This window comes from Crinia signifera, chromosome 2, assembly GCF_055691185.1.
Source record: "Crinia signifera chromosome 2, ASM5569118v1, whole genome shotgun sequence".
Classification (NCBI taxonomy): domain Eukaryota; kingdom Metazoa; phylum Chordata; class Amphibia; order Anura; family Myobatrachidae; genus Crinia; species Crinia signifera.
In genome coordinates, this window is record NC_139218.1 from 228801040 (window position 1) to 229743539 (window position 942500).

Genomic DNA, 942500 nt, shown 5'->3' on the forward strand with positions numbered 1-942500 from the left:
TACATACCAAACAAGTGCACAGTACAGATGTACATTCAAATATACATTTCATGTGTGACCTCAGTTTTATTTGGTCTTTGGTGTTGAAAGCAGCATTTAGCTACTAAATCAGACTTACTCATTAAGCCAGGTTTTTGTGAAATATTTAGCCACACCAAGGGGCGTGCCGTATGCGCCGCACGGTTGACGCTGCCATACGGAACGCGGCCGTACGGAACGCAGGTTGCAGCTGATTAACGCCAATTACAGAAATAGTATTTAAAGTGGTCCTAGAAAGGCAAACAGTTGTTGCAAACATGGCTGGCTCAGAGTCTAAGGAAGAACAGGTGGTGCAGAACCTCTTGGCCCGCATGGAGTCCAACACCACCTATGTCCCCCTCAACCCAGAGCAGCCAGATGGGCCATCCACATCTGGCCAAGCTGCAGCTGGCCCATCCTCAGCATCAGCAGAATCATTGGGAACACAGCAGGTGGCTTCCCAACAGAGTAGCCAGGCCAGCACTTCAAGTACAGCAACCGGTGGCCGTGCCCGTGGCCGTGTCCGCAGTCGGGCAACAGAGGAACCAACCACAAGAAACATGGCATATGAACCGCAGGAGCTTGCCATCCTGGTGACCCGGGCACGTGATTTGATAGAGTGCCCAGCGGTAAAGTTGACACACACAAGGAGATGGAAGATCTGGGAGGAGATAACGGCGGAGATTAATGCAGTGGCTCCACAAGTTCGTGAGACGGAGCATGTTAAGAAGAGGCAAGTACATGTGTTTAACATTTGAGCAGTCCAAGTCCAGTAATGTTTACATTCAATATTAGATGGAGTTGGTCAATGGGTGGTCACGTTGCTTGGAGGCACAGAACTGTTTGCCATGATATTGATTTGATAGTTATTGTAGGGTGACTGTGGTTATATCCTCTAAGGGTTGTTTTTAAAAAATAATATATTTTAAGTTTGGTGTCAGGAGGCACATGTTGTATTATGTTTCACATTGCAATGGGTGCTACAGCAAACATGAGGAGTGACATGTATTAATATGTACACTTTGATTGCAGGTGGCACGACTTCAAAGGCAACCTCAAGAAGAAATTGACCGAGCGGTGGCAACACAGCCACACCTCTGGGGCTGGCCCCATGCCTGGCAAGCTGAAGCTCACCCCCCTGGAAGAGATTGCACAGTGCTGCATAGCAGTGGAGGAGGTCCGGGGGGTGAGCACCATAGACAGCGAGTCCCCAGCGGAAGTGATGGCTTCTACGCTTGAAGGTAATTATTTGCCAGGCCATAAGTAGATGTTTTGAATTTTGCATGGAATGTGTGGTAATTGGTATTTTCTCCTTCAACAGCATCCCCACCGCTTGGTCAAGAATCTCTTGAGGAGGTTGTGGAGTCTGTGCCACCTGGCCCCAGTAGCAGGCCCGTGCAGCAGCAGCCGCCAATGTCCGCGGCTGAATTGTCCACGTGGGGCCGTATGCTAGACAGTATTGTGCAGCAGGGAGACTCGGCATTCGAGCGGGTGCGTAGGGCCGAGGAGGTGCTGCAGGGTTTGACCACCAGCCAGCAGAGTATCGCTGGGAGCCTGCAGGCTATGGCTGTCACCCAGCAATCCATTGCTGCTAGCCTGCAGGTGCTGGCTGATCAAGCCCTGCGGCAAAATGACCTCCTCCTCCGCCATAATGAGCTTATGGTGGAGCTAGTTAACAGCAATAGGGTCCTGATAGCATCCGTTTCGGGTGCTTTACCACCATCATCACTCCCTGCTGCCAGAGGGGGAAGAACATCCCCCCCCTCCCCAGCATGTGCTCCACGTGACCCTCCATCTGAGCGTGGCCGTGGGCGAGGCCGAAGAGCTGCTGCACGTGGCAAGGAGCCTGCCAGGGGCAAACGTGCTCGCAAATGAACTTGTGTCCCCATTAATCTCCACCGTTATGTATTCCCAAATCTTCCATCGAGCTGTGTGTGTCAGCATCCGCTGTCAAATTCCGTGCCGAGGGTCACCACATTTGCCCGCGGTTCAAATGTCATGTTTGGTTCCCCTGTTGCCCTGTTTGGCCTAGCATTACTGTGTGCTGTACTTGAAGTGTTGTTGCTGTACTTTTGTTGTGAAGCCACCTGATGTGTTCCTAATGATTCTGCTGTGGCTATTTTTTTATATATTATTTAATTTTTGTCCTGTTATGGTACCATTTATTTTGTGATGGTTTAGTAAATATTTTCTTTGTTGATTTAATAAATGTTATTTTTGGCCCCAAAATGTCTGGATTAATTGATACATGCAGAAGTGACATGTGTATTAGTAATATGAAGCTGTGTTCATTATTTGCAGTGTAAAAGTGTGTGCAAACTGCAGCATATATGTGTGTGTTTAGTAATGGTCCATTTAAGGTGCATTGGTTTCAATTGAAGCAGTGAGAAGCGTGTAATTTACAAGTAATGAGTAAAGTAGGTGATTGTATTGTGTTCACCTGACATTGGTTGAGGTGCGTCCGTCCTGATTAGGCGTTCCGATTGCCTAGCGCATGACCGAGTGGTGTCCGCTAAGCAATAGTAGCCTTTTGGACACCGCACATTTCTTCCCTTTTTGTTCGCGTGCATTCGGTGTGCTGTCCGAATGCACGCCCACCAAAATAAGTGTACTCCCCCGTGTCCGCCCATGTTTCCGCCCAGTTTAGCCCATTTTGAAACTACGCCCCTGTGTCATTCCGCATGACGCCCATAACACACCCATATTGGCCGAGTGATTGCGGTGCACATTTCTGTACGGTATTAGTGAGAACAAGTACGGAGACCATACGTGGCACATGCGCATTGCGTTCCCCACGCATGCGCAGACGGCTAAAAAACGCGATCCGAAAGAATTTGGGAAAGTACGCACCGATCAGAATAAGGGCCTAAGTGAGCAGCTACTGTATAAAAGCATTTTAATAACCTATGTTTTTCCCTTATCTTTATTTCTAAAATATCAGAGGCCAGAACTGTAACAACAATACCAACCTTCATAAAGAGCTAATCAGATTGTGTTCCAATATGTGCCTTCTTGCCAATCCTAAACAATTTTTAAATGACTGTCTAATATATGTTTGATTGTAATACAGGTCAATAGTTAGACTATAACTTACCACACTCAGTTATACCCCTTCAGACTGCAGGTTATGGTATAAATCATAGACAGACTCATCATAGACAGTCATATGGTCGACCACTAATGGTCGACAGTCACAAGGTCGAGGGGGGTCAAAAGGTTGACAGGGTTAAATGGTCGACATGAAAAAGGTCGACATGGTCAAAAGGTTGACCGGTAAAAGGTTGACATGGTTTAAAGGTCAACATGGTCAAAAGGCTGAGATTCAAAAGGTTGGCATGGAAAAAGGTCAACATGAGTTTTTATTGTTTTTAGGATGTCTATGTCGACATAGGTGGACATGGACACTGTCTAAGTGTACCATGTCATGATGTCACAAAGGAAACAAAAGTGAGGGATGGGGACTGTTCACAGTATTGCAGCAGCAGACATGGCAGACATCCGAGTTCATTAGTCTTTGTGCTTTAATGCTGTTTCAGGTTCAGGTGTTAGTATGCAGCAGCTTGTCACACTGTGCAGCATGCTATACAGCTATTTCATAATGAGCGCCTTCATATCATCTACTGTGACAACCATCCTGCATATGAACACAGCAACAGACTGAACATTGTAGGCTAGAGACCGCAGGCACAGGCAAGCTTTCATGCTGAGTGTGGAAGCTTTTCACAATGATCAGGGGATGGCTCACTTTTGTATGTTGCGTTCAATGTTCAATCCTCACTCTTCTGTGTCTGAGACCCTCTGAGCATGTGCATTCCACCTTGCCAATATTTTTTTAATTATTATAATAGAAATCCAAGATTATAGATGGGGTGGAGATCCCAGTCCACATCTTTGGAGACATGTAGCCTGCCCTTTACAACACCCAGGGCTATTTTTAAGCAGGCTCCAGCAGGAACTGAGGCCCTTATTCTAGTTCACTCTTTCTGACAAAATATTTCTTAGATGGACAAAACCATGTGCACTGCAGGTGAGGCAGGTGTTACAGAGATAATTAGATTTGGGTGGGGTTTTACACCTGCCTCACCTGCAGCGCACATGGTTTTGTCCATCTAAGAAATATTTTGTCAGAAAGAGTGAACTAGAATAAGGGCCTCAGTTCCTGCTGGAGCCTGCTGAAAAATAGCCCTGACAACACCGGTTGTTGAAGGGCTTTATGCAACCTGTGCAGTTGAGCCCTGATCAATTTGCCTTTACCCACACCCTAAATTCAGCCAGGATGGCCGCGGAGAATGCATTTGGCCACTTGAAAGGCCGTTGGTGTTGGTTCATTGATGAAGTGCAATGATGTGGACCTGATGATAATGCCTGATGATGTAGCTGTGTATTGGGTGAGCGGGTGACATCACAAGATGATAGCCGCCCGCCCAGTCATTGTCCAGGCACACGCAAATAAAAGTCAGTTTCCACTAACTTCTATTTGCAAAGGCAGGAAAAGGGGATTTTTGTAAGAACTTACCGTTCGAACCCCTTCCTCTGAGTCCAGTCCGGTGACACAGCTCACGATGGGATGTAGGAGGGTCCGCCAGGAGCCAGGGCACCTATGCTTCTAATTTCTTTGGGAGCAGGCTCCTCCCTACTGCATCCCATAATGCTTCAGTTAAACTTCAACAGCACACTAGGATACACAACTCCTGTGTCACCGGACTGGACTTAGAGAAAGGGGTTCGAATGGTAAGATCTTACAAAAATCCCCTTTTCTCTTTCGTCCAGTCCGGTGACACAGCTCACGATGGGATGTTCATGAGCTGTTCCTTTGGGAGGGTACGCTCAGACTGCCAGTTCTCATCACTGCCCGTCCAAATGAAGCGTCCTCCAATGCGAACTCATGAAACCTGTAGAATTTTGTAAAGGTGTGAACAGAGGACCAGGTGGCTGCCCTGCACAGCTGCTTCGCTGTGGCCCCATGGCGCACCGCCCACAAAGAAGCAACTGACCTTGTAGTATTGGCATTTATGCGAGATAGAACAGGCCTACCCGCCTTACAGTAGGCAAAGGCAATAGTTGATCTCAACCAACAAGCAATTGTCTGCTTGGAAGCAGGCCACCCAATCTTATGTACATCGTACAAAACCAGCAGCAAATCAGATTTGCGAATATCCTTCACCCTGTTCACATAGATTCACAATGCACGAACCACATCCAACTTCTCCTTGAGGAACAAGGCTGCCCCCAGAAGAGCGGACCTCAGTGACGCAGTCCGAGGCAAAGGTGTAGGAAGAAATCTCTTGGGTGGAATGCCTCTGAGATTTATCCAGTAGCCCTCAGAAATGATAGAAAGAACCCAAGGATCTACTATGGATTCCTTCCACCTGTCCCGAAAGTATAGGAGGTGACCCCCCACTCTGAGCCCAGAACGCGGAGTCCCCGCCCCGTCATGCAGAGGACTTATCACTTTTTGCTGCATACTTTTTTGTAAAGGCCCCAAACCGAGCCTTGGAAGACTTTCCTTTGTTGGCCTGAAATCTGCCACGGCCAGTCTGTCCTCTGTTGCACTCTCCGCCCCGAAAGGGCGGCCGAGAGGACGGCTTGAAAACTCCAAACTTGGAGCCTGAACTCTTGGAAGTGGTGGGGAGGAAAGAACTCTTGCCCCCTGTAGCCTGCTTAATGATGGCTTCCAGCTCTGAGCCAAACAATAACTCCCCCTTAAATGGCAAGTTCTCAAGGGACTTTTTGGACTAACTATCAGCTTCCCACGCTTTGAGCCAAAGAGCCCTTCTAGCAGTGACTGAGGTGATAGACACTCTGGACGCCATTTTAGCTCCTACCTCACCAGCCTCACAAATGTCCTCTGCAGCACATCTCAACTTCTCTGCCAGTATAAAAGCCTCAGAATTCTGGTGGAGAAGACCACTCAGCTCCTCTGCCCACTTGATCATAGCTTTTGTAACCCAAGCAGAAGCCATAATAGGCCTCAAAGTATATCCCACACCTTCAAAAATAGCTTTCAAGCAACCTTCCACCTTTTTGTCCACTGGGTCTTTAAAGGCAGCACACCCTTTGACAGGTAACGCAGTGGATTTAGACAGTCTAGCAACCGATGCATCCACTAATGGGGCTTTTTTCCATAACTTGCTATGTTCCTCCGGCATGGGGTACATATTAGCATATTTTTTAGCCATCAACAGCCTTTTATCAGGAGTCTTGCCTGCTTCATTCAAAAGAGAAGTCATTCCCTCATCAGAGGGAAAACACACAGGGTCCCTGCAACTCTTTTTAAAGACACAAGAGACAGGTGTCTTTTCTTCCTCTGCAAGATTCAGAGTCTGTCTAACAGCCACAATCAAATCCTCAATGCCTGAAGCTAAGACCTCAGCCTCATCACTCATGTCCCAGCTCCAGTTTTCCTCACACACACCATCATCATCCAAATCCTGTAAATGGGTGGTGTTGACAGGGTGCCTAAGCACACTCTCATCAGAGGATTTTGTGAACTGCTGCCTCTCCCTTCCCTGGATCTCACAGTGCTGCCTCTCACTCCCCTACCTCTCACAGTGGTTGGGGTAATTGGGCCTCTGGTGGCTGTACCTCTGCCTCCTGGATTTCCTCTCATGCCTCTTCTCATCTCCATCACCAACCCCTACTTCCCTTTCAAAGGGTAAAAAGGCGCCTGTGCCCCTTTATATAGGGGGTGTGATGCATAATGAAAGGGACTAAGGTGGGCCAATAGGTTAGGAGGTTGTATGGCGTGTTCAGGTGTAATTCGCATTCCGGTTGGCCACAAATACGCACATGGCCTAACCCAGAAATCGCACTTTTATGGCGTTTTAAATCAACTCCATTTGCACCATATCGCCCATTAACGCACTTTTTCAACGCTACTTCGCAACCCATTAAAAAGTGCGATAAATGGCGATTTGCAAACAATTCGCACTTTTCAAAAAAATTGCCATTCAATAAATCTCGCCCCTGGTCTTTATATTCACAGCAGGTAAACAGAATACCACGTAATCAGCACACTAAATGAAGGTTACAATATTTGCAGCATACAGATCCCAGCATAGTACAAGTGCTTCAGGAAGCTCCAGTGGTCCCTACCGTAGCCCACACCCCAGCCTATCACTTCCACATCTAATCCACCATCAAGAGTTGGTTTGTATGGGTCTGCGCTAACCAATTTTAAGCAGCTCTTATAAAACATTTAATTATAAAGAAAAAAGAGTGCTAATGGTGTTTGAATAATTATAAAAAATTTAGTACCTGTAAGAAAGAATATGGTTACAAATAATGTGTACACCCTTTTAGGAAATAAGTGAAAGTTTTAAGTTTTTTTGTGCATCTCGGTAGACCGTTACTTTCCCTATCTTACCCTGTGTCTGCTCAGTGAGAGGTCTCCTGGGAGTTGGAATGCTGGCAATTGGGGATCGGGGTTCTTGTTTCCAAGTTGCAGAGAACAGCTGAACCACGCATCCGTGGCAGGCGTTGCGCTTGATCCTCCGTCAAAACCGATACACGGAAGTTTGTCAGCATCAAAAGCATTTTCCACTTTGTCCTGAAAACTCTAATTTCAAGAGTGACTGGTCATGCAAAAATGGGGTGTAAGGTAATTTTTATACTGGTAGGCCACACCTCTTGTAACTAGGCCCCACACCCTTTTTGGCACACAATTTCTGCAGTACCAAATTCGGTACTTGTGTACTTTCACGGCTCCCATCGCATGCCCGCGAGAGGCGGCGGTACGTGTCCTACGAGCCACTGAGCCCGAAGCATGGCGAGCCCCGCGAGGGGACGCGGACACCTGTGAAGCCCGCGAGGGGATGCGGATACCTGGGTATCCGTGTCCCCTCGCCACACTTTCTATTCTCAACTCCACGCCGACGTGGATAGTGGGGGTATGAAAAGGTCGTAGGACGCGTACCGCCGCCCCTTGCGGGCTCGCTGCGCTCGCTACGCTTCGGGTTCGCGTTGATAGTGGGGGTGGTACAGCCTCAAAAATGACATTTGGGGGCCATTGAACATGTTTGATACTAATTTCAATGCATTTGGATGCATTTGTTTAAAATCGCATGCGATCGCATGCGATCGCACGCGATTTTTTTGCTATGCGATGGACATCGTGGGAGCCGTGATTGTACACAAGTACCCCAAATTCTCTTGGGGCGTTGGGAAGGGGGAATGCATTTTTAACTGATTGCACTGGGAGCCAAAATGTCTAGACACGGCCCTGGGTATGGCTATTCATGCTAATTACCAACTTTGCACGTGTAACTTTAATTGGTATTTTGTGTCTCTTATGAGAGATCATTTATTAATCCATAATACTAAAGATGGAGGTATCTTCCAGTTAGACAGATGTAAGCAATTAACTTGCAAAAACTCCTGAGAGATATAATATAATTACAAATGATATAATTTGTAATTTTGCGAACATTTGCAAGATAATAGCTGCTGGTAATCCCTTGACTGCACAGCCAAGCTGAGCAGTCAGGCACATGACACCCATTTTTGGGGTTGTAGCAGCTGCGTGTGACATCAAGCGCTGCCACTCCCCCCAAAATGTTCTGGAAACACTTGCGTTGTCCTGACTGCAGCCTGAAAATGGCCACCACCTTCATCATGTTCGGTCATCACCCCATGCTCACACCCCCCTTCTAGTCATGGACTGTGGCTGCATTTTTGCAATTGTGGCTGCATTTTTGCAATGTGACTGCAGTTCACGACCTTGCTTGCGCGCACAGATCTAAAAAACAAACAAAAACAAAGCAATCTGCAGAATTATTCTAACTATACATGAAATTAATTTAGTTTTTCAGCACCAACTGTGACATACTGCACATGTTCTGATTTTAAGTTGGATGCAGTGGAGCAATATTTTTCCTGCAAGTGTATCTAAATAACACAGAGCATGCGTCCAGATTCTGTATACACAGAGTCGCAGTGGCAATCGAGGCAGAAGGAGACCTATCATCTCAGAATTGTTTTGAAAATAAAATGGTCATTCCTGAGAGATGACAGGGAGGTGCTTAAGTAAGTACTCAAAGATGGTCCTGCTTATGGCCACGTTATGGGAGTGTCGTAGGCAGTTCTGCCCATTGTGGTTGTGTACAGATATGCATATACATAGGGGTCAATAATAATCATAATAATCAGATGAATAGCTGCACCTGCTCTATGGTGCGACCGATGGTGTGACCGATTCAGAATCAGGCCGTTATACAAAGTACATAGTTAACACAGTTACACACTTACATATTGAAGGTTGTTTTGGTAACACTTTTTTGGGGGGTAAAATATCAAATATATTCATATATGTCAACTCCGCTTGCTGTAGTTCCACCACATGTAGCCATCTCTGACAATTATTCTGTTACATTAAATAAAATTTATCCCAGTTTTTATCTTCTGCTTCTGTCAAAGGTATTGTCACAACACTGGTAAGATCATGTAGGATCTTGCCAGCATTGTAACAATATCTGTGCCTGCCAGCGGTGTAGCTAGGTGCCATGGTGCCCGGAGCAAGGGCATATTTCGCGCCCCCCCCCCCTTCCCGGGGGAATGGATTGGGGGCGTGGCTAACGTGTTGGCATGTTACATTTTAAATATATAAGACACTGTAACGGAATCTGCTGCGCTATATAAGATGCTGTAACAGAATCTGCTGCACTATATAAGACGCTGTAACGGAATATGCTGCGTTATACAAGACGCTGTAACGGAATCTGCTGCGCTATATAAGACGCTGTAGCGGAATCTGCTGCGCTATATAAGAAACTGTAACGGAATCTGCTGCGCTATATATATGACACATACGTCAACATAAAAACGGGGGACACTCCTCTACAAAGGCAGGCGTGTCGATGCCTGCTCAGGCGGTGGTGGTGGGGGCCGGCGTACGTCACATGACATCAGCACTTGCCCTGACTTTTATTACAGAAGGAGAGAAAAATCATTCTCTCCCTTTTGGCCACAGCCTATCCAACAGGTCTGAATCAGGCACTTGCTCAGATGCTGTCCTATCCATTCAATTATAACAATGCGTCCTACAGCCACCCACAGTGCAGGCAGGATGTACCCAGGCCAGTACACCAGCAACCCCCCTCCATGACCTAGCCCCGCAGCATCAACCTGCCCACCCCTACCCCCCCCCCCTCCTCTTCCCGTGCAAATGGCACTGTGTACTCGAAAGAAGTTTTAAGTATTTAATGTTACACCCCCACCTCTATCACTGGCGTCCGTCCATGTCCCCTGTCCGCTGAGGCCAGGTCTCCTGTTCGCGTGCACCAAGTCTCCTGTTCGGCGCCGCTGGTTCTTCCGTGCAGAGCCGCCGGGTGTCACCTCACTCACCTGCCTCTTCTTATCTCTGGCTGCCGCCCGGGTCTCCTGTTCACTGATGACGGGTCTCTTGTTCGGCGGCCGCCTGCTACCAGGTACCAGCGCGCGGGGGGGGGGGGGGAGCAGAGGAGAGGAGTACAGGACTGCAGCAGCATCACTTGTGGGAGAATTAGACTGCGGTAGAGGAAGCGTGGGGCCATGGCGGCGCCGCTGGCAGGGAGAGCGCGCAGGGTCAGCATTTAAAAAACTTCAACTCCATAGTTGCGCCACTGTGTGCAGGGATCATTTGCGGAGGGGGGGGGGGCGGGCCGGCGGCGCCATTCGACCAATCGGCGCCCGGAGCATGAGCTCCGGTGGCTCCGCCCTCCCTACGCCTCTGGTGCCTGCCTACAGTGTGACCACCTTGAACAAGGTCCCTAGTGGGACCTAAACGTTGGCAGATGGTATACCATTGGGTATGATAGGATAAATGTGGAACTTTTTGCAATTTTTACATAAAGACCGGCGAATCCCTTCTATGAATCACAATTCTATGCATTTGGAAACCCTCCTGAGTTTTCCTTAGAGTGTACACAAACAATTTACCATCTGATGGTGGTATACCACCACACTTCCTAGGAAAGGGGTGCAAACCATTCCCAGTGACCAGTGAACACATTGCTCAAATAAATAAAGAACCCATCACTCACCATAGTAAAAGGAACTTAAATTAATGCACAAAAAAATGAAACAATGGGATTTTAGTTCATGGATTGATCATTGCACTTAAGCTTGTAGTCCACCGATTGAAATATCTCCATATCTCCCCTTCATTTATTTATATATCATTGTACCTACATGCTAATTTAGTAGTTCATTTCCCATATAGTTCTAAAAGTGTTAAAAGATAGCCTGTTTTTATGGGTTGAAAAAAATCTCTTCCTAGGATCTGGTTAGTTCAGTGACAGTATCTTGGAGGTACGTGCTGTATTCAGCATTGTAACACATTGCTGATAAATGTTAGGAGATAAATCCTTCTGTTCTGCAGATTAATTTTTGTTTTACTGCCAAACTGTCTTGTTAAGGAAAAAAAGTGATTGTGTGTCTAGAAACCATAGAGACGGGTGACATGGAAACTACAAGTGTGAAAGGGAGCAAAGAATTTAGATGTTAGCAGTTTCTTAGCAATTACAATATAGAACATTCAAGTTTTCTAATGTATTAAACACAACAAAATGACATATATGACTGTATATGGATTTGCTTTATACCCATGTATTATACGAATAAAATATATTATGGATTTGACATTTTCACAGTCCACCACATCCCCAGAGATTTTCCCCTTGCTGGGTGGCTCATGGGATAACGGTACTGTTCAACACAGCAAAAATACTATACACTGAAGTGTGGATAGCCACACCTCCCGTGATAAGGCCACGCCCCAACAATTGTCCAGCACAGCTCTCTAGGGCCCTAATTATACTTGCACCAGCCCTAGTACATCTCTATTATTTTTACCACCCTTTACCAGAATAGATTATCAGTGCCTGATAATGCTTTTGGTGGGGCTCACATGATTTTTTTATGTGGAAGTTACTTAAATATATGGTAGGGTAATACTTGTCAGTGAAAAATACATTAAATACTGTAGTAGAATTAGAAGTCCCATCAGGGGGTCACATAAAGTTTTTTTTTTTTTTTTTAAATTATGTTTATTAAGGTTCCTACATTAGTATATCAATTTCAACAGTGTAGATACTATAAGTAGGTAAATACAGCATGGTGACCAACATTGATCAATAGTGAACAACATTAACATTGGTGAGAGTAGACACATCTGATTTTGTATACATTTTTGTGTTTCGATATCATACAGGTGTTATTTAAACCGGTGTGTCCATATTACTGCTAGTTCGATGTTTCTCTTTAAGCATATGGCGGGTTTTAGGTGTGTGGTGAGGTCATCATATATTATGCCTCTGTGTCCACTTTATGTATCATCTTGCTGGTCTAGAACCTTATTTTTCTCCATTTTTCTAATTTCTTCAAATATATATTAATACAAAAGAAAAAATAAACATCAAACTCTAAGTTGGGATGGGGGGGAGGTAAGATTTAGGTGTTGGGGAGGGAGCAGCAAGTCATTCATTCAGAATCAATCCGTATTTGACTATTTCACATTGTACAGGTTTTCATCATGTCTTACATAGCGGGTTCTTCTGGGTCTTTTGCCTTTTCAAAGGTTTTGTATATGGCTTCTTTAAGCGTGGCTGGTCTGCTATCAATATATGGGGCCCAAGTTCTATAGAATTTAGCTACAGGGATCTGATTATTTTTCATGGTGTTGTATCTATCGTAATACATGTATTTCATCAGGAGAGCTTCTGCATCCATAACTGAAGGGATATTGGGTTTAATTCATAGATTGAGGATAGCTTTTTTGGCTACCGTTACTACTATCGTGAGGATTCTGGTTAGATGGGATTGGGAGGGAGGTATATTCCATGTTTCAAAGTTTGCAAATAGTAGGGGAAGTGGGTCTAGGTTTGCTGATATTTGGAAAGTTCGTTTAATGAAATATACTATTTTATTCCAGTATCTTTTTATACATCTACAGGACCAGAAATTGTGGAAGAATGTTGCTGTGTGAAATTTACATTTTGGGCAGGAGCCATTTTCTTCAGGGACGAAGAACGATCTGCGGTGCTGAGAGATGTATGCTCTATGTATTAGCTTAATATGAACTTCCTGCAACACTGAAGAGCTTAGAATTTTAATCGTTGTTTCATAATGTTTAAAGATGGCTTAATTGTTTGACAATAAAGGAATGTCTTTTGTCCAGCTGAGGGTTGTGGCAGACCAATTTTTTTCTTTAGGTAATAGGGAAAGTTCTCTATAGATTAATTTAGTTTTGAAGTTGCCTTTTTCGAATTTTGACATCATTACTGACATCTTTGAACGTGGTATGGTCAAAGGAAATATATTTGGGAGGGATTTGGCATAGTGGATCAATTGATGGAGTGAAAACTCTGAGTTTAGGGGTAGGCCTAAGGATGTCTGAAGGTGGGGAATAGTATGTGTCCTGCCTCCTGGGTCGAAGACCTGAGACATACCATTTAGTCCCTTTTGGCGTAGTCTGCGGAACATGGTACACTCCGTACTAGGGGGGAACATGGGGTTTCCCCAAATCGGGAGCCAGGGGGAGATGTGGGGATCACAGCCAAGAGCTTCAGAGACCGTCCACCATGCCGAGTGTATGTCGGTGAAAAGTTTGTTTTTTCGGAGTGGGGGGGGGATTTGTGTTTTTGGAGTGTGTAGTAGGGCTCCTGGGGAGTAAGGGGCATACATAGCACTGTCTAACGCGTAGTCAGAGTATGTGCTAATTTCTGACAGCCATCCCAAGGCAAAGCGGCATAATAGGGCCCTAGAGTATTGTTTTAAGTCGGGTATATTTAGACCTCCCAGATCTTTTGGAAGGTGAAGTTTGTGAAGGGAGATTTTGGCTTTCTTGCCATTCCATAGGAATTTGTTTATGTGAGAGTGTGTACGATCTGCATCGCGCGTTGTAATTTTTACTGGGAGCATCTGCATTACGTATAGCAGCCTTGGTAAGATGACAGATTTGACCACCTCCACTCTTCCCAGCAGGGACAGAGGTAAGTCTGACCAGGTGTCCATGGATTTGTATAATTTGGGTAGAAGGGCATCAAAATTGGCTGGGTATAATTTGTCTATGTGCGAGGGTATTTGCACGCCCAAATACTTAATTTGAGAATTTTGTATTTTAATGGCACCCAAATTTGAGTCTGGTGGGAAGAGCGGAGGGGGGCCCCTGAGCATCATAATTTCAGATTTGTTGACATTGATTTTATATCCTGAGAATGAGCTGAATTGTTGTATAAGGGCAAAGACTTCAGGGAGGGAGTATGTGGGGGCTGTCAGGAAAAGCAGCATATCATCTGCAAATAATGAAAGGCGCAGATCAACTTGTCCAATTTGTATACCTTTAAACATCGGTGATTGTCGGAGGGCCAGTGCTAGGGGTTCCAGGGCTAAGGCAAATAGGAGTGGTGATAGAGGGCATCCTTGACGAGTGCCTCGCAGAATGGGGAAGGGTGCGGATAGTGAACCGTTACATAGAATTCTAGAGGCGGAGTCTGTATAGAGGGTCTTTATTGCGTCTATAAAGTGTGGGGGGAAGGCAAATTTATGTAGCACGGTGTATAGATGGTCCCAGTGGACCATGTCGAACGCCTTTTCCGTGTCAAGCGACATTATCGCGAGCGGGGCGTCCGACCTGTCCCACTGGGAGCACTGCAGAGCTGCCAAGACTCTTCGAATGTTGGTGACAGGATTTCTTCCCATGACAAACCCCGTTTGATCGGGGTGGATAAGGGAGGGGAGGTGTAATTTCAATCTTTCTGCTAATATTTTTGTAAGGATCTTATAATCAATGTTTAAGAGGGAGATTGGGCGATAAGAGCCTGGGTCTGATAGGTCTCGGCCAGGTTTGGGGAGGACTTTGATAGTGGCTGTGTTAAAGTATTGTGGGGCCTTCTGGGAAGTGAGGATGGCGTTAAATACGGAAACTAATACTGGCGCTATTTTGGGACACATTATCTTATAAAATTCTGAGGTGAATCCATCTGGGCCTGGGGCTTTCCCTGTTTTTAAATCTTTAATGGCTTTCTGAACTTCTTCAAGGGTTATTTCTTTGCCTAGGGAGGTGATTCCTGAGGGGGAAAGCTGTGGGAGGTCTAGATTGTTCCAAAAGGCTTCTGCTTGGGCCAGATCTGAGGATGGGTCAGCATATAGGTGGCTATAGAATTCGTTGAGTATTTGTGCTATCTGGGTGTTGGTAGTGGTAATGGTGCCATCTAGGCGTTTGAGTGGGTGGATAGTAGATGGGGATTGGTGGCCTTTCAGGAGGTTAGAGAGGAGTTTACTGGATTTGTTTCCAAATCTGTGGAATTTCGCATTAGCTGCGAAGGAATATAGTGACTCTGATTTAACAAACAAGCCTTCAAATGTGGATTTAGCCTGTTGGTACTGGGATCTGTGGACGTCTGAGGGAAGGTCTTTAAAACGGGTGTATGCCTGTGTTAGTGATTTTTGTGCCTCTGTAACTTCTTTAGCTAGGGATTTTTTCTGAAAAGAGGTGTGCGAGATGATGGCACCTCTTATTGTGGCCTTAGAGGCCTGCCAGAAGAGGGCCGGATTAGTGTGTTTTATGGTGTTATTGTGGAGTTCAAATTCTTTCCAAGTAGTGTTAATGGCATTTTTAAGGTTTTCTGAGTTGGTAAGGGAAGATGGGCATCTCCATGTAATAATAGGTTGTTTTTCAGGTGATATTGCTATTTTTGTCCATATTACAGCATGGTCAGACAGAGAGATGGGTTCTATGTGTGTTGCTGCCACTTTAGGAAAGAGGAGGGATGATAGCATAATGTAATCAATGCGGGATAGTGTGCCAGCTGAGGCGGAGAGGCATGTGTAGTCACGTTCTGTTGGGTGGAAAACCCGCCAGATATCGATTAAGTGGAGTTTCTCCGCCACAGCTGGCACCCCTAGTTTTGGGAGGGGTCTATTGGAAGGGAATTGCTTGTCGAGTTTGGGGTTTGATATAAGATTCAGGTCACCACAAAGGATGATCGGAAGGTGTATATATGGGGTTAGAATCTTTATTATGTTACGGAAGAATTGTTTAGAGTACACATTTGGGGCGTAAATGTTTAATATCAGATATTGGTTTTGGGCTACCGTGATACGGCAAAGCGTGTATCTTCCATTCGGATCAGTCTGTAGTGTTTCGGCTGTGAGCGGGATCTGTTTTTTGGCTAAAATTACAACCCCCCTGGATTTTGAATTGTAGGATGCAGAAGACAATACTTGCCACTGGAGCATTTGTAGTTTGGCCGTCTCTGTCTGGGTGAGGTGCGTCTCCTGTAGACATACAACATCTAGGTGAAGCTTGTTTAGGTATAGCAAGATACGTTTCCTTTTTTGGGGTGAATTGATTCCACCCACATTCCAGCTACCAAATGTCAAGGTAGACATACCAGTCACGTGTGGGGGAAAACATACAACCTGCATTCAGTGAAAAGAGTCTCATTATACAATATACATTGGTACATTGGGTATTTGCTGCATTAGGTGAGGAGGGGTGAAGGGAGAGAGGGGGAAGGGAGATGAACATTTCTGAATAGACTTCCATCAACAATGAGGGTCGCTCGTGTCTAACACGTGTGACACCCAAAAGGCTGGCAAGGGGCTTCGTCCCCAGGCGCCAACCGCCATTTACATGTGCTAATATGTATAAATTATGTAGTTACCAACGCAGTGGTGGGTTGAAAGATATATAGTGCGCCCGCCACAGGCGTAGTTAAGAGGAAAGAAGTAAGAGGGGGAGGGGAGGGGGGTATGGAAAGGGGGGGGGGGCAAATTAAATATTATGGTAAAGTGGTCTACATTCTTAACTTAGGATATAATTATAACTGTCCTAAATTTGAATTAACTCATTCAACAATGTAACAATTTAACAGTTTTCCCATTTTTCTCGTTATGGAATAGCAACTTGAGAGTGTATTTATATACGTAACAGTCTAACTAGTCACTTAAACAGTATATAACTTTGCATTGACTGTTATCCCTATTGAGTCTGTACCAGGGTGGATACTAGTCCAGATTATAGCTATGCCATCCTACCTGGCTGGAGGGAGGGGGGGGGGAAGGGGGGTTAACTTTAACATTATAGTTTCATATTCGTGACCATCATTCCGTCAATAGGGGAAGCACGCAGCTTTCTATAGAGTAAGTCTGCATTGGCGCCCTCTGGACTATTGCGGTAATGATGGGCCTCAAGTTGAAATTTTTTTATTTTTTTTTATAGTTCGCTATAGGCAGTTTTGCTAGACTTCTTTTATCACTTATCACAGTCTACTGAAACAGTATATTTCTCTAGTACTTGCATACATAGTCAGAGTCTACATTAACTTGGTGTGTAGAAAAAATGTAGTGACATTGATAACAGAAAATATACTATTAAAGGTGTAGTATGACATCTGGCTTGTTATGAGTTTTTCCTGAGGTAGTATCAGGGGTCATGTATTTAGGGAGGGAGGGAGGAGGGAGGGGTGGGGGATTATTTGCAAAGTAGAAGTACCAGGTTTTATATTAAATGACCGTTGCTCACGGCAACGTATTAGAGTCACGATACATCTGCCCAGTCATGAGATGGTTGGCCTTGGTTGTTCATGTCTTCTAGGTATGCTGCAGCATCCAGGTGAGAGAGGAAGTCTTTGTAAGTTGACCCATTAAAGATGCGGAGTCTGGCGGGGTAAAGCATAGCGAACTTGACGCCATCTTTGATAAGTGTTGCACAGACCGGGGCAAAATCTTTTCGGGCTTTAGATAATTCCGCAGAATAATCCTGGAATATCAGTAGCTTGTGGGTTTCCCATTTAAGATCCCTGATTTTCCTGGAGGCGGACCATAAAAGTTCTTTATGCAGAAAGTTTAGGGGTTTAAAAATCACTGCACGCGGTCTGGCTCCTTCTTGCGTACGGAGTGCACCCAGTCTGTGGGCCCTTTCAATTATAAGATCATCGCACCTGTCAGCCACTTGCAGTAACTCTGGGAGGGTCAGTCTTATGAAATCGAATAACTCCTGCCCTTTGACTGATTCAGGGAGCCCTATAATGCGCAGGTTCCCCCTTCTTGATCTATTCTCCAGATCTTGTACTTTGTTGTGCAAAAAGCATATTTCTTTATTAGCCTCTGTCAGTGTCAGCTTCATGTCGGCTATATCAGCAAAGTTAACTGCAGCCGTTTGTTCTGTGGCCTGCACCCTGTGTTGTAAGGCAGAAATTTGTCTGTTGATATCAGCAGTCTGTTCTTTCAATAAGGGGCTTATGGCAGCCCTTATAGCTACCACCATGTCCCCATAAGTGACCGGGGCGGACATGGGTGGCAGGAGTGCTTCAGGGGTCTGTGTGTCTCCTGGTGAAGGAGAGGGTGCAGAGCTCACCTGTGTAGGGGATTCACGATGTGGCAGCGAGTCCCGGGTGTTTAGCTGAGGAGAAGCTGGTGCTAGGCGTTTGGGGATGGCGTCCGGCGCCATCTTGGATGCAGGGGGTGGACGGGATCCGTCCCGTTTCTGCCTGGAATTTGTGGCTGGCATCTCCTCAAAGTACCGCTTCATGCGTGGGGGGGGGATTCTCCAGTGTGTCTGAGGTGGCGGGCGGGCTGAACGGAGGGTCTGCGCCGGGTTTCTGGCGTGGTTTCAGCGCCTCAGGGACGGAGCAGTGCCTGAGTGCTAGCGCTTCATCCTGGGGCGGAAGCGGAAGCCCCTCACATAAAGTTTTTATATATTTGGATATTTAACACACTAAATAATCATAGCCAAAATTAGATTTCTCCAGCTGCATCAAAATACATTCAGGGCATATATTGATGCTGTTACAGCTATACCCTGTTAAACCATAGTTACCTGCTTTGGCCCTTACAGGAGATCACAAAGCGGTGGTCCAGGAGGCAAGGGTGGTGTGTATTCGGATGCAAAATGTGCCAGATTGAGTAAGGCCATACTGCAAAATACTTTGATTGGGTTCCATCACTTAGTAGAGGAGGTCTAAAATGATGGTATTCATCGTAATTTGGTAATATGTTCCAAATCTGACCATTAAACTTGAGAAGTAGTCAGGAACCAGGAGGTACCGTAAGCTAACATTTTGAAGTCTTCTGGACTGTTGGCAAAAATTACTAAGCACAAACTATACACATACGGGGCCTTATTCAGATCTGAGCTCAGACCAAATTTGTTTGGAAAATGGGCAAAACCATGTGCACTGCAGGTGAGGCAGGTGTAACATGTATAGAGAGAGTTAGATTTGTGCGAGTTATTTTGTTTCTGTGCAGGAAAAATACTGACTGCTTTATTTTTACAATGCAATTTAGATTTCAGTTTCAGCACACCCCACCCAAATTTAACTCTCTCTATAATTGTTACATCTGCCCCACCTGCAGATGGTTTTTCCCATTTTCCAAACAAATTTGTACTGAGCTCAGATCTGAATAAGCCCCACTGTATGTATTCAATTTTGTGGTTTTAAGTTGACACTTACATGCATATCACAAAGTTGTGATCTACTCTTAGGGCCTTATTCTAGTTCACTCTTTCTGACAAAATCCTTCTTAGATGGACAAAACCATGTGCACTGCAGGGGGGCAGATGTTACTTGTGCAGAGAGAATTAGATTTGGGTGGGGTTTTACTTCAAAGTGAGATCTATATTGCAGTGTAAAAATAAAGCAGCCAGTATTTACCCTGCACAGAAACAAAATAACTCACCCAAATCTAATTCTCTCTGCACATTTTACATCTGCCCCCCTGCAGTGCACATGGTTTTGTCCATCTAAGTAGGATTTTGTCAGAAAGAGTGAACTAGAATAAGGCCCTTAATTAGGCCCAATATGATCTGACATTGCACTACCATGAACATCTGTATCTAGTTAAGTTATCTACTACTTAAAGGCAAGGGAAGTAGTCTAAATGGCAGAAATGTGGGACTGTTTTTAGGTACATGTGGGATCTGACATCTGTGTGGGCATTTTATTGCAAGTGACATGCAAAGGAATTTTAGAGCAGGTGCAAAGCATGTGGAGGCATTTTAGGATGAGTGATTTGGGCAGCAGCAAGGTTCTTGGTATATTCATTGGCCAAGAAATATTTGCCCACCAACCAGCTTCACGGTGACCTAATTTCTGGTAGGTCCCTAATATTAAGTTTGAATCTGGGGAGCGGAACCCCAGAGGCCGGCATAAGCAAGTCACCCCAGGGCAGCACACAAGGTGAAAAACTAAGCTATAAAAGTGTGTTAATAAGAAAGAAGCAGGAGCTAGAGGTTAAAAAGTGAAGTGCTAGAAAGTATAAAATTAGTAATAAAATAAATAGTGCTAAATAAATGTTAGGGTGTGCCACCCCGGAGGCAACTTAGCCACACCAACCCAAGAGGAGCCGCGCCCCAAATCCATCCCCAAGACTAGCAATTAGGCCCTTATTCTGATCGGATCGGTACGGCCCGCGTGCGGCCGTACCGCCGAGGTTTTTGTTCTGCACATGCGCAGAGGTCATTCTGCGCATGTGCAGCCCCCTTCGCCGCAGACGTCTTTCGTCCGCCGCAAAGGGGGCGTATAGGGGCGTGAGAGGCATCATGCCCTCATTTCCCTATGTGTACGCCCCGCGTTTCATGGGCGTTCCCATGCAAACGCGGGGCGTACGCATGGTAATGAGGCCATGACGCAACTCATGGGGGCGGAAAGCTGACGTCGCCGGATGTCAGCTTTCAGCCCCCATACAAGCTACCACACGGACGATTGTCCGTGTGGTCTCAGCTTGCGGGAGCTGTCGCGGCGTGCGGACCTGCCTTCGATGGTCGACGACCATCGAATGCAGGGGGCAGCTCCCACCATGGTGGAGGCGTAGCCTCCACCATTTTTATGCGGATCGCCAGCCGTCCGTGTACGGACGGCCGTGGCGATCCGTAGGGTGGGCGGGGATTCGTCTGGTGCGGTCGCAGCCGCATATGCGGCTCGACCGCACCAACCAGAATAAGGGCCTTAGTGTCAATTTTTAGGTCTTACCTTCATTGTGCCTTCAGTTTGCAGTCTGTGGCTACCAGGGACCAAACTGGTAAACTAATGTTCAGATCAGGTGGGCGGGGTGCTACTCTAAGTTGAAGAAGTCCCAACCTTCCGGTGTACAGGTGTACACAATATTAGCATATGGGGGGGGGGGGGAGGGGGAAATCTTAGAATGCACACCCGATTTACATGAGGTGCTGTCATGTCATATTGTGACTGGCTTATGCCGGCCTTTTTGGGTTTCCGCGCCCCATATTCAAACTTAGTATTAGGGACACACCAGAAATTAGGTCACCGTGAAGCTGGTTGGTGGGCAAATATTTATTGGCCAATGAATATACCAAGAACCTCTATCATTGATTTAATAATATGGCGTGTGCATCTGCACCATGTGTTTTTCTTTGCACATTCCCATCTGAACATATCATGCATCCTCATCTGCCCAGCATAATGACCATAATTGGAATACTCTATGCAGTATAATGGCTGGTTCAGTGCAGATTTCAAGTGGCCTGGCTGTTTGCATGGAATATGATAAAACTGGCCCTAGAAAAATGGCTGCCGCCTTGGAGGGGACAGATGCTAGAGGTCCTACTGGAGCTCTCTTGTCTGTGAGGGGAGCTTAGCTTATACAGCGATACCTGTTAGTAATGAATTCTGGGAGCGCTGGTGCACTGTGAACACCTACTCCATGGCAACAAGCAAGAAACCCTCGGGCAACAAGCAAGAAATTCCTGGCAATGAGCAAGAAACCCCTGGTAACAAGCATGTTGGAATGTATTAAGCAATGTATGGGTGGGGGCACCAGAAACTTTTGTTGGCTGAGAGGTGCAAAATCTCATGTTACTGGCTGCACAGCCCTCCTTGTGACTCTCGGCTGATGGGTGGCTGGGGTAGCAGACTGAATGTGTTCATAACTGGAAAAAGCCCATTGAAAATGAATGGGGAAGCGGCACTCATACTGGTGCCGCAATGACAGGGGCACCAGTATGAATGCACGCCCCCAGATGTGATTGGGTCAGCGGATCCAGTGATGGATCCGCTGTCCAATCACACACATGCAGTGCCCACCTGCATAGGATGCAGCAGCGCGACAGCGTGGAGTCCGGCGCCGCTGTCACCGTCGAGGAGAGGTGAGTCCGCCGGGGGGCGCATGTACGCCCTGCTGCCTGTGCCCGGCCGCTGCATATACCATATAGCATGGTATGCGGGCGGGCGAGGGGGGGGGGTCCCGTGCGGGGAGATCAGTGCCTCCCCAGGCAATGACCTCACTGCACGTCACTGGTAGTTAGGCCCCTGCAGGTATGTATGTCACTTGTCCCTGCTCCTGTTTGCAACAGTCCCTGGGATCCTTGGCATTTTTCAATGCAAATTTCACAGGGGGTAATGGGAGATATAGGGAATAAGTATTAAAAATAATTATCACATAAAACCTGCAAAATTTCTGGATACGATTTTTTTTCAAATGTAATATCTTTTCTCCAGTGGTAAGTGCAGCACTTGCTAACTACATCCACGACTACCAAGAATTACATTACCGGGAATCACTGGCAATTGGTGTGGCTCCCCTGTTTGAATTTTGGACTGTGCTGCAACTGCTATGATATTTATCTATATTTTTTTATCAAACTTATCTCCATATCCATAAAACATAAATATAAAATGTTCCAGCTTTTATGAGATAATTATATTATATTTATATTATAATATGTTCCTCACAGTCCATTCATTCTCTGTGATCGGTTTATTACATAGAGTCATTAGTCAGAGCCTGCAGCCACTACCGGGTCAGGGTAGCTGCATTGTGCATTTGCACCCCCTTTTCCGCACTCTATTCAGTATCACATTCCCCCAACACCCCCATGCCATGCTACACCCCCCTCTGTAATGACTTGGATGCATCCTCCTAGAAGGGGCAACTAAAGCGCTGCCAAGTATGATGAATGTGAGCTGAGACTTCATGTTGTGTGCATGTGTGCTGAGATTGTGTGTTCTTGTGTGCTGAGACAGCAAGTTTGTGTGTGTGCATGAGTCAGCATATGTGTGTATGTGTGTGGGGAGACTGTAAGTATGTGTACAGAAACTCCATGTGTGTGTGTGTGTGTGCATAAATGTACTGGGACTGCATTTGTGCGTTCATGTATGCTGAAATTGTGTGTGCTGTGAGTAGAGGTTGCCTGTGTGTTGAGACTGCATGTGTGTCTGAGCGTATGCTGAGTCTGCGTATGTATGTGACTGCATGTGTGTGTGTGTGATATTTGCTGAGGCTTCATGTGTCTGCTGGGACTATGGATGGATCTGATTCAGACTTGGCCATTAATTAGCTAATTCACAAATCAAGCAAGTTATTCCATGACTACGCATGTGTACTGTATGCATCGCATATGTGTGAGGGTGAATTTCGACTGAAAATACGTATAATCGTAAATGCAAAGCGGCTGAAGCTTGATTGATATGAAGATGGCGTTTGGGGGTGGTAAACTGCTGTTATATGGTTGGGCACACCTGTGTGTGTGTGTGTTAAGACACACCCTGAAAACAGCAGGTTTCCACCCCCAAACTTTGTCTTTCTGTCAGTCAAGCTTTGGCAACATCACATTTACTATGTAAATCAGCAATAATTTGATGTAAAGAAAGATGTCTTGTCAAAATGTATACGCATCCTCAGATACATAATTGATACCAGGGTTTACAGTCCCAAAATTATTGACAAACCCCAGGATTCATTTCAGGATTAGGAGGAAGAGAGAAAACAAAAACATTTAAAGAAATAGTAAGGGTTCCGGTTCCGGCGGGCATGTGAGAAGCCGCAAGGAGACACAGCTCCGTGGAGTGGTGAATCGGGCGGCACCCCAGCACCACCGCTGAGCGGTCTCACCCTAGGGGAAGCTCCCCCACAGCCTCCGGACCACCGCCCGCTGCATGGAGAGATTCCTCTCTCCAATGCCAGGACGCCAGCAGACACGCTGCACGAGTCAGCAGAAATCCAAGATGGCGGCCGCAAGCGCAAAGCCTCCCAGATCAGGGAGAACGGACCCAGCCAGCCCACAGTCGCCAGCACAGCACCTGCAGACACTTGAGCCCTGCACCCACAGCCCCTCTACCTCAGGAGGAGAGGGGAGACACAGCAAGCCGGGCTGCTGATCCAGCTACATACCAAGACATGGTAAGAGCGATCAAAGACACCATCACCCCCTTGTTTCAGCAGCAGGGGTGCTTTAGGGACACTTAACACAACTCACTCAGCGTGTCTCCCAGAATGAATCACAGATAGGGGCTATGTTCCACGAGGTGCAGGAGCTGAAAACACATAACACAGCCCTCCAGAAAACCTGCCACATGATGTCTAACAAAATAGACGACCTGGAAAATAGGTCGAGACGGAATAATTTAAGGCTGGTGGGGCTGCCTGAATCAGTGAGAGGACAGGCGCTGCAGCATTTTATAAGGAATACCCTGCCCGAGCTATTGGATGTAGCCGCTGATTGCAATGACATGGTAGTGGAAAGAGCCCATCGTCTGGGCCCAGAAAAGGAGGGAACCAATACCAGGCCCAGGGTGGTCATATTTAGAACACTCAACTACCTCCATAAGGAGCTACTCTGGGCGGCATCACGCAAGATTAAAGGCCTAGTGTGGGACACCCATAAGCTGCATCTGTTCCAAGACTACTCAGCGGAGGTCACTAGGGCCAGGAGAGAATTCTCAGTAATATGCTCCCAATTGATCAAAGATAATAAGAAATTCGCACTAATATACCCGGCCAGACTACGCCTGTTTGAGGATGGGTCAACTAAGGATTTCTCTACACCGGGGGATGCCCAGGCATACTTGGATGCAGGAACAAGCCGTAGCCCTCTGAGGGAATAATAATAAGGAGACTTAACCGTGGGAATCCACAACTTATAACCATACAAGTTTCAGACAAAAGGACTCATAACTGTCTGATAGGTATAACCCCCAGTTATAATGTACCTCCATAAGGGGTAAGACTGCTTCACTTAACCGCAAGACGCACCAATTGGAGGGGGAGTCAAAGAGTTGGACTTTGGGACCAGGGGGGGGGGGTCACAAGATCTAAACAGAACCTTCCTTGCTACCTGAGGGAATATTGAACTGGCGGACCACTTTGAACAGGTTTAATGCATGAGTCCTGTCAGTATATACTCTAGCTTTAAGAGTTGAAAGACTTCAGATTATATAATGGGGTGCCAGCCCGTCTTGCTACTCCGGGAGGATCAGCGCGAGAGAGATGAGCCCTGAGAGGGGCCTTTACCTCCGGAGGTCAAGTATTAGGCAAATTGTTGCCGAGGAGAAAGACTTTCTCCTGTTTGGTTGTTCAGGTTATGACCTGGATCTCATCGAGGTCCCGGTTTGTTTAATGTTTACTGTTAATTTTGTTTGTGGGAAGGGGAGGGGGGGGAGGGGGGAGGTACAGGCGGGTAGATTTGCAGGTCCTGGGGCAATGATACTGATAAATGCTAGGAATGTTATAGGATGTCAGTCTTAAGGTTGTGCTCATGGAACGTGGGTGGAGTGAACTCTCCTATAAAACGTAAAAAGATTCTTATCTACCTTAAAAAACAGAAGGCGGACATCGCCCTGTTACAGGAGACTCACCTCACTGACACGGAACATGCAAAACTTGGGTCAATGGGATATGTTGTGGCAGCTTCGGCCTCCTTTGGGTCAAAGGCCAGAGGGGTGGCCGTTCTTGTGAAGGCTTCCCTGAACGCTAAAATTACCCCAATTTACACTGATACGGAAGGCAGGGTGCTCATTCTTAAGATTCAGGTCCACAATAAGGAGTATACTGTATGCAATGTATATGCCCCCAATTCCTCCTCTAGACAATTTTTCCGTAAACTTATGTCCAAGCTGTACCCCTATTCGGAGACTCCATTGATTATAGGAGGAGACTTTAACATGGTGGCTAATCAGGTACTGGATCGCTCGTCATGCCCTAGAAGACTACCCTCTACACCAAAAATAGATATAAATACATCACAGAACAGTTACATCTGGTGGACTGTTGGAGACTATTATACCCGACAGATAAAAACTATACGTGTTTATCAGCTGCACATGGCACCATGTCCCGTATCGATTATTTGCTTACTGCTTCCTCCATTTTGTCCCACATTTTAGATGCCGGCATTGAACCGGTCTGTATATCGGATCACTCGCTGATATGGTGTGACATAGCCACCTCGATAGACACTGGGACTCACCGCCAATGGCGCTTCCCGGCATATTTATCCTCCTCTACCAGGTTTCGTAATATGCTCGAGGCAAAGTGGGGGGAGTTTTATCATAATAACAATGGTCAGGACTTGGACCCACTGGTACTGTGGCAGGCTGCGAAGGCAGTACTTAGGGGGGAAATTATGTCATATGTAGGTAAACACCGTAGAGACAGGGCTGCCCTAGTCCTAAAAGCCCAGGAAGAACTGACAACCTCCTTTGCTCAATTTAAAAGAACTCATTCAGACGCTGATAAACAGAAATATACACAAGCTAGATCCCATTTTGATTCTATCCTAGCGGCAGAAGCCACTAAAAACATATCTAACTCCAACTTCCAGTTTTATAATAATGGCAATAAAACGGGGCGGTACCTGGCCAACCTCCTTAGGGGATCCAGACCATCAGCGGTAGTCACCTCCCTCAGGTCCCCCGAAAATAAACTGACACACAAGGGCAGTGAAATTTTGGAAATATTCAACAAATTTTATACAAAACTGTACAGCCAAGATAATATTGATCAGGCCAAAAAGGAGGGATTCTGGGGTTCAGTGGACATACCCGAGATCTCGGACCTACATAGGGAACGTATCAGCGCCCCCATCACTGAAGAAGAAGTCAAGCAAGCCATTGGCATGTTAAAGCCCCTAAAAGCGCCAGGCCCAGACGGGTTTTCGGGGGAATTCTATAAGATACTAGCCCCAAAGGTAGGGGAAACGTTAACTAAAGTGTTCAATGCTATCATTTCTGGTGCGCGGGTGCCATTATACTTTAATTCGGCAGTGGTTAAAGTCCTGCCCAAACCGGGGAGGGACATGGAAGACCCGGGATCATATAGGCCGATATCACTACTCAATGTAGACTACAAACTATTGACTAAAATCATGGCGGAGAGGCTAAAATACATCTTGCCAACGGTAATCGACCCGGACCAAACGGGATTTATATGCGGCAGACATTCCGCAATAAATGTCCGCAAGGTATTAGCAGTGATTCAGGGTGTAAAAGGAGGGGGGAACCCAGGTGACCAGGCGATTATATCTATGGATGCTGAAAAAGCGTTTGATATGGTCACCTGGGATCATCTATTTGAAACACTTCACCGTTTTAAATTTCCATCATCATTTGTAGATCTCCTTAAAAATTTGTACTGGCACCCGCGCACCCAGATAGCTTGCAATGGATACCTTTCGGCCCCTTTTGAAATACAGAGGGGGACCAGACAGGGATGCCCCCTGTCGCCCCTCTTGTTTGCTCTGGCACTAGAGCCATTGGCTATCGCACTACGAAAATGTCAAAGATACAAGGGAATAAGAGTAGGTGATACAGAGGCAAAAATTTGTCTTTTTGCTGACGACATGCTCTTGTTCGCCTCTGACCTAGAAACATCCATGCCAGCGATAATTAAGGTAATCGAATCCTTCGGATCATTTGCGGGATATGCGGTCAATGTGAGTAAGTCCGAGATCTTATGGATAGGGAAACGGGGATCACCTCAGGGGATGCCCTCGACCCTCAGCCAATTCAGGGTTACTACGGAATCAATTAAATACCTGGGAATCCAGATACCGGGAGACTTGTCCAAATTATACCAGTTAAACTTTACCCCTATTATTGACAAAATTATAAATATACTGGGCAATTGGAACAATGTACCCTTATCTATGATGGGAAGGGCGGCTGCCCTACAATCCATAATATTCCCCAAAATTTCTTATTGTATCCAGATGCTACCTATAAAACTAACGGGGAAGGACATAGTTAGATTAAATAAAAGTTTCTTCCAGTTCCTGTGGCAGGGAAAGAAGCCACGTATGGCAAGACATATACCCACAGGGCTCTAGAGGGGGAGTTGGTAGTCCCACACGCTCTAGCAGCACTGCTACATATGCCAAAGAACTCACTCCCTACAGGGGTTCTGAATAACATAATGTTTGCAGATACCTTTAGGGTCTGGGTTGATATTAACAAAAAACTAAAACGGAATCACACTGTCACAAAATTTGCCCCACTGATGGGCAACCCAGTCTTCCCTGCTGGAACTGCTTCAGCAGGTTACCGTAGATGGGCAGAAAAAGGAATAATATCTATTAAGGATGTATTCGACCCTGGGGGAAAAGTAATGTCTTTTCAAGACCTTAAAGATAAATACACGATACCCAACAGTGACATGTTTATGTATTTCCAAGTGCGCCATTATGCGCAATCGCTACCACCCCCCATGTTGAATCCCGAACTTCCAGATATTCTACACTCGATATTTGTACTCAGCACTACAGGACCGTTCAGACTAAAGTATATGTATAGTGACCTTTTGCCGGCAATGCCGGATAAAATTTGGACTGATGCAATCACAGCATGGCAAAAAGACATACCGAGTATTGTAGAAGCTGAGACCTTTATGAAACCGATGGAAAAGACCCTAAAAATACTTAAATCTGCCCAATTGCAAGAGGTTCACATTAAGACCCTGCACAGGGCCTATATATCTCAGGCGCAGAGGAAACACTTCGTGCCAGGAGAATCGGGAAGGTGTCTGAAATGCAGGGGCAGGGGGGCGGACTTCTTTCATAGTATGTGGGATTGTGGACGCATTAGGAAATTCTGGGACAAGGTGACGGGATTTATAAATGGAGTATGTCATTTACACCTGACCAAGGACCCTCTAGCAATGCTATGCGCAGACTTCACAAACTGGAACCTGCAGGGCAGGAAAACCGAACTTAGGCCCTTTCTCACTTTGGTGGTGACGGTAGCCCGGAAAACGATACTAAGGAGCTGGACGGTGCCCTCTCCACCATTTCTGCATTCAGTAAAGCAAAGTTTACTAGACATCCTTCACCTAGACAGGCGATCCACAATCCCACATATAGAGCAGGGGGTCAAAGGGTTCATACGTAAATGGGGGGTATACATAGATTCACTGGATGGGGAAACCCAACAACGTATTTACTCTTTATACGAAGGCACAACATGGTACCTAACCAGATCTCTTAGTAGAGAATAAATTGCACTCAGGATCTGATGTGTGTGTGTGTGGGGGGGGGGGGAGGTTAAGTTGGGAAATTTAATTAAAGGTATGTTGTTTTACATATACTTGTATGCCAGGATATGTTTTGTGAGAAGAATACAGAAGACATCGAACAACATATCTTGTTTAAATGCCAGGTTTTATTTATGTTCATTATGCTCGTGTGTGAAGTGACAGTATATTTTGAATACATGATGTACACATGCAAGGCGAGATCTCTACTGTTAACAGTTTGTTATTTATATGTGCTCCGACAAAACCAAATAAAAATGTTTTGAAAAAAAAAAAAAAGAAATAGTAAAACAGCTCAAATCTGTACACTGGACATTGGAAATTAGTGGACTGGACTGATGATGTACAGTAAAGGTCTAAGATCCGCTGGATCCAGGTTGAGTTCCTATTGAGGCACGTGCAGAAATTGGGTGAAGTTCCTCTTCATACCCATAGAAACATTCCATCTGAAATATAGCTCCCATCTTAGTAAATAAACCCCACATTATCTATCCTTGATATGTATGCCTTTCCCAGGTTTATCAGCTAAAACTGGGGTAGCCAACTCCAGTCCTCGAGAGCTACCAGCAGTTAATGTTTTCCAGGTCTCCTCACAGAATCACAAGTGAAGTAATTATATCCACCTGTGGATCTTTTACCATGGGCTAGTGAGTAATGATTGCACCTTTGCAGCAGCTAGGTTGTCTGGAAAAGGAACTGTTGATAGCACTCGAGGACTGGAGTTGGTTACCACTGAGCTAAAACAATCCAGATTACTATCTAGCACACTGCTCCTATTGCCAATATATGAAAATTCCATAACAGGAATTGAAACGTTAAGCCTACTAAGTGTAGCGTCGTAATTTTCACTACCTGAGAGTGCCGCCACTACCCCAAGATTTATATATATATATATATATATATATATATAAAAAGGGGGGTACTGTATAGCGCGTCTACCCAGAATGTTCTGATTTGTAATAGTCCAGTAAGGATTTGTAGCGAAGTGTCTTCTTCGAATACCACAGTCCTGTGTACAGGTGGCTGCTAAGTTTCTCCGTAAAACGTTTGTTGTGACGTCTCAAATATGAACTGGAAAAGAAGGGGGGCGAGAAACAGCGCTCTCTAGTGTGATATCTGAGTCACCAAGTTTTAGGTGAACAAATAATTAAGCGTACCGTGAGGATAGTAATAAAGTGCTCATCAATATGTGATGTTTAGGAACTCCTGTCTTTGGGATTACCAGGATGTTTGCCCGGAAAACGATTCAGCCTCTCAGCAATAGTGTCCCATGGGTTCATACAGGGTCCAAGTACATCAGTGCCACGTGATAGGTATATATATGTATATAAGGAAGAAACTCCAATTATAATTCAAAAGGAGTTTGTTATTTATATGTGCTCCGACAAAACCAAATAAAAATGTTTTGAAAAAAAAAAAAAAGAAATAGTAAAACAGCTCAAATCTGTACACTGGACATTGGAAATTAGTGGACTGGACTGATGATGTACAGTAAAGGTCTAAGATCCGCTGGATCCAGGTTGAGTTCCTATTGAGGCACGTGCAGAAATTGGGTGAAGTTCCTCTTCATACCCATAGAAACATTCCATCTGAAATATAGCTCCCATCTTAGTAAATAAACCCCACATTATCTATCCTTGATATGTATGCCTTTCCCAGGTTTATCAGCTAAAACTGGGGTAGCCAACTCCAGTCCTCGAGAGCTACCAGCAGTTAATGTTTTCCAGGTCTCCTCACAGAATCACAAGTGAAGTAATTATATCCACCTGTGGATCTTTTACCATGGGCTAGTGAGTAATGATTGCACCTTTGCAGCAGCTAGGTTGTCTGGAAAAGGAACTGTTGATAGCACTCGAGGACTGGAGTTGGTTACCACTGAGCTAAAACAATCCAGATTACTATCTAGCACACTGCTCCTATTGCCAATATATGAAAATTCCATAACAGGAATTGAAACGTTAAGCCTACTAAGTGTAGCGTCGTAATTTTCACTACCTGAGAGTGCCGCCACTACCCCAAGATTTATATATATATATATATATATATATAAAAAGGGGGGTACTGTATAGCGCGTCTACCCAGAATGTTCTGATTTGTAATAGTCCAGTAAGGATTTGTAGCGAAGTGTCTTCTTCGAATACCACAGTCCTGTGTACAGGTGGCTGCTAAGTTTCTCCGTAAAACGTTTGTTGTGACGTCTCAAATATGAACTGGAAAAGAAGGGGGGCGAGAAACAGCGCTCTCTAGTGTGATATCTGAGTCACCAAGTTTTAGGTGAACAAATAATTAAGCGTACCGTGAGGATAGTAATAAAGTGCTCATCAATATGTGATGTTTAGGAACTCCTGTCTTTGGGATTACCAGGATGTTTGCCCGGAAAACGATTCAGCCTCTCAGCAATAGTGTCCCATGGGTTCATACAGGGTCCAAGTACATCAGTGCCACGTGATAGGTATATATATGTATATAAGGAAGAAACTCCAATTATAATTCAAAAGGAGTTTATTTTTAAAAGTGAACAAGGTGAACATAAAACAAGAAAAATAGCTTACATGAAAGGTACTGTAGTAGAACACAGACCGCTCTCAACGCGTTTCGTCGCTTACTGCCTGTAAAAACGGCTGGACTTCATCAGGAGAGTATAATAACCTATACCAAGGAAGGTATATTTATAGTATGGCTAATTGTAGATCGCAAACAGCGGTGAAACTTCCGGGTTCGGAAATACGCATTACTGCGCATGCGCGGGATTCGTATACTATCGCGCAGCTTCCTTGTTAATGCTTGCAGTCATAGACGTTTCCGATTTCCCGCAGCATCACTATGGGAGTTACCTGCGCATGTGCGAGGTTCCCACTAGCCCATGGTGCCGCGGTGATAGAGATGGGTGACGTAGGCGCGAGGCTTCTCTAGGTCTCGCGAGTCTACGCATCGTGTCAGGGACCTGCGCTCCGTGCGCACGCACAGTGTAGTTTTATCTGGGATGAAGTATTCTCTTCATTGGTGTGTGTTGGTACGCATATGAGATAGGCTATCACGTCCCATGTGAATTCTGCACTTGCGCACTTGATCATGGCTGTCATTTATCTATGAACGGCCAACGATACTAGAACAATATGCCAATATATGAAAATTCCATAACAGGAATTGAAACGTTAAGCCTACTAAGTGTAGCGTCGTTATTTTCACTACCTGAGAGTGCCGCCACTACCCCAAGATTTCTATATATATATATATATATATATATATATATATATATATATATATATATATATGTGTATATATCACCAACAAAGACAAATAGCCTCCTGTATTACGCTATAACTACAAGCAGCACCTACGATGAGACTCTCCTGTTAGTGAGAGGTGGAACAACAATGTGACAAAAAAGGGTTTTATCTGAGTGCGCTCTGTGTGTATCACCTATCCCGACATAAAATACAATATCATTCAAAGTATGATGTGATCATCCAATTCTTGTATAAAGTGACACATGGACTCAGTTCAGAGAGTATTATTTTTATTCAAAGCAACCCAACGCGTTTCGTCAAAACGACTTAATCCGGGGTAAGAAAAAAGAAACCTTTAAAACGAGGACTGTACAATGAAGAAATGTCCCACAAATAATTTGGCACTTTATAATCCATCAATAACCTCCATGGGGGTGGGTATATTAGACTTTTAAATAATCCTTAAGGGGGAGCCGATCCCTTATTAGGTTTCACAATTATAGTCGTCTCAACGAGACAGGATCTAAAACCGGGACTATTGTATACCCAGCCTGTAACAGGAGCTCTTTAGGAACAAACTCCTTTTGATCACAATCTTAAGAGAGACCTCCCACTCCTCCACTGCCTTGAATAATAATTGTGCGTGGTCCAGCACTCTGACAACAGACAACTACCATGGTGCCATCCAAGGTAAGCATACACAGGACAGTATCAACTGATAGAATGAGGCGGCACTCAGATGGATTTTCTCCTTAGAAGAAATGCACACTGACAACTGCTCAAAGGTCTGACATTTCGGTAATTTATTTACCTTTTTAAACACGTATACAGTGGCGTAACTAGCGGTAGGCAGCCCCAGCGGTGGCGGGGGGGGGGGAGCCGGGGCCACAGGGGCGCAGGTGTTGGAGAGGTGCGCTCGGCACCCTTCTCCATGGCAGCCCCAGCAGCAGCCCGCAGGCTGTTTGACCCCTGCAGCCACCATCCCCAGGTATAGGCGGTCCTGCGCTGTCACATCTCTGAGTGACAGCGCAGTTAGCCCCTCAGCGCTCCGTTACCAGCCAATTGTAACGCTGCTTGTGGGGGGTGCCCAGCGCTGTAGTATGCTGTGCCCGCGCTGTGTACCTACTACCTAGTATCAGCATCCCTCCTGTAGTGAGTGAGGAGAGCCCCGGCACTATATGTGCAGCCGCTCTGAGGAGACGTTCGCGCTGTGTCATATGCCGGGGGAGCTGAGGAGACGGAGCCTGCTGTGACATTATGCTGGGGGAGCTGTTACTCACCGCCCTACGGTATCTCCACTTAGCGCCTGCAGCGCTATTTCATTGCCTGCCTAATAGAACCCTCCTGCTCCAGGCTGCACGGCTGTGCAGACTTCAAGCCAGCAGAGAGACCTCTGCCGGAGCAGATAAGTACAATAACTGCACTAATACACCTGCACCAAGTTTGCGTGTGAGTGTGTACACCTACCCCCCCTGCAGCCTATAACCCTAACCATACACACACACACACACACCGCAGCCTATAACCCTAACCATACACACACACACACCATGCAGCCTATAACCCTAACCATACAAACACCACGCAGCCTATAACCCTAACCATACACACACCGCAGTCTATAACCCTAACCATACACACACACACCGCAGCCTATAACCCTAACCATACACTTACACACACCGCAGCCTATAACCCTAACCATATACACATCGCAGCCTATAACCCTAACCATACACACACACCACAGCCTTTAACACTAACCATACATGCACACCACGCATCCCACAACCCTAACCTTACACACACACACCGCAGCCTATAACCCTAACCATACACACACACACACCACAGCCTATAACCCTAACCATACACACACACACACACACACCGCAGCCTATAACCCTAACCACACACACACACACCACAGCCTATAACCCTAACCATACACACACCGCAGCCATAACCCTAACCATACACACACACACCGCAGCCTATAACACCAACCATACACACACCACAGCTTATAACACTAACCATACATGCACACCACGCATCCCACAACCCTAACCTTACACACACACACACGCAGCCTTTAACACTAACCACACACACACACACCGCAGCCTATGACCCTAACCATACACACACACACCGCAGCCTATAACCCTAACCATACACACACACACACACACACACCACAGCCTATAACACTAACCATACACACACCACACAACCTATAACCCTAACCATACATGCACACCACATCCTATAACCCTAACCATAGAGTGTAAGGTACATTATGGTCTGGGATGTATAGTGTGAGTGGCATTACAGTGTGTATCATATAGTATGTGACATTAAGATGTATTGCCTAATGTATAAGGGACAGTACGTGGGGGGGTGCCTGAAAATATTTTGGCTGGGGGTAGCAAAATTTATAGTTACGCCACTGCACGTATATTTATACACACACGCTATATTTTTAGCAACAGTGACAGAGCTGGAATGGATCACCACATTATGTGGAATAGATTAACATTCAATTGCTAAATGGAGATAATAAAAGAAAATCAACACCTTTTTCTGTTACGCACAGAGCTGTAAATTTAAAATATATCACCAAGTGTAATGTGTTTAAAAAGATCATGTTAGAATTTGTTATACCACATTCTTTAAAAAGAAAATAAGATTCACTGTTACTATTTCTACTACTGTTGAAATGTGATACAATAACTTCTGTCAGCACATCATTTCTAAGCAGAGATCTCTTTTGTACAACTTTGTAAATGCACTGTTATTTGTACACTACTGAAGATGTGCTTTTTCTCTTAACACGGTATCATATAAAATGGATTATATTTTTGTACATTACCAGCCTACTCATAGCTATAATGTTGTACGTATCATCAGTATAGAGGTGGATAACTAACATAACGTCATTGTAGATGACGAAGATAGGGAGTACAGAGAACTTGTGCAGAACTTTGCTACTTGGTGTCAGGGGAACCATCTTCAACTCAATACGAGGAAGACTAGGGAGCTGGTAGTTGATTTCAGGAAACGTCAGCATACCCCCCCAACTCCTGTGAGTATTCAGGGAATGGATATTGAGATCGTAAGAACTTACAAGTATCTGGGTTTTCATCTGAACAATAAATTGGACTGGACTGATAATTATGCTGCTTTGTATAGGAAAGGGCAGAGTAGACTTTATCTGCTGAGGAGACTGAGGTCCTTTGGAGTGCAGGGAGCGCTCCTGAAGACCTTCTTTGACTGTGTAGTGGCATCAGCCATATTCTACGGAGTGGTCTGCTGGGGCAGCAGTGTTTCAACAGCCGACAATAAGAGACTTAACAGGCTGGTGAGGAAGGCCAGTTCTGTCCTAGGAATGCCTTTGGATTCTGTAGAGATTGTGGGTGAGCGGAGAATGATCAGCAAGATAACATCATTATTGGATAATGCTTCACACCCTCTCAAAAATATTTTGACGGATCTGTGTAGCACTTTCAGTGATAGGTTGCTTCACCCTCGATGCTCAACGGAGAGGTACCGCAGGTCTTTTCTACCTGCTGCAATCAGAATGTACAACTGTCATGGTCTGTAGGGACCTACATGTTCTTAGATTCTAGATTTATATTGTTTGGACTTCTTATCTTATTTGCTATTTTCACCCTTATCTGTACTTGAACCTTGCTGTAACAATTGTAAATTTCTCCATTGTGAGACGAATAAAGGAATTCTATCTTCTATCTATCTATCTATATATAATGGAATATAAAAAATATTATATATATATATATATATATAGATATATAGATATAGATATATATATATAGAGAGAGAGAGAGAGGGAGAGAGAGAGAGAGAGAGAGAGAGAGAGAATAGGTTTAACAGGATGGCACTCAATAAGCAAATAGCAGGGCTCCTGGAACTTAAATGAGCAATATAAGAGCACTTACCCCCCTTCTTGTGAGTGTGAGGATAGAACCGGCACACAGACTTTGTAGGTGAAGAAAAGTATGTTTGTTGCACATACATCATTTGCACAAACAGACAGCTGTTTCCTGACAGCTGTTTCAACTACTTCATAGTGAAAACTACTATGAAGTAGTTGAAACAGCTGTCAGGAAACAGCTGTCTGTTTGTGCAAATGATGTATGTGCAATAAACCAACTTTTCATCCTCAGTCTCACAAAAAGGGGGGTAAGTGCTCATATATATACTCCTGAGGAAGTCCAGCCAACCAGAAGGCACGGATGAAACGCGTTGAGGGAACTCTGACGACTGACCGGTGACTGTGCTCATATATGCAACTTGGAGCATACACCAGATAAGCTTTTATGATTTTTAACATTGTACGCGCAACTATTTTGTCATTATGTCAATTTAATTAAATTTTTAAACAGTATTACACTATTTCCTGCCTCCTGCATATTCTTGTTTTTCATATATATGTTAAATGAGACGTGAAGAATAAAGGACCTGTGTGAACATTTCCCACCCACAGAAGGATAACATAACAGGCTAAAAATACAGTGGTTGGATACCACTATTCACGGTACTCCTTAAATTTTTGGGGGTGCTGTTTCTCTCTTTGGTGGAGGGTTACTTCACAAAAAACATACTGACATATTGCACTAGGAGGTGCCCTTCTCACTCTCTTTTTCATATATATATATTAGTGGTGGGCAACGATTACAATTTTTAATCGCGATTAATCTCATGAAATTTTTGCGATTAATCGCGCTGATAGGTACATAAGTGCCGCTTACCTAAAATCTCCTTGCCAGGGGTTCCATGCTCGTTGCCAAGGAGGATGGCCACAGTGCCAAATACACATATGCCCCCACAGTGCCAGAGACACATATGCCCCCCACAGTGCCAGAGACACATATGCCCCCACAGTGCCAGAGACACATATGCCCCCACAGTGCCAGAGACACATATGCCCCCACAGTGCCAGAGACACATATGCCCCCACAGTGCCAGAGACACATATGCCCCCACAGTGCCAGATATTCCCCCACAGTGCCAGATACACATATGCCCCCACAGTGCCAGAGATGCCCCCACAGTGCCAGAGACACATATGCCCCCACAGTGCCAGAGACACATATGCCCCCACAGTGCCAGAGGAGACACACATGCCCCCACAGTGCCAGAGGAGACACACATGCCCCCACAGTGCCAGAGACGACACACATGCCCCCACAGTGCCAGAGACGACACACATGCCCCCACAGTGCCAGAGGAGACACACATGCCCCCACAGTGCCAGAGGAGACACACATGCCACTTTTTCTTCCCCTTGTGTTCTGCATACCAATTCTGTGGCACACAATCAACTGACAGGCAGTGGCTGGGAGACAAGGGTACTCCACATGACCTAAAAAATATCCCACATAAGACAGAAACATTGGCTACGGTCTACTTTTTGATATGGTACTGTATGTATTTAAAAGGATGCGTTTCAATTTATGGTTATGGCGAGTGCTTCCTTTCTGCATTATTTTATATATAATATATATCCTCTCTGACACATGTTTCAGCGCAGGGTGATAATGCCCGGATATTTGTACAGTGTTAACACTCAATTTTCATCTGCAGCTATACAATACATCATGCATAAAACATCCATCAACAGAAATCTAATTATATTCTACAACTTACACTTCAATAAGGAGTTGAATAAACGTCAAGGTTGCAATGTTGACATGCTTCATGAATAAGCACAAGACAATGCATCTGCCTCCTGCTCAGAGAGCTTGAAACTGAATCATGAAACAAGAATATTAAAACAAAATGAAAAACAATATACAGTACATGAATGGAATCTAGAATGATAGAAAATATGTTTTATAGAATATTGGCACATGTAAATTCAAATGTCTTCTATATGGTTATACCAAACCAAGCAACATGAGGAAAGAAAAAAAATTAAAACAAAGTCCTTAATACACCTAAGAAGCAGGGAAAGGTTACCTGGACAGCTTGCAGCAGAAATATGCCGATTATTTTACATCTAAACAATCTTTTAAAGGGTATAATTGCCATCTTTTTTTCTGTTATAGTTTATTAGGTACTTATGTATTATCTGGGCTCCCATGTTAAATGCACCCCATATTTTCATACCCCTACTATCCAACTACGCATGGAGTTGATTTTATATAGTGTGGCAAGCGCAGCGAGCCACCATGCCCGAAGTGTGGCGAGCGCAGCGAGCCCCGCGAAGGGACGCGGTCTCATAAGAAAAACGGGAGCCCAGATATTACATAAGTACCGTTTATTATACTAATACTTATTTTGTATGAGTTAGTTGTTAAATCTACAGACAGATTCAAGACAAGACACTAAGGGGGAAATTTAGTAAGCCAAATCCGTAAATAAAAAATAGGTGTATTCGTATACAGAAATACACCTATTTTTTTTACACATTCGTATTTTTGGGATTTACTATCCCGAAAATACAGCAATTTGTATTTGTATTGATGGGACATTCGTATTTGTAATTACAAATACGAATGGATACGCGATAGCTAGAATACAATTAGGAATCACCATTCAAATGAATGGTGATTCCTAAATTTACTAAGCGGCTGTATTAAAAATTAGCGGTAAACGAGTAATTGCTGCCCAAATACGCCATGAAAATAGACTTCAATTTCCTGGCGTATTTGGCTTTAGCCAGTCAGATCCATGCAGGCTTCACTGTGTAAAAAAAAAAAAAAGAAACCTAAATAAATAATAACGGCGTGGGGTCCCCCCCCACGCCCGTAACCAGTTGGGGCTGGTTTTAAAAAATCTGGGAAAATTTTGCGACACTGGGACACCAGACCGAGGGCTACCTATGGGCTCAAGATAGGTAAGTATCAGTATGTATGGGCTACGTATGTGTTAAAATTTTATTTTTCTAGTGTCAGTGTGCTTTTATTTAACCATTGGTTTTGTTGTGGAACCAAGAGTCCTAGCAAGCCCATTAATGCGCCACATGCTGGGACTTGTGGTTCTCCAAGTCCCAGTATGCATTCCAGGCTTGCTGGGACTCATAGTTCCACAGCTAAACCCAATGGTGTCTTCTATTTTTTACACTTTAATCAGCCCGGTACCCACAGCCCAGGGGTACTGGGGACAGCACCAAGCTTCAGCCTGGGCAGGTAAGTTCTGGAGGGGGGGGGGGACCCCTTCGTTGGGCTGCGTGACCTTATATAATAAGTTTCCCCTGGCTGTGACATTACCCTGCTAGCTGGTTGGGCCTGGTTCTTAAAATACGGGGGACCCTATTCATTCTGTCCCCCATATTTTGGGAACCAGCCCTCGGCCTGGGGCTGGTTTTAAAAAATCAGCGGAGTCCTATTTCATTGGTTTCCTGATTTTTTAAACCAGCCCTGGCTCTTTGAGCCTGGTGCTAGTTATGGCCGTGGGGGGCCTGACTGATCTGTGCAGACTGCCTATACGAATTTCTATTAGCGGCCGTATATACGGCCGCTAATGCGAATATGAATGGATACGACATCGGGGATTACAAAGCAGTCGTATTCGACTGCTTTGTAAATTCCCCTTCGGAACACGAATTTGCATATGGCTAAAACAGCCATATGCATTCGTATTCATTCATATTAAGAACATGAATACAAAAAATCGTATTCGTATTCTGCGTAAATTTCCCCCTAGGTGTCTTTAGAGGGCGTCTGGAAGACAGACTGCTTAGCTGCAGTTAGGGTAATTCGGGGTGTCAAGCCCAAACAGGAGATATTGAAAGAAAAATACTTTAAACTGTGCTAGATCTAAGAACATGCAAAAGGTGTATTATAAATATGAAAATTGATTTATTATAATTAAAAGATAATAATAAAAAAAGCAATTGCATAAAAACAATAATAGTGATGTTTAAGTGGTTGGTACCATATAAATCAAGCATGGATATAGTCCCCAAGGTCCAAACGGAGTTTCTGTTAGTGTTCGTTTCTATGTCACTTTCCTTGTAAGTCCCAAATTGCATGGGCCGGTGGTTTAGAACAGGGAGGACTTTGGGGAGAGGCTGCACTCTCCTGCCGGGGAAACACCTGATGGTTGTGGATCCTGCTTATTGATGCTGGCTTGTTTGGTCCTGATGTTCAAACGGCTGTTGGGGTGTGGGGAAAGCTGGTCCAATCACAAACTGAAGACAGGTGGGTGGTCCAAGTGGTGGGTGTCCGTGTTGGGAGTCACCAACGTATCAGGACCAAATATGGAAAGAATTCTGATTCAAGACAAGTACCATTTTAACTCTGGTCAGATAAGACTCCAATTCCATAATATGGATGTCTATATAAGCAATGGGATATAAGCAATGTCTATATAGGCCATGGGATTTAAATATCCTGTAAATTATTCTTTGAAATGGGGTTGGTGCCCCATGTAACCCAAACAACAGCATGTTTTACTGGAACTAGTTTGACAAGCTTATCCAACCATATTAATGTTGAATAAGATAATTCACTTTACCCAATTACTGTATTTTATCAGTTTATCACCTCTGTGATCAATACAAAATAGTATTTTATGAAGTCTAGACACTATCCATAAAATATTTACTAAACCTGAGTCTGCTCAAAGGGGCAGGATTTTATGTGCTTTAATTTGTAATAGTAGTTTGTAACAGATGCTTTAAATACATTTTTTTTGCAAAATGTTTTTATTAATCCCTTCAGTGGTGTTTTTTTTTTGGGAGCGCTCCCCACTGGGCAAGTTTTTTATGGGGAGCGCTCCCTTAAAAAAAAACACCACTACCTCCCTGGGTCCAGGCAGTGCCGCTGCACTGTCAATCAGCGGCTGCCCGGACCTGAGCCCCCGCACTGCGTACCTGTCCCCGGCAGCCGGCTTGTCATAAGCCGGAGCCGGGGACTTAGATACAAACCCTGGAGGGGGAGGAGGAGGCGGCACTGCAGAGGGGAGGGAGCCGGGTAGCGCAAAGCTGCCTGAGTTCAGTGATTGAACTCAGCAGCGCTGCCCGGCTGTTAACAGTGGCAATCCCGAGAATTTTCCGGACTTACAAGACTGGGCACTCAGGCACAGCCCGGAAAATGCTCGGGATTGCCACTGAAGGGGTTAAAGCATCAGGTGTCATGTTCACATACAGGGGTGGATTTATTTAGCTCGGTGAAGTGATAAAGTGTCTGGTTTTTACCACCGGCCAATCAGCTCCTACCTGTAACTTCACAGTTAAGAGCTGATTGGCCGATGATAAAAACCAGACACATTATCACTTCACCGAGCTTACTAAAGCTGTCCCACAGTTCTTTAAATAATAATACGATAGAACAATAGTTGAATGTCAAAGTGGTACTTGTGGATTATCACAGCTCCCATCGCATGCCATATATAGTGGCATGCGATGGCATGCGATTGAATGCGATTTTTGCAGTTTTTATCATTTTTTTTACAAAATCGCATGCGTTTTTTAACAGAAAAGCATCCAAATGCATTGAAATTAGTATCAAACATGTTCAATGGCCCCCAAATGTAATTTTTGAGGCTGTACCACCCCATCTACGCAAACCCGAAGCGTGGCAAGTGTAGCTAGCCCACGAGGGGCGGCGGTACGCGTCCTACGACCTTTTCATACCCCCACTATCCACGTCGGCGTGGAGTTGAGAATAGAAAGTGTGACGATCGCAGCGAGCCCCGCGAGGGGACGCGGACACCTGTGAAGCCCGCGAGGGGACGCGTATACCTGTGAAGGTATCCGTGTCCGCTCGCCACGCTTTGGGCTCGGTGGCTCGCTGCGCTCGCCACACTTTCTATTCTCAACTCCACACCGACGTCGATAGTGGGGGTATGAAAAGGTCGTAGGACGCGTACCGCTGCCGCTCGCCATGCTTCGGGTTCGCGTTGATAGTGGGGGTGGTACAGCCTCAAAAATGACATTTGGGGGCCATTGAACATGTTTGATACTAATTTCAATGCATTTGAATGCTTTACTGTTAAAAACCGCATGCGATCGCATGCGTTTAAATCGCATGCGATTTTTTGCTATGCGATGCACATCGTGGGAGCTGTGATAATCCACAAGTACCGTCAAAGTTTACCCAAACATTAACATGAATTATAATGTTTTTGATATATAATATAATAATAATATTTAAATACATTTCTTAAAGTTTTTTTTTAAGCAAAAACAAAAACTGAGGGATATTTGCAAAGTGTCACTATACTACAGTAACTGCATTTTATAGAGTGGTGTAATCCCCCTTTATTAGCAGCATTTATGCAACAAAGATACAACAAACAACAAAAGCTGAAAGAACAAAATTATAAGGTGTACATGTCTCAAGGCAAGATTTGACTTTGGAACGGTATCCCAAACAGTGACTAGGTTGACACCTAAAAATGGTCAACATACATTAGGTCGAAAAAGACAAAGGGGGTGAACCACGAGTGCAACTACAGCTGCTGTAAGGGGAGGGTGTAAATCTACCTATAAGGTAAGATAAGGCAAGAACTGGAAACAGTGCTGAGGTTTGACTAAATGAGATAACTCGGACAACCTGTATAAACGTTATGTAGACATTTATTCAAAAATAACAAATACATACATGAATATAAAGAATTCTCTAGAGATTAGAAAAAATTGTGTGTATGAAAAAAGGGCATATGTAAAAAATGTATAAAAGGCATTTAATAATAATATATATATATATATATATATAATAACGCGTTAATCTGCCCATCACTTAAAAAAATCAATACAAATCAATAATAAAATGTTCCAGCTTAGCAGATTGGCTCCATTGGGAAGATAAACAGTGTTTCAATGATACCAATAAATTGTATAGTTTCCAAACTTGGAATCTTGGGTAATGTAGTCTCCTTAACCTGGAGTTGAGGTGAATAAGTCCTGGAAGATTACCCCGTGTGGATCCAGAATTGACTCAGATGTTCAGTTAGGTGGTATATGAATACCTGGTTGATGGCTGCTGGTATGCTGAGGGTATAGTATCCAAGGTGAAGAAAGATATAACTGGTCCGGATGAGTAGGTATAATACAGTGGTTATGAAGCTGGAAGAAATGGTGGCTCTGGCTCAACGTGTTTCGATGTGGTCACACGTCATCATCAGGAGCTGGAATGACAGAAGGTCGTTACAAGCTTAAGGTCGACACTGAAAAGGTCTACAAAAGTTTAGACCGACTAGATTCAAACTTCACTATCCAAGTGGGCATAGAGTTAGAATATAATAGTGCCTGTAGCATGGCAAGTGCAGCAAGTCATGCAAAGGAACACGGTACATGTATACGGTGTCCATGTTGACACAAAAATCGTGAAATCTCATTTCAACATTTTGAATGTCGACCATGTCCATGTTGACCTTATGCTTGTGTCGACCTTCTGTCAAAGTCAACCATTTTTAGGTGTTGATCTAGTCACTATCGATCATTAGTGGTCGACCTAGTGACTGTCGTCCTAGACATTGTTGACTCCCTTTACCATAACCCTTTGGAACAGTGCAGTCCCACATTGACTAATAAAATACAAATCTTTGAACATAAATTAACATTAAACACAAAGGGGAAAAGTAATAGGATGAGAAAGTGGGAGATTTGGTAAGAAATCTCTGTTTTTTTTTAAGCGGCAATCATTTACACTACAACAAACTGGTTTTGCAGTGTAAATGATTGCCGCTTTAAAAATTGGTGATTTCTTACCAAATCTCTCATTTCTGAATCTCTCATCCTATTAATTTCCCCCACTACAATTCGTTGTACTAGGTCATTAAGAATTATTTTTGCAACAGAAATGGCTAGTTTGTTAACAATTATATTCCTCCTCACTGTCCACCGTCAAAGAAAAAATCATGAAAAAACTTTTTGACCCGTCGACAATTAAAATGTTTGTTTTTTGACTGTCAGCAAGAATGTAGGTATTTTGAATGTGTCTGTATTTTAACCGTTGGTCAATGTGTCGATATTATGACCATCAGGATTTTGACTGTAGGTAAATTTACTGCATCCCAATTTACTGATATTCTACTAGTACTGCACTACTCTAACCTGGTCATCTTACACCCAGTCATCCCTCCATCTAAATGTACCTGCACTGACTTGAAGCAACGAACACAGTATACACAAGTTGGAATAAACTGACAGAAGTTTTTATTCTTATTTTGTGGTCTACTTTCATATTTTATGGCTGCATTAGAAACATAGAATATGACAGCGCGACGTAGTCCAGGTAAGGGTCTTGGCAAAAAAACAAACCGAACACCCCGAATCCAGCCGGACAGAGAGCCGCACGGTGTTTGTTTACATCGTGCGGCTCCGCCTCCCGAATGCCGCTATTGGCCGCCTTGCGGCCTAGCGGCTCCTGATTGGCCGCTAGGCCGCAAGGCGGCCAATAGCGGCATTCGGGAGGCGGAGCCGCACGATGTAAACACCGTGCGGCTCTCTGTCCGGCTGGATTCGGGGTGTTCGGTTTGTTTTTTTGCCAAGACCCTAACCTGGACTACGTCGCGCTGGGACAGGTGAGTATGGTTTCCTTCCACAGCTTCCTCCATGGATTTCGTCGGACCCGGACACCGGACGCCATCGCCGACAGGGACGTCGACTTCAAGAAGGACGTCGACATGAAGAGGAACGCCGACACAGGACCGGAGGACATCAGGACCAGGGCTACCTACGGGAAGAAGATAGGTAAGTATTAGTATGTGTGTAATGGATGTATTAAAGTTTTATTTTAAAAGTGTGTCAGTGTGTTTTGTGTACTATTTTTTTAACTGTGGAACTACAAGTGCCAGCGGGCCCTTTAATGCCCAGCAGGCTGGGACTTGTGGTTCTCCAAGTCCCAGCTTGCTGGGGAGGCTTGCTGGCACTTGTAGTGCCACAGTAAAAAACAATAGTTTTATCTATTTTTTTACACCATTTATCAGCTCGATGCCCACCGCCCAGGGGCATCGAGGACAGCACCAGGCTTCAGCCTGGTCAGGTAAGTCCTGGAGGGGGGGACCCCTTCATTGGGGGGGTCCCCACTCCCCCAGGGCCCCTGGCCAGGCTGACTGGTCGGTAGGGTTAATGTTTTGGCCGCGGGACCTTATATTATAAGTGTCCCCCGGCTGTGACATTACCCTGCTGGCTGGTTGTGCCTGGGGCTGGTTCTTAAAATACGGGGGACCCCTAGTCATTTTGTCCCCCGTATTTTGGGAACCAGCCCCGGACCTGGAGCCTGGGGCTGGTTGTTAAAAATCGGGGAACCCCTATTTGTCGGGTTCCCTGATTTTTAATTACCGGCCCCGGCTCTGTCAGCCTGGTGCTGGTTTCGGCTGTGGGGGGGGACCCCACACCGTTTTTTTTTTTCATTTATTTATTTTTCTTTTTTTTTTTACACACTGCAGCCTGCACGGATCTGACTGATCCGTGCAGACTGCTAGAAATAATTTGTATTAGCAGCCGTATATACGGCCGCTAATACGGATGGCTACACCATCGGATGGTTACAAAGCAGTCGTATCTGACTGCTTTGTAACTGACCCTCCGGAACACGAGTTTGCATACGACTTAAACAGTCGTATGCAACCGTAGGGGAAATACCAATACGAAAAACTAGGTTTTTCATATTGGTAAATTTCCCCCTAAATCACATTGCAGGGCTGCCAGGCCTTATTATGCAACACAGTACCTGCAATGAAAATTATGATATTCGGTGTCCTCAGTTCATGATTCTGCATGTCACATTGCAGATCCCCAATTCAAATGATGTAAAATAATAATGGATCAGCAGGGCAAGGGGTATAACTCTCAGCTCTCCCTGCACCTATGGTAGTTACACCCTTTGGTGACATAACAGAGAAAGGGGAGAACATTGGCATGAACATTTATGTAAGTTTAAGATCAGAAACTAATTAACGCAAAATGGATCAAAGAACAGTATTGAACAATTAATCTGGAAGTTACAGGGTATGGAAAGGACAAACTTAAAGTTTCCAAACTAAAGGGGCATACACACATAGAGATGTGTGCTAAGCTATTTAGGGTAGGCGATTTCCTGGTGTCCAGATCTCCCATGGGGAGCACATACACATGCAGAGACTTGTGCTAAGTGATTTTTCTAAGCAATTTTGCTTAAGCAAAAAAATAAATAAATAAAAGGCCGGGTGGTGGTTCAGAATGAGAGCTTGCAATCAGAATCTCTCATTCTGTACACACAGAGATTTATAGTCACTTGCTAAGCAATTTGACTAGATTTTGAGTGCATGCACTGACTTAGTTAGCAGGAGATATTTAAACTCTTGGAGCACACACACACGGAGAGATTTGTGCTTACTTTCTAAGCAATCTAGTCAGATTGCTTAGAAAATAGCAAAAATTTGCTCCGTGTGTATGCCCCTTAAGGGATATATGTATAAAATATTGTAGAGAGATCAAGTACCAACCATTCAGTTGCTGTCATTTTGCAGATCTGTGCGTGTTGAAAGTAGTAAGACGGAAAATGAGCAGGTGTAAGTTTGGGGGAACAGAGGGTAGAGGAGTAAAGTGGGAGGAAAAAGGAAAGAGACGGTCAGTGGCTGTTACTGTTTTTCTAAAATATATGCACAAGATGTGTGTGTGGTAATGCTTCTCTACTAAGAATGTATAGGACTTTGTGGATTTAAAAAACAAAAAACTTTTATTGTAAATTGTCAAACACTTTACAATAACACATTTTTAAATTCAGTCTTCTTATTAATTATTAACATCCACACACCATCTATTTTATTTTGTCATCACCTTTACCCCTTGACATACCCTCCTTTCCTGTACATACACCCCCCCCCCCTATTTTTTCCTCATGTTTTACACTCTGAACACATCCAGAGTTGCGCTGTATTGCTTGCATTTTATAAACATTTGAACCATGGGGCCCAGGACAACCACAGATGTAGCAGCACCAACACTCAGCCACAGGTGGAGCGCAGTCAACTGCTATTTATACTGTGATCTCTGGGTAGCCCCCTTGACACAAGCTCCAGTCCATTCTGCAGGATGGTATGGGGGAGAGGGGTCTGAATGGGTAATGCCATATTGTGGGGCCCATTAAATTATTGGGAGAGGAGCTTCAATATGGTGGGCAAGAGGTTACTGCCACTATGGATCTATTACCATTAGGGGTATACAGTGACAAAAATGCCAGTGGGGATCTATTGCTCCTCAAAGATCTTTCAAGACTCGGGGATGGGAGATACAGTTATAATGGGGCCTATGGAGATTATGGAGTTTTAAACATTTTTTTTTAAATAAATTCTATATTTAATTAAATAAAAAGTATTTAGCACTTTCTAGAATATGATAGGTAATACTTGCCTACCTGACCCTCTCCATGCGGGAGAAAATGCTCTGTTCCTGGACTTCCCTGGTAATGTATGATTGCCATCACCTGTGGGGAGCTAGGTAAAGGTGTTTCACCACAGGTGATGGCAATCATACAGTACCAGGGAAGTCCAGGAACAGAGCATTTTCTCCTGCATGGAGAGGGTCAGGTAGGCAAGTATGTGACAGGTATAATCTGATTGGTTGCTATGGTCAATATCCCATCTTTAATAGAACTCCCATCTTAGTAAATGTACCCAACAGAGTCTAACATATTTGTGGTCTTCATCAGATACCCAGCCTGTGTGAGTTTGGGCAGGAAGCAGAAAAGTAAGGATAATTCAGCAATCCAAGGTCCGTCCACCAGTTAGTAAGAGTTAGCCAAGGTGTGGTATCCCACTAGGTAATGCCATGGGATTTCTGTGTCCCCTGTGCTGCTGTTATTGTTGCTGTGTAGTGTAATAGTGACTGTGAGGTGTGTGTCGCCAGCCATGCCGCAGCTAGACCTTTCATTGGTGACAGATGGCAATGGAGGCTCATAGGAGATAAAAAGGGGTGTTAGTGGCAGTTGGGTGATTGCAAAGGGGTGAAGTACTGCGCTGCAAGGTGTCCCCTGGGTTATAGTGACCTGAAGGGCTAGGCCTGCTGCTAATTGTGCTAAAATCAGCAGTGGGGCAGCAGAGGTATCCCTTGTGGCCTGTGTCTCAGGAGCATTGTTTGAGGCGGCACCCTCCCTGAAAAGGTGGATTACACCACTGACAGGCAGGCCCAACATGGGAGTTGTATTTCACATGGGATGTTGCTATGGGCAACCAGTCATTTTCTACTTATTTATTTAGCACCTTCTAGAAGACAATATATAGTATCTGATTGGTTGCCCATAGCATCAGTCCATGTGAAATAGAATTACCATCTTTGTAAATTTTGCCCACAGTATCCAAGAGGACTAACAGCTGGAGGTGTCACTTCAGTAATGCTGACTACCTCAGAACGAAAAGGAGAAGCAATGCGATTAAAAAACTGAACTGCTCTGCAACTATACCGCATTGCTTTCCCTATGCATTATCATGGGTCCTCAAACTGCGGCCCTCGATGTTGTGAAACTACAAATCCCAGCATTCCTTGCCACAGTTTTGCTATAAGGGAGTGTTTAAACTGTGGCAAGGCATGCTGGGATTTGTAGTTTCACAACATCTGGAGGGCCGCAGTTTGAGGACCCATGCATTAACTGATTGCGGATTATTAGATAGACAATCAATACATATACCCAAAAAGATCAACATGCAAGAGGTCGACATGGTCAAAAGGTCAACAGGGTCAAAAGGTCAACATGAAAAAGGGTAGTCACATGAAAAAGGTAGACGTGAGGTTTTCCTTTGTTTTGGTGTCAGTGTCGACAACTGTTGACATAGACCCCCAATTACTGTAACGCATGTCCTCGAATGGCCCGCTCGCTACACTATTATATTCGCCTTCTATGCAGACATTGATGGTGAAGCAAAAACAAGCTGGTTTAAAAAGAAAATCATGAAAAACTCATGTCTACCTTTTCAGGTGTCTATCTTTTTCATGTCGACATTTTGACCCGTCTATCTATTGCCTATCAACCTTTTAGGGTAAGACCTACTAACTGTCTATCTAGACCTGGGGTAGCCAACCCTAGTCCTCGAGAGCTACCAACAGTGCATGTTTTGCAGGTCTCCTCACAGAATCACAAGTGATCTAATTAGCTCCACCTGCAGATCTTTTAAAATGTGTCAGTGATTAATGAGTGCAGCTGTGCAGCAGCTAGGTTGTCTGGAAAATGTGCACTGTCGGTAGCTCTCGAGGGCTAGGGTTGGCTACCACTGATCTAGACACTGTAGACCTATCAACTGGAACCAAACAGATAGTAGTAGGGCACGGTTTCCTTTACCTTGCAGTACTGATATTAAAGTGAGGGAGCAGGAACTCAGCAAGCCTCAGCAGTGTAATTAATAACAGTATAATTAAGGACCTGTGCCCAGCTATCACATTACATAACAGGGAAACAGACTGTGATGTGTAAGCCTTCTATTCTTCTTTAAGGGAGTTCCATTCAGAATTGTGCTGTCTCATACAATTGAATTGTAGAATAAACTGTCTTTAGCTGTGACAAAAATAGAACAAATGAGGATTTTATCAGACTATTTGAGAGTCACTTCCTGTAAACATTACTTCTACAAGGGAACAGTAATAAAGTTGTACTGAAAAGTTAAGGTGCCCACAGACGCATCAATTATCGAATGCGTTTTGTACTTTTAAAGCACAAATTGCATCTTATGTACAATTATTGGATGGTGTTTATGGGCTTGTGCGATGCGATGCGCGTTCCCGGGAGCCCGATATTGTATGTCTAAAAAAGTACGTGCTGCACGTACTTTTTAGACTACATCTGAAATTTAACATTACAAACATGGGTTCATCACATCACATCGCATGCACCCAAGTGCACATTGCATCACAAGCTGGAAGAAAAATTGTATAAAACCATTGTACAGACAAAAACGCATAGCACAGTACACCTGTCTGTGGGCAGTGGCGGATTCAGGGGGGGGGGGCACCCGGGCACGTAGCTGAGGGGGGGGGCACCCAGGCATTTTGTAGCTGAGGACCAGGGCTTTCCAACGAGCCCAGCCCCGTGTCTCTAGCCCCCCGGGAACCGGAGATATCGCCTGGCAAATCTGTAACGTTTTTTCCCCATAGGATAATATGGGACCCGTCAATTCTGACCCCCACCTGGTTCCGATGGCTTCCAGTTCCCACCCTGGGATCACAGAAGCTTCCGGTTGATCTCATTCAATTCCAAATCGCTGGGCCTTCAATATGATACCAGGCTGGTCCATATCGGTCAATCGGTTCCAGAGATATTGCATGTCAACCGATTTTTTTATTTTTGAAATGTAATTTCATGGCTGTTCATATTCTTTGAGGGCAGATTACTCTTGAACCAAACGTTCCAGTTTCACTGGACCAAAATCATTCAAAGCCCACTCAAAAGTTCTTCAATATGATACTCATGTAAATGGGTCAGTTGCTTCCGAAGATATAGCCGGTTAAATGAGATAACTGGTTAAAGGGGGGGGGGGGGGGGGGGGGGGGGAGGGGTGGTTTTCTCTCCCCCTCACACCAGAAAATGCAGGGACTAGGCTGGTGTAAAAGGGGCCAAACTGGGAATGCATTTTCTGGTGTGAGAGGGGTATTATTTCAAATAGCTGGTACCTGCAGTGCTCTGAATACAGCCAGGCTCTGCCACTGTCAGTGGCTATCACTTCTGCCTGGCAGCGGCTGTCCCCCATTTACCGCGAGCATGTATTCCCCCTTGGCAATGAACATGTAATCCCACATGGCAACGAGCATGGAACCTCTGGCAATGAGCATGGAACCCTTGGCAATGAGCATGAATATAAGCAGCACTTATGTAGCATAATTTTTAATAGGCATTATGGTGTTTGGCATAATACATAATGGACATAATGGCGTGTAACTTAACGTGTAATGGACATTATGGTGTAAAGGTTTAATGCGTGCTTTTGGTGGACAATGTCCCTGTTTATGAAGCATATTGTGAATTTTGGCTTAATCTGTGTGGCATTATGTGAATTCTGGCTCAATCAGTGTGGCATTATGTGAATTTTGGCTCAATATATGTGGCATTATGTGAATTTTGGCTCAATCCGTATGGCATTATGTGAATTTTGGCTCAATCCGTGTGGCATTATGTGAATTTTGGCTCAATCCATGTGGCATTATGTGAATTTTGGCTCAATCCATGTGGCATTATGTGAATTTTGGCTCAATCCATTTGGCATTCTGTGAATTTTGATACAATCCGTGTGTTATTATGTGAATTTTGTCTCAATCCATGTGGCATTATGTGAATTTTGACACAATCCATGTGGCATTATTTGAATTTTGGCTCAATCCATGTGGAATTACGTGAATTTAGTTTCATTCCATTTGGCATCATGTGTAAGGGGGAAGTATAAAGGGGTCTAGTATTTTGTTGCATAATGTGTAGAAGTTGTATATGGTGTTGTAGACTACACTCAAGGACACACCTCTGTTGAGTGGCCACACCCCTTTTCCAGAGCGCGCCTTTGGCACGCATACAACTACATCCTTCGCTTTTGTCGCCATGGTGGGCCTGTGTACTTTAAATGCCAGCGCCTATTTTTAATCCCATTCCCACCCTCTCTCTGCTGCTCTCTTAGCATGTACACTGGCACCACTAACACCCCCCCTCCCCCACCTAAACCCTCTTTTATCATGGTGCCCCCCCTGTCATTTTATCCTAGATCTGCCCCTGTCTGTGGGCACCTTTAGAAATCTATTGTGAGAGTCAGCTAAAACTTTAGGAAAAAGTAAGGTACTTGTTTCCTAGCACGGCGCCCAATTTTCTCATCTTATGGCATCTTATGCCATCGCATCGCATGCCATATAGCCGCATACCATGCATGCGATACAATTTTTTATTGTATAAGCACCCTAATGGGTGCTTACAATGTTAAAAGCAGCCCCAATACGATTTTTTATTGTATAAGCACCCTAATGGGTGCTTACAATGTTAAATGCACCCCCACTATGAACGCGAACCCGAAGCGTGGCGAACGCAGCGAGCCCGCGAGGGGTGGCGGTACGTGTCCTCCGACCTTTTCATACCCCCACTATCCATGTGGGTGTGGAGTTGATTTCAGTTAGTGTGGCAAGCCCCGCGAGGGGACGCGTATTACTTTACATGTATTCCGCGTCCGCTCGCCACGCTTTGGGCTCGGTGGCTGGCCACACTATATAAAATCAACTCCACGCCGACGTGGATAGTGGGGGTATGAAAAGGTCGGAGGACGCGTACCGCCGCTGCTCACCACACTTCGGGTTGGCGTTGATAGTGGGGGGGCATTTAACATTGTAAGGACCCATCTGGATGGTTGTACAATACAAAATTGTATATCATCGCATTGTATGCCATTGTATGGCATACAATTTTTTATTGTACAACATCACGCAGCATCGCATCGGATCCCATATTTAGTCTTATGGTATACAATGCGATGGGCGCCGTGCTAGGGAACAAGTACCAAAATGAACTTCAGTTGTCTGAAAACTAGCACTTAAATAAATGATCGCTTTATTAAGGTCAACTATTTAGCATCCAGTAATACCTTTAATAAACTAGTAGAATTGCAGATACAGAAAAGTACAATTCAACGATTCATGTATATAACATTAGGGAATGACCAAAAGTGCACTAGAAACTTAAAAAATAGCTACAGTAGCTGTATCATTTTGTGGTTATAATACTCCAATTGTAAAGTAAAACTTAACTGTTTTGTTTAATGTTGTTTTTTTAGGTAGATTAATATGATTTTTCCTTATTCATAGTGTATTATAATTTGTATCCTGTTTGAAAGATATGTGAATGAAATGTACTTTAAATACAGTATAGTATAAGCACTGTCATTAATGTTAATCAATCCAAAATTCTTACAGTGGGAAAAGCCTTATTGAAACTTTCCAACAAAATAAAAAATAAAATCCTATCGAACAACTGTGTATTTAATGCCTGGGTATAACAGAACTAGAATTGTATTTTGTATCTACAGTAGAACCTGCCACCCCTTGAAATTCCAGTAACCAGGATCTGGTGAGGACACTGGACAAACTAGAAACTAAATACTTACCTGACATGTTAGCTCTTGTGACACATACAATCAGTGCTAATTCCTCTTTCAGAGTGTCACAAAGGGAGAAGGCAGATTAAAAGACAGGTCACAGATGTAAGGCCCAAAACCGTAAGCTTGAAGGGTAGTCAGGATAAGCCTGGTCAACAATAGGGGGCTAATTCAATATGGATCGCCCTGAAATTATGGTTGCATTGTCTACACAGTTTAACCCCTTCCTGACAGAGCCAGTTTTTGCGTTCCTGACAGCGCCCTTTTTTTCAAATCTGACATGTATCACTTAAGTGGGGATAACTTTTTTTTGCTTTTACTTATCCCAGTGATTTTGAGATTGTTTTCTCGTGACACATTGTACTTCAAATTAGTGGTAAATTTGGGTCGATACAGTCTGTGTTTTTTTGTGAAAAATACCAAAATGTCGGAAAAAAATGGAAAATTTAGCAATTTGCAAAATGTTAAATTTTCTGCTTGTGAGACAAATAATCTTACCACTCAAAATAGTTAATAACTAACATAGACCATATGTCTACTTTATGTTGCCATCATTATTTCAACTTCCTTTTCATTTTTTTGGACACTAGGAGGCGTAAAATATGAATAGCAAATTCTCAAATTTTCAAGAAAATTTCAAACACTGATTTTTTTAGGGACCAGTTCAGTTCTGATGGGACTTTGAGGGACTTGTATGTGAGACACCCCCATAAATGATGGCATTTCAAAAACTGCACCCCTCACAGTATTCAAAACAGCATTTTGGAAGTTTGTTAACCCTTTAGGTGTTTCACAGGAATTAAAACAAAGTGTAGGTGAAATTTCAAAATTTCATTTTTTTTGCAGATTTTCAATTTTAATACATTTTTCTAAGGAACACAGTAGATTTTACTAGAGAAATGTGACTAAAAATTGATTCCCCCAATTCTTTGGTTTTCATAAATGTCCTATATGTGGCCCTAGTGTGCACGGTGACCAAACCACAGGCTTCATAATAGAAGGAGCACCTACTTGATTTTGGAGCCTCCTTTTTATGAGATTATTTTTTAGGCACCATGTAGGTTTCTAGGCACCATAAGATGCTAAAAGTTAGGAACCTCCCCCACAAGTGACCCCATTTTGCAAACTACACCCTTCAGGGAATTCATCTAGGGGTATAGTGTACATTTCAAACCCCCAGGGGTTTCACCAATTTTGATACAACTGGGCTGTGCAAATGAAAAAATTTAATTTTTCATTTTCGCAGCTCAGTTGTATCAAAATTGGTGAAACCCCTGGGGGTTTGAAATGTACACTATACCCCTAGATGAATTCCCTGAAGGGTGTAGTTTGCAAAATGGGGTCACTTGTGGGGGGGTTCCACTGTATGGGTGCTTCAGGGGTCATTCAACCAGAATCTGTGCTGCAAAATCCAAATATCACTCCTTCCCTTCTGAGTCCTGCCATGCACCCAACTGGTATTTTTTGGTCACATGTGAGGCATTGCCATACTCGGGAGAAATTGGGGCACAGATTTTGGGGTGCTTTGTCTCCTTCATTCCTTGTGAAAATGAAAAATTTTGAGCCAGATCTGCATTTTTGTGTAAAAAAAATTTACTTTTTTACACAAAAATGCAGTTCTGGCTCAAAGTTTTTCATTTTCACAAGGAATGAAGGAGACAAAGCACGCCAAAATCTGTGCCCCAATTTCTCCCGAGTATGGCAATGCCTCACATGTGACCAAAAAATACCAGTTGGGTGCATGGCAGGACTCAGAAGGGAAGGAGTGATATTTGGTGGTGGAATGAATGGTGGGTGCTATGTCGCATTAGCAAGACCCCGGAAGCACCAATACAGTGGAACCCCCCCACATGTGACCCCATTTTGCTCACCAGATTTTGGAGGGGGTCTGGCGCTGCGGCTGGTGGGGGGGTGGGAGGGGTGCTGGCGCTGCGGCAGCCGGGTGGGTGGGAGGGGGGACTGCCGGGTGGGAGGGGGGGGGGGCTGGCGATCGGTGGTGATCGGTGCTGTACTTAACAGCACCGATCACCACCGATCACTGTGTTACCGAGCGGCTTAGCCGCCGGTAACACAGAAAACGCTGCAATTGGCTGTTCACATTTGAACAGCCAATCGCAGCGATCGCCGACCGGGGCTCAGGGACAGCAGACATCTCCAAACTGTCACCGCGTCTATGGACGCGGTGACAGTTTAAAACCATGACGTATATATACGTCTTCGGTCGGGAAGTACCTCCCGACCATGACGTATATATACGTCTTCGGTCGGGAATATCCATCTGTATATATATATATATATATATATATATATATATATATATATATATATATATGTATATACACACATATATATATATGTGTGTATATACACACATATATATATATATATATATATTTGTATATACACACATATATATATATATATATATATTTGTATATACACACATACACACACACATATATATATATGTGTGTGTATATACACACACATACACACACACACATATATATATATATGTATATATATATATGTGTGTGTGTGTGTATATACACACACATATATATATATATATAATTATTTCATTTTATTTTTTTCATTTTTACTCTGTCCCGAGTGCTGCTGCTGCTGGCGGGGGGAGGGAGGGGGGAGGCAGCGCTGCGGCGCATAGCAGAGGGAGGAGAGCGGCTGCCGGGTGCCGGGTAAGCACATAGTGCTGCCGGGTGGGAGGGAGGGGGTGTCCGCGGATCGGTGGTGATCGGTGCTGTACTTAACAGCACCGATCACCACCGTTTTCTGTGTTACCGAGCGGCATAGCCGCCGGTAACACAGAAATAGCTGTGATTGGCTGTTCACATTTGAACAGCCAATCACAGCGATCGCCGACCGGGGGGGGGGCATCCCTGCCCCCCCCAGGCGGCGAGGGGGGATGTCTGCTGTCAGGGACAGCAGACATCTCCAAACTGTCACCGCGTCTATAGACGCGGTGACAGTTTAAATCCATGACGTACATTTATGCCATGTGTCGGGAAGTACTTTCCGACCATGACGTAAATGTACGTCAAATGTCGGGAAGGGGTTAAGGGCTGGCAAAGGGCATTGACTTGGCGTTTGTGGGGTGGCGACAGAGCAGCAATGGGGCGGCAATGCAGACATGTCCGGACCGTTAAAGGGGGCCTGCAGTGTTTCTGTCATGTCACATGTAGCTGTTGTGACCCAAAAGATGGCAGACCCACGACTGGCTACATAGCAAGGGGGCTACTCCTAATGTGCTTGCACAATAGCGATGCATTCACACAATTTGGCAAATGAACTGCAGGGAGGTACCCAGCCTGCGTGCAGGGCTGGCAACAGAAATCTTGGGGCCCTGTACACTGATATTTCCGGGGCCCCCCGCCCCCACGTAATCCCAAACCGACACAACCCTCTTCTGCATGTAGAACCTACTTGACACAATAACAAAAAAAAAAAAAAAAGGAGTAGCATAATGAAAACACAACTCCTCCTCCTCCTCCTCCAGCAGACCTGACCCCTTCTGCCACGATCCAACGGGCATAAGCCATATGAGAAGCCTTCACTGCCTCACTATTACTGATGCAGTGCTCAGACCCTGAACATAGTGCACAGTGGCAGTACCTAATACACCTGCAGCTGCCCTGGGCCCGTCCTCCCTGCATCACGCGGTGCTGGAAAGTCGGGCCTGGGCATTCACTGATGCCTGTGCTCATGATTAGTTGCCTGTTGTCAAGCAGCGATTGGGCTGTCTCCATGGCGGCTGCAGGTGCTTTGCTGAAGCTGGGGTGCAGGGGCTATTCCTTACTGCAGAAGTCCGGGACTAGCGCTGAGTCGCATACATCGCCCATTTGAGAATCTAGTGGCCCACTAGTTCTCCACAACATCTGGTAATTTGCTGACGTTTTTTCTCTCCTGCTTGTGGCACATCTGGAGTGGTTTTCCTATTTGTACTATTTATGCTCAATAGAGAACTTTTTCATTTAAGTTCTCCATGTTTTATGGTAATTGTGAATTCAGTCCTTTTGTAAGGATTTTTTTTTATCCCATGTTATTGTGTGCTATATGTATTAAATCTGTCTACGCTATGATGGCTTTTCTGTATCTCTTTTCCGCATGATATATACTGGAGATACCTGAACAAAGAACAGCACATGATCAATTGGATTATAAAATAAGATTTTAACGTATAATCTGTCTAAGTATACATGTGGAAGGGTTGAGGCGCAAAAGTGTTGGGAGATAATATCTTTTTCTGTTGCTATTCCCAATAGCAATGTCCATCCCAAAATGGAAGCCTAACAGGACACAATTTTTAAGGGTGCTAGAATTGTGGAGCAACATACTGGGGGAGTGGGAATCCACTGACAATGAGCGTCTTGCTCATTGTCAGTGGATTCCCACTCCCCCTGGCTGCCGTCTTGTCTGGGTCTGTTGCTCCTGCTCTTAGTAAATACTGTATGTTGCTCCGCAATGCAGCCCTGTACAATGTGTAGGTAAAAGGGGGTTGGTAGGGGAAAGCAAACATTGATTTATTAACAGTTTCTTATATAGTGCACACAGCCACAATGCGGAACACAGATAAGGCACATGCGCAGTAAGATCCTTACTTGTGCAGTGCAGCCAGGAGACAGCCGATTAAGGCTCAGCCTCCGAGCAGTGAGCGGCTGTCTGTGACGAGGACGGCGCCACGGACACACACACTAAGTGTCAATCATCGGTGCAGGGAAGTCAGGCAAAGTCACACAGCCGTAAATGGAGAGAGACCTGGGGACAGAGCCTGAGGGTGCAGAGCCAAGCGATGGAGACACTGTGAGTGTCAATCAGCACTGCGCCGGCTGCCTGACAGGGAGAGACCCGGCCGGCGCAGTGGCGCACAGAGTTGCACAAACACCCACACCTCCAACGGGGATAACACACAGATGGGGCCCGTCACACATGTCCCCCTTGAACCCCCTGTCCCCGGCCCTGCCTGTGGGGAGGCCTTGCTCCCTGCTGAGCAGCCCCTCATAGGCTACTGACGGCAGTTGTAATTTTCAGAAACCGCACAAAATTACAACTGAAGCAGAATCAGACTCTACAGCAGTGGTAGCCAACCCTAGCCCTTGAGAGCTACCAACAGTTCACATTTTCCAGACAACCTAGCTGCTGCACAGCTGCACTCATTAATCACTGACACATTTTAAAAGATACACAGATGAAGCTAATTAGCTCACTTGTGATTCTGTGAGGAGACCTGCAAAACATGCACTGTTGGTAGCTCTCGTGGACTAGGGTTGGCTACCCCAGCTCTACAGCAACAATCAGGAGAACAGATGTATAGCAGGGGAGACTAATGATGTGCTCCTAAAACTCTAGCCACTACCTGCATATATATGCTGGTCTATAAGTAGCCGAGAGTACCACACACCAACCACTATAAAGACGGACAAAATGCCTTGACATGTATAGCGTACACATGGTCATCTGCTGTGAAGCAGGCAGTGTCAAAAAGCCAGGGCCAGAAGTGGTGCAGCAGCATCTGGTGCACTGCAAGCTCCAGCAATGGAGATTCCTGTCAAGTGACCAGTGTTGCCAAATCTGGTACATACAAGCATCCCTGCCCCCCCCAGGCGGCGAGGGGGGATGTCTGCTGTCAGGGACAGCAGACATCTCCAAACTGTCACCGCGTCTATAGACGCGGTGACAGTTTAAATCCATGACGTACATTTATGCCATGTGTCGGGAAGTACTTTCCGACCATGACGTAAATGTACGTCAAATGTCGGGAAGGGGTTAAGGGCTGGCAAAGGGCATTGACTTGGCGTTTGTGGGGTGGCGACAGAGCAGCAATGGGGCGGCAATGCAGACATGTCCGGACCGTTAAAGGGGGCCTGCAGTGTTTCTGTCATGTCACATGTAGCTGTTGTGACCCAAAAGATGGCAGACCCACGACTGGCTACATAGCAAGGGGGCTACTCCTAATGTGCTTGCACAATAGCGATGCATTCACACAATTTGGCAAATGAACTGCAGGGAGGTACCCAGCCTGCGTGCAGGGCTGGCAACAGAAATCTTGGGGCCCTGTACACTGATATTTCCGGGGCCCCCCGCCCCCACGTAATCCCAAACCGACACAACCCTCTTCTGCATGTAGAACCTACTTGACACAATAACAAAAAAAAAAAAAAAAGGAGTAGCATAATGAAAACACAACTCCTCCTCCTCCTCCAGCAGACCTGACCCCTTCTGCCACGATCCAACGGGCATAAGCCATATGAGAAGCCTTCACTGCCTCACTATTACTGATGCAGTGCTCAGACCCTGAACATAGTGCACAGTGGCAGTACCTAATACACCTGCAGCTGCCCTGGGCCCGTCCTCCCTGCATCACGCGGTGCTGGAAAGTCGGGCCTGGGCATTCACTGATGCCTGTGCTCATGATTAGTTGCCTGTTGTCAAGCAGCGATTGGGCTGTCTCCATGGCGGCTGCAGGTGCTTTGCTGAAGCTGGGGTGCAGGGGCTATTCCTTACTGCAGAAGTCCGGGACTAGCGCTGAGTCGCATACATCGCCCATTTGAGAATCTAGTGGCCCACTAGTTCTCCACAACATCTGGTAATTTGCTGACGTTTTTTCTCTCCTGCTTGTGGCACATCTGGAGTGGTTTTCCTATTTGTACTATTTATGCTCAATAGAGAACTTTTTCATTTAAGTTCTCCATGTTTTATGGTAATTGTGAATTCAGTCCTTTTGTAAGGATTTTTTTTTATCCCATGTTATTGTGTGCTATATGTATTAAATCTGTCTACGCTATGATGGCTTTTCTGTATCTCTTTTCCGCATGATATATACTGGAGATACCTGAACAAAGAACAGCACATGATCAATTGGATTATAAAATAAGATTTTAACGTATAATCTGTCTAAGTATACATGTGGAAGGGTTGAGGCGCAAAAGTGTTGGGAGATAATATCTTTTTCTGTTGCTATTCCCAATAGCAATGTCCATCCCAAAATGGAAGCCTAACAGGACACAATTTTTAAGGGTGCTAGAATTGTGGAGCAACATACTGGGGGAGTGGGAATCCACTGACAATGAGCGTCTTGCTCATTGTCAGTGGATTCCCACTCCCCCTGGCTGCCGTCTTGTCTGGGTCTGTTGCTCCTGCTCTTAGTAAATACTGTATGTTGCTCCGCAATGCAGCCCTGTACAATGTGTAGGTAAAAGGGGGTTGGTAGGGGAAAGCAAACATTGATTTATTAACAGTTTCTTATATAGTGCACACAGCCACAATGCGGAACACAGATAAGGCACATGCGCAGTAAGATCCTTACTTGTGCAGTGCAGCCAGGAGACAGCCGATTAAGGCTCAGCCTCCGAGCAGTGAGCGGCTGTCTGTGACGAGGACGGCGCCACGGACACACACACTAAGTGTCAATCATCGGTGCAGGGAAGTCAGGCAAAGTCACACAGCCGTAAATGGAGAGAGACCTGGGGACAGAGCCTGAGGGTGCAGAGCCAAGCGATGGAGACACTGTGAGTGTCAATCAGCACTGCGCCGGCTGCCTGACAGGGAGAGACCCGGCCGGCGCAGTGGCGCACAGAGTTGCACAAACACCCACACCTCCAACGGGGATAACACACAGATGGGGCCCGTCACACATGTCCCCCTTGAACCCCCTGTCCCCGGCCCTGCCTGTGGGGAGGCCTTGCTCCCTGCTGAGCAGCCCCTCATAGGCTACTGACGGCAGTTGTAATTTTCAGAAACCGCACAAAATTACAACTGAAGCAGAATCAGACTCTACAGCAGTGGTAGCCAACCCTAGCCCTTGAGAGCTACCAACAGTTCACATTTTCCAGACAACCTAGCTGCTGCACAGCTGCACTCATTAATCACTGACACATTTTAAAAGATACACAGATGAAGCTAATTAGCTCACTTGTGATTCTGTGAGGAGACCTGCAAAACATGCACTGTTGGTAGCTCTCGTGGACTAGGGTTGGCTACCCCAGCTCTACAGCAACAATCAGGAGAACAGATGTATAGCAGGGGAGACTAATGATGTGCTCCTAAAACTCTAGCCACTACCTGCATATATATGCTGGTCTATAAGTAGCCGAGAGTACCACACACCAACCACTATAAAGACGGACAAAATGCCTTGACATGTATAGCGTACACATGGTCATCTGCTGTGAAGCAGGCAGTGTCAAAAAGCCAGGGCCAGAAGTGGTGCAGCAGCATCTGGTGCACTGCAAGCTCCAGCAATGGAGATTCCTGTCAAGTGACCAGTGTTGCCAAATCTGGTACATACAAGCAGAGTTCTGGCATTTAGTGAAAAAACATTGAAGTTTGCCTATAACAGCAGTGTGTCTTCTAAAGTATTGAAAAGAACTAACAAAACACCCTAGGTTGGTTGGTTTTTAAAAGTATACAGATTCAGTGCAGGTGGTTTCTACAGCAGTATAGAGATTCATCTGGACACAGAATTGCTGCAAGCAGTTAACATAACTATGTAGAGAAGACAAATGCTCATATGAGCTTAGGGACAGAGTTACTATTTGTGGTGTGAAAGAATTGGTGTGAAAGAATTGCCGTGAATTGCCGTGAATAGCATGCATGTACATGGGAAAGTGCGAATAGTAGCACCCACAATCTATAGGTCTAGTAATCGTGGCAACAATGAATCTGGCTGCATCTGCAGGTAGAAATTTCGTAAGGTAAGAATAAAAAAAAAAATTATAGTTTTAAGAACACGCCTGAAGGCTGGATGAAAGTGAAATGGAGCAAGGACTCGCATTCAAGAAGAAGAGAAGTCCGGGAGAAATCCTGAATGTGAGAATGGGAAGTCGTGATCAGGGAGAAGGTGATGTGCCAGGATCTGTGTTTGTTTTGTATTTGTGACAGTGACCAAGGTGTTTGTACAGCTGGAGTGCGTATTAAGAAAACTAGTCTGAGGAAGTTCCTTTGCAAAGAAACAAATCTTTATTATAAACAGGATACAATTAATAAACACAGCAACAGTCTCTCTTTGCCATACGGGCTGGTGAATCTGATTACGGAGAGGTGATGGAGTGTTCAGAGTTATGCTGGGTGAATTTCTGTGGATGACAGATGTATAACAGAACAAAATGTTGCAATGGCTGGACCAGGAGAAAAGAGGATTTTTGTAAGAACTTACCGTTCGAATCCCTTTCTCTGATTCCATCCTGGTGACACAGCTCAACCATGAGATGTAGGAGGGTCCGAAGGAGCCAGGCACCTATGCTAAAGCTTTGAGAGGCAGGCTCCTCCCTTCTGCATCCCAGCATTCCTCAGTACAACTTCCAGAGCACACTAGGATACATTAACTCAGTACAACGCCTGAACATATTAATATGCACGATCAAGTAATTATAACCATCATAACATGACAAACATGAAAATGCATTACTTACTGAGCATAAGGGAGGGATCGCTGTGTCACCAGGATGGAATCAGAGAAAGGCATTCGAACTATAGAATACCAATACAACACTATGCTAGTTACGTAAACTACGTAAGTTACGTATTTGGAGACACGTTAATGCAGAATGTTTCATATCCCCACTATCCACGTCATACCTCCACTATCCATGTGGGCGTGGAGTTAATTTTATAAAGGGTGGCGAGCGCACGCGTATCCCCTCCCAGATGGATCCGTGTCCCCTCGTGGGGCTCGCCACACTTTATAAAATGAACTCCACGCCCACGTGGATAGTGGGGGTATGACGTGGATAGTGGGGATATGCTCTCCGTAGGTCCGCCATGACAGTCCTAGCGCTTAGGAATAGCCATCGACGATCGATGTTTACAAAACATCAATGGTTTATGGCCAATGTCGAATAGTTTTTACATCGATGGGGGAGAACCAGATGATTTCCCACCATCAATGTCACCATCCCTGGATGACCATCAATGTGTAAAAACATTGATGGTCATCCATTGCACTTATACACAATCGATGGTCAGTAGCACTTTTGCGATCGATGGCCACCTCTGGATGACCATCGATGTGTAAAAAGATAGATGGTCATCCATTGCACTTCTACACCACTGATGGTCAGTTGCACTTGTGCCATCGATGGCAACCATCGATGGCAAAGGTGGCTGGGGGACCATCGATGGCAAAGGTGGGTGGCTAGTGCTGCTGGTGGAGCCGGGAAAACATGTGATGCTCCCCCAGCGGCTGCATCGCGTCACCGCCGCCCACCCACCCTCCCACGTCACCACCGCCCGTCCACCCTCCTGCGTCACCACTGACTGCCCACCCTCCCGCACCTCCGTCGCCTCACCGCCCGCTGCCTCACAACCCGCACCACCGCTGCTTAGCCTGCCGCCCGGCAATGGCTACGCTGACAACATAGCCAAAGCTACATTGTCAGCGTAGCGTAGCTAACATAAGTACCCATCTTTTCTCTTTCATCCATCCTGGTGACACAGCTCAATCATGAGACGTTCAAGACCCGGTCCTTTGGGAGGGTATGCTCAGGCCCACAGTTCTCATCACTGCTTGCCCAAATGAAGCGTCCTTCGTCGCAAACTCATGGAACCTGTAGAATTTGGTGAATGTGTGAACAGATGACCAAGTGGCAGCCCTGCATACTTGATCTGCCGTGGCCCCATGGCACACAGCCCAAGAGGTAGTAACCGACCTGGTGGTATGAGCATTGATTCTGGAGGGCACTGGTCTGCCAACTTTAGTAAGACAAATGCAATCACCGACCTTAACCAACGGGCAATGGTCTGCTTAAAAGCCTTTTGGGTGCATCATACAAGACCAACAATAAGTCAGTTTTACAAAACTCCTTCACTCTGTCCACATAAATGCGCAACGTGCAAACCACATCCAAATTCATTAGTCTGTCCCTATTCCTGACCTCCTCAGGTGGCGTAAACACCAGAAGAGCAATTTCCTGGTTTAAATGAAATGAGGAAAGAACCTTAGGCAAAAACTTAGGGACTATTTTCAGCACAGCCCTATCCTCATGAAATACCAAAAATGGAGACCTGCTAGACAAGGCTCCTAACTCTGAAACACACTTAGCAAGTAAGAAACTTCAGGTCAGTCGACCTTAACGATTCAAATGGAGGTTTATGTAGAACAGTTAACACCAAAGATAAATCCCAAGGAGCTACAGGTTGTCTATAAGGAGGCTTCAAACGTGTAACCCCTTGGAGAAAAGTCTGCACCTCTGGTAGCGAAGACACTTTCTTCTGAAAGAAAACATAAAAAGCTGACAATTGCACTTTTAGTGATTGAAGGCTTAGTCCTGACGAGAAACCATCCTGTAAAAACTCAAACAACTCGAAACTTTGAACCTAGACGTGTGGACTTTTTGTCTCTCACACCATCTAATATAGGTTTTCCACGCCCTGTAATAATTAGCTGCAGAAATGGGTTTTCTTGCACTAATCATGGTACGGATAACCTCCGAGAAACCTTTCTTCTTTAGAATGGAGGTTTCAAGAGCCAGGCTGTCAAATTGAGCTGAGGAAAGTCCTGTTTAAAGAAGGGCCCCTGCCTGAGAAGGTCTGTCGACAAGCTCAGAATGTTGGAATAGCAAGATCTCCTTAGCCAATCCGGAGCTATCAGGATGACGCATGCACCTTGTGTCCTCACTCTCTTGAGGACCCGGGCAAGCATGGGAAATGGCAGGAAGACATATGCCATCTTGAAATTCCAGGGCACTGTCATGGCATCCACCGCCCACGCCAAAGGATCCCTGGTCCTCTCAGAGAACCTGGATACGTGACAATTGTGCCGGGACACCATCAAGTCCAGCTCTGGAAGTCATTATTTCCTGGAACACCTCCGGGTGTAACGTCCATTCCCCTTTCAGGAGATCTGCTCTGCTGAGGAAATCCGCTTTTACATTCCAAAGTCCTTGAATGAACACGGCAGATAAGGCCAGCACATTGGCCTTTGCCCAATCGAAGATTCGGGGCACTTCCTTTATTGCCATCTTGCTGCTAGTGCCCCCTTGATGGTTCAGGTAAGCCACAGCGGTGGCATTGTCTGATTGGATCCGAATGGGAGCTCCCCTAAGCACTTTTTCCACTTGCAAAAGTGTTTTCCAGACTGCTCGCAGTTCCAGTACATTGATCGGTAATGCCAATTCCTCCCTAGACCACAGACCCTGTAATCTCAACTCCATGGCCACTGTCCCCCAGCCCCTGAGACTGGCATCGCTGGTAACCACCAAAGGGAATTGTTACGATCCGCCTCCAGCGGATCGGTGTAAATGTGCAGTTTTTCATGTTCTGTGTGTAGTTTGTCTGTTTTCCCTGGATTCTGCTCCCTGGGTTTATTCCAGCCTGTGTTTGTGTTTGCTCGCTGCTGGCCTCCAGTGGTAAGCCTGGGCCATTGCAGCTCACTCTATGTGATGTGTCTGATTAGGCTTCAAGCCTGCAGTGCTCACCTGCAGGCAATGTGTACTTAGCACCACATTGTGCTCAATATATAAACCCTCTGGTTACTCACTCCCATACCGGTTATAGCTTTCTGTTAGCTTACTGATAGCTTTGTGTATCCTGCCGTGCATTCCCTCTATGTTTGAGCTCCAGAGTCTTCCCGGTCCCAGCACCTTGTGTACAGCGTCCTGTGTGCCAGCTTCGTTTGTGCCTCAGTCTGCGTGTATCTGGTCCTTGGTCACCTCAGTCCGCAGTACCTGCTACATCCAGCCTGCAGTGTCCTAGCCTGAACCTGCTGTCAGCATTCATTGCAGATAAGTCAGGGGTGCACCCCGCCAGTTACCCTTGTGCTTTACAGTATTGTATTTTGTTATATTCCATCGTTGAGCATTGTTGCCATTTGTATTTATTATATTACACCATTTGGGCATTGTTGCCATTCCTGTAGGGGTCTCAGTCCTGCACGTCAGTTAGAGGTCCTTTTGCTGCTGGTCTGCCTCCACAGATACGTTGTCCTGAACATAAAACCTGCCTGTAGCGGAGTGGGGCGGACATAATTCGCCCTTCAGCCGAGACGGGTACAGGAGAAGACTAGCTCCGCACGTATCTCGTGGACGTCAGGCTGGGGCAACAGAGTCAGGGAGCAGGTCTTCTAACCACCTACAGAACCGTAACATTATAACCGGCCATAACAAAAGATTTCTGGAGCTTTCCTTGTCAGTCCAGTCCAGCCATTGCTAAGGTCCATATGCATGGTTCCTGCTCCGCATAATTCAGTCCAGTTTTCTGGTTCCAGACAGAGAATGGAGGGGGATTCTGTTTTAGTCCTGTCAAGCAGACTGAAATCCTATGAGGACATGCAGAACCTCATATTACAAGCCTTCCTGGGGCTGTCCATTAGAGTGGATTCTCTGCAGCAGCAAATTTCTATTAAAGGAGAAGAGTTTTTGGACAAATCAAAGTTTTGCCAATCATGCAAACAAAGAGGTAAAGGCACCTTTAAGAATGACTGCTCTCCACCTTCTGTGTTTGCTTGGAATCAGAGTCCTGAGCAATCAGTTGTTATGCAGACTGTGGCTGAGCAGTTCTCAAAATCACCCTCTGACAAAAGTCAGCTGACTACCGTAGTTGGAGGTGATTTACATTTCTCTAAAGCAGAGAAGACAGCAGGGTTAGAATTATTTAATTCTAAGGTGATTCCTACTCCATTATCTCTGGGAAGGTTTCGGAGTATCCTGCGTCCTAAACTTTCTGAGGCAGAACGCCTGAGACGAAAGAAGGACGGTCTCTGTATGTACTGCGGATGTGTTACTCACTTAATTAAGGATTGTTCTCTCCGCAGGTCAGGAAGAAGTGATGCTTCTGGTCCTGAGGTACTGTCTGATAAGTCTCCTCAGACAGTGCTTCCAAGCACCCCTTCTTCCACAAAAGGTGTCAAAGGTTCTCAAGTGGGCCAAGTATATAACTGGGGTACCATGACCCGGAGCCCCAAGATAAATATTGGGAACCAACTGAAGGAGTGTAACTCCTTCAGCGCCAGGGAGATCCCTGATGTTATCTCCCTAGGGGAAGCCTCAAGTCCTGTAGCTGCTAAAACGTCGTTTGAGTTGTCTACCCCAGGAGTCTTCTCAGATGCCGGGGGCCCGCTGGTCCGGTCTGATGCCGGGGGCCCGCCGGTCCGGTCTGACGCCGGGGGCCCGCCGAGCCGGTCTGACGCCGGGGGCCCGCCGAGCCGGTCTGACGCCGGGGGCCCGCCGAGCCGGTCTGATGCCGGGGGCCCGCCGAGCGACTCAGGTGCCGGGGGCCCGCCAAGCCGGTCTGATGCCGGGGGTCCGCTGTCCCCCCGGTCCGGTCTGACGCTGGGGGCCCGCCGAGCCGGTCTGATGCCGGGGGCCCGCCGAGCGACTCAGGTGCCGGGGGCCCGCCAAGCCGGTCTGATGCCGGGGGTCCGCTGTCCCCCCGGTCCGGTCTGACGCCGGGGGCCCGCCGAGCCGGTCTGATGCCGGGGGCCCGCCGAGCGACTCAGGTGCCGGGGGCCCGCCAAGCCGGTCTGATGCCGGGGGTCCGCTGTGTGACTCAGTTTCTGGCAGCCTGCCGAGCGAGTCTGATGTTGGGGTCCCGAAGGCCGCAGCCCCGAGTGGGGTCCCGAAGGTCGCAGCCCCGAGTGGGGTCCCGAAGGCCGCAGCCCCGAGTGGGGTTCAAGTTGGTGTTGCCCCAGAAGGGGTTCAAGTCTGTCGCCCCAGAGGGGGTTCAGGCCTGTGTCGAGGCCGCAGCCCCGAGTGGGCGCCCAAAGGCCGGTGTTGCCCCAGAAGGGGTTCAAGTTGGTGTTGCCCCAGAAGGGGTTCAAGTTGGTGTCACCCCAGAGGGGGTTCAGGCCTGTGTCGCCCCAGAGGGGGTTCAGGCCTGTGTCGAGGCCGCAGCCCCGAGTGGGGGCCCAAAGGCCTGTGTCGCCCCAGAAGGGGTTCAAGCCTGTGTCGCCCCAGAAGGGGTTCAAGCCTGTGTCGCCCCAGAAGGGGTTCAAGCCTGTGTCGCCCCAGAAGGGGTTCAAGTTGGTGTCACCCCAGAGGGGGTCTCTGTCCATCCAGTCCCTAAGAGGGATTATGAATGTCCTGTCTCAGAGCAGAGTTCCAGCCATGCCGGTAACATGGAGGGACCATCTGTTGGTCTTTTTAGTGCTGCCCAGCCAGAGTTTCACTATAGTGCTGCCCACTCAGAAGTACGTCACAGTGCTGATCAGCCAGAGACTCATCATAGTGCTGTCCAACCAGAAAGACCATCAGACTTTGAAGAGGTCACTAAGGTCATACCCTCTAAGGGGGTCCCTAAAGTCTCAGCCTCAAGTGCCATAATTCCAGCTATACAGTCCAGTCAGTTAGCTGATAATGAAGTTACTGTTGATTCTTTGACGGATATCTCTACATCTATAGTTTTTGATGTAGACCTAACCCAATTTGTTGCGCTCACTAACCATTTTTAGTGAGATAATGTGGTGCTCTATTTAATTTACTCCTTCAGAGGTGAGCCTTTCGAATGGGCATGCAAACTTATTGAATCGGAGGATCCCATTCTTAAGAATCTCCCAGCATGCAGTGATTCTGTAGTGAAAAAATTTGGTCACAATAAAAGTGGTTTCAGATGCCTCTGGGCCGACCATCTTGTCTGCAGAGACTCCATCATGTTTAGGAGAGTCAATAAAAAAAGCCCAGCCCATAGCTATTTCCACTGGGTGTGCCTTTTTGTCTCCCTCTTACAGAGATCTTCCTGAATTTTTACCATCTAGAGCGCTGGAATCCAGGTTTGATGCTTTCTCAGATTCAGACTCAGAATTTGTGTCTGAGATTGATGGGTATCCGGTGTATACAGGCCCTATGGTTTATGAAGAAGCCTGTTTAAAACCAGGGACATCTTCTTGTACCAAACATTCTAAGAGAAGGAGTTTAACTGTAGGTTTTGCCACACTAACTTCTGCCAAAAAATATGTAGACGAGTCTGGTATGCATTATCCTGAATCTGAGGAATATGATAAGAATTCCGCCTATGGCCAATTTGTTCATTCCACTCTCTCTCAGATTCCATCTGTCACAAAGACTAAAGCGCTCGTTGTCCCCTCAGATCTTGACTCCAACTCGGATTCTGATCTGGTAGCCCATAGCTGCAGTTTGGTAGAAGGTACCATCAGTACTCACAATGTGTGGGGTCTACAACTTCTTATACCATCAAAATCTAGAAAAAAGAAAAAGAAAAATAGGCGATAACTCATACCCTATCTTTTTGGGTCTATTGTATAGGGTTCTTGTTTGTTGTTTTGTTTGTTTGTCTGGTCGTGTTGTGTCCAAAGGCCACCTTTGAGAGGGGGGCACTGTTACAAGCTGCAGCCGCAGCTTGTTCCTGTTTTTTTTGTTTGTTTGTACCCGCTTGCCAGGGTTTTGGAGAACCTGGTATCGGGGTCCCTTGACCCCTCTTTAAGGGGGGGGTACTGTTACGATCCGCCTCCAGCGGATCGGTGTAAATGTGCAGATTTGTGTGTAGTTTGTCTATTTTCCCTGGATTCTGCTCCCTGGGTTTATTCCAGCCTGTGTTTGCTCGCTGGTGGCCTCCAGTGGTAAGCCTGGGCCATTGCAGCGCACTCTATGTGATGTGTCTAATTAGGCTTCAAGCCTGCAGTGCTCACCTGCAGGCAATGTGTACTTAGCACCACATTGTGCTCAATATATAAACCCTCTGGTTACTCACTCCCATGCCGGTTATAGCTTTCTGTTAGCTTACTGATAGCTTTGTGTATCCTGCCGTGCATTCCCTCTATGTTTGAGCTCCAGAGTCTTCCCGGTCCCAGCACCTTGTCTACAGCGTCCTGTGTGCCAGCTTTGTTTGTGCCTCAGTCTGCGTGTATCTGGTCCTTGGTCACCTCAGGGAGTTGTGGGGGAGAGGAGCGCTAATATTTGACTGAGCTGATATATTGTTGAAAGGTATAAGATAAACTGAGATCAATTATAGGGTATATATAAATGAATTAAGTTAAAAGATTTGTGGTACCTGTAAGGAAAGACTTTGTTAGTGCCAATGTTTACACTCTTTTGGTGAAAGAGTTTTGTTGAGGTATTTATAAAAGGTTGTTGTCAGTCCGGCGGCGCTATCCCTATCTTACCCTAAGGTGCCGATGATCTGCGTCCTGGCTGTTATCCGGTATGTGTAGGCTTGAGGGCTTCTAAGCGCAAGGACGACTGAAGTGTGTTTGAGACACCACAGCCGTTTTGCGCCGATGCTCCGTCTTCGGCGAGCGGGCCAGAAGTGGCCGGAAGTTGGAGTGCGATCGCCGGTAGAGCTGAGGGCAGGAGAATGGTGATAGCTTGCCGGGTGATCTTGTCTCACCAACGCGTTTCGTGCGTCATGCGCACTTTTTCAAGGATGTCTGATTCCTCCACAGTGTGGATATTTATAGGGGCAAAACTTTATTTGTAAAACGGAAGTCTTCTTCCGGAAGTGCGGGGAAATCGGAGGGAAGCACATGTTTACTTCGTCTTCGAGTTATGGCTTCAGTTTTCAGTATAAAACAAGATAAAAATAGAGGATTGTCTAAAACAGGTACCACTTATAAAAATGCATTAAGCTCAATTTCTATATTGAGACCTAATGGCTCTAAGGTTTTCATCGTATAAATCCATTTTGTTTCAGCCTTTCTGAGTTCTTTTACAAAATCTCCTCTCCAATTTTTATTTATTTTTTGGATCACTGTGCATTTAAGGCCACTTGGGTTTTTGTTGTGTTTCTCCAGAAAGTGGTTTGAGACACTATGGGTCGAGAGTCCTTTAATGATGTTATAGATGTGCTCAGCAAACCTAATTTTAGCCTTCCTTTTTGTCCTGCCTATATATTGGATGCCACAGTGGCATTCTAACAGATATATTACTCCTTCTGTATTGCAGGAAAGGTGTTCTTGAATTTTGAAGTTCTTGCCAGTTTGATTTGACTTAAACATCATGATTGGTTTTGTTGAATTTTTGTTATTTTTGCATGCTTTGCAATTGAGGCAGCTGTAAAAGCCTTTATTTGAGGTGCTGGTCGTTTCTGAGTCAGTTTTTGTGAAGCTGTTGACAAGTTGTTGTTTTATGTTTTTGGCTTTTCGGTAAATAATTTTTGGTTTGTTAGGTAGTATTGGAAGCAGAGTTTCGTCTAATTGTAGGATATGCCAGTGTTTTTGCATGATATTTTCGATGATTTTGAAATTGCTAGTATATTGTGTGAAGAATGCGAAGTTGTTGTTATTTTGAGGTTCACTTTTTGTTTTGTATGTAAGAAGGTCTTTTCTTTCTATTCTTTTTATTTCGTCCAATTGTTTCTGAAGTAGGTCTTCTTTATATCCTTTTGTTAGGAATTGATTTTTCATTGTATTGCTTTGAGTTTGGAAAACTTGATCGTCTGTGTAATTTCTCTTCAGCCTTCGGAACTGGCCTATTGGAATATTTGCAATCCATTTTTTATGGTGATTACTTGTGGAGGGCAAGATGTAATTTCCACTCACTTCTTTTATGTGGGTTCTGGTTTTCAGTTCGTTGTTTTCTACAAAGATTTCAAGGTCTAGGTAGATGACCTGTTCTTTACTGTGGGTTATGGTAAATTCAAGGTTGAGCTGGTTATTGTTAATGTGTAGAATGAAGTCTTGAAGTTGAGCTTGTGTTCCCTGCCATAGAAAGAACACGTCATCTATGTAGCGATACCATTGTACAAGATGACTGCTGTGTACATTTGGGGACCAGATCTGATCGTCCTCCCATTTCGCTACAAACTGACTCAGAAACGACCAGCACCTCAAATAAAGGCTTTTACAGCTGCCTCAATTGCAAAGCATGCAAAAATAACAAAAATTCAACAAAACCAATCATGATGTTTAAGTCAAATCAAACTGGCAAGAACTTAAAAATTCAAGAACACCTTTCCTGCAATACAGAAGGAGTAATATATCTGTTAGAATGCCACTGTGGCATCCAATATATAGGCCAGACAAAAAGGAAGGCTAAAATTAGGTTTGCTGAGCACATCTATAACATCATTAAAGGACTCTCGACCCATAGTGTCTCAAACCACTTTCTGGAGAAACACAACAAAAACCCAAGCGGCCTTAAATGCACAGTGATCCAAAAAATAAATAAAAATTGGAGAGGAGGAGATTTTGTAAAAGAACTCAGAAAGGCTGAAACAAAATGGATTTATACGATGAAAACCTTAGAGCCATTAGGTCTCAATATAGAAATTGGGCTTAATGCATTTTTATAAGTGGTACCTGTTTTAGACAATCCTCTATTTTTATCTTGTTTTATACTGAAAACTGAAGCCATAACTCGAAGACGAAGTAAACATGTGCTTCCCTCCGATTTCCCCGCACTTCCGGAAGAAGACTTCCGTTTTACAAATAAAGTTTTGCCCCTATAAATATCCACACTGTGGAGGAATCAGACATCCTTGAAAAAGTGCGCATGACGCACGAAACGCGTTGGTGAGACAAGATCACCCGGCAAGCTCTCACCATTCTCCTGCCCTCAGCTCTACCGGCGATCGCACTCCAACTTCCGGCCACTTCCGGCCCGCTCGGCGAAGACGGAGCATCGGCGCAAAACGGCTGTGGTGTCTCAAACACACTTCAGTCGTCCTTGCGCTTAGAAGCCCTCAAGCCTACACATACCGGATAACAGCCAGGACGCAGATCATCGGCACCTTAGGGTAAGATAGGGATAGCGCCGCCGGACTGACAACAACCTTTTATAAATACCTCAACAAAACTCTTTCACCAAAAGAGTGTAAACATTGGCACTAACAAAGTCTTTCCTTACAGGTACCACGAATCTTTTAACTTAATTCATTTATATATACCCTATAATTGATCTCAGTTTATCTTATACCTTTCAACAATATATCAGCTCAGTCAAATATTAGCGCTCCTCTCCCCCACAACTCCCAGAACTAAAATACAGGAGCAGCTTTTTTCTATAAAGCGCAAGACCACCCAAATTCTCTACGACTACCCTTTATTGGACTTGCTGCTAGAATGTATACATCGATACACAGAAAATTCTGCCCAGAAAGATTAAAGCTAGATAATGTCTTCTCAAAAGATAACATCATTACGGAAAAACCCCCGCAAGATGAGGGATTCTGTAACCAGTTCCTCAGACTGGAAAAACATTATATACAAGAAGCAAAACAGTGGTGGGAAATCACCACAATGAAGAAATATTTAGAAAATAAAATTATCCCAAAAGGTCTCAGACTTCAGAAAAATGCCACATTTCTACCAACCATGCCCACATTTTATGAAAAATGGAACGATATCCTAGATAAATGTTCAGAAGATCTAATGAAGCTTATAGTGGAAGACAGAGAAACTTCTCTCAATATCAACAACGAACAGATTAAAATGTATGAGAAAAGATTTGAAAGCCTCCACCACATGCAAGATTTTCAAAACCTCATTAAGATGACGAATGACAAAGTGGCGAAACTAGAAGAAGATATTATAACACAAAAGCAACGAAAATTCAGAAGAGACACAGATGAAAAAGAATCTTATCATTTACTCAAACATGAAAAGAGAACAACACAGCCTAATAAACAAGAACAAAAACAGAAAACATACACCAAATCCAACTATATAAGAAAACAACGGTACTTATGTAGTATCTGGGCTGCCGATTTTTTGATTGTATGCCTTAAGTTAAGGCATACAATCAGATGCGATGCGATGCGATATCGCATCGCATCGCATCCGATATCGGATGCGATGACCCGATTTTTCCATAGGAATCAATGTTAAAATGATTCCTATGGAAAAAGGGGTCCTTTTCATACCCCTACTATCCAAGTGGGCATGGAGTTGGATATAAACCTGTGGCGAGCGTAGCGAGCCACCGAGCCCGAAGCGTGGCGAGCGAAGCGAGCCCCGCGAGGGGACGGTATTCGTCCCCTCGCGGGGCTCGCTTCGCTCGCCACGCTTCGGGCTCGGTGGCTCGCTACGCTCGCCACAGGTTTATATCCAACTCCATGCCCACTTGGATAGTAGGGGTATGAAAAGGACCCATTTTTCCCATTGAATTCCATGTTAAAATGGACTCAGTCCATTTTAACATTGATTCCTATGGAAAAATCGGGTCATCGCATCGCATCGCATCGAATCGCATGGTCGCATGCGATGCGATGCGATCTCCCGATCCGACCCGATTTAGAAATCGGCAGCCCAGATACTACATAAGTACCAAAACAACCCCTTATCAACACTATCCCACAACAGAAAGAACATCGAAAATACCAACCTTACAACAATAGAAACTTCTCATATGACAATCAAGTAAAAAACTCCTATCAACAAGGACAAAGAACAGCACTTAATGAAGAGCAGAACAGCCGTAAAGCATTATTAGAAACCATTCAAAGAAAGAATTTAGAACAAACCCAGACAGCAAAAAGACCTCTAAAAAGACATCAATGCGAAGAATCTGAAGAAGAAGACTCAGATCTAGATCTCAGCACTGATTTTTTAGAATAGGTACCCGGAGAAAGAAAACCACCGGACTCAATAGCCATCCAACACCACAAGAAACAAAAAACAGATATAGAAAAAGAGGAACAAGGGGAGGCATCAAACACAAGAAGAAACTCCCAAGAAATATTGACAATCTAGATCAACAAATCACCATATTCAATCTAAGCAATAGAACCCTGACAGAGACACAAACAAAACTTTTACAAAAAGGACTGAAATTTGCACCAGAAAGCCGAGTGAACAAATTCGACTTGTATATGGATGTACAAAAATATATAAGGAAGTTATGCATAAAAAAGTTCTTTGCAAAAACCGAAAATATACCAACTATCGAAAATACAGAATATATCCATACAGAATACAGACCAACTTCTACTTTTAACCCAGCTCATGTCAAAGGACCGCATATCAATACTTTTCAGAAACTCATTGAAAAAGAAATAGACCTCATACCAGAAAAACAACGACATAAACACAACTTATCCAAAGATGAAAAATCAGCTTTAAAAGAACTAAGAGAAGATAAGAATCTAATAATAAAACCCGCGGATAAGGGTGGAGGAGTAGTGCTAATGACAACAGAGATGTATAAAACTGAAGCAAACAATCTCCTATCAGACATCGATACATATGAAGTACTAAACCAAGATCCCACAGAACTCTTCTCTAAACAATTATTGGAACACCTTGAAGAAGGCTTGGAAATGGACATCCTGACACAAAAAGAATTTGACTATATTTATCAGAAACATCCGAAAATACCGACATTTTATTTCTTGCCTAAAATGCACAAAAGCACAACCAATCCCCCAGGAAGGCCGATAATTTCGGGCATAAATTCTATCAGTTCAAATCTTTCATCCTATACAGACTACTACTTGCAAGAATTGGTAAAACAACAAAGAAGTTATCTAAAAGATACAACCAGTATCTTACAAATTATCGACCAAACAGAATGGAAAGAGGAATACATTATGTGTACAGCAGATGTTAAATCGCTCTACACCTGCATCGATCATGTGAAAGGATGCGAACACACACGGCATTACCTATCTAACAACTCGTCATTGAAAAACGCACAGATTAATTTCATTATGGAAAACATCAATTTCATCCTAACCCGGAACTACTTCTGGCATGATGGGACTTTCTACTTGCAGAAACGCGGAACTGCGATGGGGACACCCCTGGCCCCTAGCTACGCAAACCTGTTTGTAGCGAAATGGGAGGACGATCAGATCTGGTCCCCAAATGTACACAGCAGTCATCTTGTGCAATGGTATCGCTACATAGATGACGTGTTCTTTCTATGGCAGGGAACACAAGCTCAACTTCAAGACTTCATTCTACACATTAACAATAACCAGCTCAACCTTGAATTTACCATAACCCACAGTAAAGAACAGGTCATCTACCTAGACCTTGAAATCTTTGTAGAAAACAACGAACTGAAAACCAGAACCCACATAAAAGAAGTGAGTGGAAATAACATCTTGCCCTCCACAAGTAATCACCATAAAAAATGGATTGCAAATATTCCAATAGGCCAGTTCCGAAGGCTGAAGAGAAATTGCACAGACGATCAAGTTTTCCAAACTCAAAGCAATACAATGAAAAATCAATTCCTAACAAAAGGATATAAAGAAGACCTACTTCAGAAACAATTGGACGAAATAAAAAGAATAGAAAGAAAAGACCTTCTTACATACAAAACAAAAAGTGAACCTCAAAATAACAACAACTTCGCATTCTTCACACAATATACTAGCAATTTCAAAATCATCGAAAATATCATGCAAAAACACTGGCATATCCTACAATTAGACGAAACTCTGCTTCCAATACTACCTAACAAACCAAAAATTATTTACCGAAAAGCCAAAAACATAAAACAACAACTTGTCAACAGCTTCACAAAAACTGACTCAGAAACGACCAGCACCTCAAATAAAGGCTTTTACAGCTGCCTCAATTGCAAAGCATGCAAAAATAACAAAAATTCAACAAAACCAATCATGATGTTTAAGTCAAATCAAACTGGCAAGAACTTCAAAATTCAAGAACACCTTTCCTGCAATACAGAAGGAGTAATATATCTGTTAGAATGCCACTGTGGCATCCAATATATAGGCCAGACAAAAAGGAAGGCTAAAATTAGGTTTGCTGAGCACATCTATAATATCATTAAAGGACTCTCGACCCATAGTGTCTCAAACCACTTTCTGGAGAAACACAACAAAAACCCAAGCGGCCTTAAATGCACAGTGATCCAAAAAATAAACAAAAATTGGAGAGGAGGAGATTTTGTAAAAGAACTCAGAAAGGCTGAAACAAAATGGATTTATACGATGAAAACCTTAGAGCCATTAGGTCTCAATATAGAAATTGAGCTTAATGCATTTTTATAAGTGGTACCTGTTTTAGACAATCCTCTATTTTTATCTTGTTTTATACTGAAAACTGAAGCCATAACTCGAAGACTAAGTAAACATGTGCTTCCCTCCGATTTCCCCGCACTTCCGGAAGAAGACTTCTGTTTTACAAATAAAGTTTTGCCCCTATAAATATCCACACTGTGGAGGAATCAGACATCCTTGAAAAAGTGCGCATGACGCACGAAACGCGTTGGTGAGACAAGATCACCCGGCAAGCTATCACCATTCTCCTGCCCTCAGCTCTACCGGCGATCGCACTCCAACTTCCGGCCAGTTCCGGCCCGCTCGGCGAAGACGGAGCATCGGCGCAAAACGGCTGTGGTGTCTCAAACACACTTCAGTCGTCCTTGCGCTTAGAAGCCCTCAAGCCTACACATACCGGATAACAGCCAGGACGCAGATCATCGGCACCTTAGGGTAAGATAGGGATAGCGCCGCCGGACTGACAACAACCTTTTATAAATACCTCAACAAAACTCTTTCACCAAAAGAGTGTAAACATTGGCACTAACAAAGTCTTTCCTTACAGGTACCACGAATCTTTTAACTTAATTCATTTATATATACCCTATAATTGATCTCAGTTTATCTTATACCTTTCAACAATATATCAGCTCAGTCAAATATTAGCGCTCCTCTCCCCCACAACTCCCAGAACTAAAATACAGGAGCAGCTTTTTTCTATAAAGCGCAAGACCACCCAAATTCTCCCCTTGGTCACCTCAGTCCGCAGTACCTGCTTCATCCAGCCTGCAGTGTCCTAGCCTGAACCTGCTGTCAGCATTCATTGCAGATAAGTCAGGGGTGCACCCCGCCAGTTACCCTTGTGCTTTACAGTATTGTATTTTGTTATATTCCATCATTGAGCATTGTTGCCATTTGTATTTATTATATTACACCATTTGGGCATTGTTGCCATTCCTGTAGAGGTCTCAGTCCTGCACGTCAGTTAGAGGTCCTTTTGCTGCTGGACTGCCTCCGCAGATACGTTGTCCTGAACATAAAACCTGCCTGTAGCGGAGTGGGGCGGACATAATTCGCCCTTCAGCCGAGACGGGTACAGGAGAAGACTAGCTCCGCACGTATCTCGTGGACGTCAGGCTGGGGCAACAGAGTCAGGGAGCAGGTCTTCTGACCACCTACAGAAACGTAACAGGAATGTCCTAACTGGAGGGATTCCACATCCGTGCACCACAGTAAGGAATTTCTCGTTTCAGGGGTTAAGATAACATTCTCTGTTTTCATGGTCTTGGGATTCCCCGACCAACATGCAAGAATGTTCCATTGAAACGGTTTTGAATGGAATCTGGTGTACTGAAGGGTCTCGAATGTCGCCACCATCTTACCTAGTAGTTTCAAGCAATGCCATACTGATGGACCGGGAGACTGTAAAATGGTCCAGAATACTTGACAAATGTCTCTGGCTCTTGCTTCTGGAAGAAACACCCGATAAAGATGTGTGTCCAGAAGATCTCCCAAGAACTGAAGCGTCTGAGTAGGGCACAGCTGAGACTTTGGCAGATTTAAAATCCACCCATGGCTCTGCAGAAAATGAATTGCCACCGACAGATTTTCCTGCAGCTTCTCTGCTAACTCTGCTTTGAACAACAGGTTGCCCAGATATGGGATGATTACAATTCCTCAAGCTTGAGTGCTGCTATGACCGCCATCATTTTCGTGAACACCCTTGGGGCCATGTTGCCAGTACAAAGGGGAGAGTCCGAAATTGCAGATACAGATCACGAAACGCAGCAAGGACTGATGTTCTTTGCATATAGGCGTCTTGAATATCCATGGAGGTTAGGAATTCTCCCGGCTCCAGGGTCAGGAGCACTGTTCTTAAGGATTCCATCCTGAAGTGTAGGTTCAGAGACTTCAAGTTCAGGATTGGTCTGAACGAGTTGTCTGGTTTGGGTACCAAGAAAAGAATGGAGCAAAACCCTTTCTTCCTTTCCTCCTGCGGTACTGGGACCACCACACCCTTTTCCAGGAGAGACTTCGCAACCCCCAAAAGGGCTTTTCTTAAGCATGCACCATGGTGAAGGTGTAAGGAGAAACCTCCTTGGAGGTACCCCCCTCAGGCTGATCCTGTATCCCTGGGAAACCACATTGAAAACCCAGGGATCCTGGCCTGATAAGGCCCAAGCATCCCGGTACTGCAAAAGGCAACCCACAACTCTGAATCCAGACCGGGGAGTCTCCGGCCCATCATGCGGAGGGCTTCTCCTCTCCCTTGGCAGCCTGCTTTTTTTTACAAAGGCACCAAAACGGGACTTTGGAGCTTTACCTCTCCCCGCAACAAATCGGCCTCTACCAGACTGCCCTCTGGAGGATGCACCACCTCTAAAGGAGGGACGAAAGGACTGGCGAAAAGTAGCAAACCTAGAAGAACATGGTTTTGCTGCGGGTGTGGGAAGAAATGTGCTCTTTCCCCCGCGTCGCATGTTTAATGAGGGATTACAATTCCGATCCAAAAAGCAACTCCCCTTTAAAGGCCAAAGCTTTCAGAGACTTCTTGGATTCATTGTCGGCATCCCATGCCTTAAGCCACAAAGCCCTTCTGGCCATCACTGAAATGGCGGACAACTTGGAAGCCATTTTGACTCCTTTTTCACCAGCCTCACAGTTGTATTCAGCTGCCACCTTTACTTTCTCTGCCAAAAAAACCCTTCTGAATCTGGCTGAAGCAGTGAACACAAGTTATTTGCCCAAGCCGTCATAGCCTTGGAGACCCAGGCTGAAGCAATAATAGGTCTCAGTATAAAACTAACACCCTCAAAGACTGCCTTTAAACAACCCTCTAACTTTTTATCCACAGGGTCCTTAAATGCAAAGGCAAAGCAGTTGCTTTTGACAGCCTGGCGACTGGGGCATCTACCAGTGGGACTCTCTCCCACAATTTCACATGCTCTTCAGGCATAGGGTAAAGACTCAAAAATCTTTTGGGCATAAGAAGTCTTTTATCCGGCGTCTTCCACGCCCCTCCCAGCAATTCCTGCATGCCTTCATCAGAAGGGAAAGTTGCCTTAGATAAATTCAACGCCTGCTTAACAGCAATAATTAAATCATCCACACCCGGGACATAGGCTTCCAATTTCTCCCTCTGGTCCCATGACACGTCTTCCGTGCACTCCCCATCCTCCTCAGAGTCAATATTAAGGATAGGTGGTGTGGATAAAGGATGTCTGGGAGAGACCTCCGACTCTTTTGTAAACTCCATAAAAGCATTAATCTCTGAGCAGTATCCTGCATCACTTGTAAAAGGGCAGGGTCCCTCTGTGAGGGGGAATGGAGCCTACAGAAACTCATCTCTCTGCCTGTTCAAAGCTTGTACTAACGCAGACACAGATTTCCCAAGAGCAGCTGCCCACACAGGTTCTGGTTGCTCAACCCTCCGGCCTACGCTCCACTGGGCACAGACTCGCATAAAGGATATATATCCCCATGGTCCATCTGTTCAGGGGTTAATTTAAGCCACAATATTTGCAGTTAATTAACATGGCTGACTCTCCATCCCCTAATACAGCAGCATTACACCTTTCAGTAATAGAAACATAGAATTTGACGGCAGATAAGAACCACTTGGCCCATCTAGTCTGCCCCTTTTTTAAACATGTTACCTCAAACCATATTTGATCCTTATTTTTTTGTAAGGATATCAATATGCCTATCCCAAGCATGTTTAAATTGTAATACTGTATTTGCCTCTACCACCTCTGATGGGAGGCTATTCCACTTATCTACTACTCTTTCTGTGAAGTAATTCTTCCTCAAATTTCCCCTGAATCTTCCTCCCTCTAGTTTCAGTGCATGTCCTTGTGTTCTGCTGCTCCTCTTCCTGTGAAGAATGTCTCCCACCTGTACCTTGTTAAAACCCTTGATATATTTGAAAGTTTCTATCATGTCCCCCCTTTCCCTTCTCTGCTCTAAAGTATACATATTAAGATCTTTTAGTCTTTCCTGGTACGTTTTGTGATGTAGGCCATGCACCATTTTAGTTGCCCTTCTTTGTACAGTCTCTAATGTATTTATATCCTTCTGGAGATATGGCCTCCAGAACTGAACACAATACTCTAGATGAGGTCGTACCAATGACCTATACAGTGGCATTATTACTTCTTTCTTTCTACTGCTGATACCTCTCCCTATGCAACCAAGCATCTGACTTGCCTTCTTCATTGCTTTGTTACATTGCCTACCTGCCTTTAAGTCCCCTGAAATAGTGACACCTAGATCCCTCTCTTCCTCAGTAGTTTCCATTATAGTGCCATTTATACTATATTTAGTCTTTGGATTTTTGCAACCCAAGTGCATGATTTTGCATTTTTTGGCATTAAACTGTAGTTGCCATGCTCTTGACCATTCCTCTAATCTACCTAGATCATCAATCATTTGTTTTACCCCTCCTGGTGTGTCTACCCTGTTGCATACCTTTGTGTCATCTGCAAAAAGGCACATTTTACCCTCAATTCCATTTGCAATATCACCAATAAAGATATTAAAAAGCACTGGTCCAAGTACAGATCCCTGGGGTACTCCACTTGTAACCTTTCCCTCCTTTGACTGTACTCTGTTTACTACAACTCTCTGTTTTCTGTCCTGCAACCATGCTCTTATCCATTCAACTATCTTAGAATCCAATCCCAAGCTTTCAAGTTTATTTAACAGTCTGCGATGTGGGACAGTGTCAAAAGCCTTACTAAAGTCTAGATAAGCTACATCTACAGCCCCACCTTGATCTATTACTTTAGTCACCCAGTCAAAAAAGTCAATAAGATTTGTTTGACATGATCTTCCCCCAGTAAACCCATGCTGTTTTGGATCCTGTAAATTGCTGGTTTTGAGATATTCTACAACTCTTTCTTTTAAGAGTGTTTCCATCAATTTCCCTACTACTGATGTAAGGCTCACTGGTCGATAGTTGCTTACCTCTTCTTTGCTTCCACTTTTGTGCAGTGGGACTACATTCGCTGTTTTCCAATCCTCTGGGATTACTCCAGTAGCTAGTGACTGGTTGAATAATTCTGTTATTGGTTTTACCAGCTCCCCTTTGAGCTCTTTTAGTATCCTTGGATGTATCCCATCTGGCCCCATTGATTTATCCACTTTCAGTTTTGAGAGTTCTGTGAGGACTTTCTCCTCTGTAAATGTACTTGTTTCTCCCTCAGTTTTCTGACTATACTTGCAATAAGCCAGTCATCAGTACAAAGCCAATATATATCAGTGTACTTAGCTGTCTGCCCCTCTGTGGTCACCGCAGGTGGCGTCGCCTGAGAAGAAACTAGTCACTCTGTCTGCAGGAAAAATCCTCTCCCTCCAGCTCCGCACAGTGAGGGTGAAAGGTTGCCAATGCAGAGTGAAGAAAGAGACCAAAGTCCCTGCTACAGTGGGGTGGGAAGCTCTTTGGCTCCTTTTCCTCCTGTGAGCTGCTCCTACTGCAAGTTTCGGTACTTATGTATTATCTGGGCTCCCATGTTAAATGCACCCCATTTTTTCAGACCCCTACTATCCAACTACGCATGGAGTTGATTTTATATAGTGTGGCGAGCGCAGCGAGCCACCGTGCCCGAAGCGTGGCGAGCGGACGCGGTCTCATAAGAAAAAAGGGAGCCCAGATATTACATAAGTACCCAAGTTTCTTCTAATCCCTGTGACTCCCCTTCAATGGGGACCACATGGAATCGCCCAGCTTTGCTGAGCTCCTGTAACAGCCTGCAAACCCTTTCAAGATGGCGGCCGCCATCGCGGGGTGCCAGTCACCCATGATTCCCCCCCTATGCAGGGAGTCTGCTCCGGGGTCCCTCAGGGTCCAGGAAACCTCTCTAGTAAGGAGGTCTTAGCGCTGTTCTGAGAGACCAGACAGCATCTCTCAGCACACACAGGGAGCTGACAGGACACACTTCTTTCAGCCCCTGCTGCGCTGTCAGTGTGAGGAAACCTCCCCTGGAAGCCTCACACTGTGCCTGCACTAACTAAGATGTAATATTAATATATATAAAAAAAAAAAAAACACCCTAGGTACTCTATCCTCTGCCTGCAGCAGCACTTCAGCATAGCACCCACTCCGGTGGGCACCTAAAACGAACTGAGGAATACTATTGTATGTATATCTAGTGAAATTTCCAAAACACATTCAACTACTGAATGCAGCTCATTGGCTACCTTAAGAAAACGTTGGAGGCAGAATTATCTTGCAGTCTTCACAGAACTTGGTACAGTACATCATGGATAGTGAAAAGTAGAGTGTTGATGGAGGTATATTTGGTGGTATTTCTCTAGTGGTGTTGAGTTTTATTCGGTTTCAAACACATCTTGAAAAAATCTCTTTCGCATGAGAATTAAGGGCATGATACCAATTTGCACAGCCACAGGGAAGTGGAGATAGAGGCTTAAGTTGAGGCTTACTCAGCCATTGAAGCTCGTGAGCTAGATCCAGGACGGGTATTTCCACTGATGTCCAAACAACACTCGATTCTGGATGACAAAAACTCCCAAGATCTAATCCACAAATAGGTAAACATTCAACCTGGCTCCAATCCACAGGTATCTTTAACATATTTTGCTTTAGGTGCACATACATCACCACAGGGCTTAATATACCTATTTATCAGGCGGCATATCCTTGTTTACCCAGAGCCAGATTAAGGTCTAAATGGGCCTGGAGCTGAAAATGATCAAGGGCCTATTATGTGCAATAATTATGGGGCGTGACCAGTGTTCTGGTTGGGTGGTCTGCTCATGGGTGTGTCTTTATTTGTGTAAATGCTTTCAACTAATTATATATGCCTGGAAAAGGCAGGGGGCTGGCATAAGAAAAATGCATGGAGATATATTGGCAGGTGCCCTCCAAAGGTACACCCGCAGGATGCCGATGTCCTCAGATACTTGCGGGGTGAGACGGCACTCCAGTCATAAAAAAAATACTGAAAGACGAAACTTGGTAGACAACATTTCAGCATTTTTTATGTGGTCACCTAAAGTTACCACACCGTATACCCCTTATACAAATCATGTAACACAATAGTAACACCCTTATACTGTACTTGCCTCTTACATATTATGACATATGGAATGAGCCAAAATTCACACCGATTGAGCCAAAATTCACACTATGGCAAACAGATTGGGCGGTATGCAATGAGTCTGATTCGCCATGTTTTTATGGCGAATTTGTGCTGTTTGGCGAATTTTTGACTAAAACGGTGAATCACCCTATTCAATGACCAGATGGCGAATACATTTGAAGGTTTTTTTCGCCATGATTCACCGAGTAGCAATCGCTATCTTTTTATGGTGAAGTGGATGGAATGTGAACTTTTAAAATAAAGTGTTTGGTTTTTTACATTTGGTGTCAAAAAATCAGGAATTTTATTCTGAGGAGGGGCAGGCTATTTTTATTCTTGTGCTTTAAAAAATATATATATATATATATTTTTTTTTTACACTGACCAGCCAGCAGGGGGCGCCGGAGCCGAGCATTAGATATTCATATATTCACTGCACCCGATCGTTACATATGCATGATCGAGTGTAGTGAATATACCCAGTCCCCTGCTGGCACCCCCGGGGGGGCAGCCTGTGCTGCCTGGCACCCGGGGAGCCCACCTCCCCCCCACATACGCTCTGGGGCAGGCAGAGAGACTTCCATCTCCCTGCCTGCCACCGTACTCAGGCTCCCTGCGGCGTTCGCCGCAGGAGCTCATATTCGCCGGTCAGGGGCAGCGAGCCCCTGACTCGTTGAATACCGGAGCCGGCGAGGCTCCGGAATGTGGCGAATGTGCAGCGAATCCTAAACAGGATTCACTGCACCTCGCCGGTATTCACATTGAATACCGCCCATTGAGTCAAAATTCACGTTATGCAGTAGCGCACGCAGGGGGGGGGTTCCGAGTACCCAGAAACCCCCCCAGGAATATAAGGGCCACTATCTGAAAGCTGAGGGTCACCTCTTTCCAAGAGTACAAGAATTTTTAAAATCGGACCTTGGGAACCGGAGATATCTGACTTCAAACCAGTGGTCCCCATCCAAGCCTGTTAATTGCTGTTCCCAGACAGAACGTAGAGTTTTTCTGAGGATATATTCCAAAATCTGTGACTCTCCCCCTTTGAATGACACTAGAAACTTGTCTCTACTGTTCCCAGAACCAGAGATATCAGCCTTCAAGCAGCTGGTTATTGCTCCAGCTCCACACACCTGGTATGTAGTTTTATATACTCCTTGGCAGAATGCTCTGCCTCCTGAACTCTGATCCCCTCATCCCCAACACCATTTGGTAGGTGGGATTCTCTAGTTTTTAATTACATAAAAATCTAAGAAATCTATTTCCGGGAACTGGAGATATCTGCAGTCAAGCAAGTTGTCCTCCCACCAGAAAATTATGAATAATAAGCCCACTCCACTATACACCCCTCCTCTGCATATTAAACATCCCCTACCACCCTGGAAGTTATGTATCAAGGCCCCTTCATTCAGCCCAATGCCCCCTTCTCCCACCATCTGTGCAGTAAAGGGGTAATTAGTGGAAATTACTGATCCAGGCCCTACATGCTGAGCGGTTGATATAATACCCCCTACCACCCGCGGGACATCAAAACATATACTGGTCACCTAAGTGTCCATCTCCGTACTTTGCTCCGCACCTCTGGAAACCCCCTTCTGAAAATCCTGCGTTTGCCCCTGTTATGCCACACAGATTAAGGCAAAATTCACATTTTACCACATGGATTGAGCCAAAATGCACACTATACCAGGCATGTCCAAACAGTGGCCCTCCTGCTGTTGTGAAACTACACGTCCCAGCATGCCTTGACATAGTTTTAGCATTCCCTAATAGCAAAACTGTGGAAATGCATGGTGGGACTTGTAGTTTCACAACAGCTGGAGGGCCATAGTTTGGACATGCCTGCACTATACCAAACAGATTGAGCAAAAATGCACAATATGCTCCATAAACAGGGGCATTTGGCGCGCATTAAAAATTGACACCATAATGCCCATTACATGTTAAGCCACACACCATAATGTCCATTAGGTATTATGCCAAACACCATAAGGCCTATTAAAAATGATGCTACATAAGTGTTGCTTACCTACATGTTCATTGCCAGGGGTTCGATGCTCATTGCCAGGGGTTCCATGCTCATTGCCAGGGGTTCCATGCTCATTGCCATGTGGGATTACATGCTCGCGGTAACTGGGGGATAGCCACCGCGGGGCAGAAATGACAGCCATTGACAGCAGGGCCAGAATAAAGCAGGGGCAAAAGGGGTCAGTACCCTTGGGCCCTCTCTAGCTAGGGGCCCCCTGTGGTTGGCATGTATTTTTAACAAAAACATTATTATTATTTTTTTTAGCTAAAGGTTTTGTGCATGGGAGTGGGGAAGTGCTGCAGCTTCACCTATCTGCCAATGTGACATTGATTAATGGTACTGAGCATCGGGAGCCAAGGCACACTGACTGCACAAGTGTGCAGTGCATTACTGGGAGTTGACTAAGTCCCATGACACTTTGTACAAGAAGGCAGAGGCTGAGAGGTTTATGCTGAGCTCTGATTGGTGGAGCTCATTACATGCTTCTCAGGCCTATGGAGGACAGCAGCAGCAGCAGCCTAGTCATGGGAGGGTTTTTAATCAGAGGCACTGACACTGTGAGGTCTCCTACAGTCCTACAGAGTAAGCAGTTACCCATTGACCAAGTTTATACTGTCTTTACTCTGTGTTTTGACAGTATAATATTCTCTCATGCAATTTGTGGCCAGTAATGACAAGTGCAAGGGGGTCCCCCTGTCTAAAGTGCCCCGGGCCCCCCGAAGGCTTAATCTGGCACTGATTGACAGCCGGGCAGAGAGTAGGGGGCTGCCCGGCTGTATTCAGAGCACTGCATGTCCCGGCTATTTGAAAGAATACCCCTTTCACACCAGAAAATGCAGGGACTTACCCGGGAATATGATCCCAGGATCATGCAAGGACATTCTCGGACTGGCCCCTTTTACACCAGCCTAATCCCTGCATTTTCTGGTGTGAGGGGGAGAGAAAACCACCGCCGCCCCCTTTAAACAAACAGCTATATCTTCGGAACCAACTGACCCATTTAAATGTAGGCTTCGAATGATTTTGGTCCCGTGAACCTGGGCCGTTTGGTTCCAGAGAATTCTGACCTCAAACAACATGAACAGCCATGAAATTACATTTTAGAAATGAAAAAAAAATTTGGTTTACCCACAATATCTCTAGAACCAATGAACCCATATGGACCAGGTATCAGATTGAAGGCCCAGCGATTTGGGTTCGACGGAGATCAACCTCGAGCTTCTGTAATGCCGGAGTGGGAACTGACAGCCGTTGGAGCCGGGTGGAGGTCGGAATTAGCGGGTCCCATGTTATCCTATGGGGACAACGTTTCAGGTTTGCCTGGCGGTATCTCTGGTTCCCGGGGGGCTAGCGACAAGGGGCTGGGCTCGTTGGAAAGCCCTGACCCTCAGCTACAAAATGGAGACTTTGAAACTACAGAGCATATTCAGTATGAATGGTCCTGAGGAAGCTGGTCCTGAGGAAGCTTTTTTGCGAAAGCGTACGCTCGACTAACTACACACCTAGTGTGTCTAATACCCCACTTTCCCCTCCCCACTTACAAACTGTATATATATTTGTTGTTGGCTACATTGGGGTTTCCGTTGGACACGGTCCCCAATCAGTACACTGACACGGTCTCTGGCGCCAGAGCCGTGTGTGTCCCTGCCTGTTCTAGATCCACATGAGCGAGGGAGTGCACACAGGCACACCTCAGACTCAGCTCTGCGGTTGGAACGCAGGTTGTGGAACTACTGGCTCCAGCAAGCCTAACAGCAGCGCTGAAACGGCATCACATCTGTGTTCAAGCGCGTGCTGGTGGCTGCACTAAGTGAGCCTCAGGACTATTGTGATACATTGTATATGATAAAGTTACAAACCTGACTTATCCACATTACATGACTTTGGTAATATAAACAAGTCTTCCGTGCCACACTATATCTATTATAAATAATAACGGTGATAACGGGTAGTGGGGTCCCGCTAGGTGAGGATTCTTATCCTTTTTAACCCCTTCCCGACATATGACGTACATTTACGTCATATGTCGGTTGCGGGGGAATCAAGCCAGCTCACGGAGTGAGCTGGCTTGAAAGAGAGCAGGTAATGGCTGTATATTACAGCCAGGTACCTGCTCTCACGGCCACGAGCGGCGAGTTCGCCGATCGTGGCCGTTTAACCCTTTAAGCACCGCGGGCAAAGTGCCCGCAGTGCTTAAATAGCTGATCGGAGGGGGGGCGCCCCACTCCGGCGCCGATCGGGGCCCCCCGCGGCGAGATCGGAGGGTGCCGATCGGTTGCCATGGTAGCCAGGGGTCTAATGTAGACCCCTGTGCTGGCCGTGTCAGTATTCCTATTACATCCTGCCTGAGGCAGGATGTAATAGAAAGTGCTGAAAATCACTATGTTCAGCCATAAAGCTCTATGGCTGAACCTAGTAGTCAAGTACACTAGGGGGCCTTGTAGTAAAAGTAAAAAAAAAAAAAAAAAAAAAATAAGTTTAAAAATAAAAAAAAATAAAAAAATATTAAAAGTTCAAATCACCCCCCTTTCCCCATTTCACAAATAAAAATAAATAAAAAATAAAAATATAAACATATTTGGTATCGCCGCGTTCCTAAAAGTCCGATCTATTAAAATATAACATTAGTTATCCCACACGGTTAAAGGCGTAAACGGAAAATAATTCCCAACGCCAAAACTACGTTTTTTGGTCGCATCGCCTACCCAAAAAAAAATAACTAAAAGAGATCAGAAAGTCGCCCATATCCCATAATGGTATTAATTAAAAAGTACACTTCAGCCCGCAAAAAATGAGCCCTCACCCAGGTCCGTAGGTGGAAAAATAAAAAAGTTATAAGCCGCAGAACATGGCGACGCGACGCAAATTCGAAAAAACGTAAAAGTTGCTATTTTTTTTTTTAGTGGTAAAACATAACGAAAACTATATAAGTTTGGTATCACCAGAATCGTAACGACCCATAGAATAAAGATAACCGGTACTCTTTACTTAGAAGGGCGCCCACGATTTTGATCGTGGGCATCGTTAGTAAAAAATCTCGGGCATCTCGGGGATTGAATGCACTAAAAAATCGGGTGCGATCAACCGACGAGATGCCCGAGATTTCCCATAGGGAACAATGTTAAATGTCTCAATTGACCCAATTTTCCTGTTCAATGCCTCAATTGACCCGATTTTTCCATAGGAAACAATGTTAAATGGGCCACAGAGGCCAAATAGGCACCCTGAAGTGTATAATGGCCACCCGAATTGTTAACGCCACCCCACGATCAACGTCAACCCGATGCGTGGCGAGCGCAGCGAGCCCGCGAGGGGCGGCGGTACGCGTCCTACGACCTTTTCATACCCCCACTATCCACGTCGGCGTGGAGTTGAGAATAGAAAGTGTGGCGAGCGCAGCGAGCCACCGAGCCCGAAGCGTGGCGAGCGCAGCGAGCCCCGCGGACAGCTGTGAAGCCCGCGAGGGGACGCGGATACCTGTGAAGGTATCCGCGTCCCCTCGCGGGGCTCGCTGCGCTCGCCACACTTTCTATTCTCAACTCCACGCCGACGTGGATAGTGGGGGTATGAAAAGGTCATAGGACGCGTACCGCAGCCCCTCGCGGGCTCGCTGCGCTCGCCACGCTTCGGGTTGACGTTGATCATGGGGTGGCGTTAACAATTCGGGTGGCCATTATTCACTTCAGGGTGCCTATTTGGCCTCTGTGGCCCATTTAACATTGTTTCCTATGGAAAAATTGGGTCAATTGAGGCATTGAACAGGAAAATCGGGTCAATTGAGACATTTAACATTGTTCCCTATGGGAAATCTCGGGCATCTCGTCGGTTGATCGCACCCGATTTTTTAGTGCATTCAATCCCCGAGATGCCCGAGATGGGCGCCCTTCTAAGTAAAGAGTACCAGATAACCCATCATTTTAAACGAACTATGAACTCCAAAAAAACCATAACCAGCGCAAAATTGTGGAATGGCGGTTTTTTTTTTTTTTACCCCACATTGAATTATTTCCTGATTCCCCAGAATATTATACGGTATAGTAAATGGTACCATTAAAAAGTACAACTTGTCCCGCAAAAAAAAAGCCCTCATGTGTCTATATAGCCGGAAAATTAAAAAAGTTACGCTTATTTGAACGCAAGGAGGAAAAAAAAAAAAAATTAACAAAAAAGGCCTGGTCGGGAAGGGGTTAAAAATCACTATTTGTTGTCTTACGTGTTGTCCAGTCCTTTTTATATCTTCGCAACTATTTTAAATGAACTCAATAAAAGTGATGTTTTACTAAGTATTATTTCTCTAGGTGCACCAAGAAAAGGCACTCTTTTCTGTCCTTCTTAACATATTCAGTATGATTTGCCTTTATATTTAAACTGTTACTACATAGATAATTATGATTAAGAAAATACTGCTGCATATGAATAACATACTTTTTTTGTTAGATGTCAAGTAAATCTGGATCCTTGATCACAAAAGTGTTTGGGATTAAATAGATATTTTTGATTAAGCCCATATTTACAGCTTCAAATAAAAAAAAAAAGTGTTTGGTTTTTAGATTTTTGTAGAAAGCATGAGATACATAGCTGTGTGTGCTTAGGGGTATATTTACCAAGATGGGAATTCTATTGAAGATGGGATGTTGCTATGGACAACCAATCAGATTCTATTGGTTATATTCTAGAAGGTGCTAAATAAATAAGTAGAATCAACATACCATCTTCAATAGAACTCCCATAGTGTTTAACATCACATAGCTTCAAACAAGGATGAGAGGAATATATAGCACTGTAGAAGTCAACATCATCTTTATTCTAAAAAAAAGAGGCCTTGGATGGGCACTTCAAAATATAAATACAATTTACAGTTTTATATTACAAAATATACACATCATGTTCTTGTTGAAATCCAGTTATTTCTTTAGGGCTGGCATTCTGTATCATCTTCGCGAAGGCGTTTACGTCGATTTATCTCAAATTTGGGTGAGTGGTCTTTAACTTCAGCAGCTTGAATGTCACGGAACCCTTGATACTGTAAGACATCCAAAATCAAATACAATTCTGATTATAGGGCACAATTCTGAGTCTCAAGTAAGTCTGAATGCAGATTTCAAGTTTTAGAACACTGAGCATGTGCTGTATCTAACATAGGCGTCTTTGCTTAACTCTGGGCCATTCTAGGTTGGGCAGATCCCATACATTTCTCTATATCTGTCCAATGGACATACACAGATGTACACTATATCTGTGTGTATGCTGAATGGAATTCCCATTTAATTTATATATCTTGCACTTAGCATTGGGTAGGTGCAAGATGGAAAACTGGGTCAGTGACGTAAATATGCACAAAGACTAATGTGTAGTCGAACACAATCAATCTGCCATATTCAGACCTGTGTGCTACCCAGGAAAAGGCCTGGCGTATGCAAAATAACAGACAGCATAAAACAACACAATTTACTTATTCAGGATATAAGTATTTATATACCTATATAAAAGATGTCCACTTAGGAAAGAAGCATTATAAAAAAAAAACTTTGACAGATATTTTCTAGGTGACTCATAATAATCCTCTTGCAACAACAGCTGCCTTTATTTTCACTGGGTTTGGCAGACAACATACAGCAGTTAATCATTGGCAATTAATATGCCTGTTCTATCAAACTTTATTAATTATTAATTTTTTTATTATATATATTCTTTATTTGCATTTTTGCATATTTCAGCATAAAATTGCCCGCTATGGGGCCATACATACAAAATTATTAATAACTGTTTACATTTGCCGTTCAAATTATTACAACAAAATATACACAATCCCGCACCCCGCATCCCCCCCTCCCTCGCTTGGTGGAGCTAAAATTGAGGAGTTCCTTAGTGGAGACCCGGGATTTGACTATAATTCTTTAATTTTCCTACCTGGTTGCCTTTGCCTTGGCTGATCTACTAGGCTATAATAGTTTCGCCTTATTTAGCCGCTTTCCTTACCTAAATTATTATCTGCCCAACCCACTGGGGTCTACACCCCTTCTTAACTGTGCGATTCTGTGTTTTATTTTGCGACTGTGTGTCCTAATTTAATTAATAGTGCATAGTTTTATTTAATGCTATGTTCCCTCTCTAAGGGACTTATTTATTGTAGTGAAAGTGCTTATCATAGTGCTATCCTTAGTGTGGAATTACATTTAGTGTTAGATTTCGTCTGTAAAGCGACTTTTTCACGGTAGGTGTTACACTTTTTTGTTATTCCTGATTTTATTTTTTTTTTTAATTTTTATTTTATTTTATTTAATTTTAGTTGTTGTTTAGTTTGTGTAATAGTGTTGGGTTTGCATATATTTAACTTATGGGAAAAAGATCTAACCAACGGTGCCATATTTTGTAATATTTATGCATCGAATTGTGGCTTTTATATAAGAATTTTTCATGTTTAACTGTATAGATTGTTAACGCTTTCCAGCAGGCTACTTTAGGGCCTTCCTTCGCCATCCAACTTCTGGCAATTATTACTTTTGCTAAAGCACAAAGATTGGTGACATAATGTCGGTCCCCTGGCTCAAGCTGGCCAAGGTCCAGAATGTTTAGCAGGCAGCCACTGGCTGACAATACAGACCGGGGAATGCCTGAATCCACTATAGTTTGAATTACCTCTGTCCAAAATGCAGTCAGCACCTGGCACTGCCATAAAAGATGGTAGAAAGTGCCCTCTTCCTAGTTACATTTGGGGCAGAGTGTGGTTATGCATCCGTTAAATTTTTCCATACGAGTTGTGGACATATAAGCTCTGTGTAAGATAAAAGTATTGCACCTGTTGCACCCTCAGTGCATTGGTGGCTCTAGCAATATTCGAGACTGCAAAACGCCAGTCGTCCTACTCTATTGGCCCCATGTCCTGGACCCACTTATTCCTCAATGTCTCCATACTTACTAGTCCCTTATCCCGATTAATACATTTATAAATTCTACTAACCAATTTTTTAGGACCTCCTACTCTTATTATTCTCTTAATCTGGGATTCTCCTAACAGCGGAGGGCTGTCTTGAAATCGGGCTGCCCATGATGTTTTTAACTGTAAAAAACGATAAGGATATGATTTGGGCAGTCCGAATTCAGCCTTTAGTTCGGCAAAAGTTTTAATACGGCCGGGAAGGTATATTTGACCGAGAGTTATTATGGAATATCTATTCCAGGCTTCTCTGACCTGAGTCATACTTGACTCTCTAAATGTCATAGGGTCATCAATTGGGTGCGTTGGATCAAGGGACTGGGTGTTCATCATTCTTTTGGCTTCCTGCCAAATTTTTAAGGCTTTCTTAACCAAAGGTGGATCCAAAAGGTAGGATGTTAGTTTGTAGTATTCTATTTATAGGGTAGCTTCTTGGAGAGGCTACTTCAACTAGTGCATGGGCAATATCACTGTCTTCCGTCTCCTCCATCCAGGGCCGTAATAAAGCTAGTTGGGCAGACAGATAATATACGTGGAAGTCTGGCAGTCCCAGTCCACCTGCCCCCCTATCCAGCATAAGTTTGTTCAATTGGACCTTCGGTCGGGTGTTATGCCAAATGAAGGACGAGATACTACTATTAAGTTTCCTAAAAAGTTTTTTTGCCAGAGGGATTGGCGATTGTTGGATCAGGTACACCTGCGGGAGCACCACCATTTTAATTAAGTTAATCCTACCCGTGACTGACAACGGGAGTTTACCCCAAGATTTAAATTTTGTTTCCATTTTGCTCAGCATTGGAAGAATGTTATGATGGATAAAGTCCTCTGAGTTACGCATTATTTGTATCCCTAGGTATTTAAACTTAGATGTCCAGGCTAGTGGAACCGGGGGAGGCAGTGTTTGGGACGACGCGTTGCCAAGGTACATGATGTGTGATTTATTCCAGTTTATTTTTAAGCTAGAGAGCTTGCCAAAGTCAGAGATCAGTTTTATGACCACTGGTAGTGAAATCCTGTAGTCAAAAAGATAAATTAAAACATCATCTGCGTATAATGATACCACATCTGTACCCTTGGCAACGCACAGCCCGCGGATGTCCGTTAGGGTTTTCAATCTGCATGCTAGAGGTTCTATTGAAAGTGCAAATAGAAGGGGGGAGAGGGGGCACCCCTGTCTCATACCTCTAGAGAGCTTAAATGGAGGTGAGGTCCATCTACTCCTAGCAGTGGGGCATTTATATAAAAGTTGTATCCACTTAATGAAGTTAACCCCTAATCCAAATGCCTTCAAGGTGGCCCATAAGTATGGCCCTTCCACCACGTTGAAAGCTTTGGTAGCATCTAAAGATACTACCGCCGGTTGGCTTTCTGGTTCAAGGGGTAACTGAAGGTGGTTAAATAGCCTACGTCGAGGTTGATTTGCCCGGCATAAAGCCAGCCTGATTAGGATGGACTATTTTGGAAATGTGTTTTTTAAGCCTATTGGCCAGAATATTTGCTAAAATGTTAGCCTCATTAGATAAAAGGGAAATGGGGCGGTATGAATCTAGCTTAGTTGAGTCCTTCCCTGGTTTTAAGAGGACTATTATTTTTGATTCCACCATGGATGCTGGGATCTCATCTTCCTCAAAACAGCGCGTTAAAGTATGATGGTATTGTGGGGCAATGGTGTCACTATATTTTTTAAAAACCTCTGCAGGAATCCCGTCCAACCCAGGGGCTAGGTAACTTACATCTTTCTAACTGTAGCTGGATCTTCTCTGGTGTGCCGAGAAGCTCTGAGGTGTATAATTCCTGGAAGTATTCGCAAAACATCCCCCCTAACTGAGGAGTGTCATATCAAGCTGGCCCTGGGTGTCTGTAATGGGTCCTATACAAAGGGGGGGTCCCTCTGCCTTGGCCAAATAGGCCATATAACGGCCAGTTTTATCGGCTGATTGGTATGCTTTACAGGACTGGTGCAACAGCAGTTTAGTATGCTCTTCCCGTATGGCAACCTGCCATATTTCTTTTTCGTCCACTAGGGGGCACAGGAGTTCACGCTGGGTATGAGAGGTGAGGTAGCAGAGCGTGCACCAAAGGGTTACAAAATTGTACCCAGCATGCTCCCTGCCTCCCTTCTCCCTCATAACCCGCCCCCTGACCCTGGGTCACCAGTTTTTTCTTTGGTGCCAAGGAGAGAGCAGCACCATTATCGCGGCTGTTAGAACAGCCATGGGTTAGAGCTGCTGCTGCGGCGGGTGCTCTTTTAGTGAATCACCGGCAGCACAGCTCCATCACTCGGCGGCGGCGACAGCAGCGCTGGCGACTGGGCTGGGGACTTCCGTCGCGGGACCCTCTCTCGGAGGCTCCCGCATGCTGCACTCCGTCCCCGGGCAGGTAAGCGGCGGTTCCCTGCTTGCAGGGAGCCGCGTCTAGCAGCAATCCCCCCCGTTTGTATGGGAGTCAGCGGGGGGGCAGGCAGTGGGGGTCTGGACTGCTCCACCTTTCCACTAGATCACCAGGGACAATTATTCAGGCTATGTCCCGGGGGTTGATGCCTGAGGGGGAGGTTAGACAGCCTGGGAACCTACAGCCATACACATTGGAAATGTTGTATATTGGGCCTGGTTAGTACTTGAGTGGGAGACCACATAGGAACACCAGGTGCTGTAGGTTAGTCCCTCCCCCACCCCTGGGGACGTGCTGAGGCTTGCTCTCTGATTGCCCCAGGTGTCCCAGCTCCTCGTTAAGGTCCTAATCAGCAGCCATTCTGGCACTTGCTGGGTTTAGAGACGGAGGCTGCTGGGATTCTCCCCCACACCCTGCTCCTGGAAGCCTGGTGTGTGTGTAGTATTTCTCCTCTCCTGCTGCTGGCTGGATTGTTGAGCTCTGCTGATGTCTTCTTTCCAATATCATTGGAAGCTTAAAGACAGCCTGGGATCTACAGCTAATGCTGTATATTGGGCCTGGTTAGTACTTGAGTGGGTGACCACATAGGAACACCAGGTGCTGTAGGAGTACGGAGGGTGTAATGGTTAGCATTACTGCCTCACAGCACTGAGGTCCTGGGTTCGATTCCCACCATGGCCCTAACTGTGCGGAGTTTGTATATTCTCCCCGTACTTGAGTGGGTTTCCTCCGGGTACTTCGGTTTCCTCCCACAATCCCCAAAAAAAAAAAAATTGCCCCAGGTGTCCCAGCTCCTCATTAAGGTCCTAATCAGCAGCCATTCTGGCACTTGCTGGGTTTAGAGATGGAGGCTGCTGGGATTCTCCCCCACACCCTGCTTCTGGAGCCTGGTGTTTGTGGTATTTATCCTCTCCTGTGGCTGGCTGGATTGTTGGGCTCTGCTGCTGTCTTCCTTCCAATATCATTGGAAGAGATGAAAGTTTGAAACACTGTCACCATTCATAGTATTGGCTTTGCATATACGGTGTCTCCTTTTCAGCTTGCTGAATTGTTGAGTTTATCTGCCCATACCAAATGGCTTGGCTAAAGCTTTGTGGGTAAGGCTGCAAGTGTGTTGCTTGGGTGTCAGTGTTGTAACTGCTGGTGTTTTTTGTCTTTTTTCATGGACAGTATGCCTAAGGCGAAACCTAGCAAGGAGACTCCATCTCCGATGCAGCGTACCTGTAGGGTATGTGTGGACATACTCTCTCGGCAGGAGGAGGATATCTGTTCCAGGTGTTTGGCCCTTGAAGCAGATCTTCTGCCGCCTTCACAGCAGGAACCGGCCTGGGCTTCGACCTTGACTCAGGTACCTCCTGCGCCCCTGCCCCCTGTGCCCATGCCCCCTGTGGCAGGGGCCAGCACCAGTGTTGGGGCAGCTCCTGCTTATGTAGAGCCCCCTTGGTGGCAATCCTTTGCACAATCTGTGCAGGGGTTGACGGCTACTCGGGCGGGCTGGGATTCCAGGAGGCAGTGTAGGCAGCAGAGTCCCGATGCGGGTTCTCTGCGTTCCGATTCGGATGCCAGCTCAGAGGGGAGTTCTTACTCTTCAGTGGCGGAATCCGCAGGGGCCGATGACACTTTGTCCTCAGCGGAGGTAGAGTCTCTGATGCAGGAGGTTAAGGCAGTCCTCCAGATGGAGGATGAGGCTCCTGACCCTAAAAGTAAAGACCTGCTTTTTAAGCGTCTTAAGAAAGTATCGGCCCAGCTCCCGCCTTTGGCCCTCATGGAGGATTTATTGGAGACTGCGTGGTCTCAACCGTTTAGAAGGTTCCAGCTTTCCAAGCGACTTACTACTTTTTAACCTGTTCCTCCCACAGAGAGGGCTAAGTGGGAAAATCCTCCCCTGGCGGATGATCATGTTGCGCGATTAGCTCGCACTTCAGTACTGCCCATTTTGGATTCTTCATCTTTGAAGGACCCCTCTGAGAATTTCCCCAGGACTGCTTTTTCACAGGCAGGGGCCATTAGGTGTACCATGCTTGCCGCGTCATGGGTGGCCAAGGCAGTGTCTGAGTGGGCGGGCAAGGTGGAGAGAGGTTTGTCCGACGGCACTAGTCCTTCCTCTAGATTTTCCTCATCCACTAAGGGAGCCAAGCCCTGCACCAAGCAGCCCTGGGCTACCAGTCAGGGAGGTGGTCTCCAGGGGCTATGCCCTGACATTCCGGTTCCCCCCTCCTCAGTGTTATTTTTGCATGGGTCTTCCAAAGGACCCAGCGAAACAGCAAGTGCTACACCTTTCCATCTGCTCTCTTTTGGACTGGAACGTCATTGTTCCAGTTCCTCAGGAGCAGAGGGGTCAGGGGTTCTTCTCCACCCTATTCTTGATTGACAAACTGGATGGTTCTCACCGTCCTATCCTGAATCTGAAGTTGCTCACTATTTTTCTGCGAGTGCCGAAGTTTCGCATGGAGTCCCTGCGTTCGATCATTCTCTCACTCGAGCCAGGGGACTTCATGGCCTCGCTAGATATACTTCACATCCACATCCGACAGGAACATCAGCACTTCGGGGCGAACACTTCCAGTTCAGGGCGCTACCTTTTGGTCTATCTACGGCTCCCAGGGTGTTCACCAAGGTGATGGCGGTCAGGGCTGCACACCTGCACCGGCTGGGGGTTTGGATGATTCCATACCTGGACGGCCCACTGATTTTGGCAAAGTCCCCAGACCTACTACGGAGTCATTTGCAGGTCGTGATTACACTTCTGTTATCTCACGGTTGGAGGATAAGCTGGAAGAAATCGTTTCTTACTCCTTCCCAAAGGACACTTCACTTGGGAGCTCGGCTGGGCACTCGGTTGTAGAGAGTATATCTTCCAGAGGATAAGATCCACTCCCTTGAGAGGAAGATTCATTCCCTTATATGTCACAGAAGGGTCTCAGTACACAAGTGTATGGTGGTGTCTTCGACATGGTAGAGTATACACAGTTTCACTCGCGCCCACTTCGGCTTTACACTCTCAGCCAGTGGACAGGAGATCATACTCGTCTAAAGAGTCAATTGATCACACTGCCCCCGAAGGTTCGCCTGTCTCTCACATGGTGGTTAAAGACAGACAACTTGTCTCAGGGCCGCCCGTTTTGGATTCCAACCTGAGTCTTGCTTACCACGGATGCCAGCCTACGGGGCTAAGGAGCGGTTTGCAATTCTCAATCCTTTCAGGGTCGCTGGACGGCTCAGGAGAGTCGCCTTCCGATCAATCTCCTGGAATTGAGAGCAATCCTTCTGGCTCTTCAGAGGTTGGGGTCCCTCATCCGAGGGTGCCCTGTAAAGATCCGGTCCGACAGCACCACGCCCGTGGCCTTTATCAACAGGCAGGGCGGGACACGCAGCAAAGGAGCGATGAAAGAAGTCTCCAAGATATTCAGGTGGGCGGAGAAGCAGATTTCTGCAATCTCTGCAGTCTTCATCCCAGGGGTTCTCAATTTTGAGGCAGACTTTTTAAGTCGGCAAGATAGTGTAAGCATTCCCCCTGTTTCAACTCCTACTTCACCTTCTGTGGAAGTTCAGGAAGGAGGGAGGAATGATGATCCTAGTGGCCCCAGATTGGCCCCGTCGAGGTTTGTACGCGGATCTATGGAACCTGTTGGTAGCCTCTCCTCTGAGTCTACCTCTGCGTCCAGACCTAATTTCACAGGGGCCATTCCGACACCCGGACTTAAGTCGCCTGGCTTTGACGGGCTGGCTGTTGAGGTGTCCCTCTTTAGAGGTTTTCCGGGCACTTCAATCGTCTCCTTTCGAGCCTCTGGAGGAGGTGGATCTGAAATGGCTATCCTGGAAGGTGGCTTCTTGTTGGCTATTTCCTCAGCACGAAGGGGGTCTGACATGAGTGCATTATCATGGAAACCGTCTTTTCTGGTATTTCACCCGGACAGGGCGGTTCTTTGTACCAAACTGGATTTTCTTCCAAAGGTGGTGTCTGAGTTTCACCTTAACCAGGAAATAGTGGTGCCTTTTTTTCCAGGTTCTTCTGAAGCTGAAGCTTCTCTTGATGTAGTCCGTGCGTTGCAGATTTATCTTCGCAGGACTAAGTCAACTTGTAAGTCGGGTTCACTGTTTATGCTTTATGGGGCCAATAAGAGGGGCTGGCCCGCTTCCAAACAGTCCTTGGCGAGATGACTCAGATCAGTGGTTCGCCAAGCATATCTTTCCGCACTGATTACTCCCCCGGAGGGGATTACTGCACATTCTACCAGGTCTGTGGGTACATCCTGGGCCGCTAATCGAGGCGCCTCGGCTGAACAGCTCTGTAAGGTGGCTACTTGGTCCTCTTCCCAGACCTTTATCAAGTTTTATGCATTTGATACCTTTGCATCGGCTAATGCACAGTTTGGTAGACATGTGCTTTCCGCAGTCCAGGAGCGTCCCCCACCTGTGAGGGGACAGCTTTAGGACGTCCCAGCGTGAACTCCTGTGCCCCCTAGTGGACGAAAAAGAAAATAGGATTTATGGTCTTACCTTGATAAATCCCTTTCTTTGAGTCCATAGGGGGCACAGGACGCCCTCCCAGACGCACCTGGTAGCGGGGCTTCCTATGTAGGAAAGTTCCATGGCTTTAGGGCCTGTATGCTATGTGGGTGTGCGTTTGCTCTTCCTTCTTCTCTGGCTCTGCTCCTACCTTGGGCTTGCTAACAAAACTGGTGACCCAGGGTCAGGGGGCGGGTTATGAGGGAGAAGGGAGGCAGGGAGCATGCTGGGTACAATTTTGTAACCCTTTGGTGCACGTTCTGCTACCTCACCTCTCATACCCAGCGTGAACTCCTGTGCCCCCTATGGACTCAAAGAAAGGGATTTATCAAGGTAAGACCATAAATCCTATTTTTTTGCGCCTGTTGCCACAATTTTTGCTGCTTCTACTTTGTCCTGAATATATTCTGACTCTAGCTCCAGGCATTTCTCCTATGTGTCGATTCTTGGCCCGAGTGACTTCTGCTATTTGTTTACGAAATACCCCTCGCATATACCCCTTGAACGCATCCCACTCAGCAGCAGCAGCCGCTGCCGAGCCCTGATTTGCCTACCAAAATTCACTCCAAAGTTTTACCATGTTATCCTCCTGGCCCAAATAATATAACCAAGCTGGGTTAAGTTTCCAGAACCCTTGGCCCCTTACGAGTTTATCCGAGAATTCCAATATTATGGGGGAATGGTCGGATATACCCCGGGGTCTGTATTCTATATTTTTAACAAGCGAGAGAAAAGACTGGGATGCCAAGATTAAGTCTATTCTGGAGAAAGTTTGATATGACATAGATAAACATGAGAATTGAGAAGCTTTAGGGTTGCGTTCACGCCAAATATCTCGCCATCCTATATCCCGTATGAAACCTGAGAAGGGGGTGCACGATGCTGATCCAGTGGCGGAACCTCCTCTCCATCTATCAAGTGCCAGGTCAAGAATGTTGTTGAAATCCCATGCACACACCACGTCTGCGGAAGGATTGCGTGCAGCAAAGGCCACAGCCCTTACCAGTGTTTCATACGAGAAGGGAGGGGGGATATATACTGCCAGTATCACCAACGGTAGAGAATTTATGATACAGTCCAAGAAGATGCATCTGCCTCCTGGGTCAGTCTCCACCCGGTTACAAACAAAAGCTAATGTTTTCCTTATAAGGACTGAAACCCCTCTAGATGCTGTTGTGAAGGGGGCATGATATGCCCAACCTACCCATCACTGTTTCAAGGCCAAAAGCTTCCCTCCTGTAAGGTGGGTCTCAGAGAGACAGGCAATATCCACCCCATAGGAGCGAAGCTGATTCAGCACCAGAGATCGTTTGATCTTATTATTAAGTCCCCTTATATTCCATGCTAACAACTTAACCATCTGTTATTTAACACTTTTTATATCTAAATGCACTATCAAATTTTTTAAACATCACACAGTAGTATGTTGTCCCCACAATAAAAAGGTATTTTCTGTTTCTCTTTCTACCAAGCGGATCCCTCCCTCCCCCCACCCTGTATACCCATTCCCTGTAGGCATACCTGTACCCCACCCACCCCCCCCCCCCAAAAAATGAAAACAGAATAAGAAAAATATGTCAAAATTAAAAACACATAAAGTGCTCAATATCAACAACATGAAAAAAAAAAAAATGAAAAAAAAAAAAAAAAAAAAGAGTCATCATGCTATAGAGGCTGACGAAAAATGAAAAAAGGGCCACCCCTGAACGGGTGGGGGAACGCCCCAGCAGGTTACAATTATCATATTTTTTATCGTACTGGATATTTCTACACCGGCGCCTTGCACCTAGGACCCAGAGGTTTTGCTTCCAACCACTGAGCTGCCTCAATGGGAGTTGAAAAAAAAATGTGTTGTGTTGTTATCCACCACTCTTAGTTTGGAGGGGAATATCATGGAGTAGCTTATGTCCAAGTCCCGCAATTTTTTCTTTAGATCTCCAAACTTCAAGTGCAAAATCTGGGTACACTGAGATCTTGTTTCCGTTGTACATCAAAGGACCATTAGCTCGGATTGAGCGCAGCACAATGTCTCTGTCCACATAACTTAAGAATTTCACAATGAATGTTCGCGGTGGCGCTCCCGGAGGTAAAGGTCTAGGGGGGACTCTATGTGCCCTTTCTGCCACGAATTGGGCTGTAAATGCGGTCTTTCCCACAGGGTCTCTTAACCAGTTTTACACAAATTTTTGGGGATCTTGCCCCTCGGAGTGTTCTGGTAGGCCCACAAACCTTAAATTATTACGCCTAAGCCTTCCCACCATCTCTACAAGTTTAGCTTGCAATTCAGAGGCATGCTGGGTACAGTAATTCATTTTGTTCAACCATTGTGTGTTAGTATCTTCCAGGCATGATATACGCTTTTCAACTTCATCTATGCGTGTTGTAATCAAACTGATAACAGATTTTAGGGACTGAATCTCCGTTTGGAGATCTTTAATTTGCCCGGAGAGTCGCTGTTCCGAGTTGGTAATAGCGTCCAGGACCTGCTGAATCGTTGGGTCATTTGTTTCTTCAGAGGTTTTGGATTTCGTTGGGGTGGCATGAGGGGTTGTGGTCTGTGAGGAGTTACCCGCCTGGGATCTGGCTATTTCTCAAGCCAAGCAGCGGCCGTGGCATTGCCAGTTTTACCCATATTGCTATGCACCAGAAGTCACACCAGCCAAAAAAGAATAGTGGAAGAAAAAAAAAAAGAGAAAAAAAAAAAAAAAGAGGAAAAAGGGAAAGGTGTGCGGTATACACCTTTATCTCAATTTGTTAGTCCCGCACAGTGTCTGCTGGGTTTTACTGTCCTCGGATCTGGTAACCCTCAGTTTATTTAACTTGTTTAGTTTGACCTAATAGGCCTCACCACTGCCACACCGGTCCGCTCACTCCTGGGTTGGTGTTTCCAATGGGGGCCACCTTCCAGGGCCCGTTGTACCGAGGGGCCCAGCTGCAGGAACTTGCACCAATCTCCCACTTAGTGCCTGCTTGCTTTGTAATACAGCTTCCAGATATTTACACAGGGTGCAAGAGAGGCAGCAAGGGGTTAAGATGGATGCCGTATGCCAAAGAGATTCCCCGGGCCTACAATTAATGATCGTGCTCACCTGGCCCTCCGGGGTTAAACAGAATTCTTTTAGGCTTATACTACAGTTTTGGCTTATGTCTTAATTTAATCTAGCCTTATAGATTTCACTGGTGGACTGCTTGTTTTTAGCTGGCAATAGAGTTTCTCAGTTTCCCGTACTTTTGCAGCCCTGTGGGAGCACCCAGACCACAAACAGTATTCTCAATCCAAACCTCCAACACTGTTATGACTGATATCTAGAACATACTGTACATAGGGAAAAACAGGCAAATTAATCAGTGGTATACTGCACCCATCAGCGTGTCTTGTCTCGACTGGTCAGTCCAGGAGGGCTTTTTAGTGCAGGCTTTGTGCTTCCAAAAAGGTGGGGGGAATCCCCTGCTTCATACAGAACAGCTCCCAGCCGCGTGATCCATCAGGGTGACTAGGTACTCCAAACGCTTTCCTGTGTCAGCTCCAACCCGGATCCTGTGTGCAGCGTGTTGTATCTACTTTCATAGCTTTTGCCGGCTGACCGCATCCACACAGCAGCCAGACTCAGGGGGATCTGTCCGGGGTTGAGGTCTGTGGCTTGGTGCGGGCGTCAGCGGTACGGACACCCGCGCTGGTCAAGGAGTTCCGGACGCCGCCGGCATGTGGCTTCTCTCCGTCACTCTATGCCTGCCTCTCTGATACTGACGCCGGGAAGAGGTGTCTGTGGCTTGGTGCAGGCGTGAGCGGTATGGACACCAGCGCTGATCAGGGAGTTCCGGACGCCGCTGGCACGTCGCTTCTCTCCGTCAATCTATGCCCGCCTCTCTGATACTGATGCCGGTAAGAGGTGTCTGCATACGGCGCTGTGTAGAACAGGATTTATTCCCTGCTGGGGAGCTCACACACCTAGCGTCTCACTCCCACTTCGCCGTGGCCCCGCCCCTCTAGAGATAAGAAAGGTGTTTCACCACAGGTGATGTGTATGTGTGTGATCTTTATCAAACTTTATTTATTGCTTCTACCAGCTTGTCCTTCTCCCGCCTATAGGAACCAGCATCTCCATAAAGTATAAGCCTCAAACCAGCTCTATGCTAAATGGCTGGTATCAGAACCATATGTAATTTTTGGAAAAACTGACCACACCCTGTACAAACCCAGAGATAATACATACCCATACATTTTCTAAGGGATAAGTTTAACACCTAACCTGATACAAGTGACCGTTAAGCATCGTGTATGCATTTAAGACAGAAGCAACCTCTATTAAGTCTTGATAGAACAGAAACACATACGCTCTATATAGCTATTATGGACAGAAGTTATACTTCATTCCTGAAGGACACCTAAGCACATTGTAGTATAGAAAGCATTCAATGGACTTTGCATTCTGCTAAAAGACTTAGGGGAAAATTTATTAAGCAGTGGAGAAATTACCCACGGCAGCCAATCAGCTTTGCTGTGACATTTATCAAGTGTATTCTATAAAATTCAAGGTAGCAGCTGATCCCATTCCAGAGAAGCATGTATAATGCATTTATCAAGTGCACTAAATAAAATGTTGGGTCGCAGCTGAACCACTGGTCCCAGAGAAGCATTCTCCAATTACAGGAATCCTGGTAAGCATCCTGTCCATCACCGATGCCTAGCTAACCATGTCAGCTACTCTCACAGCTACCTCCCTGAGAAGCTGTGGATGGCCCTCTGGAAAACGGACTCCAACATATACCTATGGAACAAAACTTAAGGTCCTTAAGTATAAAGTAGGTTAATTGACAGGAAGAAAGTAAAACTTTTTAGTAGGGGCAAGATTAATAGTCTATCTAACCACTGAATGAATAAAACACACTCAGGCAAAGGGTTTAATTCTAGAGTCCTGTTAGCCTCGGTATCTTTACACTTAAACCCAGATGTATGAAGTGCTGTGATTGCGAAGGCTGAATCCCAGCACCAATTAGCCCAGCATCCAGAGCTGCATCTTCAAGATGCCTCACAGATAAGCTCAGCCATGGACAGCAAACCTGAATTTACTTACCTACAAAGCCTCCACTTGTTGTACTGATTGACTCTGACCTACCTTATTGAGATTTTGAATAATATCCACATTTTATGTAACCCACTTTTATGGGCTGAAATGAATTATCTGAAGTACTCTGTGTGCTTCCTTCCTGCACTTGGCAAGAACTATTTATGTCCACCACTTTAATACAATAATTTAATATAAAGATTGATAACACACACACATACATATATGCGTATCATATGTTGTACAGAATAATAGTTACCGTAATATTAAACTGTACTGTGGCCTCTCTCTGACTTGGTGACTTGTATAGTGTTGCAAACCTGTAAAATATAAAAAAATCAAACGTTTTATATGAATAGTTAACAACAGATGCAACTTTAGTATATACTACATTGGATGTAGTGGACTCAGGGGTAGGTGTATGAAGCAGTGATAAGGGAGGAGAAGTGATAAAGTGCCTGCTACTTTGTCACCAGCCAATCAGCTCCTGACTGTTAAGTTACAGAATGGGTTTAAAAGGGACAGTTAAGAGCGGATTGGCCGTGATAAAGTACCGGGCACTGTATCACTTCTCTTCCCTTATCAATGTTTCATACATCTACCCCTCATTGACTTGTGCCCAAGTTATCTGATTTTAAAAATAAAAGTCTGCATTAAAACAGGGTAATGGTGTGTACACACTATCGATTTTGGCTTGCGATACGATCAGATTGCATCGGGACTCGCATCGCACGGCGCATGCTATCTGCATACAATTTTGACTATATAGTGCAGATCTGCACTATATAGTCTATGCAGCCAAGACTTTCTGGCTGCGATACGGGAGCACGCATCAGGATTGCAAGGGTTAAAACCCATGCGATATGCATGTGATCACGATGAGATTTTGACTATATAGTTAAAATCTCATGCACATTGTACAAGTGTGCACACACACCATAACTTAGAATAGGTAAAAAGGCATGTTATTTTTTTTTTTTTTAATAAATAAATATTTACACTGCAGTTTGCCAATAACAACTCAGAAAGCTATTAACTAATCAATAAACAGCTGCTAAATGAAGAAAACATATTCACAGCATGATAAAACAGGTACTGTATCTCAGTCCAAGCTGTTAGCCACATAAACATTCAAAAATCAGAGCAATTACCCATTTTTTTGTTTTCTATATACAGTACTTGATAAAACAGGTTTCGAAAATGCAGAAAAAAAGTGTTATGTGCTAAAATGGAGCAGCATCAAAACAAATGATAAAACATGTACTGTAGTTTCCAGCCAATTAAATACAAATGTATTAATGTAAATGGAGAACCATTATTATGAAAGCTTCATATATTTTGTGGAAAAGCTGCCAAAGCAGTAATTTTGTTTGGTTCATCTATCTAAATAACACCACTCATTATTTTTGATGAGACAATTTATTGCTAATTATTATGTGTATGTGGCAGATGTTACTCACTGTGCAGCTGTATATACTCATATAGGCAAAGGTTTTTTTCTATTTGCTACACATGCTAACTTGGGAGTACTCAAGGTTAATTACTTAAAAAGGAAAAAACAAAGACATTGAACAGTTTTAATGATGAAAACAAAACCTATATGCCTTGAGAAACTCCTGAAGGTAACAGGTAGTGTTCCTTTAACAACAAGCCATTCAGTCTAAGGTTGCAGCAATAGAGTGGTGTGTCGCCAGGAATGGTAAGATATAAGTGGGTTTTTTTTTGTGTTTGCAGGGATGCAAACCAAAAGACAGTAAACACTTTGTGGGCGCACTCTTTTTCTTAAACAATAATTTTGATTATGTGTTCTGGAATTAATTTAAAACATAGCTTTTATTATGAACTTACTTAATAGAGTCAGGCGCAATAGAAATCATAAATATAATTTTTGCAATTTTTATAATTTTTGTTTTGTTTTGTGGTTGTGTCTCTTGAAATTATACACTATTTTTGAAATAAATCATTTTAAACCACACTTTTATGTATCATTTACTGCATATAATCATCTCAGGTATGTGAACCAGAGTGACCGTAGGCTGCAAAAATGAGTTGATCCCCAGGGGTGGGAATTTTTTTGGGGGGGGGGGATTAGCTGCCCCACGTCATATACATTTAATGCCTAAATTGGCAGATTTTAGGACACAGACAGTAGGCGGCTCCAAAGCTGCTTATCTGGTGACAATGCGACCCCAAGTAGGTAATACCACACCTGGACTTCTCCAGGGGTCACCCACCTGGATACTGCCCAGGCCCTTCACTGCTTGGCTTCCAAGTTCGGAAGGGTTTTGGGCAGACCAGTGAAGTATGATGGTATACTGGGTGGGGGTTCAAGTCACAGACAGCTGCTCCAGTTAACTGACGGTATCGTCAGTATTTGTTAGAGATATAGTTTAGACTGCAACCATAACCATAATAACACAGAATTTGTAAATTGGTAGTTCCAAACTTGATATTGGCGCACAGCGCTGACTGAGTATATTATCCCTTCAATACTATCTGAGATACACGCTGCAGATTGTGATACGTGTGATTGTGTCCAATTGTTGCTGGTATGGGGTCTAGAGTATAGTATAATATTAACTCTGTCCAGATTTAAAGTACACAATAGCACTTATGAGCAGTTCAGCTAGGTGATGATTCCACGGTTATAATACGTATTCCCTCTGTCAAGATCAAAAGTACACAATAGCATTTGTGGGCAGATCAGCTGGGTAGTGATTCCATGGTTAGAGATACCAATAGTACTAACTGACTAGAGTGACACTTGTATGGGTCACTAAGTTCAGTGAAATCCCACACAGGAAGTTGCTGCAGACAATTTGTGTCAAAAGTACCACTGATACATTGTATGAAGTGCACTTCAAATAGTTAAACCTTCTCACATGTACTTCCTTAATGTTTGCACAATTTTAGCATAATTGACAGAGTTAGTAAGTATCCTGGGGAGCAGAGCTCAGCTGACAGTGCAGTCTGAGATTGCTCCCGTACCTGAACCTGCTGTGATCCTGGCAGGTAAACGTAGTCTCCTGCGCAGTGCTGGGTTGCTGGATTGAGGCTGGGTGACGTCCGTCTATACCGATACAGGCTGTAGGATCACGGCGTTGGCTCACAAGCCCTGCGGGGACCTGGCTGGAGAGCTGACTTGGAGTGGTCCTGCTGCTGGTTCCGAAGGTGACGTGGGGGGCCGCTGGGACACGTGTTTCGCCTACGACGGCTTCTTCATGCAGCGCCAAGACATTGAACAGTTTTAATGATGAAAACAAAACCTATATGCCTTGAGAAACTCCTGAAGGTAACAGGTAGTGTTCCTTGAACAACAAGCCATTCATTCTAAGGTTGCAGCAATAGAGTGGTGTGTCGCCAGGAATGGTAAGATAACCAAAACACAGAAACCACTCCAACTGGAAAATCAGCAGGTTTCAACCTTTTGTGGTTTCTCTCTATGGGATGTAGTTGTAATCCTGATGTATTGGATCCCTTCGGTCAGAATACTGGTGCTGGAATGCCGACAACTGTCAGAATCCTGAAGCCGCAAACAAGGACTTTTCATGAATGAATGGCCCAGCACAGACCAGATAGTAAGCCCGCTCGAAGCAAATACTTCAAAAACTAGTAGATGTAGTTTCACTTGCTGCCAACAGATGGCTCGAAGTAAATGTTTCGAAAGCTAGTAGATGTAATTTCTCTTGCTGCCAACAGATGGCAGTGTTTAGGAGGACACTAGACATATTTATTATTTTATTTTATATAAGTTTCTTATATAGTGCAGCATATACCATTGCGCTTTACAATTGGAAACAACAGTGATTAAACAAACTGTGTAGAAACAAACCGACAGAGGTAGGAGGGCCCTGCTCGCAAGCTTACAATCTATAGCTGGGGTAGCCAACTCCAGTCCTCGAGGGTTAACAACAGTTAATGTTTTCCAGATCTCCTCACAGAATCACAAGTGATGTAATTAGCTCCATCTGTGGATCTTTTAAAATGTGTTAGTGAGTAATGAGTGTACCTGTGCAGCAGCTAAGTTGTCTGGAAAATGTGAACTGTTGGTAGCTCTCAAGGACTGGAGTTGGCTACCTCTGATCTATAGGGATAATAGGAGGTATACATAAGGATAGAATTCCATAGCATGGCAGTCCCACCAGATTACAAGACAGTCCTGATGGGATGCAATTAGATATAAATGCTACTGGAGGTTGTGTGAGTGTTTCTGAATATGATAAGCTTGCCTAAAGTAGAAGTATTTTATATTAAATTTTATACAGGCAACCAATGAGGGACTGACAGAGCAGATCAGCAGGCGATGAACATCTATCCAGGAAGATCAGCCTCACAGCTGCATTCAAAATGGATTGTAGTGGTGAGAGTCTTTTCTTAGGAAGACCGGTAAGGAGGCTATTGCAATAATCAATATGTGATATAATGAGTGCATTAGATTTTTGTGGATTTAGTGGATTAGAGTTTTTGCAGTGTCTTGTGTAAGGCACAGACACATTTTGGATATGTTTTTTAGATGCATGTAACATGGTTTAGAGACAGATTGAATGTGAGGAATGAAGGACAGTTCAGAGTTGAGGATGACCCCTACGCAGCAAGCTTGTGGAGTAGGATTAATTGTTGTGTTCTCAATAGTGATAGCGATATCAGGTTGGTAATTACTCTTGGCTGGTGGGAATATAATTAATTCTGTTTTGGAAATGTTGATTTTGAGGTGGCGATATGACATCCAGGATGAAATGGCAGAAAGGCATTCAGAGACATGGACAATTCCGGGAAGGATAGACAGATTTGAGTATCATGAGCGCACAGATGATACTGAAAACCAAAATAATTGATTTGTTTCCCAAGTGTGGAAGTATAGATTGAGAAAAGCAGAGGACCTAAGACTGAGCCTTGTGGTACCCCAACTGAGGTAGTGAGGATGAGGTAGAATCAAAGAAGCGAACACTGAAAGAGCGATTAGATAGGTAGGATGAGAACCAAGAAAAGGGCTGTGTTCTGAAGACCTAGGGTTTGTAGTGTTTGTATGAGAAGAGAGTGGTCGACAGTGTCAAAGGCAGCTGAGAGCAGATGGAGTAAAAATCCTGGCGGTCGAAATACCGACGCCGGAATCCCGACCGTCGCAATGCGGGCAATTTCTCCCTCTATGGGTGTCCAAGTCTCTCAAGTAGCTTGGAGAGGCATGGGAGCTGAGAGAGAGGACAGTATTTAGAGAGACCGTTTGGATCAGAATTGTGTTTTTATTTAGAATGGGAGTAATAAGTGCATGTGTGAACAGAGAAGGAAAGATACTAGGAGAGAGAGAGAGGTTACAGATTTTAGTTAAGTTTGGGATAAGCACATGAGACAGAGCTTTACTGACTTGTAAGCGTATAGGATCAAGAGGAGAGTTAGTGGAGTAGGAGAATGAGAAGAGTGTAGATACTTCATCTTCACTTGTGCGGACAAATGAGGAGAAAGTGGCAATGGGCTCAGGAAAGGAAGTAAGTTACTAGCTGATGAGGAGCATGCCATTTCATCTTGGATTTTAGCAATCTTTTCCTTGAACAAGGAAGCAAGCTCTTGTGCACAATCAGCTGGTGGGGAGGGTAAAGAAGTCTAAAGTTTAAATGTATTAAAAAGTCGCTTGGGGTTTGTGGCATGAGAAGAGAGATTGAAAATAAGTTTGTTTAGCAGTGTCCAGAGCATTACGATAGAAGTGGTAGGTAGTCTAAAGGCCTCCATACACTATATTGGGGAGGACAGAGAAAGGGTGTCTTTGGTTGGTGCACCAAAAGAGAATTTACTAATAAAACATGACTTTTATTGGTTTCATTAAAATAGTTGCGAAGATATAAAAAAAAACACGAAAAACACATAGGACAACATTGAGTGATTTAAAAAGGATATAATATATCCTCACCTAGTGGGACCCCACTTCACACTGTCCTTGAATAATTTTATAATTTTATAAAGCACGGTGGTTGAAATTTAAGAGTGGAAAAGTTATGGCTGGTATTGACAGTTTTACAGTGTGTATGCTTATCCAGGATGTAACAATTATCAGATACAATGCATATATTCCTGGGGCTCACTATGCAGTAGCGATAAGCGCCTGAACACGGGTGTGATCCCGTTTCAGAGCTACTGCTGGCTGGCTGGAGCCGCTAGTTCCACAGCCTGTGTGCTGACCGCAGAGCTGTGTCTGAGGTGTGCCGTCGTGCACTACCTCGCTCTTCAGTGTCAGATCAGACAGGAGTGTACACGGCTCTTGTGCTTGAGTCCGTGTCACTGTACTACAGGGAACCGTGTGCTACGGATACCCTGTGTCGCCACCGGCCTAAACAGATCAAAATACAATCATATGGGGGGAAGGGAAGTGGGGTTTAACACACTAGGTGTACATTCAAGCGTACGCTTTCGCAAAAGCTTCACCCGATTCAGATGGATCGGGCAGTAAAATCGGGCCAAATTGCACGTTTAAATACCCAGTCCAACCCACTGCGCGGCCCTGTGCACATCAGATCGGAGTAGGGAGGTTGGACCGGCTGCACATAAGATTTGCTAAATCTTATGTGCATCCGGGCAGGGGACTCTGAGGTGGCTGGCGAGCCGGAGCAGGGAGCTGTGCTCCGGGCAGGTGGAGGGAGCAGGGTGGCGGGGACGCTGCTAGTAGGGCAGAGGCAGCGGACACAGAGGCGGCAGTAACAGAGAGCCAGGCAGGGGGACCCGAGAGCTGTCAGCGCTGGAAAAAAAAAGCCCATACAATGAATGGGCAGCCTGTGATTGGCTGAGTGCTCTCTCTAGCCTTGCAGCTGATGTTCTAAATCCTAGGCTGAAGCTTCCACATTACCCTCATGTGGAAGTATGCTGGCCCTTCCACACGATCTATATCTCAAACAGTCAAAGGAGGAAACCGCACAACATCTTCACTGTAATTAGTGTGCCCGTCCATGTAAATTTATAAAATAGCAGTTCATCCTTAAGTATCCAATGTACCAAGAAAGCTTTGAGAATGAAAAAAAAAAATGTATTTAATAAAAAGATATCGAAAATCCAGCTCTCCATCATATGCAAAAATGCATCACATCTGTAGAATGTAGCAGGCAGAATTAAATATAGGTATATCACTAAAGACTATAAATACATTTTGAATTACCCCCACCCCATAATGTCATCTTTCAGAATACTATACTATTAGCCACCAAAACCTATTGGAACCACTCACAGAGCTGTCTCAAAGAAACAACTGTCCCAATCATTTTAAATTACCTTTTGGGTGGGATGTAAATGGCTTTTCTGGCCAGTGAGCATGCTATCGCACATTACTCTTTTATTTGTGGTAAGTTCTATGTGTAATTGGCATGGTGGGGACCAACAGAGTTATTCAGACCTGATCTACCAATTTGCAGAGCCCTGCGATCAGGTATTCGCCGCCCAGCCAAAGTGAAATCCTGCCCCGTGCAGGGCTACAAATTGATGTACACAGCTTGTGAATGGCAATGACACTGATCGGCGATTAGCAGAAAATCCATGCACAAGCCGCTCACCATTGAATGATTTCTCAACTGTGTGCAGTCTGTGCATGGCCCGGGACTTAGTCGGCGGCTGCGATAGAAACAGTTGGATCAGGGCCAGAGCTGAGGTCACACGCGGTCCCCTCAAACACCTGAGAACTCCTGCATTTTTACTGACACTCCCAGAAAACAGCCGGCTACCACCCTAAACACCAGTTTCCTCTTAAGCAACTTGCGAAAGGCCAGCGATTTAACAATGGCTGTAGCAGGATTTTATCGCAAGATGGCCGTATGCATGCGCAGTCAATTGATAATCGCCCAGCCTGTGAATTTTCAGCTGTGTGATCAGGTCTGTATAACCCCCAGAGATGAGATCTTTTGCACTCATCTTAATATTAACAGATACAGTAACAAGAATGATAAAAGCAGATACATGGATTTTTATTGTAGAAAGGTGGACTGTCATAATATCATAATGAAGAAAGCAGACATCCGATACCAGGTAGAAGGTGCCTGACTCAATCAACCCCAAACACTTCAGCTAGCACTGATTGCTAGATACACCAACATGTATACAAACCTTTGCATACTTTCCCAATGAAGTATTACACGGGTAGTAGCTGCATGTCCCCAGCTTTCTCCTGTAGAGAGATAACAAAAGGAGAGATGACTGCAATTATGCTAAGAACTATTATTAAAAGGTATAATCTCCATAGGTCATCTTAACTGCTGATCCTTTCGTCAGTTACTTTACGTTGTCAAATAGCTTTTCACAGACATACTTCCAGAAGCCACTCCATAAGTCAGTGGTGGCCAAATCAGTCCTCAAGACCTACCTGTTTCTCAGGCCACCTGTGGATCTGTAGAATGTCACTGTTAGGAATGAATGCAGCATGTTTTAAAATGTGACAATTGGTAACAACTACTCCTTTGCACCAGCTAGGTGGTCTTCTAAACGTGGACTGTTGGTAGATCTCGAGGACTGTTTTGGCAAACCCTGCTTTAAGTGCTTCAGTGAGTAACAGTGGTCTGATTGTGGACTTATAATATGCCTGGGTGTGTTTGCATCCCACCTACAAGGTCTGCACTGAAGTATATGCATTATATAGTATATCTATTAACACAAGTGACACTCACTTAGAAACATAGAATTTTGACAGCATTTAAGAACCAAGTGGCCCATTTAGTCTACATACCAGTATATTTTTGGAATGTGAGAGGAAACCAAAGTACGTTGGAGATAACCCACGCATGCACTGGGATAATATACAAACTCCACATATGTAGCTCTGTAGTGAGAATTGAACCCATGACCATAGTGCTTTGAGGCAGTAATATTGACCATTACACCATACTTCAAGGGGCATTGATTATTCCCACCAGACCGCTCTTTAATCAAGCTTTCCACTTAAACCTTCACTGCATGCATCCCAATTAAGCTCACCTGTAAGACCCTTCTAGTTTGTTTTCACCGGTTATTGAGAAGGAGATTTTAAATTTGAAGATTTAATATATTGTGTCCCCTTTACTTTCTCAACTTTTTGCGGTGCATAGGAGGGAGGGCACTACAGTGGCAGCAGTGAGACACAAAGTTATTGGTTATTTCTGCGCTGAAATGCAGGTATTGAACAGATGTTATCAAATCTGGTCAAAACCATAAATACATGACAAAATGGAAATGCATGGTCAACAAACATCCTTGATGTTTAAAACGTAAGCATATTTGAATGGGTGATGTTTTGAATCAAGTAGAACCAGAACAGTGGAGCACGGTATTTCTATTTTTCATGTATGTAGTGGCAGCACTGTACCCAAATATTTTGATGCTCCTAATAGACATGCTTTCTGTAATCATTTTATTCCACTCATTTTACTATTGTTCTAATGTTTGCCCTGTTTCCAAGATACATGCGCAGTAGGAGCTGTACTGTGCGCCTCAATGGCTCCCACTGCTAGCACTATGGGACTGAACGAGCCTAGGTGTGGAGGGCCAGGCAGGAGGCAGAGCAGAAGGTGGAATACAGTTGGGGTAGTTGTCAACACAAAGGTATTAGGTTTACGAGAACAAGTATTTTAGCTGTGCCATCACGGCTCTAACAGGTATGGATCATATGGTTGAACATAAGTTGGTCGACACCACTAGATCGACACGCTGAAAGGTCGACATGGGACAAGGTCGACAGGATATTATGTCGACATGGTCTAGGCCAACATGGTGTTTTTCACTTTTTTTTTACCTGAATGTCGACATGGACACAGCATAAAGTGCCCTGCATGCGCTCACCATGCTTCGGGCACGGTGCCTCGGTACACTATTTTATTCTCCCACCATGCCCTAGCAGATGGTAGGGCATGAAATACCGCCTGTCGGCACATGTCGGCTCAAAAAACTGTGAAAGATCCCATGTCCACCATTTGACTGGCGACCTAGACCATGTTGACCTAATGCTTGTGTCGACCTAATGACCTGTTGTCCTTGTCCCATGTCATCCTAGTGGTATCGACCTAATGAATGTGGACCAACATGCAGTCGACCAACCGACCGGATCCCGCTCTAACTACGGTATGGTTTTTAAATGTAACCCTCAATGTGAAATAAAATGTATTATGTATCAAGCATGAGAACACGGTGTTGTCTATAATTTGTCTTACAAAAAGGTGGCCATACATTAGAAAGACCGGTCTTAAGGCCCCCATACATTAGTCCGACTTGTCCTATGGACAAGTCGGACCTGATTTCCCCTGCAGCTCCCCGGGAAGGGGACACACGATTAGGCAATTGATGTGCCAAGTTTTGCACATGATAAATTGCATGCAATTTATCATATGCAACTCCCAGGGAGCTGCAGGGGGAGAGTCGGGCAGGGTGAGCTGACAAATAGTCAGCAGACGGCGGACGCCGGTGAGCCGGGCATGGGGAGAGGATGGCGCGAGCTGGTCAGGAGGATCAGGCAGCCGCAGCTGTAAGGAAGAAAAACCCCAATACAAACAAATGGGCAGCCAGTGATTGGCTGTGAGCTCTCTCAGCCAATTGCTGATTGACTGAGAGAGCTCTCAGCCAATCACTGTATTGGGGTTTTTTCTTCCTTTCAGCTGCCCGATCCTCCTGCTCAGCTCGCGACCCGTTCCCCTCGCTGGTTCACCGGCGTCCCCCCTGCCGCTGCCTATGTGTCCGCTGCCCCTGCCAGCCTCTCCCCATGCCCGGCTCACGGCCTCCCCCGCCTGCTGACTATTTGTCAGCTCACCCTGCCCGGCTCTTCCCTGCAGTTCCCTGGCGTCTCCCACTGACCAGAGACTGCACATAAGATTTAGGAAATCTTATGTGCAGCCGGTGCGACTGCCCGACTCTGATCCGATGTGTATGGGACTGTGTATCGGGTCGGACGGGGCGTCAAAACCTGCAATTTGGGCCGAATGGGGTGAAATCGGGCCCAAATCGCATAATGTATGGGGGCCTTTACATCATGATTGTGTGCAATTTCCCTTCAACTCCCCAGCAGTCCTTGGTGGTTTTTGGACACACAATGTACTCACAATCTGTCATACACTCAGTCATACAATCCATCTGCTGCATGATTGTATGATTGAAGCTTCATTTAAATAGGGGGCTGGCCTACTAGGATCAAAAGGATACGAGTACCAAAAATCCAAATTTTTTTTTATTTCTTTTTTTAATTTACAGGTTGCCAGCAACTACCAATCTGCTCACATCTGCTGTGTTATTCCATTATTAAATAGCCCTAATGTAGCAATCCTCTGAAAACTGTTTTCAGAGAAGTGACAGAAGGGGCAAAAGGACGCCCACGGCTCTTTTCAGCTGCCAGCCCATCTGCCACTGGAAACTTCTGCGGCTCCCAGCATCTTCACTACAACGGGCCGCCCGGAAGCTGCACCTCTCTTCTCTGCTAGTCAGGGAGGGAGTGTCACATGACTCTGGTTGTATGAGCCATCTAAAGACAAATTGCATGTGCTTAAAAACACATAAAATCTGCTCCCAATCCCAACTGATCTGACGTGCAGCACGTCAGATCAGAGGGCCAAACGTCCAATTTCCCAGGGCCGGCATTGTATGAGTGCGTGCACACAATGTGCATACAATCCATCTAACAATCCATTGAGATTGTATGATTGGGTGCAATGCCTTTCTGATGTATGGCCACCTTAAGGAATAGCTACTAATATTGTTGCCAGAAAACATCATGTTAAATGAAGTAAGCAGGAACAGGTGTGATCACATAGAGCAGGGCTGGGCAACACCGGCCCTCCAGATGTTAATGAACTACACATCCCAGGATGCTTTGCATTAGTTTTGCTATGTGGCCATGCTGAAACTGATGCAATGCATGCTGGGATGTGTAGTTCATCAACATCTGGAGGGCCGGTGTTGCCCAGCCCTGACATAGAGGCTATGACAACATTATCTTTCAAAGCAATTTGCCTTTACAATTAACAAAAAAAAGGAAATCTTTTTCCCCCCTTCTAAAACATCTAACTAGTCAGATAAGGCAACCAATGCTTATACTATAATTAAATGATTTCCACTCCAGGCAAATTAAAAGAGGAGAGTGAAGACTAATGGCCCCAGAGGGGATTTTATATGTTATACCCAGTCACTAAAGTGGCAGTCAGTTAGCAAGGAAGGAAACCCCGGAGGACAATGCAATTGTGAATACAAATACTCTGAGTAAGTATGATCCAGAGAGACTTGCCTGTAAAGTTGAGTTACTGTACATGCACATAAATTGGGCAGCATGTTAAATAATGCATCCACTGTAGGATTAGGTATGCTCCATATTTTCTATCAATGGTTTTAAAACATTCAAATAGAAGGGGAAAAAAATACTTGTTTGTGGCTCTAAATCAGTGTTAAGCTAATTAATTTTCATTCATTCACTGAAGCTGCCTCCAGCCTTGTAATAAGAGCAAACATGTATGTATACTGCTGCCAACAGGCATAAAAAAATAATCTTGCTGGCATCATACAGCCTGTGGGTTGTACATCTTTGGTATATTATATAATGCACTTTGCTAGTCAAACTACTAATTTATCAATGTACTTTGTAATCGTTGTATTCATACACTGAGGAAAATATTTACAAGTAACTAAAGGTGCACACACACTGGGCCTTTATGCCCAGAGTGTGTATGGATAACGATTATAGGGAAAATCGCATACACACAATGGGTTTTCGCCCATTTTAGCGATTTTCCCTGGGGTGGACGGCTTTCCATAGCAGGATGCTATCAAAAACTGCCCACTCCCTCGCTCATCTGCTGGTAATACCAACATGAGTGGCCGGGCCAGCGATGATGCAGGAGCGTGCATCAGTGCTCACCGCTACCCCATACACACTGGCTGGCTTTCAAGTTGAAAGCAGCTGAGTGGCTTTCAGCTGAAAGTCAGCCAGTGTGTATGGGCTTTAACCCCTTGAGCAGTGGGTTTTCCTGGGGCAGGACAAACTTACCAGGGAAGGTTTGTCCTGCCCCAGCAAAACCCACCACAGTAAGCTGGAAGCCCCCCCCCCCCCCCTCCGCTCCGGCGTTAGTATGCCGGAGCTTCCCCGCTGCCGCTCTCACCCCTGCCTAAGCCTCCTGTCACATTCAGCAGTGACGTCGGCGGCAGGCTGGGAGAGGTTTGCGGCTCAGGAGGACTCTGGTGCCTGAGCGTTCCCGAGTCCCCCTGGGCCGCGCCAACGTCACTGTAAAATGAGCGATGGGCTGGCTGGCCGGGCGGTCAGGGCAGGGGAGCTCTGGCGCAAAGGTGACAGGGGGGAGGTGTGCTCCAGAGGTGCTGCGCCAGTTGTGCACACCTGGACACCACTGGCGCACACCTATTCTATATTAGTGGTGTGCCCGGAAATTTTCCGGGACAGCCCGCTGTGGCAGCGCAGCTGAGCCCGGAAAAATTTCCGGGCATAACACTCAAGGGGTTAATGATCAATTTGCTCTCAATTTATTAGAGTTTAATTACCAATTATGAATTGAAAATGAAACCTGCAACTGTTGCACCACCTTACAAAAAGGTCTACCTAGTAACTAAAAATTAATACATTCAACTCTAAAAAAGTATATATTCTAGTATTATGAAAAAAGGGAAAAAAAATTGATTTTACATAATGGCCATCACAGGTATGCCACTGGAATTGGTATACTTGTTTGGACTACTATAGGAAGATTATATTTGACTACTCCTTCAAGGCAAACAGAATCATATTTAAATAATAAGTATCAGCTGTTAATGATATACTGCACAACCAACTGGCACACAAACCTATGACTACATGTGTGTATTCCAATGAGCACACAATTCTGTGAATAAGCAGGTCACAATTGGGGGAGGTCCAGCTCTCTCTTTAATGTGAATAGAAGGCGTGGACATGAGTTGGCAAGGGAGAGGATAGGCTATTTCTGGGCATATATTGATACTTTGCTTTCTACCGCCATGCTGTCTGAATAAACTGATTTGACTGAGACAAGTCCAGACGGCGGCACTCACCCAAATAATATTCTCATAGGCAGTAGTTCAACTGTTCAGTGAGAATATTATTTGGGTGAGTGCCGCCGTCTGGACTTATGCATGGCACCCCTCACATTGTGACTGGTCCAGGAAGTGCTGCTCCTATCTGGACTATATATATAGAAATAAATTTAAATTACCTACCAGTAAATCCTTTTCTCAAAGTCCATATGGGATTCTCAATACATTGGGGAAGAAAAGGCACATAAAACTTCTTCATATTGGGTTTACTGCCTCCTCCCCTCTACTTCCTCTCCCACAAGCCAGTTAAGGAGAAACGGTGCCCAAGGAAGATGAACGTATGTGATGAAGGATATGAGTATATGCAAGTGTGGTGAAATTCATACCAGCACACCCTCAAACAACAATAACAGGTAACAATACCGTTAACGCCTTGTTGAACCCAACAAGTAAATATCACAATAGTGACAACATAGGCAACAAGCCAAAACTTCACAACATTTTAGGTACAACAAGATGCAGTATAGAACTCTGCACCGAGTATCCCATATGGACTTCGAGAAAAGGATTTACCTGTAGGTAATTAAAAATCCTCTTTTCTCTATCATCAATATGGGATACTGGGATTCTCAATACATTGGGGATGTCCCAAAGCTACCAGAAAGGGCTGGAATGTGCGGAGACTGCTGCAGCACCTCCTGCCCAAACTGGGTATCCAGCTTTACAAACGTGTGTTGAACCGACCAAGTAGCAGCTCTACAGAGCTGCAGAGCAGACACACCCCGAGCAGCTGCCCAGGATGCGCCTACTGCTCTCGTGGAATGTGCCTTCAAAGAAGGCAGAACCGGAAAGCTTGTTACTCCATCAACCTGATGAATTGTAGCTCAAATCCAATGTGCAAATCGATTGCGTCGAGGCCGGCAATCCTTTTTTCTGGCCATCATCACATCAAGATGACTGCAGAAACTGCGAGACCACATCTAGGTCCCAGGGTGCCGTAGGTGGCACAAAGGGGGGTTGAATCCTCAGAACCCCTTGAAGAAAGGTCTGTACTTCGAGAATGCCCACCAATTTTCTTTGAAAGAAAATGGAAAGAGCTGAAATCTGTACCCAGGTCCAAGCCTGACTACAGCAACTGCAGAAAACGGTCCAGTTTAAAATCCGCAGGCGGAAAGGTATTGTTTTCACACCAGGCCACATACCTTCTCCATATCTTATGATAATGGGAAGCCGTCACCGGTTTCCTTGCCTGTGTCATGGTGGTAATAGCCGATACGTTATATATGCACTGATTTGTCCTTGCAACCTTCTGTATGTGGGAAAAACCACAAGAATGATTAAAGAAAGAGTCAGTCAACATAGATCTTCAATCAAGAAGTGCTTTATTCCCAGCAAGGAACACTTAGATCTCAAACATTTACCGGAAGCAAGACATTAACTGGAGTACAGACACAACGTTGGGCAGCTGAAATGCCATCTGATTAATCATATACCACCTCTATGACGTGGTGGAGACCGTGGCAAACGTCTTCTCCAACGTGAACTCCAGTGGATATTTCGTCTAAAGACATTGGCCCCTCAAGGACTAAATGAGGACTGGAAAATGGGATGCTTTTTGTAGACCCATCACGCACAGTGCCTGAGTGCACTAAATACTTTAAAATCATGACATGTCCAGTGACCAGGCATTATTATTGTCCGCTAATCACCTCTGATTAAAGACAACTTGCTATTAAACAACAGCTAGCTGACACATAAATTACATATATAGTACATCCACTTAGCTGTGACCAGGTGCAGGTGTCCTCTTTGGAAGCCTCACTTGTAACCACAACTTTTTAATTGCATAACAGACACATCTTGTGTACTAGACACTAATGTATAAATATTATGGATGATTATTGTTAGAGTAGCTATGTAGCTGTCGGGAGCAGCGCCGCCAAGTGCTTGCTTCTGTCAGCAGTATCTGTCTGATGATCTGCATTGCTAGCTGGCACCGCCGAGTGCTTATCAGCGTGAGCCGGCACCGCCGTGTGCCTTAAGGCTCACTATATTATAATAGCAGTCACATACCTGTTACATTTTTTGCTATCCATATCTTCATCTATTGGGCACCTCCGTTTGCCATGTACCAAGAACAGATTGTCTGAATATGCACCCCTGGTCCCTACGTGTGAATCACCCTATCCGAGCACCATACATTATCATTTATTCCACTTTCACGCACACTGGATGTTCAGCGCGTCTGTCACTCACTTCCCTCTATACATGACAGTGCAGCGTTTTAAAGATAGACATCGGGGCACAGGGATAGCAGCAGGACACGTCACAGGGGTTCCCTGATGACGCGCCCGCACACCTCCCCGGTAACTAGGTTACCATATGCAAGCCTCTGCACACCGCCCGTGGTCCTGAGTGACAGCTCCTGGAGCAGAGGCCACATACCTTCTCCATATCTTATGATAATGGGAAGCCGTCACCGGTTTCCTTGCCTGTGTCATGGTGGTAATGACAGAAGCATGAGGACCCTTCCGGGCTAAAATCTGCTAAAAGACGCCCTAAGTCCTGGTAAACAAAGGGCCCCTGAGTGAGCAAGTTGACCATGAGAGGTAGACACCACAGGGTCTCTAAGACCATGGCTTGAAGATCTGCGTACCACACCCTTCGAGGCCAGTCCGGGGCTACCAGAATTGCAGTCACTCCTTGACTTCAAGTTCTTTTTAAAACACCCAACCTACTGTATCAAGGGAATGGGAGGAAACAGGTACACCAGGTCGTACGACGATACCATTTTGTCGTTAGCGCATCCACTGCTTCTGCCTGAGGGTCCCTGGAGCAATATCTGCCCACTTTTATGTTGATCCGAAGCGCCATCAGTTCGATCTGTGGCCATCCCCACAGATCCACAGTGCGAGCAAACACCTAGGGACTGAGACTCCATTCTCTGGGGGTATAAGTCGTGATGGCTGAGGAAGTCCGCTTCCGACTTGTCTACACCTGGAATGAAGATGGTAGATATTGCCAAGGCATGAGACTCCGCCCATGTCAAGATCTTGGTGACCTCCCTCATGCAGGTCCTGCTCTTTGTCCCCCCCTGCCGGTTGATGTAAGCAACTGCCGTCGCATTGTCCGACTGCACCTGAATCGCGAGGCTCTGCAACAGAAGAGCCGCCTGCAGGAGTGCATAATAAACCACTCTGAGTTCCAAACCTACGGAGACCATTTTCCTTGGAAACGCTGTCCTTGAGTTACCGCTCCCCAGGCGAGGAGACTGGCATCTGTCATCAGAAGGACCCAAACCTTGGATCCAGAACAGTCTGCCCGCCAAAAGGTTTTGGGTGTGCAGCCACCATTGCAAGAACAGCCTCGCCTGTGACAATAGGTGTACCCGCCTGTGCATTTTAAGGTGTGACCAAGACCATTTGGTTAAAAGGTTCAACTGGAACACCCGGGAGTGAAATCTCCTGAACTGGATTGCCTCGAAGGCCATCATTTTCCCCAGCAGTTGGATGCACTTATGTACTGACAGCAGAACCGGGGTAAGGACCTCCACTACCAGCAGTTGAATGGCTATCACCTTTTCCTCCGGTAGGAACACTCTCTGCTCCACCATATCCAAAATCATCCCCAGGAACTGGAGATGTCTGGATGGGGTCAGCGAGGACTTTTGCAGATTCAAAATCCATTCGTGAGATGAGAGAACCTGCCTTGTGGTGTTGATAACCGATATCAACCGTTCCTCTGATTGTCTAGGTAAGGGATAACAGATTGTTTAGGTAAGGGATAACATTTATCCCCTGAGACCTGAGCAAGGACATCATTTCTGCCATCACCTTGGTGAAAATGCGTGGAGCAATGGACAGGCCGAAGGGCAAATCTTGGAACTGGAAATGCTCTTCCTTGATTGCGAACCTGAGGTATGCCTGGTGAGGTTCCCATATAGGGATGTGAAGGTAGGCATCCTTCACTTCCAAGGACACTAGGAACTTCCCCTCCTCCAGACCGGCAATAACCAACCTCAGGGACTCCATCCTGAACTTGAACACCTTTAAAAAGGGGTTCAAGGATTTCAGATTGAGGATGGGCCGCACGAGCCGTCCGGCTTCGGTACTACAAACAGGGTGAAATAATACCCTTTGCCTTTTTCAAGTACCGTACTATCACCTGAGAGTCCTGCAGCTTTTGCACTGCTTGCCTGAGGATAATCTGATCCCCTGTTGCTGCCGGGAGCCTGGACTGAAAGAACCTGTCAAACTTCAGCTTGTAGCCTTGCGAAATAAGACCCTTGACCCATGGATTGAGACAGGAGGCCTCCCACACGTGGCTGAATTGCCGTGCTCCCACCGCAAGTAGGTCTCGTGGTGGGTGTAAGTCATATTTTTGGGAGGCTGCGCCAGAGCTGCGATCAGAAGGCGCAGAGGACCCAGCCTTTCTGAACTTTCCATGCGTGCCTCTGTTAGCGTTTGAGCCACCTCTCGCCTTGGGGCGGAATTTGTTAGTCCAAAAGGACTACTGGCTCTGGCCTGAAAACAGACGCCTGGGCTGAGTAGAGGCTGTCGGGAGAAAAGTGGATTTCCCCGCTGTCGCCTTTGAAATCCACTCATCAAACTCTGCACCAAACAGCCGTTCTTCTGTGAACGGAAGATCCTCCACACTACGATTGGAGTCAGCGACCACTGATGCAGCCACAGAGCGATGCAAGCTGAAACCGCCATGGCCAAGTTACTCGCATTAATTTCGCCCACCTCCTTTGGGGCATCACAAAGCACCTTCGGAACATCTTGTAAGTCGGTTACCTGAGCAGATGACATGTCGCCCAACAAAACCTCCTGGATCTGGGTCGCCCAAGTATGATTGGATTTTGCCATCCAGCAACTAGCAAGCACCGGGCGCATAGATGCCCAACTGGCCGTATACATCAATCTCAGGGTGCCATCTATCTTTTTATCAACTGCATCTTTGAGTGTGGAAGTCCCGGGCACTGGGAGTACAGTTGGACAAAGGGGCCATTGAGGCATCCACAACAGGAGCCTACCCGCCTACCAGTGGAGTCAAAAGGGAAAAGTGCATTTGAAGCGTTTAGACACATGAAATCTCTTTTCAGGATTTTTCCAAGCATATTTGAAAGCATCCTCTAAATCAGCATGTTCAAGAAATACTACATCCTGCCTTTTTTGACACACAAAAAAGGGATCACCTTCTACAGGTTCAGCCAGAGGAAGGTCGAGGATTTCTCTGATGGCTAATATTAAAGACTCAGACCCTTGCAACAGAGACTGAGACCCCTGTTGGGTAGCATCCACATCCTCCCCCTGCTCTAAAGCCTCCTCATCAGAGTCAGGCGCAACAGCAGCAATGTCACGTTTGCGTGACAAGCCACCCATGGGAGTGAGTATGTCAACCCTGGCAGAAAGGACTGTTAAATCCTGCTGCACTTTCTTAGTCTGCAGGGTATTTGCAGCTAGTTGAGTGGACATTGTTTCCAGCATGGTCTGTATTCTGCTGGCCCAGGAAGGCTCTTGAGAATTCCCCTGCGATCCTCCACAACATTGTGTGGGAATACCACTAAGCTGTGGTGACCCGCCCACTAGTCTGGGGTGACATACATTGTTCACAAGTGACTTGTGAAGTAGATGCAGGAGCAAACTTTAGTGCCGCAGATCATACAACTTTCTAATCATCTTAGAAACTGTAACCACCCCACAGCACACGTACAAAAACACCAAACAGCAAGAGACAGTGTGAAGTGTATAGAAGCTATGTGAAGTCTATAACACTTATAATGTGTGCCCCAGAATGCTTAACAAGCAAGTGCGGAAAGGACCCAGAAATATTGAGGAGACCAGCACACCCTTAACCTTAGCCCCCAGATTGAGGAGCTGGTTAGCAGTAATATATTTACAGATGGAGCGCCTCTCATTCAACCTACCTATGGCGATTGTATCACCAGCCCGCCATGGCGGGCCACGGCGTGCGGCGTCGCAATACATTTTAAAAGCTTGCTGATTCGCAGTGGCGTCACCGGATGAGTGCAATACCAGTGATCATCCACCAGATGTCACTTTTTGAAATCCTCATCGAATGAATGAAATTTGTGCTGCAGCGTGTGCATGAAGCGACTACAGTATTAAAAAGCTCTGTAGCGCAGGAACTACTTTGCTACTACTGTACTGTCCAGTAAGCTACAGTACTGTAGATAGACAGCTCTTATCAGGTGTGTAGGCTAGTGCATAAGCGTGCCGCTCTGCATGTTGTACATTAAAGTACAGTATGCCTGAGTTTGATTATTAAAGGGAACTTATTTTTTTCCGACAAATTTACAGTAGGTCAGTTACTGTATATTTAGCACACAAAAACTCCTGCCTCCCTATTAACCTTTCCGTGAGTCTGCATGGGCACGAACGCTAATGCGTCTTAATGTTTTGGTCAAAAGGAGTGGAAAGTCTGGGCGCTCTTTTCAAGTGTTGTAAAGTAGTGGATAAGCGTGCCACTCTGCAAGTTTTACAGTAGTAATGAGCTGCATTAGGTGGACAACTGGAGGGGACCTTAACTACGGATGCTTGCCACTTTCCTTCCTGGTGTCATATAAACTACTACTTAGTAAGCCAAGAGTCTCCTCTTTCATATGATATCAGTATCAAGTCTCTAGGATACAGAGAACCGGAGATATCAGGGTACAAAGTAGACACATTTTTCCCAATTGACTAGAATGGACCCCTTAATTCAGACACGAGTCGCTACAGCGTCTTATTAGTGTTGAATGTATTGTATTCAGCCTTGACCAACCCCCGCCTCCCTTTACAGAGATTGCAATGAAAGAGGTCGATTCAGTCAAACTTGCTGGGTGGAGGCTTTTTACAAACACTGTGCATTACACAGCCTGCTCTATGGTTCTTGTGCATGGACTAACACCAAAAGGCTTATATGAAAACAGTTTATTTATGTTTGTCTAGAGCTATTAAATATAAGGTTTGTAAATGTTTCAATTAAAAAAAAAATCATAATAACAATAAAAAACATTGTTCCTAGCCCGTCCATAGAGTTTTTCCTATTTGGGCAATAAGTAGCACTTGCTACTCAATAGCACTTTGTGTACTTAGTAGCACAAACAGCTTTTTTTTGTGATCTGCTGTAACAGTTACAGCTATAAGTGATAGCAATATAAGTTTAATGGGGATAGATAAAAGCTCCTCCCTAAGTCCTTGGATGCAAAAACACTGTCTTTAGACTCTATATACAGGATCTCCTATTTGCGGTACTCCGTAGTAATGAGTTGCATTAGGTGGACAATTGGAGGGTGCCCTAAGTACGGATACTTGCCGCTTCCTTTCCTTATGTCACATAAACTACTACTTAGTCTCCTCTATAAGCCAAGAGTCTCCTCTTTCATATGATATCAGTCTCTAGGACAGTGGTTCCCAACCCTGGTCCTCAAGTACCCCCAACAGTGCACGTTTTCCAGGTCATCCGGCAGGTGCACTCATTATTCAGGCACATTTGAAAAGATTCACAGGTGGAGCTAATTATAGCACTTGTGATTCCGTGTGGAGACCTGCAAAACATGCACTGTTGGGGGTACTTGAGGACCAGGGTTGGGAACCACTTCTCTAGGATACAGAGAACCAGAGCTATCAGGGTACAAAGTAGACACATTTTTCCCAATTGACTAGAATGGACCCGTTAATTCAGACATGAGTCGCTACAACGTCTTATTAGTGATGAAGATATTGTATTCAGCCCTGACCAACCCTCTGCCTCCCTTTACAGAGATTGCAATGAAAGAGGTCGATTCAGTCAAACTTTCTGGGTGGAGGCTTTTTACAAACACTGTGCATTACACAGCCTGCTCTATGGTTCTTGTGTGTGGATTAACACCAAAAGGCTTATATGAAAACAGTTTATTTATGTTTGTCTAGTGCAGCGGTTCTCAAACTGTGGGTCCCGACCCCTCAGCATGGGGTCACGACTCCATGTTGAAGACCATCAGATTAACGTGTCTGGAGGGGGTGGTCAGGGGATAACTCATTAAGTAAACACCCTCTGCTTCCATCTTCCATCCACCTTTCCATTTTTACACCCCCTCATTACCCACTGTCTCCCTATTACAATAGTGGTCACTTCACTGACCACACATGGGGTGACCATTCTGTGGTAACTTGCTGGGGTCCTATAATAATTTTTATTGTCTGACGGGGTCCCCGAGCAAAATAGTTTGAGAACCCCTGGTCTAGTGCTATTAAATATAAGGTTTGTAAATGTTTCAATTAAAAAAATAATTATAAAAACAATAAAAAACATTGTTCCTAGCCCGTCCATAGAGTTTTTCCTATTTGGGCAATAAGTAGCACTTGCTACTCAATAGCACTTTGTGTACTTGGTAGCACGAACAGCTTTTTTTTTGTACAGTTACAGCTATAAGTGATAGCAATATAAGTTTAATGGGGGCAGATAAAAGCTCCTCCCTAAATCCTTGGATGCAAAAACACAGTCTTTAGACTCTCTATACAGGATCTCCTATTTCAGTGGTTCCCAACCCTGGTCCTCAAGTACCCCCAACAGTGCACGTTTTGCAGGTCTCCACACAGAATCAGATAATGAGCTCAACCTGTGGATCTTTTAAAATGTGCCTGAATAATCTGTGCACCTGCCGGGTGACCTTGAAAACGTGTACTGTTGGGGGTACTTGAGGACCAGGGTTGGGAACCACTGTCCTATTTGCAGTACTTAGTAGTAATGAGCTGCATTAGGTGGACAATTGGAGGGGGCCCTAACTACGGATGCTTGCCGCTTCCCTTCCTGATGTCATATAAACTACTACTTAGTCTCCTCTGTAAGCCAAGAGTATCCTCTTTCATATGATACCAGTTTCTAGGATACAGAGAAACGGAGATATCAGGGTGCAAAGTAGACACATTTTTCCCAATTGACTAGAATGGACCCGTTAGATCAGACATGAGTCGCTACAGACGGTTCCTTCATGGATTAGCGCTGCTGGAGATATTGTAAAGTAATTTACTGTATTCAGGTCAAGTCGACCCCCTCCACCCCTGGGGGAAGGGGAGGAGGCGGTTGACTTCAGCTGCATACACATTATGCACAGTACCAACAGTTCAAAATATTCAGCATTGGCTACGTGAACGTAAATATTTTTGTTTAGGATCATTACACTACACAGCCCATTTGCTCGCAGCGATGTTCACGAGCATCTCATTCCGCACGAGCGTCTCATACTGTAAGCGCACTCGTACGGCGAATGGCGGGATTCCATCGGCACATTACAGTATCACTCCGACGCTAGCTTGATGGAGCATAAGCCACCCAGTGGTGGCGGATTGTATTGCATGGCGTGCGCCCACGCCCCTTGGCAGACGGCAGCGCAAAAAGAAAAGTGGAACGGCAGAACCTCCGCCAAGGCGAGCTTGTGGCAATATTGAGAGGCGCTCCATCTGTATACACAGAATATATATACAAGCATGTGCAACAGCTAAAACACCCAAATGGGTGTCACTATTTCAGTTGCTGCCTCTGCTACAGATATTTTTCACTCTGTCTGGAGCCTGTCAGCACCACTGAGGAGTGTCTGTTGATGTATAATGGCACCTACAGCATGCAGGAAGAAGCAGGAAATTTGCGCCAGAGAGCTGGGTCCCCGCTCTGAGCAACCCCCGTCCCTTACAATGGCGCTGGTGCTTTCACTAATCTTTATACTGGTGCTGTTGCTATAGTTAGCAAACCATAATAACACATGCCCTGGTGGTCCCGTGGCAGTGTAAAGCATCCAGTGTGAACAGGGTGCTGCACGGTCCCTGTGCAGGGACACCGCCATCACGCCGCACAATAAACCGGGGTAAGTGGAACTATACAAGTCTCACTTAGATTTGTTTGCTACAAAACTCAACTTTATTTAATGACCTTTTTGACCTCAACGCCATGCCCAATCCTATGCCCGAGGCTATCATAGTGGTATTACCTACCTAAGCCTGGCAAAAAACCCAGACTACCTTCGTACAGACCTATTTCCTGGCAAAGATTCTAGCCATTTGGTTAAATGTGATACATTCTATTATATATTAGGATCAAACCGGATTCATGCCAGGCATGTCTACCAGTATTAATTTACGGCGTTTATACACACATATTCAAGCCTCACATGCGAAGGAGACATATTTGGTAATCGTTTATTTTGATGCCAATAAGGCCTTTGACTGTCAAGTGGCCTTATTTGTGGCAAGTAATGATTACATGGCCCAATTTGGCCCAATCTTTTTAATATGGGTGCAGTTGATATACCTTCACCCGATGGCCAGGATCTCTGTCAATAGTCACATATCAATTCTGTTTAAATTGGGTAGGGGCACAAGGCAGGGCTGTCCACTTTTCCCTAGCTTACTTGCTATAGTAATTGATCCTCTAGCTTGCATACTTAGGAATCACCCTGACATAGCTGGACTCAAACTGGGGCAGAGGACTGACACAATGTCATAGTATGCTGATGATTTATTGCTTTTAAACAATTATAGACTCTCCATGCCAATCACCCTACAGGTTATGGAGGAATTTGGTATATACTCCAGTCTCACCATTAACTGGATCAAGTCATCCATTATGCTTCTACGCAGTCCACCACCCTCTGATCCAGTTACTCCTCTTCCGTTATGCTGGGTTTCTCAATTTAAATATCTAGAGATCATTATTTATTTATTTATTTATTAACAGTTTCTTATATAGCGCATACATATTACGCAGCGCTTTACAGAGAATATTTTTGAACATTCACATCAGTCCCTGCCCCAGTGGAGCTTACAATCTATATTCCCTACCACATGTACATGCACACACAGACATTCTAGGGTTAATTATCACTAATAACAGTCAGGACTTTATCCCCAAAAACTTGACCCCACTACTTTCCTACATTAAAGATAAATCAACGGTGTGGAATTAATTACCACTAAACGTCACCGGTCGGGTTAATTTAATTAAAATGATTATACAACCTAAGGTTTTATATGCGCTCCAACAATCACCGGTATATATCCCGGCCTCCTATTTTAGACATTTAAATAGTCTACTCTCTTCTCTGATTTGGGCAAATAAACGCCCTAGGATTAGCAATGGTACACTCACTAGATTCAGAACAGATGGTGGGTTAGCTCTTCCACATTTCAGGCTATTTTATTATTCCTGTCAACTTTCTCACCTTAGATTAGATGGATACAAGATGATATTCAGTTATCACTCCCCACTATATTTATACACCAAGTGTGTCCTACTCTCACACCCTTGCAGATGCTACCAGGAGGTAAATCCCCTCCACATGCCCCTCCACTAGTTATTCAGGCTGTTTGATGGGTTATACTAATACTGATCCAGACACTCCCCTCTGGCATTCCATATGGCTTCCTGAACGTACTTGTCTTTCTGGTAGGCGGCTCTAGTCGTCTTGGGGAGTAGTAACAATTGGGCAATTATACGAGGCTAATATATTGAAGTCATTTCAACAATTAAAGGAGGAATATGGACTGTCCCAATTATACTTTTTTTCGTTATCTACAGCTATGGCATGCTCTTCATACTCAATTTAAGAACAGCCCCCCTATGTTATTACCTTCCCCGTCAAAACTATTTTTAAATAACCTGGGACAAAATAAAGCTATTTCCTTAGCATATTCCCTTTTGCTATCCTATTTACATAAGGAACCTCTTCTCACTTTGAAAGCTCGGTGGGAGGTTGATGTGGGGCCTATAAGCGATGAAGAATGGGAAGTGACAGTGGAACTTCCACGACATGCCACGATCTCTGTGAGATTTCAACAGGTCCAACTATTTATATTGCATAGGACATATTTGACCCCAGTTAAACTGGTCAAATTTGGAGGACATACTACCTCCGATTGTCCTAAATGCCATTCTATGCAAGGGAACTTTTGGAATCTTATCTGGGACTGTCCCCTGGTATCCTCCTACTGGGCACAATCTACAATAGGATCTCCTGCGGTCCCTGCACAAATTTTGACACATACATATTACTCTTAATAATTCAGAAATTCAATATGTAACTAATGTCTGCTCTATAGCTAATGTTATCATAGGGACCTTCTCTAGCTGAATGGAAGGCCTTGGTAAATACTACCGTGCAACATGAAAAGTATGTTTATATGTCTCGTGGCTCAATCTCTAAATTTGGGAAAATCTGGACTAGGTGGTTGGATTCTCCATATTCCCCAATACTCCAATTACAGACACTTTGTGTCAGTGGTGGCCACTCCGGGCGCTGCTTGCTAGTCTATCTATATGTTGATATACGCCTTATTTTTCACTCCGTCGACAAGTCTTTACTTGAAATGTATTCTACCAATGATTTACTGTTTTTAGTGAACAAGATTTCTCATGGGTTGCTCAGTATATAAATGTTTTGTTCTACCTTTTCCTTTCTCTCTTTAATATAACATTTTCAATAATTATATTATAAAGTTTGAACAGAGTACAGACACCGTAAGACTCAATCATTATATGCTTTATTAGCACTAAAGCATTCAATGTACCTTTTACAACTTTAACTTGACACTTTGCAACCAACCGTACCTTGTACTTGTCATTATCACTCCTACATGTGATGTCATGATTGCGCTGTATTGTTCTGTGATATTGTCATTGTCTAATAAAAATACTTTATTTAACACTCACCACTGGAGTCTTCGGACTGATCCAAGGGTGTGTGGCAAGCTGGGGGTGTGAAGCGCTGCAGCGTAATGCCCACCATGACAAGCACCCACTCAGGACAGTTTAGTACCTTGTAAGGCCTGCAACTGTACCTCTCCCCTGGCTTCCCACGAAGCGTGGGAGCTGTCCAAAACAGGCTCCCCAAAATAATAAATAAAGTAAATGAAGGAAAACTCTCTCCGAGAGCACATTTTTCTAAACTGGCTTGTGGGAGAGGAAGTAGAGGGGAGGAGCCAGTACACCCACTATGAAAAAGTTTTATGGGCCCGTCTCCTGCATAGGACCTCTTTTTCCCCAATGTATTGAGGTTTCCAGTATGCCATATGGATGATAGAGAAATGTATATATATATATATATATATATATATTCACGATACCTCCTGGCCTGGCTGGGTCCAGGTAGGAAAAAGCGGCACTCCACAGACTCCAATAGTATAAACAAGTGTTTTAATCCATAAAGGTATTAGGTACACACACACACATACAGATGGAGCCAGTGTCATCTATCCCTATAATAGGATTAAGTGAGTAATTGGATTACCCTGCTAATCCCCTACTGTATTATTCTATGTATTGTATTGCAGCTGAGAACAATAGAATAGCCATGGCTAGACATGGTGAGCCATGGCCTAAGGAAGATAGATGAGATGGGATCCTACTGTACACACACACACACACACACACATATATATATATATATTTATTTCTTAAATTATGCTGAAAATGGTTATATACCTAAAGCTGGTACCAAAATGGATTCCCTGGGTCCAATTCTTGTAGTCATCTGATTTGTTAAGATCACCTACAAAAAAAAAAAAAAGTTAGACTATTAAGCTGCTTTTTGCCCATCATAGACTATAGACAAATCAGTTAAAGATTGTTTGGAATAAGCACAAAGGAGGGCAGGGAAGGCTGTAACACAATCAAGTAATATTGGGATGATAAGGGACCTGCAATTCTGCCCTTTATATTAGTAACCCCATAGGAGTTATCTTAGCTCCTCAGCAAGATTGCAGTCAGTAATATTAAAGTGAATAAATTAGTTTTTATACAGAAAATAATTTACGTTAAAAGATAAATGAACCTGACTCAGTTAACACTAGAACAATGTAATCATTTGTATCACTCACCTAAATAAGGACTACTTTATTTGATGTATTCCTACCTAGAGTAAAAATCATATACCGTATATACTCGAGTATAAGTCGACCCGAATATAAGCCGAGGCACCTAAATTTTAAAACAAAAAACTGGGAAAACTCATTGACTCAAGTGGGACCCTCACTCAAGTATAAGCCGAGGGGGGCATTTTCAGCATAAAAAAATGTTCTGAAAAAGTAGGCTTATACCTCGAGTATATATGGTACATATACACAACCAAAGAGACTGACCTCAGTCCGTTTCAACACTAGGACGATGCAGACGTACTCACCCTGCCTCATCTCTCCCACCAACAGACTACATAAATTACACAATAGGGTAATAAGTGTTCAAAGTTATTTAACTCAAACGGATTTGGAGGCACATAAGTATACCTCAGTTTCTCACAGACTGACAAAACATAAGAATGATTAAAACTTAATTTTGAATTTTAACCCAAATTGGGGACGGTTAACCTTGACTACAAATACCCCAGTTTATAGGATGGCTTACAGTAGTCGGCTTTATCTCCAATAGGAAATATTTTAGAACAAACAGGAGCAAGCCTTTCCACACAGTTAATAGCTACTCCTCATACTCCACTTTACGTAAAGAAAGATTTCTCTCCATGGGTGTATTCAACCCATTCGATCTAAGTAAATTTGTGTGTTTGTCAGCATCTGTGTTTGGTGTGCCTGCACCTGTCTGTCAGTGTTCCCACCAAACAGATAAAGCTTTGTGTATCCAACTTATCTTAATTTACTCCAGTCCCAACCAATCTTAAACTGGGTACACATCTATACAATCCCTGTTTTCTTCCGATCGTTCGACCGACCGTAGACCCGTCGGACCGTCCACAAACAACAGCCGATACACGGGTACACACCTGTACAATTTTACTTGCGACGTCTGATGTACTCCCGTCCAAACAGTCGTAAGAAAAAGATTGTACCACCGTACACACTGTCTCGATTTGGGCGATTGACACGTCATACAGTATGTGAACAAAATTATCACAAAATTATCATAATGGGCTGGGTTAGGGCATACTTATAGCAAACCACTATATAGATGGGTTACGTGAAATTAGTCAGCCAGCAGGGTGACTAAACTTCTATATAGACGGGTTATGTGTCTACATTTTAGTCACCCTTTTACCCGTTAAAAAAAAAACCGACGTGGGGTCCCCCCCTCACGGCTGTAACTAGCACCAGGCTGAAGAGCCGGGGCTGGTATTAAAAAAAAAAAAATCAGGAAAACCGACAAATAGGGCTTTTTATTTTATTTTTAAACCAGCCCCAGGCTCCAGATCCGGTTCCCAAAATACGTGGGACAAAATGATTAGGGGTCCCCCGTATTTTAAGAACCAGCCCCAGGCCAAACCAGCCAGCAGGGTAATGCCACAGCCGGGGGGAGACTTTTATACAAGTCCCCCTGGCCAAAGCATTCAGCCCTCTGACCGGTCAGCCTGGCCAGGGGTCCTGGGGAAAAGAGGACCTCCCCAATAAAGGGGTCCCCCCCTCCCGTTCTTACCTGACCAGGCATTAAGCCTGGTGCTGTCCCCGGTGACCCTGTGCGGTGGCCACCGGGCTGATTGAAGTGTAAAAAAAAAAATAGAATAAAAGCTATTGTCTTTTACTGTGGAACTATGAGTCCCAGCAAGCCTCCCCCGCATGCTGGGACTTGGAGAACCACAAGTCCCAGCAAGCGGGGCATTAAAGGGCCCGCTGGTACTTTTAGTTCCGCAGAAAAAAAAATAGTCAAATAAACACACTGAAAATAAAACTTTAATACATCCAAAGACCATACATACTGATACTTACCTATCTTGAGCCCGTCGGTAGGTCCCTGGGTCCGGTGCCTTAGTTCAGGTGCTGGTCCGGGGCTCCAGAGCTGAAGAGTCCGGGGTCCTGGATCCGAAGAAATCAATGGGGGACCTGTGGAAGGAAATCCTACTCACCCAGGTCCTCTGGCGAAATCCCCACATCTTCTCCGTCTCCGCCGTAGTCAGCCGCCGGTACCCATTGGACTTTGAGAGGCGCAGAGATGCTTCATCTTCCGCGCCTCTCATCCGAATGATTCTATTGGCCGCCTAGCGGCCAATCAGGAGCCGAGAAAGTCGGAATCATTCGGATGAGAGGCGCGGAAGATGAAACATCTCTGCACCTCTCATTCCAATCGGGTACCGGCGGCTGACTACGGCGGAGACGGAAAAGATGACGGGGATCTTCGCCAGAGGACCTGGGTGAGTACGATTTCCTTCCACAGGTCCCCCATGGATTTCTTCAGATCCAGGACCCTGGACTCTTCAGCCCTGGAGCCCCGGAACCAAGCCACCGGACCGGACCCAGGGACCTACCGACGGGCTCAAGATAGGCAAGTATCAGTATGTATGGGCTTTGGATGTATTAAAGTTTTATTTTCAGTGTGTGTCAGTGTGTTTATTTGACTATTTTTATTACTGTGGAACTAAAAGTGCCAGCGGGCCCTTTAATTCCCCGCATGCTGGGAATTGTGGTTCTCCAAGTCCCAGCATGCGGGGGAGGCTTGCTGAGACTCATAGTTCCACAGTAAAAGACAATAGTATTTATTCTATTTTTTTTTTACACTTCAATCAGCCCAGTGACCACAGCACAGGGTCACCGGGGACAGCACCAGGCTTCAGAGCCTGGTCAGGTAAGTCCTGGAGGGGGGGGGGGGGGGGGGGGACGACGACGACCCCTTTATTGCGTACACACTGCACTTTTGTTCCGATATGGGACCGTCCTGTCGGATGAAAATTAAACATCACTGAACCTTCGACCGACCGAGTATGGACGGACAAGACCGTTTTTGGCCGTTTATCGCTCGTACGGGACAGCGTACACACCTATACAATTGAACGGCCATCCGACCCAGAACGGAAGAACGGCCCGACGATTGTATATATGTGTACCCAGCTTTACTCAGTGGTCTAGTACAGAGTCCAAATAAAACACAGATACTGATTATATGCAGATTATATTTTAAATTCAAATGATGTGGCCACATACATCAGGCACCACAGATAATTGAAAGCCTACTGTTTTATATATATCTGTCTGGCTGCGTATATGTGTGTATGTATGTGTGTATAATTATATATATATATATATATATATATATATATATATATATATATATATATATATATATATATATATATATATATATATATATATATATATATATATATATATATATATATATACATATACATACATACATACATATACACACACACACACACACACACACACACACACACACACACCCCCCCCCCCCCTACAAGGCTTAACATGCTGTAATGAGCCATGAGATTTTGCTTTCCTTCTGCGATTATACTGCTGTTCTAACAGCAACACTCCAAGGATCATGTCCATCATGCAAAACTTTTCTTTTGTGTACATAGCATATAAAATGCTTAGGCAAAGTGCGTGTGGTTTCTCTCAGGATATGGCATTATGGGTATGCCGGTTTGCATTATTCCTTTAAACCAAAGCTAAAAAAGCTCAGACCGCAGCAATATTCATTTGAAAACTTGCCAAGTTATTATGTTTGGAACAATAAATACATTATACACATAAAATAGAATCTGAATGTCAAAGAGTAAGGGAATAATGCAGGCATCTGCTGAATTCAAAAAGCCCAATCAGGCAAGGAGACTTGCATGTTGTTTCCAGTAAAAATATATTTGAACTGGCGCAATGACAGAAACTATGCATAAGCATGGCCCTTTTTATAACTTCCACATTAGCAAGCTAATCAGGCATATCATGCTGTTAACTCCTCAAGCACTGAGGCCGTTCCACTGCCTGCTGGTAGAGCTTAGCTATATTTAGCCTACTCAGCAGCAATTCAGTGTGGAGCAGCCTGGGAGTCATGGACAAAAATACATTGTATATTACTGCAGCAAACATATGCAGGAGCGCATATGGGATTTATCATTTATGGCAAGTTGAAAGCAGCATTATTACAACAATTATATCCATTAGAAAAGATAAAAGTGTGAAATCTTGTGGGCTTGATGTTTTTTGTACAAATAATTCTAGATGGTTCAGTTGGCTTTCATAAGTTACCCTTTCCCATACTATATATTATTTTCCCGATAGGTCTAGTAATATAATGCACATCATATTATGTATAATTTGTGGGAATGGACTTACATTTTAAAAAAAATAATTCTGTCTTAGTTTATCTGCAAAATATGCATATGGGAACAGCAATGCTTCGGCACGAAAATAAAGCTCATTGCATTGACTACTATAAATGGCAGGTGGCATGGGTAGTGTGGACAAAGCAGCAACAATATACACATGAATGCAACAAAAACACTTCTGGGGTAGGTATAAAAATATATATAAAAGTACAATATATTGGTACTGCACTATGCTGCCAGTATGCAGTGCCCAAAACATGATAAAACGATAGTAAGTCAGCATCCTACCTCACTTCGAGAAAATCTGCCCAGGTCACAATTCTTACATTTTCAACGTATCAATAGCTCTGCAGTGACAGCTTGGACACAGATAGAAGAGAAGTGCACTTGTTTCATCGATAGAGGGTACTCATCCAAAGTTATGCTTTCTTGATGCATATATCCGTATAAGATTATACAACAACCTAACTAAGCAGTCAAACAACATAACCGAACAGACCAATAGGTACTGGTCAGCACTTATGATCACACAGATGGTTCCTGTCAGGGGCGCTGGAACGTTTTTAGGTTGGGGGGGGCAAGATATAATCTCATTTTGGCGCCCCCTAAATTGCTATATGTTACCCCCGGGCACTATACACACTGGCAGCGGCATATACACGTGGGCATTATACACAGGGCAGCGGCATATACACGTGGGCATTATACACAGGGCAGCGGCATATATGCATGGGCATTATACACAGGGCAGCGGCATATATGCGTGGGCATTATACACAAGGCAGCGGCATATATGCGTGGGCATTATACACAAGGCAGCGGCATATATGCGTGGGCATTATACACAAGGCAGCGGCATATATGCGTGGGCATTATACACAAGGCAGCGGCATTTACGCATGGGCATTATACACAGGGCAGCGGCATTTACACGTGGGCATTATACACCGGGCAGCGGCATATACATGTTCTACCCTCTTGGTACCAGGGAACTTTTAGCATTAATTGCCCCATGGGCAAACTCACGATTAGGTAGGTCACACTGGATCACGGCAGACGGTCGGCTGCTTCTGCTGCAGGGCAGTGGCTGGTTACACTGGAGATGGGCTGTGGGTCTGGCACCCCTGCTGGGACAGCTGGCTTCTTTCCTTTACTCTCTCTCTTCCTTCAAACAAGGCCAGTCACGCCGAGGCCCTCAGCTCGGTCTCCCTCTGACACTGATGTGCAGTGCATTCTCCCCTCGCTTCAGTGGGTGGCTGTTAGGTAGCGGGGTCACCGCCCTCCCGCTCTTTGGATGCGGCTGGTGGAACTGGGCACTGAGGGTTCTCTCCTCCCTAGCCACCTCTCAGTGCGTGGCCGGCGGTGCTAATACATACCCTCCAACATCTGAAGGGCAGAAATCGGCACACATTTAGAAAGGGGGTGTGGCCACATGTAAATGGGGCGTGGTCACGGTTAATTTGGGGCGTGGTCATGCCTCCTTTCCAAATGTGTACTGGGCTTTTTTTTTTTTTATAAGGGGATACACTCTTAACTTTAGGAGCACTTTAAGTGCTGTTGGGGCAAATTCCTTTAATGTGACGTGCTGCAGCTCAGTCTTATGACATGTGATGGCTGCTGGCATATTAAATAATGAATTTATTTTCAATGTTCTGCCTACAATAACTTATGAATAATCTTTTTTTTTTATTTTAGATTATTCATAATATTTTAGGCAGACGATTGAAAATAAATGCATTATTTAATGTCAGCAGCCATCACATGTCATAAGACTGAGCTGCAGCACGTCACAAGAATGAGAAGAGATTTATTTAAAAAAAAGTTTAACCTACAGTATGTGCTCCAGCCTCTGGCCGCCGCTGGCTGCACCTGATGACCCGGGTCCCGCGGCCACTGTATTCCACGCTGTGTAACAGAAAGAGAAGAGATACCTGAAGCAGCTGCCAGCTATCTCTTCGCGCCCGGCGGTGCTACTCGGGGAGGTCAGCGGGGGTCACGCTGACGTCCCCGCTCTGCCTCTCAGCCTCCCTCTCTCCGTCCCCGCTCTGCCATTAACCCCTTCTCTACTGGGGCTTACATAGGCGGACGGGCGGGAGGCTGGATCAAGCTTAATCAGCCCACCGCCCGCCCGCCTATATTACTGTTTAATCAGCCGCCCGCCCAGCTGCTTTAGCGCCTCATTCATTTTGGGGGGGGGCAAGCTGCCCCCTCGCCCCCCCCCGTTCCGGCGCCACTGGTTCCTGTAAACAGATTTATCAACAATATTGGCCTGTTATATAATCCGATCTGGCCCTTGGGATGGAAAGAATGAAATCACTGATGCATGCCTACAAACAAGGCCCCAACCTCTGACAACTCCTGATGCACCCAAACGTGAGCCTAATACTTGGCTTAACAGTGGCAAAACAGGGTGCTTCAAGTGCAGGTCCTGCACTACCTGCGGAGCCATGCTAACTGACAAGTTCCCACAACCCCAAAGTGGCGTCAGGATTAACATCTGTCAGAAATTCCTTTGTACAACGGACCATGTCATATACTTCCTGACCTGCCCTGCGGGCTGTACTACATCGGGATGACCACCAGAGAGAGAATGGGCAATTATCGTGCCTCAATGCCGGTCTGAATTCTGGGGATAGATAAACCTGTGCCAAACATTTTTTACAACATGGCTGTATGCTCATCGATCATGTCCCCAAAAATAAGCGCAGTGGACGTTGTGAACTTACTTTGGAAAACTAGAATCCTGCTGGATCTTTAATCTGAATAGCATTGCACCTAACATGCTCAATGAGAAAAATGCTTTAAACATATTTTTGCAATAACAATTTATATCTTCCATGGCCAGTGCATTTTTGTTTACTTTTTTTTTACGGTTTTTCCTTTTTCACGGACTCGACCATGAGAGATCTGTTTATCTCCTCTCAGAACCATCCTGTTCATCAACTGAAGCATTATAAACCCCTCACTATACAGTATCTTGGAAGTGCAGTCTAGTAGCCATGACATCACTAGGGAAAGGAAATAACAATTTATAAATGCAGAAAACTGCCAAGGTTGACTGTATTTAAAGTACTATACTCCATAGGGGGTCTCTCCCTTTATAAAGCATTAAGTCGTGACCAAGCCGGTGAAGGACGTGGAGGTCTATCTGCCATTTACAGTAGTTCCAATAAGAGATTATAGAATGCCAAACACACTATACAAAACCCTAGGCTACACACACAAAAAATGTCCTACTACTGTAAATATATTTGCAAACATACAGTATAATGACATACCAGTAGAAACTGACACTAAAATGTTACTTTCTATAGGTGTCTGTTTCTTTACCTTTGTTACAAGTGTTAGATTTGTCCTAGTACTTCATTGTCAGCTTTACTGACAGTAGGCTAAAAGTAATGGTCGCCTTGTTCATACCTGGTTTAGTTTTTTGTATGGTGAGCTACAGTATACCTCCTTATTTCATGTACACCGTACACTGGGAATTTACTTTCATTTTGTGTGAGTTTGAAATTGTTAAATAAAGCTTAAATGATACACAATTTTTACATATACCGTAGGTACGTACTGCTAGTTTGTGACAATTAGCAATGCTGATCAGCTGTTGTGCCAACGTATTTAGGAGGCGTGTACGTAAAGAGAGGTCTTCAAAGTCATGTCGAAAAGGAAATGCAATGCTGTCAATAATAACCAGTTTTATCTAAGAGAAAACAAACATAAAAAATAGCATTAATTTCTATAGCACCATCATATGCCCCTTTCCCACTGCAGGTCTTAAATGGTAAATTGCAGTTTTTTCCCCTTTCTAAACATTTAAGGCTGCAGTAGGAAAACGCCAGAGTTGATTTACCGGTTAAAGATAACCGGTATTTCAACACGTTTCAGAGCCGGTTTTTATGCAGTGAGAATGGCTCTGAAACGGTATTTAAGATCCCACCATAGTTCCCCCCCCCCCCCCCCCCGGTACCTTGCAGCTGGTACCTTGCATCCGGGCAGCATGGTTAGCATGGTAGGCAGCAGGCATTCCAGGGCTCCTAGTCGGCAGGTCCCAGACTGATGCATGAATGAAAGCATCATGCAGGCAGAGGCTGCAGCTGGTGCACAGATAGCGAGGGCACTGGGGATCCGGGCAGCGCGGTCCGTGCTCAGGAGGAGGAAGCGGTGGAAGGTCCATTAGGAGATTGTCATTTCATCGGCGGGGGTCCCTGCCGCGAATGGGAAATAGCGGAGCCGTTCATTAAATATGTGAATAGTTAATTAGCGGCTCATTAGATATGCACATATGTAATTTTCGGGCCCGCTATTTCCCATTCGCGGCAGGGACCCCCGCGATGAAATGACAATCTTCTAATGGACCTTCCTCCGCTTCCTCCTCCTGAGCACGGACCTGCCCGGATCTCCAGTGCCCCCGCTGTCTGTGCACCAGCTGCAGCCTCCTCCTGAATCATGCTCCTGCATCAGTGGGGGACTTGCCAACTAGGAGCCCTGGCATGCCGCTGCCTACTGCACTGCCCCGCTGCCCGGATGGATTACTGCCAGGCACCAGGGGAGGGGGTTACCAGGTACCAGGGGAGGGGGTACCAGCTGCCAGGCACCGGGGGGGGGGGGGGGGGGGGGGGGGGGGGGGGGGGCGCGGCAGGACAGGTACCAGGGGACACGTAGTATATTGCCTGGTGAATTACCGTTTTTGTAGCTTTCAAAACGGGTTTAATGTGAATGGTACAAAAACGGTAATTAACCAGTAATCTACCGTTTACAAGCACAGTATAAAATAAGCCTTTCTCCCTCCTAGAGATTAACTAGAAAATTCAATTAGACACTGCAGCATATTAGTGGCATAAATATACATTTTTCTGCCCCCCTACCAAAAGACCTTATACCCCAATTCTGCAACCTGCATGCCCAGATATTGGCCACCAGAGAAAAAAAAATCTGATTCCTGCCCCTTACATCTAAATTGCAGTGTAAAAATAATGCAGCCAGTATTTACCCTGCACAGAAACAAAATAACTCCCCCAAAACTAACTCTCTCTATACATGTTACATGTGCCCCACCTGCAGCGCACATGGTTTTGCCCATTTTGAGAACAAATTTGTACTGCGATCAGATCTGAATTAGGGCCAATATGCCACACATTAATGCCCATTAGCCATTATGTCAAACACTATAATGCCCCTGAAACCATTTTATGCCTAACACACAACAATGTCCCTTACAAATTATGGCCACAGCAAGGCTTGTACTGGAATTACTTTGTTTCCAGCACTCTTGGGATAACTATATACACGCAGTGATGTCACTATAAATTATCTGCCCCATGCCATTTTAGTGCCACTTACACACATAGGGCCTGATTTAGACCCTCTCGCTAAGCAGCTTTCTTTTGCTGCCTGGTGAGTGGATAGGTGCTGCCCCGCCGAACATTAACCATGGCTGCCGGTCCACGGGCACAGATGTGCCTGAAGCTGGCCCTGGTGCAAGAGCCCCAAGCCACCACGGGGCAGCAGTGGTTATTGCTACGCCAGTAGTTATTAACATTGCAAATAGTTGCCAATCAAGAAAAAAAATCTCCCGTTGGTTAACTAACAACCTCCATTATGTATACGTAATTTCCCCCTTTGTCATTTATTTTTGTACCCTCGTCACCTCCTTTCTGCAAAATTGTTGGAAATGTGATCTGGGCAAACTTCCTAATGTAACACACATGGGGCATGTGTTATAGGCTCCTTTTTAGACTGGTTTCCACTGCAGGGCCTTTACGTAAGAGTTCATTTTTGCATTTTATGTGCAGTTTTTTTTTTAATTTGTTTATGTAGGTTATCCCTACCATCTTTTGACAACTTGTGGGTGATCAAGAATGACACATTGTCTACTAATTGTGACATTTATGCTAAAGAATTGGGTGCTTGTGTACCATCATGGCACCCATCGCATCGCAGACCATAAGGCATGCGATGGTATGCGATGCAACGCGATTGGCACCCAATAGTATACAATTTAAAATTGTATACCATTGTATATGGCATACAATGCGATGCGATTTTAAATTGTATAAGCACCCTAATGGGGGCTTACAATGTTAAATGCACCCCCACGCCACCCCGACTATGAACGTGAACCCGAAGCATGGCGAGCGCAGCGAGCCCGCGAGGGGCGGCGGTACGCGTCCTCTGACCTTTTCATACCCCCACTATCCACGTCGGCGTGGAGTTGATTTTATATAGTGTGGCGAGCGCAGCGAGCCCCGCAAGTGGACGCGGAATACATGTAAAGCAAAACGCGTTAATGGGGGTATGAAAAGGTCGGAGGACGCGTACCGCCGCGCTTCGGGTTCACATTCATAGTGGGGGTGGCGTGGGGGTGCATTTAACATTGTAAGCCCCCATTAGGGTGCTTATACAATTAAACATCGTATATACACGGCAGCGTGGAGTTGAATTTAGATAGTGTGGCGTGCGCAGCGAGCCAGAAGCGTGGCGAGCGCACGAGTATTACTTTACATGTATTCTGCGTCCGCTCGCCACGCAATCTAAAATGAACTCCACGCCGACGTGGATAGTGGGGGTATGAAAAGGTCGGAGGACGCGTACCGCCACCCCTCGCGGGCTCGCTGCGCTTCGGGTTGGCGTTAATACTGGGGGTGCTTTTAACATTGTAAGCACCCATTACAGGGCTTATACATTTAATAATCTTATAGGGGGGCCATTTAACATTAAAAACACCCATTAGGGTGCTAATACAATTTAAAATTGTATATGGCATACAATGCGATGGTATACGATTTTAAATTGTATAAAATCGGGTACCATCGCGCAACATCGCATCGCATCCCATTGTAAGGCTTATGGAATGCGATGCGATGGGCGCCGTGCTAGGAAACAAGTACCTGACATTTCCTTGTACTGGGTTTATATGTATTGGATACACGGTCACGTATGTACCTGCTCTATGCTAATTGATGTTAATTTATTGTACCATTTATATACTCAATAAATAAATGTAAAAAAAAAAAATTGGGTAAGACAAATTACCTTTGGATGTTGTGCAAGAAAGTCCGGGAGGACATGTATTTGTGCAAGAAGTTCAATGTAATCATGGCAACAGAAGTAATAAATGTGTGACAGTATGTTGTCAAGTGTGAATCTCTGCATAGCTATTTTGTGATCTGTAAAATAGAAGAAAAGAATACAAAAATTAAAAAGACAAACAAAATGCCCCAGACAGCACTTACTGTACAATGGTTAGAAGACCATTGAGGATAGTTAAAAACAGGTATTTAAAAAACAAAAAAACAAAAAAACCTTTACATTGAAAGGTGTAGAATGGAGCTCCATGTCTTCCTCAGTATCTGCATTGCCAAGAAACTTCCCAAGCAGACTATATAAGAGCATGGTTGATAAAAACCAGGCTGTGGTGGAGCATGTTACATGAGTTTTTTTTTTTTTAGTAAGTCATTTATATTGTTTTCATATGCAAAGTAAAAAAAACATCAACACAAAACAAGAAAAAAAGAAAATGATGTACAGAGTATGCAATAATGTGGAGTATAACATCATACACAATGTAAATATTGATACAGAAGCATAATAAAAGAACATAAGCAACTTGTGAAGACAGCATGTGTCTGATCTTGTAAAAGAATATATAGATACAAGTATGCAGTCAGGTTTGATAAGGTATGATAAAAAGAGAAAGCAGCAAGCCATGAGTGTATACATCATTATAGCTCCTGCTATAGAAAAGCGTAAAGCAAGCACAAAGGGTACATCAAGGAAGTGTAGATCTCTGTAGATTCACGCCAAGGGGTTAATGCACAGGTGAAAGTACATGGCAGTATTAAAATAATGCTAACAGCACCACTGATTCATTTTAATAAGTAACAAACTAAAAGCCCTACATAAGCCTCGAAAGTGGAAACGTCTCCCCACCATTCGCTGAGGTATTCCATCTGTCCCATTTCTTGAAATAGTTTGGGAGTGAGTCTCTAATTCTAAACATAATTCTTTCCTGTCCGGACACCTCATTGACCAAGGCCCTCCAATGAAATACATGAGGATCAGGAGCAAGCCATTTCCTTGCAATGAGGACCTTGGCCAAGGTAGTGGGACAAAAACATCGCTGTAAATTAGTAAGGAGTGTGTCTCTTCCAGATCCAGCCCAAAAAGACATAAATGGGGCGTCATTGCAGGGAGAGTTGGTTCAGTAAGCACTATATCTTCCCATACCTTCGCCCAAAAAGCAAGTATTGACGGACAAGTTTATTACACATGCCAGAAATCAGCCCCCTCCTACCCACATTTTGGCAGTTATCAGATCGTAAGTGTGCCTTATTAAGGGAGACTGGGGTATGATAAACCCTATACATAATATAAAAATAGCTTTGCTGATACACAGAGTAGTGCATCTAGTAGAGCCTAGGACTTGTAACCATTGGTCATCAGATAGAACACCTACATTTACTTCCCATTTACTTTTTGAAAGGTAAAATATATGTAAGTTAATAGGACTATTTAGTGCAGCATATAATGTGGAGATCTGTCCTCTTGGACCTAAGTTAAGAAGTAGTTTTTTGACTGGAGATATTGAAATGGTTATAGATGCCTTTCCAAACTGGGCCTGAATGGCATGGCGTAGTTGTAAATATCTATAGAACGCCTTATTAGAAACATCAAAATCAGATTTCAACTGATCACACGTCTTAAAAATTCCATCTCTATACAACTGTTGGAGCTTGCAAACTCCGTCTCTCAACCACAAAACATCTTGAGATTAGAATAAAAGTTCCCCAAACGAATAACTGAACCGTAATGGAGATTCCTCTTCCAAATCCTGCCAGTCAAAAAATGTATGAGTTATACGCCACACAAGCAAAGTATCTGATGATAGGGGGTAGGGCAGATATGGAGCTCCCAGAAAGCAATAATTGTATAGGGGTCTTGTACCTATTCGGCAAAAATACCTGTAAAAGTAGAAGTACCCTTGTCTTGAAGCCAATTAGAGATATGTAATAATTGGGCAGCGAGGTAATAATCATGTATATTAGAAAAGACCCAAGCCACTGGCCAACTTAAGGTGCCCATACACTAGTAAGATTTATCTTCAGATCTGGCTGGTTGGAACAAAAACATAGTTATGGATGAGTGACAGTTTGTCAGTTTTTCAGCATTTCCAAGCAAATGGTCAACTGTCATTTGCTCTCATCCATTACCAGGATTTTGTTCCAACCAGCCAGATCTGAAGATAAATCTGTGTGTGTATGGCCACCTTAAGACTTGACCAAGGCCTTGATAGCTACTCTCAGAGCTCCACTAACCCATATAAAGGAGGATATAACATTATCTATAGCTGAAAATACCATTTTAAGAATATATACAGGGGAGTTTTGTAATAAATACAAGTATTTAGGCTGAATAGCCATCTTGAATAAATTAATGCAGCCAGTAACTGTAGGAGGAAGCTTCTTCCATAAATGTGCCTTCGTTCTGAACTCCTGTGTAACAGGGTCAACATATTGTGCCACAAAAAATCGCAGGTGTTGGGAGTAATCCAGACTCCTAGATAGGTAAATCATAGAGTCCACAGTGGAGGACACTGTGGGTTTGTGACATCAGGTAAGAAACCAGAAAAAGGCATGACATTAGATTTAGTTCAATTTATACACAGGCCAGAATAAACAATAAAAAGTTAATTCTTTGTAGCACAGAAGGTAGTAAACTTGTCACATCCCGAAGAAATAAAAGCATGTCATCATGCAATAGCGTCATTATCATTACCCATTATTAACATTACCCAACCTAAGACCCTCAATATCAGATGTGCAGAGGTAACTAGCCAAAGGCTCAATTGTAAGTGCAAATAGGGCCGGGGAGAGAGGACACCCCTTATGGGTTACCTCTCCCTAAGGGAAAGGGTCTGGTTGCTGTTAACCAAGATGCAAGCTGCTGGCTTAAAGTAGAATAATAGGACCCAGCGTATAAATCTGGGACCAAAGGGAAACCTGTCAAGTACCCTCCAAAGGTAGCTCCATTTGTCTGAGTCGAAGGGCTTGGCAGCGTCCAAGGACACCACCACTGCCCCTGAGTCAGCATTAACTCATGGCTGTAAATGACAAAATAACCTCCTGAGATTTTGTAGTAAACATCTTCCTGGCATAAAGCCAGTTTGGTCATTGTGGATAACGGATGTGGCCAATAAATTAAGCCTAGTAGCCAAAATCTTAGCTAAAACCTTCACATCGGTGGAGAATAAAGAGATAGGTCGATAGGAATATGGAGAGGTGGGATCTTTACCAGATTTCAAAGTAACAATTATTATGGCTTCAGACATAGGGGGAAATTTACTAACAAAAATTTGATCGTATTTTCATACGAAAATACGATTTTTTTTTTGCATATACGTATTTCTGTCATTTACTATCCCAAAAATACGAATTTTCGTATTCATATTGATGGGACATTCGTATTTGTATTTACAAATACGAATGAATACAACATCGATAGAATACGCCAGGAATCACCATTCAAAAGAATGGTGGTTCCTGATTTACTAAGCGGCCTTATTGATAATACGGTCACTAATTAGTGTAAAACGGCCACGAATATACGTCAGGAAAATACACTGTATTTTGCGGTCGTATTTGGCAGAAGCCTGCATGGATCAGTCAGATCCTTGCAGGCTTCAGTATAAAAAAATAGAGAAATAAATAAATAAATTTAAAAAAACAGCGTGGGGTCCCCCCCACAGCTGTAACCAGCACCAGGCTGACAGAGCCGGGGCCGGTAATAAAAAAAAATCAAAAAAAAAAATCAGGAACCCCGACAAATAGGGTTTCCACGATTTTTTAAAACCAGCCCCAGGCTCCAGGTCCGGTTCCCAAAATACGTGGGACAAAATGACAAGGGGGTCCCCCGTATTTTAAGAATCAGCCACAGGCCAAACCAGCCAGCAGGGTAATGTCACAACCGGGGGACACTTATTAGATAAGGTCCCGCGGCCAAAACATTAACCCTACCGACCAGTCAGCCTGGCCAGGGGCCCTGGGGGAGTTGGGACCCCCCTAATTTTCATCCGACAGGACTGTCCCATATCGGAACAAAAGTGCAGTGTGTACGCAATAAAGGGGTCCCCCCCCTCCAGGACTTACGTGACCAGGCTGAAGCCTGGTGCTGTCCCCGGTGACCCTGTGCGGTGGTCACCGGGCTGATTTCAATGTAAAAAAAAAGAATAAACTATGAGTCCCAGCAAGCCTTCCTCGCATGCTCCCCCTCCCCCGAACCTGCGAGGACTCGAACCACGCACCCTGAAACTGCACGAGGCGACCCCCCACACTGATCCCAGAATGAGGAGTCCGCACCCCGTCATGCTGAGGATTTATCCTCTGGCTTGGAAGAATGCTTCTTTGTGAGAGCACCGAAACGGGATTTGGGAGACTTCCCCCTACCTGCTTGTCCACTGCCAGGCGCACCGTCCCGAAAAGGAGGAACGAAAGGAAGGGTGAAAAACCCCAAAGCGAGAACCGCTCTGCTTAGAAACTGGACCCGGCAGGAAAGAACTCTTTCCCCCCAAAAGCCTGCTTAATTAAGGCCTCCAATTCTGCGCCAAAAAGGACTTCCCCTTTAAACGATAAAGCCTCAAGTAACTTCTTGGAGTCGCTATCCGCCTCCCAGGCTTTGAGCCACAGAGCTCTCCTAGCCGTGATGGAAATGACTGAGACTTTGGACGCCATCTTGACTCCCTTCTGTCCGGCATTACACACATATTCTGCTGCACATTTTACCTTTTACGACAAGGAAAAAAGTTCAGTAACAGAATCAGGTGTAAGCTGACTACACAATGTGTCCGCCCACACCATCATGGCCCTAGAGACCCACGCCATAATAGGCTTTAAGGCAACCTTCCAGTTCCTTATCTACAGAATCTTTAAAGGCCACACCTCCCTGTATAGGTAGAACCATGGTCTTAGAAGGATGGGCCACAGGGGCATCCACTAAGGGCACCTTTTCCCACAACTTTACATGATCCTCCGGCATGGGGTTTAAGGTATTATGGAATAACAACCTTTTCATCTGGTGTCTTCCAGGCCCCCCCCAGAAGATCTGGCATGCTTTTGTCAGTAGGGAAAGTGACTCCAGACTTGCGCTGACTTTTAAACACACCTTCCTGCTGAACAGCGTCAAATTCAGCAAGATTTAAAGCTTGGCGCAAAGCCAAAATCAAGTCCTCCACACCAGGGGCAGAGGCATCCACATCCTGTTGTACCCAAACAGTCTCTGTAACACATTCGCCCTCCTCCTCCTCTGAATCAAGATTAAGGAGAGGTGGTTCAGATAATGGGTGTCTGGTAGAGGTAACCGCAGGTACCCTAAGAAACTGTTTCATGAACTTACTAATTTTATGCACACCCTGAGCTGTGTGCTGCAAAACCTGCAACAAGGCAGGATCTCCCTGTGATGGTGGAGGAGAACTCACAGAGGGCCGAGAGGGAGAAAATAATCTAGAGGAACTGGAAAGCTCATCCCACTGCCTATTGAGGGCCTGTACCAAATCAGCCATAGAGCTGGCCAGGGCAGCCGCCTACGCAGGTTCTGACTGCTCTGCCCCCTGAACTTGAGCCCCATTGGGAACAGCATCACACGCAAATCCCCCTGGCCCATCTGTTCACTGGTTAATTTGACCCCGCAAAACCTGCAGTCAATTAACATGGCAGCCTTCCCCTCCTTCACAACAGCAGAATTACACCTTTCTATCAGTCTAACAAATCACAGTGCAAAATGTCAGGCGCTATACAGAATAATGTAACCAGTGTACTTATCTGTTAACTGCTGCTGTCGCTGACCCAGCGGTCACAGGAAAATCACTGCTTAGAGAAATCTCTCACTGTAGTTTTCTGACAGCCATATCAACTCCTTTCAGCTCTTCAGAATGGAAGAAAAGTCTCTGCTTCAGCGGGGAGGGAATGCGTTTTTGCGCCCTCCCCTTTCAGCCGCTCCCATTAGCCTCCCAGTGTTTCCCCTTCCAATGGGGATCAATTAACAGTGCCCTGCTGCACAGGGCTCCTGTAACCAGCTTGTTCTCCATCCCAAAATGGAGTGCGCTGGTAAGCCCTTGTAAATGGCGGCGCCATAACAGGGGTCCGCCATCCATGACCTCTCTCTAGCAGGGAGCCGATTTAAGGTCCCCCAGGGCCCAGGAGACTCATCTTCATGTAAAAAGAAGAGAAGTCAGTGCACTGAGCAGAGAGAAAGCAGTGCTTTCTCTCCAGCTCACAGGACAAGAAGCAACTCTGTCAGCCCCTGCAGCGCAGCACACAGGGGTGGGATTTTACTCAGACTGAGCAGTTACTGTAATAACTAAATCGCACTGCAGCGATCAGCTCTGAATACCCCCATTGTTCTCTGATTGTGGACATGATTCTCCCACCAAGCATACCTTCCTTATGCACTCTGGTGTACAAACTTATATGATCGAGACTGTCCACCATGCTGAGAAGGGCTATGTGTCTGATTGCACCTTTTTCTGTATATTTACCCATATAAGTTAAGGAAACATTTAAAATGCAATGCATACATACCATCTTGCTGGTTGGCTTGTGTAATAAGATAGCAGTGCAGAACACAAGCATTTGCAATGTCCACCAGCCTTTCAACCATGAAACTGTTCTCTGTGTCAATGTATATTGTTTCACCATCAATACCACCAAAACATTCTGGGATCTGCACATCTACTGCAAGTTGCATACTGAAAAATAATAAGGGACTCATGATTGAGGTACAGCAAAGAAGAAAATGAATTGCAAAGTTAAATAAACACAGTGAAAAAAGAAAAAGATAATGTGCACCTTCAAATCATAATAGCGAATGTAAGTTATTTGATGACCACATATTACGCAATATGTTTGTTTAACCAAAAAGCCAACCCAACAAAAGTAAAATATTTCATAAATGGGAAAAACAATGTGCACTGCAGGTGAGGCAAATGTAACATGTGCACTGTAAAGGCCCCATTCACTTGTGCGATTTGGCCACTTTTCATTGGATTTCAAGCTTCTGGAAAGAGGTATTGGATGAAAAGTGGCCATATCGCATGCATTTTCCTCCAACACTGCTTTATTTTTACATTGCAATTTAGATTTCAGTTTGATCACACCCGACCCAAATCCAACTCTCTCTGAAAATGTTACATCTTCCCCACCTGCAGTGCACATGGTTTTGCCCATTTGAGAAAGATTTTGAAATCAACTCTGAATCAGGCCCCAAATTTGTACGTTTGTAGTTTCGGCAATCAAAATGGTTGTTTAGCTGGGTACATACTTCGCAATGGCGGGCAAACATATTGGATGTTGGGTACAAACCAGAAGAAGAAATAAGTGACAAAGTAATATTTACATATTCTAGGTTTCTAGTGTTATCCCCTGGTTTGCCATTCAGTAGAACCAATCAGGTGATGTCGCTAGCTACCATGGACACCTGCAAATTGTGGATGCACACTGAGCAATATGCCAGATTTGGGTCAATATCGTCTCAGTGTATCCAGGTTGAGCCTCTGCATCTGTACATGAATGCTACAATGTAGCAGCCACAGCTTTTTTTCCAAAGTAAGTTTGGTTCCTTCTACAGACTCAGGGGTAGATTTATCAATTGGCGCTGTGGGGCATATGCGCTATTCCAGTGCGCAGAAGCAGAGGATAGCGCTTCCCCTCATCTATTATACCCGCTGTTCGGGTACATGGGAGGAGGGATAACGTTATACGTTATCTAACAGTGGGCGCCTGCTTAATATACCTTATTTATTAAGTTCCTGGATGGCTGTGCGCTCCTCCTTTTTTCGCTGGTCTCCTGTATGGTGTTCAGCACCGCTTGCTGGTCTCGGACATCTTCAAATTAAAACTGCGCATGTGCATATACAGCAGCCGCTGCGAACATTACCAGGCACATGCGCAGTTTTAATTTGAAGCCGCCGGAGACCAGCAAGCGGCGCATCGCAAGTCAGGGAAACCAGCGCATGCACAGATGAAACAAGGGGGAGAAGCGGTCATACTTTATGGGAGGATGCATATCCCCGTCTACTGGGGATAACGCACTCCCTTAACGTATACCACATAGTTAATACATTTAGAAGAAGAGCGGTGCCGCTTCACCACAATAAAGTGGTGAAGCGAAAGGGGGCAGATAAAGATCCTTATGGGCAGATAATAAATCTACCCCTCAGTCACACACAATATGCAAGTGCAATTATATCAAATTAATCAGCAAAGCATCCTTGTGCATCCTAGTTGCATTGTGTTTTAAATAACCCATATCTGTAGCAATAAAGATTCCCATTAGCAGTGTTGCACAGGACCTGACAACTTACGCTCGTCATGCATCTAGAACTTCATGGCGTTTTAAGGCAACTTGTATCTATATTGCTACTGGTTTAGGCAGTAATATTACCTGTTATTCATTTATTTGCATTCTCCTATATACTACTTGCTTGCACTGTAGTGTATATTTGGACAGTTGGAAAAACATTTTTCCGAAAGGTCTCCCATTTATTTAGATACCAGATGTGTACTGTAGTTGCCATTAGAGCATATATAGGGGTATGCAATATGCTGCCGCTATTTCCGACATGGGAAAAAGCAGCGGCTCCCTATTCAATGCTGTCATTAACGACAGCAGTGATGCAGGATCACGGCAAAAGGGGCCCACCTTCAGAAGCTGTCGGGCACGTTTTGCCGATAACGGCCGTGGATTGTCGTGATCCAGACCGCAGATCGTCAATCCACGGCCGTTTTCACGGCCACGCCCCATTTGCGCCCATCGGCAGGCGGGACATTGAATCCCGTCTGTCGTTATGCGATCGATCTGACTGCAAATGGGCAAGGATCACGGCTGTCGGCGGGGATTGACAGCCGTGATCCCAGATTGCATACCCCCCATAATGGTTTAGTGGGTGGATGAAAGGGCTTTCTTTCATCTTTATCTTCTAAATTACTTAAAATAATCTTTACAGCCAGATAAAACAGTGGATTAAGCTTCTACGAGTTTACATATAAAGTCCATCAAACATGCAAACATGCAAAAAAAGAATGAAAAAAAGTGTACTATTGAAATATATAAAGGACTAAATAAAAGTTTGAATGATCACAGTGCTGTGAATGGTCACAAGTATCTAAAGGTTTCGTTTCCTCCTTTAATCTTGTGTGTGTAACCTGCACCAGGTATAGGTACCCTAACTCACATGATATATATCATCATAAAACATGAAATGGTATCTATTTTCTAAAATTAATAATTATTCCAAGAATGGTGTACCATGTACTCTTGATAATGGCCGCCTGTCTGTTCAGATAAAGGTATCTTTAAGCAGCTTGGTTGTATTCCTTTTTGTGCGTTTGGTAGCGGGTTATGGGGCAGATGTATTAAGCCTTAAGAGATAAATGCAAAGGTGATAAAGAGAGATAAACGTCTAACCAATCAGCTCCTTACTGACATTTTTCAAATACAGCCTGTAACATGGCAGTTAGGAGGTGATTGGCTGGACGTTTATCTCTCTTTATCACCCTTGAATTGATCTAGTTAAGGCTTAATACATCAGCCCCAATGTGTGAAAGATATCTTCCATCAAGTTTCTCCATAATTATCGACAATATCCTTCAAACATGTAAAAACATGTGTAGCATTGTTATATCTGAAAAATTAAAGATGAGCTATAACTGTGGTGTCAAATAGGAAAGCCTATCCCACTCACATGTAAGTGTATAAAGGTTTCTTTTTCTTCCTATTAGCTTGTGTATGTAACCTCCAACAGTGATGGTGTTGTAACTCAACTCTAAGAATAAATAAAATCTGTGTAAAATCAATATCGCTGGCAAAATGATCGCTGAACTACCATATTGCCAGTGATTTGTTTTTGCTGCAGCGATAAATCGCTGGGTGCGAATTCCCGTGTTCACGCCCCCTAATAGTCGCTGTTGCAGGAGCATGCTCCTGCGATCAGCTGTTTCCCTTTGGGGCTCTCCCGGCAGAGTCTACTTTTCATCAGCGACCATCTCTGGTCTGGACAATTTAGATTAAATGTTACGTTAAACGTTAAGCAGACTAGCTTTCGAAGCATTAGCTTAGAGCGAGCTTACTAGTATTATATACACACACATATACACACACACACACACACACACACACACACATATACTGTATACATACACATATACATAAATACATACATACATGCCTTTCCAGAGTGGGCCAATGTCCACACAGAAATGTATTTCCAGAAAAAAGGCCGCACTCGGAGACTTTATATCAGGGTGAAAAAAAAATGTGTGGGTTTTAATAGCAGCAACGTTTTGGGGCTTACACCCCTTTCCCAAGCCACACGCAAGTGAACAAAACATAATAGTGCTCAAAATAAAAACCTGCAGCCCCTCCTTTCCGGGCGTGTGCTTGTCCCCTGGCACCTGCCATGCTCCCGTCATTCGCAACCCCCACCCACAGCGGAAGCGTATCTGCAGGAAGTCACGGACTGAGCATCCGGAGACCTGCACCACCCAGTGCTGCTACTCATTGCTATGGAAACGCGGCTGCCCGGAGACCTCCATAATTACCGTACACAACGTTTGACATCATAAAATACAACAATAAAAAAAACATTGAAAAAACAGAAAATAACTTCAAGATCGTGCTTTATCAGACCTCAGAATACTGAGGATTAAAGTGCCATATATAAGGAATTAACCCTTGTGTGTATGTAATTTGTCACAAGGTGCACTGCTCTGTGAATGTGCTTTGTTATAAAACTTAAGTGTAAATAACGAAAAAACTATATATAAAAAATGTCTGTATATAGGGACACTAAAAATGAAAAACAACATATTAATAACATTTTCTTCATATCGATCAGACCAATTATTTTTTTCTTTAATAATCAGTTCTTGGTTGTCAGCTATCTACTATTGTACTGACTATGCATTGCAATAATTACCACTTTTGTGTACTTATATTTCTATATATTAGTTAATATACAGTATTCAACATGACGGGGGATCTTGTGGTGCAACGTGGCCACATTGTGCCTCAGGGTAGCAAAATGGCAGGCCACAGGCTGGTCACTAGTACCGCTCATCAGCACTGCCTGGATCCCATAGCGGTGTTGTGCAAATCGCTCCCTGAACTGCCGCTCTGCTATGCCCACATAGTAAAAGCCAAATGGGCAAAACAGAACGTACACCACAAACTTAGATGTGCATGTTAACGGGCTGGAAATGAAAAATATGTTGGTGGGTAGGTACATATTGCACCCCCATACACGGAAAAAGTATTATGTGACTAAGGGGACTCATCGCAAAATTTGCATTAAACAGCTTATTATAAAAATTACATGCATACACTGATAGAAAGGTAATAAAAATATAGATATAAAAAACATTGTTTAAAGACATACTGTACTTGATGTTATTGATGTGATGTTCCTCCATATAAAATCAACTCCACGCCGACGTGGATAGTGGGGGTATGAAAAGGTCGGAGGACGCGGTACGCTGCGCTCGCCACGCTTTGGGTTGGCATTGATAGTACTGGTGGCGTTAACAATGGTTATTGGGGGCTCATGATTTTTTTCTCATGCATCTTATGTATGCATAAGATCCATGAGATTAAAAAAATCGGGTCTATCGCGTTGATTGTATGCCTTAAATACAAGCATTCAATCAATGAGATGGGCGCCGTGCTAGGAAAGCAGTACCGGAGTTAGTGTTGAGTGTGAAAATCCATTGGGATTCTCTGGGTAAGGATTTTTTGCCGGTCACCACCCCGGCTAAGGGGGGGATATGATCGATGATTTTACTTTTGAGATCATTCACTGTGTGGCTCAGGTTTTTAAAATGTTTTGCCACCGGTTGTTCAATCTTCTCCCCTCTGAGACAAGCGTTTATTGTAGATCGATGAAGTGACATCACAGAGGAGCGTGAGCGGGATTTCCGAAAGTGCTGACTGCGGCCACTGGCGGCGGCACGAGACACATGCCTGTTTTGAGTGGCTAGATAAAGGTAGGAAGAGCACACTGCGCCAAGCTTTTTCACAGCACTTTATGCACCTTAACAAGACACACCTCCTGAAGAAAAAGCCATTTGGGCTTTGAAACGTCGACATGACTTTTCTTGTACTTGCTATTTAAATATATAAAATTTGGATACCATCCATAGCCTTTGAGTGCAGCCTGTCCTTTGGGGTTACTCTGCGGGGATCTCTGGAGTCCCTTCTCTCTACATTGATACGAGGAAGGACACCGGGACGCTTTCAACACCGTCAACGAGAGGTGTTGAAGATCAGATCCTGGGTCCGCACCTTCCCACCAGACCAGATAAAGGCCCTTATTCTGATCGGTGCGGTAATATCTGCGTGCGTTCGTGCCGCCGATGTTTTGTGTCTGCGCATGTGCAGAGGCGTCTCTGCGCATGTGCGAGCGGGGCGTACGGCCAAATCCCGCATGAAATGTGAACACTCCGAACAGGGGGTGGAGAGGGGCGTGAAGGGCTATTTGGGCTCATTACCATATGCATACGCCCCGCGTTTCATGGGCGTTCCCATGCAAACGCTGGGCGTACATATGGTAATGCGGCCGTGATGCACGTGTAGGGGGCGGACATATGACATCGCCGGATGTCAGCTGCCCGCCCAGATCCCTGCTTTTGCACGGAAAAATGTCCGTGTGGTCTGAGGTTGCGGGAGCTGGTGGAGCACTCGGTCCTGCATTCGATGGTCTGCGACCATCGAATGATGGGGGAGGTTCCCTGAGATGGAGGAGGCGTATTCCGTGAAAAATACACGTGCGGTCCGTTCGGCCAGCTTCTTACCGCGTACGGACGGAGTTGGCGATCCGTATTGAAGGCGGGGTTTCGCACGCACGGTCCTGGCCGCATAATCGGATCCGGCCGCACCGATCAGAATAAGGGCCATAGTCTTTAGAAGGGCAAATAACCTAAAGAGTATAATCGCACCGAGTAAATTAAGAACTACTTTGAAAACAAGTGAAAAAGTTAACTTTTTGGAGAAAGTTAACAGATGCAACCCTTGCAACAGATGCATCTGTTGTAAGTTTGTGGAGAAAAAAAAAAGATATTCAAGTGTACTATTGATAAGAAAGAGCATACTGCGAACTCTGCCACAACATGTAACTCCATATATGTGGTTTATAGAATCACCTGCAATTGCGGCAAAACATACATCGGTAAAATGAAACGCCAGCTGAAGATACGAATACAAGAACACTTTCGTAATATTAAAACACAGACTTCTCACCCACAGCCTACCCAGACACTTTTTAAAGAATCACAATTCCACGGTTGATGCACACAACTTATCGTTCACCGTCTTAGAACAAATTTTGGAAAATCCCAGAGGTGGGGATAGAGATCTCACTCTATCCATAAGGGAAATTCCGTGTTTCCACAAGGTGTTAATGAAAACGTGGATATAGTATCTTTCTTAGGATAACCAATATATGCATTCACCTTTTTTCTATTTGTCTGTTGCACATTACCCTTGATCCTATACTCCATCTTAGATATGGAATATTACACGTACTATTACACTTATTTGTCCTTTACTTACTCTACCACTATTTTTTGGGATATATGTATGTATGTATAATATTATTATTCTTTTTAGATTAGGCATATTATTAACTGTCTTGTTGTTAAATCGAAGAAGAATTCATGTGGCCACAGCTGGTAGAATTTTTTGTTAAATACCATAAATTGCCTAAAGTGAAAACTTCTACAAATTAGCATCCTATTGTTAAATTAAATTACACTGGCCCAGCTATGAAAGAACATAAATGCTTTCTTATAATTATGAAGCTGTATCACCTTATGTTTGGTTTTGTAATTGGAGAAAATTTCAGTCTATTACCCTCATATATAAGTATGATAATATTCACTTACATTGGTCATACACTAAGGAAACTGGATTTTGGGAACGCTTATTACAGTATCATTATATTAATGCATGATTTGGAATGCAATAATTGCTATTTATACATCTGGTATTAAGACTTCCGTTTTTTTTAAACACAAATTTGAATCACAACTATTTATTTAATATTCAGTATCACTTCCATATCGGGCTATACCTATTGTGCTATCGGATCACATTATGTATACCTTTCATTATGATATCATGGGTGAAATGTAATAGGATGAGAGATTCAGAAAGTGAGAGATTTGGTAAGAAATCTCCAGTTTTTTTAAAGTGGCAATCATTGACACAGCAAAATCAGTGTGATTTTGCTGTGTCAATGATTGCCACTTTAAAAAAACTGGAGATTTCTTACCAAATCTCTCACTTTCTGAATCTCTCATCCTATTACATTTCACCCCATATCTTTATTTTGATGTGTTGCATATATTCTTAATAAAAGTTATGTCAGTCCGCTTCTTTTACTATCAGCAGCAGAAATTACGTCACGTGGACGGCAATATTTATACATATAGGAAGTCTGATATTAAGACTTCCATTCTTATGGAAAGCAAATTTGTATCACAGCAATTTACGGAATATTCAGTATCACTTCCATATCGGGCTATACCTATTGTGCCATCGGATCACATTATGTACACCTTTCATTATGATATCATATCTTTATTTTGATGTTTGCATATATTCTTAGTAAAAGAAGTGGACTCACATAACTTATTATCAGCACCGGATATTACGTCACGTGGACCGCAATAGTGGAACGCACGTGATTTTTCACAATGCGGGTACCACTTAAAAATTCACTTACACTAAGCATGACCCTTAGTATTCATGTTGTATCTAGTGTTCATTCTAGCACCCCCTATCTTTGAAAACCCATGCAGTTCCTCTTCCCTGCCTGGGGTGTTGCGGTCTGCTGTGGTATTTCTAGCACAGGTATGGTTTGCTTATCAGCGCTGATATACAGACCAGTAGGAGCTTTTGGTGATCAGTTGCACAGGAAGGGAGATGGATATCAGAATAATTTTTTAATTTATTCAATTGGCCCCCTCTGGTCAAGTTTATTCAGTTTCTATTAGATCCAGGGGTGTGCTCCCACCGACAATTTATTTAATGAGATTATCATTCTCTTTTCTGTAAAAATCTGATATACAGACCACACTGCTAGAAACACCACAGCAAACAGCAACACCCCAGTTTGAGAAGAGGAACTGCATGGATTTTCAAAGATAGCGGGTGCTAGAATGAACACTAGTATCATTCCCTCCACACCATAAAGGAATGTGGAAACAAGTGGAGCGCTATTGATACACGGAAACCAAAGCAGAAGTAGTCACGGAAGTGACGTCACGTGGAACGCACGCGGGCTTCCGCGATGCTGAAAACTACTAATTGATTATCTTCACACACTGCTTTATTAATAGAATACACCCATCAGTGATGTATCTACATCTCCGTATGTACAGTAAGTTAAATACACGACCTATGTACGGTATTTAGACCAGTTAATACTGGATTGGGTTAATTACTCACACAGGAAGTGACATAGCCCACCTTTCACTATATATAGCCCGGCCATATCCCATGGGATTTACCTGCAGTTTGGTCTACTATATGCCTGCTGAGATTTCACGTTGAGGTATGTAAGGGCTTACATTTTCTTCAAATCTTATTGTGGCTTGTAAATATAGAATGTACTTATTTCTATTTACTTATGTCAAAAGCTTGTCTAAAAGAATATGGATTTCTGATATTGCCATATACAACTATGGTAATCCTCTATTACCGCTTATGGGTTCTCATTGACATTATAGGAATCTGTTTGAAAGAATCCTCTCAGGACTTGTTTTTTTTTTTTTTAAAAAGGACTCATGGAAATTGGTATGTGCTAATTCTATTATTGCCATCTTTTATTCATTTCTGTATTTTGCTCTCCTCCTTATATATAACATTACATATGTTTTAGATGCTGTTGTGCATCAACAGTAGGATCTCCAAGGGATCCATTCATACACCTTTTACATTGTGTCGGAAAGACTGACATCTGGAGTAAACATTTGTATTCACGGTTAATTTGCCTATGGGTATGTACTCCTAAAATATCTAAATACACTATGTTTATGTAGTAAGTAATATGGCTCCTCTTCACCTCCTAGAAAATTACCCCTGAGGAAGTAGTTTATGATGAAACGCGTTGGGTTTTCCTTGCATTTATCGAACTGAATTAATGACTCCACACAGATGAAAAAGTGTTATTATAATCTGTCTTTTAAAATGTATTAAACTGTTGAACAGTGATCCATCTGCTATTACTACAGGTCGTTTTTTTATAGATTTGGTGGTGGAACTTCTTATCAGTGGCGCACTGTTTCCCGCTATCCATTTTTCTTTCATCTCCTCCACCAACAGGGGGGACTAACTGAGTTGCTGCCCATATAATATCACTCAGCGCATTGAAAGGGTACTTCTTTTTGTATATATATATATATATATACACACATATATATATATAGATAAAATGCAGTCGTTTTAAATGTATAAAACATTTTTAAAATATTGAAAAAGTCTGGCGAGTGCCTTGACCCTGGATTTTATACAAGCCTGCATAAGCATATTCAGCAGCACCCCAGCAGTGTAGAAGGAGAACTAAGTGCATTGGAACAGATGTTTATATTTTATATTATTATTTATATTTTAGACTTACTTTCTAAAAACTGCTTTGCTTTAGGCACTGTGCTGCGTGCCTTTGGTCCGCCCCTGCCCTTGGAGATAGGAGGGAGCTGTGCATGAGTTACCAGTATCTGAAACCGCAAAACTTCCGGTTCCCTGCACCATCCACTGGTTCACCCAGGTCACACATAGTCTGTCACACGCCCGTGACAAGCCTGTGACAGACTATATTTTCTGGTAGTAAAATGGAGTACAATTTAAGCATGTTCCAGTGTTTTTAATTTTAAGATGTTGATCTGAATATTAAGTAATGAACGCTCATTCAAATTAGTCATCTTTTTTTTTTCCTCCTCCTGATTTAAAGAGATGTTGTTTCGGTACTTATGTAATATCGGGGCGCCCGATTTTTTCATCGCATCGCATGCAATATAGTGGCATACAATTCATGCGATGCGATTTTTCATTGTAAAGTCACCCATGGGTGATTTCATACCCCCACTATACAAGTACGCATGGAGTTGATTTTATATAGTGTGGCGAGCGCAGCGAGCCACCGAGCCCGAAGCGTGGCGAGCGCAGCGTGTCCCGCGAGGAGCCGCAGAATACATGTAAAGTAATCCACGTCCCCTCGCCACACTATATAAAGTCAACTCCATGCGTAGTTGGATAGTGGGGGTATGAAATCACTTATGGATGACTATACAATTAAAAAAATCAGGTCTTTACAATGAAAAAAAAAAATTGCATCGCATGCCTTAAGTAGTGGCATGCAATGAAAAAAATCGGGCGCCCAGATAATACATAAGTACCGATGTTTCATGTTCCAAATACTTACTTTTGTGATGGTGTAATTTACAGAATTCTCACTGTATCCTGCAGCTATGCATTTTCTACACATAGTTTAGATTCCCACTTAAACAGAAATTTTTTAGCATAGCTTGGAGCGAACCTAGTGCAATCGCGGTACCTGTTTTTGTATGCCCTCTATGATAACATCTACATTACCACAAGATTAGATTACGTTGTTTACTTCCTGGTGGATACGGTTTTGTGTTCCACATAAATCAGGAAGTGACCCCTCTGTTCATGGACTTATTGCTGGGTGCCTTTTTTCACACGGAGGTATGGAATGCTGTATGCTTTCCAAAACCGCTAATTGTGACACCTAGACATTACTTTTTTCTGTAACACAGATTTTTTTTTTTATTGTATATGTACTGTTTACCCAGTATTGTTTGACCCAAAACTATATATGGACGGATACCCAACTCATTGTTTTAGGTCGGCTAGGAAAAAATCCTGGAAAGAAAAAAAGTTATCTCTTCATAAGACTAAATCAAAAGATACTGTACCTTTATATAACCAAACATACGTGCTACAATTATCGTGAGTGTGGAAGAAAAAGAAACCTTAATATACACAAGACTATTCACTCACGTGTGAGCGGGATACGCTTTTCTATTCAACACCATGGATAGAGCTCATCTTTAATTTTTACATAAATGACAATACTACATTGTAAATTTTCTTTTATTCACATTTGACAGATATTGTATAAAAATAAGGAGAAACTTGACGGGAGATATCTTTCACACATAACCCACTATAAAAGCAAAATGAATACACAAGCTATTCAAAGATACCTTTATATCATGGGCCTTCAACCTGTGGCCCTCCAGATGTTGTGAAACTTCATGTTCCAACATGCAGTGCCATGTTTTTTCCTATAAGAGCATGCCAAAACAGCCAGGGCAGGCTGGGGCATGTAGTTCCACAACATCTGGAGGGCCACAGGTTGAAGACCCATGCTTTATATGAACTTACAGGTGACTATAATCATGAGTAAGGTACACCATTCTTGGAATATTCGTGAATTTCAGAAAATAAAGATACCTTTACATAATTAACAGAGATGTTTATCATTTGAGTACAGGTAAGATACCTATACCATCTGGAGGTCATTCTGTTTGACTCGCAAAGCTGCACATTGATTTCTATATTCTGGTTGCCTCGCATGAATGCCCACCCCCCACTGGACGGCAAATGTCCCCGCAGGCATGTAAATGGATGTTTTGCAGAAATATCTATTCGCAGCCTTGCGTGTGGGGCCTAAATCATTTGATGGTCGAATGATTTGCATGGGAACGCCCAGAATTTGCATGGGAATGCCTATGAAACGCCTATAAAATGTGCGAATCGTGCCGCCGCCCGCACTGCTCCGTGTGAACGAGCTGGCGACTATGTATGTCGTTCTCCGGGATACGGTCACTAGGTCGACAAACATTAGGTCGACATCCATAAAAGTCGACAGGATAGTCACTAGGTCAACCAGCATTAGGTCGACCACTGAAGGTCGACATGGGGTTTTTCCCTTTTTGTTGAGCCGACAGGCAGTATTTCATGCTCTACCATCCACTACGGCGTGGTGGGAGAATATAATAGCTTGCCAAGCATAACGAAGTATCATGGGCGAAGCAGTGTGTGCGCAGCTAGCCATGCAAGGGGACGCGGTGCCCTGTCTCCATATTCGGTACAAAAAAAAGGGAAAAACCCCATGTCGATCTTTTGACTGTCAACCTTCAGGCATGTTGACCTTATGCTTGTAGACATAATGTCTGTCTATCCAATGATCCATACGCAGGTCGACACTTGTTAGGTCGACAGGGACATTAGGTCAACATGGGGAAGGTCAACAGTCAAAAGGTTGACATGGGTTTTTTCACTTTTATTTGAGCAGACATGTGCCAACAGCAACCCCTACCATCCACTAGGGTGTAGTGGGAGAAAAAAAAAAATAGTGCACCGAGCGTAGTGAGGCACCATGCGCGAAGCATGGCGAGCGCAGTGCAATTCATTAGTGTCCATGTCAACTGTGTCGATATTCGTCACAAAAAAAAAACCAACAGGTCAAAAACACCATGTCGACCTAACCCATGTCGGCCTTCACTTTTTTTCAAGCAGACATGTCCGGACAGGCAGTATTTCATACCCAAAGAAAAATTCATGCCCAAAGGTGTGCAATTGGTGATGCAGTCTGTGAGAAGCATGACTGGGGAACTCAGAAACACTGCAGACAAGAGTTACAACTTCACCTATCCATCTGGGACTGTGGATCACTGTATCACCTGCATATCCACCAACACCCTTTGGACTGTTGGCCACCTGGTCAATTATCTGTCACTATAAATAGGACTGGAGCCCCAATCTCAAACAACTATATTGGATAATTAGTGGTAATATGCTCTAATTGTTATGGAATTCAATGTTTTTCAGCATACTCAAGTGAAAAACACACCACCACTCAAGTATTAAAGGTATACGCGATATTGGGGCCCCACTTGGTGAGGATAGAAATATCCTTTTTAAAACACTTGTCTGTATCTTTATATCCCATGTTTTGTGGTTTTTATTTCGCAACTTTTTTAATGAATATATGAATAAAAGTTACATTTTATTTCAATCTCCTTGGTGCACCACAAAGAGACATTCTTCGGTACTTATGTAGTATCTGGGCGTCCGATTTAGAAATCGGATCGCATCGCATGCGACCAAATCGTATGCGATGCGATGGTCAAGATTTTTCCATAGGATTCAATGTTAAAATGGTCTGAGTCCATTTTAACATAGAATTCAATGGGAAAAAGGGGTCCTTTTCCTTTCCCCACTATCCAAGTGGGCATGGAGTTGGATATAAACCTGTGGCGAGCGTAGCGAGCCCCGCGAGGGGACACAGAATACTTTTTAAGAAATATGCGTTCGCTCGCCACGCTTCGGGCTCGGTGGCTCGCTGCGCTCGCCACACTATATAAAATCAACTCTATGCCCACTTGGATAGTGGGGAAATGAACAGGACCTTCTTAACATTGAATCCTATGCAAAATCGCATCGAATCGCATCGCATCTGATTGTATGCCTTAAGGTAAGGCATACAATCACAAAATCGGCAGCCCAGATACTACATAAGTACCCATTCTTCTTGTATCCTCCTTAAAATTGTGTCTATTTCATGTCCAGTGGTAGCACACCCCTCTGGTTACCACAATACTAAGCTCCACACATAATGTGAGGGGGTCCTATTACATGTACAGTATATATAAAGAATACTTTCCAATGCGACTGGCCTCTCCTTCTGTTTGTGTTGTATATTCAGAAGAAACCATTCATTTTATTATTGTACAGCCAGTGCTGGTACAGACTTTCATTATTGTTATTTCATGCCATACCATCCGCTAGGACGTGGTGGGAGAATAAAATAGTGTGACGGGCAATCATAGCTAGCCATGCCAGGGAACCCGGTGCACTTTTTTAGTGTCCATGTTGACATGGACAAAAAAAGTGGAAAAACCCTTGTCGATTTTCCCCATGTCAACCTAATACTTGTGTCGACCTTCATTGGTCAACCTAATGCTTGTAGACCTAATGTCTGTCTATCCAATGATCCATACACCGTTCACCAACAGAGCCTGCACATGTGTGGAGGAGCGAACCAACTAGAATTACCTCCTATCTATCTGATGGAGGTGACACACACAAGATATGAGGAAAAGAAACATTTATATACTTGTTACCATTAAACTTACCTGTGAGTGGGGTTCGCCTTCATCAAACAGCACTGGATATTTCAAACTTTATTTAGTAATTTGTATATGACAATACTACTCTTTTTTTTTTTATTATTATTATTTTTCGTATTTGATGGATGGATAAACACAGAGAAGCTTTATGGAAGATATTCACCATGTATGATTCACTATCCACTTCAGAGAACTGCTGATTTGCAACTATCAGGCATTTTATACTTTTAAGGTTCTTTAGTGATATCATCCAGTTACATTTTAATAAAGGGATTTTTGTAAGAACTTACCGTTCGAATCCCTTTCTCTGATATGGTCCTGGTGACACAGCTCAACACTGGGATGTAGGAGGGTCCGAAGGAGCCAGGCACCTATCCTAAAGCTTTAGAGGGTAGGCTCCTCCCCTACTGCATCCCTGGACTCTTCAGTTCAACTTTCAAAGCCACTGGAATACATTAACTCAGTACAAACACCTGCACATTATCTGCACATTTTATAACAGAAACTGTTAACTTTTAACCATTTTAACATGAACATCATGAAATTCTGGCATACTTACTGAGCGTAAGGGAGGGATCGCTGTGTCACCAGGACCATATCAGAGAAAGGGATTCGAACGGTAAGTTCTTACAAAAATCCCTTTTTCTCTTTCAATGGTCCTGGTGACACAGCTCAACACTGGGACGTTCCAGAGCCGGTCCTTTGGGAGGGTACGCTCAGGTCTGCAGCTCTCAGCACTGCTCGCCCGAATGATGCGTCCTCCGACGCGAACTCATGGAATCTATAGAATTTGGCAAATGTGTGAACAGATGACCAAGTGGCAGCTCTGCAAACCTGCTCAGCTGTGGCCCCATGTCGGACCGCCCAAGAGGTGGCAACTGACCTGGTGGTATGCGCATTTATCTTGGCCGGTACTGGTCTACCCACTTTGGTGTAAGCAAAGGCTATCATAGACCGCAACCACCTAGCAATAGTCTGCTTAGATGCAGGCCAACCAATTTTGTGTACGTCATACAATACCAACAATGTGTCAGTCTTCCTGACACTCTTCACTCTGTCCACATATATGCGTAAGGCACGCACAACATCCAAAGTTCTCAACTTGTCCCTTTTCTTAGAACCCTCTGGGGGTTGAAACACAGGTAGAACAATCTCCTGATTTAAATGGAAGGTAGATACCACCTTCGGTAAAAACTGAGGCACTGTTCTTAAAACAGCCCTGTCATCGTGAAAAATTAAGAAAGGAGATTTACATGACAAAGCTCCCAATTCTGAAACTCTTTTAGCAGATGCTACTGCTAACAAAAACACTAGCTTCCACGTAAGAAACTTAAAGTCAGCCGACCTTAAAGGTTCAAAAGGTGCCTTTTGAAGGCATTCCAAAACCAGTGATAGATCCCAAGGTGCTACTGGTTGCTTGTATGGAGGTTTCAACCTGGATACTCCTTGTAAAAAAGTTTGAATTTCCGGCAAAATGGCTATCTTTTTCTGGAAATAGATGGACAAGGCCGAGATCTGCACCTTCAGTGACTGAAGGCTTAGGCCCGATGAAAAACCATCTTGTAAGAATTCCATCATTCTTGATAGCTTAAAATGAGATGTATGAGCCTTTCTTCTCTCACACCATCGAATGTAAGTCTTCCAGACTCTATAATAATTTGCCGAGGATACAGCTTTTCTGGCTTTTATCATCGTCTGTACTACTGCGTCAGAAAACCCTTTTCTTTTTAAAATGCTGGTTTCAATAGCCAGGCCGTCAAAATCAATCGATCTGAATCCAGGTGATTGAATGGGCCTTGTCTTAGAAGGTCTGGTCTCAGAGGTAGACGCCATGAGTCCACAGACAACTTCTGAAGCCTCGAGTACCAGGATCTCCTTGGCCAATCTGGGGCCACTAAGATCACTGGAACCTTCTGCCCTTGTATCTTCTTCAGAAGTCTCGGTAACATTGGTACCGGTGGGAATGCATAAAGGAGATCTCCCTGCCAGTGAATAGTCATGGCATCCACTGCCTCCGCTAGTGGATCCCTTGATCTGGCATAGAACCTGGGCACTTGACGGTTGACCCTGGATGCCATCAGGTCCACATCCGGAATTCCCCACATCGAAGTGATTTGGTGAAACACCTGAGGGTGTAAGCTCCATTCCCCTTCCTTGAGCTCCTCCCTGCTCAGGAAGTCGGCTTCTATATTCTCTATCCCTGGGATGAATATAGCCGATACAGCTGGAACATTCTGTTCCGCCCATAGGAAGATTCTGGACACCTCCCACATGGCCAATCTGCTGCGTGTACCTCCTTGGTGATTCAGATACGCCACAGCTGTGGCATTGTCGGTCTGAATCCTCAAAGGGAGGTTCCGTAACCTGTCTCCCGCCAAGGAAATCACTTTCCAGACAGCTCTCAGCTCCAAGATGTTGATTGGTAACGCTGATTCCTCTGCCGTCCACAGGCCCTGAAGCCTGAGATCCAGGACTACTGCCCCCCAGCCCTTGAGACTGGCGTCGGTAGTTACTATCAACCAGTTCCAGGTCTGTAATGACCGACCCCACTGAAGGGAATCTACTTCTGTCCACCACTTCAAGGATTCTCGGGTGTCCGAAGATAGCACTATCATCTCGGATTTCATGGTCAAAGTGTTTCCTGACCAGACTGACAAGATGTTCCATTGGAACCTCCGAGAGTGGAACCTGGCAAATTGAAGCGTCTCGAATGACGCCACCATCTTCCCCAGGAGCTTGAGGCACCTCCATACTGAAATGCTCTGAGCCCTGAGAATCTCCTGGACTAGGGTGACCAGATCCCCGGCCTTTACCTCCGTGAGGAATACCCGATGAAGATGGGTGTCTAGTATGACTCCCAGGAATTGGAGCCTTTGCGACGGTACCAACTGAGATTTTTGCAAATTTAAAATCCAGCCGTGAGCCTGCAAAAAACTGATGGCCTCCGCCAAGTGACTCTGCAGCATGACTGCTGACTCTGCTTTGAACAGGAGATCGTCCAAATAGGGTATGACTGTGATTCCCCTGAGCCTCAGCACCGCCGCCATTACTGACATTATCTTTGTGAATACCCTTGGCGCGGTTGCTAGCCCAAAGGGTAACGCTCGGAATTGTAAATGCAGGTCTCCTATGGCAAACCTCAACAAGGTCTGATGCTCCGGATGTATAGGGACGTGCAAATATGCGTCCTGGACATCCATGGACGCCAAAAATTCTCCCTGGTCCAGACTCAAGAGTACTGACCGTAGGGACTCCATTTTGAAATGGTCTACCCATAAATGAACATTTAGGGATTTCAAATTCAGTATTGGTCTGAAAGACCCGTCTGGTTTGGGCACCAGGAACAGCGTGGAGTAAAAGCCTTTCTTCCACTCTGCCCTGGGGACTGGTGTAACCACCCCTTTCTCCAAAAGGGAGTGAGCTGCTCTCACAAGAGCTGTACGAAGCCGTGCCTCCTTTGGTAAGGATGTGGGGATGAACCTCTTCGGAGGAGGCCCTCTGTAAGGGATTTTGTAACCCTGTGTTATGATATCTAACACCCAGGCATCCTGGCCTAAAGCAGCCCAAGCGTCCCTGAAAAGTGTGAGACGCCCCCCCACTTTTGTCACTGTCGGGCGAAGCCCCTGACAGTCATGCAGAGGGTTTATCCTCTCCTTTTGTGGCAGGCTTCTTGTGAAAAGAGCCAAATTTTGACTTCTGTGCCTTGCCTCTAGAGGACTGAAACCTTCCCCTGAAAGACTGTCCTCGAAAGGACGCACCACCTCTAGGGGAGGGCCGAAAGGACGGCTTAAAAGCAGAAAATCTTGACGTCTGCTTTGCAGAGGAGGCCGGCAGGAATGTACTTTTGCCACCCGTGGCCTGTTTTATAATCTCCTCTAGCTCGGTACCAAAGAGTACCTTTCCTTTGAAGGCTAATGTTTCCAGAGCCTTCTTGGACTCATTGTCTGCTTCCCAGGCTTTAAGCCAAAGCACTCTCCTGGCATTAATGGAGACTGTGGACACTCTGGTTGCCATTTTAATAGCTTCCTCCTCTGCTTCCACTGCATATTCTGCTGCTGCCTTAATCTTTTCTGCAAGCAGTAATGCACCAGGGTCAGCCTGCAGCATGGTGCATAATTCACCAGCCCACTCTATCATGGCCTTAGAGACCCAGGCTGAAGCAATAAGAGGCCGTAAGGTAAACCCCACCCCTTCAAAGATAGCTTTGAGGTTTCCCTCCAGCTTTTTATCCACAGAATCTTTGAAAGCTGCACCGCCCTGTACTGGTAATACAGTAGCCTTGGACAAACGTGCCACTGAAGCGTCCACCAATGGGACCTTTTCCCAGAGCTCCGCATGAGACTCTGGCATGGGGTACAGACTAAGGAATCGCTTAGGCATCTGAAGCCTCTTATCAGGAGTTTTCCAAGCTCCTTCTAATAATTCCTGTAACCCCTCATCTGAAGGAAAAGTAACAGCCTCCTTCCGCTGTCGCTTAAAAACACCTTTAACAGGAGTCTTATCCTCCACAGTCAGCTTTAAAGCCTGCTTCACAGCTACAATGAGATCCTCTATACCAGCAGCAGAGCTCTCTTCCAAATCATCACCCTGATCCCAGGGGATGTCAGTATACTCTCCTTCCTCTTCATCTACCACAGTAGTTAAAGCATAAGACCTTCTAGGGATCCCTGCCACATCATCCATTTTGTCCAGCATTTCACTGAACCTGTTAATCCCTTTTGCAGTATCCTGCATCACCTGGATAAGTGCAGGATCTGCCTGGGTAAGAGGCAAGGAGCCAGACGACTGCTGAGATGATGGCATAGGTCTCTGTGAATCTACCAGCCCATCACTCTGCCTGTCTAAAAGCTGCACCAAAGCGTTTACTGACCTGCCTAGGGCCCTGGCCCACGCAGGTTCCATATGCTCTGCCCTATGGGGATCACTGCCCATGGGTCTCACATCAGCGCAAGTAATACATAAGCCCCCCTTGGCCATCTGCTCAGGGACAAACTTTTGTGTGCAAACATTGCACGCGCTCAGTGCACTAAGGGCTCCCTCCCCCAAAACCACAGCCTGATGCTCAGACATGATGCAAGTGATAAATGTATATCTATCAGTATACACAGTGCAAACAATTGTACAAGCGCTTATACAAAGTCAATGCACCCAGTCACTTAGCTGTCTGTAGGTTTCTCAGCGGGGAAGCGATGCCCAGGAAATCCAAGTCACTCTGCCAGGATCAATCCGCCAGCTCAGCTCCGCTGCAAGCGTTCTGAAAGGCGCCAAAGTCAGAGTGAAGGAAGAGACCAAAGTCCCTGCTGCTGCGGGGTCCGTGACCTTTTGGCGCCAACCACCCCCAGCCAGCCGCTCCTTAGGTAGGATTTCCTTGTTCCAGTGTCTCCCCCTCAATTGGGGACCACTTGGAACATGCCTGTCACAGCGCTGCTGTCCTCTCAGTCAGGAGCTCAGCGTGTAAGCTCCGCATAAAATGGCCGCCGCCATCACGGAGCGCCTGTCCCCCATGATCCCCACCTAACTGTGGAGCCGGTTTCAGGCAACTCCGGAGCCCAGGCAGCCTCTTAATAGAGGCTATGAGCGCAGCACAGGGAGACCAGACAGCGTCTACCCTGTGCACAGATAGCTGACAGGACGCGCTTCTGTCAGCTCCTGCTGCGCTAGCAGTGTGAGGATTCACTATGAAAATCCTCACACTGTGCCTACCTAGCTAGGGTAATAGTTAATAAAATAATAAAAATCCCCTAACTACTCTAATTCTTCGGCTGCTCCTGCAGCCCTTTAGAATAGCACCCACTCCAGTGGGCACCTAACACGAACTGAAGAGTCCAGGGATGCAGTAGGGGAGGAGCCTACCCTCTAAAGCTTTAGGATAGGTGCCTGGCTCCTTCGGACCCTCCTACATCCCAGTGTTGAGCTGTGTCACCAGGACCATTGAAAGAGAAATAGTGTTTTATAAGCCTGACCTATTAATGCCAAGCTATAAATGAAGCAAACTGATTTTTCTTTTAGTTTTTGTTACAATCGAAAAATTATCTGCATCACGTTAGACCCATAGGTGTCCTTTGTACAGGATAGTGTTTTAAGGTTGAAAGAAGATGCATACTACCCCAAACACACTCCTCGTTTTCTTAAAAGATATTGCTTAGAAGTGTCCTTTTGAGCAATTTTTTTTTTAAACGAGTAGAGTGTATGCTCATTGATGTTAATGGCGCAAGCTCAAAAAGGAACACACGATAGTGTGCATGGGGCTTAAAATGCTGTGTTTATTGGTTCTGCAGCAACCATGATTTTTACTACCAAGCACCACTAGCAATAATGCACTACACTACACTGCACATTGATTTCTACTAGTCTCCTAGCTGCCAAAATATCATAGCACAGTGTGTGCTATTACTTCTATTGACAATGAAGTAGCATAAATAGAAGGTGTCTATTAAATATGTTTTGCAAAATAAACAAACAACCCAAGTGGGCCTTCCATCATTTACATATTGGTATAACCTTCTTACCACAATTGTGTCTTTCCCACACCAGGGGGGCCACAAATTTCTGTGATCTTGCCAAGTTGCACTCCTTCTCCAAGAATTTCATCTAAGGCCGAGCAAAAAGTGATGACAGATCCCTGAGCTTGTTCCTGTTCAAGCAGCTCCAATGCTGTGTGTTTCCGAATCTGCGATATGTCACTTTGACCTTCTCTTCTTAAAATTTGCAATGCTTCCAAAGAAGCCTCTTCAGATATTCCAGCTTCTGGATGTTGAATAAAAAAAGAAATGTTGGTTAGAAAACATCTCAGATACATATGTGACGTGGGAATATATCCAGTTGCAGAATAAAGGTTAAATAATAAATTAAATCAGACAGACAATCACCATCCTCACAATATGTAAAAATCCCATCCTATGAGGAAAACCATCTCTCACATTCATGACTGGGATAGGACCATGCCATAGGCTTCGCTGTAGCATGAAAATCTCACTTGATTGCTAGAACCCTTTGAGTGTTAATGAAATTTGCCAAAATAGGTGTGAACATCACCAAGCAAACATTTCATCATAAGGACCTGCAATGCTTACCATATATAGGAAATATAATCTTTTTTTTTTTTTTTAAGTATTTGAAGTTATATAAGAAATGTGAGTGATGCTGGTTTTTTTTTTAGCGGATATTTTGCACATCTCTTACAGATGTTGGCACTCAAAGGGTTAAGTCCTGTACGGACAAGGCGATATTGCTCATTTTCGTATCTCTAAGCAGTATCGTTCATTATGTTGCCAAGTGTAAATGCCTATATCGCTCGCTCCCACGGATCATTAATGACTCCCTACGGGGGGTAAAAATCTAGTAATGTATCGTAGCAAATGACAATTGGTCCCAAACTCTTGAAAATTAACAATGGTCACTCGCACAAATTGGTTAAATCTGTTCAATTTAACAAATGTATCTGAACAATTGTTTATGGGGTGGTATTCATATGGGGTGGTATTCAACGTGTGCCGATATTTCCAAAAGTCAGAAATATCAGCACACACCTATTCAATGCGGGTGTTTTTGGACTCATTGAATCCCATGAGGATTCAACTTTTTCAAAAGTCGAATCTGCATTGTGGAAATGGCCAATAGAGTGTCGAATCTGCAGCCGTTTTTCACAATCCACAGGCTGTCAGAAGATTGAATACCAATGGTCGAATTCCCCAAAATTTCGGACTGTTGGATTAAAGTTTGAATACCCCTATATCTGTTTTACATCATTTGTGAGTAATTGGTTGAATGTCCTTTGCTCCGATACATTACCGTGGGTTCGATACCCACCATGCCCTAACTGTGCAGTTTGTATAGTCTCCCCGTGTTCGCGTGTGTTTACGCCGGTTTCCTGCCAAAATCCAAAAATATACTGGTAGGTCAATTGATTTGGTAGGGAATATAAATAGTAATCTCCACTGGGGCAGGGACTGATGTAAAAGAGCAACTATACTGTGTAAAGCGCTGCGGAATACGTATGCGCTATATAAGAAACTGTGGTAATGGTTTAGTTTCACGGCGCCAGTTACGTACTTAGCGTCCCTTTCAGACCTTGTGTTCCCACGACCAGCGTAGTCAGTCAGAAGTAGCATAGTGTGTTCCGCATGACCACTTTAGTCAGTCAGAAGTAACGTAGTGTAGTCAGCGTCCCTGTCAAAATCGGAGTAGTGTTCCTACGACTAGCGTAGTCATCGTAGTTAGCCAGAACTAGCGTCCCTGTCAGAACGCAGAGGCAACCGCATCGCTGCTGTTTCTGCCAGTGCAGTTTCTGAGGAATGACTTTCTCATTTTTTGGGGTATTTTTTCTTCTTGTTATTCATTGTATTGTCATTTAATAATTTTTCCTTGCTTCTTCTTAATTCTAACTAAACTCAAGTTACCAGTTAACACATGTTGTCATTACTGTCTCAGGTATATGATATGGCACGTGTGAATGTGTTCCTGAAACACCCCCACGATCCACGCCAGCCCGAAGCGTGACGAGTGCAACAAGCCTGCGTTATGCGTCCTACCGACCTTTTCATACCCCCACTATCCACGTTGGCGTGGAGTTGAATTTATATATATATATTGTGAAGAGCACAGCACGGCGAGCCCCGCGAGGGGATGCGCAATACATGTGAAGCAATCCGCGTGCGCTCGCCACGCTTCGGGCTTGGTCGCTCGCTGCACTCGACACACTTTATAAAATCAACTCCACGCCGACGTGGATAGTGGGGGTATGAAAAGGTCGGTAGGACGCGTAACGCATCCCCTCGCGGGGCTCGCCACGCTTCGGGCTGCCGAATAAAACTTTTGTTAGTGGTCTGCCGGCACTGTACTTAAGCGCTATAGCGTCTACATTTTAGACGCACCCTTTAGATGCCCACTTTGTTAGTGGTTTGGCGGTGTGTCTAGTTTAGATGCCCACTTTGTTAACTGTTTGCCAGACTGTCTCTCTGTGGAACTATAAGTGCCACAATGACCTGTCAGCGCTGGGCTGCCGCGGAGTCACTACGCTGACAACGTAGTTCAAGGCAGCCTATGAGCTACACTGATAATGTAGCTAATCTGATAACGTAGCTTAGTGAAGTAAGCCAGCGTGCCACAATGACCAGCACTAGGCTGCCACGGAGTCACTACGCTGAGAACGTAGTTCAAGGCAGCCTATGAGCTACGCTGATAATGTAGCTTAGAGAAGTAAGCCAGCCATTGGGCGTACGGCTTCCAGGATTCAAACGTAGCATAGAGGTGCCACCGTGAATCTAAACAAGTACCAAAACTGTTAAATAAAATAAATAAATAAGTTGCTCCAAACAGACAGATTGGACAGATAAATCTTTAGGTGCGTACCCAAATTAAGGCTGTGGACATACCTATAAATATATATGCAGATCAAGCTATCTGAAGATATATCTCTAGATGGATCTTGCAGTCCGTTCTGCATACATGCTGCCCAATCTGCTGATGTCACAACTGGATGGGTATTTACATAAGCCCGCTCTCGCTGTCAATCACCAATGGCTGGTGCCGCAGATCTCCTGTATGCGCTAAACTCCCAATACTCTGAGGAGAATTCACAGTGTATAGCACAATGTTATAGTGTAAGCACAACACGGGGTACTCTGTGGCACATATTACATGATGTATAATGTAACCAGCATGTTCGGGTAAAACCCGGAACCGGAACAATCAAGTTGCAGTCAAACTCTGCCATCCAAAAGCTTGTTGTCTTGTCTACTTCCCCATCTCCCAGGTGACAGCTGTCCTAGCCATCACCCCCGGACGGGACACTTCAATATCCGGAATGGCACAGTCCGGTCCGGCGTCCCAGTTTTACTTTGTCCCCTGTACACTACACATGCAGCAGCGCGGTTACCTCTGGCAAGCGCACTAGCTGTCACGTCTATCACATCCTGAACAGTACGGAAGCCTGCGGCGATCAACCTAGTCCTGACGGTAGGAGCTAGAGGAAAGCTGCCCACCTCACGGCTCATGTCACACCCGGTCACGACGGCGGGACAGCGGCTTCTGGCGCCAAACGTATAAGCCGCGCCCACCCAGCACTCCGCCCGCTGTGTTATTGTAAAGAAACCCCATGTGCGCTATCTCCTCATACCCAAAGGACCGCCCGGCCGGCTGATGCAGGGGACATGTGTAATAATTTGTGAAATATACATATAAATGTATTTTTCTCCCATTATAGTCAATTGGCATTCCTTTTCGGCAGACCTGACTGTCATTCCTTTTATTATGTGCCCACTCATCAGTGCTGCTGCCTCTTCTACAGTATGCAAAAAAAAAAAAATAATGTTATCACAAGAAACCAATTAGAGTAGTAATGCCACTCTAAACTACTCTTAAAGGTAGGATACATACAGTAGTTACTACCAAATTAAAATCATTTGACACTTTGGCCAAACAAGACAGCAAGGGATGCCTGGGGATTACATGCTCCTTGCCTTGTGGGGTTAAACGCTCATTGCCACGTTGCTCATTGCCATGGGGAATTACATAATTGTTTCTATTGGGGATAACATGATTGTTGCAGCCTGACTGCAATCTTTTACGAAGAGAAGTCCGGTCAGTGTGATGCCCAGCTGGGGGCAAGCTAATACAGGCTGGTGATGCGAATGATGCGAGCTTAGCTGTGCTCTGGCTCCTCTACTGGCGTGCTAGTGTGACAGTGATTTGACACACTAGTGTGCCAATAAAGGAGCCAGGGACAGTGCAGCTGGGTGGACCGCTCATGTCAGTAGTTGGAGCTCGGCTTGCATCCCCAGGCTCTTTTAGCTGCTGTATTAGCTTGCTGCCAGCTTGGCATTACACAGTGGGATATGGTCATTAGGTCGACAAGCATTGGGTCGACACCACTAGGTCGACATGCAGCAAGGTCGACGTGGATTAAGGTTGACATGGTTCAAGGTCGACATGGGTCTAAGTTGACATGATATTAGGTCAACACAAGCATGTGGTCGACATGGGCTAGGTCGACATGGGGATTTCCACTGTTTTTTGAGCCAACATGTGCGGACAGGCGGTATTTCATGCCCTACCATCCACTAGGGCGTGGTGGGAGAATAAAATAGTGTGCCGAGCATAGCGAGACACCTTGCCCGAAGCATAGTGGGGATGCGGTGCACTTCAAACTGTGTCCATGTTGACTGTGTCGAAATTCGGGTCAAAAAACAGTAAAAAAAAGGCTGGACCTAAAACATACTTGCCTACCTGACCCTCTCCATGTGGTAGAAAATGCTCTGTTCCTGGACTTCCCTGGTAATGTATGATTGCCATCACCTGTGATGAGCTAGTTAATTGATAAGAAAGGTGTTTCACCACAGGTGATGGCAATCATACAGTACCAGGGAAGTCCTGGAGCAGAGCATTTTCTCCCGCATGGAGAGGGTCAGGTAGGCAAGTATGACCTAAATGCTTAAAGGGAACCAGCCTGGAGGGCACATGTCACACTGTACACCCCTCCACAGCCTGCCACTTTTAAAGATGAATGAACAGTACTTTATTGATTTGGAAGTAATCTTAGATGGAATTGATATGGTACAGTCTTATAGTTCCCCCTGCTGCTGAAAGATTATTATGCAGCTATTCAGTATGCACAGACCTGAATGATTTCTCCTGCCAATGTTCAGTTCACAAATCTGCACAAATTCAGAATTTCCCCTATTAATTACTGATGTATGGACTTCTTTAATTTGTTTAATTTGAACCATGTAGAATGTTTAAACTTTCCAACTCTTTCAACAACTATATATATATATATATATATATATATATATATATATATATATATACAGGTTGAGTATCCCCTATCCGAAATGCTCGGGACCACGAGCATTCCGGATAGGGGAATTTTCCGGTTTTTGGAATATATTTTTGTAGCCATACTTACCTGTCCCCTGATGGTGTCCGGTGGTCCCTCGGCGTCCGCGCAGTCCCCGGGCGTCCACAGCAGGCCTCCGGCATCTTCTCCTGGTCTCCAGCGGTCCCAGGAATGCATTGCGCGAGTGTGCGCGCGCACCGGTGACGTCACCGGCGCGCGCGCACACTCGCGCAATGCATTCCTGGGACCGCTGGAGACCCTGGAGAAGATGCCTGAGGCCTGCTGTGGACGCCCGGGGACCTGGTAAGTATGAAAAGAGGGTTAGGGGGTTAAAAAAAATAAAAAATTCGAATGATTCCAAAAACCACGGTTTTTGGAATAATTCGGATAAGGGATGTCCGGATACCGGATACTCAACCTGTATATATCTATATATATATATATATATATATATATATATAGTGTGATCGGCTGGCACTCCAATCAGAAAAGAATCTCTTAGGGCCTGGTGCCTTCAGCGGGGATGGCGCCGGAGCAGGAACCCATAAACATGTAGACGATAGCAGCGGCACTCAGGACTTATTCCAATGAACAAACGACTCGTAGCCAAAGACAAGTGACGTTTCAGCCCTTCAGGGCTTTTATCAAAAAACAGCTTACACAAATAAACAAGGTGAGCTTACCTCTATTTATGGTGCAGCACCAGTGCTGAAGGCAGGGACCGCGGTCACACGTGCACGCCGATGGCGCAGTGTTGGTGACGTCACTGTCGTTGACGTCGTTGCCGGAGCAACGCGTGTGTTCGTAGAGAAAAGTATTAAAGTTTTGTTGAAACTATGGAAAAAAAAGTGAAAATTTGTGCTTTTAAATGCATGTGAATGTGAGCCGCTGTCACTGCCTGCAACAGAAGTGGAACCACACTGTAACAAAACATCAAATATATGTGAAAAACAACAAATTAAAAAACAAGTAACAGCGGAGAAAACTTAATCAAGTGGTAATGGTGTGAGAATTATTTAAGGTCGAGGGACAGTGTAAATAAGAGCTAATGAATAAAAACGAAAAGGGGCATGACTTAAGAACCTCATGCATAGGCAAAAGATGATCACTGTTGTAAGCATGGATCTTTACAAAGTTCTAATTAATCCAATTATCCAATTAATTGCACTTTGGATCCCAATGAGCACACACCTTCCTGAGACACAGGAAAGAAAAAAAAAAAAAAGGACCTCATTGTTCTTGGACATATTGGGATAATTGTTGAAATTCCCTCAAATAGGTGCATCATTCAAGTTTTTAAACATATTGTCAAAGACATCAGATTATTTAACAGCCTATAGTAAGAAAGAAGGTTCAAAACTGTTTCCGGTGGTACCAAAAGTTGGACCCTAAACCACATTGTTCACGGGTTACCTTTACCTTATGACCCTAAATGGGCATATTAAACCTTGTTTTTTCTAAGATCATGTACCCCTGATGAAGTCTCTAACGAGACGAAACGCGTTGGGTGTTGGTCAGATGTACTGAAAATAAAAGAAAAATTTCTTACAAAAGAACCACTTCAATAGTCTTTGTCAATATTTTATTGAAAATAAGTTTTTATTGAAAAATGTTTTATTGATATATTGGTTGGACATTACCTCTCTAGGGCGCTGAAGACACTATTGTTGGTATATATATATATATATATATGTAACATGAATAGCTTACTGTATGTTTCTTCTGTTTAATTGAAGATGCTTGCAGCTTCTTATGCTAGGTACACACTAGAACTATCATGATCGTGAGATGGCCATATTCCGATTCCGATCTGTACCCAGTTGAAGGGGTCGTTTTTAAATCCTGACTGCAGCAGGTAGGATCTGCCAAACGACCAGTGGGGACGGGCATCGGATTGGAATCAGATCTAAAACATGCCCAATTTACATACAATCGGTTGAGATTGTATCGAAATTGGGGGAATTGAGGCCAAATCGTTCTGGGGTGTACCCAGCATTACAGTTTGTTGTCAGAATGTACAGAAGTTACAGTGAAGTTTGTAGAAGAACAGTAAGAAGCCTTTGGTTAATCTTTTTCTAGCAGAACAGAAAAATATAAGCTAACTAATAGTTATTACAAATATGGGTGCAGATCTTTTAATCCTGGTGAAGTGATAAAGTGCTGGTGCTAAGGCATCAGGTATGTAGCTACCAACTGCCATTTTTCAAACCACGTCTAAAGCTTGACAGTTAGGGGCCGATTAGCTGGTACGTTATAATTGAATCAACGCTCCAGAAATTTGCGCAATATTTTAGTAAAATCTGATGCAGCTCCCTGCGTTAATACACCTGTACAGCGTAAACTTGGATGTATACGCTGTACCTGCATGGCATGTAAATTCTTATTACCTGGTGCTACATTTAATCACCCACGTACGGGCAAGAGCCTGTCCATCCGACATACCCTTTCTTGCAGAACATGTTATACCGTCTACCAAATAATCTGCCCGTGCAGATTATCATATATTGGAAAGACGGAGGGTCCGTTCAAGGATCGAATGTCAGCCCATAGGTCTGCCATAAAGGGTGCCCTGGCGACCGGCTCGAGCGATCAGCCGGTTGCCCGACACTTCTTGAATGCCAGACATGGACTCACATCCATCCATTATAGAATGATTGACCACATACCGCCCCCTATCCGGGGAGGCAATCGTAAACTTATGCTACTTAAATGTGAAGCCCGTTGGATTGCCAGACTTGGCACAATGACCCCACATGGGCTCAATGAGCAGTCTGGCATTGCGGTATTGCTTAATTGATAACATTTATTATTGCATGAGATATATATGTGTAATATTTTACAATTTTTCCCCCATTCTGTTCCTTGTTGATTTTTTAAGATTTTTCGTATCTTGTTATTTCACTATTTTTTGACACGGTCACATTGTTGCCCATTTATCAATGTATTTATGTGTTACTACTGGATTGTATGATGTCACTAATTGATCCGGTGTGTGCGCTGGGTGTGTGTAGCGTCTTCTGACGCAGGTCCATGATTGGGATCTGGACAGGGACGCAACGCACGCTTCCCACCCCACCGACCACTGTTCACTGGATATTTAAGGCGAGTGTTTTACACATGTCATTTGAACCTGATGATAATATCTACACGATATTGAAACGTTGTTTGGAAATTAAAAGCTTTTTTACTGCTATACTGCCGTGGAGTGCTGCATATTCCTACTATATATATATATATATATATATATATATATATATATATATATATATATGAGATGCGCGGCGGCACTCGGAAATAAATACAGGACAGCAGGCAAATAGGGTGCCGACGTTTCAAAGCCCGCAGGCTTTTTTATCAAGGTGTAGGTTCACCAGCACCTTGATAAAAAAGCCTGCGGGCTTTGAAACGTCGGCACCCTATTTGCCTGCTGTCCTGTATTTATTTCCGAGTGCCGCCGCGCAGCTCACATATTCTGAGGGGACCTTGCTTCCCTTATTCTGGAAGGCACCGGACACTTTAAGCACTTATTCTGACGCATCGGAGTGCCATCCCCATGGTCTCTATATATATATATATATATATATCTAAAAATATATAGCAAATATATTTTATATCAACCTCCCCAATTATATAATCGTTTCATAATATCTTTTACTTCGGAAACGGATCAGATACATATTTGATTATTGGATTATATCATTCAGTGCAGTATTTATTCCACAAACACATCACATCAAACTTTGTCCTTGTGATTCTGAGAAACAATTGAAAACGTGTAGGGGTTTTCAGGCCCATCCTGAAGAGATGGGAACCATACTGACCGGATGTCTATTTCTGAGAATCCTCTGGCCTTGAAACCAGACAAAATGGCATATCAACTAGACTTGTTTATTGAGGTTTTGAAAATATGTGTCTAAATTCAAATCTGCAAACTGAAGGCAAAGTACGTTAAGTTAGATTAGCTGTTTACAGCTAGTTACAGAATATAAGATATATTGAATATCTATAGGAGAATGCGACTCCATCTATAATTACCAGAATTAAAGCTTTGTCAATCCCTCCATTTGATCAGGGACATCAGACACATAGAGATGTAGTGCCTGTCAGCTTTGCTCGACGCTCCACCAAAACTGCCCCTCTGGTGAGCTCCGGCGGACAGGGGCTACATTGAACTGGGACACGCATGCGTCTCATGTGCATGTGCGTCCCAATCCTTCGGCAGCGGGGCAGCGGCATCCTGCCCGTCTCCACTTCAGGGAGAGAGGCAGGGCTAGGGGGACGGTCGGGGCGGTGAGGGGGACCGGCAGCGGGGGAGGCATCGGGGACCTGGGGGGAGCTCCGTAGCCACAGGGCGCGCAGGCATCGTGTGCGCGCGTGCCCCCTGGTGGGAGCTTGGGGCTGGTGAGAGTTTTGCCAGCCCCTGCCTGGATGAGCCTGGCTCCATCTGTACCACATCATATCCAAAAAATTTCGAGGAGCATACTGTCCTGACAATTCCATGGAGTTTCGTGGAACATACTGTACAGTTCACACAGCACCATTTAATTTATGTTTTTAATGGCTCTTTTTTCTGAAGTGACCTTGTCAAATACAGCATAGGCCGCATCGGTAAAAGGTGTAAATAATCAGAATCACTTTCACAATCACAAGGATACATTTTGCAATAGCATATAATACATTTGCCACCCATTTTCCCATACCAGCAAACCATGTACCAGGATTTAGCCAGGCCCACCAACCATCATTTATAACAGTTTTATCATAATGAGAGGCTCTAAACTCTTCCTTCATATCACGAATCTCATTCATGTAGTTAGTAATAATGGCATCGGGATCAATATCATTATCGGTCAAATAATTGCAACAATGTACGCCGAGATTAGTTTCAAGGGTTAAACAATATCCTCCAGTTTGGGCAGTTAAATAATCCAGAACGAGCCGATGTTGTAACAGTTCATTCCGAAAGGCCTTAAGCTCTTGTCCAAGCTACTTAAGTCTCATCATAAATATTGGTAATATTGTCCATAAATTGAGAAAGATCAATAATCTCTTGTTGACTTTCCAAATACCCCCAATTTCCATAAGTAAAGATATTTGCCATGGTGGTTCCAAGACGATGCTGTATAGAGGAATCCATAAGGGGAGTATATTTGCGAATAATAGGAGTAATGTCTCTTTTTAGAAAGATGAACCTGTGAAAATACTTTTTTCAATTCATTATGGGTTATTGTATAAAACTGTGGTACACTTCTCCCCAAATATCAGATACCTTCAGAATTTATTGGCAAGCTTTTATAAGCATACCTCCCACAAATATAGTACATATCCCTGGGAAGAATGAAAGGAATATCAAACCCTGTTACCATTGTGAGAACCATCATTCCTAATTGACAAGTTTGAACTACAAGTGTTTCTAATATTGGCTCTTCAACATCTGCATCTGTTTTAGTGCTGGGCTCTTTCATTGGTAAGGTAAAGTCAAACATTTCATTATAATAATTTACACTGCATATAATGCATTCTGGACCTCTATTGTTAGTAGCACAATGTTCAGCACATTGCTGAACATAGGGCTGCTGCATTGTGACAACTTTGTCACAATATCCTACATCAACTCTTCCTACTTGTATGGGACTATGTGACCTTGGTATTGTGTAAATTCCCCCACCCCGAACTTGAGGATCTACTGGCTTCATGATTCCTATGGTTTTGTTAAAACGAAATGGAACTGGATCTCCTATGTAAGGAGCTAACATGATTACTTGTGGTTTGGTCTTATTGTAAGGATCAGTGACTAGTTGACTACAAGTGTTTTCGCAATTTTCCTCACAACTCTCTAGTGTAATTATCTTACTTATTTCTTTATGTGAAACAGGTATTGGAGACATAGGCATATTTTTACTAATTAATGGTGTCTTTGTGTATACGCAACAGTCAGTTACATTTAATACCTGTCCCAACAGTGCATGATATTGTTGGATTGGATATTCTTTTGAGTAGTATACCACATTATCCATACACCAGATAATACACCTCTCCACTGGTGGTTTAGTGCAATAATCACAAATGCACCTCTCAACAGGTGGTAAACCTTCTTCACATTTATCATCAATAATCTCTTGAGGAGGCCTGATTAGAACAGAGGAATGAAGGGTCTTAGTTAAATAATCATCATCCACTCTAGGGAATAAGTACTCAGACCAGGTACCCCTACTCACCCTCTCTCCAAAGTATATTCCGCTCACAGAAACACCGAAGATTGCTTCGATTAAGCAACAAAACCACTTGAAACTCTTCTGTGCCATTATTCTGTAAGCATGTAGTCTATTGTAAGCAAGACTCTCCATCTTGATTGAAGAGTTCTTTTTTTTACGCAATCAATTTTTATTAAGAAAAGACAAAGGGTCATACAAACAGTCTTCAGTATGTAACAGAAATTTTCAATCGGGTACAGTGTGAAACAGCAGAATGTTCCCATGTAGAATTCAATTATAGTGCACAAACGTTTACATTCCCAGAATGCCGTACCATAAATCATTCCGAGTAAAGATCCTATGGCCAACCAGACCACTGAAGACTGAGTAAATATTATAACATACAATGAACAAAGAAAGAATAGAATGTTTCTAAAGTAATAGGGACAGAGTAAAGATGAGAGAGGAGGACAGTGAGAGGGCATTGGGGTGGGTGTGTGGGGTCCGTCTCGGGTTCACATTGGGGCCGAGGCTTGCTCTGTTGAAATTATATTGGAGTACTCTGGGGATTCTTTGAAGGTAAGCCAGCTCATCCATGTGGCGGTGAAGGTCTGTACATTATCTCTCAGGAAGGAGGTCAGGTCCTCCATGGCCATATATAGATCAATTCTGCGGAGCCAGCGGGAGACGGGGACGGGGGGGGGGGGTCTGGGGACCTCCAATAGCACGGAATAACCGCCCTTGCTGCATTCAGTAGATGTCTAATCAATGACTTTTTGTACGTGGATATTGGTAGGTCTATGAGGTTAAACAACCAGAGCTCCGGACAAAAAGGTAAAGAAGTACCAGTTATTTTTTCTGTCAGGTTGTGAATCTGGCGCCAGTACGTTTGGATATATGGACAGGACCACCAAATATGTATATGTGAGCCCTGAGATTGACTGCACTGCCAGCAGAGATTGGGTAATGTCCTATTCATTTGGTGCAGTGTCTGCGGACATCTGTACCAACGCGAGACAATCTTATATTGGGTTTCTAGCGTCTGTATTGAGGATGAGGAGGCAAAAATATATTTAAAAATTTTGGACCACTGGTCTCCCGACAAGGCCCCATTCAACTCCCTATTCCAAGCTACAGAGTATGCTGGCATGTCATCTGCCCGGTTACTCAGGCATCTAAATACATAGATGTATTTGTGTACTGGTGACGCGCACCAATAGAAACTGTGATATCAACATACTAGGGGACGGACTGACAGCGGGGATCACTGTGTAAGGATTTAGTATCCTTTTTAACTACACTGTCTGTGTCTTACATGTTTTGTTTTTAGTCCATATTTCGCAACATTTTATTGGCTATTTCAATTAAAAGTTACTTTTTAATACATTTCTTTTTCCTTTGAAGTGCACCACCAAAGTGACATTCTTTCTTTCCTATTAAAAATTGTCTCTATTCATGTCCCGTTGTAGCATCCCCCATACATGCTTACCATCATTAAGAAATCTTTCTAGTAAAGTATTGTGATCACTAAACAATAGGGGCTCATGTGAATTTATAAAAGCATTTTTCCTGTGCGACCGGCGCAAATCTCTCTCCTTTTTTTGCTGATGTTAAATAACTTCTTGTTTAAGGTTAAGTTCCTCTATCTGGGACAGGTCTCCCCTCAAGTTATATAAACGGGTGTAATAGTCCTCAAATGCCTTAGAGATTTGCGAGAAAGTGTGGACCTTCTTACCGGAGTGATCTGTTACATTTTGGACATATGTTTGCGATCTTTGGGCCCTAAGTGCCCTCGCTAGCATTGAACCAGGTTTGTTACCCCATAAATAGAACTTGTGTCTACACTTACGAAGTTCTAGATTGGTTTTATCCCTAAGCAGCTGATTAAGTGATGATCTGGCCTCAGTCAATTCCTTTAGTATATCTGGTGAGAGGGAGGTCTTATGGGAAAGCTCCAGGGCCTTTATCCGCCCTAGCAATTCAATCCTCTTAGCCTCTTTTTCTTTTTTCATCATGGTCCCTAGCTGTATGCACTTTCCCCTGACCACACATTTGTGCGCCTCCCAAACAGAAGTTGGGGACGCCAGTTCGTTGTCGTTGTCCAAGATATAATCTGTGATAGCAGACGCTAATTCCCCTCTCGCTCTCACGTCTGCAAGCAGGAGTTCATTAAAGCGCCAGGACAACGCCCGCGGTGGCGCGAGGGGGATCCGAAGTTTGGTGTGGACAGGGGAATGGTCAGACCATGTGATCTGTCCCACGTCGCTGCTGATAAAGTGATGTAGGAACTGGTGATCTACTAAGAAGTAGTCTTTTCGGGAATAGACTGAATGTGAGTGTGAATAGTAGGTGTAATCTTTATCTGACGGATGTTGTACTCTCCACACATCTAGCAACTGGTGTTCGTGGAGAAGCTGTTTGACCTTGCGGTTGTCTCGTGCACGCAGAGAGTTAGGGGGAGGGTTACAGTCTAGTAATGGATCTAGCGACCAATTAAAGTCTCCTCCAAGTATCAGGCACCCTTCTCTCAGTGGCTCTAGGAGTCTCAAAACTTTACCAAAGAACTGCCGCTGGCGGGCGTTAGGGAAGTAAACATTAACGAGTGTATATTTTTGGGAAAAAAGTGTAAATTTAAGCACCTGGCATCGCCCTTCTTTTAAGTCATGGTGGGAGATCTCAGTTGGGTGTAAGTTACGGGACAGTAAAATGGCTACTCCTTATGTCTTGCCTGCCGGGTTGTTGCTGGTGTGCGTGGTGGGGTAGTAGTGATTATAGAGTCTGGGCGCTGCACCTTTTTTGAAATGGGTTTCTTGAATGAAAGCCACATCAACCTTCCCTGACCTAAGCTCCCTAAGTAAAGTAGACCTCTTTTCTGGTATATTTAGACCCTTTACGTTCAGGGAAAGAAGGTTAAGTGTTGGTGCATTCAAGGCCATGTCGGATAGAGTGTAAATGTGAGCATGGTGTGCAGGAGCCTACCTACCATACCCCAGGACCTGAAACGATCGAGAACCCTAGACGGGAGGTAAGGGGGAGAGTTAGAAGGGGGAAAAACATCAAGGAAAGAAAAAGAAAAACAATCAACATTTCTCTTAGTGAATGCATTTATAAACTTAAAGTAAAAAAACTTAAGAAAAACATAACCACCGGCAGAGACGGCGATGCCGTTTATTGACATCCCCTCTCTGCAATTCTGTGGTTCACCCAAACTGGGGCACACGCCCGCTGCCCCCCACGCTCTAAATTCAATGTCACACCAGTTAAGTCTATTATACAGTGGATTAATATACATAGTAACGTTTGAATTGAGGAAGCATGCTGGTAGTGATAGAACATTATTCTAAGAAATTCAGTCCAAGAGTACCTATCTAGGGGCACCCATCTCCGGAGGACCACTCCATGGGCCAGGGAGGTAATCTACTGCATCTCTGGAGGGAAAGGAGAGGAGGCAGCCTGCTCCAGGGGGCGGGGTCTACAGGCGTGGGGTGGGGCCCAATGCCTATCCGACTGGCCTCCTAACGTGCAATAAACACCTTCATCTAAGCTAACTGGGCCAAGCCCTCTCAAGAGCAGAATATCGTGACTTACACTATTCCCAGAAAGGTTTCCCCAAACGGGGGACAAACATAACCAAAAAACATGAACCCAGGTTTAGAGAGTGATCGTCGCTCCTATTACTATGTCAATATGAGTTCTTACGGGCTCCGACAGCCTTCAGTCACCCCACCAGTGGATCATACCGCCAGGTTGGATTGGTCATCAGGTTACAGCGTCCCGGTTTGTGGAGCTGGCGGAAGGAGCTACTCTGGCGTTTCTGCCCACCACCTTCCACGGCTGGTCACCCGGTGGCAGGGGGGGGGGTCCAAATGGGTCGTCATGTGGGCCCATTCTGTAAGGAGCGGCTTAGGTATGTCCAGGGTCGAACAAAAAGACTCCAGATCGGATGGTTCTTGCAAAGTCGCTTGTCTCCCCTCATGTGATGCTTGAATGCTGAATGGAAAGCCCCACCGAAATCGGATCCGCTTCTGTTTCAGGAGGTCTGTGAGGGGTTTGAGCATTCGCCTCTGTTGGAGTGTGCTCCAGGAGAGGTCGGGGAAGATGCTTATTCTATTGCCATTGAACTCGACGGCTTCCAGCTTCCGTGACTTGGACAAAATTGCCTCTCGTTCCCTGTGGTAGTGCAGCCTACAGATGACGTCCCGTGGCTTCTCAGATTGTAGACCTCGAGGTCTCAATGCCCGGTGAGCACGATCAAATAGGATAGCGTTGTCCGGCTCTGCTTCTAATATCTCATTAAAAATCTTTGTTAGGGCGTCAATCAGACCTGGACCCTGGACACCTTCGGAGAGTCCCCGGACCCGGAGGTTGTTCCTCCTCCCCCTGTTGTCTATATCATCCATACGACGTTGAAGGAGTTTCAGCTCCTGGGCATGGACCGCCGTTACTTCACGGAGCTTCTCTTGAAAATTCACCATTGTGTCAGTTCGGTCTTCTAAAGTTTCGACCCTCTGTGTCGTCTGGGTAAGATCAGATTGGATAGCAGACACTTCTGACTTGATTGAGTCCCGTAGGGACTGTTCCAGATCCAAAAAGTCTTTTTTGGACGGGAGGTCCGCTTTCGTGGGCAGAGTACGGAGATAAGATAGGACCTCCGACAGGGTCACCTCCGAGCCCTGGGGGGGAGGCGAGGCTGAAGAGAGATCCATTTGGAGCGGGTCATGCGGTGACCGAGAGGCCTCCGAGGAGAGCTGTGAGTCCTCTGCGTGTGGGTCGGGGTTTGGTGTGAGATATCTAAATATATTTGATCGAAGCTGACTATCGCTTTGGTTTTTAGTCACCGGTGTCTTAGAGCCTCTTCTCGTCTTCCCCATATGTAAATAGAGTGTTAGGACCCCCGGGGGCGGGTATTCTCAATGAATCAGCAGCTTGTCCTCATGCTCGATACAAGAGGTGGGCAGTAGGAGGCAGCGTCAGCGCCACCCCATATTTGACGGGTGGCTAGGGGGTCATGGCCTGTCCATTAGGTCATTCAAGGCCTTGTTAGTGCTGGGTTAGGCTTCTGGGCCGTCACCGCGGGCAAATCACGGTGTCTTAGTTATTTCTCACAGGACTGACCAAGGCCTGGGCACAACGTTATGCAAGGGAGACAACTGAGGGCTGAGCGGGTACACCGCATATACTCTTGGCCTCCGTATGTGGGGGTTAGGAAAGCCCAAGCCGCCTATTGGGGAGTTTAAACCTTTTCAGAAGGATAATTTGTATTTTCCTGGGGGCTAGTAAAAGTTATGAGCCTGCAATTTGTCGGTTAGGCCACAAGATGGAGCTCCAAGGTCATTTATGGTTCAGTTAGAATAAGGCAGCAGGTGCACTGTCTCGGGTTTGCATGAGAGATGTGTTTTGTATCTTCTGAGTGTTGCTCTATTAAATGGCTGCTATGCAAATCAGGTGTCTGGTAGTTAGTATAATGTGGATTCTGCCTTTATCAGTGCTCCCCTTAATTTCTGGATCCTGCTCTATCAGCATCCAAGCTGAGCAGGCTGCTGGGCAGGCCCAGGGTCTGTCGGGGTCCAGATTATTAAACTGTAGGGGTAGAGGAGAGGTGCCAGAGGGCACATCAGTAGCAGAGCATAGGCTGCAGGATGTCAGGGCTTCTTATGTGGCCTCCGTAGCCTTAGGGTGCTGTGGCATCGGCTGTGTTTTTCCTGAGGCAGGGGGAATCTCCCAAGCTGAGGGGGGAGTGGGGGAGCGTTCAGGGCTCTCACCAGTTAATCGGGTGTCCGGTGAGCTGAACAGGACGGGGCCTACGCACCTCAGAACCCCGTTCAGTCACCACCGCAGCCACTGAGGGACGGGGGATAGCAGCCACCAGCCGCGCTTTACCTTTTCGCGCGCCCGTCTCCTGTGATAGCGGCCCCGGCTGTGTCCGTGCTGCGTGGGATTCCCTCTCCACCTCCAAGGTTCTAGCGCCGTTTGTCAGGGGGGGATGACCGGGGCTCACCTGGTGTCCTGCCCGCCCATCTCTCCGCTGGTTCAGGCGCTGCGTCGGTGCCCCTCCGGCGTTCGCTCCAAAATCGAGGCCCCGGCTTCCGCTGGATACCAGGCCGCAACTCGCGGGAAGGCAGGAGGCCCTCCCCGGCTCCGCAACCGGTACCCCAGCTCACACCCGGAGGTAAGGGGATCGAGGGGGGGGGGGCACTCTGGGGTGGGAAACGGGGTTAAGGGGTGTTTTAATCTCCTCTCTGACCGCAGCCCGTCTTGAGCACGTCCGCTCTGTATGGCTTCCAGGCCATGCCCCCTTGATTGAAGAGTTCTACCAAATTCAGATCAATCTCTGTGTCTGCGCACAAATTAATGTATTTTTGTGTATCAATGTCTTTTTTGTGTATCAATGTCTTTTGGTGTTTTTAGACTTGAATCTCAACAGTTTACAATGCGACCCATGAATCCATGTGTCCTTCTCAGCAACTTTTACAGCTGTATCAGTTGTCAGCAACACTTGCCAAGGACCATCCCATCGATCTGTAAGGAAACCTGAACGTACGACGCTTCTCACCATAAAAGGCTGAATGTTGTGTGCTGGACCAAAAGGCGAGATTGGCTGGGTCTCCTGTTGAGCTCGACAAAGACCTTGTTACTGCTTAGACAATTGGATGACATATTGAACAGTCAAATCATGCTGCATTTTTAACTAGTCTTTGGGTTAGTAACGTATCCTCGCTGTACTCCGGACAACAATTCAGATGGAGAGAGATTGAGTGTAGGCCTAGGTGTGGTACGAATACTATGAAGCACTAAAGGCAGTGCTTCTGGCCATGCCATTCCTGTCTCTTTTGTAAGCTTAGCCAACCAGTTCTTAATTAAACCATTAACCCTTTCCACAATCCCTGAGGAACGTGGATTGTAAGGTACATGCAATGTTGATTCTATTCCCATCATTTCACAAATTCTTTGAAAAAATTTCCCAGTAAAGTGTGTTCCCCAATCACTTTCAATACCGACATACAAATTCTTGCAAAATCTTTGTAACCTTTTAAATGGCCCTTTGGCGAGTCATGCTATCTTTTCCCAAATGTAACAACCCATGGGCACTGTCAATTAAAGCTGAAAGCATCATTTTGGGTGCTACTGGTTTGTCTTCTGAATTTACCCATATTTCATCCTACCTTCGGGGTAGGGGATACACTCTTTTGGTACTGTCTCAATTGATCACATTTAATGTAATTGAAAACCATCAAATGTGTATTTGTGTCGTCTGACTGACAGAGGAGTGCAGCTGCCTCCCTTGTTGCCTTGTCTCTGATTACCCAGATAAATAAGATCAGTTTGTTTGGTATGTGCTTGGCATTTAATCACAGCTACCTCTTTTGGTAATTGTATGGCATCTGTCAGTTCTTTCACAGTTTGTGCATTTGCAATGGGTGTTCCTAAAGCTGTGAGATATCCCCTGTGTTTCCACACAGCCCCAAAATCTTGCACCACTCCAAACCCATACCTCAGTCAGTGTAGATGTTAACCCTTTGTCCCTTAGCAATGGGACATGCTCTGATTAATGCTGTTGATGTGGTGAACCCAATGGTTTGGCTTCAACTACCTCATCGTATGTAGTGATTGCCATTGAACCATTGTGTGTTTGTCTGTGACAACTACCATCAGTAAACAAAACCAAATCTGGATCTTCCAATGGAGTTTCAATTTGTAATTTGTGAAATCATGCTCATTGTCTTCCTCTTCTCCACACTCAACATTCCTCCCTGGAGAAGAGGGCAGCAATGTAGCTGATGTACACCTGTGTATGGTCATGTTGATAGGTGTCAGAAGTCCCACCGGGATTTTTTATAAAGTGCAAACAGAAGATATACGTAACTTTTGAACAGGCGCTGATGTGTTCTACTCCTATAGTACTTCTCCACCGTAGGTATATTCAGGGTACCATGCAGAGGGAAAACATTCATATAGTGAAGTACAATTTGGTACAACAAGATTTTAATGAACACAATACACTTTAGGTAGGTCACAATCAGATCCTCCAGAAGTGAATAAACACAGCTAAAATTACAGTGTAAAAATGATGCATATAAAAAATCCTTGTGGGAAATCTCTGAGATGACTTAAAAAGTGGGGCAATTACCGGATACGGTGGAACTGATACGCCAGTTCATATAAGGCATGTGAGAATGTCCCGGGGCAAAGTCACAGGTGTCAGCTCCCTCATGTCCTGGCGCCTCGCTCCTGAGTCAAACAGATGGATGTTCCAGACTGACGCGTTTCGACTCCCTCTGGAGTCTTTTTCAAAGTCTCGAATGGGTATATCTTACCCGAGTGTCCGGTCCGTCTTATATACTGTCTTTATGGGTCAGTTTCTGTGCTCCGTTCATTTCCGGGCTATAAAAAGCGAGGTGTATTTACAGACTGCAACGTTTTTTCGTTATGTGACCTACAGTACTATCCAATTTGAAGATGCAGGTCTGCCTTCCTGACTTTGGGAACACCCATCTAGCTAGCACTCCTCACCACAGCCCTGAGCCGTCTCCTCCAGTTAATGGGCTCCAGAAGTTACAGAAAGTTACTTTCAGGCTGCTCCTGTTTGCATGATAAGTCTGATGACACAGTTGCCAATAAGCTCTGCCCCCTTTTGGCCTAGAGGTTAAAGGAATCCTTTCTGGATTTTTTATAAGCCTTTTTATCTTTTAAATTTATAAGTGTATCTCATTAAATTACTTTGAAATATGCCAAATATAATTTTGCAGTGCATATTCTATGTTACTTTATATGTAAAAATTTGCAGGAAGAAAAAGATATTTGAAAGACACACAATACAGCAATGTTTGACTTTACATATATGCCTAGACCAAAATGTATACTTTAGGGGTATTACAAGTTATTTTGATGCACCCCCACGCCACCCCCACTATCAACGCCAATCCGAAGTGTGGCGAGTGGCGGCGGTACGCGTCCTCCAACCATTTCATACCCCCACTATCCACGTCGGCGTGGAGTTGATGCTATATAGTGTGGTGAGCCCAAAGCATGGCGAGCGGCCACGTATTACTTTACATGTATTCCGCGTCCCCTCGCGTGGCGCGCTGCACACGCCACGCTTCGGGCTCGGTGGCCCGCTGCACTCGCCACACTATCTGATATAAACTCCACGCCGACGTGGATAGTGGGGGTATGAAAAGGTCGGAGGACGCGTACCGCCGCCCCTTGCGGGCTCGCGGCGCTCGCCACGCTTCGGGTTGCCGTTGATAGTGGGGGTGGTGTGGGGGTGCTTTTAACATTGTAAGCACCCCTTACAGTGCTTATACAATTAATAATCTTATAGGGGGCCCATTTAACATTGAAAACACCCATTAGGGTGCTTATACAATTTTAAATCGTATACCATTGTATATGGCATACAATGGCATACAATGCGATGGTATATGATTTAAAATTGTATAACATCAGCTGCCATCGCGTAACATCGCATACCATTGTATGGCTTATGGTATGTGATGCGATGGGCGCCATGCTAGGAAACAAGTACCGTTATTTTTAATTTGTTACACCAATTTGTTTCTTTTTATTGATTTTCATAAGTATGTTGACAAGTTTGAAAGGAAAAGACAGTACAAAGCTCTAAATGTAATTCATGTTTTCATGTATTGCCACCCCATACAACTTAAACTAAGTACATAACTAAAGCCACCATTGCAGTCCACATATTGACTTTATATTAACATTCTTATGCTATAGTGTTCTATCTATGTTACTTTTGTAAGTGGTTTACTATTGTATTGCTGATTAAAGTAAACACAATTGTCCAATGTGGCCATCAGACCAAAATCAGGTGCATCTTTGGCCTGGAGGGAAATGAGCACCAAAGTCTTTGTTTGAACCCTACCAGAGCTGACAATGATTTCTTGCAGTATGTTCATTGGAGTTTATATAGAATAGGATCAAACAAGCAGAGGCCCAATAAAGTAAGGATTTATTCATGCAAATAAGACTCAATTAGATATAACAACTTATACAGATATAACTGTAAACATAAAGTGGTGTATTTATTGTGGCTGTATCTTTTACACTTTAACATTTTAAATAGTAAACCCCTCTCCTGCAGGGGTACAGTTTGGTGCACATGCACAGTACAGAAAAGTTCATATTGTAACTCACCAAGCAGACATGTTAAAATGTACATTTAGATATTTTATCTTTCTCTTTTAAAATTCAGATAAAAACATATACTGTATTATTTGTATTTATCGGGTGCTTGTCCTTTACATTGTTTGTATTTACCATTGCATGTGCTTTGTGGTGAAAGATATATATTTTGCAATATGTTCACAAGAATTGTGTGTCCAAACCATACAACCACATACAGTATTATATTGAATATGCATTTTACTTTCCTATGAATGCGATATTTAGTTACTTTTTCATAAACAAACCCTTTCTTCTTTGCCAAATAAATACAAATACATTAGTTTTAATAATTAATATACTTATTTTTATGAAACAAAATTACCTTTTGTTTTATTTTAAAAATGAACCGAAACTGTGGTTAAAAAAATATTGTTTCTTGCAATTATTTTTCCAAATGGTCTTCTGATTTATCATGCTGGTGTGACCTTGTTCCCACCACCCTCAGACACTGTTGTGACATCTGTACGACCACTGGTTACACTTGTTTCATCGTCTCCAAATGGATTGCGACCACAGCACAGGAGTTTCATTAAACAGTCTCTAAACTGTAACACAAAAACATAAATCTGAGGTCAGAATATGGTTACTATTTATAAGTTACTCATAGTTGTAAATGGTAATTGAGCCTTTTGCATGTTTTCTCGTTATCTCTCTATAAATACACACACATATATATATGTGTATATGTATACATTATACACGGTACACGTACGTGTGTGTGTGTGTGTGTGTGTGTATTTATCCTTAAAATAACAGTGCTGATCACATATTTTATATTTATACATATGGAGAAAGAGAGGCAGATTTTATGTTATTTTGAGTTGCTGATCGGTGGCCATAGAGGTGTGGTATATTATGTTGATATTCATGTTCAGACTTTCAGCACTTGTCAACTTTGAGGATTTCCAGATTGTCTACATTGTGAATGTTGACAAATAGGATTTTCAATGTAAACAGTACTCTAATCTTACCCCAGCACTAATTGCAGCATAACTCTAACCCTCATCTAACCATAACCCTAATATACCTATAGACCTAAATGTATGTTCATAATCTTAATATGTTCACATTCCTGATATGGACATGATAACTGTATACAGGCCTTCATACCAATGGCGGGTTGTAACGAAGTCTATATTCGGCCACCGTGTGGGATGCCGGACAAACAGACAGTTTTTTTAAAGGGTCAATCATTTACAAGGCGAAACGATGCTTTGTAAATTGATTGCCCCTTTAAAAACATTAGAGTTCCGCCACTATACTACTCCAGAACATATTAAGAATGTAGCTGATTTCATATTACAAAACATACTAATTTCCATAACATTTATTTCCAAGACATTTTGTTGCATTTAATTGCTATGTAATGTATTCTGCACCTATTGTAATAAGATAAGATAATGTTATTTAATGATTCAACTTCTAAAACAAAACTGGGGAACGCTGATTTCACAAACAGCTTCACAAACAGCTTTCAATTCATTATGAAATGAAGACTAGCGGTTTTCCTGATTGGTTGTGCTACAATAGTCTTAGTCAACAGTCAAGAAAATGTATCACTTTGAAGACATTTAACACCTTCACCTATAATGTTTTTATAATGACAGGTTTTTTTTCTAAAGCTGGGTACACACTGGAGTAACAGCCATTTTTCCCCGACATCAAAATGAATCCTCTTGATCCCAGATTCTGTGTATACATTTGAATGATTGTTACAAAGCACTTAGCAATCATGGTCTATGCTTCATAAGAATAAACAAGGTTACTAGTGATATCGCTATGTTTTATGTGCAGCACATCAAACATAGTATCCATCGCTTGCAACTTCGGTAGTGCACAATTACCTGTACACACTGAGCGATGTAATTGATTTGTCATTACAAAACTTAATATCTGTCCGACATCGCTCCAGATATTTATTTATCATTGGTTTTATTAATTATATTCACACATACCTGTTTGTTCATGAAAACGTAGATGACAGGGTTGTATACAGTGGCTGTCTTTGAGAAATAAGAAGGCATCGATGCTAAGGTGGGTTCAATGACAATATCTTTATTGGATGCCATCACTACAGCAAATGCAGCATAGGGTAACCAGCAGATGAGAAAGGCCAATACCATAGCAATAACCATCCTAGTAACTTCCCGCTCCGCCCGTTGGGTAGTCTCTGATTCTTTCTGCTGAGCAGCAACCTATAAAAGTGGACAATTGTTACTTAATTATTCAACTGGCTAATATTTTTTCCAAAACTACTTAGAAATTGTTCCTTTTTGATGATTGAATTATGTCAAGAACACCTATTTAAGACATCCAAAAAAAAAAAAAAATGGAACCATTGTGTGTTTGTGTAGAACATTGAAACATCGACCATTACCATAAAAATGTTGTGACTATTAGTATTTATCCAGGTGTTTGTTCCTCCCTGCAGCCCCTGAGTATCAACATATCAAATAAACTACTTTACAGAAGCTAAACTACTATAATCTAAGACTTATCTATCTGAGCTAAACTGCCTAATTAAAAACTAATCTAATCTAAGCACATACTGTAGCAAAACTCCTAATGAGGTTATACAGTAGGCAAGGGGCCTCTTGAAGTTTAAGCTTTATGGCCCCTAATCCTATAGTGTCTTGAAAAGACACTTTATTTTTATAAGTGACATTTTCAACAATATTGATGTTTGTTTAAGTGTGTGTTATTAAAATAAGGTTATTTTAGTGATAGAATCAGCACTCATCTTGTTTGTGCATTTTAACACCCAAGTTTTTATGTACTTTATGGTTATAGCTTGTCACTAATAACACAACAACCAAGCTTCTAGTACAGCATAGCTGATATTACAGCTTGGATGTGCATCGATTAGTACTGCAGGAGTTGTAGTTGTGACCAATGAAAATTGAGAAAGAGCACTGGACAAGGAGGCATCTAATAAGGTAATTTTGCTGGTGATAAGCAGTATTTGCTGTCAGGTGTTTAGTTAAGGGGCATCGTTCGCACCTGCAGCTCATAGGTTTGAATGGTGTATATGCGCCTGTAAATATATAACGCGCACACACACACACACACGTCTGCAAATAGTCAAATTTGCTATGAATGTGCACACTGCAGCAAAGATGAGCATAGACCAGTGGTACCCAAACTGTGCCCCTAGGCTCACTGGAGTGCCTCGGGACACTTGCAGGGGTGCCTCGGGTTGGTCGTCCAGGACCAATTCAAATTATTTATGATCAATTATTTCTGGACAAAACCATTGCTGGTGGCTGCCAATCATAAAATGTGTACAATCAGAACCAAATCCTGCCCTTTACCACATAACTGAACCTAAGTAAGTACATATAAACACATATACTTAATTGGATATATATATTTTTGGGGGCCTAGGGCTGCCTTGGAAAAATTCTGATACTGTAGGGTGCCGTGATTAGAAAAAGATTGGGAACCCCTGGCATAGACACATCATTACTTAGCCTTGTAAAGTGAGTAGATAACCCACATAAGCAACCTCTGATACCCATAAATCAGCATTTGTCAGAACTACAGTAGCTTCCACGGTACAACCCCACACAAGGATGTCATCTGGCATCCACAATGATTTCACAATGGTATCTCTCAAACAGATGTTCCATGCACTACAATAGTACATATACTGTACCTCAATGACAGTACATATACCATATGGCATTCTTTGAAATGTATATTGACTCACTGGTGTCAAGAATGTAGTCAGCATTGATGATAGCGATCTGTTATAGTTTCAAAATTCATTCCTAGATTTGCATGGGGCGTTTTTCTTTCTGGGCGGCGGCAGATCAGTGATCATATCTGAATCAGGCTCTTTCTCAGTACTAGTTTTAAACTGTCTGGTAAACCAAACTGCTGCTTGACATCACTGTTCACTATGTTAAAGTTAAAGCTATCCACCAATCAGCATGCTGACAGCCATTTACTGCCTGGCGGCAGGAAGAGAATTCTGCCTGGCCATTCTGGTTGTGTGTAATACACAATCAGAATGAACAGGCAGCATTCTCTACTGCCTCCCAAGATGCTCAGGAGACAGATGCCCATAGCCCAATCTGCCTCAGATCAAAGGTGCCTAGAATTTGGAGACCCTTGGACAGCTGCCCATTGAACCCATATGTTAAGATGACCCTGGACAGAGCCGGCCCTAGGCATACTAGGCAATTGCCTAGTGCGGCAGCCTATGCCTAGGGGCGGAAGCTCCCAGGGGCGAATCTAAGGGCCAGGGTGCTCCGGGGGTGCTGGCATAGGCCCCCTCCTACACAGAATGCGGCAGCAGTGGGGAGCTAGCACCGCACTTTGTCCGCGGTGGCCACTCCAAAGACGGTGACCGCCTTGAAGAAGACATACACTAGAGGTTGGTTTAACCTCTAGTGTCAGATAGGCGCAGCATGCCCAGCGATACCCGGCAGGAGCGCTGTAAGCGAAGACCTGCACTGTCTCCTCGCCAATCAGCGGCACCATGTGGGAAGCGACCCCCCCCCCGCAGCCGCACCGTGGAGGAACTGGAAGCATTCCTCAAGCCACAGCCTCTCAGGGTGCGATCTGTACATCCTGGATTCCTCCTGCAGCAGGCATCCCCTTCGCCCTGTCTCTGGATCCATTGGCAACCATGACACCCTGAAGATTGGTGAGTGCCCAGGGATCGCTATATCCATCAACTCTTCTCTGTGTGTGACCCCCTTCTTTTGTATGTGTGACCTTCTGTACACTGCTTTCCCTGTGTGTGTTTGTGACCCCCCTGTACCCCAGCCCCCTAATCCCTGGTGTTTGACCCCCCCCCGTACCCCTTTCACCTGTGTGTGACACCTTGTCCCCTGCTACCCCTTTCCTCTGTGTCTGTGACCCCATCTACCCCAATTTCCCTGGTGTCTGATCCCCTCTTACCATTATGTGTATGTGTGAGACACCTTGTACCCAAATAAAAATGTGTAATGGGCATTACGGAGTGCGGTATAACTTTAAAATTTCTGTGGGTTAGAGTAGGCTTGCATGATTTCAGTGTCAGTGAGCTTGGGGTAATGGAGGAGATCGAGAGGGTAATCAGATTGTGATCAGAGAGAGGGAAGGGAGTGTAAAAAACGTATTATTCACTATACCTTTTAAGATTGTAAACAGGACTCAGCACTTTTAATGTGTGTGTGATTACAAAGCATTGCAGAGTACAGTATGTTGGAGCTACATTATTAAATGTTAAAATTAATAATAATAACAATGTTAGCTTATATTAGTTATTTGTCACTGCCTTGAGTGCTGTAAATATAATTATGATTGCAAGGCTTGTCATTTAGGACCACTCTTTGATCTGGATGACATTATATTATTTATTTATTTAATTAAATTCATAAGGATATGATCAGAGGTTTTACTCGGTGTGCACTCTGCATTAACACCCCAAGACCCTGTCATGCCGGACAAATGGCTGTTTAAAAACTTGTCTTGGTCTAATTTAAAGGGTGTGGCCTCACAGGGGCCCAATTTCGTAACTCTGGCGGGGTGACCAGCATCCTCAGAGTTACTGGCTGCCCCCGGAGACTGAGCTGTCTGCAGTGCCGGTTCTTTGTCTGTGACAGGAACCAAGTGCTGCAGGAGAGTATAACATTGTAGCACCCAGCTCCTGTCACTACAGAAGTGCCGGTACTTTGGTGTCACCCCCTTTTTGAGGGTTACACACAGGTGCGAGCCGCACCCCCCACACCCGGTATGATTTTTTTTTTCAAAACAATTTATTTTATTTTATGCGTAATTTTGTTATAAACATACAGTCAACACACAGTGGTACATATGAAAGGCAAATCAAAAATGGGAAGCAATTATTGATCATTATAACTAGCAAGCAAAATTTAGGATATGACCTGCACTGGCGCACTGCTGCCTGAGAATCTGTACTTTTCCCCGGTTATCACCCAATAACCAACAAGAATATCAAACATACAACATTGGGAATTTCCAAGTCTCTGGCGCAATACTTGAATAAGGTGAGTCTAAAGGTCTTCAGATGTCTTCACAGTTTTCAAGGGAATTTCTCAAAAATAGTATCAGTGGTTGTACTGACTATATCTAATGTCAGAGATGGAACATATAGAGGAGATGGATAAATGGGCGTACCCCCACTGACGGTAAGTAGGGCAGTGTATAGGCACGTAGCGGTTTCTTGTCTTTATCTTTTTTTTCTCTCTCTCCTTCTTTTCTTTTTTTCTTTTTTTCTTCTTTTCTCTTTATTTTCTTAAGCCGGGAATTCCTCCACTCAAGGTTAATACGTTGACCGGTGATTTTTCTAAACACCCCGTGCAGATAGGAAGTGGTGATGATCGTACCTTACTCACCCAAAAGTAGAGCAAGATACTTATATAAAGGTATCTTTAAATGTGACTTATATTATCCAAGGGAAAAAACATGGAAGTGCGTACCGCACTTACGTGGCTAGATGGTGGGTATCCACCCGTAGAGTGTACTTGACTTGAAATATGGTTCCGATATCACCGTCAGGACCAATTTTTCTCAATAGGAGTGTACAGGAGTGAATGAAAATAATAGGATATTAGTAGCTGAAAATTATCTATTTTCTTATTACCTCTATATATAGAAGGTAAGTATAGGGTGTTTTGTGCTTTCAGGATAGATAGAGGTACTGGTGTCGTACCGTGACTCACACTGTGATGTGTGGAGAGATGCCCAGAAAGGTTTCTTTTCTAGAGATAGAGGATTTCACTGCTTGTAGTGTTCATATGTATTAATCACATATATACCCAAGATTTGTTCAATAAATTGGAGATATGCGTACCAAAACTTACAATGAAGTAAGTGTTTTACCACCTATAACGGTTTCTTTTACTCAGGATGGAGTTCCCCAAGTATTCTGGCCAGAAGGAGCTTTTCTTTTTTTTTTGTTTCTTTATTGTACATCGGAAAAAATATATAAAAAATCCTCCATCCCAAAAATGGAAGGATCAGACACAAGTCCCAAATATAGCAGCAGGATGTCCACAATAATCCCCAAAAAATAAAAAAAAATAAAAAATTAAAAAATTAAAAATACATACAGTATGTCCAAAATTGTCCGGAAATAGATGAAGAAGGTGATGGCTGCTCACTCTCCACAGAACTAGTCGAAGCGTTTCGGTGTCTAAGAGCACTGCCCTACTTACCGTGAGTGGGGGTACGCCATCCATCTCCTCTATATGTTCCATCTCTGACATTAGATATAGTCAGTACAACCACTGATACCTTCTTTCATTATATTTTTGAGAAATTCCCTTGAAAACTGTGAAGACATCTGAAGACCTTTAGACTCACCTTATTCAAGTTTTGCGCCAGAGACTTGGAAATTCCCAATGTTGTATGTTTGATATTGATCATTATAGTTGTGACAGGCATTTTACATTGTAATACTGGGATCATTTGCAGTTCTGGAATATACCTTAAAATAAACTAACAAGACATGACCTCTATTGTGTATCTGATTTTGTATTACACCTGACTACATACCAGAACATTCAGAACATCTATGATATCTAGTTACAAATCCCTTTCTTACTGAATTTAAACTGCGTGTACCTAATTGGTTCGTCCTAACTTATGCTACCCCAACTACCCTCCCTCCCTTCCCCAAAACCCTCTCCCAACAAAGATCCGTCAGCTCAGTGGGCCAGTCTATTCTGTCAATGATCTATGTAGGTACCATGTTGTACCTTCAAACACTCTGTAAATCTGTGTGCGCACAGTTTCATCCGCATAGTCAATGTAGGTACCCCACTTTTATAAAATGTCACTACTCCCTTTTCTATATCTATAAGTGCAGCTTTCCGGTCCATATATAGGAGCTGTATTAGTGTTGTCTTCACGGCCACCAAGAATGGCGGGGTTTGGCGATGTCCAGCATCGCAATATGATCTTTTTGGCGACCGTGACAACAATCGTTAGAAAAGGGGTCAACACTGTTTTCCTACCCTCCAGGTTCCAATTTGTGAAGTTCCCCAACAGCATGGCCAGTGGATCTTTCTGCAATCTTAAATGGCATACTTCATTAACCATACACACCACCTTATCCCAAAATTTGCGTATCCTCCCACATTCCCACATGTTGTGATAAAATGATGAGTGTATGCTTTTGCATTTTAAACATAATCCCAAATCAACTGGTATAAAATACTTTTGTTGCGACTATGATATATATGCCCTGTGTAGGGTTTTTAAATGCACCTCCTGGAGCATAGCTGAGTGTAGTGTTTTTAATATTTGCTCCAGGTTCTTCATTAACTACGTGAGAGTCCACCTGGGGAATGTCCACAGCCCACTTGGCAGAAGTTACTGTCCAAATGGCATCATATGCCACTGGCAACAGGTCAGAGTATAAATACTTAAGCCTGTAGGGCCCTGTGGCACTGAGTACAAACACCGAATGTAATGGGTCAGGTGTGGCCAATGTGTGTATAGATTGGGCATAATGCTGGGCCTGGAGATACATAAAAAATTCCTTATGTGGCAGCAAATATTTCTCTACTAAGTTCTGGAACGTGAGCAGGTTCCCCCAGGGTCAAATATGTTTCAAATCGCCACTATACCTTTGGTTTTCCATCTCACAAAACCAGAATCAAGAATGCCTGGTTGGAATTTAGGGTTACCCCAGAAGAGAGCACATTTCGTACTCCTATGATTCCGTCCCAGTTTCTTGTTGATGGCCAGCCATGACTGATAGGTATCTGCAAACAATATATTCTCTAGCACCCCTGCCAGTGGGTGAAAAGGGGGCAAAAACATCCTCCTCCAAAGCTTTATGAGTGTAAAGTTCTGTGCCCTGAAACCAATCCAGAACATACCTCATAAAAACTGAGTGAGTGAACGCCTGTGCATTAGGTACTCCCAGGCCTCCTTCTGCCTTCCTGGAATACAGTTTGTGGTGAACAATGCCATAGGATTCCAAAAAATCCTTTTGTAATTTTAGCTATATCCGATTTTTAGAGACGGATAGGGATCATTTGGATGCAATATGATATCTTCGGGAAGATGATGGACTGCAATATAGCTGCCCTTCCCAGTAACTATAGGGGTAGGGTTTTCCATGCTTCAAGCTGCGTCATTACCTTATCAATTATGGGGGCAAAAAGAAACGAGTATAGTTTGGATAAACTATATGAGATATAGACCCCTAGTTACTGTATAGATTGGGTTTTGATTTAAAATTAGCTCAATATTGGGGATACATTGTGGGAAAATTATCTCCCCGCTATCTGAAGGATTTCTGACTTTTATGTATTTACTTTATACCCCGCAAATGACCCAAATTTCAGTATCTTATCCATTATAACTGGGAGGGATGACTGTAGATTTGCAACAAAAAGCAACATATCGTCTGCAAATAGACAAATTTTTAAAGTAGTGGAGCCTATTGTAATACCTTGAAATAGAGTAGTATTTCTCAACATTATGGCCAGTGGTTCCAATGCCAGGGCAAAGAGCAGGGGGGACAAAGGGCACCCCTGCCTAGTGCCTTTCTGTATAACAAACGTGGCCGATATGTGACCATTACACGCCACCTGAGTCACTGGACTCGCGTATAGATTTTTCACTAAAGCCACAAATGCTTCTGGGAAACCAAACTCGAACAGGTGATCCCAGGTGACCAGGTCAAATGCTTTTTCAGCAGCCATTGATATTATACCATGGTCCCCTGGGTCACCCCGATTCTCAAGGTGTTGTAGTGCTGCTAAAACCTTCCTAACATTTATGACTGAATGCCTGCCATGTACGAAACCTGTCTGGTCGGGGTTGATTATTTTAGGTAATGCATAATTCATCCTATATGCTAACATTTTTGTGAGCAACTTATAGTCTATATTAAGAAGCGAGATGGGCCGATACGATTGGATATGATTATTTTAATGATTACATAACCTTTTTTACTTACTGCTCTGAGTGCCATTAGCAGGTTTGAATAGGAGAATATGATGGTACTAAGAGGCATAATGAAGCAAGTCGTAAACAAAACCATAATATAGCTGTTGTTGTTGGTCCCGCCAGTGTACCAGTTGGGCCCACACGATGTCCTGAGACCTACAAGAAATGCATTGATAGTATAAGGTAGAAGGCAAAACTAACACAGTCTCTTGTATAAATGTCTTCAACTAGTAAACAAAAAAGTTTTGTTGTAGTTATCAAAATAACATAGTTACATAGCAGGTGAGGCTGAATAAAGACTTGCGTCCATCTAGTTCAACCTATGTTTATAATAGTTTATCCCTTGTTGTATAGTATGTTCTGATATTTTAAAGACAGATTATGTTACTTATTCATACCCATGGATGTTTTTAACCAATAAATGTTTATACAATCTTATTTTAAACATATTTATAGTGTCTGCCGACACCACTTCTCCAGGAAGAGAGTTCCAAAGTTTGACTGCTCTGACTGTAAAGATTTTTTTTCTTTTAGAGGAACAAAATCTTTTTTCTTCTAATCTAAACTCGTGCCCTCGCATCCTAGATTCCTTTTTAGCAGAAAAAGGGTGTTTGACAGTTCCTTATATTATATAATATATTTATGTCCCACCTTAAACGTCTCTTCTCTAGTGTAAATAGTCCCAAATTGCTTTTTCCTCGTAGCTTAAATTCTCCATTCCCCAAATAAGCTTTGTTGCTCTTCTTTGGATTTTTTCTAATTCTATGATGTCCTATTTATAGTGTGGGGCCCAGAATTGTACTTCGTATTCGAGGTGCGGTCTAACCAATGATTTGTACAGAGGCATAATTACTTTTGAGTCCCTAGTTTCCATGCCCCTTTTAATACATGCTAGAATTTTGTTGGCCTTTTTTGTTGCTATATTACATTGAGCTCTACGCCCCAGTTTGTTTGTCTATTTGGACTCCTAGATCCTTTTTGAGTACTGAATTACCCAATTCATTCCCGCTTAGGTTATAATTAGCACACTGGTTATGTCTCCCAAGGTGCATAACCTTGCATTTGTCCACATTGAACCTCATCTTCCATTTTTTTGGCCACTCATCTAGATTGTCAAGATAATTTTGAAGCGTGGTGACATCTGATGATTTAATAACTCTGCTCAGTTTTGTATTGTCCGCAAAGATGGATACATTGCTGAGTAACCCCAACCCAATATCGTTAATAAAAATGTTAAATAAAATGAGCCCTAGAACCGAACCCTGAGGCACTCCACTTAGTACTGGTATCATATTTGATACGGCACTGTTCATGACCACTCTTTGTTCTCTATTACACAGCCAGTTCCCTACCCATCTGCAGATATTTGCCCCTATTTCAAGGTCCTCCATTTTATTTATCAACCTCTTGTGTGGTACGGTGTTGAAGGCTTTAGGAAAATCACATCTACAGCGTTTCCATTATCAAGGTTTTTGCTAACCTCTTCATAGAAAGCAAGTAGATTAGTTTGGCATGAACGATTCTTCACGAACCCATGCTGGTTATTCCTGAGTTAATTATGAAGGTCTAAATATTCCTGGATACCTGGATAATCCTTCAAATAGTTTACCCACTATTGATGTTAAACTAACAGGTCTGTAATTAGCGGGATCCTCCTTTTTTTAATTATGCCACTACCTCTGCTATTCTCCAGTCTTTTGGTACCTCTCCTGATGCTAATGAATTATCAAAGATATAATGTAGAGGGGAAGCTAATTCCTCCCTTAATTCCATTAGTACCCTAGGATGAATCTCATCTGGCCCAGGTGATTTATTTTCAAATTATGAATACATGCTTAGTTCTGCTTTTAAAATTGGGTCTACTTCCATTGCTTGTTATGAGCAGCTACAAAAAACATTTTTTTTTCTGTTTTTACAACTAAAAACAAATGGGCAAACTAACAAACCTTCAGGAACATAACTGCACCAGCCAAACAGAGGTGGAGATGTCCATATGAAAGCCCAGATCCAGGTGAAGGAACATCCCATGATCGCATGTCTTTGTTGAAAACGGAAATCCCCCATTGGCTTACAGATAACAATGTACCTTTCAAAGGCTAATATAGCCAATGACCAGAGGCCAACTATACCTGCAAATACACATAATGTCACAGAGATAGTTAAATGATACAGAAGCTTGCATACAGTATATTAAGCTTTAGAAAAAAAGTATATGCAATCCCTTTTAAAGTAGTAATTTTAAAGGTTCATTATTTCAGTTGTACAGTACCACAAACTAATTTGGTAGCACAGTTCAATAAACATATCAGCATGTCTATTTCTAAAAGTTGGATGTTTTCTCTGCCTGAGGAGTCTTTATTTTCACTTACTTTAAATAAGGCATTACCAACACTATATTAAGTGGCTACCACTGCGTTTCCTGTTTGTCTGCATACATTAGAACTCTATATTCGTCAAATATCTGACGTCAATTGAACATTTTGTCTTCAAATTGTATATGGCAGTACACACCATACAATTTATTGGATGTGACCGGATTTAATTATACACTCATCCATTTCGCTACCAGTGTCTAAATATCTAATAATTAATGCACCAAACTTACTATTCGTGGATTTATACCACAGAAATTTACACTAGAATTTACACCAGCTACATACTGCTGGAAGAACATTGAGTTTATTAAGTGGTTTCTACCACTTTTCTATGTTTTGCGTAGTCTGTCTATGCCTATGTCGATTAACAGCCTTTTAAACCTAAAGTATTAAAAGTTATATTTTAACATTTACAACCATTACAAATCAAAGTTTTTTTCTTTTTTGATAAGCGTGCCCCCAAACAAAGGAGAGTACTTTTTTCTTTCTTTCTTGAATCTGTACTTTTCTACTCTCAGGGGCGCACCTCCACATGAGTGACTTAACCTATAATTATTCGTATTGTGGATATAGGATTGTATACATATATTGAAATTACACTACCTCTTATCTAAGAGGTGTAACTTGTGCGCAGGTTTTCCATCCATCCCCTTTCCCCATCCTTTGATTCATAATGATAAATGTAGATTTTCTGTTCTGCTAACAGAACAGAAGAGTACATTGTAAAGCCATATATGCAGTGGTGTACCCATATTGGATGCATTGCGTGCATTTCGCATAGGTGTCTGGGTCCATGGGGCCTACACTGAACAAACTGCACATATGTTTTAATTATGCTCCTCGTCAGAACTGCGGCCATGGCAAAAGTGACTGGCAAAATAGTCTCAGTGCAATGCACAGTAGTGAGCAGTTTTGGGAAAATGGTGATTGCCATGTTTCTTGAGACCGGCGCACGAAGGGGCGCTCCTGGAGTCTGCACATGGAGCACCTCCTCTTTTAAATCACCCCTGCATATTGAAACAGTAGCTCTGTAGAGGTCTAGATAAAATTGGTAGTAAGACAAAGCCGTGGGAAACTATAGGAACTTGCACAGGTTGAAGATAGGCTGCAAAGAGATATATGCTGCGCACGCCTATGATCCACAGTAACACTTCCAGGTCAGAATCTGGTCGTGCAAACCTTTGCCGCTACTACTACTACTACTTAGGTGAGAAAATGTCACAGGGATGCACTCTGCAAAACAAAATGTTCTCTGATATTCTGATGATTTACAAAAAGTGGCAATACTGAATACTGCATTTACTATACACCATGATGCATAACTAAAAGCCCCATACACACTACCCCATTATTTAAAATATATCACTTAGAAGGGCTTCTTTTAAAGAAAGGGGTGCACAATATAATCCACCCGTGGGACCGCCGATATCATTAATGTCCCGCGAGTCATCTGGTGTGTACAGGACTATAGAGCTACATTTAAACTCACCAGTATCCTATCCCTCACATGCTTAGTTGCTTTCACTCACAAACATCTGGTGACTCTGTCCTCCTTATGTACCAGACTCCATCAGTTTTTGACCTTACTAGCTGGAATAGCTTTTTCTGACTGGTCAGTTCAAACTGAGGTATAAAGTTATTGGATCAACTCACTTAAGGTGCAAAACCCATGTGAAAAACCCATGTCGCCCTTTTGACCGTCAACCTAGCCATTTTTTAATGCTTGTGTCGGCCTTCCATCCATGTCAACCTTAGGCATGATGACCTATTTCATGTGACAACCTAAGACATGTCGACCTTCAGTGGTCAACCCAATGCATATTGACATACTAATGGTCAACCCAATGACCCATACCCATTGCTGATGCTGTAAATGATGGATAAGTGGCGGCAAGACATAAGAAGAGGATGCTGATAATCCCTATCTTTCCAGAAAGCTACTAGTTACATATATTGTTCTAAAAGTTGAAATGAGAGCTTTGGACACTTTGGGCTAATTTACCATTTATCCAAAAAAAGACTGCTCCATTATGTATTGTTTTCAGTGTTGTACTGTATTCACATGGGTGTCGGATGACTGCCCGACAGTCAGTACTCCAACATCGAAATCCCGACTGTTTAAATGCCTGACAGTTGGGATCCCGACTGATAAGGGCTATTCTCCCTTGTGGGGGTCCACAACCACCATAGAGAGACAATAGAAGTGAGCCACCGAGCCCACAAGGGTCTTCTTTGCGCTCGCTCGCCCCCTGTCAGGATTCCGATGTCGGGATATTGACCGTTGGTATCCCGATTGTCGGACCGCCATACCACACCCATTTACATACCCTGCACACATAATGCATCTACAGTAACATTTGTGGAGAATAGCACAAAACAACAAACCTTCAAGTGTTAGGGTGAAAACTGCAGCCCTAATGCTATATTTATGAACATGTATTCCAGCATTAATAAAATTAATAACTGATGAAACACTGCATCTAACTTGTAATCCAAATAGATTACAATTTTGTTTAGTTTGAGAAATGTTGTAAGATTCTGTACTGTTATACTATAACAGTACAGTTATTATACTGTTAGAAGTGTTTAGATTTTTATTCAATGGATTTTCAATTTCACCTTATAATGCCTGAATAATATTTTCACAAAAGTTTTAAACAATTTTATGAAATTTTCTGAAAAGTTTATTGAGAAAGTGATGGACAGAAATTATTCTACTATACACTTTTGCTTATATATAATTAAATATAATCATTTTAACTATTATAACATTACATTTTAGCAGATTAACAACTGGTAAATTTACTAAAGCTAAAAGTGTAAAGTGGTGTTGTTGCCAATAGCAACCAAACAGATTGGTTGTCATTGGCAATATCCCCAATTTTCACCTTTAGAAGCTTTAGTAAATTTTCACTTTTAGAAGCTTTAGTAATCCTTAAGGGGTGTACACATTGGCCCTTATTCAGATCTGATCGCAGTACAAATTTGTTCTCAAAATGGGCAAAACCAGTTAGATTTGTGTAAATGATTTTGTTTCTGTGCACGGTAAATACTGACTTCCATATTTTTACACTGCAATTTAGATTTCAGTTTCAACACAACCCACCCAAATGTAACTCACTCTGCACATGTTACATCTGCCCCACCTGCAGTGAACATGGTTTTGCCCATTTTGAGAACAAATTTGTACTACTTTCAGATCTGAATAAGGGTCATTGTGAGATTTTGACAGACGATTTTGACTAGATAGTCAAAATCTTGTAGAAGGTTAGCCAAAATCTCCCAGTTTTTCTCCTGCTTAGCATAGATTGACTGTGCAGGCAAGACAATTTTGACTAGATGATAGACAAGTGGTTCCCAAACTGTGCGCCTAGGCTCCCTGGGGTGCCTCAGGACACTTGCAGGGGTGCCTCAGGTTGGTGATCCAAGACTAACTCACATTATTTATGGTCAATTATTTATGAACAAAACCAGTTCTGGTGACTACCAATCATAAAATTTGTGTACAAACAGAACCCTTTACCATATAACTGAACCTAATAAACACATACTGTATAAACACAATTCATTTAAAATTCATGTAATTTTATATTTATGGTACTTGTGTATTTTCACTGCGCCCGATATATCGGATGCGATATCGGCCGATATATACGATGCGATATCGGCCGATATATCGATGCGATCCGAACCGATTTTTGACCTGTTCATAATCCCACTATCCACTACACATGGAGTTGATTTTATATAGTGTGGCGAGTGCAGCGAGGGTATGCAGATTACTGAGCTCGCCACACTATATAAAATCATTACGAACAGGTCAAAAATCGGTTCAGATCGCATCCGATATATCGGCTGATATTGCATCGGATATATTGGGCACCGTGAAAATACACAAGTACCATATTTGTTTCTAAATTTTTTTGGCCTAGGGGTGCCGTGAAACAAAGCTCTTGTATTCAAGGGTGCCGTGATTCAAAAAAGATTGGGAACCCCTGTCATAGACTATAATCTAGCCAAAATCTCTTGTGTGACAACTCAAAATTGCTTAGTGAAAATGGGCCATTAGCCAAAATATCACCGTTTGTACAGGGCTTATGTGTTTTAAATATTAAATATTTACATTTCTTTCTTACAATACAGCGTCACCTACAATTGTCATATTTTTAAAAACTCATCTCTTACCTGTTAAGGACACCATGAATCCTTCAAATTCACACATTGTTTTGCCTAGTGTAAAGTAGCCAAAAATGTTGTTGTGGAAGCTAACACTGCTCCCAAAAATAGTGACCAAAATGTCAGCTACAGCCAGATTGAGCAAAATGTAGTTCAGCGGTGACCTCAGCTTCTTGTACTTGATGGAGACCACTATCACCATGCCGTTGACAAGGAAAGCTAAAACCACCACCAAGCCCATAAGCACAGCAACCATCAAATAGGTACTACGAGAGGCAATATAAGGCCATTGGGGGCCATCAAAAGGTCCGAGGGTCTCATATGCTGACATGTTTGTCGATTTCATTTTACAATTGACGTATAGAAAAAAACTGTTCAACACATGCAAATAATACAAATAATGGCAAACTGTACGTCTAAATGTAAGAACCCTCTTTATAAAGTCTAGGAGCTTTAAGACTCCAAAGAGGATCTTTTTCTTAGAACAATGTAAGCTTTCTTACGCTGATGTATTTGTAATCCACTCTCTTATTCTTTACTTAAACAGAGATCAACAAAGAGAACAGCAAGGTGACCTGCATTAAAGACAAAATTCTAATTAACAAAGTAAGCACAATGAGATATTTTGCTTTTGTTAACACGATTTATGCATACAAGAGGATTGGGTGTAATAATAGCTTACTTTCCCATCCGGCATTTTAGGAACTGTTCTGCAGTCCTTATGGCACAGTGATTAGTGTAATAGAGAAAGATGTCATATAACCATATGTTATGGGAGAGAAGAGCACATTTAAGACAAGCAATCATTTATTTGCGGAATACTTGAAAACATTTAATAAATTGATCCCTAAATCTCGTACAAAATAACTTGGTACTCTTTACTTATCACGGCGCCCATCGCGGGCATTGAATGCACTAAAAAATCGGGTGCGACGCCCACGATTTCCCATAGGGAACAATGTTAAATGTCTCAATTGACCCGATTTTCCTGTTCAATGCCTCAATTGACCCGATTTTTCCATAGGAAACAATGTTAAATGGCCCACAGAGGCCAAATAGCCACCCTGAAGTGTGAAATGGCCCCCACAATTGTTAACGCCACCCCACGATCAACGTGAACCCGAAGCGTGGCGAGCGCAGCGAGCCCGCGAGGGGCGGCGGTACGCGTCCTACGACCTTTTCATACCCCCACTATCCACGTCGGCGTGGAGTTGAGAATAGAATAGTGTGGCGAGCGCAGCGAGCCACCGAGCCCGAAGCGTGGCGAGCGCAGCGGATACCTGTGAAGCCCGCGAAGGGACGCGTTTACCTGTGAAGGTATCCGCGTCTCCGCGCGGGGCTCGCTGCGCTCGCCACGCTTCGGGTTCTATTCTCAACTATTCTATTCTCAACTCCACGCCGACGTGGATAGTGGGGGTATGAAAAGGTCGTAGGACGCGTACCGCCGCCCCTCGCGGGCTCGCTGCGCTCGCCACGCTTCGGGTTGACGTTGATCGTGGGGTGGCGTTAACAATTGGGGGGGCCATTTCACACTTCAGGGTGGCTATTTGGCCTCTGTGGGCCATTTAACATTGTTTCCTATGGAAAAATCGGGTCAATTGAGGCATTGAACATGAAAATCGGGTCAATTGAGACATTTAACATTGTTCCCTATGGGAAATCGCGGGCATCGCGTCGGTCGCGTCGCACCCGATTTTTAGTGCATTCAATGGCCATGATGGCCGCGATTTTTTTACCTGCGATACCCACGATCAAAATCGTGGGCGCCGTGCTAGGTAAAGAGTACTAATAACTTATTCTCAATTATTTTTTTCCCCTGGAAAACATGTTATGGGTAAAATGCTTTTTAACCCTACCAAATGGCACCTAAAAGCTGTCTGCTTCATGCTGCTACAGCACAATTTCCTACCCTCCTGCATTCTGCAGGAGACTCCCTGAAATAGCAGCAGTCTCCCTCTCTCCCTCATTAGTCTAGCAATCTCCATCATTTCACCTAGCCCACATTACACTGTTACATTTTTGGGGAAAAAAGGAATGAGAGACAGATACATTTATTCATCAGCGCAATATCCCAGCACTTTACCAAGTGTAGTAGCTCTTACTAACTGCTTTGGGTCTCATCTACATTTGGATATAAGTCATTTTACAAGATTCCTCTCAGATGTAGCAGCACACACCCACGCTTCTAGGTGCCACGTTCACAATCTCTCCATATATGGAACTGGACACGCCCTTTTTGGTGTAGCATGATATGCCCCCTCAATTTTACTACCAACTATAATCTCCCTGAAACTAGTTTTCAAAAGTAGGCAAGTATGTGCTACAGCTTGCTGACATATCCCTGACATGCTGGGAACAGGGCAATAGGAACTCATTTTTTCTCCTATAAGTAAAAATGAAGGGAATTTCAAATGACCAATCACCTTGTGCATGACAACCTTTGGGTGTTGACCTATTGATTGTCTATTTAGAACACTATTGACTATGTCCTGCATGTAAAAGGTTGACAGGGTCAAAGTGTTGACGCAATCAAAAGGCCGAAAGGAAACAGGTTAACATGCTTTTTAAAGATAAAAAACAATTTGGGTGTCTATATCAACGTAGGTTGACATGGACACTGTATAAGTAGTACCACGTCCTTTGCATGTCTCGCTGCACTCGCCGTGCTTTGGGCACAGTGCTTCACTGCGCTCGCCACAATATTATATTTCACATTTTTTTTTTAAACATGAAAAACTCACGTTGACCTTTCTCGTGTTGATCTTTTGATCATGTCAACCGAATGCATGTCAACGCTTTTCATGTGTCGACCTACTGTGGTTCTGGGGGGTTGGTTCTGCGCTCCACTACTAATGGGTTCTGCGGTGCAGCAGATTCTGGGTTCTTCTGCCTATAGAGCCCGGGGTATTGGTATTTGCAATCTTGGTGAATTGCGCACTCGCTATGTGGATACTTGTAGTGGACCTCTTGCGTTACACTTTATACACATAAAGGTGGTGTTAATGATGTACTGCACACTGTTGTTAATATAAAGAAAATGTTTTTATTTTGACACTTGAACAATAAGTAGTAGTCAAAAAAAGAGTGCTGGGTGGGTGAGGGTTGGGTAAGTCTCGTGGACCTCCAATCTTGCAGATCTCACTATGTGTCTTCTGCAAATTGGGTTGCGGTATCCTGTCTTAGCAGACCTCTGTGGTTTGGCAATGCACAGGGTTAACTAATATGGATGGGGCTGTGTGGGTTGGGGTGGTGGGGAGGGCTGCCCGCAGCTGTGATTGGGCACTGGTAAGGCTGGGTGGCAGCGGAAGTCTCCTGTTGAACAAAGTTAGGGTGGTCAAGGAAAGTGACCGGTGGTACCGGTGGGCTGGCGTCCCTTACCCTCCGGTGGTGCACCGTTCACTTACCCGATACCTGGTTTCTGTTACTGGCAGGGGATGCTCGCCGCGTCCTTCCACGTGTCTTCACCGGCGTCCTCACAGGATGCGATAGCCGGCAGTCCGGTCCGCACCGCTGATGCAGTAGTTCGCGTCACTTCCGGGTTCGGCTTGACGGCGTTGCCCGGGGTGACGGAGGTCCTGCGGCGGCGCGCGCTCGACTCCTTGCGGAGGAGACTTTGGGGTTGGTGTGTGGGTGCAGGGCTTCTGTCCTGGTGTCCAACGCGTTTCGGCACGTGTGTGCCTTTATCAAGGATGCAATACTGTCTCTGGTCTACCCGTATTTCTACCCGCCCTGGTGTTCAGCCATTGGTTGTTCGTACGGCAGTGGGCGGGGTTTGTGGCCTGTCAGTTGTGCCTTCAAGCTAGTGTGGGTTACGTAGCTTGTGGCTGCGTATTGTCTGGTTCATGTGTAGACACCTCTGTGTGTGTTGACCATGTCGACTTTTCTGCTTTTTAAGGCAAGGTAGCCGGTATGCACGTAGTTGTTGGGTACTGTTGTGCAGATATAGGCTGTTGCTCTTATAACAGCACAAATATTGAGAGTGCTGCAGTCTGAGTGCTTTTACTGTCCAACCTATCCATTGGTAGGATCATGGGGGTGTGAATTTAAGGTGTATGCACCGCAGGCTGGTGCTTGGAGGTTGAATTATATTGAGACGGGATAAGGGCATATTATAATTGGATTTGATATCCAATAATTGACAGCTGAATATGTGAATAATGGGGATATAAGCTGGAATAAAATAAAAATAAAATAAAAAATAAAAATAAAAATAAAAATAATAATGAAATTAAAATAACATGGAATAAAATAAAAAGTAAAAAGCTGCCGTGGGCATATCCTAAGATGTTAGATGTTGCACATAAAGATCTGTCTACTAATTTGATCCCTGAAGGTGTGTTTCCTCTCACGTTACTGTATTGATGGTAGGTAATGGTCGTGAGGTGTGGGATAGAGGTGTGTCATATCTATAATATGTCACTTATGTTAAAATCGATATTGTGCCCTTTGGGTTGCATTGTCTGTAGTTTATAAATCCACCTGAGTTCCTCCTTGTTTATTTTCTTAATGTAGTCCCCCCCTCTCCAGTTGTGTGGTACTTGTGTGATGGCGGTGAATGTCATCCCTTTGGGGTCTCTGTTGTGTGTCTCATTAAAATGTTGCGATAGGCTGTGTTGTTCAAATCCCTTTCTGATGTTATGGATGTGTTCATACATTCTGGTTTTCATGGGTCTGATCGTTCTCCCTATATATTGTTTATTGCACGGGCATGATATAAGATATATCACCCCTTTGGTGTGGCACGTTATCTCTTGTTTGATTTTGTATGTCTGTCCTGTAGCATGTGATGTTATATCTGTTACTTTTCTTTGTCCTTTCCTGTCTGCTGTTTTGCATGCTGTGCATGTCCCACAGTAGTGGAATCCTGGTGCGTGTGTTGATCCGTCCAATTTACTCTGTGTAGGGTTTTTGGGTGGTATGTGGTTGTGTACTAATTGTTTTTTTAAATCCGGTGCTTTTCGATAGACTACTTTTGGTTTTTCAGTTAAATTTTCTGCTAGTGTGTCGTCTTGTTTCAAAATGTGCCAATGTTTATTTATTATTTGTTTTATCTGTTTGGCTGAATCGTTGTACTGCGTTATGAAAAATGGGCCTTCATTGGTTTCAGTGTTTTTTGTCTTGTGAATCTTGTTGATTAATGTTGACCTGTCTATTGTGAGTGCTCTGGTGTATGCCTCCTCTACTGTCTGTGGGTCATACTTTTTTTCAATGAATTTCTGTTTAAGTTCCTGTCCTTGTTGTTTGTACTCCTCTAATGTGGAGCAGTTTCTTCTAATGCGTGTAAATTGTCCTGTGGGTATGCTATTGATCCAGTTTGGGTGATGACTGCTGGTGGAAAGGATGTAGCTGTTCACATCCACTGGTTTGTGGAATGTTTTGGTGGCTATGGTGTTGTTGTTAATGTATATCTCGAGGTCCAAGAATTCTACCTTTGATTGGCTGTACTGTGTGGTGAAATGAAGATTGAGGTTATTGTTGTTGATGTGTTTGTTGAATTCAAGTAATTCTGCTTCCGTTCCCTCCCATATGAAAAGTACATCATCTATAAATCTGCGCCAGAGGACGAGGTTCCCCCCGAAGCCATGCCCCCTCCATATGTTCTCCTCCTCCCACTTACTCATAAAGAGGTTGGCATAGCTCGGGGCAAACCTCGTCCCCATCGCAGTCCCCTTCGTCTGTAGATAAAATTGATTATTGAACCAGGTGTAATTATGGTTGAGTATGTAATTGATTGAGTCAAGGATGAAAGTGGTCTGTTCCTGTGGTATGGTGGTGTCTGATTCTAGAAAATGTCTGGCTGCTTCTATTCCGTGTGTGTGTTCTATTATGGTGTAGAGGGAAGTGACGTCGCTAGTAGCTAGCCACATTCCCTCCTTCCATTCAATCTCTGAAAGTGTTTGTAATGTATGAGTGGTGTCCCTAAGGTATGATCTCTGTGTACTGACGTGTTTCTGTAGGAATGTGTCTATGTATCTCGATAAGTTAGCTGTTATGGAGTCGATCCCCGAAATTATGGGTCTTCCCGGTGGGTTTATTGTATCCTTGTGTATTTTGGGTAGTTGGTAAAAAACGGGTATTACTGGGTTGGTGGGATTGATGTATTCAAATTCTTTTTTGTTCAGTATGTCTAAGCTGTGTCCCTTAATGAGTAATGATTGTAATTCCTCTTTATATTTTAGAGTTGGGTCTCCTTTGAGTATGCGGTATGTTGTCTGGTCCCCTAGCAGTCTGAGTGACTTTATTCCAGCTTATATCCCCATTATTCAAATATTCAGCTGTCAATTATTGGATATCAAATCCAATTATAATATGCCCTTATCCCGTCTCAATATAATTCAACCTCCAAGCACCAGCCTGCGGTGCATACACCTTAAATTCACACCCCCATGATCCTACCAACGGATAGGTTGGACAGTAAAAGCACTCAGACTGCAGCACTCTCAATATTTGTGCTGTTATAAGAGCAACAGCCTATATCTGCACAACAGTACCCAACAACTACGTGCATACCGGCTACCTTGCCTTAAAAAGCAGAAAAGTCGACATGGTCAACACACACAGAGGTGTCTACACATGAACCAGACAATACGCAGCCACAAGCTACGTAACCCACACTAGCTTGAAGGCACAACTGACAGGCCACAAACCCCGCCCACTGCCGTACGAACAACCAATGGCTGAACACCAGGGCGGGTAGAAATACGGGTAGACCAGAGACAGTATTGCATCCTTGATAAAGGCACACACGTGCCGAAACGCATTGGGCACCAGGACAGAAGCCCTGCACCCACACACCAACCCCAAAGTCTCCTCCGCAAGGAGTCGAGCGCGCGCCGCCGCAGGACCTCCGTCACCCCGGGCAACGCCGTCAAGCCAAACCCGGAAGTGACGCGAACTACTGCATCAGCGGTGCGGACCGGACTGCCGGCTATCGCATCTTGTGAGGACGCCGGTGAAGACACGTGGAAGGACGCGGCGAGCATCCCCTGCCAGTAACAGAAACCAGGTATCGGGTAAGTGAACGGTGCACCACCGGAGGGTAAGGGACGCCAGCCCACTGGTACCACCGGTCACTTTCCTTGACCACCCTAACTTTGTTCAACAGGAGACTTCCGCTGCCACCCAGCCTTACCAGTGCCCAATCACAGCTGCGGGCAGCCCTCCCCACCACCCCAACCCACACAGCCCCATCCATATTAGTTAACCCTGTGCATTGCCAAACCACAGAGGTCTGCTAAGACAGGATACCGCAACCCAATTTGCAGAAGACACATAGTGAGATCTGCAAGATTGGAGGTCCACGAGACTTACCCAACCCTCACCCACCCAGCACTCTTTTTTTGACTACTACTTATTGTTCAAGTGTCAAAATAAAAACATTTTCTTTATATTAACAACAGTGTGCAGTACATCATTAACACCACCTTTATGTGTATAAAGTGTAACGCAAGAGGTCCACTACAAGTATCCACATAGCGAGTGCGCAATTCACCAAGATTGCAAATGTGTCGACCTACTGCCTGTCGACTAATTGTTGTCGACATAATGACTGTAAACCTAGATACTGTCGATCTAATGACCCCATACCCAATCTCTGCTTGGATGACCAGGTGCTTCAGTTTATACACCTGTGGCAAAGGGTCTGATGGAAACACCTGAATTCAGGTGTGGCCAAATATTTTTGACCATGTAGTTTATATATAGAAATACAGATATAGATAGATGTGTGTGTGTGTGTGTGTGTGTGTGTGTGTGTGTGTGTGTGTGTGTGTGTGTGTGTGTGTGTGTGGGGGGGGGGGTAATGTGTGTGTACATATGAGTTTGGTGTGTTTAGCCATTTAACATGATGACTCTCAGCCTATGTTACTCCATAATTGCTTATGCTGGGATCACACGAGTAGATATATCTGCATATCAATTGGTCTGCAGATATAAGAAAAATTGGTAGCAGTGCTTAAGCCAATTAAAAAAAGGGATATATATATATATATATATATATATATATATATATATATATGGTACTTGTGTATTATCACGGCGCCCATCGCATTGCATACCATAAGGCTTAATATGGTATGCAATGAGATGAGATGCGATGCGATGGGACCCGATCTTATACAATTTAAAATTGTATACCATTGTATATGGCATACAATGAGATGAGATGAGATACGATTTTAAATTGTATAAGCACACTAATGGTTGCTTTCAATGTTAATTGGCCCCAATATAAGATTTATAATTGTATAAGCACCCTAATGGGTGCTTACAATGTTAAATGCACCCCCACGCCACCCCCACTATCAACGCCAACCCGAAGCGTGGCGAGCGCAGCGAGCCCGCAAGGGGTGGCGGTACGTGTCCTCCGTCCTTTTCATACCTCCACTATCCATGTCGGCGTGGAATTGATTTTATATAGTGTGGTGAGCGCAGCGAAACACCGAGCCCGAAGCGTGGCGAGCGGACGCGTAATACATGAAGAGTAAAACGCGGCCCCTCGCGGGATCGGTGGCACGATGTGCTCGCCACACTATATAAAATCAATAGATGGGTAAGCAGTCCCGCACTCCTTTTTGCCTCCTAAGTAGGTGTATTAAGCTGGATCAGAGAGTAATCTTGTCCACCACGGAGGATAAGCTTGGCAGTTTTTGATGAAAAGCTGGTGGTAAGAACTCCTGTTCTTAGGGTAAAGGCACTTAGAATAAAGTACTGTATGTCTGGGCTGGTCCGGATCAGTCCAAAGATGGATCTACTCTAGATGTAGACAATGGCTCAGTCCAGGATCACTGTGAGGGCAAAGATACTGATGCATTTCGCTGTATCAAAAATGGCTTTATCAAAGGTTACCCAGCCTCAGTGCCTCCGTGTTCCTGCAGAACACAATGTGCTCCTGACATGCCCCCCCCATCCCAGTCACACACACACACACTCCTCGGCCCTCTGTGTCAGCACGCACACCCACTACACCTCAAATCTTCCATGCACGCACCTTCCACACATCCTCACTTCTAAGCTGCTACCGCTATACACATGCAGAAACTGCCCTCACTTGCTACCGATTGCCAGGGACACTTGCAAAGCGCATTCAAACCCTGGTCTAATAACAGGGATTAGTGTAGGGCAGTGGTGTCCAACCTTAATTAAGCGTAAGCTACTTGAGATAAATTTAACCTCCTGAAGTGCCACTAAAATTCAGAAAAATAAAATCTGCCCAATATCTGACAAATGCTCCTTACACATTATGCCACACATTGTAATGATTATTACACATTATAGTACACACTGTAATGCTCTGACACAATATGCCGCACACCACAATGCCCCTGACACAATGTGCTGCACACCGTAATGCCCCTGACACAATATGCCGCACACCGCAATGCCCCTAACACAATATGCCGCACAGCATAATGCCCCTGACACAATGGGGGTTTTCTAGTTCACTCGCAAAGACACTAAAAGGCTCTCTAATGGACAAAACTATATGCACTGCAGGTGGGGCTGATGTAACATGTGCAGAGAGAATTAGATTTGGGTGTTTTAATGTTTCTATGCAGGGTAACTACTGACTGCTTTATTTTTACACTGCAATATAGTTATCAGTTTGAGGTACAAACCTCACCCAAATCTAATTCTCTCTGCACATGTTACATCAGCCCCACCCGTAGTGCATATGGTTTTGTCCATTAGAGAGTGTTTGTGCCTTTGCGAGTGAACTAGAATAACCCCCAATATGCCACTCTCAAATGCCTCTGACATAATATGCCGCACTTCGCAATGCCCCTGCGACAATATGCTGCACACTGTAATGCCCGACACAAAATGCTGCACACCATAATAACCCTGAAAAAATATGCTGCAAACTGCAATGCCCCACAGTGAGGCTTTTAATTTTCCTGCTAGTTGTCAGGGTTGTCATGGTCATTGCCAGGGGTGCAATGTACTTTGCCAGTGGTGCGATTCACTTTGCCAGGCGTGAAATGCTCGTTACCTGGGAGTTTTCAGCTCTCCTGGCACTCCTGCGTAATGCTGTAGCATGTCGTTGACCAGTCAGCAGAGGTAGAGCTACCTGTATCACTGCAGTAAACTACCGGTAGCTCACAAGTGACGGGTTGGCGACCACTTTTGTAGGGCATGTGCCAGGAACATGAATAAGCTTAGAATAGCAACTGTACTGCTAGAAGTGGTCTATGACTTACACAGCAGGCATGGCTACATAAGCGAGTGCCACGTTTCTCTCCACTTTATGATAAACTCATTGTGCTCGGCTCCCATACAGGATAGGGCGATGGTGACAGGGTGTAGTCCATAATAGATGTAGTGATCTTGTGCTGACACTGCATAATGTATTTAGTATACTCACGCTGGCTGCTATGTTTACATAGTATAAAGCAAAGTTCTGAAAGTACGTCTGCCTGTCTGAACGCGCTAATCTTGAAAATTGTTGGATGAACTCTTCTGCAGTTTTCACTATTATGTAGTGCAGTTCTTCTGGAAAGTTTACATATATTCACCATCTCCATAGCGCCGCATGAGGGCTGAGCACAGTGAACTTATCATAATCAATCATTCAGCATGCACTATGTAAATGGGGTGACTGGAAACATCACAGCTGGGCTGCACATCCATTTACAGAGCAAGTGGCAGAAAACAGAGGGCCACAGAGATATCCAGAGCAGCGAGTGCTCTCAGCACCACCCGATGCACAGGGGCAACAGCCAGGGGGCTGCAAAAAGACAGCAATTATGGGCACGCACTGATGGCCAGGCAAACAGCTTCCCCAATTAGGTGTCTTTCACCGCTCACCGTATCCAGCAACAGCACCAGCTCCGACCAGAGAGAGGAGGAGGAGGAGGAGGAGGGAGTGGTGGGGGAGCGGTGGCTGTGCAAATTTGTGGATGACTATGTGCATGGCCAATGGGGGCAACCTGGAATGGTGGGGGGGGGGGACAAAAGCAGTTGGCCTCTATGGCTGCTGGGTCCTGCTACCTGTATGTGTAACAGCAAGGAGCAGTCACTCAGAGGCAAACAAGATTGGGGCAGCTCAAAGGGGGTTTTGCAGCCTAGCCATAAGCTGCTTTTGTGCCCCATGCCCTTCCGTATTGCCCCCATTGGTCGGCACACAGCCATCTGTAAATACACGCTGACATTTCCGTCCTAGTCCTGGTGCTGTTGATGGATATGGGGCAGGTGGATTCCTGCTTGCACTGTGAGCAGTGCCAGGCACCTAACCAGAAATACTGTTTACAAGACGTCGGTGCATGTGGCCGGGGCATGCTGCTTCCACCTGGGTGTGTGACGGTTGAGGAGCTGTGTGTGGGTGTGCTGATGTGTGCATGGGGCATTTGGCCCTCTTGCGTTGCCCATAATTGCTCTCATTGTTTCAGCCACCGGGCTATTGCCCCTGTGCATTGGGGGAGAGCACTCGTTGCTCTGGGCATCTCTGTGGCCCTGTGTTTGCTACCATTTGCTGTCTTGGCTGCTGAGAGCATGGGTACTAATTATCCAGGCCAGGGACTGATGGAGGGGCCCAGCGGCTGCAGAGATGCCCCTGGCAGAAAGTTGGTAAACTCAATTTTTCGCAAAGGGGTCCATGGACACACCTCCCACAATTAGACCAAGACCCTAAAATGTTACCAGGGCCTGGCCAGCCTTTCAGCAGCACTGCTTGCTATGTAAATGGATGTGCAGCACAGCTAGGATGCTTGCAGTCACCCCATTTGCATAGTACATGCTGAATGTTGATTATGATAAACTAATTTTGATCAGCTTCCATATGGGATATGGCGATAATGAATATACGTAAACCTTCCAGGAGAACTGCACTACCTAATAGTGAAAACCACACAAAAATTCATTCAGTGGTTTTCGGGATTATGGCATTCAGACAGACAGAGCTGCTTTAGGGACTTTGCTTTATACTATGGGGCGTATTCTGGTTAATTTGTAAGGCTGCAAATTTGCAACCTTGCGAGTCCACTAAACGCCACATTGTAAATGGTGGCTTGGCCACCACCCATTCGCAGGATTTGTTCGCACGCACTGGCTGTGAATGGATGTTTTACATAAACATCCATTTGCAGCCTGCGGGGAAACACCCACATCATTCGATGGTCGACGACCGTCAAATGATGTGGATCGTGTACGCATATCTAAGGTTGTTCAGAGCAATCTTAGATCTGCATGCAAATTCTGAGGAAAGTGGGCAGGCAGATGATATCTGATGATGTCAGCTGCCGTGTCATCAGGCTATTAGCATGAGAATGCCCAGCGTTCTCATGGGAACGCCCATGAAACGCTGGTCCTTCTCATATGCTAAGGGACCGCCCCCTGCCCCCCCACCCACTGGCCCAGCGAATAGTATGTTCGCCGTAGACGCACACTCCCAGTGCACGCACATGCACAGCAGTAATGCGCATGCACAAACAACAAACATTGGCCAGGTGCAAATGAACGCAGCCCTGTGATTGGACCTGAATAAGGTCCTATGTAAGGATGGAGTGCATCCTCCTTGAGTTCTTCTTACCTTATAGGCTGGCTGCTGGATATCATGAGTTTTTCATATTTTTTGGTGTCAGGGTCGACTCCTCAGCAAATGGACCCTCAATTAGTCTGGCACGTACCCTTGCATATATTGCTTCACCATACTTCGGGCCAGGTGCCTCCCTGCTTTAGACAAATTTTACCAGTCCCATTCCAAGATAACATTTATTATTATTATTTTGGTGCTTACCTTTTGACTAAAAGTATATTTACTTTAAAAGGTACATTCTTATGTGAGAAACCTGTGTTAAAATTCAAGATTGTTATATTTCTATAGGTACTTGTGTATTATCACGGCGCCCATGATGTTCATTTTAGTACATCGCATGCGATATAACCGCATGCGATCCGATTTTTAATTGTACAAGCACCCTGATGGGTGCTATCAATGTTAAATGCACCCCCATTGTCAACGCCACCCCCACTATCAACGGCAACCCAAAGTGTGGCGAGCGCAGCGAGCCCGCGAGGGGCGGCGGTATGCGTCGTCCAACCTTTTTTTACCCCCACTATCCACGTCGGCGTGGAGTTGATCTTAGATAGTGTGGCGAGCTCAGCGAGCCACCGTGCCCGAAGCGTGGTGAGCGCAGCGAGCCCCGCGAGGGGACGCGGATGACTTCACATGTATTCCGCGTCCCCTCGCAGGGCTCGCTGCGCTCGACACGCTTCGGGTTGGCGTTCATAGTGGGGGTCACGTTGACAAAAAAGAAAGAAAATCAGCCAGGCAGATAGTTTTTTTGTAAAAAAGGTTTTAAAAAATAACATTCAGTTATGCTGTGGAACAACATATCCCAGGAAGCCTTCCCCGCATGCAGGGACTTGGAGAACCAATAGTTAAATGAGAATAGATCTGGATGCGATTTTTGAAGTGCAATTTTTTTGGTTACAGCAAAACATGCAATTTTTTACCGCAAATCACACACTATTGCATGTATGTTTTGGGATAAACATGCATTTTGTATGATTTGAGGAGCTCGGTGGAAAAGACTGCCACATCTACATGGATTTGAATTTCTGCTGCCATTAAGTAGCTTCTGCCATCTAGCATCGACTCCACTAACTTCTGCCATAGTGTTCCTCAGCAGCAGCAAAACACAAATCCCTGCTTTTCTACCTAATTATATTTTTAATAGTAACAAAAGTAATTTGTGGCATGTGCCTCAATGATTAATTCTGGTGTATCTGGATTGTTGAACACTAATATAACTCAAACTTTCATGAAAAAATTCCCTAGCCTATCCTCCTTAGTAAGGAGTAATTTCAGGTTTGGTATATTGGGTATAATAGGTAAATAGTGTCAAGTTCGACAGTCAATAGGATGACCGCTATTGGTCAACAGGCAATTGTTAAAGAAAAAAAAAAGCTTAACAAGGTGTAAGTCGACATTGCCAAAAGGCTAACACAAGCAAAATGTTGACATGCCTTTGCAGAAAAAGGTCAAAACAGGTTTCTCAGCTTTTTTGGTGTCTATGTCGACATTTGTCATCATTGACTCCATATTAGTGTACCGCATCCCCCCCCCCCCCCCCCCCCGCATGGCTCGCTGCCCTTGCCATGCTTTGGGCACGGTGCCTCACTGTGCCTGGAACACTATTATATTCTACCTCTATGCCCACTTGGATCGTGAAGTAAGAAAGAGTCAGTTTTAAAAAAATATCACTAAAAACTGTTGACCTAGACCATGTCAACCTTGTTTATGTGTGGACCCATTGTCTGTTGACCAAAAGCCGACATGGTTAAAATGTTTGTAATAACATTACTACACATCGCCATTCTCCTGTCGACATGATGCTGTTCACATTTTGTCTATTGACAGCTGCGTTAAGCTGCCATCCATACTTGCATCCTATTTTTCCATTTGTAATATCTCCTGCCGACATGATGCTGTTCACATTTTGTCTATTGACAGCTGCGTTAAGCTGCCATCCATACTTGCATCCTATTTTTCCATTTGTAATATCTCAATCCCATTTTTGGTGCAAATAATCCTTGTACTGTAAAGAATCAATATAATAGAAATTTTGAAGCAAGAACAAAAAAATTTTTTTTCATGTGTTTATTTTTTTCCTCATGTTTATAAATAGTTTAACAAAGCAGACAAAAAATACACAGGGTAGATAATACTGAAATACAAAAGTCTGTAGGATGCAGTGTTGACATATGTCTGCAGCCTTCACATTGTAGCAAAACATTAGTATCAAACATTTAACAAGTCATTGCATAACAACAACACTCTGCATGCAGTGTTATGTATACTTAAGTTAAAAAAAGGCTCCAGTAGAAATATATCCCTAAAGCAGAAATCCCTGCTTCTAGAAATGTGTATCATTTCCTGTATAGCTGCACAGGTCGCTTAGCTCTGTAACAACTAACCTTTAATGCTCAAGAACTATTGGCCGGGAGAGGAAAAGAAAATGACAGCAGAATATTATACCTGGAGGCCAATTCTCTACTGTACTGTATCTTGTAAATAGATTGAAGCATTGTGAGCGAGTTGTATCTGAACTAGTGACTAGTGGTGTAACCTCTATTTCTTTAGGTAACTAATAGAAAAAAAATCTGGAAACTACATACAGTATAATTCTAAGCAAAGAGGATGCTGCATTAGCCTTTTCTGGTTTTCACAGGGGCTGTCAAAGCGCAGCAGAGAATTGGGAATGGCAGCCACGGTGTCTGTGAGTATTCTATACACAATCCTGTGCAGAAGTCATTAGACTACTCATAGCATCTATTACAAAAGCATTTTGTACTGCCATAAAGGTACAGTATACCGAAATCTGGAATCAATGTAAACACCAGAGATTTATTACAGGTAGACAAATAGGCAACATAAGGATTATTTTTAGTTTATTAAGCACACCAGCTTTGCATTCAAATAAGAATCATGCATATTTTTAGTATGTACCACAACTTTTACAAAGTATTTAGGACGCAACAATTTTTGAAAACATCTTTAATGCACATCATACAAGATAGTCACTATTTTGATAAAAATAAATAATTGAGGCCTATGTCTAAAAAATAAATTGGGACATCTTTCATTCCCTTTTCTGCGTCAAAATCATCTAGTTCAAAAGTCATCAAAACCGAAAGGAATTTGACACAAAAGTACTACATTACGCGTAGGCAGTGCGCTGTCAGAAATATACTGTACAAACCGGGAATAGAGTGTGCAACTGCACTAGAGGTAAAAAGGCTTCTAGAAAAAGTGACAGTACTGTGCCACAATCCAGAAAACATGCAGCATTTTCAGTCATTTCACTTATGTTTTACCTTATTCACACATTTTTGCTACAACCTTACAGACTTCCATTACATATTATGCATTTGAATGATGAACATGAATGCACTCATGTGAAGAATGGTGTCCAACACTTTTTCAATTTGTCATTTTTTAACAAGGTGCGGCACTGAGTGATTTGCAGATCCCTTGAGTGCCACACCTTGTTGGTCTGTATATTATATTTTATGGATTGTGATGGCCACAGGCTAAGCTATGCTGTATTGTAGTGCCAATCACTGCTATTGCGTGTGTGTGTGTGAGTGTGCGGCAGTCAGAAGCAGCACTCGTGGATCAAGAAATCACCCTGGACACAGTAATATTACTGTGTCTGGAGTGATTCTGCCTGGAGCGATTCCTTATGCCGCACATGCCTTAGGTGTACACACACACACACACACATATATATATATATATATATATATATATATATATAAAAATATGTGTGTGTGTATGTATATATATATATATATATATATATATATATATATATACACACATAGGCCCTTATTCTGATCTGTGCGGCCGGAGCCGCATACGTTGCTCCGGCCGCACAAACCAATCCCCGCCTACAATACGGATCGCCACGGCCGTCCGTACGCGGACGGCTGGCGATCCGCATGAAAATGGTGGGGCGTACGCCTCCACCATGGTGGGAGCTGCCCCCTGCATTCGATGGTCGGCGACCATCGAAGGCAGGGCCGCACGCTCCACCAGCTCCCGCAAGCTTAGACCACACGGACAATCGTCCGTGTGAAAGCTTGTATGGGGGCGGAGAGCTGACATCCGGCGATGTCAGCTTTCCGCCCCCATCACTGGCGTCATAGCCTCATTACCATGCATACGCCCCGCGTTTGCATGGGAACGCCCATGAAACGCTGGGCGTATGCATAGGGTAATGAGGCTATTAAGCCCCTCACGCCCCTATACGCCCCCTTTGCGGCGTATACATTTTTTGTGCGGCGATTTCCCCTGCACATGCGCAGAGTGACCTCTGCGCATGTGCAGAGTGAAAACATCGGCGGTACGGCCGCACGCGGGCCGTACCGCCGAGATCAGAATAAGGGCTATACTTTGGCTTGAGAGTATGTTTCTAACATTTCATTGTTGTGTACAGCAACTTTTGTACCATTAAAGACCCAGAATGCCATATGCTTCTCTGCTTTGTTGATTCCTGTGCATGACTGGGTTCTGGGCCATCAAATATTGTAATAGCAAAATTGCTGGCAATAGAATATACAGTATATACACACACACATACACACACACACACACACACACACAAACACACACACACGTATACTGTATATACACACATTTTAATTTGGTAAAATGCAGAAAAAAAACCCTATAGTACTGTATATTTAGCCCTTAGACATTCAAAAATAAAACAAAAACAGATGTTTTTCTACAGTATGCTATGGAAATAACTAAATTAACAAGTGTGTAGTATTTAAATGAAGAACATAGGTCATTTTATTTCAACATTTCATATCATTAGACAAGTTTTATATTTTAACTGATTATTTAGTGGCATCATTTAAAATAATATACTTTCCCTACCAGTCTCATCATCATTTGATGTATTTCCAAGTTCATGAGTAAATGCTCAGAATGGCTACAAGTTGGTCTAGATGCTCTCACATTGCTATAACATACATACTGTATGTAATGTAGAAATTGGAAAAGTTAAGTGCTCAGACCCTTATCTAAGTTAACACACCCAATAACTTTTTTGAGCTTCTGATATAAATGTTAACACATTACCTGTGCCGCAATCCATTCCTCCCATAATCTGATGTCTTAGAAGCAGAAAGGAGGTACTTTATGGGCAAGTTAGTCCTCTATAATAATCAGTACTCATCAAAGTGGCACAGTTATGAAGCTTGCATTGTCTTTAAGGAATAGCCCAATTTCTATTAGGTAAACTTCATTCATTTTAATTGATTATTAAGTACAAAACAACTTATTGTTTAAAAACGTATGATTGTATCAGAGTTCTTGATCTTCCTTCACCCTTTTTTGCAAAGTTGGCTTTGAATTTGCTTGTAAACGCCCCATACACTAGTGCAATATAGCCTGTTTTCACCTGATTCTGACTGATCGGGCCAAGAAACCGGGTGAGATCTAGACAAATTGCATGGGTTTGACATCCGGATCTACTCGATGCGTAGTCCCATACACATCAGGGCCCTTACTCAGATCTGATCGCAGTACAAATTTGTTCTCAAAATGAGCAAAACCATGTGCACTGCAGGTGGGGCAGATGTAAAATCTATAGAGAGAATTAGATTTTAGTTTCAACACACTCCACCCAAATTGAACTCTCTCTATACATGTTATATCTGCCCCACCTGCAGTGCACATGATTTTGCCCATTTTGATAACAAATTTGTACTGCAATCAGATCTAAATAAGGGCCCAGGTCGGATGCAGAGGTCAGATGTGTATGTGCATCCAACTTCCAATGAACATTCCTAACAGTCATTTATCTCATGTAAAAAATTGCACACCAAGTGCCAAGCCGCCATGAAGGACTACCGTGGAACTGTTGGGGGAGTTCAAGGGAAAACTGGTCCGACTTGTGCCTCAGACAAGTCGGACCAGTGTGTGTGGGCCTTAACTTCACAACCGGTAATTGTCTTACCTGTGTGAGTATAGCATTAGTTCACTGCTGCATGGGATGCATTGGTTTCTATGCAACAAATAACCGCTACATTGCAGAGTATATCAATGCACATATAAATTAAGCAAAAAAGCAGTCACGTAGACGACACCTTACATGTTTTTCCTATGAAAACAAACCATACAAAATGAAGAGTAATTCTATGGAAATAAGTAATTTAATAATTGCATAGGATAATTGAGAGTATAAAGATCTAAAATCAGTCCTTTATTTTCCAGATTGTATTGTATATTAGTCCTTTCACGGTAACTATTCTTTTTTGCTAAATAAAATAGTGAAAGCAGATAAAGAAAAAATTGGTATCTGATTCACCAGTCACCAATTCTGAACAAAAATGATCAGAATCAGTAAATCAGATTGTCCAACATGTTATATTTCACTGACCAGTAGGGGCTGTGTATTGTTAGTGTTGTATTTTAGTATTAAAATGGACACTTAATGATTAGCAGATCTGGGGCCAAATGTAATGCTGTCCAAAATTGGTGGCAGTGCAGGATGCCGTCCGATCTTGGACAGTTTTTTAAAGGGGCAATTAATTAAAAGGCATTGTTTTGCCTTATAAGTGATTGAAAAATGTCCGAGTTTGGCCAGCATCCCGCACGGATGGCGAACTCGGGTGTAATTATATCCAGTCTCTGGTCTTTGGATGAAAATGACTTAGAATCACTGTAAATATCAGCAATGTTTGGGCACATATTAGGCCTGATTCAACTTTATTCAATAATAGTGAAAATTGCTATGAGGCGATTTTTGCTATTCCGTGCATGTGTGCATGTAGCATCGTGCATGAGTGACCCCTTAAACTACGGTTGCATTCAGGAAAATTTTGCAATTGATCATGCTACCTGGATATTGTGTAATAAAAATAGACTTCATGCCCTGTATTAGAAATATCCTAAATTATACTGGTAAAGTTATAGCAATGATTCAGTTTGAAAACACAGATAGCAACTTCATGGACAACTGTGGATATGTTTTGAAAGGCAATGGAGACACATATCAGTTAGTGGAATCTCCTGTGGGGATATGATTGCTTACAACCTATCAAAAAAACCGTGATGCCAATTAAGAACATAGGTTTGAGAGAGAACTGTTAGTCACCCTGTGCGCTGGTCAGCACAGAGTGTTATGAGTGAGTGTTAGACAGACAGACAGACAAAACATTCTATATGGAATCAATCCTTCTAGCATTGTAGTTTTGAAGACATGATTTGCATTGAAACTTGTCAGTTGTAATACATACTTGCCTACATTTGTTTTCTCCTCTCATGGAGAAGCCCGGAGAGGAGAACAGATACTACATGCCAGGGGGGCGGGGACTAGGCTGATGTCACCAAGCCCCACCCCATGCAGGTCTGCAAGATTGGGGGAGGAGCTGAACGTGTCACAATTTATGTCATTTTAGCCCCGCCCCTTGCCGCGGACCTTCAAAATCCGTTATTTGCTTCAGCGCTGAAGGGGGATACGAAGGTTGCGGGGGCAATGCGGGAGACTTGCCACCTTCCCAGGGGGCCGGGAGAGTGCCCACCTTTCCAAGGGGCCGCTCCTACTCTGCAAAAAGGACTTTTACCAGAGATGGCAAATATGTCTGATCCTGTACGTTTAATGGGTGTTTTTTGCCAGATTAAATAATAATAATTATTATTATAAAACTTAGAACATACAAAAATGACATATATTACTTTAAGGGCCTTATTCTAGTTAATTCGCTCGGGTGCGTGCACGGACCCTTGCAAATGACTGAAATCCCGCCTTACATGAACATCCATTCGCATGCCAGTGGAAACCTCCCCCATCTTTCGATGGTCGCTGACCATCAAATGATGGCAAAGGCGCACGCATATGTAAGGGTGGCCCAGACCATTCATACATATGAGCAAAGAAATGCAGGGAATTGGGTGGGCAGCTGACATTCGGGTATGTCCACCCCCTTCACGTGCGTCACAACCGCGTTTTAATGGGAAAGCCCATGAAATGCAGGGCTTACACGTGTGCTAACGCCCCAGCCCAGCACCCCACTCCCCTCTCCACCCCCAGCTCACCATTCTGGGAGCGTGCACTCAGTGAGCAGACTTCTTGCCGAGTTCGCACACACCCAGCGTATACACATGCGCAGAAATGCTGCTGCGCATGCACATACGCAAAACATCGGTCCCCCTTCCGAATTCGCTTCCGAATGAATGAACCAGAATAATATATTATACCACCCATTCAGCAGTGTACAAATAGTTCAGAGTTACCCCCATCATAGTACAATGTGATTGTGCAGATTGTTGGTGTGGCCTACTTGGTCTGTGGGCCTGATTTAGGGGTGTATTATGCACAGCTACGATTTCTCATGGATTCTCAAGTTCAAAAATATGCAGATGCAGGATTAAGCATTCCCTTTGTCTCCTTGAGCAGCCCCTGCTTGGTGCAGTCACCCGTGGAACTTTCTTAAGCTTTGGCCACTTTGGCTGCAGTGCTGACCACAAGATCACAGCTTTATGCTGTAACACGCCCATGACAGCCCCATAATGCGCTGATGACATCTCGGGTGACATTCTATGGGATGAGATTTGTGTTTTTTGGCGTTAATTAGTAAACAAAATGGCGACATCGCATTTTCCCATCAAATCGCCTATTTAATAGGATGCGCAAAGGGTCTGAATTCGCATATTATGTGCGTTAAAGCATGCGGACCAAAAGCGCGTGATAAATTCGCATTTATATCGCATCCAGATGTTTTCGTACAGAAAAGAATACAAATCGCTTATTTAATGCAATGCGTTTTCGCAAATCGCACTTTTTAGGTGTCTAATAATCGCACTTATTTCAGACCAGGTTCTGTTTGGCGATTTGGCCCAGAACTCACTTTGGTCAAGTGCACACATGGTTAATTTCAGCACAGGTGCCCTCATTTTCACTCAGAAACACCCCTACATAAACCCCAACATCATTAAGGACACCTGTGAGGGTTTGAGACATGGAGATTTTGCAGAGTGGTTTGGAGTTGCTTATCTGTGATGTGGCCCATTTGGAGGAGCTGCGCAGGAGGGAGGAAGCTGCGCACCAGATCCAGGTAGCCCCCCGACTACTGCGTACCCCACGTATGTATCGTGCTCGGCTGTACCTGGCATAGGCGAATCTAGGGGGTGGTCCGGGGGTGCACCGGACCACCCATTAGACTGCCCGGCGTAGAGCGCTGTCTCTGGCTGCATCCAGTCTCTACCTTTTAGTAAAATCAGCAGCAGCAACCTGGTGTCCATGCCCTGCTCCGTCGCTATTATCATTTCTCCCTAGTCTGGATGGCCACGAGCCAATAGGAGCTTGCGGTCCGTCAGCCAATCAGGTGCGGTTGCCGGATCACGAGCTCCTATTGGCTTGTGGCGGGAGAATTGAAAATTAATACACCCCTGTACTGCCGCCTGCCCGCGGAGCCCTCTCACCTGCTGCTGCCTTGTGATGCCGGGACACCCGGGATCACAGCCGTGAAGTCTGCCTGCCGAGACTCTGCGCCCGGGAGCTGTCGGAGACTGCGTGCCTGCATCTGGGTTTCCTGCCTGGGCTTCCGCTCCCGCACATTCGCCCTCCGCCACTGTGGCTGCCGGGCTGCTCTGTGGCTCTCTGCAGAACTCGCGACAGGTGGTATCCAGCCAGTGCCTCCATCCAGCCCCTGCACGTCGCTCCCTTCTGCCGCAGGTGCCGGTTCCTGCTCCCGCTGCTGCCCTCCTGTGACTTGGTGAGTGGGCTCCTTGCCTGTCAGCCCTGCAATATCCTCAGCGTGTCTGAAAATAGCGACGGACCAGGCTGCTGCTGCTTTGACTATACAGCCGGGCAGCTGTTATCACATTATATCATATAATTGGATAGACTTGTGTGTATGCGTTTGCAACGTTTATGAATCTTATTATTATTATTAGTCTTATTATGCCCCTATTAAGCCACACCCCCTGAAATTAGGCCACCCTGCCTTTTTTTTTTTGCACAAAGCGATAGTATATATTCTGGGACCACCCATTAGCATATTTCTAGATTCGCCTATGGTACCTGGACTCCCTCTCGGATCAACAGGTTGTGGGGATGTTTAGGCTGAACCGCATTAACCTGTTGGACTTATATGAGCAGGTGAGAGATGATTTGGACCCTTTTGGGGGAGGCAACTATGCAGTGTCTGGGCTGCACAAATTAATGTGTGCCCTCTACTATTTGGCCACAGGCTCCACTCAGTCTGTGACCTCATGGTCCTTGGGGGTATCACAGGCCACTTTCTCTAAGCATTTTACTCAAGTGTTACTTGCTTTAAAGAAGTTGTGGTGCACATACATCAGATTCCCCAGTTCTGAGTTGAAGTGGCCAGGCAGGACCTCAGGGGGTATGATGCGCTTCAACTTCACCTCATAGGACGTGTAGCAGACAGTGGTGGGGCTTCCTCCGCCAGTCTTGGTGGCCTCCTCCAACTCCATGGCCATTTTACTTTTCAGCTGCCTTTTGATGTCATTGAATCTCTTCTTGACATTTCTGACCAGGCGCTTGTGCTGACTTACAGTGTTCACCGCCTGGGTGATGTCCTTCCACATAGCCCTTTTGCGCTGTGCAGTGGTCCTGTGGTGAGTTTTGCCAAGTAACCGGTCAAACACAGGCATGATAGCCCGGACAAGCGCAGCATTTTCCTCGTAGGAAAATCTGACCTTTCGGACACTTTTTGTGCGGCCAGCTTCTACCTCCTCCTCCTCCTCCTCCTCATTTTCTACTCCAGCCATGTACCCCTCCTCCTCCATGCCAGTGTCTTCCTCCTCCGCACCTCCATCTTCCTCCACCTCTGACATGTGGCCCTCATGCAGCTGCTGTGGGGTATGGTCAAGGTCTTGGCTATAGGATGGGAATGCCAGCGGATCCTCCATCTCCTCCTGCTGGGGCTGGACGCCCAGGGCCTGGTCTGGGGCTGGCCTTGCTGTGGCCATGCTGCCTGCCACACTGCTGGCTCTCCCACTTGGCTGGCTGCTGCCACTGGTCCCTCTGCCTCTTCTCCCTCTGCCACTGCTCCCTCTGCCACTGCTTCCTCTGCCACTCCTCACTCTGCCACTGCTCCCTCTGCCGCTCCTCACTCTGCCACCAACACCTCTTCCTCTACTCACACTGCCACTGCTCCTCTCCATGCTCCTTACTTCCTATCAAAGAGTGAAATGGCGCCAGTGCCCCTTTATATAGGGGGTGTGATGCATAATGGAGGGGACAGAGGTGGCCCAATAGGTTGGGGGGTTCTTAGTCATGCGGAGACAGTTTTGTAAATCGCACTCCGGTTGGTCCAAAACTCGCACATGACCGGCGGAAGAAATCGCACTTTTTTGTGACTTAAATTCGCACCACTTTGCCGCAAATCGCACCACTTCGCACTTTTCAGCCTCCAAAGCGCATCCCATTAAATATGCGAATTATTACAAAAAAATGTGATTTTAAAAAGGGCGAATAGCGGCGATGTGGTGCGAAATAAAAACATGCGCATTTATCTCAATCCATAGAATGTCACCCCTCATCTTTTTGCAAAGACTTTAAGCCATCTGCTAGGGGTTTGGTATGATTTACCTACAATAAAATCCTGACGGTCAAAATACCGACAGCAATTAACCAACATTCAAAATACCGACAAGGTCAACAAACCGACATGGTCAAAATACCTACATTTAAAATATAGGCAGGTCAAAAATTAGACAAATGTTTTTCATATTCTTTTGGGTCTGTATGTTGACATATGTCGACATGAACCCCGTGTCCTGACCTGACCTGTCTACATTCTATATGTCGGTATTTTGACCTTGTCAACATTTTTTTATTGTTTTTATTGCGCAAGATGAATATTACAGTGTGAAATAACATTGAACATCAACGTATAATGCAAACATTTTCAGTTTTTCTTATTACATTTGATATTGACTACACCTTTGAGTTTGATAATCATACAATAAAGGCTTTGCACATGTATCCGTGTCACTGTCGGTATTTTGATTGTAGGTAAATTGACTGCATCCCATCTGCTAGACACCACCCTGAAAAGCCATCTCAATTAAAAGCGATGTTGAATGTAAAATGTGTGCCCCCATTGTACTGTTTTTCAGTAGAGCTCTTCTGTCCCTCAAATACGCAGACTATCAACTGCGTCTACCTCTGAATCAGGCCCTTCTATGTGTCTCATGGTTTAGGGCTGTTTAAAGGTATAAGAGCAATTATAAATAGCATGCCTATATTTACCGTTTATACGTTTACATTCATGTACATTCATTCTATTTCACATAGAAATGGTAAGTAATATCAAAATACTAAGTGTGCATTTAGTATAAAAAAGACAACAGCATCTCACATATAAAAAAAATATTTTTCATGTACTTACTAGGATGTATATATATATATATATATATATATATATATATATATATATATATATATATATATATCATAGTGGAGGTTAATCTACTCGGTTCTCACCGTTGCGAATTCCCAAGGGTGAGCAATGTTTGGCAACTGCGCATGCGTATTAACTTTTATTCGCATGTACAGCCGCTTGGTGCGAGCAGGTGCAGCAAACTGCTTTTCCGCCATCCAGTTCGCACTTAGCAGTGCGGGCAGGGGTGCGGGGCGGCTGCAACAAGCTGTGCCCATGGGAATGCCCAGCGTTTCATGGATGTTCCCTTGAAAACGCTGGACATTTCCATGCCCCCATGACTTCCTGCACAGGGCGCTGCGAATGGATGTTTTGCATAAACATCCATTCGCATGCGTGCAGGGAAGCTTGGTGTGCGAGGGAGGGGGGGTAGCAGCTGGTAGTGTGGGTGGCGGGCGGCATTTGGTTGACTCGCAAAGCTGGGAATTTCGCAGCTTTGCGAATCAACTAGAATAAGGTCCAGTGTGTGCTCCATTTTTTAGCTCTAGCAGCTTATATAACTTGTTTGAAATAGTATGTAACAGAGAGCATTCAAACCATTCTATTATATAACAAAAAAGGTGACGTCAAACAGAAAAGAAATAACCAAGCAGTGTATTTGGAGATGATTTTTAAGGGGGCATATACAAAGGAATAAGTAAAATCTGTCTGAGGGTAATGTACGTATTGTTTTAAAGTGTACTGTAAATTATTTATTGAACATTATCCATTAACTATGCTACAGTCCTTATATAATGAGTTTTTGTTTATTTACATTGATTATGTGAAGAGCAGGATATTTTCCTAAGAGTAAAATTGTACTTAGGCCCTAATTCAGATCTGATCGCAATGCACATTTTTGGGGGTGATTCAGGTTGGTTTACAAAGCACATTTGGTTTGCTAATGGACAAAACCATGTACACTGCAGGTGGGGCTGATGTAACATGTGCAGAGAGAGTTAGATTTGGGTGAGGTGTGTACTTCAAACTGAGATCTATATTGCAGTGTAAAAATAAAGCAGCCAGTGCACAGAAACAAAATAACTCATCCAAATCTAACTCTCTCTGTACGTTACATTTGCCCCACCTGCAGTGTACATGGCTTTGTCTATTAGCAAACCAAATGTGCTTTGCAAATCAACCTGAATCTCTCCCTTTGTTACCAAATGGACAAAACCATGTTGCACAGCAGGTAGGGCAGATGTAACATGTTCAGAGTGGTAGATTTGGATGAGTTTTTTTTTTCTGTGCACTGCATTTTAGATTTTAGTTTGAACACACCCCACCCAAATACAATTTCTGCACATTTTGGCCCTTATTTTGGTTCACTAGCAAAGGCTAATTCCTTCTCAAATGGACAAAACCATGTGCACTGCAGGGGGGGGGGGGGGGGGGGGGGCAGATGAAACATGTGCAGAGAGAATTAGATTTGGGTGAGTTATTTTGTTTCTGTGCAGGGTAAATACTGGCTGCTTTATTTTTACACTGCAATATAGATCTCCCTAACATCTGCCCCACCTGCAGTGCACATGATTTTGTCCATTCGAGAAGGAATTTGCCTTTGTGAGTTAACCAGAATAAGGGCCTTTATATCAGCCCCACCTGCAGTGCACATGGTTTTGTCTATTTGCTAACAAAATATGCCCTGCCATAAGGTCTGAATTTCTCTCCACATTTCATGCAAAAAAAAAGCAATAAAAAAAAAGTTTATCACTTTTATCTTGTAGAATTATATCTTATTTATTATGTCCCAAATAAATGCAAATCAACTTGCCATTAAGCAGAAAAGCCCTTTTTATTTTCCATAACCTTTAAATAATTTTATAGAAAATATAATAAAGTTATTTTTCGCAAAGGAGGCTTCACATGGTTTATAACTTTAACAGCTGTTCAAGATTCTTTGGTCCTTCATGGTAGCATAGTGGATGTCGATTCATTTTGCGCTTATATAAGTACCTTATATTGGTACCTTTACATGATAGCCATAGCAGTGAGATGTTCTGCATGATGTCAGAAACTTTACAGCTACAAATGTTCATTGTCTGATCCTTATGCCAAATAGCCAGTGGCAAACAGTGGGTTATGGGAGCACATCCCACATCCCTGAGAGTAAGTTTATTTATGCTGCATAGTTGGTGGGGTAGAGGTGAAGCAATGAGAGAATACAGTAAGTATAATGCTATTGTTGGATTTGCTGAACACATTTCTAAAGAGAGAGAGAGAGAGAGAGAGAGAGAGAGAGAGAGAGAGAGAGAGATCAGACTGTTCAATATCTATCTATCTATCTATCTATCTATCTATCTCTCTCTCTATATATATATACCAAGGATACTGAATTCATCAATCTTTTAAATGATCTAAAAAGTATGTGACCACTTATAATCGAAACTATAATTTTAATAATAAGCAGATATTTTATTTTTTGTTTTGTTTTGGCATGTGTAGAAACCTATATTCCCATCTGGAATTATATGAGAGGAATATTGCTGCTCGGAATAGTTGGTGTTGGGTAGCAATTCTCCTTATATGATACGTACACATTAACATAATAGTAATAGTTAAATATTAGTACTGGTTTACCCATAGCACAATTCCACCTCACACTAAACTATCTTAATACTAACTACTTGGTTAAATTCAACACAAAACCTTGATATTCAGATATGGTCAATGAAAATAGCTATGACAACTTGCATTCATTTCCAACAACATGGAAGTAATACACATGGGGGTAAATGTATGAAGCTTGGAGAAGTGGTATCTATCCCCATAAAGAAATGTATGTGCAAGGTGATAATGCTCCAGCCAATCAGCCCCTAACTGTCAGTTTACATATTGGATCTGATTGGCTGGTGCAATATCCCCTTGCAAAATAAAGTTCTTTATGGAGATAGATACCACTTCTCCAAGCTTCATACATTTACCCCATGACCTTTGGATCACTACATTATAAAGTCTGATGATAAAGGATTTGAATGCAGGAAAGACCTACGGTAGGTTCTCTAAAAATTCCATAAGGGGCTCATTTACCTACAGTCAGTTACTACAGTACTGCAGCATTAGATTGTTCCTGGGAGAAATATAGAAGGGTTGTATACAGTGGCGGCTCCTACCTCTGCAGAGTAGGTGGGCTGCCGCGATACGGACCCCCCTGGTACTGCGCATTCTCTGGCCCCCAGCCTCTGTGGGCTGCTTTTGCCCATAGACCGCCACTGGTTGTATATAATGTTGTATATAATGCAATACCATTATCACTGTATCACATTCTCCACAGAACTTTATGTCTTTGCTGCAACTTTTCTTTCCCTATCTTATGATAATGATGATATTCAAACATGTAACTCTATACAGTCGCACAATATAAAAAATACAATTTGTCCATGCAAATTCTTCACAGTTGTTTTACATTGTGTCACACTACAACTTTAGAAACTTTACTTTTTATGTTATTATTAATATTTTCAGTACTATTTAGGTTCACATACTATAGAATATAGTAATTGTATACAATTATATAGTAATTGTCTGACCAAATATTACATTAGAAAAATATTACATCCATATGCATCTGTTAAATTGTGACAAATTTTGTCTTCATTATCATTAGATAATTGTATGTGTGTTTGTTATGACCATTTTTTATATTGTATGTGCAATTTTGTATGTATTTTAATTACTCATTTAAATCATATTGGCTTTGCATAATAAAAGTTATATGGGCAGGCAGCCTTGTACCTACATTATATAGAAGTTTTTTCTTATTATACTGTATGTTCTTGTTGTAGTCATTCTTTCATGTCATGATTGATATTTATATTTATAATTGCCAAGCACAGATAACCAAATTTAAGATTTAAGATACTGTGCCCTTCTTCAGGAATCTCACTAGAAAGTAGGAGATTGGTGTGTATTTGCACAAACATTACATATTATAGGTTCCATAAAGTTGGCCTCATATTATACTAATTTTATGGTAAAGGCAATTTGTGGATATAATTGGACCAGGGCTATAGAACCAAGGCTGTCATACTTTTATCTGGAACATTCGTCAAAATCTGAGCCCATATGGGTTTATGAGTCAGGTTTCCATTAGAACCCATACAAATCATTACCACACCTTGGGGCAGATGTAATAAGCCTGGTGAAGCGATAAAGTAGAGATAAAGTAGGAGACAATAACGCACCAGCCAATCAGCTATGTTTGAAAAATGACAGTTAGGAGTTGATTGGCTGCATTATCACCTTGCTTGGCTGTGTTATCACCTTCCACTTTATCCCCAGTTTATCCCCACCAGGCTTAATACATCTGCCCCAATGTTTTTAGACCAATATTTTGACTGTAGAACACGAATGAACAAGATGTGTTGGAATAGGCTCATACATTGTTTTTACCATACAAAAAAAATGTGTCTCACATGTGTGTTCTGGATTTTAATTTCAAAATGACTGTGATCCAAATATAGTGGCTGATTTATCAATGAGTTTTATCACACACAAGGGGCAGTATTCAATTGTTTTTCACCAGCATTTCAGTTCGCTATAACTGGGTATGATGAGCTGTAATGTGTGAATGCCTGGCTAAACCTGACCATAATGAGTGCGATATCGATCTGAATTGAATTGAATATTGCACCATGACCTCCTGTCATTTTAGGTGAGATATTGGGCGATATAACAATTAAGTACCACCCAATGAGTTTGAATAATTGTTGCATATAGTATATGGTGCTCAAGCCAGTCAGCTTCCAACTGTCATTTTCAAACACATGGCAGGAGCTGATAAGCTGGGGCACCATTTATCATATGCAATGAGTTCTAAAAGTTGTTGCGTGAGATAAAACATGTTGATAAATCTGACCTATAATTAGCAGATTTGACCCCTGCTTAACTAAAGAACCCTTACATTTTGGAGTCTCACCACTAGTTTAATACCAAATAATAATCATTGTTACATGAGCTTTAACTGTATATTAATAAATTAACACCTCTACTTACTAGTGTATCAATCAGGTAGTGACAGTCCTGAATTGGTTAGGCTTTACTGCCATTTCCGACTCCCGGTTGGAAAGGTCTACATCCCTTTTGTGATCTCAGTCTCTCAGTCCTTTTAGGGATGGGGAGTGGGGTCAGAGAAGTCAGTAAGTTCAGATGTCCCTGGTTTGTGTACTCTTATGTCTTACTGACTACTTCCCAGACAATGATAGGATATATGGTTCTGCCCATACAATGTAATAAAGGTAAAAAGTAGCTTTTTTAGACTGATGCTTTTGTGTTTAAGAACCATGTGAACGCAACCGTAAAAATTGCCTTCTTCTAACTGTGACTCAGGGAATGGACCGGCCAGTGGCAGCTCCAATGGCGCTACAAAATCAAACTCTGTAGTTTTGTCCTCTATCTAACTTCATGTATTTTGCTTTGGTACTTATGTAGTATCTGGGCTGCCGATTTTTTGATTGTATGCCTTAAGTTAAGGCATACAATCAGATGCGATGCGATGCGATATCGCATCGCATCGCATACGACCATGCGATGCGATGCGATGCGATGACCCGATTTTTCCATAGGATTCAATGTTAAAATGGACTGAGTCCATTTTAACATGGAATTCAATGGGAAAAAGGGGTCCTTTTCATACCCCTACTATCCAAGTGGGCATGGAGTTGGATATAAACCTGTGGCGAGCGTAGCGAGCCACCGAGCCCGAAGCGTGGCGAGCGAAGCGAGCCCCGCGAGGGGACGGTATTCTGTGTCCCCTCGCGGGGCTCGCTATGCTCGCCACGCTTCGGGCTCGGTGGCTCGCTACGCTCGCCACAGGTTTATATCCAACTCCATGCCCACTTGGATAGTAGGGGTATGAAAAGGACCCCTTTTCCCATTGAATTCTATGTTAAAATGGACAGAGTCCATTTTAACATTGAATCCTATGGAAAAATCGGGTCCATCGCATCGCATCGCATCGCATGCGATATGGTCGGGTGCGATGCGATGCGATGGACCCGATTTCAAAATCGGCAGCCCAGTTACTACATAAGTACCTTTGCTTTTTCTAAATACTTTATACATACGGCTTTGAAGCAACTCTCAAGGGTTGCATATGTACAAAGTGAAGAGCCCTGTTTGTATTTCCATTTAACAACAATTCATCCTAATAGAAAGTACAATATCCCTGATTTGAAGGCGCAATCACAGTTTCAATGACATACAGTAGATCATCTCTATAGAGCACATGATCTCAAACTCGGCCTTCAAGTAGTGCATGTTTCCAGGTCTCTCAAAGAATCACAAGGAAAATAATTAGCTCCAACTGTAGATTTTTGTTAAATGTGTCAGTAAGTAAGGACTACACCTGTGCCACTCCTAGGTGACCTGGAAAACAGGAAGTGTTGGGCATCTTGAGGACCGAGTTTCGGAACAACTGCGATAGAGGATTTAGATTATATACTAACTTGATCAAGTAAATGTTATAACTTCGAAAATGGAGGATGATTCATAAACAGAATATATTTGTCACTTGTATTGAAAGCTCTATCTGTAAACAATGAATTAGATCAGTGGTTCCCAACCCTGATCCTCAAGTACCCTCTCTGCCGTGCAGTGCAGGTTTTCCATCTTTTAAAATGTGCACCTACTGGGTGACCTGGAAAACGTGCACTGTTGGGGGTACTTGAGGACCAGGGTTGGGAACCACTGAATTAGATGATGGAAAATTGCACAAATAAAGGGAAAGGAAACTTACAAGCTAAACACATGCTGGGCCAAATGTAATAGGGTGAGAGTTTCAGACAGTAAGAGATTTCGGGAGAGTTTTCTCCATGTTTTTTTAAAGCAGCAATCATTTACACTGCAAAACCAGGTTGATTTTGCCATGTGATTGATTGCTGCTTTAAAAAACATGGGAAAACTCTCCCAAAATCTCTCACTTTCTGAAACTCTCACCCTATTACATTTGGCGCGCTGTGTACTTTTAACAATGTTTCTTGTACTGTAAATATAACAAACAATATAAGATTCTCATTTATACTGTATGCATACCTCCCAACTGTCACGATTTTAGAGGGACAGCCCCGATTTTCGGGTCCTGTCCCGCTGTCCCACCCGCGGCAGGCATTGTCCCGCTGCGGGGGGTGGCAGTTGGGAGACCCCACAATCTAGTAGAATAGACGCTGTGCGCATGCGCACAGCGTCTATTCTCGTATGAAAATGAGGTCGTGGCTAATTAGCATAAGCTGCGCCCTCATTTGCATACACCCCGCCCCCTTTTCGGGCGCTCGTGCGGTGTCCCTATTTCTTCAGGTCAAAACTTGGGAGGTATGCTGTATGTTTGTGAGGCTGTAAGTAAACTTTGAATAATAAAGTGATTGTAAAGTTGTAAAGCCTGTGGTTCATCCAGGACAAACAGCAGTGTGACTTTTTAATAATAGCTGAGCTACAGTTTTTATGTGTCAAATGACAGCTTCATTATTTTGGTGTACAGCTTTATTCTAAATTCTAAATAACACCAGTAGATGTGCAATTAATCTGGAGTGACCATTTGATTTCAGACATAAAAATATGTCACGATAAAGCCTGAGTAATGATGTCTTATACTCAAAGTGAGACACAAATATAATAGTGTCATTGTCATACTGTGGCATTTTAAGATATTATTTGGGGGGATTTCAATTAGCTGAGTTACTTTACTGTGGGCTAATTGATCCATTTTGGACATTCAGTTAGCCCCTATGGTAGCCTGCAGGCTCCACTTAATGGTGAATTTATTTAGAGCAGAATTGAAAGGAAATCCATTATAACTAGTGTGTTAATGGGTGCCATGACCCTGTTAACACATACAGTAGTTCTGTGAACTTATCACAGATTTTTGGTTAATGGCTGTTAACAGAAATGTAAGAGACATTAAAAAGGTTCTCGTGTTTAATTAATCGAGCTTATTGAATTTGGAACTAAAGGTCCCCATACACAAGGCCTAGCCTGGCATGCGATGCCTCAGCAACTCATCCGGTAGCTCCCCAGCGGCTAGATCACATCCACACACTGTGGCCCTCATCCTGGTTGGCCGTGTATTGCTGACCGCTGTCTGCCTGCCCCCTGCTCCATAAACAGGGCAGGCAGCTGACATCCAGTGATGTCACCTGCCTGCTCGTGGAAGGCAGGTAGCTGCCCCTATTCGCATGGGGATGCCCATTGTTTTCCTGGGCACACCCAGCATTTTCATGGGTACGCCCAGGAAACGATTCCCCTGCCCACCTCCTGTAGGCCCACCCTGCTGTGAGCACAAGTCTCAGAGGGCGTCTGCAGAGAAGACCTGTACATGTGCATATTCGCTTATGCGCATGAGCATATCTTCTTCTTATATCGGTCCTGAGGGCCTGGATGTGTCACATGCAATCTCATTCACTGCCCCAGAATACGATGTACAGTATCCTTGGTGCAGCATTGACCATCTAGCAACCGCTAACAGTGAGTACACCAAGTAATGGAAGACACCACAACATGTGGCTACAGGAACTATATCTGATACATTTCTTGAAAGATTAGGTTGCTACCAAAACCTTTTCTTGTAATCTGTTTACGGTATAAACTGTCTTTTAACATGTTTCATAATATTAGCATTGGCCTCCCAAAAACTAAAATTCCTTATTGCCTCAAATAGCAGTGGTTTGGAATGTGTTTTTGGAGTACTTTGCTAAGTGACACTTGGAACACCATGAACTACAATAAGAGCCCAATCCAGTGATCAGTATTAAGAAAAAGGAGAACTACAGTATCAATGATACTGCTCCTGAGTTCAGTCAGACTGCACAGCTGTGCATGTACAGCCTTCCGGCCCTGCAAGTGTAATGCCCAGCAGATGTAATGGGCATTGTGATCCACTCCAGCCAACTGGGGAGTGATCAAAGATCCCTCTACGGCAGCTGCCGGCCATCATTAGGCAGAGTGAGCCAATGCCATCTGAAGACAGTGAAGAATACTTTCAACTTGATAAATATAGTATTTGGAGTATTTGCTGTGCAGCAACCCATTGTACTGGGATGGCAGTATGCCACAATTTTATGGCCAGAGTTATCTGCTGAGACATTTGGCTACATTACTTAAATCATGCAGAAAATTATGTTTCTCATAATATATGACTGAATGGTTTGATAAATTATCCCCCAAATAACTTTGAATTCTTAACGATCACTGTGCTCCAGCATATCTGTCCAATTCAATAATACTTACCCAATCTTCCATTCCTGGGGTCTACAATGCTTCCTTACTACAAGAGTAATTATCTGCCGAAACTTTGCTGTGTAGGTACATTGTAAAAGACTATTGTACCGCCGGGAGGGGAAGTGCAATGCACATTTTAGGTAGTGTATGTCACATGGGGCTGTCTACATTATGCTGCATTTTATGTTTAGTTTTACCTGAAAGTTTTCCAAAGTATCTTGTCTACCAGTCAAAGAACTCATAGGATAAGGATATTGTACATTACATTTTCATTCACTTCCTTTTATCTTTTTGAATGAACCCGCGTCTGAGCTCTCCCTAAAACCTTTCTCTCACAGTCACCTCACTGACCGATCAGGAGAGGATGACGATGTCACATTATTGTTCTAAGAAGATTATCACTTTACAATGCTCCAAAAACAATATGCTCCCAAATATGAAGAGACTTGTTACACCCTGGGCAGTAGTTGTACAGCTGATCGGTATGATGGAAATGTAAAGGGACAGCTTCACTCACTAACACCTTTCAGACATAACAGCCAGAGAATCTTAATGGTAATTTACTGTATCTCCTCACTGACAATTGTTGTAGTTCATAGGTGATCTATGGTCACCAGCTCCAGATAGGTTAAAGGTCTAATTTTCTGGTTTATAAACCTATATGGCAAGCCCCCATATCAGTCTATGGGGATCCAATAAACTTTGAAATGAAAAGATCATGAGAAGTCCTACAGCTATCTGTGGCAACCCATTTTCTTGAAACACTTGAAGCATGATAATCCCTTTTTTTGTTGAAAGCCATGGAAAAAGATGTTATCCCTGCCTTATACAGAGACCCCTTGCTGTGCTTACCACTATTTATGATAATGTTAATACTATGGCACAAATAACAATTTGTCACAGTTACACAATGTTCCCAATATGGGAAGAACCGCAGGCCATACAGCTGTATCATCACTTTATTAATTAAAGAAATGATGCACAGCCTGATGATTTTTCAGACATTTGTCTTAATGCCATTAAAGTGTCCTATTGTCATAGATGTTATACTGTGCTGCTTAGATTGTATACATTATTGGGTACTTGTGTAATATCACGCCGCCCATCGCATCGCATACCATAAGGCATACGATGGTATGCGATGCGATATCGCACAATGTTGTACAATGGCATACAATTTTAAAATTGTATGACATTGTATATGGCATACAATGCCATACAATGCGATGGGATGCGATTAAAAATTGTATAAGCACCCTAATGGGTGCTTACAATGTTAAATGCACCCCCACTATAAACGTGAACCCGAAGTGTGGTGAGCGGCGGCGGTACCTGTCCTATGACCTTTTCATACCCCCACTATCCACGTCAGCGTGGAGTCGATTTTATAAAGTGTGGCGAGCGCAGCGAGCCACCGAGCTCGAAGCGTGGTGAGCGCAGCGAGCCCCGCGAGGGGACGCGCATAACTTATACGCAGGTATAACAGGTATACGCTCCCCCCGCGGGGCTCGCTGCGCTCGCCACACTTCGGGCTCGGTGGCTCGCTGCGCTCGCCACACTATGTAGAATCAACTCCACGCCGACGTGGATAGTGGGGTATAAAAAGGTCGTAGGACGCGTACCGCCGCCCCTCGCGGGCTTGCTGCGCTTGCCACGCTTCCGGTTCACGTTTATAGTGGGAGGTGGCGTGGCGGTGCATTTTACATTGTAAGCACCCATTAGGGTGCTTAAAACCACCCATTAGGGTGCTTGTACAATTTTTAATCGAATAGTGGTGTAAAATCTCGTTGCATCGCATGCCATCGGGTGTATGGCATGCGATGCGATAAAAACATTGCGCAACCAACATCGGGGGCGCCGTGATAATACACAAGTACCCATTATTGTATATTGCAGCCTTGTCATTAGCAGACATACTGTAGGAAATATATGCAACTTTTTTAAAGCATTCATCTATCTTTTCAAGTCATGTCAAGCCTATAATATGTAGATATAGTCCAATTTGCATACTCTCCTTATGCTTATATATTTTATCTTCTTTTTTGCATAGTGTTCTATGTCGGATTACTGGAAAGAGAGAATTATCCTAGCTCCATGGATGTACACTTACAAGCATTCTAGATGTAAAAGCTAGAACAGGCGGAACTACATCAGCTAACGACGGACCCTGAATATGCCCCATAATGTGGCTGCTATTTTGTTTGTTGCCCACCAGTGATGAAACGGCTGGTGATAGCCTCATTATCACATGAGTGCATGACAAAGAACAATAAAAGCTTTCTATAGGAGGTATTTCTGTAGGATATACTGTCAAAGAGAGATAAAATTATGAGAGATAAATTACCAGTCACCTGCTTCTGCCTTACATTTCAAGTAATGTGTTTGAAATATGACGGGGGCTGATTGGTTGGTACTTTATCACTCACAATGTTATCTCTTTCCAAGCTTTGATAAACACCTACCATAATATTTTGGAGAAAACAGTGGCTAGTATAAAAGGCCATGGTTTTTACCCATTTTTTTAAAACATAAAAATAGTTTTACAAATGGTCTGAGCATTTATGTAAGTTATATCTCTATTCAGTGCACATAAAAGTATCCAGTATAATACCGGAGCGAATAATTGATGATTCACAATAAAGAGGTGGGTGGGTCATATAGGATTTAGAGAGACACATTGCCATTAGCATGTCTCAGTGTGCCTTGGTTACTTGTACTTGTATCATGCCACCAAAATAGCCTGGGTCGGACCTAGGTTGCTGACGTAATGACCCAAATCGAGGTGCAATGTGAAAGCACAAACCTTTTAACCCGGGTCAAGCAACTCGGCAATTTCACCTGGGTTATAAATAGGGTTACTCTCGGGTCGCCCACTGTATAATGGATGACCCCGGTTTAATGTGAATGCGCCGGACCTGGGTGGGAGCCAGGTCTGACCCAGAATCACAGCTTTTGCAATGTGAAAGGGGTATTGTATACTAAAGTCATGAGGTGCAATGGTAATATCTGAATGCCAGTACAAGCTATCTAATAATTCATTGTTTGTGCCATCATCTCATTCAACTGAGTCTTTTCCTAGTTTGTTTCTTAGAGCTGCTCATTTGACATCCCTGGAAGTATTTATTAATTTGAGAAAATATGGGGATACCAAGAATGAGTTCATTTTAATTATTACATTTGTGAACTTTGAAATACCTAATACACTGGTATATTAGTAGTGTGCTGCTTACAGGCTACTGTGAGATCATCTTGTGACCCTCTAATGTGGACGTAGCACCCCATTAGAGAACAGCTACCCCTCCTCCATGCTAGCGGTGACACAAAGCCTTTTGCACCGCACAAGATTTCAACGGGTACAGTGGAAAAAACTCCTCAGTTTGCCTTAGATATACCCCGTACAACTTCAACTTGTGCTTCACTCAGCGAAGCTACTGTGCTCAGTGCATTGAGAAAGATGCACAGGACTGATCCACCAATCAAAATAAATCCTGTGCGCCTCTGCCACTTCCTGTCTTCACAATGCCCTGTGCTTTCTCACAGTCACACAGGCACAAAGGTAAGTACATGACCACAACAGAGAAAAATTACGTTCTGTGCTCCATTCAATTGTTTGCTTTTAAATTGCCCTTATTATATTTGTAACAGTAGATAACGGGTTAAACTAGAAATGTTACTACAACAAGTCCTTTACTGTAAGTATCCAATCATTTGTTATACTTTAAATGTAATAGTGCAAACCAGGTTACTTCGGTCTTCAAACCTTTTTACCGTCCATCACATTGCCAATGCAGGATAAAATAGTTTATGTTATGAAGTAACTTTTGCGTTAAGCTTGTTGTTATCCTGTAACTGCTCAGAGGATTAAACATATCAAAGACAGACGAAAATAAATAGAAAATAAATAGAAATCAGTATTGGTAATATAAAACCCAGCAAGTGCATATATCACCAGTAGCATGTTAGGTGGGGAGTGTGGAACGCTGATTGGCACTATTGCACCTTAAGTGATAAAAGCGTAACGGGGAGTTTTCCTAGTCATCTTTTTCACTTGAGTATGGTCATGGTAAACGGTGGCAAGGGCAAAGCAAGGGTTACTGGTACATCAGGCGCTTTCCAGGATTAAACTTACACTATTAGCTGTGCAAGTGTCCATATAAATAGTATGGATTCTTTAAAAGATTCAACCGGTCCTACAGGTGTTTTCATATAGGTAACCAAGGATCTCCACAGGCTGTGAGATATGTTAATATGTGCACTCTTTGGAATCCAAAAGCTGAATCATTCAGCTTTTGGATTCCAAAGAGTGCACATCCGGTAGTCCAGACTTATATAAGCCTCATAGGCGAATCTAGGGGGTGGTCCGGGGGTGCACAGGACCACCCATTAGCCCATTTTGTAGCTGAGGACCAGGGCTTTCCAACGAGCCCAGCCCCATGTCTCTAGCCCCCTGGGAACCGGAGATACTGTCAGGCAAAGCTGGAACGTTTTCCCTATAGGATAACATGGGACCCGCTAATTCCGACCCCCACCCAGTTCAACGGCTGCCATTTCCCCCTTCGGCATCACTGAAGCTGGAGGTTGATCTCAGTCGAACCCAAATCGCTGGGCCTTCAATCTGATACCAGGCTGGATCCATATAGGTTAATTGGTTCCAGGGATATTGAGGTTAAACCGTTTTTTTCATTTCTTAAATGTAATTTCATGACTGTTTATGTTCTTTGAGGGCAGATTTCTCTGGAACCAAACAGCCCAGTTTCACGGGACCAAAAGCATTCGAAGCCAACTCAAAAGTTCTTCAATATGATACTGGTCTCATGTAAATGGGTCAGTTGGTTCCGAAGATATAGCTGGTTGGTTAAAGGGGGGTAGGGAGAGGGGAGTGGTTGTCTCTCCTCTCCTCCTCACACCAGAACATGCAGGGACTAGGCTGGTGTATAAGGGGTCAGCCTGGGAATGTCCCTGCATGATACTGGGACCATAGTCCCGGGTAAATCCCTGCATTTTCTGTGAAAGGGGTATTATTTCAAACAGCCGTGACCTGCAGTGCTCTAAATACAGCCGGGCAGCCCCCTGCTCTCTGCCCAGCTGTCAATGACTGTCACCCCTGCAGCTTCCGCTCCAATTCTTCTCCCCATTTTCACCTCAGCCCGCCCCCCCCCCCCCCCCTTAATCATGTGGTGCCGGTGCCCGGCATGCTCCCCGACGTCATGCACAACAACAGCATGCACAATATTTCAAATGTCCACTCGGCTAGAGGGGGCACCAGGAGGGGAGTGGGAGCGTGCTCTCCTCTCCCCATAGAAGCAGCTGCACCGCTCTCCATCTCTCCCTGCAGCAGCAGCGAAGGCTCATATAAAAATTTACAGTAAGTGGCACATTTGGGGGCATTGCTTAAGGGACGCTACAAGTGGCGGTATGTGGGGGCATTACACAATGTGTGGCTTAATGTGTAAGGGGCATTATGGTGTGCAGCATCATGTGTAAGCGGCATTATGTGTGCAGCATCATGTGTAATGGGTACTATGGTGTGCGCGGCATCATGTGTAATGGGTACTATGGTGTGCGGCATTATGTGTAATGGGTACTATGGTGTGCGGCATCATGTGTAATGGGTACTATGGTGCCATCAAGCAAGCACCCCCTAGCAATGAGCACGTAGGTAAGCAGCACTTATGTGGCAAATATGTAATGGGCATTACGGTTTGTTATATAGTATGTAATGGGCATCATGATGTGTGGCACAATGTGTAATGGGCATTATGGTGTGTGGCCTTATGTGTTATTGGCATTACGGCGTGTGGCTTTATGTGTAATGGGTATTACGGAGTTTGCTAAAATGTGTAATGGGCATTACTGTGTATGGTCTAACGTGTAATACCACACCCCTTTTTGTGATACCACGCCTCCTTCCCATGAGGCCACGCCCCCTTTTTGACGCGCGGCTTCGCCGCGCAAAGGTCCGCCTTCTATTATGTCTGGATCTGGGACCACCCATTACCATAATTCTAGATTCGCCTATGATAAGCCTATACTATTGGAGGAAAATTGGACTGCGGTCACATTTGCTTTTTAGGGTGGACACCAACCCCCATGTACTGAGTCTAAAAAACTGTCCGTTCATTGTTACCAGCCCAAAAAAAGCTTTTTGGCTGTTTTTAACATATCTCACAGCCTGTGGAGATCCTTGGTTACCTATATGAAAACACCTGTAGGACCGGTTGAATCTTTTAAAGAATCCATACTATTTATATGGACACTTGCACAGCTAATAGTGTAAGTTTAATCCTGGAAAGCGCCTGATGTACCAGTAACCCTTGCTTTCTGTACCTTGTCTGGAAAAGTTGGTGAACTTTTCTCCACTGGTGCTGGCTGCCTCCGGGCATCAGCGCAGATAAATTGCACAATCTTGTTTTTTTTGTTGTTTTTTTGTGGCAAGGGCAAAGGCATAGCTTGTGTCTTGTTCCTTTACAGCTGTGCTATTATAACACTTAGCAGCACACTCAGTTCAGTCACTGAGGACAGCTCCTGGTAGCTCATTTGTTAATGTGTGCCAATGTTCTATTTTCTTATCTTTGTTTTTCAGGCAGTCAAACCAGTGTTTGAGGCGATCTCCTTTTGCGTTGATTCCCAAAACCACACCACCTATTAAAAAAAATAGAAAAAGATATTATGCTAATACTGAAAGTTGATACAATTAATTTTGGTCAATGAGGAGCATGAACGGTACCGACATACAGTATATTTACAAACAGGTTAGATGTATGAAGAAATTGTATTGACAATACAACTCCAGTGAGAGTTTGATACTGACCATGCCACATAAAGTACAACCTATCTTAGTCATGACTCCTATCTTAGTCATATGAGCAGGCAGCTTGCTGCCTCCTACAAGGCTTTGTGCAGCTATGAATAATCAATTTTAAAAATTTGCCCAGTTGGCTAGGTGAGTGGTGGCTGCTGGTTCTTATGAAGCAAGTGATGAATGTAAGAGGGTGCCAGCATGGACTCAAGTGAAACCAGTGGGGGACTGGCTAAAGCCAGAGCAGGACTTGGAAAACATTTTTGGATGCTGCATGTTCTAGTTGGTCACAGCCTATGCATCTATAGTTGGCAACGCAGCAACATGACATCATGGGGGTGATTCTGGTTGGTTTGCAAAAACAAATGCCTTCTTTAATGGACAAAACCATGTGCACTGCAGGTGGGGCAGATGTAACATGTGCAGAGAGAGTTTGATTTGGGTGAGGTATGTTCAAACTGAAATCTAAATTGCAGTGTAAAAATAAATCAGCCAGTATTTACCCTGCACATAAACAAAATAACTCACCCTAATGTAATTCTCTCTGCACATGTTACATCAGCCCCACCTGGAGTGCACATGGTTTTGTCCATTAAAGAAGGAGTTTCCTTTTGCAAACCAACCAGAATCAGGCCCCATAGATAATGTTGCTACACATTGGAGGTTATTCAGTAAGGATCTCAAAGTATAATCTTTCTCTAATGGGCAACACCATGTGTACTGCAGGTGGGGCAGGTGTAACATGTGCAGAGAGATTTAGATTTGGGTGGGGTGTGTTCAAATTGAAATCTAAATTGCAATGTAAAAATAAGGAAGCCAGTATTTACCCTGCACAATCCAAAGTTATCTAACAGAGCACGTGTTTTTGTTAATTAGAGAAAGATTTTGCTTTTGAGATCCTTACTGACAGGGGTTAAAGTGGTCCTGGAGAGGTGGGGGAACTAATTTCCCTCTGCCACTTAAAAACTCCCCCCCTCCCCTATCCCCATTAGGCAGAGCCAGGGCCAGTGGTAGGGTTTTTGGAACCCCCCTGCAAACTATAAAACATTCCTGTTAGAAATACTGTGCAGGGCCAAGATGGAGGTTAAACTAGTTCCATCTTACCATTGCAGGTGGTGGAACTCACTTCCACCCTGTTCCCTCCCACTTTAATCCCCGCTTACTGAATATCTTCCACCATCCCCTTCTGTTCTAAGGCAGACTGCAATGGAAGATGATAGGGCTGAGGAAAGTGATGGGGCTCGGAGTTGAGGAAAGTCTTGCGAATATTATGAGGCTGAGACCTGAGGAAGGTGATAGGGCAGGGTCTAGAGGTAGTGACAGTAACCTAGGTTGCTGTCACTTTAAGAGGCGCTGTCTTACTCAGTCAAATTAAATTCACACTGTTTTTATAAAGAATGATACAGGTTTATTAAAACACAATGGCTAGCTCATACAATTTAATACAATATATCAAAGTGCACTAAGATTAAGACAATACAGGACAAAACAAACACAGAACATATATTGCTAAAAAAGCATAATTGCAGATGGTGATATGGCAATTTGGGCTTTATCTGTAAAGAGGAATGAATTGTTCCTTTCAGAGGCAAATGACACTAAATGATTTATTAGTTACCAGTCCCGCATATTTTGTAATCCAAATGGGCTGTAGATACTGTGTCCAGTTTCTCCACTAATTACCAGAGTTCCTCCGGATAACCACGATTTTAGCAGATGATATTGCTGTGGGATGGACTTTCAGTAATTAACAGCGGACTTGATGGTCTGTGGGGTATGGTGACAGAGGCTCACTCCAAAAACGCGTTTCTCCGCCTGAATTCTGACTCAGCGGCTTCCTCAGTTTGAAGCTCAGTGCCTCATATGCTGTCTTATATAGCGCGATCATTCGCGCGTCTCATTAAACCCGTACTTCCGGGTTTGCGTGTCAAGCCTCGTTTTCGCGTCCTATATATATAGGTTGCGGCGGCCATCTTAATCTGTGCGTGTCAAGCCTCATTTTGATGTTTAGGCCACCTGCAGCCATAGTGACGTCCCGACTCACTCGATTCCAAGCCTCTTTTTGATTACATGCCACCATATTAGTTTCTTTCATTCGCCTCTCACTGTGTCATTTGCCAAGCCTCGTTTTCATTCATATTGCCAACCCCATGATGGTATTTATACGCATTTAGTCCATCTATTTATAGTATCTTCATATACTTTTTAGGGGTACATAACGCCATTGTGTAATAACAACATCACCATATCACCATAAATAATCATAATAAGAATCTTCATATATATATCATTAATAATACCATTAATGGCATGACAATTATAAACATACTATATTGATGAAAAGGGTATATATAAAAAATATATATACTAGTAAATAAATAAATAAATAAAAATAAAAATTAAAATTAAAATAAATATAAATAAAAATAAATATAAATATAAAAATAAAAATGTACACATACAAATATAATGAGAATATAAATAATATAAACCTTACCCCTACCACCCCCACCCACAATATCTGAAGACATCATACCCTTTAGTGGTATACACTCACTCTATACCCAGGGCCCAAAAAACGGGACAATTAATCCATGAGATAATACAGACAGGAGACTATATTCAGGCTATATCTTATCCCTACCACCCCCACCCCCAGTTTCCTAGGACATATACCCTTTTTGTGGTACAGATTCACTCAATAACCAGAACCCATAGAACGGGACTATTATTCCATAGGATAATACAGACAGGAGACTACATTCAGGCTATATACCGTTGAGTTCTATAGTGTCGTTGAGGCCCAGAGGACTCAATGTTCTTAAGCAGAAAATCCAAAAGGCTTCACGCCTGCACAATTGGACGTATCTGTCGCCACCTCGTGGAGTGCTTAGGATTTGTTCTATCCCTATCATTTTAATCCCCTTCATATCTCCCCTCTGGCACCCTGCCATATGTCTATATAAGCTGTTGTTCCTATTCATTGCAGTAATGTTCCTCTTATGCTCCATGTATCTCACATGGAGATTTCTAATTGTGCGGCCTACATACTGTAGACCGCATCCACAGGTTAGAACATAAATAATATATTTCGTTTTGCAGTTAATGAACGTCTTTATAGGGAAAACTTCACCAGATACGTATGATACAATTTTTGTAGTTTTTCTATCCACAGATAGACATGAGACGCAAGAACCCCCTAATCCACTCCCCCCACATTTATGATAACCCTCTGGCTTGGGTGGTAGCCAAGTGGATGTTGTAGCAACATTTTTCCTATTTTTCTCTTTTTTGAAAAAACTGGGTGCCAGTCTTTCTTTTAGATTTTGCGATCTTCTGAAGACTACTGTGTTGTTGAAATCGATTTCCTTATTAAGGATTTCGTCTGATTTCAGAAGATAGAGGTTCTTTTTTATTATTTTCTTAATCTCTAATGCTTTAACATTATACTGTGTAACAAATACAGCCCCTGAATCTTTTTTCTTCTTTTGCTTTTTCTGATTGTATTCTTTTGACTTTTTGTTATGGAGTATAAGATCCTCCCTATTCATTTGTTTAACTACAGCCAAAGACTCCTGTAACAGTTCAGGGGGGTAGCCCTGCTCAAGGAAGGACCGACGAATATTTTCACTCTGTTTATCAAAGGCCAGATTCGTAGAGCAGTTCCTCCTCATACGCATAAACTGGCTCTTTGGAATGTTATTTTTCCATTTATAGTAGTGGCTACTTTGGTAGCTCAAATATCTATTTTGGTCAACACTTTTCACATATGTTTCTGTCTGAATTACACCATCCTCAACTGTGAGCGCGATATCCAAAAAATTAACACCACCCTTGTGATAATTGCTAGTGAACTTTAAACCATATTGATTCTCATTTAAACTATTGGTGAATTTAACAACTGGTTCGTGATCCCCATCCCAAACAAAAATCAAATCATCAATGTATCTTCCATATAGGACCAGGTTCGCCCCGAGATCGGCCTCCCACACATGTTCTTGTTCAAATTGCCCCATAAATAAATTCGCGAAACTCGGAGCGAACCTGGTCCCCATAGCTGTACCAAGTGACTGTAAATAATAAGTGGAATCAAAAATAAAATAATTATGTGTCAAAATAAAACGAATAGACTGTGTTATAAAGGCCACCAGGTCGCTCGAAATCCCAGGATCTTTTTGTAAATAGTGCTCCACGGCCTTAATCCCTAGTTCATGATTGATGTTTGAATATAGTGATTCAACATCACTGGTTATAAAATAATAACTATCCTTCCAACTAATATTCTCCATCATTTGTAGGAAATGTGTTGTGTCCTTTATATAGGATTGTAAATCTTGGATGTATTTTTGGAGATAGCTGTCCACAAAGAAGGAAAGATTATTAGTCATGGAGCCTATTCCTGCAATTATCGGGCGACCTGGTGGACTCTCTAAAGTATTGTGGATTTTTGGAAGAAAATAATAAGTAGGTGTGACTGGATACAAAACAGAAAGAAATTTGTGAGTTTCTTTGGATATCGCGCCCACAGACAGGCCGTCATCTAACATATGGCTGAATTCATGGAGATATTTTTTAGTAGGATCCCCTACCAATTTGATATAATATTTTGTATCTGTAAGCTGTCTGTAAGCCTCTTTAAGATATTCATCGGTTTCCATGAGCAAGACCCCCCCCCCTTTGTCTGCCTGTTTTATCGTAAGACTTGGATCATCTAACAATTCTTTTAGAGCACTTCTCTCTTTCTTGGTCAGATTATCTTTTAATGGAATTTTATCCGATTTGTTACACAGTATTCTAAATGGACTGAAAGTCCATCCCACAGCAATATCATCTGCTAAAATCGTGGTTATCCGGAGGAACTCTGGTAATTAGTGGAGAAACTGGACACAGTATCTACAGCCCATTTGGATTACAAAATATGCGGGACTGGTAACTATTAAATCATTTAGTGTCATTTGCCTCTGAAAGGAACAATTCATTCCTCTTTACAGATAAAGCCCAAATTGCCATATCACCATCTGCAATTATGCTTTTTTAGCAATATATGTTCTGTGTTTGTTTTGTCCTGTATTGTCTTAATCTTAGTGCACTTTGATATATTGTATTAAATTGTATGAGCTAGCCATTGTGTTTTAATAAACCTGTATCATACTTTATAAAAACAGTGTAAATTTAATTTGACTGAGTAAGACAGCGCCTCTTAAAGTGACAGCGACCTAGGTTACTGTCACTACCTCTAGATTCTATACACAGAAGGGCACACACCCTGTATAAGAGGCTGCAAATCATACTGAGCTAAATAGAATTTTCATTTTATCATCGATACCATTATTGGGTTGATCACAACTAGCGCTTCTATTTCTGGTGACCTTAGGGCCACCAACCCCATTCTTGATAGGGCAGGGGGCTGAAAAAGGATGTTGGGGCCTGATGATGGTGATATGACGGTGCTGAGGAAGGTTATGGGGCTGTGGCTGAGCATTATAATGGGGGCTGTGGCTAAGCATGGTGACAGAAAATTGGATTTGGCTGAGGAAAGAGACTGAGGGCAGTGTTGAGGTACTGAGGACAGTGTTGAGGGGATAAGAAAGGAGATGAGATGCTCAAGTGATGAGGGCTGAGGATGGTGATGAGGTTCTGAGGGCCCAGTAAAGGGCGTGGGACCAAGTTTCACCCAGAAATCTGATCTGGATTCTCTAGTGGAAGACACTCACTGGTCTGGACTTTCAGAAGTGACCGGAGAGGCTTTACAGCCATCTATGACAGCCCTATGACGTTGATGGGGTTTGATGGCATGCGCGAGGGTCTTATAAAATGTGTGTGGGTCTGATTGCATATGGAGGAGGATATGCATTTTATTGCATGGGTGTCTAATGGGCATGCTGGAGATTTAATGACATGTGTAAAGTGGTCTGATGACATGTGGAGTAGGTTTGATCACATGTGATAGCATGTGGGAGTGCTGGTAGCATATTTGGGGTGAACTGATAGAATTTGTAATGGGGTTTAAAAACATGGAGAGGAGCATTGTGGGTATGTAAGGCATATGTAGGAATATCTGATGATGACTGATGGGCATTTTGAAAGAGGTAAGATATATCGAAGAGACAAGAGTGAACGTTTGAGGGGCGTAATGGCCATATCCCTTGTTAGAGCAGTATGAGTGAAGATAAGCAGTCTATTGCACATCATGTTGGCTCTGGAGACAGCAGTAATGTAAGACCTGCACTGATTATTTTTGTGAACATTTCTATATAAGGGAAGACTAGATGGGCAAATGAGAAGGTGTAAGGAGTTATGCGAAAGATGTAATGTAAGTGGAATGTGGGCAAGTTAGCATGTGGGGTTATATATAATTTATTATAACCTTTAAGAATAAACATATTTGTTTGTGTTCATGTGTTCTAAAGGTTGTCAAGCTAAGTCTTTGTCCCAGGTGAAAGAAATTCTAACTTTTCTCTGCATTTGTTAATTTCTGATACTAATTCTCCTGGTGCACATGTCAATAAAGGAAACTATGATACCAACATATTGTCCCAGTTAAGATGTAAGTGACACTGGCCCGTCATTGTGCTGCCAGAGCTACTGTATTTGATACCTTGTAAACTCTCACTGGAAAGGAAGAATTTGAATGATACATACAGTACAGCAAAGTATGACAGTACAGTACAGTATGTTTGTACTATAAAATTGAGGTTTCTCCACTTACCTATAAAGTCATTTGATTTCCCAATATCATAATCCCAAACTGTGACTTCTAAAGTTTTTTTTGCAAGGTCACTGTGTTTTATTTCATAACAAAATTCCTGCAAAGATAAAATGTTTACAAGTACTGGTATGTTGGAAATTCGCTAAATGTACACAACCATTTGTAATTGGTAGGCAATAAAATGATGTGCAATTAATTTATATTGTAATTGTTTTCACCAGCAAATTTTACAACACTTACTGTACTTTGGGCCTCATTCAATACCATTCAGAATGGGGCGAATTTGGACCGGGCGTATTCGGTGGTGGTGGTGTGGGGTGGGGGTGTCTGCGCATGTACATGTGCGTGTTTGCACATGTGCAGACCCCGGGAGCAAATGGCTTCGGTGGTTTTCACACTCGCCAAGCTGTCCCCTGAAAATGCTGAGCATTCCCCTACGAACGAGGGTGGGAAGTTGCCTGCCGGGGGTGGGTGGCTGATAAGCGTAAGCGCCCACACCCTTTTCGGCGGACACCGAAGGAAATAAAAGTTAATTTAAACTGACATTTATTTCCAAAGTGGAGAGAAATCATCCGAGGGTCGGCAACCATTGAATGATTTTTCTCCCCTTCCCCTGCATGCAAGGGGATGTGTTCATGTACATTCCCTCGCAGGGGATTTGCATTGGACCACTGTATTTTGCCAGGCAGCATTAAGCTTCTCAGTGAGTAACGAATGACCGCTGCTTACCAAGCTGCATTGAATGACCCCCTTTGAGTGAAATTCTATAAAAGGACGAGAGTGTGTATTACACAGATGATAATGAATAAGCCAGATTACCCACTAAACAATACAGATTATGTCTACCAGTCAGTTTTCTTAGACACCATGAGATCAGTTTACTAACGGTGGTGTTGCCCATAGCAACTAATAAGATTTTAGCAATCAGTGATCTTTTGCATTATAAAAACAATCAGGAAATCTAATTGATTGCTGTGGGCACCACATTCACTTGTCTGTTTTATAAACTTTAGATACTGCTGGACTACTGCTTTCATAAAATGAGTACAAAAAAACACAGAAAAACCTAAAAAGTAAGAGATTTTATAGCTTTCATGGCAATAAATACAGGTTGAGTATCCCTTATCCAAAATGCTCGGGACCAGAAGCATTTTGGATAACAGATTATTCTGTATTTTGGAATATTTTTAGATTTCAATTAGGTATTTTGCATTTATGTTGTATAAACCCATCAATTACATGAATACACACAGATATATATTTCATTTACACATGAAACAAGATTTTAAAACATGAAACAAAGTTTGTGTACTATCTCAGGCACTGAATTTGAATACCAAGCAATCATTTTCTGTCACATATTCAGTGCCAGTTACATATCGTGTCCACAGTAGTGCCAGTTACATATCGTGTCCACAGTAGTGCCAGTTACAGATGTACCCAGTATTTTTTTTTTTTTTTCAAAAAAAAAAACCCCAACAAATTCTGGAAACTATGGTTTTTTGGAAACATTTGGATAATGGGTATTTGGATAAGGGATACTCAACCTGTACTATGTAATGCTTAGGTTTGTTATGGATTATCACAGTGTATTGATATTTGTTATGCTTTACCGGGGTGTTGTGTGTTACCATTGTACAATGTTTTAAAGAACCAGTCCCACAAAACTTGGTTTGCCTTTAAATTATTGCAATTTTAAAACATTGGCCATTCCCTTCAGTAACTGGCTAGTGCCTGCAGTTTGCAGGCAATTACACTTACTCCTGGGTCTTATGCTGGGTACATGTAATGAACAGGATATTGGGGCAGATGTATTAAGCCTTAACAAGAGATAAATGCAGGGTGATAAAGAGAGATAAACATCCAGCCAATCACATCCTTACTGCCATGTTACAGCCTGTGTTTGATAAAAGTCAGTAAAGAGCTGATTGTCTCGACGTTTATCTCTCTTTGGGGCAGATGTATGAATCTGCCTATAACGTTTTGCACATAACGAGTCCCGCTTCTCCAGCATAACGTGGAGAAGCGGGCAAACGTTATAGGCAGATGTATTAACACCCACCCCCCCCCAAAGCTGATAAGGAGAGCCGTTATGCCCAGCGTGAACGTCTCTCCTTATTGGCTCCCCGCACATGCGCACTCGCAGCCCCCCCCGGCCAGTTTTCTGGGCATGCGCGAGATCTCGCTAAAACTGCGAGATCTCCAGCGCAGTTCAAGCCAGAAGCATGGCTAGAGTTGTCCCCACAGTGGGGGATAGGACAATGCTAGCCCTGAGCGAATTAACGCCTTGAAGGCTGTTAATACATCGCCCTGGCCGCTAATAACGGGGGGATTGCAGGGGACAGCTGCGCCGAGCGTAACGCCCCTTTTCCTTTCTTCTAGCAGGTAAGTATATTAACTGTAGGAATGTCCATGGCAATGTTTCATTCTTTTAAATATTAGGTGCTTTATTTTACAATAAACATTAAAAAGGTACAGTATATGCAAAAAACATTACATTAAGCAGTACAAAGGTGACTGACACAGATCACAGAAATAAAACAATTTTATTAAACTGGAGCGGAAAAAAGCATCTCATCCCAGAGAGTTTCTTTCTTCAGGCTGCCTGTAACAAATCTGAATTTACTTGCAAACTTTAAGCTTATCTAATACCGAACAAGATGTATGTATATATATATATATATATATATATACTAGGTGATTCATCGTGCCCTATGGGCGCTCTTCACACCGTCGTAAGGGGCTGCGCACCCTTAATTTGTGAATGTTTGTATTGTGAGAAATATGGTTAGAATTGTATGAAAGATGCCCTGTATTGCAACTTGAGTTATAGGTGAAATGTGTTAAATAGAGAGCATATGATTTGGAAGGGGGTGTGTATTGTTTTGTTTAAAAGCGGTTGTTTAGGTGTGTGTGTGTGTGCAATAGTATAGTAGAGTGTTTTTGGGTCAGCGGCTCCCCACTGGTGGAGGTCACGACACAGGAAAACAGGAGGCTGGGTAGTGATAGGGGTGTGTGGGCATGAGGGGGACTAAAGAGGAGGGTGGGGGACACTGCAGCTTCTGCCAGTGGGTGAGGGTCCAGTGTGGCAGCACAGGAGTACAGGATGGTGGCCCTGAGTCAGTGTCTCCTCCTACTGGGTAGGAGTTAGGTTGCATGAGAGCAGGAGGCTGGGCTATGAGGCATGATAGGGGTATGTGGGCAACACAGCGTCATCGACTCCCCAGTGGTGGAAGTTATGGTTCAGGAGAGCAGGAAGCTGGGTAGTGATAGGGGTGTGTGGGCATACGGGGGACTAAAGAGTAGGGTGGGGGACACTGTGCAGCTTCTGCCAGTGGTTGAGGGTCCAGCATGGCAGCAAAGGAGTACAGGACGGTGCCCCTGAGTCAGTGTCTCCTCCTACTGGGTGGGAGTTAGGGTGCTTGAGAGCAGGAGGCTGGGTGGTAAAGCATGATAGGGGAATGTGGGCAACACAGGTTGAGCGGGTCCCCACTGACGGAAGTTACGGGGCAGGAGAACATGAGGCAGGGCAGTGATAGAGGTGTGTGGGCATGAGGGGTAGTAAAGGTTTTTGGCTGTTGCAGAGTAAGGATGGGCATTGGTGCAAATGCCATCGATGGTTGGCATTGATGGTGATTTTGCACCCTGCAATCGATAGTAGTAACATATTACTTGGATAACCATCGATACCCTGTGTACAAGTGACATCAAATCACTGTACACAGTGATAAAACAAGGATGCACAGCCACCCGTCACTATCTAACCGAGAATACCACCATTTCAAATGTTCAGATCAATTTCATTATGGACAATATTGACTTTATTTTAAAACACAACTATTTCTGGTATAATGGAACATTCTACAATCAAGAACAAGGGACCGCAATGGGGACCCCCTTCGCACCAAGCTATGCAAACCTGTTTGTAGCTTGGTGGGAAGATAACAAGATCTGGTCCAACAATGATCATCTGAAAAACATTGTCTGTTGGAAAAGATACATTGACGACACATTTTTTATCTGGGATGGCCCACAAACAAGTCTAGAAGAATTCATCACACATATGAACAATAACTCACTCAATCTGGAATTCAGCACCAACTTCAGTAAAAATATGGTCACATTCCTAGACCTAGAAATATACACAAAAAATAACAAAATCCACACAAGGACACACATAAAAGAATGCAACGGCAACAATATGCTAGCTTTCAATAGCAATCACCTCGTCAATGGGTTAAAAACATACCGGGAGGACAATTCAGGAGAATCAAAAGAAACTGCACAGAAGACACAGTATTCAAAGAACAAAGCGAAGACCTGAAGAAAAAATTCCTTGAAAAAGGATACAAAGAACCCTTCCTGACCGATCAAATCAGCAAAATCACAACCATAGAAAGAAAGGATCTTATCAATTACTCTACAAAACCAAAAACAGAAATGCCAATCACATTCATCACCCAATTCAATAGTAAGCATGAACAAGTAGAAGAAATCTTAAATAAACATTGGCACAAACTGCTACTGGATGAAAATCTGAAACAAATACTTCCCCCAAAACCAAAAATAATCTACCGAAAAGCTACTAATGTGAGACAGAAACTGACCAAAAGCTTTTTACCGCTACAAGAACCAAAAAGCAAGAAAACAAATAATGGATTCTTCCACTGCACAAAATGTAAAGGAAGCAGAAATCAAAAAACCTGGAACAAAACCAACCAGAACATTCGCATCCAATCAAAACAAAAACACATTCCAAATAAAGGAAAACATGTCTTGTGAAACAGAAGGAGCAATATACCTTCTTGAATGCCCATGCGGCTACCAGTATGTGGGGCAGACAAAAAGAAAAATCAAAATACGGATCGCTGAACACCTCTACAACATCAAAAGAGGATTGCAAACCCACAGTGTATCAGCACACTTCTCTGAAAAAACACAACAAAGATCCCAAAGGCCTCACCTTTATGGGCATCCAACATGTGAAAACCCATTGGAGAGGAGGAGACACAGTGTCCAATTTGAAAAAAATCGAGACTAAGTGGATATACACACTAGATACTCTCATACTGAAAGGCCTCAACATTGACATTGAGCTTAAAGCATTCCTCTGAATCCCTGCCCCAACCTCCCCCCGTCATCTCAATTGGGTACCTTCTTCCCCCTTTACTTATACTTCACATCTTGTCTATTTTTATTTATTTTTGTCTATTTTTATTTTTATATTTTATTTGTTCCTATTTTTATTTGTGTTTATTTTTTATTTTTATTTATTTTATTTTTCCTTATTTTTCCTTTCTCTTCTCTTGATTTTGCCTTCTATCTATTTTTATTTTATTTTTATTTTTATTTATATATTTATTTTCCATTGTTTTTAAAAAAAAATCAAAGACCAAATGCCAGCCAACAGCTAAAGAATAGCCCAAGAAGACCATGAGGTTCCCGCTGGTTATACTTAACTTCCGTTTTTAGACTTCCGTTTTTATCAATAAAGATTGTCCTATATAAAGAAGAAAAAAATGAAGCCACAAACATCCTTGAAAAAGCACCGTTGTGTAAAACGCGTTGGTTGAACTAAGAAGCCCCCAGACGGAGACACAGAGCAAACCCCCGCCAGTGCCGCTGCAAGCGCAAGGTAAAAGCTGGCAGGTGACGTCACTTGTGAAAAAAACTCCGGAACCCCGCCAGAAAGGTACTCAGCCTGCGTCTTGCGGCAGTACATACTTAGTGCAGGGTAAGCCAGCCTAGCTCTCACCTTACTACTGGACTGCTTCCACAAACTCCAATAAGGAGTGTAAACATCAATTTGGTCGCGTCAATTTGTTTTTATTATTTTATTTTATTTTATCTTAATATTTTTTTATTTTTTTATATATATATTTTTTTATTTCAATTTATTTATTTTTATTTTTATTTCATTTCATCTACACCTCTTTACTTATCTCACTGCTATTTATCATTATACTATATATATATACCTGCTTCTGCACTCTGCATATCTACGGTACCCACCCACCTCCCTCTCCTTAGCGCTTGTAAAAACCTCACTAGGAGGCTGTATAATAGTGGTATGTGGGCAAGACATTGATAAACGTTGTGGTGCTGGTGCAGAGGACCGTCGGGACACTTCTGGCAGTGGGGGAACCTGCAGCGCGGCAGCTAGGGCCGGATTTCCCACCTAGGGGTGGCACCTGCTTGTGGCGGTACAGGATCCCCCATTCTCACGGGGGTATGTGAAATGCGAGAGCGGGGTCGAGGGGGTCCGCTGGGGGGGGGGATTGCCAGAAGGGGGTCTGCAAATTGCGGGAGGGGTGCGGGGATCTGTGATTAGTGGGAGGGGGCGGGGGTCTGCAAATCGCGGGAGGGGGTCCGGGTGATGGGGGGGTTTAATCGCGGGAAGGGGGGGTCCGCAAATTGCTGGGCCAGTGAGTTGCGGGAGGGGGGGTTGTGGGGGTCCGTGAATCGCGGGAGGTGCCTGGGGGGTGTTTTCAAAATCCTCGAAGGGCAGAATAGAAGTCATTATACATGTGACATTTACCTGTGGGTATACTTTTCCCATACCAATATATGGAGTAGTTGCATGGACAATTGGACGTACTATGGCCCTTATTCTGGTTCATTCTGGTTCATCCGCAAAGGCAAATTCCTTCTCAAATGAACAACACCATGTGCACTGCAGGGGGGGGGGGGGGGGGCAGATATAATATGTGCAGAGAGATTTGGGTGGGTGGGTTTTACTTAAAAGTGAGATCTATATTGCAGTGTAAAAATAAAGCAGTCAGTGTTTTCCCTGCACAGAAACAAAATAACAAATGTAACTCTCTCTGCACACGTTACATTTGCCCCACCTGCAGTGCACATGGTTTTGTTCATTTGAGAAGGAATTTGTCTTTGCCAGTGAACCAGATTAAGAGCCTATATTGTATACATTTGTTGAGCAATAATATATATTGTTACTAGCACGGCGCCCACGATTTTAATCTTATTACATCATTTTGATCGCATCGCATGCGACCACATCGCATGCGATGCGATCGATGCGATCAAAACGATTATTTCACTGTACATGCACCCTGATGGGTGATTAGTATGTTAAATGCACCCCCATTGTTAACACCACCGCCACTATTAACGCCAACCCGAAGCGCGGCGAGCGCAGCGAGCCCCTAGGGGCGACGGTACGTGTCCTCCGACCTTTTCATACCCCCACTATCCACGTCGGCGTGGAGTTGATTTTATATAGTGTGGTGAGTGCAGTGAGCCACCGAGCCCGAAGCGTGGCGAGCGCAGCGTGCCCCGCGAGGATAGTGGGGTATGAAAAGGTCGGATGACGCGTACCGTACCGCCGCCGCTGGCTGCCCTCGCCACGCTTCGGGTTGGCGTTAATAATGGCGGTGGCGTTAAGGATGGGGGTGCATATAACATACTAATCACCCATTAGGGTGCATGTAGAATTAAATCATCGTTTTGATCGCATTGATCGCATCGCATGCCATTTTAATGGCATGCGATGCAATTTTAAAATTGTACAGTGCGGCTCTTAGGACCCGAAAATAGGGTCCCACCACATACCATTGCATACCACTAATTAAGGCATGCGATGGGCGCCGTGCTAGGAAACAAGTACCATTTTTTAAATATGAAGGTATGGTTAATCAATGTTGTTTATTAAATAGCCATGTGCATAGGTGTTACACTCTTAACTAACATTCTAGAACAGAATAGACTAAAGTGGAAAAGGAGTCTCTGCTCCTTAGTGACAATCAGGGGCTGGCTGGCAAATTTTAGCCTGGGGGGTAAGTCCAGAGCACTGGCCCATAAGTAACAGCGCATTGTTACCATTGTCACTGGAGCGGTGCTGCCGGATGGTGTGCACACAGTGCAAATGCACTGCACGGTAATGTGGGAAGTCAGCCACTGACACACACCACCCCACCCCCCCCTTGCCATGCTTACAGCTGGCTGCGGACGCATTCCGGCTGCTCTTACTGTCATAGCTGTTTAGCTCCGCCTCCTTGAGCAGCTGAGTAGCTGAAGGAGGCAGAGCTGCTCAACTATGGCAGCGAGAGTGACCGTAGCTGCGACACGGACAGTCTCCTGCAGCCAGCCTAATATATGATGCAGAGGAACTAGTGACACTACCTCCTGGCCTAGCACATTATTGTCATGTGGCTCCAGGTTAACTGAGATTTTGCGCAAGTGCAGAAGCTCTGATTGTGGCAGCCGAGGTTTTGTATGTATCAGCCTGGCTTAGTAGGAGAATGGCCACTGAGAGGGGTGCGGGACATGGCACACTGAAAATTTGCCTGGCTTCCCGGCGTCCCACTACGCCCCTGCCACAGGCTGCTCACCTGCATAAAAATAGAAGAGGACACCACTGGCTGCTCTCCTGCATAAATAACGATCTGGACACCACAGGCTGCTCTCCTGCATAAAAAAATAACAGGACACCACAGGCTGCTCTCCTGCATAAATAAATAACAGGACACCACAGGCTGCTTTCCTGCATAAATAAAGAACAGGACACCACAGGCTGCTCTCCTGCATAAAGAACACGGCACCACAGGGTGCACCTTTGCATAAAAAACAGGACACCGCAGGCTGCTCCATTGCGTAAAAGACAGGACACCACAGGCTTCTCCCCCTGTATAATATAATAATAGTAATGCCATGACACAAATTATTATATAGGACGAGCAACCTGTGGTGTCATGGCATTATTATTATACAGAGGGAGCCGCCTGTGGTGTCATGGCATCACTTTTATATTAAACAGGGGGAGCAGCCTGTGGTGTCATGGCATTATTATTATTATACAATGGGAGCAGCCTGTGGTGTCATGGCATAATGCCATGACACCACAGGCTGCTCCCCCTGTATACCAGCATACTGAGGCAGGGGATGGGGAGGAATCTATTCACAGGTGACACATGTTTTTATAGTTACCTCATTAAACTCTGGATTTAATGTCTTCTTTTTCACAGCAGTTTTATGTTTTGACTTCTTGTCTTCATCTGGTTTTAAGTATCTGAAACACAGGTAATATATGCAAATTAGGTATCGGATAAAGAAGTTAAATATTTCACATCATTAAAAGTTTGTCACTCACCCAACTGTTGGCGGCACTTGTCAATTATCTGTTTTTACATACTTTTCATTCTTTTAAATATTTTTCCCTGTTTCCTTTCCCTACCTGTTCCATTGTTAATACCTATACAACATTCATGAACTTAACTTCAGAGCGCTTTGTTATTCAGTCGCATTGTCCTTTATTACATTCCTAGACATACAGTACCCAATAATTGAACCCATGGTCTGTGGTATTGCAGTGAGACACTATTCATTGAGCTACTGTATCTGCACTTTTATTGAAAGCCAGAAAAATCTAACTACAGTAATTGAACCTCCCTTTGTACATTTTTTGTGAAAAAAATTTATCAGCATTGCCACTAAATGCTGAATGTGTCTGCACAGGATTGGATACACACTACATAGATCTGCTCAACTGCAATGCTGATTTTTTTTTTATAAAAAGTGTAAGTAGCTTCATATAGATAGAAATGATAAAGACTCAAATAATGAGTAGGGTGTTTAACTGGGATGCATCAAGTTATGGGTTTGAATTCTGAAACCTGGGTATCGCAGTATATTGAAATGTGCTATTTATTAAAGGGTCTTTTAACTGAATAAAAAAGAGCTCTCAAGTTAAGTACATTAATTTGGTATAAGGAGGATCAGTTTTCTTGCAGTGTTCTATAAATGTTTGTGTTGCCCTGTGCCATGTCTAGTTACAGCTCTGCTGTTCGTGACTGTTGATATCTTCCTTGGAAAATGTGTTAAGCCAATTTGATACATGGATATACCGTGTAGCAAAGACTATATATTATGTATCTACAGATGGAGCCGGGCTCCCTCTTGCTGGCGAATCGCCAGACTGTCTCCGCTGGCGATCCGCCAGCAGCCCGGCGCTCCATCTGACTGAGACGCGCGTTTCCGGGTGGCGGGGCGACGGGAACCCTGTCCGTCCCTGCTTCAGGGAGCCGGACAGGGTTAGGGGAGGCGTGGGGGGGAGCGGGGAGGCGGTGGGGACCCGGGTGACCGCCGGCAAGCCGGCGGGGACCCGGGGGAAGTGCCGTCGGAAGAGGACGCGCGCGTCCCCTTTCGCAGAGCAGCTGGCGGGGGATGGCGGCTGGCGATTCTGCCGCCATTCTTTGCAAAGACAACGCCGGCTCCATCTGTATATAATGTGCCTGGTGTTCTTCCTATCCTTAAGAAAAAGCTGATAGCTGCCTAGTAAACTGTTTTTTGACAACATGACCCCTGGGCACAATTTTTTTGCCTTGTTTCTTATGCTATCAATGTAGAGCCGGCTGCACCATTAATCTCTCCCTGCATAATATTATTAGCAGTGAGGACCTTATTTTGGAATATTAGACTCACACAACCTAACACACAGCAGATTTTAAGCTAGAAAAGAAAAACTGTTCCAATGGTCTGTGACATGAACATGGTAATTCTGGAATATAGATACAAATTTCAACAATATTGTGAATTGCACTTAGAGATACTCTAGGCAATATGACAAAAATAGTTTTCTAGTGCTCGGTGTTTAATTACATTTCCAAAAGGATAAGCAGAACTTTGCAAGTGTTCTTCCTGAAGAGTTATATTCAAATTCTCTGTAATATATTTTCTGCTACCAAATGGCACTTTGAGAGAACTGTACTGTGAGTGTTATGATGAACGAAAAGTGTGTAGTGCTACTAAATCTCTTATCCATGCACTCATTATATCCTGCATTGATTATTGCAACAGTCTCCTAACTGGTCTTCCCAAGAACAGACTCTCACCACTACAATCCATTTTAAATGCTGCTGCTAGGCTGATCTTCCTAGCAAGACGTTCATCGTCTGCTGATCCGCTCTGCCAGTCCCTCTATTGGTTACCTGTATCTTACCGTATTCAATATAAAACACTTCTACTAGCATATACAGCTATTAACCATACTGTCCAGCATATATCTCTCTACTTATCACAAAATATCTCCCATCTCGACCACTCCACTCTGCACAAGAATTGCGTCTCTCTTCTGCATGGATCACTAGCTCCCATTCACTATTACAGGACTTTCATCGGGCCGCTCCCATCCTATGGAATGCCCTTCCACGCACAATAAGACTCTCCACTAGCCTCCAAACTTTCAAGTGTTCCCTGAAAACTCACCTCTTCAGGCAAGCCTATCATATTTAAGTTCTACATGCATAACCCTCCGAGGCACTTATGTATTATATAGCTTCCCTTCTGGACTTGTAACTTGGTGAGATGCTATAACTGGTGCCTGTCCTTATGTTTCCCTCCTATATCCCTATAGATTGTAAGCTTGCAGCAGGGCTCTCCTACCTCCAAGTCTGTCTGTTGTTACCCAGTTTTTTTTATCACTGTCTACTATTGTAACGGAATCTGCTGCACTACATAAGAAACTGTAAATAAATACATAAAATATATTTGTAAATCTCGTTACTATAGGAGCATTTTGAGGGCAGGGAGGGACAGCAATGGGCCCTGTTTAGAAAGCCTTACAGCTGCCTCTCTCCCCAGAGGCCTCATCTAGCATCCTCTAGCATTCTTAAAAATGGTCTGCTGTTAGGGGGCGGACAGTTTGTGAGTGCCAAAAATTACCAGAAGGGGGGGCTATTTTTTGTTACGCCACTGTGAATACTTATAGCTAGAGATGGCCGCACTTCAGATTACCTTAATTCCCCATCTCCCACACAATCATCTTCTCACAAATATATATAATAGTTATACATTTGTGAAGGCAGTGGGAAATAACAAGGACATACTGAGGATGTCATCATACCAAAACAAAGGTATTTAGCAGAATGATTAGCAGAATGATTAGAATACAGTAGTAGTTAACCATTTGTAAATCTCTGCTCAAATGTCTTTAACCCTTTGACTGTGGACCACAAGAGGGAATGATCATCCTAATATATATGAGAACAGCAGGCAATACTTCCCTTCTCCAATCACTATTCATTGTTCTTATAAAAAATTCTGTCAACTTGTCCCAATTGATTATTCTGAAGCGCACATACAGCTTTGGTGAACCAGATTTGATACTGTTCAGAGTACACGGGTAAATTTACTAAGCTGGGAGTTCCATCGAAGATGTGATGTTGCCCATAGCAACCGATAGATTCTATCTATTATCTTCTAGAGAAGGTGCTAAATAAATAAGAAGTAGAATCTGATTGGTTGCTATGGGCAACATCTCATCTTTAATACAATATCCATCTTAGTAAATTTTCCCCACAGAGTTGTAAAGTTACTTTGGTTGAGGCAAAAAGACTTTTAAAGAAGTTAAATGTGCATAAAGTAATTGCTGTGAGAATGTAGTGACTGTAATCTGCCTATAGAGGTCACCAGTGTTCCATAATAAATACAATCCACATTTACATGCACAAGGTGTCACTGAATGGAATCATTTTGCCTCACAGTTATCACTGATGACCAGCAGGGACCCATACAATGTATTAACATTTAGCATAATAGCCATGTTTTTTTTTAACCCAAATAATTAAAGGTAATGTTGTGCTACATTTATTTTTTTTATGCTAAATAAAATAACATAGTTTAACAAAAGCCTAGAGTTAAAACAGATATGTGTATATTGTTCATATAAGAATTTAGTTCAAGATGAATGTTAAATGATTAGTTCATTTATTTTGTAGATTTTATCCATAAATGGTTTCTCTAAGCATGTTGCATCTACAATAATGTAATAGGGGTTTATGTAAACGGACAATGAGAGAAACACATATTAACATAGAAACATAGAATTTGACGGCAGATAAGAACCACTTCTCCCATCTAGTCTGCCCCTTTTTTAAACATGTTACCTCAAACCATATTTAATCCTTATTTTTATGTAAGGATATCAATATGCCTGTCCCAAGTATGTTTAAATAGTACTACTGTATTTGCCTCTACCACCTCTGATGGGAGGCTATTCCACTTATCTACTCCTCTTTCTGTGAAGTAATTCTTCCTCAAACTTCCCCTGAATCTTCCTCCCTCTAGTTTCAGTGCATGTCCTCGTGTTCTGCTGCTCCTCTTCCTGTGAAGAATGTCTCCCACCTGTACTCTCCTACAGTACTCTAGATGCGGTTGTACCAATGACCTGTACAGTGGCATTATTTCTTCTTTCTTTCTACTGCTGATACCTCTTCCTATGCAACCAAGCATCTGACTTGCCTTCTTCATTGCTTTGTTACATTGCCTACCTGCCTTTAATTCCCCTGAAATAGTGACACCTAAATCCCTCTCTTCCTCAGTAGTTTCCATTATAGTGCCATTTATACTATATTTAGTCTTTGGATTTTAGAGACGCAAGTGCATGATTTTGCATTTTTTGGCATTAAACTGTAGTTGCCATGCTCTTGACCATTCCTCTAATCCACAGGTTCTCAAACTCGGTCCTCAGGACCCCACACAGTGCAGGTTTTGCAGGTCTCCTCACAGAATCACAAGTGAAATAATTAGCTCCACCTGTGTATCTTTTAAAATGTCAGTCAGTAATGAATGCACCTGTGCACCTGTCGGGTGAGCTGGAAAACATGAACTGTGTGGGGTCCTGAGGACCGAGTTTGAGAACCACTGCTAATCTACCTAGATCATCAATCATTTGTTGCACCCCTCCTGGTGTGTCTACCCTGTTGCATATCTTTGTGTCATCTGCAAAAAGGCACATTTTACCCTCATTTCCATTTGCAATATCACCAATAAAGATATTAAAAAGCACCGGTACAAGTACAGATCCCTGGGGTACCCCACTTGTAACCTTTCCCTCCTTTGACTGTACTCCGTTTACTACAACGCTCTGTTTTCTGTCATGCAACCATGCTCTTATCCAGAGGCGTAGCTAGGGTGGCACCGGCGGAGCTTTTGCTGCGGGCGCCAACTGTTTGCAGGGCGCCCCCTGCTGTGGCCAGCCTAAGGCGAGATGTACTAACTACTGCCGCCGCGGAAAGTGTCCCTCTCCGCGATCATGGCTTTTTCTTTGCATACCTTACCGCCTCCTCACCACCCATGCTGACCGTCTGCATATCCTCTATATTCACGGCAGCGTCTCTGCTACCACCTCCTCTCTACAGCGAGCCAGTCTGCTGATGCCATGTAGCGTGTGGGCCAAATGCGCAGACGTCCCAAACTCCAGACATGCACACTCTGGCCCGGCACTCGACATGGACTAGACCCCTCTCGTGCGCCAGACATGTCACATCGCGCACAGCAGCAGACTGGCCCGCTGCGGAGAGGAGGCAGTAGCAGAGACACTGCCGTGACTATACAGGACCTGCAGATGGTCAGCACGGGCAGTTGGGAGGCGGTAAGGTATGCAAAGAAAAAGCCGGAGAAGGAGGACACTTTCCGCGGCGGCAGTAGTTAGTACATCCCGCCCATAGGTGTGTGCACGGTGGGTGCCAGTGGTGCACAGCACCTCCTAATGGCACCCCCACACGATTGCACGGGGTGGGGTTGGGGGGAGATGGAGCCTTGACATGAGCTCCGGATGCCCTAGCTGCACCCCACACCACTGCTCTTATCCATTCAACTATCTTAAAATCCAATCATAAGCTTTTAAGTCTCAAATGCATGTATTGTTTGTACTCTAATGTACTCTAGAAGGATGAACTGTGGGTGTGAAGCAGCCCTGGCAAGTCAATTGTGCTCAACAAGAAGAATGCCTCCATGGTTCATGGAGGCATCCCACAGGTCAGGGACTGTCCAATATCTATCTGTATGCTGGACAGACAGACAGATTGCAAGGAGGCTGTACTGCTCAGCCAATCCCACTCTCTTTGCGGCTGGATTGGCCCATCAAGCTTGGCATATGCCAGAAGTGTGACCCGTTTTCCGGACCGCTGGACCCTGGGTGACCTCTGCATTATCCGTGGGATTTCTTCTTTGGTACTTCCATTCCATTGTGGGGGACTTTTGCTGGTTTCCCTTGAACCATCAGCTGGACTGCTGCTTGCCTAGGTTCTATGACTTGTGCTTTTATAAAAAGGCACTTTATTTTAAGTGCAATTTATGTAATAAAACTGTCATTTTTAAATTGATCTGTACTATTTGGTCTCTATTTTTCTCCCCCATATTTATGTTGGGGAGAAGAACCCATTATGTGCCAGAAATTGCATGTGAGGAGTCAATCCTCTGAAAGACCATCTGATACATTAAAATTGGTGGCATCTTTTTATTTCAAGGTGTGATTAGTTTGCCACATAGTTACTCTATAGCGCACTTTATCACTGTACAAAACTCTGTGTATATGCCAGATGGCCAGTCCGGCCCCAGTACTCTCTTATGCTGTGAATTCTATAGAGGTCATTATCTGATGTTTTCCCAACTCATGGGGCATCCCTGCATATCTATAATGGGTGCAAGGTGTGTGGTGCACATGGGCCCCTGGGTCCAAAAAGACCCACACACTGCACACCCTGCACCCATGTAAGTATACTCACTTTAGCCTAGAGCCTATAGCGCAGCAAAAAAAAATCACTTGGAAATTGTTCACCGCAGCCATTTTCCGGTGATTTGTGCATTCGCAAAAGTAGTGTCAACGGGAACGTAAATAATAATAAAAAACCTTGCATGTTTTGTTTTTAATAGTACTATGCAACAGAGTGTACATAAATACAAGTAATGCAGATTGTACACATACATTAAAAACACCTATTTTCAGCCATATCTTTTGCACTTTAAACAGGGCAGCTAAATCTGCACAATGACGATGATGAGTAGCAAACCAAGCATACAGATAGCATAAAGGTGCAGTGCAACATACATATACAGATGTAACAATGCTCATCCACTCAGTAATTATTCATAATCGCAGGCAGAGGCGTAACTAGCACTCTGTGGGCCCCATAGCAAAATGTTGAACGGGGCCCCCCCCTACTATAAATATCACTATAGTGCCGTGAGCACACAGGACTCCATTTCGGCGATTTCGGCTAAGCCCCGTGTGCACCAAGATGTAGTTAAGCCATCAGAGAGACGGCTAACTACATCCTGCCAGCCCCGGGAGCCACAGCCAAATACACAGTATAGCAAACATACCCTTGCCTGCACTGTCTATTTGGCCGGGCAATAGCGATGCTGCTGGGCCGCGCATCACTATCACCCGCTGTGTACACATGGGGCGATTCAGGCAAACCTTCCAAGCGATTTTGACAATGTAGTCAAAATCGCTTGGAAGAATCACCCCATGTGTACACCCCTTTAGGGTTGGGGGCATTGTAGTGAGGAGCAAAGGGAGGTGTGAGAGAATGGCAAGGAGAGAGGGGAGCAAGAGAGTGAGAGGATGTAAGGGGCAGAATGTAATGTCTCCCAAGTTCAGCGACTGTGCGGTATGCCGGCCAAACTCTAAAGGTGCCCACACACGCACCGATCCCGGCGGTGCGATGCTATGCGAAGGGGTGGCGCTCCTGCGGCACCTCATCGCACAGTACAAAAAGTATGTGCTGCACATACTTTTTGTACTAGCTTTTTATCGCATAGCATCGCATCGCATGCACATCGTATGCACAAGGCATACGATGCGATGCTATGTGTGCTAGTTAAGCCCACAACGCACGCCGGGATCGATGCGTCTGTGGGCACCTTAACTCTTTTTATAGAGGCAATCACAAGTCATGGTTTTTGCCTTGTAAGTAATTGCCGGTATCCTGCTCGGCTTCCGAATTCGAGCGGCATTACATTCTGTCCAGGGAGATAGAGAGAAGGTGTCAGGAAGAGAAAAGGGGTTGTGCCAGGTTGAGGGGGGGGGGGGGGGGATAGAGAGAGGGAAAGGTGGGGAGGAGAGACATAAGGAAAAAGATTAGGGGCATAGAGAAGGAGGGGGGAGTGAGAAAGAGGGGGCAAGAGAAAAAAAGAGTGCATGGGACTGAGAAGAAAGAAGAGAGGGGGGAGGGTAAAGACACAGGGGAGCGTGAGAGAAGGGGAGACGGAAAAAGAGAGAGAGAGAGAAGGGAAGACGGAAAGAGAGGGAGGGAGAGGGGAGAGGTAAAGTTTAGTAAAGTTCAGTTACCTCCAGAAGTGCTAAATCTCCAGTGCCTCCCCTCCCGCCGGGTATCCATCCCCTTATACCGGATCTCCGGGGATGGGTCTCCCATTAGGTGCAAAGGTGCAGGGCCTCCTGACCGCCGTGCCCGTGCTCCAGCGGCTTTCTTCCTGTGGATGTAGTGACGTGCATCGGCGCGTGTCTCAGCATCACAGGCAGCACTACTGCGCTAGCAGCAGGTTTAGTTTACGCGCCGGGGCTGGTCACTAAGTTGTGACGTGGAGCCCCGGCACCGGTACTACCAGAGAGGGAGAAGGAAAGGGGAGGGGAGAGCCTGAATCAACTGGCCCTCCTCCTCCTTCATTGTTATGTGCAACCCGCCACCGGGTCCGGGTCAGTAGTAGTTTGTACAAAATTCAAGAGGGTGCAGGGGGCTTGCTGGGTTCTCGGGCAACCCCAACCCACCGGGCCCCATAGCAGCTGCACCCCAAACCCTCTATAGTTACGCCACTGAGTCTGACAACCAAAGGGTATTTATAAATAGGAAGATAATAGGTAGCAACAGCAACAAAGATGTGACCATTTCAAACACTACTGCCACATATTAACAAAGGGACGAGGTTGTAAAAAGTGTGAGAGAGACCTCTGACCCGCAGCAAGTGAACCATGTGTCTCCCTTAGCATAAATCCAGACGCTGTGGCAGCCTATCAGGCTCCGAAGAGCGCAGACAGCCACCTTTTGCTTTTATCCCTGCCCTGCAACCATTACATTCATCACGTTTGACAGTACCTGTTAACAGCCGGGGTCCGTGTGTGAGCAGCTCCCGTTGGCTGTAAGCACTGCAGCAGAGACTCCAGCCGTACACAGAAAGCAGAGTGCATGTCTTGTGGCTGGTTCCGTTCCAGCGCAGCTGCTATCTGCTATGCTTGAAAGTGAGGAGCGGAAGGTGTATTATACCTGCCCCACTTCCAGCACAGCTTCCGGCCAGGGTCTCTCCTCGAATGTGCTGGCTCCGGACTCTGCGCGCTGCTGCCCTAAATAGTTAATAAAATCTGGAAAAACTTCAGGAGGGTGCAGGGGATTGCCTGCTGGATCCCCGGGCCCCCCCAGCCGCCGGGCCCCATAGCAGTTGCACCCCCTGCACCCTCTGTAGTTACGCCACTGATCGCAGGTAATTTGCCATGATCAGTGTGCCTGCGACCATGCACTGGCACTGCGTATATAACAGCTTCCCATAGGAAATGCATGGTGCATATGCACAAGTGGCTAACATGTGCATGGACTTGAACAGCATATGCTGCAATGCATGCATTTATGTACATCCATCGTAGGTAGACATGGATGGAAACATCTGTGCATACTGGTATATTGAATAATAAAATCCAGTGTAGGCAAATTGTAGCAGCTTTTTGATACAGGTGAACCATCGCTAAACTGACATCCTTGGTTCCAGCAGGATTATCGGTGGTAAATCCCAACAGCTTTCACACCCAAACTCCACAACCTAAACCCTAATCTCGAAGAGCATGACTCCCTTCCACAGCCTAATTTAACCCTCCTACAGCCTAGATAAGACCCCCCGCAGCCTTACTACCATGATGTGTCCAGTTTAAAAGAGATGCCAGACCATCAGATGCTGGATAATTGGTTGCAAAAAAGACCTTGTCTATTATATATTTTACAAATCAGTTACAATAATTTGACCTTAGCATTTTTTTTATAACTTTGTCAAGTTACTTATATTTAGCCTTTTACAACACCAGTGATTTCTAAACTTTTAGAAGTCACAGCACTCGAGAGTATCAGATTTTGTTTTACAGCGCCCCTATACCAAAGCTTTCTTAATGAGGAATTCAGAGAAAAATATAAAATTAAGTAAATTGTGTAAATACTGTATGTCATCCTTTGGGTCAGTTATGTAGTGATGTACATGATTTACTTCTGTTTGTCCACATATAATTTTTCATATTATATTGACCATAAAAAATTTGAGTTGGTCCTGGACCACAAACCCCGGACACCCCTGGTAGTTCCCCAAAGCAGAGCCGGCCTTAGGCATAGGCAAACTAGGCAATTGCCTAGGGCATTTGGAATGCCTGTGGGCATCAGCAGCTTCTGCTGATTAAAATGATATGCAGCATGCCTATATTCTGTGTGTGAGTGAGGCTGTATCTGCATATGAAATAGTGTATTCATGGAAATCACTGTAACATAGCATTCCGTATTCAGGTACAGCCACAGTCGCACACAGAATATAGGCATGCCACATATCATTTTAATCATCGGAAGCTCCTTGTGTGTGCTGGTCATAACAATGCGAATAAGACGAATTTTCAGCAAAAAAGGCACCCAACTTTAGCAGAACTGGCCAGGAGCTGCATGGCCTATTGAGGCAAGATGTATGAGGAAACATCTGTATCCAAGCCGGGACAGAGGTCACAGTGTTAGCGGCTGTGCGAGTGCTGTCTGCGGGTGGGTTGGTTGTGCAATAGTGTTCGGCATATGTGTAAGGGGCAATATGTGTGTCATGTATAAATGCATTAATAATGTGTGACATATGTGTAACAGGCATTATGTGTGTCATGTGTATAAGGGCATTAATAATGTGCAACATATGTGTGATGGGCATTATGTGTGTCATGTGTATAAGGGCATTAATAATGTGCAACATATGTGTAAGGGGCATTATGTGTGTCATTATGTGTATGAAGGGCATTAATAAAGGTTGGCATAATGTGTAAGGGGCATTATGGTTATAAGGACATTAATAATGTGTGTCATGTGTAAGGGGAATTACTGTGTATTATCAGGGGTGCCGAGAGAAAGGGGTAGGGGGTACAAATTACCCAGGCCAAATTCCCCCTCCCTGGGCCCCCTCCCCTTAAGTGACAGCAGCAGCTGCAGCTCTTCTCCTCTGCCCAGCATACACTGCTTTGTGCTGGGTTGCAGTGTGGCCATGGAGGTGCTTAAAATACAATATTTTCTCAGGATTTTTTTTCTAAGGGTACAATGTGAATAATGTGAGGAGTAATGTACATAAGGTAAAGTGGTACTACTGTGTGATGTAACGTGAATAAGGGACACCATCGCATGATATAATGTGAATAAAGTTGCACTACTGTGTGGCATAATTTGATTTGGGGGTAGTATTGTGTGGCCATGCCCCTTCCCAGCAAGAACACACCTCTGTTTGGGCCGCGGACCGAATGTGTGCACTGTTTCTATTTAAAATATTGCGGGTAGGAGCACCAAAATGATGACTGCTATGATGAGGGTTGATGGTGCTGGGAAAGGGGAGCAGGGTCAGAGGCGGAACTAGTGGCGGTGCTAGAGGGCACCAGCCAAAATCTTGCCTAGGGCGTCATTTAGGCTAGGGCCGGCTCTGCCCCAAAGTGTGCCACAGCAGCCAGTTTGGGAACCACTGCACTACACTATAACTACACCAGTGGGGACAGTGTGTAAATATTTGAACACAATGAAATCTTAAGCACTGTCATAATCTATGTTTGGTACATACAGTGCTACTACTACTATGTGATTTATAGGTTTATAAGAAGCCAGTTTCTTTGGTATCCCTTGTGTCAAGCCCTAGTGAGATAGACAAAAACAAAATGTATATTGGAGATACGCCTTTGGTAAACGCCAGAAATGGCACCTGTTCTGTACCCTTTTGTCCAGTTCGCCAAATGCCTGATTGGCACAAAAGTATTCACTACCCTATGGGGGTAGAAAACTATTTCTTTGCGAGTTCTTGCTGCTGTAAAGTGCAACTGCTGTAGCGCAAATTCTGACAAGTGAATGATTCACCGGCAATCCCCCCATAGTCTCAATGTGTGCAGTATTTTTTTTTTGAATGAGGCATCGTAATGTCTGCTTAGATCTGTTTCATTAAGTTAGCATCATAAGATTTCAAGGTCCTTAGGTTGGGATATAAGCAAATTGCATTTATTTATGAACATGCAAAATGGCTAAGCAAATTGTGCTAAATTATGCCCCTTTCCCACTGCAGGTCTAAAACGGTAAATTGCCGATTTTTCAGCGCTATTTACCATTTAAGGCTGCAGTGGGAAAGTGCCAGAGTTGAAATACCGGTTAAAGATAACCGGCATTTCAACCCGTTTTAAAAGCAGAGTCCTACATGGTTAAATACCGTTTTTGAGGCAGTGGGAATGCCTCTGAAACGGTATTTAGATGAAAAAAAAAATCAGCATGGGGTCCCCCCGCACTGCCGTAACCAGCACCAGGCTGAAGAGCCGGGGCTGGCATTAAAAAATCAGGAAACCCAACAAATAGGGCTTTGCTGATTTTTTAAAACCAGCCCCAGGCTCAAGGGCCGGGGCTGGTTTCCAAAATACGGGGGACAAAATTAGTAGGGGTCCCCCGTATTTTATGAACCAGCCCCAGGCACAACCAGCCAGCAGGGTAATGCCACAGCCGGGGGTCACTTATTATATAAGGTCCCGCGGCCAAAGCATTAACCCTACCAACCAGTCAGCCTGGCCAGGGGTCCTGGGGGAGTGGGGACCCCCCCAATAAAGGGGTCCCCCCCTCCAGGACTTACCTGACCAGGCTGAAGCGGTGGCCACCGGGCTGATCATTGTGTAAAAAAATAGATGAAAAACCTATTGTTTTAAACTGTGGAACTATGAGTCCCAGCAAGCCTCCACTGCAAGCTGGGACTTGGAGAACCACAAGTCCCAGCCTGCGGGGCAGTAAAGGGCCCGCTGGGTCTTGTAGTTCCACAGTAAAAAAAATAGATAAATAAATACACACTGACACATTATAAAAATAAAAGTTTAATACATACATTACACAAACACACTGATACTTACCTATCTTGATCCCGTAGGTAGGTCCCAGGGTCCGGTCCAGTGGCTTGGTTCCGGGGCCTTGGTTCCGGGGCTGGTCCGGGTCTGGGGCTCCAGGGCTGAAGAGTCCGGGGTCCTGGATCCATAGTAATCCAAAGGGGTACCTGGGGAAGGAAATCCTACTCACCTGCTCCTGTGGCGACCACCCCGGCATCTGCTGTTGAAGTCGCGCTGCTCCCGGCTGCAGTGGTACCCGCTCCGCCTCCGCTGTACACTAGAGACGCAGAGATCCTTCTTCCTCTGCGTCTCTACTCAGAATGATTTCTGGCCAATCAGGAGCTGACTTTCTCGGCTCCTGATTGGCCGCTAGGCGGCCAATAGAATTCATTCTGAGTAGAGACGCAGAGGAAGAAGGATCTCTGCATCTCTAGTATACAGCCGAGCGGAGCGGGTACCACTGCAGCCGGGAGCGAGTGCGACTTCAACAGCAGATGCCGGGGTGGTCGCCACAGGAGCGGGTGAGTAGGATTTCCTTCCCCAGGTACCCCCTTGGATTACTACGGATCCAGGACCCCGGACTCTTCAGCCCTGGAGCCCCGGACCCGGACCAGCCCCGGAACCAAGGCCCCAGAACCAAGCCACCGGACCCTGGGACCTACCTACGGGATCAAGATAGGTAAGTATCAGTGTGTTTGTGTAATGTATTTATTAAACTTTTATTTTTATAATGTGTCAGTGTGTATTTATTTATCTATTTTTTTTATTGTGGAACTACAAGACCCAGTGGGCCCTTTAATGCCACGCAGGCTGGGACTTGTGGTTCTCCAAGTCCCAGCTTGCGGGGGAGGCTTGCTGGGACTCATAGTTCCACAGTTTAAAACAATAGGTTTTTCATCTATTTTTTTACACAATGATCAGCCCGGTGGCCACCGCACAGGGCCACCGGGGACAGCACCAGGCTTAAGCCTGGTCAGGCAAGTCCTGGAGGGGGGGACCCCTTTATTGGGGGGGTCTCCACTCCCCCAGGGCCCCTGGCCAGGCTGACTGGTCGGTAGGGATGAATGCTTTGGCCGGGGGGACTTGTATAAAAAGTCTCCCCCCGACTGTGGCATTACCCTGCTGGCTGGTTGTGCCTGGGGCTGGTTCTTAAAATACGAGGGACCCCTAGTAATTTTGTCCCCCGTATTTTTGGAACCAGCCCCGGACCTGGAGCCTGGGGCTGGTTGTTAAAAATCGGGGAACCCCTATTTGTCGGGTTCCCTGATTTTTAATTACCGGCCCCGGCTCTTTCAGCCTGGTGCTGGTTACAGCTGTGGGGGGGACCCCACGCTGTTTTTATTTTTAATCCCCCCCCTCATATTTTTTATGGGTTAAACGGGTTTTTAAACGGCAGTGTGAATGTGCAAAAACGGCTTTTAAACGGTAATTTACCGTTTAAAAGCTGCAGTGGGAAAGGGTCTTTATGGCTCTTGCCTTGCCGTTTAAAAACCCGCTTAAAAAAAATGGGTAATGACCCGTTTCAGCAGTGCGAAAGCAGCATTATTGTGCTAAAGGTGTCAAATACAGAACCAGAATGTATCATTCATATCTGCAGCCACACAGTACTGCACAGAGGCAATGTTACTTAAAAATACAATTATCACTCTAACAAAAGTAAAGAACTCAATAGGATTACGTTATATTAATTTGTCCAAGCAGTATTACTTTTATGCGGCCTTGCAAGTATATGAATAGGATTTGCACAGTACATGCTATGAAGTACAGCTCGGAGGATTAGTAATATGGATTCTGTATAGCGTGCATGAATAAGAAGATTCTGTACCAATACGACACGATGATACAGTAAGTGATTCCATTTCTAGTAGTTATGAGATGTCATTTGAGCGTTCCATTAAAAAAAATACACTGGTCACCAAAAATTATAAACATTCAAATTAAAAAATACAAAAAACTTATTATGATTACTAATCTATTATTTTTGAATTACAGAATAAAAACAGCATTTAATAATCTGTAAATAAGTTAAAAACAACAAATTGTTATAGTATGCATTTGTACTATATTGCTCCTAGTACTTGCATCAGCTAGTGTTCATTGTAGACACCATGTACTGTAGTTCTTATTTCTTGATTGTGGTGTCACTGTCTGCGTGGTGCTTCTATTACAGTCTGCTCTGCATTGAGACTAGACCATGCTAGTCTAGTCTCAATGCAGTGAAGCTAGTGCAGTCTGTGAGACTGCACTAGCTTCACTGTGACTGGCAAAGACTTCTTATTGGAAGTCCAATCTGCCAGTCACCCAAATCAGTCCCATTGGGAGGTGTTCCCTCCCTCCAGGCTGGGATATGTGCATGCCAGTACCTAGGCCAATACTGTGCATGCATGGGTTCCGTAACTGTCACCTGCATTGTACAGGTGCCAGAACAGCAGCAGGAACTGGGAACAGCCATTGAGTAAGTGGCGGCGGTGGAGGTGGTGGTGCCTGCATCGCAGCTAGCAATCAAGTAGGAGCCGCTGCTGATAGAATATCAGATTGTACTTTCCATGAGACTAATACAGTTGTCTCGTCACATACTATTGCGATGCATTCTGATTAAGATAGTCCCGGCGATGTTCACCAATGAGCACTCTGTAATAAATCAGGCAAGATATACAATTCTCATAATATCAGTACCAGCCGCTTGGGACAGTCATTAAGACAGGTTTGTTTCCAAACTTATCATCAGTTTTTTCTTATCTAAGCATTGGCACTCCTCTAAAATCATTTCATGTCCAATAAAATATTTTCTTCGTAAGCATGACACACAATCATGTACATATTATTAAATATTTAGCAATACTTAATAATAATAATAATAATAATAATAATAATAATAACAATAATAATAATTAATAATAATAATATAGTACAACCACAGCAAGGGGGCACTGTCGTACTACTAAAATATATTTACTCACGCAATTAACAGTTAATCTGTTATATTTTGTATTTAAGACTTAACCTTGTAGCATTAATATGTTTCTTTTTAATGTTCTTTCTATACAATGGATTACACAAAACAAACAAAGCCTGCCTCATAAAGTTACAACCTCATATCACATACTGTTAACTCCTGCTTTCATAAGCAAATTCCTACAGGAGCAAACCAGCTAACATTGCAGTCAAAAGAAAAAAGTTAGGTACCGTGTTAGCCAGTTGATAAGAAAAGTTTTATTGTTCCTCAGTGAGAAAAACAAAATAGAAATCTAGCAAATATGATACCTTTTAATGGCTAACAAAAATAAATGTTGTTAAAATGCAAGCTTTCGAGACTTCTTAGGTCTCTTCCTCAGGCATGGTATGATACCATGCCTGAGGAAGAGACCTAAGAAGTCTCGAAAGCTTGCATTTTAACAACATTTATTTTTGTTAGCCATTAAAAGGTATCATATTTGCTAGATTTCTATTTTGTTTTTCTCACTGAGGAACAATAAAACTTTTCTTAGCTAACATTGCATAAACACAAACCAAATGGTTTCTATCTGTCTCCTAGCAGGGCGCCCAGCTGGGCGTACAGGGCTATTCTCCGTAGCAAAATCCCTTTGCATTGCATCTCATGGGCCATTATAGTGCCATGCGATGTGATGCGATTTTTTAATGTCATTTATTCACTACTCTGTTGGCCCTAGGGGATTGCATTGCATTGCACCTCGCGAAAAATTGCATGAGATTTTATAGGGTGCGATGTCATGCCATTAGCTATACACTTGTATGACATACAATGAGGTTTCACTGACCCCCACTTGATAAATTTGCTTGGATAGTTTGCACAGATTAATTGAATGTGTGACACTTGTCATAAGGTGCCCATACACGTCCCGATGCGGGTGTGCGTTTTCAGCTTAACTAGCATTGCATTGCAGGCCTTGTGCATGCGTTGTGCATGCAATGCAATGCGATGCGATAAAAAACAAGTATAAAAAGTATGTGCAGCACAGATCGCACCGCCCGCATCGGGATGTGTATGGGCACCTATAGGCCTACGCTGCACATTTTCTTAGGAGATGCACCATTGGAGGGGCGTGTCCATCAATGCCTATTGGGCATGTCCATCACAGCCTCCTGGGCATGTCCATCGCGACCTACTGGGCGTGTCCATCAAAGCCTATTGGGCATCAATGCAAACTAAATAGAAGGTGACATTTATGTATATGCACTTCAGAATGAATCATTTCCCCCCACACACATACTAGAAACAGGGACAGTGTGCACCTAAGGCACGCTGCAAAAATTGAAACTGTGAAGCCCATTACATATAATGGCACACACTGAAATGCCCATTACACATAATGCCATGCACAGTAATGCCCATTACCCATAATACCACACGCCATAATGCCCATCACACATAATGCCACACACAGTAATATCCATTACACATAATGCCATGCACAGTAATGCCCATTACACATAATGCCACACGTCATAATGCCCATCACACATAATGTCACATACACAGTAATGCCCATTCCACATAATGCCACCCAACACAATGCCCATTAAACATAATGCCACACACCATAATGCCCATCACACATGCCACACACAGTAATGCCTATTCCACATAATGCCACACACCATATGGCATTATGGACATTACACATTATGCCAGGGCTTGACAAATTTTTGTAAAATAGGGTCAATAGGGACAGTACGCACCCAAAAATAGTATACCATATGCCATAATGTCCATTACAGGTCATGCCACACACTGTTACATAGTTACACAGTAGGTAAGGCTGAATAATGACTTGCGTCCATCTAGTTCAGCCTAGGTTTATAATATTTAGAGAAAGGTTTGTCAGTCGCACAGAGGTAGATTTATTGTAACAAACGGGTGGACCCTCATAGCATAATTGATTAATTGAATATATGTAAATGCGAGGGTGTGCTACCAGAGGCACAGACAGGATATTTTAAGGAGGACAGAAAAGAGTGCCTTTTCTTGGTGCACCTAGAGAAATAATACTTAGTAAAACATCACTTTTATTGAGTTCATTTAAAATAGTTGCGAAGATATAAAAAGGACTGGACAACACGTAAGACAACAAATAGTGATTTTTAAAAAGGATAAGAATCCTCACCTAGCGGGACCCCACTACCCGTTATCACCGTTATTATTTATAATAGATATAGTGTGGCATGGAAGACTTGTTTATATTACCAAAGTCATGTAATGTGGATAAGTCAGGTTTGTAACTTTATCATATTCAATGTATCACAATAGTCCTGAGGCTCACTTAGTGCAGCCACCAGCACGCGCTTGAACACGGATGTGATGCCGTTTCAGCGCTGCTGTTAGGCTTGCTGGAGCCAGTAGTTCCACAACCTGCGTTCCAACCGCAGAGCTGAGTCTGAGGTGTGCCTGTGTGCACTCCCTCGCTCATGTGGATCTAGAACAGGCAGGGACACACACGGCTCTGGCGCCAGAGACCGTGTCAGTGTACTGATTGGGGACCGTGTCCAACCGAAACCCCAATGTAGCCAACAACAAATATATATACAGTTTGTAAGTGGGGAGGGGAAAGTGGGGTATTAGACACACTAGGTGTGTAGTTAGTCTGACTAACTACACACCTAGTGTGTCTAATACCCCACTTTCCCCTCCCCACTTACAAACTGTATATATATTTGTTGTTGGCTACATTGGGGTTTCGGTTGGACACGGTCCCCAATCAGTACACTGACACGGTCTCTGGCGCCAGAGCCGTGTGTGTCCCTGCCTGTTCTAGATCCACATGAGCGAGGGAGTGCACACAGGCACACCTCAGACTCAGCTCTGCGGTTGGAACGCAGGTTGTGGAACTACTGGCTCCAGCAAGCCTAACAGCAGCGCTGAAACGGCATCACATCCGTGTTCAAGCGCGTGCTGGTGGCTGCACTAAGTGAGCCTCAGGACTATTGTGATACATTGTATATGATAAAGTTACAAACCTGACTTATCCACATTACATGACTTTGGTAATATAAACAAGTCTTCCATGCCACACTATATCTATTATAAATAATAACGGTGATAACGGGTAGTGGGGTCCCGCTAGGTGAGGATTCTTATCCTTTTTAAAAATCACTATTTGTTGTCTTACGTGTTGTCCAGTCCTTTTTATATCTTCGCAACTATTTTAAATGAACTCAATAAAAGTGATGTTTTACTAAGTATTATTTCTCTAGGTGCACCAAGAAAAGGCACTCTTTTCTGTCCTAGGTTTATAATAGTTTATCCCTTGTTGTATAGTATATTCTGATATTTTAAAGACTGATTATGTTTATTATATGTACCCGTGGATGTTTTTAACCAATTGATGTTTATCCAATCTTATTTTAAACGTATTTATAGTGTCTGCCGACACCGCTTCTCCAGCAGAGTTCCAAAGTTTGACTGCTCTGACTGTAAAGATTTTTTCTTCTTCTAGATGAACAAAATATTTTTTCTTCTAATCTAAACTCGTGCCCCCGTGTCCTAGATTCCTTTCTAGCAGAAAAAAGGGTGTTTGACAGTTCTTTATATTGGCCCCTAATATATTTGTACATGTTGAGCATGTCCCCCCTCTTCTCTCGTCTCTTCTCTAGTGCAAATAGTCCCAAATTGCTTAATCTCTCCTCATAGCTTAAATTCTCCAAGCCCCTAATAAACTTTGTTGCTCTTCTTTGGATTTTTTCTAATTCTATGATGTGCTTTTTATAGTGTGGGGCCCAGAATTGTACTCCGTATTTGAGGTGAGGTCTAACCAATGATTACATGTTGTGCCTCATACCGTGATGCTCCTTACACATTGCGCTTCACACCGTGATGCCCATTACACGTTGCGTCTCACACTGTGATGCCCATTATGCCTCAGACTGTAATGTCCCTTACATGTTATGCCTCAGACCGTTATGCCCATTACACATTATGCCACAGACTGTGATGCCCATTACACATTACGCCACACACTGTGATGCCCATTGTGCATTATTTGACATACGTGATTCCCATTACCTATAATACCACACACCATAATAGCTGTTACATATGATGCCACATAAGTGTTACTTACCTACATGTTAATTGCTAGGGGTTTCATGCTTGATGCAGGGCTTTCATGCTCGATGCCATGGGGGATTACATGCTTGGAGGGCTCAGGAGGACTCCGGGACAGCACACACAGGGCTGGAGCACAGTAGCACTGCACTTGCCATTAACTTACTGGGGCAGCGGACTGGACACACTGGGACTGGCTGGACATGGACAGGCAGCAGCCAGCGCTGCCAGATGTCTGCCAGCCCTGTAAATTTAAATGTAGCTGGTTGCAGCCCCAGTGTCCTTCAGTAGCTTCTGTGCATGAGCAGGACACACAGCGGAGGGGGGCAGAGTGCCATGGAGATGGGGGCAGAGTGTCATGGAGAGGGGGGCAGAGTGTCAGTCAGAGGGGGGGACAGAAAGTCAGGGAGAGAGGAGTACAGAGAGGGGGAGCAGTGTCAGGGAGAGGGGGCAGAGTGTTATAGGGAAGGGGGCAGAGTGTCAAGGAGAAAGGCAGTGTCAGGTAGAAGGGGGGAAGAGTGTTAGGGAGAAGGGGCAGTGTCAGAGAGAGGGGGGCAGAGTGTCAGGGAGAGAGAGTGGGACAGAGTGTCAGAGAGAGTGGAGCAGTGTCAGAGAGAGAGGGGGCAGAGTGTCAGAAAGGGGGCAGGGGGGGAGCAGCACACCAGCTATCTGATGGGGGCGGGCATTTTGCGGCATTAAACCCCGCCCCCTTTATATCCGCAAATTTCTGAACTTTCCCCCCTCTGAGCGCCTGCACTGCTGCAGCCTTGTTGTGAGGATTGGGAACTTGAACTTCCTCCCAGCTTCAGTCACTAGGAGGTGAAGCAATAGTGCGGGGGGGATGCCGATCATTAGGAGGTGCCTGTGCACCCCAGGCACCCCATGTCCGCACGCCTATGGGTGAAAAAAATGGGTGAAAATAGCAGAAAATTTGCCAAATCCATGTGAGTTCCATGCAGTTTTCACCCAGGTGAAAAATCAGCACTGGGATTGGATAGGGCAAGTCAAATTTGCCCAAAAAAAGGGTGACTATTTTTGCCCAGGGAAAAATCTACCCAGGATTGGATACCCTAAATTCTGCTGTGCTTCATCTGCAACTTTGTGTGTGTTTAAAACTAATTCCTATGCAGATAAAGTCACATCCCATCATCCAAGCTATTTGGTTCTCAGTGGCAGCAATTAAAAATGGAACCCCTCCTCTATAAACATTTCAAAAAAGACATATTTTCCAATCTGAAAAATAAGGGGTGTGGCTTCACTGCAAGGGGCATGGACTTTCAGGAAAAGAAATCCTTACAATCAACACAATTACACCTGACACCATATTAGGGCAGCACCGACAGTGTAATGGTTAGCAATGGTTAGCATTACTGCCTAACAGATGGGTTTGATTATCACCATGGCGCGAATTGTGCAGAGTTTGTATATTCTCCCCACGCTTGCATGGGTTTCTTGCGGGTTTCTCCGGTTTCCTCCCACAATCCAAAAATATACTGTTAATATATATTAGTTAATTGGCTCCCACCAAAATGACAAAATGAACCCTAGAATGAATGTGATCTATGTAATTAATTTTTGAGATCATCTTTGTTAAATTTTTCACACGTACCCCACAAGACACATTTGTGTGACTCCCACACTTTGTCCACCATGGTTAGACAAAAAAGTTAGGTCAGCAATCAACAATAAAACAAGAGCATTTAAATTCTATAAAAATAACTTAAATGAGGAGTCGTTCACCAATTACAAAGAATCAAATAAAATATGCAAAGGGACAATCAAAGTAGCTAAAAGGGATTATGGAGAGCGCATAGCCACTGAAAGCAAAACTAACCCCAAGAAGTTTTTCAAATACATAAATAGTAAACGTATAATTAAGGACAACATAGGCCCACTAACAGATATCACTGGAAAAAGTTTTATGGAGGACAAGGGAAAAGCAGAACTGTTAACCCCTTCCCGACATTTGACGTATATATACGTCATGGCCGGGATGTACTTCCCGACACATGACGTATATATACGTCATGACTTTAAACTGTCACCGCGTCTAGGGACGCGGTGACAGAGGGACGATGTCTGCTGTCCCTGACAGCAGACATGTCCCAGCATGCCCAGGGGGGGCGGCGATGCCTCCCCCCCGTCGGCGATCGCTGCGATTGGCTGTTCAATGTGAACAACCAATCGCAGCGTTTTCCTGTGTTACCGGCGAATCAGACGCGAATCAGACGCGAATCAGACGCTCGGTAACACAGGGATCAATCACCGCCGGGTGTGAGGGGGTCACCGGTGATGACCACACCTCACCCCACCTGCCCCCAAGGCTGTGATTGGTCCGTCGGACCGACGGACCAATCACAGCCATGGCGCGTGATTTAAACTAACGGTGACTGCGCTGCAGACGCCATTCCGGTCTGGAATTGCGTGCAGAGCGGTCACCGTGCCAATCTGTCGTGATACTGACCTGATCCTTGCCTGATACTTACCTGATCACCGCTGGTAGCGTGCTGCCAGCAGCTGGATGCTTCCTGGATCTTGTGACTTCCTGTGTGCTGCTGCTGCAGTGTCATAGAGTGAGAGATAGTGAGAGATAGTGAGAGATAGTGAGAGATAGTGACAGAGAGTGCTATATTTTGTGTCTGCTGCCCCCCCTTTTGTGCTGATCAGTATATCTGTGCTGATCAGCAACTTTTTGGGGGTGCAGGGTTTTTTTTTTTATATATATACCTGTCAGTTGCACCAAAGGTTGTGCTGCCTGTGCAACTGACTGCTGCCCCCCCCTGCTGCCCCCCCTTTTGTGCTGATCAGTATAAATTAACTGATCAGCAACTTTTTGGGGGTGCAGGTTTTTTTTTTTTATATATACCCTGGGGTCTTGCTAATGCCACATAGCACCCACCATTCATTCCACCAGAATCTGAGCTGCAAAATCCAAAAATCACTCCTTCCCTTCTGAGTCCTGCCATGCACCCAACTGGTATTTTTTGGACACATATGAGGCATTGCCATACTCGGGAGAAATTGGGGCACAGATTTTGGGGTGCTTTTTCTCCTTCATACCTTATGAAAATGAAAAATTTTGAGCCAGAACTGCATTTTTGTGTAAAAAATTTAATTTTTCATTTTCACTGCCCAGTTGTACCACAATTGGTGAAACCCCTGGGGGTTTGAAATGTACACTATACCCCTAGTTAAATTCCCTGAGGGGTGTAGTTTGCAAAATGGGGTCACTTGTGGGGGGGTTCCACTGTATTGGTGCTTCGGGGGTCTTGCTAATGCGACATAGCACCCACCAACATTCCACCAGAATCTGTGCTGCAAAATCCAAATATCACTCCTTCCCTTCTGAGTCCTGCCATTTTTTGGTCACACATGAGGCATTGCCGTACTCGGGAGAAATTGGGGCACAGATTTTGGGGTGCTTTGTCTCCTTCATTCCTTGTGAAAATGAAAAATTTTGAGCCAGAACTGCATTTTTGTGTAAAAAATTTAATTTTTCATTTTCACTGCCCAGTTGTACCACAATTGGTGAAACCCCTGGGGGTTTGAAATGTACACTATACCCCTAGTTGAATTCCCTGAGGGGTGTAGTTTGCAAAATGGGGTCACTTGTGGGGGGGTTCCACTGTATTGGTGCTTCGGGGGTCTTGCTAATGCGACATAGCACCCACCAACATTCCACCAGAATCTGTGCTGCAAAATCCAAATATCACTCCTTCCCTTCTGAGTCCTGCCATGCACCCAAATGGTATTTTTTGGTCACATGTGAGGCATTGCCGTACTCGGGAGAAATTGGGGCACAGATTTTGGGGTGCTTTGTCTCCTTCATTCCTTGTGAAAATGAAAAATTTTGAGCCAGAACTGCATTTTTGTGTAAAAAATGTAATTTTTCATTTTCACAGCCCAGTTGTACCACAATTGGTGAAACCCCTGGGGGTTTGAAATGTACACTATACCCCTAGATGAATTCCCTGAGGGGTGTAGTTTGCAAAATGGGGCCACTTGTGGGGGGGTTCCTAACTTTTAGCATCTTATGGTGCCTAGAAACCTACATGGTGCCTAAAAAATAATCTCATAAAAAGGAGGCTCCAAAATCAAGTAGGTGCTCCTTCTATTATGAAGCCTGTGGTTTGGTCAACGTGCACACTAGGGCCACATATAGGATATTTATGAAAACAAAAGAATTGGGGGAATCAATTTTTAGTCAAATTTCTCTAGTAAAATCTACTGTGTTCCTTAGAAAAATGTATTAAAATTGAAATTCTGCAAAAAAAATGAAATTTTGAAATTTCACCTACACTTTGTTTTAATTCCTGTGAAACACCTAAAGGGTTAACAAACTTCCAAAATGCTGTTTTGAATACTGTGAGGGGTGCAGTTTTTGAAATGGCATCATTTATGGGGGTGTCTCACATACAAGTCCCTCAAAGTCACATCAGAACTGAACTGGTCCCTAAAAAAATCAGTGTTTGAAATTTTCTTGAAAATTTGAGAATTTGCTATTCATATTTTAAGCCTCCTAGTGTCCAAAAAAATTAAAAGGAGGTTGATATAATGATGGAAACATAAAGTAGACATATGGTCTATGTTAGTTATTAACTATTTTGAGTGGTATGATTATTTGTCTCACAAGCAGAAAATTTAACATTTTGAAAATTGCTAAATTTTCCATTTTTTTACGACATTTTGGTATTTTTCACAAAAAAACACTGACTGTATCGACCCAAATTTACCACTAACTTGAAGTACAATGAGAAAACAGTCTCAAAATCACTGGGATAAGTAAAAGCAAAAAAAAGTTATCCCCACTTAAATGATACATGTCAGATTTGAAAAAAAGGGCTCTGTCAGGAAGGCAAAAACAGGCTGCGGCGGGAAGGGGTTAAATGAGTTCTTCTCATCAGTGTTTACTAAGGGAGAGCAGACTGTGGAACGCACACATACCACAAATGGGATGAACAAGCCGAACCTCAATATTGATTTCTCTACCGAGGAAATAATATTAAGGCTCAGCAAAATCAAAACAAATAAATCACCTGGGCCAGGTGGGATTCATCCGAGGGTACTAATGGAATTAAGGGAGGAATTAGCTTCCCCTCTACATTTTGGGGCAGATTTATTAAGCTTGGAGAAGAGATAAACTGGAGATAAAGCGGAGAAAAGGTAAAAGGAGATAAAGCACAGCCAATCAGCTGTGTTTGAAAAAGACAGTTGGGAGCTGGTGCTTTATCTCCTTTTACCTTTTCTCCGCTTTATCTCCATTTTATCTCTTCTCCAAGCTTAATAAATCTGCCTTATAATCTTTGATAATTCACTACCATCAGGAAAGGTACCAAAATACTGGAGAATAGCAGAGGTAGTGCCATTATTCAAAAAAGGGGAAAAGGAGGATCCCGCTAATTACAGACCTGTTAGTTTAACATCAATAGTGGGTAAACTATTTGAAGGGTCAGGCCACCATTCAAAAGGCAGGATTTGGTGGACTGCCTTTGCAAATTGGAATCCTTGCAAATCAACCAGAATAACCCCCAATAATATAAAATAATAATAATAATGTCCCCAAACCTGCATTGTTCTGTACGTGCTGCAAAGATTTGAGGCAGGAGAGATAAAATTAAATACCAGCCCTATATGTATGCGAACACAACAGAGGGGGACAACACATTAAAATGCTATATCCTATAAAAAATCCTAAAAGATCTTTAAATTGTATACACGTATGCTTGCTATAATACTTTGCTTTTTCAAAATGCTGAATGGATGGCTGACAGGTAATAAAAAATATGTTTGTGTGTGTTTATATATGTTGCCATATGTGGGGCTTTTGTACCAATGTATATTTCCATAGATGCTTGTAAAATGGAAATGTTGTCATCCAGCTCAATGATAATAAACCAGTGAGATGCAGATCTGTCCAGGGTCATCCTTGTCACTATCTGTGCTGTGAACACACCTGTGACCCATAGGGTTGCATGGTGGACCTGCTCTTATGAACGAGTTGCATGTGGGTGTGGCTAGTCAAAACTGTGATGTATATGTCCGTGCAACTTGTGCAAGGCAAGAATGACCACGGACGTATCTGCAGTTTTTTGTAGTTGAAAGATTTAATCAGTTTATCCATGGCAAAATAAAGTTGATCCAGACAATGAGGAAACACTGGGAAAAGGAAAGACTGCGCAAAGCATGAACTACAACACATAGCCCATTAATGCACTTTTTTGAAACAGCATTAAACACCATACTGATAATGAGATACTGTCCACATGGACAATGCCTTGTTTAGGGCCTATCATCTGGACACAGACATTCACAACCTGAAGAACACGTAACTCATATTATAGGCTATCCCAATGTCAAGGGATAAACTAATGGCAGATAATAAATTAGGATGATGAAAATCTCCTGCATACAGAAAAAAATTACAGATTCCAAAAGAGGTAGAAGACTAATGGAACTGTAGGGACTAGATATCTCAGAGACAGATGGGATTCTTCATAGGATATTTCTAGGATATTAAAAAATTGGTTCTTGCAAAATGAGAATGGAAATGCTGGAACAAATCCATAAGTCACTTAGGGATAGAATCATTTAGCTGTAGAGCCCCGCACGGTATTTAACATGACAGATATTATAATTAAGGTGGCCAGTGGCTGCGGGGTTGATAGCTTGTGCATTAAGTATTATAGTCATTTACAGTAGGACTACAGGTCCCAGCAAGCCTGCCCCACATGCTGGTATTTGGAGAACCACAAGTACCAGCATGTGGGCCATTACGGGTATGCTGGTACCTATAGTCTCCCTGCAAAGGCAATAATGAAATAACCATAAAACACCTTTTGTTTCAATATTTTATTTATCTGCGCCTTCATCTGGGGTGGTGGCCTTTAAGCTCTTTTGCATGGCTGCTGTCTCCCCAGGGCTTCTTCCAGCATCTTGATCTGTGTTCTTCACCTGGGGGCGACGTCATTTAAGCTTTTTTGCATGGGCACCGCCTCCTCTGCTCCTCCTCTGCCTTTGGACTGCCTGTCCCCCTGTCTCACCCAGGCTTATAAAGCCCGCTCAAGGGAGCGGGGTGACGGTGAGGCATGATTGGCTGGCTGTGACCATTTTGAAATTGAAACACGAGCTGCTGCTCTCTCCCTATGCTGCAAGAGACCCCCGGCCCACCGCTGCTGGAAGATCCGGACCATTGCTGAATGGGACCAGCTAAAACAGTATGTATGGCCACAGCCCTACTGTGCAAGCATATTTATGGGTAAACAATTTGTGGAACTATGCCCAAAATGTTGGGATCTTCTTTTAAATAAAAGGTTTGCATCATATGAATGGGATTTGTGCTAGAGCAGGTGTTATAGGCATGCTATGGGAGTGTTATTGGCATGTATGGTATGTGACTGAAATCTTGTTCACAGCAACATAGTCATGGTGGCTGTCTTATGAAGGTTATAAGGGGAACTCAGCACTAGGCAGGCTTGTGGAGTTGATGTTGCGACCGATGGTGGGAAGATCAGGTCTTCCAGTGCAATAGAGCAATGCACAGATAAGAAAGTGTCTGTCACAGGGTTTTCTCAGTCCATTGCATGGAAATTCACAGAGGAAATGCTTAAACCAGGGGTTCCCAATCTTTTTTGATTCACGGCACCCTAGAGAATCAGAATTTTTTTTCACGGCACCCCTAGGTCCCAAAAAAATTAAGTAGATTGGGTTTATATGCGATTCTTAGCGGCAGTTATGTGGTAAAGGGCAGGATTTTCTTCTGTTTGTACACATTCTATGATTGGCAGCCACCAGCACTGGTTTTGCTCATAAATAATTAACCATTAATAATTTGAGTTGGTCCTGGACCACCAACCCTCGGCACCCCTGCAGGTGTCCCGAGGCACCCCAGGGAGCCGCGGCACACAGTTTGGGAACCACTGGCTTAAACTACTATTTTCATTTTTTTCGTGCTTGAGAATCTGTGAGTAATCATGATGTGCCCATAGTATTTATCTCCGGATAGAAATAATCAGATTTCTTTTGCATTCAATTAACACTTTAAAAATCATCTCTGCTGTTGGACCCCTGCCAGGCATCCTACTTAATTGTACTGCTAATTGGCTGCATTTCATACATTGGTTTCATCTATGTGTTGATGGCCTTCCACTGATAAGCTGAGCTTTGTGCAATCATATACTAATGCTTTGGTACAACCTCCTATATTATTAAGTTATCATGAAAGATACATATTTCTAATTTTGTTAAATATTCATCAAGAGAATACTAAATATTCTTAGATATTTGTCCACCTTTTTGTACCATCTACTCCTTTTGGATTTTACTGTATGTGTAAAAGTGGATTAAAGGTACATACACATGGGGGAAATCTACTTATTTTACATGGGATGTTGCTAAGGGCAACCAATCAAATTCTATCTAATAGTCTAAATCGGAAGAAAAGTTAGCACAAATCCCACAGCGTGTATACAGCTTGCAATGCCAATGAGCACCCCTTGGGATCGACATCGCAATAAAAAGTAGATTGGGCAGGCAAGCCAATTTTGACTATATTGTATACAGTTTAGTGTTCTAGTATGGTCAAAATTGGCCATAGTCTACATCTCAAGTAAATAAAGTTAATATTTTATGGTTCTAGGCTCTGGGCAATTCAAAGCAATTCACTTAGTCCAAATCGTACATAGCCATGCACCTTTAAGCAGGATATAAAGGTGCCCACAGACGCATCGATCCCGGCGTGCGTTGTGGGCTTAACTAGCACACATAGCATCGCATCGTATGTCTTGTGCATGCGATGTGCATGCGATGCGATGCGATAAAAAGCTAGTACAAAAAGGTATGTGCAGCACATACTTTTTGTACTGTGCGATGAGGTGCCGCAGGAGCGTGCACCCCATCGCATAGCATTGCACCGCCGGGATCGGTGCGTGTGTGGGCACCATTAGATAAATGAAAGAAGCTATGATAGAAATCAGATAAAGCATGTCTTCACAATACTGTATCTAAGAAATTGACAGGCAAATACATATCTCAAAGCAGAAACATACTTGTGTACTCGAAGACATCATAGGTAGATAGGTATAATAAAGTATTCCACCGACATTATTTAGGAGTAAATGTATGAAGCTTGGAGAAGTGGTATCTAACACCATAAAGAATGTTATGTGCAAGGAGGTAATGCACCAGCCAATCACCTCCAATATGTAAGCTGACAGTTAGGAGCTTATTGGCTGTAGCATTATCACCTTGCACATAACATTCTTCATGGGTGATAGATACCACTTCTCCAAGCTTCATACATTTACCCCTCAGTGCTCAATTTACATTAACTTGTAGATTAACAGCACATAAATTGAAAATTTGTCAATAAGTTGGTGCACAAATTGACAGGAACGAAAGGTCGACAGGGTCTAAAGGGGTTAAATCCTGTATTTTTGGTACAGTATAACCATATACCCTCAGAACACTTTGGGCAAGGTTCGCTCCTCACAGGTTACAATTCTCAGTCGGGGTCCAAGTGGATTGTAAATCAAACAAATTTTGCGTGGTGACCATAGTCATGTCCACCTTTTGAACCTGCGGACCTTAAGCAATGTGGACCTAATGCATGTCGACAATATGGTGTCGACTTATGGACAGTCTACTTAGACACTGCCCATGTAACGCTGGGCATTCCCATATGGTAATGGGGCAGCCCGGCGCCCCCCGCCCTTCTCCGCGCCTCTGCACGCCGTGTAGGTTGTGTGCACCCAGTGAACCAAAAGTTTGCCATGGGTGCACGCACCCTATGTCTGCACATGCGCAGAAATGTGCCTGCGCATGCGCAAACGCACAACATCGGTCCTTGGAGGACCAAATGAACTAGAATAACCCCTATGTGTGTTGGTTGACCATGGGGTCAATAATGCTTTCCATTGTCGGTGACAATGGACCTGATTGTGGTTCACATGCAAAAGTAAATTCTCTCTTTAATGGACAAAACAATGTGCACTGCATGGGGGCAGATGTAACATGTGCAGATAGAGTTAAATTTGGGTGGGGTATGTACTTCAAACTGATATCTATATTGCAGTGTAAAAATAAAGCAGCCAGTATTTACCCTGCACAGAAACAAAGTAACACTGAAATCTAATTTGTTTTTGCAAATGAACCAGAATCAGGCCCATTGTGTGTCAGTGTATATGGGAGGAGGAGGGGAAGTGAGGTGAGCTTGCTCTGGGTGCCATGGCTCTATGCTACATCTCTGCATATGCATACCTCCCAACTGTCACGATTTTAGAGGGACAGTCCCGATTTTCGGGTCCTGTCCCGCTGTCCCACCCGCGGCAGGCATTGTCCCGCTGCGGGGGGGTGGCAGTTGGGAGACCCCCAATCTAGTAGAATAGACGCTGTGTGCATGCGCACAGCGTCTATTCTCGTATGAAAATGAGGTTGCGGCTAATTAGCATAAGCCGCGCCCTCATTTGCATACGCCCCGCCCCCTTTTCGGGCGCTATTTCATACGGACAGAAGTTGGGAGGTATGCATATGCTGTAATTGACATGCTGACATGCAATAAGAATCACCGGTAATAAACACTGCAAAACAGCACAGTCAGGGACATTGGCCCTTATTCTGATCTGTGCGGCCAGATCAGAATATGCGGCCAGGACCGTGCAGGCGAATCCCCGCCTTCCATACGGATCGCCACCTCCGTCCGTACGCGGATATGTGGCGGTCCGCATGAAAGTGGACGGGGATACGCCTCCTCCATCTTGGGAGCAGCCCCTGCATTCGATGGTCGCCGACCATCGAATGCAGGGCCGCACGCTCCACCAGCTCCCGCCACCCTAGACCACACGGACACTTGTCCGTATGAAATCATGTATGGGGGCGGGCAGCTGACATCCGGCGATGTCAGATGCCCGCCCCCTACACATGCGTCACGGCTTCATTACCATGCATACGCCCAGCGTTTGCATGGGAACGCCCATGAAACGCGGGGCGTATGCATAGGGTAATGAGGCTAAGTAGCCCTTCACGCCCCTCTCCGCCCCCTGTGCGGCGTCTAAAGAAAACGTACGGCGAAACCGCTTGCACATGCGCAGAGTGACCTCTGCACATGCGCAGACGACAAACATCGGCGGTACGACCGCAAGCGGAAAACACCGCACCGATCAGAATAAGGGCCATTGTGAGGCCTTTGTACCATAAACCCATACTCTGTCTTGGCAGCCGTGCTCCTGTCTGGGCCACTGTGAATATTGATTTTCGTTTGGTAATCATGTTATTTATTGATTTGTATCAAGTTATTACAAAAATACTGAAATGTCTACATGACACTAACATCAGTTTAATTATAATAGAGATTTTCTCTTATTGGTCTTTTGAGAATAAAGCAATTTCCCTGAATATATGACAAGTAAAAATCTATAATATGATTTATTTAAGCGGTATTACTTATTTCCATCTGTAACTTTGAGGGGAAAATACTAAACTACAGCTGGAGTAGGCTCATCGTTGTCTACCCTCCTGGATGCTACAGTCATCATAAATCTGCTGCTGCCCTGTATTGTACTCCTAATCTCCTGGATTCTCCAGATTCTGTCAGGTGTGCCACTAAGGAGTTTTGTTCCAAGGACTTTGATTTGCGGTAATCACTGTGATTTGCTGAAGCTGCTTAAGAGTCCCTGGGGACAACTCTCAATATCCCCCATGTGGGAACCCCTTACAAGAGAGAGAGACAGAAGCACATGATCACATGGTCCTCTTACCTGTGATGGTGTGCACTCATCCATAGCGTGCTGTTGCTGCTGCTAGTGAGTAATTTAGGGTAATAATGTTTGCTAGTAGTCTTAGTTTAACACATATGCTTAATTAGACAATCTGATATCCCTAATCATTTGGCTAATGTTATAATGGTATGGAAAATGGCACATCCAATAAATATAGGTAATGCCTACAAGTTTCAGACAGTCCAGTTTTCACAATAAAATAATATTTAATCCAGCAAAAACATACTTATAAGCTTAGGGATGAATTCACACAAGGTTAAAATGCATTTGGAATTTATTGCATAGGCATCATATTAATCATGTATATTGTACTAAATGAGGAGAATATATAAAGTTACAAGCAGGGCTATTTTTCAGTAGGCTCCAGCAGGAACGGAGGCCCTTATTCTAGTTTACTCTTTCTGACAAAATATTTCTTAGATGGACAAAACCATGTGCACTGCAGGTGAGGCAGGTGTTACTTGTGCAGAGATAATTAGATTTGGGTGGGGTTTTACACCTGCCTCACCTGCAGTGCACATGGTTTTGTCCATCTAAGAAATATTTTGTCAGAAAGAGTGAACTAGAATAAGGGCCTCAGTTCCTGCAGGAGCCTCCTGAAAAATAGCCCTGGTTACAAGAAACCCCAAATTGCAGACAGCAAAGTTAATATCAATACTTGCAAAACTTGCCAAAATGTAGGGTGTGGTATAGCAGGCTGACAGTCGGGATTTCGATAGTCAGTATGCCGACATCGGAATCCCAAATGCCAGTACTTCAACAAGGGGGAGAGTGCATCGAAGACCCAAGTGGGCTTGCTGCGCTCAAAACTTTGCAGTCTCGGTGGCTCGCTGCACTTGCCACAGGTTTTATTCTCCCTTGATGGCGGTCATGGATCCCCACGAGAAGAATAGCCTCTGTAAGTAGGGATTCCGATGTCTTTATACTGACCGTCGGAATCCCGACTGTCAGGAGGTCATCCGGCACCCAAAATGTATTGATACTAATACTAAGTATTAAGCAACACCAACCATTTAGGCATAGACACACCCTAGAAAACACCTCTCCTCCCACTCCTGACCTTTTTTATAAGTTTATCTCTTGATGTTTTTTTACCCACACCTTGTTTTTACACAATAAAACGACCAAAAAAGAAACATTGATGAGCCTTGATTATCGCTTTACTACGTGAGTACGGGTAGGCCACCCCATTCACCCACTTAAAGATACCATTGATGTGTTTATCACTCTATTGTCACAAGTGAGTTCGGTACGCCAATATCACTCACAGTGACATTGAAACATTAACCCTTTGCCCCTAAGATACTTCTCATTGTGGTTTATTTCCATTTATTTTTATCCCTTACATATGGACGTCTGGAGATATCGCACACTACAAATACCATAAACTCAGGACCCCCTAACAGAGAAAATATCCGACATAGGACAAGGAAAGGGAAGTAGCACATCCCCTAATTTCCTTCCTCCCTCTCCGCTCCTTTTTTGCCAACCACACCTTGTCCAAACGATAGGGAGCGCCCTTAAGTGGATCCCTACACCCACTACATTATTGTCAATTTTCTGAGGTGAAATTGGGACACACCTCTTGGGACCCATTAGGCAGATCCCCATAGATAGCGCCACGTTACCCCACTCACTTTCTATATTACACCCTAGAAATAGCCTTTAGGCAAAGTGTGGCATGCCCTCTCGATGGTGCGCCATGCAAAACACAGCGCATCCTACCCAAGTAGGTGTAAACTGCAAGTTGTCATGGGGTTTGATATATGGTTTGTAAGCAGTGTTATTTACTAAATGCAAAACTGCATGTATAATTGACAGTCTCCCAAACGCAAGGTCTCAAACCTCATTTGTTCTTTGAACACTTTGTTGACATACAAACTGTCCCGTGTATTACAGTGTTAAATATCCTTCCTAGCCAAATTCATTTTATGGACCTTGGAACTATTAACTGTTTAATGAAAATGGTAGACTGCCCTTCTGTGACACCATGCATTTCAGAGTAAACAATCAAGGCAAGGTGACAGGAGACAGACTCCTGAAGAATGCCCATCTCCCTCATGAAATTTAAATAACCCCTTGTCTTCCTGCACATGGTAATTTGGAAATGATTCTACCCAGAGTGCACTTAGAGCACAACATTAATACATCATTAATACATCATTAAACTAACTTTCTTTTACGTTAAGCTCCAATTCACCCTTTACAGTATTTGAGATAGCAATGTTCTTTAATGTGACTCAGCTAAGTAACCATGGTCTTATAAAACACCATTCTTTCTCGCCATGATTACAAAAGGCGTCAACTGGCACAATTCAGGCCATGACACATTAGCCCACCCCTGCACTGGATAGGGTGTAATTTACATCACCTATTAACCTATACCTTTTCTAGGTATTGATGCACACAAGCATCAATTTCAGATGTACCCACAGCACCAGTTAATAGCTGTTAAGAAACAATTTTACAGTTTTAACGATCCTTGCTTGAAATGAGCATGAAAAACCTGAACATAAATGAGTTATTTTCAACTGTGAAACTATGGGTTTTTCAGAACCTTGAAGTAAACGGGTGATTTGTATTAAAACTGACAGGGAGCAGGCAGGGAGACAGACAGTGCTAATCCAAGCAACCGTTACAGCAGCAACAAGAAAAATCACAGCTGTCATAAGCTCCTGGAGAACACATTTCTACGAAAATAAAGACCTTTAAGAAATTCTCTACAGAAAAAACTAAACTAATAAATGTCACACAGGTTTGCACAAGGGGGAAGTGTCTGCTTGGTCATTAATTGCCATATGCTTTTAAATACTATTGTTCTAAACGTGTATGTCCCTGATGTTCCAGGGATAAATGAGGACATATTAAAATACAGAGTGATCTTTACTGAACATTTATATATATTTGAATAAATACAATGGTTAGTAAGTAAAAAAAAAGATTTTTGGAACTGGAGCTACAGTAGGAAGTAGGTTAGCTAGAAGTTACCAGTCATGAATCTGCATTCCAGTCCAGCAGAAGGTTTATTGTGCAAAACCGCAGCACACCCTAACACAGAGGGACAGGGTATTGGCCTACACAGAAAATACCTGCCGAATCCAATTATAAACTCTATAGCTAATTACTCGCAATGACAATGAATTATCCCTCTGTTAAACGAAAGAGGAGCCCTTTTCCTGGCATCTACAGGAGCTACGAGGAAATGCACGGAATATAAGGTACCCTCTGAGGTTTAAAACATATGAAAAACCATTTATTTCCAATTTTATGCTAAATTATTAGGTCATCACATGTTAATCCAGGGTTAACCGCTCAATTAGAAGACTGGCTATTTTTCAGAATAGCTCCTGGCGTGAAACTCAAAGATTTTTCATGTAAGGAAAACTCTTCAGTAAACTGGATTCCCCCCCACAGCCTATTCATTACAGATATGTGGTGGGACAGAACAACCTCCACAGGATCTAACCAGCAAAGAACTGAGTTTGAGGTCCCTAAACTAGCCCATACACCTACCCTGACAAGGAAGAGGTTTTCCCAGTTATTTACTAGAGATTATAATCTCTCATCTTGCTACTTACCTTGTCCCATAAAACAATGGTGCTTGACTGTCTAAGGTAGAAGCCAGACAGCCAGCTCAGCTCCAAACATTAAAATTGTGTTAAGATGTCAACATCTCAAAAGAAAGAGACCAGAGTGCTACGAAACTCAGCTGGGCTCTGGGTAATGCGACAGCTGGCAGGAGGGAAAAGGTCAGGCATGAGCCCGCAGCTGGGACCGCTGTTTAGGACGGCCACAGCGAAACCTACACTGACTCTGTTGAGTCCCCCGGGCAGATGGAATACCCCTGCAAGTGCTAGGCTTCGCCTGTAGCCGCCGCGTTCGGCAGAGCCAGTTAGGCCGGCTCTGACCCCGATGCAGCCAGGTGTTAGGTAAAGACAAGGGGTGAGCAATCGCCAGGGGGTATCTCAAAAGGACCGTCTAACTAAAGGGCCTAGCTGGGAAGTGACCCCTGGCTACCGGCACCTGGCCAAGAACGGGGAGTGGCGACCCAGTCACAGACACAAAAAAGACAATAGGGAATCTCGGGACAGAGACACCCCGAGACAGAGGTTCCCCAAAACAAGGTGCAGTAGGAAAGGGAAATACCCCTGCCTGACCAAGCTAAGGCGACAGACAAAACCAAGCAGGAGGGACAACAGAGAAAATGACACTGCAAAGAAATGACGGACCCACGGAGGGGTATAGCCACGGCGGGCCAATGATGGTACAAGAAATAACCACCAGGCTTACGTGACCCACAGGCAGAGGGGTAGCGTGGATGGCGCAGGCTCTGCCCAGGACAGGATGAACAAATCCAAGCAGGCTGGAAGGCAAGAGAGCAGGAGAGTTCTGGACAACTCCAAAGGCAGGAACAAAAGCTGCTCCGGGGACCGGGTATGGGCACTGATGCTAAGGAAGCAATAGCTATAACCGGCGTCTGTGCCCAGCAGACGCCGGCTATTTATTTGTAAATCGCGCCGCCTGAGTGACGTCAGGCGCGCGCGCGTTCCCCGGCTGCTGAACGGAAGTTCGGGGACGTTGCCTAGCAACGCCTCAACGCCCGTCTTCAGAGCGAGGCTTGGGACGCTGCTCGGCAACGTCCCCTGCCTCCAGCCTCTGAGCCAGGACCGCCGTCCGTCCGGGTGCATCAGCTCCCGGATGGCGGCATGTAACAGTACCCCCCTCTTGAGGAAGGGTTAACAACCCTTTACCCCCGGGTTTATCTGGGAACTGTCGAAAAAACAACCTCTTGAGGTTGGGCGAATGCAAGTCCCTATCAGGAACCCACGACCTCTCCTCGGGACCAAACCCCCTCCAATGCACAAGGAACTGCAGAGACCCTCTGAGGAATTTGGAGTCAAGAATCTTTTCCACACGGAATTCCTGTTGCCCCTGCACCATCACAGGAGCGGAACCACTTCTAACCTTGCGAGGAAATTTCCGCGAATAGACCGCAGGTTTAAGAAGCGAAGAGTGAAAGGTATTATTAATCTTGAGGGATTTAGGTAGAGAGACCCGAAAGGCTACCGGATTAACCCTCTTGACAATTCGAAACGGACCGATGAACCGAGGTCCTAATCTTGCCGACGGTTGGTGAAGCTTGATATTCCGGGCAGAAAGCCACACCCAATCACCCACCTTAAAACGGCAAGGACGTCTGAATTTGTCTGCGAATACCTTTTCTCTAAAGGATGCTTCTTTCAGAGCCGTGTGGATCCTCCGCCAAATCACTCTGAGTCGAGAGGCAGCAGAAGACGTAGATCTGGGGGAATCAGGTCCCAAAGAGTTGGCCCGGGGATGGAACCCATAAACCGCGAAAAAGGGAGAGGTCTTAGATGCCGAATGATGTGCGTTGTTATACGCGAATTCGGCTAGCGGTAGAAAATTCGTCCAATCATCTTGTAGTTTGGAAACAAAACACCTTAAATACTGTTTGAGAGACTGATTCAGATGCTCCATTTGGCCGTTGGCCTGCGGATGGAATGCCGAAGTGAGACTGGTCTTCACCTTCAAGGCAGAACAAAACAGTCTCCAAAATTGGGCCACAAATTGTGGGCCACGATCGGAAACAATATCACTGGGTAAACCATGTAACCTAAAGACATTCTGTAAGAACAGAGTGACCAGCTCCCTATCCGAGGGTAACTGTCTTAAGGCCACAAAGTGTGCCATCTTAGAGAACCTATCAATGATGATCCAGATGACCTGACATTGGGACGAGACCGGGAGTCCTACAATAAAGTCCATGGCCAAATGCGACCAAGGTCTAGCAGGTATGGCTAAGGGTACCAATTCTCCTACCGGTCGCGAGCGTGGAACTTTATGCCGAGCACAGTCCGGACAGGACAGCACGAATTCTTTGGTGTCTAGAGACATCCCGGGCCACCAAAAAACACAGAGCAAGCGTTTTGAACACTCCTGGATGACCCGCAATCCTAGAATCATGACATTCAGCAAGAACTCTGCGCCTTAAGGACGGAGGAACGAATAACTTGTTTTCCGGAGTTTGGGTAGGAGCTTGCCCCTGAGCTTGGCGAAGCAGACCCTCCAACGTCTGACTCACTCCAGCATGAATAGAGGATGCTGATATAATGGGTTCTTTGCTAAACCTACACTCATGTTGGGGAAGAAAACATCGGGAAAGAGCATCCGCTCTAATGTTCTTCGACCCTGGCCTGTAGGAAATAATAAAATTGAAGCGCATGAAGAAGAGGGCCCATCGGGCTTGCCGGGCATTCAATCTCTTAGCTGATTCGATATACTTCAGATTCTTATGATCCGTCAAGACGAGAATCTGATGGGCAGCCCCTTCCGACCAATGTCGCCACTTGTCAAAGGCCCACTTGATGGCGAGTAACTCCCTGTTACCCACATTGTAGTTGGACTCAGCCTGGGAAAATTTCCTGGACATGTAGGCACAGGGGTGTGACTCCAGGGACTCAGGATCCCTTTGGGACAGGACTGCCCCGGCTCCAACTTCGGAGGCGTCTACCTCAACAATGAAAGGCAGATCCGGATTAGGATGCCTGAAGACCGGGGCCGAAACAAAGGCTTGCTTAAGTGTTTTAAAAGCCTTTTCCACCTGAGGTGTCCATAGTGAGGGATCAGCCCCCTTTTTGGTCAAAGCCACTAAAGGCGCCACAATGGAAGAAATGAGTGGATAAAACGCCTATAATAGTTGGCGAAACCCAGAAACCGTTGCACCGCTTTCAAATTAGTGGGACGGACCCAATCCACTACGGCTTGCAGTTTCTTAGGATCCATTTGGAATCCCTGAGAAGAAATAATGTACCCTAAAAAGGATACCTGGGTTACCTCAAACTCACATTTCTCAAGTTTAGCGAATAACTGGTTTTCTCGTAATTTTTGCAGAACTTGGCGAACCTGAGATCTATGTGAGACTAGGTCTTGAGAAAAAATTAAAATATCATCCAAATAGACGACCACGAATTTGCCCAGGAACTCACGGAGGACATCATTGATAAAATCCTGAAAGACGGCTGGGGCGATAGAGAGGCCGAAAGGCATTACCAGGTACTCATAGTGCCCTGTCTGAATACTGAAAGCCGTCTTCCATTCATCCCCCTCCTTAATTCTTATGAGGTTGTATGCACCCCGGAGGTCGATTTTGGAAAAAATGGTTGCGGACCGTAGCTGGTCAAACAGGACCGCAATCAGGGGGAGAGGATAGGTGTTTTTTACCGTGATCCTGTTGAGGGCCCGGAAATCAATACAGGGTCTCAATGAACCGTCCTTCTTGGCCACGAAAAAGAATCCGGCACTGAGAGGAGATTTGGACGGCCGGATGAACCCCTTAGAAAGACTCTCTTGGACGTAGTCATCCATAGCTTTAGTCTCCGGAACGGACAAGGCATATAGTCTGCCCTTGGGCAAGGAGGCATTCGGGACTAATTGGATGGCACAATCGTAGGGACGGTTAGGGGGCAACGCGTCCGCTTTTCCCTTAGAAAAAACATCTGAAAAATCTTGATAAGGAAAAGGAATTTTGGAAAGGGAGACAGAAGCAAGCGGGAGTGAGGTGTTGAAACAATGCTCGCTACAGGTGGAACTCCAACGAGCAATCTCCCCTTGATCCCAATCAATGATGGGGTTGTGTTTCTTTAGCCATGGGAACCCCAGTACAATGGGGACTGCAGGACAGGACGTTAACAAAAATGAGATCTCTTCTTGATGGAATAGGCCGTAAAGTAACGGGTATGGGAAGTTTGACATAGGGAATGCCCAACGTCTGGGCTATCGTGAAATCTAAAAAATTCCCGGCCGCGCCACTATCAATGAACATGGACCCAGAAAAGTTGGCGCCCCGAAAAGAAATACACCCCAACACTAGTAACGAGTTTAGAGAGGAAAAGAGCTGGAGGCCTAAGTGAACCCTCTCCTCGTTCACTTGGCCCTGGCTTTTACTGGCCTATTAGGACAGTTACGGAGGATATGCCCCTTGTTGCCACAGTACAGACATAGGCCAGAGCCAAGTCGTCGGGCTCTTTCCTCCGGGGAAATGCGGGCTGTTCCAAGCTGCATCGGTTCCTCGTCCTCCTCAGAAACAGACGGAACATAGGGGACCGCCCGAGTTATAGAACTCCGCTCAGACCTCCGTTCACGGAGACGATGGTCAATCTGGATAGATAGCTCCATTAATTTATCAAGGGAGGTAGGAGCAGGGTACTGGATTAAGCAGTCTTTAATCTCATCAGTCAACCCGCAGCGGAATTGACTGTGTAACGCAGGATTGTTCCATCTGCAGTCATTGGACCAGCGTCGGAATTCTGTGCAGTAAACCTCCGCCGGGTCCTTCCCCTGTTTAAGGGCACGGAGATGAGTCTCTGCGGAGGCCTCCCTATCGGGGTCGTCGTATAACAGACCCAGGAAACCGAAGAAACTGTCTACTGAGGACAGGGCCGGACTATCCGAAGGTAACCCAAAGGCCCAAGTTTGGGGATCCCCCTGGAGTAAGGAAATGACCAGGCCTACTCGCTGGGACTCGGAGCCAGACGACCGTGGCCGAAGCCGAAAATATAACTTACAGCTTTCGCGGAAGTTATAGAAGGTTGTGCGGTCTCCTGAAAACCGGTCCGGTAAGTTCACCTTAGGTTCGGAAACCCCTGGTTCCGGAGGACGGAACCTTTGCTCTTGGGAAGCAACTTTTAACGAGAGCTCTCGCACCATCTGGGTTAACCCCTGGACCTGATCAGAAAAAGTTTGAGCTGATGGGTTCATCACCACAAATGAGAGAGAATACCACTATAACAATACAACAGGTGGGATGGTTATATACAGGAATTATACTACCAGGCTGTCTGTTATGGCCGGTTATAATGCTACGAAACTCAGCTGGGCTCTGGCTAATGCGACAGCTGGCAGGAGGGAAAAGGTCAGGCGTGAGCCCGCAGCTGGGACCGCTGTTTAGGACGGCCACAGCGAAACCTACACTGACTCTGTTGAGTCCCCCGGGCAGATGGAATACCCCTGCAAGTGCTAGGCTTCGCCTGTAGCCGCCGCGTTCGACAGAGCCAGTTAGGCCGGCTCTGACCCCGATGCAGCCAGGTGTTAGGTAAAGACAAGGGGTGAGCAATCGCCAGGGGGTATCTCAAAAGGACCGTCTAACTAAAGGGCCTAGCTGGGAAGTGACCCCTGGCTACCGGCACCTGGCCAAGAACGGGGAGTGGCGACCCAGTCACAGACACAAAAAAGACAATAGGGAATCTCGGGACAGAGACACCCCGAGACAGAGGTTCCCCAAAACAAGGTGCAGTAGGAAAGGGAAATACCCCTGCCTGACCAAGCTAAGGCGACAGACAAAACCAAGCAGGAGGGACAACAGAGAAAATGACACTGCAAAAGAAATGACGGACCCACGGAAGGGTATAGCCATGGCGGGCTAATGATGGTACAAGAAATAACCACCAGGCTCTCAAGGAGCACTTACGTGACCCACAGGCAGAGGGGTAGCGTGGATGGCGCAGGCTCTGCCTAGGACAGGATGAACAAATCCAAGCAGGCTGGAAGGCAAGAGAGCAGGAGAGTTCTGGACAACTCCAAAGGCAGGAACAAAAGATGCTCCGGGGACCGGGTATGGGCGCTGATGCTAAGGAAGCAATAGCTATAACCGGCGTCTGTGCCCAGCAGACGCCGGCTATTTATTTGTAAATCGTGCCGCCTGAGTGACGTCAGGCGTGCGCGCGTTCCCCGGCAGCTGAACGGAAGTTTGGGGACATTGCCTAGCAACGCCCCGACGCCCGTCTTCAGAGCGAGGCTTGGGACGCTGCTCGGCAACGTCCCCCGCCTCCATCCTCTGAGCCAGGACTGCCGTCCGTCCGGGTACAGCAGCTCCCGGACGGCGGCATGTAACACAGAGTGCCAGGTACCATCTAGTAAGGTGGGCATTGGAGTACCACATAAAGAGCAACCATTTTAGAAGGTAGAACAGGAGAATGATCGGTAACAATGACAAAATATGCTACTATCCCATGATAATAACTGCACATCTCCAATGCCCACTTGATTTCTTTTCCACTGCAGAGTAGCAGAATATACGATGATACTGTAGAGCGGCCTGTTATATAACGACACTTTCCACTATCACCATAAATTCAATCCCACTTCAGAAACATCACAAACTGTGTAGTAAAGTCAGGAAGCCATAATACGGTACCATAAAAAATCATTAATCTGACAGCAATGAAGACAGCCATAGCATCTGCAACTGGCCCCAGGGTCAGATAAGCTTTGGGGGGCCATGATTACTAAAGACAGCGGGGCCCGTCTGCCCCTACTCCTCTGGCCCTCCACATGATGTCAGCACTGTCCCCACTTGACATTCTGCCGATCCCAACTAATGTGGAATGTGCAGTGCAAGTGTTGCAGTGTGTCCTGGAGGTAGGGTGGGGTGTGCTCATAGAGGGCCTTATTCTAGTTAACTCTTTCTGACAAAATCCTTCTTAGATGGACAAAACCATGTGCACTTTAGGGGGGCAGATGTTACTTGTGCAGAGAGAATTAGATTTGGGTGAGTTATTTTGTTTCTGTGCAGGGTAAATACTGGTTGCTTTATTTTTACACTGCAATATAGATCTCACTTTGAAGTAAAACCCCACCCAAATCTAATTCTCTCTGCACAAGTAACATCTGCCCCACCTGCAGTGCACATGGTTTTGTCCATCTAAGAAGGAATTTGTCAGAAAGAGTGAACCAAAGTAACCCCCATAATGTATATTAAATTTAAAGCAGTGGTGAATATTAAATTTAACGAATGGTTTAATAATGCCTGATACTGTTATTATTATTATTATTATTATTATCGATTATTTATATGGTGCCACAAGGGTTCCGCAGTGCCTGACAATACATAGATGAGCAAAAGAACAAAACTGTTAATAACACATATAATTGAGAGACAACTATTTTCTAAGGTTTTCTTGTAGTTGTACAAGACAATTTAAACGTCTTTAAAATGCACAGCCTCTGTAGTATGGGAACAGGATGATAATTTGATTGCAGTTCCCTGAGTCACTTACAATTGTCTCTCCCTCCTATCTCTTCTTTGGTTAGGAAGCTCCATTAGCAGCTCATGAAACCTAATATTCCTTTGTCTCTGGCTGCACTTGCACAGTGTTCTGCTCACATTTTGGCTGCCTGGTTCTTCCTTTTTCTGTTGCACAAGGGGGAGACATAGCTGCATATCCTCCTGCATTCTGCAGGAGACTCCCTGAAATAACAGCAATCTCCCTCATCCCTCATTACCAATCTGCCTCATTTCCCCTAGCCCACATTACACTGTTACATTTTTGGGGAAAAAAGGAATGAGAGATATATACATTTATACTGAATCATCAGCAGCATTTCCCAGCACTTTACCAAGTATAGTAGCTCTTACTAACTGCTTTGGGGCTCATCTACATTTGGATATAAGTCATTGTAAAAGATTCCTCTCAGATGTAGCAGTACACACCCACGCTTCTAGGTGCCACGTTCACAATCTCTTTGCACAATCTCTCCATTTGGAACTAGACATGCCCTTTGGGTGGAGCATGACATGTCCCCTCAATGGGGCACTGTGCAAAATTCTACTACCAACTATAATCTCCCTGAAATTAGTTTTCAAAAGAAGGCAGGTATGGGGGGAGAGCTGGTGATTTTCAACACATTCTTTTCAGATAAATAGCCAAATAATTCCTGGATGATGTGCACATTCATAAAATACTGCAGAAAATTCTCCTCTCTACTGGCTAATCCTCCCAGGATTTCCAGAGTAGGTTTCTGAAGGGGTTCCATTGGGTTGGCAGTCCAGGGCGGATCAAATTATTTATGGTCAAATGATAGACAAATACATTATTTTTTTCTGAGGAGATGGGTTGCGACTTCTCCTACCATGCCCCCCTCAATACCGAGGCAGTATGGTTGTCTCAATTACCAATTTTACAAAAAAGAGAGAAAGGTGTGTCGCTGGATGATGCACCTGAAGAATGATGATGCACCTGATGAAGCTCTCTAAGCGAAGCGTACGCTAACCCTGATAGCATCTGTTGTGACTCCCCTATTCCCCTCCCCACATACCAATGTGTAAATATTTGTAAAACTGTAATTCAGCCTGAGCCGCAGTACAACAAGTGCGCCAGTCTCCACTGGGCACGCATCAGAGGTCACGGTGTGTGGCGTCCACACTGAGATACACTGATCCTCGTGACAGATTTGAGACTGCTGGCACTCATCTCATGCGCCTCAGCCCAGTCTGTCATACAGCGGGCGGCAGCAGCAACCGTGTGCACCTAGGAAGTAGCGGTAAGGTGAACTGACTGTGAAGTGAGAGATCACGTCAGAAGCCTGATACCGCACCGGGGCACAGGTTTGAACTGCGCACCCACCCGCTACCCACCATTGTTATATTTGCGGATTATTAAAATATCCAATACCCCACTGATAAGGGTATAATCCCTACATTGGATATATACGGCCAGGCTGACAGCTGAGTCTGCTCCCACACCTGTCACTAACTTTTATTATTACATATACCAGTGGGTGCAGGTCACAATAAAACACCATACTGATATTAGTAGGAGATCAGAAAGGGGAGAATACAGAGTTGGGGTATATTATCCCTTTTAATTCACTTTGTGATGTGTGATTTGTGTGTCTAATACTTTGCTACATTTTTTAACAATATAACTAATAAAGGTTAAATTTTAAATGAATAATTCTTCAGGTGCATCACCAAGCGACACACCTTTCTCTCTTTTTTGTAAATTTGTGTCTTTTGGTGTCCAGTGATAGCACACCCTCTCTAATCTAAGAAATATTTCAGAAAATAATATATGAGGGTCCAATAACAAAACTTAAACTTTATATATCCCTGTGCGACCTTTTCACCCCTTTTTTCCAATATTTTCTCAATTACCACAAGGTTCTTCCTCTGAGAAATTGGATTGCTCTAAACAATGCATCAGCCTTGATATTTTTTTGTTTCCTGGGAGGAACAAGATGACTAGGTTGAATCAGTCAAGGAACAATGGCCATCTGGGGTGGCTATAATTCAAACAGTTAGCTGTGGGGTGTAGCGATGCAGGCGACAGGAGAGCTGGCATGCGGAGGTAGTCAGAGGCGGGTGGCAGAATTTGAAACAACATTTGAAAATACTGGATAGCCCTATGATTGACTGGGAGAGCTCTCAACCAATTAGAGTGCTCACATTCAGGGGGCCGCTGAGTCTTTTGAGATGTTTTTTAAAATGCTGCCACTGCCACATGACTATCGCCACATGCCAGATCACCAGCCACCTGCTCCCCTACACCGCAGCCCGCCGCCAGGGCTCCTGCCAACTGCTCCACTACACCACTGCCTGCTGCCATGGCTCCTGCCACCTTCCAATCGCATTGCGAGTAGTTTAAAAAAACATGCGATCGCTGATGCAATTTGATAAATATTAGGTGCAGCATATAAAATCTATCAACCCGACATTCAAACGGCGGTCCGCGCATAGCATCGGGTAACACATTCAATGTGCATACAATTTTTCGATTTATCACACCGATGTCGTCAAAATCGAAGGATAGTATACAGTATCACCCTAGTGTTTGGGCACCATAATTGCAGAAGCATCCACCTCCAGAAAAAAGGCTGATCAGGATTAGGATGCATATGAATGTGCGCCAAAGTAGGTCCATTTCCAGAGGACTGACCACATCTTTATTTCCAGAAATAGGCTTCTTAAAGTGCATACACATGATACAATTTTTGGCTATGGATGATTTTTCCTATGTGATTTCCCTTGAACTTGCCGCAGCCCAGAACCAAACAATATTGACTATACTGTTTTGGTGCAATTTTGCCTATGCTAGAACACTAGGGGTGAAATGTAATAGGATGAGAGATTCAGAAAGTGAGAGATTTGGTAAGAAATCTCCAGTTTTTTTAAAGCGGCAGTCATTTACACTGCAAAACCAGTTTGGTGAACTGGAAAGTGATCTTTTAAAATAAAGTTTTTTTTTTTTTACACACATTCGCCAGCAGGGGGCGAGGAGCCGCTCATTAAATATTCACTTCACACTGGTCCTGCTCATAACATATGCAGGAGCGGGACCAGTGCAGCGGCTACCTCCACAGCGCCCCTGCCAGCTCTCCCAGGGGGCAGCTTGTGCTGCCTGTGTCCCCAGGAGCCCTCCACCCCCCCCCCACCCCCCCACACATTCCGGCACAGGCAGTGAGGCTTCCATCTCCCTGTCTGCCTCTGTCCCCCGGCTCCCTGCGGAATGCGGCAAATGTGCAGCGAATCCTAAACAGAATTCGCTGTACATGCTGAAAAAAGGCATTGAATACTGCCCTGTCTCTATTCTTACTGGAGTCTAAAACAATCTGTATCTCTACTCTTACTTGAGCCTAACCCTAACCAGGGCTGCCATTAGAAATTGAGGGGCCCAGGACTGACCAAATACTTTCAGCTCGGTGACCGCTCCGCCCCGTAGCTTACAATGTGCACACTGCACAGCAAGAAGAGACAGCCAAGGTTGATGACCTACTCCCTCCCCGCTCCCTCCCCCTGCTACGCTCTGTCACACTGCCCAGAGCAGGAGAACAGCAGCAGCATCTGCCGACCGACCCGCCCGCCCACAGCAAGCAGCACCAAAGTTACTCACTATAGAGTGAGTAGCCACTGCCACTGCACCAATGTGACACACAGAATGCCCACGATATATACAGTACATTGCTGCACCACTACCCACCAATGTATATATTTTTTATATGCCCACTGCCCACCAATATATATATATTTATATACCACTGCCCAGCAATGGTATATGACCACTGCCCAGCAATGTTTACTAGTAATAGGCGGTAACATATACATTGCTGGCCTGCGCCAGTAATCTATACGTTACTATCTATTATTAATAAACATTGGTGGCCAGTGAAATATAAATAAATATACATTGCTGGGCAGTGGGCATATAAATATTGGTGGGCAGTGGGCATATAAAAATCTATACATTGGTGGGCACTGGGCAGAGGATGTATAAAAATATATACATTGGTGGGCAGTTGGCATATAAAAATATATACAATGGTGGGCAGTGGGTGTATAAGTATATAAACATTGGTGGGCAGTGGGCATATAAATGCAGCACAACCCCACCCCCATGTATAGTTATAATGATTTAACGTTTTAGTACCTTCTCAAATGGCAGTAACCCTCACCAATCCAAGCGGGGACAAGCCGGGGTGGCTGGGCTGCTCTTTGCTGCCTGTCAATGCCTGACACACGTGGCAGCTCCTGCTCCTCTCTCCACCTTGGTTGGGGCTTCCTCTGTGGAGGCTCAGAGTCCCCGCTTATTACTGGAGCCAGGCGAGACTGTGCAGTGCACAGTCAAAGAGTGTGCGTGCGATGTGCTGCAATGAACTCGGAGCCGGGTGCCAGGCTGCCTCATTGCAGGCTCAGGTTGAGGGGGCATGGGTGCAGCCGGCCGCGGCTCAGTCTGTGTAGAAGCCGAAGGCAAGTGAAGGGGCGGTGGTGCCATGCTAAGGATAAAGCTGCTCGGGCCCTACCCTCTGTCAGAGCGGTGGGGCCTGGGACTTGAGTACCCCCAGACCCCCCCTGTCGGCGGCCCTGACCCTAAGGAGAAGGGAGGAAAGAAGAAAGTGAGGAGTAACAGGTAGAAGAGGGATGGATCTGATCCTGTTGTAAGCTGGAGACTGTCCCCTTGGAAGGGGACAGCCCAAAGAAACAAGGGCAAGTGGTTAAAGGTATACAGTGTCTAGGTAGAAAGTCAATAGGTCGACATGCAAAAGGTTGACACAGACAAAAGGTTGTTATGGACTAGGACGACATTGAGAATCATTAGCATTAACATGCTAATGGCAGCAGTGTAACATGCGGTATCACAGCCCGGGATACTTCCTGTTGACTTCCTTCCTAATCAGCAAATGGTTGTGCATGTATGGGTTCAATTCCCACCATGGCTCTAACTGTGCGGAGTTTGTATATTCTCCCCGTACTTGAGTGGGTTTCCTCCGGGTACTCCGGTTTTCTCCCACAATCCAAAAATATACTGGTAGGCTAATTGGCTGCTAACAGATCAACCATAGAATGTCTGTGTGCATGTACATGTGGTAGGGAATATAGATTTAATAGATTGCTCCATTGCTCCACTGGGGCAGGGACTGATGAATGTTCAAATATTCTCTGTAAAGCGCTGCGGCATATGTGTGCGCTATATAAAATAACTGGTAATAAATAAATAATAAATGTACTCTCATAAAGAAGTAATTGTAAAACAATTATTCCCCATTTATGTATTCACTAGTTAAACAGTGGTTCCCAAGCTTTTTTGACCAGGGTGCCTTAGAAAATCCGCATTTGTTCAAGGCACCCCTAGTCAAAAAGTTTCTTATGGATAAATAAATCCATACAGTTGATAGTGCTTAACGGTCACCCCCAGGTTCAGTTATAGTGTGGGGAACATAGCCATGGTTCTACCTTTCCTACTTTTTATGATTAGCCACCAGCACTGGTTTTGCATATCACTTTCAGCATAAATAATTAGTTTTGGTCGTTACCCCCAACCAGAGGCACCCTTGCAAACATCCAGAGGCACCCCAGGGTGCCTAGGCACACAGTTTGGGAACCACTGAACTAAATGAAAGATAGTTCTCATTGAGTTCTTGCTGGGCACTACTGAGCTGCACTTATACATTACCCATGTTGTAACATTTTAGCCAGGGAATGCCTCCATTAGCGTGTACTAGCAGATGTTCAGTTTGCATGTTAGGCTCTCCAGGTCCATACCTGCTAGAATAAGATATAAATATACCCTCAGTATTTATGGTGAAAATATTTAACAAATAGCAAAACAATTGTAATTCTCTATATATTCAATATTTTATAAAGTATCCTGTCACACCTTTATTTAATATATTTAGAATTACAATTGTAATGCTATTTTTTGTTAATATTTTCACAATATAGAGTACGGTGCAAAAGTTATAGGCAGGTGTGGAAAATGCTGAAAAGTAAGGATGCTTTCAAAGACAGGAGGGTTTTGTTTTTATCAAACAGAGGAGCAATCTTGAGCAAAACAATATTTGGAGTTATGGAATACTTATGGATGACTGGCGGAGGTGATGTCAGTCGTCAGAAAACTAACACTGGCATCCCAATGGAAAAAATCCAGACAGGGGTCAGCTAAGTATGCTTAGTATGCTCTCTAATCTAAACCCCAGCCTAACTTCCCGTCACAGCCTAGACCTGTTACTGCCCAACCATAAACTATTTACTGCACATCTTAACCCTCCCCCTGGAGCCAGGCTCTTACCCCTAGCATACCAACACTGCAGTAAACCTAACTAAGTGCATAACCTTAACCCCATCTTGGCAGTCTAGCCCTAACCCTCCCCAATCCTATCTCTGTCTCCCACTAGTGCCTGAACTTACCCGCACACCACCCCCCCCCCCTCCCCCGACGACCTGATGCTGACCCCCAACACATACTTACAGTACATTCAGGATGCTATCAGTCATGTTTCCAGCATCAGCATCCTACTCAATGTCAGGATTCTGGAGTCCCTCTTTGCCTCTAGTTGGGATGACGGCTTAGGTGTTCTGACTGCCAACATCCTGTCCACCCTTTGCTTTCAAACAGCATCAATTCTTCTAGTTACACTTGTACAAAGTCAGTGATTTTGTAGGATTATAGTCAGGTATAGGATTAACTAATCATATGAAATGGGATAATGATCATTATTTTCTTATGTAGGCTGAAGAACAGCCTACAGGTGTGTAGAAGGTTTAAAACTCTGCTACAAAGATGAGGTTGTGGAAGACAGTTACATGTCACAGGTCATACACCAGGACAAGACTGATCACAGCAACAAGGCACAAGTTTTATAAACTGCATCCGAAAGGTCTTTCCAAGGCAAAGATTTCAATGCAGATTTTCAAATGTGCTGTTCAAAATCTTAATTGATAAAAAATTAATTATTAACACTTTTTTTCTCAATAATCTGCCCACATGTCCTTTAGTTTATTCTGATTACCTCATCCTCCTTGTAAGCAGACATAATCAAATTTATTGTAATAGGGCAAAACATAAAGCTTAATGTGTAGCGCAGATATCGAAATATCAACACTTTTTCGGTTTGTCCAAAAAAGAGTGCATAGTACTGTATGTACCTGCTGCAGCTATGGTTTCACATGGCAGTTCTCTTTTCTCTCAGATGTTTACCATGCAGATAAATGGAATGGAATCTGCTCATTTTCCCTCAAAGGGAATACAAAGAAAGTACTTTAGACTACAAAACATTTACTGCCGGGAGCATTCATGCACAGGCATGCACAGACAAAGGTCAAATGGCATTCATTATTGCTGCAAATATTCAATACAAATGTAATTTAAGCACCATAGAGATTTCTACAAACGAACTGGAAAGAGATGAATCATATAGTATTTGAATGTAGTTTAATCTCTCAATTCTACTATGCTACTGGTCCTTTAAATCAAGAGCAGAGTAATCTTGAAAGCAATCAGGGACTTGGCTATTGAGAGAAAACAAATCCAACAGTCTGGTTTCATTACATTAACAAGGAGCAGTCCATAGCACAGCCTTTTCAACCCCTGTTTATATGCAGTACTGAAAGCTTGGCTTATCTAATGACCACATGCCCCACCTAGGTAAAGTGCAGCATTAATCACACACAAGACGACAGTAATTTGGAGAGCAGGAAAAAAGAGCGGCATGGTGCTGCTTCATCCAATGACTGTTGTCAGGAGCAGGCCAGCAGCTGGGATTGAAAATAAACTGATTATGATTTAAAGGATATATGTTACAACTAAACTGAGTGCTATTTAGAATTCATATCTATTACCTGAACACACACACACAAAATAAATGTTTGCTATAAAAATAGAATCAACGAAGAGTACATTTATCTAATTGAAGATAAAGGATGTACAGATTTATTATATATTTTTTTAAATATTAAAACAAGATTTATAAACTACTAACTATAGCCAATTTGCTGCCTTTTCAGCTTCGACCACTTTATTGGTTTATTTGTTATTAATTATAATTCTTCACAGCTGTTTTGGGTAAAACAAATGTAATGCACTTTGTAGCCAAACATGTAAATAGCTGAGTACATAATGCAGTGACCGTTCTATTGGTTATTGAAAATAACAAGAAAGCGTTTACTAATAATATCATGAGATCAGGATACATGCAGTCTGTCCTTTGCCTGTAAAGCCTCTTACCCACAGGAAACCGGATTCAGTATTGAATCCCGGCGGTCGGGATCCCGGCGTTCAGAATCCCGACGCCGGAATCCCGACAGCCGAAATGCCGACAAGGGGGGGACGTGGATCGCCCCCTCTTGCGGGCTCGCTGCGCTCGCCACGCAGCGGGCCCGGTGCCTCGCTACGCTTGGCACACTAATTTATTCTCCCTCCAGGGGTGTCGTGGACACCCCAGGAGGGAGAATGTGTCGGCATTTCGGCGGTCGGGATTCCGGCGTCGGGATTCTGAACGCCGGGATCCCGACCGCCGGGATCGTAACTGCATCCCCAGGAAACCGTATCACAGTTCTACTAAATCTACAATACCAGCTTGCTGATTTTAGACTAATGGTGCCCACACACGCACCGATTTCAGTGCTATGCGATTTTGGCTGTACAATAGTTCTTTACAATTTTTCTGCCAGAATTAAGCATGACCCGATGCGATGGTTATTTTGCTGTCTGCGATGCGATGCTGTGCGATTTAAGCACATTTTTTCACTTGATTTTTCTGACCTTTATTTTGTTCTAGTTCACATGTTTTAAACCTGCAATAAAGTTGTTGATAACAATTTGTATGTTGAAAAAAAGTAGTCTGAGGTACTTTATTTCCCCCCCAAAAAAAGCATCGTATAGCATCGGCTCGTATGCCTGTATAATGCTGAGCCCGATGCTATGCGATAATGTCCAAAAAAGTACCTGCTGCACATACTTTTTTGGACATCCAAAATCAGTCCCCGGGAATGCGCATAGCAAAGCATCGCGTCGCAGACGCCGCCTGAAAACACCCCGATAATTGTACGCACGATGCGTTTTGTACTTTAAAAGTACAAAACGCATTCTATAATCGGTGCGTGTGTGGGCTGCATTAGTAGTAGATGCACTTTCTTCTAAATTGAAAATAAATCTCATTGTTTAAATAAACAATAAGGCTATCTGTGTTTTAGTGAACATTTGTCCCGTAATACGTATATAGGTTTACAAAAGTACATTGTATAAAAAATGCAATAACACGTTAACTAAAAAAAGAAAAAAAAGAAAGACGCATTATTTATTTATTTATTACCAGTTTCTTATATAGCGCACACTAATACTGCTTTCACATTGCAGAAACGTGTATTGACCCTGTATTCTTAAATGGGACTTTAAAACGGGTCTGAACCTTAAGACCTTTCACATTGCAGGTGAAAACCGTTTTAAAAAGCATTTTATACCATTTACACATTCAACCCGTTGAACCCTCAAGGGACACGTTTCAAGCCATAGAAATAGAGCCATTCACACTGCCTAAAAAACGGCTTTGAAACGTGTAGGGCTCTGCTTTTTAAACTGTTGAAATACTAGTTAACTTTAACCGGTAAATCAACTCTGGCACTTTCACACTGCAGCCTTAAACGTTTTAAAATGGAAAAAAAACGGCAATATACCATTTTAAAAGTGCAGTGTGAAAGGGGTATGAGGGGTTTATTCTGTTTGGTACGGTGGGACCGTATACGGGCGGATTTTTTTTTTCCATCTGCGCTTTCGCAATGCACATGTGCGGCGACCTCACACCGCTCACGGACAGGTCTCTCCGTGCGAAAAAACCTGTCCGCAAGAGCACGGTCATTGTGGGCGGCATGTGGGCGTTTTTATGGGAGCGGCCGGAATAATGAGTAAAACTGGGCATAAACATGGGCGTACACAGGGGGTGTGCACACAAAATGCACGGTGCCACAACCGCTTGATCGGCGAAGGTGCCGTGCATTTTGGACCAAAAATAGGCGGACGCCAAAGATAGCTCCAGACCACCCCTAGAGATACCGTATGAGAGCGGACGCCTGGGTCTGCTAATTAACGCTGATTACCACTCAAACACATACACCTGAATGTAATAAGGAATGCTGCAGGCTATTAAGTGCAGCATTATTCACTATTCATTCATTATTATTTCACTACCTGCAAGCCACACACAGCCCTCAAACACATTGGAAGCATATCTTTCTACACTTCTCAACATGTAAAGGTTGGTTTAATTTTAGATAATATTAATTCTAAGACCTGCTTATATATGTCAAGGTAGTTATTTTATAACCATCTACACCCATTCAGAAAGTGTTTTTTTCTACTTTAAAAAGCAGGACACTCAATTCACAGAAGTCGACATGTGTCAACTTTTTCACTGTTACACAAACATACCAGTTTTTTATTATGAAAAAGACACATAAACCACTTCTAAGAGCAACAATGATGTTTTTGGACTCAATGTCTACTTGCACTGTGGTGTACGCTCAGATATACGGAAGGTGTCAGTGTGAAAACGGACGAGATCCGTCCGTGCACTTTGGGGTACGTTCTGATGTACGCCAGGTATCGGTGGCTAAGAGGGAGATCCGTCCATACACGGTGGCGTACGCTCAAGTGTACGCCACTCCTCATTGTCGGTGTTTGTGACCGTCCGTGTGCAGCTGTTCTGTGGGCGGACTTTCGCTCACGGCTTGCATAGGAAAACAGTGAGACAGACCGTACGTACGTTTCACTGACCTAACCAGAATAAGGCCCATAGTCCGCAGCGCTGTACAGAGAATATTTGAACATTCACATCAGTCCCTGCCCCAGTGGAGCTTACAATCTATATTGTTATGTAAGGTGTAAAGAAAAGAATGCCCCCTGGAGGGTAGTGGTGGCGCTTGACACGGTTTGCTTCACTAGCAGCAGCTGTAGAAGGGTTGTCAAGCCCCTGAAAGCCAGAACAAGAAACAAAGTGGAAAGCAACGCTTGGTGGTAATTTTAGTAAACACTAGAACCCAATTGGATTGATTTTACAAATTAAAAATATTTACAGTATTAGACATGCACGTGACCAATAATAAAAGAATTGATGCACATTTTAGTCTATGGAAGACATTTATACCATAATTTGGGTAATTATGAAAAATTAAAGTAATAAGTAATCTGAATGTATACAATGAAGAATGCGTATATATTTATATGCTAGTGCAATAGACTGTTAAAAAAACATTCTGCACAATTCCTGGAATACGATTAGTTCCTGTCCGTTCCTATTACGCCCCTTGGTGAAATTTGTAACAAGAGAATGGTAAATATGGTTGCTGTTTACCATCCACCATAGATGTTGCACAGTCCCGCACGGATGTTGGCCTCCTGGGCAGGTGTTTTTAGGCTGGTCTAGAAGGCAGGGCCGTTTCTAGAGGCGGACAAGCCGTGCAGCAGCCCGGGGCGCCGCACGGCTTGTCCGCCTCTAATAAACAGCCGGGGCGCCCGGCAGCAGCTCCCCCCAGCGCTGCCTCCCTTCCTCCCCCTCTCCGGCTCAGCTCTCACCGCGGCGCACACCGCCGGCGCCGCGCTGATTAATTTCCATGGGGAGGGGAGGGAGCGCATCGTGCGTCCCTCCTTCCCCTCTCTCACTATGTCACTGGGCTGTCAGCCAATCAGGAGACAGCCCGCGATGTATGAATGGCTGACAGCTCAGTGAAGGGGAAGGAGAGACATGCGGTGCGCTCCCCTCCCCAAGGAAGTTGAAGAAGACAGAGGCAGCAGCAGTGGCGATGGCAGCAGGGGGAGGCACAGTGAGTTAATGTATATGCTGCTTCTGGCACTGTGGGGCATATTGGCACTGTGGGGCATATTTGGCACTGTGGGGGCATATATCTGTGGCACTGTGGGGGGCATATTTGGCACTGTGGGGGCATATATCTGTGGCACTGTGGGGGGCATATTTGGCACTGTAGGGGAATATATCTGTGGCACTGTGGGGGCATATTTGGCCCTGTGGGGGCATATATCTGTGGCAAAGTGGGGGCATATATCTGTGGCACTGTGGGGGCATATTTGGCACTGTGGGGGCATATATCTGTGGCAATGTGGGGCATATTTGGCACTGTTGGGGCATAGCTGTCACTGGGGGCATATATGTGTGGCGCTGTGGGGGCATATGTGTGGCACTATGTGGGAATAGCTGTCACTGTGGGGGCATATATGTGTGGCGCTGTGGGGGGCATATCCAGCACTGTGGGGGCATATATCTGTGGCACTGTGGGGGCCTATATCTGTGGCACTGTGGGGCATATTTGGCACTGTTGGGGCATATCTGTCTCTGTGGGGGCATATATGTGTGGCGCTGTGGGGGCATATGTGTGGCCTTTGAGGGAATAGCTGTCACTGTGGGGGCATATATGTGTGGCGCTGTGGGGGGCATATCCAGCACTGTGGGGGCATATGTGTGGCACTGTGGGGGCATATGTGTGGCACTGTGGGGGCATATTTGGCACTGTGGGGGCATATCTGTGGGGACATATCTGTGGGGGCATATTTGGCACTGTGGGGGCATATGTGTGTCACTGTGGGGGCATATATGTGTGGCACTGTGGGGGCATATCTGGCACTGTGGGGGCATATTAGTAAGAGGCATCAGTTGTGCGGCAGCGGCTCGTGGGGCATAATGTGTAATGGGCATTACGGTGTGGGGAGTATTACGTAATTGCCATCCCAGTGTGGGGTGTAATGGGCATCACGGTGTGCAACAAAAATGTGTCATTTTTATCACGGTGTGCGGCGTAATATGTAATTGGCATCACAGTGTGCGGCATAATGTGTAATTGTCATCACAGTGTGTGACGTAATGTGTAATTGTCATCACAGTGTGCGGCGTCATGTGTAATTGGCATCATGGATAAATAGTGTATAATGATTTAAGTAGCCTGTCATTGTTTGGCCTTGATCTGTGAGGCGTACTAGGTCACTGTGTGGGCCTTTATGTTTTTTATGTCACTGTGTGGCCTTCAGCCCGCCAACTTAAGTGCAGGAGGACAATGACAACTCCTGCGGTAACCAATGTCTGGTCACGCAGGTCGCAAAAGTGTGATGTAAGGTAATTGTTTTCCGGCTAGGCCACGCCCTTATATTAAGCCACACCCCTTTTAAATTAAGCCACACCCCTATTTTGCCGCGCGCCTCCGGCGCGCTCAATTTCTTCTGTGCCATGTTATGTATTGGGGGGGGGGCGCATTTTTTTTTTTTTGCCCTGGGAGCTAAATTGTCTTGTAAGCTTGCAGCAGGGCCCTCCTACCTCCATGTCTGTCTGTTGTTACCCAGTTTGTTTTATCACTGTTTACTATTGTAAAGCGCAACGGAATCTGTTGCGCTATATAAGAAACTGCAAATAAATAAATAAAATAAATAGAAACGGCCCTGCTAGAAGGGGTCTAGTCCACCTAAGGAGAATACAGTAGCTGGTGGTGTTTGGGCTTGATGAAAAGATTCTAGTGCACTAGCATATAAATATATACAAATTCTTCATCGTATACATTCAGATTACTTATTACTTTAATGTTTCATAATTACCCTAATCATGTTTTAAATGTCTTCCATAAACTAAAATGTGCATCAATTCTTTTATTATTGGTCACGTACATGTCTAATAAATGTTTTTTATTTGTAAAATCAATCCAATTGGGTTTTAGTGTTTACTAAAATTACCACCAAGTGCTGCTTTCAACTTTGTTTCGTACTATGGGCCTTATTCAGATCTGAGCTCAGTACAAATTTGTTTGGAAAATGGTCAAAACCATGTGCACTGCAGGTGGGGCAAATGTAACATGTATAGAGAGAGTTAGATTTGTTTGAGTTATTTTGTTTCTATGCAGGGTAAATACTGGCTGCACTATTTTTACACTGCAATTTAGATTTCAGTTTCAGAACACCTCACCCAAATGTAACTCTCTCTGCACATGTTACATCTGCTCCACCTGCAGTGCGCATGGTTTTACCCATTTTCCAAACACATTTGTGCTCAGATCTGAATAAGGCCCTATGTAAGGTGTACAAACCCACAAACAATACACCTCCTGCCACACTCACAGATTCGAGTGCCGCATCTGAAGACGCATCGGCATGTGATGCACAGTAGACCGTGTATTGCACTTGAGGGGACATCACAATGACCCAATTTGGGCCAATTTCTTGGCTAGTGCCGTCGGGAACGGGTGAAATCAGCCCAAATCAAGTTAGTGTATGGGGGCCTTTACACTGTTATAAGATGGGTAGAAACATTAGTAAGTAAGTTTTATTTATATCGCGCAACAGGACTCAAGAATAGAGATTTTGTTGTCCATACAGCAATTTCTGAAAATAATAAACAACTAAGCATTTTTAACTAAGTTTAGAAATGTCCAGGATGTGCTAGTTGTTCTTACATGGAAACAGGTGATACATTTGCCCACATTCTAGGCCAGAATTAAAATCATACTGTTACATGTAGTATGTTTTTTTTATAGTGTGATACATTGTAATTGCAACATTTTGTAACAACAATATAACAAATTTATATTGTTCTCTATATAATACTTCTCTACATAGGGGAATATTCAGACCTGACTGCTGGGCTTCTAATTTGCAGAGCCCTGTGATTTGGTATACACCCCCTAGCCAGAGTGAAATCCCACCCTGTACAATCCTGCACGGCTTGCAAAAATTTGCTGGAATGGCGATTTGGTGCAAATCCCTTTGCAAGATTTCTCCAGTGTGCGCAGTGTGTGCGTAGCCCAGGTGGCTGCAATAGAAAAATGCTGTGTAGGGATGGAACTTACATCACACGACTTCCCTTCGGACGCCTGCATTTTCCCTGACACTTTAGGAAAACAGCTGGTTACCACCCTCAAACACCGGCTTTCTGTCAATCAACTTGCGTACAGACAGCAATTAAAAAAAATTGTAGGAATTTATTGCCTCACGTATCTGTACTAATGCCTTATTCATGTGCAGTTATTCGATTAATGTCCTTCAAAGTCAAAGCCATGCAATCAGGTCTGAATAACCCCCATAGTCGCCATGGTGATTGGGCTTTACACATTAGCTGAGAGCTGACATCACATAGGCAGTGCAGTCATGCGATGGCATGAATGGATATGGCACCACAGTACAGTAGTTTGTGCTTTCCTATGTTGAGGTGGTTGGAGGTCTCAGTTGCTCTGTACACATAGACCCTTATTCAGATTGATTCGTTTACTCACACATTCGCACGTAGCCGAGTGAACGGACCACACATGCGCACAGAGAGCGAAGGCACGCCCACATGACCAGCGAATCCGTTCGATCTAAACACAAAGGGGAGTGGCATGCTAACGCACAGATGCTAACATGTTCCCACGGATCCCAGCCTGTCCGCTCGGACATCCAGCGGCCAGCCGAGTGGGCAAGCTCTGCGGGTGTTTTACATGCCACAGCACAAATTCACTCTAAATGAATTTTCAACCCATTCACCAATTAGTCTAAATTTATGCTGTTTATTGGATTCCATTAATTTATTGCCTTCCACAATTACACTACAAATTAACCCTTATTACATGTGTCTTTCTTGTGTTCTGAACGTGCCACTTTCCTAAGTACCATCTTTCCCTATGTATGTGCGTAGTTATATGTATTCCCCCTTTCTTTATATATCATCTTTATTATACTTACCTGTCTCTATATTTATGTACATATACAAAATATCTGCTTCTAACGTCCTATATTTGGAAAACACTACTCTCCTTTTGTCAGCTCTCCTACGGCTGTACCAGACCATACTGTATATGGCTGGTCAATTCTAATGTACAAATAATTCCTAAATATTATCATTATATTCTCTGTGTTTAAAGCCTACACTTTGATGTTTGAACTAATAATATAATTGTGATGTTTTCTATGCTGATATTATAGTTGCTCCTAGTCGTTTTATGGGTTAAATCCGCTGTACAGATCCAAAATATATCTGTGTGCCATCACTTAACATGGCGCCCGATCACTTCCACCCTCTTTGATTTTCAACAACAAATAGTACTGAATGGTGGCCGCCCTATACAGCGGAGATAGCGATCTTCCAGCATCCAAAATGGCACTGGATGACTTCCGCCCGCTCTATAATGCTTTTGATAATTACTGACACCGCTAGCCATAGCGCATGTCACTTCCGCCAATCGGCCTCTACACACTATGCCAACCAGCTGTGACATCACTTCCGCCCTCAGGCAGTGATGCCCAGCGTATACCAAACGATCAAGCAGTCTCCCTGTACGCTGTAGGACAGCGTTTTATAGCGCATTACACCAGCGCTTATAACAGATCCTTGTCTCTATTCATCCTGTCCCTTTGAAAATGCTTTAAGATCGCTCAGGGAATCAATGTGTTTGTGCTCAGTCACGTGATAGGTCCCGATCACGTGACCCTACAACTTTATTGAACACTCTCACCTGAACAACATACATTTGGTCCTTTATTACTTATGTCTAATTTTATTTTATATGTATTAAAGCTTTCTCCTGTGCTCCTAATAATGACCTTGCATTTTAATATCAATATACGTTGTTTTTTCCCATTGTTCTGTGTCTTAACTATTTGGTCACGTGACCATTCCAAACACTCCCCCAATTGATCTAGGGGGTATATATACAGCTCCCTGTTACACCCTGTCACCACTGCCCCTGATGAAGACGTCCTGGAGACGTCGAAACGCGTTGAGCCAAGCCACATCCAAGATCCTGAGATCCATCCAAGCTTATCCCCTGACTTGGACCATCCAATAGCCTGAACCACCTTGCACCAGGCTCCAGCATAACTAATCGATTCCGGACCAGCTAACATCATTTTGGGCTGTTAGCCCCCTTTCTCCCTGGGCAGTGATCCACGGCGGTGTTATACCATCCTTCACCAGCACTCCTGCCTCGTTTCCATCGGAGAACCAGGTCCACACCTCCTGGACAGAGACTCACGGCGGTGGCCATTCCATCTTCCACCCACCATCCCTGTTCCACTAACATCTGGAGGTAGTTGGACCTACCAGCTGGGAATTAACCGGTATTTTCTCAGGTTTCCAGATGAGATCCTGATACTTCCCAAATCCATCGGTGGTAACTATAACCATATATTGGCATACGAACTGTCTTCATCATTTTTTCTTGGAGCTTAGTGCAAGCAATACTCCCATTTTTTATCTTCTTTACTCCCTCCCCCATTTTTTTATATATTGCGCAATTTTTTAACACAATCAATTTTTTTCTTTTTCTTAGAGAGTACTCTCTTAATTGTTATACTGTACAATAAATGTATTTTGTATTTTCATAAACTAAGTGTCTAATTGTCATCATTTCAGAAAAACCCAGCGCTGTATAACCCCCCCTTTTCACTTTCCTAAGTAACTCTCAATCTATTGTCCCAAAATGACAGGCACACTTGTGTGTTAAGGTTGCCGATTTTGAAATGGCACATAATAGCAGTTAAGAATGCTGGTGCAATTGTGTGTAAAAACAATGTAGTAGTAGTAGTTTGTTTATTTATAAGGCGCCACAAAGTGTCCGCAGCGCCGTACATAGCAAACAAAAAAACAAATTACAAGGTAACGTACAGGGTGTGTTGATAAAATACAGCATAAATAGGGGTATAGCTGGTAGAACTAAAACCAGCATCAGTTCTGAAGTAGGTGTCGAAATTGTCGAGGAGACTGAAGATGAAGTAGAGGAAGGGAAGAACAGGGCAGGAGCAATGGTGAGGTAAAGAGGTAGGGTGAGTACGTGAGGAAGGAGGGCCCTACTCATAAGAGTTAACAGACTAAAAGGAGGTGGGTGGAGGAATGAAAAAACAATAGGATAAGTAGGAACGGATGGGAATGGATGGAGGGGTAGGCAGGATAGGAGGAGTGAAAGAGGTTAGGAGGAGGAGGGATAGGCTAGTCAGAAGAAGTGAATTTTGAGGGAGCGCTTGAAACAATAAAATATATGAGATATGAATGCAGAGAAGTGTAAATGGTTAAAGTTGAAAAGTGTGCTTCACGTGTGTCTGCTATGTAGTTAGTTAATTGATTAATGAGAGAAACTTGTATGCTGCATGGGTGTGTATGGCGTGCAGGTGCATATAGTTTATCAATTGTGCTAATGGCCCTTGCAAATGCGGGGCCGAGAAGCGACTGGGCTGCGAGGCATGAGACTTACTTTTACAAAGCCAATGATCATGAGCTTGATCTATCCGAGCGCTTGACAATGGAGCGAAGCCACTGCCCAGCACATGTAGTGACCACCCCAATATACGCCCTGGTTACCGCCCAGTTTTGTCCAGTTTTGTGGGAGCGCCCATCCACAGGCCCACATTACGCCTACTCTGCATAAGTTTGTTCACTAGGGTATTTCTACTCGTAAGGTTGCGAGTGTGCACGGTTCCCCTACATGCGCCTTGCGAATGGTACGCATGCGCAGTGAGAAAAGAAACGCTCTGCGAACGAATACGTGCCCAAGCGAGGCGGTCAGAATAAGGGCCATTGTTCTGTGCAGGCATTAGTGAATTACAGTATGTCTGAGCTCACGGACATTCAGAAAGGGCAAATTGTTGGTGCCAGCCTAGTGGGTGTATCTGTTACCGTAGTAGCCGGTTTATTTGGGATATTATACCCGTTGCAAAAGTGACTGCTGAGTGGAATTTGCACGTTCCACACCCTATGTCTAGAACAGCAAACTCCATAGTAAGTATGATATTCCTGGGCAAGTTGCAGAGCAATGATGGACTGTAGGCTGGTTGGATGAATGGCCTTCACCCGGTTCGCACGATGAGTTTACTTGTGGAGAAGACCAAGATAAGTGTATGATCAAGCCCGTTTCTCAAATAAGGTGACATGCTGCTATAATTAGAGACATTCCCGCAAGTGGAACAAAACATCCAGGATATAGGAGTCCCCAAATGTCCTACAAGGGTATTAAATTATTTTAACCTTATTCATTATAGTTATTCTTGTGTCTATACATTTATTATATGTATGTTTTTAATTCTATTAAAAAAATTTAACTTGAAAGAAACCATCACCTTATTTGAGAAAAAAGCCAGTGCTGGTTAACTCTTTGTTTACTTTGTCCACATATCAGGGTCTGACAGTCCCTTAACCAGCTGCTGTTAGCAGCGCACCTTATTACCATAGTATTTTTTCTCTCTGTATGATCAGGTCCATCTGGTGCCAAGATTGGTTTGGGGATGATTTGGGCAGCTATATCATGGTATTATGCAAGTCCCATTATCACTCACTGCCAAGGACTATGTAGACATTTTGGCCAACCAGGTCCGTTTTTTTGCGGCAGGTGATGCCTGGTACTAAGATGATCAATCACTGATTCATACAGCTTACAGTATGTTGTCCAATAGCCATTTTCTGAACAAGCAGACACATTATTTTATCTTCCCTGTCCCCGCAATAAGCTAGACCACAATATCATAGAGAACCCATGGTCCGTTTTGGAGAATCAGTGTTCTGTCACGTTTTTTACCTCTAACATCACTCCGGGAACTTGAACTTTTGGATGAAGAATGGTTTAGGATCCCATTGTCGATCATTGAGGACTTATATTTGTTCATTACAAAAATTATTTAGGCCTACACCTTAAGAAATAAAAGCAATATTTTCCTAGGTGTTTCCATAACTTTGTCTAACCCGTGTGTGTGTCTGTCTGTGTGTGTGCCGGCACATAGGATTACACATCCAGTCAAAGGGTAGTGCGGCAAGTATCAAAAAGCATTTTAACAGCAACGTTTCAATGCTATGACAGCACTGTCATACTGTATATAGTATAGCAACTGAATGAAGGTGGCACTTGGTAAGTGGTTACAATACTTCAAATTTATTTTTTACATTTTAGGGATGTGCAAGGGGCAATGTATTATGCCACATAAATGAACATTGAATAATGAAGAAAAAATAATAATTTTATATAAAGGACAGAACAGGGACATATGAGGTGGAGGAAAAAGTGGGAACAAAAGGCATGATTTGAGCTGTGCGCTATATCAATGTTTTTGCAGTTCAGTACGTTTTTGCTGCTGCAAATGTAAAAGCGGTAGTTTGAAATGTCATTCACAAGAGCTCTGTGCTTTCAAGGGGGGTTATTCGGTACTTGTTTCCTAGCACGGCCACACCGATTTACATCGGGGTGGTTGTGTCGGAAAAATCGCGTCGATCGCATCGCATGCGATTTGGTCGCATGCGATGCGATCGACGCGACCGACCCGATTTTTTTATTAAATGAAATGTAAATCGGGTCCCTGGGACCCGATTTTACATTGGATTCAATGTAAAATATTCCCAACCCCCCCAAATTTAACGGCGTAAACCCCACCCCACGATAGACGCCAACCCGAAGCATGGCGAGCGCAGCGAGCCCGCGAGGGGCGGCGGTGCGCGTCCTCCGACCTTTTCATTCCCCTACTATCCACGTCGGCGTGGAGTTGAGAATAGAATAGTGTGGCGAGCGCAGCGAGCCCCGCGAGGGGACGCGTATACCTGTGAAGTTATACGCGTCCCCTCGCGGGGCCCGCTGCGCTCGCCACGCTTCGGGCTCGGTGGCTCGCTGCGCTCGCCACACTATTCTATTCTCAACTCCACGCCGACGTGGATAGTAGGGGAATGAAAAGGTCGGAGGACGCGCACCGACGCCCCTCGCGGGCTCGCTGCGCTCGCCACGCTTCGGGTTGGCATCTATCGTGGGGTGACGACGGGGACATCTATAATGTGAAATGGGTCATATTGGCCCATTTCACATTTTCTCACGATTTCAATGTTAAAAAATATTTTAACATTGAAGCCTATGGAAAAATCGGGGGCATCGCGTCGGTCGCGTCGGGACCAATGTTAATGGTCCCGACCAACGCGATGCCCCCGATATTGTTCCTTACCCGGCAAAATGGACCTGATTTCAAAGGAAATCGGGTCCATCGTGTGGATCGTGTACCTTAACTTAAAGGTACACGATCCACAAGATTGTGGCCGTGCTAGGAAACAAGTACCGGTTATTCTGATTGATTTGCAAGGCTGCGAATGGATGTTTAGCATAACCACCATTTGCATGCTGCGGGGAACACCCACATCTTTTGATATTCGCTGACCATCGAAAGATGTGGAAGGTACACGCATATAAAAGTGTCTTCAAGTCACTTCCATATGCGTGCACGCTGGGAAAGATATGGGCGGGCAGCTGACATCCGGTGATGTCAGCTGCCTGCACCCTGCACCCACGTCACGTCCTCATTACCATGAGAACGCCCATGAAACACTGGGTGTTCCCATATGGTAATGGGGCTGCCCGGCACTCCCGCCCTTCTCCGCTCCCTGCTTGCCATGTAGGGTGCGTGCACCCAGCGAACCGAATGTTCGCTGCGGGTTCACACACCCTGGGTCTGCACATGCGCAGAAACACACCTGCACATGCGCAGAAACACACCTGCACATGCACAGACGCACAACATCGGTCCCCCGTGTGAATGCAGGGAGGACCAAAGGAATATGAATAAGGCCCAAGGTCCGAGATGACCTCTGCAATCTGTAGGCGTATCTGGGTGTAGATAGGATTGTGGGAGATAGTGTTAACAAAACAAGCCAGTCTGTGGTCATTCCAGGGGATGTGACTGTGAATGTGACTGCATTCATGAACACAGAGCCGCAGACTCAGAGGCCATTTTTTAGAGAATTAACTTGATGTTGCATATATATATGGTGGTGTGTTCTCAACCCCCGGTGGTGCAGATAGGGAAAGTGGATGTAGCAACATTTGCGCAGTCCTGCACACACTATTTCAGAAGAGGAGTCTGTAGGCAGGCATTAGCTTACTGCACAGAAATTGCGAGTGTTATCAGTTTTGTGAATGTAGCTTACAACTATGAATCAGATGCAATATGTGGGTGGTAGAGTCTTGCAGGGGTGAATTGGGATGGAAAACCAGCCCCAAAAATTCAAGAAGCAGCCCTCATGGTCTGTGGAAAGGGCAGAATCCCTCCTCATAAGCTCTGATTGTGAGTTGGACACAGTTGCAGCAGTCCTTGTATCTTTTCCTGCATTTGTGTCTGCAACTATATGCTAATTCCACTACAATGCCCTTCAGTTTAGAGATTGTAATCAATCCATTTGCAATAATTAATGTGAAGTATGGTGTGTGTGATCTTTTCATTATTGTAAATATTTAATATTTTTGAAGTAGAATTCCATATAATGTAGGGTTAAACAAAAATCTATATATTACATCAACTGGGTCCTCATTATTCGAGTACAAAGTAGAAAAGCCAATTTCAACACTAGTTGGGTCAATAAAAATAATTCACCATAATCCAATAAGGACTGGTGTTATCAAGCAAGAACCTGGGCCTTGACATCAGTCTCTTTTCTAATTTCCATTAATGTCAATCAATGGCATTTATCAAGAGATAAGTGGTTTTGGAGCTTTGTGAGGTCAGGCTTTCCAAAGACATAACATCTTTCTACTTAGGGCTCCTTTAAAAGAATCACAATTAAGCCTTTAATAGGAATTTGCCCATATGTTGTTCCAGGTTGGACCATGACGTGTGGAAACTTCTGAAAATATTACAAATGTGCTTGGATATTTGATCTTGGTGCAAACAAAATGACCTTGTGAGAAACAGCAATAGCTGCTGTTAACAATATCTGTGGTGCAAAACTATATTTCTAAGTGAATGTCTGATAAAGGATTAACCATTTCCTTATAGAGTATATATATGTATATATATATATGTGTATATATATATATATATATATATATATATATATATATATATATATATACATCTGGCTACTAAATTAAGAGACTGATGGTATAATTTTTGTGTAATAATATTAAGTACATTGCAGCTCATTATCTGTCAGCTGTCTGAACAATGCTGTTTTTTTCTTCTCTACCTCAGTAACTGATGCAAAATGGCTTCACCTGAGTAGAAATGTCACTGTTGGTAAAACTAAAAGTCACACGGTGCTAGGTGTTTTAGCACTGAAATCTGTTGTTCTTGGCCAAAAACTACTTCACAGAGAGAGCTGTGTGGACTAGTGTGTTCCCCTCATGTGAAACCAACTCTGACCTCTGTCTTTTGATGTTTTCCCACAAAGTTTCTAGATATAAATTATTGTCTCTGAGATAAGACTCCTACTCCCCCCCCCCCCCCATCCATGGAGAGGTCCCCTTTAAATGGACATATGCCATTTAGGAATGTATATGTAGTGTAGTCCTGAGGGACATGCCTGACTAGAGAGCATTGTGACTCCTCTGGTACTGCTTTTTATAAGCAACCTTAACTTACATTTACTGTATCTCATTGCATTCATTATACCACCCACATTTTTGGTGCATATAGTATATAGGTGATTGGACACCTTCAGGCACAGCAGCACCATATATCCACCCTTAACCTGTAGAAAGTGCAGTCTATATAAAAAATATTCTGGCCTAGACAGTACTATCCCATTTTTTGAGAATGCTCTCCATTGTCTCCCAGGGTCACAGCTTGTCAAACAAGCTACAGCGAGGCTACATCCCCCATTTTTTCCGCTATGGGGGCATGGTCAGCTCTCTAAGAGCTGTAGCCACATGGGGTGCGGCCATGGAAAATGGGGGTGTGATACACATATGCCCTCAATACCGCAGTGCCAGATACACATGACCCCAATAGTGCAGTCCGTGATACCCATTATAAATATGCCCCGCACCGTGATGCTCCATTATACATATGTCACACACACGATGCCCATTATACATATGCCCAACAACGTGATACTCCGTTATACAAATGCCACACCGTGATGCTCCATTAATCATATGCCACACACCGTGATGCTCCATTATACATATGCCACACCGTGATGCTCCATTAATCATATGCCACACACCGTGATGCTCATTAAACATATGCCACACAAATGATGCCCATTACACATATGCACCATGATGCTCATTAATTAATAATCATCAAGGTATCTGGGGCATATGCCACACATATGATGCCCATTATACAAATGTCCCACAGCGTGAAGCTCATTATTAATGAGCATCAAGGTGTGGGGCATTTGTATAATGGGCATCATGTGTGTGGCATCATGTGTGTGGTCATGTGTGTGGCATATGCCCCACACACCTTGATGATTATTAATTAATGAGTATCAAGGTGTGGGGCATATGCTTAATGGGCATTATTTGTGTGGCATATGTTTAATGACTCATTAAACATATGCCATACACATGATGCCCATTATACCTCAAGCAGTAAAAACGGAATGCAGGCTGGAGTCACCCCTAATGTATTGCGCACACACAGTTAAAAAAAATAAAATAAATTACCTAACGGAGTTGAGCAGAGGCTGTGGCGCAGGAGTTGAGCAGAGGCTGTGGCGTCGATAAGTGCGGCATGTTGGGGACGTCAGGAGGTCACACTGCCGCCAAGTGAGGAAGCGCTACGCGGCAGGAGGTCACTGCCGCCGTCAGGTCCAGAAACGCGGCATTAACTCACTTTCTGACCTCCTGCCGCCAAGCAAGGAACCGCTACGCGGCAGGAGGTCACTGACAGCCCCGAGCTACTGTAAAACACCCGGCGAGCTACCCGTCGCTCGCGAACGCTGGCTTAGGGGATATTGAGGACAGGTCCTGCACATGAGCATCAGTAAACATCAAATATATATTTATACCAGGGTGGTCCTTATTTATATGGCAAAAAAAGGTAAAACAATGTTGGTCTGACACTCAAAATCTTCTACCATTGGTCAATTGTTATTGGTATTTTGACCTTCGGGATTTTGATTGTAGGTAAATCATACCGAACCCGTCCAAGGACTTACACATTTTACAATGGTAACTATTAAATATTTTTTTAAATTTAGCACGTAATGTTTTTTAACCAAATACAAACTCTTGGTCAGACATAATCAAACTTTTATAAATACGGACCACCCTAAAGTATACCATTGGTTTACCTACATCTCTGAATAAACTAGAATAAAATGAGCAGAAGAAAAATAAATAAAACAGGAAATGAATATAAGTGGTGGTACTTCTGGGACGTGATGTTGGCTTCAAAGAATAGGGAAGATGGCTTCACAAGGTGTTCTTCATAAATAAGATGTGGCGACTGCTGTTTAGATGATCACTGTAAAGAAATTGTGCTTCTATCATTTTCTGGCTTTTGCTACTTCTGTAAGGCATAGGGATTTTTTTTTACAGAGTAGTTTGTTCACTTGTTTTGAGCCTTAATTAACAGATAGCTGTTTGTGCAGAAGTTGCTTTGTGTATGCTGAAAATATTGTAGGCACTGGGATCATTAACCCTGCTCACTGCATGTAACTGCTGTTTAGCCGCAATATAAACCATGGTCAGTCTTCTGTGAGCAAACAAAGTTAAAGTTTAACTTCGAAAACCAAGTTAATTACAGTAAGCATGATTTAGGGAGCATAACATTATTTGTTGGATGGAAGGGGTCATATTAGAAGGTCATCTAATTATCACCATCAGGCTCTTAATCTACAGCTGACAATGCTGGCTGGTTTACAGAATGAGTGGCCAATACGAAATCTAAAAACTCTCCAGACCTTTGTTTTGGAGATGAATTACAGTTTCTGGATGTCTCATATAAATGTAGACAGACAATAAATCCCAGAGGTCTGTTGGAAGCCAAGGAACAATACATTAATATTACCAAAACATCTACATGTACCCAAATTTGAAATTGGCATTCTCAGTGTGTAAAATAACAAATGATACAGTCTTAAGTCTGTGTTGAAATGTGCTTGTTTCTCTATTGTATACTTAATAAACAAATTGTATTTCCCAATTACATTTTGAGATTTACAGAATTATAAAAAAAGTTTATTTTATTGTACTAAAAAGATAGAAAATGGAAAATGAAATTGGATACATTTAATAACCTGATTTGCATATCTTAATTACATCGTCTTCTGTTTGGTTGTTTGTAAAAACTGTACAAACTAATGTAATATTTATTGGGAAGAAAACTATTTGTCAAACAATGTGGATGTGTTATAATATAATATAAGCTGCCAAACATAAAAAATGGGGTCTCCCATCCCAAGGCAGAGTTCTCTGATTTTATTTACTTCCTGAATTAATCATAAGGTTAGAACAAGGTTAATTGCTACCTATGGCTGCAGAGTATCCGCTCCTAGGAGGTAAAGCGCTACCTGTTGTCAGTGAATGAATCTCTAATGAGCAGTTACACATCTGAGTCACTGGCTACATAGAAGTTCTAAAAAGTTCTTTAATCACTTAATTGCCATGGTATTTAAAATGGGTATGGATCATTGGATAGAAAGCAACTAGGTCGACAAGTATTAGATCGACATTTATGACAAGTATTAGGTCGACAGGGTCATTAGGTCAACATGGGGTAGGTCGACAGTCAAAAGGTCAACATGGTGTTTTTCAAATTTTCTTGTCCAGAGTGTCAACACAGTCGACATGGACACTAATAAAGTGCACTGCGTGCACTTGCCATGCTTTGGGCACATTATTTTATTCTCCCATCACGTCCTACTGGATGGTAGGGCGTAAAATACCGCCTGTCAGCTCAGAAAAACGGTGAAAAATTCTGTGTCGCTGACAATGGTCTGATTGTGTGCCTTGGCAATTTTAAAATCTTGTTGGGTGCACTGTGAGTTGAAAAAGGTTGAAAATGACTGTGCTATAGGCAACCAGATACTATCTATTATCTTCTAGAAGGTGCTAAATAAATAATAGTAGATTCTGATTGGTGGCCCATAGCAACAATCCATGTGAAATAGAACTCCAATCTTAGTAAATTTCCCCCTTCAATGTGTCAGACAGGAGACCTAGATGAGTGAGTATTTGAATTTGCCTGCCCAACTGTGACATCAGCCCCTGCAGCAAGTATACGGGTGGTTGGGAGTCCGCACTTATACATAGCCAGATGTGCTGATATATAAGCCATTGGCTGTGCTGCACAGCCGACATAATATGTCTGTGAAGAACATTGTTCAAAGACATATCGAGTGTACACACTCACCAAAGGGTTCACCATATTTCAAATGGTCAATTATATTGTTTAGTGTGCACCCAGCATAAGAGATTTCTTACAAAGTAATAAACCGAGATCTTCAAATATTCTATTAAATTCTCCTTCTATTCTCTATATTTATCACATAATGTGTGAGCTTAGGGCCTGATTCTGGTTGGCTCGCTAAGCAGTGGTCAGGTCGCTGCTTAGCGAGCCTTGTAACACCGCCCACCCCCTGCTTTACAGCAAATATACCCGCCACACTGAGAATGGAATTTTTGCATAGACATCCATTTGCAGGGTAGCGTGCGGGCCCAAAATCATTCGATGGTCACCGACTATCGAATGATTTCTACAGTGCTCGCAAATTTAAGTCAGTCTCTGCTGACTAAGACTTGCGGCATCCTGCACCGAGAACTGGGCGGGCGGCTGACGACCTGTGATGACAGCCGCTATCCCCTGGCAGGCAGGTTGCTGCCTACATTTGCATGTGGACACCCAGTGTTTTCCTGGGTGCACTCAGCGTTTTGATGGGTACATCCAGAAATGCCCCCTGCCCGCCTTCTTAAACTCCTCCCTGTGCGATCACCACGGTGACTATGCAAGTCTCCAAAGGGGCACGCACAGAAGCCCTGCATATGCGCATAAGCGAATATGCACATGCAAAAGGCTTCAACATCGGTCCCCCGTGCAAACACGTGGGGAACTGAGCCTTAAGGTGCCCATACACGCTAGAATTTAACATATGTGATGCAATACGCGCTCCCATGCACATCACATCGCACAGTACAAAAAGTATGTGCACACGTTTTTGTACTTGCATTGCATCTCATTGCATCACGTTCAAAATGCATGCAATGTAATGCAGTGGAATCTAGTACAGAATGCACGGTGCCTATCACACCGTGTATGGGCACCTTTAGTGTAGTTCCTTCTACAATACTAAGTTAGCTTCCTGTACATTTTTTTTTTTTATAAATTTTTATTTGCAATTTATATACGTGCAAAAAGAAGTAGTAAGGACTCCAAGTCCAAAACTGACAATACATACGTTACAAAGACAAAACAATTTAAAAATTACACAGCTTCCTGTGCATTAACCCTATTTATACAGGTTGAGTATCCCGTATCCGAATATCCGTTATCCGAATTATTCCGAAATACGGACATTCCAGAAAGTGAAAAAATTTTTTTTTTTGCTAAAAACTCACTGGGGACATTTGTAACAGCATCACTGGGGACATGATATGTAACTGGCACTATATATGTGCAAGACAATGATTGCTTGGCATTCAAATTCAGTGCTGAGATAGTACACACATTTTGTTTCACGTTTTGAAACCTTGTTTTTTGAACAATTAAAATATATTTGTGTGTATTTTATGTGGTAATAAAATATATTTGTGTGTATATTATGTGTTTATACAGCATACATGCAAGATACTTCAAAATACATCATTGAAATATTAAAATATTCCAAAATAAGGAATAATCCGTTATCCAAAATCCTCCTGGTCCCGAGCATTTTGGATAAGGGATACTCAACCTGTATACATCCTACAATTTTCTTTTTTTTTTGTAGCCACTGATTGGCACTGTGTGCCAGCTTATTGCCAGACACTATCTTCATTTTCACCAACTGAATTGCAGAGGCTCATTTATTGTTAAAAACAAATGCAGCTAGCTAAAGGTTGTGTCTTGCAACTGGACACATCACCACTAACACTGCCATTGGTAGCAGCATGTACCATAACCACTGTGTGCTCCCAGTTCTTCTCAACAAATAAAGAAATATCTAACGGTTTTACTGGGATCAAAACCACCCAGAGCTCTAACATAACACAAGCAATCATTTCTCCCAACAAGACAGCAGTAATAATACACCAGAGTGTTGTGAATAGTTTTTACATTTGCAGAGTTAATCTCAGGATCAGACTCACTCTTGCCTCCAGGCTATGTTCCATCACTAATGAAGACAAATCTATGTACACAGATAAAGGTATATTGTTTGCTTTATAGCAAATAATAGGACCCAGTGCCCTCCACATCTATATTAATGACACAACTGTCAATGTGCTAGCATCTCTTTGTGTGAGATTGGCACATTGACCTGCCTAGCACCTGTAGAATAGTCTCTGCTGTCCTAGCTTTTTTGGAGGAGCAAATTAAGGAGAGTCTGCTGGACTTTCTTTGTTTATGATCCCTGTTTACTGTTCACAATAAACAGCAAATCCAATAACTAAGATTGGATAATCAGGTAAAGTAATTATTATTACATACACATTTAGCCTAATGTAGCATTAAAGCAAGTCTTTTTAGTGTCTATAAAATATGAATTTTTGTATAACACGTACACAAAGGCATGCACAGCCCATTTTATTACAGGGTGCACCATTAGAGGGACATGTCTATTACCACCTAGGAGGCGTGTCTATCACTGCCTATGGGGTGTGTCTATCAGTGCTTACTGGGCTTCAATGTAGCGCCACATACACACATAGAGGGTGATTCTAGTTGGTTTGTAAAAGCAAACTCCTTCTTTAATAAAGAAAACCATGTGCACTGCAGGTGGGACAGATGCAACATGTTTAGAGCGCGTTACATTTGGAAGGATGTGTGTTCAAACTGAAATCTAAATTGCAGTATAAAAATAAACCAGCCAGTATTTACAGTATGGCGCAGACACAAAAAAACTCACCCAAAAGCAACTCTCTGCACATGTTACATCAGCCCTACCTGCAGTGCACATGGTTTTGTCCATTAGAAGGCATTTGCTTTTGCAAAACAACCAGAATCACTCACATAATGCCTCCAGTATTCTGTTTACACACATAATGCCCCCTGTAGTGCAGCTCACACATATTATGCCCCCCATAGTGCCGCTTGCACACATAATGCCTCCAGTAATTCCGTTTACACACATGATGCTCCCTGTAGTGCCGCTTACACATATAATACCCCCTGTAGTGCCTCTTACACATATAATGCCCCCCGTTGTACTTCTTACATGTATAATGCTCCCCCTATACTTCTGCATACACACATAATGCCCCCACTAGTGCCCGTTACACACATAATGCCCCCACTAGCATCTCTTACACACATAATTCCCCCTGAAGTGCTGCTTACCTACATGCTCTTTGCTAGGGGTTACATACTCATTGTCAGGGTTTCTTTGTCATTGCCAGGGGTTTCATGCTTCTTTCCAGTGGCTACATGCTTCTTCCCTGGGGTTACATGCTCATTGCCTGGGGGTTAAGTGTTTGTTGCCAGGGTGGGTTACATGCTCATGACCAGGGAGGGCTATGTGCTCCTTGTCAGTGGGCGATACATGCTCGTTGCAGCTTATTTATATATATTACATCACTCTCACTCTGTTTTATTTATTAAGGTATAAGCCAAGAGGAAGTAACTTACAATTAAAGTTGGGAGGCTGGGGACAGTCTGTCACTGCACTGGAGAGTTCCACTGGACTGGTCAGTCAGTCTGCCAGGGGCGGCAGGCATTTTCTCCTCTCCTCCTTAGAGGATAGGGCACAAGCAGAATCTGCAGACAGCCCTCCCCTCTCTCCTCCTCCACCAGCCCTGGCAGCGCGCATTACAGGAGGCTGATAGGGAGTGTGAGAGAGTTCGGGTGGGTTGCACATGCCTGGTCCATGATTATAAGGAGGCCATTCCCTCCTGTCCGCTTCAGTCCTCAGGCTTAGTCCATTGTGCGTGACATGGCGAGGGGTAGGGGTGGGGATCATCTGCGCAGCAACATGAGTTGTGATCTCATCTTGTGAGTAACTCTGAGACAGCGCGGCAGCCGGCGGCATTAGGCATGGCAATATTAGGGGTAGTGCCAGGCGTGTGCATACAAACTATCAATGCAGATAGTGTTGCATTTTATCCTTGCGACCAGTGGTGGCTTCAAAGAAGCAGCACAGTCCAAAATTCAAATAGGGGAGCCAAACCAACTGCCACCCAAACACTACCAACCATCACCAGCCAGGACTCACTAGCAGTTGGTGTGGCTAACCTATTTGAATTTTGTACTGCAGCTCCACATACGGAGCTGTCACTGCTTGCGACTCACAGTGATGGACTGATTCTTTTAAAACAGGATTTTTTCACAGGGCTGTTTCCAGTATATTTTCAATTTTTTTTTGTAAATTTGATAGATTGCAAGTATGGGAAATGCAATCTGATTACTAAACTAAATGTGAATTAAAGGTTTTAGAATAGTTTTTCCTGAAAATGGCTTTAATACAGTGGTTTCAAAACTTTGTGCCGCGGTACCCTGGGGTGCTTCGGAACACCTGTAGTGTGTTCCGGAGCCCCTGTGGTGCATCGGAACACTTGTAGTGTGTTCCTGGGGTGTCAGGGAATACTTGTGGGTGGTGTTCCAGGATCAATTCAAAATGTTTATATTTAATATAATAGGCAAATCCAGTGCTGGTGGCTACCATTTATAAATTCTGAATTACATTAATTGCATACAAAAACAATTAACTTCATTAAATAGTTGGTACTTATGTAGTATCTGGGCGTCCTATTTAGAAATCGGGTCGGATCGGGCACATCGCATCGCATGCGACCATCGGATGCGATGCGATGACCCGATTTTTCCATAGGAATCAATGTTAAAATGGACTGAGTCCATTTTAACATGGAATTCAATGGGAAAAAGGGGTCCTTTTCATACCCCTACTATCCAAGTGGGCATGGAGTTGGATATAAACCTGTGGCGAGCGTAGCGAGCCACCGAGCCCGAAGCGTGGCGAGCGTAGCGAGCCCCGCGAGGGGACACAGAATACCGTCCGCTCGCCACGCTTCGGGCTCGGTGGCTCGCTACGCTCGCCACAGGTTTATATCCAACTCCATGCCCACTTGGATAGTAGGGGTATGAAAAGGACCCCTTTTTCCCATTGAATTCCATGTTAAAATGGACTCAGTCCATTTTAACATTGATTCCTATGGAAAAATCGGGTCATCGCATCGCATCCGATGGTCGCATGCAATGCGATGCGATATCGCATCGCATCGCATCTGATTGTATGCCTTAAGTTAAGGGATACAATCAAAAAATCGGACGCCCAGATACTACATAAGTACCAAATAGTTTGCTACTAAATTTCTGAATAAGAAAGATTTTGCCTGGGGTGCTGTGAAACAATTCTTATACTAAAGGGTACCGTGATTGAAAACAGTTTGAGAACCACTGCTTTAAAACATTTCAGTGACATTAAAATAATGTGAAATGATGAGTTCAATTATTGTATGTCTTAAGCATATCTATGCATTATGATACGGAGCAGACAAATGTAAAATACTAAGCTAAGTCATATATACTTAATATATTTGTAAATGCAACATTTTTGCAACATAGATTGTCTGGATGCACATTCTGGATACCAATCATCTAACAAAGCATCTGGCCTATTACCTACAAGAACCGAGCTGCGTGTGCGTCAAAAAAATAATAATAATTACATAAAGGAAGTAACAAGTCAACATTTGTAGTGTGTCTACTGTAAGGAACATTAAGTACTTGTTCCAATGTACAGTAATTGCACACATTAATTAAAAAGACAACAAAGACTTTGGTGGTTATTCTGATTCACTCGGAAAGGCACAATCACTCTCTAATGGACAAAACCATATGTACTGCAGGTGGGGCTGATGTCACATGTGCAGAGAAAGTTAGATTTCAGGTATGGTTTTACTTCAAACTAATATCTATATCGCAGTGTAAAAATAAAGCAGCCAGTATTTACCCTGCACAGAAGCAATAAACCACCCAAATCTAATTCTCTCTGCACATGTTACATTAGCCCCACCTGCAGTGCATATGGTTTTGTCCATTACAGAGTGATTTCCGAGTGAATCAGAATAATCCCCGTTGTCCCAATTGTAATAGACTACAAGAAGTGGGCAGCAGAAACATTTAGGTGATGTTACTACTAGATTTAAAGCAGCAAATCTTTAATTTTTTTTTTTAAATTACATTTTTATTAGGCATTTTAAAACCTGTGAATATAGGTCCTGATTCTGATTCACTCGGAAAAAAAAGTCTCTCTTTAATGGACAAAACCATGTGCATTGCAGGTGGGGTAGATGTAACATGTTTAGAGAGAGTTAGATTTGGGTGGCGTTTGTACTTCAAACTGATATCTATATTGCAGTGTAAAAATAAAGCAGCTAGTATTTACCCTGCACAGAAACAAAATAACACCCAAATCTAATAACTCTCTCTGCACATGTTACATCAGCCCCACCTGCAGTGCACATGGTTTTGTCCATTATAGAGAGATCATTTTCTTTTGCGAGTTAAACAGAATCAGGACATGGTGGCACGTTCCTATTGTATTAGTCATATAGTGGATGGCCTGGGCAAGCCTCAACAGGGATGGACCCAAGTTGGGTGCCAAGACATTGCCATATCATTACAATATTTTTTTTAAATATTGTGTTTAGTTTGTATTGAAAATGTAATGTCATATTTCAAAACAAACTGTTTCCATTGCCACATTCAGAGCCTTAGCAAAACTAGACGCAAATCATATTTAAGAGGAGAGAGAGTGGAGAGACCCGCACCATAAAATGCTTGTGACTGGTATATTATTGGGTGGAACCAATATATTTTTACTGGCTGGGAATTTTATGCAAATACCTTTCCCAGCAAGTTAGGGTGCTGATCCCCTGATTCAAAAATTAGTACAGTAAATTAAGAAGAGAAAAGGTGAATCAGTTGGACTAGGATGCACTCCTGTTCCACAGTAAATTTAATAACAATACCTAAGTATAGGTGTATATTTTATTCTCGTTTTTTTGTAAAAAGTTTAGAAGTTTATTATATATGAACTTAAATACACTAGCAGGTCATCATTCTGTGTTGGTGTTGTACAAAAAACAGTAATGTGAGACCTTATAGGTTAGTAGCGAAAATATTAAAACAAGATATAGATATAAAGAGAAAATGAAATATTAAAGATTAAAAATCACTCTGTGAATTTGTAGCTAGATATGATAATTCAGTTACTGCTTCTGCTTCGCAGTTATGCTAGTAACTCTGCTCAGTGCCTGGAATGTAACTTTTATTTGTAATAGTAATATTCTCGCTGTCTGTTACAAATGTTGCTGAAAAGACCAGATTATTACCTGGTAATATGTTTTCCTCTACTCCACCATGGCAGCCATCACAAATGGGTTCCTCCCCACTGGGTAGTGCTCCGGAAAGGGAAAAAAAGACACCTGCCCCTATAAGAAGGCACCTCCTCCTGGCCTCAGTGTCTTTGCATTCTCCAGCTTTAAAACAAAACACATTATTAATCCGCATAACACATGTTAACAGTCATGACATAATGGGACGGGAATATATGCTGCCATGGTGGAGTAGAGGAAAACATATTACCAGGTAATAATCTGGTCTTTCCTCTACCTCCCCCATGGCAGCCATCACAAATGGGTAATACCCTAGCAGTTGATATATGGGAGGGCATACTCACGAAACCAGAGTTACTTCACTCTAGACTTCAAATTAAATCATAAGGTACTGCTTCAGCCTCCTTCCTTATATCACCGCGCTAAGGACGCTTCTCCCGACCTTAGCATCTGATGACGACATCACATCCACACGATAGTGCCTCGTGAAGGTATGAATGGAAGACCACCCGGCTGCTTTGCACAATTCTAGTACTGATGCAGATCCTCTCTCTGCCCAGGAAGATGCAACCGCTCTTGTGGAATGGGCCTTCAGACCCACTGGAGGCTCTCTTTGCCTAATCTGATAGGCTCTGCAGATACAGGCCTTGATCCATCTAGCCAGTGTGGCTTTCGATGCAGCTTGACCCTTGTTTACTCCTTCCGTTAAAACGAATAAATTCTTCGACTTACGGATAGTTTTCGTATTCTGTATGTAGATTTTCAGCGCTCTTACAACATCTAATCTGTGTAATCGCTCTTCTTTCACATTTGACGGATTGGCACAAAAAGAAGGTAGGATTATATCCTGGTTGATATGAAAGTCTGATACAACTTTAGGTAAAAATTCAGGGTTAGTTCGCAGCACTACCCTGTCCTCAAAAAAATTCAAAAAGGGCTCCTCCGCCCAGAGTGCCTGCAATTCTGACACCCTCCTTGCGGAGGTTATTGCCACTAGAAAACTGACTTTCCAGGAAAGTAACTTAAGTGTAGCCTCCTGTAGCGGCTCAAACGGTGCTTCCGTCAAAACTCCTAAGACTAAATTTAAGTCCCACGGTGCCACTGGCGACCTGAATCTTGGTTTGATCCTTTTCGCAGCCTGGATGAATCTGCGTATATATCGGTTCTCTGCCAGATCCCAATCTAGCATTGCTCCCAATGCTGATATTTGTACCTTCAGAGTATTTACTGCTAAATCTAGTTGTAAACCTGCTTGAAGAAAACCAAGTATTGAGGCAACTTTACTTGGTATCTGCTGGTTTGAGCTGCACCAGGACAAATACTTCTTCCATACTCGATAATATATTTTGGATGTTGATTGTTTTCTTGCTTTAAGCAAAGTGTTGATCACTGAATCACAGAAACCTTTAGATTTTAATGTCGCGGTTTCAGAAGCCAGGCCGTCAGTTTCCATGCTGGTGGCTGCGGCTGACGTACTTGGCCTTGGACTAGGAGGTCGGGCCATTCGGGCAGGAACCATGGTCCGTCCACTGCTATTTGCATCACCGTAGCAAACCACGCCCTCCTTGGCCAATACGGAAGTATTGCTATCACTTCCGTCTCCTCTCTCTGTATCTTTCTCAGTAGGCGCGGAATGACTGGAATTGGCGGGAAGACATACGCTCTGAACATGTTCCACTCCGCTGTCAGGGCATCTACCTGCTCCGCTTGTGGATCTCTGAACCTTGAGAAGTACCTTGGGACTTTTTTGTTGTGACTTGTGGCCATAAGATCCACCTGTGGCCACCCCCATCTCTCTACGACCATGTTGAACAGGCTGTCGTTGAGCGCCCACTCGCCCGGTAGGCACTCTGTTCTGCTTAGCGAGTCCGCAACCAGATTGTCTTTCCCTGCCAGGAAGACTGCCGAGATGCTGTGCACGTGACACTCTGCCCATTCCAGCAACTGGGATGCTATCTCCATGAGGCGTCGACTTCTCGTCCCACCTTGACGGTTTATGTATGAGACTACCGCCCGGTTGTCTGATCTTATGTTTAGGTCTCTGGCTATCAGCTGATCCTGGAACTCGTGACAGGCCATGACCACCGCCTTCATCTCCCTGAGGTTGGAATGTGCGGCTTGCCACCTTGGAGACCACCGTCCTTGCGCAATGGACTGACCGCATGTCGCTCCCCAGCCTCCTTGGCTGGCGTCTGTTGTTACTGTGACCTGGTTGACTACTGCAAACGATTTTCCCGCTTCCAGTCGTTTCACGTCTGACCACCAGGCCAAATCTGACTTTGCGGCTTTTGTCAATATTATCTTTTGAGTGAGATCTTTGCTGTTCTTGTTCCACTGTGACAGGAAGCAACTTTGGAACTTTCTTGTGTGGAACCTTGCCCAAGGTACAGTTTCCAATGCGGCTGCCATCAATCCCAGTATTTCCATGCAGTCCTGGGATGACACGACTGATCTCCTCATCATCAATGTCACTTGGTGTACCAATTTCTCTCTCCTGGTCTCCGTGAGAGACACTCTCATCTTTTGAGTATCTATTGATACCCCCAAGTATGTAATCTTTTGAACTGGCACCAGTTGGCTCTTTTTTACATTGACCAGCCATCCATGATGTTCCAGACATTTGAGCACTAGCTCTGTGTGCTCCTTTACCAGTTCTTCTGAGTCCGCCACGATTAAGATATCGTCGAGATAGGGCCAGAGTTTTATACCCTGTTGTCTCAGCCTTGCTATGATCACAATCAACACTTTGGAGAAAGTTCGCGGGGAAGTCGACAGGCCGAAGGGAAGAGTCACAAATTGATAAGTGACCCCTTGCAGACGAAACCTGAGAAACTTGTGATGGTTTGCGTAGATGGGTATATGTAAATAGGCGTCTTTTAAGTCTATGGACGTCATGTAATCCCCGCGTTTTAAGTCTGGAATTATCGATCTTACTGACTCCATCTTGAACGTTCGACTTAACACAAACTTGTTCAAGCGCCTTAAGTCTAGGATGGTCCGAAAACCTCCTGACGCCTTTTTCACCACGAAGAAGCGAGAGAACCATCCCTGCCTCTCTTGCTTCTTCGGCACTGCTTCGACAACTCCTTGTCTTAGCATTTCTTCCAGACTTGAAAATAGCGCCTGTCTCTCCTCCATGTCGCTGGGTACTGGCGACTCCACAAAGAGACTTCCCGGAAGTCTCATAAATTCGATTCGATATCCGGACTGAATTATTTCCAGAACCCACCTGTCCGTGGTGGATTCTCGCCAAGCTTGGTAAAACTGTTTGAGCCTGGCGCCAACTCTCTGTATGACGGCGTCATTGTTGCTCCTTTCGGAAAGGAGCCTTCCCTTCTTTCCCTCTTTGGGAACGAAAGGACGCCCGAGACATCCAGCTTCCTCTCCTATAGGCCCTTCCCGGCCTATAAGCCCTGGAGTCTCTGTATTCCTGCTGCTGAAATCGATTAAATTTCGCTGGAATATTCTTTTTGACAGCTTTATCTTGGGGCAACCAGACTGATTTGCCCCCCGAGATTTTAGTAATTAGCTCATCAAGCTGTTTGCCAAACAGGTACTCCCCTTGGAATGGCAAGGATAACAGTTTATTCTTTGACTGTACGTCAGCCGCCCAAGGTTTCAACCAAAGGGCCCGACGTGTTGCCGCTGCAGTGGCAGCTGCTCTAGCGGATAGGCGTATGGAGTCCATAGTTGCCTCACACATAAACTCAACAGCCAATTGTACATCTTGGACTGTTTTTAGGAGTTCGGACCTTTTAATACCGTCCAAAATGTCCGCTTCCAATTGCTGGCACCATCCTCGCATTACACGTGAGGTGACAGCCATAGCAGCCGCTGGCTTAAGGGATGCCCCTGCCGTAAGGTACTGCTTTTTTAGACCCAGCTCAAGTCTGCGCTCCATAGGGTCTTTGAAGATATTTACATCTTCCAAGGGAAGTGTAGTCTTCTTTGACAGCCTAGAGATAGCTGCGTCAACTTTTGGCGCCTCTTCCCATGTCGACACCTGATCCTTGTCGAATGGGTACATTTTCGTTACTCTATTGGAAGCAGCCACCCTCTTATCCGGGTGCTTCCACTCCTCAGTAATAACAGCTTTCAAAGTCTGAGATAAGGGAAAACATTTCCCCTTCCTTTTCTTATCCTTGAACAAAAGTTCCTGTAAATTAAGGTCCTCTTGCTGATCCTCAATATTGAGGGCCCTATGGATAAGCTCTAACAGGTTATTGATCATATCAGGATTGAAGTCCTCCGACTTGTCCTGAGGTGTGTCTTGATCCTCATCCGGATCCTGACCCAGCAACTGAGCACAAGTGATGTCCTCCACAGAGTCCTCCGAGTCGTCACTTAAGACCACATGCTTCCTTTTGCCAGACATTTTACTCAGGTCTTCTTTTGTAACAAAAGTCCCTGCTAATGCTGTTTTCAGCATATCCACTAGGTTCGTCATTTGAGCCGTGGGTAAAGGCTGAGGGGCCTTACACTCCTCACAGAGGCCGCCCACATGCTTTTCCGGTAAAGTTTTATCACATGAAAAACACTTAGGTGAGTGCGTCCTCTTGTGTTTGGCTTTACTCTCCTTCTCTTTGCTGGCCTCAGACCTGCAACAGCCAAATACCATGCCTAATTAGCCTTAATCCAAAGCACCATCACCTGATCACCATAAGGAAAAAATTTCCCAAACCAAAACCAAAACCAAAGTACTAGTAACAAAAACCAAAATCAAAGTACCAATAACCAAAACCAAAACCAAAACAAAATCACCCAAAAAAATCACCGTTTGTGGCTTACCCTGACTTTTTGGCTGCCTGCCGATTTTCCTCTTCCATATTAGCAGCGGTGCACACTGACACAAAATTAGAAACCACAATTAAGAGTACTGCATAGTTAGAAAAGCCAGCCACCCACAAGCATTAATTACTGCGCATACCTTAAGAGCCCTGCTCCAACACTGCACACCTGAATGTGATAATAACCACCTGGATGCTAACACCAACTCCCTATACAATCAGAAATACCATGTTAGGGACCAATACATACTCAGTGTGGCATGGAACTCAAGGCTGGAACCATGCCACACATTACCAGCTTTATCCTAAGCAGAAAAAATACCTGCTGAAAAAACAACACAGGCTTACCCGACGGTATGCCGATCGCTGACCGGCCTCTCACAGTCCCCTCACGCTGCACATAGACGCCGGGAACAAGCACACAGACGCCGGCTTTTACTTCCGCCCTTAATAGGACGGAGAGACGCGTCATCAGCCCGCGTCACAAGCCCGCGTCACGCCGCGCACCGCCGCTGACGTCTGCCCGCTTTCGCCAATGGATTAACGCAGGCCAGGCGTGCTGCGGCAACGCGATCCCGGCCGCCATTAGCAGCACGCCCGCAGACGCCGCCGCTTGTAGCTGCCCCCGTAGGGGTCCGCATGCGGCTCAGGGAGTTTCACATACCTCCATAAGGGCTCGGCCTGCCCACCCTCACTGCAGGACCGCCGGAGCTGCTGCAGGGGGACACATAACAGTCGGATACTTTCCTCTACAGCCCCCAGGGTAAGCCACCTCTCACACACTACCCGAAAGGGAAAAAAAGACACTGAGGCCAGGAGGAGGTGCCTTCTTATAGGGGCAGGTGTCTTTTTTTCCCTTTCCGGAGCACTACCCAGTGGGGAGGAACCCATTTGTGATGGCTGCCATGGGGGAGGTAGAGGAAATGTTGCCTTCTGCCTAGTTGTAGTCTGCTTAAGAATTGTGTCTTAATAAAGTGTCCTGTTGCCACAACTGTATGGTGTCTAGTCGTGTGATTCAGTATTATTTTGAGCCCACCAGTCCATGAAGAGGATCCCTTGGATCTTTCAGGTAAGTACCTATGTTCTGGGCGTGGATTGCCGCTCCAGATACAGTGGGGCACGCAGCGTGGATGGTATGATGAAGGATGTGTGGGGATGGAATAATTCTTCCCACATACAATGGAGTTTTAAATTGCACTCGCAGCTTAGCGTGTGTGCCTGGCAGTTTATTGATCCGAAATGAGCTAGTGCGTACGGTGCTCTTAAACTGTTACTTTATCACCACACAAGGTGATCCTAGAATTGGATCCACCCGGACAGTTTATTCAACACCTGTTTAACATATGACAGAGCACATACAGTGGATGGTATAGTGATATGAGTGTGGAGATGCCGTGATCCTCCACATATCAGTCTGTGCTAATAATTGCACTCGCAGCTTAGCGTGTATGTGTTCCCTAATTTACAGTCAGATCTGGGCTGCCGTAACTAGTGCTCCTTATCTTTATTGTTTAAGATTTGCACTCGCAGCTTAGCGTATGTGCAGAGCAGTGTTATGTCAGAAATGAACTAGTGCATTCACTCCTTTTGATCTTTCGCCCTAAAGCCGTGCAGGGCAATCATAAAGTTCGATCCACCCTTGCAGGTTATTGGACACCTTTTATTGTTTAGATCACTCCTGCATATGTATGCTCTCGTCTTGTGTTTATTTAGTTTGAGCCACCGTGTGTCAAATACATATGTGACTTAATATGGTGCAATCAGACGCATCCACATCAGGCAATCCTGAGATTGGATCTGCCCTGGTCCTTGCGTCGATCAGTGCAGTTATTCAGGTGTGTACTGCTATTTAGTACACAGAGAAGCACATCAAGTAGATCATACAGTAATGGGTGTGTGAACATGCAGTGATACCTCACACACTGTGGCCCTTATTCTGATTGACGCGGACTTTACCGCATACTTTCGGATCGCGTCTTTTCGGCGTCTGCGCATGCGTGGAGAACGCAACGCGCATGTGCCACGCCTTGACTCCGTACCAGTTCGGCCAAATCCCGTACAAAACTGTTCCCCGCAATCAGTCGGGAAATATGGGCGTATTATGGGCGTCATGCGGAATGTCACATGGGCGTAGTTTCAAAGTGGGCAAAACGGGGCGGAAACATGGGCGGACACGGGGGAGTACACTTATGTTGGGGGGCGTACATTCGGATAGCACTCCGAATGCACGCGATCAAAAAGGGAAGAAATGTGCGGTGTCCACAAGTGTACTATTGCTTTGCGGACACCACTCGTTCATGCGGTAGGCGAACGTACGCCTAATGACTACAAGCATTAACACCTGAACCCAATAGAATCGACTCCTTTACTCATTACTCACTAATAGGACGCTTGTCAGTGCTTTAATTGAAACCATTGCACTTCAATTGCTGTAAGGGTTAATGTGTGCAATGCATGTGTTAGGCATGCTTGTAAGGATATATTGGCATCTAATTGATTCCAATTCCAAATAAGCAGTTTTTTATGAGGATAGGTAATTGAATAAGTGGGTCATGTGATGTATTGCAGAAGATACTTAATAGTGGGTTGTTTGGCGTAAATACTCCGCTTACGGGCGGTAGCACCGCTTGGCTCCCGGTCGGATGCGGTATTTCCGAGCATACTCTGTAATACTCTGTAATACCGTGCAGAATCGGAGTGTTTCTCCCGCACACGCATGGTTTGTATGTCGTCCGTAAACACGCCCTGTTCTTAAAGAGTGAGTCCGTCCGAATGCGGAGGACACGTGGGCGTTTCTACGGACGATGGCCGCATGCGGCAAAACACTGTGGCGTGCGGACCGCTCCGTAAGAATGCGGGAATATCCGCACCGATCAGAATAAGGGCCTAAGTGCGCTGTTAATAATTGCACTCACAGCTTAGCGTGTGTGTGTAAAATAATTTACATTCATATCTGAGCCACTGCATTTGGTGCTCTTGATCCTAAGATTGGATCTACCCAGGCAGTTGGATAAACACAGTTTATAGGGTTTTATTGTTCTTACGCATCCACATGAGGCAATCTCGTGATTATGCTTTCAGACATAGTTTATCTATCATACAGATACACATAACATGGGCATAGAGCCAAATGAATAATTCACAGGGGCTATGTATGCGCTTGCTGGAAAGATCAATATTGCGCTGTGCCACGTGTGTGTGTAGAATGATTTGCATTCATATTTGAGCCACTGCATTAGGTGCTCTTAGTCTCTTGCCATGTAACCATACAGGGCAATCCTGAGATTGGATCCACCCTGGCAGTTTGATAAACACAGTTTGTAGGGTTTTATTATTGTTTGCGCATCCACAAGAGGCAATCTAGTGATTGGATCACTTTTGCATTGGATTCTGCTATTAGACACAATTTATCTATCCCCAAGATACTTAAAACATAGGCATAGAGCCATATGAGTAATTAACAGGGGCTATGTATGCGCTTGCTGGAAAGATCAGCACTGCGCTGTGCCGCATACACAACGGGTAGTCCTGTACTAGGATCTCCCTGATTGTGGACAGGCGGCTCCAAGTGCTGGTTGTCCGCTCGTCCGCTTCTTTTTACTGTTAAGCAGACGTGGGTTAGCAGAGGTAAACTGCCTATCTAGATTGGCAGTGGATGTGTGCCCGTTAGGGTATACACGCTCACTGTTTCTCCGGCGCCTGTCGCTAGGGATACAATCCCTTTAGCCGGCGTGTGCTGCTGCGCCTGGGCGCTAATTGCACAGGAATCACTGAGCGGTTATTACAACATATAATTTTGCATTAAACAGACAGACATTAAATTTTAAACAGGCTAGATGGCTACAAATTCACAGAGGAGGGCTGCCAATGCGCATTTCGCTATGTAGCTTTTTCAAGGCTATCACCTAAATCATATTTATTCACACTGTGCTAGGATAAAATGTTCATCTTAAAATGTGTAAATCAACATAATATCAATAATTTCTATATGGGAATAATATAGACAGCGAATAGTTTAAAATATAGCGCAATCAAAAAGCATGCAGCAGTGGGTGAACCGTGTATTTTGTCACAACACCAAGAATACAATAGAGGTCAGAAAGTGGTTTGTTCACCAATCAGCGCTACTTTAGGATGTTCCCATTAAATACACCATTAAGTGATGGGTAGATATTAATACATAACTTTTTTGTAGACAGATGGAATTTCCAATAATCAGAGTGTAGATTGAATCAGAAATGATACAAAAGTACCCTTTTGTCCCCCAGATTTTGGGACTCACATTAAGGGTACATAACACAAACACATCATAGTGTAGTATGTTAAAAGCAATTGAAGTTTTAATGTGTTAAAAAAAACTCACAAGGATTGATGAAAAATAAAGCATGAATACATGGAATCCCCAGGCAAAAAATTGCTAACACGTTCCCCAGACTTGATCCTCAGGAATGTGGAGTCCAACTCCGGAAATCGGGTCACCACAAGAGTCCTCGGAATGGAGGGCGTCAGCAGGCCAGCCAGCAGGGATCCAGGAATAACACCAGACACAATGCATTTCGGAGTGACGCTGCGGGTCCTTCTTCAGAAGGGTGGTATTAGGCATGGAGCATCATTCTTTTATCTCCCCATAGAGGATATTGCTAGGGAAAAGTTCCGCCACATAATTCTTTCCTCCCGGAACCACCGCACATTCAGCAGTTGGCCGGGTGTACATTATTACATGTAGTTTATAGTTCCTATGCAGTGCGTGGGTTCCAGAGGGGCCGCACATGTTGCGGCTTCCGGTATTATCTCCAGATGCACTTCCGCCCAAAGTCTTGCTTCTAAGCAGTATTGATGTCCGGTCCTTTTATTTCTTCCCTAGGGAAAAAACTTCCATGTCCACAAGTTCCGTCCTTATAGGATAGCTGAGTCCAATGCTGCAGCCACCAAATCTTGCCCAAAATGTCCAAATGTTGAAATAAATGTTTCTAGGACTTATATTAATTATGCAGGAATGATGCTCAATTATAAATATGAAACAATTTATACAATATGATAAAAAAGAGAGATTAAAAAGTGAGGGAAAGGTGAGAAACCGAAAACTGACAATTCAAGTTAGAAAACATTTCAATTCAAAATCAGAGTTTAGTTCCAAAGGTATCAGCGTTTTTAGTTTAAAAATCCATTCCATTTCTGCTTTGGATAAGTATTATTCCTACATATGGTTTTGTCCATTACAGAGTGATTTCCGAGTGAATCAGAATAATCCCCTTTGTCCCAATTGTAATAGACTACAAGAAGTGGGCAGCAGAAACATTTAGGTGATGTTACTACTAGATTTAAAGCAGCAAATCTTTAATTTATTTTTTTTAATTACATTTTTATTAGGCATTTTAAAACCTGTGAATATAGGTCCTGATTCTGATTCACTCGCAAAAAAAAATGTCTCTCTTTAATGGACAAAACCATGTGCATTGCAGGTGGGGTAGATGTAACAGGTTTAGAGAGAGTTAGATTTGGGTGGCGTTTGTACTTCAAACTGATATCTATATTGCAGTGTAAAAATAAAGCAGCTAGTATTTACCCTGCACAGAAACAAAATAACACCCAAATCTAATAACTCTCTCTGCACATGTTACATCAGCCCCACCTGCAGTGCACATGGTTTTGTCCATTATAGAGAGATCATTTTCTTTTGCGAGTTAAACAGAATCAGGACATGGTGGCACGTTCCTATTGTATTAGTTATATAGTGGATGGCCTGGGCAAGCCTCAACAGGGATGGACCCAAGTTGGGTGCCAAGACATTGCCATATCATTACAATATTTTTTTTAAATATTGTGTTTAGTTTGTATTGAAAATGTAATGTCATATTTCAAGACAAACTGTTTCCATTGCCACATTCAGAGCCTTAGCAAAACTAGACGCAAATCATATTTATTCACACTGTGCTAGGATAAAATGTTCATCTTAAAATGTGTAAATCAACATAATATCAATAATTTCTATATGGGTATAATATAGACAGGGGACGGAAGCGGCTGACTTGGAGGCTGCTCATAAAGCGGATAAAGCGGATCCAGCAAATAAAATATTATTTAGCAAACTTCTCGCTGCGAGACACAGGCTTAATTCCTTTGTGCTTGCAAAGTTTATCGCAACTTACATCGCTTCAATCAAAAATACTATGTTCTGGGCAATAGAGGGAGGATTACTGGCTTGTAAGCTTCAAGGTCCTAGAGCCAAGGAGTGAATATACGCTAAAGGGGTTAAAGTCACTAATCCTACTGACACTGCTAATACTTTTGCAGAGTACTATTCGCAATTATATACAGTAATTGGAAAGCTGACCCTGAATACCCCACAACCGTCCCTGGTTGATATTAATCGACTCTTACATGAGCTTTTCCTCCTTGTGAGAGAGACTTAGTTCCCCTTGGTCGTTAGGTGATATCAAAAGGACCATAGACTCCCTTCCCTTAGACAAAGCACCTGGCCCAGATGGATACTCTTCGAATTTTTATAAAAAATTTAAATCCACATTAGCTCCTGTTATAATCTGTTTTCAATGAAGCTTTCACTACCCTTACTTTCCCTAAGGAAATGTTGGAAGCTCAAATGGTCACCATTACTAAACCAGGTAAAGCACTTACAGCCGTTCAAAATTACCAACCCATAGCCTTACCGAATACGGACACTAAATTATTCGCCAAAATGATTGTTAACCGAATATCCCTCGTTTAAATAACCCCTACCTAGTTGGGTTCGTATTGGGCAGGCAAGCCTCTGACAATACACACAGAGTTATTGATATTATTGATTATTGTCAGATGCGGAAACAATCTTTATTGGTCCAATCACTTGATGCTGAAAAAGCATTTGATGGGCTCCACTGGAATTATATGCAAGATACCCTATGGCAGTTTGGGTTTACAGGTAGACTACTTCATTCCATCATCACCATTGCCACTTCCATATGGTGTCCCTGTATAGTGTTGTCCTGGATAGTGGCTTGACACTTGAAACATCAGATATCAGTCACAATTAAATCTTCATTCTATCATCTAAGGAATATAGCCAGAATCAAGCACTTAATTCCCTCAGAAGATCTGCCTAAATTCATACATGCATTTGTATCATTGCGCCTTTACTACTGCAATGCCCTCTACCTCAGTCTCCCAGTAAAATAATTGTTCTGCTTGCGGATGGTACAAAATACAGCTGCCAGGCTATTAACCAATCAGCCCCACTCCAGCCCGATAACACCCATTCTGTAAACCCTTCACTGGCTGCCTATAAGATGGCGAATCATTTTCAAGATTGGCTTACTGACTTTTAAAGCTCTACATGACCAGGGCCCAAGGTACCTGCAGCAGCTTCTGATCCCTTATTGCCCAACTTGATTACTGTGACCGGTTGATGAAAGACTACTAACAGTACCCAGAACCTCCCTGAATTCATCTGGGGGTCGAGCTTTCAGCGCCGTGGCTCAAACTCTATGGAACTCACTTCCCCGCTCAATTCGAGGAGCTTCCACTCTGGAAACATTCAAAAATAGACTCAAGACTTTCCTGTTCACCCAAGCATTTCACTAATGTCCTTGTTAAGTTGTTAAGTTTGTTTTGTATTTGGAGCTGTAAAAGGCTAAAGCAAGCACTTTGAATCCTATGTGCGAGCGGGGCGTACGGCCAAATCCCGCATGAAATGTGAACACTCCGAACAGGGGGTAGAGAGGGGCGTGAAGGGCTATTTGGGCTCATTAAAATATGCATACGCCCCGCGTTTCATGGGCGTTCCCATGCAAACGCTGGGCGTACGTATGGTAATGCGGCCGTGACGCACGTGTAGGGGGCGGACATATGACATCGCCGGATGTCAGCTGCCCGCCCAGATCCCTGCTTTTGCACGGAAAAATGTCTGTGTGGTCTGAGGTTGCGGGAGCTGGTGGAGCACTCGGTCCTGCATTCGATGGTCTGCGACCATCGAATGATGGGGGAGGGTCCCTGAGATGGAGGAGGCGTATTCCGTGAAAAATACACGTGCGGTCCGTTCGGCCAGCTTCTTACCGCGTACGGACGGAGTTGGCGATCCGTATGGAAGGCGGGGTTTCGCACGCACGGTCCTGGCCGCATAATCGGATCCGGCCGCACCGATCAGAATAAGGCCCATTATTATTATAATTATTATCTTAGCTTTATACTCCTCACCATCGGCGACAGTGTTTACTAATGGATGCTACTCCTCAAACTTTGATATAATGAATGGTAGGTAGTCGCCAAGGGTGCCCGCTTTCCCCCCTGATTTTTGCTTTAGCACTGGGCCTCTGGCTGAGAGTGTATTAGGCCTCACAGCTCCATACCTGGTCCTATTATAGGGGTTATTACCCACAAAAATAGCTTGTTTGCAGATGTTTTATTATGTGTTTACAACCCTGAATCCTTACTCCCACACCTACATTCTATTCTTGATATTTACTCTTATTTATCATATTATAAATTGAACACCACTAAAACTAAGGCACTTCCCTTTAATGTACCAGAGGATATGGTTAATCCTATGAGAGACAGGTATAAAGATCTACTGTATGGCAAGTCATGTCGATTAAGTACTTAGGCGATAACCTTGCAAAAGACGTTGAAACTTAGATTTTAATTATGGTCCCTTATTGCAAGTTTTTGACAAACTCACTGAAGATTGAAAGCTGTAGGAGATCTCCTGGGTTGGGCGTATTGCAGCAGCTAAAATGGTATTCCTGATCAAACTAATGTACCTCTTCCACACTATCCCTTGCTCCTTCTCCAGGACGATTTTTAATAAATTTAATAGATTGATCTCTTCCTACGTATGGAGAGGTGTGAAACTAAAAATAGTGAGATTTCTTTAAATATCTTCAAATAAGGCACTAGTGGCTCCAGAATCACTCCCTCAAATCCCCTAGGCAGTTGGGCCTTCCTAAAATATTCATCTCTTTTTTCAATCTCAGACCAATAGAAGTTGTATCTCTAGATGGTACCAATATTTGATCATGGGAAACCTGGGAAACAGATTCCCTGCAGAGCTTAAATGGGAAAGGAACTTACCAACAGTATTCTCAGATGAGGTTTGGGAATATATTTTTCATTCCTTTTTTAAAATCTCTAAATGCATTAATCATTCAGAGATGTACTTAAAGAACTAGTTCCTATAGCCTACCTTACCTCCGACCGTCTCCATAAGATTTGGCCTAATATCTCCTCGCAATGCTGGTGGAAGTAAAGGATGGTGAGGGATATTTTACATATCTTTGGACCTGTCCGGTACTCATTATGGCATGATGTGTTCCTCCTCATTTCAAAAGTTTTAGGACCTGATGTCCCGAATAACCCTCTCTTGGCCCTCTTCCATTATTGCCCAGACAAACTGTCTCTTGGACACCATTACCTTCCAGGCATAATTGCCTACCCTCCCGGAATGGCCGGGAGGGTCCCGCAAACTGGGTCCCCCTCCCGCGGCCCCCCAGGAAGGTTGGTTAGTCTCCCGCATTTTGACCACAGCCCCTGCTCCCCCCTTCTCTGTAGTATAAAATGCTGATTTTCTCGGGTCCGCGGGAGGAGGCAGGGCTAAAATTATGCGAATCACATTGTTTTGCATAATTTAGCCCCTCCCCCATCCTCAGACCCGCAAATTAATGTGGCTGCTTATCGTGGGGGCGGGGCTAGGTGATGTCAGCCTCGCCCCACCCCCCGAAACTTTGCCTCGTCAGGCCCCCCATTCACTCCTCTCCAGGCTTCTCCCAGAGAGGAGTTTTTAAAAGTCGACAGGTATGCTTCTAGGCCACATACTGATAGCCACTAAAGCTACTATTGCCTAGTTCTGGAGGTCCTCTAATATACCAACAATACAAATGATTGAAAATAAGATCCATAAACACTTCATATATGAGACCGTGGATGTTACATATTCCTCCTCAGCTTCATCTACTCATATGAGATGGTTCCATTGGATTGAATACAGAGAAATATCAGGCCATTCTTGTACCAGTGATTCCTCCATCTATCTTTCTATTCTGCATATACCTAGCTTGAACCTGGGATCTAGTCTTTAATATTTCCTATGATACCTCTTCTGATTTGACTCCTCCCTTTGACTCCTTGTCTCTACAGTATGTGCTTATTCATCTTGAGATTTTATCTTAGTATTATGCCTCATTTCTATATTATATCACATTTGTGCTTCGGTCTCTTATCTCCTTTTATTTACCTGATTAGTATGCAAACTATATCATGACTTTTTTTTTACTTTCCTTATTATTTTCTCCCTCCTTGTTTTATTGTATGTTTTATTTTCAAAAACCGATAAAAAATTTATATAAAAAAAGAAAAAGAGTAAACTATTTTTTAATACTTTTCACCACAAGGGTTCCGCAGCACCTCGCAGAATACATAAATGAGCAAAAACAAGAAACAATGACTCACAGTACATGGCAATTTAGTAAAAGTACATGGTAAATAAAGCTTATTGCATCAGTGGACAGTACTGAGAAGGTGGTTCTGTACTGAGAAATATGCAGGTGGACAAGGTAGGACTGGTAGAAGACTAGAAAGGATATCAGAACCAAATGGACTGTACCATCTTTGCTTGAAGACAAAGCAGTATATCAGAACTGAAAAATAACCAAATAACTGCTCAGAGTGGATCGATGTCGCTGGAGAATAATTAGAAACACAGAATACTCACTCACAGACTATCTGTGATAAATCAGGAAGATCACTTTTATTACAGTACATACAGGAAGCTGTCATGGGCTGCTAGGAACAAGCTGGGACTGGTAGGCTGATTGTAGTCACCTTATCATTACATCAATGGCGACACCCATGAGCTGCACTCATCAGGAGCCCACCTCCCACCACAAAACAAAATGGAGCAGCCACTGGACGACAAACTGGCTTACTGTCTTTTAGTTTTCACAAGAGTGATCAAAACTATTAATTTGCTCATGTGGCCCCACCCCCACCACTATGTTGTTTTCATTGGGCAGGTTTATAAGCCTCTCTCTTCCCAAGCCTATTTGAAGCACTAGTATACACATTGATCCTGGCAAACATTCAGGATTAAGAAGTAAACAGCACAGGGACCAGCCACAAATTATAAAAATAAGTCATCATAAACACAACCTACTCCAAAATACTGGCCTCTAGGGACTGCATCAGCTGCTGTCCATAAAAGCCACAAAAGGCTTTCCGAAAGGCAGGGAGTGGCTTTTCACTGGAAGCATGCCCTCTGTTAATAACAGCCTGGACTGGCGGTTCCGGAGGGAGAAAACACCTCCCAATGGGACTACCTGCCCTCTGAGTGACTGCCATGTAGAACTTTCAATGGGAAGTCACTGCCAGTCACAGTGTAGCCAGTGCGATGTACTAAGCTTGAAAAGTGATAAAATGGTGAGTGATAAACCACCAGCCAATCAGCTCCTACCTGCCATGTCGCAGGCTATGTTGGAAAAATGACAGGTGGTAGCTGATTGGTTGATGACTTATCACTCTCCATTTTATCACTTTTCATGGCTTAGTACATCACGTCCATAGCCTGCAACTGGCTCTCTAGGAGATCCAATTGTACTGGAGGAGAGGGGCTGCAGCCCTGCAGCCCATATTATATATCCATCACTAATGACTTAAGTCCTGATTCAGACAGGATCGCAAATGCTAAATCTTTCTCAAATGGGCAAAACCATATGCACAGTTATATTTGAGTGATATTGAAATCTAAATTAAAGTGTAAAAATAAATCAGCCGGTATTTACCCTGCACAGAAAAAAAATAACTTCCCCAAATCTAACTCTCTCTGAACATGGTAACTTTGTCCCACCTGCACTGCACATGATTCCTCCCATTTGAGAAAGATTTTGCATTTGCTATCCAGTCTGAATCAGGCCCTTATTCACTGACCTGAGCCAGGTAGTAAGAAATTTGAAAACAGTGTTCAGGAGCCAGAAGCATGGCAGCACTGGGGAGCTACTGTGCCGTACAGTATAATAAAAAAAGATAAAAATAGTTTAGAAGTGCAGCATTAACAAATATTTTATTCCAAGAATAAAGCATATTTTATTGGCTCAATTCTGTCATCACTATGGGCCTTATTCTGGTTGGTCCGGTCGATGTGTTTGTGTTATGTACCCTTATGTACCATACTTGCCTACCCTCCCGCATTTAGCGGGAGTCTCCCGTTTTGTCAATCCTTCTCCCGTCCCCCGCAAATCCCTTGGTTCCTCCCGGTTTTTTGTCCCCTTTGAAAATAAAACTTGAGTGCGCATGCGCGATCGCGATGTTGCGGAGGCGGGGCCTGAATGCGCGACGGTGTGATGTCCCTATGACGGCTACCGCGGGGCTGTGTGGGTAGAGCTGGCCGTGGGAAGGAAGAACACGAACAGTGAAGCTGTGTGGTGCGGCAGCAGAAGCGTGGGCGGGAGCTTTGAAGCGGCAGAGGACTGTGGACTGTGAGCCGGGCAGCAGGAGCCGGGAGCACGCTGCACGCGGCGTGTCAGGAGCGGCAGCCAGTAAGTATAACTATGTCATACAGCAGCCTCACCTGGGGAAACCTGTGGGAGAGCGATCAGACCGGTGCCCGCATCTCCTCTCTGGCTCCTGAGCCTCATTGCTGCTCCACAAGCTGCTGGGCTGTTCTCTCCGTCCCTCCTCCTTCTCCTCCCTGCTGTGTCCCACTCTACCCTCTCACACACAGGTACACTGAGCTTCCTATGTCATTGTGCTGATACCCAGCCCACATAGTAGTGAGTGCACATACTGCACCTCACTATAAATAGAGAAAAATATATTTTTATATATATATGTGTATATATATATATATATATATATATGTGTGTATATGTATGTGTGTGTGTATATATATATATATATATATATATATATATATATATATATATATATATATATATATATATATATATGTAGTGTTCCCGCTAGGCTTATTTCACAGGGCGCTGCGCCCTGCCCCTTTAAAAGCCGACAAATTCCACCCTGCCCTTTTTTTGCCACCCTGCACAGTAAATAGCAGACTGACAAATTAAAGTCTGTGGGGGCCCTGGGAGGCAGGTGGTACCTGGGTAGTGCTTGTGGGCAGAGGTCCCTGTGGTGTATGGGCAGTCAGCGGTGGGGTCGCTGCAGCGGATTGGAACTAGTTCCCATCCGCCACTGATTGTCCATGCACCACAGGGACCTCCTGCCCGCCCGGACCCCACTGCTCACCTGCGCTGCCTGGACCCCGCTGCCCAGGTGCCCTGCTGCTGGGGGGACCGCGGGCCCAGCAAGCTACCCCCTGCACCATTCACATGTTTGTTATATATACACTGCCGCAGCGCCAGTGAACGGGAGGCCCGACAATACTGGTAAGAACTAGACCTGCCTCCCCTCGCCCCTGTCATCTCAACCCGTTGCCCCTTCACCTCACCCCCATCACCTCACCTCCTCCCCCCTTGTCACCTTAACCCCTCTCAACCCCCATCACCTCACCTCCTCCCCGTCATATCCTCTGTTGACAGTTTCCTGCACCCGTCACGGGGTCTGTCAGCTGTCGGTAGAAGCAGGAAGCGCGAAGATGGCGGATTCAGAGTTGCTGATTGGGTGATGCGTTTTTGGGCTGTTGCTCCTGGTATGTGCATTGTCCTGGGGTGGCTGCAGCTGGGGGCACAGATAGTGCTAGTTAATTATATCTGCGGAGGGACAGCGGGTAGCAGCATGTGTGTGTATACAGGTTGCATGCACTTGGCACGGCTAGGCTTGCTGCCAGCATGTACAGATGTGCCCACAGCTTTCTGTATGTGCGGATAAGCAGCACTTGTATGGCTGTGTTTCCAACTCATGGTGGAGGGGAGCTGCCAAGCTTACCCGTATACAACAGCTAGCTTCTGTATTTTCCTTTTTATAGAATGAAGTTTATAAATGTCAGCTAGAAGCTGTGGACAACCTTTTATCTTTTCAAGGCTTGGTCCATGATCAGCATACAGTACTTGGTGCAGAGGTAAACGGAGGGCATTTCTATTGGATCAGGTGTAGGATATACTGTACCTCTCCTGAGATCATTGCATCGGAGTAGATCAGCATTTTCCTACAACTAATAAGTTTATTGCTAAGTTAGTGCTGTGTGTGTAGTGTACACACCTTTCTGTGCACAGACTGGTTGGTTATAGTAGTGCAGACTTTGCAAGATTTCGGTCACCTATAAAGGTGCATACACTTTACGATTCATTCCTGTGCGATATCATCTATTCCCTCTAATCTGCTGGGCCAACCATGTAGTGCATATGCACTGACTATATCATTGACGAATGTCATCGGGTCTCCGCTATGTGCATGTAGTCATTGATGACTTGTCAATTGAGCTGCTTGTACAGATGACAACGGGTGGTCGGTAAAACCAGTGGGAGCGTGTATCGTTTGTAGTGTACATGCTGGGCGATATTTTAAACAATGCTACAATACTGGCATTGCTATGGTGTTTTGCAACAGAACACTGTGTACAATTGAATTCCCGTCAATTATGGATATGTGCAGAGATCCTGCTGTTTATTTTTTTTTTTAAATGCACGCTTAAAAAGAAAAATCTGGGGTCTCACTTTCTGCTGATTTGTCACCTCACCCCATCACCTCACCCCCATAACCTAAACATCTCTCGTCCCTTCACCTAACCCCTTCATCTCACCCTCTGTCACTTCACCCCTGTACCCTTTCTCCAGGTGTCATTTTTGAAGTCTGGGGAGTGACACCTATTCTCTACTGTATATAAATAAAGAAATATAAAACAGTAAATGTATTTATCTGACACACAGCATGATATTCCGTAGGTTGCCGAGGTGTACAGTGTGGGGCTTAATGTGTAATGGGCTTTACAGCATATGACATAATGTGTAATAGGCATTACAGCGCGTGGTATAATATGTAATGTGCATTACGGTGTGTGGCATAATGTGTTGTGGGCATTACGGTGTGCGGTATAATGTGTAATTGGCATTTAAAGCATGTAGCATACTGTGTCATAGGCATTAAAGCATGTGGTATAATATGTAGTGAGTATTATGGTGGGGAGCCGGGGGCCCTGCCTATTGTGTCTGTCCTGGGCCCCACAATTTCTGATGGCAGTCCTGCCTGCAGTCTCCCTAGCTGCGCTGACAGTCCCGCCCTTCTAAGCCCTGGCAGCCATATTTACACAACTTCTCAGTGTATGGTGGGTCAGGTCGTGTCAAGAGCTTCACCCCCTCTGTGTCCTGGGCTAATAAATTTGTAGTAATAATGCTACATACCTCCCAACTGTCCTAATTACTGCGGGGCAGTCCCACTAATTGGAGACTGTCCTGCTGTTCCTCCTGTGGGTGGCAGTGTCCTGCGGGCTGGGGGCAGTTGGGGGAGCTGGAGATCTCAGCTGCCCTACTGAGCAGCCGGTGACCGCTGAAGAGATGCCCTGCACATGTTCATAGCATCTCCAGTGCAGGGAGAAAGCCAGGGGCTGCTTAGGGAGCGCTGGGCAAGCTCCTAAAGTGACAAAACAGGGTTGTGGTGTTAGGCCCTGGACCTGTCCTTAGACCACGCCCCTTTCATTTGAGCCACACCCACTTTCAAGTTGGCCGCGCCTTCGGCGCGGCAGCTTACAGCTTCTATAACGTCAATCTAGGGAGGTATGCTGCTATGTCTTTCAGTGCCCATATGCTTTTCTATTATAATTTTTCAGCCTGACTGAAAACAGAACTTATATGAAAATATTTCATGACCGTTGAACACATTGCAACCACACATGATCGCTGGTTTCAATTGTACAGCTTCTGTTTGTAGGTTGCCATATACATACTTGCTCTCGTGGTATGCGGCTCTTCATATTTTTTTTCACCAGCCACTGCAGGACACACCCCTGGGTGGAAATAGATACACCCATGTGTGTCACTAGACACGCCCTTTGGTTGAAATATGACACACCCCTTTAATGGTGTGCGACGTTTCGCTCGGTGCATTTTGCTAGCATCTGAAATCTCCCTCATTTTGGTTTTCAAAAGTAGGCAAGTATGTTATGTACCCTTATGTGTGTGTTATGTACCCTTAATGTGAGTCACTAAATGTGCTGGACAAAAGGGTACTATTGTATAATTTCATATTCAATCTACACTCTGATTATTGGAAATTCCATCTGTCTACAAAAAAGTTATGTATTAATATATATCCATCACTTAATGGTGTATTTAATGGGAACATCCTAAAGTAGAGCTGATTGGTGAACAAACCACTTTCTGACCTATATGGGTATAATGACAAGCAAAGCAACATGAATGCCACAGAAACCATAATGTACAGCATCACTGTAGAAATTTAGTAAACAATGTACATATGTCTAGCAAAATAATGTTCCATTTTACATTTTTTAAGAGATATCTTCAATGCAATATTTACAGAATATATTATGAGCAAATCAGGTAAGGGTGCCATCTCCTGGGGTAGATGGGTGCACTTTCTTCAGCAGCCAAACAGTAATATGCTAGTCCCGGGTGTTTGGTACAAATAGCCTCAGATATTTTTATTTGCAGTTAAAGTCAAAATAAATCATACACATAAATACTAGCCTATCTGGCTCTAATTAGATATAAAGTATGTATGCAAATATAGCACCCCTGCAGGTTCTAGCACTAACTAGCCTTCTCTAAGTCTAAAGCTGGCCATATATCTATAGATCGATTGTCAGATTGGGCTGGTTGTAACAAAATCCTGGTAATGGATGAGAGCAAATGATAGTTGACCATCTGCTTTGAAATGCTGGGAAACTGGCAAAAACTGTCACTCAGGTATTACCAAGTTTTTGTTCCAACCAGCCCAATCTGACAATCGATCTGTAGATGTATGGCCACCCTAAGACCTCAAAGCACAGACTGGTCTTGATGGATGAAGCCCTCCCATACTCTTCATTTATAACCCCATGAACCCTTATTCCTCTTTTTAAAAAAAGCTGAATTAGCTCTTATCAAGCAATTTTCAAACACATTCCCGGGGGTTTAAAATATTGTGCATATTCTATCTGCCAGAGGCTCAACAGGGGTCCTTAGATTTGTTTCTTGAGACTAACCACTCTGAGGATACTTCCACTGGGTTGGGATCATTTGGTCTATTGCATTATGGTCGAAAGTCATTAGGTCGAATCCATTAGGTCGACATGATTCTAGGTCGACATGTGAAAAGGTCGACATGATTCTAGGTCAAAAGGTCATTAGTTCGACAGGTCATTAGTTCGACAAGGTCATTAGTTCGACAGTGTCTATGTCGACATTCACAAGGTCGACATGGGGTTTTTCACTGTTTTTTTACCTGAATGTCAACACAGTCGACATGGAAACAGTTTAAAGTGCACTGCATCCCCTCGCATCGCTCGCTGCGCTCGCTATGCGTCGGGCACGGTGCCTCGCTGCGCTCGGCACACTATTTTATTCTCCCACCACGCCCTAGTGGATGGTAGGGCATGAAATACCGCCTGTCGGCACATGTTGGCTCAAAAAACAGTGAAAAACTCCATGTCGACCTTGTGAATGTCGACATAGACAATGTCGAACTAATGACCTTGTCGAACTAATGACCTGTCGAACTAATGACCTTTCGAACTAGAATCATGTCGACCTTTTCCCATGTCGACCTAGAGTCATGTCGACCTTTTAGCATGTCGACCTAATGGATTCGACCTAATGACTGTCGACCATAATGCAGTAGACCAAATGACCGCATCCCCTTCCACTTGTACACACTAGTGTTCTTTGAAGGCGGTGTTATGGGGTACTGTGATCCAGGTAGCGGCCAGACTTAAAAAAGGACTATAGCCATAGCTGAGACGGAAGCGGCTGACTTGGAGGCTGCTCATAAAGCGGATCCAGCAAATAAAACATTATTTTGCAAACTTCTCGCTGCGAGACACAGGCTTAATTCCTTTGTGCTTGCTGAAGTTTATCGCAACTTACATCACTTCAATCAAAAATACTATGTTCTGGGCAATAAAGGGAGGATTACTGGCTCGTAAGCTTCAAGGTCCTAGAGCCAAGGAGTGAATATACGCTAAAGGGGTTAAAGTCACTAATCCTACTGACACTGCTAATACTTTTGCAGAGTACTATTCGCAATTATATACAGTAATTGGAAAGCTGACCCTGAATACCCCACAACCGTCCCTGGTTGATATTAATCGACTCTTACATGAGCTTTTCCTCCTTGTGAGAGAGACTTAGTTCCCCTTGGTCGTTAGGTGATATCAAAAGGACCATAGACTCCCTTCCCTTAGACAAAGCACCTGGCCCAGATGGATACTCTTCGAATTTTTATAAAAAATTTAAATCCACATTAGCTCCTGTTATAATCTGTTTTCAATGAAGCTTTCACTACCCTTACTTTCCCTAAGGAAATGTTGGAAGCTCAAATGGTCACCATTACTAAACCAGGTAAAGCACTTACAGCCGTTCAAAATTACCAACCCATAGCCTTACCGAATACGGACACTAAATTATTCGCCAAAATGATTGCTAACCGAATATCCCTGGTTCAATTAACCCTGGCCAAGTTGGATTCGTATTGGGCAGGCAAGCCTCTGACAATACACACAGAGTTATTAATATTATTGAGTATTGTCAGATGAGGAAACAATCTTTATTGGTCCAATCACTTGATGCTGAAAAAGCATTTGATGGGCTCCACTGGAATTATATGCAAGATACCCTACGGCAGTTTGGGTTTACAGGTAGACTACTTCATTCCATCATCACCATTGCCACTTCCATATGGTGTCCCGCAGGGTTCCATATTATCTCCCATGCTTTTTGCTGTTTACATGCTACCACTGGGAGAAATAATCTGACGTCATGGCTTGGTCTACCACTGCTATGCAGATGATACACAACTGTACCAGTCCTTTGTTCCAGGTACTGAGAACCCAATACCAACCCTAAATGGCTGTCTAGCTGAGCTACAGGCGTGGATGATTGCCAGTTGGCTGTGACTGAACACTGATAAAACAGAGGTGCTTATTATAGGTCACAGGACAAGACTGCAGAAGAGCCAACCAACAGGACTTACGCTTGGGGATGTAGAACTTCAAAATACGGAACATGTGCGGAATATTGGTGTTGTCTTGTATAGTGTTGTCCTGGATAGTGGCTTGACACTTGAAACATCAGGTATCAGTCACAATTAAATCTTCATTCTATCATCTAAGGAATATAGCCAGAATTAAGCACTTAATTCCCTCAGAAGATCTGCCTAAATTCATACATGCATTTGTATCATCGCGCCTTGACTACTGCAGTGCGCTCTACCTCAGTCTCCCAGCAAAATAATTGTTCCGCTTGCGGATGGTAAAAAATACAGCTGCCAGGCTATTAACCAATCAGCCCCACTCCAGCCAGATAACACCCATTCTGTAATCCCTTCACTGGCTGCCTATAAGATGGCGAATCATTTTCAAGATTGGCTTACTGACTTTTAAAGCTCTACATGACCAGGGCCCAAGGTACCTGCAGCAGCTTCTGATCCCTTATTGCCCCACTTGATTACTGTGACCGGTTGATGAAAGACTACAACAGTACCCAGAATCTCCCTGAATTCACCTGGGGTCGAGATTTCAGCGCCGTGGCTCCAACTCTATGGAACTCACTTCCCCGCTCAATTCGAGAAGCTTCCACTCTGGAAACATTCAAAAATAGACTCAAGACTTTCCTGTTCACCCAAGCATTTCACTAATGTCCTTGTTAAGTTGTTAAGTTTGTTTTGTATTTTGAGCTGTAAAAGGCTAAAGCAAGCACTTTGAATCCTATTAGGAGAAAAGTGCTATATAAATAACATTATTATTATTATTATCTTAGCTTTATACTCCTCACCATCGGCGACAGTGTTTACTAATGGATGCAACTCCTCAAACTTTGACATAATGAATGGTAGGTAGTCACCAAGGGTGCCAGCTTTCCCCTCTGATTTTTGCTTTAGCACTTGAGCCTCTGGCTGAGAGTGTATTAGGCCTCACAGCTCCATACCTGGTCCTATTATAGGGGTTATTCCCCACAAAATTAGCTTGTTTGCAGATGTTTTATTATGTATTCACAACCCTGAATCCTTACTCCCACACCTACATTCTATTCTTGATATTTACGCTAATTTATCATATTATAAATTGAACACCACTAAAACTAAGGCACTTCCCTTTAATGTACCAGAGGATATGGTTAATCCTATGAGAGACAGGTATAAAGATCTATGGCAAGTCATGTCAATTAAGTACTTAGGCGATAACCTTGCAAAAGACGTTGAAACTTAGATTTTAATTATGGTCCCTTATTGCAAGTTTTTGACAAACTCACTGAAGATTGGATGCTGTTGGATCTCCTGGGTTGGGCGTATTGCAGCAGCTAAAATGGTATTCCTGCTCAAACTAATGTACCTCTTCCACACTATCCCTTGCTCCCTCTCCAGGACGATTTGAAATAAATTTAATAGATTGATCTCTTCCTACATATGGAGAGGTGTGAAACTAAAAATAGTGAGATTTCTTTAAATATCTTCAAATAAGGCACTAGAGGCTCCAGAATCACTCCCTCAAATCCCCTAGGCAGTTGGGCCTTCCTAAAATATTCATCTCTTTTTTTGAATCTCTAGATGGTACCGATATTTGATCATGGGAAACATGGGAAACAGATTCCCCGCAGAGCTTAAATGGGAAAGGAACTTACAGTATTCTCAGATGAGGTTTGGGAATATATTTTTCATTCCTTTTTTAAAATCTCTAAATGCATTAATCATTCAAAGATGTACTTAAAGAACTAGTTCCTATAGCCTACCTTACCCCCGACCGTCTCCATAAGATTTGGCCTAATATCTCCTCGCAATGCTGGTGGAACTAAAGGATGGTGAGGGATATTTTACATATCTTTGGACCTGTCCGGTACTCATTATGGCGTGATGTGTTCCTCCTCATTTCAAAAGTTTTAGGACCTGATGTGCCGAATAACCCTCTCTTGGCCCTCTTCTATTATTGCCTAGACAAACTGTCTCTTGGACACCATTACCTTCCAGGCATAATTGCCTACCCTCCCGGAATGGCCGGGAGGGTCCCGCAAATTGGGTCCCCCTCCCGCGGCCCCCCAGGAAGGTTGGTTAGTCTCCCGCATTTTGACCACAGCCCCTGCTCCCCCCCTTCTCCGTAGTATAAAATGCTGATTTTCTCGGGTCCACGGGAGGAGGCAGGGCTAAAATTATGCGAATCACATTGTTTTGCATAATTTAGCCCCTCCCCCATCCTCAGACCCGCAAATTAATGTGGCTGCTTATCGTGGGGGCGGGGCTAGGTGATGTCAGCCTCGCCCCACCCCCCGAAACTTTGCCTCGTCAGGCCCCCCATTCACTCCTCTCCAGGCTTCTCCCAGAGAGGAGTTTTTAAAAGTCGACAGGTATGCTTCTAGGCCACATACTGATAGCCACTAAAGCTACTATTGCCTAGTTCTGGAGGTCCTCTAATATACCGACAATACAAATGATTGAAAATAAGATCCATAAACACTTCATATATGAGACCGTGGATGTTACATATTCCTCCTCAGCTTCATCTACTCATATGAGATGGTTCCATTGGATTGAATACAGAGAAATATCAGGCCATTCTTGTACCAGTGATTCCTCCATCTATCTTTCTATTCTGCATATACCTAGCTTGAACCTGGGATCTAGTCTTTAATATTTCCTATGATACCTCTTCTGATTTGACTCCTCCCTTTGACTTCTTGTCTCTACAGTATGTGCTTATTCATCCTGAGATTTTATCTTAGTATTATGCCTCATTTCTATATTATATCACATTTGTGCTCCGGTCTCTTATCTCCTTTTATTTACCTGATTTGTATGCAAACTATATCATGACTTTTTTTTTACTTTCCTTATTATTTTCTCCCTCCTTGTTTTATTGTATGTTTTATTTTCAAAAAACGATAAAAAATTTATATAAAAAAAAGAAAAAGAGTAAACTATTTTTTAATACTTTTCACCACAAGGGTTCCGCAGCACCTCGCAGAATACATAAATGAGCAAAAACAAGAAACAATGACTCACAGTACATGGCAATTTAGTAAAAGTACATGGTAAATAAAGCTTATTGCATCAGTGGACAGGACTGAGAAGGTGGTTCTGTACTGAGAAATATGCAGGTGGACAAGGTCGGACTGGTAGAAGACTAGAAAGGATATCAGAACCAAATGGACTGTACCATCTTTGCTTGAAGACAAAGCAGAATATCAGAACTGAAAAATAACCAAATAACTGCTCAGAGCGGATCGATGTCGCTGGAGAATAATTAGAAACACAGAATACTCACTCACAGACTATCTGTGATAAATCAGGAAGATCACTTTTATTACAGTACATGCAGGAAGCTGTCATGGGCTGCTAGGAACAAGCTGGGACTGGTAGGCTGATTGTAGTCACCTGATCATTACATCAATGGCGACACCCATGAGCTGCACTCATCAGGAGCCCACCTCCCACCACAAAACAAAATGGAGCAGCCACTGGACGACAAACTGGCTTACTGTCTTTTAGTTTTCACAAGAGTGATCAAAACTATTAATTTGCTCATGTGGTCCCACCCCCACCACTATGTTGTTTTCATTGGGCAGGTTTATAAGCCTCTCTCTTCCCAAGCCTATTTGAAGCACTAGTATACACATTGAACCTGGCAAACATTCAGGATTAAGAAGTAAACAGCACAGGGACCAGCCACAAATTATAAAATTAAGTCACCATAAACACAACCTACTCCAAAATACTGGCCTCTAGGGACTGCATCAGCTGCTGTCCATAAAAGCCACAAAAGGCTTTCCGAAAGGCAGGGAGTGGCTTTCCAATGGAAGCATGCCCTCTGTTAATAACAGCCTGGACTGGCGGTTCCGGAGGAAGAAAACACCTCCCAATGGGACTACCTGCCCTTTGAGTGACTGCCATGTAGAACTTTCAATGGGAAGTCACTGCCATTCACAGTGTAGCCAGTGCGATGTACTAAGCTTGAAAAAGTGATAAAATGGTGAGTGATAAACCACCAGCGAATCAGCTCCGACCTGCCATGTCGCAGGCTATGTTGGAAAAATGACAGGTGGTAGCTGATTGGTTGATGACTTATCACTCTCCATTTTATCACTTTTCAGGACTTCGTACATCACGTCCATAGCCTGCAACTAGGAGATCCAATTGTACTGAAGGGGAGGGGCTGCAGCCCATATTATAAATCCATCACTAATGACTTAAGTCCTGATTCAGACAGGATCGCAAATGCTAAATCTTTCTCAAATGGGCAAAACCATATGCACAGTTATATTTGAGTGATATTGAAATCTAAATTAAAGTGTAAAAATAAATCAGCCGGTATTTACCCTGCACAGAAAAAAAATAACTTCCCCAAATCTAACTCTCTCTGAACATGGTAACTTTGTCCCACCTGCACTGCACATGATTCATCCCATTTGAGAAAGACTTTGCATTTGCTATCCAGTCTGAATCAGGCCCTTATTCACTGACCTGAGCCAGGTAGTAAGAAATTTGAAAACAGTGTTCAGGAGCCAGAAGCATGGCAGCACTGGGGAGCTACTGTGCCGTACAGTATAATAAAAAAAGATAAAAAATAGTTTAGCAGTGCAGCATTAACAAATATTTTATTCCAAGAATAAAGCATATTTTATTGGCTCAATTCTGTCATCACTATGGGCCTTATTCTGGTTGGTCCGGTCGGATGCGTGTTTTCGGACAGGAACCGAGTGTTCTTAGCCCTGCATTCCGTACGGATCGCTCACATCGTCCGAATGCGGTAAGATGTCGAACCAAAAGGACAGCGAGCGGATTTTTCATGTGCACACCTCCTCCATCTGAGGGAACCTCCCCCATCTTTCATTGGTCGCCAACCATCGAATGCTGGACCGAGTGGTCAGGCGGCACCGAATTCTCCAGACCACTCGGGCATTTCTCTGTGCAAAAGCAGGGATATGGGCGGGCAGCTGGCATCCGGCTATGTCATATGTCCGCCACCCACACGTGCGTCACGGCTGCATTACCATACGTATGCCCAGCGTTTTCATGGGAATGCCCATGAAACGCGGGGCGTACACATATGGTAATGAGCCCAAATAGCCCTTCACGCTCCTCTCCACCCCATGTTCGGATTGCTACAATCGCTCATTTTCTGCACAGAATTCACGCCGTATTCGGACATGCGCGGCGTTCGCACATGCGCAGATAAGCCTCTGCACATGCGCAAACACCAACCATCGGCCATCCGTCCACTTTCAGAACCATCCGACTCAACCAGAATAAGGCCCTATCTGAGGATAGTGTTACTAGATACATGATACATAGGGTCCTCTACTGTGGTTATTCTGTGCAATAACCCCATTAATATTTTGTGCAAAGGCAAAACAAGCTTTTGTACTAGTTAAAAATACCCTTTTTACATACTCTGATGAATCAGCCCCTATTCAAACCTATTTAACCATTTTTTCTTCATGCTGCTTCGCTGCTGGACACACCTATGAGCAATAGATACACCCCAAGTATGAAGCAGGACTCGCCCCTCATGGGGTACAGCGCATTCAGTTTTACACATACAGATGGAGCGTGCTCCATCTCTGCAGAGGCTGGCGAAACTATCACCAGCCCTCGCCAGCTCCCGCCAGGGGGCGCACGGACAAGACGGAGCTCCCCACCATCTCCCCCGCCGTCAGAGCCGGTCCCCACTGCCGCCCCCCCCCCCCCAACCCTGCCCGTCTCCCTGAAGCAGAGATGGGCAGGGACCTGCTGCCCAGCCGCCTATAGACTGGGATGCACGCGCAGCCCAGTTTATTGGAGTCCCTCTCTGCCGGAGTGCGCCAAAAGGGATGTTCTGGTGGGCGCCGGGCAACAATAAGAGGGGCTCCATCTGTATCTCCTTGAAAGTATAATTTTTTTTAGGGTAGGCAGGTACAGTATGAGTATATATTTGAATTACTCTTTTGTTATGTTGTCTTCGAGCAGCATTTATTTAATCCCTGAGTTAGTTCAGCACTAGAGCATCAATTTTGGCCTATGATTAGTATGTTTGAATTTTGTTGTGTCTTTTTTCCACAAGCTTTGATTTTTATATGTGAAAACAAAGTATTTATAAGAAATAAATCATTTATTTTATTTGTATTGATTTCCCACAGCACCAGTTTTATACTTTTAATTTAAGATACATGAAATGAATCAGTTGTACATGGCAGTTATTGTGCATGAATGGCTAATGACTGCAAACATGGAGATAAAGACATACTGTAAGAAACTAATATGGAAAAGAAAGCAGTGAAAAAAATAAACCCTACTATGCTGTGATTATATTAATTAAATATACATTTGCTTGAAATTAATCTCAATTCCATCATTCTTACTTCCAAACCATTGAATCAGAAAGTCATATTTATAATTACTCAAAGTTTTAAAGGACCATTAAAGTTAGAATACATTTAGTCTTATATAAAACAGCTTCAGAAAAATCTTGCATTTTATTCACAGCACAACATAGTTCCAATAAGTAAGACTTTAAGGTTGCAGAACAATTTCAGGGCCTAAAATAACTTTTATTTATAAAAATTTTGAATTTGAACGATTTTTATTATAAAAATAAAATATTAAGAAATTCCAGCTCTTTTAACTTCATGTACAACATTGTGTGTGATCCTGATGAAGGGTTGAAATAAAACCAAAAGCTAGAAACCGTTGTTCTGTGGTTTATTGGAAGTCCACCGAGGGCCATTCTGCACCTTGATAAAGGGACCATCAGGTCTTGAAACTTTGGTATATCCAGGTCGTCAGTGTCCTTATTTGAGTGCCGCTGCTCCCACCACGCCATATCTAAGCCCACGGTTGGGTCAATTCTGTGGGGGGGGCACCAGACTTTTGTGTTTATTTCCAGCTGACATGTGGAGTGCCGCAGCCATCAAAATTTATATATATATATATATATACAACCAGAGTAGAGAACCAGCACAACAGGACTTCTGTGTAGCCAGAGAATGGTAGGGTGCCCCGGTGCCAACAATAGTGGCCTTGCAGCCCTTTGTAAATACCGATACGAAGAAAGGGCACTCAGGGACTCGTTTCAGGTGAAAGGTGGACTGGTTTATTCAGTCAGATGACGCCTACGTTTCGGGGTCTCCCCCTTCGTCAGGACAAGTTAAAGGTGTCCTGACGAAGGGGGACACCCCGAAACGTAGGCGTCATCTGACTGAATAAACCAGTCCACCTTTCACCTGAAACGAGTCCCTGAGTGCCCTTTCTTCGTATTGGTATATATATATATATATATATATACATACACATACATACATAATGCGCTGTGCTGTCCTGCACTCCTCGCAATCCTGAATGTTACTGCCCGGGTGCCCTCCTTTGTGGATGACTCCACCAGATATGTGCAGGTAAGAAATAGGCGTCACTCCGGGGCTTTTGCAAAACAGTGAATTTACTGTGAAATGGCCAACGTTGTTTCGGGCAATGTCCGTCGTCAGGGCCAACACAAACACAACACGTTTGTGTTGGTCCTGATGATGGGCATTGCCCAAAATGAAGTTTACCGTTTCACAGTAAATTCACTGTTTTGCAAAAGCCCCGGAGTGACGCCTATTTCTAACATATATATATATATATATATATATATTTTTTTTTAGGTACTTGTTTCCTAGCACGGCCATAATCGTGTGGATCGTGTACCTTTAAGTTAAGGTACACGATCCACACGATGGACCCGATTTCCTTTGAAATCAGGTCCATTTTGCCGGCAAAGGTACAAAATCGGGGGCATTGCGTCGGTCGGGACCATTAACATTGGTCCCGACGCGACCGACGCGACCGACGCGATGCCCCCGATTTTGCCATAGGCTTCAATGTTAAAATATTTTTTAACATTGAAATCGTGAGGATCGCGTCGGTCTTGTGCCATTATAATGGCACAAGATGAGATGGACTTGATTAAGTCCATCTCACCTTTAAAAAAATGTGAAAAATGTGAAATGGGCCAATATGACCCATTTCACATTATAGATGTCCCCGTCGTCACCCCACGATAGACGCCAACCCGAAGCGTGGCGAGCGCAGCGAGCCCGCGAGGGGCGGCGGTGCGGGGCCTCCGACCTTTTCATTCCCCTACTATCCACGTCGGCGTGGAGTTGAGAATATATAGTGTGGCGAGCGCAGCGAGCCACCGAGCCCGAAGCGTGGCGAGCGGACGCGTATAACTTCACAGGTATACGCGTCCCCTCGCGGGGCTCGCCACACTATATATTCTCAACTCCAAGCCGACGTTGATAGTAGGGGAATGAAAAGGTTGGAGGACGCGCACCGCCGCCCCTCGCGGGCTCGCTGCGCTCGCCACGCTTCGGGTTGGCGTCTATCGTGGGGTGGGGTTTACGTCGTAAAATTTGGGGGTCTAGGGAATATTTCACATTGAATCCAATGTAAAATCGGATCCCAGGGACCCTATTTACATTTCATTCAATCAAAAAATCGGGTCGGTCGCGTCGATCGCATCGCATGCGACCAAATCGCATGCGATGGACGCGATTTTTCCGACACGACCACCCCGATGTAAATCAGTGTGGCCGCGCTAGGAAACAAGTACCTATATTTATATATATATATATATATATATATATATATATATATATATATATATATATATATATATACACATATACAGCAGCCACCCGGCACTCAACTTGTATACACGCTGATAACAATACTTGCTGCGGTGCCTTCCAGCGGCCTCAGGGGTCCAATGTACAGCAAAAGAATATAGCAGCACTCCACAGGCTTTTTGAAGATTAAAAATAGTTTAATATGGTCCTACGTTGTTACGGAGTCAGCGCTCCGTCATCAGGGAAACAAAGATACATACAATACAGTGACCTTAAAATACCTGTGCTAACAGGCCTAACACACCCACAAGCCCGCAGCCGATTGGTTGTGTACTCACCATCTCTCACTCCAGATCTATACACGCTACTTGGCGGCAGGTGTGTGTGGTGCGATCTGGAGTGAGAGGTGGTGCCTGATAGTGTAATATCGTTTTAATAAAAATGTGTGCTCCACGTTAAAAGCAACTTTTTGCAACTAGTAGTGCCCGTACCAAGACAATCCTCTGGTGTGGGCTGACTATCACAAGATATAAAAATGGACCGACTCACGGGACCAAGTTGATCTTCTCAGGTTCTCCCGGACAGCGGCGTCTAGGTCTGTCTGTACTCACAACCCGGTGAACCACTCCGTGACCAGCAGCGTCTACAGCTGAAAGGTAGCGTCACACAAGCCACACCCCTACACGTTTCATCATAGGACTTATATATATAAGATATATATATATATATATACTCCAATGCTCATTTGAGAGTTATGAGCACTCACCAGATATCAAAGAATGATCCTTTTGATATAAAAACAAACGTTTTTTATTCCATAAGTGCAACTTGGGGTAAACAGTACAACCAATGAGACTCGACGTTTCGATCCTCAGTACATGGACCTTTATCAAGGAGCATTATTGGTGCAGTAAAGCATCAAAGGTTCAACTGAGTGAGATAAACCAGTATGGTGCAGGAAATGCCTCAATGGCATTTCCTGCACCGTGCTGGTTTATCTCACCCAGTTCCTCACTATTGAATACTCGGTATGTACCGTCATCTTGAAATGATCTCCTCTAATTACCTTTTATCCTTGCTCATCATCTAATTATATAATATATTAACATATACAGATATGAGTGAATATCCATAATTATTACCAGAAGTCTTAGAGGACACTTTTGTTCCCTACATTTTCAATCATTTCTATACCATTGGTATGTATATTATCAGATCTTTTTGGATCCCTTTAAGGGTATTAACATTTATATATTTTTTAACGACATGGCCTTCCTTCTTGCTACCTATATGTACTACCCCTGATGAAGTCTTGATGACGAAACGCAGACTTTCATATGCTGCAAATGGAATCTGCCTTTTAAAACATGAACGATTTTATTGTTATTAAAAACTGTTTATAATTGTATCCAGCTTGCTGTAGTATTGTTACTTCAGATTAAGATTTTGCTGGTGGTGGCACATATTGAGGTGCAGTCTATTCCTCTTTCTCTTGTTTCTACCTGTCTTCCCCCACTTACAGGGGGACTTATAGAGTTGCAGCCTTATTCTACTTTCAGTGCAGGGAAAGGGTTAATTGTTCTACAGATGGAGCCCTCCTCATTTATCCTGTTAATTGAATTAAGTGAGTAATATGATTACTATGCTATTCCCCTACTGTAATGTTCTATGTATTGTATTGCTGCTGAGAATGATAGTATAGCCATGGCTAGCCATGGTGAGCCACGACCTAAGGAACAAAGTTGACAGAGGCTCCAACTATATATATATATATATATATATATATATATATATATATATATATATATAGATATATATATCTTTTTTTTTTTACCCGATAGTGGTATGGCACCTGAATTTAGAAGAGCTAATGGGTAGCTGGAGCCACTTCATCAAGGGCTGTTTCAAGAGTGTGGTACAGGTGGGAAACAGCAGAGTCAGGAGAGGTAAGTGTAGGGATTAGAGTGAGCTGTTGTTGCAGAGAGGTGGAAAGTTGTGGAAAATTAATAGCATTGGTATTTCTACGGGTTAGAGTAGGCATGCATGATTTCTGTGTCAGTGAGCTTGATGTAATGGAGGAGAGCGAGAGGGTAATGAGATTGTGATCAGATAGAGGGAAGGGAGTGTTAGTAAAACAGAAACTGAGCACAGCCTGGTGAAAACAAGGTCAAGGCAGTGGCCTTCCTCATGAGTAGAGGGGTCGGACCACTGGGAGAGGCCGAGAGAGGAGGTTAGAGAGAGGAGTTTGGAAGCCTGCAGAGATTGTGGACTGTCAATAGCAATATTGAAGTCAACCAGGATGATGGTGGAGATGTCAGAGAATAAGAAGTTGGGTAGCCATATGCTTTGATTTTTTACATTATATATGCTTTGATTTTTATTTAAGATCACTGAGAGGCCCCTGGATATACAAGTTATAGAATGACCATTTTTCCCAATATCCAGTTGTGTCAGTGTTGTCTAATAAGGAATTTTTGGGGGGGATATATGTATGGTTCTGTGGCATTGCCATAGAAACATATATCACACTAATGTATTGTTACTTATCAAGCAGCAGCCTGGAGCTTGAAAAGCACAAAACACAGTTTGTCTCTTGGGCAATGTAATTAGTATTTGAGCTATTATCCTGTAATATGTAATTCACAATGAAAGGACTATGAGAGTTATATTTGCAGTGTGAAATGAAAAATTTGTTTTGATGTCTAATTATCCTTTTTGTATTCCTTTTGATTTACTATGCCCTGTTGAGATCTATGGATCCTTTGTGTTCACTTGCAATTATGATTATTCTGCTTGTGATATTATAGAGACACGCTGGCTTCATTAACAATCAGAAAAAGTCCGTCAATATTCTTTATTTAGCAATTACTGTATTTGACTTTTCTTGAAATAAGGCTAATTCTACAAAAGAAAGACTCATGCCACAGTACAGTAGGAATTAGCCAAACGGCATAAGAATGCCAGCTCTTAATAATATTGCAAGGTCCTAGATTGTTTGCATACAGTATATAAGGAATGGGTGGTCTAAAGTAAGCCACCCACAAGAAGGGCATATTCCAGTAATTATGGCTGGGACAGATGAGCATGGAGAATCATGGGTTCACTTTACAAGATAAGGAGCTCTTGTGGGTGTTTCAGGGCTTGTGAAATGAGATACTTTTTTATTGAATGATTGTGGAATGACTTTTCAGCACTTGTCTTTTGTTTTACTTATTTTATGTGGATGCTTGTTTGTATGACTTTTTTGCTATTTACAGTTGTAACAAGACAATAAAGAAGGTTAGTCCTGGAGTTCTATAGAGGTTATTATTTGTTAAAATTACACTGAGTATTGAATAAATATTTTTACAAGCATTTCCGGTACTTGTTTCTTTGCACGGCGCCCATCGAATCGCATACCATAAGGCATACGATGGTATGCGATGCAATGCGATGTTACGCAATGGCAGCCGATGTTATACAATTTAAAATTGTATACCATCGCATTGTATGCCATTGTATGCCATATACAATGGTATACGATTTAAAATTGTATAAGCACCCCAATGGGTGTTTTCAATGTTAAAAGCGCCCCCACGCCACCCCCACTATCAACGCCAACCCAAAGTGTGGCAAGCGCAGCGAGCCCGCGAGGGGAGCGGTACTCGTCCTCTGACCTTTTCATACCCCCACTAACCACATCGGCTTGGAGCTGATTTTATATAGTGTGGCGAGCGCAGCGAGCCACCGAGCCCGAAGCGTGGCGAGCGGACGCGGAATACATGTAAAGTGATACGCGTCCGCTCGCCACGCTTCGGGCTCGGTGGCTCGCTGCGCTCGACACACTATATAAAATCAACTCCACAGGTGCCGATTTATGTTGTAGCTGGTGGGTGCTCAAGCCAAAAATATAGGGGAGTGGCTTCATGGGAAAGGGGCGTGGCCACAAAATAATACTGATTTGTATTACGCAGCACAGTTGTCTCCAATATTCAAATTATGGCAACAGTGCCAAATACATAAATGCCCCCACAGTGCCTAATACCTAAATGCCCCCACAGTGCCAAATACATAAATGCCCCCACAGTGCCTAATACATAAATGCCCCCACAGTGCCAAATACATAAATGCCCACACAGTGCCAAATACATAAATGCCCCCACAGTGCCTAATACATAAATGCCCCCATAGTGCAGGTACATAAAGGCCTAGACAGTACCTGTGCCAGCGATGAGGCAGGGGGAGTGCAGTGGGACGCGGGTGGGTGAGCCGCTGCTGAGCGGGTGGGTGCTCATCAATTTCCGTGGGTGCTCGGGCCCTCAAGCACCCACTGAATCGGCACCTATGCTCCACGCTGACATGGGTAGTGGGGGTATGAAAAGGTCGGAGGACGCGTACCGCCACTGCTCGCGGGCTCGCCACGCTTCGGGTTGGGATTGATAGTGGGGGTGGCGTGGGGGTGCATTTAACATTGTAAGCACCCATTAGGGTGCTTATACAATTAAAAATCGTATAGGGGCTTATACAATTTAAAATCGCATCGCATGCGGGCATATGGCATGCGATGCGATGTCATACAACTTAATATCGTGGGCGCCGTGCTAGGAAACAAGTACCGCATTTCCTGTTTATTCATTATCTTATTCCATCTCTGCCATCCATGGCTACACGACATGTTACACTTCTGGTGCTGCACATGTCAGGCCACTTCCAAACCATTTACCAGGGCTACTTTCATTTCTGTGTTTCAAGCACATGTAGATGATGATGAGTAGCACACCATAGTCATATGGGAGGTTACACCGCAGGATGGATATAATGCTGCATTTAGGAACCATATACATTTATTTTCGTAAACACAGCCCACAATTACTTCTTTCAGTGTTGTTTAGATCCCTACTAATACTTGTAATATGGAAAAAACTCAAATATATTTGTTATTAATAAAACCGTAAGAAAGAAACACAACTGTTTACATTGTATGCATAGTTTCCTACCGATCTGCATTCTGCAGGAGACTCCCTGAAATAACAGCAATCTCAGGGTTGCCTACCCTCCCAGAATGGCCGGGAGGGTCCTGGAAATCAGGTCCTCCTCCCGGCCCCCCAGAAAGAGGGGCCACCCTCCTGCAAAGCGGTACCGGCTCCCGCGACCCACCCGCCGGCACCTGCGACCCCCCCCTCGGCGGGGGGGATCCGCGGGTCAAATTACGCAAATCGTGCCATTTTATCCCTGCGGACTGTGTACAATGCATTGAAAATGGCATTGCGCGTCGGGCGGCGTGGCTAAAATGGCACGGTCACTCTATACATGCCCCCAAACAAATAGCCACTAGTGTGGCTCTGCCCCCCCCCCCCCCCCCCCCGAGCTGGCTGCCCTCTCTTGGAAAGGGCAGCCAGAAGTAGGTAAGTATGAGCAATCTCCCTTTCTCCCTCATTAGTCTAGCAATCTCCCTCATTTCACCTAGCCCACATTACAATGTTACAATGTTACATTTTTGGGAAAAAGGAATGAGAGATAGATACATTTACATTGAATCAACAGCACCATTTCCCAGCACTCTACAAAGTACAGTAGCTCTTACTAACTTCTTTGGGGCTCATCTACATTTGTATATAAGTCATTTTAAAAGATTCCTCTCAGATGTAGCAGTACACACCCACGCTTCTAGGTGCCACTTTCAAATTTCTCTGAATAATGAGCTATGGGTGGAGCATGACACACCCCCTCATTGGGGAGCTGTGCAAAACTATACTACCAATTATAATGTCCCTGAAACTAGTTTTCAAAAGTAGGCAAGTATGGTTGTATGTTTATGATTTGCATTAAATCCCTGTTGACAAATATATCTATAAACATCGACTTAGATGATGGAAGGTAGAGTCCCGCATTATTGTGCGCTTGGTATGCCAGTAGTGCATTAAATCCCTTATGCCATCATGATTTGCAGGTTTTTGTCTGGATAGAGAAAGGACATGACTTCTAATTTGCATGTTTTGCTATTCATTAGGAATGTGGCTGAGAGTTCTCTAGGGTGACTGGGAGTTCTAATTTTCAGTATCTCTTTCAGCTTCAATTATGGACAAACAAAGACAATAATGAAGATGTTCATTTTCAAATAAACTATAAAACAGTTCCACAATCTGTCACCTACGGTAAATTCAGTGAACCACACTGCATACAGTAAATCAAGTAAATATGTGTCTGTGGATCTGCTATCAGTGCAAATAATTACTCATCTGAACTAGGGTCATCACCGTTTGCTTTATTCTTGCTCCCCTTAGTTACTGTCACCCTTGGGAAATCCATCAATCATTATTATGTCTAGTAGCACGGAGCATTCACCATAATATCCCTATTATAGCATGTAGCATTTACACTATAGCAAATGCTACTGAAGTGATCACTTGCCACTGACCGGGATGAAGCATCAGTCGGGATACCGACTGTCAGTACATCGACATCGGAATCCCGACTGTAAAATGCCCAATTAGTCTAGATCCTAAATGACAGGGGCTACTCTCCCTCGTGGGGTTCCATGACCCCCATAGAGTGAGAAAAGAACCTGTGGCGAACGCAATGAGCCACCAAGCCCGCAAGGGGCTTCATTGCTCTTGCTCTTCTGTGGGAATACCGGCAGTCGGGGTTCCGATGTCAGTATACTGACAAAAGGAATCCCAACTGTAGTGCCAGCATACCACACCCGACCTCATACTTTTAACACATTGGAGTGCTACAGATTCAAGCTACTGTAATAAAAATGCAATTACATCACTGCCATATATTTCTTGTTTTCTCTTCCTCAGAGACTATGCACAGGCCCTGACTCTAAACTGGTAATTATAGCCATTAATTCTCTGGTTCTGGCTTCACCATATTCTGTGTTTGTTATAAAGTGCCATAATATAATTCCATGGTAGCCGTGTAGTGTATATCACAAACTGCTCTAACATAAAGTTAGGAACCTCCTCAATTATCATAAAGATGGAGCCGGCTCCATCTGTTCCTGGAGCCCGCCAGATCCCTTTCACTGGCGAGCACCGGCGATAGGGACTGGGACGCGTGTGTGTCTCATGCGCACACGCGTCCCAGTATCACGGCGACTGGGCAGCGTCTCCCTGCCCATCTCCGCTTCTGGGAGATGCTGCCAAGTTCGGGGGGGGGGGGGGGGGTGCCAGGGCGGCGAGGGGGACTGGCGGCAACAGCGAGGGAGGTGGCGGGGACTGTGTGCATGCGCCACTGGTGGTCGCCAGCCCCTGCAAAGATGTAGCATGCTACATATGTACCTTCCTGATTAGGGCCAGGATGAATCATATTCTACATTGACCAGCACCAGGTTGCATTTATATAAATGTAGCCCTGCTCATCTATCCCATTCTAATTGCCACATGTGACTCCCGATTGTTGCAATCCCGTTACCATTTGGGTGCATGTAATTCACTCCGGTGGCTCATAGAAATGCACTGAGTGGTGATACTGTAGCATGGCCAAGGTTTAAAGTGAGGGGGAATGGGGTAGAATGGAGTTCCACCACCTCTAATGGTGAGGTGGAACATTTTAACCTCCACATTGGCCTTGCACAGTAAAGCTCACAGAAAAGCATTCTTGTTTGCTTGGAGATACCAAAAACCCTACCACTGGCCTTGTCTCTGTCTAATGGGGAGAGGGGGGTAATTAGGTGGCATAGTGAAATGAATTCCCCCACCTCAGCAGGACCACTTTAAGCCCTGAGCAGGGCACCAAACAGGAGCAAGTGGTGGTGATCAGGGATAGATGAGCATGGCTACTTCTGTAAGGTAAGCAGGGAGTCAGGTAGCCACATATTAACTTGCCTAGGTCCAGATTCTCTAAGCTTCAAAAGTGATAAAAATGAGAGTGATAAACAGCCAGCCAATCAGCTCCTGCCTGCTGTGTCACAGACTGTGTTTGAAAAATGTCAGACAGGAGCTGATTGGCTGGCTGTTTATCACTCTCCATTTTAGCACTTTTGAAGCTTAGAGAATCTGGCCCCTAGTCTTTTTCCCATGTAAAGTGTTTTGGGGCTGTTCCATTACCAACACATGATCACACGTGATGAGCCTAGGAGCTGCAAAGATTATTACACAGCATCTTCGTCTTGGTATACTGTATATATTTGTGATATCAATGAAAAACACATATACTAAACTTACGTTTTCACATAGGGATCGGAGTATCCATTTGCGTCCATTGCAGCTAGATGTGCACATCTAATGATTCCTACCAGGAGCCCTGACTTTTGCGAGCTGTATTTTAAGGATATAAGAATTCGCCCACGTTCCTCCAAAGATTTATCTTCTGTTTTATCTATCTGTGGGTGGAAATACAAAATGTTAATGGCAGTATAAAGTAATTCACGCACAGTTTCCACAATAAAAAATGACAATATCCAGGAAGAAATGCTCTGTATCCAGGGATTATGACATCTATTTAGCAGCAGGCTGATGTGCGCTATTTCAGGTTACCACCAATCAGCTTTTATGTGACGCATGCACATTATAATAACTATTTGGTTACGTTAAAGGAGACAGAAAAGGATGGTTCCATTGACTGAAACAATTATTTTTAACAAAAGTGCAATATAAAAAATCTTAAAACTGAAAGTGAATAAAGTGATTAAGATCATGTGAAACAAATGCAAAAGATAAGTAATATAATATTCCCATTGTCATGAAATGCAGGTCCAGCGATTGATTTACAGTTGCAAAACAAAATGTAAATGTGTCAAATCGCTGCTTACCCGAGCCCTGGACGCCGCCCGCCCGAATGCCCCACCACAGAATCCCCATCGAATCATTTTTCCTGCCTTTGGAAATTAGTCAGTTGAAAATGACTTATTTCCTTGGCAAATCGCCAAAGATGGGGCGGGTGCTAATGTCCTGTGATCTTCAACATCACTAGCCCCATCTCCAGATATATGTATAGTATTCGCTTATTCGCTGCAGGTAGCAGCATCTCCACCAATGATCTCCACATGATGTCAATGGGAGCTGGGTCCATTTACACTGCAGCTTAATCCCAGGACCAACACTGCAAACTGGCCTAGTTGAAGTTCAGGTCACTGGATTAACCCTTTTCACTGAGCCACAACCCTGGTTAAGAACCACGAATGCTGAATAAGCAATGAGAGAGCATAAACCCCTGATGGGTTCCCCAGGTTACACTGGAAGGTCAGCTGACATGCAAATAGGATGGGCACAAGGCCTATCAGAGCAGTGGGAGGGTACAGACAGGGAAGAAAAGGAATATGCTTACAGGAAGTCCTCCTCTGTCTGGAAAAGCCCCACCCACCCTTCCCTATTTCTTCTCTTTTAGGCGGCGGTAAAGAACGGTCATCCTTGTAAGATCTTGAGGTGTGTGTGTAGATAGTGGGGTGTCGCTCCACCCTGACATCGATGGTCATCGGCCATGCTTCCGCCCGGGGGGTGGTCACAACTAGCACGAGTGGATGACCGGGGAGAGTGATCACCAGCGATGGTGTGTATGGTAAACATCTTTATCCCCACTTTCCTATAGTGACCGTTCTTTGGTGCCGCCACCATTATATATATAGTTTAGTTTAATTGTCAAAATAAATTGACATTCATTTTGAAACGCCAGCACTTGTGTCTGTGTCTTTTTTATTACATAAGTTTAGGTATTAAGGTTTAGGTTAAGTTTATGGTGAGTTGAAAGGTGTAGACCTGGGGGATACCTGATGGGGAGTTTATCATCACAGCAATAACTCACTGGAAAAAAAGGGGTATAACATACAGTATTGTTGGGGGGGGGGGGGGGGGGGGGGTAATTATTTCCTGAACTGCAGCACTCATAGACACAAACAGTTGCTGATTTACTATAAAGGTCTGTTGTAAAAAAAAATGAAACTCAATGGAATCCTCCTGTAATACATAAAAATAAATGAACAGGAAAACACTTTTTCACTGGGAAAAGGAAACAATCTAATTTATCATTGGTCTCAGTTATTACAAGGAAATTTGTCAAATTAAGATAATTGACACAACTCAGTGAAGCAAAGCTTTATTAAAGTGTTCTGCGAAACATAAGGCACAAAATCACTGTTTATAGTACCTACAAAAAGGTGGATTTTCAGGATTTCCAAATGAACTAAACTAGCACATATAATTGGAGAGTTGAAAAGATTATTAACCAAAATGGGACCACTTTTTGCCTCTATCCTTCACTTTTACAGGGAATCATTACATTGACTCAAGACTTCACACAGGTGGTGATTCAATACCACTCAGTAACCAGCGGCCATCAGGGCCAGACTAACAATGGGCCTGATGGAGCTACAGCTCCAGGCCCACTCTCCAAATAGCCCCCTGGGAACCGGAGATACCGCCAGGCAAAGCTGGAACGTTTTCCCCATAGGATAACATGATACCCGCTAATTCCAATCCCCACCTGGTTCCAATGGCTCCCAGGTCCCCCTCCAGCATTATAGAAGTTAGATCTCAGTCAAACCCCAAATCGCTGGGCCTTCAATCTGATACCAGACTGGTCCATATGGGTTCATTGGTTCTAGAGATATTGCGGGGTAAACCGATTTTTTCATTTCTGAGATGTAATTTCATGGCTGTTCATGTTGTTTGAGGACAGATTGCTATGGAACCAAATGGCCCAGTTTGACATGACCAAAATCATTCGAAGCCCACTCAAAAGTTCTTCAATCTGGTCTCATGTAAATGGATCAATTGGTTCTGAAGATATATAACTGGTTGTTTAAAGGTGGGGGGGGGGGGGGGTTCTCTCCCCCTCACATAAGAAATTGCAGGGACTAGTCTGGTGTAAAAAAGGCAAGCCCAGGAATGTCCCTGCATGATCCTGGGACCATATTCCTGGGTAAGTCCCTGCATTTTCTGGTGTGAAAGGGGTATTATTTCAAAAAGCTGGGACCAGACCTAGCCAATTTGATGCCCTAGGCAAAATTTCAGCTGGTACCCCCCACGCTGCAGCTAGTCACACATCTGACCCAGCATCCATCACCCAGCTGTGTAATATCATTATGGGTCACTACACGCTGTGACCCATATTCACATTACACAGTGCAAAGTGGCCCATATTCACATTACACAGCATGTAGTGGCCTGTATTCACATTACACAGCATGTAGTGACTCATAGTCACATTACAGAGCACATACTGTATACGTATTTTAGTAATACCCCTTACACATTATGGCACACACCATAATGCCCCTTACACGTTATACCAAACACCATACTGCCCATTACACAATATGCCACACACAGTTATTGCCATTACACATTATGCCACACATGTGTCCATAATGCCCCTTACACATTATGCCACACTGTAATGTCCACTGCACAAAAGCCACACAATGTTATGCCCCTTACACATTGTAGCACATACCGTAATGCCCATTACACATTATTCTACATACGTTAAAGCCTCTTATGCATTATGCCACACATTACAATACCCATAATGCATTATTCCACATACAATGGTGACAGAAAACAGGAGGGTGACAATTGGGATGGAACACAGAGGAGGGTGAAAATGGCTGTGGCAGAAAACAGAGGGGGTACCATACAGTGACAGAAGACAGAGGGGGTGCCACACAGTGACAGAAGATGTGGGGGGTGGGGGATGACACAATGGCATGGACAGAACACAGAGGGGATGTGACAACATTTGGAACAAAAAACAGAGGCGGTGTCATACAGTGAAATAACACAGTCAGGTTCACGCAGGGGGGGGGGGGTGACAATATATGCAACATAACACAAAAGGGGGTTCACACAGAGGGGTGGCATTTGGGACAGAACACAGAAGGGGGTAACACAATGGGTGAGACAGAACACAGAGAGGGAGTGACAACATTTGGTACAGAACACAGAAAGGGTGTCACACAAGGGGAATCCCACCCAGTGTCTGACAAGGTCATGTCTGCGGGGCAGGTGACAGGATAGAATGTGTGGCAAAGGTCTTATCACATCACCCCTCCCCACCCCCAGCCCTTTTAATGACCACCTCTCACAGGTCTTTCCCCAGAACCCCCCTTTTCTTTAAACTTCCCCCCAAGAAATGTACCGTCTTTTCTGTGGATTGTCTCATGGCTGCGGCTTATTTCAATGTCCTCCCCTGAGGCTTGGTATAATAGGAGCATCCTTACTTGCTGATTCCTGCAGACTAAGGGGGTAGAGATTGCTGCAATCGCTCGTGGAGTGTGTTTGGGGGGGGGCAGTCCTGTTTCCACACAGCTGCCTGTCAGCGCTGCTGCCGGTCAATTATCGCTTCCCTGCAGACCCCGCCGGCGGTGGCTGTCTGCAGGACCCGCTCCGATTCCTGTCCCCTGGCGGGAGCTGGTTGCTGCTGCAGACACTGACTCGCCTCTTGTGAGAATGACTGCAAAGCTCTGCAGTGGTGGATGGCTGACTGCACAGCTCACAAGCACAGCTCACTCTGCTGCCAGACCTGGCAGCCTGACCAGTGCACCAGCCCCCTGCTCTCTGCCCAGCTGCCAAGGCTGTCATTTCTGCCTGGCAGCGGTTGTCCCCCAGTTACCAAGAGCATGTATTCCCCCTTGGCAATGAGCATGTAATCCCACATGGCAACGAGCATGGAACCCCTGGCAATCAGCATGGAACCCCTGGTAATGAGCATGTAGGTAAGCAGCATTTATGTAGCATAATTTTTAATAGGCATTATAGTGTTTGGCATAATACGTAATGGACATTATGGTGTGTGGTTTAACATGTAATGGTCCTTATGGTGTAAATTTTTAATGCAAGTCTTTGGCGTGCAATTCCCCTGTTTGTGAAGCATATTATGCATTATTGCTCAATCTGTTTGGTATAGTGTGTATTTTGGCTCAATCCATGTGGCAAAATGTGAATTTTGCCTTAATCTGTGTGGCATAATGTGAATTTTGACTCAATCCATGTGCCATAGTGTGAATTTTGTCTCAGTTGGTGTGAATTTTGTCTCATTCCATGTGGCATAATGTGTAAGAGGCAAGTACAGTATAAGGGGTTACTATTGTGTTGCATGATTTGTACAAGGGGTATATGGTGTGGTAAATTTAGGTGACCACATAAAAGGTGCTGAAATGTTGTCTACCAAGTTTCAGCTTTTTTAGTAATTTTTTTTATGACTTAAGTGCCGCCTCACCCCTTAAGTATCTTACGACATCGGCATCCTGTTGTTGCACCTTTGGAGGGCACCCCCCCAATATATCACCCCCTGCATTTTTCCTATGCAGCCCCCTGCCTTTTCCAGGCATACTATATATAATTAGTTGAAAGTATTTAAACAAATAGAGACACACCCATGAGCAGACCATCCAAACAGAACAATGGTCACTCCTCTCACATTATTAGGTGCTGGCCACAACCCCTATTATTGCGCATATAAGGCCCTTGATCATTTTCAGCTCCAGGCCTATTTAGACCTTAATCTGGCAATGGCTGCCGTTTCTGAGCAGCTTAACATTGCCCCACCAAACGCCTGCCCCCCCCCCCCCCCTGACCCCATCCCCTTGGCACCATGCGTGGGAATGTGTTCGCTAACACAGCACCATTGAATGATTTCTCCTGCCTTCGGAAATAAAAGTCAGTTCCCGAACACTTGGTGGGCACTGGAGTACTGTGACGTCACACGCACGCCCCCGGCTGGCATCATCCTGCCTGTGTTCCCATGGGAACGCCCAGCATTTTCATGGGGATGCCAATAAAACACTTGGAATTCCCATGGTCCAGCACCGTGTCCGCCCCATCCGCCCCCCGGCCCTCCCTCCCTGCAACGAATGGCCCAGTGAGTGTGTAACTCACCCAAGCCGTGAATTGCCGGGGTCTGCACATGCGAAAATACGCACTTGCTTTGATAAAGCTACCAGGTGTAGTGAAACGCGTAAGGAGGACATTGCCACTGTCCCCCAACCCAGTGCTCCTGGATTGCAGACCATACCAACCCTATTTGGAGCTGTTATCATTCACCAACTTGGTTCAAACTGTTACCCATCTGTTGTCATTGGAAGTTTGAGGTTTTACCATCACACAAAGGAACTGCGGTAGGAGTTGTTTATTTGTGCCACTATGGGCCACTTGTGGCAAAATCTGCATCTCTTCTTCAGAAAAAAATAAAACAAGATTCCTGAGGCTTTCCCACAGCGCTGGACCTTTGGAATCAGTATAACCAGGATGATTCTTATTCTTAAAGATAAATGCAGTCCATTTATCATCCTGGTTATACTGATTCCAAAGGTCCAGCGCTGTGGGAAAGCCTCAAAAATCTTGTTTGATTTTTTTCTGAATTCTTGCCTAGTACACAGTTGTACTATCGTTTGAGGACAAGTAGCTGCGGGACTTTGTTTTGGCGCTTGAGGAGTGACTTTGTCATTTTTTTGTGGTATACTTCTGCATCTCTTCTTATTCTCCCTCTGGGTGACCATTTGGGGATTCAACCTACCTATGGGCTCAAAAATACGGTCTCTCCAGGACACTCAGAATTCTATGGTTTTTGGGGACCCATTCATTTTAAACTCATCAGTATATTTTAATTTCAATTTTAGTGTACTTAATAAACACCATTGTGCTAGATTAACCAGTCTTATATTATTTTAGCTCTGCTTATTTTTGTGTTTTTCATGCACAGACCCCCAAACATCATAATAGGGTCGAATTCACCCCTTTCTGAGTGTTACTGAATTAGGCCCAAAGTACATAAAATTACCATTGCCTTATTACCCCATCCTCTCATAAGCCCTAAATAAATCTAGCAACCAATTTATAGAAGTAAATATTTTTTATTTAACTAAAAAGGACAATAAAGTGACATTTAGGGGAATTACATTTTGTGTGATATGCATAGAACTGTTGTGTGAAGGTGAATAACATTTTGAGTGTAAATTGGATACTGTAATAAGCAGAAAGGAAGGAAGCTTCCAGGTGCCATGAAATGCATTGCGTCAGTGCAGAGATTTTCTTTTCATTTTACGCTTTATTTTTAAGTTGATAATTTCTTTGACTAGATTCAGGCGGATTATCCAATATTGAGGTCACGGCTGTTGCTCTGCTCGACTGAGAACACGCAGATGGGATTCAATGTGCCACCTTCCGTGGGACGAGAAGGGGCGTGGCTGCGAGTTGCAGCCCGGAAGATGCGAGCTGCGGCCGAGATCTTGTCACTTCCTGGTCGTTCTCGTAGAACGAGCCCGACTGCTTGTGAAGTCGGGCTCGTTCTGACAAGCTACCCTGTTCAATGCTGTTGGGGAAGACACCATTGAATAGGGCCCAGTGGCCATCTCCCCCATCGGGAGATTCTTGCCGGTGATTGCATACCCCCCTTACTCTTTTCTTATTATTATTTATCCCTTTATGACCCCTTGTCCATTTAAATGGACATTATTTTAAAGAATGCGTTGCTTAGACTTTGTGATGACAGCTGCCATTCAAACCCCAATGTCCACTTAAGTGTATGGAAGTACTGTGAAAATTTTACAGTATAAAAATATTGAATTAGAAAGAATCTCAATGTTATGGAATACAAGCTATGATGTGTCTTCTGAATGCAGCTTTGCTCATGAACACAATTACAAGAGGTTCTCATAAGAGTCAATGGGCCCATGGGCTCGTCAGGACCCACTTACTTGTATGCATAGCGTATGCTGCAAGTTGTAAGGGGACGCCACTATACAGTATGCACTGAAAACAAAAATGAGCAAATCATATTTTTAGGGCTTTGTCTACTTTACCAGTACCATCACTGGGATACACCGAAAACATGCAGTGGGTTATACAGGATTTTTGTTCTCATAATTTTTTTTTTTTTCAGTTAAATATAGGTAAAATTTAATAAACGTTTTTAACTTTGTTTATCCATGACAACTATCTTCCGATGTCATAAATAAATATGTGTAATATTACACTCCTTTTGCTATTGCATTGGAAACTTGAAGAAAAGAAAATATGTTGTCCTTAGGCAGCGCAGTTTTTAAAATACAACCTTTAGGGGGGTATTCAATACTTGCCAATATTGGAAATATCAGAGGTTCAGTATTCAATGCTGGCCGGGACTTGCCAGCTACAGATTCCCCTCCCCATGGAGGCGAACCTGTATTGTCGGAAACGGACACGCACTGTCGAATCTACGTACACATATTTGTCAAAACGTAGCTGTTTTTGCCATAACATGGCTGTTCCAACACTCAACAGTCAGAACATTAAATACCGACTGTGGAGTTGACATCGGAAGCTGGTGAAAATTGTTGGGATTCAGACTGTCGGGAGGTTCAGAGAAGGAAAAAACGATTTCTGCACCACGCATCCAGAATCTCATCCAGAACTTCAAACAAATGGATAAAGGAAAGTAACAGAATGGTGGTACCTGCGCTATAAAACACACTTAAGCTGAATATACTGTACTCAGCATAAATTGTGTATTATAGTGCAGGTGAACTCATTCTATTACTTTCCTATAAACCCTAGATGAATATTTAAATGCTATGGCTCAGATGGGATCTTCTGAGAGATTAAAAAAACAACAAAAAACTTGTCTAGTGTGTATGGGGCTTTATTCTTCACAGTTTAAGTTAGTGCAGTATATCCTTAAAAGTTATGTGCAAATAGCAATGTCTTCCTGTTTATTTGCTAAAGTCCAACTTGATATTTTGAACATAAATAACAGAGGGGCTGTGTTTACCTGCTGAATAGATCCATCATAAGTGTTATATCTCCCATATGGGGACTGTTTAATCATGGCACTTGTGTCACAGACACATTACTTCTAATCATAATAACGTTTAAACACTCACCTTACCTAGCCCAGAGGTACAGTATATCTTTTTTTTTTATAGTCCTAGTTGTAAATTGGGCGCCCTTTTGACACCACTGATCAAAACCTTCCAGAACAATGAAAGACAAGTCGCACTTTTGTTGCAGTTCTGAAACTAAAACTGCCTGTAGGCAGTTATCAGTGGGTTTTCATATGTTCTTTCATGGGTTTAAACTTTGCTTGCTGATCATTTGCCATACAGTAATTGTTTCTATTTATTGTATGGAGATCAGTCATGATGAGAAAACTGAAAAAGCAACCTCCCTATGTCTATAAGTATATTTCTCTTATTAAACCCACATATCCACGCTTAGGCACTTTAAGGGTGAAGGGGGCCCATGTGCAGGCTCCGATTGGGCCCCCTCCTCTCTGACAGGAAAGAAGACTTGGGTATTGTGTCAGTGTCTACTGTGCATGCACAGGACTTTGGGAACATGGTACCTGTGCCACATTCCTGGGGGACACCTCTATTGAACATTCTCGAATCACTGGATAATATCTGTGGTGGCCGTTTTGCCAGTGATTTCTAATGCTGCACAGTCAGCGCCGGACCGAAGGAGAGGGGAGTATTTTTACTTAGGTGCAGAGTGTGCAGAATGTGGGCCCACTTGGACCCAGGGGCTGTTGTGCACCACACACCTTGCACCCATTACAGATACGTCATTGTATCCAACTACAGTACCTAGTTGAGGAGCTAAATACTGTAGTCTCCACCTCTGTAAAATTTATTTTGTATGTTATCCTACTGTATAACATGAAACCCCATGTTTGCAAATGAGCACAGTGTCTACATGCACCTATCCTCAAATTGTGCCAAATAGCCTAGTTTTGGTGTAGCACAGCCAAGTACTTTGTCCTGTCAGATTCTTTTTCCACAAATAATGCATCTTATATGTATCTCAGGAGCCCTGAGTACTGATGCTGATAGATCACGTAACTTCTGTGTAATCTGGATAAAAAGGAATAATACAGTTTCTATACAAGTGACTGGTGCCATGCCACACATTGTATATCTTATGCCTAATACACTCAAAGCAACTTTGTAACTTTGTAAATGGCTATGATGTGAATGAGATGCAAAATTCAGCAAAAAGTACTAAAATGTTGATTATAATTCATGGCAGAGCATCTAAGTCGCACCAAGGGACTCGGACCATGTGGTGCAAAAACGCTTTGTGAAATATCTGTATGAGGAAAGTGGCGTAACTACTGTAAGGCAGCCCCAGCTGCCGCTTGGGGGAGCAAGCGGCAGCGGGGTCTGTGTGGACGCCGGCATCCACTCGACGCACTGACATGCTGCTGCCCCCTGGTTGAGCACCGGAGGCGAGTCAGCCGCAGTGCAGGTGCGGCCATGACAGAGACGACAAATCCCCCCACTGATTCAATTGACTGTACACAGAGACGGCTATTGACTACTGTGTACAGGATGGGCGGGCGGATGGGCGTGCTGGGGTGGCCTGTGATGCGTCGGAGCCGGGGGAAGCAGCAGTATATGCTGTTCTCACTGCCTCTCTCCTGCTTGAGCTTCTCCATTATGCGTGTGACGTCATTACATCACATGCTGGGGGGAGCAAAATTTATAGTTACGCCACTGTATGAGGAATATTATTCCTAGAATATCATAAAAAAAAAAAAAAAAACCTCTCCCTCTATTCATATAATGTTGGGACATCCTGGTCCGTTTTCGGCACCCTCGTTTGTTATTCTGCAGACGGGATTCAATGTCCTGTCTGCCAAATGACTAAAAAGGGGCATGTCCACGGAAACTGACATGGATCGTAGAGATAAGGCCGTGATCTCGACAATCCATGGCCGTTCTTGGCAAAACGGGCCCAACTGCTTTTAAAGTCAGACCGTTCTGCCAAGATACCTCTTCAATGCTGTTGGGAAAGACAGCCTTGAATATTCAATCCCCCGCCACTATTTCCCTTACTATCAAATCAGACAGAGACCCATTTTTCAGTCAGCCCCTGGAAATGATTCACTTATTTAAATTAAACCGTTGTTCTCATTATCACGTGTGAATGTCTGAATTAAAATACATTGTAAACTGATATTAAAGCATGTTTGCTTCTGACATGTTGTGAAATAGGGAGAAAAGGGAGCGCAAGAAATTAGCTTGAAAATTATTTTTCTTTCCTAAAGGAGAAGCTGCGATTGCAGTAAGAAAAAAACCCATTCAAAGCATCTTATAATGTAAGCCCCATTGTACAGGACATTAAATAATATGCCCTCCAATAACAGAGCTGCTGCAGAAATTACAACATTGTATGGTTTAGCTCTGCAATACAAGTCATTTGTCTAATATAAGCAAAGTTTTTGAATAGTAAAAGGGCAGCTCTTTCCTAAAAAGATAAACACTATGTATTACATAATATTTATATCTGTCTATCACAATCTGGAATCCACACTGTTAAGCTCTGTACAAACGGGGCAAGGCCGCCTCTGTACAGAGTGAGGTCCTTAAGCACAGATCGCTCAGCACACATTGCGGTGCACAAGCGATGCAACCGTGATGTGTGCTGAGCGATCTGTGCTGAGCAGCATTTTGTTACGCAAAACACTGTGATCCAGCAGGATAGACAATGCATGCACTATCTATCTCTGTCGGTGATGGTGACGGGCGGGACCTCACATCACCATTCCTAAGGGGCATACACACGGAGCAAACCGTGCTAGTTAGAGCGATTAGAAATGGGACTTAAATTGCCTTGTGTGTATGCCCCATTAGCTACATTTCCTCTCTATGTACTGTATGCAAAAATGTTTGTTTGACAACATAATGTACGCAAATCACTGGCATATGCTAGTGACCATCCTTCACCACTTGGCGCAGCAAGGGAATGGGGTTAGCAACTGTATATGTGTCCTGGTCCAATTTCTTACAGACGCATGACTACTATAATAATCAACAGCCATGCAATCAATTCAGGGAATAAAGCAGTACATACTGTACATCAAATACCCCATACAAGAATAAGAGTAGTACAAAAGACAAAAATCTGATTGCTTTTCCACAAAACAACGATCAAAATAGGGCCATCATTACACAGTGTAAATAAAAGTTGGTGGGTCATTATTAAGAGCATATCATTTAGTATGTTGAAAAGCATAACAAATTTGGGTACTTGTGAATTATCCGGGCTGCCGATTTTGTCCTTAAGTTTAGTTAACTTAAGGACACCCGACCGACGCGATGCCCGCGATTTAGCCCCAAATCGGGGGCATCGCGTCGGTCGTGGCCGTTATAAGGAACCGCGACGCGATGCCCGCGATTTCCCATAGACAGTAATGTTAAAAGACACAATGGACCCGATTTCCGACCCGATTTCCCATAGACATTAATGTTAAAAGACGCGATGGACCCGATTTCCCATAGACAGCAATGTTAAAATAAAATGACAATGTGAAATTGGCCAATATGGCCATTTCACATTGGATATGTTTTAAAAAAAAATGTTTCATGGCCCCCCACCACCGTTAACGCCACCCCGCTATTGACGCCAACCCGAAGCGTGGCGAGCGCAGCGAGCCCGCGAGGGGCGGCGGTACGCGTCCTCCGACCTTTTCATACCCCTACTATCCATTAGGGCGTGGAGTGAGAATAGAATAGTGTGGCGAGCGCAGCGAGCCACCGAGCCCGAAGCGTGGCGAGCGCAGCGAGCCCCGCGAGGGGACGCAGATACCTTCACAGGTATCCGCGTGCCCTTGCGGGCTTCACAGGTGTCCGCGTCCCCTCGCGGGGCTCGCTGCGCTCGCCACGCTTCGGGCTCGGTGGCTCGCTTCGCTCGCCACACTATTCTATTCTCACTCCATGCCCTAGTGGATAGTAGGAGTATGAAAAGGTCGGAGGACGCGTACCGCCGCCCCTCGCGGGCTCGCTGCGCTCGCCACGCTTCGGGTTGGCGTCAATAGCGGGGTGGCGTTAACGGTGGGGGGGGGCCATGAAACATTTTTTTTTAAACATATTCAATGTGAAATGCCCATATTGGCCAATTTCACATTGTCATTTTATTTTAACATTGCTGTCTATGGGAAATCGGGTCCATCGCGTCTTTTAACATTACTGTCTATGGGAAATCGGGTCGGAAATCGGGTCCATCGTGTCTTTTAACATTACTGTCTATGGGAAATCGCGGGCATCGCGTCGCGGCCCCTTATAACGGCCACGACCGACGCGATGCCCACGATTTCGGGCGCGATGAAAAAATCGGCAGCCCGGATAACTCACAAGTACCCAAATTTGGTCCTGCAGTGACGAGGCCAAAATGAAGGTAGCTTTCCTAAACCTCAAAGAAAAATAAATTTTTGGCCACCTTATGAAACAGTTTCTTGAAAAACACAGTATGAAAGAGTGGATTAAATGGATAATAGGATAGCAGTAGAAAAAGGCTGAATTCAATGATCAATACCAATAGCTTTCTGCCCAACCTGGCAATCCTCTGACCCTCTAGGAGACTTACTATAAAGGCCCATTACGGGAACTATGTGGATGTGAGAGAAATTTTCCAGGAGTTCAGGTTCATACACACCAGGCAATTTTGCCCATTGTGTATGTTGATAATAGGGAAAATCGCTGGGCTGAAAAACGCTCAGTGCATACACACTGAGAGCTTTTTCTCAGTTTTAGCGATTTTCCCGGGGGTGGACAACTTTCCATAGCATGACGCTATGGAAAGCCGCCCACTCCGCTGCTCATCTGCTAATAATACCATCAGATGAGCGGCCAGGCCAGCAATGATGCGGGAGTGCACATCAGCGCTCATCACTGAGCTGTTTGAGCTGAAAGCAGTTCAAGCGACAAAACTGAGCTGAGTTCAGCTCAAAGTTGCCCAGTATTTATGGGCCTTTGGAGTTCTACATGTTACAGACTTTGGGACAGAAGTAGGGTTTGTCTCATGTGTGGTGCACCAGAAAAGCCATATTTAGGACACAGATCCAACCCTAGGATAAAATATTGTCCAGCAATATCCAGCCCAGTCAACTTGATCAATAGGCTTATACGCCATATATAGAGATGGGTGCCAGAGATATAGAGGCAAACTAGCATTTTGATTTATTGCCTAGAGATCGGTCTGATAAGATCAGTACATGCAGACACCGCACATGCAATTTTAATTTGCACTGTATTCACCTTGTTCAATGTTTTATGTAGTTTGTGATATATCACAGTTTTAAGATAACCTAATAAAAGGTATATTTTATTGTGTAAAATTATTTCTCTTTTCTGGTGCACAGGAGACAAACCCTACTTCAGTCCCAAAGTTTGGGCGGGCAGGGGGTGGCGGAGTAGTGTATGCTAGCAGTAGCACTTGTGGGCGGTGGGAGTCAGCGGTGGCAGAAGATTTGTTTAAAATACTGGGCTGCCCTGTGATTGGCTGAGCTCTCTCAACCAATCACAGGGCAGCCCAGTATTTTAAACAATTCTCCCGCCACCACTGACTCCCGCCACCCGCAAGCGCTACACTACTCCGCCGCCCCCTGATACGAGAGGCAGGTACGCCGCCAGCAGTCCCTAGGGTCCCCGCTCACACAGGGCCCCACAACGCTGAATGCGTCCCCTGGATTGTATTCGAGCAATCGCATGTGGTTAAAAACCACATGCGACTGCTCCTACAATTCGACAGATATTATGTGCAGTACATAATATCTGTCGACGGGACATTCGACGGTGTGCCAGCGCATTGCGTCGAAAAGTCCCTTAAAAATGCATACAATCATTCGATTTATCGGCCAAAATTGGCCGAAATCAAATGATTGTATACAATATCTCACAAGTGTATGGGCAGCATAAGGTTAGTGTCACACTTCACAACCAACCAGTGCCTATATCAGTGTCTTACCACACATCCTGAGATCACATGGAAGTGACTTTTTCACCATCAGAAAGGAAAGGGGTCCACTTCAGGGTTGTATTTCACCACGGTATGCATAATTGGAACTATCCTCAAAGTATATCCAAAACTTGCACTGTTTATTTTACAAAGACTAAAACAAAAATTGAGCGCTAAAAGGAAAAATGACGCTCCAGACGCTAACTAGAATGGGATCACTTAATCCCAATGGGAAAAACTAGAAGAAAAAGTATAAGACGGAGCTGGGAGTAACACAAAATACATGCCAATCAGAATTAAAAAACATTTTTTTTTTTTTATTATACCAACATAATATAGTAACCTGATGGTAATTAAAAAATATATATGATTTTTATTGATATTTAGTGCAGCTTACAATGCTGCTGAGCACATATGGTCTGGTTTACACTGTGGAACTGACTTGTGAACAAGCAATAAGAGATTGAAGAACTGGGATCAATACAAAAAGAAAAATTAATTACTAAGTGGATAACATCCTAGTAACCATACTATAACGTTGCTCATAAGCATGAGCATAGCTAATTCAATACTGCAGTCATCAGGCATTTTCAACTAACTTTTCACCTAGGAAAGCACGACCAGACATGTACCAGGCACAGCCCAAGTAAATGCCAATTTAAGTCAAGAGTGAATGTCCTTTGGGCAAAAAAAAAGCACCAAAATGGACGAAATGCGTCCTTTGAGTTCCAACAATCTTCAAGCATGTGAGAAGAAATACACTAATAAAGCCCCAAATAATATTGGTAAATGTGGCAGTGTACATATACATAGTACACAAAGGTAGAAATGTATCTGGAACTGGGCTCAGAAGTGCAAAAAAGCTAATTAGGATGGAAAACATTACACATGCAGGGCCGTCTTTTCGTATGGGCTTAATGGGCACTTGCCCAGGGGCCCCAGGTGTATAAGGGCCCTATGCTGATAGCTGAGGATCCCCTTTTTCCAGGGATACCAGAATTTTGAAAATCGGCCCTGGGGAACTGGAGATATCCAACTTCAAAGCAGCAGTCCACATCCGACCTGTTAATTGCAATTCCCAGTCATATTTCTCAGGTTGTCTCTGACTTAGAGTTTTTCTGAGAGTATATTCCAAAAGCTGGGACTCTCCCCTTTCTGTTGACACTAGCGGCTTGTCTCTATCATGCCCAGAACCAGAGATATCAGCCTTCCAGCAGCCGGTCCCTGCTCCAGTTCCAAACGTCTGGTGTACAGTTTTATATTTTTGTCAATGGATTGCTCTGGCTCCTGATCTCTGATCCCCAAGTCCCCAGTACCTCCTGAAAGTTGGGACTCTAGGTTTTTATACTATTGAAGGCTAAGAAATCTATTTCCAGATAATGGCGATAACTGCAGTCAAACAAGCTGCCCTTCCACCAGAAAATTACGAATATTAAGCCCACTCCATTATCCAACCCTCCCCTGCGTATAAAACACCCCCTACCTCCCTGGAAGTCATTTACAAGGGACCCTTCATACAGCTCAGTGCCCCCTTCCACACGTTCGTGTTCTCCCTCCCACCACCTGTGCAATAAAGGAGTAATTAGCAGAAGTTACTGCTCCAGGTCCTACATGTTGAGTGGAAGACAGAGCACCCCCTGCCACCCGTGGGACATCAAAGCTGCTGCTGATAGCACCCCCCAACCCTAGGAGGGGAGAATGGGTAAGGGCCCCAGTGCATTGCTTTGCCCAGGGGCCCACACTGCTGTTAAGACAGCCCTGTACACATGCATATCAAGTACATGCATATTGCAGTACTATGGCATGATACTAATCCCCCATTGCCACCATGAAATAATGGCATGCAGGCAGAGCCACTGGGACCAAGAAAAGGGTGTGGTACAGGGTTCCGACAGTCGGGATCCCGACAGCCATTAGCCCGGCATCGGGATCCCGACTGGCCGGACTGTTGCATAAGTACAGTATAGCAGCTAAAATCACAGAGCTTAATGTTAGTCTGATACATACTGTACTGTATGACAGTGTATAATATCTGACCAAAAATTAGGCTGCAAAGTGCTAACCATCCATACATACTGTCCTAATTTGTATACTACCCATACATCCTGTTAAGCAGGATTTTTTAATAAGATAATAATAGATGTCATAACATTACGAGTAGAAATGTATTTATTAACAAAGAACTGCACATCATATATCAGATAAATACACCAAATTGATCATCAGTGTCACCATTGAAGATACCAAGGTCACAAACAAAGTCTATATTTTCATATTAAAAGGTTCTGCCAGCAAGCAGAATATAGCAGTCAGACTGTACATATCTCAGACACCGCTAATACTTGTCACATACCAGATGAGGAGACCAATTGATCCCATTATTGGAGAGCAGGCTACTAGTCTAGTAAATGACAAAGTAGAGATGTTTGTATAATTATATTGAAAAGTTTTTTGCTTGCAGATGGCATATATATGTGTGTGTGTGTGTGTGTGTGTGTGTGTGTGTGTGTGTGGGGGGGGGGTGTTGAATAACACAATCATAATCATCTCCACAATCTAGTAGAGAAGTATCAGAAGAATAAAAGAACACTGAAGCTGTAGTAGCTGTAGGAGTGATTGATACTCAAATAAGATTATGACAAAATCAGAATATGTGGATGTATATAGATGCATATACAAATAGTATGTGCAACAAATAGTAGATTAACATTAAACAACCAACAGCAATAAATGTGTATATGATGTTAAAATACCACAATTGCATATAATGGAATTATATAGAAGCCCTGAACATGCAAAATAGGAGAGGGTGACGGATATCTGGTCATTATATCGACATCAAATTCCCAACTGTTCAGCTGCCTGACAGCAAGGATAACAACCAACAGGGGCTATTCTCCCTCATGGGGGTCCACGGCCCCAATAGAGGGATAATAGAACCTATGGCGAGAGCAGCAAGCCTGTAAGGGTCTTTTTTGCGTTCTCCTGACTGACGGAGTACCATTAGCCGGGATTCCAATGTCGGTATACTGAGCGTCGGAATCCCACACCCGTAGGTGAATGGTCAAGAAATAATAATTGAAAGTGAAAAGGTAAAATACACAGTTTACATATCCATCAAAATCATTAACAATAGAGGGACATTAGAGTGCTACTATCTGTGAACCCCAGGTCACACAATAAAATAATTTGTAAAATAAACTTAAAAATTTGGAGAGCTAAAATTATTTTATAGAGCAATTCAATTTGAAGTCCTCATTAAGATTATGAGAGGCAAATGTATTAAATCTGAAAATATACTTTAGTTCTTGCTGAAGAAGTTTTATCTTCTTGTACGGTGGAATGTGCTTAAGCTTTTGGTCAGCTAATTATCTTTCTTGATCATCATCAGATTTAAAAAGAATATGATTCAGGTAATAAATGAATTATGAAAGGTCATCTTCACCTCCTTGGTATTAAATGAATAACTCATCAATGCAGCATGCAGCATGCATAAAGGTGATACTGTACAAGAAACAATATCATAGAGCATAGGCATATTTAAATATTTCATCACAGAAGAAGTTGTAATATGATGGTGCCATGGTCTGAGCTGGGACAAAGAAGAAGCTGAGCACAGGGAGAGTCCTCAGGATGATCAGAGTGTCCTGACATTTCAGACAGAGGGCCAGATGTATCAAGCTTCAAAAGTGATAATATGTAGAGTAAACAACCAGCCAATCAGCTCCTATCTGTCATTTTTCAAACCCACCTTGTGAGGTAGCAGCTGATTGGCTGGTTGTTTATCACTCTCCATTTTATCACTTTTTGAAGCTTGATACATCTGTCCGAGAATCCGTTTTAAAAGTGTAAGCAATTCTTAAGGGGCATACAGTACATACGGTGTCATTTTTGCTTAACATTCCTTACGATTTTGACTATATAGTCAAAAACGTAAGGAGAGTTAGACATAATCGCACAGTGTTGAGGGTCTTGAGATACCGAAGCGTGGCCCGGCGAGATCGATATCGCAAGTGAAAATAGACTGTGCAAGCATGGTCTATTTTTACTACAAAGGTGATCCTTTAGGAGGGCCATGCTGCAGAAACCAGCCCTGCCGGCAAGTTTGTAAGCACCTACCGGGTCCATGCGGCACCGATATCAGTAGCTTCAGGGATTGCTCAGTGTGTATACCCCTTTAGGGATTCAAACAAGACCTGGAGTAATCTGTCCAATGCCCAGTATATGAAGTGACAATGGATGATGAGGCATAGAGATCAGGGGAGGGGAACGGTCGTTACAATGACAACAGAGTTAGGTCAAAATATGGAACGGAATTAAAATGTCAAAGTTCTCATTGCATTGGTTTTTTAATAAATATATACAAATACATGTGCAGTGCTACAAGGAAAGATATTTCTTTAATGACCTTATTGGGCCTGACTGAGCATTGATCACTGGTCAGTGTATTTACAGATCGAGCGATTATCATGGCATAATAGCAACAGAAAAAGCATATGGATCGCATATGCAGGAAAACCGGAAATTGACTGACAAAAAAAAACCGCGTTTGGGGTGAAAAGCTAAAGTTGTCTGGGTGTGTCTGAAAAAATGCAGGCGGGCCCAGATATTTCTGAGGAGGGTCTGTGATGTCAGCACTGGCCTCAATCAGCGTGTTTTAGACGCAGAGTTGTGGAAGGGTCAGACTTACTCAAATTTGCACAGTCTGGAAAAATCATTGATGGTTTTTGAATTGCGCATGGATTTTCAGGTGAATAGCGATCCATTCACAATTCACTTGCAAATTTACATTTCTTTCTAGCTGGGCGTCAGCTATCTACTCACAGCCCTCTGCAGATCAGCGATCAAGTCTGAATCAGGCCCATTTTCAATTTATGGGAACAGACATAAACATTAATTTGCAACTTTCAGTAGCTCTATCAAAATGATAAAGCCATACAGTGCACAGTATGATGGAATATTAGATAGCATTGGAAGCATAAAGGTAGTAAAAAGTCTGCAGATACAGGTGTATTAAAACATTCTCAACATTGCATAATCTCTGCTTCCAAGATATTACTCAGAGTGAACAATTACAGCTGACTTATGTTCAACTCCACATCAGCCTCCAAACAAATAGTGCAATCGCAGCTCTCCTTCACTGTAGTTCCCATTTGCCTAGGCCGAGTCATGCAAGTTGCACTGTTGTTCCAGGAAGTTGCTAGGCAACCGGGACTCCAGGCAGCTGCGGCGGTTTCTGGTTTTGGCTGTTGCTAGGGCCAGGACACTAGCTGTACATGCAGCTTTAGATCTGCATTAATTTCAATAGGAAACTGTCATGACTAAGCCTTACCATCACTGAATTACTTCTTTGAAGATCAGACCCTCCGCAGCCTCATTTACAGGCCCATAAACAAGGCATGAATTTCCCTGAAATGTACTGCATTTAGGCTTTGGTCCACTGACAGTGGATGGAATTATTCTGAACTAATTTGAGCATCTACCACTATCTGTATGTATATTGTTAGAGGCAGAAGGGAGATTGTATTAGGCGGAGATGGAGGTCCTGATATGCCACATGGAGTAGTCTGGGGTTGCTCCAAGGTAGGTAGCTCTTAGTTCATATATATGAAGCAAGGAGCCATTATCACGTGGCTCCTTGCTGGTTAATTGTAGACCCAATTTAGGGTAACGGTGGTGTGGGGTGCGGTGCTCCTGGACTGGATGGGCTGGGTGGCTTTAGTGCGGCATGCCCTTACATTCTATTAACACTTTTCCCTCACTGACACTATCTCTCTCTTATTTTAATTGCATTCCATTTTTTATTTGATCTTTCTCTCTTTATATATAGCTTCGGCTTCCTATCACTAATTATTAACACTATAGTGTTTTACAGGCATGCCGCACTGGGCTTCCTAGCTTATGATAGTTTTTGGGGTGCCGCACCCTGCACCTAGATATAGCGCTAGGGACCCCCAATATACAGAGAAGCCTTGACGTGGCTTGGGGGCATATCATACACCTGCGCAGGTATATGTAACCAATATCTCTGAATTCTATCATGTAGTGTTCAATATTGGTTACTAATACCGCTCAGTGTGCTGGGGGAACCAATGTCTTGTGTTACTTACTCAGTATTAACCCCTCCCTTGCATGCACCTGAATGGTATTACTGAACTACTATAATTTGAGCATCTACCACTATCTGGATGGAATTATTCTGCTCTACGCAAATCGTCTGGGTTTGCGTAGAGTAGACCCTAGAAGATTAGCCAGCACCCTAATCAGGCCTTTAGTCCCCTTCAAGAATTCCATGTTAACACAAGCCCAGTTTTCCTTCAATAATCAGATGTCCAGTGTATCCACATTCTTGGACAGTGTAGCTACTGGGAACATCTTAGATATTAGTCTTGTGCAGACCCTTGGCATTCTTTTTAGCAATCTTACACCAGCAGTCACCATTTGTGGACTTGACTGCAGCCCACTTTTGGATGGCAATATTAAATTGTAGACTCATACACTCCATTGAACCTGATTTCCTGAAAGACAGTTATATGCCTTGCTTATCCCCGAAACTAAGGCCATGGATGATTATATCGATTATATCTCAAAAAGGGGTTCATTAGACCCTATTAATCCCAGATGGGCATTGGCGTTTCATTGTTAACAAGAGAGATGGTAGTCTCAAACCTTGCATTGGTTTTAGAGGCCTGCATAAAATCATGGTAAAGAATACCAGTTGCCACTAATCTCTATATTGTTCAGTTACCACTATTTTTTCCAGGATTGATTTGTTAAGTATATATAGCCTCATTTGCATCAATGAAGGTAACAAATGGAAGACAGTGTTTAATACTCAGTCCGGACATTGGGCAGGATGTTCTTACATCCGCAGCCCAGCCCCTTTGCTTACATAATAATCACATATGCTCTAACTAACATATGCGATAATTACGGCAAAGGACAGCTCTTGCGTTAAGAGCTGTTCTTTGTGGTGAGAGTCAGCGGTCCCATAAGGGCCCCGGCGGCTCCTCCCTTATCCAGTGCTGCTACGCCGGGTTCTCCTCCTCCCTGCACCCGGAAGAGGATCATAGTGCAGGGAGGAGGAGGTCATAGGTCCGGCCAGCACAGCCATGTGCTGCCCAAACACAGGTTGGCTGTGGCATTATCTTGATGGCTGTCTGAGCCCGGTGCTCATTTCCAAAATACGGGGACCCCTACTCCTTTTGTCCCTTGTATTATGGGAACCAGGACCGCACCAAGAGCCTGGTGCTGGCTGAACAACAGCAAACCCAGATTCAGAGATTGCTTGCTACGCTCATCACACTTTATAAAATCAACTCCAGGCCGACATGGATAGTGGGGGTAGGAACAGGTCGGGAGGACGCATAATGTGTCTGCTCGCCACGCTTCGGGCTGACGTGGATAATGGGGGTTTAAAATGGAGGCATTTGCAAGAATTTGACATGGAGCACTGGCAAATGCATCCTGTCCTTTTTTGTGCACAAGACGCATGTGCGCCATACCCCCTAACCCTGTCTGTCTCACTGAAGCGGAGACGGGCAGGGCTTACGTCCACAGCTGCAGAGTGTCTGGGATGCTCTTGCGTATGAGACGCTCGTGCATCCAACTAACATGGAGTGCCTTTCTGCCGGCGTCCGCCAGGGTTGGGGATCTGAAGGCTCCTGGTGCTGTATGTGAAGCGCGTCCTCCAATGCTATTCTGGCGTCTGCAAGCACAACTAACCCAGTGAACCATGTGAACGCCGGCAGCTTTACTCGTTACTTTGAACTACGCTGACTACACTTGCTACGCTGCCTTACTATGACTACGCTGGCTAACGCTGACTACGTAGCTCTGACTACGCCAACTACGCTGCTCGCACTGACGCCATGATAATACACAAGTACCGACTGCACTTCAGTTGCAGTTGCATGTTCCATATGTGCCTCTCCAGACATATGGGGTTACAGCAGGGCTTAAAGTGGTGGAACTCATTTTACCTGCCACCGGACCCCCCACCCCCCCCCCCCCATTAGGCAGAGCCCAGACCAGTGACAGGATTTTCTGCACCCCTTGCAAACTACAAAATAATTGCATATCCCATACTTTATAAAGGTACAATGGTCCCAATTCTAATGACACCACACAGTAGCTCAATTATATTCACATTAAATTGCATGTAGTGCCCCTCATTTATATTACAACAATATTATATATTAAAACAATATTCAAATTACAATAGTATTCACGTTCTAACTGACACTAGTGTCCTTTATTCAAGTTACGCTACACAGAAGTACTCCTTATACATGTATGCCACACAGTAGTGTTACTTACACATAATGCCCACAGTAGTATTGCCACTTATACATATAATGCTTACAGCAGTAGTACCCCTTACACAAAATGTCCAGAGTAAGTGCCATTTATAAACACATCTGTTTCTATCCCTCAAGTAGCTCACCGTACATGTCCCTCCAGCAGCTTCCGCACCTCACTGTGGGGTAGATTTATTAACATGTCCCTAACGTTCTTTATTAATCTTGGTTCGCTTCACCACTTTATCGTGGTGAAGCGGCCCTGCAGTCCACCCAAATTTATTATTGGTAAACATTTTGTTATGGGAGTGCGTTATCCCCACCCGACGGGGATGTACATCCTCCCATAACGTGTGTGCGCTCCTCCCCGGCTATTTGTTATGCATATGTGCCAGTTTCCGACACCGGCGCATGTGCATGTGCAGTTTTCCATGCTTGTTGGTCTCCGGTGTCTTCAAATTAAAATTGCGCATGCTCCGGGTAATGTTCCCCGGGGATGCTGTGTACCCGGCGCATGCGCTGTTTTAATTTGAAGATAACGGAGACCAACAAGCGGCACTGAACATGAAACAGGAGACCCGCAGCGCCAGAAGAAGATGGCGATCCGGGACGGGGCTCCATAAAGAACGAAGCCCCACATCGCCGGATTATACATAAGGTAAGACGCAGGCGCTCTTTTTAAAATAACGTTGCTGCGATATGCCTCCTGCCCCGCTCCGCCGCCTGTTTAACACCTGCATAAAGTGTGTCGTAGATCAGGGGAAGCGCTATCCCCTGCCATAACGCATGGGGATAGCGCATATTCAGCAGTGGTGACAGCTAAGAGATGGACGTTAGCTGTTTACAGTATATTTAGCTAATACATAGATTTTAATATATAATAATACCCAGCTGTGGGGTTACTCTTTTATATAGTACAAATATAATAATTATTGCTACTTTGATATGAATTAAAAATATGACATTTGACAGTATTTTTAGATTACTGTAAATGTGTGCTGTGCATTCCCTAGTTATGCACACCAATAAAATCGATACTACAATGCATTGCCTTTAATAGATACATTTTATTATTTTATTTAAATCTATATTTCGGCTTTTCCTAAATAATAGAAACATACACATTCATTGATGACACACCCTATTTTGTATGAAGGCGTGCCTCAATCAACTGTGTCTACTCCATTGTAAAATAATACATAAAGGGGCAGATGTATTCATTTGCCCTTTATTGTTTTGTATTTTTTGTTTCCTGCTTCTCCTGCATAAAGTGGAACCGGGCACCCTATTCCGCCTGATGTAACCCCCTTCAGCCGACAAGGAGAGCCATTATTTTATGCCTCTTCGGTTCTCCTTATCAGAACCCCCTCTATGCTGCGCATGCGCCGTCAATCTCTTCCCTCTCGGCCGGCTCACTTGGCATGCAGAAGATCTCGCTATTATCGCGAGAAGTCATGCGCAGCCCGGAACCAGCAGCAGGGTCAGGGTCGTCCCTGCTGTAAGGATAGGACAACGCTGGTCCGGGGCTGGCAAAGTAGACAGAGCGGCTTAATGGGCGATTTATACCTGACACACAGTCACACATCACCTGCACTGTACACAGTAGGGAGATTTAAGGGGACAGCCACCCCGAGCGTTACGCAGTGGGATGCTCCAATTGCACAGGTAATTAAAAAAAAATTTAAACCCTACAGTTAACAGCATTATATGCAGCATATGCACTTAATGCTGGTTCAAACTCCCCCCATACTTTCTTAATGAAATGGCCACTCATCATTATACACTAAAGACAAGTAGCAAAGGTCACTTACCGGTAACTGCTTCTCTAGACAGATGCTAAAATTTTTGGTTTGGTTCGGTTTCAGCTTTTTCAGAGGAATTCTTGTTTCACCGATGAATTCATTGTGGCGGAACTTATCCTCATCACATACAGAAATTCTAGATACAAGCAAAGAGAAAACAAACATTTGATCATGAATAAATCTTCAACCATTTTGACTTAAATCTGGAATGACAATGTACAGGTATAACATGGCATAATACATTACATATGTTGCTTTAGGATATGTGACTTTAATAATATTTATGACTCCTACTGCGCAGTTGAACAGTCTCTTATGCATCATAGACAATATTACCAGACACTATTACTAGTTATTAATGTATAAGACATCATGGGGATGTCGAAAGCAAGACATAAAACAGCAACATACAAAATAAATGAAATAAATGCAAACATCAAAATAACAGGTTGGGAGGGCCCTGCTCATGATATATCTTACATTTTTATTTGAAAAGGGCATGGTTGAAATTAGTGGACATTGGACAAAGTGGAGTGTCAGTAGAATAGGTAAGAATAGGGCAAATGGCAATAAAAAAATAATACATTCTCAGAGAGCATTTTAAGATTTTGTGGCTTTGAGTGTGCAAGGACAACTGGACAACCAGACGATATGTTGTTCTGATTTGACCACTGTTCTTACAATACGGTTGTTCTAGTGTGTACAGGATCAATAATAAATCACATATGACCAAACAATACTATATATTGTTTGGTCGTATGTGATATTGGACAGTGCATACACTCAATATCATATGTTCTGGGCTGAGGGAAAATTGTATGTACAAGTTGTTTAAGTGTGTAGCCAAGCATAAAAGGACGTGGACAGGTATTTTGAATTCATAATTAATATGTATGAATGATGTTGTTGTTGGCTTTGTGGGAAGCAGATGGGGAGCAACAACAAAGGAAGATAGGTACTGCTGAGACAAATTCTAATAAATTGAAAAGGAGACATACAGTATGGATGTAGGGAATTTCAGATAGCAGGAGATAAAAGGAGAGCGCATAAGACATTAGCAAATGGCATATTCTGGCAATATTCCTAACATGGGACTGGTATAGAGATAAGGGGTAAAGTGCAGGTTTAAGCAACTATATCATGCTTGAGACCAGTTTACTTAGTACCTGAATCTTTCTTCTAGGGAGATACTCAGAAAAATGTATAGAACGGTCGCTGCATCTGGTGCTATATTTTTAAAAAGATTACCAATAGTGTTTGCTCTCCAATGACAACAAAAGATGTGCTCATTTTAAAATAAGAGCAAGCACTATTGGTAATCCTATTAAAATATAGCACCAGGCACAGTGACCATTCTATACATTTTTCTTCTCTTCATATACTAGATTAGATTTCTGGCCTAATCCACAGATCACTTGCCACATATTTAAATGTCTATATACTTTATTCATATCGAGATTCTGGGGGTTATTTTGGTTCACTCTTTCTGACAAATTCCTTCTTAGATGGACAAAACCATGTGCACTGCAGGTGGGGCAGATGTAACTTGTGTATAGAGAATTAGATTTGGGTGGGGTTTTACTTCAAATTGAGATCTATATTGCAGTGTAAAATAATGCAGTCAGTATTTACCCTGCACAGAAACAAAATAACTCACCCAAATCTAATTCTCTCTGCACATGTTATATCTGCACCACCCGCAGTGCACATGGTTTTGTCCATCTAAGAAGGATTTTGGCAGAAAGAGTGAACCAAAATAACCCCCTATATGCTTCATTTCATAGTAGCACCAGGAGTAGTGGTGTTGGTTCACCTTCTATTCTCTATATTTGTCTTCTTGACAAGAAGCTTAAAAAAATCCTCAGACCCACGAACCAGGATAGGCGAGACCCAAAGCTAACAGTGATATGTACTAGCCAAACCCTGCGGCCCTGACAAAGCTACAAATAGCAGAATTCACATTCGTAAAGTGCATACTAGTACTTTTAGCATCAAAAGTGTATAATCATTTTCATGCTGCCTTTCATATAATAAAGAAGGCTGCCCCTTCATTATAATAAACTATTCCGCTTTAGCCCTTCAGTATAATTCATTTCTAAATATTGCCTCGCTCCCTTTTGTATAATTAGTATTTCCTCATAATTAATTAAATTGATACTAGTCCAACCATTTTGGCATCACATTCATTTCTTGATTTTATTAAATCAATACATGAATAATATAAACCTATTAACCTGATGGCTTAACTGGACCACCCACTGTTAGCACCGGACATGAAATGAGTTAATGTCTGGTAAGATTTCACTACTGAATAGATTACGATCAGTTACAGTCTCTTATATGTGAATGATTTAGTTCAACCTTTAATAAATCACTCCGTTAGTCTACATAACAGACAAGAATGCAGATAAATACAATTTATCTTCTTTTTCCTACCATTGTCACATACAGTATCAGCACAGTACATTTTGACAGTACAGTGCAAAGTTTAGAACCAACATGAAACTATTAGACTAAACTGGCGTAACTTACAAGTTAATCAAGTGAGCAAATTCAATTAGTACAGTAGCTTAAAATCAGCTTGTATAGAAATATCTATCTGTATTATGTGTGATCATTTTTTATGCCATGTCAATTAGATACACATGCTCTCCATTAGATTTACTATTTTTCTTTCACACTACGAGACAGATTAATGATGTGTGTGTGTGTGTGTGTGTGTGTGGGGGTGGGGGGGTGGGGGGGGGTGTGTCAGAGATGGGAGAGAGAGAGAGAGAGAGAGAGAGAGGGGAGAGAGGCAGTGGGGACCGTTGAGATAGCCAGATGTGGGAAGGGGGCAGGGATGGGAAGATGATTGGTCCAAACGTATTAATTTGTGATAATGGTTGAATTTCAATATGATTTTTAGTTTCCTATGAAATGGCTAATTGTGAAACTTGCTGTTTTTTTCCCCTCCAGGATTATAATGCATATTGAATTAGGAAAATGAATAACTAATATTTTAAATACCAGGTACAGTACTGTACCGACAACTAATATATGTACATATTCTAAGTGGCATCTTTCTATGCCTTATTCCTAAATAATCACCTTATACAACAATACCATGGACATCTAAGCTGTTATGACAATGTACTCCAAAAATACTTTTTTTTTTTACCTTGCCAAAAATCACCAGGTATCTCACTTCTCTTGAAATATCTGTTATTTCTCAATCACCATGTGACTCCAAATCATCTATTAACTTAATCATTATAAATAATTCAATAATGAATTCTCCAAGCTATCAGTAACACACAAATAACAAGATCATCAATACACATCAACAATAACATCAATACCACTTACATTATGCATATTAATTAGGTAATATAAATGTATAAAGCCATGCAGTTTCCAGAAACACCACAGTGGATGATATTCTATATACAGTATGAGACTTAAAGACTTTCACACAGTACATATGATTTACTCACAACCACTTAATGGAACACTTAAAATTGTATTTATTTATTTATTTGCAGCAAGTTATAAGTGCAAAGCTGAATATATGGAATATATATATTAGAAAGGTTTTATCCAGGTGTGGAGCTTTGATAAAGACTATATTTTAATTAATATATCATCTTTAACCCTTTAAATGCTAATGTTGCGGTGAGAGATCTTTCCAAAATTAGCTAAAAATGCCAGCGTCGCTCACAGCCTCTGTTCTTTTATTATAAATAACGGCCAAGTCAATTAATTGAAGATTAGTTAACTATTGCCCCCCATTTTTAGCAAATATTTTGAAGATCTCTCACAGCAACATGGGGTTAATAACTATTGTACAATTAATATAAAATAGTTATGATACATTGCTTTTCTCGGTGTACTGTACAATGTATGAAACTATTTTTTGATCGGCACCCCTCACTGTTCTCGTTTAAAACCATCTCCATCCATCAAACCACATTTCCCATTAGCACATCTGAACTCTCCCTATTGAGATGCTGCCCTTCTATAGTGTAGAACCTATAGCCAATAAAGAATTGTAGCCATTCTTCAAAAACAGGAAACCCTCCTCCTCCCTACGGAACCTTCGCAGTCACTTTACTGCCACACTAAGCTCCTATTGTCTATCAGTTACAGCACATCAGACTCAAGAAAACGTTACCTTGGATGTCCTTGATTTATAGTCTGTAGTACAGTACCTCCGTGAAATTGTTTTCGAGCACTGTGACTGTAACCTATTATTATTTCTGCTAATATGTGTCTTCCCAGCCCTGGTTAACAGACTAGTTTACTACATCACTATAGTTACACAGACATTACAAAACCATTTGTCAATTTTATTTCAACTAAAATGGATATTGACTATTACAGTTTATTCTTTAACAAAGTAAATTAGTTTCAGACTTTCCAATGCAGTTTAATGGCTTAACACCTTTTCTTTCAGCAGATTTCTCATTGAGCTTTTAAAAGAATATGTTACGAGATATTTGTAATGGCTATAAAGGGAGCAAGCTTAATGGAATGCATTTTTTATTATCTTGAGTAATTTAAAAGTCACTGTGGCGCATTATTGTTTGATATTTTTTTCTCTCCAGTGATTCCACATTAACCTTGCCTGTCTGTAAAACTTGAATCAGACATCATCAAATATGACAAATCCTTTTATTATCTGCAAAACTGTAAAGAGAATATTAAGTAGTCTTTAATCTGTAAATATCGGAGATTTAGAAAGAAGAGCATTATTGTCATTATACTGGAAATTTTGAAACTAAATACTTGGAGGAGCTCAGAGAAAACCTTTAAAGATTGGTGCGATGGGTCAGGGAGCAGGAATGCTATTCTTACCTCCCAAATGGCTGTGGAGAGCAGAGTTAATATAATATTTTGGCAGCAGACTACATTGGTGGTATTAGAACAGATGGGAAAGTCTTCGTTTTCATTAAACATAGTTCAAATGGCAAACAGTGTGTTTATTATATATGGACAAGTATTTGTAACAAATGGATATTGGGAAGTAAATTTACTTGCATTCGTGGCAGGTTTGCCATAGATATACTTATGGGCATTGTGGGCTGTCGGGGTGCCAAAATGCAGCAATTAATAAGCATAAGTATTGACAGCGTTTTCAATGCCATTCGTTGATGCCCACTGGTTTCTAAAACCCTGCCAGGTCCCTGCCAGGACACTAAAAAGTGAAAAGTTTCTATTTTTTTTAAATAGCATTAGGTTCCCCTGAAATAATAATCTGGCATCGACCAAATTTTAAAAATGCCAAGAGTACAGAAAATGGCTACTTTTACCTCCGCTCTTTCGCTAAAATCTAACACTAGCAAACAACCTGGTTTCACCCTTTGCTAATGACCTTGACAATATGTGGGGTTCTTTAAACATTTGTGATGTCAATAGAGCACGTGGCATGAGAAAACCTACAGAAGCACCAGGCTCCATTGCCCAACAATACAGCTTCGATTAATGGCATCTTCCACTGGAAACAAATAAATTGACTGTGGTTCCAGGCTTCTGAAACCGATGTGCATCAGTGGTGGATTTGATAACATTGCCAAAACCGTAAATAGTAATCACTGTATTTGGCGACACCAAACCCTCAGCAACGCCAATTTGATTAAAAAGGACAACAAACTACTTAGAGATATCAATCATGCAGACTGACTTAGTAACATGGCATATACTGTAGTTTAGCAATTTGAGGAGCTCAGATTCCCATTTTCACTAAAGGGCGATTAAAAAGATGTGAATGTTACTGAAATTCCTTTTTACGCTAACAAAAAAAGTTCTCTGTAAATAATTTAACCTAAATGGATGGAATAGATAATTTATTGCAAAAGTATAGACAATTAAGACTATGGGCTCCCAATATTCCGGCTAAAGTAATGTAAGATTTTGGGGGAAATTTAATAGGATGAGATATTAAGAAAGTTAGAGATTTGGAATTTTTTTTTTTAAATTGGCAATCATTTACACTGCAAAATCATTTTTTATTTGGAGTGTAAATGATTGCCTCTTAAAAAAACTGGAGATTTCTTACCAAATCTCTCACTTTCTGAAACTCTCATTCTATTAAATTTCACCCTGAGTGTACGATATTCAATTATGCTTTTTAGTCACTATTACTGCGCACAGGAAGGTCGGGTTTAGCCCATTTGAGCCCTAAACTGGGTCACTTTTTGCTCATTTCAGCTCTTCTATCTAACTGTAATACAGACAACCACATCTGATTGCTCCAAAATGGAGAAACACTTGCCATTGGGCAGCTTCTACTGATTTCTAGAACGGACTACAATTGAATCTCTTCCCTCTTCTTTGGCCCTCCCACGTCCAATCTCTGCCTCAATCCTTTTGGTTCTAGCTACACAACATCACTCACCTCTGTGATTCAACTTATTATCCACTCCCTGGTCATCTCACAGCTGAACTACTGCAACAATCTGTTAACTCTACTCCAGTCTGTTCTCAACTCTGCAGTTAGACTTTTTTCCTCTCCCACTGCTTCACTTCTGTCATGCCCCTTCAAGATAAAAAGCACTGGCTCCCAATTCCCTACAGAATCCTCTTCAAACTACTCATTCTCACATACAATATACAATGGAGTTAAATCAAAGTTCTCAGACCAAACATATTTTGTTTGATGATTTGAAACAAAGCAAGCTTCAAAACAATAATTTTTCATAATAAGAAACCATTAGGCTGCTCATCCTCAAGATCAATATTAATTGATTACATTTTATCATTCATGCCAAATTATGAATTTTGGGGCTGTTTTCCAACTGGTTTTAGTTTTGCAACCCCTGGCAGTAGTCTGTAGGGGGGCTGGCCAGCACAGGGCAAGGATACCCTGCATGCCTGGTCCTGCCCAGTGATATGCCCGATAAAAATTTTTGTGGGCACATACTGTAGTTAAAGTGCGAACGCTTCACTCGACAGAAAAGCACTCGCACATGACCAACAGTCCTCTGGCTGCGCAGCCTAGCATGTTTTTGGGTCCCGAACACGCCTACTTTTTCTCTCACAGAAAATGCTGTGCCGCCACAATGCCGCATTGTCGTCCCCGTCGCATTGTTGCTGCCTCACTTTAGAACTCAAACATCAAAAATCATGATCTACAATTTTTGCACATGTGCAACAGAGTTTGAATCAGGCCCATTGTCCTTTATCATAGAACTGGGCCACATATTTACCCCTTAGAGCACATGTTCTCAAACTCAGCCTTCAGGACCCCACATAGTGCATGTTTTCCAGGTCTCCTCACAGAATCACAAGTGAAGTACTGTATTTAGCTCCACCTATGGATCTTTTAAAATGTGTCAGCGAGTAATACATGCACCTGTGCACCTGCTGGGTGAACTGGAAACCATGAACTGTGTAGGGTCCTGACTAAGGACCGAGTTTGAGAACACTTGCCTTAGAGGATATAACTGAATGCTCAAATGAAGTTGGCTATATTTTGGGAACCTAAAGCATAGCACCTGTGAAATAGTATATTCATTATTTTTGGAGAGACTGGTATACAGTATTTGTGATCGCTTGCTAGACAAAATGCAGCAAATTATCTGATATGGTTTTATTAATAGGACAATATGCTTCATGTTCTACATCTGGATAAATACATTTCTGTGGGAGAAAATAAGACACACATGTCCCTTGCCATCCTCTTTATCTTTGAGTAGATGTCTTATAGGAGGGTACTTCTGACTTCTGTAGAGCAATAAAGCTGGAAGTCATGGTGTTAATAAGAATTTTTAACACATATATGAGGGGGACATACATCTTATCTGAAAAGACATCAAGGGGCCGATGATCATACTACAGGTTGAGTATCCCTTATCCAAAATGCTCGGGACCAGCAGAATGTTGGATAATGGATTATTCCATATTTCAGAATATTTTAATATTTCAATGATGCATTTTGAAGTATCTTGCATTTATACTGTATAAACACATCAACCACATGAAATACACACAAATATATTTCATTTGTTCAAAAAACAAGGTTTCAAAACATGAAACAATATTTGTGTACTATCTCAGGCACTGAATTTGAATGCCAAGCAATCATTTTCTTGCACATAAATAGTGCCAGTTACATTTCATGTCCTCAGTAGTGCTGTTGCAGTTGTCCCCAATAAGTTTTTAGCAAAAAAAACATTTTTTTTCCACTTTCTGGAATGTATGGTTTTTGGAATAATTCGGATAACGGATACTCAGATACGGGATACTCAACCTGTAGTAGAATTCACAGGGGGGAATTTACTGACATGTGAATTCTACTTCACATGATCCTGTCTACTGTCTTCTAGAGCAGGCATTCCCAACCACGGTCCTCAAGGCACACCCAACAGTGCAGGTTTTAGAGATATCCAGGCTTGACCACAGGTGACTTAAATCAAAATAAATGAGGTACTAATTAAGTCACCTGTGGTCAAGCCTGGATATCACTAAAACCTGCACTGTTGGTGTGCCTCAGGGCCGGCACTACCCGCTCAGCAGAGCCTGCAAAGCAGGGAGGCGCCAGACTATGTAGGCGCAGCGCTCTCCCTGCTCTGCGACTCTGCCACTGTGTGCAGCTGCCGGCTGCTGCTGTCACTGTATGACACACAGCAGCGCTGGCAGCAGAGGGGAGAGAGAGAGAGAGAGTGAGGACTTACAGCTGATGTAGAAAAAGTAGCAGCAGGGGACGTCCCTGCACTTCCCTCACTGCGGTGCCGAGACCCTCCCCTCATCTCAGCATCAGCGGTCAGGACAGCATGTGCCGAGCTGTGATTGGAGGAGCTCGGCACATGCTGAGTAAAGTAGCCCCTGATTGGAGGAGTGTATCACATGCTCCTTGGTCCCTGAAACACAGAGGAATGGATCTCACAGCATGCCATGAATTCGTCTGTGAGTATACACTCTGCCTTCCCTGTAGCTCCTGCCTCTCCCTGCAGATTCTCCCTCTTTCTTTCTTTCTTTCTTTCTTTCTTTCTTTCTTTCTTTCTTTATTTATTTCTCTCTCTGTCTCTGCCCATCATCTGTCCCATCCCCTCTATTTTCAGGATCTGCCTTCCTCTCCCTGCCCATCATCTGTCCCCTCTCCCTGCTCATTATCTGCCCCAGCCCCTCCCTGCCCAGTATCTGCCTTTCTCTCCCTGCTCAGCATCTGTCCTGTCCCCTCTCCTGCCCACCACCTGTCCCCCTCTCTCTGCCCAGTATCTGCCCCCTCTCCATGTCCAGCACCTGTTTTGTCCCCCTCCTGTCCACGATATTTCCCCCTCTCCCTGACCAATATCTGCTCCCCCTCCTGCCCACCATCTGTCCCCCTCTGCCTGCCCAGTATCTGCCCCTTCTCCCTGCCCATCATCTGTCCCACCCCCTCCCTGCCCAGTATCTGCCTTCCTCTCCCTGCACAGCACCTGCCCTGTCCCCCTACTGCCCACTATCTGTTATTCATGTGTGCTGTCCCTTTATTAAATATGTGATGGTGGGCGCAAATATAGAGTTTGCAGGAGGGCACCGGACACCCTAGCACCGGCCCTGGTGTGCCTTGAAGACCGTGGTTGGGAATGCCTGTTCTAGAGAGTGCTAAATAAATAAGAAGTAGATTTTGATTGGTTGCCCATAGCAACATCACATGAGAAGTAGAAAACTAATCTTAGTAAATTTCCCCTGCATAGTTTATGGGGGCCTAAAAATGCAGGCTGTTCCTACGAGTCTGCCTGTATTTTTAGAGCCGCAATCATTTGCATGGCAAAACAGGCTAGTTTTGCCTTGTAAATGACTATTGCTTTGAAAATACAGGCACACTCATTGGAATTTGCAAGCAGTCTGCATCTTACAGGCTATAAAATTTTTGTCCAGAATATCTCAAATTAATAAATGCATTTTATGGCTGTAAATGAAGACATTGAGGCCAAAGGAGCACCAGACCCATTGGAACAGATATTCTTTGTAAATGAAAACAGTGTAACATTTCACTCATTACCCTAGATTCTAACAAGCACAAATCACCACCCTCCAGCTTGTTGATTATTGCAAATTCAGGGTTTACTGAGAAAACCAAATGTAATTAAATAAGATGGCTTATTTACATAGAGCTGTAGATAAGTTATGTGAAAATATCACTGCAGAGAATAGCAAATTAAGTGAGTTTCTGTGATTATCACAACAACAGACAGCATACAGTAGTAAATAATTACCTTTGCTGCTTTGCTGCTGGAAATTTGCTGTTTGTATTTAACATATTGTTTAAAATATTCAATATAAATAGCTATTATAGTAGTTATCCTTTTACAGTTATTATACTTAATAAATATCAAATTACATAGCGAAGTGAAACAAAACACATTATTTACCATTGTTATTTATTTACATAGCGTGATCACATTGCACAGCGCTGTACAGGGAATAGTAAAGCATTAACAGTCCCTGTTACAGTGGAGCTTACAGTCTAAATAAGCAATGGGGGTTATGTAGACCTGATCGCAGCTCTGATAAATGACAGAGCCCTGAAATCAGGTATACGACGCACGCCAGAGTGAGATCCCACCGATGCAGCTGGATCGGCAATTGGCTGCAAATCCATTAGCAAGCGGCTCACCATCTAATGGTTTTCCCAGTGTGTGCGAATCCCAGAACTTACTTGGCAGCTGTGATAAAAAAAACAGTCAGATTGAGTCCGGAGCTGATGTTATACACCTTCCCTTAAAAACATGCGTTTTCCCTGACACTCCCAGAAAACATCCATTTACCACCCACAAACACCAGCTTTCTGTTAATCAACTTGCGTATATGTCTAGCAAGAAAACAGTTGCAAATTTTTATCGCAAGATGGACTTCTGCATGCATACCACTATACGTACTCATGTGCAGTCTATCAACTGCGACTTTGCAGTCGTGCAATCAGGTCTAAATAACCCCCAATATAGGGTAACTTCCTGCAGCCAATCAAAAAGAATGACAACTGGGGTAGTTTACAGATGTGTCCTTGTACACTTATCTTTTCATTGCCATATGGTGTGAAATGCCAGCCATGATTCCCAAGAAATGCCCTTTTTCCCCACAGTTTTGCTACTTTCCCTAAAAATCGAAGATGGGAGATGTTTACATTTTGACAGTTTCCTTTTGGTTTGGAGGACTGCACATGCTTGGAAGTTACAGTGTACATGTCCCTTTATGTAGCTGTGACATGGGTTTCTCTGTTCCGTAAGATGCAGTATGATAAACATGGTACTGGTGTTTGTGGGCAGCAATGAGAAGCATTGGAGATGACGTGGGCATGTTTTATAGGCATACCAAAACCAGCAATCCTTGGAAGCAGTTTCATTGGCCTTGGAAGTGTAGTTGTTTTGCCAATGGGAGGCCGATATTCACTCTGTGGATCCAAAACAGGCCACGGATCTGAAAAGCCAGCACTGCCTGCGGCATTAGCATACACTGTATATGCAGATCCACTGCAAGGGAACACACAACAGCAATCTGTAAACTGCAGCCTCCTCGAAATCAGTCCCATAGTGCATTACTGAAGGATTTTTTATTTTTATATTGCAAATGAATTGTTATAGTTGCAGATAAAGTATAAGGATGAATGTTGCGGGTCACTTATATTGGTGCCTGTCTGTTTTCTTTTTTACCCTAGCTTGCATACTATTTCCTGATTTCTTACTTTTTAGTCAATTTTACTACTTTTTCCTCCATTGTGCTGCCTTTTCCCAAATGTTGTGTCAGTTCTTTTATAGGGCTCAATGTACTACTAAGCACTAAGCTGCCATGGTCCATGGTGTTTCACAATCCCTATACTGTATGTATCAAGCTACAGAAAGCAATGCTTTCCAGAGCTTGAGCCTAATAAGCAATGCCAACTGTTGTTGTCTGTAGAAGCCTGTTGAATTCTTTTTGCTGATATCCCACCCAGTGACGGATCCAAAAGATCTCTCCGGGTCCTTGTTGCAGCTTGCGCATATGAAGGGCGCTGATAATGCATGTGCAATAGGACACCTGGGTCACAGAAGTCCTCACATCATGAGTGACAGCTTTTATCGGAGGAACTACCCCGGCCTTATATATTCAAGCACAGAGCATTAATAAACATAACTATGAATACAATCAGGGGCAGGATGAATCACATAAACTATGCGATACTGTACATGATAGTGTACTAGGTACTTAGGATTAATATGTTAGCCTGCTATCTTGCAAAGTCTGTGGCACACTATATGGGACTATTTGATGCAATTTGAGTAGAGGTCTATGTGGACATCTATATGTGCATATTATTATTAAGTGAAATTTTGGAGTATTCATTGGACAGTTTTCAAGCTATACTGCATGTCGTTACTGGGTTATCTTTTCCTCTGTCATCCCCCACCTTCCCAACTCTTACTTCCCTCTGTGTTTTGCTCTGTCTCTCACATATATGTCCCTCCTGTATACTCTCACTCAAATCTCTGTCCTTCACCATTTACCTGTCTCTCATTGTCATCCCCCCATTCCTCTTTCTCATCTTTGTCCCCTTCCCCCTTCCAGAAAGAGAAAGCGCTTCTTCACTCTCACATGCCAGGATCATTGTACTGTACACCACCTTATTAGCAAAAACCCATACAGAAGCAATGGCTGAACAATGTATGCATTTCCCAAGGACTCCCTTCACGCTCATAAGGAAAACTGTGTAACTGATTTGCCTGTGAAGTGGCTCACCTCAATCTCACCCCCACATAAAAGGTCACTGTGTGATTGACCACTCTACTACTGTTACTTTGTGACAACATGAACAAGGCAGGGATCAAGGTCAGCACACAGCATGTGAGAAAACACTGTATTAATATAATGTAACCATTAATAACTTAAAGTACAGTTATGTCCTCATACATCTCCCCCTATTTGTTTTATTTGGCATTAAATGCTTAGCACAATCCAACATAAGTAGCGATTTGTGGGACTGCCAATTGTTCTTGCTGCAAAAGAAGCCATATACAGTAGCAGATTAAAGTACTGAAGCATAAAGGTGAAAGGTGTATGTGAACACATCTGTACATAAACCATAGACATCAGATTCACATTACAGTTTCCATATCATAAACTTTTTGTCAAATTAAAAACATATTAGAAGATAATTTGAGAGGTGCTAGGGGGTGCCAGATTTTGACTGCCTAGAGTCCTCCACAGGGTTTAATTTGGCACTGATGGCACTTCATCCTAAGTGGTAAAATACCAGGGCCCCAGGGCAGACATCAAATATTCAGAGCAAGGAACATATGCATACATAACAACTGCTGAAATAAAGAGTAGTGGTACTGTGTAGCTGTAAATATATATATATATGGGACATCAAAACAATTACAATTATATACAAAAGAGAAACTATGTAAAAGTGAGATCGTATGAAAAAAAGAATTACTCTGGCCCGGATGGCTTTACCAACTCTTTTTATTCCCCATTCAGTGATATCATCTCCTTGCTTCTTTTACAGCTTTATACTGTGACTTCTAATCAGAGGCGTAGCTAGGGTTCACCAGTGGAGCTTGTGCTCCGGGCGCCAATGGTTTTCAGGGCTCCCCCCTGCTGTGTCCTGTGCGGTGCATGCCACCCTATGTGCGCGTAACAGACAAGCGTGCGGGCGGCCGTGGCGGGCGATGTACGGAGTGAGCAACGATGACTCACTGCATGCTATCTCTGTACATTGCCCGCCCGTCTGTCTGCTAAGCGCACATAGGCATGCGCACGGGGGGGGGGGGGTGCCAGGTGTGCACAGGCACCTCCTAATGGCACTCCCCATATGATTGCACCCATGCCGCCGATCCCCCCAGTCATGGCCGCGGCTGTCACTCACGTGACGTCACATTAGCAGTCAGAGCCTCATGCTGCTGCCCCCGGACTGTGGCCACACCCCCCAACACGCTGGGCCGGTGGGGGGCAGGAATGGACGCCGTGACAAGGGCTGCTCCGGGTGCCCTGGCTGCACCCTACGCCCCTGCTTCTAATGCTTGATCCTTTCCTGCGGAAATGGTTGAAGCTCAAATTGTGACCATTTCAAATCCTAGTAAGGACCCTCTGACTGCAAGAATTACAACCCATAGCTCTCTTAAATAGCTAATAGATAAAATCCTTTACTCCCAAAGCTGAAATACCAAGACCAAGTGGGTTTCGTTTTTGGTTTCAGGCCCCTGATAATACCCACAGGGTCTTAGATTTGATTGAATGGGCATCGCAAACCAAGTCACTATATTTTCTCTTTCTGGATTCTGAAAAAGCATTTGATCCTCTTCATTGGGGCTATATGCACCAGGTATTATCAAAGTTTGGCCTCCGAGGGGATATTTTTCAGTCCATTTCTGCTCTTATGCTGGCCCCTCAACTAGAATTCTCAGCAATGACTATCTTTCATATCTCTAATGGTATCAGACAGGAATGCAGTCTCTCACTATTAATATTTGTCCTAGGTATTGAGCCTCTCACCCAAATGATTTTGTTTTCACTAGGGTTCCCCAGCCTTTCTGTATGTAATACTTCCCATAAAATGGCTCTTTTGGAAGACAGTGTTTTATTGTATGTTCGACCCAGAGACCTCGCTGTTCTCCCTTAATGCTATAGTGGATAGGTATAGTGATTTTGTTTTCACTAGGGTTCCCCAGCCTTTCTGTATGTAATACTTCCCATAAAATGGCTCTTTTGGAAGACAGTGTTTTATTGTTTGTTCGACCCAGAGACCTCGCTGTTCTCCCTTAATGCTATAGTGGATAGGTATAGTGCCGCCTCATACTATAAATTGAACACTACCAAATCTAATGTCCTTCCCATCAACATTCCTCCTTTGATTTTACTATTTGTATATACAACATGCACAGCACGTTACATAAAGGGTAGCCGGATGGATGTAAGACAATGTCTAGCTCACCACCAAAAGGTCAACACGCACAAGGTCGCCACTGACACAAGCAATAGGTCGACATGGAAAAGTTCGACACATGAGAAGATTACAATTTTTGGGGATTTCTTAAAAATGTTTTAAACTCTTTCATACTTTACCACCCACGTGGACTCCGATTGGGAAGGGTAAACTGGTCCGCCAAGTATGGTGAGCGAGCGCAGTACAGTAATTGGGGGTCCACGTACTCAGGTGTTGACATTGACAGCAAAATTTTTGAAAAACTCATGTTGACCCTTTGATTGTGTCGACATTTTGTCAATGTCAACCATATGAAAACCTTTTGTCATTGTCAACCTTGAGCATGTTGACTTTTTCATTGTTGACCATGTGCATGTTGACCTTTTGGTGTCGACCTATTAACTGTCACTCTAGACTTGTCTGTGAGCTAATCCACACCCACAGAAAGAAACTGTGGATGAGCCATGATCATTTACTTTATTCATTTACATTTTTGTATATACAGTTTTAGCATCTATCCATGCTAGTTTCTTCTTGTTAGCGTATCATTAACACACTATTTGGGACTCTGGGACTCATTGCGGGGAGGGACAGCATTGTAGAAATTTGGGGCATGTCTGCAGCATTTTCTGGGTGTGCCAAGGCTATGGACTGCATCCTTTGAAGCAGTTTCATTGGCCCCAACAACCAGGAGATACTTCAAAATACATCATTGAAATATTAAAATATTCCGAAATACGGAATAATCCGTTATCCAAAATTCTCCTGGTCCCGAGCATTTTGGATAAGGGATACTCAACCTGTATTACGTTTCATGCATCTATAAGGAGTCTGAAATACATAGTCCTCACATATGTGCTTGTAGAGTGAATATGTGCTGGTTACAGAGCTTACATGTCTGACAGTTGGGTCCTGTTTGGTGAACACTCAAGTCTAACCTCATTCATAAGAAGGCTTATACTGCTCAGTGTATTGTAGCTTTACCTTAATCTCCTTTGGGATAAAAAGACATAGACCTTCTGGGAATGTGCCATGATTCATCATTGTAAGCTATATGACATGTTTACAGTCTTTTTAATGACTCATTTTGCAGTTCTCTCTCTCTCTCTCTCTCTCTCTCTCTCTCTCTCTCTCTCTCTCTCTCTCTCTCTCTCTCAACAAAAAACAATACAATAATAATGTTAACAGCATCAACCACATGTCAGTTGCAGTACATCACATAGGAGCCGATTCAGACTCGTTCGCTAGGGTCTGATTTTGGCTCTGTTTGTGATGGTGGGCGTCTGTGGTTTTCTATTACGTTTTTCGATCATTTTCAATGGTGGGGGTCTCTGCGCATGTGCAAAATCCAATAAAACGCTGGGCATCCTCCTTGGGTACGCAGGCATGTCAATGCCTACTTGTTGCAGGCGGTTGACGTCACATGATGTCATCGCCCGCTCCAAATTCGGCCATCTCATGCTAAGATAAAAGTCAGCCTGAACCGACTTATCTGCGAACAGGGAATACATAATTTGATGGTCAGCCACCATCGAATGATTTTTCATCCGTGTGGGCGCATGCTAGGGTATGTGTAAGCGTACATGCAGGGATTTGCGCAGCCTTTACCTGTTCCCTAGGCTGTGAACCTGCGCAGCCGAGCCAACAGGACTGAATCAGGCCAATAGTCATACTGTATATGCACACTTACATGATGAGAATTACATTGCCAACCACAGGGAGCTGCTGCTGGCAATGAAGTAGTCACTGAGGTTAATGTCATGTAGATGGGAACTAGAGACTAGCTATGAAGAGCAAACACGATTAGTCCCTCTTGTCTAGTTAGGAAAATCCCATTGTGCATACTAAATCTTATAGGAAATCCCTAGTTTACCCTCTTAGTTACCAACAAAGCGACTCCATTACTTTTACATTCCAGATACGGTAACTCCTCTGAAGGACGCGTTGCCATATGGGATTATGCCATGCAGGAGTTTGTTGCTTTATAGATGTACCTTTCTGATATCTCCTCTGCTGCTGTGTTTGTTTACACCACATCAAAGCCTTACACTGATCAAAACATATTTCTATAGCTCCAGACATGAGTAGCATGCTGAGAATCTGGATTTGCCTGTGTGGATTATATCCAGTAATTGAAGTAACCATGCCACATATTAGCTTCTGCTTAGTAAGGCACATTTCATGAAACAGAATAACAGTTTAAAAGAAAAGTGTGACTTTGATAATAGGAGTTAAATTCATAAAAGGTAATTAAAATAAAAGCTCAAGTTACTAAATAAAGGCATAAGACATTCAATGTACGAACTTTATCTTTACTAACATATGGTTGGTATATCTTCATGCACTGAATTATTATTATTATTATAATTTTATTTATAAGGCGCCACAAGTGTTTCGCAGCGCCGTACAAAGGAACAATACAGGGAGACAAAAACTTGGCATAACATTGAATAAATAACAAAAATACAGTACAAATAAAGAGCACCACAGTTCAATACACATTACAGCTTAAATGTAAGTAGTGAGGACCCAATCAACATACAACTAGAGGCTTGAGGCCAATGATGGAGATGAGTATGAAGATGGTCACTGAGTGTTGGAGTAAAGGAGAGCTGTGAGTGAAATGTGAAGAGAAGTGGGCTTTGACAACAGGAGGGAAGAGGGCCCTACTCGGAGGAGCTTACAATCTAGTAGGAAGGGGAGACAGACAGATTACAAGAGGTGCAAGCGAGGGGGTGGTGGTTAGATAGCAGGATGTAAACAGGAAACAGGCGAGGGGTCGGAGAACCAGCTGGTTTATGCAGTGGAAGGGTACGCTTTGATGAATAGGTGAGTTTTCAGTGCCCGTTTGAAGCTTTGCAAGGTCGGGGAGAGTCTAATGGAGCGAGGGAGTGCGTTCCACTGAAGGGGTGCAGCACGGGCAAAGTCCTGTACTCTAGCATGGGAAGCAGTGATCAGGGTGGAGGAGAGACGACAGTCGTCAGCTGACCGTAGAGGGCGGGAGGGTGTATGAATGGAGATGAGGTTAGAGATATATGGAGCAATGGAATTAGAGATGGCCCTGTATGTGAGTGTGAGGTGTTTGAAGAGGATTCTGTAGGGGAATGGAAGCCAGTGCAGATTTTGTTGAAGGGGAGTAGCAGAGTTAGAGCGGCGGGAGAGGAAGATAAGCCTGGCTGCAGCATTGAGGACAGATTGGAGAGGAGCTAGTTGGGATTGAGCGAGGCCAGTGAGAAGAGCATTACAGTAGTCAAGCCGTGAGATGACTAATGAGTGGATGATCAGCTTAGTTGCACTCTGTGAGAGAAAGGGCCTGATGCGAGCAATGTTGCGTAACTGGAACCGGCAAGAATGGGCCAGGGCTTGGATGTGGGGTGCAAAGGAGAGGGAGGAGTCAAGTGTGACACCCAGGCAGCGGAGTTGGGGAACAGGGGAGATGATGGTGTTGTTAACAGTGATAGAGATATTAGTATGGGGCATAGCTCTGGGTGGGGGAAAGATAATAAGTTCGGTTTTGTCCATATTCAGCTTCAGAAATCGCTCAGACATCCAGGTAGAGATGGCAGCGAGGCAGTTGGAAACTTGAGAGAAAACAGTGGGGGACAGATCAGGAGAGGAGAGGTAGATTTGGGTGTCATCTGCATAGAGGTGATATTGGAAGCCAAAGGAGTTAATGAGTGTACCCAGAGAGGAGGTGTACAGAGAGAACAGAATGGGGCCAAGGACGGAACCCTGAGGGACCCCGACAGGAAGGATAGAAGGTGGTGAGGTAGAGCCAGAGGCAGAGACTGAGAAGGAACGGTTGAAGAGGTAAGAGGAAAACCAGTTGAAGACTGTGCCAGAGAGGCCAATGTTTTGGAGTGTGTGGAGGAGGAGAGGTTGATCCACAGTGTCAAAGGCAGCAGATAGGTCCAAAAGGATAAGCAGGGAGAAGTGACCCTTGGATTTAGCTGACAGCAGGTCATTGGTGACTTTCACTAGGGCAGTCTCAGTGGAGTGAAGTGGGCGAAAGCCAGATTGAAGGGGATCTAGGATGGAGTGGTCAGACAGGTAGCTTGTGAGACGCCTGTAAACCAGCCGTTCTAGTATTTTAGAGGCAAATGGGAGAAGAGAGATAGGGCGGTAGCTTGTGGGAGATAAAGGGTCCAGGTTAGGTTTTTTAAGAATAGGCGAGACCAGAGCGTGTTTGAAGGGTGAGGGAAAGATGCCAGTAGAAAGAGATAGGTTAAAGAGGTGAGCAAGGTGGGAGCAGCCAGTGGGGGAGAGGGAACTGAGGAGACGGGAGGGGAGAGGGTCCAAGGGACAGGTAGAGGGGGGAGAGGATGAGATGAGTGAGCGGACTTCCTCAGCTGTAGTAGGGCAGAAGGATGACAGAGTGGGGTAGTTGGTAGGGGAGGATGATTGGGGTGGGTGGGCTGCAGAGGGGGTATGGAAGGAGATATCATGTCGGATTACCTCAATTTTAGAGAGGAAGAAGGAGGCAAAGTCAGTGGCAGTGAGGGATGAAGGGAGGAGGGGTGGTGCAGGGCGAAGTAGAGTGTTGAAAGTATCAAAGAGACGTCGGGGATTGGAGGAATGGGAAGAGATGAGAGATTTGAAGAAAGATTGTTTGGTATAGGAGAGAGCAGCGCTGTAGGAGGAGAGAATAAACTTGAAATGGAGGAAGTCTTCCAGAGAGTGAGATTTTCTCCAGAGGCGTTCAGCAGAGCGTGCACATTTTTGCAAGAATCTAGTTATTTTGTTGTGCCAGGGTTGTGGTTTAGAGCGTCGAAGGGGAACAGTGTGGAGGGGGGCTACAGAGTCAAGAGCAGAGGTGAGAGAAGAATAATAGAAAGAGGCAGCCTGGTTGGGGCAAGTCATGGTTGAGAGAGGAGAGAGGAAAGTCTCCAGGGAAGACAGGACAGTGGGGTCAAGAGATCCGAGGTTACGTCTGGTGACTGTGGGTCTGGGCAATGAGGGGAGAGGGGAGGATGAGAGGGTGAAAGAGAGCAGATTGTGATCAGAGAGTGGGAAGGAAGAATTAGAGAAATCAGAGAGATTACAATGGTGGGTGAAGACTAGGTCAAGGGAGTGTCTGAGATTATGAGTGGGGGTGAAAAGCAATCTCCCCGTCTCCCTGATTAGTCTAGCAATCTCCCTGATTTCATCTAACCTATATTATGCAACATTACATTTTTCCAAGATATAGACATTTAAATGAATCATCAGTGCAATTTCCCTGCATTGTTATGAAGCAATGATCCATATGGCTTACATACATTTTGAATAAGGTTTCTCATGGCCACTTACATGGAACCACTTGTAAAACACAATACATGGACAAGCCCTGGCACAAATCAGTATATTTTTTTCAACAAGTATAGAAGATCTTACTAAGGCCCTTATTCTGATTGAGTCGGATTGCTCCGAGTGCGGACAGACAGCCGATGTTTGGTGTTTGCGCATGTGCAGAGGCGTATCTGCGCATGTGTGAACGCCTCACACGTACGAATACAGCGTGAGGTCCGTGCAGAAAATGATAGAACGGAACTATCCGAGCAGGGGGTGGAGAGGGGTGTGAAGGGCTGTTTTGGCTCATTACCATATGCGTACACCCCGCGTTTCATGGGCGTTCCCATGAAAACGCTGGGCGTACGTATGGTAATGCAGACATGATGCACTTGTGGGGGGTGGACAGCTGACATAGCCGGATGTCAGCTGCCTGCACCTATCCCTGCTTTCATACGGGGAAATTTCCGAGTGGTCTGGTGACCATCGGAGGATGGGGAAGGTTCCCTCAGATGGAGGAGGTGTTCACATGAAACATCCACTCGCGGTCCGTTCGGTACGCATTTTACTGCATTCGGATGGTGTGAGCGATCCGTATGATAGGCGGGCTAGGAACACTCAGTTCCTGTCCGAAATACGCATCCGTCCGATTCAACCAGAATAAGGGCCTAAGTACTTTGGGGCTCATCAGCATTTGGATGTGAGTCATTTTATGACATGTCTATAAGATGTAGCAGTACATGCCGGAACGTCTAGGTGCCACCTTCACAGGCTCCCTGAAATGTTTTTTCAAAAGTAGGCAAGTATTGTATGTTTTGATCTGCACATCATGGGCCTGATTCTAAGCAGGACACATCTACGCCTGTCGGATTTATATACAGAGAGCAAATGATAGAGACATATATATATATTAAACAGCAGTAACATAAACATGGTCTGATGGGCCTGAAAAACAGAGAAACAGAAGGGTATGTGGTCACTAAACAGTGAACAGTCTAAGCATGAAAACATAGATAGCATCTCAAAAAGGAGGAGCACCATTCGTAACAATCTCCATGTCATACCAGGATGTTGATTTGAAACAGTTTCTCAATGCATCCTCCGTAGTGTGGCTTTATTTGTCTATATATGGTAGCCAGGTATCTATGAATTTGCTAACTAACTTGTCCTTATTTGTTGCAGTTTCTGTCCAATCCATTAAAAATAAATATTGAATTCTTGGATGTATCAGTGATAGCGGGATCGGGGTTGTATCTATCCAATTGGAAAGGATGTCGTCCCCCCCCCGCTGCTACCAATTTGTTCAGTAGAAGGCGAGTTCCATAGGACAATGCTAGTTTATCTTCCCTTATGTATATGTTCCAAAATACCCAATTGTAAATGCATATTCTTAATCTAAGTGTGGTCTTGTATGTGGGTGACTAAGCATCTGTGAATGCAAAATTTCATCAACATGCCCTCAACCCCCATAATGAATCCACAACATTCACTATAGCTGTGCTTCTGATGAGCCACATCCCAATCACCGCCCACCCAGTAACACATAATGCAGTTAAAAACCTAGTAAAGAATATTATTATCCTTTATCGATATGGTGCCACAAGGGGTCTGCCTCCCATACTTCTAAAATGTTTTTTTTTATTATTATAACCACTGATAAAAACTGACAAAAATTCCCTCATCCATTTCAATTTTTCAGTCACGCTAAAATTGTTACAAACAATTGGTATGGCATAGTGCTATGCATTCTGGGATGTTGTGTAACCTGCTGGTGTAGGTCAGGATGTGGTACCCCCTGGAGAGGCATACTTTGTCATATTCTGTCACATTGTTCTCTAGTTCAACAGCAAGAATCAACTTTTCATTTAAAATTGTATTTAGTAGTGAAGTTAGTATAAAATGTGACTATATATATGTAAGATGTATGTACTGTATATATAAAACAATATGTCCCTTGTCTTTCCATTCATGTGTCTAGTTTTACATTGTAGGCAGGTAATCAAAATAATGACTTTTATCCAGCTCACAATAGTTGTAATCATATTTAAATCCGCAGACCGCTAAATCCCTCTAACCCAGACATCTAAAGGAAGTGGGAAACATTGGCTTATAAATCTCCTCCTGACAAGTATCTCCTGTTCCCAGGGTTTATGTCAGAGCAGCCTGGATCAAATCAAATTCACAGCCCACATCACTATGCACAAGCTACATTCATCCATTCTCAGATGATTAAAGTGCACTAGAAATCCACTTCAGTGTTAGCTGCAGTAGTAGAAATACATTCTGTAAGAAATGTAAGATTTCACAGTGAAACTTCTTGCGCCATGATCCACAGTAATTAACTTATTATATGAGGTCAAGAGGCTAAACCAAAGTGATACTGACATATCTATTTAGATGAGAAGGGGAATTTGATATACAGTCGTTTAAAATAAATGTGCAATAAAAACAACTATCAGAGTAAAAATGTCAAGATTCTTTTTGGTACTTGTTTCCTAGCACGGCGCCCATTGCATACCATCGCATGCCTTAATTAGTGGTATGGGATGGTATGCGATGGGACCCGATTATCGGGTCCTAAGAGCCGCACTGTACAAATTTAAAATCGTATCGCATCGCATGCCATTAACATGGCATGCGATGCGATCGATTCGATCAAAACGATGATTTAATTGTACATGCACCCTGATGGGTGATTAGTATGTTATATGCACCCCCATCGTTAACGCCACTGCCACCATTAACACCAACCCCCACTATCCACGTCGGTGTGGAGTTGAATCTATATAGTTTGGAGAGTGCAGCGAGCCACTGAGCCCGAAGCGTGGCGAGCGCACGCTAAATACATGTGAAGTTATCCACGTCCGCTCGCCACGCTTCGGGCTCGGTGGCTCGCTGCGCTCGCCACATTGTATAACATCAACTCCACGCTGATGTGGACAGTGGGGGTATGAAAAGGTCGGAGGATGCGTACCGTCGCCCCTCGCGGGCTCGCTGCGCTCACCACGCTTCGGTTTGGCATTAATAGTGGAGGTGGCGTTAACAATGGGGGTGCATATAACATACAAATCACCCATCAGGGTGATTGTACAATGAAATCATTGTTTTGATCGCATTGCATCACATGCGATCTGGTCGCATGCAATGCGTTCAAAACGATGTAATAAGATTAAAATCGTGGACGCCGTGCTAGGAAGCAAATTTCTTCTTTTAATTTAAATCCTTTTAATATGATATAGTCGTAGACGGAAAGCCAGTCTATTTATGTCCCATCCAAAACGGCGACTTTCACCTCTTCCCAATGAAGAAAGAGCACCTTAAGGGTCAACACTTCAACTCTGATGACGAGGTGAAAGCTGCTGTTCAGTCCTGGTGTCAACAACAACCATCAGCTTTCTTCTCCGACAGATTTGCCCGACTCGTCGAGCATTGGCGCACATGCATGGAAAGGGATGGGGACTATGTTGAAAAGTGAATAGTGCATTACATAGAGGGTAAACGGAGTTATCATGTACAAATGTGTTCACAAATAAAAAAGTTATAGCCATGGAGGCATTACTTTTCAATCTAGCCTCGTAAAAAAACACAAGGTTGGAGCAGATTTAGGGTTACATTTCTGCTAATATTGATTTTATATTTCTCTATATGTAACTGTGTATTTTTTTTTCTTTTTTATATTGTCTGTTTCATCTGCATATTCTCCTACAATACTGGAGCTTAATGTTAGGTTATAGTTTTAGTTTTTTTTTTACTTTCCTATACCTCAGGGTTAAGAATTACTTTTTCTGGTTACAGTTAAGGTTATTTTGGGAATCCGAGTCCAGGATATTTTAGTTCAGATGAATGTGTGTGTGTTGGGTGGAGGATTATGTTTATTGTGCCTCTGCTTTTTTATTGTTTTCAATTCTTTATTGTTTCATTTGATTTTTAAGATGTGGATAGTTTTTAGTGGCGCAGGTATTTCGTAATTTGGATATCTGTATGTATGAATATAAGGCTGAGTTCAGCAATAACTGCACTATGCTTGTATTTTATGGACTGTATATTGTAGATACAGTCCATAAACAGAGACATAATTGTATTTTTTTTTTGTGTATGTGTTTTTGTTTTAGGTTTAAAAATTTCAATAAAAAAAGGGATATCATCATGCATATCGGCTAATGTGTAATTCACAAGGCAAATTTGTTCTCAGACTATTAAATGATGTGCACTGCAGGTGGGGCAATAACATGTGCAGAGAGAGTTAGATTTGGGTGGGGTGTGTTTAACTGAAATGTACACTGCATTGTAAAATTAAAGCAGCCAGTATTTACCTTGTACAGAAACAAAATAGCCCTCCCAAATTTAACTCTGCACATGGTACTGTACATCTTCCCCACCTGCAGTGCACATGGTTTTGCCCATTCTGAGAACAAATTTGTACTGCGATCAGGTCTGAATTTAGCCCTACATTGTTGTGTATAGCCACAACCAAAACAACCAAACCTCCAATTCAATAAAATGGAAAATACAAAAACTACTCATAGTCGCAACTCATAGAAGTATGGGATTTTCAATTATACATTAGCAGATGTAACATTTATCTTTCTGCTATACATTTGCTTTCTATACACTAAAGTCGATACAGATTGTTGCCAAACATTTCACTAATATCCATTATTTATAAAATGCATTATTCATCTACTCAGAAATCAATGACTTATGTGTAAAATTATCTCTCAAATAGTACTGTACAAGATTGATTTAGTAGACGGATTGTATTTAACGACTCTTCCTGTGTGATGTTGATTCAGACTAGCAAATGGATTACATGACTTTTACCAGCTCTGCGGAATCCACTTTTTAATAAACTAATAAATTATAATTATCATGCTAAGCCAAGCATCCTAACACAATAATATAATTACCATAGTAGAACAAAACCAGTGTAACTAATAATTACAGATAACTACACAAAATAGTAACTTACAGAAAGTATATTATTTCTTGGTTTTGGTAATTTTCAATTTTAAAATGAACCTTAAAACACATTGTGGATAATAAATGATCTAATTGAAATACAGTATGTACTTAAACTGAGTGTTGTACACTCAGATGGACCTTGAAAAAAGTACCATAGATCAGAATAAATTAACATTTGATATCAGATAAATAGAAATATTTTACTTTTTTGTTGAATTCTACATATCTCATTTTAGACTCCAGGATTTTAAAGCAATATGCTTATTATTGTTATTTCAAAGGTTGCTGCTTTTAATTGCCACAAAAAAAAACAAAAACAAGGAAAACCTTCTAAAAAGCAACAGTTTGTCGAACCACCATTTAGTAAATAAACTCATGTTTAGGATCTGCTCACCAAGTTTCCTATGACCCACACCCATACAGTGTTTCTAATTACTTGACCTTCACATAATTAAGATTTAAGGGTCTAATTTAAATCTGTATGTAAACTCGATGATTTAAAAATACGGTAAATCTTATATTTATTGGTCTGAGCAGGCGCAATGGGTTTAACGTTATAGCTTACAGACCCTTGTCAGATGCAGCACAATTGATATCCTGCAGCGTTTGGGAGCAAAGCATGGCTGGCAGTTTTTTCAATACATGTCCTTGTGTTCTAGTACTTCTCTTCCTTTAAAGAATGTTTCCCTCCTGGACCTTGTTAAAACCCTTGGTATATTTAAAAGTTTATATCACCATGTCAACTCTTTCTCTACTCTGCTACAAACTATACATATTATTATCCAGATTGTTTCATCTTTTAGTCTTTCCTGTCAAGTTTTGCACTATAGCCCATGCACCATTTTAGTTTCCCTTCTTTGGGAAGCCTTTAATGCAGTGGTTCCCAAACTTTTTTGGATCACGGCACCCTAGAGTATCAGATTTTTTTTCATGGCACCCCTAGGCAAAAAATTAGATACCAAAAACTTCAGAAAAAAATATTAAATTAAATAAGTTGCGCTTATATGTCCTCTTTAGGTCCAGTTATGTGAGTAATGAGGAACATGATTCACTTCTGTTTATCCACATGTTATAATTGGCAGTCTCAAGTACTGATTTTCCTTATTACTTTGACCATATACCATTTGAATTTGTCCTGGACCACCAACCCAGGGCACCCCTGCAAGTGCTCCGCGGCACCCCTGGGAGCCACGGCACACAGTTTGGGAACCACTGCTTTAATGTATTTATATCCTTCTGAAGAGAAAGCCTCCAGTACTGGATACAGTACTCCAGATGAGGTCGTACCAATGACCTATACAGTGGCATTATTACTTATTTCTTTCTACTGCTGATACCTCTCCCAATGCAACAAAGCATCTCACTTGCCTTTTTCATTGCTTTTTTGCATTGCTTGTCTGCCTTCAAGTCATCTGAAATTGTGACTCCTAAATCCTTTTCCTACTGTGTAGCTTGCAGTGCAGGGCCCTCCTACCTCTATGTTGGTTTGTTACTACCCAGATTGTTTCATCACTATTTCCTATTGTAAAGCTCAAGGAATTGGCTGTGATATGTACCATAAATAAATAAATAAATAAGCAAAAGCAAACTCCTTCAGGCGCAAGCTCTCCCGTGAAATTTCTGGGCATGCCACTGATAAGTAGGTGTGCGCCAGTAGTGCCTCCAGATGTGCACCACTAGCACTCGACCTCTAGGGGCACACACGACCCCCATGTTGCTCCCCATCCTGGCACATACCACCCCCGTTGCATACCTCACTGGCGATCATACGCCAGATCACTGGTGCTCCCCTACTGCTGCTCCCTGATTAGTGCTGATGTCAGGCCCCACTCGGGAGCCCTCGGGCGTTTGTGTGTTCCGGTGTCTGAACACATGAATGCCCGAGCACCCGAACACCTGAGTGTGGACAACCCCCCCGTACCCCGAGCGGCTCTGAACTTAGCTGGCATGAGCAGCCCCAGGGGAGCAGGGGTTGCTGCATAAGACTAACGGCTGGAGCTTGAGTGGTGAGTATTTCCGGGGCAGGACAAACCTGCCCTGGTAGGTTTGTCCTGCCCCAGGGAAACCCACCACTCAAGGGGTTAATAGACAAAACCATGTGCACTGCAAGTGGGGCTGATGTAAAATGTGCAGATAGAGTTACATTTTGGTGAGTTATTTTGTTTCTGTGTAGAATAAATACTGGCTGCTTTATTTTTGCACTGCATATTAGATGTCATTTCACTCAAATGTAGCTCTTTCTGCACATGTTACATCAGCCCCACCTGCAGTGCACATGGTTTTGTCTATTAACCCCTTGAGTGGTGGGTTTCCTTCTGTCCATTAAAGAAGGGGTTTGCTTTTGCAAACCAACTTGAATCAACCCCTAGGGTGAATCACCCCCTTGCCTTTAAGTTTTTGAGATCCAAGTGCATTTATTATACATTTATTTAACATTAAACGGTAATTGCCAAATTCTTGCCCGTTCATCTAATCTAACTAGATCTTCAATCATTTGTTTTATCCCTCTTAAACTATCTTTTAATAGCATTTGCAATGTCACGGACAAAGATATTAAAAAGCACTGGCCCATGTACTGATCCCTGGGGAACTCTTCTGTTAACCTTTTCCTACTGTGAATATACCTGTACTCTATATACTACAACACTCTGTTTCTATCATACAAACATAAATATATTAATTCAACAGTCATAGGGGTTTATTTACTAAGATGCAGTTCTATTTCAGATGTTATGTTGCTATGGGCAACCAATTAGATTTGATCTATTATCTTCTAGAAGATTCTTGGTAAAAGCCTTAATAAAGTCAGGATAATCTACATTTTGACCCCCTTTGATCCATCACTTTATCCATGGATGTCATCCATCCAAAAAGTCAATTAGGTTTGTTTGACATGATCTTCTCCCAGTGAAGGCATGGATTTGATATTGCACAACTCTTTCTTTTTATAGTGCTTCCATTATTTTCCCTACTATATATGTAAGGCTTACTGGTCGGTAGTCATTTGCTTCTTCCTTACTTTCACTCTTATGCAGTGGGATTACAATTGCTCTTTTCCAGTTCTCATGATTTACTCCTGCAGCTAGTGACTGGTTGAGTAATTCTGTTAATGTAGTTACCAACCACTTTAAGCTCTTTTAGCATCATTGGATGTATCCCATGATCCAGGACCGTCTAAACTTTGTCAGTGACCATCTGGATGATCCAGAGGAGGATTGGGAGAATGTCATGTGGTCAGATGAGAGCAAAATAGAACGTTTTCGTATAAACTCCACTCGCCGGAGGGAGAAGAATAATCATTGGCATCCCAAAAACACCATATCCACTGTGAAGCATGGGTGTGGAAACATCCTGTTTTGGGGCTGTTTTTCTGCAAAGGGGACAGGACATCTGATCAGTATTAAAGAGAGGATGAATGGGGCCATATATCGTGAGATTTTAGCTAAAAACCTCCTTCCCTCAGTAAGAGCATTGCAGATGGAACGTGGCTGGGTCTTCCAGCGTGTCAATGACGCCAAACACACCGCCTGGGCAACTAAGGAGAGCCTCCGTAAGCAGCATTTCAAAGTCCTGGAGTGGTCTAGCCAGTCTCCAGACCTCAACCCAATCAAAAATCTGTGGAGGGAGTTGAAAATCTGTGTTGCCCAGCAACAGCCCCAAAACGACAGATCTAGAGAAGATCTGCATGAAAGAGTATGCCAAAATACCTGCAACAGTGTGTGCAAACCTGGTCAAGAACTACAATTGTTTGACCTCTGTAATTGCCAACTGAGGTTCTATTTCAAATTATTGAGTTTAACTTTTTGAAAAAGTGAAAAAACTGTGAAAAAATTGTGTAAGGTTCTTCTGTATTTAAAGAACCAGCCCCGTGCAACTGGTTCTAAAAATATAGATGGAAAATTATTTTTTGAAAGGAGCACTGGACTCTACTAGTCAATAAGGCAATGCAACAGCCAAAGGCCTTGTTTTTATTTGTCCCTGTGACCGTAACATTAACTCCACAACTAGTCCTGTCTAGCTGGGAGTTGTAAAGGTGGTGCCCCCAAGGACACAAGGACCATAGCTGAAGCCAAGTGCTAAAGTCGGCACCCTATAGCAGTGAGCATTGAGATAATAACTACAGTATTACGTATAAAAGAAACATGTAATATTTTGTCTACTTGTGGAACTACTGGGCCCAGCAAGCCTCCTCCATCTGCGGGTACTTGGAGAACCACAAGTACCAGCATGTGGGGCATAGAAAGGCCCATTGGTACCTATACAGTAGTTCCACCTTCAAAACAAATAACGACAGGAGGCACACACCGTGATAGTACAGTGATAGTGATAGTGCATATACAGTATACACTCATACATCTTCTTTCACACTCGCATACATACACGCACTTACACATACTTATCTATAGCCCATGTAGCTCTTCTAAACCACAAGCTTCAACATAATTGGGGGCTAGAGAAGATAGTTGTGCCATAAATAGCTAATGAAGTTGTGGGAGGTGAGGCTATGCAGGAGGGTGGAGTTGAGCATATACAACTTATCGTATCTCTACTTAATAATCAATGTGTGCTGGTTTGGTTCTAATTCATAATGTTTTGGTTATGGAAAAAACAGTTTCAAGTGTTTTGGTTAGGAAGTCAGTTTTTGGCCCAGAATATTTTTTTATTTTTTTTGAGAATTATTGAGAAAAAGTTTGAAAAATCAACAGTTAAAATCATGTAGGAGATAGGTTCAATGGCTGTGAAGAGGACTTTGTGGCTCCCATGAACATCTAGCAAGTGCCAGGACCATCTCCTAAAGTTGATTTAGCTGTAGGAACGGGCACCACCAGTTCAGAGCTTGCTCAGGAATGTCAGCAGGCTGGCTGAGTATGAGGATAGCCTGGTGTCAAAAAGCAACCTCTCTCCAGGAAAAACATCAGGTACAGACTGATATTCTGCAAAAGGTAAAGGGATTGGAGTGCTGAGGACTGGGGTAAAGTCATTTTCTCTGATGAATTTGGAGAAGGAAAAGTAAGCTCTACCATCAGCCCTGTGTCATGCCAACAATAGAGCATCCTGAGACCATTCATATGTGGGGTTTATTTTCAGACAAGGGAGTGGGCTCACTCACAAATTTGCCTAAGTACACAGCTATTAATAAAGAATGGTTCCAAAACATCCTCCAAGAGCAACTTCCCCCAGCCATCCACAAAATGTTTGGTGATGGGCAATGAATTTTCCAGCATGATGGAGCATCTTGCAATAAGGCAGTGGTTTGGAGAATTTTACTTCAGTCATACCTTCCAACATGTGAAACTTTGTGATAGGGACGCTCGAGCAGCAGAGCGGCATGCCCCAAAAAGAGGGTGTGGCCTCTGCTGAAGCAGGTGTGGATTTGCAGGGTTCCACAACTGCAAGCCACGCCCCCATTTTCAGCACTATGGGGACATGGCCCACGCTGTGTAAGCTGCTGTCTATGCCCTCAGCTCCCCTGTCTCAGTGAATAGATGCTGTGCGCATGTGCACAGTGTCTATTCTTTGCTGCTCTGATGAGCAGAGCAACAACAGGCAGGGTGGCCTCGCCACTGCCCTCACCCATCTCGGTACACTGCCAGCCCCGGGAGAGATGTGGAACAGTCCCAAAAATTGGGGACTGCCCCCCGAAAATCTATACAGCTGGGAGGTATACTTCAGTATACCATAGTAGCATCTGAAACAAATGTCTAAAAACCACTGAAGCAGCAAACTTTGTGAAAACCAATACTTAGCATATTCCATCTGGCTGGGTCAGAGATCGGCCCATGACACACCTTCGACAGTGCCGGAATGCAAACAGAAGGGAGACAGCAAGAAGCTTTCTCCGTTCAACAGTTAGCCCAGTTTGATCCGGTGTAAAATGTAACTCTTGCATACACACACATTATCCTCTTTGGCAACTGACTGTGCATGGAGATACTATCTTCTGGCTTGATGAACATAACAGTAATCAAGCAGTAATTAGTTTAGCTTTGTGTAGCAAACTCAAAAAAAAGACCATATGCTCATAAAATAAAATAAAGTGTTTTAAATGAAAGCAAAAGCAAATGATGTCTCACTGAGCTAGTGAATACTAAAATGACTTTAACCTTGCAGAAAATAATGGCTACTTGTAATCCATTTTATGGCAATAGCAGCGCAAAGCATTATGGCTCTAAGATTACATTAAAGCCATCATCATTCTAAACTTTCTAGGAGAGCATTCAGGGCTATGAAGACTAATTTTAATTTGAGAAATGGAAAGTCACATCTAATTAGTAGGACTGAGATGTATAGTGGGATCAATCTGCCTGATTTCTTCTTTTGCAACCTATGCCTTCAACACTGGTTTTTCTTTCTGTTCTGTAGAGACAAATATTGGATAGTCAATTAGTCATTTACCCTTCCTTGTAATGTGCATAAGTTGCTAATATGGTGCTGTATAGTTTTATAACCCAAGCATGGAAAACATGTCCAAAAATAGATTTAACTCCTTCAGTGGTGTTTTTTTTAAAGAAGCGCTCCCCACAGGGTGAGTTTTTTCTAGGGAGTACCCCTAAAAAAACAAACACCACTCTGTCCCCGGGTATGGACGGCGGCGCTGATCTTTGTCAATAGCTGGTGCCTGTCCCTGCCCCCGGCAGCCCGGCTATGTGCGGCGTGATGTTACATGATCATGCCGCACACAGCAGGGTGGAAGAAGGCAAGGCTATGCAGCAGGAGCCGGGCAGCCACCGAGGCTGAGCATGGCGCTGATTTTCAGTGCTCAGCTTAGCGCCGCTGCCCGGCAAGGTGGAGCGCGGGCAGTGGCACTCCCGAGAATTTTCCGGGTTTGCCAGTCTGCGCACTGGAGTAAACCCTGGAAAATTCTCAGGAGTACCAGAGAAGGGGTTAAATCAATAACATAAAAACTGCTACATTTTGCATCTCATTTGTTTTGCTTTAGGTTAAGTTATATGCTTAAGCATGCTGTATACCCCTGGCCAAGTACCGACTTTACCATTAGTGGAGCCATGCTTTATATTTTGCCATCTATGAGGTATTCATTTGTGGGAATGACTCAAACAATGTGGTGCTTATCCAAAGAAATGTTTCCTGAAAAAACAGTATGTGTGACTGATACTGCAAATACTGCAGAGAAGGGGGGTTTAAGAAGGAAGCGGGCCCATGTGCAGGTTCTATGCTCTATGCAGGCCCCCTCTGCTCTGTGGCATTACGCTAGAGTCAATTATGCGTTTACAGGTCTCCAGGCACATGGCACTCGTACCATATTCATGCTGACTTCTCTAATGCACATGTGCAAACCTGTGGGAGAATAGGATGTGCGCCTCTCACCGTTCATCCATTACACCATTTTATAGTGAAAAGAATAATGTTAATTGTAGAACCAATCAAAAGCTGCAAAACAGATTTTGGTGCATAATTACCTCTTCAGTGTACTGAACACAGCTCCAGCTACACATTTAGGACCTGTAGCTGTTTAAAATGGACATGGACATGAAAATATATATAACTCGTCTTAAGGCCTGTCCGACGGACTGAAAAATGTTTATGCTTATGCAATTCTTGTTCCACCTACCCTTTTGCACCCAGAAATACCTGTGTTAGCTGCAGCAATAGCACACATTTATTTTTTTTGAATTCTTTGTATCACAGCAGGGCAAAAGCTGCTGCAGTAACCAGAGAAGGTCTTCAACTATCCACCAGCCCTACTCAACCACAGCAGAGCAGAAGCTGTTTTTTTTGTTGTTATTCAGAAAGTCATAAGCTCTCCAAAGACATATCACAATGCATCAAAACCACAGAAATAGCATGGGCCCTTATGACAGCACTCTTAAGGGCTCGTGAGATTAAAACCATCTTCGAACTTAGATCATCCCTTATGATGATAAGGTAGTGTGCAATGTTTGAAGACGATTAGTTAAATCGTTTGAGATTTATCGTCTATACACACAAACACACACACACACACAATTATACTTATGTAGATACAGACTCTTCACCCTGTAAGGATAAATAAACAGATACTTTTGTGCCATGCATAATGTATTGAGATATGCTACAGAAATGTCAAATACTGTATGAAAAGGTTTTAAATACCCTTCTAACTAATATTTAATGCTACATTTACTCCTCTGATCTCTATCCATAATTTTATACTATGGGGGAAATTTACTAAGGCAAATACGCCTAAAAAAATCGTATTTGTATGAGTAAATACATTTTTTTTCCGGCGTATTCGTATTTTTGGCATTTACTATGCCAAAAATACACCAATTCATATTCGTATTGATGGCACATTCGTACTTGTATTTACAAATACCAATGTATACGCCATCAGAAAATAGGAATAGGAATCACCATTCAAAAGAATGGTGATTCCTAATTTACCAACCAGCTGTATTTTCAATTATCAGCAATTAGCGGGATACGGCCAGTAAAATACATATGGAAAATACGCTTTCTGTATTTGGCAGAAACCTGCACGGATCAGTCAGATCTGTACAGGCTTCAGTGTAAAAAAAAATAGATAAATAAATTAAAAAAATGGCGTGGGGTCCCCCCCCATGAATGTAACCAGCCCCGGGCTCACAGAGCCAGTCCTGGTTTAAAAAAATCAGGGAAACAATAAAACAGGGGTTCCCCGTATTTTTTTAAATCCAGCACCAGGCTCATGGGCTGGTCCTGATTCCCAAAATACGGGGGACAAAATGAATAAGGGTCCCCCGTATTTTGAGAACCAGCACCAGGCCCAACCAGCCAGCAGGGCCATGTCACCATTATATAAGGTCCCAAGAATATTTAGATCTTTATAGTTTAATTAGTATCAACCAACATGGGGTTGTGAAAAATCATTCATGCCAAAAAATTTACTAGGCTTCTATGAGGATGTCAGCAAAAATCTTGATAATGGAAATGCTGTAGACATGGTTTTCTTAGATTTTGCTAAGGCCTTTGATACAGTGCCACACAAGAGGTTGATAAACAAAATGGAGGAACTGGGACTAGGGGTAAGAATTTGAAGATGGGTAGGGAACTGGCTGTGTATACTCCATCAGAAAATACAAATAGGAATCACCATTCAAAAGAATGGTGATTCCTAATTTACTAACCGACCGTATTTTCAATTATCAGCAATTAGCGTGATACAGCCAGTAAAATACGTCTGGAAAATACGCTTCATTTTCCAGGTGTATTTGGCAGAAACCTGCACGGATCAGTAAGAATTTGTAGATGGGTAGGGAACTGGCTGTGTAATAGAGAACAGAGAGTGGTTGTGAATGGCGCAGTATCAAATATGATACCACTACTAAGTGGAGTGCCACAAGGGTAGGTACGAGGGCCTATTTTATTTAACATATTTATATTGGGGTGGGAATACTCAGCAAAGTTTCTGTCTTTGCTGAGGACACAAAATTGAGCAGAGTAATTAGATCACAGAACGATCTTAATAGACTAGATGAATGGGCAAAATGCACCTTGGGATACATAACCAATGTGCTAGTTATAACCTAAGCGGGGGGGGGGGGGGGGGGGGGTGGCATTGGGTAATTCAGAACTTGAAAAGGATCCAGGAGTCCAAATAGATAACAAATTGGGGTGCAGTGTTCAATGTCATATAGCAACAAACAAGGCAAACAGAATACTAGCATGTATAAAAAGGGGTATGGAAACTAGGGACTCAAAAGTAATTATGCCACTGTACAAAGCATTGGTTAGACCACATTTTGAATGTGGAGTACAATTCTGGGCCCTGCACTATAGAAAGGACATCATAGATCTGGAATGAATCCAAAGAAGAGCAACAAAGCTAATAAAGGAAATGGAGAATTTAAGCTACGAGGACAGATTGAACGAATATATCAGGGGCCAATATATGAAACTGTCAAGTGCCCTTTTCACTACAAGGAAGAACTCTAGGACACGTGGGCATGAGTTTAGAATAGAATAAAAAGATTTAGTTATTTTAGAAGGAAACATCCAGGGGTACAAATAAGAATAACAATCTGTCTTTAAAATATCAGTATTCACTACATAAAGCAAGGGTTACCCTAATAAACCAAGGTTGAACTAGATGGACTTTTTTCAGCCTTAACTAATATGTAACTATGTAAAACATTAACCTCCTGACCGTTCAGCACGGGCAGGGACCCTGGGGAAGTGGGGACCCCCCCAATGAAGGGGTGTTCCCCTTCCAGGATTAACCCTGCCCGTGCTGAAGACTGGTGCTATGGGTACCGGGCTGATGAAAAGTGTAAAAGTTAGATTAAAACTATTGTATATTGCTGGTGAACTATGAGTTCGAAAAAGCCTCCCCCACATGTGGGGACTTGGAGAACTACAAGTCCCAGCATGCAGGGCATTAAAGGGCCTGCTGGTACTTGTAGTTCCACAGTAATACAAATAGTTAAATAAACACACTGACACACAAAAATAAAACTTTATTTCACACAGAGACCACTCATACTGATACTTAACTATCTTGATCCCGTAGGCAGGTCACCGTCCACCCATCCGTCCATCAGCTGGTGGTCCCGAAGAAATCTTTGGTGTACCCGTGGAAAGAAACCATACTTACAAGGGTCCTCCGGTCCTCCGGTGTAGATCTGGTCCTCTTCTATCCTGAAGTAATCCAGCGTACTTGGCAAAATAAAAAAAGCACATAACCCGGCACCATCGCTAACAGTGAGAAGTGCCGCTAAGCGGCCAATCAGGAGTTGTGTTTCCCTGTCACTGAGGCAGGTGTTTAGGGGCCCTTCCCTGTTGCCTTTTAATGGGCTTTTCAGCCTCTTATTGTGCCCCAGTTTTTAACTGTCAGCTGGAGGTACAGCTCCTGCTGCCTTCCAAAGCTCCCATAGCGTCACGCACCAAAAATGATATTAAAAAAAAAAAATAAGATATTTAGAACACAGTATATAGGTAGGGCAAGGGGGTCCTGGCACTCGTTTCAAAGGTTCAGCTACTTGTGGTGCCTTTCAATTTCTCCAAGGAAAAGCATGTAGCAACAAATTTGCAGATGGCACTCACAAGATTAAACAAAGTTTGCACGGCGGCAGCAATAATGTGAACAAACAGAATCAACACAGGCTTGTGTCAACGTTTCGGGCAAAGCCCTTTATCAAGACACAGTATATATATATTTTTTTTTTTTTATAAATTTCTTTATTTGCAAATTTTTCAATATATAACAGATGCCCACCAAGTGTCCAACATTGGACCTCAAGGACAAATACATTAGAGAATACATATCATTTACATAATATTACGCATTTCGACATTAGACAAACACATTACACACATTTTACAGACAAAAAAACATTTATATTTGACAAGAGAAATTGCTTTATATCCGTAGCTGTTTACGCTATTTCTTTTCCTGTTTCTAATCCTATAACAATGAACCATACTATGGCTGCTTATACCAAAGGCTACTCTCTATAGCATCCATATCAGACCTCCTCCTCTTCTTGTATCCCTCTAAACCTTTCCCAGTCTCTCCATAATTTAATTATCTTATCATTATGGTTTTTCCCCAACGTTTCCATCTTATAATTATATTCTGTCTTATTTATTACCTTTTGGACAGTTGGGGCTTGTTCTTGTTTCCATAATTGGGCAATTGTTGCAATTATTGCACAAACTATTTGGTTTAACAGGTATTTTTTTGTGTGATTTAAATCTGATGGGAACATGTGTAGTAATATCAACTGCGGTGATAGTTGAACCGCCTGACCTAAACTCACTGCAAGTAGCTTCTCTATTTAGGACCAGAAGATTTTTAGCTTCTCACAGGACCAAAACATGTGTTTTTTGTCAGCTCTCTCTTCACATCTCCAGCACGTGTCTGGTTGGTCTGGAAAGAAGCTACTAATCTTGGCTGGAGTGTAATATGTTTGATAAAACACTTTAAAGTATCTCTAAATATATCCTACGGACTTGGAACATTCTATTAACTGAATTGAATACTTGTGTCCATTGCGCGATTTCCCATGTGAAATTCAATTCGCTTTCCCATTTCAGTTGCCATCTAGATTTCCTATTGTACTCTTCCTTTCCTTGTACTAATATCTTGTACTAAAAGGTAATTCCCCCTTCCTCTTTAATCCATAAATATATTGAGTAAGGACCGTGGGTAGTGTTATTAATTATTTTGAGGAAAAGATATCTGATTGTAGCCAGTGCCTAATCTGGAGGAACTTATAAAACTCAGAGTTGGGCACTCCGAATTTATTCTTAATCTGGTCGAATGACATCAGTTGTCTGTTGTCATAGAGGTCTGCCAATGTTTTTATTGATCGCTTTTCCCATAAGTCCAAGCTCAGATTTGGTATTATTTTCGTTAGAGCATCTAAAGGTAGATGGCACATTGGGGAACCTCTCATTCAGAAAATTATGCCAATTCTGGAGCATCACCTTCATAGGGCTTACTAAATCCTTATACCCTTTTCCAACTGAGGGGGGTAGCCACATTAAGAATTCGATAGGAATTCCAGGTAAGTCGTTGGGTTCAGGGTCTAATCTCCAGTATATATTTTCTAATATCATATTTGCAATTTTTTTTATGATTTATGACAGGTGAGGCACTGCCTCCCCTGGCTGCACATCCCTGAGACATCCCTGTAAGCAACACACTTAAATGCAATAAGTACTTACATCACTTTAATATACATATTAGTTTTACTTTCTTCTCTGTCTTATCTGGAACAGAGCATAACTGCATATAATTAAGACATAGATATCGCATTATTGGGTAATGACATAATGTTAGATCAGGAACAGGGCCGGCGCCACCACTAGGCAGGTCTAGGCATTTGCCTAGGGCGCCGGCCACTGGAGGGCGGTAGTGAGCTGGAAAGCTCTCCCACCGCATCAGCAGAGGAGCAGGACAGAGAGCCGGAGGAAGGAGCAGGAGCAGGTGTTCAGTAAGTGAACACTCCCTCCCTCCCTCTCCCCCCCAGCAGCACAGCGGCCACATCGCGCACCCCTTCTCCCCCCCCACACCGGCGGCCGGGTAGCCACATCGTAGACGCACCTTCCACCCTGCCCGGCAGACACACATTCTGCGCACCCCCCGGCGGCCGGGTAGCCATACTGCAGACACCACCCCTCGTTCCCCCCCCCCCCGGCGGCCGGGCAGACACAGGCACCACACGAACCCCCCCGGCGGCCAGGCGAACGCCCCACCCCCCAAGCAGTTGAGCGCCGGGGCACCCCTCCCCCTGGGGTGCTCCGGTACCTAGCACCGGCCCTGATCAGGTACATTTTAAGACATAAGGAGACTTGTGTTCCTGTTTCCCATGGACCCTCTCCCAAACTTCTCTCCCTAGGAGTTCCAGAATCTATCTCCTCCTGGATTGATGACTTCCTGATGGCACAGAAACAGGTGGTGAAGCCGGAGCCTTCACATCCGCCATACGTACGATCAGCACTGGTGCTCCCCAGGGATGTGTCCTTCCCCCCCCTGCTCTTCTCCCTCTGCACTAATGACTGCATCTCGAGTGACCAGTCACTAAAAATCATAAAACTTGCTGATGACACCACCATCATCGGCCTAATCAAGGAGGCAGATGAGTCTGCATATGGACGGGAAGTGGACAGGCTTTTACAGTGGTGCGGCAGAAACAATCTGGACCTAAACCACATCAAAACAGTCGAGATGGTAGTAGACTTCATGAGAAAACCAAATGTCAAGGTCCCACTAGTAATTTCCAACAGAGTGGTGTCATGGGTAGAGACCTTCAAATTCCTTGGGACAAAAATCTCTCGCAACCTCAGATGGGAGCCCAACATAACTTCCATTGTCAAAAAGCCCCAACAGCGGCTGTTCTTCGTGAGGCAACTGAAAAATTCAACATTCAGCAGGAGCTGCTGCAGCTCTTTTACACTTATCGTGGAGTCCATTCTATGCTATCTATTACAATCTGGTATGGAGGGGCCAATGAATCTGACAAACGAAGCCTGCAAAGGGTGGTGAGGACAGCAGAGAAGATTATTGGGACGGACCTCCCCCTGTAAGGGAACAAGCAGGGTCAAAAGGCGAGCTGGGAAGATTGTGGCAGACAATCTCCACCCTGGCCATAACTTGTTTGATATTCTCCCATCAGGTAGACGCTTCAGTTCCATCCCTGCCGTGTCGTCAAGAACCGCAAAAAGCTTCTTCCCGATAGCTATTCAGCTATTGAACAATGTTCTCTAAGATACTGCTAATCTAAACACCTAACTGCTCTGTTAACCTTGCCAATCATAACATGTGAATTTATATTTGATGTGCAATGTATGTATGTCCTGTTATCCCTCTTGTACCATGCCTGAAGCTGCACTGTATCCACAAACTCCTAGTATACGAGAGTATACATGGCCAATACAGTGATTTTGATTCTAATTCTGACAATTTGGTACCATCACATACTGTACACTGAGGATAGCAAGGACTCTGGCATAGTGTCAGGGTCTCTGTTACCTTTTGAGAGTGCTCCATACTTTTGATACCCTATTTCCAGTGGTTTCTTCAAAAATATGTCGCCAGTGCCAAAGGTCCAAAGAATCACTGAGGAATGGATAACATAGGCCTTGAGCAAGTCAACAAGCGAGTGCATTGGGCCCTTGAATCAGTGGTACTCATTCTATACACACATTGTGCAGGCTTTAATTGGGCATGAAAGCTTTTGCACCGTATGTTGCTTAAATTCATGAAATATACTTGACACCTGGACCACTGGGGTGCCTTGAGAACCGCATTTTGTAACCTCTGCTGCTGTACACTGTTATTCATTGCATTTATAATTTTGCACTATAATGTGTATCAGCCTCAACAATAGTATCAGTCATCCTGGCCAGCAAACCTGTTACATCAGTTCCACCTTGCAGTGGGCACCTTTCCTGGTTTAGATTTCATCATTACAGAACAGTGGTTCTCAAACACTGGGCCTAGTTCAGACTTGATCGTAGGACTAATTTGTTCTCAAAATGGGCAAAACCATGTGCACTGCAGGTGGGACAGAGAGAGTTAGATTTGGGTTTCTGTGCAGGGTAAATACTGGCTGCTTTATTTTTACACTGCAATTTAGATTTCAGTTTGAACACATCCCACTCAAATCTAACTCTCTCTGCACATGTTACATTTGTCCCACCTGCAATGCACATGGTTTTGGACATTTTGAAAACAAATTTTCCCTGCAATGAAGTCTGAATTAGGCCCACTGCCCTCAAGGCACGTTATGGTCCAGGTTTAAATCCAAGATGGTCACAGGTGCCTTAATTAATACCTAAGTCTTATCTATCAGTGCTTAGCCAAGGATATCTTTAAAACAAGAACAGTTGGGATTCCTTGAAGACAGCGTTTGGTAAGAAGGCACCAGCAGAGGGAAGCACCAATACTGAAAGGAGTCATTTCATTATCATTTGTTGCTAATATACATAATTTACTACCTTATTTATTTGTGATAGTTGATAAAGCACACATTCTTAGTGCAGTATTCAATGAGGCTGATTCACCATGTTCTACGGTGAATGTGTGCTATTTTCATGCTCTAAGGTGAATCTTTTTACTGAAAAAGTGATTCACCCTATTCAACGTGCAATATTCGCCGATGGCGAACAGTGAATGATGGACAATTCGCTGTCTGATAGTCACCGCAATTCGCTGCAGTTTTTCAATGGGTTTTTCAATGTGATTCTCCGTGAGTGTATTCAATGATCAGATGGCGAATTGCTTTCTAAGTGATTTCCGCTGTGTTTCACCATGTAGCAATTGCCATCTTTTTATGGTGAACTGGAATGTGAACTTTTAAAATAAAGGTTTTTTTTTTAATTTGGTGTCAAAAAATGAGGAATTGTATTATGTGAAGGGGCATGCTATTTTTATTCATGTGTTTACAGCACATATATATATATATATACATATATATATATATATATATATATATATATATGTTGAATTACATTTTTTTTTTTTACACATAACAGCCAGCAGGGGACCGGGACCTGAGAGCCGCTCATTAGATATTCATATATTCACTGCTCCCTATCATTACATATGCACAATTGTGATCAGTGCAAGTCCCCTGCTAGCTCCCTTCGGGAGGCAGTTTCCTGTGACTGTGTCCCTGGGAGTTCTGCTTCTGCCCCACAGTGTCCGGCGCAGGCAGGGAGGCTTCCATCTCCCTGTCTGCCGCCGTCCCCTGGTTCCCTGCGGAGTTCACGGCAGGTGTTAAGAATCGCCGTCAGGGGCAGAAAACCCCTGCGGCATTGAATACGGTGACAGGGAGGGCTGGCAGCGAATGCGGCGACTGTGCAGCGGATGCTAAACAGGATTCGCTGCACATGCCGAGTATTCTCATTGAATACTGCCCACAAACTCGTTCTGTATTACCCCACATGTTTTCCAGGTTGTCTGTGAATTTTACATTTGATAATACACAGTGCTCCTGCTGGGCGACATAGAAAATGTGACCTGTGTGGGGTCTTGAGGACCGAGTTTGAAAACTACTGTGATAAAGCATTCCTTAATAGCCAGGGTTGTGATAATTAGTTTTATGTATCAAAGAGATTTCATGACATTTCTTATTGGTAAAACGCCATTACTTAATTATGTGTCAAAGACATAGTACTGTGATTATAGTCTGACAGGCAGCACTATAAACTCAGATAGGAAAATAGTGATCCCTGGGGTGTCTGTTCACTATCTTGTCTTAAAAAAAAAAAAATGCTTCAACTAAAGAGCCTTATAGCACAGAGACAGTAATTGGTCCATTTGCCCTCTCTCTGAACAGATGCTCACAGTGTCAACTGTCAGGCCTGTGTTGTGATAAGCTGTATCTTACTGTCCTAAAAGTGAAGTCTATGATGTTCAGTATATGAGCTGATAGCACTGATATCTCTGTACCTTTTCTTGCTGAAAACCTTTGCTAAAATTAAAAAATGCAGTCATTATTGAAATTGTAAAAAGAATACTCAAAAGATGGACCATTGCAAATAAATTACATTTACTGTATATTGCTAATGAGATTGTAATTCCTGACCTAAAGGAGTTTTGCCTCCGTAGTCTGCAACACATAGACAGGTTGGTGAGTGAGGGCAAGAAGTGGCTCCCATTAGGCAGAAATGTGTTAAATGAAACAGAAAATTGTGTATAATTAGCAGAGATGGGTGAAGCCTGACAATTATTTTAATCACAATAGAATATGCTGGAGTTATAGAAAATAAAGGTTAATTAAAAGTTCATTGCTGCCCCGTGCCAACCTATCTTTATCGAGTGACATTATACAAGGGGCAGGGCTGGTGACAGGAGAAAATGGAGAGCCACCTGGATGCTTCAGGCGCACTGCAAACTTTAAGATGTATGCTCGGTGAATACTGACCACTGGGTGCATAACTGTCATTAACAAAGGTGACTACTACGGAAGTCCCTACAGCAGTAATTCTGGGAAATTTTAATATTAATTCCATTTTGTACCAATCTCCCTTACATGCCCCATATGTGCCATCAGACCTCTCCACATGCCCCTTATGTTCCATCAGACCTCTCCACATGACCCTTATGTGCCATCAGACCTCTCCACATGCCCCTTATGTGCCATCAGACCTCTCCACATGCCCCTTATGTGCCATCAGTCCCTACCATATCCCGATTAAGTTCCATTTGATCACTCTACATAACCATTATGTTCCACCTGGCCCCTCAATATGCTCATTCACTTTTATAAACTGCTTTTCATGAAAACAATTTCCCAACTTGCAATATTGTCATAGTGTAGATGAATGAGCACAAATTATAAAAAAAAAACGGTACTCTTTACCTAGAACGGCGCCCATCGCGGTGATCGCGACATCGCGGGCAGTACATAAACGGCCGCGACGCGATGCCCGCGATCACCGCGATTTTCCCATAGGGAACAATGTTAAAAAGCCTAATTGACCGCGATTTTGCATTCAATGCCTCAATGCCCGCGATTTTCCCATAGGAATCAATGTTAAATGGGCTACAGAGCCCAAATAGGCACAATTAACCCTTAAATGTCCCCCCAATTTTTGTACGCCACCCCACGATCCACGCCAACCCGAAGCGTGGCGAGCGCAGCGAGCCCGCGAGGGGCGGCGGTACGCGTCCTCCGACCTTTTCATGCCCTACTATCCACGTCGGCGTGGAGTTGAGAATAGAATAGTGTGGCGAGCGCAGCGAGCCACCGAGCCCGAAGCGTGGCGAGCGCAGCGAGCCCCGCGAGGGGACGCGGATACCTTCACAGTTATACGCGTCCCCTCGCGGACTTCACAGGTGTCCGTGGCGACGCGGACACCTGTGAAGCCCGCGAAGGGACGCGTTTACCTGTGAAGGTATCCGCGTCCCCTCGCCACGCTTCGGGCTCGGTGGCTCGCTGCGCTCGCCACACTATTCTATTCTCAACTCCACGCCGACGTGGATAGTAGGGCATGAAAAGGTCGGAGGACGCGTACCGCCGCCCCTCGCGGGCTCGCTGCGCTCGCCACGCTTCGGGTTGGCGTGGATCGTGGGGTGGCGTACAAAAATTGGGGGGACATTTAAGGGTTAATTGGGGCTATTTGGGCTCTGTAGCCCATTTAACATTGATTCCTATGGGAAAATCGCGGGCATTGAGGCATTGAATGCAAAATCGCGGTCAATTAGGCTTTTTAACATTGTTCCCTATGGGAAAATCGCGGTGATCGCGGGTACCCGATTTTGATGTACCCGCGATTTACCCGCGATGCCCGCGATTTTTTACCCCCGACGCCCGCGATTCTGATCGCGGGCGCCGTTCTAGGTAAAGAGTACCAAAAAAACTTCCTGGCACAGGGGGTATTTATTCTTCTATGTAGCCACATTTCGAAAGTATAAACAAATCACTTTTTCTTTCTCAGTAGTCAGATTTATTTATTGCTCACTACTCATTTATTTGTCAGCCAATAATGAAGTGAAGGATACTATACTCTCATGTATATATTTGAAGCACCTAGGGTGCTAAAATGTCTTGTTACAGATCTGGTGGGTGCGGGCATATCGTGCACCAAGTGTACATGCGGGCCGGAGTAGAGAACTAGATTACTTTTTCCAATCCTTCATTTATAGATATCGCAACCAACTTGGCAATGTGCCGGTATAAAAGTGGTTCATTTGAATAAATGTAAGTGACAAATGCGGCTGTGCCACTATTTTGGAGCTTCATAGTGTAACTGAGCTTTTTGTCATGGCTGGCAGGTGTCTAGACTCACAAGGAAGGATCTGTTTGTTATGTATAGTAACATACACTGCACTGCAGGGGGGCAGCTGGAAAATGTGCAGAGAAAATTAGATTTGTGTGAGTTATTTTGTTTCTGTGCAGGGTAAATACTGGCTGCTTTATTTTTACACTGCAATATAGATCTCACTTTGAAGTAAAACCTCACCCAAATCTAATTCTCTCTGCACAAGTTACATCTGCCCCACCTGCAGTGCACATGGTTTTGTCCATCTTAGAAGGATTTTGTCAGAAAGAGTGAACTAGAATAAAGCCCTAAGAGAGCTGAGCATGGTGCATAATAATATCTAACTATAAGTGGTCAGCTCAGGGGGGAACAGGGGGTCTGAAGAATTGACACTCAGTTTACAGAAGAATCCTAGATGTTACGGGAGGGGGGGTGCAGGCAAGCATGAAATACTGTAGGGGCTTACTATTAGTGAGATTCCAGGATTCTGGGCAGGATGTACTAAAGGGAAAATGCGGTAAACCCCCCGTTTTACCGCATTTTCCTATGTACTATCACCGGTTCGCCCCGTTTTCGCAGGCCAGGGTATCGCCAGGGCGATACCCTATAGAAGCCTATGGGCTTCTTTCGCCGCCCGACGTACGCCGTACGCACGCCGCCCCCCCCCCTCCCGTCCTCCTTTAACCTCCTCCTCCCCCTGTGTGACAGCCGGGAGGACATCCGGCTTCAGGGGGGAGGAGGAGATGCAGGGTGACGCTGGCAGCCGCCGGGAGGTGACGGAGACCCCCCGAAGCCCACATCACAGGTATCGCGGGGGTCTCCGTTACCGCAGCCCGATGCTGGCCGCATATGTTAGTACATATGCGGTAGCATCGCGGCGGCTGCCGTGCGAAGGGCGGGGATGTATGTTGATACATCCCGCCCTCTTTGTTTAATTGCATAACTTCTACTCTATGACCCACCATCTAGGCTGCCGGGATTGCGTATGTACTGTATCTCTCATTAAACAAACAAAACACATGTTTCTGACCAGGGGCGTAGCTAAGGGTTCATGGGCCCTGGTGCGAAAGGTCAGCTTGGGGCCCCCCTACATTGGGGGCAGGGAGTGGACACAGGGAGACAGGCCAGGGGGTAATCAGCACGGGGGTACCTGGCGTCAGGAGCAAGGTGCAGGCGCCTGCCCATCGCGATCGGGTCCCCTTGTATATGAGTCGACTGGCGCCGGTCCTCTTCTTGCAGGAGGGCTGCTAGTGTGGGCGCTGCTACTGCAGCGTTGCCACACTCAGCCGCGCGCTCCTGCTCTGCTGGGCTCTCCTCCGTGACTCTCGCCGCTCCTCTCTCACCTTGCGGCGTCTTCTGAGTGCTGCTGCGGCGCTGGCTGTCTCCCGGCTGGTCTTCCGTCCCCTTGCCTGGCTGAACTGCGTCTGGCCGCCCTCTGCTCTCCTCTGTCGGGCGCCACGCTGTCTCCTCGCTCCTGGTCAGGTGCCTCTTCTCCTCCGGCACCTCTGACCTCTAGCTCCGCCTCCCCGCCTTCTCCCCATTGGGTCCCCCGCTTCTGTTATCAGAAACGGGGGTTCTTTTTCGCGCGCTCCGCTGCCTCTATTATTAACCCCTTAGGTGCTGCATTGGGGTTTCCTCTGGTGCTGCGGTTGCCTAGCAACCCAGCATACACTGTCCCTGCTCCTGGGGCATCACCGATGGGGGTGCCACATTTGCAGATAGAAGTGCTGATGACAGAGGCGTAACTAGAAAAGAGAAGCAGTGCTGGGTAGAGTTGGGGAGAAAGACTGTCAGAGAGGTGTTGGGAAGAGATAGGGCTAGAGAGAGAAAGCACAGGTAAGATTTGAGAGAGGGGTTGGAGACAGAGAGAGAGGAGATGGAGGAACAAGAGAGGGAGGAAGCATGGGGAGGAGAGAGGACTGAGACTAGGGGCAGAGAGACAGGTGTGAGAGTTTGGGCTGAGAGAAAGATGTGACCGTTTTCCTTTCACTGAGAAATAAAAGTGCATATGTTACATCCCAACACAGCAGCGCGGCAGCGCTGCTTAGCAGACACGGTCCTGTCACGGATCACACGTGTGTGCGGGTTTTATTGGGAATATTCCTACCTCCTCTCCCCACTCCCTGCTATGTACAGTATGCACCGCCAGGAGAGGACAATACCTCTGGCGGTGTGTGTCCTCTACACCGAGTCTTCACCCTGACGGGTCTCCGCACCGTCAGGGCTCCTTCACAGCACACCACTGATCTCCGCCACGCCTCCGAGTCATAAGCCGGAAGCTGGGTCTCCCAAGTCCTCACCGCAGCGCCGGAAACTACACAAGTGCTTATGTATGTTGTCGCGCTGGGGCTGGAAAGTGACGTTGAGCCCCAGGAGACTGGACTACCGCTACAGTGCTGCGCAGCGCTGTCCATGGGACATCTGCGCTGTCAGCCTACCACTGCCCGCAAAATTATTTAAACATTAAAAGGGTGCAGGGGATTGTTAGCTTGGGCCCGGGCCCCATAGCAACTGCATCCCCTGCACCCTATATTGTTACGCCACTGGCTGATGATCAGTGAGAGAGGAGCAGAGGCGGCCGGACAGTGGCGGGGGCTGGGCCCCCCTGGCTCAGGGGCCCGGTCGCAGGTGCGACCGCTGCGACCCCTGAAGCTACGCCACTGTTTCTGACAGCAGCCACAGTCAGGTTTCTATGGGGGCTGTGGGACTGTCATATTTACCAATCGCATTCTGCAGCTCAGCCCTTGGCAGCTTCCGCCATCTTTATTATAAATCTCTGCTTTAAACACATTTGTTTTCTTGACAAATTGATATCTTGCTCTTTTTAATGCAATAAGGACCACCAAATTCCATGCTCCGTTATCCTCGATTGCTTTCCTTTAATGGTGATGAAGTTTATGCTTAAATTTGTAAGGATTTTCTCATTGTGTTTGTGTCACATGTTCATATTTCATATGGAAAAACAATCAGGTTATGACAGAGAGCAGCTGACTGAAATCAATAAAAAAAAAACCACCCTGTGCTAGCATCAGACTACTCAACATTCATCATTTTCTCATGGGAGAAGCTCCTCTACGAAAAAGAATGAATGCTTCATTGAAACCAGTCAGCAAACAGAATTGACAATGATAGATTACAATTATGGAACAAAATAAGTATGCAACCAAAATGTTTAGTGCATGTCTCTATGACAGACTCCACAAGTAAAACAATTGCAAATGCACAATGTAATTATCATACATAGGATTTTACCCACTGTAATTTACATGCATATCCTATCCATGCACTCATGCTGTACTGTACAGTGTCATTTGCATTTAACAGCCTCACTGACAAATTACAACTTTAGAGCACAGTGTACAAGATATGCTGTTAAAACATGGAGAAAATTGTCCATATTTAGAGGGGGATACATATCTTGAGGCCCTTACATACTAGCCGATGCCTACTCTGAGGTGAGCGATGGCAGGGGGTGGCGGGGAAAGCGGCCGGAGGGGGTCATTAATGTCAGGGAGCGCACACACTAGGCAATATTTTCCACAATATCTCTTAGAAAGCCCTTTCTGAGTGATATTGTGAACGATATCGACTAGTGTGTATGGGGCATTACTCTCTGATAGGGAAACAAACGGAATGGTCTGTACCCCCGAAAGCAGGACCGGACTGACTACAAAATATTCTGGAGCTTGTAGAACCCATCCTTGTCGCCCGGTGTACTGAAAGGGTGAGTGTCTGTGCTGTTACATCTGCCCCACCTGCAGTGCACATGGTTTTGCCCATTTCGAGAACAAATTTGTACAGCGATCAGATCTGAATAAGGGCCTAAGTTCATTCTATGGGGGGAATTCAATTGTACCCAATAATTTTTTGCGCAGTAAAAACAGGACTTTATCATGATTTATCGATTTTTTATGGATAATTCAAGTAATCCATTTTTTTCTGCCAAGTGTACTGTTTTTGCTAAAAAAAAAATACAATTGTGACATTCTATGGTTTGAGATAAATGCGCATTTTTTTTATCGCACCACTTCGCACTTTTGAAAATCGCAAGATTGGCCCGTTTTTCGCATATTTAATGAGATGAGAAAAACGGGCCAAATACTGCGAATAGGTGCAAGTTGGTGTGATGTGTTTAGTCCTGAAAATCGCACGTTTGCAGGAAATCGCAAATTAAAATAAAAAAAAAACAGCGCGGGGTCCCCCGCCAGAGCATAACCAGCCCTGGGCTAATTGAGCCGGTGCTGGTGACATAAAATCAGGGTCCCCGACAAAAAGGTGTCCCCTTGATTTAATGAAACCAGCACCAGGCTCAATGTCCGGCGCTGGTTCCCGAAATACGGGGGACAAAATGACTAGGGGTCCCCCTGTATTTTAAGAACCAGCACCAGACCCAACCAGCCAGCAGGGTAATGCCACAGCCGGGGGACACTTATTATATAAGGTCCCGCGGCCAAAGCATTATCCCCCTGGCTGGTCAGCATGGGCAGGGGTCCTGGGGAAGTGGGGACCCCCCCAATGAAGGGGTCCCCCCCTCCAGGACTTACCAGCCCATGCTGAAAGTCCGGGGCTGTCCCCGATGCCCCTGGGCGGTGGGCATCGGGCTGATGGTTAGTGTAAAAAAGAGAAGAAAAACTATTGTTTTCTACTGTAGAACTATGAGTCCCAGCAAGCCTACCCCGCATGCTGGGACTTGGAGAACCACAAGTCCCAGCATGCGGGGCATTAAAGGGCCTGCTGGCACTTGTAGTTCTACAGTACAAAAAATAGTTAAATAAAACACACTGACACCCTGAAAAATAAAAGTTTAATACACACATAACACACACACTGATACTTACCTACCTTGAGCCCGTAGGTCGGTCCCTGGATCCTGAGTCCGGGGTCCGGGGCTCCTGGACAGAAGAGTCCGGTTCCGGGGCCTTGGACCTGGTTCCGGGGCTGGTCCGGGGTCCTGGGCTCCAGGGCTGATGTCTCCGGGGTCCAGGATCCGAAGAAGTCCAAAAGGGGTTCCTAAGGAAGGAAATCCTACTCACCTGGTCCCCGGCGACGACATCGGCATCCTCTCCGGCAGACGCGCTGCTCCCGGCTGGTACTCGCTCTCGGACTGAAGAGGCGCAGAGATGTTTCATCTTCCGCGCCTCTTCTCAGAATGATTCCATTGGCCTCTCCAGTCCGAGAGCGTGTACCAGCCGGGAGCAGCGCGTCTGCCGGAGAGGATGCCGATGTCGTCGCTGGGGACCAGGTGAGTAGGATTTCTCAAACCATAGAATGTCACTCATCGGATCTACTGTATAATTCTGGATCCATGTGTTTTTTCAATCAAGGAAACCCAAAAAAAATCCATGTGAAAAAGAATGCTGGCTATTTGGGACAATGGGGGGAGGGGTGGGAGCAGGAGGTGGGCTGTTGCCAGTCCCGATTAGCTTTGATCCCAGGCAGCAGCCAACAGCAGTGACGCTGGGCTTAGCAGCAGCAGCAGCAGCAGCAGCAGATAGCTGGCTCTCAGCTCTGCAACAGAAGGACATTGAAAAAGTACAGCATGTGGGGGTCTCTAATGTGTGGGGGGGCCCTGGGACGGCCATCCATATCACCCCTTTCTTAATCTGTATTGCAAACACATAGACAGAGACAGGAACATGCAGGTCTATTCAAGGCAATATATAGAATCTTGTTCAGTACATCGAAAAACATATCTACAATTGATGCATTTTTTATGTGCTTTTCATGACCTGGGCAGAATTTCTAAATGAATTGAATAAAATTCTGCTTGATAATTCAAGAACACGTTTGTGCATTACAAAATCAGGCCCGCATCAGCACTGACCTGAGACTAGCATATGAACAAACATCAGTGGCGTAAGTACGCTGTGGCAGCCACTGCGGTGGCTTGGGGGAGCTGGCGCCGCCGTGGTCTGTGGGGCGCAGCAAGTGCCCCCCACCCTGCTTATTTAGGACTTTATCTAAATGAATGCCTGCCGCGGCCGCTCACCGTCCTGGAGACAGACAACAGTGTCTGTGTTTGCTCATTGGCAGGAGCCCAGCAGTAGCGGAAGCAGTAGTAGCAGTAGTAGCAGTAGTGTTTTTTTTGATAATATCTATATAGGTAAAAATCCTTAAGGTACAATATTTTCATAAGCCCAGAATATTATCATAGTTTGGCACTCAGAAAAATATTTTAAGAAACTCTTTTCAAAAGCTGCTCCTGTGCGATTAAACGCTGAAATACCCCTTGCAGTTCAGGCTCAGCTCAGGCTGACACACTGATGGATTTTATCCTCACTGTGTGACTTTCTTGAGCTTCTACACAGAGGAAAAGCCAGTGGCGCCTCAAATGAAATTATTCAGAAACAACAGTCATTACAGCTGTATCCTGTGAGCTTCAGTGCAGCTTCGGGAGGCTTTTATTAAATGGCTTCCAGTTCAAGATTAAACTGAATTTCATGAAAAAAAAAAAGAATTTATTTTTATTATACTGTAGTAAAGTTCTGTGCTGCTGGAATTCTGTAGCATAGTCACTGGTTAAAAATCAAATTGTCATGATAGTTACTGCTGACCAGAATCATGTAATGAATCCAGCAACGGCAGCTGGGAGACAACAAATATGTTGAAATTGCAAGTGCCTTATAGTGCTATTTTAGGGATATGGGTTATTGCTGGTGAGAGTATGGGAGAAACAAACCAGAGCACAAACTCTTGTAGAGGAAAACTATTACTGTTTATTTAGTCTTCTTTTATTATACACAATTAGACCTTCTCCCAACAGCAAATGAAGAGCAATACGAACATAAAATTGTTCAGAGCTTAATTAAAGATCTGCATTAAGTGCTTCTTCTTCCGTTTAGGCAGGAACCGAGATTAATGATCCCAATGCCTGCACAGTTTAGGATTAATGCTCAGCATATAATGTGCAATCATCGCCCCGTGCAACTGTCAATCATCTGATTGGGCCAATAATTGAGCAGTGTTTGCAGTAATTATCAGTCGGTCGGACATGCAAAATTGTCCAGGATGTCCGACAAATCCGAAAAATTGGCCAGCATGATCAGTGTACGCGCTGCCAGAGCCGGTTGCACAGCATTTCTCCTGTTTCATCAAAGGGAGGAACAGGGAAATATGTCCTCCCCAGGGGAGGAGTGCAGATATAGTGACCATACACTGTGAGATAGCAAATGAGTTTCAGTTTGTTGGTCAGTCTTTTAGACATTATGGGGGAAATTTAATAGGACGAGAGATTTAGAAAGTGAGAGAGTTGGTAAGAAATCTCCAGCTTTTAATCCGGCAATCATTTACACTGCAAAACCAGATTGATTCCGAAGTGTAAATAAAGTTTGGTTTTGCAGTGTAAATGATTGGCGCTTTAAAAAAACTGGAGATCTCTTACCAAATCTCTCACTTTCTGAATCTCTAGGGGTGTGTGTATGTGTGTGTTCGTGGGGGGGGGGGATAGGTAAGTGTAGGTTTATAAAAGTCGAGATATCCGTAGCAACCAATCTAATCTTCTAGAAAATGCAAGATCTATAACAAGTAGAATCTGCTTGGGCAACATCTCCACTTCTATAACCCTTAAGTAAATATACCCCTTAATGTGGAGAGAAGAGGAGAAAAATGTCACATTAAAAAACAACAACATTAAAATAAGTAAATAACTAGGTAATTATCTACAAATGTATGTAATATTTAACACAGAAAAAAGTACAGTAATCATATATTATAATACATTATTACGTATTGCAGATAATCAGCAGAGGGAATATTCCTGCCTTGACTTCTGAAATCCCCTGTTGTGCTACACATTCCAAAATAGATAGAGATTTAGGGTGAGATATTGGGCGGTATTCAATGTCCTGAATCACTGGTTACAGTGATTCAGATTTAACATTCGCCTGCCAATCGCCGGTTTTTAGCAGTGAATCGCCATGCATGGGGATTCGTGGGGAGTCGCCAAGTCACCCTATTCAACGTGGCTGAGAATCGCCGGCCCTAACGGCGATTCTCAGCCATACCGGCGTTTCCCTACACAGCCTCATTAATGTAGTCAGTTGTTTAAAAAATCGCAGATAAATGCTAGAAACAAGCAAATTACCCTGGACAAACGCTTCCCATACAGCAGACGGCAAACGCTGGGAAATCTGGTCAAAGGGCAAACGAAGGAGTGAGGTGGGGAGGAGAATCATGGGTAAGTGAGGTGCACCATGGGTAAGAACAGTGCTTTGTGGGAGAAAAAAAAAATACCTGAAAAAATTAAATATATATTTGTATAGCACTTCTACGACCATGACATCACACAAGGGCAGCAAATAATAATACATTAGACTTGCATAGTTAAATAGAGCACTTAAAACCAATTATTTGACATGTTCCTATAAAAGTTCACCATAAAAAGATGACGAGGGGCACTCGGAGAGGAACGGCGATATGAAAGAAGAAAAAGGAATCGCCAACTTCACATTGAATACACTTTTGGCGATTCCCCTCAACTACCGTCGATTCCCCATGAAAAATCCTATACACAAAAAACGGCGATTTGTACAGGAAAACATTTGGCGATTGCAGCTTCATTCACCGGTCGTCAACGGCGATTCTAGCTCATTGAATACGGTGATTCGCATTTGGAGCTCCAAAAATCACCGTCAGCCACGAAAAAACCCCGGAATCGCCATAAAACTTGGCGATTCCGGCTCATTGAATACCGCCCATAATAGGATGAGAGATTCAGAAAGTGAGAGATTTGGTGAGAAATCTCCAGGTTTTTTTAAAGCAGCAATCATTTACACTGCAAAATCAAACTGGTTTTGAAATGAAAACGATTGCTGCTTTAAAAAACTGGAGATTTCTTACCAAATCTTACACTTTCTGAATCTCTCATCCTATTAAATCTCACTCTTTAAATATAAATAGATCAAAAAAGTACAAAATTAGGGAGGCTGGTTTATCAGACCCTAAGCAAGTGGTTGTCTGCTGTACCGTAACAGAATAGTGCAGTACAGGTCGAGTATCCCGTATCCGAATATCCGTTATCCGAATTATTCCGAAATACGGACATTCCAGAAAGTGAAAAAAAAATTTTTTTTTTGCTAAAAACTCACTGGGGACATTTGTAACAGCATCACTGGGGACATGATATGTAACTGCCACTATATATGTGCAAGACAATGATTGCTTGGCATTCAAATTCAGTGCTGAGATAGTACACACATTTTGTTTCACGTTTTGAAACCTTGTTTTTTGAACAATTAAAATATGTTTGTGTGTATTTTATGTGGTAATAAAATATATTTGTGTGTATATTATGTGTTTATACAGCATAAATGCAAGATACTTCAAAATACATCATTGAAATATTAAAATATTCCGAAATACGGAATAATCCGTTATCCAAAATTCTCCTGGTCCCGAGCATTTTGGATACGGGATACTCAACCTGTATATTGTAAGTGAATGTGTATAGCGTATAGTGTATACCATCAAGGTACCCAAACACAGGTCCGATTTGGCCAGTTTTCATCCGATTCCGACAAAATGGTGCGATAAAATCGGATAAAAACTTTCGAAATCCGACTCGGACCTGTTTCACATTCGATCCGACCCGATACGCGCTCCCGTTCATCAGATTGTAGATCATATGAGCAGCAGGTAGTCAGTGGCGTAGCTAGCGTGAGGCAACCCCCGCGGCCACTTGGTGGAGCGGGCGGCAGCGGGGGCGCCTGCACCCTCATACCCCACGGTGCAGTGCAGGGACTCGGGTTGGGACGCGCTGTCAGTCAGTGGCGCCGGCAGCAGGAACTCTTCTACCCCTCTGACGGCAGCTAAACTCCGAGTGTCATAGAGACAGGCTGCCGCTCGCTGCAGATAGAGGGAGCTAGTGTGCAGATCCTCTAAGCTCCAGCCTCCGGCGTGTCCTGTACGACAGAAGGCCTGCCCTGGAATCTTGTGTTCAGCAGCTGAGTAAGTACAGTACTAGGTAGTGGTACACTTTGCTGAAGTTTGAGGGAGGGGGGGAGGACTCGGAGGTGGTATGTTTGTGTGTATATGCTGTGTGTGTGCTTGTATGCATGTGTGTATGTATTCTATGTGTGTGTGTGTGACTGTGTACATGCTGTGTGTATGTTTGCTATGTGTGTCTTCTGTACATGCTGTGTATCTTTTTTGTGTGTATGCTATGTGTTTGAAGTTATGCTGTGCTTGTGTGTGTGTGTGTATCTGATGTGTGTGTGTGTATCTATGTTATGTTGGCGTCTGTACATGGTGTGAGTATGCTACAGTATGTGTGTGTGAATGTGTGCTATGTGTGTGAATGTGTGCTATGTGTGTGAATGTGTGCTATGTGTGTGAATGTGTGTGAATGTGTGTGAATGTGTGCTATGTGTGTGAATGTGTGCTATGTGTGTGAATGTGTGCTATGTGTGTGAATGTGTGCTATGTGTGTGAGTGAATGTGTGCTATGTGTGTGAGTGAATGTGTGCTACATGTATGTGTGTGTGTGTGAATGTGTGCTATGTGTGTGAGTGAATGTGTGCTATGTGTGTGAGTGAATGTGTGCTATGTGTGTGAGTGAATGTGTGCTATGTGTGTGTGTGAATGTGTGCTATGTGTGTGAGTGAATGTGTGCTATGTGTGTGAGTGAATGTGTGCTATGTGTGTGAATGTGTGCTATGTGTGTGAATGCCCCTGCTCTCCCCTCAGACCATTTGCACTACTAGCAGTAATGGAAGCTGAAGCTGCAGTCATACATATATTTACACAGCAGCTACAGTTAGTAATGACACAGCAGAGACAGGTATGTAGTGGGAATAAAGGGGGGGACTTGTGTGCATCATGTAAGGAGTGAATAAGATACTGTAGGTATTATGGCTAAGAGGGGTGGGAAATGGAATGTCATAAAATTCTGATGACAAATGATTGGCAAGGGGGAAATGTGCTAAAATTATGATGAAAAATGTGAATGGTGTGAGGTGGGGGCAAAAATATGGACAGGTCACACAAATATCATGGGGGCATGTGAAGAAAAATTTGAATGGTGGGGGCAATTGAGGATAATTGTGATGGGCAGGGGAGACATGTGAAGCCTGCCTCCGGTCGCCGCCTCAGTCTCCCTCAAACCCCCCCCCCCCCCCCCCTGAGCGTCCCCCTAACCCTGCCCATCTCCCTGAAGCGGAGAGGGGCAGGGACATGCAGCGTCCCCGCCGAGAGACTTGGACGTGCGCGCGTGTGAAACGCACGTGCGTCCCAGTTCAGTGTAGCCCCTGCCACCAGCGCTCGCCAGCGGGGAGGGTCTGGCGAGCCCCGGCCAAGGATGGCAGGGGCTCCATCTGTATATCCATGCCTCTTTCCTTTCTGTACCTCTGCCACAATCTACATTTGTCCCTCTTGGCACCCCTCTCCCCACTCGTCCTTCCTCATCTGTACATCTGCTACCTCCTCATCCTCATGTGGGCCTGCGCCTCCTCCATCCATGGCTGGTGGCTGCCATTAAAAGTGACCAACAGAAACAAGAATTATGGCAGGTAAGCACAATTTACACACACACGTGTGTGTGTGTGTGTATATATATACACACATACATACATACGTGAGATGTGTCATTACACATTGCGTCATATTGTGAAAGGGGGTCCTAAGGTGAGTTGCATATAGTGTAGGTGCACTATTTGGGGGGGGGGCGCCAGAAAGTTTTTTGGCAGGGGGGAGCAAAATTTATAGTTACGCCACTGCAGGTAGTGCTGCAATATAAGCATTAGGAGGGCAGTGCTGTGATACAATCGGTGAGAGGGGTAGTGCTGCCATACAAGCAATGAGAGGGCAGTGCTGTGATACAATCGGTGAGAGGGTTGGGGTAGTGCTGCCGTATAAGCAATGAGAAGGGGAAGTGCTGCTATATTATCAATAAGAGTGGGATACAGTAGTACAGATATGAGGGAGAGATAACAGTGATAACTTCAGTATCTGTCTTTCTAAACTGAATAAACCCATTTATTCATTGTGATTCCTTGCAGTCATGCAAAGTGAAAGATTAAAATTCAAATTGTTCATAATTTACATAAGTGCCATATATTAAACAATAAAATACTGTACAGTATCTGGTTAAAATATAGTAGAATAATAATTGCATGATTGCAATTAATAGAACATGACAAGGGACATAGGAGGTAATTCTGGCAGGTTTGCGAGCCAACTAAACGCCGCCCGCAGGAAGGTCCGCCCGCAAGCGGGCACCCGCATGCATGCGAATGGATGTTTTGCATAAACATCCATTCATAGCTTGCGTCCAGGTGTAAAATCACTTAATGGTCATTGACCATCAACTGATTAGTACAGTGCTCGCAGATCTAAGATACTCTCTGGTGTCTTAGATACTCTCTGGTGTCTTAGATACTCTCTGGTGTCTTAGATCTGCGTGCTCCCTGTACGGGACTGCAGGATCCTTTTTGTCAGCTGACATCCAATGACGTCAGCTGCCCATCCCTGTCACCCACACCAAGGGCGCATTTCTATGGGCGTGACCCCTCAACACCACCACACGCACAATGCCCACACTGCTAGGTGCGAATGGGACAGCGAATAAGCAATTCCCCATGCCCACTCGCAACAAGCAGCTGCACATGCGCATGCACAAAGGTGCAAAACATCTCTCACCGTTGCAAATTCACAATGGTGAGAACAAACCATACTGTAGGAGGTAGATAGACGGCTGACAGATAGGAAACTGTAGAAAGAGACGGCCCTGTCTAAGACAGTTCACAGTACATATTAAAGGGCGCAATTAAGACCATGTGGCAGAGTTTAGGTTAATGTATGGACCAGGTGATGGGGTAGTGTGATAAGTTGCATTTTCTGGTGTTAAGTGTAAGATCCCGGCCAGGCAGTTTCTGAAGGGGTCATACCTGGGGGTGTAGGATGTTGGGAGAAACAGAAGGTTCACCTTTGTGATGGATAAGGCATTGGGCCATATACACGGCTGTTGTAATAATATCAGTAAGCTATTTAATAACTTGTAATCAACAACAAAACATTTGTACCATTTTATGAGTGTACAAGTAACAACCTTGTCTGCAAATAAATCACTTGTACCCCTTTCAGACAGAAAAAATCCCCAAATCCCTGTTTTTTCCCGGATATCTCAACACGAGAAGGACCCGGGTTTTCGCTTCTGACCCCTTTCACACTGAACCCGGGTCAGCCCCGCAATGTACCTTGTGTCATAAAAAATGGATGTTTTTTTTTATAGCACACAGATGAGGTCATGAAAAATAGGTGGTGACTGCTCATTGCATTGCATTAAACATGGCTGACAAATTGCCGAACCCGGAGGTCATGAGTGCTCTGTGTTTTTTGCTGTTTACAGAAAATCAGAGCATTATGAAGGTGCTACCATTATGCGCTGTGCTACCAATGCTCCCCTCTCATGAGAGGTCAGAGCGTTTCACACAGCCGGCAACCCGTGTCGGACCCGGGAAAAACCCAGGTAAATAGCTGGGTTTACCCTTTCAGACAGATAAAAAAATCCTGGTTGACACGGCAAGAGACTGGTGATAATTATTGTTATAATCTTAATTTCATCAGTTATGTATTGAAATCTAGATTTTTTTTTTTTCAACATTAATCCAACAATTGAGTTGGGCCCGGGATCAAAAACTCAAGAATTATTCTGAGCCATTTTATTGTAGTTCCTAGGACAAGAATTATTAAATCTTGATCCATATGCGAGCTGCTTAGCATGCAATAGAACAGACGCCAGTTCTATCAGATTAAAGCATATTGGTGTACAATTGACTACACTTATCTGAGCAGAGAACTATTTGAAGGCAGTAACATAAAATCCCAGTTGTCATCTTTGCCTTTTTTCTTCATTTAGAAGCAGACCAGATGGCTGTAATAAAGGCAAGTAAAGTAAGGATTGAGTGTAAGCCTAAAACAACTTAATATGTACAGTATGGGGCAAAAAGGTTAATTGTAAATCCATTGTAATTAAATCTAGCTAACAATACCTCCAAAATGAGTTTTATTGCTAGCAGACCTGATGCACATCATAGTTATCAAGTTTGTAAAAGCTGCCTGTGTTCCAGTGCTGGTCTATGTTAAAATAATGGCAGTAATATTTAAATAAAGTGACTAATGCCTGACCACATTGCTTTTGTATGTAATGTAGCTATGGGTACTTTTTGTATCACTCTCATAGGGCGGTATTCAATGAGGCTGATTCGCCATGTTTTTATGGCGATTTTGTGCTGTAAGGCAAATTTTTTACTAAAACTGTGAATCACCCTATTCAATGACCAGATGGCGAATACAATTCAAGGTATTTTTCGCCATGATTCACCGAGTAGCAATCGCTATCTTTTTATGGTGAAGTGGAATGTGAACTTTTAAAATAAAGTGTTTTGTTTTTTACATTTGGTGTAAAAAAATCAGGAATTTTATTCTGAGGAGGGGCATGCTATTTTTATTCATGTGCTGTAAGCACGTGAATATATATTTAATTTAATTTTTTTTTTTTTTTACACAGACCAGCCAGCAGGGGGCCGGAGCCGAGCCGCTCATTAGATATTCATATATTCACTTCACCCGATCATTACATATGCATGATCGGGTGTAGTGAATATACCCGGTCCCCTGCTGGCACCCCCGGGGGGCAGCCTGTGCTGCCTGGCACCCGGGGAGCCCACCTCCCCCCCCCACAAATGGGGCAGGCAGGGAGACTTCCATCTCCCTGCCTGCCACCGTCCTCAGGCTCCCTGCGGCGTCCGCCGCAGGAGCTCAAATTCGCCGGTCAGGGGCAGCGAGCCCCTGATTTGTTGAATACCGGAGCCGGCGAGGCTCCGGAACGCAGCGAGCAGTGGTGAATGTGCAGCGAATCCTAAACAGGATTCGCTGCACGTCGCCAGTATTCACATTGAATACTGCCCATAGTGGAATCAGATTGGGGCGAAATGTAAAAGAGGGCGATTTTTGGTCAAATCAAAAATCGTATGTGCAAAAATCCCACATTTTGTGTTAAATTCGCAAATGTAATAGGGTGCAATTTTGAGCGATTTTTAGTCATCAAAATGTGCGATTCTGCTAAAATGTGTGATTTTGGTATAGTGTGCGATTTTATGTTAAAACAAAGGAAAAAAATGGCGTGGGGTCCCCCCTCCTGAGCATAGCCAGCCCCGGACTCTTGGACCGGTCCTGGTTCCAAAAATACGGGTGTCAAAAAATCTGGGGGTCTACCTTATTTTGAAACCAGCACCGGGCTCCAACAGCCCGCAGTGTCATGCCACAGCCGGGGGACACTTTTTACATAAGGTCCCCCGGCCATACCATGAGCACCGTGGCTGGTCAGCCTTGGACGGGGTACCTAGGGGAGTGGGGACCCCCAAAAAAGGAGCAAGTGCAAGATATGGGCCCTTATTCAGATCTGATTGCAGTACAAATTTTTCCTCAAAATGGGCAAAACCACGTGCACTGTAGGTGGGCAGATGTATCATGTGCAGAAAGTTAGATTTGGGTGGGGTGTGCTGAAACTAAAATCTAAATTGCAGTGTAAAATAAAGCTGCCAGTATTTATCCTGCACAGAAACAAAATAACTCAACACAAATGTAACTCTCTGCACATGTTACATCTGCCCCACCTGCAGTGCACATGGTTTTGCCCATTTTGAGAACAAATTTGTACTGAGATCAGATTTGAATAAGGGCTATGGTGCAAACAAATATCACCCTTCAATTCGGATCATAAATTGCAAAAACAATCTAGTGCAATATAGGAAAATTAATTATATATCAAATGACAAGTGCACAGGACATCCAAAAGTAACAGTCATATTCAGAAAGTACAGCTGTAGCCTGCTACATCTTTGCAAGGGCTGGCGGTTCTACCACCTGGGGTGCGCGCACACGAGGTGCATGCGCGCCCCGTGGCAACGGGGCCTGCCGCCGGACCCCGCCGCCTCCCCCGACGTCGCCGGTCCCCCTTGCCGCCCCGACCCCCCCCCAACTGGGCAGCATCTCCCTGAAACAGAGACGGGCAGGGAGACGCTTCCCAGCCGCTGTGATACTGGGACGCGTGTGCGTGTGAGACGCACGTGCATCCCATTCCCTATCGCCGGCGCTCGCCAGTGAAAGGGATCTTGCGGACGCTGGGAACAGATGGAGCTGGCTCCATCTGCAACTGCTCAGGTATAAACACTCAGAAGCAACTGTTAAAACAATACTGTAGTTTTCAAAACATTGTTATAATGGGGCAGATGTATTAAGCCTGGTGAAGAGATAAACTGGAGATAAAGTGGAAGGAGATAACGCACCAGCCAATCAGATCCCAACTGTCATATTTCAAACACAGCTGATTGGCTGGTGCGTTAACTCTTCCAAGTTATCTCCACTTTATCTCCAGTTTATCTCTTCTCCAGGCTTAATACATCTGCCCCATTGTAACAATTGTGGTATGTAATTATAGACCGTACTAGTAATCAGAATTAAAGGGGTTACACTTAGCGGCATATGGCCAATTAGGTAACAATGAAAATATAATGAATACATCACTTAAAGTTTCTATATAATAATTAACAAGTGCATGCTGGCGGGGACTGCAGTGTGTTATGCCATTGAGAGAGAAATGTCAGCACAGGATTGTGACACCAGCCGACAATGCAAACAAGTAAAAGATACTGTACATTCAACAGGCAGTGATGCCGGACAATGGACTGGCTAAATGTGCCCATACACTAGTAAGATTTATCTGGCTGGTTGGAACAAAAACATGGTTATGGATAGGTGACAGTTTGTCAGTTTTCCAGCATTTCCAAGCAAGTGGTCAACTGTCATTTGCTCTCATCCATAACCATGTTTTTGTTCCAACCAGCCAGATCTGCAGATAAATCTGCGTGTGTATGGCCACCTTAAGACTTACATGTCACCAAGCCGGTGTCTGGATACATTGCGAATGTAATGTAATAGGCTGTGTGGTGAGGCTAACAGGGTTAAAAGTCATCTGGGAAATAATAGGAAATAAATGCCAGTGATCCCTGTTGGCATCATAGTGCTATAGCTTACCTGGCAAAGAAAAAGAATGACAGCCTTGTATACATACAGTAGTTGTGGTCAAGAGAGAGCCTACTATTAATACTATAAAGGTGGAAACATGTTATGAGTATTTAAACAACACATGATTAAAGGGCATGGGATCCGGTTGAATGGTTGACAGTGTCTAGGTTGACAGTCAATAGGTTGACAGGTACTTGTTTCCTAGTAGGGCGCCCACTAAGCTATTTGCTTAGTGGGCTATTCTGCGTAGTGAAATCGCATCGCACATCGCATCGCATGGCTTTTTGTGCCTTGCGATGTGTGCGATGCAATCTCAGTAGTTAATTTAGTTAATTTATTCACTGCACCCTGAGTGAAATCTCATCGCATATGAGATGAGATCAGATGAGATGAGATCTCAGTAGTTCATATGGTAAAACACCTAAAACAGCACCACTCTCCATGTCACCCCGAAGCGTGGCGAGCGCAGCGGAACGCGTCCTCCGACCTTTTCATACCCCCACTATCTACGTCGGTGCGGAGTTGATTTCATATAGTCTGGCGAGCGCAGCGAGCCCGAAGCGTGGCGAGCGTACACGGATTACTTTACATGTATTCCACGTCACCTTGCGGGGCTCGCTGCGCTCACCACGCTGCGGGCTCGGTGGCTCGCTGCGCTCGCCACACTATATAAAATCAACTCCACGCCGACGAGGATAGTGGGGGTATGAAAAGGTCGGAGGATGCGTTCCGCTGCCCCTAGCAGGGCTCACCACGCTTCGGGGTGACGTGGTGCTATTTAGGTGTTGTACCATATGAACTACTGAGATCTCATCTCATCTCACATCTCACGCCACAAAAAAGGGCCATGCGATCGATTTCACTCAGGGTGCAGTGAATAAATTAACTAAATTAACTACTGAGCGTACGTAGGAAATCTGGGCGCCCTGCAAGGAAACAAGTACCGGTTGACACATGACTTAGGTCGACATTGTCAAAAGATCAACACAAGTAAAAGGTCGGCATGACAACAGGGACAATGAAACAATTGGAAAATGTATGAATTCCCAGCTGTTGCTTAAATAGTATCAGAAGAGATCCTTCGTATTCATAACTAGGTGATTTATCGTGCCCTACGGGCTCTCTTCACACCGTCGTAAGGGGCTCCGCCCCCTTAACCTGTGAACGTCTTTATTGCGTGAAATATATTTAGAATTATTTGGATGTGCTGCATTGCTACTTTAGTTAGATGTGAAATTTTGTAGACGAAAAGGGTGTAAGATAGTGAATTGGGTTTCGGCCATGGTATGAACAGTGCTTAGAGAGTAAAATGTACACATGGGGGTGCTTAAGTTGTGTGCAGAATGGTTGGGAGGGGTGGTGGTGGGGTTTAAAGTGTGAGTAAAGATGGTGTGGGTGAGGGACAGGATGTGGGGGTGGTGTGGATTGGGGTCAGTTTGGTGTGCAGTTCGTGGGGGAGGGTTGGGTGTAGTGCATGTGGGGGAAGGGAGGTAGTGTTGTTTTTGCAAGTGCATGTGGGTGTGCTGTGGGTGTGAGTGGGTGAGAGTGGTGTGCAAGGGAGGGGTGGATGGGGGAGCATGCTTGGGGGTGGTGTGTGTTGGGTAGTGGCAGGTGCGGGGATACTGTGGGTGGTGGAGTAACACATGTGGGGATGCCCAGTGTGTGTGCTGTGGGGTGTTTTTTTGTGGGGGTGTATGGGATGAGTGATGGACATGTGCGGTAATGATTTGGGTGTGGGCGGAGTGGGTGAGTTGGTGGTGTGGGTGGGGGAGGGATGGGTGCGTGGTTGCTGGAGTGTTTAACTGCAGCAGTTCTAGGGTTAAAACAGCAATGGGGTCCCCAGTGTATCACCTACCTGCATCTTTTATAGGTGCTCTTCTGGCACTTAGTCTAGTAGGAGAGGGGGCTGTGCTGCTGTGGGTGTGTGGCGTTGCGTTCCTTACTTCCTTTAACACCAGCTGCGGCTGTAGTATCCCTTGCCCCTGACGCAGCTCTCCCCCTAATGCCATACACCTAGCACAGCTCTGGCCATGACACCATATACCTGACACAGCTCTCCTCCCTGATGCAGCTTTCTTCTTGACACCATACCCAATGCAGCCGTGCCCTAGACGCAGCTCTTCCTTTTACGCCATACCTGACACAGCTCTACCCCTGATGCAGCTCTTTCCCTGACAGCATACCCAACTCAGCTCTCCCCCTGATGCCATACCCAGTGCAGCTCTCCCCATTATGCCATACCCAGTGCATATGTCCCACTGATGCCATACCCAGTGCAGCTGTACCCCTGATGCCATACCCAGTGCAGCTCTCCCCCTTATGCCATACCCAGTACAGCTGTCCCACTGATGCCATACCCAGTACAGCTGTCCCACTGATGCCATACCCAGTGCAGCTCTCCCCATGATGCCATACCCAGTGCAGCTCTCCCCATGATGCCATACCCAGTGCGCTCTCACCCTGATGCCATACCCAGTGCAGCTCCCCATGATGCCATACCCAGTGCGCTCTCACCCTGATGCCATACCCAGTGCAGCTGTCCCCGTGATGCCATACCCAGTGCACTCTCACCCTGGCCCTACTTAGGCTCTTACACAGTTTAGCAATTCATGAAGCTCTTCCCCCACATATTGGGGCTATTCCAATAGTTTTGACGTAAAATACACCTTCAAATTCAAAATAGATTATTGTAAGAACTGTGTTAAGGTGCCCATACACGGTGCAATGGCACGGTGCGATGCGATGCATGCTCCCACAGGCATCGCATCGCACAGTACAAAAACTATGTGCTGCACATACTTTATATACTGCCTTCTGATCATATTGCAAGCAAATTGCATGCAAAAAACATGCAATGCAATCCAGCCCATAACGCACCGTGTATGGGCACCGTTAAAAAGATCTTGAAAACAGACATTGAAAACATAATACATTGTCCTAGAATTTAATACCTGCATGAAGTAAAGAGAAGACACAGACATTTTTTTTTGTATTTTGGGTAATACATTTTTTAGTTTTTTTATTCCATCTGAGAAAGATACAAGGCAAAGCAGCTGTCTTTGGCACACTATGTAGAACTACAGTACTTTGGGTTTAATAGGTTACACCTGGAAAAGACTACTCCTAATGCTAGTGGTCCATGTATTTTTTGAGTCCGCTATATAATACAGAGAGCATCGCAATGTTCACCAAATAATACATAGAGCATTACAATGAACACCATTTAAAGTAGAGATGTGCAGACTCAGATTCCAGAGATCTGAGCCCCCACGGACGTCATCATTCCGAGCCCGGTTCCGAGCAGCGCTCGGAGATTCTCGCCTGATTCGGATCCGTCCGCGTGGTCAGAATGTCATCTCCCGGCGCCGGATTTCGCGAGGCTTTAAATAGCGGCTGCTGAACCCGCCATCTTCACTCCAGTCTAGTAGTGGGTTGAGAGAGGGTGTGTTGGTGCTGCTGCTGGGGCTTAAACTTGAGCTTGAGCTTGACCTTGAACGCAATATTTTTTATTTGCTGGGGCTGTCTCTCAGTGCTGCTGTGTACTCTAACTGTGTACTTGTAGTACTACTGTCTCCTCTGTGCGGTCTTCCTCTGGTGTGCTGTGCTGTAATTATTTTATTCGCTGGGGCTGTCTCCCTCAGTGCTGCTGTGTACTTAGGGTGGGCCTTCCCTAGCAAGGAGGACAGTCTAACTGTGTACCTGTAGTACTACTGTCTCCTCTGTGCTGGGGCCTACCTCTGGTGCTGTGCTGTAATATATATTATATGAATAATTAATTATATTATAGTAAAAAATAATTCCATGCTGCTGGTGCACTGACGTGTGCCACTGAGTGCCACTGCCAAGCAGTACCTAATAATAAAATTAATTATTATAAATTCTGCTGGTGCTCTGCATAAAGCTACTGGTGGTGTGTAATATAACTACCTTTTGTGGTGACCACTGGCAGTGCTACTGACTGCCTGCCTGCCTACTACCTACCTAGTAGTTTATTTTCTCTACCTACTAGGCTGCTATATTATTCATACTTAATTAATTGAATTATATATATAGTCCACTGGTGCTGCCTGCACTGAATACTGTGAATAGAGGTTGCCAGTATTTTTGGGTGAGATTTAATAGGATAAGAGATTCAGAAAGTGAGAGATTTGGGAAGAAATTTCCAGTTTTTTTTAAAGCGGCAATCATTTACACTGCAAAATCAAATCATCCTATTAAATCTCACCCATTTACTCAGTCCACTGTTGCCACTGGCAGTGTTACTGCCTAAGTGTACCTACCTAGTAGTGCAACTACATACTAGGCTGCTATATCTAATTTAATTAAAAAATAATACTTGTGCTGTGTGGGACTGTAAAAAATAATTCCATGCTGCTGGTGCACTGACGTGTGCCACTGCCAAGCAGTACCTAATAATAAAATTAATTATTATAAATTCTGCTGGTGCACAATACTAGTATTGCTGACGTATCTACCTGTCTTGTGCCTAGTACTGTCTTATCTACCTGTCTGGTGCCTAGTACTGCCGTATCTACCATCTGGTCTGGGGCTCACTGCCTAATACTGCCGTATCTACCGTCTGGTCTGGGGCTCACTGCCTAATACTGCCGTATCTACCCTTCTGGTGCCTGGTACTTCCTTAGCTACCTGTCTGGTGCCTTGTACTGCTTTATCTACCTGTCTGGTGCCTAGTACTGCCGCATCTACCGCTGCAGTGCCACTCTTACATGAGCCATGTGTTTGTGCTGCACACTTGTGTGGCTTAGCATAGATATCCAGCTACCTCAGTGCACCCTTTTGCCCTAAAAACAATATTGTGAGGTGTGAGGTGTTCAGAATAGACTGGAAATGAGTGGAAATTAATATTATTGAGGTTAGTATAGCGTAGGAGCAAAAAAAAAAAGCAAAATTCTGCGATTTAAGTAGTTTTTATACTTTTTAACAAAAAAATCAGAACCCAAAACCCCCAAAAATCCAAACACAAAACACTTAGGAGGTGTTTTGCCAAAACCCATTAGAACTCAAAACCTCAAGGTAATCAGAACCCAAAACCCAAAACCCAAAAAGTGTCCGGTGCACATCCCTAATTTAAAGTAGACAAATGGTCACCATATAATATAGAGAGCATCAAAATGATAACCATAAGGGGCAAGCGAAAAACATAAATGCAGGAGTCTCCCAGATATTCCATCTGACCTAGACTAACCGAACCAACATCTGATGCAAGCACATACGCCGATGCAACCCAATCACACAAACATTCCTTTTTCTTTTTTTTTTTTAGGGAACTAGCATGAGTAATATACAAACCTATCATGAAGCCATTTTGCTAGTTTCAGAGCTTAATACCACCTGGGATTACCCGGGGGAAGGGATTTGTAGGTGCAGCGGCAGTTTGGCCATAGACCTAACAGGGCAGATTACCGGCAGGCTGGTACACCTGTGAGGCCACTTCAGCCTGTCACTTATTTTTATGGTCTGGCCCTGCCCAGAGTAGTGGCCGCATCCCCCTCCTGTCTGCCACACACACAAGGGCGTAACTACCATAGGTGCAAGGGGTGCAGCTGCTATGGGGCCCAGAGCTGAAGGCAGGGGCGGATTGGCCATTATATCTACCGGGAACTTTCCCGGGAGGCCGATGGTAGTGAGGCCGAATTTATAGCTGCAGGCAGCAGGGGCAGCAGAGAGCACAAATATACAGCAGCTGCTCACAGAGCCGGCTGCTGTCAAGTGTCAGTCATGCGGGCTCTGAGCTTCTGACTGACACCTCACCCGCCCACTCAACCATGGAGGCGCTGGGCAGGAGAGGCATCCTCTCTGCTGTCCTGCTATTGCTGGTCCGGCTGCTGCACTTGCCACAGTGTGTATGAGTGCAGCGCCGGAAGCATAAGATTTCAATCCGGAAGCTGATCTCTCTTACCCCGCAGTGCCTCCCCTGCTCGTCCGCACAGGCTGGCAGTAAAAGTCAGCATCTCCCTGCTGCTTTCTGTTCCTGCTACTAAGCACGGAACGCTTCCCCCTGCACTCCAATTACTAGCCCTCCCCTCTACATGCTGCTGCTGCACGGAAGACGGAGAGCCAGACAGATTTAACACTTTAACATCCTGGTTTTCTACTACAGTAAGCTAAAGTACAAGTGTGTGTGTGTGTGTGTGTGTGCAGGGGCGTAGCTAAGGGTTCATGGGCCCTGGTGCGAAAGGTCAGCTTGGGGCCCCCCTACATTGGGGGCAGGGAGTGGACACAGGGAGACAGGCCAGGGGGTAATCAGCACGGGGGTACCTGGCGTCAGGAGCAAGGTGCAGGCGCCTGCCCATCGCGATCGGGTCCCCTTGTATATGAGTCGACTGGCGCCGGTCCTCTTCTTGCAGGAGGGCTGCTAGTGTGGGCGCTGCTACTGCAGCGTTGCCACACTCAGCCGCGCGCTCCTGCTCTGCTGGGCTCTCCTCCGTGACTCTCGCCGCTCCTCTCTCACCTTGCGGCGTCTTCTGAGTGCTGCTGCGGCGCTGGCTGTCTCCCGGCTGGTCTTCCGTCCCCTTGCCTGGCTGAACTGCGTCTGGCCGCCCTCTGCTCTCCTCTGTCGGGCGCCACGCTGTCTCCTCGCTCCTGGTCAGGTGCCTCTTCTCCTCCGGCACCTCTGACCTCTAGCTCCGCCTCCCCGCCTTCTCCCCATTGGGTCCCCCGCTTCTGTTATCAGAAACGGGGGTTCTTTTTCGCGCGCTCCGCTGCCTCTATTATTAACCCCTTAGGTGCTGCATTGGGGTTTCCTCTGGTGCTGCGGTTGCCTAGCAACCCAGCATACACTGTCCCTGCTCCTGGGGCATCACCGATGGGGGTGCCACATTTGCAGATAGAAGTGCTGATGACAGAGGCGTAACTAGAAAAGAGAAGCAGTGCTGGGTAGAGTTGGGGAGAAAGACTGTCAGAGAGGTGTTGGGAAGAGATAGGGCTAGAGAGAGAAAGCACAGGTAAGATTTGAGAGAGGGGTTGGAGACAGAGAGAGAGGAGATGGAGGAACAAGAGAGGGAGGAAGCATGGGGAGGAGAGAGGACTGAGACTAGGGGCAGAGAGACAGGTGTGAGAGTTTGGGCTGAGAGAAAGATGTGACCGTTTTCCTTTCACTGAGAAATAAAAGTGCATATGTTACATCCCAACACAGCAGCGCGGCAGCGCTGCTTAGCAGACACGGTCCTGTCACGGATCACACGTGTGTGCGGGTTTTATTGGGAATATTCCTACCTCCTCTCCCCACTCCCTGCTATGTACAGTATGCACCGCCAGGAGAGGACAATACCTCTGGCGGTGTGTGTCCTCTACACCGAGTCTTCACCCTGACGGGTCTCCGCACCGTCAGGGCTCCTTCACAGCACACCACTGATCTCCGCCACGCCTCCGAGTCATAAGCCGGAAGCTGGGTCTCCCAAGTCCTCACCGCAGCGCCGGAAACTACACAAGTGCTTATGTATGTTGTCGCGCTGGGGCTGGAAAGTGACGTTGAGCCCCAGGAGACTGGACTACCGCTACAGTGCTGCGCAGCGCTGTCCATGGGACATCTGCGCTGTCAGCCTACCACTGCCCGCAAAATTATTTAAACATTAAAAGGGTGCAGGGGATTGTTAGCTTGGGCCCGGGCCCCATAGCAACTGCATCCCCTGCACCCTATATTGTTACGCCACTGGCTGATGATCAGTGAGAGAGGAGCAGAGGCGGCCGGACAGTGGCGGGGGCTGGGCCCCCCTGGCTCAGGGGCCCGGTCGCAGGTGCGACCGCTGCGACCCCTGAAGCTACGCCACTGTGTGTGTGTGTGTGTGTTTTTCCAAAGACATATAGGGTCTGTGTGTTTGCATGCATGTGTGCAATATATATATATATATATATATATATATATATATATATTACACACACTGTATATATTGCATACTTTAGATATCTCTTGTACCCCAAATTCCATTCTCCTATCACTGTCACCCCCCAAGGTCTCTACCTCTCTCCCACCCAGCCACTGCTGTTGTTCCCAGTGGTCTCTACATCTCTCCCACCTAACAACAGCTGTTGCCCCCCATGATCTCTACCTTACCTCTCTCCCACCCAGCCATCACTGTCGCCCCCGTGGTCTCTACCTCTTACCCGCCCATCCACCGCTGTCACCGCCCCATTGATTTCAGACTGACTGCAGTATCTCTGTGGGATTGGTATGAATTCCCGGCACCAGATCCCGACCGTCGAAATCTCCAAAAGGGGGGAAGTGGTTCGCCCCCCCCCCCCCCCCCCTTGCGGGCCCGGTGCCTCCCTATGCTCGGCACACTAATTTATTCTCCCTCTATGGGTGTCGTGGACACTCACAGAGGGACAAAGTGCCAGGATTTTGGCAGTCGGGATTCCGGCTGCCGGGTTTGTGACTGCATCCCATCTCTCTCCCCTCCTTCCGCTATCCCACTACCTGGCAGCTACCTCTCTCCCACCCAGCGGTGCCTTGTATCTGTGTCAGCATCCGTGTGTCTTTCAGTGTGTATCTGTGTGCGATCATGTCTGTGTCAGTGTACATTTCTCATCGTTCCTTCACACAGCATGCGAATGGATGTTTGACATAAACATCCATTCGCATGCCACTGGGACCCTCCCACATCTTTCAATGGTCGCCAACCATCGAAAGATGTTGAAGGTGCACCCATATATGTAAGGTTGCTCTGAGCAACCTTACATATGTGTGTCCGCTCGGGGGGGGAGTTGGCGGGCAGCTGACATCCAGCTGTCCGCCAAAAATTTTGCCTAGGGCATCAAATTGGGTAAGGCCAGCTCTGGCTGCTCACCTCGGCTCAGGCCGGCTCAGTTGAGCAGTAGGCGGCCGCGGCATCATTACTGGCAGGCTCAGGTTCAGCCCAGTGAAGTCTGTCCCCTTGCTGACTGTCACTGCTGGATAGTGGCTTGGCCCTGCCACCTCCCGTCTCTGAGAGCCTGGCTCTCTCCAAGCAGAGCTACCCTCAGTATGTCCACTGTGTGCACTATATAATATAACTGGTAATAATGCTCTCTGTACAGCGATGCGGAATATGTGTGCACTATATAATAACTGGTAATAATATTCTCTGTACAGCGCTGCGGAATATGTGTGCGCTATATAATAACTGGTAATAATATTCTCTGTACAGCGATGCGGAATATGTGTGCGCTATATAAATAACTGGTAATAATGTTCTCTGTACAGCGCTGCAGAATATGTGTGCACTATATAATATAACTGGTAATAATAGTCTCTGTACAGCGCTGCGGAATATGTGTGCACTATATAATATAACTGGTACTAATAGTCTCTGTACATTGGTGCAGAATATGTGTGCGCTATATAAATAACTGGTAATAATATTCTCTGTACAGCGCTGTAGAATATGTGTGCACTATATAACTGGTAATAATAGTCTCTGTACAACGTTGCGGAATATGTGTGCGCTATATTATATAACTGGTAATAATATTCTCTGTACAGCGCTGTAGAATATGTGTGCACTATATAACTGGTGATAATAGTCTCTGTACAGCGTTGCGGAATATGTGTGTGCTATATAAATAACTGGTAATAATATTCTCTGTACAGCGCTGCGGAATATGTGTGCACTATATAACATAACTGGTAATAATAGTCTCTATACAGCACTGCGGAATATGTGTGCGCTATATCAATAACTGGTAATAATAGTCTCTGTACAGCGCAGCGGAATATGTGTGCGTTATATAATATAACTGGTATTAATATTCTCTGTACAGCACTGTGGAATATGTGTGCGCTATATAAATAACTGGTAATAATATCCTCTGTATAGCGCTGCAGAATATGTGTGCGCTATATAATAACTGGTAATAGTCTCTGTACAGTGCTGCGGAATATGTGTGCACTATATAATAACTGGTAATAATATTCTCTGTACAGCGCTGCAGTATATGTGAGCGCTATATAATAACTGGTAATAATAGTCTCTGTACAGCGCAGCGGAATATTTGTGTGCTATATAAATAACTGGTAATAATATTCTCTGTACAGCGCTGCAGCATATGTGTGCGCTATATAATAACTGGTAATAGTCTCTGTACAGTGCTGCGGAATATGTGTGCACTATATAATAACTGGTAATAATATTCTCTGTACAGCGCTGCAGTATATGTGTGCGCTATATAATAACTGGTAATAATAATCTCTGTATAGCGCTGCAGAATATGTGTGCGCTATATAATAACTGGTAATAATAATCTCTGTACAGCGCTGTGGAATATGTGTGCGCTATATATTATAACTGGTAATAATAATCTCTGTACAGCGCTGTGGAATATGTGTGCGCTATATAATATAACTGGTAATAATGGTCTCTGTACAGCGCTGCGGAACATATGTGCATTTATATGTACTGGCATATTATCCATGCCTTATTTAATTGCAATTATTTTTGCTTTTTAGGCCCTTTTACAACATTATAATTTATAAAGATAGTATTTGTCCTATACTGTATATGTAGCTTGTTTTCTGGACCAAGCTATAGTTGTAGCTCCTGTTCATTATGTTATGGTTTTAAAAAAAAATAGAAAATAAGGATGCATGGAGAATTGCATCACTCAGTTAAGTTACAGTGGTGGCCAATATTGTGGACACTTTTTGAAAATTGCATTGTTACTGTAGGTTGCTTACTTAATGATACAAACACATAGTGTGTAGTTTTGTTACAAATTAGTGGGTACGTTTTAGGGCCTGTATGTTGTTTCTCTAGTGTGCATGGGTAGATAGTGGTAGTGCACCTTTGAGGGAGGACTGCTGTGTTCATTTAATCCAGCCGATGCTGAGATACCATGACATATCCATCCATCTGAGTGACTAATGTGAGTGACATTTTACAGTGTCACCAACAAACAAAAGTTAATATTAATCAATCTGATATTCAGACACTATTGATGCTTTAGTTTTGCCTGTCAAAGTATAGTGATGTGGTATTCCCGCCTACTGTTATGTTGGCTCTGCCCATTATTGAATTGTTGCCGCCCACATGAGGCCACTTCCAGAAATATTCCAGGGCCACTTTTAGTCCCCAATCCGCCCCTGGCTGAAGGGGGCCCATCTTTACTGTCTAAGTAATATGATTTACATACATTTGTCACAATCAGTTGCTAAATAGGGGGCCCTTACAAACTTTGACTATGAGGCCTACGGATATCTAGTTACGCCACTGCACACACACATTTGTCCGTCGATGCTGAAAAAATGAATCTAAGGCACACTCCCATCTGTATGCATTGTGACATCTGTTAAAGGGATAGGAGTGAGCGCTAGTTGTGCTATTCAGGTGACTATGGTAGTAAGTTGTTTGTATGCATGATGGAGGTCTGTGTTCAGTCTTGTGGATTGTCACAGCAGCTTAAATGTCTGAGGGCCACCAGACTGCCAAGCATACAGAAACCAGTGTCTTTCACACAGGCGTAGTGATGTATTCATTCCACCTATTTTGGTATTGGCTCCGTCATGTATTTAGTGCCCCCCCCCCCCATTTTTCCCCAGTGAACACTGCAGTGGATCCATTGGGACTATTTTCAATGTGGGACCTGGAGCTGGAGCTCCTTCCATCGCATTGTTAATCCAGCCCTGAATAGTTTGCCAAATTGGCTGATTTTAGCATAATGAAATACACTGCCAGCCCCCTAAATACACTGCAATATCTAAATATCTAAACCTTATCCCATGGGATGGTACTGTACAATAAACCAGGTGAATATTCTTTCCTTTGTTTTTTGCTTAATGCTTTTAAAACACACTAAATTTTGTGTCTTATCATGTCAGGGAGAAAAAAAAGACTGAACAACGACGGGTAGATGAAAAATTGATTTTACACTTCTTTTGTGGAGAGTATCTTTAGTGTCTTTGGACAGTTACCAAACAGGGAAAACTAAAAATATTCTCTAATAGGGCAGACATGTAGCAGCAAATAAACAAATAATAATTTCTATTAATTAATTTAAAATGGTGAAATATAAACCTCTAAGCTAAGGGGTATATTACGATCCGTTGAAGAAGGACTACTAACAGTACCCAGAATTTCCCTGAATTCACCTGGGGGTCGAGCTTTCAACTTTGTTGCTCCAACTCTATGGAACTCTCTTCCTCGCACAGTGCGAGATGCCCCCACTGTAGAATCCTTTAAAAATAGACTAAAGACTTAACTATTTACTCAAGCATTTTACTGATATCTACGGTTAAGCTTGTTTTGTATTTTGAGCTGTAAAGACAAGGGTAAAGCACTCTGAGTCCTACTGGGAGAAAAGTTCCATAGAAATATTATTATTATTATTATTATTATTATTATTATTATTATTATTATATTCACTAAATGGAGTTTATAGAAGTAGATATGTTGCCATAGCAACCAATCAGATTCTACTAATCAATTATCTAGCACCTTCTAGAAGATAATAATTAGAATCTGATTGGTTGCTATGGATAACATCTCCAGTTCCATTAACCCGTCAACATTAGTAAATTTTGGAAACTGTATTTCTGAAAATCGAACCAATAACTGTAAAATAAAATAAAAAAATCCTGATCAGTAGTTTTGCTCACAAACACAAATGTCTCCCAAAAAAAGGATAATACCACTGTTGCATGACAAGTAGTAGATGTAACATGCACAGTAACTTAGCGCAACCTTGCTTCATTCACTGGCAAATGTCTGGAATAAAAAAAATATTAATGAGAAAACCCTATTGCCTCATTGATACTACTACTATCTTAAATTATTTAAAATCCACCTAGTGTACAGGAAGATATTCCTGAGGCTTCTCTGTATAATGCCTACATCATTCTCCTCCCAGATGACTTCTCTATTTGCTTCCTTCTGTAGATTTTATATATCAAAGTTAAGAGGGATCTAATGGTCTCTATTTCAGATCTCATAATTGTATTTTTTATCTTAGTATACTACCACAGAACAATGCATTTATGCATTATCAACTGTATAGGACAGTTTATTTATGATTCAACTCAATGTATTTTTTCTTTACATATCTGTTGTGTACTAGTTTTTCAAGTTTTTAATTACATTTCTCAAAGTTGTATAATTATGGATTTTCAATTTAAAACAAATAGATTGATTCAATTTGCCTCAACAAACAGTATTGTTTTTTTTACAATTTTCTTTATTGAAGCCTCAAATGTGAACAATGATTAGTAATGCATGGACAAGTATAGTGGTATCCATGACAATGTCAAGTACTCAGGGTAAAGTAAAAAAAAAAAAAAAAACACAAATCAAAATACTTAAAAATACAAAGAGTGTAAAACAAAAGTCACCTGAATCTGAGGTAAGCATTATAAAGCCCTTAAACAGAAATTGGGGGGTCCTGAAGGAAAACACGAGTCTCATACCATGTAAATATGTTCTCTTTATTTGTTGTACTGAAGAAAGAACCTCTATGAGACTCTCCCAAGTGGAAAATAACGTTTTGGTATGGTCCTTTAACCAGTCCATATGAAAATTAAAAATAATTATTTGACAAAAAATACTAAAATGTAAAGTATTTTGGTCACAACTCCATTCCTAGTTCCCTAGCCATTCCTTTGGTGTTGGGAAGCACAGAATGCTTTATGGGCCCTACACACATGCCGATGTGTGTAGGGCGACCTAGCTGTGCTACGTCGGGCCGTTCTGCTCAGCACACATAGCTGACAGCCCACACGCAGAGCGAGCTGTCAGCTATGTGTGCTAAGCGAGCAGACAGTGCCAGTGTTCTCCGGTGGAAGAACCCTGCCGATGACGATATTGATGGACACTGTCCATCAATCTCGGCCAGTGATAAAGACGCACTGGGACGCACATTGCTGCCGATATAGTCCCCACACACCAATGTGAGGGCATTTTCTAAGCGACTTTGCCAAACTAAGCAAAATCGCTTAGAAAATGCCTTAATATCGGCATGTGTGTAGGCCGTATTAGTGTTGGAGTATGTATGTTGTTACTTGCATTATATTTAGCATACACTGTACCAACAGCATCTTAACTTGTTTTTATAGAATCAAGCCAAAGAGACAAGTAATAATGGTGATGCATAAATGATCTTTCAATCTGACCTTATTAGATTGTCTGTGCCATTTACTTAAAACAGTCTTCCAATCTCTATTCCATTTAATTGGGATACAGTTGATTTGCCTGTCTGATTCAGTACAGTGATTTTTTTATTTACATTAATCACAAGTAAATGTAGACCTTTTCACTAGCACATCACATTACTTATTCATGTACAATTAAGGCCACATTAGCAATTAAATCAGAGACATGAGAACAAACTGTAACAGTTTCATATTGCACAAGAATGTAAATGGAACAGCAACACCTCATGTGTTTATAACAGTACAATTCAAAGGTCCTCACACCTACAGTGTAAACTGCTGTGGTATCCGTACAGTACACTCCCACTCCTTCTGCTAATGTTTAAACATTTTCCCTTCATCTGCAACTGATTACACCGGAACAAATATATCCATTCCCGATTCTGTTTATCCTCTAATTCACCATCATTTAATAACTGCTGACTTCTGGGTAAAGAAATGGTGACACATATTTGGAGCAGATGCTTAAGGGGTGTAGATATGGTGCAATGTACTTTCTATTTGATTTAGATGCCATGGGGCCAAGTTCGATTTCGTTTCAATTTTGCTTATATAAGGAAAATTGAATAGAAAAATAGAGAAGATCGAACCATGTGTATGGCCCATTGCTGTTTCAGACATTACTTACTGAAATCTGCCGGGTGTAAAATGTGTTAGGAAATGGTCAAAGGCACAGGCCAAGTAAAAGTGTAACAGTGAGGACCAGGAAGACATGAAACAGGTGCTGTACTGTAACATGCATATTGGATGTATAACATTTGTTTCATATTAAGGTGTGTTTGGAACCAACATATCTAATGCATAAATTTGTTTGAAACTACTTTGTGCTGTGACCTAGTTCATTTAATTATTTTATCACTCAAGAGGAGATGTACAGTATCAAGCCAGGGAAAGAGATAGAGGAGGAATGGTCCATAACACCCAATCGTTTTGGGTTCTTTAAGCAACTTCCTAACTTTATTTCTCTCCAAGGCTTGAAACAACTGCCCCTCTATGTGATCTGGTTGGTACAACTTGCTTTACCACATGGGCATTTTAATTGCTGAGAGGGCCATGTGCATCCCCCCCCCCCCCCACCCCTGTGTCCGTGGGGTGCCTTTTTTTACAGTGATATATTCAGAAAATATGGCACACATGCAGAAGAGAGTAAAACCTCTAGAACAGTGCCAGAGTCATTTGTGATTCCTGTGCAAAGCCAATCTGCTGAAAATATGTGCTGCCCGCCAGTCTAAGGAGAAGGGAGCCACATGGCCTGCAGTCACAGTGGTCACTGTGGAAATGACACCCATGATAGAAACACCAGGACATATCCTGCACCCATTATAGAAATGCCACTGCTCTACCACCAATAATGTCAAAGCCATTTTTGACTCTTTCCTCTCCTTCACACAACACATTCAGTACCTTCACAGACCTGCCTTCACCATCTGAAAAATATACCCAAGATGATACATATTCTTGCCCTGGTGGCAACGTAGACCTTCATCCATTCACTGATCATCTCCAGACTAGACTATTGAAACCTTTTGGACTATTGAACCATACTCTTCTGGAATCCCTGACTTTCATCTCTTTCATTCTTCTTTCCTATGTACATTTGCCACAGCTCTCCAACTAACCTTACAATGGCTTCCTTTCCCCTTCAGTATTCAATTCAAACTCAACACTCATAAAACCCTTTTCAGAATCCTCTCCTATTTACCTCTCCCTTCTCCCTTATCTCCCTTCACCCACTCACCTGCCACAATTCCCTACTCAGTGATTGCTGCCTCTTCTTGTAACATACTATTTCTTCCTTCTCCTGCCCACAACATTTTGCCTATGCTGCTCCCTACCACTGGAACTCTCTCCCTCTCAAACTACTTCTTTAACAAAGCCTTTTAACTCTCATCCTAACCCATCACCATAGGCGAATCTAAGGGGTGGTCCAGGGGGTGCACCAAACCACCCATCAGACCGCCGGCCGCCGCCCCACACACAATTTAAAGAAATGACAGCTAGGCAGAAAACGGCTGTGTGCTGCACAGCTTTATATATAGTAGTCACTGGCTAACTTAGTTCTAGCAAAGCAGCAGCTCCATCCCCTTCGATACCGTCAATGCTCCCACTGGACTGCAAGCCAATAGGAGCTTGCAGCCAATCAGGAGCGGCCACCAATACCACCAATGCCACTCCTGATTGGCTGCCAGCCGCGAGTTCCTTGCTCGCAGTCCAGCGGGAGTATTGAATGAAGATATCGACGGGGACGGAGCTGCTGCTTTGCTTAGAAGTTAGACAGTGACTATACAGCTGGGCAGCACACAGCCCTTTCTGTCCAGCTGTCATATTTATTTATTTATTTATTTATTAACAGTTTCTTATATAGCGCATACATATTCCGCAGTGCTTTACAGAGAATATTTGAACATTCACATCAGTCCCTGCCCCAGTGGAGCTTACAATTTATATTCCCTACCACATGCACACACACACACACACACACACACACACACAGACATTCTAGGGTTAATTTGTTGGGCACCAATTAGCCTACCAGTATATTTTTGGATTGTGGGAGGAAACCGGAGTACCCGGAGGAAACCCATGCAAGTACGAGGAGAATATACAAACCCTGCACAGTTAGAGCCATGATGGGAATTGAACCCATGACCTCAGTGCTGTGAAGCAGTTATGCTAACCGTTACACCATCCGTACTGCCCCCATCTCTATAAATTGTGTGCACCCGGTGTCACTCCCCCTTGGCAACGAGCAATACCCTCCCCCTTGGCAATGAGCAATTCCCTCCACCTTGGCAACAAGCAATCCCCCCCCCCCCCAACGAGCAAATTCACTCCCCTTTTGCAATGAGCATTTAACTCCCCCTAGGCTAGAAACAATTCACTCCCTCTTGGCAACAAGCATGTATTCCCCCTTGGCAACAAGCATGAAGCCCCTTTGCATAGAGCATGAAGCCCCTGGCATCGAGTATGAAGCCCCTGGCATTAAGGAAAAACCCCCTAGCAATGAACATGTAGGTAAGCGGCACTTATGTGTCAAATATGTAATAGGCATTACGGTTTGTTATATAGTATGTAATGGGCATCATGATGTGTGGCACAATGTGTAATTGGCATTATGGTGTGTGGCTTTATTTGTAATGAGTATTACGGAGTTTGCTAAAATGTGTAATGAGCGTTATGGTGTGTGGTCTAATGTGTAACACCACTCCCTTTATTGTGATGACATGCCTCCTGTCCATGAGGCCACGCCCCCTTTTCGCCACGTGCAAAGGTCCAACCTGCTTCAGTATTTGGATCTGGGACCACCCATTACCATATTTCTAGATTCGCCTATGCCCATCACTGTATGCTCCTTGCTTACTGTCTCTCCTTTTGTGTCATCCTATCTGTCTGCTGCTCTCCCGTTTAGACTGTAAGCCATGGGTCTTCAAACTGTGGCCCTCCAGATGTTGTGGAACTACATGTCCCAGCATGCCCTGACAGTTTTGGCATGCTCTTATAGGGAAAAATGTGGCAATGCATGTTGGAACATGTAGTTTCACAACATCTGGAGGGCCACAGTTTGAAGACCCATGCTGTAAGCTATCACAAACAGTACCCTCTTCCCCCATGTACTTTTTCTTTACTCACTTATACCACTGTCTCCTTCTCACTGGCAACAACAGCACCAAACATTTGGGTTCTGCCACCTTGTTGCTTTTTTGACCTTATGGCTGCTGTTGCATCAATGTTTATAAACCTTGTTTATGTACTGCAATGTTGTGTTACAGAATATTAATGTGGCATATGTGGGTTATCTTGAAGAACACAGGTGTTTTAAGAAGAACAAAATATGTGTTTACTGGACTGGTAATCTAGAATTTAAAGTTGATGGGGGATGGGGGATGGAGGTACTTCGCATATGCAGAAAAGGTAGTTTAGCAGATGTTAGATGTTCCTACAGATGACTTTTATTGGGGCAGATGTATTAAGCCTTAACAAGAGATAAATGCAAGGGTGATAAAGGCCCTTATTCCGATCTAAGCGGTAACGGCCGCTTGCGGTGGTTCCGCCGATGTTTTCGCTCTGCGCATGTGCAGAGGGCACTCTGCGCATGTGCAGGCGAAATCGCCGCACAATTTTTTTTACCGCCGCAAAGGGGGTGGATAGGGGCGTGAGGGGCTACTTAGCCTCATTTCCCTATGCATACGCCCCACGTTTCATGGGCGTTCCCATGCAAACGCGGGGCGTACGCATGGTAATGAGGCTGTGATGCATGTGTTGGGGGCGGGCATCTGACATCGCCGGATGTCAGCTGCCCGCCCCCATACATGCTTTCACACGGACAAGTGTACGTGAGGTCTATGGTTGCGGGAGCTGGTGGAGCGTGCGGCCCTGACTTCGATGGTCGGCGACCATCGAATGCAGGGGGCTGCTCCAAGATGGTGGAGGCGTATCCCCCGCCATTTTCATGCGGACCGCCACATGTCCGCGTACGGACGGCCGTGGCGATCCGTATGGAAGGCGGGGATTCGCCTGCACGGTCGGAGCCGCATATGCGGCTCCGGCCGCACCAAGCAGAATAAGGGCCAAAGAGAGATAAATGTCCAGCCAATCACATCCTTATTTACTTTTTTCAAGCACAGCCTCTAACATGACAGTTAGCAGGTGATTGGCTGGACGTTTATCTCTCCTTGGGGGAGATTCTCTAAAGCAGAAATGCGGTAAAAACCCTGTTATCTGTTTTTTACCACATTTCTGTAGGCTCTATGGCCCCTCCGCAGTGGCAGCGCTGCAGAGGGAATCACCAGCTTTTGCTTCAACAGCCCATAGGCCTGTTGAAGCCTATGGGCTTTTTACCGCAGGGCTACTGTGAGGGATCCGTCACAGATCCCTCCCGGCATGCCCCTCGCAGTTGTCGTCACTCTGTGCATGCGCAGATGGACTCCCAGGTCACAGACCTGGAAGTCCAGTGCCGGCACCGCATCGCAAGGGACAGCTCTTATCGCAAGAGCTGTCCCTTGCGTTAATAACCGCATATATTAGAGTATATGTCGTTATTAAGAATGCGGTGGTCGGCGAAGGGGGGATAATGGGCAGCGGATGTTAGAACATCCCGCCCCGTATCACCCTTGGATTTATCTCTTGTACATCTACCCCAATGTGCTTTATTAATCTTTACATTTTTCTTGCACATTTTGAATATGTTCTCATGTTGATTTCAGCTGAAATTATAACTTTTCCGCCGTCAGATTACTATTTAGTACATTGAAGTGATGTTAGTCATTTTTGCACACATTTTTGTCATGAACCGTATGCCTGCACAATGTTATGCAGAGGCTATGTGCAGAACAGGGACATTTTTCAATGTATGCTTCTAGACACATTTGCATTATAAATATTGTAATTTTCGGATTGGTGAATGACATCTTGGGATTTATTGACACTTGTGAGCATGGTTATGCACAACCATATTCTCCATCATTATGTATGAATAGGAAACCGCAGAAACTGCTTTGAGATATAAAGACACAAATCAAACATCTGTTCTCCCATGTACAGCTTTCGAATTAGCTTTTAACAAGACAATGCTTTTGCTAGCAAGACACATCTAGTAGAGCATTGTCTTTTTAAAGATCAGGTACAACCCAAATCTTCATAAATAAATAGAATAGAATATTTTAATTCTTTCATAGAAGTAATGAAGCATATAAGAAAAGTGTGTTTAATTTTTACTGAAGATTTGTTAAATATTCTGCATTGATCCATGCACAAGCATAACGAGCCATTCCTTGTGGGAACCTGGGAAACACAGCATGGGTGACATTCTATGCTATGCGCTAAATGCGCATGTTTAATTCGCACACCATATCGCCGCAAATCGCCTATTTTCAAATCGCATTTTTCAGCCTAAATGCGCATATTTAATGTGATGCGCATTGGAGGCTGAAAAGTGCGAATAGGGGCGATTTGCGGCGATGTGGTGCGCTGTTTTTAGTCCTGAAAATGTGCGATTTTCATGTGTGAAAATCGCACATTTGCAGGACAGCGCAAGGTGTAAAAAAAAAAACCGAGCGCGGGGTCCCCCGCCCGAGTGTAACCAGCCCCGGGCTCACTGAGCCGGTGCTGGTGACATAAAATCAGGGTCCCCGACAAATAGGGGTCCCCTTGATTTTATGAAACCAGCACCAGACTCAAGGTCCGGCGCTGGTTCCCAAAATACGGGGGACAAAGTGACTAGGGGTCCCCCGTATTTTAAGAACCAGCACCGGACACAACCAGCCAGCAGGGTAATGCCACAGCCGGGGGGAGACTTTTTATACAAGTCCCCCCGGCCAAAGCATTAACCCCCTGGCTGGTCAGCATGGGCAGGGGTCCTGGGGAAGTGGGGACCCCCCCAATGAAGGGGTCCCCCCCCTCCAGGACTTACCAGCCCATGCTGATAGTCCGGGGCTGTCCTCCATGCCCCTGGGCTGTGGGCATGGAGCTGATGCTTTGTGTAAAAAAAAGAATGTAAACTATTGTTTTACACTGGCGAACTATCAGTTCCAGCAAGCCTACCCCGCATGCTGGGACTTGGGGAACCACAAGTCCCAGCATGCGGGGCATTAAAGTGCCCGCTGGCACTTGTAGTTCTGCAGTGTAAAAAATAGTGCACAAAATCACACTGACACCCTGTGAAATAAAACTTTAATACACACAAAACACACTGATACTTACCTACCTTGAGCCCGTAGGTCGGTCCCTGGATCCTGGATTCGTCCTCCGGGGCTCCAGGGCAGAAGAGTCCGGTTCCGGGGCCTTGGTCCTGGTTCCGGGGCTGGTCCTGGGGTTCCGGGGCTCCTGGCGTGAAGAATCCGGGGTCCGGGATCCGTGGTAGTCCAGAGGGGTACCTAAGGAGGAAAATCCTACTCACCTGCTCCCCGGCGGCGACCTCCGGTGACAGCGCTGCTCCCGAATGGTACCCGGCTTCAAGGAGTTGGTCCGGCGCTGAGATGTTGCCTCCTCGACGTCTGTGAACAGAATGATTTCTCGGCCAATCAGGCCGAGAAAGTCGGCTCCTGATTGGCCAGAAATCATTCTGAATATAGACGCCGACGGAGTAACATCTCAGCGCATCCAGCCCAGGGGCATGGAGGACAGCCCCGGACTATCAGCATGGGCTGGTAAGTCCTGGAGGGGGGGGACCCCTTCATTGGGGGGGTCCCCACTTCCCCAGGACCCCTGCCCATGCTGACCAGCCAGGGGGTTAATGCTTTGGCCGGGGGGACTTGTATAAAAAGTCTCCCCCCGGCTGTGGCATTACCCTGCTGGCTGGTTGTGTCCGGTGCTGGTTCTTAAAATACGGGGGACCCCTAGTCACTTTGTCCCCCGTATTTTGGGAACCAGCGCCGGACCTTGAGTCTGGTGCTGGTTTCATAAAATCAAGGGGACCCCTATTTGTCGGGGACCCTGATTTTATGTCACCAGCACCGGCTCAGTGAGCCCGGGGCTGGTTACACTCGGGCGGGGGACCCCGCGCTCGTTTTTTTTTTAATTTAACCATTTATTTTACTTTTTCAAGCAGAACCCTGCACAGAACATTGCGATCTGTGCAGGGTTCTGCCTAATTCGCTTAACAGACCCAGGTCTGAAATAAGTGCGATAATTAGTCACTTAAATAATGCGATGTGCAAATGCGCATAGCATTAAATAAGCGACTTGTATACTTTTCTGTGCGCAAACATCTGGATGCGATAAAAATGCGAATTAATCTCGCATTTTTATTCACCAGACCTTTACGCACAAAATATGCGATTTCAGCCCCTGTGCGCATCCCATTAAATCGGCGATTTAATGGGAAAATGCGATAGCACCATTTTGTGGTCTAATTACCTCAAAATCGCGCTAATCGCAGAGCATAGAATGTCACCCCATGAGTTTACTGCAGTACAGATCTGCAGTTATAGCTATAGTGATATCAGTCTTTTTAAACACAGTACCCTTAAATTATAAATACCCTTTTAAGTGCTACTGATTGCTTTCTACCTCTCTGCAAAAGGCATACTGCATGTCTAAGATATAAAATCCACAAAATAATATTTAAGCGGTGCCAGAAACAGGAGGCAATGAGCTTTCCTTACAACTTACTTTTATCTATAATATCATATCACAAGCCGTTCTGATACTGTTACATCAAATATATGGTATCTGCCTTGTAGCACTTATTCCCCGCGTGGGAAGTGAGGAGTGAAATGAGACTTCTGAGTTTAGCCAAGAGGCAGGAACTAGAGTTCATCTTTTTTTCAAGATACAGTGCCTTCATAAAAGCCCTTTCCCTGTGCTAACACATTTGCAATCTATTCGACCCTTGATCACCGTGACCATCCAACTTCATACTCTATGCAGATCTTTTTTGAAAAACCGTAATGCCAAAAAAAGTGCAATAATGATACATTTTTCTTGAGGTCAAAGCATTTCTTAAAAAGTACAAGATGGGCTCAAAAAGAGATTTAGTATTAGATAATAAGGTTTGTGTCTATAAGCACTGTAGGGGATAGACAAATGGAATCCATTTTCCATCCAAGGAGAATATGTCAAGTATGTCCTGGTTGCTGTATTATTTCCACTTGGTTTGTGGCCTGTGGTCTAGAATTGGATTTTTTTCATTCTAAGTGCGATAGCTATTTTTCACCTGCAGTTTTATGGCCTGCAGCTGTCTGATAATGTTCATCTGCTTAGGAGGATTTATCCCAGATGGGCATTGTCAGAGATTTCTGGCTGATGTCAGTGATTCCTCAGCATGCTGTCACTGCTTCAAACCTTAATTGTTTTGGGAAAAAAACAATAAAAATGGTAGAAGTGGTGACTGTGATTAAAATGACTTATGGTGTGTACACACGGTACTTTTTGCCTTCCGATGTTGACGATATAGTCAACCTCGGATCGGAATCAGATGCAGATCGCAAGGGTTTTAACCCTTGTGATCCCGATCCGATTCCGATGCGCGTTCACGTATCGCAAGACAGAAAGTCTTGACTGCCTTGACTATTTAGTGCAGATCTGCACTATATAGTCAGACTTGTATGCAAATCGGATGTGCCTTCAGATACTATCCACGATCCGATCTGATCTGAAGGCACATCTGACCGTGTGTACACACCATTAGAAATATTTATTTTTCTTTAATGCTAACTATTGTGGGACAGTTTTAATTTGCATTCTTCATATACTGTAAGCAGCCTGTGAGTTATGCAAGCTGACTTTATTTGTTAATGGAAATGCGACAAGCAATAAGACTTCTCTTCATCCCTATGATAAAAAACACACACACACTATTATTTACATGTAAGTCATACAGTGTTTAGGATGCTGATAACCAATCTGTTAATTTATATTACTCAGTCACTATTAATTTGGACTAATTTCATAATTTCAGTATATCAATAGTTGGGTACAAGATCTCCTTAAGTTGGCTTTTGCATGCAATAGTACTTGTGCTTTAGTTTGGTTTTTAATAATTTCCTATAGTCTGTGTATGTGCTGATTTGGCAGAATTAGGAAACAATTTGTGCAAATCTCTCAAATGCAGCTGTATTCTGCACTATGTCAAATGATGATAATTTCCTCATTGCATTGGATGTAGGGCCTGATTCAGAACTGATCAGTGTTGTGCAAATTCACAATCCGTTCTATTATCAAATGACTGCGCATGCGTAAGGATCATTAGGTCAACAGTCTCTAGATAGATAGTAGCATGGGCAGCACTCGGGATACTGTATCTTGTCAATTAATCAACACAGAACCCCAAGTCTGAGCTGAAAAGGTTAGGTTATGCTAACTGCTTGGTTCCCTTTTATTTTGTCAGACTAGCATGGAGATCAGTGGTGTAACTAGCACTTTGTGGGCCCCATAGCAACATTTTGAAATGGTCCCCTCCCCCCATTGCAATGTCAGGGAGAAAAAGGGAGAGAGAGAGTGCCGGGGAAGAGAAAGGGGGGGGGGAAAGAGAGAGAGAGAGAAAAAGTGTCTGGGAGAGAAAGTGAGTGAGAGAGAGGGTATCAGGGAGAGAAAGCGAGTGAGAAAGTGGGTGTCAGGTAGAGAAAGGGGGTGAGACAGGGAGCGAGAGAGAGGGTGTCAGGAAGAGAAGGGAGGAGAGACCGGGTATGAGAGAGGAGGGTCAGGAAGAGAAGGGGGGGGGGGGGGGAGAGAGAGAGATGTCAGGGAGAGAAAGGGGAGAAAGAGAGAATAAAAAAGAAAGAGTGTGTCAGGGAGATAAAGGGGAGGGAAAGGAAGACATAGTGTGTCAGGAGAGAAAGGGAGAGAGGCAGAAAGTGAAAAGGTGTTAGGGAGATACAGGAAGTGAGGGAGGGTGTTAGGGGAAGAGAGGGGAAAAGGTGAGACATGGAGGGTGTCAGGAAATAAAGGGGGAAAGACAGGGAGTGAGAAAGAGGGAAGATATCAGGGAGAGAAAGGGAAGAGGGAGAATTAGAGAGAGAGAGAGAGAGGGTGCTAGGAAGAGAAAGGGGGAGAGACATGGAGTGAGAGAGAAGGGAGATATCAGGAAGACAAACAGCGAGAATGGGTGTCAAAGAAAGAAAGGAACAGAGAGGGAGAGGTGGAGTGAGAGAATGATAGATAGAGATAGAGGGTGTCGGAGAGAAAGGGGGACAGAATAAGAGAGAGAGAGGGTGTCATGGAGAGAAAGGAGGAAAGACAGGAACAGGGTGTCAGGAAGATAAAGGATGAGAGATGAGGATAAAGAGGGTGTCAGGTAGAGAAAAAGGGAGAGACAGTGAGTGAGAGAGAGGAAATATATCAGATATCAGAGAAATAGTTAGAAAGAGGGTGCCAGGAAGAGGAAGGGGAGAGAAACTGTAAGTGAGAGGGTTTCAGGGGTGGAAAGTGGGAGAAAGAGGGTTGAGAGAGAGGGGAGATGTCAGGGAGACAAGGGGGGAACGCAAATGAGAGTGAGTGTCAGGGATAGAAAGAGGGAGAGATGGAGTGAGAAAATGGTAGAGAGCGAGGGTGTCAGGTAGAGAGAGCTGGGGGGGGGATAAGAGAGAAAGAGGGTGTCAGGGAGAGAAAGGGGGAAATGATAGGGAGAGAGAGTGTCAGGGAGAGAAATGGGGAGAGACAGGAAGTGAGAGAGGGTGTCAGGGAGAGAAAACGGGGGAGACAGAGTGAGAGAGAGTGGGGATGTTAAGAGAGAGAAAGGTGGAAACAAGGAGGGAGAGAGAGGTGCGTGTCAGGGAGAGAGTGTCACAACATTCAGTTATTGTATTGTTTCTTACCTGGTTTGTGGCTTCTCCTGTCTGTTCAGCCTGCTCCATGCTGCAAGGAAAGTCTGTGTGGCCTGAGCTTTGCTAATTACAGCACCTGGAGGAGTCCTTGCTGCTGACAGCTCTGTATAGTTGAACTGTGCTGTGAGATCTGAGCTCAGCTAATTAGTTACACCTGGGTAACTCTCCTGCAGGAGAGTTCAGGGTAAACTGAGCATGCTCAGCCCACTGATTAGTTCACCTGTGGGTTCCCTGTGCTTCCTATAAAGGGCAGCCTCTGGGAGACAGAAGCTGCCAGAGTATAGGTTCACACCAGCTCCAGCGTTCCAGTGCCTTGTACTATTCCAGACTTCTGATTATTGTATTTGACCCCGGCTTGTTTCCTGACTATTCTCCTGCCTGATCCTTTGGTACCGTGTCCAGTGATTCCTGTGTATGACCTTGGCTTGTTCTGTGACCATCCTCCTGCCTGCTCCCTGTGTACCGCATCCTGTGCCTTTCAGTGTATGACCCGGCCTGTTCTTGGATACTCCTTTGCCTTTCCCTTGTGTTCCTACTTGCCCGCACTGATACCAACTCGGCTAGACAACCACGCTTCCATATTTCACAAGCTACCGCCACTCATACGGGGAACCTGACCAGGGGGCCGCGACCGACGTGTCGGGTGCCGCAGAAGCCCATATCCCGCTTGGAGGGGTCACTGGCAGAAAACCCCCGGCACGGTTAGACTCCGCGCCCCTGTGTCAGGTCTAGCCAATCCCCGAGTGGTAGTGCACCCCAAGTTTGTGACAGAATACTCTGGCCCAACTGGAATATGGATGCTGTTAGTGGCATGTCTCATAAAGAACTCCTGGAACACCTGCTGGTCCGGGTTGACAAGCAAGGACAGTACCAAGCTCTGATTATGCAAAGCTTGCAGACTCTGCAGCAGCAATTGGACCTCGCTCCACCCTCTCCAACACCAGTGATTTCTGATCCGGAGTCCATTAGGGTGCCTCGCCTGCTAATACAGCAGTTACAGGAGCTGCTGTCTAACGTCCTCACCCTTGTCACCAAACTGCTCGGCGAGTCTACTGTGGGCTTGGTGCCTGCAAGACCCTCAGATTCCACTCCGGGTCCCCCATTGGCAAATACATCTGTGCCCTTTAAGGACAAGTACGTGAGTCGGCCTCGTCCCCAGTTGTCAGATGAGGAACGCCAGCGACGCAGGTCCTTAAATTTATGTTTTTATTGTGGAGACCAGGACCATTTGATTGGGGATTGCTCCCTCCGAGAGGCCAGGAATAAGGTTGTTGCTTCTGTGCCCGCTCAGGAAGAGTTTCAAGGCTATCACTGGGGTCCAAGAACTAAAATCTTTTTACCTAAAAGCAGTACATTTTCGGTCAAGCCGCAAGAAGCAAACCCGAGTGTCAAGTTCCGAGAGGGGAGTCCGGGTGTCCAACCCCAGGAGGGGGTCCCATCAGTCCAACCCCAGGAGGGGGTCCTGTCCATCCAGCCCCAGGAGGGAGTTCATGGTCACAAGCCCCAGGAGGGGAGTCCGAGTATCAAACCCAAAGATGGGGTTCTGTCCAGCCAGCCCCAGAAGGGGGTTCTGTTAGTCCAGCCCAAGGAGGGGCTTCCGAGTATTGTGCTCCAGGAGGAGCTTCCTAGTGTCCTGCCCAAGGAAGGGCTTCCTAGTGTCTTGCCCAAAGAGGGGCATCAAAGTGTTTCACCCCAAGTGGACTCTCACAGTGTCGAGTTCCGAGAGGGGTCTCAGAATGGCGAGCCCCAAGAAGGGGTACAGAGTCTTTTTCCTCAGACGGGGTCTCGGAGGGTAATTTCCCAAGAGGGTTCTCAAATTCTCAAGCCGCAGAACGGGGTTCAGAGTGTCGTGCACCAGGAGGGGTCTCAGACTGTCAGACTCCAAGCAGGGTCTCAGAGTACCACACCCCAAACAGGGTCTCTGAGCATTGCGCCCCAGGAGGGTTTCCCGAGCACTGCACCCCAAGAGGGGTCTCTGAAACTGGTACCCCAAAAAGGGCCTCTGAGTACACTACCCCAAGAGGAATCTCCGAGAGTTGCACCCCAAAAGGATCCTCTGGTAGCCACACCCCAGGAAGGGTCTCTGAGTGTGGCTTCCCAGGTTGGGCCACTGAGCACTTTGCCTCAAGAAGGGGCTTACGTCACCCCAAGTGGGGGTTCCGAGTCTGTCACCCCAAGTGGGGGTTCCGAGTCCGTCACCCCAGAAGGGGGTTCCGAGTCCGTCACCCCAGAAGGGGGATCCGAGTCCGTCACCCCAGAAGGGGGTTCCGAGTCCGTCACCCCAGAAGGGGGTTCCGAGTCCGTCACCCCAGGTGGGGGTTCCGAGCCCGTCACCCCAGGTGGGGGTTCCGAGCCCGTCACCCCAGGTGGGGGTTCCAGGTCTGTCACTCCTGGTGGAGATCCATCTGCCCTTGCCTCCGGGCATGAGGACCCATCTGCCCTTGCCTCCGGGCATGAGGACCCATCTGCCCTTGCCTCCGGGCATGAGGACTTGTGTGTCGTGGCCTCCGGGCCAGTCTCTGTGGCCTCTGGGAAAATCTCCTTGGCCTCCGGGCCAGTCCCCGTGGCCTCCGGGCCTGCCTCTGTGGTCTCCAGGTCCACTTCCATGGCCTCCGGGCCTGTCTCCGCGGCCTCCGGGCCTGTCTCCGCGGCCTCCGGGCCAGTCTCCGCGGCCTCCGGGCCAGTCTCCGCGGCCTCCGGGCCAGTCTCCGCGGCCTCCGGGCCTACCTCCATGGTCTCCAGGTGTGCATCCGTTGCCTCCGGGCCTGTCTCCATTACCTCTGCGGTCTCCAGGTCTGCTTCCATGACCCCTGGGCCTAAACATGTCAGCCAAGAAAAAATTTCTAGAGTACCGATGTCTACTGTACTGGACATCCATAAGGCGTCAGCAGTGCCTCAAGTTCAAGAGACATCCATTGTGTCTAAGGTCCCACCAGGGTTGGCTAGTACACAAAAGCCAGCTGAAGAGTCTTCTGAAGATATTTGTTTTGATGGGAACCTTGCCCATTACCAGACTTTAGCGGATCACTACTTAGATGCCATGAATCATGATCCATCTTCCAGAGTCAATTTGGCAAATATTGTAAGATTTATGATCTTATCCTTCCGGGGAGAAGCACTAAAATGGGTCAATCCACTTGTTGAAGCCAATGATCCTCGACTGCAAGATCTGATATCATTCTCCAGGGCTGTGATCGAGAAATTTGAATCTAAGACTCCTTCATCCTCCCTGGCTAAAAGTCTGCCTATGCCTCTTCAAAACCATGGGTCATCTAGACGGCATACCGAGAGTACTAGAGCTTCTGAAAAAATTTTTTTGCCAAGATCTGAATCGAAGAACTCAATAGTTAGGGGCATCCGTGTCGGCTCTTTAGCACTTCATGGTCTCAAAGACTCATCCGCTAAAAAATCTTTGATTTGCACCCCAGAACTAGACTCCAACTCAGATTATGATTCTGAACACGATGCTGCTCCTTTTTTGGGTGGTCTAGTGTTGGCCAGAGCCCACTTTGAAGAGCCAGAGGCGTCACCAGCCTTGAAGGGATCTAAGTGTTCTTCTAAGAAAAAGAAGAAGCACCACAGGCGACCTTGAAAGTATCCATGTGGGGTGTTCGGAGCCCACCCCTAGAGGGGAGGGTAATGTCACAACATTCAGTTATTGTTTGTTTCTTACCTGGTTTGTGGCTTCTCCTGTCTGTTCAGCCTGTTCCATGCTGCAAGGAAGTTCTGTGTGGCCTGAGCTTTGCTAATTACAGCACCTGGAGGAGTCCTTGCTGCTGACAGCTCTGTATAGTTGAACTGTGCTGTGAGATCTGAGCTCAGCTAATTAGTTACACCTGGGTAACTCTCCTGCAGGAGAGTTCAGGGTAAACTGAGCATGCTCAGCCCACTGATTAGTTCACCTGTGGGTTCCCTGTGCTTCCTATAAAGGGCAGCCTCTAGGAGACAGAAGCTGCCAGAGTATAGGTTCACACCAGCTCCAGCGTTCCAGTGCCTTGTACTATTCCAGACTTCTGATTATTGTATTTGACCCCGGCTTGTTTCCTGACTATTCTCCTGCCTGATCCTTTGGTACCGTGTCCAGTGATTCCTGTGTATGACCTTGGCTTGTTCTGTGACCATCCTCCTGCCTGCTCCCTGTGTACCGCATCCTGTGCCTTCCAGTGTATGACCCGGCCTGTTCTTGGATACTCCTTTGCCTTTCCCTTGTGTTCCTACTTGCCCGCACTGATACCAACTCGGCTAGACAACCACGCTTCCATATTTCACAAGCTACCGCCACTCATACGGGGAACCTGACCAGGGGGCCGCGACCGACGTGTCGGGTGCCGCAGAAGCCCATATCCCGCTTGGAGGGGTCACTGGCAGAAAACCCCCGGCACGGTTAGACTCCGCGCCCCTGTGTCAGGTCTAGCCAATCCCCGAGTGGTAGTGCACCCCAAGTTTGTGACAGAGAGAAAGACAGCGCCATGTAGGGACTGTCAGAGAGAGGTGAAGTATAAAGAGTGAAAGAGAAAGCAGGGGTAGAGAGAGCAGGGAGAGGAAAAGTGGAAAGGAACGGAGAGAGAGGGAAGAGAGAGGGATAGGGAGGGAGCAAGAGAGAGGGAGGGGGAGCAGAGGAAAGGAGTAGGGGAAGCCTAAGAGAGGGGGAAAGGATAAGCAGGAGCAGAGGGGGAGGATGTGAGGGAGGGAGAGGGGATGAGAGGTGGAGGGGAAGCAGAGGATAGGGTAAAAGGAGGAGTGACAGAGAGGAGGAGAGCTGGATAGGAGGGGAGAAGGAAGAGCAGGAGTTTTCAAAATATGTTATAGCAGGCATCACTTCATCACTGTTCATCCTAATCTGATCTGTCCCTTCCCCCTCCCCTCAGAACAAGTGGATGCTGTGTACCTCCTGCAGTGAAAGGTCTGTTTTTTTCACCGGGTCTGCTGCACATTCTACCTGGCACCAGGTCCTCCTCCTGCACCCCAGGTCTCCAGATCATTCTCCTCAGCACTGAGAGCCACTTATTGGTGGCACAATTAGAAAACAAAGTGCAGGGGATTGCTATGAGTCCCCCAAGCCACCAAGCCCCATAGCAGTTGTATCACCTGCGCCCTCTGTAGTTACACCACTGATATTGCTATACTTACTGTATTTTTCATATGAGAAAGCTGATGCACTGCATAATGTATAAGATAATGAAGTTTGGTAGTATACACTCATTCAACAGTCAAAAGCCTCACATCACCTTTTTTCCTACACATTTATACTAATATAGGTGTAAATAGTCATCCTAACATCAGTAGAATATTACTAATAAAATTATATACAGGGTTAAACAAGCAAGGTAACATATCACACTACAAATAGTACTACTCCTAACATGTAGTCAGATAGAACCAGAGATAGTCAGGTAGTACTGTATATATATTCCTTGCTTAAAAGTAGAATCCTGGACAAATCGCATTAGCTACAGTAATCAGATTCTCCATTAAGTTCACCAGCAGAACGTTATATATGGTAGGCTCACATCCGCTTGAGTACTTTGCTGCTGTGTCTTTTGGCCAGTTTTATTAACTAAAGCAATTTGGCTATTTATTCCCATTACATGCAACCATTTAAGCAGCATAGAGAGTCAAATATTCAATCTGAAATCATAAAGCTGTATACCAAATAGTTTTACTGAAATATCAACAAAAAAATGTAATTCTCCAAAAATGTTGTATTCTTTGTATTTCGCATATTGAAACACAAGTCCATTTTGTGGATGGAAATTGTGCATCTTAACCTACCCTCCTGGAATGCCCGAGAGACTCCTGAAAATTGGGTCCCCCTCCCATCCCATGGAAATATGGGAAAGCCTCCCACATGCCCCTGGATCACCTACCGCATTCCTATCGCATCCTACTACCCTGCAAATCAAATACCGGCATTCAGGGGTCGAAGCGACATTCGCAGTGGCATGGCTAGAGTGGCTGATCAGAGTAAATGGGCACCATCGGACATTTTGCACATACAGTAGGCTAAGTTACTGATGATATCGGTTTGGCCACCAAGCAATTTATATCTGTTTCTAAAGTTCTGGGACACACACACAAAAAAGTGTTCCACCATAGTATATTCTTAATTCAAATTGCAGAAGTACTGATTTTCTTGCCCTGACATCTGAATCTTTGGCAGTATGACTGCATTTGAAAAGTCATACTCCAAAACGCATTATGCTTATTATTTTACAGACACTATTCCACTATTTGGCTGATCACTAACTTGTTTGGACACCTGCTATTCCTTTACCTGCATCCTGTTCCTGTTTCGGACTGGACACTTGAATAACAATACCATCTTTTGCTGCAAATCCTGTCTGCTGTGTGCCATGGATATTATGTATCATGTGATTTTACATGTCTTCCTATTGTAAGTGGAACCTTATATTAAAACTCCATTTGTAAAGGAGTTATTTGCACTATATTTTGCTTTTCTTTACCTAGCTGGTAATCATATGCTGTGGGTTTACCGCCAACCCTGAGAAATGGGCCATTGGGATGCTAGAAGCCAAGTATTTGGGGTACATTGTAGGCAGAGGACAGGTTAATTTTTAGCCTAGTAAGGTAGAAGCAGTCCTCACCTTGTCTAAACCTAAGTGTAAGTCACAACTTATGCTGCTTTCAGACCGCAAAACTGGCTTTGACCAGGCATTTTAAAACGTTTCTAAAAACGGGTCTGCCACCTAAAACCCCTTTCACACCGCATGTCTTTAAACGGTATTTCAGTGCAGTTTCTGTCCTTAAACCGTATTTCAATGCAGTTTTTGTTCCTTCACAACATTGAACCCGTTTTAACCCATAGAAAACAGTGGATGAAAAAAACGGGTCTGAAACGGGTAGGACCCTGCTTTATTACCGTTTAGAAATACCAGTTCAATAGAACTGGTAAATTTACTCTGCACCTTTCAGACTGCACAAATAACCGTTTTAAAATGGTAAAAAAATAGAAAAATAACGGTTAAAAAGTGCGGTCTGAAAGGGGCATAAGGAGATTTCTCGGTCTGGTTGGATAATATCGAAGATTCATTGGAGATTTCGCCGTTAGAGTGGATCCACTAACCGAATGTCTGGAAAAACAGTCCCCAGACAAATGAATGTGGTCTAGACCAGTGGAAACTGCATGGCAGGATTTAAGATGAGCTTTGTGTACTTATCTAAATTGCCAGCTCCTGACTTTTAAAAAACAATTTGTTTTACAAACAGATGCCTCTGGGACAGGATTAGGAGTCCTTTCCCAGGAGGTAGATGGAGAGGAGAAGCCCATCCTCTATTCGATGTGTTTTTATTGACTTTTGCCATTGACTCTGTTTTTATAAGGAGACAAGGATACCGGTGCCTTCCATTTTCCCGGGACAGTGAGACGCTTTTGCTCCAGCGTCTGCAGCACTGCAAGCAGCCTTTCATCCGCTGACTCCTGACCGTGGACGCACGTCAGGAGTCATTTTATTGACTTTTTTAATGTTACTTTTAACCTGGATTTGTGAATAAACCTGGTTTGAAGTTATCCCTGGATGCTGATTTTGAAATAAAAGGCTATATGTACGCGGGTGAGAATTAATAAATAAGTATCACCTAGGGCATAATCAGCGGGTTGTTGGTGATTTAAAGTAGAGCATTCAGGATCATAAAGATATACGGGCACGCGGGGCAGAATTTTAGTATTTTCTATATTTTACTGCTGTGTGTGTGCATTACCACCTGCCATTTTGCATCTGGGGGTTAAAAGATACCTTTATATACATGCGTGACAGAAATTTAAAGTAAGTGTAGTACCATAAGGTTCAGCACACGTTGATTGGGAGAGATTAACTACAAGCTCAATTTTACCTTCATTTAGCGCTGGTTCCCTTCTTGTTTATTTTTTTGCATATGTTTCACTTTAGGGATTAATGGTCCCTGCAGCGAACTCCAGCTGCTGGACATTCATTTAACCACCTGAGCGCCAGTGTCTAGTATTTATTTTTGTTGTAGAAATGACTAATGCTATCGAGGTTAATAATACTGTAGGAACAAGAAAAAGACCACATTTATGTGATTTTATTTTCCTGCTTTTGAAATGTTTGAAAAAAAAAACTAAGACCCAAAATCAAAACAATTGAAGGTGGTTTTGGCAAAACTGAATCCAAAACACAAAGTTTATAAAGATCCAAACCAAAATACAAGGGTTGGCACACATCTATAGCACAAGGTGAGCTTCTGTATATAGGAGGAGACTTAAGGCCCCCATACATAGTGCCGACTTGTCCTAAGGACAAGTCGGACCCAATTCTCCTCCGAGCCGCCCGGCAGCTCCCCGGGAGGCTCACAATCAATTTAGGACTTGATGTGCCATATTTGACATGTGATAAATCGAATGCGATTTATCACATGTAAAAAAAATTAACAGGGAGCTGCAGGGCGGTGAGGAGCAGTGGGGGCGGGCGGCGGCGGCTCTCAAATGAGTGACCGGCTGGGGAGGAAGCAGTGGGGCAGCAACGTTAATCAAATCAGTGCTGGGGCGGGCGGCGGTGACCAGATCATCAGTGTCCACTCACTGTCCAGCGCCGCAGCGGGCAGGCAGCGGCGGCTATTACATCTTTAGAATAATGTGTCAAATGACTCTCCGGCTTTTGATTGGCTGAGTTAGAGCACTCTCAGCCAATCAGCGGCCGCAGAGGGAGGCCACTGATTGGCTGAGAGTGCTCTATCTCAGCCAATCATTAGCCGGGCAGTCATTTGACATGTTATTTTAAAGTTGTAATTGCCATGGCTGCTGCCCGCCCACTACGGCACTGGACAGTGAACACTGATGATCTGGTCACCGCCGTCCGCCCCAGCACTGATCTGATTACCACCACCGATTGCGACGGATCTTATGTCCCGCCGGTCCGACCCCTGGGGCCGGGTCATGAAGAAATGAGTTGGTCCGATTTAACGAAAACGGACCAAATCGGCTCGCTGTATGCCCACCTTTAGGTACTTCTACAATTTTAATTGCAGACAAACTACTATAGAACTCTTTTTTTTTTGTGTCCAAAAACCTAAGAAACAAAAATACAGATGTATGTGACAATGGGAGAAGGCGAGTGAATGTATACAGTGCGCACAAGCTGCAAGGGTGGTTATATCCCTAGGATGTTTTAAAAATACAGATGTAGCCTGTCTAATCCTTGCCGGGCGCCCGCCAGATCCCTTTTACTGGCGAGCGCCGGCGATAGGGGCTGGGACGCACGTGTGTCTCACGCGCACGAGCGTCCAAGTATCATGGCGGCTGGGCAGCGTCTCCCTGCCCGTCTCTGGAGACGCTATCCAGTTCAGGGGGCGAGGGGGACCGTCGGCGACAGCGGGGGAGGCGACGGGGACCGGTGGCAGGCTCCGTTGCCACGGGGCGCGCAAGCGTCTCATGTACGCGCCCTTGTGGTAACCAGCCGCTGGCGAGGGCTGGATGTAGAATCGCTAGCCCCTGCGAAGATGTGGCCAGCTACATCTGTACAGTGCTTTTTGCCCTGCTTGTTATATTTGTTGTGTGCTATTTAGAGCTTGACTATCCTTTGATAGACCCGTGGGGGAATATGAAATAGGGTTGAAGTTTACTGGAGGTACGGAATGCTGACAAGGTAAAACCATGCTTTGTAATGCTTTTGCTTTGTAGATATCTTGCACCTGGTGTAAGCAATGATGGCTGTTATCCCATGCACATGGATAGGGGCAGTGCGATCACAAAGATGTATACAACTTAGCATAGGGGAATGCATTTACTGTAGTTCCATGCCCATAGTGTGAGTATGATTGTGACCAATTTATGTGCTATTCTGAATTGGCCTCAAAGTATCCATTACATTTCTTGCTCTACACTGATAATTGCCAAACCCCGAAAGACAGGGCTTTAAAAATATTTTTAAAAATAACTGAGATAATGAATCAAGAAAAACTATTTATCTACAGCTGTTATAAAGGTAAGCAGTGGCCATATTGTGATAGATATTTCTACAAGCCAAGAGAGGACAGGAGGAGGTGAGGCTGACAAGCACAAAGGGAATTCCCAGGGTGAATCTGACATGGAAAGATGGCAGAAGATTGCCAGAGTTTCACACCCGTGGTGCATTACCGCAGAAACAATGCAGAGTAAAGCTAAATGTCATGAGAAACAATGGTATATACTAAGTCAGCCGGGGTTAGCTCAGTGGCGTTATTATGGCTTGTGTAACACACTCTGAAAATATATTTTATTTAGAAAATATTTATGAAATTAACCCAATCTTGTTTTATGTACTGTGAATGTTCATACTTCTGGGCATATTAAAAAGCACATCCACCGAGAACTTGGGTAAAACTACATTTATTATTAGAAAAAAGTATTCTGCAGAATAATTGAAATATTGTATATATGATTTCTATTAAAATCAGGTCTGCTGGTTTGTTGTATTCCATCTTCAGTTATGTAAAAACTAAAGATGAGTGATTTGTATTTGTATTTATGGCAAAGGACCAAATGTAGATGATCCCAGTTAAGACTCTGTGGTTCTAGGGGGTTGGTCTTGCGCTCCACTATTGGTACTGTGCTTCGTGGTGCAGCAGATTCTGGGTTCTTTCGCCTATTGAGTTAAGTTAAGACTCTGCCTGGCAAATCCTGAAATAAGTTGAAACTTAATTTTTCCAGAAATATGGAAAATAATTTGTTTTGGATTGCATATAAGCTGCTCCCCAGGGTCTCAACTGCTATTCTTGAGCTAGAAAGAGTGGTGATTGCTAATGTTATGCTTCTAAATTGGTTTAATGATAGAATGGAACACGGTTGGATAGGCTGAACGCAAACCATTTGTACTGGAAGTAACACCCCGCCTCCCCATCAAATAGAAGAAAAGTATTACTTCATAGATGCAAAAATATGTCTGGGCCCATGGGGGAGATTCAGAAGGGGACAGGAAGAGGCATTGGGTGATAATGAGATGCAGAGGGTGGCAGGGAAAGGCAGTGGGTGGCAGTTGGAGTCAGTAAGTGACAACAGGAGGGAGAGGCAATGGGTGATGGGGAGGCAAAGTGTGAAAGGGGAAGGGAATGGATGTTGGAAGAAGACAGTAGGTGGCAGTAGGAAGCAGTGGGCGACAGCAGCAGACACTGAGTGATAAGGGGAGGCAGATAGCGGCAGGAGAGGCAGTTGGAGACAGCAGGAGGCAGAAAATTACAACAAGAGGCAATGTATGACAGGGAGATGCAGTAATAATAAGCAGAGAGCTGGTTGTTCCACTCCTGGTTTAATTAAATATGTATTATAGTTTGAGGGTATGGGTGGTGTTAGGTTCCACCAATATTTCATTTACCAAGACCAGGCTGAACCAACCAGGAAGAGGATGCTATGGTAGGGAGGACCAATAGTCGATTCCCTAGGCATTGGTTTCACCTAGGACAACCAGCCCTGGGCTCTGCACCTCCTGGGCTTTGGGGGTGCATGTAATAGTAATTAAAGAGGTAAGTAATATTTTTTATTGGGTTTTGTAGTGGGTAGATACTTAGGACAAGAAACTACTGTAGGTTGGTGATTGTGGCAACAATATCCTTAAATCAAGTATAATAAATATTGCATGTTAGGTGACAATGACATAATTTTTTAATTTGCTCTTTTATATGGATTATATTTGGGGATATTTTGGATTATGTTATAAAATTACTGCCTGGAATCTCACATACTGTAAAACCTCTAAAAAGTGGAAGACTGGATAGACAGCTCATGAGGTCACATTGTAAAATGAATCAAGGTCCAACGAACCAGGTAAATGATCCGCCTGAACTGCCAATCAGTAGCATTTAGTAAATCTAACAATTCATGTAAAATATTTCTTTAAATTTGCTTAATCACTTTCCAGAAAATGTCTCTATAAATTATTTAATAGCAATACATGAATAAAAGGGCAATCAGTACACCAGCAAAAACAATATTTTCAAATTATAACATTGACAATATTAAGCATCAATTATAGTATAATAACTGTCAGAGATAAGACTGATTCCGGACTACAGGCTATGCATAATTAACAAGTTAAACCACTGCTTTGTTGAGATAGATTCTTGTCTGTTCCATTCCATACAGTATTTTTAGTAGAGGAAAATAAAAATTGTCTATCGGTTTGCCAAGGTTACAAATGTTCAAAAAAATGTAATAAATAAGACCCATACAGGCTTTTACATTATATTTTGTGATAAAGAAGCTGTGTATTGTAAACACGCACTGAGTCTAAGCTGCTTCACCACAGTTTAATTTATCATTGTTTTAAAAGTAAATACATTGATTTACTATGTAGAAATGTACAAGAAGCCCGCAATACATATATATTTTTTAAATGTAGACCTAATTATTACAATTTCATATCACCTCTATTCGTGAGTGCCCGCTCACTTCCGGTACAGGGAGCCTGCAGATCTAAGACACCAGAGAGTGTCTTAGATCTTCGAGCACTGTAGAAAATCATTCGATAATCGGCGACTATCGAATCATTTTACACCCGCATGCAAGCTGCAAATGGATGTGTATGCAAAACATCCATTCACATGTGTGTGGGTGCAATCTGTGTGCCATCGAGGGACGGACCTCCATGCGGGCAGTGGACGATGTTTAGTAGAAATTCGCAGCTTTGCGAGTTAACCTGAATGACCTCCTGAGTGTGTTTTTGAAGCATATACCACATTATTTAGTGAATAGGCTTTTAATTCTTTTAAAACCAATCACATATACTGTATAATGCAGAGTATGAAGGAGTATGGATAGACGGCTATTTTAGCATATGATAAATTGGCATTAAATAAGTTGTTTCTGAACCAGATTCCATTGGAAATAAAATACAACAAACATTTAACAAAATATAAATGTCTTTTTATGCCCTTTAAAACATTCTTAAACAACTTTTTTGTTGAATGAGTAATTAAAAAAAGTGTGTATTGATTACAGCATCGCAATATGTACTGTGAACTATGGAGGGTTCTCTCATCTCTAAACCATAAGGTCAAAGACTATTAAATGATTTTGTTCTCCTAACCTTGCATGGTCTATCACTCTCTATGCCCCATCAATAACCTTCAGCTAATGACATCGTGTTATTCCTGACCTTATTTCACTCAACGTTCAAGATCTTGCTCAATTTGTCTTCTGAAATTTGTCTCCTAGAAAATGAAAGCCTTCTTAAAAAGAACTTTCCCACCGCTTTCACATCTTGCTCTAGCTCCAGTTATTATATTTGCTACAGATGACCGCCAGGATTGCCCTCCTTGACACTGATGACCACGTAATCTTCAACTATAATTTAAAATGTCCAGTTCTTTAAAACTACTTTTGGAATTAGTGCACTAAATGGAATGTAGGTACTTTATAATGAAAAAAAAAAACGGCTATAAAACTAGTGTTCCAGCGATAGCCAGCAGTCTGCTCTAAATAGAACTGAGAGCGTGCGTCTGTTTAAAAAAATCCCTGACATGGTAAAAGTAAAGCATTAGTAGTTTTTAGTTATTGCAAGTTATTATTTTAAATAATGGATATATGTTATAGTAAAGGAATATGTGATATATTGAACCACATTCTCAACAGGGTTAAGGCAATAAGAAGAAAGCTACCTAACGGTCCAATGTTGTACAGAAGTCATCAGTTGCCCAGAAAACGCCTTCCTGGCCTAGTCATTGGCCTAAATCAATAACCCAATAGTATTATTAAGTAATACAACTTTACTAGTGCTGCAGCCACAACATGCTGTATAAGGATCGGAACAGAACCAATGTGCATGCCCAGTGGCAGAAGCTTTTAGGGACATTCATTCCCACAGGAGTACAGGAGAGTACCCTTGGTGGATCCCACTGGCTGAGAGCCTACCCCTTCCTCCAGGGATCAGGATCAAGACTATGCACTTTAATTATATATTACAATGTTACACTATACTGCACTGGACTATAGTGTATTTTCCACTTTTTGGATATTAACATGGTACATTATCGTACTGGAGTAGCAATATCTACATACTTACAAAGGGCACAGACTATGCACTTTCTAATAGTTAGAAGAAAGAGATGGAGGGAAGTCTGCACTAGGTGGGGTTGAATAATTCAAGTGAGATAGAAGTGTAGATGTTGGATTAAAGATATTTAACTGACTAATTTAAAGAATAATTCCTAGAGTTAGCATTACATACCGGCTTATGGCAATAGCCTTGGCCTGGCTTCTGTAATGGTCAGTGGTGCACCCCCGAGTAGAGTATAAGTTTAACAGGAAAAACAAAAGGGAAAGAAACTCGGGTGGGGTGCACTCTTAATATCTTAATCACAAAAGTTGTTCAATAAAGATTTTTTTAAGGAATATAGTTTTTTTATTGTGCTTTTTTCTAAATATTTGCTGAGTGTTTTAAAATAGTAACAAAAGTTACTGATTAATTTTATAGTTATTTTATTCTGGTGATTTATTAACTCTTTGCAGGATTTAAGTCAAATTGATATGCGCAAATGCCCATCTGTTGTAAGTATGAGAGCTGACCGTCATATATCCTTAGTGCCTTTAACCAAGAGGCAATGTCAATATAGTCTCAATTAATTTTGAGATGAGGATTATAATCATTGGTCAGCGTAACTCAAAATTTCAAAAGGTAGACAAATAATGGCAAATACACATACCAAATATAACAATTTTTATCAATATTATTTACATATGTACATAGTGTTCTGCTTTTTAGTTGCAAGAAAAATCCCTTGACTGTCATCTAATACAATTTTAAGATGGCAACAAATCTAGCTATGTGGCAGACCTGCTGTCACACATTGTAACAAATCTTTTACTTACTGGTAGAAGAGTTTATTAGGTTAATTATCCTAACTCGAATAAGAGTGGCTATTTTTGAAGGGCTACTGGGTTTTTATGCGATGCTAATTGTTGATGCGCCTATGCCTGCAGTTTATCTTCAATGATTTACACACACCTCATGTGCTCTTTTCGGATGCAGTGCAATAAAGGAAAGGAGCACAAACAAAAACCAGAACCAAAGTGACTTCACATGTGTTGGTTAAATGCGATGCTAGTTGTTAATGCACCATGCCTGCAGTCTATCCTCAATCCCTCACACGCACCCCAAAAGCTTTTTATCAGATGCTGTGAAATGGAGGGAAGGGCACAAACAAGAACCAAAACCAAAGTCACTACACATACACTGGTTCAAGCAGAACAGCACTGATATACTTAGCAAGATTCAAAAGCCATTCATAGAGCTGGATAGTACATACACACCTAATGTGCTCTTTTTGGATGCAGTGCAATAAAGGAAGGAGCACAAACAAAAACCAGAACCAGAGTTGCTTCACATATGCTGATTAAATGCGATGCTGATTGTTAATGCACCTATGCCTGCAGCCTGTCCTCAGTAACTTACACGCACCTCAAATGCTGTTTCACAGATGCTGTGTAGTGGAGGCAAGAGCACAAACAAAAACCAGAACCAGAGTCACTGCACATGCACTAGTTCAAACCAAACAGCGCCCCTAATATAATTTAGCAAGATTGAAAAGCCATTCATAGAGCCAGATAATACATTGGTCTAGAGCTAAGGTTTTTAAGCTATAGTGTATAACAGTAATTGTGGAGCTTGATTGGATTATCCTAAATGCCAAAGCACGCACCCTCACAGAGTTCAGCAAAAGAATATATATGAGCTGACACCCTTTTAGGTGTCTCTGCGGGACCCCGCGAGTTTGGCACTCAGGAGGGAGGAAGAATGTAGCGTGTGTGCAACAGTAATCATTAATTAAATTGTTACAAAGTTTTACCACTTAAACACTGCCGTTTCCGAGGATCAAAGATACCTCGGCTGCGTGCAGGGGAGAATCGGCAGATAACACTAAAATGTACAATGATTGAACAATAAATAAATAAATAAGTGAACCGAAGGACCTCTGCCCCGTGTCTGGAGACCAGCCGACTGACCGGCGCACCGTTGCTCCACAGGGAGAGGGTCCCTCGTTACCTATCCTGCAAGTGGTGAGGTCTCCTGGAACCGCCAACGGGTCCTTTGAATTTTCATGCAGGGAGACACTCTGGCGGTCACCCTGTGCATGACTGTGAGTATGATATAGGGCTGCACAGGAGGATAGCTGGAAACAGATATAGTAACAGAGACAAGAGAGCACAGCTTATTCAAGCTTATATTACAGTACAATGCTTTGTCCTTTACTACAATTGGATGGAATCAGAGATACCATTTGCTTTTTGGCAAAACCTAGAAAAACACTGTTATTGAGTTTATGAGTAGAGTAACTCCGCAAACTTCCTCCTCCCTCATATCATTTCCACTTAATCTTTTTAATACAATACTACAATTGCCTCTAATGCTACAAAAATAATTGTTTTGGTCTTGACATTGTCGGAGATACAGTGGTTACAGGCACTAGCAGGGTGCGGCATGTGCCCAGGTATCACCCTCAAAAGGGCTGAAACCAAAGTGCTGACTCATCTGCAGTGACCAGTGCCAGATTTAAGTGTCAGGCCGTCCCTAGGCACCACATTTTTTCCTATCCCCCAACCTTTTCTATAATAAGGAGAGAGAGAAAAGGAGGGAGAGAGATTAAGAAAGGGAAAGAGAGCAAGAGAAAGGGGCGAAAGAGGGAGAAAAAGGGAGGGAGAGAGAGAAAAAAAGAAAGGGATGGAGGGAAAAAGAAAGGGAGCACAGAGAGAGAGCACAGACCGAGAGAGTGCAAAGAGAGTGCACAGAGAGAGAGATAGAGTGATCACAGTGAAAGATGGAGCACTGAGAGAGAGGGAGTGCAGTGAGAGGTTGCACAGAGAGAGAAAGAGAGAGGGAGCGCAGAGAGAGCGCAGAACAGAGAGAGACAGGGAGCACACAGAGATAGAGAGGGCGCACAGAGAGAGAAAGAGAGAATGCAGAGAGAGGGCGCACAGAGAGAGAAAGAGAGAATGCAGAGAGAGGGTGCACAGAGAATGAGAGAATGCAGAGAGAGGGAGCACAGAGAGAAGGTAAAGTTGGAGAGAGAGAGCACTCCTCTCTTGCGATTGCTACCCCCCTCCCCCACACGGCCCACCTCCCAGGATTTGCAGCTCCCCCGCAACACCCCCCCCCGTCCTCTTGAGATTCGCAGCTCCCCCCTTCTGCAATTAGCCTAGTGTGAAATCTGGCCCTGGCGGTGACAGGCGCTGGGTGCTGCAGTATTATACTCTTCTACATCACTCGGCTCCTGTCATAGATGAAGAGCTGGCACTGCAGGCAGCTTTGTCTCCGGGATATTGATCAAGGCCCTGAAGGAAAATAGATTCCCCGTGTGGCCACACCCACTTTCAATTCGGCAGCTGTTGTGTTACAGCTTTGTTGGGTATAGTGAGTTACTGCATACGGCATATGAATCACAACTGGCTCCCATTGAAATCAAAGAGAGGTGGTCGCATGCTAGTCTCATTGCAAAGTGTGGCATATAGGGAGCGTGCGTATACATGAGTCCTACTATTCTATACATTGAGAGCTAAACAAAAACTGCATACTTTTATATAGTCTCTGAATGCTGCTAATATATTTGTATTCTAAATGGTAACTATGGTATTTGCATTTCAGGTTAGCATTGTACCAGTATAATGGATAATACATGTATTTTAAATGCAAACAACGGTTAGTCACATAACTACATGTTTTTCTAACTGATAAGCAGGCCGTAGCCCTAAATGCACCTGCAGAACAATCTTTAAAAACATTAATATTAGCACTAGGCAGGTTTTCACTAAAAACTATTTACACATCAATTATTCAATATAATATAATACGAAAGGTTATCTTGCAGAGCTGTCAATGATTGTGATAATAATGGAAAAAAGTATAAGAAAGTAGATGAAATCAACAAAATATGGATTCGATTAATCTCGACAAAATTGAAAACCACTCTTTCTGACCCCTTTCCTGCCAGAGAGGACAGTAATACATGTTACATCTGACACTGTAATGAATTATATCTTGTAGAAAGATTAGAGGGAAAGAAAACATATATTACATGTGCACCTAGTTCCCTTAAAAGCTTCCCTTAAACCATCAATGCTATGCACATGACAAGATTAATAAACAAGCCAGACTCACAACGAATAAACGATTGACAGTTGTGATAAAAAGCTGCTGCATTTTTCATGAGACATAAAAACCTAGACAGATCACAAAGTGAATGTCTGTCCTGTATTTGCAATGTTTACTATTTATGCATACTCTGAATTTCACTTGGCATACACTGCTATCCCCAGAGAGATTTGTTTACCCTTAAGCATGGAGCTGTCTAAAGCCATCTTGAACATTGTATAGCAAGGAAGAAAATAACTGAAAGGCGCACCATGAAAGGGATACAACTGTTGATATTATCTTATGACGTATACTTTGTAATATTTTTTTTTCACTTATATGAGAGTATACATTCTATATGTGACATCACTGCACAAGAATGACTAGAAGCCTACAGGACAAATCGGCTTACAGTGCAGTATATAACAGAACAATGGGTAGTTAACTATACAGTAGATTAGTATTTTACTATAACAAGAGATTCTTCTATCCTGATTAGTTTAAAATATACGGCAATACTGAGAATTAAAAAAAAATCAATTTTCACAAAGACGTATCTCGTTTGCATGTAAAGTAGTAGTATCTATTTTATCCATACTTATAGTTTGGCCTCAGTGTAACATCTGTAATAACATTGGTCATATTCAAGCAGTGAACCTTTAGAGTATGGTCCCCCCTCTCCAGGCCAGATTATCAATGGGGCGGATAGAGCTGTAGCTGTGTGTTAGTGTTGCATTGCCCACAGCGCGTTTGCACTGTGGTTGCACCATCTGGCAGCTCCACTCTCCTGCCATCCACCATTGCCCTATATGTGGTGTCTGGTGGCTCAATGTATGGGGACCTCGCTGTTTACACCAACCAAGCCGCCGCCTGCTAAGGTTGTAACTGCAAGCAGTGTGGTGTAATGTGAATAACGGACACTACTGTATGGTGTAATGTGAACTGGTACTGTTATGTGGCCACTGGCCTTCCCCATGAAGTCTCGCCTCTAAATTTTTGATGCAGGCTTTCGGCGCACACTGGCCCTAATTTGGGTATGGGGGGACCAATTGCCTTTTCTGGCACAGGGCACCAAAATGTCTAGTTACAGAACTGCTCCAGGCCTCCACATAAAAATAGACCCAACATCATGACAGAATAATGATCCCCTGACAGCCACCACCTGACCACCTGGTTGGCCATAAATCATAAGTATTAAAACTGCATTCCTATTTTACACATTTATGCAATTTATTTGATTTTATATATATATATTTAAACAAACAAACACTGGGGCATATAGTGTATATAGGCCCTTGAACAGATTTAGCTCCAGACCAATTAGGCTCTTAATGCAGCTTTGACTCTCTCCATTTGTTTGCAGTTGTATTCCTATCTGGTAATCAGTGTACAGTATTGAAATCTACATTTAGACTTTATAGAAAATAAAACAAAATATTGTATAATAATGCTTCTAATATAATAATAATAATAATAATAATAATAATAATAGTAAAAGCATGTACAAATGTATCATGTTGATCAAAGCTGAAACTGTAGCAGCAAAACATTAACACTAACAATACACTGTAAATATTGTTATAACAAAAGTAAAAATGTTTTAAACAAAAAAATATGTATTGCAATGTTTTAAGCAGACCCCATGGCCGTAACTAGGGGGGGGGGGGGGGCTAGGGGGTCACGCGCACCGGGCGCTGGAGGGTGGGGGCGCTAGTTTGGTGTCCCTGCAGCGTGGTCCCTGGGATGAGCAGCGGGGGTCCGGGGACTGGTGGGTTAACGCCAGGTCCTAGCGGGGTCCCAGGGACTGGTGGGTTAACTCCGGCTCCTAGCACTGCCGGACTGTGGGCGGGAGGCAGGTTTTGAAAAGACTTGCCGGATGCTGATTGGCTGAATTCAGCCAATCAGCGTCCGGCAAGTCTTTTCAAAGTCATCAGCGCTTCCCGCCGCCAGGCAGATAGCGCTAGGAGACGGAGTGAGTGAAGGCTGCCGCTACACCAGTCCCTGGACCCTTGGACGCTACACACAGGTATGTTGGCAGCGGGGGTCCAGGGACTGGTGTAGCGGCAGCTTTCACATACACAGCCGCTCGCTATTTGCCTGGCGGCGGGAACGGGAAGCGCTGATGATTTTGAAAAGACTTGCCGGACGCTGATTGGCTGAATTCAGCCAATCAGCGTCCGGCAAGTCTTTTCAAAATCTGCCTCCCGCCCACCGCCCGGCAGCTCTAGGAGCCGGAGTTAACCTTCTCCAGTCCCCGGACCCCCGCTGCCTGACCCCAAGGCAGTGATTTTTTTTTTTTTGTGGGGGGGGGGGGGGGGGGCGTCCAAATGACTGCTGACCCGGGCGCCGAAACACCTAGTTTCGGCCCTGGCAGACCCTACAATACATAATGTACCTGAACATTTTGGCATGCACTTAAAACATTAAAAACATGGAAGACATCATGAATAAAACTTTTGATTTAACTTAGGTCTTGTAAGTAAGATGATTTTGAAATAGCAATGAGACTTAAGTACATACTTGTAGGGAACAAAAAATAAAAAAATATGGAGAGTGCACTAAGGGAGCAGCCAAACCCAGAACACCTTAAATATGTCACCTTACTGTGCAATAAACCTGGACTAAAAAACAAATACTGGGATCTCTGGGCTCTTCATCAGTGTTGGTATTTTTCTTGATATTTCAAATTATACTGATAGTAAATAGCCACTAAGGGAATGCCAGGACCTTGTACAAGGTCCTGGCATTCCTCCAGCGGCGATTTACCATGAGTGCACACCCGCAACATAGAGAGGACAATTGGACATATTTGGAAACCCGGCCATTTCATCTGTGGTGAGATATCATACAAACTATGCCCAAAATACAGCCCTTTTAAGAGGACTTCCTAAGCCAGCCAAGCCTTAATATAAATAGTGAGGGTACCTTTTAAAATCTACAAATCATGTCAAATTGCTTATGATATATGTTCCTTTTTAAATGCTTTTTAATAAATGTGTTATATATTTTTCCGATAACCTATTGTAACTAGTGTTTATATCCAAGCGCTGCTTCTTTGCTTGTTTTTCTTGTTGTACTAAATTCTAGTGGTCCGCTATAACCACTAACAAGCAGCTGCTACTAGGAAATTGAGAAGCGACCTATATCACGCGCCTAGTTCACCACAAGGTACTTGTGTATTATAGCGGTGTCCCCGATGTTAGTCGTACAATGTTTTTATCGCATCGCATGCCATACACCCGATGGCATGCGATGCGATTGGACGCGACTTTGCCCTCTATACGATGGAAAATTGTATGCTTACAATGTTAAATGCACTCCCACACCACCTCCCCACTATAAACGTGAACCCGAAGCGTGGCGAGCACAGCGAGCCCGCGAGGGGCGGCGGAACGCATCCTACGACCTTTTTATACCCCCACTATCCACGTGGGTGTGGAGTTTAGAATATAAAGTGTGGCGAGCGAAGCGAGCCACCGAGCCCGAAGCGTGGCGAGGGGACGCTGATACCTTCACAGGTATCCGCGTCACCTCGCGGGCTTCACAGGTATCCGCGTCCCCACGCGGGGCTCGCTGCGCTCGCCACACTTTATATTCTCAACTCCACGCCAAAGTGGATAGTGGGGGTATGAAAAGGTCGTAGGACGCGTACCGCCGCCCATCGCGGGCTCGCTGCGCTTGCCACGCTTCGGGTTCACGTTTATAGTGGGGGGGTGATGTGGGGGTGCAGTTAACATTGTAAGCACCCATTAGGGTGCTTATACAATTTTTAATCGCATCGCATTGTATGCCATATACAATGTCATACAATTTTAAAATTGTATGACATTGTACAACATCGCGCGATATCGCATCGCATACCATCGTATGCCTTTTGGTATGCGATGCGATGGGTGCCGCTATAATACACAAGTACCCACAACAACATTGGTAACTCTCCTCTGAGCCAAAATAGTGACAGAAATACAGAAATTACGATCTAATCTAATTACGATCCCTTTGCAACTTGATGGACATGAAATCACCATTTGGGGGTGATAACCGGCTATTTTCTGGGAGTGTAATGAAAAACACAGGCATGCGCAGGCTTTTTAAGAGCGGTGTGTGATACCAGTTTCGGAAGAGCAGACTTAATCACATTTGGACAGATTTGGAAAATCATTCAATGGTGAGTGAATCACATGGATGTGCGATAGGATACAGGATTGCAATATTTTCACAACTCACTTGCAGATTTACACAGGGTGGTTTTGCAGATGAGCGATTAGGTTTGAATTAGGTCCAATATGCAGTGTGCATGACCATTTTGTTTTAACACAAAGGCCCTGATTCTGGTTGGCTCACAAAGCAGCAATAGTTCGCTGCTTTGCGAGCCATGTAACACCCGTCCCTGGCCATGCAAACTCTACTCACCGAATTTCCCTGCAGCACTCTGAATATATATTTTGCATAAACATCCATTAGCAGGCTTGCGCGTGGGCTCCGAAATCATTCGATATTGCCGACCATTAAATGATTTTTGTAGTGCTCGCTAATCTAAGTCACTCTCTGGGGACAGTATATATGTAATTATAAATGTAGGCAGTTACTCTGCACAACATGGCTTACCTGAGCGTTTTACGAATCATATCTTCATCTGTGATTCCATAATATGTTAGTGTTTCATTCCACGTGGGATTTAGTGTATTCCTCAAAGTCTTTGTTCTTAGTTTGTTTGCCTGGATTAAGAGCAGAGAAATTGATTAACAGTAGAATAAATAATGAGGATTTCAAGATACAATGAATATTTAATCCAACTGTGTCATTTCAGGTTTGATTGATCTATTTTTTAAACTAAAGTAAAATACTGATTTGTGTACTCACTTATTAAAGTATCACAGTATTCGCCCCCCCCCCCCCCAGGTTTTTAATTTCTTAAATTTATGTTAAAACTGCAACTTAAATATATTGTCAAGTTGTATTGTTGGGCTATACTTGGACAACTATACATGTTGCTAGAAGTTTCTGTACCTCAATATCGGTTTTGTATGGTTCTGCAATAAAAATTATTCTTTAAAAAAAAGTATAAGTGACAATTCAGGTGTTTATTAATATAGGTCGTCCATCCAGTCTAAAACATATATTTTTTTTATTGTCATGGATGCCTAATTATGAATACCAGTTCAAAAAAGAGCACAAACTAATCTAATTCATTCTTCAATTAGCTGTTTGTATTGGCCTTTAATAAATGAACGAATATATGTAACTAACACAAAATACTGTATGAATTTAAATACACACACACACATATGTTTGCTGCGAAGCGTGAATAGGGAAAAATCCAATAAGCCCCCCACTAATATACAATCCTATCCTGCCCTACTAGTAATTACAAATAAAAGTTAAGTGCTATGCAGGGATATTAGCAGTATGATTCCAAGTTACCTGTGGAAGAAAAGCAGAAGAAGGGAGGTTATCTACTTTATTATTTTTAGAGACTATGGAATAAAGATGTAAATGTGTTAATAATAGCCTGCACTACACAAATCAATGGGTTGTGGTTGTATGGTCTCCAGTACAAAGGTCAACAGTCATTAGGTCAACCAAAATTGGGTCAAAAAGCCAAAGGTTGACACACTAAAAAGGTCGACAAAGGCCCCCAGGCCCTAGTGTGTGTGTGTGTGTGTGTGTTGGTTTGTCTCAGTGTGCCCCCAGGCCCCAATGTGGGTGTCACTATCTCTCCAGGCCCCAGTGTATGTGTCACCATGTGCTCTCCTAGCCCAAGTATGTGCATAACCATATCTCCTCAAGTTTCCAGTATGAATGTCACCATGCCCCTTCCCCCCCCAGGTCCTAGTCAGAGGCGTAACCAGAAGTTTGTGGGCCCCATAGCAAAATTTATAATGGGGCCCCCCCCATGCCCATTACACGACACACCACAATGACCATAACACATTATATAACATACTGCAATGCCCACAGTCAGTCCCACAAATCAGTGGTTCTTGTACATTTCTATGAATCAGGTGCATATATCTATCCTTTTGTCATACAGACAGCTCCCAAGCACACATATGCCCCACACTATATATACTGTACACACACACACACATCCCACACTATATATACTGTACACACACATCCCACACTATATATACTGTACACACACACACATATCCCACACTAATATATATACTGCGCACACAGACACACGTGTGTCCCACAGTATGTACACACACTGCTCTAGTCCAACTGCATCCATTCACCTTTATGTGTTCACTTGTTATTTGAACTTCCCACCTCAGCAGCAGAGTTTGTGATGCCGAGATCTTCAGTAACAGCAAGTCAGTTACTGACTGACATAGACTGTAGGTCCATACAGTACAGCGGGGTCAGCCAGTCCATGGACTGTATGTCCATGTCCATACAGTCAGGGGCTGGCTGGCTACTTTAAGCCCGGAGGGCAACACAAGCAAGTGGCCCACCACACACACACACACACACACACACACACATCTATATCTATATATATATATATATATATATATATATATATATAATGTGTTAGTATTCAGAGCCTGAAGTTCACATTTAATTCATAATAGATTAGCCTGACATACTGTAGCCTGTCTTACCTCTACTTCGGCTGTGTCTAAGACCCTCCATCTCCATGTACGCATATTCGATTCATCCCGCCTCCTTTTTCATGCAGCCTGCGTGCCAGCCAGTCACTAAGCTAGTAAGCCGCAGGCTGCATATGCATATACAGTTGGTCAGCTGTTGCCCGGCATCATCAGACGCATCAGTACTGTAGTCTCTGCGGCCGCTGAAGCATCGGCGGATGCTAAATCTATTACTGTGGGTGCATTGCAGCGCAGTGTATCAGATCAGGGATAGAGATCTGATCTGTGGCAGTGATCCCTTTCTGATGTGTTGGGGAGTCGGGGTATGCAGCTCGCCTCGCTACCCTACGCGTGCATGTCACAAAAAGCACAGCACCAGAGAAAGTGCTGCAGCATCAGAATTTTAAAAGTGGTGCTCGACTGTGCTGACGGCCTGGCAGCCAATCAGAAGCAGCCGCTGCAGCTGCAGCTGCTCCTGATTGGCTGCCGGTCGAATCTATATTTAAGTGCTGGCATCAGTGCTGCTACACCGTCGCCGCGGCGCTGACAGCTGTGCCCTCACAAAAAAGAACAATCGGCGTGGCCGGGTAGTAAATTGAGCGGACAGGCCAGGCTGGTGAGCGCTGCTGTCCACACGTCCTCTCTCCCAGCATACGGCTGCAGTTCCCCAGTGCCAGGCCGTCTCTGCCCGGCACAGCGCGACCCCCCCCCCCTGCGCGCGCTCCTTGCACTCCTTTCCCGGCAGCAGTGTCCCGCGCCGTGACATTTTTTTTAATAAAGTAATTAAATAACTATGTAAGCACAGTCACGGTGCAGGTGAGTGCTTGCTGTCCATGGGGCCCCCCCAGCCGCCGGGCCCCATAGCAGCTGCACCCCCTGCACCCTCGGTAGTTCCGCCACTGGTCCTAGTGTGTGTCACCATGCCACATGTCCACTTAGGCCCCAGTATGTGTCATCATGTCACCCCCAGGCCCCAGTGTGTATGTCTCGATGTCCCCTCCAGTTTCCTATATATATATATATATATATATATATATATATATATATATATATATATATATATAACACCAACAGAAGTGCGCAAGTCCTTAGAATAGTCCAATAGGGTGTATCACCCAAATTTCGCTTCTTTCCCGCACTGTAGTCTGTAAATTAGACCGGCTGCTCCCTCTTAATACCTGGATTCACAGGTGGAAGATTTCTAGAAAAAGAGACAGGGGCGCTCCATAGTGCGTTATCAAAAGTAAACAGTTTTTATTACAATGATTTTTTTCCAGCATTAAAAGCAATGGGTCACGTACCCTAAAAGCCGGTTAACACAACCGCAATGTACATCAGCGTAAAATATAACCTCATAGGTGTCAGAGCTGTGCTTGCTCCTTCAGCAACGTTCAGCAACGTCCACGTCCACGCTAGGCCACACCCCTTACGCGTTTCATCATCCAAGACTTCGTCTTGGATGATGAAACGCGTAAGGGGTGTGGCCTAGCGTGGACGTGGACGTTGCTGACTTCGTCTTGGATGACGAAACGCATAAGGGGTGTGGCCTATCACGGACGTTGCTGAACGTTGCTGAAGGAGCAAGCACTGCTCCGACACCTATGAGGTTATATTTTATGCTGATGTACATTGCGGTTGTGTTAACCACCTTTTAGGGTACGTGACCCATTGCTTTTAATGCTGGAAGAAAATCCTTGAAATACAAACTGTTTACTTTTGATAACGCACTATGGAGCGCCCCTGTCTCTTTTTCTATATATATATATATATATATATATATATATATATATATATATATATATATATATATATATAAGGAGCAGTTAGAAGCAAGCACACCAGTCTTTAGGTAGAAGATGAAAAAACTTTATATATAGAAAAAAGGCATCAATCCAAACTTGCAGTACAGGAAAGGAATTTTGTAGAGAAGTACATTTGCAGAGTCAGAAATCCATACTTTACATGTAAAAAGAGGACTGCAAGGACGCCATGTTCGAGCTCTACAGCTGTTTCGGTGCGTGTATCACCGTCATCAGGAGCACACTGAACTGGCACACATTGCACCTCTTTATAGCAACCAACATTAGAAGCAAATTAATCTCACCTGTGTATAGACACGTGGGATTTCCGTGGCGTGTTACCTGCCATCACAAGAGCCTTATTCCTGTTGCCGCGCGTCCCGGAAGTGACGTGACGCAGCCACGGCAACAAGCCGAGGCACGCGTCAGTCACCATGGGAACTATTGGCGGCGCCGCCGGAAGTGATGCGACGCGGGTCACGGCAGTAGCCAGACACCGCGTCCATCACCTAGGCAATGCTAGACAGCGTAGCGCTTGTCCTGTCATCGCTCCCAAACAATGATCCAGGAGCGATCAACAGGGCTGCACTTAACCGCCATCCAGTAACAGTATCGGTACGGGGAATGGAGGTCAGCCCTGCTCCCAGGGCACAGTCCCCCTCCCTAACCGACACCGATCACCATATCGGAGGAATTCTTAGGCTGATTAGTTAACAACAAGACTAAGTTCCATGTTGGTCACCATAAGAGATGCAGTATGTATACAACAGTAGGTGTAACGGCATATTTGCAATAATTCACATCATGTGAGTAATTAAGGCATTACATACAATAATAAATCAATGAAAAAAATAAAAATAAATAAATGGGAAAGATTTTAATCATAAGACACTTAAAGAAACACTTCAAAAAAACACTTCAAAGAAACACTTCAAAAAAACGTGTCATAGAAAGCAATGAAACGACAGATCCTCATTAAGTCCATTTGGTGAGAGACAGTTCAACTGATGGATCCAAAAGCTCTCCTTTTGTAACAAAAGCTTTCCTCTATCTCCACCCCTCCGCAAAGGAGGTATATGATCAATAGGGACAAAGCAGAAATCTCTTAATCGATGTTGACATTGGACAAAGTGCCTTGCAACAGTGGGAGTGCTTGAATCAATGATGTTATATGCTTTTTTTATTGAAGAACGATGCATAGCTATTCTTTCTTTCTTTTAGAGTCCTGATGGTTTTGCCGATATACACACGGGGGCACGGACAAATAATCGCATAAATGATGTAGCGACTGTCACAGTCAAGATGGTGTTTTATTTCATATTGCTGTGCTGTTATAGGAACCGTAAAGTGAGTTCCAGTTTTGATGATCTGACAATTGACACAACGGGAACACTTAAAGCTACCTTTTATGAGGGATAGTCAAGTGGATTTCTTCATGGGTTCTAGATCTGATTTGGCCACAATGTCCTTTACATTTTGACTCTTCTTGTAACAAAACAAGGGAGCCTCCTTGCAGAATTCCTTCATGATATCGTCGGTTTGTAGTATGTGCCAATTTTTAAGTATCACATTGCGGATTTTGTTAGAGGCAATAGAGTAGGTTGTGATAAAAGGTAAGCGCTCCTGAGTGGATGATTTTTTCTGTTTTGGAGCCAACGAAGTTTCTTGTGACATATCCATGCATTTATTGATGGCTTCATCTATTTCAATAACCGGATAGCCACGCTCTATAAATTTATCCCCCATCAAGCGTAAAGCATCATACAATTTATCCACATCTGAGGTAATTCTTACTACTCTTAATAACTGTGACAATGGGAGCCCTGTCTTTAATGGCTTTGGATGAAAACTATCACAATAAAGCAGAGTGTTTTTATCGGTAGGTTTCCTATACACCTGGGTGCTCAATGCACCGTCCCTATTAGTAATGCATACATCAAGAAAATTGAGCGTCACCTCACTAAAAGACATAGTGAATCTTATAGTGGTGGCTAAAGAATTCAAGTAGTCAAGAAACTCAGTCAGGAGCCTAGCACCACCAGTCCAAATCAAAAATAAATCGTCTATATACCTAACATAAAAATGAATATGCTCGGAAAATAAACTATTAGCCATAATGTGTTGGTTCTCGTATAAATGCATATAAAGGTTGGCATAGGCTGGGGCCATGTTTGACCCCATGGCCGTGCCCTGTAATTGCAGAAAAAAGGAGCTTTCAAACAAAAAATAATTCTTTGTTAAAACTATTTCCATTAGCAGCAGCAAAAAATTAACATTAGGACCAACATAATAGGGACTGGTGGTAACTAGACTCCTGACTGCGTCGAGTCCATCAACATGTCTGATATTCGTATAAAGACTTATCACATCAAGTGTGACAAGTATCGAAGATGCTGGCACCGTGCCCAAATCTTTAAGCTTAGTGATAAAGTCTGTAGTATCTCTTAAATAAAAGCTGGTATTTTGCACAATGGGTTGCAGCCAAAAATCTACGTACTGTGAAATTGGCTGACACAAGGATCCACATGAAGAGACAATTGGACGTCCAGGGGGATTCTGGGGTGGTTCTGAGTTAAAAAGAACGCAGTTGGTTTATCAATCCATCTGTTTTGTAACCCAAGGTTGATGACCGAATCAATTTCCTTTTTATAATTGTATGTTGGGTCATATGTCAATGGTTTATAACAGACGGTGTCATTAAGCTGTCTTTTGATCTCATTAATGTAATCTAGCCTATTTAGTATCACCACTCCGCCCCCCTTATCAGCAGGGTGGATGGTGATCATGGTATTATTTTTTAAGGTTTCTAACGCTAGATTTTGTTCCTTGGGAAGATTAGAAAAAGAGATCTTTTGTGCGCTCAAAAAGGAAGCAACTTCAGTTCTGACAAGCCTTGCAAAAATTTCTATTGAAGGATTAGTACATGGGGGGTCGAAAGTACTGGTCGGTTTAAACTGTACAGGGGACACAGCGTTAATAGGTGGGTGTTTAGCAAAATGGTCTTTTAGCTTTAATAACCTGAAAAAACGATAAAACTCGACCTCAAATTCAAAGGGTCTCTGTTTATGTGTCCTGACAAAGGATAAACCCTTAGTCAGGACTTTAACCTCATCAGGATTAAGCGTATAATTAGACAAATTAAAGACTACATCTTGTCCTTCCCTTTCTTGCCTATTTGTCTGCGTCTTACGTCTACCCCTTCTAGTAGGTCTCCTGCAAGAGGATCCTTTTGTTTGGACCGAGTGACTGTCCCCCTTGGAAAAACCCGTTTTTGGGAATGGTCAGAATCTGATGCAGATGTCTGTGTGTCTAGCTCAGAGAAATTGTTTCTCCCAGGTCGTCTCCTCCTACTTTTACCATTGTCTCTCCATGTGTACCTCTGTTCATTACCATGTACCCAACCATACACTTTAAGCTCTTTATAATCATCCTTTACCAGCTTGTATTTAGTTTTTTTAAAAGCCAAAAGTTCAGCATGGAAGGAGTTAATGGCATCATCAAGTTTCACGGTCAAATCACCAGTGGGATCTGTTTTTAACAAATCTAAACCAGAATTGACAATCACATCAATCTCTTGATCAAGTATAATTAAATCAGCATTCACTTGCTCAATCACTAACAACATCAGCTGAAAAGAACAATCATTTAATATGTGGCACCATTGTTTGCAAAAACTAGCATTACTTCTACCTATGGTAGGCTGGTTTCGAATCCTAAAGCCTCTTGGTATTAGCTTTTCTTTGAAATATTGTGATAATGTCAGGCCATGTAGTGTTAATTCCACTTTTCTTTTCCTTAATTTGAATAAATCAGCATATATTTCTTTAGGGGTCTCAACATCAAAAGCCAAGGAATCCGTGTTTGCAAACAATATCCTATCCACATCCTTGCTGTCAAATCTTTTTAATTCAGTCAATGAGTCCGATAGAGCAGAGGTACTTTCCATGATATGAAAAAAAAATTACAAAATAACCGATAATCCAGAAAAAGAAAAGGCAAAAATGTAAAAAAAATAAAAAATATGTACAAAAGTAAAGTCCAATATTGAGGTGCCACAGTTGCATACAAATGTTTAAAGGATCCTCTGAGCTGCTGTGCACACTCCTAATCTGAAGGGGGGGTGCTCAAGCCACAAAAATGGTAGTATAAGGAGCAGTTAGAAGCAAGCACACCAGTCTTTAGGTAGAAGATGAAAAAACTTTATATATAGAAAAAAGGCATCAATCCAAACTTGCAGTACAGGAAAGGAATTTTGTAGAGAAGTACATTTGCAGAGTCAGAAATCCATACTTTACATGTAAAAAGAGGACTGCAAGGATGCCATGTTCGAGCTCTACAGCTGTTTCGGTGCGTGTATCACCGTAATCTCACCTGTGTATAGACACGTGGGATTTCCGTGGCATGTTAACCGCCATCACAAGAGCCTTATTCCTGTTGCCGCGCGTCCCGGAAGTGACGTGACGCAGCCACGGCAACAAGCCGAGGCACGCATCAGTCACCATGGGAACTATTGGCGGCACCGCCGGAAGTGACGCGACGAGGGTCACGGCAGTAGCCAGACACCGCGTCCATCACCTAGGCAACGCTAGACAGCGTAGCGCTTGTCCTGTCATCGCTCCCAAACAATGATCCAGGAGCGATCAACAGGGCTGCACTTAACCGCCATCCAGTAACAGTATCGGTACGGGGAATGGAGGGCACAGTCCCCCTCCCCAACCGACACCGATCACCATATCGGAGGAATTCTTAGGCTGATTAGTTAACAACAAGACTAAGTTCCATGTTGGTCACCATAAGAGATGCAGTATGTATACAACAGTAGGTGTAACGGCATATTTGCAATAATTCACATCATGTGAGTAATTAAGGCATTACATACAATAATAAATCAATGAAAAAAATAATAAAAAATAAATGGGAAAGATTTTAATCATAATACACTTAAAGAAACACTTCAAAAAAACACTTCAAAGAAACACTTCAAAAAAACGTGTCATAGAAAGCAATGAAACGACAGATCCTCATTAAGTCCATTTGCCTGTGTCACACATTACACCTCTTTTTATGTATGTTTCACCACCTATTTGTACAATTTACCCGCACCCTGTGCAAATGCCAGGAAGGCTGATGGGCTGCCTCGGCCACTCAGAGTGATAAACTGATGAAGCAGCTCCACTTCCCAATAATCTGCTCGGCCCTCCAGCGTACAGAGGCATGGGAGCAAACCCTCATGATGTGACCACATCACCTTTTCAGACAGCCACATCAATGCCAGGGCTCTTATACATCCCCAGTCCATCCCCGTCCCACCACCTTTTTGTCTCATTGTGCCCTTCACAAACCACTGTTCCTCTTGTCCCACCAACCCCTTTTTCTTCTGCCCTCTTCACCACTTAATTTCCTCCTCCTCTTCCCCTGATGGTCATTGTATCCCAACGGTGTAAATTTGTACCAGTTACCCGGAGGCAAGGTGCATATTGGTGCCCCCCACACCGCACTCACATATACACACACACACACACACACACACACACACATACAACCTTACATAAAATGTAAATCTGTATATATATATATATATATATATATATATATATATATATATATATATAAGAGAGAGAGAGAGAGAGAAAGAGAGAGAACACATATATATTTCAGAACTCAGCCACAAAAGCGATATCGATGGCTTTCAATTAAAGGATTTAAACTTGCAGGACAGGAGAGGTGCCCCCTTGGGAGGAGAAGCCCAGCGGCAGATGACTCCATTGTCTGAGTTCTGCCTCTGTTGTATCCTGCTGGCCAACTAGAAGCAACCTGAAGACTGCAGTAAAATGTCTCAGTTTTTGCCAACAAGAGCTTTCCCAAATGGAATGCACAAGTATTATGACAGTAAATGTTTTGGCATAAAATCTATTCTGTTAGAGGAGTAAAAATAAATAAAAATTATTTATTTTACAAAGGTATCATTGTTTTAAAACGAAATTGTATCTATTTCTAAATTATTATTTATGTATTGATTAGGTTAGGTTAGCACTTATTTCTAAGCTTTTGCAATTTTGGGGGATTTTCTTAATTAGGTATGGCTCCAAGTGGAATGGTTCCAGACCAGTAACTTGCCTAGGGCCCCTTATATGTTATACGGTGTGGTGAAAATTTGTTGATACATTGGTGTCCTCTTACTAAGCAATAGCAATTACTGCTGAGCGTGAGACTTACTGCATATCTTTTTTGAATATCTCAGGGGTAGTTTGCAACCAAATGATAAGGGAAATAGTGGCCCTGTTTGTCACATTTATCTCTGGGACTATTTAGTGTTGTGTAAAAAAGACTGAGAAACAGATGGTTGCTATGGAAACCCATCAATCCTGAGCAACCAAACCTATGATGTTACTACTATCCAGCTGCTGTAGCTAGACAGATATTAATAATAAAAACATTATGTATAAACAACATTATTAGTATCCTAGTGTTGGAACATTGAACCTAAAAATACCCCTTTTGCAAAAGAAGATATACAGTATTAAACCTAAGTGCCCTCTCTGTTTGGGAGGGGGGGGGGGGGAGGGGGTCGCAAAGCATATTGAATTTACTCTAAACCTTGTGTCTTGCCTCACACTATAAGACTAGGGATGAATACATTAACAACATACAGTTATAATTCATACCCTCCAACATGACCCATTTCATTAGGTACAAAATGCTCTGCTCCTGGACTTCCCTGTCAGTGTCAGTTACAGATGTGAGCCTGCAGCACAGTCCAATATTCAAAAAGGGGAGCCACACCCACTGCCACCCCAAACATCACTGTCCTGGACTCACTGGCAGTTGATGTGCCCCCCCCCCCCCCCTCTTTGAATATTGGACTGTGCTGGAGTCCAACCTCTGTAACTGCCACTGGGCGGGAAGTCCAGAAACAGAGCATTTTGTACCTAATGGAATGGGTCATGTTGGAGGGTATGTATAATGTAACTGCCTGGGGGTTTCCCTGGACCAAGCCCAGCATGGATTTGTCATGCACTCACAGAGTTTGGCTCACCATTACATTATTTGCACTTCACATCCACCCTCTTCCTGTATTGCAGGTGGAAAGAAGCTATGCGTGGCACTTGTGAGCAGTGTGTATGCAGTTTCAGTTTTTTTGTGCAGTATCCTGGCAGCCAGTAGTCTCTTCTCAGAAAACTTAGGCGAGGTACTGTAAGCCTCTTGCTATATCTGGATTAGGGACCTGATTCAGAGATTTAAATACATTTGATATCTAGGGTTGTAAGGGATCCATTTGATTGGATTCACATTGACCTGGGAGATGGGCCAGTATATTGTGCCTAACAAGTGCCACAAACCTCAGGAATACTCCTTGTTAATATACAGTTTGTCAATGTTATTTGACTATCTGCAGTGGTGTAACAATAGCGCTGCAGACCCTGCCACGGCGGGGAGGCGCTGACCAAGTGTGGGCGCCCGGTGCCAGGGGTCTGCAAGGGGTCTTGCTACGCTGCTTGTGGCCGGGATTCGGAAGTGGACCCGCAGATTTACTAACACCTGGTCCGGCGCTCCTCCTGGCTGTCTCCTTATGAAAAATATCACTTACAAAATGGCCGCCACTTAAAGCAGACAGTTTTTGAGGATGCTAGAGGAGGCCGCAGCCTCCTCTAGCATCCTCTAAAAACTCTGCTTTAAGGGGACGGACATTTTGTAAGGGATATTTTTCATGATACAGCCAGGAGGAGCGCCGGATTTAAATCTATGGTCCCAGGTCCCGGCCACTACAAATGCGGCAGCAGGTCAGTGCCCCGACTCCAGGCCACATAAAATCAAGGACAGATAGGGGTGGGGGTCCCGAAATTTCCACCGTGGGGCAGGGGGAAACTTCCCCGGCGGGTGGGCGCATAATATATTGTCACGCCACTGACTATCTGTATTCTACAGAGTGTACAGTAGTTGCATTTCTTTGTCCAGCATGGTACTACAAGTTGTCATTATTATATTAGAATCAAAATATATACTGGTAGGCTAATTGGCTGCTAATAGATTAACCCTAGAATGTCTGTGTTTGCGTAGGGAATATAGATTGTAAGCTCCGCTGGGCCAGGGACTGATGTGAATGTTCAATTATTCTCTGTGAAGCGCTGCGGAATATGTGTGCGCGATATAAGAAACTGTTAATAAATAATAAATAAATTATATTTACATTTAGGGTGTGTATTCCCCCCCCCCAAACATTTACTTTAACCGTAAAGGTGCCAAAATGTATGCAATGCAATCTTGTCTAAATTGCATACAATAATTGTACAGTGTATGGGCACCTTTATAGGCATTATTGTATTTCCCAGATACAGTAAATCTATTTTACATGGAAAATATAAAAAACAATAAAAGCTTACCTACTTTTAAAAATGTTCTACAAATACATCTTCCAAAAGCCATGATGACTATTACACTCACTACTCAATTGTGAGACTAAAATCCCCCTTGGTGTCAACAGGATTTTTTTTTATTTTTTAATAATCCACCAATGATTATAACTTGATGTTCATAGTTCCCTTAAATTTAGGATTAACATCCTTGTGATATTTATTGTTTGTTTTCCTTCTGCCACTCCTTTAATTAAATGTAATAAAACAATGTACTGTATTATTCAAATTTACACCACTCATATACACGGTTGGTCTTCATTACACAGGTTAGGTAACAGTATATTTACAAACAGACAGTGTGTAGATACAAGAGAATTATAGTACGACTTACAGAATAAATGAGCAGTGGCGGATTCAGGGGGGGGGGGACCCGGGCACGTGCCCCCCCTGTCATTTATTTTGTAGCTGAGGACCAGGGCTTTCCAACAAGCCCAGCCCCGTGTCTCTCAGCCCCCCGGGAACCGGAGATATCGCCTGGCAAACCTGTAACGTTTTTTCCCCATAGGATAATATGGGACCCGTCAATTCCGACCTCCACCCGGTTCCGATGGCTGCCAGTTCCCGCCCTGGCATCACAGAAGCTTCATTCAATTCCAAATCGCTGGGCCTTCAATATGCTACCAGGCTGGTCCATATTGGTCAATCGGTTCCAGAGATATTGCATGTAAACCGATTTTTTTATTTTTGAAATGTAATTCCATGGCTGTTCATGTTCTTTGAGGGCAGATTACTCTGGAACCAAACGTTCCAGTTTCACTGGAACAAAATCATTCAAAGCCCACTCAAAAGTTCTTCAATATAATACTTGTCTCATGTAAATGGGTCCGTTGGTTCCGAAGATAAAGCCGGTAAAATTAGATAACTGGTTAAAGGGGGGAGGGGTGGTTTTCTCTCCCCCTCACACCAGAAAATGCAGGGACTAGGCTGGTGTAAAAGGGGCCAACCTGGGAATGCATTTTCTGGTGTGAAAGGGGTATTATTTCAAATAGCCGGGACCTGCAGTGCTCTGAATACAGCCAGGCTCTGCCACTGTCAGTGGCTATCATTTCTGCCTGGCGGTGGCTGTCCCCCATTTACCACGAGTATGTATTCCCCCTTGGCAATGAGCATGTAATCCCACATGGCAACGAGCATGGAACCTCCGGCAATGAGCATGGAACCCTTGGCAATGAGCATGTAGATAAACAGCACTTATGTAGCATAATTTTTAATAGGCATTATGGTGTTTGACATAATACATAATGGACATAATGGCGTGTAACTTAACGTGTAATGGACATTATGGTGTAAATGTTTAATGCGCACCTTTGGTAGGCAATGTCCCTGTTTATGAAGTGTATTGTGAATTTTGGCTTAATCTGTGTGGCATTATGTGAATTCTGGCTCAATCTGTGTGGCATTATGTGAATTTTGGCTCAATCCATGTGGCATTATGTGAATTTTGGCTCAATCCGTGTGGCATTATGTGAATTTTGGCTCAATCCATGGGGCATTATGGGAATTTTGGCTCAATCCGTGTGGCATTATGGGAATTTTTTCCCAATCCGTGTGGCATTATGTGAATTCTGGCTCAATCTGTGTGGCATTATGTGAATTTTGGCTCAATCCATGTGGCATTATGTGAATTTTGGCTCAATCCATGTTTCATTATTTGAATTTTGGCTCAATCCATGTGGCATTATGTCAATTTTGGCTCATTCCATTTGGCATCATGTGTAAGGGGCAAGTATAATGGGGTCTAGTATTTTGTTGCATAATGTGTAGAAGTTGTATATGGTGTTGACACACCCCCTGTTGAGTGGCCACACACCCTTTTCTGGAGCGCACCTTTGGCGCGCGCACAACTACATCCTTCACTTTTGTCGCCATGGTGGGACTGCGTACTTTAAATGCCAGGGCCTATTTTTAATTCCATTCCCACCCTCTCTCTGCCACTCTCTTAGCATGTACACTGGCACCACTAACACCGCCCCTCCCCCACCCAAACCCTTTTTTATCATGGTGCCCCCCCTGTCATTTTATCCTGGATCCGCCCCTGTAAATGAGAACATCAAAGTTCTAAGATTCCATTATTTTTATTGCCTTAACCTCTTCAAAGCTTAACAAATAACCAGTATCTGATCCAGATGCACTAAAATTCAAAAGTGAAAAATGGGGAGTGATAAACAACCAACCAATCAGCTCCTACCTGCCTTGTCACAGACTGTGTTTAAAAAATATCAGGCAGGAGCTGATTGGCTGGCTGTTTATCTCTCTCAATTTTATCACTTTTGAAGCTTAGTGCATCTGGCCCATAGACTTTGCACTAGAGATGTGCACCGGCCACTTTTCGGGTTTTGGGTTTTGGGTTCTGATTACCTTGAGGTTTTCGGTTCTAATGGGTTTAGGCAAAAACACCTCCTAAGTGTTTTGTGTTTGGATTTTTTGGGTTTTGGGTTCTGATTTTTTTGTTAAAAAAGCATAAAAACTGCTAAAATCGCAGAATTATTATTTTTTTTTTTGCTCCTAGGCTATATTAACCTTAATAACATTCATTTCCAGTCTATTCAGAACACCTTACACCTCATAATATTGTTTTTAGGGCAAAATGTTGCACCGAGGTAGCTGGATAACTATGCTAAGCCACACAAGTGTGCGGCACAAACACGTGCCTTATGTAAGAGTGGCACTGCAGCAATTTTTTAAATTAAATTATATATAGCAGCCTAGTATGTAGTTGTACTAGATAGGTACACTTAGGCAGTAGCACTGCCAGTGGCAACAGTGGACTGAGTAAATAATATTGGCAACCTCTATTCACAGTATTCAGTGCAGGCAGCACCAGTGGACTCTATATAATTAAATGAATTAAGTATTAATAATAATATAGCAGCCTAGTAGGTAGAGAAACTGGTACTTATGTATTATCTGGACTCCCATGTTAAATGCACCCCATTTTTTTATACCCCTACTATCCAACTACGCATGGAGTTGATTTTATATAGTGTGGCGAGCGCAGCGAGCCACCGTGCCCGAAGCGTGGTGAGCGCAGCGAGCCCCGCGAGGGGACGCGGTCTCATAAGAAAAACGGGAGTCCGGATATTACATAAGTACTGAGAAACGAAACTACTAGGTAGGTAGGCAGTAGCACTGCCAGTGGTCACCACAAAAGGTAGTTACACACCACCAGTAGCTTTATGCAGTGCACCAGCAGAATTTATAATAATTAATTTTATTATATTAGGTACTGCTTGGCGGTGGAACTCAGTGGCACACGTCAGTGCACCAGCAGCATGGAATTATTTTTTACAGTCCCACACAGCACAAGTATTATTTTTTTTATTAAATTAAATATACCTGTAGCAGCCTAGTATGTACTAGGAAGGTACACTAGTAGGCAGTAGCACTGCCAGTGGCAACAGTGGACTGAGTAACTAAATAATACTGGCAGATTCAGTGCAGGCAGCACCAGTGGACTATATATAATATAATTAATTATTCATATAATATATATTACAGCACAGCACCAGAGGTAGGCCCCAGCACAGAGGAGACAGTAGTACTACAAGTACACAGTTAGACTACACAGCAGCACTGAGAGACAGCCCCAGCGAATAAAAAATATTGAGTTCAAGTCAAGGTCAAGCTCAAGTTTAAGCCCCAGCAGCAGCACCAACACTACTAGAGTGGAGTGAAGATGGCGGGCGCAGCAGCCGCTATTCAAAGCCTTGCGAAATCCGGCACAGGGAGATGACGTTCTGACCACGCGGACGGACCCCAGTCAGGCGGGAATGTCTGAGCGCTGCTCGGAACCGGGCTCGGAATGATGACGTCCGTGGGGGCTCGGATCTCTGGAATCCGAATCTGCACATCTCTACTTTGCACTGTCATATTTATACCCACTCATTAGTTAGGGTGTAAAACATAGTACCTTGTCTGCATAGCAGAATTATGTGTGTAGGAGGGAGTAGCACTTTTGCAATAACCGATCCTAATGCCCCTACTTTGCACTTCTGAGGAGGAAATGATCTTGGACAGCTCTAGTATCTCTGGCCTCTCTTTTAGAGCCAGACCTCTGCCAGTTGTACAGGCTGCAGTGCTCAGGCAGTAGCTATTCCTCTGCTGCGAGTGAGATTCTGTATATAATTCTATTATACATTCTGTTAGCTGAATGTACACAGGGGACTGACTACAGTTTTCAATCATAATGTGTTTCACAGACATTATTAGAGCATTGAATATCATATCATGCGGACTGTGCTGCCAAAGTTTATGGTCCTTACGATGTTTGCTAATCGCATGTAATGACATTAAAACAAATGACTTTATGTTTATTTTTCCAAATTAGGCCCATAATAACATTTTTATAATCACATTAATGTTTCTTTTTTTTATATTCATATTGGACTAATATTCATGGCTATACAGAATTAGTATAACAAAAGTTCAGATAGTGTTGTTTGTGATTATTTTCTTATCTCTGTGATAATTGAACATGGACAGTGATTTGAATGTACACAATTCTATAAACTATACTGTGTACTCAACGCTACACATATTTCAGTGGTGCATACTGAAGAAGCTAAAGAATAATATTGATCTATCATGAAAGCTTCTGTGCTCACCAGACAATGTATAACTTTATTACAGTTGTTAAATCCAAGCACTTAGACTTGGCCAATTTATAGTGCAGTGTTAAGCGTGAATTGTTGTGACACACGTCAGAAGGTAACTGATTTCCACATAGTGACAGTAAATCCATTTCACTTGATTTGGCCAATTTGTAAGATACAGTAGATGTCTGCCAAAGGGACCGCAGAGCCCAACACATTTATTGTTTCTTTTTTCAATTACCTATTAAATGGTGTCATATTCATAGCACTTTGCTTTTTATTAGTAAGTGAATGTATTAACACTTCATATCGACATAGCATCCTGCAAAAACTCATTGAAAATTCTTCATACCAAAGATATATCAAGTCAGAGGGGAATATACAGGAGTAAGAAAAGTTCTCTCCTATCTGTTTTATCAGTTTGAGCTACCTGCTACTGCTCATGTCTTAACACTTTGAGTGCCCATGTCGCTGTGAGCGATCCTCAAAATATCCGTAAAAATGTTAATAATTGATCCTTTATTAAAGTGTGGTAATTGTAAACAATAAAAGTACAATTTAGGTACTCAACTCATAGGTTTAGGAACTCCAACAGTCAAGATGTAACAACAGCAAAAAACGGGGCCCCGTTTCAGCGTCCCTGTGGTCTTCCTTCCTTCCCACTCAATGAGGTAAAAAACTGCTTTGAGCTGAGTCCACCATCGCGTTTCAATCATAACATGATCTTTTTCAAGACCTTAAAAAAAGATCATGTTATGATTGAAACGCGTTGGTGGACTCAGTTTATAGCAGTTTTTTACCTCATCAAGTGGGAAGGAAGGAAGACCACAGGGAAGCTGAAACGGGGCCCTGTTTTTTCTGTTGTTACATTTTGACTGTTGGACTTCCTAAACCTATGAGATGAGTACCTAAATTGCACTTTTATTGTTTACAATGACCGCACTTTAATAAAGGATCAATTTTTAACTCAATTGTAGTGGAGATCTACATTGTTTTAAGAAAAGCCATACGGGGATTGAAAAGAACCTGAAATACGACTGTATTCACACCCCTAGTGTGAGTACCCATAAAGGGGGAATCCCTCAAACAACAGTTGTCACAGTGGATCCCATTTTGTGGTTCACTGCAACAGAAGTTTCAATGTGAGCACAGCATCATGGAAAAGCAGATGGTGACTGTTTTTGTGACCAAGACTATCATGTAGCTACCATACCACTCATGCAGAATGCACCATCACTTGGGACTATTACACCAACCAATAATTGTCGCAAGCAGTGGAAGTCATTTCCAGGTGCTGTCCAAGGACTCATGCACATGGTGCCTGCTCCATCATGAGGGTGCACTTGCCCACAAGTCCTAGAAAGTGGTGGATTTTATGACCCATAAACACATCAAGGAGCTTGGTCATCTCCAGATCTGGCACCCTGTGATCTCATGTTCCCACAAATAAAGCAGAAGATGTGTGGTATTTATTTTGAGTCACCGGAAGCTGCAGGGGAGACCTTCATCGAGCTTGTAGAAGAAAAACCTAAGAATTTACATTTATTTATTTAGAGCCTTGATCTCTTTTGGAAAGCATTCTATAAAAGAGGATTGTATTTCTGAAAATATAGGGTGGTATTGAATCCGGGATTCTAACTGTCGGAACATCCCGACATTTGGAATCCTGGGCCATTTTCGCTCAACAGAAACTCATCAGCCAGATTTCAATGTTCAGGCTGTTGAGTGTCAGCAAGTGGGCGTGGCCGTGGATTGTCGAAAAAACAGGTGCTGTCCAAGGACTCCTGCACATGGTGCCTGCTCCATCATGAGGGTGCACTTGCCCACAAGTCCTAGAAAGTGGTGGATTTTATGACCCATAAACACATCAAGGAGCTTGGTCATCTCCAGATCTGGCACCCTGTGATCTCATGTTCCCACAAATAAAGCAGAAGATGTGTGGTATTTATTTTGAGTCACCGGAAGCTGCAGGGGAGACCTTCATCGAGCTTGTAGAAGAAAAACCTAAGAATTTACATTTATTTATTTAGAGCCTTGATCTCTTTTGGAAAGCATTCTATAAAAGAGGATTGTATTTCTGAAAATATAGGGTGGTATTGAATCCGGGATTCCAACTGTCGGAACATCCCGACATTTGGAATCCTGGGCCATTTTCGCTCAACAGAAACTCATCAGCCAGATTTCAATGTTCCGGCTGTTGAGTGTCAGCAAGTGGGCGTGGCCGTGGATTGTCGAAAAAACAGCCGTTTCCTACAAAACAGATCTGACTTATTTTAATGTTGAATTTGTTTTGTCGGAATCCGCCTTCAATGCTTTCGAAAAAGGCAGTATTGAATAGACAGTGGCCGATATTTGCCCTGGCGGAAATAGCGACTGTGATTGAATAGCCCCATAGTTGTTTTTTTCTTGTCTAACATTTATTGGCTTTAATCTCAGGAAAACAAGTGACAGACTCCACCATAACAAATCATTTGTAACCATATACAGTAAAAGAACTAACCCACTGTTTTCATGTACTCAGGCAGAAATATTTCACAACCTGGAGGGATCAACTACAAGAATACAGCCAATGCTTTAATTAAATCTGAACTGCTGGAGCAGCCTGACTGTGGAGTCATTTCTGCTCGTACTACATGAAAAATCAGATAGCTGCCAGCATCGACACTTCTCACATTAATGAGTTTTGATTAGATCGATAAGTAAAAGTTTAGTGCAGTGAATTACAAGGGATAGGAATCAACACTTCACACTTTCCATATAAAAAAAGATGTCGCTTTCCATCTGTACACTGACTTTTTTAAAATCTAAAATAATGAACTTTTCTACAGAGAACTATTGTTCAAACAGGTTTTTTGTGGAATTGATAAGTAAGACAATGGGACCGATTCAGACCTGATCGCTGCTGAGCGAATTATCAGCAGCCGGTGCTCAAAAGTTTGTATGGGCCCCTATGTACCGACCTCTGGTGAACAACGTATATATACTATATGTAACTGACAGGAAGGGTGGCTCTTCTTAGCTTTGGGCCCCATAGCAGCGCCACTGCCTGCACCTATGGTAGCTAAAACCTTGGCTGGGTGTTATAGCAACTACCATATTTTGGTACCTACATTAGGTATAAGCATCGACATTCTACCAAGATGTACAACACCACCATCAGGGAAGACAAATATGGGTAATGTACATTGATATATCATATCATCACAACATTCATAAACACAGAGTAAATTATATTCTAAGTAATTAGACAATTTCCCCGTCCCAGTGCCCAGAGCGAGAAAGGTATCCTAACGCTGGTGAGGAGGTACAGTTTAACTAAAAAATGAAGGTGCCCTCTCTTTTCAGCTTATCAGACAGATTTCAAAAAAATAATGTGCTTTCTGGTTTCATATTTGTAGACAGATATTCACACACAAACGTTTGTGTTCTCTAGACGGTATTGAGAAATAACAGTTTATAATAAGGCTGGAGCTACGTGTAGCAATTAGGGATATGAAAACCTTAAAGGTGCCCATACACTGCCTGCGACGTCTCGCAGCAGTGTACGGACACCCGATGGACTGCAAGCCGCCGGGACCTTCCGGCGGCAGGGACACATGCGATCCGTTGTGATGGATCGCATGCGTCACTGCTTAGCGCCCATCCCAGAACGGGTGGTCGGACGGCCAGCCGGTCCGACCACCTAGTCGGGTCCGATGCACACGGGACCGCGCATCGGACCCGACTACATGTCAGGGAGAGGCGATTTGGTCCGATTTAACGGGCCGATTGGTCGCAATCAGCCGAAATCGGACCAAATCGCCTTGATGTATGCCCAGCTTCAGATTTTAGAGGGTACCAAACTTGGCCAATCTATAATAGAGAATACAAGCTGATGAACTCATTATGGAATGTACACTATGTAGACAAAAGTGATTGGATAATCCTGCACAAGCAAAAATGGTGTCCTCCTGCAGAAGACACATCTTTGTGAAAGTATAAAATGGGTAGAACGGCATTGATTAGATCAATTGCTAATGATATGGCTTGCCACAAAGGAGCTAACCGAGTTTGCAAAGCAGATTATCCTAGGCTGCTAGATCTGAGGTGTGAAAAGCATTGGGGATGGTAGGAATGTTTGTTTGTCTCTTGTCTATAATGCATGCAAGAAGAATGGTTGTTTTGGGAGTACACATCACCTGAAACTGCAACCCAGGGACCGGAGAGTGCTAACCAGGGAGCTGCAAAAGAACAGAGGTTGTCCCCTGCATGCCATTGCACACTGATTTCCAAATGGGCAGGGATTGACAAATACATTTTGTAGGGAGGCTCATGCACTTAGATATTATGGGTGAGCAGCTGCTCATAAACCTCTAATCACAAAGAAGAATGCAGCCCAGAGCTTCCAATGGTGTACACAGTGTAAAACTGGACAGTGGAAAAATGGTGGTGAATGTTATGAAGTGACAAATCATGATTTACAGTGACTACAGTAAAGCATGGAGGAGGTGGCAGCGTTATGCAGTGGGGCTGTTTCAGCTGGTTTGGCAGGGGTCCACTAGTTGTAATGAATGGTCACTTTAACTATGAGAAGTATATAAATGTTTTTGATGAGCTCTACGTTGTGGCAGTTCTACGGAAATGACAACTGTTTTTATCAGGACGACAATGTCAATTGTCAAGTTTCTAGTGCGACGCTAGACTGGTATACAGAACATTCTGTAAACAGGATGAACTGATCAGGAGAGAGTCCAGATTTAAACACCACTGAGAACTTCTGGAACGAATTGGAAAAACGGGTGGTCTTAACCGTTTCAGTGTCACAACTGGAGGAATGGCAAAACATACTGCTTGAGAATGGTGGTGGAGTATTGTTACCAGCGCTACCTCCTATAGCAGCCTTGATTCGTGTCACTATGTCTCCCTCAGACCATAAGGAAATATGCTGAAAGTAGAGGTGGTTGTGACAAGACATCCAGGCGCTTAGGTGTATTTAAAAAAACGATGATTTCATACTAATGCATAATTTGATGGTCTGCCTTCTACTTGGATTTTGATGATCAAGATATCAGAAATATTAATCATATCTGCAGACCCTGTTCCTTGTATAGCAATTTATTTTGAGGCAAGAACAGGATGCTTCACTGAGAGCTTCGACTGGTAGATAATAAACTATTATGAGGAGGCCTGCTGCCGATGGGCTTGTTATTCTCCTGGGGAGTTAGTCACATAAAAATAGTTTTCAAATTTGTTCTTAAAATCCATTCCTTTAGAAACATTTTATCTTATAAACATTTTGAAACAATTAGGAGAAAAATATGTAATTTCTGTAAAATGCATGCCGTAGCCATGCTATGACACCAGGCTAGTTATGTAAAGAAGAAAATATGCCTTACAATTAATGAATGGGAATAGCAACATGTATACTGTTTCAGGGTTATTTAAATTGAGATTTTCTGTAAAAGTTGTCTTTGAAGTTCTCGCATTTTGCTGTCGCATTTAAACATGAAATTTATAACAAGCTGCAGTTTCCATTTGCTGTTTTTCAGAAAAAGAATGTTCATCTTTTTTAATGAAAAGGAGGATAAAAAGCCTTTCTGCACTCTCAGAACTGCCACAGCGGAAACATCTTTGCCGCTAATTGAGCCACTCCTTTGCCTGTTATTTATTGCTCAATTCAACAAACCATACTTTGCAGTTGCTGAATAATTACTCTGCAGAAATACTCACATTCCATCATAAATGGAGTGAACTCATTTATTTATAATGTATTCATTATTTATATGGAAATGTTCTGTCAGTCAATGTAACTTCATACTAGCCAGGATAGCAGATGCTTTTACTATAAACCATTTTTAATCCTAAATCATTATGTTATGATGCTATGACTTGGTATATTCTTAAGCTCAAGGCTGTCCTTGTCTTTTTTATACCTGAACATTCACCGCCTTCTGAAATTTAACTAATGGAACTGTAAATGAATATACTTTGGGGGTGATTCAGTATGGAGCAGAAGGGGCCGAATTAGGCCCTGTTCCAATGGTGGGTCTGTGTATGCGCATATTTGTGCGAACACATTCTGCAAATATCACACATGCCAAGGAATTCACACGGGTAGGGGCGGCTGGAGGGGAACACCCAACATTTTATGGGCGTCCCTATGAAAATGCTGGGCGTTTCCCTGTGAATGCAGGCGTGGCATTCCCAGCTCGAGGTGGGCTTCTGTGCTGATGGCACATAATGTCAGCAGCCATCCCTTCTTCAGAGGACTCCAATAGAAACAAAAGTCAGTTTAAGTGTACTTTTATTTCCGAAGGGGAGTGAAATAATTTGATGGTTAGGCCCCATGCGAGGGGATATGTCCATGTGCATCCACCTCGCATGGTACCAAGGGGATTCAGTGGTGGGGGCGGGCGTTCGGCCTGGTGGCAGGCAGCATTAAGCTGCTCGCTATGCAGTGAGCAACTGCTGCTTAGCGAGCGGAACTGAATCTGGCCCTTTGTAGGCTTACCATTCTACCCCAGTACACTCATGAATTACACTGGCTCTGTAGCTGGCTGACATCAAGCCTTCATTTCTACTGGTTTTAACCAGTTAGAGAACATTTGTAATTCATGTGTATCCCAAATTAATGAGATATTCATCTGAGAGGAATCTTTTATAATGACTTATATCCAAATGTAGATGAGCCCCAAAGCAGTCAGTAAGAGCTACTATACTTGGTAAAGTGCTGGGAAATGGTGCTGGTGATTCAATGCAAATGTATCTATCTCTAATTCCTTTTGTTTCCCCAAAAATGTAACCATGTAATGTTGGCTAGGTGAAATGAGGGAGATTGGTAGACTATTTCAGGGAGTCTCCTGCAGAATGCAGGTGGGTAGGTTTGATTGTATGATTGGAAAGCTACAGAGATTGTTTTAGTAAAGTTATTGATTGCCTGTAATCCAGAGATTTTTTTTTTGTAGATAAAAAAAAACAGAACTATATGAGTGCATGGTACAGTGGTTCCCAAACTAATGTATGTTATTGACAGATGCTGACAATGACTGTGACTATTATTTTTTATAAATTATACTGGGTCTGTATATTTCATGGAAATAGCAAGAATGGATCCGATATGATTTCCCGGCGGTCGGGATCCCGGCGGTCAGAATCCCGACACTGGAATCCCGACCGCCGAAATCCCGACAAGGGGGGGACATGGATCGCCCCCCCTTGCGGGCTCGCTGCGCTCGCCACGCAGCGGGCCCGGTGCCTCGCTACGCTCGGCACGCTATTTTATTCTCCCTCTATGGGTGTCGTGGACACCCACGGAGGGAGAAAGTTTCGGGATTTCGGCGGTCGGGATTCCAGTGTCGGGATTCCGACCGCCGGGATCCCGACCGCCGGGAAATTAACCGCATCCCGCAAGAATATGTGCTGCCTCCTGGGGAAGACTTTGCTTTTGTGGTTTCAGTTTACTTTCCCAATGAGTCAGCTGCGGTAGACACAAGGCCTGACCTTTAATACAATGTGTATGTTGATAGCAGTGCAGGATATAAAGGAGCCAACATAGATAGTGATACTGTGCAGTAGTGCTCTTCTTGCTTCTACACTGCAATAATGTGACCTCTTGACAGCAGAATGTAGTTTCTTGGCTGCCTTGCAACAAGTGTAGTAGAGACAGAGAAGATGGTAACAGCTCTCTTAGAATTATCTAGATGTATCTCTTTCTTACCAGGGGCAAACAAAGGATTTTTAGAGGGTGGTTTCCAATTTATTTTAAATAAACAAATATATATATATATATATATATATGTGGGTGTTTAATCTTTTCCCAGCGTCAGGTGCCCGCAGCCTTGACAAAAGTGCCCAAGCGGCATTGAAACGTCGGCCGAGAGCCGCACCTGATGGATGTGATTTCTTTACAATAAAAACCTTCTTTAAAAAGACCCAGGAGTGACGCTGATCACTATTGCTATTCTATATATATATATATATATATATATATATATATATATATATATATATATATATATATATATATATATATATATATATATATATATAAGAAGTACTGTGGATTCTGTAGCGCTGATTGTAAGTCAATAAGTCCAGCAATCCACCTGTGTTCCACACAGGGGTATGTACACCAGAGTCTTTCAGGTGAGACTGCAGCTCAATCAACCACGTCAAAGACGGCTCCCGGGCTCACAGGAGAAGGCAATCTAAGTGGAACAAGAAAAGGAAGAGAGCGCTTCCTGGTGTATTAAAAGAGATTTTAATAGGAGTATACACACTCCACGGTACTACATACAAATGCTCGTACCTAAAACAAGAGCTCTGTGGGCTGGCTACCACAAGGTTAAAAACATATACCAAAAGGCAAATACAGCTCACACGGTCCATACTGTCACATCTACCGGGTCTCTGTAAGTGCTAACGCTGGGTTGCGCAGCATGAACTCGGGATCCCGGTGAAGCAGCCGTCCAGTGAGTGAAGCTGGTTGAACGTAGCAGGCCACGCCCTGAGGCGTTTCGCCACTGCAGACTTCGTCAGAGGGCGTGGCTACTGTCTACGTTCATCCTCCTTACATAGTAAGTCTGTTGTCAATCAAACTGAGAGGCCGGTCAAGCACCAGCCAATCGAAATTGCGGTGCAGCGTCTGACACGGTCTGTGTATAATCTTTACCGTGTCAGTGTGCCAACTGACACCATCTACAACAAAACCTTTGTCATGTCAGTGGAAAAGAAGGGTTTTCAAACTAAAAACAATATACTTAGGAACTTCGTTATTTTATAGAGTTCTAATATTAAATTATTGTAAGGCATAAGCATCACACATCTCCATATCCTATAAATACGGGCTATGGGAATTTTTTTATATAAAAAAGGGGGATGGCTCTCAGTTAGAGACAACGACATTCAGCACTCTAATAATTCATATACAATAAAATACATATATATACATATATTACATCCTAAAAATGAACAATCATGGAAAAAATATATATACCAATGCATGGAGACTGAGATCTGAATAGGGGATCTTAACGATTTACTAAGGACCATTAGTTGATGAACGGGGTGATCTCATACCCTTCGTTCAGACCATTAGGCACCAGAGTGTTCAGGGTAAGGATCCAAGATGTTTCTCTTTTTAACAGGAATTTATCAATGTCCCCTCCCCTTTTATTAGGATGAATCTTCTCTATCCCCTTAACCATCAGGCTTGATGGATCAAATGCATGGACATCTTTAAAGTGTCGAGAGACACTGTGATTGGTTACTCCGTGTTTTATGTTTCTGATGTGCTCCAAGATGCGGGTCTTGAGGCATCTTTTGGTTTTGCCTACATACTTAGACCCGCATCCGCACCTCAGAACATATACAATATGTGAGGAATTACAATTAATAAAATCTCGAATTTTAAAATCAGTATCCCACACATTTGCACCCTTGTGAATATGTGTGCAAACTTTGCAATTATTGCAAGGGAAGCAGCCCTTGATTGAAAGAAAAGTCTCACTCAGACTATTAGTCGGGATACTTGCGAGTTGACTTTTTGATATCATCGATTTTATCGTTTTAGCCCGTCTATAAACAATCTTTGGTGCTTCAGGGATATGATTGGCCAATATAGGGTCGAGTTTAAGCACATTCCAGTGCTTTTTGAAAATACGGTTAATTTCTTTTTCACCGTTACTATACTGTGTGATGAACATTACATCATTGGTGGAACTTGTCCCTTGCGGGTGTTCTGTAGTATCCCCTATCTCTTTCTTTGTCACAAGGAGTTTTTTTCTGTCAAGACCCCTAGCTCTCACAAGTGCTCCATTAATGATTCTCTCGGGGTAACCCTTTTCTTAAACCTTTGAACATATGTCCCTGCTTGCTCTTCAAATGTGTTTTCATTAGAGCAATTTCTCCTCAGTCTTAAAAACTGGGAGAACGGGATATTATCCTTCCATGGACCATAGTGGGAGCTTCTATAATCAAGGTAATTGTTTGAGTCAACCATTTTAAAAAAAGTGGATGTTTCGATATGGCCAACATCTGGGAAGTTTTCCACACTAATAAGAACATCAAGAAATTCGATTTTATGTTTCTGAAAATTCGAAGTGAATCTTAAGTTATATTCATTCATGTTGAGATACGCCATAAAATTATCAAACAACATTTCATCACCTTTCGATATTATGACGATATCGTCGATATAACGCTTGATAAGAATGATACTCTCCATCCAATGACCTGTGAGACAGCAAGATTCCCAGTCTGCCATATATAGATTTGCAAGACTGGGTGCGCAAATCGTACCCATAGCTGTCCCACAGGTCTAGAGGAACCATTCATTCAAAAATTCGAAATAGTTGTGCTTCAGCACAAAACGTAAACAGCTGCAAATAAAACAAATCCTTTCGGGGGACATCTTAGGATCAATTTTGAGACGGATGGAGAGTATCATTCTTATCAAGCGTTATATCGACGATATCGTTCACTTCGAATTTTCAGAAACATAAAATCGAATTTCTTGATGTTCTTATTAGTGTGGAAAACTTCCCAGATGTTGGCCTGCTACATTCAACCAGCTTCACTCACTGGACGGCTGCTTCACCGGGATCCCGACTTCATGCTGCGCAACCCAGCGTTAGCACTTACAGAGACCTGGTAGATGTGACAGAACGGACCGTGTGAGCTGTATTTGCCTTTTGGTATATGTTTTTAACCTTGTGGTAGCCAGCCCACAGAGCTCTTGTTTTAGGTACAAGCATTTGTATGTAGTACCGTGGAGTGTGTATACTCCTATTAAAATCTCTTTTAATACACCAGGAAGCGCTCTCTTCCTTTTCTTGTTCCACTTATATATATATATATATACAGTGGTCGAAGTGGAAATTTTGAAGTGGGGGTATGGAAATTTTGAAGTGGGGGTATGGAAAAGTAAAGAGTGAATATAGTGCGCACCTTCGGACACCCCCCTGTCCATCAACGTCCCCTGCCAGACTGCCCCGTTGTACAGGGGTATTACAAAAGCACAATATGCGCTGCTGAGTGATCAGAGAGCATCCTGAGGGGGAAAAAAAAGTTTTTTTTTTTAATCTTCAGATTAAAGTGGCGGTATGGCATACCCCCGTATACCGCCCCACTTCGACCACTGTATATATATATATATATATATATATATTCATATGGTTTGTATATATTATGTTATGGAGGTCAAAGGACCGATCCTGGCATGATCCGACACAGGAGCCAGATTCAAGTGAGTGCTGATATCATTGCTGCAGCAGCCGGGTCATGGGGATGAAACTGAAAGTAAACTACAGTTCCTAGCAGCCCTTTTAGTTTATTCACTCACTAACTGTGATGCTGTCAGTTCTCCGGCAGCCAGATGAAGAGGGGGGCTAATCATCTCAGCTCCTCACACCCCTCACCTGCCTCCCAAGAGTTTTTAAGAATCACCCTAGCAGGCTTCAGAGGAGCTGTCTGAAAAGGGGGCGGGGCTAAACGGCAGGCTCTCCAGCATCATGGTGAGTGTGACTGGAAGGTGCACTGTATATATTTTGTGTGTGTTACTATTATACTGTATGTGTGCATGGGTGTGACTGCATATGTATGCATACAGGTGTTTGACTATGTATATTTGTGAGTGAATGTATGCATTGGTGTATGTATGATACAGTTTCATCCCTACCCTGCACCCATGACCCAGCTGCTGCAGCAGTGATGATAGCGTTGCTCACTTTGATCTGGCTCCTGCGTCGGATCATGCCCCTATAGTTGTGGTGCTAGCTCCTTTTTTCCTGTGACAACTGCAGCAGCAGGTGCATTACTGCTCACTGCAGAAGTCACAGGCTCCTGGTGCCGGCTCCTCAGTGCCCGGCGGCCAATGTCTCCATTGCCTCCGGGAGTTTGAGGGCACTCACCAAGTTTTTGTAAAACATCAACTGATTTTTATTGGCATCTGATAACCAAGCATATCGATGTGACGTTACGTTTCGGTCCAAGATAGATCATCCTCAGGGCAAGGTTCAGCATTACAAACAACTGTCAGTAGACATGTGACCTGACATATATCCTCCAGAGAGGATACATATATATATATATATATATATATATATATATATATATATATACTTTAATGTTTTCTGCACAATTTAATAGCCAACTGATAACGTTGCAGGATCTTAAACTGTTAGTATGGAAATTGTGGCACATTGTTTTTTTTCTACTTATGGAAATAAAACCGGAGTAGCAGTGTGAAATGAATTGCTCAGTTCATAAAAATCAAATGCAATAACACAATTACAGGCCTCCCACTAATCATGTTATTTCATGTTCTTCAGTTACAGTACTTAATTAGGTGGAAAATTATTATTATAAATTAAACAAATGTAAGAACATGAGCTTCAAAACATGAGGACCATTGGCTTAGTGTACAACACTCCTTTAAACTGTAACTGATGGACAGATGTATGAAGCAGTTATAAGGGAGAAGTGATAAAGTGCTTGCTACTTTATCACCGGCCAATCAGCTCCTGACTGTTAAGTTACAGGCTGGGTTTAAAAAAGGACAGTCAGGAGCTGATTGGCCAGTGATAAAGTACCAGCACTATATCACTTCTCCCTTACACTGCTTCATAAATCTGCCCCTGAGATAGTTATAGAGATGACACAAATGTAAAATATCTATGTACTGTATCTCCTCTTCAGGTTGGGAAATACAGGTCATCATTATGCTAAGAACCTCAGAAATGCAATATAGCAATGATATTAAAAGGTCTAGCATTTATATTTAGTGTGCACCTGCAAACTCCTTCTCCTGCTTGCTGCACTACAGGTCTCAGCAGGTAGCACCTCATATGTCCAGGGTGTGCAATTTGGGGCCCATCCCCCTACGGGAAATACAGGTAGTCCAGTGATGGTAATTTTGTCATCACGGCTCACAGGATCAATGAATTTCATAGAGAGGTTGAACCATGGTGACCGGGGACCTTATTCCGGTCCATTTGTTGGTCCGCTCGCGTTTGCACAGGTCCGATGTTGGCGCTTTATGCATTTCTGCACCTGTGCATGCGCCTATTGCAAACAAATTGATTGCAGGGTGCACGCACCCATCCTTGCGGGCAGAGGGCGGGGGTTGGTGGCGTGGGGCAGTGGGCTGGCCCATTAGCATATGCGAATGCCCAGCATTTCATGGGCATTCCCATGAGAACTCTGGGCTTTTTCATGTTAATGCGGCCATGATGGACATGTGGGGGGCAGCTGACATCACCGGATGTCAGCTGCCCGCCCATTTCCTACTGAATGTACACGCATATGTAAGGTTTCTCAGTTCAACCTTACATATGTGTGCCCCTTCCAAAAGATGTGGGAGGTTCCCACTAGCATACGCATGTGAAACATCCATTCGCATGCCTTGAGAAAGTACGCGCCCTGCAAATGGTGGGATGGTGTACCACCATTCGCAAAGCTGGGTTTGGTGGACTCGCAAGGCTACGAATTCCACCAGAATACCCCCCCTGATATTCTAAGAAATACATAATAACATCTCCCTTCCCACTAATAAACTGTCAGGGTATGTGAGGGTTCAATGCTCTCCCAGGAATACTAGAATTGCAGCATAAATGTGGGTGCAGCCAAAATACATTTCTCTCTGCTTTTTGTTAGCTTTTTCTTCAAGCTGACTGTAATTATGATTTCAAACATTTGCAAAATGTCTGCGCAGATGGACAATTAAAGGTTGGATTAGTTAGGGGGTTGCTCCAATGCATACACTTAGTGAAGAAACCATGTATTGGTTCATGATAAAATGTCCTGCAGTGCTACCAAGTGGTAATAAGCCCATTGTTTTTTTCTTCTGAAGCGACTGAAATATGCCTTTAATATAGTGATTGTCATTTTTCTTATCTTTTTTTTTCCCTAGGACATTAGCTCATGCACACAAACATACTTCATATCTTACTTATAATTAGACAGTAATGCAATTAGGTCAACAGGGTTTAGATATTCAGTAATTAGGTCTTAATGGAAACTAATTTGTTTGTGTGAAATCCTTCACATGGGTACAGATCAGGAATGGTCTGGAATAAATTGGCATCTTTTCTCCAATGATTCAGGTTCATTTACAGAAAATATGGAAGATTACTTAAATTACAGTATGTTTTATGGGCACCTCTTGGACTATTCCTTAATTTTACCACTGCATTACATAAATTATTTAAATGAACAACCGCTGAATTCCTTTATATATATATATATATATATATATATATATATATATATATATACTTTATATATATATATATATATATATATATATATACACACACACTCCAAAAGAATGGCACTCCAGAGGCAGGAAGTATTGAAATACACGCTTTTATGTGCTGAAATCTTCCTGCCTCTGGAGTGCCATTCTTTTGGAGTGTGTGTACTGACTATCATTTGGGCACCGGGGCCCGTTGCTTCATTGTTTTCACTGAGTGCCGGCAGACTTGGAACATTTATATATATATATATATATATATATATATATATATAAAAGTGACAGGGTGAGGGCACTCCAATAAAGAAGATACGGTGCCGGGGTGCTGCACTAGGGGGACAAGTAGAAGTAGGGCAAAAAGTGGCACACGCTCGGACTTGCAAAAAAGAGATGACAGACACACTGATCTGTATCAACGTTTCGGGAGTTTCGGGGTTTATTCCGTTGTCTTGACAACGGAATAAACCCCCGAAACTTGATACAGATCAGTGTGTCTGTCATCTCTTTTTTGCAAGTCCGAGCGTGCGCCACTTTTTGCCCTACTTCTATATATATATATATATATATATATATATATATATATATATATATATATATAGTCCAAAGGTATCGGCACTCACTCCATCAATAAACATATTCTCCAGGTGCCCCCCTAAATCTTCAAGTAGAGTTCGGTATGTGGTGGCACTCACGGATAATACCGTACTAAGTAGTGTGCGATGAGTGCGATGAGTGCGATGCAGTAGTCACGTTAAATTAACAGGAGTGTTGGACAATGAAATATCGCATAAATACAAACAATGGAAATGTGCAGCCCTGGCGAAAAAAACAATAAACTTACACGAGAAATGGTTCTGACAATAGTATTCAATGCCAAGTCGCCCTAAAAACTTGGAGATAGAGAACAGACCATTGTGCAAATATTGCCATTCATAAAAACCAATTTATTTGGTATTTACTCAAACTCACATGGAGCTGTATTTTTGATAGCATGTAAGAAGGGTCTTTTTGAGATCAGAGCAGAATTCAGATGGATCCTGAAAAGACTTTAAAACAAACGGAATCTAGTGCAACATTGTATAAAAAGGTTGACATACAATTTATTGGAAAAACTCACAATGAATGTAGATAAAATCGCATATAACCCATACAAGGGTAAACAGGACTCTCAGAGGACCATCAATCATTGCAGGAGAAGCATCAAATCCCCGTTCTATCCCCAAGGAGTCCGGTCGGCATCAGTGATTCAGCTTTAGCGTGCTTTCGGGCTCAAGTGGCCCTTCATCAGTAGCATACTCACTGTTGTCGAGCGGGCTTCTTTTGAGCCCAGCATATCAAACATAATTGCTAATTGCAAGTTCCGGGACTTCGTAACCCGGAAGTGCGTCAGATCCATATCCGCGTGAAAACCCCCAACACCAAGGAATATTCAATATTCCCAAAATAGAACCTGTCATCCCAACCGAAACCTACACCCACGTAAGGAGTTTAACAGAAGAGAACCATACTATCAGGATGATAATTACAGTATGAGAGATTTAGGACTAACAACCGTTATGAACCCCTAACTAGAAACCAACAACCCAATTCCCCTTTTCTCAAATTCACCCCAAGAACCAGGTGGAGAAAAGATTAAAAACCACCAAAACCAAAAGAGGAAAGAGAGGGGGAACAAAAAGATCTAAGGAAAAGAGGAAATCTAATAAGCACAAAGTCACTACCAACTTAGAACCCACAGCTGGACCAACTTTGGACAGCATAAAAATCTTCAATCTTAGCAAAAAAAAGTTAACCAGAGATGAGAAAAAAGTCTTAAAAAGAGACTTAAAATACTGCCCTACAAGTAAACTTGATTAATTTAATTTTTATATAGACTTACAGAAATATATCAGGAAACTGACAGTTAAAAAATTCTTTCTTGGTAAAGAAGGTGAGGAGGTTGGTGAAATCCGAGGTCCCTCGGATCATCAATTTTGCCCACAATCTAAATTTTATCCAACCCACCTAAAGGGGCATTCATTGATTGTTTTAATAAAATAATCCTTGAAGAGGTTGAAGAAGTCTTAAAAAAAAAGCGTAGATCCTGCAACCTTCCTAACGAGAATGGGAGGCACTGAAATCTCTCAAAAGTCAGAAAGAGGTCATCATTAAACCTGCGGATAAGGGTGGAGGTGTGGTTCTTATGGACATTGAGGACTATGTTGCTGAAATAAACAAACAACTATGTGAAGGTGAAACCTATCAAAAACTGAAAACAAATCCGTTGGACAAAATTACTAAAGCCCTAGGTATATTTACCTTGAGAGCACTACAAAATAAGGTTATCACCAAATCTGAATATGAATACATAAATTTACAATACCCAGCAACACCTACCAACTACCTACAACTTTCTCAAAGGTATGCCACAGATGGTCTGCTTGGGGTTTATATACATTTAATAATCCAACTGCCTCCTATAAGATTCCCCTACACTTATCTTATTTGAAATGTGCAGGGAGGTTAATTATTATTATTTAATCTGGTATGATCAATTGGGTAATTGTTTTTGTCTGTGTGATGATGCACTTCCTGCTAGTGGGTATATAAACCCCAAGCAGACCATCTGTGGCATACCTTTGAGAAAGTTGTCCCAGCACAACGAAACACGTCACCCTCCCCTTGAACCAGCAACTCCTCTTACCCCCCCCCCCCCCCACGGATCTATCCCAGATCTTGACGGCACCCCCCAAAACTGGATGTACAAATTGGGATAATCACCACCTGCTTATTTCTGGAACCTTTTTCCGAGAAGTGAGGTATTTCCATCTTGCCCACCAGTGGAACCAAAGATCAAGGTCTCCAGCAGGAAAAATTGTACACCCACAAGTACAAGTTGTATCCGGATTTCCACCAGCGCCCCCCTTCCCTTCATTTCACCATTCCAATTGGGGACTACCATCATATAACAAGAGGAGAGCACTATCTTGGAACAAGCGGGACTCACTTAAGTATCCTTGTCCTTACCAATTCTTGATTATTAACAAGTGGTTTACTGTATACCCTCTAAGAATTCCCTTGAGTGCAATATAATTATGTTTTATGTTTAATTTTATGTACATTCATATTAACTGTATTTTTATTATTCTTATTTTATGTGATGATTACATGAATTCATATTTTGTGATACCCAATTGATCAGATTCATCATTAGATGTAAATTTAAATTTATATCCATACATTAAACCTATATTTTGAGCGCTCCACAAACCCTTTCTTTTTTCCACGTACTTATTCTGATAGGGGCTTGAACTCCCCCTCTGTGTGAGCAGCCTACAAAACAACCCACCCATCAAGCGCCTTTACCACCTGATTGGTGATCCTATTCGGGCTTTCTTATGCCACCTGTGAATGCCTGCCCCCCGCCGCTGCGTGAATATCCCTGTCATTTTGCATAAGCATCAAATTGCAGGGTAGTGTGCAGGCCAGAAATCATTAGATGGTCGCCGACCATCGAATGATGTGAGCGCCACGGTGACTATGCAAGTCGATAAAGGCGCCAGTATCTGTCATTTCAAATTTTCAAAGCATTAGTGATTTTGAATAATGGCAAGTGTGTGTTCTGGTTAAATTGTTTTCTTTTCATCTTTATGTACTGTACGATGTAGATCAAAGTACTTGCATTTCTTTTCGCCAATATGCTTGTCTACAATGTGGACACATCTGTATGTGAATAATATCAACCCTGATCCACTTTTTAAATAGTAAATACAAACAAGATTCATTACCTTAATCCACAAAACAATTACAGTTATGAAAAAAAACGTGCCCGACGTAATATATATAGAAAAGCTGATAAAACATCGTTCAGTACAATATTGTAGGAACAAAAGCTACATTTTTATTCTATGGTGTTAAGTATCACACCATAATCATACATACCTCCCAACTGTCACGATTTTAGAGGGACAGTCCCGATTTTCGGGTCCTGTCCCGCTGTCCCACCCGCGGCAGGCATTGTCCCGCTGCGGGGGGTGGCAGTTGGGAGACCCCCCAATCTAGTAGAATAGACGCTGTGCGCATGCGCACAGGGTCTATTCTCGTACGAAAATGAGGCCACGGCTAATTAGCATAAGCCGCACCCTCATTTGCATACGCCCCGCCCCCTTTTTGGACGCTCGCGCGGCGAGTGTCCCTATTTCTTCACGTCAAAAGTTGGGAGGTATGATCATAGGAGTGTGCACATTGAGTGTTATGGGTGCACAGGCAACCCCTAATGCTGTGCCCAACCGTATGAACACCTCCCTGATGCTAGTAATACCAGCAATACCTTTTACCAAATACTTTGCTTTTTAGAACTGTATTTCATTAAAAGAAGCACCCAATTAAGTGTGTTTTGCATTGCACTAGGCCATTGTCCTATCACTACATACCTGCGTCATCCATTTCATTACATACCTGCATCATCCATATCACTACATACCTGCATAACCCATATATGTTTTGACTTTATTTGCATGTACTCTTACACATCGTAATTAGAAGATTAAAACTGAAAAAGGCATGAGATTATGGTGTGGCTGAGAGATGTTTTATATTGTGGTGAGTTCCTATAGATCAGTGATGGCTAACCTTGATGTTGAACTACACACCCCAGCATGCCCTGCTACAGTTTTCCTATTTGGTCATGCTAAAACTGATGCAGGGCATGCTGGGATGTGTAGTTCAACAACAGCTGGAGTATCAAGGTTAACCATCACTGCTATATAGATGGTGGTAGACATGCCTGATTGGCAGCGTTAGACACGCCCAATGGGCGGTGTTAGACACACCCAGTAGGTGGTACTAGGCCTCTTTGACTGTGCACCCTATAATAAAATGTGCTGTGCACACCTATGACCATAATGACATATTTGTTACTTTAGTTGGGGAAGTCAGACATGAAAGACACATTATTCATCTATGTAATAAGGCCACTTTGGTAATGGGCAGCCAATTAGTAAATTTGCTCCAATAAATACAATGAAATGAGGCTCATCATGTCATTAAATAAATGGTTGAGAATGATGTGGCTGCGTGCGTATGATTGGAGTTGCGAACAAATTCACACACAGAGGATATACACACGCACGCACAGTGACTGGTCTTGCGAACAGGGCTATTTGCTTGTGAGCACGCAACTGTGCGTGTAGTTTGTGGTCATTCTCATTTGAATAGCATTGCTAACACTCAAGTACACTTGTGGTGTGGCAGTTGCTTGTCAGACTGTGTGCATGCAATTTCCGTTTGCACGGGTGCGTGCGAATGCGCATGCGAATGAATCAACATGAATAAGGTCCACTGTGTCATTTATTTCTGGCAGGCATATCATATGCATTATTATTATAATTTTATTAATAGGGCGCTACAAGTGTTTCACAGCGCCGTGCAAAGGAACAGTACAGGGATACAAAACTTAACATTACATTGAATAAATAACAAAAATGGAGTACATGTAAAGAGCACCACGGTTGAATACACATTACAGCTTAAATATAAGTAGTGAGGACTTGATCAACGTACTACCAGAGGCTTGTGGCCAATGACGGAGATGAGTATGCGGACAAAGATGGTCACTGAGTGTTTGAGTATGGGAGAGCTGTGAGAGAAATGTGAAGAGAAGAGGTGCTTTGAGAACAGGAGGGAAGAGGGCCCTGCTCTGAGGAGCTTACAATCTAGTAGTAGTAGTACAATATACATTAGTTCTGTATTAGCACACTTGCTTGGCTTCAATTAATTAGTCACGGTTTGGCCCTGCGTAATAGACATAACACCCTTGTCTGTATTTTTGTTTCTACATATAAAAAATATTTCTTTAACATTAATATCCCCACCTGTATAAAATCTGACAAAGTAGGTTCAGTAATATTATTACAGAGGAACCACCATGATCCCAAGTAGAGATGGGCAAAACGGATCATTAACCTGAGCCGGGATCCGACGGATCTCTCGGAGGAGATACGGGTCTTTTAGACGAATCCACGACTCACTTTTAAAAAAGAAAAAGGTGAATATACCTGTACATGACTGAGTAAAAACACTGATCGATGGCTGGGTGCAGAATCGCAATCGATGGAGTCTGCACCGATGGCCATCCCTGGCAGCAGCAGCTAATCTTTCTATCTTGTAGTCACAGCGCTGTACTCAGTCTCCAAAGGTAGTACATCTCAGCTGCCACAGGTGGCAGCACTGAGATCAGGAAAATGCATTGTAATGGAAAACAAAACTGAAACGGATCACCTTTTTTGGGATCGGCGGCTCACTCGTCCTTGGATGGGATTCGTTCAAAAGATCCGGTTCGTTCGCGAACGACCCATCTCTAATCCCAAGCCCTGCCAACCATCCTATACAAACAGTAATGTCTCCAGCAGGTAACTACAGTATTTAAATTGTGAGTCATATAACAGTCCAACCACTCTCACATTGAAATACAGTATGACCTTATCTTCCAGTAGTCGAAGGGTGGGAGGGTGTGGTGGGTGGTTAAAGAGCACCAGAACTGGGTCACAGCTGCCATCTTTACACTAGCACACTGCTCTCTTGCTGAGGGGCCATCATCTTGCCACCCACTCCCCTGTCCAGTCACTTCCCTGCTCTGGGTCCACATCAATAACACAGATATTGGCAGAAACCCAATTGGGGCCACATGCCCATCACCCTAATTGCACAGGGAAAAGGACGGCACTGAATTTGTTGGCTGATCAATGGATTCATAGGACAGTAGCAGGCCCTATATTATTTTTTACTTTTAACATGTTTTATACCCTGCTGAACTCATCTCTAAGATCCCCAATGTATTTTGTACACAAGGTCTAGAATGTTATTGGTCATTGCTCTGTCAGCCTCTTGTTCTGGGCTGATTCTGCCACTTCCATTTTATTCCTACTAATGCATCATTGATTCTACAACTTCCCACTGCATGTTTCTACTAAGGGCTGCCTAACCTGCCCCTTGAAACCTATGTATTGCACCCTCGGCAGCATCCTTTTCAACACTACTGGACAGAAAACAGGTACAAATTAGTAAAAGGGCCATGGGTAAAGAGGGTGTGGCCTTATGGTGCTCAATTAGGAATCAATAGGCTGAAAACCGGTACAAAGCCCTCTTTGGTCAGAACAGACCATAAAAAAACAGTACTGCATGGCCGAAAAGGTACAGTTGAGGGTAAGGGGCAGGAGGAGCACTGTATGGAATTCAGACAGAGGTTATCCTCCCTGTTCATTTTACAATACTTATTCAAACATTGTAACCAATGCAGTGCACCAACATTGCTGCCATGCCTGGTACTCTGTGTAGAAATACAAAAATGCATGATTCTGATTCAATTAAATTATCTTGTCAAGTATTTTATCTTTCCCACTATGGAGGTTATTCTAAATCAATCGGTCCACAGAGCGTTCGCACAGGAGACCATCTGTTTGGGACTGTGAATGCGCATAGGTTTTTATGTGCATGTGGAGCTGCCGTGTGTGAGCACTTGCACACAGAAGTCTAGGCGGGGGGCGCGGAGGGATGTGGGGATGCAGGCCGGGGCATTTGCCTACGGGTATGCCCAGTGTTTCATGGGCATTCCCATGAGAACACTGGGTGTTCCCATGGTAATTCCCTGATGATGTGGGTGTGGGGGACGGACAGCTGACGTCAGCGTATGTCAGCTGCCTGCCCTGTCCTCACACAGGGTGCCCACAGATCAGAGATATCATACACGTGTCTCAGATCTGCGAGCACTGTAGAAATGATTTGATGGTCACTATTATGCAAATTGTCTATTCACATGCCTGCCGGGTTTTGGGGGGGTGGGGGGGGGGTGGATGACCGTGCGGGCGGCAGGCGGTGTCTGGGGGAATCTACTTGCGAATCTACCAGAATAAGGACCTACTGTATGTGTCATCAGTTCTAAACATTCCTTATTATGCTGTGTAATCCTACATAGTGCATCTAAAACAGCTGCTTCATCTGGATCCTGCATAGGTAAGATAAAATAATCATTACACTGATGAGCCCTGCCATCAGATAGACACCGCCCAGATAGAGTGAAATCCTGCCCGTGCACGTCTCCAAAAGGCTTGTGAAAATCTTGCTGATCAGCCGCCAGCGACAAATCCATACGCAACTCACTCACCACTGAATGATTTTTCCAGTCTGTGCAATCTGTGCGTAACTCTGATCCTTCCACAACTCTGCAATAGAAACAGGCTGGAGGCCAGAGCTGACGTCACATGCCCTGGAAACGCTTGGGTGCACCTGTTTTTTTCTGAACCTCTAAGAAGAAAACAACCAGGTGACACCAACAAATGCTGAGAAATCTCTGAATTTTGTAGCTGTTTGGCCTAGCGCTTGAGCGCAACAATCCATAGGCATGTGCAGTCATTGAAATGTACCATGGCATGATACATGGCATGTAATGTGGACTGCCTTGCAAGAAAGTGTGAATAGTGGTATGTGGTAGTGTGTTTGCTGCACTGCATATGTGGGTGAAGATTAATGTGGGCACACAAAATAGGCCCAGACTGACTTGGCTGATGCCTCTATAAGCATACAGTAACTTGGGATTTGGGAAAATTTGAACTGACTCTGCCCTTTCCTGGTACAACATACAGGATATCTGTTGAAGTATGCACATTTGCCATCACAGGCATGTTTAATACATAGTGCACAGTAAAGTTAATTAACCTCTTCAGTTTCCGTTTGTGGGAATTGGAGTGGAGGTATGCTGAGGGTTCCCTTATCCCTCATAAGCCTTGCACTTCAGCAACACAAAATTACTGCAGTGCATCAGCACCTGGAGGCCCAAAGGTTTCAATTCCGGAAGTAGGGCCTAGCTCATGTTCTTTTGAGGCTTATTTTGGCACAGAGTGGATGTTAGAACCCAGAATAAGGATCCAGGAAGATACTTTGGTAAAGATATTTCAAGATAAGGTGCTAAGCCAAGACTTAGGACAGCCATGCTGAAGGGTAGCAGAGCCCTCCTTCCACATTGGCTGTGCATGTACATTGGAGACAACACACTTGTGAGTGAGAATATGGCCCAGATTATTTTAAGTTTGACATTCTAGCAATAAAATAAAGAACAATATACGGTACTCTTTACCTAGAACGGCGCCCGCGATGTTCATCGCGGTCGTCGGGGCGAAAATCGCGGTGATTGAGGCATCGTGGGTGTTATTTGCGGTACAAGATGCCCGCGATGGCCGCGATTCCACAACTTTTTCATCGGCCCCATGGAAAATCGCGGTGATTGAGGCATCGTGGGTGTTATTTGCGGTACAAGATGCCCGCGATGGCCGCGATGCCCGCGATTCCTCAACTTTTTCATCGCCCCCATTGAAAATCGCGGTGATTGAGGCATCGCGGGTGTTATTTGCGGTACAAGATGCCCGCGATTTCGTGATTTCCCGCTCACACTCACATCTGTAATAGGTTGGAATGACCCTAATTCTGCATAGTAACATCTGTAATAGGTGGAATGACCCTTAGTCTGCATAGTAACATCTGCAATGGCTCATATCAACTCTAATTCTGCATAGTAACTGATGTTTACAGGACAGTTTTCATAACACAACCTGGTACATCCCCCTGTCTGAGACCGACCCCCTGTGACAGCTTGTCAGAGTTTCATTTTGTGGGTAGTTTTGTTGGAGATAAGAGCTGTGGTTTGAGAGAGAGAGATTTTTGCGTAATAATTGAGTTTTGGAGAGTTGGTGAGCTGATTATTCCTCACTATCCACGTCGGCATGGAGTTGAGAATAGAATAGTGTGGCGAGCGCAGTATTCTCTTACTACAACAAGGCAAAGAGGAATGAGGCATATCGGAAAATGGTGGCTTACTGTCTTACACGGGAACCTGCTGCAAACATCGCCTGGGTTCAGAAGAAAATGACCAATATGCGGACAGCCATGGTGAAGGAGTTTAACCGAGTACGGCAGTCTCAAAGTTCAGGAGCCGATGCTGCAGATGTTTACGTACCGAAATTATGGTATTACGAGCGGATGAAGTTCATCTTGGAGCAGAGAGAACAGAGTGGAACAGGGGGAACGGATACGGAGGACACCTCTTTGTCCGGTGCAGTGGAGAGTGTGGACGTTGTAAGTATTTGCTGTGACATGTCTTGCATGTAAGTGACTGTGAAATGTCATGTTATTACCATTTGCCCTTTTTTTTCTTTCTAGGAAGTTCCCCCTGAGACAGAGCAGGAGTCTGGGACAGTTGCGGAGGTGGACACTCCGACGACGGAGAGTACTGCACCCGCTCTCCCGAGGAGGCGCCACAGAAGACAGCTGACCAGCACTGCTCCCAATGTCCAAGGGCATTGTTGCAGGTCTGTACCGGAGGCAGTGACAAATCCCCCTGACGATTTCCAAATTTTTGCAAATAACCTTGCCGTGGAAATGCGGACCATGGATAAAGACCAGGTCGTGCATGCAAAGCGGTTGGTATATTGCACTATGATGCGCGCAACAGAGAAAAGTCTCTCTGCTGAGTGCACCATAGAGCCATCTGCCACGAGCGTAAGGCAAGCGGCCCAAACGTCCAACTACCCCTATCACTACCCTATGTACAGTGCGTCGGGTTATGCTCCGCCTCCTCCTCACCCTTTTATGTATGCGCCGAGGCCCCCTATGCCACCAGTCACAGACCCTTCGTCTTTGCCTGGGACTATTTCAAGTGCTCTGTTGAGTACACAAAGTCCCCTCCCAGGTGAAGAGCGCGATTTCAATTGATTCATAATTTGGCTTTATTCGTTTTAAATTATTTTGGCATGCAGCAATGTCCTTGTTCCACTCTTTTCGTTTTTTGCTCCACGATTAACTTTGTAGCTCGTATACCATAATTTCGGTTACTGAGGGTCGCAGTATCGGACTCCTGAACTTTGAGCTGTCCGTACTCGTTTTGCGCCTTCACCATTGACTGTTCCGCATATTGGCATTTTGTTCTGTACCCAGTGCATGTTTGCATCATGGTTCCTTGTTGTACAGTAAGCCCCATTTTTTGTATGCCTCATTCCAATTTGCCTTGTTGTAATGTAATTTCTCCCATGAGGTATCTATTCTCCTTTTTAAACTGTGAATGACCTTCCCCCAGAACAAATTCTTCCCCCGTTTCTATTCCCAAAAAAAAAAAAAAAAAAAATTATTTAAAATTCATAACTTGTGTCTTATTTCATTGTCTTTTAATTGAGGGATGCCATGTAATTTTATGTGTTTTTCTATTGTAAGGTTGAACCTGCATGTATTTAAATTTTTTTCTCCCTTTAGAAATTGAGAGTTGCCATGTATTTTGTTGTTTTTTGCTCGCCCATCGCGGTGATTGCGGCCACATCGCGGCCACGGGCAACCGTGATGCGACCGACACGCGACACGATCGTTGATCGCGTCGTGATCGTGTCGGTCGCATCGCGGGTGCCCAGTAATGTGGCCGCGATGTGCCCGCAATGACCGCGATATGGGCGCCGTTTTAATGTTATCTTGTCTTTTAATTAAGGGATGCCATGTAATTATATGTCCTTTAATAGTGTAAGGTTCAATCTGCATGTATTTTAATTTTTTTTTTCTTTTAGAATTGAGGGATGCCATGTCATTTGATGTTTTTTTCTCTTTTCAGTTTTTCACTGCAAGAAATCGCGCCCATCGCGGTGATCGCGGCCACATCGCGGCCACATTACTGGGCACCCGCGATGCGACCGACGCGATGAACGATCGCGTCGGTCGCATTGTGGGTGCCCAGTAATGTGACCGTGATGTGGCCGCGATCACCGCGATGGGCGCCGTTCTAGGTAAAGAGTACCCAATATACTATTATAGTAAACAGAATTTCTAGCATTATAAGCAATGTTCAAAATACAATTACAACTAGACTTGAAAATGTATGAAAGCAAACTTACCTTACTAGCACCTGGAAGTAAATGTAATTTAACGTATGGATCAGAAAGTCCATTGTGGTCCATTGGTTTCAGGCCCTTAAAAACAAAACACCACATGGGTTTTAGAAAAAGTTTGCCATAACATGAATGGTAATACATTGATCATATTATAAGATCATTTCAATTTATATGTGCATGACATAACTATAAGTGTTAGATTTAGTTATGTAAGTTACATTTTTGAAATGATTTAAAGCCATATACATTAATAAATGATAAACACGTATTTTATAAGCTGCTCTTTGGCCATATTTTTGTAAAATGGTTTCTAAATGACCACACACTACAAAATGTACTCTCTAAAGCAAAGCACTACATGTTTTTACCAGGCTCCATTCCCATACAGTTGCAGATCAATTAGACCGCTGTGAAGAAATATATCAATTTCTACCTGTATTCACACAGTATCTGGACACTTTCACACAATGATCTTAATGTGTTATGAAAAGTATATGTACAGTGAAATCCACCACATTAGCTCATGCCAATGAGTCAGATTTGGTCCGTGAGACTGCACTGTGACTATTGGAAGTTCTTCACTTCCAATGCAGTCCATAGAAGCTGGAGCTTTCAGCATGAGCAGTACCATAATCGCTACTGTGCATGCACTGGTCCCAGCACCTGTCAGCTACATTGTGCAGGAGCCTGGGCCGAGCTGGCACGGGGGACAAGGCCGCAGGGACCAGGCAGCATGGCCACTGGAAGAATCACTGGCCGTGCACAAGGTTGACATTGACAAAAGGTGGACATGCACTACTTCGACAATGCCGAAAACTTGACATGTACTACTAGAGCAACATAGACAAAAGGTCAACACACGCAAATGGTCAATTTGTCAATGGTTGTCCCATGAAAAAAGGTCAATGTAAGTTTTCATGATTCTTTTCTTTTTCCTTTTTTTACTTTTTCCTCCTTTAACATCCACCTGGCCTCCAATTAGGAATGGTAGCACGGTAAGTGAAGCTACACTAACTGGGGATCTACGTGCTCAGTTGTCAACATTGACTCCCAAAAAACTTGAAAAACTCATGTCGACCTTTAAATGTATCAATATTTTCCATGTTGACCTTCTGCTTGTGTCGACTTTTTATCAGTGTCAATCCACACCTGACTGGCATGCAAATGATCACATCTGAACCATATTGAGTAACGTGGGATAAGCATAAACATAAGGTGAGGGAAGAATGCACTAAAAGTAAGTCATACCTGGGTACAAATAGCAAAACTGGACATATAGTGAAACTGAGAGAATAACAAACATGACCATAATTTCAGGTAAATATAAACACATATACACATTTATAAATGTATGAATATCAAAAAATAACCAAGAAATGCATACAAAGGCGCACACATATACTGTACAAAAAATATATTTCCATTAGGTTACTGTAAACACAATTATACCTAAATTTAATACTCATATATAATATAATATAATATAAAAGGGCAGTAGTAATGTTTCAGTGACCTAAAGTGTATATGCATGTGTCAAGCAATCTTCAGAATGAAGATCTCTTATGCATTATTAATCTAACTGCACAGGCTCACTTAACTGAAACTAATTATCTAAATAGTACCTGAGAGAATTGCAAAATAAGACTTATATCATTCATTGCTAATGAAACCTGTCAAATGTGATCTTGTGAAAATGAAACATTCAGCCTACTGAGAGCTGTGCCACTTTGGTGAACTGAAACTCTTGCATTATACATAAAATATAAAGCTTTATTCCTGCTTATAATAAATTGTTTGCATGTTTTCATTCTTCTACATTTAGATGCTGTTCAAATGTGTAAAGTCTAGTAAATCAATCATGAGATTTTCATTCAATCTCATGAACAAATATATATTGCAGGTGTGTGTTTTGCACAAGATGGGTAAAGATGTGTCTGGGTAAGCACCATGTAACATCCTAATTTATCCAAAGCTAATTCTGCCAAGTTATTAATGTAATGTTGCAGGTCTATTGGGTTTTTGCTACACATCTACAGCCTAGTTTCACCTCTGTCTCTGTTAGTTTGTCAGGTCTGAGACAGTGATGTGTCTGGCATATACAATGAACAAGCTAACCTTTCAGGGTCTACAGCTGTCAATGTTCCCTGACTTTTACCATCTTAAAGAAAAGGGTGAGTGAATTACAGCTGTTGTACACAATGCTCTACTCCGCTAGGTTGAAACTAGTCACTGACAACTTTTCTTAACCCTAGGTAGCATTTGCTTGGATGGATACCCATCAGTCATCCCTGACTAACCATGCCAATTAGTCTCAGTCATCATCTACTGACAACAGTAGAGTCTATAGGGGGTCTGTTTGAATTCATATTTAGTTAACAGCAGGGGATAAAACAGGTGTCCCAGTCCCAGCAATGGTAGGGGGCGTGGTGACCACCATCCCTCAAGAAGTGAGAGAGGCGGGAACTGATATGCAACTGCATCTCTCCCCATTGCAGCACACAACAGCGGTTGTCACTGCGCTCTCTCTTTCCCTGCTGTGTACAACAGGTGTAGAGGGGAGTGCTGGGCCGGGAGCCTCCAACATGCCTGAGTTAATAAGTGTACCCCCCCACCCCATCTAAGCGCCACTGGTTAAAACTATATTATGGATCTCTTCCTGAAAATTTTTAAGTGACCAACTGTCATAAAATGCTATTTATGTGGCTGAAACCTTTATCCCCAGAGAACAACCCAAAAACACATGCTTACGTCTATACCTAAGTGTTAGTCTCTGACCTTTTCAGGTAATGTTAAAAATGACAAAGTACTCCTCAGTGATTAACCACTGGTGCGCTTTCAAAGCGGTCACAAGAAGGGCTGCTATCCAGGCTGGGGCAACTCTGAAGAGAAATGCCACCGCAACTCAAAAGGCCCTAGAGGCTAAATTAATGGAACTGGACGCCAGAAACAAAGTTGCCCCCTCTAACTCCCTGAAAGTAGAGTTGGCTTCGATACGGAGCCAACTACAGAAATTGCTCCTCACCCGTACCCAATCGGCCTTAAATAGAATAAGACACAGGTTCTACCTAGCCAGCAACAGATCGGGCAGAATGCTAGCCCGGAAGCTGCGCGCCCAGCAAGCCAGAAACCGTATTAAACACATTACAGCCCCCAACAAAGAGAAAATACAGAACCCTAAAGATATAGCCAACCAGTTCGCAGATTACTATTCCAACCTATACAACCTTTCCAAAGACCCCTCCACGCCACAGCCCACCCCTGCCTCTATCCACAGTTTTCTCGAGAACCTACACTTACCCACCCTCTCCCAGGACCAACTTGACGTCTTAAACTCCCCCTGGTCCCAATTGGAGGTCCAGTCGGTTATAAAGTCACTCCCACGCAATAAGGCCCCCGGGCCTCATGGGTTTATTACAGATTTTTATAAGACCTTCAGCGACCTGCTCTCCCCTTACCTTACCGACCTGTTCAACGAACTCTCCTCGCTCGGACGCACCCCCCTGGAACTCTTAGAAGCCAGAATTATTACTATCCCGAAATCCGGTAAGAACCCTGCCCTGTGCCAAAACTATCGCCCTATAGCCCTCCTGAACAGTGATATCAAAATCTTCGCCAAACTAATGGCATCCCAAATCAATCTCTATTTACCCTTGCTGATACACCCGGACCAGACGGGGTTTGTTCCGGGACGTCAAGCCCCGGACAATACACGGAGTCTTTAACTTAATAGACTCCCTGTCAGCTAAACAGGATCTTCTTCTCGTCTCACTCGGTGCCGAAAAGGCATTCGATCGCCTTAACTTGCAGTATATGCGGGAAGTCTTGTCTCGGTTCGGCTTCAAGGACCGTATACTATCATCAATCATGTCACTATATAGCTCGCCCTCGGCCCGAGTGTTCAGCAATGGCTTTCTTTCCTCCCCCTTCAATATCACCAATGGCACAAGGCAGGGTTGCCCGCTTTCACCCCTAATATTTGTCCTCTCCATTGAACCATTAGCCACCGCCATCCGCAAAAACCCCAATATTCCTGGTCTTCAGGTGGGCCCCAACAAGCATAAACTAAGCCTCTTCGCGGACGACGTGTTACTATTCGTGACAGACCCCATCCACACGCTCCCACACGTCCACGAGATACTAACTGCATACAGTGCCGCATCTTACTATAAACTCAATACATCCAAGACTGATGCATTGCCGATCAACCTCACAGACCATCTCCCCCTACTGAAAACCACCTACACCTACAACTGGCAAACTACCTCCATAAAATACCTAGGTATCCACATTCCCCCCAATATGTCGTCAGTATTTGATGTTAACCTCTCCCCCCTCCTAGCTTCCCTTACATCATTATCCAGATCTTGGTTGGCCTACGAAATCTCATGGATGGGTAGGATGGCGGCATTTAAAATGTCGCTCCTGCCCAAATTAATGTACCTGTTCCACACTATTCCCTATGTCTTCCCTAAAAAGTCCCTACAGCAAGCCACCTCTATCCTGACAAAATATATCTGGGCATCCAAACCCCCCACTATGGCCCGCTCCAAAATGACAATCCCAAGAGCTTATGGTGGTCTCGATCTCCCAGACTTATCTCAATACCAAGTAGCCTGCCTACTTGCTCCATCCAAACACTATTCTGAAAGCCCTACCCATAGAGCCTGGGTAGACATTGAACAATGTCACTCCCCCAATATTCCCCTTAGCGACCTCCTCAAGATCCCAAAACACATCAGGCCCCCACTACCTTCCCTTCTTCCAGCAACGTCCGCTACCTTATATGCATGGGACCAATTAATGTCCGTTTTGCGTGCCTCTACCTCCCTTATCAATACCCTCCCCATCACTACCGTGGCGAAACTAATCCCCAACCTCAACCTCACCCTTTGGAAACAAAGTGGGATCTCAGCTCTAGGAGATATAGTCGACGCCAACTCAATCCGACCTTTTCCCTACCTCCAAGAAATATATTCTCTCCCTCCCCACGAGTACCTCCACTATCTCCAGGTGGCACACTGGTGGAACTCCCACTTCTCCAACCGTCCCACTATAGATCCCCGCCACCAGACGATCCTCTCCCGACCCTCCCAGACACTCTCCAGAGGGGATATCTCCTTCTGGTACGACTCACTCATAACCCCCGCAGAGTTCACTAAATCTCCCGCCCATAAAAAATGGGAATCTGATTTGGGCATTCAGCTCTCCGGACCTCAATGGCGTAAAATATTCCTATCCTCTTACACAATGTCTCGCTGCCTCAACCACTCGGAGATGCACATCAAATTGATAAACCGCCTCTACCTAACCCCAGATCGCCTCCACACCTTTTGGCCAGCGTGCTCCAATATGTGCTGGCGACAATGCGGAAATATAGGTACCATTTACCATATTTTCTGGTCCTGCCACAAGCTCAGGGCATACTGGGGAGAGGTTTTTGAACTCATCTCGGAAGGGATCCAACTAACCCTTGCCCCTGACCCACTCCTAGCTCTATTCCATGTATACCCACAGGATCTCCCGAGTGGGAAAACTTATGTCCTCGGACACATCCTCATAGCTGCGAGAGCAAACCTAGCTCAACACTGGAAGCAGCCCCCCCCCCTTTCCCCCAGGTTATACTAAAAACAAACCACCATTTCCTCATGGAAACGGGTTTTCAGCCCCACTCCCCTAACCCCTACTCGCCACACTCTAAATGGGCTCCCTGGCACACATATATGTCTGTAAGAGAAGGTACGAGACTCTTCCCCCCAGCCACGTCTGGACAAACAACCACCTTTAGCCTAAATGAGCCCCCAGTTTCGGATCCAGACCCTCACTCACCCCTCACCCAGGTCTAACTGAGGCTCTCCCACCCTAGACTAACCCTATAACTGAATTTGTATGCCTGTGTTCAGCCCGCTCTGCGTAGCGCTCTAATATGTCTGTTATGGTCATGTATAAAACTCTGTATGAAAATTATTACTGTCTTATATTGTCCCCACCCCCGATTGCAGTCCCCCCCCTCCCCCCCCCCCCAATGTTTCCCCCTTTTTTCATTTCTGTACCCCATATATAAACTTGTGTCAATAAAAACTTATTGATGGGAAAAAAAATAACAAAGTACTGAAGTAAGTATAGTGGCTTCTATAAATCCCGAGGATGGGGTTGGTTCTGTGTAAAATGCGATTTTCATTGTGGACTCCATTTTAGGATTGCGGTGTCCAATTAATCTGAAATTATTTGTGTGCAGGTGGAGACTTGTAGCTCATTGTTATTGCTTATGTGCATTTTTTTATTTCTCTCTTATGTTTTCTGCTAATGCAGGTTTTTTCTAACCCTTTTCCTCACTCCCCTTTGTCTGTGTCTTACTCGTTCACTACTTTTCATTCTCTCCTCTGTATCCTCTTCTTTTTTTACTTATCTTCTCTTTCTCTCTGAATGGGCTTGGATATTGTCTTATTGGGTTTAGTCTCATGAAAGTCTCTGTTGCCAAGAAGATGAAGCGTGATGACAATTCTGCTCTAGCACATTCCTGCTCTGAGTATCTGCTTGATTGTAGCTGCACTGCTCTCCTCCTTCACACTGCCCCAGCTCTATGCTTGGGCACAGACACACTGCTAGCTGTGGGGATAATCCTCTGGCTGATAAAAAGGTTTACCAGCATGCAACTTCAGTGGTATAGGAATGTCCTGTGTCCATGTCAGGATGGTATGTACCACTACTGACTGGAAGTAGCCAAGCAATACACAGCTGGTCACCAGATACTGGTGAACAGCTGGCTGACCTGTACACTTCTCTATGAAAAGGCCTGTGGTTTAGTCCTTATACCCAGCTAAAAGGAAATCTACAAATGCAATTGATTGGAGTAGCACAAACCTCCACATTTAAAATAATACCCCACCTCCCCCCACTTATACTGAAAACAGACCCCAAAACCTCCCTCAAGCAGACAAACATCTCATTACCATAACCCCCAGATATCACAGATAAATGATCTCCACCTTTCCCCCCAGTGCAGCCCAGAAACTCCCCAGAAATGGTTACACCCCTGTCCTTTTGTCACTATGGATATAGATGGGTGCCCGACTTACAGTAGATGAGTATTTGCAGTGTTGGGTACTCTGCTCTGTGCACTGGCAAAGGTTGTTTGTGGGGGAGATTTGAGGGGGACTCTTTTTTTTTTAAAGTCACTGGCTAAAAGGTGGCCTCATAGGTGCGTAGGCCTCTTAGGAATCATCCCTGTAAAGTCTATGGCCAATTCGCCCCTGAACACAATCCAAAATTCAAGTAGGGGAGCAACACCAACTGCCACATCTTCTGATTAAATTGAAATGATTTGCACAAACTTATGTAACTCCCTGCAGGTAAATGGTTTACATATTTATTATCCACTGAATATGATCACCAGAAGACCAGTAGTAATATATTTCACTATTGCACTACTAAGTCTCATTATTTAAAATATGCTAGCATGAAAAATACTACTTCCATTTTATATTCTAAGTAGGTAAAGTTAGAAAAGCTTACTGCAAACAGCAACATCTTGAGTCATTAAAACTCATGCTTCCCTACTGTTTCTCTAAACTCCAAACTAAAATGACCTTTCTGTTACTAAAAGTTAGAACGGTGTTAATTATTATTTTGGTTCTTGTTGAAAAGAAGAAATTGAGATATTAAAAAAACACCTAGAAATAACTAGAGATGTGTAATTGCTGTAGTTGCCCCCAAACAGCCCCTCTTGGCACGTCGTGAGACTCTGCTGGCATCATGGGTCTTTTTGCTTCTTTTTTGTTGCCAAATCTTAGGGGGGTATTCAATTCGTTACAGTCGGAAACATCTGCACTTTCTGCCGCATTTCGGTCAAATTTACATTCGCCCTATTAAATCCATCTGCAAATCCAATGGCATGCTGGAAAACACATGGATGAGTGAATTATTTGCCCATCCACCTGTTTTAGTAAAAAATGCATCCGTTTTCAACTATTTTTTATGGATGCAGATTTGACTAAAGAAAGTTGAATCTGTATCAGCGAAAAAGATAAGCAAAAGGGTCTGCATTAAATAGCGATGTCTGTATTTTTCAGGTATCTGAAAAATCAGGGCAAGATAGAATACCCCCCCCCCCCCCTGATGCTAATATAAAAAGTTCTAAGATGCAGCAGCCACATCTTTTTTCCCATGCCCAGTTCTGCGGTACTCAATATGCAGAATCAGTCGATCAGTGATGTAACATGTGCAGGGAGAATTACATTTGGGTGGGGTGTGTTTAAACTGAAATCTAAATTGCAGTGTAAAAATAAAGCAGCCAGTATTTACCCTGCACAGTAACAAAATAACTCACCGAATGTAACTCTCTCTGCACATGTTACATCTACCCCACCTGCAGTGCACATGGATTTGTCCTCTATCGGGATGCCAGCACTGGTATTCTAAACCCACCATCCCCAACACCGGTCATCGATCTGTACAGTATCCTGATGAAACTAGGAAAAGCTATTTTATTAGTAATTTTCAGTGACGGTATAGGGTGAATTTACTATAAAAAATGGGAGCTCTATTGAACATGGAATGTTGCCCATGGCAACCAATTACATTCCACTTCTTATTTATTCAGTACCTTGTAGAAGACAATAAATAGAATCTGATTAGTTCCAAAGGGCTACATCCCATTTTAGCAAATTTGCCCTTATTCCCTATCTCATGCACTGACAGACTACCTATCATTTTGGAGATTTAGAGGTTTTGTGTTTCTAAGAATGTACTGTACAATGTACGCTTGTCAGAGACACTGGAGGTCATCTTTCTACTTGCTTCAAAAAAGCGATTATGCTATTGTTAAGATATGTGCATACCAAAAGAAATGATGAGCTAGGAAAAGGCTTTGCTCTAGCAGATTCTTGGCTAAGGAACTAGGTATAATATGATAAACAGTCATTCAATCACAACATATGCCAGTGGCTCTTAGAGCAACAGGCACATCCCTTAGCTTCTTCACTTAGCAGTAGGATAAACCTCTGTGTTTTTGCAAATCAGGTATTACAGTGTTTTATATAACCATCACAGCGAGCTGGGTCTTTTTGGTACCCATAAATTAACACGTTTACTTCATATAAGAACAAATTCACTACACGTGAGCTACTAATGAAAATATAAACTACATTTTTGTGATTATTTGAAGTAAATATACAAAGTAGAAATGGAAGAGGTGATTATGAAAGAGGCAGAGATATTGAATGCTGATTGCTAGAATACATTTGCTACATGAAGTTGTGCAAGTCTTTGCTTTCACCAATTGCTTTATTATTATTATTATTATTATTATTATTAACAGTTTCTTATATAGCGCACACAGATTCCGCAGCGCTTTAGAGAATAGTTGAACATTAACATCAGTCCCTGCCCCATTGGAGCTTACAATCTATATTCCCTACCACATGTACACGCACACAGACAGTCTAGGGTTAATTTGGTTTGGAGCCAATTAGCCTACCAGTATATTTTTGGAATGTGGGAGGAAACCGGAGTACCCGGAGGAAACCCACGCAAGTACGGGGAGAATATTTAAACTCCGCACAGTTAGGGCCATGGTGGGAATCGAACGCATGACCTCAATGCTGTGAGGCAGTAATGCTAACCATTACACCATCCGTACTGCCCAAGCTTTAATAAACTTTATTTTTTATCCATGTATACTCTCCTTGTAATCCTGCAATGGCCATCATTACAATGTTTTATATGCCCACATCTACTGTTATATTACATAAAAAAATAGTATAAATATTTACTACCATATGATTCTGGACTGGAATCTAAATCTAAAACAACCCAATCATTGTACTCTGTGCACACAACACGAGGTTATGACCTCACCTTATAGGGGTGTGGTCACATCTCTCAGGGCATGTCACAAGTCACTGGGGCCTGGCCCTGTGGCAACCGCCTGCAGCTCTTTACTTGTATGTACTTTATTTGTCAGGTGGTCGAGCAGGCAGAGTGCCACGAGGCAGAGCTGATCGTCCAGCCTCCAAAATTCTGTGTACCTGTGGCCAGACCGGCCCATCAGGCCATCAGTTCTTCTGGCAACCCGTCGCTGAATGAAACTAATCCTACAGGAATATATTTATTTATTTTGCCATTTTGTCTTGTTTCTATGCAAGTAACTTGAAAGATACCACACAGGTTCTCTAACTTGAGGCAGGATGGAAAAAAGGATTTACTCCATGTGCCTTTAATGACAATGCTCTGTACTGGTATTGGTAATGAAGTAAGGTAGGAATTCATTAAAAGTATATTAATACTGTCTGGCTTCCCAGGAACCCAAATACAATTATATATAAAAGGGATATGGTTTACCCACAGCCATGATTTATCTTGCATTGAAGGACACTAGTATATATAAACATATATATAAACAGGCTGAAGAAATGGGCCCTCAATCTCCTTTTAAAAACATAGTGGACACGATTCTGAGTCAAATACAAAGCAGCCACGAGTGTGAATGGTTGTGGCAGGCACAATTACTGATTCATATAATGTGAGCATCCATGTGGTTTTATGCGTATGGTCACATATTTCCACTGTTTTGGAAAATGGAACATAAACAGTGACTCAAACAACATACTAATTTATTCTAATTATCATTCAGTTCTACCAAGAGGCAATACTTTTGGGCGAATTGTGAAAGCAAACTGGACTATTTACTGTTCTTATATGTAAGCCATCTTGAGGTTTGCCCTGTCTGAAGCTATACTGTATGTCTGTTTTGCTTGAAATGAAAAAACGGTACTCTTTACCTAGAACGGCGCCCACGATTGAAATCGCGGGCATCGCGGGTAAAATCGCGGTAATCGCGGGCATCGCGGGTAAATCGCGGGTAAATCGCGGGTACATCAAAATCGGGTACCCGCGATTACCGCGATTTTCCCATAGAGAACAATGTTAAAAAGCCTGATTGACCGCGATTTTAGCGTTAAATGCCTCAATGCCCGCGATTTTCCCATAGGAATCAATGTAAAATGGGCTACAGAGCCCAAATAGCCCCAATTAACCCTTAAATGTCCCCCCAATTTTTGTACGCCACCCCACGATCCACGCCAACCCGAAGCGTGGCGAGCGCAGCGAGCCCGCGAGGGGCGGCGGTACGCGTCCTACGACCTTTTCATGCCCTACTATCCACGTCGGCGTGGAGTTGAGAATAGAATAGTGTGGCGAGCGCAGCGAGCCACCGAGCCCGAAGCGTGGCGAGCGCAGCGAGCCCCGCGAGGGGACGCGGATACCTTCACAGGTAGACGCGTCCCCTCGCGGGCTTCACAGGTGTCCGGGTCGCCACGGACACCTGTGAAGCCCGCGAGGGGACGCGCTTACCTGTGAAGGTATCCGCGTCCCCTCGCGGGGCTCGCTGCGCTCGCCACGCTTCGGGCTCGGTGGCTCGCTGCGCTCGCCACACTATTCTATTCTCAACTCCACGCCGACGTGGATAGTAGGGCATGAAAAGGTCGTAGGACGCGTACCGCCGCCCCTCGCGGGCTCGCTGCGCTCGCCACGCTTCGGGTTGGCGTGGATCGTGGGGTGGCGTACAAAAATTGGGGGGACATTTAAGGGTTAATGGGCTCTGTGGCCCATTTAACATTGATTTCTATGGCCAAATCGGGTGGATTGAGGCATTTAACACTAAAATCGGGTCCATCGCGGCTTTTAACATTGCTTCCTATGGGAAATCGGGAGCATCGCGTCGCGGGCATCGCGGGTACGTTTATGGCCGGCCGCGACGCGACCGACGCGATTTTTCAGGTTTAACATGGTTTTCAATGGGAAAATCGCGGGCATCGCGTCGGTCGCGTCGCGGGCAGGCATAAATGTACCCGCGATGCCCGCGACGGGCGCCGTTCTAGGTAAAGAGTACCGAAAAAACTTGCTAACTAGGACTCCCCATAACAAAATGTGCCTCCAACATTCCATGGGTAAAAGCAATAAGTACAGTATGTATGGCATCAACGGTATCAATGTATGGCATACCACGTCTGTATGTAAGCCAATCTTATCAGTATAACACCTCAGATAAGTTTCACATCAATATCAGTAGCCAGCACATTTCATAGATATACATTATATATATATATATATATATATATATATATATATATATATATATATATATATATATATAAAGTCCAGCAATGAGCAGCACGTCCTCAACAAATTCAGTATACAGGGGGTGCCATCCAATACCCTCCAAGGGTTAATAGATATGTCCAGACGGCGGCACTCACCAGAAATAAATTCTCATGGAGGCAGAAATGTCATCAAAGTTTCGAAACTTTTAATAACGGTTCTTCATCAGGATATACAATATACATAGCACATAAAACAATATTTATACATACCCCAATCAAATCTACACCAATCACCGACACTTGCTGCTGGCGCCATTCTGGTGACGTCCAGCGTCAGCGTGACCCGCGCTGAACCTGCGCGTCATCACGCTGCCCCCGGCACAGCGTCAGGCCTCCAGAGCCTCCCAGACATGGCAACATGGGAGGCTCTGGAGGCCTGACGCCGCGGGCAGCGTGATGACGCGCAGGCTCAGATAGCGTCAACACCTGCGCGTCGGGTGCTCCTACAGATGGTCAAACATCAAGGTATATGTCCTGTTTGGGATGGATGCCAGGTTGGTTGTCTGATGGACTTGTTAAATGGCTGTACTATATCCTGATGATGGTCCACTTGGGACCGAAACGTAACGTTACGTCGATGGTATGTCAGCTTACTGTATATTCGCTAATATGGAATACAAGTGGTTTGAAGCACGGTGTAGTCATAGTAACAAGGGATAGCTGGGCTGGAGCCAGATAGCGTCAACAAAACAGTAGTTATATGACAATGCATACGTTTGAAAAAACGAGGTATAAAGCCGGATCAGGTTAACCGTATAAACCAGGGTAAGGGAGATGCATGGGGAAAGTGCATTGCGGGCAGTGGTTGGGGTGAATTAATAAAGCCTTTATTAATTCACCCCAACCACTGCCCGCAATGCACTTTCCCCATGCATCTCCCTTACCCTGGTTTATACTGTTTTGTTGACGCTATCTGGCTCCAGCCCAGCTATCCCTTGTTACCATGACTACACCGTGCTTCAAACCACTCGTAACCATAGTTACGCACAGCCCCGGCGAAATCCCGGAAGCTGTGCGCTCCAGAGCTGCGTTCCAGCGCCGGCTTCCGTACCATAGCGCTACTCAGACCTGAGTCTGTGGCGCCTCCCAGCTCATAGCCCCTTTCATTTGGTATAAATAGCCGGACGGGCGGGCAGTCAGATCAGCTGGCTGACCCTGTCCATACCCAGGCTGTTCCTGCGCCGCTGACTATGTGATGTTCACTTGAAAAACGTAACTATGCTTTGGTTCTCATACTTGTACATATCTTTTCATTCAGCATAACATGTACCCATTGTATGTATCTTTTGTATATTGTAGGCTCCTTGATAAAGGTCCATGTTGGGACCGAAACGTCGGGGCTTGTATACCTTTGATTTCTTTATGCTGTGTTGACCCAGCTGGAATTAAAAACTTATCTTTTTTAAAAAAATCACAAGGCTGATCTGTGATTACGGAGAGTGCTCTGCTTCCATACCTCCGGGTGTGGATACTTTTTGATTATTTCTTGGGGCATGCTGTTGCATGTACCCTTGCTGGGCACCCCATTGCTGTCTCCTTTTGGGTGAGAGTGCAGTCATTCCACTTTTTCTATATATATATATATATATATATATATATAATTTTTTAATCACTGGCCATGTGCAAGCTGAGTGGCAGAAAGCCGGTGTTTGGGGATGGTAACTGGCCACTTTATGGGAGTATTAGGGAAATCCCAGGTATTTGAAGCTAGTTGTGTAAAATCGGCTCCATCACCGAACAGTCTTTGTCTACCGCAGATGGCTAAGCAGCTAAGCACAGACTGCATGCAATGAAAAACCATGAGCGTCTTGCATATGTATTTACTTATAATCACCAATCGCCATCATTTTCGCAAGCCATGATTCGCTGGCATGAACAGGGCGGAATTTCACTCTGGCTGGGCGGTGATTACCTGATCGCAGGCAAATTAGTAGAGAACTGATAGAGGGGGAGATTCTCTAAGAATCTCTGCCCCCTTCGCCGCCCATCGCATATTTAATTATCGCATATGCTGTAACATATGCGATAATTAAGGCAAAGGACAGCTCTTGCGTTAAGAGCTGTCCTTTGCGGTGAGAGTCGCCAGGTCCCAGCAGGTCCCGGCGGCTCTCCCCTCCCTCCCACACCCGGCGCTGCTGCTGCTGCGCCGGGCTCTCTTCCTCCCTGAGAGGAGGAGAGGATCAGTGCAGGGAGGAGGTCACAGGTCCGGGCAGCACAGCTCTGTGCTGCCCGGACAAAGGTGAGGGGGCGATGCGGGGCGGCGGGGGGTCGGCGCGGGGCGGCGGAGGGTTGCGATAGAAGCCCATTGGCTTCTATGGGGCATCGCCAGATTTTTCTGGCGATGCCCCCCGCCGCGGTAACCCGGCGGGGGATTCTTACAGCAACCCAAAATGCGGTAAAAACCCGATAACTGGGTTTTTACCGCATTTTTAGCTTAGAGAATCTCCCCCGAAGTCTGAATACTCCAGATATGCGGAATGCCTCTATGCTATGTGACTGCATCTGTATCTGAGCACAAAATGCTACACTACAGTGAAACTAGCCAATTGGAGTCTTGGGGGCGGGCTTAACAGTGTGTAATAGCAATGTATGATAGCTTATGCTGATCCTCTTAGTGCTGGCGACCTCCAGGGGATTGATCCAGCACATATAATACATACGTGATAACATGAATGTATATATGTGCTTAATGATCCCCTGCAATTCATGGCCGGCGCTGCAGCCCAGGGATTGCAGCCACTGCTGGTCACATCTCATCCATACTGTATAATGCTTCTATGACTTCAACAAATATAGATAGCCTACTGTACAACATACATGGTATAATAGACCCTAAGAAATTAATGATCAAATTTATATGTAAAGCTTTTAAGGATAAAGGTTAAATGTGTCACTGAGCAATAAAAGATATGCGATCAGTAACCTCTATTTGCAATGCTAGGCATTTAATGTAGGTTGCATTCAATCATGAAAACTGCTTACTTTCTATTAGTAACCATTGTATGATCTGCCAAAAAGAAGACATAATGCCAGTTTTAGCATTCTTCCCACAGGCATCCAAAGGTTGACATACAAGCTATGAGAAAAATGGGCTCTGCATTTAAAACATGTATTAGACTTCAAAGAAACTGAATTCAAATGTGAATAAATGGTTTATGTGATGCTCGCCTACTTGTGAAAAGTAGTTGCAGGGAGATTAGTTGGTAGTAGTAGAGTTTCGTACAGTGTCCTGTTAAGGGGACATGTCATGCTCCACCCACAGGGCGTGTCTAGCTCCATATATGGACGTATTTATGCTTACATGCTTGTTGTGATCATTTTTATGCATATTTATCTCCCTGCACGGCTGTAAATGGATGATTTGCATCTCTGATCTGCAAGCACCCCGCGAAGCAAGCATCCACGCAGCTGACATCTGCTAACATCAGCTGCCTGCCCCCCCCCCCGCGCGCGCATCACCGGGCGATTACCATGGGAACGCCCAGCATTTTCACTGGAATGCCCACGAAACGCTGGGCCGTCCCATGGGCTGCATCCCCCGCTGCCCCCAGCCCCACTTCTTGGTGCGAGCGGGAAGACAAACATGTAGTACATGTAGTTCGCTGTGCCCGCTCGCACCCTGCATCTGCACATGCGCAGAACGCACGGAGGACCAAATTAACTAGAAGAACCCCTATGTCAGCTCACACTAAAGAGCATGATAATACAGAAAATCAACTAATCAATAAATCTATGCTTTTAAGAGCTTTCCAATAAGACTCAATGCTTATGAGTAATTTATTAATTAATGTGATTAAGGCTTAAATATCAGAGTTACAGAAGGAGGGAAAAAGGCAGTTGAGGAAGAACCAGCAAGCACGGGGGGGCTGGAGGTAATTATGAAGGAGGTTTAATCATGGCTGATCACTGTCCTTGAAAGGCGTCCATTTTGATTTGATTTAGAATTACTGTTTAAGTATTAGCTAGTCAGTTTTATGTTTCTTGTGTTAGTCTGCATTTGCAAATACCTGTAATGAAGCTATTCTTTAAGTAAAGCATTGTCATACCTTTTATAACAAGGTTGTGTGGGTGTGCAATCATTTCAGCGTTGCCATTATATTTAAAGGTAATAAAGTAAATATATACAGGTTTGGGTTATCAATCATATCTAATCTTATCAGATAAATATCTGGTTTATCAAGCATTAGCAGACAGTGAGATAAGAAGACTGCTGTTACACATGCTGTGTTCTCTGCTGCAGGGGAACTAAGAAATGGCTGCTGAGAGTCAACATTAGGGACTGCAGAGCTTAAATAGCAGTCATAGAGACTGCAGTAAATCTAATTCCATTCTGGTACCCTGGCTGCAGTAAACAATCTGGGGCAGGGCCGCCAACAGAAATCTCCGGGCCCTGTACACTGATATTTCTGGGGGCCCCCGACGTAATCCCAAACCCACACAGCCCTCTTCTGCCTATACCAATAAATATTGCCAAATAATGTATAAGACACTGGAATACTAGAAATGTGCAGATAGACAAATGTACAATTTTGGGGTAAGTGGCAGATAATAGCAGATCCGGAGGTGCCATAATAGTAAAGGAAATAAAAAATTTACACTGTACACTATCGACGTTTCATGGCGACTATGGCCATTACTTCAGGATATAGGCTGCTGAACAAAATCTGCAGGTGCAGAGACAGTGACTTTTTGCATTTCATTAGGATCCTTACACCTCCCAACTTTGTGAATCTGTCAGTCAGGACACTAAGGGGCATATCACAGCACATGCCCCACACCCCTCATATGCTCAGCACTTGTCCCCACTCCACTCATATGTCCAGAATATGTCCCTACACCCCTCATATGCCTAGCACATGTCCCCCACTCTTCATATGCCCAGCACATTTCCCAGCCACCCTCATATGCCCAGCACATCTCCCTATCAACCTCATATGCCCTGCACATGTCCCCACACCCCTCATATGCCCAGCACATGTACCCACACCCCTCATATGCCCAGCACATGTACCCACACCCCTCATATGTCCAGAATATGTCCCCAGACCCCTCATATGCCCAGCACATGTCCCCACCCTCACATTTCCCCACACACCTCATATGCCCAGCACATGTCCCCACACCCCTCATATGCCCAGCACATGCCCCTATCACCCACATATGCCTTGCACATGTCCCCACCCCCTCATATGCCCAGCACATGTATCCACACTCCTCATATGCCCAGCACATGCCCCCACCCCTCACATGTCCCCACACACCTCATATGCCCAGCACAAGTCCCCACACCACTCATATGCCCAGAACATCAGATGTTCACACACTCCTCATATGTCCCCATAACTTAATACATCCCCAATGTAGCTCAACTTGTAGGTAAGCCTAGAGCTCTCCTCCACTTACTTTTCTTGTGTTGCTGCCTGGCTCTCTCCCATACATAGGTCGGGAAGCATTACACAAGAGTAGTGCATATGATGGACCACCTACAGAATTTATTCTGCTACTCATGGAGACTATCCTCACGAAAAATGACTTTCTATTTGAGGGCCACTTCTTCCTCCAGCGCCAGGGGACCGCTATGGGCTCCAACATGGCACCGGGGTATGCCAATCTCGTCATGGCAGCCTATGAGGAGAAACACATCATTGGGAACACCATGTTCAGTGATGACATTGCCATGTACGTCAGATATATTGAATTGATTTGTTCCTTATTTGGACAGGTGGCGAGGAGAAGCTGCTATCTTTTGTCAATCACCTGAACTTCATCCCTGGCACTATCAGGTTTACTATCAATTTCAGCAATAAATACATCAACTATTTAGATGTCACAGTAATGATTAAAGATGGGTTGCTTTCTACCAAAATCTACACTAAAGAATCCGACAAAAACACTTTGCTTCTGTCTTCAAGTTTTCACCCAGAGCCTCTTAAACGTGGGTTACCGTTCTCCCAACTCTTAAGAGTGGTTAGAATTACCTCAGACCCAGAGACTACCAAACTGGTTATACTTACGATGAAAAACAAATTTCTTGAAAGAGGATAGGATAAAAAAGAAGTCGAAGAGGCAATAGAGAGGGTGATGCGGCTAAGGAGGGATGATCTTCTTCTACCTAAGGACACCACGGTATGTACCGGTAACAACAGGCTCAACTTCGTCAGCACATACACCGTGGCCTCCAAACACATCCGGGAAAAGATTAATGAGCACTGGCATCTGGTGGAAAGTGATCCGGTTCTATCGAAGGAGCTCAAGGCACCCCCAAGATTTGCGTACCATAGAGGTCCGAATCTCAGAGACCTATTGGTTAAGACCACCACTAATCCCATCACTACCCCCAGACATAGCTGGTTGAAATTAAAGAAAGGAACATTCAAGTGTGGTGGATGCGTCAATTGCCAGTTCTTGCTCACTGGTACTAGGTTCACCAATCCCTCGAATGGAGACCTATTTAACATCAAGTTTCATCTTGACTGTAACAGCAGATTCGTCATTTATGCCCTGCAGTGCCCCTGCAAATTGGTGTATGTGGGAAAAACGACCCGCATGCTGAAACAAAGATTGAACCAGCATTGGTCATCAATTAAAAAGAGTACCAACCCCGCCATGGTCCAGAGTGACCTGAAGAACCTGCCTGTTTCTAGACATTTTTTGGAGCAGCGCCATAAAATTATGGACCTGAAATGTACTATACTTGACCACATTCCTCCTCTTAGGTATGGAGGCGACAGGGAGAGATTGCTTCTCCAAAGAGAACTCTCATGGATCTTCAAACTGAAGTTTCAACCCCCGCTGGGTTTGAACGAAGATTTCAAAATGGGTTGTTTTCTATAAATATTCTAGACATTACATTTTTTGTTTTTTGTTTTTTTTCTCTTTCCCTCTAGCTTTTTTTCTTGACGGATGCACCTGTTGCCCCCATACACTGCCGTGTGTTGGGGGGACCTCCAGGCTGTGGCGCCGCCGTGCGCTGCCTGTGTTGGAGACTATGATTGCGGTTAGATGCGCTGCCGTGCACTATATGTTTCAGTGTTTGCATAATACTCGTCTATGGGCTCATTGACTTGAGACATGCCCTTATTATATGCACATGTTCGGACTATTTAATACTGTTGACACCGCCGTGTTTCATTGCCCTGTAACATGCATTACATTTATAGTTGTGGTCGACACTGTGTCGACACCCACTGATGTCAACGGAACACCCATGTGATAGTGCTCATGGGGGCACTCTCTTACCAATACCGACGTGTATCTATATGACTGAGGATGCTGTGTCAAATCTAATGCCCATTATGATGTTTATGCAGTTTTTGCACGTATGTTTGATTATCGACACAGCGATGTGTCTACATGCATTTTGCATATCATGCCCGATGATCTTACACATGCAACTGTACTTTCATACTGTTCCAGTACTTGTGACGGCAACCAGCCCTCTAGTACCCTTGTAGTCTTTCAGCTCGTAGGCGACAGTACTGCTATGAGGTGAGACATCTCAGCTTTGTTGTGTTCACCGCATCAGTCCCCTTTCAGCCCACATACACACACTCCCCACTTTCAGCAGACCAGCGGCGCAACTGTACCTAGATGACAGCCGCCGCTTAGCACTGCTTAGTGTACACGGGAATCCCAGAGCCAGCTCAGAGCTGACACGCCAGGGTAACCTGATGACGCTCTACAGAGCCGCAACCCCCACTCCCACTGTCACTCACTCTTACTGACGCTGGTTTAACGTCAGTAGAGGTCTGGTTGGCCTCATTTACATAACTTTTGGCGCAAAATGTTTGTTATATAAATGTGCTCTGTATTACTGTGCTTCACCTCTGATGAAAACTGCCAAGCACAGTTGAAACAGCTGTCAGGTATACTGCTGTCATCTCGTGCAACCATGCTTGTACATTAAAACTTATTTTTCTTCAACTACAATCCTTGTGCCGGTTCCAATCCTTCTCCAGAAAGAGGGTGGTAAGTGCTTTATATTTACTTCATATGTTCCTGGCACAGGAGCCCAATGTTTCAACTTAGAGTGCCATCCTGCGAACCAACCTGTATACATAGGCAGGGCAGACACAGAAGGTGGGACAGCACTCTCCTCTCTAAATGGATGCTTCTGTGACAGCCTGCCTGGCTCCATGTGGTGCTGCTGCATGTCACTCCCCCTTCTCCTTCCTGCCCGCCCGCCCCCCGTTCTAGCCTCCTGCGCTGTGCTCCTCAGGAGTTCAGACTAGTACTCTGAGGACTTGTGCCACTCTGGGTGCCTGCTGGTGCAACAGGAGAGACCCAGCGCCGGTGCACTGCACACACAGTCAGACGGCAGAGCCGGGCAGCACACTGACATGGGTGGGGGTGGGGCAGCACGCACAGACTGTCACTGCACAGTAGAAGGCTGCAGGGGTAATACAGTTTACAGATGGGCCGCGGACAGGCTCTGGGGCCCTTCAATTGCTGGGGCCCCATCACACATGTCCGCTTTGACCAGCCCTGATCTGGGGTAATTGATTTATGATGCAGGGCAGATGTGGACTCTGTATGCATTATTTCACAGCCAAGTATAAACTTCATCTATATCGGCTAAAATAAATGTTCTCTCTAAGGTTCTATGTTAGTGATGAGTAGCTAAATAAAATTGTACAATATCTATCATCATGGAACCAAAAATGAATATGTTACAGTCCTGTGTGTTTATAGTGTACTGTATGTATGATATAACCCCAATCAGTATTCCAGCAAGAGGGCTCCAGAGATATAATTGAATTGTTACACTTACAAAATAGAACAGGATGCTTAAAAGGCAAATAGCATACGCAGCCTTTATCTGCAGCTGTAATGCCGGTTGACTTTTCCCAAGTGTTTTTTTGTAATTTCACATCTGACCCCAATTACACTGCATGATAATCTTGTGTATTAGATCCTCTCTATTGTAAAAAGACATTAGATGTACATACGGAAATGGCAAAAGTTTGATTTAATACCAGTCTGAATTTGATTTGAAGAGACATTGGGGGAAATTTACTAAAGGAAATTTGTAAAAAAAAAAAGGTGTATTTGTATCCAGAAATACACTTATAATATACTTTATTATTATCAAGACGAATACAAATTGCCGTATTTTCGCGATAGTAAATGTCAAAAATAAGTGTATTTCTGGATACAAATACACCTATTTTTTTTACAAATTTCCTTTAGTAAATTTCCCCCATTATATCATTCTGAAGTGTATTTGTGTATTATATATATATATATATATATATATTGGATCCAAGAGACCGGCACTCAGGTCTTGCAAGTAAATGCCCCGGTGTACTGGCTCCGGTGCCCTCTGGCAAGAAGGGATGAGGCCTCAGCAGTATGCAGCAAACAAAAATAAGCGGTACTCGGAGACTTCAGAAGAGGTTGTAGTGAAAAGGGTATTTAATCCACGTGCATGAAGGACAATGCACGTAGATTAACGGCCGTATTCAATCCCTTGCGAAATCCATTTTTTCTCTAAAAAATTTCGTTTTTTCGCGACGAAAAGACTTCGTGTATTCAATGTTGTGATTTTTCACGCATGCGAAAGTTTTAAGTTTCGCTTGCGTTTCGCTTATTTCGCTTGGTCAAACCCTTACATTTCGTGGTTTTTTTTATAGATTTTTTCTCTTTTTCGCACAAATGTATTCAATCGTGAGATGACGAAATTGTTATCTGCACATGTTTGATCCGTTTCTCCATTTTCATTTCGACGCCCAATGGGTCACGAATACAAATTTTTATTGAGTGATGCCTCCTTTTAACCTCCGGAACCTAAACATTCTTGTTGGAGAAATGTTTGCCTCTTTAGTTGCTGTTTTCCTAAGAAGGGGCATATATAAATTGTTATTAATACACTTGATTTCCCATCATGCATTGGTAAAGCACATGTTATTTTTTCCCAAGATGCTGTTCACCCCTCACAGTGCCTCACTCCTACGTTTGGGACTTCAGGGAGTAGCAGCTTATTGCAGTCAGCTGTATTTGGAAGCGTTTTTTTAGGGCAATTTGCGTTTTTGGAGAAGAAATAATTATTTTTCAATCACTGCCTACAATAATGGAGTATTTTGCTGACTTGATTGTGATGTTCATGGTCCTATCGACATACATGCTGCGATGCAAACGTCGTCGCCTGGCACGTGGATATCAGCATCATGGTCAGGGGCGTGGATATCAGCATCGTGGTCAGCATCTGTCTACATTTGGTGAGTCAGTGCGTGTTTCAATTCCACGTCCACGCCAGTATCGTACTAGGCGTGTACTGGACGGTCTCTCTGAGGCGGAAGTGATAGGTACCTTTCGCTTATCGTCTCAGGATATCTATTCGCTGTATGATCTGTTGGAAGCTGACCTGGAACCTCGGGTACGGTCAAATCATGCAGTCAGTGGTTTCCAGAAACTACTGGCTGCATTGCAATTTTTTGCGTCAGGCACCTTCCAGCCTACTTTGTCCCAGACATGCGGTTTTTCTCAGCCAACAATGTCACGCTGTTTGTCCCAGGTCATAAAAGCTTTCCGTAAATTAACGACCCAGGTTATAAAATTCCCAGACACTGACAGCGAATGGAATGAGATCAAATTTGGTTTCTTTCAAAAATGGAAATTCCCCAATGTGTTGGGCGCGATAGACTGCACCCATGTGCGACTCACACCTCCGAGGGAATCGGAAGAATGTTATCGGAATCGAAAACACTTCCATTCCCTCAATGTACAGATGGTGTGTGATTCCACAATGAGATTATTGGACATTTGTGTGGGTTTCCCTGGGTCGACCCACGACTCCTTCGTTTTAAGCCAGTCATCTCTATTCCTGGACTTTGAGGAAGGTCGAATGCCAGATGGCTGGCTGTTGGGTATGTAAGTTTTCATTATTTTTTTTAAGTTGCTACTGTAATTAAAAAAGTCTAATACCTTTTCAATTATCCCTTTTAGGTGATGCGGGTTATCCGAATAAACCTTGGCTGTTGACCCCATTACCTGATCCTGTAGGTGATGCCGAAAGAAGATACCAGGAGGTTCACATTGCATCGAGGGGTGTAATTGAAAGGACCTTCGGTGTACTTAAGAGCCGGTTCAGGTGTTTAGATATCTCCGGCGGGACCCTCTTATATTCACCGGGAAAAGTTTGCGGCATTATTAATGCCTGTTGCATTCTGCATAACATCTGTGTCGCAAGACGTTTGCCGGTGAATATTCATGCTGGTGTTAGCCAGGATGGGGATCTTTCTTCGGTATTATCTGTGGGTATGGACGAAGGAGCAGAGACCAGAAGGCATCTTATTGACACCTTCTTCTCATGTGAGTATATACAAAACATCTGTACACAAACACACACACATATATATCTATATATCTATATATATATATATATAGATATATATATATATAAATATATCATTTATCTACATAAATGTTATTTACCTTTTATTTTACAGAGTTTGTTCTTGATGGAGTTCATTACAGTTCATTGAGTTTGTTTGCCCAGTTGCTGTTATTACTGTTTCGTGTTTGGAAGTTTTATTTAAAAGTCCTCTAAAGTGATAATAAATTTCAAAAGATTGTTCATTATGCAGGTGAGATGTGATCTATTTACATTTTTGTTGATTGAAAATTCATATGTCCTGTTTTACATTTTCACATACTTTCCATACAGGTTGTTGGTGGTTATCCCTTTCTATTGTCTGCTTTTAAGGATGTTTCTGTGGAAGCCTGGTTACCTTGGATGAGTGATCTCATCTCCGTCTAATCTGGTGAGTTAGCCATATTCCAAAACTGTGTAGGGGATTCCGGTGTCAAGACTCCTACCCATCCAAACAGTCAATAACCTGTGCCCCCCGTCTGTTTTCCCTTGCAGGATGTGCTGTGTGGCTGCCGGACCTGCTCAGTTATGACCCTTCTGCCTGCTCACCTTTACGGATGGATCTGTTGACGGTGGGATTATCTGCTCCTCTGCTGATGAAATTGGTGAGTATGCTAATCTGAACCACTGCCCCCCTGTAAAGTGTGTGCGCTCAGTGCGCATGGGAATCCGGTGTCAAGACTCCTACCCATCCAAACAGTCAATAACCTGTGCCCCCCGTCTGTTTTCCCTTGCAGGATGTGCTGTGTGGCTGCCGGACCTGCTCAGTTATGACCCTTCTGCCTGCTCACCTTTACGGATGGATCTGTTGACGGTGGGATTATCTGCTCCTCTGCTGATGAAATTGGTGAGTATGCTAATCTGAACCACTGCCCCCCTGTAAAGTGTGTGCGCTCAGTGCGCATGGGAATCCGGTGTCAAGACTCCTACCCATCCAAACAGTCAATAACCTGTGCCCCCCGTCTGTTTTCCCTTGCAGGATGTGCTGTGTGGCTGCCGGACCTGCTCAGTTATGACCCTTCTGCCTGCTCACCTTTACGGATGGATCTGTTGACGGTGGGATTATCTGCTCCTCTGCTGATGAAATTGGTGAGTATGCTAATCTGAACCACTGCCCCCCTGTAAAGTGTGTGCGCTCAGTGCGCATGGGAATCCGGTGTCAAGACTCCTACCCATCCAAACAGTCAATAACCTGTGCCCCCCGTCTGTTTTCCCTTGCAGGATGTGCTGTGTGGCTGCCGGACCTGCTCAGTTATGACCCTTCTGCCTGCTCACCTTTACGGATGGATCTGTTGACGGTGGGATTATCTGCTCCTCTGCTGATGAAATTGGTGAGTATGCTAATCTGAACCACTGCCCCCCTGTAAAGTGTGTGCGCTCAGTGCGCATGGGAATCCGGTGTCAAGACTCCTACCCATCCAAACAGTCAATAACCTGTGCCCCCCGTCTGTTTTCCCTTGCAGGATGTGCTGTGTGGCTGCCGGACCTGCTCAGTTATGACCCTTCTGCCTGCTCACCTTTACGGATGGATCTGTTGACGGTGGGATTATCTGCTCCTCTGCTGATGAAATTGGTGAGTATGCTAATCTGAACCACTGCCCCCCTGTAAAGTGTGTGCGCTCAGTGCGCATGGGAATCCGGTGTCAAGACTCCTACCCATCCAAACAGTCAATAACCTGTGCCCCCCGTCTGTTTTCCCTTGCAGGATGTGCTGTGTGGCTGCCGGACCTGCTCAGTTATGACCCTTCTGCCTGCTCACCTTTACGGATGGATCTGTTGACGGTGGGATTATCTGCTCCTCTGCTGATGAAATTGGTGAGTATGCTAATCTGAACCACTGCCCCCCTGTAAAGTGTGTGCGCTTCCGTTCTTAAAAAATGTCAGGAAACAGAGGTTAATATTCTTCCTTACCATATAACTTGATTTACGGATGACATTTTGGCAAAACGTGATTCATTTATCTATATTTTATTCTTGAAATTAAACTTTGTCCAAAGGGGTGGCCTGGAAAATCTTCTGAAAATGTAGGCTGCTGTTATTTAAATTAGATTTGTAACCTCTAGTTCCAGGCAAGGTAATCTGGAAATGTCCACAAACCCACACTCCCATAGATATTACCTTTCTCTGTTGTTAGCACATGCCCAATTAAAGTATGGGTCTCTGATATGTAGCTATGTAGGTAGTACAATATTTACAAATACACATCTGCAGACATGTGATCTTGTGGCAACCTTTGCATTTTATTATGCACTGGTTAAAGCATTGCGCATGCTGGGGGCATAATCAAGGATAACCTAGTTACACTGCACACTAATTTTCCTGTGCCACCTAAACATCTGTATTATTATTTATCCATCTTATCTGCTCCAAGTATATTCTGTCATTCACCAACACTCATTGCAAATGTAGCAATCGTTCTTTTCGCACATCTGAACAAAACCAAACCATATTTCCTGATTTTTTTTTTATTAAAAAAAAAAACTTGTACGCTGGTGGCTGTAAAGATATTTCCAATAGTGCAAGTTGGTCATCCTGAGTAACTGATGATGCTGAACAAGCTTTTTTTTATTCTGTCACTCTAAAATGAGGTATCACCTATAAGCGATATCACATGCACATTACTATTGTAGCCAGACATTAAACTTTTCAAGCGTACTCATATTTCTGCTTGTTGACAGAAAATTTAACATTATTACGATTATTTTTTATAAATGCTGTTATTTCGTAAAAAATTCTAACATTTGCGAACTTCTTCTGTCTTTAAAGGGTGTTGTCTTCAGAATATTGAAATGAACCTCAACATTGTACTGCAGTTCAAAGCGGACCATCGAACCCAAATTTTGAAAAAGTCAAAGAGATTTTAAAACAAATTTTGTTCCAGAAAAAAATAAAATTAAAACTGGTTAAACTTTGAAAGAAATTCTTGTTTTCTTCACAATTCCTCAAATGGACATCTGAAATGATATTGATAAAGCGTTAAACAAATTGCTGTTGTGTGGGTAAAAAGTGAGTACAAGCAGATACAGCTGAAAAGGCCATTAACACATCCCAACATGGCAGTACCCTGTACTTCTTCTCACCTACATTCCATTATGGGATGTGGGTGAGAACTCGCACAAAGGGCACTGCCGTGATGGAATGGGAAGTGTGGGTACAAGCAGATACAGCTGAAAAGGCCATTAACACATCCCAACATGGCAGTACCCTGTACTTCTTCTCACCTACATTCCATTATGGGATGTGGGTGAGAACTCGCACAAAGGGCACTGCCGTGATGGAATGGGAAGTGTGGGTACAAGCAGATACAGCTGAAAAGGCCATTAACACATCCCAACATGGTAGTACCCTGTACTTCTTCTCACCTACATTCCATTATGGGATGTGGGTGAGAACTCGCACGAAGGGCACTGCCGTGATGGAATGGGAAGTGTGGGTACAAGCAGATACAGCTGAAAAGGCCATTAACACATCCCAACATGGCAGTACCCTGTACTTCTTCTCACCTACATTCCATTATGGGATGTGGGTGAGAACTCGCACGAAGGGCACTGCCGTGATGGAATGGGAAGTGTGGGTACAAGCAGATACAGCTGAAAAGGCCATTAACACATCCCAACATGGCAGTACCCTGTACTTCTTCTCACCTACATTCCATTATGGGATGTGGGTGAGAACTCGCACAAAGGGCACTGCCGTGATGGAATGGGAAGTGTGGGTACAAGCAGATACAGCTGAAAAGGCCATTAACACATCCCAACATGGCAGTACCCTGTACTTCTTCTCACCTACATTCCATTATGGGATGTGGGTGAGAACTCGCACAAAGGGCACTGCCGTGATGGAATGGGAAGTGTGGGTACAAGCAGATACAGCTGAAAAGGCCATTAACACATCCCAACATGGCAGTACCCTGTACTTCTTCTCACCTACATTCCATTATGGGATGTGGGTGAGAACTCGCACAAAGGGCACTGCCGTGATGGAATGGGAAGTGTGGGTACAAGCAGATACAGCTGAAAAGGCCATTAACACATCCCAACATGGCAGTACCCTGTACTTCTTCTCACCTACATTCCATTATGGGATGTGGGTGAGAACTCGCACAAAGGGCACTGCCGTGATGGAATGGGAAGTGTGGGTACAAGCAGATACAGCTGAAAAGGCCATTAACACATCCCAACATGGCAGTACCCTGTACTTCTTCTCACCTACATTCCATTATGGGATGTGGGTGAGAACTCGCACAAAGGGCACTGCCGTGATGGAATGGGAAGTGCTCAAAAGGATATTTTTATAAAAATTAGATGGACAAAAATGTTACCCTATTCTGGTGGTGTAATACACTCCTCTTCATTTTCAGCGATCTTTGAAGCCAGCTTCTCAGTCGTGGAAGGTGATTGTATTGGTTGCCCAGATACTGTTGCTGTTGGAGGATAACGGCCCGGTGGCAACATTCCTGGAAACCCCGTATACATTTGTGAATATGAATAGGTTGCTGAACCTGCTGTAAGGGCAGTGGTCTTTCGTTCTAACTGTTGATGACTTGTTTGAGCATGGTGTGAATCCGATCTACGTTGAGCTTTATTGGCCATGTTCTCAACAATCAATTTTAAAGATGTGGCAATCAAAACAGAACTTGATGCTGTCTGACGTTGGCATTCTGCCATCACATTCAAATATGTTGCAGAATGTTGATTTGCCTCTGAAATTAGCATTAGACTACTTGCTTGACATGATGTGTTTTCTACTAATTTGTTAAGCGCAGTCGCCATGATTATCATAATATCCTGAGATGCTTTGTTGTCTTTTTGACGGTTAACTTCATTCTCTTGCACTGTGGTAATTAATTCTGTTAATGAAGTTTCCAGGCTACCCATACTTTGCTGTAAAAGAGTGTGGAATGATTTGTGTCGATCCTGCATTTGATCAGAGAGAGCAAGGATGTGCTGATATTCTGCATCTGGAATCTCTTTGCTAGTTGTTACTTGCACCCTTGGCTGTCTTGCTGTGAATAAAGTTAAACAAATTACAGTTATATGGTTTAATAAGTAATTTAAGAGTTTTTTAGATGAATGTTATTTATCAAAACACTAATTACCAATTGGTGTAGAAGCTGCTTGATGCTCATCATTCTCTTCATTGGAATTATTTCCGATCAAATCTGGACTAAAACATGGATCAATACAGGAGGACATTCCTGCAATGTTCATTGGATTGTCATCTATAAATAAAATTATAAATTGAGTTGTTTCAATATATATATATATATATATATATATATATATATATATATATATATGTACACCATGGACATTCAACTGTGGAAAAATAAATATTGTACCTTCAGTCGGTGTTGGTGCATTTTCTACTGAATCAACACTGTTTCCTCGTGATTTAGTTTGATGCAAATCTCTTGATGATGTTTGTTTTTCAGGTAAACTTGCTTCAAAACCCTGGAAAGTAGTCTCCGCTGAACTTAAAAAACAACTTGGTATGCTTAGCATTTCTTGGGTTCTACTGGGTGTAAAGGCGTTCTTTTGAAGTGCTGTTACAGCTGTTTCATTACAAATGCTTTGACCAATAACTGGACGATCATCTGCAAATATAATTTAAAAAATCATTATCATTTAGAAGAAATACTTATGAAATTATTATGTAACAATATCAGGTCAATAAGCACTGATTTTTTTTGCTAGTAGTTCAAAACAACACCACCCATTAACAAAGTATAGTGTGTCGACAGCGTTGCATAGCCGAGCACTTTGTAACGCCATCATAAATGCTGTTCATCTGCGAAAATAACCTGCAGACGAATAGCTTTCCAGGTGACATTGACGCAGTATATCGTGTGGCAGCACACAATGGGCAGCCATACATACTTGAGAATTTGGCTTAAACCTCAGTTTCGATCAAGTTTCATCTCAGACCAGAGTGTTTGGGTCATACCTGAAACTTGAAGTGTAAAATAAAATTGTATTTACCTATTTGCCTTCTTTTATTGTTTCTGTCTTTCATTACAGATCCTCTTTTCCTTCTGGAAGGCTCCTCTTCGTGCACAAAATCTCCCTGACGTCTGGAGTCAATTCTGCCTGCTACGCCTGTAACCATGATTGGGTTTAATCTTTTTTTTATAACTTCCTCCCATGAAAGCCAATTCACTTTCAGTTCCGGCCCTCCACCGGTCCCCATTTCGTGCCTTCGTTGAATTCCTAATTTTTTTTTAGTTTGACGACGGCAGTCGTTATATCTCTTCATGCAATGCTTTGCATCCCTGCGTATTCCAGAAATCGATGTTACTTTCTCAGCAATTGTGTTCCATATTTTTCTTTTTTGTCTAGGAGCAGTAGTTTGTGCCCTTGGCCCGAATAGCATGTCGTAGTAACGATCAACTAAATCAACTAAGGCAAAGCTTTCTGACTCATTGAAACGGATTCCTCTCTGCATCTTCTTGCAGTTTTCTTCTGCAGATCCATCTCCGGGAGAATTATGTGATCCACCTGCATCTGAATTTCCATCATTATCACGATTGCCTGTATGCCTTGGAGCTTGTGGTTCTGTACAACGTATTTCATGTTGGTGACCATCTTCTTGACGCCTGTGTCGAACAGTTGTATCATGCCTACGAGAATGGGTTTCTTCATTTTGCTAATAAAAAAGATACAAAGCCAAAATATTAGCATCATTCTTTTGAAATAAAAACAAGAAGTATACAGTATTTAACTTACTTTGGTTTGAGAATTTGCAGAAGTATTTTCCTTTCGGCGAGATGATGATATTTTTGATCGCCACAATCTAAATTCTTCACTGTCCTCCCAAGCATTATCAAATCTTCCTAGCGATTCCTCAGATGTCGAATTTTCATAAAGATTAGGGCTTCTCATTCTTGAAGTCTGCGTAAATAATGTACACATGCAGCCATTGAAACAATAAATATAAAATCAATGTAAAATAACAGGTAAAGTCGGACAACAATTGTGACATGCCTATAAGAAAATGAAAATTAATTAAATACATTTAATGGACAGTGCATGTGAATGCAATAGTGGGGTGGTACAAATTGAGGAGAACATTACCTTTCTTTTGGACTTCCTTAATTTGTTGCATTCTTTTGTGCTTGGACCGGGCACATTGTTTTCCTCTGTGTCTTGCCCTGACTCATTGGATAACCTCCGGGAATCATCCGAATGTGCTTCCTGCTCATTGAAATGTCTTTGAGAGTTCCTCAACATTTCTATGAATGAAAGTGAAATATGTTCAATCTCAACTTATCACACTAATGTTTGTTGGAAAAAAAACAGGGACAATGCCAATATTGACCCCACATGGTACCCCAAAGACATCAATCAGCAGCCCTGCAGCCCCCAAACAAACCTTACAAGCAGAGTACAGTAGGTTAAGAGCCACACCCTGATGTGTGGTGGCAAAAAAACAGGGACAATGCCAATATTGACCCCACAAGGTACCCCTAAGACATCATTCAGCAGCCCTGCAGCCCCCAAACAAACCTTACTACAAGTGTACAGTAGGTTAAGAGCCACACCCTGATGTGTGGTGGCAAAAAAACAGGGACAATGCCAATATTGACCCCACATGGTACCCCAAATACATCATTCAGCAGCCCTGCAGCCCCCAAACAAACCTTACAAGCAGAGTACAGTAGGTTAAGAGCCACACCCTGATGTGTGGTGGCAAAAAAACAGGGACAATGCCAATATTGACCCCACAAGGTACCCCTAAGACATCATTCAGCAGCCCTGCAGCCCCCAAACAAACCTTACTACAAGTGTACAGTAGGTTAAGAGCCACACCCTGATGTGTGGTGGCAAAAAAACAGGGACAATGCCAATATTGACCCCACATGGTACCCCAAAGACATCATTCAGCAGCCCTGCAGCCCCCAAACAAACCTTACAAGCAGAGTACAGTAGGTTAAGAGCCACACCCTGATGTGTGGTGGCAAAAAAACAGGGACAATGCCAATATTGACCCCACAAGGTACCCCTAAGACATCATTCAGCAGCCCTGCAGCCCCCAAACAAACCTTACTACAAGTGTACAGTAGGTTAAGAGCCACACCCTGATGTGTGGTGGCAAAAAAACAGGGACAATGCCAATATTGACCCCACATGGTACCCCAAAGACATCATTCAGCAGCTCTGCAGCCCCCAAACAAACCTTACTAGCAGTGTACAGTAGGTTAAGAGCCACACCCTGTTGTGTGGTGGCAAAAAAACAGGGACAATGCCAATATTGACCCCACATGGTACCCCAAAGACATCATTCAGCAGCTCTGCAGCCCCCAAACAAACCTTACTACAAGTGTACAGTAGGTTAAGAGCCACACCCTGATGTGTGGTGGATAAAAAACAGGGACAATGCCAATATTGACCCCACATGGTACCCCAAAGACATCATTCAGCAGCCCTGCAGCCCCCAAACAAACCTTACAAGCAGAGTACAGTAGGTTAAGAGCCACACCCTGATGTGTGGTGGCAAAAAAACAGGGACAATGCCAATATTGACCCCACAAGGTACCCCTAAGACATCATTCAGCAGCCCTGCAGCCCCCAAACAAACCTTACTACAAGTGTACAGTAGGTTAAGAGCCACACCCTGATGTGTGGTGGCAAAAAAACAGGGACAATGCCAATATTGACCCCACATGGTACCCCAAAGACATCATTCAGCAGCTCTGCAGCCCCCAAACAAACCTTACTACAAGTGTACAGTAGGTTAAGAGCCACACCCTGATGTGTGGTGGCAAAAAAACAGGGACAATGCCAATATTGACCCCACATGGTACCCCAAAGACATCATTCAGCAGCTCTGCAGCCCCCAAACAAACCTTACTACAAGTGTACAGTAGGTTAAGAGCCACACCCTGATGTGTGGTGGATAAAAAACAGGGACAATGCCAATATTGACCCCACATGGTACCCCTAAGACATCATTCAGCAGCCCTGCAGCCCCCAAACAAACCTTACTACAAGTGTACAGTAGGTTAAGAGCCACACCCTGATGTGTGGTGGCAAAAAAACAGGGACAATGCCAATATTGACCCCACATGGTACCCCAAAGACATCATTCAGCAGCCCTGCAGCCCCCAAACAAACCTTACAAGCAGAGTACAGTAGGTTAAGAGCCACACCCTGATGTGTGGTGGCAAAAAAACAGGGACAATGCCAATATTGACCCCACAAGGTACCCCTAAGACATCATTCAGCAGCCCTGCAGCCCCCAAACAAACCTTACTACAAGTGTACAGTAGGTTAAGAGCCACACCCTGATGTGTGGTGGCAAAAAAACAGGGACAATGCCAATATTGACCCCACATGGTACCCCAAAGACATCATTCAGCAGCTCTGCAGCCCCCAAACAAACCTTACTAGCAGTGTACAGTAGGCTAAGAGCCACACCCTGATCTTTGGCGCAAAAAAAAGGACACCCCAAACCTGCACAATAAAACAGCAAACCGCAATTTCACAAAAAACATACATTCTAAAATTGCATTTTAGAATTGTCAAATCTATCAAACCGGCCACCCCAAAACTGGAATTCATCCCTGCACACTTGTCATCATAAAAAACATATGCAAACAAAATAAAACAATTACATTACACTCAGTTTTAAAAAAAAGGTTAACCTCAAGACCGCGAGTGATTCCAGTGCTCTGCCTTCGTTTGGATATGCTTTTCCAGCACACAGTCCACGATACAAATCAGCGCTCCGCAGTGTTCCAAAATGGAGGGTAAACTACGCAGTACACTACGCAGTACTCTTCCTTATATAGTAAACGGGCGAGGCTGGGTAGCGAAAACGAAACGCCCAGTTTTCACTTCATTGGTTAGTTTACGCATTTAGGCGTTCCACGAAAACGAAACTTTGAATACACGAAAAATCGAAATTAGTAATCGCGTCAGTGTACCGAAAGAAGAGAAAGGTGCGAAAAATCGTAAACATAACCATTTTCGCACAACATTGAATACGGCCCTAAATATCCTTTTCACTACAACCTCTTCTGAAGTCTCCGAGTGCCGCTTAGGGCCGTATTCAATGTTGTGCGAAAATGGTTATGTTTACGATTTTTCGCACCTTTCTCTTCTTTCGGTACACTGACGCGATTACTAATTTCGATTTTTCGTGTATTCAAAGTTTCGTTTTCGTGGAACGCCTAAATGCGTAAACTAACCAATGAAGTGAAAACTGGGCGTTTCGTTTTCGCTACCCAGCCTCGCCCGTTTACTATATAAGGAAGAGTACTGCGTAGTGTACTGCGTAGTTTACCCTCCATTTTGGAACACTGCGGAGCGCTGATTTGTATCGTGGACTGTGTGCTGGAAAAGCATATCCAAACGAAGGCAGAGCACTGGAATCACTCGCGGTCTTGAGGTTAACCTTTTTTTTAAAACTGAGTGTAATGTAATTGTTTTATTTTGTTTGCATATGTTTTTTATGATGACAAGTGTGCAGGGATGAATTCCAGTTTTGGGGTGGCCGGTTTGATAGATTTGACAATTCTAAAATGCAATTTTAGAATGTATGTTTTTTGTGAAATTGCGGTTTGCTGTTTTATTGTGCAGGTTTGGGGTGTCCTTTTTTTTGCGCCAAAGATCAGGGTGTGGCTCTTAGCCTACTGTACACTGCTAGTAAGGTTTGTTTGGGGGCTGCAGAGCTGCTGAATGATGTCTTTGGGGTACCATGTGGGGTCAATATTGGCATTGTCCCTGTTTTTTTGCCACCACACATCAGGGTGTGGCTCTTAACCTACTGTACACTTGTAGTAAGGTTTGTTTGGGGGCTGCAGGGCTGCTGAATGATGTCTTAGGGGTACCTTGTGGGGTCAATATTGGCATTGTCCCTGTTTTTTTGCCACCACACATCAGGGTGTGGCTCTTAACCTACTGTACTCTGCTTGTAAGGTTTGTTTGGGGGCTGCAGGGCTGCTGAATGATGTCTTTGGGGTACCATGTGGGGTCAATATTGGCATTGTCCCTGTTTTTTTGCCACCACACATCAGGGTGTGGCTCTTAACCTACTGTACACTTGTAGTAAGGTTTGTTTGGGGGCTGCAGGGCTGCTGAATGATGTCTTAGGGGTACCTTGTGGGGTCAATATTGGCATTGTCCCTGTTTTTTTGCCACCACACATCAGGGTGTGGCTCTTAACCTACTGTACACTTGTAGTAAGGTTTGTTTGGGGGCTGCAGAGCTGCTGAATGATGTCTTTGGGGTACCATGTGGGGTCAATATTGGCATTGTCCCTGTTTTTTATCCACCACACATCAGGGTGTGGCTCTTAACCTACTGTACACTTGTAGTAAGGTTTGTTTGGGGGCTGCAGGGCTGCTGAATGATGTCTTAGGGGTACCTTGTGGGGTCAATATTGGCATTGTCCCTGTTTTTTTGCCACCACACATCAGGGTGTGGCTCTTAACCTACTGTACTCTGCTTGTAAGGTTTGTTTGGGGGCTGCAGGGCTGCTGAATGATGTCTTTGGGGTACCATGTGGGGTCAATATTGGCATTGTCCCTGTTTTTTTGCCACCACACATCAGGGTGTGGCTCTTAACCTACTGTACACTTGTAGTAAGGTTTGTTTGGGGGCTGCAGGGCTGCTGAATGATGTCTTAGGGGTACCTTGTGGGGTCAATATTGGCATTGTCCCTGTTTTTTTGCCACCACACATCAGGGTGTGGCTCTTAACCTACTGTACACTTGTAGTAAGGTTTGTTTGGGGGCTGCAGAGCTGCTGAATGATGTCTTTGGGGTACCATGTGGGGTCAATATTGGCATTGTCCCTGTTTTTTATCCACCACACATCAGGGTGTGGCTCTTAACCTACTGTACACTTGTAGTAAGGTTTGTTTGGGGGCTGCAGGGCTGCTGAATGATGTCTTTGGGGTACCATGTGGGGTCAATATTGGCATTGTCCCTGTTTTTTATCCACCACACATCAGGGTGTGGCTCTTAACCTACTGTACACTTGTAGTAAGGTTTGTTTGGGGGCTGCAGAGCTGCTGAATGATGTCTTTGGGGTACCATGTGGGGTCAATATTGGCATTGTCCCTGTTTTTTTGCCACCACACATCAGGGTGTGGCTCTTAACCTACTGTACACTGCTAGTAAGGTTTGTTTGGGGGCTGCAGAGCTGCTGAATGATGTCTTTGGGGTACCATGTGGGGTCAATATTGGCATTGTCCCTGTTTTTTTGCCACCACACATCAGGGTGTGGCTCTTAACCTACTGTACACTTGTAGTAAGGTTTGTTTGGGGGCTGCAGGGCTGCTGAATGATGTCTTAGGGGTACCTTGTGGGGTCAATATTGGCATTGTCCCTGTTTTTTTGCCACCACACATCAGGGTGTGGCTCTTAACCTACTGTACTCTGCTTGTAAGGTTTGTTTGGGGGCTGCAGGGCTGCTGAATGATGTCTTTGGGGTACCATGTGGGGTCAATATTGGCATTGTCCCTGTTTTTTTGCCACCACACATCAGGGTGTGGCTCTTAACCTACTGTACACTTGTAGTAAGGTTTGTTTGGGGGCTGCAGGGCTGCTGAATGATGTCTTAGGGGTACCTTGTGGGGTCAATATTGGCATTGTCCCTGTTTTTTTGCCACCACACATCAGGGTGTGGCTCTTAACCTACTGTACTCTGCTTGTAAGGTTTGTTTGGGGGCTGCAGGGCTGCTGAATGATGTATTTGGGGTACCATGTGGGGTCAATATTGGCATTGTCCCTGTTTTTTTGCCACCACACATCAGGGTGTGGCTCTTAACCTACTGTACACTTGTAGTAAGGTTTGTTTGGGGGCTGCAGGGCTGCTGAATGATGTCTTAGGGGTACCTTGTGGGGTCAATATTGGCATTGTCCCTGTTTTTTTGCCACCACACATCAGGGTGTGGCTCTTAACCTACTGTACTCTGCTTGTAAGGTTTGTTTGGGGGCTGCAGGGCTGCTGATTGATGTCTTTGGGGTACCATGTGGGGTCAATATTGGCATTGTCCCTGTTTTTTTTCCAACAAACATTAGTGTGATAAGTTGAGATTGAACATATTTCACTTTCATTCATAGAAATGTTGAGGAACTCTCAAAGACATTTCAATGAGCAGGAAGCACATTCGGATGATTCCCGGAGGTTATCCAATGAGTCAGGGCAAGACACAGAGGAAAACAATGTGCCCGGTCCAAGCACAAAAGAATGCAACAAATTAAGGAAGTCCAAAAGAAAGGTAATGTTCTCCTCAATTTGTACCACCCCACTATTGCATTCACATGCACTGTCCATTAAATGTATTTAATTAATTTTCATTTTCTTATAGGCATGTCACAATTGTTGTCCGACTTTACCTGTTATTTTACATTGATTTTATATTTATTGTTTCAATGGCTGCATGTGTACATTATTTACGCAGACTTCAAGAATGAGAAGCCCTAATCTTTATGAAAATTCGACATCTGAGGAATCGCTAGGAAGATTTGATAATGCTTGGGAGGACAGTGAAGAATTTAGATTGTGGCGATCAAAAATATCATCATCTCGCCGAAAGGAAAATACTTCTGCAAATTCTCAAACCAAAGTAAGTTAAATACTGTATACTTCTTGTTTTTATTTCAAAAGAATGATGCTAATATTTTGGCTTTGTATCTTTTTTATTAGCAAAATGAAGAAACCCATTCTCGTAGGCATGATACAACTGTTCGACACAGGCGTCAAGAAGATGGTCACCAACATGAAATACGTTGTACAGAACCACAAGCTCCAAGGCATACAGGCAATCGTGATAATGATGGAAATTCAGATGCAGGTGGATCACATAATTCTCCCGGAGATGGATCTGCAGAAGAAAACTGCAAGAAGATGCAGAGAGGAATCCGTTTCAATGAGTCAGAAAGCTTTGCCTTAGTTGATTTAGTTGATCGTTACTACGACATGCTATTCGGGCCAAGGGCACAAACTACTGCTCCTAGACAAAAAAGAAAAATATGGAACACAATTGCTGAGAAAGTAACATCGATTTCTGGAATACGCAGGGATGCAAAGCATTGCATGAAGAGATATAACGACTGCCGTCGTCAAACTAAAAAAAAATTAGGAATTCAACGAAGGCACGAAATGGGGACCGGTGGAGGGCCGGAACTGAAAGTGAATTGGCTTTCATGGGAGGAAGTTATAAAAAAAAGATTAAACCCAATCATGGTTACAGGCGTAGCAGGCAGAATTGACTCCAGACGTCAGGGAGATTTTGTGCACGAAGAGGAGCCTTCCAGAAGGAAAAGAGGATCTGTAATGAAAGACAGAAACAATAAAAGAAGGCAAATAGGTAAATACAATTTTATTTTACACTTCAAGTTTCAGGTATGACCCAAACACTCTGGTCTGAGATGAAACTTGATCGAAACTGAGGTTTAAGCCAAATTCTCAAGTATGTATGGCTGCCCATTGTGTGCTGCCACACGATATACTGCGTCAATGTCACCTGGAAAGCTATTCGTCTGCAGGTTATTTTCGCAGATGAACAGCATTTATGATGGCGTTACAAAGTGCTCGGCTATGCAACGCTGTCGACACACTATACTTTGTTAATGGGTGGTGTTTTGAACTACTAGCAAAAAAAATCAGTGCTTATTGACCTGATATTGTTACATAATAATTTCATAAGTATTTCTTCTAAATGATAATGATTTTTTAAATTATATTTGCAGATGATCGTCCAGTTATTGGTCAAAGCATTTGTAATGAAACAGCTGTAACAGCACTTCAAAAGAACGCCTTTACACCCAGTAGAACCCAAGAAATGCTAAGCATACCAAGTTGTTTTTTAAGTTCAGCGGAGACTACTTTCCAGGGTTTTGAAGCAAGTTTACCTGAAAAACAAACATCATCAAGAGATTTGCATCAAACTAAATCACGAGGAAACAGTGTTGATTCAGTAGAAAATGCACCAACACCGACTGAAGGTACAATATTTATTTTTCCACAGTTGAATGTCCATGGTGTACATATATATATATATATATATATATATATATATATTGAAACAACTCAATTTATAATTTTATTTATAGATGACAATCCAATGAACATTGCAGGAATGTCCTCCTGTATTGATCCATGTTTTAGTCCAGATTTGATCGGAAATAATTCCAATGAAGAGAATGATGAGCATCAAGCAGCTTCTACACCAATTGGTAATTAGTGTTTTGATAAATAACATTCATCTAAAAAACTCTTAAATTACTTATTAAACCATATAACTGTAATTTGTTTAACTTTATTCACAGCAAGACAGCCAAGGGTGCAAGTAACAACTAGCAAAGAGATTCCAGATGCAGAATATCAGCACATCCTTGCTCTCTCTGATCAAATGCAGGATCGACACAAATCATTCCACACTCTTTTACAGCAAAGTATGGGTAGCCTGGAAACTTTATTAACAGAATTAATTACCACAGTGCAAGAGAATGAAGTTAACCGTCAAAAAGACAACAAAGCATCTCAGGATATTATGATAATCATGGCGACTGCGCTTAACAAATTAGTAGAAAACACATCATGTCAAGCAAGTAGTCTAATGCTAATTTCAGAGGCAAATCAACATTCTGCAACATATTTGAATGTGATGGCAGAATGCCAACGTCAGACAGCATCAAGTTCTGTTTTGATTGCCACATCTTTAAAATTGATTGTTGAGAACATGGCCAATAAAGCTCAACGTAGATCGGATTCACACCATGCTCAAACAAGTCATCAACAGTTAGAACGAAAGACCACTGCCCTTACAGCAGGTTCAGCAACCTATTCATATTCACAAATGTATACGGGGTTTCCAGGAATGTTGCCACCGGGCCGTTATCCTCCAACAGCAACAGTATCTGGGCAACCAATACAATCACCTTCCACGACTGAGAAGCTGGCTTCAAAGATCGCTGAAAATGAAGAGGAGTGTATTACACCACCAGAATAGGGTAACATTTTTGTCCATCTAATTTTTATAAAAATATCCTTTTGAGCACTTCCCATTCCATCACGGCAGTGCCCTTTGTGCGAGTTCTCACCCACATCCCATAATGGAATGTAGGTGAGAAGAAGTACAGGGTACTGCCATGTTGGGATGTGTTAATGGCCTTTTCAGCTGTATCTGCTTGTACCCACACTTCCCATTCCATCACGGCAGTGCCCTTTGTGCGAGTTCTCACCCACATCCCATAATGGAATGTAGGTGAGAAGAAGTACAGGGTACTGCCATGTTGGGATGTGTTAATGGCCTTTTCAGCTGTATCTGCTTGTACCCACACTTCCCATTCCATCACGGCAGTGCCCTTTGTGCGAGTTCTCACCCACATCCCATAATGGAATGTAGGTGAGAAGAAGTACAGGGTACTGCCATGTTGGGATGTGTTAATGGCCTTTTCAGCTGTATCTGCTTGTACCCACACTTCCCATTCCATCACGGCAGTGCCCTTCGTGCGAGTTCTCACCCACATCCCATAATGGAATGTAGGTGAGAAGAAGTACAGGGTACTGCCATGTTGGGATGTGTTAATGGCCTTTTCAGCTGTATCTGCTTGTACCCACACTTCCCATTCCATCACGGCAGTGCCCTTCGTGCGAGTTCTCACCCACATCCCATAATGGAATGTAGGTGAGAAGAAGTACAGGGTACTACCATGTTGGGATGTGTTAATGGCCTTTTCAGCTGTATCTGCTTGTACCCACACTTCCCATTCCATCACGGCAGTGCCCTTTGTGCGAGTTCTCACCCACATCCCATAATGGAATGTAGGTGAGAAGAAGTACAGGGTACTGCCATGTTGGGATGTGTTAATGGCCTTTTCAGCTGTATCTGCTTGTACCCACACTTCCCATTCCATCACGGCAGTGCCCTTCGTGCGAGTTCTCACCCACATCCCATAATGGAATGTAGGTGAGAAGAAGTACAGGGTACTACCATGTTGGGATGTGTTAATGGCCTTTTCAGCTGTATCTGCTTGTACCCACACTTCCCATTCCATCACGGCAGTGCCCTTTGTGCGAGTTCTCACCCACATCCCATAATGGAATGTAGGTGAGAAGAAGTACAGGGTACTGCCATGTTGGGATGTGTTAATGGCCTTTTCAGCTGTATCTGCTTGTACCCACACTTCCCATTCCATCACGGCAGTGCCCTTTGTGCGAGTTCTCACCCACATCCCATAATGGAATGTAGGTGAGAAGAAGTACAGGGTACTGCCATGTTGGGATGTGTTAATGGCCTTTTCAGCTGTATCTGCTTGTACTCACTTTTTACCCACACAACAGCAATTTGTTTAACGCTTTATCAATATCATTTCAGATGTCCATTTGAGGAATTGTGAAGAAAACAAGAATTTCTTTCAAAGTTTAACCAGTTTTAATTTTATTTTTTTCTGGAACAAAATTTGTTTTAAAATCTCTTTGACTTTTTCAAAATTTGGGTTCGATGGTCCGCTTTGAACTGCAGTACAATGTTGAGGTTCATTTCAATATTCTGAAGACAACACCCTTTAAAGACAGAAGAAGTTCGCAAATGTTAGAATTTTTTACGAAATAACAGCATTTATAAAAAATAATCGTAATAATGTTAAATTTTCTGTCAACAAGCAGAAATATGAGTACGCTTGAAAAGTTTAATGTCTGGCTACAATAGTAATGTGCATGTGATATCGCTTATAGGTGATACCTCATTTTAGAGTGACAGAATAAAAAAAAGCTTGTTCAGCATCATCAGTTACTCAGGATGACCAACTTGCACTATTGGAAATATCTTTACAGCCACCAGCGTACAAGTTTTTTTTTTTAATAAAAAAAAAATCAGGAAATATGGTTTGGTTTTGTTCAGATGTGCGAAAAGAACGATTGCTACATTTGCAATGAGTGTTGGTGAATGACAGAATATACTTGGAGCAGATAAGATGGATAAATAATAATACAGATGTTTAGGTGGCACAGGAAAATTAGTGTGCAGTGTAACTAGGTTATCCTTGATTATGCCCCCAGCATGCGCAATGCTTTAACCAGTGCATTATAAAATGCAAAGGTTGCCACAAGATCACATGTCTGCAGATGTGTATTTGTAAATATTGTACTACCTACATAGCTACATATCAGAGACCCATACTTTAATTGGGCATGTGCTAACAACAGAGAAAGGTAATATCTATGGCAGTGTGGGTTTGTGGACATTTCCAGATTACCTTGCCTGGAACTAGAGGTTACAAATCTAATTTAAATAACAGCAGCCTACATTTTCAGAAGATTTTCCAGGCCACCCCTTTGGACAAAGTTTAATTTCAAGAATAAAATATAGATAAATGAATCACGTTTTGCCAAAATGTCATCCGTAAATCAAGTTATATGGTAAGGAAGAATATTAACCTCTGTTTCCTGACATTTTTTAAGAACGGAAGCGCACACACTTTACAGGGGGGCAGTGGTTCAGATTAGCATACTCACCAATTTCATCAGCAGAGGAGCAGATAATCCCACCGTCAACAGATCCATCCGTAAAGGTGAGCAGGCAGAAGGGTCATAACTGAGCAGGTCCGGCAGCCACACAGCACATCCTGCAAGGGAAAACAGACGGGGGGCACAGGTTATTGACTGTTTGGATGGGTAGGAGTCTTGACACCGGATTCCCATGCGCACTGAGCGCACACACTTTACAGGGGGGCAGTGGTTCAGATTAGCATACTCACCAATTTCATCAGCAGAGGAGCAGATAATCCCACCGTCAACAGATCCATCCGTAAAGGTGAGCAGGCAGAAGGGTCATAACTGAGCAGGTCCGGCAGCCACACAGCACATCCTGCAAGGGAAAACAGACGGGGGGCACAGGTTATTGACTGTTTGGATGGGTAGGAGTCTTGACACCGGATTCCCATGCGCACTGAGCGCACACACTTTACAGGGGGGCAGTGGTTCAGATTAGCATACTCACCAATTTCATCAGCAGAGGAGCAGATAATCCCACCGTCAACAGATCCATCCGTAAAGGTGAGCAGGCAGAAGGGTCATAACTGAGCAGGTCCGGCAGCCACACAGCACATCCTGCAAGGGAAAACAGACGGGGGGCACAGGTTATTGACTGTTTGGATGGGTAGGAGTCTTGACACCGGATTCCCATGCGCACTGAGCGCACACACTTTACAGGGGGGCAGTGGTTCAGATTAGCATACTCACCAATTTCATCAGCAGAGGAGCAGATAATCCCACCGTCAACAGATCCATCCGTAAAGGTGAGCAGGCAGAAGGGTCATAACTGAGCAGGTCCGGCAGCCACACAGCACATCCTGCAAGGGAAAACAGACGGGGGGCACAGGTTATTGACTGTTTGGATGGGTAGGAGTCTTGACACCGGATTCCCATGCGCACTGAGCGCACACACTTTACAGGGGGGCAGTGGTTCAGATTAGCATACTCACCAATTTCATCAGCAGAGGAGCAGATAATCCCACCGTCAACAGATCCATCCGTAAAGGTGAGCAGGCAGAAGGGTCATAACTGAGCAGGTCCGGCAGCCACACAGCACATCCTGCAAGGGAAAACAGACGGGGGGCACAGGTTATTGACTGTTTGGATGGGTAGGAGTCTTGACACCGGAATCCCCTACACAGTTTTGGAATATGGCTAACTCACCAGATTAGACGGAGATGAGATCACTCATCCAAGGTAACCAGGCTTCCACAGAAACATCCTTAAAAGCAGACAATAGAAAGGGATAACCACCAACAACCTGTATGGAAAGTATGTGAAAATGTAAAACAGGACATATGAATTTTCAATCAACAAAAATGTAAATAGATCACATCTCACCTGCATAATGAACAATCTTTTGAAATTTATTATCACTTTAGAGGACTTTTAAATAAAACTTCCAAACACGAAACAGTAATAACAGCAACTGGGCAAACAAACTCAATGAACTGTAATGAACTCCATCAAGAACAAACTCTGTAAAATAAAAGGTAAATAACATTTATGTAGATAAATGATATATTTATATATATATATATCTATATATATATATATATAGATATATAGATATATATGTGTGTGTGTTTGTGTACAGATGTTTTGTATATACTCACATGAGAAGAAGGTGTCAATAAGATGCCTTCTGGTCTCTGCTCCTTCGTCCATACCCACAGATAATACCGAAGAAAGATCCCCATCCTGGCTAACACCAGCATGAATATTCACCGGCAAACGTCTTGCGACACAGATGTTATGCAGAATGCAACAGGCATTAATAATGCCGCAAACTTTTCCCGGTGAATATAAGAGGGTCCCGCCGGAGATATCTAAACACCTGAACCGGCTCTTAAGTACACCGAAGGTCCTTTCAATTACACCCCTCGATGCAATGTGAACCTCCTGGTATCTTCTTTCGGCATCACCTACAGGATCAGGTAATGGGGTCAACAGCCAAGGTTTATTCGGATAACCCGCATCACCTAAAAGGGATAATTGAAAAGGTATTAGACTTTTTTAATTACAGTAGCAACTTAAAAAAAATAATGAAAACTTACATACCCAACAGCCAGCCATCTGGCATTCGACCTTCCTCAAAGTCCAGGAATAGAGATGACTGGCTTAAAACGAAGGAGTCGTGGGTCGACCCAGGGAAACCCACACAAATGTCCAATAATCTCATTGTGGAATCACACACCATCTGTACATTGAGGGAATGGAAGTGTTTTCGATTCCGATAACATTCTTCCGATTCCCTCGGAGGTGTGAGTCGCACATGGGTGCAGTCTATCGCGCCCAACACATTGGGGAATTTCCATTTTTGAAAGAAACCAAATTTGATCTCATTCCATTCGCTGTCAGTGTCTGGGAATTTTATAACCTGGGTCGTTAATTTACGGAAAGCTTTTATGACCTGGGACAAACAGCGTGACATTGTTGGCTGAGAAAAACCGCATGTCTGGGACAAAGTAGGCTGGAAGGTGCCTGACGCAAAAAATTGCAATGCAGCCAGTAGTTTCTGGAAACCACTGACTGCATGATTTGACCGTACCCGAGGTTCCAGGTCAGCTTCCAACAGATCATACAGCGAATAGATATCCTGAGACGATAAGCGAAAGGTACCTATCACTTCCGCCTCAGAGAGACCGTCCAGTACACGCCTAGTTCGATACTGGCGTGGACGTGGAATTGAAACACGCACTGACTCACCAAATGTAGACAGATGCTGACCACGATGCTGATATCCACGCCCCTGACCATGATGCTGATATCCACGTGCCAGGCGACGACGTTTGCATCGCAGCATGTATGTCGATAGGACCATGAACATCACAATCAAGTCAGCAAAATACTCCATTATTGTAGGCAGTGATTGAAAAATAATTATTTCTTCTCCAAAAACGCAAATTGCCCTAAAAAAACGCTTCCAAATACAGCTGACTGCAATAAGCTGCTACTCCCTGAAGTCCCAAACGTAGGAGTGAGGCACTGTGAGGGGTGAACAGCATCTTGGGAAAAAATAACATGTGCTTTACCAATGCATGATGGGAAATCAAGTGTATTAATAACAATTTATATATGCCCCTTCTTAGGAAAACAGCAACTAAAGAGGCAAACATTTCTCCAACAAGAATGTTTAGGTTCCGGAGGTTAAAAGGAGGCATCACTCAATAAAAATTTGTATTCGTGACCCATTGGGCGTCGAAATGAAAATGGAGAAACGGATCAAACATGTGCAGATAACAATTTCGTCATCTCACGATTGAATACATTTGTGCGAAAAAGCGAAAAAATCTATAAAAAAAACCACGAAATGTAAGGGTTTGACCAAGCGAAATAAGCGAAACGCAAGCGAAACTTAAAACTTTCGCATGCGTGAAAAATCACAACATTGAATACACGAAGTCTTTTCGTCGCGAAAAAACGAAATTTTTTAGAGAAAAAATGGATTTCGCAAGGGATTGAATACGGCCCTTATTTTTGTTTGCTATATACAGTATATACATATATATATATATACAGTATATATATATATATATATATATATATATATATATATTAGTGCATTTAATAGCGATCTATTAGTGCATACCGATGTATCAGGATTTGGTTCATCTTCGGGTTCTAATGTAACACATAAAAAACCAGGATGCTATCGTTGTCCAAATTGTGTGACATGTGGCTATTTGATTGGTAAAAATGTCTTTAACCATCCACATAATTCCACACAATATTAAATCAGACACGTCCTTACCTGTGAATCCCGATTCATAGTATATGTGATCATCTGCCCTTGCGGTTTATACTACGTCGGGAAAACAGCTAGGAAATTCAAGGAACGTATGGCTCTCCATCGGTCCACCATTAAGGCGGCACTGATGGGGAAGCCCAACGATCAACTCGTAGCAGCCCACTTTAAAGCAAGGAACCATCAAATGTGTACTTTAAGATACCAAATAATAGACCATTTACCACCCTCACCTAGGGGTGGTGATCGTAATAAAAAACTGCTACGTCTGGAAGTGGCATGGATATATAGGCTGGATACAGTAGTTCCAGAAGGGCTCAATGAGTGTATTATGTGGAATTCTTTGATGTGATCTCTGTCTGGATCTTGCAGTAAATAGTAATATTGGACACTAAATAATTCCTGTTTATATATATCTTTGACTTTTTTTATATATATTTTTTCTGTTTTTAATATTAAAAAAAAAATAGTATCGTTTTTTGATGCATGTTTATCATGTATAATGTTTACATTTGTTTATGTATTGATACAATATATATGCTTTTATTTCTGACATCATGGTGACGCTGACACTGTACCGATCTGTTCACATATATCAGATGTGATGAACGCTGCGGCGTTGCCATGGTACACGCTAGCTGTGTCAGTCTGCTTAGGTCATTGACTGGCGACTGCCTGGCGGAAAAGGTTACGGAATGGCAGGGCTGATTGGCGTCTTTTCACACCTGTGGAGGTGGGCGGTGAAGGCGGGCCGGCTTCTCCTACATAATGTGAGTTTACTGCATTTCTTGTTATATGTCCTTTCCCTCCTGATAAGCCTTGTGCTCCGAAAATGTTTGAGGATAATAAAACCGTGTTGCATGATCCTGTAGTGCCGTGTGCATATTCCTACTTACCTGCCTGTTGGTTCGTAGACTGTGATGACTATATATATATATATATATATATATATATATATATATATATATATATATACAATAATGGAGGCACACAGATAAATAAGTCACTGAAAAAACGTGTATTAGAGCATAGCACAGTACAGCCAGTATCTAGCACTTTTGGGGAAACATCCCTTAAGCAACAAATGTGGACAACAAGTGATGCATGCAACCCCACTTGTTGTCCACATTTGTTGCTTAAGGGCTGTTATCCTAATGATGGGGATGTTTCCCCGAAAGATACTGGCTGTACTGTGCTATGCCCTAATACACGTTTTTCAGTGACTTATTTATCCGTGTGCCTCCATTATTGGATCCTTGTATTGTATGCTTCGGAGTGCACCGGGCCGCTGTCTGGATGAGATGGGGAGTGCCGGCATAAAAGTACATATATATATATCTATATATATATATATATACATATATGAAAGAATCTAGTCGTGGTGAATCCTAGGATTCCAATATATTACCAACTACCAAAGATCCATAAGGATAAAGATCACCCACCCGGGAGGCCCATCATGGCCGGAATCGATTCTTTAACTGCGAATATGTCACACCTTAAAGACTCCACTTGTCTATTAAGGGACCTGATCCATATGCAATGGTCACCTGAATTTTATTTTGTGACCATAGATGTACAGGCCCTATACACATCAATTCCGCACAACAAGGGGCTTGAGTCTATTGCATTCATTCTTTCAAAAGATCCACTGGTTTCAGTTGAAGAAAGAACATTTCTCCTGGCAGGGATAGAATTCATCTTATCCCACAATTACTTCAAGTTTGAGGACATATTCTACAGACAAGAATGGGGTACGGCAATGGGAACAAAGTTTGCCCCTTTGTATGCAAACATCCCGATGAACGATTGGGAAGAAAACTGCCTTTACGAAGGGAGTGGGTTCAAGTTTTGTAACATCATCTACTATAAAAAGGTATATTGATTTAATTCTAATCTGGAAGGGAGATTCCGTGAGTATTATCAACTTTGTATCCAGATTACAGATTAACAGCTATAATTTAAAATTCACTTTTAAATATAGTAGAACGGATAGAGACTACCTCAATGTCCAATTTGAGACAACTAATTCTTGTATCAACACCAAGACTCATTTCAAAACAACCGATGTAAACAGTTACATCCCAGCAAAAAGTTGCCCAGATGGAAAGAAAATTTCCAATTTTCTTAATTCCTTCGAATACAGAAGAATTGCAGTTTGGAAATAGCATACTGGGAAAAATACACCATTCTGAAAGACCAATTCATTATGAAAGGATATGACCCAATCAAACTTGTACAGGACCAAAAAAGAGCATTTGATAGAACTAGAGAGTCATAATTGAAAGAGAAAGAATTAGGATGTACTACTGCAGGGAACTATAAAGCAACCAAAAGACCCTTTATCACACGTTACAACCAGGAAAACTTCGAAATTACGAAGTGCATACAAAAACAGTGGCATTTATTGCTCAAGAATCTGATCCTGGGCCCACACCTCTCTACAAAACCTGATGTGGTGTACAGACGAGCGTCCAATTTGAAACATATGTAGCGCCTAGTCAACTAAAATCCAATGTGTCCGGGGGGGGCGTGGCTTGGCTGGCAACGTGAGCAGGTGCGGGGAGTGAGAGCTCAGACAAAATTCTTTCTAAATATCCTTCCCCGGGACCCCTGGACGCTGTACCCTTACCCCCACAGGCTCCGGAGCTGATGCTGTGTCCCCTGCTGCATCTGTGTTTCCCCTGTGCGGTGTGCGAAGAGTTGGACGACTGCCTGGCCCTGCTGTGGTCTGCGTGTCCTCTCCTCTGAGTCCGAGCGCCATTTTGGATCCTCCGGCAGTTCTAGCGAGGCTCCTGGAGTGCGGCCCTGTGGACTCGCTGTGCTGTTGCCCTGTCTGGTGTGTCGGCAGGAGGGGGTGGTTGGTGACCCTCCGGTGAATTGTCGGTAGTGAGCGGGAGTCATCTCTGTCGGGGTGCGCTGCTTAGCCGGCCGGAGGCGCCGGCGCCATCTTGCTCACCTGACTTATGGACTGGGGTACCTGTGCCGCGTTACCCTGTATCTGCTGGTTTCCATGGGCGTCCCTTATTTTACACATCTCCCCGGAGCATGGAGGTAGCACAGATCCTTCAAGCCATCCATGCCTCTACACAGAGGCTTCTCCACAGAATCGATAATATATCAACGGTTACCGTGCCTCTCCCTACACATTCTGATGTAGCCCCTGCAGACGGGATCTTTATTACTAATGATGTCTCCCAGAGGAAAATCCTTTTTTCTCCGAGTGCACCAGGGCAATGTGATGTTGGAATTGAGGGGGTCATGCCCATGCCCGATGGTTGTGCAATACCTGTGGCTCCTATGTCAGCTAAGATTGTGGACATATGTTGTCCTATGATTGCGCCTACACCTGTAAACCCTTTTACTGCTTCACCTGACTGCTACAGCGGCAATATCCTTCCCTCATCTACCCCTAATGTGCTTCAAATGCAGGACTTATGTTTGCCACTTTATTGGAGGGGACATCCTGGACGCTATCCTGACTGCCTCCGTATAATACGGGCTGAGACTACTTATTCCTGCTTGTCATTTCTGGAGCTCATGTATGCTATATATAGATCCCTTTTGGGACTGAAGAACTGGCCCGATTAGATCCGCATGGTGTCTGGAGGCTAATTTCCTGTTTCTTAATCCTATGCTATTTCTGATTTACACCGATATATCCGTATGTAAACTTTTCTCAGATGCCTGCTTTAATTGTTCCCATTTTCCCTTAGTACAAAATGCTTGTTACTATACATACTAGTTGGAATGGAAAATTGATACAAATTGGCTGTTATATTTAGTGGGGAAGTTAAATTTCGAATCGATGTCTTCGGAGTCTGGGGGAACTGCCCCCAAGCCACCACGTTTATCTAACATAACATCCTGAATCAGCAGGGGAGGGAGGGGGGGGGATTAGAAAGTTGGGAGGGGGGAAGGGATTAGATAGATAGCTTAAGATTGGTATGCTGTAGTTGGGAGATTTAGTTTAGGGATCCAAGTGCACCCTAGTTGGGGCTGGGTAGTACAGGGTGGGGGGTTATAAGGGTGGTTTGCTTTGGGCGTTTGGGGGTGGTGTTTTATTTTAGATTTCCAACAACAGTGATGGACGGATTTGCTTGACAACTATAGTTATAGCTGGTAAACTACTTTATACTACAAACCGCTTCAGTGCTGGGTGGTATTGCTTCTTTTTAAATGTACAATTTCAGTGTGAACATGACTGCTTCGTATAAGTTGGCACCTCAATTTTTACCCGAGTAGGCGCCCTCGGGTATATATATATATCCTGTGTTAATACGAAGCTATGTAACCTTATAGAACATCCTGTTTCGAATATACCTTTCCGATCACCACCACTTTGTAAATTGTATAATTGGATGTGCGACTCCGTCTGTTACTCATTTCATTTTATGTATGATGTATATGTGGGGGAGGGGGGGGGGTTGCTTTGTTTGCTATGTTAAAAACAATAAAAATTACTCAATTTAAAAAAAAAATCCAATGTGTCCCTTCAAATGAAAGAAAGTTTTCTATCAGGTAAACGGGGACTGATTCCCTGTCAGAAATGTATCTGCTGTAAACATGTAGACAAAAATTGGACAGCAGATAAAAACATACAAACCATTGTCACGTGTGATACCACTTATGTGATATACATGATTCGCTGTAGTTGTAAGTATGTCGGAAAAAAAACAAAAGGAAACTGAAATTCCGGATCCAACAGCACTTAAGAAACATAAAAAACAGAGTACAGAACCGAAGTCTACCCCGTCATTTCCAAAACAAACATAATTCAGATACCAGTCAACTAAGATTTACGGTATTGGAGCACATTAAACGTCATAGTGAGGTGGGGACAGAGACCTAATTCTTTCAAAAAGGGAATCATTTTGGATTTTCCATCAAAACCCTTTAAGTCCCACTGGACTAAATGAGAGTATTGACATCGTCTCATTTTTGTAAAATGTGTCAAACTATACACAGCTAAATCTATTGTAAAAATGTAGCAGGACTCCATTGTTATCCAAAACATAACACATGGTTGGAATTATTATACAAATGTTATATTTATTATTTATTATTTATTTATTTATAATTTTTTTCTAATCTGACTATTTATATTAATTATTATTTATTCTAAGCTTTATTAATATTAATATATATATTATTCATTATTAGTTCTAATGGTTTATATTATTACATTTGTAGGTATAACGGGTAATATTCACTGATAAGAATAATTAAATTGCAGACACTGACACTAATTAGTTCTTTCACAAGATGGCGCTAGTAAATATTGCACCACATCATTAGTTCCTCCAGGAGGAAGTGATGTCACCATGAGGCACTATATAAACCCTGTGTAGCTGGATCTCAGTCATTCTTGCTGAGCCAGACAGGTGAACATGCATCCAGATATGTGGTAATTTTTTTTTGGGGGGGGGGGGGGGGGAAACCTGCTCCATTTAAAATTGTTTATATACTATATATATATATATATATATATATATATATATATATATATATATATATATATATATATAGTAGACAGGTGGGGTGTGCTGCAGCACAATAACGGAGACTGATCAGCAAGTTTAGTAGTAAAAAAGTTTACTCAATGACATCATGCATCTCGGTGCATGATGTCATTGAGTAAACTTTTTTACTACTAAACTTGCTGATCAGTCTCCGTTATTGTGCTGCAGCACACCCCACCTGTCTACTATTAACTACTACGCTGCGAGCACCGGAGCACTTAAAACCTGGAAGCAGGAGTGCCGGACCACTGCCACAATCTATATATATATATATATATATATATATATACTGGGTCCCCACAGTATTCAGCACGTTTGTTCTGTGACATGTAAATCAGCAATCTTTCCATTACAACTACCTTTGGAAGGTGACATTATACAATTTGTATGGTAAACCATAGCTCAATTATTTATACATTATCTACTACAATGATTGTGACAGTTTGCAGAAAATCAATTGACTTGAACCAAAAATATGAACTCATTTTTGTTGCATTTAGCAGTTTCACTGTGCCTTATTGATTGAATTGACTTTATAATGGTCTTAATACAATAGGAATTCTTTAAAAATATCATGCAACCCTGCATGTAATATAATTGCCATCTAAGGGTTTTTTTTATTAACAGAAAATGTTAAGTTTCCTTAAGTCTAAAGAAAGTAAAAATAAATATTTGTATTAGTAATGGAAAGTCAACATCAACTCCAAAACCAACAAAGGATTTCTACAGTAATTCAGAGGCAGAACAAAATAGTAAATACAGATGGAGCTGCCGTCATCCAGTCCGTTAATGCGCCGCCAATGTATTCCTCGTGGCTGGTGCTCCGGTGAACGCAGCGTGAAAGCATCTTACACACTCACGCGTCCATTGTTGAAGTAAAAATGGTATTAAAATTCATGTCAATAAATCTCAGTTAAATTAAGAAACAAATGAAAAATTGTATCTTAAGTGTAGTCCAAATCCACCTCAATGTATTTGGGTGGTGGCATCCACTCCACTTTACCTCTCATGTGGGTAGATGTATTATAGCAGCACTTATAACGCTGATATAATGCTTCCTGCTTCGTCTCATTTACGAGACCAAGCAGGAAGGGACATCTACAAGCTGCATTAACATCTTGTCCTCCTAAGGGGGAAATGTAAACTTCCCCATCTGGCGATGTCCCCTGGAGCAGAGAGCGCATAGCAATCAGCACAATTGACTGTCCAACAGTCCTTTGCGAGGAAGATGAAGTATGACAGCAGTCACCATTTTGCAAAGCGGATTACTGAGGCCATAACCGCTATGCTGGTGTTAGATGTGCGGCCGGTAATCATCATTAGTGAAGTGGGATTTAGACTGTTTATGGAGGTACTGTGTCCCCGATACCAAATCCTGTCTAGATTCCACTGTACAGGGACATTAAGAAAAGTGTCCTTTTTGTCTTGAAAAATGCAGTTGTTCCCACTGTCCACTTAAGTAGAACAGGTTAAACGAAGGACTGCATGACTGATAGCCCACTGGCTGGATGTATTGCCTTCTGCAGCAACATCAACAGCTGTCACAGCTTCGGCGTCTCACAAATGCCAACTACATGCAGGCTACACTGTGCATCACCAGTTTCTGGAAGAGGCACACCGCTGAGAACCTCTGATAAACTGCATGACATCATCACAAAATGGCTTACCACACTTAGACTCTCCTCGGGATTTGTGATATCTGACAACCCCAGCAATATTGTGCGAGCATTACATCTGGGCAATTTCCAGCATGTCCCATGTTTTGCTCACACAATAAATTTTGTGGTGAAAAATGACAGCGGTGTGCAGGACATGCTTTTTTTTTTTTTTTTTTTTTTTTAATACTTTTTATTGTTTTTAAAAAGGGATAACATCGCTTACACCAAGCTGCAATCTTTACATTATATTACAATGCATTGCACTATACTTTACAATATTGCATTACTACTGTCCATTAGACACGTTGCCTTGTGATCGCCTGTGTGGTACACAAAGAGAGACAACAACCCCACTGGGCCCGCCCCACTAGATGGCCAATGGGGTTGCCCAATGCACGTTACCAAGCGACCGGGCACAGCGACATACCACTACATACATACATAGAACACCCACAATAAAAGGGAAAGAAAAAAAAAAAAAAAAAAGGAGAAAAAAAAAAAAAAAAAAATTTTGACCACAAATATACATAAAAAAACATTGTGTACTACGTAGAGTAATAGTAATACCAATACAATTGGGAATACTACAGTTAACATTACATTTACAGTTTGTCTTATAACTTTTGCGGACAGCGATGCACCAATTTGAAAATCATAGTATGCCAGATCTATGCGGCCTAAGGGGCATGGATTTACTGTTACCCATGAGGTTAATCGGGGGGCATGAATGTGAGGAGGTACCAGTTTACTTTGCTTTCTAGCAATTGACAGGTCGTAGCGATGATTCACGTAATCCCTTCCACCACGGTCTTCCCATGCTCACTTCTGGATAGCAAATGACGAATAACATGTCCCAACATTCAATAGAATTGTGCCAACAATTATACCAAAATATTACCCACTCTGAAATTGTGCTTTATATTCATATTAATGTGCAGCACTAATAAACATATTCTATTACCATCTTGCGTGGTTTTATTAATTTAGTAACACAAAAAAGTTTTTACAGATCTTTATTAAGTGAATAAGAGATTTATTCTATTTTTATTTTTATATTTTTTTTTTTTTTTTTTTTACAGTAACAATTATCTTAAATTATGTTCTATACTTGCGTGACTAGACGTGAGCCACCTGTGCCAAAGTTTAGTGTAGTTACTTAATTGTTTCCTACATATAAATATGTGTTTTTCGTGGATTGCAGTGAAATTAACCAATGATATCCAGGCTGCAATATCAGGCCCATTTTTAGAAAGCCATGTCCTCGCTATCATTAGTTTAGCCAGTGCACACAAATTAGATACATACATTTTGTCGTGCTTGTTAACTTCATTACCTGTGTGAACATTTAACACACATCCTTTGCAATCCAGTGCAGATCCAGGGATACCCGTGCTTATCAAAATTTGTTGTACTTTTTCCCAAAATGCCCCTAGGACTCTGCAGCCCCATACCAAGTGCCAAAAAGAACCCGGTTCTAGCTTGCATTTGGGACAAAGCGACGAAGTGCGGCTACCCATTTTAACCAATCTCGTAGTGGACATATAAGACCTATGCAGAAAGAACAGTTGCACTTGATGTACCCTTATTGAGTTTGTTGTTGCATGAACAGATGTCAAAGCCATACTCCATTCTATATCATTCAACGGGCCCACATCTGACGACCACTTCTCTTTAAGGTCTACCAACCCATCATCGTACTTCGCTGCCACTAGTAGATTATAAAGCCTTGACACACCCTTACTTTTATTACTCGCTTGTAACTCTTTCTTTATAGGCGATGTAGAGAAGCATACCTCCGTGTTCTTAAATTGAGATTCAAGTGCGCTTCTCAATTGCAAAAACCTAAAAAAAAAGTGTCTAGGGAGACTAAATTCTAATTCCAGATGCGTATATGATTTTAAAGTACCCCGCTCGTACAACTGACTAATGGATTTTAACCCATACTGTCCCCAGATCTTATCGGGTTGAAGTGCTTTTAGCTCATTCAGGAATTTATAATCTGCCAGAGGGTGTTCAACCTCTATATCTATAAATTTGGCTATTTTATTTGCTTCCCTCCAGATCTTAACTGCCTGCCTTACCAACGGTGGGTCATTCCGGGTTATACCTCCCGCCAGCAGTCGTTGCAATGGGGTAAGGTTTAGATTACCTTGTGCTACCAATAGTTTAACTATGCCGCTGTCCCCTGCTTCCTGTACCCAATCGCGTAGCTGCAGTACCTGACCAGCCAGATAGTAATATCTAAAATTAGGGAGTGCTACGCCACCCTGCTCCTTTTTTCTCATCAGTGTACCAAGCTGGATCTTCGCCCGCTTGTTATTCCATATAAAAGTGGATATTAAACTATTAATTTTTGAGAATAAAGAAATTGGCAAATATACTGGTGACTGCTGTAGGACGTACAACAATTTAGGCAAAATAATCATTTTTATTAAGTTAACCCGCCCTATAGCAGTGAGGGGCAGGCGGTTCCATGATTTAAATTTTGACACCATAAAAGCCAACAGGGGCTGGACATTTAGTTGTATAAAATCAAGGGGGTTCCTGGACATATGGATCCCCAGATATTTAAATGTCTCCGACCACCTCACTGATAGAGCCATATGTGGATAGGAAGCCGTCTGTGGTTTTACGGTCAATATACTAGATTTTTTAACATTTACCTCGAATCCCGAGAAGCTACCGTGCATTTTAATTAATTGTAATACAATCGGGGCAGATTTTACATAATCAGACATGAAGATCAGTAAGTCGTCTGCGTATAGGGCAACTGTATCATACTGCTGCCCCACACTAAAACCAACAATTTCCGGATGATTTCTTATGGCGCATGCCAATGGTTCAATGGCCAATGAGAATAGACTTGGCGACAGTGGACAGCCTTGCCTTGTACCCCTAGATAGAGGAAAGGCATCGGATGTCCAGCCATTTACGGACATGCGTGCTGTTGGATCTGCGTATAGCAGCTGAATCCACCTGACATACTTGGGGCCAAATCCAAATGCACGCAATGCCGCCCATAGGTATGCCCACTCGACTGCGTCGAAGGCTTTATTGGCGTCTAACGACATTATTGCTGAGTTGACAGACTTATTTTCTGCTATCTGAAGATGCCTAAAAACTTTTCTGATATTGATAGAGGTTGACTTGCCGGGGAGAAACCCCGTTTGATTAGGGTGGATAATTTTTACCAAGTATTTATTCAGCCTTGTCGCCAGTATCTTTGCCAATATCTTGGCTTCTGCTGGCAATAATGAAATTGGCCTATATGCCCCCGGGTCCGCCGGGTCCTTATCTGGTTTTAATAGAAGAATAATCTTGGCCTCCAACATGGAGGGTGGGCACACACCGGCCTCAAAACATAACAGGAACAGTTCGAGCAACAAGGGGGCGAAATGATCCGTATATTGCTTATAGAGATCAATGGGGATGCCGTCTAATCCTGGGGCCTTACCCCCTGGTAGAGCTTTTATGGCGTTCTGAATCTCTTCCAAAGTTATAGGGACTTCTAACGCACAGCTATCCACTGTCGTAAGCGAGGGGAGCTTTATCCCACCTAGAAATTCCTGTATTTGGAGTTGATTATAATTTAGTCTAGACTCATAAAGCTCAGAAAAATAATCCCTGAATACTAACCCAATATCTACTGCCTCGGTTAAAAGCTTTCCGTTCTTATCAAGAATCTTGGATATTGTGTTCATAGGTTTTTCCGCTTGCGCCAAATAGGCCAAGCATCTACCTGGTCTATCTGAGTTGGCATAGATGTGTTTTGACCTCTGTTTCATACTTGCAATATTTGTTGTATTAACATATTCTAGCCATTTCCCTTTAGCATTCTCCCATGCCTCCTTGGCCTCTGTTGTTTTAGCCACCAGGTAAGCTGCTTCGCTTACATTAGATTTATTTTCTAATTCTGCCGCCTCCTGCCTACTAGCTCTTTTGATCTCTCCAACCCTTTTCTTAAGAGTGCCCCTTACAAATGCTTTAAACGCCTCCCAAGTAGTGATCCCTGATGTTGATCCTCTGTTAATTAGCCAGAATTCTTCCCATTGTTCTACTAAATCTGCCCCAGTCCCCATTTTAGACAGCCATGAGGCATTGAATCTCCAGAACATACATCCCTTTGCGGATGACTCCTTAAGTACTAATACCAAAGGGGAGTGATCAGAGATTCCCCTGGTTTTATATGACACTTCAGAGACCTGTGGCACTAGCCCATTAGAAACTAGCGCCAGGTCTATTCTGGAAAATGCCACATGGGATGCCGAAAAACAAGAAAATTGGATGAGGTCAGGGTTTCTATCCCTCCATGGGTCCATCAGGCCCATGTCCTTTATGAACTGGCCAAACCCCTGATTGCTCTTACTTCTTCTATCCTCATTAACCAAATTTTTATGCCATCTATCTAATCGATGATTGAGTACATTATTAAAGTCACCTATAATCACTACAGGAATGTCTGGAGACTGTGACATAAAATCCGCCGCTTTGACCAGAGTATCAAAGGAAAAAGGCGGAGGTATATACACAGCCAACAGACATATATGCAATGCGTTCATAATACATTCTAGGAATACAAAGCACCCACCCGGGTCTATCTTTACCCTTAAGCATTCGAAGGTAGCTGTTCTGTTGATTAATACAGACACCCCACGAGCCGATGATGTGAAGGGAGCATGGTATGCCTGGCCAACCCAGGCCTTTTTAATAGCCTGGAGTTTAGACCCAACAAGATGGGTTTCCATCAAGCACACTATGTCCCCTCTGTAGTGCCCAATCTGGCGCATGACAAGTGAACGCTTAATCTTGTCGTTCATGCCCCTTACGTTCCAAGCTAAAATACAAACCATTCAACCTGTTTATTTATCAAAAGAGAAATTAGCCACATACCATGCTCCCGAGAGCACCCACCCCTGGCAGCAGTTACTTCTAGGTGCATCGCTGTCTGACATGTATAGTTACCACATAGTACATAAAAAACATTTACCAAAAGACAACCACGTGGCCACGGCGAGGCGGGAGTGAAGGAGCGTGTGGTGCGAGCTCCCTGGACTACCATCCGTAAATATGCTGTGAGCCGCCATAATGATGAAGATCCCCCGCCCTGTGAGCTCCATAAGAACGCAATAGCCGCCGCTGGTTGTGTAGCTGGTGTGGTACCGTTTGCTGACGCCTTGTGTGGGACGGCCGTGAGCGTGACGGAGCAGGACGGAGACCAGTGAGCACCCGGGCGCAGGAGAGTGACGGGGGTGTGACGCGGCAGTCGTGTGTCGGGGGAGTGTGGAGCAGCAACCCGGCGGCATCTCCCTGGCGTCCTCTCGCAGTGACTGAGAGGGTGAATAAACCTGGCGGGCTCCCTTCTAACAGCCCGGTTTCCCCTCCGCAGCTGGTGTCACATCTCCCCAGGTGCCTGTAAGGAAGGAGTGTGTGCTGAAAGCCGGTAGAGCCTCCCCGGTGTTCTCCTGGCAGTAGAAGGGGGGATTGCACGTGACGGGCTTTTTCACCAACAGCCCGGTCCCCCCATCGGCAGCTGGGCTCACACCCTATCAAGCACCCGCAAAGAAAAGTGGAGGTGCATACAGCCTGCAGTAAGGGCCTCTCCCTATCTCATAAAGACCTGGCAAAAGGGGCTACAAGCCGACATAAACGGGGTACGTGAAGCTGCAGTGAAGAAAAACCCAAGTCAAGGCACCAGCTGTACTCCCTCCTGTAAAGAACCATACAATCAAGCAGCACCTGGTGGTAGTGTGCGATTAGGTGGTGCACAACAAAGCCTGCAGCAAATGTGGTATGTCTCTGGGATAGTCTGCAGATACCGCAGAGAAGTTGAAAAACACACCTGGAAAAGGTAAAACAAACTGTTTATTCTTACTCCACTGACTGCCATATAACATTATTTGAAGATAAAAAAAAAAAAAAAAAAAAAAGTCGGGTGATATTAAACTGCTTGTGAAATCCCAGCCGTGGTAGAAGGTGATATCAGGAGTGCGTCCAAAGCTCCTGTAAGAACCCTATACCCCAACGCATTATAAATAAAGCAGTAAAGATACTGTCGAAACCTCAAGAAAAGTGTTTAGGTATGGGGAAAACGGGGAACACAGCGGCTGCAGCAGCCGCAGCTCGGCTAGAAAGATATGCCCGGCTGCAAGTAAATAACAGTACGCAGTCTCCCGCAGCGACACCCCAGAATACTCCTACAAAAGAAAAAAGCCCCCTGAACCCTCCTGAAATCACATTACAGCAATTGCTGGAAGCCATTAATGGCAGCGAGCAGCGCTTGACAGAAAAAATAGGGGACATTCAGTCAGATATAAGCGCTATGAAGCAAGACATGAAGGAGGTCAAAGTCCAAATTAAAGAGGCTGAGACGCGGGTCTCTAATCTGGAGGATTGTAATATCACCCTGTCGGCAAAAGTCAACATGCTGTCAGACCAGGTGCGGGACATTAAACATAAAATGTCTGACATGGAGGGGAGACTACGAAGAAACAATGTAAGACTTGTAGGACTTGCAGGGCAGTCAAGTGCAACGTTTTGCTGAAGGATCTGCCAACAATTACTAACATGTCTACTGTCACTGTATATGATGCTGTCACCAATGAAATAATGATGGAGGTTTATATCTTTGACAGCATCCAAGTAGCCATGTCAGGCAGTTGGTATGTATACTGGGAGGAAAAAGAGGCAATTTGGAGGACTTTTCACAAACTGGCTTTATTTTGCCTCAGTTGCCTCCCGTCCGGTGTGTACTCCGAAAGAGTGTTTAGCCGGTAACCTTGTCAGCAATCGTAGGAGGTTACTGCCACAAAATGATGAGAAGATGATGTTCATCAAACTGAATTATAAATTCCTCCAGGAAGACCTTTCTCAGTAAGTGCCTCCAGACACTTAGTCTGTGAGGAAGAGGATTTACACACTGAAAGGGGTGAGGAAATGGAGGAGGAGGATATCTTGCTTCTGTAGAGCCAGTTTGTGTGATTAATTGCTTCTTTGGTTAGGGCCCCTACAAAAAACAATCATTTCAGCCACAGTCATTTGCTGTCCTGTGTGCGCCAAATAAATAATAATACAGGGTTGCTATCCTGTGTGTTAGGTATCGGGTGTTACCCCACAGCCGGGACTGCTGTTCAGGACAGCCACGGCAAAACCCTATTCTGACTCTGTTGTACCCCTCAGGCTGGGTGACCGACTCCTGCAGGTGTTCTAGTCTTCGCCTGTAGCCGTCACATTTGGAAGGGCGAGTTAAGCCCGCCCTAACTCCGGTACAGCCAGGTGTTAGGTACGGACATGGAGCCGGGGACCCCCCCAGGGTACAGTCAACAGGACAAACTAACTAAGGAACCTAACTGAAGTTTAACCAAACGGCGGCTTGCCGGACCCTGGCTAACGCCACTAAGCGCCAGCGACCTAGTCGCTATGACTTGCGACACCTGTCGCAGACACCATAAAACCAAACAACAAAAGCAAATACACAATAAAGGAGAACCAAGGAGTGGGATGCCCCGTGGGAACTTAAGGCAGGAAGGAAATGCCTGCTAGGCCCCACAACAAACAGAGAATAGCCTGACCGGCAGTAAATGAATAAACAATGCAGGGAATGAATAAAGGAACAAAATATAACCCCCTGCTGGGGGAACTCACTGAACCAGGAGAACCGAAGGAACAGCGTTCCACTGGGAAGAACCACAGGGAGCACAGGAATGAGCTGAGGCAGGTGGATAGAGTCAGCAGAAGCTATCACCGGCAGGGGATACTGGGCTGGCTCCCTTAAAAGGAATGCTGTGGCCAATCCCAGCTGAGCCCAGCCCTGCCTTAATTATCAGCCCCTCGGACACCTGTGGTCCGCCTACTATTTGGCCTTATAGAGGCCGTGCTATTTTTTAACCCGGCGGCGTCAGCCGTTGCTAGGCAACGGCGACGCCGTGAGGGGGCAGTTCCCCGGCCGCCTTCCGGCGTCCCTGGTTGCCGGGAGATGAGAGGGCGGAGGACGGAAGCTGCGTCCGGCCTCTCTGTTCTCTGGCGTCTCTGGTTGCCTGGCAACCTGACGCCAGACCCGGAAGAACAGGCGGCTGGACGGGAGCGCAGCCCCGTCCTCCCCGCCACACGACTGCTGTAGAGGTGTACTGTCCTGTGTGCACTGTAAAAATATACAGGGTTGCTGTCCTGTTTGCTTTTGCTGTGGAGAGATGCTGACCTGTTTGCTGCTCAATTTGACCACTGACCGAATCTCACTCTTGCCCATGCTGTACTCAAATCTGTCTTCACCAAAATCATGTGTTTCAAAATCATCTTTTATGGTCAGCATCATTTTCAAAAATCATCTTCTTGCAATAGCATCATTTTTAAGAATCATCTTTTTCAAAACTCAGCTTTCGCTTGCCACTTCTCAGAATGTGAAAAGTCATAAAAAATGGAACTTGTATGATTCGGGCCAGCTCTGCCAGCTTTTTTCAGGGGACCACCTATCACTGATAGGCTTTTTGTGGTCCATTATGTAAAACTGCCACCCTGTCTGCCACTGCAGTGCCACTCCTAAATGGGCCATGTGTTTGTGCCGCCCACTTGTGCTGCTTAACATAGTCATTCAGTTACCTTGGTGCAACTTTCTGGCCTAAAAACAATATTGTGAGCTGCGAGGTGTTGCAAATGGTGCCACAAATTTGCAAGGGTGACTAGCTCACAGGGGCCCTCAAATGGATTTTACACAGTAACATATATTCGCAGCCTAGTGGGATTCACACACATCATTCGATGGTCGGCAACCATCGAATGATAGTTAAGGTGCACATATATAAAAGTGAATCTCAAGACTCTTACATATGTGTGCACACTGGGAAGGAAATGGGCGGGCAGCTGACATCTGGTGATGTCAGCTGCCCAACCCCGGCATATGCTAATGAGGCCACCCCACGCCCCACTTTTTATAGTCAGCGCCATGTACAAAGTTATATACACTGCAGCGTGAGAGGCCTTAACCTGGGATTTGGCCTAAAATTGGCAGGCATTGAATCCCAGTATTGGAGCTTCCACAGGATCCCCAGGGGTGTCAGGGATAGCCTGGGCTTCAGCCCTGGCCTTGGGTGCCCTTTTATCAGAGTCTCCACTCCCCCAGGGACCCTGGGCTTACTAGTAAGGGAAGGGTTAATGCCACGGCCACAGTGACTGGTATAAACGCGTCCCCCAGCTATGGAATTACCTTACTGACTACTGGAGACCGGTGCTGGTTTTAAAAATCAGGGGTACTCCTAGGTCTTTTGTCCAGTGCTGTTCTCGAAAAATACAGGGAACCCTTAATCAATTGTTTTTCCTGTATTTTCAGAACCAGTACCGGCTCAAAGAGCCCAGGCTGGTTATGTTTAGAAGGGGTGACCTTACGCCATTTCTTGTCTTTTTTAACTCTTTCTTTACTTTTACAAATAGAAACATTGCAAGTAACCGACTGATCCGTGTGATGCTTCATGGTCGGCCGTGATTGGCTGCCGGCAAACTCGGCAGCCAAATAAGAATGACTTCACCATTGGTAAATAAAAATCCTTAGAACATGGCAGCTTAGTAAATAAGCTACATTCTTTAAAAACAAACAGACCCAATCCCATTCGTAAACCACCCGAGTTGCTAATCAGCAGAAAGTATCTTACATCAGTTTTCACAAATTTAACCTGAGCTAATCCATCCCTTCTCAACAATAGTTTCTAAATGAGTTACTGAGGTTAATGGCTTGGGAATCACTGGGGGATTTTTACTAAGCTTAATACGCCTTGATTTGGAGCATTCGCAGGCAGTCATATGCAAATTCGAAATCTCTGAAGTATACTAGAGTATGACAGGCAAGGCTTTGCCTCCCCTGACTGCACATCACTGGATACTTTCCTATCATTATAATCTCCTCTCCTAGTAAACCAGGAGAGGAGATGCTGCTTACCAATGTGGGGGGCACCTGCCCCAAAATTATGCCATTTGCAGGCTAATTTATGCAGATTTACACCATGTGGCCCTGCCCCTGTACATGGCAACACTGTTCATTGTAAACAATCTTCATTCTGCCTGGTTCAATAGGAAGCATGTAGAATGTTGAAGATCTGTGGGAGGACTGCATGACAAATCGGTGCTTGTTGGAGAGTAGTATGCATTACTGTCTAACACAGGATATATTGCAGATATGTCCTGCATTTGGCACAAAATTAGAGCATACTGCTGTCCACATGCAATGTCTGCAGGCCCCATGAAGTGGGGACTGCTGTAGTAAAATTTAACAAGCTCTCAAAACTTTTGGCTTTGGAGGTGGCCCAAGAAACATACTGTAATCTAAATAACCACAATAGGGAATATTGGCCCGGATCCTTGTTCATTCGGAACGGGGTGAATTCAGGGCTGTTCCGATGTTTGGGGTCTGCGCATGTAGGCAGCATGGACGGTGTAATGGTTAGCATTACTGCCTCACAGCGCTGAGGTTATGGGTTCGATTCCCAACATGGCCCTAACTGTGCGGAGTTTGTATATTCTCCCCGTACTTGCGTGGGTTTCCTCTGGGTACTCCGGTTTCCTCCCACAATCCAAAAATATACTGGTAGGTTAATTGGCTCCTAAAAAATTAACCCTAGAATGTCTGTGTGTGCGTGTACATGTGTGTAGGGAACATAGATTGTAAGCTCCACTGGGGCAGGGACTGATGTGAATGTTCAACTATTCTCTGTAAAGCGCTGTGGAATATGTGTGCGCTATATAAGAAACTGTTAATAAATAATAATGAAATGTGCAAGCCCATATTTGCGCATGTGCAGACCTGACAATGAATGTCTTCAGCGAGTTACCCACTCGCCAGGCCGTTCATTGTGGGGAGGGAGGGTCGTGGCAGTTGTGTGCTGCGACGGAGGTGGGCCATGGGAACACCCAGTGTTTTATGAGTATCTCCATGTAAAAACACTGAGCATTCTCATGGGTAAGCAGGTGGGTTGATGCCTGCCAGGGGCTGGTGGCTGACTTCAGCCACGTGCATGGCTTCATCATAGCACTCACAAATAAAAGTCAGTTTTCACTGACTGGTATCTGCGAGTCATTTGATGGTCGATGGCCATTTCTCCTGCTAGCTGAGGCATGCAAGGGGATGTGTTCTCATTGCATGTTACCTAGGGGAATCGGTGGCTGTGGGGGGTGGGGGCGCATCCAAGTGGGGGCCGTCTCAGCCGAGCCAACACGAATCAGGCCCTTTATTTTCCCAGTGGCCAATGTTAATATTGTTATACAGTCTCTTAAATAAAGTCCCAGTGTTTTACCATGTCTCCTAAATAAAACAATCACCAGATCTTCTCATACCATGTCTACTGTATTTGCATAACAGCTCTTTGCTTCTGCTGTGTGATCAGTGAGAAGTCTAACACTCGATGAGCAGTTCATTGGTTTATTTATTAAGTGTATGCTGTATACACATCTATTTTACAGGTTTCATTTTCATAGAAGCGGAGGTGTATTAGTCCTTGCTGATTACCAACTGATAAAATGCATCTGTCACATTTCTGTGCTATACGGGGAATTTGCTGTGCACTGAAAGATTAAACAAAACCAAGATGATAACAAGAAATGAAAATGATGAGATAATAAAAAAGAACCACATTGCAGACAAAGTTAAATCCGCACCGGTAGAAGCCTGACACTGTCTAAATTCCTCATAGTTTAGGGTAATGCCAGGATAGAGGAATTTGATTCATTGGCACTCTTGGGTGCATTGTGTAAAGGGCACTATGTCGTGTGTGTGTGTGGGGGGGAGGCATTGTGCAAGGGACTTTACTGGTGGCATCATGTATATTAGGAGGAGTACTGGGGGCATTACGGTGGGTAGCATAACTTGTATGGGTATTACGGTGTGTGGCATAATGAGTATTACAGTGTGTGGTATAATGTGTACTGGGCAGTACGGTGTGTGACATAATGGCCCTTATTCAGATCTGATCACAGTACAAATTTGTTCTCAAAATGGGCAAAACCATGTGCACTGCAGGTGGGGCAGATGTAACATGTGCAGTGAGATTTAGATTTGCTTGGGGTGTGTTGAAACTAAAATCTAAATTGCATGTGTAAAAATAATGCAGCCAGTATTTACCGTGCACAGAAACAAAATAACTCACCCAAATCGAACTCTCTCTGCACATGTTACATCTGCCCCACCTGCAGTGAACGTGGTTTTGAACATTTTGAGAATAAATTTGTACTGTGATCAGATCTGAATAAGGGCCAATGTGTAAGTGGCATTATGGTGTGTGGCATATTTTTTAATGGGCATTATGGTGGATGCCATAATGTGTAAGGGGCTTTACTATAAGAAGGAAAAATTACACATACTGTAAGGGGCATAAATCAAGATCTTTGTTTTCCTGTGGTGGCCAGTGTCTGGACACCTGGGGTAGAACTGGGGTAGAATACCTTTTCCTGCAAGACCATGCCTGTTGCAGTAAGGCCACACCCGGCCCGCACACATTCTTATGTCTAAGGAGGGTGGGGGCACATTTTAACACTGGGAGCCATATTGAGTATAAACATCCCTGTTTGTGTTAACAAAATGCCATATGAGGGGAGGGTTGCACCAGAAACTTTCTTTTGAAGGGGGAGCAAATTTTATAAATATGCCACTCACTGATTGCATATCATTCCAAATATGCAAAGTGTGAATTGATGTACAGTATTCATTTAGAGGGGAAGAGCCAGCAACTCAACTCTTTGACCTACTGTATAGTGTATAAGAAGAAGATCCCAGTGAGATCACTGCCCTGGTAGAGGAAAGTACAAAATTCTACTGTTTAGCAAAATTGCAGATGTCGCAGTTCCTTGTCAAACACCAGCATGTCTATTTAATGGCACAGACACCCATCAACTATTTTAATAGATGTGCCGCGTGAGTTGATGGAAACATACCAATTTAGAGTGTATACTATAGTCTAAATGAAAGAAAATCAATATTTCATCGGTCCATCAATTCCAAATTGGTCATGTTGGCAATAGTAAGTGTCCAGTGTGTAATGAATGTCTTTATGATCCGATCAGTTAATCATGTACACCAGAGATGGCCAGACAAGGTCGATGCACAAGATGTTACTGACATGCAATGTACTTTCTGTTCAGTAACTATACAGTAATAGTATAGCACTGTCTTATTTTGCAATGTGAGTTACACTGATCAAAATCATCGCTAAAAGAATGTATGCATGTATGAGGAAATTGGTTAAACCAGCTACAACTTTATTCACTTTAAATAATAACTTTTGCAAACCTTGAATGTTAAATCACAAAAATTACTGTTAGTACGTTATAATGAGTGCAGATATTTGAGGGAAACTTTTCCTATTAGAGGAATTGTACTGCACAGTATAAGCTATGTATAATCAGGCTAGTAGCATACCTCCCAACGTTTAAAAATTTGATTAGCGGGACTCTTAATGGGCATGGTCTAGTTAATTGGGCATGTTCTAGCTGGAGGGGGGGGGGTTGGCTGGATTTTGCATTATATATTGTGCTAGACCATTGTCATTTCACTACATACAGGTGTCATTCATGTATGTTTTTGACTTTATGTGCATGTACTGTTACACAGAGCAATTAGAAGATTAAAACTGAAATAGGCAGGAGATTATGGTGTGGCTGAGAGACATTTTATATTGTAGCCAGTGTCAATAGACACGCCCAAAAGGTGATGCTACGCACACCTCTGTGACGGTACCCCCTAATAAAATGTGCAGCGCACACCTATGAGTCAGTTACGGTAGCAACCACACAATAGGGTGTAATCAATGCAGCCAGCGTGGGGGTTAAATGGCGGGGATTGAAGAAAACAAGCGATCCTCGCCGTTTAACCCCTGTGCTGGTCGCTCACCCTATTCAACGTTCCGGGGGAATCCTCGCTGTCAGAGGACGTTGAGGATTCCCCCAAACAGCGAGACTCATGGCTAATGCAGGGGGCCTGCTGCAGTCTCGTTATTTTAGCGGCCACATACGCTGTTTCCCCCTCGCTCCAAAAATGGAGCGAGGAGGAAACAGCATATGCAGGGGGGTCAGTGGAATACTGACCGGGCGAGCTGTGACAGCGAGCAGTCAGCCCTGCTCGCTGTCACAGCTTGCCCCCAGCATTGAATACTGCCCAATGCCTGTCATTTAATTATACTTTTGTTTAGACTAGAGCAATAAATCACCAGTTTGACCACTCCAAGCAGGTGTTCCATCAGTGCTTACAGAATCAAGACAGTTAATCGGCAACTGTTTGACATCACAAAATGTTTCAGAGTCTCAAAAAATGTTCTTTTGTCTAACTTTCTCTTTAGCAGTATTCTCCTGAACAGAGACTGGCATGACTGCCAATCTGGCAAAAAAATAAAGAAAAATGCAAAGCTGTGATGTGCCAGTCCAGTAAGTCGACTCTTGACGTGAAAATAAAAAAAAAATTTAGAATACTTTCAGTTGCTACAATAGATCTTCAGATGTGAGTAACACTGCCGCAGTGTTTCTGGATAGCTGAATTTTCCTTAACAATGGAAACAATTTCCGATTTATTTTTAACATCATGAAAAAATATTTCTGCTGCCTCTAAAAATACCTCTGACCATTTCTCCAAGTTAAATTTTTTTGTTTTGAGCTTTACATGTAAGCTGCTAACTTGGAAAAACAGATTTGCAGCTGCCTTACACATACAGTGTGGCATTGGAAAGATGAATTGCTAGATAGTGATGGAAGATTTTAATTATTTAACGCTTTCATAATTGACTTTTAATAGAAAAGGGATTATATAGAAATGTATCTCCAAATGTTTATTCCTTTGCAATAGCTATACCTAATTATGGACCAGACACAATTGTTTTGAATTGGACACAGTAAAACATAATCCATCCTCTCACTTTGTGTGTAAGTGGTGTGGCTTCTTTTTCATAGCAAGTGGCGCAGCACTGATATTTAGCTCAATATGTACCATAAATTGGATATCCTGTTCCATCAGTACTAAGATGGAAACAGGGCTGGACTGTCCATCTGACACATCTGTCAAATGTTTGACCAGACATAGAGCAGGGCTGGATAAGAAGCACAGCCTTCCAGCTCTCTACTCAGCTGCCTGCCCTCACCCAAGGCTCCCACCCAAGGCTGGTATACAGTCGGACCTCCCGTTAGTTTTTATGCTGGGCAGAACTTTTTCACAAGAAACCTGTTTTGGGCCTGCCACTGGATGGATTTGGATGAAATCTTTAATGAACTGTAATAACTAGCTTATATGACCCTACTTCAAAAACCTGACATAACTGACTGAGATAACATTAATCAATAACTAACAGAAGTGGAGGTAGGAAAACAAAAAATATTGTGTACCCAAAAGCCTTGGAATAGCAGCATTGATAACAGAAGGAAAACTGTAATGCCATCTTGCAATGGAAAAGTGATCATAAATCTGAACAGTAAAAAGTTGGCAATCAGGACTAGAGGCATCACCCCCCAAAAAAATAATGACACTGGGCAGCCACCTCATTGGTGTTTTGAAAGAGCTGATGAGCTACAGGTTGAGTATCCCGTGTCCGGATATCCGTTATCCGAATTATTCCAAAAACCGTGTTTTTTTTTGGAATAGTTTGAATCCCCCCCCCCCCCCCGACCCTTTTTTTATACTTATCTAGTCCCCCTGGCGTCCACAGCAGGCCTTCAGCTCCGGCGTCTCCAGCATTCCCAGGAGTGCATTGCGCGAGTTCACCGGAGCACCTGGGAACTCTCGCAATGCACTCCTGGGACCAGTGGAGATGCCGGAGATGAAGCTGAAGGCCTGCCAGGGACACCAGAGGACTCCATGGATGCCGAGGGACCATCAGGGACCCACCAGGGGACAGGTAAGTACGTAAAAAAAATATATTCCAAAAAACGTAAAAATCCCTTATTCGGAATGATTGAGGTCCCGAGCATTTCGGATAAGGGATACTCAACCTGTACTAATTATTTTTTACAGTTTAACAGTTACATTCATTGATAATTTAATAAATGGAGAATGTAAACCTGGGCATTGCTGGGTACTTCAGCTAGTATTTCATAAAATATAAAATATACAGAGAACACCATCTATAAACTACAGAGTTCACACATATTAAATAAGGTACTGATGTGAATAGTGTAGACAGCAAAATACATATATTTATGTAAATGCAAATTAAAATGCACAGCTAATAAATTTAATAAAAAGCAGCCACCCCAGATATATTTTATATCACACAAAACACAAACACACACACACCCAACGCACCCAGTGCACGCTCCAAACCTTGTGGCTGGTGGGCGGGGAGCGGCGGGCCGAGTCATTTGCATATGGGAATGCCCAGCGTTTCATGTGCGTTCCCATGAGATGCTGGGCATTCTCATGCTAATGGGCCGATGACGTGGGTGTAGGGGGCAGGCAGCTGGCATCAACGGATGTCAGCTGCCTGCCCACTTCCTTCAGGATGTGCACGCATATCTAAGGTTGCTCTGAGCAACCTTAGATATGCCTGCATGTTCCACATCATTCGATAGTCGGTGACCATCGAATGATGTGGGTGTTCACCTGCAGCATGCGAATGGATGTTTATGTAAAACATCCATTTGCAGCCAGTGCAGGCAACACATGATGCAAATGGGTGGCGGACAGGCCATCATTCGCAAGGCGGAGTTTGGTTCACGCGCAAGGATGCGAATTCGCATCCGAACGAATCAACCAGAATAACCCCCTTAGTGTGGACTCCAATATAAGTAATTCAGAGTCTCTCGAGGCAACCACTTTCAGCAACACCCAAGAGTGTCTACAGTAACACACCCATACTGCATTACATCTCAGCGTAGTAAGCCTGCCCCTGTAATACTGAATATTGAGAATATAGGGGGGTTATTCAAACCTGGCCACTATTTTCGCTTGTGGAAATTGTGTCCGTCGCCTATTCAATGATGTCATATCCGAAAGCATTAAAGATGGATCTGTTCTTTCGGAAAAGGCTGCGGACTGTCGAATTCTCAGCCATTTTTCGATAATCCACGACCTTTCCATCAAACCTTGGACTTTTCGACACTAAACAGTCAGAACATTGATTTCTGACTGTCGAGTTTCTGTCAAACAGCCTGGGATTCCAACTGCTGGGACGTTCCGACAGTCAGAATCCCGGATTGAAAACCTCCCATAGTGTAACGGTACAAACACCATTGGGATGTATGTGCGCCTCTAATTAGATGCATACGCAGAAGGAAAACAGGTACTCTTTACCTAGATGGGCGCCCGCGATTGAAATCGCGGGCGTCGGGGGTAAAAATCGCGGGCATCGCGGGCAACGCGGGTAAATCGCGGGTACATCAAAATCTGGTACCCGCGATGACCGCGATTTTCCCATAGGGAACAATGTTAAAAAGGCTGATTGAGCGCGATTTTCATGTAAAATGCCTCAATGCCCGCGATTTGGCCATAGGAATCAATGTTAAATGGGCTACAGAGCCCAAATAGGCACAATTAACCCTTAAATGTCCCCCCAAATTTTTAACGCCACCCCACGATCCACGCCAACCCGAAGCGTGGCGAGCGCAGCGAGCCCGCGAGGGGCGGCGGTACGCGTCCTCCGACCTTTTCATGCCCTACTATCCACTAGGGCGTGGAGTGAGAATAGAATAGTGTGGCGAGCGCAGCGAGCCACCGAGCCCGAAGCGTGGCGAGCGCAGCGTGCCCCGCGAGGGGACGCGGATACCTTCACAGGCAGACGCGTCCCCTCGCGGGCTTCACAGGTGTCCGCGTCGCCACGGACACCTGTGAAGCCCGCGAGGGGACGCGTATAACTGTGAAGGTATCCGCGTCCCCTCGCGGGGCTCGCTGCGCTCGCCACGCTTCGGGCTCGGTGGCTCGCTGCGCTCGCCACACTATTCTATTCTCACTCCACGCCCTAGTGGATAGTAGGGCATGAAAAGGTCGGAGGACGCGTACCGCCGCCCCTCGCGGGCTCGCTGCGCTCGCCACGCTTCGGGTTGGCGTGGATCGTGGGGTGGCGTTAAAAATTTGGGGGGACATTTAAGGGTTAATTGTGCTTATTTGGGCTCTGTGGCCCATTTAACATTGATTCCTATGGCCAAATCGGGTCCATTGAGGCATTTAACAGTAAAATCGTGTCCATCGGGCCTTTTAACATTGATTCCTATGGCAAATCGGGAGCATCGCGTCGCGGGCATCGCGGGTACATTTATGGCCGGCCGCGACGCGACCGACAAGATTTCCATGTTTAACATGGGTTTCAATGGGAAATCGCGGGCATCGCGTCGGTCGCGTCGCGGCCACACATAAATGTACCCGCGATCACCACGACGGGCGCCCATCTAGGTAAAGAGTACCGGAAAACATTGTTCAACTCTGACATTGCAAATTCTTTTGAATTGTAATCAGGCCCACAATGCTGTATACTGCCCCATGGTGGTGTTTGTTATGTAACATACAGACATGCATATACATATTGTCACTCCCCTTTTTTCTGCCGATCTCACTCGTTATTACAATGTTACAATACATAGAAATGTTACAATAAATAGAAAGTAGCAATTACCAAAAAATGTAAATAATAAATGTTCTGCTTGACACTGATGTATTAGTAGTTAGCAGCGTGACATTATGGTGAACATCACACCAAACACGCTGCAGCATATTATATCAGGTAAGATAATTATATGTAGCTTTTTCTTATAAAAATGTAAATAGACTATACAAGAATATAATACATATAAAATGATACATATGAATAATATGTAAACGTTAGAAACTGGCATACCAGGGGCAAAGAAGACTGTTAGTTGATGGTGCATCCAGAGGTTCCTGGTTTGCAAGGGAAGACATGGCACATTCAACTAACAGGCTTGTTTGACCGTGATATTTATGATGTGTGTTTGCTGAGCCTGAATTGGACGTGCATAAAAATCCTGACATGACGGCAAACACGTACATAGCAGGTCTATGAAAATATGCAGCAGTGGGATTTGTTTGCAAACACCATCTATATTCGGCCACTTGTGTACATAAACCCAGCATGAAATGGTCCAACAAAATCCCTTTTTGGTGCACTCCTTTATGTGGCGCACTCTTATATTGTATTTAAAAATATCTATATTTAAAGGTACTTGTTTCCTAGCACGGCGCCCAATAAGCTAATATCTTAGTGGGCTATTCTGCGTAGTGAAATCGCATCGCATCACATGGGCCAGTTTAGTGCCGTGCGATGCGCTGCAATTTTTTAATGTCATTTATTCACTGCTCTACAACAATATAATTGTATGACATACCAAGAGGTTTTAGGCAACCCCCACTATCCACGTCAGCCCGAAGCGTGGCGAGCGCAGCGAGCCCCGTGAGGGGCGGCAGAACGCGTCCTCCAACGTTTTCATACCCCCACTATCCACGCCGGTGGGGAGTTGATTTTATATAGTGTGGCGAGTATAGCGAGCCCCGCTAGGGGATGCGTAGTACATGTAAAGTAATCCACGTCCGCTCGCCACGCTACGGGCTCGGTGGCTCGCCGACGTGGATAGTGGGGGTATGAAAATGTCGGAGGGCACGTTCCACCATGCTTCGGGGTGGCGCGGATAGTGGGGGGGGGAGTGCCTAAAACCTCTTGGAATGTCATACAATCATATTGTTGTAGAGCAGTGAATAAATTACATTAAAAAATCGCATCGCATCGCACGGCACTAAAATGGCCAATGCGATGCGATTTCACTACATTAGCGTACGTAGAAAATCTGGGCACCGTGCTAGGAAACAAGTACCTATTTAAAAATAAACTTTTATTCAAGTCTTTATTAAAAATCTCAAACAAAAATGGATAGCAGCGCTTGATCGTAGTATTAATAAGTCTATAATCCAATTGGAGTGATTTTACAGGTAAAAAACAATTTATGAGACATAGGTGTGTCCAATGTTAAAAGAATTAATGCAAATTATATATCATAATGATGAATAAAAAAATATATATGAATGTGGAAAATTTCTATTGGACAAATATAAAAAATGGTTAAAAAAAATATGCTAGTGCACTAGACTAATAATAAAACAATTTGTACAATTCCTGGAATTAAGATGGTTACTGTCCATTTCTATTAGGCCCTATGTAATTATCCATAAAAATAGAGATGGTAGTTAGTTACCGTCCACCATGGATGTTGCACAGTCCCGCAAAGTTTGCCTCCTGGGTAGGTGTTTTTGTTAGTACAGAAGGGGTTCAGTCCACCAGTGGTGTTTGGGCTTGATGAACAAGACTCCTGTGCTGGGGTAGATGGAGAGCAGAGCATCTGGGGCTGGTTTGGATCAGTCCAAAAACTTGAAGATGGAAGTTTGTAAAAAAACAGGATTTGGCAGTGATGAAGGGACAACTGACGTGTTTCACCATGTCAAACGGCTTTATAAAAGGATATTGTCATGTTGTCCCCAGAGGGATTTATATACTAAATGAGGAAATGATAATTGGTCACATGATGCAGGGTCACATGGTATACAATAATCGGTCAAATTGTAGTAAAAACTATCATCTTATGAGAAAAGGAGGTAGAATCTATTATGCAGATTATATACATTGCTACAATAAATGAAAATTCTACATTGGGGAGATTTGAAAAACTTTTCTTATTTTGTTTATATTTGAGACAAACATTCATTGGTGGGTAGTGGTCACATGTGCCATGAATAAGGCGCATGTTCATAGGTTGATTTATTAAAGGGCCGGTAACGCAGAATTTTGCTTCCGCCGCGTCATGGGAAGTGTGGATTCTAACACCCGCATCTTGTCCGGTAGTGTGGCATTCAGCCTCCACATCCATTGGCTGGTCCTCCATTTGGAGGCGGAAGTGTGGTGCAACTACTTCCGCCGAGCAGGTATTGATGGAGTCCCGGTCACGTGACCAGAAGTTATGAGTACAGCCTAATTTCTTTGAGCTGTTTTCTCTCTCCCGGAAGTGGGGCATCATAAAACGGCAAATGGAGGAAGTGGGGCACCTAAACTAATGTAATCTGTGAAATTTTCCACATTCATAGATATTTTTTATTCATTATGATATATAACGCGCATACATTCTTTTAACATTGGTTACACCTATGTTTAATAAATTGTTTCTTACCTATAAAATCAGTCCAATTCGATTATAGTCTTATTAATACTACGATCAAGCGCTGCTATCGATAATTGTTTCTTGTTTAGCTTTCTAGGGGTTTACTGCCCATTTACAGCAGCTGCTAGTGAAGCAAACCGTGTCAAGCTCCCACCACCACCCTCTATTAAAAATCTGTTGCTGAAGATGCAAACAACAAGTGTTGACATAATGTAAGTTCTTATAATATTAGCCACAAGTCCACTAACGTCATGTACCCCAACACGCCACCACTGTAGGGGGCCCTGTGAAAGTGTATTGGGGGACAGATTTCTGCTTCACACACTGAGGCCTAGATGTCTCATCGTTTATTATATGCAGTTATTATAACTTTTTGTGTTTACCTTATGGGAAAAAATCATGACCCTTACCTTTCTGTTGTAAACTTTGGGCATCTTCAATCATCAAAGAGCAGATTGTAAGGGTGAAATGTAAGCGAGTGGATGAGAGGAGACAAACAAGACAAGGAAAAATGAAGAGAGAAAGCATGAAATGATTTGTGAAGATATGATCACCAAACAATGCGCTATACCACAGAATAACATATAATACACATACTGTAGGGCCTGATTCTGAGTTGGATGCCTCCACGGCTAATTTTCTGTATGGCTTTGGCAGCCTACTTACTTCCTTATAACAATCTGAGAATACGCTATTGGATACTATAAACCATGTGAGTGGTTGTTGTAGCCTATCCACAGCTGCAGCCATCGCCATGAGTTTCTGGACTTACACCATCTCTGTCCACACTCTGGCTTATGCGTCTATGACACTCCTATGATGGTGCATGTGCAGTCTCTGATTTGGCCTAAGGTTCCAATGGGAGGGTGGGGTACTGATTACCTAGGCCCAGCTTGTTGGAGGGGCCTGGGTCAGCTGCAGAGCTTGATATACAGCAGTACCCTTTTGCATGAAGCAGCACCGGGCATAATTGTTTTCTCTCTTTTTTATGTTGTCCCCCAGATTTGCCCCCTCCTCCCAGTATGCAGGCCTAATTCTGTTCACAAAAGCTCTATCTTTGGTAAATATGCTGAAATTGGGTGTGGTATGGCAACCCGACAGTCAGGTTTCCAAAGGTCAATACACCAATATCGGAATTCCAACCGCTGGTACGCTAACCGGGGGACGAACGCAAAGAAGCCCCTTGCGGGCTTGCTACACTCGCCACGGGCGCGAATGACCCTGTCAGTCAGGATTTTGACCATCATGCATTTAAACAGTCTGGATTCTCATGTCGGTGTACTGGCTGACAGGATCCCAACTGCTGGCCCGTCATCTGGCACCAGCTGAAATCTGTGAGATTTACAATATCTGCAAATGCTCTTGCATATAACTCAGAATCAGACCCTGCTAATGCAACATTGCTCTTACAATGTACTGTATCTTATGCATAATATAAAGGACATTACATTAAATGCTTATTTTTGGGGCATAAATCTAAAGTCTGTTAAAGTTTGTGGAAATTTGTTACCATTTAATTTTCTTTTGTAGTGTCATTTATGCATTCAATAAACATTTACAAACAGTAAGTATCTAATAAACAAACTATTTTAATGTCAATTTAATTAAATGATGCATATGTTACAATATCAAAACAATTCACAGGTGGGTACGTGAACAATAACAAGTATGAAACAGTAATACACAATACAGGTAATAAATATCTGCCCTCTGGAACTCAAATGACATACTGCAGAGAACATCATTTATGCCCAGTGAACACTGAAACTATTGCAGCAGCTTCAGGCTTCCCACGAAAATAAATCTATACGGATCCTCCTGCTTGGCCTGCTGTACAATAATAATAAACAGGAAAAGTATTATTTACTTAAAGGGGGTTATTCTGGTTGATTCGCAAGGCTGCAAATTTGCAGCCTTGCGAGACCACTAGACGCCGCCCGCTGAATGCCGGTATGCCCCTCCCTGCAGGCCGCATATGCTCGCACGGACTGCAAATGGATGTTTAACATAGACATCCATTCGCAGGCTGTGGGGGAACACCCACATCATTCGATGGTTGCCGACCTTTGAATGATGTGGAAGGCCCAGGCACAACTAACAACTAAGGTTACTCTCAGGTAACCTAAGATATGCATGGACATTCGGCAGGAAGTGGGCGGCAGCTGACATCCGGTGATGTCAGTTGCCCAACCAGGGCACTCACGTCACGAGCAGATTTACAAGGGAACGCATGCGCATACGCCCAACATCGGTCCCTCTTGCGAACGTGTGGGGTGCGACGCTACTTGAATAAGGTCCAAAGGACATTGGAAATGCCCTAAAAATGTAAAAAAAAATTGCTGTATCGAATAAACAATAGCCATTTATTTGATAATAAAAGGGTTTCTAAAGGTTCCCATACACGGTACAATTTCCAGGTGCGATGAGAAGCGCGCTCTCATGCACATCCCATCACACAGCTCAAAAAGTATGTGCTGCGCATACTTATTGTACTAGACTGCATCTCTTTGCATTGCAAAACGTATGCAATGCGATCTAGTCCAAATTGCATACATTTACTGTACTGTGTATGGGCACCTTTAATCTAATGTACCGTTAGGTATAACCAATATACTGTATGAGTCCCCTCCCCCAAAGATCCCTGCATGTGTTGAAGAGCCAACTTACATTTGATTCCATTCATCAGCCATGTTCAGCAGGGTGGTTGGCAGCCCTTACCTGTTCACTAAGCTGGGAGTATTCACAGCCTAGCGAACAGGTTTGAATCAGGCCCTCTGTCACTTTGGCTGCCAGTACATATTATGCAGTACCCCCCAATTTTTTAGGGCCTCTATGTACCACCCAATTTAAAAAATGTATAGAACTCGGGTATCTAGTGTTCCCAGCTGTAGCAGCAATGGGCCAGTGGAAGATACTGGGAACTTGAAACTGGGCGGTTTGATGTAGCGGTGGTGCAGGTACTGAGGAATACTGCAACACTGGGGCACAGCTTGGGAGAGTTTAGAGCCCATGCCTAAACAGAATCCTAGGAGAGCGGCATTAGAGTTGCTGTAAGTGAGGCTATCAGATGCTGTGGCTCCTGAAGAAGGTCACCAGAGAACAGAAATTTTGAGTGAAGGAAGGTATTGTAATATGATGCAACTGAATTAAATACAGCAGCATGTGTTTTCATTGATAATTTGGAGAGTGTTTCCATTTATTTCTCTCTCTCTCTCTCTCTCTCTCTCTCTCTCTCTCTCTATATCTATATCTATATCTATATCTATATATCCAGGAGATGGGACGACACTCACTATTAAAGTACATAAATGCTGGGGTGCACACTCAAAAATAAGCTTCCATGGAGGAAGTATTTGATATAATTGTGGGTACAGAAGGAGGACACTCGCCAGACTGGAGTTAAAAATGATTCCTTTTATTTCATTTCATTTTATTTACGCTGCCATCACATATGGTCAACGTTTCGACCCGAATTAGGGCCTTTTTCAAGACGTGTAAGACAGCCATGTCAGACAATACATCCAGTAATAAAAGACACCATGGAGTGTCCAGAACGCTGCACCACGAGCTGTTAGCGCATATCAGCATCGTGATATGCGCTAACAGCTCGTGGTGCAGCGTTCTGGACACTCCATGGTGTCTTTTATTACTGGATGTATTGTCTGACATGGCTGTCTTACACGTCTTGAAAAAGGCCCTAATTCGGGTCGAAACGTTGACCACATGTGATGGCAGCGTAAATAAAATGAAATGAAATAAAAGGAATCATTTTTAACTCCAGTCTGGCGAGTGTCCTCCTTCTGTACCCACAATTATATATATATATATATATATATATATATATATATATATATATATATATATATATATATCTATATCAGGAATTTTATTATGTGAAGGGGCATGCTATTTTTATTCAAGTGCTTACAGCACATAAATATATATTTAATAAAAAAAAAAAATATTTACACATAACAGCCAGCAGGGGGCCGAGAACCGCTCATTAGATATTGATATATATCATTATATATGCACGGCAACTGTGCAGTGAATCCTAAACAGGATTAGCTGCACATGCCGAGTATTCTCATTGAATATTGCCCATTGACTGACACTTTAGATGCAATGCACTCTGAGACATACCGTAAGGATGAAGCCGGGAGGGGGAGGCGGCTGCAGGATTGAATTGTGGCTGTGTCAGTCACTCCGCCGCGGTGCTCACTGGGAGGAGGCGGGACAGACACAGACAGTGTGTGAGTGTCACTGACTCCTGTATGATATCACGTGTCCTCCATCTCCTCCTCCTGCGGGCGGTGCCGGCACTGTGTGACTGACACACCTCACCACCTGACACCAGCCTGGCGCCGAACTCCCGCTACCTAACTCCCACCTCCGGCTGCCCATGGTCCCTGATGGGTCAGATGCAGGGGGGAGTTTTCAGTTTGCTTCCCTGCATGTGATGTGGGGAAGAGCCAAGGCAGGGAGTACAATGTTGGCTGCTGCGCCCACTGATATATAGATAGTACTTAGTTATCATTGCAGTACAAGTCCCAGCATCATTAGTCAGTTTCTGGGATTTGTAGTGCAAAGGTAACACCAGTACTATTTTTCTGGAAAAATAGGTCCAGGAACTCCCGGTCTGGGGGCAGATCAATTAAATAAAAAAATATACATATAATAGAGAGAGGGAGAGAGAGATAGATCTATATATTGTATTTAGAAACAAAGACACTCACAGGTGACTTTAAAATACAACTTATCTTATGGAAAGTAGATTTTCAGTTCCTGTTGATGTCATATTTAATTAGAGGTTCAGGAAGTTCCTGCTGGTTCCTGCTGAAAAATAGCACTGGGTAACACTAATTACTTTTTATATAAGAAACAGCTATTGGTGCTAGTCAGACATAGACACGGGGGACTACCCTGCCGTGCAATTTTTTAAAATTTAAAGATGGCCACCACGAGCCAATCAGAGTGTGGCATGTCTTGACTCCGCCCCCTCATAGAGGTTTTTAAGAGCCAGCAGGGATGGAGCAGAGAAGAGCTCCCAAAGGGCGGATTCACATGCTCCGGCTGACACCGGGCGGCGAAACACCGCACGGCCAAAAGCCGTGCTGTACACAGTAGTTAACAATGGACAGGATTGTGTCCATTCATGCGAAACGATCCGGCCGCCGGGTTGCAGCCGGATGTCACCACTGGACAGGATGGCTGCCGGGCTGTGGCCATACTGACCATTGTAAACTTCTGTGTACGGCATGGCTTCTTGGCAGTAAGTGCCTCACCAGTCACTGACCTCACCGCACGTCACTAGCAATAATTACTTACCCGCCTTCTGCTTGGCTGTCAGAAACCATACAACGGTGTAAATATAAAGACTGAGATTCTAAACCAGATAATTTAAGACTAATTTAAAAAAGAGCATGTCTTAGAAGACATGTATACCTTCTCATTATCAGAGAAGATTACATTTTTTTATGTGTTTTACTTGTTTTCTTTCAATCAATTTTCTCCCTGCCCCATCCATGGTTGCTGGCAGGTGGGTAATGAGTTTGGATAACCAGACTAATTGAGGCCAGCCCTGGTAATAAGCTGTGCTTTGCAGGCAGCATAGCAAGAAATCAGATGGCTGCCCCACTGTCACAGTTTTGGCTCATCCGGTGAGATCATGAGAAGTGTCTCTGAGGATTGCATCTATTACTGCTGTTAGGACTGTGGAGGTTATTCACCATTTCATTGTTTTTCCAATGTGTGCAGTTTGTGCTAAACCCAGGCCCTCCTCAGCTGGTGCAATAGAAACAGGCTGATCAGGGCCAGAGTTGACGTCTCCCTCCCTCCCTCCCTAGAAATGCCTGGGCACGCCTGTATTTTCCCTGACACACCCAGAAAATGGCAGATTACCACCCCCAAAAGCCACCTTCCTGTCAATATGCCTGCGTAAGGTTTGTGATGAAAAAAGATGCTGAATTTTATCAATGGAAGGCCTAGCTCATGCACACTATGATCTATAGACATGGGTAGTCAATAGATAATCGGCCGGGCTGTGAATTTGCAGTCCAGCGATTGTGTCTGAATAACCCTTTATATCCCAGCTGACATTTTGCTTGCATTTTTTTATATTGGTATTTTAAATACCAATTAAACATTTGCCTTTATATGCATTTTACTAGTGCTAAAATTAGGCAATGCATAGTCTGAATGACAAAATGTTGATAGTCTAATCTTAACATATTGTCGTCATTGTCATAATGTAAAACTTCACAATGTCAACAGGCACAATGCTGAAAGTTCTTTTTATCATTAGTATTAAGGTTTCAGTTACGGTTGACATTAAGGGTTATGCTGCAGTTAGTGCTATGGTTAGGCTGCAGTTAGTGTTAGGGTTAGGTTGGAGTTAGTGTTAGGCTGCAGTTAGTGTTAGGGTTAGGCTGGAGTTAGTGTTAGGATGGAGTTAGTGATAGGCTTAGGCTGTGGTTAGTGTTATGGTTAGGTTGCAGTTAGGTTAGGATAGGTCCTAAATCTGCTGTAAACACGCCGACAGTACGAATCATCATATTGACTGGGAAGCGATTTATTGGAACACCCACGCAAGCTCCCTTAGCCTGTCAACATTAGAAAATCTATACAAGATCTTATCCAGATGGTATAGAATCCCCACACTCCTACACAAAATGTACCCCAGCCTCTCTAACCAGTGTTGGAAATGTAACTCTGCCCCAGGAACTTTTTTACATATATGGTGGCAGTGCCCATTGATCTCCAATTTCTGGTCAGAAGTATTTAAAATTTCTGAACACATATTGAGGGGAGCGCCCCCAAAGACCCAGGTTTCTGCCTTCTGAATGACAAATGCACCTATCAACACGTACAAATACTCTCTACTCCGACATTTAAATAATGATACCAAGGCAATTACAGTATACCGACCTTGTGGAACTCACCGACCATGCCCTCGATTAAGGACTGGTTCAAGTAAATAGACCACTTCATGGATATGGATGATATCATAACTTTCGTCACAGAAAAACATGTTAAATTCCAAACTACCTGGCTGGAATTTAAAGAGACCCTTCTTTTCTCCTCCTAGCTCACCTAATACCCCCAAAATATGGTAGTTTGCTATAGGCAGCACAGACATGTCCTAACAACTGCATATAGACTAACAGACACTCACTTCACTAAAATACCACCCTACACCCCCCGTTACCCAAGTTATTTCTCCCCCTCTTTCCTCACCCCTCTAAAAATTGAATAGTCTGATGTACCCTCATGCTTTATTGTGCTTTTGGTTCTTATCCATTAACTGTTACCACTTTTGTCCAAATGTCTGTAAATTTGATTTACTATTCAATAAAACCAGAATTCAAACAGCAAAAAAAAAAAACACAGGGCCTAATTCAGACCTGATCACAAATCTGATTGCAATTGGCCACAATCATTGCACTACAGGGGAGTCAAATGTAACATGTGCAGAGAGAGTTAGATTTGGGTGGGGTGTGTTCAAACTGCAATCTTAATTGTAGTTTAAGAATAAAGCAGCCAGTATTTACCCTGCAAAGAAACAAAATAATAAAATAATACCGCTTTCAGACTGCATATGCCATGTCACATTTTTGGTCTGAAAGCTCAGCATCAGACCCGGCTTATTTCCAGGTTGGGTTGCACAGGGAAGGGGCTGAGCAGCAGCGCGGCATCAGGGGCGAGGAGTAGGCAGCGCTTGGAGCTGACAGCGCTACCACCTCCATACTGTGAACGGGACCTGGGTTCCTCAACCCAGGTTACTCGTTCACACTGCACCTCAATCCGGGTAAGAGCCATATTCAACGCCTGATCATGAACAGGGTTGAACTCCCGGGTTGCTCGCTTCGGGGTGGTCCTTTCACACCACACCACGACCTGGGTCGGTGACGTAATGACCTGGCAATAACCAGGGTTGGGAGTGCGTTCTGAAAGGGGTATTACTCACCTAAATCTAACTCTTTGCACATTTTACATTTACCTCACCCGCAATGCAACATGGTTTTGTCCATTTGCTAAAGAAAAAACTGCTTTTCCATCAGGTCTGAATTAGGCCTAGTGGTGTCTACATTTGGGGTGGAATTGCACCTTTCAGCCTGTAGAGATGTCTGGAGCTCCCCACAGCATCGGTGGTTTTTTAATCACTTCACCCAAAATAATGTTTGGGTGAAGAACAAAAATATATGTAAAATTGATAATGACAGATAAGAAAATAATTCCAATATTTTTCTGTGGTCTTGGCAATTAAGTTTGACTAAAGATATAAATACCTAATTTATTGCTCTTCAGAAATTAGTAATTAAAAAGCGTAACTGTCATTCCATTAAACTACATTTGAAAAGTATGTTATTTAGATGGCTGATTTGTTCTTAGGGGACTACGTATAATTAACAAACATACACTTGGTGCACAAAATACAAATTTTGTTAAAGCAATGGTATAGCATTTGACAGGAATGTTCTGCACATTTAATTAGACTCATTATTTTTTAAAGAGAGAAGGAACTAAAAGTGTTAGAAAGAAATAACTTATTCTTAGTTCTTTAAACAAATTCATAGATATCCTCAGAACATATATACGGGGGACTATAGCAACCATTGGAGATATCCGGTGGCAGCTACTACCTTTTGTCCTTTTGTACATATTGTCCGTGCCACGCTGTTGGGTCCCGGCACCTGTACACTGTAATTGACAAAGGCCATGCCCGGCAACTGTGCGGTAGTGGTGATGAAAGCCTGGCTCCTATGGACTGCACCGGCTGCAGCCCATAGCAGCTGGCTAGGAGTGAACAAAAAGCAGAGATTAGCTTCCTACAGGAAGCCAGCTTTATGCTTATCATAGCCTGGATTGTCAGTCCCGGAGGGAAGGAACACCTTCCAATGGGACATCCTTTACTGCGGATGACTGGGAAGTACTGTGGAACTTCCAATGGGAAGTCACTGTCAGTCACAGTGAAGCCAGTGCAGTCTTGCGGGTAATACTTAATTTCTTACTGCCACGTATAACAGCAATACGAAATTATAATTATTTGGTCTAAAACCCAATCATTAATAAATAGTGCATAATAACAATCATATTATAATAGAGTTTATATTAACATGCTATATAATAACGCTGCTCATTACCTCTATGGGGAAATTGAAGTGTTTTGGGTGCTGGCAGCCACTAGATGGCACCCAATGAACCAAGTTAAGTGTTGTCTGAAAAAATATGTCCACAAAAATACATTAGTCACAAAATCAGCAATTCAAAAGTGAAATAGAGTCACATCTAACATACTGTATAGGGCATGTTTTGGACCTGCGAGCTCTGCGCAAGCCGATACCCGGCACATGTGCGGTAGTGGTGATGAAAGCCTGGCTCCAACCATAGAAGCCATTGATGGTCATTCGCAAGTTGGGTGACAGGTGCCAGGCATTTGGGGGTGGCACTCCAGCTTTTTCTAGGAGTGTCCCGAAAAACACAGGCGTTGCCCGTCTGTTGGGAGGGAGGACCATTGATATCTCATCACCACCACTGCAGTACCAAATAAGTGTAGAGTTACTCATTAGCTGAGAACAGGAGGAAAACCATTCGATGGTTAGTGCATCTCCTAATAAAGTTATAGTGAAATTAAGAAACAGATTTGGTGAACTTGTGCCTCCAAAAAGTCCAATTTGGAAACACCTTTATTTTATTTTTTATAAACAGTTTGCCTATTGTAGCCAATAGTCAGAATGAAATTAAGTCTATACTGTATACACAAACATTAAAAAAACACAACTTCCAACTTTCTTCCAAAATGTTATTCATAAATCAATAAGGTCTACTTAAAAACAGAGATAAACGTTGCATCCAGCTACTTTCCAACTAGCTGTAAATTATTTTCAGATCTCAGTACATGTATCAATTTTAGACCTGTAAACATAATTTTCTTTAAAATTCAATTAAACAAATTATTATTAAAGTTGAAAAATGCTTTTAAATTTGTTTATAACGGAACCTGATATAGCTATGGTAACTTTTTATTTTTACACTTATTAAAGCTGTATTTTATGAAACCTTTTGGTAGCACAAGGAACTTACAGTACAGTGATTCTGAGTTGGGAGCACGGCCTAACTAGTCATCTGGCACTTCTGGCAAATGCCAGCAGGGCCGATGGCAACTTGGGGTGATTTGTCACTCCAAGGTGGAAGCAGACCCTCCCAATCGACTCGCGGTGAGTCCGGCGGCTCTTCTGTGCGCCGATATGGTCCAGAAGAGAAGGGGCATCACATCATACTTCCCTACCTGACCCTCTCCATGAGGGAGAACATTCTCTGTTCCTGGTCTTCCCTGGTAATGTATGATTGCCATCACCTGCGGTGAAACACCTTCCTTATCAATTAACCAGCTCACCACAGGTGATGGCAATCCTACATTACAAGGGAAGTCCAGGAACAGAGCATTTTCTCCCGCATGGAGAGGGTCGTGTGGGCAAGTATGATGTGATGCAAGGCTATTCCTGACAAGTCGCTCATCACGCATGCACAAATGCCAGGGCCGATTCAGCAGCCCAGTCCGTCCCTGGTTGGGAGCAAAGCAACAAACAAAAAAAGCAAGTAACTTTGCACATGGGAAAATCATTCTCCACTTCTGGTGGGGCAGATGCAAAACATGCAGAGACTTATAGTGACATATTCAAACACAAATCTTTATTGCAGAGTAAAAATAAAGCTTTGTAATACTTTTGGGCAACATGCAAAAGCAGATAGTATTTACCCTGCATTAAAAAAAAATTGTACCACTTGAATTTCAAATCCAGATTCAAAGTTGTATTATTGCTTTGCTTTCACCTTCAGAATTAATACCAGGAACCAAATTTTGAACAACAACAGGTTTTACAGATAATGAGGGTGGAATCATTGGTAATAAAGTAAGCAGAGAAAGATGGTTGGCACATGATTCAATACATTTTTCAACTATATATATATATATATATATATATATATATATATATATATATATATATATATATATATATAGCGGTGGGGGTGACGGCGGCACTCAGAAGAAAAAAGACAGGACTGCAGCGGTGTACACCGACGTTTCAAGGCTGTGAGCCTTTTCCTCAAGGTGCTATATATATATATATATATATATATATATATATATAGTATCCAGAAGAACTGGCACTCCCGGGCTTGGGTTAGGCCAAAGTAGCTTGCCTCGGTGCCTACAGTTGGGAACCTTGCAGCTCTGATTGTACAAATCCAGGAAAAAGGGCACTCGGGGACTCCAAATCGGTGAACACAAAGGACTGGTTTATTGCTCAGTCATGAAATTTGTCAACGTTTCGGGGTCTCCCCCGTCGTCAGGACAGAAATGGTGAATGGTGACGACGGGGGAGACCCCGAAACGTTGACAAATTTCATGACTGAGCAATAAACCAGTCCTTTGTGTTCACCGATTTGGAGTCCCCGAGTGGCCTTTTTCCTGGATTTATATATATATATATATATATATATATATATATATATATATATATATATATATATATATATACACATGAACCATTATACAGTATTAATTTATCAGAAACGTTTACAATTAAACTGAGTTTACCTAGAGATAATAATTTTTGCACATAAAAGTATTTTAAAAATGTATATAAAACATTGTGTTATTCTATTGTTAACATTTGCAGTAATAACACTAGCTCCAGGGGACTCAGGAACAACTCTCTACATGCAACTGAATGTGCCTTCTGTCCACAGAGAAACCAACATACACCATCATTGTGCATAACATACATTGTGTGAATTCACACTGCACATGCTCAAAAAATTAGCTCACCTACATTACTCACATTCTGATCACATAATACCAGGCTTGCCTACTTTCTTGCTGCCTTCTCTGGGAGAGGGCAACCAGCTCAGTGAGACAGGTGGGCAAGACCGTCCCCAAGTGAAAAGGGGTGGGGGCTGAGCCATGGGAGGGGAGGTTTGTTTGGGGGCATGGCCACAGCCATCATGCCATTTTAGCCATGCCCCCTGTTGTGCAATGCCGGTGTCTCAGGATTGCACTGCGGTGGGCAGAGCTAAAATGACATGGGTCGTGTCATCTCACCCACGGACCTCCCGCCAAGGGGCTGGTCGTGGGAGATGGGTGGCTTTCTGGGAGAGATGCCCCCCTTTCCAGGAGGTCGGGAGGGGGACCCAATTTCTGGGACCCTCTTGGCTATTCCGGGAGGGTAGGCAACCCTGCATAATGCTTTCAATTAGAGAGGTGGATCGAGGGTGCATAAAATATCTCATGTCACAAGGACATTGGTGGACTATTAATGAAGTGAGACACCATCCATATTAGCTCCTGCCAGTCTCTTTTTTTATGCAAACATAAATTGTGGCTTCTCAATCAGTTTAATGAGATGTGAATACTACATTATAATAGAATAAAGATCTCAATTGAAATATATTTGCAAAGATATGATTATTCACGCCACCAGGCAGCATCAAGGAGTTTCTGTTTCTGTAGACCAAACTGGTTTGTCTCTAGGTCCCGCCCTTACACAAAGAAAAACCCTCAAGGGTCAAATGATGGAACCAAATGACATGATTTGTCATTTAGCCCTACCCCATTAATACGGCCCCCGCAATTGCCGGTGAATGTTACACCATCCTGCCCACTTCCTAGTGGATGTGGGACAGCCTTCTAATCTTCCAGAGATCTTGGGGGTCTCCACAAAAATCATATTTCCCGTAACTTTCGGTAGGGTAGGCAAGTATGAAATGTACACAGGGCACTCCAGCTAAGGTACAGTATGTTGTTCGACAACATGATCTGGTCAACTTGGCACTTAACAAAGAAAATAGTGAGACACACAACACAACTGGAGCCTGCCAGTCAGGACATACCTTAGCTGGGAAGGCCTATCCTCCGCTATTTGATGTGGTTTATCTAAAGTCTGTATGCCATCCTAAATAATGAAATAAATAACAATGCATTATAGTTAATTCTGCTTTTTATTTTCCATCAGAAGCGATAGTCAGTGTAATGTTTTTGCTCTGCTGACTCTTACCTCTTCTTACAGAGGATACATCTTATATGCAAAACTAACTAAGCATGGTGTCTCAGTTGTGCTTACTGATAAGTGCTTAGCTTAACGCAAAGAAATAGTTCAGCACAAGAAATGAGAAAAGTATTTTTCTCTGAGTTTATATTACAGATTGTCATAACTTTTTACTGTCATAAAGATTTTTGTTTATTGCTTTTAAACATTACATGGTATCATGATAGTCTAAAAGTTAGCTGACACTACTGTATCAATTGCATACGTTCCTACTGTCCCGCTTTGCGCAAGAACATCCCAGTTTTTTTAGACATTCCCACGTCCCTCCCAAGGCCGGCATTGTCCAGCGGCGGAGGGGGGGGGCAGTTGGGAGTCCCCCCCCCTGTCACCATGAATAGATGCTGTGCGCACAGCATCTATTCCTGCAGCCAGAGGGACTGGGGGCATAGCCAGCAGCTTGTGGAGCTGCTGGGCCTGCCCGACAGTGGTGAAAATGGGGCATGGCCTCGTGTCAGGGCCGTGGTAACAGGCCATGCCCATTTCCTGCTAGGCCACGACCCCGAATTTTTGGCACGCACCGCACTGTCCCTCTTTGGGACGAGCAGAATTTGGGAGGTATGCAATTCCCTTTAGTGGTATAGTTGAACCTGTGGGATCTCAAGGGATGGCATGTTTTGATACCTATAGAGGTATATTCCTTACATGGTTTCTCACTTATCCAAGTTCAAGAAGAGTTTGACTCACTTATAGAAGTTATCACTTATGCAGGTCCAAACAATACTAGTTTCATAGAGGGGCCGAAGTGCTAAATACAAATATGTATATTACAGTATGTGCATGCTTTGTTTCCGTGTCCCTTCTGAGATCACTGACAATGATTGGAAGTATAGACTTCTCAAAACCTGTACTAATACCAGTTGCAGTGGTTCTAAAGGCGATTGTCTCATTTATAGAGGTTACTAAACTGTGCTAATCTCATTTCGGACCTAATTCAGGTTGGCTCGCAAATGCAAAATCTCTATCTAATGGGAAAAACTAAAACCAGGTGGGGCTGATGTAACATGTGCATAGAGAGTTACATTTGGGTGGGGTGTGTTCAAACTGATATCTATATTGCAGTGTAAATATAAATCAGCCAGTATTTACCCTGCACAGAAACAAATGACCTCACCCAAATCTAATAACTCTCCCTGCAGCAGATGTTACATAAGCCCCACCTGCAGCACACATAGGGCCTTATTCTAGTTCAGTCTTTATGACAAAATCGTTCTTAGACGGACAAAACCATGTGCACTGCAGGTGGGGCAGATGTTACTTGTGCAGAGAGAATTAGATTTGGGTTGGGTTTTACTTCAAAGTGAGATCTATATTGCAGTGTAAAAATAAAGCAGCCAGTATTTACCCTGCACAGAAACAAAATAACTCACCCAAATCTAGTTCTCTCTGCACAAGTTACATTTGCCCCCTGCAGTGCACATGGTTTTGTCCATCTAAGAAGGATTTTGTCAGAAAGAGTGAACTAGAATAAGGCCCATAGTTTTGTCCATTAAAGAAATAGTTTGCTTTTGCGAGCCAACCTGAATCACCCCTTAAAGATGTCCTAACAGCAATCGCATATAGAGGTCATAATTCCTAAAAATCGTCTCAGTTAAATAGGTCTGACAGCCTCACTAAGGGCCTTATTCTGCTTGGTACGGTGGGAACGTATACGGGCGGATCGGGTTTTTTTTTTTCATCTGCGCATGCGTAGTTTTCGCAATGCGCATGTGCGGCGACCTCACACCGCTCACGGGTCTCTCCATGCGAAAAAACCTGTCCGCAAGAGTACGGTCATTGTGGGCGGCATGGGGGCGTTTTTAGGGGAGCGGCCGGAATAATGAGGAAAACTGGGCGTAAACATGGGCGTACACGGGGGTGTGCACCAAAAATGTACGGTGCTACAACCGCTCGATCGGCGAACGCACCGCGCGTTTTGGGCCAAAAACAGGCGGACGCCAAAGATAGCTCCAGACCACCCCTAGAGATACCGTATGAGAGCGGACGCCTGGGTCTGCTAATTAACGCTGATTACTACACAAACACATACACCTGAATGTAATAAGCAATGCTGCAGTCTATTAAGTGAAAACCATTATTTCACTACCTGCAAGCCACACACAGCCCTCAAACACATTGGAAGCATATCTTTCTACACTTCTCTACATGTAAAGGTTGTTTTTAATTTTAGGTAAGATTCATTCTAAGACCTGCTTATATATGTCAAGGTAGTTATTTTATAACCATCTACACCCATTCAGTAAGTGTTTTTGTATACTTTAAAAAGCAGGACACTCAATTCACAGAAGTCGACATGTGTCAACTTTTTCACTGTAACACCAACATAACATTTATTTAAAAGTAAAACCAATGTGGCACACATAGATAGTGATTAAAATGCCACATTAAAACATAATAAATATACATGTAATGAGGGTTAAAATGTTGTTTTATTAGGGTATTTATTAAGGTAGACAATTGAGTTAATAGAAAACAATTATTGAATAACAGTTAGAATAATTAATTAATTGTCCTAATTATAGTTCAAAGGCAAGATTTGCAGTGCCATATATGTGAAGGGTATGCCACCGTGCACGGACGTACGCTCATTCTCACGATCGGTGACACACTCTGAGTTTTCCATTGAAAAAAGGCGAGACCCGTCCGTGCACTGTGGCGTACGTGCAGATATACAGAAGATGTCGGTGTGAAAATGGAAGAGACTAGTCCGTATACGGTGGCGTACGCTCTGTTGTACGCCAGTTAACGGTGTCTAAGTGGAGACCCGTCCGTATACGGTGGCATACGCTCAAGTGTACGCCACTCCCCATTGTCTGTGTTTGTGACCGTCCGTATGCGGCTGTTCTGTGGGCGGACTTACGCTCACCGTCCGCGTACAGGAAACGTACGGTGAAACGGACCATACTTACGTTTCACCGACCTAACCAGAATAAGGCCCTAAGTCATGATTTTTTGGTGCAAAAAAGCAGGGACCTCACAATTAGTCCCAATAATAGAGTTTTCACCTTGTCCAGGACCCATTTATCCAGGATTGACTGTACAATCAAATTGCAGTTACTCAAGTTAGCTGAGACATGGGTTTTCTCTTAGGGGAATAAACTCTGTATAGAATAAATGTCATAGCTGGAATCATGATAAGTTTGTGTTCCTGAAGTTCCAGGAGTGGAAGCCGTATAGAGAAAACTGGGTGGTTTTATAAAGTTCCTGTGCATATAAGGACAGGATATCAGATGGAAGGTGGTAGGAGAATGTTCTAGTGGAACTGTATATGCTGAGGCTGTAGGCAGTGAATTGGTAGATGATTCTGAAAGAGAAGTAGAGATGAGACTTGGAGTTGGTCTAGACAGAACTCTATAAAATCTGCGGAATAATAGAGGAACTATGGATTTGTACTGGACACTGCTGGGACTGCGGGACTAGGACTGGACACAGGGCTGGTGCCAGTGATTTGGGATGCTGTTGGGACAGCAGGCTTTACACTAGGCTGGAACCAGTGGCACTGGATGCTTATAGGACATTGGGTATAAGACTGAACACTGGACTGGTACCGGTGATACTGTATTCTGCTGCGACAGTGTGTCTTTGACTTGACCACGGGCTGGTAATATTGGACACTGTGGAGGCTATATACTAAAGTGGAACATGTGTAGCTGCAGAATGGTAACTAATTCACAGTGGAAAAAGCACAGATAATACTTTGGGGAGTACAGGACTCATACACAGGGCATTGAGATATATTGTATTGGCACTCTTTTATGCTACTGCTGGTCCCTTAAAACCCTTAGCAGTATGCTGATTGGCTGGGATATTGGGAAGAGAGCTTACATTGGTGGTGAAGCAGTCAGCTGATTCAGATAAACATGGCAGTGCATATGTTCTAGAGCCCGCTAGAGCCAAGAAAAATGTGGGATAATGGCACAGCATGCAGTGAGAGACAGCGGAGGAAGTGCCACCTTGGACAGTGAAGGAGGGCTACCTGCAGAAGACACCAGGGAATCATCAGTTATGGTCTGTCAGTGTCTTGATTGCCAAGTGCTGGGATCTCTGTGCTGCCATCTAACATTAAAATGCTGCCTGCTGTGACCTACTGTTTATGTTTTTTTAATGCTTACATCAGTGCCTGCATTTCTTGTCAGTGTCTCTCATGCACTTAATTCCTGGAATATAATGGCATTGTGATCCGAGTACTTGAGATGTCAGTGTTTAGTAGAACGACAGCAGCATGTTGATGACTATCCAGACACCATTCAGGTACTTATGCCATGTCTTCTGACCAGTGTCAATATTCTGGCCTCAGGATTCCGATCACCGGCATTCCGACTGCTGCTAACCAGATCCGCTCATAATATAATGTGCTTAATCCCCTTGGTAAGCTCTCTAAGTAAATTGTGTTTATATGTCATCCTTAGGTTCAATTATATAGTGAGGTACATTTTTTGCCTGTGTTTGTCTACACACAAGCCACCATCACTTTTTTGGCCTGCTATATTGGCAATAAGTCATTTGAATTTGTTCTGGATCACCAACCCTTGCCAGTAACCAAAGGCACCACCAGGGTGCCATAGCACACAGTTTTGGTAAGACTAGTACCAAACGCTAGTAACTTTCCACGCAAAATTTGTAAGTTAAAATGAATGCTACTGGAAGATGATAGTGTCACTGTTACAAACGAGATTTGTCTAAGAGTGACCCATGACTCAGTTCATTTAGAAGGCTATAGCTTATTTAGGAAAATCATGGATGATGAACGTTTTTCTGTATATCAAAAAAGAAGGGAAGGGGGAAGGAAGGAGGAAGATAAGGGTTTTTTAAAACATGTATTAAAAAAGTTAACCAGAAAGTGTTTGTTTTGTTTTTTAAACTGATTCAAAGCAGCTGTATTTGGTACATATTCTAAAGGTGAAACTGGGGTTATTGCACATTGCAACCAATCATATTCTATCTATAATTCATCTATTGCATCCTAGAACATCAAAGACAGAATCTGATTGATCGGGTGCCAGACACGGTCCCGACAGTCGGGATCCTGACAGTCATTTACCCAACATCGGGATCCCAACTGTAAAAACTCCTACAGACGATGCCTGATGGCCAACGGCTATTCTCCCTTGTGGGGGACCATGACCCCCATAGAGGTAGAATAGAATAGGTGTCGAGCGTAGCGAGCCACCGTCCCCGCAAGGGGCTTTGTTGCTCTCACATGCTGTCTGAGTCCGGGCATTCGGGATCCCAACGTCGGGCTAATAACTGTCGGGATCCTGACTGTCGGTACCCTATACCACACCCGATTGATCCTATAGGCAACATTCCCACTTTTCACTTTTAGAAACTTATACCACTTGCAGACCGAAAATGCTGGGTCGCACTCAGGATAAGGACCCAGGTCTGTCCCAGGAGCGACCCAGCATTTGCAGTCTGAAAGCTCTGCGTCTGACCTGGCTTATTGACGCCAAGTGGCTTCATGTCATTGGGGGGTGGGAGAGGAGGCAGCGTTTGTAGCTGACAGCGCTGCCTCCTCCATACTGTGAACAGAACCTGGGTCGTTCGACCTGGGTTACTTGTTCACACTGCATCTTGACCTGGGTCAGAGATGTGTTCAGCCCTGGTCTTGACCAGGGTTGGACTCCCGGGTTGCTCAACCTAGGGTGGCCCTTTCACACCACACCTCAACCCGGGTTGGTGAAATAATGACCCGGCAATAACCTGGTTTGAGAGTGCAGTCTAAAAGGGGTATAAGTAAAGTTACCCTTAAGTGTCAGCCAATGGTCTACAGGTGAAAAGAGACTGTTATGTTTCTATGTTATTTGTATAGTGAAGCAGAAATTATTCTGCTGACAGCTGCTTTGTCAATAGAAAATATTCTCGCTAGCAGTAACATTGTTTAAGAAAATGTACTGTAGTTTCTGAAGTAGAAATTATGTTTATGTAAAAATAATGTAAGCAAATTGCATAAATGCAACACTTTGTTTGTATCTATACTAGAATTGTTGTCGTTGCAGAAACAGAACGCAGAAGACAATATTGTTTTCTTAGTGAAAAACTAACCTGTAACGACCCAGTATGAGAAAGAATAAGTCTCCATTTATATTGTTTTCACTACGCAGTTTTCTTTATTCTTTGTATAAGCAAATCACTTACAGTATCTACACAGGGAGTAGAATGGGATTCAATTTATGGTTTACTTTTTGTGTTACTGTATTTCATAAAAAAAAAAAACAGACTTAAGGAGCCTATACACCATGGGTCTTCAAACTGCGTCCCTCCAGATGTTGTGAAACTACAAATCCCAACATGCCTTGCCACAGTTTTGCTATAAGGGAGTGTTAAAACTGTGGCAAGGCATGGTGGAATTTGTAGTTTCACAACATCTGGAGGGCCGCAGTTTGAAGACCCATGCTATACACGCTCCGTTATGTCCGGCTCCATTCTGTACTATGTGATGCATAGTACATAGTCACATAGTACGGTACAAAAAGTATGTGCTGCACATACTTTTTGTACTAGCTACACATCGTATCGGATCGCAGTGCATGCACAATGCGATCCGATACGATGTGTACTATTTAAGTCCCGAACGGATCAGTTAAACGCACCTTAATACCTATTCCTTGCTAATACATATTCATGAGCTGCTTTATAGTTAGAGTAAGTCCAATGTTCAGGCACAAACATCGGCTGTGTTATTGCGCATTAAAACAACATGACATATTGGACCAGATTCAAAAGTGATAAAATGGAGAGTGATAACCAACCAATCAGCTCCTACCTGCCATGTCACAGACTGTGTTTGAAAAATGTCTGATGAGCTGATTGGTTGGTTATCACTCTCCCTTTTATCACTTTTGAAGCTTAGTGCATCTGACCCATTGAATAATGTCAGATCAAAAGGTAAGATCTAGGTGTACCTTAAACACTGTGTGGTCAACAGATGATGAGCTATTACATTTTAAAAATTGGTAGTTTGTATTTAAAAATTCCTTTAAACATCGTTAATAATGTTGGGTAGACTGGATCTGCAGGAGATACTGTTCCAAAACTGGGAATAGTAAAATGGTTTGGAGATAGACTTATCAGTGGATACACACTTTAGGTAAATAATGGGCAAACCAGTCTCATAGTTGATCCAAAACGCAATCTAGCTATTAAACCAGAAGATAAGGAACCAGAAAATTTCCTTTCAATTTACATCTAAACATTTGGACATTTGCAGTTCCTAATGAAGGCAAATACAGTTCTATATAATGTTGTTGAAAACTGAATCAAAATAGAGATTTTGTGGGAAGGATGATACATTTTAGACACATTTCTAACCAATCATAAAATGTCATAGTTAATTAAGTATTAGGCTGAGTAATGAATTTCTGCATAAGTATGGAATGGTTTCATCCAATTGTGCTTGACTGGAGTGCAGGGTCAAGGATACCCAGATCAGTCAAGGAAGAAGGTAGCCAAGTATATTTTAATATTTGTGTGTAAATCACTGGAGTAACATTTGAGTAATATTTCTAGAGACGCCTCCGATTTAGAGGTGTCCAATTTATAAAATGAGGCTTTGGTGGAGCAGTTATGGAGAATGTGGTTCAAAGTGGGAAGAGATGATTCACTGGGACACAAATAATAAAAGATTGTCAGCAAGAAGATAAAATCAATCACAGAACCTTTCATCATATTAATTCTCAGTGGTTGGCTATATAAATAGGGTAAAAATAAGAGGATGTGGATTTGATGAAAGAAAGATATTATTACAATTCTCAGCTGAGGGACCATTACATGAGGAAGAATACCGTTTATTAACACACATACAGATGATATACAGTACTGTATATTTCCAATATAGACTGTCAAATGCATTTTCAACATCAAGAGAACGCAACACTAGGGAAAGGCTTCCATAAGAGTAAATTGCTGCAATATCACCTAGTCAACTTGTACTGTTTGAAGACTGTATCTCTAATATGAAGCCCACTTTATATGGATTAATGAGTTTCATGAAAATAGCTTTCATTAAATTTAGGATAAGGGCCAGAAGCACTAAGCTTCAAAAGTGATAAAATGGAGAGTGATAAACACCCAACCAACCAATCAGCTCCTGTTTCAAACACAGTCTGTGACATGGCAGGTAGGAGCTGATTGGCTGGCTGTTTATCACTCTCCATTTTATCACTTTTGAAGCTTAGTGCTTCTGACCCAATATATTTAAATCTGAATTTAAAATGCCGGCCGTGGGAGGGATGTGGGAACGTCCCAAAAAACCAGGACTTTCCCACAATAATCGGGACAGTTGGGAGGTATGTATTATGGCAGTAAGGAGCTGATTGGTACTTTATCTCTGTCCACTTTAACTCTCGACTCAAATTGACAACAGACAATAATCCAGGTTATAAATGCAATCTGAAAGGGGTATAAGGGGCTCTACCTGTTGCAATGTGTACAAGTAGCACTGTGTAGTGTAATATGAATAAAAGACAATACTGTGTGGTATAATGTGAATTGGTACTATTATGTGGCCATGCACCTTCCTCACTTCCTTCCTGTGTCAAAGGTGCGCACTGTTTGGGGGGGTGTGTGTGTGGACATTTTTGGGTACTTGATTCCTAGCACGGCGCCCATCGCATAGCATACTTAGTGGTATGCGATGCGTGCGATGCGATATTCATGCTAAATTAACACGAGTGCTTGTACAATGTAATATCGCATAGCATTGCATGAGAGCAAATGGCATGCGATGCGATTTTTAATTGTACAAGCACCCTGATGGGTGCTTACAATGTTAAATTCACCCCCATTGTCAACGCCACCCCCCCTATCACCGCCAACCCAAAGCGTGGCGAGCACAGCACTATCTCTCCACACTATCTAGAATCAACTCCACGCCGACGTGGATAGTGGGGGTATCAAAAGGTCGGAGGACGATTACCGCCGCCCCTTGTGGGCTCGCTGCGCTCGCCACACTTCGGGATGGCGTGATAGTGGGGGTGGCGTTGCCAATGGGGGTGCATTTAATATTAAAAGCACCCATCAGGGTGCTTGTACAATAAAAAAATCGGATCGCATTGCATGCCGCTATATTGCATGCGATGCGATGCGATTGTAGAAGATGTAATACAATCAAAATCAGGGGCACCGTGCTAGGAAACAAGTACCCATTTTTGTTTTAGCCTAGGATGCCTGGAACCCTTAATCAGGCCCTGCTAATATTCTTAGCCCTCCCCCAGTACATAACCTCCCCCCCCCCCCTCAAGCCTAACCCTAATTTCCCCATACAGCCTAACCCTCCCACCTGCAGGTTAACAATCGGCATGCTCAGAATGTAGTCATTTCACATGGCAACATTTCACATGGCAACAATGTCATCCAGTGAACAGTTTGAGGATGTTGACCTGGAGACAGTTTGAACCATACTGGTGGTATCAACCTTCTAAATGTTGACATGCTTATTGTATACCATTTGACCAGCTGCCCAAAAAAAAACATTCAGTAGCTTAAATTATTTAAAATAGAAAGCTTCCATTCTCCAAATTCAGAGAATTTTTTTTATTTTAAACATCAACCTTGTCTAAACAGTCTGCTACAGTACAGGATATCAATTATTAATCACTGGAAGTCCCTAGATTATATAGGTCAATGATATATTTTTTGGGTAACACACCAATAAGATATGCCCAGAATGCCAACTTTTAAAAATGTTTAGAGATGCTCTCATTATACCCATCCATTTTAAAATGCCATACATAGAAATGATTACTCGCAGCAGCAGCACAAATATTAGTCGTACTGAAGATTGACAGCAGAGCTGTTATTTGGTAAATACATAAAATATATATATATATATATATATATATATATATATATATATATATATATATATATATATGATGTTTAACAATCAAGTTTGTGTTTATCTCCATGTACTGCATAACAACTCTTCATAATTAAATTCAACATTTTAGAATGTTATTATTCATTTTGTTCATTTTGTATAGTCTTCAGGGAAAATGAGATTTAGTACTGTAATTATAGAGGCATAAATTAATCTGGCCATTGAAGACACAACTGACATATTTGATTATGAAGATAAAGAGAAAGGATTAAATATTTAGCAATTTCAACAGTCACATTGTCAGTTGTGTATGTGGATGTCCTTTGCAGAGCTGACATTGGTAATGGTCCCAGGCAAGTGCTGCTGGGTGCATTTCATGTAGCCTAATGGTAAGGATGCACAATGCCATTTTGATGGATTGTTAGGTTACACCAGACCCAAATCACTGCAAATTGCAGTATTTATTCACCCAGAAGGAAGGCAGGTCCTGATAAACATCTAATGGGAAACCATAGGATATCGTAATTGTTTGTAAAAGTTTGGGCCACATCTTTTATATTTGCTAAAATATACAAAATAAACTGCTAGTGCCAATACTGACATATTGCTTTGTCTATGGGCACCTTAATTTAGAACTGTTGCATGCTACATAAATTATGCGATAATGAAAACTGTCAATATATTGATTGAATACCTTAAAAATGAAAATTTTTAAGAAGGAATATAGCTATGGATTACACATAAGGTTATATACAAAGTGCACTGCCAAACACCTAAGGCTGTCTATGGCCCTTATGCAGGGCCATAGACAGCCTGCCTGGGCCCTGGTAATACAGGACGTGTGGCCCAGTCATGGTCTTATAGCCACACCCCCTTTTAATAAAAAAAACCCTCACCAAGCTCCAATCTCCTACGACTTTATAATTGCCTTTTCCATTAGACTTTACAATTTTCTTTATGATGGTCAATGACGTAAACTAATGACGAGTTCAAGGAGACATCAGAACTATTTTACTGAGTGTCCCTTTTGTGTACATAAAAGCAATTAATACATTACTCGGTATGTGTCAAGCAATAGCTGCAGCTGTGCCCCCTTGGCTGTAGGGCCATCCACATACCACATGGGAAATCAGTTTAGCACATACAGTATAAACCAGGGTTGCCTACTTTTAAAGTCTCCTTTCTGGGAGAAGCCCGGAGAGGAGACTGTCAGCAGCACTTCAGGGGCGTGGCCTGATGTAGATGTCATCAAGCCCTGCCCCACAGCACTGCAAATCCCACACAATTTGCGGGTCTTCGAGGAGGGGGCTAAATGACGCAATTTGCATCTTTAGCCCCTCCCCCCAAAAGTCGCAAATTGTGTTCATTTACTGCTGCAGCTAGGGAGATTCGGGGGTGCCGCCAGTATCCAGGAGGGTTTCCCACCTTTCCGGGGGGCCAGGAGGGAGACCCGATATTTGGGAGCCTCCCGGCCATACCGGGAGGGTATGCAACCCTGAGATAAACATATATGTGTTATCATGTTTGTAATATATGTGCCGCTGGCTCCCACAAGGATCGGATGTGCTGAATATATTTTAACATAAGGGTTTTGTTATGATTGATGCAGTATATAAATGTAAAATAGCATTTAAATTAATTGAGACGTTAAAACACAAAGACCAACAGATAGTGAGATATGCGTGTTCTTGTGTGAAATTGAATTTTCCAGCAGCCCCTTCATACAGTAAGAAATACTTCTGCAATTTCAAAAGTCAGATGTAGAGCTGTAACTATGGGCGTCTGAGCAGTGCCACTGCACTGTCAGTGTGAACCATGTATTGTTATTGTCATTAATAAGCAGTGATTTGTCCGGTGGTTTTGCAAACTACAACCACTTGCCCACATTTGCTAAAAAGGATTTGGCAATTCCTTTACACGTTCCAATGACTGAGCACCCTGGAAATATGAGATAAGCTCATTTTAATTGTGTTTCTAGTACACGGTTAATTTATTATTAAATAAAGATTTACCTTTTATTAAGAATGTCTTTCACAAAACAGATTGGTGATAAGCCCTTATTGAAATAACATTTGGTATGAGGCCAACATTACCTTGATCATACTATTTCAATAAGAATATATTACACTAGAGGGTGTCTGAAATTGTTGGAGAAAAAAGTATGTGTGCACATGGTAAGAATAAATTGGTAAATGAAATGTTAAATTAAATTTAGATGCAAAAGTAAGTAGCTTAATTTAATATAGACCACTTATTGTAGTGTTAATACCACATGGAGTAATCCAGTGCAAGCTGCCTGTCTATTATTAATAAGTAATTTTATGCAACGTCATATTAAACAAATTGCTGCCCTATGATCAAGAATTTCTGAATTTCCAAGATGTTTTTTATTTTTATACTTTTTGTTTCATATGTCTATAAATAAATACTGATTCTGATTCTGGTTCACTCACAAAAGCAAATTCTCTCTCTAATGGACAAACCCATGTGCACTGCAGGTAACGTGTGCAGAGAGAGTTAGATTTGGGTAGGTTTTTACTTCAAACTGATATCTATATTGCAGTGTAAGAATAAAGCAGCCAGTATTTTTTCTGCACCGAAACAAAATAACTCCAATAAATATAACTCTCTCTTCACGGTACCCCCCCCCCCCCCCCCTCCACCTGCAATGCACATGGTTTTGTCCATAAGAGCATTAGAGAGAGAATTTGCAAGTCAATATGTTGACATCAAACGGTAGAAACACAGTTAGTTAATAAATACAAAAAGGTAAACACAAGTAAAAGGTACAGTAGACAAGGAAAAGGTTAACAAATTAAAAGGTTGGAATTCGTTTTTCACCTTTTTTTGGTGTCAATGTCAACACCTGAACATGTGGACTCTTAATCAGTGTAGGTAGTGTGTACCCTCGCAATATGGTGGTGATAGGGAGATGCAGAGGGTGGCAGGAGAGAGTGGATGATGGGGAGATAGTGACACAGGGGAAAGGCGGTGGGTTGAGACAGTGAGGCATGGGAAGAGATAGTGCGAGAACGAGAGGCAGTGAGTGACCTTAGAGAATGGATGACAGCAGGATGACAGTGGGTGACACCATGGAATCACTGACAAGAGGAGGAAGTGATGCCAGGACAGGCAGTGGCTGGCATAGTGGATGGTAGGAAGAGGAAGGAAGTGGGTGATAGGGAGTTTGTGACAGGACAAGAAATTACAGGGAGAGATAGAGACTGATGGAGAAGCAGTGGAAGACAAGACAGGGAGATGGGGAAAACAATGGGTGATGGGGTGAAGGACAGAGGTAGTAAGAGGGAAAGGCAGTGGGTGTTTTGAATAGGCAGTGAGAGGGAGAGGTAGGGGGTGACAGGAAGATAGTGGATAACAAGGAGATAGTGGATGACTAGGGAGCCAGTATAAAGTATGAGAGCTGTGATCTAGCTGCAAACAGTCATGGTATATGAGCTGAAAGCAGGGGATCTCTTTCTATTCTGCCATGCCAAGATCATGATGTATCCCAGACAGCACCACCTGCCCCTCAGCACCCTGCCACACAGGAGAGAGAGAGGAGGCATGGAGAGGTGATGATAAGCTTCTATGCCCTTACTCCACCTTATCCTCCTCCGGCCAGACCACATGCTTTGATTCCTCTCGTTTATGGTCCAAGGAGTGCAGCAGCTACTAATGATGAGTCCATTCGACTCATATAGCTGCCTGTTGTGGACCTGTTAATAACGGCACGTCCCTGTGTAATGCACTGGCTACACTTCCGCTAGTTATGTTCCTGGCCAGGGGATGGCTGAAAGCCAACAGCTTGTTTCTTGTCCTGGCCCTGGGCTTTTTTTTTTAAATAAAATAAATTATCATAAATGAGAGGCAGCTTATCTCCTTGATGCCCCCCCCTCCCCACTTGAATCTGCCAGTGGCACTAATAAGGACCATACTTATGCAACAAGGTGATATGGGAATAGAGAAGCCAGTACTAAACACTGATCTATTTGTTAAAAAATACACATATTTTATCTTTAAAATACATCAAAATAAATCACTGTTCTGCTTTCTCACTTCTGAATGTTGCCAGCATTTAAAATGGCTGCTGTTCAACACATTTCTCTGCTTCTCTTTGTGTCACTTTTTAAATAAACTGTGCTATTTGGCAAAGAGAAACTGTCAGTGGCAGGTTTAGAAGAGGATATAATCTGCTAATAAACAGGAAATGTATTTGTATATGTAAATATATGAGATATTTGAGTACTAATACAAAGATATCATGGATTTTAAGGGTAATAATAATAATAATCTTTGTGGCAAGCATGTGCATTTTCCAACTGGACCACCAAATAAAATATTTAGATGATAGATCTGCACAGTCTAATTAGACAGCCAATATGTAAACACCATATAATGAATATGCATTAGGTTGACAGTTCTTAAAGTCAAAAGGTACAAAAAGAGAGCATGACAATAGTCAGCACATAAATGGTAAACACTTTTTGATGTTTTCCCATCATTTGCTATCCACATAATCTATGATTGTAAATAGTAACTTGTGGCGACCGAAGCAGTTACGGAGAAAGATATCTTGTAAGAAGTGTGGTCGTGAAGCAAGCCCACAACGGTATATGTTTCTACTAATGGTGGTTAGGGGCGGATTTAAGTGTCCGCCCCTAGGCACCACTATTTTTTTCACGCCCCCCCCCCCTCCCCATGCAACATGGACTGGAATCTGTGCGCTCGGCTGTCCTGTGTGTCAGCATGGCCAGGGAGTACCTGTCAGTATTCCACCTGCTTTCAGCAGGTCACTGCCCCATGAGCCACCAGGTCACTGCACCATGAGAGATCCAGGATGGATGAGAAGGTTGAGTGCGCGCCAGCGGGGGAAGCCAAGCCCTGCCCTTCCCTCTGTGTTTTGCGACCCCCTTCCGGAAATCTCCACCAGTGGGGGGATGCTTTTCCACCCCCAGCAGGTGCCGCCCATAGGCCCATATTTAACAGTGGTGGCTCCAGAGGTGGGACTGCAGCAGCACAGTTCCAAATTCAATTAGGAGAGGCACGCCAACTGCTAATGAGACAGTTTGAAATGGAAGTTGGTGGCAGTTGCTGTTGCTCCCCTATTTGAATTTTGAATTGTGCTGCAGCTGCACTTATGGAGCCGCCACTGGCTGATAATGTTTCTGCACAGACACACATTTTCCACTCCACCAGCTACAATTATTATTCTGTTATGTTATATAGTGGGAAAATTCGTTTTGCCCTTCAGTTTATTGTAATTGTATGCTACCTATTTGTATCATTATCAATGTCGAGTGCTGCTTAATATGTTGCCTTTTTATGTAAAGAAGATATTAAAACAGGTTCAACTTAAATCCATATAGCTTAAATATTACTTTCCTACCAAGCAAAGAGACAACCTTAACAACTCTCAGGCACAGAGACAGGAACAGATGAACATGGCATCAGTAAAAATCTAAATGATTCCATTCAATGGAATTATTCAGGAATAAGAATCAGGCCAAATCCACAAACTGTTCACTGGTTTTGGACTATTTCTTCTTACTGATCAGCATCTCTGTACCATGGATTCTTGTGAAGCCTGATCTGCAAGAGAGACAGTTTTAGAAATGCCTAATACCCATTCTGCTGTCAGAAACGTACACTTTCTCTCTTTCAGATCCTGGGTGAAACCTGACTTCATGGAACATGACATGCATTTTACTCCCTACCTCCTGCTGGTTTCAAAACATCTAAGTTTCAGTCAGAATTGGAAAGTGCTGTTTTGACAGAAGACTATTGAACATTACAACATAAACCAGATATGTGGTATGAAACATTATATTGTATGATTTGCTTTGTCACAATACTTATTGTTAATACAAGGTTATAATGTTTCCAAAAATATTCAGATAAACATAGTTCTTATACTTTCTATTGTTAATCCTTTTTTTCTGTTCTTTTTGTTTCCTTTCAAAGAGGTTCATGGAATGTCATGAGAGCTGATACTAGAGATTATGATATAATTATTGAAACTTTCTTCAATGTTAATATTTGTCCTCAGTGTAACATGGTACTACAGATATTGTTTCCCTTGAAGACCACAAATTGTGCGGTTACTACAGCCAAATTAAATATACTTTTGTAACAAAACTCAGGTCCTCCTTCAGCTCTTGTGTGGTACCAACCTGTATAAAGTACTCCTGGGACTTAAAGATAGCAGGTACCAGTGCCCTTAATAAACATAATACTGTAGTGCCCTGTGCCAAAAAGGGAAATAGTGCCCTCACTCCCGAAACTTTTTTCTTCTCCCCATACTTAAAATAGGGAGAGTGCGCACCGAAGGCAGCGTCACAAACTTAGGAGTGTGACTTCATGGGGAAGGGGAATGGTCATATATTAGTACCAATACACATTACACCACACAGTGCCACTTTTACACATTGGCCCCAGTAGATGTAACCTTTGATACCATCTTATTTAACATTTCACCAACGATGCTTACAATCACTATCAGAAATCATACTGTCTAACCAATAATATGGTTTTTAGTAACAAAGGAATCAGGATAAATACTGTATACCGGTAGAACGGGTTCAGTATGATTTCCCGACATTCAAAAACCGGTGGCCAAAATTCAAGCACTGGCAGACAGTCAAAATACCAACATGCAATTGGAGGGAAACCAGTGCACAGGTGTTAGATTCAATTTAGAATGTAAGTTGAAATAATATTAGAGATCCACTGTAATGTTTTATATAGTAAGAAAAGGGCTTACACACAATGACTGTAGTGGAGGTACACCCTAGAGAGTAAAAATATTTAAGTAGGATAGAGGAAAAGCACTCTCTTTTTTGCTGGGGCTCTCTTGGTGATTGGAGGGAAAGGGGAATAGGGAAACCAGTGCACAGGTGTTAGATCAAATTTAGAATGTAAGTTGAAGTAATATTGGAGATCCACTGTAATGTTTTATACAGTATAATAAGAAAGTTCTTACACACAATGACTGTAGTGGAGGTGCATCCTAGAGAGTTAAAATATTCAAGTAGGATAGAGGAAATTCATGAGAAATTCATGAGTTTTTTACCAATGTACTCAGGGGCGGATCCAGGATAAAATGACAGGGGGGGGCACCATGGTAAAAGAGGGTTTAGGTGGGGAAGGGGCGGTGTTAGTGGTGCCAGTGTACATGCTAAGGGAGCGGCAGAGAGAGGGTGGGAATGGGATTAAAAATAGGCCCTGGCATTTAAAGAACGCAGGCCCACCATGGCGAAAAAAGTGAAGGATGTAGTTGTGCGCGCGCTGAAGGCGCGCTCCGGAAAAGGGGTGTGGCCACTCAACAGGGGTGTGTCCTTGAGTGTAGTGTACAACACCATATACAATTTATGCAACAAAATATTAGACTCCATTATACTTGCCCCTTACACATGATGCCAAATGGAATGAGCCAAAATTCACATAATGCCACATGGATTGAGCCAAAATTCACATAATGCCACACGGATTGAGCCAAAATTCACATAATGCCACACGGATTGAGACAAAATTCACATAATGCCACATGGATTGAGCCAAAATTCACATAATGCCACACCGATTGAGCCAAAATTCACATAATAACACACGGATTGAGCCAAAATTCACTTAATGCCACATGGATTGAGCCAAAATTCACATAATGCCACACGGATTGAGCCAGAATTCACATAATGCCACACAGATTAAGCCAAAATTCACAATACGCTTTATAAACAGGGACACTGTCCCCCAAAGGCGCGCGTTAAATATTTACACCATAATGACCATTACACGTTAAGTTACACACCATTATGTCCATTATGTATTATGCCAAGCACCATAATGCCTATTAAAAATTATGCTACATAAGTGCTATTTATCTACATACTCATTGCCAAGGGTTCCATGCTCATTTCCAGAGGTTCCATGCTCGTTGTCATGTGGGATTACATGTTCATTGCCAAGGGGGAATACATGCTCGCGGTAAATGGGGGACAGCCGCCACCAGGCAGAAGTGATAGCCACTGACAGTGGCAGAACCTGGCTGTATGCAGAGCACTGCAGGTAACGGCTATTTGAAATAATACCCCTTTCACACCAGAAAATGCATTCCCAGGTTGGCCCCTTTTACACCAGCCTAGTCCCTGCATTTTCTGGTGTGAGGGGGAGAGAAAACCACCGCTCGTCCCCTTTAACCAGTTATCTCATTTAACCGGCTATATCTTCGGAAGCAACTTACCCATTCATATGAGACAAGTATCATATTGAAAAACTTTTGAGTGGGCTTTGAATGATTTTGGTCCAGTGAAACTGGAATGTTTGGTTCCAGAGTAATCTGCCCTCAAAGAACATGAACAGCCATGAAATTACATTTCAAAAATAAAGAAATCGGTTTACATGCAATATCTCTGGAACCGATTGATCGATATGGACCAGCCTGGTATCATATTGAAGGCCCAGCGATTTGGAATTGAATGAGTTCAACCGCAAGCTTGTGTGATGCCAGGGCGGGAACTGGCAGCTGTCGGAACCGGGTGGGGGTCGGAATTGACGGGGCCCATATTATCCTATGGGGAAAAAACGTTACAGCTTTGCCAGGCGATATCTCTGGTTCCCGGGGGGCTAGAGACACGGGGCTGGGCTCGTTGGAAAGCCCTGGTCCTCAGCTACAAAATGAAATGACAGAGGGCACGTGCCCAGGTGCCCCCTCTGAATCCGCCACTGAATGTACTGAATTTTTGCCTGATGATCACACAAGATATCAAGTTAAAAGCTTTTAGAAAATCACCAATTTTTATAAAAGTTTCTATCCCATACTTTGCTGAATATAAATGCAGCTCATATAGGTAGAAATGATGGGGGAGCGTGCATCAGTGATTTTTTTGTGACCCATCTGCGTCTTGCGGTGTCCCGCGGTAGGGGAAAGCAGTTGGAAGTCAAAAATTGGTGCAGCATTTTAATTGGCCACCGGCGTCCTGGGTTGAATAAGCCTGCGCTCTGGGACCAGCTTTTTTGAGCACACTGTGTGCAGCACAGCGGAGGCAGTCAGGGGCGGGGGGCGGTTGCGGTGGGCAAAATGAGCTGCCCGGGCCCTTCCAGAGGCTGGGGCCTGGGACATCTGTACCCACAGCACCCCCTATTGGTGGCCCTGCTCTCCAGTTTGCTTCTCACTCTCCCTCTGCTCTCATGTCCTCTCTTTTTCTCTCTCAACTGATCTCCTTCTCATGCAGGCACTAACAGCATTTGCTTTATATATTGATCATGCTTATATAGTCCATGCACTATTGGTTAGCTAAGCCTCAAATTATGGGCCCCTACTATTGCAATTACCCTGTAGGCAGTGGAGTATCTATAATGAGTGCAGTGTGCGTGGTGCACATGGGCCCCTGAGTTCCAGTGGGGCCTACAACATGCATACTGCCCCCAATTTGGTAATATTTACCCTCTGGCATCCATGCTTCAGACTCTTCAATGCAGTGGAGGTTTGCCCATGCGCGTAGGGTCTGATCACTAGAGCGTTCTGACCCTACTGCTCCCGGCAGAGAGAAAGGGGCTGGCAGAGGAGGCTCCTCCTCTCTTGAGACACCCCTGCCAGTGGGCCCTTCATGTCATAGTCCATCACTGGCCACTGGTGAGGTAACATTACAGCTTCTACTTGCAAACTTCTTGCCTCTTCTCCCATTTGAAAAGTATGCTAGTAAATTTATAAAACGTTAATATTATAAATATAATACCTATATGATGGGGGATACATAAAATGTAATAATACTGTAGTTGGCATTATTAGCTGCCATGTACAGTGGGTATTTTATTTGAGTTAATTCAGTAGGTAAAATGATCTTTGTTAATGTAACAAATATCTTATTCAGTTTATATATAAGCTCTTACATTTCTAATTTTCATTTTATAATTTTTATCAGTCCAGTCCGACCATCTGTAGTATTAGTTTAATGGAAGATTTTCCTACCATCTGCCACGTTTAAGAATGAAAGTGCCGTGGTTAATGATCCACGTCGATACCTGCATATACTTGCCTCATTTGGGTGCTGAAAGCTGGCTCCATATCCAGTATGCACACTGTCACTAATGATTGGGAGTAGCTGGCTATTATTTCATTAGTGTCGTTTTACAATAAGGAATATGCTAATTATAACCATATTAAAGAAAATAAATGGGCACATTACTGTTCGAAATTGTAATGCTCTGGATACCAGCATCAATCTTAATTAACCCAATGTTATTGGTTCAACAATATGTTACAAAATACTTATCAAATGCTGCAGCAATTACTTGCTCTTTGCTTGGTATGTTTGCATTTCTTATAGTTAGCTGTGACATTACTAGTGTCTTATGTAGAGAGGAGCAAATAAAATGAAATACTCTGTCTTTCCATAGGTTTTCCAGACTTTTAGGTTGGTAAAGTATGGATGTAGTCAGGCCTGCCCACACCAGTGGACACAAAGGTGTAGCATGGGGTTCTGGTGCTCAGAGCAAGCACAGATTATGAGGGTCTAGATGACAGTAACCTTTTAAAGAGGGAAGTCTAAATTATTCAAGCTGCAATCTCCTGCTAAAAGTAGGTTCAGTAATGTGGTGGTAACAAAAAGGATGGGACAGCATGGATGGTGTAATGGGTAGTATTACTACCTCACAGCACTGAGGTCATGGGTTCGATTCCCACTATTACCCTACCTGTGCAGAGTTTGTATATTCTTCACGCGCTTGCTTGGGTTTTCTCCACAATCCAAAAATATACTGCTAGGTTAATTGGCTCCCAACAAAATTACCCCTAGAATGTCTGTGTGTGTGTGCGTGTACATGTGGTAGGGAATATAGACTGTAAGCTTCTCTGGGGAAGGAACTGATGTGAATATGTTTGCGCTATATATAAATAACTGTCTGGTAATAAATAAGAAGGACTGCCAGGCTGCCAGCAATAACTTGGTAATTATCTCAGGCTCATGTGTTCACCTTCCTAATAATGTGGTATCTGACAACTGGTTGGCTCGCTGGAAATAATATTCCCTATTATCAGCTAGATTAATTTATAAATGGGGTGATGGGATCAGTGGAGGTTATTGATTCAGTGGTGACAAACATTGTTATTCCCAATAATTTATTGGCATGTAGTGGAGTACAATGTTTTTTTGTCAATACATGTGAATCCTTTGTTGTCAATCACTTGGGTGCCGCAATAGGTCTAGTTGTGCAATTAATATTCATTGGAGCACCAAGTGTGTTAATGGAGCTAGTTTGCTGTCAGTCATGGATTTCCTTGCAAATGGCTATTGCTGTGGTTATGTGAATATAATCACAAATGTCATAGCATCTCTATTACAAGTGGCTGGTCGTGGTATGGAGTGTTAATAATGGTATTATAGGTTACGTAACCTCAGCCCTAAGTTGCCTTTGTATGCTCCCTGGTTGCTGCTCAAATGGGCACTCAGTAGATGATTCACACAGATCATCAGGATCTTTCCTATTGTATAAGGCTATCACTATGGGTAAGTGATGTGTTCACATCCATTGAGTGGATAATTCACAGACCATGAGGATCTAGCCTGTCACATGCGGCTGTACTGTAACTATAGATAAATGATATGATCACAGTTGTCGTGACATTATTATTACAGGTGCCTAGTCAAGGAGGAGAATATCATTATGCAAACCACTTTCACCGGCACTCCTATAACACTCGTGCATGAGCTAAGCCACCTCCCAGATATCCCCGAGGAATGCACGTCACTTTCCCTACGCTCTTCTGATACTATAAATCTTGATCTCAAAGTAACTGTGTGCATACACTGTGGAATGCATTCGCCACAAGACTTTTAAGGGTTTTTTGTGCACATACACTAGCAAAAACTTGCTCAACTACATAAACATTGACATTGCATTGAAAGAATTATGCATACAATAGCTATAGGCTGTATACATCTATCTTTTTATTGTATCTGTCCATTTTTTCCTGCTGCCCCCACCTTATGTCTCCTCAGAGCATAATTGCCTGAGTCTCTCACTATGTAACAATGCATCAACGAAGAGCAACAGACATGCATACGCTAATACATATCTGTCTAGGGAACACATATGCTTTTAATAATGGCATATCCAATTGCTCTAGTTGTTTTACATTATACTAATTATTATGTATGTTTTTCTCTAATTATAAAAATAGTAATTATTTATATAATTTTTTTTTTTTAATTTGAAGGTCTTTCAGTGCTAATTGATGTTTTTATCTTTAGTCAAGATAGAGCGTTACCTTAAATAAAATCTTCAGTATGACATACTGTAATTTTGCTGGCCTGCCACTAAGAATCAAATGGAAATCCTGTGCATAGGCACTTCCTAATTACGGAGGTCCTTGGTGTCCAAAAAGAATTACAATTCACGGTTGTACAATTCAAAGTTTGCACTTTCTATTATTCAGTAGAGGCAGTAGAAGGACAGGGGAGGAATGAGGTGTACAAAAGAGAAGAAAAACAAAGGGCAGAGTGGGAGGGACAATCACAGATGGGGCTGGTGGCTGATGGTCCCCACCCCTTAGCTCTTAGTTATTCAGTGCCTATTTTGTTAGTCCCAGATTGAGTATACACACAGGCAGATCTGCAGTTCAGTGTTCAGGTTTAGCATTTGTTTTAACCCCCTGGATCCTAAAGGAGAAGATGGCAGATTTGTGGGGAAGCATGGCATGGTGAGCATGTATGTTTGCGTGTATGAATGCATGTATACCTGTATGTAATAAAGCTGTACTGTTCTGGGGTTATGTGTAATTATTGTAACATTGGTTATGCAGTGGGACTGCAAATACCAGCAAGACCTTTAATGCCCCACATGCTGGGACTTGTGGTTCTCCAAGTCCCTGCATGTCGGGAAGGCTTACTGGGACTTGTTATTCCATAACACAACTCAATGTTAAATGTTAAATCTATTTTTTACAATGAAATTATCAGCCTCATGTCCACCGCCAGGGGACTCCAGGGACAGCCCTGGGCTTTAGCCCTAGAAGAGTAAAGCCTGGGGGGACCACTTTATTGGGGGGCCCCCACTCCCCCTGATACTCTGTCTAGGGCTGACCAGCCAGGGTGTTCAGTTCATGTGACGGCTAGGGGACATTGCATAAAAAGTGTCCTCCGGCTGTGGCATGACACAGCTCGCTGTTGGAGCCCACTGCTGCTTCCAAAATATGGACAATCTTTATATCCTCTGTATTTTTGGAACCAGAACCTGTCCAAGAGCCCAGTGCTGGTCTTTTAAATATGGTGGACCGCATCACATTATTCGGGAAACCAGGACCAGCTCAATAAGCCCAAGGCTGGTAATGCCACACACCCCCGTTACTAAAAAAAAGCACCTCCCTGATACTAAAAATTGCACCTTTATTAAAAATCACACATTCCTATTACTATAAAATCACCAGAAATGCAAGTGATTTCTGACTATGTAAAATTTGCACACTTTTGCAACTTGTGCAATTTTTTTAGCTGTCCCTAAGCGTAGAAACTCTGAAAAAGTAAACCTGGGTCGTGTGTCAGTGTGAAAGTTGAGACTTGAGTTATGTATACAAGTTGCTTATTGGCAGATTGAAAGCAGTGAAAGATAACATATTTGAATTACTCACAAAAGTTTTTCAGGACAGATATGGGTGCAGACTGCAGTATGAAAGGCAACAACCTACAGATGTGACCCATTAAATCCTTGCTGCGTTGCATATGCAATGCCAATGTAGCAAGCGAATCATGGTAATTTAGCAGGTCGTTTGCATATGCATGATCCCACTATGTATTGGAAGCTTGGGGAGAGCAGCTGCAGAATGCTATGAATTGAAAACCTACTACGGACCACTGCTATATGCATCAAGGATGTAGAGACACATCTGTACAGATAAAGAACAAAAAACACTAGGTTTGTGGTGCGCTATTATCAGCAGCTGGCAAGGGGTTGTCACTCCCCTAAAATGCAAACAGAATATACAAGGTATGCCAGCGCTGGCTGAATAATTGTAGCACAGACGGTAATACAATAAATAATATTTATTAACTCTACTTATAATAAATGTAAAAATCAATAAAATAACAGAAGAAAATGTACAACATAATACAGGTTGAGTATCCCTTATCCAAAATGCTCGGGACCAGAAGAATTTTGGATAATGGATTATTCCGTATTTCGGAATATTTTAATATTTCAATGATGTATTTTGAAGTATCTTGCATTTATGCTGTATAAACACATAATATACACACAAATATATTTTATTACCACATAAAATACACACAAATATATTTTAATTGTTCAAAAAACAAGGTTTCAAAACGTGAAACAAAATGTGTGTACTATCTCAGCACTGAATTTGAATGCCAAGCAATCATTGTCTTGCACATATATAGTGCCAGTTACATATCATGTCCCCAGTGATGCTGTTACAAATGTCCCCAGTGAGTTTTTAGCAAAAAAAAAAAAAAATTTCACTTTCTGGAATGTCCGTATTTCGGAATAATTCGGATAACGGATATTCGGATACGGGATACTCGACCTGTACATACAAATGAAAATAAAGGATGGGGGTTTATGTCACTTGTATGACATCCAATAGTATATAGAGTTAAAAGTCACAGAATATTCCATAAAATTTATAGGGAATTATTTCATATCACCAACTAGAAGGGGCCCACTGATGATTTTTGGATTTTGGGAATTGAGTCCCTCCAGTTGTTAAAGGCAGCTGCAGTAATAGAATAATTTTTGCTCTATAGTTTCAGGAGCTCACGATATCCTGATGGTGACCACAGGCTCTCTGGTGCATCTTAGGGATCTGGCTAGGTATCCCAAGGAGATTTTGTGTTTCCCAGGTTCTGGTGGTGCTCTAGACCTGGGGTAGCCAACCCTAGTCCTCGAGAGCTACCAATAGTGCATGTTTTGCAGGTCTCCTCACAGAATCACAAGTGAGCTAATTAGCTCCATCTGCGGATCTTTTAAAATGTGTCAGTGATTAATGATTAATGAGTGCAGCTGTGCAGCAGCTAGGTTGTCTGGAAAATGTGAACTGTTGGTAGCTCTCGAGGGCTAGGGTTGGCTACCACTGCTCTAGGTATTCAGGAAATAAAGCTTGTTGGTAATAGAGGTCCCAAATAAATGTCACAAGCAAATCAAAGACGATTTAACATACTAGATTGCCAAATACTAAACCAGCGGTATCCAAATTTGAATCACTGCACCCTCGAATATAAACTTTTTTTTTCAAAAACAATAAATTAAGTAAATTGTGCCTATCTGTCATCCTTATGGTCAGTTATTTGATGGTGTACAGCAGGGGTGGCCAACTAATGAGAGAGAAAGAGCCAAAAATGATGTTCTGTTTAAACAAAGAGTCAATACCATTTAAAAATTGGCGTGGCCTTACGGAATAAGAAAAACCGCACTCCATTACTGCTATAAATCCTGGGTGGTAAATCGCATAACAGTTAGTATATGTAATGTTTCCAAAACTGTAAAAAATATATCCGCACACCTCCTGATAAATATTAAAAAATGTTTTATAAATTGCATAAAAGCCAAAAAAAAGGTTATCAAGCACACGGCACCATATTGTTAAGCACAATAGGTACAGGTTTACTTATATCACTCCATGAAGGTAGGAGGAGGAGCCTGCAGCCGGCCATATAGGTAAAAAAAACCTTTTTGGGCTTGATAACCTTTTTTTTTCTTTTATAAAACATTTTTTTATATTTATGAGGAGGGGAGAGGTGAGAGAGAGAGAGAGATCCGTTTGAATTAAAGACATTGCATACGTTTAAATTAGCCCAGGAGGGCTCAGGATGCCAGGCAGACCATGGGGCTGAGGCAGTGAAGGCGCCACACGGAGCAGGAGGATGACAGCTCAAAGCGGCATACACACTCGGGCCACAGTCACCACAATGGCACCGGGGACACTGCCTCCTAGCACTACTGTCCATGCATGCGGTAGTGGCCTGTCGCGCTGTGCAAGCAGGAGGGACTGCAAAGCCATGTAGCTGGTGCAGCTAAGCCACACATCAAAGGTAGCCGCTGAGCGAGAAGAGCCGTCTGCGGCTAGCGAGGCACGGATTGGCCACCCCTGGTGTACAGATTTGTGCGCAGATTGGACCTAATTCAGACCTAATTGCAGGACAAATTTGTTCGCAAAACCATGTTGCACTGCAGGTGGGGCCAATGTAACGTTTGCAGATAGATTTAGATTTGGGTGAGTTATTTTGTTTCTGTGCAGGTTAAATATTGGCTGCTATATTTTTGCACTGCAATTTAGATGTCAGTTTCAACATACCTCAACCAAAACGAACCCTCTGCATATGTTATATTTGCCTCACCTGCAGTGCGCATGGTTTTGCCCATTTTGAGAACAAATTTGCCCTGTGATCAAGTGTGAAATAGGCAAATTGTTCACATGTTTTATGATTGGCAGCCACTAGCATTGGTTTTTCCTATAACTTTGACCTTAAATAATTTGATTTTTTCCTGGCCCAACAACCCAAGATACTCCTGCAAGAGCCTCGCAGCAACACAAGGTGCCCAGCCACTGTGCTAAGCACTCTAAGCTGTGTTATTTAAATTTACTGCTACTTTTAGTAAAAACTCTTGCTTTATGTTATTACATTTACAGCTTTAAAACAGATACTAGTCTTGCAGTGAAAGCAAAATTGATGTGATAGATATAATCATTGGCTCCCTCAGTACCTCAGTGTTGGAGGGAAGCTGCCACTGGCTGTTTGTCCCTGCTTCTGCCCTCGCTGGTCTCCACCGTTCCCGCCTTGGTCGCGGGACCAGCACATGCGCAGTAGCTTCCTTTGTTCTGTGCATGTGCTGGCTCCCAGTTTATATTGGCTGCTTCAGCAGTAGCACATGGAAGCTAAAATACAGTCCCGGCGCCTGTACACTGCAGATGACACCCCAGTAGAGGCTGTAGCAGCCCATAGAGGCATCCTGGAGGTAGGGGAACACCTAAACACCTAAAGATGAAATAACGTTCTTTGCGTGTCATTACCAACGCATTAACACTCTTCCAGGGAATGCACATCATCCCATATCAGATGTGTTCTTCATCCACACGCCGACATTTACTCCAAGTCCAGCGCTGCCAACCCCCCCCGTCCCCCCCCCGTCCCTGCTATTATTGCGAGAACTCCTGCACTGCCTGGGGCTGGCGGTCACCACAGGGGGATACGGTCATTTGGTCTACAACATGATGGTCGATGGTCTACAACATGATGGTCGACTACGGCCAGCGTAGTCAGTCAGCGGTACGCAGTTATCGTAGTCAGTCAGCAGTACATTGTGTCAGTTATGGCTGCCGAGAGGGGATCATGCGGGTGCCAGCGCTGTGTCAACACCATTAGGTCAACATGAGAAAAGGTTGACAGGGGTCTATGTCAACATAGGAAAATGTCGACATGGTTCTAGGTCGAAAGGTCATTAGTTCGAAAGGTCGTTAGTTCGACAGGTCATTAGTACGACAGTGTCTAGGTCGACAGTCAAAAGGTTGACATGGGGGTTTTCACTATTTTTTGAGTCGACATGTGCCGACAGGCCGTATTTTATGCCCTACCATCCACTAGGGCGTGGTGGGAGAACAAAATAGTGTGCCCGACGCATCGCGAGCACAGAGAGCGATGCAAGGGGATGCGGTGCACTTTAAACTGTGTCCATGTCAACTGTGTTGCCATCCAGGTAAAAAAACAGTGAAAAACCTCATCTCGAACTTTTGACTGTCGACCTAGACATTGTCGAACTAATGACCTGTTGAACTAACGATCTGCCGAACTAATGACCTTTCCACCTAGAAACAAGTCGACCTTTTCCCATGCCGACCTAGACCCATGTCGACCTTTTCCCATGTCAACCTAATGGTGTCGACCTAATGACTGTCGACCATCATTCTGTAGACCAAATGATCCCAACCCACCACAGGCAGGGTCAGCACTGTGGGCATAGGCCATTGCCACCCTGCAGCTGTCAAAATCAATAGCTGAAGGAGGCGGACCGTTCATACATTGCCCTGCACGTCGGTATGCTAACTGTCCCCTGTCATTTAACAAATGCCAGCCCCTTTATACATGGGGTGCTGATACCACTTACCCCCCAAAACGACCTTTTATACATCCCCCTTTGTACGGGGTTCAAATTTAAAAAAACTGACTTTCTAATTAACTTTTTCCAAACACCTTTAACATTGCTACATTATTACAGGGTGCTGTAATAAGAACAGTGTCCTTAATTATTTTTCACATTGTTAAAAACAAGACGGGAAAAACTTTTTACAAAAATCTACAAGAATAATTCAAAGCAATATAAATACAAGCAACTCGCAATAACTTGTTCCCAAGTGATTCTTTTTCAGTAAGAATCTACTTAGCCAAGTCTGGGAACTAGCATAATTAGTTACATTAAATAAAACAACATGCACTCAGTGACAGCTGAAAAACATAATCCATGATTAGTTCCAGCAAGTCAATAATTAAAGAGCTATTGATTGTATTGTTTAACATTTCCCAGTACAAGAAATAATGAAGTTTAACTATCTACCTGCTGAGAAAAATACACAAATTGTATAGATACTGTGTATTAATGTGCCCAGTATTAGAAAGACTAATAATAAATAAGAAGCAATAAAAAAAGGTGTGTGTATACTGTATATGCGCTACCCAAAGCAGTCCTTGCAGCTCACTTCATCCTCCATTGTGTCATAAGCTATTCAGTATGATGACTAATACGGCTTTTAAACAGTGGTGGCCGAATAACCCAGCAATTACCCGGCTTTTGAAGCGCCGGGTTATTCAGCCGCTCGCTTTCAGACCCCTTCACACAGGAGAGCAAATCTCTGGGTCTAAAATGTATAATATTACACAGGTTTTTCGCCTGTGTGAAAGGGTCAACCTGGATCTTAAACTCTGGGTCTACGACCCTGGTCAATTACAGGGTCGGAGAGCCGGAGTTTAAGATCCGTATTGACCCGTGCATTTCATGATCATTCCTGTGTGGAACTGCTTCACCCGGGAATTTCATTGTCTGTGTGAAAGGGGTATAATTGAACTACTATAACTGAACAATCTTTATACAGGGGTTACACATCAGAGACATAAGCCACTATATTTAGATTTCAAGGCTGTGGTGTGTCTATTATGGCATTATTGGGCTAGTCACATATCATCATCGATGTCAGTAATTTGTATATGCAGTAACCACACTAATTATACATTACCTTGTACTTGTTTTTTTTTTTTTTATTGGTAAAGATTTTGGATTATCACAAAATACCATTAATTTTCATATACAGATGGCGCGCCTCTCAGCCAGCACTGGGGCTCGCCAGAACACCCCAACTCCAGAGCCGGTGCTTCATCTTACTGGGAAGCGCGATCGTCCCACACGCACGCACGTCCCAGTTTCCACCAGCGGTGAGCTCCGTAGTAAGGGGACTTGCGCGTGTCCCCTTCCGGGGGCTGGTGGCTTTTGTATCCACCGCCAGCCCCTGCAAGAATGAAGGGCGCTCCATTTGTAGCTCTGCTCATGCTTCTGAGCGCTGAGCTGCCTGCATGCACAGTGCGCCGGCCGGAGTGGGTGTTAGCTGCGGTGCTACCCTCCATATAGAGTCCCACCGGTACTTGTGTAGTTTCACGGTGGCAGTTACGTCGTCCCTGTCAGAATCAGCGTAGTGTCCCGTAGCCAGCATAGTTAGCATAGTCAGCGTCCCTGTCAGAAGTAGCGTAATGTTCCCGAGGCCGCTTAGGGTAGCCAGGGTCCCTGTCAGAGCCAGCATAGTGTTCCCGCGGCCAGCGTAGTCAGTCAGCGGTACGCAGTTATCGTAGTCAGTCAGCAGTACATTGTGTCAGTTATGGCTGCCGAGAGGGGATCATGCGGGTGCCAGCGCTGTGTGAGAAGCGCTCACTAGGCTTGCCAGGGACACCGGGGACAGAACTGCAGCTCCCGGGGACAGTACGGTGACTACACTAACTACACAGAGCTGCCGCGGAGACACTATGCTTACTACGCTAGGCAGCCCTTGGGCTACACTGACAACGTAGCTTAGGCTGCCACCGTGAAACTACACAAGTAAGGCAGCCGTTTGGCTACGCTGATAACGTAGCTTCAAACGTAGTGTAGGCTGCCGTCGTGAAGCTACACAAGTACCGTCCCTCCCAAACCCCGGACCGCCCACACACTTCCTGCATGGCACAGCACGGTTTGTCTCTTAGCGCGGTGGCGCTGTGATGACACCACCACCACCCTACCACCATCACCATGCTGCAGAGCTTCTGTAGGCTTCCCTGCAGGCAACAGATTCCTGGCAGCAGCATGTACTGATACAGCTGCTGCAGACAAGATGCCAGCGCTTGGCACTGGAGCTGCGTAGACCAGGACCCGCATATGTTTATAAAAGCATGGGGGGGAAGGGGGGTATTACCATCAAATATAGTTTATAAGGTGGGGTTGGGAAAATTAATTATATATACAGGGCATCCCTGCTAAAGCACGCCCCTATATGTGAAGACATGCCCCCTTTTGGCATGCACAGCTTTGCCACGCGAGGGTACCTAGCTTTCTGCAGGCTTAGCACAGTACTTGTTTCCTAGCACGGCGCCCATCGCATACCATTACATAAAGTATGCGATGGTATGCGATGCGATAATCGGGTAAATGAGCCGGATTGTACAACTAAATATCGCACAGCATCGCATGCCAGCAAATGGCATGCGATGCGATGCGATTTTTAATTGTACAACCCTGATGGGTGCTTACAATGTTAAATGCACCCCCATTGTCCATGCCACCCCCACCATCAATGCCAACCCGAAGCGTGGCAAGCGTTTCATACCACTACTTTCCACGTCGGCGTGGAGTTGATTTTAGATAGTGTGGCGAGCGCAGCGAGCCACCGAGCCCAAAGCGTGATGAGAGCAGCGAGCGCAGCGGAATACATGTTAAGTCATCCACGTCCCCTCACGGGGCTCGCTGCGCTCGCCACGCTTTGGGTTGGCGTTGATAGTGGGGGTGGCGTTCACAATGGGGTGCATTTAACATTGTAAGCACCCATCTGGGTGCTTGTACAATTAAAAATCGCATTGCATGCCACTATATTGTATGCGATGCGATGAGATGTATAAGATGCTGTAAGATCAAAATCGTGAGCGCCGTGCTAGTAAACAAGTACCGCACATTGTTACTGTGCTGTAATTATAAATTACTGTAAGTGGAAAATTTAGTAGCAGGTGGTAGCAGTCAAGCTGGAGCTTTAGCGTATACTGAGCATCTGACTTGGACAAATGGGCTTCTATTTTTGCCACTTTATGTGTAACATTTCACTAAAATCACTTCATAGTCATTACAGTGACGTATTACACCAGTGACGTATGATGGAGGACAGACATTATTGGAATACAAGAATATGCAAGTTTCCTGAAAATTTTATCAACTGATAATCCTGCAAAACTATTTTTCCTAGTTTCAGGCTGTTTTCTTTGTTTACGTGGTACCCACCACATTTTATAAATAGTAACATGATACTCAAGAAACTGCAATTATGCTGTCAGATTTTGTGAAAATCAGCATGTCAGAAAAATAATTAGATGTAGTAGGTGTATGCGTTATGTATAACTTGTTTCTTTATAGAAGTTTAAGATCAATCTGTAAAGTTTCATTTTAACTGGTATTTTCTCCAAAATAATATGGGTTCCAATCCAAAAATGTGATAAATACATTTAGCAAAAATGGTACAATTGTCAAATGTACATTATATCAGATTCTCATAATTATCCAATATTACTTCAGTAAAGCCACCATCTATCATAGAGCAAGGCATTGTACAAAGGCATACAGGCGAACAAAATAGAAAGGAAAACAGTTACACAGATTAATGGGGGTATTCAATCCCCCGCTGCTATTTCCGACGGGGGAAATAGCGGCAGGTGCATATTCAATGCTGTCTTTCCCGACAGTATTGAAGAGGCATCTCGGCAAAATGAGCCCGACTTTAAAGCAGTCGGACTCGTTTTGCCGAGAATGGGTGGATTTCGATGATCCACGGCCGTTTTTCGCGGCCACGCCCCATTTGGACACTTGGCAGGTGGGACATTGTATCCCGCCTGCCGATTATAAGTCGAGCAGGCAGAGAACGGGACAGGGCTGTCGGGATGTTCTGACAGACGTGACCCAGGATTGACTATACCCCTTAGCCTTTCATATCCGACATGTTTAGGACTAAACATGCTTTAGGACACCAAAAATGCTTTAGGACACCTTGTCAAAATTGGGTTAATGTCCACATGTCATTAGCATTCCCAATAATTTTTTAGGTAACCTGAGCTGGATTGATTTAAAAAATGCCTAATACCAGCACGCATCACTATAGATAACTGTCCATTTCCCCAGTGCCGCCACTTCACCACTACCTTCAGCACAATAGGGAAGTGCAGGACTGTAGTCAGTGACAGTTCCAGTGCTTCAGCAGATAATATACTCACATTGCTGTAGTTGCTGTTATTGTGGATACAAGTTTGGCGGGCATCAGGTGCGGTGGGCTGCCCCATGTGACCTATATTATCACATCACGCTGCATACAGCAACCCTGCTGGGGGTAGGGCCGGCCAGGCAGAATGCCTGCCATTGTTAAAAAAATTGCACATTTACTGACTAATCCCGGAATCCCGAGTTTGCAGCTCCAATCCTAGAATTCAAATCCCACCAATTTTAGGCCAAAATTCTGGGATCCCACTTATTACTTCGGACCAGAAGTACAGTAGTTTGCATTTTTTGTATATATTTGCATACATAATGAAAAATCTTAGAAATGGAAAGCAAGTCTGAACACAAAATGCATTATGCTCCATGTACATCTCACACACAGAGGGGGTTATTCTAGTTCACTCTTTCTGACAAATTCCTTCTTAGATGGACAAAACCATGTGCACTGCAGGTGGGGCGGATGTTATTGGTGCAGAGAGAATTAGATTTGGGTGGGGTTTTACTTCAAATTCAGATCTATATTGCAGTGTAAAAATAAAGCAGCCAGTATTTACCCTGCACAGAAACAAAATAACTCACCCAAATCTAATTCTCTCTGTACATTTTACATCTGCCCCCTGCAGTGCACATGGTTTTGACCACCTAAGAAGGATTTTGTCAGAAAGAGTGAACTAGGATAAGGCCCAGAGTCTGGATGTACTTGTATACTATATATTTTATAATTTTATGCATGAAACAATGTTTGTGTACATTTTCATTAAGCCATCAGAAAGCAAAGGTGCCCTAGTCAGATTTTGGATCATTTGGGATTTTGGAATATAAGGCACGAGCGACCCAGACTCAGTCTGTATGGGCCATGACAGCTACTGCAACACACAAGACAGGTGAACTAGAAAAGGTTAACAGGTTGACAGGCACACTATATATCTCATTAGAACCAAGTCATAAATCACATATCCATATTGAAAAGGTTATTTTGTTATTTATGGTATGGGTTTCATTTACTGGCATCAGTAATGAGATGCTATAGAATCATATACATACAGCAACTGCCAGCAGGGTAATATTATGTTGCCAGGAGGGATTCTGAATATTTCTATTCTCTCTTGAAGCAAATGCCTGCTGACAAAGGGATATTAAATGATGCTCTAACCCACAGGCAACTCGCTGGTCTTTGTGCCAAGTTCAAGTGCTGGCAGCAATATTATTGTTACCGCAAACATATGGAATTGAACTGATCAGTATTCATTTTTCTGACATTTTATTTCAGGCAGCTTGAGGGAATTGCAGTCGCCCTCTATACTGCGAGTAGGTGGTACGCAGGGGTGGGCCGGGCTGGGCTAGGGGGCAGGGAGCCATGTGCCCCCCAGGTCACTGTAACAAGTAATGGTGCGGGCCGCCTCATATCTTACCTCCTCCTCCAGTCCTGTAGGCAGTGGCGTGGCTACAGGAACATGGCCGCCGGCGTCCTGCATGAGGACATGTCCATCAGCCTCCAGGGATAAATATGTGCAGGGAAGGGCCCAGCACAGACACCGCCCACCCGTGTGTCTGGGGGGAGTGGAGGAGGACGGAATACTCGGAGGATGGAGGTTTAGCGAGCCGCGGCACGGGAGAGCAGGACAGAGGCAGGAGCCGCAGCATTGCAGCACGGACCTGGCCGGCAAAACTTGAAAGGCACTGGCAATGCCTGTGACAGGCAGGTGAAATGACATTTATTGGATGTTATTATGGGAGGGGGGGGAGCCTGTGGTGTCTGGGTAATAATTATACAGGGGAGCAGCCTGTGGTGACACCACAGGCTGCTCCCTCTGTATTTATTATTACCTAGACACCACAGGCTGCTCCCCATGTATACAGACTGCTCCCCCTGTATAATTATTACCAGGACACCACAGGCTGCTCCCCCTGTATAATTATTACCAGGACACCACAGGCTGCTCCCCTGTATTATTAGTATTACCTGGACACCACATGCTGCTCCCCCTGTATACAGGCTGCTCCCCCTATATAATTATTACCAGGACAAAACAGGCTGCTCCCCCTGTATAATTATTACCAGGACACCACAGGCTGCTCCCCCTGTATAATTATACCAGGACACCACAGGTTGGTATTATTATACAGGGGGAGCATCCTGCGGTGTCCTGGTATGTTTATGCAGGGGGAGCAGCCTGCGTTGTCCAGGTATTATGCAGGGGGAGCGGCCTGTGGTATCCTGGTATTATTATACATGGGGAGCCGCCTGCGGTGTCCTGGTATTATTATGCAGGGGGAGCAGCCTGTGGTGTCGTGGTATTATTATTATGATGCAGGGGGAACAGCCTGCGGTGTCCTTGTATTATTATTCATAGGGTGCGGCCTGTGGTGTCCTGGTATTATTATACAGGGGGAGCAGCCTGCAGTGTTCTGGTATTATTATGTAGGGGGAGGAGCCTGTGGTGTCATGGTATTATTATGCAGGGGGAGCAGCCTGCGGTGTCCTTGAATTATTATGCATGGGGTGCCGCCTGTGGTTTCCTGGTATTATTATAAAGGGGGAGCAGCCTGCGGTGTCCTGGTATTATTATAAAGGGGGAGCAGCCTGCGGTGTCCTGGTAAAATTATACGGGGGGAGCAGTATGTGGTGTCCTGTTATTATTATGCAGGGGGAGCAGCCTGCGGTGTCCTGGTATTATTATGCAGGGGGAGCAGCCTGCTGTGTCCTGGTATTATTATGCAGGGGGAGTGGCCTGTGGTGTCCTGGTATTATTATGCAGGGGGAGCAGCCTGTGGTGTCCTGGTATTATGCAGGGGGAGCGGCCTGTGGTGTCCTGGTATTATTATGCAGTGGGAGCGGCCTGCGGTGTCCTGGTATTATTATGCAGGGGGAGCAGCCTGCAGTGTCCTGGTATTATTATGCAGGGGGAGCGGCCTGCGGTGTCCTGGTATTATTATGCAGGGGGAGCGGCCTGTGGTGTCCTGGTATTATTATGCAGGGGGATCAGCCTGTCAAAGTTATAATATTAATAATGTCTATGGTATAATCAACTCCAGGCCTAATTTTTTTGTACTCTTTACCTAGAAGGGCACCCATCGCGGCCATCGGGGGCATCGCATGTACTAAAAAATCGCATGCGATGTGACCGACGCGATGACCGTGATTTCCCATAGGGAACAATGTTAAATGTCCCAATTGACCCGATTTTCCATAGGGAACAATGTTAAATGTCCCAATTGACCCGATTTTCCATAGGGAACAATGTTAAATGGCCCACAGAGGCCAAATAGGCACCCTGAAGTGTGAAATGGCCCCCCAATTGTTAACACCACCCCACAATCAACGTCAACCCGAAGCGTGGCGAGCGCAGCGAGCCCGCGAGGGGCGGCGGTACGCGTCCTCCGACCTCTTCATACCCCCACTATCCACGTCGGCGTGGAGTTGAGAATAGAAAGTGTGGCGAGCGCAGCGAGCCACCGAGCCCGAAGCGTGGCGAGCGGACGCGGACACCTTTACAGGTATACGCGTCCCCTCGCGGGCTTCACAGGTGTCCGCGTCCCCTCGCGGGGCTCGCTGCGCTCGCCGCGCTTCGGGCTCGGTGGCTCGCTGCGCTCGCCACACTTTCTATTCTCAACTCCACGCCGACGTGGATAGTGGGGGTATGAAAAGGTCGTAGGACACGTACCGCCGCCCCTCGCGGGCTCGCTGCGCTCGCCACGCTTCGGGTTGCCGTTGATCGTGGGGTGGCGTTAACAATTGGGGGGGCCATTTCACACTTCAGGGTGCCTATTTGGCCTCTGTGGGCCATTTAACATTGTTCCCTATGGAAAATCGGGTCAATTGGGACATTTAACATTGTTCCCTATGGGAAATCGCGGTCATTGCGTCGGTCGCATCACATGCGATTTTTTGGTCGCATGCGATGCGACCGACGTGATTTTTTTTTCCTTACGATGCCTACGATCAAAATCGTGGGCGCCCTTCTAAGTAAAGAGTACCTTTTTTTTTATTAATACATATCTTTTAAATGAAAATTTAACAATGCGCTGTTACTTATGGGCCAGTGCTCTGGACTTGCCCCCCAGGCTGAAAGTTGCCAGCCAGCCCCTGCTGATACCTCAGTGGGTACATTCATCAAATAGAATAATTATAGGTCTATTTGCCAGTGATTTCCTGGGCATCATATACTAAGGGGCATATTTATCACAATCTGCATCTCAGATGGAATGTGATAAATTAACCCAGGTATGTATGGGAACACATCGCAAGAATGTTTTACATATTGTGTGCAGGGACAAGAGATGGGTTCCCACGTGCTGTGACTCCGGTCATATGATGGGCGGGACTTTACAGAATCTCAGTTCACAACATAGTAGATTACCAGGGATACGGTGATCAGCTGACTAAGGTACCTCACCAGATCACGGGTGAAATTTAATAGGATCAGAGATTCAGAATTTTTTTTTTAAAGCTCCAATCATTTACACTTCAAAATCAAACTGGTTTTACAGTGTAAATGATTGCCGCTTTAAAAAAAAAAACCTGGAGATTTCTTACCAAATCACTCACTTTCTGAATTTCTCATCCTATTACATTTCCCCCCAACTATCAATAAATGGAGGTAATTATTTTCTTTTTAACTATTTTTTCCCCACTTTACAATACTAGAAATCACCCATTTATTCGAGCAGCTACCCGTTAGCGCAATGCTACCAAAGGAATTTCTTCCTTTTTCCTGTTAGATCACAGGTGAGGATGGTTACCTTTAGTAGCCATTCAAACCCGTTTGTGTCAACTTGTGTTCACTCAACCACTAACCATGAGTAAAAGAAAAGTTTGTGGGTTATCATTCATATTCTCTGACAAATGGCCAGAAAATCACACATTTTGCTAGGGTATGTGAACTTATGAGAACAACTGTATATATATAAAGGGGATGCAGTTACAATCCCGGCGGTCGGGATCCCGGCGTTCAGAATCCCGACGCCGGAATCCCGACCGCCGAAATGCCGACACATTCTCCCTCCGTGGGTGTCCACGACACCCCTGGAGGGAGAATAAATTAGTGTGCCGAGCGTAGCGAGGCACCGGGCCCGCTGCGTGGCGAGCGCAGCGAGCCCGCAAGGGGGGGCGATCCACGTCCCCCCCTTGTCGGCATTTTGGCTGTCGGGATTCCGGCGTCGGGATTCTGAACGCCGGGATCCCGACCGCCGGGATTCAATACTGAATCCATATAAAGCAATAAGCCTTAGGCAATAACTATATAAATAAATATCCCTACCCAGGCTTCATCTAAACAAGTATAAAAGTTATTGCATACAATACAAGGCAGCCTTTTCCACAAACTCCCCTGTTGGCAAGGGAAGAAATACACACACAATATATATATATATATATATATATATATATGTTGTGGGGGACGGCGGCACTCGGAAGAAAAATAATGACACCAGGAGACTGGATAAATCACCTGGGTGATTTATCCAGTCTCCTGGTGTCATTATTTTTCTTCCGAGTGCCGCCGCCCCCCACAACATATCTACAGCCTGTGTTAGCAGGTGACCTACGGCGGGCACCGCATTATCTGAATACTCAGCACGACCTGGGAGTGCCACTCCATCCAGCACATATATATATATATATATATATATATATATATAAAAGAGAAAAAACGCAGACTATTCAGCATACACATGCGGGTGCCGATCACATAGAATATTTCATAGTGTAAGCTTCATCAGAAGGAGAGAGATCCGCACACCATATGTATTTTTTAGATGCAAGAAAAAAGTTATAAAAAAGCACATGGCAACATATTAGAATGGCAGCAACAATTGGGTACAGGTACACTTATCTGTTAGAGTCCATTTCAATCAAAGTATGACCCCAGACCTGTGCAGCATACTACAGCCCAGTGAGCCCGACAGTTATGTTTCGGTGGGGCATCCACCTTTGTCAAGAGCTAAAGACTGAATGAGCTGTTACCAACTATATAGTGCTCCTAGTCCCGCCAAAATCAGTCACAAACCTGACTCACCTGTGTAGGACAATGATACCTGAGCCTGTGGAACGCAAGGAAGTAGTGCTGGGACGCACATATACTTCCGGTTTCCCTATCCACAATGCGGTTAAACTTTCTTTAAATAACACTGACAACTGTATATAGGTTCGCTGTCACTGCTGAACACATGCGGGAGCGCAAACACTCGCACACACCTCCGGTGTGTGCTGCACTGCCCCCGCCAGTTAGACAGCTAGCGTGTCTCTTTCTGTGCCGTGGAACGCACCGAGTCAGGCCGTGGAAAGCACGGCCATGACTCTAGCGTCCGGCAACTAATTCAACCTAGACTTTAAGGCCAACCAATGAGTGTGCGGCGGGGGTGTGTATTAGGGCTCGCATCAATTGTCAGCAAGGTGTTGCCAGTCTGACCTGAGAGTGGCAGGGACCTGGAGACCACACAGTTAGATATGTGGCTGTGCCATAGAAATGCTAACGGTCACCATCACCATAGATCCACATAGTAATTTAAAAAACATCATGCAGCACAATGTGAATAACGTTACATTGTGTCCAATAATCATGCATATAGTGACATTTAGATTTAAAGAAAAGTGAAAGGTAAGATTTCGAGTTAAATTCCTCAGGTAAGATAGCGTGAAAAAAAGGGTACACATATAAAAAGGAATACCTAGGGAAGTAAGGGAAGATTATAAGGAGGTAAGGGTCTACCCCTGGATCTTCTCCCAGAGTACTAACCGTAGTTGGAAACCGAGATCAGGGGGGAAAAGGAGATTTACTAAACCTTACACAGATATAGAGTCTCAAACCTCTGATTCAGACCAATCTTCTTCCAATACTAATACGCATTTTTTAGGTCCAACAGATCCCGCGGGAGAAACAGAGGAAGAAATGAAGGAGGGGGGGGACACAAGAACAGGGGTAAGAGAACAGCCCCCTCGGACCACAAAAAGATGACTATATTTAACATCTCTTACTACACACTGACCCCTATGGAAGAGCAGGTTCTTGCTAAAGGTCTGTCTTTTGTACAAACTTATAAAAAAAAGTGCCTTTGACTGTGAAGTCGAGTTGCACAAGTTTCATAGGCAGCTGAAACTTAAAGACTTTTTCTCTAAACATCCACAACCAGCTTCAGTGCCTCATACATTTAAAAAGAAAAGTTTGTTTAACCCACCTACTGTAGCTTGAATGCCTCCATATCAACATTTATGAGACTAGTCAGGAGAGATCTCACCCCTTATTTACTGAAGCAGAAATATTCCTTTTCCAGTACTACAGCATTGGAAAGGAAAGCTGTCCGTGATCTAAGATCCAACAACCTTATTATCATTAGGGCTGCAGATAAGGGGGGAGGTGTGGAAGTCTTAAATAGATGTGATTATGTCTCCGAGGTTAACAGACAGTTAGCCGACACAGTGTGTTACAAAACTTTACGTTTTGATCCTACTGCCACCTACACCAAGGAATTAGAAGGTATTTTGTTAATGGGAGTCCCTAATGGGTGGATTGATGAATCTACTTGTGAGTTTTTAACTCAAACACACCCAGTCACTCCCTTACTCTATATTCTGCCTAAGATCCATAAGACCTCACTAGACCACCAGGGAGACCAATAATCTCTTCCAGGAACTCCCTTTGCCAGAGTCTATCTCAGTACGTAGACTATTTTTTACAAGCTATTGTCTTGAACATAGAAGTAATCTTGAAAGACACTACTGATTTCCTCAACCGCATCAAGAATCTTAACATCTCCTCTGAGTGTATACTGGTGAATTGTGATATCACCAGTCTATACACAAATATAGACTATAAAGCAGGGCTTGATGCTATTAAAAGGGCCATTACCTTGAGTCCGGACTATACGGGTCCCCCGACGGAATATTCTTTGTTGTTAATTGATTTCATACTACATAAAAATTATTTTTTATTTGAAAATTATTTTTATTTACAGCTGCAGGGCACGGCTATGGGCTCAAACATGGCGCAGGCCTATGCCAATTTATTTATGTACGATTATGAAACCACTTATATTTTGAACAACAGACATTTTTCACCTTATACAGTTTATCATCTTACGTTAGATTTATTGATTCTATGGACTGGGGGCCCTAGGGTTACCACCTTTGTGTTGAGCGTTTCCCGGACAGTGACCCGCCCCTTGACACACCCCCAGCCCACCCATTGACCCGCCCCAGCCCCACCCCTTGATCCGCCTTATTATTTTTTACATTTGCTTCAAATCTATTCTTGATTTTGCACACAGTAATACCACATACACGTTACGTCACACACACTGTAATGCCCATTACACGTTATGCCACACACTGATGCCCATTATATATTATGGCCCACACTGTGATGCCCATTACACGTTATGCCATGAGTGGACAATTTTGAAAAAAAATAGGGAGAAGATGGACAGTGCGCGCCGAAGGCGCGCACCAAAAATGTGCCCCATAATGCCTATTACACGTCACACATCCATATTATACCACATGCCATAGTGCCTATTACACATTATGCCAGGGCTCAACAATTTTTCCATAAAAGAAGGACAACAGTGACCGTGCGCACCAGAGGCCATGACGACCATTACAAGTTATGCCAGGGCTCAACAATTTTTTAAAACTATGGATAACACCATAATGCTTGTTACAAGTCCCACACCCATTACATATTATACCACATGCCATGATACCCATTACATGTTATGCGACACACCGCAATGCCCAATTCATATTATGCAACATGCTATAATGCCCATTACACGTTATACCAAACACTGTAATTCCCATTCCACATTATGCCACACACTGTAATGCCCATTACATATAATACCACATGCCGTAATGCCTATTACATATTATGCCACATAAGTGCCGCTTACCTACATGCTTGCTGCTACGGGTTTCATGCTCTATGCCAGGGGTTGCATGCTCTATCAGTCAGGTCAGCAGGAGCAGAAGAGAGGGTCCCTGTTGAGGGCAGGAGGGGACCCTAGGGCCTGCTAAGGCAGAGGGGCAGCCTCAGCCACAGGCAGCCCACACAGGGCTGGAGACAGTACTGGCCTGCAATACACAGTGGTGGGGCTGGGGTGGGCAGTGGAGAGTGCCTTGGTAATCTGTCACACAGACACTGACTGGGACTTGGGTCTCTGGGACAGCTGGTATGGTGTCAGTGTCACTCAGTCTGGACAACAGGCCAAGCATTAAAGCAGCAGGGGGCAACTTAGGGCTCCTCAGATAGCCAGTGCCAGTGTGCCACACAGCAGCAGCCATAGGGGGGGGGTCACTTTTACTGTTACTGATGGTAGGCAGTGGAAGCACACTAGAATGGCTGGACATGCAGCATCCAACCTGATGTCAGCCAACCTTATAATTAAAATGTCGTCGGAATCCTTGACACTGACCCTGACAACTCTCTGGCACAGCTCACTGACAATTCTCCCGGACACATCTCTCTAACATTGACACTGCTCCCTGGCGCTGACTGACACTGCTCCCTGACGCTGACTGACACTGCTCCCTGACACAGCTTTCTGACACTGACTGATTTTAAAAAAAAAAACCCAGAAAACTGCTTGAAAGGTAGCGGAGGCTCGAGGTCCCGGGGATGAGGTGCTGCCCCGTCAGGAGCACTGACATGGCGCTTCTTACGTGCAGCAGCCGCAGTTAGACTTACTGTTCTATGTCTCATGTAACTAGCAGCGCGTCTGCTCCCACAGGTACCACACATATCCCGCACATCTGCCTGCTTCAACGCCACCCCCGCCCGGCTATTTCAAATCTCACGGTCTAGCAGCCAATCAGGATCCACCACGCCTGATTGGCTGCTGAACCGCGAGATTTGAAATAGCCGACGAGCAGACTGTCAGACAGGTCTGCACAGCGGCTATCTCTCCCCGTGTCAACTCCCGGCGCATCTCCTCACCTCGGCTCGCGCTCTAGTAAGTCACTAGTGGTAGTGGCAGCGCGGTTCCCGGACATTGTATAGTCCGGGAACGCCACCCGTCTGGACTCCGGACATCTGGCTTAATTACCGGACTGTCCGGAGTAATCCCGGACGGGTGGTAACCCTAGGTTTTCCCCATCGATGGCAAAACTATTCTACATTGGTCATATACCATCATTGGTGGACATCCCTACTTTGTCCTCCCATCCCCTTACCTTGCAGCACCCCCTGTCCTCCCCACATTTCCAGCTGTGTTCAGCTGACTTGTAGGCAGGGGCGTAACTATAGCACCGCAGCCCCCGCGACCGCGGGGGGGCGCTGTGCATGTGCGGGCGCCGGGGCTGCAGTGCTATAGTTACACCCCGCTGCCCCGCCGCCATCCCCCGCAGTCTTTACCTGTCAGTGTCTTCTTCAGTACGCGCTGGTCCCGGCTCTGAAACTGTCTGCTGCATGGGGGCGGACATTTTGTGGTGGTCCTCATAGCAGAAGAAGGGAGCCGGGACCAGCGCGTACTAAGCGTAGGTAAGACTGCAGGGGATGGGGGGATTGCATGGGCGGCGAGGCGGGGGTTGGTGCGGCGGGGCAGGCGAGGGTTGGTGCGGCGGTGCGGGCGAGGGTTGGTGCAGCGGTGCGGGTGGGGGTTGATGCGGCGGGGTGCGTGGGTGGGCGCCCTCCCTTTAATGGCGGGGGGGCGCCCAAAAGCTAGTTACGCCACTGCTTGTAGGTGGTGTGTGGTGGGTAAGTCCAGTCCAGCTGCCCTTGAAGGAGCGACAAAATTAAATGATATCTTGCCACCCCCAGCCAAACAGGTTGTGGTGCCCCTGTTTCCATGATGGGATCTCTCCTCCCCCTCTCATCCCAAGATGGGATCCCCGCCTCTGTCTTTACAGAATAAAGTTTCTCCTGTGACTAAACTCATTTTACGTTCTACTCTCTCCGCTGTCAGTGTCAGTCTTACCGGGTACATACAGCGCCTCCCGCCGTTCCCTGCGCCGCTACCGGGCCGGGAGCTGAGTGTTGTGCACCGTCACCCGGGAGACAGTAACCCAGAGACTCTGTCTGTCCCACGTGATTTATGGCAACGCGCAGCCGCAGCGACCCGGGGCGTGTAGTCGGGTTGTCACCCGGCTCAGCGACAGCTGCTGGCTGCTCCCGGTGAGTTAGAGTGCAGCGTGGGTGGGTAGCGGGCAGCCAGTGCCTTGTCTGTGTAACCACAGTTACCACAATGAATCACCTCACAGCCATGGGCGCTGTTGTCTGGCGCCCGCTGCACAGTGCCTGGCTGGTGTCAACTCCCGGCGCATCTCCTCACCTCGGCTCGCGCTCTAGTAAGTCACTAGTGGTAGTGGCAGCGCGGTTTCCGGACATTGTATAGTCCGGGAACGCCACCCGTCCGGACTCCGGACATCTGGCTTAATTACCAGACTGTCCGGAGTAATCCCGGACGGGTGGTAACCCTAGGGGGCCCGGATCGTCTTGACTCTTTTTTAGGATACCTGAATGGATTACCAGGCACCATTAGGCTGACACATACAAGCAGTTCCACCAACATCTCTTTTTTAGATGTGGAAGTTTCGATTGTACAGAATAAGCTTGTAACATCTGTATTTAGAAAGACCACCGATACCAACTCCCTTTTACGAGCCAAGAGTTTCCATCCTGTGCCCCTTAAACGGGGGGCTACCTTACTCTCTACTTTTACGAGTGGTACGGATAACCTCTGACAAAACCCAGCTTCCACAAGCCCTCCGGATGATGGGTGATGACTTTATTTCAAAAGGGTATGATGCTACAGAAGTTGGAGACTCCATTGACAGATGTTGATCTTTGGATAGAGACTTGTTGTTATCTCAACCCAAACGAGACAAGACCATTAAACGTATTATTTTTCCAACCACCTACTCAATAGCATCCTCCAAATTGAGAGAAACCATACATCAGCACTGGCACATATTATCTACTGACCCCGTTATGAGTTCCTTTTGTCAAGAAAAACCATTGTTTGCATTCAAACGCAGCTGCAATTTTATGTAGAAATACATGGCTGAGTGGCAGAAATGGAGCCTTTAAATGTGGCAGTTGTGTCAACCCAGTTTCTCTCTGTAGGAGAAGTCTTTACCCACCCCCAAACAGGTTTCAAGTACAAACTTCAACAAAGGATGACCTGTGACAGCAAATATGTTGTATATATCATCTTTTGCCCATGCCATCTCCTTTACATCTCCTACCATCAGGATGCTTAAGGAAAGAGTTGGCATGCACAGGTCATCGATTAAAAAAGCTATGCTTGTTAGGGATCATACCACCCCACTTGTTGCAAGGCACATTTTACGAAGCAGGACACACTATCAGAGACTTCAAATTTATGCCATTATATCACATCAAAGGCCCAAAAAGAGGTGGAGACCGGCACTTAAAATTATTACAGAAAGAAAGTGAGCTGATCTACAACTTTGGGACTTTAACCCCTAATGGCCTTAATGAGGAGCTTAACCTGAATGTCTTTCTGTAGTGGAACTGCTTGTATGGTATCCGTGTATAATAACTTAATTAGTAGGTATTCCTTATTATATGTGTACCCTTTTATTCACGCTATCTTACCTGAGGAATTTAACTCAGATTCTTCCCTTTCACTTTTCTTTTAATCTGAACGTCACTATGCGCATGATTATTGGACACAATGTAACGTTATTCACATTGTGCTGCATGATGTTTTCTAAATTACTATGTGGATCTATGGTGATGGTGACAGTTAGCATTTCTATGGCACAGCCACATATCTATCTGTGTGGTCTCCAGGTCCCTGCCACTCTCAGGTCTGACTGGCAACACCTTGCTGACAATTGATGCGAGCCCTAATACACCCCCCCGCCGCACACTCATTGGTTGGCCTTAAAGTCTAGGTTGAATTAGTTGCCGGACGCTAGACTCATGGCCGTGCGTTCCACGGCCTGACTCGATGCGTTCCATGGCACAGGAAGAGACACGCTGGCTGTCTTACTGGCAAGTGTTTGCGCTCCCGCATGTGTTCAGCAGTGACAGCGAACCTATATACAGTTGTCAGTGTTATTTAAAGAAAGTTTAACCGCATTGTGGATGGGAAAACCGGAAGTATATATGCGTCCCAGCACTACTTCCTTGCGTTCCACAGGCTCAGGTATCATTGTCCTACACAGGTGAGTCAGGTTTGTGACTGATTTTGGCGGGACTAGGAGCACTATATAGTTGATAACAGCTCATTCAGTCTTTAGCTCTTGACAAAGGTGGATGCCCCACCGAAACAGTACTGTCGGGCTCACTGGGCTGTAGTATGCTGCACAGGTCTGGGGTCATACTTTGATTGAAATGGACTCTAACAGATAAGTGTACCTGTAACCAATTGTTGCTGCCATTCTAATATGTTGCCATGTGCTTTTTTATAACTTTTTTCATGCATCTAAAAAATATATAAAAATAACTTTTTGCTATATGGTGTGCGGATCTCTCTCCTTCTGATGAAGGTTACCATATATATATATGTGTGTGTGTGTGTGTGTGTAATTGTGGGGTGGTGCTCACACTATATGTCTCATGTCCATCTTTGATATTGTTCATGTGTTCCTTTATCCGTATTTTTAATTTCCTTTTTGTTTGTCCGATATATTGTAAGCTGCATGGGCATGCAAGGAGGTATATCATGCCTTCTGATTCGCAGGCTAGATGTTCTTTAATTGTATTTTTTTTTTTATTTGATTGGAGATGAATTTCGTTACAGGTTTCGTTTGTTTTTTCTTGATGTTCTTGCATGGCATACAATTCAAGCAGAAAAGGTGACCATTGCTGTTTTTTTCTTTATGGCTCTCTTCTACTGGAACATAGCTTCTTGCGAGCTCCTGTTTTAGATTTTTTGCTTTTTTATATATGATTTTCAGTTTTGGTTGTAATATGCTCTGTAGATTTTCATCCAACTTTAAAATGTGCCAGTGTTTGTTTAGAATTTCTGAAACTTTTCCATGGTTGTTACTGTATTGTGTGATGAATGACAATTGGAAATTGTGCTGTTATCTTTTGCTTTAGATTTTATTAGGTCTTCTCTTTTCATTTCTCCTGTTATTTTGATTTGTTCGTCCAGTTCTTGCTCTGAGTATCCTCTATTTTTGAATTTCTTTTTCATGTCTTCGCTTTCTTTCATGAATTTCTTTGTATAGTTCCTTTGTAGTATTCTGAACTGCCCTTTTGGTTTGTTCTTTAGCCATGTGTTGTGATGGTTGCTCTTCTTGGACAAGGCATTGTTGCCGCTAACGGTTTTTGTGTGGTTACGGGTCTCGATGTTGCCTTCTTCTATGTAAATTTCAAGATCTAGGAAGATCACCATAGTTCTGCTGGTTGTTGAGGTAAATTCTAGGCCACAGTTATTTGTATTCATATACTTCAGGAATTCTTGAAATTCTTGTTCCGGACCATCCCAAATGAAGAGTAGTTTGTCGATATAACGTTACCAGCAAGTCAGGTATTTTTTGTAAGGATTGTTATTCCATAGTGTAAGCTCCTCCCACCAGGCTACAAAGAGGTTTGCATAGCAATGTGCAAAAGATGTTCCCATTGCTGTCCCCCTGACTTGATTGTAAAATTTGCCTACATACCAGAAGAAATTGTGGGTAAGAATGAAATTGATCCCATCCATCACAAAATTAATCTGTTAATTTTTCAAGTCTGTCATTGATGATAGAAAGTATCTTGTAGCTTCACATCCATTTTCGTGGCTAATGCAGACGTACAGTGACTAGATGTCACTTGTATACAGAATCATAGTCTCTTTCCATTCGATGGTGTCGATATATTGTAAGATGTTCATTGTATCTTTCACATAGCTTTTTTGTGCAGAAACTAACTCTTGTAGGAAAGTGTCAATGTACTTTGACAGGTTTGAAGTGATAGAATCCAACCCGGACACTATTGGGCGGCCGGGAGGATTTTTTTCATCTTTGTGGAGTTTAGGCAGGTGGTAAAAAGTGAGCACTTTTGGGTTTTCATTGTATAAATACATGAATTCTTTGTCATTTAGGATTCCCAACTCCTTGCCTTCTTTGAGTATCATGTAAAGTTATCATTGGTACTTTTCTGTTGGATCTGTTTTTAGGACAATATATGTCTCTTTATCTTCGATATGTTTTTCAGCTTCCGTTTGGTATTGCTCTACGTCCATTATCACCAATCCTCCACCCTTATCAGCCTTTTTATGATCCGCGACTTGTTTTCTTTCAATTGTTTTGACGCCTCTTTCTCTCCTTTTGTTACGTTATATTTAACTTTTTCTCCTCCTTTAATGTGTGCTTGATAGAAGACCGATTTCGGTTTGAATTGTGTGTATCTGAATTCTTCTGTTGTTTCTATTTTTTCTTGTTGTCTTTTTACGTTGAAAAACTTTTTTATGCAGAGATTTCGAACAAATTTTTGTGTGTCGATGTAAAAGTAAAATTTATTTAATCTTGAATGTGGGGGAAATTTCGAACCTTTCTGTAATAGTGATATTTGATCTTTACTTAGTTAATTCTTGCTCAGATTGAAAATGCCCAATTTTTTTGGGTCCTCTTGGGTGTTCTGTGTTATGTTCTTTTTGTTTTTCTTGCCTCCCCTGATCCCCCTTCTTCTGGGTTGGGTTCGGTTCTTGATCTTTTCATTGGGACTTCTGTCCAGTCTGGTGGCTTGTCTTCCTCCCAGAAGTCCTCTAAAAAATCGGTATCGTAATCATCGTTTTCATTGTCGGTCTCTAAAGTTCTCTTTTTAAGTGGTCTTTTCACTTCTCCATATCTTTGCTTTTTTCTTTCTATTATTTGCATTAATTGTGAATGCTCTGATTTTTTATCCATGTTTGCTGCTTCAATTCCTCTTTTAAATGATTCTCTGATTAGTTTGTATGGGTTTCCCTCCCTGTATTCAAAATTTCTCGAATTAAATGGTTTATATTCGAGTGTCTGTTTGGTTCCTCTTGTGTTTTCTTCTATCAGGGGTTTCCTCTGGACTCTTCTATATTGGTTCTTGTCTTTTTTTTGGGACTGTGGATTCCTATATGGGGTTCTATTTTGGTCTGATTTGTTGATAAATTGGGTAATTCCATTCTATCTTCTTTTTGTTTTGGGAATTAATTTTTGTTTCTTTTTTTCTGTTTTTGTTGTATTATATCATCCTCAGTTTTTTTTTTTCATTTTTACGTTGGTCATTTCCATTAGATTTTTGTATTCTACCATATGATGTAAGGTTTCAAATTTTTTCTCAAAACTTTTTATGTTTTCATTTATTTTGACTTGTGTGTGTTATGAAACTTGTCATGGCGGCAATTTGCAATTAAAATGCAGAAGATTCAAAATAGTATAGGTTGCTCTTGCGCCTTGTTTGGTGTATAGCAGCTCTGTTAGGGTATATTCAAATTAAAAAGGTTAAAATACAAAGTGCTTATATTTGTAATAGGGGGGAAAAAGGAAGGTGACAAGCTTAGTAAAAGCAGAAGAGAAATAGAAAAATAAAATAAAAATGCAGTATAAAAAATGTTTACACTCTTTTCCGGACCGGATATGAGAAAGTTTTAGAGAGAGGAGTGAAAGGGGGCTGAACAAGGCTTCATTTTGGGAGCGGGCAAGGCTGATGTAAATAAGCCCTGCCCGCACGACCGGCAGCCTCATTAATTCACGGGTCGGTGGGTGGGGGGAGGGGCTAAAATGACGAGAAATTATGCAATTTTCATCATTTAGCCCCGCCCCCTCCCCGCGGACCCGCGAAATTCGGAAATTTATACTGCGGGGAAGGGGGGAGTAGGGGCTGTGGCTAGAATGCGGGAGAATTGCCCAACTTCCCGGGGGGCCGGGAGGGGGACCCGAATTGCGGGCCCTCCCGGCCATTCTGGGAAGGTAGGCAAGTATGCTGCACATATGCTGTGGGGGAACGGTGTTAAGGTCACACTATCTATCCCTTACTATGCACGGATGGTCAGCGGATGGTCAGCGGTTATCTTCTTCCGCTCCAATGTGACCTACATCAAAAAAAGTCTCCACTTCCGGAAATAATGTCAGTTTTTTTAACCGTTTAAATAAAGTTTTATAATTGGTACTACAATATAAGGAAGCCATTCCCTAACAACAGACATCCATGACTAAGAGCTGATGCTGATGCTCGATGCTGATGCTCGAAATGCATTGGAGGAAAGGGATTGCAGAGGCCGGAAATACGAAGTTGCCGCAAGCGTGGAGGCGAGCCGCGGGTCACATCGGAGCGGCAGAAGATAACTGTTGAACATCCGCTGACCATCCAAGCATAGTAAGGGATAGACAGTGTGACCTAAATACCGTCCCCCCACAGCATATGTGCACGCCTCACTGGGCAAAGGACTTCTCTAAAACTTTCTCGGATCCAGTCACGATCACTTAAAAGGAGGAATTGTGTCCTGGCCCAGACTTCTTGTTGCAAATAATGCTAAATCCTTCCTTGCTTTACTAGAATGCCTACAGTCTTCCACATACACAACTGTGTTCCCACGGGATACGGTCATGGGGTCACCAGCAAGTTGTTAGGCAGTCATTAGGTCACACCATTAGGTGACATGCATTTAGGTCGACATGTGTCTAGGTCGACATGCTGGAAGGTCGACACGAGTCTATGTCGACATGGGGTGCATGTCGACCTAAATACATGTCGACCTAGTGGTGTCGACCTAATGACTGTCTAACAACTTGCTGGTGACCAACTGATCCACATCCTTTCCCACAAACCTAATTAGTTTAATGCAAATGTACTATCTGCTTGCACCTCTGAAGAAGGAGGAAACATCTCTATGCATGTTACAGCAATAGGCCTTAGGCAATTACTCGACCAGTCCTGTCTGAACTGTGCCAATGTAGACAGGGGATCATAAAACACAAAGCAGATTTCTGAGGCAGTTCTGAGGCAGTACCAGTACAATATGCTGAAAGAGAACAAACACTACATGTATATTCAGAAAGTTAACTGATCCTAGAAATATACCAGGCATTGTTAACACCTTTCTGTACAATAGGAGCAGAGGCTTTGATAAATCAGTAAAAGCCAAAAATAGGACAAAGCTGTTACTTGTAAAAAAACACTTTCCTTGCAATTATATTTCTGAAGCATACAGTACAATGTATTTTTAGAGTACAATAATTGGATGTAAAAGGAAATGTTATTTGGAAATTGCACATATGGTATAACAGGCAATCTGGTTATTTTGTAATGTTAAAGGTATGTGGTAAAAGAGTGGGAATATACAGTATATCTAGAACAGTGTAAATTAGGACTAATTGAAAAATTAAGATTTGTGGCACCCCACACCAGATTACAGGTATCTGTATAATAAATGGCCATACATCAAGTAACTTTCAGGGTCATTGTCCATTTTCTTGTGCAAACACCAACATGTTGGAAAATCTTGATTTGTCAACCCAAAAAATGATTGGAATGGACAAGTCTTGCTGTCTGAGTCCGGCCAGTCGGGATCCCGACATCGGGCTAATGACTGTCGGGATCCCGACTGTCGGGACCATATACCACACCCGACTTTGAGGCCATGCTCCTTTCCCATGAAACCATGGCCTTTTTACTTGCATGCATCTTGTAACAGGTTGCCCCTGCGTGAAAAACAAAATGATAAACTATAGTATGGAACTATGCAAATGCAATGTGCGGCATAAAAAAAGGTTAGATATCCCCTGGGGTGCTCTGCGTTGGTATTCCATGACCAAATAAAACATTTTATGGTCAAACTGATAGTTGTAATCATAAATCATTTGGGCTTTCATAAGCACAACTGTACACCACCACTTAACTGACCCTGAGGATGACAGGTAGGCACAGCAACATAAATGTGCTGTTCAGCTGCAAATTCTGTCCATAGTAAATAAGCCTTGTTGTTTTAAACAGAAAAAATTCATTTTTTCTGTTATAAATATATAATTTGCAACACAATCAACAACCGTCATGTTTTTAAATAGTAAAAATCCAAGTGATATAAAAACATATTATTCTTCACATATAACTTTACCATACAGAACAGAAGATATATATGTAACATGGTAAGCCTGCTCGAAGCAAATGGTTCGACTGCGTCTGTGTTTGTGCATGTGTGAGAGAGAAAGAGATGTAGTTTCACTCGTTGCTAACAGATGGCAATGTTTCGGAGACACACAAACGGACACTATTTATTATTTAACAGTTTCTTATATAGCGCATGCATACTCCGCAGTGCTTTACAGAGGATATTTGAGTCCCTGCACCAGTGGAGCTTACAATCTATATTCCCTACCACTAGACATCTATATATATATACAGGTTGAGTATCCCATATCCAAAATGCTCGGGACCGGGAGAATTTTGGATAACGGACTATTCCGTATATATATAATATTTCAATGATGTACTTTGAAGTATCTTGCATTTATGCTGTATAAACACATCAAACATATGAAATACACACACATATATTTTATTTGTTCAAAAAACAAGGTTTCAAAACATGAAACAAAATTTGTGTACTATCTCAGATATTGAATTTGACTGCCAAGCAATCATTGTCTTGTACATATATAGTGCCAGTTACATATCATGTCCTCAGTAGTGCTGTTACATATCATGTCCTCTGTAGTGCCAGTTACATATCATGTCCTCAGTAGTGCTGTTACATATCATGTCCTCAGTAGTGCCAGTTACATATCATGTCCTCAGTAGTGCCAGTTACATATCATGTCCTCAGTAGTGCCAGTTACATATCATGTCCTCAGTAGTGCCAGTTACATATCATGTCCTCAGTAGTGCCAGTTACATATCATGTCCTCAGTAGTGCCAGTTACATATCATGTCCTCAGTAGTGCCAGTTACATATCATGTCCTCAGTAGTGCTGTTACAAATGTCCCCAGTGAGTTTTTAACAAAAAAAAAATTCACTTTCTGGAATGTATGGTTTTCGGAATGAATCGGATAACGGATATTCGGATACGGGATACTCAACCTGTATAGATATATAGATGATAATGTATAAAACAGGCAATCCCATAATTTAAATGCTTTCAGAGAAACACAAAATATTAGATAGACCGCCTAGGAGACCTTTATTTTTCCAGAGTGTCTGTCCTACAGACAATTGTGTCATTTATTGACAAACTATTACAGCCATTAGCCACAAAGGTATCTAGTTATATATGTGATACGCCTCCTTTCCTGGCAAGCATTATCCTATTGACAGAGATCCCATCAAATGTGATGTTTGCACCGATGGTTGTCTTATCACAATAGACAGTTGTATCCCATCAACAAGGCATCAGTGCTGTGGGAGACAGATTATTAAAAGGGCCATACTGTATTGTGGATCCCCTATTGAGTTTATATGTAATTTGATAAATACGGTACTGAGCAACAATCATTTTAGATATTGTGAGTGGTACTAAATGCAAAACACTGGGACCATAGTGGGGACTAATTTGGCCCCAGTATATGAGAATATCTACATGTCCATGTATTGGGCCCAGTATTGTAATTTATCTGTGTTTCACAGATGAGTGTTATAACATGGCAAGACCCTTGGATCATTCTTAAGCTGAATGGGTTAATACCCCAATAAGATTCATTTGTAATATACACTCTGAATCTATTTATTTGTTTGAATGTGATTGTATATACCAGACATTGCTAACCCCGGTCCTCCAGGCACACCAACAGTGCAGGTTTTAGTGATATCCAGGCTTCAGCACAGACGGATTAATCAGAATCCCTCAGGTACTAATTAAGTTACCTGTGCTCAAGCCTGGATATCTACAAAACCTGCACTGTTGGTGGGCCTTGAGGACCGTGGTTGGCAATGCTTGTACAGTGGGCTTCAAATTAGGTACTGTACCACACTTTACACGAAAGTCACAGATCAGAATTCCTTATTACACATACCAATCTCTCAATTCATGAGAGCGGTCAGAATGAACTCTGACCCTAATAAGTCTAAGGTCCAAATATGTTAGATATTTATAGAGAATGGGTACTCACCAATGGCTATGTGTAAGAGCTTGAAATGAGCAAAAGACAAGCTTTGGCATGACGAAGAGCCCATAAAGAATCAAATGATGATTACAAAAAAAAATGATACATAAGCCCCTGAGTTCTGTAGGAATGTAATGAAAAACTGGAACATTTGGACATCTGACTCTACTCTTTTCTATTAGGAGTGCCGGATCCAGCTACACTGTATAGTGGAGTCTCACAGACTGCATTTGGCTTCAGTGACACGAGGCAGGGTGGCAGAATTTACTGAAGGGGGCTGCAGTCCTGCAGCCCATAGGTAAAATCCGAAACTGGTTACGACTGAGTTAAGGGCCCCATACATCAGCAATTAATTGTGACAATTTTCAGATATGGAGATGATTGCCACAATTAATTTTAGATGTGTGGGCTCCCCCTTTTGGCAATCCCAATCAAAATCGCCAATCGATTGCTTAATCAGGTTTTTAAACATGTTTAATAATCTGGTATTATCTTCAGATCATTTTTATATGTGTGGGCATTCCCAATTCGTCTTCTTCATCTATTTACAATATGAACAGCTGAAATGACAATCGATTGGGCAATTTCCAGATATGAAGATGCAATCTTTAGATGGAAAAATCTGCCGATCACTGAAATAAATCTGTAATGTGTGGGCAAAGTCAGATAGATTGTAAAATCCATTTATCTGGCCAAAAAATCCCTGTATCTGGAAATCCATAAATTATGATTGCTGATGTATGGGGCCCATTAGACAATGGAAACACATGTGTCTGGTTGCTATGGATTTAACACTTTTATAGTTTGTTAGCAACTGTAATTTCTTTCTCACTGGCTCCAAACCTCTGCTACTACAGTAAGCAGAACACATAGTGCATTTTGATGTGTCTGAGTGTCCTGACCTTGTCTTGTTCTACATAACACATGCTGTGCCGTATACAAGTAAGTTATAATAAAAAGCCACAAAGTGGTATACGTACAGAATGGCATTCTGCGTCACCTAACACACACAATAGAGCAATTGGTACTGTTTTCATTAATAACTATGTTTCATGGTCAAGCTATTGCTTTGTTTAGATATCTTTGAATGGTTGTTGTGCTGTGTGTCTCCAGATGAATTATGTACAAAAGTCAAAATTACCTTGCTGTGATTGCCACTCTTTACAAAAAGATAGATAAATAACAGCAGGAGAATCCATTATTGACTGATAGCGAATAGGTGCATGGAATGGAACAGCAGAAATGAATGATAATTCACTATAAAAATAGTGTTTTTGGTGTGTTTATTGGTTTTGTTCTTTATTTTATTGATGTGCAAATGCCTGTGGAGGCTGCAAGATGTGATGCCAACCCTGCGGCTAAAGAGCATCTAAAAGGAGCAACAATTAAATTGATCTGTATTGTGCACCCTAGTGGTGGCCACATGCTAAAACAATTGAAACACTGGTCTGTGTTTCATTTATCTATGAAACAAACTGGAAATAAAAATTAAATATGTATTAAAAAAATTATAGATTGACCAAAAGGGCAAATTGTATACACAGACTTTTGGAATAACACAAGCATTTTAGTACTGAACCACTGCATGCCTGGAGAAGCAAACAGATGAGAGACTGCTCCTCATTGGTTGACCATTTCTAAAATAGTTTGGCACATAGGGCATTCAGTGGCGGCTCTTACCATTATAAAGGAGGGGGGCTGCCACAATGCGCCCCACCTCTCCGCTGCCGCCACCCCCGGATGCCGCACACCCCTGTCCCCTGTATGGGGCCAGCGCATGCGCAGTAACTTCATACATACTGTGCATAAAGGAGGGGGCTTCCGCAATGCAGGCCCCCCCCTCCGCTGCCGTCTCCGGCCCCTGTACGGGGCCATCGCATGCACAGTAACTTCATACATACTGTGCATGCGCTGGCCCAAGCCTCCGTGGGCTGCCTTTGCAGCAGCCCCGGGAGGCTTGATCGGGTTCCCGAGTCTGGCGCATGCGCAGTATGGTCCACGGTACTGCGCATGCGCAGAACCCGTTTCAGGGGCTGCCGCACATTTGCGCAGAGAGAATATCCTGGAGGGAGGGAACACCTCCCGATGGGATGCCTTGAGTGACTGGCAGGTCAGACTTCCAATAGGAAGTCATTGCCAGTTACAGCGAAGCCAGTGCAGTATCACAGACTGCATCTGGCTTCACTTTAGGCAGAGACAGTGGCGGATTTTACCTGGGGGGGCTACAGCCCTGCAGCTTATAGGTAAAAACCGCCACTGGGTAGATGTATGAAGCAGTGATAAGGAAGGAGAAGTGAGCCAGAGAAGTGACTCATGGCAACCAATCAGCACGGAAGTAACATCTATAATTTGCATAATATAAAATTATCCAGAGCAGCTAATTGATTGGCATGGGACACTTCTCTGGCTCACTTTTCCTCCCTTATCACAAACCCCTAACTCATTTCGTGTCGAGTCCTTCACAGATCACAGTGGTATTTTCTTCTTTTATTTTCAATGTGTTTTATCAAATCAAGACAATAATATGAAGGAATTTTTTAATTGAGAAAACCACTATACCAGAAAATGGTTTAGGGCCCAAACGATGTGGCTACAAATATTTTTTTTTCTGGTGGTTTTTCAAATTGCACATTATTATATTCTATGGTTTGTATTTAAATGAAGAAAAAAAAATTTGGACACCATGGGGGATATTCAATCACCAATGACCATCTCCCGACAGGGGAGATGGCCGCCGGGCCCTATTCAATGCTGTCTTCCTTGACAGCATTGAGCAGGGGATCTCGCAGAAGGAGCCCAACTTCACAAGCAGTCGGGCTCGTTCTGTCGAGAACGGCTGGGAGTTGCCGAGCTCCCGGCTGCAGCTCGTCGATTCCCGGGGCCACTTCTCGCGGCCATGCCCCTTTCTCGCCCGCGGCAGGCAAGACATTGAATCCCGCCTGCGATTTCTCGGTTGAGCTGACCGAGAACGGGACAGGGTCATGGCTGTCGATCCAGCTCGACAGCCTTGACCCCACATTGAATACCCCCCATGCTGTTTGTAAAATTCATTTTTTTCCACAGATTTTGGTCAGTTTGGCCTTTCAGTAAATTGTGCAGTTGAATGTTTTTGGATGCTTATTATGATTTGCGGCAGCTTTGAGTATCTCTAATGAACATTAGCTATGCTACAGTATGCTGTCCTAGTCTGTCACTATGAGCTATGTCAGTAATATGTAATGGGCGACATAAAATATAGAAAATTTACAATGTTCTGGTAACTTTAGTATCCGCAGATCTAAAACACTTAATAACAGGTCATTATATGCCTCGAGTACATCTTGAAGAGATAATCGCCATTAGCATAATTTCTTATCTATCATAAAGCACTATTGTCATATGCAATTTTGCAATAGCAGTTGTTATGTCTTATAAAACATAATTACATAAAATGACATAAAAGAAAAGTACAAGCCTTGTATCTATTACTGCAAAAGCTTTGGAACGGGGAATTTCCAAATACATTTTCTCCCTATAATTTGTAGAATCGAGCATGGATTTACCAAAACACTTTTAAACATGATCCCAATATTTTCATACACTGTTTACATAGTTTTACATTCTCTTACTCATTAAAAGACAGGTAGTGGGAAGAAATGCAATATGTCTATTTCTCTAGTATCAAAATTACAGAACAGCAGCAATAATTAGTTTATTTCTCCTCTGAATTTTTTTCATGACGGGTTTCTGAATAAGTGGTACCTTACTTCAGAATCAGAATCAGCTTTATTGGCCAGGTATACTTGCGTATACTAGGAATTTGGTTTGGATTGCTGTGCAACAGCCGGTTAGGTAACAGTTAAACAGTGACAGTACAGATATACATAACACATACACATACAAGCCCAGGACTGTGCATACATTGAACAATAAAGTTTGTCTTTTTATCAACGCAACTGCAAGTGCTGCTGGGGGGGGGGGGGGGGGGATAGGGAGGTTGTATGGCACACAGGTACTTAAATACTCTCCCTCTGCGGTTAAGTTGTTACTAGTGCAAGCTGCCATTATGTCGACTCACTTCGCCACAATCCAGAGGTAGCTACCCCCCTACATTATATCTTTAGCAAGTCACTATCGTTAGGTATAGTACCAAAAGATTGGAGAATAGCAGAGGTAGTGCCAATATTCAAAAAAGGAAAAAAGGAAGATCCCGCTAATTACAGACCCGTTAGTTTAACATCAATTGTGGGTAAAGTATTTGAAGGATTTTTAAGGGATGGTATCCAGGAATATTTAGACCATCACCGTCTACTCAGTACTAACCAACATGGGTTCGTGAAAAATCGTTCATGCCAAACTAATCTACTAGGGTTCTTTGAAGAGGTTAGCAAAAACCTGGATAATGGAAATGCTGTAGATGTGATTTTCCTAGATTTCGCTAAAGCATTTGATACTTTCCCACACAAGAGATTGATTAATAAAATGGAGAACCTAGGATTGGGTGAAAATATCTGCAGATGGGTAGGGAATTGGCTATGTAATAGAGAACAAAGAGTGGTTGTGAATGGTGCCGTATCAGATACGATACCGGTACTAAGTGGAGTGCCCCAGGGTTCGGTTTTGGGGCCCATTCTGTTTAACATTTTTATTAACGATATTGGAATAGGGTTACTCAGCAATGTATCCATCTTTGCGGACAATACAAAACTTAGCAAAGTCATCAAATCATCAGAAGATGTCACCATGCTTCAAAATGATCTTGCAATTCTAGATGAGTGGGCAAAAAAATGGAAGATGAGGTTCAATGTAGATAAATGTAAGGTTATGCACCTTGGGAGACACAACCAGTGTGCAAGTTACAACCTTAGCGGAGAGGAACTGGGTAATTCCATACTTGAAAAGGATCTAGGAGTCCAAATAGACAGCAAACTGGGATGTAGTGCCCATTGTAATGTAGCTACAAAAAAGGCCAACAAAATTCTGGCATGTATTAAGAGGGGAAAGAAGGGGAACAGTAGAGATTGGGTGGGTGCACTCTGCAGACCGCTATAGAGGGGCGTCCAACTGATTAAGTATTTTTAAAATTCAACTTTTATTGGGTATGCTTTAAAAGAGAAGGAGTATTCTAATTACTGGTTCTCATTATAACAAATATATAGAAGTGCATAAAGATTAGAAAAGTGATTAAAATTGATCGTGATGTAGATGCTTACTTAATTGCTTTGTGTTTCTGTCTTATATGATTTTATATGATTTTCTGATCTGTTGTTCAATGTTCATAAGTTAGATGTTATTTCCTATACAGGAAATAACATCTAACTTATGAACATTGAACAACAGATCAGAAAATCATATAAAATCATATAAGACAGAAACACAAAGCAATTAAGTAAGCATCTACATCACGATCAATTTTAATCACTTTTCTAATCTTTATGCACTTCTATATATTTGTTATAATGAGAACCAGTAATTAGAATACTCCTTCTCTTTTAAAGCATACCCAATAAAAGTTGAATTTTAAAAATACTTAATCAGTTGGACGCCCCTCTATAGCGGTCTGCAGAGTGCACCCACCCAATCTCTACTGTTCCCCTTCTTTCCCCTTTTTGCATATAATCAATTAGAGAAGGGTAGCACCACGTTTTATTCTCTCTTTGTACCAAAGAAAGGTCAATCCAAGACCAATATAGATGAGAATATGCAGACATAGTCCATAAAGGGCGTATCAAAAGGATAAATCAGTGCGGAATAATTCCCTTCCCCTCTTCCTTTATATTATTGAATGTATTAAGAGGGGAATGGAAACTAGGGACTCAAGGGTAATTATGCCACTGTATAAAGCATTGGTGAGACCTCACCTCGAGTACGGATTGCAGTTCTGGGCCCCACATTATAAAAAGGATATCATAGAATTAGAAAAAATCCAAAGGCGAGCAACAAAGCTTATTAGGGGAATGGAGAATTTAAGCTACGGGGAGAGATTAAGCAATTTGGGACTATTTACATTGGAAAAGAGACGTTTAAGGGGGGACATGCTCAACATGTACAAGTATATCAAGGGCCAATATAAGGAACTGTCACACACCCTCTTTTCTACTAGAAAGGAATCTAGGACACGAGGGCATGAGTATAGATTAGAAGAAAAAAGATTTCATTCAGCTAGTAGAAAGAATTTCTTTACGGTCAGAACAGTCAAACTCTGGAACTCTCTTCCCAGAGAGGTGGTAACAGCTGGCTCATTAAATGCGTTCAAGGCAAAGTTGGACAAGCATTTACTGGATAAAAACATCCATGGGTACAAATAAGAAATATAATCTGTCTGTAAAATATCAGAACCTACCAAATCAGCAATGGATATCTATACCAGGTCGAACTAGATGGACGCAAGTCTTTTTTCAGCCTTACCTACTATGTAACTATGTAACTATTGGGTTTATTCTGGTTCATTCTTTCTGACAAAATCATTCTTAGATGGACAAAACCATGTGCACTGCAGGGGGGCAGGTGTAACATGTGCAGAGAGAATTAGATTTGGGTGAGTTATTTTGTTTCTGTGCAGGGAAAATACTGACTGTGTTATTTTACACTTCAATATAGATCTCACTTTGAAGTAAAACCCAACCCAAATCTAATTCTCTCTGCACAAGTTACATCTGCCCCACCCGCAGTGCACATGGTTTTGTCCATCTAAGAAGGATTTTGTCAGAAAGAATGGACTAGAATAACCCCCTATGTAACAATGGCCGGAGCATGTATATTAATACAGTACATCTACCTGTCTATGTTCTCACATTAGCATGAATCCTAACCAAGCCTAAAATTAGAAGAGGGGTTGGCATTGTAGGGAAAAATTGTCAGAGGAAGAGGGGTAGGAGAAAGCGAGAGATATGGAGAGATAAATCAAAACTTGGAGAGAGGTAAATTAGTGAGAAATTAAATACCAAACAATCAGCTTCTTTCATTTTACAGGTAGTGTTAGACAAATGACAGAAGCGGATTGGTTAGTACTTTACAGTATCTCTCACCACTTCATCTGTCTCCAAGCTTTGATGAATTTCCTCCAAAGAGATAAGAGCGGGAATGGCGGTGGTGAAGACAGAGAAAAAAAAATAAGTAAAAGTTATTGAAAGCTGGCATTATGGCTTGTAAAATATAAAGTCAATTTATATTTTATGTCTTATTGTTTAAAAATGAAATTCATAACCAGATCAATCATTATATTATCAATAAAAATCTTGAAAGAAAAAAAACTATTTGGGGTAATTTATTGATTCATTTAAAATAATTAAGTATTACTTACTATTATTTGTTCAGAAGACATCTATGTTAAAAACACAGGCCAAAGCCATAGAGATATAATGACAATATTTGTGCAATGGAACATGCTGGCAATATCTAAGTCAATTAATAAATAAGAGGTGTTAGCAGCCATAACCTTTAAGACGCTACTGTAGGTTCGCAGGGAAGCAGTTACATTGAGGGTAGATTATGGGTATATTGCTGTGTGGAGGTTAATTGACAATTTCTTCCTCAGGAAGTAAACACAATGGATGCTGCATGTAATGCAGACAGGAACATACCTTGGCTTTATTGATTGTGCAGTGCAGAGCATTATTTTCCTGATCGTACAGCAAGCTAAAATCCAGTGTCCCCAGGGTGGCTGAGAAAGACAAGAAAAAAATGTTATCCTTGGCCACAGTAACACTATTATTTTGCATTGATTGTATTGTATTTATTTATGCTTAGAACTCACAGCATGTGCACTTGAGTATGAATTGAGATGTCAGACACACAACTGCATGCACCAATGTAGAAATGTACTGTAGTTAGTGTTTAGTTTAACTGATAAGCATATATAAAAATACATCTCAAAATATCAAGTATTTATTAAGCATTGTTCTTTACAGCTTTAATATGTTGATGATTGTTAACAAACTGTCAGTACAATTGAGGTGTTCTTTTTATTATTCATATTTAGCTCAGAGGATGGAACAATTGAAGAGAAATAACAGCTGAAGTGACTCTGCGGACAATGGTGAGAACGATATTGATGGCCTTGTTGCTCTCGGCTCTGCGCTATTTTTTCATTTTCAGAAATGTGCATGGTCCACGCTTTCCATTGATTGGATCTGCTTCTGTAAAAGGGGTATCACCTTAATTTGTAGTACTGTAGTGCGGGTTATGTCCACCCCCTGACTATCATCACTGCATATGGAATGGCACTACTATATAATTGTATTTTTCAATGTGGTTTATTACACATATTACAGTGTGCCCCAAAATGCTCAAGGCAGTTTCCTGTGCTACCCTGACAAGAAGGAGGTCCAATTTCAGGTCGAATGATTCATTAAACTATCTGTATACTATGTAAATAAATATGCCCTATGCATAAATATGCCTCTCTTTGAGAAGACTGATAAGGTAATGCTGTTGACAGCATTGGGGATGCATCCAGCTCTCCACATCCTTAGGCTCCACCCATTCCCATGCCAGTGAGGTGGAGGCCGGGGATAAAATGATGCCCCTTCTTTTTTTTATCTTTTTATTAAAGCACTGCATTACAAGCATAACAGCTACAATTTCTGTATAATACAATTAAACTTTTCAATGACATAGGAATATACAGTAAGTGATTCATACAGTTGAACATATAATTGTTGAAATTTTCATGATGCCTCTTCTTAATGACCTGAGTTTCACGAAATTATGCACTATGATATGGCCAGAATTAGGGAGATTTACTACACTTTTAGGAGCTGTGAGCATCACATGACTCCCGGGAGGATAGGCACGTATTCAAAATGCAAATACATTTGTACAGCATGATGAGCACTTTAATTTTTTTTTAAATGACTCTTAAGGGCCTTTTTATAAAATTCCCCAGACTAAATGATCAAGCAGGAACAACAGTTTCCATGAGTTTAACACATTTATAGTGTAAGTAACATTACTGTTTATTCTGATCTAAACGCTCAATACAGTATAACTATTACATTACTATTAGTGTTGGTACACACCACAGTTGCCATACAATGTAAACGTTGCAGTTGAGCTATTTATCAAGTTCTGGAAATTAAAAGTTTCCAGATCTTGCATCCAATAATTTACATGATTTTCAGATGACAAGATCACTCTTTTGCTGTGGAAAGTCATCCTAGAGTGTGAAGTGGGATCCAGAGTGCATGCACTACAGTAAGGTCCCCCATGTGCAGTAACACAGCTGGAACAGAGCCAGGCAGTGTACACTTTTGTATCTGCTGTGCGGAAAGTCAACATTTTTAGATTTTCAGAGACAACTGCTTATCAGAGAGATACACAAATACAAATTTTACAATAAATAGAGAAACATATTATATAATAGATTAGTGATCCTCTGATTAAAATGTGGGAACAATTCAAAAACACTACCAAACATACACATTTTTTTTATTAATGATATATAATGGTACATATAGATACTAGTATAATACATGCTTTGATAGCTTATGTACTAAGGTCATGAATATTGAATGAGCAACACACTTTGCCTACTCTGTCAAGCATTGCAGATGCGGGGGGTCATAGGCAATGTGAATAGAGCAGACTACTGCTGTGCTGTACTCTGTGGCAATAGGTCCACTACGGCCAAGCGCAGTGTGTGCTCCACTAGTACTCCAGCACATTCACAATTGTATTCTTATTTTCATTATGTAATGAAGACACAAATTGCTGTGCATCAAAATAACTATACTGACAATAACCCCAATAAAAATGCTGATACAGTATAATGGATTTTGCACATAAATCCAACTGTATCCTGATTCTGCTCATGTTGTTTTAATGATGAAACTTTACTAACATTATAAATTGATAATATAACATACTGCATTATGCGTAAAACGTACAATTGTAAGGCGTGTCTTAAATATGTGGAAATTTAAGAAAAACACTGAAGGGTTTAAATTGTAAAATGTATTAATTGAAAACACCAACATTCATTTGTGGGATACACTTTAAAGTTGCCTTTATTGCTACGATTTTATGCTGGTTATCAACTCTTTTTACTTCCAAGCAGGGGCATAAATACAGGAAGCAATGGAAGGCAGTTGCGTCCAGGCACCAGCCCTGAAGTGGGTACACTGATCTTCTCCACTAGTCCAAGTTCTGCTTCATAGTGTCTTCATATATTTGATGTAGTATACAAATCAATGACGAATATATAGAAAGTGATATGTCACAAAATGTACCACAGCTAAACCTAGAGGCATCACAAAATATTGCATGTAATTTGCATTAATGAAGGTCTACCATCAGTTCTCAATAGTTATTTTTACCCATTTTGTATAAATGAAAGAAAATGAAATCACCGCCACAGGAAAGAAACATTACTAACATATAAACAACAAAAAAGGAGGATACACTGCACTTAATGGGAAAAGCTGCTCATTAAAATAAGATATACTGAAAGATTTGAGATGAGCGCTATAAGGGGGTTAATAAAATATGTGTTTAGTAACAGCAAAAAAGAGAGAGATAAAAGGAAATAAGACAAAGAGCAGAGCACACCTTTTTTTTTTACAGGTGCGCTTTTTCTCTTTCCTTTTATCTCTTTTTTTTTTGCTGTTACTAAACACATATTTAAGCTCATCTTAAATTTAACATATAAACAGGTTACAGCACTACAATTACTTGCATAAAAAATGCTATAAATAATAAAGGTATGTTATCATTATAATTTGCATATATGACCTAATTCAACATCACTCGGAACCGGGTGAATTCGGCCCCGTTCAGATGTTTGGGTGTCTACGCATGCGCAAGAGCATATTTGCGCATGTGTAGACCCCAGCAACAAACGGCTTTGACAAGCTGGGCCATTCGTTGCGGGAAGGGAGGGCTGGAAGCGGGGTTCCCATGGGAACCTAGATGGTCCGATGCCTGCCAGGGGCGGACAGCTAACATCACAGGATGTCAGAGCCCGTCCTGTCTTTGGAGATGTGCAGCCAGGATTAAAGTAAGTACAAACTTACTTTTTTCTACAAAATCAAGGGCGTAACTACCATAGGTGCAAGGGGTGCAGCTGCTAAGGGGTCCAGAGATGAAGGGGGCCCATCTTTACTGTTTAAGTAATGTTTTACACACATTTAACACCATCAGTTGCTAAATAGGGGGGCCGTAAAAACTTTTGTTATGAGGCCAATGAATAGCTACTTACACCCCTGTACAAAGGGGACGAAATATCATTGGATGGTGAGCGATCATCGAATGCTTTGTATTCAGTTTGGCCACATGCAAGGGTATGTGTTATCCTATACATCCCCTCATATCATAACGAGGGGATTCGGCGGTGGAGGGAGGGAGGGCGGGTGTTCGGTGGGCAGCGTTAAGCCGCTCGCTAAGCAGCGAACGACCACTGCTTAGCGAGCAGTGTTGAATTAGGCCCATAGTGCGGTGACTTGTTCAAAGTGTCCTTTACTGTTTGCATATATAATATGTGCGAGAACACTTTTTTTTTTACTGCCATCAGTTCTTTAGCACCTACTGTACAGTAATTTTGGCTATAAAATTAATACAATAATTTTTTATACAAAATATAGATTTATTAAAAAAAAAGATGGCTTTCTTTTGGTATTACATATATAACTATACTCACAATGTATTGGCCAGTTATGGACACAAACTGTTTTACTTCTTCTGACTACTCAAACAAAATAATTTTGGAATGCTTACACGGATACCAAATTTGTAAAATTTTGTGACAGTTTAGTCTACTTGTGTCTAGTCATACTGAATTTATATTTGAAGTATATTTTCATATATATTTTAACCTTGATTTGTTATATCTATTTATAGTGAAACCTTATACTTTGTAATGTTTCGTCTGCATAATAAGACTATGTAAATTGTGTAAGCTATATCTCTAAAGCCCTCATACAATAGTTCTATTTGGCCCGATTTCACCATGCGCATCAGCTCGGAGGTCAGACGTGCTGCTGTTAAGATATATCGTATGTGCAGCCGTCAGCCGAGTAGCATCCAACTTCCCTTGAACTCCCCTGGCAGCTCCTCAGGAGTCCTTTTACATGTGATAAATCGCACATGAGGGGAAATCCGTTCAGAATCACTCACCATCAAATGGTTTTCCCCTCTGTTTGCAGCGCAGAGTAAATCTAGACTTACTCAGCGTTGTGAAGGCATTGGGGCGTTGGTCAAAAAAAAAAATCAAGATATCATGCAAGGCGCTTCAGTAGGAGTCTGCCTGGCCCAGCAGCAGTCAAGAAAAAAGGGGGAGTCAGCCGCAATACAATCGTTAGTAAAAACAGGAAGGGGTAGACTGCGCTAAAACAAAATAGTAATAATAATAATAATAATAATAATGTGATTCTTAATAATAATAATAATAATAATAATAATAATAATAAAAAATACTGATAGTAAGTGGTCAGGTGTGCAGGAATTAATAATAGAAATGGTTAAACAATTAAAACAGTTAATAACAAGTAACCAGACAGATGTTCTAATAGTAGAAAAAGGTCACCCTTATTTCTTTTGCCAGTCCACAACAAGGAATTGGGGTTGAAGTTGTAGTCCTCACCCACTGATGGCTTCCGGGCTTTTAAGAAAGTGGCATGCCTACAAGGAAATCCTGTGCCACAGAAAGGTGGGGAACAAAGTCTGATGTTTTGAAGGAAATTGTATTCCAGGTATTGGAGGAACGTCCTGTTTGTACAAGCCTCACTTATTCCCTTATTCCCTTATCACCTCACACCACTCTGATCGCTCCTTCTCCATCTCCACTCCGAGCTCCTCCTCTCCTACTACCCCGCAGCCAGTTGGTGTTCCCCAAGGGTCAGTCCTTGGCCCTCTCCTCTTCTCCTACTACACCACCTCCTTGAACACCCTCATCAGCTCCTACGGCTTCCATTACCACCTTTATGCTGATGATACCCTAATCTATCTCTCCTCCCCCGACCTATCCCCATCACTCCTGTCCAAGGTCTCCGAATGCCTCACGGCCATCTCAGCCTGGATGACCCAACGCTTCCTGAAACTAAACATGGCTAAAACTGAACTTCTAATCTTCCATCCCCCGAACATCCCCTCTTCTCCCACTATCTCCATCAGCATTGGTGAAACCGAGATCACCTCCACCGACCAAATGCGCTGCCTCGGTGTCATCATTGACTCATCCCTCTGTTTCACCCCCCACATTCGTGCTCTCTCACAGTCTTGCCACTTTCACCTCCGCAACATCTTGCGCATCAGACCATTCCTCTCCACTGACGCAACCAAAATTCTCATTCACTCTCTTATCATCTCCCACCCTGACTACTGCAACATCCTTCTCTCTGGGCTACCTCTCGCCCGCCTCGCCCCTCTCCAATCCATTCTTAACGCCGCTTCTAGACTCATCTTCCTCTCCCGCCGCTCTACCTCCGCCTCCCCCCTCTGTCTATCTCTTCCTGGCTCCCCATTCCTTTACAAGTTCTCTTTAAACTCCTCACCACCACCTACAAGACTCTCTCCTCCTCCACAGCTCCTTACCTCTCTTCACTGATCTCTATCCACACTCCCTCCTGTCCTCTTTGCTCCGCCGACCGCCGCCTGACCTCTCACCTAATCACCTCCTCCTACTCCAGTGTCCAAGACTTCTGTCACGCTGCCTCCCTGCACTGGAACAACCTCCCGCCACCCATCAGGCTTTCTGATTCCCTTACCTCCTTCAAGGGCTCCCTCAAAACCCACTTCTTCTGACTAGCCTATCCCTCCTCCTCCTAACCTCTTTCGCTCCTCCTATACTGCCTATCCTACCCCTCCATCTGCTCCCATCCGTTGCTACTTATCCTATTGTTTTTAGTTCGTCCACCCACCCACCTTTTAGTCTGTTAACTCGTATGAGTAGGGCCCTCCTTCCTCACGTACTCACCCTACCTCTTTACCTCACCAGCGGTCCTGCCCTGTTCTTCCCTTCCTCTACTTCATCTCCAGTCTCCTCGACAATCTCGACACCTACTTTAGAACTGATGCTGATTTTAGTTCTACCAGCTGTACCCCTAATTATGTTGTATTTTATCATCACACCCTGTACGTTACCTTGTAATTAGTTTTTTTGTTCGCTATGTACGGACACTTTGTGGCGCCTTATAAATAAACATACTACTACTACTTGGGGTGGAACAGTCAGGGCCGCCGAGAGGCAGGGGGGGCGGGTACATTTTACCTGGGCCCGGGCCTGTCAGGGGGGCCCGGGCCAGGGGATAGTCACACTTACAATTTTTTTTAATGGCAGTGGTGTAGCAGCAGCGTGGGCGGGAGAAGGGTTGGTGGCTGCTGGCCGGTGAGAGCGGATCAGCAGCGGCAGCCTGTGTCACTTTCACTCAGAGGACCCATCCACTGCTGCGGAGCGTCTGCAGAGAAACTCTGTGTGTCTGCAGACTGCAGCTGCTTTCACAACACTTGATGTGAGAGCGAGGGGAAGGTCAAAGGTCAGGTGCACGAAGCGCGGCATGTGTCAGGGAGGCTGGAGCCGGAGGAGATCCTGAATCTACTGTCTGACTCGAGTCCTGCCCTGTAAGTGCATTTTTGTTCTGCCCTGCCTTTCTTAATACTAAATTGTTCTCCATATAAATGTATATATGTGCCTTCATCATTGGATCATCAATATATAGATATATATCTATAGATATATAGATATATATATATATAGATATATCTCAAATTATATATATCTATAGATATATATCTATAGATATAGATATATATCTATATATTGATAATCCAATGAAGAAAGCACACTAGCAATTATGCAGAAATGAATGTATTAGCACCTAGCACTTGCAGGGTCTCCCCCGTCCTCAGGGCGATACAGCATAAATACTGTATACACTCAAAAAGACATTACATTTCCCATATAAATACCCCCACTGTAGTCTCCGCTGGGCACCTGGGTCCATCATACTAAAAGTGCTTGGCACCATACTTCCCGTATCGCGCACAGCAGGAAGTCAGGGCACACTCGCATTCATTCCACTGCTCCCCCTCCGCGTTCCACTGGCTGGCAGTACCCAGCTCATGACAGGCGGATCCACGGCACCCAGCTGTAACAGAAGAGGTGATTTTAAACCCCAGTGAATGAGTGCCGTGGATCCACTTTTATGATGTAGCTTGGTACTGCCGGTCTGTGGAACGCGGAGGGTGATCAGTGGAACTCGGGTGAGTGTGTCCTTACTTCCTTTTGGAAGTACGGTGCAAAGCACTTCCGGTAGGTCGGACCCGGGAGCCTGGCGGGGATGGAGAGATGGGACTACAGTGGGGGTATTTATAGGGGTAAGTGAATATCTTTTTGTGTGTATATTTATTCTGTATCGCCCTGAGGACAAGAGAGACCCTGAAAGGCGCTGGCTAGGCGCTAATACAGTAATTTCTGCATAATTCCTTGTGTGCCAGTGCCTCCTTCATTGGATTACCTGTACAGACTTCTGGAGTACACCTGTTCCACTACCTTGGAAAGGTGGAGTGCCGACATAATAGTGGACTCACTCAGGACAAAATATGCGCTGACACTTGGAGACTACGATAATACGTCTCCAAGTGTCAGCGCATATTTTGTCCTGAGTGCAAACAGCGTCCTACAGCGTATGCAAATTGTTTTAGTGAGGGCACCGGAATCGCTGTTAATTTTGTTGGGAGTGCCGGGCCACCCACACACTATATATATATATATATATATATATATATATATATATATAGGGTACAGATGAGGCGGCACTCGACAGGCTTTGTTGCAGATAAAAAGGATTTTATTCCATGCATGGAATAAAATCCTTTTTATCTGCAACAAAGCCTGTCGAGTGCCGCCTCATCTGTACCCTGTTTTGCTGGATTATCCAATCCTGAAGGAAGGCACCCCAGCAAGGACTATAATTGCTTATTCTTGGAGTGCCGGATTCTTTGGATTCTATATATTATACTATATATATATATATATATATATCCAGTATATGATATAAAGCAAAGGCAAAGGCATTTTGTATAGTTTTGTAGGCTGCACAAAAATCTACAGTAAAAAGGATCTGTATGTATATATGCTGTATATACAAATATAAAATATTTTCATCCAAAGACAGCAGCAATAAGGGACATTTTTAAAGAAGTCTGACCGAGTGCTGCCATCTTTGGAGGATTATATATATATATATATATATATATATATATATATATATATATATATATATATTTTATATATATATATATATATATATATATATATATATATATATATATGTGTGTGTGTGTTCTCTAAAGCACCTTGATAAAGGAGCCTTGTGGCTTTGAAACTGTTGGTGGCCTGCTGTGTCTTCATTCTGAGTGCCGCCGCATCCCCTTAAGCCAGTGGTAGCCAACCACGGTCCTCGAGAGCTACCAACAGTGCCCATTTTCCAGACAACCTAGCTGCTGCAAAGGTGCACTCATTACTAGCTGAAACATTTTAAAAGATCCACAGGTGGAGGTAAGTAAGTACTTCACTTGTGATTCTGTGAGGAGAGCTGGAAAACATTAACTGTTGGTAGCTCTCGAGGACTGGAGTTGGCTACCCCAGCCTTAAGATATATATATATATATATATATATATATATATATATATATATATATATATATATATATATATATATAATACTTATGACCCAGCTGCTGGGAGGCATGCATGCCACACTTCTGTGAGTGGGTTCTTCTCATGTGCTAAACACGCCCTTAACATGCCGTGGTCACAACCCCCCCCCCCCATGGGGGCCCCTGGAAGTTGATGTGCCGGGGCCCAGGATTTCTCTTGGCAGCCCTGGGAACAGTTGGTTGTGGGAAAAGTTGCTGGTGTCTGGTTATGGTGTCTGGTGTCTGCTTCCTGCAGCTTATTCAAAAGTGAGACCTGAACACACCTGAATGTCAAAGCGTGCCTGGCAACCCCCCCCCCCCCCAGGGGCCCTGAACTTCTGAAAAAAGCCAAACGCCAAAGCTGCAGCCCCAGGGGAGCAGGGGCTGCTGCAGAAGGCAGCGGCTGCAGCAGTGCAGCTTCAGTGGTGAGTATTTCCAGGGCAGGAAAACCCACCACTCAAGGGGTTAAAGAAAAGTACATTGCACTACTTCTATTGGAGAATTTCAGTCGGCCAGGAATCTCATGCAATACGGCATACAGATGATAGTTATATGAAGACAAGTGATACACTGGACATTGCTGAGAAACAAATAGCAAAAACTGCATTTCTATTCTTGGAAAAACTACTGTAGATGTTGCTCTCAGTTTTGAAATCAGCTTTTTATGAAAAAGGTAATACATTATATACAGTATATCATGTTCCCTATATAATGTACAGGTAAAACATGATAAGTAATATTGAAAATGAACAATGTTACTGTGCCAAGAATTCTTCTGGGTATAACTGATTCAGATTTTAATAACTTGAAGATTGATTTTCTTAAGAATCTGACATCCAGATGATTCATATATATCTACTATTGCAGCTGATGAGGCATTTAAGACTAAACTAATAGTTCCATATTAACTGTCAAATTATAGCAGATTCTTAAGTTGATATTTTTAAGAAAAATTATATCATATATAATACTCCTGAATGACTGAACTGCAGAGGATGAACGGGGGAATCACATTCGTCATTAACTACAAAATGCCCAAAGAAAAAGACCTACATAGAATATCCTGCAACTTGGCTTCCAAGGAGTACTCATTTTAGAAAGAAGGGAGATGACTCTTCTATCAAATAATGGGTCTCCATAGCACCTAATGTCTGGTAATAACCTATGATAACCAGACAATGTTACCCTGCGCTACGAAAAGTGTCTCTTTTTCCTACAGTACATATATTGAAGGAGGGCACACAAATGCCCTCTAACCCCCATAACCTAACTTTTTCATTCTTTACTATCAGTAAAAGTGAATTCAAATTGGGAAGGGTAAAGTGGCTTAAAACATGGGATATGGAACAGTCAGGGCCGGATTTGCCACTAGCCACATGAGACACGTGCCTATGGGTGGCACCTGCTGGGGGTGGCATGACACAGACAAACCCCTGCACCCACTTGAACTATTTATTTGAAAGTGAGTGAGGCCCATGTCAGCGGCGGTGGTCTCCTCCACCCTTACCCGCTGCCGGTGCATGATGTGACCACTGAGCAGGAGACAACCCCCCGCACACACCCACGGTGCCATCATTGTCACCAGGCTGCCTGTTTGAGCACTGATCAAGAGTCCCAGCACAAATATGTGGGATAGGGTTCGACAACACTGCTCTTGGCGGTTCTCCCCTCCCCTGATCAAGAGACATGGCGGGGGGGGGGGGGGTTTACGACACTGGAATTGGCGGCTACCCCTTCCATCGTCACTAACCGTGAGAGCCTGCAGGGGGGAGTTTTGCAGCTCCATCCCCTGGCACTGGCCCCAGAGCTGATCGTATGACACAGCAATGGGTTTAGCGGCTCCCTCACCCAGTGCTAGCCCCAGCGCTGCTCCTATGCTGATTATTGACACAGAGCTGGTGGGACAACTTGGCGGCTCCCCCTCCCCTGGTGGGAGCGCTCTTCATCCAGACATGATCAGGAACTTCAAGTAGCAGCAGCCAGAGCATCCAGACTAAATGGTATGTGACAACCACACAGGACATGGCTGACACCAGGGGAAGGGGACATGGCTGACAATGGGGGAAGGGGACATGGCTGAGAATGGGGGAAGGGGACATGGCTGACAATGGGGGAAGGGGACATGGCTGACAATGGGGGAAGGGGGACATGGCTGACACAGGGGAATGGGGACATGGCTGACACAGGGGAAGGGGGACATGGCTGAAACTGTGGGAATGGGGACATATTAATTATTATAACCTGGTGGTGGCAAAAAATGGTGTCTAGGGTGGCGTGACACCTACATTCGCTCCCGGGTACAGTATTAAAACAGCCGGCTGTCATTTGTTCATCTTTCTGATTTGAATTACTTTGACTCAACAAAGACCGTAAAAAATAGAAAAAAGATTTGGTACTTGTGTATTTTGGCGGCGCCCATCGCATCGCATACCATAAGGCATACGATGGTATGCGATGCGACGCGATATCGCGCGATATTGTACAATGGCATACAATTTTAAAATTGTATGCCATTGTATATGGCATACAATGCCATACAATGCGATGCGATTAAACATTGTATAAGCACCCTAATGGGTGCTTACAATGTTAAATGCACCCCCACGCCACCCCCCCACTATAAACGTGAACCCGAAGCATGGCGAGCGCAGCGAGTCCGCGAGGGGCGGCGGTACTCGTCCTCCGACCTTTTCATACCCCCACTATCCACGTCGGCGTGGAGTTGAGAATAGAAAGTGTGGCGAGCGCAGCGAGCCACCGAGCCCGAAGCGTGGCAAGCGCAGCGAGCCCCACGAGGGGACGCGGACACCTGTGAAGCCCGCGAGGGGACGCGGATACCTGTGAAGGTATCCGCGTCGCCTCGCTGCGCTCGCCACACTTTCTATTCTCTACTCCACGCCGACGTGGATAGTGGGGGTATGAAAAGTTCGGAGGACGCGTACCGCCGCCCCTCGTGGGCTCGCTGCGCTCGCCAAGCTTCGGGTTCACGTTTATAGTGGGGGTGCATTTAACATTGTAAGCACCCATTAGGGTGCTTAAAAGCACCCTTTAGGGTGCTTATACAATCTTTCATCGAATAGGGGGCAAAAATCGCGTCGCATCGCATGCCATCGGGTGCATGGCATACGATGCGACGCGATGTACTCATCGCGCGATGTACTCATCGCGCGATGGAGATCGGTGGCGCCGCCAAAATACACAAGTACCAAAGATTTTATAAGAACTGGGTTAATTAATTTTCTTGGAAAGCATTTATACAATTGTAGTCTCTATAAACCTTTTTTGTTTATTTCGATTTTTATTCAATACATTTAAATGGTTTAAAGAGACTAAAATTGCATAAATGTTATCCAGACATAATATTTGAACCACTCTAGGAGACCTTAAATGTTTCATTACTCTGATGTGGTTCCAGGACTTTTAGCTTTGGGTCATGCCCAACATAAATGCTAAATTGAGGAGTATTTGCTCATCTGCAGTGGATTTGAATTGCATTTTGACTCAATTCCCTTCATTTCCTTCGTTAATCCCTAAATTGGAGGCATATTCTGATAGCAGCTGGGAAGACAATTGATGTAATTAATGTAGGCTCTATAAAATAAACTCACCAACAGTGCTGCAAAATATTTATTTACATCTTTTAAAAATCTCCTTAGTCTTGGTTTAACTGTGTGTAGATTTTTTAGTTATATTTTATAGAGATTGCATATAGTATTTCAGCAAATTATAACAGTTTGCCCATGACAAAATGATTATAAAATACATGAGTTATTATCAATTCATTCTGACATTAGAGATGGGAAAAAGTTGACATTAATTCAAGATTTAAATTGCAAAAGCAGGATTTAGAATCATTACTGACCTCTATATACACTGTATGCACTCTGTAAATAAAGTTGTGAATATGTATATATGCATCTAAGAGGTAATTCTAATTGATTTAGTCCCTGGAATGTTCGCGCTGGGGATCGATGTTGAGCCTCTGTGCATGCATGTGCGGAGCTGCTGGGGGACCGCCTTCAGTGACTTGCATAGTCGCCATGGCGCTCACACATGCTGCGTGTCCCCATGCAAGGCAGGCACAGTCCCACACAGCACAAGTATTATTTTTTAATTAGTAGTAGTAGTAGTACGTTTGTTTATAAGGCGCCACAAAGTGTCCGCAGCGCCGTACATAGCAAAAAAAAAAAAAAATTACAAGGTAACGTACAGGGTGTGTAGAAAGATACAGTATAAATAGGGGTATAGCTGGTAGAACTAAAATCAGCATCAGTTCAGAAGTAGGTGTCAAAATAGTCAAGGAGACCGAAGATGAAGTAGAGGAAGGGAAGAACAGGACAGGAGCACAGGTGAGGTAATGAGGTAGGGTGAGTACGTGAGGAAGGAGGGCCCTGCTCATAAGAGTTAACATACTAAAAATAGGTGGGTGGACGAACGAAATACAATAGGATAAGTAGGAACGGAGGGGAACGGAGGCAGGATAGGAGGATCAAAAGAGGTTAGGAGGAGGGATAGGCTAGTCGAAAAAAGTGGGTTTTGAGGGAGCGCTTGAAGGAGGTAAGGGAATCAGATAGCCTGATGGGTGGCGGGAGGTTGTTCCAGTGCAGGGGGGCAGCGCGAGAGAAATCTTGGACACGGGAGTGGGAGGAGGTGATTAGGTGAGAGGTCAGTCGGCGGTCAGCGATGGAGCGAAGAGGACGGGAGGGAGTGTGGATAGAGATCAGTGAAGAGAGGTAGGGAGCGGTGGAGGAGGAGAGAGCCTTGTAGGTGGTGGTGAGGAGTTTAAAGAGAACTCGGAAAGGAATGGGGAGCCAGTGAAGAGATAAACAGAGGGGGGAGGCGGAGGTAGAGCGGCGGGAGAGGAAGATGAGCCTAGCAGCAGCGTTAAGAATGGATTGGAGAGGTGCGAGGCGGGTGAGAGGTAGCCCAGAGAGAAGGATGTTGCAGTAGTCAAGGCGGGAGATGACAAGAGAGTGAATGAGAATTTTGGTCGCGTCAGTGGAGAGGAATGGTCTGATGCGTGAGATGTTGCGTAGGTGAAAGCGGCAAGACTGTGAGAGAGCACGAATGTGGGGGGTGAAAGAGAGGGAGGAGTCAATGATGACACCGAGGCAGCGCGTTTGGTCGGTGGACGTGATCTCGGTTTCACCAATGCTGATGGAGATAGTGGGAGAAGAGGGGATGTTCAGGGGATGGAAGATTAGAAGTTCAGTTTTAGCCATGTTTAGTTTCAGGAAGCGTTGGGTCATCCAGGCTGAGATGGCCGTGAGGCATTCGGAGACCTTGGACAGAAGTGATGGGGATAAGTCGGGGGAGGAGAGATAGATTAGGGTATCATCAGCATAAAGGTGGTAATGAAAACCATAGGAGCTGATGAGGGTGCCCAGAGAGGTGGTGTAGAGGGAGAAGAGGAGAGGGCCAAGGACTGACCCTTGGGGAACACCGACTGGCTGGGGGGTAGTAGGAGAGGAGGAGCTCGGAGTGGAGACGGAGAAGGAGCGATCGGAGAGGTATGAGGTGAACCAGGAGAAGACCGTGCCAGTGATGCCAAAGGAGCGGAGGGTGTTGAGCAGGAGAGGGTGGTCAACAGTGTCAAAGGCAGCCGACAGATCAAGCTGGATGAGGATAGAGAAGAGGCCTTTGGATTTAGCCGATAGTAGATCGTTAGTGACTTTGGTCAGGGCAGTTTCAGTGGAATGTAAAGGGCGGAACCCGGATTGGAGGGGGTCTAGAATGGAGTTAGCAGTAAGGTGGCTTAGGAGACGATTATAGGTCAGACGTTCTAGGAGTTTGGAGGCAAAAGGGAGGAGGGAGATGGGCCTGTAGTTGGATGGAGAGTTGGGGTCCAGATTTGTTTTTTTGAGAATTGGGGAGACAAGAGCGTGTTTGAAGGAGGAAGGGAAGATCCCAGAGGATAGGGAAAGATTAAAGAGGTGAGCCAGGTGAGAGCAGACTGATGGACTGAGACGACGGATAATATTGGAGGGGATAGGATCAAGCGGGCAGGTGGAGGGAGAAGCGGATTGAAGGATAGAGTGGACTTCAGCAGCAGTGGTGGGGTAAAATGAGGACAGGGGTTGGAAGGAGGGGAGTGGGGATGTAGGAGGGGAGGAGGGAGAGGGTGAGGTCATGGCAGCAGTGATGGCAGTCCTGAGAGAGGAGATTTTGGTTGAAAAGTAGGTAGCAAAATCAGCGGCTACGATGGAGGATGGAAGAGCTGGAGGAGGGGGGGAGAGCAAGGAGTTGAAGGTGGCGAAGAGCCTGCGGGGATTGGATGATTGGGAAAGGATGAGGGACTTAAAGTAGGATTCCTTGGCCAGAGCAAGGGCAGAGCTGAAGGAGGAAAGAATGAATTTGAAATGGAGATAATCCGCAAGGGAGCGTGATTTCTTCCAGAAGCGCTCAGCAGTGCGAGAGCACTTTTTAAGGAATCGGGTAATAGGTGAGTGCCACGGTTGGGGGTTGGAGCATCGAAGGGGGATAGAGGAGGGAGGGCAGGCAGAGTCCAATGCCGAAGATAGGGTGTCATTATAGAGGGAGGCAGCGAGGTTCGGGCAGGACATGAGGGCGATTGGGGCGAGAAGAGGACACAGCGTGTTTAAGAAGGCAGCAAGATCAAGTGTGTTGATGTTATGCCGTGAGACAATGCGCTTGGGAGGGGGGGTGGGAGAGGGGGAAGCAGTGAGGGAGAAGGAGATGAGGTGATGGTCAGAAAGAGGAAAAGCTGAGATAGTGTAGTCAGTAAGGGAACAAGAGCGAGAGAAGACGAGATCGAGGGAGTGTCCTTGGATGTGGGTGGGAGAGGTAGTCCACTGAGATAGGCCAAGAGAGGAGCAGAGAGAGAGGAGTTTGGAGGTGCCAGGATCAGCGGGGTTATCCAAGGGGATGTTAAAGTCACCAAGAATGACAGATGGCAGGTCAGAGGAGAGGAAGTGTGGAAGCCAGGCGGCGAAGTTGTCAAGAAATTGGGAGATAGGGCCAGGGGGGCGGTAGATTACAGCGACACGGAGGTGGTAGGGGTAGTATAGACGGATAGAGTGAGACTCAAAGGAGGAGAAAAGGAGAGAGAGTTCAGGGTGAATGACACTGTGGGTGCATATCTAATTAAATTAGATATACCTGTAGCAGCCTAGTATGTACTAGGTAGGTACACTAGGTAGGCAGTAGCACTGCCAGTGGCAACAGTGGACTGAGTAACTAAATAATACTGGCAGATTCAGTGCAGGCAGCACCAGTGGACTATATATATAATATAATTAATTAATAATATAATATATAATATTACAGCACAGCACCAGAGGTAGGCCCCAGCACAGAGGAGACAGTAGTACTACAGGTACACAGTTAGACTGTTCTCCTAAGCAGAGAGGAGAACAGAGTACACAGCAGCACTGAGGGAGACAGCCCCAGCGAATAAAATTATTAATTACAGCACAGCACACCAGAGGTAGACCGCACAGAGGAGACCGCAGTACTACAAATACACAGTAAGACTACACAGCAGCACTGAGAGACAGCCCCAGCGAATAAAAAATATTGCGTTCAAGGTCAAGCTCAAGTTTAAGCCCCAGCAGCAGCACCAACACACACTCTCCCAACCCACTACTAGACTGGAGTGAAGATGGCGGGCGCAGCAGCCGCTATTTAATGTCTCACGAAATCTGGCGCAGGGAGATGACGTTCTGACCACGCGGACGGACCTGAGTCAGGCAGGAATCTCCGAGCGCCGCTCGGAACCGGGCTCGGATTGATGATGTCCGTGATGGCTCGGATCTCTGGAATCCGAGTATGCACATCTCTAATATTAACTGATTTCTTAAGTGGTTATTTAGACCTGATTGCACGACTGACAATTTGCAGGCCAGGCAATTATCTATAGCCTGCACATGTGTATGAATCGTAGTACTCATGCTTGAGGCCATCCTGCATTAAAATGTTGCTACTTTTTTGATCACTCACCATATGCATGCTTATTGACAGAAAGCCGGCGTTTGTGGGTGGTAACCAGATGTTTTCTGAGAATGTCAGGGAAAATGCAGGTGTGCCCAGGCGCTTGAGGGGAGGGCGTATGACTTCAGCTCTGGCCCCTATCAGCCTGTGTCTATTGCAGTGACTGAGTAAGTCCTTGGCTCCATAATGAAATTGCACATAGTGAAAAAACCCTTCCATCGATAGAGGCTTGTGAATGCATTTGCAGCAAATTGCTAATTTTTGCAAGCTGTGCTAAGCAATTCGCAATCTTGCAAGGGGCGGGATTTCACTCTGGGCAACCTATACCTGATCACAGGGTTCTGAAAATTAGCATCTTAATTACCCCCCTTAAACTTTATTTCACAGAAATTATATAGGATATTTTTTGTGAATTAATATGTACAGTAGATTAGAATAGATCTGTGTTACAGTCTTTTTTTAAAGACTATTTATCAGAGTACAGTACTCCAAAAAATATAATATAAACAAAGACATGGGATCTAATTTAGTATAGCTTGCAGAAGTGTGAAAATCGTAACCATGCAATTTTCCTATTTCTATGCATGCGCAGTGACCGCAGTACGAGTGAAGTTGGCAAACTGCGATCACATCCCTGAAAGATGAGATCATTGTTTGATTGACAGGGGCAGGAATTGACAGGGAAGCAACAGGGAAGCGATGCAGCATTTAGGGGGTGTAGTCAAGACAGCGCAGGCGTGTTTGAACCATCTTCGAGGTTGCTGCATGACATCACACATAGCTTCTGCGGCAGAAGAGATCTTTGCAATTACAATTATATTGCAATCACACTGCAGGGCGGGACTTTTCATGCTGAACAGCCTTCCCTGTACAGGGTGGCCCCAGCATGTGAACAAAAGCAGTTGCTGTGTTGGTATTTAAAAAAACTGAAACTGAACCATGATTATGAAAACATAAATACATTTATACATAAATTAAAAATTAGTATAATTTAAAGGGAGGAGGTCACATGTGACATCTCGACTTTAGTAGATTGTTAATAGAATTCACTTAATGTTGGACAGTTTTCATGGTAATGATTTCATGATTAGAAAGAAAAATATTGAGGCAAGGTGTTAAGAATGAACTGGAATGAACCAGGATCTATTTTCAAATACTATACTAATAGTCATTTGTATTGAGTCGGGGAAGGGAAGGAGATAAATTCCCCATTTGTTGTAAATTGCTTCACACCATTTTCAGTACCAAATCACAGTATGGCCCTTGATCGTTCCCCTGCACGATAGCGATGTTTAGCGACTTTGCATGCGCATAAACTTTTGATTATTCGCCGCCAGCTGCCCGCTTCCCGGGAAGTACAGGGACCCGCAGATCTAAGACACCAGAGAGGTGACTTAGATCTGCGAGCTCTTGCAAAATCATTCGATGGTCGGCGACCATCGAATGATTTTGCCCCCCCCACGCAAGGCTGCGTATGGATGTTTATGCTAAACATCTATTTGCATTCGTGAGGGGAAATCGATGTACGAGGGGGGCAGACGCTCATGCGGGGGGCGGGCGACAGTTAGATGACCTGAAAAGCTTTGCGGGTCAACCAGAATGGGGGACAATATGCATTCTAGTAGAGTAGGAACATTATACCCTATAATAAAATGATATTATTAAATTATATTAAAATTATATTTATTCTAAAATCGTAAAAAGCACTTTTAACAAAAGAAGTAGAATGTAACTTATGAATGTAAGTGACTGATATTTGAAAAAACTTTTTACAAAACTATTTGTAAAATTTTAGCTCATTTTGACAAATGTAATTAAAATTAGTTTCTTTTAAACTGAATTTCATGTTGGAAAGGCAATCATTATTCTAAAATTGTTAAAGTAAATTATAAATATATGTTGAGGTTTTTGATTTGCCTAGTTGCATGAAGAGGTGGCAGGGGTCAAATGCACTATAACCAGCGCTACAGTATCTAACATAGACCATAGGTACTGTAGGTACAGTATGAAAGCAAATACATATTCTCTACAATAAATTAAAACACATAACAATTTCACTATCGCCAAACTATTGTATCAGATGTTACCGAAATGATAAGTACTCCTTAAGCTGGGTACACACTAGATGACATTTTAAACAAATTTGATGATAAAAGCCATTTGCTACAACAAACTCTTAAAATTGTTCAGTGTGTATGCACTATTAGCCTAATTCAGACCGGATCGCAAAGCACATTTTGTCTCTAATGGACAAAACCGTGTTGCACTGCTGGTTGTGCAAATGTAACATGTGAAGAAAGATTTTGATTTGGGTGAGGTGTGTTCAAACTAACATCTAAATTGCGATGTAATAATAAAGCAGCCAGTATTTACCCTACACAGAAACAAAATAACTCACCCAAAACCAAATTATCACTGCATATATAACATTTACTACAAAATAATATTTTAATATACTGCCATTTCTAGGATTGAAAACCATGACCCACTGCATTTAAGTTAAACAGAATACTCATTGTGCAATTAGATTTTTCATAAACAATATGAGATTATTAACTATATGAAGCTACTTGTACTTTGTAAAAAGATAATAAGCATTGCAATTGAGCAGATGTACAGGTATGTAGTGTGTAACCACACATCTAGGCCCTTATTCTGATTGACGCGGACTTTACCGCATACTTTCGGATCGCGTGTTTACGGCGTCTGCGCATGCGTGGAGAACGCAACGCGCATGTGCCACGCCTTGACTCGGTACCAGTTCGGCCAGATCCCGTCCAGAACTGTTCACCGCTATCATTCGGGAAATAGGGGCGTATTATGGGCGTCATGCGGAATGACACATGGGCGTAGTTTCAAAGTGGGCAAAACGGGGCGGAAACATGGGCGGACACGGGGGAGTACACTTATGTTGGGGGGCGTACATTCGGAAACCACTCCGAATGCACGCGATCAAAAAGGCCAGAAATGTGCGGTGTCCACAAGTGTACTATTGCTTTGCGGACACCACTCGTTCATGCGGTAGGCGAACGTACGCCTAATGACTACAACCATTAACACCTGAACCCAATAGAATCTACTCCTTTACTCATTACTCACTAATAGGACGCTTGTCAGTGCTTTAATTGAAACCATTGCTGCTTCAAGGAACCCGTACTAAACACCCACATATGCTGTACTTGTCAGACACTTTCAAACTGCTAACAATGGACATGACAGAATATTAATACTAGCAATACACATGTGTATTTGACATGTACTCATGAAACCACACATTTTGGGTAAAGTAAACACATTTATTTATTTATTTTTTTATTTCTGTTAATTGTCTGTTTAAATAAATTCTTTATGCAAGTTTACAGTTGTTGGTTTTATTTGCACTTTAAATAGTATATGTGTAGATTGGTTATAATCTTTTACACAGGGTGTAATACAAACCATTGCACTTACATTGCTGTAAGGGTTAATGTGTGCAATGCATGTGTTAGGCATGCTTGTAAGGATATATTGGAATCTAATTGATTCCAATTCCAAATAAGCATTTTTTTATGAGGATAGGTAATTGAATAAGTGGGTCATGTGATGTATAGCAGAAGATACTTCATAGTGGGTTGTTTGGCGTAAATACTCCGCTTACGTGCGGTAGCACCGCTTGGCTCCCGTTCGGATGCGGTATTCCCGAGCATACTCTGTAATACTCTGTAATACCGTGCCGAATCGGAGTGTTTCTCCCGCACACGCATGCTTTGTATGTCGTCCGTAAACACGCCCTGTTCTTAAAGAGTGAGTCCGTCCGAATGCGGAGGACACGTGGGCGTTTCTACGGACGATGGCCGCACGCGGCAAAACACCGTGGCGTGCGGACCGCACCGTAAGAATGCGGGAATATCCGCACCGATCAGAATAAGGGCCCTAATCCCTTGCAGCTGTCACGGGATCCGATATGATTTCCCGGCGGTCGGGATCCCGGCGGTCGGAATCCCGACACTGGAATCCCGACCGCCGAAATCCCGACAAGGGGGGGACATGGATCGCCCCCCCTTGCGGGCTCGCTGCGCTCGCCACGCAGCGGGCCCGGTGCCTCGCTACGCTCGGCACGCTATTTTATTCTCCCTCTATGGGTGTCGTGGACACCCACGGAGGGAGAAAGTTTCGGGATTTCGGCGGTCGGGATTCCAGTGTCGGGATTCCGACCGCCGGGATCCCGACCGCCGGGAAATTAACCGCATCCCGCTGTCACGATCCAGTGTCTGAGAAACACTGAACGGCCACCATCCTCGCCTAAATACCCTGTATACAGGCAATTGCAATAGGCATTTTAAAATAGTATTGCTGTTTTAAAGGCACATTTCATTTTGAAATAGTATTGCTGCTTTAAGTGCACTTTTGTAGGTAGGGGGGCGGGGGGAGGTTGGGTTTTTAGGGTGTTATTTTTTTATTTATATGCTGATAGTTGGGCACTTTATATGCCTGTGCACTTTACAGGTTTGATGTTTACAATGGCCGACCGATGTTTGCCGAGCACTTTTCAAGTTTACAAAAAAGTTGGCCTGATTCATAAGGTCCTGTTTAGGGGGCGGGGGTGGGGGGGGGGGTGTTTAATGCTTGTGGGGGGCGGGGGTGGGAGTGGGATGTTTGATTATTGTGGGGGGGCGGGGGTGGGGGGGTTGTTTGATTTGTGTAATGTGCCTTTATATTTTTTGTATTTATCTTGCACTATTGTGCCTAGAAATAGGCAAAGTTTTATACTTTTATATATGCCTTCTCATTTGTTTTCTTGAAGTAAACAAGGTTAACACTACAACTGTTTGGTGTCTAATTTTTAATAATCAATAATATAATGTGGGCCTGAAAAAGGCCATTTTCAATGATAAATGCAGGGTCAACCCGGGTTTGGTATGAAAGGTACCGACCCGGGTTGTCCCTGCTTCAAAAGCATGTGTGAATGGGTCCCAACCCGGGAATGTCCCTGCTTGTCCCGGGAATGGAATTCACGGGTTTGTCTCTGCATTTCTGGTGTGAAAGGGGTATTACTTACCATGTAAGTGTTTCTCCAGGCTTGCTCTTAAGGGCCCTACATACGCAGAGATGTGTGCCAGAGATACATAACGGGAGATTCAGCACAAGAGATTTCACTCTTGTGGCTCATTTCAGACAATGAGCCACATACAGAGAGATTTGTGTCAGAGATTCAAATTGGGAGATTCAGCATGGGAGATTTCAAATCTGTCACATGCCATCAAACTGCACTGTGTATGTATGTATATATATATATATATATATATATACATATATATATAGGTGGTATATATATTGGTGGAGATATTAATGAGTGCGTGGGTCCCCTACCCCAGGATGGAGAAATGAAAAGATATTACGTAGTGTTGCTGCCATATGCTACTGTGCTCAGGGCTGGCTGTCTTCAGACACACATGGCTAAATAATTAACCCCTGAGTCAGAGGTGATATTCGCCCCCCAAACATTGGTGGCACAGTGGAAAAAAATATATATACTTACCTACTCCGGAGTCCAGCATCATGGCCTCTCTGTCCCGCGGCGTCATCAGGAGGGGCGGCGATCTCCAGCGGTGTGACATCATCGGCTCGGCGGTGGTCTCCGGCGGTGCCTGATGTCGTCGGGATCAGCGGCGGCGGTGGTGTCCGGACTCCGGTGTCCACTGTCCTCAGGTGCGGCGGCGGCATTCAGCGGGGCTTCAGCCACTCAGAACAGCCCTGTGTGATACCCTGAAAATAAATGGCACCCTAATGTTTGTAAAATGTTATGAGACTTTAATACTGAACTGTGAGGGGCAGCTAACAGTTACAGCAGCATGTGCAGGCAGTGGGTCATGTGACTGCAGTCTATAAATAAAAGCCCTGCACTGACAGTTGGGCTCGGAGGAGAGGGTTGAAGGTAGCCATTTTTGAGGAGAATGAGCTACACTGGACTGTTATGAAAAAACCCAGTGTGTTACCTCGGGCCAGATGGTGAGAGACAGCCTCCCTGTAGAGATTGTGAAGGAGAGGTGGGTGAGGAAGCAGACACCTACAGACATACAAGGTTTGAAGGGCGGTCTGTGGAGAGACTGCCAGACAGAGCTGACAGGAGGTGAGGCCTAGCTGTAGGTGATGTGGCAGCCTTCCAGGGAGACCCGGCAACAGCGATGCAGCCTAACTGTAAGGAGGCTGGCAGAGGGCGGCAATGGAGATGCAGCCTAGAGGTAATGGACTGCTGGAAGGACTGGCAGGGAATCCCTGAACTCCCTACAGATCTCAGTAAGAGTCTACAAATACTGGCATAAAAGTCAGATTATCAGAGCATTGTTCTCTACAATTGTCAAAGAAGAGGGCATTAAAATAGTTATATGAGCCTCAGCAAATATAAAAGGAGACAGATTTAAACACCTTAGAGAGAGAGAGAGACTGATTTTTGTGAACCTGTTAATGCTCTCATACTACTTCAGTTAAGGATCCTTAGCCCTGTGTACAATCAGACTACTATATCTTGAGAGCCAGCAGTGACCCTTTCATAAATATTACTTGTACAAGTTTCATGTGCACAAAACTCCAATTGTGGAATCTTATATAAAGCTACATAGTATCTATAGTTTAAACCTAAGTTAACATGAACTGCTTCAAATAGAGTTTAACAGACTTCACGGTACTTATGTAGTATCTGGGCTGCCGATTTTTTGATTGTATGCCTTAAGTTAAGGCATACAATCAGATGCGATGCGATGCGATATCGCATCGCATCGCATCCGATATCGGATGCGATGACCCGATTTTTCCATAGGAATCAATGTTAAAATGATTCCTATGGAAAAATGGGTCCTTTTCATACCCCTACTATCCAAGTGGGCATGGAGTTGGATATAAACCTGTGGCGAGCCACCGAGCCCGAAGCGTGGCGAGCGAAGCGAGCCCCGCGAGGGGACGGTATTCGTCCCCTCGCGGGGCTCGCTTCGCTCGCCACGCTTCGGGCTCGGTGGCTCGCTACGCTCGCCACAGGTTTATATCCAACTCCATGCCCACTTGGATAGTAGGGGTATGAAAAGGACCCATTTTTCCCATTGAATTCCATGTTAAAATGGACTCAGTCCATTTTAACATTGATTCCTATGGAAAAATCGGGTCATCGCATCGCATCGCATCGCATCGAATCGCATGGTCGCATGCGATGCGATGCGATCTCCCGATCCGACCCGATTTAGAAATCGGCAGCCCAGATACTACATAAGTACCGACTTCACATACAGTATGAAAAGTATTTCATTATTATACAAGTAAGGAAGGATACATTGCTTGATGACCATTAACCTCTACGGTTGTAACCTAAAATTCCCCTGGATTACAAATATACAAGACAGGAGGATCTGAGTATCTTTGTTCTGCAAACTTAAACCATTAGTCCTTTGCCACCCAAAAGTGACCCTTTTAGGAAAAAAGCAGAACAGTCAGCAGCAACAACAGCTCTTGCATCTCAATACTATAGATTAGTAAAGAGCTATCACAACAAGGACTCATAATTTAAGCTATTGCATTAAAGGAGTAGTATATTTATATTGCAAACACATTTAGAAAATAAGCGTGAACTTTGTTTATTTTTGTAATGATATTGGTGTTACTGAAATGTATTTTAGTAATTTGCTTGTATTATTATTTTGAGATGTACAGTATGTGATTGCTTATTGTGGTCTAACCATTATTACCAACTCGGAATGAGGCCTATCCAGTTGCAGTATAATAAAGCCTTTCAATAATACTTACCTGAAAAGAAAAGAACTGACAATCTTTTTCCTGGTTATTACACCTGCTCATCTGCCCACGGCCACACATGCGGGAGATGAGCAGGAGCTTTCTGAGCAACTGCTCTGAATTGTACAGCCCGTCCGTTCTGAATCTTTGCCAGATTCAGAACGGCGGGTGCGCGCATGTAAATCGCTGTGTGGGCTATATACACAGCGATTTACATGCATTTTCAGGCATTTTCTGAGCGATTTAGTAAAATCGCTCAGAAAATGCCTGAAAATTGTGCTGTGTGTGTGGGGCCCATTAGACTCTCTCCTGAGGTCACTCTGCGGTCCCCTGGTGTCCAGCCGGCGCCGACCTCAGGTTACTAAGCAATACTCACATCATCCTCCTGGTATTAATTGCTGACACTGCCTGCAGCCTCTCTGTCAGCGCTCCGTGATATGTCACCTCTAGGCCTCTGGCCTATTCCACATGCACACCGTATTCCCTCCAGTTCCCAACATGTGTGTGGCCATCTTAGATTCGTCCACATGGGGTTTTCCAACCAATCCTGACTATACCGTTCTGATGTCACTCCACAGTGACCAATCCTTTGTGCTCATTCCCCATAAGTATGCTTGGAAAAGACATGGCAAATCATCAGGGCAATGATGTCCACAGAGTAGCTGTGTCCTTGGACTCTCAATTGATCCTGTTGTTTATCTCTGTGCAGAATCTCCATCCTGCTGCATAGTCTGACTCCCTCCATTGTCTCGACTGGGAATTACCTTGGTTACAGCCAAGCCTATTTACTGTCTCCATTTGCTTCATCAATTATTTGATCACCATCATTCTACCATTGCAATACGATCGTTCATCATCACTCCCTGCTTACTTCATCTCCTACCTGCTTATCTGCCCAGTACCACCCAAGTTACCAGCACCCTTCTGAAGAGTGTCAACATCTATATTCCCACCATCGGTGTATTAACATTGGTTACAGTCATCATCGGTGAACCTCTCCCCTGCCTGTGTTAGTGGTATCTGCTTGAGCTCCATACTTACCTGCAGCGCTCCTCTGTGTCTCTGTACACAATTGATGGTCAACATCGGTCAGAAGTTACTGACTTCAGCATCTAGAGACTCCAGCATTGTGTCTTTCACAACACTTACCTTATTCCCCTGGATCCAGTCCAGAACTCTCTCCTTCCGGCTCCATCTGATCCCTTGTGATCCTGTATTTCTCTCAGTCACACCTTTTGGGTCTCCTACATTATAGATATACATTAAGGGTCTCCCTTTATGTGAACTAAAGTCCTTGAAAAACCCCGCTTCCATTACATTCCAGCTCCAGACCAGAGTCATCCCTCAGATGTGACATTAGCCACACACTACATAGATCGTCTCAGTTGCAATGCTGAAGTACAAAGTTATAATTTTCTAGATTTTTATGCATGGTCAGGTAGCACATGAATAAAGTGTCTGACTGCAATGCCACAGGTGATGGATTCCCCGGGTATGTCAGCATCTAGAAATGTAATAATGGACAGTGTGACAAATTACAAAGAGCTCTCAATTAAGTTCATGAATGTTGTATAGGTATTAGTTAAAAAATGAGTGAAGGAAGGAGACACAGAGGAGGGGAGCTACAAGTGATAGTAAAAAAAAGTAGATAATTAACATGTGCCCCCTACCCTATAGAACAGTGTACACGCTACAGATGTGGGTTTTTTTTGTGTTGTTGCTGCAATGCATATGTATTATGGCATACAACATGCAACATATCGCACATAGAATATGTTACACTTAGCACTGTAGCATTGAAGAGAATGGGGGTAACTCGTGCATCCATTCGCATAACAATCCAACTTATATTGGATTTATTAGGGAGACCTAATGGAACCTTTAATGCATCGTTTTGTAACGCAATGCCCAGTTAACAGCTTCAGAGTAAAATCATGATAGTTGGAAGTAGCTAATCCACACATAAATTTGCCACTTGATCTCCATGCTCAGTTGGACAGAGAGTATAAGGATGTGGCATAGCAGCCGCAAAATTGAATCAACATCATCATCAAACAGAACAGGGTGACTGCAGAATCACTTACAGTACTGTAAGAATAGTGTGATGGGGAAAATGATTCAAAAGAAACGGTACTTATGTAGTATCTGGGCTGCCGATTTTTTGATTGTATGCCTTAAGTTAAGGCATACAATCAGATGCGATGCGATGCGATATCGCATCGCATCGCATCGCATCCGATATCGGATGCGATGACCCGATTTTTCCATAGGAATCAATGTTAAAATGATTCCTATGGAAAAATGGGTCCTTTTCATACCCCTACTATCCAAGTGGGCATGGAGTTGGATATAAACCTGTGGCGAGCGTAGCGAGCCACCGAGCCCGAAGCGTGGCGAGCGAAGCGAGCCCCGCGAGGGGACGGTATTCGGCCCCTCGCGGGGCTCGCTTCGCTCGCCACGCTTCGGGCTCGGTGGCTCGCTACGCTCGCCACAGGTTTATATCCAACTCCATGCCCACTTGGATAGTAGGGGTATGAAAAGGACCCATTTTTCCCATTGAATTCCATGTTAAAATGGACTCAGTCCATTTTAACATTGATTCCTATGGAAAAATCGGGTCATCGCATCGCATCGCATCGAATCGCATGGTCGCATGCGATGCGATGCGATCTCCCGATCCGACCCGATTTAGAAATCGGCAGCCCAGATACTACATAAGTACCAAAGAAACATTTAGCAAAGCTGACATTCTATTTCAACATGCAGCTACAGTACAGCAGATATCATTAAATCAAAATGGCAACTCATCATGGGTAGCAGCGGAAGCACATCAGAAGGAAGGTGAAGTGCTAAACACAGATAAGAAATACTGAAAGCTCCATTTACTTAAACGCCACAGTAATTCTCATAGGCAAGAATGTATTGTGTGTGCTGCTGTAATACAATTAAATCCTAAAAGCTCGAGAGCCTACAACATTTTTTAACAGAAAAAGCTAAAGAGATCAGGTGACGCTTTGTCCAGTTGACCGATCCTTTTAAATTACTAGAGATAAAGCTGTCACATAAGCAAAATATTATTATCAGAATTGGCCGAATCCAGGGGTCCTGCAATGTTTATAGTTTGGAGGTGGTGGTAATACATACTGTTATTTAAATTTGGCACCCTTAAATCATTTAGGGGGAAATTTACTAAAGGAAATTTGTAAAAAAAAAAAAGGTGTATTTGTATCCAGAAATACACTTATTTTTGACATTTACTATCCCGAAAATATGGCAATTCATATTCGTATTGATAGCACATCAATACGAATATGAATTGCTGTATTTTCGAAATAGTAAATGTCAAAAATAAGTGTATTTCTGGATACAAATACAGCTTTTTTTTTTTTTTACAAATTTCCTTTAGTAAATTTCCCCCTTAATGTCACTGCCTCAGGGGCACATCAACTACCAGATGGCAAATATATATTATATAGTGCATTAACATGTTAATATTGCATTAGCACTTTAACAGCGATTAAAACTTTTAGCAGCTTTAACGCGGGGGGGGGGGGCGGAACTGGCAGGGGAGCGGAGGAGCAGAGTCTCTAACAGCATTACAGAGACCCTGCGACCCTCCAAAAAAGGCCGCCTCCACAGAGAAGACACGCTAGAAGTACTCCTGCACCTCTAGTGGCTGTATCCTTTGCTGCGGTGGCCATATTTGGTGGGGCCCTGAGTCTCTTATGTCAGAGAATCTCCGCCTCCGCACTGCCCCGATCATCCCACAAATTTATCTTCCCCTGGGCATAGAGCATTTCACCCCCTATGGCAGCAAGCATATAATCCCCCCCTCAGCGAGCATGGAACCACTGGTAACGAGATTGTAGGTACAGGTCGAGTATCCCGTATCCGAATATCCGTTATCCGAATTATTCCGAAAACCATACATTCCAGAAAGTGAAGATTTTTTTTTTTTTTTTTATAAAAACTCACTGGGGACATATGTAACAGCATCACTGGGGACATGATATGTAACTGGCACTATATATGTGCAAGACAATGATTGCTTGGCATTCAAATTCAGTGCTGAGATAGTACACACATTTTGTTTCATGTTTTGAAACCTTGTTTTTTGAACAAATACAATATATTTGTGTGTATTTTATGTGGTAATAAAATATATATGTGTGTATTTTATGTGTTTATACAGCATAAATGCAAGATACTTCAAAAAACATCATTGAAATATTAAAATATTCCGAAATACGGAATAATCCGTTATCCAAAATTCTCCTGGTCCCGAGCATTTTGGATAAGGGATACTCAACCTGTATATATATATATATATATATATATATATATATATATATATATATATATATATATATATATATATATACGTGGTGGGTAGCGGAGGCACTCTTAGACTACATAAAGACAACTGATGCCAAGTGGATACTTGTCAGTGTTTCAGTGCCCGTGCACTTTTATCAAGAATGGCAGAATGCATTCAGCCAAAAAGCACTTCAGCTGTAATCACAGTTTGTTGATGTCACTAAAGACATGTGGACCTGTAAATGTCAGGGGAATAGAAGACTATGGATTTAGAATACTAAGCCTTGGTAAGAGATATATGTCATGTTTCAAACACAGTAACATGACAGACAGAAGCTGATTGACTGGTACTTTATTTACTTAATTTTTCTCTAAAGCTTAGTACATAGACATTAAAGTTCTAAATGCCAGGAAATCTAGAACAGTTACAGTGCATTTGAAGATCAGAGGTTGATACAGTTGCCACATACATAGAAGATGTACAATTAGTGCCAGATCTGAATCAATGTACTGGAGAAGAAAGGATACAATGTCAAATTTGTAGAGGGGATAGCATATTATGTATAAAAAATGGGGGGACTGTGTTGGTGCCAGAAATAGACATCCTAGACCCTGAGTATTGTGTGGTGTCAGCTTCTGACTCCAAAATCCCATATAATTATGGCATAGGAGACTGGGGGGGGGGGGGGTAGATTTATTAAACTCAGTGAAGTGATAACGTGTCTGGTCTTTATCACCGGCCAATCAGCTCCTACCTGTTATTTTTCAAACCAAGCCTGTAAGTTAACAGTCTGGAGCTGATTTGGCGGTGATAAAATACCAGCCACATTATCACTTCACCAAGCTTAATAAATCTAGGTAATGACAATGTACAGAAACTTCTAAATGACATTTCAATAGGAAGGTGAACAACTTAAAGAGACCAAATTGTAAATGTTGCATGAAGGGTAAGTACATGCTGCCCCTTGCAGCATTGGAATTGGTGCTCACAGATGAACGTGGACAAATGGAGGTAGACTTAATGAGCTTGAACCACTATGATGCTCATAGATGATGCTACAATGATGATGCAAGTTTATTTCATGAAAACCATGAGCGATGTTAAAGAAAAACTGCAGATTCAAGTGATCAACCACAAAGCAGATGCTCTATGAGGATCAATAAATGAAAACCACCTAAAATGTACAGCAAGGAAATTTGAACCCTCCAAGGAGCAACGAAAAGTGTAATCAGTCCTATAAATAAAGAGCTTACAACTAAGGAGGTTATTCTGGTTGGTGCGTTCATTTCCGAATTCTTTCGGAGCGGTCCGCACTCCACGCTGTGCGAACATCGTACGAAGAAACGCCCACCGGTCCTCTGCATTCGGACGGACTCACACTTTAAGAACAGGGCGTGTTTACGGACGACATCCAAACCTTGCGTGTGCGGTGGACACACACATATTCTGCACGGTCTTACAGCGTCTGCACGGTCTTACCGCGTCAGAACGGACGGGAACCTGCCTGTACGCACCGATGCGGTGTATTTTCGCAAAACTCACCACTATTATCTGAACTCAGAAATCGGCCACATGACCCACTTATGAAATTAGGCAACCTCAGTAAAAAGTGTTTGTTTGGAATTGGAATCAATTAAATCCTAATAGATACTTAAACACATTACTACCACATTCATTACAGACATTAACCCTTACATCATGTGAAGTGCTATTTATTCATTGCCACCCCTTTATCTTGGTTTTATGTATGCATATGATATCATAATTGCACGTCAAATAGCACGTCAGTGATAGCAAGTTCTGTCCATTGCTTACAGTGTAAATGTGTGTAAAAAATGCAGCTGTGCTTTCAGCATATATTTGTGTGTTTTGTAATGGTCCATTTAAGCTGCAATGGTTTCAATTGAAGCAATGAAAAGAGTGTAATTACTGAGTAATGAGTAAAGGAGTGGATTGCATTGTGTTCAGCTGACATTGGTTCAGGTGCACCCGTAGTGATTGGGCGTTCCGAATGCCTAGCGCATAACCGAGTGGTGTCCGCAAAGCAATACTTGCTTATGAAGACCTCATATTTCCTGCCTCTTTGTTCGTGTGCAGTCGGTGTGCTGTACGAATGCACGCCTACCAGAATTAGTGCACTCCCTCGTGTACGGCCATGTTTACGCCCAGTTTAGCCCACTTTGAAACTACGCCCCTGTGTAGTTCCGAATGACGCCCATATTACGCCCATATTTCCTGAGTGAATACGGTGCACTTTTCTGTACGGTATTAGTGAGAACGAGTACGGAGACCTTGCGTGGCACATGCGCATAGTGTTGCCCACGCATGCGCAGACGGCTAAAAAACGCCATCCGAAAGAATTCGGAAAATTACACATCGACCAGAATAAGGCCGTAAATGACAATGACACATTGACTATTGATGACCATCTATGTGGCCATAAAACAATCAAAAAAAGTGGATCTTCTGAGAGAAACTAAACATTGACAGAACGCAAATTCAAAGATAACATATAACCTGGTGCTAATGGAGAATTAATTCAATAAAAGCAGATGGTATCTCTCCGGGAGACCATCAATCTCCCAAATAAAGCATGTAGTGAAAAAAAATGTTTTTAGGGAGAAACCAGCGCTATATAAGAACTTGCTTTAATATGCCATTCCATAGATACAGTTGGTGAAGCAGTCATAAGGAAGTTTAGACAGACTGGGTTCCCTATGATTCCACACTTTATCATTCAATCCTGAGTGCACATAACAGTTTCTTTATAGACTCAGATGGATAACCCAGGTCAACTACTAAAGGTAATCCTCCCACTATGGGGTTTATTCTAGTTCATTCTTTCTGACAAAATCCTTCTTAGATGGACAAAACCATGTGCACTGCAGGGGGGCAGATGTAAAATGTGCAGAGAGAATTAGATTTGGGTGAGTTATTTTGTTTCTGTGCAGGGAAAATACTGACTGCATGATTTTACACTGCAATATAGATCTCACTTTGAAGAAAAACCCCACCCAAATCTAACTCTCTCTGCACATGTTACATCTGCCCCACCTGCAGTGCACATGGTTTTGTCCATCTAAGAAGGATTTTGTCAGAAAGAATGAACTAGAATAACCCCCTATATGAGGGCAGACACTTAATTTAAGTTTCTACCTTGAATGTCCATAATGGACATTCAAGGTAGAAAATTTAAATTAAGTGACAACTGGTATATTACAACCTTGAATGTGCATGTGATATCTGACACTTGGGGCCTTATTCTAGTTCACTCTTTCTGACAAGTTCCTTCTTAGATGGACAAAACCATGTGCACTGCAGGGGGGCAGATGTTACTTGTGCAGAGAGAATTAGATTTGGGTGGGGTTTTACTTCAAAGTGAGATCTATATTGCAGTGTAAAAATAAAGCAGCCAGTATTTACCCTGCACAGAAACAAAAAGACTCACCCAAATCTAATTCTGCACATTTTACATCTACCCCCTTGCAGTGCACATTGTTTTCTCCATCTAAGAAGGATTTTGTCAGAAAGAGTGAACTAGAATAAGGCCCTTACTTATTACTGTATTTCAGCCTTGAGTGCACGTAACAGGTTCTTTAAATTCACGATCCCTGCAGTAAAAAAGCATTTAATAGATCCACATGCCAATATGACAGAACAGGTAACAACAGTTCAGAGGATGGGAACAGCTGCTAGGAGAGACGGGGATAGGCAGCAGTGGAGAAGAAATATTCCGGCCGTGAGCGCTGCAGATGCTGATTGGAAGAGTCGCTCACCGTTCCTGGATGTAATCACCAGTCCTCCTCACTGAAAGCAATTACTGTGGTGTTGGCAGCATGGGCGGCATCAATGCATTTTGGAAATCGCTTCCTTTTTCACGATGAGCCGCTGATATCTCCCGGGCTCACTTTTAAACCCAGTGTGCTGGGTATCTAGTAACGGCACATACATGTGATAAGGAACCTTAGTGCTGAATGGCCAGTGTCTAAAGCCCAAAAAGTTCTTCATTAGCTCTAGTAAGGGCAAAATACTTACCATTCTACAGAAAAAAAAATTGTTCTCTAAGGTCTTACTACTGAGATGACTACATTGTAGATTAGTTATTGAATCTGGAGATGCAATACAATTCCAATCACTAGCAGGAACTTAATTATGATAAAAAGGGGACAAGGTTGTCTCATGACAACCCACTTTGATTGGCAGAATGGAGAATTTTGGTAAAGTTCTATAGAAATTAACCAAACACTCGTGTTCTTCAGTTGTCCTGTTCCACCAGGTTGGCCAGCCCAATGCTATTTGCACCCCTTGCACTGCAACATGGCTTGTACAAGTGAAAAGTAAAACACTTTATGCTACAGTACTTTATACTTCCAACTCAAAATTAGGCCTTATTTCATATGGAAGCAGCAAAAATAAAACTGTTCATTAGAAAAGCACAACTTTTACCTTGCCATCATGATAAATGTTTTTTAGTTTTGCCAACTGTACCTAATTGGTTAATGTAAATAAATAAATAAATCAAATAAATAAAAAATATGTCCAGTAGAAATAATGAGGCAGGTTTAAAAAAATTAAAAAAAATGTACTTGAAGCATCTGTCGCTAGAAATAACAATTGCCCTGTAGGCCAGTTCATTCATCACTGTGCATGGTCTCAGCCATTAGCTCAGACGCAGGAGTCTAACACATCTATTCTTTAATATTTAATATTCTTTAATATAAAATCATACATCACTAGAATTGTAAATCAGCATTATCAAAGGAATATTCAGTACACTTTGTAGTTTATAATTTAAATGCAAAGCCATGCCTAATGTAAAGTACACACTCAATGGGTTTGATTAGCAATTATTGTTAATTTTGTGCTAATCAAATAAGTAACTGATTTAAAATAACATGCACTGAACAAGCATCATTCTGTCTTGTAGATGATTTGAAAGTATGCTAGGAAAGTAGCTTATGGTTAATTTGCAGGTCTGCCATTGATTGTACAAATTTTGTAGCCATAAGTATACAGTGCAGTATTAACTTCTAAAGCAAAATTTAAGTACTAAAGCAATTTTTTAAGGATTTCAGCATTTCACAAGACAGCAACTAGCAGAATTATTAGGGATAATGTCTTTGATTCTGAGTTTAGAGCAATGGGGACCAGTGGCATAGCGCCACATTTTGCGCCCCCTTCCGGAAAATTTTGGCGCCCCATCTTACCCATCCGTCCACCCCCCCTGTCTTACCTGTCCGCGTCACTCTGGGGCCTGGGACTCGCAGATCTACTTTGTCTGCATCCAGGGCAGCGTAACAATAGCCCCCACAGACCCTGGCTCCCACATTACTCAGCGCCTCCCTGCCACCACGGGGTCTGTGGCGCTATTGCTACGCCACTGATGGGGACAAGCATGTATACTCCATTACCATACAAAATGTGTATGTGATATGTGGTTGGCTTTACAGACATCTTAAGAAGAGAAAGGTTTATTCAGAAGAATCAACCTGAAACATACTTTACATTTCATGAAGCTGAGTGCATGCAAGAATATGAATGCATATATAGATAAAATGCTATCTGTCAACAATTAACATCAGTAGGCATCCAAGTAAACACACTGCGGGCTCGGTGGCTCGCTGTGCTTACCACCTGTTCTATTCTCCCTTTATGGAAATTGTGGACCCCCATGAGGGAAAATAGCCCCTGGCAGTTGGGATCCCAGTTGTTGGGCATTTTGCAGTCGGAATTACGATGTCAGAGAAATAACTGCCAGAATCCCAACTGTCAGAGAGTCATCCGGCAAGCATGCCCAACATGGTATAGTATGCAGTCAGGTTGCCAACATGGTGGTCAACATAAGCATTAGGATTACATTAAAATTGGCTTGTTGAATAGTGGTATGTTTACTATTGTCTTACTATAATGAACCCCTTAACATGCAATTAAGAGGATTTGAGCTCCCAACCTCCAATACCACAGTCAGACACCTAACACATGAGATATTTGCTTATGTGTTGCAAGGCTAGGAATTCTATTAAGCTAAATGTCATCTTTAGTAAAAACTGATTGTTAGTTTAAGCAGAGATCAAGGCTTCTTATGCAGCAGCAAATAGTGTTAAGTGTCTGACTGTGGTGTACAGGATGTGGATAAACTTAAACGTTAAAGCCCCATGTATGGTATGTTTTCTGTTTTACATACAGGAGCATTTCACCATGTATGAGAGCAAATCAAATGAGCCTGTCTGTCCCCACCCCTCAATACATAATAATATTGGGATATAAACTTGCCATTGTAAGGAAACATCCAATCCTTACCATTACAGAGATAGCAATAGAAAAGGTCAGCCCATCAGGGGGAGATTATGGAAACTGATGATGAAGTTTGGGAGTGATCATTTCACTTTGATAAATTGCAGAGAAACCATTTTTACATTCTTTTTTCAATTCAAAATGTTCACGCTTTTATTTTAGTAACTAGAATTCAAATGAGTAAATTTTAAAACAGAATTGAAACATAATACATTTATATAGCTGTACAAAAAGTGCTAAATTATTGTTGTTATTAAAGGTTTAATTAAACATTGTTAGTCATTAGTTATATGTTACTTTTGCTTAAATTGCCATTTCTATTTTATTTGTATTTTTCTGGTTCACAACAAATATTCGAATTTCTAAAGTCACAAGTAATGCTGACATTGGAGTATGAGACTGCTTCACTTACTTCTAAGCTGAATATCACTTTTAAGATAGTACTGTACTTCAATTCAGTTTTGTGAAAAATATATATTGATCAAGAAAGCTGCCTCCAGCAGTTTCTGCATGTCCGTCAGCACTAATGCCCTGCAGTTTCCATTCCAATAAACTGAAAATTACATATAACAGCCATGCCTGCACATTTGGCTGGGGAATAAATGGCGTGTTGACTTACTGTAGCTCAGATAACAGTAATGAAATGTTTTTCGCAGATTTCAGCTGCCAAAGAAATCCTTCATATACAGTATTTTCTATGTCCACAAGCATATCATATGCCAGAAACTTCTTTGTCACATACAGTATGCTGACATTGTATAACAGTGGGTACTGATTTTCACAAATTTGATCTTAATTGCTGATTAAATATTAGGGATTATGCACATGTATTTGTGAAATACATTATTATTACTTCAAAAGAAAAAAATGTACACCACATTGTGGAACTTGCTAGACATTTAATACATGTGTTTCTATTTTTTTCATGTGTGGACAAATACTGCATGTGAGTCACCCACTATTATTGGGTGATCTGATGGGGTATGTGATCTGCCCCCTGGAAGAGCTACATGTACAGACTTGAATCTACAACCATTCAGTCTTGTCCAATGTGACTGTGGCCAGTGGTGTATTAATAATGAATGCAGTGTGTGTGCACGCTGCACCCATTTTTCTAATACTTGCACCACAAGTGCAGCGGCGGCAGCAGGAGCGCTGCCAAAATCGCCATAAAAATGTGACAGTGACCAGTTTTCCGGACATCTGTGCATTGGAGTCTGGGTGCTCTAATGCTCAGACCGTACTGCACAGCGCTGCTACCTGCAGATAGGAGGGGGTCTGGATAGTGGAGGTTGCACACAGGCCTCCCACTTCCCCTCTTCGGTAGACACAGAAGGAAATAAAAGTCTCTCCCAAACGTCTGCATGCGAGGGGATGTGTTCGCGTACATCCCCTCGCATGTTACCGAAGGGAATCGGCGGCAGTAGGGCAGGTAGTCGGCCGGGCGGCAGGCGGAGTTTCAGGGCTCACTAACAACCGCTGCTTAGCGAGCCTTGCTGAATCAGGGCTATAGTGAAGCACACACAAAAATATTTTGAGAAAATTTAGAAAACCATCGGGAGATAAATGGTGGTAAGGGAAATATATAATCCTCAACATTGCAGGGTCAATGAACCATATATCCAATGTTACAAATGATTCCCATCCCTATGGGGAATAAGAGGAGACTAACAGTGCAGTAGGAGCTCTGGTAAGACAGCTGCGCACCCTGATACACTGACAGGGAGCAGCATGGAAGCATGACACCTGGCTAAACTGTGCTGCCTGCAGGCACCCTTCCCTGGTCTAGAGGCAGCTTACAAACTGCAGTTTGTAGCGTGTCCATGATTGTGAAACATTACGAGTCTGGGGACTCACAAGCAGGCACCTAAATAATCCCGTGTCTATGTGACACACTAGTTTAACATACATGGGGACTAAAATTTATGTTTTAAATAAAGCATATTTATGAAGTAAAAAATTAGTTAAATTTTTTTTGACATGGGATAAACAGATTTTATTGATTTATTGTGGAGTTTTATAATTTTCTCGTTTTGATTTGTGATGGATTTTTATTAATAACATAATGTATGTGTGTGTGTGTGTGTGGGGGGGGGTCACAATTAAACATATAGCTGATGTGTATCGCATGTTGCAATGCATAATAGTGGTGTTACGGCTGGCTCCTTCTCTCCCGGGTGCACCAGTACAATTATACATTGCAGCGGGCTATATCCATCTTCTACAATGTGAGGTAATACAAGAAAAAACAAGAATGGAGCAGTGCTATGACAAATTTAAGAGTGCATGCATCAATTTAAAATTATGACAATTTAATAACAATTAAACATACATATACAACACAATATCTAAAATATATAAGATATATAGAATGGACCTAATTTGGGTGTGGGTGACCTGTGGAGTGTCAATAGTCACCAAATGGGGGACTGATAAATCCTGCGTGGATCGAGATGGACGTCCGAGTGCACAGTATGTCCGTTAGATGGTAGTCCTGAATGTCCTTATGGTCTCCTGGTTCCAAACCCATTGGCAATAGATGTTGTGTAGCCAGCCCGGGGGAGACCTATAAACGGAAGTCCAATAGGTCAGGTTCTTATAAGCGGTAAAAGTGCCTCTGGTGATGGATTTGAAGGACACGATCCAATGATGGGCAGGTGGTCAACCTCTTCTCCAAATGGTGGTGGATGTTATAACTCCAAAGTCAGGTCTACACCAACGCTTTTCGCTGTGTTCACTCACAGCTTTATCAAGGTGTAATGAATGGTGAGAAGGTCCTCTTTTTATAACTCACTTCTTTTAGACAGCATAAACATAATTCCAGCAGACCACACTATATGCCTCCTGTTATAACAGCCACAGATAGAGCTGCCCCCTGCCCGCTGTGTAGGGTAGGGTGTAGTTCGCCATGGGTGCCCGCACCCAGCAAAATGCGCAGAAAAACGCATGAACAGATGCTCAACACACGCAGGACCGAATGGATCTGAATAAGGACCCTTGTTTGGATCCGTCACCATTTTAAATAAAAGAGGAAAATGCTGATAACGGGTTAAACATAACAGGCACAATCTCTTCCTCCTAAGCTGTAGCTATTTACATTAGTAAAGAAGCCGATGTTACACGCTGTGAATACAAAAATTACTCAGAATGCTTTTCATTTCAAATACTTTATCACTGTAAACTTATAACCTTCACTGGGGATTTACTCAAAAAGCAAATCATACCATACAACATATTATTTCCTAGTACCAAGTCAAGGTGAAAATCAACAACTGGTAGAGGACAAAATATTCAAGGAATCCCATTAACATTAGTAAAGCCATGTGGCAATCCCAATGGAAATGTCTGGGCAGCGTGTGCCAGTGTCCAAGACCAGCTGCTGTGGCTGGAGTTGTGTCTACACTCCTACAGTGTGTTTGTTGCACTCTATATGAATCACCATAAAGAAATAAGTATGCAAGATGGGACTAATTAATAAGATACTGTATAACATTATTTTTTCATATTAATATACATGTTAATCATTTTGCTGTATTATATATTGTAACAAGGACCAAAAACACAGGGGGTGATTTTTAGTAGGATGCAAATTTAAGTAACATTTAGAAATCGTACCTTATAGCACTTTTTAAAATCGCATTTCTCCATGGAGACGCATAAGCCAAAGACGCTATCAGCCTCTCTAGGTATTAGCTGCGCAGGAGAAAGCCGGCTCACCCCACTGTCAGTGCGGGGTGAGCTGGCTCTGCAGCACAGAGACCAGCGCTGGACCCTGGATTGGTAAGTATGTTGGTGTACAGTAAAAGTGAGGTGTGTGGTTGTGTGCGTAATAAAGTTATACTTTTCTGTGTGTGTGTTTTATTTTAACAGTCTTTTTACAAGTGGACTACAAGTCCCAGCGGGCCCATTAATGCCCTGCATGCTGGGACTTGGAGAACCACAAGTTCAGGGGAAGGTCTGCTGGCACTTGTAGTTCACCTGCATAAAACAATGTTAGGAATGTGTGATTTAACCCTATCAAAAGAAAAAGGGGAAAAAAAGTAATGCTATGGATAATCCATAACAAAATTAAGTGCTTTCCCCTGAATTCCAAATCAGCATAGGTACTATAAACTTTGGTATGTTTCCTACTACAACCTAGGAATGCATAGTCTGGGGTACACCTGTTTAAGTTGCCCCAGGCTAGAGAGGCTAGCCTGGTCACACGGTGGGGCTTATTCAGAGTTGCACCCATATCTCATTTTTATATGGATCTTGTTTTTCACCCTGCACATCTGAAAGTGCTGTGTATGCACAATGATGAGAAACTGCCAGTGATTCAGATATATAGACATTTAGAATTTAGCACTACCACAGATGAATTAATGTATGTAACTAGACAGCAACTTGCCATTCACATGTAGGCTATATGTGCTGAGGGTTTGTAGACGCAGCTGGTTTTAGATTGTTCTCTTGTATCTGTTACAGGGCTGGTACAAAATTACCCCAATGATAGATGAAGGAGATGTGGTAATAAAGATGTGAGTAAAAGTGGGTACACAATATACAATTTTCATTAACATGCACAATTTCTATTTTATGCATGGTATCATTGTGCATACAGTATCATTCAGTGTGTTCCCACTATATCGTTAACAATGGGCACTACCCTGTATTTTAAGAATAACCCCTATAATATGAAAATGCTGTCAAATCTGATGATATCATCAATGACTGCATGTTTGGCGGGGACCCTGTCACAGAACCATATCATTAATGATATTTTCCAGTGTTTACCCGTGGGACATCCGTTTTGTTGCACCGCCCATAGCGTATAACTCTGAACACAGGGAAAGATCCGCATTTATTTCTGTGCATGTGATGCAGCTGACCTTGCAGCCAATCTACTGTATATTCAACTCTGAATCAGCTTGAGATACTCTTGCCTTGATCTACAGTTGACCTCACACACTTTCTCAACTTGCACATATTATTCAACACACTTCAGTCAGGTTTTCATTACTAACACTTTACAAAGACAGCACTGTAAAAGTAATGAATGATCTGGTCTAAAGGACATTACTCTCTACTTATTCTTCTAGGTCTCTCCTGCTGACACCTTTCTTTTCATACATACAAATATTACAATCCCTTCAGGATATACAAATATTACAATCCCTTCAATGTCTTCAGGATACAGTCCTTTCTTGGTTCTCATCCTACCTATCTAATCACTCTTTCAGTGTTTGCTTCTCTGAATTAACCTCCTCTTTGCTACCTTTATCAGTTGGAGTACCGCAAGGCTAATACGGCCTACACACATGCCGATATTAAGGCATTTTCTAAGCGATTTTGCTTAGTTTGGCAATGTCGCTTAGCAAATGCCCTCACATCGGTGTATGTGTGGGGGCTATATCAGCAGCCGTGCGCGTCCCCGCGCGTCTTTATCGCTGGCCGAGATTGATGGACAGTGTCCATCAATCTCGGCATCGGCAGTGTTCTTCCACTGGAGAACACTGGCGCTGTCTGCTCGCTTAGCACACAGAGCTGACAACTCGCTCTGTGTGTGGGCTGTCAGCTCTGTGTGCTATGCGATAGCGGCGCAGCACAGCCCGACCTAGCATAGCTAGGTAGCCCCGCACACATCGCTATGTGTGTAGGGCCCATAAGTCTTTGGTTCTTTGCTTTTCCTAATCTAAACCTCAGCTGAAATCTACCTATCCTCCCCAGGTATATTGGTCAGTGCCACTAATTGCCTTTCTGCATTTCATCTTGGATGTCATCTCACCACCTAAAACTTAATATTTCTAAAACAGAATTAATTATATTTCCACCAGTCAATGGTAGCTAACATCCAGATATCTCTATCACTGTTGATAACTAGATAATTAACCCTACCTCACAAGCTTGCTGCATAGATGACATCCTTGACTCTGAACTGTCCTTTGTTTCCCATATTTAATCTGTCTCTAAGTCATGTTACATACATCTAAAAAAACATATACAAAATATGACCATATCATACAAAAGACACAACAAAATCTCCAATCCATCCACTCATTATCTCCCGTATTGATTATTGTAATTGTCTTACAGATGGTGCCCCTCTCATTCAGGCTGGGGCTGGTGGTGGATTCCGCAGCCGCCAGCCTCCACCATCCACCGGAAGGGGGCGTATGTGCATGAGATGCACGTGCGCCCCATTCCGACGGAGTTACCCGTCGGTACCGGCCACCTCCACACCAGTCCCCATTGGTCGCCGCCACCTCCCCGCGCCCCCCCTAACCCTGACCACCTCCCTGAAGCGGAGCCGGCAGGGTTCCCGATCCCCGCCGCCGAGTGACTGGGACACTTGCGCGTCCCAGCCAGATGAAGTCCCTCTCAGACAGTGCTCGCAGCGGGGACATTATGCAGATGCCCTGGAGCTGAATGAGAGGGGCTCCATCTGTACTATAATCAGACTCTCACCACTACAAACCATTCTTAATTAGCTGTGAGGCTAATGACCTTCGTTAAACATTAAGTGTGTGCTGATCCACTCTCAGTCCCTCCATTGGTTACCTGTCTTTTACTGTATTCAATATACATTTTTTTACTTACATACAAGGATATTAACCAAACTACAACAACATACATTTCTTCGCTTATCTCAAAATTCCTCCCTACCTGACCTCTGCACTCTGCACAAAATCTGCTTCTCATTCACAAGCATTACTCATTCCTATTCACAGTTGCAGGGTCTATCTGTGGAATGCCCTTCCATGCACAATAAAACTCCTCTCCAGTCTCCAAACCTTTAAGCATTCCCTTGGTAACTTTCATAAGCTTTTCTGGTACTTGTTTTCTAGCACGGCGCCCCCAATCTATCTTAAGGCATCTGATCGCATAGAATGTTAAATGCACCCCCACGCCACCCCCACTATCAACGCAAAGGCGAAGCGCAAACCTGAAGCGTGGCGGGTGCAGCGAGACCGCGAGGAGAGGCGGTACGCGGCCTCCAACCTTTTCATACCCCCCACTATCCACGCTGGCGTGGAGTTGATCTTAGATGAAAAATACTATGGCAAATTGTCTAGGAGGCTGGGCAAAAAAAAAATCTCAGTATTTCACAGGAAGCTCATATCTAATTTTGGGATGCCTATTTTGGACAGCTACAGTATACCCATCTGCCAACAAGACAGAATATTACAAACGATTTGTGGGTTTATACAGCTTAATTGACCTTGCGCGAGATTTCAATTAGCCGCGGCTGTCAGACTGTTTCAATTCTGCCAGGAGGGTTTTTCAATGCACCCACTGCAGACCGCGTTGGCTCCAGGTATGATGTAGAGCAAAACGGTGTGCCCCGGAAGGATGGCTCCCGATGCGGCTGCTCCTTTCGAATATGTCTGGAGCTAAAACTGGTATCTCTTCAGTAGAAAGCGTAATCTACTAGAGATCAAGACGATATACTGAAACAATTTATGAAAATGTACACTTTCATTTGCAATATTTAATTAGTTTATTTTAATCATATAGAACATATAAAAATAGGGTACTTGTGAGTTATCCGGGCGTCCGATTTTTTGATTGTATGCCTTAAGTTAAGGCATACAATCAGATGCGATGCGATGCGATATCGCATCGCATCGCATCGCATGCGACCATCGGATGCGATGACCCGATTTTTCCATAGGAATCAATGTTAAAATGATTCCTATGGAAAAAGGGGTCCTTTTCATACCCCTACTATCCAAGTGGGCATGGAGTTGGATATAAACCTGTGGCGAGCGTAGCGAGCCACCGAGCCCGAAGCGTGGCGAGCGAAGCGAGCCCCGCGAGGGGACGGTATTCCGTTTATATCCAACTCCATGCCCACTTGGATAGTAGGGGTATGAAAAGGACCCTTTTTCCCATTGAATTCCATGTTAAAATGGACTCAGTCCATTTTAACATTGATTCCTATGGAAAAATCGGGTCATCGCATCGCATCGCATCGCATCCGATGGTCGCATGCGATGCGATGCGATGTCCCGATCCGACCCGATTTAAAAATCGGACGCCCGGATAACTCACAAGTACCAAAAATAGTTTAAACATAGGTCTCACTTATGTTTTACTCAGCAATAAATTGCAATTATTCTAATGGCAGGCAATCACATTGCAGATTGTGACTATGTTTTGTTAAATTATCTGCTTGCACCTTGTTAAGAAGTACAAATGTTACTATAATTAGCACAGATGTGCTATATTCAATTATAACACCATCAAATTACTTACAACCACAATAAGTGCAAATCTTAATAATGAATAACAGGGTTTGAAGTATACGTAAATGTTATTAATTAGGCATCTTCTGCCCAAACTTTGAGAAAAAGTCTAGACATTTTAGAATAAATGGGATAGGAATAATACAGCAGATCCCAATGGACAGAAAACCATGGCTGTTTTGAGGGAGGTTTGACAAGTGTTATTGACTGTAGAGCAGTGCTCTGGAAGCTACAACTGTAAAAGTACAGTACAGTATTTTCCAATAACCTACCCAATCGTTATTTAGTCCACAATACAGTTCTTTCATCTATATAATCATTTATGGTACTTGTTTCCTAGCACAGCGACAGCGATAAAAATTGTATCCATCGGGACCCCAAAAATCGCGTTGATCGTCCCTCAGACCCGATTTTACATTGGCCCCAATGTTAAATGGCCCCCAGACCCCAATTTTTATTGTTTCCCAACCCTGATGGGTCAAATGCCCCCCATTGTTAACGCAACCCCACGATGAATGCCAATCCGAAGCGTGGCGAATGCAGCGAGTCCGGGAGGGGTGGCGATACGCGTTTCATACCCCCACTATCCACGTATAGTTGATTTTATATAGTGTGGCGTGCGCAGCGAGCCACCGAGCCCGAAGCGTGGCGAGTGCAGCGAGCCCTGCGAGTGGACGTGCATTACTTCACAGATATTACGCGTCCCCTCGTGGGGCTCCCGGGTAGCAACACACACTTCTACAGCATGTGCTGTGCTGATAGCAGGCTCAGCATGAGTGTCTCACTGACAGCATGAGAGGTCATGCTGAGCCTGCTGTCAGCACAGCACATGCTGTAGGTGTGTGCTGCTGCTGAGATTACAGTTTTTAGAGTTTTCTTTCACCCTCCTCTAAACATGTTGGGGGCGTGGCCTAAGTGTGGGAGGTGCCCACACCTTCCACACATAGGCCACGCCTCAAAAATGTTACCGGGGCCAGGCATTCCTCTCGACTGCCCTGGATGTGGCCAGGAAGGCCCTATTTAAATTCATTGGAACTAAATACCAGCATATGAAGACTTTAAATTAGTTTTCTCTGTGTCTTATAGAGGTAGATGAGGATACTAGATTCTGTCTTATCTGTTTCCAGGTCTCAGGTCCCAGTTGGTCTTGTGTAAGTCAGTTTCCCAGGAGATCTTGTGTGAGGATAATGGGGGTAAATTTTGTCTAAGCAAAAGGTGATGTTACTATCCGCCTCCAGCGGGTCATTGTAACTATGCAGTCAATATGGTCTATGTGGGTTTTGTATAGTTTCACTTGCTCAGTGCTCCATGTTTTGCTGATCCACCTTGCCTGGTGTTCATCCATACCCTGGTCCTTGGGTGTGGCTGCATGCTAGACATTAGCTTAGCTATGCTTTCAGCACTCAGACCCTGCCGGTTATCGTTCTGTTTGTTAGGGTTCCTGCTCCAGAGTGTTCCCGGTCCCAACAAATTGTATCCAGCGTCCACAGTGTCTGTGACTCATGTTCCTGGTCCCTGATTGCCTCAGTCCTCAGTACCTGCTTTGTCCAGCCTGCAGTGCCCTTGCCAGAGCCTGCTGACAGCCGTCATTTCAAATAAGTCAGGGGTCACATGCATCCTTATCTTTGCATTATCATTCATTACCATCTCTGCATTGTTACAGTTACCTGCACAGGAGGGTCAGGCCTTGCCTGCCCAGGGGTTCCCCCTTTCCTAGTGCAGGTATACAAGGTTATTATCAATTTCTTTCCATCTGTGCATTGTTGCACCCATTGTGTACTTTAGGGACATTCTCCTAGTTACCATCTGTGCATTGTTACACCTGTGGGTTCATCACCTCACGTTCTGGGAGGCTGAGTGTATACGTCATCTCACCCATTCTTGCAGTGTGTTAGATTTCCTGCGGGCCACCTTGTCCATCTCAAGACCAGGTCTGGGGCCGGACTTAATTCGACCCCACAAACGTGGTTGTTATTGGTGAAGTATTAGCTTGCAGGAGGCCTGCAGGACCGTCGAACCGCTGCAATCAGGTCCCCGCACTCAGCCCTGCCTAACAGGCGATAAATAGAGGAAAGAAGACCCTTAGAGGAGGAGCGAAGTAAGCACAATAATTCCATGGTGGTTTTCACTAAAGAGTTATGGTGAGTGTTTTTGAGTAAAAGCTGCATGTATTAAATAAAAAACACTGAGAGGTTAGACTGTAGGATTACATTTCTGTATATGTATGTATGTATTGAATATCCATCCATATGCAACATAATGTATAACATATTAAACATAACTTATGAAGCATAGGCTACTCACATTGCAGAAACAACATTCTGACTCAGTCATCTATGTAATAATGTAGTGATATCCATACTTCTTAACCCAATAAAAGACATTTTTGAGAACTATAAAATCTGACCTATATTGGACTTATGTGAATAGACATAAAAGATCCTATTATTCATTAGGTGACAATAATAGATTAAAACATATCAATTTTTAATATAATATATGGTCTGGGAACATTATGGATCAGGTTATAAACTTGATTATCATTTTTTCATTTAATGAAATCATACACGTTCAGACTAGGATTATGTGAGTCTAGTGCCAGGTGATATTCATTACATTGCTTTTGTTGGAGGCCGGGGTACCTGCCGTGTTTAATATTTTGTGTAGAGGACTAGCTGATACATTAACAATTACCATGGAAATGTGTGAAGTTAAACTTCCTATATACCCTTTAATTCTACTAGTAAGGCTGTTATATGCAAATTCTAGCCAATTAAAGGGAAGGAAAGTCCAGTAAATTAGATAACTACTTCAAATTGGATTTGGGTCACTGGAATGAAGACATGACTGTATCGCTGTGTCTGTTATGCTGAAAAGAGGGGACAAATTGGTATTACTGTATCTGTCAATACCAGAACAGAAAGAACCATGTGATGAAGAAGCCATCCAGATACCGCTGGTCTAAAAAAAAAATTGGTCGGCAACTAAATAAGTAACAATAATGCTTTATTGGGAAAGTCTAGCATCTTCTGAGTGTAATCTTATCATTTGTAGTACAATGCAAAGCTTCGTGTTAGGGGTCTATTAATGAAAGCTATATAAGCCATAAAACATCCATGTTGCATAATAAGCCACAATTAGATATTTGGCTAATTTAGTACAGCTATAATGCCTAATATCAGATATAATATCGACATTCACTAAATTACCATCATTGCTACAGTTCTCCCGCTTAGGAAATGGGATAAATTTAAGATTTCAGAGCTTGTCTTGATAGGTGGGTTTTACCTATGGGAAAAGGACCATCTGAATCTTTTGATCCATCCTCATCAGACAGGCCATTCCATCCCAGCTTTTGGGTCTAACATTTCACCTGTTATCACTTTGAATAGTGGTGACAACAGATGGCAAAAGCAATGTTGCAGAGTAGATCACCTCCCAGATCTACTCTGAATATATATAATGGACTAAGCAAAGGGCTTCCGTCACCACACCTTTCTGTGAACAAGCACCACAACAACTTCATGCCTCAACCCTGCTTCAATACTATTAACATTTCATCCTTGGAGGTGAACATCGAGCTGCTAACATCAGTCTGCTGGCTATAGTGAAACAGGTTCAACTCGACGGACTGACATCTTTTTTTACCTAAATTACTAAGTTACTATTTAATGTCTCCTTTGTTCTGGTCCTGTCACCTATGCCCTATCCCCAATGCCAGGCCCTGTCACTCCTCTCCCCTGCCTTATCCTCTCTGTTCTTGTCATGTCACCTCTGTCCTGTACCTGTCACTACACTTTTCTGTCTCCTATGCTCTGTCCTTTCTCTACACCAGCTGTCCTGGTCTTGACACCTCTGTTATAGAACTGTCCATGTTACCTCTATCCTGGCCCTGTCACTTGCCTTTTGTTATGTCACCTCTGTGTTAGCCCAGTCACCCATGTCTTGACCCTACTGTCATGTCCCTGCCACCCCTTTCTCCTGTTCACTTTGTCCTGTCTTGTCTGTCCTTCCTTTTTTTGTCCCGGCTCCTCGGTCCTGTCAGCTCTTCCTTTACCTTGTAACCCCTCCCTCCTGCTCACCTGTCTTGTTATCTCTGTCCTCTTCTTGTCAAATCTGTCCTTTTTTAATATGCCAGTGTGTGTGTAATTTTACTTCTCAGTGCCAATTGGATGGGGCGGGCCCTTTCAAGATTAACGATGTGGCATAATATGTAAGGGGTATCACGGTATGTGACCATGCCCATATTGGGTATTATGGTTGTTGGTATAATGTGGTCATGCCCCTATTGTTATGTAGCCACTCCCCACTTTGTGACCTCACCCCTCATGACATGTTACCATGCCCATTTCTGCCTGTCAGCACCACTAAGAGAAAAATATCTTCTTGCACCACTGATTATAATGATTATTGTTTCAAAGCAGACATTTGCATAAAATATACAGTATACACTGGATATGAATGGTACACAAATACAGTTTTTTTGGAAGACAAAAACATAACTTTTGTATGTCATCAGCGATAGTCTGTAAGCATATTCACATCCCAACTGCCCTGGTACTCTCTACAATATACTACTCTACAATGGTGAGATGGTCGCTACATTTCTGGTGGGGCACTTGGTTCAGATGACTGTAGGTTATAGTAACATGGAATGTTTGCTAACTGCTGTAAATGATAAAATCACAATTAGATTATACACGTAGACCAAAAGGTATGTTGGTTTGGGATCGTATTTTACTTTCTAATTGTTTTGATTTTGATGTGATATCATACTACATCTTAATTACACCACTCATTATTATAGTTTGCATCCATAGTGCTGGGTGTACAAGACGGCTACACCAAATAACCCTGCTTTCTATGTTTGTGGGAAACTTTGGAACAATTATGATTGTTTTATCAAAGTGAATTATTTCATGGTGCAATGTGGCCTCACTAAACTATTACCCCTTTCAGATCACACCTAATTACTGGATTTGAAAGGGAATGCGATCTGAAGGGGCTTACCAGGTCCAGCAACCTGGCATTACAAACAGGTAAACCAGGTTCTTACCGGTTCATTGTCAGGTTGCTGTGCTGTGTGAATGGGAACCGGGTCGAGCGACCCGGTTCCCGTTCACAATGATGGAGGAGGCAGTGCTTGGAGCAGCATCCGCTCCAAGTGCTGCCTCCTCCCCAATGACACTCCACCCTAATCCCGCATTACGTCAGCGACCCAGCAACGTTGCCAGATCGCTGAAGGGGTCTGAAGACAGCAAAATGCAACTTAACTGCTTCAAAGTCCGTTGCGACTCTGCATTTTGCTATGTGAAAGCTGTATACGATGATGTAAGCTGCAACAATGTTGTGGGATACATCAGAACTTGTTATTACTGTATGTTATCTCTTTATTGATATTTTCAGCTACATTGATGTTCTTATTTACTGTTGAAATAAATAGTGTCATTGTATATCTGGATATGTGTTTTTCATCTAAAAGTGCCATTTATTATTATTTTCATGGACTATGCAAAGGCCTGCTTGACAGATTATTTACTGCAAATGCAAACTGCACCACACTTGCTACTTTTGAAAAAGCATGTCAAGGAGATTGTGAAGGTGACACCTAGAAGCACAGACATGTACTGCTGCATCTGAGAGGTGCGTCATAAATTGTCTTGCATCCAAATGTAGATGAGCCCCAAAGAAGTTAATAAGAGCTACTGTACTTATTGAAGAAAATACACTGAAGTGTCAGGTTCCATATAAGTGACCATGAGAAACCTTATTTAAAATTAATTTAGCCATAGGGATCATTGGGGCAGATGTATTAAGCCTGGCGAAGAGATAAACTGGAGAAAAAGTGGAGATAAAATGGAAGGAGATAAAGCACAGCCAATCAACTCTCAACTGTCATATTTCAAACACAGCTGATTGGCTGGTGCATTATCTCCTTCAACTTTATTTCCAGTTTATCTCTTCTCCAGGCTTAATACATCTGGACCATTGTGAAAGCCCAATACAGGGAAATAGCACAGATGATCCTATTTGAATATATACAGTATATATCTCTGATTTCTCCCCCCCCCCCCCCCCCTAAAAATGTAACAGCGGCATAATATGGGTCTGGTGAAATCAGGGGACTTGCCAAAGTCATCAGGGATACAGGGAGATTGCTGGTACCTCAGGAAGTCTCCTCCAGAATGCAGGGGAAGTGGCTAAAAGGTCTACACATAGGTCGACACCAAAATGTCAAAAGGCAATAGGTCAACACACACAAAACATCGACATGCACTAGGTTGACACTGACAAAAAGGATGAAATGCCATAGGTCGACACTCATAAAAATCGACATGACAATGGTCGACGCTTGAAAAGGTCGACATGAGTTTTTCACAATAGTTTTTTTTCATTTTGTGGACTTTTTCATACCATCCACATGGACTACAATAGGGAACAGTAAAGCTTTCTGGGAGAAGGGCTGCAGTAATTAGGGATCCATGTCAACAGGTGTCAACATTAAAACAAACAAGTAAAAAAATCATGGCAACCTTTTCATGTGTCAACCTTTTGTATGTCTTGACCTAGTGCATGTCGACATTTTGTAGAAAACCTATTAACTTACATACTGTAGACCTTTGAATCCACACCTGAATGCAGGAGGGTAGGCAACTATGAACTACACTTGCGACATGTGCATTAGAGTTCACAGTTATATTACACATGACAGCATTGTCAGATGAATTCCAACCACATTAATGTGTGGGATTTGAGCACAAATGTGTGTGTTTGTAGGTTTGTCTATATTAATGAATGTACTACTAATGGGAAAGGTAAGGTTGAATGCATACTTTTGTTAAATTAGAAATCCTTACCTTTTTTATGCTTCAATTCTGGAAACATCAGTACAGTAAGGCTGTGTGAAATATGGTCGTCGTTTCCTCTCATCAGAGACTCCGCTCATTTTGAGATGTCATTGGAATGCATATGTGCCACAATGACGTCACAAAATGGGTGGAGCCTCCAACTCAGTCTTAGGAGTCGTGACTGTATGTTAATCCTGTCATATTAGCTCCCAACAATAGCATTGACAGAAGTGTGATGCTTTATATTTACTGTATTTCTCCTTGTATTTATATTCACATACTAATATTCAAGCATTCTTTCAGGTCCAACAGAACAAAAAATGTTGTTCTGAGTATATATTAATGGCTACTTATAAGCTATTTAAAAAAAAACACACACAGGTGCTGAGGATGTATTTGAGGAAATGGAAGCTCTTAGTGATTTTCTACAGTCCACTCCACGCACGCATATTAAACTGAAAATATGGCCGGCACATTGCATCAAGCAATGTGTTCAAGCCGCAATTCAGATGAATGAATAGAGTGGAGAAGTGAGCCAGTAGCCAATATTTATCTGGGCACAACAATTATTTTGGTGGGTACACCCAGGAAATACAGAGTGTTTGCATACAGAGTGTTGTGAGTGCATGTGAACGCCCCCAGCATGCCTCCTCTATGCCCCCCCCCAGTGCGAGCGCCACAAAGACTATGCAAGTCTCCAAAGGCACACACACAGAAACCTTGCACATACGCATAAGCGAATCCTATAGAATGTAAGCTTGTGAGCAGGTTTCCTCCTACCTCCATGTTATTTTGTATCTACCCAGTTTGTTTAATCACTGTTGTCTCCAAATGAAAAACGCAACGGAATATGCTACGCTATATAAGAAACTGTAAATAAATAAATAAATATTCACGGGGAATGCTCGCAATCCAGAATGACCACCTACTGTAGTTGTTTGTTTGTCCGGTATGCATTTGGACACTGTTGGACCTATTTGGACGAAACCAAATGGCCACTAAGACCACCAATCCCGACCCTGTGGGTGTCCCGGGGGCCCAAAAATGGGTCATGCTACTGTATAAAATATGTCAGGGAAGCAAGATATGTCAAAGTTGCATAACATAGAGGGGATAGAGGACATGGGGTTTAAGAAAAAATTTGATTAGATCCAGGAGCCAAACAGGTGTATGCCGGGCACAACATGGGCCAATCCCAACCCGTGGTGATCCCGGGCTCCCAAAAAGGGTGTCCTACCACTGCACAAAGTATGTCAGGGTGCAAGATATGGCAACATTGCATATAACATAGAGAGAGTTGAGGGCATGGGTTTTAACAAAAAAAAATGTGATTAGAACCGTGAGCCAACTATACGAGAGGTGTAAGCCGGGCACAACATGGGCAGGGGTCCGGTATACATTCGGACACTGTTGGACCTAAAGTATTTGGATAAAACCAATGCAAGATGACTTGAATGGGTCCAGATTAGGTTCAAGGCCACTAAGACTGCCAATCCTGACCCTGTGGTGGTCCCAGGGGCTCAAAAAGGGGGCCAGGGAAGCAACATATGGCAAATTTGTATAACACAGAGTGGGTAGAGGACATGGGGTTTATGAAAAAATTGATTAGATCTGGGAGCCAACCACAGAGAGGTTTATGCTGGGGACACCATGGGCATGGATCTGGTATGCATTCGGACACAGTTGGACTGATTTGGACGAAACCAAGGTGAGGTGGCATGATTGGGTTCACAGCCACTAAGACTGCCAATTACGACCCGTGGGGTTCCCAGAGGCCCAAAAAGGGAACCCGCCAGTACACAAAGTGGTCATAGAAGCAAGATATGACAAAGTTGCATAAAATAGATGGGGTGGAGGTCATGAGGTTTAAGATAAAAAAGTGATTTGAAAACCAAGTGCTAACCACAAAGAGTTGTATGCCAGGCACACCATGGGCATGGGGAGCATGTTCAGGGCCTTCCGATGGCTGTATTTGGATGAGAACATCTGATAACACTAGGAAACAATCTCCTTGGTCTGTTGGAAGAGCTGTCATTCTTAAAACAAGAGAATAAAAAACATCAAGTAATGCTAATTGCACAACCAAATCCGAGCAACGAAAGTTACCTCAGCTAGTGCAAAGTGCAAGTCATTTTATTAGTACAAAGTAGATGATGCTTACAGGGAATCTGCGGCCCCAGGCCAAGCTCCTTTGGCAATGGCTATGCCTGACCACCCTTTGACCCACCCCTTTCTCTACCTCATTTATTGGAAACCTATGGCTTTCATAATGCAGCATGAAATTGTATTGGAATATTACAGTAAAAGAAGCTGGAAAGCTAGACACTGTATAGTTGATTTTATGTGGAATAGAGGAGAGTTAGCCTTTGTTGTCAGAAAGCCAAAGACAGATTAGCTCAGCAAAGGAAATGCTGAATAGGCTGTACTGTGAAAAGGGTACAGGAGTTCATATGTACATGCTATTTACTCATGATGACAACATAGGTGATGATGAAATATCAGTTTGTGAGCATGTTGAGGGCTCAGGGATAGAAGTGTCACACTTTACTGTCACTACTGTATACACCGAGGCAGCATGTCTGGGAATGGACAATTTGACAACTGCATGCATAAAGAAATGGAGGTCAAATAGGTACAAGCTATATGTAAGGCCTACAGACCAAGTAGGATAGTTAATGAAGCAATATAAACTTAAAAAACAGAGAAATCTAAAATAATATAAGATGAAGCAGAACACAATTTCTCTCTCTCTGTCTCTCTCACACCATCTCCCCCTTTCTCTCCCTGACCACCCTTCTCTCCCTCTCTTTCTTACTTGTCTCCCTTTTTTCTCGTTCCCCAGCACCCGCTTTGACTGTCATTCCCCACACTCTTTCTGCTGTCCCCCTAAGGGGCATTGGGTACTTATGTAATATCTGGGCTTCCGTTTTTTCTTATGAGACCGCATCCCGTCGCGGGGCTCGCTGCGCTCGCCACGCTTCGGGCACGGTGGCTCGCTGCGCTCGCCACACTATATAAGATCAACTCCATGCGTAGTTGGATAGTAGGGGTATGAAAAAATCAGGTGCATTTAACATGGGAGCCCAGATAATACATAAGTACCGGGCATTGTAGTTACAATGGTGTTGTGGGTCTGCTTTCAGGATTTTGCTATGGCGCCCACAAAGTACTAGTTACACCCCTGACTGCATCCATTGTCCCTATAGTAAATATCACAGTACATACTGTATGTATATATTTTGTAAGTATTATATTTTATAATGTTTGGGAGATATATTTGAGTTAGAGTACAAAATAACTTCAATATGCAAAATAAATAAAAATTAATAAATAATAATAATAATTTTATTTTAAAAATGTTCTCCAACAGGACTCAAGGCGCATTATAGACAACAAAACAATGCACGGAATATAGAAGTTATAGGTAAAACAGCAATAGACATAAAAAAAATAACACTGAGCAAACAGTAAGCATAATGCAGGATTGGTGTAGGCACTTTGGAAAATTACTTCCACAGGCTGTGTATTCCACCTTAACAAGGTACCAGGTGACGGCCATCTTGGGTGCACTGCATAGGATTACCCTGGGTGGACTAGGTTACCACTAGAAAAATTACACATGGATAGTTACCACTTGTTATTCAGGCTCAAAAAATATGGAGAGAGATACATGTTTTAATGAAGTTTCAGGATGTTGACCCAGACACTCCTTTATGGAATTTTCTAAATTATACAAAGCTTTCCTCCCTTAACCCTAGAGTAGAGCGGGGTGAAAGGGAAGTAATATCTGTGGGTCAGCTATATCAGGATGGAGTTTTGAAATATTTTAATCAGCTGAAAGATGAGTCTAATTTTACATCTATGTATTTCTTCAGATATCTGCAACTTCGTCACGCATTGTCTTTGCAGTTTCCTCAAGGCCCACCTCATATTCGAACCTCTCCTCTAAAAGCATTCCTCTTACAACTGGGCTCTAAACGTGCACTCGCATGTTTATATAATTTTCTTCAATCATATCATCATACTAATGACTTACCAAATCTGCAGCAGAAATGGGAATTGGAGGTGGGTAGGATGTCTGAGGTTGAATGGAATGAGGCACTTGTATGTCCTCATAATTCGACTGCTTCAATTAGATTTCAACAAATTCAATTGTTTATTTAACATAGAACGTATCTGACTCCGGTTAGATTAGTACAATTTGGTGGAAGAACTTCTGATATATGTCCCAAATGTAAATGTAACATGGGAACATTTTGGCATCTATTATGGGATTGTCCGGTGGTTAAACTATTTTGGACTAAAGTGCTTCAAGCTATATCTGTAACAGGAATTCCCTTAAATAAGTTAACACCAAGATTTTGTTGCCTTGGTATCTGGTAATGATGTCCTGGATAAACATTCTAGACAATATACAATTAATTTGTGTACATTGGCTAAGGTTTGCATAGCTAGATTTTGGATGGATTCATCAGGGCCTGATTTTAAGGCCTGGACTTCCTTGGTCAATGTAACAGTGCTACATGAGAAATATTTATATATTAATCGTAAGGCTAAATTTAAATTTTATCGTATTTGGTCCCGATGGCTTTCATCAAAATATTCATCACTTAAGATATAATTTTATTAATTGTAGATCAATTTTTAATTCATGTTAATTTGATAACGACATTTGTTCGAATGAAAAGATATTTCTGCTAATGTAACTTATTTATTATTATTGTATTGATGTGTTTTTTTTTTATTAATTTTATTTCTTTATTTTTTTATTTTTTTTTCTTCTTTTCTAAATTTCAGTCGATAAATTTGTTTATGTTTGCTATGTTAATCTGTGTATCAGAAAATTTTATAAAAATCACTCAATTTAAAAAACAAAACACATGGATGTATTTTTCATCCCATGCACAAATGTACCCGATGAGGTAACCAAGTTGGGCGCACTACAAAGGTTACACTGTGGGAGGTGAGACATACAGTACTGTACAATGGCCCACACATATGGGAAAAATGGACACTTGTATAGTAGTATGATATATTGTAGCTAGCATTTAAAGATCCACTTGAACTCGGGTGTACTGCGTAGGTCAGTGCTGGCAGGGTGTGCAGTCATCGAAGTTACACATTACTGGAATAAGGATCTCAAATTTATTATATTTTTGGTGTTCTTTTTGACAAACAGGAAAGGGGATACCAATAAAGTATATTGCTTAATGCCCCAATCTGGATCAGTATGAAGCATTTTATTTTATTTCTTGATTTGATATTTTCCTTCTAAACAAAGAAGAAAAACTTTTTTTTCTATGTTATTTCAATTCTAAGTATGCTCCTAACCCAGTGGTTCCAAACTTTTTTGAATTACAGTGCCCATGGTATCAGAATTTTATCTACGGTACCCTAATACAAAAGTTTCTCATTGAGAAATTAAGGAAAATTTTAATAGTGTTTTTATTGCAGAAAGGTAATACAATAAAAAGTATATACATTACATACTGTACATTTTAATTCCCCCCCCCCTTGTTTTGTTACTGTTCTTTACATTTTAATTTGAGAACTATACAATAAAGATTTTGTATAAGTTTAAACTTGTACAATTTTAACACACACAAACGTGCTGCACATAAGATCATTTGGGATTGGGAGCAGATTGCAAGTGCTTTTAAGCACATTCAATTTGTCTTTAGATGGCTCATACAGAGTCATGTGAACAGGGGTTAAAGTGAGGGGGAACGGGGTGGAACTGAGTTCCACTACCTCTAATAGTGGGGTGGAACATTTTAACCTGCACATTGGCCCTTCACAGTAATTCTCAATGAAAAGCATTCTAGTTTGCAGGGGGATACCAAAAACCCTACCACTAGCCCTGTTTTTGCCTAAGCGCGATGAGGGGAGGGGGGTAATTAGGTGGCATAGAGAAATGAGTTCTCCCACCTCTGCATGACCACTTTAAGCCCTGCATGTGACACTCCCTCCCTGACTATCAGAGAAGAGAGGTGCAGTTTCCGGGCAGCCCGTGGCAGTGAAGACGCTGGGAGCCACAGAAGTTTCTAGTGGCAGATAGGCGGGCGGCTGCAAAGAGCAGTGGACGTCCTTTTACACAATTCTGTCACTACTCTGAAAACAGTTTTTAGAGGATTGCTGCATTTGGGCTATTTAATAATGGTGTAACACAGCAGATGTGAGCAGATTGGTAGTTGCTGGCCACCTGTAAATTAAAGGGAAAAAAAATGGATTTTTGGTACTCCTATCCTTTTGATCCTAGTAGGCCAGCACCCTATTTAAATGAAGCTTTAATCATACACTCATGCAGCAGATGGATTGTATGATGGATTGTATGACAGATTGTGAGTACATTGTGTGTCCAAAAACCACAAAGGACTGCCGGGGAGTTGAAGGGAAATAGGACACAATCATGGTTGTAAGACCGGTCTTTCTGATGTATGGCCACCTATAGAGTCGCACCATTAGGCTGTGTCCAAAGCTGACACTTGCACAGGGTTGCCGACCCTCCTGGAATTTCGGGAGTCTCACGAAAATCGGGTCCCCCTCCCGGCCCCCCGGAAGGGTGGGCAACCCTCCCGGATTCAGGGGGGACCCCCGCTGACCCCCGGATCGCGGAATTAAAATGCCGCAACCCTCGGGTCTCAGAGGAGGGGGCGGAGCTAAAACGACACAATCGCGTCATTTTAGCCCTGCCCCCTTAACGGAGATCCCTGAATTCGCTGGTTTACCAGCATGGGTGCGGTGCTTAGTGATGTCACTCTTAAGCCCCGCCCCCTGAGCGGCTACTGAAACGGAGAGGAGAATAAGAAAGTCAGCAACCCTGCACTTGTAGCATCTCATGAAATTGGCTTTACTGCGTAATGCAGTTCTCCCAGATAGGGCCTCCCTGATATGGTGCACCGAACAGGGAAAAATATATATTTGCCACTTTTCAATTTAAAAGTCTGTGTCCCAACTATAGCCGTGGATATTGCTGCTGTTGCTGCTGTGTGAGGGCTTCAGTGACACACTATACCTGCCAGAAACTTGTGAGTGCCTGATGAGATCTCTGATGTCACCTGGGATATAGGCCCTTATTCTGATTGAGTCGGACCGCTGCGTGTGCGTTCGGACAGCCGATGTTTGGTGTTTGCACATGTGCAGAGGTGTTTCTGAGCATGTGTGAACGCCTCGCACATCCGAGCACGGTGTGAATTCCGTGCAGAAAATGATCGGTCGGACCCATCCGAGCAGGGGGTGGAGAGGGGCGTGAAGAGCTGTTTGGCTCATTACCATATGTGTACACCCCGCGTTTCATGGGCGTTCCCATAAAAACGCTGGGCGTATGTATGGTAATGCGGCCAAGACGCACGTGTAGGGGGCGGACAGCTGACATAGCCGGATGTCAGCTGCCCGCCCATATCCCTGTTTTCATACGGAAAAATGTCTGAGTGGTCTGGAGCACTTGGTGCTGGCTGACCGCTCGGTCCATCATTTGATGTTCGGCGACCATCGGAGGATGGGGGAGGTTCCCACAGATGGAGGAGCTGTCCACATGAAAAATCCACTCCCGGTCTGTTCGCTCGGCATCTTACAATCCGCAATACGCATCCGTCCGAATCAACTATAATAAGGGCCATAGTGCAATCAACAGGGCAGCTACTCACTGGCAGTGTTCTGGACCTTGCAGTGAATACACTCCAGGGTTAAACACTTGGGTCCTCAATGCATTCCCCTGCCACCAGAGGCAGCTAGTTCAAAAGCTCGATTTGAATCAGCGAAAGGCATCAGACCTGCTACCGTATGCCCATCTATCACGACTTATACCACAAGCGCCTCTACCAGATTTGACCATTTGAGACTCTCACAGCTACAGGTCTGACCATTGAGATCTTTCCAGTTCCACTCATTGGTTGCGATTTGCCAAAGCCTGCTAGTAGAATGCTTACAGCCAGATTCCCTCAAATTACTGTCCACATTATACATTATACATCAGACCCTGCTAAATCAGCATAAAAAATAATTGTGACATGGAGTATTGGCATTATACTACAGGCACTGTAAATGTGGCATTTACGATTTATGTATGATATAATAAGTATATTTTATATCTAAATATATATTATATTTTATTAGCTACGTAGGTGCCATGTTTCTGTACATACAGTAAGAGCTTGCAGCTGGTGGCAAACACCTTGAAAATGGCCACGACACACCTGTGTTTCTGCAACCACTTCCTGTTACCACCTTCACACAGTCACTTCCTGCCAATAACTGTATAGTAGAGGTTATTCTGGTTCACTCACAAAAGCAAATTCACTCTCACATGGACAAAACCATGTGCACTACAGGGGGGGGGGATGTAACTTGTGCAGAGAGAGTTACATTTCGGTGTTATTTTGTTTCTGTGCAGAGTCATTACTGGCTACTTTACTTTTACACTGCAATACATATATCAATTTAAAGTAAAAACCCACCCAAATCTACTTCTTTCTGCACATGTTACATCTGCCCCACCTGCAGTGCATATAGGTTTGTCCATCTGCTAGTGAATTTGCATTTGCGAGTGAACCAGAATATCCCCCATAGATAGATAAGGTGGTACCCATATGGAGTTAATATAGCTAAACAAAAATAAGCAGCCAATTAAATAGGACAGCTTGAACCATAGCCTAGAGACCATACGCAGGAAATAAGAATGAAGAAGTGAAGAAATTCTTAATTGCATTTCAGTTTCCAAAAACATTTGAGAACATTATGATAACCCGTAACAATGTATTTTACTTGTTATATACAGTATATACCAGTGGTTACCAAACTTTTTCAAACCACTGCACCCTAGAGTATCAGATTTTTTTTATAGCACACCTAGGGCAATAGTTTCTTTAGAACTTTACAAAAATAATATTAAATTACATAAATTGTGTTTATATGTCATCCTTTATGATAATAAGGTGGTGAGGGACTGGATTCACTTCTGCTTCTATACATATTTTATGATTGGAAGCCACAAGCTCTGGTTTTGCCCATTTCATTGACCATAAATAAATGTAATTGATCCCAGACCACCAACCCAGGGCACCCCTGCAAGTGCTTTGTGGCATCCCAGGGTGCCATGGCCCACAGTTTGGGAACCACTGATATATAATAAATTTTGGACTCATCTTATCATGGGGAAGCTCTTGCTCCTCTTTAATTTCTGTCCCTTACTACTGTACCTTCCTTTGTCCTCACTTCTGACCCTGTCCTGCTTTACTTACCTTGTGCCAGCTCCCCATCAACTGCTCGTTCATATGTATATTATTTTTGGGGAGTTTGATTGTCGTTAACATACTGTAGTATACAGAAGAACAAATCATTCATCAATGACTGAAGTTTGATTTTCCACACAGCTCATATTTTGTTCTAATCTGAAAAAAAGCATCATTAAGGGGCATGTTCTTGTTCATACCCAAGAATCTAAACAGAAAAATGTCATTGCTAAAACTGCGTATATACTCTACACAAAAAAAGGAGTCATTAACTGTGTTTTACATGGTTTATTGCATTACTATTTTTGTAAGTACAGAATAAAAGAGATTAATGAAATAGGCTCAGAGAATGGCATGACATAATCCAAGAGGTCTTGAAGCAACCCGTGAAACCTTTAAAATGAAGAAAAGTTCAATGGTAAACTGAAATAAACTGCATGTTCCGGTTCAAATGCCACTCGAGGAAGAATGTTGCTAAAATTACCAAAGTATACATTTGTACAGGGAATATTGAAGTATTAAGCATGGGAACGTTCAACCAAGTGACCCCATACTGTGCCATGCATAGTGTTTTTTCAGACAAAAGAGAATGTTAATAATAGTGGGTTGGCAAACCAGAAAACCTCATTATGGATCCCTGCATATGCAAAGAAACAGCTAAATGACATTTTAAGTACATTCTGCCCTATACCATTTTAGCATGAGAACATACTGGGAGGAAATATGTGGTTGTCAAAGTGTTTACAGAAGAATAGTCTTTTTCTTGTATTCACTGTATTGGTTTTAGTTCACTCCAACCTAGAACCTGTGTGACCTGAGCGCTACATACTCTAACTGTAATGGTTAAAGCAACTATTCGCACACAGTTTATTTATGGGAAATGCAGGCAATGCCTACATCTGCCCACATTAAGCCTATAGCCATGTTGGTGGTGATTAGAGATAAGATAATTTGTAGAAGAACTTCTGCTTGAAATTGACTTTCAGGAGTTTTCGCTGAGGTGTAAAATTCTAGTGATAGGATCTTCAAGTATTGACTGTGTCACCATTTCAAGGAATTAAATTCCACACTGTAATTTTGACACTGCATATACATATATGTATGAATAGAGAGCTGGGTCAATGATGGTCAACTAAATCTGCTCTGTGCTGTGGTTGGTATAGGCAGTGCTAAACTAAGGGTGTGTTAACAGTGTCACTGACCAGAGTAAAAGGAATTGGGGACAGTATTTTGATGTCCCAAGGTGCCTAAATGTGGTTTGAAGGAGCATGGAATGGCATCCAGATGCCTAGAGGATTCAAAGAACCTTAGAGCATGTAGAGCCCTGTATGGCCTCTTAGGATGCCATACCGGGCAGTGATCTCTTCTTAGTGCCAGAAACCTCGCCCCTCCATCTTGATATCATGATGTCAGATGTTCTAGGGGTTGGGCACCAAAAGAAGTAAAGCAACCCTGCGCAGGTACTGGGTGTAGAATAAATGATCATATGTCAAGCTGATCTCCATTCTTTAGCTAGCTTGATACATCTTCCCCATAGTTATACCAATATTTTAATTGGAACAAGAACACACACACACACACACACATATATATACTGTATATACAGTATATATATATATATATATATATATATATATATATATATATATATATATATATATATATATATAGCAATGGGGAGACCGGAACTCAAACCCACGTGTTGATAACTGGCTCAGGTTCCTACCATGGAACACACTGCGGTGTTCAATAATATATCAGAATGTCAGAGGCAATCACAGGACTTTGAAGAATAATAAGTTAGGCATAGGACGCCACAGCTGTGATCAAAGTTTCAGTTTATTCAACTTTCACCAGGATACAGGAGAGCAAACAGTGACAAGTATTTATAGAGAAACAGTGCAGTCAAAAGAATTGCAAATTGTTCTGGCTTCCCACCCAGCAAGGTGATGACGTCATCACCCTGCTGGACGGGAAGCCAGCACAATTTGCAATTCTTACAATACTGCAGGCATGTCCAAACTGTGGCCCTCCAGCTGTTGTGAAACTACACATCCCAGCATGCCTTGCCAAAGTTTTCGCATTCCCTAACAGCAAAACTGTGGAAAGGCATGATGGGACTTATAGTTTCACAACAGCTGGAGGGCCATAGTTTGGACATGCCTGCCTTACTGCAATCAGTAATTTCCGTGCAGTTACTGGAGAACTGACAAAGAGAAAGCAAGAGCAAGGTGGGTCAGCACGAGAGGTGAAAAATGCTGCTGTGGATGAGCCTAGACATCTTTGCTTGCTTCCAGGTAAGAGGAAGCTGCTCTGATCACTAGGAAATATAGATGTCTCACAAACAAGCCTATAAATAAAATAATAATAATCTGAGACCATATAATGTAAAGCCACTGTTTATTTAGATGATCCAGCTAATTTGTTTTCAGCATTCTCTCTTTAGTTGTACAGTATGCCTAACCACAAAAGATACAAGTAAATGACTGCCAACTTCTTATAGTATTCTCTTTGACCACATACAGTATTCTCCATATACACGCCACACTAAAAGATTGTCAATAAAAAGAAGGAAAAAACTCCCTAAATATTTTTAAAATCAATTCATGTTAACTCCAGCCAGCATTAAAAGAACAGGAAGTCCTTGGTACTAATGATGTTATTTCTGGAAAGTTGAGGGGAAGCTAGCTTCAAAGTGTTATTTTCAGTTCATGTTTATGATAAAGCCACTTATGTTTAAAGACGAAGCAAAAAGGATATAATGCCATTAGCAAAAAAGCATTTTTGGCTCCAAAGACCGGAATCTACAAAGTCTTGCAACCAACAAATTTCTGAAAATACAAAAAGCTGTGGATATACATATTTATGAAGAGTGGGTCTAATTAATATTACCAATTGTTTCAGTACAAATTCGATGTTTGGAGGTCCTGAATATCGGATGACACTCCAGCCCCCCAGAAAAGTGGAAAAGTCGCATGCAACTAGCCAGAAACAGGCACTATGCAGCCGTAAGACAGCAGATATATATCTAGTATACAGATGAGCTATAGAAAGTGGTCAGTACACTGAACACAACAAATTCCCTACATCTAGAATTTTTGAGATTTGCATATATACAGGATCTATGCTGTGCATGTGCAGTTCTCCGAGACATTTCACATTACACCATAGGGAGCACCCCCGATTCCTACTACACCACAATCACATTATGCTACACAGTAGTGCCCTTACACATAATGCCCACAGTAGTATTGCCACTTAAAAACATAATAACTACAGTAGTAGCACTGCTTACACACATAATGGCCACAGTAGAAGCGCCCGTTATACTATACTTATAATAATACTTTTTTGTCCTGACCTATAATAATGCCCCAAGTAGTAGCGCTGCTTATACACATAATAATTCCCCCAGTAGTAGCACCCTTTGTACACATAATGACCTCAGTAGTAGTTCTGCTTTCATATATAATTCCGTCAGTAGTAGTGCCATTTTCACATAATGCCCAATTAACTACTTATACACATAACCCGCAGGAGAAGTGCCTCTTATACACATGATGCCCGCAGTGCCGCTTATACACATAGGGGGAAATTTACCAAAATGGATTCGTAAAAAATAGGTGTATTCGTAGGCAGATATACACCTATTTTTTACACATTTGTATTTTCGGGATTTACAATCCCGAAAATACAACAATTCGTATTCCTAAAGATGGAACATTCGTATTTGTATTTACAAATACGAATGTCTACACCATCGATAGAATACGACAGAAATCACCATTCAAAAGAATGGTGGTTCCTGATTTACTAAGCAGCCGTACTGATAATACGGCTGCTAAGTGGTGTAAAACACCCACGCAAATACGACAGGAAAATACACCTTGCTTTCCCTGTCGTATTTGCTTTAAGCCTGCACAGATCAGTCAGATCCGTGCAGGCTTTAGTGTAAAAAAATATAAAAATTCAATAAAAAAAAAAAACAGCGTGGGGTCCCCCCCACAGCTGTAACCAGCACCAGGCTGAAGGAGCCGGGGCCGGTAATTAAAAATCAGGGAACCCGACCTTTTTACTAATTTTGCACCTTCAGTACATTTCTAAAGCAATAAATAGTCAAATTTATGCTACAGCATAATATTAATGAATGAATAAACACAGTAGTGTATGCAAAACTGTTTATTACAGTGTACTAAGTGCTGTATAAGCAAAACAGGTATCAGGTATATTTTGAACAAACATCAGTAAGTGCAGTATGAATGAAAGTCTTGCTGGGACCTTGGACGCCATATCAGCCCCACTGCTGCCTGCTGTGTCACCTGCAGAGTCCTTGGAAGCTGTTCCCAGTGGCACTTTTTTATACTGTGTCTTCCGCCCATGTGCGGTACTTGCTGGGATCTTGGACGCCATATCAGACCCACTGCTGCCTGCTGTGTCACCTGCGGGATCCTTGGAAGCTGTACACAACGGCACTTGCCCATGCTGTGTGTTCCGCCGATGTGCGGTACTTGCTTTGAACTCAGACACCATGATGCTTCCTGTGTCACCTGCAGTGTCCACGGAAGCTGTAATCACTGACACTTGCGCCTATTGCGTGTTACGCCCATGCGCAGAAAGTGTTCCTGGATTAAAAGAGTTCATCAACCTCTTTTAATCTGGACAATTTACAATTTTGCTTTGTCCGGATTAAGGGGGTTATTCTAGTTCATTCTTTCTGACAAAATCCTTCTTAGATGGACAAAACCATGTGCACTGCGGGTGGGGCAGATGTAACATGTGCAGAGAGAATTAGATTTGGGTGGGGTTTTTCTTCAAAGTGAGATCTATATTGCAGTGTAAAATAAAGCAGTCAGTATTTTTCCTGCACAGAAACAAAATAACTCACCCAAATCTAATTCTATCTGCACATGTTACATCTGCCCCCCTGCAGTGCACATGGTTTTGTCCATCTAAGAAGGATTTTGTCAGAAAGAATGAACTAGAATAAACCCCTAAAAGAGGTCCCTAAACTCATTTAATCCGGACAAATCAAAATTGTCTGGATTAAAAGAGGTTCCGGACCAAAGGTTGCCGGAAAATAGGTGGTGTACCTGTATCACCACATATACACATAATGCCCATATTAGAAGAACCTCTTATACACATAATGCCCATATTAGAAGAACCTCTTATACACATATTGCCCATATTAGAAGAACTTCTTTTACATGTAATGTCACTATTACTATAGCCTATTTTACACATAATGCCCACATTAATAGAACCACTTATACACATAATGCCTTTATTAGTTATACTGCTTCTACACATAATTCTGCCAGTATTAGCCCTGCTTATACACATAATGCCCACAGTAATAGTGACACTTATACATACAGTAATGCCCACAGTAGTATCAGTACTACACATAACACACACACACACACACACACACACACACACATACACTTTCTCTCACTCACTCATTCGCTCACTGTCCCTTCACTTACCTAGCAGTCTTGCTGGCAGGATCTCAGCACCATCTGACAGAAAGCAGGCAGCCCTGGATCCAGGCAGCCCCATCCCCTTGACGGGCCCTGCTCTGATGCTGTCACAGGGGGTTGGAGGGCTCTTTATCTGCAGAAACTGCTGCCTGTCAGTGTGACAGGTGCAGAAGTCAACATCTGCCCTGGCTTTGGCTGCAGCATTATTGACATGCTGCATGCGAAACGTATGATAAAAGAGGAAAGGGGGCTATACTATGAGGGTGCACAATTTAAGTATATTAAAATTTTTTACTTTTAATAAGATTTATTAATAAGTCCCTAGTCAGAATATGGGAATCCTCAGTACAAAACAGTGAAATACAGAGGTTAAAAAACACAAAACATACGTACACATACTGTACATATAGTGCAAAAATTATTGGTTGGGTGTCCTGTCAAATACTGTATGTTTGATATACTGTATGATGTCTAGTTTGCAAGTTGCCACACTAGATTGTATTATAATAATGTAAGCTCACTGGTTCTTGGTAAGGTCTGTAAATAGCCTATTTCTTCACTGATACTTAACTGGCTAATATTGTTTTCCAAAAAAACATTGTTTTTGTAAGATTTTATAGGCTACCAACATCTACCTAAAACATTAAATGCAAAAAAAATAAAAAAATTGTAACAATTTAAAAAAACTCCAGTTTAACGCCAGTTTGAAACATTGCGAACATTGTGTCGATTTGGAACCTACATATAGTATTCCAGTGGCTGCTTCTCTCTGCAGGCATACTTACCTTACCTAAATTCCCAGAACATTCGGGAGACTCACGCAAACCCAGAAGAGTGGCCAGATCTTGCTCATCCCGCCTGTTTGCTTGGAAAGCATGCAGGATAGGGAGATAAAGCAAATCTCAGCTTCGTATAGAGGGGGTGGGGTTACACAATGCACATCATGTCATTTTTGCTACGACCCTTTTACAACACATATGTGATTTGCTGTATTTTTCTGGAGCCTAATTACCTGTAAAACCCAACCTCATTCGCTAAAGTAGCGGCTGCAGCTTCTCCCATAGAGGAGTTACTTAAAGCAGATAAGTATAAAGCAAGGTAAGGGGAACATCTATTACATTTCCCCAGCAACCGTTATTATACTATGCATCCGCAGAGTGGGTGTTGCCATCTAGTTGGCCAATCAGCAGTGATAAGTAGCATAGGAGCAGGGGGAACCGAGAGGTAAGCCGAGCCCCAGTAAAATAAGGGGAGGTGGTGTAGCCAACAGGAGGATTTAAGGCCAATGGACCCACATGCAGGAAGAAGGTGAGGACAGGCTGCAGCTGCAGCTGGCTTTCTTCCCCAGTCAGCTCACAGCACTGTGCAGCGTGTGCTGGGATGAAGAGAGACACTGCTGTAGCGGCAGTTAGTTCTCTCCTTTACTGTAATGGCAGAGGGGAAAGTGGACTCTGGCTCCTCCAACAGACCCTGGTCCGGGAGCTACTGCATGACAGACACAGGAGAAGGGAACCAGAGGGGCTGAGCAGTGGCGGATTCAGGGGGGGGGGGGCACCCGGGCACGTGCCCCCCCTGTCATTCATTTTGTAGATGAGGACCAGAGCTTTACAACGAGCCCAGCCCCATGTCTCTAGCCCCCCGGGAACCGGAGATATCGCCTGGCAAAGCTGTAACATTTTTTCCCCATAGGATAATATGGGACCCGTCAATTCCGACCCCCACCCGGTTCCGACGGCTGCCAGTTCCCCCCCTGGCATCACAGGAGCTTGTGGTTGATGTAATTCAATTCCAAATCGCTGGGCCTTCAATATGATACCAGGATGGTCCATATCGGTCAATCGGTTCCAGAGATATAGCGTGTAAATCAATTTTTTATTTTTGAAATGTAATTTCATGGCTGTTCATGTTCTTTGAGGGCAGATTACTCTGGAACCAAACGTTCCGGGTTCACTGGACCAAAATCATTCAAAGCCCACTCAAAAGTTCTTCAATATGATACTTGTCTCATGTAAATGGGTCAGTTAGTTCCGAAGATATAGCTATAGTTAAATGAAATAACTGGTTAAAGGGGGGGAGGGGTGGTTTTCTCTCCCCCTCACACCAGAAAATGCAGGGACTAGGCTGGTGTAAAAGGGGCCAACCTGGGAATGCATTTTCTGGTGTGAAATGGGTATTATTTCAAATAGCTGGGACCTGCAGTGCTCGGAATACAGCCAGGCTCTGCCACTGTCAGTGGCTATTACTTCTGCCTGGCGGCGGCTGTCCCCCATTTACCACGAGCATGTATTCCCCGTTGGCAATGAGCATGTAATCCCACATGGCAACGAGCATGGAACCTCTAGCAATGAGCATGGAACCCTTGGCAATGAGCATGTAGATAAGCAGCACTTACTGTATGTAGCATAATTTTTAATAGGCATTATGGTGTTTGGCATAATACATAATGGACATCATGCCGTGTAACTTAACGTGCAATGGACATTATGGTGTAAATGTTTAATGCGCTCCTTTAGTGGACAATGTCCCTGTTTATGAAGCGTATTGTGAATTTTGTCTTAATCTGTGTGGCATTATGTGAATTTTGTCTCAATCCGTGTGGCATTATGTGAATTTTGGCTCAATCCGTGTGGCATTATGTGAATTTTGGCTCAATCCGTGTGTTATTATGTAAATTTTGGCTCAATCCATGTGGCATTGTTTGAATTTTGGCTCATTCCATTTGGCATCATGTGTAAGGGGCAAGTATAATGGGGTCTAGTATTTTGTTGCTTAATGTGTAGAAGTTGTATATGTTGTTGTACACTACACTCAAGGACATGCCCCCTGTTGAGTGGCCACACCCCCTTTTCCAGAGCCTTCGGCGCGCGCACAACTACATCCTTCACTTTTGTCACCATGGTGGGCCTGCGTACTTTAAATGCCAGGGCCTATTTTAAATCCCATTGCCACCCTCTCTCTGCCGCTCTCTTAGCATGTACACTGGCACCACTAACACTGGCCCTCCCCCACCTAAACCCTCTTTTATCATGGTGCCCCCCCCTGTCATTTTATCCTGGATCCGCCCCTGGGGCTGAGAGATCCTTCTGAGTGGCAGCTGCGGGAAGATTATGTTCCAGCAGCTGCAGAGTTTCTGCCAAGTGGTTAAATAAAAAGTAATATTACTACCTTCTGTACAAACCAGCAATTTTCTTTCATTTCTAACTCTCAGCAGTTAACATATGGCTTGTTGGTCAGTACACCATCATAATAATGCTGAAGGCAGCAGTAAGAAGCCAGTCAGCTATTAATGCTTTCCCAGTGTGCATCCATATAATTCCATAGGGATCTGTCAAAGCCTAATACAAGCAGTTTTGTCTGTCTCATGCTGAGAAGTAATCCTAGTGCTTCTTAACTTTTTATTTAATTCTACAATGTTACTGGGAGAAATAATATGTATAAAGAACAAAAAGGCAAAATACTGTGCGTCATCTACAAATAAACTAATAGTTTGTTACTCCTCTTCAACAAATACAGGGGGGGAAAGCTGTGCTATTGTAGTTACTTTAGCAGAATATGTAGAACAAAACTAAACGGGACAAATGTAACAGAGTTAGCGGCAATCATTTACACTGAAAAATTAGGCTAATTTTGCCATGTAATTGATTGTCACTTTAAAAAAAGGGAAACTCTCCCAAATTCTCTCACTTTCTGAATTTCAGAAAAGTGACTTAAAAAAGAGTCCTATATCAAAAATGCTTAGGCCCAGAAGTACTTTATCTTTCAGATCTCAATATCTTGGGGATGGGACTCAAGTGTAAACACATAAAGAAACTATGGGGGTGATTCAACATAATTTGGAATGGGGCGAATTCACACGGTACTGAGGAGATTTGGCGGAGGGGGGCTGTTGTTCAGCAGGGCGGCGTTAGGCCGCTCAGTGAGCAGCCAATGACCGCTGCTTACTAAGAGGAGTTGAATCACCCCATACGTTTCCTATACACTTTATAGACAGCATGAAGGTTATGTTATACAAATTGTGTAAAATGTAATTATTGTGTGCACGAAACAAAGTATTTGTACATTAAGACATCAAAAAGAAAAGATGTCATTTTATCTCAGTCACGCAAATAATTCTGTTTTTCAGAATATTCCCTATTTCGGGAATGTAGGATATGGGAGACTCAGCTATTTAAAGAAGCTTGTGACATGTTTACTTAGTGTACCCATTAGTTCTATTCAGAATAATTAGCTACAGAAACCTTTATTTTTAATAAATGCAAGCACAAATCCAGGCCACTGAAGTGCAGAGGAGCCACAAAGAGCAGCAGACAGAAGAAAGAGAGAAATTAAGTGCAGGATGCAGCCAGTGAGATGGAACTAGAGAGAAATAGAAGAGCTGAAGAGTCACAAAGTAGCTGTAACCACAGAGACTTTAGAGGGGCTGGAGCTGGAGAGTTACAGCTGAACAAACACAATGGGGGAAGTATTCAATGAGAAAAATTTGCCCTGTTTTATGGCGAATTTGTGCTTTTTTCGCCTTGGATGGAGCATTTTGCTCTCCAAAAGCGAGCAACCCTATTCAATGTGAAATATTCGCCGTCTTTCTAAGTGATTTTCGCCGTCTCTCTCCGTGTAGCAATTCTCCATCTTTTCATTGAGAGCTGGAATGTGAACTTTTAAACTAAAAGGTTTTTTTTTTTCAATTTTGGTGTAAAGAAATCAGGATTTTTTTTCTGTGAAGGGGCATGTTATTTTTATTCATGTGCTTATAGCACATGAATATATATTTAATTTAAAAAAATAATAATTTTGTTTTTTTACACAGAGTAGCCAGCAGGGGGCCGGAGCGCTCGAGCCGCTCATTAGATATTCATATATTCACTGCATCCGATCATTACATATGCACAATCGGGTGCAGTGAATACTGGGTCCCCCGCTGGCTATAGGGGGGGGCAGCTGGTGCTGCCTGGGTCTCGGGGAGCCCACCTCCCCTCCACATATGTTCTGGGGCAGCCAGACTTTAATCTCACTGGCTGCCACTGTCCCCCGGCTCCCTGCTAGCTCCCTGCTAGCTCCTGCCGCGGACGCTCGTCCGCTGCAGGGGTTAAGACTCGCCGCGAGTGGCGGCGAGTCTTAACCACATTGAATAGAGGGAGCAGGAGTGGCAGCGAGCCCTCCGGAACAGGGCGAGTGCATGGCGAGAGAAAAAATCTCTCGCCATGCACAGCGAATTTTTTTCATTGAATACTGCCCTGGGACTGAAAATACACAGGAGGCAGTGATCTTGGAGAGAAACAGATAGTTGGAGAGTGTGAATGATCCTGAAGAGACATAGAGGGTAGAAACACTAAAGAGTCTGGAGCTGGAGAGACACTGAAGGGAATAAAACTGAAGAACTGGAGAAATAAATTTGGGATGATCCAGTTTACACACAGTGGGGGGTAGGGCTGCAGAAACAAAGGGTACTGAAGAGCCACAGGTAGGATACAAGAGACTGCAAAAACACAGGAAGCCCTAGAGAGACAAAGGAGTAATATCCTTGAGAGCTTCAGGGGGATTGGTGCCAGATAGACGAAGGGAGCATGAAGCTGGAGAGACATGGTGGAACGATTCTGGAAAGAAATGGGGAGGTTAAAGACATGGTGGGTAATGATCCTGGAAAGACACAGTAAGGCCGGATATGGAGAGACACAGAGTACTGGAGAGATATGGGGAATGGAGAAGGGTGAGGCTGAAGCAAGTGACTGGAGAAAAATAAATACTTTACCGATACAAATGGCACCAAAGCAGCACGCATGGTTGAATAATGTTAACGTGCTTCATTAGGGAAATTCCTATTCTGCTGTATGATGATGATTATATTGGTGATATCCCCTTGCAAACAGGAGTCTTCTGGTCCATGTGTTCTACTACATGAAAAATCAATACTGATTCAGAGGTGTATACAGAAGCACCTGGAGCTGTCTCTATTGTCAGAAGCAATGCAGATGCAATACAAAGCCCTTTACTTGTGTACATTTGTGCATCCAAATATGCAAGGACTGAAATGCCAACTTTCAGCATCGATGCAAGCTCTTAATACTGACTGATTAGTCTTTAGATGCCCGGTTGCAGGCTTACACCTGCACAGTTTCTTCATCTTAGAATGGCCTCCTATGGGAGAGGTTTAGCCATTTTCACCAACACACCTGTGATACTCCTATAGCTTGGACCATAAGATGGACCATTTCCATGCATGCTCTAATACACCAGACGAAAACACCTGCTACATTTTCAATACACTTCTCCATGCATACTTTTGAAATCGCAATTACAACTCTGTCTGGACACAGTCAGAATAATTTAGATACATACACAGCAGCAAAAATTGCTCCATTACATCCGACATATGCAGGGCTCATTCTGAGGTAAAAGCTATATAAGTACAGTAAGACATTTGCTACAATATGTAACATGAGTTGTTATATTTGAGTTTAATACCAAAAATGGCACCATTCAAATATAGCAATTTATTTCCAGCAGCAGTGACTACATCGCTCAACACTTGTGTCGTAACAAAATGTGAAAATTGAATGATTTTTTTTCCAGCATTTATTATTGTTTGTTTGTAGTAATAGAGTACAATTGTACAGAACTGCACAAACAATCAGGCTGTTTGCTCTTATGAAAATACATCTGCAGTACCATAAAGACTGAAATACATACCTTTAATAATAGAGTTCAATACACACAAACATAGGCACTGCTCAAATGAAAATGCAGCAGTTCGATTGTATATACATGTAGCATAGTAACTGTTACATTATTGTTGTAAAATAAGATTTATTTCCCCCTGGCGTGGCTTCGCGGAGTATGTGAGCGGTAGTGCCTGACAGCAGCTCCTGCTCCATTGATCCTGAAAAAGATCCTGCATGCGCTCAACGCCGTTTTTTTCCTGTCGACGCGGGTGGGGGAACCTCCCAGCACCCCTCCGGTACCATCGGGATCCCGCTACGCCCAGCAGCCGCCATCCTACACGCCAGCTCCCACACCAGCGGCACTGAGTCCGGGCGCCATCTTGCCGCGCGCCTCGTGAGCTGATACGAGACGCGAGGGCTGATGGCAGAGACGGTGAGCCCGGCAGAAGAAATACGGTCGCCCCGCTTGGCCACGCACACCAAGACATCAGCCAGCCCTGCCCAGGCAAGGGGTTGCGGAGGAGAGCGCCAAAAATAAGTGAGTGGGGAGAGAGAGGGGAGACGACGACGCCGCCATCTTCCCCAGGAGAGGGGTCAGGCAGCGCACTCTGCATAACGGGCGCTGGTGGGGTAGAAGACGTGGGCAGAGACACCTGGTCGTCCATTACAACCAGCCGAGCATACCTGCCTGACTACATATACCCTGCCCCCAGCGAGCCCAGCCTGCAATAGAGGAGGAAGCGGCAGGCTCACACAGCACAGGGGGAGAGAGGGGACGCTGGTGCCATCCTCCCTGCAAGGAGGAACAGCCTCAGGAGAGGGGAAACATCTTTCTATCCAGCAGCAAGTACATACCAGGTCCCAGCAGTGCCCAGGTAGGACAAGGGACACAGTATCGGGCCACAGACCCTGCAAAACTGCAATATATATCCCCTAGGTGCCATATCTGGGCCTGGTGGTGTCTCCCCACTGCATCCTCAGCACACCACAAACTGGTAACCCCTGTAGAAGCACAGGGCTCTGAGCTGGGACACTAAGAACTCTCATCAAATACCATTAACTCCTCTCCTCGGACCTGACACGCTGTGCCCACAGGTCTCCTAATCTCCACTGTTCCCTTACGCCTATAAAGCATATATCCTATCTACAAATAATATGGGAAAGAATAACCGCAGCTCTGCAGCTACTCAGCTGGAGAGATTCGCTAGAACCCCGCGCTCATCCGTGGAGACCCCCGATTCGGATGTGTCCTCCCGGCCCCCATCTCGGGCCTCATCCCCATGCAATCTCACACCCCCGACATCTGAGAGCCCGACAGAGGCCCTGCAACGAGTACTGGAGGCCGTGACCTCTAGTGAACAAAGGCTGACGGATAAAATAGGGCAGGTGCAGGCAGACCTATCCATCATACATCATGACCTGCAGAGGGTCAGAGAAAGAGTGGGTGAGGTGGAGACCCGCACGTCCACATTAGAAGACAAACTCTCACCTCTCACAGATAAGGTCTTAGACCTCTCCTCCCAGGTCACTTCCATTCAGACCAAACTCCAGGACATGGAGGGACGACTGAGGAGATGTAATATCCGCATAGTGGGCCTCCCGGAAAAAGAGGAGGGCCAACATCCAGAAGAATTTGTTGAGAAGTGGCTGCGCGACACATATGGAGCAGATGCATTCTCCCCCTTCTTCTCGGTGGAGAGGGCACACCGGGTGCCCACAAGACCCCTGCCTCCTGGGGCCCCTCCCCGCACCCTAATTGCAAAGCTCCTCCATTACAGAGATAGAGACACTGTTCTAAGAGTCAACCGCATCAAAGGTCCATTGAAGTGGAACGGCCAACGTGTGTCTATATTTCCGGATTTTGCGGTGGAGGTGCAGAAGAGTCGAGCTCAGTATGCACAAGTTAAACGGCGGCTGAGGGAGCTCAATTTGCCATACTTTATGCTATTCCCATCAAGACTGAAGGTGATCATGGATGGAGAATCCAAATTCTTCGCTACCCCGAGGGAAGCGTCAGCGTGGTTGGACACTGCAAGACCGGCCAGGCGGGCTGTGCTAGACGATTCTTGAACTTACTGGCTGTTCATCGTTTGTAAGTCCTAATGGACAAGTTGCTGCTGGGACTGTATACATCTGGCTATATACAGGGTTCGGGACTCTTACACCTGTGTCGCAACGGAAACTATCCTAAGTCGGCAGAGCGTATGTATAAATATGAGCGGGCAGTATCTGCTAACTATTCCTGGTAGTCATTGTATACTTTGCCCACCATTAATTGTTTGTGTTTAAACTTAAAATTGTTAATACTTACAGAAAGGGTGGTTAGGCTTCTCCTATCCACATAAGGGGTTTTGTTTAAGTTAGGGATCCAAGTATGTCGCAGTTCCGGGAGACATGCAGGGTGGGGGGTGGTTGGGTTGGATGCAAGGTATTCTTAATGCATCATGTGTTTGTTTTTTCTCTTTACCTCTACCCTTTTCTTTTCTTTTCTCTTTCTCTATTTCCTTTCCCTCCCCTCTTTTTCTACAATATTGCATATATATACAGCTGGTGGAGTTACGCTGTGCTACGCGCAGTGGTGGAAGGCGGAAGAATACTCATGTGCAGGTTTATTATGGGTTATATATCTCAGCTAAATTATGGCTCCTAATCTAGTTAAAATTACATCCTGGAATGTCCGTGGTCTTAACGACAAAGTCAAGCGTACACTGGTGCTCAATCAAATCCGTAAATACAAATCAGACATTATATGTCTGATGGAGACGCATTTGACTGGCACCAAGGTCCTGTCCCTAAAAAAACCATGGGTAGGTTGGCTTTATCACTCCTCCCATACACCCTCATCAAGGGGAGTAGCAGTGCTAATACGCAGGAATGTCCCTTTTAAAATGGAGCAAGTGAAGACTGATAAATGGGGCAGGTATGTCCTAATCCTCTGCACTATACACTCCGTCCCCCTGCTTCTGCTTGCTATATACATCCCCCCTCCTTACTCAGCTGAGGTCCTCAAACAGGCCGCAGAATTTGTCGCTGAGTTCCCAGATGTGCCCATCATAAGTGTGGGCGATTATAATAATGTGTTAGATCCGACTCTGGATACTCACCGTCAATCAGGAGCCCCAGGGAGGGCTGGTCATAGACAATTCAGGGCATTGACAGAGGGAATGGGACTAGTAGACGCCTGGCGTCATAAACATCCCGCCACCAAACAGTTCTCTTGCTTCTCCCCCTCACACTCCTCTTTCTCTAGAATTGACCTGGCCCTGGTATCACAGACCCTTCTTCCCAAAATTCACTCCATTACTTATGAATCCAGAGGCATATCAGACCACTCCCCTTTAACTATGGACGTCCAGATGGGAGGGGACAGGGGCCAATCATTTTGGAAATTGAATAAGTTCTGGTTGGTGGGCTTGGGAGAGGGGGTAGAACTAGTGTCCGCCTGGAGAGAATTTTTTGAATTAAATAAAGGTACCGCCCCTGTCACAATAATATGGGACGCCTTCAAATCCCATGTTAGGGGCTCACTGATTCAAAAAATAGTAGCCCTTAAAAAAACCTATAAAAAGACAGAAATTGAGCTGGAGGATACCTGCCGCCAGCTTGAGGCTGCTTACTTAGAGGACGGCCTGGACTCATCTAGACGTGAATGGCTCCTGGCCCAGGAGGCATGGTTGGAATGCCTTGGGGACAAAGCCAAATACAAGTTACTATATACTAAACATTCCCAATATGCTTTCGGTGATAGGCCTGGTAGCTACTTGGCCCGCCTGGCAGACACAGAGAAAACCAATAATACTATATGTGAGATCCTCTCTCCACAGGGAGTCTCATATACTAAAACCCATGAGATAGCTGCCCAGTTTGTAGAATACTATCAAAACCTCTATAGCTCCAAACTGACACATGACACATCTGCCATACAGCGTTATTTGGACCAAATTGTTATGCCCACCTTGACCCCTGTGGATATGGAGACCTTGGATATGCCCCTCAGAATAGAGGAGGTGGAAGTAGCCATTAGGGCCTTCCCGGCTGGCAAAGCTCCAGGCCTAGATGGTCTTCCTATAGATTTGTATAAAAAACATATTTCTTTTTACGCCCCTATTCTTTTAGAACTGTACAATGACTTGTTTTCCCACGGTGCCCTGTCCAATTCTATGATGGAAGCTGCCATAGTGGTTCTCCTAAAACCCGACAAAAATCCATCTTCGGTAGAATCCTACAGGCCTATATCCCTCCTGCCCATAGACATTAAAATCCTCGCCAAAATCCTGTCACTCCGCCTTAATACTGTGATCACCAAGATTATACACCCTGACCAGACCGGCTTTATGCCGGGTAAGTCAACTATGATCAACCTGCGTAGACTATTTACACATTTGCAGAACCCCCGCGGGGACGCCGATACCTCCATAGTGGTCTCGTTAGACGCCGCTAAGGCGTTTGACTCGATTGAGTGGGAATTCCTTTGGCTCACCCTGGCAAAGGTGGGTATTGGCCATGCCTTCATCCAGTGGGTTCGCCTACTCTATGCCTCCCCGCGGGCCAGGGTATCTGTAAATGGGTACATGTCATCTCCGTTTGATCTAGGCAGGGGAACCCGGCAGGGTTGCCCACTGTCACCCACCTTATTCGCCATCGCAATAGAACCCCTGGCCTGCTTGATACGCGAATCCACGGTGATTGCAGGGTTCGGGGTGGGTCACTTAGAAGAAAAAATAGCGTTGTATGCAGATGACATTTTATTATTTATCTCAGACTATGCCACATCCATGCCCCCACTTCTAGATGTTATTGACAAATATGGTACATACTCTGGTCTTAAAATAAACTGGGACAAGTCATGTGTGCTCCCACTCCAAGGAGACGTCCCGGAGTCCCCCGCAATCACGCTCCCACTGAGATGGGTAAACTCCTTTAAATACCTAGGGATTCATGTATCCAATGTCCCATCTCAATATATCCCCCTAAATATTCAGCCACAGCTAGAATACCTAAAATCCAGGATCTTAGTGTGGGGTAAATTGCCCTTGACAGTCTCAGGAAGAATAAGTCTCATCAAAATGACGGCTCAGCCTAAGCTCTTATACGCACTACAACATGCACCGATATATATATCCCTTCAGACGTTTAGGAAAATAGCCTACTCTCATCCATTATCTGGGCTGGTAAGAGGGCTCGTATTAAACTAAACACACTAACGCGGCCCTGGGAAGATGGGGGTTTGGCGGTCCCTTCTTTCCGGCTATACTACCTTGCGGCGCAGCTGGCACATCTCTTCAGTTGGTTTGGCGAGGGCTCGATAGATGAACTCCCCTCGCTGCTTGTCAAACAAAGACTGCCCGGACTGACCCCACTACATGTCCTACTAAGTGACAATGTTAAGCTGATAGACATGCCACTGTTTAAACAAGCGGTTATGATCTGGCGGCAGTCCAGCCGCTTACTTTCAGCGACTGGGCTCGACCCGGACACCCCCCTTGATGGCACCAGGGCACTTCCCGAACTATTGGGGCTCCAACTCCGTGAGGTCTGGGCTACATGGGGTATCACTACAATTGGCCAAATATATGCAGATAAGGTACTTAAATCATTCCAGCAGATAAGGGACGAATACCAGGTGCCCAATGCGCACTTCTACCGCTACCTCCAGCTTCGCCACGCGTGCCAGGCACAATTCCCTACAAGCCCCCCAGAACTAAAGGCCTCACCAGTTAAGAGTCTGCTGGTGTCTGGTGGACCCCCCCGGGCGGTCTCCAGGCTCTACGCAGCCATTCTGACAGCACAACATGCTCCCGGTCTGCCTCATCTCAAGGCCAAGTGGGAGCTTGAAGTTGGCCCTATATCAGAGGAGGATTGGGGGTCGGCCCTGGGGAGCCCACGCATATCAACCACCTCATCTAGATACCAGCAGATCCAGCTGTACATTTTGCACAGGGTATACCTGACCCCCACTAGGCTATGCAAAATGGGAGGTAGAAACGACTCTATGTGTCCTAAATGCAAGTCACATGAAGGCTCATTCTGGCACCTGCTGTGGAGCTGCCCAATACTCTCAGCCTTTTGGCAAGACGTAATTACGTCAATGGTCTCCACAGGCATACCCCGCGACATCTTTACCCCAAGGTTTTGTGTCTTGTCTTTTATGGATGTGGATAGTATTGACAAAAATATGATGAGATATGCGGTCAATCTTTGTACACTGGCTAAGGTGTGCGTAGCTAGGAAATGGATGGCCTCGGAGGGCCCTACACAAAGGGAATGGCTTTCTCTAACCAACTCAGTGGTCAGACACGAAAAATTTGTGTATACATCTAGAGCCTCTGTGAGGAAGTACCATAAAATATGGGACCCATGGCTAGACTCACCCCTCATGCAACCAAATGTTTAAGCTTTAATATATATAATTCAGGTCTAATTACGGTCCGACCATACATGTAGGGGATGGAGGAGATGAAGATCCTGTACCGGGGTGTACCACCCCTACCATACACACCAAGAAGTAGAATCACAGGCTCGAAGAACCATTTTAGCTTTTCTCTCTTTTATTATATTCATATATATACGTATTACAGTTAACAATGCTAGACCTTAAATATAGGATATGTCAGATCGCTCTACCTGTCTACATGAATACTTGTAACAATCGTAACATCAAATTGTGACGCTTCCACATGCTCTTGTGATGTTGATACTCTGGAACGGAATGTACTCCACCAACATCTGCTGTAAATCATGTTGTCCTCATATGTCCTTCTTCTTTTTTCTTATTTTCATTTCAATGTTTTCTTGTTATGTATAAGTGTAAACTGCATTTGAAAACCAAATAAAAAGTATTGAATTAAAAAAAAAAAAAGATTTATTTCCCCCTGCTCTGTCATTTGTTCCCTTTCTCAATCTCTGTGTGTTTTAGGGGACATTTAACATCTACTGTATGAACTATGCGCAAAAACAAGAGCAGTTTCACTCCCATGTAAACCATGTTGGAACTTTTTGGCTAATTGAATCCCACTCTTAGCATAAATGGATCCTTTTATATGTAATGCTGGACGTACATAAAGTACAGTATTGCTGAGTCAGTCTGTGCTAGCGCTGACCCCGGCTGACCGCAGTGCCCTGCCAGCAGTGCGGTCTGTAGCGCAAAGGCTACAATGGGCTACTGCCATCTCAGAATGGCGGCAGCCCCGGGACCCGAAATGATGATGCTGCCCTATGTTGATAGATCAGGGAGCATCGCATCGTCCATAGAAACTTATGGGGATGCGGCCGCAAGCAGAGCAGTAGGGATTGCAGCAGGGATCGGAAGTTCCTGCTGCGGTCCCTCCTATATACATTTGGGGGATTCGGTACTTGTGTAGTTTCACGGCGCCAGCATGGCGCCGTGCGTCTGAGTCCTCTTGCGGGGCTCGCTTCGCTCGCCCACGCTGCGCTCGCCACGCTATTTAAAATCAACTCCATGCCAACATGGATAGTGGAGGTATGAACTATGTTGGCATGGAGTTAAGTTACTTTTTTGGACATATTTCGTGGCGAGCGTACACCCGGAAGTATGCTGGCGCCGTGAAACTACACAAGTACCGGGGATTCTTGAAAACGGGTGTTTTCGTGGAATTAGCGCAAATAGGCAATAGTAAATGGACACCTCGGAGAGGCTTATCTTCTACTATATGATTGCCGTCACCTTTCTTAACAAGAAACTAGTTCAACACAGGTGACAGCAATCATAATATCAGAGGGAAGCCCAGGAACAGAGCATTGTGTCCTTCTTGGAATATGGCATATTTTATTGTATGAATTATAATATCAGAACAATTATACAGTAAGTGATGAACTCAATATTTACCAGTATTTCTGTATATATGTATAATCTGGAAATATCTCTTCCCCAGGGTATATTTTGTGGTCTGATATCTCACATGGCCATGATATATGATTGGTGGCAGACTGTTTATTGGTCTGACACAAATTTATCTGTCAGTGCCTACTTTTACCAACCACCATAAACCAGAGGTGACATAAGTGTACCTAACGTTATATAAGTGTAGTAGTGCAGTACAAACACAGATGTTGAAAGAGTGGGAGCCAGATTATCTAACCATCTCAATAGTCTATGGCAGTGGTTCCCAAACTGTGTGCCTAGGCACTCTGGGGTGCCTCAGGACACTTGCAGGGGTGCCTTGGGTTGGTGGACCAAGATCAATTCATATTATTTATGGTCAATGTACCAGGCAAAACCAGTGCTTGTGTCTGTCAATCATAATATATGTGAACAAACAGAAGCAAATCCTGTCCCTCACCAGATAACTGTGACATATAAACACAATGCACTTAATTTAATATTTTTTTTCTGAATTTCTCAATAAGAAGCATTTGGCCTAGCGGTGCCTTGAAAATATTTTGGTGCCGTGATTCAAAAAAGTTTGGGAACCACTGGTCTATGGTTTACTCTTATGGTACTTTATGTATTTGCAAATAGTCTATGTGTTTGGAAGTTAATAAACATTGATCTTGGAGATTGCCCCTATGTTCCTTGACTTTTATAATGACTGTAGGCCTGATTCAGAGGTGAAAGCAAATCGGATTTGTGCTGCAACCTCGATCGTAGCGGAACTGAGAAGAAATGCACATGTTGCAGGAGTCATTATTTAGTAAGAGATGCCCACCAGCCACCTCCCAGATACATGCGCATTTAACAAAACATCAGCCAGTTGTAAAAGAATCATAACTCCGTCTATCTCTGAATCAGGTACTCAGACTCTTGTCATTTTATATCTCTGTACTCAGTAAGCTTTCAAAGCAACGCTATAAATCTCAGCATCAGCACTAAAACTGTGCAATAGTCACTGAAAACTGGAGCCTCAAAGTCAGATTTCCTGCTGGTTTATGTCTAATCTAGAATTATCCATCGAAAAATGATTCCCTCAACCAAAAAAACTTATATGAGTCAATAGTGAATTCAAGGGGAGTAAATTGGAAAAGGAGCATGGGGATTTCAAGTGTACAAAAATGATGGAGATGCTAAGACCGCATGACTAAAAAACGAAATGCTGTGCCACTGTTGGACCTGTGATGCCCATGATGGAGAAACATAAGACCTCCGCCATCAATAGCAAAACCATTGACCATTTATAGAAACTATTAATGTTTGCTAACAATGATAGATGATGACCAAACCTAATCACTACATCTACATCATGGTAGATGACAATAATAATAATAATAATACAGTATACAATTAGGTCAGTTATTTTAATAGATGGCTCCTCAAAAGTGACTGACATAAAAACCCTTAGCTTGAGGAAGTTAGATTTCCCATAGACATAACCTTTTCTTTATAAAAGCATATATGGAGGTATTTAAATCTAATCTTCGAACAGATCATATGACACCCCAGATGTAAAGGTCAATACACACTGGGCGACTTTGCCCAGCGTGTATGGACAGCAGTGATCGTTGTCATCGCTATGGGGAAAGTCGCTCAGTGCTTTCCATAGCGCAGTGCTATGCAAAGCCATCCACAAAGCCGCTCATCTGCTGATAATACCAGCAGATGAGCGGAGGCCGACAAATATAAGGCGAGAGCGTGCAGCAGCGCTCACCGCTGCCTTGTAGACACTGGGCGGCTTTCATGCTGAAAGCAGCTCAGACGAGAAGATGGAGCGGTTTTCACATGAAAGTCGCCCAGTGTGCAATGGGCTCTACTTTTGGTTAAGCTAATCAACAGGGCACCTGTAAACTAAATAGCCAATCACTACATATATCACTTATATATGTTGTGTTCTTTAATTTATTTTCACTGTACTTAACTCTGCATGATCCCACTCCACTAACCAATTTTATTTGTATTATCAATATTCTTTTCAGAGGTGTTTCCAATAACTAAGATTCAATATTTTATTATACAGTATTGTAAAATATGCTGCTGAATTATAAAATCTGACCACTGTTTATGTATATAATGTGTGCACCTGAAATTATATATAAAAATGAGTGATAGAGGAACCAGATTTTCCTAAATCATTTTTATGTTCTCTATGGTTCTCTTTCTGTAAAAAAAAAACCTGTAAAAATAGTTAAGGAAGAGTTAACAGGGTTCTCTCATATTAATACTGTATTTCAAGGAATAAGAAGTACTGTCAATTCAGATATTTCACCAATTGTAATGCATGACTGTCATTAGAACTAATTAAAAATAAAACTATAAGCTCAGTCTCTGCTCTGTTTCAGCAATTCAATCCTTGAGATAATCACTTACAAATGGATTTTGTGCTGAGCAGATCAAGAAATATAGGATTAACTATTTTCTTAAGACAGGCAAAGTACACTGTGCCTTTCATTTGATCAGCAGCAGAATAGGTTGAGCCAAAAGGGCAATTCCACTGTCAGGCATTACTAATGTATTTGTCATTAATGATACATTAAAGGCAAAATATTACTTTTTCATTTTTGCAGTAGACTACAGTGACTTAGGGTTGAATTCTCTGCTCTACCAAAGTCGGGGCCAGTGGAGCAATGTTTTTCTACCTTTTCCAAATTCACCTTTACTGCCTATACCTAAGTTTTGGCACTAAGGGGGACTTAGACTGGTTATGGTTAGGCTGCAGGGAAGAAGGGTTTGGCTGCAGGGTAGGAAGGTTAGTTTTATGCTGTGAGGTAGGAAGGTTAGGCTCTAATGGGGTTAGGTTTAGGCTGCAGGGAGGGAGGGTTAGGGAGGAGCAGGGGGAAGATAAGTATACCACTGTCTGGATTCCCTCTAGGATGCCAGCATTCTGTCAGGCAGCATCCCATCTGACAGTTATCCGTATGTATTCCCAAGATTATGCTCTTATCCTTCAGTGTTGCCTTTTCCCTTGCTAAGCAGTCATACTTCAAGAACCTCATCTCCTTCCAGTCTTTAAACCCCCACCATCTATTTGCCACTATCAGTTCCCTTTTCTGCCTGCCATCACCTCAATTTGTTTCCTCACTCTCTGCTCTTGACTTTGCCACTTACTTACCTCCAAAACATACTCTATATGTCAGGACATCACACCACACCAGACCATCAGCAATCAGCCACTTCCTTTCCCTTAGCACTCCTTCTTATCCCCACTTCACCCTATCCCCTCCTACTCCTCCACTATCTCTCTCATTTGACCTGTTCTCATCTTGCCCACCTCCTCCATCTCTCCCTCTTCTCAGGCACAGCCCCATCTGACTTCAAGCCTGTTTTTGTATCAACTTCTCTTAAAAAACCCACACTCAATCCAAACACTTTATCCAGCTACCGACCCATCTTTCACAACCGTTTTGCCTCAAAACTCCTTGAGCATATTGTCTACAACTGCCTTAATGTCTTTCTTAAATAGCAGTCTTTTTCTCCACTCCTCTGAAACTGCCCATGCAAAAGTCTGCAATGACCTTCCTATTGCTAAATCCTAGAGCCTATACTCTGCTTACTCTCTTTGAACTTGGCACTGCTTTTGAAACAGTGAAACTCCCTCTCCTTCTGCAAATCATTTTCCCTTTGGTTATTGCAATACTGCCCTCTACTGGCTTTTGTCCTTCCTCTTTGATCCTTTCTTCTCTGTCTCCTTTAATGACTCTACCTCCCCCATCTGACACTAACTGTAGGTGTTTTCCAAGGTTCTGTTCTTGACCCTCTCCTCTTCTAGCTCTATACATCCTCTTTAGGTGAGCTAATTTGCTGTTTTGAATTGCAACTATGCTGATGACCCCCAAATCTACTGTTCCACCCCTGACCTTTGCCCTGCTTACTTCACTCATATCTCCAAATGTCTATCTGCTATTTATTTTTGGATGTCCCAATGCTTCTTAAACTCAACATGTCTGAAGACTGAGCTGATCATATTTCCTCCCTCCTGCATAACCTCACTTCCCAAAATTTCATTATCTATTGATAAGAGAGATTTTTGGTGTTAAAATAGTTTTTAATGTTCTTAAATAAACAGGTTTGATTAATTTGGACATTTGTGATAAAAAAATATCAGTTTAGAAAACTCTTTTTCACTGCTCGTAAAAACTTACTATGAACAGCATGAATCTGTCCAAAGCCAAGGTGATTTCTATATGCCTATGATTTTCTATGAGGATTTCTAACAACTTTCGTTACGCTTGGACTTTATTTTGAATTGAATGCCACCATTACAGTACTTGAAGGTGAAAGTATTTTTTGAAATCCATAAAGATGTGCCAAAAGGATGAATAAACCGATTTCTGTGGATTTAATACAGTAGAACATGTTGCAAATGGAACCTTATTGTCTTGTTGAATTTTGTTCATTATCAATTAAATTATGTTTTGTTTAAAAACTACTTTTTTATTGTTTTAAGCTTTATTAGGGTTTTAAATATCACACTTATCAGTAGAGAACAGCTAATAACTGGGTAAATGGTTTTCAGCAGGAAATAGTCCCTTGTGTCATTTTACAATTGAGACTTTAGTAATAACAATCTAAAATCGGTTCTTATATATAACTGTTTGATGAAAAACCAGCATAATTAACAGTGAACATGTTGGTACTGAAAATGAAAGACTTGTAAAATATTTTGACAGAGGTTACAGAATTTAGTTGCAGGGGATCTAATCAATCATTAAGACCCTTTTAAGCTCCCAGAGACTATAAAGCACTAAAGGGGAATTCATAATCATTTTTAAAGGCTATTTCTGAAATTTCTTTGCTAAAGGAATAATTCTACTTTTAGGCAAATGGCTTTCATTAAATATAGTATTTGCTAATGACATGGTGCATGTGAGCTTCCAGTTAGAATATTCAGTACTGCTTTATGTCCAGTGGATGTATATTGTTCCGTTTGCTTGTGCTGGGCAGCAGAAATTGCTGTGTAGCATTGGGACTGTTCTCTCCCACTTCAAACTCCATTTAATGTTCTCTGCAGGTGTTAGTTGTGTGTGTTATTTAATCGGTAGCTGATGCAACCAGGCTACAGGCGCTGTGGGAATGATATCACAGGGGGCAGATAATATTCATTTCTATTATTGACTGTCTGTACATTGCAATCAACTGTGTAAATTATAGCTTACTGCCACAATCATTGTACATAGAGCTGTGATATTACTGCAACCTGCCTTTGCCTCACTACTGCATTATGAAAATATACACGGCTTAATATAATTTAAAGAAAAGCACTAATAAAAGCCGTTTTAGGGATCGCAATAATGAACAAAAGCACAGACACATCTGAATGCTACCAGTGGTAAATTTGCCATTAGAAATATTAGGAACATATCTATGGATGACACTTGTTGGGGGGGGGGGGGGGGGGGGGTGGTGGCTGTTTCAGTATTGCCAGACTGAATTTACCAGTAACTATAAAATATTTAACTCAATACCATTCACAACCTTGCGTGGGGTGTTAATGGGCAGGACATCCACAGATTGCCTGTGTAAGTTGTTCAATAAGTCAATACGTATACAAAATTTCCCAAGGTTCTGTTCTTGATCCTTTCCCCACTGTTTTGTTTGAAAACGGGACCGCTTTAGGGGAGTTTGTTTCACCTTCTGGCTAATTGGATAGCATCCTGCCGGAAAATTACCCTTGGTAATTTAACCTGGGTAATTGGACACCCCCAATGTCTTTGTGCAACAGTATAATAACAGAGCGAAGAGTGTCTTTACAACACACACTGGGGCTTTTTTTTCCTCCATAAAATGATGTTGAAATTTCTGCATCATTTCATGGTTTGTGGCTATGTAATAATATCATAATGAAGAGTGCACAGAAATCTCTTTCAGAACATTACAGATTGCAGTACAGGTTGAGTATCCCTTATCCAAACTGCTTGGGACCAGGAGAATTTTGGATAACGGATTATTCCGTATTTCAGAATATTTTAATATTTCAATGATGTATTTTGAAGTATCTTGCATTTATGTTGTACAGACACATCAAACACATGAAATGCACACAAATATATTTTATTTGTTTAAAAAACAAGGTTTCAAAACATGAAACAAAGTTTGTGTACTATCTCAGATATTAAATTTGAGTGCCAAGCAATCATTTTCCTGGACATATTTAGTGCCAGTTACATATCATGTCCTCAGTAGTGCTGTTACAGATGTCCCCAGTAAGTTTTTCACAATAAATGTTTATTATCACTTTTTGGAATGTATGGTTTTCGTAATAATTTGGATAAGGAATATTCAACCTATACCCATTATTATCAATAGGGATGATAATCTGTCTGCTACTATATGTACTAAACCTGGAAGAGTTAAGCTTTTCAGAGTTTCTCCACATTAGTTTACACCATATTGTGTAAACTCATTTTAGCCTATGGATGCATAGTACCGGGATAAAGATCTCTGGATCCTTTTTCCACAGCCTCCGTCTGGCACTATCATTGATCCTGGAAACTAACACTGCACATATGAAAAACAAGGGTTATCATGTCCAAAAAATGCCTATGCTCTACTGTATCTATTACGACTTAGATCAATTAAGGTCCATACACACTGGGCGACTATGCCCAGTGTGTATGGGCAGTGATGATAGCATTCCTCGCTGCGGGGAAAGCCGCTCAGTGCATACACACTGAGCAGCTTTCCCCTGGCCCGGCGCCGATGGAGGGGGGAGGACGGCGTTGCATATGCATATGGTATAACCAGCAGATGAACGGCTTTCCCGGCGATGTTGTGGGAGTGCACAGCAGTGCTCACCACTCATCACCGGGCCATACACACTGGGTGGCTTTGAGCTGAAAGCCGCTCAAATCTGCTATTTCGAGTGACTTTCAGCTCAGTTTGTATGGGCCTTAAGCCGGATCCGACTCAGAGATTTTGATCTTGATTTGATTTTGGTGCTTTCACACTGCACTTGTGAAAAACAAGGGTTATCATGTCCAAAAAATGCCTATGCTCTACTGCAGTGGTTCCCAACCTGGGGTACTAGTACCCCTGGGGGTACTTTGCAGATCAGTTGGGGGTACTTGAAAATAATATTGGTAATGGCGGAAAAAGAAAAATAAGTCTCCTGATGGTGTAAGAAATCTCCCATTGGAACAAACAATTTTGCATCACGTCATCTCCCTTTTGCCTGCCCACAGACATCAGTGATCATCTGCCCTGCATTGACACGGTGTGTAGGAAACAGCAGCATTAATCCTTCAGGCGTTAGTGGGAACCCCAGAGACAGTACACAGCCAGAGGCCAGACACAGAGGGAACCAATTCCTGACTGCACACTACTCCTCTACTACTCCTTACTGCACTTACTACTACACTAATACCGCTCACGTCCACTCCACTCATAAGTATTGTGGATATTTCAAACTGAGCGAAGGGGTACTCATAAATGAAAAGCCTAATCAAGGGGTACGGGAGAGAAAAAAGGTTGGGAACCACTGCTCTACTGTATCTATTACGACGAAGATCACTAAGCCAGATCCGACTCAGCATTTTGATCTTGATTTGATTTTGGTGCTTTCACACTGCACAGCAACCCAGCAATAACCAGGGTTATGTTACTAGTTGCGGTGTGAAAATAATACCCCTTTTATACTGACAAGCCTTGTCGCACCTAGGATTTTAGACCCTTATGACCCTCCTGACCTGGCATAATGGGGTGGGGTGGCATCATCGGGGGGGTGGGTCCTGGGCCGGCGCTGTGAGATGATAGTATCTCCAAGTGCCAGCTTTTCCATTGCAGTGAACGGGTCCCAGGTCGCATCGACCTGGGTTACCCGTTTACACTGTACAGCGAGTGGGAGTGAACCCCGTATTAAACCCTGCTCGGTACCTGGATAGAAATGCAGTGTCTCATGAACTGGGACAGTTCAAATGGGTGTGTTTACACTGCCTGCAAAACCGGGTTTGTGTGTGCTCCTGTGAAAAAAACCCGGGTTATTTAGGCTGGTGTAAAAGAGGTTTTACACACAAATGAGGGGGACTTTTTATGTTGGCAAGGATAGATAAATAGAGAGAGTGTTCCACCACTTGGGTCACTCACTGAAGTATTTTACTGTAAAATTTTAGAATGGAGCAGAAAACTACAAAGAAATGCAGATTACAGATAATAATGTATTTTGAAATCCATGAGAAACATTACAAACAATAGAACCTGTGCAGATGTTTTTAACCATGCTGATTATACAATGTAAACACCAGATTGCATCAGACGGATTATTTTAAGGTTGAAATTGCATGTTTTCCAAGTATGCAAATAAGTTAATTGTTGGTTAGGGTGATTTATTAGAAAAGGTCTGTACATGGAGATTAGTCACATTGGGAATTCTGTGCATGTGCTGAACTATTCATCAGACCTCAGTCTGCAACACTGATTACTCCGAGGCTGACATAGCACCAATGTATCCACTAAGAAAAAGCTTCTCAAATAAACTCAATATATTCGTCTCAACTTGCTCATCTTGCATGGAATGTTCACTACGTGATGGTTCTGCACCTTGCTTCTCATCAGAGAATTAACCAAGAATTACTGCTTCCTGCACATCATACATAATTAATCCTTATGTATCTGAAATTGGATGTTATATCGTTTATTCAGAGAAACATATTGTATACTGAGAAATGCATTCAGAAAAAATAAGTGATAATTAAATGTAAAAAAAACAAAACAATAACTTTTGTCCGTGGCCATGGAATAACTACAGAATAATGGCGGGCTGGTTGTTTGTCTTACTTTCGCTATCCGGAGGGGGGGGGGGGGGTTCTACCGGGGCGTTTACCTGTTTGCTATACTGTGAACGTCTCACTCAAAAGGTTGAAATAAAAATGTCTATGTTGACATCTGCTGGCATGGACCCCTAAATTAGTGTAAGGCTTTCCCTGGCTTCGCTTGGCCCAGTTCACCATTCCCATTTCCACGTGGATCGAAAAAAATGCGAAAAACTCATGTTGACCTTTTCATGTGTCAGCATTGCCATGTAAACCTATTGGTTGTGTTGACCTTTTGTCAATGTCGGCCTAGTGCATGTCAACCTTTTAACTATATTGACCTTTTGCCGGTTTACCAATAATAGTCGACCTTTTGAATGTCGACCTAATTACTGTTGAACAATCACCTGTGGACCTCGGCAAAACCATACTGCACTGCAGGTGAGGCAGATATAACATGTACCTATTTATTTCAATTTTTAAAAGGTCATGTCCCATGTCCCATACTTGCTGACATTTACATTTTCCTCTCTCGGAAAATCCTGGACAGGAGAAGCAGGTGGATGGTGATGGGGGATAGGCTGATCCAGTTGGTCACTCCACTTTATCATAGTAAAATGTTGTGCATCGTCTAGATTTGCATATGGTTATAATTACTTGTTACAATAGAATTTAATCATTAGGTCTCCTCCTGACTGACCACAGAGTTAAGGTACATTTCTCCTCCACTCTGCCCAAGTAAGCCCATATGAGATAGGGTGCAGGGGCCTACACCAAAAAATCAGTTGTTTCCCGCAGGCTCTGTTTTTTTTTTTTATTACACCATAGATATGTATGTTTTATAACAGAGCATATTTCCTTATGCAAAGGACTGATCTTTTTTACAAGCTTGCATTTGAATTAATAAGCAACCATCACTTTCATGCGCCACAAGCTGTTCATGCTGGCTTTCCTCTTGGTAATTTACAGAAGCAGATCTACATAACTAGGTAAACTAAAATGATATTGCACAAAGCTGAAATGTTTATATATTTTCCACATATTGGCATAAAATACAATTATGGTTCAGACTTAATGGCCGGAAAATTCATACATATGACAAAGTAATACAAGTCATTCCGTATGTTGAATACCAAATTTAATATTCTGGTTAAAATACTATCAGTGGAAGGCTTTCAGAAAGTAGTGGATGTTGGGGGCCAATTGTCTATGACCTGATTGCAGTATGCAAATTGGTCACAGCAAGCTTTTAAAACAGCTGTTCTCTCAGATAACAGAAAGCTATGAATACCCAGCAACTATACTTTCGTACTGTGAGTAACAACAATTAACAATGTTAAAGGTTACACCTTTGTGTACGTAGAACATTGTCTCTGAGATTCAACACATATTATCACACCTCAGATACATAGTGCTATTTAATCACTGATCTCGGCCCCCTTTAAGTAAATTAAATGTCTTTTCCCTAGCAGCAATCTACAGTTTTAGCTTGATCTGTTTATAGTTGTTTACATTGCACATTAAAATGCATACTAAAATAGCATTTCAATAATCCCAGTATTTTTTGTCTGCCTTCGGATACAGTATTTAATCACAGTTTCTGAGACTCAGGCTAGTATATTACTATAAATTTGATTTTTCTTTTCATTTGGTTTAATTTTAATGTCCTTTCAAAAGTTAATGCCATCTTAAATCATTCGCTATCTACAAATCTACGTTCTAAAAAGATATTATATGAATTACATAGACACACAATTATATTAATTTGCAGTATATATGATTCTTTTGAAATTAAATTTAGATAGCACTGATTAGTAATCTATTGTACAGTATATGTCATGGGTGTTTGTTCTAATTTATCACAATTTCCTGAATGTATTAATGTAGCTTGTGAAATAAACCCATACTGTTATTACCAAGAACCCCACAGATGTGCAATAAAAATATTGCAAATATAAAATGTGCTACAGAAATGACCTCTAAACCCTGGTAATAAAAACGGCTGCTACTGTATGTTTATTAGAGCACAGGGGATACCACAGAAGATGTTCTCTTAAAATGGAATGTGACACTCCAGAAGATTGACAGGTGTAATTATAAAGGATACAATATTTTTTTTTTTACAATGTCTTGAAATCTCTGTAAAGATTTGTAAATTCTTTCTATATTCCTGTATAGTGCTTGAAGAAAGAATGGGACTGTATTAAGATTTGTCATTAGAGAAGGGCGTGGCCTAGCGGGCTTGCTGAGTGCACGCATCTTAGTGCAGCTCCCATTGCCCGACTCTCCCAAAAGCCCTAAAAAGCCTTTTCTGAATCCTGTACACCCCGATCCTTCCCTACACCCGGCTAGAGGACTCACCCCTCACAGCTCCGGTCGCGAGATCTGCCGGCTGCATAGTCGGGACGCAGCGCTGAACGCTCCCACAGGCTGCGGCCTGGGGACTGTGCTGAAGCCGGGGGCTAAAGTACTGACCCCACCGCCGGAAGCGCGCATCGCGGAGGATCCCCTGCGCCGCCCTACACACAGAGAGGCTTGCCACCTCCTGCCCTGCCACAGATTACCCCCGCAGACATACCTGAAAGCTCACCACCCGCCGCTGCCTCCTGAAGGACCGTGCCCCGGCGAGCGGAGGTGAGACGCGGCGGGAGCCTGGCCTGAAGTGCCGGACAGGTGAGGAGGGAGCCGGATAGGGGGTGGAGGGCTGCAAGTGACCCCACAGACAGGCTGGGACGTCCGGGTGGGACTGTGTCCGCCGGACCCCATAACCACAAAGACACGCCCACCATTTTAAGCTTCTCCATCAGCGGGCCCTGTGCTGCCCTGTAAGAATTAAGTGGGACCTATTCCCCAGGCCTGTGGGAGACACTAACAAACGAACTGAGACATTACAGAGGAGGGGACCCCGGTTTAGCTGAGGAGAGGTACCCCAAAGACATAGAGGTCACCTCACCTGAGATTAAGATCCCATATAACAGGGGATTGTAAAAGAAAGACATTCTGCTCTGCTTCCACGGGCATCCCCATTACTTTGGTTATCCTGGATCGCCAACTAGTGGGGAAAGTGAATACAACACCCTGATATACTCTTGTTTTGAATCATCCCATACCTCTTTATACCGAACTTTCTTGCAGACCTGTTGTGTATTGGATAATTCTGCTCCTCAAGGAGGATACCCCTCAATAGACCCTTACTCACACAGACATTCTTCACAGGAGTTCCCCTGAGTGGAGCCTCCAGCCCACTGTCGACAAACCATTCTAGCAATAATGATCTGACAATAACAGAGACCCGCAGACCATGACCCCCTAAGCACCCATACAGTATGGGGTGGTGCAGTCGCTAGTCTACCACCAGGCTAATCATACATCACAGCTCCTCCAATGGTACAGTACATTGACAAGGCTATCCACACGTTCACCTTCTTCTAATATCCCGTCCACTTATGGGGAAAACCAAGAGAAGCTCGCAGGCACAGGTGTCTAAAAACCAGAACGACAGTCAAGCTCAACCCAATATCTTCCGATATCTCACGCAGGGTCCTGGGACCACTATCGACGAGACCCAAGCGCCATCAGGCCGCTCGCAGTCACCACAAGACCCCCTTCAGATGGATTCCCTAACAAATCCCTCCGCTTCACAGAACGCAGAGGTCACGCTGACAGAAGTCCTAACATACCTCCGCACCCTACCAACCAAAGCGGACCTCCCATCCAAGAAAGATTTTCTAGACTTAGAACAGTCACTACGCGAATCAATTAAAATAGAAGTCTCGACAATCCAAACTGACCTGAGACAGACGACGCAACGAGTCTCAGACCTGGAAGATCAAACCGAAGACATCGCCAACTATCAGGACAAACTCTACGAAATCGCCGCCACCCATGCCCAAGAACTGGCAACACTCCAACGGCGTTTAGATGATATCGATAACAGAGGGAGGAGAAACAACTTACGGATAAGAGGCCTTACAGAGGATATTCAGGGCCCGGGCATCGTAGACGCGCTCACGAAAATCTTCAATGAGATAACTGGCGCCATACCGGATAATCCCATCGTTTTTGACCGAGCTCACCGAGCCCTGAGACCCCGCGGGCTGCAACCCGATAAACCCAGAGATGTCATCTGTCGGCTACACTACCACAGAGAGCGAGAAGACATCCTAAATAAGGCCCGAAAATTAGAATCCATTGAATTTAACGGCGACAGAATCCAAATATTTCCAGACCTCTCATGGAGTACCCTCCAACAGCGACGCCTTCTCAAACCCCTTACTGACCTACTTAAGCAGAAGAACGTCAGATTTCGCTGGGGCTTCCCACTGAGTATTCAGGCATCTCACGAAGGTAAACTGGTGACTTTACAAACTCCAGAGGACTTGGACTCATTCTGTAGAGCTCTGGGTATCTCCAGACCACACCTCTCTGAATGGATACAACTAACAAAATGGCTGGACCCCCCCCACCCTCCGCCCGGTCGCACACGCTGGCACAAGGTGGGCGAGAATGCCGGTGCAGCTATACCTATTGGACTCACCCAGCCTGACGCAGTGCCTTGAAAATGGCCCCTCTATAACGCACTGAGCTATAACTAATGAAAGAGAGTTGAGTTCTCTTACTTAACTGTTGCGTTCCTAGTTATAAGTTCAACCTATTGAAAGGGTCTCGGACCTCCTCTGTTACTGCTAATGTTAGGACACCTTGGTCCCTTCAAAATATGCATAGGATGTACTAGGTGATTAGGGGAAACTTTAGGTAAATCATTAGCAGTATGATGGTTCTTAAACAGTTCAAACCGCCTTAGACCAAGACACCTAGGCCCTTTTTTCTCCCCCAACGATATATGAGAGGCTTCCCTGTTTAATACGGAACCTCCCCGTAGTAAAAGTTCAGGTTTTCCCCCGACCCCACTAACTAAGGAATCACCGGGCTCCGCCTTAACCAACACCACCAGCTCCCCTCATCCTTATCCACCTCGCTCTAATGAGTCGTGTCTCGTAAACTGAAAGGGGAAAATTAATAAGTGTACCCTGCCCCAAAGATCTCCTTTCCCTAGTGGGAAAACACACTTACTAGAAATGGATAGCCCTTAGTTAGAATATCTTGTGTACCAATAAGTGATATAATGTTAATTATTTGATATAATAGTTTATTTTTTATTTTTTTTGCTTTTAGTTTTTCTTTTTGTTTTGTTTTTTGTTCCTTTTTTGCCCTACCCACGCCTGGTGGAGACTGCGGGCACTTACCCCAGTTCGGGTGAGCCACATTTTCCTTGGACTATGATGCCCAACGCCGGCATCACCAGTTCCAACAGTGGTTTAACACTTTTCTTGTTGAAAATTTGTAAATTACTAACTTTTTCAAATGTCTCTTTTTTCATTCCCCTCTCCTCCTCCCCCCTCTCCTCCTCCCCCCTCTCTTCCTCCCCCCCTTTTCTCCCTACACCCAGGGACCGCTCCACCTCAAAACATCTTGGTAGGATCTGGACAAGGTATGTAAAACAGTGCGCTAAATAACCTTAACATGCCGCAACCCAACACAATGTCACTTAACTTTTGTTCCCTAAATGTGAAGGGGCTTAATGTGCCAGAGAAAAGGTCTTCTTTAGTTAGAGAACTCAGAGCCAAAAAAACTGATGTAGCTTTTCTACAAGAAACGCATTTTAAATTGGGTTCCTCACCTAGATTGACTAGCCACCACTACCCCCTAGTATACTCTAGCAGTAACTCCATGGGGAAGTCCTTGGGGGTATCCCTGTTACTATCTCGCAGATTACGGCCCACTGACATCACACACCACGCCTTAATAGAGGGACGTTGCCAAATATTGAAATGCTCAATATCCTCACAAAAATACACATTTGTGAATGTGTACTTTCCCAATACTAGACAAAGACAATTCTTTGGTAGGATCCTGCGTCTTATTGAGCCATTCAGAGAAGGTTGCCTCATGATAGGTGGGGATTTCAACTGGTCATTAGATCCTCTGCTGGATTGCAACCCAACCCCTAGTTCCCTTCGCGTACGTGACCATCGAAAAATTAAGCAACTTTTACACGATCATCAACTGATAGACGCATGGAGGATTCTCAACCCCTCAGCTAGGGACTACACTTTTTTCTCGTCCCCTCACTCTGTTTATTCTCGCATAGATTATTTTTTGGTAGATCATCAGTTCCTCCAACATTTTACATGTAGCGAAATTGGCCCGATCACCTGGTCAGACCATGCCCCTATCTACATCACAATGAAAACCCCATCCCCTTCCCCCCGCCCTTGGACCTGGCGGTTTAATGAACTCCTCCTCTCCGACGTCAGATTCAAAAAGGAACTAGCCACGGCAATTGCTGAGTATATCACCAACAATGATAATGACCTAACATCCCCAATAACGATATGGGAAGCACATAAATGTGTAATTAGGGGAAAGTGTATACAGTTGGGGTCCTTAATGAAGAAGGAGAGGGAGGCAAGGAAGGTGAAACTAATCGAACAAATAAAATCCTTAGAGACTTCCCATAAATCCACACTCTCTCCAGACACGTTAAAAGAATTGACTGAAGCCAGATCGATGCTCAACCAATTAATACAGGATAGAACTAAACTTGACCTGCGCAAGTGCAGACACAAATACTACCTATGGGGGAACAAACCCAGCTCCATGCTAGCGAGGGCCCTAAGAGACCAAAGAGCGCAGGCTTACGTACAGAGTGTAACAGACGCGGAGGGGAAGAAGGTCCACACCTTCTCCCAGATAGCAAAAGCTTTCGAGGAATATTACACTCGGCTGTATAATTTAAAAAGTGACCCCTCTCCATCAGACAAACTCTTACTTAAACAAAAGATCAACAAATATTTAGCATCTGTACAATTTCCTAAACTCTCTGATGCAGATCTGACCTTACTGGAGAGACCATTTACTATAGAAGAGTTAGAACAGGCCCTGTCCAACACCCCCTCTGGAAAGAGTCCAGGCCCAGACGGGTTCCCGATAATTTACTACAAATCTTTCAGTTCGGCACTGATGCCCCTCTTCCTAAAGGCTTGTAATGCCATCTCAGGAGAGAAGATTTTCTCCCCGCAAAGTCTAGAGGCCCATATCTCTATCATCCCAAAAGAGGGAAAGGACCCCGCTCAGTGCTCGAGTTACAGGCCCATCTCACTTTTAAACACAGACCTGAAATTATTTGCCAAACTTCTTGCCTTAAGGCTTGGACCCCTTCTACCGGAGGTGGTACACGGGGACCAGGTGGGCTTTGTTGCAGGTAGGGAAGCAAAAGATAACACAACTAAGGTGATTGATTTAATACACTTTGCGAAGCTTGGGGAAGCTCACGTGGTCCTCCTGTCCACTGACGCTGAGAAGGCATTTGATAGGATAGACTGGACCTTCATGGAAGCCCTCCTGGAACACATGGGATTGGGCCCAAGCTGTCTCCATCGTATAATGGCCTTATATAGCACCCCCACGGCCCGAGTCCGGGTCAATGGAGCCCTATCGAACCCAGTCAGGATTCGGAATGGCACCCGTCAGGGCTGTCCCTTATCTCCCCTAATTTTCGTATTATGTATGGAGGCCCTGGCACGTGCGATACGGATGAATGATGACATTAAAGGTATTGGGGTCGGCAGACATGAGCATAAACTGGCGCTGTATGCGGATGACCTACTGGCATCAATCTCGAATCCAACCACATCGCTGCCGTCGCTGATGTTGGAATTCGAGAAATTCGCACTTCTATCTAATTTCAAAATCAATTTTGCCAAGTCTGTAGCCCTGAATATATCAGCCCCAGATGGCACAGTGGAAGGTCTAAAACAGGCCTTCCCCTTTCACTGGCATCCAACGCACATCAAATACCTAGGGGTCTTGTTGTCCAAAGACAATTAAAACCTGTACCAGCTCAACTTTGTGCCCCTGCTCGCCAGCTTGAAAACCTCAATTTTAAAATGGTCAACACTTAAACTATCCTGGTTGGGCCGAATTAACACAATAAAAATGAACACCCTCCCAAAAATATTATTTCTGCTTCAAGCCCTCCCAATTACAATACCCCCCTCCTTCTTCAGGGAACTACAAACTATCGTAAGTAAAGTCATCTGGGCGAACCGCAGGCCTAGGATATCCCAAAAAGTTCTTGTCCAAAGTCGTGACAGAGGTGGCCTACAACTCCCCCACTTCCTCAGCTATTACCACTCGGTTCACATTACCAGAATTGTGGAAATGTCCAGACCTATACTATCCAAACAGTGGCCGGCTATTGAAGGTCACTCAGTGGGGGTATCCCCAAAGGTTCTCCCGTGGCTCCGGAAGATCCCACTGGTAAAGCACCCCACCCTGACCCCTACACTCTCCTGCTGGGGCAGGTATAGGAATCTGCACTATTTTGACCCGGGCGTGACGCTCCTTACTCCGTTAATTAATAATCCTGAATTCCCTCCGGGATTCAAATTACGGAATCTCTATAATCGCTTTTCAGTGGAGGTGTCCCACCTGGGTCAATTAGTAGATAGGTCTGGCCTTCGTCCCTTTGAGGACTTGCATAGAGATTTTGGTCTCCCGACAGGTCTCTTTTGGTTCTACCTCCAGATCAGACATTATGGGGAAAATTTACTAAAGGAAATTTGTAAAAAATAGGTGTATTTTTATCCAGAAATACATTTATTTTTGACATTTACTATCCCGAAAATACGGTAATTCCTATTCGTATTGATAGCACATCAATACGAATACGAATTGCCGTTTTTTCGGGATAGTAAATGTCAAAAATAAGTGTATTTCTGGATACAAATACACCTATTTTTTTTACAAATTTACTTTAGTAAATTTCCCCCTATATCTCCTCCCTTCCTAAACGAAAGCAAGGCTGGGAACCAACTCCCTTTGAGTCGCTAATACTCTCCAGGGAGACCCCAAAACACTTGATCTCTAAATTTTATCAAATATGTCTTAGCAACCTGCCAGACCCAATGCCTGCATATACAGGGGCATGGCACAAGGGCCCTTATTCTGCTTGGTGCGGCCGGAGCCGCATATGCGGCTCCGACCGTGCAGGCGAATCCCCGCCTTCCATACGGATCGCCACGGCCGTCCGTACGCGGACATGTGGCGGTCCGCATGAAAATGGCGGGGGATACGCCTCCACCATCTTGGAGCAGCCCCCTGCATTCGATGGTCGCCGACCATCGAAGGCAGGGCCGCACACTCCACCAGCTCCCGCAACCATAGACCTCACGGACACTTGTCCGTGTGAAAGCATGTATGGGGGCAGGCAGCTGACATCCGGCGATGTCAGATGCCCGCCCCCAACACATGCGTCACAGCCTCATTACCATGCGTACGCCCCGCGTTTGCATGGGAACGCCCATGAAACGCGGGGCGTATGCATAGGGAAATGAGGCTAAGTAGCCCCTCACGCCCCTATCCACCCCCTTTGCGGCGTTAAAAAAAATTGTGCGGCGATTTCGCCTGCACATGCGCAGAGTGCCCTCTGCACATGCGCAGAGCGAAAACATCGGCGGAACGCCCGCAAGCGGCCGTTACCGCTTAGATCGGAATAAGGGCCAAGGAGCTGGGCCGAGAGCTGTCGGAGGACCAATGGAGTAAAATATTTCAATTTGTTTCTGCATCTTCCTCTTCTATCCAAACACTAGAAACCCAGTATAAGATACTATTTCGCTGGTACAGATGCCCTTCCATACTACATAAAATGAATAATTCCCTCTCAGAGTCCTGCTGGAGGTGCGACCAACACACTGGCACTCCCCTGCATATTTGGTGGACTTGCCCAGTTATCCAAGAATACTGGCACCAGATTCATACCGTTTCAGAAAAGATCATTAATCTCTCCCTCCCTTTCAGCCCCGAATTCTGGTTATTCAATCTTATGGATATGCCCATCTCCCGATACAAAAAATCTCTAATTAGGCATCTAATGAATGCGGCTAGAGCGGTCATTCCCTGCCACTGGAGATCCAGCAGGGCCCCGCCCATTATGCACTGGTTTCGTAGAATAGATTTATATATGTCAATGGAGGACATGTCGTCCTTTCTGAAAGGTACACCACAGACATTTACTGCTACTTGGTTGAGCTGGCTCACCTATAAAGAATCTGCAGGCTACTCCCATCATACCACACAAAGTCAGATCGCTGAGACGTAAAGTCCCCCTGGGTACAACCCCCCCTCCCCCCTCACCTGACCTCCCCCATCCTCCCTTCTCCCCCCCCTTTTCTCTCTTCTTTTCTCCACTCTCTCTTCGATACCCCTATTTTCTTCCAAATCTGAACATCTTATTTTAAGGACTAATTACACTGCCAATACTTATTTGCTGACTATGTCTATAATGTTTATTGCAAAACTAATGCTGCATTTATTTTTGTAATTGTCTTTAATGTTTACATGGCACTGTTGCATTACTAAGATGTACTGTGATTTTCTTTAATAAAACTGATTGCATAAAAAAAAAAAAAGATTTGTCATTAGAGTACTTGTGTATTATAGCGGCGCCCCCGATTCCCATTGCGCAATGTTTTAATCGCATCGCATGCCATGCACCCGATGGCATGCGATGCGACGCGATTTTTGCCCCCTATACGATGAAAGATTGTATAAGCACCCTAAAGGGTGCTTTTAAGCACCGTAATGGGTGCTTACAATGTTAAATGCACCCCCACGCCCCCCCCCCCCCACTATAAACGTGAACCCGAAGCGTGGCGAGCGCAGCGAGCCCGCGAGGAGCGGCGGTACGCGTCCTCCGACCTTTTCATACCCCACTATCCACGTCGGCGTGGAGTTGAGAATAGAAAGTGTGGCGAGCGCAGCGAGTCACCGAGCCCGAAGCGTGGCAAGCCCCGCGAGGGGACCCGGATACCTTCACAGGTATCGGAGTCCCCTCGCGGCCTTCACAGATATCCGCAATTTTAAAATTATATGGCATTGTACAATATCGCGCGATATCGCGTTGCATCGCATACCATCATATGCCTTATGGTATGCGATGCGATGGGCGCCGACAAAATACACAAGTACCGTCATTAGTATATATTTATAATAATTCTCGAATAGATGTACAACCTACCAACCAAAGCCCAGACATTCATGGTCATGGACTAAAAAAAAAAAGGAGAGCAAATGCCTTACACAGTGAACGTAGGGAATACATTATAGTGTTCACTCTAGAAATTTTTTAGGGCAGGGTGCTGACCACGGGAAGGGCACATTTTGCAATCGCGAGGGCACATTTTTTAATCGCGAGGGCACATTTTAATTTAAAAGGTCAAAATGGTGACACCTGAGCTTCAAACCATCAGCACATTTATGCTATATAACCCATCTTGTGACACCTGAGCGTCACACCATCAGCACATTTATGCTATATAACCCATCTTGTGACACCTGAGCGTCACACCATCAGCACATATATGCTATATAATCCATCTTGTGACACCTGAGCGTCACACCATCAGCACATTTATGCTACAGTATATAACCCATCTTGTGACACCTGAGCGTCACACCAGCACATTTATGCTATATAACCATCTTGTGACACCTGAGAGCGTCACACCATCGGCACATTTATGCTATATAATCCATCCTGTGACACCGGAGCGTCACACCATCAGCACATTTATGCTATATAACCATCTTGTGACATCTGAGAGCGTCACACCATCAGCACATTTATGCTATATAATCCATCCTGTGACACCTGAGCGTCACACCATCAGCACATTTATGCTATATAATCCATCTTGTGACACCGGAGTGTCACACCATCAGCACATTAATCCTATATAACCATCTTATGACACCTGAGAGCGTCACACCATCGGCACATTTATGCTATATAACCATCTTGTGACACCTGAGAGCGTCACACCATCGGCACATTTATGCTATATAACCATCTTGCGACACCTGAGAGCGTCACACCATCAGCACATTTATGCTATATAATCCATCCTGTGACACCTGAGAGCGTCACACCATCAGCACATTTATGTTATATAAACCATCTTGTGACACCTGAGAGCGTCACACCATCGGCACATTTATGCTATATAACCATCTTGTGACACCTGAGAGCGTCACACCATCAGCACATTTATGCTATATAACCCATCTTGTGACACCGGAGCGTCACACCATCAGCACATTTATGCTATATAACCATCTTGTGACACCTGAGAGCGTCACATCATCAGCACATTTATGCTATATAACCATCTTGTGACATCGGAGCGTCACACCATCGGCACATTTATGCTATATAACCATCTTGTCACACCATCGGCACATTTATGCTATATAACCATCTTGTCACACCATCGGCACATTTATGCTATATAACCATCTTGTCACACCATCGTCACATTTATGCTATATAGCCATCTTGTCACACCATTGGCACATTTATGCTATATAACCATCTTGTGACACCTGAGAGCGTCACACCATCAGCACATTTATGCTATAAAACTCATCGTGTGACAGCAGAACTTCAAACATCAGTACATTTATGCCATAAATGTGCTGATGTTTTAACGCTGAGGTGTCACAAGATGGTTTTAAACCATCTTATCACACCTCAACGTCACACCATCAGCACATTTATGATATATAATCCATCTTGTGACAACTGAGCTTCAAACAACAGCACATTTATGATATATAAACCATCTTGCGACACCTGAATTTAAAAACATCACTCTGCAAAGTAATTTATGTTATATATGTATGGGTATGTATGGATCATTGGATAGACACCAACTAGGTCGACATGCAGGAATGTCGACATGGGTCTAAGTTGACATGGGACAAGATCGACATAACATTAGGTCGACACAAGCATTAGATCAACATGCACTAGGTCAAAAGTCAAAAGGTCAACATGGGGTTTTTCACTTTTTTTTATACAAATGTCGGCAGTGTTGACATGGACACGGGTGAGGGGCTCTGTGTCCCCTCGCATGGCTCACAATGCTTCACTCGCCATACTAATTATAAACACCTCCACACCCTAGTTGATGGTAGGGCATGAAATGCCACTTGTTGGCACGTCGGCTCAAAAAACAGTGAAAAACCCCATGTCAACCTTTTGAATGTTGACCTTTTAAATGCCGAGCTAGTGCATGTTGATCTAATACTTATGTTGACCTAATGTCATGTCAACCTTGTCCCATGTCGATCTTCCTGCATGTCGACCTAGTGGTGTCAACCTAATGCTTGTCTGTCCAATGACCGCTTTCCATATGCATATCATAAGGAAAATTACAAGCATTCCAATTGGGCTAGTACCACCACCCCCTACAATAAGCAAGCAAAAGCATCGTAATACCGAGGGCCCCAATCTACCCACCCCCCACAATAAAAAAATACAAGCATAGCAAAAATAAGCAGTAATATGCCCCAAATTACTTACAGGGTTATTAATTCCTTGAAGTGGCCCATGTCCATTGGAATGCAAACATACAGTATAGTGCATTGCACTAAGCAGCACACACTGCCCAGAAAGGGAAAAGACACCAACCAATAGGGTCCTCCCTTATATAATTTTATACTAGCAAGAGGGCTGGCTTTGCCAAGGCGGGAAAGTCAAACCCAGCCCTCCTACCTCACCAGATTATTTCACCCCCAACTGCATTTACGCAGAGGGGGAATTTATGTCGATTGACAGTGTTTCTTGTGTGTGGGCTGGGCAAGGAGGCGAGGTGGGCAGGCAAAGCTGACAGAGCTGACACGCTCAGTAGTGCTGAGCACGGCGTGTCACCTAGGCAGGGGGAGGAGTCAGGCTACTAGTAATAGCGCCGCTCACATAAGGCAGTGAGCGGCGTGTCATCTAGGCAGGGGGAGGAGTGAGGCTACTAGTAATAGCGCCGCTCACATAAGGCAGTGAGCGGCGTGTCATCTAGGCAGGGGGAGGAGTGAGGCTACTAGTAATAGCGCCGCTCACATAAGGCAGTGAGCGGCGTGTCATCTAGGCAGGGGGAGGAGTCAGGCTACTAGTAATAGCGCCGCTCACATAAGGCAGTGAGCGGCGTGTCATCTAGGCAGGGGGAGGAGTCAGGCTACTAGTAATAGCGCCGCTCACATAAGGCAGTGAGCGGCGTGTCATCTAGGCAGGGGGAGGAGTCAGGCTACTAGTAATAGCGCCGCTCACATAAGGCAGTGAGCGGCGTGTCAGAGCGACGGGGGAGGAGGCATGGGTATTGTAATAGCTGACAGCCGCTCAGAGGTGAGCGGCGTGTCAGCGCGACGGGGGAGGAGGCATGGGTATTGTAATAGCTGACAGCCGCTCAGAGGTGAGCGGCGTGTCAGCGCGACGGGGGAGGAGGCATGCTGTATAGGAGCTGAGTGTCCTGTCACGGCCGGGGAGGAACAGTAAGCTGCAGTGTTTTACTATGCAGGGCGCAGGGCGGGCCAAAAAGGGCAGGGCGGAATTCAGCAGGCTTTAAAGGGGCAGGGCGCAGCGCCCTGTGAAAGAAGCCTAGCGTGAACACTACATTAAATCATTAAAACAAAATATCTAAATGAATGGTATATACCTCTGAGGTTGGTCCAGTAATGCTTACAAAAATGTATTCAAAAAGGGGGAAACACCAACTGCCAGTGAGTCAGTTGGGAATGGCCAGTAAGTCACTTAGGAATGACAGTTGGAGCCAGTTGGTGTGGCTCCTCTATTTGAATTTTAAACTGTGCTGCAGCCCCCCAAGGAGCCACCACTGGATATGACCAATGTCTCTCATTATTTATTTACAGTTTCTTATATAGCGCAGCAGATTCCGTTGCGCTTTACAATTGTAAACAGTGATAAAACAAACTGGGTAACAACAGACAGACTTGGAGGTAGTAGAGCCCTGCTGCAAGCTTACAATCTATAGGGACATAGGAGGGAAACACAAGGACAGGCACCAGTCATAGCATAGCAGTCCCACCAAGTTACAAGTCCAGAAGGGAAGCTATATAATACATAAGTGCCTCAGAGGGTTATGTGTGTGGAATTGAAATATGATAGGCTTGCCTGAAGAGGTGAGTTTCCAGGGAATGCTTGAAAGTTTGGAGGCTAGTAGAGAGGCTTATTGTGAGTGGAAGGGCATTCTATAGGGTGGGAGCAGCCCAATGAAAGTCCTGTAATAAGTGAATGGGAGCTAGTGATCCATGCAGAAGAGAGACACAAATCTTGCACAGAGCGGAGTGGCCGAGATGGCAGATATTTTGTGATAAGTAAAGAGGTATATGCTGGTGTAGTCTGGTTAATACACAAGAAAGAGATAGTGCTGGTCACACTGGAGGGTGTACTAAAATCTATATCACGTAATGAGACCCCTATTTCAAAATATTTCCTATAGTGATAATATATTTAAGTCACTTAGTATTTTACAAGAGGGGGTGCTACCATCGGACACAAAATAGAAACAATTTTTGAAAAAAAGAGAAAGAATGTCACTGCGTGGTGCACAAGAAAAGAATATACATAAATGTAACTTTTATTTAGTTATTGTTAAAAGGTTTTGCGAAATATTGACATATGTATGGCTTCATACAGTGGTTACAGCGTTGGGCGGACACAATTCTTTAATACATGTTTTGCAACAAGGGACGGTACATATTACTTTGAGGTTCAATTTGTTGTGCAGACGGTTCGAACAGTGGTGTGTATGTCGCTAACCACCGCTGATCTCTAACTCCAGGGTGGACAGTATATCGGAGGTGCGGTATCCTCGCACCCTGACCCTCTCCAGCCAACCAGCGACTAACGCAACTGACTGTTACCCCTCTGAGAGTTTGGTGACTCAGTGTCGGAACACTGTCCATACACTGCGCCGGACCGGCTTGAGGGAGTGAAATCATATGCAGCAGGCACTTACCCTCTGCACAACAAATTGAACCTCAAAGTAATATGTACCGTCCCTTGTTGCAAAACATGTATTAAAGAATTGTGTCCGCCCAACGCTGTAACCACTGTATGAAGCCATACATTTCCCTGCCTTATTATACAGCAGAAGGTTAAAGTAGATACACATTGTATCACAAGTAACGCTCTCCAGATAGAAATTCAAACAATCATTGGGGAAGTTAGCACAGGGGGAACTCACTGTGTGAGGATATAATATCCTTTTTAATTTCCCCGTCTTATGTAATTTCATGTATTTTTATGTCAATATTTCTCAAAACCTTTTAACAATAACTAAATAAAAGTTACATTTTATGTATATTCTTTTCTTGTGCACCACGCAGTGACACTCTTTCTCTTTTTTCAAAAATAGTATGGTTAATAGGTTTATATGCGAATAGAAGTATTTTATATTGAATATGGTAAAATGCAGGCAACCAATGGAGGGACTGGCAGAGCGGATCAGCAGACGATGAGCGTCTTGCTAGGAGACAAGCAGCAGCATTTAAAATGGATTGCTTTGGCGACAGTCTCTTCTTGGGAATACGAGTTAGGATACTATTGCAATAATCAATGCGGGATATAATGAGTGCATGGATAAGAGATTTAGTAGTGTCTTGTGTGAGATAGGGTCGTATTTTGGATATATTTTTTAGATGCATATAACATGAATTGGAAACCGATTGTGGGGAACAAAGGACAATTCAGAGTCGAGGATGACCCCAAGGCCACGAGCTTGTGGGATAGGGTAGATTGTCGAGTTGTCCAGTTATGGAGATATCAGGAAGGTAACTGTTCTTGGCTGGTGGGAATATAAGTAATTCCAGTTTGGAAATATTGAGTTTGAGGTGGCGAGAAGACATCCAGGATGAGATGGCAGAGAGGCATTCAGAGACTCGGCCCAAGACCACTGGTGACAACTCTGGATTGATAGATAGATTTGAGTGTCGTCCGCATACTAGTTATACTGAAATCTGAAAAAGCTGATTAGATTGCCAAGAGATGAGGTATAGATTGAGAAAAGCAGAGGACCTAAAACTTAGCCTTGCAGAACTCCAACTGACAGAGGTAGTGAAGAGGAGTTAGAGTCAGAGAAGTGAACACTGAAAGAGCGATCAGATAGGTAGGTTAGAACCAGGAAAGGGCTGTATAATTAAGAAGAGTGTGATCAAAGGTGTTAAATGCAGCAGAAAGATCTAGAAGAATAAGTAGTGAGTAATGTCCTTTAGACTTGGCAATTACCAGATCATTCACCACTTTAGACAAAGCCTGCCTGAAAGAGTTAAGAAAGTGTGTGAGACGAGAGTAGACAAGACATTAGAGACATTATTGAGATAATCTGGTGTGGTATATTTTGTTTCCATTCATAATGTTAACATCAAAATGTTGATATGGTCTTAAGGTGCATACACACGGGGGAGATATATTGCTCAGCAATATATTGCTAGCAATATATTGCTGAGCAATATATTGCTCAGTGTCTCCTTTTCATCAGCGACCAGAGATGGTCGCTGATGAAAGGAAACCTCTGCTGGCGGTGCCACAGAGGTAATCAGCTGGTCGCAGGAGCAAGCTCCAGCGACCAGCGATTAGAACGGGGCTGAAAACGAGAGCGCGCACCCGGCGATTTATCTCCGGGGCACACTCCCATCACTGGCAATATGGTCGCCTGCGACCATATTCCCAGCGATATCAGCCCCTATCGCAGCCATGTGTACACGGCTTAAATGTTGAATATTGATATTCATCATGTTGACACTAATGAAACATGTCATTAGAATGTTGACAAAATGTTGCTGGTGGTCCAGTGGTGACTTATCTGATATAATGGGGGCTCAGAATGACTTCCGGCTGATACTGCCATGCTTGCGGTGGTAAGGATGCTAAACCTCTAACCCTCTCCATTTATAGCCTAACCCCTGCTGTCAGCCCATGCTAAATGTTGATATGACACATGTTAATACTGTGAACATTTTGACATTCTGCAAATGTTGACATGTTATATGTAAACATTTTAACAATTTCAATATAATAACTATTTATGACTACAGCCCATGACCATCTTATTTAACAAATTATACATTTACATCCGCCAGCCATGCTCGTAGTTGTCGCAATGTATGCACAGGCATATACTATATGGCACACTACATGGCACAACTGCTCCATGCATTCTTTCCTGTGTCACCATATTGTTTCTCTAACCAGGAGTGATCAAGTGCAGGCGCCAGAATATCAGTGTTGGCCGGACCCTAGGTTGACCATGTCTAGGTCGACATTCATTAGGCCGACACCCTATGGTCGACAGTCAGTAGTTCAACACCACTGAATGGTGGACATACTAATGGTCAGCAGGGCCTACAGGGCGACACAAGCTTTAAGTTGACAATGGGATGGTCAATGGGATGGTCAACACAAGTTTTTCATGTTTTTTGGTCCAACATTGCTGACATGCGGTATTTCATGCTCTACCATCCACTACGGCATGAACATTGTCGCGCCCGAAACTTGTCAAGTGTTTTGAGCCATGCGAAGGGACGTGGTACACTTTTTTAGCGTCCATGTCGACTGTGTTGACATTTGGGACAAAAAACATGAAAAACTTGTGTTGACCTTGTGACTGTAGACCTTTCCATTGTCGACCTAAAGCTTGTGTCGTCCTTTAAACCTTGCCGACCATGAGTATGTCCACCATTCAGTGACCTAGACATGGTCGACCTAGCATACCACAATTAAGTTCATCTTGCACCCCCTAGGATGATGAGGTGAAATATAAGAAAAGTGACCCATTTGAGCGCTCCAATAGGACTTTTTGCATTGTGCCGATTAAATTAGTCTGGTTCAGCTGCTTTACACAGCTAAACCTGACTGCAATGAGCGCAATGAGGGCAATAAAAAGCAACAGATGAATCTCCATTTCTTTAGATGCATAAATGCTTCCCCCCATTATGTCTACTATAATACATTCTATTATTTTGTATTTATGTTTGATTGGTTGCATCTTTTTATATTAAAAGTGTAACTTTGGGATATATTTTAAACTACATGGATTGCAAGCACAATAAGCAATGCCATGACAATACATGCTGTAACTTTGAAGTATTTGTCATTAGCTTGCATTTTTTTTTATCTGTAAGTGATAGTGTATAAGACCTCATTGGCTCTAAATGCACAGCTGTGAGGTTTCAATGTTGATTTACTGCAAAGAAATATGCAGTAAAGAAAAAACAAGGATGTTTCTGAATTGTTTATTTCCTCTTTGGACAGACATATTTTTCCTTGTAGAAGATGTCTAGAACAAGGGTTCTCAAACTTGGTCCACACAGTTCACATTTTCCAGGTCAGCTGGAAGTTGCACGGGTGCATTCATTACTCATTGACATATTTTAAAAGATCCACAGGTGGAGCTAATTATTTCGCTTGCAATTCTGTGAAGAGACCTACAAAACATGCACTGTGTGGGGTCCTGAGGACCGAGTTTGAGAACCGGTTGTCTAGAAAATCTATGCTTGGTGGCCAACAGGGTAAAGGTACCTATACACGGTAAAATTATTGTATACAATATCGCATCGCATCTCATCGCATCGCATAGGTTTTGCAATGCAATAAGATGAGATAAGATCTAGTATAAAAAGTACTGTATGTGCAGCACATACTTTTTGAGATGTGCGATGAGATGTGTGACGGTAGCACGCATGTCATCACCTTATGAATTAAATAACTACAGTATATGACCTTCATAATGCATAAATTCAAAGTCAATTATATAATTTACTTTTAAAGACAAGTATATTCACCACATTAAAAATACATTTAACCATCGTATTGTTATTGATTTATATAATTTATGCTGCTTTTCCACTGCCTAAATGGGTAATGACCCATTATTTTTAAACGGGTCTTTAAACGGGTAAGAGCCATAAAGACCCTTTCCCACTGCAGCTTTTACGGTAAAGATGGGGGGGGGGGGGGTAAAATGGCGTGCCCCCCCCCCCACTGCCATAACCAGCAACAGGATGAAAGAGCCGGGCTGGTTTAAAAAAATTAGATCCGGCAAATAGTGTCTCCGCTGATTTTTTAAAATCAGCCCCAGGCTCCAGGGCCGGGGCTGGTTCCCAAAATACGGGGGACAAAATGATTAGGGGTCCCCCGTATTTTAAGAACCAGCCCCAGGCCAAACCTGCCAGCAGGGTAATGCCACAGCCGGGGGGGAAGACTTTTTATACAAGTTTTGGCTGGGGGTCCTGGGGAAGTGGGGACCCCCCCAATAAAGGCCCCCCTCCAGGACCTACCTGGCCAGGCTGAAGCCTGGTGCTGTCCCTGGTGACCCTGGAGCGGTGGTCACCGGGCTGATTAAATGGTGTAAAATACCCCTTTCCCACTGCCAAAAAATGGCTTTTAAATGGGTAAAATGCTGCTTTTTACCCGTTTAACAAATACCGGTATTTTTTAAACGGGTAAAGCAACCTTGACCATTCCCACTGCAGCTCTACCCTTTCAAAAAGGCAAAAACAATGGTAATTTACCATTTAAGAGCTGCAGTGGGAAAGGGGTATTAGCTAGTGGTTTTATCTGACAGAAGATGATTGATCATTATGGCTTTGAATAAAGACAGTGTTAAACGGCCTTGGAAATAAAATAAGATAAAGCTTTTTGTTGTAAAACAGAGCAAATAAAATAATTGCCTGTCTATAAATGTACAAAAATAGTTGTGTACTTTAAACAAAATCAAGTTACAATAAAAATTACAGTTTAAAAAAGTGCAAGTGATTGAATTATTTATCCTTTTCCTGTGTTTACAGTTGTTCCTGGTTTTTATCATTTTGTATTACAAGAGTCTGGCAAGATATTGGCTGTTGTTCTACAGGGATTGATCATTTTAGTTCTCTCTCAGTTTGAAATTATTACTAAAACACATAAAAGAAACACAAACATTCTTTTATTTATTTCTTAGTTAACAAGCAGTAGCTAATAATAATTACACACATCATATATAACTTATATCAAAGTGGCTCTTAAATCATTTAGATTTAAAAAAAAAAACTTAAACGGATACATTAGTATTTTTAATGTACTTTCATGTGAATGATTAGTTGAAACAGACAACCAGTAAAATTTACTATTCAATTAAAATATAAAATGAAGCAGGGACGGACGTAAAAGCAACATTTTGTCATTTTTTTTTATTTAAAATGCGGTTAACTGCAAAGCACTTATTTTACCTTGGGGTAGAACATTTGTGTAACAATAGTCCAAGACCATCAAAAGAGCTACTGTAGTTCAAAGTAATTTCAACCTGGCTCATTTTGACATAGCTATTTCAAGTTTTATATGAGTACATACTGTCAGTGCCACCGACAGGGGTGTCCTGGGTGCAGCTGTCCCAGGCCCCGGCCTCCGGAAAGGCCCGGGCAGCTGCCCACAGCCCCGCCACCCCGCACAGCCTCCCCCACCCGGCGTCCAGGCATGCACAATACACAGTGTAGCCTTCAGAGCGCCAAGCGTAGGACACAGAGGGGCTCGGCGCTCTGCAGGCTGCATTGTGCAGTGTGCGCTCCGGACCTGACCGCGGAGACTGAAGGAGCCGAAGTACGATGCGTGACGCGGGTGATGGAAAGTAATGGGGATGGGGTAGGGGAGGCGGGGTGCACAGGGGTGCGGCCGGAGGTATGGCGCTGTGCCGCCGGGGGCCCGTACTGTAGGTCAGTCCCTGGCCCCAACATTTCTAGTGGCGGCCCTGCATACTGTAGTAGCTTGGTGTCATTGGAGACTTGTTACTAAAGAATCTAGGTAATCCTTTGATTTAAGATTTTAGAGGCAGCCAAGATCCAGATTGTTTTAATATGTTGGATCATAAAGGGTGACAGTATAAACGCATCTGGTTATTGAACAGTTTAGTGTCATTAACTCAGGAACTGTATTTTGATTGCATAGAAGTACAGTGTGACCTTTAAATGCAGCAATTTCAGCTAATATCTTTCTCCATCAGAATATGTGAAAGGTGAAATGCCATGGTATGTTGCACAGTATGAGACCACATGTTTTATACTGTACTTGCATTCTTAAGGGAAATTCAAAATAAGAATACACCAAGGGCAGTGCAGGGTCAAACTGGTCCTGGGTGTTTACTTGGTGGGCCCCACTCTTTAAATGCCCTTCACATTTCTGTAAGGGGTGGGGCTTAACCAGGCATAATTGGGGGGGGGGGGGTGGAGGAGGCAGCCCTGCCCAGCATGTTCCGGCTTAGTGTCCAAATATGACAGTCCCAGTATGCCTGAGGGCGTTGAGACAAACACATCCTAGTCAGCATGAGTGATACAGGAGACACACCCCTGCCGTGAGGAGCAGTCAGAGAAGAAGCCAGGAAGGGACAAGCAGCAAGCATGAAGAGCTGAGCAAGAAAAGACCTAAGGGAAGTAAAATGGAGTAGGGATCCAAAAGGATGGGGGGAAGATGTCGGGAATATTAGACTACACTATAGAAATATAAGGAAACTCATTTTATTAATGGTGGAACTATACAAAAAAATATTGGGCCTTATTTTGGTTCATTCTTTCTGACAAAATCCTTCTTAGATGGACAAAACCATGTGCACTGCAGGGGGGGGCAGATGTAACATGTGCAGAGAGAATTAGATTTGAGTGAGTAATTTTGTTTCTGTGCAGGGAAAATACTGACTGCTTTATTTTTACACTGCAATATAAATCTCACTTTGAAGAAAAACCCCACCCAAATCTAATTCTCTCGGCACATGTTACATCTGCCCCACCTGCAGTGCACATGGTTTTGCCCATCTACGAAGGATTTTGTCAGAAAGAATGAACCAAAATAAGGCCCATTGTGACAGTGTTGCTAATGGTGCAATGCAGGGTCTGACGTTTATGGAATTGAATGACAGATAAGAACCACTTGTACCTACCACACACACACACTTGGCAGGGGTTGCTCAGGATCCAGTTAACCTACAGTATAAATATGTGTTAATATTTGTATTTATCACATATACTGTACTTTTTGTACTAGATCTCATCTCATCTCATTGCATTGCAAAACCTATGCGATGAGATATTGTATACAGTACAATAATTGTACTGTGTATGCTCACCTTCTGAGCAATGGGCCTAATTCAGCATGGATCGTTCATTAGATAAAAATGCAAATCAATCGATTATTGGATGACTGTGCATGTTCTGCATTGTGTATGTGTGCATGCAATTTGCGATTAAAAAATGCGAATGCATAGCAGTCACAGTTTGACTGACAGGAAACCAGCTTTTTCTGGGTGGAACATGGCGTTTTCTGGGTGTGTTGGAAAGCGTTGAAAGCCCATCTCTGTCTCAGATTAGTGGAAGCCTCAGACTTGTTCAGATGTAAAATACTCTTCCCTATCGGGATTTTCAAATGGATCTGTGAGAGCATCACGATTCACAATTTTGCAATGGATATTTCATTTTTTTTTCTGGATGGTTGATTTCTGTTTTTTCTCTAATTTGTGATCCATGCTGAATTAGGCCCAATATCTTTTAATTAATCGTGTTGTGTGTATGGGGCATAACTTCCAAAAGCAATGCAGTGAAATGGTTACTCAGAAGGTTAGTTATCAACTGATGCGTGAGTAATGTTTGCTTCTTTGAATATAAGTGGTAGATCTCAGTACAAATTCTGGCACTGCGACATTTGCATATTACAGAATTATAAATGTGGGAGCTTTGAGGAGGGAGCATTGCACCAAACAGTCTAATAGTAATTACATTAGACACTCAACTCAGAAAAGGATTCAAAGACTATAAAGAAAAATGTAGTACCAGGGCGCCCAATTAACATATGTATGCTTGTGCAAGTAAATTGCATCGCATCGCACGTCCCGTTTTAGTGCCATGTGATGCGTGCAATGCGATCTCAATAGTTAATATGGATGGAGTATGGATGGACGTTTGTTAGTTACCGTAGCTATGCTTTCAGAATAAGCTTAAGCTACGGAAATAGCGTAGTCAGTCAGAACTTGCGTAAGTGTTCCCGGTCCCTGTCAGCTTCATTCTGAGGTGAATAACTGACAGTGATGGCTGCTTCAGTGAGTGCTCGGAACACGACAAAGGTGACCGTCATGGGAGGTGAACAACTCACCATGTTCACCTTGTCTAATACAGAGGAGGAGGCTGTGATGTTTTTCAGCGACACCAGTTGCTGCCGGTCACACAAAATTGTGTGAACGGCCATACGATGCGGCTGAAGAAAAGCAAGTAGCGCTGCCACATTAAGGCCTGCCGCACAAAGGTCAGTCTCAGAGTGGCGCACTGGTTCCTGGGGTGCCGGTTACTTTTCCTCACCCTGGTCCGGTTATCTACTCCTGGGCCGAGGAACTGACCAGTGTGGTGTATTGTGACCGGGAAATGCACACGTCCATCAAAACCACCGTGCAGTACAACAGCTTGATGAGGGAGGCATGTGCTATGGACTTACTTTCCCAGCCCCATAGGCAAATTGGCGGTCCAGGCATGGTGGTCGAAGTAGATGAAAGCCTCTTTGTGAAGAGAAAGAATCATGTGGGAAAGATGCTGCCTCAGCAATGGGTTTTCGGAGGGATCTGCAGGGAGACAGGTGCATGCTTTCTCACTGCAGTTGAAAAGAGATGCCAGTACGTTGATGGCCGACATCAACGTACATGTTGCTCCATGGATCAATAATCTACTCAGATTGCTGGAGAGCATATAATACAGAGCAGCTACAGCAGGCAGGTTATGAGCACGCACGTGTGAACCATCGCTATAACTTTGTTGAACCAGAGTAAGGAATTCACACCCAAAATATAGAGCGGCTGTGGGAGGCATGCAAATGGAGAAACAAGCGCCATAGAGGAACGTGCCGGCAACACTTGGAGACATACCTCCAAGAGTTCATGTGGAGGAAGACTCTGGGTGCTGCAAATCCCTTTGCCCGTATTCTGCAAGCTCTGAAACTCCTGCCCAAGGCAAATTCACTGCCTTCATAGTGACTGAATTTTTCGGTACTTATATGTTAGTTGCGCGCCCACTAAGCTATTTGCTTAGTTTTCCGCATATGCTCGCCACGCTTTGGGCACGGTGGCTCGCTGTGCTCGCCACACTATATAAAATCAACTTCATGCTGACATGGATAGTGGGGGTATGAGCGTTGTAACTATAGTGGGCGCCCAACTAACAAGTACCGTTTTTTCTTCATTAATTGTCATTATTCTTGTTACTTCTCTGTTACTTGATTACTGTTTATAAATGTCATTAATTATTGTGTTTTATCGAATAATAATTATGAAGTAAATTTACAGTTTATCGTTAACACATGTCCTCATTACTGTGTCAGATGTATGGTATGGCTGGTGTGAATGTGTTCCTAAAACCACCCCACTATCCACGCCACTTCGAAGTGTGGCGAGCGCAGCGGAACGCGTCCTCTCGACCTTTTTCATACCCCCACTATCTACATCGGCATGGAGTTGATTTTATATAGTGTGGCGAGCGCAGCGAGGGGACGCGGAAAACATGTAAAGTAATCCGCGTCCCCTCGCATGGCTTGCTACGCTTGCCGCACTTCGGGCTCGGTGGCTCGCTGCGCTCGCCACACTATGTAAAATCAACTCCACGCTGACGTGGATAGTGGGGGTATGAAAAGGTCGGGAGGACGCTTTTCACCGCCACTTGCAGGGCTCGCTACGCTTGCCACGCATTGGGGTGGCGTGGATAGTGGATGGGGGGGGTGCCTAAAAATCACATTGCATGCAATTGCAGTGTTGTAAACTTATTGGCATCGCACCGTATAAAATCGCATGCAATCACATGCGATTTTGCGTCAGGTGCAATGGCATGCGATGCGATAAGCCCGGGGCGAGAGAGCAGTGAATAAATTACTTAGGAAGATCGCATTGCACGCATCGTATGGCACTAAAATGGGACATGCGATGCGATGCGATTTCCTTACGCAGAATAGCCCACTAAGCAAGTTGCTTAGTGGGCACCCTGGTACTACATAAGTACCACATTTTTTAAAAAAATGTTTATGTTAAAGGTATACTTACACAGCGGCTAGTTTTCAAAGAACCTGAATTTGTGTTTGTGTGTGTGTGTGTGTGTGTGTGTGTGTGTGTGTGTGTGTGTGGATTATGTTAAATGTAACATCAGTGTTGTTTTTATTTTATTTTTAAATGATTTAAGTTTAACAGGCAAGACGGCCCAAAAACAATTCTATAAGCCTGCCATTGTTTACAATTATTGGTACAGGAGGGATAATGTTGTCGGGGATAGCACAGGCAGTGTAATGTTAGCATTACTGCCTCACAGCACTGAGGTCATGGGTTAGATTCCCACCATGAACCTAACTGTGCAGAGTTTGTATACCCTCCCCGTGCTTGCGTGTGTCTCCTCCGGGTACTCCAGTTTTCTTACACATTCCAAAAATATACTTGTAGGTCAATTGGCTCCCAACAAAATGAATCCTAGAATGTCTGTGTGTGCATATACACGTTACAGGTAATATAGATTGTAAGCTCAACTGGGGCAGGGCCTGATGTGAATATTCAAATACTCTTTGTACAGTGCTGCGGTATATGTGAGCGCTCTATAAATAACTAGTAAATAAATAATTCCTATGCAAACCTCCAGAGATTCAACACCAGCCATTCCGATCAGAAAAATAAATTAAACGTATTCATTTTTTCCTGGGTAAATGTGCTGCTTTGGCTGGTTGACCACATGGTTGTACATTTACAGTATAAAAGTAAATTTTTAAGACAACCAAGACCCTCCCTTGATAGTTACAAAATGTATATTGTGGGAGTCAGTGACCTGGGCTGCATATGACAAAGGCAATGTTACAGTATGATGTGGGACGTGAAGGTAAGCAGAAAGGCAGAGACAGAACAGGATCCTCTCCCCTATCACTAGCTGAGAAGCACCTGCCAAGCCTACTGTATGTGGGAAGATTATGGCGTCAAGCAAAAAGTCATGCAATTTTTTTTAAAGAAAACACAGAAAATAACAAAATAACAAAAAAGTGCAGTAGCAATATTCATGACCAAGAAAAAGACTAAGAAGATATTAAAGCTAAGATTGTAGCAATCTGTGGATGTATTGCAGTGCCTTTATAAAGGTCATGCAGAGGGTTTCCTGGTTACAGCTTCTATAAATGTATGTTGTTCCTATGCTGTAATGCACAGCTGGGAGGGTGACCTGCAATCCACCTGTACTTAATGGCATTATTCAGGACCCAAGCTTTTAAAATATATTATGATGAATGGCACTTGTTTACAATTGTACTTACAAATGACAGGTAATGCCACTCTGAAGTAGCAATTACTGAAAATGCATAGAAATGTATGCAACTGTTCAATCTTTGTGTCTGTTATATTTAGAATTGACTTTATTTTTTTTTGTTTGCATTGTATTACTTGTGTAAAATAATCCCTCAACATAAAGACTATTTTTCATAATACCAAGATTGTATATTTTCCTGTCCTGAAAAACATCCACATCTGGTAAGCCTCCTCCAGCTGCGAGAGTGCCACCTGTTATAAATGGCAAATGCTCTTTACAAGTCCAGCTCTTTGAAAGCAAAACACCAGCTGGCCAAGTAAAATCACCTTAATAGACTTTACTTCTATCAATTAAACTGAATTACTGTACATGGATGATGACACTAAACTGGGTTGTTTTGGATACTTAAATGGAAATGTTTAAATGGCATGAGATCACACAACATAGTGCAGTCGAGGAACATAATCTAACATGGAAAACGTCCTATACACCATGAACACAAGCCACGGCGTGTTTCTGTAAACATCGGACACAAAACATGACTGTAATTAGTACATCAAATACAGCAATACAAATTACACTTCTATTATTATCTTCATGGTGTGATTTCTAATGTACCGTCCGCACATCATTATTGTGTGATGCTGACACATTTATTAACATGTACAACACCTGGGAGACCACAGGAATAGTACGAGGTACACAAATCTATTTAAAATTGTATAATGAGGGCAGAGATGTATTTAATAAACTATTGTATGAGGGATCATTACACGTTGAGTATCCCTTATCTGAAATGCTCGGGACCACTAGCATTTTGGATACAAGATTATTCCGGAAAAAAATTTTTTTTAGATACTCACCTGGTCCCCCGGCCATCAGATTTGTCTTCTGCGGCATCCCTTTTACCAAAAATGCATTTCACATGTGCACGGTTTTCCTAATATTTCGGTTTTGGGATATACGGATAAGAGATACTCAACCTGTATTTCATATTAGTTTGATGGTTTTAAAATGTAATTTTGGGCTCTATCGTTGTGCCAATGTGGTCAAGGTACATTGTTTGCAGCTTTGTGCAGTGTGAACTGAATTCAAAAGTACATAGAAAATATATTTTTGGATAAAAGTAAGGTCAGTAACAGGGGCGTTTTAACAGAGGAATGCACAGACTCCGTGAGGGCCCCCTCCTCTTTACGGTGAAGTAATTTATTGCACCGAGCCAGAGTCTACTGCACATGCGCAGGTCTCCGTGATCATGACCCTTGACATGCTGCAGGTAACTTATCTCTACTGCGCATGTGTGGTGGCCATTTTCCATGTGATTTGCTGCAGCGCTGATGCTAGACTCTGGAGAGTTATGAATTAAACATGAGTGCAGCGTGTCTACACACTGCACCCATTCTAAATACATCTATGTACATTACATCAGTAATGAGGCTGTCAGCTAGCTAAGAGCATGGGACAAGATCAGGGTTAAACACTAAGGGGTAAATTTACTAAGATGGGAGTTCTATTGAAGGTGGGATGTTGCGCATAGCAACCAATCAGATTCTATTTATTTAGCACCTTCTAGTAAATGATATAATCTGATTGGTTGCTACGAGCAACATCCCATCTGCAATAGAACTCCCATCCTAGTAAATTTACCCCTAAGGGAAGGGTTATGCAAGGCTGAAAGCAATGTCCAAACATGTATTTCCATAACTTGCAGTATCCTTTTACCTTGATTGAGATAATCATGGTTCTGCTCTATCCAGAATAAAAATCCATTCAATAAAATAATAAAAAAAAATAAAAAAAATGACTGTAGAGATCCCCACAAAGTTGGGTTATCCCCATTGTTAATAATACTACAACACCATCGGCGTCCTAATGTCAATTTGACCTAATCTTGACAGAAGCAGTCGATATTTCCGCCTGGTGGAAATATCTCCCAGGATTAAATACCTCCCATGTGTGCTAATCATCCTGACTATACATTAAGTGCCAACAATGTACTGTATGTGCAGTGAGGGAATCATTAAATAAACAAGTTATGTATAATTACATGAAAGAGAACGTAAAAAATGGCCCTGCCCAAACAATCTAAGTGTTAGATCCCATTATTGCTCTCATGAAAAATGAAAATGATTATCTCGGTTGCTGTTTTTTGTAATCTCTTTATGCTTTTTTAAAGTAACTGATTGATTTTAGACCAGAATCATAGAATGAGAACAGAAATGATAGAATATTTATATTTTCATTGCAAGGGGATCTGACCTATTTAAACCAAAAGTGAAACATTGGTGCAGCCCATTCTTGCAATTTTTAGCAACCACGAGCACATGCAGGTTTGAGCAACTACAGTATTTCAAAATGTAGACATCTCAGCCACTTATCCAACTGTGCCTGGTGGATTTAACTGGTAGGCATATGGATGGATAGATGAATAGATGGATGGGTAGAGGTGGATGAATAGATGGATGGGTATAGGTGGATGAATAGATGGATGGGTATAGGTGGATGAGTAGATGGGAAGCTTGATTGATGGATGGATGGGTGGGTTAGTTGATGATTTGGGTCCATGGATGGACTTATAGAAATGGTGTGACCACATAGCTGTGGATAACTCTGATTTCAGATAAATATTCACATTTACTCCAGGCATGCAATGCGGCCTCAGATGTTTATTTACAGGAATCAAGCTTCCTTTTTTGGAGTGTTGCTCCAAAAAGCTGCCTGCGGAGACATGTCTCACAGTGTGCATTGCCTGCGCTAATCTGCAAATGGAACTGGATGTCAGCAGCCCGCCCACTTCCCCCTGAGCTTCCACGTATATATAAGTTACTTCAGAGTGACTTTTATATGCGTGCACCTTCGCCATCATTCGCAATATGCGTGCACCTTCGCCATCATTCGCCATATGCTTGCACCATCGCCATCATTCGTCATATAGGTGCACCTTCGCCATCATTCGCCATATGCATGCACCTTTGCCATCATTCGCCACATGCATGCACCTTCGCCATCATTTGCCATATGCATGCACCTTTGCCATCATTCGCCATATGCATGCACCTTCACCATCATTCGCCATATGCATGCACCTTCACCATCATTCGATCCCAGATCCCAAAAGGCTGCGAATGGATGTTACTGTGTAACATCCATTCGCAGTCCCTGTGAGGGAATCGCCCTTGAGAATGGAGGCCCGGTGTACCACCATTTGCAGGGCGGGGTTTGGTGGACTCGCAAGGCTGCGAATTCGCAGCCTTGCGAATCAACCAGAATAACCCCCTGAGTCAGCAGCAGAATGGTTTTAGTCTTTAATCAAGGGAGCAAAAACCTTGATTTAAACATAACTGACTTTTATGTTTTCCATGCTAATAAGTGAATGAAAAATGCATTGCACTACATTAAAAAAAGAGTTGATAATACCATTCCCAGATTTTATCCTAAAATGTTAATATTGCCATTACCCTAGTATGTGGCATGATAAGCAATAGAAGGTACTGGTAAAAATCAATGTTTAGGGGAAATTTTGAAAAACTACAAAGACAGTGTCGATTTATTAAGATATGTAAAAATTGCAGTTAAAAATCCATTTAGATTGAAAATATTGGTACAATTTTTTTTTTAATAATGAAAGAATATAAACCTGGAGATTTATAAAGGGGCTCTGTAAAAATGCCGCCCCCCAATTAGATGTTTCTGAGAAATGTGTTCTAACGAACTATTTGGTAACTTATGACCACACTACATAATCAGAATGACTGTACTCATGCTCTGACCAATCATAGCGCAGCATTCATGTCAATAAGAAAGAAAGGTTCTATACCTGTCATTTACAGTTGCAGTCCTTATGGACAAGTTGGGAATCGTTGTCTTTTCTTAGAGATTCAAAATTCTACTGATAGTTGACATTTTGCTGAGTGTATTGTTTGTGAATAAAGCTGGGCAGGTCTATTAATTCTGCTTGGTTCTATCTGGAGCACTTGAGGCTATTTTTTTCTGAGGAAACATGTACAATTTTCCTGTGAAATGTGGAATTAAATTAACAGAATATTTTTACAAAAATATATTTATACTGTCCTAAAACACTGTATTGTGCTTCCAAGGATGAATTAGATCTTTACATCTATAACTGCTAACAACATAATAAAATTGCTTTATAGAGTTTAGCTAGCAAGTAGTTTGATACTCACTAGAATAATTATATGTATGTTTGTACAAATAAATAGGTTATATTAACCCTTCGCTGTGGAGGATGTCCCTGCTTCAAAAGCCTGTGTAAATGGGGCCCAACTGCTAACCTGTCAGTTCCTGTCATTTTTAAAACAGATCCTGTAACAAGACAATTAGAAGCACTGGTACTTTATCTATCTCCACTTTATCATCTCCCCCTCAATCACAAGTATACAGCAAACTTAATGACAGCATTCTAGCTATTGTACAGTCATGAGTCCATGGGTGAAGTACCCCCGAACATGTCTTAACAGTTAGTCAGATTACTTTAATGTTGTATGGTTCACAGTTCTATGTAATATTCTGCATCTTTCTTTGGATATGACATTTTATACATTGGTACAGCTTGCTCACATATCAAACATTTCTGATTGTGCTTTTCATCATTGGCTAGTGTGATTTTCAACTAATCTGTTTAATAGGCATCCATTGAATACTTATTCTGGGAGAGAAGGTGCTTTTGATTGGATACATGCCTGCTTTTAAAACACACAGTAATAAAGGTAAAATACAGTTTACATAGAGCCAATAGTACCAGTTGGATGTAACATTTCACATATTTGTGTGAACATATCTATTTTTGTGAATTTGCACTTAAACTGTTTATTCCCCCATCTTACCTAAACCCACCCCCCAGAGCCTGAAAAGGGGGCATGACTTATTTGAAAGAGGGCCACACTTCCGTACCCCATGCACCATATAAATAATCCTTCTCATTGTTCTGTACACTGGTTGTAGGTTTTACATTCACCTTATCTTTATCTAGACCTGATTTTAATATCTATGTAATATTGAGGCCTGGTACTGTTCAAACCTAGGGCCAGATGCACTAAGCTTGAAAAGTAATAAAATAGAGAGTGATAAAGTGCCAGTCAATCAGTTCCTAACTGCCATGTTACAGGCTGTGTTTGAAAAATGACAGGTAGAAGCTGATTGGTTGGTTGTTTATCACTCTCCATTTTATCACATCAAGGCTTGTAGGCTTTCAAGGATTTCTAAGAATTTGTTGTTCAAATCAAAGTATTCAAACATTCTGCTTATTCTACTCCTTATGCAAGACAATGATCGTAATGCAAACATTAGTTTCTTGAGATATCTTGCATTTTATACAAACACACCAAACACATGAAATACACACAAATATATTTTTTTTGTGCATAAAACAAGGTTTCAAACACATGAAACAAAGTTTGTGTACTATCTCAGGCACTGAATTTGAATGCCAAGCAATGATTTTCTTGCACATATTTAATGCCAGTTACAGCACATATCATATCCTCAATAGTGCCAGTTACATATCATGTCCTCAGTAGTGCTGTTACAGATGTCTCCAGTGGGTTTTAGCAAGAAAGTTTTCTTCACTTTCTGCAATGTATGGTTTTTGGAATAATTTTGATAACGGATACTTGGATAAGGGATAATCAACCTGCATCTATTTTGTACTACATTAGAGATGTATTGACAAATAATCTCACAACATTTTTATAGTCATCTTACATTTCACACAGGCCTATGCAGCTTTCTTGAAAATTATATAAACAAGTTGGTTGGGTTAGAAACAATCTCAAAAGTAAAAGGCAACCTGTAGAAGCAAAGTGGTTGACACAGAGTTGAATGTACATAAAATTGCGGAGCCTATCTTGTGCGTTTTAGCTCTGCACATGCTCCAGAATTGAAGATGGGTACACACTAGTGCCAGCATCGGGAAGTGCTAACGATATCCTCCTTTGGCGCTGCATGTAGGGCCACCAGAGGATGTCACTGGCGACCCATGAGAATGTGTATCGCCACTAAACAATACAGCAAGTATTCACAATGCAGAGTTGTACATTTTTCCGATGCCTCTAAACATGTTGCCTCTAGGGGGTTTATTTACTAAAATGGAAGTTCTTTTGAAGATGGGATGTTGCTATATGCAATCAGATTCTATCTAATATCTTCTAGAACAGTGGTCAGGGAACTCGGTCCACATTACCCCACACAGTGCATGTTTTGCTGGTAACCCAGCAGGTGCACAGGTGTACTAATTACTCACAGACTCATTTTATAAGGTCCGCAGGTGGAGTTAATTATTTCACTTGTGATTCTGTGAGGAGACCTGCAAAACATGCACTTCGTACGGTAATGAGGACCGAGTTCCCTGACCACTGTTCTAGAAGGTGCTAAATAAGTAGATTCTGATTGGTTGCTATGGGCAACATCCCATCTTCAATAGAACTCCCATCTTAGTAAATAAACCACTAAAAGTCTATTGTGGTCCGACAGGGGGATCCAGACGGTCAGTATACCGACGTCAAAATCCCGACTGCCGGTGCTCTGACAGGGAGGCGAGCGCAAAGAAGCCCCTTGCGGGCTCGCTGTGCTTGTGACGCTGCAGGCTCGGTGGCTCGCTTCGCTCGCAACAGGTTCTATTCTCCCTCTATGAGGGTCCTGGACCCAACAAAGGAGTATAGCACCTGTGGGTCGGGATCCCCCCCCCCCTGTCGTAGCATTGGCAGTCAGGATTCCGACATCTGGATATTGTCAGACAGTCATCCGGCAACCCTAATGTTCTGTACCTGGGCTTTAACAGGGTGTTCTCACCTAGACAATTGAGAGGAGAGATGGAAGAGTCAGGTTGCAAAAATACTTGCAACTCTGCATAGGGGCAAATTTATTCCATTCACTTAAGGTGGGAACATCTGTGGCTGAGTGTGTTCTTCTAAGCATCAAGCCAAAGTCTTATTTTGTAACAGAATACATAATAAACACATTTTTCCAAGGGCTACAGTAGCCCATTGACAATAGACAAAATTCCTTTCATACCTAAAATATGCCTATAAATTGCTTGCAGAAAGATGAGCAAAAAACAAAATGTAATATGCCAGCTTCAAGCTTACAATAAAATACAGCTATTCTATGCTGTTAGCATAATAACAAGCATCAATTCAATAGACCTTGGGGAAAAATATTTGAATGATTCATACTAAAGTATTGTGTTGAATTACAACTAACATTTAGTTTAGTTGACAGTTCAAGATTGATGAACAGTGGTTGATATAAATAATGAAACAACTTCAAGGCATGAATTAAACAAAATCTCAGCTCCGTAACCATGTTACAAAAATGCGGTTGTACTGTATTCAAGTTCCTGTAATTTATTATCAGCATTGATTCATAGGGTACAACAAACTTTTTCATAGCCGTGTAGAGCAATAATACGAAAAAGGTCAACAAAGTATCAAAATAGCATAGCATTCAGCATACATAAACATATTTACATATGTAAACATAGTTACATGCATATACCAATTACTGTAGCTTAATTACATAAGCATATGGGGAAGGAACACTGTAGAGTAATAAAAAATAAGTGGAACGATATTGAATTCAAGTTAAAAACACTATTTAAAAGAACAAAAAAAGTGTACTTTTAGCTTTTTAGAAAACCATATATGCATTATTAGATGCAGCAGTGGATCACGGAAATGAACAGAAAGCATCTTTTTACATAAAATGCCTCCTGCAAGAATCAGCATCATTTCACACAGCAGCTGCATCTATGGGGACATTTACTAAGATGGGAGTTCTAATTTACATGGGATGTTGCTATGGGCAACCAATCAGAATCTACTTATTTTTTTATCACCTTCTAGAAGATAATAGATAACATCTGATTGGTTGTTCATAGTTACATCCCATGTGAAATAAAATTCCGTTTTTAGTAAATTTCCCCCTGTGTCTTTTGTGTCCCCCTCTTTATCAGGCTCTCGGGGCAGACATTAGTGGTGATTGAGGGGTGAATTTATGAAGCTTGGAGAAGTGTTATCTATCCCCATAAAGAACGTTATGAGCAAGGTGATAATGGTTCAGCCAATCAGCTACAATATGTAAATTGACAGGTAAGAGCTGATTGGCTGAACCATTATCACCTTGCTCATAACGTTCTTTATGGGGATAGATAACACTTCTCCAAGCTTCATAAATTCACCCCTGAATGCACTATTCCAATTTTCTGGTTTTTCTAACTATTACTTCTATATTCATATCCTTTTTTTCTAAAAGTAGACACATCGTAGAAATGCTGATGGTACATGTTTGTGTTGTCTCACCATCCTCTTAAAAAAGAGATACTGATGATGATGATGATCATTATTATGGATATTATTATTATTTACTGTATATGGTGCCTGAAAAAGTACATAGACAAATGAGAACACAACAAAACAGTGACTTATATTACAAGACAATGTAGGACAAGTGCATGCATAATTGCAACAATGGCTATAGCAATCAAATAAGCAGCAGGGTGGCAGAAACCAAGGTTTAGATGCAATTAAAATTAAAAAATACCAATAAAAATTACTCAATTTAAAAAAAATTATGGAGCAGATAATAGCAAAGTAAGGGAAGGAAAACACATGAGGCGAGAGGCCCTGATTGTGAGCGCTTAGCTATACCTTAATCGTTCATTCACTGTACATTTCTCCTATTCAAGCGACCAGCACTGAGAGCCTGCGATTCATTTCAAATGCTCTATTTATTGCGTGTTTGCTGGTTCTTTAAGTGCAATATAATTTCTATTATCAAAGACTCTCCTTTTAGCATATGACTTACACAAATGTTTATACAATGCAAATGATGCTGAAATATTATAGAGTTTATATATGTCTTCTTCTGTACCTCATTATGTATAAATGAATAGTGAAATCTAGAGTAGATTGTATTGTATAAACAATACACAATGTATATTACTAAACTCTTTTCACTGAGGGCACTAATGGGGTATTCCAGGAAAGCTGTATCACTCCCAGGAATCTGCCCCCTCGACGGGGCCTGAAATACCGGCATTACACAGCGGGGGGGCATGGCTAAATGATGCAGCCGCTTTGGACACGCCCACAAGGCAGTCTGTTTCTGTCCCCACCACGCCCCTTTTCCACTCGCAGCAGCGGCCCCGCCCCTCTGCCTCACTGAGCTGGAAAAGGCAGCCAGCAAGTAGGCAAGTATGGGGTGTTCACACGGGTTGATTACAGCCCCGTTTCTAAGCGACCTGTCTAGATCGCTTAGAAATGAAGCATGGATTGCTCCATGTGTATGGCCCCGGCAACGGTGATGAGCAGTCCCGTGCGTCGCTATAGCCTGACTAATTTTATACTGCATGCAATTGCGAACACGGGCAGTGACAGATCGCTCAGCACACAACGCTGGTGCAGCTCTGTGTGTACGGGGCATAAGACCACAAGATTCCTAGATTTTCTCAGTGCAGCAACAAGTCAGACCTCCAGTCATACATCATACTGTAACTACTGAAGCAGTAAAAATACAGATAAGGATCCTTAATTAACATGGCCTTGACCACTTTATAATCAGCAATTAAATGTTAATTATACATAGAACTATTACTGTTCACTAGAATTAATATCCATGATGATCAGTATACTTTCACCTTATATTTATAAACATAGACATTTTACACACAAAATGGTACACTCCAAGCCATGACACATGATATATTATTTTATCAGATGTTCAATTACTGGGAAATATATTTTTAAAACTATAAAATGAATTATGACAATATCAACTCAAACATTGCAAACATCTTTACTACAGTTTTCAAGAATTTAGTAATCTCTACTACAGTATTACTCGAATATGTTAAAATTGTACACTAGATATACAGGTTGAGTATTCCTTATCCAAATATCCGTTACCCAAATTATTCCGAAGACCATAGTTTCAAAAATGTACTTTTTTTTTGCTAAAAACCTTCTGGGTACATCTGTAACTGGCACTACTGGGGAAATGATATGTAATTGTCATTGCCACTAAATATGTGCAAGAAAATGATTGTTTGGCATTCAAATTCAGTGCCTGAGATAGTACACAAACTGTTTCACGTTTTGAAACTTTGTTTCATGCACAAATAAAATATATTTGTGTGTATTTCACATGTTTAAATATAAATGCAAGATACCTCAAGACACCTAATTGAAATATAAATATAGAGTATTCAAAAATACGGAATAATCCATTATCCAAAATGCTTCTGGTCCTGAGCATTTTTTATAAGGGATACTCCACCTGTATTACACCCTATCTATGATGCCACCACTGACTGCTTTTGAAATCGCAGTGCGGTAGGAATTTGCTGGAATGTACTGTATGATATTATTCCTAAAGCTTTACTAGTCAGTGAGCTGATAATTATAATCTTAGACACTGGATTCACATTACAATGATTTAAAAGTTTGCTTCAGTTCAATAAAAAATTTACATTATAAAAAATAAAAGTTGCTTAAGTTACTGGATATAACCAATACACACAACTAACTTATAAGCAAAGATGTGTCTAGTGCAGTCGTTCCCAAACTTTTTTGAATGACCATGCCCTAAAGTATCAGAATATTTTCCACGGCACCTCTGGGCCAAAAGAGTCTTGTTGAGAAATTTATAAAAAATATAAAATTATGAAATTGTATAATATGTCACCCCTAGGTTCAATTATGTCATGGGGGGACCAGATTTGTTTCTGTTTGCTCACATATTTTATGATTGGCAGCCTATAGCACTGACCATAACATTTATCAGTTGGTTGTAGACCACCTATCCTAGGGTGCCTAGACACACAGGGGAAGATGTATTAAGCTTGACCAAGAGATAAACACGAGGGAGATAAAGAGTGATACATGTCTAGTCAATCAGCTCCTAACTGACATGCTATGTGCTGTATTCGAAAAATGACAATTGCGGACGGAATGGTTGGACATTTATCACCCTTGCGTTCCTCTCTTTTCAAGGCTTAATACTGTACATCTGCCCCACAGTTTTGGAACCACTGCTCTAGTGTTCCAAATGAGCATTGCAGACACTGTACTTTGAGTTAATAAATAAAGGCACGTGCAACTAATCAGTATGATAAAACACATGGCCTGTGACAGCATCAGCGGCCAGACAAGATAAGCATCTGTATACATGGTTTTACAATACAAACTGTTGGCAAATGCTGTGTGTAAATACTGTGTGTTATTTCTACTCCTACTGACATTTTTCTGTGTGATTACATTACTATTTCTAACAGCGGATGGTAACTGTGAATTATTTGCATTGGTGTCTACAATTACAAAGCTCACTTATTTTGTATGCATTATCAGTGTTTTGTGAAATAAATATATTAGCAATACATTTGAATACCCCAGAGATAGTGATATATGTTGCTGTAAGCAAATTATAAGAAATCCTTTGATTTTCGAAGCAGTTAGTTTTTTTTTACTTTAATAATATGACAAAGACACTCTACTGTATGCTCCTATTTATTTATATAAGGGCTACAAGAAGAGATGTCTTATTACTTGGTAATGGGTACCACATACCCTGATCCCAGGAAATCCAGGAACATACAGTAGCTCTATGATCTCTATGTACACAAGACAGCTACAGCCAGGTAAAACCCCACAAGTGCATTAGAAGTACGAGGGATATACAAGCTAAATGGGGGCAGTGTTATCACCATGATTCCTACAAGTTATTATGCTAAACCAGGATTAACCTCGTGGAGAAGTAGCAAATCATTAGGCAGAATGACAACTGTTTACCTGAGATCTACAAGGAAATTCTTACTATTGGGATTCATGAAAAAAAAAATAAACGTGTTGATTTCTTCATAAAAAAATAATGGTGCAGGAAATGGGAAAAGGAAATATACGTTCTTTTATCTGCAAGCTGTGGATGTGGCTCAGCTGTTAGGAGCCTGCAGGTAATAACAGATCCATGAGTTGCAAATACAAATCTTGCCATCTACCCAGCCCATCTCATGTAATCACGGGTGATATAATCTAGACTAAAAATACAGCGAGACATTTCCTAAAGCGTGCTGGTGGAAGTTATCTACTGACACAGAGATGCTTCCGTTACAGCAAGTAATCCACTTTTAGGATTATTTCGTTGCACAATCTAAGTAATTGAATAATTGGAACATATGCAACAAGATTAATATATTTATAAATATACAAATGAGCATTTGAGAGTTTTGGGTGTCTGAGGAAACATCCTTTTCTATATTATCAAAGTTAATGCTATGTTATTTCCAAAAGCAATAAAACATTTTATATATTCACTATTTAACAGTTAAATCAGCATTCAGTTTTATGCATTTCTTTTGGGGCCTGTTCACACCCATTCAGCTGCTAACTAATGTATGAAATCTGCATTAAGAATGGGATACATTTGGATTGTTTGTACAGTTTTGTATGTGATGCTTCCTGCATCTGTTTCTATAAATAAAGAAATGTAAAAACACAAATAGGATAAATGGCTTGTTACCATTTTTGTGATCTATTAAATTTTAAAATGGATCATGAGCATATTCTAACACATTAATACGTGTTCTCAGTACAACGGATAGGGGGGGATTTATTAAAGCAAAAAGAGAGATAAAGTTGAAAGTGATAAAGTAGTAGCCAATCAGCTTGTGCGTTAATTTGCATTTGTCAATCAGAACTGTAACGAGCGCTTCCTTGCTGGCCCCGCGTCCTTTGCATATGATGTCATGAACAGGGGGCGGGGTTGCTGGCAGTCTCCGTATTCCGGGTCACTGTAGGGGAACTACTGCCACGCTACTGGCTGCTGGGTGCCGATCCGTCAACCCTGAAAGCCAGAGGCATTGGCAATGTGGTGGCTGATGGTGTGTCCACAGACCCTCTGCGCTCGGTGCAGCGCACTGCTTGCCCACACCTAGTTAAGGCACTGATGACAATGAACTGATTGGTTGCCACCTTATCTCTTACATTTGTATCTCTCTCCAAGATTTGGTAAAAAACCCCATGGTATTGGAAAAAGCACTGTACATGGAAATTTAATTTAAAAAAAAATCACTAATATGTGCTTTAGTTTTCAAGTATTTTTCACATTTACATCGTAAAAGGCCCATACACACTGGGCGACTTTGAGCTGAAAGTCGCTCAAAACAGCATGTTTGAGCAGCTTTCAGCTCAAAGTGTGAATGCCCCAGCGATGAGCGCTGCTGCTCACTCCCCAGTGCCAGATTAAGCCTTCGGGGGGCCCGGGGCACTTTACACAGGGGGGCCCCCCATGCACTTGTCATTATTGGCCTCAAACTGCATGGGAGAATATTACACTGTCACTGAGCTCTGATTGGTGGAGCTGTAATGAGCTCCGCCAATCAGAGCTCAGAACAAACCTCTCATACTATGCCCTCTTGTGCAAAGTGTCAACTCTTAGTAATGCACTGTGCAGTCAGTGTGCCTTGACACCTGATGCTCAGCACCATTAGTCATTGTCACAATGGCAGATAGGTGAAGCTGTGGCACTACCCCACTCCCATGCACAAAACCTTTAGATAAAAAAAAAATATATATATATATTTTTAAAATACATGCCAACCACAGGGGGCCCCTAGCCCAGGGGTACTGACACCTTTGGCCCCTGCTTTAATCTGGCGCTGGCGCTCCCACATCATCGCCGGGAAAGCAGATACCAGCAGATCAGCAGTTTTGAGGATGGCTTTGCATATCACTGCGCTATGCCGCCCCCCCCCCCCCTCCCCCCCATCGGCACCAGGCAGGGGGAAAGCTGCTCAGTGTGTACGCACTGAGCGGCTTTCCCCCCCCAACGATGAACATGATCATCGCTGTCCATACATGCTGGGCATAGTCGCCGAGTGTGTATGGACCTTAAGACTGCAATTAGAAAAAATTATCCACATTTCAAATAAATTACCCATATATCACCTTGCTATGACTTGATCATTTCAACAATACAAATATTCTAGTACTTCCTCGTCTTTAAAGCCTGACTTACGTAGCCCCATTGGTCCCTCGTGGGCTCGCATCGCTCGCTACGCTTTGGGCTCGGTGGCTCGTTACGCTCTGCTCGCCACAACTTTACTAAAGGTAATAGACGGTGGCGTGGACACAGGAGGGTGGCATGGACACAGGAGGGTGGGGTACTTCATCACCAAAAATCCTTACCTAGCGGTTAAGTAGCGGCTAACATAATGGGCGTAGTGTTGGCCGCAAAGATGAGGAAGTACCAATATTCTTGCCTAACAAGCACACGGGAGGTTCAAAAGCACAGTTCCTCAAGTTCCCCAGGGTAAACCTTTAGGTTGAAAAGACCTCTCTCAACATGGTTTTGAAAAGGAGATGCTTAAAATAACATATACAAAATGCATATAGATAATGAAGGCATCAGAGTACAGGGAACGTGTCATTTGTAATACAAAGTGAAATCGCGGTGGTATATAAAAGTTTATGTGTGCAGTTAATGTGGGGGTAATGGGGATGTAACTGAGTCCCACCACTAAGCCTCCACCTTGGCTTGGCCCTGGCTTTACCTATTGGGGATGGGGATGGGGTTGGGGATGGGGATGGGGGGGGGGGATTAATTAGGTGGCAAAGGTAAATTAGTTCCACCAGCTCTCCAAGACCACTTTAAGCACTGATGCAGTTTAACTAATACCAAATGTGCTTAAAAAATACATGAATTTATGCTTTATGTCATTATCTATAAGAAACTGCAAATAAATAAATAAATAAATTATCTAAACGAAATTTATGTATGTCTGTGTGTTCCTCTTTTTCTGTGTGTGTAGCGGTAGTGGTGGTGCCAGGGGTAGAAGTCAGAATGTGCATCTTGTATAACCTCTGGTGAACCAGAGCTGTGTTTATGATGTTTTGGTGATAGTGGAAGGGATGTGTACAGTGAGTATTTCATGTTTACAATTCAACAATACATGTCAACCTGAAAGGCAGACACATGCCTCAAATAAGCAGGTGGTGTAAAGATTCAGATGAATAAACATTGCCTTGCTGTTTTAAATTCCAGGGTGAACACTGCGTGAGGAGCATCACCTGGAATTATTACTGTATGTATGCCAATGTTTCCTCTCTCCTCCAGCTGGAAACCATTTCTGATTCTCAATAACATAATCTGAATAAAGGCCTGTGACTGCCAATGAAATCTGCTTAAATTATATTCAACAGTTGGTAACATACAAATATTGTTCTACTCCTTAACAATAAAGTGTTCTGTATGTGAGCAGGGATGTTAGGAGCAGGCAGCACATTAGCTGGTCAGCAGATTAGACAGACACTGAATCTGCACCAAGACAGACAAAATCCAGGTGTCCTCATCAGGTCAGCAATATGCACCAATACACAATAGTATAGACTAGAGCAACCGGTGGTTCCTTTGATCTATTCTCTTTGATATGAGCAATAATATATACTGTATATACATACACAACAGTATGAAGTTTGCTTTCCAGATAGCAGCTTATCTCTCTCACACCGTTATTTAACAATCTGATAATAATCACCACAAGCTGACAGCACAGAAAAAAGTAGACAGCCATCATTACCAAGTCCTATAGAACTTTAAATGCATCAATAAAATCTTGCAGTCTGTCCACTATACACAGTATTGGCAAGCCATGCACTACGTTGTTTACACAACCTTTGTTTACAGTATGTTCCATGGCACAATGTGTATGCAGAATAGCAGGGTACCCGCAGGGTATAAGTTCTTACCATTGTAGGGCATGACTCTCATATGCCACCCATTATCCAACAAGTGACAGCACACTAGACAATGCCACCACTCACAAATCACCATATACATGGTCACAAGTGTCAATCAGACTCACAAGAGCAAGAACTTACTGCAGTCATCTGAATCATACCCATCCAGGTCCACTTCCTCTTCTTGCCTGGCAGGGGCGCTGCTGCTGGTACTGCTGCTGGTGGTAGTGGTGGTGGTGGAAGCTGCCCCATATGCTCCAAATAATTTATCCACATCCTCCTCTTCCTCCCGGGAACTTTCAGAAGGGCTGACAGAGGGCTGGCTCACATTTGACTTCAGGGAGTTACTCCGGGTAACCGCGGCGGGGATACCACGGGGGAAACGGGGGAAGTAGTCAGAGATTTGTTTGATCGGCTTGATAGGACCTGGGCACACGTCAATGGCCATATGCTCCTGGATGCTTATGGTCATTTTCTCTCCTTTGCGGAATGTCATGCATGCAATTCTGATCTGGAACCCAAAGCAGAGAATGGGCTGCAGGGAGAGCGCTTTGCTGAAGTTCAACTACATATAGAAGCAAATATTCCCCTTGGTTTAGACGGCTAGGGATGCTGCTGCAGGCTATGGACTTCTCTCTCTTGCACTTTCAGACACCTTTTGCATGCTGCCTGTAGCTTCCTGCAGCCACCAGCGATCCTTATCCTGCCAGTGTTTTACTGCTAAGCCTTGGCGTGAGGGAGAGAGCTGACAGCAGGCAGGAGGGAGTGTGTATCGGGTGATGTCACTTGTTAGCAACCAATACAGGAAGCAAAGGAATGAGGATGGGTCAGGTGCATTCAGCAGCTCCATACCTTCCAACCTGCCAGCATCACCATTTGGAACCCTGACTGGCACAATAAGGGACTTTAGGATTTTAAATCCTTACCCTTAAGCTTAGACAGCTTCACATGACAAATAAACTGCTGCAGTTGCCTGCTGCTTTCCACAATCTGAGCTTTACTATTACCTACTGGCTGCCAGAAGAGCTGCAACAATACATAACCTGGCCTGTCTGCATAAAGTGTTAATGCTACACTGCACATACAGTAGTATACATGTTCAGAATTGAATTCACATTTGTCTAATATCAACAATTAAAAAAAATACCATATGTGAAAAAATGCAATTTACAAAAATATATTTTAGATTAATTAGCACAGCAGACAGACTGCTGTACTTACACATTTGTTGCAAAAAGTTGATAAAAATAGTGTTAATTAGTTGCAACCTGTAGTCTGTGTGGATATGTTCTGGCACTGTGATGGGTAATGTTCCGCTCAGGCAGTTCTCAACTATCTCTGCAATTTGCAAGTGATTATTGAGACACTAATGTGTGTGTGTGTGTGTGTGTGTGTGTATTTGTGTGTATCAACAGGGCTAGATTCAGATAAATCAATGAATACTTTTTTCAAGTTTTGACTGTCATCAAGTCCCATTTTAATGTCTGCTTCTTTGCTTTGATGTAAATACCTGTGTGTTTGCTTTGTGCCTGAGCCATTAATTACATGACGGTTGTCAGTGGTGTCGCTAGGGGGTGCTGGTGGTGCAGTCCGCACCTGGGTGTCACTCGCTGAGGGGTGACTCCTCCTCAATGACAGGAGCTGAATGCTGCACTGTGACATTATTTGCAACACCTGGCTCCTGCCGTAAAGCAAGAGCCAAATAAAAACAAAAATGTGTGTATTCAATGAACTATTATTGAGTCATATATATATATATATATATATATATATATATATATATATATATATGAAAAAAGGAAGATCAGAGTGCGCTCAAACTGTACCACCTAACATTAATCAGTATGCAACATGATCCCACAATCATTGATTTTCTGTAGTCAGTTATAGATGTTTGGCAATAAGACGTAGACTTCGTTCAAATGGTATTCTCTTTATTAAAAGAAGCCCAGTGCGTTTCGTCAACACGACTTCATCAGGGGCCACGCAAAATATAAATTCAGATATCAAGGTTTACAACAATGAGGCATTCCTCATGCCGAGTAAAAGTATATATTCCAGTTCACTCATGCTGCTTTCCCATTGTCTACATGAGTAAAGACCCGTTTTTTTAAAATGGGTCTTTAAACGTGTAAGAGCCACAAAGCCCCTTTCCCACTGCAGCTTTTAAACGGTAAATTACCGTTTAAAAGCCGTTTTTGTCCCATTCCCACTTACCCGTTTAATGACACGTTTAACCCCTTCACGACATTTGACGTATATATACGTCATGGTCGGGAAGTACTTCCCGACCGTTGACGTATATATACGTCATGACTTCTAACTGTCACTGCGTCTAGAGACGCAGTGACAGTTAGGTGATGTCTGCTGTCCCTGACAGCAGACATCCCCCCTCGTCGCCCAGGGGGGGCAGGGGTGCCCCCCCCGGTCGGCGATCGCTGTGATTGGCTGTTCAAATCTGAACAGTCAATCACAGCGTTTCCTGTGTTACCGGCGGCTAAGCCGCTCGGTAACACAGAAAACGGTGGTGATCGGTGCAGCACCGATCACCACCGATGTGCAGCCCCCCCCCTCCCACCCGCCGGGCACTCACCCGGCAGCAGCAGCAGCAGCTCCCCCGGCTCCCCCGGTGCGCACGCAGCGCTGCCCTCCTCCCCCCTCCCTCCCGCAGCAGCAGCAGCAGCATCATGCTGCTAGAAAAGTTAAAATAAAATAAAAAATAAGTATTGCAAATGTATATGTATATATATATATATATATGTGTGTGTATATATATATGTATATATACAGATGGGGCCGGGCTCATCTTTGCAGGGGATGGCGATGGCGTCGCCATCGCCATTCCCTGCTCCCGCGCCATCTGTGTGTCGGAAGGGGACGCGCGCGCACGAGGTGCGCGCGCGTCCCCTTCCGACGGTGCTGCCCTCGGTCGCCCGGTGCCCACACCGGGCGCCCGCACCCCCCCACAGCCTCCTCGGGTCCCCCCAGCCCCCCTCGAGCGGGAGGCGGACAGTATTGTGTCCGCCTCGCCGCCCGGCCGCCCGGATACTGAGACGCGCGTGCGTGGGGGACGCACGCGCGTCTCAGTCAGATGGCGCGCCGTGTTGCTGGCGGATCGCCAGCAGCATGCTGCTGGCGATTCGCCAGCAAGCATAAGGCCTGCGCTATCTGTATATATATATATATATATATACACACACATATATATATATATATATATATATATGTGTGTGTGTGTGTGTGTGTGTGTGTGTGTGTGTATACCGCACCGATCACCAACGATCGCCAGCCCCCCTCCCACCCACCCGGCTGCCGCAGCGCCAGCACCCCTCCCACCCCCCCACCAGCCGCAGCGCCAGCCCCCCTCCCAAAGCTGGTGACCAAAATGGGGTCACTTGTGGGGGGGTTCCACTGTATTGGTGCTTCGGGGGTCTTGCTAATGCGACATAGCACCCACCATTCATTCCACCACCAAAAATCACTCCTTCCCTTCTGAGTCCTGCCATGCACCCAACTGGTAATTTTTGGTCACATGTGAGGCATTGCCGTACTCGGGAGAAATTGGGGCACAGATTTTGGGGTGCTTTGTCTCCTTCATTCCTTGTGAAAATTAAAAATTTTGAGCCAGAACTGCATTTTTGTGTAAAAAATTAAATTTTTTTACACAAAAATGCAGATCTGGCTCAAAATTTTTCATTTTCACAAGGAATGAAGGAGACAAAGCACCCCAAAATCTGTGCCCCAATTTCTCCCGGGTACGGCAATGCCTCACATGTGACCAAAAAATACCAGTTGGGTGCATGGCAGGACTCAGAAGGGAAGGAGTGATTTTTGGATTTTGCAGCACAGATTCTGGTTGAATGACCCCCGAAACACCCATACAGTGGAACCCCCCCACAAGTGACCCCATTTTGCAAACTACACCCCTCAGGGAATTCATCTAGGGGTATAGAGTACATTTCAAACCCCCCGAGGTTTCACCAATTTTGATACAACTGAGCTGTGAAAATGAAAAATTATTTTTTTTCATTTTCACTGCCCAGTTGTACCACAATTGGTGAAACCCCTGGGGGTTTGAAATGTACTCTATACCCCTAGATGAATTCCCTGAGGGGTGTAGTTTGCAAAATGGGGTCACTTGTGGGGGGGTTCCTAACTTTTAGCATCTTATGGTGCCTAGAAACCTACATGGTGCCTAAAAAATAATCTCATAAAAAGGAGGCTCCAAAATCAAGTAGGTGCTCCTTCTATTATGAAGCCTGTGGTTTGGTCACCGTGCACACTAGGGCCACATATAGGATATTTATGAAAACCAAAGAATTGGGGGAATCAATTTTTAGTCACATTTCTCTAGTAAAATGTACTGTGTTTCTTAGAAAAATGTATTAAAATTGCAAATCTGCAAAAAAAAAAGAAATTTTGAAATTTCACCTACACTTTGTTTTAATTCCTGTGAAACACCTAAAGGGTTAACAAACTTCCAAAATGCTGTTTTGAATACTGTGAGGGGTGCAGTTTTTGAAATGGCATCATTTATGGGGGTGTCTCACATACAAGTCCCTCAAAGTCACATCAAAACTGACCTGGTCCCTAAAAAAATCAGAGTTTGAAATTTTCTTAAAAATTTGAGAATTTGCTATTCATATTTTAAGCCTCCTAGTGTCCAAAAAAAATGAAAAGGAGGTTGAAATAATGATGGCAACATAAAGTATACATATGGTCTATGTTAGTTATTAACTATTTTGAGTGGTAAGATTATTTGTCTCACAAGCAGAAAATTTAACATTTTGAAAATTGCTAAATTTTCCATTTTTTTACGATATTTTGGTATTTTTCAAAAAAAACACAGACTGTATCGACCAAAATTTACCACTAACTTGAAGTACAATGTGTCACGAGAAAACAATCTCAAAATCACTGGGATAAGTAAAAGCAAAAAAAAGTTATCCCCACTTAAGTGAGACATGTCAGATTTGAAAAAAAGGGCTCTGTCATGAAGGCACAAACTGGCTCTGTCATGAAGGGGTTAAAATTATAGTAAAGATGGAGGGGGGGGGGGTTTAAAAAAAAAACGACGTGGGGTCCCCCCCCCCACTGCCGTAACCAGCACCAGGCTGAAAGAGCCGGGCTGGTATTAAAAAATCAGGAAACCCGACAAATAGGGGTTCCCTGATTTTTTAAAACCAGCCCCAGGCTCCAGGTCCGAGGCTGGTTCCCAAAATACGGCCCTTTAATGCCCCGCAGGCTGGGACTTGTGGTTCTCCAAGTCCCAGCCTGCGGGGGGAGTCTTGCTGGGACTCATAGTTCCACAGTAAAAGACAATAGTTTTTCTATTTTTTTACACCATTCCATCAGCCCGATGCCCACCGCCCAGGGGCATCGGGGACAGCACCAGGCTTCAGCCTGGTCAGGTAAGTCCTGGAGGGGGGGACCCCTTCATTGGGGGGGTCCCCACTCCCCCAGGGCCCCTGGCCAGGCTGACTGGTCAGTAGGGATGAATGCTTTGGCCGTGGGAACTTATATCATGTGTCCCCCAGCTGTGGCATTACCCTGCTGGCTGGTTTGGCCTGGGGCTGGTTCTTAAAATATGGGGGACCCCTAGTCATTTTGTCCCCCGTATTTTGGGAACCAGCCCCGGACCTGGAGCCTAGGGCTGGTTTTAAAAAATCAGGAAACCCCTATTTGTCGGGTTTCCTGATTTTTTAATACCAGCCCCGGCTGTTTCAGCCTGGTGCTGGTTACAGCTGTGGGGGGGACCCCACGCCATTTTTTTATTAACGGGTAAAAGGGGTACCCCTTTCCCACTGCCAAAAAAACTGCTTTTAAACGGGTAAAACTCTGCTTTTTACCCATTTTAAAAAAAACGGTATTTTTAACCGGGTAAAGCAACCTGGAGCTTTCCCACTGCAGCTCTACCAATTTAAAAAGGCTAAAAAAAACGGCAAATTACCGTTTAAGAGCTGCAGTGGGAAAGGGGCATAAATGGTGGTGAGCACAAACTCATTGAGGTAAGTTTAACTTCACTCCGGACAAGTAAAAAGAGGCCGTATCGATATGGTTCACGCTCATAAGTGGAACCACCCTATTAAATGTCCACTTTAAAATAATTGTCCCAGCAAAATAAGGGAATCACCCGAATGGATAAAGTTCATATATAGAACCACCTAAACAAGTGGTTTCATCAAATTTCAGACCCAGCAAAGAGAAAGAGGGGAATCTCCCACAATAGAGACAGAGTATCTCTCTCCTAAAAGGCTGAAAGTAAATACCTGTGTGTTTGCTGTGTACCTGAGCCATTAATTACATGATTAGTTGTCAGTGGTGTCGCTAGGGGGTGCTGGTGGTGCAGTCACACCTGGGTGTCACTCACTGAGGGGTGACTCCTCCTCAATGACAGGAGCTGGATGCTGCACTGTGACATTATTTGCAACACCTGGCACATTAATTGAATGTGTGTATTCAATTAACTATTATTGAGTCATATTATATATATATGTGTGTGTGTGTGTGTGTGTGTGTCTAGTGTCTGTGTGTATTCGAAACACTGCCATCTGTTGGCAGCAAGTGAAACTACATCTCTTTCTCTCACAGAGGCAATCATGTACAATTAGCTGCCTTACTAGCTTTCGAAGCATTCGTTTCGCGTGGGTTTACTAATATTATAGTAAAAGAATAATCCAGAATGGAACTAAATCACCAAAAAATGAAAAGCCAAAGTCATATTTCCTACATGAGCTGAAGGATCTATTCATAATTGTGATTTGTTTTGTTGCTGTAGTTGGCATTCTATACACACACAATCACAGTGTCTTCTAATAGAAATGAGCCAAATCATAACATCAGGGTTCCAGATTCCCAAATCTTAGTCATCTAGAGCGTTCCAACAATTTCATGGCAAACTAAGAGCAGAAATTGGATAAGGAACCAGAGGTGAAGAGACTGGTCACATGTAGCGTTATGAAGAATAATAGATACACTGTTCAACGCAGGATGTCCGGCTGTGGTTCAGTGCATACATGTGATGCATCCGTATTGTGCACAGCCATGGCCCATCTGCTTATCTGAAGATTGCAATCATTGCAGTTTTGAAGGTTGGGCAGGCAAGGTGAAAAATAATTAACTCTCAAAATGTTGCTGCTTTTAGGGAAAATGGCAATTGTATGTCAGTGATTCCCACCTAGTGGTAAGACACATTGTTATGTCACATTACCATATCAGGCTGTATGTAGCACACATAATGGTCAGGGCCGGTGCAAGGCACCGGAGCGCCCCAGGCGAGTCGTGGTGGGGGCGCCCCGGTGCCGGGGGGAGGGAGGGGGGGGTGGTACCTGTGTAAAAAAAATGCTGCCCTGGCGTCCCTGCAGTGCTGGGGCGGTCAGGGGTGTCCGTGCTGTAGGGGTACCTGCGGCGCCGTCATGTGTATAAAGCTGGCTGCGGCCGGCGGGGTCCCTGTAGTGAATAGCAAATAACTAGCGCTTCCCGCGCCGCCGCGCGCATAGCGCTAGTTATTTGCTATTCACTACAGGGACCCCGCCGGCCGCAGCCAGCCTTATACACATGACGGCGCCGCAGGTACCCCTACGGCACGGACACCCCTGACCGCCCCAGCACTGCAGGGACGCCGGGGCAGCAATTATTTACACAGTTCGCTGGGGGTGAGGGGCGAACTGCCGCCCTCCAGGTGCCGGCGCCCTAGGCAAATGCCTAGAGCTGCCTAGTGGTGGCGCCGGCGATGATAATGGTTAACACACATACAGTATGAGGAATATTGGTAATGGGGAAAACATATAACTTCATTTTTGTGATACAGGATACAAATTAGCTGGCATTCAGTTTGGGTCTCAGTTCTTAATTTATTCTGATCAAACAGGATTCCTAGCCATCATGCCTCAGATATACTAATAGTGCATAGGCTATAAACCTTTTAAACTCTTAGCTCTTGTGGTCATTGCCCACCAGGTTAAATCAGATTTGTGATATTTAGAACAAATGCTTACTACTGATCCACCATGCTGCTCATGAGCTTGCACTCTGTGGCCTTGGAAGTTCGCAGGTAGCTACATACAGTATGGGGCGAGATGTAGTAGGGTGCAATTTTTAGACAGTCGGAATTCGCATGTGATTTAGTGCGATATTTAGGGAGGAAAAAGTGTGCTTTTAGTAACAAAAATGTGTGATTTTTAGATATGTATGATATTTTAGACATGAAAGTGTGGCATATGTAGTAAAAAAATGGCGTGGGGTCCCCCCTCCTGAGCATAACCAGCCCCGGGCTCATTGAGCCGGACCTGGTTCCAAAAATATGGGGGACAAAATCATTCTCAGGGGCAAACGCAGGATTTGTGAAGGGGGATTTCCAGATACGTGTATGTGTGCACTATAAATATTCTAGTCGATGATTTTATACTATACATATATATATATATACATATATATATAGAGAGATTTTTCCAAGGAATCGCAGCACATCAAAGTGCAAAGGGGAGGTGCTCCATAGGATGGGGAAACATCATGGAATAGAGGAATAGAATGGGCACTCACCAAGGTCTAGGTAATCAGAATATCATTTTATTTGTATCAATGGATGGTATGTCGACTTGATACAAATAAAATGATATTCTGATTACCTAGACCTTGGTGAGTGCCCATTCTATTCCTCTCTCTATATATATATATATATATATATACAGACAGCACTTAGAGATCACATACATACATGCAACCCACACACAACATACATACATACATACGTACATACAGTACATATTGCATGCAACCAGCATCCATCATACATGCAACACGCATATACATACATACATACATACATACATCATACATACATGCATGCAGAGTGTGGTACCAGTGGTGAGCAACGCAGTCTGCCCATGGTGCAATACACAGACAGCAGATAAAAAATTACCCCATTCCTCCCTGCACTGACCTGCTGCGCCTTCTCCTGGTTGAGCCTCTGTATGTGGAACTCGCTGCTCTCTTCCCTGGAGGTGGCCGAGTTGTCGTTCCTCTCCCCACCCCCCGCGCCTGTCAGTGGCGTAGCTAAGTTTTGGGTGCCCCCCCCTGCCGTTAGGGGGGGCGCCCCCCCGCCGCCGCCCCACCAGGCACCCCCCCCCGCCGTCCATGCAAACCCCCCCCCCCCAATCCCCCGCAGCCTTACCTATCGCGCTGGTCCTGGCGGCTCCGTTCTTCTGCTGATGACCACCACAAAATGTCCGCCCCCCTACAGCAGACAGTTTCAGAGAACAGTGTGCTATATGGGGGCGGCCATTTTGTGGTGGTCCTCAGCAGAAGAACGGAACCGCCGGGACCAGCAAGATAGGTAAGTCTGCGGGGGATTGGGGGGGTGTAACTAGCACCACAGCCGCCGGCGCACCCACATGAACAGCGCCCCCCCCCCCAGTGCGGTGGCGGGGGCTGCAGTGCTATAGTTACGCCACTGGCGCCTGTCTATATCCGTGCTCCTGGCAGCAGGGAGGAGGGAGAGGCTGGGACCACACACAGCGGAGAGAGTGCAGATGCGGATCTATACTTTCTAGGGGTGGGCATGTATCTGTCCCTGTGCTATACGCTGTGACTGGCCTCCTCTCCTGCCTGCTTCTGCCAATCCGAGGACGTCCCAGCCAGTGCTGCTCCTAGGGCATCTGACTGACACATCTTCCCTAACGCTTTTCAGTGACAATTTCATCAGGAGCATTGACTATGTGTTCATATATGACATTAGATCATGGATAGGTCTGAGTTTCTATGGAAAATTGGTTCAATTGTGGCCACTGGTAATGCTTATTCTGACAGTTCTGGTATATCACAATTATTTATTTATTAACAGTTTCTTATATAGCGCAGCATATTCCGTTGTGATTTACAATAGGAGACAGTGATACAATAAACTGGGTATTTACAGACAGTCAAGGGTATGAGGGCCTTACTCGCAAGCTTACAATCTATAGGGAAATAGGCATTAATTCCACCAGTATGCAAAGGTTCCTGGTGTGCTGTATGATACGGTGACCCCGCAGCTTGGCCAAGGGTCAGAAAGATTGAAAATGTGAAAAAGAAAGAGAGTGGATATGAGTGGACCATACAGTGGGAAAGTGATTAGATAAGAAATGTATGTGACAGTTAAGTTGCTACTTCTCAAATTTGATAAGCTTGCCTGAAGAGGTGAGTTTCCAGGGAACGCTAGTAGGTTTGGAGACTGGAGGAGAGTCCTATTGTGTGTGGGAGAGCATTCCACAGAGTGGGTGCAGCCTAAGGAAAGTCCTGCAATCGGGAATGGGAGCGAGTAATGAGTGTGGATGAGAGATGTAGAGGTCGGGTTGGAAGATATTTTGAGATAAGAGAAGAGCTATACAGATGGAGCTGCCGTCATTCAGCGGGGGGCTGGCGGTTGGCTCGCCAACTGCCAGCTGCTGGATAGGGAAGCACGAATGATATGCTTGCGCGTCCCCTTCCAATGGAGCTCCCTGTTGATCTCCGCCACCTCCCCGCACCCCCGTCCCCTGCCGCCTGGAAACTGGCACGCGCGTGCATGAGAGACGCTCGTGCGTCCCAATCAAATGGAACACCGGCGTACCAGCGGGGGCATTCTGGCAAGCCCCGGTGCTGTCTGTGAGGCGCTCCATCTGTATGTTTGTGTAGTATGGTTTATGGCTTTGTGTGTGAGTAAAATAATTTTTTATTGAATATGGTAGAATACAGGTAACCAATAAAGTGACTGACAGAGTAGCTTTGCAGACAATGAACATCTGGCTAGGAAGATTAGCATTGCAGCTATAAAATAAGATAGAAATTCAATGTATCATGCTGACAACCTTCTCTCTAAGGGGGTATTCAGACCCGGTCGCTATTTCCACCAGTGGAAATAGCGCCTGTCGCCTATTCAATGCTGTCGTTATCGTCAGCATTGAACGTAGGTTCTGACAAATCAGTTCCAACTTTAAAACAAGCCGGACCTGTTTTGTCGAATTGACGGATTTATGTCCATTTTTCGCCAATTCGTGGGCATTTTGCTGAATTTCTGACATTCAATAGTCAATATTTTGAATACCTGCTATCGAGTTCCTGTCAGAAAAAAACAAAAACGGCCTGGATTCCGACTGTCTGTACGTTTCTACAGTCGGAATCCGAGTTTGAATACCCCCCTAAATGTATTGGTGAATGAGGTGGCTAAATATCTGCATTATTGCTATCAATATATATTGTTGAACATTGGTTTTATTTTATAGTGGTTCTTTCTCTGTTTCCCTGGGAGGAACGCATGCTACCTATTTGATGAATTTTATAAATGTGTTTTGCGCATTAAAATGAGGTTCTCGTGAACACACTGTCAAATATTTTTCCTTTTCTTTCTGTATGAACTGAAATGTTTGTGTAAGCATTCCCAGACAATGGAACAGTGCAGCCTACCTTTCAGGTTCGTTCAAACATTTCTCAGCTTTACAATGAAATAACCACCTTTTGTTGATATTACTACATGCTTGGTGGTTTGAATGCATATCAGTATGCCATGGCTGCTATTTCCTCACTACTGCATACATCTTCTACCTGTATCTCAATCATCAACTATCAATGCTTCACATACAGTACTCTTTTTAAAAAGGCGATGGTGAGGAGGAGGGTGATAATGATGATAATGATATTGATAAATAACAGATTTTCTTGATTTTTTGGACACTCTAGAATCGGAATGTGGTCAGGATCACAGCGCTCAGCATGCTGATGTTCAGAATTCCAGCAGCGAAGTACCGACGCTCTAAATCCCAACAGTAAGTACAGTAGGATTAGAGTTCGGCACTAAGGGGATGGTTAGGGTTAGGCTACAAAGGGGTAGTAATAGGGTTAGGATGTGGAAGGGTAGGGAAGAGTTAGGATAAGGGTTACTATACTTCCAAAAATACATCAGGATTTTTAATGTAGGAAATCCATCATTGCGATTTTGACCATCGGCATACTGAGTACAGGGATATTATGCCCAACACCATAATGGATTATGCTCATCCACTAATCTTTTATGGCGTTACCCAGCTTTGAGGACTATGCTGTTAATTATATTGGCATATACTGTAAAGCAGCTATAACTTTGCTGAATACAATATGCAGTAAATATTTGCCACCTCGGTTCTGCACAAATCAACAATTCCTAAAATAACGAATTCAGAAAATGCATGATTTATTTGCAAAGTGTGTTTGGTGTGAAATCTCTAATACTGTATTCTCATCTTTACTTGTATCACCTTTCCTCAGTGGCGGATTACCCACGGGGCGACAGGGTTGGTCACCCCGGGGCCCCCACACATTCCAGGGCCCCCACACCCGCCACCCCACTGCTGCGGTGGTGGTGGTTGGGTGGGTGCCAGGCAGCGGCGCGGGCAGCGGGGCCCTGCGGTGTATGTGAAGTTGATGGGAAGTAGTTCCCATCCACTGCAGGGGGTCCATGCGGTGGATGTGAAGTCAGCGGCATGGTCCATGTGGTGGAAGGGCTGGGACCCTGCCGCTGACTTCACATCTGCCGCAGGGACCCAGTGCAGCATGGACCAAGCTGTCCCGATCCCGCAATGCTAGGTACCATCAGGGGATGGGTGGTCTGTGTGGAGTGGAACATGCCTGCGACCAGGCCGGGGGGGAGGAGCCTGCCTCCGTCAGGGATGGGGGGGGGGCGTCTGGACCTTGTGTTGTCAAGGGCCCCCACAAACTTTAATCCGGCCCTGCCTTGCCTATTCTTTCAGTAATGACACCTGTTACTCGTTTGAAATAGCAGAGATGTGAATTGTCAAAGTTTAAAATAATTGTAAAAAGTAATATTTCCCTATAATATAGTTAAAATACAGTAATTGTTGTTTATATGATGCTTTACTACACTATGGGCCTTATTCTGGTTGGTGCGGCCGGGCCGTACGCGTACGTTCCGGGGTTTTTCATGATCTGCGCATGCGTACAATCGCCAATGCGCAGGCGCGAACACTCCACAACGCTTACGGACGGGTCTCTCCGTGCGAAAAAACCTGTACGCGAGAGTACGGGCATTGGGGGCGGCATAGGGGCGTGTTGAGGGGAGCGGCCGAAATAATGAGGGAAAATGGGCGTAAATATGGGCGTACACGGGGGTGTGCACCAAAAATGAACGGTGCTACTACCGCACGATCGGCTAAAGCACCGTTCATTTCGGACACAAAACAGGCGGCCGCCAACCACCAGCTCAGACCACCCCTACAGATACCGCATGCCAGCGTGCGCCTGGGTTTGCTAATTTACGCTGATTACTACTCAAACACATACACCTGAATGTAATAAGCAATGCTGCAGTCTATTAAGTCCAAACCATGATTTCACTACCTGCAAGCCACACACAGCACTCAAACACATTGGAAGCTTATCTTTCTATACTTCTCGACATTTAAAGGTTTGTTTAATTTAAGGTAAGAATCTTTTTAAGACCTGCTTATATATGCTAAGGTAGGTATTTGTTAAAGTTATACACATTCACTACGTGCTTTCATAGACTTTACACAGTAGCACACTCAATCTACACAAGTCGACATGTGTCAACGTGTTCACTCTAATACAAACATAGGTTTTGTATTTATGATACAATAACATAAACCACATCTAACACCTACAAAGGATGTTTCAGCAATGTTTTAAGCCCATGCCCACTATTTTGCACACAATCTTCAATTGAGTTAATAGAAAACAATAATTGAATAACAATTAGAATAATTAATTAATTGTCAGAATTCTAGTTGAAAGGCAAGATTTGCAGGTCCATATATGTGAAGGGTATGCCAGCGTGCACGGACGTACGCTCACTCTCACGAGCGGTGACATAAGCTGAGTTTTCTATTGAAAACAATAGGTACCCGTCCGTACAAGCTGGCGTACGCTCAGATAGCCGCAAGAAGTCGGCGGGAAGACGGACGAGAGACGTCCGTAAATGGTGGCGTACGCTCTGTTGTACGCCAGTTGTCAGAGTCTAAGGGCTGGTCCGTCCGTGTATGTTGGCGTACGCTCAATTGTACGCCACTCCCCTTAGGCGTTGTTTCTGGCCGTACGTATGCGGCTGATTTGTGGGTGGACTTAACCCCAACGGCCGCGTACGGAGAGCGTACGTTAAAATGGAACGTACGCACGTTTGGCCGCACCGATCAGAATAACCTCCTATGTGGGGCCTATATAGTGTAGTAAAGCATCATATAAACAAAAATGTCAATAAATAGCCTTGAAAGGTGGTGTCTACTCTATCAAGCTAAGCACTGTAGGATGAAAAGGCAAGGGGCCAAGTGGAGTTTCAGAAAGTGAGAGATTTTGGGAGAGTTTTCCCAGTTTTTTTAAAGCAGCAATCAATTACATGGCAAAATCAACCTGGTTTTGCAGTGTAATTGATTGCTGCTTTAAAAAAAATGGGAAAACTCCCCCCAAATCTCTCACTTTCTGAAACTCTCACCCTATTACATTTGGCCCCAGATGTCTAAACCAGGTGCAAGGTGAGAGCACTGGAAGAACTGCTCTATCTCCTACATTAAGATTGGTTATTCTAGCAGCAAAATATTCCATGGCGTATTACTATAGCAAAGGTAATTCAATGTGTCAGTTTGTACAGAAAATGGAATTCCCAGATATTACCATGTACTGTACATACAGGGATATATGTCAATATTTTCCCTCTGCAGCTTACTGTAGAAAAGCTTCTCTGACAGAATTGGACAGTGTACAGGGACATCTTATAACAGCAGCAAAGACTTCATCAGTTATTTTCACACAGGCACTAAGGATAGAAATATATGCAGGAGTACACCAGGAAATTTCAGCGCAGAATTCTATTTAACAGCCGAATAACAAATACATTCAAAGAAATAATATACAGTGTATCTGGAAAGTATTCACAGAGCTTCACTTTTTCCACATATTGTTATGTGACAAAAAATTATTTTTCTCCTCAAAATTCTACACACAATACCCCATAATGACAATGTGAAAAAAGATTTTTTGAGATTTTTTCAAATTTATAAAAAAAAGGAAGAGGAAATCACATGTACATAAGGACATAAGAAATCACATCTACATAAATATTCACAGCCTTTGGTCAAAACTTTGTCGATGCACCTTTGGCAGCATTTACAGCCTCAAGTCCTTTTGAATATGATGCCACAAGCTTGGCGAATCGTGGGAGGGAGGCGCGGGGGGGGCCATGAATCGCGGGAGGGGGTCGTGGGGGGCCACAATTCATGGGAGGGGGTGCAGGAAGTGCTGTGAATCGCGCGCGGGGGGGTGTGAATCGTGGGAGGGGGTCTGCAAATCGTGGGAGGGGGGGTGAATCGCGGAGGGGTCAGGAAACGTGGGAGGGGGGCGTGGGAGGTGCCGTGGGGGTCCGTGAATAGCGGGAGAGGGTCCGCGAATCATGGGAGGGGGGCGCGTGGGGTGCTGTGAATCGTGGGAGGGGGCGGGGGTCCGCAAATTGCAGGGGGGGGCCTGAATCGCAGGGGGGCGTGAATCGAGTGAGGGGGGATGCAAATCGCAGGAGGAGGGGTGCTGTGAATCGCGGGAGGGGGCTGGGGTTCGCAAATCACAGGAGGGGGCACAGTAAATCGTGGGAGGGGGGTGCGGCGAATCGCGGGGGGCGAGGGGGTGACAGCGAATCGCGGGAGGGGGTCGCGGGGGGCCAGCGAATCGCGGGAGGGGGGTCGTGGGTGTCTCGGGGGGTGCTGGCAGAGGGGGGGGGGTGTGGGAGTAATGGTGGATGGTGGCTGTGGAGAAATGTGTACTGGTGTACTGTAACCCTGACTGGGCGTGGAGAGGTGATGTCAAGGGGGTGGGGTGAGTAGAACACTGGTCTTTTCCTTAGGGGGGGCGGGTTTGTGTATAACGCTGGGCAGGAACGTTATACACAAAGAACACTGGTCTTTTCCCTAGGGGTAACAAAGTATATATACTGGACCACCTAGGTAGAACAGTATATACAGGCGCTTTAAGGTGAGTCGTTTGGCAAGCTGCTCACACCGTGGGGAGGTCAGCCCCCAGAAAATGGAAATAGAAGAAAACAAACAGGTGGGGGAGCGCTAACACAAAAATTGTATGTATGACCAATTGGGTATCACAAATATTTTATTTACTAATAAAGATTAAAAATATAATATAATATTCTTAAAAAGCAATTGCGTATTTCAGAATGCAATAAAAGTATACAGCCTAGGATGGGATATACAGATTACTTAAACATAGATGTATGCAATTGTTCCTAGGAAGATACCCCCAATGCATACATCTATGTTTAAGTAATCTGTATATCCCATCCTAGGCTGTATACTTTTATTGCATTCTGAAATACGCAATTGCTTTTTAAGAATATTATATTATATTTTTAATCTTTATTAGTAAATAAAATATTTGTGATACCCAATTGGTCATACATACAATTTTTGTGTTAGCGCTCCACCACCTGTTTGTTTTCTTCCTTTTCCCTAGGGGTGTCTGTTTGTGTATCCCGTTATATACACAGGGGATGAGTGACAGATCTGGCTAAATATATAAGAGATTCTTTAAAACATATAAAACCAAAAAAGAAACTTCTTCATATGTCCATATGTTGGTGTATGTTCAAAAACAAGATATGAGATCCATTCAACGATTAAGCCATTTATTTGAAAGAAACCAACGTGTTTCGTTAGATTGACTTTATCAGGGTTACAGCAAAAAAGATGGATCTTTATAATTCGATCTGGGTATCAAAGAATGTTCATTTATGGTACATGTAATGAACAAGTTCATAAAATCTGCCAATTTTTAGTTAGTCAAATAAATGGGACATTCTTTATTTAAAAGATAATTGTCACATCAAGAAACTTCTTTCCTATTAATGAGGAACCAGAACCACAATCTACTGGGTAGCAGCCTTCTCATCCACAAGGCATAGAGATATATACATGTGTATGTATCTGTATCTAAAAGGCCAAACAGACCCCAGACACGAAATGGCACTGCAGCAGTTAATCATAAGTGTTTAGATACTGTGTTTATATATAGTGTTTAGACTGTCATGACTCACGCTGGCTGGCCACTGGCGGCTCGGATCTCCAATCACAAAATGCACCACCTGGGATGTGATGATGGCGCCCGTGCCGCTGGAGCAGGAGGCATCATGACACACTGACTGCTGTCCCTCCTCTGACTCCCAACGTAAGCCGTGGCCGCAGGACAGACAGTGTATCAGTGTGGGCTGCCTGCGTGAGCACTGAGCCACCCGTGTCACCGCTATTCACGTGGGGGTGCACTGGGAGCATAGTATACTGTTAGTCTTCAGAATGCCCAGTAAAACTGCCACCCCTATGCAAAGGCTGCCGCCCTAGGCAATTGCCCAGTATGCCTATGCCTAGGGCCAGCTCTGCATTGCTGCATTCATCTTTCCCTCTATCCTGACTAGTTTTCCAGTTCCTGCTGCTGAAAAACATCCCAGTAGGATTCTGCCACCATCATGCTTCACTGTAGGGATGGTATTGGCCTGGTGGTGAGCAGTGCCTGGTTTCCTCTTTTGACTTCATGCTTGGTTTGTGCTCTGTATCGCACTGTCACATGTGGGACCTTATATAGACAGCTGTGTGTCTTTCTAAATTATGTCCAATCAACTGAATTTACCACAGGTGGACTCCAATTAAGCTGGATGAACATCTCAAGGATGATCAGTGGAAACAGGGTGCACCTGAGCTCCATTTTGAGCTTCATGGCAAAGGCTGTGACTAGTAATGTACATGTGATTTCTTAGTTTTTTATTTTTAATACATTTTCAAACTTTTTTTTCATGTCAATGGGGCAGTTGCATGAACTACAGTAGCATTAAGTGCATTTCTGCAACTGGGGGATTCCGTTTTTTAATATGTACTAAAAGTGCACCTAACGTGCGCTAGGGACAGCCCACCGAGTAATGCTCGACAGCGCTGTCCCCTGCAACCCCCCCCCCCAGTAAATCACCCCGCCGCTTCACCAGCCCTGGGCTAGCTTTGTACTCTCCCCACTGCAGAGACAGCGCTAGCCCTGCTGTTGGCTCCGGGCTGTACTGGAGATCTCACGATAATAGCGGGATGTTGCGCATGCCCAGAGAGCCGGCCAGATGGGAGAGAAGTTTTTTTTTTTAAATGCGCATGCACAGCGCTGCTGGGCCACTGATAAGGAGAGCTGTGGAAGCTGGACATAATTGCTCTCCTTATCGGCTGCTGGGGGTTAATACATTCAGCCAGCTTCTTCTCAGTATGCAGGGAAAGCGGGACCCATTATTTTACAATCGTAAAGGGCAGGTTAATACATCTGCCCCATTATGTGGTATTGTGTGTAGGATTTTGAGGGGAACAAATATTTATCCGATTTTGTAATAAGGCTATAACATAAAATTTATAAAAACTGAAGCACTGTGAATATTTTTAGGATGCACTGTATAGTATAGAAAATGACAAAAAGGAAAAAAAACGGAATATATTGATTACCAGCAGAACATTACATAAAAGCAAATATATCCATGCATAAGGCCTTGTACTCATGGACATTGGTTGTAAGCCTTTAAAATGCATTCTATTAAATGTGGTCTAAAATTGACAGTCTAAAAATAATTGAATTGAATTTCAGGGGTGTTTGCAGAAGAAGACTTAGGGGGGTATTCAATCTGCGGGTCTTGGCTGTCGGCAATTCCCAGCCGTTTTTGGCAGAACGAGCCCGACTGCTTGTGAAGTCGGGCTCGTTCTGCGAGATACCCTGCTCAATGCTGTCGAGTAAGACAGCATTGAACAGGGTCCGGCGGTCATCTTCCCCGACGGGAGATGCCCGCCGGTGATTGAATATCCCCCTTAGAGATATGTAAAATACAAAGAAGTATATGATATACTTTGCTTCAAGGAAGCTTTGGGAACAAACTCCTAAGCTAGAACAAAGTTTTAAGATTTTTTTTGTACTATGACTACCTTTTCAGCAGTGTTGCATATACTGTAGCTCCTTATACAGTGCAATGGAATTTTCTGCGCTATGTAAGAAACTGTAAATAAATAAATTACCTGGCCTCACTTTTTGGCTGATTTTTTTCACAGGGAATTCAAATATTCCTCTTTTTTGCACCCAAAAATGTTCACATTTTGGATGAAAACATATAGGATCTGCGATACGTTTCTGGACCTATGTTGTTTCACAAGCCTGAATTTTTAATCCACCTCCCTTAACATGTAAAAAATATTCCTGATCAGTGTTTTCTTCGGAACTAATTGTCCTGATCAGTGCCAGCTTTGGGGCTATTAGTGCCCTCTTTAGGGCTATTATGTGCTACATATGTAACACATAATAGTGATCCTGAGTGTTGTAAATAAATATATTATATAGACAGTCAGGAGGGACACATTCTGGTTCAATGTATTCAACTGCCCAAGCCCACTAGGATAAACATTTGATCTAAATTGGATTATATGTATTATACATTATTGCATTGTTTGATCCATAGTGTTAGAGGTAGATTCTTCTTTTTTTTATTTTTCATGTACTTATTTTTGTTTAATGTTATCATTTTTAATTTGTGTTATACATTTAGTAATAACTGTATTTACCGTACGGGTCCATATTAAATAAAATTAAATATACAAATTATGATTTATATATACACAATTAACATGTTTCCATATGCACCAAAATGTAATCAATATTTTTAATAATGATGTGTTTTATTTAACAAATTATAAAAGTATTTGCATATTATTTTAAAATATATAATTTAGAAAAGGTATTGAAGAAATTCTAAAATCATTTTCAATGTTTTTTTATTGTTGTATTACATATTCAAAACAATTCACTTCGGTGTGTTGAAAGAATAACTTTAAATGTTATTTTGCTTTAGAATTACAGATTATTTAGAATTAATTATGCCATACAGTTTAGTTGTTTGTGTTAAACTGACATTACAAATTGTTAATCCATGGTTCTGTTTCTATAAAGCTGCACTAAACAAAAAATAACTTAGTTTTAAATTGTCACCAGTGCCTAGTGGAAGGGAGGGGGGGGGGGTTTGCAAGGGGGCGTGGGATCATGGAACCAAAGAATCAGCATAATGCATTACACAATTAAGCTTGCCCCCCCTGGCCAACAAAAGTCCGAGGGGGGCTTAAGTGTATAATGCATAATGCTGATTCCTGGGTGCCGCCATCATCGCTGGTGGTTCCTAGGGGATCAAAAAGTGATGTAGCCCCGAAATCTCCAGCAGCGCAGTTCAGCCCGGAAGATTTCTGGCCATACCATATGAGGGGTTAAATAGTGTTACTTTCACTCTGTATCACAATAAAAATAAACATACATAATAATAACATTTCTATTTCAGTCATAAAAAAAAACCTCTACATAAAGTAGAATAAGAACACTTACAATTACAGCCACAGGTAAAACTCCACATGCGTTCCAGACTAATTAACCTGAAAACACTGGTCTGCTGGGGCCACTTCTTTTTAATATATTTATTAATGACCTAGGTGATGGTCTAGTGAGCAGATGACACTAAATTGTGAAAGATTTATCTATTTTTCATTCACTTTGCATTTTGTTAATGAATAAAAATAAACTATTAACACTTCTATTTTTTAAAACATTCTTTCTTTGAGTCCTTTAGTCTGGGCAAGATGTATGATGCTTCAAAAAGTGATAAAGTGGAGAGTGATAAACAGTCAATCAGCCCCTAACTGCCATTATACAGGCTTTTAGAAATGACAGGTAGGAGCTGGTTGTTTATCACTCTCCACTTTATCACTTTACTCCCCCATCCCCCCGCTAACCTGACCCATTTTGATTCTGTAGGATTTAAAAAACATATTTTCGCCTCTCTAGCTTAATTTTCCCTCCTTCCTTTGCCCGTGTCTCCCCTCTCTACCATTCCCCTGAGCCCCCCACAAACCTTTTTCCTCTTACCCTGCCCCTCATCCCAGCTAGGAGGGCCCTTGCCTATTTTGGCATTTCTTGGCCACAGAATTTCTGAAGGCAGCCGTGTCATGTAGGGGGAAGCCGGTGAGCAGTGTTCTTACAGTAGTTTACTTATTTCACCTAAAAAGCCTGTTTGAAGGCAGTTATAATACAGCCTTCTGGGGCACCACACTGCTACTGTCTTACATGTAAGAGATACAAAAACATTGTTAGTTTTTTTTTGTTCATAGCTTTACCAATCAGAATCTTAGCATCCTTTCTTTTTGCTAAGGTCTGCTAAATAACGAGTAGCAGCACAGGTTTCATTTACTACAGATGCGAGTTACACCTCATGTTTCTGCCAGAAGCGAACTGGATTGTTCTCAGTAACAAAATGATTCATGTTGTCTCCTCTCCTTTTCTTTTGAGGAACTTGGCAACAAAGTAGTTTGGGCAAAGCTTGTTGGATAGTTATATCATAGGTCTGTTACTTTCTCAAAGATCTGAATTGCCTATTTTCTTCTAATTACTGTTGGCTTGTTTTCCACAATCAAGGATTGCACAGACAAATGCACCTGCTTTATGCATACTGTTCTGTTCAATATATGCACCTTGGAAATAGCAAAGCAGAATGCTATTTGATTACTAATAATATTGTAGAGTTCTCATGTGTTTTATAGTGACACATAGTGGACTGCAACTACTATAATTTAATCTGCCCACTGTTCTTTTCAAAGTGTAGGTGTATGGACTCATTTATTTGCTATATAGTTAGCGCTTTCTGTTGTCAATTTGTTCTCACATTGCAGCAGGGTATACAGAATCTATCACTCATGTTGCAGCCAACCATTTGCAAGTACATATCACATAGCAGCTCCATTGTGTTCAACACTGTACAGAGAAGGCAGAGAGAGATTCATGGTACAAACAGTGGTCATGCTCCTTTGTGCATTTTCAATAAAAATACCATGGACAGACTAGTGGTGGGATCCACCAAGCATCCTGCCAGTCATCACAAGCATATATTCTTAGCTGTCTTTTATAATACAAGGACTTCCAGGTCTATGACTCTGGGATCTTTCTGCGCATGAGGCAGATGATGTGTGTGCAACAGGGGACACGGTGAGGGACCGGATTGAATCACACTGTGCAAAGAAGAAGACCACAGGGATGATTTCCAGGATTTGGCAGGGAGTGTGGCAGCATAGACAGAGATCCTTCCCAGTCCAAACTAAAAGTAGCAAGTGCTACTTGATAAAGTCGTGACATCACAACGAAACATGTTAGGTAGCACTTGCTACTTTTAGTTTGGACTGGGAAGGATCTCTGTCTATGCTGCCACACTCCCTGCCAAATCCTGGAAATCATCCCTTTCATTGTCACCCTGTCCGGATTGCCTCCAATATCCCCCTCCATTGGGGAGATACTTCCAGCATTTACCTGTGGTTCAACTATCCGCATCATTGTGAGGACCTTTCCATAAAAAAGGAATTCGATCATCCTCCAGCGTGAGACCCACCACAGTGACCACCAGCAATCCTAGTGAGGACTCCCCCATTGGGAACAAGATCTTCCTCAAGCGTTTATTTTGCACAAACCAGGACGGCCCACTCCATATACCATCTTTATTGGGCATCTTCCAGGAAATCCAAAACCCTCCAACTCCAGGGACACATACGGCAGCATTTCAGAGACATAAGTATCACCTCCTTTGTCCAATTTTATTGTCATTGTTACATTATATTGTCATTTTTATTATCTATGTCATTCCAGCTGTCATTTTAACTATATATTTCATTAAATTTGTAATATTCAATTGATCCAATTCCAGCGCTCCACAACCTTTTTTCTTCATTCTATATCCCTAGAGGGTTAACACCCCTCAAGCAGGAGAAGCTTAGCAACACACCCCACAGGACGCCTATTCCTACTCTGAGTACCCCATCTCGAGTACACCCACTTTTTCTTGCTACATGTAGCTTACAGTTGATTGCCTGAGGTCCTTCCCAAAGACAACAGCCTTTCCTGAGGTCCCATATGCGATAGACAGTTCCGAGGTTCTAAGGTGACAGATAGTTCGGAGGTCCCAGAGATAACAGCCTGCTCTGAGGGCCTAGAGGTGAAAGCCTGTTCCAAGGTCTCTAAAACAATTTGTCACTCTTATTTGAACTACAAGGTGAGGTGGGACATCCAGTGGTTGGGGCAGGGTTGACCTAAGTGAAGTAATGTAATGAAATATCACATGGCGTAAGTTCTGAATGAACAAAATATAAGCAAAGCATTTTGTGCAATATTTCAATGTACTTTACTGAACCAATTCAATGTTACAGTACATACAAAATCAGCAATGGTCTCAAAGTCTGTCTTATTAACATAATAGTAATTGCCCTTTGTTAGACTCATCATAATCCCCCCTAATGTATCATATGAATGATGCTCAGTGATGTTAATTATGCAGATGTGGAAAATGCGTAGAAAATGGACTGTTTGACTCTGGAAAATGTAAATGTTATTCATGCTTTTAGTGTCATTTACCTACAAGATTGCTGCAGCGAAAATGTTATACATTTAATATGCCTTCAACAATCCACATACACTGGATTATAAAATCCTCTGGTCAAAGCACCTGGATGATTAACTGGAATCTGTTTTCTGTCCCGGGGATATTTTACATTTAGAATTTCTTTAAATATAAATCCTGAAATCCGCTCTCCTTTGTGAGAGACAGGCAGTGGCTCATCTAATTGATAGCTGTGCCTCTTATGCCGGGCAGGAAAATGTTCCATGGCTGCACTGATGACAGTGTATTGCTGTCCCAGGGAGTGTATTTTTATAACATTAAATACATTAATACTAGCACCATTAAGTATCTAAAAACCACCACTGTATGCTTACGTTATAGAAAGAATTGTAATATGTGAAACGTAAAAAGTATAGAAGAAATGTAAATGTAAAAAGTATAATACTGTATAGTTATTGTTACTGTTTCTTGACTTTACAAATATAGTAACTTCTGCTAATAATGTTTTCGGAGGAAACTACACTATATGTACATCATACAATTCTTCATACCTTCACCATACATGTCTCCATTTTAACTTATAAGGCAACACTCTTTTTTCATGTTCATCATCCCAACCCTCACAAATTTAACATTCAACACCTTTCCGAACAAGTTTGAACCCTTTTCCACCCTACATCTTCTTCCAAGCTCTCCTTGCATTCTCTCTTACGGTGTGTACTAACCACTAAATGACATATTAGACAATATGCATGATAGCGGACATCATTAACAATATTTTTGTGCATATAGTCTAGTGCGTAGGCATTGTTAACAAAGTATGCTCCCACTGGTTATTGGAAATGCTTTCCATCGTCTGTACATGCAGGATGATGGAGGATAAAGCTAGCTAGAGCCATGCTGCGGAATTCAGCATGACCCCCGCTTCCCTCAACTATACCATCGTTCAGCAAGTGTGTATGTACTTACCATAGCTTGCTACCATGCTGGATCCTGACGCACCGCCGGATATCATGTTGGGTATCTAATATGTTCCCAGATTTAGACTTTGTGGATCACTGCTCCTTGTTCTCAGACCCGTCTTTACTTTTAAATTATCTTCAGCTTCCACAGTATTGAATTTTTTTTCAAATGTGCATTCATATAGTGTGTACACACTTGTACAATGTGCATGAGATTTTGACTATATAGTCAAAATCTCATCTGGATCTCATGCAGATCGCACAGGTTTTAACCCTTGCGATCCTGATGCGTGCTTCCGTATCGCAGCCAGAAAGTCTTGGCTGCATAGGGCAGTATTCAATGAGAAAAATGACGACGTGCAGCGAATCCTGTTTAGGATTTACTGCACATTCGCCACTGCCCGCCGCGTTCCGGAGCCTCGCCGGCTCCAGTATTCAACGAGTCAGGGGCTCGCTGCCCCTGACCGGTGAATTTTAACTCCTGCGGCGGATGCCGCAGGGAGCCTGAGGACAGCGGCAGGCAGGGAGATGGAAGTCTCCCTGCCTGCCCCAGAAGTTTGTGGGGGGGGAGGGTGGGCTCCCCGGGTGCCAGGCAGCACAGGCTGCCCCCCGGGAGAGCCAGCAGGGAAGCAGATATTCACTGCACCAGATCGTGCATATGGTAATGATCGGGTGCAGTGAATATATGAATATCTAATGAGCGGCTCGGCTCCGGCCCCCTGCTGGCTGCTCGTGTAAAAAAATATATATATATATATATATTTTTTTTTTTACAATTAAATATATATTCATGTGCTTACAGCACATGAATAAAAATAGCATGCCCCTCCTCAGAATAAAATTCCTGATTTTTTGACACCAAATGTAAAAAACAAAACACTTTATTTTAAAAGTTCACATTCCACTTCACCATAAAAAGATAGCAATTGCTACTCAGTGAATCATGGTGAAAAAAAACCTTGAAATGTATTCGCCATCTGGTCATTGAATAGGGTGATTCACCGCTTTAGTCAAAAATTCGCCGTACAGCATGAAAATAGCACAAAATCGCCAGAAAACGTGGCGAATTAGGCTCATTGAATATGGCCCATAGACTATATAGTGCAGATCTGCAGTCTAAATTGTATGCAGATAGTCTAAATTGTATATATTGTATGCAGATAGTCTAAATTGTAATATAGTCATGATTGTACAAGTGTGTACACACCATTACAATCCTTCAATCACTTGCCCTCTTGAATCTATAAACTTATTATCCAATGACTACTTTCCTCTATTTCTTACATGTTCAACACTTCTTTCTGCCATTCTCTACTTTTCCATTTAGACAATTATTGCACTAATTCTCAAACACAACAAACTTTATTCCAACATCAGAAGTTATTTACCAATCAGACAGAAGTTTCCCCCAAATTGTCACAAAAGTTTTTTTTAATGCCTGGTGTTAAATTTTGTGTTTTCATTGACTTCACGTAATAATTTTTCATACAATGCGCAATCTACAGAAGTGGTCCTCAATAGTGTAGAAATGCTCTTCCTATTGCCAACCCTAAATGCTTATACTAATTGACCTGGTGGCTGCCTTTTTAAAATACAAATTATTTAAGATGTATATGTTGATGAAGCACTATATAAAAACTTTTGTATTGTGTTTTTGATGGGTTGGGTTGAGAATTTATTGAAATTGCTGCCTATATGGGTGGTTCTTCAAAAGATGTACTGAAAGTAACAGAAAAGGATACATACAGTATAGGGGCAAAATTACTAAGCCCAAGATATGAAATCCTGGCAGTTTGCCAGATATTTGAAGCAGTTTTGATAGGGTAAGTCAATGGCCATCTGTTTTATGGTGGTTTTATGTTGTTGGCGGTTTTGACGTAAAACTTCTGCTTTTATCTGGTCAATGACAAGGAAAGAATCACAATACACTGACAATGAGTGTCAACATTATTTATTAAATAAGAAGGCTGTAACTGTGGCCAGTGCCTGTTTAACCAATAGGCTGACAAGGCTGCAGCCTAAGGTGCCAGGACTGGTCTTGGGAGGGGGGTGGGGTGCCTTACAGTGATAGCCAAGGAATAAATTAAGATAATAGAGGATATACCACACACCCATCCCAATGTACTGTGGGGGGTAAAGTTCTTAAGGTGACTGCCAGATCTCTGTGCCAATGTAGCTCACTGATTGAACCATTACATTATGTAAATTGTGCTACAGAGGCAGCTGGTCAGCCTAAAGCCAGAGTCTCCTTCACATGCCACAATCATTAGAACTTACGGGGGAAATTTACTAAAGGAAATTTGTAAAAAATAGGTGTATTTGTATCCAGAAATACACTTATTTTTGACATTTACTATCCCAAAAATACGGCAATTCGTATTCATATTGATAGCACATCAATACGACTACGAATTGCCGTATTTTCGGTATAGTAAATGTCAAAAATAAGTGTATTTCTGGATACAAATACACCTATTTTTTTAAAAATTTCCTTCAGTAAATTTCCCCCTACATGTCAGTTGTATACACTTCATAATATGTACATGGGCAGTATGAACGGCGAGATCCTGAGCTCTCTATACATATGTGTTTAGCAGGATTATAAGGCTCACGAACCGGTGCCATATTTGAAATGTGTCAGCCGGTGCTGAGCAGCACCCTGCACTGAGATGGTGCACCCACCCGCAGTCCAGATGCGATGTTAGCGAGGCATCAACTAGTTCCAGGATACAGCCCAGATATTTTCCAGGGTGGCCAGTGTTGGCAGTGCAGCTGATTTCTGGGCATGTCACTTAAAGGTGTTAAGGGTTGTAAATTATGTTTTCAGATTCTGATAACTATAACTGTGTTCTTATTTACTGTACCAAATAATTTACAAATTTAAAATATAGTATAATAAGAAAATATATTTTATTTAAACAACAATTAAAAAACTGTAATGTGCAATAATAGAATTACAGTAGTGCAATACATTTCTTAGATGTCCTTTCCAATTTTACAGGCAAGACTTCATCACTACAATATAAACAACAATCAATACAAATATTCTGTGGAAAAAATGCTGCAAAGTAAGAATGCTTTCAAAAATAGAAGTGTTAATAGTTTATTTGTATCAATTAACAAAATGCAAGTGAATGAAAAATTAATGAGCAGAAGAGAAATCAAATCAATATTTGGCATTGACCACTCTTCAAAATAGCATCAATTCTTCTAGGTACACTTGTACAAAGTCCGGGATTTTGGAGGATTATAGTCAGGTATATTATGAAGCAATCATACCATAGCGGTGATAATGATCTTCATTTTCATTTGTAGGTGGAGATACAGTCATTAACTGAAACAGAAACAGCTGTGTACGAGACAAGACATTGTGAGACTGAGCAAAGCAACAAGACACAAGATAGTTATATGGCAATGGCAAGATCTCTCCCAAGCAAAAATTTCAAAGCAGACTAGGATTTTAAGATGTGCTGTTCAAGCTCTTTTGAAGAAGCACAAATTTACTGTATGGGCAACTTTGGGGACTGTAGACGTAGTGGTTGGTCAAGGATATTTCAGATGAAAGACATACAGATGGGTCTGTTCCCATCTTGGCAGGGGATGGCGCTGGCGTCGCCAGCCGCCATCCCCCGCCAGCGCCATGGCGATCGTGAGAAGGGGACGCGCGCGCACGAGAGGCGCGCGCGTCCCCTTCCGACGGCGCTTCCATACGTTTCCCCGGCTTGCCGGCGGTAACCCGGGGTCCCCGCCGCCTGCCCGCACCCCCCCTAACCCCCCCCTAACCCTGTCCGTCTCCCTGAGGCGGGGACGGACAGGGTTTTCGTCGCGCTAGCGACAGAGACTGAGACGCGCGTGCGCGTGAGACGCACGCGCGTCTCAGTCTCCTCGCTGGCGAGGCTGCTGGTGGGTCGCCAGCGCGTACATTCTGGCGACCCGCCAGCAAGGATAGGAATAGGCACATACTGTATCATGCTTACTTCCCTTTGAAATTGCAAAATGTCCAGCAGTGACATCAGCTCAGAACTGTCATAAATCAGTGGGACCCACATACAGTACTCTCATCTAGTGTTCAGAGAATCTGGCCAAAAGTGGTATTCATGGAAACATGGCCGAGGCATTCAACTATGCATAATAACATAGGAACTGGGGTGAAGAAAAATGGCAGCATATGCCCTGGACTGAGGAGTCAAAAATGTGAACTATTTGGCTGTAACAGAAAGCAATTTTGTACACCTACTGTACAGTGTATAGGTCTATAGAGCAGTACAATATGGAGTGTCTACATGCAACAGGGAAGGCTGGTGGAGGTTTCTTGCAAGTTTTGGGCTGCATTTCAGCAAGTCGAGTTGTGGATTATGTCAGTATTAATTGTGTCTTCAATGCTGAGAAATACAGGCAGGTACTTATGTATCATGCAATACCATCAGTGAGGCCCCTTATTGGCTCCAAATATATTCTGCAACAGGACAATGACCCCAAACATACAACCAATGTCATGAAAAATTATCCTAAGCGTAAAGAAGAACAATGAGTCCTTGAAGTGATGATATGGCCCCACAGAGTTCTTTTTTTTAACATCATTATTTTTTTATTGAAAATTATACAAAGTAAACATTTTTGTGAAGAGGGTACAGAAATAAAAGAAGGGGGAAGAGAGTATGGGGGTACATACATGTAAACAGAGGTACAATACAATGACACATACAGAGTTGACAAATGATCTCTTTAAACCAAATGACAATGTTCGTTACATTTGAGCATGAACCATACGCAATTGGGGGGATCAGTCAGGGATCATCCAGTTGGGAGGAAGCAATGGCTTACTCGTTAAGACTAAATGGCATAGGATCAGTTTGAGAAGCCGGGGGAAAGTAATGAACTCCCTCACCCTCTGTGACAAATTTGTGCCGTGGTGACCAGAATACTAGTGGGGACGAGGCTGAGTAAGAGTAAGGCATGTAAACTGTCTCCATAGTGAAATTGAAATTAGTTTTGTGTATGACTTTTAATAAAGATGGGGGAGCCAGTTGCTTCCATAAGTGTGCAAATGCGGCCCTTGCCGCTATAAGGATTTGTCGGAGGACATATCGTTTATGTGGGGGGATGTCCCCTGAAAATAAGTGTAGTAGGGCTGCAGAAGGGGAGGAAAAGAGCTTGAAACGTAACACAGTGTTAATCAGATTAAATACAGGTTGAGTATCCCCTATCCGTGCATCCCCTATCCGAATTATTCCAAAAACCGTGGTTTTTGGAATCATTCGAATTTTTTTTTTTTTTTTTAACCCCCCCTAACCCTCTTTTCATACTTACCAAGTCCCAGGGCATCCACAGCAGGCCTCCGGCATCTTCTCCAGGGTCTCCAGCGGTCCCAGGAATGCATTGCGCGAGTGTGCGCGCGCGCCGGTGACGTCACCGGTGCGCGCGCACACTCGCGCAATGCATTCCTGGGACTGCTGGAGACCAGGAGAAGATGCCGGAGGCCTGCTGTGGACGCCCGGGGACTGCGCGGACACCGAGGGACCACCGGACACCTTCAGGGGACAGGTAAGTATGGCTACAAAAATTTATTCCAAAAAACGGAAAATTCCCCTATCCGAAATGCTCGTGGTCCCGAGCATTTCGGATAGGGGATACTCAACCTGTACATCCAACCAAAACTGGGTAAGAGCTGCGCAGGCCCAGAATACATGGTAAATATCCCCACAGAGTTCTTATCTAAAAAAATATTGAGTCTGTCTGTGATTACACAAAGAAACAAAAGTATTTTTGGAACAGTATCCATGCTGAGTTCTTTCAAAAACTGAGCTATTCTGTATATACATAAATGATGCTATATACTCTAAGATGTATGAATAGAGGACAGGTATATCAATAGAAAAGGAGATTTATTAATACACAATTTCTTTAAAAAATAAAAACATATGGTAGGTACAACTATAATGGACAAATAGACTTAAAAACAGAATAAAGGAGGATATGAGAGTACATATAAATAACACAAAATGTATGTAAGTAAAAAAAAAAAGCAAACAAAGGACCAAGAGGTAGCTAATCTTATAGGTAGAAGGAGATTACAGGCTGCACCCAATGCGTTTCGTCACTTAGACTTCTTCAAGGGGTGAAACCTTAAATGCACCTTAATTGTTTGTGATGTCATATACTGTTCTGGGTGTGTGTCTTCTAATATTTTTATATTTGGCATAGCGCAGTATAGTTTAGATGAAAAATGTAAAGAGATTTGCAAGAGTTTTTACTTAAATACATTTTACTTTGAAATGTTTTACTTACATACAATTATTTGTACTCTCATATCCTCATTTTATTCTGTTTTTATGTCTATTAATCCATTCCAGTTGAACCTACCATATATATATATATATATATATATATATATATATATATACTGTATATATATATATATATATATATATATATATATATATATATATATATATAAACAGCACTTACCTATCCTGGGAACCAGGGTAGGAAACAGACCAGCACTCACGAAGTTTGAAGTGAAGAAAAAGGTGTATTGAATAATTCAAAGCATTATACAAAGTACAGTGCAGCAGGGCTGACCCAACAGCCGTTTCAACTGGATGCCTTCCAGTTTGAAAGGCACCCAGTTGAAACGGCTGTTGGGTCAGCCCTGCTGCACTGTACTTTGTATAATGTTTTGAATTATTCAATACACCTTTTTCTTCACTTCAAACTTCGTGAGTGCTGGTCTGTTTCCTACCCTGGTTCCCAGGATAGGTAAGTGCTGTTTATCATTATCCATTGTGGACCTTGCACCACTCTTTTCTACATGTACCTGAGTGCCGTTTTGAACTACTTCAATATATATATATATATATATATATATATATATATATATATATTAGGAAATTAATTGTGTATTAATAAATCCCCCTATTTTATTGATATACCTGTCCTTTATTTATATATCTTATGATATATCACGGGCATCACGGATGGTGTAATGGTTAGCATTACTGCCTCACAGCACTGAGGTCATGGGTTCAAGTCCCACCGTGGCCCTAAGTTTGTATTTTCTCCCCGTGTTTGCGTGGGTTTACTCCAGGTACTCCGGTTTCCTCCCACAATCCAAAAATATACAGGTAGGTTAATTGGCTCCCAACAAAATTAACCCTAGAATGTCTGTGTGTGGCTACATGTGGTAGGGAACATAGATTGTAAGCTCCACTGGGGCAGGGACTGTTGTGATTGTTCAACTATACTCTGTAAAAGCACTGCGGAATATGTGTGCGCTATATAAGAAACTGTTAATAAATAAATAACCCCTATGCATTTTTTGTATGCTACTACTGTTAGTCTCTTACCAAGGCTTATTATTTAGGGAATAGCTGATACCTTTATATATAAGGGTTGCTTATTTACTGACTTTTTACAGATTTTTTTACTAATATTGGCATCATTCATTTAAATATACACAAGTGGTGTCAAGCATCCTTTTTTTCTAAATATATATATATATATATATATCTATATATATATATATATATATAGATATATATATATATATATATAGATATATATATATATACAGAGGTGGATGTCACTCAGAAGATAAATGATCAAACAGACAACTGTCTTAAAGCCAATGTTTCAGGGCTGGAGCCCTTTTATCAAGACTTGAACACCACATGTAAAACATACATATATATAGAGACAAAACTTACAGTCAAGTGCACCCTCCACCAGCCTCGCCTCCGTCAGGGGTCCAGTGACGTCATCTGTGTGCAACTACAGTGATGAGCAGGTACCTCTGAGGGGCGTGGCTACAACAAGGCTTCTGGTAACCAGGACGCCTCCTGCAAACCCGGGAACTACCGTTGTACAGGATGTACCACTTGCAGCACCATGGAGATAGGTGACAAATTCAGCCATCCACTTACAGGTAAACTGTACTCTATAAAATTCCCCTTAACATGCTTGAGCCGCTTTGTGGTCTATCAGATTAAATGTTCTTGTGGCATGCTTTATATCGGCAAAACTACAAGACAAATAAAAGAACGACTAGCAATGCACAGATCATCCATCAAGGCAGCATTAGAATGCAAATCTGCGGACCAGCTTATCCAGCACTGCCAGAGACAGAGCTCCAGGCTTAAGGCTTGTCCTTTCTGAAGCCACATATCTGGATTGGCATTGCTACACAATTGATTGGTGATTTTATTCAATTGTGAAGTTTCTGAAAGGATATCCAAATCTTTGCGAATTTTTTTTTTTTTAAAGAATATGGAGTCTTATTCCAACTGAAAAATTAGACTTGCTCCAAAGAAAAGGAATTTTTCTTGTTACATTATATAATACCTTATTTAAAGGGAACATTTCCCTATCTGGTGGATTCTTCACAAAAATAACAATAAGGTCAAAATTATATGGAAGTTACCTGTTATTATTCCCCTGATGAAGTCATTTCTGACGAAACGTGTTGGGATTTCTATCTACTGTTGACATCCGAATTTTTTTTTTATAAAAATACATCTTGTGGATGAACAAAGCCTCTTCCTAATTGAGTTGGAGATTACGGACAATCCCTTTGAAATTGTTATAGGCGCCAAATCACTATTGGGTGGTATGTTTTTGTAATACCCTTACCCTCAGGGAATTTAGTGATTGGGCTGCCTCATTTATTTGTGTATAATCTATCAATTAATAACAGCGCGTAGTGGAATTTTGGAATATTATATATATATATATAGGGGTCGTGAGGACCGGCACTTAGAGCATCCAGCACTTAGAGCATCCAGCAGGTGCAAAAATTGTCAGTATACATGGTAAATGGTTTCGGAGCTGACACCCCTTCCTCAAGACCACTGACACATCAACTTAGTCAAAACTAAACACAAAAGTGAGGTGCAAAAAAAACGGAAAACAGAGTACTGTAACAGATTGCATTTAAATAGTGGAACACTTACGTGATACCAGGGCATTGCTTATATTTATTCAGCAGCAAGGGCCCGGCACTCCGGAGACTCCAAAAATGATAGCCTGCATCCAAATGATAATCACATGCAGGACAAAATACCACAAAGGCACTCAGCTTAAAAATAATGCAGACCAAAACTGGCAGGTAGGCTGATGTTTAGGTAATTTAATACCGTTTTCAAAGACAAATATAACACATGAACACTTACCTATATAGATAGAAAACACCTTTGATACGCACAAGCGCCACCTGGTCCGCTCCACAGTGGCGTCCTTGATGTCATCAGACACCGCCCTCCATCAGGTAGTCCTCTCTGCTGGGAGTGTTGCTATGGCTATGGCAATGCATAGACGCTTATATAAAGAAAACAGAAATGTGTGAACAGCAGAAAGAACATCAGCCACAGGATAATGGAGTTAGAAATAGAAAAAAAAGAGCAATCTGTGAAGTGCAAGTATAAATGTATTTCCATGTAATCACAAGGAAAGAAAATGGGTCAAAGCAGGAAAAAGAATTAGTGAAAAAAAGTCACAAAAAATAACTACAGTAAGTGAAAGATATCTGTTCAGTCCTGCAGGATAAATGGTGTTTAATTTAAACATCCACCTTGCTTCTAATTGAAGCAGTCTTTTTTCACAATCTCCCCCATGCACGCTTAGGGGTACCTAATAGATTATTTTGTATTTTAATGTTGGCAAGGAATGTCTATAATCCTGAAAATGGCGGGCTACTGGTTGGTCTTTCCTTGAATGTCCTACTGGTCTTCTCCACATATAACAGTCCACATGTGCATCGGATAATATACACTACAAACCTACTCGTGCAAGTGAGTACTTGTGTGATCTTATATTGATATTTCCTGTGTTGGTGGACAAAAGATTTGCCTGGTTCCAGGAAGCTACAGGTGACACAACCTGGCTTTTTAGGTAGAAAATGCACTGGCACACTTTTCCCAAGATTAGTGACATCGGACCTCACAACTTGATCATGAATACTGATGCCCCTTTTGTAACAGGGCATTATCTCCATACTTTTCAAGGCCGGTAATTCAGGATCTAGGTTAATCATTGGCCAAAAACTTTCTCACTGTACTGTGCTGGCATATTATAATATTCATATTAAAACTACCAAAATCAAGAAGCAGCCCAGCATCAATTACAAATTATGTAATTAAGTGTATGACTGACATTAGTGTTAAATTCAATTAGAATTCTGTCCTAAAAATACACTTACAAATTGAAATTTGCTTCAAACTTAACAATAATTTGCATGATTAATGTAGTTAATAGATGAACTATCATTATCACTAAATTGAATACTGGTTCAGCAAGCTATTACATATTATTACTAGGTTCTGAACTTAAATTGAGTTTGTTTGCAAGATCTACAGTATCTTTAGATGCAGTCCCAATAGGAATGTTAGTGACAGTTTATTCATCCCTCAGGTTCTAATGCAGAAAGTAGATTCTGGTCTGTGTTCCCTTGATTATTCCTGTCACTCTTGTTCTCGAACTCTACTGAGACAATTCCCTCTTTTTCTTTTCCATCTTCTCTGACTAAGACTTCACTGGGTCGTCTTTCCTTTTACCTCAGGGACCTACTCTCTAACAATTCTTCAATATGCCCACTGTCACTGACAATCATTTAAATAATACAATAAACCTTCCATTTGAACATGTAGCATATCCACCCATACTAACATCTAATAACATTGCATTAATATATTTGTAAACAGTATCTATAACAAAATTTGTATGATCCAAAACTCTGCGCTTTATGTTGCAGCTAGGTACACCCCAGGAGACCATCAAACTCCAAACATACAGATCAGTCCAAAAACAAGAGATGGGGATAACCAGCGCAGGACAAGGAACTTGCTTGTGAGCAGGAGGTCAAGAAGCCAGGGGAATAATCAGTGGGCAAAAGGAACCACACTTGCTTTTTACACGTCACGCTGGTGGACAATACGCCAGCGGTCACACGTCAATGCATTTCGGAAGATTCCTTTTTCAAGACATCTTGAAAAAGGAATCTTCCGAAACGCGTTGACGTGTGACCGCTGGCGTATTGTCCACCAGCATGACGTGTACCGGTGCTGGCTTTCCAAGATCGTGTGTCTCTGTCTTAAGCGACTGCAGCGTCAGGGACCTATTACATCTACCCGCTGGAAGGAAGCCATTACCATCTTGTTTGACATGTTCTGCTGTTTTTATGTTTGGATGTCGAAATAAATTTCTTTATGTGAAACTCTGGAGCCTGAATTCAAAGTAACTGCTACTTGAATGCGGGGCTGAAAGCTAAAGTAAGTTTTACTACTCCCACACATTTGTGCAAGTGCCGTTCTGAATAGAAAAGATACCCTTACGTGTACTCGAGATAGAACCCTTAAGTAAGTGTGGATATATTGGGGATCACGGTTACCCAATAAAGAAACTGTTATGTGAACACGAGGCAGAAGCAAAAAGTAAGTGTGGTTCCTTTTGCCCACTGATTATTCCCCTGGCTTCTTGACCTCCTGCTCACAAGCAAGTTCCTTGTCCTGCGCTGGTTATCCCCATCTCTTGTTTTTGGACATATTTGTACACAGTGCTTATACCAGGTCAGTTGTAAAGTATATGGTGGAGATGTACTAAGCCTTGAAAAGAGAGAAAGTGGTGAGAGATAAAGTATCAGACAATTGCCTTCTAACTGCCATATTATAGTAAGTGATAATTCTCCACTTCATTACTATTGAAGGCTTAGTACATGATCCAGTATATTTTTTGGATCACCTTACCAACCCCTCTTACCAGCTCCTACAATTGGAGATTTCCAACATATCTAGCAGATTCCCCGGACTTCCAACTCACACTGCAACAACATTTTTTAAACCACATTTACGACAACATTCAACACATAGATGATGAGAACCTATTTTGGACTGCCTCCAAACCGGTGCTCCGGGGACATATAATAGCATACGTAGCGGCCAAATGAAAAACGTTATACGTTCGCCTTACAGAGCTAATCTCTGTGCTCTCCACAGCTTATGCAGCCATGTTACAGGATAATACTCAAACCACTCGACAGCAATACACAGAGGCCAAGGCCCTTTACGATACATTGTGCACAGAAAAAGCCCAAAATACAATAGACTTCCAGAAGCAAAGATACTTCCGCTGGGGAAACAAGTCAGGTAAATTACTAGCATCAATAACCAGAGGGCAACGCCCACCTACCCATATTCCCAAAATTAACACAGACAGTGGCCAGCTTACCAATACTAATGACATAGCCATCTCCTTTCTAGCATATTACACAGACCTCTACTCCTCACCTCCAGATCATCCTGCTTTAGGAATGGATTTTCTTAAAAGAACAGCACTCCCTACATTACCTCAATCTGAACAGGACACCTTAATAGCGCCCATCACTGAACAGTAGCTTAAATCAGCTATAAATGGTTTACCTAAAGAGAAGTCCCCAGGGCCAGATGGGTTGGGGGGGAATACTACAAAATACTAGCCCTGCATCTAATACCACATCTTTTGAGCCTGTTTAACTCCATACTGTCAGGAAATAACACTCCCCCTGACTTCAACCAGGCCAGAATAATAACAATATTAAAACCAGGAAAGGACCCACACTTAGTAACCTCATAACGGCCCATCTCCCTACTAAATCAAGACCTAAAATTGCTTACCTCTATCATAGCCCAGAGACTACAAATGATACTACCAAAAATATTGCATCCCGCTCAAACAGGTTTCGTTAAGGGCAGATCATCAGTACATAACATCAGGCAAGTAGAAGCAGCCATAACCAAATCCATGTCCACGCCCGATGGCAGATCCATGTTAGTAAGCTGCGACGCAGATAAGGCCTTTGACAGGGTCTCATGGTCACACTTATTGCGTGTGCTTCATATCCAACAATTTGGAGTTGGATTTATCACCTTCTTCCTCAAACTATACACACACCCCACAGCCATTCTGACAATCAATGGTCTAAACACCCCTAACTTTTGCCTGACACGTGGAACAAGGCAGGGTTGTCCACTCTCCCCCTTTGTTATTCAACCTAGCTATTGACCCACTAATTAGAATGTTTTACCTGCAGACAGACTGGCAAGGCATACAATTTGGAACAATTGAACTGAAAGTATCGGCCTATGCTGATGACCTCCTTTTATATTTTACTGACCCACAGACAGCATTCCCAAACTTCCTAAAAATGTTATCAGAATTTGAACTAATATCGGGATTCACAATCAATAGAACAAAGACGAAAGCATTAGCACTGCACAAGGGAACAACACAGGGGTGGCCTAATGGTTTCCCATTTTTGTGGGCAGATAGATCATTAGTTTACCTGGGCCTGACCATACCAGCTGACCCGGGCCACCTGTATTCTACCAATTATCGCCCCCTAATATCTAAGATACTAACAGATTTCCGCTCATGGAAATCCCTACCCCTTTCCTATATAGGCAGATGCCACCTGGTAAAGATGATATCTTTCCCTCGCCTATTGTACACAATTCAGATGCTACCGTTAATGATAAAGGACACAGACATACCAATAATAAATGCAGCCATAAGTAAATTCATATGGGATGGGAAAAAAAACAGGATTTCTATGTTCAAACTGTCTCAACACCCTACACTAAGTGGAATTAACATGCCATGCACTAAAAGTTATACGTTGGCCGCTAACTTTCGATACGCACTAGATTGGATACATTCAACAAACAATTATGCCAACAAAGATATAGAACAGACTTTCTGCCCCACCATACCGTTGCCCAGCATGCTACACATGCGACCGTCAAACTACCCAACTGAGGTCTCTAATAATCCACTGATAATAACGACATGCCAGGCTTGGAGGATGACTCGCTCCAGACTGAAATTATCCATCCACCACACGATATTTAACTCCTTAAGCCAGTGGTTCCCAAACTTTTTGAATCACGGCACCCTAAAGTTTCAGAATATTTTTCACGGCACCCCTAGGCCAAAAGTTGGTTACTAGTTTCAGGAAAGATATTAAATTAGTTGTGATTCACATGTTTTCCTTAGGTCCACTTATTTTGTGAGAAACGTGATTCACTTCTGTTTACCCACATGTTCTTAATTGGAAGCCACAAGCACTGATTTTGCCTATTTCATTGGCCATAAATAAATTGAACCACCAACCTGAGGCACCCCTGCAATTGCTCCAAGGCACCCCAGGGAGCCTAGGCGCACAGTTTGGGAACCACTGCCTTAAGCTACAATAGTCAATCTAACATGCCGACAGTGCAAGACTCTAGACTGACCGCACATTGGGAGACGGAGGGACTGAGGCTAATGTATCACTTTATGAACGGAGATGGTGATACAATACTAACCCACCAGCAAATTTGCGACAAATACCCTACAATAAATATACCCATCTTTGTTTACTTTCAATTAAGGAGCTACATTAAACATCAGTTCAGACAGATCCCGACAAATGACCTTTCTGCAGGGCTAGACGTAATGATAAGACATGCACATAACAGACCCAGCACAACCTCTTTGTTGTACCTACACATAAAGAAGCGACTGGACATAGAGAGTCTGGAATCAGGAATGAAAAAATGGTCAGTAGACCTGCCTGATGTAACCCTACCATCTCTTTTGTCTGCATTTGTTCGACTGAACAAAACTTTAGCTTCGGCCACATATATGGAAATGAACTATAAATTATTACATCGTGCTTATTACACACCAAAGCGTAGAATGCTGATGGGGACAGCGACAAACTCTTGCTGTTTCAAATGTGGAGCACCTGAAGCTGATATATAACACTGTATGTGGAGTTGTCCCGAAGTCAAAGCATTTTGGTTAAAAGTAGCTAACTACATCCAGACCCAATATGGCATCTCCCATACCCCAACACCTGAGTGGGCATTGTGGGACATATACTCTGCTACCAATACCATCAGGCAGTCAGCGTGCCAGAGAATACTTCTGGCTAAATTAGCGTCCGCAGATCGTAAAACTATCCTATCACAATGGATCTCAACAAATACTCTGACCATCACACTATTTTTACCGAGAGTCTCGTACCTCTTCCAAATGGACTGGCTGGAGATATCCCTCAATAAAGAGACAAAAGCGAAAAAATTCATTACCCTCTCCCACCAAATACCAACTTAGAAAAGCCGTTCAATTAACGTCCTAGTATAATCTTAAATTTCTCCAATCCAATGCACCCCCTTTTTGATCAGTTGCCCCGTGTTCTTTACCGTCTGATAAATTTAATGTCATGTATTGTTTGATTTGTATAGGATATGTTCTAAACAATTTGATAACTGACTAAGGATAAAAGAAACAAAAAAACTCCATGTTCTTAGATTCATAGAACCTTTATTCATGATGTCAATTTTGCATTGATATTACAATATGTCATATTGTTCTTTTTATTGTATGTATGCTGCAGTTCTTCAATAAAATATTACAAAAAAAATATGACAATGTTTCTACTGGGGAGCTTCTTAGTCAAAGATTCATGATGTTATGTTTGTGTCCTTGGAAACCTATCATTCTACCATGTTTTACTCTACTGTAGTGTAATACTACGTTCTGGGAACCTTCAGAAATAAACATTGATTTTGTCCTCCTCTTTGCGAGAACTTTACCATTGTGCAATAAATTACATTTCATATAATACAATGAAAGTTTAAAGATGGTAACCTTTACCTTGATTGGAGTATCATATTCGATAGATAATGCTTTTATATATTAATCTATGTCTGGTCTGCATCACATCAGAGCCTGTCCTGATTTAAATGTGTCTTTTGCTATACTATATAAGTACAAGGGCTACCAGAACCATGCTGCATTGCAGGTGGACAAAATGCAATTTGTGCCATTCGAGGAAAAGGTGCTTTGCGATGAGGTCTGAATTAGGCCTAGTGTCTCTACAGAGAGTTCTCTGGTGTCTCTTTTTGTGATAAAACAGAAATATTCAGTAACAAGTCTCAATTTCTACAGTATGTCTATTAAAATCACATATTTCAATTATATAAAGCTAAATTGGATGATTTTAGAACGATCGGCACAAATGGGAAAAAAAAGACCAATCTTAACAGAAGGAAAAAGGCAGCACTAAAGGACCTCATAAAATACAATTGCATAGTGATCAAAGAAGTCAAAAAAGTTGTTGGTTTGGTCAGAATGGATAGAAAGACTACATAAAGGACTCATAGTAACAATTACAAGAAAACACATTTTACAAAGAACTTCCTTACAACCAGGAAAAAATCCTAGAAATTCTAGATACAGCATTAAAGTCGATTTTCTAAAGAATAAATGTTTTTTTTTATTTAACCTTTTTCCTATTGTTCCCATCTTCTATTACTTTCTGAAATAACATAAATCTGTCACTGTACCATCTGGACACACAATAATTTTTGGGATAAGCTCACTCTCTTTTACCCTTTTTTGCTGATCATTTTTTTTACAAACATGAGTGATTATTTTTAATTCATAATTTAAGATAATACCCACTTTCTAAACAAAAGGTAAAATGACGCACTACATATATGCTTTTTAATCTTTGACATCTCTGCTTATATACAAACATTCTCCATGATTTGGGTTTGTTATATACTCTAGACTTGATAAAGAGTGTGATTTCATTGTAGGTCAAAGAGAGTTATGGTGGACAAAATAAGTTTTATATTAGTGTTTAACTTTGTGTTATTTCAAGACAAATATTATTTTCAAAATACAGGGATGGCCATCATAATCTCACCTAGCTATGCAATGATAGACTTTGAGTTCTGCCATGTGTGTGTGTGTGTGTGTGTGTGTGGGGGGGGGGTGCCTCTATTTGGGGATCCTGGGCCATTATATAAATTACCTATAATAGATATAGATATATATATGTACTAGTGTGTCCTGAAGACAGGCACCAGATCGAAACGTCGTAGGCATTAAACACAGTTTCTGAATTTATTACACCAAGCCCCGGAGTGACGCTCATAATTTGACTCACAACATTTATATATGCAATGAAGCAATCAAAGGCAGTGGCACTCCACGGATTTTTAGTGGTAAAAGGAAAGGCTTTCTTTTCACCACTAGAATTGTTTTGAAAAATCTGTGGAGTGCCGCTCCGCTACATATATAGCATATTCAGGAAGCAGTGGCACTCAGGGCCTTATTCTGGTCGGTGCGGCCGGATCCGATTATGCGGCCAGGACCGTGCGTGCGAAACCCCCCCTTCCATACGGATCGCCAACTCCGTCCGTACGCGCTAAGAAGCTGGCCGAACGGACCGCACGTGTATTTTACACGGAATACGCCTCCTCCATCTCAGGGAACCTCCCCCATCATTCGATGGTCGCAGACCATCGAATGCAGGACCGAGTGTTCCACCAGCTCCCGCAACCTCAGACCACACGGACATTTTTCCGTGCAAAAGCAGGGATCTGGGCGGGCAGCTGACATCCGGCGATGTCATATGTCCTCCCCCTACACGTGCGTCACTGCCGCATTACCATACGTACGCCCAGCGTTTGCATGGGAACGCCCATGAAACGCGGGGCGTATGCATATGGTAATGAGCCCAAATAGCCCTTCACGCCCCTCTCCACCCCCTGTTCGGAGTGTTCACATATCATGCGGGATTTGGCCGTACGCCCCGCTCGCACATGCGCAGAGACGCCTCTACACATGCGCAGACACAAAACATCGGCGGCCCGAACGCACGCGGATATATCCGCACCGACCAGAATAAGGGCCTCAGAGACTGAAGCAGTGTCATAGCATGCATTTAAATAAAATGCATAATGCGTCCTATTTTCTCATAAGGAGTGTCCCCTGTAGTCATGGTGATCCGGGGATCACTCTGTGCTCATCTTAAAACACCCCGGTGCTGGACAGTTAAAAAAAAAAAAAAGCATAAGTAGGTAAACAAAATGTCAATGTGGAAAATATTCAAACTATATACAGGATATACGGGATGCAGCCACAAAGAAGAAATTGTATCATAGTGTGCTGAATCCTATTTGGATTCCACAATTCCTTATCGAGTAAGCATTGCTACAGGGCTGCATTAAAATGATGAAAAATAAGACCAAGGCCAAGATCATTTTGCTAAAGCTAAAGCTAGCGCCAAACGTCCCTGTCAGGGGTGGATGAAATATTTCATTAGCTATAGCCCTGTGTGTAACCTGAAAACCTTTTTACGAACAGATATTTGTAAAAAAACACAGAACAAAAGACACTCTGCCCACCCACCATTGTATGGCTCTTATAGGGATTGGCATAGAGGTACAGTAAGGTCATAAAATGTTCCAAGCCATCTTTTTGTTAAGTCCCTGCAGCTAGATGGGCAGAAGGAACATACCATTGATCAAATAAGACACCAAATAATTGATGTCCATGTGAGCATCTGAGGCGGTCACCTGGGAAAGAATATTGCTACAGGCGGAGGCCCACTGGGTGTTCGAACTGAACGCAATCCAGCAGCAGGGACTTTATGAAAAGATTGCTTGAAACATTTTCTAACCATACCGCTATGCCAATCCTTTTAAGAGCCATACGATAGTGGTTGATACATGGAGGGGTGAGTGCCTTTGAGAAAGATGTTTTCAGCGAAACGCGTAAGTGGGACTACTAGTCACAGCATTTAGACACCCTTGAACCCACTGCCCAGACCAGATTTCCAGTTCCATTCTCAGGCCTGCGAGTAGCGGCTCTTATCCACGCCTATTGCTTATTGGATTGCAAAAGGACTTGAATCAATTATTACAGTAAAGGGTGGACTTGTGTAGCTGATGTGCAGAATGTTGTAGTTTTGATAACAGGGGTGAGATTGTTGGACACTTGACATTTTTTGAAACGTACAGTTGGAGAGCTCGGGTACAGAAAGTGTATTTGAAAGACAAGCGAAGGCGACTTTTGTTTAAATGTACTGTATGTAGATTTGTGGATGTGAAACTACTGTATAAGGATTTTTAAAAATATTTTTTTGTAGAATATTTAAATAATAGATTACTAATATTCTGATACCTTTTAAAAATGTCTGTGCTCCGATCTACAAGTTCCGGGTGTTATTCCAGTGCCAAGTGCATTTTGCTTTTTCTGTTTATTTCTATGTATATTATATATATTATAACTTATAAGACACTAAAGTTGTAGGTGTTGATCTGCCCTCCAGGATGTCTTGATGGACAATCAATAGAGAGAGGTATGGGGTAGTTTATTTTTCATTTCAATGTAATCTAGTGATTTTATTGTTCAAGATTAAGGATTAAAATATGCAAATGTCAGTATGAGGATTTTATGTTATGTTTTTATGTCCTTGAAAACTATTATCATTACAATATATCTTTTTCCTATTGCATTTTGATTATAGCAGTACTGTACATTAGGCACTTGGAACCTTTGGAAACTTGTTGAATAAACAATTGTCATCTTTTTTACTAGACTTTTGCAATAAATTAAATTTAATATGGCTGCCTTAAATTGAATGAAAAAACGAATACAGCAAATGTTTTAAGGTTATAAACTTTAATGTGCTTTCTATTAGCCTATTTTTTTAAATAATGTTTTCATATCAATCTGTGGGCTCATTGTAGTACTACAAGAATAAAGAACACCTTCTTCATTCAGACTTACATTTATTTATTTAATTGTTCCATAACATCTGTCATCCTCTTAATTGATATGCTATGTCCTTAGTAGTATGCAAAAAGTATGAGAAAGACTGAGAAATCTTTAAATAGAAGAAATGACTGCATACGGCAGTAGAAATGTGAATCGATTAAATGGAAAATTAAATTCTCAGAAATTAGGAGCATTAATGTAAACAAATTCAAATCAAATAATGTAAACAGACACGCTGATGTGGTTCTCCCTACACAATTAGCAGAATGACCCACAATAATATAGATGGAGAAGTATAAAATTCTAAATTAACAATATACTGTAAGTAAAATTTTTGTTGCCTGTAGAATGTTTGACTACTACCTGTTACCATGGGGTGTACTAATACTATACACAAATTGTCCCTTCAGTTCCCACTGCACTGAGAGCAGCTACCAAGAATCAAACAAAAGTGAGAAACCCTTCTCACCCCAACATACAAGAAAACACAAGATATGATTGACTACTGATTTCGCTCAAATAACAAGTTATTACAGAGTGGCAGAATTACCTTAAACACACTTGTGGAGGAAGGTCCTGTAACCACAGATGGAAGCGATTTCCTCCTCTCCTTCTTTTATATAATATCCATCATATATAAACAAACAGAAAATATATATAGTGTCCTTATACAAAGTATTCTTCCTTTAACTACGGATGCTTTCTAACCCAAAATCCCCCGAAATTTTGGGTTAGAAAGGATCCGTAGTTACAGGAAGAATTCTGCCACTCTGTAATAATTTGCTATTTGAGCGCAATCAGGTATACTAATACTAACAAGATGAAATGATCTTCCAATTAGTCCACTCGAAATGCAGCTGTACATAGATGGCTGTGGGTCAAGCACCGAAGGTAAAGATGTTTGCAATAGGAATGCCTTTGATAACTCTCCAGAGAACCGCCAATATTGAGGTTGATGTGGATAGTCAAATAGAATTGTTCATTTTGTGTCACAAGAGCATGTGCAAGTATGAAAAATAATGTTGGCTGGGGAAAATTTGCAATGAACCTAATGTATTTCTTTGTGACCTTCCCCAATTTCTTCAGAAGATAACTTAGTATTTGATTTTCAAATTGCATTATCTAGCTAAAGAGAATACAGTTGTGGTCATCAGTGCCAGATTAAGGTCTAAACAGGCCTGGAGCGGAAAATTATCAAGGGCCCATTATGCGCAATAATAGGGGTGTGTCCAGCATCTAATAATTTGTGTGTGTGTGTGTGTGTGGGGGGGGGGGGGTGACCAGTGTTCTGTTTGTGTGGTCTGCTCATGGGTGTGTCTCTATGTGTGTAAATACTTTCAAGTAATTATATATGCCTGGAAAAGGCAGGGGGCTGGCATAGGAAAAAGGCAAAGGGTTTAGTATTGGGTGGAAAATGGCAAGGAGGTAGGCATAGGCAAGGGCCTTGCACAGAAAAGAGGGAAAATAGAAGCTGCCATATATTTCCAGGTGCCCTTCAAAGTGCACCCATAGGACGTCAATGTCCTAAGATACTTTTTGGATGAGGCGGCACTCCATAAAATAAATACTGAAAGCCAAAACTTGGTAGACAACATTTCAGCACCTTTCATGTGGTCAACTAAGTTTTCCACACCATTTACCCCTTATACAAATCATGTGACACAATAGTAACCTCCTTATACTGTAGTTGCCTCTTACACATTATGCCACATGGAATGAGCCAAAATTCACACTATGGCACACGGACTGAGTCAAAATTTACTTTATGCCACACAGATTAAGGCAAAATTCACATTTTGCCACCTGGATTGAGCAAAAATACACACTACCAAACGGATTGAACAAAAAATTACAATATGCTTCATAAACAGGGACATTGCACACCAAAGGCGTGCATTAAAAATTTACATCATAATGCCCATTACATGTTAAGCCACACACCATAATGTCCATTATGTATTATGTCAACCACCATAATGCCTATTCAAATTATGCTACATAAGTGCTGCTTACCTACATGCTCATAGCCAGGTGTTCCATGCTCATTGCCAAGGAAGAATACATGTTCGTGGTAACTGGGGGACAGCCACCGCCGGGCAGAAGTGACAGCCATTGACAGCCAGGCAGAGAGCGGTGGGCTGCCCGGCTGTATTCAGAGCACTGCAGGTCCCGGCTATTTGAAATAATATCTCTTTCACACCAGAAAATGCAGGGGTTTACCTGGGAATATGGTCCCAGGATCATGCAGGGACATTCTCGAGGTGGCCCCTTTTACACTAGCCTAGTCCCTGCATTTTCTGGTGTGAGGGGGAGAGAAAACCACCCCCCACCCCCTTTAACCAACCGGCTATATGTTCGGAATCAACTGACCCTTTTATATGTACATGTGAACAGTATCATATTGAAGAACTTTTGAGTGTGCTTTGAATGATTTTGGTCCTGTGAAACTGGGCCATTTGGTTCCAGAGAAATCTGCCCTCAAACAACATGAGCAGCCATGAAATTACATTTCAGAAATGAACAAATCGGTTTACCCGCAATATCTCTGGAACCTATTAACCCATATGGACCAACCTGTTACCAGATTGAAGGCCCGGCGATTTGGGTTCGACCAAGATCAACCTCACCAAGCTTCAGTAATGCCGGAGGGGGAACTGGCAGCTGATGGAATGGGTGGGAGAATTAGTGGGTCCCATGTTATCCTATGGGGAAAATGTTCCAGCTTTGCCCGGCAGTATCTTCGGTTCCCGAGGGGCTAGGGACATGAGGCCAGGCTCAATAAATGGGTCTATTTGGAGAGTGGGCCTGGAGCTACAGCTCCATCAGGCCCATTGTTAATCTGGCCCTGGTGGTCATATTATAGAAAGTTAATTGTGAATTTCACGTCTTCAGCTACGGTAAACTATTGTGGGGAGATCTGCTAATTTTGCTTCTGATTTCTGAGAATTTGATTTTCCATTGAATCATTTACAGTTCTACAACTATGGTGTGCGGGATTTTATTAAATTAATATTATCTTTTATTCATAAGGTGCTGCAAAGATTCCAAAGTTTCCACAATTTCCAGACTGCCACCTGAACAGTGATGTGAGGTTTTGAAAATAAAAGTTGGGGTTTTATTAATTGATTAATGGATAATCTTTATCCATTAATTATGGACACCAATGCTGCAAACATTATGAAGTGATCGGATATGACAAGCACATAGCTGTGTGGCCACTATTCAAATCTTCCAATGTCAAATGAAATAGGTCAACATGACTAAGGTTGACAGGGTCGGATGGTCGAGCATTAGGTCAACAATGGGAGGGTTGACAGTCAAAAGGTTGACATGTCTGCACAGGTAACAAAAATAAAATACAATGGGCATCACATGAAATCAATAGACCAGTGTATAAAAAAAATAACTGGTGGTAATGACTGTAAACTGATGTGGACATCTCTATCTCTGGTGGCACACTTGAGACCAGCTCAAGGCACACTAGTGTGGTAAAGCAATGTAAGCATGCTTAGGATAAATATAAGAATATCCTTTCAAAGAACTAGGGCTCAAAGTAGGTTGAAGTTTCAAAGGTCCAAAAAAAAGACAGGCTAAAAGGGCCAAGTGGTTCTTATCTGCCATTAAATTATGTTTCTATGTTTAACACGGTGGGAATTGCAACATTCTCTGTCACATCCCTTCAATGAGTTTGCCACACCCCCTTCAGCTTTGCTCCACCACCCTTCAGTAGGCCTTGCAAATGCATTCCCCAGTGTGGACCTTTCATGCCCTAGTCCAGCATTGTCAGTGCCTGCCATAGTGCATTAATACATTAAATCATTAAAACAGTGCATTAAAACATTCTTACACCTCCACTGGCACATACCTTTCAAGAAGGAGTTGGATTTGTGTGGTCCCTGCTGAGCATCAGAGAGAAGAGAGAGGGCTAGACTGGAGGAGAGAGTTATAGCTTATTTTTATTTGTACGGTAATATTAAATAATAAGTATTTTATTTTTTTCTTGATGTGTTTTCCCATGCTAATTTGAGAATTTCAGAAAATAGATTTATGTCCAGACACTGTGTTCGCAATGATCTCCATATTGGCACTCTGTCATTTATCTTTCAAAGCATAATGTCTCCCAGGACAGAGCCTCTCGCTCCGCTGTCTGATTGATCTGAGAAGGCTGACTATTAATCGAGCAAGCTTTGTGTACAAGGGGGGTGGCTCAGCAAGATGGGTAATGACTGAAAGGTAAGAAAACATCTCTAAATGTAGGGGAAAGTATTGCTACAGCATACATGCCATATCTTTTATTAGAGTGATGTCATGCTTTTCTTAATTACAAATCTGTCTCTTTTAACTGATACAAAATGCAGATCTAGGATTATATTTGTCATAATAGCTTAAGCAGTTTATCTTTATATAACGAACTTGGAAATTAAGAAGTGCGAAAAATGTCATAATTTATGCACACAAATGCAAACATGATTTTTCATATACCAAAAGGAGATATGATAACCAACTGTCAGTGTGTATTTCCGTAAGTGTCCAAAATGCTCATGAACACCGTGAGTGAATTTACTAAATGTCGATTTTGATCAATTTCAAATTTCAATTTTGGCTTCCAGGGCTAAAACACAAATTTACTAACAGATGGGTTTTTTTATATTCATTTTAAATGTTAGTAAGTGTGTGTTCTAGCCCTAAGAACAGAGGCACACTTAAGCACAGAGTGTCATATGTCAAGAAGTGACACCAAAATGCTGATTCAGTCACAGGAGTCTAGTGCTGCACTGTAACATTACATGCAGAACCCTGCTCTTCTCACTTCAACCAAAGTCATCTCCAAGAAAGTCATCTTCCGTACCCATGGAGTGAGGAAAATGGTAGTAAGCAAAACCCTGCCCCTTCTGTGGAACCTTACTCTTGTCACTGCACCGGGTGTCACAGGGGGAATTGACACCCTCACAGAAACTGTCATCCATCAGTAAATTGATCAATACTTCGGCACTCTCAGTCTCTTAAATTGATATCTACAGTATACTGTAGATAGAGATAGATAGATAGATAGATAGATAGATAGATAGATAGATATGTGGTCCGGCACTCCAAATAAAAAAAACAGCAACCACGGTGCCTTCCTTGAATAAACAATATGCAGGGATGTATCCTAATATACAATGTGGCGGCATACCAACAGATTTAACTTCAAAGGTAATGGAGCAAACCCACAACTGCGGATAGGTATATATATATATATATATATATATATATATATATATATATATATACATGTATGCATAGTGCCTTCTTGTGGCACATGCCTAGATTGCAGATATGGGATCTGTCAGCAAAATTATTTATTGCCATTTATGTTTATTAATTTTTGTGTTGGGAGTGAATTAACCAAACAGTATTTTTTTTTTATTTGTGGGAGGAAAGCAGAGTACCCAGAGAAAACCCTTGCAAGCATAGGGAGAATATACAAATTCCACCAAGTTAGGGTATCTAACCCACAACCTCTATGCTGTGAGACAGTAATGCTAAACATCCCCCCTTGCTACTGTACTGTGAACTCCAGTAAGGCGTAGTTATCTAAAGCACATCTCCAGCAAAACCCAATTATCCAATACATTTTTACAACACTGCTTCAGATTTACTCAAACTCAAAATTGTACTGATGAACACTGCAGTGCAGGTTCTGGTCTGTAGGGCAGGGATTTCTAATATTGCGGCAGATGTCTGGAGAAGTGATAATGTGGAAGGCGATAATGCACCAGCCAATCAGCCCCTAACTGTCAAACTACAGGATGTGTTTGAAAAATGGCAATTGGGGGCTGAGTGACTGGTGCATTATTATACACTTTTTTATTTCACCAAGCTTAATACATCTGTCCCATTGTGCTTGGGGAAGAATTTGATTGAAATGTTTTGATTTTTTGATTCTGATTCTTCTTTTAATATTATCTTTCATTAATGCAGATATAAAAAATTGGATGTTGTTTGTTGATGCTTTAGATTTTAGGATTTTAGGAGTGCCGTGGCAATGCCACCTGATATGCAATAATTACTGAGTTCTCTGTAATAAACAGAATAGATGTTACAAATGTACTGTACAGCTGAAGTATAGTCACTGAACTTCTGTCCTCAATACATATATGGAAAAAAGATGTGTAATTAAATTTAAACGGTCAAAATTCATACAAGCAGAATGTCACCTGACAAAAAAATTTAAAACCATAAGGTTGACATAGACATAATATCGACAGGGTGGTAAGGTTGACAGGAAAATGTAGACACATTCAAAATTTCAACTAAGAAATTTTCAACCAAAATGTTGGCATAGTCAAAATATTTATAGTCAAAAGGTTGACAGTTATAGTAAAATAAAACAACCCCTGTTAAAATCGGGAGGCTGCAAGGGATGCCATAGAAGATGTTGCTAGAAGCAGCATTATATTGCAGTTACATTTTAAAAATAAAAAGCAAGGGGTCATCCATAAAAAAGTATAACCAGCCCTGGGCATCTCAACCTGGGCTGGTATTGAAAAATGAAGGGAAAACATGGTGTGCGGTTAACTCTATTTTCCAATTGGCTGAACCAGCTTGTGGATTATGCTACTGCAGGAGGTCCTCTGCTATACCATCATGTGGTGCAGACGCTAGACGACATGCAGCTGACACGCAAATGTTGCTCATGGTTTCCCTTGAACTCCTTGGAACTCCCAGATAAATTTTATTGTGTGTACACACTGAACGATTTAAAAAAGTACGAAATTTTGTGAATTTGACACTACCAAAGTGTTGGATTTCTGCTTAATTTAAATATGTGAAGACATATCATTTTGTTAGTAGCATACACACTATATAATTTACTCGTTAGCAACATTTTCTAAATTGAGTTACATGTACAGACGACAAAGGACATCGCAAGCAATATGGGCAAAACCATGTGCACTGCAGGTGGGGAAAATGTAATATTAGTAGAGAGAAATAGATTTGGGTGCATTGTTTTGTTTCTGTCTAGGGTAAATACTGGCTGCTTTGCACACACAAAGTTACAGCACACCACTTAACTAGTGCTGGTTATCCAATCTTGCTGATTTCAGTATTCCCAGGTTCCATGTGTGGAACACATAATATTTAAGTTCTACACGCATAACCCTCTGAGGCACTTATGTATTATATAGCATTTCTTCTGGATTTGTAACTTTGTAAGCTTGCAGCAGAGCTTTCCTACCTCCAAGTCTGTCTGTTGTTACCCAGTTTGTTTTATCACTGTCTACTATTGTAAAGTGCAAAGGAATCTGCTGCGCTATATAAGAAACTATAAATAAATAAATAAATATGGAAATAAATTACAAAAAAAGTGCACATAGTGAAGTACAATTTAAAAATTGCACATACAAAAGGTTACACAATTGAAGCAGGTAAGTAACACATTAAAACATAATAAAAACACACTAAATCTCATGGAGTGGTCCTAAATCAAGGATTAGCAGCTATTACCAGCTGGTGGGAACTGGCGAGCAGTTCTAAATAAACCTGAGGTAAGAGTCCCAGGGCAAAACACCAAGTCAGCTCTCCACAGGGTCTGGTAGAAGGGTTGCAATTTCTGCTCCTGACTTCACTCGGGGTCTCCTTAACATACAATAAAAATACATTTCGACTCATTCTGAGTTTTTATCAAGGTCTAGTTGGATGACCTGTCCTTTACAATGGAGCTCTTTATACAAGTCCATTAATTGTCCATTTTGCTTGTCCTTTTCCAGACTACTGTACATTACCCATCACTCTAGTCACCTGACGTAGAGTGGCTGCTTGCTAGAAATGATCCAACAAACAATGAGTATACAATGACACGTCACTTGTATGACATTGTCCATTGCCAAGGAGATAGTACACACATTGGTATGCTTCTCCTCCATATTTTCTATTATCACTGCATCGCAGATTGTTACTATAATAATAAAGGAAAGATATAATATGTATATCTCCATAACAATATGCATAAAATCTTATATAAAATGCACTCAAAATGGGAAATATAAATAATTGGTGGTAAAAATGCGGGGAGGACATAAGCGTGCAGGGAGGACTAAAAGAATAAAAGATCATTTTGGAAGATCAACGCAACGTTATTTTTAACCCCTTCCCGACATTTGACGTACATTTACGTCATGGTCGGGATGTACTTCCCGACACATGGCATAAATGTACGTCATGCCTTTGAATTGTCACCGCGTCTACAGACGCGGTGACAGAGGGACGATGTCTGCTGTCCCTGACAGCAGACATCCTCCCTCATTGCCCAGGGGGGGCAGCGATGCCCCCCGTCATGGGCGATCGCTGCGATTGGCTGTTCAAACGTGAACAGCCAAAAGCAGCGTTAAACTGTGTGATGTGTAAAATTTAGACTCTGCTGCCCCCTAGTGTCCAAAAAAATTAAAGGAGGTTGAAATAATGATGTAATAATAAAGTTTAGATATGGTTTATGTTAGTTATTAACTATTTTGAGAGGTATGATTATTTGTCTCACAAGCAGAAAATTTTACATTTTGCAAATAGCAAAATGTTCCATTTTTTTTACGACATTTTGGTATTTTTCACAAAAAAAGAAAAACTGTATCGACCAAAATTTACCACTAATTTAAAGTACAATGTGTCACGGGAAAACAATCTCAAAATCACTGGGATAAGTAAAAGCAAAAAAAAGTTATCCCCACTTAAGTGATACCTGTCAGATTTGAAAAAAAAGGCCTCTGTCAGGAAGGCAAAAACAGGCTGTGTCGGGAAGGGTTTAATGTCTTCAAACTTCTTTAGAGAGTATTTTGATACTGCAAATTTCTCCTTCATAAATTCTGCCTGTTCTAAGAACATGCCTCATTTTGAACAATTTAATTTAATATGTCTGAATTGTCCTGTGAGAATCGACTCCAATCAATTTGGATTGTGGCAGCTATTGGAAGGTATATAAGTCCCGCAGTCAGTAGATTTGATAATCTTTTTGGTGTGAATTTCATTGTTCTCAATGTGTACCATTAAGTCCAAATAATTAATTAACCTAACTTTTGCTGTTAGAAAAGTAAATTCAATTTTTAATATATTTGTATTTAAATATGTAAAAAATCAATCAACTATATATCTTAGCCAGGACTCCAGGTTTGCTCCAAAGGGACTGTGGTTCAAAATAGTCTTTGTTTCCTACTGTCCCATGAATATATTAGTGTAGCTAGGAGTGAACCTGGTGCCCATGGCTGTGCCAATCTTTTGGAGATAAAATTCATCATTAAAAACAAAATAGTTGTTATTTAAAATGAACTGAATGCCTTTAATAATAAAATCCTGTAGTTCTATAGGGAAATTACTATTTTGTAATGCTTTTGAGGTGGCATCTGTACCTTCTTCATGACCAATAATTGTGTACAAAGAGCGGACATCTGCAATAGCCAAATTCATGCCCTGTTCTCTTTTAATCTCTTTCAATACAATCTTTTGTGTCATATAATTGTGATCAGTTTTCACTTAGTAAAGGTTGTATGTAGTAATCTATGAAGGCTGAGGTTAGCAGTGACTGAGTCAATACTCGACACTATCTCCCTTCTGGGCACATTTATGGAGTCCTTGTGGACTTTAGGGAGAATATATATAACTGGAATTGCAGGTTCTTTTTTAAGGAGGAATGTAGCTTATTTTTCTTTCAAAATACCTTTTTGCTTGTTTTCCTCTATCAAGACAGGGACCCCATCTATAATTTTCTTTGTAGGACCTCTTTTAATTTTTTTGTAGGTGTCCAGATCATTTAGCTGATGTTGCACCTCCTTATTATACCGGGATTTTGATAGAATTACTACCCCGCCCCCTTATCACTGGGTTTAATAATGATTTCTGTGTTAAAACTTGTCTTTCTTTTAAAGTTTAATTTAAATTGGATTTCGGAATCTTTTTCTCCAATGTCCTCTGCCACTAATTTGTTTTCTCATGAATTTATATAAACCCACAAAAATATTGAATTTATTGATAGGGATGGATGATGCATATTTTAGTCCTTTTCCTAACACTGAGATTTCATGTTCTGCTAAAATATGTGAGCCAGGGATAAAAACTGTAACCTTCCCTTTGTTATCATTTTCTCCTGACACTTTTTAATTTGGATTACATTTAAAAAAAAAAAAAAAAAATTGGGGGGAGGGGGGTGGATTTTCTTTTCCTCAGCTTTTTCTCCTGACACTTGTTAATTTGGATTCAATTGTTTTTTTGTTTTTTTTTTGTTATCTTTGTGGAATATGAGATCTCTCTCTGGATAATCATTGTTGGTAGCATACACACTGCATGATTTACTCCTAGTCACTAGTGACATTGTCTAAATTGAGTTAGACATGTGCACTGCAGGTGAGGCAAATGTAATATGACACTTGTTAATTTGGATTCAATTGTTTTTTTTTTTTTTTGTTATCTTTGTGGAATATGAGATCTCTCTCTGGATAATCATTGTTGGTAGCATACACACTGCATGATTTACTACTAGTCACTAGTTACATTGTCTAAATTGAGTTAGACATGTGCACTGCAGGTGAGGCAAATGTAATATGTGCAGAGAGAGTTACATTTGGGTGGGTTATTTTGTTTCTGTGCCTGGAAAATACTGTCTACTTCATTTTTACACTCAAGTTTAGCAGTGGCGTAAGTTTGTCACAGTTACCCGGAGGCAAGATATATATTGTGCCTCCCCAACCTTATATAATATAATAGTGTATGTGCCTGTTCTGAAATATATGTGTTTTATATACACACACACACACACACACACACACACACACACACAAACACATATATATATATATATATATATATATAAATATATATATATATATAGAGAGAGAGAGAGAGAGAGAGAGAGAGAGAGAGAGAGAGAGAGAGAGAGAGAGAGAAAGAAAGAAAGAACACATATATATTTTCAGAAATCAGTTACAGGAGGGATATCAATGGCTTTCAATTAACTGATTTATTAGTTTTTGAAACAAGCAGGGGAGGAGAGGTGCCCCCTTGGGAGCAGGAGCCCGGCAGCAGATGACTCCATTGCCTCCCAGAGTTCTGCCCCTGCAGTTTAGATTTCAGTTTGAACACCTCACCCAAATATAACTCTCTCTGCACATGTTACATTTGCCCCACCTACAGTGCACATGATTTTGCACATTAGAGAAAAAATAGTTTTTGCAATCCATGCTGAATCAGACCAATAGTGCCCCCCATCTGACCCATCGATTCTAAGAATTTGTCACAATGAACATTATTGGCAAATTTAATATATGTTGTCTAGGGTGTACCCGGCATAAACCACGCCCAAACTTGTCAGTCAGGGCTGTATTTCCTCAGACTTTATGCCTCCTGCTGCTTTTGAATATTTTAGCACAATTCCTCTACTGATTGTTATAAAACCAGCATTTCTCAGTCACCCCTGGTGCAAATACATTGGTCACCCAGCCTTCATGCTTTCAATTTTTAGTTTTAGGCCATGAAGTTAACCTAAAATAAAAGCAATACAATTTAAACATAATGAATAACAACTTTAGTAGTTACAGCTTCATAGTAATAACAGAAATAAACCTGAAAGTCTGAGCTATAAATCGTCTAATTACTCTCTGTAACAGTTCATGCAAATAAAGTCAAAAACATATATGGATGACGCACGTATGTAGTGATATGACAATGGTCTAGTACCATTAACAATGCCAAACACACATAATTGATTGATGGGCGCTTCTTTTAATAGAATACAGTTCTAAAAAGTAAAAGTCTTTGGTAAAAGATATTGCTGATATTGCTAGTGGCAGGGAGGTTTATAGGGGTGGGCACAGCATTAGAGGGTGACTGTGCACCCCTAACACTAAATGTGCGCACTCCTATGGTGATAAGTTTAATGACGTTTTCTTATGATAAAACAATCTTTCTAAATCTACAGCCTTACTCTGTCTACTGGGAGAACCTCAGCAAAGTAAATGTAATATTAAAATATCAGATATTGATATATTTTTACTACTGAGGCACTGAAACACACAGTACATTGTTTTTAAGTTAAAATATTTTTCTATAAAATGCTGTTTGGAATCAGTTTAGTTGCTTACAAATATGCTGTTTTTCTGTGAGTTTATTTTTATTCAGCTTTATGCTGATTCTTGTAGTAAAATTGCCTTTCAATGTACTACTGTTCATTGTTATACTATTGTATCTTCCCTCTCTCCCTCGTCCACGCTCTTTACTTCTGTTCCTTCTTTTTCTCCTAATCTCTTCAATCACATTAAATTCTAATGTCTCCTTTTCTACTAATTCCGCTTCTCTTCTCTCCTTTTCCACTCCAATTCTATATCTTTGCCCCCCCCCCTTACACACACAAACCTTTTCTCTTTAGCGCTTTCTCCCCACCTCAAATTCCCTCGATCCCCTCTTTCCCGATCTCTCTCACCTTCTAGTCTACCACTCTATCTTTCTCTCCTTCTATCTCTTGACCCTCTCCTCCTTTCTCTCCACCATGCCAACCATATCCCTACTTCCACAGTTCACTCTCTTCTATCCTTTCTGGGTACTTGTGTATTATGACGGCGCCCACGATATTCAGTCGTATGGCATTGTATTCCATTTAAAATTGTATACCATTGTATATGGCATACAATGCAATGAGATGCGATTTAAAATTGTATATACAATCTTTAATTGTATAAGCACCTTAATAGGTGCTTACAATGTTAAATGCACCCCCACGCCACTGCCACTATTATCGCCAACCCGAAGCGTGGCGAGTGCAGGGAGCCCGCGAGGGGCGGCGGTACGCGTCCTCCGACCTTTTCATTCCCCCACTATCCACGTCGGTGTGGAGTTGATATTATATAGTGTGGCGAGCGCAGCAAGCCACCGAGCCCGAAGTGTGGCGAGCGCAACTTGTCCCGCGAGGGGCCGCTCATTACTTCACATGTATTTCGTGTCCGCTCGCCACGCTTCGGGCTCGGTGGCTCGCTGCGCTCGCCACACTATATAAAATGAACATTGTAAGCACCTATTACGGTGCTTATACAATTATTTATCTTATAGGGGGCACATTTAACATTGAAAACACCCATTAGGGTGCTTATACAATTTAAAATCTTATACCATTGTATATGCCATACAATGGCATACAATTCGATGGTATACAATTTGAAATTGTATAACATCTGCTAACATTGTATCACATCGCATACCATCGTATGCCTTATGGTATGCGATGCGATGGGCGCCGTGATAATACACAAGTACCCCTTTCTGTCTTATTTTGGAAAGAAAGAGCAGTTATTTCTCATATGATAGATAACATACAGAGGAAAGTTTTCATTACCTCTCGAGCTCTCTTTCTTTTTTCCATTCTCTCTTCGAAACTCTCTCTCATCCTACTCCACCTCTATCACTTTTCTCCCTTAATTTCTGATAAACTGACAATACCTCCACGCTACTTGCTCTGCAGTTAGTTGTGAATTTCCTGTTAGCCACGTGAGGCAAGTGCTTACGGGCGGCACTTGTTGGGAGGGGGCACTAGGATGCTCTTGTTGGTATTATCAGACTGATATGTACCAGTAACTGCAAGATATTTCCAATGTACTGTACCATATGCCATCTTGAATGGAGTGTAATTGGGTGGGACATGCACATACTGCCCCTGGAAGCTGTCCTACTAAGTATATATATATATATATATATATACATAAATATATATACATAATAAAAAAATATAATTTTGGCTTTCTTATTCTTTTAATTTAATTTAAATTTTTAATCTATTATCATCATATGAGAGCTTATAACCAATCATTGAAAATAATAACAGGATACTTTACACAAACTTATTATTAATATTTCTGTGATACGAATTCTGCAAATACACTAAAGTATCACATACTGTAAATGATAACTGCAGGGAGAGAAAACTGTTGCTAGGCAATGTAAGATTGTATTATTGTAAGTGACTGTGTTTGCTCCTTCCTATTATGGTGTTATGCTCCCTTTTCTCTGTCTGAATATGTTACAGACAATTTATTTTTCATGAATTTCATATACACAAATTACAGCATAACTCATATTCCAAGTGTTTCCCGTCTGTTCTCACTTACATTTCTTACAAGAACTTACATTTACAGATCAGCATTTTTACAGGCTATAGGTCCAATTCAGAATTTTATTTTAGTTGCCATCTGTAAATGCTTGGTTACACAAAAAGATGTGGATCACATGTCTGTGACTGTCAATCTTGAGTTTAATTCAGGTAAAGCAGAACTACAGTCACTATTGTTAAAGTTTGAATGTATCTATAAGTGGGGAGTACCCGGAACAGATGAATAGACCCATTGGCCCATGGCCCTGGGGCTCAACTGGAATTTTCCAGTTGATGGGCTGACAACCTGTTGGATACCTTTGACAGCTGTGTGATATATTTTCTGTCTTTATTTTTAAATTATTTATGATTATCCTGGTGATGATGTGATCATTGGGCATTGCAAACCTGGGACTGCATGAATGTCTGGTTTTATCAGTTTTTTCATAGATTGACACCGCACATGGCCCAGCAGGTACACACTGATACAGGGCTCTCTGCACAGACAGTGATCTGCACCACAGTTGTCCTACTTTCATGTACAGTAAAGCTGAGTACACATCTATACAATCATCGGGCCATTCTTTCGATCTTGGATGAAAGTGCGTTCGATTGTATAGGCGTGTAAGCTGTCCCGATTCATGCTGCACAATCGATAAATGGCTAAAAAGGGCTTGTCCATCCATACTTGCCCGGTCGAAGGTTCACTGCTGTTTAATATTTATCCGACCGGACGGGCCCATATTGGAAGAAAAGTGCAGTGTGTACGCACGTTTGATCAATATGCTGGCCGTTCTTTCGAATATACTCCCAAAGCTGGAACGCCCATGTGGGAGTTGACTAGCTGCGTGATCTCTCCTACAGAGAAGGAGAAGCGTTCACCTCTCCCTCATTATATTTTCCTGACCTTACATGTATATCTTAAGAAATAATAGTTGAAATATGTAAACGTTCATTCTTTATTATTCTTTATAGCATTTCAATAGGAAGTACATGCTATGCTCAGTTTTTATCATTTTGACCAACCCTTCTACAAGACTTTATACTAATAAAAAATGTGTTTGACAAAAATACAACTTTGAAAAATGCATTTATTGAAAACACATCAAGGTCCATGAGATAACAACCGCCCACCCCAGTCAACAATCAAGGAACACAGGGACATATAGTGGTGTATGTAGCGGTATATGGTCCCATTGCAAGAATACATCACATGAGATCATCCCGGCCTGTTCTCATGTGATGTGTTGCTGCAACAGGGCCATATCTTACCATATAATGTTCACTTGTATTGTTATGCTAAGTAAAGTGCTGCTGTGGAACTACATAGCCCAGCAAGCTCTGGCACTCATTGTTTGGACTGTAATGGTTATAGTGTGTCAGGGCATGCTGGCACGTGTAGTTCCACAACACCAGGTGAGCCATGTTTTAGAGCAAAATTTATTCATACATGTTACAAATGTACTTACAAGGTTGATTACAGCAAGGGATAGGTCAGCACCACCAGCTGCATCAGTTGGGCTCTGTGTATTAGGCTAAATGTGGGTGGAAACAGATGGTATTGCTAAATAATTTGTTTATGAGTACACTTACAGCAAAGGTACATGTTGAAATACAGGGCACATGTGCTTACCAGAAAAGTAACGCCTGATGATTTGTGTACGCACCAGATTCCCCCTCTGCGTACCCCTCACTACCCGAGGTGTGGTAGGTTGGGCTTCCTGCACGACTGCTGCATGTTTCTCCTCCGCATAGGCAGGTTGGGACAGGGCTATGTTGTGTAACATGCAGCAAGCCTGGACGATCAACACTACTTTTGCTGGGTGTTAAAGCAGCGTACCCGATGACTGGTCCAAACACCGGAATCTTTTCAATACGCCAAATGTACGCTCCACCACATTGCGGGTTGCAATATGGAATTCATTATACCGGTGCTGTGCAGGGCCCTCTGGGGAGCGCAAAGGTGTCATGAGCCAGGAAACGCACCCATATCCTGAGTCACCTAAAACACAGATAGGAAGTTATTGCCTTATATGGTAAGGTATGTGCATTGTGCAAACAGGAGACACTGGGACAAGAGCAATATGCTTGTGAAACTGGAAACAAACACATTTGAGCAGGTACAAATAAGGACAGAGAGGGTAATATGTAAAAATGTACGGTACTTCTTTACTTTCACGGCGCCACTAGAAATCGCGGTCATCGCGGGCATTGAATGCACTAAAAATCGGGTGCGACGCGATGCCCGCGATGCCCGCGATTTCCCATAGGGACCAATGTTAAATTTCTCAATGGACACGATTTTCTGTTCAATGCCTCAATTGACACGATTTTTCCATAGGAAACAATGTTAAATGGCCCACAGAGGCCAAATAGGCACCCTCAAGTGTGAAATGACCCCCACAATTGTTAACGCCACCCCACGATCAACGTCAACCCGAAGCGTGGCGAGCGCAGCGAGCCCGCGAGGGGCGGCGGTACGCGTCCTCCGACCTTTTCATGCCCTACTATCCACTAGGGCGTGGAGTGAGAATAGAATAGTGTGGCGAGCGCAGCGAGCCACCGAGCCCGAAGCGTGGCGAGCGCAGCGAGCCCCGCGAGGGGACGCGGATACCTTCACAGGTAAACGCGTCCCTTCGCGGGCTTCACAGGTATCCGCGTCCCCTCGCGGGGCTCGCTGCGCTCGCCACGCTTCGGGCTCGGTGGCTCGCTGCGCTCGCCACACTATTCTATTCTCACTCCACGCCCTAGTGGATAGTAGGGCATGAAAAGGTCGGAGGACGCGTACCGCCGCCCCTCGCGGGCTCGCTGCGCTCGCCACGCTTCGGGTTGACGTTGATCGTGGGGTGGCATTAACAACTTGAGGGTGCCTATTTGGCCTCTGTGGGCCATTTAACATTGTTTCCTATGGAAAAATCGTGTCAATTGAGGCATTCAACAGAAAATCGTGTCCATTGAGAAATTTAACATTGGTCCCTATGGGAAATCGCGGGCATCGCGGGCATCGCGTCGCACCCGATTTTTTAGTGCATTCAATGCCCGCGATGACCGCGATTTCCTATCTGTCCTAATCTAGTGGCGCCGTGAAAGTAAAGAAGTACCAAATGTACTTACCAAGTAGCCAGCCCTCATGGCAGTTCCCAGGGAAGCCTGCTACAACACTTAGGATTTTGAGATGAGCATCACATACCACCTGAACATTCAAAGAGTGCCGCCCATGCCGATTGACATAGACGTATCCCCGCATGTAATGACAATGTGTGTGCAGTCTATAGCTCCCAGCACGTGAGGCAATGCTGAGAGTCTATAGAAAGCCACCTTGTGGTCCTGCCACTCCAACTCAGAACGTGGGAATCTGATGTATGTCCGCCACAACTTCTTTAAAGCAAGTAACACTTGAGTAAAATGCTTAGAGAAAGTGGGCTGTGATACCCCCAAGGACCATGAGGTCACAGACTGAGTGGAGCCTGTGGCCAAATAGTAGAGGATACACATTAATTTCTGCAGCCCAGACACTGCATTGTTACCACCCCTGAAAGGGTCCAAATCATCTCTCACCTGCTCATATAAGTCCAACTGGTTATTGCGGTTCAGCCTAAACATCCCCACAACCTGTTGATCCGAGAGGGAGTCCAGGTACAGCCGAGCACGATACATACGTGGGGTACGCAGTAGTCGGGGGGCTACCTACCTGGATCTGGTGTGCAGCTTCCTCCCTCCTGCACAGCTCCTCCAAATGGGCCACATCACAAATCAGCAACTCCAAACCACTCAAAATCTCCATGTCTCAAACCCTCACAGGTGTCCTTAATGATGTTGGGGTATGTGTAGGTGTTTTTCTGAGTGAAAATGAGTGCACCTGTTTTGAAATTAACCATTTGTGCACTTGACCAAAGTGAGTTCTGGGCCAAATTGCCCAACAGAACCTTGTCTGAAAAAAGTGCGATTATTAGACACCTTAAAAGTGCGATTTGCGAAAACGCATCCCATTAAATAAGTGATTTCTATACTTTTCTGTACGAAAACATCTGGATGCGATAAAAATGCGATTTTTTTTCACACACTTTTGGTCCGCATGAGTTATCGCACATAATATGCAATATCCATCCCTTAGCACATCCTATTAAATATGCGATTTCAAGGAAAAATGCGATGTCGCCATTTTTTTTTACTAATATTCGCCAAAAAACACAAATCTCATCCCATAGAATGTCACCCTATATGTTTGCATACAAGAGTGTGACCAGGAGGTCCATGACATAACAACCGCCCCCCCTGCCAACATTCAAGGAACACTGGTAAATAGTGGGACATAATATCCAAACCAAACAAAAAGAGTCAAAACATAAAAAAAAATATAAAATATTAAAATCACAGTTTGTCTTCGCCATGGAACCCGTTATATATTTTTTCACATAAATAGTTGGCATGTGTAAGGCTTTTTTAGATTTTGGAAATTTTTTTGGCTGTGGCATGGACTTTTTCACACAACTCTTGGAGGCATTGATGGAGGTATGTCATGTTCTCCTGGACTGTACTTTCATCACTCGAGGTATCGGGTGTTTGTGTTTTCTTTTCCCCCCCTCTTCACTTCCATCCAAAATTTCTATTATATCTATGTGAGAGAAATAAACAAATGTTTACCGAATATAAAAATGCATTGACCCTTTAACTGAGAGCTGAATACCACTATTTGCTCACCATATACACTGCTGGTTATTGCTATCACTGGGTGGCCCTCAGAGGTACATTATTTGAACTGCGTTGGCTGGATATCACCTAAAGGTGGCAAGGCAAGGCAAGGCATAAATACATATATTCTTTGACATTAAAATAGTGGGTCTTCCACCTGTGGCACTCCAGATTTTGCCAAACTACTTGTCCCAGCATGCATGGCCACATGACAAAACAGGGTAAAGGCATGCTGGGGCATGCAGTTACACAACATCTGGAGGACCAGAGTTTGAATACATATGACAGTGTGGTGCTTTTTGTTTACCTTCTGCAATCTCTTTTTTGATCTTTACACAGGTCATGTCGCTGCCTTCATCCAGGTGTCTTCTACGATGGATGTTTTCTGGGAAAAAAACATGGGTACTTATGTAATACCCGGGCGCCCACTAAGAAATGTGCTTAGTGGGCTATTCTGCGTACGGAGATCGCATCGCATCACATGACCCATTTTAGTGCCATACGATGCGTGCGATGCGATCTTACTAAGTAATTTATTCAATGCTCTTTTGCCCGCAGCATAGTATCACATGCCATTGTATCTGATGTAAAACATTGCATGCCATTGTATCTCATGTAAAATCGCATGCGAGTGCATGCAATTTTTTTAGGGTGTGATGGCATTAACTGTACAGTACTACCATTTTTAGCCATCACCCCCCCCCCCCCCCTATCCACACCACTCCAAAGCGTTGCGAGCGCAGAGAGCCCCCACTATCCACGCCACCCCAAAGTGTGAAGAGCGGCGGCAGAGAGCGTCCTCCTGACCTTTTCATACCCCACTATCCACGTCGGTGTGGAGTTGATTTTATATAATGCCCGAAGCTTGGCGAGCGGACGTGGATTACTTTACATGTTTTCCGCGTCCACGATACGGGCCCGGTGGCTCGCCGTGCTCGCCACACTATATAAAATCAACTCCACGCCAATGTGGATAGTTGGGGTATGAAGAGGTCAGGAGAACACGTTCCGCTGCGCTCGCCACGCTTTGGGGTGGAGTGGATAGTGGGGGGTTTTAGGAACACATTCACACCAGCCATACAATACATCTGACACAGTAATGAGGACATGTGTTAACGGTAAACTGTAAATTTACTTAGTAATGATTTATCAATGAAAGACAATAATTAATTACATATATAAACAATAATCAAGATAAGTAACATAATAATGATAATGAAAGAAGAAAGAAAAAAATCAGTTACTGTGAGGGCAGTGAATTCGCCTTTGGCAGGAGTGTCAGAGCGTAAAGAATACGTACAAAGTGATTGGCAGTGCCCAAACTCTTCCTCCACATAAATTCTTGGAGGTTTGCAGGCCCCCCACATCCGCTCCATGTTTTGGGTGTGGACACCCTGATTTTGGGTCAACAAAGTTGTATCGATGATTGATCCTTGCATGTTCATAACCTGCCTGCTCGAGTTGGTCTGTACAGTATGCCCTCCAGCAATAAGAGTATATCATAGATCCAGGTGCCACATGAGTGTTTATCGCAGCCATCAGCTAAGTGGCGTCTCTCCTTTCCACTGCAGTTAGAAAGCAGGCACCTGTCTCCCTGCAGATACCGCCGAACACCCATTGCTGAGGCAGCATCCTCCAAACATGGTTTTTTTTCTTGGCAAAGAGGCTTTCGTCAACCTCTACCACCATGCCAGGGCCGCCAATTTGCCTCTATGGCTGGGACAGCAGATCATTAGCACATGCCTCCCTCATTATACTGTTGTACTGCACAGTTGTTTTTATGGACATGTGCAGTTCCCTATCGCATTACAGCACACTGGTCATCTCCTCTGCCCATGAGTATATGAACCAGGATCACGAAGGGTAACCGGCACCCCGGGAGCCAGTGAGCTGCTTACAGACTCACCTTTTTCCTGCATGACTGCATGACTTTATGTGGCAGCGCCACGTGCTTTCCTTCATGGACAGATGCATTGGATGGCCGTTCACGCAATTTTGTGTGGCGGGCAGCAACTCATGTCTCTGAAAAAAACACCAGTTTCCTCCTCAGAATTAGGCAAGGTGAACATGGTCAGTTGTTCACCTGCCATGCCTGTCACCTCTGTCACATTCAGAGAACTCAGAGAAGCAGCCATCACTGTCAGCTAATCACCTCAGAATGAAGCTGACAGTCACCGGGAACACTTACGCAAGTTCTGACTGACTATTTCCGTAGCTTAAGCTTATTCTGAAAGCAGAACTATGGTAACTAACAAACGTCCATCCATATTCCATCCATATTAACTCCCAGGTACTACATAAGTACCAAAACATGTCATTAGAATAAGCACACATATATTCAAAGATAAAAGAATAGCGTATTACAAATAGCACATAAATGGTGTGTTGGACTCACTTTTTTTGATGATTCCACAAAATTTCTTTAACCTTTTCTTTGTGTTTCAGGTCTGACCACTGTTTCTGCAGCTGATGTTTGCTCCTTCATTTTATTAAACTTCTCATGGATCTCTTTGACAAGACACTGCATTATTAGTTATTTTCTGTAATTAGTTTTTGGGTACATTTTCCGTGAACAATCGTAGTCCCTTTGATCCAGAATCCTAACCATGAGTTCTACATCAGCAGATGACATGGCTGAAGCTCTTTCCTAGCTGCTGGGACTCATAGTTCAACAGTACTACAGTTCTAGTACTTCTAACTCAAAAACACAGAAATCCTTTAATCCACCTCAAGCCCGCAGAAATATTAATGATATTAATTTTCAAGTACTCTCCTCCTCACTGCAACAACAGCTTGCTCCTATTTCTGTATTCACTACTCCTGAGATGGCGGTATCACACCTAAACCTAACCCTCAAAACAGCCCTGGATGAAGTGGCTCCAGTTACCCACCACACTCCACGTAGGCCTAGACGCCAACCGTGGCACTCTAAATTAACGAGACACCTACAAAATATCTCACGCAAAGCTGAGCGTAAATGGCGTAAATCTCACAGTCCAATGGATTTCTTTACATATAAGAATATCTACCAGTACTACAGTTATGCCCTGGAAACTGCCAAACAAAGATATTTCCAAACTCTCATTTCTGCTCAAGCTTCTAACCCAAAACGTCTTTTTTAATACATTTAAATCCCTTCTCAACCCTCCCTGACCCAAGCCACCAACCACTATCCATGCACAAGATCTTGCTTCCTAGTTCAGGGATAAGATTGACAAGATCAGAGATGAATTGGTATGCTCAATTCCATACCTGAGCCCTCTGAAGCATTTGCTTCATTTGATCCCACAAATGAAGATGAAGTATCTGCACTTTTCTCTGCCTCCCACTCTACTACCTCTCCTCTTGACCCTGTACCCTCGCAAATAAGTAAATCTCTGTCTCCTGTGCTCATCCCAATCTTAACTAAGATCTGTAACCTCTCTTTCTCTACTGGTGTCTTTCCTTCATTGTTTAAACAAGCAGTTATTACTCAGATTCTGAAAAAACAGAATTCTGATCCAAGCTCTCTCTCAAACTACCGTCCCATTTCTCAACTTCCATGCACCTCCAAACTACTTGAAAGACTTGCCTATACTCGCCTAATCAGTCAGGCTTTCGTGCCCAACACTCCACAGAGACAGCACTGACTAAAGTTGTGAATGATCTGGTCACTGCTAAGTCTAAAGGCCACTACTCACTACAAATTCTTCTAGATCTCTCTGCTGCTTTTGACACTGTTGACCACACACTTCTCATACAAACACTACAATCAATAGGACACAGCCCTCTCTTGGTTCTCATCCTACCTATCTAACCGCTCCTTTAGTGTTCGTTTCTCTGATTCTACCTCTTCTTCGCTACCTCTTTCAGTTGGAGTACCTCAGGGTTCAGTTTTAGGTCCCCTGCTTTTCTCAATCTATACCTCATCTCTTGGCAAACTAATCAGCTCCTTTGGATTTCAGTATCATCTGTATGCGGATGATACTCAGCTCTACCTATCCTCCCCGGACCTGTCCCCATCTGTATTGAGCCGTGTCTCTGAATGCCTTTCTGCTGTTTCATCCTGGATGTCATCTCGCCACCTCAAACTTAATATCTCAAAAACAGAATTAATTATATTTCCGCCAATAAATAGTAGTTACCAACCTGATATCTCTATCGCTGTTGAGAAGATGACAATCACTCCTACCTCTCAAGCTCGCTGCCTAGGTGTTATCCTTGACTCAGAACTTTCCTTTGTACCCCACATTCAATCTGTCTCAAAATCATGCCACATGCACCTAAAAAACATATTTAAAATTCGCCCTTACCTTACACAAGACACTGCAAAAACTCTAATCCATGCTCTCATCATCTCACGCATTGATTTTTGCAATAGTCTCCTTATTGGCCTTCCCCAATACAGACTCTCACCACTACAGTCCATTATGAATGCAGCTGCAAGGCTAATCTTCCTAGCCAGACGTTCATCGTCTGCAAAGCTACTCTGTCAGTCACTTCATTGGTTACCTGTATTCTACAGTATTCAATACAAAATTATTTTACTTACACACAAAGCCATAAACCAAACTACACCAACATACATATCTTCTCTTATCTCAAAATATCGTCCAACACAACCTCTACGCTCCTCCCAAGATCTGCGTCTCTCATCCACACTCATTACTCGCTCCCATTCCCGACGGCAGGACTTTCTATGGGCTGTACCCACTCTGTGGAATGCCCTCCCAAGCACAATAAGACTCTCCTCCAGTCTCCAAACCTATAAGCGTTCCCTAAAAACTTATCTCTTAAGGCAAGCTTATCAAATTCCAGAACCAGTCATAGAACCTTGCATTCTGGTGGAATCGATGCAATAAAGAATACAGTATCTATCCTTATGTATCAATGCCTATTTCCCTATAGATTGTAAGCTTGCGAGCAGGGCCCTCCTACATTTTGACTGTCTGTAAATACCCTGTTTTGTTGTATCACTGTCCCCTTTGTAAAGCGCAACGGAATATGCTGCGCTATATAACCCCTTACCGACGCAGCATGTTTTTGCCTTCCTGACAGAGCCCTTTTTTTCAAATCTGACATGTATCACTTAAGTGGGGATAACTTTTTTTGCTTTTACTTATCCCAGTGATTTTGAGATTGTTTTCTCGTGACACATTGTACTTTAAATTAGTGGTAAATTTTGGTCGATACAGTTTTTTTTTTTTTGTGAAAAATACCAAAATGTCGTAAAAAAATTGAACATTTTGCTATTTGCAAAATGTAAAATTTTCGGCTTGTGAGACAAATAATCATACCACTCAAAATAGTTAATAACTAACATAGACCATATCTAAACTTTATTATTACATCATTATTTCAACTTTCTTTTATTTTTTTTTGGACACTAGGGGGCAGCAGAGTCTAAATTTTACACATCACACAGTAAACGCTGCTTTTGGCTGTTCACGTTTGAACAGCCAATCGCAGCGATCACCCATGGCGGGGGGCATCACTGCCCCCCCTGGGCAATGAGGGAAGATGTCTGCTGTCAGGGACAGCAGACATCGTCCCTCTGTCACCGCGTCTCTAGACGCGGTGACACTTTGAAGTCATGACGTACATTTACGTCATGTGTCGGGAAGTACATCCCGACCATGACGTAAATGTATGTCAAATGTCGGGAAGGGGATAAGAAACTGTTAATAAATAAATAAATAAAACAGTATTAAACAATAGTTTATTCTATTTTTTAACACAGAATGAGCCCGGTGACCACCGCTCCAGGGTCACCGGGGACAGCACCAGGCTTCAGATTTCTCAGGTAAATCCTGGAGGGGGGACCCCTTTATTGGGAGGTTCCCACTCCCCTGGGACCACTGGCTAGGCTGAATGGTCGGTAGGGTTTTTGCTTTGGCCGGGGGGACTTGTATAAAAAGTCTCCCCCCGGCTGTGGCATTACCCTGCTGGCTGGTTTGGCCTGGGGCTTGTTCTTAAAATACGGGGGACCCCTAGTCATTTTGTCCCCCATATTTTGGGAACCAGCCCCGGACCTGGAGCCTGGGGCTGGTTGTAAAAAAATGGGGAACCCCTATTTGCCGGGTTTCCTGATTTTTTATGACCAGCCCCGGATCTTTTAGCCTAGTGCTGGTTACAGCTGTGTGTGTGTGTGTGGGGTTTATTTATTTATTTTACCTTTTTTTTAACACTGAAGTCTGCACGGATCTGACTGATCCATGCAGGCTTCTGCCAAATACGACAGGAAAATAAAGTGTATTTTCCTGCTGTATTTGGTCGGCCATTCGCGGCCGTTTCACGCCAATTAGCGGCCGTATTTTCAATACGGCCGCTTAGTAAATCAGGAACCACCATTCTTTTGAATGGTGATTTCTGTCGTATTCTTTCGATGGTGTAGTCCAGCGGTGGCCAACCCGCGGCTCGCGAGCCGCATGCGGCTCGCCGCGCTGTAAATTGCGGCTCCAGCCTCCCGTCTGCAAAGCGGGGTTTTGAATTTGGCGCCAATTCGGCTGCCAAATTCAAAACACTGCATCGGCGGCCAATAGGAAACGGCCGCGGCGAGCCAATCAGCGCTCGCTGCGCCGTTTCCGCCCTGCCTCCGGCGTCTGACATCAGAGGGCGAAAAGTCTTCTTCACGCCGGCGGAGCGCAGGAGCGCTCCTGAAGACGCGAGAAGCCGCCGGAGGATGGCGCAGAAGACGGCGGCGGGGAGAAGAGTTCCGGCGCCGCTGAAGAGGCCAGAAGACGCCGGGATCAAGACAGAAGATCTCCGGCGCCTTCTGCAAGAAAAAAGAAGATGGCTCCCGGAGAGGCCAACGGGGGTGGGAAGCAAAAGAGCTGACGAAGCTCCCCCCAGCGGCCTCTCCCAACACCAGGTAGGGGCCTTTGGCCTCCTACCCTTCATCCACCCTAGACCACCGGGTGTCGGGCACTAGGCCCGTGGGCAAATTCAGGCCCTTCTGGCCTGTGTGCGCATTAGTCGGGGCAGAAGGGCCCGTGGCTCATTTGTTTGTTGGGCCCTTCTGGCCCTCTAGGTGGGCCCTTTAGTTAGGAAGCTGGGCCCTCCAGCATAGGTGTTGCACTGTGGGCAACACCTGTGCTGGAGGGCCCAGCTTCCTAACTGTGGGGGCATATGATGTTTGGCACTGTGGGGGGGGGCATAAGTTTGGCACTTTGAGGGGCATGTGATGTTTGGCACTTTGGGGGGCATGTGATGTTTGGCACTGTGGGGGGCATGTGATGTTTGGCACTGTGGGGGGCATGTGATGTTTGGCACTATGGGGGGCATGTGATGTTTGGCACTGTGGGGGGCATATGATGTTTGGCACTGTGGTGGGCATATCTGGCACTGGGGGCATAAAGTTTTGTCATGTGGCCACTCTCCTTGTGTCATATGACCACGCCCCTGACCACTCCCCTGATCACGCCCCTTTTTGGCGCGCGCGCCTTCGGCGCATGATGTTGGCTCTTTGGCTTGACGACTGATATTTTTCGGCTCTTTACCTCTGACCAGTTGGCCACCCCTGGTGTAGTCATTCATATTTGTACATACAAATACGAATGTCCCATCATTAAGAATACGAAAATTCCTATTTTTGGCATAGTAAATGCTAAAAATACGTATACGCCAATAAAAATCGTATTTTCATATGAAAATACATTTTTTTTTACGAATTTTTGTTAGTAAATTTCCCTCATAATGTTTTACAGCCTTTTCTATTTGTGGAAGAGGAGTGTTCACAAACACTGAATGTGCCGTCACAGCTACCTTCACCTGTCCTCTGCTCTACACCAGCACTCAGCATGCCTCGCAGCAGCAGCCTGAAGCTCCATCAAGGAGACGGCGTAAAATGCCACATCAGATTGCTGATACATCTGAGGTCATGACTCAGCAGATTCTGGAGTCTGCCAATCGACTAATGGCGTTGGACAAGGATGAGCAGGACCATGTGAGGAACGCAATCACAAAAAAATTAAGAAAACTTGATCCTTTAAGAAGGGCAAAGGCTGAGCGGATCATTAGTGACACCCTGTACCGGGCCAGTGTCGGGACCCTTACTTGACAAACTGGGCTTACCGATGACCCCCCCCCCCCAAGTCACTGATTGAATTTCAACCAATCAGCCCTGCCCCAGTCCCACAACACCAACTGTATCATCCAGGCCATTATCCCCACTATCCCCAGTATGGTATGCGCACACATCCCACTTCTGCGCAACCACGGCAGCAACCAACTGGAGTACCGTCACCAATGACAATAGCACCAGGTTCAGCCAGTAGTCCCTTCCAGGGTTTGGGGGAAACACCATCTCCCTCCCAAACAGTGATGGGTACAGAGCATTATCCTCTTGATATTATCCATTATCAGAACCTTTAAATGGATGACTACATTTTTTTTATATTTATTATAATGTTTTTATATTTATATTCTAAATGTTTACAAGTTTGTTAATTTAATAATAAAACATTTTACTTTTAAAATATTATTTGGCATATCTTTATTTACCTTCATGTATTGCTCCTGTAGAACTTGGATGATGGCATTACAGGTCTCAGTTATTATGAGTCCCAGAGCTTGAGAGAATATAGCGGTGCTGTACCTCAGATCCGCAAGAGTCCTTTCAGTAGCCAGGAAACAAAGCATTGCCATCAGTTTATGCTCAGCTAAAATAGGCCTCCTGAAATAGGAGTCCTCTTTCTGGATTAAAGGGGTAACTAGTGCCAAAAGCACCATGAAGGTAGGGTAATCCAGTCAAAGATCATTCCTGAAGTTATCAGGGTTGTTTTCCCGTATCTCCTGTACCAATGGCATATGGGAGAAGGTGTCTCACCTCAGAAGCCAGTCTCTGGTCCAGCAGCTGCGATTCTTGCTCCTTTTTTTTTTTTTTATAGACTGCATTGTTGTGGCCATAGTAGCAAGAATGCAAGCACAAACCTTTATTTTCCTCAAGCTCATGATGGGAAAACACACGGAATAAACAAACGTGTTTTCTGCCCAGCACTGATATAAAAGAAATCACTTTTGTTTAGGTTCTGTACTCACGCCTCTTTGTTTTGGTATGCCCTTAACCCTTTGATGTGTCAATAGCCCGATCGAGGGAGTGTGTATGGTGGCACAATCTTTTTCTTGCGATTGTTTGACGGGAGTAGATTGAATGTCACAAGTAAAATTGTATAGGTGTGTACGTGCGTATCGGCTGGTGTTTGTGGACGGTGGATTGCGTGTATGGTCGATTGAATGCTTGAAAGAAAACCGAGATTGTATAGATGTGTACCCAGCTTAAGTAGTGGTCTGTCCAAAGTACTTGGGTATAAATAGACATTAAAATAGGGTATGGATCATTAGGTCACCAACAAGTATGTCGGCAAGCATTAGGTGGACACCACTAGGTCGACATGTTCATTAGGCTAAAGGTTGACATGACTAAAGGTCGACAGGGTCATTAGGTCAACATGAGTAAGGTCGACAGGGTCATTAGGTTGACATGGGTAAGGTCGACAGCGAAAAATTCAAAATGTTTTTTTTTATGCCCGAATATCGACATAGTCAACATAAACACTTAAACGTAGCACCGCATCCCCTCGTTTCGGGCACAGTGCCTCGCTACGCTCGGCACACTATTTTATTCTTCCACCATGCCCTAGTGCAGGCATGTCCAAAGTCAGGCCCGGGGGCCAATTGCGGCCCGTGCTGTGATTTCAAGCGGCCCGCAGCCTCCAGCTGGAAGCGGGCAGAGCATCAGATGTGGGAAGCACAGCTCAGGACACTAAAGGTGGGGCCCCAGCGAGCGCGCCTTTACCTTGCTGTCTGCTGCAATGAGTAGGTGCCGGCCGCCACAGTCAGATGTGTTTGGCGTCCTACCCCTGCTGCTGCAATCGTATATCACCCTACTCCACAATCACAGTGACAGCAGTGTTTGGGGAGGGGGGCAGCAAGGGGGAAGCTTACTCCCGTAACATGCAGAGCAAAGGAGGGCAGCAGCTGGAGCCCAAGCACTCCTGTCCTTGCAGTGCCTGCTTTGCCTCTCCTTCCTCTGGCTCACACAAGGGGCTGGCAAACATACAGAGAAGGGAGGGGGCAGAGTGGGGGACATACAGTGAAGGAGGGTCAGGCTGGGGGACATACAGTGAATGGAGGCAGTGATGGCCATTCAGAGAAGGGGGAGCAGGGGCAGGCTGGGGGATATACAGTGAATGGGGGCAGAGTGGGGTACATAGTGAATGGGGGTCATACAGTGAAGAAGGGTCAGGCTTGGGGACATACAATGAATGGAGGCACTGATGGACATTAAGAAAAGGGGGGCAGGCTGGGGGACAGAGTGAATGGGTGCAGAGTGGTAGTAGTAGTAGTACGTTTATTTATAAGGTGCCACAAAGTGTCCGCAGCGCCGTACATAGCAAACAAAAAACAAATTACAAGGTAACGTACAGGGTGTGTTGAAAAATACAGTATAAATAGGGGTATAGCTGGTAGAACTAAAATCAGCATCAGTTCAGAAGTAGGTGTCAAAATTGTCGAGGAGACTGAGGATGAAGTAGAGGAAGGGAAGAACAGGACAGGAGCACAGGTGAGGTAAAGAGGTAGGGTGAGTACGTGAGGAAGGAAGGCATACAGTGAATGGGGGACATACAGTGAAGGAGGGGCAGGCATTAATGATTCAAAGAATGTCAGGCAGAATGGTCGGCCCCCACACAGTTACACTTCACCAAATCTGGCCCTCATCGCAAAAAGTTTGGACACCCATGCCCTAGTGGATGGTAGGGCATGAAATACCTCCTGTTGGCAGATGTCATGTCGACATGGACACCAAAACGTACCTCCGCATATCCACGCATGGCTCGCTGCGCTCACCATGGTTCGGGCACACTATTTGATTCTCCCACCACACCCTAGTGGGTGGTAGGGCATGAAATACCGCCTGTCAGCACGTCAGCTCAAAAAACAGTAAAAAAAAAACATGTCGACCTTTTGACTGTCGACCTTTCCCATGTTGACCTAATGACTCTGTTGACCTAATGACCCTGTTGACCTAACCCATGTAGATCTAAAGTCTTGTCAACCTACCTGCATGTCATCCTAGTAGTGTCGACCTAATGCTTGTCAACCTACTTGGTGGTGACCCAATGACCGTATCCCTTAAAATATATGTCTCAACCTGAGTTCCAGATTAGAATAGATTTGTTCCTGTTATCTCAATCCTCTGAGGTTCCAGTTGTTAGATTGACAATGAATATGCCGACTGTCCATAGGTCAACCATATATGGTCAACAAGCATTAGGTTTTTTGTAGAGATGTCATGAATACAAAGAATAGAAATCACAAGAAAACCTATGCAGAGGTTTCACAATTAAAATGAGAAATATTAATTGGTATGTTTAACATATTATAAAGACATCTCTTGGTCTTGAGATATTATAATATTAAAGAATATTAAAAACTAATAAAGAAAGAGGAAAAGCCATAAGAAGGAGTAAAGGAGGGAGAAAAAAAAAGGAGGGATCCAGCCCGGCTGGGCAATATAAATCACCAGAAGGTTATGCAAAGTAGCACAGGATCATTTTCTAGGTCATTTAGTGAAAAGCCGGAGTGACATTAAAGTAAATGGTGCAGGGTTCCCAGACTTTAATTTTTTTTTTTTGAAGAGCCTTTCAAAATGCTAGTAATGTACTCCATAGAATGAATATGCCAGATTTTGGCAGTTATTTCAGCCAATGGGGCAGATGTATTAAGCCTTAACAAGAGATAAATGCAAGGGTGATAAAGAGAGATAAACGTCCATCCAATCAGCTCTTTACTGACTTTTTTCAAACACAGGCTGTAACATGGTAGTTAGCAGGTGATTGGCTGGGTGTTTATCTCTCCTTATCACCCTTGGATTTATCTCTTGTTAAAGCTTAATACATCTGCCCCAATGTCGGTAGATCTGAAGATCTCCAATGGCCTGCAATACAGGATCTGAACATGCATTAGGTTTAGAGGTACAAAAAGTTGACATGTACAAAAGGTCAAAAGATGAAAGTTCAATGGTGCTTATGGCCAACTGGTATAAACATTTTAGGACTAGGCATGCTTGCTGACTTTCTGGCTTTCCCATGTAGGAGGGTGCAGCCAGGTCTGTATAATTCGGGGCATTACCTCAACATGGGTGTGCAGTGCTGGGGTGTCGATGCGTAATCACATTATTGTAACCCTGCCCCCTGCTATTCGTTGCACAGTTAACTGCCATTGAAAAGAGGGGTCAGGGCCAAAATGATGCGATTCAGCGCAAATCATGTTATTAGCCTTCCTGGACCTCCCACTTTCAAGGATGGTTACTGCATGCTCAATGGGACGATCCTAGCAACACATTATGCATCCACAAATGATACATAATGCGATTGCGTGATATATTGTTCAGTGTGTATAGCACAAAAGATATATTGTTATATAGGATCTACCATTGGCTAGGGACACATTGTTTGGTACTTGTGTATTAGCAGGGCATAAGAAAATCGCATCACATCACATGTACCGTTTTAGTGCCATGCGATGCGTTGCAATTTTACTATGTAATTTATTCACTGCTCTCTTGCCGTGGGCGGATCGCATCGCACTGCATGCAAAACCGCATAGATTGCAATTCACTTTAATATACACTTCTATGAGATGCAATGAGATTTAGGCAGCCCCCCCCACTATTCACGTCACCCCAAAGCGTGGCGAGTGCAGTGAGCCCCGAGATGGTCGGCGTGGAGTTGACTTTATATAGTGTGGTGAGCCCGAAGCGTGTTGACCGCAGCGTTGCCACATTTCAATTTGGCGTGGGGAGGTGCCTAAATCTCATTGCATCTCATAGAAGTGTATAGTAAAGTAAATGGCATCGCACCCTATAAAATCGCATGCGATCGCATGCGATTTTTCGTGCGGTGCGATTTTTCGTGCGGTGCGATCGCGTGCGGTGCAATGCGATCCACCCACAGCAAGAGAGCAGGGAATAAATTACATAGGAAAATTGCATCGCACGGCACTAAAACGGGACATGCGATGTGATGCGATTTCAGTACACTAGCGTACGTATGCTAATTGGTCCCCTGATAATACACAAGTACCCATTGTTTACTGTGTACCCAGCATTAGACACCCTAGGAACACATACAGGGACTGTCATACTGGGCAAACACTTACAGTGACAGGAACACTGGGCACATACACAGGGATAGTCACACTGGTCACAGAATTATTTGGTCAGACACACCAGGCCCACTTTACATGAGATGGAGAGGGTTAATAAATATAAGTTGCTGCCCTAGATGCACCTGTGCCTGGCAGGAGGGATGGAAGGATAGATGCCTTACTAAAGTGCTCGGTTTCCTTCTCCTTGAGTCATGAAGCCATGTATATGGGGACGGAAGCAGCTGCCCAGGCAAATAATAAATCTGATAAAGTACTGGGTGAAGACAATGTAATTTTGTTTTCTTTAACGCTGCAAGAGATATTTTAGAAAGATGGTAGCTCACACGTGGATTAGACCAAAGTTGATATGATAGTACAGAGATTGTGTTCATGAATCTAGTTGATGCAGATATTATCTTATATAATCCTGGAACTCTCTGCTGCGGAATTAAGCTGCACCACTCACAAAACCAATGATGTGTTCCCTGCCCACCAGTGTGACGACTCTGCCTATCAGTATAATGCTTTAATTACTTGTTATCTCTATTTACTGACAGGCTCAACTTTATGTTACATACCTTTGTGTGCTGTATTGCCATGCCTACCATTGCCCATGGCTAATGGTTTGTCAACAGTATTTGTTGGTGTTGGTCCTTTCATCTACTTATTTGGGTCCACGGCCGGACTGGCCAGAAGGGCCGATGGCCAGGTGGGCCAAATTTGAGTTGCGCTGGTGCAGGAGACTGGCGGCCATGTTTCCTAAGCCATAGCCATATTCTTAAATCCGCAGCTTAGGAAACATGGCTGCCAGCCTCCTGCACTGAGGACCTGTCTCCCTTGTTAAAGTCGAGTTACACACACGCCATTTTAGGATAGTATGGCCGCCATTTTGGTTTGCAGAGTTGCGCAAATAAAGTATAATACCCGAGTCTGTGTAACGAAGTGGACCATAAGCGCAGCCATACTAATACACATAAATTCATAATGTGCCACTAACACTAAATAAAATATAGTTAATTAAAGGATAAGTGCACTACACATAGTTTAATTAGAAATACACGATTGTTTCTGTACATGTTTAGTATCTTTATGTTCAGTGTCCCGTGCGCAGCATTCCGGTCGCAGCCAAATATTCGCAAGTCCTATGGTCTGATAATTACGGACAAAATACCTATTATATGTACTTTTACCATGTGTCCTGTGTGAGACAAAGGAATGCAGTTGTAACAAGTTCCTGTTGCTGTTTACGACCCCCGACGACGATGCCAGCAAACAAAAGGACACCAAAGTACCCTCCCCCCCCTGCACTTCTCCAAGCCAGATGTAATACCTTGCCCAATCACTGAGGACTGGACATTTGAACCCTTGACCAATCGTAAGGGCCTTTGACCCCCCTTTCCTGGACCCTATAAGATAGCCATCCCTGAGCTGGCTCGCTCTCTTTGGAACTGCTGATAATCCCCTCACCATTAACCTGGGCTATAGTTCTATTTGAATATAGCGAGCTCCGACCGGACTGCGCTGCGCATATTCCATGACGGTAACATTTGTATTCCTCTTCTGTGTAACGTGGCTGGTTATGATTGTATTCTGTAATTGTTTATCTTTCCCCTAGTAGTATTTGACTTGTATTAGTATTGTTAAGGACATTGTATCACGTGTTATCCTGTATTTCTTATTTCTGTAACCCCCTTTTGTCCGCTAGGGACTAAATACACTATTTTGGAGAATCTATCTCCGCATTTGTTATATCGTGGTCTCGTCTATTATTCGCATCTAGCGATAGCGTATATTACGGACATTGTCCTTAAAAGGTATTCGCAGATTAGAGACTAAGTACTGCTAAGGGATCTCCTATTACTGCAGTGATTCAAGCGTGTACAATACACGGTAAAGTGACTTGGTACAATAGATGTGTATTCACCACAGTGCGCAAACAATATGAGCTGCTAGGAAGGACCAATTCTAGGGGGTTTTCTTCTAGACCCCCAAATGACAAGCAATGATATATGAAAGGTGAATAAATCCTTCAACCAGCGCTCAAATAAATGACCAGGAAATTACTTCCCTTTTTTCTGGTTTCCCTTGGGACACTTCTTGTAATATTGCTGACTATTTCTCCGTAGTTGCAGCAAAAAAAAGGGCGTTTAAACATGCAAAAGATAGGGAAATATCATTGCATAACATGTATTTAATTCACAGGTGACATGATAAAAAGTACAGAAAAGCATAACATTAAAAACATCAATTCCACAAAAATTGTAAACAGGCACACAATAAAGTGACACTGTGCAAAGGTATGGAAGGGTCGTTACCAGATGGTATTGAACTGCCAGAATATGAAACAGTTCAAAACAGGCATGAAGCGAATATGGATCCCGGGGTCACATACAGCATACAGCTCTGTTAGTAGGCAAGTCTCCTTCCCGGTCCAACTGCACAACGTCCTCACCGACGCGTTTCGGATCCTGCTGGATCCTTTTTCAAGGAAAAAGGATCCAGCAGGATCCGAAACGCGTCGGTGAGGACGTTGTGCATGTTTAAACGCCCTTTTCTTGCTGCAACTACGGAGAAATAGTCAGCAATATTACAAGAAGTGTCCCAAGGGAAACCAGAAAAAAGGGAAGTAATTTCCTGGTCATTTATTTGAGCGCTGGTTGAAGGATTTATTCACCTTTCATATATCAATACACGGTAAAGGTCTGCTACGCTGCGCTACGCTTTGTTCGCACGTAGCTAGGAATAAAGGGTAAGCAGAGTTACGGAATGAGTATGTAAACTGCACATTTCACTTATTGTTCTTTGGCTATATAAATATCAACATTGATAATTGGGGAGCTCGTCCTCCGGGCGTTACAACCTTTAAAACACCTATACCAAACGCACTACTTGAGCCTATACCAGCAAAAGGGTGGAAAGTGATCATTTAACCATTGCTGGAGAGGCCAAGTCTGCGGTGGTACAGGGTTTGAGAGGTGCTAGCGTTTGAACCCGAAGCACAATAAGTGAAATCCAAGGAAATATTAAGCCATGTGTTTTAAAGTATGCTAAGTGTTTAGTAAGCTGTACTTCTGCCTGCCACAAGTAGTTTAGCGGGGTATAGTGTCTTGAGTTGCTTGTTCATTACAGTATATGTGCCACGTGCGATAAGGTTCGCACACGTGGAGGCAAAGGCCTGTGTTTATTATAGTAAATAGAGGATCCCTTCTGTGCAAAACTATAACTTTTTATTGTTAAGTTACTGCAGGGCCAGGGACTCCGCCACGTGGCGATAAGTTCTGGGCCTTTTACAGTAACTTGAAGCGTCTATTGTGTATTACGTAAGGTACGCACGTTACGTAATTTACGGATTAAGTGCGGGATTTATTTCGCATCTTTATACGTAACTTTTGGACTGAGTTAAGGGATTTATTTCGCATTTTTGCGCAATTACTGCGTTCAGCGAAACCCGATTGCGACCTTACAAATACACTGTAGAACACGTGGGTGGCCGATTCATCAGCGGCCTGTGAACAGGTTTAACAAACACACGTAGATACGTGGCTGTTCACTGGCACTGCACATGCAGCACACATAGGAACCCAGAGGTGAATAGTATTAAATCACTAGCTTTATTTAAAACAGTATAGTAACATACTGTGGATAAAGCGGTAATTAGTAAGAGAAAATAAGTTTTTCTTTTATTGTTCATTTTTTCCAAAAACAAGCAACTCAAGCATTATTTTAATAGATTCCTATAGCCATTTAAAGGGATTTATACCTGCATAAGTATCTAGTGAGAAACTACCAACCTGAGAAGATTTTCTGTACAGAAATATTGCAAGTTTAAGCGTAAGACCAAGGTGTAAGTAGCACCCAGTGTGAAACAATCATTGGGTGAACGGGTGTGTGACGACACGACTCAGCGCAGTCCAGAGTAGGACAAGGTTTAAGACATAGAGGCGCACGTGACGACGTGCCCATAGGAACTGCCCCTTCCGTGGACCTACCTATTTTGATCCACCGGAAGGGTACAAGAAGCTAAATCGGAACCCAGTGATCTGATTAGCCACTTTAGAAATATACCAGTTTTGAGGATACAGGAAAAACAAGTTTTTTTTGTGTTCTGCAAAACTCGGCCGCACCCCGCAAGTCGTGTAGTTATGCGTTTCTGACCGTAAGCGAGTGGTGATTGAGTAGACGTAACCTTGCAGAGTGGGCTTCACGCTTAAGTGCGGAATAGTGTCACTCTGCTTGGGAGGAGTGTTTTGGGAGCGACTCCAGGACAAACGACCCACCGGTTTCTGCTAGCTGTGAACTTTTATTCCTGTAACAATGGGAAATAACGGGTCACACAGGGATGCCGTGCTAGTTAGGGAAGAATCAAGCCGACCTAAAGGGTCGGCAGCATTCATAATGTGCAGGAAGCACGGTGAACGAGCAATTGTTTACCAAGAAAATGGAAAAAGATGACACAGGGCAGCAAGTTAGAATTTCCCAGTGTTGGTAGTTTCTATCCAGAAGTCTTATCAGCAATTAGAGATCAGATATGTATGCTCTTGCCACTCAAGGAAAGAGTTGAACAGAATGAATGTCTAAAATTGTGGCAGAAGGAAAGTAAAATTCAAAGGGAACATAGTTATCTGTCGGATGCAAGTGTAATCAGCCACAGGAATACGAATGTTTCTACCCCCCAATATGTAAAAAAGGGAACAATTCAAGTCCAAAGTGAAACCAAAAAAAACCTGAAAATGAATAACCTGTATACTGTTTTTACCCCCTTTAAGCAAGATACAGATCCACAGGAGGGATTCCTGACATCAGCCATCCCTTGCGAAGCTAGCGGAAAGGAGATAAAGGCTGAGACAGCCCAAGCTGCTGCTGCCATCCTGGTTGAGGAGATGGCTGATGCCAGGAACACAATTGGAGACACAGGTAAGTACACACAACACAGCACAGAGATAGTTATTCCTGGGATGTTGTCCAATGGTGCAGTGGGGATACAAATCCACCCTCTGCACACAGTGGAACCTCCTTGTGGACGGGGAGGCAGGAATGAGGTAAAGCCTGTAAGGGATAGCGACATGCACAAGACGTGGACACGATTGGAACGTCGTTCAATCATCAAAAATTTCCCTGATCCCAGCAAAGTGTCAAAAATTTGTAAGGGAACGAGGAAATTCAGATGAGCCCACCAACAAGGATTGGCGATACATGTTGAGAGCTTGCCTCCCTTCACACATAGATGTCCCAAAATTCATTCGGGACAGTGGTGTGGAGGGCGATAAGATTTTAACTGAACAGGGCAACCAGGAAAATATACGCCTAATAAATATACAATTGGGTGTATATTTCCCAGCGATGGTTGAAAATACTCTTATGTTCACCATCAAACAAAAAGATGGTGAGTCTGCCAGCGGATATTTCAACCGTGCTTTGCAGGCGTTGCCAAAACACTCCGGTATCCCCGACCCCAAGGACAACATACATCTTAAGGGAGTGATTGTCTCTGTGCTGATACAAGGTCTTAGGGAAAATTTAAGAACCAGCATAGAAACCATTTTCCCCAACTGCAGACAGATGACAATACATACTTTAAAGAAATCTGCTGTTGATCTAGACAAACGATTTATGACAGAAATGCAGAAACTGATAACAGCCGATAGTCACACTTTTAGTAAGGATCCAACCAAAAACATACAACACCCAAGGCAAGACACGGTAAGACGGAAACAAACCGTATGTTTCAACTGTGGAAACAAAGGACACCTAGCCAGACATTGCAGGGTAGGTAACCATAGGAAACATAACACATATGTAAGTGACTGGGAGACACACTGGGAGGAGACAGGTAGGTCTCAACACATAGCCATAGCCCCACCTAGTAGCCAACGCCGCCCAAAGCATGACACATATATGCAAACAGGGAGTAGGACATACATACACCCCACAACCAGGTAACATGACACAATATCTGAAGGAGGAGCCTCAGATATGGGTAAGTGTAATGCTTTAAAAAGTTTTTTTTTTTTTTTAATTAAACCCGTTAACAACATTCCCTCCTGATCTAGGTTGTGCCAAGCAAATGGCAGTTACAATTGGGGTAACAGGAAAAGTGCAGCATTACCCATTGGTAAAACAAATAGAGATCATAATCGGGCCCTGGCATATCAAATACTCTGTCTTATTGACTGCAGCGGCTGCGATTGACCTTCCAATTACAGAACTACCTTGAAAAATAAGTTATGTCTGCTTCTGGGCTCCAGAGGATTCATAACTTAGAGACAACAGGACCAGTATGCACGAACTAGATGTAAAATCGTTAGATATACCCCCATGACTAATGCTGCACTGTACTGTTATAGATTTTTTTTTAACCCATCTAAGGTAGCTAAAAACTACAGCACAAATACCGAGTTCCCTTTGAACTAAAGATGGGCAGGACACAGGATTAATGGCAACGATAGCTTCAATAGAAACCCATTTAAAAACAGAGAGCATAGCGCCCCAAAGTACAGCTTCACCATTTTGAAACATGAAGTCGAGCTGGAAAAGTACCCAGTGAAATAACAAGGTTCCCAAAAGAGAACCTTTTAGCAAATACCCCTAGACACAGCCCATAGTCACATCCCCACTGGGTAAGAGAAAGGAGGGAGGGCTTACAGATCAGAACAGGAGTTGAAAAGGGTGAGAACCAAATAGTTGAGAGCCAATTCCCCCATAGTGCCAAATCCTGGTGTCATCCAAATAAAAGAGAAATTTCTGTTGCAATAAATGTACACATTGCTGTCATTAATTTTTCTACCCTTTTGATTTTTTTTTCTTTTTCCATTTTTCCTCCTACCCTTCTGTTCCAGAAACTTTAGAGAGCCACAAAGCCTCTCCCCCAGGTCTTGCAGGATTGCACACTGTCCTTACAGCCCACAAATGATTTGATACCGATACTATGGGTCAATGATTTATTGTTATGTCCTTACTCATCCACAACCCCAGCAGATGGCGATAGACAACTTCTGGTGTACCCTCCTGAGGCAGGACATAAGGTATCGCAGGACAGATTGCAGTTGTGCCTGAATAGGGGGGGGGAGGGGGGGAATCTGGGACACGTTAGTAACCACAACCCCACAAATGATAGAAAAGTAGTTAGAAAAATCTGTCGCACACCCAGCAGAGAAATACCTATTATGAATATGCAGTACCCCATAAAACAGCACGAGTGGACAAGAGAGTAGTCACACTATTTTTCAGTAAATTTTGAACAAAGTCCCAGTAACCTTAAGCATTGCTCCTTACGTTACCCAGGGCAACCACAGCCACCATCTTGTGAAAAGCAGTCCAAGAAGTGCACAAAGCATTCCCCTTCAACAGAGAATGAAAAGGGTTGTAAAACGCATTTACATATGAATAGGTGCAATCACAAAACCCATGTCCTCACAGACAGATGTGGATAGTAAAGAATGAGAAACAGGCCTGAGTACAGCCTTTGCCCTGGGTATGACTGACACAAGAGACCATGTGATTTAGAATACTAGACATCTGATGAGTGTGCGACAGATATAGTGACTTAAGAAACCTGGTGGTGCCAGCCTGACCAACATCGTACTGCAATGTACAATTAAACCCAGTTATTCGGGCATTTTGTCTACACAGTGTAGTTGCCATAGCACTACCAGTAAACAAGACTGAGAATGTGGTGTTGGGGTGTGTTTTAACTGGTTACGCTCCTCATATAGTTTGGACACTCCTAAAATTCTGCCTAAACATGAGAAAAATATTCATCAGCCAAGTTCACTAAATGGGAACTTGCATTGATGAATTCTATAAATGTTACCAGTAAAATGGGTAATATTGTAAACCCAGCAACACTCTTACCAGGTGTGCCCTCCAAGGCACAAAGGGTGGGGGCTGAGGCTGAGGTTGCTGGAATGGTGGAAGTTAGTGGGAGCCTAGACGAATATGATTGCATGGCATGTTTGAATCAGACCTTTGCAGCATGCCCCCAAAGGGTGGTAACAACCCATTGGAAGAGGTAATTCATTTTTCCCTCTTTCTTTCCACAACACTGAGATGGGAAAATTGTACACTGGCTATACCGTAATAGATGGAGAAGGCATAGTAGAGGCTGGACCCCTTGGACGTCTCACTCAGCAACAGCAGCCTCATTAGTAGTGCTGCGGGCTGAGAGAAAAACAGCCAATATTTATGCCGACTCCAAGTACGTTTGTTGGTGTAATGCAGAAGATCTTGGGCCCTATGGCGCCTCAGAGATGTTTGTTTCAGTAGCTGGCACTCCAGTGGCACAAGCGTTGTAAGTTCAAAAGATTCCTGACAGCCACACAGCTGCCGGACAGAGTGGCTGTTATCAAGTGTAAAGCCCACACCTTCGATAAGGATTCAGTGTCACTTGATAATCAACATGCTGGCAAGGTAGCAGGGTGAGCCATGCGCTCTGCAGATAATGTTTGTGTTCCACCTGTAAATGTCAGTGTATTCACATAGAAATACAAGATTTGTGTCCCCTGCAGGAGAAGACAGTATGGAAGCCGAAGGGATGTGGACAGGAATAGAAAGATGGACAAGGAAAACCAGTGACTCCGAGAACATGCCAAACTGTCAGGGCAGAGATAGTTTATGGCCTGACTTGTCTTGACAGGGAAGGTATGTGGAAATTGGTCCAAACTTACTGGTGTGCCCACAGACAGGTAAGACGACAAGGTCATGCCTTACTTGTCTGGGGAAAGACACTGGAACGGCTGTTCCCACAGAGCCATCTCCACATCCCTCCTCCAGCAGGAACCCCTGCAGGTAATACAAATTGACTTTGTACAGTCCACTCTAAAAGCGTTTAGATATATATATATTTTTTTTATGTGTTGATGTTTTGTGTATAGATATGGTAGCCCAGAAACACCCGTAAAAGTTTAAGACAAGTGTAAACTCCTAGGGACTGATGGTACACCCCACATTCTCTGCCAACCCCAACTAACCGCTAAGGTGGAGAAGGTGAAGGGTACTATCAAGAACAAACTGGGTAAAATTATAGCTGAAAGAGAATTGCTATGGCCAGGGGCACTGCCCATTGTGCTGCATAGTAGTAGAATCACTCTCAGGACCCCACCTCATTTGTCCCCATCGAAACATTGCCTGGCTGGCAGCCATACATTATGGAAATCCTACAAAAAGATCCTAGACCCAACCACGAACTGACCCGTGTGTCAAATATAATACAAATGATGTGTCCACACCTTGAAAACTACAGCAAAAGGACATTGTTGACACCTGTTGTGAACCATCATAACCATGAACCAGGAGATGTTGTTGTTTCCCATGCTTTGCCATATACAGGTTGCTTGATAGACCTTTGAAAAGAACCACCCCAAGTCTTGTTGACCAGCGCTACCTCAATAACAAAGTCGCAGAGAGAGAGATTCGGGTACGTTCGTCCTACTGCCAAAAGACCAGAAACCCAGAAGGTCCTTACATTCAAGAGCGAAAGAAAGAAATCGCTAGAGGCATCATTTCGGGAGGAATGGAGAGCAGCTAAGGTCAAGCAACCTGTACAAGCTACAAAAAGGACTGTGACACACCCCACTGGTAACAGATTGGAAGGATCACTAACAAATTTTTTTCTCCGTTTTTCTCCTTTATGTTGGGTCCTATTTTATTTTTTCTTCCCCCCCCCCACTATCCGTTCTTATCCCCAAAGTCAAGGATACTGCTTTCGCACTGCTGGCAGGTATTGGGCAGGTGATACAGAGTTCTGAGAGTGTGTTACCCGTCCCAGTTTAGGTCAAGATAGAATCTCTAAGCTTGACACGTTACCCAGGACCGGATGTTTGATAGTAATAATACCAGCATACTCAAAAGTATACCAAAAAGAGAGACAACAAAGAATTCAAGGGTCTGTTGTCACAAACAATGCCTACCAAAGGATGCCATATCTGAAAAACAATTGTATATAGTGTAACCTCCCCTGTTTATTATTATCCCAAAAATTGTACATTATCCTTCGTCACCCTAAGTAGATTGTTCGATAAATGTGGCCCCTCATTTATCCATGATCCTGGATTGGCCAAAGAGCAGATGGTTTACTCCCCTTATATGTTTAATTCAAAGATCCCAAAATTTCTCTGTTAGGATTATGAATTTCTATGTTTTAGGAAATAATTTTGTACTGTGACAGTTTTGTATTTACTGTCAAAGGGCGGACTGTTAAAGTCACGTTACACACACGCCATTTTAGGATAGTATGGCTGCCATTTTGGTTCGCAGAGTTGCGCAAATAAAGTATAATACCCGAGTCTGTGTAACGAAGTGGATCATAAGCGCAGCCATACTAATACACATAAATTCATAATGTGCCACTAACACTAAATAAAATATAGTTAATTAAAGGATTAGTGCACTACACATAGTTTAATTAGAAATACACGATTGTTTCTGTACATGTTTGGTATCTTTATGTTCAGTGTCCCGTGCGCAGCATTCCGGTCGCAGCCAAATATTCGCAAGTCCTATGGTCTGATAATTACGGACAAAATACCTATTATATGTACTTTTACCATGTGTCCTGTGTGAGACAAAGGAATGCAGTTGTAACAAGTTCCTGTTGCTGTTTACGACCCCCGACGACGATGCCAGCAAACAAAAGTGCACCAAAGTACCCTTCCCCCCCTGCACTTCTCCAAGCCAGATGTAATACCTTGCCCAATCACTGAGGACTGGACATTTGAACCCTTGACCAATCGTAAGGGCCTTTGACCCCCCTTTCCTGGACCCTATAAGATAGCCATCCCTGAGCTGGCTCGCTCTCTCTGGAACTTCTGATTATCCCCTCACCATTAACCTGGGCTATAGTTCTATTTGAATATAGCGAGCTCCGACCGGACTGCGCTGCGCATATTCCATGATGGTAACATTTGTATTTCTCTTCTGTGTAACGTGGCTGGTTATGATTGTATTCTGTAATTGTTTATCTTTCCCCTAGTAGTATTTGACTTGTATTAGTATTGTTAAGGACATTGTATCACGTGTTATCCTGTATTTCTTCTTTCTGTAACCCCCTTTTGTCCGCTAGGGACTAAATACACTATTTTGGAGAATCTATCTCCGCATTTGTTATATCGTGGTCTCGTCTATTATTCGCATCTAGCGATAGCGTATATTATGGACATTGGGGCAGATGTATTAAGATTTAACAAGAGATAAATGCAAGGGTGATAAGGAGAGATAAACGTCCAGCCAATCAGCTCCTTACTGACTTTTTTCAAACACAGGCTGTAACATGGCAGTTAGCAAGTGATTGGCTGGACGTTTATCTCTCCTTATCACCCCTGCATTTATCTCTTGTTAAAGCTTAATACATCTGCCCCAATGTCCTTCAAAGGTATTCGCAGATTAGAGACTAAGTACTGCTAAGGGATCTCCTATTACTGCAGTGATTCAAGCGTGTACAATACACGGTAAAGGTCCGCTACGCTTTGTTCGCACATAGCTAGGAATAAAGGGTAAGCAGAGTTACGGAATGAGTACGTAAACTGCACATTTCACTTATTGTTCTTTGGCTATATAAATATCAACATTGATACCCTTGAAAAATGTGACTGCGCATGTGCGAGTCACTGGAGTTCCGGGGTCAGGTCCTGCAAGAACAGCGTCATGATGTACCCAGTCATGACCTCGCTTTCCTTCAAATTCCAGCCACCGCGGGTCTCTTTGAGGCACTACTAGCCGGCGGCCATATCACTGGAGGGTGGAGAGTGGGAGTGTCAGCACCATAGGAATGGCGGCACATGCGCGACAAGCGGCAAGGGTAGGATTTTAATGTTAACTAGCTGCTTCTATTCTCATCCCCACTGCTTTAATATCATTCATTAGGCTTCAGACCTCCACACTGCTGCAGCTTTATAAAAAATTGTTCCTCTCCCCCTGCCACCTCTTCTGCTTCATTAAAATGGTTCCTCTTCCCCCTCCCCATCACTTCATAATTTTTTTATGTAGCAGTGGGGAGGGGGGAAGATGAACAATAACTGAAGCAGGTGGATAGGATCAATTTTTATGAAGCTGCAGCAGCGTGGAAGCCTGTAGAGGAAGGATCTCTAAGAAGTGGTGGGCAGGGGGAGATGAAACCGTTTTATGAAGCTGCTCCAGCAGCGTGGAGACAGAGGAATACTTTTTATGAAATCGGCTTCACAGCCTCATCTGTACAGGGGGAGAAAAGGACTGAGGAGTCAGGATAATACAGGCTTCTCCTGGAGAACTTCTCTGAGAGAAGCCTGTGGTGTCCTGACTCCTCGGTCCTGTTATTGTGCAGGGGGAGCAGGCTTTGGTGTCCAGTTATTGTGCAGGAGGAGCAGCCTGTGGTGTTGTTACTGTGCAGGGGGAGCAGCCTATGGTGTTCTGTTATTGTGCAGAGGGAGCAGCCTGTGGTGTCCATTTATTGTGCGGGGGGCAGCCTGTGGTGTTCTGTTATTGTGCAGGGGGAGCAGCCTGTGGTGCCCATTTATTGTGCAGGGGAGGGTGCAGCCTGTGGCTTGCTGTTATAATACAGGTGGAGTAGCCTGTGGTGTTCTGTCATTATACAGGGGGAGCAGCCTGTTGTGTCCTGTTATTATACAGGGGGAGCAGTCTGTGGGGTCCAGATTGTGTCATATTTGGTAATGTGCATTACCGTGTGTTCCATAATGTGTAATGTCTTCTTTTTTCTGATGCCACGCCTCCTTTCCATGAGACCATGCCCTCTTTTCGTTGCGCAATGGTCCCGCCTACTGCAGGTGGGCCTGTGTGCTCAAAATACCAGGGCTGATTTCTGGTCCCAGTCCGGCCCTGTTTGGGTCCACTTGCATAAGGTCACTTTAAAGGTCCATACAAGGGTGCTTTTACCCAGCGTGTATGTTGACCGATGATGGGGAAAACTCTCAGTGCATACACACTGAGCGATTTTCGCCTGTTTAAGCAAATTTTCCCAGTGGTGGACAACTTTCCATAGCAGGATACTATGGAAAGCCAGTAACCACGCCGCTCATCTACTGGTAATACCAACAGATGAGCGGCTGGGCCAGCGAAGATGCAGGAGCACACAGCAGCGCTCACTGCTCAGTGCTGCCATGTACACTGGGTGGCTTTCGAGTTGAAAGAAGCTCAAACGAGTACACTGTGCTGCTTTCAGTTCAAAGTCATCCAGTGTGTATGGGCCTTAATATCTCCATTTGGCCATATATAGGCTTGACAACTAAGTTAAAAGAAGCAGGCCACCTATAGCTGTGATTTTTTCACTACTAAAAGCTAATCAAATTATCCAAGAGAGGAAATAATGAGCAGCAATGAACATGTGGAAACCCAATGCATGATACTGTATATCAAATTTGTACAGTAAAGTGTACCGGCTATGTAGACTTATACAGTAGATCATGAGACTGTATAACTATAAAGCAATACAGAAATGGTTTGGAGGTAATGTTAATGACAGCAATATGAAATATATACTCCTGTGTCGTCTCCTTGAATCACATGGCACTTCAATGCCTCAAGTGAAACCAGATTTAAACCTCACTTTGAGACTTGTCAAGAGCAAAATACTGAATTCGGCAGCAGGAAGGAAATTAGAGCTGAAAATCCTGAGAAATAAAATGGTTCTTAAAAATGAAAATAAAAACATGTGGAAGCAGAATCCAGCTTGTGTTCTCATAGTAAGAAATCAGACCATTTCAAGAGACTGCTTTATTTAGGGAAATGAGCAAAAAGGAGTTTGGCAGTCACAGCAAGGAAATCTGCAAAGGCGGCTTCAAATAAATCTCTAAGCAGCTGATAAACCCAGCGGAAGTGTTAGAAACTTCCTCTAGATAGCTACTCATCAAATTGGTGCATCAACAAAAAGTTAAGTATTTTCAACCAAAGGGTTTACAAATGAGAAAGTCTTCCTTGCAAATGGGCAGGGAGTGGCTGCCAAAGGAAAACATCAGGGCCACGTTCTGGACAGTCTCAATAAGATTCTGAAAAATGTACTTTACATGTACTGTATGTGAAATAATTAACCAAAGCAAAACTCTGTTCATTTCAAGGTCAATGCATGCATAATTCAGAAGGCTGTAGTGTTTATGCTGTATTATCTTTACAAATCAAATGGGAGTTTTCTACAAACATTGCAAGTATAATTTAAATACTGCGACTGATGGCAACTTCCACACTACTACTACTACTACTAATAATAATTATAATAATAATAAAAAAAATAATAATACTGTTAGCGGGCCCCACTAACTGAGGACCCACCCTCTCTTTTTGGTCAGGTTAGAAACTGTGCACTCAAATTATATCTGGTTATCCACTGCCCTTTGCAATAATTTTCACTCCCTATTGGGAGTGGCCCATTTGTCTCTTTTTCATTCTACATTTTATGTATGCCTTTGACTCCCCTTCACTTTTGTGTAAATATTAGAGATGTGCAGACTCGGATTCCAGAGATCCGAGCCCCCACGGACGTCATTATTCCGAGCCCGGTTCCGAGCAGCGCTCGGAGATTCCCACCTGACTCGGGTCCGTCCGCGTGATCAGAACGTCATCTCCTGGCGTCAGATTTCGCGAGGCTTTAAATAGCGGCTGCTGCGCCCGCCATCTTCACTCCAGTCTAGTAGTGGGTTGGGAGAAGGTGTGTTGGTGCTGCTGCTGGGGCTTAAACTTGAGCTTGACCTTGAACGCAATATTTTTTATTCGCTGGGGCTGTCTACAGTGCTGCTGTGTAGTCTAACTGTGTACTTGTAGTACTACTGTCTCCTCTGTGCGGTCTACCTTTGGTGTGCTGGCTGTAATTATTTTATTCGCTGGGGCTGTCTCCCTCAGTGCTGCTGTGTACTCTGTTCTCCTCTCTGCTTAAGGTGGGCTCTCCTTAGCAAGGAGGACAGTCTAACTGTGTACTTGTAGTACTACTGTCTCCTCTGTGCTGGGGCCTACCTCTGGTGCTGTGCTGTAATATTATATATTATATTAATAATTAATTATATATATAGTCCACTGGTGCTGCCTGCACTGAATCTGCCAGTATTATTTAGTTACTCAGTTCACTGTTGCCACTGGCAGTGCTACTGCCTAAGTGTACCTACCTAGTACATACTAGGCTGCTATATATAATTTAATAAAAAAATAATACTTGTGCTGCGTGGGACTGCAAAAAATAATTCCATGTTGCTGGTGCACTGACGTGTGCCACTGAGTGCCACTGCCAAGCAGTACCTAATAATAAAATTAATTATTATAAATTCTGCTGGTGCACTGCATAAAACTACTGGTGGTGTGTAACTACCTTTTGTGTTGACCACTGGCAGTGCTACTGCCAGTGGCGGATTCAGGGGGGGGTACCTGGGCACGTGCCCCCCTGTCATTTATTTTGTAGCTGAGGACCAGGGCTTTCCAACGAGCCCAGCCCCGTGTCTCTAGCCCTCCGGGAACCGGAGATATCGCCTGGCAAACCTGTAACGTTTTTTCCCCATAGGATAATATGGGACCCGTCAATTCCGACCCCCACCCAGTTCCGACGGCTGCCAGTTCCCGCCCTGGCATCACAGAAGCTTGTGGTTGATTTTATTCAATTCCAAATCGCTGGGCCTTCAATATGATATCAGGCTGGTCCAAATCGGTCAATCGCTTCCAGAAATATTGCATGTAAACCGTTTTTTTTATTTTTGAAATGTAATTTCATAGCTGTTCATGTTCTTTGAGGGCAGATTACTCTGGAACCAAACGTTCCAGTTTCACTGGACCAAAATCATTCAAAGCCCGATCAAAAGTTCTTCAATATAATACTTGTCTCATGTAAATGGGTCAGTTGGTTCCGAAGATATAGCCGGTTAAATGAGATAACTGGTTAAAGGGGGAGGGGTGGTTTTCTCTCCCCCTCACACCAGAAAATGCAGGGACTCGGCTGGTGTAAAAGGGGCCAACCTGGGAATGCATTTTCTGGTGTGAAAGGGGTATTATTTCAAATAGCCGGGACCTGCAGTACTCTGAATACAGCCAGGCTCTGACACTGTCAGTGGCTATCACTTCTGCCTGGCGGCGGCTGTCCCCCATTTACCACGAGCATGTATTCCCCCTTGGCAATGAGCATGTAATCCCACATGGCAACGAGCATGGAACCTCTGGCAATGAGCATGTAGAGAAGCAGCACTTATGTAGCATAATTTTTAATAGGCATTATGGTGTTTGGCATAACACATAATGGACATAATGGCGTGTAACTTAACGTGTAATGGACATTATGGTGTAAATGTTTAATGCGAGCCTTTGGTGGATAATGTCCCTGTTTATGAAGTGTATTGTGAATTTTGGCTTAATCTGTGTGGCATTATGTGAATTCTGGCTCAATCCATGTGGCATTATGTGAATTTTGTCTCAATCCGTGTGGCATTATGTGAATTTTGGCTCAATCCATGTGGCATTATGTGAATTTTGGCTCAATCCATGTGGCATTATGTGAATTTTTTCACAATCCGTGTGGCATTATGTGAATTTTGGCTCAATCTGTGTGGCATTATGTGAATTTTGGCTCAATCCATGTGGCATTCTGTGAATTTTTTCCCAATCCGTGTGGCATTATGTGAATTTTGGCTCAATCCGTGTGGCATTATGTGAATTTTGGCTCAATCCATGTGGCATTATGTGAATTTTGGCTCAATCCTTATGGCATTTTATGCATTTGGCTCAATCCGTGTGGCATTATGTGAATTTTGACATAATCCATTTGGCATTATGTGAATTTTGGCTCAATCCGTGTGTGTTATTATGTAAATTTTGGCTCAATCCATGTGGCATTATGTGCATTTTGACACAATCCATGTGGCATTATTTGAATTTTGGCTCAATCCATGTGGCATTATGTCAAGTTTGGCTCATTCCATTTGGCATCATGTGTAAGGGGCAAGTATAATGGGATCTAGTATTTTGTTGCATAATGTGTAGAAGTTGTATATTTTGTTGACACGCCCCCTGTGGAGTGGCCACACACCCTTTTCCGGAGCGCGCCTTTTTAGCGCGCACAACTACATCCTTCACTTTTGTCGCCATGGTGGGCCTGCGTACTTTAAATGCCAGGGCCTATTTTTAATTCCATTCCCACCCTCTCCTGCCACTCTCTTAGCATGTACACTGGCACCACTAACACCGCCCCTCCCCCACCCAAACCCTTTTTTATCATGGTGCCCCCCCTGTCATTTTATCCTGGATCCGCCCCTGGCTACTGCCTACCTACCTAGTAGTTTATTTTCTCTACCTACTAGGCTGCTATATTATTAATACTTAATTAATTGAATTATATATAGTCCACTGGTGCTGTCTGCACTGAATACTGTGAATAGAGGTTGCCAGTATTATTTACTCAGTCCACTGTTGCCACTGGCAGTGTTACTGCCTATGTGTACCTACCTAGTAGTACAACTACATACTAGGCTGCTATATCTAATATATCTCAAAATATATCCCCACCCGACCTGCGTCTCTCATTCACACTCATTACTTGCTCCCACTTACACTTGCAGGATTTTTGTCGGGCAGCACCCACCTTAAGGAATTCCCTTCCTTGCACACTAAGACTCTACTCTAGCCTCCAAACTTTCAAGCGTTCCCTGAAAACTCCCCTCTTCAGGCAAGCTTATCATATTCAGGACCCCCACACAACTTCCAGTAGCATTTATATCTAATTGGATTGAAATTGGATTTACTACACTATAGTTGGATTATGTTTTTTCTCACTTATGGCAATTGAATTTCGTTAAACAGCTTGCAGATCCTGAGGGGCTCATCTTGTGTTTGGTTAGATATGCATTACTTTTATTTTCCAACTGGTCAAGGTGTATGGTAATAACATCATGTCGCAGAAACAGGTTTGGTTTTGGTACACTGCCAATGATAATGCTAGGACATGCATTCAAGATGAACAGCAATCTGGCCGGCCAAACAAGTCCGCCAAAGATGACAATTTGTGCTTCATTGATGGTCTGATTCAGAACAACAGATGCATTTGAGTTGGTGATATAGTGATATTGTGGACGAACTGAACATTTCAATGGGACATAACATTGTTCCTGAGTAACTGGCGTACAGGCGTTTGACACGGATTTCTTCTTTGCCGGAATGTTGCATTGGTGTGCCATTGGCACAAATGTTCAGACAAGTATGTGGAAAAAGAATGTACTAAGGCCAAACTATTGACTTCACATATACAGTATTTACAGAATGAGAATCTTATTTTTTTTAACTACTCCTGTATATAACTTAAAACATGTCAGGTGGGTGTTGCCAATTTCTTCAAGGAACCTCTAAGAAATAATTCATTTTCTTTAACTTTTATAATGCTATACATTGCATTTTTCAACATTTGTTTTTGTGGTCAATCTAAAATTAGTTATTTGCATAACTGGCAGAAACTTTCTATATGATGTGTATTTCTTTCCTATTCCTGAACCAGTTCCGGCTGACCAAGAAACTGTCTCGTTTTCTGTTTACTCACAGTTAAGTAATCACACATTTGCCGCAAGCTCAGACACAAGAGAATGTGTCCTCTGTTCCATGGACTCTTTGTGGCTGTGCTGACGTTCACAAAGAGAGTGCAGGTGTGTTTAATGTGCATACACAATCAATTTTCTAAATCCTTTTTCTAAATTTTATTAACCTAATTAACAAGAGAAAAAAATCTGTCTAATGATCCATGTTACTTTTTTGCTTACCTTAAATAAAAACATTTTCAGTTTGGCAATTTCAATTGTTGTACATGATAATACATTTATTTGATACATATCTTGAAAAGTAAATGGCATGTAGTTTCTTTAAAAAAAATAATATATTGTGGAACATAATTTATTAGCTATTGCATATTAGACCCAATATTTATTATTTGTTATTGCGACAATAAGAAACTAAGTATTGCTGGAACGTACAGTATTAAAAAAATATCTAGGGACAGATTATTTTGGCCTTATTAATTTTATGTATGCAGATGGGTAATATCAGGATCCCAACATTTGGGATGCTGGCAGTCAGAAGACAACAGCGGCACCTCAATGGTCAGGATCCCAGTTTCTTAGAAATGTGTATGCTAACTGTCCCCTCCTACTCCCCTAACTGTAACCATCCCTACGTGCAGCCTAACCCTAAACCTCCCCTCCAGCAGTGTAACCCTAATCCTGCTTACTTATTTCCTAACACTAACCCCCTACACCGTATTCTAACCCTAACAGTGCCCCTTTAGTATCTAACCCTAACCCTAATTATACCACCACCCCCCTCCTCAGAATAAAGCTACCTGAATATTTGTAAGTTCGTGGGCAAGTGTGTACAAACATGAGTTAAGCCCTGTGATAAGAGCCCATAACCACAATGTGCAAAACTAAACTTCTGGTAACTGTAATTGGTTTACATCCTACTTCGAGGTACATTATTGCACATTAAGTAGTTAACAAGACTGTTCACTTCTTTACTGTGTCTAACGTAGCAGCCCTTGATTGTTCTATACTTGTTATCAAAACCTCGCATATTATTGTGTATCCTCGGTCAGCAAATAGGTAACATTTATTCACAGAGAAATGTGCTACTGTACATAATCCAGTCTTCCTGTTCTTCAGAGAGGTTTCATGCCCTATCCTAAGATGGGCATGTTAGGAGCCATCTTGTCTTTACTGTTTACAGTGACATAAAAAGGGTGGGTATACTCGAGATGGGGTACTCAGAGTAGGAATAGGCGCCCTGTGAGGTGTTTTGCTAAGCTGCTCCTGCTTGAGGGGTGTTAACCCTCTAGGGTTGAGAATAAGGAAAAAAAGGTAGTGGAGCGCTAGGACTGGATCAATTGGATAGTACAAATTTAATATTGTGTTGGTTAAAATAACAGCTGGAATGACATAGATAATAAAATTAACAATAATTAAAGCAAGTAACAATGACAATAAAAAAGGACAAGGAGAATATACTTACTGTATGTCTCTGAAATGCTGCCGTGTATGTCCCTGAAGTTGGAGGGTTAGGAATCCCTTGGGGGTGCCCAAAAAAGATGGTATTTGTGGTGGGCCGTCCTGGATTGTGCAAGATGAACGCTGGAGGATGATCTGGTTCCCAAATGAGGGAGTCCTCACTAGAGTGCGTTGGTTGTTGTGGATTGGTGTGGTTGGTCTCACGCTGGAGGATGATCAAATTCCTTGTATTTTGTGGAAAGGTCCTCACAATGATGCGGATGGTAGAACCACAGGTATAGGTGGAAATGGCTCCCCAATGGAGGGGGATGGTAGACGCAATCCAGACAGGGTGACAATGAAAGGGAAAATTTCCAGGGTTTGGCAGCATAAACAGAGATCCTTCCCAGTCCAAAATTTAAAAGTAGCAAGTGCTGTTTACAGTGACATGATGGGAGACCGAAGTTTCCTGCTTAGCATCTATGAGAGACCTGGTTATTGCCTGCTATAAAGCTGTTCCGCATCTCTTTACTCACCGGCTGGTCAGCTGTATGATATTAAACATAAATGGGTTATCTGAAGTATTTCTGCATAGGTACATAATGATTATATCATTTTAAATGACCCTCATCATAATTGATAACTGCTCCATGATGTGTATATATATATATAGATATACACAGGCTCCTGGAGACTCCGTGATATTTGGTTGACACATTTTTGGTGCCCTATCCAGCCTTTTGTGCATTAACCTCTGGAGACCCTGTGATACTTGGTCTATACGCTTTTAGAAATTGCATTTACTTGTGAACAGAGGGATACCTAATTTTCTTTTGTATTGGTGCTGAAGTCCTTCTGCCCACCCTAAAGGAAATTGCATCCTTCTGTGAACGGAGGGATATCCTAATGTCTTTGTATATGTGATCCCACTGCTGGTGTTGAAATTCACCCATCCACCCTAAAGGGTTATTAACACACCCGCTAGAAACCTGAAGAAACCTACACTATCATTTATGTATTGATCTGTGTAAACCATGCTCTTTGGTCAAAGAAGTCCACACCTATCCCGAAGCGGTACTTAACCTTCCTTATTGGAACAAAGTTGTCTAAGCCGGAAGATCCTTATTCATTCTAATTGGCAATTTCAGTCAAAGCCTCTCATAAAAAGAAATTTAAATCTCACCCACAAATAAAGTTGGTGATCTCTCCTAAAATAGATTGATTCACTGCCCCTGATGAAGTCCTAAGGGACGAAACGCGTTAGGCCGCGGATTTACAGTGTATGTGGCACACATCTGAAAAATTCTGAACAAATGAAAGAGTCTTTTAATGTTGGATGAACCCATAATAAATGCTGTTCTGCTTTTATGAAAAACACGTTTTTTACTTATTGTATGTATAGCCACTAAGTGGTTCATTAAGCGCACCCCTATTTCTTTTTCTATATCTATATCTATATATATATAGTGTGAGATACCGCACTCAATGGATTCATAGTTCAACTCGGCGGTGCTCCACTTTTAAAGGCAACAAAGTCCCGCATATAACACTATTTAGAGAAGCAGGCACTCACCATTGGCAGCTTTAGAAGTTGAAAAAGATTTTATTCAGACATAGCTGTGGTCGACGTGTCGGTCCTCAACAGGGACCTTTGTCAAGACAATAGTATCCAAAGGACTGAAAGCACCAGGCAGTGTAACCATGCAGTATCCCTGCTGGCCATTTATAGCAACCCTATGCTTAATTAGCACACACCCACTTCCTGTCAGAAACTCAAGCAGGAAGTAGGCTAAACTAGCCTTAATAGGGACAAAACCAACTCAAAATATAACTATCGCCAGTAGTAGTGGCGATTAGCATAGTGTTAAATTTGCAGCGCTGTGTCATATGCCGAATATACAAAAAACTTACTAGATGCTGGATGCTGCGAAACCGGAAGTGCTGTGCGTTCCAGAGCCCTAGAACGCACGTGTATCCCGGAAGTGAGGCGCACAGAGGCGCTTCTATGTGTGCAGTAAATAGACCGGAAGCGCTATGCATTCCAGAGCCCTGGAACGCATGCGCCCGCCGAAAATAGGACAAGTGTCCTGAACATAGCTTAAAGCTGAGAAGCGGAAAAAACGAAAAAAGGGGGAAGGGGCACAATATCCTGTTTGCGTTCCAACTAAGTGGGACGCAAGCTGCTTAGTTCAAAATGAATAATAAGGCATAGTGCAACTATTAAGTTGCAAATAGACACAGCGCTACACTATATGTAGATAAATATAGAAAAAGGGAGTAAGCCCACCATATCAATAGGGGAAAGTTACCTTATGCCGCAAATGGCCAACAGGGCACTGCATCATCATACATCGTATCACAGATAATTCAAACTTACATATTGCATATAAAATAACTGTGGGATGGACCTAAAATATATACACAACATTGTGCACATCATCAGTCTCGTCCCACAATACAAAAATAGGGTATCATAGACAAAAAAACTAAAAACCAAAAATTGTGAAAAAATGTGAAAAACTAAAAAGAAGAAAAAATATGTATATGCTGCACTGGCAAAAAAATTCCTTTTGTTTATAGAAACACATTGTAGCTGATGTGCTCATTGAGGCCCCGTGGGGCAACCGTCCCCAGATCATATATCCAACGGGCTTCTTTCTGGTGTAGTTTTCTAGTCCGATCTCCACCACGGACCAGGGGGGGACATAGTCAATGAGCATACACCTCAAACTAGCAACCGAATGTCCCAATGCCATAAAATGTTTTGTCACCGGTTTGTCCGACTTTTTTTGTTCCAGTGCCTGTCCAATCGATAACCAATGGTTTGCCATCCTTTCCTCGAGTAGTGAGTCCAACATAATAAAGTCTGCACGGACAAATGAGAATATAGATAACAAATGACGCCATACACGAGAGTCTGAGGCAAATCTTTATCTTTCTCCCTGTATGCGGATGGGGAAACGTCTGACCCACCAGCATGGATCTGCACGTAGTGCAGTCAGTACACCGGACACAGCCAGGATGCTGTGGAGGTAGCCATGTGATGTTGTTTGTGCCTGGTTGCATGTGTGGCCGCATGAGTAGTTGCCTCAAATTCGGTCCTCGACGGAAGGATTGCATCGGAGGTCTCTTGTCCAGATGACTCATTTTTGGATCAGTAGATACAATCGGACAATATTTCTTAATTGCCTTATCCATGTCGTCGGACGCGGTATTGTATGTAGATGTAAAGATCATACGATTGGAGCCACTTTGAGTCTGTTTTGACTGTTTAGTCTGGTGCCTGGTGAGTGCCTTATGTAGACATCTGTTGATAGTTTTAGTTTTGTAGCCTCTTTCTCTGAAGCGTGCACTCAGCTCATCCAATTGGATTTTGGCAGTGCTTTCAGATGAATTGTTTCGCAGAACCCGAGTTGATGCTAGATGAGTCAATACAAGAAGTAAATCGGATACTGGTGTCAAGGGAATTCAGGTGAGACAACATATCAGAGAACTCCTCCTCTGTGCCAATCCAAAACAAAAAAATGTCGTCTATATATCTTTTTAAACAAAGAATTTTACTAGCGAACATGGGCATAATGTAATCATTTTTGTAACAATGCATATACAAATTTGCATATGATGGAGCTAGGGATGACCCCATAGCTGTCCCAGATTTTTTTGACAGTGCAGCATATACATATTTTTTCTTCTTTTTAGTTTTTCACATTTTTTCACAATTTTTGGTTTTTAGTTTTTTGTCTATGATACCCTATTTTTGTCTTGTGGGACGAGACTGATGATGTGCACAATGTTGTGTATATATTTTAGGTCCATCCCACAGTTATTTTATATGCAATATGTAAGTTTGAATTATCTGTGATACGATGGGCTTGCTCCCATTTTCTATATTTATCTACATATAGTGCAGCGCTGTGCCTATTTGCAACTTAATGGTTGCACTATGCCTTATTATTCATTTTGAACTAAGCAGCTTGCGTCCCACTTAGTTGTGCCCCTTTCCCCTTTTTTATTTTTTCCCCTTCTCAGCTTTAAGCTATGTTCAGGACACTTGTTGTCCTATTTCCGGTGGGCGCATGCGTTCCAGGGCTCTGGAACGCATAGTGCTTCCGGTCTATTTACTGCACACATAGAAGCGCCTCTTTGCGCCTCACTTCCGGGATACGCGTGCGTTCCAGAGCCCTAGAACGCATGGCACTTCCGGTTTCACGGCATCCAGCATCTAGTAAGTTTTTGGTATATTCGGCATATGACACAGCGCTGCAAATTTAACACTATGCTAATCGCCACTACTACTGGCGATACAGTTATATTTTGAGTTGGTTTTGTCCCTATTAAGGCTAGTTTAGCCTACTTCCTGCTTGAGTTTCTGACAGGAAGTGGGTGTGTGCTAATTAAGCATAGGGTTGCTATAAATGGCCAGCAGGGATACTGGATATATATATAGATATAGGCAACAGGGTGAGGGCACTCCAATAATGGTGAAGACGGTGCCGGGGTGCTGCACTAAGAAAAACAGGTAGATGCAGAGCAGAAAGTGGCACGCACTCGGACTTGCTAAAGAAAGTCGACAGACACACAGATCTGTATCAACGTTTCGGGGGTTTATTCCGTTGTCAAGATAAGAACAAATAACAACAAGTGACATACTCACATATATATACCTGGACGCCAGGGCTGGTGTACGTCAGACTCCTCCTGCCGCTCGTTCATCGCCGTGCGGCGATGAACGAGCCCTGGCGTCCAGGTATATACAGTATGTGAGTATGTCACTTGTTATTATTTGTTCTTATCTTGACAACGGAATAAACCCCCGAAACGTTGATACAGGTCTGTGTGCGTGCCACTTTCTGCTCTGCATCTATATATAGATATAGATATATATCTCAAAGGAGAAGGGTGTGGCCCTTTTTCTACGCTAACGTTTTGGCAGCACATCTATAGTACCCTTCTGTTAATAAAGGTACCAAGAAAAAGATAGAAAAAGAGAGGAATAGAAGTGCCCTCTGTGTTATTTCACCACTTTTGTATCACAGTAATTATACAGAGTTGAAAAACTGTTTTCTTCATACACAAACATAATTCATTCAATAAAAGCTTTGTATATGATCCAATGGATGATCCAACACCAACGTACAATTCTCACAGATAAGACCCTATGCGTTTCGTCCGCTAGGACTTCATCAGGGGTGATCTGGATCCAGTCTGAAAAATACAATAGAACTAGTACTCTTTAAAAAACAAGTTGTAAAAAACTGACGACATCAGACTTTATAAAACCTCTGTCCTGCAGAGACAGCAGACTCCTACATCCTCGAAATTATGACAGGTATCACTATAAAATAGCATTGAAACAGCTCATAAACAGGTATCTCTTCAGCGCTTGTACTATTTGGTACACTCGTTTTGTTGAGAGGAATTCCTATCACCCGTTGAAGTGAAGTATATATATATATATATATATATATATATATATATATATATTGCAGTATACTGATGTGCTCTCATACACTATTCCTGCAGTTGAGCTAAACAACCGCTCTTGGTGCACCGGGTCCTGTTCTTATGCCAAGCATGTTATCAATCCAGAGTAAACAATCGGATGCAACAACACAGCTTGACAAAACTGCACTGAGTAATTTGATATGTGACACTTATACATTTGTATGTGAATGAATCGGTACTACATTGCAGCAACTGTTTTAGCACCAAGTTCCATTGTGCGTCATCTATGACTTTGTACATACTATTTAAAACGAATTCCGGTTTCCTGTGCTGTTAACCCTTTCAGGTCCAATGTCTACTCGGTCTCAACAGCCCTAGCGCTAGTAGCAGATTCAGTGGTGAGCCACTTTATAATAAGAACATTAACAACAACAAAAATGGACTGCAAAAGGTTAAAGTGGCAGCCAGTTGTCTCTGTTACAGATTTAGTGGTGTTT

General features: G+C 43.4%; 5 protein-coding genes and 2 long non-coding RNA genes across 10 annotated transcripts; 2 read left to right on the forward strand and 5 right to left on the reverse strand.

Moving 5' to 3' along the window:
• Positions 1-91257: 91257 nt before the first annotated feature.
• RAD51C (RAD51 paralog C) lies at positions 91258-175652 on the reverse strand. 2 transcript variants are annotated; one of them, XM_083173971.1, is made up of 9 exons: positions 175471-175648; positions 172103-172340; positions 150963-151129; positions 144424-144557; positions 140960-141091; positions 132810-132876; positions 113454-113514; positions 105637-105697; positions 91258-91497 (listed from the first exon to the last, which is right to left on the reverse strand). In XM_083173971.1, the coding sequence occupies exons 1-9, from the start codon at positions 175586-175588 to the stop codon at positions 91387-91389; spliced, it is 1089 nt and encodes a 362-aa protein (XP_083030097.1). In that variant the 5' UTR covers positions 175589-175648; the 3' UTR covers positions 91258-91386. The 2 variants fall into 2 exon arrangements, with proteins under 2 accessions (XP_083030097.1, XP_083030098.1); XM_083173972.1 differs by lacking the exon at positions 140960-141091 and having other exon boundaries at positions 175471-175652.
• Positions 175653-193246: 17594 nt separating this feature from the next.
• Positions 193247-210701, reverse strand: LOC146060594 (pinopsin-like). The gene is made up of 5 exons (XM_083173973.1): positions 210287-210701; positions 205673-205855; positions 203737-203882; positions 195764-196003; positions 193247-194353 (listed from the first exon to the last, which is right to left on the reverse strand). The coding sequence occupies exons 1-5, from the start codon at positions 210621-210623 to the stop codon at positions 194219-194221; spliced, it is 1041 nt and encodes a 346-aa protein (XP_083030099.1). The 5' UTR covers positions 210624-210701; the 3' UTR covers positions 193247-194218.
• Positions 210702-250682: 39981 nt separating this feature from the next.
• On the reverse strand, positions 250683-841538 carry DOC2B (double C2 domain beta). 3 transcript variants are annotated; one of them, XM_083173977.1, is made up of 11 exons: positions 840883-841538; positions 709367-709446; positions 644562-644636; positions 635829-635852; positions 561372-561446; positions 518443-518552; positions 409066-409192; positions 384471-384628; positions 266848-266929; positions 257902-257998; positions 250683-251035 (listed from the first exon to the last, which is right to left on the reverse strand). In XM_083173977.1, exons 1-11 carry the CDS (start codon positions 841235-841237, stop codon positions 250899-250901), a joined length of 1320 nt encoding a protein of 439 aa, XP_083030103.1. In that variant the 5' UTR covers positions 841238-841538; the 3' UTR covers positions 250683-250898. The 3 variants fall into 3 exon arrangements, with proteins under 3 accessions (XP_083030103.1, XP_083030104.1, XP_083030105.1); XM_083173978.1 differs by lacking the exon at positions 644562-644636 and having other exon boundaries at positions 840883-841535; XM_083173979.1 differs by lacking the exons at positions 635829-635852; positions 644562-644636 and having other exon boundaries at positions 840883-841532.
• On the forward strand, positions 583182-585745 carry LOC146060595 (uncharacterized). Its single transcript, XR_014470449.1, has 4 exons — positions 583182-584836; positions 584974-585111; positions 585192-585502; positions 585635-585745. It is a non-coding gene; the product is annotated as an uncharacterized LOC146060595 (long non-coding RNA).
• Positions 589109-592214, reverse strand: LOC146060596 (uncharacterized). Its single transcript, XM_083173975.1, has 6 exons — positions 591971-592214; positions 591623-591787; positions 590879-591542; positions 590239-590493; positions 589996-590118; positions 589109-589902 (listed from the first exon to the last, which is right to left on the reverse strand). Exons 1-6 carry the CDS (start codon positions 592124-592126, stop codon positions 589220-589222), a joined length of 2046 nt encoding a protein of 681 aa, XP_083030101.1. The 5' UTR covers positions 592127-592214; the 3' UTR covers positions 589109-589219.
• Positions 597881-600974, forward strand: LOC146060597 (uncharacterized). The gene is made up of 6 exons (XM_083173976.1): positions 597881-598124; positions 598308-598472; positions 598553-599216; positions 599599-599853; positions 599962-600084; positions 600178-600974. The coding sequence occupies exons 1-6, from the start codon at positions 597969-597971 to the stop codon at positions 600858-600860; spliced, it is 2046 nt and encodes a 681-aa protein (XP_083030102.1). The 5' UTR covers positions 597881-597968; the 3' UTR covers positions 600861-600974.
• LOC146060598 (uncharacterized) lies at positions 604351-606038 on the reverse strand. Its single transcript, XR_014470450.1, has 3 exons — positions 605002-606038; positions 604727-604864; positions 604351-604646 (listed from the first exon to the last, which is right to left on the reverse strand). It is a non-coding gene; the product is annotated as an uncharacterized LOC146060598 (long non-coding RNA).
• Positions 841539-942500: the final 100962 nt, after the last annotated feature.

Bases quoted from the DNA above. Each gene is read 5' to 3' on its own strand.
- RAD51C (XM_083173971.1), bottom strand. From the start codon at position 175,588: ATGAGCCGTGAGGTGGGCAGCTTTCCTCTAGCTCCTACCGTCAGGACT. The intron at 172,341-175,470 runs GTAACCGCGCTG...TTCAACATCCAG, and splicing joins AGCTAGTGCGCTTGCCAGAG to AAGCTGGAATATCTGAAGAG. The intron at 144,558-150,962 runs GTATGTATGCAT...TCTATTTTACAG, and splicing joins ACAAGCCAACCAGCAAGATG to ATCACAAAATAGCTATGCAG.
- LOC146060594 (XM_083173973.1), bottom strand. From the start codon at position 210,623: ATGAAATCGACAAACATGTCAGCATATGAGACCCTCGGACCTTTTGAT. The intron at 205,856-210,286 runs GTAAGAGATGAG...GTGTATTTGCAG, and splicing joins ATTCATGGTGTCCTTAACAG to GTATAGTTGGCCTCTGGTCA. The intron at 203,883-205,672 runs GTTTGTTAGTTT...CATTTCTTGTAG, and splicing joins GTGCAGTTATGTTCCTGAAG to GTCTCAGGACATCGTGTGGG.
- LOC146060596 (XM_083173975.1), bottom strand. From the start codon at position 592,126: ATGTTGAGGAACTCTCAAAGACATTTCAATGAGCAGGAAGCACATTCG. The intron at 591,788-591,970 runs GTAATGTTCTCC...TTATTTACGCAG, and splicing joins TAAGGAAGTCCAAAAGAAAG to ACTTCAAGAATGAGAAGCCC. The intron at 589,903-589,995 runs GTAATTAGTGTT...CTTTATTCACAG, and splicing joins AGCAGCTTCTACACCAATTG to CAAGACAGCCAAGGGTGCAA.
- LOC146060597 (XM_083173976.1), top strand. From the start codon at position 597,969: ATGTTGAGGAACTCTCAAAGACATTTCAATGAGCAGGAAGCACATTCG. The intron at 598,473-598,552 runs GTAAGTTAAATA...CTTTTTTATTAG, and splicing joins CTGCAAATTCTCAAACCAAA to CAAAATGAAGAAACCCATTC. The intron at 600,085-600,177 runs GTAATTAGTGTT...CTTTATTCACAG, and splicing joins AGCAGCTTCTACACCAATTG to CAAGACAGCCAAGGGTGCAA.
- DOC2B (XM_083173977.1), bottom strand. From the start codon at position 841,237: ATGACATTCCGCAAAGGAGAGAAAATGACCATAAGCATCCAGGAGCAT. The intron at 518,553-561,371 runs GTAAGTTTGCTT...CTCTTAATCCAG, and splicing joins TACTTCCAGGTGCTAGTAAG to GCAAACAAACTAAGAACAAA. The intron at 266,930-384,470 runs GTAAGTTTAGTA...CCTGTGTTTCAG, and splicing joins TCCGATCCCTATGTGAAAAC to ATACTTAAAACCAGATGAAG.